The following is a 1,118,852-nucleotide window of genomic DNA, read 5'->3' as shown; positions in this document are numbered from 1 at the left end:
AATGCCACAGGAAATTCAGCAAAACAGCAAATTTCGATGTTCTTTGAAATTCAGGTCTTTTCTAATTCTGCTTCCAAAATATTAGAGGAATACCTTTTAAAAAACCACACCAATAACTTATATTTTTAACTCTTACGGACTAAATGGAAGGCAATAATGTTAAAGTGTAAACAGACTAAACATCTAGCCCTACCCCGAAGCGCACACACACACCCATCCAACATAATTGAGACACGTGGAGAGGCTGGAGAATCAAATTTGCTTTTTAAATTGTTACTCAGATGGTTCCAGAATTGCTCGCCTCTCTATTTCAAAGGACCAAATGCTGAGTCCAGATAGCTGCTCCTTCTCCATGAAGGATCCCAGGATCTGCTGCAACTTTCAAAGGCACATGGAGGGCATAAGAAGTGCCTGGTGGATCAGGCCAATGGTCCACCTGGTTTAGCATCTTGCTCTCCCAGGGGACAGCCAGATGACCCAGTGGGAAACCCAGGATTCGAACCCAAGAGCCCTTTCTGGCTCTCCCCTCCCGTGGCTTCTGGCAACTGGCATTGCTGCCTCCGTTGCTGTGTGTGGGAACGTTCAGGGTGGTAGGAGAGGATATATTGTTTATTAATATCCTTTCTAACTAGTGCTAGCAAGTTCCTTTATGTAGCAGAGTTACATTCCCCTTTTTATATGCACAGCAGATAGCTGGTTGTGATCAAAAGTTAATATCAATTAATATTAATATCAATAACAGCAAAAACTCCCAACAAAATCCCCCCCCCCAAATTCCGGATGCAACCCCTAGACGGCATGACCTCAGCTTATTTATTTATTCAATAAATAAAATAAACCTAGGCTCGGATCGAGTCCATGCAGGGATGGACCAGGAACGTGCAGGAACACATTGCCTTACACACGACAGAAACTTGAATCTAACCCAGGGCTCCCCAGAGTGAGTACACGAGGAAAGCCTCTTCTCTCTAGCCTACTCTTCCGTAGACAACTCTGTACATTCCTTGGTGCGCAGTTGTGACCTTCACTCTTCCTTTCTACACACCGCCATCCCAGCTGGAGTCGCAAAAGGGGTTCGCCTCCTTCGTCCCGAGAGTTGGCCTCTCCTTCATGCAGCAAAGGAGAAAGCGCAGATCCCTTTCTCCCAATTAGGAATCAGGACTGAGTCAAATGGGACGCAGATGGCACTGTGGTCTAAACCACTGAGCCCCTTGGGCTGCCTACTGGCGGTTTGAATCCCTGCGACGGGGTGAGCTCCCATTGCTCTGTCCCAGCTCCTGCCAACCTAGCACATGGGTAGGCAAACTAAGGCCCGGGGGCCGGATCCGGCCCAATCACCTTCTCAATCCAGCCCGTGGACGGTTCGGGAATCAGCGTGTTTTTACATGAGTCAAATGTGTCCTTTTTTAAAAAATGCATCTCTGGGTTATTTGTGGGGCCTGCCTGGTGTTTTTACATGAGTCGAATATGTGCTTTTATTTAAAATGCATCTCTGGGTTATTTGTGGGGCATAGGAATTCGTTCATTCCCCCCCCCCAAAAAAAAAATAGTCCGGCCCCCCACAAGGTCTGAGGGACAGTGGACCGGCCCCCTGCTGAAAAAGTTTGCTGACCCCTGACCTAGCAGTTCAAAAGCACGCCAAAAAGTGCAAGTAGATAAATAGGTACTGCTCCAGCAGGAAGGTAAACGGCGTTTCCGTGCGCTGCTCTGGTTTGCCAGAAGCGGCTTAGTCATGCTGGCCACATGACCCAGAAGCTGTACGCCGGCTCCCTTGGCCAGTAAAGCGAGATGAGCGCCGCAACCCCAGAGTCAGCCACGACTGGACCTAATGGTCAGGGGTCCCTTTAACTTTACCAAGGCTTTGGACCACCCAAGGCAGCTGCATGGCAGGGCCAGCCCACCTATGAGGCGAGGTTGCGGCAGAAAGCTGGGAGATCCAGCCTCCGTGGTAAGGGGTCTCATCCAACTCTGAATTGTAGCACGCTACAGCTGATTTATACTGCGGCAATCAATGGACTCAGAAAATAAGGGTGTTGGATTGGGGCCATTTTGATCCATTCCTAGAAAAAGAAAAACTCCATTTGCTCAAAAGCAAATCCTGTTGAGCTTACTTCTTGACCAATCTATCTTCCCACTCGTGATGATAATTGAAAACTTTCGGACAGGGCAATAGCTTAAACAGGACTTCTTCAGCCATCCCCAATTTCAAAGGTCTGGGAGAATGGGAGTTGTAGTCCAAAATTATCTGGAGGGTGCCAGGTTGGGACAGGCACCTGATCTATGGTTCCCCCACTTCTACAAATCTTCTCCTTACGCAAATCCAGACAGCCTTGGATTTCCGAAGTCTCCGATTTTTCTGGTTATTTTTATGCTTTGTAAGATCTTCCTGCCGTATAATCAGCGGTGGGGCAGCTGTTACTATCGTCCTAAATGTTTTCTACTAACTTTTCATACAAATTTGTAGCTTCAGAGAAGAACGTCTGCGAACGAAACTGCGGATGAGATACAGACCCGCAGGGAAACGGGGGGAAGGAAACCCAACTGTTTTAAAACCACTTGTCTCTTGTTAAAATCAGTATTTTGTATTTAACACAGTGTTATTTAATATGGATTGTACTAAAGATCATGTTAGGGCAGACTGTTTCTCGTGGAATAAGATTTGGAAATAATAATAATAAAAGTTGCCTTGTTTGCAGTTGTCTCTTCGTCCTTCCATTTTGGGAAAGGGGTTTGGGCTTCCTTGGGCCATTTTTGGGATGGGAAGGGCAAGTCACTGGAACAAAACCTGTGATTAAAATTCTGGCAGCCACTGTAGCATATATAAAGACTCTCCTGGACTTTTTTTGAATTTTAATCGCAAAAGGTTGGGAGGGAGAGGATATCATCATCACTTTTAATTTGTATACTGCCTTTCTATCTTACAATACTCAATGCGGTTTGCAAGCTGAAGAAACAAAGAATGTACACCTTAGAACAATCTAATGCAATACAAAAATAAAACAGCTTTAAAATAAGCAATCTACATCAAATAAAGTAACATTCAACAATCATTAGAATAGTATAGAATAATATCAGCATATAAAAATTAAACAGAAACCCACTCTTAAGAATTACAATAAATAATTTCGAAACTACAATCAATAATACAACAGCTAGCCACAGTGCATAAAATAATACAATACAAATTGAGAAGCAGAGACTGGAGGGTGGGGCAAGGCAGGTGGAAGGAAGCCTTGCCCAGTGGCGTAGCGTGGGGGGTGCAGGGGGGGCCGGGCGCACCGGGCGCAACATCTGGGGGTTAGGGTTAGGGGGCGCAAATCCACGGGTTAGGGGGTGCAAATTACTTGCCTTGCCCCGGGTGCTGACAACCCACGCTACGCCACTGGCCTTGCCTGAGGCTAAATCAGACTGGCAAAATAAATTGAGAGAGTATGCAGAATTGGTGAGACTATCAGCAAGGTTACGTGACGTTACAGACGAAAAATTTATCAGAGAGTGGGATATATACAGAGACTATGTAAAAGAAGATTGTCAAAATATCAATCCTTCGGCAGGTTTCGATTGAGTTTCTTCGTGTGAATTGGATAATCTTATAAAATTTAAAGTAAGTTGAACAACATGGAGAAAATAAAGTTAGGTGCGTATTCAAGGAATCCAATTACGGGAACATAAAGGGAAGACTGGAGGTCACGTTAAATTCAACTATAAAATGATGTACAAAACAAGTATCAGTTAAGGAAAGAATGATGGTTTCCTTTTATTTTGTCTTTAACATCTTTTGATTATTTATGTTATACATTTTCAAAACTAATAAAGCATTAAAAAAAAGAAAGGAACAAAGCTTGTGACCAGTGAAAGCCAATTTCCCCAACCTTCCAGATGTTTTGAACTCCAGCTTCCATCAACCACAGCGACCACCACAGCTGGACTGAAGAAATCCCCATTTTAGGGAAGGGGGTTTGGCTAGATGACCCCTGGGGTCCCTTCAAAATTGGCAATTCTGTGATTCTAGAGAGGGTGAAATCCTGGAGGTGGCAAAACTGGGTGAAGCCTCTGTGAGTTCAGTCCAGCAAGGCAGAGGAAGGCAGCAGCCTCAGGTGGCTGGTTTTGGGAGCCAAGAAAGAGAAGCAATTGATTTATTTTTTAAAAGTTTTTTATTTGCCTCAGGTATCCAAATACCTCGGCTGGCCTCAGGGACTACGAACCCTGAATTGGTGTGCTGTTTGCTTCTCGGCCTCAGGCAGCAAAACACCCTGGAATGGCTCTATGGGGGGGGGTTCGTGTGTCATGTTTTAAAACGATTCACCCGTGTAAAAATAAAATAAAAAAAATCTGCATCCTCTCATCCGATTGAAATAAAAAAATTAAGGTCTTCTATATATAATAAATGTTCATGGATTTGCCAGGCAAACACGTACATAAATGTATGGGCCACATGTTTGAAGCAGCGCAGGAGGGAAGCCCTGGAGCCATTTTGGCTCCCAAACTGATCAAATGTTTTCCCTGCTAGGTCAAAGGGAAATGGAAATGCATCCCCATTGTCTTTTCCTTCACAAAACCTGTCTTAAGGGCATATCTGTGTATGAATAGGGTGAGCCTGTGACCTGGCTCAGGAACTAAGTATTTGTCACTACAGAAGACTGGCCAGGCTCCCCAGGGTATCCAATCAAGTAAGCATTAACAGGTAACCTGCCAGACAGGAGGTAAACATCCTTCCTAACTTGGGCTAGCAAGTTCCTTTACTTAGCAGAGTTTCACATTCCCCTTTTAAACGCACAGTGGATAACTGGTTGCAGCCTCTCACTATTAGGTTCCTGGTAAGTTCCCTTATGTCCCTCTTAAAAGAAGAAACACACCACAATCTTGTGTAAAGTACAGTCATACCTCGGGATAAATATGCTTCAGGATAGGTATTTTCAGGTTGCGCTCTGCAGCGGCCCGGAAGTAATGGAGTGCGTTACTTCCGGGTTTTGCCACTCGCACGTGTGCAGTCAGTCAAAATGACGTCACACGCATGCACAGAAGCAGTGAAATGTGATCCATGCACGCGCAGACATGCAGTCACATCTTACGTTCTGTTCAGGATGCGAACGGGGCTCCGGAACGGATCCCGTTTGCAGCCTGAGGTACCACTGTATATAAAAGAAGTTTACTCACATCATCAGTTCACAGTTGGATCCCTGAAGGCAGACTTAGTTACAAAGTATGTATATATATGTGGATCTATCTCATCTCAGTGTCCTCTCTTGGCTGGAAGCCAAGAGAGAAATTCTAGCTAAAAGCTGCTCCAACGACGGAGAAGTGAAAGAGAGAGAGTGTGCAGCGTGCTTTGTCCTTTTGTTACCTGGACAGGTAAGGTCACGCCCACCTCTGGTCACATGCAAAGGAAGGCTGCTCCAGCCCAGGAGGAAACAGGAAATTTCGACTGGCTGGACTAAACATCCCCCTGCATGTCCACTCTAGGAAAACAAGGAATGTTGTACTTGACTGCTCCCAGTGGATTACATCCCACACCATCCAAGTTGGCGACTATCCCTGCCTCCTGTGGAAGGGAGTTCCACAGTTTATCTCTGCACTGCATGGAGAAGGGCTGTCTCTTATCCGCCCTGAATCTTCCAGCGCTGAGCTTCATTGGATGCTCGCAAAATGAGCACTTGGGCCTAGGCACCATTTCCATTTTATCAAAGTAATTGTTGAATTGAAATACAATTAAGAAGAAGTATATTAATATTGAAATAGAAATGAGCAAACCAGTGATATTTTAGGGAGCAGGCTAGTAGGCAGAGCCATGACTTACATCATAGGAGCCGACACAACACAAAACACTGTTGCTGTGTGTAGGTTTTATTTTATTTGCTTTTTATCTTATATTTTGGAAATGTACATCCAGTTTTTTGTTCCTTTAATATTTTGGGGGGGCCCCCAAGAGAGTGGGGCTCTAAGCTATAGCTTGTTTAGCTCATACGCAAATCCAGCACTGGGTTGGATAGTTACAATGGAATGGTCTCGGTGGTGGGGTGGACATTTTTATTCTTAACAAAATAAAAAATTTCCTTCCAGTAGCACCTTAGAGACCAAATAAGTTTGTTATTGGTATGAGCTTTTGTGTGCATGCATGAAGTCTGAGGAAGTGTGCATGCACACGAAAAGCTCATATCAATAACAAACTTAGTTGGTCTCTAAGGTGCTATTGGAAGGATTTTTTTTATTTTGTTTCAACTACGGCAAACCAACACGGCCACCTACCTGTAACTATTTTTATTCTTGTTTTTGTATGATTATTAAAAAAGGTAAAGGGACCCCTGAGCATTAGGCCCAGTCGTGGCCGACTCTGGGGTTGCGGCGCTCATCTCACTTTATTGGCGGAGGGAGCCGGCGCACAGCTTCTGGGTCATGTGGCCAGCAGGACTAAGCCACTTCTGGCGAAACTTTGACGTGCTTTCGAACTGCTAGGTTGGCAGGAGTGTATGATTATTACATTGTCAAAATAAAATTAAAGAAAATAAAAATAAAAATAAAAGTGCCGGTACTCACTATGAAGTTGTTTCAGTGAATGAATGAATTTTATTATTTCCATCACAGACCAGTTCCAGCCCACATACAATATCAAGGAAGTCATAAAACAGTATAGAGATACATTTGAATTTGCAATTAGGGACGCAGGTGGCGCTGTGGGTTAAAGCCTCAGCGCCTAGGACTTGCCGATTGAAAGGTCGGCGGTTCGAATCCCTGCGGCGGGGTGCGCTCCCGCTGCTCGGTCCCAGCGCCTGCCAACCTAGCAGTTCGAAAGCACCTCCGGGTGCAAGTAGATAAATAGGGACCGCTTACCAGCGGGAAGGTAAACAGCGTTTCCGTGTGCAGCTCTGGCTCGCCAGATGCAGCTTTGTCACGCTGGCCACGTGACCCGGAAGCGTCTCCGGACAGCGCTGGCCCCTGGCCTCTTAAGTGAGATGGGCGCACAACCCCAGAGTCTGTCAAGACTGGCCCGTACGGGCAGGGGTACCTTTACCTTTACCTTTATAACAGGGACAATACAGATAGGTAGCCGTGTTGGTCTGCCATAGTCAAAACAAAATAAAAAAATTCCTTCCAGTAGCACCTTAAAGACCAACTAAGTTAGTTCTTGGTATGAGCTTTCGTGTGCATGCACACTTCTTCAGATACCTGAATCTGAAAAAGTGTGCATGCACACGAAAGCTCAGATACCTGAATCTGAAGAAGTGTGCATGCACACGAAAGCTCAGATACCTGAATCTGAAGAAGTGTGCATGCACACGAAAGCTCATACCAAGAACTAACTTAGTTGGTCTTTAAGGTGCTACTGGAAGGAATTTTTTTATTTTGTAGGGACAATACAGATATAGCAACAGTTAAATATATATATAAATTAAAACTTAGAGTTGTTTCAGTAAGTGCCATATTTTAAACACGGGGCGGGTACTGCGTACCTGAGAGTACCTCCAGAAAAAAAACATCCCAGCTGTTCCTAATCCTGGCTTCTCCGCCTGGCTCTTCCGCCCATCCGCCACATGGCGGCGCCGCGACCCGCTCGGCTGCCGCCTCCGCTCGGGGCTCATCTCCGCCCCGGCGGCCGGGACGTGCGCTCGGAGCGGGAGGGCGAAGGAGCCTCGGCCGGACTCACCGCCTCCGGAGCCTTCCAGCAGCCGGCTGCCCGGGCGCCCGACGCCCACGATGCCCCGGGCGCCGCGGGAGGTGAGTGGCTGGATGGGGGCACTGGGGGATGCGCCCTGGAAGGTGGCACCGGAGTGGCGCCGCGAAGCGCAAGGGCGAAACGGGGGATGGAGGTGGTGGCTGCTGCCTGAGCGCAATTTGGGGAGGAAAGGAGAGGGGCGGGGTGGGGATTCCAAGGAGGGGCTCCCCTCCTCGCCCCCCAAAAGAGAGAAAAACTGTTCCCAGCAGTGGGGGCAAAGGAATTCGGGCTCCGCGGACGTGCCAAGCGGCGGAGCCAGAAAGTGGGACAGGTTGACATAGAGACGGAGTTCGCGGCGCCCACAAACACACCAGCGCGCAGCGCGCACCGTCGGCTTGTAGTGCAAGCGCGGATCCCGAGATCCCAGCCAGGGACCGGGAAGGGAAGGGGTCAAGATCAGTGCCGGATTTCGAATAAGCTAAACAAGCTATAACTTAGGGCCCCACTCTCTTGCCCCCCCCCCAAAAAAAAAATTAAAGGGGGGAAAACGATGTACATTTCCAAAATATAAGATAAAAACAAATAAAATAAAACCTACCTACAGCAAAAGTGTTTTGTGTTGTGCCGGCTCCTGTGATGTAAGTAAGGAGCCCCGCCTGCTAGCCTGCTCCCTGAAAGATCACTGCTTTGCTCATTTCTATATATATATATATATATATATATATATATATTAAAATTTTTAAACATAAATGCAGAAATAAAAAACAATGAAACATATATCATAACATATTTTCTTAGCTTCATTGGACTCCCTCACGTCTCCCGCTCCCACTTGCATCATTGTCAATTCTTACCCGCAATTTATCATCTTGTTTACATTCTTGTATCCCATTCATTTAAAATATAATCTAATATTTCTCCCAAAGGTTTATGTTTTTTCCTCAATCTCACTTGTCATCCTAATTCCATCTAGTTTAGTGGTGCTCAATTAATTATGATCTAGCATCCTTCTTAACATTCAACCAAATTACAATGCTTTTTTAAATAAATCTTAAATTTCTTCCAGTCTTCTTCAACTTTCTCTTCTCCCAGGTCTCGGATTCTGCCGGTCATCTCGGCTAGTTCCATATAGTCTATCAGCTGCATCTGCCACTCTTCCAGTGTGGGTAGATCTTGGGTTTTCCAGTGCTTAGCGATAAGTATCCTTGCTGCTGTTGTTGCATACATAAAAAATGTTCGGTCCTTCCTTAACACCTTCTGGCCGACAATACCCAGAAGGAAGGCCTCTGGTTTCTTAGTGAAGGTATACTTAAATACCTTTTTCAGCTCATTATATATCATTTCCCAGAAAGCCTTCACTCTAGGGCAAGTCCACCAGAGGTGAAAGAATGTTCCTTCATTTTCTTTACATTTCCAACATTTATTATCAGACAAATGGTATATTTTGGCAAGTTTAACTGGGGTCATGTACCATCTATATATCATTTTCATTACATTTTCCTTCAAAGCATTACATGCAGTGAAGTTCAACCCAATGGTCCACAACCTTTCCCAGTCCTCAAACATAATGTTGTGCCCAATGTCCTGTGCCCACTTTATCATAGCCGATTTAACCATTTCGTCTTGTGTATTCCATTTTAACAGCAAGTTATACATTCTTGAAAGTACCTTAGTCTTAGGCTCTAACAGTTCTGTTTCCAACTTCGATTTCTCCACCTGGAACCCTAACTTTTTGTCATTTTTAAAAACTTCTTTAATCTGAGCGTAGTGTAACCAGTCTCGCACTTTATCCTTCATTTTCTCCAAACTCTGCAATTTCCAATTGTCTCCATCTTTTTCTAGTATTTCCCAATATTTTGGCCATATTTTTCGGGCCTTAGCTTCCAGCGGTGAAAGCCACCTTGGAGTTTTATTTTCCAATAAGTCTTTATATTTTGTCCAGACATTAAACACTGCTTTTCTGACAATATGATTCTTAAAGGCCTTATTGATCTTAACCTTGTCATACCATAAGTATGCATGCCAACCAAAAGCATTGTTAAAACCTTCCAGATCCAGAACGTCAGTGTCCTCGAGAAGTAGCCAGTCTTTTAGCCAGCAGAAAGCTGCGGCCTCATAGTACAACTTTAGGTCCGGCAGGGCAAAGCCCCCTCTTTCTTTCACATCAGTTAAAATCTTAAACTTAATTCTGGGCTTTTTGCCCTGCCAGACAAACTTAGAGATGTCTCTCTGCCACTTCCGGAAGCACTCCGTCTTGTCCACAATCTGTAGTGTTTGAAACAAAAACAACATCTTTGGCAATACATTCATCTTAATAGCAGCAATTCGGCCTAACAAGGAAAGTTTCAATTTTATCCAACTGTCTAAGTCTCTTTTAATTTCAGACCAACATTTTTCATAGTTATCCTTAAAAAGACTCAGATTTTTTGCTGTTATGTTTACCCCTGCTCATTTCTATATATAGGGTACCTACAAAAAATATCAGGAGTCCCTTTACCTTTACCTTCACATAAAATATGTATTTTATGATAAAATAGATGTTTTGTGATGTGCATGAGATACCTATCAGGTCCATAAATTGCCATATAGCATATAGTCAACACAAAAAACAGCGGCAATTTGTTGTTGGCAATGGACAGCTGGACATTTAATGGGCCCCATTACCTTCAGGAGCTGAGGGCCTCATCAAACCTAAATCCAGCCCTGGTCAGGATCCGTGCCCCAGACCCTTGAGATTGTTGAACGCGGGTTTTTAAAAAAAGATAGTGCACTTTCATAGCCCTGATGTGGACAGGAAGGAACAAGGACATAAGAAAATAATACTAATACTAATAATAATAATATTTATACCCCGCCCATCTGGCTGGCTGCACTTCCTGAGCCACTTTGGGCGGCTTCCAACAAAATATTAAAATACAGTAATCCACCAAACATTAAAAGCTTCCCTAAACAGGGCTGCCTTCAGAGGCTGGCTGCAAAAGGCTGGCTGCAGGATCAGGCCAGTGGCCCAATACTCCCAATGATGCAGGAATGTGGATAGACTGCCTCTGGAGCTGGAGGCTCTGTAAAAAGAGGCTGGCCACCGCATCAGGTCAGTGGCCCACGTAGTCCAGTATCCTGTCCTCTCAGTGGCCAACCAGGTGCCTCTTCAGGGAAACCTGCAGCAAGCAGGATCTGGGCACATGTGCCCTCTTCTCCCAGCCTGAATCTTCCAGGAACTGGGGTTCAGGAGCATTTCTGCCTCTGACTGTGGAGGCAGAGGAGAGCTGTTCTGACTATGTGGCCACCAAGAGCCGTCTTCTCCTCCTCTTCCTCCATGGCAAGTGGCGCTAGGAGAGATGTTTCCGCCACCCACGAAAAGCAACAGGTTTGTGAGGCTGGGATCCAAAGTCGGTCGTTACCCCAGATTAATTAAGCGGCTAATAGAAGCATTTCAGACAGAGTGCCTCCAAAGGGGAGTTTGCAAGCTCAGCTGACTTGCGAAAGGTCTGAACTCCGTAACAGACGCACAGCTGAGAGCTGAGTTTGGCCCATGGCTTTGGACACTCAAAGTTTATGTCTTTAGGACCCACCTTATTTTTACAGTTGGAAGTTTGTGTGTGCTGGGCCCCGGGGTAACCCGAGCAACGCGGTCCAGGTCCGGTCCCGAATCCAAGGGTTCTGCAAAGAGTCAGTCCGACAGGGTGAAGGCAGGACACTGGGCTAGGTAAGGCACAGGATCACCAGCAGGTTCTGACAAACAGCAACATTGCTCCCACAACCTGGGGTGGGGTCTGACAGCCTTTTATCTCTCTTGGGGTAACAGCCGGTCCTGATCCCCCAGCGACTCACCTCCCTGTCTCACCCAAAGGCAAGCACTCCTCCTGTGAGTACTCAGGTCTCTCCTTCTCTCAGACCTCAGTCTCCGCAGCTCGGGAGACGTAGGTGGGTGACTAGACCCAGAGGCCGCCTCAGCCTCCGCTGACCCAACCGGTAGTGGAGCAGCTGTAAGTGATGGCCCAGCTGGAGGCAATGAGGTCATCCCTGCATCTGGAGCCAGGGCAGGCTCAGCCCTGACTCGGCCCAGCTGGGGTTTGTTGTAGGGGAACCTGTGCAGACTGGGACTCTTCAGAATCAGGCCCCAGACTCGGTTCAGATGCCGCCTGAGGCAAAGGATCTGGTGCGGACTGAGACTCCTCTGGCTCCAAGTCCGAGCCCGAGTCCCAGGCCATCACATTGTGGAATCATGTAATCGTCAAATCGTCAAGTTGGAATGGACCCCGGAAGTCCTCTGTTCCGACCCCCTGCAATGCCCGGGACCACAGCTGACGGGTGTCCATCCAACCACTGCTTGAAAACCTCTGGCGAAGGAGAAGAGGCTTAGAGTCCACCGCTGAGTTGTTCTAAGGTGTTTTAATGCTGCAACCTGCCATGGAACTTTAGGGTGATCGGTAATAATAATACGGTACTAATAGCAACATGTGGGACGCAGGTGGCGCTGTGGGTTAAAGCCTCAGCGCCTAGGGCTTGCCGATCGAAAGGTCGGCGGTTCGAATCCCTGCGGCGGGGTGTGCTCCCGCTGCTCGGTCCCAGCGCCTGCCAACCTAGCAGTTCGAAAGCACCTCCGGGTGCAAGTAGATAAATAGGGACCGCTTACCAGCGGGAAGGTAAACGGCGTTTCCGTGTGCGGCTCTGGCTCGCCAGAGCAGCAATGTCACGCTGGCCACGTGACCCGGAAGTGTCTCCGGACAGCGCTGGCCCCCGGCCTCTTGAGTGAGATGGGCGCACAACCCCAGAGTCTGTCAAGACCGGCCCGTACGGGCAGGGGTACCTTTACCTTTACCTTAATAGCAACATGGGTGCCCGGGATGGGAACACAGGTCCCAGGGGACAGGGGTGGACTTTGGTACTATGGCGCCCTGAGCGAGGACAAAATTTGACACCCTAAAACTTTATTGGGGGCCCTCTCAGTTTTTGTTCTGCGCTGGCTCTCAAGTGCTCTATGTTCTAGCTGCAGTAACTCAATCGCCCGTCTGACCGGGGCCTAACTCTGATTAGGAACCCGTATAAATATAGGTGTTGTTGTTGTTGTTGTTGTTGTTGTTACAGTCATACCTTGGGTTACAGATGCTTCAGGTTGTGTTTTTTCAGGTTATGGACGTGCCAAAACCCAGAAGTACCAGAACAGGTTACTTCCAGGTTTCGGCAGTTTTTCAGGTTATGGACGCGCCAAAACCCAGAAGTACCGGAACGGGTTACTTCCAGGTTTCGGCAGTTTTTCAGGTTATGGACACGCCAAAACCCAGAAGTACCAGAACGGGTTACTTCCAGGTTTCGGCAGTTTTTCAGGTTATGGACGCGCCAAAACCCAGAAGTACCGGAACGGGTTACTTCCAGGTTTCGGCAGTCGTGCATGCGCAGAAGTGCTAAATCGCGCTTTGCGCATGCACAGAAGTGCTAAATCGCAACCCGAGCGTGCGCAGAGGTGGCAGTGTGGGTTGCGAATGCTGCGGGTTGCGAATGTGTCTCCCGCACAGATTGTGTTCGCAACCCGAGCGTCCACTGTAGTATTATTATTATTATTATTATTATTATTATTATTATTATTATTTTATTTTGTGCTCCCTTGGTTCGGCACCTTGTGCGGAGGAGGAAACGATTCTTAAACCACACTGGGAACTGTAGCACTGGGAGGGGATGGTGCTGTCCCAGCTACAATCCTCAATAGAGAGCCAGTGTGGTGTAGTGGTTAAGAGCGGTAGTCTTGTAATCTGGGGAACCAGGTTCGATTCCCCGCTCCTCCACCTGCAGCTGCTGGGTGACCTTGGGCCAGTCACACTTCTTTGAAGTCTCTCAGCCCCACTCACCTCACAGAGTGTTTGTTGTGGGGGAGGAAGGGAAAGGAGAATGTTAGCCGCTTTGAGACTTCTGAAGGGGAGTGAAAGGCGGGGTATCAAATCCAAACTCTTCTTCTTCTTCTAGACATCCCAGGACTCTTGGGGACTGTTTAAAGTGGGGCTGTTTTGGTTCTAATGCATCTTGCCAACGTGGCCACAGATACCTACCTAAAAGCCATGCTAATAGAGCAGGCGCACACAGGCAGAACCGGCTGTTGTGTGGGGCATCAGAAGTGGGGCCTGCAAGTCCAGGAGTGATGTTTGCAGCTAGATTAGTGGGGGGTTAGTGGGAGATATTTGGGGAAAGGCCCATGCAGAATATTCCTGGTCCAGTCCCTGCTGACATCTCTGGGAGAGGATTCTCTCTCAAACTCTAGAGAGCTGCTGCCAGCCTGTGTGGACAGCACTGAGCCCGATGGAGCAATGTTCTGACTCTGCAGAAAGCAGCCTCTCCGATGGCTGCGCAAGACCTGCAGCACAGGCTGACCTTGAGATGTCCGTCGAGGCAGACGGACTGGAAAGGTGAGCTGGCGACCTGGACGCAGAGACGCTGAAATGGAGACGGGCAGAGAGGTGTGGGAATCAGGGGACGCGCCAGTGTGCAAAAGGAGCTCCTTGGCAGTGGAGCAGAAATGGACACGCAGGGGACGAGAAGGAAGGGAGGAAGCATCCTTGCGAGGCGCAAGAGGGAGGAAAACCACACACAAAGCGGCGTGCGGTTTCACAAACGCATTTTCTCTCCCAGAGAATCCTGGGAACTGGACTTTCTTAATGGATGCCTGCTATGGATGCTTCAGCTGAGATTCCTGCATTGTAGGGGGATGGGATCGATGACCCCTGGGGTCTCCTCCAGCTCTACGATTATTCTGTGGTTTTATAAGGGTTGTGGGGAATGGTAGCTCTGCGAGGTGTGAACTGTTAGAATTCCTGCTCCGTGTCTGCAGTCATGGGATTGTTGTCTATCACATGACGGTGTATGTTTTGACTCCACAGAGTGGGAAGTGACAGAGACAGGATGTTTGTGTTCCTGTGTTCCGTGAAGTGGGACTGTTGTCCTTTGTTCTGTTTCTCTTTGCTGTCTGATGCTAGAGAGAGAGGGAGCCGTGTTGCAGTGCTCCGCGTGTGTTTAGATGAAAATAAAGTAGATTAGCCAAAATGCTGAGTTGCTGAGGTCTGTTACACAAGCTGCAAAGAATCTGCGGATCCCTAAGTGTGCCAATGTCTGTTGGCATCGGTCGCTGTGATGTTCGGGGAGGAGAAAGGTTACGAAGCTCCCGAATGAAAGTCCAGGAGGGAGAGAACATGCCAGTCGGGCATGTGTCTCTGCCAGGGTCCTACTCAAGTGTAGGCTGGGGAATGGTAGCTCTGCGAGGTGTGAACTACAGCCCCCAGAATTCTTTGAGGGAAAGGATGTGCTTTGATTGGGCATCCAATGAGGCTGAGAACGGGAAGATTTGGGACAGATACAAGAAATAGAATAGAATTAGAATAGAATTTATTATTTATACACCGCCCATCTGGCTGGGTTTCCCCAGCCACTCTGGGCGGCTTCCAATAAAGTATTAAAATACAGTAGTCTGTTAAACATTAAAAGCTTCCCTAAAGAGGGCTGCCTTCAGATGTCTTCTAAAAGTCTGGTAGTTGTTCTTCTCTTTGATATCTGGTGGGAGGGCATTCCACAGGGCAGGTGCCATTACCAAGAAGGCCCTCTGCCTGGTTCCATGTAACCTCACTTCTCACAGGGTGGGAACCGCCAGAAGGCCCTCGGCGCTGGACCTCAGTGTCCAGGTAGAATGATGGGGGTGGAGACCCTCCTTCAGATATACTGGACCGAGGCCATTTAGGGCTTTGAAGGTCAGCGCCAACACTTTGAATTGTGCTCGGAAACGTACTGGGAGCCAATGTAGGTCTTTCAAGACCAGTATTATGTGGTCTTGGCAGCCGCTCCCAGTCACCAGTCTAGCTGCCACATTCTGGATTAATTGCAGTTTCCAGGTCACCTCCAAAGGTAGCCCCACGTAGAGCGCATTGCAGTAGTCCAAGCGGGAGATAACTAGAGCATGCACCACTCTGTCGAGACAGTCCGCGGGCAGGTAGGGTCTCATCCTGCGTACTATATGGAGCTGGTAAACAGCTGCCCTGGACACAGAATTGATCTGCTCCTCCATGGACAGCTGTGAGTCCAAAATGACTCCCAGGCTGCACACCTAGTCCTTCAGGGGAACAGTTACCCCATTCAGGACCAGGGAGTCCTCCACACCTACCTGCCTCCTGTCCCCCCCAAAAAAGTACTTCTGTCTTGTCAGGATTCAACCTCAATCTGTTATCCGCCATCCATCCTCCAACTGCCTCCAGACACTCACAGAGGACCTTCACTGGTTCTGATTTAAGAGAGAGGTAAAGCTGGGTGTCATCCGCATATTGAGGAACACCCAGCCCAAACCCCTGATGATCTCTCCCAGTGGTTGTATGTTGAGGAAATGTAAACTGTGGAACCCCCTGCTGCAGGAGGCAGGGACAGCCACCACCTCGGGTGGCTTTAAAAGAGGGCAAATTCACTGAGGAGAGGGCTCTGCACTGCCTCCACTGTCCTTCACACAATCCTGCTTCCAGGCGTCCCACGATGGGCATCCGGTTGGCCCTTGTGAGAACGGGATGCTGGCCCAGATGGGCCACTGGCCTGATCCTGCCGGCTCTCCTTAGGTTCTTCTGTTTAAAGGGTTGCTGTGTACAGAGGCGACCAGCTCAGCAGCTGACACGAAGAGCCTGCCTCGTGTTTTCCATTCCCTCAGAAAGTGCAGCCAGGAAAAAAATAGCTGGGCGGCGAGTCGAGGCCCATCTGGTTGCTGTTGGTGACCAAGCTGGGCCTGGTGGCAGAAGCCGGGCCAGCTCCCAAGTGGACGGGGCCACGAACGAGGCTCTTTTGCCATTTGCGGGGTCTAAAACCATGCCCTAGGGCAGCAGTGGTCAACTGGACTCATGTGGGCTAGATTCCCCCACCCCATATATTTCTATTTACAGCCCCCAAAGGGTCTTATATCAAAATGGTGAGGAAGGATTGTGTGCAGCTCCCACTGTACGCAAAAGGAAGGCTTTTAAAAAAGTCCGGTGTTACAACAAGGCAGGTATTCAACAGGTGAAGCTTTTTCACCTGCTGAATTTCTGCCTGACTCAGGCGCAGGAAGCCTCCAGCAACCTCAGTGGTTTCCCCCCCACATTCTTTGTCTTTCTGTTTTCGAGGGCTTCCAGAAGACTGAGGGAGGCATGGATTGGGGGGGGGGGGAATATGGGACCCTCTGCTCCCAATATGTTGTTTCACCCCCTTTAGCATTCTTGCCCTGCTGTGGCTGCCTGGGTTTCCCTGGGAAATGTTTGCAATACGTTCTGCGGCCATAGGGAGAGAACCCGGAGAAGCGTCAGGTAATTGAGCTGCTTGGGGAGTTTCTCTTTCCAGAGCTCTGTGTGATCAGCTAATTACGACAAAGTCATTATTGCTGTAATAAAACCGTCATTAGGCATCCCATTGAGATCTCTGCATTAGCGCCAGGAACACTAGCAAATGCCACAGAGTCGCCTTATTTTCTTTTTCTGTTGGATTCTTCTGTCCCCCCAACCCCCTTCCTGGGCTGGGGAAGCAGTTGCAATTCCTATGCACTGTGTGATTTTTGAAGGAGCTCAATATTACATTTCAGGCATCAGCCCTGAGTTGAGCAGAAAAGGAAGGAAAATATTTTCAGGTTGCTATGTGCCCATATCAGGATTGAAGGCTTGCAGGCGACTGGAAATTTATTTATTTATTGCATGAGGTTTAGATGCCGCTGGACTGCGTAAAAAAGAAACCTCGTGGCGGTTTACAGTAAGAAAAAAGCAAGTGTCGTTGTTGTTGTTGGCATCTGTCTGACAATGGAGTGCGCCTCTGGGGGTGAAGTCAAACCACTGCATTAGAAACTGACCTCCCCGGGGTGCAGACCTGGGCAGTGTGCATGGAAGTCCTGGGATGCCCAGCTGATAAGACACACACACACACCCGGCCTCGCCAATGTGCTCCAAAAGAAAGTGGTGCAAGATATTTTGCACCAGCCTGGTTGCAGCCGTTGCTGGAAGGAGGCGTACAAGGCGCCACCCAACCGTCTTAGGGACTCCACTCTCGATTTATGAGGGACGTGGGTGGCACTGTGGTCTAAACCACAGAGCCTAGGGCTTCCCAATCAGAAGGTCGGCAGTTCGAATCCCCGTGATGGTGTGAGCTCCTGTTGCTGTGTCCCTGCTCCTGCCAACCTAGCAGTTCGAAAGCACGTCAAAGTGCAAGTAGATAAATAGGTACCCCTCCTGCGGGAAGGTAAACGGCGTTTCCGTGCGCTGCTCTGGTTCACCAGAAGCGGCTTCGTCATGCTGGCCACATGTACGCCGGCTCCCTCGGCCAGTAAAGTGAGATGAGCGCCGCAACCTCAGAGTCAGCCACGACTGGACCTAATGGTCAGGGGTCCCTTTACCTTTACCTTTCCTCCTGAGCCTTTTCTTCTCCTGATGGTATCCCACAAGGTAGCGGAGGTTTAGGGTCAGAGTTTTCCTTCTCCCAGGTCGGCTCTCTTCCCAGGCGGATGAGCCCATCTGCCCCTCACTTCCTTCCACAGCAGGGGCAGAAACTGCTTTCTTGACAGTTGGACCCAGGGCCGGATTTAGGTTGGATGAGGCCCTCAGCTACAGGGCCCTTGATATGTCCAGCTGTCCTTTGCCAACAACAAATTGTCGCTGTTTTTTGCATTGAATATATGCTATATGGTAATATATGGACCCCATAGGTATCTCAAGCCATTTGTGCATGTTGCCATGCAACCAGTCCATGCAGAATGTAGGCACCCTATATATAGAAAGGAGCAAACCAGTGATATTTGAGGGAGTAGGCTAGCGGGGGGGGGGGCATGACTTACATCAGAGGAGCCTACACAACACAAAACACTGTTGCTGCATGTAGGTTTTATTTTGTTTGTTTTTTATCTTATATTTTGGAAATGTACATCCAGTTTTTATTCCTTTAATTTGGGGGGGGCCCTCAAGAGAGTGGGGCCCTAAGCTATGGCTTGTTTAGCTTATACGTGAATCCGTCAGCGGTTGGACCTGCCATTGCTCTTGTCCGCTCAGTCTGCTGGAGCCTGTCTTTAATTGATCAGGCTGCAAATTAAACTGGGAAATCTGCCCCTAGCTGGAATTTCCTGGGCCTCTCGGAGGCTATCCGCCATCCGCTCTCTTGATGTTTTTGCATCACCGAACCAACTGCTCTCTTGAGGCCTTTGTCGCCTAGCGCTCAGCTGGCCGTTTAAGGGGAGCCGTTTGCCGAAAGAGGCACGAGAAATTTCCGCTACCGAGACCTCATTGCAAAACCAGCCGGGGAACAAACGCTCCCTGGCGCCTCGCTCCACTTTCCATGTGTACCACCCTTGGCTCAGAATCGCACCAGCCTGCAGGAAGCTAACCGTGTCGCTTGCTTGCAGCCGAGATGTTTTCGGTTCTGCAGTTTGCCACGTGTCCCCCGAGCTTCGCTGCCAGGGAGGCGATGCACCGAAGAAGATCCCCAGAAGCAGGCAGTGCGGAGAGCCTGGCACCAAGTGCTTTTGCTGGGTGCTGCAGTGCAATGCCCACCTTGGGGAGGGAGAAAAGCTGGGCACCTAAACTTAGCTGCTGAAAGGGAAGCTTTGCTTTGCACCCTCTATCTGCCCCACATCCCTGCACATTTTCTTTGCAGTTTTGGCACCCTCCTCTCTCCCACATTTCGGGTGCTGGAAGGCTCTTCTCCTCCCCTCTCTGAGCTCTCCGCTGAAGGCCTCTGAGGGGACCAAAGTTGTCCCAATCAATCCCTATCCTCTTGCCCCCAGCGCCCAGGGCTGGCAATATGCAAAGGAGAAAGGGAAGATCTGGAGGGGCAAAGAGGAAAGACCCAACATACTCCAAATGCAAAAATTTAAAAAAATTAAAACCCACCCCATTCGTTCGTTTGCATGGCTCACACCATCGTTGCAGGTTTTGCTCAGGGTGGGGCAGTGGAACAGACTACAAACCCTCCAGTGTTTCTCCGCTGAAAATAGGGAAGTCCTATTCCATAATAATAACAGCAATAATTTTATTATTTATACCCTGCCCATCTGGGCGACTTCCAACATACAATAAAACATTGAGGATTAAAAATCTTGCCTATATAGGGCTGCCTTCAGATGTCTTCTAAAGGTTGTATAGTTATGTACAGTCATACCTCGGATTGAAGTAGCTTCGGGTTGAGCACTTTCGGATTGCACTCCGCGGCGACCCGAAAGTAACGGAATGCATTACTTCAGGGTTTCGCTGCTCGCGCATGCGCAGATGGTCGAAATGATGTCACGCGCATACGCAGAATCAGCAAATCGCTACCCCCACACACGCAGATGCGCAGTCGTGGGTTGCGTTCGCTGCAGGATGCGAACAGGGCTCCAGAACAGATCCCATTTGCACCCTGAGGTACCACTGTATTTTGGAAAGAAAAAAATAATGAATGAATTCCTATTCCCCACAAATAACCCAGAGATGCATTTTAAATAAAAGGACACATTCTACTCATATAAAAACACACTGATTCCCAGACCACCCACAGGCCAGATTTAGAAGGCGATTGGGCCGGATCCAGAACACGTTACTTCCGGGTTTCACCGCTTGCGCATGCGCAGACAGTCAAAATGACGTCATGCGCATGCGCGGTAGTGGCGAATTGCGACCCACAGACGCAGGTTGCATTTACTTCAGGATGCGAATGGGGCTCCAGAACGGACCCCGTTTGTATCCAGAGGTACCACTGTATCTCCTTGGCTCGGGGGTTGCATATCTCCATCAGGCATAGGCAAACTCGGCCCTCCAGATGTTTTGGGACTACAATTCCCATCATCCCTGACCACTGGTCCTGTTAGCTAGGGATGATGGGAGTTGTAGTCCCAAAACATCTGGAGGGCCGAGTTTGCCTATGCCTGCTCCATACCCTCCAACGTTTCTCCGATGAAAATAGGGATGTCGTAAGGAAAAGCGGGACATTCCGGGTTTCTGTAAATCTGGGGCTGTCCCAGGAAAATAGGGAAGCTTGGAGGGTCTGGGACTAGCAATCGGAGCAGGATCATAGCTCAGAGGCAGGCTGGGCAAGCGACGGTATCTCCTAGTAGAATCAGGAGAGACTCCCTTGTCCGAAATCCTGGAGAGCTGCTGCCAGCCAGTGTTGACAGTATGGAGCAGTGGCCTGGCTGTGTAGAGATGGCAGCTCCCTATGTTTGCAGGCATGTCAGAAGAACGAGGGGACTTTGAGCTGTGCTGGTTGAAGGACGGGTGGATTTCCAGCCCTGCTTGCAGGTCTGCCCAGACAGCCCCTCTGCTGAGTAAAAAGCAAAACAGATACAGCTGCTCTTCTTAAGAGAGAACCAGACCATTGGCTCCACCTAGCTCATATCGCCTGCACTGACTGCCAGCAGTTCTCCTGGGTTTCACACAGGGAGCCCTACCTGGAGATCCCTGCGTGGTTGAACCTGGGTCCTTCCACATATAGCTCTGCCGTTGAGCTACAGCCCTTCTGCACCGGGCTAGCACCCTGTGCTACAACTCCCGGGACGGCAAGGCACGCTGGCTGGGGGCTGAAATCCGGCAGCATCCGGGCGGCAGCTGCCCTTTGAAGATTTCTTGGGGTGACAAGGGAAGGAGGGAAAGAGGTCGCTGCTGGGCTGAGGGCCCCGGAGAGACTGGTGTACGCAAAGTGGGATGGGAGCCAGCGAAGCCACGGCGAATGACGTCCCATCGCAGCGCTTAGAATAGAAAGCATTACTGGGTTAGAAGGTGACCTTGCCTCTTAGTCGTGCAGGGAAGGCTGCCTTTGGAGCTTTTCCAGGGCTAAAGTAGTAAAGCTGTTTCTGATAGCATGACAGGAGGAGGAGGAAGGGGTCCCCGGCTCAGGTGACGGAGGAGGCAAGGAGCCTTTTAAGCCACAAGAGGGAGAGGGACCCAGTAGATCCCCGCCAGGCATCTGGGCTGACCCAGCCGCTAAAGTCAGGTGACCAGACATCCCCGTTTCCCGGGGACAGTCCCTAGATTTACAAATCAGTCCCCTGACAAGATCAATCCATTCCAACTTCCCCGGATTCTTTGAAAAAAAATCTGGTAACCTTACGCTAAAGGCGTTTCCTCGAATGGGGTTGTTTTGGGTTCTTGCCCAGCCCAGCTGCCTGCAGTGCCAAAAAGAGGGCTCAGATTTGCACAGAATTGGCCCGTGATGCTCTAAATCAGCCTTTCTCAACCCTCGGGTCCCCAGATGTTGTTGAACTACAACTCCCATCACCCCTAGCTAGCAAGGCCAGAGCTCAGGGGTGATGGGAATTGTAGTCCAACAACATTTGGGGACCCACAGGTTGAGAACCGCTGCTCTAGAGATATATATCAGGCATGAAGGAAGCTTCTTCAGCTTGAGGGCCTCATTTTTTTCTGTGTAGGCTTCTGGGGGCCAGTGGGTGGGCACGGTCCCCGCCCGAACAAGCCGCCCTGCGGGCAAGTCATCTCCTCTCAGTCTCCTCTTTCCCTGGCTAAACGTACCCAATTCCCTCGACCATTCCTCATCAGGCTTGGTTTCCCGACCCTCGATCATCTTGGTTTCCCCTCCTCCGAACACCTTCCGGTTTGTCGAAATCCATCTTAAATTGTGGCGCCCAGAACAGGACACAGGACTCCAGGTGTGGTCTGACCGAGGTAGAACAGAGCAGATGATGGACTACGCCGAAATGACAAAACTAACTGGGAAGCTCAGGAATCAAGAAGAGATCTAGGGGGGGGGGGGAGAATGGGAAAAGTTTATAATGTATATACAAGATTATTGTAAGCAGGTTAAAACACTGGCAGGATTTTAAACACACTTGTAACGTAACAGTATGTATGGATAATTTAGAAAGAGGAAAATTGTAGTGTTATGGCAGGCATGTCCAAAGTCCATTTTGGGGGCCTAATCCAGCCCCCTGGCTGGTTTAATCCGCCCCTGTCGTGGTTTATTTCTTGGGGTCAAATCCTAAAAAAAGCTCAACAGCAACTTCAATCCTGAAAAAAGCTCAGCAACTTTGGTCGGACCTCATGCATGTTCACTTCATTAAATCTGGGCACCCCTGTGATATGCAGTTGAAAACAGGATTAATAGGGCCCATGGAAGGGATGATTCCGAGTATTCTTGACATTTGAACTCAGAATGGTTTTTGTGGTATGTTTATATTTTTGAAAATTAAAAAAAAAACTTTTTTTAAAAAAGTCAGAACAGAGCAGGACTATATGCTACTGAGCCATACGTTGATTGGATTTAAGTTCAAACCTTTTTGCGCAAACAGCCTTAAGCAAGCCACACACCTCCATTCACAGCTCCTAGCTTCTGCAATGGGCGGATAACAGGGCTGGCCTGCTTTACAGGATTGTTGTAAGGGCTGGTGAGATGTTGTGAAGCGAGCCTTCCCCTTACTCCCTAGCATGCCTTGTCTTTAGCTGTAGGGCTGCCCCAGGGATAAGGAGGGGTTCAAATATCCCTTCATCCCTGACCGTTGGCAGAGCTAGCCAGAACTCCAACAGCATCTGAAGGGCTGCAGGTCCCCCTGGGCAGTGTGAATTGGTTCCCCCGTCCCTGTGCCAGATTTACGTATAAGCTTAACAAGCTATAGCTTAGGGACCCACTCTCTTGGGGGGGCCCAAAAAAATTAAAGGAAAAAAACCTGGATGTACTTTTCCAAAATATAAGATAAAAATACCAATAAAATAAAACCTACATACAGCAACAGTGTTTTGTGTTGTGGAGGTTCCTATCATGTAAGTCATGGGCCCCGCCTGCTAGCCTGCTCCCTAAAATATCACTGGTTTGCTCCTTCCTATATATAGGGTGCCTACATTTTGCATGGACTGGTTGCACGGCACCATGCGCAAATGTCTTTAGATACCTATTAGGTCCATAAATTACCAAATAGCATATACAGTGGACCCTCCAGATACGAACTTAATTCGTCCCAGGGGTCCATACTTATCCTGAAAAGTCCGTATCTAGAGGCACCGCTTCTGTGCACATGTGCAGTGCAATAGAGCGCTTCTGAGCATGCGCAAAGTGTGCAGAGTGCTTTTGTGCATGCGCGCACAGCGAACCTGGAACTATGCATTTCTGGGTTAGCCGCATTCGCAACCCAAGGTACCACTGTATTCAACACAAAAAACAGCGGCAATTTGTTGTTGACAAAGGACAGCTGGACATATAAAGGGCCCCATTACCTGCAGTAGCTTAGGGTCTCATCAAACCTAAATCTAAATCACACCGATTCTTCTTTGTTAGATATGCCACAGAACGTGTATCCAGCATTAATACGTGAAGGAGAGGAAGGAAGAGCCTCTAAGATGGGATGCTCAAAAAATTGTCTCTTTCTTTCCCAGCCACCCAGCTAGAGATACTCTGCTCAGCTGGGCCAAGCATTCCTGATGGGAGGAAATTATTTCATAGGAGTCCCAGATGGATTGCATACTGTACACTGATTCATCGACCCGTCCAGAAATGCAGACTCCACCCCTCTGCTCTTGGCTCCCAAAGAGTTGCAGGAGATGCTGCTCACTCGCTTGAACGGATGCCGAGTCCATCTGGCACGCAGGAGTTGTTCTTCTGAGGTTACATTGAGAATATGAGTTTTGAGGCTGGTCTAAGAAAATCGTGACCCCTCCCAAACAGAAAGACAACTTCCAAAGCCAACAGGGCAGTGCGATAGCTCTGCTGCAGATGGAGGAATCAGAATGGAGCTTGGTTTGCATGTTCACGATAATAATAATAATAATAATAATAATAATAATAATAATAATGTTTATACCCTGCCAATCCAGCTGGGTTTCCCCAACCACTCTGGGTGACTCCCAACAGAGTATTGAAAACAGAATAAGCAGAATAAAATATAAAACTTTAAAAACTTCACCTTCAGATGTCTTCTAAAAGTCAGATAGTTGTTTATTTCTTGACATCTGATGTCACTATTCCTCCAAGTAATTGCAACCCTCATTTGGACGGCTGTTCAGGTAAAAATAAAATAAAATAAAATAAAATAAAATAAAATAAAATAAAATAAAATAAAATAAAATAAAATAAAATAAAATAAAATAAAATAAAATAAAAATAATAATAAATTTATACCTCACCCACTGGTTTCCCCAGCCACTTTGGGCGGCTTCCAGCAAAATATTAAAATACAATAATTCACCAAATACTAAAAGCTTCCCTAAACAGGGCTGCCTTCAGATGTCTTCTAAAAGTAGATAGTTGTTTATTTCCTTGACATCTGGTGGGAGGGCGTTCCACAGGGCAGGTGCCACTACTAAGAAGGCCCTCTGCCTGGTTCCCTGTAACTTGGCTTCTCGCAGGGAGGGAACCACCAGAAGGTCCTCGGCGCTGGACCTCAGTGTCCAGGTAGAACGATGGAGGTGGAGACACTCCTTCAGGTATACTGGACCGAGGCTGTTTAGGGCTTTCAATGTCAGCATGAACACTTTGAATTGTGCTCAGGAACGTACTGGGATTAGCACCGGACTAGTAGGGTTATCGGGACGCAGGTGGCGCCTGCCAACCTAGCAGTTCGAAAGCACCTCCGGGTGCAAGTAGATAAATAGGGACCGCTGCGTTTACCTATTTATTTAAATTTTGAGGTATTTTGTGATGAGTTTCATTAGAACTGGACAATATATAAAATGCTGTGATATAAAGGTTACGGTAATTTTGAAGGCCAAGAGGTGGGAGGGAAGGAAGTCAATAGGCTCTGAATAGCCAAAGTGGTGAAGTGGATAATAATGATGTGATTAAAGGTAAAGGTAAAGGGACCCCTGACCATTAGGTCCAGTCATGGCCGGCTCTGGGGTTGCAGCACTCATCTTGCTTTACTGGCCGAGGGAGCCGACGCTTGTCCGCAGACAGTTTTCCCAGGTCATGTGGCCAGCATGACTAAGCCACTTCTGGCGAACCACAGCAGCACACGGAAACGCCGTTTACCTTCCCGCTGCAGCAGTACCTATTTATCTACTTGCACTTTGACATGCTTTTGAACTGCTAGGTTGGCAGGAGCTGGGACCGAGCAATGGGAGCTCACCCCGTTGTGGGGATTCAAACCACTGACCTTCTGATCGGCAAGTCCTAGGCTCTGTGGTTTAACCCACACCACCACCCACGTCCCAATGATGTGATTATATATGCTTAAATGGAAAATGAATAAAAAATATTTAAAAGGGGGGGGATAATTTTCTCTTTTGGGGTTTCCGCCTTTCTTCCAAGCCTGCTGACCCTCTCTTTCTCCTGCCTCCGCAGTCTTGACCCATGACCGCCTCCGCCACGATGTTCTACCGCTCTCCCTCGGCCATGTCGCCGCCGTCCAAAGGCAAGTTCAAGCGGCAGAGCCGGATCTTCTCCCAGGTCTTGCACCGGACTCTGAGCTACAAGGACCGCCTCTCTGTGGCTGCGTGCCCGGCGGAGGGTGGCGAGGACCCCTCCGAGCTCTCCACCCAGGCCTCGGCCCCCGGGGTGCTCAAGATCTTCGGGGGCGCCGTCTGCACGGGGGCCCACTACAAGAGCGTCCTGGCCACGGCCAGCTCCAGCGCCCGGGAGCTGGCCAAGGAGGCCCTCGAGCGCTACGGGCTGAGCCAGGTCAGCGCAGGGCGCTACGTCCTCTGCGATGTCGTCGGGCGGTTTGGGGGCCCCGAGAGGCAGTGGCAGATGGAGGGGCTGAGGGTCCTGCAGGACCACGAGAAGCCGCTGCTGATCCAGGAGCTATGGAAGCCGCGCGAAGGATGCTCCCGGAGGCTGGAGCTCCGTAAGCGGGCGGAGGTGGAAGAGCTGGCCTCCAGGGACAAAGACAACGTCACGGCAGGTGAGAAAGAAGACCCTGGGTCATTTGGGTTAGTAGTAGTAGTATTAGTGGTAGGCTTCTGGGGGTCCAGGATGGAAGAAGAGAAGAAGAGGAGTTTGGATTTGATATCCCGCTTTATCACTACCCGAAGGAGTCTCAAAGCGGCTAACATTCTCCTTTCCCTTCCTCTCCCACAACAAACACTCTGTGAGGTGAGTGGGGCTGAGAGACTTCAGAGAAGTGTGACTGGCCCAAGGTCACCCAGCAGCTGCATGTGGAGGAGCGGAGACGCGAACCCGGTTCCCCAGATTACGAGTCTATTGCTCTTAACCACTGCACCACACTGGAAAATACGCCCAGGAAGGCCACCACCTTCCCAAAACACCAGGGCGTCTCTCTGGTGCTCACTCTCTGGCTGTAAATCTTCCTCAGTCCAGAGAGACCGGTGATAAGCGACCCCTCTCTCCTGAGAGGAGCACAGTAATCTTCTGGCATCTCATTGCAGAAGAAAGAGTCAATCAGTAGCTCTAGTCTATATACAAAGAATCCATCAGCATGTTTGCGCTCTCTCAGCACCAGTACAGAACAGCATCACATACAGAAGTGAAACTAAACTCTCCAGCAATATTCCAACAGTCCTGAGATTTCCTGTCTTATGCTCTCAGACACTCACATGATATAAACAACATAGTGCTTACTTGCGGAGGTAGATAAAAATCCTAACAGGAGGTAGGTCAATTCTGTGTCCAGGGCGGCTGCCCTACCAAGCTCCATCTGGTACACCGGCTGAGACCATACCCTCCAATATTTCTCTGATGAAAATAGGGACATCCTATCCTATCTAATAATAATAATAATAATACAGTGGTACCTCTGGTTGCGAACGGGATCCATTCCGGAGCCCCATTCGCAACATGAGCAGAATGCAACGTGCGTGGGTCGCGATTCACTGCTTCTGTGCATGTGTATGACTTCATTTTGAGCACCTGCACATGCACGAGTGGCGAAACCCGGAAGTAACCCTTTCCGGTACTTCCGAGTCGCCGCGGGACGCAACCTGAAAAGACGTAACCTGAAGCGAATGTAACAAGAGGTATGACTGTAATAATAGTTGTTGTTGTTCTTTTATTACAGTGGTACCTTGGTTCTCAAACACCTTGGCACTCAAACAACTTGGAAGCTGTTTGTGAACTTTCTTTGGAAGCCAAACGTGCTCCGTTTTGAGTGCCACGCTTCCATTTTGAGTGTTACTCTGAGGTCTGTCTGCTTTTGCTATTTATTTTGCATTTTTGTTTTTGCGGCTCTTTTTGTTTTTGTGACTGTGTGGAACCCAGTCCAGATACTGATTGATTGATTGATTGATTGTGTGACTGCAATACATTGATTGTTGCTTTTGTTTTATGGATCAATGGTCTTGTTAGGTAAAATTCACGTTAAATTGCTGTTTTAGGGGTTGCTTTTAAAAGTCTGGAACACAACATTTCCAGGGAAGCCACAAGTCACATATTTGGGTGCAGCACAGAGCAGACATTGTACTGTGCCTCCAGCTCCCAGCACCAGCCAGAAACCCACATAGTCCACTCTCTTATACACAACCCACCTTGGTCTACTCTTCTCCATCTATGCAGTGACATTTCTATGGGAAAAAACCCACATACATGGGAAGATGGGCTGGGGAATCGGTTTGGGTCGCAAACACCAGGGAGAACCAACGCTGGTCCCTCACCTGCTTCACATGCATTCTGTCTGCTTTGTTTTCAGATTAATCTGCAATTATTTCTGTCTGTCTGTCCAGAAATGCAAACTTTGGAAGAAAATGCATTGTGCAATATGTATTTAAATATGTATTACGAAACCTGTTTTTGCACAAAGATGTGTTTTCCAAATGCACTTTGAGGCCTGATTTGAGCAGAGGAGTATCCAAGGGATAATATTTGGCTGGTGGTTGCAATGCTTTCCGATCTGTGAATTAACCCTGGTTTATGCGAATCAGGCCAATTCACAAATCTAATCCCTTCACCCCTGGACTGGGCTCTCCTCCTTTGCACATTCCACTTTCCCAGGCATTTCCCTCCCACAACCAGCGATGGCAAAGAGACCCCGGCCGCTTTCTGTACCTTCTGTGAAAACGCCACCTGTTCCTTTTTTTCCTGCTAAGATAATGAGTTTTCTGTGGCCTGCCTGGCCCTTTTAGGTCACGAAAACCATCAACATATTTTCAGGAAACGAATCTGAGCAAACTCCCCGCCTGTTTTTATTGCTTTAGCAGGCAAGTGTAGCTCTGGGGCCAAGTTCTCTGTTGGCAACCGGAATTACGTTTCTGCAGCAGCAGTGGGAACGTGGCCTCTGATGGATCTGGCTTCAGAATCGAATGTACGCTGTAGAAAAATAAGTGCATTTGCTTTACCTTACACGAACAAGGCCGTTAGACGTCACCCCTCAAAGATAATCAATCTATGGAACCTGAGCTTCTCCAAGGAGTTGGGGGCAGCCTCTGTGCGTGTGCAGAATGCAGACATTTGGAATGCCAATTAGTATTCGGGCAAACCTGATTGGAGCAAAAACGAGTCAGTGCTTCTGGCTTGCACTCTTTTTTAAAGATTTGAGAAGTGGGGTTATTTTGTTGTTGTTGAGTCATTTAGTCGTGTCCGCCTCTTCGTGACCCCATGGACCTGAGCACGCCAGGCCCTCCTGTCTTCCACTGCCTCCCGCAGTTGGGTCAAACTCATGCTGGTAGCTTCGAGAACACTGTCCAACCATTTCGTCCTCTGTCGTCCCCTTCTCCTTGTGCCCCCCATCTTTCCCAACATCAGGGTCTTTTCCAGGGAGTCTTCTCTTCTCATGAGGTGACCAAAGTATTGGAGCCTCAGCTTCAGGATCTGTCCTTCCAGTGAGCACTCAGGGCTGATTTCCTTAAGGATGGAGAGGTTTGATCTTCTTGCAGTCCATGGGACTCTCAAGAGTCTCCTCCAGCACCATAATTCAAAAGCATCAATTCTTCGGCGATCAGCCTTCTTGATGGTCCAGCTCTCACTTCAATACATCACTACTGGGAAAACCATAGCTTTAACTATACGGACCTCCATGGACAAAGACAACAGGCATATAAAAGTGGGGTTATTACCCCTCTATTATTGTCCATTCTGGGTCACTCAACCAGTGCTACCATGTCCTTTCTTTTAGCAGATCAAGATGACCAGGTGACAGCAAAAACTGCAAGGTTTTTAGCGGGGAAAATTAGAATAAGATGCGTTACTTGGTAATTGATGTAAACCCCAAAAATGTTTTTTTTCTTCTATAGTTAAGTTTCCCCCTCTATCTTCAGTCCATTTTTATTTTATTTTATTGCTATGGCTAGTGGCTGATGCAAATGAAGATTCATATTCTGTTCTGTTCTAAGTAGCAGCATACAAAATTGTTCTGTGCATAGTTCAACTGTGGAACTCCCTGTTGCAGGAGACCAGTGATGGCCACCAACTTGGAGGGCTTTAAAAGAGGTTTGGACAAGTTCATGGAGAAGGGAGAACTATCGATGGCTTGCTTGCTGGTTTCCCGCTGGGGCATTTGCTCGGCCACAGTGAAAACAAGATGCTGGACTAGATGGGCCAGTGGCCTGATCCAGTAGGCTTTTCTTATATTCTTACAACTAGCAGCAGCTCTTGAGGGCTAAAGGCAGGGGACCCTCCCAGTCCTACTTGGCGGGGATTGTACATTTCCGAGCACAGTTCAAAGTGTTGGTGCTGACCTTCAAAGCCCCTAAACGGCCTCAGTCCTGTATCCCTGAAGGAGCATCTCCACCCCCATCGTTCAGCCCGGACACTGAGGTCCAGTGTCGAGGGCCTTCTGGCGGTTCCCTCACTGCAAGATGTGAGATTACAGAGGGCCTTCTTGGTAGTGGCACCCACCCTGTGGAATGCCCTCCCACCAGATGTCAAGGAAATAAACAACTATCTGACTTTTAGAAGACATCTGAAGGCAGCCCTGTTCAGGGAAGTTTTTAATGACTGGTGTTTTAATGTATTTTTAATCTTTTTTGGAAGCCACCCAGAGTGGCTGGGGAAACCCATGCAGGTGGGCAGGGTATAAATAATAAAAATATCATTATTATTATTATTATTATTATTATTATTATTATTATCAATGACAAATTACAGTGGACGCTTGGGTTGCAAACAGAATCTGTGCTGGAAGCACGATCGCAACCCACAGCGCCCGCAACCCGCAGCGCCGCATCCGTGCAGGTCACAATTCAGCTCTTCCCCGCATGCACAAAGCATGTTTTAGCAGTTCTGCACATGTGCAAGCGCCAAAACCCAGAAGTAACCCGTTCCGGTACTTCTGGGTTCAGCGCGGTGCACAACCCGAAATCGCCGAACCTGAAGCATCTGTAACCCGAGGTATGACTGTACAGTGGTACCTCGGGTTAAGTACTTAATTCGTTCCGGAGGTCCATACTTAACCTGAAACTGTTCTTAGCCTGAAGCACCACTTTAGCTAATGGGGCCTCCTGCTGCCGCTGCGCCGCAGTTCTTAACCTGAAGCACTATTTCTGGCCTAGCGGAGTCTGTAACCTGAAGCATATGTAACCTGAAGCGTATTTAACCCAAGGTACCACTGTATTATTATTAAACCTGGGACACCCCCCCCTTCTTCCATGCTGTACCTCCGAGCTATGGCACGGTGGTAGAGGCATAAGAGCCGTTATTGCTTGGGCAACGACACTCCTCTGCTCTTCCTATCACCCTCTGGGATCAACGTTGCAGCTGCTGGATATAAGGAGCAGTTTTGTCAACTGGGCTTCAGTGGGGAGGGAGGATAAGTCCTTCTTGCGCATGCGAAGGGGATTCCACTCTGGGAAGCTGATCTGTCAACTGAAGGGTGAGAGACTTAAGCTCATCTTTTCTCCTGGCTGTGGCAGCAGGTGGGTGGAGGACGGCAGAAACGGGCTGGGGGGAGAGCTGATCAGCCGATTAGGATCACGGGTGACTTAGCAGGCAGGACTCCGAAGGCATTTTGCTGGAAGTTTGCAGATAGGGAGCAAGCCCTGATGGGATGGACCTGGAAGGTGGACCTTCGCCTTCCAGAGACAGCCTAGGAATCATTCTTCAGCCTTAGGGAGGTGACAGATAACCCAAAGATTGCAGCTTGCCGGAAGCAAATCCCATCCCCAGAATTCTCTGTTTATTTATTTCTAATTTAATGTGCTTATAGCCCACCTTTCTCTCCCAGGCAGCTTGCAACGCTTAAAAACAGCATTATGGAATACAGAGCAACAAAACAATCTAGTTCAAAACAATACAGTGGTACCTTGGTTCCCGAACGGCTTGACTCCAGAACGCCTCACACCCGGAAGTAAATGTTCTGGTTTGCGAGCATTTTTGGGGAAGCCGAACATCCGTTTCGGCTGTCAACACTGTTTCCGAGGCCAATCAGCCCACCAGAAACCGCTCCTCTGTTTGCGAATGTTTTGGAGGTCGAACGGTTCAGGAAGCAAAGTACCACTGTAATTAAAACACATCTGAAGACATTTAGAGCCAGCCATTAAAGCACAGTTTCCTCTCAGAAGCAGCCCGGTAGGTCAGCCTCATTTGCACCTTGCTTTCCAGAAGAAGGTCTTGGCCTGCTTGTGAAAGGATGACAGAGAGGGAGCCGGCCTGACCTCTCTTGGAGGAAATCCCACAATATGGGGGCAGCCACGGAAAAGTCCCTGTCTCATTTCACGCCCGACCACGCCTCTGATGATGGTGGGACCAAGGGAAGGAGTCCAGCAGAGGATCTTAGCATCCAACCAGCAGTCTGGAAGGTGCTATCCTGCAACATCTGAAGATCCACAGCCCCCTCATCCCTCTCCCGCAGACTGCATGCTCTGGTTATCTCTCGCTTGGAGATGTGAGGTTAGAGGGAACCAGGCAGAGGGCCTTTTCAGTGGTGGCGCCCACCCTGTGGAACACCCTCCCACCAGATGTCAAAGAGAAAAACAACTACCAGACTTTTAGAAGACACCTGAAGGCAGCCCTGTTTAGGGAAGCTTTTAATGTTTAATAGGTTATTGTTTTTTAATATTCTGTTGGAAACCCAGCCAGATGGGTGGGGTATAAATAAATTATTATTGTTGTTGTTGTTGTTGTTGTTGTTGTTGTTGTTGTTATTATTATTTCTTCACTTTGGCAGCCCAATTTAGGACAGGGCAGAGAGTGGAGGTCCGGGGGTTGCTCCTATGTTGTAGAACACTTTGAGAATCGGACCCTTTCCAAATCAGCCAGAGATTTTCCCGTCTCCATCGCTGACTCCGAACGCTGGGTGCATGTGTGTTTCGGGATTCAAGGACGTCTGTTTTCCGAGAGTCCTTTGCTGGTCTGTTTCCTTTCTGTCCCGGAGGGAGAAGCGTCCAGCAGATGTTCCCTGTCTCCTATCGTTGACGCATCGCACAAGCTGATAACTGGGGGCAGGACAGTTATCCAAGCAAGAAGCAGATGTCAGGCAGGCGGGCAGGATTGCACCGCTTTTGTGACAAGCGCACAAAGGCAGCCACCGGCTCAGAAGGACATCCTGGCTGAAATCGGTTCAGCCACAGTCCTTGCATTTGTGCTGCCACCATCATCCTTGCTTGTTAACTCCACCCCCCCCCCATTTTTTTTAAATAATTTTTATTAAGTCCTCCATTTTTACAATATTACATCATAACAAATAACATAATTCACAATTCCAAAATTCCCCCATTCCCCCCGGTCTTCCCTCAACTTCCTTCTCTGGTTTATTTCAAAATAATATCATTTCCTGCATATTTCCTTTTTTTAATATTTTAATTTATAAATTATATATTTTTTGCTAATTCTCGCTAGTTTGGACTGGGTGCCATGGAATGTTTTATCACCTTTGAGATAAAGAAAATTCCGCACCGACGTAACCCCGATCTGCAGTCAGAATGGCAGAATCTCAGAAAGCCAGCAAATGTAGCAAAACTCACTCTCTCCCCTTTGCCTGATGTTTGCAACGTTTTTATATGTTTTCGGGATGATCTGCACCAAGGGATTTTGCTGAGTTTTGCATGGAGTATTATAGTTAACTATACGGACCTTTGCCAACAAAGGTCCGTCTAGTAAAAGCTATGGTTTTCCCAGTAGTGATGTATGGAAGTGAGAGCTGGACCATCAAGAAGGCTGATGGCCGAAGAATGGATGCTTTTGAATTCTGGTGCTGGAGGAGACTCTTGAGAGTCCCATGGACTGCAAGAAGATCAAACCGATCCATTCTGAAGGAAATCAGCCCTGAGTGCTCACTGGAAGGACAGATCCTGAAGCTGAGGCTCCAATACTCTGGCCACCTCATGAGAAGAGAAGACTCCCTGGAAAAGACCCTGATGTTGGGAAAGATGGAGGGCACAAGGAGAAGGGAACGACAGAGGACAAGATGGTTGGATAGTGTTCTCGAAGCTACCAGCATGAGTTTGACTAAACTGCGGGAGGCAGTGGAAGACAGGAGTGCCTGGCGTGCTCTGGTCCAGGGGGTCATGAAGAGTCGGACACGACTAAACGACTAAACAACAAACGTTATAGTTAGCGTTGCCATACGTCCGAATTTTCCTGGGCATATGCCGAATACAGCAGTCGGCAGCAGTGTCTGAACAGAAATTGGGGGAAATGTTTGGATTTTCACTCTATAAAATATGGCAACCCTATCTTGCTATGAAATTAGGCACACCCTGTTTCTTGCATGAAAACCATCTCCAAGGAGGCTCAACAGCTTAAAATCCTAAAACTGCCACTGCTGCTGCCACTGTTTTCATTATAATTCTTAGGAATACACAAAGCTGTCTAGAACTGGGTGAGACCATGGGCCTATTTAGTTCAATATTGTCTGCGCTGACTGGTAGCATGTCTCCAGGATTTTAGTCTGGGATCTCTCCCAAACTTACCATCAGGGATGGAACCTGGGGCCTTCCGCTTGCAAAGCAGCTATCCCACCGCTGACCTGTGGCCCTTTCCCCGTTCCAAATTCCTGCAAGGAAATTCAGATCAGGAGAATTTCCCCCAGTTGCACATTTGCGAGTCTTGGAATAGAGCAAAGTTCTCAGCCTGGTTCATATGAGAAGGAGGCAGTTTCTGAAGAAGGGGCAGGGAGCAAAATGGCAAAGCAAGCATAAACTAATATCTCATTTGGAAGGTTTGGAGAAGACATCCCGGCCGACTACAGTCTTTGTTTGCCGCTTACGGGTGGCGGTGGAGCAATGACTGGCGGGCACCAGGTTGGGGAAGCTGACTGCAGGGACAGCAGCAAACTGAACATCCCTCCGATGACCAGGCAAGTGTCATCTCTCCAGGATCTCAGAAAGAGGCTTTCTCAGACAGAGAAGGATGTTGACAAGCTGGAAAGTGTGCAGAGGAATCTACTATGAAACGTATGAAGCTTAAGCTTCAGGGACCCAATCCCAGAGGGAATTTATTCCACATTACTTAAATTTTGGGGGTCTAGTAGACCCAATTTTGTCCTTGGAGGCAGTGGAAGACAGAAGTGCCTGGCGTGCTCTGGTCCATGGGGTCACGAAGAGTCAGACACGACTAAACGACTAAACAACAACAACAAGACCCAATTTAAGTCTTGGGTCCATCAACAGAAGCATAGTGTTCAGGTCAAGGGAAAGAATAGTCATGGAATCATAGAATCATAGAGTTGCAAGAGACCACAAGGGCCATCGAGTCCAACCCCCTGCCAAGCAGGAAACACCATCAGAGCACTCCTGACATATGGTTGTCAAGCCTCTGCTTAAAGACCTCCAAAGAAGGAGACTCCACCACACTCCTTGGCAGCAAATTCCACTGTCGAACAGCTCTTACTGTCAGGAAGTTCTTCCTAATGTTTAGGTGGAATCTTCTTTCTTGTAGTTTGGAACCATTGCTCCGTGTCCGCTTCTCTGGAGCAGCAGAAAACAACCTTTCTCCCTCCTCTATGTGACATCCTTTTATATATTTGAACATGGCTATCATATCACCCCTTAACCTCCTCTTCTCCAGGCTAAACATGCCCAGCTCCCTTAGCCGTTCTTCATAAGGCATCGTTTCCAGGCCTTTGACCATTTTGGTTGCCCTCCTCTGGACACGTTCCAGTTTGTTCTGCCCTGGTCAGACCACACCTGGAATACTGCGTCCAATTTTGGGCACCACAATTTAAGCAGGATGTTGACAAGAGGGAAGGTGTGCAGAGGAGGGCGACCAAGATGATCCAGGGTCTGGAAACCAAGCCTGATGAGGAACGGTTGAAGGAGCTGGGGATGTTTAGCCGGGAGAAGAGGAGACTGAGAGGAGATAGGATAGCCATCTTCAAATATCTCAAGGGCTTCTACATAGAAGATGGAGCCAGCTTGTTTTCTCCTGCTCTGGAGGATAGGACCCGAACCCATGGCTTCAAGTTACAATAAAAGAGATTCCAACTCAACATCAACATCCGACAATAACCCATTGGACAGTGGAACAGACTCTTTTCGGAAGTAGTTGAATCACCTTCCTTGGAGGTTTTTAAGCAGAGCTTGGATGGCCATCTGTCAAGGATGATCTAGTTGAGATTCCTGCATTACAAGGGGTTGGACTACATGATCCTTGGGGTCTTTTCCAACTCTACAATTCTATATCCTACGGGCACCAGCAACCTAAAGGTAAAGGTACACCTGACCATTAGGTCCAGTTGTGGCCGACTCTGGGGTTGCGGCGCTCATCTCGCTTTATTGGCCGAGGGAGCTGGCTTACAGCTTCCGTGTCATGTGGCCAGCATGACTAAGCCGCCTCTGGTGAACCAGAGCAGCACACGGAAACACCGTTTACCTTCCTGCCGGAGCGGTACCTATTTATCTACTTGCACTTTGACGTGCTTTCGAACTGCTAGGTGGGCAGGAGCAGGGACTGAGCAACAGGAGCTCACCCCATCGCGGGGATTAGAACCGCCGACCTTCTGATCGGCAAGCCCTAGGCTCAGTGGTTTAGCCCATAGCGCCATTCATGTCCCAACCAGTGACCTACATGCCCTGAAATACGAACCCGGGGATTGAGCCTTCTGTCTCGACTAAAGTGGTTTTCTTGCCTTGGGAAGAAAGACTGAAAGAGGATTGCAGCCGTCGAGTTATTTTTATCCCATTCTGGTTATTTTGTAAGGCCCCTCCCTTTCCCCCCGCCCCCATTCCAATTGCCTGTTTTTTCAGGCAAGGAACGTGAAATGTCAAGCACTCTGCTGAAATGTGTGAATGGCGCTTGTGGGCGGGAACAGTGTGCCTGTGGCGCTTGTTCTGTTCTGACACAGACCCCTGGAGGAAGTAGGAGAACTTTTGCCAGGCTTGGTGAATGGCAGCGTGGCGTCATTTGGGGGAGGGGACAAAAAGCTGCACAGCTGGCCTTTGCCAGGAGAAGACCGGAGCCCTAAGGGCCTCTCGTCCCCTGCAGGAGATTCTGTGCTGGGAACAAAAAGCACCCGGGAAGGCTGCAGCCGCAGCATGCCGGCACCAGCAGGATTTGTGGAATGAAAGAAAGGGCACTCACAAAGAACGACACCGCCAGGCACATTGAGAAATATTTTTTTTATTTTTTGAAATAATTTTTACTTGATTTTACAAGTCTTGAATTGTAACAACATCAAATATAGTCATACCTCATGTTACGTCCGCTTCATGTTACATTCTTTCAGGTTATGTTCCACGGCAACTCGGAAGTACCGGAAAGGGTTACTTCCGGGTTTCGCCGCTTGTGCATGCGCAGATGTGCAAAATGACGTCACGAGCATGCACAGAAGTGGCAAATCGTCACCTGTGCAGGCGCAGGCGCGCCGCTGCAGGTTGCCTTCTTTTCATGTTGTGAACGGGCCTCCGGAATGGATCCTGTTCACAACCAGAGGTACCACTGTACACATCCATATTTAGAGATATCTCTGAATCTCCAGACTTCTCATCCTCCCCTCCATGGGTCCTGTTATTAACCTTTTCAACTGCATATTATTTCATAATCCATTTTTTTTACATCTCTCCATATTGTCCATGATATTTGCTACGTTACAAGTGTTCTTAAAATCCTGATCATGTTTTCATCTGCTTACTGTGGTCTCCTAGGTGAATTATAAATTTTCCCCATTCTTTCTTGAAGTTTTGGTCTTCTCGGTTCTTGAGCTTTCCGGTCAGTTTTGCCATTTCAGCTAGTGGCATCCGTGTGGCTGTTGTCACATACATAAAAAGTCTTTTCAGCCACATTGAAAAGGAGCACGGCAAAAACCCTGCAATTCACCTGTGAGAACTTCCCCAGAATTTGTCTTTCTCCATTTTTGATCACAGTGTCTCTTCTGATTAATTGATGGAGAAAGGGGGAAAGAAGCGTCCGAGTAAAGTTTGGCAAACAATCACTTCATTCAGCCCCTCAGATCAGGCCTTGGCAAGGAGGAGTTTGTTGTGTTTGGTCCCTCTCAGTTTCTCATTTTTCCAACTTTAATTTCAGTTTGTGACCCCACCCCCCACCCCAGCATCCCCACCACGAACCAAAAACTCACGAAAATCCATCAGCGTTTTTGTGCAAATTTATCCTGATAGACATTTTTTTGTATGTGGTTTTTTTTCCAAGTAGTCACATTTTCTGCAAGCAATTTCCTCTAATGCAATGCATTTCTGCATGTTATTTCCACTAACATTTATATGCATGCTTTATCCAAGAATATGCATTTTTGTACACACTGCCTGGCAGAATTGCAAAATTCAGAGAAGTGTGAATTTTGCAGGATGGCTGCATTTCGGTTACTGTGTTCATTCATTCATTTATTGCATTTATACCCCACCATTTTCTCCAAGGAGCTCCAGGGGGCATGATTCAGGATTCTTCTTATATCATTCCCCACAACAACCCTGTGAGGTAGACCAGGCTGAGAGAGACACTAGCTAGTTCACAAATTCATCCAGTGAGCTTCATGGCCGAGTGGTAGATTTGAACCCAAGGCTCTCCCAGGTCCTCGTTCGACACTCTAACCACGACACCAGCGCTGGCTCGAATATTTCAGAAAGTGCAAATTCAGTAACGTCACCTTTAAATGCAAAATATCTAACAACAGGTTACAAGCATAAATATCCTTAAGCTGTCTTAAGCAAAGATCCCTCCAGTGCCCCCCCCCCCAATTTTCCCAAGCCTCTGCGGGGATCGCTCTCCTCCTGCGGAGACTTGGGAAGGAAGCTGCCCGCCCGCCAGCCATGTGCTGGGCCCGGGGTTAACCCGAGCAACATGGTCCAGGTCCGGTCCCAAATCCAAGGGTTCCACTAGGAGTCAGTCCGACAGGGCCAAGGCAGGACACCAGGCAAGGACAGGTATAGGATCTCAGACAGGATCTGGCATACAGCAGTGTTGCTCCCGCAACCTGCAGCAGGGTCTGACAGCCTTTTATCTCTGTTGGGGTAACGGCCGATCCTGATCCCCCAGTGACTCACCTCCCTGTTTCGCCCGAAGGCGAGCCCTCCTCTTGCGAGCACTCAGGTCTCTCCTTCTCTCAGACCTGAGTCGCTGCAGCTCGGGAGATGTTGGTGGGTTACTAGACCCAGAGGCCGCCTCCGTCTCTCCTGACCCAACCAGTAGTGGAGCAGCTGTAAGTGATGGCCCAGCTGGAGGCAACGAGGTCATCCCTGCCAGTGGCGTAGCGTGGGGGGTGCAGGGGGGCCCAGCCACACCGGGCGCAACATTGGGGGGGGGGGCGTCGCACTCGCAGCTCTCTGCCCCTACCTGGCTCACTCACTCTCACTGCAGTGCTGGCTGTGCGAATCCGATCCGAGCTGCCGGGTCACCGCCCACTGTGGAGGGGGAGGGTGCCAGGCGTGCGTTGCGGTGCGGAGCGGAGAGAGAGCGAGGGAGGGACTATCTGGGGGAGGGACAGTGCAGCGGCTGCCCAGTGCAGCACTGAGCGCGGGAGAGAACCACACCCAACCAGCCCAGGCAGCAGCAAGAAGAAGCTGGCAGTGGCGGCAGGTTAGGGGTTAGGGGCGCAAATTACTTGCCTTGCCCCGGGTTAGGGGGCGCAAATTACTTGCCTTGCCCCAGGTTAGGGGCGCAAATTACTTGCCTTGCCCCGGGTGCTGACAACCCACGCTACGCCGGTGATCCCTGCATCTGGAGCCAGGGCAGGCTCAGGCCCCTGACTCGGCCGAGCTGGTGTTTGTTGCAGGGGAACCTGTGCAGACTGGGACTCTTCAGAATCAGGTCTCAGACTAGGTTCAGATGGGCAAAGGATCTGGTGCGAACTGAGACTCCTCTGGTTCCGAGCCCGAGTCCCAGGCCGTCACAAGCCATATAGTTGGAGGGGCACGGCTTCCATCATAAGCCTCTGCGGGGATCGCTCTCCTCCCGAGGAGGCTTGGGAGGCAAGCTGCATGCCCGCCCGCCATATGGTTGACAGGGCACATCTAGTGGGCGTGCAGGGAAAGGGGAAGCCACGCAGCTCCCCCACTCGCTGGGGCGTCCCTGAGAGGCTGGCGCCCTGGTGCCACGCACCACTAAGCTCTATGGGAATGACGGCTCTGATCTCAGGGGGTTGACTAGATGTCCCTTGGGAGTCCCTTCCAACTTTACAGTTCTATGATTCCATGATATCCCTGTTTGCAACATGCAGACAGCTATACCACACCGGAGATCGACAGGAGGGTGGAAGGGGAGCTGCTAGCTAGGGACTTTGACCCAAAAAAAGAGGTATAGAGGGACTTTGTTATGCTCAGGAAAAGTCCTGTGTTTATCTTTCCAGTGTGGCATGGAGAGTTTGAACGGTGTTTGAAACTGGAGCTCTCTCCAGCGTCAGAAAACGCCGCGATTTCCCACCCCACCGAAGCAAAACACACACAAAAAGCCCTGGTTTTTGCTATGCAAAGTAAATACAGAAGCTTCCTTTCCTACAGATAAGGAAGCTGAAGGCTGCTTTCTCTAGCGAGAGAGCGTGAGAGTGAACTCCGAAACAAGCGTATAGTTCCAGCAGAGCATTTCCCTTTCAGCCGCCTGTCATTGCGTCTGATTTCACTGGAGAGGCAGGGCCGGCTTTCAAGATTTGGGAGGGAGGGGGCCGGGGGATCGGCTACAGATCGTTGCCAGGCCCTTTCACCACAAAGAGGCAGTGAGTGCACAAGTTTAGGGTCCTCAGATTGTCTGATCCATTCATTTATTCAATTGATATACGGTGGTACTTTGGTTCTCACACTTAATCCGTTCCAGAAGTCTGTTCCAAAACCAAAGTGTTCCAAAACCAAGGCGTGCTTTCCCGTAGAAAGTACAGTGGTGCCTCGCAAGACGAAAAGAATCCGTTCCGCAATTCTCTTCGTATAGCGGTTTTTTCGTCTTGCGAAGCAAGCCCATTGATAGCGGATTAGCGCTATTAGCGGTCTAGCGGCTTTTAGCGATCAGCTGAGAAGCGGCTTAGCGCTTAGGAAAAGGGCGAAAAAAGCGGGGGGAAACCGCGGGAACTCGCAAGATTTTTTCGTCTTGCGAAGCAAGCCCATAGAGAAATTTGTTTAGCGAAGCGCCTCCAAAACGGAAAACCCTTTCGTCTAGCGGGTTTTCCGTCTTGCGAGGCGTTCGTCTTGCGGGGCACCACTGTAATGCAAAACGGATTACAGTGGTACCTTGGGTTACAGATGCTTCAGGTTACATACGCTTCAGGTTACAGACTCTGCTAACCCAGAAATATTACCTCGGGTTAAGAACTTTGCTTCAGGATGAGAACAGAAATTGTGCTATGGTGGCGTGGCAGCAGCAGGAGGCCCCATTAGCTAAAGTGGTGCTTCAGGTTAAGAACAGTTTCAGGTTAAGAACGGACCTCCAGAATGAATTAAGTTATTAACCCAAGGTACCACTGTAATCCGTTCCAGACTTTTTAAAACAACCCCTAAAACATCAATTGAACATGAATTTTACTATCTAACAAGACCATTGATCCATAAAATGAAAGCAATAATCAATGTACTGTACTATAAAATAAATAAGACAGTATTGTAGATGAGGAAAATTAAAATTATTATTTTTTCTTACTTGCTCTGACGATAGTCATTGTTTGGAGGGGGGGCTTTTATCCATTTCCGCAGTCACACAATCAATCAATCAGCTGAACTGGGTTCCACACAGTCACAAAAACAAATTAACCGAAAAAGCCTCAAAAACAAAAACCCAAAATAAATAGCAAAACAAAAAGCACCAAATTCAGTGGTACCTTGGTTCTCAAATTTGATCCGTTCTGGAAGTCCGTTTGACTTCCAAAATGTTCAAAAGCTAAGACGCGGCTTCTGATTGGTGCAGGCGCCCTGGAAACAACAGCTGACAGGCGCATCGGACATTCAGGTTCCGGAAAAAATTGAAAACCAGAACACTTACTTTGTTTTCGGGTTTGGGAACCAAGGTACCACTGTACCTCCCTTCGTCAAAAGACCACAGGGCTGTTTGCAACACAGAACGCAAATACCAATACTGATGTGTAATATCAACACACAAATGTCAATACATAGATAGCTGTGCAGAATAAAAACCAAAACAGTTGTACGGATACAGTTACTATAAGGAACAAATACAGATTCTTACAACCACAGGGAAAATCGGAAACCGGAAAAATGCAGAAAACAGTGCATGGGTACAGAATCTTCCTTCTGCCCAAAGGTAGCTTTTATTTATGTCTTTATTTCAAAACATTTGTACACTGATTGACTGTCAAAAGAGAAACCTAAGAGTGGTTTACAAAAAGATAAAACCATAAAAAAAAAAAATTGGGGGGTGGAATCAGTGCATTAAAACATGCAATAAGTTAAAATATTAGAACAGGTAAAAATTCACATCAGCTTTCTAAGCTTTCTGGGGTAGCCTTGTCTAAACCAGAATTGTCTTTAGCAGTTTTATATCGACCTGTGCAAAAGGGTTTATATCTGTGTAATAAATGAATAAAAATAATGTAATAATAAATGAATAATATATCATGACCTGTATGTCACTCATAATGGGGTCGGCCTTTTTCGTTTTATGGTGTTTCCTTTGCAATCTGCCTGTGCAATGGCTCTGGTGAAAACTGGGAAGAGAGCTGGACTTGTAGAGGGAGGAAGGGAGGGGTACAAAAAGCAAATCCAGGGCTCTCTGCTGCGTCTGATTCCTGTACCGTCGCCCCCAAAGCCTGCAATTTCGTGGCACATTCCTCCTCCTCCTCTGAGGCCTCATTCCTGCCACTTGCCAGGAATATCTTGGCACCAGGGCTTCCCATTCATGGAGGAACTGACTGCTGCCCTTGCTCTGCTCAGCACTTTCTTCTGCAATAGCTGTTCCGCATTGGTAGGAAAAAACAAACTTTCAACATCTGCACTTTGGAACTCCCTGCCAATGGACACCAGGCAGGAAACTTCGCTGCACTGTTTGCAGCGCCTGCTAAAAACATCTCTGTCTGGCCATGCCTGCTCAGATGCGCAGAATGCTGGTGTGTGTTTTCACCTGCTTCTTAGCCTATCACTCCTTTTAATTACAGTGGTCCCTTGGTTCGCAAACGCCTTGGTACTCAAACAACTTGAAACCTGAACACTGCAAACCTGGAAGTAAGTGTTCCGGTTTGCGAACTTTTTCCGGAAGCCGAATGTGCTCCGTTTTGAGTGCCACACTTCCGTTTGGAGTTTTACGCTGAGGTCTGTCTGTTTTTGCTATTTGTTTTGCATTCTTGTGGCTTTTTTGTTTTGTTTTTGTGATTGTGTGCAGGGGCGTACGAAGGGGGGCAGGGGGCGGTCTGCCCCGGGTACCACCCGGGGGGAGTGTGACAAGATGTCCCCCTGCCTCCCCCCAGCTGCAGAGCGGCCAAAGGCACATGTGCAGTCCTTACGGGCTGACGTGCATGCACAGTCCGTACGGACGTCACACATGTGCCGCCGGGCAATTCGCTGCGCCCCTCAGCTTCGCGCCCCGGGTGCTGGAGAGGGTTCCTCCACCACTGATTGTGTGGAACCCAGTTCAGCTACTGATTGATTGATTGTGTGACTGCAGTACGTTGTTTATTGCTTTCATTTTATGCGTCAATGGTCTCGTAAGATAGTAAAATTCATGTTAAATTGCTGTTTCAGAGGTTGTTTTTAAAAGTCTGGAATGGATTAATCCATTTTGAATTACTTTCTATGGGAAAGCACGCCTTGGTTTTCAAACGCTTTGGTTTTGGAACGGACCTCCAGAACGTATTAAGTTTGAGAACCAAGGTACCATTGTATTTAATTTTTTCTTGGCTCCGCACGTACATGTGGCTAGAATGCACGCAAGTCGGGGGGACACCTGTATTTAGTTTGCTTTTATTTCACAAATTTGTACACAGCTTGGCTGTAGAAAGACCACACAGGCCAAAAGGATAAAACAAGGAAATCCAGAAAGAAAACCACAGCCATGCGGTCAAAACATACAAAAAGTTCAAATATCCAAAGAGATTGAAACTCACACCAGCTTTCTAAACTTGCCTAAGCAAGAATGCTTTTAGAAGGCAACAAAAAGAGAACAGCGTAAGCGCCTGCTGGTTATATCAAGAGGCAGGGAGTTCCAAAGTACCACACTGAACAACTGAGTTCTTAGAAATGCAGAACAGGGTTCTGGTGGCACCTGTAGCAATGCCAGTTTGGCTGATTGAAGCGGCAAAGTGGGCACTTGTGGGATAAGTGCTCCTGTTGCGACCCACCAGTTGAAGACCAGCGGATGGAGGACTGCCCCGCCCTGTCTGACAAACCTCTGACATTTGAGAGACAAAGCTGTGGTCCTCCAGAGGTTCTTGGGCACCTTAAATCCCCTTGGCCATTGGCAACACAGTCTCTGCCAATGGTGGTGAGTCAGAGCCCCTTTGAATATAAATTTAATAAATAATAATAATAATGCCACAAGGGCTCAGGTTCCTCCTCTTTCTTGAAAAGAGCCTGGCTTTGGCCCATTCATCTTATCTCTCTCTCTCTTTTTGCATGGAAGCCTGGCAGAGCCCTGCAGTTGGCATCACTTGGGTGCCATTGCAGGACTCTGAAACTAGCCTTGGTGCGAGTTCACGCGCGTGCAATTCCTTGGCAAAGGGGCGTCCAAATTTCGCCTTGTCTTCTGGCCGCGTGCCACGAACACAACTCCTGCGTGTCATGTGTGGACTCGCGACTGCCTTCCTTTGGCCGAGCGGCTGGCGTCATGTGGGGCAGGTTTGTGGCCACGCAGGACTCTGGTTTTGCCTAAAACGGCTGCAGGCCGCAGCGCCAGAACACTGTGCTCTTTTTGTCCACCTCTTCTAATCCCCAAGGCATGTAAACAGTATGGGCAGCCATCCCCTCTCTCCCCCTTTCCCTGGTCACCTCTTTAATTTTCCCAGCAAAGGAAGGATGGATTTTATAACAACAACAACAACAAAAATGAATTTTGGAACCCAGGGAGAGTTCCTCACCAAATAAGGCACTAGCTTGGATGTTGGGATCAACATGGGACACGCAGCTGGCTGGCTCAGACTTAGAGGGTTTTGCCTGCTCTGTGAAAGAGTCTTGCTCTCTCGTGAACAAGGTGGGGGGTGCCTTTCCCGGCCCCCTCCCCAACTTCTGCAGGGTTCTTCTCTGTTTCCAGAAGAGTCTGTCTTCTGCATGTGTCCAGGCGGTCATTTTTAGCAGAGAAGAACCCAAAGAAAATGCATCAGGGGCTTTTTGCTTTCGGAATTTTTTTTTTTTTTAAAGCTCAGGAATGGGAAATGGTGGCATTCACCAAGTAGAGGCTCCCGCTGGATTTACATCATAGACAAGATAGCAGTGGATGCAAGGTATGAAAGTTGCCTGGCTCTGCCATTGGGCAGGGGGAGCAAGCAGATTTGTGTGCACCATGCTCATCATTTCGCCGCTCATTACATTGCTGCGTTTGGGGTTTGCGGCCTCCGGCACACAACTGCCTCGGGTCTTCTTTTCTCTGCCTGCTGAGAAGCTCCCTAACTTTGCTCCAACTTTACACCCTGCAGCACAGAAGAGCGAGGATGGATTGCAGAGGACCGTTCCACTTTGGGGAGGGGGAGGAGACTCTACCACTTGGGTTCGGAGCAGGGACGCCATTTGGGCTTTTGCATTTGGGTGCTTGCAAACCGCCCAGAGTCCCACATTTGTCTTCCTGGCAGCCTTTCTCTTTTTTTTTTTCCTGAAGAGACGGTGTAGAGAAGTTAATTATTTCTTGCCTCTGCAGCAGAGCGAGCAGGAGGCTCACTGCAGTCTGCAGGTCTTGCCAGCCTTGACTGCAGGAGGCAGGTGCCCATAGCCTATGCCAGAGAGGGTCTGGGACACCGCACACCCCCTGCTCCATGGTAAGCCACTGACTCCCCCCCCCAAAAAAAATCCATCCCTCTCGGCTGGCGGGGGCAGGGGGTGTATCACCTTCTGCGTTCCAGCTTTCGCTTTTAAATTTCTTGTTTGGTTCTTTGGGAAAATGCCCTCTCTGCTCACTACGCCAGCCAGCTGTGGAGGGATGCTGTCAAGCCCCCAGATGGGTTTCTTTGATGGGGTTGGGGCGGGGAAGGTTGGGTTTCTAAGAAAAAGGAGAGTGACAGAATTTGGGAGGGGGAAAGGGAAGCTGGAGAGAAAGCTGACAGGGAAAGATTGGAGTAATGCCGTTGTTTTTACAGCTGAGCCAAGCAGACAGTTAGCGGGGATAGAAATGGTTTTGTCTCTCTCTCTCTCCCCCCCCCCCTTTTCGCATCCTCAGTGTGTTGCCTTGGAATGAATTTTGCAATCTGGATTGTATCGCTGCATGTTTTGGAGACGAGAGCAAAATAGGGGCCAGGAGGGTGGGGCGTGATGGTTTTTTAAAATACATTTCTGTTATGCTTCCTGCCCTCCCCCTGGTCCGTTCCTGAACTTTCCTTGCTAGTTTAAAAGCAAGCATACCTTGAGATCCTGCACACCTATGGTGGGGATTTCCATCAATGACTTTGGTCTTGGAGATACGCAAGCTCAAATCCTGTGACTGCCCCGATAGAAACCAGCGTGGCTTTGCTTCCCGGTAAATGTGCTTTGGGAGGGCAGCCTAAAAACTGCGGGGGACATAGCGGGAGAGCTGGGTGCAGGAGCTGTGAGCCAAGAAGTCCCTGGCCAAAGTCTCCTTCCAGCCAGACGTCTGCCAAATAGCATTTGCCCATCCGCAAGCATTAAGTAATAACCCCATATACCCAGGAGACGTCTGCAACTGAAGACGGTACGTTCAAACAACTCTCTGACTTTTAGAAGACATCGGAAGGCAGCCCTGTTTAGGGAAGTTTTTAATGTCTGATGTTTTATTGCATTTTTTTATATTTTGTTGGCAGCCGCCCAGAGTGGCTGGGGAAACCCAGCCAGATGGGTGGGGTATAAATAAATTGTTATTATTAGTAGTAGTAGTAGTAGTATTCAGATCTATATCAATCTCACATGCATCGTCTCAGTGCAGGCCTGAAGTGGCAGAGAGAGAAGGAGGGGCGGATATTGGCCATCAGAAGAGCTGGTTGTGTCGACCTTGTAAATAAGCCCATAGAAATTACTAGCCTGCAGATTTTTTTACTACCCAGCTGGCAGAGGAGCGACAGAGAGTGCCCTTCCCCCTACGGCATCTGTCATGCATTTCTTGGTTGGTTGCAGAAGAGCTGGGCATGGGCTTTCTTCCCCTGGCATCTCCTTGCTTCCTATGACTGCCAGTGACGTGCGGTCAGGGGACTAAGGGGATGTGGCTAGTTCCCTAAATGTTCCTGGTAAATTAGAGTACAGTGGTACCTCGCAACACGAATGCCTCGTAAGACGAAAAACTCGCAAAACGAAAGAGTTTTTCGTTTTTGAGTTGCTTCGCAAGACGGATTTCCCTATGGGCTTGCTTCGCAAGACGAAAATGTCTTGCAAGTTTGTTTCCTTTTTCTTAAAACCGTGCATTCACTTCGAGGAGCAACTCATAGCACGCGGTGTGGTAGCCCTTTTTTGAGGTTTTTGAAGACTTTGGTGATTTTTGAAGCTTTTCCAAAGTCCGTGCTTTGCAAGACGAAAAAATCGCAAGACGAAAAAACTCGCGGAACGAATTAATTTCGTCTTGCGAGGCACCACTGTACAGTCACACCTCGGGTTGAAGTCGCTTCGGGTTGAGCATTTTTGGGTTGTGCTCTGCGGCGACCCGGAAGTAACAGAACATGTTACTTCCGGGTTTCGCCACTCGCGCATGCACAGACGGTCAAAATGATGTCACACGCATGCGCGGAAGCAGCAAATCACGACCCGCGCAGGCGTGCAGATGCGGGTTGCATTCGCTTCAGGATGCAAACGGGGCTCTGGAACGGATCCTGTTCGCATCCAGAGGTACCACTGTATTAAAGTGTTGTAAACAAAATCTGCCCTTTCCCCCTTATGACATACCCTGGAGCCCATATAGAGTCCTTAAGTGGCTTCCCTATCGGTAGGAGAAGATAACAGAGGCCAACCAGAGAACATTGAGAAGCAAAGCCTGATCTTTATTGAACTTCTGAAACAGGGTCCTCACTCACAACATGCAGGAGGCAGGAGGGACCCCGAACAATGATGCGCACAGCCTTTTTAAATTGCCCACCCTGCAGCCAAGACCCCCCCCCCCCCATAAATCACACATACATCACAGAAGAGGCATCTACAACAGAATCCTGTCTGGCAAGAAACCTGTTGATGGGTTTACCTGGCTGTTAATGGGTTTACCTGGAGAGCCGGGGCATCCTTTTGTGATGATAAATACTTAATTCCTGAGTCCAGGTCACAGGCTCCACCATATTCATGTGCCCTTAAGGCAGGATTTGTGAGCAAAGAGACAATGGGGAGGTTTTTTCCATTTCCTCTCTCCTTGCAGAGAAAAAAATTGAGGTCAATTTGGGAGAGTTAAAATGGTTCCATGACTATTTTCCTGTACTGCTTCAGTGGTTTATATATTTATGTATCTGTTTGCCTTGTAAACTTATGAACATTTAATTTATATATTTGAGACCTTAAATTCTTATAACAAAAGTACAGTGGTACCTCGGGTTACAGATGCTTCAGGTTACAGACTCCGCTGACCCAGAAATAGTACCTCTGGTTAAGAACTTTGCTGCAGGATGAGAACAGAAATCGTGCTCCAGCGTCACGGCGACAGTGGGAGGCCCCATTAGCTAAAGTGGTACCTCAGGTTAAGAACAGTTTCAGGTTAAGAACGGACCTCCGGAACGAATTAAGTTCTTAACCCAAGGTAAAGGTAAAGGACAAGAAGTGAGCAAGCTGGCTGAGGGTGGGTGGGTGTTTTCCTCCTCCCCAGCCTCTGCTTTGACATCTTCCCCTGGCTTTTAACTGGAGTACAGTGGTACCTCGGTTCTCAAATGCCTTGGTACTCAAACAACTTGGAACCCAAACACTGCAAACCCAGAAATAAGTGTTCCGGTTTGCGAACCTTTTTCGGAAGCCGAAAGTGCTCCATTTTGAGTGTTAAGCTTCCGTATTGAGTGCCACACTTCCGTTTTGAGTGTTACGCTGAGGTCTGTCAGTTTTTGCTATTCATTTTGCATTTTTGTTTTTGCGGCTCTTTTCGTCTTGTTTCTGTGACTGTGTGGAACTCAGTTCAGCTACTGATTGATTGATTGATTATGTAACTGCAGTACATTGTTTATTACTTTCATTTTATGGATCAGTGGTCCCATTAGATAGTAAAATTCATGTTATATTGCTGTTTTAGGGGTTAAGTTGCTGTTTTTAAAAGTCTGGAATGGATTAATCTATTTTGAATTACTTTCTGTGGGAAAGCACGCCTTGGTTTTGGAATGCTTTGGTTTTGGAACGGACTTCTTGAGTTTGAGAACCAAGATACCACTGTATGAGAAACCTGGGAGGCAAACTACTAATCCCCTGAGATGGAGGCCAGGCCAGTCTTTTTTCAATGGCATGTCCTTCCTTTTCCCTTCAATATATATATATATATATATATATATATATATATATATATATCTCCACTGATTTCTTTGTAAGTAAAAAGGCACATTATAATACCACACAGTAGTCCAGGGTTCCCCAAACTTGAGTCTACAATTCCCATCATTCCTAGCTAGCAGTGGCCAGAGATTATAGAGCTGTCGTCCAAAACCAGCTGAAGACTCAAGTTTGGAAACCCTGCTGTAGGCAGTGAGTTTTTAACCATGAGTAGAGCCCCCAGTAGATCACTCCCAGTAGTGATGTATGGAAGTGAGAGCTGGACCATAAAGAAGTCTGATCACAGTAGAATTGATGCTTTTGAATTATGGTGCTGGAGGAGACTCTTGAGAGTCCCATGGACTGCAAGAAGATCAAACCGATCCATTCTGAAGGAAATCAGCCCTGAGTGCTCACTGGAAGGACAGATCCTGAAGCTGAAGCTCCAAGACTTTGGCCACCTCATGAGAAGAGAAGACTCCCTGGAAAAGACCCTGATGTTGGGAAAGATGGAGGGCACAAGGAGAAGGGGACGACAGAGGACGAGATGGTGGGACAGTGTTCTCGAAGCTACCAGCATGAGTTTGACCAAGCTGCGGGAGGCAGTGGAAGACAGGAGTGCCTGGTGTGCTCTGGTCCAGGGGGTCACGAAGAGTCGGACACGACTAAACGACTAAACAACAAAGAGCCTCCTGAGTTTCTGAGGCAGTCTCCCTTACCAACTTTTGAGGAGCAATAATGGAGAAAAGCATCACCCCCTGCCCTTGTGGGATTCCTGGCCGCCCAAGGAAACAAGGATCTCGGGCTGGCTGGAATCCCTTTGGCCTGATCCAGTGAGGCTTCCTCATGTTCCTCATTAAAGGCTTCGTTCACAGGCACACTTGGTGGGGTGGCAGGAGAGGGCCTCCCCTCCTCGGTGGTGGCTCCTCCCAGGCAACTTTGGAACTCCCTGCCTAGGGAAGCCAGATTGGCTCCCTCCTTGCTGTTGTCTCACCAATTGAAGACCTTCCTGTTCCAACAGGCTTTGGGGAACTGACTGCTTTTAAGGAAAGAGCTGGTCCTGTTTTTTATTTTAATTATTGGTTGTTTCCCCCATGTCATTATTATTATATTCATTGCAAAACACAGACAAAAACAATACCACAATGACAACTAAACATTAACTGGCTATACATCATCTAACATCACACATACTTTTGACTTCCAAAACACCTCATTGTGCTTCTAAATATTCTTATTTACACACTTCTTATTATATCTTACATATCAGGAACAATTTTTACGTTTATAATTCTCTTTAATATTCAACATTCAATCTACACCTGTCATGAGATTTGCATTCTCACAGTATTGTTTTAAATATTCTTTAAATATTGTCCATTCTTTGCTCACTTTCTGATTTGAGTTTTCTCTTATTCTCCCAGTCATTTTCTCAAGTTCCAGGTATACTATCATCTTCACCTGCCAGTCAAGCTTTGTAGGAATTAAGCCACCTTCCCCATTTTTTGCTACCAGAATTCTGGCCACCCTGGTTGCATGCTTAAAGATGGCTCTAAAGTTTTTTTGGATTTCAGTGGACATAATGCCTAACAGAAAGGCTTCTGTTTGTTTGTTTTTTCTTCGTTTTTTGAAAGGATACAATAAAAAGGAAAGAATCCTATTTATTGTAATTATTGGCACTATTTAATGGGAAGAAACTCCCATAAAAATCCTCGTTGTTGCACCTTTTACATGGCTGTTTATTTGTATATATTTTAAAATTTTATATATGGATGTTTTATGATGGCCTATACTTGTAATGCTTAATAAAGGTTTGGCGAAGTAAGTAAGTATGGTTTTAATAGATTTTCCTTTTTTTCTTTTTTATACATTTTTATTAGTTTTTTAACACATCATTTCCAACATTCATTTAACTTAACTTCTTATCTTATACAATATTTTAGACTTCCGTCAACAACCTCTGAAGATTTTTTGTTCTTTATCACTTGTTCTGCATTTCTTAATTTCTCTATGACTTTTAATTGTCATTAACTAATCATTCTCTTCATGGTTTTAATAGATTTTTCACATATGTATGCTTAATTTTTTTTATGATTCCCCACCTGTTAAGTCACCTTGAATCTCTGCCAGGCAAAAAGGTGGGGCACTAATAATAATAATAATAATAATAATAATAATAATAATAATGTGTGTGTTGTTTTGATGCCTGGCATAAAATCCCCTCTTCTTCTTTTTTTTAAATGATATTTATTCAAAATTTCAAAAAGAAAAAAAATACAAGAAAAAACAAAAATACAACAACAAAACTACAAAAAAACAAAAAAAGAATAACAAAAAAAATACAAATCCAAATTACATCCTTTCATTTACTTATTTCTTGGACCTCCTCACACCTCCCTTTTTGTATTCTATCTTAATTCATTATTTCAGCAAATTCTTCCCATACTTCACAATTTTTATTTAAATAATTTGTCTTAACAATCTCTCTCTCTTTTTTTTTCTTCTTTTCTGTTAACTCAACATATCCTTTCCAACTTTTACTATATTCTGTTATTCAATTTACGGTTGATTTCTCTATCCTTGTCTTACCTTAAGAACCATAAAATCCCCTCTTGTTCCCCCCCCCCCCAGGGATAAATGCTCAGGCCCGGAAGCTCCAGCGCAACCGCACCAAGGGCGCCATGACGCTTCTGACGGGGTGCAAGAGCCACGCCACACAGACCTCCCTCCGCCGCACCGTCAGCGAGACCAGCCTCAGCCAGGCGGGCAGCGCCAGCGCCGAAGGGGGGCAGCAGGAGGAGCAGCTGAGGAGGCACTACTCCACGCTGCCCGAGACCCTCCAGTGCCTGGAGAGCGGCAGGGATGCGCAGCCGGCGCCCGCCGGGGACCAAAGTGGCAACAGCCTGCGCTACTCGCTGTACCAGTCTCCGCACCTGCTTCTCCTGCAGGGCTACAGCCAGCAACACGTAAGCAGGCGAGACGCGCCTTTGCTAGGCTGCGGCATTTAGGTCTACCACTTTATATACAGTGGACCCTCTGGGTACAAATTTAATTTGTTCCAGGGGTTCGTGCGCACACTGAAAAATCCGTATCCAGACGTGCTGTTTCTGCGCATGCGCGCGGCATGATAGAGTGCTTCTGCGCATGCGCGAGCGCAAAACCCGGAAAAATACTTCCAGGTTTGCCACTTTTGCAACCCGAAGTTTACGTTACTCAAGAGTAATGTAACCCGAGGGTCTACCGTATGTCTCTCTCTCTCTCTCTGTGTGTGTATAGATATAGATATATATTCATCTCCGCCAAGCTAAGCAGTTGGCTCTTTACCTGACCTAGCCACTGTGATCCATGCGACGGTCACTTCCAGACTTGATTGTAACTCGCTCTACATGGGGCTGCCCTTGAAGCTGACCCAGAAACTCCAGCGGGTGCAGAATGCCGCGGCGAGACTCCTTACAGGGTCCTCGCCGTGGGATCACATTCACCCAGTGTTATACCAGCTGCACTGGCTCCCGGTGGGGTACAGGATCAGGTTTAAGGTGCTGGTTTTAACCTTTAAAACCCTATGTGGCCTAGGACCCTTGTACCTACCGGACCGCCTCTCCTGGTATGTCCTACGGAGGACCTTACGGTCTTCAAACAAAAACATCTTGGAGGTCCCGGGCCACAGGGAGGTTAGGCTGGCCTCATCCAGAGCCAGGGCTTTTTCGGCTGTGGCCCCGATCTGGTGGAAAGGTCCACAAATGACAACACTTTGGAGGTCCCAAGTTGCAAGGTGGTTAGATTGGTCTCAACTAGGGCCAGGGCCTTTTCAGTACTGGCCCTGACTTGGTGGAACGCTCTGTCCCAAGAGACTAGGGCCCTGCGGGACTTGACATCTTTCTGCAGGGCCTGCAAGACAGAGCTGTTCCACCAGGCCTTTGGCCAAGGCACAGCCTGACTCCCTCCTTTGGTAATCCGCACAGAACTCTAGCCCAATGGTTGCCATTAATTTGATTCTGAATTGATTTTAGAATGAATTGATTTTAGAATGCTGTGTTACTTTATTGTTAGCCGCTCTGAGCCCGGCTTCAGCTGGGGTGGGCAGGATATAAATAAATTATTATTATTATATATATTTGTAAGTGGTGCGCAGAAAAAACTGAAGCAACAGCAGGCAACTTAATCCGTGTCAATTTTTGCAAAATCAAAGTTGCTGTCATTACTACTACAGTGGAACCTCAGGTTACGGCGGGGATCCGTTCCGGAGGCCCCGCCGCAACCCGAAAACAATGCAATGCAAAGCGTTGCGTCTGCGCATGTGCACGATTTAGTGCTTCTGCGTGTGTGTGAACGGCGTGAACCGGGACGTAACTCATTCTGGTACTTCCAGGTTTGCGTCGGTCTCAGTCCGAGGGTGACATAAGCCGGAGGCAACGTAACCCAAGTCTCCACTGTATTTGTCCAATTTTGTACAACCGTCCTTCATTCGAAGATCTCAGGGCGGTTCACAACGTAAAAATACAGAACGAGAACTCAAAATGCACAATAAGAACAAGACAAAACCAATAACCCACAAACACGTGTAAGAGGACCCATGCGTTAGCAACGAGTAAGGCAGATTTCCGTCTTACATGACAGCACCCTTGAATTCGGGAGGGCGGGGGCCATGGGATCGGCTACTTGCCAGGCCCTTTCACCACAAAGAGGCAGGGGGTGCACAAGTTTAGGGTCCTCAGATTTTTCAATTCATTCATTTATTCAGTTGATATCCTCACTGCCTCGGGGGGGGGGGGAGCGTTCCACAGTTTAACTCTGCACTGCATGAAGCAGGATTTCTTTTTATCCATCCCAAATCTTCCAATTCCCAGCGTCCTTGGATGCCCATTCAAAGCACATCATTTACCTCCAACAATTCTGGGGTCCATAGTTCACCCCTGAAAACAAAACGGCCAATATCCTAATGGCATTATATAAATCTCTGGTGCATTCTGTGTACGGTTCCGGTTACTACGCGTCAAAAATATTTTACAGAGCTGGAAAAGGCTTAGAAAAGGAGTATTGGAAGGAGCTGGTCCCTTTCGAAGAAAGCTTGCAACGTTTGGGGCTTTCTAGTTCAGAGGAAAGGTGAGCGAGAGGAAACACGATAAGAGATGTATAAAATTATGCAAAGCGTACAAAAAGTGGAGAGGGAGTTTTTCTCCTTCTCTCGTTACACTAGAATTCAGGGACATCCGATGAAGCCAAATGCTGGGTGATTCTGGACAGGCAAAAGGAAGCCCTTCTTCATGTAACAGAGTTAGACTGTGGAACTCCCTCCCACTTGAAGCAGGGATGGCAATCAACTTGGATGGCTTTAAAAGAGGACAAATTCACAGAGTGGCAGATCAAGTTGATGGATTATGCCGAAATGGCTAAAATGACCAGAAGAATCGGAAATCAGGAAGACCAAAATTTTAATAAGGAATGGGGGATATTTAAAACTTATCTTAAAGACAATTGTAAGCAGTTAAAATCGTTAGTAGGATTGGAATAAACCTTGTAGTTTAATGGTGAATTTTGGATACAGTGGAGAGATAAAAGATTTGGAATTATATTATAAAAGATGCAGGAGGAAATGATTTACAAACAGGACCCACAAAGGGAAGGAGGGAAGTCCAGGAGATTTTTGGAATCTTGTGTTTATGTTGTATGTTGAATATGTGACTGTCAAATTTTAATCTGAAAAAGCATACACACACACACACACACACACACACACACACACACACGTGTGTGTGTGTGTGTGTGTGTGTGTATATATATGTATATATACACACACACACAAAGAACAGAAAGCAGCCAGGTCAGCATGGAAGCTGCTCCCCGGTCTCCAGTGACTCTGTAGTGAACAGAAGGCTCTCTGCACATCCTCAGAGGCAGCCTCTCCTTGCTTACCACGCCGACCACAGGTTGCAGTAGGGTTGAGCCTTGTCATTTGGAAGGAGAAGAAGAGTTTGGATTTGATATCCCGCCTTTCACTCCCCTTCAGGAGTCTCAAAGCGGCTAACATTCTCCTTTCCTTTCCTCCCCCACAACAAACACTCTGTGAAGTGAGTGGGGCTGAGAGACTTCAGAGAAGTGTGACTGGCCCAAGGTCACCCAGCAGCTGCATGTGGAGGAGCAGAGACGCGAACCCAATTCACCAGATTACGAGACTACTGCTCTTAACCACTACACCACACAGGCTCTCAGGGAACAGATTGATACTGAGTCCATGAAGGTGGGCCTGATCCAGCAGGCTCTTCTGACATTCTTAGGTTCAATCCTTAGCATCTCAGCAATATGACAATATGGAGACAGATGCTCCTTCGTGGACTCAGCATCAAACTATTTCTTGGTGCTTGTTCCCCTGCAAAAAATGGGAACAGGTGAATATTATTAGGAAAAGGGAAACCTCAAAATGATATATAATGAGGACCCATAAAGGGGAGGAGAGAAGTCCAGGAGATTTTTGGAACCTTGGTGTTTATGTTGTATGTTGAATATGTGACTGTCAAATCTTAATCTGAAAAACCGAATAAATAAATTAAAAAGAAAACAGGGTGCTGGCCCAGATGGGTCATTGAGATGGACCATTGACAGTGGGATATAAATGCAATAGAATCATAGAATTTTAGAGTTGGACCTCAAGAGCCATCTACTCCAACCCCACTCAGTGCAGGAAGGAAGGAAAATATTGAATAAACATCTTTCTCTGTGTATGTTTGTGGTTTTCTCTATGCAGGACAGCTTGGTCTATTTGCTGAATCGCGACCAGCACACTGTTGGCCAGAGGACTCAAGCCAGCAAGCCCAGCATCAGCCTCTCGGCTCCCGACATCCTCCCCCTCCATTGCACCATCCGGAAGGTCAAGGCGTCCGGCCGCTCGAGCCACCGCCCCGAGGAGAAGCTGGTCCTGGAGCCCATCCCCGGGGCGGCCATCTCCATCAACTTCTCCGAGGTGGGCAGGACGGCGGCTCTCCACCACGGCGACCTCATCTCCCTCGGCCTCTACTACCTGCTGCTCTACAAGGACCCCGTGAAGACACAGCCGCTGCCCGCCCAGACCCTCATGAGGCTGAAGGCCGCGCGCCGAGCCTCCGAGCCCGAGCTGCCGTCCACCTGCAAGGTCTGCGGCAGTCAGGCGAGGGACAAGGGCTCGTCGGCCAAGAAGGCGCCCATGCCGCCGCAGGGAGCCTCTGGGCGGAGGGGAGGCCGCCGGAAGCTGCAGCTGGAGTTTGACAAGGCCAGCGAGGACCTGCTGCTGCGGAGGATCATCACGCTCATCGAGCCCACCAGCGACGACCACAAGCTGGCACCTGCCTTCCTCCTCTGCCTCTGCGTCCAGCACTCGGCCGGCCACTTCAGGCCCGGGGAGTTTGGCCATCTCCTCCTCAAGTTGGCCAAGATGATACAGAGGACCGTGTGGGTCAGTATATATTGGATATACAGTCATATCTCGGGATAAATATGCTTCAGAATAAGTATTTTCGGGTTGCGCTCCGCAGTGACCCGGAAGTAACAGAGCGCGTTACTTCCGGGTTGCGCCGCTCGCACATGCGCAGACGGTCAAAATGATGTCACGCACATGCATGGAAGTGGCGAAACGTGACCTGCACAGATGCGCAGTCACATTTTATGTTCTATTCAGGGTGCGAACGGGGCTCCGGAACGGATCCTGTTCACATCCCAAGATACCACTGTATTGTGGGATGTGATACATAAGTAGCAGTCAAGAACAACATTCCTCGTTTTCCTAGAGTGGACATGCAAGGGGATGTTTGGTCCAGCCAGTCAAAAACTTCCTGTTTCCTCCTGGTCTGGGACATACTTCCTTTGCATGTGACTAGAGGTGGGCGTGAGCTTACCTGTCCAGGTAACAAAAGCACAAGGCACACAGCCCCCCTCCCTTCTTCTCCATCTTCCTTTCGTCGTGTGAACTGCAGTGACTGCCAGTCTACAGTCACTGGGATTAACCTCCCAGATGGGGTAGACCCACATGTATATATCTTTGTAACTAAGTCTGCCTTCAGGGATCCAACTGTGAACTGATGATGTGAGTAAACTACTTTTATATACTTTACACAAGATTGTGGTGTGTTTAGTTTTTTAAGACGGATATAAGGGAACTTACCAGGAACCCAATAGTGAGAGGCTTACACAAGCCTGCAACCAGCTATCTGCTGTGCATTTAAAGGGGAATGTGAAACTCTGCTAAGTAAAGGAACTTGCTCACGCAAGTTAGGAAGGATATTAATAAACAGTATATCCTCTCCTGCCTCCCTGAACATTCCCACATATCTAATTGAATCTCTCTGCTTCTTTCGGTCAAAGAGAACAGGGCCTTTTTAGTGGTGCCTCCCCGTTTGTGGAATGCTCTCCTCGGAGAGGCTCACCTGGCACCATCATTGCATGTCCTCTTTAACCAGGCTTGAAGATAGCTGTCCTTCTGCAAATCTCTGGGTTTGCCTGCTGTGAATGAACACTCACTACTGGGGGGGGGAGGGGAGTTTATTGTGAGAAAGCGTGGCTAGCAAGCAACATTGGGACTGGCTGTGCAGATTTGGAAATTTTCTCATCTTCACAGTGTCAGTGATATTTCATTCCCTTTCCCTTTTTTTGTTGCCTTCCTCGATTCCAGGAGAAAACAAACGAACTAGCCGAGAAACAGTCGCAACAGTAAGTCTTCTGCATCCAGGATTTCCGCTTCTTTCTGTGAAATGTTGCTTCCAAATAAATGTGCATGTAGGTTTTGCATCATATAACAAGCAGTTTTTATCTTAAAGGCAGTCTTCTAACAAATGCAAAGCCTATTCAATTGAAAAGCAAATGATAAAAGGACCTGGTTCTCACAGTACAGCAAGCCATGGTTTATTCGTGCTTTGAGTGAATGCCTGAGCCTTGCCAGCAGACTAGCCTTGTTTTGTTTTCTGGCAAGAAATTGCAGCACAATGTCATCGTTCGTTGCTGTTCTTGCTGCTTTTGCTAATTATGCACAGCCTGGAGAAAATGGAGAGATATTTTTTCGTTTTCCTACCACTAGACCTATTGGACATGTAGTGAAGCTAGATTGGAAGATTCTGGGTGGATAAAATAAAGTTTCCTTTTATCTATCCCGAATCTTCTGACATTCAGCTCCAGCTCCCAAGAGACAGCCTTTAATAGGAACATTTCTTAATTAAATTTGCTTCTGCAGTTGCATAACCATTCTGGGCAGAAATACAGCCTTGGTTTTCGAGCGTCTCGGAAGCAGAATGATTTGGAAGCCGGAAACCGGGAAGTAATTGCTTCCGTTTTCGAATGTGCCTCAGAAATCGAACGGCTTCTGCTGCATGTTTTTCCATTTTTTCAATGGATTTTGCCAACCGCCCATTGATCCTTGGTTTTCGAACGTTTTGGAAGTCGAAGGGTCTTCTGGAATGGATTACGTTAAAAAACCGAAGTTCCACTGTACTTCCTCCAAGAGAGGGAATAAGAAAGGGTCGAAGTGGAGTAAACTGGCTTGTGTCCAGATCTGCTTCCTGACATGTGTATTCTGCAATTCTGCTCAAGTGCAGAAAGGCCTCGGAGACCCCAGAGGGATTTGGGATTTAGCATCCACTTAAACCCCTAGGAGAACCTTCAAATGTCACCCAAAGGCATCATTCTGCCTGCTGGTCACAGGAACCAATATCACAAACCTGTGTCCCCTTCCCTCCAATGCCTGGCCACACACAACATACAAGGCCACCACCTGTGATTCCTAATTCAAACCCTGGAGTCCCTGATACTTGTCTATCTGTTTGTTTATTGCATTTATTTATTGCATTTATAAGAGACAGGGGTGGCACTGTGGGTTAAACCACAGAGCCTAGGACTTGCCGATCAGAAGGTTGGCGGTTCGAATCCCCACAACGGGGTGAGCTCCCGTTGCTCGGTCCCTGCTCCTGCCAACCTAGCAGTTTGAAAGTACGTCAAAGTGCAAGTGGATAAATAGGGAAGGTAAATGGCATTTCCGTGCGCTGCTCTAGTTCTCCAGAAGCGGCTTAGTCATGCTGGCCACATGATCCAGAAGCTGTACGCTGGCTCCCTCAGCCAATAAAGCAAGATGAGCGCCGCAACCCCAGAGTCGGCCATGACTGGACCTAATGGTCAGGGGTCCCTTTACCTTTATTGCATTTATATACCACCCTTTTTTCCCTGTGAGGTAGGCTAGGCTGAGAGGCAAGTAACCAGCAAGCAAGCTTCACGGCTGAGCATGGATTTGAACCCTGGCCTCTCCCAGATCCTAGTCTGATGCTCTAACTGCTACACCACGCTGCCTCTCACACTGCAAATTTTGCTTCAGTTGCATAATCCACGTGGGTTGAGGAATGCTGCTTGCCTTGGCACAGAATTAGGGTTGACCGCCTTACAGAAGCCTGATCACTTCTTGTGGTTGTTGTTTAGCTCGATGGTGATAAACGGAGTGTGGAAAGGACAAATGTCTCTGTGCGCCAAGTCTGGCCTTTTTCGGTCTCCTTTTCTTTGTGTTTATTGTCGCCTTATCTTGTTTGCACAGCAACTCAGCCAGGCTCTCCTAGTGGCCTTTATTTGCTTGGTTGCATTCCTCCTCTGATTCCTTAACAACTCAGGAAGGCATTTGATGAGAGAAGGAGGGGACTTGATTAAGACAATCCATTCAGACAGGGTTGAATTATTATTGCGGCAATCTATATATAAAGCAGAAACAAAAAGCAGCGCTTTGGTGCAAGGGGAAGAATGAAACCAGATCCAGATTTCCTTGTCCTCTTTAGATAATTGGAACAGTCTTAATATAAGGGAGCAGAGCTGGTGTGTGCAGTCGCTCTCTGGAGCCTATCATTTTGGTGAAATGATCCCATATGATTTTATTTATTCTTTTGGAATAAACAACCAATCTTGGCGCCTGGAGAGACTGTAAGGAAATGCTGGTGGGAAGAGGAGGGGCATATCCTTCTGAAAAAGAAGGCTGTTTCTCAGGAAGCTGGGGTTAAGCAGAGCCATGTGGTGCAGTGGTCAGTGCAGCCTATGCCAACATCTGGCACTCTCCAGATGTTTTGGACTATAGTTCCCAAGTGCCCCAGATTTTCCACAGGAACCTCAGGTGGAATAGCCATCCCTGCACCGGTCAAAACCTTTCCACCTTGTGCCACATCCGACTTGCGCGATTTCAACTTCATGTGCTTGGCAGCTGTTTGGCTGAACTCGCCCAAATTAAATGCACGGAAGGCGGAGAGCTTAAAAGCTCTTTTGGGGCAGCTTTCTCCCTAAGCTCTCCGCCTTGCATTCCGGGCTCTGGGAGGCTCTTGCGGAAACTCAAGGTGGTTGTGTGAGATCTTGCGAGGGTCTCTCAGAGCCTGGTGAGCAAAGCGGAGGTTCTAAGATCCGTTTGGAGAGGGGTGGTGTTGTGTTTGTGCGGGAACTGCGTCCCTGTAGCTCTGCCGGGATGCCTCTCAACTCTGCGCTTGTCTCGTCAGCCAGGATCCTGCGTCTCTCTCCCGCTTCACCATCAAAGACCTGCTGCCCGACTTGCAGCACGTCCTTTTCTGGATGTCAAATTCCATCGAAATCCTCTACTTCGTCCAGCAGAAATCCCCCGTTTACATCCAGAGCATGGAGGAGGAGCTGGACATGAAAGGTGTTTTATTATGCTTTTAGATTGGTTGGAGTGGGTGGGGTCGGGGCCGGATTTAGGTTTGATGCGGCCCTAAGCTACTGAAGGTAATGGGGCCCTTTATATGTCCAGCTGTCCTTTGTCAACAACAAATTGTCTACTGTTTTTTGTGTTGAATACAGTGGTGTCTCGCAAGACGAAAAGAATCCGTTCCACGAGTCTCTTCATCTAGCAGTTTTTTTGTCTTGCGAAGCAAGCCCATTGACGGCTTAGCGGATTAGTGCTATTAGCGGTTTAGTGGCTTTTAGCGGATAAGCGGATAAGCGGCTTAGCGGCTTAGAAAAAGGGGGGGGAAGGGGGAAAACCCCGCAGGAACTCGCAAGACATTTTCGTCTTGCGAAGCAAGCCCATAGGAAATTCGTTTTGCGAAGCGCCTCCAAAACGGAAAACCCTTTCGTCTAGCGAGTTTTCCGTCTTGCGAGGCGTTCGTCTTGCGGGGCACCACTGTATATGCTAGTATATGGTAATTTGTGGACCAAATAGGTATCTCAAGCCATTTGTACATGTTTCTCCCCATCTAGTTTTCTGTGGGGTGGTGGGGTTGGTATGGAGGACCTCTAAGCCTGATGTGGCTCAGCCCTGACATGGGTGGGCAAGAACCAGGCTTCTTGATTCGCTCCCTCTGAAGACGAGCAGGGAGGGCGTCCAATGGCAGGCAAGTCAGATGAGTTTTACAGGTCCAGAGTGACACCCATGGGAGCCTTTTATCAGGGTGGGGGGGCTGTTGCCTTCCTGCCTGGTTGGAAAGAAGGGGTGCTTTTGGCTGGCTGGACAGCCTTTCCTCTCCATTTCCTCTCTTGTTACCCGAAGGAGACCATAAACCCGGTCAGTTTAAAAGGTCAGCAAACTTCACTGAGTTATTTCACACATGCAGAGTTGTGGGAGTCTCTCCGTCTTCACATTTGTGGAGTTGGCCGTGTGGCTCTTTCCATGCCAGCTTGGAACCCCTTCGCATTCTCTGTCTTTTCCTGGTGCATTAACCTAATGCGATTTTTTTAAAAAAATATATATTTAAATTAATTGCTTTATGGGATTATTCAGCATGTTCACCTCTCTGGATTCCTGCAGCACGAGGGGCGGTTTGCAAACGTTAACAATAAATAAACACATTAAGGTTTTGGCCTCCGAATGTGAGGCTTTTTCTGCAGAGCTGCAGAGGTGCCTTTTCTCGAGGAGCAAACGCTCAGCCTCAAATGTTGGGCTCAGCCCTCCTCCTTCTTTCTTTTTCCTGTCTCCCTTTTAGGATCCAAAGAATCTCTCATTTCCCTGACCATCACTGCCAGCGAAGAAGCCATGACGGTCCTTGAGGAAGTCATTATGTATACCTTCCAGCAGTGTGTCTATTATATCTCCAAGGTAAATATATGTCCCAGGGAGCAGTGGGGCTGAGGATTGCTTTTCCTGACCGAGGTCCAAAGACTGGGAAAAAACCCCATATTTATTTTATTTATTTGATGAAATGTGTGTGCCGCTCCAGCATAGAAATCCTCAAGGCAATCTACGGAAAGAGTAAAACAGTGAGGTTATTAGTCAGACCAGTTAAAACATTTGAACATTAAAAACCAGCAATAAGCTAAAACACACACCAGCATTCTATTCTTCTTCTTCTTCTTGTTGTTGTTGTTATTGTTATTTATTTTTATTATTATTTTTATTATTAATAAATTTGTATATAATTTTTTTTTATTATTTTTATTATTAATAAATTTGTATTCCGTCCTATGCCAATAGATCTCATGGTGGTTCACAACAAAAAAATATGATATAAAAAATATGATATAAAAAATACATAACACATTCTAGGTATCTGGGTAAAGGTAAAGGGACCCCTGACCATTAGGTCCAGTCGTGGATGACTCTGGGGTTGCGGCCCTCATCTCGCTTTTCTGGCCAAGGGAGCCGGTGTTTGTCCACAGACAGTTTTTCAAGGTCATGTGGCCAGCATGACTAAGCCACTTCTGGCGAACCAGAGCAGCGCACGAAAACGCCGTTTACCTTCCTGCTGGAGTGGCACCTATTTATCTACTTGCACTTTGACGTGCTTTCAAACTGCTAGGTGGGCAGGAGCAGGAACTGAGCAACGGGAGCTCAGCCCATCACGGGGATTCGAACCGCCAACCTTCCAATCGGCAAACCCAAGGCTCTGTGAAAAGGTTTCTTCAGCAGGTGGTGGAGTAAAGACAGCGAAGGCTGCCACTGCTTGGTGTCCATTGGCGGGGAGTTCCAAAGTGCGTAGGTGCTGCCAGTCTAAAAGATCAGACTCCTTATGTCTGAGGAAGGGGTATTATGTGGGTCAGTTCCTCAGATCGAAGGGGTCAAGAGGGTATGCATGGGGCAAGGCGATCTTGCAGAGAGACTGGCTTGTGGTAGACGGAAGGGCGGGCATTTCTGAATGCAAGGCAACCCCCCTTGCAAGCAGAAATCAAGCCTGTCAGGGAGAAGGTTAATGTTGATCTTTGCCTGTCGTGTGAAAGTGGCCCTTTTAGCTGCCAAACCAACCTTTCTGAGGATGAAGAAAATGAGGTCCACGAATCACGGTCTTTACCCAATGTTACAGCGGAGGGGGGGGGTGTCCTCGTTCTAGACCTCCCCAGGAGCACCCAAGATTGCTTATTTAGCTCAAATCCTTCCCCAGCTGCAGTCAGAGGCACAGACTCTCTCAACCATTGCAGAGCTCATTCTGCCCCCCCCCCCCCAGGCAGAGAGACGGCTGTATCTCCAGGCATGACCCTCGGCTGCACACATGGCTGGCATCGCGCAAAGAGAAAGCGTCTCCTTGCAGATGCAGCCCTGCGCATCCTGCACTGCACCACAGGCGCAGCCAGCCATGCATGGCAGTGACAAGCATCTCTGGCTGTGGTGATGTCACGGGAAGAAGGGGAGAGGGAGATCAGATCGGAGGGGGGGTAACTTCCAGCAACCTGAAGACATGATACAATACAAACGCTTTTGGGTAGACATCGAGAAGTCAGCAAAACAGAGGGCTTGTCTTTTTAATCTCCTGTTTGCAAACTATAGGGACGCAGGTGCCACTGTGGTCTAAACCACTGAGCCTCTTGGGCTTGCCGATCAGAAGGTTGGTGGTTCGAATCCCCGCGAAAGAGTGAGTTCCCGTTGCTCGGTCCCAGCTCCTGCCAACCTAGCAGTTCAAATGCACACCAAAAGTGCAAGTACAGTGGTACCTCGGGTTAAGTACTTAATTCGTTCCAGAGGTCCGTTCTTAACCTGAGACTGTTCTTAACCTGAAGCACCACTTTAGCTAATGGGGCCTCCTGCTTCCGCTGTGGCGCTGCAGCGCGATTTCTGTTCTCATCCTGAAGCAAAGTTCTTAACCCGAGGTACTATTTCTGGGTTAGCGGAGTCTGTAACCTGAAGTGTATGTAACCCGAGGTACCACTGTAGATTACTGTAATAAGGTACCGTTCCAGCGGGAAGGTGTAAAATTTGAAGTGTAAGCTCCTCGAAGGCAGGGGACTCCTTGCTCTCCCCACCTCCCTGCTTGCTCCTTCGCAAAGCTCAGAGTACCCGCGTTGCGACGCTCTTGTCTTGAGCGCCAGGCGTCTGGCCGAGAGGAACCTCTCGCGTAATGAGTCAGGTCTCGCAGTTTGCAAGGCCAGAGAAATGAGCACTTTTACCGGAAGGGTGGGGAAACACTTTCTGAGACACTATATTTGGAGGAGTGACTCTGCCTTTTGCCAGTTCTGGCGGACATTCAGCAAGCCTCTGGGTTGGAAAGCTGCCTTTTCTTTCCCTTCTCAGCTTTTCCTGGTGTCCTTCCCACTCTCATCTTAATTTTTATTATTATTATTATGAAGAAAGCAAGAAAAGCGACTCAAGGGGAAAATGCCACGCAGGGTTAACAAAACCCTCAATAGTATACTCCACGCTGGTGCAATAAAAATAGAATGATAAGACTATTGATTTCAAGCCCAGAATAAAACGAAAACCCACGACTGTTGTGGGTTGAGATGAATCTTAAAGAGGAATAATATGCTATAGTATTGAATTAACCAAAATCCATTGATTAGCAGAGGGAGGGGACAAACTGTTTTCCTATTTATTGACATGTGTTAACACAACCAAGCCAGACAGCTGCAAACCTCTCATTCTTTCCATCTTGGCGATTGGTCCAATATTCCAGCCGTCTCCATATCTGCCTGCCCTGCCCTCTCTCACTGCAGACTTCATCAACGCCAGACCACTGGCAGGTATAAAAAAATGCATTTCTGAAAATTAAAAATGTATGAAATATATGGCACAGCAATAAAACTGCTAGCATATTTGCAAAGCTAAGCAGGGTCCAGTATGGTTTCGAATTGGAAGGGGATCCACGTTTCGAGATTCCTGTATTGCAGAGTCCCTTCCAGCGCTACAATTATATGATTCCAGTCCTGATTTATTGCCTTCCCTGCAATACTCTTCTATTTGTGAGGCCTTTCATAGAATCATGGAATTGTCAAGTTGGAAGGGACCTCGAGGGTCATCTAGCCCAACCCCTGGCAACCTGAGCACATCTTAGTTTAATTTGTGTGCTACCCAATTATATATATTTTTTTAATTTCAGAAATGCAACTTTCCCAAAATGCCAGATTTGCACAAAAGAGCTGTCAAAAGCAAAAGTTTGAAAAAGGTGTGTGTTTGTTGGCTCCAAGCCAGGAATCCTGAGGCCTGTTGTGGGTGCAGAAATAATAATAATAATAATAATAATAATAATAATAATAATAATAATTTATACCCCGTCCACACTCTGGACAGCTTCCAACAAAATATTAAAATACAGTAATGCATCAAACATTAAAAGCTTCCCTAAACAGGGCTGCCTTCAGATGTCTTCTAAAAGTCTGGTAGTTGTTGTTCTCTTTGACATCTGGTGGGAGGGCGTTCCATCTAGATAAATAGATGTTGTTGTTGTTTAGTTGTGTCCGACTCTTCATGACCCCCTGGACCAGAGCACGCCAGGCACTCCTGTCTTCCACTGCCTCCCGCAGTTTGGTCAAACTTGTGTTGGTAGCTTCGATAACACTGTCCCACCATCTCGTCCTCTGTCGTCCCCTTCTCCTTGTGCCCTCCATCTTTCCCAACATCAAGGTCTTTTCCAGGGAGTCTTCTCTTCTCATGAGGTGGCCAAAGTACTGAAGCCTCAGCTTCAGGATCTGCCCTTCCAGTGAGCACTCAGGGCTGATTTCCTTCAGAATGGAGAGATTTGATCTTCTTGCCGTCCATGGGACTCTCAAGAGTCTCCTCCAGCATCATAATTCAAAAAGATAAATAGATACACACACACACAAATATCTAGATAAATAGATACACACACACACACACACACACACACACACACAAGCTGCAACGCTTCCCCAGCGCTACGTGGGACCAAAGTGGGTCACTCGCCCCTCCTCAGAACATTTGGTATGAGAAGTTCAGAGCTGAGCTGCTCTTTCTCTCTCCCCGTCCCTGTCCAGTCTCTGTATGTTTCTTTGCCACCCTTGTTGGACTGCAACCCCTTCCAGAGCGAAGGGCGAGAGGGCTGGCTCTCTTCCCCGCCTCTTCCTGAGGAGATACGCAAAGTGGTGTCGACCTACCAGGCCAGCTTGGACCTCCTCCGCCAGTATGAGGTGCACCTCGAAATCAGCTCCCAGATGTTTGCCTACCTGTTCTTCTTCTCCAACACCCTCCTCTTCAACCAGCTGATGGAAAAAGGTGAGTGGTGGGAGGAGCTTCCAGGTGGGAGGTGTGGGGTGTGAAACACAGAGCAGTCAAATACAACATTCCTAGAGTGGACATGTTTAGACATGAAGAGGGATGTTTGTCCAGCCAGTAGATAAACCACCTGTTCCCTCCTGGGCTGGGACAAACTTCCTCTACAGGTGGGCAGAGGTGGGCAGGTAACAAACAGGGCAAGCAGCCATCTCTCTCTCTCTCTCTGACTCCATTCCTCAAAGAAGCAACATCTCCTTAGCCTGAGATGCTCTCTTGGTTTCCAGCCAAGAGAGGACAAAGGAACTATCTTCTTATGGGATAGATTCCAGGTGTGCATACAGTGGACGCTCGGGTCGCAAACGTGTTACATGCGGGATGCACGTTCACAACCCACAGCGTTCGCAACCCACAGTGGTGCGTCTGTGCACGCGCAGGTTGTGATTCGGCGCTTCTGCGCATGTGCAAAGCATGATTTAGCGCTTCTGCGCATGCGCGACTGCCGAAACCCGGAAGTAACCAGTTCCGGTACTTCCGGGTTTCGCCAGTCCATAACCTGAAGAAACACAATCTGAAGCGTCTGTAACCCGAGGTATGACTGTATTTTGTAACTTAAATCTGCCTTCTGGGATCCATTTGTGAACAGAACGTGTGAGTAAAGTCTTTTATACTTTTGTACAAGACTGTGTTGTGTCTATTCTTTTTAGGAGGGAATAAAAGGGGAATTACCAGGAAACTTATTTTAGAGGCTTATGCAAGCCTGGCAAACCTATCTGCTGTGCAAGTTTAAAAGGGGGGGGGGGGTTACTCTGCTAAATCATAGAACTTGTTAATACAAGTTGGGAAGGATATAATTAAACAATATATCCTCTCCTGCCTCCCTGAACATTCCCACAGGAAGACTAAGGATGCTGGCAAGAGATCATCATCATTGTCATTTTATTTGTACGCCGCCTTTCCATAGTTAAAACAATGCTCAAGGCGGCTTGATCTGGAGACGGGGATCTGGAGCGAGATTTAATTCTGTCAAGGTTTAATTGTTTCATAATTATTGTTCCTCACACCCTCTGTTTTTAGCTGTCAGGGGGAAAGGAGGGGTACAAATCAATCAATCAATCAATAATCTAATAAGTAAATGAAATAAAATCCAAGAAGCGCTCGTAAATTATTTGAAATGGGAAAACCTGGCAGAAATGAGGATCTCAGGGGTTCAGCTGGGCAATCTGACAATGCACATCCGAAGCTGGTGATCCTTCCATGACCTTCTTCTTCTTCTCCTCCTCCTCCTCTTCCTCCTCCTCCCCAGGCTCCTCCTTGGGCTGCTTCCACTGGTCGAAAGGCGTGAGAGTCCGTGCCACCCTTCGGCTGCTCCTGGAATGGGCACAGCGTGTGGGCTTTGGGCAGCTGGCAGACGAGTTCTTTGGCAAGCTCTCCAGCGTGGCCAGCCTCTTGGCCATGCCAAACTCCCAGCTGGTGCAGGTGAGGAGCCCTTGGCCTCAAAGGGGCACGTCCAGTCGGGCAGTCCAGCAGGGGGGAGTTTTATGTGCCCGTAGCCACCGTCTCGTGAGTAGGGTTGCCAGGTCTCTGGGGGCTGACCCAAAGTCTCCAGGCTTGTCTGCTAACCCCTTGCAGGTGGCAGGACGGACGGAGGGGGCTTGACTCTCCAGCTGGGTGAGGGCACCTTTAAAAAAAATAATTTAATCGAGGAGGCTGCCTGCAGCTTGAAAGCTGCAGCCCAGCAGGAGCTGGATGCAGATTACTGCATGGCCTCAAACGGGGCAGGAGTGTCCTGCCCTCCTCCCCTCTCCCAATAAACTTCCATCTCTTATTGCATAGTCTTTCTGGGGGTAATGCTCTCCTCCCCTCCCTCTTCCCCTCTCCCAATTAACCTCTATCTCTGGAAATTTTTGTATAACCTTTCGGGGGGGTTGATGCTCTCCCCCCCATTAACCTCTATCTCTGCAAATTATTGCATAGTCTTTCTGGGGGGTGATGCTCTCCTCCCCCCTCTTCCCCCTCCCAATTAACCTCTGTCTCTGGAAATTATTGCATATTTCTGGGGGGTGATGCTCTCCTCCCTCCTCTTCCCCCTCCCAATTAACCTCTATCTCTGGAAATTTTTGAATAACCTTTCTGGGGGGTGATGCTCTCCTCCCCTCCCCCTTCCCCTCAGTGAAGCAGGGGTGGTGGGGCAGGAGGAGGAGGTGTGGAAGGCCTTGACCAGGCATAGGCAAACTCTGCCCTCCAGATGTTTTGAGACTACAATTCCCATCATCCCTGACCACTGGTCCTGTTAGCTAGGGGTGATGGGAGTTGTAGTCCCAAAATATCTGAGGGCCGAGTTTGCCTATGCCTGGCCTTGACTCTCCACCATCCCAACCCATCTCTCCCTCCTCTGGCACCTGCTCTTTGCTTTCCAATCTTGCAGCTTCTCCTGCCTCTGAGCCTCGTCTTCCAGGCTCTCCCAGATCACTGATCCCTTCCTCCAAGTCAGTCTCCAACCCCCCTTCTCCCAGTGCCTACTCAGCAGTCTCCGGCCACCACCTCTCAGTGTCCAGCCAGTCCCCTAGGTCTCAGGTTTGGTCTCTGAAATCTCAGCATCTAAGATCCTCACAATCCCGTGATGTTGGCAGCACACGTCTGAGGGTGGCGCCAGCCGCCCAGTGATGGCCGTGGGGTTCATCCCTCTGCAAAACATCACCCATCCCTCTCTTGCTTTGCTCAGATGACCTGGCCTGTGCTGAGAGCCGAATTCCCTGCCCTCAATCCTGCCCAACTGCACCACATCCTCACCCAGTACCAGGCCTCGTCCGACATGGGCTGTGTACCAGCCTGGCAGCCCAGCAAGGAGGACAGCCTGGCAGCCTTCAGGACAGGTAAGATCAGCCACGGCCGGGTTGCCCGGCGAGGGATTCTGTTGAGAATCGTGGGGGAATCGTAGAAGGGGAGAGTCAGAAGGGGCAATGGGGGAAATGCTTAAAGAAACAAATGTGTATGCCATGGGTAGGCAACCTAAAGCCCGGGGGCTGGATGCGGCCCAATCGCCTACTAAATCCGGCCCACAGATGTTCGGGGAATCAGCATGTTTTTACATGTGTAGAATGCGTCCTTTTATTTAAAATGCATCTCTGGGTTATTTGTGGGGCCTGCCTGGTGTTTTTACATGAATAGAATGTGTGCTTTTATTTAAAGTGCTTCTCTGGGTTATTTGTGGGGCTTAGGAATTTCTTTATTCCCCCCCCCCAATATAGTCCAGCCCCCCACAAGGTCTAAGGTACAGTGCACCTGCCCCCTGCTGAAAAAGTTTGCTGACCCCAGTATATGCAGTTCAAACGTCCCCATTTCTCTGCCACTGAAAATGAAATGGGACGGACTTCAGTGCTGATTGGATGCCCACCCCTCGTCACCAATTACATTCCTGCCTTGATGGGAGTTGGACTAGATGACCCTCCGTGTCCCTATGATTCTATGAATCCCTGACACCCCCAAGCTGGGCTGTGGAAGTCACCTTTATGAAACTCTCTGCCAGTCTTTCAAAAATACGAAAACACTTCAGAAAAGAAAATCTCAAGTTGAATGAGGACCCAATGCAGCCCTAACTGTGCTTGGGGGGGGGCACAGATTACTGGCTGATTCTTGTGGGAACGGGGGACGGAACGAAGCGCTCTGGGAAAGGTCATCGCAGCCGAGACCTTGAACGGGAGCACTTACTGCAACATTTTGCTGCGGGTCCCAGGCGTAGCTTCCTATTTCATAGGTGAAAGTCATTTTGCAGGGCTGACCAATCCGCTTGGCTCGCTCCCCTGCTCCCCCCCCTCCAGCGCACGTTTTGATTAATGGGAGACGTTTGAGGGGCACATTGCTCAGAGAGAGGCGAGTGCCGCATGCGGTCTTCACACCATTTGAGCACAAGGGAAACGGCACCAGCCACAGCCTTTGCATGTGCTCTTGTCTCGGAGCACGGATGCCCATCGTTCCCCGCAGAGCTTTTAGGGCGAAAACAGGAGGCTGCTGAAATATCACAGTGGAAACAAGCGTTCCCCTGCCAGGAAAGGCAACCTTTTAAATCAACATTTGGGGAATAATTTTGTGTCAAGTACCCAAAGTGATCGGCAGAGAAGCCTCATCCGAGCCTAAGCAATTAGTCTGAAAGATGGAGACAGGGCGGCCGATTTCTGCTTCCTTGGCTGGTTTAGGCGGGGTCGGGAAGCGGTTCTCCTGTCCCATGCCAACGGGGCGTGTGTGGTAGCACCCCTCCAAACAGCACAGAGGATTCTGGGGCACATAATAATAATAATAAAAGCCAGGCTCAGAGCGGCTAACAGCAATAAAGTAACACAGCATTCTAAAAATCAATTCATTCTAAAATCAATTCAGAATCAAATTAATGGCAACCATTGGGCTAGAGTGCTATGAGGATTACAGTAAGGGGGGGGGGTCAGACTGTGCCATGGCCAAAGGCCAGGCGGAACAGCTCTGTCTTGCAGGCCCTGCAGAAAAATGTCAAGTCCCGCAGGGCCCTGGTCTCTTGTGACAGAGCGTTCCACCAAGTCAGGGCCAGTACTGAAAAGGCCCTGGCCCTAGTTGAGACCAATCTAACCACCTTGCGGCTTGGGACCTCCAAAGTGTTGTTATTTGTGGACCTTAAGGTCCTCCGTGAGGCACACCAGGAGAGGCGGTCCCGTAGGTACGAAGGTCCTAGGCCGTATAGGGCTTTAAAGGGTAAAGGTAAAGGGACCCCTGACCATTAGGTCCAGTCGTGGCCGACTCTGGGGTTGCGGCGCTCATCTCGCTTTACTGGCCGAGGGAGCCGGCGTCCAGCTTCCGGGTCATGTGGCCAGCATGACTAAGCTGCTTCTGGCGAACCAGAGCAGTGCACGGAAACGCCGTTTACCTTCCTGCCGGAGCAGTACCTATTTATCTACTTGCACTTTGATGTGTTTTCGAACTGCTAGGTGGGCAGGAGCAGGGACTGAGCAATAGGAGCTCACCCCGTCACGGGGATTCGAACCGCCGACCTTCTGATCGGCAAGCCCTAGGTTTTGTGGTTTAATCCACAGTGCCATCCGCGTCCCTTAAAGGTTAAAACCAGCACCTTAAACCTGACCCTGTACTCCACTGGGAGCCAGTGCAGTTGGTATAGCACTGGATGAATGTGATGCCACGGCGAGGACCCAGTAAGGAGTATCGCCATGGGATTCTGCACCCGCTGGAGTTTCTGGGTCAGTCTCAAGGGCAGCCCCACGTAGAGCAAATTACAATAATCAAGTCTGGAGGTGACCATTGCATGGATCACAGTGGGACGGGGGGGGGGGGATGCTGTTCTTTCTGGTTGCATCACAAAAACCCAAAACTCACGCATTTGCTTCCGCCACAACGGGCTTTAGATGACATCCTGGAGTCCTTTGACAGCCACCCGCCAATCATGCTGCCCAGTGGAGGGTTCAAGGTAGACCTGGAGGCTGAACACCTGGACGACAATATTTACCAACACTTCCTCTACATCCGCCACTTCCTGTGGAGCTTGCGCAGCAAAAGCCCCCACCCCAGCGACTCGCCCGAAGCGGAGACCCCCAAGGTAAAACTCTTTTGCCTTTCCAGAATCTTGAGGGTTTGATCTCACATCCTATTACACTTAATTATCCTTAACTAATCATTCTTTTTGTAGTCTTTCTTGCAATATTTCAAATAATCCACCTTAATCCTTAATCCACCTTCTTGCAGTCCTGTTCATCCCAATTACTTTTCAGATAGTTCATATATTTACTCCAGTCTTCTAAGAATCTCTGGTCCCGCAGCTTTTGAATCCTTCCTGTTAATTTATCTAATTCTGCAGTCTTGGACGTGAGACTTTCAGTGGGGTTCACCCCGCTGGTAGAGAGTTGAGCAGAGGGGCAAGTCTTTTCTTCTCCCCCCCACCCCCAATCTGAAATATTGTGGCTCCTTCCATCACCCCAGGGCTCACACCCAACCAGCAAACCAGCTGCTGCTGCAAGCCCAACATGAAATCCAGCAGCGATTCTGAATAATTGAAAACCAGTTGAGGGCTCAAATTCCAAGGCGTGCACATGTTAAACCCCCACCAGACCTGCGCCTGCACCTGCTCATCGCCTTTCCTTCAACACCACCTGCCTGTTTCTGCTGAGTGTCTGCAAAGAAATCTTCCTATAACCTGAATTGGGAAGGACAACGATATTGTCCACCTTCTCCCTGGGGTTGCGAGTTCACCTGGTTGTGAAATCAGCACCCACACATTTTCAGGTCAAGGCAACAAATGCAGCTTGCAGTTCTCCAGATCAGGGTGTCAGCTGGCCGGCCAGCCCCTCTTGCAAGAGAGTCCATTCCACTCTTGATAATACGATAATCTTTATTGTCATTGTCCCATACAGAACGAAACTGAAAAAATCTACGTCAGACATTCAAAAACCCACAAGCCTGCTATCCCAGCCTGGTTAGCCCCCTAAAAACTCTGATACCCCATAATTAAATACAACATACTCCCGTAGAGACTACCTTACATTGCGTTTAAAACCCAAATCGCATTTGGATAGAAACTGTTTCTCAGGCGGCTAGTCCTAGTCTTTATAGCCCTGTACCTTCTTCCAGAAGGCAGAAGCTAAAAGAGATCATTTCCGGGGTGCGCACTATCCTGCGCTATCTCTGCAGCTTTCTTATGGCACCTGGAAGAGTAGATTTGATCCAAGGTGGGAAGAGTGCACCCAATTATTCTCTCTGCAGTCTTTACAACCCTGGACAGCATTGTTTTTCCCCGACCGTGCAGCTCCCAAACCACACACACAGACCCTAAGTTAATACACTCTCCACAGTACAGTGGTACCGCAGGCAGCGAGTGGCCCCCAAGGCCATGGCTGAGAGGCGATTCAAACCCTGGTTGCCCACAGTTGTAGTCCAATATCCTGTCTGTTAAATCACACTGAGGCCCCGTCCACACTATCTGTCCACACTATACAGTGGTACCTCTGGTTACAGACGCTTCAGGTTACAGACTCCGCTAACCCAGAAATAGTACCGCGGGTTAAGAACTTTGCTTCAGGATGAGAACAGAAATCGTGCTCCAGCAGTGCAGCAGCAGCAGGAGGCCCCATTAGCTAAAGTGGTGCTTCAGGTTAAGAACAGTTTCAGGTTAAGAACGGACCTCCGGAACAAATGAAGTACTTAACCAGAGGTACCACTGTACAATGGTAAAATGCCATCAACAGGTCCTTGGAGAGATTGTTTTTCCGGAGGATTCTCAGAGGATTCTCTGTTGCTGCAACTCGGTTCATAGTAGCGGAAGCTGCGGGAGTTTTGCAAAGCGAGACAAGGGGCGCCACGGTGCTCCATTTATGCAGGTGGTCGAAATTAGCTTTTCTTCCTGCTGAGTTTTAGTTATCTCAGGTGGAATTGTGATTGCTTTTCTGAGCAGCCCGTAAAGGGCTGTGTCTGACAGGCACCAAGGGAAAAGGGGCTCCCCTCTGAGTCTGGCAAATCTCTTCCTATCGATGACCCCATGATGGCACCTACTGGGAGCCACCTGCTGGCGCTGGAGACCAACTCCTCCTCACTTTGCCTGATCTCCAATTGCAGCCCTGCCTGGCCTTTATTGAAAGCCTCTCTGGGCGGATGCTTCAGAGAGACAGAAGCCAATGCAAGGGATTAGTGCTAATTCCCTAACCTGAAAGCGAGGGGATGGAAAGACTGCGGAAAGCTCCTTAGCAGGGCTAAGACGGGGAGAGTTAGCCCTCGAACTCGCGGGCATCCAATGAAGGAAGCTGAATGCGGGAAGATGCGGGAAGATTCAGGACGGAGGAAAGCAAGTCCTACTTCATGCATCTCAGAGATGAACTGTGGAACTCTCTCCCACCAGAGGTGGATTTCCCTTTCCATGGGTTGTAGAGAGATTAGAACAGGTTAGATGGTGCCTTGCATGTCCTGCATTTTGGGTCCAGACCTTTGCCTCTTCTTCCCATCAAGGAGGATGAGGGTGCTTTGAAGACTCCACTCTTCTGTAGCATCTGGGCTGGCTGCCCCTCTGCTACGGAGCCAGGTTCACGGTCCTTATATTGACAAAGCCCTGAACAACTTAGGGCCTGGATGCCTCAAAGACTACCTGAATCCTTCTATCCCACCCTGGCAGGTTTGTCTGACTACAACATGAAATGCAGCAATTAGTGTCACCAGCCCAGTCCTGTGGAACTCTCTGCCACTGGAGATTCAGCAGGCACCTTCTGTTCCAAATTTTCAATGCCTCCTGAAAACGTTTCTGTTCTGCCAAGTTTACGGGAGCAATTAAGAACAACCAGAATTCAGCGGCCGGATTGATCACCAGGGCAAGGTGATTTGAGCATATTGCACCGATCCTGGCCCGACTGCGCTAACTGCCAGTTTCTGGGCCCAAATCAAAGTGCTGTTTTTGACCTATAAAGCCTTAAATGGCTCAGAACCACAACACTTCAAGGACTGCCTCTCCCCATAGCAACCGACCCAGAACCTGAAATTGTCCTGTGGTTGACCTCACAAGAGGTCCAGAGGGTGGCAACATGAGAACGGGGCCTTTTCTGCAGTGGCTCCCCGCTTGTGGAGTACTCTCCCCAGGAGGCTCACCTGCAGCCTTCATTATACACCATTAGGTGTCAGACAAAAATGTTCCTCTTCTCCCAGGTCTTGGGCTAACTATGCAACCTACGGCCTTTTAAATGTGTTTTCTGGGGGGTTGTATTTTTCCCTTTTCCTACTGTTATAGCACGTATTTTGTGTTTTATGCCGTTAACCTCCCTGTGGTTTCTTGATAAAGGCTGGTATATATATTTAGTAAATGGCAATAATAACCTCTGCACAATAGTTAGCTGATTTCTGATTTTAATATTCTTTTTTTAATATGGTTTTCATGGTTCTCCTGTATGGCTGTAGTAAACTGCTGTGACAGCTTTCCCTCCATGAATTTCAGGATATAGACATTTCTTATAAGTAAAAGAGAGACTGACGCCTCCCCTTTCCCTGTATCTCCCTGTTAAAGACAGATGCCATCAGCTGCCAAACCACCGCCCAGGCAGACTCGGAGGGAGAGGTGACGGGGCGTTCCTATGCCCGGGCAAACTGGCAGCGCCGCAGACCTGTGAGCTGCGTGGAGCCCAGGGCAGTCGGGGGTCCCTCTCCTGTCCCGCCGGGCGCCAACGGTTCCGCCGGGGATAACGAGGCTTGTGAGCTGCGGCTCCAGGACAGCCTCCACCAGCTCCACCTGCAGGCCTCCCAGGGGAAGGGCAGCATCCCATCGGCGCCGGCAGACCCCTCCTGCCTGCTGACCCCGCCCAACACACCTCTGACCTTTGACCCAGCGGTCCTCGAACTCACCCCAGAGGCCACCCCCGGAAAGGCCACGGCAGACCCTCGGAGGAACGGCCTCAGCGGCACCAAAACCACAACACTTGAAGGTAGGAAATGAAGAACACTTTCTGGGGCAAGCGAGTTGAACCTTCCAGGAAGGCTGTTATAATAATTGGGAGTGTGTTTCTGCCAAATTATTCTGCTGAGAGTTATTGCAAACTGTTACATCTGAATGGATTATCAAATACAGTGGAACCTCGGTTTTCGAACCTAATCTGTTCCGGAAGACCGGCTTCTGAAAAGTTTGAAAACCGAGGATCAATGGGCTGGCTGCAAAGGCAAGGGAGAAAAATGAAAAACGCTGCTCAGAAGCTGTTTTGCTCCGAAAATTGTTCAAAAATAGAAGCATTCACTTCCGGGTTGTCGGCGTTTGGGTTCCAAATTGTTTGGCTTCCGAAGCGTTCAATAACTGAACTTCGTTGTATTTATTAGATCTGTAAATAACAAAATAACACACCACACTGCAGTAATCTAGTATTGAAGCAGCCAGAACATGAACTGCTTGTGGCCAGTTCATGGCCGTAGCTCTCAGACCAGGGACAGAGCTGGCTGCAGAAGCAGCCCCACAACTGCAAACTTGCTCCTTCAGGGGGAGGGCAACCCCACCCAGGGCAGCCGACGGACCACTTTCTTGGCCACAAGAGTGACGCAGTGCCTCTGTCTTGCTAGGATTCAAGCTCTGCTTGTTTTTCTTCACCCATTTCGCCCCTGAATCCACACGGTGATGCCCCAGTGTCTGTGTGGCCTTGCCTGGTCTGGACGCTGTGGTGTGCATGGTTTTGGTCTTCCCGCCCCACCGGCATAGCAAAGGATGCTGGCCCCCGTGGCTTAAGCACAAACGCTCCCCAGAACTCTCCAGCAATAAAACAGGAGGGAGGGAGGTTCTAGCATTAGCCTGGGGGTGGGACGCAGGTGGCGCTGTGGGTTAAACCACAGAGCCTAGGACTTGCCGATCAGAAGGTCGGCGGTTCGAATCCCTGCGACGGGGTGAGCTCCCGTTGTTCAGTCCCAGCTCCTGCCAACCAAGCAGTTCGAAAGCACAAAGTGCAAGTAGATAAATAGGTACCGCTCCAGCGGGAAGGTAAACGGCGTTTCCGTGTGCTGCTCTGGTTCGCCAGAAGCGGCTTAGTCATGTTGGCCACATGACCCGGAAGCTGTCTGCGGACAAACGCCGGCTCCCTCGGCCAATAAAACAAGATGAGCGCCGCAACCCCAGAGTCGGTCACGACTGGTCCTAATGATCAGGGGTCCTTTAGTTTTCTACATGTGGGGAGGTTTTTTCTCTCCCCCCAAAATGGGACCTGCCACCCTGCAGGCTGAAGTGATGCCAACCTCTCAGGAGGCGCTGGTGCACTAGGGCAGATGGGGTGCTGCCTCACCAACCTGCCTGCCCTCTTACTTCAGTAATATCCAAAGGCAACACGGCGACCAAGTACAACGATGCGATGTCAATATAAACTCCTTATGTAATCTCCACAGAACATTAAACAATATGAAATATGCACTCTCTGCAAAACCAAATAAACAGAAATCTTCTAAATCTCTGAAAGTCACAAATTACGCACTCTTGATGGATTCTCTTGAAAACATAGAACCAAATAAACACAAGTCTTATAGGTCTCTGAAAGTCTTTGTGGGCTAGGCAAGTCTCTGAGAGAAGCGATGGGTCAGATTCTTATCTGGTGAAAACAAGCTGTAAATATTACTATTAATATTACTATTAATGGAATGTATAGGCCTCCCTTCGCCTGAGGATCCGTCTTGGTGATTCCCTTGTAGAATTAACCAGGGAGGAGGAGGAAGATGGGGGGGGGCAGACGGGACTAGAACTCGTTGGCTTTGCTTGTCGTTGGCTCTGGCACCCCCTGGTGGTGGGCTCCCTGCCCCCCGCCCTACCAGTTGGCTTCTAGGACTCTTGCCTAGGCTTGCTTTGCAAGAGCTGTGGCTCACGAGGCAAGCCCATCGGTGGGCAGAGCCCGTCCGTGTTGGAACTGCAGCTCCTGGGAGGGAATTGGAGGTAGACAGGAGTCCATTTCAGTTGCCAAATCCTCTCCCAGCCTTCGGCAGTGAAATGCAGAGTGTTACCACCTTGTGCTCCCGCCTCTGAGTCACTGGGTGGAAGCAGCTGGGAGCCAGCCCTTGCCAAGTCCATTGGCAGCTCCAGCCTTGGGTTGGGCTCGGTGGCTTCTGACGCTTGGCCTCTGAGCTCCCATTTATTTCACAAAAACAGCCGCACTTTGAGGGTTCTCTGCAGCCTGCACAAGCTCCCAGCGCTGGTTGTGTGCACTTGGTCAGAAGATCCTTGCAGTTTAAATGTGATTTACAGCTGATTTACCATACTGCTGACAGCAGCGAAAGAGTGTATTGCTCACAGAAATGGGAAAATAAAGACCACTGACCACTGGGTCAGGAAAACCTGGCCAACAATAAAACTTAGATATGAGAGAAACACTTGCCGGTTCCTCACAGGCGTTTGGTTGGCCACTTTGAGAACATGACGCTGGACTAGATGGGCCCTGGCCCTGATCCAGCAGCCTCTCCTTAAGTTCTCGTATTTAGAAGGTGTTCCTTGCGAGGAACAGACAGGCTCACAAACCGCCTTCCTTCTGACCCCAGGCTCTTCGCCAACACCCTACGACTTTCCAACGCCAGCCTCTTCAAGCCGCAGCTCGGCCGCGGATGATTTTTGCTACGTCTTCATCGTGGAGCTGGAAAAGGGGCCCATCGGCTTGGGAATGGGGCTGATTGACGGCCTGGTGAGTTTCTCGCTCTCCCAGCTTCAGTCGCTTTCGGTCTGCTGCCAAAGAAGGGCTGGTAGGGAAAGCTGCACAGATGAAGAGGTACACAGCTCCCGCCATCACCATCCCGCCATTGTCCATGCTGGCTGCTGGGACCAAGGGGAATTTGGAGCCCAACAAAATCTGGAGGGCACCCCCACGTGAGCCAGCCCTGGTCCATGCACAGACTAGTGTCAGGTCTCCAGGGTTTCAGCCCTGCTTGGAGACACCAGGGATTGACCCTCTGGCATGCAAAGTACACCCCCTGCCCCTGAGCTACATCGAGCTTCTTCCATGTGCTAAAATGGTCCCTGGCCAACTTCTTAGGAAGGTGTCTAGTTGTGTTGCTGCAGATGCACCAGGGCGTTTATTCTCTCTGCGCTCCTTCCAGCGGCCATTCCTCTGTGGGTCACAGCTACGGATGCACAACCCAACTGGTTTTCACTAGGCACTGCAGTCGTCTGCAAGGGACAGGGTTGATGTGGTCATGTTCGCAGTAAAATAAATAAGGCGGGTCTTTGGGTGGCGTCAAAAGCCAGGGCAAAGAGGAAGCTGTGCAGTGAAGGCGCCTGGTGCACCTCTCTAGGGAGGGAGACTCCCATAGTGGGGCCGCCGCAGAGAAGGCCCTCTCCTAAGTCACCACCCCCTTCTGAGCCTCGTGACAGCAGAGGAAGAGCCAGGAGGGGGTCCTACACCGTAGCACCCGAGGGAGTCTGGAGGGGAGAGAGGACCTTTCAGGTCTTTGCATCCCGAGTTGTTCGGGGCTTAAAACATCAACACGAGCCCCTTGAATCGAGCCTGGAAACAAACTGCCAACCAGTTGCAATAAGAGATGGCAAGATGGCAGCCCAGGAGTTTCCCAGTGTGACCGTCCAACAGTGGGCTCCTGCAAATGCCTCCATCCATCGGCGAGAGAGCTGGTGTTTACCTCTCTGCTGACTTCTGCTTTGCCTTCTCCCCCCCCCCATCCTCTTCAGCACACACCCCTGAACTCCCCCGGGATCTACATCCGGACCCTGATCCACGACAGCCCTGCAGCAGCTGACGGCAGGCTCTCCATTGGGGACCGGATCCTGGCTGTCAACGGCACGAGCCTCATTGGCTCTGATTACCAGAGGTAGGGAAAGAGGAGGGAGGCTTAGTGGGGGGGGGAGGAGAGGGGCTGCAAGGTGGACCCCCGATTATGTGGCTCAGCGGAAGGCCGCATCCTGCCTTCTCGCTCTCGCACACTCCTCCTGATGGGCTTTCCCCTCCCCCTGCTCCCCTTCTTTCAGTGCCGTCGACCTCATCCGATCGGGGGGCAAGAAGCTGCGCTTCCTGGTGGCCAAATCGGACCTGGAGGCTGCCAAGAAAATCAGCTTCAGCTCCTCACCTTCCCCTTAAAATAGAAGAGGTGCCTCCGAAACAGCTCTCCTGGGTTCTCCAACAGCGCAAGCTGCATCAGGCACAAGGGATCGGGGCTGTGGGCATAGCCTAGGGAGACTTCTTGCAATGGGGCATCCCAGGCTCCCACCAGCCCCTCGGAAGTGCCTGCAGGCGGCAACATCAGACTACGCTGGCCTCAAAAGCAAACTCTGCTCTCCCAGCTCTGGAACCGTCAAGATGGTTTGAATTGCTGCGGTCTCAGAGCCAAAGGCTGGGCTTTGCTCTTGCAGACATCAGGTGCCAACAGCTAGCGACTTAAAGAGAGGCGGCGCTGCCCCATTGTGGCCGCCTGCTCTCATTGCAACTGGAGAATTTCGAGACCAGCTGTTTGTGCACCCAGCATGGATGGGACCTTAGCCTTGCAGCAACATCCCAAGCCCTCGACTGCTGCCTCCCTGTCTCTGCTGCAAAAACACCTGGGAGAAAATGAGCTTGTTATCGCTTAATTACCTGCTAATGCACAGGCCCAGGGGGAAGAAACTGTCGTGGGCAAGCTATGATGAGGGTGCAAAGTAAGGCAGGGTGGGGAGCCCACACAGCATGACCGGTTTCTCTGCACTGGGTGCCACAACTATGACACAGTACATGTGCAGGACGAGAGGTGGGAAGCACTGCCCCGGAGCCTGACTCTCACTCGCTGCTGCTGAACTACAGTTCCCATCATCCTGGCAGGGGCTGATGGGAGTCGGAGTCCGCAGGATGCCCAAGGCCTGGAGAAAGGGAGAAAAGCTAAACCCACAAAGTCCCAGAGAGGGGAAACGGATGTCAGGCAACAGAGAGAGATGGGAGGCTGGGGACATGTTCCAGATGGGCGGGGTATAAATAAAATTATTATTAAAGGGGCCTCACAGCCAGCCCCTCCCCTCCCCATTTATGGCTATTGGCCAACCCAAATGCACACCTCTATCAAACCTAAGACCCAGTGATGGACAGACACGGGGACTTTATCGGATGGCCCTAAATCTGGCAGGATTCCTCCAAATTTGCTGGGCTGTCTCAACACCTGCTTAAGAAGCACATGAGAGAGTCATGCCAGCTGCAACAGACCTAGTCTAAATCTCCAAGCCCAGGAGCCTCTGAGTCGCGGCTGGGCAAGGCGCCTTCTTCAGGGAGCTCGCAAGGACGACCAGGAAGGCAGCAGCTCTCCCTGCAGCCAGCATTCAGCAGCTCAACTGCCTCTGAGCACGGAAGTTCAACAGGGCTGCTGTAGCTAATAGCCAATCCATCTTCCTCGAATGAACTTGGCCCTTTTCAAATGGACAGGCTCTTGCCACGTCACACGGCAGTTCAACTTAGTACAGCCGCAAGAGCTACACTGCCCATCATCCTTTGTGTGCCGGGTGGCAGATCAGAAAAAGAAGCCAAAATACGCCAATGATTCAAGCAAAGTTTCATCAGTGGTCCCATTCACGCAGGGAGACTTTATCTCATTTACACAGGACCTCCTCCAATACCCCGATGAACAGGAGAAGCTTCTGTTTTCTAGGCGAACAGTATTAAAGCAGCATTTATCTCAAGCCGAAAGACAAACATTTTCAATCCCTTCTGCCGGGATGAACATCCTCGGTTCACTGGGCTGAAAGACAGCTGTTTTTCACCCTGGATTGAGGAATGGCGACAACCTTTGTTTGTTAATACTGTGCATCTTTTTTAAAAATAATAATAATGTATATATATAGTTACAGTATTGCAGGCGATGTGATAAAGAACAAGGCCAGGGACAAAGGGCCGGTATGTCCAAGCGCCTTTCCTCTGGGTTAAATAACTGGATACAGTAAAACTAGCAACCGTCGTAACAAGGGTTGGCAGCCGTGTCTCATTCTGGACTCTGTGTTCCATTTTTGCAAAAGGGAAGGCAAAGGAGTGCCGGGAAGGGGGAACCCATTCACATAGACTCAAGAGGCACACAGTTGCAGAGCAGGCTGGCAACTTACGGGGAGGTTACATTCACAGCGGTTCGTGCACAAAGGCAGAATTGCGCCCAGTCCGGAAAATGCCCAGTGCAACTATCCCTACCATATAGCGCCCTGGAAATGTTAGCAAGGACTCTGGAAGGCTGTGAGGGGCCTTGCACGCCCTTCCCAGAGCCTGGTGTCAGCAAGGCAGGGGCCTGAAAATGCCTCCCGCCAGAGGAAAACTCAGTGTGGAAAGAGATGCTGGGCCAGATGGGCCACTGGCCTGATACCGGCAGCTATTATTAGATTGCACTATATCAGAGGTGGGTGGCCTGCGGTCTAAACCACAGAGCCTAGGGCTTGCTGATCGGAAGGTCAGCCGTCTGAATCCCCACAACTGGGTGAGCTCCCGTTGCTCTGTCGCTGCTCCTGCCAACCTAGCAGTTCAAAAGCACATCAAAGTGCAAGTAGATAAATAGGTACCGCTCCGGCGGGAAGGTAAACAGCGTTTCCGTGTGCTGCTCTGGTTCACCAGAAGTGGCTTAGTCATGATGACCACATGACCCAGAAGCTGTACGCCGGCTCCCTCGGCCAATAAAGCAAGATGAGTGCTGCAACCCCGGAGTCGGCCACAACTGGACCTAACGGTCAGGGGTCCCTTTACCTTTACATCACAGGTAAAAGGTTGGACACCGGTGGCGCTGTGGTCTAAACCACTGAGCCATTTGGGCTTGCTGATCAGAAGGTCGGCGGTTTGAATCCCCACAACGGGATGAGCTCCTGTTGCTCGGTCCCAGCTCCTGCCAACCTAGCAGTTCGAAAGCACGCAGTGCAAGTAGATAAATAGGTACCGCTCCGGCGAGAAGGTAAACGGCGTTTCTGTGCGCTCTGGCTTCCAACATGGTTTCTCGTTGCACCAGAAGTGGTTTAGTCCTGCTGGCCACATGACCCAGAAAGCTGTCTGTGGACAAATGCCGACTCCCTCAGCCTGAAAGCAAGATGAGCGCCACAACCCCACAATCGCCTTTGACTGGACTTAACCATCCAGGGTTCCTTTACCTTTTACTATATCAGACCATCTAGATAGCTCTGCATTGCTGAGAATCGCAGCTGGGCAGAGGGGTCTTGGGCGCAGCTCCCGCTTGCGGGCTCCCCATCGGGGCATCTGGTCGGCCATGGTGAGAACAGGATGCTGGACTAGAGGGCCAACTGGCCTGATCCAGCAGCCCCTTCTGGTGTTTTGCTGAGGTCAACGCCATTAACACTGGTTGGCAATGGCTCTCCTGGGTTTCAGGCTGGGAGCCTGCAGATGCTAAGGACTGCGCCTGACACCTTCAGCCGGGCTGAGACCCCTGACGTTTCTGAATTGGCTCAAGCTAAGGAGAGCTGGGGAAAGGAATGGGGGACTGGCTCAGAGTTGCCCGTGGGGCTAGCTGAGAGTGCAGAAACACCCCAAACCCTTTGCTGCTCCAAGGGAGTCCAGAGACTCAGACCCTAAAGATGGAGCTGGGAGACTTCTGCCCCTGGAAGTCTGCTTTCTGAGGCAGCAGATCAAGGAGCAAGCCTGCACTGCGCCTGGCTATGCCAAATCAACATTTTATTCATAGGGAAGCCCAGATCCAACAATACTGATTACAGGGTTGCGGAAAGAAGTCTGCAAACTGTTTGCCCAGTTACAAGCACAGGACAGGCAAACTGAAGCACCTGAGAAGTCAGAGAAGGGAGGCAGAATCGCCCCAAACAACAGGGAAGGCAAAAATAAAACTGGTTTTTGAAAAGGAAATTGTTCGACTTGGCCAATTTCATTCCTTCGCCCACAAACCTTCCCTAGAGAGACTCCCTCCACCCTCTTGGTGGGGGGGTTCCTGTCCCACACCCTCCCAAACTCTGCCTGCACCTCTGGCAACCCCCTGCAGTCAGCAGTCCTTGACAATACGTTTCCATCTGAAGGACTCAGCCAGGAACGGAGCTTGCTCCCCTCTCCAGAATCTGGCTGGCCACCTTCATGGCGAGAGGCAGGGAAACGTTTGTGTCGCGGTGGAACCGGGGGCTCGAGACCTCAGGGGACGGGGTCAGCACAAACTGAGCCACGCTGGGCATCTTCAGCAAGTTCATCAGCTCCGTGGCCCGGGTCAGGATGGCCTCAGCATCCTCGGGGCTGTAGGTGGAGGAGACGGCCGGGTTCTGGATGAAGGTCCGCATCTTGGACAAGAAGAGGGACACCCTGTGGGGAGACACGGGGAGAAGAGCGGGGCTGAGCCACCTCGCAGGGGAGGGCAGGAAGGAGAGCAGCCCTCGCTCCCCGAAGTTTTGGGGCAGGGAGAAACAGGTTTCCTGCTGGAGTGGGGTGGTCACTGGGGCTGTGGGCTCCAAACCTGGTCACCTGCCATCTCCAACATATCCTGCGCACCTCACCCAGGTAAGGGGTTCTGGGGAAGTTAAGAAAAGTGTTTGGGGGGGGAGGCAAAGGAAGTATTTCACACTAGCAAATAGCTGAACTATGGAACTCACTGTCACAAGAGGCAGTGATGGTCATTAATGTGGGGTTAGGCAAACTAGGCAAGGCTAATAATGGGTACTAACCATGGTTAAACCACAGAGCCTAGGGCTTGCCGATCGGATGGTTGGCGGTTGGTTCGAATCCCCCTGACGGGATGAGCTCTCGTTGCTCGGTCCCTGCTCCTGTCAACTTAGCAGTTCGAAAGCACGAAGTGCAAGTAGATAAATAGGTACCACTCCAGCGGGAAGGTAAATGGCTTTTCCATGCACTGCTCTGGTTCGCCAGAAGCGGCTCAGTCATGCTGGCCACATGACCTGGAAGCTGTATGCCGGCTCCCTTGGCCAGTAAAGCAAGACGAGCGCCGCAACCCCAGAGTCGGCCACGACTTTACCTAATGGTCAGGGGTCCCTTTACCTTAACCCATGGTGGCTGTGCTGGTTTGCCCCAGACAACAGCCACTGGGAAATGTGACTGGGGAGAGAGCACCTCTGTGTTCATGCAGGTTCATGCAGGTTTCCCATCCACTGTGGGGACCGGCTGCTGGGCGAGATGGGCTTTGGCCAGACTGAGCAGCTAGGCTCCTCTGAGGTTCTAAGGACCAGAACTGAGTTGGGAGGGAGGACTCGGGTCCAAAATCCTACGAAGCAATTCAGTGGCCCCACCTGTCAGTCCAACAGGGTCTCATTCGGGGTGGCAGGTTCAAGCTTTGCAGGGGAACTTTGTATTTTACCGTGGAAAATGGCAGCAGCTCAGCCAGGCCAAGGAAAAGAGGGCCTCTGAGCATAGGCTCAGCCCAGGAATTGGTGGACAGAGTCATGGACACAAGCTTTATTGCAGCAAAACCCCACAAGTTTCTGGCAATTTTTGGGGAGGGAATTTGAAGCTGTTGCTATTGCTTTGACAATTGGGAGGCAAAAATCCTTGCAAACCACCTGCCACTAAAGCCAGATCTGGTACCGACCGGCCAGTAGGGCTGTGTCACTGACCAGGCTTTGCTGCCGACAACCAAGAGGGAGAGAGGCAAGGCACTACCTAAGATGCTGGGACTTTTCACATCAGCACTCCCCAACCTGGGTGGCTGATGGAAGTGATACTCCAAAACAGGGGTAGGCAACCTAAGGCCTGGGGGCCAGATCTAGCCCAATTGCCTTCTAAATCTGGCTTGTGGACGGTCCGCGAATCAGCAGGTTTTTACATGAGTTGAATGTGTCCTTTTATTTGAAATGCATCTCTGGGTTTTTTGTGGGGCATAGGAATTCGTTCATTCCCCCCCCCCCAATATGGTGTGGCCCACCAAATGGTCTGAGGAACAGTGGACCGGCCCATGGCTGAAAAAGGTTGCTGACCCCTGCTCCAAAACATCTGGCCCAGGCTGGGGAAAGCTGCTGTCCTTTCAAGGGGTGGGTACTTCCCCACCAAACTGTACCCCAACCATATCAAGCTGGTGTGTAGGGCACAATATATTGCCAGGTCAAACATTATGAAAGCGAGATCACAGTATGGACTTCAAACTTGTTTTGGACAATATATCAAAATATCATCCAAAACCAGTTTGAAGTCCATAATGTGGTATCGCTTTCATAATTTTTGACCTGGCAATAGAAGAAGAAGAAGAAGAAGAATTTTATTTTTACCCTGTCCATCTGGGCTGGGGGCATAGCTATGCAAAAATCACAATGTGGGGGGAAACATGAAGTTAGCCAATGCTTCACTCGAGTCCTGCAAACAGGGAGCAGCGAATCACAAGAGCAGGCGCTGGCAGAAATCACGCAGCAGGAAAAACTGTGAAGCCAGCCAACGCCTCTCCATAGCTCCATCCTTACACCGTGATATACTGGTACGACGAGACGTTTAGCTGGCGACATATCACAATGTTGAAAACCAGATGTCGCCCAGCCCTAACAGATGTCCTCGTCAGTTCTTACCAGTTGCGCATACGCAAACCAAAGTGGATGTTCAGTCCTGCTCCCCCCCCCATCTGCCCCCCGGGTTCAAACCTTGGGATCAAGTCCTGGCTGCGAGATGCCAGCTTGGTGAGCGCAGTCATGAGGACGGCGATGGCACGAGGAGAGTATTTGGGGATGGTGGCCAAGGGCCGCAGCTGGGTGATCTCGAAGAGCATGGCCTCAAGGACTTCGAAGAACCTGTTGATCTGCTCCACCGTGCACCGCTTGTCGTGCGATACGGACGCGTACTCGCCAATGGTCCACACCTGTGGGAAGGCACACTCCTTCAGAGGGGGGGGCATACGTACCTCATTACCTCACAGAGGGCTAGAAACGTGAGAGGGAAGCAGCAGAGAAAGCCTGAGGGACCCTAGGGTTGGGCGAACTAACCAGAAATCGACTCGCCTGCACCTGGTGCCGCCTCCTCTGTCCCTGGCCAGGGAGAGAACAGCAGTTCTCCTTAGGAGAAAAGGAGGAGACTCTGCTGGCTGAAACCAGTTTTTGGAGGGTAAGAGCTGTTTTGACAGCAGAACCTACTTCCTAGGAAGGTGGAGGTGCTCTCCTTCCTTTGAGGTTTTTAAACAAAGGTCAAGTGGCCATCTGTCAGGGGTGCTTTCATTACGATTCCTACACTGTTGGACTAAATTACTCTTGGGGTCTCTTCAAACTTCAAACTCCACAATTCTATGATTCTCACTCTCCTGGGCCTTAGGCATAACTCTGCAGGACATTGTGCCCGGAAACTGAGGTCCAGCTCCGAGGGCCTTCTGGTGGTTCCCTCGCTGCGAGAAGCCAAGTTACAGGGAACCAGGCAGAGGGCCTTCTCAGTGGTGGCACCCACCCTGTGGAACGCCCTCCCACCAGTTGTCAAAGAGGAAAACAACTATCAGACTTTTAGAAGACATCTGAAGGCAGCCCTGTTTAGGGAAGCTTTTAATGTTAAATAGATTATTGTATTTTAATATTCTGTTGGAAGCCACCCAGAGTGGCTGGGGAAACTCAGCCAGATGGGCGGGTTATAAATAAATAATAATAATTATTATTAGTCAGAAGAGGTACAAGCAGTCCTCATTTTAGTGTGCTGCATAAATAACAAACTGCCTTGTGGCTCCTTCTGAACTGAACAATAGGATGTAAATAAAAATGGGGGCTAGAACTGAGAAGACCCTGGGTCAAAGCCCCACTCAATCTTCCCTCTCTCCCCACACCTTACCTCACCTTAAGGGGTTTTGTTTGGACAAAATAGGAGAGGGGGGCCCACCTTGGGTTCTTGGGGAGAATGGTGGGATTTAAATAATAAGTCAACTAATTGTGGTCTAAACTCCAAAAGGGTCCGCTATCTTCTGGTTATTTAAGACATTTTTGCTCCATTCCTTTTTTTAAGTGATGCGGCTTGCAAAATCGAGATAGGTGCATTTCCCAAATTCTGTTGGAAATTAACATGTAACAGCTGGAGAATGTACAAAAATGCAGTTAGGACATGCACATTCCAAACAGCCCGTTGAGGGTTCTGCACATCGACCAGAATCCCCAACTGCATACACACACAATTCCTTCTTCAGGAACAGATTATGCACACATTTTCCATGAGGTCAGGTGAATCGGCATGTAAAATAACAACTTCAACCAAAGTAAAAGTTAATGTGATAAAAAAAAAAAACTGGCAAGGACTAAATTAACACCTGGTCAATGTTCTGCTAAACCCACCGGCAGAAATTTAGCGATGTCAGATTAATTTATCTGGGGAGGGAATTCCACAGCAAACACAAGTTGGTGAATGGATGAAAAACTGGCAACGCTTCAGCTGAGTGGATCAAAGAAGAAACAACCTAGAAGCTGAACCACAGATTCCCCCATCCCTGTTTTGAATTTATTATTAATTATTATTATTATTATTATTATTATTATTATTATTATTTATACCCCGTCCTCCCCAGCCAAGACCAGGCTCAGGGCGGCTAACACCAGATATAAAGCAATTGATTAAAATGCAACTTAAAAACAACATTAAAATACAACATTAAAATGCAGCCTCATTTCAATGGAAACTCAAATCAAAAGCTTTTGGGGGGATGAAAATGTCAAGTCTTCACCAAGGCTAACTTTCCAGACTGGTCCTACATGGGCCAGAAAAAAGCCAGGGAAGTCCCCAAATAGGAGTTCCATCACAGGAGAAAGGAAAAAGGAAAGAGGGGAAGGGAATAAAATTGATTCCAAGCCAAAGGGCAGGCGGAACAACTCTTGTCTTACAGGCCCTGCGGAAAGAAACCAGATCCCACAGGGCCCTGGTCTCATGAGACAGAGCATTCCACCAGGCCGGGGCCAGTGTTGAAAAGGCCCTGGCTCTGGCTGAGGCTAATCTGACTTCCTTAGGGATGATGGGAGATGGAGTCTAGCAACATCTGGAAGGCCAGCAGGCTCCCCTCTCCCGGCATAAGGGATATAATCAGTATCTCAGAGGGGAATGTAGGGGTGGGGGCTGTCCTACCCGCCAGGGCAAGTGGGTTTCTGCTTACCACGTCAGTGAAGAGGTCCTCTTTGCTCTGAATGTTGGTGACCGTTCCCGAAAACTCCAAAAGCTGTGGGGACAGCTCCACCACCAGCGAAGGGTGCAGCTTGCACAGAACTGACAGCTGGGAGCTCATCACCCTGGCAGGGAAAAGAGGACAGCTGGGGTGACCAGGGGTGCTCTGCAACCCACAGAGCAAGGCTTCCAAAACAGCGTTTGGGTCACTTTCTGCTTCTGAATAGGCTTTCGGTAGGAGGTGTTTGGGGTGGGCTCTGGGAGAGGCTGTTACGGCAGCCGCAAAAGCTTTGATGACACCAGGGGAGCAGGCATCAGTTAGGGCAGCAACGCCAAAGGGATTCATCTGTTGCACTCGCTGCGTCAAAACACCCTCAGATCAACCAAAAACTTGTTCTTGATTTATTTGGCAGGGTACGTTTTTTTAAATGCTATTTTTTTGTAATACAAATGTGTATCATGTAGATGAAATTCTTGGGAACTGTATTTCTGGGGTGGTTTTTTATGCCTGCTTTCTCTGTTTTGTTTTCTTAATGCTTACTTTAAACTGCATTTATATGCTGCGGGGATTGATTTTATTCACTTCTGTACGCATTACCCTGGAACCTTCGCATAAACGGCAGCTAGGAAAAAATATAAATTAAGAGACCTGAACTTAAAAAAGAGAGGCATTTTCTCCTTTTCTCTTGTGTGCACAGAAAAGAAGGCCTCTGAAGATGCACACAATATTAAAGCAAAGAGGGCTGGTGTCTCGTATCAGAAATGCCTTTTTTTTTTTTTTTACACCAATATGCAAATTTAGATGCCATACTCAGTCTCGTGTGATTAATCAATTAACGCTTCTTTAGTCAAGTTGCTGCCCTGGCATTTTCTCAAGGGCCACCTCTTCTTCCAATCAATCACTCTCAGACTTTTCTTATCCAAAGGCACTACTGTCTCCATGGCTCACAATGCATTTTTTAAATAGCTGTTTATCGGCTTGTTGATGGTATAAGAACATGAATGGAGCTTGTTTTTTCCTCTCTCCCTCCCATCATTTCTTTGTGTGTCGTGTCTTAAAAGAGATTGCAAGCCTGGAAGTAAAGACTGTCTTACTACGGATTTTAGTAAACCACTTGGGGAGCCTTTTCAACTAAAGAACACTTGGTCAGAACAGTGTCAGTAGTTCAGTTGCAATATAATATACACATTACTTGGAAACCAAGCCTTTTGCGTCATCTGCCCAGTCCTGTGGAACTCTCTGCCACTAGAGGTTCAGTAGACAACTTCTGTCTCAACTTTTAAATGCTTAATTAATTTTTTTTCTAGTCCATCATGCCTAAGCAGGCAATATACCTTTCCACAGTAAGTTAGCCGATTTCTGATTTAAACTTTTTTATATGGTTTTTATTGAATGAGTTTTGTGTGCCATTGCTGTAATCTGCTCCAATTTTTTTTTAAAAAAAGAATTAGCAGTAAATAAATATTTTTATAAATAAAACAAATGAATAGACCACTTTCTACCAGACTTGGGATAGAGATGTAAGCAACCAATAGGTCAGGGCAATGAACAGAAAGATAATATCCCAAGAGGAACCTTGACTGTAAGGGACAATGTAGTATCAAATCAGAAAACTGCTCCATTGGAGAGAAAGGCTCAAGGAGAAACTCCCCAGCCTGGAGATGGTAGATTTTGCCCTTTCCCCACCTGAAACGATGAGTCTGCACTCACCTGTACACCTCTGCCTTGAAAGCCGGGATGCCATAAAGCTGATCGCTCCTCTCCAGAATTGCCAGGACCAGCTTGTTTGCAAGAGCTCCATCTGCAAACTGGAGAAGAAGGAAGAGCAGGACCATTCAGTGCCTTAACTCAGCGAAGGAAGATCCAAGAATCCTGGAGAATCCCAGGCCCTTGCGTGCTGCACTCATCCCATCGCCCACTACAACAAAGATCTACTGAGCAGATCTGCTACCCATCTGTATTTTGAAAAACATCAAGCAACACGCAGGCTAATAATATATTGACAATATTTATATCACGCTATAAAACTATTTCAAAATTCATAGACAGAAGACATGTAATATGTGCAGGGAGTCACAAACTATTAAGAGTCAAGTAACTATTCCATAGGGATGTGGGTGGTGCTGTGGTCTAAACCACAGAGCCTAGGACTTGCCGATCTAAAGGTCGGCCATTCTAATCCCCACCACGGGGTGAGCTCCCATTGTTCGGTCCCTGCTCCTGCCCACCTAGCAGTTCAAAAGCACGTCAAAGTGCAAGTAGATAAATAGGTACCACTCCGGCGGGAAGGTAAAGGGCGTTTCCGTGCACTGCTCTGGTTCGCCAGAAGCGGCTTAGTCATGCTGGCCACATGACCTGGAAGCTGTATGCCAGCTCCTTCGGCCGATAAAGCGAGATGAGCACCGCAACCCCAGAGTCGCCCACGACTGAACCTAATGGTCAGGGGTTCCTTTACCTAACTATTCCATAAGCAGAATGATTAGAATGGTATGTCACTATAAAGAATGACTGAAATTGAGGCTGAACGCCTTTCCACAGTAAATATCAGATCCAAATGTATAAGAACATCAACCCAGAAGTGAGATGGTAGGTGCTCCAAACATCACAAAAGGGTGCTCCAAGCACAGCAGCAGACAAAACAGTTCTTCCAGGATAATGAACATTTTCAATGATAATTCTTCATCAGCTGGCAATAATATAAAATGAAATCCACCGTGCTCCAGCTCACTCTTGACATTTTGGATCTGATATTTACTGTGGAAAGGCGTTCAGCCTCCATTTCAGTCATGCTTTATAGTGACATACCATTTTAATCATTCTGCTTATGGAATAGTTACTTGACTCTTATTAGTTTGTGACATATTACAAGTCTTCTATGAATTTTGAAAGAGTTTGATAGTGTTCTATAAATATTGTCAATATATTATTAGCCTATGTGCTGCTTGACGTTTTTCAGATTGTTCTGTTTTGCAACACAGGGGATATTTTTTGGCATTCTGGCATGGTGGTGCAGCCACACCACTGGACCAGGGTTAGCACTGACCCTCGCTAAGGATATGAGACGAGGCTGCTGGATCAGGCCAAAGGGGGCCCATCTAGTCCAGCATCCTGTTCTCACAGGGGCCAACCAGATGTCTCTTTTGGGAAATAACTGGCTTGCGGACTTGGGTCTGCTTAAGATCCCAAAGGTGCACTGAAGCTGGCTTAGTTTGCTGGCTTCAACCTTGCTGCTGAAGGACTTTGTCCAAGGTGACACCAGAGGCAGCTGCTTGTTATCTTGCAAAGGCAGAGGCTGGAGAAGCAGGAAAAGTGCTTTCGATTGGCGCGGATGCAGCACAAACCAGGCCTTGCCAACACACTTCAAACCATGGTTTCACATCCTGGTTAGCGGCAAATCCTTCACTATACAGAGATGAGCACATCATCAGCCCCCATGGTGCTGCTGCTGCTTCCCAGAATAAAGAAATAAACAACAAATCCACATTTAAGTTGAGGGCTAGCATGTCTAGTGGTTTGAGTGCTGGACTTAGACCAGGGAGACCCAAGTTCAAATCCTGATGCAGCCGCAAAGCACACTGGGTAACAGCAATCCGATACAGAGAATCCCACTGTTGTCGGAGTCCTGCCGTCATAGATGGTGCTTAGCATAGCATAGAAAGAAGACACAATGAGGCAGCGAGTATTTTCATAATGTCTGGGCAGCTCCTTCCAACCTCTCTCCTCCCCGGTCACTTTTATTCTCTCCTTTGTCCTCCCAGCCACATGGCTGTTTGGCAATGTCTCACGTTACATGCCTGGTCAAGGTTTGACACTCCCCTCACCATAAAAGGTAATCATTGCCCAGAGGAATGTCAGGGGGCACCCTGCAGTATTTACAAGCCTCTGCCTTGGCTTTATGACTCCCACACACTGTGTTCCCTGCAGCTTACTACCTAGTAAAGGGACGCGGGTGGTGCTGTGGTCTAAACCACTGAGCCTCTTGGGCTTGCAGATCAGAAGGTCGGCGGTTTGAATCCCCACGACGGGGTGAGCTCCCGTTGCTCTGTCCCAGCTCCTGCCAACCTAGCAGTTCAAAAGCACATTGGCGCAAGTAGATAAATAGGTACCACTGCAGAGGGAAGGTAAACGGCATTTCTGTGCACTCTGGCACTCGTCACGGTCCTTCGTTTAGTCATGCTGGTCACTTGACCCGGAAAGCTGTCTGTAGACAAACGCCGGCTCCTTCGGCCTGAAAGTGAGATGAGTGCTGCAACCCCATAGTCGCCTTTGACTGGACTTAACCGTCCAGGGGTCCTTTACCTTACCTTTACCTTTACTACCTAGTAAGTGTGCTGAGGACTGTGGCCTAAAGATGCCATCCTCTGCATGCTTACTTAGAAGCAAGTGCCAGTCTGCATGGTCAGCAGGCAGAAATCAGCAACCTCCCTCTCTCTCTCAACGCCATCACTCCTCAAGGCTGTTGCAAGCGTAACATGGAACAATGCAGCCTTGTAGAAGACTCGGTGCCATGATGCTGGCCACAGTGAATACCCTCCTAGACTACGCTCTGGAATCAAAACAGATTTGGGAGGAGGGAAGGAACCCAGATACCTAAGAATTGGATGTACTTTTGACGTTTGAATTTTTAAAGCCCTTGTTTGAAACCTTCACTGAAGCAGGTGTACTGGAGGAAATGAAACTGAAACAGATCCTTGCAGGGAGCAAGCAAACCTTACCTCGGCTACGACTCCAAAGTAGAGCTGCAGTAAGACAGGGACGCTCTCCGCACACTGCACCATGCGAGGGGAACTGGCCATGGATCCCAGGAGCTGGCGGATGGGAGTCAACCTGGGGGACGGGACCACAATGGAAGAACCCAGAAGAGCATCAGAAGAGTCTGGCAGCAGCTAGATCAGACTAAAGGGGCAAATATCTTAAGGGCTGTCACATGGAGGAGGGAGCATGCTTCTATTCTCCTGCTCTGGAGAGTAGGACTCGAAGCCATGGCTTCAAGTTGCAAGAAAGGAGATTCCGACTGAACATCAGGAGCAGTAAGAGTTGTTTGACAGTGGAACAGACTCCCTCAGGGGTTGTGGACTCTCCTTCCTTGGAGGTTTTTAAGCAGAGGCTGAATGACCATCTGTCAGGGATGCTTTAGCTGAGATTCCGGCATTGCGGGGGGTTGGACTAGATGACCCCTGGGGTCTTTGATGCAGCACCAAGGAGAACTATCAACACATCCAGGAGGGGGTGCAGGAAGTCAGTTTCAGAAAAATGTTAAATTTGTTCAGATTTGGGAAGATGTCTATTTGTTTCAATTTAATTTGTTTTAATTAGTGACCAATTTGGACAAAAAAACTGAAAATCATTAAGAAAAAAGTTTTGCCAAAAAAACCCACAACCGCAACAGTACTTTGATTATATTGTCAGATGCCTTGGGAACTTTGTTTAGCGGGCAAGGTACGAGTACCCCCAAAATAAAAAGGTAAAGGGACCCCGGATCATTAGGTCCAGTTGTGACCGACTCTGGGGTTGCAGCGCTCATCTTGCTTTATTGGCCGAGGGAGCCGGCGTACAGCTTCCGGGTCATGTGGTCAGCATGACTAAGCTGCTTCTGGCGAACCAGAGCAGCACACGGAAATGCCGTTTACCTTCCCACCGGAGCGGTACCTATTTATCTACTTGCACTTTGATGTGCTTTCGAACTGCTAGGTTGGCAGGAGCAGGGACTGAGCAACGGGAGCTCACCCCGTTGCGGGGATTCGAACCGCCAACCTTCTGATGGGCAAGTCCTAGGCTCTGTGTTTTAACCCACAGTACCCCCCCCCCGCGTCCCACCCCCAAAATAGACAGCATCAAATAAATTAAGAAGAGCAGCTTGTCTCAGGCATGGCCTCTTACCTGCCGGGGTCTCCGGGAGCTGACTCAACCCGAAGGAGATACTGGAAAAGGGCTCTGTAGTCCGGGTGGCGGTAAGCTTCCAGGCAGGTGGCTGGCTTCAGAGCCGGGTCCACAGGAGTCCTCTCAGGCAGGGGAGTCAGGGAAGACCTAGCAACAGACAAAAATCCCACACACACCTTGTTCAAAAGCACCGTCTGTTAAAAATGCAGAGGAATCTGGCCACAAGTAGCCCCCCACCCCTTCCTACAAGCCTGTAAAGGCATCTTAGCTCAGCTTTGCATCTAAGGACGAGCTTTTTCCATTTTAATTGATCAGCCACCTTGATTCCTGGTCTGGGTATAAATAAATATAAAATAGTACGGCGGGTACTTTGGTTCTCAAACGTGTTCCGGTTTTCTAACGTTTTTCAGAAGCCGAATGTCTGATGCGGCTGTCAGCTATTGTTTCCAGGGCACCTGCACCAATCAGAAGCTGCGCCTTGGTTTTCAAACATTTTGGAAGTCAAATGGACTTCCGGAACGAATTAAGTTTGGCACTTTGGTTTTTGTTATTTATTTTGCATTTTTGTTTTTGAGGCTTTTTCGGTTAATTTGTTTTTGTGACTGTGTGGAACCCAGTTCATCTACTGATTGATTGACTGACTGACTGACTGACTGATTGTCGAAACAAAATAAAAAAATTCCTTCCAGTAGCACCTTAGAGACCAACTAAGTCTGTTATTGGTATGAGTTTTCGTGTGCATGCACACTTCTTCAGATTTATTGTGTGACTGCGGAAATGGATAAAAGCCTCCCATCCAAACAATGACTATCATCAGTGCAGGTAAGAATTTTTTTTTTTTTAATTTTTATCATCTACAATACTGTCCTATTTATTTTATAGTACAGAACATTGAACATTATTGCTTTCATTTTATGGATCAATGGTCTCGTTAGATAGTAAAATTCATGTTCAATTGCTGTTTTAGGGGTTGTTTTTAAAACTTTGGAACGGATTGATCCGTTGTACATTCCTTTCTATGGGAAAGCGCGCCTTGGCTTTGGAACACTTTGGTTTTGGAGTGGACTTCCGGAACAGACTAAGTTTGAGAACCAAGGTCCCACTGTAATACCATTACTCTGCGCTACCTGGTGCTAGGCTGCGGGGAGGAAAGCCATTACCTCAGCTGGACATCCAGCGCCACTGCCACACAAGGCAAGTCGAGCAGCAGGTGGAAGATCTCCAGGGCCGTGTCGGTCCCAAGCAGGGCTGGCAGAAGGTCCATATAATCAGCGACAAGGGCTGGGCTGTTCCATGCCAGGAACTGCAGGGGGGGGGGTGGAACGAGATGAAACTGCAATGAGTGGGCCTGCTCTCCCTCCACACCCCAGGTGGATTCTCCCACTATAGATCCTCTTACTAGGGAAGAGAGCAGAGCCAATGATCCAAGGGGGAGGGAGGGGGGAAGCCCAGACCCTAAAGCTCCTCCCATACAAAAGAATGGCAGTGCCTGAACCTTGGGCAGGCCATTGGGCCCATCTAGAACAATGATGCCTACTCTGGTTGGCAGCGGTCCTCAAGCGTCCCAAGCAGGTGTCTTCCCTAGTTGGAGATACTGCAGGCTGAAGAAGACCACCTCTGGCTCTTCCTCAATAGTCACAGCTGGCCACACAGGTGGGTCTCCCCCAGGGCCGGATTTAGGTTGGATGAGGCCCTCAGCTACTGAAGGTAATGGGGCCCTTTATATGTCCAGCTGTCCTTTGTCAACAACAAATTGTCGCTGTTTTTTGTGTTGAATATATGCTATATGGTAATTTATGGACCTAATAGGTATCTCAAGCCATTTGCACATGCAGAATGTAGGCACCCTATATATAGAAAGGAGCAAACCAGGGATATTTGAGGGAGCAGGCTAGCAGGTGGGGCCCAGGACTTACATCAGAGGAGCCTACACAACACAAAACACTGTTGCTGTATGTAGGTTTTATTTTATTTGTTTTTTATCTTATATTTTGGAAATGTACATCCAGGGTTTTTTTCCTTTAATTTTTTTTGGGGGCCCCCAAGAGAGTGGGGCCCTAAGCTATAGCTTGTTTAGCTTATACGTAAATCCGGCACTGGTGTCCTCTCTCCCTTGGATCTCCATTACTCCTAAAGTTGTGGCCAGATTGCTGACTGGGGCTGGTTACAGGGAGCAGGTTAATCCCTTGTTCAGGGTGTGAATTAAGACATGTGGCTTTGGGACAGGCTACTGGAAAGATCATATCTTCCTCTGCAGACCTGCCTGGGTGAGCACCTTCTCTCGGTCCCATCAACATCAGAGGCATGGTTGGGGGGCTGCCCGCATATTGTGGGATTCCCTCCCTGTCATCCTTCCATTGGCAGGCTAAGACCTTCCTGTTGAGACAGGCCTTTGGAAACTAACATGCAGGCAACGCTGACCACTGGGATGCTGTGAGAGCAAGGTAAAGGTAAAGGTAAAGGTAAAGGTAAAGGACCCCTGAAATGAACGACTCTGGGGTTGCGGCGCTCATCTCGCTTTACTGGCCAAGGGAGCCGGCGTTCGTCCACAGACAGTTTTTCTGGGTCATGTGGCCAGCATGACTAAGCCGCTTCTGGCGAAACCAGAGCAGTGCACGGAAACGCCATTTACCTTCCCGCCGGAGCAATACCTATTTATCTACTTGCACTTTTTAGGGTGCTTTCAAACTGTTAGGTTGGCAGGAGCAGGGACCAAGCAACAGGAGCTCACCCCATCATGGGGATTTGAACCGCCAACATTCCAATCGGCAAGCCCTAGGCTCAGTGGTTTAGACCAAAGCGCCACCCGCAAACTGGATTTTAATTTTGCTAAATCTAAATGTTGTTTTGATGTTTTTTCAACCACTTTGTTTTTATTCCTTTGTAGTTCATAATGTCCCTTTTAAAAGGTGGAAGCTGCCTTGAATCTCAACTTGGGAGGAAGGCTGCATATAAATACATTAAATAAAATAATATTAATTTTATTTTAATAAAATAGTAATTTTATTTTAATAAAATAATAAATAAATAATAAAATAGTAATTTTATTTTAAAACCTCAGCGCCTAGGACTTGCCGATCGTATGGTCGGCGGTTCAAATCCCCGCGGTGGGGTGAGCTCCTGTCGTTCGGTCCCAGCTCCTGCTCTCCTAGCAGTTCGGAAGCACCCTTAAGTGCAAGTAGATAAATAGGTACCGCTTTATAGTGGGAAGGTAAACGGCGTTTCCGTGTGCTGCGCTGATGCAGGCTCGCCAGAGCCGCTTCGTCACGCTGGCCACGTGACCCGGAAGTGTCTCCGGACAGCGCTGGCCCCCGGCCTCTTAAGCGAGATGGGCGCGCAACCCCAGAGTCGGTCACGACTGGCCCGTATGGGCAGGGGTACCTTTACCTTTAATAATAATAATAATAATAATAATAATAATAATAATGGCCCTGAGAAAGAGCCAACTAAGAGCAGTTGGATGAAAAAGCAGAAGCCACCTGCACATTCTCCAACAGCTTTTAACTTCTGCCAATGAGGCCCCTTGAGAGTCTTGCTTCAGATACCTTGAATAGGTTTGGGAAGTTCTGTCGGAAGATGCTGAGTTTCTCAGTGAAGAACCGAATGTTGTGCCTGCAGAACTGGATAAACTCAAAGGCCAGCATCGGGCTGTGGAAAAGCTGAGCGGGAACTCTGGTGAACAGGTGCCTGTAAACAGCTTCGGAGTCCACAGCCGCCGTCTCACCTGGGGAGCGAGGATAGAGACACAGACGTACGGATGCATAAATTTAGCGTTCTCCATCCTGCTTTAGTCAGCCCTGGGGATGGGGAAACCCAGGGTGCTTTTGTAAAGTCCTTCATAGCCAAGGACCCTCGTACCTACGGGACCGCCTCTCCCAGTATGCCCCACGGAGGACCTTAAAGTCCAGAAATAGCAACACCCTAGAGGTCCCAGGCCCTAAGGAAGTCAGATTAGCCTCAACCAGAGCCAGGGCCTTTTCAACACTGGCTCCAGCCTGGTGGAACGCTCTGCCTCATGAGACCAGGGCCCTGAGGGATCTGATTTATTTCCGCAGGGCCTGTAAGACAGAGTTGTTCCGCCTGGCCTTTGGCTTGGAATCAACTTGATCCCCTTCCCCTCTATCGTTTCTCCTTCTGTGATGGAACTCCTATTTGGGGACTTCCCTGGCTTTTTTCTAGCCCAGTTTGGATAGTTGGCCTTGGGGAAGATTTGAAGTATTCATCCCCAAAAAGTTTTTGATTTGAGTTTCTACTGAAATGAGGCTGCATTTTAATGTTGTATTTTAATCTTGTTTTTAAGTTGTATTTTAATCCATTGTTTTTACCTGGTGTTAGCGGCCCTGAGCCCGGTCTTGGTTGGGGAGGGTGGGGTATAAATAATTTATTATTATTATTATTATTATTATTATTATTCCTCTCTGCTTTCCCCTTTCCCCCTTTTCTAATAAAAAGTCCCTTTCTCAGTTTAGACCTGATGTCTGGGGCGAGTTTGTGACAAGCCCAATTTCCTCCTGCCACCCACCATGCATTGCTTGGAGTTCAGCTTCATGCTTTTGCCGAAAGGGAAACGCAAGGCAAGCAAACTGCCCCTTGCTGCCTGCAAGGACAGGAATCTCCAAGGCAGTTGCTGCCTCTCCCTGGCAGGAATTCGGCTCCCATCTCTGGCCTCCCTCCCCCAGGCAGAGTCATAGGTAAAGGGAGGCCGTGAAGGATGCTGTCTGGCATCGCAGCTGGCCTCCCTCCCAAGGCAGTTTCGGAGGCAGAGCTTCGCTTCAGCCGGCCAGCCTTACTCACTGTGGTTCAGAAAGAACTGGGCAATGGGCAGCAGCACCCTGGCGTAAGACAGGTCCCCGCTGATCCGGCTGTGCACGTTTTTCAGGCAGGAGAGCGAGCGGTAGACGTAAGAAGAGTCCTGTCTGCAAATGATATCCATGATGGTGATGGCTTCAATAAGGCACTGTGCGAGGGAAAGAGGGGGCAAGACGTCAACGTCAGGGATTCCGGAATGGCAGCCCAAGATCCCTGCTCAAGCCCCAAGACCTTCCTTTGGGCTACTTACGGCTTTCTGAAGCTCCCCGTCGGCTTTCTTCAGAGCCCCTGGCAGACAAAACAAAATTGAACGCATAGAACCACAGGAACATAGAACTGTAGTACTGGAAAGGGACCCCACGGGTTATCTCCTGCTTGCACTACTGCAATGCACTCTATGTGGGGCTACCTTTGAAGGTGACCCGGAAACTGCAACTAATCCAGAATGCAGCAGCTAGACTGGTGACTGGGAGCGGCCACTGAGACCATATAACCTGAAAGAGCTACATTGGCTCCCAGTACATTTCCGAGCACAATTCAAAGTGTTGGTGCTGACCTTCAAAGCCCTAAACGGCCTCGGCCCAATATACCTGAAGGTGCATCTCCACCCCCATCGTTCAGTCCAGACACTGAGGGCCTTCTGGCAGTTCCCTCCCTGTGAGAAGTGAGGTTACAGGGAACCAGGCAGAGGGCCTTCTCGGTAGTGGTGCCTGCCCTGTGGAACGCCCTCCTGTCAGATGTCAAGAAAATCAACTTTTAGAAGACATCTGAAGGCAACCCTGTTTAGGGACTTTTTTAATGTTTGATGTTTTATTGTGTTTTTAATATTCTGTTGGGAGCTGCACAGAGTGGCTGGGGGAACCCAGCCAGATGGGTGGGGTATAAATAAAAGTATCATCATCATCATCATCATCATCATCATCATCATCACCATCTAGTCCAACCCCCTGCGATGCAGGAATGGCAGCTAAAGAATCCCTGACAGGTGGCCATTCAACCTCTGCTTATAAACCTCCAAGGAAGGAGAGCCCACCACCTCCCAAAGGACTAATAATAATAATAATAATAATAATAATAATAATAATAATTTATTATTTATACCCCGCCCATCTGGCTTGGCTTCCCCAGCCACCCTGGGCGGCTTCCAACAAAATATTAAAATACAGTAATGCATCAAACATTAAAAGCTTCCCTAAACAAGCTTTCCATGCCCAAACAGCTCTTCCTGATGCTTAGTAAGAATCTCTTTTCTTGCGATTCGAATCCATTAGTTCTGGTCCTGCCCTTTGGAGCAGCAGGAAACAAGCTTCAGATATTTCCATCTTCTACGTGCCAGCCCTTCAGATATTTAAGGTGGCTATCATAGCGCCTCTCAGTCTCCTTTTCTCCAAGTTAAACATACCTAGCTTGTGACAGCTGAGTCGGCATGTGAGTCAAAACAGTCACCTCCACCTGCTGCTTCTCCTGGAAAAGCTAGGCTTTTCCTTCCCCTCATAGACGACTGGAGGAATAGTTGGAAGGAAAGACTCCAGAAGGGGATTCAGACATATGGGCGCTTGAAAAAAATTAATTTCTGAGCAAGTTGCAATGCGAAATAGGAGACAGAAAAGAGAAGAGGTGAAAGAGCAAACAGCATCCCTAAATCTCTGCCACCCTCACCAGCAGGAAACAAGGAAAGCACAGAAAAGGGGACTCACGGCGGTTGCTTTGCTCTATAAGCCTCTGGCAGTACTCAAAGGCCTTTTCCCGCAAGCGCTCCTTGGGGGGCAACAGGCGGCTGGAGGTGGAGGTGACGGAGACCATGGACATGACGGAGCCGTCCACCTCCGACTTATCATCTGCAAAGAAAGGGACAAGGTGAGCAGTTTATCCATGCAAGCGTGGTGTAGGAACATCGCATTCTTGAAAAAAGATTTCCCACAACCTACGTTTGCTGCAGGGTAAAGAACAGCAGCAGTCTTTCAGTGCAATATGGTGGGACTTTGTTTTATATAGCTCTGAATCACACAGACAAAAATGCCTGTTGCGAATCGCCAGGGCAATTTGGCTTGGATGATCTCCTCCCTGTCTTCTGTTAAGATTCAGCTCCTATTCTTGTATTTCTACCTATTTTTGCCTCTCACTGATGTATGGTTTCCTTATTTATGGTCCTAACTCCTGTTTTGTTATGGGGGGAGGTTATATGTCAACTTTATATTTTCTGCTTGTTCCCTATACGATTTAAAATCACACACACAAACAGAAAGATGGGACAAGATGAGTCAGTGAAAGGTTTCCTCAGTTTCTTTTTCTAGTAATTTTATTAACTTAATATCAAAATAGAGTGTACAAAACATTCCAAATCAGCAAAACACAATCAATAAATTAAGCCTGATACAGGTTCACATTTTATGCAGCTTGTCTTTTACAAGATAAGAAAAAGAAAATTAAGGAGAAAGAAAATAATTAAAGACAGGAAGGAAAAAATCTAACAAATACAGTTGTACCTTGGAAGTCGAACGGAATCCGTTCCATTCGACTTCCAAAACGTTCGGAAACCAAAGCGTGGCTTCTGATTAGCTGCAGGAAGCTCCTGCAGAAAGCCGCGGAATCCCCATCGGACGTTTGGCTTCCAAAAATAGTTTGCAAACTAGAACAGTCACTTCTCGGTTTGTGGCGTTCGGAAGCCAAAATGTTCAAGAACTAAGCTGTTTGAAAACCAAGGTCTGACTGTAAGGCTAAGCACCTACCAACATACTAAGTAGGTTCAAGTTCAAAATTCAAATCATTATTAAGTAAATATCTATCTCTGTCCATTTCCTATTTTCCTCAAAGGTCCCCTAAATTTCTAACACACATTCTAACTCAATTAAAATTGAAAGTGCAGCTCATTCTTTTCATGCAAGAGTGTTTACTTTTAAGACCGCAAGATGGTAAACACTGCCTAGACTTAGAAGGGCCTAACTTCCTTGCCCATCCCAATGTTTCTGCTTGAGTCCGTGTTCTGGGCACAGCTCCTCTAAGGGCCGCTAACTCTACTGCCTCTCTGCATGAAGTGCAATTGAATGGTCTAATCACACCCAATGCAGAGACACAGCACAACTTAGCTGCCCTCATCAGAAGCCCATTGGAATAAGCAGTGGGTTGTGCAGGGTTGCAGGAGGAAACCTCTCCTCATGAGATCTCATGGTTTAATTTGTGATTGGAAAGTCACACTCTCTTCACTATATATATAGAGAGAGAGGTTTTGTTTTTTTAAGAAATACAAATAACATGTCAACCCAAAAGAAGAGCCCCCCCCCCTCAATTCTAACAAACCAATAATATTGTATTTAGTGGGACGCTGGTGGTGCTGTGGGTTAAACCACAGAGCCTAGGACTTGCCGATCAGAAGGTTGGCGGTTCGAATCCCCGCAATGACGGGGTGAGCTCCCGTTGCTCGGTCTCTGCTCCTGCCAACCTAGCAGTTCAAAAGCACCCTAAAAAGTGCAAGTAGATAAATAGGTACTGCTCCGGTGGGAAGTTAAACGGCATTTCCGTGCACTGCTCTGGTTCGCCAGAAGCGGCTTAGTCATGCTGGCCACATGACCCGGAAGCTGTACGCCGGCTCCCTTGGCCAGTAAAGCGAGATGAGCGCCGCAACCCCAGAGTCAGCCACGACTGGACCTAGCGGTCAGGGGTCCCTTTACCTTTACCTAATATTGTATTTATTATCTATCCGTTATGGAGCATGCTGCTGTAAACAATTATGTTCGCCATCTGATCCCTTGGTGTCTTACCATAACAGCAGATGTGTTGACGGCGGTTGCCAATCATGTTCCTCATTGGCTGTATGCACAGTGCCCTCCCCTCCACCTCTCTAGATCCTTACCTGAATTTGGACTACTAGCTCCGTTGCTCCCGTAGCACAGCAGCCACTTCCGCAGCATGGAGAAGGCCTGCATGTTGAACCACTGGTCCTCTGTGTAATACTGGCCGACTGAGAGCACAGTGAAGAAGTCCGTGGTGGCCGTGCCGTCCACCTCCATGATGGGGCCAGGCTGTGGGGCGGAAGAAAGAGCAGGGTAAGCCGCTATTTAGAAAGCAGAGAATCAGGACCAGAGAGCCCAGGTGTTTAAAGGCCAGACATGAGAATCAGAGCAGTGGTCCACCTTGTCCAGCGTCCTGCTGTTCTCACAGTGGCCAATGGGATGCCTGGGGAAAACTCCCACTGCTGGAAGGGCAAAGGTGAACTATGCAAGTCACTCCAAGCTCCTTGGAGGAAGGGCAGGATTCAGGGTCACCCCAGCGCAGAATCTGCGTCTGTGCACTTGACTAGCTGGGTAGTTTTTCCATGTGCCTTCTCTTAAAAAGCAAGCCTGGGTTCATGCCCCCTGGAACTGCAGTTCTGCACCTGTCTTGCTCGAGGGTTGAAGAAGCCTCCTGAGGACTGGGGGACTCCTTGCTGGACGCTGGCATACCTTAGCCAGTCCACCATCCTTTTGCTGAGCAGGTTGATCTGATCTATGGATCGAAAACAACACAGCCCGTCAGAAAGACACAACAGAGGATGACTGTGGGGACCTTGGCAATACCAATGGTTCACCATCAGGCAGCCTCGGGTCCACCTACAGCTTCATCTGCCCCTACACTGTCCAGAGAAGAGCTTAGTGCTTGGGGCCAGGAGTGAGAAAACTCTGCAGATCAACAGAAGAGCTGTTCCTGTGCATTTGCATCTTTAACACCCACAATTTATTCTACCCACGCACCCTCATCTGTGGAGGAAAGAGGCTGGAAGAGGTTGTTATCAGGAACCAGAAGAGACTACCCTTCTATACACACCTCCAGCATTTCCTAATTACATTGGGCTGGATGCAGCCTATATTTATGGCGCTTAATTGCTCCTGCGAAACAGCAAACCCCTTAGCCCCTAAAACCTTATCTCTGTCATATTGGCTGAAAATATATTGGGTGACTGCATAAGCAGAGCAGAACAGCTACCTGCTTTAGACCTTGGCAGTGTCTAGGTTTTATTATTATTAATTAAATTACTATATTGCCCTTCATCTACAGACCTCAGCATGGTTCAAAACATTTTAAAAACCTTCTTCAAACTGCTCCCCTCCTGAAGTTCTGGATGACAAAACCCACATTACCAAATTTGGCATGGCCAAAACATATGCCATGCACTACACTGTGGAAGACTAGTCTGAATAATAATAATAACAATAATGATTTTATTATTTATACCCCACTCATATGGCTGGGTTTCCCCAGCCACTCTGGGTGGCTCCCAAAAGAATATTAAAAACACGATCAAACATAAGAAAAACTTCCCTAAACAGGACTGCCTTTAGATGTCTTCTAAAAGTCAGGTAGTTATTTATTTCCTTGACATTTGGTGGGAGGGCATTCTACAGGGAGGGCGCCATTACTGAGAAGGCCCTCTGGCTGGTTCCTTGTATCCTCACCTCTCTCAGTGAGGGAACCTCCAGAAGGCCCTTGGAGCTGGACCTCAGTGTCTGGGCTGAATGATATACTGCCTTTCTGCTGAGGCACCCACAGTGGTTTACAGTTTCAAAGGACTAAAACAAATGTTCAGAGTCCCAGCCTCAAACTAACTTGGTTGTTTTCTACAGGAGGGGTGGACTGAAAGCAGATCTGGGTCTACCAGCAGATCTCTAGGAGACCAGCAAGGATTTCAGACTCCCTGGTGTCTCAGAATAGCAACAACCAGATGACTTTTCTCACCTGAACAAGGCTCTTAAAAGGGGTTCTAGTAAAAAAAGAAAGTAGATCCACTTCTTGCACTTACCTTCATTAAGGCTCATCGGTAGAAAGCTGATGATTTTTGACAGGAGGGGGAGAAGGTGCCTTGCATTTTGACCTTCAGGAAGCCTGCCTTCCAGGACTTTTACCACACGCTGCCCAAAAGCTTCCACCACTGCCTTTTTACTGCCCTTTGGATAAAAGCAAAGATTTTGAAGGGTTTGAAAGATTTTAAGACTCTGAGTGAACAACTAAAAAAAGTTTAGGATGCCTGGAATTTGGCATATACCAGATCTCGCCAGATGGGGGAGCATTTTTAAAAAACGACAAGAAAAAACTATACCATGTCCAAAATCTGGGTGTGAAACAGGCCGCAGTCACAGGGAAACAAAGCAAAGAACTAAACTGTGGTCTTTCCAAAACCACAGGTCACTTACCTGGGCTAGCACAATGGAGAAGGTAAGGCTCAGGAGCTTGGTGTCCTGGATGTTATCCCAAGACACAGATAAATCATTACAAAGTGACGTCTCTCTCAGGATGGCAGCACAAAGAAACTGGACTTGCTCAGGAGTCTTTGGCAGATGCAACACAGTCTGCAGAAGTTCCAGAAATTTGCCATCTATCCTGCAAAAAGCATCATCAACTTAAGCAGCAAACACAAAATGAAGAGAAGCTAAGGGTGCAATCAATGTACACATATCTGGAAGTAAGTCAGACTGGGCAGCCATGTATAGCATTGCCCTGTAAGATGTTTTAATATTTGTTATATTCCACTGACTGAACACCAGTATGAAAGGGAACCAGCCCAAGGTAAGGAAAGCCACTCACATTGTAGTTCTACAGAGACACTTGCAGCATTTGATTCACAGAGCTATAAATATGCTACAGATGTTTGCTTGGACTCATTGAAACCAGCATTTGCCTTCACTTACTTCCGTCCATATTTAGTGGCTGAGACGATCAAAAACAGTCTTTGCAAGCTATCGACAGTCTCATTTCCGAAGTCTTGATTTTGGAGAAAGCCTGTGATTCGTGAAATGAATTTTCTCAGTTCTTCATCCTGGATCTCCCTAATAGGAAAGCATATAGAAATTAAGAAATCTCCGTTTTGCAAACTTCCACATCAGGCCTTTGCCAACCACGACAGTACAGTGGTACCTCGGGTTAAGTACTTAATTCATTCTGGAGGTCCGTTCTTAACCTGAAACTGTTCTTAACCTGAAGCACCACTTTAGCTAATGGGGCCTCCTGCTGCTGCTGCGCCACCGGAGCACGATTTCTGTTCTCATCCTGAAGCAAAGTTCTTAACCTGAAGCACTATTTCTGGGTTAGTGGAGTCTGTAACCTGAAGCGTATGCAACCCGAGGTACCATTGTAGTTGCTTTGCCATACACTGGGCTGGGAAGGACTCTGCTGGAAACTTCAGTGACAACTGGGTGGGCTGGATGGCTCATGGGCTGGCAAAGCACCGGATAGACTCTTATATTTCCATTATGAAAATGGTTTGCAAGGAGCAAACCAGAGCATTGCATGTTTTCCAGAGGCATCTGGTTGGCCACCGTGAGAACAGGATAGATGGGCCACTGGCCTGATAAAGCAAGGCTCTTTCTGTGTCCTTACATCTTAACCAAGAGGAAGTCTCCACATTTCACAGAATCCCGTGAAGCTCCCTGGGTGTCCTTGGGTCAGTCACTGCCTCTCAACATAATCTCCTCTCACAGGGCTGTTGCAATAAGTTAATATAATAATAATAATAACAACAACAACAACAACAACAACAATTTATTTATACCCCACCCATCAACAACAACAACAACAACAACAACAACAACAACAACAATTTATTTATACCCCACCCATCAACAACAACAACAACAACAACAACAACAACAATTTATTTATACCCCACCCATCTGGCTAGGTTTCCCCAGCCACTCTGGGCGGCTTCCAAAGAAAGTAACCACCTTGAGCTCCTGGAAAGAAAGGGAGGATATAAATAAGTAGAACAATCAAAAGCTACCGTGGGAGCCCTTTGGGTAGCTAAGATTTAAGAATGAACATCCCAAAAGTATTTTGGGGGGGGGATTCAAGGGACAGAAATACCCAAAGTGTATAGAAACTTACCTGAAAAATAAGAAATCAAGATAACAAACTTATTACAAAAGAATGGAAATTGTTTATTTAATATTTACAAATAAACTGTAAACAGTTAAGAACACTGGGAGGATTATTGTAATAACCTGCAGTTTTATAAGAGTATATATTTAAAGCAGATGAATAAATGAGCAAATTGAGTTAATTTGGATACACAGAAAATGTTAAAAATAAATTTAAGGAACCGAAGAAAAAGGGGCAAGGAAGTCAAGTTTTGAAATGTTAAAATGATTGTAAAATTATTGAAATGTATAAAACTGAAAATAAGAAGACGAAGAAGAAGAAGAAGAACGAACATCAGTGTGCAAGAGTAGGAGAGTCAGACTAGAACCTGGAGGAGAACAGGGTTGAAATCCGTACTCAGCCGTGAAACTCACTGGGGCCACCCGCTGCCTCTCAGCCTGGCCTACCTCACAGGGATGTTGTGAGGGTAACATGGGAGAGAGAGAGTGCGGAGAGAGGATCATGCGTGGGTGGGGCTGGGGGAGAGACGGGTTGCAAACAAACACAGCAAACTTGTTTAAGTAAATAGCACTTCAGCTGCTCTTGTTTTTATCTGTGAGCCACCCTGAGTATCTGCCAGGGCATAAGAGACGTTACAGATGAAAAATTTTCCAGAGAGTGGGATATATACAGAGTTTATGTAAAAGAACATTGTCAATTTGTTGGGAGGTTCTGACTGAGCTTCGGTGTGCAAATAGGATAACTGTATAAAATAAAATCTATAGTAAGTCAAATGATATGGGGAAAGGAAAGTTTAAGCACCTATTTTGAGGAATTTAACTCGGGAATGCAAGGGGAAGATCGGAGGTCTTGAAAAATCTAATCACCAATAATAATAATTTATTATTTATACCCTGCCCACCTGGCTGAGTTTCCCAAGCCACTCTGCGCAGCTTCCAACAAAATATTAAAATACAGTACTTTGGATTAAAGTTTTACGTGTCTATATGCTTATCGCATTTATAAATTTATTGTTGTACATTGTTTTAAATGTTTCCTTCTGGGATTGTACCCCAAAGTGTGTTTTATAAGCTGGTCTCTGACTGTAATAAATTATCTATCTATCTATCTAACTATCTAACAGTACTTTGGATGTCCAAAGCATGCATTAGTTAAAGAATGAAGAACCGTTTATTTTGTATTTCTCATTTTGTCTATAATATCTATTCTACACTTCTGCTATAGTGTTCAACCAATAAAATACTCAAAAAGAAAAAAGAAAAAAAGAGTATCTGCCAGGGCAAAAGGCGGGGCACAAAAAAATAAATACATAATAGTAGGAATATTAATAAAGAAGAGGAAGCTGGCAAGCCCCAACTCAGCCTCCCCCAAAGAAGCAGCTGGAACCCAAAGCCTCTGGAGGGCTTCTGCTCCCCCCACCCAGTGGCTCCCCCTTCCCCAGCCCCCAGCCCCCATTTGGCCTACCCCTACCTGGCCTGGCGCAGGAAGCTCTCTGTCCCCGCGGAGTACATCCTATTTTCCAAAAAGAAAAAAGGGAAATGGGAGGGGGGGAAGGAGTCCGGACTTATTTTGGGAGAGCACAGCCAGCGCCCCTTTACTTCCGGGTTATTCTCCTACCCGACCACTTCTGGGCATGCGCGCAGGTCCATCTTCAAATCCGTCCGTGTGGAAACCGCCCTCCTCGGCGCCAGAGTTCCGGGAGGGAGGAAGAGGAGGCGCCTCTTCTTCCTATATGGGATTTGGCGGCCTTCTTTGCAGGCGGGACGTGGGCTGGGGGGGGGGGAGCCCCTATTGTGTTGGGGTGGGAGGGGGTGCAGAGGTCTTTAATTGTCAGGTGCGCCTGAGGGCACAGCTCTAAGGGCTGGCCGGGGGTAGGATATCATAAGGAGCAGGAAATGATGGGAGAGGACACAGGACTAGCAGCTTGAAAATGCAGTTTGGTTTTTTTAATTTCCTTTTTTTTTAAAAAAAAGTAATCTTTACTAGTGTAAATTACACACATATACACAAAAATTTACAAAGAATTCACACTCTCATGTTGCAGAAAGAAAAAATAAAGAGAAAGGAAAAAAGAGAAAAGAAAAGGAAGAGAGAAAAAAAATTGCAGAAAAGAAGGGGGAAACAGAAGAAAGGAGCAAAAACAAATTTACATATGTAATCTTTCTATTAACATCACAATAAACACTTAAATAAAAAGACTTCTGATAAAATGAGTCTTCCAATCGTTCTCATTGCACTGTTTATACTATCTTTCTTTTTGTCACAGTTTCCTAATCTTTAGTATTGTTCCCATTTACTCCAAAAACGATGTTTGTTATGCATTTTGTTTACAGGTACCACTCGAGTTCTGCTAGTATTGTATCTTATATAATCCTTAAATATTCTCCATTCTCTAAATATTTTCTGGTTCACTACTCCTCTAACTCTTCCCGTCAATTTTGCTATTGTAGGTATTCTAGCATAAGTATCTGCCAGTCTGTAATTGTCAGCATTTTTTCATCTTTCCATTTTCTTGCCACAAGGATTCTTGCTGCTGTGGTGGCATACATGAACAGTGGTCTTATGTCTTATTTTATTTTATTTTTTAAATTTCCACATTGCCCTTCATCCAAGAATCACAGGGCGGTTACATTATAAAAACACGGAAAAGGTGTGCCCATGCTCAGAACCAGGGTGGATTTGATTTAAATCAAATTGATTTAAATCACAATTTAAATCACTAGTCAATAAGACTTGATTTAAATCACTGGTCAGTAAGACTAGCCTAACATCCCACCTTCGTCACCAGTGAAGTGTAGGTGGGTTCCCACGAGGCAAGACACAGCGATAACAGCTGGGTAACGGGCAAAGTAACTGCTTATATACATACCTATACCTATATACATACATATATACATATACATACCTATACCTATATGACAAACCTAAACAGCATCTTAAAAAGCAGAGACATCACCTTGCCAACAAAGGTCCATATAGTTAAAGTTATGGTTTTCCCAGTAGTGATGTATGGAAGTGAGAGCTGGACCATAAAGAAGGCTGATTGCCGAAGATTTGATGCTTTTGAATTCTGGTGCTGGAGGAGACTCTTGAGAGTCCCATGGACTGCCAGAAGATCCAACCTCTCCATTCTGAAGGAAATCAGCCCTGAGTGCTCGCTGGAAGGACAGATCCTGAACTGAGGCTCCAATCCTTTGGCCACCTCATGAGAAGAGAAGACTCCCTGGAAAAGACCCTGAAGTTGGGAAAGATGGAGGGCACAAGGAGAAGGGGACAACAGAGGACGAGATGGTGGGACAGTGTTCTCGAAGCTACCAGCATGAGTTTGACCAAGCTGCGGGAGGCAGTGGAAGACAGGAGTGCCTGGCGTGCTCTGGTCCAGGGGGTCACGAAGAGGCGGACACAACTAAACAACAACAACATATACATACCTGAAAGCCTGGGCCACTCCCACTCCCAACATGATTGGCTGTCTAAACTTCCAAGCTGCAAATCACAACTCAGAGTTCAAGGGCCAATGGCAGAGGCCCAAATCCTGAAATGTTCTGTGATTGGGCATCATGTATCGAATCAGAATACATGAGCTCAGAACCCTTAGTCCAGACTCAAGCTCAGTCTGACACAGATTTACCTTTGGATTAGTGGTTTTCAACCAGTGTGCTGTGGCACCCTGGGGTGCCTTGAATGATGCGGATAACAGGGGCCTCTGTCTGTCTCTCTTCCCTTCTCTCCCTCCTCTGATGCCCTTTTGCATCTCTGCCTCCCAAAGGCTTACACAGCTGTTTGGTGCAGCAGCCCCGGCTCCAAGCTCCTCAAGCGAATGGTGCCTCTGGGGCTGGTCAGGGGGTGCTGGTTGCCAGGAGCGAGCAAGCAAGCCAGCGGGCGAGGGAGCCCAGCCAGCCAGTCCACCAGCCCTTGCTGTTGGGAATGGACAGACAAGTCCCAAGTCCCTGTGGGGCAGTGTGAGGAGGCATCTCTCCTTGGGGCAGCTCAGAGACCAGGGGCGGCTGCCCGGAGGATGCCTAAGGAGAGGTGAGAGGAGAGGAGGCTCGGGGAACACCCTACAAGAGAGCATGTTCAAAAAAGGGGGAGAGGCTGCCTGCTCTACAAGCAAAGGGTGACATACCTGGGCCACCGAGCCCCACAGGGGTGCCGCAGAAAGAATGTGGTTAGCCAAGGGAGCCATGGACTCAGAAAGGTTGAAAACCTCTGCACTAAAAGGATGTGTTTCTATTCCTCCACCCGTTCCCTTGTGCCTCAGGTGCAGATTGCTGTCATACTTAAAACTCAAACAACCCTTCCAGCTGCAACCTTCACCAACCTGAAGCTAGGCAGATGTTTGGGGTGGGAACCAAAGCTAGGCTGGGTATAGGCTTTGGATAGCAGTTGTGCTCCAAAACATCTGGAGAGGCCCCCAGATGCCGGTTATCTTCGCTTGGAATGGAATCCAATGAATTTGCCTGCTGCAGCAGGTTTTGGCAATTTGGAAATGAATGGTACCAGGAGCTACAGTGGTACCTCAGGTTAAGAACTTAATTCATTCTGGAGGTCCATTCTTAACCTGAAACTGTTCTTAACCTAGATAAAGCACCACTTTATCTAATGGGGCCTCCTGCTGCGGCCGCACCGCCACACAATTTCTGTTCTCATCCTGAAGCAAAGTTCTTAACCCGAGGTACTATTTCTGGGTTAGTGGACTCTTTAACCTGAAGCATATGTAACCTGAAGCATATGTAACCCGAGGTACCACTGTATTTGGGAGTAAGACAGGGCGGGTGGAAATCAAACAGGTGCACATCTAAATATGTGCTCTGCAAGCAAAGGGTGACATAACTGGGCTCCTGAGCCCCCCAGGGGTGCCGCAAAAAGAATGTAGTTGGCCAAGGGAGCCGTGGACTCAAAAAGTTTGAAAACCTCTGGATTAGACTAAGCTTGGGGATAGCTCAGCTAGTTAGAGCATGGTCTGATAACGCCAGGGTTGCAGGTTCGATCCCAGTATGGGACAGCTGCATATTTCTGCATTGCCGGGAGTTGGACTAGATGAGCCTCAGGGTCCCTCTACAGTTCTATGAGGCTATGATTTGTATTTCACTCTTGATTTAATTTGTCTGACTTTTAGCTAGACCCCATGGGAAAACAGATGGGGGGAGTTAATTATTAATCACTGTCCATTAAATAGTCTCATTATTAATTATCAATACATTAGAGCACCATTGCACAGTTCCATCACTGTAGTTCATTTATAGGTACAGATGTAATGTTTTTTTTGGGGGGAGAGAGAATTTCACGTTACTTCCGATGTCCTCCATGCAAAGTTGCTTTGCAAAGCTTAAACGAGGAGATGAAGGGTGGAAAGACTTCCTTGAGAAGAAAAGGTTAAAAGACATTAATGTCTCTGCATCAGAGACAGATTTTGCTCTGACTGCTAATTAGCCAGAAGCCGCTTCTCGCAATGAGAGGCATCAGAGAGATTTAATCAGGAAGCAGGCGCTCTGTCAAAGGGGGTGTGCTGCTGCCATTTCCCCGAGGTGTGTATGTGTCTGTCAGGATGGACCAAGTGGGGGGAAAGTCATTACAAGGAAACAGTTATGCACAGTTATCCTTTCGGAAATTCATCCCTGCCTCCCAGGAAGAGAGATAGAGTGTCAGGCATCTGAGCAGGGAGACACTTGTGCGTGGGTTTCAGAAATACATGTGAGTCAAACATTTCTAGAGTGTCTTGCGACCCAGTCTGTATTGTCTCCACCCCTCACTAATTGATTTCCTGTGTGTGATCTCCTAGCAAAAAGAAGGTATATAAAAAGAAGAATTCCTGGACGTGTAGATTCAGGTTCGGGGCAAGTACTCTTTAGTGAGAGAACCGCAGCAGACGTCGAAAATCACAAAATATGCAGCAAAGCAAAGTGTGGAAATATAGGCAGTTAGATGGTTAAAATATCCCCTTCTAAGTTGCTTCCAAATTTCCCCACTTCCTGTAGCACAGAAAGAAACCACACGTTTGGTAAGTTAAAAATTATTTACAGTACTTACAAACTCTTCAAAGGTCAGGTTCCTGTGCCTTTCCATACAGCAGTTATAAAAACCCAGGCAGTAAAGCTTAAGCTACCAACGTGAGTTTGACCAAGCTGCAGGAGGCAGTGGAAGACAGGAGTGCCTGGCGTGCTCTGGTCCATGGGGTCATGAAGAGTCGGACATGACTCATTGACTAAACAACAACAAAAAGGGGAGTGAAAGGCGAGATATCAAGTCCAAACTCTTCTTCTTCTTCTTCTTCTTCTTCTTCTTCTTCTTCTTCTTCTTCTTCTTCTTCTTCTTCTTCTTCCATTTAATTGGGGAAAGTCCCATTGCATTCATCAGTACCGACTTCCAAGTAAACATCCACAGAATTAGACCACATCTCTGTTAGCAGGAACTCACTGAATGTCTTTCTGGCTCTCCTCAAGCTCTCTTATCCCACACTACAGATTTCATGGTGAGAAGAGTATACCCACCTACTCTATAGGGCTGTTGTTAGGATTACTGAGATAATGCATGTGAAGTACTTTGTGAACTTAAAAAGAGTGTGCTATAAAATGCCACCACGATTTAGCTGATGGAAGTTGTAGTTCAAAACACCAGGTTGGTGAAGGCTGGATGAAAGCATTCAGTTGGGATATTCTAGTTTGGGGGCCTAAACTCTTTTTGAGTTTTTACCTCTGACTTTCCCCTTAGCCTCCTCCAAAATCAAACAGCATTACCAAGTCTTCTTAATCACTGAATCTCTGAGGCCAGCAGGACTATGAATAGGGTACCCCTCTGCTGATGTTAACACCCAGGAAAGTCTATATGGAAGCAGATGGGTCTTTCGGATATTTGGGGTCTAAGTCATTTAGGGCTTTAAATACTAATTGGGCACAGAAGCAACTTGATTCTGGAGAGTAATACTTAGACCCCACTGATATTATAGTCCTGCAGAAAAATCATTGGTTTGCTAATGAAAAGAACGGCCCTGGACTAGAGGGGAAATGCTTGATATTTTGTTCCAGCTGCTATTCCCTCGCCTCTTGTCAGCAAACTATGATAATGGGGAAAGAAGCAAATATCCTATAGTCGGCTGCTGGCTGGTTTTGTGGAGTCTGGCTGCATCTTCCACCATCCTCTCCCCCAGGAATTTAAAGATCATATAAATGCAAAGCATGTTTGCTAGAGATGGGTTTTATGTTAGTGCCTTGACACTGTATGAAATTTACAGCTAGATTTCTCTCATAGCCAAGCAGAAAACCTTCACACATTGCCATAGCTCATCAACTAGAGAGACTAGGGGGGAAAAAGATGTCTAAAAACGCCTCACTCTGCGCAGGATTCTTTTTTGTTTTAAAGAATATAAGAACATGACTGACAACTTTAAGACCGCTCTGCAATTAATCTCCTTTCAATTGTGAGATAGAATTGCATGAATGTATCTTCATTGCTTCCTTGAGATAGGTAGACATAACACCAAACCTTGGTTTTATAGTAATGGATGGGCAGAACTCGATAAACTCATCCTACTCTGCTTCCCTTTGCACAAGGCAACTCTCTTTCTCTGATACTTGTTTGGGGGCAGACGATGATCTGCACTTCCCCTGCAAACCGGGATCAAACCCTGCTTGGTACGTTTGCAGGGCAAGCAACGCTATCAAGACTTGAAAGCTTCATTCTGCTTGTTCCAAAGCTGGGTTCTGATAGTTGGGAGCCCTGAGGCAGTTCCCAAAATCGGGGTCCTTCCCCCCCAGAAAAGGAGTTCATGAAATATGCTACCTGAAAATGCACCTGAGGGGATATTTAAGTGCAGTAAACAGGGCCAGATTTAGGTTTGATGAGGCTCTCAGCTCCTGAAGGTAATGGGGCCCTTTCTATGTCCAGCTGTCCTCTGTCAACAACAAATTGCTGTTGTTTTTTTGTGTTGAATATATGCTACATGGTAATTCATGGACCTAATAGGTATCTCAAGCCATTTGCACATAACAAAATATGTATTTTATCAAAGTAATTGATATAGAAATGAGAAAACCAGTGATATTTGAGGGAGCAGGCTAGCAGGCGGGGCCCATGACTTACCATAGTTTTCGCTCTATAAAACGCACCAGACCATAAGACGCACCTAGTTTTTGGAGGAGGGAAACAAGAAAAAAAATATTGTGAATCTTAGAAGCCAGAACAGCAAGAGGGATCGCTGCGCAGCGAAAGCAGCAATCCCTCTTGCTGTTCTGGCTTCTGGGATAGCTGCGCAGCCTGCATTCGCTCCATAAGACGCACACAAATTTCCCTTTACTTTTTAGGAGGGAAAAAGTGAGCCTTATAGAGCAAAAAATACAGTACATCATAGGAGCCTACATAACACAAAACACTGTTGCTGTATGTAGGTTTTATTTTATTTTTGTTTTATCTTATATTTTAGAAATGTACATCCATTTCTTTCCCCGGGGGGGGGGGGGAGGCAAGAGAGTGTGGCCCTAAGCTATAGCTTGTTTAGCTTATACGTAAACCTGGGCACTGGCAGTAAATACAGCAGATGCGGATTCAGTTCGTGACAGATTATTCTGTGGGTTGTGCAGGGCACTTTTTTGTTAGGTGAAATGATTCACCTCAACACTGGTACTCATGGATGTTCAAGGAAGCTGAATGCTGGGAGACTCCGGAAGACAAAATAAAACCCTTCTTCGTGCAGCGCATGGTTAAAGTTGCTGCCACGGTAGACAAAGCTGGCCACGAACTTGGCTGTAAATGAAGTTGAGGGAAATTCATGGAGCGAGAAAGCTATTGATGGCTACTAGCCTCAGAAGCAGCCATGCTTCTGAATCCCAGTTGCGTGGCGAGTTCCTGCCCCCCCCCAGTGGAAATAAAGACACATGACACAATTATTAAGGTTAATGGGCTAAATAAGGCCACAACTTTATTGGTTACAGGTGATGAGCGGTATTGGCTTAGGCACTGATCCTAACTGACTATATCTGACTTCAGCCCGTCCGCTTGAAGTCCGGGAAGGGTTAACCACTAGTCGGGGGAGTCCTGCTGATGCACATCGACTAGGAACTCCCCCGGGGTCACCGCTCGGGGGCGTGCCTTGGGCCCTCACCCCCATAGGCTTCGGACAGGGCCACGGCCCCCGGAATCCTTTACCGGACTACCCTTCAATATGCGGGGCAGGTGATGGCCCTTCCTCCCCTCTTCCATCTACAGAACAATACCCATGCCTAACCGCCAATACCAAGAAAGTTGTGACGATTTGCTACGAGGTAGGCGAAAACCAAGTGGCTGGTGCCAATTTGCCAAGTGGGAAAATTCCTACCAGGCCTCTCAACGGCGACCAACCAAGGTCCATAGCAAGGTCAAGGAACGAAAACCTTATAGGGCAGGAGGGTTGGAAAAAGGAACAGCTGGTAGGTGGCAAAAGAGGGAGATCCCTGTGCGCCTGTCTTAAATAGGGCAGGCCATGCCCCCAGAGCCAGCCGATTGGCTGGTCAGGGGGTGACGCGGCTGGGGATTCCCCCAGGTGGTGGGGCCGTGAAGCCCGCAACCCCACCTCCTCTGCAGGGCGGAAGTGGCTTTACTGGAAACCACAGGAGGGGAGAACTGCTCTTATCCTGCTCACTGGTTTCCGCAAGGAAATTCTTCAGTCACTGTGAGAACAGGATGCTGTACTAGATGGGCCGTGGGCCTGATCCAGCTGTCTCTTCTTATGTTCTTATGACAGTTTTCACTGTACTTGCTGCCAGTGGCGTAGCGTGGGTTGTCAGCACCCGGGGCAAGGCAAGTAATTTGTGCCCCCTAACCCATGGATTTGCGCCCCCTAACCCTAACCCCCAGATGTTGCGCCCGGTGCGGCCGGCCCCCCCTGCCCCCCACGCTACGCCACTGCTTGCTGCAGCCCACCAAACCTGCTACCAGCATAAGTTTGCATCCACCAGATTGTAAATTATCCATGCAATTTCCTCTCCGCCCATGCCTACAGAAGAAATCCCTATCATTATTTTTTTAATTTAAAAAACGAGTCGAGGCTTCAGGGACAAGCAAAATCAAACGCGGCTCGGCCCGCTGACCTGTGTTCCACTCCAGAGTTTGTTCCACAAACTTCATGCAAATTGAGGTCGCGGAGTTCCCCTCCTGTTAGATTTGTGTCCTGATGTTATTAAAATGTTATGTTTTTGATATGGAAATTGTGAGGGGAGGAAAACGCTTGTACAAGCAGGTTTTAAAGATAGAGCTGCGCCTCCAGGTCAAGCTATTGCTGCACTTAGATGTAGAAATTTAACTGGGGTAAATGTTCCATTATACGGACATGGTGCTTTCTTGAGTGCATCTGTCCATCATAACTTAAGAGCTGCAGCATTTACATCGCTCTTCAAATCGACTGTGTTGTTAACTCATGAACAATGGCCTCCAGGCATTTTGCAATTAAAAACAGAAGTGGTTTTTAATCTGTGTCACAGGAACCCCTGAACATATTTGGTATTGATCAAGGGACGTATAATTAAATCTAGGGATGGGTGTTAAAAAAAAGTTCCATTCTGCTCTCCATCTTTTTAAAAAATGGTTAATGTGGTGTCAATAAAACTGTCAAATATTATGGAATCACAGAATCTTAGAGTTGGAAGGGACCCTGAGGGTCATCTAGTCCAACCCCCTGTAATGTAGGAATCTCAGCTAAAGCATCCCTGACAGTTGGCCATCCAAGCTCTGCTTAAAAACCTCCAACGAAGGAGAGTCCACAACCTCCCGAGGTGGTTTTGACAAATGGATTTGATGCAACAAGAATATGAAGGGATACGGAAGAAAGGTGTTTGTGCAGAAATGATCATTTTGGTTTTGGAGCATGCATCTTCTGGGATGCCCAGCCAGGGAAGGTTTTTCCCACCTGCAACCAGGTCAAAGGAAAGACCTTGAGATCCAACAGAGGGAGAGAGAGTAAAGCAATAATCAGCTCAGTGATAACTTGCAAATCCAGCATAAAATGAGGACAAATGTTGATTTTTGGCACAGCATTGGCTGATTTATGAGACTGCAGGTAACGGGAAAATTGCAGGCTCTCAGAGAACCTGCTATGCGCCCAACTCCAACCGCTCTGTGTTGCGTCTTCCAGATGTTACGAACTACAACTCGCTTCAGCCCCGAGCCAGGACAGCCGTGTCTTTTTATTTCTTTTATTTCATAAAATATATGCACCGCTTGATTGTAAAAAGAAACAACCGCCTCGAAGTGGCTTACAAAACGGCAAAACAATAAAATTGTCAGGAGAAAATTGCAGCAATAGTTTAAAACATACAAAAAGTGAAAATACTAAAACAGGTTACAATTCTCACACCAACTTTCCAAGCGTCTGCAGAGGCAAACCAGAATGTTTGCAGCCAAAACAGATACAGCGAAAGCGCCTTGCTTGATATCATGAGGCAGGGAGTTCCAGAGTGTAAGTGCTGCCATGCTAAATGACCGAGTTCCTACAAATGATGTTGCGGCTGACGGGAGTTGCATTGCGAAGCCTCAAATCAGGTTGGGTAGAGATGTGCGATTGTCACAGGCATAGGCAAACTCCAGCCCCCCAGATGTTTGGGACTACAATTCCCATCATCCCTAGCTAACAGGACCAGTCGTCAGGGATGATGGGAATTGTAGTCTCAAAATATCTGGAGGGCCAAGTTTGCCTATGCCTGGCAAAAACAATGGAGGGTCATGTGGCACATTAATGGTCAAGATGTTTATTGTGGCATAAGTTTTCATGAACTAGCGGCCACCTCCTCAGGGGCTGCTCTGTGGAAGTTGGTGCCAGCCTTTGTCATCCAGGTGTTCTCCAGATGTTTTGGACACCCCATTCCACCAGTCTCAGCAACTGCAGCCAAGCAGTGCAAAACATCTGAGGGCACCAAGATGGGGATGGCTGGGTCACGAGTCTGCAAGTGTGCAAGGCTCTCTGCTGAGACAGAACGACGCTTTCTTGGACCATGCAAGAACATGGGTTGCTCCTTTCCCAATACAAATGTGTATTAGGTTTTATCTAAAGGCGAGAAAGAATTATGTTGTGCCAAGGGCTTGAGTGGGCAATTTCACCACTAAAACGAAAGGCCCCACCCTGTATCAAAAGCAACCTAAATTCTAATCGTCAGATATCATCACAGCACATGGCCTTTACTGCTGTCCTAGGCATGTCCAAAAACTACCACTAAAACCCACTCCTTTTGTTGATAGTCCCAGGATGGTAAGCTCTGTCTTATGTAATGCTGGGTGGGCAACGAAGTGCCCGCAGAGACACACAAGCATGTCAGCTGCTACACGGGCCATGTTAGTATGCCAATGTGGGGCCCCCCAGCCTTTGCTATCACTCTGCACCCGGTTTTTATTCCTGCATTACAGAAGGGGGTTGGACTAGATGAGGCGGCCCCTTGCAACTCTACAGTTCTGTGGAATCAGCTGTCTGGCACGTGCAGTGCTGCACTGGTTAGGTTCTTCTTGCTCCACCCAGAACCACGTCTCAATCAGTCCGGGATGCCCTGAAATCCATGGAACTTGGCTGCTGAGAAAACTTGCTTGGCACTTGAATGTCAAGAGAGGACTGCTTGCATTGTTCAAGGTCTCCATTCTTTGCCTCTCCCAGTGGGCAGCATGGCTGGAGATTCGGAACCCTAGAAATCCGCTGTGCTTTTGTGTCCTTAATATTCGTCTGAAGACTGGCCAGTCAAGCTATGCTCAAACCAGCCGGGCAGTTTAAACTTGCAAAGCGGGTTCGATTAGATGAGCAACCTTCTAGGATTCTATGAAAGCTGCCGAAAAGCAGTAGGCCACAACCATTTTCATTACCCCCTTTCTCCATGCATGCCTGGGTGCCAGTCCTAGGTAAAGGTAAAGGGACCCCTGACCATTAGGTCCAGCTGTGGCTGACTCTGGGATTGCGGTGCTCATCTTGCTTTACTGGCCGAGGGAGCCGGCATACAGCTTCCGGGTCATGTGGCCAGCATGACTAAACTGCTTCTGGCAAACCAGAGCAGCGCACGGAAACGCCATTTACCTTCCCGCCGGAGCGGTACCTATTTATCTACTTCCACTTTGAGGTGCTTTCGAACTGCTAGATTGGCAGGAGCAGGGACCGAGCAACGGGAGCTCACCCCATCGTGGGGATTCAAACCGCCAACCTTCTGATTGGCAAGTCCTAGGCTCTGTGGTTTAACCCACAGCGCCACCCACATCTCTTGTTTATGACCTAAAGGAACATACCCCCCCCCCCCGAGCTCCACAGACATAGAATCATATAGTTGGAAAGGCCCCCAAGAGCCATCTACTGTATTTCAAACCCCTGCAATGCAGCTTCCCCTTACAGGAATTGAACCTGCAACCTTGACATTAGCAACACCACACTCTAACCAACTGAGCTATCCGCCAGTTCCTTTGCCTGGTGAGATTGCTACTTGCCACAGGTGAGCAGGTGTATGTTTATCTGCAAGTCTGGGTAACCGAATGCACCTCTGCAAGCTTGACACCTATGCAAAGGATGCCGGAAATGTCAGCCCAGAGCAGGGCAAACCTGAGCACAAAGAAGGGGCAGGATAGTTCAAATCCCACACACTTAAGGCTTCGCTGCTTCATGGATGCCCAGCACATACTGTATAAAAGGAAAGCAAGACTTGAAATTCGAGGGTAGCCCTTTGAGAAGATCGGGAGCTGCAAGCAAGCTTCCTTGGACCACAGTTTTATTGTGCATTGTTATGCATCTTCCCCTGCAACGTAAAATCGGCTTTGGTCATCTATTCCCAGTTCTCTGCAATGCAGGAATCACATGCAGCCACAAGAGTGCCTTGGCATATCCTAAGGCAGCCTCCCTCAAAGCGTTGCTCTCTGTATAATCTGGCGATTCCAACCCACCAGGTTGGCCAAGGAGTTATGGCAGCTGTGGTCTGACAGCAGGTAAGGGCGGCCAGGTTAGGGGTGGCACTCCCAGTTCCAGGGCTGGACCAAATACACTTGGGTGTTTGAGGTGAGAAATTCAGGCAGCGGCGCTCTGTACCCCACTCATTTAAAATGGGGTGCAAGTCACCAGGAAGCTTTCAGCGGGAGTGCAAGAGCTCTTGACAGGGGGTTGCAACAGAGAATTTACTAGTGGGTCGTGTCCCAGCCCTGGATTCATCTCTGCTCTCACGTCCACCTTCAAGGCTGATGTCTCTCCCTGTGCCCAGTGGTGAAATCCAGCAGGCTTTGGCGAGGGCTGGTGATGATGTGTCTTAGAAGAAGCCTCTGCAACATAAAGTCATCACCACTGCCAAAGCAAGACGGAAAGGATTCCTCTGGGAATCTGCAGGAAAACATGGGGATGCATTTCCCCTGCTGCCTTACAGCAACCCTACAATAGGAGACGTCGGGGACATATTTTGCCCTAAGGTAAGTTATCCCTGGATTCAGAAGGCACACAGACCAGAGTCTGAAGTCAGGGCTCCTCCACACTTACTACCTGCCCAACAATTTCTAGACACAGGTCCACGCTTTCCTGGTCTGTGTCTGAGCTTTTTTTAATAAAAAAAAATCCCACTGCTTTTTCCAGGAAAAGCTGATCTTTACTGCTGAACCGGAACAAACAGCAATTTGGATTTTCCACTTAATTGTTTTCAGTGGTAAAGAGCGAGTCTTCGTGGAGAAAGTGCTGGGGCAATAAAATAAAACTAAAAAGCACTCAGACACAGGACCTGGAAATATGAAGCAAGGTACCCCCCCCGCCCAGTTTCTTAGGGGAGTCTCAAGTCCACACTCCCCAAGCTGAGCAGTCCCATCCCCTTTGGGCTGCACTGGATCCAAGTGCCTGGGATTTAATCCAGTTTACCAGGGCCCTGCAGGATCTGGTTTCTTTCCGCAGGGCCTGTAAGACAGAGTTGTTCCACCTGGCCTTTGGCTTGGAATCAACTTGATCCCCTCCCCCTCTTTCCTTTCTCCTTCTGTGATGGAACTCCTATTTGGGGACTTCCCTGGCTTTTTTCTGGCCCACATAGGACCAGTCTGGATAGTTGGCCTTGGTGAAGACTTGACGTTTTCATCCCCAAAAAGTTTTGATTTGAGTTTCTACTGAAATGAGGGTGCATTTTAATGTTGTATTTTAATCTTGTTTTTAAGTTGTATCTTAATCAATTGTTTTTATACCGGTGTTAGCTGCCCTGAGCCTGGTCTTGGCCAGGGAGGGCAGAGTATAAATAAAATTTAATAATAATAATAATAATAATAATAATAATAATAATAATTTACACTGTGCCACACAGCCCCCTGCCCAAGGAAGCGCAGGGCGTCCGCTGCAGCCAGCTCAGTCCCTTGCAACCGGCTCTGTTTCGCTGTGATCAAAGTGGGCAGCTGGAGTGGGATTTTTAACAAAATGCCTCTGTGTCTGCACGCAAAGGTAGGCAGCTGGTTGGCTCTGGAGAACAGCAAAGGTCTGTTCTGCTTCCTTACTCAAGCTGGGCTTTGCTTCCAAACAATGCAAACCCCGGCAGGTGTCTTGTGTTCATCCTCCTCCTTGCATGCTCACTGTTTTCCTACAAGTTTGGGCAACTGCATCTGAATGCATGCAGCAGAACACTCTCATTCCTTCAGTAACCCACTAGAGACACTTCCTTCCTTCATTTTAGACAAGGGCAGAATTGCTGCTTGCATAGGAGAAGGGACGAAAGGACCTCCAAAACTAATAGATCATATGGAGCAAGATCTTTTTCTCCCAACTGAATTGATTTCTGGTGGGGGGGGGGGCGGATTTTTGGCACCCTGATGCTTAGAACTTCCAGGGGGAAGCAAGTGATCAATTCTTTTTTTCTTAAGCTGGCAAGCAAACTTTTCCACCCAGAGAACAGGTCTCTGCCTGTCTCGCAAGATTATTTTTCTGTTCTCTCTCGCCTACAAGAGTCAACCCCGGGGCTCCTAACTCGATTTCTCCTTCAGAGCAAGTTCAAATTATCTGTTATTGAACAGAGCTAAGAGACTGTCCTCCTCCCACGACAGCTGAGAGATTTACTGGGACTGTTTTCATGGATAAAAATTTATTGGCACCCTTTGCACATCACAGTAAACCACAGGTAAGGAATGTGCCTGATTTGGTTGCTTGTCCCTTTTCGACTAGCATTAGGAGGAAATAAACTGCAGGCCCTGGTTTAGACTATTATTATTATTATTATTAGTTACAGATAGGTAGCCGTGTTGGTCTGCCATAGTCAAAACAAAAAAAATTCCTTCCAGTATCTGAAGAAGTGTGCATGCACACGAAAGCTCATACCAAGAACTAACTTAGTTGGTCTTTAAGGTGCTACTGGAAGGAATTTTTTTTGTTATTATTATTATTATTATTAGACTTTTACTAGCACGTCCCAGGGCAGGTTGTAACAAAAACCAATTCTGTATTGCTAACAGGTAAAACAAATTGCGGTCCCAGGAATAGGATGGGTCCTGAAAACACAGAACTCAGGTGTCAAAGTTCAGGAGAAAGAGGTGTGGATTTGTCAGTTGCAAAAAGCTGTGCAGAGGGAGATGCAAAGCTTAGGGGTTGCTAGGGAGAAGGCCCTCTTGTCACTGCTACTCCCAAACTTCTGCGGGCGGGGGGGGGGGGGGCAACCAAGAGAGTGCCTAGGACCCACGTACCTACGGGACCGCCGCTCTTGGTATGCCCCGCGGAGGACCTTAAAGTCCACAAATGACAACATTTTGGAGGTCCCAAGTCGCTTAGATTGGTCTCAACTAGGGCCAGGGCCTTTTCAGTACTGGCCCCAACTTGGTGGAACGCTCTGTCACAAGAGACTAGGGTCCTGCGGGACTTGACATCCTTCCGCAGGGCCTGCAAGACGGAGCTATTCCGCCTGGCCTTTGGTTTGGACTCAGTCTGACCCTTATGTTTTCCTCCCCTTATGGTCTTGATCTATCGGCTACTTTTAAAACGAGACTGCATTTTAAATTGCATTTTAACCTGTACTGTATTTTAAATTGTCCCCCCTCCCCATTATATTTTTACTGTAATTTTACTGGTGTTAACTGCCCTGAGCCAGGCTCTGGCCGGGGAGGGCGGGGTATAAATTATTATTATTATTATTTTCCAATCTGAGAGGGAAGGAGGGGCTCTCTCTCCGATATTCTATGTCTCCCAAGAGATTGTGATCTACTCAGGGCAAAGTTGTTGGAGCTCCAAGCAAAAAAGGGGAACAGCCGCTTGCCAACAGATTGCTGGGGAAACAAACAACCTCACTGAGTAAACTCTTGCCTTCCTTTCTGCAAATCATGCAACAATGGAGGGCAGGGGCGGGAATCGATTTTAGCAAACCTCCTGGGGATCTACCAGTAGATTGCGATCGACCTGTTGGACGCCCCTATCCCATGTCATGCTAAGACAGGGGTTGTTCTCTCCTGGGGTTAATGCGGACGAGCAAAATGACAAAGATCAGCCCCTGTTCACGGCAAACCACTAACTATGGTTTACCGCGACGTGTGAACAAGCCTTACAAACTGCAGGGGGGGGGGGAGATGTGCAACCTCCCCCCCGAACATGCAGGGAAATGTTCAAAGAGGTGTTGCAATGCTTAAACATTCAGAGGAATTTAGAGGCACGGCTGGATTTACAAACACGCTTAAATCTTAGGCCTGCCTTTTTTAATAAGGGCCTGCAAACACGGAAATAAATGGCTTGGAGGAATGCATGGGGTCATGCGCTCGTCCTTACGCCCCCCCTCCCCTCCCTAGCTCAGCACTGAGCAAGATTTGCTTAAATTTGGGCTCTGAAAACCCACTTGAAGTCCCGCGGATACGAAGAAACCCTAACGAGCGCCAAGCGGTCGATGTCTTAACCTTCACCCATGGGACGCGGGGACCGGAATCATATTTATTCATTTATTTATTGCATTTATAATTTCACCGTTTTCTCCAAGGAGCTCAAACGTGGCGCACGTGGTTCTCCCCCCCCCCCCCCGTCATTTAATCCCCACAACAACCCTGTGAGGTAGGCGAGGCGGCGAATGGCCCTCAAGGTCGCACCCAGCGAGTTTCGCCGTGTGAGGATTTGGACCCTGGTCTCTGCCGGGCGCTAGTCCTGACGCTCTAACCACTACACCACCGCTGTCTCTCATGAGCTCCAATGACGAGTCATGAACATTTTTATCCTGCCCTTCCTGCTTGAGGATGCGCTCGTAGTTCTCTCCAATCTCCCCCCTTTCCTTGCCACCCAACCTACTTCACAGGGTTGTTAGGCGTGCATGACCTGCCCACCCAGAGAGCAGCATGGCTGAGAAGGAATTTGAACCCAGCTCTCTCCGGACCAGTCTTCTCCAGCAGAAGCTGCCGTCCAAAACAAAAGGCTACCTGAGAGGGAATCCGCTCCTCTTAATGCATAATCTGGGCTCTCAAGGGGCATAGCTGTCAACGTTTCCCTTTTTTAAAAGGGAAATTCCCTTATTCCGAATAGGATTCCTCGCAAGAAAAGGAAAAAGTTGACAGCTATGTCAAGGTGTGGTGAGAAATGGGGCAGCGCCATCTCTAAAGGTTAACGGTTATTCGATTCTGGTCTTTCTCCCTCTCTCAGGCTCGATGGACAGGAACGGCACTAAAAGGTCCCAGTTGGTTACTCCTCTTAACAAATTCAGACACAGCACAGCCCTGCCTAGGTTGTTATGTAAGAGGAGGTTGCTGGATCAGGCCCGTGGCCCATCCAGTTCCAGTATTGCCTGTGGGAAAACTAGAAGCAGGAAGAGCAACTCTCCCCTGAGGCTGTAGCCACGGACAGCTCTTCTCTTCCCTGAATTTGCACCGTGTTAAATCAAGCCTGGAACTAGACACAGATCAGGCGTAGGCAAACTCCGGCCCTCCAGATGTGTGTGCGATATTGAACCCCAAGAACTAACAGTAGCAGCAGAGAAAACATGTTCCCCTCTTTATTTTCAACTTTATTGGGCACATGAAACTAACCATAATTACCTTGAATTTCTGCTTAACCCTCAAGAAAGAAGGGCATTCTCGCTGGCCAGGTTTAATTTAAATCCATCAAACCTCCTTTGGGGAAGGTTCTCAGGCAGGGTGGAAGGAGAAAGAACTTGCCCACCTGGTGGAAACCCTTAAAGGTAAAGGTAAAGGGACCCCTGACCATTAAGTCCAGTCGTGGCCGACTCTGGGGTTGCGGTGCTCATCTCACTTTATTGGTCGAGGGAGCCGGCGTGCAGCTTCTGGGTCATGTGGCCAGCATGACTAAGCTGCTTCTGGTGAACCAGAGCAGCACACGGAAACGCCATTTACCTTCCCGCCGGAGCGGTACCTATGTATCTACTTGCACTTGGACGTGCTTTCGAACTGCTAGGTGGGCAGGAGCAGGGACCGAGCAACGGGAGCTCACCCTGTCACGGGGATTCGAACTGCTGACCACCTGATCGGCAAGTCCTAGGCTTTGTGGTTTAACCCACAGCGCCACCCACGTCCCAATATGGAAACCCTTACAAATATGGTTTTCAATTGTAAACTATATGCTGATCTCCGCCAGCAATTTCTAGATCAACTCTGTATCCCCAAATGGAGGTCATACATTTTCAGAGGTCAGAATCAGAAGTCATACATTTTCTATTACTGGGGAATGATCAGGAGCTCACCAAGTCAGTGGCTAAATATCTCTATTTGGTTTTTTGTTGTCAAAATACACTGCAGACGTCTGATCTCCCTGGAGACCAAGAGATATGATGATAGACTGCTCTGCCTCCTTTCTTTTAGCAAATGTTTTGTGCCACTGGGGAAGTGGCAATTCTGCACTGATTTGTTTTGGATGTTGTATGTGATGCCAATAAAGGTTTTACGATACAATACAATTCCCATCATCCCTAGCTCACAGGACCAGTGGTCAGGGATGGTGGGCATTGGTAGTCCCAAACATCTGGAGGGCCGGAGTTTGCCTATGCCCGCTGTAGATGCCAGAAAATGCAGCCTCACTAATCCCAACCCAGCAAATGTTGAGCATAGAATTATAGATTCTGGAGGATCCTCCAGTCCAATGCAGGAAAATGCAGACGTGTCTGTTACGGGGATCGGACCTGCAATCTTGGCGTTATCAGCACAATGCTCTAACCCAGGGGTCCCCAAATTAAGGCCTGCGGGCTGGATAAGGCCCGAGGGACTCGTTTATCCGGCCCGCGGTGACCCCCACCGCCTGCTCTTACTGGCGCTGTGTGGCTGCCCACTTCTGGGTCGGTGAAGCACCGAAAATAGCTTGTGCGCAAGTGTTATTTCCGGTGCACATCCGGGTCAGAGGAGGCCTGTGCACATGCACACATATTTCCGGTGCTCCTCCGACCCGGAAATGCGCTAGAAATAGCGCACACGTATGGGCACATGCTCTCCCACCCTCCGCACGATCGGCGCTGGAGACACCGGCCCGAGGCACGGTGAGTTTGCTGACCCCTGCTCTAACCAACTGAACTACCCCGCCCCCAACTTAAACCGGTATCCCGGCATCTCTGTGCTGACAGTTTCTCAGTCCCTTGGCTGGGGGGCACGTTCTTTTTTTTGGGAGGGGGAAATGGGGAAGAACACTGTGCGCAGCAATACAATGTCAGAGCATGGGTCAGCTGGTGGGAGGAATGAACAGGCCCACGAGGCTGTTTCTGGGGATACCGGCCGATATAGCCTGCAATGTCTAACTTTTCACAAAGCCCTTCCCAGCTGGTCTTCCTCTGGATTTCGGGTTTCAAAGCTCGGGGGGCACATTCCTGTGTGTATGGGTGTGTGTGCGCATACATATATAAAAAGAGGCAGAAGTAATCTTTGGGAATCACATCCTGCGCCAGCCTCCTCCAAAACCACACGTGCCTCTGTCCTGCGTTTAATATGCTCACATACAAAGCCCAATATTTGAGGGAAAGGGAAGGAAATTAACGTGGGGAGAGGGGGGGAAACCCCAGCAGTCGTACAATCAAATTGTCTGTATTTGTTTCTTTAATCTAAAAAGGAGGTCTGGGGGTTTGGGGTGGGGGGAGAGAGATAAAAGATCTCCACAGTAAAAGGCAAAGCAGACTTCTGTGTAGCTGGAGGTTTCGGCCGTTCATTTGGCACCCCGAGACTCTTAAGAACCACCATCCTGTCCTGTTAAAATCTTAACTTTTGGAAAGGAACTTTAAAAAAACAACAACAACCCAAAAAAGGTGTTACAGATGTAGTTTTTTCTTCTTCTTTCTGTAGAAGAAGAAGAAAGACAATCCCGCAAAGGTCGTGCGCCGCGCCTCTTTCAGAGCATCCCGGTTTCCTTATTCGCTGGCCGCCTGTCCTTGTGGAGCCGTGGAAGTGATGACGCTGCCTGTCTGCAAGGGGGCCGCCGCTGCCCCCCTCAGCTCCTCCACCCGAGGCCTCTTGACGTCCGGCTCGCCAGGAGGGTCCTCTTTTGCCGCGGCCTCCGCTGCCTGGCTGACCACAGCCGGAGTGGAGGAACTGGCCTGGGCAGCCAGCAGCTGCAGCGGATTTGTGAGGGCTGGAGGAGGAAAGAGAGGAATGTATTAGATAAAATGCAAAGAAATATACAACAATAAGAGTACCGTATTTTTCGCTCCGTAAGACGCACCCAGTTTTTAGAGGGGGAAAGCAAGAAAAAAAATATTCTGTGCAGAGCATGTAAGTGGCTTTCGCTTTTCTTGCTTTATTTATTATTATTTTTTATAAATATTTATTGAGATTTTACAGAATCACAACAAAATACAGCGAAAAAAGAAAAATACAAGATACAAAAAACAAAAAGTAAAGAAAAATAGAAAGAAAAAAGAAAAAATCCCTCTTTCCTTTTTTTAACTTTAAAGTTCATTACCTTGTTTCCTTGACCTCCTCACACCTCCCCTTTTTGTATTCCCATTTACATAATCAAATCAGCAAATCCTTACCCTCTTTCAATTTATCATCTTTAACTTTGTATCTTAAACATATCACAACTCAAATGTTTTCATCCATCAATTCGTTTTTGCATACTCTTTCTAACTTTATCACTAATGCCACTTATTTTCAATCCAACATCATTTTAACATTCATAAATTTTACACTGTTTCTGTAGATAGTCTTTAAATTTCTTCCAGTCCTCTTCCACCAGCTCCTCTCCCAGGTCTCGGATTCTGCCAGTCATCTCCACCAACTCCATATAGTCCATCACTTTCATCTGCCATTCTTCCAGGGTGGGTAAATCTTGTGTACTTGCTTTAAACCCTTCCGTCCCTCCTCCCGCTTCGCTGAGAAGCCAGCAGAGCAAGAGCGATAGCTGCACAGCGCCTCTTCTGCTGGCTTCCTGGCAAAGCAGGATGAGGGATGAAAGGGAGCCTGGCTTTTCCGGGAGGTGTGGGAAGGAACAGAGGACAGCCCGTCAGTCCCTTTTCCCTCCTTGGGGAAAAGCAGAAAACACACGCTCCACACGGCTCTTTAAAGGGAGCGCTGAGCAGAAGCTCCCGCCTGCATTCGCTCCATAAGATGCACACACATTTCCCCTTACTTTTTAGGAGGGAAAAAGTGCGTCTTATGGAGCGAAAAATACAGTACATTCACGTGTAAAAAAAGGAATATACAACGGGATAGACTGGAAGTCTAGTGTGTTGGTATGCATATGATTTTGGGGGAAAAATTGTTTTTGTTTCTCCTCTTTGTTCTTTCCTCTTTTTTTTTTGTTTCATTTTCTTTCAAGGTATATAAAATTTGTATATAATATTTGTATACATGTTGGAAATTATATTATAGTAAGTCCTGTAATGTAATATGACAACGTTTACCAATGTAATATAAGAACATTAACAAATAAATAAATTGCAATTTTTTTTTAAAAAAAAAGGAGGAGGAAAGAGAGTGAGAGGAAGAAGAGCGTTAGCCTCGCTGATGCCATTTTGTAAACTCACAAGATGCGTTTAAAACTACCTCTTCAGGGAACTGTAAAATAACTAAAAATTATTGTGAAATGATTTTATAATGAAATGAATGTTTAACAGTGGTGTCCAAACCTTTTTCAAAGAGGGCCAGATTTGATGAAGTGAAGGGCTGTGAGGGCCGACCAAAGTTGTTGACCTTTTTATAGGATAGAAGTTGGTGTGTTTTTTTTAAAAGATTTTACCCCAGGAAATAAACTGCTGCAGGGGCTGGATTAAACCGACCGGCGGGCCGGATTAAGGCCCCGAAACGAACAATGGACATGCCAGGTTTAAGATAACTTTTGTTAAAAGTCCAGAAGCCTTTTTTTTTAACTAGGCGTTACAGGTCAAAGACTTGCCAAAAGAAGAAACTTTTTATGTAGGCCACGACTGCAGCTAGGATACTGCTAGCCCCAAAATGGAGATAATATGTCATGTTATAATTTTGAATTAAAAAAAAAAGGTATAATAAAACAAGCAGGAGAAAGCAATATGTTAAAAAACCAGATGCAGTTGAGGGAAGTTGCCAGGGTGGGGGTTTTTTCTTTGTATTAGACATATTATTGTGATGAAGATGAAAATGTAAAACTAAATATATATATATATATATATATAAATATCTCTACATATTGCAGTTGTTTCTTCTATCACTTTCTCATCTTGGATGCCGCTCTTCCACAGTGAGCCAGCTGTCCCCCCAAAGGGGCTGGCAACCGATACTTGAACCATCGAAAAACACAGAGCATTGGAAATACAATTGCAAGCCAAACACACAGAGCGCTCCAGTAAATTCAACAAAAAACCAACAATTTGGCACACGCAGAATTAATTTAGTATTATAAACAAACGAACACGTTCCCCCCAAACAATTCAAGCTTAAGTACACGAACACAAAGCAAAAGAAGTGTTAACCCAGGGCTTTTTTTTCCAGCTGGAACTCAGTTCTGGCACCTCTTAAGTGGGCGCCATTTCCACTATAAGAGAAAAAGACAGGCGTTCATGTTGAGTTCCGGCACCTCTTTTTCTAGAAAAACAGCACTGTGTTAACCGACGCTAATCCAGTTATCTATATGGATCGTTCATCCAACCCTTGCATTAAGTCAATATTTAATTATTATATAATAATAATAATAATAATAATAATAATAATAATAATAATAATAATAATAATTAGTTATCTGTACCCCGCCCATCTGGCTGGGTTTCCCCAGCCACTCTGGGTGGTTTCCAACAAAGATTTAAAATACATTAAAATGTCACAAACTGAAAACTTCCCTGAACAGGACTGCCTTCAGATGTCTTCTAAATGTCAGGTAGTTGTACTCTCTGTCATCTGATGGGAGGTTCTTTCACAGGGCGGGTGCCACTACCAAGAAGGCCCTCTGCCAGGTTCCCTGTAACTTGGCTTCTCACAGCGAGGGGACTGCCAGAAGGCCCTCGGAGTTGGACCTCAGTGTCCGGGCAGAACGATGGGGGAGGAGACGCTCCTTTATGAATACTGGACTGAGGCCGTTTAGGGCTTTCAAGGTCAGCACCAACACTTTAAATTGTGCTCGGAAACGTACTGGGAGCCAGTGTAGGTCTTTCAAGACTGGTGTTATGTGGTCTCGGCGGCCGCTCCCAGTCACCAGTCTAGCTGCCGCATTCTGGATTAGTTGTAGTTTCTGGGTCACCTTCAAAGGTAGCCCCACGTAGAGCGCATTGCAGTAGTCCAAGCGGGGGATAAGTAGAGCATGCACCACTCTGGTGGGACAGTCCGCGGGCAGGTAGGGTCTCATCCTGCGCACCAGATGGAGCTGGTAGACATCTGCCCTGGACACAGGATTGACCTGCGCCTCCATGGACAGCTGTGAGTCCAAAATGACTCCCAGGCTTCACACCTGGTCCTTCAGGGACACAGTTACCCCACTGAGGACCAGGGAGTCCTCCACACCAGCCCACCCCGTCCCCCAAGAACATAATTTATTGTTGTTATTAGTATTATTACCCACTTTTCGCCCTAAGGTTCTTCCCTTGGGCAGCAAAAATGTGGAGCTACCACAAAAAAGGCTCTACCAAACCAATTTCTCGAAAAGAAGGCGCCCTAGGAGAACAGGGACTTGTCCCGATGAGCAGAATTAAAGCCCTGAGAGAACGCAATCCCACGGCACAGATAAGTGAACATCAATGTAATTAACAATACTTATCTGCCAGCAAGTGGTGTTAAAATCAGCGGGGTCCACTTCTGGGCGAAGGCTGTTAGGATTTCATTGTCAAGAGGGGAATTAAGTTCTCAGTGGTGCAAAAGGGAAGAGAAACAGTCTCTTTAATCTTCACCTTCCCTTTCGCAGCGGAATGGGTGCTTCTCGATGAAGATTTGCTAATCACCACTTTCGGCTCACTGAAGTAATTCCAGGCAATTCCAGGTGATTGTTCAAGGGCTTCGAGCACAATGAGCAATTACCTGGTGCCCGACGCTTCCATCAGGCCTCGTTGGACAGCAGACGGGCTGTTGGCAGGTTTTGCTTTTTAAAATCTTGTTACCAACACATGTTGTGCGGCGGAGGTGAAAATATGAATTAGCCAGCTTTCCTCTTGCTTGGAAAACAAAGAGGCTCCAATGTCACAAGGACAGAAACACACGCCGGAACCACGAGCCCACCAGGCTGAGACCCTACCTGCCTGTGGACTTTCTCGCCAGAGTGGTGCATGCTCTGGTTATCTCCCGCTTGGACTACTGCCATGTGCTCTACATGGAGCTCCCTTTGAAGGTGGCCCAGAAACTACAACTAATCCAGAATGCGGCAGCTAGACTGGTGACTGGGGGCGGCCGCCGAGACCACATAACACCGGTCCTGAAAGACCTACATTGGCTCCCAGTATGTTTCCGAGCACAATTCAAAGTGTTGGTGCTGACCTTCAAAGCCCTAAACGCCCTCGGCCCAGTAGACCTGAAGGAGCGTCTCCATCCCCATCATCCAGCCCAGACACTGAGGTCCAGCTCCAATGGCCTTCTGGCTGTTCTCTCCCTGTGAGAAGTGAGGTTACAGGGAACCAGGCAGAGGGCCTTCTCGGTAGTGGCGCCCACCCTGTGGAACACCCTCCCATCAGATGTCAAGGAAATAGACAACTACAGTGGAACCTCTACTCATGTACAGAATCTGTTCTGGAGGCCCGTTCGTGAGTCGATCCAGGTTGCTGGTAGAAGCGCCGTTCTGCGTGTGCACATTCAGCGGCAGTGCCATTCTGCGCATGTGCAGACGGCGGCAGCCGCTTCTGTGCATGCGCAAATTGCGGCAAACCCAGTATTTACTTCTGGGTTTGCCGCAGTCATGAGTCGAATTGTTTGCAAGTAGGGGTGGTGGTAAGTCATTAGAATACATCTGAAGGCAGCCCTGTTTAGGGGAGCTTTTAACATTTGATGAATTATTGTATTTCAATATTTTGCTGGAAGCTGCCCCGAGTGGCTAGAGAAACCCGGCGAGATGAACGTGGTATAAATAATAGATTATTATTATTATTAACCCTTGCACTAAGCCGAAGTGGCACTTGGGGGGGGGAACCCTAAAACCAATCACCGTAACACAAATTGTTAAGGGTCATTACAGAGATCTCCAAAGGGTCCTCTCCAAACTGAGCAAATGGGAGGTAAAATGGGAAATGCAATTCCGTCTAAGTGTGTGCAAATCGATGGGTGCATGTCAAGGAAAAGGACCTTAATGTCGCATATATTCCCGTGGGGTCTGGACTGCAGGTGAGCAACCAGGAATGAGGCCAGGGGGACATAATGGAGAGCTCAAGGATGATGTTGACGCAGTGTTTGTTACTGGAAGAAAACTGCTAGGATCATAATGAGGTTCCAAAAATCTCTGGGTCGACCACATTTGCAATACTGTGTCCAATTCTGGTTGCCTTGCCTCAAAAAGGAGATTGAAGGGTTGGGAAAGGTTGCGGTTTATTGAAAAAGGCAAGTAAGAGGAGAGACATGATGGAAGTTTGTAAAATTATTTGGGGCGTGCAGAAAGTGGACAGAGAAATGCTTTCCTCCCTCTCTCCTAAAACTAGAACTCATGGAAATTCAATGGAGCTGAACGTTGGGAGATTCAGGGCATAGAAAAGAAAGCACTTCTTCAGGCAACACATAGTTAAATCTATGGAACTCACTTCCACAGGGACAGCTGCCAACCTGGATGGCATTAAAACAGAACTGGGCAAATTCATGGAAGAGGGGAGGGCTATCGATGACTGCTAGCCACAAAGGCTATGCTCTGCCTCAACTGTCGGAGGCGATATGCTGTGGCTTCTTCAGAGCCGGGGTGCCACAGCCGAAAAGGCCTTGTCCCAAGAGGCTCGTGTAGGGCCTCCGGCAGAGCTTCTCCTGCTGATCTCAGGAGCAGGCAGGATGAAACAGGAAGAGGCACTCCTCCCAGTATCGCTTCTGTGGCTGAAGGGTGCAGCCCAGACCTCGGGGCCTGAAGACAGATGCCACGGTTTGTCCCGGGAACCCCAGGGGCACAAGGGCAATGGAGAGAAGAGGGAGGAATGGCCTACCGTAAGCGCTGCCAGACAGGCTGTTGGTGGGCACGGCATGCTTCCCGTTCTGCGTCACTGCCCGGACAGGAAGCTGGTGTTGCCCAATGGTCATGGGCGCTGCTTGCTGGAGGATGGTGACTGTTTGCCCCGGGACCCCCTGGCCCATCTGACTGGCCACGGTTTGAATAACTCGGCTGGCAGTGGGGATTGCAGCAAATGCAATGGTTGGCTTCTCATCCATCCCTGCAAAAGAAAGAAAGAATCAATTGTTGACCTGGCTGTTCATTCTGGGTAGAGTCAGAGAACTGTGCTGAATTGTCCCTGTTATTGCCCATGCAGCCTCGGAGGCCTGTTTCCTCCACCCTGTTTCACTTCTTACTCCCTTCCTCTGGATGAGCGGTACGGAAATATTATTTTCAGTAACCCCTGCAATTTCCACCAGTGCCTCTGCAGGGAACGGAGAGACAGAGGGCATGCCTCACGCCCCCATCTCTCAAAGTGAGCTGCAGTAAAAGTTCTCCTTTCCGAGTTCAAGTGAAATGAACGCTGATTGATTCCAGAGGACATCTTATTTATTTACTTGCTTTCTTAGCCTCCGTGGAGACAGAAAGGCCTGACTTTGGGCTATCTGTCAGAGCAGCAGCAAAATCACATAGATGCTCAGGACAACAGAGAGTTATTTGGACAACTAAATTTATGTGATGTAATATTGCTTTGAGAGGACTGGATTTACAGCTCTGCAGTTTTGCCTTTGGTTAATTATTCATCCGATCTATTCTGTATTAAATACCAGGGTCTCCCTGCTGAAATACGAGAGCCAGATGTCAGAGCTGCTTCCTGAAGACACACCAGGCCAGGCCAGTGTTTCCTTGAAATGAACGTCCGATCTGATTGTTTTAACTGTTGCGCTTCTTTCTTTTAATTAAGGAGGTCTCAGTGCTATTGTGCATTTTAATAACCGACTGATTTTACAGTTGTAAAAAGGTAAATGATCCCTGGACGGTTAAGTCCAGTCAAAAGTGACTATGGGGTTGTGGCGCTCATCTCGCTTGCAGGCCGAGGGAGTCAGCGTTTGTCCACAGACAGCTTTCCAGGTCATGTGGCCAGCAGAACTAAGCCGTTTCTGGTGCAACAGGACACCATGACAGAAACCAGTGCGCACGGAAACACCGTTTACTTTCCTGCCACAGTGGTACCTATTTATCTACTTGCACTGTCATGCTTTTGAACTGCTAGGTTGGCAGGAGCTGGGACCGAGCAGCGGGAGCTCACCCTGTCGCGGGGATTCAAACCGCCGAACTTCTGATCGGCAGGCCCAAGAGGCTCAGTGGTTTAGACCACAGAGCCACCCGTGTCCTATTTACAGTTGTAAACCACCTAGAAAACACTTTGGCATATAAGTGGTAGATAAATGAAATTATTATTATTATTATTATTATTATTATTATTATTATTAGTGATGACTTGTAGTGCAAGTGTCAAATGGAGCAAAGCCTCTACAGCCCTGTGTTTCCAGTCCATATGCTACAATTGAAGGATGCTATCGTTAAATCCCTTATGAAGAGAGCTTGCCCACATGCTTGAATATGTACCCCACTCCTAACTGGTTTACCCAATCCGCAGGGACTCGAGGGCAGCCTTGTTCCAAGATTTAAATCTCTCAGCCGACAGATGGATTGGGTACTTGATTACAGTGGTGCCCCGCGAGACGAATGCCTCGCAAGACGAAAAACTCGCTAGACGAAAGAGTTTTCCGTCTTTTGAGGTGCTTCGCAAGACGAATTTCCCTATCGGCTTGCTTTGCAAGACAAAATGTCTTGCGAGTTCTTGCGAGTTTTTTCCCTTTTCCCCGCCTTTTTCTAAGCCGCTAATAGCTGCTAATAGTGCTAATCCGCTAATAGCCGTGCTTCGCAAGACGGAAAAACCGCAAGACGAAGAGACTCGCGGAACGGATTAATTTCGTCTTGCGAGGCACCACTGTAATTTTAAAAGGGCATCGTATGCCAACCAGCCAAAGGCCTGGCTAAACAGGAACGTTTTCACCTGGCACCTAAAGGTGTACAATGAAGTTGCCAGCTGAATCTCCCGGGTTTTTTTGTGTGAGTTTACTAAAGCGGTTTGCAAAAGGACAGGCAAAAGCGTTCCCCGTGGGGCTACCTCTGGTCTCACCAGCCAGGTCCAAGACGGCTCCTGCTGCTTCGTGGGCGCCCGCAGCCGGCACCTGGTTGGTCAGTATGTACCCATTGGCCGAGTTGGCCGAGGTGGTCACCACCCTGACCATGGTGACCGTGGGGGCCTGCTGGACGACGTGGATGGCGTGACCTGAAGGCTGTTGAGAGGTCACGATGGAGGCTGGCATGTAGGCCACCGGCTTGGCCACGAGGGCCGAGGGCCGGGGAGGGAGGGCCATGATCACCGGCTGGGCACTCACGGGCGAGCCTGGAAAGAAAAGGAAAAGGGAAAATGGAATAGGAGGGGGCTTCGACCCGAAGAGCACCAGCGCTCAGGGAAAGCAGGGAGGCTGCTGGGCTCCAACTCCTGTCCGCTGCAGCTCAATGACTCTGAGACAGTGATGGCGAACCTTCATTACAGACCGAGTGTCCAAACTGCAACAAAAAAACCCACTTATTTATCGCCAAGTGCCAACATGGCAACTTAACCTGTATATCTCATTTTTCCTGTGTGTTTCACGTTTCTTCTTCATGACTGCTGTTGTAATAAATAATCCTTCACAAACGTTATTGCATTACATTCTTCATTAAATTATCTTTCCATTGATATCTAATTTTATGATATAACTCAGTGCTTTTTTTTCTTAAAAAAATGTTTAGGGATACTCTCATTTTGACTGAAGAAAATCACCACCGGGGAGAAAATAAATACAGTTCAAATCAGGGAAAATAAATACAACGGATTTCTTTTCCTGTTAGATTCACAAAATGTGTAGGGGTATGCGTCCCCTTGTGTCTCCACAGAAAAATAGCACTGGTGTTACTCCAAAACAAAGTTCCTTTGGCTGCTGTTGGATCGCAGCCTCCATGGAATGAAGTCGTGAGATTCAGAGAATCTCATATATGGATATGGTAAAAGTTTTTTCCCTTTATTATTTTAAATTTGTTCTTGTAAAAACCAATAAAAAATATTATAACCCCCCCCCCAACCCCAAATATTTAAAACTTTTTAAAAAATCAGCAGTGGGCTGGAGGCAGATTAAAATACACACCAGCATTCTGTATATCTCTGCACCAAAATTATTCTAGCAGGCACCGAAAAGAGTACAAGCTGTGACCATTTTGCACGCTTTCAATTGACGTGCGGATTATTTTGGACTCAGAAGAGGGTGGGCTTATGCGCGCAGGGACCAGGAACATGCCCCCCCCATGCAAATCTTGGGCTGCTTATACAAAGAAGGCGCCTGCGTGTGGTCATTAGGCAGGGAGTTCCCAAGGGCAGCTGCTGCCACACCAAATAATGCAATTCCTTCTCTCCCGCAAAGAAACGCCGCAATTTACTCACCGGGGGCGCTCTGCAAATACCGATACTCTGGGACAGAGGCTAGTTTTGAGCCGAAGTCGTGGTCGTGCGGAATGGGCGACCCCTCCCTGGACAGGCACTCTGGGGTCTGTAGGCCACTGGTGTGGGGCGACAGCAGGCCAGGGTGAGTCGGAGACGCAGGGGCACTCCTGGAAGGCAAGGAGGCAGTGAGCCAAAGGCGAGGGCAGAGGGAGGCTCGGCTAAGGCGCCTAGTTGGGCACTAGGAGAGCCAGCCGCTGGACTGGACGGATTTTCCTTCATTTGTGTGGGTCTGGTGACCGTGTGAATCATGCAGCCAGAATCACAGTGCCGAGCAACCACATGCCCCCAACCTCGCCCATTTACTTTACAAACAGCTGGGCCTGATAAGCATTTACTGTTCCCAACCCTAATCCTGCGGAAAGTCATCTAATTAGATTTTAATTTGATCCTGGCTTGTTTTTAGGAGGTACTGTATTTTTCGCTCCATAAGACGCACCTAGTTTTTAGAGGAGGAAAACAAGAAGAAAAAAAAATATTCTGAATGAAACAGTGGATGTATGATTTTTGTGGTTCATGCTGTGGCCACAGGCATGTGATCTGATGGTGAATTTGGGGTTACCCAATGCAAAAATCCTGAGAATCCATGTGGATCCGTGCTTTGTAACCACATTTTTGCACCATTGGGCCCCCACGAAACAGCGGATGTGTGGTTTTTTTGGTGCAGGCTGTAGCCATGGACAAGCTATGTTATCTGATGGTGAATTTGGGGTGATCCAATGCAAAAATCCTGAGGATCCATGGGCTTTTACCTCCCCCTCCCAGGAAGCCTCCTTTATCTCTATTTTTTTTTTTTTTAAATAATTTTTATTGCATTTTTCACAAAAAAGAACAAAAAAGCAAATTTTCACAAACATTACAAAAAGAAAAATTTTCACAAACATTACAGAAGAGAAAAAAAACATAGACAAAAAAAGAAGAGAAAAAAGGAGATTTTAACATAAAAAAACAAAAAAAGTCCCTCACTTTCCAATTATAACCTTCAAAACCTTATTTTCCTTACTTCCACCCGCCTCCCGATCTTGTATTCTATGTAATAATTAGTTCAGCAAGCTCAATCTTTATTCATTTTGATTCTTGATCCCTCCCTTTGTGCTCTTATTTAACTCAGTCACTAGAACCCCTTCTTTCCTTTTCAATGTCCTCAACATTCAAAGATTTTACAGTGTTTTTGTAGATAAACTTTAAACTTCTTCCAGTCCTCTTCCACCTGCTCTTCTCCTTGATCTCGAATTCTGCCAGTCATTTCAGCCAGTTCCATATAGTCTATTACTTGCATCTGCCATTCTTCCAGAGTGGGTAGATCTTGTGTCTTCCAATACTTTGCGATGAGTATTCTTGCTGCTGCTGTAGCGTACATAAAGAAAGTTCTATCCTTCTTTGGCACCAATTGGCTGACCATGCCCAGAAGAAAGGCCTCTGGTTTCTTCAAGAAGGTATACTTAAATACCTTTTTCAGTTCATTATATATCATCTCCCAGAAAGCCTTGATCCTTGGGCACGTCCACCAAAGGTGAAAGAATGTCCCTTCAGTTTCTTTGCATTTCCAACATTTATTATCGGGCAAATGGTAGATTTTTGCAAGTTTGACTGGGGTCATGTACCACCTATATATCATTTTCATAATATTCTCTCTTAAGGCATTACATGCCGTGAATTTCATACCGGTGGTCCACAACTGTTCCCAGTCAACAAACATAATGTTATGACCAACGTCTTGTGCCCATTTTATCATAGCAGATTTTACCGTTTCATCCTCAGTATTCCACTTCAACAGCAAGTTATACATTCTCGACAATATCTTAGCATTGGGTTCTAACAATTCTGTTTCCAACTTTGATTTTTCCACCTGGAAGCCAATTTTCCTGTCCAAATGATAGGCCTCTCTTATTTGAAAATAATGTAACCAGTCTCGCACCTTATCCTTAAGTTTCTCATAGCTTTGCAATTTCATTTTATCTCCCTCCTGCTCCAGAATTTCCCAATATTTTGGCCAGTTAGATTCCATATTGAGTTTTTTTAAGGCCTTTGCTTCCATAGGTGAGAGCCACCTAGGGGTTTTATTTTCCAATAAATCTTTGTATTTCATCCAGACATTAAACAATGCTTTCCTGACAATATGGTTTTTAAATGTCTTGTACACTTTAGCCTTACCGTACCACAAGTATGCATGCCACCCAAAAACGTTATCATATCCTTCCAAATCCAAAATATCCGTGTTTTCAAGAAGTAGCCAATCCTTCAGCCAGCAAAAAGCTGCTGCTTCATAATATAACTTGAAGTCCGGCAGGGCAAACCCCCCTCTTTCCTTTGCGTCAGTAAGAATTTTGTATTTTATTCTGGGCTTTTTGCCCTGCCAGACAAATCTAGAAATTTCTTTTTGCCACTTCTCAAAACAGTCCATTTTGTCAATGATTTGTAGCGTCTGAAACAAAAACAACATTCTTGGCAATACATTCATTTTGATAACAGCAATTCTACCCAGTAAGGAAAGTTTCAAGTTTGTCCAAATTTCAAGATCTTTTTTCACTTCTGACCAACACTTCTCGTAATTATCTTTAAATAAATTTACATTCTTCGAAGTCAAGTTCACCCCTAGATATTTCACTTTTTTCACCAATATTAAACCTGTTTCTTCCTGAAACCTTTCCTTCTCTACTGCTGTCAGATTTTTCTCTAAAACCATAGTTTTTGATTTATTCAATTTAAAACCTGCCACCCGACCAAATTCTTGTATTATTTCCAGTGCTCTTTTAGAACTAGGGATTGGCTCCTGTAGCGTCAGTACTAAGTCATCTGCATAGGCTTTAAGTTTATAGTGTTTAACTCCGACCTGTATACCCTGAATCTGTTGGTCCCTTCTAATCATATTCAGCAAGACCTCCAGGACTGAAATAAAAAGCAAAGGGGAAATTGGGCAGCCTTGTCGTGTCCCTTTCTCTATCTTAACTTCTTCCGTTACTGCATTATTCACTATTAATTTTGCCTTCTGTTCTGAGTAAATCGCGCCTATACCGTTTCCAAACCTTTCTCCAACCCCCATCCCTTGCAAATTTTTCCTCATAAAGCTCCAGGAAATATTGTCAAAGGCTTTCTCCGCATCAATAAATATTAAAACAGCTTTTGTATTTATATTAACTTGTAGCTTTTCTAAAATGTCAATTAAGTTTCTCGTATTATTTGACAATTGTCTGCCTGGGAGAAAGCCAGCTTGGTCTTTATGAATCATTGTTGCTAAAACTTTTTTCAATCTTCTAGCTAAAATATCAGCAAAAATTTTATAATCCACATTAAGTAGGGATATGGGGCGGTAGTTCTTTAGTTGTGTCTTTTCTATCTCATTTTTCGGTATAAGCGTGATGTAAGCTTCTTTCCACGACTCCGGCGCTCTTTTCCCTTCCATAATTTCATTGCCAACCTCCATTAGAGGTTGAATTAAGTAATCTTTCATGTCTTTGTAGTATTTGGAGGTTAGCCCATCCGGGCCTGGAGACTTGCCTAGTTGCAAGTTCTTAATGGCACCTTCAACCTCCTGTTCAGAAATTTTGTCGTTCAGTATTAATTTATTCTCTTGAGAGATTTTTTGTAATCCATTTGTTTCCAAAAATTTCTCGATTTTGATCTCATTCTGTGGCCCTTGTGAATACAGTTGTTTAAAGTATCTCTGGAAGCAGTCTTGAATCTCCCGTGGGTTTTGTATATTTCGTCCATTTACTTCAAGATTGGTAACAGTGTTTAATTTCTGTCTTTTCTTCAGCTGCCAAGCTAGCAGCTTTCCACACTTATTGGCCGATTCGAAGGTTTTTTGTCTCATTTGTTTAATTTTCCATTCTATATCCTGGTTAACCATTTTCAGATATTGTGCCTGATGTAATTTAATTTCTCGTAGAATGTCCTGTGACTTAGGTTTAGTCCTTAATCTCTTCTCGCCTTCTCTAATTTTCTCTAAAATCTTTTCTTTCTTCTCCTCTTGAAGTTTCCTCTTTATAGCATTTTGCTGGATCAAAAACCCCCTCATTACGGCTTTACTTGCATCCCAGATTACTCTTTTCTCCACGGTAGTCTTCAAATTTATCTCAAAGTAGTCTTTTAGTGTTTTTTGGGCCTTTTTCACAATTTCAGAGTCTCTAAACAAGGTGTCATTCATTCTCCATCTAAAGGAACCAGTGGGTGTTAGTTTCATATCCATCTTCACTGGGTTATGGTCGGAGCAGATTTTGGGGCAGATTTCCACCTTTCGAATCTTGGGTGCCATCCCTCTTGTAATCCAAATTTGGTCTATTCTAGTCCAGGTCAAATTGGCTTCAGAGAAGAAGGTCCCCTCTCTACCTAGGGGATTTTTAGTTCTCCAAATATCAATCAAGTCCATATTGTCTGTCAATTCAAAAAAGGTCTTTGGTAGTCTTCCATCTTTTGTGACTACTTGTCTTTCAGATTTATCCATATATGTCGAGACAACGCCATTCATATCTCCCATCAAAATGATATTTCGATCTATAAAGTCCATTAACGTCTCATGCAGTTTCTTATAAAACTCTGATTTCCCCTCATTAGGTGCATAGACTCCAATTATTACTAATTTCTCTCCTTGGAATTGTATTTCAATTGCCACAAATCGTCCATGTTCATCTTTAAGGAGAAACTTTGGTGATAATTTCTCTTTTGCGTAGATCACAACTCCTCTTTTTTTTACTTTGTCTGATGAAATAAAGTCTTGGCCTAACTTTTTATTTAACTTTATCTCTAGCATCCCTTATCTCCCTCCCCGATTGCTTGCCGATCAGCTGCTTCCTTTCAACACTCCCTTCCCTCTTGTGTGCTTTAGTGTCTTTTGCTTAGCTGGAGCAGTTTTTGCTCCTCCTTTTCTTCTAATTTCTCTCCTCATTCCTTTAGTCTTCCTGTCTCCTCTCCTTGCAAGTTCGCTGTCTTTACCTCCCCCCTCCCAGGCAGCCTCCTTTATTGCTAGCGTCCCTTATCTCCCTCCCCAATAGCTTGCTGATTAGCGCCACCCATAGCAAAATGGGTTTGACTTGGAAAATCCCCCCCTATAGTTATTCAGATGGTTAATCAAAAGCTAGACTGAGCGGATAAGATGTATGCTGCCCCTTTCAGCCTTGCCAAATCTGGCACGTTGGCAGGCTGCCAGTGGGAAGCGCATGCCAGCCGCTGGTGCCACCTTGAGTCCCTGTGTCAGAGGAAAAGACGGGATATAAACAACAACAAGAACAAGAACAACTTACCGGGATGAGAGAGGCCCGAAGGGGGTTCGGAAGCAGGACACCCCCCTCTGCCTCCTTTTCCGGAAGGCCTGCTCCACCAGTTTGCCTTCAGAGGGGGGATCTATCCTCCAGAACGAGCCCTTCCCAGGCTCCTCCTGGGAACGTGGGACTTTAATAAAATAGCGGTTCAAGGAAAGGTTGTGCCGAATGGAATTCTGCGGGGAGAAAGAGGCAGGAGCATGATGACCCCAAGCTAAGTGGTGGATTTAATGTTGTTCTGAGCGAGACAGAGAGCTCCACCTCCGCAGACCCCCCCCTCCAAGGCTCTTGCTCACCTGCCAGCCTTTATCCGCCGTCCTGTAATACGGGTAATGCTTGGTGATGTGGGCATAGATGCCACTTAGTGTTAACTGCCGGTCCTGGGCCGACGAGATAGCTTGGACAATCAGCTGGGCGTAGGAGTACGGAGGCTTGGACTCATCCTGCAGGTGGGCGGCACAAAAGACAGGTGCGCAAGGGAGTTTTATATATATATATTTCCTTTAAACAACATTTTGAACATTACAAAAAGAAAACCCCTTTTTGCTCTGCCGAGCTTACGACTTCCTTCCTTCCCTTCAACAGGTATCCCATATCAAATCCAATCGCACAATTTAACTCTTTACTATTTCAATCCTTCTAGCGTCTTCAAATTTTTGCAATGACGCAAGGGAGTTTTTGGCGGCACAGCAGCTCAACTGTTTGGGGGAGATTTTGCTGAGCACAACGGCAGCTGGCAAGGCAGATGCGTCCCAGGGCAAAAGCAAACCACGCTTCTGTGTCCCCACCCCCCACCCAATGAAAGTTTCGCAGTGGGAAATCCCCCATATCTCTGCTTCTAAGGCCAAACCGTGATTCCTCCACGTGACCCAACAGCCACTGATGGAGAAGCTCTGTTTTGCTTTTTTAATTGCATAAAGTCTTCTCACGGTGAAAGCAACAGGGGTGGGTCGTGTCCTGTTTGCAGGCTTCCCAAAGGCACTGATGCTGGACCAGGTGGAGCTTTGATCAGATGCTGGAGAGAAATTATTCTGCTGATGCCTCTTATAACGCCTCTTACAGAGGCAACCTCTGATATTTTAACCAGCAGAGATTTGAACCTATTTTGTAAAATCCTTTAAGCAGATGTTGAATGACCGCCTGTCGTGGACGCTTGAGTTGCGATTCCTGCCCTCGCGGCCCCTTTGAACTCTGCAGTTCTATGACATTGCACTTCTGCTTATAAAAACTGCTTTCTTCTTGGCTTTTCCTGATGTGGTGTGTTCAAGATATAGTGGTACCTTAGTTCTCGAACTTAATCTGTTCCGGGAGTCCGTTCGACTCCCAAAACCGTTCGAAAACCAAGACGTGGCTTCTGATTCGCTGCAGGAGCTTCCTGCACCCAATCGGAAGCTGCGTCGGATGTTCGGCTTCTAAAAAACGCTCGCAAACCGGAACACTTATTTCCAGGTTTGCGGCGTCCGGGAGCCGAGCCGTTCGAGAACCAAGGTGCCACTGTATAGTGATACCTCTGGTTGCGAACGAGATCTGTTCTGGAGCGCCGTTCGCAACATGAACAGAACGCAACCCGTGTCTGCGCATGTCATGATTCGCCATTTCTGCACATGATGTCATTTTGCGCATCTGCACATCCGTGAGTGGCGAAACCCAGAAGTACCTCTCCGGTACTTCCGGGTTGCCGTGGGACGTAACCTGAAAATGCTCAACCTGAAGCAAACGTAACATGAGGTATGACTGTATTGCAATTCCAACTTTTATCTTATTTAAGAGTGATGGTTTCAACCAGCAATGGAGAAAAGCTGAGAGTGCCATTGAGTCGAACACCCTTGCAAGACACCCTCGAGAGAGAGACCTTGTATGCAACGTTAGGCCAACCTGCCTGGCCAGACAGGAGAAGCAGCTCTCGCTCGACCCTCGAGGGGAATCCTTTGGCAGGAATGCATCTACAATTTACTCAACTGTCTGGTACCGGAACCAGGGAGCCCACCCCATCGCGACCCTAGAGGGGAGGAATTGACAGCTGAGCTGCCGCTGTTAGCAGTGATTAATGGAACGCCGGGCTCCCTGGCCTTTGCAAGGATGCAGAAGAAGAGGGGAAGGTTTCGTGGTACCTTTGGGCTGTCTCCGCCAGATGCATCCGCCTGCTGCTCAGACGTTGCCTTGGCTGCATATTCCGCCACCAGCTGCAGGTCCGAGGTAATATTCTGTGCGAAGCGGTATCCTGAGGAGCCAGCACCACGCGGACTGGCCGGGCACGAGTTGGGAACACTGTGGAGAAGAAGCAATAATAGTAATAATTTATTATTGGCAAATTGACAATGAAACGAAGAGGAAGAGATGATAAGGAATTTAAGGAAGATTGGAAGGACTTTATTGCATATATACAGAAGCAAGGTACACAGGTTAACACATCAGCGTTCCAAAACCAAGGCGCACTTTCCCATAGAAAGTAATGCAAAACGGATTAATCCGTTCCAGACTTTTTAAAAAACAACCCCTAAAACAGCAATTGAACATGAATTTTACTATCTAACGAGACCACTGATCCATAAAATGAAAGCAATAAACAATGTACTGCAGTCACACAATCAATCAATCAGTAGCTGAACTGGGTTCCACACAGTCACAAAAAAACAGAAGAGCTGCAAAAACAAAAACACAAAATAAATAGCAAAAACAGACAGACCCCAGTGTAACACTCAAAATGGAAGTGTGGCATTCAAACCGGAGTATGTTCGGCTTCTGAAAAAAAGTTTGCAAACTAGAACACTTCTGGGTTTGCAGTGTTTGGGTTCCAAATTGTTTGAGTACCAAGGAACTAAGGCACTTCAGGTTACAGATGCTTCAGGTTACAGACTCCGCTAGCCCAGAAATAGTACCTCGGGTTAAGAACTTTGCTTCAAGATGAGAACAAAAATCGTGCGGCGGCAGTGGGAGGCCCCATTAGCTAAAGTGGTACCTCAGGTTAAGAACAGTTTCAGGTTAAGAACAGACCTCTGGAACGAATTAAGTTCTTAACCTGAGGTACCACTGTACTGTGATTTATTCAGTTTGTATATTGCCCTTCATCTGTATATCGCAGAATAAAAATACAAGATTAAAAAAACACAAAGTATGTAATAAAAACAAGAACAGAAAAACACCCGCCAAACCAATGAACTCTCCCTCCCCCATTTAAAAAGGGGTAAAAGATGTCAGTCGGTCAAAGGCCTGGTCGAAGACAAACATTTTCTCCTGGTGATATATAATGAAGACACTAGGCAAAAAAACCCAATCCCCACCCAGGGATAGCATTGCACAAACAGGGAGCCAGTGCAGAAAAGGCCCTGTTCTCCTGCTGCCATCCTTGGGACTTTTAAGCATTTAGCTCCCAGTTTACGGCTTTATAAACCATCATAGAAATGGAACAGTGATGTATCCCATGGCTAATCCCTGCAATTTCTCCAGAAAAGCTTAGAAGCAGCATCCATTGACACCCCACTCCACCACAATCTTATTCTCAAGAGAACCCCACCAGGTACGCTGGCTGGGCAAGTCACTGAGCCGAGATCACCCAGGAAATCTTCAAAACCGGGTACCACTGCTCACAGACCAACGTTAAACTCAACAGACAAGGAGGCTGGATTTCCCGACCAGCTAAATAATGCAGAACCACCCTCAAAATGTATCTGGGCAGTCCATGTCCCTCTTAGTGTTTCTCCTGGGAATCTGAGCTCTGCCCTCCCGATTGCAGAAATTAATATATATGAAAAGTGACGGAAATGAACGAAGCCACCGCTTGTTCAATATTCATCATTTCTCTAGTCCGTATCTTCAGAGTTTTCTCGGGGGCTTTCAAGAAATGTTTTAATACCTTGCTGCCCTCAAATACTGGAAAAGTAATTACCGCAGGGGTCTGCCAGTTACTGCTTGCCTTTTATCCTATTCACGAGGACGACATACAAATCTTGTGCCCTGAAGACTCCCGCTCCACCCTGACCTGCTTTCAATGTGGCTCTCTGAGCTGGACGACCGACCCAGTCCTGGAACGAAGAAATCCTAAAAGTGACCAGGTGAAGATTCAGCGACATGGAGGAAAACCTCGGAAATCCAAACCTCGAGTCTGCCATAATATTCTGTGTTTTTCTGCAGATACATATATGCCTGTAGAGGTGCACTCTCTCCAGCATTCAGGCCAGGTTCCTGGGTGTATCAGCACCAGCTTCCATGGCATTAGGTACAACCTGCAGGTAAGAATAGGGATGCGGGTGGTGCTGTGGGTTAAACCACAGAGCCCAGGACTTGCCGATCAGAAGGTCGGCGGTTCGAATCCCCGTGACAGGGTGAGCTCCCGTTGCTCGGTCCCTGCTCCTGCCCACCTAGCAGTTCGAAAGAACATCAGAGTGCAAGTAGATAAATAGGTACCGCTCCAGCGGGAAGGTAAATGGTGTTTCCGCATGCTGCTCTGGTTCGCCAGAAGCGGCTTAGTCATGCTGACCACATGACCCGGAAGCTGTACGCCGGCTCCCTTCAGCCAATAAAGCGAGATGAGCGCCGCAACCCCCGAGTCGGCCACAACTGGACCTAATGGTTAGGGGTCCCTTTACCTTTACCTTACAGGTAAGAATCAATGTGAGTCCCCTTCTCTGGACTGAGATGGATTCGAAGGGAGGCTTGAACCCACAGTTAATCCACTGGGTAGGGTTTATTTCGTATCCCACGTTGTGGCCCCACTGGCCTTTGATTGTGGTAAGGGGGTCTTGTAGGGTCTTGGGAGTAGCATTGTGTATATTGTGAATCGGTCCAGGGCTTTATTAAGAGAAAGGGGTACACTTACAGCAAACCAGCCCACGAGGTTTCTGAGTGTTTACATATGGACGCTGCAGCAAGGAGATGGTTTGTCCAGACCCAAGGGAACACTGATATATTCCTTATAACAGAAAGCAGCATATATCACTTTGGCCGGGTCTTCCCAGGACATCTGACCGGTAGGGCTGGGCGATATATCCATGTATCATCCCAAACCAGTTTGAATCCCATATCGTGATTATCGGTTTCATGGTTTTTGACCTGGTGATATACAGCAAATCAGGGCTGGGCAATATATTATCAAAAACTGGTTTCATGTGCATATCATGATATGGTTTCATATTTTTTGATGTGTGTGTGCCACACAAAATGACTATGTGGGAAAAACTGTGAAGCCAGTCAAGGCCCCTATTAAGCTCCATGATATACATTGTGATATATCAGTGTATCACAACGTTTAGCTAGTGAAATATCTCGAAGTTGAATAACAGCTCCATCCTTATTTCAGACAATGTGACATATCAGTAGGTCACGATGTTTAGCTGGCGATAAGCCATGAAGCTGAAAAATCAGATTATCTACTGACCAGATGAGGGGGTAGGTGGCAAATACCCAAACTCCCCTTTCTGGGCTCAGAGCCCAGCGCACCAAACCCCACAGAGATAAGGCCAGCATCAAAGCCAGACAATTAGCTTTTATCAAAGCGAGTGACTATAAACCTATATGAGCTCCTTGCTACAACAACTACCTATTAATTGTGGAGTTACCTTGACTACCAAGAGGGTGTTTTGCAGAGCTTCCGGAATGGTTCACCTGTGGTTACAACACAAGCAGGTTAAGGTAAAGGTAAAGGACTCCTGGATGGTTAAGCCCAGTCAAAGGTGACTATGGGGTTGCAGCACTCATCTCGCTTTCAGGCTGAGGGAGCCGGCGTTTGTCCACAGACAGCTTTCCGGGTCATGTGGCCAGCAGGACTATACTGCTTGTGGTGCAACGGGACACTGTGACAGAAACCAGAGCGCACGGAAACACAGTCTAACTTCCCGCCAGAGCGGTACCTATTTATCTACTTGCACTGGCGTGCTTTCAAACTGCTAGGTAGGCAGGAGCTGGGACCGAACAACGGGAGCTCACTCTGTCATGGGGATTCAAACTGCCACCCTTCCGATCAGCAAGCCCAAGAGGCTCAGTGGTTTAGACCACAGCGCCACCCGCGTCCCTGTATTCCAACACAAGCACCTGCACAGGGGACAGGTAGAAAGAATCTGGAAGCTGCTGGCCTTGATACCAGACTCCTTAATCCACATCAGCAGCGACTCCCTTTCACTGCAAGAGATTTCGGCAGCGACATGCAATTAAAGTGGCAGAGAATCACAGTGAGGAGAAGTGCCACAAGATGGCACTCGTGGCACGAGCTATAAATCTGGAGGAGGGAGCTGGGGGGGGGCAGAGAGAGAGAGAACGTGTGCCAAGCAACAAAGCAGAAAAATAATGACTGCTTGCTGAAACCACTGCCTCTCCCAGGCAAAACAGGAGCAACTGGGAGGATTCATAAGCAGGTCAAGAGAGATGATCAAACAGATTGGACTGGGTGCAGGACGGGGAGAGAAGGAATGTTTTTGGGAGGGTGAACTGCAACAGGGCAATTCAGCACCGGGGCGGAGGGTGGGGTTTCTGCTAGCCAGTCACTCGCAAGGAGCAAGCCCTCAGCACCCACGGCAGGCTATCTACTCTGAACAGAATAATAACAGAATTGTGTGTGTGCCACACAAAATGACTATGTGGGAAAAACTGTGAAGCCAGTCAAGGCCCCTATTAAGCTCCATGATATACATTGTGATATATCAGTGTATCACAACGTTTAGCTAGTGAAATATCTCGAAGTTGAATAACAGCTCCATCCTTATTTCAGACAATGTGACATATCAGTAGGTCACGATGTTTAGCTGGCGATAAGCCATGAAGCTGAAAAATCAGATTATCTACTGACCAGATGAGGGGGTAGGTGGCAAATACCCAAACTCCCCTTTCTGGGCTCAGAGCCCAGCGCACCAAACCCCACAGAGATAAGGCCAGCATCAAAGCCAGACAATTAGCTTTTATCAAAGCGAGTGACTATAAACCTATATGAGCTCCTTGCTACAACAACTACCTATTAATTGTGGAGTTACCTTGACTACCAAGAGGGTGTTTTGCAGAGCTTCCGGAATGGTTCACCTGTGGTTACAACACAAGCAGGTTAAGGTAAAGGTAAAGGACTCCTGGATGGTTAAGCCCAGTCAAAGGTGACTATGGGGTTGCAGCACTCATCTCGCTTTCAGGCTGAGGGAGCCGGCGTTTGTCCACAGACAGCTTTCCAGGTCATGTGGCCAGCAGGACTATACTGCTTGTGGTGCAACGGGACACTGTGACAGAAACCAGAGCGCACGGAAACACAGTCTAACTTCCCGCCAGAGCGGTACCTATTTATCTACTTGCACTGGCGTGCTTTCAAACTGCTAGGTAGGCAGGAGCTGGGACCGAACAACGGGAGCTCACTCTGTCATGGGGATTCAAACTGCCACCCTTCCGATCAGCAAGCCCAAGAGGCTCAGTGGTTTAGACCACAGCGCCACCCGCGTCCCTGTATTCCAACACAAGCACCTGCACAGGGGACAGGTAGAAAGAATCTGGAAGCTGCTGGCCTTGATACCAGACTCCTTAATCCACATCAGCAGCGACTCCCTTTCACTGCAAGAGATTTCGGCAGCGACATGCAATTAAAGTGGCAGAGAATCACAGTGAGGAGAAGTGCCACAAGATGGCACTCGTGGCACGAGCTATAAATCTGGAGGAGGGAGCTGGGGGGGGGGGGCAGAGAGAGAGAGAACGTGTGCCAAGCAACAAAGCAGAAAAATAATGACTGCTTGCTGAAACCACTGCCTCTCCCAGGCAAAACAGGAGCAACTGGGAGGATTCATAAGCAGGTCAAGAGAGATGATCAAACAGATTGGACTGGGTGCAGGACGGGGAGAGAAGGAATGTTTTTGGGAGGGTGAACTGCAACAGGGCAATTCAGCACCGGGGCGGAGGGTGGGGTTTCTGCTAGCCAGTCACTCGCAAGGAGCAAGCCCTCAGCACCCACGGCAGGCTATCTACTCTGAACAGAATAATAATAATAATAATAATAATAATAATAATAATAATAAGTTATTTATATGCCCAGCTGAAGCTGGGCTCAGAGCACCCTTAACAGTCGTGCATGGCACACGTTCCCTCCATGCCCTCAGCAAAGGATCAGGAAAATCTACAACAGGCAGTATGGTGCAGTGGTTAGAGTGTTGGGCTAGTATCTGGGAGACAAGGTTTCGAATCGCCACTCAGCCATGAAGCGCACTGGGTGGCCTGGGGCCAGTCGCTGTCTCTCGGCCTGGTCTACCTCGCAGGGTTGTTGTGGGGGTGTGTGTGTAAAAAAGTAGGACCATGTGAAACACCTTGAGCTCCTTGCAGGAAAAAAGTGGGATAGAAATGTAATAGGGAAGTAAATAATACAATCGATGGACATAGTTTAGCTGGCACCACCAATGTTTATTCTGTGAGATATTTATGTCTGTCTGTCTTCTCTTCTTCCTCCACAAAGCTCAGCTTTTCAACACAGGCACCGAAAAGCTAAGCAAAATGCAAACTCAGGGTAGAGGCAATTGCTGTCGCAGCTCCTACTTCTACCGAAACAAGGCCTGCTAAGACACAGTGCGGAGAGGAAGGGAGATTGCAAGGCCAGGCCTTCTGCATCGGTGTCTGTGTGCCCACGTCTGAATTTGCAGTGCAGCATGGGCGCTCTTGAAAGACAGCCCTGCAGCCCAGAAATGGAAGCAAGAAGAAATTCCGACGAAAGAAGCATGGCAGACAAAATTAATGGACTACGCAGAATTGGACAAAATGACAGGAAGGATTTGAAACCTGCGGGACCAGATATTTACAGAAGATTGGAAGAAATATACGAACTATTTGAAGAGCACTTTCTTTGGAAGCCAAACGTGCTCCGTTTTGAGTGTGATGCTTCCATTCTGAGTGTTACGCTGAGGTCTGTCTGTTTTTGTGGCTCTTTTGTTTTGTTTTTTGTGACAGTGTGGAACCCAGTTCAGCGACTGACTGATTGATTGATTGTGTGACTGTAGTACATTGCTTATTGCTTTCATTTTATGGATCAATGGTCTCGTTAGAGAGTAAAATTCATGTTTTAGGGTTTGTTTTTAAAAGTCTGGAACGGATTAATCCATTTTGCATTACCTTCTATGGGAAAGCGCGCCTTGGTTTTGGAACGGACTTCCGGAACGGATTAAGTTTGAGAATCAAGGGACCACTGTACAGTATTAAAATCACTTAAAACAAATTAAGAGTCAAGATGGGTGGGGTATAAATGAATGAACGAAGGGTAGGTCATATGTTGTGTGCATGTCTGCCTACCATTATTTATTATCTAGCATCAATCTATCAAGCTATCAACTGTCTGTCTGTCAGCTGTCAAAGGCTAGGATAAAGTTCTGCATCTTCGGCACATGACTAAAACTCCACAATGTCGGTGCCAGAAGCATCTCTGTGGGGAGGAAGGTTGCAAGACATTGGGGGGGGGGCTGGTCCAACTGCCCAGTCTGAGTGGAAGGCTACTCAGGGGCAAGCTCTATTGCTCACAGTCAAGACTTGTGATTTCTTGGAATCTGTACTGGCAGGAAAAATTATTCCACCTGGAGATGTTGATCACACACTCAGCCAGCTGTGATTCGCTTCTCTCTGTGTGTCAATTTGTCCTACAGACCGAGAATTATTCATGTACATCCACAATCCTTGGTGTACGAGACACAGAGACATGTGCCTCTGCATTTGCTTCGCGGAACAAAAAATGGAACTGCATCCCAAGCCAGCGAAATCAGAGCCTTGTGGTTTAGGATAACGTGGAAATAGGAGCAGATCGTCTTAGAAATTTTCCATTATGCACTGAATACAGTCTACAGGTTAACAAGCTTGCCGTGCCAATTAAAAAGACATCAGAGAAAACTGCCAGTGGGGGGGGGGGGGGGAGAGAGAGAGAGGTAGCAAGGTACATCTCTAATAGTAAAATAAGGCTATATAATAATAAAACCAACTAGCACCCAAGTACTTATTCTTAAGAAATGGAGGCAGTGAGAGGTTTTACTTTCTTGAGCTCCATGATCACTGCAGATGGTGACTGCAGTCACGAAATTAAAAGACGCCTGCTTCTTGGGAGAAAAGCAATGACAAACATAGACAGCATCTTAAAAAGCAGAGACATCACCTTGCCAACAAAGGTCCGTATAGTTAAAGCTATGGTTTTCCCAGTAGTGATGTATGGAAGTGAGAGCTGGACCATAAAGAAGGCCGGAGAATTGATGCTTTTGAATTATGGTGCTGGAGGAGACACGTGAGAGTCCCGTGGACTGTAAGAAGATCCAACCTCTCCATTCTGAAGGAAATCAGCCCTGAGTGCTCACTGGAAGGACAGATCGTGAAGCTGAGGCTCCAAGACTTTGGCCACCTCATGAGAAGAGAAGACTCCCTGGAAAAGACCCTGATGTTGGGAAAGATGGAGGGCACAAGGAGAAGGGGACGACAGGGGACGAGATGGTTGGACAGTGTTCTTGAAGCTACCAGAATGAGTTTGACCAAACTGCGGGAGGCAGTGGAAGACAGGAGGGCCTGGCCTGCTCTGGTCCAGAGGGTCACGAAGAGCCGGACATGACTAAACAACAACAACAACTTATTCTTATGCAGCAAAAAGGGGGCTACCACCCGCAAACAAGATGAGGGAGATATTGTGGATCTGGAACAGGCTCAGAAAAAGGAAACCCAAATGATGGGAGGGGATACAGTGACTCCCCAGTGAGGAAAGGTGGCAGCGTTGGGGACATTTTGCCTTAGAGAAAAGGAATGTAAGAGGCACCATGATAGGAGTTTGTGAACATATATGTGGCACCGAGAAAGTGGAGAGAGGAAAGCGTTGCTCCCTCTCTCATAATACCAGAACTCACGGCCGTCCGATGGAGCCGAATGCTGGAAGATTCAGGACAGATAAAAAGGACACACTTATGGAGGAAAGCACTATAGACGACTACTCTCCGCAGTGGCAGTGCACAGATGAAGATGTTTCAGAATATCAGCGGCCGGAAACCACGGAATGGGAGAGGGCTCTTGTGCTCGAATTCTGGTTGTGGGTTTCCCACAGGTGAGAACAGGATGCTGGGCCTGACCACAGAATCATCGCAGAATTGCAGAGCTGGAAGGGATCACAACGGTCCTTAGTGCAACCCCTGCAATGCAGGAAACTTTTCGCAAAACATGGGGCTCCAATTCACAGCCCTGAGATTAAGAGTCTCGATTCTCACTATATATCTATAGCTATCTCTCTATTCTGGACTTCCATCCTCCCCTTTGTGGGTCCTATTATTTCCTCCCGCATCTTTTATGATAGTCCAAATCCTTTGCATCTCCACTGTGTCCAGAATTCAACCCTAAACTACAAGTGATATTCTAATCCTAATACAGTGGAACCTCTACTTACGGACGTAATCAGTTCCGGAGGTCCGTCCGTAAGTCGACCCGGGTCTCTGATAGAAGCATCATTGTGCGCAGGTGCATTTGGCAGTGGTGCGCTTCTGCGCATGCGCGAATCGCGGCAAACCTGGTATTTACTTCCGGGTTTGCCGCAGTCGCAACTTGGATCGGGCCCAAGTAGAGGCGGTCGTAAGAAGAGGTTCTACTGTAATGATTTTAACTGCTTGCAATGGTCTTTAAGATAAGTTATAAATTTCCCCCATTCCTTATTAAAATGTTGGTCTTCCTGATTTCTGACCCTTCCTGTCATTTTAGCCATTTCAGTATAGTCCATCAACTTTATCTGCCATTCTTCTCTTATGTTTTCTACTGACGAGCTGCAGCCCTCCTCCAAAAGCTCACTAAACTCTTTGCATGTTAGGATGGAATGCAAATGTAGTGAATGGCTAAATAGAGTGAATTTAAGGAGCCATTCTTTGAGCCTAGTTCTTCTCTGTGTTCTGAACAGATCCCGGGAGTCTCTCAAGCAGAGGGCTATTCTAGCCTGGCTGCTTGGGATTCGGTTAAACGGCAATGACGGCAAGGCAACCAGAAGCCTTTGCTATGAAAAGGGTGCGCTGTGTGCCCCTGAGCTATCCCGGGGTCCTCAACTGCTCTGATCCGTATGCGATGCCCAGCCAAACTATTGCTTGGACAGAGCCAGCTAGAAGGAAAATACAGCCTGCTTCGTTCAGCCCTTCTGCTATCACTGCTCCCCAAAAACTAAGCTGTGGTTTTGCTCAGTGCAAAGCTTTGTAGCTGACTTACTCCCAACAAACCATGAGCTGTAACCAAGGTTTGTTCTTGGTTTAGTGCTTGCGGTTGTGCCAGAAGGGGCTGCTGGGATTTGTAGTCTTACAACCTCTGGAGAGCCACAGATCTCAACTCAGATATATAAGCTAGGAGTCAAATGGCTCCTGAAACCAAGATTGCTGTTGCCAAAAATGGAATGTCTAGCTGCCATTTTGGGACAAGACGGCTTAAAAGTCTTATTTCTCAACTGATGGACTGACTGTGATTGATTCTCGGTTGAATATCTGACTAGTTCAGATGACAACTTTCAGCTAGGTTAAGAGCTTTGAGTACTTAAAGAAGAAAAGTCGCTTGATCCAGCGACAGTCCACATATATATTGGCCTATTCCGACCTCTTTTTCTTTATGCTGACGGCTGCTGCTCAGGCTGCACAGAAAAAGCAATTTGGTTCCAGAAATCTGTTCCGATTGTGCAGATAAAACATAACTGATAGAATTTTACAGGATGGGGTATTAGTGTGTGCCTGGCTAATTTCGAACACAGATTCCAACCCGTCCCAGATTTAGATGACATCTTCTATTTGCACAGCACACACTTGAGATACACGTTAGAGGACCCTTGTATTCTATCAAGCGCATTATTCATTCTCACAACGAACTCTGGGGAGGCTACTTTTGCTCCCATTTTAGAGGTGCAAAACTAAGGCAGAAAGAAAACACCCACAACCTAGCACAGACTTAAAGGGTGCCTAAGGCGACAGAAACTGGCACATGGCTCTTCATCGTGTTGTGGCCACTGGCTAGCCCGAGACAGCCAGCGATCCTGATGAGCATTTTGATACGCAAGATCGAAATCTGACACGCCAGCCACAGACTCTCCCGGGAGGCGTTGCCAACACGACCCAAACGAGAAAGAAAGAGCGAGCAAGCAATGAAGATAATCTGAGCAATTCCAGCCTCATGCTTCCCCCATAAAACCCTGCTGTTTCCAATTAGGGCACAATTCAATTTAGACATGCGTTACGAGAAACAGAATGCACACATCTGAAGACCGCGGACATTTGCAAAGGACGCGCATCTCCGGGGAGAAAGCAAGGCAATTATATTGAAAGCATATTTTTTTTGGAATGTAAGCTATCTCGAGAATCAAATCTGCACTGATCTGAGACTCGAAGATGAACACAAATCTAAGCTGGCCTCCCCCTTTCACGCTCTGTGGCTCCGCGTCACTCATTTCCCTTGACAGCGAGCTCCTGCAGAGTTTCGTTTCCCCTCTTTCTCATGGGCCACCAACGCAGCCGTCCTCTGTGGTCCACGCAGGGAACGCCAATATGTTCAGGGCAGCTGCTGTTGCGATACTGGCAAAGCAACCTTCGTGGCTTCCAGCCCACGATCGTCGCAGTTACCTGCATTTCAGAGAGTTTGCAGGAGAAGCGTTCAAGTTGGCACACAGGTCGCAGGTCCCCACGTGGGGAAAAACAAAACAAAAACACATAGATTCCTTGAACGTAAAACTTAGGTTTAGAGGTTCTAGGCTCAATCTGGTTGCCGGGTTTGTTTTTTGATGAAAATACATTTAAAAACGTATTCATCTTTTTTATGGGGAAAAGCAGCTTGCAACATTAAGAACCACCATGAAACAGCCTAAACCTAAAGCAACAAAACCATGGGCCAGAAACAATCGAGAACATCTAGCTAAAAGTTGAGCGCTGAAAACGAGCCAAAAATCAAACTGCAAATCAAGTTAAAAACAGCTGGGAAGACAGGAATGTCTTTGCCTCATGCCTAAGAAGCCGGCAAAGCAAATCTGCTAGCCAAGGGGCCACCACTGAAAAGGCCTTTTCTCACAGCGGCAAGGGTATTATTAGCCCAGGTTTGGAAACAACAGCAATTGCCAACAGTAGAAGAATGGTGGCAGAAGGTAATGGAATACACTGAAATAGCTAAATTAACGGGGGAAATTTGAGAACAGGGCGATTAAACATTTCAAAAAGAATGGGAAAAATTAATGTTGTACATAGGAAAGATAAGGTAGAACTGAAACAAACCTCATAATGTGAAATACAAAGAAATTTACTGGATAATAAAAACAGTAAGTAGTAAAATGTACAATGTGACTAATGTAACTGACAGTAGCTGTAAATGAATATAGACATACAACAAGAATTGTATATATAGAAGGATTTGTTTGTTTAGAGATATTCTATGGGCAAATATGGAAGAAGAACAACAATATACAAAATGGATGAAGACAATTTGAAAAATTTAGATGCGATATAAAAAAGCCAGAAGAAGGAAGGAGGGAAGCCAGCTTTTAGGAGCAAGCAGGTGGCGCTGTGGGTTAAAGCCTCAGCGCCTAGGGCTTGCCGATCGAAAGGTCGGCGGTTCGAATCCCTGCGGCGGGGTGCGCTCCCGCTGCTCGGTCCCAGCGCCTGCCAACCTAGCAGTTCGAACGCACCTCCGGGTGCAAGTAGGGACCGCTTACCAGCGGGAAGGTAAACGGCGTTTCCGTGTGCGGCTCTGGCTCGCCAGAGCAGCGATGTCACGCTGGCCACGTGACCCGGAAGTGTCTCCGGACAGCGCTGGCCCCTGGCCTCTTAAGTGAGAGTCTGTCAAGACTGGCCCGTACGGGCAGGGGTACCTTTACCTTTACTTTACCTTTATAAATGTAAAATGTAATACAATATGTGTATGTGGAGTATGTAACTGAAAAACCAATAAAGATTATCCTAAAAAAAAAAGAAAAAAGAAAAGAAAAGGCCTTTTCTCCCCTTTCTGCTCCCTTGGAGGAGGAACACAGGGATAGGGCCCTCCTGAGTTGACTTTTTTTCTTGCAGGAAAATGAGAAAAAAAGAGAAAATGAGACCCGTCCCCCCACCAGCAGCCGGAAGTGGGACAGCCTGTGCTATTACCTTCATCCCAGTTCTGCCTGCTGCATGTTAAGGCCAGTCTAAAGAGGAAACAAGAGAGGAAGGAGAAGCCTAGAATTGCAGAATTGGGAGGGACCCCGAGGGTCATCTAGTCCAGCCCCCTCCAAGGCAGGAATCTTTTGCCCAAGGTGGGGAATCAAACCCATAACTCTGAGGTTAAGAGTCTCACACTCTACCAGCTGAGCTGATTCTTGTTTGATATTTGCATTCCGCTTTTCCAGCAACAAATGCGAACGTCAGCGGTCCGACAAAAGAAGAATGGCAGACAAAATTAATGGACTACGCGGAATTAGATAAAATGACAGGAAGGATTCGAAACACTGCGGGACTGGAGATTCACAGAAGATTGGAGGAAATATATGAATTATCTGACGAGCAACTGTAATCAACAAATTACGCTAGTAGGACTACAAGAAGTTTTGTAAGGAGGAATATATGAAACATTGCAAAGTAGAGAAAGAAGAGAGATATTAGTTATGAGATCTAAATGTACTAGTGAAAGTAAGAAATGTAAATTAAGGGAATAGATTGGAAAATTTTCAGATGTGATTGATGGAAGTCAAAAAAACTGTGTAAGATATAAAAGTATGTTTAATTATTGTTGAAAATGATATGTTAAAAAATGAATAAAAATTATTTTTTTTAAAAAAATGCTAGCATTAGCAGGGACCCACACGCAAACTACAAGGGACGTGGGTGGCGCTGTGGGTTAAACACAGAGCCTAGGACTTGCCGATCAGAAGGTCGGCGGTTCAAATCCCCGCAACAAGGTGAGCTCCTGTTGCTCTGTCCCAGCTCCTGCCAACCTAGCAGTTCGAAGGTACGTCAAAGTGCAAGTAGATAAATAGGTACCGCTCTGGCGGGAAGGTAAATGGAGATTCCGTGCGCTGCTCTGGTTCGCCAGAAGCGGCTTAGTCATGCTGGCCACATGACCCGGAAGCTGTACGCCGTCTCCCTTGGCCAATAAAGCGAGATGAGCGCCGCAACCCCAGAGTCAGTCATGACTGGACCTAAAGGTCAGGGGTCCCTTTACCTTTACCTTACACGCAAACTACAGCGTCAAACACGGTAACCTATAAACTGAGCATGCGTCAACAACAAATTTGTCTGAACAATCAATACAATTCAGTGAAGTGCTAATACTTCAAAATATTGCAACGAATTTGCTGAGCACCAGCCCTGTTTCGGATGACACCCTCTCTCTGCGAAGGGGCTTCTTCCTTCCTCCCAGGCAGTAAGAACTTCAACGGGTTTTTTAAAAACCGGCTGACTCAAAAGCTTTGCGTTTGGCAGCCATTGCAGAGTTTTAGCTTGTTTTGACTATCGAGTCCCGAAGCTGATTTGGTTCTGGAACGAGGCAGAATTGTGGAGAGGCCACACCACAGCCCCCAAAAGGGCCTGATTTGCACTGTCTCTCTCCCCGCCGCCCCCAACCTAAAAAAACCAAAAGTGCCTCCTAATGTCTGCAAAATCTTTGCTTGAAACTGGCTGCTGTTTTGGCCGTCCTCAGCGAGCATGATCTCACAGACAGGATGTTTCTATTGGCTTTCTCTTGCAAGGCCGAATTCCACATTTCTCTCAGTTGTGCAACATGGCAATACAAGCCCCATATCCCCTCTTTTTAATGCTTTATTTTTTACCACAAAAATGCACGCCCCGTATCTGAAACAAAACACAAAGCAAGCGGGGCTCAGTCCAGCAGGCACGGGTCATTTCCTCCCTCACTGAAGCCCTGAAAAAAGCAGTAAGTTATTTTTTGGGTGGAGGTTTCCCAATGACTGTCAGAGGCAAATAGGTCAGCTGCTGGAAACCCCAGGGGGAGCGTGGGTTTTCCCACAGGGGCATCTGCCGCAAGGGCCACTGACTTCCTATGTTCTCGAACTCAGATCTCCCAGGTCCTGGGAGGATGTCCCTTAGAGAAGGACCTGAACTATTTCCCTTGAAGCCCGAGTTTCGCAGAATCATAGCGAGTTGGAAAGGACTCTGAGCATCACTTAGTCCAGGGGTAGGCAACCTAAGGCCTGGGGGCCGGATGCGGCCCATTCATCTTCTCTGTCTGGCCCGCGGACCAGTTAAGGTTCCTGTATACTCATACGCTTTTCATACCGGTAGACAACTGCATTGGATCATCTAGTCCAGCGGTTCTCAACCTGTGGGTCCCCAGATCTTGTTGGACTACAACTCCCATCATCCCTAGCTAGCAAGGCCAGAGCTCAGGGATGATGGGAGTTGTAGTCCAACAACATCTGGGGAGATGACGCAAAAAAGCCAGAAGACGGAAGTCAGCTCTTAGGAGCAAGTATAAATGTAAAAAGTAATGTAATATGTGTATGTATAGTTTGTAACTAAAAAATTAATAAAGATTATCTTGCAAAAAGACAAAAAAGAATGTGTGCTTTTATTTAAAATGCATCTCTGGAATATCTGCGGGGCATAGGAATTCGTTCATTATTTTTTTCAAAATATAGTCCTGCCCACCACATGGTCTGAGGGACGGTGGACCGGCCCCCGGCTGGAAAAGGTTGCTGACCCCTGGTCTAGTCCAAACTCCCTGCAGTGCAGGAATATTCAGCTGCTGCCCGGGACAGGGCTTGAACCTGCAACCTTGGCGTTCTCAGAGCCACGCTCTAACCAACCCAGCTGTCGTTTTCCTCTGGGTTTTGTTTCATTTGACGTTTTAACGTGCCGCAAACCGCTTCGAGTTATTTTCCTTTAAGGTACAAAGCAGTACAGGAATGAAATGGGGAATAAAAGCAGCAGTGTCTGCTAGAGGCAAAGCAATTAATTGCTTAATCGAAAAAAGGAAATTCAGAAGAAGGGGGAAAGGAGGGGAAGCGGAGGAGGAGGAGTTTAATAATAATTCCTCAAAGCAGCAGCAGTTTCCACAGTGGAACGGCTGAAGTGAGCACGCTGGGCTGGGTTTAGTTGACTCAACTTTTCTCCAGGTGCGGGGGGGGGGGGGGCGGAATTGCAAACTTTCAAAAGTGGGAGAGAAAAAAGAAACGGAAGAGGTTCTTTTTGCAAAGAGGAGGGGAGATTTCTGGGAAGTAAACAGAGAGGCGGGCAAGAGGCAGAAGGGGTCAAGGGATCGTTTGCTGGGCGCTGCCAGGCTGCCTCTGGTCTCTGTTCCCTTGCAGTTAGAAAGCCCTGCCCCTTAAGTGTGGGGAGGAATAGGAAGGGGAGAGGCCAGGCGAGGCTCCGGTTTCCAGAAAGGAAAGTAAACTTAGGATCTGCAAAAAGTGCCCCCCTCCCTTCCTTCCCTGCCCCGATGGCCAATCAGGGCACGGCGAGGCAAAGGCGCACCAAATTAGGCAAGTGAAACAGCTACCAAAGCAAGAAGGGGGGGGGCGGGGGGAGAAAGCTGAGCTGATGAGATCAGACTCCCAAGGGAGGGGTGGGAAGGAAGGGCTAGGAGTCCCCACCCACCTCGCTTTCACAGAAGGATTGCTGACATTCCTAGAAGACAAGGAGAAGTTGCTCCCACAAAAGCAGCCAACCTCAAAAAAGGCCAATTTTCTTGCAGAGGGTCAATGGGCAAGCGGGGGGGGAGTGTTGCCACTGGACAGGGGCTGCGATTCTGACAGGTGGCCAGCTGGAAGCAACCTGGAAAACTGCTAAGCAGGCACTGTTCCTGTTTTTGGTTTTTTTAGCTCCAGGTTCCTGTGACACGGGTGGCGCTGTGGGTTAAACCACAGAGCCTAGGACTTGTTGATCAAAAGGTCGGTGGTTCGAATCCCTGTGACGGAGTGAGCTCCCGTTGCTCAGTCCCTGCTCCTGCCAACCTAGCAGTTCGAAAGCACGTCAAAGTGCAAGTAGATAAATAGGTACCACTCCGGTGGGAAGGTAAACGGCGTTTCCGTGCGCTGCTCTGGTTCGCCAGAAGCGGCTTAGTCATGCTGGCCACATGACCCGGAAGCTGTACGCCGGCTCCCTCGGCCAATGAAGCGAGATGAGCGCAGCAAACCTCAGAGTCGGCCATGACTGGACCTAATGGTCAGGTGTCCCTTTACCTGCGACACAGGGGTAAGCTGCCTCTGGGCGTGGAGGCTCCACTGAGCTCACGGCAGCTGAATGGTTCTGCTATCGACCGCGCAAATCTGCCTAACCCACAGCCGTCAATCACCGGAGCTCGCGGGAGCAGATCCTGCAAGTTAAAAATTGTGCTATGCGAAGAGACAGAAGTGCCACTTTGGGCCCCCATAGGCAGGGAACTTGTACTGTACTACAGTGGTGCCTCGCAAGACGAAATTAATCCGTTCTGCGAGTCTCTACGTCTAGCGGTTTTTTCGTCTTGCGAAGCAAGCCCATTGACAGCTTAGCGGATTAGCGCTATTAGCGGCTTATTGGATAAGCAGATAACCGGCTTAGCGGCTTAGAAAAAGGGGGGGGGGGGGAAACCTGCAGGAACTCGCAAGACATTTTCGCCTTGCGAAGCAAGCCCATAGGAAATTCGTTTTGCGAAGCGCCTCCAAAACGGAAAACCCTTTCGTCTAGCGGGTTTTCCGTCTTGCGAGGCGTTCGTCTTGCGGGGCACCACTGTACTTCCAAAGGGCTTCTTCCCCCTTGTTTTGTCCTCTCAAAACAGCCCTGCAAAGTATCTCAGGCTGACCAGTGGTTGACTAGGAAGCTGCCTTCCACAGAGTCAAGACGAGGCTGCACTGGCCGGCGCGGCTCTTGAGCAGTTCCGAAGAGGAAGAAGGTGTCTCAGCCTTGCACCCCCTGCAGGGCCAGAGCCTGGGGCGTTCTGCATGCAAGACAGCCGCCTGCTTGCCTTTAATGCACGAAAAGCACATTATTATTATTCAAATATAGTGGTACCTCGGGTTAAGTACTTAATGTGTTCCGGAGGTCCATACTTAACCTGAAACTGTTCTTAACCTGAAGCACCACTTTAGCTAATGGGGCCTCCTGCTGCTGCCACTGCACCACTGGAGCACGATTTCTGTTCTCATCCTGAAGCAAAGTTCTTAACCTGAAGCACTATTTCTGGGTTAGCGGAGTCTGTAACCTGAAGCGTATGTAACCTGAGGCATATGTAAACCGAGGTACCACTGCATACTGAAGGCGGCCGATCTCGTTCATATCCGGAGAAAGAAAAGCACTTAGAGGAAACCTCGAGAGGCATGCACAGAAAGGGGATGTTTGTAAACAAGAACGAAAAGGTTGAGCAAAAGAAGGAAACCTCAAGAAAGAGTTCTGCGGGCTTTTCCCCCAAGAAGCTCAGATAGATTTGCTTTATGCTGAAGCCCCAGCAGATGTTAAAAGCACTGAGCATCTCACAGCCCTTTTCTTGAAGGGCTCAGTGGGAGAAGCCAGGGCTACTGACTTCAAAGGGGGGCAGGGAATTGGGGTCCCTTTCAATTCTATGAGTGGGGCAGCATTAAAAAATATGCAGGTTATGCGCTGGGTAGCTTTGCCCTCCTCCCTCAAAGCGGCAACCTGGAAACCAATCCCCAAGGTGTGGTTCTTTGTCGGAGAGAGGGAGGGTGTCAGGTGACGAAACCGCAAAGGCTGCTTGTGAAAACAGAACTTGCTGCCCAGCGTTTCTCCTGTTTTCACACATGCAAGCTTTGGAATGGAGTCCCCCTTGTAGAGGACAAGGGTTAAGGGTAGCCAAATTCTGTGCGATTGCCATAAAACTTAGGGAACAAGCTGTGCTATCCTAACGATTAAAGCCTGCTTAAATGATAATTTTAGGTTATATGTTAGTGACTAAGTTTTAATTTACCGTATTTTTCGCTCTATAAGACCACAAGACGCACCTAGTTTTTGGAGGAGGAAAACAAGAAAAAAAATATTCTGAATCTCAGAAGCCAGAACAGCAAGAGGGATTGCTGCGCAGTGAAAGCAGCAATCCCTCTTGCTGTTCTGGCTTCTGGGATAGCTGCGCAGCCTGCATTCGCTCCATAAGACGCACACACATTCCCCCTTACTTTTTAGTAGATCAAAAGTGAGTCTTATAGAGCAAAAAATGAGGTATATATATTTTTAACTGTTGCTGTATCTGTATTGTTCCTGTTATAAGGTAAAGGTAAAGGTACCCCTGCCCGTACGGGCCAGTCTTGACAGACTCTGGGGTTGTGCGCCCATCTCACTTAAGAGGCCAGGGGCCAGCGCTGTCCGGAGACACTTCCGGGTCACGTGGCCAGCGTGACATCGCTGCTCTGGCGAGCCAGAGCCGCACACGGAAACGCCGTTTACCTTCCCGCTGGTAAGCGGTCCCTATTTATCTACTTGCACCCGGAGGTGCTTTCGAACTGCTAGGTTGGCAGGCGCTGGGACCGAGCAGCGGGAACGCACCCCGCCGCAGGGATTCGAACCACCGACCTTTCGATCGGCAAGTCCTAGGCGCTGAGGCTTTAACCCACAGCGCCACCTGCGTTCCTGTTATACCTAACTGCAAATTCAAATGTATCCCTATCGTGTTTTATGACTTCCTTGATATTGTATGTGGGCTGGAACTGGTCTGTGACTGAAATAAAAATAAAAAATTCACACATGCAAGCTTTGGAACGGAGTGACGGAGGGCACTTTGGGCCTGCTTCTTTTCCAACCACCAAAGGAAGGGGCAGGAAAACGCAGGGAGATGTCTCTTGCCAGGGCCAGCAATGAGCCCACCACTGCCTCTCCCAGCCTTTCCCCAATCTGGTGCCTTCCAGATGCTTTGGACTACAGCAGCCATCAGCTGGAACAGGCCTGCCGCTTGGGGTTGATGGGACTTGTAGTCCAGAACATCTGCAGCAGTGGTTCCCCGGGGGGGGCAATACCACCCCCCTGGAGAGCAGTGGGGATGCCTAAAGGGGTGCAAAGAGGCAAGGGGGCGGCAGGGGGTGCAAACGATGAACAGAATTTGAAAAGTTGCTGCTGCTGGACCAAGGAGTTGGATTAATTAAAGTGGATAGTTTTAACTGCACTTTGAATAAATGTGCAATTGACTGTTTTGGCCGATCGATGACTTAAGAGCATCCTTCTTCAAAGATGCAAATATCCCAGCTGAGAGATCGACTGGGTATGTGATTAACTTTTTATTAGGGGACAGGTCATAGAATCATAGAGTTGGAAGAGACCACAAGGGCCATCGAGTCCAACCCCCTGCCAAGCGGGAAACACCATCAGAGCACTCCTGACATATGGTTGTCAAGACTCTGCTTAAGGTCGTCCCCCCCCCCCCCATTTCTGAAAAACTGGGCTGTTTTGCCTATAGAGTGGCGATTTTAAGGAGAAAAGTTTCTGGGGATACGTTAGGTTCTTCAGGGGAACAAACTTTTACCTGGCGGAATCACCTGGTTTTAATAATGTGTTTTATGCATTTGCTCTGTAATGGCTTTGGCTGCGCGGGTAAATAACAATCACCCTATTTGTTACCTCTCCTGAATTTTATTGTGTTGTTATCACCCTTCGAGGGCGGTGCAAACAGCTATTCTGAATAACGCAAAGGGCAGGAGGCAAAGGGGATGAGTTTCTGGCAAGAAGAGGGCAGTGGCCCAAACCACTGGTCTAGGGAGCATATTCACCCAGTGCTTTACCAGTTTCACTGGCTCCCGGTGGAGTATCGGGTCAGGTTTAAGGTGCTGGTTTTGACCTTTAAAGCCCTTTGTGGCTTAGGGCCCTCGTATCTACGGGGCCGCCTCTCCTGGTATGTCCCACAGAGGACCTTAAGGTCCATGAATAAGCATAGTTTGGAGGTCCCGGGCCCTAAGGAAGTCAGATTATCCTCCACCAGGGCCAGGGCCTTCTCAGTGATGGCTCCGACCTGCTGGAATGCTTTGTCCCGAGACCAGGGCTCTGCAGGATTTAACTTCCTTCCACAGGGCCTGTAAGACAGAGCTATTCCGCCTGGCTTTCAATTTGAATTTAGCCTGATCTTTTATTCCCCTTCCTCCCCTCCCCATCCCTTTTTATGAAGATCACCCGCTCTGGGATCCCACAGCTGGTTCTCCCCTGGTCTCCTCGCTGGCCCAAGTGGGACTAATTTAGCCAGCTAGCCCTGGTGATCATCAAATGTTTATTGGATGGATTTCCCCCCTAAATTGATTTTTGATTTTATTGTTATGCACGCTTTATACCGTATAGCCAGTGTGGTGTAGTGGTTAAGAGCGGTGGACTCGTAATCTGGTGAACCGGGTTCGCATCCCTGCTCCTCCACATGCAGCTGCTGGGTGACCTTGGGCCAGTCACACTTCTCTGAAGTCTCTCAGCCCCACTCACCTCACTGAGTGTTTGTTGTGGGGGAGGAAGGGAAAGGAGAATGTTAGCCGCTTTGAGACTCCTTCGAGTAGTGATAAAGCGAGATATGAAATCCAAACTTCTCTTCTTCTATTTTATGCTGTGGGGGTTTTTTTTGTAGCATCAATTAAGTGTTTTAAATTTGTTGTCAGCCGCCCTGAGCCCGGTTTCCTGAACCGGGAAGGGTGGAGTATAAATAAAAATTGATTATTTATTATTATGGGACACCAAGTGGCCTAGCAGCCTGTGCATTGCCAGGGAGCTATGGCCGCTCCCTCTTGCAGGAGCCCTGCCCCACGTCGCTCCCTACAGCATGCATGTCCAAAGTCTGTTTTGGGGGCCTAATCTGGCCCCCTGGCTGGTTTCATCCAGCCCCAGCGGCAGTTTATTTTCTTGGGGTCAAATCCTAGAAAAAAGCTCAACAACTTCCAAGCTCACGCTCACGCATGTTCATGTCATCAAATCTGGCCCTCTTTGAAAGAGGTTTGGCCCCCCCTGCACCCACAGCAAGCTCAGGCCCAGCGGCGTAGCGTGGGTTGTCAGCACCCGGGGCAAGGCAAGTAATTTGCGCCCCCTAACCCGGGGCAAGGCAAGTAATTTGCGCCCCCTAACCCAGGGCAAGGCAAGTAATTTGCGCCCCTAACCCCTAACCTGCCGCCGCTGCCAGCTTCTTCTTGCTGCTGCCTGGGCTGGGGTATTTACGGTAAGGTAGCCATGGCGGCGGCGGCGGGTCCGTGTCAGGTGATCTGAGGCGAGTTGCCGCTGGCGCTGCCACCCAAACGACGCTGCTTGCCCGGAGGAGGAGGAGGGCAGAGAGGCGAGGAAAATGCAACATGGCCCAGCAGCTGCAGCGGCGGCGGGGCTGTGAGGAGGGGCTGCCTGGCGCGTCCTCCGCGGCCAGCGCTGAGAGCCGCTGCCTGCCGGACGCCTTCAGCCCGGACGCGCGCACAGCTCGTCGGTTCCGCGAGACATGGGGCTCTGCTACAACCTGCACCCGAGGCTCTTCGGCGACTCCGGAGGCGGCGAGCGCGCCCCCCCCAGATGTTGCGCCCGGTGCGGCCAGCCCCCCCTGCACCCCCCACGCTACGCCACTGCTCAGGCCTGCAGGTGTCAACAGAGAACCAAGGTCAGGACTACCTTCATGTGCAAACACTGAATGGCAGGAGATAAATCACAGGAAGAGAAGCAACAGCAGCCTCTCTCCCTTCCAAACCTGGTTGCTCTGGGTCTCCCATTTATTTGGGCGTATCGAAAAGGCAGGAATGGCTTTTAACCCCAATTAATGCTTTTGAATTCTGGTGCTGGAGGAGACTCTTGAGAGTCCCATGGACGGCAAGAAGATCAAACCGATCCATTCTGAAGGAAATCAGCCCTGAGTGCTCACTGGAAGGACAGATCCTGAAGCTGAGGCTCCAAGACTTTGGCCACCTCATGAGAAGAGAAGATTCCCTGGAAAAGACCCTGATGTTGGGAAAGATGGAGGGCACAAAGAGAAGGGGACGACAGAGGACGAGATGGTGGGACAGTGTTCTTGAAGCTACCAGCATGAGTTCGACCAAACTGCGGGAGGCAGTGGAAGACAGGAGTGCCTGGCGTGCTCTGGTCCAGGGGGTAACGAAGAGGCGGACACGACTAAACGACTAAACAACAACAAAGTTTCACACTGGGTGGCTTCTGAGTGACCCACGACAGAAGCCGCCCTGGTATTTCGCCAGCTGATCTGCTCAGGATGGCTCTGTTAACCATCCCTGCCTTTCCGAATTCTGCTGAGTAGAGGCTTTTCACGGAGACCTTCTAGAGGCTGAGATTCTGCTCTGTTGTGGACAGGCAGTTATCTCTCAGGCAGTGCGAGAAACTCAGATATATGAGCTAATTGCCAAATGGAACCTTAAACCTGGGTTGTGGTTGCCACAATGGAATGTCCTAGTGCCTTTTTTAAAAAACGGGGGCCGTTGTTGTTAATTTCATTTCTATACCTCTTTATAGTTTAAAGGGGGGGGGGAATCTCTAAGCAGTTTACAACACATTAAAACTTCAAATAAGACAATGCAAAATGAAATAAATTCAAGCTTCAAGGAAAACAGTTCAGGTCCTGCTCTAAGGGACATTTTGCTTTCCCCATATTTATTTACCTACTTAATTTATAAAGCTGCACCATATCAGAAGGACTCTAGGAAGGCAGTGGGGTGTAGTGGTGAGAGGGTCGGATGAGGACCTGAGAGATAAGGGTTTGAATCCCCACTCAGGCAGGAAGTTCACTGGGTGACCTTGGAGTCAGTCACAGCTTCTTAGCCTACCTCACAGGATTGTTGTAGGGATTAACGGAGGGGTGGGTTCAGCCATGTCCTCTTTGGAGGAAAAAGTGGGATATAAGGGTGAAAAATAAGCTATTCTGCTGACCTGCTTCAGAAAGCTGGAGGGGCCAGCCAGATGAAGATGTCAGGCGCCAACCTAGAGTCCAGAAATCTCCACGTGGTCGCAATTGGTCCCGCAGCACTTTCACCTGGCACCTGGAGTTTCTAAGACTGCACCCTGGCAGACTCAAGGGCCCTTGTGACTCCAACCGTTGCACAGGAGGGAGACAAAGGTGGGTGCCAAGTCTCGCTGCCCCCCTTTATCTCATTTGATGCATTTATATTCTCCCGTTCGGCCGAGGCGCTCAAGGCAGGTTACAACTCAAAATGCAATAAAACAAATAAATGGTTCAAAGTATTAAACGTCAAGACTCCTCTCAGGCTGACGGATGGTTCTCTTCATGGGAGCCCATGGCGAGCGCTCCCTGAACAGAGCCACATTAAACCGCTGATTAGAACAAACCACGGTTCAGTGTGAACAAGCAAGTTGCCTTGTCGACTTTGCAACACCCCCCCCCCCCCTTCAAGGGAGCCGGAGCAGAGAACAACGAGTTGTTCCAGTTTAGCTTCGCAAGAATTCCGGCAGCAATTCAGCAAGAGTCATGGTTCTGTGAGGATTGGAACTCAGGTCCAACAGTATCACTGCGTTCTCACAGTACCACAACACAAAACACAGTGGTACCTTGGTTTAAGAACAGCTTAGTTTACGAACAATTTGGATTAGGAATGCTGCAAACCCAGACGTAGGTGTTTTGGTTTGTGAACTTTGCCCTGGAAACAGAACATGTTCTGCTTCCTGCTGTGTTCCCCGCTGCTATGGGAATGGTTTCAGAATGCTTTGGCTTAAGAACAGACTTCCGGAACGGATTAAGTTCATAAACCAAGGTACCACTGTACTGCCCGGTGTGAAAATCACCACTGGGCATGGCTACTGGGTAGCAGAGGAGCCCCCGTTTCCTAGCAATCCTGGAAAACCCATCCCCACACCAGGGCAAATGGCTAGAAAGCAAAGTTTGATAGAAAGCAGAATTTGATGTAAAGTCCTCTTCATGGGCGGACTCAGAGCAAAAACACGCTCCTGTGCAAAGAAGGAGCGGTTTAGAAACAAAACATAAAAGTAATCCATTAACAACTTGGTTCCATCAAGATGCCAGCAAAGCAGACAGGATAATGTTATGTATACTTTGCTTGCTGCTCAATTGGCACAGAGTTTCACAAAATATGCATCATAACAAATCCCTTATTCTGCCTCCACCAGGTGCCTTGGTTTCCATACAACCACAGAGTCGTTGTGAAGAAAGTTGGTGTAAATTTTAATTTGTTTCGGTACAGTAACTTTTTGTACACTTTGATATTGTTGCCATTTTATTCTCCATTTCTCTTTTTGCAAACTGCTTTGAGGTTTTTTGTTAAAACAAACAAGCAGTGCACATGTTTTATGACACAAAGAAACAAACCTAACTTAACTCGGGCATCTTCTATACGAGAGCCAGTCTTGCTCTGAATGTTACATAGCGGTTCTCAAACTTTTTTTTCTCTGAGCCATACTTGCAGAACAAAAATTTGCTCGTGCCACACTGATTTTTTTAATAGACAAGAAATCACAAAAAGCAGCAGCTCCTAGCAGTGCTTGGTTTAGAACACAGAAGACTTTCTAATATGATCATGGGGAATCTAGTAAGTATGAAACAAGTCAGCTACACAAGAAAAGGAGCAATTCCCAAAATATAATAGTGAATATTGTCCTCGAATATTCCTGCCACATTTCCCATCCTCTCCTGCCACACCAGGGTGGAGAAGCCCTGCTCTAGCATGAGCCGGGAGAAGCGTAACTTGGCCGTGTTTCATGATAGAGCCCGTTTAGTTTGGGGTGGCAAAACCTGCTTCCCCCCATCGCTGAAGTTAGGAGGGGCAATTTTAGCCATCATTGCAATGGTATCCCCATTTGGGCGAAAGGGGGGGGGGGCTTGGGGACAGGAGGCCCAGCGTGACGTCCTCTAAAATGCGTGCCAAGGCAAATTTTACTTTTGTGTTGTATTCTGTGAACAGCCCCATGATCTTTTGACGCAGGGTGACATGTAGAATTAATAAATACAGAGGTACCCTGGTTCTCAAATGCCTTGGTTCTCAAACGCCGAAAACCTGGAAGTAAGTGATCCGGTTTTCAAATGTTTTTCAGAAGCTGAACGTCTGATGTGGCTGTCGGTTGTTGTTTCCGGAGTGCCTGCACCAATCAGAAGCTGCACCTTGGTTTTCGAACATTTCGGTAGTCAAACAGACTTCTGGAACAGATTAAGTTCGGTGCTTTTGCTTTTTAATTTGCGTTTTTGTTTTCGAGGCTTTTTCAGTTAATTTGTTTTTGTGACTGTGTGGAAGCCAGTTCAGCTACTGATTGATTGATTGATTGTGTGACTGCGGAAATGGATAAAAGCCCCCCATCCAAACAATGACTATCATCAGTACAGGTAAGAAAAAAATAATAAATTTCATTTTTATCATCTGCAATACTGTCTTATTTATTTTGTAATACAGTACATTGTTTATGGGACGCAGGTGGCGCTGTGGTTTAAAGCCTCAGCGCCTAGGGCTTGCCGATCGAAAGGTCGGCGGTTTGAATCCCTGCGGCGGGGTGCGCTCCCGCTGCTCGGTCCCAGCGCCTGCCAACCTAGCAGTTCGAAAGCACCTCCGGGTGCAAGTAGATAAATAGGGACCGCTTACCAGCGGGAAGGTAAACGGCGTTTCCGTGTGCGGCTCTGGCTCGCCAGAGCAGCGATGTCACGCTGGCCACGTGACCCGGAAGTGTCTCCGGACAGCGCTGGCCCCTGGCCTCTTAAGTGAGATGGGCGCACAACCCCAGAGTCTGTCAAGACTGGCCCGTACGGGCAGGGGTACCTTTACCTTTACCTTTACATTGTTTATTGCTTTCATTTTATGGATCAGTGGTCTCGTTAGGTAGTAAAATTCATGTTAAATTGCTATTTTAGGGGTTGTTTTCTTAAAGTCTGGAATGATTAATTCATTTTGCATTGCCTTCTATGGGAAAGCGCGCCTTGGTTTTGGAACGCTTTGGTTTTGGAACGGACTTCTGGAATGGATTAAAGTTTGAGAGCCAAGGGACCATTGTAATAATAAAGGAGCCGCATTTGCGCTGCTTGCCTAAAGTCTCTGCAGTGCTAGCCGCCCCTTCATTGCCCTGACCCACCAAAATGACAGACCTTTCTCTCGCTTTGCGCATCAAACACGTGAGCATAGACTGATGGGCTCCTTTTGGGGGGGAAGCGCCCTCAAACTGGTCCCGCAATGGCGATTTGGTGCGGAATAGCAAAGCTCCTCCTTACCTGATCGTGCCGGTGGGAGAGGGCAGGGGGCTGACAAGGCTTCGGAGGTCCGGCTCCGGAATGTGGATCTTAAGCGGCGATATCTGGGGGTAGAGCGGCCGAAGTGGAGGTGACGAGGCTGCTTCCTTCGCCTCCTCTCTGTGGTAGAGCGACGTGAACTGGATCTTAATGACTGTGCTGGGGAATCGAATAGTACACCTGGGGAAGAGGAAGGAGAGGGAGAAAAAAAGAGTCAAACGGCCTGCAAAACATTAAGGGCCAATGGTTCGAGACACGCAGTGAGGAGAGAGTCAAAACGGCTGGTTTTCTAAGTCCCGCAGAAAAGAAAGTCCTTCTGCACACAACACATAAACTATGGGACTCCCTGTTGCAGGAGAGCTGTCAGAGGCTACAACTCCCATTAGCGCCAGCCAGCACGCCTAACTGTCAGGGGATTTGGGAGTTGTAGTTTAGGACCATTTCCAGGGCAGTGTTAGAAACTCAAGATGTATCAGCTGGGCGCCAAATGGCAACTTAAATCAAGGTCGCCACAACAGAACGCCTATTTACCCAGGGGGTGGGTGAGTGGGTATTTATTTTTGTAATTTGTATACCACCCTATACCCGTAGATCTCAGGGTGGTTGGACTAGACGTCCCCCAGGATCCCTTCCAACACTATATTTCTCCGATTCTACGATTTAAAATACATTGCTTGTACATCGCTCGCTCTTGCAACAATTCACTTGTACGCAAGGAGAAACACGCACTGTGGAAAGACGGAAATGTTATTAACTATGGACTAAGTCAGGGGTTTCTAAATGGCGGGCGCAAACCTGGCGCCCAGAAATCTCTCTTTTTATATATATATATATAATATTTATTAAGGTTTTCAAAAAATAATACAATATGAATTAAAAAAGAAAAAACAACAAAAATACAAAAATAATTAAAAACAAATAGAATTTTCATTACTTATTTTCTTTAACTTATTTTCCAGACCTCCTCATACCTCCCTTTCTTGTATTCCAATTCATATTGTTAGTTCAGCAAATCCTCACCATTAGTTTTTACTTATTTCTAAGCCTTTCCCCCCCCATATCTCTTAAGCATTACAGCTGGAAACCACTTATTTTCTGTCCACCATCATTCTAACATTCATTAATTTTACAGTATTTCTGTAAGTAGTCTTGAAATTTCTTCCAATCTTCTTCCGCCGACTCTTTTCCCTGGTCTCGGATTCTGCCGGTCATTTCCGCCATTTCCATATAGTCCATCATCTTCATCTGCCATTCTTCCAGAGTGGGTAGATCTTGTGTCTTCCAGTATTTTGCAATAAGTATCCTTGCTGCTGTTGTCGCATACATAAAGAAAGTTCTGTCCTTCTTTGGCACCAATTGGCCAACCATGCCCAGGAGAAAGGCCTCTGGTTTCTTCAAGAAGGTATATTTAAATACCTTTTTCATTTCATTATAGATCATTTCCCAGAAAGCCTTAATCCTTGGGCACGTCCACCAAAGGTGAAAGAATGTACCTTCGGTCTCTTTACATTTCCAACATTTATTATCAGGCAAATGATAGATTTTTGCAAGCTTGACTGGGTCCAGTTGCAGCTGGACCCGTGCCGGTAGGAAAACGTGCCTGGGAAATTCCAAATACTGGTGCCACCCTATAATCTATAATCACGCCAACTAACAGCATCTCTCCAGGGGCTCAAGCGGGGGTCTTTCCCAGCCCGACCTGCAGGTGCCAATGAACAAATTTGAGACCTTCTGCGAGCAAAGCAGAAGGTGGCACTATTTATTATTATTATTATTATTATTATTATTATTATTATTATTATTATATCATCATCATCATCATCATCATCATCATCACCACAGTCATACCTCGGTTACAGACGTTTCGGGTGGCACGGTTTTAGGTTGTGCACCGCACCAAACCCGGAAGTACCAGAATGGGTTATTTCCAGGTTTCAGCGCTTGTGCATGCACAGAAGCACTAAATTGCGCTTTGCGCATACACAGAGGCACCGAATCGCAACCCGCACGTGTGCAGACGCAGTGTTGCTGTTCACAAATGCTGCGGGCTGCAAACGTGCTTCCAGCACGGATCACGTTCGCAACCCAAACGTCCACTGTAATAAATTTATTAAATTTATATCCTGCCCTATGCCCTGAGGTCTCAGGGCAGTTCGCAGCATAAAATGTAAATATAAAACCACAAAATATATAGTCGAAATAAAAACAACGCAATAACCCCCACCACCACCACCAAGCCAGGGCCCGTGCCCTAATGAAACACACCAAAACAAAAGGGTTTTCCTCCTCATGCCTTGTGCAGGTTGCTTTGCTCATGTCGACTGCAAGGTCCCAACTGCAAGGGAAGCCTTCTGCATGATCACCTGGGCTGGGCTGAGCAGCCCCCCTGCAGCGATGAAATGTGCTCCATTCGCACATCAGGACCCCAAAACGCATCTGCAAAGGTGCACCCTTTGCAAACCGCTGCCGGAGCATCACTGGTGCTGAGTTCCCCCGTCCCGGAGGCAGCTGCCTTGGCCGCAAGAACTCAGAAGTCACAGATGCATCTTCTCCTCTGTACAGTGGTACCTTGGTTCTCAAATGCCTTGGAACTCAAAAACAAATTGGAACCCAAACACTGCAAACCCAGAAGTAAGTGTTCCGGTTTGCAAATGTTTTTTGGAAGCCGAATGTGCTCTGTTTTGAGTTTTACACTTCCGATTTGAGTGCCACACTTCTGTTTTGAGTGTTACACTGAGGTCTGTCTGTTTTTGCTATTTATTTTGTTTTTATGACTGTGTGGAACCCAGTTCAGCTACTGATATTTTGACTGTGTGACTGCAGTGCATTGTTTATTGCTTTCATTTTATGGATCACTGGTCTCGCTAGATAGTACTATAAAATCCATGTTAAATTGCTGTTTCAGGGGTTGTTGTTTTTAAGTCTGGAACGGATTAATCCGTTTTGCATTACTTTCTCTGGGAAAGCACACCTTGGTTTTGGAACGCTTTGGTTTTGGAACCGACTTCCAGAATGGATTAAGTTTGAGAACCAAGGTACCACTGTTCTCCGTACAGCGGTGGAATAGCCAGAGGAGCTCCACCCGCTCTCACAAGCAAGGAATTGCCAATAGGCACACCCTCCACCCAGCATGGAACAGGAATTAGTAGAGGAACCATTCTCCTCTGACCCCAGTACACAGCCATCGTTTTGCAAAACGAACCCCGGCTCCCTAATTTGTCTCGAAGAAGCTTGCTCAGCAGCTCGGGAGCCGAGCGTGGCAAGAGTTTTATCGTGCCCCGAAATCACGTCAAGGAAAGGGCCCATGAAATGGAAAATAAACTTCCTCAGTCACTGCCTGGCTGCTCTCCATCTATCCTTCTGAGATGAGCTCCCTTGCCCTCCGCAGAAAATTTGCCAGGGGCTTTCGGACTCACGGGCAGGATGCTGTTAGCGCCACTCATATGGCTGGGGGAATGAGAAGGCCGGGCTCCCAGGGGCAACCCCTGCAAAAATGGGAGCAGGCGGCGGAAAGCTCAACACGCCGCAGCCGAGTTTGACCTACAAGCTTTTGCTGAATTGCCGCTCACCGTTTCTAAGCTTTTTATTCGCTCCGCAGCCTCCTTCCAAGAACGCGAAAGCTTTATCGTCCGTGCTGAGTGTCGTCGCAGGCTCTGGGTCTGAGCCTGTAAAACTCAGCCATTGCTTTGTGTGATAAAATAAGTCTCCCCTCCCCACTTTGTGCTGGACTGTCTCACAATATGACAAGCGACAATGGAACTGTTTGTTCCACACCATCAGCAAGCAGCCCAGGTTTGCCTCTGCAGTTGGGAGGAAGAAGCTAAAGAACCCTGCACTCGCTTGAACCCTTTTCTCGGCATTTTCCAGCAGCAAAGCAGGAACGAGCTTGGCGAGTTTTCGCAGCCTCCGCCGGGCACCTTGAGATCAATACATCACCGCTGTGTAAAATCCCCTCGCATAACCTGCATTCCCCACCAAACCCAAACACTCCACCTGCTTTTTGCTCCAGGCAAGGCTACACCATTTCGGCAGACATTCTCCCAGCCAGCAGTTTATGTCCAATGGCCACCGGCCACACGGACCTCAAACATGCTATAAGGACCGGCTGTTATGATGGACACTGTAGCATACAAGTCAATTTTCGGCGGGCGCATTTTTCTCACCACCAAGACGGCTGACAGCGCATTGCCAAGGTTACGGCTACCTCTCTACGTCTCTCTTAACAGCAGCCTCTTAAAGGGATGTGAGATCACAATTCCAGCTCAGAGAGACGCTCCGGGGTGGAAGGAGCAGCAGTCGCCACCGTGAGTGGAAGCGCCAAGAGCACAACTCCCGTTTCTCGGGCTCACCGTTGTTTTCCGGGAAGCACTCTCATTCTGGCAGTTAAGAATGTTTCCAAATGGGGAAAAACCAAATTAAAACTCTTGAACACGCACGCCCTCTCAACTCTGCCACCATGGGCTCCTTCAGGAGGAAGTGGAGGATATAAATTCAAAAAATAAGTTACCGTATTTTTCCGTGCATAAGACGATTTTTTAATTTTTAAAAAATGTTAAAAATTGGGGGGGTCATCTTATACACAGATAGTGCAGGGGGGGATGGGCGATTGGTGGCAGCGGCAAGCAGGAGATTGTCAGCAGCGATTTGTAGGGGGGAGATTGGTGGCTGCGGCAAGGCCTGCTGGTGATTGGCTGCGGCAATTGGCGGCTGCTGGTGGGCAGATTGGTGGCTTCAGCAAGGCGTGCGATTGGCAGCGGCAGTCAGGCGGGTCATTGTCAGCAATCCCCCCCCCCCAAAAGCTCAACAACTCTGAGCAATCCCCCCCTCTTTCCTTAATGGGATTGTTCCACAAATGAGGAGCCACTGCAGAAACGGCCCCGTTCTCATGTTGCCACCCTCCACACCTCTCGTGGGGCAGGCACCCAAAGAAGGGCCTCAGATGAAGATTGCAGGGTCCGGGCCGATCGAAAATAACACTCTACCCTCAACACCCAAAATTTAAAAGCTCACAGAAGATTAATACACGCCTAAAACTTGAAGAGCGTCATAATAAACAGTTGAGGCTAATGGAATTTTTTAAATTATTATTTTTTAAATGCAATTACCGTAAATTTCGCTCCATAACATGCAGATTTTTCCTCCTAGAAAGTAAGGGGAAATGTCTGTGCATGTTATGGAGTGAATGCCTACAGATGGCGGGGGAATCTGCTGCAGTTGTGAGCAGTCCGTGGCTCGCTTTGAAACAGCAAAGCGGGTGTAAGCGGCTCCTGTCAGCGAGCCGAGCTGGGGAGGAGGGAGAGAAGCAGAGCGGGCTTGGCTGCTTTAAAACAACCCCGTCCTCTATGTTCCTCTCTCCTCCCCACTGAGCTGCTAAGTAGCAGCAAAGCTTTTCAGCCAGCCTAGCTGGGAGGAGGGAGAGAAGCAGAGGGGGTTGGCTGCTTTAAAACGACCCCGTGCTCTCTGTCCCTGCCTGCAGTTTTTTGCTGTCCGATTTTGGATTAGCCACTGTAGGGGCTGTGTGTGTGTGTGCTTGAGCTATCGTTCTCCTCCTCCTGCTTCCCGTTCACTCTCCCTGCGCCCCTGCGCTCTCCCCCCGACTTTAGAATTGACACTCTGTGTGTCTGTGTGTGAGAGAGAGGGCTCCTTCTCCTCCTCCTGCTTCCCGTTCACTCTCCCTGCGCCCCTGCGCTCTCCCCCCGACTTTAGAATTGACACTCTGTGTGTCTGTGTGTGTGAGAGAGGGCTCCTTCTCCTCCTCCTGCTTCCCGTTCACTCTCCCTGCCCTCTCCCTCCGACTTTAGAATTGACACTCTGTGTGTCTGTGAGAGAGGGCTCCTTCTCCTCCTCCTGCTTCCCGTTCACTCTCCCTGCGCTCTCCCTCTTTAGAATTGACACTCTGTGTGTCTCTGTGTGTGTGAGAGGGAGAGGGCTCCTTCTCCTCCTCCTGCTTCCCGTTCACTCCCCCAGCGCCCCTGCGACTTCCAGCGCTCTGCAACTTTAGGGCCAGTTCTCTCTCTGCGTGTGTGTGTGTTTTGACCTCACTGCGCTTGTTGGGGGAGAGTGTTGGTCGCAATTTTTCTTGATTTGTCTCAGAGTGGTTACTATCATGGTTTCCTTGCTGGGGAGGAGGGAGAGACGCAGAGCCTGCTTGTTCTATAGGAGCAAAGCCGGAGAGGAGCCTCTCCTGCATTATCAGCAGCATCCTTCTCCACACCCCCCACGCGTGCTCCTTGTCCCTTGAATTCTTTTCCTTCCCTCCCCACTTAAAACGTGGTTACAAAGCACGGATCCACATGGATCCTCAGGATTTTTGCACTAGGTCACCACAAATTCACCATCAGATCACATAGCATATCCATGGCTACAGCCTGCACCAAAAAACACACGCACCCACTGTTTCATGGGGCCGCAATGGCGCAAAAACGTGGTTACAAAGCATGGATCCACATGGATCCTCAGGATTTTTGCATTGGGCTACCCCAAACTCACCGTCAGATCACATGTCTGTGGCCACAGCATGAACCACAAAAATCATACATCCACTGTTTCGTTTAGAATATTTTTTTCTTGTTTTCCTCCTCTAAAAACTACGTGCGTGTTATGGTCAGGTGCGTGTTATAGAGCGAAAAATACAGTACTTTACTGTCCTTCCCCCTTAATCTGGGCATGTTCACCCCAAAAATGTCATTCGTTTTCAACTGCTGCACTGGAGAGGGAAAACGAAAAAACAAACAAACAAGCAAACAAGCAAACAAGCAAGCAAGCAAACAAACAAACAAACAAACAAACAAGCAAACCCTGTTCCTAATAACAATAGTAAAAGAGAATAGCAGAAAGAAAGAAAAGGATTCCTTTGTGAATCCCTTCTGTAAAACATCCGAAATTCAACAGCAGCTGCCAAGAATGCATGAATAACACGAGGCTGTAAAGAGAAAGAATAGCAGCGTTTGAAAGCCAGAGATCAGAGAAGACGGGAGAAATAGCGGCATTAAAAAAAAAATTAAGAGAAGTGTATGGCTGTGGGAAAAGAATAAGCAAACTGCAAAGAAATCAACAGAGGGAGAAATAAGACTTGCGGCCTCTCCTCCGCCCCAGGCGTTCTTTTTTAAAAGAACACCTTTTCACAGTTCGCCGGGCGATAGGCGCTGTAAACAAGGCCGTATAAATAGGAAGGCTTCCATAAATCACCGCGGAACTGTAAATTCTGGAGACATCTTGCATTGCTCAATCCCTGAAAATATTTGCACTATCGGAGCTTGTTTACACGCTTGAAAAATCCAGAGGCCAGTTTGGGAGGTGGCCCTGCGCAGCAGTGGTTGTTCTCTTGACACAATAATCCTGGCTGGGCTCACGCTGGGTTTTTTCCCCCTTTCTACAAATGGCTGTGCCCCTTTGCTAAGTGTCTCTGGGCGTTCACGTTGCAGGGCACCTCCCCCCTTCCGCTCGTGTTTATCCCACGCAATCTGCTGTGCAAGTTGCTGTACTGAAGTCCAGTGCCGAGAGCCTTCTGGCAGTTCTCTCCCTGCGAGAAGCAAAGCTACAGGGAAGCAGGCAGAGGGCCTTCTTGGTGGTGGCGCCCGCCCTGTGGAACGCCCTCCAGTCAGATGTCAAAGAGAAAAACAACTACCAGACCTTTAGAAGACATCTGAAGGCAGCCTTCTTTAGGAAGCTTTTAATGTTTTAAGGACTGGAATGTGTCCAGAAGAGGGCAACCAAAATGGTCAAAGGCCAGGAAACGATGCCTTATGAGGAACGGCTAAGGGAGCTGGGCATGTTTAGCCTGGAGAAGAGGAGGTTAAGGGGTGATATGATAGCCATGTTCAAATATATAAAAGGATGTCACATAGAGGAGGGAGAAAGGTTGTTTTCTGCTGCTCCAGAGAAGCGGATACGGAGCAATGGTTCCAAACTACAAGAAAGAAGATTCCACCTAAACATTAGGAAGAACTTCCTGACAGTAAGAGCTGTTTGACAGTGGAATTTGCTGCCAAGGAGTGTGGTGGAGTCTCCTTCTTTGGAGGTCTTTAAGCAGAGGCTTGACAACCATATGTCAGGAGTGCTCTGATGGTGTTTCCTGCTTGGCAGGGGGTTGGACTCGATGGCCCTTGTGGTCTCTTCCAACTCTATGATTCTATGACTACAGTGGTCCCTCGGGTTACAGACGCTTCAGGTTACATACGCTTCTGACTCCGCTAACCCAGAAATAGTACCTCGGGTTAAGAACTTTGCTTCAGGATGAGAACAGAAATTGCGTGGCGACAGCAGGAGGCCCCATTAGCTAAAGTGGTGCTTCAGGTTAAGAACAGTTAATTCGGAACGAATTAAGTACTTAACCCGAGGTACCACTGTATTCTATTTTAATATTCTGTTGGAAGCCGCCCAGAGTGGCTGGGGAAACCCAGCCAGTTAGGCGGGGTATAAATAATAGATTATTTTTATTACAGTATACAGTGTCCCAAAATTCTCTTAATTTTGGAATCTCTTTCCTTGCAACTGGAATCTCTTGGGTTGAGTCCCAGCCTCTGGAGAAGAAGGAAGAAAACTTGCCCCATCCTCCACACAGCAGCCCTTCAGATATTTGAAGATCACCTCTATCTTCTCTTCTCCAGACTAAACATGCCCAACTCCCTCAACCGTCCCTCATAAATATTTTTAATATCACTGACGTCTTCCATTGTTGCACCTCGCCCTGGGACTTTAGGTAATATAATTCCCATGATAAGAATCAGTCTGTTCCTCTGCAGCCAAACCATCCATGAAGCTGTTGTTGAGCACTGGCAAGCCCAGGAATGACCTCTGCAGAATCTCTCCGTGGAAAATGCTTCCTGGTTTAGTACGTTAATGACTCCCAATTTTGGCGCAAGGTTGCTGTGGGGCAGTTTAATTAAACCCCATGGTGAAATTAGGGAGCAGAATGTAGGAAATGCATCCTTCTCAAGATCCACCTTATTTTGCAGAGTGAGGGCCAGGGCAAACCAGGTATCCCAGCCAGATGGGCATGCTATAAATAAATAAATAAATAAATAAATAAATAAATAAAAAATAATAATAATAATAATAAAAACAATAATAATAATCCTGGAAAGGTTGCTTGCACTTTCAATCGCACCCTGAGACAACGCAAACCCACAAATACGTGTGCAAATGCGCCCCATGACTTTTGACAGAGACTCTACTGCTGCCCCCCCCCATTAAAAACCATTTTTTTAAACACAGCCTGGATAGCAGGTCCACATGGATACAGAACTGATGGATACTGCAACAGACTTAAATCCACCCATTTCCGTTAGTCTACTCGTGAGTGGGACTATCATTTTACCTCAAACCCCCCCCCCCCAAAAAAACCCAGGTGGAACATTAATCTAAGAAAATAAATGTTGGGTTTGGTCCTGCTGAAAGATCCTTGAAATATTAAATGGTATATAAATGCTTTTAAATCAATCAATCAATACACCAAAGAAGCAAAAGGTACAAATTCCTTTTACAGTCGTACCTTGGTTCTAGAACGCCTTGGTACTTGTACGTTTTGGCTCCCGAACGCTGCAAACCCAGAAGTGAGTTTTCTGGTTTGCGAATGTTTTTTGGAAGCTGAACGTCCGAAGCAGCTTCTGATTGAGAGCAGGAAGTTCCTGCAGCCAATTGGGAACTGTGCCTTGGTTTTCGAATGTTTTCAGAAGTCGGACGAACTTCCGGAATGAATTATGTTCGAGAACCGAGACGTACGATTGTACTGGCCTATTTGGTGTTAGCAGTTAGGCAACCGTTAGGAGCTTGGTGCTGATTTCAAGGGGGGGGGAACCTGAAGACCCCATCATTACCCCCAGCTTCCAGAAGACTGAGATATGCAGCAAAGTGAGGTCCCCCAAATTTCACAATAGACCACCTCACTGATTTGCTTCTGTCGTTAATCACACGGAGTTTTAATATTACAGGAAGCGAGCTGTGCATGTTCCATGCCACCAGCAAACAGATCAGGGCCGGCCTTGTTGTTGTTTAGTCGTTTAGTCGTATCTGACTCTTCGTGACCCCCTGGACCAGAGCACGCCAGGCACTTCTGTCTTCCACTGTCTCCTGCAGTTTGGTCAGACTCATGTTTGTAGCTTCGAGAACACTGTCCCACCATCTCGTCCTCTGCCGTCCCCTTCTCCTTGTGCCCCCCATCTTTCCTAACATCAGGATCTTTTCCAGGGAGTCTTCTCTTCTCCTGAGGTGGCCAAAGTACTGGAGCCTCAGCTTCAGGATCTGTCCTTCCAGTGAGCACTCAGGGCTGATTTCCTTCAGAATGGAGAGGTTTGATCTTCTTGCAGTCCATGGGACTCTCAAGAGTCTCCTCCAGCACCAGAATTCAAAAACATCCATTCTTTGGCAATCAGCCTTCTTTCAGTCCAGCTCTCACTTCCATACATCACTACTGGGAAAACCAGAGCTTTAACTATACGGACCTTAGTCGGCAAGGTGATGTCTCTGCTTTTTAAGATGCTGGACCAGCCTTAGAACGATGCAAAATGTCTGTGGCCTTGATAACAGCACATGACACCCAAGTCTCCTCTAAGCCTGAAGGGGAAGGAGGGGTACCCCAAAACACCCCTCCCCACATCAAAGTGCAAAGCCGTTTGCTTGCTCCCCCCTCCCCTCTTTTGCATTCCAGTTAAAACATTTTTGCTCCATCTGGCAAAAATACATTTGGGCTCTTGAAGCGATGCTAAGCGTAGAAAGCGCTCAGGGCTGGCAGGATCCTCTCTGCCAGGCCCCCCAAAGGACCAAAAATAGCAAAGCCAAACACGAGAATGGTGCAGGCGGTCAGGCAACGCGTGCAAAGGATTCAGCTAAGCAGGACTCTTGCTTGTTAGCTAGGATTTGACGTATTAAAATAGCTCCTTGGCACACTCTCCCTCTGAATCCCTCCTGAATAAATCAGCCTTTTTGTGTGTGCGCAAAGCCCTGAGGCAACTCCTTCCTCCATTCAAACGAAGACTGAATATATGCATTTGTTTCTGCTTCGTATTTGTTAGTCAAATTGCTCCAAATTCAGACTGCGAGAGCTCCAGGGGAGGGCGCTATCCTGGCGCCGGGGCTCTTCTAGGAAGCACCGTGTTGCGCAATTCTTTGCAGATGAGCAGGTTGCTTTTTCATCCCGAATCCTGTCCGGGACTCAACAGGGAGAAGCTGGATGTTGGCTCCAGATTCACAAAGCTGTGAGCATAATGCACACTCAGGAATTGCCTGCACCGCGCAAAGCTGGGCCTTGAATACTGGGTGCAGCCACGAGGGCGCTGCCAATAATAGTAATAGTAATGATGATGATGATGATGATGTTCCAACAGAACATTAAAAACACAATAAAACATCAAACATTAAAAACTTCCCTAAACAGGGCTGCCTTCAGATGTCTTCTCAAAGTCAGATAGTTGTTTATTTCCTTGACATCTGATGAGAGGGCGTTCCACAGGGCGGGCGCCACCACCAAGAAGGCCCTTTGCCTGGTTCCCTGTAACCTCACTTCTCGCAGGGAGGGAACCGCCAGAAGGCCCTCGGAGCTGGACCTCAGTGTCCGGGCAGAACGATGGAGGTGGAGATGCTCCTTCAGGTATACTGGGCTGAGGCCGTTTAGAGCTTTCAAGGTCAGCACCAACACTTTGAATTGTGCTCGGAAACGTACTGGGAGCCAATGTAGGTCTTTCAGGACCGGAGTTATATGGTCTCGGCGGCCGCCCCCAGTCACCAGTCTAGCTGCCGCATTCTGGATTAGTTGTAGTTTCCGAGTCCCCTTCATAGAGCGCATGGCAGTAGTCAAGGCGAGAGATAACAAGAGCATGCACCACTCTGGCAACTAGAGCATGCACCACTCTTGTGTGGCCAAAAATTGTAAGCACAGGAGAGAAGGAGACACGGCAAGCATTATGTGCCCTGAACACCACCTCAGACTTGCAAGAGGCCCTGTAGGACCTGGAAGAGACCAGGGTTCAAATTCCAACTTGGCCATGAAGCTCCCTGGGTGATCCTGGGGGCCAGGTGCTGCCTCTCAGCTTAGCAATATCCCTGGCAGGAGGCAGTCAGGGCATATGTGCAATGCCCAACCCCTGCTAGACCGTCTCCACCCCCATCTTTTGGCCCGGACACTGAGGTCCAGCTCCAAGGGCCTTCTGGCAGTTCTCTCACTGTGAGAAGGAAAGTTACAGGGAACCAGGCAGAGGGCCTTCTTGGTGGTGGCGCCCGCTCTGTGGAACGCCCTCCCATCAAGGAAATAAACAACTGTCTGACATTTAGAAGACATCTGAAGGCAGTGTTGTTTAGGGAAGATTTTTAATGACTGATGTTTTAAGGTATTTTTAATCTCCTGTTGGAAGCTGCCCAGAGTGGCTGGGGAAACCCAGCCAGATGGGTGGGGTATAATATATCATCATCATCATTTGGGAGTGGGCATGCCTGTTTTTTGCCTGCAAAGGTAGAGCACAGTAGATATCTGCATGTGGACACACGGCTTTGCAAACACTGGGTACAATAAACCTTGCCTTCACATTCTGTTGGTGTCATTGTTGGAAGCTGGAGAAAGTCAACATTTCGCCAGCTGGTTTCAGGCAGCATGGGGAGTCAGGAAACAAACGCGAGAGAAAAGCTGCTCAAAGCATGTCAACATTACGCGTCCAGGGGAATTGGGAGAAAAACAGCCCGGAAAGATCAAAGTCTGCTAGCAGATCATTTAGGCTTAAACGCTTGGCTGCAAATACAGAAAAGCCACTGGGATGCAGAATTCTGCAAAATCATTAATGTGACAATGTTTCGCTGAGAGGGGCCTTTTTGTGTGACCATGGCCAGAAGACACCCAGGGATCTGGAAGGCGTAGCAGTTAAGCGTGTCCGACTACAACCTGGGAGATGGGTTCAAATTCCCATACTCGGTCACAAAGCTCACCGGGCGACCTGGGGGGCCAGTCGCCGTCTCTCAGCCTGACCTACCTCACAGGGTTGTAGTAGGATCAAAAGGGGGGGGGGCTACGTACACCACCTTGAGATCCATGGAGGAAAAAGGTGGGATAGCAATCCAACAAACAGATGAAAATAAATAGTCAAGGCTTGCACATTTACAAGCGGCCTTTGCAGAATCAAACTGTGGGGTATTCAGTCCGGACTTCAACAACCTGTTGCGCTGTCAGATGTCTGGGACCACAACTCCCATTGATCCTAGCTTGTGGCGTTGTGCTGGCTGCAGTTCATGGGAGCTGGTGGTCTAATAAATAAATAATAATAATAATAATAATAATAATAATAATAATAATAATAATTTATTATTGCCTGCTGAGGGCCTGAAGGACCCTGTCCTTGCCTCTTTCCACCTGGCTTGGGATGAGGCCTGACAGGCTGCACAAGGACTGCAGCTGCTTTTAAGTTTTTATCTGTGTTGTTTTAAATGAGACCATCTTGGCTGTGAGCCCTGAAAGACCTGTGCCCTGCCTTGCCAGCCCTTTCCCATCTGGCCTGGGAGAGTGGAGTGCGGACTGACTCCAGCTACAAAAGCTGAACAGAGTCTCGGGCTGGAGTATTGTTTCTGGGGGGTTGAGAGAGCTTGTTGCTGGTATTGTTATTATTCTTGTTTCCTTAATTTTAGATCTTACAATTGACGTGGAAATTGTTTCCATTTGGTTGTGTACTTTTTGATGTGTCTGATTGATTGTTTATGACTTCTGTTACGTTTGTAATTCTCATGTTGTAAGCCGCCTTGAGCGTACAGTGGTATCTTGGGTTATGTTACCTTTGGGTAACGTAATTTCGAGTTACAAACACAGCAAACCCAGAAGTTTATTCTTCCAGGTTTCACTGCACGCGAATGCACAGAAGTGCTCTATTGCACTGAGCGCGTGAGCAAGAGGCACCTTCAGATACGGACTTTTCAGGGTAAGTACGGACCCTAGGGACAAATTAAGTTCGTATCCAGAGGGTCCACTGTAGTTTCAGCTATGGGAAGGCGGCATAAAAATCAAATGTTGTTGATGATGATGACTTATACCCTGCCCATCTCTGAAGGCACTCAAGAGTCTCTCATTAAAATAGGCCAGAAGTTGTTCTTGCAAACCCTGATTGCAATCTATGTTCTTGTGCTGTTAGAGAGAGAAAAGGAGGAGGAATGAAAGCGCCTAGACCAGGGGTCAGCAAACTTTTTCAGCAGAGGGCCGGTCCACTGTCCCTCAGACCTTGTGTGGGGGCCGGACTACATTTTGAAAAAAAAATGAACAAATTCCTATGCCCCACAAATAACCCAGAGATACATTTTAAATAAAAGCACACATTCTACTCATGTAAAATCACCAAGCAGGCCCCACAAATAACCCAGAGATGCATTTTAAATAAAAGGAGACATTCTACTCATGTAAAAACACACTGATTCCCAGACTGTCAATAATTGAGCACCACTAAAATAGTTGGAATTAGGATGATAAGTGAGATTGAGGAAAATATAAATTTTTTGGAGAATTATTAATTATATTTAAACGAGCGGGACATAAGAACTCAAACAAGTTGATAAATTGCTGGCAAAAATTTATAATGATGTAAGTGGGAGTGGGAGACGTGAGGGAGTCCAAAGAAGTTATGAAACTATGTTATGAAATATGTTACATTGTTTACTAATTTTGCATTGGTATTTAAAAATCTCAATAAAATATTATTAAAAAAAAAAAATGATTCCCAGACTGTCTGCGGGCCAGATTGAGAAGGCGATTAGGCTGGATCCGGCCCCCGGGCCTTAGTTTGCCTACCCATGGTCTAGACCAGGGGTCTGCAACCTTTAAGACAAAAAGAGCCACTTGGACCCGTTTCCGAAGAAAAAAAAAACTGGGAGCCGCAAAACTCGTCATTATAAAAATAACTTTTTTGTCACTTTTTTATTATTTCTTTGTTTGACCCCTCAGAATTACTCCTCATAGAAATAAACGTTAAATTAACAAGTTATATTTTTGTGTGTGTGTGTTCTTCACTCCCCTTCAAAACAGTGACCAGCGTGCATGCCCCCTTTCAATGCAGTGACCAGCGTACATGCCCCTTACAATGTAGTGGGCGGGCGGGCGGAAAGGTGATGTCGGGAAGGTGCGTGACTAACGCACGCACCGCCGCTATGTGACATCACAGCCAGTACAGCGCCCGCCACAGTGGGGAGTGTTGGGGCGCACAATGAGCCTTCTCCCCTTGCTAGTATCAGCCCCGGAGCTGACCCCTGGTCTAGACGGATGGGGATGAGGGACTGGGAAAGAGGAAAGCTGCGATGTTAAAATACTGTTGTTAAACTGCACACCCTTCCACCCCAGTTATTAGAAAGGTTACAGGTTCTGTGAAGAAAGTCATTTGAGACTATCAACTTCCTGAACCGCAGGCGGCATGCTCTCTGTTTTTGCTTCCACTCTGCTGTTTAACCAAGCAAGTCATAACTGTGATGTGTGGCCTTTTTCTTCCTCTTCTACAAATGCCACAAGTTATGTTCGTATTAAAAAAAGAGAGAGTAAAAGTTACTAGAATAACATTACCAGTGCTTTCCAGAAGGGAAATAAGGTCTCCAAACCGAAGCAGAAAGATCGTTTGCAGAAAGACTTTGATTTCCACAAACATTCTCCTTCTGTGTTGAACTACTGCTGCAAAACTTAGCAGTCCTGGAAGTAACCTATTTATCTGGGCCACACAAAAGAAAAAATGGGCTTCAAACGATCATCGTTGTTCTGAGCCGTCCAAACAAATATTCTCCCCCCATTATGTCACCGTATATCGTACAATAAAGCAAAGCTTTCCATGAGACATTGCGCACACCAAAGCACCAAATGTGAGGCTCAAGAACTCTCTTCTCATCACTCCACAAGATACGGCAGTGGCAAGTTTCACAGTCCTTTAAAAAATATCCTCCCTTTCTTGAGAACAGCAAACATTTACTTGTTGCCGAAGAGAAACAGCAAGAGGCAAATAAAATCCTGGGCTGGAGAAGAGGCTTGAGAACTAGAGGGGCATGACAGCAAGCTAATATAATGCCAGCCTAGTCTGCACTTCACACTAAGACAAACCTTTTATATATCTATATTTTTGCAACATAGTTTTTATTCATTTTCATCTTTGAACTGTTTAACATGGTTTCACTGAGATATGTCTTCGTTTACATCAGAGCACGTGGCATGCAACAATTGCAAAAAACTGAATATAAATGACTCTAAACACTCAAGGCAAACGTTTCTGAATATACTAACAAAATTGTGTCAGAATGTATATACAGTGGTACCTCAGGTTAAGTACTTAATTCGTTCCGGAGGTCCGTTCTTAACCTGAAACTGTTCTTAACCTGAAGCACCACTTTAGCTAATGGGGTCTCCAGCACTGCTGCTGCGCCGCTGGAGCACGATTTCTGTTCTCATCCTGAATCAAAGTTCTTAACCTGAAGCACTATTTCTGGGTTAGCGGAGTTTGTAACCTGAAGCGTATGTAACCTGAAGCATATGTAACCCGAGGTACCACTGTACCAAAATTACAGCTATTATAGTGGTACTTCGTGTTATAGACGGGATCCGTTCCAGACGCCCGTCCGTAACGTGAAATGCCCGCAACTCGAAGCGCTGCGTTTGCTCATGCGCGAGGTGCAATTTAGCACTTCTGCGCATGCGTTATTTAGCACTTCTGTGCATGTGGTGAAACCCAGAGGTAACCCATTCCGGTACTTCTGGGTTGCCGCGGGACATAACACGGAAAGACGCAACATGAAGTGGACGCAACACGAGGCAGGGCTGTACATGTATGAAATTATTTATAGTAACATATAGAAATGGTGCATATACACTGCAAGTAAAATGTATTTTGTATAGGAATTTGCAGGAAGGGGGAGGGGGGGCAGGGAAATTGCCACTGGGAGCTGAACCTGGGCCCCCCTGCATGCAAGGCACCTGGTCTACCTCTGAGCTGCATCCCTGCAAATTTCTGAATCCACTGAACCTTACATCTGTTTTGCATTTTCAGCGGTGCTGCTTTCCAGCTGGGTTTGCAAGCTGCAAAGGTATCTGGCGTAGATTCTTCCTGACATGGCTATGCAAACTGGAATAAGGCCTGGGGCAATGCTTGGGAACCTCTGGCCTCAAGAAACGAAAGGCTTGATGCGCCCAAGGTTCTGGATACTCCTCCTACAAATACATAAAGAGATTGCCACAGGCCAATCCAAGATGAATGAGCATCATTCTCAACCTGAACAGGCCTTGTGTTTCATGCAATGAAACATCGTCTTCCCTCCCCTTATCTCGCTCCACCCCCAACCAGGGTGGATAAAAATCTATGAATTTTTATTTTTATTTTTAAAAAAAATCAGTTTTTTTTTAATTTAAATTGGATTTTTTTTATTTAAATTGGATTTTTAAAATAAAATGCTTTTGGAGGAAAAATCTTTCTAAAGATAATTTTCTATTTAAGTTACATTATAGTCCAAAGGCTATTCATCAGGAAATTTGTTTTTTCATGTGTACTAAAACTCAGTCTAAGTTGTTTTAAAAAACAACGACAACCGTTTAACCACATCCGTTAACAAACATGGATCCATATGCTATAATGTTATTGTTTTAGTTAAATAAATTGTTTAAATTGTTATTAAGGAAATGGAACAGGTTACACTGGGATGTGGCCGGTTCTACTTTTCTAACTTGGGGAAGATGTAATTGCAAGACTCCTGTCGTTGCAGATTCTGCACTGATCAAGGGAAGGGAATAGATGGTCATTCAGATTCCTTCCATGGTGTAATGGTTATAAGGGGTTACTTGTGCGTAAGTTGCCTTTACTGCTGGTTAGATCGCCTGGTTAACCTTGCCTCGGCTGACAGCCCTTAGCTCCATGGCCGTTCAGTCGCTTGCAGAATCCGTCAGTGGGCGTTTCTTGAACCTCTTCCAGCAAAGAAGTTGTTTGACGCCAAGTCTCCGCCTACTCTCCCTGCGCGGAAATCTTCTGCGCAGGGAAGGAGTGGGCAGAGGCATGCCTGTGCTTTCCCCACTAGTTTCGGGCGAAGAGTCTCGGAGACCCCTCTCCGACTCCTCCATCTCCCTCCCTTCTCTACTGGTGTTGCGCTGATTTCCTTCCCCTCTGCTGGTCCCCTCTCCTGCATCACTCGGGAGCCTTGCCTCCACCTCTCGCTCCGATGTCAGTTCCCTGACACATGGGTCTAGCGCTGAGAGATCTCCCACTCCAAGGGGTCCTTTAGGGTCTCACAAAATGCAGCCAAAGCACGACATCATTTGTGTGCCTGCTTCTGGCAGCAAAAGCAAAGCTTCTCCATTTGACGGTGAGACTACCTGCTACTGCAGACTTTCTCCCCCCCCCCAAAAAAAAGTTTTTATTCATTTTATAACACAAATAAAAAACACAGACAGAAAAGACAAACAATATGAACAAGTTCTTGTCATATCCTTATTTTTGGCTTCCCCAGGTCCCACCCATCTGATTTTCATTTTACTTCATCTTTAGCCGTTTACATATATTATAATTTCTAACCGTTTTTTTTTAAAATCATACTTAAAATAACTTCACATTTTATCACTTACAAATAATATTTTAAAATACTGTATCTTCTACTTCTAACCCTACAGCCTATATCCACTTCCAAAGCTATTCTGTTTAATTATTAACATATTTTTTTCATATATTCTTTAAACTTCTTCCAGTCTTCTTCCACCGTCTCTTCTCTCTGGTCTCGGAGTCTCCAGGTCAGTTCGGCAAGTTCCATATCGTCCATCATCTTCATCTGCCATTCTTCGATAGCTGGTAAACCTTGTTTCCGCTACTGCAGACTTTCAAGGGCCTTTGAGGCTGAGGGTTAGGCAAGGGAAGAGCAGGAATATTTTTGGGCAATTGGGTTAAGGTGTTTTTGTTTACCTCTAACCCACTGCCTATTATCTACTCAGACGCATGAAGGCGTCCTTGCAAAGAGGTGCCCCCAGCTTCAGAGTTCCATATTCCACAGGAGGGAGCTGCAATATCTTCGGAGGTCGGCTGCGGAAGAAAAGAGCCACTAAAGCAGAACAGGAGGGATGCAGACATCAAAGGAGTTGATCAATAAATGGATTAGAAGCTTTAGTTGATTTAAGGGCAAACTTGCTTCTTGCTTTGCGGCTATTTCTGTTCTGGTGTGTAAATACACAGCAGGTAACAAGAACAACGACAAAAACAAACATTATTTCTACCGGCCAAGTGGCAGGTCTTTATTAAGCCTCGAGTCATCTGAAAAAGGCACCTATATTGAGATTTCGATAACAGGACGTTTATTTGATCAATCGGCCGAGAGGCAGAACAACAAAGCACGGCTTTTAATCAGTTGCCATCCTTGCACAGGCCTTATACCAAGCTGTGCTTTAAGGGAAAGGATGGAAAGGGAGGCGTCAAGGATTACACCCAAACTCTTAATGGAAGGCAGGTATTACCGAAGTAAAGGCAAGCAGACTGGCAGATCTGGGTAACCCTTTAGCTTCCGGGAGCCATGCCAGAGGTCATCGTTACACTTTTAGTTGGCGCACCCTGAAAGCAGAACTGCCTATTCTCGCAGATCACTGAAATCCTGCACAGGAAAAGTTCAGTTTAATAATAATCCCCTTGCAGGCTAAATTCTTGCATTCCAAATTTTAATTTGCATACACCACCCCAGGAATACGACTGAAGGGTAGTATGAAAGTATCTACGGTTGCAAAACGGATCCCGCTTCCTCCCCAAAATACGGCCTGGAATCAATTTTTCAAGGGATTCGCCGTTCCCAGAACCAAATGGGAATCCACAAGCTCCCAGCAGTTCTTAATTGGGAACACTTGTGCCGCGACCCGATGACTCACCAAAGGCTGTTACAGGAACCACCCTCCGAAAGACACACATCGTGGTCATTTGGCAGCCCCACGGGGCCTGTCTGCTCAGCGGCAGCAGGAGGAAACAGAAGAGGAAGAGCTGTAATTGCACCGCACGGCCGTGTCCGATTTCAAAATACCAGCATCGGTTTCATAACATTTCATTCATTCAGAACTGCGCTTGCTGGAGATGAGAGTCATCGCGGCCAGACAAAAGCCAGGAACTGCGGGATCTCGCGGGAGAAATGCGGAGCTCAGCGAGTGATGGGAGAGGAGGGGAAATAACATGGCAAAACCAACGTGAGCCACACAGGGCAGCTTTCCTTACCTAGCAAACTGCCAGGGCAACTGCGCGGCGGTTTGTGATGCTCTCAGTGTGTACTCAAAGTGTCCCACCTTCCAACCTTTTCAAAATGCTTGACCTGTTTTTATTACGATTATCTCTACGCGTGTGCCGTAGGAAAATACTGCAAGCCCCGTCCACCCACAAACAGCTCCGTCCCCTTTCAAGGCATGCACACACGAGTTAATTTATATTCTACGGTCCTGCCTAGATGTTGAGATCCACCAAGGAGGCTTTTCTCACACACACACACCGCCCCAAGGAGTTACGCACAATGCAGGAAACAGGGCGAGGGGCTCCTCTGGGGAAGTGCCACACTAATAGAACGCCTTCCCCACTGAAATGCAGCTCACACTGAATTTGCTGCTAGTGAGACGCCAGCTCAGAATGTGGTTATTTCGCCACGCCTTTGCTCACCTGAAATTCTTAATCCAGTTTTCAATGGCTTCTGCTCATTTCATTTGTTCTTATTTGCAAATAGACTGTTATGTGTGTGTGTGTGTGTGTGTGTGTGTTTATGATATATGTACTCTCTCTATATATAGATGTGTGTGAGTGTTTCTCATGGATAGATAGATAGATAGATAGATGATAGATGTATGTATGTATATATATGTATGTATGTAAAGGTACCCCTGACTGTTAGGTCCAGTCGTGGATGACTCTGGGGTTGCGGCGCTCATCTCGCTCTATAGGCCGAGAGAGCTGGCATTTGTCCATAGACAGCTTCCAGGTCATGTGGCCAGCAGGACTAAGCCGCTTCTGGCAAACCAGAGCAGCACACGGATACGCCGTTTATCTTCCCGCCGGAGCGGTACCTATTTATCTACTTGCACTTGACATGCTTTCGAACTGCTAGGTTGGCAGGAGCAGGGATCGAGCAACGGGAGCTCACCCCGTTGCGGGGATTCAAACCGTGACCTTCTGATTGGCAAGCCCTAGGCTCTGTGGTTTAGACCACAGCACTACCCACGTCCACACACACACACACACACACACACATCTCACACACACATATATGCGCGCTCTCTCTCTATATGATATATATACATAAAACACACACATATCACACACACAGTCTATTATCTCTCTGTGTGTATTATATATGTGAGATATAGATACAGTGGAATCTTGGTTTTCGAATGTAATCCGTTCCAGAAGTCAGTTTGACTTCCGATGTCCGAAAACTGAGCATCAATTGGCTGGCAGCGAAGTCAATGGGGGGAAATGAAAAACGCACCTCCGAAGCTGTTTGACTTCCAAGGCGCGTTCAAAAACAGAAGCATTCACTTCCGGGTTTTCGGCGTTCAGCTTCTGAAACATTTGGCAGCCGAGACGTCCGAAAACCGAGGTTTGACTGTATAAAGATATATCCCCGCACATACATTTGTACCATACTCTATATTTTTTAGGATGCAGAGTTGTTAATAATTATATACCAACCTACACACACACCTACTTATCATAACCTAACAGCGACATAAACACTAGATCGTCGTTTGCTAACTTCTGCTCTTCAGGAGTTCTGAACTACAACTCCCAAATGCATTGGTGGAGTCTCATGGGAACTGTACTTCACAACATCTGGAAGGTGACCAGACTGGTGAAGACTGTACTCAATGTTTTCTGCATTTCCTGCCTAGCTCCTCCCCGTTCCCCAAGGCTACGGACAGAAAAGGAGCTCTGAAGGATATTCTGAAGGATGATAAACTACCCCTGTCCCAGGCCCTTAAAAAAGGAGGAGTTCCTAGACTAAATATATCATCCTGCGCTCAACCCAGCAGCTGCCTCCAATTTTCACTGGCACTTTGGGGTCGCTGCAAGACTGTGCGAGCAACACAATACAATGTCAAAACTATAATGGGGGCTGCCTGCCTCAGTTAAATAACTCTCAGGCTGAGCACAGGAGTTTTAGATGATCAATTAAAAGTTGGACAGAAGTAAAACACAATAGTTGCGAAGCAAGAAGCAAACTCGGGTGACGTATCCAGGCTGCAGGCTTTCTTAGGAGAGAATTTGCCTCCTACTTGAGAGGGAAAGGATAAGGCCTCTTTTAAGAAAGTGTATAAAAATAAGCCTTAAAAAAAAAATCTGCTGACCTATTTACTGAAACCTCATTTTAGTTATCTTTGAAGAGATGCAAGTGACGGCGTCTGCTGACGTCCGAGAGCCCACAAAGAGCCACACACTGTATCTGTGCTATTGGTTCAACCACCACAGTGGCTCCAAGGAATCTCTTGCGGAATTACAGGCCCCAAAACATCCTCGGGAAAGAGGTGCGTTACCAGGCCTGCGATCATTCATAAAATGTGGATCAGGCATAGGCAAACTCGGCCCTCCAGATGTTTTGGGACTACAACTCCCACCATCCCTGACCACTGGTCCTGTTAGCTAGGGATGATGGGAGTTGTAGTCCCAACACATCTGGAGGGCCGAGTTTGCCTATGCCTGATGTAGACATTCCCCCAGTAAAACCTTTGACAACCCAGTGCCACCTTCCAGATGTTATGGACTGCAATGTCTGGAGGGCACCCGGTTGGTGAAGATAGAGGAGCCCCCCTTAGCCAAGGAAACAGAAGAGCGCCCACTGTTTCCAGGCCCATCATTTTGCAAAGAACCAGCACAGAGAACAAAGGGCAGGAGAACGAAGATGGCAGATCATAGAATCATAGAGTTGGAAGAGACCACAAGGGCCATCGAGTCCAACCCCCTGCCAAGCAGGAAACACCATCAGAGCACTCCTGACATATGGTTGTCAAGCCTCTGCTTAAAGACCTCCAAAGAAGGAGACTCCACCACACTCCTTGGTAGCAAATTCCACTGTCAAACAGCTCTTACTGTCAGGAAGTTCTTCCTAATGTTTAGGTGGAATCTTCTTTCTTGTAGTTTGGAACCATTGCTCCGTGTCCGCTTCTCTGGAGCAGCAGAAAACAACCTTTCTCCCTCCTCTATGTGACATCCTTTTATATATTTGAACATGGCTATCATATCACCCCTTAACCTCCTCTTCTCCAGGCTAAACATGCCCAGCTCCCTTAGCCGTTCCTCATAAGGCATCGTTTCCAGGCCTTTGACAATTTTGGATGCCCCACTCTTCTCGGGAAACGTAATGAGACTCTGGTCCTTTTTTCCAACTGTGGGATGGAGGTGGGGGAAACTGAGTATAACAGTTCCCCTGGGCATCTAAAGCACACTAAGCATCTCAGAAATGCAATGTTACAAGCGAAATCCCCCCAAACATGAGCATACTCTGGATAGAGGGTAGGGCATTTTTTCAATGGCTTTGTGGCCATTCGTAGGTGGTTGGAGAGCATCTCCTGGCCACCAAAGAGTCTTCTGGCCACCTTCTCAGCTCCAATCACTGTGGTGTAGTTGTTGTTGAGTCGTTTAGTCGTATCTGACTCTTTGTGCCCCCCTGGACCAGAGCACGCCAGGCACTTCTGTCTTCCACTGACTCCCGCAGTTTGGTTAAACTCATGTTCGTAGCTTCGAGAACACTGCCCAACCATCTCGTCCTCCGTCGTCCCCTTCTCCTTGTGCCCTCCATCTTTCCCAACATCAGGGTCTTTTCCAGGGAGTCTTCTCTTCTCATGAGGTGGCCAAAGTCTTGGAGCTCAGCTTCAGGATCTGTCCTTTCAGTGAGCACTCAGGGCTGATTTCCTTCAGAATGGATAGGTTAGATCTTCTTGCAGTCCATGGGACTCTCAAGAGTCTCCTCCAGCACCACAATTCAAAAGCATCAATTCCTCGGTGATGTACTACTCACTGAGCATCAAAAGGCCCAAGGAGGTCAAGGTCAAGACTTTGCCTTGGCAAACCTTGGGACCCGGCAACCACAACTCTCTAGTTGACCACCACCCAAATGCTGTGGACCTCCAACAACAGGTTGCTCATTTGTTTTTGGAATTAGCACAATCATCAAAGCTGCTAACAATTTGAGCATCTTCTTTCACTGTTCTGAGTTATGAGGGAAGTGTTGGTGCTGAACTTTAAAGCCGTAAACGGCCTCAGCCCAGTATACCTGAAGGAGCGTCTCCACGTCCATCGTTCTGCCCGGACCCTGAGGTCCAGCTCCGAGGGCCTTCTATCTGTTCCCTCCCTGCGAGAAGTGAGGTTACAGGGAACCAGACAGAGGGCCTTCTCGGTGGTGGCACCCACCCTGTGGAACGCCCTCCCACCATATGTCAAGGGGATAAACAACTACCTGACTTTTAGAAGACATCTTAATGCAGCCCTATTTAGGGAAGCTTTTAATGTTTGGTATTTTATTCTGGTTTTTTTCTGTTAGAAGCTGCCCGGAGTGGCTGTGGCAACCCAGTTAGATGGGCAGGGAGTGATGATGATGATTTGTTGGGAAGAAGTAAAGGAATGGTTCCCAAAGCAGTTGGTACCCCCCCCCCGGCCATGGTGGGATCTGCTAGACAGGTGCTAAGAGGCAATGGAGTGTCCCAGAGGTGCTGGACTTTGAAAAGCTGCTATCACTGGATCAAGTTCATCCCTGTCATTGAATTAGTTAACCTAAATAGTTTTTTATTGGATTTTGAATAAATGTGCAATGAACTGTAACTGTTTTGAATTTTACTGTGTTATTATCTTCCTTAACGGGGCTTGCAAACTGCTGTTCTGAGTGGTGCTTTTTATAGGGTAGGGTAAATTGGAGATGAGTTTATGGAACTATGGTAGTCACTGAACCAAAGCGTTGCAAAGCTATTACAGCGGTACCTTGCTTCTCAAACTTAATCCATTCCGGAAGTCCATTCCAAAACCAAAGCGTTCCAAAACCAAGGAACGCTTTCCCATAGAAAGTAATGCAAAGTGGATTAATCTGTTCCAGAGTTTTAAAAACAACCCCTAAAACAGCAATTTAACATGAATTTTCCTCTCCAACTAATGAGACCATTGACCCATAAAATGAAAGCAATAAACAATGTATGGCAGCCACACAATCAGTAGCTGAACTGGGTTCCACAGTTCCAAAAACAAGAGCCACAAAAGCAAAAACCCAAAATAAATAGCAAAAACAGACAGACCCCAGCGTAACACTCAAAATGGAAGTGTGGCACTCAAATTGGAAGGATAATACTCAAAAAGGGAGCACATTTGGCTTCCGGAAAAAGTTCGCAAACTGGAACAGTTACTTCTGGTTTTGCAGTGTTTGAGTTCCAAGTTGTTTGAGTACCAAGGCGTTTGAGAACCAAGGTACCACTGTATTCTACTGCTCACGTAGACGGATGTCAAGTCCGCAGGCTCTATTCCCCCACCCCATCCTAGAAAGACCCCAGAGGCCCACCTGCTAAGGCCACCTCTGAGCAGGGGTTTGTTCTCAGAACTGAGCTCACAGCTCTTCCATGCAAAAATCCATTCCTGGTTTCCCCCACAAACTCGCTTCATTTTACCAACCCAGCTTCCAAAAAAAAAAAAAAAATGTTTTTGCTATGGTTAAAACAATGGGGGGAGGGGGGTCAGAAATCCTTGATGATCAAATGCAAAACACTAGCAGATTCCTATCTACCTTCTGGACACACACATCCCACCCCCCAATGGACCACCTATAATTTCTGTACCACGTAATCTCAGTTACCTTCACAACAAATCTGTTGGTGCAAGAGTGCCTCGTTTAGGAGGCAGGGAAACTGAGAAAGGAAATCTTGCTTAAGGACATCTATTGGGTTCAAAACAAAAACAAAGAGTCTTTTTTTAAAAAAAAAAACCCATTGCGCAACACCAGCCCTGAAGGGAGAAAGGAAATAATCTGATCCTCTGTAAGCAACTATGGCGTAGTGCTTGGGTGATAACACTTTCTGTACTCTGCCTCCCAACCTTCCTGTGTCAATACATCTCAACAGCGGCTGTTTGAACAGTGTTTAATAATAAACAGATTTCAACAAGCCCAAGAATAAGAGCAGAGGCAGGGCTCAGGCGGAAGACGAGTGAAAGAGGCTCAAAATGAGAAGGGGGTGTGTGTCAGTAAAACCCAGCTCTCCGGCGGATAGGGACTTCTCTCTCTCTCTCTCTCTCTCTTCCAAGCCGCAAATATTTCATTTAGTACAGTGGAACCTCGGAAGCCGAACGTAATCCGTTCCGGAAGACCGTTCAACTTCCGAAACGTCCGAATTCCGAGGTGCGGCTTTTGAGTGGCTGACAGTTAAGGCTTTTTGAAGACCGGAAGCCGCATCGGACGCTCAGGTTCCGAAAAACATTTGAAAACCGGAACACTTACTTCCGGGTTTTCGATGTTCGGGAACGGAGTGGTTTGAGAACCGAGGTTCCACTGTACATTTACAGTGAGGGGGGAAAGTATTTGATCCCCTGCTAAATTTGCTCATTTGCCCTCTGACGAAGAAATGACCAGTCCATAATTTTAATGGTAGGTTTATTGTAGCTGTGAGAGACAGAATAACAACAGGAAAACCCCCGGAAAACCAGAAGACAAAAGTCAGAGATTGATGTGCACTATAATGAGTGAAATAAGTATTTGATCCCTTTGCAAAAGACGACTTAGTACTTGGTGGCAAAACCCTTGTTGGTAATTACAGAGGTCAGATGTTTCTGGTAGGTGGCCACCAAGTTTGCACACATCTCAGGGGGTATTTTTGTCCCACTCCTCTTTGCAAATCCTTTCCAAGTCAGTAAGATTTTGAGGCTGATGTGTAGCTACTTGAACATTCAGCTCCCTCCACAGATTTCCCCCCTCACTGTATCTCCCCTTTCTTCCATCATGGAATCAAGAGTGGGTCTGAAGTCTCTTGTTTTTAGGTAAGTTCATGAAGATACCAACAAAAGGTAAGTTTGGTGTTGTTCACAATACCGAGAGATGCTAGTGAAGTTGTAGATGGATGTTAATGAAGTTGTTGACAGGGTGCCGCAATCCATCTACAACTTCACTAGCATCTCTCAGTATTGCGAACAACACCGAACTTACCTTTTGTTGGTATCTTCATGAACTTACCTAAAAAGATAAAGAAAACAAAAGACTGAGTTAAGCATTTGAAAAATCCATTGAGACCAGACACTATAAGTTCATCTTAGGTTGGGTAGTTCACAAGTCTCTGTGGCTTTGCATAAGGGTTTTCTATTTTTCTCAGAAGATTGATAAAGAATGTATAATTCTTTTGGTAATTATTGTGTGTATATTGTGTGTGCATGAGTCGCACTACTTCTATCAGCAGCACAGGATCGATGGGAGAATCAAGCCCCTCTCGGGGTGCTGATGCTGTGAGCCCCTCCATCTTGGGCTCAGGTTGCAGATGCATGTGACTAAACCGCATATCATGAAGACCCCACAATCTCCACTGTCCTTCCTTCCAAGGAAGCCAACACCTGCCTAAATGCTCATGCCACTCAGATATTGGGCTGGATTGAAACAATATTCTTGGATACGGTACTCCTAAGGACTTGTGTGTGCAGCGGGGCACTTTTTTATTACTGTACAGCCCCCCCTTAAAGTCCTCAGGCATTTTCAGGAGGAAAACGCAGTCATTTAAAGAGTCCAGTTCATAAAGTAGCTTAATAGCAAATTCTCCAAGGGAGAGGCATTGTGTTAGCATCTTCGCTGGATACACCAGACTGGTTTAATTGTTATGCAAATTACACTTGCTAGGCCATCAACTTTCTCTTAATGGGCCATTCATCACCGCAAAGTTTTCTTTGAAGGAAGCAGCTGCTCTCCCTCAGAGGTCCCCCAAAACATCTTAGGTTTCAAAAAAAGCAGCAATTTTGCCCTGGAGTAAAAAAAAACAAGAAGAAATAGGAGAAATCTCAAGCTCACAAACTCATTCCACTCCCCCTAGGCATGGAGGGAAGTTAACTAACCATTAAATAGAGTAAAGGTTGCTAACAGCCTGATTCACAAGTCAGTTAGTCCAAACTACCTTGGCAAAGCTGCCGAAAAGCAAATGGTCGCCTCGCTGGCCTTTGGGAAATGCTCAGAGACCCATACTGGGAAAATGCATTTATTGAAATTTGCAAAAAAATGTGTGAGTTCCCAACACCTCTTCCTCAGGCTAGATAAGGGGTCAGCAAACTTTTTCAGCAGGAGGCCGGTCCACTGTCCCTCAGACCTTGGGGGGGCGGACTATATATTTTTTTTGGGGGGGGTGAACAAATTCCTATGCCCCACAAATAACCCAGAGATGCATTTTAAATACCGTATTTTTTGCCCTATAGGACGCACTTTTCCCCCTCCAAAAATGAAGGGGAAATGTGTGTGCGTCCTATGGGGCGAATGCAGGCTTTCGCTGAAGCCTGGAGAGTGAGAGGGGTCAGTGCGCACCACCCCCTCTCGCTCTCCAGGCTTCAGGAGAGCCCCAGCGCCAGCCCCACAAGGTCGGGGGACAGCGGGGAAGCAGAACGCCGCCATCCCGCTGTCTCCCGCTGTGGTTTGGAGGCTGACGGCGGGGAGACGCATGCTTCTCCCCGCTGCCTGCCCCGCAAGCTCTGGGGACAGCTGGGAGGCGCAGCACGTCTTCCCGCTGTCCCCGGACCTGGTCTGAAGGTGGGCGGTGGGGAGAAGAGCGCTTCTCCCCGCTGCTGGCCCCACAAGCGCCTGGGGGGGGGAAATAATTTTTTTTTCTTTATTCCCCCCCCCCCAAAAAAAAAACACTTGGTGCGTCCTATGGGCCGGTGCGTCCTATGGGGCAAAAAATACGGTAAAAGGACACATTCTACTCATGTAAAAATATGCTGATTCCTGGACTGTCCGTGGGCCGGACTGAGAAGGCGACTGGGCTGCCCCCGGCCCCCGGGCCTTAGGTTGCCTACCCCTGGGTTAGATCAACAGTAGCAAAGGCAGGAGAGCTAGAAACTCAGGTATATAAGCGAATCGCCAAATGGCACCTTAAACCCAGATTGCGGTTGCCATAACACGGACCTGTCCAACAGGTCGATCGCAATCTACTGGTTAATCGCGGGATGTCCCTGGTCAATAGTCGATCTTTGGACCCCCGTTAAATCTTCCAAAAAAAAGTCCAATAACTTCGGCTCCCTAAAAAAAGATCACTGCCATCTTGGCACCTAGACATCTTCACTTGGTCGCAAGTGGCAGATAGCCAGGTGCAAAATGTGCTTGGGAAATTTCAAACGCTGCCGAGCGAAGATTAGAACCCTGGTCTCCCACTCTAACCACTATACAATGCTGTCGCTTTTTTATCTTGCCCTACTCTACCAAGTACCTGGGGTGAGAGCAACCAAGGCACAAAAGAGGGGTTCAGCAGGATGATGCAGTTGAAGTAACACTGAAACAATAACTATCTGAAATATTAATTACCCTGCTAAGATCGGGGGAGGGGGGGGAAGAACCACCCCGCTTTTAATGCCTAATAAAAGTGTATGCCTCATAAGAAATTAACCGCCATAAGGAATGTACAAGCACACTTCGCTGAACCGTTCCAGAGGCGGTCTTTAAACAGGAGATTGATGTGCAGGAGGCTTCGCAGATAATAGAAAAAAGAACCATCATAAAAGCTTAGGCTGTGCCCTAACTCGCTTTCCAAGCCAATACTGCCTTGCAAGCCATCGACACAAATGTACATACCCAATTCGAATGGGAATTGCTTCTGTCCGCTGCGTAAACTTGCAATGGCTTCTTCAATCCAAGGAGACAGACCTGGGCGTATATACCAAAAACTTCCCCCCCACCCTCTAGCTCCAAGTCAGTCTCAAACACTACCGCTTTGCAGAAATGCAGAAGGCGTGCTTTGGAAAGAGCAAGTCTGGAATCAAACCAAGGCACAATTTAGTAAGATAAGCCTGAACTCCTAAGCTAGAATAAGTCCAAATTAATTCCATGGGACTCACTTCCGGGCAAACAGGCTCAATATTGTGCTGTAGGAGTATTTTCAAAGACTTAAACCAATTTCGCCTAAAGATCGACGTGTACATAACGCCTTACATTATAGCAAGAAGTAAAGCTTTGTTGTGCTTTTGCAGATGATCTCCTGTTGACACAACGTGAAACTTTGCTCCATCGAAAATGCAAGCAGAAGAGGAGGATGCAGACAAAATCCTGAGGCTCCCCGTGGCTTGCTTGTGTAACGTTAAACCACGGTTTAGCGTTACAAGCAACACTAAACCATGGTTTAGAATTACAAGCGATCCCGGCTCAAGAATATCCTCCAAACAACTGGTCAGAACTTTTGACACTCTCTCTTCCCCCCAGGGCCCTTTTAAACCAGTCATCTAACCTGGCTAAATGGGGGACTTCTTTGTCAGTAATTTTAACTCGCCGTTCTTGTGGATTCATCCGCCAGATTGTTTTAACAATATTCATGCATGACATGAGTGGCTCAAAGGAACTTTTCACTAAGGAATCCTACTTCAACACACTTTTTTAAATCAAATAGCCCAATAAAAAAAGCTCCATCCCAGACAGAAGACTTGAAAAACCTGCCCCCGCCCCACAATCCAGCTGCACCCTCTCATTTCCAAAACAGACCCAATCCAGAAAACTCTTCCTTGCAAAATCTGCCTGTTTAGATATGGCAGTGAAGAAAGCTGTATTGTAACTTCCGAATAAATGTTTTAAAACAATAACAGGAACAATAATAAAGAAATGAAATGAATAATATGAATAATAATTAATTTCACTGCCAAAAAAAAGGTGACTAGACAATCCATTGGGGGGACCATAATCTAGGTTTAAGGCGCCATTTGGTAATTAGCGCATATATATATATATATATATATATATATATATGAATTTCTAACACTGGCATGTATATCCCTGAACAGATTGACACGTATTTTAATATTTTGTTGGACGCCGCACAGAGTGGCTGGGGAAACCCAGCCAGATGGGCGGGGTATAAATAATAATTTTTTGCTATTCTTCTTCTTCTTATTATTATTATTTCAAAGGAGAAGCTGATTTATTATCAGCCCATTTGCACTGGCAACTTGCAAAAGAAGCAATCTGAACCCCCCCCCCCAAGGTTTCTTAAAAGTTGAACATTATCAAGGGGACTACTTGACTCACACAGCATGAATCTGCTGATTTCAATGGGTCTTCTTCACATCCAGGAGCGGCTCGGAGCCGCGTCCTTTGACATAACAAGGCAACGGGAGCGCAGGGGAAATTCTCCAGCGCCTGCTCAAAAGCACACAAGGCATGTTTCTCGACCGCAGAGTCCACATTTCCACTTGGAACTGGAGACAGGAAGTTGGCTCCTCCACATGTGTGCAGCTGTAAGCCAGACAGGGATTGGCTCTGTGAGCGGATTTCGGGATACAGCATCCTTTGGGCTCCACAAACAGAAGAACACACAGACGCTGCTGGCTCGGAGGCCAAGAGACCGAGGCAGCTCCAAAAGAAGATTAGCGCGCGCACACACACACACACCCCGGGTGGTTTGATGTGGTGATGGGCATTTGGAGAGGTCCGTCCCAGAACAAACAGAGACGGCTAGAAACAGCGGCCCAGTTCCGAAAAATCATTTAACCGCTACCGAAAAGCTCTCGCTCTCTCCCTCTAAAGAATAGATTGTTTCCAACTACTGTGTGCAGAAGAACATTACAACATTACAACAGCTCCATCACTGAATTGAAGCAACTTATAATTCCACTTCCAGGCTGGCCCTCCCCCCACCCCAGATGATACTGGGAAGCTTATAATAATAATTTTTTTTAAATATTATTATTATTATTATTATTATTATTATTATTTGTACCCTGCCCATCTGGCTGCATTTCCCCCGCCACTCTGGGCGGCTTCCAACAAAGATTAAAAATGCATCAAAATGTCACACATTAAAAACTTCCCTGAACAGAAGGGCACAGATGCACCTTGCCCCTAATACAGTGGTACCTTGGGTTACATACGCTTCAGGTTACAGACTCCGCTAACCCAGAAATAGTGCTTCAGGTTAAGAACTTTGCTTCAGGATGAGAACAGAAATCGTGCTCCGGCGGCGCGGCGGCAGCAGGAGGCTCCATTAGCTAAAGTGGTGCTTCAGGTTAAGAACAGTTTCAGGTTAAGAACAGTTTCAGGTTAAGAACGGACCTCCAGAATGAATTAAGTACTTCACCCGAGGTACCACTGTAGTTGCCCCTAACACCAAATATTTACAGACACACTGCGTTGAAATGTAGCGATTATTTCCCAGGTGTCATGGCTCAACCCAAGATTCCGCACTGGCAAAATCAGCTTCTGTCTTTAAAAAACTATGGTTGGAATAAACCTATTCAAAATAAATGATTGCATATAGTTTGCAATCCCCCTGCCTGCCCACCAATGCTTTTGGGTTGCAGAGTTACTCCCCTTTCTTGCACCCAAATGAAATGAGAGCTAGGATCGTGCTAACAGACGCACAGCTTAATCGAGCTGCACTGGATAGTCGTCCTCAAGCCCCCACTCCAGGACTGGGCTAGGAAACAAACTACTTCAGATTCCTATAAGACAAGATCTGCATAATACTTGAGAAAGTATTTCACATTCCTGGACACATACGTCACTTTCAAGGTGGCCGGCCACATTTTTCCACCTTGCTCTAGGGCAGGGGTCTGCAACCTTTAAGACAAAAAGAGCCACTTGGACCTGTTTCCAAAGAAAAAAAAACTGGGAGCCGCAAAACTCGTCATTATAAAAATAACTTTTTTGTCACTTTTTTTTTATTATTTCTTTGTTTGACCCCTCAGAATTACTCCTCTTCATAGAAATAAACGTGAAATTAACAAGTTACGTTTTTTGTGTGTGTGTTCTTCACTCCCCTTCAAAACAGTGACCAGCGTACATGCCCCCTTTCAATGCAGTGACCAGCGTACATGCCCCTTACAATGTAGCGGGCGGGCGGGTGGGAAGGTGACGTCGGGACGGTGCGTGACTAACACACGCACTGCCCCCATGCGATGTCACAGCCAGTACAGCGCCCGCCACAGTGGGGAGTGTCGGGGCGCACAATGCGCCTCCTCCCCTCGCTAGTATCCACCCCGGAGCCGCAGCAAAGGTGTAAAAGAGCCACATGCGGCTCCGGAGCCGCGGGTTGCAGACCCCTGCTCTAGGGCATCTCCAAAAGTTTTCGGACTACAACTCCCATAAGGCCCTGCAAGTGTTGGCTGGAGCTGATGGGAATCGTGGTCCCAAACATCTGGAAGGTGTCAGGTTAGGAAAGGCTGCTCTAAAGCGTCCCTAAACTTTATAAATAATGGTCAAAACAAGGATAAAAGCTGCTGTCAGGCAAAGAAATAACAATACACCGTCTTCTGTCTAAAAACACAGCGTAAAAGATGAACAGGACTTCCTCCTCACTTGCTCTGTCTGAAAAGGTGGGCCATCCTCTTCCAAAACAGTTTTTAAACGTTCAGACAGCCAGATCCCTCTGTTGTTTACACCAGGGGTGGCAATCTACTCATAGAATTAAAAACTGGCAGTGATCTACCCCCGTTTTTTAGGGGTTCAGGTCAAAGTTGTTGAGCTTTCTTTAGGGAGGGTTTGGTAGGCATAAGTTGCTTAGCTTTTTTGGGGGGGCACAACATTTTTACATTATTTTGGGGTCAAAGAGAAACAGCAACTCACCGAAGGATCACTGGAGGGAAAATGGCCTTGGTTTGTAAACTACGTCTTCTGTTCTCTATCAATGGAGGGCAGGGCGAGGTGGCAGGGCCAGAAGGGGGGCAGCGATCGACTGCAATCAACCAAAAGCTCGCAGGGATTGACCAGTAGATCGCAATTGACCTGTTGGACATCCCTGGTCTACACCTACCTGGTCAAAGCTCACACTGTAAGCACTTCGGGGCAGAAATCTTGATTTTTTAGAAGAGCTCAGCCATGGCAAAGTGCCAAATGCACTCGCAGGGTGCACCTCTAAGAACACAGGGAATGATCCAAGCAGAATTAGGCTCTTTTATGCCCCACCGCCAGAAATATTTAAGTCGATGCTTAGCTCTCCATCAAAGTCAGCGGTGCAAAAGCTAATGGCTGGAATACGTCTCGTGGGTTTGTTTTAACAGACACAGACGTATCTTAAAAGGAGGGGAAATGGAAGATGATTGAAATTTTGCTACTTGAGCTTCTGTTGTGTAGTTGTAGAAAACAGAACAGCAGAGGAACTTGTGATTAGGAAAAAGGTGTGTAAGAAAGAGCTCTGGTTTTGCACTGGTGGTTATGTGGTGAAAGTAGTTCCTCAGAGAAGGGGCCTTGCTGTTCTCTCTTAACCTGGGCATGCACAAAAACAAATGCACACACACACACACACACACACACACATCCTGATAATGTTGTTTTAACCGCAAGAATGGAGCGTCAAAGTGGTTTGTGAGATCATCAAAACACAAGAGCGCAGAAGCCACAACGAGCCTTTGGCAACGACAAGAGCTCAGCCCTGCAAATTAGAAGATTGCATGAGTGACTTTGGGCTTTCAGATACTTGCTTTTTAATGTCAACACCGTAAAGAAAGGGAATACGAGGCTAGCTCTGGCTTGCAAAACTGGCCTTTGCATAGTTATCGCTGCTACTACCACTGTTGCCATTGCTGCAAATATCACACCCGTCCTCCCTAAGGACCCCAGGATGGCAATGTCATCAATATGGTGGCCTGGGAGTAAGGAATGCCCTAAGATAAATGTGGCACAGGTGTGCCCCGTACCTGCACTGTCATATGCTTCCGTCATATGCTGAAGCCTCTTCACCATTTGACTCCTGATGCATACACACACAGGACCTCCCCTAATCTTCTGTTTGCAAATTGTTCTAATTAATTTTAATGCTTGCACTTTTACATCGCTGCAACCAGTCCCGGGGCACTATTGTGAAGGGCAGGTTAGAAACCCAAGCAGCAGTTAACAATATCGTCTGCATCTTTTTGAATCCCTGCATAGAAAGCTTCTGCCAACCTACAGCAGTTCGAAAGCACACCAGTGCAAGCAGATAAATAGGTACCTGCTTCCTTTACAGCAGCCTTCTGCAACCTGGTGCCCACCATGCTGGCTGGGGGCGGATGGGAATGGCAGTCCAAATTGCCTGGAGGTCACCAGTTTGGGTCAAGAAAGCGGATAGCCAGCCAACCTCCCATTTTAAAGAAAAAGTCCTTACTGCAGCAATCTACGATCTAAGTTCAGGAGCACTATGTGTGATCCTTCCACACAAATCTACAAATAATATAGAGTTAAACAACTATAGAATTTTTCATAGACATCTGAAGGCAGCCCCCCATGTCTGGAAGCTTTTGTTGTTGCTTTCCCTCTTTTTTTGGTTCCAGAGCCTCTGACATATTTTATCCTTGCAGCAAAAGTAGCCAGGATCTTCTCGGTGTGTTTGGTGGGAATGAGGGTTAATGGAAGTTGAGATTCTCAGAAACTCCTTGCTCGCTGCACGCCACAGAAACAGATCTCTTTCAAGAACTGACAGCATCATCCTACCAGAAAGTGCATTTCTGGTTAATCATCTGTGTTTTCACTTCACCACCTGCCTTCCAAGCTGAGCTTGCTTAGCCCTAATCGCAATGACCCCTGTGAAACGGCCTCCCAATCCGTCCCTGTGCAATGGTGCTTTAATTATTTTTCACAGTTGCGCTGTCTCATCTGCGAAGTGGACACAAATCCTGCAAACGACACAGCTGCGAAAGACGAGCCTATTCCTTGCCGGCGACATTCTGTCTGAAGCAGAGCATAAAGCATAAACCCTCGTGGAAGCAACACAGGAGACCCGGCGAAGTTTCCAGCAAGCTATAAAAACTCTCCTCTATCCAGGAGGGAAGCCCCCAAAATAATGGCATTCTCCTAATGGAGCCAATGTAAACTTTAAACATTAGAAGGCAGAGGAGAGGGACATACGAAGCACATTTCCTAAAGCTTTGCAACTTTTTGTGTGTACAAATAATTCGGATTTGTGGAGCAATTCTCAAATACAGCAGTACCGTGGTTTACAAACAGTCTGGTTTGCATACGTTTTGGATTACAAACACGTCAAATCCGGAAGTGCATGCCCTGGTTTGCAAACTTATTTTGGATTGCAATCCATTTTTTTGGATTACGAACAAATTTTTTTTTTTTTGAGGCCCCATTGGCAAAAGCGCACCTTGAGTTAGATCCTGTTTTGGTTTACAAACGGACCTCCGGAACGGATTATGGTTGTAAACCAAGGTACCACTGTACTTCTGCAGACTCTGAATCCTATTTGAAACAGAAATGGCCGGCTTGCAACATCTCACAAGTGCGCATACGATTCAGGACGTATTTCCAGTAGCAATAAAAGCGTAGGGTTTGGGGACTGGAACATGGGAAGCTGCCTTATACTGAAGCATACTATTGTTCCATGTAGCTCAGTACTGTTTACACTGGCTGGCAGCTGCTCTCCAAGATTTCAGGCAGGAGTCTCCCTCAGCCTTCTGCTTGCCACGGAGAAGCTCTGCCACTGAGCTACAAGCTCTTCCCCTTAAAGATATTAAATATTTTCATATTCAATATTTAGCCGGAGGAATTAAGATTGTGCCAGAAGTATGCAACTTGCCAGTTTGCAAACCGGGCCAAATATTCTCAGGGAGACACAGCCAGCGGATGCCAGTACAAAACAAGCATCATCCATGGAGATAAAATTGCCTGACTCGGGTTCGAATCCCTCCTTCGTCACGGGGGCATAAAATGGCTCGGGTGACACAAAGCCTGAATGGCAGTCCTTGCAAATGCAAAGATGCCACCGGCCGTTATGCGACGATGTAGTCTTCGCCTACCTCTCTCTCAGCTTCGACTCCCAAGCTGTGCAAAAGAAGCAATCACTTCTGTCACAGAGCTGCATTGAATTCTACATAATGCTCGTATTTTCAGATGGCCTCAGTGGCGCAGAGTGCCTTCCACCACTTTGGCTGGTGGCCGAGCTGCACCCTGATCCGGACAGGGATAGCCTAACTTCTCTGCTCTGCTCACCTCGAGGTTAGATTACTGCAATGCGTCTGGGGCTGCCTCTGGAGTCGGTTCAGAAACTTCAGCCGGTGCAGAATTTGGCAGCCAGGTTGCTCATCAGGACAAGACAGTTTTAACATGTGACACCTGACTGCACTGGCCGCCAATTCATTTTTGGGCCCAATTCAAAGTGTTGGTTCGGACCTATAAAGCCCTAAATGGCTCAGGAACACAATACCTATGGGACCGTCTCTCTCTGTATAAACCAGGCATAGGCAAACTCCGGCCCTCCAGATGTTTGGGACTACAATTCCCATCATCCCTAGCAAACAGAGGACCAGTGGTCAGGGATGATGGGAACTGTAGTCACAAACATCTGAAGGGCTGGAGTTTGCCTATGCCTGATATAAACCGTCCCAACCCTGCATTAATCTTCTGAGGCCCTTCCTTGTGTGCTTCTTCCATGAGAGGTCAGGAGGGCAGCAACACAAGAACGGGGCCTTTTCTGCATTGGCTCCCCACTTGCAGAATGCTCTCTCTAGGGATGCTCTCCCTAAGGACCCCTTTAGGCACCAGGCAAAAATATTCCTCTTCAACCAAGCCTCTGGCCGATTAACATCTTATACCCCTTTTAAGTGTGTTTGTGGGAAGGTGAGCTATTGGTTTGTTGTGGTTCTTGCTTTTATCATGTATTTTGTGTTTTCCTATTGCATTTTTATGTCATGAACCCCCCTGAGATCTGCAGATGAAGGGTGGCAGACAAATTTAATAAATGCTACTAGTTGTTATTGTTTAGTCGTTTAGTCGTGTCTGACTCTTCGTGACCCCCTGGACCAGAGCACGCCAGGCACTCCTGTCTTCTACTGCCTCCCACAGTTTGGTCAGACTCATGCTGGTAGCTTCAAGTCCAACCATCTCGTCCTCCGTCGTCCCCTTCTCCTTGTGCCCTCAATCTTTCCCAACATCAGGGTCTTTTCCAGGGAGTCTTCTCTTCTCATGAGGTGGCCAGAGTATTGGAGCCTCAGCTTCAGGATCTGTCCTTCCAGTGAGCACTCAGGGCTGATTTCCTTCCGAATGGAGAGGTTGGATCTTCTTGCAGTCCATGGGACTCTCAAGAGTCTCCTCCAGCACCAGAATTCAAAAGCATCCATTCTTCGGCGATCAGCCTTCTTGATGGTCCTGCTCTCACTTCCATACATCACTACTGGGGAAACCAGAGCTTTAACTATATGGATCTTTGTCGGCAAGGTGATGTCTCTGCTTTTTAAGAGTACAACTACTCATAAAGTTGTACTAGTAGCAGTTGTACTGCTACTAGTACAACTACTCATAAAGAGCATTAAGAGTTGGTTCTGCTGCTGCTTGATGAGCGAGCAACGGCATTCGGGAGCACAGAAAGAGGCTTGCAGGATCAAGTCCCAAACCCACCCAGCGAGGCATCCTGTGTCCCACTGGGACCAACCAGATCTCTCTGGGTAGCCTACGAGACGGGCGTTGCAGCCGAGAGAGCTCTCCCTCCTCCGCCTCCTGGCAAAAATCCTTGAAAGCGTTGTTGTGAGTGGCTTCTGGAAACAAAAGCCACACACGCAAAGGCACATGACGAACCTAAAAAGTGACGGAGTTGAATTCCCACGCTGCTTTCTCTCTCCCCCCCCCCTTCCTTCCAGCGTTGGATGCAACAGGTACGTACAAATTTACTCTGCGTCAGCCGAGCTCCTCACAAGTAAGAGGCGAGCAAACTTCATCTGAGGCTGAGGGAACATAAAGGCTGCAAAGAAACATTTCTGCAGTCGAGGCCTAAATGCTCGTATGCCCTAAAGAACACAGGAAAAACTGGAACTGTTTACTTCGCAGGAACTGGAGGGCAAATTCCATTCAGGAAAAAAGGAGGGGGGGGGAAGAGTTGCATCATCTGTTTTACAACTCAGAAAGGGAGGGGCGTGCCGTTTATTTACTGTGATCATAAACAGTGGCCGAGAAGACATTTTATTGTTCAGGGTTCCCTGCAGCATGCAAGCCAGTGTACATTAAGACCCCCTCTCCTTTAAGCGCTTGGAAGGAGAAAGGATTTCTCTCTTTCCCCCCCAACCAAAAAAAACCAACACCAACCACGAGTGAGAGGCTGTCTCTTTCCGCTCTCCTTTCATTTGGCAACGACAACTGCAATTCGGTAAACGAAATAACAAGGTACACAGGAGCTTATGGGAAAAGTACAAGAATGCCCCCAGCTCCCAGAGAAAAGGAATTGGAGGGGAAAGGAAAAGAGAAAGCAGCTTGTTTTACAAGCAGAAATTAATTATACTGACATAGTCCAAGGGTATCGCCTTCGAAAAAGGAAAACATTTCAAAGCCCAAATGCCTCAGAGGAAGCAAGCATCTTGGGATTTATAACGAAATTACTAAACACAAGGAAAACAGCCGGCAGAAAAAGCAACTTCTTAAAAAAAACAAAAACGGATCTGCTAGATACGAGGCTGGTGAGCAAGAGTCGTGCCCTTGGGTCTGCGGGGAGGAAGAGAAATTGCATTATCCTTCACCCCCAGAATGGAGAACGTCAAGTTTTAAGGCACCTTATAATAACGGCACATCAAAGCAATGCTGTGCATGTGGGGAGATGTTAGAAAGTGGCATTTTGACAGATGGACACTTCATGCAACTATGCCCGGGGTTTTCCTAAAAAAAGACAACAACCCTCTCTGCTGTCAAAGAACCCCTTTCTGCATCAAACAACAGAATCAGCGCTTGTCTTCTGGTCCACAACAGTAGCAAACACAGACAAGAGGAAAGATTCTGGGGCAAGTCCGCGGGCACACGCTGGGCTCAAAGGAAGCATGTGCCAAACGTTTTGGGTCTTGTCACTGCCCTGAATGAACTGGGGTGCACAACTTAGCTGTGATTCCTGCACTGATGATTCTTGGGTTCCCTTCGAAAAGTCTAAGATTCCACAGTGCCCACACCATGCCGCCTTCCTCCAAATGCAATGCAATATAATTTCCCCATTTAATCCGGATTTTACCATTACTGCAAAAAAAAAAAAAAAAAAGGCCAGTAAGTTTTTTAAAGCATGCAAGCAGAAATGGTAAACGTAGGTTGAATGGGGCAAAGGAAGGGAGGAAAGTGTCACGTCGACACTACGGAAAAACATACAGGGAGGAGCAGAATGAAGGCCACAATCCAGCGCCACGTGGGAGCACCCTGCTTTCAAGGAACTCCAGAGGTTTCCTGACCTACAGTTTGGAAACCACTGCAATGGGCCTGCCCCGTTGGAGTGGAATGCGACACTGATGCGCAACACAGTCCAAGAGCATATCATGGCTGCACAGGAAGAAGATGAGAAGGAACGTGCTTGCACCCTGATCACTAGTGGAGAATTCCCTATCAACAACCGGGTTCCCTGATCATCTTGCTGCAGCGAATGAAGAGGCAGCTTCTCTTCTAACCCCCAACCTCCACCCAAAGCCTTTTCCCAGCTCTTGCAGGACCAGGTGGGATTCCTAGGCCATGATTTGGGTACCCTACTGGAAAACCAACCAACCAACAAGAGACTGCAATTTTGTACGGATGAAGTTTCTCCAATCTCGGCAGGATCGGAGAAAGAGGAACATGTTCACGCGCATAACTCGTCCGTTCTTTGTGGACCAAGGTGCTTCCCATCTCCTTTGACAAAGTTTGCCCCTGGGGCAGGCCCACAGCTGTCGCTCTGCTTTCTCCATCAGTGGAATCTTATCCTCACCCCCCAGAAAGCCAATATCCCTCAGGAATCTCTCTCTCCCCCATGGCGCAGGGAAACCCAGCCCAACTTGGGAGTATTGTCATTTACAGTTTAAGCAGGGCTAACCAACTGTGCTCTTTAGTTTGAGAAACAACTGGCTTCTCCGTCTTGCCCCGCTGCTTCCCAAGGCATTATTTTCCTACTTCAACTTTCCTCCAGGTCCTTCTCGTTTCTTTGCCCCAAATGTCTCGGCTGTGTTTGCAAGCCATGGTTTACAGAACATGGAAATGGTGTGCTGAGTAAACACTGGGCAGCCGCCTTCCCCTCTCCTCCTAAGCACAGAGCCGGGATGGTTTCTGGGGAGATTAGTTTCGCTTTCAAAGAATGCCGGCTGAATCCCATCTTGGATGCTAGTCAGTTACACAAGGCAGGTTCATAACTCCCTGGTGCTTCCCATTTCCTTTGGCAAAGTTTGCCCCTCACCGGAGTTCATTGGCAGCCAGCATTGGTAGGACACCATATTCTCCACAAATGGCACTAATCTCGGCAAAAGCCCATCATGCCAGCCAATTTGGGAGGACGGGAAATGCACAAGCCCAACATTTCGCTTGCCCTTCCTGTAGCTCGTCTGTGCAATGCTAAACGACGGTTTATCTTTACGTGCGAATGCAACCACTGTGTTCGCCACAGATTGCCTGGAGCAGGTCTTGGAAAAGAAGTCATCTCCTGCTTCAATGGCAGAATCCTTCCCTTTCTAATGTCCATATGGTCTCTGGGCTTCATTAGATAAAAACCGCCATTTCCATCAGCTAGCTCACAAAGCTCTGGCTGGTCTCACCGTCTCACAGCACAAACAACTCTTTTTGTGGGTTTGTTTGAAATCCTTATGTTAGTGCTGAAATTTCTCGCAGATTTAAGTTTGGGTCCCTCTAATCAGCGATGGCCAAACTTGGCCCTCCAGCGGTTTTGGGACTACAACTCCCATCATCCCTAGTTAACAGGACCAGTGGTCAGGGGTGATGAGAACTGTAGTCCCAAAACAGCCGGAAGGCCAAGTTTGGCCATCACTGCAACCCATCTCTCAACTGCAGAAACAGTCAGAGATGCAAAGGCGTCGCAATTCAAGATGGAGCCTCACAGCAGTCATGAGCTGCGTGGACCTTAAAACTCCGACAATGAGTTAAGGGCACCAAAATGAACATCTGCGCCAAATTTCAGCTTTAACAGATGCGTTTCAAATGAAAATAACTTTCTCATTGAGGGGAACCCCATTTCCACACATCTGCTTCAGGGCCCACGCAGACACCTGCCTCCTCAAAATCCCCAATTTGACCCTGGGGCGTCCTGCCTGCTCCCCCCCCCCCCCCCGCCAAGAAGGCAGGCTCTGTCTCTATCTCTCTCACACCATCCCAGGAGGAATCACATTTCAGATGAGGGAGCTGGGCCTTGCAAGTCTGCTGCAGCCTCAGAGCCATTTCAAAAGAAAAGAAATTAATAAGAGAACAAACAAGGCGGATTCAGGGATCAATAGGGATGATTCCGTCCCCCAGAGCTCCATCTTCCAACACTTTTCCTGTTCTCTGTATTTATCCACTCGTAATCAACGCAGGTGGCGCTGTGGGTTAAAGCCTCAGCGCCTAGGGCTTGCCGATCGAAAGGTTGGCGGTTCGAATCCCTGCGGCGGGGTGCGCTCCCGCTGCTCGGTCCCAGCGCCTGCCAACCTAGCAGTTCGAAAGCACCTCCGGGTGCAAGTAGATAAATAGGGACCACTTACCAGCGGGAAGGTAAACGGCGTTTCCGTGTGCGGCTCTGGCTCGCCAGAGCAGCAATGTCACGCTGGCCACATGACCCGGAAGTGTCTCCGGACAGCGCTGGCCCCCGGCCTCTTGAGTGAGATGGGCGCACAACCCCAGAGTCTGTCAAGACTGGCCCGTACGGGCAGGGGTACCTTTACCTTTACCTTTAATCTTTTTTCTTTTTACTGCTGACGGACCATCGCCAACCCAGATTATTTCCTATTTGTCTCAACCAACACCCCGCCTCAGAACCTGCTCAAACTCCGTCCCAGAGCATGCAGCAAGACAAGAGGGCTCTGAGGCATGTGCAGAGTCCATTTCCTCCACCATGGAGCAACTGCAGAGAGCCGGGTTTCCATGTGGACAGGCAGGCCTCCATCCCATCGCCAACTTAGTGCCGTTCGCAGATCCTACTTGCCCATCTAAGGGCCGGGGGGGGGGGGCGGGCAAGGAAACCCATTTCTCAGTGGGCACAATTCAGATCTGGGACCTATTTTATTCTATTAATTATAATTATCAGATGACTGCAAGGGGAAATTCGCCTGAGACAAGAACGCTCCGAGTTTTACTCACCAACTCATTCCTAGGATGGGGGATCCTGCCCCCAACATTCTCCCTCTCTGTCCCGCGGCCGTCTTTCCCCCCACCCTGCTCAAAAGGAGACACCCACACTTATGTACCTGGGTTCCCCTTTCTCAGAGAAAGATCCCCTTTCTCTCTCCATACCCATAAGTCTTCCCTCCACACCTTAAACCACATATGGGGTTCCCCCTTTTCAAGGCAGAAACCCACACTCGGCTCTCTTTCGTCCCCCCAGTTTTCCAAGCCCAACAACTTTCCTTTAGAGTAGGTGTGGGTTTTCCGTGCCAAAATACACACAAACGCAGAAATAGTTCAGGGTTCCCCTTCAGAAGGAGCATCTCAAGAACTGCCAAACCCACCCCAGAGGGGGCTCCCCTTGACCACGGCTCGTAAACCCACCCTCCTACGTCGACCCCCTCCAGGGCTTCCCCCTCCCAAGTAGATTCCCCTTTCCCAAGACCCCCAAACCCCGCTTTTAAAAGTCCGTATATTTTCGGACTTTCTTGATTTGCCATTACTTACATCCTGCCTTTCAGGATACAAATTATTCCAAGGCTGCTTGCCATTAATGAGATTACTTTTTTGGGGGGGGAACCCACACGGAAGGCCTGTCTGACCACCTACATGTATGTGATTACCCCCCCCCCAAGTTGGGGGATGCCCTTCTGTTCCACCGCCCCCATTCCCAAGACCCGTAAAACCCACATGTGGCTCCACCTGACAAGAGTCATGGGGTTTCACTCCCACAGAGGGGTCCCCCCCAACACCCTTTTCTTAACACCCAAACCCACGTGCGAACACTTCCTTCCTCCTGTTCCTCGCCCCCTTCACAAGACTGATTACAACCACATGCAAGCGCTCCTTGTCAAACACACACACACACAGCAGCTGAATTCTATTTTAATGTAGATTTCTTTTCTTTTTTTAATGCTTCGTTGGCCACCTTGGGCAGACTTGGTCCAGCAAGGCAGGCTGTAAATATTTTCAAAAATAAAAATACACCCGCCCGGAGGATAAGTTTTAGGCTGGGGATCCCTTTCTGAAGACCTGTGAGATTGACACATGCAAACTTGCAATAATAATAATTTTATTATTATGTACTCTCAACGTGGGGCTCGGCTTCCTTCTCTCCTCCCCACATGAAAGGTAGTCAGTAGTCTTCCCCCACACCGTGATGGGGGCCCCACGCACCCCTGTGGGTTTCCCCTCCAGATTAAGCTTACCAGATTTTTTTTCAATGTATCCAGGGACACTTTTCAACTTCTGTTGATGGGGATGGATTTTGTCAGGTGACTGAGGTGTAAATCCAGGGACTGTCTCTGGGAAACTGGGATGCCTTACTCCAGGTGGGGTGGGCTTTCAAAAGAATAACCCCGCTCCCTCAAAATGCGGTCCTCCAATTCTCTTCCCCAAAACCCATTTATTAATACAAAATACACATAGACGCGCACATATAAGCATCTCATTTTCTTCCCTCAACTCTCTTTCTGAAGACCCATTAGCCCACACGCGGGTTTTCCCTGCCAATAAACACAAGGGACACCTGTGGGTCTCCCCCTCAGGACTGGCACCCCCTTTGCACATAAGCTCTCCCTACAACACCCTAAGGGGCTCCCCTTCCTTCACCCTCCCACAACCTCTCTTCCCAGGACCTGTTCATGCGCATGTGTGGTTTCCCCTGCCTAGGTGTATATGGTGTTTATGTTGGGGGTGTTAACCCTCGTGGGTTAACATCCCACCATCACAGATTCTCAACACACCTCATCTGTGGGTTGCATTAATGCTCACCCTTACAAGTTGGCACGTTTTAAACGCAACTTTTACAACGCAGCTTACACATACACAGCTTACAAACGCAACTTTTACAACGCAGCTTACACATGGATCTCCCACACCTCCATGGCCCAGTCTACATGCAGGTCTTCCATGCCCCCATCCCCACAACCAGCCTATACACGTGTGTGTGCCTGCACACCCCCACCCCCACAACCCAGCTTATACACCTCTCCCTAACCCCCTTCCCCACGAACCAGCGTGTGCATGTGCTTCCCTAACCCAGATCCCCACGACCCAGTCTGCACCCGCATCTCCTTAAGCCCCATCCTCACGACCCAACTTGCCCTCCTGTCTCCCTAACCCCCACCCACCCCGCAGTTTGCACGCCTCTCCTCCAACCCCAAATCGCCCCACACGCCAGCCTGCCCGCGCGCGTGTCGCCCATTCCCACGACTCACTGCGGGGGCAGCTGCAGGGCCGGGCCTCCCCTCCTCTGGAAGGCGCCGTCGACGAAGACGCCGTTCTTGCCCAGGCAGCGCAGGTAGAAGTGGGGCGCGCGGAAGGAGAGCTCGAGGTGGCGGCGCGAGATGAAGCTGGAGCGGCCCATGTTCACGTCCACGGCGCCCTGCGACGAGTTGCGCCCGATGGTCACCGTCGCCTGGCGCATCACGAACTCCACGTCGCGGCCCTGCAGGCGCGCCAGGGCCGACGGCACGGCCAGGGCCGGCAGCGCGGGCGGGATCGGGGCCGGCCCCGGGCCCTGGGGAGGCGAGGAGGCGGGCGCCCCGGGAGGCAGCGGCGGCGAGGGCGCGGCGCGCTGCAGCGCCAACAAGGCCCTCGCGCCCGGCCCGTCCTCGCCCGCGGCTGCAGCCATCTTCGCGGCGGCGGCGGCGGCCCAGGCAGGCAGGCAGGCAGGCAGGGGCGGCCGCCGACTACGCACCGCCGGCCTCCGGGGCGGGGCCGCGGGAGGGGAGGCGGGCGGGCGGGGAGAGAGGCCCGGGCTGCCCAGGCGGCGCGCTCGCAGGCCGCGATCGGGAGACGGGGCGCACGGGGTCCGGGGCGCCTCTCTCCTCCGCAATCCCCTCCCTCCCCGACTGCCTCCTCCTCCTCCTCCTCCAAAGACCTGGCAATGGGGTGAAAACACACCCACACGCAGCGCCCTGGGGTGGGGGACCTACAAAAATAAAGGGGGGCGCACGCGTTCGGGGGCGTGCGCTCCCCAAAGACAGGACAGCGCGCGTAAAGGCGCACGCTCCGGTGGCCCGCGGTGGGAACGGGGGCGCTCGGCTTCGGGGAGCAAGGGCCACTTTGTGCTTGGTCTGGCTCTGCCCCACAAGTCGTCTTCCTCTGCCGACCCCAAGGCAACGCGGGGGACGCACAGGCGCTCACTCTGCACCCTTGGGTGGGTACGTGGGGGAGCAGCCGCCGGGCCAAAGGGGCGCGCAAGGGTTGGCGTGGCTGTGTCGTCGATTTCTTCCTCGCAGCGCCCTAGTCCAAAGGCAGGGCGACGCGCCCGGAGGTGCTCGCTGTCATGCCCCTGGGGTGGGTGAAGGGGGTTACAGAGTTTGGGTGAAGGTGCCTCCCCGCTGTTATTTCTCCCTTTCCCCAAGGCGTGGCGACGCGGGTGAAAACACACCGGGGCGCTCGCTTAATGCCCCCGGTTGTGGGTGCTTTTGCAAGGGGAAAGGGGTGCCACGTTGGGGTGCCAGTGCCCGTTCCGCAGAGCGCCTCCTTCCCCGCGCCACGCTCTCCCTTCCGCTTCCTCCTTCCCCTCTGCAAAGGGACGGCGACATGGGGAGGAAAGGCGCATAAGCGCCCTCGTGCAAAGGGCGGAAACCGGACGGGGCAGTGCCGCCAACCGCGTGGCACGGAAAGCAAACAAAAACAAAAGTGCGCGCGCCCTCCTCCCCTTCTCCCTTTGCAGTTCCGTCTCTCGGCCGGGGAGGAGCCGTGCAAAAAATAAAAAGTGCGTGGGTGCTCGTGCAACGTTAGGAGACGGGGCGTGTCGGCGCGTGAGAAACGGGTTTGCATGGGAGAGAAGAAAGCGCTTGAGCAAGGGTTTTGCGGAGAACACGTGCTCGCCTTCGCTCTCAATTTCGGGCAGCTGTTGGGGGTTTTTTATTTCAAAAGGCAATGGGGTAGGGGAACAAGGCGAGGGCGGTACTGCACAACGCTCTTGCAAGGGAGGGTTGCGGCCGCGGAAGACGAGCACGGCGGGGCTGGCAGCTCTGAGCCCCGGGTGCGAAGCCATCCAGCCCCCGGGGGCAGAGAGGCGGCGCGGAGATGACAGTCATAAGGAAGAAGGAAGAGTTCAGATGGTACCTGCTTGTGCATCCGCCTGACACGATAATGCACTATGCATTTAAAGAGCTACGGTGCCATTTTAAACTGTCATGGCTTCTCTGGGAACTGTAGTTTGCAGAGGCTGCCGTGAGTTGTTAGGAGCCCCTCTTCCAGACCCTCCAACATTTCTCCAATGAAAATGGGGACATCTAAGGAAAAGTGGGACATTCCAGGATCAAATCAGAAACCAGCGGCTTCTCTAAATCGGGGATATCCCTGGGAAATAAGGACTCTTGGAGGGTCTGCTATTCCCCAGCATTCCCACGACTGGACCTAATGGTCAGGGGTCCCTTTACCTTTACCTTTAAGTAGAGACATCACCTTGCCAACAAAGGTCCGTATAGTTAAAGCTATAGTTTTCCCAGTAGTGATGTATGGAAGTGAGAGCTGGACCATCAAGAAGGCTGATCGCTGAAGAATGGATGCTTTTGAATTCTGGTGCTGGAGGAGACTCTTGAGAGTCCCATGGACTGCAAGAAGATCAAACCTCTCCATTCTGAAGGAAATCAGCCCTGAGTGCTCACTGGAAGGACAGATCCTGAAGCTGAGGCTCCAGTACTTTGGCCACCTCATGAGAAGAGAAGACTCCCTGGAAAAGACCCTGATGTTGGGAAAGATGGAGGGCACAAGGAGAAGGGGACGACGGAGGACGAGATGGCTGGACAGTGTTCTCGAAGCTACCAGCATGAGTTTGACCAAACTGTGGGAGGCAGTGGAAGACAGGAGTGCCTGGCGTGCTCTGGTCCATGGGGTCACGAAGAGTCGGACACAACTAAATGACTCAACAACAACAACAAGTTTTGTAGCTCTCTGAGGTCTCAACAACTTATTATGCTTCATAAACTATTGTTCCCAGGTATTTTGCAAACGAAGCTCACACAGACATCCTGCTTGCCTTTCTCTTGTTGGGGACCAATTGCAAAAGGGTTGATAGGCTTGGAGTTGCGAACATCAATGCATCCCCTCGTAAGACACAGTGGTGACAAGACACAGTAGTGACGGGGAAGCAGCAGGAAGGAATACACACTGCCGTTGTTGTGGCTCTTGAAAAGCCCAGAGGCAACTTCCAGCACTAAAATTCTGACTGCTTGTTGTAGGAGTAGGTTTGTGGAGCTGTGTTGCTTGTTTGTATAGCAATACGGCATATCAACGTGCACAGACTTGGAATGACATAAGCAACAAACACAAGGGCTTTGCCCCAAGGAGATTGCAATCTAAATACAATAGCAGTACAATAAACAGCAATGTTAAGAAGCAAGGTTAGTCTGCCCAAATGCAGCCTCAGATAAGGGCAGCCTGATTCTAAACATGTTTACGTAGAAGTAAGTCCAGATATTTTCAGTGGGACAGGGAAACCAAATCGGGGCTTTAGGATTAGCAGCTTGAGGTGTAATTTCAGATGGGTGCCCCCTTGCTGATTTTTTCTTTTCTTTAAAAAGGTAAAGATACCCCTGCCCGTACGGGCCAGTCTTGACAGACTCTGGGGTTGTGCGCCCATCTCACTTAAGAGGCCAGGGGCCAGCGCTGTCCGGAGACACTTCCGGGTCACGTGGCCAGCGTGACATCGCTGCTCTGGCGAGCCAGAGCCGCACACGGAAACGCCGTTTACCTTCCCGCTGGTAAGCGGTCCCTATTTATCTACTTGCACCTGGAGGTGCTTTCGAACTGCTAGGTTGGCAGGCGCTGGGACCGAGCAGTGGGAGCGCACCCCGCCGCAGGGATTCGAACCGCCGACCTTTCGATCGGCAAGTCCTAGGCGCTGAGGCTTTAACCCACAGCGCCACCTGACATGCCTTTAAAATATTTTATATAACTTACCATATTTTTCGCTCTATAGGACGCACTTTTTCCCCTCCAAAAATGAAGGGGAAATGTGTGTGCGTCCTATGGAGCGAATGCAGGCTTTCGCTGAAGCCCGGGGAGCGCAGTGCCAACTCCCACTGCGCACCCCGGGCTTGCGGATAGCAGCAGCGAAGGTGAAGCGAAGCTCGGGCTTCCCCCGCCCCAGCCCCGCGGCTAAAAAGGGAAGCCCAGAGAGCGAGTGGGATCCATCCCGCTTGCTGTCTTGGCTTCTGCCAAAGCCACGCGCAGCCTCTCCCGGCTGGAGAGGTTGCACGCGGCTAAAGAGGAAGCCAAGACAGCCAGCGGGATGGATCCCACTCACTCTCTTGGCTTCTTTGCTCTTTGGGGCTGGGGGGGGGAAATAATTTTTTTCCCTTTATTTCCCCCCCTAAAAACTAGGTGCACCCTATGGTCCGGTGCGCCCTATGGAGCAAAAAATACGGTATATCCAGCCCCCTTGTCATAATCGATCTCGGGGCATGTAAAACACAGCAAATAATCACAAGACAACAACGCAATTAAGAAATACGGTAACAATAACTAATCCATCAGTCAATAATTAGGATCAGTACAGCCATGCCAATGTATGTGCAAGGCATATAACCTCACTCGCCCAATACAAAAAAAGAGAATTTTAAATGGGGCTGGCATATAAAATAAGGCAGCCATCAATATGCAACACGACACTTCTACATGAGAAGGGGAAAGAGGCAGGCTGTTGCCCCAAGAGCTTTCGGTTTAAATAACAACAGTAGAGTGAATAAAGTCAACAAAGGCTTTGCTTACTTATGGGAAAACATGCCTCGTGTTGGGAAAGGGGGGAGAGGTTCTGTGCCATAGAAATGATGAGAGTTGTTTGGCAGGTAGTCAATCAGCAGGTTCTGCTCCCCGCCCAGGCCGTGTCACGATGCATCACTGTAAGCATCTCAGGTCTTGTGTCTGCCACAAATTCATGGAGTGGCTTTGTGGAGACCTCTCTCTCAAGCCTGTTGCAAATGCTAGTTCTGTATTACATTTATTATGTCCACCAGCTTTGCCCTCCAGGGAGCTCAAGGCGGTGGACATAGTTCTCTTCATCCCCATTTGTCCTCACAACAACCCTGTGAGATAGGTTAGGTTGAGCGACGCTTCCAAGGTCACCCAGTGAGATCCATGGCTGAGCAGAGAATTCGAACCCTGCTCTTTCACAGGTACTCTGAGTGCTGCATTATGCCGGCTCTCTTTATTAGTGGCAAGATCGGCTTCTGCAAAGGAGGGGGCCTCTTCTGTGGTGGCTCCCCAAATCTCTGGAATGCCCACCCTAAGGAAGACAAACACCTCGGACCTTACGGGCTTTATGGCACGAGATTGTACCATCTTCCTAATTGCTCAGCTGGCATTTTAAGTAATTAGATGGTTGGTCAGTGTTGGTTGGTTGGTTTTAACTATGTTCTATTATTTTTAAAACTTTTGGGGCATGGGCGTGTGTGTGTGTGTCTTCTCTTTTGCTGAGCTTCCTTGTTTTTAAATTGTTTAAATTGCACTTTTGAACACAAGCCACCCTGGAATCTGCTGGTCAGCGGTGGCTAAGGAATATTTGATGAAATTAATAAAATTCAGGCCTGCCCCAACTGCAAAATGGGGCAGGAGGTTTGCAACCTTCTAAAAATTTCATTTTCATTACTATGTTGTCACTGTTCCATTATTTATTAAATTTGTACACCTCCCTTCATCCGAAGATCTCAGGCCAGTTCACGTCACTATAAATACTCCCAAGCCTGCAGTACCTGTCAGGGAATAAGTTTTGCGGAGTACAGAAGCCACCAGAAACATTCTGGTACATTCTAGTGTTCAAAAGGTTATCAGGTCTCCCCAAGGCAGAGAGAGCATAGCTCTTGTTTTCTTTCTATGCTTTCTCTAGACTTCAAGGCCATTTGCTTCGGAGACAAGACTGTATCAACTTGTCTGCCCGGGGTGCCCCGTTATTCTCTCTTTCTCCTCCTGCTGTTCTGCTTCGCTTTCATTTTTGCATTTATATTCGTGTGGTGCGATTCTTTTTACTCCTGGAAACTGGGTTTGCTCTAAATGGTCTGAGTTTTGCCTTGCTAGGGAGCCAGCAACAAACTCTGATTTATGCTTTAGTGAATCTTACGAAAGACATTTTCTGCTATCTGGGTCTTGTTGGAATTCAAGCAAAGTTCTGCTACTCTGCTAAACAAACAAGCTTGGGGCACTAGTTCTCATCCATACCCTGCCTCACAATGTGGTTGTGGGGATTGAATCTAATCTATAATCTACATCTAATCTGTTGCGATGCCCACCAGCAAGTGGGTGAGTCTGGCTATCGAAGGGCCAAGGCTTTTTTGGTGGTGGCCCCCACAATTGCAGAAAACTCTCCCAGGTGATATTAAACAGGTCTCATCTTGGCTATTTTCAAATGCGTCTTCAAAACCTACCTTTTAATCTTGACTCACTAACTGAGGCTCTGGTTGCACAGCTGGGTTTATGCTGTATTTTTTATGATGGAGGGACAGCAACACTTTTATTATTTATACCTCACCCATCTGACTGGGTTGCCCCCAGCCACTCTGAGCAGCTTCCAACAGATATAAAAACATAATAAAACATTAAACAAAAAAACTTCCCTATACAGGGCTGTCTTCAGATGTCTTGTAAAGGTTGCAGAGTTACTTATCTCCTTGGCTCGGGGGTTGCATAAAACAGGATTATTATTTTTTGTTTCATTTTTTAGATCTTTAGAGAGGCTATACAGTACTTTGTGAAGAATGTTATTCCTGCAAGACAGTGTAGAAATTTACACTGGTATTTTTCTGTATTGTTTTATTTTATTTTAATATTTTTAAAAGAATATTAAAGGAAATGAGTTAAAGTAAAAAGAAAGAAATACATTTTTTTTAAAAAAAAAGTAAAGGAAAACAATCACAACATGACCAGAAAATGTAATTAAGACTACAGAACTATTTAAATATCTGTTATATAGTATATATATTATTTATACCCCGCCCATCTGGCTGGGCTTCCCCAGCCAATCTGGGTGGCTTCCAAAAGAATATTAAAAGACATTTATGAAATAAGGTTATCACTGTACCTGTTTTATTGGGCAAAGCTTAACTTAGCCTGGAGAAGAGGAGGTTAAGGGGTGATATGATAGCCATGTTCAAATATATAAAAGGATGTCACATAGAGGAGGGAGAAAGGTTGTTTTCTGCTGCTCCAGAGAAGCGGACACGGAGCAATGGCTCCAAACTACAAGAAAGAAGATTCCACCTAAACATTAGGAAGAACTTCCTGACAGTAAGAGCTGTTTGACAGTGGAATTTGCTGCCAAGGAGTGTGGTGGAGTCTCCTTCTTTGGAGGTCTTTAAGCAGAGGCTTGACAACCATATGTCAGGAGTGCTCTGATGGTGTTTCCTGCTTGGCAGGGGGTTGGACTCGATGGCCCTTGTGGTCTCTTCCAACTCTATGATTCTATGATTCTATGAACTTGTAACTGAATTTGGAACAAAAGCAACGAAGGGTCCTATTAGTTATGAGCTGCACTTTTGCAGACTTTCTCAGTGCCATAACCCAGAGCTTTCCAAACTGCGTTGCATGGTACCAACATGAAAAGTTTGGAGAGCTCTGCCCTAACACATTTGTTGGTGGTACAAGACTTTTTCTTGGTTTGTTTTCTGCGTCAGCTTGCCCTCTGGGATGCTGGATTTGTGCTGATCAACTGACAGCCTGGGAGCCACACCGGGGGGGGGGGGGAATTAAAAGGTGGCAGCGCTCCCAGCCTAACATTCGCATCTTTCCCCGGGCAGGACTCAACGTTGCTTTTAATAGATGCCCAAAAGGTAGACATAAACAGGAGACGCTCACTTGCCAATCGTTTCACTGCAAAAAGCTGTGCTTTGATCTGTGCCATAAAAACACAGGAGCCCTGGCAGGAGGTAAAAAGCTGTCCCAGTCTCTTAAGCGCCATCATCTTAGTGTGCAAAGCTTGTACCTGGATGCAGCAGCACATGCCGAAGTGTGCAAAACTTATCTATCCAAGCGCCTTCCTTAGTCCTCTCCAGGTTGGGAATAGGATGCTTTTCAGTTATGTTGAAAGCAGAAGCTTGTGCCAAACGCACGGCCTGAACTGTGCGTAGAAGGAGGCCTATTTCGTCATGGGTGATCCTGGGCACATGGGAGCGGTGGTGCAGTAGAATGCAATTTCTTTATTTCCAGTCATTCTTACCTTCCTTTTACCGTCAGCTCCCATGTTGCTCATGCAAGCCTTTGTTTGTGCTTACCTAATCGCATCCGTGAGTGTCAGGACATGAAATTGTAAGCAGAATGGGTTGAGAGGAAATGGAAGCGTGTGACAGCATGCAGGCGTGGATGCAGACATGAGCAGGCCGCTGCTTTTGTTCCTAAAACGGCCTTCCCCCAAGCTTCCTCTGGAAGTTTCAGACTACGGCTCTTATCAGCCCCAACCGGCACCAGAACCTAAGAAGAGGCCTCTGGATCAGACCCGTGGCCCATCTAGTCCAACGTCCTGTTCTTGCCAGGTGCTCCAATGGGAAACCTGCAACCAGGATTTGAACACAAGACCACTCTCCTTCTTGGGTATTCAGAGGCATTGCTGATTCTGAGCAGGGAGGCAGAGCAGAGCTGTTGTGGCCAGGAGCCTTCAATAGCCATCTCCTCCATCCAAGTTGTTGGCCATCGCCGCCTCCTTTGGGAGCGAGTTCTGAAGTTTACATTTGTGTGATGAAGTTCTTTATCATCATCATCATCATCATCATAATTTATACCCCACTCATCTGGCTAGGTTTCCCCAGCCACTCTGGGCGGCTCCCAACAGAATATTAAAAGTGCAATAAAACATCCAACATTAAAAAACTTCCCTAAACAGGAATCTGTCCTGAACTTTGCAATATTCAGCTTCGTTGCATGTCCACAGGCTCCAGTGTTCTGAGAGAGGGATCTGGTGCTTTCAGAAAACAGGCCATCCGTACTGTGCATAGCCTATTTCTGCCACAAGTTAACAGAACCATTCTTCTCCGCTCAGTCAAGGAGAGATGATTTCCAGAGGGCTTGTCCACCTGGAACAGGGGTCAGCAAACTTTTTCAGCAGGGGGCCGGTCCACTGTCCCTCAGACCTTGTGGAGGGCTAGACTATATTTTGGGAAAAAAAATGAATAAATTCCTATGCCCCACAAATAACCCAGTGGTGCATTTTTTAAAAAAGCACACATTCTACTCATGTAAAAAAGCAGACAGACCCCACAAATAACCCAGAGATGCATTTTAAATAAAAGGACACATTCTACTCATGTAAAAACACGCTAATTCCTGGACCTTCCACGGGCCGGATTTAGAAGGCGATTGGGCCAGATCCGGCCCCCGGGCCTTAGTTTGCCTACCCATGACCTGGAACATAAAAAATACATTTTTTAAAAAAACCCGGGAATATAGCCCAACCAGGAGAAGGAAAGCTCTGATCCTAAACCTCTGCTGGCTTGCAGGATATCTTTAGGAGAAGAAAGAGCTAAGGAGGAAAACCTACACAAATCCAGAGTGCATTCCCTAAGACGGCTGGGTGGCACCTTGTATGCCTCCTTCCAGTAACAACTGCAGCCAGGCTGGTGCCCAACATACTGATTTGATTTCCTTTGGACCCCATCAGCGAGGCTGAGAGGGAGGACTTGTCATCTAGGCAGCCCTGGACACACTGCCCAGGTTTGTGCCCCGGGAAGGTCACTCTGATGCTGTTAACACAGTGGTTTGACTTCACCCCCAGAGGCTTACTCCATTGTCTCTTGAGACGGATGGATGCCAACAGCAAAGCTCTTCTAGTTTGTTGCAACAAACACAGCAAAAGACTAGCAAATTTATTCTATAAGTTTCAGTCCTTTTCTTCATCAGATACATGAAGTGCTCTCCTGAGTTGCAGGTCTCTTCTCTCTTTGGCGATCCCTCGTAGCCGAATAAGATTGTCTTCCATGAACACGGTTTTAACAATGAGTCCGTAAGTGACTGTGGAGGCCAATTCTGGATCCACACGTCCTTCCACAGTGGGGACATAGGTTTCTGGGTGGGAGTTGATAATGGTGTGGAAGTGCCAAGCGTGCCTTCCTCTTAGCATGTTTCTCCCTTGCGTCCTGAGTTTGAGCGTCTTCAAAGTCCACGACACCTTTGGTAAAAGCTGTTCTCCAACTGGAGCGCTCGCAGGCAAGTGTTTCCCAGTTGTCAGTGTTTATATTACATTTTAAAAGATTTGCCTTGAGACAGCCTTTAAGCCTCTTTTGTTGACCACCAGCATTACGCTTTCCATCTTTAAGTTTGGAATAGAGTAGTTGTTTTGGAAGACGATCATCCGGCATCAGTACATGACCAGTCCAACAAAGTTGATGCTGAAGAATCATTGCCTCAACACTGGTGATCTTTGCTTCTTCCAATACACTGGTATTAGTTCGCCTGTCTTCCCAAGTGATGTGTAGAATTTTTCGGAGACACCGTTGATGGAATCTTTTGAGGAGTTGGAGATGGCTTCATGGAGGTGGTCCATGTTTCAGAAGCATACAGTAAGGTTGGTAGTACAATAGCTTTGTAAACAAGCATATTGGTTTCCTTGCAAATGTCCGGGTCCTCAAACACTCTGCACTTCAATCAGGAGAAAGCCACACTCACAGAGCTCAGGCAGTGCTGGATTTCGGCATCAGTGTTGGCCCTTGTGGAAAGATAACTGCCCAGGTAGGAGAAGTGATCAACATTTTCCAACGTTACACCACTGAGTTGTAGACATATACTCATGCTTGTGGGTGAGGAGAGGTCAGAAGGAAACAGCATGCAGAAAATTATGGGCTGGGATAATTATTTTATTAACAGCGGCTATTCACATTTAAAAACCCAGTTGTTGGTGTTTTGGCAAGCCAATTAACACACATAGGGTGGATCTACACACAGGAAAAAATCCACTATAAGTCAGAGATTAAATCATAACAAAAGAAAAAAAATGCTATGGAAAATCGCATAGATTTTTTTTTACTCTCCGTCGCCATCTGGTGCTGCATGTTTATAACACATTCAAAACACTGTTTTTTGACTAATGGCAGCTGAGTCCATAGTGCAATGAAAATACACAGTCCTGATTCACTCCACAAGTGACAGCCTGAGCCTCTTGATGACTTGTCATTTGGCAGTTTGATGTTAGCATGCCTTTGAAGTTCCTTTGTTCCAGAGAAACAAACAAAATGCAGTGAATGTGTTTCCGCAGCCCCTCCTCCAAATCACTCAGATTATGTGCTTCTGTCAGGCCAGTGCATTTTGATGTTGAAATTGTATTGTTACCACAACAGGTTTGCCTTGGTGACCACATTATCACCTGTGCAGGTCTCACCTGTCGGTGGACTTCCTGACCTGCCATAGAAATGGCCCCTTTGTGGGCTTGTCCGACCTAGGAGATAACCTCTCAGTAAAAATAGATTTAAAACATTAATGACATAAACAAAAGCTCCCTTTGCAACGGAGCTGGGAACCTAATGACCACAATTAGACGAGAATGCTAATCATTATGCATGCAAATATCATTAATTAGGTTCATTACAGTGTGGTTGCAGTCAACGGCATACACTTACCATTTTTAGAAATGGAAGCCTTATCAGCCTGAGACTTCAAAGGCTTTCACAAGAGGGCTTAATATGGAAATTGTCCAGGTGGCTAAATAGCTCGAAATTAAAGGAAATATCACCTAATCAGGATATACAACATAGATTTTGCCTTATTGAGCCCACTGGGATACAGCTGGATTTTAACAGTCTTGGCTCGTTTCAGAAATCAGACGCTGTCAGGGGTTCAGGAGCAGAGGCACAGGGAGGAGAGGAGATGGAGAGCGAAGGGGAGGAATCCGAGGGGAGCGTAGGAGAAGAGGACAGTGGACCGAGGGATTCCATGAGCCTCTCCAGCGAATCGGAAGATTCACAGAAGGGGGCGCCAGTGGCCAGGGGTAGGGGGTTCCCAAGGGGAACGCCCCAGGAGCAAGGGGGCAGCAGGGACTCCCAGAGCAGTAGTTGGAAATCAGGACCAGCTTCCCCACCAGAGCAGAGTGGGGGGGAAGAGTCCCAAGGATCGGGGCCAGTGCATTCCCCACCAGGGAGAGAAGATAAGGCAGGGCTGACCACACCTCCATCGGAGAGTCAGACAACGGAGGGGAGGTCAGATCCGGCCAGTATCCCGGAAGAGGGAAGCAGTGACAGAAGTAGTGTAACGGTCAGGAGGAAGGTCACTGGGCTGGCGCGAGAGGCAAGTTCAAATGTACAGGAGCGCGGGACAGCAGAGAATGAGGATTGGGAACCGGGTCCTAAAGCCCGCCGGAGGGAGGGGGAGGAGCTAAGCGACTCAGCATCGGAAGAGTCCAGAAAGGGCAATGCCCCAGCGGGCAGGAGGACCCAGAGGAGGAGAGAGCAGCGTAAAAGGTGGAGCAGGGCTAGGATCTTAAACTGGTGTCATAGGGGAGGAGACTCAGACGGTACTTCACCGGTCTAGGGTTAAGGCGTAGAGCTGCGCGCTGCGGCTTTGAAATGGAAACTGAACCTCAATAAAGACTTTTGTACATAACGACAGCCTGGCGTTGGTCCTCTGTGAGCTGGGACCTAGGGGCAGCTCTGACAGACGCCTAACAGCTCCTGCTTCCGATCATTCATATATAACTACACTTACAAATTCCCATTCACTTATTTAGTTTTTTATGGCCATTTATAAGCAGGGCATGTATACCTGGAGTTGCACCCAAGAGGGTAATCCAGATTCAGTTCCCAAAACACTGAATTTGGGGGAGGATGCTCAAAAAGACCACCCCCATGACGTTGCTGGGGGGTAAGCAGCCTCATACAACTAATATGCGCAAGTCTAAATAACACATGAAGGGGTTAATGGCATAGAGTAAGCTGTTCTTCCGGGCTTAGTTAGGTCACCTTGGGAGGACTGTAATCGCCTATTGTTGGACCATAGTCTACCTAATGAACCAACAGTTGTGTGACTGAATTTTCCAACACTCAGCTTCATGGCATGTCCACAGGTTTATGGTGTTACAATAAAGGGCTCTGCTCCCAGGAACCGCGGTTTGAGCTATCACATTGGCTTGGATGGGAATTGAAGAGGAGAAAGCTATCTCTGGTTGCTGGGCTTTGGAGCGTGGTGCAGAGGTGTCCATTGTCAGGGACAAAGAGATCCCTGCTGGCCGTGTTGACTTAATATCCCCCGTGCCTCGGTATCCCAGTGCTGGGCAAATAGAAGGTCTTTGGTGGAAAGAGGGACAACAAGATAGATTTCTCTTTTGCTCTCTGCTGGGCTTGTGTTTCAGTAAGCAAACACACACTCTGGCGCAAGATAAGTGGCCCCAGATGGGCTGGATCTCTTCTAAAGATCATCCCGGCAAGCAGGGCCAATTATGTGTGTTTCCTATTTTCAAATCCCTTTTGAACAGCACCCACAAACACAAACTCTGACCTCCACACCGCTGTCTGCAAGAGACCCTCGTTCAATGGCAAGAAGCGTTTCCAAACTCGTTAGGCAAGGAAAGATTATCCTAATGGGTGCAGCCAGACTGAGGGATTCTTAAGCAAAGCTATCGCTTTAATGCAAAGCAAGCACCTTATTTTGGTGCAAATGGGGGCTTGCTGACCCCGATATCAAATCACAGGCCGTTCTCCAGATTAGCCAAGGAGTTGCAGCTTCAAAATGCAAGCTTAGCTTTCTGCTGGAAATAGTGTGAGGAGACAAACCCCCAAATTCCTCTTCAGGGGTGTGATGTGAAATTTTCCGCAGGGAACGGTTAGGGCCAGAGGTGCCAGCTTGTGAGGGGGGGGGGGAGCAATGTCACAATGTCCTAACATCATGTGCATGAGCATCACACCTCCCTAAGTCGGCAGCAGCTTCCTGGCCTTTAGGGATGCCAGGCCTTTGACAAGATCCTGGAGTCCTCCTGCCTGCTTTCCAAACCAAGGTGGGCTTTGGGGAGGTGGTGTAAAGGCTCTTGGGCCCCCTCCCTAAGATGGGCAAAAGCTTCCTGGGATTTGAGAAGAAGGAGCCAGGCTTTAATATTTTAATTTACCAGGAATATTTAGGGGACCAGCGTAGACACCCTAGTCCACTGACTGCATGTCTCCACCCCCATTGTTCAGCCCGGACACTGAGGTCCAGCACCGAGGGCCTTCTGGCGGTTCCCTTGCTGTGAGAAGTGAGGTTACAGGGAACCAAGCAGAGGGCCTTCTCGGTGGTGCCCTGTGGAAAGCCCTCCCAGCAGATGTCAAGGCAATGAACAACTATTTTGCTTTTAAAAGACAACTGAAGGCGGTCCTGTTTAGGTTTTTAATGTCTGACGCTGTATTGTTTTTAATATTCGGTTGGAAGCCGCCCAGAGTGGCTGGGGAACCGCAGCCAGATGGGCGGGGTATAAATAAATTATTATTATTAGTAGTAGTAGTATTAGTAGTAGTATTATTATACCATTGTTCCTGTTGAATGACTGCCATTCCAAAATCTGCGCTGTTCCCATGGACCAGCCTCCCAATGCCTGTTTGCGTTGATTGAAGAAGTTTTCATTGTTGACACACTTGTTTTGAGTTGCAGTCATAACGACGTCTTTGCATTATTTTATCAGGCTCCTGCAATCTCAGCAAACCGCAATCTTTCTTAATCATCTAGGTACCATCAAGAGGAAACTTTGTGTGAGCAAATGACAACAAGGCTTCTGGAGCTTTAAGGCTACGGAATTGCAGTGAGACTTAACGTAAAATATGCACATGCAAGAACCCGCAATGCACTGTGAATGAGTATAGGGGCAGCTTTAAGAAAAACCCTTAAAAAAACACACACAACAGAGTACTCTATAGATTTTGTGCCTTTATCTTTAAATAGCTCCTGTTACGCCTGTGCTGTAATTGTAAATTCTGCTGTCTGAAAATATTCCTCTCACAGTTTGTGGCAGCTTTGACTGCTTGGATTCTTGTAACTTTTTTTTAAAAAATATGCATCAAGAATATATTATCACAGTAAGCCCTATTCTTTAAAAATAAAATAATTGGACAGAAGCCAGTTGCGATCAGAACTTGAATGCTGCAGAGACTTGCTTTTCTTGCCAACGTTTTGTAACATTTCCTTGCTTGGCTCCTTAATGCGAGAGTGTGTGTTGGGGGGGGGTATCATAAAGGCATGGAAATACTGGGGGTCAGGTGAGGGGCGGAGCAAGCCCCTCTACCACTCCTGAACCCCCAGTAATTGGGCAAAGGGACGCATATTCAAGGGAGTTAAAGACAGCCTCGTCTGCATTAAAAGACCTCGCGGACCCTTCCTGCAAAAATAAAACAAAAGCCACAGTTTCTCACAGCAGCTGTGAAGCCGCATTAGCGCCATAATGACAATACGCCATATTAACGGCATGGTGCCAGCTGCAAAAATCATATGCTGCCAACAGATTTATTTACCCAAATTAATTTTTTAAAAAGCCTGCTCTGCTGGCTGCAAGCAAGAGCATGTTGTTGGTTTTAAATCCAATCTGCCCACTCTTCGTCTGGCTCTTATTTTCTTCTTGCTCGGAGCCGCAAAGGTGCCTCCGCCCACTAGGCCGCCGCTGCCGCCATGGGAACTCGGGCTGCGAGTTCAGATGGAGAGGGAGAAGAAGAGAGGCTGGCGTCTGTGGTGGAGCACAGGCTTTGAAGGGGCTCCATCCCTGCTGTGGAGCCTGCTCCCACCGGGGCCAGTGATGGCCACCGACTTGGGTGGTTTGGAAAGAGGATGAGACACATTTAGCCCCCGGTGGTGTAGTGGTTAGAGCAGGGTTCCCCAAAGTTGGGTCCCAAAGCTGTTTTTGGGGACTACAATTCCCATCATCCCTGACCACAGGTCCTGCCAGCTAAGGATGATGGGAGTTGTAGGCCAAAAACAGCTGGGTTAGACAATACTGAGGTTTGAATCCCCACACTCACTCATGGGGTCATTGTGAGGATGCGCCGGGGCAGGAGGAGAACCTATGTATGCCACCTTGAGCTCCTCAAAGGAAAAGTGGGTGGAAATAAATGCAATCGAGGATTATGATTATGATTTCTTTGTGGAAAAGGCCACCTTGGGAATGGTAACTCTGGGAGGGGAAGAGGGGTGGTGGTCTCCTATCAGTTAAACATCTGGCTTAGTTCAGATGACAACCTCCAGCTAAGTTTTGAGAACTTATAGAAGGAAAGCCACTTGATCCAAGATGATGTGGGACAGTGGAACCTCGGTTTTGGAACGTAATCCATTCCGGAAGTCCGTTTGACTTCTGAAACGTTCGAAAACCGAGGATCACCTGATCCTAAACACCCACCCACCCCACTCACACATGAAAACAAAGACCACCACAGCCAACCACAAATGAATAATCACACCCTGGGCCAACCCCAACCTCTCTCACCACCAAAGGAACACAAGCAAAGAACCTGCACAAGCAACGCTGACACCAAACCCTACATATAGGAAGTAAAATAGAAACATTGCCACCTGACCCCACCCCACCCATCTCCCCCCTCCACCTCTTTCCCCCATTTCTTCCTAATGTCTCAACAAATGAAAATGATTTGTAAAAATGTTACATGGGGAAAAAACAACAAGACAGAGACATTGTACACATTTTTCTAAATCAAGAAAATCTTTAATTAAAAAAATAAATTTAAAAAAGAAAAAGAAAACCAAGGATCAGTGAGCTGGCTGCAAAGTCAAGGGGGAGAATGAAAACGCTGTTCAACTTCCAAGGCGCGTTCAAAAAAGGAAGCATTCACTTCCGGGTTTTTGGCATTCGGCAGCCGAGATGTTTGAAAACTGAGGTTTGACTGTGTTAGTGCGTGAAAACGGTCCAGAACCAAGGATCCCCAAGGCATACACCTCCAGATGGAGATGTCAGGTGCCATCGTGGCACCTAGGCATCTTCACTTGGTCAGCTGATAGGTGCAAAAGGCTCCTGGCGCCTGGCTAATTTCTATGGGCCCTGTAGCCTATTTTGGTCTGCGAGACCCGACACTCGCACCAGGTCCCATGCTTCTGCGCCACAGTGAGCGTCCCCCCGCCTTAACATCTCAGACAATACGGCACCCCTGATCTTGGCTTTGAAAGGATCTGGTTGGGCAGAGCTGGGAATGAGGATGACAGACTTGGCCAGGAGCTGGAGAGGCGAAGGAGATGGGAGCTTACATATTGATTTGAAACAACCAGCCGAAACCTTGGCCGCTGCAGGCCTCTGGTTGCGTCTAATTTACTGGAACAGACAGGCTCTTCCTTCAAGCCTTGTTTTCCACCCGCGCTTCATGTAAATATGTGGCTGATTGGTAAATCCAGTATTGCACCCCACCAGCGATTGCCCCCCAGCCTCTGCCTTGAATTATTAATTCCTTCCTAAGTCATTACTCTCAGGGTCTCTTTTTAGAAAGCATTTTTAAATCCATTTCATTCAAAACTCGCAGGGCAAATGCCAACTGCGTCTGTCGGGTCGCTTCAATCAAATCTGCTTGCTTTTGCTTGGAATTTGTTTTCTGAGCCTCAAAGCGTTTGCAAATATTTGCTGGGGTGCCTCCCCTCTTTTTACCCTGGGGAAGAACTCCCCTTTTCATCCGCCCCTGGAAATCCAATTTGGAGGCTGTGTTGTTCTTTGCCTGTCATAATTCCTTCAAAATTTCCTCTGCGGTGAACACACACACCAGAACATAAAAGGAGAGCTTTCTGGATGAGGCCAATGGCCTATCTAGTCCACCATCCCATTCTCACAGTGGCAGAATTCAACCACAAGAACCTTCTCCCCTCCTTGGGTTTCCGGCAACTGGTTTTCAGAAGCATTATAGCCTCTGTGTCGGGGGTGCCTGCAGGAGCTGGGCCCTGAGACCAGTAGGGCTTCGCAGGACTGGGGCCTTCCTAAGTTTGTTCTGAAGAGGCAAGGTGCGGCTGCACAGGTGAGGCCGATTGGTAACTCGCTGCACCTGGTGGCAAGAGCCAGGAAGGGATATAAGGTCAGCACTTCCCTTCAGCTCTTTGCCACAGCAACACGTTTCCTGCCTTGCTGTGTTTGGCTCCTTGACCCCTTGCTTCTTGATCCTCAGACCCTTGATTTCGTGACTCCTTGTTTCTTGATCCTCGGACCCCTGACTTCTTGACTCCTTGCTTCCTGACCCTCGGACCCTTGGCTTCTTGACTCCCAGCTCTCTGACCCTCAGAATCTTGGCTTCCTGACTCCTGGACTCTCGTTCCTGCTCCCACCCCTCCATCTTGCCCTGGTCCCGACATCCTCAGCCGGGACTTCGATTGCCCATGAACCGGACCATGACACTGTTTGTAAAGGCAGAGCATGACTATCCTGGCTAGTAGCCTTTGATAGATCTCTCCTCCATGAATTGGTCTAACTCTCTTTTCAAGCCATGCAGCTGGGTGGTCAAAACTGCGTCCTGCAGCAGAGAGTTCCGCAGAACCGATGAGCTGCCTGACGGTCTTTTTAAAACCTATCCTGAATCTTCCAACCTTCAGCTCCATCCCGTGAATTCTAATGTTAGGAGAAAACCTTTCTCCAGGCCATGCAGAATATTACAGACTTCTTTCATTCCTCCTCTTACCTTTTCTATAAACTGAAAAGTCCCAAACACTGCATCTGGTGTTGAGAATCTGAGGCTTTCTCTTCCCCTGCCCAAGCGGAATTAGCATCTGGTGGGACCTGCGATTGGAGCAGGACCTTGTCGAAGATGGCAGCGGAGGAGCCACGTGTCAGCGATGGAGAGAGGTCAAAGGGGCTCTTTCAAAATCGAAACTCGGGACAGAAGGCCAAGGAGAGAGGATCAGTTAGAAATCCCAACAATTGATTTGTGCTGTGCTCTGATCCATTCATCTCATCTGCACATTTCCCCAGCAAATACTTTCTTGATATTCTGCGGCTGGGAAGAGATTCAGCAGGAATCTTCCTACACCCCAAGACCACCCTTTGAAGTCCTTATTTGTGCCAGGAGTTCAGCCTACACTCAAGTAGGACCCTTGCATGGACACATGCCCGACTGGAATGTTCTCTCCCTCCTGGTCGATCGTTTGGGAGCTTCATAAGCTTTCTTCAGCCCAAATATCTCGGCCAACAGACATCGGCACACTTAGGGATCCACAGAGTTTGCGCATCATGTGTAACAGACCTCAGCAACTCAGCATTTTGGCTAATCTACTTTATTTACATATAAACACACACGGAGCACTGCAACATGGCTCCCTCTCTCTCTAGCATCAGACAGCAAAGAGAAAAAGAGCAAAGGACAACAGTCCCACTTCACAGAACACAGGAACACAAACATCCTGTCTCCGTCACTTCCCACTTTGTGGAGTCAAAACATATGCCGTCATGTGAAAGACAACAATCCTATGACTGCAGACATGGAGCAGGAATTCTAACAATTTGGGTGCTGCTTCTGCGAGAGGTTTGGAGGATGCCAAAAAAGGTCAGGGCCTTTTTAGCCGGCAAAATGCTCTTCCTAGCGAATCCTGTTTGGTGACGACACAAATATCTCTTTGGTGCCAGCCGTCTGTCCTTATCTCCAGTGTTTAATGGAACATGATCTTGCTGTGAAGGCTAGCGTTGATTCAGATTGCCCATGTTTTTGTTTTCTTTGGAATCTGGTGTCATTTTATCTATCGTTTTGTTACATTTTGGTTGCCGTTGTTTGTAAGAATTTTGTGCATTTAAAAAACTTGATTGTAAGCAGCCTAGAAATTGCTCTGTGTTAGATTACTAACATGATCAGCTCAATGGCCCATCTAGCCTAACATCCTCTAGGCAACCTAAGCTTATATAGGAGTCATTGCTACTTTGTCAAAAGCTTTTTGAAACTTCAAGTACACCATGCTAACCAGATCGTCTCTATCTATATGTTTGTTGACGCTCTCAAAGAACAGTAGTAGGTTTGTGGGACAAGACTTGCCCTTGCAGAAGCCATGTTGGCTCTGCTTCAGCAAAGCTTTTTCTTCTATATCGTATGCATATTTCTTTTATTTTTAACCATATTTTCCACCAGACATTAAGCTAATTGGCCTATAAGGTCCAGAATCTGTCCTGAAAACATTTTTTTAAATGGGTGTTACATTGGCTACTTTAATAATGTAATATTAATAATAATATTTATCCAAATTAAATTATTATCAATAATATTTATCCATCTCCAAAACTCTTTAGAAATGTTGCTGTTGTATTGTTTAGTCGTGTCCGCCTCTTCGTGACCCCCTGGACCAGAGCACACCAGGCACTCCTGTCTTCCACTGTTTCCCGCAGTTTGGTCAAACTCATGCTGGTAGTTTCAAGAACACTGTCCAACCATCTTGTCCTCTGCCGTCCCCTTCTCCTTGTGCCCTCCATCTTTCCCAACATCAGGGTCTTTTCCAGGGAGTCTTCTCTTCTCATGAGGTGGCCAAAGTATTGGAGCCTCAGCTTCAGGATCTGTCCTTTCAGTGAGCACTCAGGGCTGATTTCCTTAAGAATGGAGAGGTTTGATCTTCTTGCAGTCCATGGGACTCTCAAGAGTCTCCTCCAGCACCACAGTTCAAAAGCATCAATTCTTTGGCGATCAGTCTTCTTTATGGTCCAGCTCTCACTTCCATACATCACTACTGGGAGAACCATAGGTTTAACTATATGGACTACAGTCTTATTCAGCGGTCTCCTGCCTCTGAACCTGGAGCTGATAGCTGTTGGCAGACTTGCCTTCTATTCACTTTTTCTAATCCCTGACTTAACCAATTTTAAGCATAGCTGGAATGACAAGAGAGCAGATCTATGCAGATGGCTCCGTGATTCTAGGGTTCGCAGTCCAGCAGATCCTTAAAACCACCCCCTCTGTGTGTGTGTGTGTGTTATGTCCATCGACAGTTCTTCTTTGTGCTGCAATCTCTCATACTTGTTCTCAACCCAAAGCAGATTTGTTAAAAAACAATGTGTAAGAAGGCTGAAGAAAACCCATTCAGCTCTTTCTGCCTTATCAGAGCATGAAAATTACTTCTGGTTTAGAGGGGGAAAGAAAAGGCTTCCCACTGCCTTTCATTCTTTGCTCATCGGCTTCAGAATATAGTGGGGAGATGAATTTGATCTGAAGTGTCTAATTTGGCATGGACAAATCCTCGCCTGGAAAAAGGAAAGCCCTGATTTTATGGAATCATCAGGGACAAACCCTGATTGCGAAGCAAATAAGATGTTTACAACTGAGTTTCAAGTGGAGTGTGGCATGTTTGGTTACCATTGGCAGGGCTGCTGAGAGGCAGCTAAGGGGGTACTGATGTCCTGGGACCAGACTCAGGAGGGTCCCCAGATTTTTAACTTTGTTTTTTTTTTTAAGTAAACTTCTAGCCCTCCTAGAAAGAAAGTTATGAAACAAAATGTGCAGGCAACCTTCAAAGCAATTTCTGCGAGAGGAGGCAGCCTGACTCTTCCTGCCTTTCAGTGTTTTTAGCCAATAAACAAAGGCTGGAGCTGTGATTGATGCGCAAATCTGTTTGGATACAAGGCGCTGGAATCCCAGGGGTGCTAAAGAGCTGTGTTCCCTCCCCCTTTCGTGCACTTCTGCCTTGTTTTCCCGCTACTGCCTTGTTTTCTAGCTCTTGGAATCACAGTAGTTCACTGACATATACTCAGAGTCGAGAGTGGATTTCATGCTCTTTATTCAGCTCATAGTGGTGAGGAGGAATGAATGTCCCCTCAAAGTATCTGCTTTATATACATTATTTACACAATGGGCTGCACGTGATTGGCTAATTCCGGAATTCTCCTGTAGGCCAATCAGGTTGTGGATTCACTTCCATCTGGAGCTGGATTGGGTGGCTCCTGCAGACCAATCATACTGCTGCATTGTTCTAGGACCAATCAGACTGCTGCATTCTGAATCCTATTGTTCTGGGACCAATCAGACTGCTGCATTTTGGATCCTATTCAACTCAGTACATAACATTCACCCTTCCTTTTTTTTTAAAGAAACCTGGATGCATCTTCCCTATGTTGGTGCCAGGGAATGCAGAAAGTCTTTGACAACACTGCCACAAAGTTGTCATAGATATTCAAAAGTCAATTTTTGGCTATGAAGGTGCTGTCTACTTAGCTGTCTGTGCTTCCAGGTCCTAGGGAAAGCAGCTGGGATCTTTAATTATATTTATAATTTGTTGCATTTGTAGACCACCCTTCCTTAAAACCACTGGGCAGTTTGCAATACACATAACATTAAAAAATGTAACATATTTAGGAGAGCACCACATAACTCAAAAATAATCATGCATCCTGGTAAGGTAAGACAATGGCTAGGCTCAGTGGGCAGAGCTACTGCAAGACTTGGAACATTTTTCTGCCCAGGGTGCTGCTCCAACTTGCAGCTTTTTTAGCAAAGTGAAAAGTGAATGCGTTTTCAGCTTCCTGAAGCTCAGGAACAAGGCAGCTGCACCTTACCTTTTCCTTTTATTTGTGGTCTGCAGACCTCCTCCCTCTTCACCCCCGTTGCAGAGAATGAATCACACTTTTTAGTAACGTAAATGGAAGGTTTACTTACATTTCAATGCAGGCAGCAAATACAAGGCAGGTAAGAAAACTTCTCAGGCAAAAATACAAAAGTTGTCTTCAAAATAGGGTGCATGTACCTGGAGCACCCAGATGCACATCATCTTAGTTTGGAAGCATGGTGGAAAGAGAGTCTTCTCAGAGCCAGTCTCTCCTTTGCGGCAGAATTCCTGCCCAGCGGAGGCAGGGGAAGTGGCCACACACAGAAGGTCCTCTCTAGGAAGTTTTAGGAACTCTCTGTGTACTAGCCCTGTGCTTGTCTAGTAAAATATGCATTTGTTATTTGGCTACACACCCCACAACCCTGTGGTCTTCCCTGCATTGTTGAACTTCCATCAGCCCCAGTCAGCATGGTATATGGTCAGGGGTGATGAGAATTGAAGGTCAGCAACCCAAGAATAGACAATGATAGTGATTTGGTTTTTAGCGATGTTCATACCTGTGTTGGGTACGGGCGGATACTTTTGGTTTTAAGCGATTTTTTTCAGATGGTTATGTTTAGCATTTGTTTTATTTATTAAATTTCTAACCCATCCTTCCTCCCAATAGAAGTGCAGGGCCGAAAACATTTTAAAAAGTTAATTTAAACAGTATAATTTAAAAATAAAATTGAATAACATACTTAAAACACGCCAAAGCAATTTAAAAAGAAACTGGAAACATTTCAAAACACTTAGAACATCTAACAACGCTTGAAAGCACTTTTGTGTCATTTTAACAACAGCAAATTCATTTATGAATCACATTCCATGGGATATCCCAAAGCAATTTACAATACAATAAAAGAAAAGAGGGACAATTGCATATATAAAAACAATTAAATAGCAATTATATGTACAAAAGCAATTTAAAACAACAGCAGCAGCAGCAGCACCCAAACATATAGCCACAATACATTCAAATTCAGTGCAGGTACCAAATTAGAAGGCTTGTTGAAAGAGGGACGTTTTTAGCAGGCGCCGAAAGTCTTGGGTTTTAAATTGGTTTAGCAGAGTGAAAAATCTCGGAAACTGGAGAAGCCCAGACCCCTTCTCCACCTGCTCTGCCTCATTCGCACATCGCTAGCATTTCCTAAAAGATCAAAGAAAAAACCACAGAGGTCTCATCAGAAGGGGGGGGGGGCAGTTCTTTGCTTAAAATTTTTCCTACAATGGTTTAGAATTTTCAGCTAACAGGAGGCCCTGGAGTTTCTTGTTGCTTGGAGATTGGGGTGCATGCAGCAGGTTGCATTAAACATGTTGATCTACCCACACGTAGTTGTTATCTCTGAGAAATGTAGAAAATAACAGGATATCCGAAAGTCTTCAAACTTACACGACCCTTAAAAAATTGGCTGATGAAGGTGAATACCGTATTTTTTGCTCTGTAAGACTCACTTTTTCCCGTTCTAAAAAGTAAGGGGGAATGTGTGTGCGTCTTATGGAGCGAATGCAGGCTGCGCAGCTATCCCAGAAGGCAGAACAGCAAGAGGGATTGCTGCTTTCACTGCGCAGCAATCCCTCTTGCTGTTCTGGCATCTGAGATTCAGAATATTTTTTCTCTTGTTTTCCTCCTCCAAAAACTAGGTGCGTCTTGTGGTCTGGTGCGTCTTATAGAGCGAAAAATACGGTAGATTGAAACAGGGTCCTGTCCTGGTTTCTGATCCATAATTGATGTCTGCTCAATGATTGAAACTAAGACCTTCACATTAAATCTGACTACGGACTAACATGATCTTATCTCTACTCATAAACTCTTATTTCTAATTCTGTCACAAATTATTGTTATACATATTCTTATAGGGACATGGGTGGCGCTGTGGGTGAAACCACAGAGCCTAGGACTTGCCAATCAGAAGGTCGGCGGTTCGAATCCCCGTGACGGGGTGAGCTCCCGTTACTCGGTCCCTGCTCCTGCCAACCTAGCAGTTTGAAAGCACGTCAAAGTGCAAGTAGATAAATAGGTACCGCTCTGGTGGGAAGGTAAACGGTGTTTCCGTGCGCTGCTCTGGTTCGCCAGAAGCGGCTTAGTCATGCTGGCCACATGACCCGGAAGCTGTACGCCGGCTCCCTCGGCCAATAAAGTGAGATGAGCACCGCAACCCCAGAGTCGGCCACGACTGAACCTAATGATCAGGGGTCCCTTGACCTTTACCTACATATTCTTATGAGTTTGAGTTCGTAATCTCTGTTAGAGTTTGTAATCCTTGTCAGAATACATACTTTTGAATGGATTAGTTTTTGTTACAATTGACCATTGATTTGCGACTAGGGACCACTCCCACTACTGAAACTTACATTAGCCTGAGTTCTTGGTGTGCTTTTTTCCTGGTCCATTAAATAAATACCATGCTTGTGTCTCTTGTGATATTTGAAAAGGGATCTTTCCGGTTCCCAGCCACTTAGCCCTGATGAAATCGTGGCTCTGGATCCAGCCCAGAGCTGGGCTGGCCAAACGCCAAAGGTTCTCTTGGCAATCCCCACACTTGATCCCCTGTCCCTTTCTGCCACCGTAGCTACTCACAACCCTACATCCTCTAGCCATGCACAGCATTGACCCACAGGTGGCAGCAGAGGCTCCAAATTGCAGGTCTGCTTCCCCGGTGTTTAATTTCTATCCTTAAGAGGAATCACATTTACTCGCGCAGGTGTATAAAAAGGTACTGGAGCACTCTGAAATTGTGATTTGAAATCAAACCTGCCTGAGTTGCCTGCTATGCCTTAGGGGGCCGTACAAGGTCCCCATGGAGGCCATCCTGCCAGGCCGCTTGAAGCTTCAGCGCAAAGAGTTTGGTTTTAATTTTCCACTCCATAAACGGCTTAGGGTCAGGATGACTTAAGAACAGCCTCCTTTTTATAACAAACCTGCCTGGCTATTAAGATTCTTGCTGGAGGAACGACTTGGCGAGGGCGGCAGTGGGTTTGGGGTGTGTGTGATGGTTGGGGAAAGGGGTGACCCGGGAGAAGGTCCAGCAGCGTTGGAGGAAGAGGTTTGGATCCCTAGGAAGACTCGAGGGAGCTGACAGCAGACCTCCTGGAGGCTTTGGCACATGCAAGTGTGCTGAAAACTCATCTTTTCTTTTTTGAATTCTTCTTTGAATTCTGAAGGCAGCCCCGTTCAGGGAAGTTTTTAGTGCTTGGCGTTTTGCTGTGTTTAAAATATTTTGTTGGACTGGTTGGATGCCAAGGGGTTCGTGGGAGGCACCAGCTGGGGAACCCCCAAGGAAACCCCGGGAGGAGGATGGCTCAGAGACCAGGGGGTGGGATGACAGAGGGAGGAGACTGGGAGGAGAAGGTGTCAGAAGTGGAAAAGGTGACGGGGTTTAGTGAGCAGGAAGAGGCTGTGTCAGAGAGCATTGCAGACTCCGAGGCAGGAGTGAAAGCTGGAAGAGAGGGTGGACAGGAGACAGAGGAGAAGACTGAAGCAAGGGAATTTCTCACTCCTGCTGTGGCCAGCCCCATTGGTCTCCTAGAATACACAGAGAAATGCAAAGAGCAGAGCAGAGATTTCTTGTGCACAGACGCCATTTGTTTTTTGTTTGTTTTAAGTTTTTATTTATACTTTTCAAGTTTATACAGTTCATTCATTTTACAATTGTTTTAACATTTCAAAGTTTGACTTCTTTCCCCCTCTTTCTGTGGTTCCTGAAATTTATTTTTTTAATATCTTCTGCATATCCAAATTCATTTGCTCATTTGATTATCTACTTTAAATATATACTCTTATGAAACCGCAGGTTATTACAGTAATCCTGCCAATGTTTTTATCTGTTTGCAGTTTATCTGCAAATACTCAACAACCACAGTGGTGCCCCGCAAGACGAACGCCTCGGAAGACGAAAAACTCGCTAGATGAAGGAGTTTTTCGTTTTCTTAGCCGCTTCGCAAGACACATCTCCCTATGGGCTTGCTTCGCAAAATGAAGCTTGCCCCGCAAGCTCTGGGGATAGTGGGGAAGCGTAGCACGTTTTCCCCGCTGTCCCCAGACCTCTTTTGAAGCAAGGGGCGGCAATGGGGAGAAGCGATTCTCCCCGCTGCCCCTTCCCTTGCTTTAAAACAGGTCCAGGGACAGAGGGGAAGGCGGGCGGCACTTCCCCTCTGTCCCCGGAGATTGCGGGGCAGGCAACGGGGAGAAGCAATCTTCTCCCCGCCGCCCCTTGCTTTAAACAGGTCCGGGGACAGAGGGGAAGGCGCGCGGCGCTTCCCCTCTGTCCCCGGACGGTCTCCATAGGAACGCATTGATTGATTTTCAATGCATTCCTATGGGAAACCGTGCTTCGCAAGACGAAAAACTCGCAAGAAGAAGAAACTTGCGGAACGAATTAATTTCGTCTTGCGAGGCACCACTGCATTTCCAATCTGTCACAAAAAGTTTATTATCTTGATTTCTTCTTCTTCCGGGAAGTTTCCCCATTTCTGCATATTCCATAAGTATCCTTTCTTCCTTTGCCTCTTTCCATTTTGGGGCGAGTAACATTCTTGCTGCTGTCGTCGCATACATAAATAAATCTCTATATCTCTATAGTTCTGCCCTATAATCGCCAAAAGAAAAGCTTCTGTTTTCATTTTTTTTTTTAACAAAGGTTATTTTGAACATCTCCCCCTCTTGCTGTGGCCAGCTCCTCTCCCCACTGGTCTCCTGGAACACACAGAGAAATGAAAAGAGCAGAGCAGAGCAGAGATTTCTTGTGCACAGATTCCATTTGTGATTGTTTGGGAAAGATTCTAGAGAGGAGGAGCCTTAGAGCAGGGGTAGGCAGCCTAAGGCCCGGGGGCTGGATCCGGCCCAATCGCCTTCTAAATCCGGCCCGCGGACAGTCCGGGAATCAGCGTGTTTTTACATGAGTAGAATGTGTGCTTTTATTTAAAATGCATCTCTGGGTTATTTGTGGGGCATAGGAATTCGTTCATTTTTAATTTTAATTTTTCAAAATATAGTCTGTTGTCTGTCACCATTCTGGGTCCTTGGGTCCTGGAGCTGTAGCCTGGATGCACGGTGCGATGCTGTGTTGCCTGTGGTGGCTGTGTGTGGTGCACGGCAGACAGCTCAGCAGGATCCCACCTTTGTTGCTAGTGAAATATACTCGGAGTCCTGCAGTGATTTCATGCTCTTTATTGCAGCTTGTAAAACAGTGATTGAATTGCCTCCCAAACCTTAGGCTTTTATATACATTATTTACACAACGAGTCCTGTCTGATTGGCAGATTCTGCTTCCCTCCTGGAGCCTGATTGGTCTTCTCCTGCAAGCCAATCAGTTGTTGCATTCTAGGATCCTACTTGCCTATTGTTCTAGGATCCAAGTTAGTAGATAACACCCCCCCCCCAAAAAAAATAGTCCGACCCCCTACAAGGTCTGAGGGGCAGTGGACCGGCCCCCTGCTGAAAAAGTTTGCTGACCCCTGCCTTAGAGGATGGTGGAAGGTGGGGTCCTTCGGTTCTTTTAACTGCCTAATTGGGGCAAGAGCTAGTAGGAAGAGTTGCTGCAATCACTAGGCCTGCACTGTTTTGGTTTCTTTGAATAAACCTCACTGAAACCGTGTTTTTTAATTGCTGACTCCAGCTCCTGACAGCCAGTGCAGGATTCTACCGTATTGCCCCAAATATAAGCCACACTTTCCCCCTGAATTCCAACCGTGAAAAGTTAAAATATGGTTTATAATTGCAGCCTTACGGTATGCAGCCAGGACCGTGGGACAAACAGCGCCAGGAGCGCAGCACAGTGGCGCCTGCCCCATGCGTGGTCCCCCGTCTTCTCCCCCAAGGCTGGGAAGGGAGAAAGCAAGGAAGGGGGAAGGCTGCCGGCAACATAGTGTAGCTCCCTGCCTCCCAGTATACTGCCAGGAGCAGTGAGGAAGGGAGTGTTATATTTGGGTATTTTTTCTCCCCCCTCCCTCCTATTTTAAAGGTGTGGCTTATATTTGGGTGCAGCTTATATTTGGGCCAATACGATAATCTCACTCGAGCTTTCAGTTTCGCAGGAATGCAAACCTTTCATTTGCTTACAGTGGAGCAGTTGGAATGCCTATGGACGTTCCGTAACTCCGCACCCACTCACTTGGCCAGGGCTGGAGGCTTTGCTGCCCTGAGTTCGAGACACTTCAGTGCTATACATCTACAGTGCACACTGCAGGCTGCCTCTGATATCTGGGCATCCATGCTTTCTTTCCTGTGCACATCACTTTGCATAACTAGGAACAGGGGTAGAGGCACCCCACCCCCACCTCGCACGCTTCCCATTTACTCTTCACCTTGAACAAACAGCCCGATTAACAGCTCCGTCTCCTCCTCCTGGTTTCCCGAGCCGGATGGATGAACCGGCGGTGCCGTATCTGGCTAGGAGACGCACCAGGCTCCTCTGCTGCAGGATTCTAAGGCAATCTTACACATCAAGAGGATTCAAACGACAAGAATGAATGGCAGGGGCCAGGCGTGCGCCTTGATGTTCTGATGAATTGATGGCCCAGCTCATCCATCACTCTTGTCCAGCTGTCAAGAGGACTCCCAGATCTGGAAGATGAGTGTGTTTTTCTTCCTTGGTGTTCTGCGGAGAGAAGGAATGCAAATCCTACGGCCGCAGCAATGCATAGGCAAGGATGCTAGAGGCCCGCAGAACGGCTTCCACTCCACATAACAACTCTCAGAAAACCTTCAGAAATCCTTCACGAATGGGGCAAGACTCATTCCGCATGCAGATGTGGTTTAACCACAGTAGAAGGGTCTGCGAGGGCAGGCCAGAGCCCCTTCTAATCCTGTGTACTGTTCTCACAGTAGTCAACCAGACACAGAAAACACACTAAAAAAAAAAAACCAACCTAAAGAAAAACGGGAATGCAAAACCTCCATACGTGGTACCTTGGTTTACAGACGCTTCAGGTTACAGACTCCGCTAACCCAGAAATAGTACCTTGGGTTAAGAACTTTGCTTCAGGATGAGAACAGAAATCGCGCGGCGGCAGCGGAAGGCCCCATTAGCTAAAGTGGTACCTCAGGTTAAGAACAGTTTCAGGTTAAGAACGGACCTCCAGAACGAATTAAGTTCTTAACCTGAGATACCACTGTATTTCTCTCCAAACTAAAGGCAAGAACACATACATGGCACCTCAAGAAAGACAGCCACAACCTGCAGCTCTGACAACACGCACGTGTTGAAAGTTGCAATGTACACACAACAAGGCACCTGCCTTGTTCCTAATCCTTTCACCCATTCTGAAAAACAAATGCAAATGATTAAGTAAAAAAGTCTCTTAACAAATACTAATAAAAAACCAGCTGCCCAACCCTCCCTCTTGGCTGTCTGCAAAGAATGTGCTGAGAGCTGTGAGGAGGTGTAGCCTTCAAGGAAACAGTCCTGAGCATGCTCAGAACACATGTCTTGGCTCCAGGATCCACCGTTACGGTAAGACTTACCAACGTTAGGCTGAATCTAGACACATTTATATATAAAAAAACGCTGTGAAAATGCTGTTTTAAAAAGTGTTGTTTTTTTTTAAATTTGCCATTAACTCACCATTGTCATGCAGTGCCACATTTGTATAATGCACTTAAAATGTTGTGTTTGCAGGTGTATAGCTGAGTCCTTAGATTCTGTGGCTCGATTGCCATCATGACAGGAGGTTGGGGGGGGGGGTGTGCAGTGGGGACAACTTCACAACCAGAGCTAAAAGCCCGTAGCCCCAGTAAGATACAGATTTACCATCACATATTTTCCCCCCCTCCCTGGAGCCAGAGGGGTGGGACCTCCCAGTCCTAGCAATATTCCCAGATGGTGATTGGCTGAGGAATGCAGAGTGCTTATTGGCCAGAGAATGGGAGATGGACAGAAATATCTCCAGGAGCCGCTTTGAGCTGAAACGGGTTTCAGAAAGGTGTCTGGAGCAGCGAAGGGTGGGGCTTTGAGTTTCTGCCTGCAGGGAACAGTTGACAGCGTTGGGTATTTCTAGGCTGGACAAGAGAACATTCAAGGGAGACAGACCTGATAGCTGCCTTCAAATATTCAGAGGGCTGCCCCTCAGGAAAGATGTTTTCTGTTGCCTCACAGGGCAAGGCGAGAACCCGTGAACAGAAACGGCAGGTGTAGCGATCACACAGTGTCCCCAAACGTTTCATCGTCTATTGATCCCTGTGCCACCACTTGATTTCTCGCTGCCACCACCCAGGCCCTACCTGGTACAATACTGTGTACAGTCAGGGTTAAATTGGAACATAAACTTCTGTTTATTTATTGCAGTTTAACAAGCATGTGGTTTCATAAATGGTAGCGGTCAATTACAATCATGGGGTGCCTATCCAGACCTATAACTTCCGCTGCCTGCTCTCACTCACTAAACCACGTCTCAGATATTTACTTGTCTTCCTAGCTCCTAACTGTTCCTGACTCAGTTTACCCACAGACTCTATCCCAATTCACTCCCACTCCAACCAACCACCCAACGAACTCCTCCCTTCACCCCTCCCAGAGCTGGTTTTATAGTCCCTCTGACTCCTCCCCCTGGGTTCTGATTGGGTAACCTGTTTAACTGTTTCACCTCCAGCACTCTCGTATGTTAACGTCACAGCAGGTGAGCAGATTTTGCCTAAGGATGAGGGGAAACTTCCTAATGGTCAGAGCTGCTTGGCAGTGGGCTGGTCTCCCTCGCTGCCTCAGCGATGTGCAAGATGGCTGCACCGAGAAAGGGGTTGGTCTACATGACCCCCAAGACCCCTCCTAGTTTTAAAGTTCCTTGCTTCTGAATGGAAGGGGGAAATAGCCACTGTTGAATGCTCCAAGGAGGAACCTCTTGAGGTGGCAGGTATGCACAGCATCGGTTGCCAATCTCCTACCAGGCCAGGTTCAAGGTGTCGCTATTCGTAGGCAAAGCCCTTCCTAACTTGGGACCAGTTTTCCTGCGAAAATGCCTTGCCCCGTTTGACTGCTTCAGTCAGAGGAATTGGAACTACTGTTGTTGTTTAGTCGTTAGTCGTGTCCGACTCTTAGTGACCCCATGGACCAGAGCACGCCAGGCACTCCTGTCTTCCACTGCCTCCCGCAGTTTGGTCAAACTCACGTTGGTAGCTTCAAGAACACTGTCCCACCATCTCGTCCTCTGTCTTCCCCTTCTCCTTGTGCCCTCCATCTTTCCTACCATCAGGGTCTTTTCCAGGGAGTCTTCTCTTCTCATGAGGTGGCCAAAGTATTGGAGCCTCAGCTTCAGGATCTGCCCTTCCAGTGAGCACTCAGGGCTGATTTCCTTCAGAATGGAGAGGTTTGATCTTCTTGCAGTCCATGGGACTCTCAAGAGTCTCCTCCAGCACCATAGTTCAAAAGCATCAGTTCTTCAGCGATCAGCCTTCTTGATGGTCCAGCTCTCACTTCCATACATCACTACTGGGAAAACCATAGCTTGAACTATACGGACCTTTGTTGGCAAGGTGATGTCTCTGCTTTTTAAGATGCTGCCTAGGTTTGTCATTGCTTTTCTCCCAAGAAGCAGGCATCTTTTAATTTCGTGACTGCTGTCACGATCTGCAGTCATCATGGAGCCCAAGAAAGTAAAATCTCTCACTGCCTCTATTTCTTCCCCTTCTATTTGCCAGGAGGTGATGGGACCAGTACAGGTGCCAAATAATCCCCGCTCCGCTTTTGTAAGAACTTGAACATCTCGGGAGCGGGGGGGGGGGGGGCTCTCTTCCAGCTCTACGATCCTATATTGGTGGCGCAGGTGGCTGTTTTGGAAGTTTCTGGGCCTGCCAACTCCTGCCTGCCCAGCAGGGGGCAATGCATACCTCTGCTATACTTTCAGATTCCCCGAAACAGCCACCCCCTCCGTTACAGAGAATCAAGGTGAGCAGGGAAGGCCCTGCTTAGTGAAGACATCTGTAGGAACAGCAGGAAGCCAGAAGAGTTTAAATAAGATGCAAAAGAGCGCACCTCTGTTCCTGAGCATCGAAGATACCCATGCAGCGTTTAGAGAACCAGATTCAAAACATCAGCACCCTGCCTGCTATGGATGCTGCTCTTCTAAGGAGTGCCAGCCTTACCTGTGAACAGAATGGGGCAGCTCTGTTGCAGGGGGTGGGGTGGGGAGGATAACAGCAGTCCCCCTCCAGCTCATCCCCATCTTTTTGAGCTGCAATACTGGGAGAAGCTTGACCTGACAGATTCCTGCCTGTCGTGCTGCTGTGAAAGGCACAAAAATTCTGCCGATCCGCCATTGCTATGGGAGGAATTAAGCACCCTCTCCAGCGATCCCACGAGACCGCGGCTTGCCAGAAACACAGCGGCGTGACTTTGCCAGGAGTGGCGGGGAACGGCACAAGAGCGTTATTAATGTACTGGCACAAATTCAATTACTGGACAATTACTCGGATTAATTACACACCCCTGCGCCAGGCTCGCAAGATCTTGGCATCTGATTTGTCAGCGCGTTGATTACAAAAAGAGGAGACGGGAGGAAACAGGGGGAGGAAGATGGATTAGGGTGGGAGACTCATAAGGTGTAGCACAGGGTTGGGGGAACCTGGGGAGAAGACCCTCAAAAGGTCGCCGGACTCCAGGTCCCAGCAGCCAGTGGCCAAGGATGCTGGGAGTTGTAGTTTAATAAACACACAAGACGTAACCGGCTGTACGTTTGAAAAAAATAATAATATATACTATTCATTGTATTGAATTGTAGATTTCAACAGAAGTAGCTCATAAAATGTGATATGATACATATATGATATCACAGGACAGTGGATCTTATAGCATAGTAGTAGCTGCTGTTATCAGCAACTTTTACCAGCATGATGAAGCCTAGGACAGCGAAAGGAGGCTAATATTCCGGAAATCCTTGTCTTAGACTCTGTGAAAGGATTCTGTGGAACTGCAACAACCTTTTGTGTGGACTGTTGGACTCTAGGAACAGACAGGTAGAATAGACACTTATACATCTATGGACCTAATGCATAAACTGATTAGAGAATGAACTGATCCACTGGGTCTTCTACATTTTTAATTGAACTTTATGAGCTACTTCTGTTGAAATCTACAATTCAATACAATGAATAGTACCTGTATATATAATTATTATTTTTTCAAACGTACAGCCGGTTACGTCTTGTGTGTTTATTGAATGTTTCACATAACCAGAGGTTTGTTGTTGCTTTGCAGGAGTTGTAGTTCAACATTATCTGGAGGCAAAGGGCAAGGTGGTTCCTACGTCTCCACGTCCCAGGCTCAAGAGTGCATTGCAGAGATGCACCCCTTGGGCTGGATTGGTGACTCCTGCAGAAGCAGAATCGCAAAATTTCCCCAGCTCGGAAGGAGCCTGGGAGTCATCTAGGCCAGGGGTCAGCAAAGGTTTTCAGCAGGAGGCCGGTCCACTCTCCCTCAGACCTTGTGGGGGGCCGGAAGATATTTTGGAGAAAAATAAAAGAACGAATTCCTGTGCCCCACAAATAACCCAGAGATGCATTTTCAATAAAAGGACACATTCATGTAAAAATACGCTGATTCCCGGACCATCCATGGGCTGGATTTAGAAGGCAGTTGGGCCAGATCTGGCCCCCGGGCATTAGTTTGCCTACCCATGATCTAGGGCAAACTAGATTCAGTACAGGAATGGTTTTGTTTTGCATCTATAGCAAAAATAGTGCTGAAATTTTTCTAGTAAGAGAGCCCCCACCCCAGGTCTGCCCCAAGGCAGACTGTCAAATAACTCTTACCTTTTTTTTTTTTTTTTTTGGAGTTTCCTCTAATCTTCAGCCCCAATCTGCTTGCCTGCTTGCCATTTCCACCCATTAAGTGCTGCTGCTGTTTTTCCTCTTCCGTTTATTTTTAACTCGCTCTGTGTTGAAAATCCCAGAGGTGTTGGGTTCTGCTCCTGCCCTCTGGAGCAACAGAAAAGAAGTCTGCTCCATCTTTGAAGTCACGGCCCTTCAGATATTGGGAGAGATACCTGTATATAGATATATTCTGACATGATTGCTTTGGAGGGGCTGTTTTCCGTGCTCTTTTGGCTTATTTCTGTCAATGGAGGTGGGAGAGTTATCACCTGAGGGCTCCAACTGCCGCATCCTCTGCTGATTTAGCCCAGCGCAAAAAACAGACGTAGCTCAGCAGAGCCACGAGCAGAGAGAATGTCAGATTTAGACAGTGTAGCAGACCTGAATTCTTTCCCCTTCCAAATCTGTATTTGCAACCCTGGGACTTAGGAACTTTTGGGTTTTTATTATTAAATTGATTTTAAATTAAATTTGATTTTAGATTTTTTTAATTGGAAAATTTAATTAGCAAAAAGAAAAAAGAAAAGAAAAAGCTAATGCTAATCTAGGCTGCATCAACAGACGTCTTGTGTCTGGGTCAAGGGAAGTCATAGTCCCGCTCTGTTCTGCCGTGGTCAGACAACACCTGCAGTCCTGTGTCCAGTTCTGGGTGCCACAGTTTAAGAAGGAAGTTGACAAGCTGGAAGGTGGGCAAAGGAGGGTGACCAAGACGATCAAATGTCTGGAAACCAAGTCTTATGAATCATAGAATAGAATCATAGAATCATAGAGTTGGAAGAGACCACAAGGGCCATTGAGTCCAACCCCCTGCCAAGCAGAAAACACCATCAGAGCACTCCTGACATATGGTTGTCAAGCCTCTGCTTAAAGACCTCCAAAGAAGGAGACTCCACCACACTCCTTGGCAGCAAATTCCACTGTCGAACAGCTCTTACTGTCAGGAAGTTCTTCCTAATGTTTAGGTGGAATCTTCTTTCTTGTAGTTTGGAACCATTGCTCCGTGTCCGCTTCTCTGGAGCAGCAGAAAACAACCTTTCTCCCTCCTCTATGTGACATCCTTTTATATATTTGAACATGGCTATCATATCACCCCTTAGCCTCCTCTTCTCCAGGCTAAACATGCCCAGCTCCCTTAGCCGTTCCTCATAAGGCATCGTTTCCAGGCCTTTGACCATTTTGGTTGCCCTCCTCTGGACACGTTCTAGTTTGTCAGTGTCCTTCTTGAACTGTGGTGCCCAGAACTGGACACAGTACTCCAGGTGAGGTCTGACCAGAGCAGAATACAGTGGCACTATTACTTCCCTTGATCTAGATGCTATATTCCTATTGATGCAGCCCAGAACTGCATTGCTTTTTTAGCTGCCGCGTCACACTGTTGGCTCATGTCAAGTTTGTGGTCAACCAAGGAATGGTTGAAGGAGCTGTGTGTGTTTAGCCAGGAGAAGAGGAGACTACAAGAATTTGCTGAAATGGCGCAGTTGACAAATAGCCTGAGAGGCAATTCAAAACAAATATTTATGGAAAAGTGGGATAGATATAAGATATATGTTCAAAAATACAGTAAAGGTTCACTATCTATGCTAGCACTGACGTTGGAGAGAGACAGAGTTGAGAAATCAGACCAAGGGTACATATTGATATAGGAATGTATTAGATAAAATGTAAAGAAATATACAATAATAAGAGTACATTCATTTGTAAAAAGGGAATATACAATGGGAAAGACAGGAAGTCCAAAGTGTTGGTACATATATGATCTTGGAATAGTTTTTTGTCCTTGTTTTTTCCCCTTTAGGTATATAAACTTTGTATACATGCTGAAAATTATATTATAATAAGCCTTGTGATGTAATATGATAAGGTTTACTGATGTAACATAAGAACGTTAATAAATAAAAACAAACCAAAAAACAAATGTCTGGAAACCAAGCCTGATGAGGAACGGTTGAAGGAGCTTTGTGTGTTTAACCGGGAGAAGAGGAGACTGAGAGGAGATATGAGAACCATCTTCCAATATCCCCCCAAAAGATGGAGCAAGTTTGTTCTGGAGGGTAGGACCCCAACCAATGGCTTCAAGTTACAGGAGTTGAGATTCCAGCTAAACATAGGGAAGAACTTTCTGACGATAAGGGCTGTTCAGCAGTGGAACAGATGACCTCGGAAGGCTGTGGACTCTTCTTCTTCCTTGGAGGTTTTTAAGCAGAGGCTGGATGGCTGCTTAAGTTGAGATTCCTGCATTGTAGTGGGGTTGGGCTAGATGACCCTTGGAGTCCCTTCTACCCGATCTGGTGGAATGCTCTGTCACAAGAGACTAGGGCCCTACGGGACTTGACATCTTTCCGCAGGGCCTGCAAGACAGAGCTGTTCCACCAGGCCTTTGGTCAGGGCGCAGCCTGACCCCCTCCTTTGGTAATCCTCACAGAACTCTAGCCCACTGGTTGCCATTAATTTGATTCTGAATTGATTTGATTCTGAATTGATTGTAGACTGTACCGTATTTCAATTAATTGATTGTGATTTTATGTAAACTGTGTTACTTTTACTGTTGTTAGCTGCTCTGAGCCCGGCTTTGGCTGCGGAGGGTGGGATATCCCGGTAAATATTATTATTATTATTATTATTATTATTATTATTATTATTAATTTTCTCAGGATATTGAATGTTTTCCCGAGCCCAAGCTTGTTGGAAATGGCAAAATGCACACTTGCTTTTGAACAGGATTACGGTGCAAGTTCTGCCACGTGAACAAAGCTGCGGCTTGGATCTCCCTGTGGGTTTCCATTAGCGCATTCACCCTGCTGTTGCCGTTTCTCGCCTCTCTGTTCCCCTGCCACGTTTGTTTCCACAATACAACTCCTCCAGGAAGCATCGTTCCTCCTGCGGGGGAAGAAAAGTATTATAGGATAATGTTAAAGCTTATTGGCTGCAACCCCTGAATCGAACACCCGCAATAATAGAGCTGCAGTTGCTGTATGTTTATTACATCATTATCTCTCTCTGCCTCTTTCTCTCGCTTGGCTCCCAGAGAGATAGAAATCTTGGTGTGCGCAGCGCAAAGCCTGGCCTGGCTTAGAGTCGACTCATAAGTCACCACTGTGCTGAGAGCATTAGAGGAATCCTATAGGATCCGGCCAACGTCTTGTTTAGTTCAGCTTCCTGCTCTCCCAGGCCAAGCAGATGCCTTTGGGAAACCAGTGAGCAGTGTCCAAGCAGAAGAGCGGCTCTTCCTTCCTAGGGTTTTCAGCAACTGGGGTTAAGAAGCATTGCTTCTTCAAACTGTGGAGGCAGAGCAGAACCACCCTGACTAATAATAATAATAAACAACTTTTACTTGTATCCCACCCTCCCCGGCTGAATCTGGGCTCAGGGTGGCTAACATCAAATATATAACATTGGTATAAAATTAAACAACAATTAAATTACTTCCTAAAACCAAGTCAGGATCAAATTAAAATCTAATTACCGTATTTTTCGCTCCATAAGATGCACCTGACCATAAGACACACCTAGTTTTTAGAGGAGGAAAACAAGAAAAAAATATTCTGAATGAAACAGTGTATGTATGATTTTTGTGGTTCATGGTGTGGCCACAGACATGTGATCTGATGGTGAATTTGGGGTTACCCAATGCAAAAACCCTGAGGATCCATGTGGATCCGTGCTTTGTAACCACATTTTTGCACCATTGCAGCCCCAGGAAACAGTGGATGCGTGATTTTTTTGGTGCAGGCTGTAGCCATGGACATGCTATGTGATCTGATGGTGAATTTGGGGTGACCCCATGCAAAAATCCTGAGGATCCATGGGCTTTTGCCCCCCCTCCCAGGCAGCCTCTGCTAGCATCCCTTATCTCTCTTCCGATCCCACCGATCAGCTGCTTCCTTTCAACATTCCCCTCCCTCTTGTTTGCCTTAGTGTCTTTTCCTTAGCTGGAGCAGTTTTTTGCTCCTCCTTTTCTTCTAATTTCCCTCCTTATTGCTTTAGTCTTTCTGTTTCCCCCCTATGCAAGTTTGCTGTCTTTACCTCCCCCCTCCCAGGCAGCCTCCTTTATCTCTAGGTTCCCTTATTTCTCTCCCCAATCGGCAAACAACCAGCGGCTTTGTTTCAACACCCATTTCCCTCTTTCAACCCCCCCCCCCCCCAAAAAAAAACATGATCTGCTTTTCGCTCCTGGGCAATTCGGCTCCAGGGACCACGCATTCATTCCATAAGACGCACAGACATTTTCCCTCACTTTTTAGGAAGAAAAAGGTGCGTCTTATGGAGTGAAAAATACAGTAGATGGCTTTCCGCAGGTTTAGGTTTGGGAACAGTAAATGCTCATCATAGCAGATGTCAATAGCCTTCTCTTCCTCCATGAATTTGTCCAATTCTCTTTGAATGCCTTCCAAGTTGGTGGCCATTTCTGCCTTCAGGAAGGAGTTCCATAGTTTAACTATGCACTGTCTAATTTGAATGGGGTGTGTGTGTGTGTGTGTGTGTGTGGGAGTGGATAAACAATTAAACGATGCTGAAATGTGGGCAAGCCCTAAGGCAGCTCCCTATACAGGGCAATTGCGTTTTATGCAGGGGTTCAGTTAAAACAGTTCCATGTACGAGCAGAAACACGTCTACTCAAGCACTTGGGACCAAACCCCAGCACAACCATGGCTTTCAAAACGAGAAGCCCCAGGATGTTCTTGTGTAATCTCAGAGGGCCGTCCGAGTTCCTGCGAGATATCACATGAGAACCTAAGACCCGGAGAGAGGAGAGGATAATTTCTGTTCCCTGCAAAATTCTGAGCCTCTATAAGACCAGACAGGAAGCATCTGTGCAGGTGACAGCTCAAATTTTAATTGGATACCCTGCCCAAACAACAACCCGGCTCTGCAGAAATATTCTCAAGCCCTGAACTGGGCATCATCTCTGAGGAAGCCTGTCTATTAGCAGAAGCAGCTGTCCTGATTACCAGCGAGACATCTGCGGGCCACCAGTTGCCTCAAACCGGCGCTCACGTCTAGGGGGAATCACTGTGTCAAGTACAGCAGAGACTGAAGCCAGATCGCGTTCTGCGGAAATCAAGCGAGCGCTCCATCGAAAGAAGCCTTTGCAAGTGGAGATTCAGGGCTGGCGTGGGCAGAATTGCACAATGATGGGCTTGGCGCGAATTGCATGATGAGTAAATTCGCTGGAGAGAGAAGGGCCATGCAGCTGAGAGGCCAGGCACCTGCTGGGCGTGCAGAAGCTCAGGGTTTCAAGCCCTGGGTTCTCCAGGTGCAGCTGTCAGAAACCCTGGAGAGCTATTGCCAGCCAGTGTAGAGGCAATCTAAGCTAGATGGAAGAGCCTGCCGGATCAGGCCCCTGGCCCATCTGGTCCAGCATCCTGTTGTATGTTCAGACCCAGAAACCTCCCCCCTAAATAAATTCACACATGACTCAAATTTTGGTTTTGGTTTTTGGCAGAATTTAGGCCACAACTTTATTGATTACAGAAAGTGACTGGTTTCATAGGCTCTTGTTCGACTAGCTCACTGCCATGCAGGTAGCGCTGACCCAGGGTCCTAGCATAAGGTCAGCCAAGGGTGAACACCTGGATAAGCGGAAAGCCGGGAACGGGCTATCTCCACCACCCAAATGCCCCCCTGGACTCAGGCACGGGCACAACCCCCTCACAGGGGTTGACCAAACCATCAAGTCCCTGGATTCCTTTAACGGAATACCCTTCACATAGGAATGGCGAGAGCATTCTCCTATCCCTATCACCTGAACCAGAGCCTATCCGCAACCTTACAAGTTGTGACGATTTGCTACGCGGCAGGTGAAACCCAAATGGCACCAGCCAATCAACCAAGTGAGGGAAATTCCTGCCGTGCCCCTGTCCCAACGACAGATGACACACGACGGCATAGCAAGGTCAAGCGCAAAGCCCTAAATATAGGGAGAGGTAGGCAGGTGTTCCGAATGCACGCGCCGAAAGAGGGTCATGTTTCATGGGCATAAATAGGTCCCTTGAACCATTTGGACTGTGTCCCATTGGCCAGATTGCACTCAGCTTTGAGGGACCTACCAATTGGGTGTTGTGGTTGACCAGTTGTACCCACCCACAACACAGGGTGTCGGTTTTCCAGGTCTCACCGCAATACGTGCTGCCACCACTGAGAAGGTCCTCTGCCTGGTTCCCTGTAACTTCACTTCTTGCAGGGAGGGAACCACCAGAAGGCCCTCGGAGCTGGACCTCAGTGTCTGGGCTGAACGATGGGGGTGGAGACGCTCCTTCAGGTCTACTGGGCCAAGGCCATTTAGGGCTTTCAAGGTCAGCACCAACACTTTGAATTGTGCTCGGAAACATACTGCTTGTTTTGTAGTGAACCAGTTTCTGTATATATAATATCTGCAAGCACAAGGAGGGGGGGGGGAGGGAGAGAGAAAGGAGGGAAATGGTATTTTGAGAACTGGAAAACAACCGCACGCCGTCAGACTCTTGCAATATTTGGAAATTAATTCTGTCCTGCAGCATTTTTGAGGCTGGCTGGTTCTGAGAATGCCGTCATTTGAGAGCTGCGTGATTCTTGAATCTTCCCCGTGCTTCTGTGATAAACCCATCTGCAATATTTCCACCTGTCCTGGCGTTTCCGTTAAGCCACAAAGAGGCAGGTTTGTTATTTGGAAACATCATTCCCTGCTCCAATAAGTAACCGGTTAAACATCAGAAGAAGAAATCAACAGCTGGAGCCAGCCTGACAGCAGAGAATTATCACGCCTATCAGGAAGAAAGCAAATCCAGACTGTGGGTGTTTGCCTTCCAACACACACGATGCAATAAGCGGAATAAAGTCCATGACCCTGGCCAGGAACTCCGGTTGCCTTGTGCACTTTGATCTCTAGCACAAATTCCTCTGGTCAGGAACGAGCTTCTCTGATCCTGCAAACTCATTCATAAACCAGGGCTGCCAAAACAGCGAAAGAAAATCAGATCCTCAAGCCCTACGAAGGAGGAAGGTTATTTGGAGAGGGTGGAAAGCACAGCCAGGTGCCGTCGTGTTTGAAAGTTAATTCTGAGCTGCCCGGCATCAGCCTCTGCAGCCATGAACTCTACTCATCTTCTGAACTTGCCCTCCAGTACGAATTCACCTGGGTGCTGACGAAACCAACCCCTGTATCTCTCCTTGACATCTGACAGCGAGAGAGGCTGTGGAAATCTGCAGCTGTTGCTCTGAGGTCAGCGAAGAACTGGATGTGGGCCACTAAATTGATCCCAACAAGCTTAATCCAAATGGAAAAAGGAGATCCATGGCAGAGCATCTACTGTTGCAGGAAGGAGGTCCTGGGGTTAGCTTCCAGCGCACCTCGCTTTTCGAACTGCATGAAATGCTACTGAAATGAGATGGGGAGAAGCCATTGCATCATCTTCGGTCAAGAAATCAAGGCACGTGATGTGGTATCTCTCACCCCAGGGAGGGATATATCCCAGCCTGCAATCTTGGAGCTGAGTCTGCAAGCTGACCTGCTGGCTACAAACACCCAGCCTAATTTTTGCAAGCTGGTGTGTGTGTGTGTGTGTGTGTGTGTGTGAAGTTTTCCTACCTTCCCCCTGTGTTATGTCACATCTTGCCCAATGAGGAGTAGAGCTCAAAAGATTGCCAAGATTTTGTGATGTTTCGGTCAGTCCAAATAAAGGTATTGGCCAGCTGTGGATTTGGGGGATGGGTATTTCTGGGGGGGAAATATGGCGTCACCTTCCCCACTTTTCTACAGTAGCTTTTGCCCCAGCAGAATAAATGTTGAGAGAGGACGCCAACAAATTATTTACTGAGCCTATCCAATTTAAATAACTTTATTGTACTTTATTTATTTATAGAAATGTTTATACAGTGTTCCACTATTGTGTGTTACTGTGTGTGTTTATGAGTGGTTTATAACAGTTGTATATAAAACTCTACAACGAAAACCAAATTAAAAACAACAACCCATGTATTAAAACCAGAAACTGACCGACTGCTGTGAAAATACGTGTTCTTAATCGCTGGCATAAACCTGAAGGAATAGAAAAGCTTTCAGCGGGTGTTTAAAAGTTGAAATGGAAAACACTTATGGAATCTCCTGTGGCAGAGAGTTCCATAAGACTGGGTAGTGACACTAAAGCCTTGGTTTCTTGCTGTTGTCAAGTCAGCCTCACCAAGTTGGACAATTACCAGCAATGCTCATGGGAACAATCTCGGTGATGGGGCTGGAATAGAAGGGTTCAGGCGGTCCCTGAGGTGCCCTGGACCTAAGGTGTTGAGGGCTTGGTTCCTTGAACCAGATGCCCCCATCAGCAATGTGGCCTCCATGTTCTGCACCAGCCTGAGCTTTTGAACTGGTGCCAAGGGCAGCTCTACAACGGGCACATTGAAGTAGTCCAGCCTCAAGGTTACCAGCACATGGATTGCAGTGGTTATGCTGGTTACCTTTGTTGTCTCTCATTTGGGCTACCCTGATGCACCCCATATCTGCATGCTGGGAATCCTTGTGGGCTCTCACTGTTAGGGTCATCCTACTCTCGTGTAGGACCCTAGTAGAGACACATGCACGACTGGCATGTTCTCTCCCTCCTGGTCAGTCGTTCAGGAGCTTCAAAAGCTTTCTTCAGCCCGAACATCACAGCGACTGATACCAAAAGGCATTGGCACGCTTTAGGATCCTGCAGAGTGTGGCAGTTTGCGTAACAGAACTCAGTAGCTCAGCATTTTGGCTAATCTACTTTATTTACATATAATACACTTGGAGCATTCTGACTTAGCTCCTTCCTCTTTCTCATCAGAGAGCAAAGAGAGAGAACAAAGGACAACAGTCCCACATCACGGAATACAGTAATACCAAAATATCCTCTTTCCATCACTTCCCACACTGTGGAATGAAAACATACACCATCATATGATAGACAACAATCCCATGACTGCAAGCACGGAGCCAGAGTCCTTGTGGACTTCCCAGAGGGCATCTGGCTGGCCGCTTTGACCAGTGCTGGATTTTCGTATAAGCAAAACAAGCTATAACTTAGGGCCCCACTCTCTTGGGGGCCCCCCAAAAAAATTAAAGGAAAAAACAACAACAAAATATAAGATAAGTTCAACAATTACTTTGATAAAATACATATTTTGTTATATGCAAATGGCTTTAGATACCTATTAGGTCCATAAATTACCATATAGCATACATTCAATACAAAAAACAGCGACAATTTGTTGTTGACAAAGGACAGCTGGACATTTAAGGGCCCCATTGCCTTCAGTAGCTTAGGGCCTCATCAAACCTAAATCCGGCCCTGACTTTGACAGCCAAATGCTGGACCAGACAGATCTTTGGTCTGATCCAGAAGCCAGACTCTTTGCACGTGGGGCTGCCCCTTAAAAAGTGGGTCAAAGCTTTCAGCTGGTCCAAAACGCCACCGTTAGAAAATTTGAACCAGGGCTGTCAAAATGTTTGCCCCATTAGTCAGGAGATATCTGGTGAGTTATTTGACGTCAACATTTGCGGAGGCAATTTTTGAGAAAGGCATCTGTTTGGCTCTTGCGGAAATAGCAGCAGCACAATGGGCTTCCCCTTGTCTTGCTTGTTCAGACGTTCCTGCTTCACCCCACCCACTGTGGTTTGAGCAAAGTGTTCCTTTTGTGCAAATGCACTCCCAACTCTGCTTGCTCCCAAATCGATTCCTTCCCCCTGGGAACTCTCTTCTCCCTCAAGATGGCCCAAGAGGCATTTCCTTCAGCAAGGAAGGCTGTGTGTGTGTGTGTGTGTGTGTGTGTGTGTGTGTGTGTTTGCTCTGGATTTGCATAGTAATTGTGCATCCTCTCTGCCACCTATGAATGTTTAAAATCTTGCCAATAATTGAGGAATTCCATGTAACACATTCATTGCTAGCGGGCAAATTATGTGGCAGAGTGGAAGGAATACATCTACAGCTAAGACGCACCCTCTGTTGCCATTAAATACGTTGATGGTTTATCTTCCCTGGACACAGCTAACTGGTGCCAGGATCGCTCACTTCCATCATGTCCCACCCAGGAGGAGACAGTATTAATCCACAGATTACCAAATATAAGAACATAAAAAGAGCCTGCTAGATTAAGCCAATCACATATCCAATACATAACATAAAAACAAGACTCCAACGAATCTCCTGAATCTTCTCCCCTTTGTGGGTCCTCTTGTTAATCATTTCCTCCTGCATCTTTTATAATAATCCAAATCTTTTACATCTCCATTATGTCCAAAAATTCACCATTAAACTACAACTGTTATTCCAGTCCTGCTAACAGTTTTAACTGTTTACAATGGTTTTTAAGATAAACTCTAATTTTTTCCTGTTCCTTATTGAAACTTTGGTTTCTGATTCTTCTGATTCTTCCAGTCATTTTTGCCAATTTGGCATAATCCATCAACTTCATCTGCCATTCTTCTCTGGTAGGGACTTTATCTTTTTTCTATCTCTGGGCCAATAACATCTGCGCAGTCATGGTCGCGTACATAAATAGTCTTTTCTGCTCCCTTGGGATTTCCTAAAAGAAAAGCTTGGGGGTTTTTAGTGGCCAATCAGATGCACTGGCTCTCTGAGTGATGAATAGCTGTTGGGTTTGGAGAACTGGAAAACTGGGGAAGGGGAATTCTGGGAAAAGAAAAGGAAAAGAAATGGGGCGTTGTAACAGAGCACCCTATATTGCAACGCTTGTTATTTTGTCATTGCATCAGTTTTGCATCAGCCAAAGCAGCACCCTTCCGGATATGTTCAAACTCAGCCTATTGGTGAGCAAGTGAGTAATGTTTGAGATTTGCAATCTCGACATGTCAAGAGGCATCCTGGTGTGTGTGTGACTTGGATGTTTCCTCTCTGATTGAAGTGGATGTTAAACTTCTCAATGCAACACCAGCTGCCCCCTTGCACACCCGTTGCATCAGATATTCAGGAGCAGGAGGAACTGCTGGAAGAGGAACACACAGAAACAATTTCCTTTCTTCACTTTTTAAATTTTTCGGGTCAAACCAAAGGGCTTTGATACGGTCCCTGCACAGGATCAGTCAGCAAAAATGTGCCACTGTTGGGGTAAAGAATTATCTAGAGATGTTATGGCTGTATCAAAAAGAGAGGAAAAAACGGTGTGGGGAGGATAGAATAAGAAAATGTACTTCTATACTTCTGAATAAGATGAAAGAAGGTTGTGAGTTTTGAGGTTATGACTCTATCTGCTGTGCAAACATCTGATACAGGGTTTTGCAAAGGGACGAGCGCCTGGGCATTAGAATCCAGATGAATTAATTGCTTTCACTGAGCATTATTAACACTGCAAGAAATATCACCCTTATTTGGGAAGGGAATATCTTGCCAGCATCCCTTCTGTTAGGGCTGAAAGGTTGCTGGCAACTCAGGTTTAGGTTCTGGGGCTTTAGCAAACATGCCAGCCAGATCACCAATTCTTGGGTTCCTATATCTGTGGGGGCAGAAGGAGGGATATGCTGAGTGTAATGATCTCTAGCAGACAAGCAAGTTTTGATAAGACGTAATTGACTCTCCGGCAAAAAGACACATTCAGAGCCTGGCTTCACCCCTGCTCGCAATTACCTTTGTTGGTCAGCCTGAAGTTTTGCTCCTCCCACAACAGGAAGGATGCCAGACTCCTGCCTTTCCCCTCTTGCCCTTCCATTGCCTTCTGATTTTATTCAAATGCGTGGATTGGGGTCTGAGAGGCTGACCTCTCTCCTCCTCCTCACCTTCACTCAACCCAGACTCAGACCACTGCTTACCTGCTGATTGCCTAGCAACACTTTGACTGCCTTCCAACTCTTCCTCTCCTTGAGAGCTAATAGAGCCCTCTCCAAAAGCGGGGGTCAAACTGCTCTTTCTCGATTCTGACAGGTAGTTCTGTAGAGTCGGCCCCTAGTTCAATCTCGGAGTCTAACTCATCCCCTGTGCCCTGGGGGGGGGGCACATTCCTGACACTGAGGTTGGAAGTGCCTCAATTAGTTCTGTTTCTAATTGGTCCCATTGTTTTGCGGTGTCATCTAAAATAAAATGGATGGCATGTATTACTTTGCGAGCAAAAAAATATCGCTCCAAGTTTGGGATGACCCAGCCTCCTTCCACTGTGGGAAGGTACAGGAATTTGGTATTCCCACCTCACCCCCAGTCTTTTGCAGGAAGAAATAAATCAATTTTGTTCCTGCCACGTTCGTATCTGGTTGAGTGGGATCCAAATTGGGAATGACAGAAATAGAAACGGCAGTTTTGTTAGCTTCGTCATTTTTACCACTGCTAATCTGCCTGAGAAGGCAAAATGGGTTTTGCTTCATTTTCCCTGCTCCAGATTTTGCAGAATGGTTCACTCAGAAATGAAGCCATCAGGGCCTTTTTCATATTTTTTTTGAAGAGCATTGTCCATTTCTTCTGAGGAGATGTGGCTATCTGTCTCATCAGGAGTTAGTGATGGGGGAAAGGAAGAGAAAAGTCAGGGCAGGGCAGGGGGTTGGGTTCAAGGCTAAAATTGATGACCATTTCACCCGCCCAGTATACTTGAAGGAGCGTCTCCACCCCCATTGTTCTTCCCAGACACTGAGTTCCAGCTCCGAGGGCCTTCTGGCGGTTCCCTCCCCGCGAGAAGCCAAGTTACAGGAAACCAGGCAGAGAGCCTTCTCGGTGGTGGCACCCGCCCTCTGGAACACCCTTCCATCAGATGTCAAGGAAATAAACAACTATCTGACTTTGAGACGACATCTGAAGGCAGCCCTGTTTAGGGAAGTTTTTAATGTTTGAAGTTTTATTGTGCTTTTACTGTTCTGTTGTGAGCTGCCCAGAGTGGCTGGGGAAACCCAGCCGGATGGGTGGTGTATAAATGATATTATTATTATTATTCCATCCCTGCCCCCTTGTGCATCAGTGGAGAGCAATATGCATGCCCCAACCCATTACACCGTTACACCCTGCCCTTTCCCCATTTCCCTCCTTTTAGTGACATTTTCCGTCACTTCTGGGTTGGGCACTGTGCGCATGTTCGCAATCTCACATTGTTCAGACGCACATTAACAGACTGTTTCCTGTATTTAATTCCAGCTTCTTGCTTTTTAATCATGCAAGCACATAGATTTCCCCTTTCCTTCAGTGTTTCTTAAGCCGGGTTCTGCATCCTGATAACCGGGCCGGTTTTTTTAAAATAAGTAATGGATATTAGGAACCTCAGTTTGTGCCCCACTTCCTCCTCCTCCTTCCTGTAATGGGCAAAACAGACAATTATATCATGGAGCAGGGAGCTCCCTCCCTCAGTTTGGGTCCGAGTGTACTGTGCGCTCGTTCATCAGAGGTTCCTTCCCAATGGACGCCTTTTGCTTTCTGGGTTGTCAGCCGCCACTGCGGAAACAGCTGACGTCCAGAAGTGGCCGAACCTCTGCCCCCAGTTTGTGTGGCAGCCTTGGCGTAGAGGATCATTGCTATTCTGCACTGATCAATCCTGATTGATTTGTACCTGAAGGTCACAGGAAAGGCCGAGGAAAAGGTCACGGGCTACAAATCACAATGCTTACCAAAGTCTGCTTTGAAATCCATCAACAGCACATTTCTATCCCCAGATTTCTGACTAAGGCAGTGGGGCTGGGGGGCTGGCCATTTATCCTCTGCTGGAATGCATCTTCAACAAAAAAGGCAAATGAGGTGTGTGGTATAGTGGTTAGAGTGTTGGACTAAGGCCTGGGAGAGGCCAGGGTTCAAATCCTGGCTCGGCCACGAAGCTCGCTGACCTTGGGCCAGTCACTGCCTCTCAAACTATCCTTCCTGCAGGAGTGCCAGCTTGGCCTTGCGCCCGTGGATGCCATGCAGTGTGCATGGCTCTGGCCAGTGACGGATTTATGTATAAGCTAAACAAGCTATAGCTTAGGACCCCACTCTCTTGGGGGCCCCCAGAAAATTTAAAGAGAAAGAAACATGGATGTACATTTCCAAAATATAAGATGAAAAACAAATAAAATAAAACCTACGTACAGCAACAGTGTTTTGTGTTGTGTAGGCTCCTCTGATGTAAGTCATGCCTCCCCCCCCCGCTAGCCTGCTCCCTAAAATATCACTGGTTTGCTCCTTTCTATATATAGGGTGCCTACATTCTGCATGTGCAAATGGCTTGAGATACCTATTAGTTCTATAAATTACCATATAGCATATATTCAACACAAAAAACAGTGGCAATTTGTTGTTCATAAAGGACAGCTGGACATATCAAGGGCCCCATTACCTTCAGGAGCTTAAGGCCTCATCAAACCTAAATCCGGCCCTGACCCCGGCGCTGAAATTTGTGGGTGCCTGGGCACTCAGGGCCCCAGGGTGCCGGCATCTATGCCTGCCTCACAGAGTTGTGGTGGGGATTGAATGAGGGTGGGGATTGTGTCCCCTTGAGGTCCCTGGGGAGGGGGGAGGCAGGATAAAAATGTAACAAAGAAATAACATGAAATACAGTGGGTGCTCGGGTTGTGAACGTGATCCGTGCAGGATGCACATTCGCAACCCGCAGCGTTCGCAATCCACAGCGGCACGTCTGTGCACGTGTGGGTTGCGATTCTGTGCACGTGCAGAGCACAATTTAGCACTTCTGCGCATGCGCGACCGCTGAAACCTGAAAGTAACCCATTCCAGTACTTCTGGGTTTCGGCGGTCTGTAACCCGAAAAAACAAAACCCGAAGTGTCTGTAACCCAAGGTATGACTGTACCCATGACAACCAAGATTAAATACCCATGGCAACCAAGTGATGGAGCTCTCCAGAAAGCTAGCAGAGAAAGAAGGAGAAGACTTGATGAAAGAAGAATGGATACAAAAACTGATGGAATATGCAGAAATGGCAAAACTTCCTGGAAGAATAAGAAATCAAGATAACATTTTTTTTTAAAAAATAAAAGAATGGAAATGGTCTATTGAATATTTACAGATGAATTATAAACATATAAAAACATTGGCAGGATTATTATAACAACCTGCAGTTTTATAAGAGTACATATTTAAAGAAGGTGAATAAATGAGCAAATTAAGTGAATTTGGATATGCAGAAGATATGAAAAACAAATTTAAGGAACCACAGAAAGAGGGGGAAGGACGTCAAGATTGTGAATGTTAAAACGATTGTAAAATTATTGAAATGTATACAACTAAAAATCATAAATAAAATATATTTAAAAAGAAGCCTACTCCATTTGAAGATCTCTTTTTGAAGTGCCAAAGTCCAGTTCAAAGAGAAAAAGAACCCTAAGAATGTAGTGTGGTAGGAGGAGAGCCTGGGGGCCCCTTGGAATTACCAGAAAAGACACTTTAAAATAACTATTTAAAAGCCAGTTTTAAAAATAATTAAAATGAGCGATAGGCTAAGAAGCAGGTGAAAACACACACCAGCATTCTGCGCATCTGAGCGGGCATGGCCAGACAGAAATGTTTTTAGCAGGCGTCGCAAACAGTGCAGCGAAGTTGCCTGCCTGGTGTCCATTGGCAGGGAGTTCCAAAGTGCAGATGCCAAAAGATTGTTTTTTTTCTTACCAATGCGGAACGGCTATTGCAGAAGAAAGTGCTGAGCAGAGCAAGGGCGGCAGTCGGCTCCTCCATGAATGGGAAGCCCTGGTGCCAAGAGATTCCTAACAAACAACACAAGCAACACGAAGACCAGTATACTAGATAGCACTGTAGTTCTTATTGCATAATATACCGTATTTTTCGCCCTATAGGACGCACTTTTTCCCCTCCAAAAATGAAGGGGAAATGTGTGTGCGTCCTATGGGGCAAATGCAGGCTTTCGCTGAAGCCTGGAGAGCGAGAGGGGTCGGTGCGCACCAACCCCTTTCGCTCTCCAGGCTTCAGGAAGCTCTCTGCAAGCCTTGGGAACTCCGTGGGAGTTCCCGTCGGGCTCCCAAGGCTTGCGGATAGCAGCCTGCATCCCGAAGCCTGGGGCATGCTGCACAGTGCGCCCCGGGCTTCGTGCAGATATCGGGCAGCCCCACAAGCTTGGGGGACAGCGGGGAGGCACAGCATGCCTTCCCGCTGTTCCCCGACCTGGTTTGGAGGCTGGCGCTGGGGGACAGCGGGGAGGCGGAGCGCCGCCATCACGCTGTTCCCCGACCTGGTTTTGGGGGGGAAATAAAGGAATTCCCCCCCTTTATTTCCCCCCCCAAAAAACTAGGTGCGTCCTATGGGCCGGTGCGCCCTATGGGACGAAAAATACGGTACATGATTACATGGTTACATATCCTCGTGACCACTGCTCTTTGTGCATTTTTCTAATCTATGGGGTATGTACCTTTGTCCTTCTTATTGTAGTTGTAGCATATGGGTTGTAATGTGTGAAGTTTATATAGCTTTCATGTACACAGGTCATTGCTTCATATTTGAATTATTTTGTAGTTGTGCTGAAGAAGATTCCAGCGAAACAGTCAGATTATCCGGAATCACTGTCTACATTGTTATTCACTTACTACTTTGGCACTACAAACGCCTAAAAAGTTTTACTGCTCAGCCCATAGGATAGCAACTATTACTTTGCTTCAACCATAGACTTATTATACTTTTATGGACTTTCAAAGATTGACAGACATGTGTTCATTTGTTTTCAAATCTATTAGAGAATTTACAAGTGTACACATTTTGTTTTTGTTGTACTACATCATGTATATTTTGCAATAAGAACTACAGTGCTATCTAGTATACTGGTCTTTGTGTTGCTTGTGTTGTTTGTTGTGCTAAGTTTGCAACACAGGGGTTTGTTGTTCTGCATTAGCTAAGATATTCCTGGCAAGCGGCAGGAATGAGGCCTAGGACGGGGAGGAATGTGCCACGAAATTGCAGGCTTTGGGGGCGACGGTGCAGGAATTGGACGCAGCAGAGCACCCTGGCTTCACTTTTTGCAGCCCTTCCTCCCTTTGCAAACCCAGCTCTCTTCCCGGTTTTCACCAGAGACATTGCACAGGCAGATTGCGCCCTCTGAAGAGGTTGGCACGAACTGCTGTTATATAAGAAAGGACCCATGGCAACGCAGCCTCTCCAGCCTTTCCCCATCCAGGACAAGGAATCCTCACCCCACCTCTTTTCATATCAAGCTTGGCCCAGTAATCGCAGTGAAGACAAACAGATCGCCAGCGAAATTGTGAAATTATTTTCGCCCTTTGAGCTCCAGCACGGATCAAGCAGAAAGAGAATAGAAATCTTCCATCAAAGCCAGAGGCAGAGAGACGCCAAGGGCCAAGAAGATGAATCTCCTTCCAAGCTTCTCCACTGAGACATGGTCCCTTCTCATTGTCCTTCTGGGGCTTTTCATGCTGTATGTACCACTCTCTTGTCTTCCTTCTCTTGGGCTGTTTTCTAATTGTGAAAAGGAGAAGGGGGGGGGGGCGGGATTTTAAGTCCGTTGTTTCTCCTGAAAGCCATAAGAGATGTCAGTCTCTGAACTGCAAGGATATTCCTTCAAATTTAAGGAAGGTTCTCTCCACAATCCCTTTATCCAGGAAGGTCTTCCAGCAAATAGGTGTGGCCTGACCAGTTTACAAAGGATTAAAGCAAGAACAAGCCTTAAAAAGAATAAATGCTAGACAACAGTTTGGGTTTTCTTTCTTTCTTCCAAAGTCATGTAACAGTTAAAAATCAGTTTGCATTCCTCTCTCATCTTCCTCCTGTTGGGCTGTTTCCTGACTGTTAGGAGGAGAACAGGGACATTTTAATCCATTGCTTATTCCAAAAGCCACAGGAGATGGTAGAATGCAGAAGAGTCTAAAATGCAAGGCAACCTTAGGAAGGAAAAGTTCCATGCATTTTTCACTCCCCTTTGCAATGCAATCCTAAGTGAGTTTACTCAAAAGGGAGTTCCTTAAGCTTTGGCAGCAGTCCTAGATGCACTTCCCTGAGTCCAGGGTAGGCATGGGCTCAACGGGGCTTACTCCTGAGTAGACACAGGGTGTTTAATCTGCAATGTTCTATTATGTTTTTATATAAGCTGGAAGCCACCCAGAGTGGCTGGGGCAATCCTGTCAGATGGGCAGGGAACAAATAGTTGTTGTTGTTGTTGTTGTTGATGATGTTGTTGTTGATATGAAACTGCCAGCACCATTTCTGACCCCCAAATGAATTGGTGTGTGTGTGTGTGTGTGTGTGTTATGTCCAGGGAGCCTCCTGGGGGTCCCAGCTGAGGAGGACCACCTCAAACATGGAACCAGCCCAAGGAAGGTTCCCAGGAGATGCCGAGGACTAAACCTGGGATCTTGTGGATGCTAAGCAGGTCACCTGACCACTGGGACCAGAAGGCGTCCCAGCTCAAACCACCTGCAATTGCATCCTTTGGCCAGGAGGCAAGAACAGCTGGAAGGCATCAATGCACCTGCAGGGCTCTCCTTTTGAGCCCTGTCGTGCCACCCCCAAAAGGTTAGCTCTGTGTGCATGTGTGTTTAGCAGGAGGTGCCTTTTGTCAGGAGTTCAGCCTACACTCGAGTAGGACCCTGGTAGAGACACATGCCCGACTGGCATGTTCCCTCCCTCCTGGTCGAGCGCTCGGGAGCTTCATAAGCTTTCTTCAGCCTGAACATCACAGCAACCGATGCCAACAGACATCGGCACACTTAGGGATCCGCAGAGTTTGCGCAGTTGCGTAACAGACCTCAGCAACTCAGCATTTTGGCTAATCCACTTTATTTACATATAAACACACACGGAGCACTGCAATATGGCTCCCTCTCTCTCTATCATCAGACAGCAAAGAGGAAAAGAACAAAGGACAATAGTCCCACTTCACAGAACACAAACATCCTGTCTCCGTCACTTCCCACTCTGTGGAGTCAAAACATATACCGTCATGTGATAGACAACAATCCCATGACTGCAATCATGGAGCAGGAATTCCAACACCTTTATGAGGTACAACAACCTGCCAGGTTTCCCCACAGAACCCTTAACAACTTTTTATGCTCTGCTGCTGTCAATGATCATCTGCCAGATTTTCATCTCTCTCTCTCGTTTCATTAAAAAACAGATATGGAATTTGGCCATACAGCCATTTCCGAAATCTGGGCATTCCAGGTCCGAGGCCATTGCCTTTCATCGGAACTCTCTTGTCGTATCGCAAGGTGAGTGTCTGGGAACATTTCTGCCCTGCTTAAGAGGTTTGCCAAGACCCCTGTCTGCTTCTCCCTCTTGGGATCAGAGGTGCTCCATAAATTGGGTCTTCTTCTGGCCCAGAAAGGCTGTTCTTAATTTCTGAAATGTTTTTCCGCAGGGGTTTATGAACTTTGACACAGAGTGCTTTCAGAAATATGGGAGGAACTGGGGGTAAGTGACCTTTTATGGCCAGCTTGTATCTCTTTTCCTTTTCCCCTCCAACAGATTTTATATAAGTTTGAATGAAAATGCAGAGGTTAGTATCAAATATCCAATATCTTTCTATCAAGGATTTTAAAAAAGCTAATCCAAATAAAAACACAAACTGAAAGGAAAAGAGAGAGAGAGAGAGAGAGATAGAAAGGAAAGAGAAAAAAAAAAGAGAATTTCTGATTCTGATCAGCTTGTATTTCTCAGGGCATCCCAAACCCCATTGTTTGATCCCAAGGAGGAAATATTCTGAAACAGAAACCTTAATCTGCAACTGGATGTCTCTGGGATCTCAAAAGCTTGCCATAAACAGTGAACATTCTGGTAGCCAGAGACTCTCCTGACTGCCCCACTTTTTTAGGGTTTCCTTTCTGTTGCCTCCAGCTCTTCAGTGCTCAGTCGGAGCAAATGGCAATTTGGTTTTGTCCAGATTGCTGTTCGTTCTGATTTAGAGTTGAAGAGTGGGTCTTCCCTGGGAACGGAGTAGGGCAAGGGGGAAACTGCTCTGACTCATGTCTAGAGATAAAAGGTAAAGGTAAGGTAAAGGACCCCTGGGTGGTTAAGTCCAGTCAAATGGGGTTGCGGCACTCATCTCCGCTTTCAGGCCGAGGGAGCTGGCGTTTGTCCACAGACAGCTTTCTGGGTCATATGGCCAGCATGACTAAATTGCTTCTGGTGCAACAGGACACCATGACAGAAGCCAGAGCGCACAGAAACACTGTTTAGCTTCCTGCCGCAGGAATTTTTTTATCTATTTGCCCTGGCATGCTTTCGAACTGCTAGGTTGGCAGGAGCAGGGACAGAGCAACGGGAGTTCACCCTGTCACGGGGATTCGAACCGCCAACCTTCTGATCGGCAAGCCCAAGAAGCTCAGTGGTTTAGACCACAGTGCCACCCACATCCCTATCATGTCTAGAAAGCATGTCTCATGCAGGAAACCATGCAGAGCCCTGCATTCTAGCCATGGGAAAAGCAGGATCAAGCCCTTAGTCAGCCTCCACTGATCAGGCACCGTTGAGACGTTTGGGACTACAGTTGCCATCAGTCCTTGTCAACATGGGGTGATGGGAGATGTAGTCCAACACATATGGAGGGCGCCAGGGCAGGGAACGTGACCCGTAGCTCAGGGCAACACACTTGGCTTTTCAAAATATAAATCTGGTAGGATGTGTCTTCTTCTCTTCCTTACTCTTCATCCAGGTTTTATGATGGCCGGCAGCCTATATTAGCCACGATGGATCCCGTCATTATTAAAACTGTCCTCGTGAAAGAGTGCTACTCCACCTTCACCAACCGCCGGGTAAGGGCTCATGTCTTAAGCGATGCGACAGGAGAGCAGGAGAAGGGGAGGTTCTTCATGCCACTGAATTGGGAATGCTAAATTGGGAAGGACTGGGTAATGTCTTCTTCTTCAGCGATCCCTCATAGCCGAGTAAGATTGTCTTCCATGAACACGGCCTTAACAGTGAGTCTGTAAGTGACTGTGGAGGCCAATTCTGGATCCACACGCCCTTCCACAGTGGGTACATTCGTTTCCGGGTGGGAGTTGATCACGGTGAGGGTTTGCCAAGTGTATCTTCCTCTTAGCACGTTTCTCCCTTGCGTCCTGAGTTTGAGTGTCTTCAAAGCCCAGGACACCTTTGGTAAAGGCTGTTCTCCAACTGGAGCGCTCGCAGGCCAGTGTTTCCCAGTTGTCGGTGTTTATACTACATTTTTAAAGATTTGCCTTGAGAGAGTCTTTAAACCTATTTTGTTGACCACCAGGATTACACTTTCCATTTTTAAGTTCGGAATAGAGTAGTGGCTTTGGAAGACGATCATCAGGTAATGTGGCAGGTAGATGAAGACATCTCCTAAAGTCAAGTGTGAACTTGAGGCTCATTCGCCCTTCATTCCTGTCATCTTTAGTATAACATGTCCTTAAACTTACAAATAGCATAGGCATTTCAAAACGGGCCTTTTGTTTGAATAAGTTTAGGACGACAACAACATTATCCATAATTCAGTTAAGACAGACTATTCACAATTAAATTAGTGTGTTTATTAAGCATACCTGGACTCAGAATTCAGCAGTGCTTGAAGTGGGATCAAACCCAAACTCTCCTGTCTTCTTTATCCCACTTCAAGTACTTCAGATTATAAAAGTACAAAGAGCGTCTCCAAGTGTATGTTTGAAGGGCCCAGCTTATTGTTTATGGTTGCAAGCTGTTTTAAATTGTTTTTCATATTGTGTTTGAATGCTGTAACCTGCCCTGAGACCTTAGAGCAGAAGGCGGGAAATAATTAAATAAACAAACAATAAATAAATACACAATAAATTTTGTGCCCTGTTTCTAGGCACTGGTCCAGATTTTCCATGTCTCTCTCTCTCTCTCTCTCTCTCTCTCTCTCTCTCTCTCTCTGTGTGTGTGTGTGTGTGTGTTGTCTTGGTGCTTTCCCCAGGAAAACCTATGTTCTACCAATGAATCAGAGCAAACAGCAATCCAGTTTGCTCTGACTCAGTGGCAAAATGTGGGTTTTCCCAGGGAAAGCGTTAGGATGAAAACAACAGCAGCAATGCTTGAAAACGGATCTGGGAAGCCTGGACTTGGGCCTAGGAAGTATGGAGCAGAGGGAAGTGTGACCGAGTCCTTAGTCACCCAGTCACCACTGCACTCCATGTTCATTGAGTTCACGAGTCCCTCCTGGCTCTCACTGAAATCCCAGGTTTGGGGTCTGCCATGGGTTCAAAAGCTGACTCATTGTTTTGAAACCACCTCACTTCCTGCTTTCTTGCTTCCCTCTAGAATGTAGGTTTAGGTGGGCTGTTTGAGTCTGCCATCACGATGGTGAAGGACGAACAATGGAAGAGGATTCGCACTGTGCTCTCTCCAACCTTCACCAGTGGAAAGCTAAAGGAGGTAAAAAAAGAAAAGAAAAACATACTGAGCCTTGAAGAACTCAAATATTCAACACTGGTCTGTATGGTCCTTATAATTCCAGCATAATTCACAGAAGCTATTCAGTCCGAAACTGGAGCATATCATGTTCCAATTATGTTGTTAGCAAGAATGGGTTTAAATCAGCCCATTTCACATTGTCATGAAATGAGACGACTGGCATTTGTTTTGTTTTAAAGTGATGTTTCAACATTGCACCATTTCTCCAGGTACTCAGTGCATCCTGCCAATCTTGTATTTCCTTCCTCTCTGAATTTTCTGTTTGGAGCTGGGAGACTTTGCCTCAAACCACTTGGGTTGATCTTCTGTCAAATTTGCCCCTCTTTTTTCCTCTTCATCCTTGAATGGAGACCTTTCTGCGACCCCACAGGCTTCTGTGCAGCTGCTTCCAGTTCCTTCACAGCACCTTGAAAGATCCCCATCATTTATTGTATTCCAGATGTTTCCCATCATCAGACACTACGGGGAGGTTCTGATCCAGAACGTTCAGAAGAAAGTGGAAAAGGATGAGCTTCTGGTTGCGAAGGAGTAAGTCACTTGGGGCCAGGGAAGGCTGCCGTCAAAAACAGAGCCCTCTTCTATCCTCCCATGACAACGTGGGCTGTTGGGGGTAAATCCAGATCAGATTGGGTTAACAAATTGAGCAGCCATTAGGTGGTAAACGCTCGTAAATTCATGCTAAAAGTATCCATTCAATAAGATGTTCATGGGACCAAAGCTAGATGTTATCAGAAAAAACTGCTTTTTCCCCCTTATGGGGTACCCAAGAGCCCGTACAGAGTCCTTATGTAGGTTCTCGATTGGTAGGAGAAAATAACAGAGGTCAACCAGAGAATATTGAGAACCAAAGCAGCTGGTAAGCCTGATCTTCATTAAGTGTTGCAACAGGAAGGAGGAGGAACCCAGAACAATGGTGCGCAAGCTCTTATACAGACTTTTGAAATTGCCACCCTGTAGCTCAAGACCACCCCCCACAATACATCATACATACATCACAGAAAGAGGTGGTCCCCAGCAGAAATACGTCACGGGGTGGTGGTGGTGGTGGTGGTCTACAGCAGAATCCTGTCTGGCAGGAAACCTGTTAATGGGTTTACCTGGAGAACCTGGCCATTCTTTTGAGATGATAAATACTTAATTCCTGAGCCTGGGTCACAGGCTCACCCTATTCATACCCAAATGTGCCCTTAAGGCAGGATTTGTGAGCACAGAGACAATGGGGAGGCTTTTCCTATTTGCATCCAAACTGCAGAGGAATATTTGAGGTCACTGAAAGAGTCAAAATGGCTTTAGGACTGTTTTCCTACATGTGGTTTATATATATCTGTATGTGTTTGCCTGGTCCATTTATGAACATTTATTTTATATCTTAGACCTTATAATTCTCATAACACTTGACATCCTCCTTCCTTGGACATGAGGAATCTGGACTCTTTACTCTGTGAACACCATCAGGCATGCCATGCATTCCTGCAACTTCCATTCTGATAAGCCTTCGGGCAGGGGGTGGTCTCCTCTTTTAAATCGTTTGTTATTTAACACACCCGAGAGCCTGATTTGGCTGCTCTGTTCACTTCCCAGCGTCTTTGGGGCCTTCAGTATGGATGTGATCACCAGCACTTCGTTTGGTGTGGACCTTGACTCTATGAACAACCCTGATGACCCTTTTGTCAAGGAGATCAAGAAACTCACCAAGTTTTCCTTTAATCTACATATACTTTTAGCATGTAAGTTGGCTACAGATTTCCTTTTTATATCAATTTCATTATAATACAATAAAAACCCAGCTCCCAACTAGTATAATAATAATAATAATAATAATAATAATAATAATAATAATTACAAAGAAGAAGAAGAATAAAGGAGAAAAAAAGGACAGAAAGAGAGAAAGAGGAAAATAAGAAGAGAAATAAAATAACAAGCACAAAGGCATATATAATTATGCCTACTGGCGTGGTTGCTCGAGAGCGAACAGGCAAGATCCCCACTGTTCTTTCCAAAGGCTTTATTATTGGTGCAAAAACATTTACAGTGCAGAACGCCTCAATTCCATGTCTTGCTCAGTCACTAGCAGAATCTGAGAGAGGGCGGTCCTTAAGCTTTCCCCAGCAGAGTAGTCTCTTGACCCCCAGCCGATGCCTCCCCTCTCTGCGCGTAAACCTACTGCGCAGAGAGGGCGTGGGTAAAGGGGGACCTGCCTTCCCCCCCCCACTTTGCTCATGCGCGGTGTCTTGGCTCTCTCTTGCATCCTCCGAGCCCTGCACCCCTTCCCCACTAGAGCCGGGGCTTCCCTCCTCCGTGGAGGAAGTGCTGCTCCTCACGATCTTTGGAGGCTCCCTGTAACCCAGCTGCCCTTCCACCTCTCGCCTCTGGCAGTCCCCCCCCCCCCACAGCCCTCTGTTATATCTTAATTTTCAATCCACATACATAGAAGTGAATCCTCTTGGATCTCACTTGGGAGAACTTCCCTCATCCTCAGTCTAACAGCCTGAGAAAAGCCATAGGAGTATAGCATCTAGATCAAGGGAAGTAATAGTGCCACTGTATTCTGCTCTGGTCAGACCTCACCTGGAGTACTGTGTCCAGTTCTGGGCACCACAGTTCAAGAAGGACACTGACAAACTGGAACGTGTCCAGAGGAGGGCAACCAAAATGGTCAAAGGCCTGGAAACGATGCCTTATGAGGAACGGCTAAGGGAGCTGGGCATGTTTAGCCTGGAGAAGAGGAGGTTAAGGGGTGATATGATAGCCATCTTCAAATATATAAAAGGATGTCACATAGAGGAGGGAGAAAGGTTGTTTTCTGCTGCTCCAGAGAAGCGGACACGGAGCAATGGTTCCAAACTACAAGAAAGAAGATTCCACCTAAACATTAGGAAGAACTTCCTGACAGTAAGAGCTGTTTGACAGTGGAATTTGCTGCCAAGGAGTGTGGTGGAGTCTCCTTCTTTGGAGGTCTTTAAGCAGAGGCTTGACAACCATATGTCAGGAGTGCTCTGATGGTGTTTCCTGCTTGGCAGGGGGTTGGACTCGATGGCCCTTGTGGTCTCTTCCAACTCTATGATTCTATGATTGTATGATTTATGACTCTGTCCTGCCTCTCTCACAGGTTCCTTCTCCTCCTCCTCTCCATCACCTCTCTGTATGTATTTTCATTTATCCTGAATTTAAATCTTCAGAGATCAAAAAATACATATGAATAATATTAACAGAGAACTATCAATAACTAAAGATCTTAAAAAATAAAAAAGAGGAAGAAAGAAGAAAAGAGGTACTTCAGCTTCTCTATCTACCAGTTATGCATATAACAATTATTCTAAGCATTTAGCGTATGCATTCCAGAATAGTTTCTAGCTGCCATTGATATCCAGCTTTCTCCTATTCCGCTAGATGGTGTTTCCACAAACCTCCCTCCCGGGCCACCAGAATTCATCTTTCTGCCACTCAAAAAGTCCAATATAACTCTTCATTTATTGTTATCTTTGTGTGTCCCACATTAATCTTTCTCCAGTTCCTTGTGACAAGTTCTCTTCAGGGGTTCCAACAAATCTTAGTAAATCCATATTTATTTGCCCGCTGCATTTTCCTTAAATCGTATTTGATCCTCGTGTTTCCTTCTCCCTCCTTTTCTTCCAGTCCTTTATCAGTCTAAATTCCAGTGGGTGAGTTGCTTTCTCTATTTGCATATTTATTATTCCGCTCATCTCTTCTTTGAAAGCATGCTAAGCATGAGAGACCATGCATTGAAACATCGTCAACTCTCCTTCTGACTTTGCAGCAGATTCCTTCATTAGGTCCTGCCCTTCAGACAACTGCAAATCTGCCTTGCCAACACCTGCTGATTTTCCATATTTAAGTAATGATTGTTCATCATCCACAGAACCTCCCTGTTTAATCAAAGATAATTCCAATTCACTGCCCGCAGATTCCACACCTTCTCCCATGTCTGTAATCGAATCTCTCTGGTCATCCCATGAAGTTCAGTTTTTAGATCTTCTGGCTGTGGTTTAAACAGCCTTTGCATGAATCATAGAATCATAGAGTTGGAAGAGACCACCAGGGCCATCGAGTCCAACCCCCTGCCAAGCAGGAAACACCATCACAGCACTCCTGACATATGGTTGTCAAGCCTCTGCTTAAAGACCTCCAAAGAAGGAGACTCCACCACACTCCTTGGCAGCAAATTCCACTGTCGAACAGCTCTTACTGTCAGGAAGTTCTTCCTAATGTTTAGGTGGAATCTTCTTTCTTGTAGTTTGGATCCATTGCTCCGTGTCCGCTTCTCTGGAGCAGCAGAAAACAACCTTTCTCCCTCCTCTAGGTGACATCCTATTCGAACATGGCTATCATATCACCCCTTAAGCTCCTCTTGAAGCATCAATGAACAGGGCCGTCTTACCCATAGGTGCTAGGGGTGTGGGGCACCCGGGCGCCGGGCTCTCAGGGGCACCGGGCCGAGAGTCTGGGGCCTGAGAGTTGAGTTCAGGAAAGAGTCCGCCCGTCAGTTGGAGTGCCACGGCAGGCTCTTCTGCTGCGGGCGGCTCTGCGCCACGAGTTTGGGGGCGACCGAGCCAGCGAGATGTTGTACTTGAAAGGCAACTGTCAACAATTGACATCGCTAGTAAGGTTACGAGAAGTTTTGTAAGGATAAAATTATCATTTATTATTAAGAGTAATTTATAATTTATTCATAAAAGGATTTGATTTAATAATAATAATAAAATATAACCAAATGCAGGATTAGAGAAAAAGTTTGAAAATCATCAGCCAAGGGGGAGGGAAGTCTCAAGCTTATATAGCCAAATGTCTTTTATTCTATTATACAACAGTGATTAAAATTTTGTCCAGTAGCACCTTAGAGTGCTAAGTTTGTTCTGGGTATAAGCTTGTGTGTGCATGCACACTTCTAGCTTATACCCAGAACAAACATAGTTGGTCTCTAAGGTGCTACTGGACAATTATAATTTTTAAAAAAATTATTTCAACTGTGTCAGACCAACATGGCTACCTACCTGAATAAAACAGTGATGTTATGTTTGAAAAAAATGTAAAAACCAATTAAATTATTATATATACAGTATATAAAAAAGAAATAAAAAGTCAATTATATAAAATACATTTTAGGGTTTTGAATCAATAGTCAAATAGTGGATCTGATTCTGATTGCCCCAGCTAAAAACCTTGCAACCTTTGCTGTCACCTGCTCATCTTGATCTGCCAAGAGAAAGGGCACGGTGTCAGTGGTTGGGCGACAATAAAAGAGGGGTGGAAGACTCATTCCTCAAGTCTTTATAAAGAGTGCAGGCCAGAAGGGCATGCGCCACCGATTCGGTTCTGCGCATTATGGATCTGTAACCCTGGGATTCACAATGTGTTTGGGCACTGACCACATGCTATTAAGGCTTACAAGCACTGACCCCCAGAGCAAATAAACCAAAGTTTACTCATGGATTTCTACAGAACTATGTCTGTCTGCCTGATGTTTTGCTCCCTGTTCACTGTGAACGTCTGCTTCTTGCAGTTGTGTTCCCGTTCGTGGTTTCTCTCCTCAACTTAATGAAAATCACTTTCTTCAACCCAGAAGCTATGAACTTCTTCGAGAGGTCATTTGCGAAAATAAAGGCGACACGGGAGAAAGAAGGCCAGGGGGTAAGCGTTCAGACCGCACTGAATTTTGAGGGTGAAAAATTCACACAAAATTTTCACACCAGAACGAACTTTCCTTGGAGGGGACGAAATTATTCACCCAAAGATCCCTCAAGACTCACATCTTTTGTGCTGCTTCATTGCTATTTTTGATGGCCTGGGATTCGGACTCGGAGGCTGAACCTGAGGGATCCCAGCCTGCACAGGATTCCCTGCCTCCAGAACCAGCTGAGCCGGGGCTGGGGCTTGAGCCTGAAGGGTCCTCACCTGTGCTGGATCCTCAGGTGCAGGCACCAGCTGAGTCTGCTCTGGCTCCTGAGGTGATCGAGGACCCATTGCCTGCAGGTGCTCCACTCTCAGCCCCGTCAGAGGAAGCTGAGGTGGCCTCTGAGTCCGGTAGCCCTCCAGCCTCTCCTGAGCTGCAGAGGCTCAGGGCAGAGAGGCGGAGGGAACTAAGTTCCCGCAGGAGGAGTGCTCGCCTCCAGGCCAGGAGATGCGAGTCACCTGTGGACTGGGGCTGCACTATGCCTCGGGGCAGATAAAAGCTGGCCAGCCCCAGTTCCCAGGTTGAGGGAGCAACATTGTTTGTAGCCTATTCCTGCCTGCACCCTGTCCTGCTCTTCTGTCCTGACCTCACCCGACTCCCTGCCTTGGACCCAGCTTCAGCTTTTGATGGACAGCCTCCATACCGCACCCTCAGCCTTGGACTGAACTCGGACCTCACCGCACGGTTAACCCTCGGGACCAGCACATATTTTCTAAACAAAACAACCTAACGATTTGACTCTTTTGCCCCCTCAGTATGTCCTATTCTGCCTAATAACAGCAAGATCACCACACAGCCAATGTCCTTAAGGGCAAAGGCAGCCGACTCTCAGGGCTGCATTTAGCCCTTTAAGAAACTTGGGGGAGCAAACCATCTTGGTCTGTTGGGGTCTTTCCTCAGCTTCCTTTCTCTGCTGTTTTATTTGTTTCTATGCTTAGGGCCGGGACACAGGTGGCGCTGTGGGTTAAAGCCTCAGCGCCTAGGGCTTGCCGATCGAAAGGTCGGCGGTTCGAATCCCTGCGGCGGGGTGCGCTCCCGCTGCTCGGTCCCAGCGCCTGCCAACCTAGCAGTTCGAAAGCACCTCCGGGTGCAAGTAGATAAATAGGGACCGCTTACCAGCGGGAAGGTAAACGGCGTTTCCGTGTGCGGCTCTGGCTCTGGCTCTGGCCAGAGCAGCGATGTCACGCTGGCCACGTGACCCGGAAGTGTCTCCGGACAGCGCTGGCCCCTGGCCTCTTAAGTGAGATGGGCGCACAACCCCAGAGTCTGTCAAGACTGGCCCGTACGGGCAGGGGTACCTTTACCTTTACCTTTTATGCTTAGGGCCGGGTGGATTTCCTGCAGCTGATGATCAACTCCCAGAAGTCCAACAGCGAGCACCAGAGCAACGGCTCGGATCTCTCCTATAAAGGTAATGCCACTCCTGGGAGTCAATTCAGTGTTACTTCGAGGTCTCTGAAACTGAAGGGCAACAAGCCCCAAAGATGTCAGTGAAGGTGCCAAGCAGATCTCACCGGGGAGGGCATTCCACAGATGGGGAGCCAGGATTGGATTGGATTGATCTTTATTACGGCCATTGGCCCATTACACGACAGTTTCCCATACCAACATATGGGAAGCCAGGACTGAAAAGGCCCTTTTGCGATTTAGGGATGAAGTTCTGATCCAGGTTGGCAGAATGTCCAAAGCAAACAAAGCCAAGAGGCTCAGTGCATGGCGCTCATTCCCAGACTTCAGGGAATGTGTCCTCCCCCCCCCCATTGGCAGTAGATAAGCAGAACAAAGGAAAAGGGGTCTTTTTACCAGTTAAAAACTTTAATGATCATAGCGAGAGAACAAAGAATCCATTTCCTAGGGATGGCGGTGCTCCCAATTAAGGGTTCCACCCACTTCCTCCCTAATCACTACCGCGTCTTGTAACCAGATCTTGCAACCGCTGTGCTTTCTGTGCTGCCACCTTATCAGCTCTTCTTGACCTTGGGCTGAGCAGCTGAATGCCTTCCAGAGACAGTGAATCTGTTAACTCTCTCCTCCCCAGTGTTTCTTCTCCTAGCTGTTCCCCATCCAGTATTTCCCAGCTTCTGCCTTCTGAACTATGTCCCTCTGCAAACCATTGTTCCAAATCTATGCTGTCCTGCTCCTGGGAAGATTCAGGATCCTGATCAGGGGAGGCTCCCACCATTTCTCCTCAGTCCAGACCTCCTCAGCATGGTCCCTGACATTACCAATGCAGATCATTTTCCCACCTAGTATATGTGCTGTATTATTGGGGCTAATAATAATAAAAAATATTTATACCCTGCCCACCTGACAAGGCTTCCCCAGCCACTCTGGGTGGCTTCAAACAGTCTGAAAACACAACTAAGCATCAAATATTTGAAACTTCCTAATACAGGGCTGCCTTTAGGCCTGTCTTCGAAAGGTTGTTTAATTCTTTATCTCCTTGACATCTGATGGGAGGGTGTTCCAGAGGGTGGGTGCCACTACTGAGAAGGCCCTCTGCCTGGTTCCCTTCTTGCAGTGAGGGAACTGCCAGAAGGCCCTCAGAGCTGGACCTCTGTGTCCGGATTGGATGATGGGGGTGGAGATGCTCTCTTAGGTATATAGGACCGAGGCTGTTTAGGGCTTTAAAGGTTAGCACCAACACATTGCATTGTGCATGGAAACATTCTAGATTAGTTGTAGTTTCTGCTTCATCTTTCTGGCCTTTGTTTGTTTGCAGGCTTGACCGATGATGAAATCCTGGCCCAAGCCTTCACCTTTGTCTTTGGTGGATATGAAACCAACAGTAACTCTTTGGGCTATACAGCCTACTTTTTAGCCATTCACCCAGATGTCCAGCAGAAGCTTCAAGCTGAGGTAGATAAGATCCTGCCCAACAAGGTGAGAATGTGCAGGTTGCAAAGGTGAGTCTGGATTCAATGGAGAAGGTTTTGGGGGTATGGAATTGTAGAATTATAGAGTTGGAAGGAACCCCCCTGGGCATCTAGTCCACCCCCTATGTAATGGTTCTGAGGGGGTTGCTCATGCGTAAGTTGCCGCCACTCCTGGCTAGGTTGCCTGGTTGAACCCTTTCCCTCTGGAAAGCCTTGCACTCGTGGCTGTCTCAGTCGCTGGCAGAATCCGTCAGTGGGCGTTTCTTGAACTTCTTCCAGCAAAGAAGTTCTTTGACGCCCAGTCGCCTCCTACTCTCCCTGCACGGAAGTCTTCTGCGCAGGGAGGGTGTGGGCAGCGGAGGACCCGTGCTCTCCCCGCTGGTCTCCGGTGAGGAGTCCAGGAGCCTTTTCTCCGATTCCCCCATCTGCCCCCCTTCTCCACTGGTGCTACGCTGATTTCCTTCCCCAGCGGATGGGCTGCCTCTCTCCCTACTGGGACCCTCTCCGGCATCCCTCTGGAGCCCTCTCTCCTCCTTTGGCTCCGATGGCAGTTTCCTGACACCCTACAATACAGGAAACTCAACTATAGCATCCCTGGCAGATGGCCATCCAATCTCTGCTTAAAAACCTCTAAGGAGAGAGAGTCCAAAACCTCCCATTGTTGAACAGCTCTTACTATCAGAAAGTTCTTCCAGATGTTGAGTCGGAATCTTTTTTCTTGTAACCTGATGTCAAGTATGGAAGTTCCCCTCTCCCTTTTGGTAACTCAGCAATCAGAATTAACCAGCATTTGTTAGATCTACAGTAGTACCTTGGTTCTCAAACTTAATCCGTTCCGGAAGTCAGTTCCAAAACCAAAGTGTTCCAAAACCAAGGCTTGCTTTCCCATAGAGTGTAATGTAAAATGAATGAATTCGTTCCAGATTTTTAAAAACAACCCCTAAAACATGAATTTTACTGTCTAATGAGACCATTGATCCATAAAATGAAAGCATTAATCAATGTGCTATACTATAAAATAAATAAGACAGTATTATAGATGATAAAAATACCCCCCCCCCTTATCTGCGCTGATGATAGTCATTGTTTGGATGGGGGGCTTTTATCCATTCCCGCAGTCAAACAGTCAATCGATCACCTGAACTGGGCTCCACACAGTCACAAAAACAAATTAACTGAAAAAGCCTCAAAAACAAAAAAGCAAAATAAACAGCAAAAACAAAAGCGTCAAACTTAATCCGTTCTGGAAGTCCGCTTGACTTCAGAAATGTTCGAAAACCAAGGTGCAGCTTCTGATTGGTGCAGGCGCTCCAGAAACAATAGCCGACAGCCGCATTGGATGTTCGGCTTCTGAAAAACGTTCGAAAACCGGAACGCTTACTGCTGGGTTTTTGGCATTTGAGAACCAGGATGTTTGCAAACCAAGGTACCACTGTGTAGTCCTTTTATTACAGCATTATGCTGCAAGCACAAACAGGCAACCCTCCGCAAAGATATCAGTTGCCAACTCTGACTCCTCCCCACTTCCGCAGCATGAAACACGCCAACGGAATGTCTCTCCTCTGCTGTGTCTCCTTTGTTCTCTGACACGCTCGGACCTCCGAGTTCAGGGGGACGGAAGGGGTTCTCCCCTACTCTCGAGTGATGTATCACCCAGTTGCTCCCTCCCTTCTGGTTGCTTAGCTACTATTTCATAGCTGGGTAGTTCCTCTCTCAGCTGTGCAGCTTCTGTGTCCACCTGTCTCTCTGCTTCTGGAAATGCTGGAAGTGGGGGGGGGGGGTATTCCTCCTCCTCTTTTAGGAGCTGATCTCCCTGCAATTGCATTCCCCAATCTTCCGATCCAGACCAGCTCCTGACACCTGAAGCCATTGGTTCAAATTCTACCCTCTAGAGCAGGAGTGTAGCAGATGGGTTTTGAGTTGTTTAAAAAAGAAAGATCAGTTGGATTAGCTTCCTTCCACCTGTGTTGGATATAACCCCAAGAGTTTTCCCCATTCATGGACAGAAATCTTAGAATAAGGCTACCAAGAGTTTTCCTTCTGATGGTCTCTGCATCTGGGCTCCCCAGCTTTCCCCAAGAACTGCAGAAAGAAGGAGCCCACTGGGTACAACTAACTTTCCTCCTTGAATCACCCCGAAGGCTCCTCTCACGTACGATGCCATCATGCAACTGGAGTATCTTGACATGGTCCTGAGTGAAACGCAAAGGCTGTATCCTTTCGGAGGGAGGCTCGAAAGGCTCTGCAAGAAAGATGTCGAAATAAATGGCGTCACTATCCCGAAAGGCACATTGGTGATGATCCCACCCTACACGCTTCATCGGGACCCCGAATACTGGCCGGAACCCGAAGAGTTCAGACCTGAGAGGTAACAGCCCTGCCCTGAAAGGAAAAAGAAAATGTGCTGGTGAAAAATAGGAAGCACATTCATGCCAATGCTGATTCACACCTGAATGTAAAATATTATTTTTTATTTTATTATTATTATTATTATTATTATTATTATTATTATTATTATTATTATTATTTTATATACCTTGCCCTCCCCGGCCAGAGCCGGGCTCAGGATGGCTAACATCAGTAAAATTACAATAAAAATGTAATAGGGAAGGGGGAAAACAATTTAAAATACAGGTTAAAATATAATTTAAAATGCAGCCTCATTTTAAAAGTAGCCCATAGATCAAAACCATAAGGGGAGGGAAACATAAGGGTCAGACTGAGTTCAAACCAAAGGCCAGGCGGAACAGCTCTGTCTTGCAGGCCCTGCGGAAAGATGTCAAGTCCCGCAGGGCCCTGGTCTCTTGGGACAGAGCGTTCCACCAAGTCGGGGCCAGTACTGAAAAGGCCCTGGCCCTAGTTGAGACCAATCTAACCACCTTGCGGCCTGGGACCTCCAAAATGTATTTATACCCCGCCCATCTGGCTGGGTTTCCCCAGCCACTCTGGGTGGCTACCAACAGAATATTAAAATACAATATCCTGTTAAGCATTAAAAGCTTCCCTAAACAAGGCTGCCTTCAGATGTCTTCTAAAAGTCTGGTAGTTTTTCTCTTTGACATCTGAGATCTGCCCTTTCCGGTCCCTTATCCAGCCTCCATTTTTCTTGTCTTTGTGAATGCAACCAGGTTTAGCAAAGAGAACAAGGAGAAAATAGATCCCTACACGTACCTGCCCTTTGGAGCTGGTCCCCGGAACTGCCTGGGAATGCGCTTTGCTCTCGTCACGATGAAGGTGGCAATTGCAATCCTCATGCAGCATTTTTCCTTCAAGGTCTGCAATGAAACGCCGGTGAGGAGTTTGGATGTCTGGCGCACCTCTGTGTGTGCGTGGAAAGGGAGGGGAAGGTTTTCCTGATCCTGTCCTGATCTCCTCCATCTTCTCCTGTTATGCAAGAGCCTTTTCCTTCAGAGAAGTGGCTGGCCATAAGGTAACAGGGACTACAGTGGATGCTCAGGTTGCGAACATGATCTGTGCAGGAAGCACGTCCACAACCCACAGCATCCGCAACCCGCAGTGCCGCGTCTGCACACACACGGGTTGCGCTTCTGCGCTTCTGCGCTTCTGCACATGCACAAAGCACAATTTAGCGCTTCTGCACATGTGCAAGCACCAGAACCCAGAAGTAACCCGTTCCGGTACTTCCGGGTTCGGCGCGTTGCGCAACCGGAAATCCCACAACCCAAAGTGTCTGTAACCTGAGGTATGACTGTATAATGCAATTTGGGAAAAGGAGCAAGATGGACATTGTCTTCGCCTGGGGCGACTGTAGGGGATCCTGCACTTAAGAAACTCTGCCACTTGTGTTTTCCAACTGCTATGCAGCGGTGGAGCAAGCCGATTGGGCGCCTGGGGTGGCATGCGTGCCTTCGCCCAGGGGCGGGGCCAGCCAGGGCAGGATACTCTGTGGGGCCTCCAAGGAGTCTTCCTGCCTCCTCCCACTCTGCTGCCCTATAGCCGAGGGGAAGGTGGCCCGAGGACTGTTTGGGGCAGCGCAGAGCCTGCGGAAGCCCAAGCCACTGCGTCACTTTCAGGAGAGACACATGGCTCAGGTGCGCTGCAGGCCCCACAGTGAGTGCCACCTGACACCCAGGGTGACCCGACCCCACCGTGCCCCCTTCCTCTGCCCCTGCCCCTATGCTGTAACCTGCAGCCTCTGCAAGTTTATCACTGGCTCTGTCATTAAACCCCAAATAATGACTGCTTTTAATCCTATGAAGAATGCCTCTTGCAACTTTTTGTTTTATTGGAGTATTACAATGCTCTGCTGCCTTTTTTTTTTTAAGTTATTTCTTTGGGCTAACAACAAAAGCACAAATGTGCACCAGGCTGCTAGAATAAAAATAAAAGGCTGAGTATGCCTTTAAACAGAGAATGAAATAAAACCCATTATTGTCATGGGTGGGATGAGTCTTAAAGACGAATAATATAATATATTATTGAATCAATTAAACCTGTTGATAAGCAGTGACATGCCTGTCCTGTGAAGGAGAGGCGCTGCGCAGAGAGGGAGAACTGCACAGCGCCCCTTCAGCGATGCCCCTGTCCTGCGAAGCCGGAGGAGGAACAGAGGGGGCTCCTTCTGTTCCTCCTCCTGCTTCACTGAAGGGGCGCTGCGCCCCTTCAGCGAAGCACCTCTCCTGGCTTCTGCCTTAGCCACGTGCAGCCTCTTTGGACAAGGGGAGCCTTCATCCTGCTGCCTGGGAGAGGCTGCGTGCGGCTATCCCATAAGCCAGGACAGCAAGAGGGATGGCTGCTCAGCGATCCCACTTGCTGTTCTGGCTTCTGGGATTCAGAATATTTTTTTTCTTGTTTTCCTCCTCCCAAAACTAGGTGCGCCTTATGGTCTTGTGCATCTTATGGAACGAAAAATACGGTACATCCACCAAAACTTATTTACACTGTTGAATTTATCTTAAGGCTGCCCACGTTTCAAATAAACACAATTTCCCTCCATATATTCAATAAGTTTCCCAATCTCCTTTAAACATATGTTCTTCTTGTTCTCTTATTCTATATTTTAGGTCCACAAACTGCACATATTCCATCAGTTTAAGTTGCCATTCTTCTTTAGTTTTCCATTTTTGGGCCTCAGTTGTAGCTTACACAAATAGCCTTTTTTGATACCTGGGAATTTCCGTCTGCATTATCCCCAACCAAAAGGACTCTGTGTTGTTGTTGTTTTTAAGTGCTGTAAAACATTTCCCCTCCAATTCATTATGGGCGTTTCTTCTCTCTGCGCTCCTCCCAGTGGTCATTCCTCCTCTGATTGCCTGCCTGCCTGCCTGTCTCCAGGCATTGCGGTCTTCTGCAAGGGATTCCTATGGGGCAGGGTTGATATTGCCAACCTTCATGTCATGTTTTCAGACATCTTTGTAACGCAGAATTGGTCTGCCAACTGGCCTGGTGCCTGAAGCCAGCTCCTCGCAGGGCACGTCCTTGGGGATCCTGCCACTTTCCGTCCTGTGGTTGTCTAATCCTCTTTCAGAGTGATCCAAGATGGTGGCCATCACCTCCTCCCATTGATCCATAGCTTAACTATGCCATCCAATGTCTCCAAAGAAGGAGAGCCCATCACCTTCTGTCATGGTCCGGTTCAAGGGCGATCGAAGTCCCAGCAGGGGACGTCAGGACTGGGGGCAAGATGGTGGGGTGGGAGCAGGAACAGGGGTCCAGAAGCCAGAAGTCAGGAAGCCAAGGGTCCGAGGGTCAGGAAGCAAGGAGGCATGAAGTCAGGGGTCCGAGGATCAAGAAGCAAGGAGTCATGAAGTCAGGGGTCTGAGGATCAAGAAGCAGGGAGTCAAGAAGCCAAGGTTCATGGATCAAGAAGCCAAATGCAGCAAGGCAGGGAACATGTTGCTGTGGCCAAGAGCCAAAGGGAAATGCTGACCTTATATCCCTTCCCAGCTCTTGCCACCAGGTGCTGTGAGTTACCAATGGGCCTCACCTGTGAGGCCACACCTTGCCTCTTCAGAACAAACTTAGGAAGGCCCCAGTCCTGCAAAGTCCTATTGGCCACAGGGCCTGGCTCCTGCACGCACACCTGACACCTTCCGAGTGACCCTTACTTTCAAAAAGCTCTTCTTAACATTCCCTTCACACCATAAGACTGTGATCCTACAAATCAGGGGTGGGTTCCTCTGGAGGACTCTCAGGTGCTGTTAGACCCCACTTCCCATGGTCCCTAACCAGTGGCCATGGGAGCTGGGGCTGAAGAGAATTAGAGCCCAACATAGCAGGACCCCCCTCCTTGCTGTAAAGATTTGCTGGTGTTTAAGCTGGGTCTAATGGTTTCCTAAGTGCTCTCTTTTCCTTTTCATCCTGCTGCAGATTCCTCTGGAGATGAGCAACGAAGCCTTCTTAGTGCCAAAGAAACCAATAGTTCTGAAGCTGGTGCCACGAGGTGATCCCCGGGAGAAGAGGGAGTGAAGCCTGCCTCTGGACCTTGGTAGAAGATGCAGAAGCCTCAGGTGTTGCTTTGAGAAGTTTCCCCGAAGAGTACTTCAGATAGATCCAGAGAATCGGACCGATTCGCAAACCGAAACAGAGCTCTCTGAAAATTCGTGCATCTCCGAATTTGGCACTGTGGTTTTCCAGCCAAAAAATGCACACAAAATGGGAGTCATTAGTGCATCGCCGTTAGTGCATCGCCAAAAATGTGTATTCTGGTGAAAGTAACATTAAAAGATGTGTTCCATTCATGAAGAACAAAAATGCTTGCATTCTATTCAGGCTCGCCAAAATACTTGCACTGTGAAACATTCATACAAAAGTGTGTGTACTAGGAGAAAGAGGCACCAGAAATGTGTGCAAATATTCATGCAAACCCCTCTGTGGAAATGGGGTAAAGCACACATAAGAAAGTGGGAAACCAAAATTCTCAGATTTTTCCATCCCCTAACATTCTATCCCCTGTCGCTTCTATTGTTTCAAGATGGTTTTTGGAGATTTTTAAACATTTTAAAATATATTTTGGTTGCAAGGCATCTTGAAAATTCTTGCAGTATAAAGCAGATTTTAAAAGCCCCCCTTTAAAACCAGATCATCAATGATGATTAATTGGAGCATGCCCAGGCTACAATTTTGTATCAGTCCGAGACTGATGTCAGTCCAGTATCAGTATCAGTTTTGTATCAGTCCAGTCTTGGCTTCCCCCATGGAATTCTGGGAACTGTAGTTTGGGGAGGGTGCTGAGGAGATTTTGTTAAGGGATCCATACAGACCACATGCAACTTGAATTCCTTAGGGTTGCTTGGGAAGAAAGAATCACTATGGCATCAAATCATGACCACTGAATGACAGGAAACTCAATCGGTGCAAGCCAGGATTGCAAAAACTCCTTCCTAGAATTTACACACATCACAGTCCTGGGTAATGTGATTTATTTGGGTCCCTGTGACTCAGATGCATTCTTTCAAAACTTTGTGTGTGGAAATGCTCTTGCAGAAACAGGACCAATCCACCAGTGCAAGCCCAATGTAAATACCACTCTGGAGAGAAATGAGATCTGCTGTGGTTTAGTAGATTAAACTTCCCTTGTTAAACGCGGCTTCCCTTGTTGAGTTGTTAGAGTCACCTAACAGTGTGTAAAACTGGGTCTGGAAACAGCTCAGAAGCAGTAGTTGCAGTTGGTGAAAGACCCGTGATCTGCTTTTGCCACAATATACACTACAGTACACTGACTCCTGGTATAGGGGGTGCTTGGGACTCTTGCCCCCTCAATATTTTGAATTGGGGGCCGTGTGACACACCCTAATTTCAAGGCTACAAGAGCATGAACAACTGAGACCTGTTGGGTTGTAGCTGGCACATCAGTCTTAGATGGTACGAGCGTCTCTGTGCCGTGGAAGCAACCTGTGATTTTCTGTGGTCTCCGTATTGCACCATATAGGATGCTTCAGTAGCCTCTGGCTGCACGCACACCTCCTCATTTGTAGCACTGAAATGTGGTTTTTCGCAATCCAGAATCACTCACGCTTAGCCTCAAAATGCTGCTTTCCATCTAGACCAGTTCTTAATCCTGCCTTCCGTAAGGGTGTGAGTGTATACATTTGAAAACCCTTCTCTTGATGAAATAAACCACAACCTTTTCCTTCCTGAGCACAACCAAGGTGAATGAAGGAGAAAGCTGTGATTGTGGTCTTGGCATAGAGACATCCACAATGTCATTGGATGTTAAGAATAGGTCACCAATAAAAATCTTCAAAAAATGCCCCCCGCCCCCCGCATTGTCCTTGCAAGCTGGCACTTCTGGCCCTAACAGTTCCCCCCCCCCCCAAAAAAAAAAAAATTTCACCTCATGCCACCGGCAAGAAGGCACCTGAGACAAGACACCCTCTCTCCAATTTCACCTCTGTGACAAGCAGAACTCCCTTGGTCTCTTTTCACATCAAACAAAGCAAGCTTGTTTGCAGTCAGCCTGCCAGACATCAGAGCAAAGGTGAACAGATCACAAAAGATATTGTGAAATTTTAATTTTTGTCCTTTGAGCCCCAGCCCTGATGGCGCAGAAAGAGAATAGAAATTCAAAAACAAGCACAGTAGGAACCGGTTGTTATTTTTTAAAAAGCCATGTAGGGGTTTTAATTCAGTAAAACAAAAAACAAAAAAACAACCAGAAATTAAAATGTTAGGCATATTCAGCTGGGGAAACCCAAGGCCATTATATAATAGGTTACTTATTAATGGCAGCAAGAATATTGATAGCCAGAGATTGAAAAGAAGCGAAGGGTACCAATGTACCAAAAACGGTATCACATAATTTGGGAGATGGCACTTTGTGAAAAATGGACGCAAACAATTTGGGAGGGCAACCAGCATTCCCTTCACCCTGAAAGACTTTTATAGCAGACTAGTGGCTGTTTATTCTGCCCAAGAAGAAAGACTCTGCAGGACAAAATGTACCTGTGACATTTCGTATTATGCGGCTGTGTTTACATTTCCCTTTATATTGACAGCAGCAGGGCTTTTTCCAGGGGGAACTCCCAGGAACTCAGTTCCACCACCTCTTGGTGGGTTCTGGCACCTGTCAGGTGAGCACCTAAGAGAAGGTTCCTGGTGAGTTCTATCATCTCTTGTTCTAGAAAAACAGCACTGGACAGCAGCAACGATTGGACTCTTTCTCCTCCAGGGCTTATGAACTCTCCTGTTTTTATTTTGATCTCACCTTGCCAACAAAGGTCCGTATAGCTATGGTTTTCCCAGTAGTGATGTATGGAAGTGAGAGCAGGACCATAAAGAAGGCTGATCGCCAAAGAATTGATGCTTTTGCATTATGGTGCTGGAGGAGACTCTTGAGAGTCCCATGGATTGCAAGAAGATCAAACCGATCCATTCTTAAGTGCTCACTGGAAGGACAGATCGTGAAGCTGAGGCTCCAATACTTTGGCCACCTCATGAGAAGAGAAGACTCCCTGGAAAAGACCCTGATGTTGGGAAAGATGGAGGGCACAAGGAGAAGGGAACGACGGAGGACGAGATGCTGGGACAGTGTTCTTGAAGCTACCAGCATGAGTTTGACCAAACTGTGGGAGGCAGTGGAAGACAGGAGTGCCTGGTGTGCTCAGGTCCAGGGGGTCATGAAGAGTCGGACACAACTAAATGACTAAACAACAACAACAACATGCCTTCAGGTTGGGAGCGGAAGGTGAGATGCTGAGTTTGGCATTTTCATCTTTTCACGTATAACAACACCCACACATGCAAGAATAAAAATAATTATTTTTTTTTAAAGTACAGCAAAAACACACAAACACAAGGGTGTTTGCTATAAAGTTGTGGCAACTTTAATTGCAGAATAAGGCTGTGGGATTCTGGGCTGCCCCACTTCCACTGGGCTGGGTCTTCTCCAGAGAAAAAGACTACTGCATTGAATGATGCACGTCGGGGAGAAGGACAGGCTAAAGTTCAGCAGTTATGAATACCTGAACGAGAGGATTTTAGATGCACTTCTGCGTGCTCTTTGTCTTAAGACGTCACGTGACTATGTTCATTGCAGATCACTGCAGATATCATCCATTATTTTATTTATTTATCGAGAAGCATTTGTATTCTGCATAATGAAAAAAGATATATCTCTCAAGCGGTGTACACAAAGCAATTAAATATGATTAATTCCTCCTCTCCATGCATTGAGGTCCTGATCAGTTTACGCAGTAAGCTTGTGGTTCAGGGAGCACATGAAGAATCCTCTCATAGAGAACAGGTACCCTGGAGAGAAGAAGCAAGCGATTAAACCAGCTTAAATCTGTGGTGTAGATATATCATTGTTATTACTTATTTATTGCATCCATAGCACACCTTTTCCTCCAGGCTGATGCACCTGTGTTTCGGCTTCTCCTGCTAAAAAACAACACCACCATTTTCTTCCTTACTCTTCATCCAGGATTTACAAGGGCCGACAACCTATATTAGCCACGCTGGATCCAGCTATTACAAAGGCAGTCCTTGTGAAAAAGTGCTACACAACTTTAGCTTGCTGGCGTAGGGAAGACAGAGAGGGAGCCAGTCTGACTGCTCTCAGGGGGGGATTCCACAATCTGGGAGCAGCCACAGAAAAGGCTCTCCATGAACCCACAAAAATTTTTTTTATTCATTTTTCTTTTTCATTCATTACATACATATCAAATTCTTAACATTTACTATGTATTCCTCCCCCCCTCCCCTCCAGGGCTTCCCCCAACTTCCACTTCTGGTTTGTTTCTCTTTTCACCCACTTTGTTATCTCCTAAGAGAAAAAGTTATTAATAACATTACATCAAGCCTTAAAACATGAAAATAAAAGGTAAACACACCATAATATTCCACTATCTTCTAAACATTTTCTTGTACTAATAATGTTTATTTAAATCCTGCCATCAAGTCTATTGATTTTCTTTGTTTCTACAAATATAATATAAATGGTTCCCATTCTTTTTCAAAGTTGCTGTTGTCTTTTTCTCTTAGTCTTTCTCTCATTTTTGCCAGTTCTGCATAGCTCATCAACTTCTCTTCCCATTGTTCTTTAGTTGGTATTTATCCAGTCTTCTAATTTTGTGCAATCAACATTCTTGCTGCTGTAGTGGCACACATAAATAAAGTTCTCATTTCTTTTGGTATGTCGTGGCCTAAAATACCTAGCAAAAAGGCTTCTGTTTTTTGTGTTTTTTTTAAGAAAGTTATTTTCAATATTTTCTTCAATTCATTGTATATCATTTCCAAGTAGGCTTTTACCTTTTTACAATCAATCCCACTACATATGATAAAACGTACCTTCTGTTTCACATCTCCAACAATCTTTCTTTTCATTTTTATACATTTTTGCCAATTTAACCAGTGATAAATACCATCTATACATCATTTCCATATAATTCTCTCTCAATAATATACAATCTGTAAATTTCAAATTTACTTTCCACAATTTTATCCAGTCCTGAAATTGCATATTATGTCCTACATCTTGCGCCCATTTGATCATTACTCCATGAACCACACTTCTGATGTTGATGGGATCGAAAAAGGTGCTCACCTGGGGATCTTGGCACCTTAAGGTGGCAACCTGTACCAGCCAGGGGGCAAGAGGTGGAGGCAGGGAAAGCTTCAGAGCTGGAGGAAGAAGAGGCAGGCCAGGCAAGCCAAGGGCCAGGCCCTTCCACCTTCTCCTGCACCACTGTCTCCCAGAACCAGGACAGGATTGAAGCAGGAAGAGCAGAGGAGGCTTCCATGCAGGAAAATCTTCATGGCTTTGTGTGCAGACCATAGGGTCCCATAAACAGGTGGAGGGGAAGCGCCCCCTGTTGCTGCAGCTGCTTCATTGTGCTCTGATCTGGGAATAGCTGCCTAGATTCTATGGGAATGTTCAGGGTGGCAGGAGAGGCTTTCTTGTTTATTAATATCCTTCCTAACCTGCGCTAGCAAGTTCCTTTACTTAGCAGAGTTTCACATCCGCCTTCTCACGCAGCAGAAAACTTGTTGCAAACTCATGTGAGTTTCTTAAGGCAATACGCAATTCAATCTGGCTTGTACAGATTGAAAGGTGTTCTAATATTTTCCTGGTAAGACCCCCTGAATCCCTCTGTCAGGGAACTGCCATCGGAAGAACAGGTGGTGGAAAGGCTCCAGGAGAATAGGAGAGACACTTCAGCAGAAGAGGGAACCAGTAGGGGGAGAGCAGGAGCTCCAAAGGAAAGGGAGTCGGAGGGGAGGCTCTGGGATACTTCCAGTGAGAACAGTGAGGAGGTATCAGGACACCCTTTAGGGACCCCCATCCCTCGCCGGAAACTGTCACGCAGAGAATCCAGGAGACGCGTTTCCGTTAAACAGCTTTTATGTTGGAAACGTTTCCACAGACGCCCACTGTCAGATTCTACCAGCGACTGACGGAGCCATGCCAAAGGGCTCCGCTCAAGGCAGAGCTTTACTACACTGAGTAAGCTCTGAGGGATCAAGCTTTTACGCACAAGCAGCTCATTATCCCATCACACCCTCGTAAAAGAATAAAGACACCACAGTCTTATTCATAAGTAACAAAAATAAATTTTACTCATGATCAGGCATAGCACAGTGTGATCCCTGAAGGCAGGCTTAAGGCTTCAAGTTCCACACATATACAAACAGGTTTACCCCATAAGGGAGATTTACCTAGTGACTGCAGGCTAGGAGTCCAGCAGTTCACAGAACGAAAGGAAGATGGAAAAGAAAGAGAGTGGCAGCATGCCTTTTCCTTTTACACGCCCACCCACTAGTCCCATGCAAGTAAGGATGCCCCAGGCCAGGAGGAACAGGAAGTTCTGACTGGCTGGACCAAACATACACTTGCATGTCCACTCTAGGAAAACAAGGAATGTTGTACTTGACTGCTCTCAGTGGATTATATCCCACAGATTTTAGATGGGAATGTGTGGGTATCCAGAGCTTTGGAAGAAACTGTAAGTGTTACCTTTGACAATAAAGGTGTGATCAGGAAGAGGCTGGGGCAGAGAGCAGTCCAGAAGCGGAGGAAGAAGCAGAGGCTGGAGAGGTGGGCCAAGAGGCAGAGATAAGGCAGACTGCAGAAGAAGCCGGGGGGATTGCTCCCTCCTGTTGCAAATAACACGTGTTGCTCAGGGTGCATTTAAATATCCACGTTCTAAAGATGCATGTGTTGACTGGAGTCTTATCCTGGTCTTTTTGCCATTTATATCACTAATATAAGAAAACCAATCTCTGTTGGGAAAGCCTTCAAGGAAGGAGAGTTCACCACCTTTGGAGGGAGACCGTTCCACTGTCAAACAGTTCTTACAGCCAAAACATTCTCCCTAAGGTTTCGATGGAATTTCCTTTCTTGTAACTTGAATCCATTCGTTTGGGTGCTCACCTCCAGAGCAGCAGAAAGCAAGCTTGCTCCATGTTCCAGGCACTTTGTTTTTTTTTTTATAATAATATTTATTAAATTTTTGTATAACCAATAAAAAACATACATAATAACAAAATATTTTCCATTATCCACATTTCATTCTCATCTTTGGACTTCCTCACATCTCTTGTTCCTGCTTTCTAAACATAGATTTTACCAGCAAATTATTAACTTAATTTAATTCATATAATATAATTTTCCAATATTTAATGTCTCAAATTTTGGGATTTAACATACTCTTATTGAAGCTTAATCATAAAATATTACTTATCCAAAATTTATCTTTTCATCTACCAATTAAATTTAAATTTATATTCTTTATAACTAGTTTGTTAGAGCCGTGTTTTTGCTAATCTTACATCTTTCTTAACATTCATACAATTTACAATATTTTTGTAGATAGTCCTTAAATTTCTTCCAGTCTTCCTCCACCAGTTCTTCTCCCAGGTCTCGGATTCTGCCAGTCATCTCTGCCAGTTCCATATAGTCTATCAGTTGCATCTGCCATTCTTCCAGTGTGGGTAATTCTTGAGTTTTCCAGCTTTTAGCGATGAGTACCCTTGCTGCTGTTGTAGCATACATAAAAAAGGTTCGATCCTTCTTTTGCACACTCTGACCAACAATGCCCAAGAGAAAGGCCTCTGGTTTCTTAAGGAAGGTATACTTAAATACCTTTTTCAGTTCATTATAAATCATTTCCCAGAAAACCTTCACTCTAGGGCAAGTCCACCAGAGGTGAAAGAATGTTCCTTCATGTTCCAGGCACTTTGATAAGGCAACTGTACCCCTTGAAAGGTGGCTAAATGACACAGCCCCTTGGCTTTTCAGAGATCTGAAGGGCACCAGGTGAGCGAAAGCTGCTCTGTAGTAAAAGGAATCAGAAGATGACATCATGCACCTGCTGGAGAGGTTGGCAGGAGGTTTTTACATAAGAAGGTACCTGAGGCAACACACCCACTCTCAGGCCTCGCCTCTTTTGTGACAAGGAATACTAACCGGGCCTCAGAGAAAGGAAACTTGGACTGAGTCAATCTGACAGTCATCAGAGCAAAGGTGAATGGATAGCAAAAGCTATTGCGAAATTGTTGTTGAGCTCCAGCCCTGAACAAGTATAAAGAGGGTAGAAATCCACATTCAAAGCCAGAGAGTCATCAAGGGCTAACAAGATGGATCTCCTTCCAAGCTTCTCCACTGAGACATGGTTCCTTCTCATCGCCCTCCTGGGCCTTTTCATGCTGTATGTATCATTCTTTTATTATTTCTTTGGCTGTTTTCTAATTGTGAAAAAGAAATGGGGGCGTTTTAAATCTGCTTCTTCTTCTGAAAGCCATAGGAGATGGCAGCCTCTGAACTGCAAGGATATTTACTTCCAAGGAAGCTTGCATATGGTTGGGTTGTAGAAGCAGCTCCAGAAGCACAGCATATTGAAAGAGCCTTATCTTATAAATCTGAAACAAAACTGTATTTGGCACCCACCTAGAAGTGGTCCCTCAACAGCAGAGGGAGAGAGTGAAGGAATGGAGACACAGGACAAAGTTCTTGGGCAGAAGCAGCCAATTCCCGATCTATTCTATCTAGCCCAGGACTGTGAGGCCTTTAAAGCTTAAAACTAGGGAAGCAGGTGACAACTCTGGAGATGGATGTAGGGTTGGCCTCATGTGGTTTGATCAGTTGGCCATCAACAAAACACTTCTGGCTATCACTGGGCTGGTGGAATTTTCTGAACTATTTTCATGGACACAGCCATGTAAAGAACATTATAGCAATCTAATTGAGTACTATAGCCATTATGGAGGGTGAGAGGTGGGATGAGATTTGCTACCCAGCTCTTTGCTACCCAGAATGTAATTACTCTGTTGTTGGGCTCTCTGTGTTGTATCCAACCAACTTTCAGTCAGAGTAGACCCACTGGAATTAATTGATCAAAGCTAGTCACACCTATTAATTTCAATGAGTCTGCTCTCAGGAGGACCAGCAATGTTTGCAACCCAATATGAATAGAATTCAGCATGTGTGTGTTTGGTTCCCGTTTCTGATTTAATTATATCCCATAGTTAATGTTTTAAAAAAGAATATTTGCTTCTGCTGCATGGATAGATCTATATGGGGATGGTACCTAGAGTTTGTAAGAGCTGTTCAACAGTGGAACAGGGTCCCATGAGAGGTGGTGGACTCTCCTTCCGTGTAGGTTTTTAAGCAGAGGGTGGATGGCCATCTGTCATGGATGATCTAGGATTCTACGATTCTGTATCCAGTGATAATTCTCAGGAGGGGAGACAGTTGAAGCAGGTCTCACTGCCTGACTTGTAAGCTAAATTCCTGAAGGGATGATGTGGAAAAACAACACCCCCTGAAGGTTAACACCTACTTACTTCAACTGGCTATATCAATCAACATAAAGAACCATATAAGTAAAGAAGATTTTTTATTAAGTTGGGGGTCACAGAATTGTAAAGCTGCAATGAATCCCCAGTGGTCATCTAGACCAATGTTTCCCAACCTTGTGCCTCCAGCTGTTTTTGGACTACAATTCCCATCATCCCTTGCCACTGGTCTTGCTAGTCAGGGATGATGGGAGTTGTAGTTCAAAAACAGCTGGAGGCACAAGGTTGGGAAACACTGATCTACTCTAGCCCTCTGCAATTCAGGAAACACAGGGCGAGAATTATTTGTGTGTGTGTGCTGTTTTGGAACAAATTCAACAACAATTCTCAGCCATATGCTGCTTTCAACTTCCTGTGACAGTATTTCCTTTTGCTCTTTTATCTTTGATTTATTAATAAAATATTTTTTGGAACCCCGCCCCCAACCCGAAATAGCATTGTTAGCTGCGACAACTCTAGGGCTATTATACGGACATATAATTGATTGCTTGTTAATGGCAGCAAGAATATTGATAGCCGGAGATTGAAAAGAAGCAAAAGCTACCGATGTACCAAAAATGATATCACATAATTTGGGAGACGGCACTTTGTGGAAAATGGACGCAAACAATTTGGGAGGGCAACCTGCCCCCCCCCGAAAGACTTTTATAGCAGACTAGTGGCTGTTTATTCTGCCCAAGAACAAAGACTCTGCAGGACAAAGTGTACCTGTCACATTTCGTATTATGCGGCTGTGTTTACATTTCCCTTTATATTGACAGCAGCAGGGCTTTTTCCAGGGGGAACTCACAGGAACTCAGTTCCACCACCTCTTAGGTGGGTTCTGGTACCTGTCAGGTGGGCACCTAAGAGAAGGTTCCTGGTGAGTTCCATCATCTCTTTTTCTAGAAAAACAGCCCTGGACAGCAGCAACGATTGGACTCTTTCTGCTCCAGGGCTTATGAACTCCCCTGTTTTTATTTTGATCTCAGCTGTGTCTTCAGGTTGGGAGGGGAAGGTGAGATGCTGAGTTGAGTTTGACATTTTCATCTTTTCACATATAACTCAACACTCATACATGCAAGAATAAAAATAATGTTTCTTTTAAAGTACAGCAAAAAACCAAGGGTGTTTGCTAAAGACAAACAGAACAATGAAGGAAAGAGCTGGATTTGCAGGGGAGAAATCAGCTGGTGGACTTTGGAGCCTGTTTATTATTGTATATATGCAGAGCAGGGTGTGCAGCAAGTTGATCTCCAGGAATTGGTGGGTGATTTCATTGAAGGAGCTGTGCAGGCCAGTTGCTTTCTGCCCACATCAACCCCCTATTGAAAGCTTAGTGAGGTAGGGCAGATAAATCCCTGACTTGTTTTCTGGCAACTTTAGTTGCAGAATGACTTCCCTCATTGTAAAAGCAGTGCTTTTTTATATTTTGATTAATTAAAGTTTTGAGAAACTTCTTTCACAACTAGCAGTTGAAACAGTGACAGTTAAAAACAGTGCTTTTTTTCTGGGGGTACGCAGGGGTACATATTCCCCTAAACATTTTGTGAATCTTTGTACTTTTGTCCATTTACTTATTTATTTTCCCCGATTAAACTATAAAATGTGGTTTTCTTGAGTCAGAATGAGAGCACCCCTAAACATTTTTAAGGGAAAACAACCCCCACTGGTTAAAAAGATTCTTAATGTCACAACAAACTTAGTCAAACTCACGTGTGCCGAATTTGTTAATTGATAAAATTATGTTTTTCAGTATCCAACAATGTCTGCCTTTTTATTTTTTGCTTTTTACCACTCAGCCCCTTCACTGCATAACCATTCATTCACTTTTGTAAATGTTTAAACCATTAAAAAATGAATATATATATATATATATATATACAGTATGCTGAAACAGAATTATGAAGAACAAGAAATGGCTACTACGTCAGCAGAAAACGAAAACTAACCTGTCAACATGTCAGAACAACACAATTAACCAAGCAATCCAATTACTATCTGCACACATACACACTGGCAACTGTCAGAGTTACAAACAACATGGGGACAAGGAGGCTAGAGAAAGAGGCGTCTGTTGCACCTCGGTGAAAGAATGAATGTCTTAATTATGATTTCCTTAAAGCAAGCTATGGAACACAACAGTGTCTGTATATTCAAAGGGGAAATCACACTATAAATAGGTATTATGTAATTCACCGATCAGGATTACATAAGGACAGTATGGCCAGAAAAATATGGCAAAATGTTGCAAAGTTGTGTAGAATGTTTGAAGGAGAAGGGTACATAATTTTAAATTTCTCATTGCCCCTAAGAATTTTGGGTCCAGGGCAACTGGCTCTGTGGCCCCGCCCATTGTGTGCCACAGCTCAACAATGTACTTTGAGTTATTCAGTTGTACTTGTGTGGTGTAGTAGTTAAGAGCGGAGGACTCGTAATCTGGTGAACCGGGTTCGCATCCCTGCTCCTCCACATGCAGCTGCTGGGCGATCTTGGGCCAGTCACACTTCTCTGAAGTCTCTCTGCCTCACTCACCTCACAGTGTTTGTTGTGGGGGACAAAAGGGAAAGGAGATTGTTAGCCACTTGGAGACTCCTTCGGGTAGTGATAAAGCGGGATATCAAATCCAAACTCCTCTTCTTCGTCTTCTCTCTTGAAGGCCTGGGTTGCATATTAGCCCATATCATCTCATTTTTTTGCACTGTGGTGCCCAAGTCAGTTCCTTGTGGGATTTTTTAACAGGAGGAGCCCACACACAGGTGCATCAACCTGCCAGGTTTCCCCTCTGAACCCTGGACAGGCTTTCATGCTCTGCTGACAGATTTGTATCTCTTTCTCTCTCCCCCTCCCCCTCTCTCGTTTTACAAAATAAACAGATATGGATTTTGGCCGTATGGCGTCTTCAAGAAACTGGGCATTCCAGGTCCATCGCCGTTGCCTTTCTTTGGAAATATCTGGTCCTATCGTAAGGTGCGTGTCTGGTGACATTCCTGCCCCGCTCAAGAGGTTTCCTGAGGCCCCTTTCTGCTCCCCCCTCTTGGGATCAGAGGTGCTCCTTAAAATGAGCCTTGATCCAGTCCAGAAAGGCTATTCTTAACTTTCTTAAATGTCTTTCCACAGGGGTTAATGAACTTTGATACAGAGTGCTTTCAGAAATATGGGAGGACCTGGGGGTAAGTGACCTTTTATGGCCTGCTTGTATTTCTCACGTTGGCCCAAATCCCATTCCTTGATCCCAAGGAGGAAATGATCTGGGGTGGGAAAATACTCTTATCTGCAACTGGATCTCTTTGGGATCTCAAAAACATACCATTCTTTACTCTTAATCCAGGATTTACGAGGGTCGAAAGCCTTTGTTAGCTACGCTGGATCCGGCTATTATAAAAGCCGTCCTCGTGAAAGAGTGTTATACCACTTTCACCAACCGCCGGGTAGGCATTCACTTCTTAAGTATACAATAGTATTATGGAAGGAAGAGAGTTCATACATGTCACTCCATTGGCACCAAACTGGGGCAGGGTGGGGTAATGGGGAGGGCAGATTAATCCCTCTCCAAAAGTTAAGTGTGAACTTAGCTGCCCAGTCATCACCGCACGCCATGTTTATTCCGTTTACAATTCCCTGTTGGATATTATTGGTTCCAGATCTGTCATGGGTTCAAAACATGACTTTGCCACTCAATGGTTTGAAACTGCTTTGTTTCCTTTAGGATTTAGGTTTAGTTGGGATCTTGAAGTCTGCTGTCTCAGTGGCAAAGGACGAACAATGGAAGAGGATTCGCACTATTCTCTCTCCAACCTTCACCAGCGGGAAGCTCAAGGAGGTAAAAAAAAGAAAACTATATTAAGTATTGAAAAGAATAAAATATTCAGCTCTTCCACTGGTAAATATGGGTCGTACAGTTCAAGAACCATTGAGTCTATTCAGTCTGAATCTTGGGAATAATCCAATTCTGTTGATAGCCAGAGTGGCTGAAGCATAATGCCTAAGAATGTGAGGTTGCAAAGTCTATGTTTTGGATTTTTTCTCAGCTTAATTCTCTTAAAAAAACAGCCACAGATATCAAGCCAGTGGATCTCTTTGACTTTTTTTTTAAACTAGAGTTGCAAACTTTAATTGATAATTAATTAGATTAATTTGACTAATTAATGGGCACCTGCGAATCAGAGCTAAGATGGAGGTTGATTCCTGGAGATATCACTCCATATACTATAATTGCAAAGTAGTATCATTACGAGCTAGACCAGCCAGTTCTCAACATGGTGAAACAAAAATACCAAAGCAAAACAAAAAATGAAGCCCATCTTTCGTGATTGCATTTTTGATGAGTGATGAGCAAGTCACAGGATATCCAGAACTCCATTGCAGCCAGGAAGGTTAACTGCCGTTAGGTGTTGACATCTCTGTTCATTGATTTGTATTTCAGATGTTTCCCATCATCAAACACTACGGGGAGGTTTTGATGCAGAACGTTCAGAAGAAAGTGGAAAAGAATGAATTTGTGGTTATGAAGGAGTAAGTGGTTTGAGCCAGGAAAGGCCTCAGTCAAAAATAGCATAGCATACAATGTGGGCTGCCTTTCAGGTGAATCCAGATCACATTGGGTGGCCAGAAATAGGCCTATGGAAAATACTAAGTATACTGAGAGCCTGATTTGGCTGCTCTGTTCACTTCCCAGTGTCTTTGGAGCCTACAGCATGGATGTCGTCACCAGTACTTCGTTTGGTGTGAACATTGACTCTATGAACAACCCTGCAGATCCTTTTGTCAAGGAGATGAAGAAGATGACCAAGTTTGCCGCTTTTGATCCACGCCTCGTTTTGATAGGTAAGTTGGCTTCTGATTTCTGATGGCCCAGTGGAAGTTTGCAGCCTGGTTATTATGTTTCTGGTCCATCAAGCACAGAATTTTCTACAGATTTTTCGACTAGGTCCTCCAGGGTTTCTGACGGGCCATTCCCAGCCCAGCCTGGTCACGAGGACCGAATGTGGGTCGACCATTGAGCCATGATGGCCTTTCCAAATTAGGATTTCTTTCTAGACTGCACTTGGATCTAAAATATTGTGAGGATTATACTAATAACTGGCCCTACCATTAGGTACATGTGTGGGAAGTTCTGGGAGGGTGTAATCAGTGTGCATGCAATGTAACAAAATGCACATATCTTCATACATGGATTGCATATACAGAAATTTCAACCCTGAGATTCACAATGAGGTTGACCAGGCTCTATTAAGGCTTGCAAGCTATGATCCTTAGACCAAACCAAAGTTTATCAATAATTATCTACAGAAATCTATCTACCTATCAGCATATCTAATGCTTTGCTTCAGGAAGGTTGATTTCTGTTCACCGTATGATTTCTGTCTCTTGCAGCCACGTTCCCATTCTTGATTCCTCTTCTCAAATTAATGAATGTGAATTTATTCAACGCAGAAGCTTTAAGCTTCTTTTCAAGGTCCTTTGCAAAAATGAAGGAAACGCGGCAGAAAGAAGGGCAAAAGGTAAGAATTAAGACTGTGCCGTAATTTGGGGGTGAATATCTTTGGCTTGGAAAAGGGCTTTCATTGTGTGTGTGTGTGTGTGTGTGTGTGTGTGTGTGATTTTTCACTGAAAAATCCCCCAGGATTCAACTTTTCTCTGTGCTGCTTCACTGCTTTTTGACTCTTTTACCCCCTCAGTATGTCCAGTTGTGCCTAATTACAGTGAGATGATCACACGGCCAATGTCCTCAAGGGCAAAGGGGGCCAGTTCTCATGGCTGTATTTAGCCCTTTAAAAAACCAGGGGCTTCAAACCATCTCGGCCCAGTGGCCCCCATGGGAGTCTCTCTGCCGCACATTTTCTCCACTGGTTTATTTGTTTTCTGGTTAGGGCCGGGTGGATTTCCTGCAGCTGATGATCGACTCCCAAAGTGCCAAGACTGACCACCAGAGCAATGGCTTGAACCACTCCTATAACGGTAACGCCACACAGTTTAACTGACCTGAAGGGAAGTTGTATTTCCTGAAGACTTGAAATTGCCTATCCCAGTTTGAAAAATGCAATGCAATGAATATTACCTATACAGATCATGTTCCCGAGTTGTCTTTCCTGAGGAGTTGAAATTGCCCAAATCCTCGATGACTTAGGAACTTCACTTGCACGTGAAGACAGGCTCCAGCAGATTGAGGGGACGAGACCAATAGTGTGTCCAAAGACAGTCTCTGCATGTGCTGTAGAGGGAAGCGAGGGGCAAATGGGTCTCCTCCACTTGGGAAGGCAGCCCATCTAGGAGTGGGAAAACTCTGATCCTAAACTTTGGTGGGATATCTTTGGTAGAAGAAAAGGCTGAGGAGTAAACTCTACACAAATCCAGAGCGGAAGAAGAAGATATCCCGCTTTACCACTACCTGAAGGCGTTTCAAAGCGGCTAACAATCTCCTTTCCCTTTTGTCCCCCACAATAAACACTCTGTGAGGTGAGTGAGGCTGAGAGGCTTCAAAGAAGTGTGACTCACCCAAGCTCACCCAGCAGCTGCATGTGGAGAAGCAGGGATGCGAACCCAGTTCACCAGATTATGAATCTACCACTCTTAACCACTACACCACACTGGCTCTTCCTCAGGGGTTTGTGCCTAAGTCCCTAAGATGACTGGATGGCGTCTTGTACATCTCCTTCCAGCAACTCCTGCAGCTGGTGCCAAATGTCTTGCTTTGCTTTCCTTTGGACATCAGCAAGGCCAAGAGGGGGGTTCTTGTCTTCTGGGCAGCCCAGGACATCCAGACACACAGCCCAAGCTTGGGGTTCTGGAGGGGTCACTTCAGTGCTGCAAATACAGCAATTTGACTTCATCCCCAGAGGCACACTCTCAAGACAGAAGGATGCCAGAAACAAGACTGCACCCACAGACACAATTCCAAACCAACCCCCCAATCTTCGTATGTTGTTGATAATAATGACTTTCCAGTCTCTTGTAACTCAAACGTCTCCAAGCGACTTAAGTCATATTTAAAATATAAATATAAATACATTATACCATAAAGCAGAACAAAACAAGTCCCATAAAAGCCATAGGAAGCTTGGGCAGCAGACTAATAGCAGCAAAGCATCATCTCAGTCTATCAAAAGCCAGAGGGAAGCCTTTCCCTGGTGCTAAAAAGAGGTCAGTGAAGGCGCTTGGCAGACCTTGCAGGGGAGAGTTTTGCACAGAAAGAGCCACAACCTAAAAGGCCATATTCTCCCTTGTCATTACACTCAGTGGTAAAGGCCTCAGAATATCACTTTCCCCCTTATTTAAGTTGCCTGGAGGACTGTTCCGAGGATTAATTCCCATTTTTTCCCCTGGGCCACCACTCCCTTGATTCCACAAACTCATTCTCAGTACTTCCTCCCCTCTCAAAAGCATTACTATACAAATAGTGATTTGCACAACACCCTAAGGAAGACAATGACACAATAAAATTCAAAACAGCAACAATTGATTGCACCTTGATTGAAAAATCGCATTAAAAGGGTTTAGTTTAATTAATTCAACAAAACTCATGAATTTGATTCCGTGAGACCAGCTTTTCAAAATCTGATAGTCCAGCACCCCCTTGCCTCTTGGCACCCCCTAGGAAATCCCCCCCCAGAGTGAGTTACTGTCTGCTTAGGGAGCCACTGCCCATTGCATGGTCCTTTATTATGTGTGTGCTGCAAGGACTGATCAAGAAGGTGTTGCTGCTCTACCTGTGAACCAGGAAGTTGTTTTCCCAGAGACTGCTGGATTGTTTAAAACAACAGAGAAAAGAAGACAATATAGGGTTTTGTGGGGTTTTTTTTAAAAAAGCCAAGGTGTTATTAGTAACCTTGGGAACCTGGCCATTTCTTGGCCCTGTTCTTGAGTGCATCAAACAACCCCAGAGGGAGAGAAACGCATGAGCTACTGTTTTGATTTTGGCACTATTGTTTGCAAAGAAAAGAAAACCATTGCATTGCAGTGCAATGCATGTTACCTGCACGGATCATGTTCCCGGCCAGACTACAGGCTGTACTTGTTTACACTTGAACTCTCTCACTTCTGCTTGTTTGCAGGCTTGACTGACATTGAAATCCTAGCCCAGTCCTTCATCTTTGTCTTTGCTGGATACGAACCCACCAGCAACTCCCTGGGTTATGCGGCCTACCTCTTGGCCACTTATCCAGATGTCCAGCAGAAGCTTCAAGATGAGATAGATACCATCCTGCCCAACAAGGTAAGAATGTGTGGGTTGCAAAGGTGAGGCCAGACCTAATGGAGAAGGTTTTTTGGATGGGGGAGTTACAGGAGAGTTATTTATCTAATTTGGGGGACAGAGGAGTAATAAAAATGAACCAGTTAGAAACTCAAGTGAAAATACATCAAAACACAATTTAGTACCAGCAGTTAAAATCCAGTTTGCCCTGACATCAGCTCAGTGGTCAGCATGACTTGGACCTTAAATTTCAAAGGCCTGTTTGAACTGGAAGGTCTTAGCCTGCTGGCAGAGGGATGACAGAGAGGGAGCCAGTCTATCCCCTCTTGGGAGGGAATAGTGCAATCTCAGAGCAACCACAGAAAAGGCCCTGTCTCTCTTGAGTCATCGCCAGTTGGGCTTCTGATTTTGATGGGATGAAGAGAAGGGGCTCACCTGAGGATCTTAGCACCTGAGCCATCTTAGATTGGGACAGTGGAGAGAGAAACAGGTCAGTTGTGTAAGTTGCATCCCACCTTTGCAGCTGTTGAATGCAACCCACGGAAGGTTTTCTCATTCAAGGACAGAAATCTCAGAACAAGGCCACCTCAACTGAGATCTTTCCTTCTTAAGGTCTCTGTGTCAGGCTGGTTCAGGGTCTCACCGGTTACAATTAATCTTCCCCCTTGAATCCCCCCAAAGGCTCCTCTCACGTACGATGCCATCATGCAACTGGAATATCTTGACATGGTCCTGAGCGAAACGCAAAGGCTGTATCCCCTTGGAGGACGGATTGAAAGAACCTGCAAGAAAGATGTAGAAATCAATGGGGTCACTATCCTGAAGGACATGAATGTGATCATTCCTCCCTATACGCTTCATCGGGACCCTGAATACTGGCCGGAACCTGACGAATTCAGACCTGAGAGGTAACCCTTCCCATCCCACTGCAAAAAACCTTGTGCTCTGAATATACGCCACCTGATGAAAGGCCACATGTTCGAATGACATGAGTGAAATCTAAGTAGATATGGGTCGATACCAAGGTGTTCTAGTTTAGTCCATAGTTTGTTGCGGTCGACCGAATCAAAGGCACTTTTTAAATCCACAAATGCCGCAAAGAGTTTTCGTTTATTTCTCATGACGTATTTATCCACTAGATGACTTAACACTAGACACTGGTCAAGAGTTGACAAGCCTGCCTTAAAACCAGCCTGCTCTTTACCAGGTAGACCTTTTGCCAGCACCCATTCTTCCAATTTAATCAGCAGAGATTTGGCATAGATTTTACTTATGCATGGTAACAAACTTATAGGCCTGTAATTTGCTTGGCTCATTCTAACTGACTTTGAAATCTCTGATCCCAAAGTTATATGGGAAACTATCAGGAAGACTCTCACAGAAAAAAGTGTTCTCGCCATGCTTGAGGTTGCAAAGCTCAGCACTTGCTCTCCGATCCACTTAAATCTCCCTTTGTGTAGAGATTTCCAAAAGGGATACATGACAAATCTGAAGAAACATGATTCGTGTAGGCTGTTTATGTTGGCCAGATTTAACATGTTTCCCTCGGTGGTAGTGAGAGGAAGATACTTAGCTATTCCAGAATTAGAGCGTCTCTGCAAATGTAGAAAACAGGAACCCGATACTCTAGAGCATATATTCTTCTCCTGTGTTTTTGGCAGTTATGCCAGAAGACAATTATTTGAGGCCCTAAAATTTAATAGACAGATGTTTACACAACCAACTGTTCAGGACCTGCTGGCGGACAGCGATGATCAAATTACTTTAATAGCGGCTGAATTTTTAAGTGCTGTTCATGAAGAAAGAATGGGCCATGATAAAGAGACTTAGTGGTTTTGAATGGTAGGTGATGTTGCTATGCTGTATTATATTATCTATGTTCATCGATTTATTTCTTGGAGTTAAGAATAAGACTGGGATAAACTGTGTTCATTAAGCCCTTATTTTATACAGTTTGTATATGATGCTTGTTAGTTCATGAGTGGTGTATTATGCCTAATAAAGGATATTTGTTTGACATGAGTGAAAGATCCACCTAACCACTAGTAGATCATCAGCTGCTCCTGATTTCGGCTCAGCTGGGCTGCTGACATCATCACCATCATCATTTGGTTACATTTATTTATATCCCACAGGGACTTAAGGCATATAAACATAGCAAACAAACTGTAATAGAATTAGAAAGTGATAGAAACATCACAATGCCAATTTTGATACCAGCATTTTGCAGATGCCCAACTGGAGGTGAAAATAAATCAGACATCACCAACTTTTTCGGGCCTGGGGGTACACCTGTCATTTTGAGCAAATGCTGGGGTTGCTATTCATAAAATGCCTGCCACAAGGTGTGATGTGTCACAGAATGGCTGCTCCTGAGAGGGGGTGGAAAGCCACTAAATGGGTGCCACGTTCACAAGGGGAGAAAAGAAGTGGGACCCCAAAATAGTGTGGCCATGTCCCACATGAGCTGCCCCAATCTGGTGGGGGCAGGGTAAGGAGGCACTGCACTCCCCTATCTAGAATGGAAGGGAGGGTTGGCATGCAATCCTGGGCTCCGGGCACAAAAGCCTGAGAGGGGCGCATCCAGACACCCCTATAACATTCTCCATCTCTTGGCTGAGGTCCTGCCACCTTCCAGAGCCACAGGGAGGCAAGCTGAATCCTGGCTGGGCCTTTGAGTTTGGGTGATGCCTCCTTCTCCTTTTCGCCTGGCCAGCTGTCCTGGCTAAACTGGAAGGTGGCTGAGCCGCCAAGCCAAGAACAACAACAACAACAACTTATTATTTATACCCCGCCCATCTGGCCAGGCTTCCCCAGCCACTCTGGGTGGTTTCCAACCAGATATTAAAACACTGTAATCCATTTCAAACATTAAAAGCTTCCCTAAAGAGGGCTGCCTTCAGATGTCTTCTAAAAGTCTGGTAGTTGTTGTTCTCTTGGGAGGGCATTCCACAGGGTGGGCGCCACCACCGAGAAGATGGTTCTTTACCCAGCCTCCATTTCTCTCGTCTCTGTGAATGCAACTAGGTTCAGCAAAGAGAACAAGGATCAAGTGGATCCCTACTTATACCTGCCCTTTGGAGCTGGTCCCCGGAACTGCCTGGGAATGCGCTTTGCTCTCGTCACGATGAAGGTGGCAATTGCAATCCTGGTGCAGCATTTTTCCTTCAGGGTCTGCAAGGAAACTCCGGTGAGGAGGTTGGATGGTGTATGTGTGTGTGTGTGTGTAAGGAAGGGGCAAGGGGCATGACACTTGGAGTTTCAATGTCTGGCAGCAGTGCCCAAGGCATAGGTAGCATCATACTGCATGTTTTGATTTAAGCCAGGTGTTATGTACTGAGTTGAATAGGATCCAAACTGCAGCAGTCTGATTGGTCCTAGAACAATAGGATCCAAATTGCAGCAGTCTGATTGGTCCTAGAACAATAGGATTCAGAATGCAGCCGTCTGATTGGTCCTAGAACAATGCAGCAGTATGATTGGTTGGCAGGAACCACCCAATCATGCTCCAGATATAAGTGAATCCACAACCTGATTGGCTTACAGTAGAATTCCAGAATTAGCCAATCATGTGCAGCCCATTGTGTAAATAATGTATATAAAGCAGATACTTTGAGGGGACTTTGATTCATTCCTCCTCACCACTATGAGCTGAATAAAGAGCATGGAATCACTTTGCGACTCTAATGAGTATATTTCACCAGGGAAACTCCCCTGTGATCTTCTGCTGGGGTCTTGATGTTAAGATGGGTTGACTGATGTGCTGATTGCTCTCTCGATTCTCACCCTGCTGCAGATTCCCCTTAAGATGAGCAACCAAGCCTTCTTAGTGCCGGAGAAACCAATAGTTCTGAAGATGGTGCCACGAGGTGGTCCTCAGAAGGAGGAGTGAAGCCTGGTCGTGTCTCAGTCACTTCGGCAGTGAGTGCCAAAGGTTCGGGTCTTGCTCTGGGAAGTTTCCCCAAAGAGAACTACTAATGGTTCAAGCAGATCAAGCTGATTTGCAAACTGAAACAGAGCTCTCTTTACAGCTTCACACTTCTCTGAATTTGGCACTGAAGTTTTCCAGCCACAGAACACCCACAAAAATGGGTGTTGTTAGTGCATTGTCAGCGGAAGATTCATGCAAAAAGTGTATCTTAGTGAAAGTAACATTAAACGGTGGATTCTATTCAGGAAAAACCCCCAAAATGCTTTCATTCTGTTCAAATTCACCAAAATGTACAGTAGTTTTTTTTTTATAATAATTTTTATTAGTTTTCCAATTTTAAAACAAAACAATAACAACGACATAAAAACATCCACCAATACAAACAAAAACACAAATATAAATTCTTAACCTCATTTTCATAAGCCTCCTTTCTCGGACTTCCCCATACCTCACCTTTTTTGCATCCTTATTTTACAGTTTTTCAGCAACCCTTTTAGCCAATTAAATTTAAATTTGTTATCTTTCTCAATTTCACCTTAAATAACATTTTCAGCTGCAATTCTGCATCTTCCTTCCCCTTGACAGTAGTTTATTTATTTTGCTTATTAAATTTGTATCCAGCCCTTCATCTGTAGATCTCGGGGCGGTTCACAACATAAAAATGCAATACAAAAAGAAAATGCTTGCACTGTGAAACATTCATACAAAAGCGTATCTGCAAGGAAAATGGGCACCAAGAATGTGTGCAAATGTTCATGCAAACCCCTCTGTGGAATTGGGGCGAAGCAAATCTAAGACTTGCAAAGTGGGAAACCCAAATTAGCAAATTTGTCCATCCTTTAATATTCCTCCATTTGCCTGATCTGTCGCTTCTATTATTTCAAGGCTGTTTTGGAGATTTTTAAAAACAATATTATATATATTTGGTTGCAAGGCATCTTGAAAATTATTGTAGTATAAAGTACCATAGATTTTAAAAGTCCCCTTTAAAACCAGATCATCAATGATGATTAATTGGAGCATGGCCGGCCTACAATTTTCTATCAGTCCGAGACCAGTTTACCAGTCTTGGCCTCCCCCATGGAATTCTGGGAACTGTAGTTTGGGGAGGGTGCTGAGGAGATTTTGTTAAGGGATCCATACAGAGCACATGCAACTTGAATTCCTCAGGGTTGCTTGGGAAGAAAGAATCGCTATGGCATCAAATCATGACCACTGAATGACAGGAAACTCAATCGGTGCAAGCCAGGATTGCAAAAACTCCTTCCTAGAATTTACACACATCACAGTCCTGGGTAATGTGATTTATTTGGGTCCCTGTGACTCAGATGCATTCTTTCAAAACTCTGTGTGTGGAAATGCTCTTGCAGAAACAGGACCAATCCACCAGTGCAAGCCTAATTTAAATAACACTCTGGAGAGAAATGAGATCTGCTGTGGTTTAGTAGATTAAACTTCCCTTGTTAAACGCGGCTTCCCTTGTTGAGTTGTTAGAGTCACCTAACAGTGTGTAAAACTGGGTCTGGAAACAGCTCAGAAGTAGCAGTTGCAGTTGGTGAAAGACCCTTGTAATATGATTGTATCACTCGTTCCCAGGAAGCAATACTGAAGCTCTATTTTCAATTATCTGCCTTTGGCATGATATACACTTCAGTACACCGCCACCTGGTATAAGGGGCGCTTGGGGCTCCTACCCCCTCAATATTTTGAATCGGGGGCCATGTGAACACACCCTAATTTCAAGGCTACAAGAGCATGAAAAACTGAGACCGGTTGTAGCTGGCACATCAGTCTAAGATGGTACGAGCTTCTCTGTGTCATGGAAGCAACCTGCGATTCCATAGACAAAACTGGATTGAGGAGCACTCCCCCCCCCCACCAACTTCAAACCTATTTCTTCATGAGGGATTGCAGTTTCATCCGAATCTGGGCGAATGCTGCACATCTGAGCAGTTAGACCATTCAGAAACAATACTTCCATCTTGTCTGGATTGAGTTGCAGTTTTTTGGCCCTCATTCTGTCCTTTACTGCACACAAGCAACAATTTAGCATTTCTGCCGTCTCCCTTTAATACTCTGAAACAGTGAATCAGAATTGAGTGTCACTCACTGGCATGACTCTGGAATCTGGACATGGAACAGGACATGGAGTCACAGTCTACAGTATCCTCAGCTGAGGAACAAAACCAGGTTCCTACTGCTTCCTTTTAAAAACAATTATTTTTGTTATTGATTTCTCCAAAATACAGCAAAACAAAAACATCCACCCTATAAAGATGCATCTGTTGATTGGTGCCTAATCCTGGTTTTATTGCTATTCACATCATTAATATAAGTAAAACAAATCATGTCAAATTTATCCTGTTTCTCTTTACCTTTGCCTATCCTCCAGGGCTGAGTTGAGTATTCGGACATTGCCACCATCCCTTGGAGGTGGCAGTGGTGTATTGTGGATTGCTAGTGCCCGGGGCAAGGCAAATATCCTTGACACCACCTGCCAATAGGCTGGAACAAAGGGGCAATAGCTTAGAGACCTGAGTGGCAGCTGCGGTGCCCCATGAGTACTGAGCACAGCTGAGAGTGGGACGGGGGATTGGTCAGGAGTGGGTATCTTTCTAAAGCCCATACAGAGGGTGCCCTAACAACTGGCCAACACCCAAATCTGCTCCTCAGTCTGCCCGTGTGAAAACTGGGAGATATTCTCTGTGAGGGGGAGGGCACTCTATTCTTAATTAGAGAGCCAGTGTGCTGTAGTGGTTAAGAGCGGTAGTCTCGTAATCTGGGGAACCGGGTTCGCCTCTCCGCTCCTCCACATGCAGCTGCTGGGTGGCCTTGGGCCAGTCACACTTCTCTGAAGTCTCTCAGCCCCACTCACCCCACAGAGTGTTTGTTGTGGGGGAGGAAGGGAAAAGGAGAATGTTAGCCGCTTTGAGACTCCTTAATGGGAGTGAAAGGCGGGATATCAAATCCAAACTCTTCTTCTTCTTAATTTATCATTACAGTGGTACTTCGGGTTACATACGCTTCAGGTTACATACGCTTCAGGTTACAGACTCCGCTAATGCAGAAATATTACCTCGGGTTAAGAACTTTGCTTCAGGATGAGAACAGAAATTGCGTGGCAGCGCCACAGTGGCAGTGGGAGGCCCCATTAGCTAAAGTGGTGCTTCAGGTTAAGAACAGTTTCAGGTTAAGAATGGACCTCCAGAATGAATTAAGTTCTTAACCCGAGGTACCACTGTACTACCTTTTCCCCCCTTTTGAATTTTTGCACCCCTAATAATTTTGCACCCAGGGAAACTGCCCTGGTGCCCCCACCCCCACGACACCCCTGTGAGGTGGGGGTGACTGCGGCCTTCCCATGACTGGCTACTTCTAGCCTCACAGCTGCCAGGAGCATTTGGTAATCTTTGCAACCATTAGCCCCATTCACTTTCAATTTTGATTTCACTCCAGATGTTCACCACCAGACATTGATTTTGTCAATGTATCTGAGACTGAGGCTGTCATTTTGCTTGCTCAAAATCCTGCCGCCCGCCCCCATTTCTGGGATCCCGGCTCTGAGCTTGATGTTATGTGATCAGGAACTCGCTGAGGCCAGAGACTGGCAGGCAAGAGCTCTCTGGATTTAAAACCACAGCATCAGGGTGCAGAGGACCAGAGTTGGACCACCTCAAAGGTTGTCACCAGAGTAACCATGGCAGCTGGATCCCCCCTCAATCTGTCTTCATGTTTGTCATAGAATCATAGAGTTGAAAGGGATCCAACCTCTGTTTAAAAGCCTTCAAGGAAAGACAGCCCACCATCTTTTGAGGAAGTCTATTCCATGGATGCGGGTAGCACTGTGGTCTAAACCACTGAGCCTTGAGCTTGCCAATCAAAAGGTCGGTGGTTCGAATCCCCACGATGGGGTGAGCTCCTGTTGCTCGGCCCCAGCTCCTGCCAACCTAGCAGTTCGAAAGCACGACAAAAAGTGCAAGTAGATTAATAGGTACCACTCCAGCGGGAAGGTAAACGGTGTTTCCGTGCGCTGCTCTGGTGTCGGTGTTCCATTGCGCCAGAAGTGGCTTAGTCATGCTGGCCACATGACCCGGAAAAACTGTCTGCGGAGTGGACAAACGTCGGCTCCCTCGGCCTGTAAAGCGAGATGAGCGCCACAACCCCAGAGTCGTTCACGATTGGACTTAACTGTCAGGGGTCCCTTTTACCTTTACCTTTACTTATTCCACTGACACATGGCTCATAGAACATTCTTCCTAAGGTTTTGCCGGAATATCCTTCCTTGCAAGTGAATCCATCGGTTTGGGTGCTCGCCCCCAGAGCAGCAGAAAGAAAGCTTGCTCCATCTTCCAAGGGAACCTGTGGCAAAACTCCCTCTCTCCAGCCACTTCCACGACAAGGAATTCTCACCTGGCCTCTTCTCACATCGAAGGAAACAAGCTTGGCCCAGTAATTGAAGGAAGACAAACAGATCACAAACGATACTGTGAGAATATTTTTGCCCTTTGAGCTCCAGCCTTGAACAAGCAGAAAGAATAGAACTCCTCGATCAAAGCCAGAGGCAGAGAGACATCAAAGGTCAACAAGATGGATCTCTTTCCAAGTTTCTCCACTGAGACATGGTCCCTTCTCATTGCCTTCCTAGGCATTTTCATGCTGTATGTACCACTCTGTTATCTTCCTTTTCTTGGGCTAATTTATAACTCTGAAAGTAGAAGGAGCATTTTAAGTCTCCTGAAAGCCTTAGGAGATAGCAGCCTCTCAACTGCAAGGATATCTACTTCCAAGTAAACTTGCATAGGGTTGGGATGTAGAAGCAGCTCTAGAAGCACAGCATGTTGAAAGAGCCTTATCTTATAAATCTGAAACAAAACTGTTATTTGGTACCCACCTACAAGTGACCACTGGAGGGGCTGTAGATATCTTCCATCTTCTGGGTGCCAACCGTGATGCCACAAGCCTTTTATTTTGAACTCACCTCCCAAACTCTCAACAGCAGAGGAAGACAGTGAAGGAATGGAGACACAGGACAAAGTTCGTGGGCAGAAGCAGCCAATTCCTGATCTACTCTGTCTAGCCCAGGACTGCAAGGGCTTGAAAGCTCAAAAACAGGGAAGAAGGTGACAACTCTGGAGGATGTACAGGCCACACTTGGAATGCTGTGTCCAATTCTCGGCACCAGAATTTAAGAAGGATGTTGACAAGCTGAAATGTGTGCAGAGGGCGGAGATCAAGATGATCAAGGGTCTGGAAACTAAATCTTATGAGGAGTGCTTGAAGGACCTGGGCATGTTTAGCCTGGATAAGAGGTGACTGAGAGGAGATATGGAAACCATCTCCAAATATCTCAAGGACTGTCACATGGAAGAGGGAGCCAGTTTGTTTTCTCCTACTCCGGAGGATAGGACTCGAACCAGTGGCTTCAAGTTATAAGAAAGGAGATTCCAGCTAAACATCAGGGAAAACTTTCTGACAGTAAGAGCTGTTTGACAGTGGAATGGTCTCCCTCAGGAGGTGGTGGAATCTCCTTCCTTGGAGGTTTTTAAGGAGAGGTTGGGTGTGTTACGATATGGATGCAATGCAGCTGCAAAGTGCTAGCTTGAAAAGTAAACATGATGGGAATGTTGGGACTGCCCGTGGGAAACAGGGACAGTCTATTCAAAGTGTGAAGCACCGAAATTAGCTCAGAGTGTAATATGAGCTCTTCCGTTTATTCCTGTCCAGGAAGTTTTTGTCACTAGACTGCTGGAGTTTGAAGAGAGCAGTCATGTTTTTTGTAATGCTGCAAAGACAGAAATAAAGGCATGTAAATACGTTTCTGTCTATCTCTTTGCCCTGCCTGGGAGGAGGGGAACAGGAAAGAGGGGTGTGTTCTTCTCAGGCTGAGAAGGATCGCCTATTGCGACCTAGCCTGGATCTTGCTGGGGAATGCAGCCAGGGAGGTCAACAGGGAATCATGCCGGGTGCCTGGGAGAGTTGCCAGTTTCTCCTGATATGGGCTTGATTTCCGACACGGTGGCCATCTGTCGTGTATGATCTCGCTGAGATTCCTGATTTGCAGGAGGTTGGACTAGATAACCCTTGGGTCCTTTCTAACTCTAAGATTCTATGATTCTATGATTATGTGGTTTAATCACTTGGCCTTGAGCAAACTCCCACTGACCATAACTGAACTGATGGAAGTCTCTGGACCACCTTTGTGGACACAACCGCGTAAATAAAATTATAGAAATACCCTTTATGGGGGGGAGGGAAAGGTTGAGTGACCTTTTGCTACCTAGGCCTGTGAAAAAAGAATAATGTTGGGCTCCATGTGTTGTATTCAACTAACTTTCATTCAGAGTACACCCACTGAAATTTTGTTTGCCATTTTCATCTTCTCTTTATGTAACTCGACACACACTGCAAGTATAAAAATAAATAATGATTTTTTAATTATTATTATGAGGTACAGCAAAAAAACAAGGGTGTTTGCTCAAGATAAAGAGAACAGGGAAGCAATGAGCTGGGAGAAATCAGGAGGTGGACTTTGGAGCCTTTCTTTATTATAAATGCAGAGCAGGGTGTGCAGGAAGTTGATCTCTAGCAATTGGTGGGTGATTTCATTGAAGGAGCTGTGCAGGCCAATTGCTTTCTGCCCACACCACCCCCCTATTGAAAGCTTAGTGAGGTGGGGCAGGCAAATCCCTGCCTTGTTTTCTGGCAACTTTAATTGCAGAATAAGCCAGTGGGATTCTGGACTGCACCACTGGGCTGGGTCTTCTCCAGAGAGAAAGACTCCTCCATTGAATGATGCATCTCGGGGAGAAGGACAGGCTAAAGTTCAGCAGTTATGAATACCTGAATGAGGGGATTTCAGCTGCACTTCTGTGTGTTCTTTGCGTGGCGAGTTCCCGCCCCCCACCAGGGTAAATAAAGACACGAGACACCATAATTTAAGGTTAATTGGGCAAATTAGGCCACAACTTTATTGAATTCAGGAATGAGAGGCATTGGCTTAGGCATTGGTCCTAACGACTATCCGGCTCCAGCCCATTTGCTGGAGACGCAGGGAAGGGATAACCTTATATCGGGGGAGTCTCCTGCCGAGGCACGTCGACTAGGAGCTCCCCCGGGTCACCGCTCTGGGGCCTGCCTTTAGCCCTCACCTCCATAGGCTTCGGACAGGGCCACGCCCCCCGGAGTCCTTTAATGGACCACCCTTCGGTCACTGGGGGGAGGTGATGGCGTTCCTCCCCCCCCCACATCCTCTTAACCCCTTCTTACCAGCTGCACTTCCGTGTGTTCTTTATTTTAAGACATTGCATGACTTTGTTCATTGCAGATCACTTTACTACTTTATTTATTTACTGAGAAGGATTTGCATTCTGCATAATGAAAAAACAACTCTCAAGCAGTGTACACAAAGCAATTAAATATGATTAATTCCTCCTCTCCATGCATTGAGGTCCTGATCAGTTTATGTAGGGCATGTGTGAAGAAACCTCTCCTAGGGCCTTACTCCTCCCTGCGAAACCAGTCTGGCAAGTATCTGTCAAGCTGAGCAGACTGTTGATAGAGCATCTTCTGTGTATCAGTAGGGGTAAGTTTGCCAAAGGGATCCAGGGAAGAAAGTATTTATCATGACAAAGGGCAGGGCTTTTTTTCAGAAGGAACTCACAGGATCTCAGTTCCAGCACCTCTCTGTGTGGGTGCCATTGCCATTCTAAAAGAAGGAGGGAGGTGTTCATAGTGAGTTCAAGCACCTCTTTTTCTAGAAAAATTGCACTGACAAAGGGATATTGCCATACTGGCCCAGATGATGCAAACTGTGACCATTATCCAGTATCCAGTCAACACACACTAAAATTTCTGTCTGTAGACCACCTCTTTCTGTGATGTTTGAATGATGTTTTTGGGTGGTTGGGCAATTTTCAAAAGTCTTTAAATAGTCTTTGTGCACCTTGCGTTGAGTCCTTGCCTCTTATGAAGGAGGTGGGGAACTTGTTGACTCTGAAAAAACAGTTAATCCAGAATGCAGCTGCTAGACTGGTGACTGGGAGTGGCCGCCAGGACCATATAACACTGGTCCTAAAGGATTTTTGCTGGCTCCCAGGACATTTCCGAGCACAATTTGAAGGGTTGGTGCTGGCCTTCAAAGCCCTAAACGGCCTCAGCCCAGGATACCTGAAGGAGCGTCTCCATCCCCATCGTTCTGCCCGGACACTGAGGTCCAGCTCCGAGGGCCTTCTGGCAGTTCCCTCACTGCAAGAAGTGAAGTTACAGGGAACCAGGAAGAGGGCCTTCTCGGCAGTGGCACCCACCCTGTGGAACACCCTCCCTTCAGATGTCAAGGAAATAAACAACTGTCTGACTTTTAGAAAACATCTGAAGGCAGCTCTGAATTGGGAGGTTTTTAATGTTTAAGGTTTTACTATGTTTCTATATGTACTATAAGCCACCCAGAGTGGCTGGCGAAACCCAGCCAGATGGTTTGCATTAAATAATAAAATTATTGCTATTATCAACAGAATAATAAAGATCAGCTTTGATTTCACTGGAACTTGCCTCCGCTCATTCATCTCTGACCGCTAGCAAACATGGGGGACTCTGAGACCCTTAAAGGGGGGGGGGTTAGGCCCTGAAAGGCACCCCGCCTTAAATATGGTAACACTACCTCCCCTCTTGGGATCAGAGGTGCTCCTGAAAAGTGGCCGAAATCCAGCCCAGAAAGGTCGTTCTTAAATGTTTCTTAAAACAGTATGATGGTCATTTGATACCGAGTGCTTTCAGAAACATGGCAGGACCTGAGAGTAAGTGACCTTTTATGAACAGTTTGCATTTCTCAGGTTATCCCAAATCTCATTGTTTGACCCGAAGAAGGAAATGTTCTGGGGTGGAAAAATACTTAATATGCAACTGGATCGCTTTGGAATCTCAAAAACATTCCAGTACTTGTCTGTAGTTTTCTGCCTTTTATCTTGTGGGCTTATTTAGCAATGGCATTCTTAAGAATGTAGCTCCTTCAGTTTGCCAGGGGGCGGTTGCATGTCTACTCAGAGGTAAGCCCCATTAAGTTAAATGGGTTTCACTCCTGTTACCCTTCAGAGGGGGTCTCATTATGCCAGTTCTTCAAGCCAAAGAAAGACAAAGCGCATGTGGAAAGAATACAGCTTTATTCAGGCTGCAGCAAGAATGGCTCAGCGGTTGTCTCCAAAAGTTGGGCGGAGCATGAAAAATTCACGACACCTTTATAGTATTTTCCATACATGATTGTGGTGTGCACAATCCTTTCTAACAATATTGTTGGCTATCTAAGCCAAGGAACAGCTTGTGGGCCCTTCAAGTGAACTTTCAGTTGGAGGTTCCAAACATGAAGTTGTCTCAGCGGCCGCCGACACCACAAAACACCGGTCTTGAAAGATCTACATTGGCTCCCAGTACGTTTCCGAGCACAATTCAAAGTGTTGGTGCTGACCTTTAAAGCCCTAAATGTCCTCAGCCCAGTAGACCTGAAGGAGCGTCTCCACCCCCATCGTTCTACCAGGACACTGAGGTCCAGTGCTGAGGGCCTTCTGGCAATTCTTTCACTGCGAGAAGTGAGGTTACAGGGAACCAGGAAGAGGGCCTTCTTAGTAGTGGCACCCACCCATCAGACGTCAAAGGAATAAACTCCCATCAGACGTCAAAGGAATAAACAACTATCTGATGTTTAGAAGACACCTGAAGGCAGCCCTGTTTAGGGAAGTTTTGTAATGACTGATGTTTTAATGTATTTTTAATCTCCTGTTGGAAGCCGCCCAGAGTGGCTGAGGAAACCCAGTCAGATGGGCAAGGTATAAGTAATAAATCGTCATCATCATCATCATAAACGTCTTTCTTATCTGTTAGGTGTCATCCTCAAATTGGTTCTGGCTTAATGCTACAGTTGGCATAATAAGCATTATCTAAGGTGTCAGTTAGGAGGGTCTCTGTGCCCAACTTACTCATTGCTAACGCCATTGCTAGGGAAGGAAGGCAGGAAACATGGCAGAGATAAGACCCTGCCTTGTAGTGGCCTCTGATAGCTTATTGCCTAAAATCAAAGGGAGGACAGAGTTTCTGAGCAGAAAGAAGACTATGAGCCAATATTGTCAAAAAGGGGACAGAGAGGTCACACTCCCAGGCAAGCATGTGTCAGATTGAAGCTTAAGGCTCTGAGCTGGCGGGTCTTCCTTGCTCATGCATGCAAATGCTTCCACAGGAGCTCTCAGGCAGTATCATGCTGTGCCAGAAGGCTCTTGCATTGACTTTTTTCTTTGCAGAGTAACAGGGCAACGCTCCTTCTGGGATGTGTTTTTCTAGTTGGTTTTGACTAGCAAAAGGTGTTGCTCCCCTTCTTTTTTTATCTTTTAAAAAAAAATCTTGATTACTTTTCAAACTTACGACAGACAAGTAAAAAGAACAAAAGAAGAAACAATACAATAAACAATACAAAACACAACCTTAACACTAAATTGAACAAAACAAAACAACAACAATTTAAAAAAAACATATAGCATACCATTTCATTAGTCTATCTTTCATTCCCTTATTTCATCGACTTCCTCTCACCTCCTGTTATGTACTGAGTCAAATAGGATCCAAACTCCAGCAGTCTGATTGGTCCTAGAACAATAGGATCCAAAAGGCAGCAGTCTGATTGGTCCTAGAACAATAGGATTCAGAATGCAGCAGTCTGATTGGTCCTAGAACAATGCAGCAGTATGATTGGTTGGCAGGAACCACCCAATCATGCTCCAGATTGAAGTGAATCCACAATCTGATTGGCTTACAGTAGAATTCCAGAATTAGCCAATCATGTGCAGCCCATTGTGTAAATAATGTATATAAAGCAGATACTTTGAGGGGACTTTGATTCATTCCTCCTCACCACTATGAGCTGAATAAAGAGCATGAAATCACTTTGCGACTCTGAGTATATTTCACCTCCCTTTTTGTATTCCACTTCTGTTACTTGTTTCAGCAAATCCTTTCCATCTTTCCCTATCTTTATCATTAAAAGGTGTTGCTCCCTTGGCTTATAAAAAGATGGAGGATGGGGACTCTGCTATGGGCAGACTCCCTCAGCCAACCTTCACCAATCAGACGCGATGGAGAGGCTTTGGACTACAGCCCCCATCAGTGCCTGTCACCATGGGCTGATGGGAGATGGAGGCCAACACATCTTGAAGGTATCAGGTGAAGGCTACCTGTAGCTCGCTTGTTTCTTTGATTCACTAGAATGTGCCTCTTCTTCCTTACTCTTAATCCTGGATTTACGAGGGCCGAAAGCCTATATTAGCTACGCTGGACCTGGTTGTCATAAAAGCCGTCCTTGTGAAAGAGTTCTCCACCACCTTCACCAACTTCTTAACTATACAATAATATAACGAAAGGAGGAGAGTTTCTACACGCCACTCCATTGGCGCCAAACTGGGGCAGGGTGGGGTAATGGGGAGGGCAGATTAACTCCTCTCCAAAAGTCAAGTGTGAACTTAGTCGCCCAGTCATCACTGCACTCCATGTTTATTCCGTTTACAATTCCCTGTTGGATATTATTGGTTCCAGATCCATCATGGGTTCAAAACCTGACTTTGCCACTCATTGGTTTGAAACTGCTTTGTTTCCTCTAGGATATAGGTTTAGCTGGGATCTTGGAGGCCAACACGTCTTGAAGGCAAAGTACGAACAATGTTCCCTCTCCAGCCTCCAACCTTCACCAGTGGGAAGCTCAAGGAGGTAAAAGAAAAGAAAAAGATATTAAGTATTGAAAAGAATAAAATATTCAGCTCTTCCACTAGTAAATATGGGTCGTACAGTTCAAGCACCATTGAGTCTATTCAGTCTGAAACTGGGGGATAATCCAATTCTGTTGATAGCCAGAGTGGCTGTAGCATAATGCCTAACAGTGAGAGGTGTCAGCGGCAAAGTCTATGTTTTGGATTATTTCTGCAAAAAATCAATCGCATCAGTTGTGTCAGTGGATCTTGTGGAAGATCTAATGGGCAATTAATTAGATTAACTGGACTAATTAATTGGCACCTGCACATCACAGGTGAGATGGAGGTTGATGCCTGAAGGTATCACTCTATATAAATGCAAAGTGTTTATATTGCACTCCTAGCATAGCATTTCTCCTTCAGGGTCTGCAAGGAAACTCCAGCGAGGAGGCTGGATGCCTGGCGCACCTCTGTGTGTGCGTGTAAAGGGAGGGGTTGTCACCATCTTCTCCTGCTACGCAGGACCCCCTTCCTTTAGAAATGCAGCTGGGACTACATCTGACACTAGGCTGGCACCCATCCTGCCTCTGTCACCCAAGAGACATCAGTTCCCCAAAAGGAAGGTGTTATGGGCAAGTCAGTGTCTGGTGCTGTTGCCCAAGGCATGGATAGGATTGAGCCACATGTTTTAATTAAAGCCAGCGAAACCAAAGTGCTGATACTTCCCTGTGAGCTTCCGTCAGGAGTCTGAATGTCAAGCTGTGTTGACTCATTAACTAATTGCTTTCTTTTGTTTCTCACCCTGCTGTAGATTCCTCTGGAGACGAGAAAGCAAGCCCTCATAGTGCCGGAGAAACCAATAGTTCTGAAGATGGTGCCACGAGGTGCTCCCCAAAAGGAGAAGAGTGAACCCTGGTCACGTCTCAGCCCCTCTGAGAGCGGGTGCAGAAGCCTCAGGTGTTGCTCAGGTGTTGTTCCCAGAAGAAAACTAGAGACACTTGCTAGTTGTGTACAGAGAGATAAGCTCATGGCTGTAAATTGCTTTTGGACCTCTTAAATAGGCTTGGAGGAGAAATCAGTTCATGTTTTAATTGGAACCTGCCAGATTCACATTTCTCAAACGCACATGGAAGCCAACCTTTCTTTCAAAATTCTCAGTTACAGTGGTACCTTGGGTTACATACGCTTCAGGTTACATACACTTCAAGTTACAGACTGAACCCAAAAATAGTACCTCGAGTTAAGAACTTTGCTTCAGGATGAGAACAGAAATCGTGCTCCGGCGGTGCGGCAGCAGCAGGAGGCCCCATTAGCTAAAGTGGTGCTAAACAGGTGACCCTGTTCTACACAGTGGCCTGATAAAATGTCCAGGAACATGTTCAGAGCATGGCATGTTCCTGGAAACTCCAATGAAAGCACCTTGTGACCAATCAAACTAGCCCAACTGACAGATGAAGAAGGCACCAGGGCATCTTCCCATCCGGCAAGTAGGGGGGGTCAAGTAAGTTCGTGGCACATTAATCAGTTCACCGGCCGGTCGCCCTTCTGCGTACACCGCAAAGCAAACAGTCAGGGTTCCCCCCCACCCCCGCCGCTGCCGGAGCTGTCAGCAGAAATGCCAAGAAGCAAACAAAACACCATGCGAACTCCTTTCACCTCTGCAGGGACATGAATGGCAGCCATGGCTTCTGGGCTCTTTTAACTTAAAGGCACTAGAAAATTTCAGCCCTGCTGCAAAAACAAAGCCTCCCTTGCTTCCGCCTTTGTCGTGTGGGGTGCGTTGGGAAGATGGGGGTCTCTGTACAGTGGTACCTCGGGTTACATACGCTTCAGGTTACATACGCTTCAGGTTCCAGACTCCGCTAACCCAGAAATATTACCTCGGGTTAAGAACTTTGCTTCAGGATGAGAACAGAAATCATGCTCCAGTGGCAGCAGGAGGCCCCATTAGCTAAAGTGGTGCTTCAGGTTAAGAACAGTTTCAGGTTAAGAACGGACCTCCGGAACGAATTAAGTACTTAACCCAAGGTACCACTGTATATGGATTTGGCAATGCAGTTCTCCAGCTGTAGAATACATGTGGGAAGGATCGCAGGACAGGGAGAAGGAGAGTCTGCTTTTATGTTTTGAAATCCCCTTTTTATTCTTCTGTTCTGATTTTATTCCTCAAACATTTGTATCGTCTGAGGTGCAATAAAAAGGAATGCAATAAATGAAATAATATGAACATGCCTAACGGTCATGACTACGTCTTTGCAGTCGTGAAGTCCATAGACAATTGGTTGTCAACCAGTGCACTGTGGCACTCTGAGCAATGTGCAGTGGAGCCCCAGGGGGGAGCAGCGGAGCAAGCTGATCAGGCGCCTGGGGTGACACGCGTGCCCTGCGTCATGGGGCGGGGCCAGCCACCCATGGGGCGGGGCCAGGCAGGGCAGGACACTCTGTGGGGCCTCCGAGGAGTCTGCCTGCCTCCTCCCACTCAGCCACCCTACAGCCGAGGGGGAGGTGGCACGAGGACTGTTTGGGGCAGCACAGAGCCTGCGGGCACCCAAGCCAGGAGAGATGCGTGGCTCGGGCAAGCTGCAGGCCCCCTGGTCAGTGCAGCCTGCCATTTTGTCACCCCCTCAGTGGTGACACCCGGCCCCTCCGGCCCCTTCCTCCGCCCCTGCTGGGCGGGCTGTGGCATTCATACTGAGCCCCTGGTCGTCTCACGGACTAATGAATTGTATGTCGGAAATCAAGCCCATATCAGGAGAAACTGGCAACTCTCCCAGGCACCCGGCTTGATCTCCTGTTGACCTCCCTGTCTGCATTCCCCAGCAAGATCCAGGCTAGGTCGCAATAGGCGATCCTTCTCAGCGTGAGAAGAACACACCCCTCTTTCCTGCCCCCCCCCCCGGCAGGGGAAAGAGATAGACAGAAACGTATTTACATGCCTTTATTTCTGTCTTTGCAGCATTACAAAAAACGTGACTGCTCTCTTCAAGCTCCAGCAGTCTAGTGACAAAAACTTCCCGCACTTCCTGGACAGGAATAAACGAAAGAGCTCATATTACACTGAGCTAATTTCGGTGCTTTGCACTGTGAATTGACTTTCCCTCTGTTTCCCATGGGCAGTCCCAACATTCCCATCATGTTTACTTTTCAAGCTAGCACTTTGCAGCTGCATTGCATCCATATCGTAACATTGTACACCACTAATCCACTGCCACCAGCCAGGTCCTCCCTGGTAAAATCACTTCAGTCTCAGTCAGGTTCTCAAGTAAATAAAGAAGAGTGTATTTTATTTCAGACACAAACGAACTTTTACGGCATTCCAAACATTGTTACTCTTTACCCTCTTAGTCTTATTTTCCCCTCTCTATCTCTTCTACCTCCCCTCACTGAAGAACCCACTGCCCTGTCTCTCTGTTTCCAACTGCCTGCCAGCAGCTTCTCCAACTGCCTTTCCCAACTAGCCAACCCACTAAAACCAACCAACTACCCACCAACAACTTTTTCAAACCTCGGGCTCAGCTCTTTTATGTACATGTAGGCTCTGCCTCCAGCTTCCCTATTGGTCTACATTTTAACCCTTTCTTCCCCCCTGTACAGACAGGCTCTAAATGAATGGGCAAGCGCCACAGGGGCCCTCCTTTTATTAACTTGAAGCCCCTATTTCCTGCATTATCTCTCTCTCTTTCTCTCTCCAAGGAAGATTCAGGGAGCTAGTGGCTTTGACTTGCACCCCATTATCTTCCAGTGTAAGTGGTTCCCACGGGAGAGAAGAATTGTGCTTGGTTAAGGGAGCCGCGGACTCAAAAAGGTTGAAAACCTCTGCCATTGACAGTTCTCCCCGATCCTCATAATTTGCTATTGTGATGCAAGCCCATCCAATATCCACCTGCATTTTACATGCAAGGCAGTGATGCACAAAACATGACGCAGGACACCGAAGGGGGAAGAGACACAGGAGGTGCCGTTCAACAGAGAACATTCCCCCTCAACTCACTTCTGCTCCAACTGCAATATAAACAGATCAGACACAATCTTAATTAAAGACAGGCATACACATCCAGGAGAAATCACTAGCAGTTAATTAATGGCTTCAAAAGAGAAGAAAAGATATCAGCAAGCTCCCAAGCTCCCCAACGTTCAAGGTGTGCTCTTTTGCTTGGAACAAGCAATTGTTACTCAAGCAACGATAATGCATTGAAAATTGTCCTTGCACAGCAATCTGAACTGTCAGAAAGAAAGGCATTAGCGCGAATGAGACTCCGATTCATTCTAGCAAAGCTGGTGTGTGTGTGTGTGTGTGTGTGTGTGTGTGTGTGTGTGTGTGTCCTGCTGAGACAGGACCAAGCCCCCAGTGCGAGCCCAATTTAAATAACTCATAGGGGCTTTGGAGAAAAACAAGACCTTCCATGTTAAACAACCCTTGTTAAATGCAAGTTCCTGCTTCTACACTCTGCAGTTTGTTGAGTTGTTAGAGTTGCCTAACAGTGTGCTGAACCGGACCTGGAAATGACTCAGAATTAGTTGCAGTGGGTGACAGACCTGTGTAATATCACCATAGTATTCATCCCCAGGAAGTATTATTGAAGTTTTATTTTCAACAATCTCCCCTTTACAGAGTAGTAGTAGTGTATCCCAAGCCGAATTAAAATTGCTGGAAGAAATATCAACAACCTCAGATATGCAGATGACACAACCTTGATGGCAGAAGTGAGGAGGAATTAAAGAACCTTTTAATGAGGGTGAAAGAGGAGAGCCCAAAAAGAAGCTCAACATCAAAAAAACGAAGATCATGGCCACTGGTCTCATCACCTCCTGGCAAATAGAAGGGGAAGAAATGGAGGCAGTGAGATATTTTACTTTCTTGGGCTCCATGATCACTGCAGATCGTGACAGCAGTCACGAAATTAAAAGATGCCTGCTTCTTGGGAGAAAAGCAATGACAAACCTAGACAGCATCTTAAAAAGCAGAGACATCACCTTGCCAACAAAGGTCCGTATAGTTAAAGCTATGGTTTTCCCAGTAGTGATGTATGGAAGTGAGAGCTGAACCACCAAGAAGGCTGATCGCCAAAGAATTGATGCTTTTGAATTATGGTGCTGGAGGAGACTCTTGAGAGTCCCATGGACTGCAAGAAGATCAAACCTCTCCATTCTGAAGGAAATCAGCCCTGAGTGCTCACTGAAAGGACAGATCCTGAAGCTGAGGCTCCAATACTTTAGCCACCTCATGAGAAGAGAAGACTCCCTGTTGGGAAAGATGGAGGGCACAAGGAGAAGGGGACGACAGAGGACGAGATGGTTGGACAGTGTTCTCGAAGCTACGAACATGAGTTTGACCAAACTGCAGGAGGCAGTGGAAGACAGGAGTGCCTGGTGTGCTCTGGTCCAGGGGGTCACAAAGAGTCGGACACGACTAAGCAACAAAATTAAGAGGAAAGGTAGGATGGCTTAATTAAATAAATGGGGAGCTTTGGAGCCTATGTCTTGTATTGCTTGTCCGTCATCTCAAGTTCTCTGCATCTACTTAGGCTCAATGATGGAAGTCAGGGGCCAGTTTCCTTCTCACTGGAAAGCTGTGTTCTCAATCCTTGTTTCTGTTCCCATGAGTGAAAGGGTGTGAGATTTTCTTCAGGTTTCTTAAATGGCAGGTGAACCTGCAGGGTGGGGGGACCTGGAATTCCCTGGAACAACAAACCTGCTCCCCCTCTGACCCTACCTAGACTTTACTCTGGGGGGTAGTGTTTTGCAAGGTCTGTGTCTGAACCCCCCACCTTTGGGTCTCCTTATACACACTGCCAAGAGATTTAAGACCTTTTGCTAGAGTTATAACATGTGTTTGTTATGAATTGGTTTTCACCCTTAATCTTACACCCACAAGAAGTTCTCACATCGGAGCAATAAAGAAAGGTTGGTTTTATGGCATGAAATGGAAGAGACGGAATATATAAATGCTGCTTCAGGAAGCAGATCATTCATTGCATACACACATTGATCCAAAGTGTAAAAGAATCCCTAACTATTCCCAAAAGCCTAAAGAAAGTGAGTCTGACAATTTTGCCCCAGAACCTGCATGAACAGCAAAGCGAGAAAGGGAGGAGGAAAGGTATATGTGTGTGTTGATTCCTTGAGAGCGTTGAGTACAGTGAAATTCCTTGTTGGAACTTGGAGAGAGAACCAGCCATTGAAAATCTAGGGTTTTTATACTCATTTTAGCCAACGCATCCTAGTGGAGAGGGAAGGTGGACTTTGGGACGAGCAATTCTTATAGTTCCAATATTTCTTTCTTCTGATTGTTTCCTCTCTATTAAAACCCTGACTGCTTAATTAGTAGTTGAAAGCAGGGTTAGTCCTGGTGAGCAATGACTCAACAGGTTATCTTTGCTTCATGCCTTAATATTATCTCATTGCGGTCTAACTCTAATCCAATCTTCTACAGGAGCATTGATTAATTTTTGCTAATTTCCAGATTACTTGTGCTGACCTTTGCACAAACTATTAGTTGTTCAGGATGTCTCCTCGATGCTTGACAAGATACATTTGTGATAAGAACTAGGACCAGGTTCAGGAAAGTTCATTCAGCGATACATTCCATATTGAACGATGCCAGCTGCTCCAATGCCACAATCTACCACAATCAACCATGGAAATAGCTCCGATTGGAACCTGTGTTGTAAACTGTCTGAAACATATATTTGTGCCCTTGGATCTCTTCTCTGCTTGCACAAGAGAGAGCAGAAGTTCTCTCTCTGGACATGAACTTGGCTGGCCTCTGGGCTTACACAAACATGTTGACAAGAGGCCCGATGTAGTGAATCATCGTTGGACTTTGAAAGGCATCTGCTCTGCCCTTAGACGTTTGCACGGAGGTAGGAAAATATGGCATATTCACATTTTATTGCTACTCTGGCATTTCTTGATAACTTTTACAAGCTATGGAGGAACTGGGTTCCAAAGTATGCAAGTATGAGAACAAGCACATCTCACTTGCCAATTTTTCAGGCGAGGGGGACACAAAACCTTGGAGCGATATTCTGACTTTACCCTTTCATGAACCCTTCAGGATCACATGCCACGGGCAGGGTGTGCTGGCTTCAGGCGCACCTTGCCAATATTGATTCAGGGTTGCTTCACCCAACAGAGAGAGGAGGTAATAGGCCGAGAGCTTTTTCTGACACACCCATCATTATCCCCAGTGGCAAGGTCGTAGCTCAAGGGTAGAGCTCGTGCTTTGCTTGGAACGGTGCCAGGTCCCATGCATGGCATCTCCAGGGAGGGCTGGGGAAAGACTTGCAGGCTGGCTTCACATTTAGCACCAGGATACAGTTCGTAAAGGTTTACAAAGCATGGCTCAACAGCACTCATTGACTAAGGAGGCAATGATGGGCCCCAACTTTGATGACTCAAAAAATAAAAGGATTAGACAGATTCCTTTTTTTAAAAAAATAATTTTTATGAATTTTAAAACATAAAAATTGCCATACATTCCACAAAATTTCCTCTCTTATACAATCTTTTTGGACTTCCATCAGCACCTCTGGTGATCTTCCATTTTTTAAATTTCTTCTCCATTTCTTAAATTCATATTGCCTTTAATTATCATAACTAACGCCATCCTTTTTGTTCAATAATGCAATAGTTCAAATTATTCCCCTTACAAAACTTCCTGCAAACCTACAAATGTAATTTCATCACCACAATTACTTTTCAAATAGTCTGTAAATTTACGCCAATCTTCTGTGAATCTCTGGTCCCGCCGGTTTCGAATTCTTCCCGTTGGTTTGTCTAATTCTGACAGATTCCTGTACACTCTGCCTCTACAGTCGGAGACAGCAATGCTTCTGAATAGGTAAAAGGTAAAGGTAAAGGACCCTGGACGGTTAAGTCCAGTCAAAGGCGACTATGGGGTTGCGGCACTCATCTCGCTTTCAGGCCGAGGGAGCCAGCATTTGTCCACAGACAGCTTTCTGGGTTGTGTGGCCAGCATGACTGGAATGTAAACAGGCATGTGACACGCTACAATCTCATGCCTGTTCCTTAAGGTGGAATAGGAATGTCAACAGTTTGATGGGTGCTCTCACCACAATCCCGCAGGGGTCTCCTGCAGATGTTCTGAGGTTCCTCCAGCCTTGGTCAGCACAGCCAAGAACCAGCAACAATGGAAGGCTCCAATAACATCTGGAGGGCTTTGTGTTGGCTGCCCCTACTTTTTAGGTGCTGAGCAAAACCTGTCTTGTTTTCTCAACCTCAAATAGTATTTAGCTGCTTTTACAGCTTCTTCTCCTTGAAATTAGTATTGATTCTTGGCTGTCTTTATTCAACTTCTTTCAAAAAAAATTTTTTTTTTTAAAAAAGAAGAGTTTTAAGCACCTTTTTATTCTTTTGCTTTTGTATTTATGGTTATTACTTGCCCTGGGACTTTAGTTGATTTGGCGGGGTGTAAATTTACAAAGGCAAATGAACAATTTATTTTACTTTGACATTTATTCACAGCCTGCTCTCAGTGTCCTCCGGGTGATTCACGCAAAATGCATTGAAAACAAGCACCCGGCATAAGCAGCCTGAAATCATCTTAAGATAGCAATTAAAAGTAAATTGTTCCAATTGCTAACACAGAGATAGGGGAGACACAGGGACTCCAGACGTTGACAGACCATCCCTGACCACTGAGCGTGCTGGCTGGGGCTGACGGGAGCCCAACCATATTTGCAAGGTCACCGGTTCTCCATTCCTGGACTCAAAGATGATCCCAAAAGGCCCGGGAGAGCAAGACGTGATTCACACAATTCCATTTCCCTGACATTTCCATAACCCCAAAGTATACGCTCCAAGCGTCCCGGTTTTCCAGGGACAGTCCCAGAGTTACAGAAGCCATTTTGGTTTCTGATTTGATCCTTAGTAGATAATTCAAACCTGGTCTGGAACGTGAGATGATGGCCGCGTCATCTGCATATAACAACAAGGGGGTATTGCTTTGTAACGATTTGTTGGGTCTCTGGACCGTAATAAAGGTTGTTGATGATGATGATTTGATCCCCAAATGTCCCAGTTTTCCTTTTTCCTCCACTCCTCATCTTGATTAAAAGTGGTGAAGGGATCAAACTGCCATCTATCCTCTCCTTTTTGGAAACAGGAGCCTTTGCTGTGGGTTTGGGCGAGTCCTGTTCACCCTGAAAACGAAATCCCTGCACCAAATGAAGGAAATGGTGAAGCTGCCATACAAATCCCTTCCTATGATTTTGAAGGAAAAGGTCACCAATCGACTTTAAAAAAATTCATTGTAATGCACATACACAGCGCCAGATTTACGTATAAGCTAAACAAGCTATAGCTTAGGGCCCCACTCTCTTGCCCCCCCCCAATATATACTTCTTCTTAATTGTATTTCACTATTAATATATTTTTTTTAAGGGACGCAGGTGGCGCTGTGGGTTAAAGCCTCAGCGCCTAGGACTTGCCGATCGAAAGGTCGGCGGTTCGAATCCCTGCGGCGGGGTGCGCTCCCGCTGCTCGGTCCCAGCGCCTGCCAACCTAGCAGTTCGAAAGCACCTCCGGGTGCAAGTAGATAAATAGGGACCGCTTACCAGCGGGAAGGTAAACGGCGTTTCCGTGTGCGGCTCTGGCTCGCCAGAGCAGCGATGTCACGCTGGCCACGTGACCCGGAAGTGTCTCCGGACAGCGCTGGCCCCTGGCCTCTTAAGTGAGATGGGCGCACAACCCCAGAGTCTGTCAAGACTGGCCCGTACGGGCAGGGGTACCTTTACCTTTACCTTTTATTAATATTATTTATTTATTTATTTATTTATTTATTTATTTATTTATTTATTTATTTATAATGTTGCAATACATATATGAAATCTTTACATAATGAGAGATATACATTATATTCGTAAATTCACATTTTCACATTTTATTATGTACCAACATTTATCCATTTCTTATTTCTTGCCCTGTGTCTTCCTTCCACCCGTGCGTGACTTCCTTGTTATTATTTTGTAACTTTATTATTGAGATTGTATTTTTGTATCTTAATAATTAACCATTCAATCTTATATATCTGCTTAGCTTAGCTTAGTTTAACTTAACTATTAATACACTTCTTAATTGTATTTCAGTTCAACAATTACTTTGATAAAATACATATTTTGTTATGTGCAAATGGCTTTAGATACCTATTAGGTCCATAAATTGCCATATAGCATATATTCAACACAAAAAACAGTGACAAATTCAGTAGCTTAAGGCCTCATCAAACCTAAATCCAGCCCTGGACATAGACAGTATTCTAAATATGGTCGCACCATAGATTTGCATAATGGCCTTATGATATGGGCAGTTTTATTTTCAGTTCCTTTCCTAATGATCCGTTTGCCTTTTCCTCAGCCACCGCACAGTGGGCTGACATCTTCTTTGAGCTTTCTACTGTGTACCCCCTATAATAAATGGAAATCTGCCCCTTATTCCCTTATGGGGGATACAAGAGCCTTTATAGAGTCCTTTGCAGGTTCTCCATCGGTCGGAGAAAAGAACAGAGGCCAACCAGAGAATATTGAGAAGCAAAGCAGCTAGTAAGCCTGATCTTTATTGGACTGTTGCAACAGGGTGCTCCCCTCACTCGCAGGAAAGGAGGAGGACCCAGAACAAAGGTGTGTCCGCCCTTATATAGACATTTTAAATTGCCCACCCTGGAGTCCAAGACCACCCCCAGAAACATCATACCTACATCACAGAAATGGTGGTCTACAACAGAAATCTGAGTGCATTGTTTACCTCCTGTCTGGCAGGTTACCTGTTAATGCTTACTTGATTGGATACCCTGACCAGTCTTTTGTAATGATAAATACTTAGTTCCTGAGCCAGGTCACAGGCTCACCCTATTCATACACAGACATACCCTTAAGACAGGATTTGTGAAGGAAAAGACAATGGGGAGGCTTCTCCATTTTCCTTTGACTAAGCAGAGAAAACATTTGGTCAGTTTGGGAGCCAAAATGGCTTCATGGCTGTTTTCCTGTGCTGCTTCAGACATGTGGTTTATATATTTATGTTCAGACCCCATGGGCCTTAATAAACATTGGGTGACCCTGTTCTACACAGTGGCCTGCTAAAATGTCCAGGAACATGTTCAGAGCATGGCATGTTCCTGGAAACTCCAATGAAAGCATCTTGAGACCAATCAAACTAGCCCAATTGGCAGATGAAGAAGGCACCAGGGCATCTTCCCATCCGGCAAGTAGGGGGGGTCAAGTAAGTTCGTGGCACATTAATCAGTTCACCGGCCGGTCGCCCTTCTGCGTACACCGCAAAGCAAACAGTCAGGGTTCCCCCCACCCCCACCCCCACCCCCGCCGCTGCCGGAGCTGTCAGCAGAAATGCCAAGAAGCAAACAAAACACCATGCGAACTCCTTTCACCTCTGCAGGGACATGAATGGCAGCCATGGCTTCTGGGCTCTTTTAACTTAAAGGCACTAGAAAATTTCAGCCCTGCTGCAAAAACAAAGCCTCCCTTGCTTCCGCCTTTGTCGTGTGGGGTGCGTTGGGAAGATGGGGGTCTCAGTACAGTGGTACAGTGGTGCCTCGCAAGACGAAAAGAATCCGTTCCGCGATTCTCTTCGTCTAGCGGTTTTTTCGTCTTGCGAAGCAAGACGATTGACAGCTTAGCGGATTAGCGCTATTAGCGGCTTAGCGGCTTAGCGGCTTTTAGCGGCTTAGCGGCTTTTAGCGGCTTTTAGCGGCTTAGCGGCTTAGCGGATAAGTGGCTTAGCGGCTTAGAAAAAGGGGGGGAAGGGGAAAAAACCCGCAGGAACTCACAAGACATTTTCGTCTTGAGAAGCAAGCCCATAGGAAATTCGTTTTGCGAAGCACCTCCAAAACGGAAAACTCTTTCGTCTAGCGAGTTTTCCGTCTTGCGAGACATTTGTCTTGCGGGGCACCACTGTACCTCGGGTTACAGACGTTTCAGGTTACAGACGCTTCAGGTTCCAGACTCCGCTAACCCAGAAATAGTACCTCGGGTTAAGAACTTTGCTTCAGGATGAGAAGAGGAATTGTGTTCCGGCAGCGCAGCGGCAGGCCCCATTAGCTAAAGCGGTGCTTCAGGTTAAGAACAATTTCAGATTGAGAACGGACCTTTGGAACAAATTAAATACTTAACCCGAGGTACCACTGTACTGAGTCACTACAGCACAGAACTGGAGTGAACCCCCCTGCCTTCCTCTGTCCCCATTGGACCACACTGGTCCTGTTTACGCTACGTTTAACCGCCTTGCTTCAAAGAAGGATACTCTTTTCCTGCTCTGGTTTGTCCCCAGACAAGTCTGAGCATGTTAACTGTGGTTAAGGGCAGAGCAAAGGTTTTGAATGGCAGCAAAAATCCTTTCACTGGCTTTTTGCCTTTCCTGGGGTGGCCCTTCTGTGATGTAAAAGACCTGGTGTTGCGGGAGACCCAGCCTGCCTTGTCCCCACTCATTGTCCTCAGGTGTGTTAGAGAGTATGCTGAGCAGTGTCGATGGAAGAGTCTCCTTCACCCCAGCCAGCAAGATATCTGGGGACACCTCACAGAGTTACAATTCCCAGAGTTCCCTGTGATGATTCCTCTCTCTCTCTCTCTGTGTGTATCTTTATTGATTTAAAATAAATACATTTATGGGAAAACAGACAGACAGACAGACAGACAGTGAGTCAAACAAACAATAGAAAATCCGACAACAACCACAATATCAGAAAGAACAAAGTTAATATAACTAACATCCTTTATACTCCGGATACTAAAGGTAATTATAGAGAAAAGAATTAAAAATGACTTGCAATTAATCTCACTGTACTTTATCTATCAATTACCTTATACCGCACAGTTACATATTTCTTATATAGTTTCTTTTAACCTCCCTACGACCTTATATTTATTCAATACAGTACAAGGATCAGTCTAGTTCTGCCAAGATGTTTCCTTTGATACCACAGTTTTTAAAGTATTCTTATATCCTTATAGACTTTTTGTTTTGGTTGGCCTCTTATCCTTCCTATCACCTGTGACGATTCCTGTGACGAGAAGAGCATCTGCATCCCTTCCAACTCTAAAATTCTACGATACCAAGAAGGGTTGGTTGTTAAATCGCTCTGGGAATTGTAGCTCAGGGAGGTGAGTGGGGGCTCTTTTGACAACTCTCAGCAGCCTTAACAAACTACAGCTCTCAGAATCCTTTTGGGGGAAAGCCACAACTGTTCACAGTGGCATCATAGAACTTTAAATGTGTGGTGTGTATTACCAGAGCCCCCCTCCCCGAAGTTCAGAGGAACCATGGAGTCAGCACTGCTTGTATATGACTCACTCAAAAAAGTCCACATAGCCCCCCCCCCATTGCCATGGTACATCTCTCCCCCCCCCCATCCCTATTCCACCAGTAACAGCTTCAGAAAATGCTGTTTTGGTGCTTAGATGCTGAACAATCTAGCAATAATACCACCACAATATCCTGCATTCAAAGGACAAACATTTCATAATTAAAGACAGATGGATATCACTGTGAAGTATAGTTGCAATTTCCTCCCCCCCCCAAAAAAAAAACCACCACAGATCAATGTTTTAGTAAGGCCTAGGCAAATAAAAGTGTGGGAGGCTCCATTTCTCCTCCCACTTCGCTGAAGGGTCGCTGAGCAGAGAGGGGGAGAATATTTTTTTTCCTGTTCTCCCCCTGCTATGGTCCGGTGCGTCCTACGGTCCGGTGCGTCCTATAGAGCGAAAAATACGGTAATTTCAGCCAGCATATAAAGCAGTTCTAGGACTGCTAAAAGCTGTCACAGTAGTCTTTGAAATGCTTTTACACCAAAGCAATGTTGTGCCATGTATATTTAGAAAACTTATGTCATAGCACATCAGCATGTGGGTTTTGGAACGGGGATGATTTGCAAACATCCCAGAAGCCGTAAAAAGACAGGTATTGACAGGATCCTTTGGGGATGGATTTCCATAGTTCCAGGTATGAGTTGGGGGAGAAGGGGAGAAAACCCCATACAGTGGTACCTTGGTTCTCAAACTTAATCCCTTCCAGAAATCCGTTCCAAAGCCAAAGCGTTCCAAAACCAAGGCACACTTTCCCATAGAAAGTAATGCAAAATGGACCAATCCGTTCCAGACTTTTAAAAACAAACCCTAAAACAGCAATTTAACATGAATTTTACTATCTAACGAGACCATTGATCCATATAATGAAAGCAATAAACAATGCACTGCAGTCACACAATCAATCGTCAGTAGCTGAACTGGGTTCCACACAGTCACAAAAACAAAACAAAAAAAGCTGCAGAAACAAAAGCAAATGGCAAAAACAGACGGACCTCAGCATAACACTCAAAACGAAAGTGTGGCACTCAACCTGGAAGTGTAACACTCAAAACGGAGCACATTCGGCTTCCGAAAAATGTTCGCAAACTGGAACACTTATTTCTGGGTTTGCAGTGTTTGGGTTCCAAGTTGTTTGAGTACCAAGGCTTTGGAGAACCAAGGTACCCCTGTATTGCACTAGATTTCACAGCACAGACGGGTGGTCCATTTTATCTGTAGGGCTCCTTCAAGAGGACAGCACATAATGGGGACACTTGCTCCCTGTTACACAACATGTTTCAGAGAAGAACAGGCCTATGTAATGTTGAAACTGCTTGTTCTCTTAAAAAAACAACGTATCTAAATAAACTGCTGGTTCTTTTTTAAAAAAATAAATAAATTGGTGGATTGATTTCTCCTCCCAGTGGCTTAGAGTTTTCAACTCTTTTCAACCCTGGTGATTAAATTTTGATTACACAACCTTCTGCAGGTCAACTTATTTCCTTTTGCTCCACCCCTCTCAGAGGAAATAAATGTCTACCCAAGCCTCCTTTAGTCACTGGGCTACTTTGGTATCAGAAGACAAGGAGCTCTGCGCTACCCTGAAGCACTTCCTTGCCTTATCTCTGCCCCAAAGTGCCAACCTTCTCAACGGCAGAAGTCGGAGGAAGCAATGATTGACCTCCTGCCATTCTCCATGGAGACTTGGGCTCTTCTCGCCCTCTTCATAGGTCTACTGATGCTGTAAGTAAATACTGGCATTATTGTTCAATCCCTCGGGGCATCATCTGTGCAAAACTGGGAATTTCAGCCTTGGCCAACCAGGCTCCATAGTCTTGGAGGTCCTGTGGGCCTCTCTCACCCTTCCTCCCTTGTGAGTCCACCTCCTCACTGCCTTTATCAGCAGGTGCCATTTCTGGTTCTGGTGCAGAATCCCGGGAACTATAGTTTCTGGTGCAGAAGCCTGGGAACTATAGTTTATGAATGCCAGAAGAACCCTCTAGTCCAGCATCCTGGTTGGTGGCCAACCAGATGCCCATTATGGGAAGGATTTGAGAGGTGGGAGAAGCACTCTCGCTCCCCTGTGTCTTCCAGCAACTGCAATTCAACTTAAGCTTGATGGGAAATGTAGCTTTGTGAGGTCCGCATCCCTAACACACTACAGTTCCCAGAACTCTTCATGATGTGGCCTAAGTGTGCTCTCAATGCACGGTGCAGGTGTGAGCAGCTGCACATCTACTGACCCTCATGGGCAGGTAAAACATACAAGCAGGTTTGCTGTTGAAGTACCAACAGCAGGGATCATTCAGTTAGTAACCTAAGGGTTAATTGTTAGAGGTGGGAGGTGGAGGTGTTGCCTAGCAAACTGTCAGAATGGCAGGATACTGGCTGAGGCCACTCGTGCTCTGATTGGCTGTGTAACTCTGAGGGAGTTTCCCCCTGTATGCTTAGTTGAACATCTCCCTACCATGGACAAGGCCTGTAAATAGTAATAACCCCCCCCCCACTCTGTTAATTTTATATGCTGCTTTTCTTCCATTTACCCCAGTAAAGTATAATCAGCTTCTTTTCTCTCTCGATTCCACCTCCATTATTCAAGTGACCTTTCTAACATACTGGAGGTGACTTGCAGTCACCAGGACTAGAAACCTGAGAAATTTCATCTTTGCGAATTTTACTATGGAACAATATGGTCTGCATCTCCCAGGCTAATGTGCAGTTCAGAACTTCCTTTTACACTCCCCAAAAGTTCTGAAGCACTCCTTAGCTATGGAAGCAGAGAAAAATGCATTTTAAAATGTGCATATTGAAAGAAAATACATTTGGGGCTATTTATGTGTTGAACTGCAGCTAGCTGGGGCTGATAGGAGTTGCAGCCCCAAACATTTGGAGGTGATTTACATTGTTTTTTTCCTCTCTCTCTATCTCGTTAGCTTTGTAAAGCAAAGGTATTAATGAATGTTTACTTACCTGTGTGTTCCCCCCTGAGACAAATGGCGTATAAGTTGTGTTCTGTATTCATAATTTAAAAAGAAAAGAAACATGTGGGTTTTTTTTTTAATAGAGTAAATACATAAATGTGCATTGTGGGAGAAATGATTCAAGGCTTACATTTAAATGCAAATTCTTTTGTAGAGTTTCTTTCAAAAATAGCAGATTAACAGGTGCAGTGGTAAGGTTTATTTTTTGGGGGGTCTGCCTTGCACCCCCTAGGCAAGACTGCCACCCCTTCAGCAGTGCCAGAGTAAAATCCAGCTGCCAGTCTACTTGGAACGGGGTAGAGGGCACCATCTTGTTTTTCGCCTCAGGCAGCAAAATGTCTTTGTCTGGCCCTGTGTAAATGAACTCTCACATCCAGGCGACATGGGCCACATTCTCCCCAGAAATTTAAAGCTCCGTGACCCCACTTTAAACAGCTGTGGCTTCCCCTGAAGAATCCTGGGAGTTGTAGTTTGTTGAGGGTGCTGAGAGTTGTTCCCATTGCAGTGCTATAATTTCCAAAGTGAAGGAGGGTTGATTGCTAAACCACTCTGGGTTTGGCAGTTCTGCAAGGGGAATGGGGGGGGGTCACCTAACAGCACCCTTAACACACTACAACTCCCAGAATTATTCGGGGGGAAGCCATGGCTGCTTAAAGCAGTGTCACAGAGCTTTCAATGTAAGGTGCAAATGTGTCCTGAATGAACTTTGCCTGAACAACAAAAAGTACAGTGGTGCCTCGCAAGACGAAATTAATTCGTTCCGCGAGTTTTTTCGTCTTGCGATTTTTTCGTCTTGCGAAGCACAGACTTTGGAAAAGCTTCAAAAATCACCAAAGTCTTCAAAAACCTCAAAAAAGGCTACCACACCGCGTGCTATGAGTTGCTCCTCGAAGTGAATGCACTATTTTAAGAAAAAGGAAACAAACTTGCAAGGCAAAGGAAACAAACTTGCAAGACATTTCCGTCTTGCGAAGCAAGCCCATAGGGAAATCCTATGCAACTCAAAAAATGAAAAACTCTTTCGTTTTGCGAGTTTTTCGTCTTACGAGGCATTCGTCTTGCGAGGTACCACTGTAGAACATGGTTGGCCAGGAGCATGAGCAAAAACTCGGAGCGATACCCTTAAAAAAAAGAAACTGGGTCTGGTTTTTTTAAGCAACTTAAAACCAAGGGAAAAAAACAACAAAATCCCGAAATGAAAAACTTCCTTGAAGAAAACCCAGTTCAGGCTGTAACTTCCAGCTCCGCTTTGATTCCTCAGCAATAAATATGTGTAAGCAGCATTTTTATCCTGTGCTTCCTCCTCCTCTGTTTTTCTGCCTCTTCGCCTTGAGCTGGCAATGAGCTATGAGCCCAGACAGAGAAGCTTTCCTTTTTTTAAAAAAAAAGAAAGGGGAAAAAAATATCTATTTTATTTTATTTTGCTAAAGCCTTTAAGGACCCCTTTCCGCTGGGGCACCTTTTTCCTTTATGAAATGATTGCTTTTACCTCAGGGTTATCTCTCTCTGAAGATTTCCGCCGAAGCAGCAGGCACCCAGCCTTTTATCAACGGGGGCGCTTATTAAACAGCCTTACAAAGTAGTGATTGCCAGAGTCGGGGAGGGCAGGATCCACTCCCCTCCTCTTTCCCAGAGTAAATGCTTAATTCCTGAGTTAACATTAACAACTTGAGCGCCTCCGGGAAGGGTTTTGAAGATCTATCATCCGAACATTGTGTTCTATTTATTAAGGGATGGGGAGAGAGCAGCCGTTTTTAACAGCTAAGCTAATTTCATTTAAACAGAACATAACTTTCTTTCTTTTTATCAGCAGCAACCAGAAGTCTGGTTTTGTCTTCTACCTCGGCGGCACAATGGCCTCCTTCCAAAATGGAGGCCCTCATGTGTTACCCTCTCCGCCTGCTCTACCCCGCTGTCTGTCGCTCTGAATCATTAGCAGAGAGCGGAAATGGCAAATAAGTCACATTCCCTCCAGATATTTAAAGCACCATCATACCGCTTTAAGCATTCCATTCATGGCTTCCCCCAAGGAATTCTGGGAGCTGTAGTTTGTTAAGGGTGCAGGTGTTTGTTAGGAGGCCCCTATTCCACCTCACAGAACTACATTTCCCAGAGTGGTTTATCAGTCAATCCCACTTTCCACGAAACCGGGGATTGTAGCTTCCTAACAACGTGCCACTCCCTCAACAAACTACAGTTCCCAGAATTCTTTGCAGGGAAACCACTACTGTTTCATATGGTGTCATAGGTTTTAAAATGTGTGGCATGAATGTCTTCTTCCATGTTTCTAAACAAGGGGGGCGGGCTCCCCACACTCTCACGGACCCAACCACCCACAGGACACAATCAGGCATTTACCTGGTGGTATTGCAACCAATCCGTCAATAACTCCTTTATTTCCTCAAATGTTTTTAATTTTAATTGACTTCCTACCTCTGTCAATAAATCTTTCTATGTGGCCCACTCTCCCTTTCATATTTAACTTTTTTTACTGCTATTGCTTCAATTGGAGAGAGCCACCAAGGAGTTTTACGTTCCAATAATTTTTTATATCTATTCCACACACACTTCATAAATTGATTTTCTTATTGTGTGATTCAGGAATCCTTTATGCACTTTTATTTTATCATACCATAAATATGCGTGCCAGCCATATCGATTGTCATAACCTTCCAAATCCAATAAATCTGTATTCTCTAACAGAATCCAATCCCTCAACCAACATAGACAGGACACTTCATAATATAGTCTCAAATCTGGCAGGGAGAAATCAGGCAGACATACTGTTTGCTGGCTGGGGGTTATGGGAATTGGAGTCCAGAATATCTGGAGGCAGGGTTGCCATACGTCCAGAATTTCGCAGACACAACTGGGGTTCGGCAACTGGCGGAACTCACTGAAATGTCTGGGGAAATCTGGATTTATGTGGAAGAACCTGGCAGTGTGAGTCAGCTCTTAGTTGGATAGAAAAGGATAGCGGTGCACATGTCAAGCACAGTTGCTAAGAACAGCCAACACTGCCCCAACATTAGATTTGTGCACAGTGGTAGAACTTGCAGCAGTCAAAAACAGTAAACCTAAGTGGTTAAGAGGCTTAACCATTCCTTCTTCCAAAGTCCTATCCGTATCAGAGATCATAACTATTTTATCAAGCTTTAGAAACTTTGAGGAAGGGGCTTGGCTCAGTAGTAGAGCAGATCCTTTACATGTGCAAATGGTCCTAGGTTATTGAGCTAAATACGTCACATTTCCAGAGCGGATATATAAAGGGTCCCTGGAAAAGTGCTGCTATTGTGTACAATAGCGAATTTATGTGGGAAATGTCCAATCTGGTTGTTTACTTTTTGACGAGTTTTATTTATTATTTGACTACTTTTGTTATGTTTGAAATTACGCTTGTGGGCTTTGAACTATGAATACTCTTGCACAGACGCACAAACACACGCACTGCCAATTCATCCTGCAGTTGCTAAGTGAGATATTTGCACCAAACTTTAGTGTCTGAATAGCCTTTTCTTCATGCACCTGCCCTGTTACTACGATCATCGATGCTGCAAAGCAACACCCCACTCTTCCTTTTGTTTTTACCAAAGCATAATGGATCTGCCTCATTGCTTTTCAGATATGGCATTTGGCCCTATGGCGTCTTCAAGAAACTGGGCATCCCAGGACCACAGCCAATCCCTTTCTTGGGCACTGCCAGTGCCTATCGCAAAGTAAGCTCACAAAGGAAGACCATTTCATTAGCTGAGGGGCACTGAGGTACAGTGGTCTCTTGGTTCTCAAAAAGAAAAGGAAAAAAACCACACCAATTTAAAATACAGGTTAAAATGCAATTTAAAATGCAGCCTCATTTTAAAAGTAGCTCATGGATCAAAACCGTAAGGGCAGGGAAACGTAAGGGTCAGACTGAGTCCAAGCCAAAGGCCAGGCGGAACAGCTCTGTTTTGCAGGCCCTGAGGAAATATGTCAAGACAGAGTGTTCCACCAAGTCGGGGCCAGTACTGAAAAGGCCCTGGCCCTAGTTGAGACCAATCTAACCACCTTGTGACTTGGGACCTCCAAAGTGTTGTTATTTGTGGACCTTAAGGTCCTCCGCGGGGCATACCAGGAGAGGCAGTCCCGTAGGTACGAGGGTCCTAGGCCGCAGAGGGATATGATTTTGTCTCACCACAGTTGAGCAATTACTTAAAGATTGGCATTGTTTGCAGAATGTTGTGCCATTACGGACACTGTGTCTGGAAAACGTGATGCTATGCCATGGTTTGTTAAATAAATTACAAGTCATCTCACAGATGAGCAAAGGGCCTCATTTCTCCCAATCTTGGTTTTGTTTCACAGCTGCTCTTGCCTCAGGCCTCTGTAGTGTAGCGAGCATTGGGGTGAGGACAAACAAACTTGGTTAGTCGGCTGGGCTGGGACAAAGCACACTTTGGCTAAACAAATTACGGCTTTGCATCGTGGGGGAACCAGGCTTAAGCTGAATTTAACTCTGTATTAAAATATCCATTACAGGGAGTAACAGAGTTTGACAGAAAATGTTTTCAAAAATATGGAAGAATGTGGGGGTGAGTATGCCTTTTCTTCTTCTTTCCTTAAGCTGGGAAATTCAACTTGCAGAGTGATCGGTTAACATTTGGGAAGAGAAACTTTTAGTTGGTGGAGCTACAGACATGAAGTTGCATTTGATTATCACTGGATTGCTATTTTGGTTCTGGTGTGTTTTGAAATGAAGAAGAGAAAGTTAAAGGTGGTCCTCCTTTCTAGAAGCAACCTTAGTTTATTAAATTATAATCTATTTCATGCTTTCCTGAATAAACTCTGGCAGACGCAGAAACATTGAGGTCTGAGTAAAGTAGATATTTGTTTAAATGCAACCAGGTGAAGGTACGCTTGTCTTGTTCCTGCCTCCTGTGTGGTGCATTAATTGTGGCAGGTCAAGATTAGCTGCCCCTGGATTAATGGAGAAAATTGGTCCCTTAAATATTGCGGCTCTAAAAAGCACACTTTGTTTGTATTTTGCAAAGATTTTTATTTTTTTAACTGAAAAGCAAAAACCCCAAAATAAATCCCAAGAACAGCACTCCTCCTTCCTTTTAGTTTTACCCAACCTGAAAGCACAGCTCAGCTCCAATCATACAGTAGGGAGAATCTGAAAGCTGCTGGTGTCAATATAAAGAAAAATGTTTAAGTGTGTGTTCATATTTACTGCTGTGCCTGAGCACTCCTGTTCCTAACTGCAAAGCACTTACTGACTGGTGGTGCCAACTTTGGAGAGGTGGCAGGATATAAATACAGTGGTACCTTGGTTCTCAAACTTAACCCTTTCCGGAAATTCGTTCCAAAACCAAAGTGTTCCAAAACCAAGGCACACTTTCCCATAGAAAGTAATGCAAAATGGATTAATCCGTTCCAGACTTTTAAAAACAACACCTAAAACATCAGGAACCACAAGACAGAGAAACCAGTAGGAGAACACTTCAATCTCCCAGGACATTCTATACAAGATCTCAAAGTAGCTGTTCTATTACAAAGGAATTTCAGAAATAGACTGGAAAGAGAAGCTGCTGAATTGCAACTTATTACCAAACTTAAAACCATGGAGAGACCTGGTCTGAACAAAGACATTGGATTCTTATCTCATTATACATGACAAAGCCATTTTTCACCTTCTCACCCCTTGCTTTTTCCTGTAAGACCTATTGCAGTCGTTAAGAGTCATCAACAGGCTCATCACAGCTATCTGCCAATCACCCATTCCCACCACCCTTCTGAGTAATACCCCTCCCCACCTTCTCACTATATAGAAGGGTCTGGTGACTTCTGTTTCAATGTATCTGAAGAAGTGTGCATGCACACGAAAGCTCATACCAAGAACTAACTTAGTTGGTCTTTAAGGTGCTATTCGAAGAAATTTTTTTTTATTTTGTTTTGACCTAAAACAGCAATTTAACATGAATTTTACTATCTAATGGGACCATTGATCAAAAAAAGGAAAGCAATAAACAATGTACTGCAGTCACACAATCAATCAGTCAATCAGTAGCTGAACTGGGTTCCACACAGTCACAAAAGAAAAAAGAGCCACAAAAATACAAACACAAAATAAACAGCAAAAACAGACGGACGGAAGTGCGGCACTCAAACTGGAAGCGTTACACTCAAAACGGAGCACGTTCGGCTTCCGAAAAATGTTCGCAAACTGGAACACTTATTTGCAGTGTTTGGGTTCCAAGTTGCTTGAGTACCAAGGCATTTGAGAACCAAGGTACCCCTGTAAAAGGATTGATTGATAGGCTGATTGCAAAGCAACTTATTCTGGGGCTGTGGTTTGAGGGATCAAGTGGTTTCTAAAAATGACAGAAGTTGGACATGCCTTAAAACCAGCCAGGAAGTGCATGGCACAGTCTAGTCATGCTGGGGCAGTCCATAATTTCCGATCTTGCCAGCAATGGCACAGCTTACTCAGAGGAGTGTTTGTCCTAGGTTTTATGACGGCCGGTGGCCTGTGCTGGCTGTTACTGATCCAGCCATCATCAAAGTTGTCCTGGTGAAAGAGTGCTACTCCGTCTTCACCAATCGCCGGGTAAGTCCCTATCTCAGAGGCAACTGGAAGAGGGACCTGAAACTAAAAGGTTGCAGTGTTATCGCTATCGCCGTGAGCATTTTGTTGCTATATTGGCTCACGGTTCCTTGTCCGGGGCCATTTGAGGGGTTTAAGTATATGCTTATTTTAATATACAAATGCCTACATTTCTGCATACCTGTGAAGAGCCCCCTCCCCTTAAAAAATGCACAGAAAGAAGCTACAACCTAATTTGGCAGTGGTTATGTTTTGTTTCTAGAGGGACGCAGGTGGCGCTGTGGGTTAAAGCCTCAGCGCCTAGGACTTGCCGATCGAAAGGTCGGCGGTTCGAATCCCTGCGGCGGGGTGCGCTCCCGCTGCTCGGTCCCAGCGCCTGCCAACCTAGCAGTTCGAAAGCACCTCCGGGTGCAAGTAGATAAATAGGGACCGCTTACCAGCAGGAAGGTAAACGGCGTTTCCGTGTGCAACTCTGGCTCGCCAGAGCAGCGATGTCACGCTGGCCACGTGACCCGGAAGTGTCTCCGGACAACGCTGGCCCCTGGCCTCTTAAGTGAGATGGGCGCACAACCCCAGAGTCTGTCAAGACTGGCCCATACGGGCAGGGGTACCTTTACCTTTACCTTTACCTATGATTTGTTTCTAGGGATGTATCTCCATGATAGAGCCTCTGCCTTGCATGCAGAAGGTTCTGTCTTTAATCACAGGATCATAGAACCTTGAGTTGGGAGGGACCCTGCGGGTCATCTAGTCCAACTCCCTGCAATGCAGAAATCTCAACGAGATCATACATGACAGGTGGCCGTCCAATCTCCGCTTGAAAACCTTCAGGGAAGCAGAGTCCACAACCTCCAGAGGGAGACCATTCCAGTGTTGAAGAACCCTTGCTATCACAATGTTTTTCCTGATGTTGAGTCAGAAACTCCTTTCTTGGTTTGAGGTCTACACTCCAGAGCAGCAGAAAACAAGTTGGGGCCATCTTCCATGTGACAGCCCTTCAGATATTTGAAGACAGCTATCAGATTTCCTCTCCTCCTTACTGCACTCAACATACCCAGTTCCCTCAACTGTTCTTCATAAAGTCTCGTTTCCAGACTCCATGATCATCTCTCTTTCTCTCCCCCCTTTTTTTTAACCTCCTGACAGATGTTCGGTCCAACAGGCAAGCTGAAATCAGCTGTTTCAGTAGCTTCAGATGACCAATGGAAGAGGATTCGCACAGTGCTCTCCCCCACTTTCACCAGTGGGAAGCTTAAGGAGGTAAGAGCTGGGACTGAGCTCACAATAATTGCTTAAAAGACCTAATAGTATTTCCTGCAATGCCCAGTCCAAGTCCCTGACCAGGACTGGCTTAGCCAGCAAAAACATGTTAATAAAGAGTTCTGGCCAGTATATTCTCCTATCCCTTTCTAAATGTTGCGAATGATCTAGTCTTTATTGCGCAAAAAGCATTTCCCTTGAGAATCTCGGCAGTTATTCTTTCATCAGAGAAGCCTAATTAAAAGTGCTGGTTTTGACCTTTAGGACACACCCAAAACTGTGTGGAGGACAATGCGGATTGGGATATGTCATTCCTTCAATGTGGGAAGCAGTAAATGCCGCTGAATGCTTGGGATGATAAATGAGGAGTGTCGCTGTTGCGCTTGAGTCCTGCTTGCGGGTTCCCATCGAGGCATCTGGTTGGCCGCTGTGAGAGCAGGATGTTGGGCTCAGATGAGCCCCCTTTGGCCTGATCCAGCACCCACACTATTTTTAGGTTATTGCATGTGGACTAGGAGCCGCTGCTCTCCGGCCCTGCCAAACCCCCACCCCTTTGCCGACTCCCATCCCTGCTCTTCACATCCCACACAGCTCCCCATCCCCTCACAGGTCCTCATTGTTCCTCCATCCCTGCTTTATTCAAACTTCCTCTGTTGTTTAAAACTGCCACTTTAAAACCTCCCCTTCTTTTTTGTTGCCCTCCCTTCCCCTGGCCTGCCTTCATGCAAAACCAGGGTTGTGATGGGGACGCTACACATCCTCCAGTGGGGATTGCGTGATGACAACCCTACATTTTTATGCATATAGGAAGATATACACTAGGCTGCTTCTAAGGTGAACTTGAAGAGATTGGGAAAGTTAGGAAGCAACAAGTCTGCAGTCAGGGAGGGAGCTTCAGTTTGGTTTCCTTAATACAGGGCGTACTTTTGTTTTTGGGGTGCCTTTTGATGTTATTGGAACACGGGTGGCACTGTGGGTTAAACCGCAGAGCTTAGGACTTGCCGATCAGAAGGTCAGCTGTTTGAATCCCAACGACGGGGTGAGCTCCCATTGCTCGGTCCCTGCTCCTGCCAACCTAGCAGTTCGAAAGCACGTCAAAGTGCAAGTAGATAAATTGGTACCGCTTCACCGGGAAGGTAAACAGTGTTTGGTTTGCCAGAAGCGGCTTAGTCATGCTGGCCACATGACCCAGAAGCTGTACGCTGGCCAATAAAGCGAGATGAGCACCACAACCCTAGAGTTGGCCACGACTGGACCTAATGGTCAGGGGTCCCTTTACCTTTACCTTGATGCTATTGCAAGCAGCAGTGGTTGGAGGACCAGGCAGGATATAAATGACCCCCTTTCTGCTTTGTGTTGCCCTATGCCACCTTCTCTCCCCTCCTCACCCTGTTGCTGCCACCTAAGATGTTTCCTATCATCAAGCACCACGTGGACAGCCTAGTGAAAAGTATTGAAGGCAAAGCGGAGAGGGCGGAGCCTGTGGACATCAAAGAGTGAGTAGCTGCCCAGTATGGCAAGTCATGCAACTCTTTGGGAAAACTCACCTTTCAGGGTGATAAATAGGCCTATGGTCTGGGGGGAGGGGAAAGCAAGATTTAGTGTGGCTGAGACTGGAGATTGTGGAATAGTCTTGGGCAGGGGGAGACAGTGGCTTTCCTGGCTCCCCTTGAGCAGAACAGGTGGAATTCACTTCCAAGAGAGGTTAGGCTGGCTTGCTCCTTGCTATCCTTCCACTAGCAGGCTATAGACCTCTTTCTTTGGGCTGAAACTTGCAAGCTGCTTGCACAGTACTCAGTACGTTTCCGAGCACAATTCAAAATGTTGGTGCTGACCTTTAAAGCCCTAAACGGTCTCAGTCCAGTATATCTGAAGGAGCGTCTCCACCTCCATCGTTCTGCCTGGACATTCAGGTCCAGCTCCGAGGGCCTTCTGGCGGTTCCCTCACTGCGAGATGCCAAGTTACAGGGAACCAGGCAGAGGGCCTTCTCGGTAGTGGCGCCCGCCCTGTGGAACGCCCTCCCATCAGATGTCAAAGCGATAAACAACTACCTGACATTCAGAAGACATCTGAAGGCAGCCCTGTTCAGGGAAGTTTTTAATATGTGACATTTTAGTGTATTTTTCATCTTTGTTGGAAGCCGCCCAGAGTGGCTGGGGAAACCCAGCCAGATGGGCGGGGTACAAATAATAAATCATTATTATTATTATTATTATTATTATTATTATTATTATTATATATAATTAAAGATGCTCTTGACAGCCTGGAGAGTCAAGACCTGCCCCCTGGAGGGGGCCAGGCAGATATGGGCATTTGGCAGTCCTGGGCCAGAGACACAGCAAATACCCTCCCATGCAAATTCAACCCACTGGTTCCAGGCTTTCTTCTTCTTCCTGATTTCTGTCCTGTGTTTTATTTTATTTGTTGTCTGTTTAGGAAATTTGGGGCCTACAGCATGGATGTGGTGACCAGCACTTCCTTTGGGGTGAACACGGATTCCATGAACAACCCCAAAGACCCCTTTGTCAGGGAGGCGAGCAAGCTGGTGCGGTTTGACCTGTTCTCCCCAGTCTTCGTTTTATTATGTACGTTACTTCTACTGCATATAAATATAAATATCCCTGCTGCTCCCAGAGGCCAGAGTCTCAGGGCTTATCTCCCAGAACTTTTTTTGGGCACCACACTTTCCAGGCAAAGCTCCATGCTTTAAAACTCTGTGTCCAAGATAATTTTTATTTTTTATTTTGTCTTGGCGCTTTCCCCAGGAAAACCCAATTGCCATTTGTTCTGATCTTGCATTTAAACGCAGGTTTTCCCAGGCAAAACACCAGGACAAAAAGACACAAGTGCTTGGACACAAAGCTTTAAAGCCTGGCCCTGTGCTTAAAAATGCAGCACAAAATGAGGTCTGGATGAGCCCTTAAACCAGTTGCCCTGCATATGCTGATTTGATTGACATCCTCTGATTTGCGCTGGAGAGTCACTGGCCTGGTTCAAGTGAGGAGCTGGGCTGGAGATGGTCTCCTCCATTCACGGTGGCCAGGGCAGGCTGTGGACCATTTTCCACCTGAGACGAGACACACTACTGACCCCACCCCCCAGACCTGGGCCCATGCTCTGGCAGGGTGGAAGGAGATCAGTGGCAACAAAGCTGCTCTGTGGTGGAAAAAACCCTTTTGGATGGGAGTCTTGGCCAAGAGAGGGTGTTTCATGAGGTGCTGCTGCTGTTCTCCTAGGCTTTGGATGAATCTTCCGCTTACCAAAACCCAAGTTGGCAGTTGCCACCACCAATAATAATAATAGTAATAATAATAATAATAATAATTTATTTATACCCCGCCCATCTGGCTGGGTTTCCAACAGATTATTAAAAATCAATAACCTATTAAACATTAAAAGCTTCCCTAAACAGGGCTGCCTTCAGGTGTCTTCTAAAAGTCTGGTAGTTGTTTTTCTCTTTGACATCTGGTGGGAGGGTATTCCACAGGGCAGGTGCCACTACCGAGAAGGCCCTCTGTCTGGTTCCCAAGGCCGAAGAGGGGTGGCAGCTGGAAGGAAAGGGTTGGAGGTGGGGTTTTGGTTTTTCCCTGTGGAACATGCTGCCTGAGGCAGGTTGCTTCAGGTTGCCTTAGTGGTGTGCCGGCCGGCCGGGAGAACCCGTCCAGCACATCCCTGGACCCTAGTGATGCTGGGATGCCAAGCCATGCTGTCTCCCTTCTAAAGGGTTTTCTGACTGCACAATCCAAGCCTTATGTGCATATGAGCACCTCCTCAACTGTGAGGCTTAGAAAATGTGGTCTTGCATGCTGGGATAATGCTGCTGCTGCTGCTTCCTAAGGCTCATTCTTTGCTCTCTCCCCCCTCCAACCAGATTTCTTTCCATTCCTAAGTCCCCTTCTGGACAAGATGAACTTCCATATCTTCCCCAGCAGTGCTGTGAACTTCTTTGCCAGGGCAATCACGAACATCAAGAAGGAACGGGAGCAAGCAAAAGGAAAGGTAAAAAACAACAACAACAAAATCCTCAGTGAGTTAACCTAGATGAGAAAAAAAAATCATTTCAGATTTTTTAGATGGGGGAGGTGGGGGGGAAGTGCATCGGTGAGTCCTGACACTCTGATGTGACTGGTTAATTTTCTAAGTTGCTGTTTGTTTGTTTTTTAAAAAAAGATTGGTTTATAGAAGAATTTTAAAAAGATTGGAAACTGACTTAAAAAAATTAAATTCTAGTATTTGTATACTGCCCTATACCTGGAGGTTTCAGGGCAGTTCACAGAATAAAATCAAAATATAAAACCACAAAATACACAATCAAAGTAAAAATAACAACCCAATAACCCCCCCCCCCCCATTTTAGAATGGCATAGAATCCTCTCGACATTTAAAGCAAGACAATTAACAAACCTGGACAGGAGCCACTCATTGGAAAGACCGTGGTCTCAGAAATGTCGGTGGCAATATTGATTGGCAACCAACTTGGCCAGGTGCCTTTCTGATGCAAAAACAAAAAATAAGAGGGGGAAGGGGGAGCTATCCAGTCCCACCCACCCCCATTCAAATTGCATTGCTTGTAAGGGTAAGCCCTCATGCCGGGATAGTTCAGTTGGTTAGAGCAAGGCACTGAGAATGCCAAGGTTGCAGGTTCAGTCCCCGTATGGAACAGCTGCATATTCCTGCCTTTCAGGGGGTTGGACTAGATGATCCCCGAGTTCCAATGATTCTAAGATACTTTGGTTATTTTTGTTCCCAGGGCAGAGTGGATTTCCTACAGCTGATGATCGACTCCCAAAAGTCAGATGTGCAATACGAGAGCAATGGTGTGAACCACAACTATAAAGGTAGCATGTGTTGTAAAAGGAAGGTCCAAAGTCTGTGCATGTGCAATGGGGGTTGTTGCATAGCTGTCAACTTTTCCCTTTTCTTGCGAGGAATCCTATTCGGAATAAGGGAATTTCCCTTAAAGAAAGGGAAACATTGACAGTGATAGGTTGTTGCGGTGTTTAAATGGGGAGGGGAACCATGTATGACACCTTGAGCTCCTTGGGAAGAAAAAGGCGGGATAGAAACCAAATACATAACACATAAATAAATCCAGGCGCACAAACTCTAAACATTGCTTTGCCAAAGAAATGGAAGGAGTTTGGCAGCCACACCCATCCTGTGAGGGAGAAACGAATTTGAGCCTCAGGCTCTGTGTAGCTTTTGCATTCGTTACCATAAATTTTATTTCACAATAATAATAACAGCAACAACTTCCATTCCATCCCAGAGCTTCTGGGCTGATCACAGATATGCCCCCGCCCTGAGCTCCTTAACTGGGGTTGGAATAATATATATTCTGAAAAAGCAGATTTTGCAACCTTGGCAGGAACCCATGCTTCCTTTGATGTTTTCTATGAACATTAATTAACAGTACTAGGAATTCATTATATGATTCCACCCTCCAGCCTTGCCTAGGGACAGGCATAAAAGCAGCTGAGCCCATCCCATTTTAAGTCATCCTGTTTTCAGTGGCGGACCTACATTTTGGGTGGCCCTAAAGCTTGAACTGTCATGGAGACCCCTTCTCAACCAGGAATGAAGTCTAGGTAACCACTGTTCTCATCTTCACTGGGGTTGTTCCATGACAGATCAGCGCTTAAAACCCCCCAAAAAACTACTACATCTCAGATCTGGGTTAAAATTGCTGGGTTATCTCACATGTCAAAGTCACTGGTGTGAATAAATATTTCCTATGCATTATAGTTCTCAGGTTATTGGTGGGATCGAAACAATATACTTCATTAGTTTCACATACCCTCCAACATTACAATAGAGACGTCCTAAGGAAAAGTGGGACATTCCAGGATCAAATCAGAAACTGGGACTGCTTCTGTAAATCCGAGACTGTCCCTGGAAAATAGGGACGCTTGGAGGGTCTGGTTTCCTAGTAGATCTGCCTGTGCTTCTGTCCAAACCTCTCTATCCTTTCCCTGTACAGCATTGACCGAGGAAGAGATTTCGGCACAAGCCATTGTGTTCATATTTGCGGGATACGAGGCCACCAGCAATATCCTTGGCTACATGGCATACGAATTAGCGACCCACCCGGACGTCCAGCGAAAACTGCAAGCTGAGATTGACGCTGTCCTGCCTAATAAGGTATTTAGTAGCTCTCAGGGCCAAGCATCAGAGGAATCCCTTCCATCAACCACATCCATTAAGCAGCACCTACCTGTGACCTCTTTTACTATTAAAAAAGCAGATATAAAATGACATTGTATAATACAGGCCCTCTGTGCTAGGGATGTTGGAGGAATTTGGCACCTGTGAATTCTGATGCAAACTCACCTGGCCGTGGACTGCTTAGTGCAGATTGGAACGCAATCTGCCATCTTTGAGGTTGTTGGGAAAATGCCCTGGGGTGCCCCTGCAGCCCCTGAACTCCGAGCATCCTCCGGTATGTGCAGTTATGGAAAAGGCATTTCCATTCTTCTCCAGTGCGCTTCAGCGACATATATCAAATGATATATGCACACTAATCTTCTGGCAAAACACAGCAAGAAGTGTGAGACCTCGTAGAGCTAATCTACGTATTTATTTGCACACTGTGTACAGACAAAGGATTCATGGTGTCCTCTCTCTCCAGCTCTGAGAGAAGAACAGACAGAAGTAAAAGCAAAAGTACAGTACAATAGCTAATACAGCGGAAGAGATAAGACTGTCTTCCGTTCCCACACTCTTCCCAGACAGGCATTGATTTACACCAATCTCATCTGCAGCTTTGGAGGTGTGACATGCTAACAGAGGTTTCACAGACTCCATATTTTGCAATGCGTTTCTCAGCTCAGAAACAAATGGAAAAACAATGCACCAATGTTCATCCATTGAATCAACTCAAAGGCAAAAGAAAGAATTATGTACCCAAATTTAATGATTTGTTTCATGAAATGAATACACCACCTGGTTATCTTCCTTTTAATCAAAAAAACACACACCCTTAGAAGCAGTTTACAAAAGAAAGACAAAATATTGGTAAAAACAGTTAAAAGCAACTGTTTTAAAACATTTTAAAATAAAATCAAATCAGCTATAAATGAAAAAAAAAGATTAAAGGAAATGGTAGTATTCTACATACTACATATCTGGGACAGCTTCTCTAAACAAAAATGTCTTTAGCAGGCACTGAAAAGAGAACAGTGAATGTACTTACCTGGCTGGACAATGAGGAATGGAGGGGGTGGGGGTCCAGCTGGAGAACCCCCTAGAGAAGCCTCAGGAGAGAAGGCTCAGAGCCAGGGGAGTGGGACACAGAAGACAGGTCAGAGGATGAAAGGGGGGCGGAATAGTTGGATGCTGAAGAAGCAAAAGGCTTGAGTGAGAGAGAAGAAGAGGCAGAAAGCACTGCGGACACAGGACAGGCAGCTGAGGAGGAGGTGGGGACAGAGGTTACAGCAAACTTGTAGGAACCTGACAGTCCTACTGTATTCAGCTCCCTTCCTCCCTTGTCTAAGGGCATAGAGGGCCCTGCATGTAGCAGAACAAAGAGCACAGAGGGTGCAGAGCCCTCCTCCCAGATCGAGTTTAAGACTGTTGGGAAAACATCCAGCCAAGGAGGAAGTGGGAGGAACAGATTGTCAGTTCTGGCAATTGCTTTGCCCGTGGGTTTTTCTGTCTGTAGTCTGTTTCCTTGAAGTAGGGACGCAGGTGGCGCTGTGGGTTAAACCTAGGGCCTAGGACCTGCCGATCAGAAGGTCGGCGGTTCGAATCCCTGCGACGGGGTGCGCTCCCGTTACTCGGTCCCCACTCCTGCCAACCTAGCAGTTTGAAAACATGTCAAAGTGCAAGTAGATAAATAGGTACCACTCTGGCGGGAAAGTAAACAGTGTTTCCATGCGCTGCTCTGGTTCGCCAGAAGCGGCTTAGTCCTGCAGGCTACATGACCTGGAAGCTGTACGCCGGCTCCCTTGGCCAATAAAGCGAGATGGGCGCCGCAACCCCAGAGTCGGCCACGACTGGACCTAATGGTCAGGGGTCACTTTACCTTCCTTGAACAAAGAACCAACTTTACTACTTCTATCTGAGTTTCTGTGTTGGCCCCAATGTAGACAGTGACCAACTTTTTAAACATAACTCTCCCATCCCTCTCTTTCTCCCTCCCTCCAAAAGGCTCCCATCACCTATGATGCCGTCATGCAAATGGAATACCTTGACATGGCTACCAGCGAAATCCTCCGGATGTACCCGGTTGGCGGGCGAATTGAAAGAGTGTGCAAGAAAGACGTGGAGTTGAATGGAATCACCATTCCGAAAGGGATGACGGTTATGATTCCACCAAGCATCTTGCACTACGACCCAGAATACTGGCCAGAACCCAAAGAATTTAGACCCGAAAGGTACTGAATGCAGCAACCACCTCCTCCTGCTCCTCTTTGCTTCTAGTCGTCAGGGTGTGTGTAAGGCAAGGACTAGGAAGACTCAGGGGGAAATCCCCACTTGGCCATGAAGCTTGCTGGGTGATCTTGGACCAACCATGGTCTTCCAGGGTTGTTGTGATGATAAAGGTGGAAAGGGAAGAGAGCCAGGAGCATTGCCCTGAGCTTCTTGGTAGAAGTGATGGGTATAAATATAATCATTAACCATAAGAGGTTGTGCGAGTTTGGGGACAGCATAAGGGTTTTTGTTTGTGGTTGTGGAAAGTATTGAGTTACATAAGAACATGATAAGAGCATCTGCTGGAGAAGGCCAGTTTCCCATCTAGTCCAGCATCCTGTTCTCCGAGAAGCTCCAATGGGAAACCCAGAAGCAGGATTTGAGCACAAGAGCAAATCTCCCCTCCTGTGGTTTACAGCTACTGATATAACCTCACATTGGATGAACTACTTCTCCTTTATCAAGGATGGGGAGCATGTGAGACCCAGCCAGCATTGCCAACAGTCAGAGATGATGGGAGCTATGGACCAAGATCCTAAGGACCACACCTTAAGCTTCCTCATCCTTGCCTTGCACCAACCAATGCTTCTGAAGGCATGGGTTGCAAACCTCCATCTTTGTTCCCAAGTCTGAGGAGCCAACAACCCCCCCTCTCACACAACTCTGGCCTTTGTCTTTCTTCCTAGCAGCTAGGTGAGGGAGGGTTAGGGTTAGGCCCCTCCAACCCTTCTCACCGGCTCATACGAGATCAGCACAAATAGCTGGGCCTGGTGAGCCCTTAATGTTCCCAAAGCCATAGTTATAATTCGTGGGTTGCCATCTGATTTTATTCTGATTTAAAGCTGTATTTCAACCGATTGTTTGATCTTATGTTTTAATGTATTATATATTTGATGTTAGCCACCCTGAGCCCGGTCTTGGCTGGGGAGGGCGGGATATAAATAAAAATCACCATTATCATCTAGCTGGGTTTCCCCGGCCACTCTGGGTGGCTTCCAACTAAATATTAAAAATGCAATAAAACTTCCCTAAACATAGGTGGTACTTAGGTGGCCACTATCCCACAACCAAACTTGCCTGGCTAGCTCCACAAGGGAATCCTCCATTAGCTTGTAACCCTTGCTGGATCCAGGACCCCAGGAAGTAGAAGGGGCTCAGGCATCAGGCAGACTTAGCCCCCAGACTCACAACAATGTATTTGAGGGAAGAGTGCATCAAAATGCTTGTACCTGATTCCAGCTCTCTGATTTGGTGGTACTGGGAGGACAGCATGAGAGCCTGGCCTGTAGAACTCCCATTCCGAGACCAGCCAGAGACCTGACAGGCAATGCAGGGGGTCTTTTCTTTTCTTTTTTAAAAAATAATTTTTATTAACCGGCACATCACATCACATCACATCACATCACATCACATCACATCACATCACATCACATCACATCACATCACATCACATAAATTCCGAATTACAAAGCCGAATTTTAAATTTTGTTGAGGGGACCCATATTTCAAGATCCGAAGGGGGATTCTGATCATCTTCTTGCCACTGCGTTAATGTCCAAATCAGTCCAAACAAAGTTCATAATTCTATCCGGTCTTATCTTGCTGTTTCCACATCACATCTTGTTCATATATTTTCTCTTTTTTCTTTATGATCTCTTCTGATAGTCTCCTGAAGCCCAATAAACACCAATAATAATCCTGTGTGAATTTTTCCGTTCCTCCAATCCTCCAATCGAGATGGTTTCCATATATCATCGCTTTCATAGATAACAGCACTCTTTCCATCATTAATTACAGAACTGTTGTTCTTAAGTCCCACTGAGGAGTTTCACCCACAATATAAAAACAGCTCTATTTCTCTATTTCTCCTCTCAGACTTAAGTCCTCCGACAGAACTTCCCAATATGGCGACGGAATTTTTAACTGCGTCATTCCAAAGCCCTTATACATTCCACGCGCTTCTTAAAACATGCTTTGCTTTGAAAGTTTATCTCCACACAGCCTTAAATCCACAGCTTAAGTCCTTAAAACGGCATTTCTGACTGGGGGGGGGGGATTCTTGTTTAATCACATAAAGGAAAGAAAGGAAAGTTTTTTTCCCCTCCCCCATCAGTCCCTTTGCCATACCGAGTCTTGGCGTATCTTCTCATGATTTATACTTGTTCCTCCGACTCGTCTTGTTTTATCAGAGATCTCTTCTGTTAGCAGTCTTTACTCCCCCTTCATCCTTGAGATATGTGCATTCGCTTCATCCAAATTGTTTCTTTTGAAGTTCTTGCAGCTAGTGGCGCGGATCAGAGACGGCGTCCAGGAGCGCCGAAATCCCACAGGAGGGCATTGTGCCTAGTGCCCCCATCCCCACAAATTTGGGGGTGGTATAGGGCACAGCAGGCAAGGGCAGTCCCCCACCACAATCCCGGGGGAGGTAGGGAGGCTATTTACTCCCATCACAGCCTCCAATTTACCTCGTGTGGGTCGGAGAGATGTTATTGTCAGCCATCTTCTGATGCGCCCCTAGTGGTCCCTCCGCAGGGGGTCTTTTCTTAAGCCCCTTCACTGCTCAGACGGTTGCAAATGACGGTTTCTCCTCCCTTCTGTCTGCTAACAGATTCAGCAAAGAGAATAAGGAGAGCATCAACCCTTACATTTACCTGCCATTCGGAGCTGGTCCCAGGAACTGCCTTGGGATGAGGTTTGCTCTCCTTACCGTGAAGGCTGCTATTGCTAGCCTGATGCAGAACTTCACCTTCAAGCCCTGCAAGGAGACAAAGGTGAGGCACCGACCCTACCGTCGGGTAGAGGGCAGCAGCTGCCTTGGGACAGGGAGGGTTGTGCACCTGGCCATCCCGCAGCTGAGCTTGGGTGCAGTGCAGGGGCTGCTGTCCACATGCTGGTGCTGAAGTCAGAGTCCGCTGCCAGGCCGGGCGGCTTCATTTGTGGATGGGGGGTGGCAAGCGGAGGGTGGATTTTGCCCCAGGCAGAAAAAACTCTTGGGCCAGCTCTGGGACCTGGGACTGATCTGTGCTGCTGTCTACAAGGGAGACAGCCAACCTGAATCAGATGGAGCTTTTCCACCATATGGAAATGTTAACAGGTTATGCCTCACCTGCAACACAGGTGGTACTGAGTGTTCCAGAAGGTGCTGCCATTTCTTCTTAACCCTTTAGTGCTCCTCCCTGACTGAGGGCTTATCCACACCTCCCTTTGCTCCACAGCTTTCCCTCGAGGAAACCTAATATTTAGCACTGAATCAGAACAAAGGCAATCAGATTTTCTGGGGACTGCTGCTTGTGCTGATTTAGTGCTAAAGAGTGGGTTTTCCAGGAAAAAGCAGTGGGGCAAAGGCAAAACCACTTGGACCCATGCCGTGGGTCAAGCAGAAAACCACGCAGACTTGTGCTTCCTGGGCATGGGAAGTATGGTCGTATGTGGCACAGCAGCGTTTGCTGCCACTCATTATTTGTTATCTATGCCTTTCATCCTTTTGGTGCAGCCCAATGAGGGAAAGCCAGATGTGGAAGGTTCTTTTCAACCGCACATCTGACGCAGAGACAGAGGCACCGCAGGAAAAGGCAGCTTCAGAGGTTCCTATGTTGGGGTGGGGGACACATGTCAAGGGTGGGTGGAGCTGAAACCAATGGCGGGCAAAGCCACAACCCAAAGTGGGTCAGGTTGCCACCTTTTCTCTCTTTCTCCCCCTCTCTCTTTGCCAGGAAGGGACAGGTTACTCTTGCCAGTTGTCAAAACTGATTGCGATCATTTGCAGAGCTGCCTTTTTTAAAAAAAAGAAAAAAAAAGAAGAAGCCAAGGGCTGTGCCCAAAATGGAGAGGACCATATGCTGCCATTTTCTGATCATATGCTGTCCCACGTACTGCTCAACTACACAAAGATGCCTATTAATTGTTCATGGGCAGCAGCCCTCTTAGCTCCTACGGTGTCTGAATAGGCTTGCAAATGCACAGTGTTCATTTCACATGGGCTGAGATAGGATTGGGAGGTTATGGCTGCAAGTCCTCTGGCTATGGGGAAAAACACATTATTCCTTTTAGACTACTGCACTCTTGTGATAAGGGCGTAAACATGCAGTAGAAGAAAGTTGAAGAGTTTGCGATATCCCTGAGTCCATGCCTCTTCACCATCCTTAAGATCTCTGTTGCACCTCCTTTTTCAAAACCCTTCTGTTTTCTGGCCTCTAAATCCGATTTTTCCCTCTCATGTTCCAGATCCCAATGGAATTGGTCTCAATCGGACTGATAAAGCCCAAATACCCCATCATCTTGCAAGCCGTCTCCAGAACCAGCTCTGCACAGTAGTTGAGTTTTTCCAGCAGAATCCCATTACTTTGGCAATGCTGAGAGATCTGTGGCCAGTGTATCGATCCTTTGGACCATTCTTCTGGTGAAATGTGTTTTGGCCTTTATTTGCACAAACTCTTCCGTCCCTTGCCATGTGATGACTTGGACACCTCAAATTTTCATACTTCACAATTTTCTACTGTGCATGCATGAGCACATGGCTGAGGTTGTGTCGATGGAAGCCTAGCAACTTAGCAGTGACAAAAAAAGTGACAAAGGTTCTCACCTCTGAAAGCAGCAGTTTCCTGAATAAGTTCTGCTGGCCCTTCCATGTCTAGCTGACTATCATCACCCACGTGGCCAGTTCAGAAAGTGTGGCTGTGATTGGTGGTGTGACTGGTCCAGGGAGCAAATTCATTCACTCTTAATCAGCCGCATTTGCTTCAATAATGTCAGGATGCAGGGAAATCAAATACTTTACGTGGGTCCTTGACTTCCTGGGATTGCTTTATGAAGAAAGAAGAACAAAAAAATGTGGTGTTGAAGAAGCAGCTGGGGGAAAGGCAGTAACAAGATGCAAAATACTCCTGGGGTCAGGGTCTGCTGTTATTTTGAGTGATTATTTTAACCCCCTTCCTCCTCAAAAGTCTTAGTACTTTCCACCAAAACTGGAATCAACAAACCTTCAAGTATGTGTGTGTGTTTGTGTGTGTTTTCAAAAATAAGATTGTACCAACAAAAATAAAGAATAAAGAAACAACGCTAGCTGTGTGGAACATTTATTGCGGGTGCCATAAAAAGGGCAGACTGTTCAGGATGCTTTGGCAGACATAGAATCATGGAATCCTAGAATTGGAAGGGACCCTGAGGGTCATCTAGTCCAACCCCCTGCAATGCAGAAATCCCAGTTAAATCATCCCTGACAGATCCCTCCTAAGCCAACCTCTGCTTAGGAGGAAGGAGCCCACTACCTTCCGAAGGAGACCATTCCAGCTCTTACTGTCAGAAAGTTCTTCCTTTCATAGGAATCTCCTTGCTTGTAACTTGAAGCCATTAGTCAGAGTTCTACCCTGCAGAGCAGGAGAAAACAAACTTGCTCCATGTGACAACCCTGAAGATATTTGAAGAGGACATCATCAAAAACCATTGCACAAAGGGAGATTTTGGAAGGAAGAGTCACATATTGATAAGGTAGCCTCACAACATAGACGTGTTTGTTCTTGGGGCGCTGTGGTCTAAACCACTGAGCCTCTTGGGCTTGCTGATTGGAAGGTCGCGGTTCGAATCCCCACAACGGGGTGAGCTCCTGTTGCTCTGTCCCAGCTCCTGCCAACCTAGCAGCTCAAAAGCATGCCAGTGCAAGTATATAAATAGGTACCGCTGCAACGAGAAGGTAAACAGCGTTTCTATGTGCTCTGGCTCTCGTCACGGTCCTCCGTGCACCAGTAGCGGATTATTATTATTATTATTATTATTATTATTATTATTATTATTAATTTTTATTTATACCCTGCCCTCCCCGGCCAGAACCAGGCTCAGGGTGGCTAACACAAGTAAAATTACAATAAAAACATAATAGGAAAAAAACCCCAATTTAAATAGAGGTTAAAATGCAATTTAAAATGCAGCCTCATTTTAAAAGTAGCCCATAGATCAAAACTGTAAGGGGAGGGAAACCTAAGGGTCAGACTGAGTCCAAACCAAAGGCCAGGCAGAACAGCTCTGTCTTGCAGGCCTTGCAGAAAGATGTCAAGTCCCGTAGGGCCCTAGTCTATTGTGACAGAGCGTTCCACCAAGTCGGGGCCAGTACTGAAAAGGCCCTGGCCCTAGTGGAGACCAATCTAACCACCTTGCGACTTGGGACCTCCAAAGTGTTGTCATTTGTGGACCTAAAGTGGGGCATACCAGGAGAGGCGGTCTTGTAGGTACGTGGGTCGTAGGTCACATAGGGCTTTAAAGGTCAAAACCAGCACCTTAAACCTGATCCTGTACTCCACCGGGAGCCAGTGCAGTTGGTAAAGCACTGGATGAATGTCCTGCTGGCCACATGACCCGGAAAACCGTCTGTGAACAAACACCGGCTCCCTCGGCCTGAAAGCGAGATGAGTGCCACAACCCCAGAGTCACCTTTGACTAGACTTAACTGTCTGGGGGTCCTTTACTTTTACCTTTACCTATGCAGTGTGCTTTTCTTCTCTAAAACATGCAAACGAAAACACGCGAGCATCAAAATGTTCTCACATCGTAGCCCCTCTTAGAGCCCTCCTACAAAGGGTTAACTGCTCAGACAAGGCAGCAGTCCCACCCCCCTCTCAAACTATCCTTCCATCCATCATGCACAGCTATATTTCATATCACTAGTCATGCATGCACACACAGTGCGATAATTTGTGAGTGATTTGGTTCTGAATGTGTGCATTGGCAGAGAGAAATGGGGCTGCAGAATGCAATTTGTGAAGCGCTTGCCCTCACCATGCTGCTGTTCTTAAATCATGACTAACATTACTTACATATGAGTTTGGGGTGCAATTCCATTTCAGGCACCCCAATACAAATACTCTCCATCAGCTTATTTATTGTAGCGTAAGAAAGGGAGCCCCAGGCCCTGCCAAGAAATGGTCTAGGGGCCTAAGGGAGCCCAGTCAGTAGAATATGAGAATCTTAATCCCAAGGTTGTGGGTTCGAGTCCCAAGTTGGGTGAAAGATCCCTGTATTGCAGAGGGTTGGACGAGAGTCCAGGGCTCAGCAAACTTTTTCAGCAGGGGTCTGGTCCACTGTCCTTGAGACCTTGTGGGGGACCGGACTATATTTTGAAAAAAAAAATGAACGAATTCCTATGCCCCACAAAGAACCCAGAGATGCATTTTAAATAAAAGCACACATTTTACTCATGTAAAAACACGCTGATTCCCGAACCGTCTGCAGGCTGGATTTAGAAGGTGATTGGGCTGGATCCAGCCCCCGGGCCTTAGTTTGCCTACCCATGGACTAGACAACCTTCATGGTCCCTTCCAACTCTACAATTCTATGATTCTAAGATGTGTGTGTGTGTGTGTGTGTGTGTGTTTGCTGGCACACGCACACACATGCGTACACACACACACACACACACACACACACACACACACACAACTGATGAACAGCAAGAACCTAATACCGGTAATCTAATAACACTTAAAGTGCTTTAATTGTATTAAACATTAATAAAATGTAATTTTATGATACTGAAAAATTGCGTGCCTTGTGCTTTTCAATTATGCTAGTGCCTTTGCACTCACTTATTACTTGCTGAGCACTTGGGCAGAATATTGCCTGCATGTTTTTCCTTATCTCAACAAAGAAAAACAATAATGGATATTTGCTTATTTTTTAAAAAAACACCCACAGACCCACACAACATGGGGAAGCTCCTTCACTTCCCAAATTGTGTTCTTCTGGCTGTGGGTAGACTGCCCCATGCCAGAGTCCATTCCCCTTTGAGTTGGAAGGGTCAAAATGCCTGTGCAGAACCATTGCCAGGCCAAGCGTTAAGCATAAAGAGTTGGTCGTCTTTCTCATGACAGCAGCAAGACAAACAGTTGCTTCCAATTGGAAAGAAGCCACCACCCATTATATGTGGAATATAGCTCTTACAAAGCGCTTAACTCACCATCAGAGGGTGATAAGAGGAATAGTAAAGATGGCTTTGACTCCGTAGAGTATCAATTTATATCGTTTATTAACAACGGCACTGTAATCTCCCTTCCGTCTCAGCCACTATGGACAAATTATCTGAGTGCTTTACTCTGAAGTATACCCTGTGGATGTGAGTTTCATCTGTCATGCAAAAGATTTTCCACATCTGTTTTGATGCCACGTGGATGACTGCATACAAGACTAAACATCTGTACATGCATTTGTTATGGAAGACAATGCTTTATTCTTGTAATTGGTTTTTTAAGAAGTTTGTAGGAAGGAAGGAAGGAAGGAAGGAAGGAAGGAAGGAAGGAAGGAAGGAAAGAAGGAAAGAAGGAAGGAAGGAAGGAAGGAAGTGATTGGAGTGGTCAGCCTCCAATGCCCCACTTCTGTCTCCTTGGCTCTTAGCTCCCCCACTAGATAATCCCAATCCCGCCCCCCGCTTTGGGAACCATTGCATAGCTGTCAACTTACAGATTTGAAAATAAGGGACCAGCAGCCTCGAAAATAAAGGATCAGCAGCCAAAATAAGGAATCAACAATTACTTTGATAAAATACATATTTTGTTGTGTGCAAATGGCTTTAGATACCTATTAGGTCCATAAATTACCATATAGCATATATTCAACACAAAAAAGCTACAATTTGTTGTTGACAAAGCACAGCTGGACATAGAAAGGGCCCCATTACCTTCAGTAGCTTATTTAAGGGACATCATCAATAAGGGACAGCAGCGGGACATGGTGCAGGGATAAGGGACTGTCCCGCCAAATAAGGGACGCTTGACAGCTATGAACCATTGACTTACTCCATTCATGCTGATACTGCGCACCTGCTCTAGAGATAGCAAAAGAAAAGAAAACCGACTAACTACGAAACATTTGCAACAGCGGTGGGGGTGGGAAGCATGAAAAGAATTGAGAGAGAGCGAGATCTTGGCATTCAGTAAGCAAAACATGCACTTCTAAATGGGATATTTAAAATGAATGATTGTTAATCTAGCCATAATACGTTGAGAGCGCCACATTCCCAGTACATGAAGTCTTCAGAAACGAAGTCATTAGTGTAACTACATATGCCTGCTCATTCTTTTCAAGATAGGGAAATGTGAATAATTCCCTGCCAAGGGACAATTACAGCCTGCCATTCCAGCCTCATGAGGCCATATGCATCAAGGGGCAACAAGATAACATTAATAAGTATTCTGCAGAGAAAATTAGATCAATAATGGTTTGGCAGCATAACATCTAATTTGAAAATGATATCCACAATGCTGTGGCGGTTGCATGAGAGAGGTGCCTGCCGCATATTCCAAACATTTCTCACTTTTGCCCCCCTCCAGAATTCTCACCTTCATTCCACCTTCTTTTATTTTGGCTTTGGAAAGAATCCATGCAACAGAGACTCGATCCAAGCTGCACAAAGTTCAGCTGGATTCGTATCAGAGGAAAGCAGAACAGCTGTTTTGAAAAGCAGCATGTGTGGGCTTTGATAGCTCTTAACCAGGATGGCTGAACGGAGCCTCCGTAGCAGGGAGAAAGTGGAAAGAGAAAAGGTTTTCTCCCTGTCTCATAACTCACGGACACCCAATGAATCATAGAACTGTAGAGTTGGAAGGGACCCCGAGGGACATCTAGTCCAACCCCCTGCAGATTCAGGACAGATAAAAGGAAGGACTTTTACTCTGACACAGATTTGAACTACGGGGCTCACTTTCCCTGGAGACTGATGACCACTAAACTAGATGGCTTTAGAAAAAAGATCAGACAAATTCACCGAGGAAAAGGCTATCACTGGTTACTAGCCATGATGGCCTTGCTCTGCCTCCACAGCTGGAGACAGCGATGCTTCTGAAGACCAGTTGCGGCCGGGGATCTCCCTCTTTTGCCACCTACCAGCTCCATCCAGCATGGCCAGTGGCTAGGAATGATGGGCACTGCAATCCTACGACTTTTGGAGGACACCAGTTTGGAGAAGGCTGAGACAGGCCTGTGGTCACCCTCCCAAGTGAATTCCTTTGTATGTACTTAGTGGAGTGGATGGCGCAGTGGTCTAACCACTGAGCTTCTTTGGCTTGCTGATCAGAAGGTTTGCAGTTCAAATCTGCTCGATGGAGTGAGCTCCCGTTGCTTTGTCCCTGCTCCTGCCAACCTAGCAGTTTGAAAGCACACCAGTGCAAGTAGATAAACAGGTACCGCTGTGGTGGGAAGGTAAACAGCATTTCCTTGTGCTCTGGCTTCTGTCACGGTGTCCCATTGTGCCAGAAGTGGTTTAGTCATGCTGGCCGCATGACCCGGAAAGCTGTCTGAGGACAAACGCTGGCTCCCTTGGCCTGAAATCGGAGATGAGCGCTGTACCCCATAGTCACTTTTGACTGGACTTAACCATCCAGGAGTCCTTTACCTTACCTTTATTTACTTATACATACACACATCCTGCCTTTACAGGTCCCCTTCTTTTCCTAATACCCCACGAGACACAGATGCCAAATTTATTTGTTATTCAAGCTAGAACACAGGGGCTGTTATTACCAATCCTTCTAGGCTGCCCTGAATGCTCTCCCCCTCCCCATTTTTTGGGGCTGAATTGCAGGCATAAAAAATAATAATCCTTTAAATAAATAAATAACTCCAGCCTTCTCTTCTCCTTCTGTATAGAGATTTGAAGGAACTTTCTTTTTAAAATACATGTTGCAATAAGTGTGGTCATGAAACTTACTGCAATACAGTCCTCACAGGTGATGCAAGAGTTTTGAGGTCGGATGGGTAACCCCAGTCTGATGCAACATGGAGACATCTAAGGAAATTGCTTCATCTTTTTCTTTTAAGAGACGAATGCAAAGAAAAGCACATTCTGATGAGACATCATTGTAACATGGGCTTGTCCTTGAATTTGCATATTTTTCAGTTTTTAGACAGATTGCTCCATCCTATTTGCTGGCGTCGTGGGTTGGCTGGGGAACCCCCAAAGGAAGAAGGCTCAGAGCCAGGAGATTGTGGTGGATGACGACATGTTGTCAGAGGGAGAAGGGGGAAGAGAAGGTGTCAGAAGTGGAAGAGGTTGTGGCCAGTGGCGTAGCGTGGGTTGTCAGCACCCGGGGCAAGGCAAGTAATTTGCGCCCCCTAACCCGTGGATTTGCGCCCCCTAACCCTAACCCCCAGATGTTGTGCGCGGTGCGGCTGGCCCCCACTGGTTGTGGCAGAGAGCAGTCAAGAATCAGAGGCAGCACGATGGGAGATCAGCTCTGCCCAAGGCAGGATGCAGAACAGCAAGAACCAGGAAAAGAGAGACATAATAGACATAATATGAAGAACCATCACGGACAGAACAACTGCCACACATAGGAAGAACAAGGATATTGTTTGAGCGCCTCACTTGTAGTATTATAAATGATTTATTGTGTCAACACGAATAGAAGTTATTAATATTGCAGTTGTTGTATAAGGGATTGTTATTTCGACCAGAGTGTAATTGAAATTAATAAGATTTTGGAATACAGAAATAAAGTTAATCATCAAACCAGGGGCGACGACACACACTTTAATTGTGTTATTTGGTATGTGAATGATTGGTATTGGTTATTCTATTATAATTTGGCATTGTTATAATGAGGCTATTATTGGGTTGTAATTGGAAACTAACAAAAATTATTATCACAAGAATCAGAGGCAGGAGCAGGGCCGGGAGCAAAGGCCTAGCATCTTCTATTGCCGCCCAGGATAGGTGCAAGTCGGGGGGCATTCACATGTGTTGGAGGTGGGTGGGCAGGGCATGCCAGGGGGCAGGGCACACTGTTGGGCGATGCCCTCATGCACCGGAGCCTGCTGCTTCTGCCCCCGGGTCGGGCCTGACCCGGGAGTGGAGCTGCGGCCAGCTGCCAGCATGGGGCCACCGTGCGAAGGAACTGCCTCCACAGCTCTCTTGCAGATCCGCAGCCCAGGGGAGGAGAGGGTCGTTGAAGCAGCCACTGCCTCCCCTTCTCTCCTTCACTTCTGCCCCTGGGTCAGGCCTGTTTTACCATGATGCATACTCTGTACAAAATCAGTTCCGCTCAACTCTGTACCTCTCAGTGCATTTATTTGATTGTTAGAATTGGGTTAGGGTGAAGGTTTTTGTTTTACTCATAGGAAGAGCCTGCTGGATCAGGCCTATTGTTATGTGCTGAGTTGAATAGGATCCAAAATGCAGCAGTCTGATTGGTCCTAGAACAATAGGATTCAGAATGCAGCAGTCTGATTGGTCCTAGAACAAATGCAGCAGTATGATTGGTCTGTAGGAGCCACCCAATCCAGCTCCAGATAGAAGTGAATCCACAACCTGATTGGCCTACAGGAGAATTCCGTAATTAGCCAATCACGTGCAGCCCATTGTGTAAATAATGTATATAAAGCAGATACTTTGGGGAAACTTCCATTCCTCCTCACCGCTATGAGCTGAATAAAGAGCATGAAATCCACTCTCGACTCTGAGTATATTTCACCTATGGTAGGGTTATCAGACGTCCCTGTTTCCCAGGGACAGTCCCTGGATTTGTGAATAAGTCCCCGGGCAAATTCCATCCCTGGCATGTCCCCGGATTTCATCTAATTTCCCCGGGAAACGCAGCAGCGGCAGTCTCAGCAGCCCGGAGCAGTTGCCCCTGCTGGCTTCAGGAGCTGCTCAAAAGTCCCCATCTGATGGTGGTGCAGGGGCTCTCAGATGCAGCTTCCAGGCTGCCTCTACCTTCCCTGACCCCAGCAACTAAGCTGTGAAGGGAGGCTTCATGCCGCCTATCGGAGCAGCCTCCCAACTCCTACTTGCGTGCATCTCTCAGCTGTGAAGGGAGGCTTCATGCTGCCTATCAGAGCTTGCGTGCAAGCAGGAGGGGGCAGGGATCTCTCAGTTAGGCAACGGGAAGCCTCCCTTCCCAGCTGAGGGATCCCCGCCCCCTCCTGCTTGCACGCAGAAATGGGATTGGGGCTGCTCTGATGGGAAGGGAGGCACTGCGCTGCCTGAGAGACCCCTGCCCCTTCCTGCTTGCACGCAAGTAGGAGTTGGGATGGGGCTGCTCTGAAAGGCAGTGTGGAGCCTCCCTTGCCAGCTGAGGGATCCCCACCCCCTCCTGATTGCACGCAAGTAAATATGGGATTGGGGCTGCTCCGATGGGAAGGGAGGCATCGTGCTGTCTGAGCCGCCACTCTCGGCCCTCCTTCTCCACCTTCCATGCCTGACCACTTCTCCACCACCACCGAAGAACCAACAACTCAGGGGCTGCCCAGGCTTATGGAGAAAGGAGACAGAAGCTTTGGAGGAAGGGGAAAAGTGGTGGTTGAGGTTAAGACAGCGGCTGCCTCTCTGCCACTGCCATCACTGCAGCATCAACTTCCCGAACATGTAGTATGTATTTATTTATTTATTTATTTATTTATTTATTTATTTATTTATTTATTTATTTATTGTGTCCCCGGTTTCATCGAAAAAAATCTGGTAACCTTAGCCTATGGCCCATCTAGTCCAGCATCCTGTTTTCACAGTGGCAAACCAAGATGCTTGGGGGAGACTTGCAAGCAGCACCTGGGGGCAAGAGAATTCTTACTCCTCCTATGGTTTGCAGCAACTGGGTTTCAGAAGCACTGAAAGACTCCTTCGGGTAGCGATAAAGCGGGATATCAAATCCAAACTCTTCGAAGAGAAGAAGAAGAGTTTGGATTTGATATCCCGCTTTATCACTACCCGAAGGAGTCTAAATACGGCTAACCTTCTCCTTTCCCTTCCTCCCCCACAACAAACACTCTGTGAGGTGAGTGGGGCTGAGAGACTTCAGAGAAGTGTGACTGGCCCAAGGTCACCCAGCAGCTGCATGTGGAGGAGCGGAGATGTGAACCCGGTTCCCCAGATTATGAGTCCACCGCTCTTAACCACTACACCACACTGGCTCTCAAATCCAGGGACAGTCCCAAATTCATAGAAGCCATCCCAGTTTCTGATTTGATCCCAGAATGTCCCGCTTTTCCCTAGGACGTCCCTATTTTCATCAGAGCAATGTTGGAGGGCATGGAATAGGACGTTCCCAGGGCTTTTCTACAGCCGGAACTCACCCAATCTCAGTTCCAGCACCTCTCAGGTGGGTGCCTTTGCCATTCTGAGAGGACAAAGGAGGTGTTCATGCTGTGTTCCAGCACCCCTTTTTCTAGAAAAATAGCACTGGGCATCCCAGTTTTCATTGGAGAAATGTTGGAAGGTATGGCCGTGCTGCCTCCGTCCATGGAGAACCATTACGGCTTGTAGATAATAATAATAATAATAATAATAATAATAATAATAATAATAATAATAATTTATTATTTGTACCCCGCCCATCTGGCTGGGTTTCCCCAGCCACTCTGGGCGGCTTCCAACAAGGATGAAAAATACACTAAAATGCCACATATTAAAAACTTCCCTGAACAGGGCTGCCTTCAGATGTCTTCTGAATGTCAGGTAGTTGTTTATTGCTTTGACATCTGATGGGAGGGCATTCCACAGGGTGGGCGCCACTACCGAGAAGGCCCTCTGCCTGGTTCCCTGTAACTTGACCTCTCGCAGTGAGGGAACCGCCAGAAGGCCCTCGGAGCTGGACCTCAGTGTCCGGGCAGGACGATGGGGGAGGAGACGCTCCTTCAGGTATACAGGACCGAGGCCATTTAGGGCTTTAAAGGTCAGCACCAACACTTTGAATTGTGCTCGGAAACGTACTGGGAGCCAATGTAGGTCTTTCAAGACCGGTGTTATATGGTCTCGGTGGCCGCTCCCAGTCACCAGTCTAGCTGCCGCATTCTGAATTAGTTGTAGTTTCCGGGTCACCTTCAAAGGTAGCCCCACGTAGAGCGCATTGCAGTAGTCCAAGCGGGAGATAACCAGAGCATGTACCACTCTGGCGAGACAGTCTGCAGGCAGATAGGGTCTCAGCCTACGTACCAGATGGAGCTGGTAAACAGCTGCCCTGGATATAGATTTGACCTGTGCCTCCATGGACAGCTGTGAGTCCAAAATGATTTCTAAGCTTTCCATATCTGTATTGCTCCCTGATCCAGCTGAATGGACAGCCCTCCTCTCTAGTCCACACAAATTCATTAATTTTTTTGCAAAGGAATGAAGAAGCTGATCAAAGGAATTGCCGCTGCATCCACACCCTCTGGCAGAAAGTAATGCTAGGGCTGTCTTTGAAGAGCAAGCACTGAACCAGGGACTTGGTATTATTTTAGATGCTTCTGCACTGTGGAGAGTTGCTGAGGGGAAATAGCCAGATGTAAGCTGGGGAGGAGACATGGTCAGACATCAAGGATTTCAAAAATGCAAGGCACAATATTTGCTCTCTTAAAAGTTCTTCCACTCCATGCGTTTTGATTCTGTTTGGTTGGCAGACTGTCCCCTGTTCCTAGTTAGCAATGAATGATGTGCTTCCAAAATGCCCCATCATCTTGCCCCTTTTTTTACTTTCTCGCAGTAACAGGTCATTTGCAACACTCCAACCGTTCTTCAGCTGCAGACTTATCAATTTACGCACTTGCATGGAGGAGGGAGTCTCACACAAACAGCCAGAAATGTCCTTGAAACCTATGCTGTCACTGCATGTCCAGCTGTCAAGCCAGCTGTTTTTCTGAAGAAGAATGCCTTAGAAACTGTTTGGTGCTTGTGTGCCCAGCTTCTGTGCCCAGGAAGGGCCAGGATGAGGTCTGGTATGCTCTGACGCAGTTTTGAATGCCTTAGAAGCTGCTCCCTGCTTCTGAGCCCAGAGAAAACAAGACAATAACAATTCTTAGGGAGGGTGGAGAGCTTAGCAGGCTCTGAGATGCTCTCACAAGATCTCACTGAGCCTCCTGAGTTCCGGAGAGATCCCATGAGAGCAACCGCGAGCCCAGTAAACAAGTCTGAGAGCTTAAAAGCCCTTCCCATGCTGGCAAAACTCTGTGCAAAAAGAGCTTCTAAGCTCTTTGTCTTGCGCGCATTTATTTTGTGTGATTCCAACCAGCCGGCCTTCACCTGCGTGATGTTGAAATTGCACATGTGAAACGCACAGAGGTTGTGATTGTACGGCAATACACATTTATCATCGTTTGACATCCGTTGTCTGTAATGCTTTGTGGCCTCTTTATGATCTACGCCCATAAACTGCGCCTGGAATTTAATTAACTGTGTTGGAGAAAAATTACAGCTAAACTAGCTTCAGCAGTTGAAACATTGGCCTGCTTTTATGTCTGGCTGTTAAAAGAAGAGCCAGAGGGCAAACAGCATTGAGCCGCACAAATGCCCAGTGGACGGGTAAATGGGCATTCAGGAAGTTACATTTAATCGTTTGGTTTTTCAGACAGAAAAGATCCTCTGCTCAGGAGCCTTCTGTCAGGTCAAGGTATGGAAAAGCAGGCTAGAACGGACAGTATCCGTCGCAGGGTCTGGCTTGTTTGGGGTCAACGATGCATTCTCTAAACCCCGCTGTTAAAATCTCCAGTCGAAAAACACACACACGATTGACTGCTTCAAGCACTGAATGATTGCAAAGGGAGCACCTATCCACAAAGGGAACATCAGCAAACCAGCTGTCTATCACCAAAATGCCTTGGGCCAACCCTGCAACGTAGGATCGTGAATTGGCATGCAGGGTATTTCACAAACCACATTTGAACGGGCAAGAACACAACTTCTGCCAACTTTGCAGCCTTTCCCCAGTGGTTAAAATAATGCCACCTTTGTGTTGGAACTTCCCATTTTGCCTTTCCCAGCCCATTCCCATCTAATGATGCCGTACATAGCACAGGATATGCATCACTGCGCATCACAGAGGAAACGTGAAAATGTGACCCGTAGATGCCTTTCACAGCAGCACCCCCGTGTCTTTTGCAGGGCGTAGTTCTGATTTTGGGCCAAGATGAGGTCTGGTATGATCTGATGCCGCTCTGAATGCCTTAGAAACTGTTCCCTGCTTCTGTGCCCGGAGAAAACAAGAGCCCTTTCTTCAGAAGCTTTTCTGCTGATTCAGCTCATCCCACGAAAGGGGTCTGTGCTGTATCGTTGCTGCAGCTACGCGGTGAAATGATTGCAGTGCTGGCATTCCTGCATGAGCATTCGGGACGCCTTCTGATTGTGCCGCACATCATGCACGCGGCAGATGAACACAAACAACGGAGGAACAGGGTGACCTTCAAAAGTGTGTCTGCACCAACCATTCCCCATTTGCAATATGGCCTTGGAAAAGAGAGTTGCCATTGACAACACATCCGGCAGGATCGGTGATCTGATTCTGAGCTTGGTTGTGGGAGAGCTTTCACAAAAAGGTCTCATGGGGCTGAGTTGAGCAAACAGACAATGTACGGCGACTTTGGATCTCCTGGTGGGTAGCCTAGAAACACGGGAAGATATCCTACAGCAGGCCAGGCCACTGGGCCACCTAACTCAGCACTGATCTTCATCTGGGGTATGGCGCCCCCTGAGGGTGGTGGGGTTACTGCAGGTTCTCCAAGGCAACGGGTGGCAAAGAGCTGCTGGAAGTGTAAATGACTACCAGCCTTTGGAAAGGCTGACACCGCTGCATCCATTCCACCCATTTTGTTGCATTAGCTAATCAAACCAAGTAGTTTTAATTGGATTTTGATTAGATGTGCAATTAATTGTTGCTGTTTTGGATTTTATTGTGCTATTATCTTCCTTAGTGTGTCATGCAAACTGTGTGTCAGGGACTGGCTGGACGCAGAGGAGTGGGCACTGGGAGAAGGGTGGGTTGGAGAACGACCTGGAAGAAGGGATCGGTGATCTGGGGGAGCCTGTGCAAGCCAGGAGACGAGAGAGGCAGGAGAAGCTGAAGGATTGGAGAGTGAAGTGCAGGTGCGGGAGAGGGAGAGATTGGTCAGGCCGGTCAAGGACAGGCATAGGCAAACTCGGCCCTCCAGATGTTTTGGGACTACAGCTCCCATCATTCCGAGCTAACAGGACCAGTGGTCATGGATGATGGGAATTGTAGTCCCAAAACATCTGCAGGGCTGAGTTTGCCTATGCATGGTCAAGGACATCCATGCCTCTTCCTCCTGCCCCCAGGGGCGTTCTGAGGGAGGCGGTGGTTCGCCCTGGGTACCATTCAAAAGGTACAACATGCTGACCACCGATCGGCAGCACCCCTGGGGCATGCACTACGCCCCCTGAGACAAGTACCGCTCTGGGTACTGGAGCAGGTTGCTTCGCCTCTGCCTGCCCCACCTCTCCTGCTCCACTGTCTCCCAGGACCAGGAGAGGCCTGAAGAGGGAGAGATAGAAGAGGCAGAATAGAAAAGCAATACATCAACAATAAAATAATAGCCAGCCAGGGAGTGCAAGCAAATAGGCGTTGGGGGGCACAAGGTGTTGAGAATTCCGTTCCACCTTAAGGAACAGACGTGTGGAATTGTTGCATGTCACATGTCTGTTTGCATTCCAGCACAGCTTGCTGGGAACTTCCATTTGCGTATAGCATTTACTTTTCCCGTTCTCTCTGAGACAACATGAGAGAGAGAAACGGACGACATGTTTCTTTGTCCTGATTTATGATGAATAAATCTATAGTTATAGTATGACTTCACAAGCCTCATGCCTATTCTGTATACGCAGTACACTCTGCTAATAGCATGCCCTTGCTCTTGAAGTCTGGGTCGCTGATTTACATCAGAGCACGGGCCGATGGATGGAGATGGTACAGCTGGGGCTTGCCAGCTGCCCTCCCGGCCCTCTGCATGTAGACACAAGGTACCCCTAGTGATGCTCAGTGTCAGAGACCAGACTGAGGATTACAGCTCCAAAGAGGAATGGTGGGAAGCTCCCCCTCTTCCTGTTTCCTGACCAGGATCCTGAGGCTGCCTAGGAATAGTGGAGCAGTATAGACTTAGAGAATTGGTTTGCAGAGGGGCATAGTTCGGGAAACAACAGCTGGGCAGAGCCGAGTGGGGAACAGCTAGAAGAAGCAGAACAGGAAGAGAGAGAGATATAATGGACTCCGCTTCGCTTGACACTGTCCAGCCTATCTTTCCAAAGGCAAGGACAGCTGATAAGGTTGCTACGCAGAAGGCTCAGTGCTTGCGAGATCAGGTTGCAAGAAGGGGGAAGTGATGAAGATAACGTGGGGAGGGGGAGTAGGAGTAAAGCACCTTTATTCAGAGAATGGCTGCATTGTTCTTTTGCTCTGATCCTTAAACATTCTTAAACTGGTAAGGGACTCTAATTGCTCTGTTCCGCTGATACACAGTCAATTGGGGGGTGGGGGTGGGGAGCAATTCTCCGAAGTCTGACACTCAGGGACCCAGCACATGTCACACACCCTGGGCACACTGACTTCAAGATCCACCCATTGCTCAGCCACAGGCACCAAAAGAACTGTTGCAAACCATAGATTTATTTATGTTATATATGTACTGTATATCTATGCCTATATATATCTATGCATATCTATGAATAGAAGGCCTCTGTGTGGCACAGAAAACTGAACAGTCCAGCAGCAGACATAATGCATCACAAAAAAAATCCTCATTCAAAAATGTGCTGTGGCACAGAAAGGTCAGTGGTGTTGGGGGCCTGGCAGATCGAGCCATGGAGGGAGTTCTGCACACACAGGGGGCCAACACCAAGAAGGCCCTGTCTCTGAGAGTCATCTGGATGTCTCCCCTCACCTCCAAAAGCATGAGCACCCAAGTTGAAGACCTCTGCCTTAAAGATCTTGGCAACATACGGGAGGTAAGTACAGTGGTGCCTCGCAAGACGAAAATAATCCGTTCCGCGATTCTCTTCGTCTAGCGGTTTTTTCGTCTTGCGAAGCAAGCCCATTGACGGCTTAGCGGATTAGCGCTATTAGCGGCTTAGCGGCTTTTAGCGGCTTAGCAGATAAGCGGATAAGCAGCTTAGCGGCTTAGAAAAAGGGGGGGGGGAGGGAAAAAAAACCCCGCAGGAACTCGCAAGACATTTTCGTCTTGCGAAGCAAGCCCATAGGAAATTCATTTTGCGAAGCACCTCCAAAACGGAAAACCCTTTCGTCTAGCGGGTTTTCCATCTTGCGAGGCGTTCGTCTTGCGGGGCACCACTGTACAGAATACAGTGCTTCGCCTTGGGGAGTGGAGAATGGGTCTTCGTGTTTGGGTCACAGAGGTAGGGGAGATGATGGGGAATTTAGTGGAGTGGAGCTGGAGAAAAGGGAGAGGGGAATTTTCTGGCTCGGAGGTGCAAATGTGGGAGGTGAATGAGAACCACAAAGTGCCCCGGTTGGATGCTATCAAAACATTGCAAACCTCAGCCCTGGGCAGCAAAGTTGCACAGGAAGCTAGAGGCTGCCTTTCACTGATGGGTGGGGATCCACTACAAGGTCACAGCCTGATTTAAAGTGGGTCACAACTGCAACATGGCCGTCATTCAAATACCTGATTAAAAAAAACCTTAAGGAATGCGTCCTGCAAATCCATGTTTAGGTTAAAATGGGATCTCAGGTCTGAAAACACCGACATCTACTGCTACAGTACATATTGCAATTTCTTTCTTGCCAAGATTTTAAATTATGAAACCTTGACCTTTGGCCAAGAAGCAGCATATATAACCCCCAAACTTCTAAAATCTAAAGATAAGGTCATAAAAATTGCATACGTCTTCAGTCTTTACTGCTGCTTATCACATAAGCTTAAGTAAACAGAGAGTTATCAGGTCAGTAAAAACTCTGTGAAATAAAAGGCACGATTTCCTCTGCGCAGCTCTGTCAATGCAAGTCGCTAGTCCTCAGTGAGGTGAAGGCAACAAAGTGTGGAAAGAGGGAGGTAGCGCCTGTCTCTGCCTCTTTGCTGTTTCCCCTTCCTTTATTCCTCCGGAGAAGCAACGGCTCTGGGGACCAGCTTCAGAATGTTGGGCTTTTTCGGTTTCATGAACCCTTTGCTGTCCAGTTCCATGGGGATCTTTGTCATCAAAAGAAAGCAAAAATGAGCAGTAAGTGGGATGGAGCAGGGAAGATCCAGCAGAAGCAACTGCAAAGTTCACACACACCTCATGCTGCATGAGAAGAGCCTGATGAATCAGGCCAATGGGGGCTCATCTCAGACAGCATCATGTTCTCACCACAGCCAATCAGATGCCTGTGGGAAACCAGGAAGCATCACTGTGGAGGCAGGACATAGCCATTGTGGCTAACAGCTGTCAATAGCCCTCTCCTCCTCCATGAATTTGTCCAGCCCTCTTTAAAAGCTATCCAAGATGGTGGCCGTCACTGCAGGAGGGAGTTCCACAGTTTAACTCTGTGCTGCATAAACAAGGACTTTATCTGTCCCGAACCTTCCGGCATTCAGCTTGATTAAATGTCTATGACAGGGGTCAGCAAACCTTTTCAGCAAGGGGCTGGTCCACTGTCCCTCAGACCTTGTGGGGAGCCAGACTATATTTTTTTTTGGGGTGGGGGAATGAACAAATTCCTATGCCCCACAAATAACCCAGAGATGCATTTTAAATAAAAGGACACATTCTACTCATGGAAAAACACCAGGCAGGCCCCACAAATAACCCAGAGATGCATTTTAAATAAAAGGACACATTCTACTCATGGAAAAACACGCTGATTCCCGGACCGTCCGTGGGCCAGATTTAGAAGGCAATTGGGCCGGATCTGGCCCCTCGGCCTAAGTTTCCCTACCCATGGTCTATGAGTTCTAGTGTTAAGAGAGAGGAAGGAAAACTTTTCTGCATCCACTTTCTCTATGCCAGGCATAATTTTAAAAACTTCCATCATCTTGCCTCAAACTCATCTTTACTCCAAACGAAAAAGCCCTAACTGCTGCAGACTTTCTTCGTCAAAGATTTACTCCATCCCCCCAATCATTTCTGCGGTCCCGTTCTAAACCTTTGCCAACCTCCTTTTTGAGGCGAGGCAACCAGAACTGGAGGGACGCAGGTGGCGCTGTGGGTAAAAGCCTCAGTGCCTAGGGCTTGCCAATCGAAAGGTCGGCGGTTCGAATCCCTGCGGCGGGGTGCGCTCCCGTCGTTCGGTCCCAGCGCCTGCCAACCTAGCAGTTCGAAAGCACCCCCGGGTGCAAGTAGATAAATAGGGACCGCTTACAAGCGGGAAGGTAAACGGCGTTTCCGTGTGCGGCTCTGGCTCTGGCTTTGGCTCTGGCCAGAGCAGCGATGTCACGCTGGCCACGTGACCCGGAAGTGTCTCCGGACAGCGCTGGCCCCCGGCCTCTTGAGTGAGATGGGCGCACCAACCCCAGAGTCTAGCAAGACTGGCCCTTACGGGCAGGGGTACCTTTACCTTTACCTTTAACCAGAACTGGACACAGTAGTCCAAATATGGCCGTATCAAACGCTACGGACATTGCTGGACCAGGAAAGCCTGGCCACAGAAGTGCATGAATTGCGCCTGTTCCTTGAGATGTCTGAGTTGCCACAAGGACACAGGCCTTAACTGCATCCTGTTTGGATTACTGTAATGCTGTCAGTTTGCATTTCTAAGTACAGAAAGTATTGATCTGATGTCTAGAGATCTTTCCTATTTTACTTAGCTCAAGAATGTCTTGGAAGGTTTCTTTCTATGTGAAAGAAGCAGGCAGAAGGTTTCTGATGTTTAGCCTACTCCTGGGAAGCTGAGCACAGCTGGTTTAAACTGGTTCTGTTATCCTTTCTGTCAAGGTCATGTTGACTATAATAGTCAGGCCAGAAGGAGCCTGGGTTTCACTCACTTTCTCTTTCTATCTCTTTGTTCTGGTGTGGTGGTCTGTATGCTATAGTGTTAAGGTTTAAACTTATTATAAGTTACTGTGAAGTTTAAGTTAAGTCTGCTGCAACTGGACTTCTTACAGACAGTGCCAATCCTGAAAGTGACCATGATGCTCATTCGCCTTCAATATCAGTAAAGCTCTGCTGGATGAGATACAATTGCCTCTGGTCTATTTCTGGGGAACTTTGCAACGTATTTTAAGTTTTCCTCCACACACGACACTCTCTACATGGGGCTGCCTTTCAAAAGCGCTCAGGAACATCAGGTTTGAATAACGGATAGCTCAGTTGGTTAGAGCATGATGTTGCTAATGCCACGGTTACAGGTTCAATCCTCCTATGGGACAGCTGCACATCCCTGCATTGGGGGCGGGGGCTGGACTAGATGATGTTCAGGGTCTCTTCCAACTCTATGGATTCAACAGTGCTGCTTACGACTTATATAGAACCCTACACAGCTTAAGTCCAAGTGATCTGAAAAACCACACTCCCTCATACAAATGGGCTCTTTGGGGGTAGCCTTTCTCTTGGTCCCGCTACCCTCACAGGTGGGGATGAAGAAGAGGGCCTTCTTGGGGTTGGCTCCTCCCAAGCAACTTTGTGTGGGATGTGATACATAAGTAGCAGTCAAGTACAACATTCCTTGTTTTCCTAGAGTGGACATGTGGGGGAATGTTTGGTCCAGCCAGTCAAAAACTTCCTGTTTCCTCCTGGCTGGGACATACATCATTTGCATGTGACTAGAGGTGGGCGTGACCTTACCTGTCAAGGTAACAAAAGGACAAAGCACGCTGCACACTCTCTCTCTTTGACTTCCTCCATAGTTAGAGCAGCTTTTTAGCTAGAGATGCTCTGTTGGCTTCCAGAGGACACTGGGGTTATCCCCACATGGGATAGATTCACATGTATATACTTTGTAACTAAGTCTGCCTTCAGGGATCCATCTGTGATCTGATGTGAGTAAACCTCTTTTATATACTTTACACAAGATTGTGGCGTGTTCATTCTTTTAAGAGGGATCTAAGAGAACTTACCAGGAACCTAATAGTGAAAGGCTTACACAAGCCTGCAACCAGTTATCCACTGTGCGTTTAAAAGGGGAATGTGAAACTCTGCTAAGTAAAGGAACTTGCTAGCACAAACTAGGAAGGATATTAATAAACAATATATCCTCTCCTGCTTCCCTGAACATTCCCACACTTCAGACTCCTTTCCTCAAGAAGCTGGACTAGCTCCCTCCTTGTTGTCCTTCTGCCAGCATGTCAAGTCTTTCTTGTTCCAACAGCCATTTGGGAACTGACTTTTTTAAAGGAAATGGCAGAGGCTGTGCTGTTTTTATTGTAATTATGTGTATGTTTTAATATATCTTTATATAGCTGGATTTAATTCTATTAATGTTTTTTTTTAAAAAAATGATTGGATTTCCCCTCCCAATGTTTCTTAGCTGTTCCTATTTTATCTGCAAAATGCCTTGAGCCCTTGTCAGGGGAAAAAAGCAGGCTAAAAATAAATATCATAATAATTGGTTACTTCAGGGATGGGTTTATCCAGAAGCTGCCATAAGTGCAGAATGCCGCAGCATGATTGAGACCTTGTCAGCACATCACACCTGTGCTCAGAGACAGGTGTGATTCTTCCGGCCCGGGAATGAGGTGTGGAGGGGGAAATAAAATGTATACAGCCATCTGGTTTTAGCAAGCCATTCAGTGCTAATAGAGCAGTTGGCCTTGCATTAAGGCGAAACGGACAGAATGCTGCGGCTTACCGGAGTCTCTTTGCAGGGACGGAAGGAAAATCGTTGCAGCAAGACCACCATCGCCACTTTCAAGACCAGGAGGGCGAAGCGCATTCCTATGCAGTTCCGTGGACCCGCACCGAAGGGCAGGAAGACGTACGGGTCAATGGCTTCCCTGTTCTCTTTACTGAACCTGTTTCCAGATCGGAAAAGAGAGATGTGTGAGGTGAGGAACAGTGGCGTAGCGTGGGTTGTCAGCACCCGGGGCAAGGCAAGTAATTTGCGCCCCCTAACCCATGGATTTGCGCCCCCTAACCCGTGGATTTGCGCCCCCTAACCCTAACCCCCAGATGTTGCACCCGGTGCGGCCGGCCCCCCCTGCACCCCCCACGCTACGCCACTGGTGAGGAAGGATACTGGAAGCAAAACACACCTAATGTTCCTCCACTGCTGGGCAAGCCCATTTGGGGCTTGAGAATCAAATTACAGAGGGAATTTGATTGGCCAAGCTATGGATCAGGGGTCAGGAAAGTTTTTGTGGCTTGGGCCGGTACACGGTCCTCCAGATGCCATGGTGCGCCGGAGTGCACATGCACACACATGCGCAAACCCTATTTCTGATGCTCCTTCCGGCACAGAGGAGGTATGTACAACTTCCCATTGGCTGCAGGAGCTTCTAGCAGCCAATGGGAAGCTGGCCAGCGTCACAGAAGGCAGTCCCCACTCTGCACAGGGCCTGACTGAGCGGGCGTCAGGAGTCCCTGAGCAGGTGGTGGGGGTCCATGGGCCGGTTAAAAAGGCATGTTCTTCAAAGCAGTTGCTGCAGCTGTGAGTTTGCTGGCTGAAAACTGCTATCGCTGCCCAGGGTAGATTTATTCCTCAAGGAAAAACATATTTCGTTATTACATTGATCTTGCCCATTTCCTGCAAAAAGCTCGAGGTGGTGTAAATGGCTCTTCCCCTCCAATTGGGTTGTAACCAGTCATTATGCATACCTTTGAATAGATCCCATCAAAATGAATGGAGGTGGCTAAGGCTCCATACATACTGTAGCTTTAAAACACTCTGAAACATGTTTTCCCTGCAAAGAAATCTGGGCAATGTAGTTTCCCCTTCCAAGAGTTGCAGTTCCCAGCAGCCCTTAGCAAACTGCTGTACCCAGAATACTTTGAACGGGAGAATCTGCTTCGAATGTGCTTCAAAGACACGGTATACATGCAGCCTCAGCTCCAGCAGCAATGAAGGAAGGCAGAAATTGGAGATTCAAGAAATGTTATGAAAATAGGATTCTCTTTCTTGATAATAAAGGTAAAGGTAAAGGTACCCCTGCCCGTACGGGCCAGTCTTGACAGACTCTGGGGTTGTGCGCCCATCTCACTTAAGAGGCCAGGGGCCAGCGTTGTCCGGAGACACTTCCGGGTCACGTGGCCAGCGTGACATCGCTGCTCTGGCCAGAGCCAGAGCCGCACACGGAAACGCCGTTTACCTTCCCGCTGGTAAGCGGTCCCTATTTATCTACTTGCACCCGGAGGTGCTTTCGAACTGCTAGGTTGGCAGGCGCTGGGACCGAGCAGCGGGAGCGCACCCCGCCGCAGGGATTCGAACCGCCGACCTTTCAATCGGCAAGTCCTAGGTGCTGAGGCTTTAACCCACAGCGCCACCTGCGCCCCCTGCATCTTATTCTTGATAATAAGATATTACTAATTCAGCTTAGATACTAGAGATGAATGGGGAGAAAGGATGAAAGTTGGGAAAAGATGCTTATAGCACAATTAAACACTTTGGTTGGATTAAATGTCACTTATTAGTTAGGTTTTGATATGGCAGCTAAGCACTTTCTATCTGGGTTGTATCTTGCTTATTAATCATATTTTCACGCTCAGCTCATTTGAAATCACCAGGAAAATATAATTTAATCTTCTTTTCTGTATTGCAAGTATGTTGTGGATATGTAAACCTTTTTAAGTGATGTAAATGCAAAATATGGACAAATTATTTTCCCATTATCAATAGGAATTAAATCATTCCCCCTCCCCAAACATTGGAAGAAGTATATCACTTTTTGGCTTTCATTTTCTGCAAGCATTTTCATGGCTTGGCACCAGCTGCCCTATAGCTCTTCTTTTAACCGCTGGGCATAAAACCAGGCCAATGTTTCAGTCGCTGAAACCATCTAGGTGTCATTTCCCTCAATACAGTTAATTAAATTCCATGCACAGTTTATGGGTGTAGGTTATAAAAAGTCCCCGCATGGCAGCGCATGGCAGCAGATGTCAAACAATGATAAATGCATTGTGTAGGTGTTGTAATAATCACACCCGCTCTTGGGTTTCCTGCTCCTGTCGCCAGGATTTCTTATTAGCTGATTTCGGGAGAAGGAAGAGTCTCCTTCCTTGCAATGCACCTTTCGGGTCTGAACTCCTCCGGTTCCGGCCAGTGTTCCGGGTCACGATGCAAGACAAAGGCAGGGATCATGATCGCTGTTCCTTTGGGGATCGTCACTCCGTTGATCTCCACGGTGTTTTTGCAGACCCTTTCAATCCGCCCTCCCGGAGGATAAAGCCGAAGCGTTTCGTTCACCACCATGTCCAGATACTCCAACTGAAGGACGGTTTCGTAGGTGGGAGTGGCCTGCAAAAGAGGGAAATAAAACATCAGGAACATAAGGCCAATGGCCCATCTGGTCCAGTATCCAGATGGACGGGGTATAAATAAATTATCATCATCATCAGCTTCATCACAATGGCTGACCAGATGCCCCTGGGAAAGCAACAAGCAGAACGATGAGCTCAAGAGTCATCTTCCTTCTCATGGTTTCCTGCAACTGGTTTTCAGAAGTATTGCTGCCTCTGACTGTGGAGGAAGAGAAGAGCCGTCATGGCTGGTAGCCATTGGTAGCTGTCAGGGACGTGACTGAATTGAATGCATGGGAAGAGTCTGTTGGGATGTGTCCAAGGAAAAGGGGGAAATTTGCAGGCCCCCAGCTGGCTCCAGCCCACCGGCCGGTAGCTGGGCAATCTCCGGTCCTTGGCACAGTGACCCGCAGCTTCGGAAGTCTTCAGAAGCTGGAGCACGCTCTAATCAGCAAAAAACTCTTCGCAACAGAAGGGCAGAAAGAGGCATATGTAAAGCATATTTACAAGCAGTTTATTCAGGACAAAGGAAAAACATAACTTCTCCCTTTCATGTCCAAGCAAGCAGCTAAAGCAAAAGCTATACACAAAACGGAAGTTCCCAGCAAGCAGTGCTAGACTGTAAACAGGCATGTGACACACAACAATCATGCCTGTTCCTTTTAAGGTGGAACGGAATATCTTAACAGACTCAAGCTCTGGAGATGTAGGATTGCCAGTACAGAGAGGGCCAAAGTCTGACTCTGGAGATGAAAGAATGAAGGAGGGGGTTAGCTCCCCCCACCTTCACCAAGAGTTCCCAGACAGAGACAGTTCGCAGACAGGGGGAGGGGAAGAGATGGATGGCATTAAGGGGGTTGCTATGCAACCAGCAGAGAAACAGCATTCAGAGGGCTCTTGTTATTGGGGGGGGGTTTCCCACCCACCTTCTCGCCAAACCAAAAGAGCTGAAAGGGTTAAAATACAACAGAAGTACAATAGGGGACATACTGGACTTTGGCGCCTTTCGTGTTGTGACAGGGGCAGAGCCTCAGAGTGACTGACTCGTTGCTAAGAGCGGCAGGCTCAGAACCGCACTCTCAATGTGATTTGTAAATAAACATGCCATAAAACTGCCAGAGACTCATTAATTCTTATCGGGGCTTGTTTGCCTGCCTGAGATCATTGCAGTAGCCTTCTCCTCCTCCATGAATTAGAAAAACTACTGGACGAGGCATAATGGTACACTCCCCACCAGTGCCACTCATGGACTGCCTGGCCTGGCTGAAAGGGAGGGAGGGGAAGCACAACCCAGTTGCTGCCCAGCCATTTTCCATGAATTCCATCCCTCCAAATTTCTGGCCCTGATGAAAAATAAAATCCATGTTTGATAAACAAACAAATATAACCTCCCTCCCACATTTATACTATTTGGTTTGCACACAAATACTTTGCTTTGTTTTTTTCTGGTCAAGAACTCCCAGACCCCTAATTTTACAGCTTTCTTAGATGAGTCCGCTGGGAAAGGTAGGATTATTTAGCAAACATATATTTATTAAGGGCAGGATTCAGGAAAATTAAGCTCCAGCCTTCAGTTCTGCAGTTCCTATTTGCCCCCTTCATAAATTCCACCAGATTTTATTGCTTTGTTTTCTTTGATTTGCTTTCCCAGTTCGCCTGTGATCTCTTTATACCAAGCAGCAGAATGCGTTTCTGCCCTCTTGAACCCGTCCACCTTTGTCCAGAGTGGCAGCCATGCATGCCCAACACAAATCGTGGTGGCAGTTCCAGTACCTCCATTCTTGAAAATTAACACTATAGTGGTACCTTGGGTTACAGACGCTTCAGGTTACAGACTCCACTAACCCAAAAATAGTACCTCGGGTTAAGAACTTTGCTTCAGAATAAGAACAGAAATCATGCTCCGGTGGCACAGCGGCGGGAGGCCCCATTAGCTAAAGTGGTGCTTCAGGTTAAGAACAGTTTCAGGTTAAGAACAGACCTCCGGAATGAATTAAGTACTTAACCCGAGGTACCACTGTACTGCAATCCTGCTCAGTTACTGGGAATTTGGATGAAAACTGCCAGTGAAATCTATCTGATGGCTTCAACATCTTTGCTTTCCCCACATTCCACTTCTGGTATGTCAACCTTCTAGACCAGAGGTGAGGAACCCAAAGGATTCCAAATGTTGTTGGACTACAACTCCCATGATCCATCACCACTGGCCATGCTGGCTGGGGTGATGGGATCTGGAGTCCACCAGCTTTCCCACCCGCCATCATGCTTTTGAGGCTGTCCCATGAGCCACCAGCAGACAGGTTTCTCCATGCTTGCCTATGTCCCTCCAAGCCAAAGCATTTATCATCAGACAGACCTGATGAGCATCATCCTTGGAGACCAAAACAGAGGCTCTTACCTGGTTGGGAAGAGCCTCATCGATCTCCTCCTGCAGCTTCTGCTGCACATCTGGGTGGGTGGCCAGGCAGTAGGACAAGAAGCTGAGAGTGGTGCTGGTGGTCTCGTAACCAGCAAAAATAAATACAATGGCCTGGGCCATAATCTCTCTGTCCGTCAGAGCTGCAGAAGAAAGCAAACAAGGAGGGGAAACACAACTTCATCTCAACACTACAAACAAGCTGTCAGTACAAATCGGGGTGGGATCAACAGTCTTACTATTCAGGATGTGGTACCTGTCTCAAAATCACTTGTGGCCTCATTTCAATCCATTTCAAAATACATCTGCTCCTACTTCTCCAGTCCCAAAGGCACAATATGCACCCATCGTCCATCCCCCATGTCTTATAGCTATCCCTCCTAGTTGTCGTTTAGGTAACTAGTTAGCTAAACGACATATAGTCCTGGCAGGCTGTAAGGACAGCTGCTGCGGCTACCACTCAGGAGGACTCCCCTGCTCAGCGCCTGAGGGCCCCAGTCCTGCCACTCAACACCTGGCCTGGGCTCTATAAAGGACTGCTGCCACTGCTGCTGCTGGGCAGAGAGGGCTCCATTTTGTTTTGTTCTTGTTTTTTGTTTAAATTGCTGGTATTTTTTACCTGTGCCATTTTAAACTGTGATATTAATGCTGTATTCTTGGTTTTGGATTTTGATTTATATGGAAATTGTTTCCCATTTGGTTGTGCATTTTTTTTGATGTGGTTTATTTATTGTTTAAGATTTTGGGAAATGATATACAACGAATTGAAGAAAATGTTCCATTTAACATTTGTTAAAAAAACCCGAGGCATTTTTGTTGGGGGTTGTAGGGAAAGACCTGCCAAAAAAGTTGAAAAACATCTTCATGTATTCGACAACGGCCGCGAGAGTTCTGGTAGCACAAGGATGGACGACTGAAGAAACCCCAACTAAAGAATCATGGCAAGAAAAATGGATGGACTATGCAGAACTGGCAAAACTGACATATAAGCTACGGGACAAGGATAACTGTGACTTTAAGGATGAATGGGAACCCTTTACAAAGTATCTGAAGATGCAACAAAGTAAACTGGACTCCTTGGCAGGTTTTGAATAAACATTACCAAACTTTTTATTGATAATAATCAGCTAAATAGTTTGAGGATCTATACAACTTGCAGAAAACAGCATTCTTAAAGAAACCAAAGACTGGAACTGAGGGAAGTCGGGGGGTGGGGTGGGGGGGTGGGGTGGGGTGGGGGAGGAAAAATGGGGGGGGGGGGGGAACAAGGATGATATGTTTTTGGATAATATGTCTTGTTATAATTTTGAATAAATAAATAAAAATTTATTGTTTATGATTTTTGAAATTATGTAAATCTTGTTATGCTGTAAGCCACCTTGAGCATTGTTTTATTAACTGTGGAAAGGCGCCATACAAATAATAATTAAAAAAGATGATGAAAGTGTGAAGCATCGTATTCTCAGCTCCCAAGCCGTATTCCTAAATCCAGTCGCATATCACAAAGGGTTAGGTCCCTTAGGGGTCGCCCTTTGGCAGCTTCCCAAAGCCCAGCACAATTCAGGCTGCATAACCTTTTTAGCCTCCCTGGAGCCAAGGTAAAGAGAAACCAGGTTGTGCTTAGGTTTGCTCTGTTAGTATGCATGTACGCAATGGCACTTCTACTGCCTTCTGAAACCTAGCAATCCCTGCTACCAGGAAAAACACAAAGAATGGTTTTAAAGTGAACATTCAGGTTTTCACCTTGAATGAACTTCAGCAGAGCTAGTTCACTCGCTTTTTCTAGGCGTTGGCCAGAAATGTCAAGGATCTCTGTAAAGGTGGAATCCCAAAACAGGGAGTACAGCCCTGATATGTCAGAGTAAAGAAAACACCCTTCAAGCTGTGACACAAAACACAGCCACTGTTTGGAGGTGCCACCTGTCTATCTACCTTTATAGGAACTTGCTTCACTGGAGACGTTGCCTGAAATCTGGGAGTCCACCATGAGCTGCAGAAAGTCAACTCTGTCCTGCAAAGGAACAGAGACAGAGGTAAAGGTTACCAGGACAGAACGGAGTGTCAATCACACACCTGACCTTTCACATGCAATGTTCAGGAAGGGGCCACACTGACCGTGTGCTGGTTCTTCTGACGGTCCTTCTTGATTTTTGTGACAGCATTAGTAAAGAACTCGAGGAAGGCAGTAGATGACAGGGTAAAGTTTAGTTTATTCAGCAGTGGTGTGAGGAACGGGAAGACGACTGGAAGAGAGACAAACAGAACAGCGTTTTGGGAGGATACAACGAAGGAGCAGTCTAATAAGAAGACACGGTCAAAGTATCTTGCCAAGCTCTTCTTGAGAGACAGAAAAGCTAGGAATACGATGGACCAAAGTCGCCTCTCTCTCTACTTCTTCAAGAGCTAGAACTCCTTTCCCCGGAGATCTTTAGGTAGAAGCTTAAACCTGGACAGTTCAGGTAGAGAGCCTGAGACCTGGCAACCACGTGGCAATGTTATCTGTGCAAACACCCTTTACATGCGGTTTCAGCCCTGCAATCCTAAACTCTTTATAAGCACACATTATAGATAATAATAATAATAATAATAATAATAATAATAATAATACATTTTTATTTATACCCCGCCCTTCCTGGTTCAAGAACTGGGCTCAGGGTGGCTAACAAATAATTTAAAACAATTGTAAAAACAGCATAAAATACAGTATAAAAACATGAACAACAATAAAATTCATAATTCAGAAATCTATTTAGGGGAAATAAGCATTAGATAATCCCCAGGGCTAGCTGGCTGAACTGGTCCTACTTGGGCCAGCGAGGAGGCCAGGGGAGAATTAGCTGTGGGGTCTCAGAGCGGGTGATCTTCATAAAAGGGGAGGGGGGAGGAAGAGAAGGGAAATAATAGATCAGGCTGAATTCAAATTAAAGGCCAGGTGGAATAGCTCTGTCTTACAGGCCTGACAGAAGGAGGTTAAATCCTGCAGGGCCCTAGTCTCCTGGGACAGAGCATGCCATCAGCTCAGAGCCATCACTGAAAAGGCCCTGGCCCTGGTGGAGGATAGTCTGACTTCCTTAGGGCCCAGGACCTCTAAACTATGGTTATTCATGGACCTTAAGGTCCTCTGAGGGGCAGACCCCTGCCTTAAGCCACAAAGGGCTTTAAAGGTCAAGACCAGCACCTTGAACCTGACCCTATACTCTACCGGGAGCCAGTGCAACTAGATCCAGGAAGATACAAGCACATTAGTTTACTGCATTTACTGCTGCAACAATAAATCCTAGCCCTGCTTCTCGAAGTAGACTTCTGGCTTTTGTTTGACTTCTGCATCACTGGAATTTAGCCTACTGTGCAAAGCCATGCGGTGACCATTACTTGGTTCCTTGTTCCCACTAAATGCAAGAGATCCCCTGGAAACCTGCCCCTGAAGGTATGCGGTGCACCAGCTGAAAAAGGTCCTCTCCCCAACTTCTCTGCCTGCGCACTTTAGCAGACAAGTGTCTCTTACCTATCAGAATCAGCAATGGACTCAGAAAACTGAACTTGAGGAACTTCTTGATGTTCTTGACGAAAGGATCGTTGGGGTTGTTCATGGAATCGATGTCAACGCTGAACGAGGTGCTGGTCACAACGTCCATGCTGTAGGCACCAAAGATACTGTGGGAAAGGGAAGAGGTGAAGAAACACGCAGGAAATGTGATGGCTGTGGGTCATATGAAGTTCTCCCAGAGAAGACCCTCAGCAGAAAGAAGCACACAATGAATCTTGCAAGGACTTTAATCTCAGCTACGTGATCCGCATGAGCTCAGGCCTTCCTGGCCTGTGAATCAGCTCTGTTTATTGGATACATCTCAAGCCTGTACAAGACTTCATCTAAAAATTACATGTTTATTTTTAAGATTCCATAATGGTTGGGGGAAATTGTACATCATTAACTTTCTTCATTATGCTGTTTCTTTTTAATAGGTTTGTTAAATGCAATTATGACTTCCCATGGATTTCTTTTCATAGTAAAATGCGTCAATTAAAACATATTTAGCAACCACATACTTAATATTTCAAAACATACACTTAAAAAAATTAAATGAAGAACAATGTACCACTGCAATATCATCGTACTCATTCCTTCCTGGGTCTAAAAACAGCACAAGCTGAACTGGAGGCTAACTTTTTGTTTGCATTACTTCCCCACGATGTGTCTATATATTCTAAGAATATATATAACTTTTTCTTTGAATTATTTTCTCTAGATTTTTTCCTATAGAAATTTGTTTCGTTTTTTACATGGGAGGCGTATTCAATCATGTATTCCAAAGACTCATATATCCTGATATATATCCTGATGATCTTATAGTCTGACACCTACAATGCAGGAACACGCAGCTTTTCCATACGGGGATCAAACTCCTGCTGAACTCTGCAGTGAGACACTCCACAAAACACTCAACCTTGTAATTCTGCAAAATGTGTGAATACAGTGGTACCTCTGGTTGCGAACGGGATCCGTTCCGGAGCCCCGTTCACAACCTGAAAGGAACGCAACCCACGTCTGCATGTCTGCGCATGCGTGGGTCGTGATTTGCCGCTTCTGTGCATGCGCGTGGCATAATTTTGCACGTCTGCGCATGCGCAAGTGGCGAAACCCGGAAGTAACCCTTTCCGGTACTTCTGGGTCGCCACGGGACACAACCTGAAAAAACGTATCATGAAGCAAACGTAACAAGAGGTATGACTGCACTCAGAATTCCTCCTGGAAGTTTCCTGGAATTAATTTTGGTTCTAAAATGGGCTCCTTTCCCCCCAACAGCCCCCCAAGAAATAACTTACTCTTTCATGTCCATGGGTTCATCATTGTCCGATTTCTTTTGGACGTTCTTCGCCAGCATTCCTCCGTATCGGTTGATGATGGGGAGCATCTGGAAATGCAGAGAAAAACCTGAATGGCGGTAGAGACCCCATTAAAATGGAGCGATAGAACAAGCAGCAGTTTGGATTGGCCACTTCACAATGTCAAGAGATTCCACGAGAAGTCAGTCCAACAGGGTCAAGGCAGGAAACCAGGCAAGGTCAGGCACAGGGTCTCAGGCAGGTTTTGGCAAACAGCAATGTTGCTCCTGCAACCTGGGGCAGGGTCCAAGAGCGTTTTATCTCTCACGGGGTAACAGCAGTTCTGATCCCCCGGTGACTCACCTCCCTGTCTTGTCTGAAGGCGAGCACTCCTCCTGCGAGTACTCAGGTCTCTTCTTCTCCCAGACCTTAGTCTCTGCAGCTCAGGAGACGTCAGTGGGTTACTAGACCCAGAGGCCGCCTCAGCCTCCCCTGACCCAACTGGTAGTGGAGCAGCTGCATGTGAACGAGGTAGTCCCCGCATCTGGAGCCAGGGCAGGCTCAGGCCCCTGACTCAGCCCAGCTGCTGCTTGTTGCAGGGGAACCTGTGCAGACTGGGTCTCTTCAGGATCAGGCCCCAGACTTGGTTCAGATGATGCCTGAGGCAGAGGATCCGGTGCAGACCGAGACTCCTCCGGTTCCGAGTCCGAGCCCGAGTCCCAGGCCATCACACTCACCCAAGCTGGGTTCCTTTTGTTCAACTCAGTCAAAGGTTCAACTCAGCCCACTCAATCCTTGGGTGTGCCCTCACATACAGTGGTGCCTCGCAAGACGAAAATTAATTTGTTCTGTGAGTCTCTTCGTCTTGCGGTTTTTTCGTCTTGCGAAGTACCCTTATTAGCGGCTTAGCGGATTAGCGCTATTAGCGGCTTAGCAGCTATTAGCGGCTTAGCGGCTTAGAAAAAGGGGGAAAAAGGGAAAAAACTTGCAAGACGTTTTCGTCTTGCGAAGCAAGCCCATAGGGAAATTGGTCTTGCAAAGCGCCTCGAAAAACGGAAAACCCTTTCACCTAGCGAGTTTTTCATCTTGCGAGGCATTCGTCTTGCGGGGCACCACTGTATTTCAACCCACATAAGAGGCACTCCAGTGCCCCCTCCATATCCCTCGAAGGGGTGGCTTAATCACAGTCCTGAGCCCCTTCAGGCTTGAGCTCCAGCAATCCTGGATTTGAAGCTCTCTGGCTGCCATGGCATGGTCAGCATGGTCAGCAACTGCTAGTTCTGCTCACTCCCTTCATGGTCCTGCCCTGAGAAGGTGACACCCAGGGCAGGTAGGGCTCTCAGGGAGTGAGGAGGATGGGGGGCCCCCTCTCTCATTTTTCACACCTTACCATCCAGGCTAGCAGTCCTAGGGTCAACAATTATGTACCACAGAACAGAAGAAGAGCTCACCTAGTCCAGCATCCGGCCCTCACAGTGTGTGATGGCCTGGGAGTCTGATTCAGAGGCTGAACCAGAGGAATCTCAGCCTGCACAGGAGTCCCCGCCTCCAGGGCCGGCCGAGCTGGGGCAGGGTCTTGAATCTGAAGCGCCTGCACCTGTGCCGGATCCTCAGGAGCAGACACCAGATGAATCCACTCTGGCTCCGGAGGTGATTGAGAACCCATTGCCTGCAGATGCGCCTCTCCCAGCCCCGTCAGGGGAAGGTGAGGTTGCCTCTGGGTCCAGTAACCCTCCAGCCTCTCCTGAGCTCCAGAGGCTCAGGGCAGAGAGGCAGAGGGAACTGGGTTTTCTCAGGAGGAGTGCTCGCCTTAAGGCCAGGAGAGGCGAGTCACATGTGGTGCGGGACCACCCTAGGCCTCAGAGGAGATAAAGGCCAGTCAGCCCAGTCCCAGGTTGCGGGAGCAACAACGTTGGAAACCTGTTCCTGCCAGCACCCTGACCTGTTTTTCCAGAGTTCCTGACCACACCCGGCTTCTTGCTTTGGACCCCATTTCGCCCTTGGTGGACAGTCTCTAGACCGTCGGCCCGGGACCGGACTCTGACCACGCCTCACGGTAACCCCCCCCTCCAGGACCAGCACACAGTGGCCGACCAAATGCCTGTAGGAATCTAGCAAGCAGGATTCGAGAGCAAGAACCCTCGCTACTCCCATGGCTTCCAGCAGCTGGTATTTGGAAGCAGCCCCCAAAACATAACCCAGAATCCTTTGCTACACACGTAACTTCCCTTGCAGACAAGGCAGTGTTAAAACAGTTTCTGGAGGGCAGGGAAACTGAGGAAGGCGAAAACATTTGTGGAATGCTCTCCCCAGGAAGGCCCACTTGGTGCCCTCATTATGGCCATGGGCCGGATTCCTGCATTGCAGGGAGTTGGAATAAAATCAGGGGTGGCCAGATCCCAAGAGACTGTGATCTACTCACAGAGTTAAAGACTGGCCGTGATCTACCCAAAGCACCTCTTAGGCAACATGGCATCAGAGATGGGTTGATCTGAGGACTTACTTCCTTCAGCCTCCCGCTGGTGAAGGTGGGCGAGAGGACGGTGCGAATCCGCTTCCATTGCTCATCTGGGACTGTGATTATTGAGGTGTCCAGTTCTCCATTCAAACCAAAGTCCTAAGCAGTCCAAGAAATCAATACTGGGAGTGAGTTGCAGCTGTCACCACCAAACACACTCTCTTTTTTTTTTTTTTTTTACAAATGTAGAGACTGACTGCATTCGAACAAAGTGCCAAGCCATGGTTTGTTTGAACTAACCAAGATCCACCTCACAGATGGGGGAGGGAAACATGGTTTACTTCCGCAAAGCTTGGTTTGTCCCCCATCCTCCACCCCAACACTTCACCCCCTGTTTGATATCTCCCTAAACCATCATGACACCCAAGAATTGGCACGGCCTCACTGCATCACCTGAACTCTGGCTGACTGTGCAAGCTGGAAAGGAAAATATTTTTGGGGAATCTGGCTGGCTTCCCCATCTCTTTGCCACACGCCTGCCAAATGCACTCTTTACGTAAGAACTTCTTAATGCTTTCCTGCCACCTTGAATGGGGCAACAGACTTCTGCCTGCTTATCTTTTCCTTTTATGAGAAGCAGATATGAGTGTGTAGTTTGAAAGGTCAGCACTATCCCCCCCCCCCTTGAAAAGTTAATTATAGCACTGCAAGTAGGTTTAGCAAGTAGGGTGGCCAGATATCAGTGGATCAGAGCTTGGTCAGAAAGGATGGTCCCTTTAAATTCCCCCCACTCCTCACAAAACAGTCACAGCGCGGGAAAGAGCTTCCTTCAGAAAAAGCCCCATTGAGAATTGCTCAGTCATGGGAGTGGTTTTGTTTTCTAGATGCTCATAGCTCACATCTCTATACCTTGGCAAATGTCTGGCCTGGAGTGGCAAAATACACCACCGTTAAGGGAGGATGTTGGGTTTGGACATAAACAGCAAACCATAGGCAAAGCATGCCACAGTTTGTAACCCAACATCAAACCATGGCTTGACATCAGGGTTTGCCAAACCATGGTAAATTTGCTCTGCTCACTTTTGATGCCTGAGCAAGCCACAGTTTGGCTGAGCAAAGCACGGCGTCACATTCTGTGAGATCCAGGCTGTTGTCTAAGTTTTAAAAAGAATTCAAAATCCATCACCATCTCTCTTGACAGAGACAGTTCCCCAGCAGATACCTACCCGACGGTTGGTGAAATGGGTGTAGAATTCTTTCACCAGGATGGTTTTGATCATGACAGGATCCAGAATAGCCATCATGGGCTGCCGGCCGTCAAAAATTCTAATTGCCCAGAAAGAAGAAGAAGAATATTGGTAATTCTTGCTTGGATGCAACAATTGGTTTGTGGCAAGAAGCTAGGAACAATGAACCCTGGAGCTGGTTCCTAAAAACCATCTAGGCTGACACCGTTAGATGCAGGAAATCCAGAGATCTACAGCATTCACAGCAGGTGGCTGTGCAACTGGGAGAGACCACCACCCTAACAGGTAATCAGGATTCTTTTTTGGTGTCAGATTGGGACTCTCTACCTAACCTCTAGCTGCAACGGTGGAAAACCTGTGGCTCTCCAGGTGTCATTGGACTCCAGCTCCCATCAGCCATAGTCAGCATGGCTGATGGCCAGGGATGATGGGACATGTAGTCCAAACAGCCCCTGGAGGGCTACACTTCCTCCAGCCCTGCCTTTTAGCCAACACTTGAAATGATTACCTGTTAAAACTTCAGAAGTCAAGAGCCAGAGGAATAAAATGACCAGCTGTTGGTGACAAATGCTACTCTGATAATGAGCAAAACCTGGACAATAAATTCTATCAGAAAACGTTTGCGGAGCAAATTATGCTTAGTGTATCACGCACACCTTCTCAATCTGTATCATAGGTACAGTATGCAAAATGTGGGTTGCCTGAGCACAGGATTGTATTCTTATTCTATAGCAGCAAGGAACACTTTCCACTTGGGCCACAATTTGCAGGCAGCAACAGGCACACCTGCCTTTTCCAGTGACCAACCTCCCCACACGCCCGGTTCTGTTTTGCAGGACACTCACCCCCAGATTTTGCCATACTTCTGAAAACACTCCAGGTCAAATTCCAGAATCCCCTGCAGCAATAAAAACAGTTGTCAGAGAAACAGGCATCTCCCGTCAGTGCAGCTGTGTTGTCTTAAGGGCAAGGCAGACTTAGGGGCTGTAAAGAACTTTGCTTTGTCTCAGAAGCAGCCCAAACACACCCAAACACACCACAGGAATGTGATTCATCCTCCTCGTCTGTTCACACCACAACATGACTGCTAGAATACACTTGGGAAATAGCTTGTTTGAAAACACCCATATCATCTCCTATATGTAGACATAGTCAACACGGACAGCCAGAACTGAATGCTGGTCTTGGGTTGCAGAGACCTGAGTTCGAGTCCCTGCTTAGCCTTGAGTACTCCCTAGGTACTACCTTAACATTTCTTGATAGCCAGTGTGGTGTAGTGGTTAAGAGCGGTAGTCTCGTAATCTGGTGAACTGGGTTCGCTTCCCTGCTGCTCCACATGCAGTTGCTGGGTGACGTTGGGCTAGTCACACTTCTTTGAAGTCTCTCAGCCCCACTCACCTCACAGAGTATTTGTTGTGGGGGAGGAAGGGAAAGGAGAATGTTAGCCGCTTTGAGACTCCTTAAAGGGAGTGAAAGGCGGGATATCAAATCCAAACTCTTCTTCTTCTTCTTCTTCTTCTTCTTGGAAGGACAAGGTGAAATAAAACTTGAAGGAAGGGTGGGACATAAATGTGGCAGAGAAGGAAGCTTGTATGTTGTGGTTGTTTATTATTTACCCTAAGATTCCAGGCTACCTGGAATATTGCATCTCCCTGTGCAAATCTGCCTGGGTGCTAAGAACCTCAGGTGAGCACCTTCTCGTGATCTCATCATGGTTAGTGGTGGCACAAGAGAGAACCTTTTCTGTGGTTGCTCCCAGAATGTGGTATTTCCTCCCCGGAGAGGTAAGACTGGCTTTATATTTTCTACCTTTTTGCCAGCAGCCTAAGGCCTTCCGATTCAGAGAAACGTTTGGAAACTAAGGTGCCAAGGATGAGGACTCAGGAAAAACTGGATTGGGCTTGCTGGTTCTAAGGGCTTGTCCACGCTTTCTCTTGTCTCGTGCTTCCTAGACAGGGGCCTGGGGATTTTTCCATTTGCCCTGTTACTTTCTCCAGAAAAACCCACTCTTCAGTGCTGAATCAATCCAAAAAAGTAGTTGACTTTTGCTCTTATTTAGTGGTAAAGCAGCAGTCAAGCAGAAGCCAGGCCAAGCCCTTCATGTGTTTTGAGGCATTTTTATTATTGTTCTTAATAGTTTGTTTGTTTTTATTACTTTGCACTTCATAATACCTTGGGGAAAGGGGGGCAGTAATCATAACAATACACTGCTTAACCATGCCTTAATGCAAATGTTTGCAGGTTGGTTGACACAAAGTAAAAGAGTGTAGTTTTTTAATACATAAAATTTCTGTGTGGATGTTATTGGCCCAGAGATGGAAAGATGATAAGGTCCTGACCAGAGAAGAATGGCAGATTAAGTTGATGGATTATGCTGAAATGGCAAAAAATGACCGGAAGAATCAGAAATCAGAAATACCAAAATTTTAATAAGGGGGGGGGGGATTTATAATCTATCATAATAATAATTGTAAACAGTTAAAATTGTTAGTAGGAATAACACTGTAGTTTAATGGTGAATTTTGGATTTAATAGAGATGTAAAAGATTTGGGTTATTGTAGAAGACGCAGGAGGAAATGGAATCTTGTTTTTAGGATGAAGGTTGGATATGTGATTGCAAAACTTTAATTTGAAAAACCATCTACACTCACTCACACACACCAGAAATCATAACACACTTTTAACAAAACAATTCAAAAAATCAATTCTGAGGGTAAATCTCAAAATGTCCCATGGTATTAAAAGTTTTTCGTTTGTCTCCAAAATGACCAGTACAGGACATAGGGAGTCACATACAAGCTACAGACTCCCTGTCCCATCCAAAGTCACCTACTCTCTCCCCTCCCTCCCCCATCCTTTGATTACAGTGGTGCCCCGCAAGACGAATGCCTCGCAAGATGAAAAACTCGCTAGACGAAAGAGTTTTCCGTTTTTGAGGTGCTTCGCAAGACGAATTTCCCTATGGGCTTGCTTCGCCCCCTTTTTCCTTTCCTTCCCCCCCTTTTTCTAAGCTGCTAAGCCGCTAATAGCCGCTAATAGCCGCTAATAGCTGCTAATAGCGCTAATCCGCTAAGCCGCTAATGGCCGTGCTTCGCAAGACGAAAAAACCGCAAGACGAAGAGACTCGCGGAACGAATTTCGTCTTGCGAGGCACCCCTGTACTTCCCAGGGCAACTTTCACAAGACTGGCTACAGAATACTCACTTTCCGGTATTCGAGAAAGGTCCCGATGAAGGGCAGAGGCCTTGGACCAGGAATTCCCAGCTTCTTAAAGAAATTGTATGGCCAGATCCCATAGCTGGAAAGAAAACCAGTGAAAGAGAAGTCAATGAGAAAAGTGTTTTGAAAAACAAGATATTCCAGTCCACCTGGCCTTGCAGTTATCCGCTCGCCCAGAAGCCACAGGCAACCAGGAATTCCCTGCAGGTGAACAGCCTGGCTGAGGATGGACGTGTGGCTATCTCCATTTTCTTCCAGCCCTCCTGGCTTCTATGCTAGCCAGTGAAGAACAAAACTGCAAGCAGGATTTGTGCAGAAGAGGCCTCAAATTTCAGAGGCATCCTGTGCGACATCAAATTTGGGCGCCCCCTGCCTCTTGCCTTCCATTGTAAATAATAGTTGCAGCGTCCCCAAGGCTCGACGCCCAGTGTGACTGAACTAGACACTCTCCTCTAAATCCACCTTGGTTCCAGGGAGGCCTGGGAGAGAGCCCTACCTAAAATCCTGCAGAACTGCTGTTAGTCAGGGCAGACACTATTGAGCCAGGTGGTCCAGTAGATCTGACTAAGTACTTTCCTATGCTCCTATGATCCTGGCAAAGGGGAGGCAGAGTGAGCCTTCAACCTCCTGGCCAGACTGCATTGCCAGTTTTAGAAACTCAGAAATGCAGTGGCACCTTGGGTTAAGAACTTAATTCGTTCTGGAGGTCCGTTCTTAACCTGAAACAATTCTTAACCTGAAGCACCACATTAGCTAATGAGCCTCCCACTGTTGCCGCGCGATTTCTGTTCTCATCCTGAAACAAAGTTCTTAAGGTACTATTTCTGGGTTAGCAAAGTCTGTAACCTGAAGCATCTGTAACATGAAGCGTCTGCAACCCGAGGTAACACTGTATAAGCTAATTGCCAAATAGCACTTGGAAACCAAGGTTACAGGCGCCACAACAGTGTCAAAATTCAGGGCCGGTCAGAGGTATGTGCCTATCTCACCAGGCACCGGCTGAATTCTTTCGACCTCCCTCCGGCGACTCCCGGTAGGAAAAACACACGAGGTCCGTTCCGGCGATTTTTCTCAGGCTGTGAGAAAAACACACCAACTGCTTCTCTTCTCCCTGCTCCCTGCATATCCCCAGGGAGGGGAATCAGACTCAGACAGAAATGTATCTACATTGTCTTTATTCCTGTCTTTCACTTCAGTACAGAGAAAACATGTCTGCTCTGTTCAACAAACAGAGAGAAACTCACAAACTCCACCTATGTACATCCTGTACAGGTCATATGACACACACACTGAGCTAACATCCGGTGCTCAGTACAGAATGGACTGCCCCTTTGTTTCCATGGCAACAGTCACAAACATCCTGTCTGGCTTTGCAGCCAAAAGCAGCTGTCTGAGCTGCTGTAGCCTTTGCTTGCTGCAGCATTGCTGCTTTAGAATAACATACTCCCCCTAAAGTATCAATGCGTGCTGCGAGCAAAGCGTCATCCAGAGAAGAAAACAAACAGTTGTTATACTTATAACACTCCCCTGTTGTTTCAGTTCCACCCTTGGAACTACACGCCACTGGTTTTACCAATGTACCTCTCTGGTTGTGTGACTTCCAAGGAATGAGTGCTTCTGCATTACCTTGGTTAACAACTCTCTGTTGTGCCTTTGTCTCTGACTCGGACACAGCTTCAATTTGACCTTGGTCGTTTACAACAGCAACACATGCAATAGCTTGGTTGGCAAACTCTTTTGAATACCTCTTGGGTGGTACACCCTTTGTTGCTCTCTCAGACCTACGTAAGAGGTGCTGCTCTCCCTTGCTTTCTGGTTCAGCCTCTGAACTCTCTGAAGAACCAGTACTAAGCTTAATCAGTGGTTCATCCTCCTCTTCTGAGGGTCTAGTCATTGTGTGAGATTTCTTCTCAATGACTGTGACAACTGAGCTGTCTGAGCTATCGCTGTCATCATCAGTACTACTGAACTCAATAAGATCAAACTCATCATCATCATCATCAGAATCATCATCATCACCTGTGGGAAATGTGTGAACAATCACTCGCTCCTGTTCAGGAGCACTCTCTAGAAATTTTGTGAGAATCACCTTACCAGATTCAGACAAAATTACTCTGTAGAGACCCTTTTCATAACCCACAAAAATGCCTCTGGCATTCTTTACTCCACCTGGAGCTTCTGTCCTTACATGAGACCCAAAAACTTTGAAATGGGCAACAGAAGGTTTTCTGTGGAACAGTTTCTCAAAAGGAGAACTTCCCAACTCTTTTGAAAACTTTCTCAACCACGTATAAGTATATGACATTAGCGACTCAGCCCAGTACTCATGTGGCAGATGTGAACTAAGCAATTGCGCATGCATTCCCTTTTGCAATTCTTTGTTCACCCTAACACAGACACATCTGTTCCAAGCTTCTTCGGAACTAGCAATTTTGTGTCTTATCCCTTTCTTCTTCAGGAACCTCTGGAAATCCTGTAAGAGAAAAATTGGCTTCTCATCTGTGCAAAGACAATCTATGTCAGCATCATGCATATTTTTAACCTTGTCACAAAACTCTTTAAACCTTTCTAAGGCGTCTTTTGGTCTCTCCAAAAGATAAATCCAGACAAAACCTGTAAAAGAATCAACACAAATTAGGTAATACTTTGCATTGCCTCTAGATGGTGCTAAAGGACCAATCACATCAGCATACACCCGCTGAAATGCCTTGTCGACCCTTGAGGTGACCTGCTTGGCGCTCTTCTCAGCTACACCTGCAAAAGAAATCATGTTAGAATCACAAGAATTACATTCCATGTAATCACTTTGATCAAAAGTCAACAAATACAGTCCATCTTTCTCTTTGGCAGAAAGATACAACTCTCCATCTTTGTAGATCTCGCAGTGTTGATCATCATAGGACAGTTTTAGTCCCTTCTTGGCAATCTGCGAAACGCTGAGCAGATTGTACTTCAACTCTGGAACCAAATAAACATTGTTTATAGTCAAGTTTAGACTTTTAAGATACACAGTCCCAATTCCGGTGGCTTCCAGCTCTCGACCGTTGGCTTGTTGTACAACGAAGCTTTGCTTCTTAAACGACGAAAACAAATCCCTGCGATGGGTCATGTGAACCGTCGCTCCCGTGTCTAAAACGAAGGAATTCCCCACTTGTGGTATGGCTTTTAGGGACATCAAAGCCTTTGCAGGCTTCGCCTGTGACTTGGCATGACTTCTGCCTGACGCCTCAGACTTCGTGGAGCTTCCCTTGGCTCCTTTGTTCTGACGTGGCTTCTTGCAGTACCGCTGAAGATGCCCAGTCTGTCCACAATTGTGGCATCGGACAACGTTCAAAGCTACGGCGTCTCCTCCAGTAGCTACAGCAGTGGGGGTGTCTGAACTCCGTTCTTGTCTCCCCCTGTCCTTGACTTCCAGGGCGGCAAGTCTGTCATGTTCGTTCAGGACCACGGCAAAGACCCTGTCCGAGGTCAAATCTTGCGCTGGGAGAGACCCCAGCTGACTGGCAACGGTTTTGTAAGTCCGATTCAGGCTGTTTATCACCATGAAGCAAAACACTTCTTCCTGCAGACGGAAATTGCGTTCCACCATCTGCTGACGCAGAAATTTCATTTCCGTCAGGTGCGCTTGAACATCTCCATCAGGCGCAAGCCTCAGGTTAGTCAGCTTTTCAAAATACAGCAACGCTGAAGAACCTGCATCTCTCTGATGTGTCCTTCTCAGCGTGTCCCAAACATCTTTCGCGTGCGGTAAATCTTGTATATGAATAAGCTGAGAGTCCGACACGCACAGAATTATAGCGGTTCTGGCCTTCATATCCTGTGACTCCCAAACAGGCGTTGGTGCTGCAGGGATGGGGTTCTCAATCACCCTAAACAGTCTCTGATTCTGCAGCAAGGCCTTCATCTTAATAGACCAAGATGCATAATTGTCACTGGTCAAGAGGGATGGAGAAGGCAAAACTCCCTTCTTGACATCCATTTTGAGTCCTTGCATTGACTCCCAAACACAAGCCTCTAAAATCCAATAGCTGGCTTGTTTATACTCTGTGCACCTGGCAGCAATAACACTGGCCGCTTGGAAAGTCCCCCTAAACAGTTCCTTTGTAAGGGCCTAGTCAAAACACGACTTCCAGCCCTTATCTTGAAACTGGCCTGCGTTGCTAAGCAACCACATTCCTTTCCTTGGACAGGAAAAACCACAGGAATGTTTGGAATGCAGACTCTTCTCTCTCGGAGCTGTTTTTCCCAAACGTTGCTCCCATGAAGCAGAGAATTAATCAATCTGCATTCACACTCTTAAGCCCGAAAATCTCATACCTGGGCTCCGTAGCTTGGCTTTCAGCTTCTTCTGGTCAGCTTCTAGCTGCAGAGAATCAGCATCCATCTCAGGCTTCCATGGAGAGGGATGAATACAGTCTCCTTGATGCAGACTCCCATGGATCGTAGCAACCGTCCTCTGCTACCAATGTCAAAATTCAGGGCCGGTCAGAGGTATGTGCCTATCTCACCAGGCACCGGCTGAATTCTTTCGACCTCCCTCCGGCGACTCCCGGTAGGAAAAACACACGAGGTCCGTTCCGGCGATTTTTCTCAGGCTGTGAGAAAAACACACCAACTGCTTCTCTTCTCCCTGCTCCCTGCATATCCCCAGGGAGGGGAATCAGACTCAGACAGAAATGTATCTACATTGTCTTTATTCCTGTCTTTCACTTCAGTACAGAGAAAACATGTCTGCTCTGTTCAACAAACAGAGAGAAACTCACAAACTCCACCTATGTACATCCTGTACAGGTCATATGACACACACACTGAGCTAACATCCGGTGCTCAGTACAGAATGGACTGCCCCTTTGTTTCCATGGCAACAGTCACAAACATCCTGTCTGGCTTTGCAGCCAAAAGCAGCTGTCTGAGCTGCTGTAGCCTTTGCTTGCTGCAGCATTGCTGCTTTAGAATAACAAACAGAACGTCAAAGCACCATTTATTATTATTATTATTATTATTTATTAAACATTTCAGTTCCATATATCTATAAGCTGACTGGGTGACCTTGGGCCTGTCACAGCCTCTTAGCCCACCTCACAGGGCTGTTGTAGGGATTAACTGAGGAGTAGAGCTCAACCATGTACTCCTTGGAGAAAAAGGTGGAAAATCAATGCAACAAATGAGCTCTTCTGCTGCCCTGCTTAAGGAGGCCAGGGGCCAGCCAGGTGGAAATGTCAGTTGCCAACCTGGCGTCCAGAAATCTCCACGTGGTTTCAAATTGGACCCACACCAGTCACGAAATACACCGGGCATTTCGAACACTGTAGATTTTACATTTTTATTTATTTATTTATTTATTGTGCTAGCCTAAGAAGCTGTTTGCTTGCTGTTGGGCTGTGGTGGCACCAGGGCAGGGCTTTGGGGTGGGTGTCCGGGACCCCACTTTTGCAGAGGCCACAACTCTCACTTTTGACCCTTAGACCTTGCAGCTGCAGCAGGCCTCGCCTCCATCGGGCACAGCCTGGGACAGAGATTAGATTAGAGCCAACATGAAGGACCTCTGAAGGCTACAGACCCAGCAGAAATTCATCAGGTAGCACTTTTCCTGCCACAGAACTACAGGGCCGGGGGAAGCTTCTCCTACAGAACAGCTGCCTGCCTCGTGCAGATGGGGAGCCCTTTGTAAACATGTGGAGGAGGAAGAGAGATCCCTCTGCTCTCTGCAGCGACCCTGGAAAAGTACCAGAGCTGCTTGCCTCTTCTCTCGCTTTTAGCCTCTTCCTTCCCAGTAAACAGCAGCTTGGCAAAACGGCACCTTTGAAACGCAGGAAGTTGCCACAGACCAAAGTCTGTGCACACAGAAGTAGAAGTGTCGGCACTGACCGGCAGCATTCCAGGCAGGGGAATCTCCCAGCCCCGTCTGGAGAGGCCACGGGGAGCTGAGCCTTGGTGCCTTCTGCCTGCAAAGCAGGTGCCCTTACCCCTGAACTACTACAGCCTTTCTCTCCAAAAGCCAAGTTCCCAGTCCTCAGGATCTGAACAAAGGGCTGATTTCGACTTCTGCCGAGTGAGGCCATTGCTCCGTCCAGCTCTGCGCTGTCCCCGCTGAGCGGCCCTAGGAGCTCTCCAGGGTTTCAGAAAGGGCGCCTGGCCCAAGTCTTCCCCGGAGAGGCTCCAGGGGCTTAAACCCGGAGCCCTTCCGCGGGCAAGGCAGCGCGCTAGGCGCGGGCGACAGCGCTTCCCCGAACATCTGGCCAGCCCTTTCCTTCCTGGAATCCCGCAGCAGCAGGTTCCGCCGATCCCGGAGAAACAACCGCCGCCCGCCCGTGCGCGCTCCCTGTTCTCTGAGTTGAACTCACAGTCCCAGAAGGACCAGGAAGACGAGAAGCAGCACCCAGGTTTCTGAAGAAAGGCTGGGCAGGAAGAAGAAGCCCATCCTGCGGCCAGGAGGGTGCCAGAACCAGCAGTCGCGCTCTTTCGTTCCCGAGGCCGAGGAGGAGGAAGAAGAAGCTTGCTTTTGCCAAGAGAGTCAGCCTCCGAGGCGCAGTTTTGCTTTTACTTGGCCGTCACGTCACGTGAAGCCCGGAGAGGCGAGTGGTGGCTCTCCTCGTTGCGTAACACACTCTTTCTCTCTCTGTTTCCTGGTGGCTCCCAGCCACAAAAATTGCGCTGGTAGTTTCGTTTTGCAGCATCAGCATCACATCCTGTTGCGTCCTGGGTCCTCGGCAACCCGGAGCGTCAACTTGCAAAGCAGGAGGAGACGTGGGCGCAACTCCCAGGGTCTCTGCAAAGCGGAACAGTTGGCATCAGGAGTGCCAGCTCGCGACCGTGGGTGCCCGAGGTCGTGGGTGCCATGTAGTGTGCATGGCCCTGGCACTGAAATTTGTGGGTGCCTGGCACCTTCATGGGGGATCTTTCTTTTTTTCTTTTATTTCGAAACCAAAAAAAAATATTACAAACATTCTGGTAGGGGAAAAATAGTGGTCACATCATGATAGCCGATTGGCAACATGTACAGCAGGCACTCCCAAACTCGGCCGTACAGATGTTTTCGGACTACAATCCCCATCATCCCTGACCACTGGTCCTGTTAGCTAGGGATGATGGGAGTTGTAGTCCCAAAACATCTGGAGGGCCGAGTTTGGGGATGCCAGAGTCTGGGTTCCGATAAAGGTGTTTTTGCATTTACCTTCTAACTTTTTCTCCAAGGAGCTCAATGTGGTGTAAACTTAATTCCCACCTCCTGCTCTTCGTTTAATCTTCACAAGGTCCCTGTGAGGCAGGTTAGGCTGAGAGACAGCGACTGACCCCCAAGGTCTGCCAGTGAGCTTTATTTTAGCCAGGTGGAGGGATTTGAACCCCCATTTTCCCCTAGCCCACCACTCTAACCACTTCATACTGGCTTGTTTTCCCCCTCCCCATTTTATCCCCACAAGAACCCTGTGAGGGAAGCTGGGCTGAGAAAGAATTGACTGGGATTTGAACCCCCATTTCCCCCTAGCCCACCACTCTAACCACTTCATACTGGCTTGTTTTCCCCCTCCCCATTTTATCCCCACAAGAACCCTGTGAGGGAAGCTGGGCTGAGAAAGAATTGACTGGGATTTGAACCCCCATTTCCCCCTAGCCCACCACTCTAACCACTTCATACTGGCTTGTTTTCCCCCTCCCCATTTTATCCCCACAAGAACCCTGTGAGGGAAGCTGGGCTGAGAAAGAATTGACTGGGATTTGAACCCCCATTTCCCCCTAGCCCACCACTCTAACCACTTCATACTGGCTTGTTTTCCCCCTCCCCATTTTATCCCCACAAGAACCCTGTGAGGGAAGCTGGGCTGAGAAAGAATTGACTGGGATTTGAACCCCCATTTCCCCCTAGCCCACCACTCTAACCACTTCATACTGGCTTGTTTTCCCCCTCCCCATTTTATCCCCACAAGAACCCTGTGAGGGAGGCTGGGCTGAGAAAGAATTGACTGGGATTTGAACCCCCATTTCCCCCTAGCCCACCACTCTAACCACTTCATACTGGCTTGTTTTCCCCCTCCCCATTTTATCCCCACAAGAACCCTGTGAGGGAGGCTGGGCTGAGAAAGAATTGACTGGTCATACAGTGAGCTCCATTGTGGTTGTGTGGCGGGATTTGAACCCCAGTCTCTCCCAGGTCCTAGTCCGGCACTCTAACCACTGCACCCCACTGGCTCTTTCCCCTTCTCTCCCACTTCCCTCTCCAAACTCTCCTCCAGGTCACTGCTGAGCATAATATGGAAACTGAGGGAGCAGGTCACATAAGTTGTGCGCACATCACCTTGAGAGCACATTAGAAGCACTTTTTGTCCCACAAAAAAAAAAAAAATCGAGGCACTGTAGTTTGTTTTTTTTACCTCTCAGAGAGTTAAGATTCTCAGCAATGTTGGACGAATGATAGTGCCCAGACTTCTTTGAGGAGTGAAAATGTGCTTTGGATAAGCTTTAAGTCCAGATACTCCAACTGAAGGACAGCTTTGTAGGTGGGAGTGGCCTTCAACAGAGGGATATAAATCATTAGAAACCCAACCAGAGTTTGGTGGATCACACCAATGGGACTCAGCTAGCCCAGCATCCTGTTCTCACAGCAGCCCCCCCAGATGCCTGTGGGAAACCTGCAAACACAGCCACTGTTCGGAGGTGCCACCTGTCTATTTACCTTTATAGGAATTTGCTTCATTGGAGACGTTGTCTGAGATCTGGGAGTCCACCATGAGCTGCAGAAAGTCAACTCTGTCCTGCAAAGGAACAGAGACAGAGGCAAGGGTTAGCAGGACAGAACGGAGTGTCAATCACACACCTGACCTTTCACATGCAATGTCCAGGAAGGGGCCATACTGACTGGGTGCTGATTCTTTTGATGGTCCTTCTTGATTTTTTTGACAGCATCAATAAAGAAGTCTATGAAGGCAGTAGATGACAGGGTGAAGTTTAGTTTATTCAGCAGCAGTGAATAAACTCAACTGCCCCCTGTCCCCCAAGAACAGTACTTCTGTCTTGTCAGGATTCAACCTCAATCTGTTAGCCGCCATCCATCCTCCAACTGTTTACTGCACCACTTTCCCCAGGAAAATGCACTCTTTAGCACTGAAAACATCAAATTGCAGAAATCCTAGTTGATGTTTCATCAACTCGCAAAGTCACCCGCTCTTGATTGCCACAGGGCGACTGTCACAAGACTGGTTGCAGAACACTCACTTTCCGGTACTCAAGAAAGGTCCAGGTTAAAGGCAAAGGCCTTGGGCCAGGAATCCCCAGCTTCTTAAACAAACTGTGTGGCCAGATTCCATAGCTGGAGAGACAGCCAGTGAAAGAAAACCAGTTTAAGAGGTGTTGTAATGAAAGCATGTGCAGGACCAGAAAAAATGGCTCAATCGCAAGTAACCTAAGTGTTAGGTGCAGGGTTTTTGTTTTGTTTTGTTTTGTTTTGATGGTTGGGTTCGTTTGGGTTGGGGCGGGCGGGTGTGGAGGACTCCCTGGTCCTGAATGGGGCAACTGTGGCCCTGAAGGACCAGGTGCGCAGCCTGGGAGTCATTTTGGACTCACAGCTGTCCATGGAGGCGTAGGTCAATACTGTGTCCAAGGCAGCTGTCTAGCAGCTCCATCTGGTATGCAGGATGAGACCCTACCTGCCTGCGCACTGTCTCACCAGAGTGGTGCATGCTCCAGTTATCTCCCACTTGGACTACTGCCATGTGCTGTATGTGGGACTACCTTTGAAGGTGACTCGGAAGCTGCGATTAATCCAGAATGCAGCAGCTAGACTGGTGACTGGGAGTGGCTGCTGAGACCATATAACACTGGTCCTGAAAGACCTACAGTGGCTCCCAGTACATTTCCGAGCACAATTCAAAGTGTTGGTGCTGACCTTGAAAGCCCTAAACGGCTTCAGTCCTGTAAACCCGAAGGAGCGTCTCCACCCCCATCATCCAGCCCGGACACTGAGGTCCAGCGCCGAGGGCCTTCTGGCGGTTCCCTCACTGTGAGAAGCCAAGTTACAGGGAACCAGGCAGAGGGCCTTCTTGGTAGTGGCACCCGCCCTGTGGAACCCCATCAGATGTCAAGGAAATAAACAACTGAAATTTAGAAGACATCTGAAGGCAGCCCTGTTCAGGGAAGTTTTTAATGTGTGACATTTTAATGTATTTTTTAATCTTTGTTGGAAGCCGCCCAGAGTGGCTGGGGTACAAATAATAAATTATTATTATTATTATTATTATTATTATTATTATTATTATTATTATTATTATTATCTCTCTTCACCGCTCTCTTACCCAAGAAGTGGGGGCTATATCACCAAGTAGTTACAAACCACAGGCGGGAGGTGATGACCCAGCCGCTGCTGTAAGGGCAGAAGGCATCACCGAAAGACATGTTCACTACAAGCAGCTCTGCCACCCACCTGCTCAACTCCACCCCCAACTGGCTCCCACCCCCCAGAACACACTGGGGTCAAGAGAGCCAGAAGCTGATCTCATCATTGCAAAGGTCCTGCCTAATGCTAATAACTTTCTGGATTTTTTGTTGGAAAGGGTAAATGAGGAAAACATACAGGCTACCGTTTGGATGCCTACGTCAGGTGGCGCTGTGGGTTAAAGCCTCAGCGCCTAGGGCTTGCCGATCGAAAGGTCGGCGGTTCGAATCCCTGCGGCGGGGTGCGCTCCCGCTGCTCGGTCCCAGCGCCTGCCAACCTAGCAGTTCGAAAGCACCTCCGGGTGCAAGTAGATAAATAGGGACCGCTTACCAGCGGGAAGGTAAACGGCGTTTCTGTGTGCGACTCTGGCTCGCCAGAGCAGCGATGTCACGCTGGCCACGTGACCCGGAAGTGTCTCCGGACAGCGCTGGCCCCTGGCCTCTTAAGTGAGATGGGCGCACAACCCCAGAGTCTGTCAAGACTGGCCCGTACGGGCAGGGGTACCTTTACCTTTACCTTTACCGTTTGGATGCCTACGTCAGACATCGCCGTGCAGACTCAGAAAACATGGCAGCATCCATCCCACAATAAGCACCCATCTGGAAGGCCCCTCCCTGCCGGCAACACTTTGCATCCAATGACAAGGACACTAGTCCTCATGAGTGAATGTCATAATCAACGGTCCACAAGGTTCTGTAAGGTTCTTTCTTGAATCCTTGTATTCCAGGGCTGACATACGTCTGAATTTTCCTGGACATTACCGGGATTTCAAAGGTGGAATTGACATCCGGGGGGAATTTCCAAAAGGCGGTGCTTTGTTCTGGATCTTAGGCAAGCCAATTGAAAAAAACCGTGTGTTTTCGTAACAACTTTAGGGTCTTTTTTTAAAACAAAAACAAAAACAAAACCTCAACAATTTTTTGGGTTTGCTGGTTTTTACTTTTTGAAATATGGTAACCTTATTGTATTCCATCTTGATCACTGAGATTATCTGCAGGGGCCTCGTCAGTCATTTCTCTGCTTGAAGGCAACAAGAAACGGAGCCTTTAGTGACATTGGCCTAGTCCTGTGGAACTCTCTGCCACTGGAGATTCCTCAGGCACCGTCCATTCCAACTTTTAAATACCGGTGGAAAAACGTTCCTGTTCCGTCAGGTTTATGCAAGTAGTTAAGAATACATATTTTCACAATAGTTACTGTAGCTGATTTCTGGTTTTAATGTTTAAAATATGGTTCCTATTGCATGCTTTTATACACAAATATTGTAACCCACTGATATTTTTATAAATATTTTTATGAATAAATGTTGGAAAAAAATCAACTTGGATCAGAGAGCCCTTCACACTGAGGATGTCATCGGAAAGAGAACTGCCTTCGGCAATGGAGAACACATGGCCACCGTATGTTCTTTGTGTGTGTGTGTGTGTGTGTGTGTGTGTGTGCAAGCACGCACACTTGGAGGAGGAAGCTGATGTCTGTAGCTTTGCCGCACAACCCTTCCCAAGCTGGAATTTGAAAGCAAATTGATTTAAGGGGGGGATGGAGGACTAAAGCACTAGCAATTATTCTGTCATTTGAGGATAATAAGCCTGTGGAAATGCAAGATAACGCAAGAAAAAACGAGTGTGCTAACCAATTATTTTCTTAAAATATAAAATAGGAGGAGGAATAATCAATAATGTTAAAACTACGTGGCAGTCGTTTTAGGACGATTGCTGCTGTTTGTGTCAACCTGCTTCTCGAAAACAAGACAATCTCTTTGCTGGAGCTTCCCAGCTTGGTTTTTTCTTTCTTTCTTTCTATGTTCCCTTCAAGAACAGAATCCTGATTTTGCTCCAGATAGTAGGGGGATATTATGCTAAACCAGATTTTGGGAGTATTATATATATTTTCCACCAGGGAGGAGGGCTGTGCCACCCCCATTCCACCGAGTTGTAGCAAGAATCCAGGGAGTCCCAGGGTCTGTACTCCTTCAGGGATCTGAAGACACAGCAGAGACTGTTGTTGCTTTAATAAATATGATTTATTCACCTATTTACACCTTCAGTCTGCATGGAGAGTCCAGATCTTACAGCACAATCCTTTCTAGAGGGGCTTGTCCCTCACAGCAGTGCAGCCCTGGAGTACAAGGCACCTCACTCCGCCAGCCTTCAGCCAGCCTGCCCAAGATGGATTCCAGTCTTCTTTCTTCGTCCTCCCAGAACACCTGACCAAAAAGCTCCCCTTTCCTGTCACTTCAAACACACACTCCATCACCTTGGCAACATCTGTCTCCCCAGGCCAAAGGATTCTGCTGGTCTCCAATCTTAAATGTCAAAATAATTGAAATCTTACCATTTATTAATTCATAGGGTTTAAAGAGGTCCCCCAAAATATATAATAATATGTGTCTATCTGTTGCCAAATACCTATTTGCAATATTAAGCCCCATCTGGAAGTACCCAGAGCCACAAGCCTGGGCTTGATCCAATCTGGAAAGGCAGCTCCTAACTGGTTTAGGTGCAGAAATAGAATCAATCAATCAAAACAGAGACTGATGTGTCCTTCATGATGGAAATGTCAGCTTTGCTCTCCAGAAGCCTCTCTAGGAAGGCCTGTGGGATCTTGGGAGAGAAGGTAATGCTGAGCTGGATAGACCAGTGATGGCAGCTAAGAGATTGAGGTTGAATCCTGACAAGATAGAAGTCCTGTTCTTGTGGGACAGGGGGCGGGCAGATGTGGGGGACTTCCTGGTCCTGAATGGGGCAACTGTGCCCCTGAAGGACCAGGTACCAGCCTGGGAGTCATTTTGGACTCACAGCTGTCCATGGAGGTGCAGGTCAATACTGTGTCTAGGGCAGCTGTCTAGCAGCTCCATCTGGTACACAGGCTGAGACCCTGTCTGCCCACAGACTGTCTCATCAGAGTGGTGCATGTTCTGGTTATCTCCCGCTTGGACTATGGCCATGTGCTCTACGTGGGGCTACCTTTGAAGGTGACCCAGAAACTGCAACTAATCCAGAATGCGGCAGCTAGACTGGGGACTGGGAGTGGCTGCCGAGACCATATAACACTGGTCCTGAAAGACCTACAGTGTCTCCCAGTACATTTCTGAGCACAATTCAAAGTGTTGATGCTGACCTTGAAAGCCCTAAATGGCCTTGGCGCAGTATACCTGAAGGAGCATCTCCACCCCCATTGTTCAGCCCGGAGACTGAGGTCCAGCTCCAAGGGCCTTCTGGCAGTTCCCTCACTGTGAGAAGCGAGGTTACAGGAAACCGGGCAGAGGGCCTTCTCGCTAGTGGTGCCCGCCCTGTGGAACGCCCTCCCATCAGATGCCAAGGAAATAAAGAATTACACAACTTTTAAAAGACAGCCCTGTATTGGGATGTTTTTAATGCTTGATGTTTTATTATGTTTTCAGATATGCAGGAAGCCGCCCGGAGTGACTGGGGAAACCCAGTCAGATGGGTGGGGTATTAATAATAAAAATGTTGTTGTTGTTGTTGTTGACGTGACTTCATATTAAGCCTGGAGCTGGAGCTGACAATATCTGCCTACTCTTCCTTTATAGAAGCTCTTCAGATACATTATATACTAATGACTGATGAAGATAGAAAATGAATGAAGTGTTGAGGCAGAATCAGGGCCAAGCATTTTCGAGTTCAAGCTGTACCTTGCTTGAGTTTATGATGTAATCGTGAGTCAATGGCTTCAGGCAAGGAAGGGAGAGGCTGAAACCTGGAAGGGAATTTCCCTGCCATGTTCAAGAAGAGTAAAGTGCAGTTTTCCTGCTCAATGTGATCTTGTGACAGAGATGCTGGCTGAGGCAAGAGGAGTGAAAGTCTTGCGTCTTCCTCTGGCTGTGGTACAGTATTTGCTGGGCTGGAAAACACCTCCAGAGAAAGAGGAAGCCAGCCTGGTCACGTGATTTGTCTACAAGGAAATCCTTCTCCATGCAATGCATAGTTAAACTATGGAACTCACTCCCACGGGAGGCAGGGATGACCAAGCCACCAAAAGAGGATTGGACTATTAGGATTTTACATAACCAATGTTGGCTAGTATGATTAGTATAAATCACATGAGGTGTCTGAGAAGAGTGTGGGAACAGAAGACTGTCTTATCTCTTCTGTCTAAGAGTGTTATTGGACTGTACTTTCACTTTCACTGTATGAGTTCTGCTTCTGCTTTTGAATTCTGGTGCTGGAGGAGACTCTTGAGAGTCCCATGGACTGCAAGAAGATCAGACCTCTCCATTCTGAAGGAAATCAGCCCTGAGTGCTCACTGGAAGGACAGATCCTGAAGCTGAGGCTCCAAGACTTTGGCCACCTCATGAGAAGAGAAGACTCCCTGGAAAAGACCCTGATGTTGGGAAAGATGGAGGGCACAAGGAGAAGGGGACGACAGAGGATGAGATGGTTGGACAGTGTCATAGAAGCTACCAGCATGAGTTTGACCAAACTGCGGGAGGCAGTGGAAGACAGGAGTGCCTGGCGTTCTCTGGTCCAGGGGGTCACGAAGAGTCAGACACGACTAAACGACTAAACAGCAACAACAAATTCTGTTTGGAGGGCACAGACGTGATTATGGATTCTCTGTATATATTGTGAATAAAATGTAGTTTAGATCTACGGATGTCTCTATCTTCTTGCTGCATGATGCCAGAAGTCTTGTGTGCACTTTTCATATGAGAAGTGTTCCAGAGGTGCACTCTGGAGTGAAGGGACATACCATTCCAGAGACGTGCCTACTGGGAGACGCTTGGAGGTACTGGGGGTCTGCCGTCCCCCCAGGAGCATTTGCCAGTATGGACAAGTTCGTGGAGGAGAAGACTATCAATGTCTATGCTCTGCCTCCCATAGTTGGAGGCAGCAGTGCTTCTGAATTTCAGTTGCTGGAGATTATGGGAGGGGAGGGGGCTTTGTGAATGATTCCGGCTTGCTGGCTTCCCACAGGCCAGATGGAGTCCCTCAACCTGATCCAACAGCCTCTTCTCATGTCCATAAGACTACCTCTGCCAAAGGCTGATTTAGTCCAGATGCACCAATGGGAAACCTGCAAGCAGGGCAGCACTCCCCTCCCCATTTGTGATCTCCATAAAACAGTCATATTTCCTCCCACAGAGGAGGGAGAACATTGCCACTGTGGCTCGTGGGCATGGATAGCTTTCTTCTCTATGGATTTGTCTAAGCCAGGCTTCCTCAACCTCGGCCCTCCAGATGTTTTTAGCCTACAACTCCCATGATCCCTAGCTAGCAGGACCAGTGGTCAGGGATGATGGGAACTGTAGTCTTAGAACATCTGGAGGGCCAAGGTTGAGGAAGCCTGGTCTAAGCTACCTTTCAAGACATCCCTACACCTTGTCGGGATGAATTCCACCATCCCTTTTGGCTCCATGTATCATATCACTTTAAACAGTCATGGCTTCCCTCAAAGAATCCTGGGAATTGTGGTTTGTTAAAGGTGCTGAGAGTTTCAAAACCCACCCCCCAGTCCTTTACAGAGCCATGATTCCAAAATGGATAACAATCTGGGAACTGCATCTCCGGAACAGGAAAAGGGGGTCACCTAACAACACTTAATGCCCTTAACAAACTACAGTTCCCCTTTATTTTTGGGACAGGGGGAGCCAGTGTTGTTTAACGTGCTTTACTGAGTTGCTTCTCTCTGGACTTGTCCTTTGGAAGGGACTAGAGAGCCCTCTTGGCCTAAGTGTGCCCATAATGACGGCTTCTCCCCTAGTTAGATTAGGCTTGCAAATGACAAAAGACGTCCCGGCAATAAGGCAATGCCCAGGTCAAGGAAGTGTGAGTGATGGGTAGTGACCAAAGGACTCTGGGAACGGAGCCTGAGACTAACAGGAAGACTAACCTCAAGGTCTGGGCTTAATGTTATGTGCATGTAGCCCACAGCAATCACGACCACCTGCTCTACATGTGTAATAATGTACTGGGATTATATGAAAAGTGTTTTGTGCTCCTCACAATGGCACAGATTATTTTTTGGGTGCTAACCCAATCTATTGGCTTCTGCCATGACTGAATTTGACTTTCCAACTCACTGTGTTCATTGGCTACATTCACCCCAACTCAATGGGACATTTGTCCACAACAAAGTTGTGAAAGGAGTGCCTTTATCCCAGCCATTGCTCCCCAAATTCTATTACAGTGGTACCTCGGGTTACAGATGCTTCAGGTTACAGACGCTTCAGGTTACAGACTCCGCTAACCCAGAAATAGTACCTCAGGTTAAGAACTTTGCTTCAGGATGAGAACAGAAATCGTGCTCCGGTGGCATGGTGGCAGCGGGAGGCCCCATTAGCTAAAGTGGTGCTTCAGGTTAAGAACAGTTTCAGGTTAAGAACGGACCTCCAGAATGAATTAAGTTCTTAACCCGAGGTACCACTGTACCCTGAAATCTCCAGACTAGTATACGTGTGGAGAAGTAGCATTTAGAAGTATTGACCCAAAATGAACTATGGAAGCCCCTGCTAGGACAAGGTCAGTGGCTGCTTGCTGCTCTATTCAATGTTTGCTGAGTAGAGCAGTGACTTGTGTGCAGGGACAGTGATGGACTGGGAATGGTTGATTTAGTGCCAAGTACATTGCAGAGACACAGTGGGGGCAATGAGGCTATTGTATCAATAAGGTAAGAAGTACGAACAGAAATAAAAGGCATTAAAGGATATTAATATTATTTAAGATAAGTTCAATGCACAAATATATTCTTGTTCTTTTGCACACATTTCCTAATGTTTACTAATTATTAGTTTGTTTGAACATGGTTATGGGAGAGATATGGAAGCCTTTGCCGATTTCAAAAGCATGCTCCTTCCTCACAGATCAGAGACAGAGATGATGAAGAATCTGTCTAATTAGTTTAAAGATTAACTTTGGTGCAATTTGCTGCTGTTTACCGTGCCTGTATGGTATGTGCGGGTTATGTTCCGGGCCTCCGCACAAGTCAGTGAAGTGCACATAAATGGGAAGCCCCCTGGCTCACGAGAAGACCCACCCAAGAACCCAAAGAAGACATCCTCTTCAGGCTCCAGGGTGCTCTCCACTTTTGGGTTCAACTTCTGGGTCCCTGGCAAGGTAAAAAAAGGTAAAGGACCCCTGGATGGTTAAGTCCAGTCAAAGGTGACTATGGGGTTGTAGCACTCATCTCACTTTCAGGCCGAGGGGGCCGGCGTTTGTCCACAGACAGCTTTACGGATCATGTGGCCAGCAGGACTAAACTGCTTCTAGCACAAGGCTTTCTGGGAGATGATTTATAATGAAATGAAAAAGGTATTTAAATACACTTTCCTAAAGAAACCAGAGGCCTTTCTCCTGGGCATGGTCGGCCAATTGGTGTTAAAGAAGGATAGAACCTTTTTTATGTATGCTACTGCAGCAGCAAGAATACTCATCGCAAAGCATTGGAAGACACAAGACCTACCCACCCTGGAAGAATGGCAGATACAAGTAATAGACTATATGGAATTGGCAGAAATGACCGGCAGAATCCGAGATCAAGGAGAAGAGTTGGTGGAAGAAGATTGGAAGAAGTTCAAAGTTTATCTACAAAATCATTGTAAAATCTATGAGTGCTAAGGGCAGTGTAAATGAAATGATGGGGTTCTAGTGATTAGGATAAGGAAGAGTATAAAGGGAAAGATAAAGGATGAAAACGAATATGAATGAGCTTGCTGAAAAAACTTTTAAAGTGGAATACAAGAAGGGAAGGCGGGAGGAAGCAAGGAAAATAAGGTTTTGAAGACTATTAGAATGAACCAGAGTTTTCTTTTAATTTCTCTTTTATTATTATGTTGAATCTTTTTTATGTTTTTTTCTTATGATTTTTGATATTGTTTGTATTTTTGATGTTTGTTGTTTGTTGTTTCGAAGTTTGTTATATTTTGTGAAACTTAATAAATATCATTTAAAAAAAATAAATAAATAAACTGCTTCTAGCACAACGGGACATCATGACAGAAACCAGAGCGCATGGAAACGCCATTTACCTTCCCACTGGAGAGGTACCTATTCATCTACTTGCACTGGTGTGCTTTCGAACTGCTAGATTGGCAGGAGCTGGGACAGAGTCAAGCAGATTCGAACCGCCGACCTTCCGATTGGCAAGCTCAAGAGGCTCGGTGGTTTAGACCACAGCACCACCCGCATCCCTTGGGTCCCTGGCGCCGCATCAGTGCATGGTTGTGTGCAGATAGATCACATGTATTGTAAATGGGGAGCCACCTGCATTGGCCTGGCCAACTCATACAGTTTCTCTGACCGGTATGTGAAGATGTCATGTCACAGCTGAAGTGGAATGGGCAACGTGAAAGTTATTATGTAATGAGTAGGATGTACAAAAAGCTGTGCGAAACCTGTGATCAGTGCAGCACCCATCCCTTCAGGGGACTGTCCTTTACTGCAGTGAAGTCCATAAAGAGGGGTATCGTCTTGTTTGGATATTGGGTGTGTTTTTAGTTCCCTACCTGGGCAAACCAAGGGAGTGATTTTGGCCACCCCGTGACACTTTGATTGTGGACCTGCTGCTGGATCTGACAGTGGCGCCTGCTTCCCAGATCATTGCAGACTTCTGCTGTGGGATGTGTGTGTGCAGGAACATAGGTGCCAACTCCCAGGGGACCTGGGTGCCCAAGCACTCACAAAATTCCCCATGAGGGAGATGGGCACGCACAAATCTCGGCTCCAGGGCCATTCACGGTGCATGGCACCCGCAGCCCTGGGCACCCATGGTCGTGGGGCCAAGCTGACACTCCTGGTGGAAATTGGCTGGTGTGATGAGTGGGGTCCACACTGCTCCCCCTTGGCTCCCTCCATTGCAGCTCTCCTATTCCCCTCCCCTGCTGTTTACTCCAATACACCGTCCCTTCCTAAATCACTGCTTTACATTCCTCCATGGGAATGAATGGTAGCCATTGACCGGTGCAGGAGGCAAGGAGGGTACCCCTTTCACCCACCACGAGTGTGGCACCCCAATATGTTACTGGCCCCTCTCCAGCACGACAAGAGCTGGCTTCTTTTGTCCTGTGGGAGGTGTGCACAATGCAGCCCGCCTTTCAGAAAAAGCTTTGTGCCTTTGGGAGTTACTTTCTTCACTTAACAAAAAGGAGCATTGATTTATTTCCTCTCTCTCCCTCTGCTCATCTCGCCCACAGACTTGCGGACAACCTGCTTCTCTGCCATTTATACATCGCTAAAGCTCTGCCACAGCTGACCTTGGCTGGCGCAGCCTTCCCATCGATTTCAAGGCAGTGATGCTGATCTATACCAGCAGCCAGGGAGCGGGGCCTGCTTCTCTCTGGGCACGACTCATTTGCTTTGGAGGGTATGTGTGTATGTCTTCTGAGCTCAGGCTTCAATTTCTGGCTCTGGTTTCAGCAGGGGGATTTCGGTATTGCATGGAATCTACTCTTACCATGTAATGGATGTGGGAACTCTCAGGGAGGGGAGCTCAGAGGCAGCACAGTCCCTTTGCCTTGAGGAGTAAAGGTACCCCTGACAATTAGTCCAGTCATGAACGACTCTAGGGTTGCGGTGCTCATCTCACTTTACAGACCGAGGGAGCCGGCGCCCGTCTGCTTTGGCAGACAGTATAGGTGCCAGCTCGCAGGGGACCTGGGTGCCCTGGGAGGTTAAGGGATGATATGATAGCCATGTTCAAATATATAAAAGGATGTCATATAGAGGAGGGAGAAAGGTTGTTTTCTGCTGCTCCAGAGAAGCGGACACGGAGCAATGGTTCCAAACTACAAGAAAGAAGATTCCACCTAAACATTAGGAAGAACTTCCTGACAGTAAGAGCTGTTTGACAGTGGAATTTGCTGCCAAGGAGTGTGGTGGAGTCTCCTTCTTTGGAGGTCTTTAAGCAGAGGCTTGACAACCATATGTCAGGAGTGCTCTGATGGTGTTTCCTGCTTGGCAGGGGGTTGGACTCGATGGCCCTTGTGGTCTCTTCCAACTCTCTGATTCTATGATTCTATGATTCTATGATTCTATGATTCTATGATTCTATGATTCTATGATTCTAAGTAAGTCCTTTTTCAATGCAGCACAATGTTCTCCCATAGGAGGCTGCAATGGCCACCAACATAGATGGCTTTAAAAGAGGCTAGGAAAAAGTCATGGGGGGCTATTTAGGGCTAGTAGCCACAATAGCACGGGACGTGGGTGGTGCTGTGGGTTAAACCACAGAGCTTAGGGCTTGCCGATTGGAAGGGCGGTGGTTTGAATCCCCATGATGGGGTGAGCTCCCGTTGCTCGGTCCCTGCTTCTACCAACCTAGCAGTTCAAAAGCACGTCAAAGTGCAAGTAGATCAATAGGTACTGCTCCGGCAGGAAGGTCAACGGCGTTTTCGTGCACTGCTCTGGTTCGCCAGAAGCGGCTTAGTCATGCTGGCCACATGACCCGGAAGCTGTACACCGGCTCCCTCAGCCAATAAAGCGAGATGAGCGCCACAACCCCGGAGTCGGACACAACTGAACCTAATGGTCAGGGGTCCCTTTACCTTTTACTAGCCACAGTGGCTATGCTCTGCCTCCATGGTCTCAGGCAGAAATGCTTCTGAACACCAACTGCTGGGAACTACAGAACGTGAGAGTGCTCTTGTGCTTGGGTTCTGCTTCCAGGTTTCTCACAGGGATATGGTTGTGAGAGCACTGTGAGATAGTCGACTAGTTTGGCTTGATCCAGCAGACACTTCTTACGTTCTGAATAGGCAGCAAGGATTCTGGCGATGCTGCTGGCAGGTGAATGACTGAAGCCAAGCAGCGCCCTCTGCTGCCTCGTCCTCCATCCTGCACCCAAGGCCCAGGGCTTTGCTGCTTGGCAACGCAGCAGAGGCATCAGATTAACAGACATCTCACAGTGAAAATGCGCTGTGGTCCATGGGGAGAGTAAATGTGCAGAGCTTGGTGGAAATAGGTGACATGTCAGGAAGGTGAATATCATGGGAGGGCAACATTTGCACTTGTAATAGGATAGCAAACGGTGCTTTTGATATGGTGTGTGGGAGAGAGAGAGAGGAAGCTGGTGCTGAACTTGCAGATGCAGATTCTTCAGCTGAATTTGAAGATTATGATTTAGGATGGAACTTTGCAGTGGAGCCCTGTTGCTTCCAGATTTGGAGAGGCTCGCCGTTCTTCTCTAATTAGAGGTGTCAGAGCTGCCCCTAGGTCCCAGCTCACAGAGGACCAACGCGAGGCTGTCGTTATGTACAAAAGTCTTTATTGAGGTTCAGTTTCCATTTCAAAGCCGCAGCGTGCAGCTCTACGTCTTAACCCTAGACCGGCGAAGTACCGTCTGAGTCTCCTCCCCTATGACACCAGTTTAAGATCCTAGCCCTGCTCCACCTTTTACGCTGCTCTCTCCTCCTCTGGGTCCTCCTGCCCGCTGGGGCATTGCCCTTTCTGGACTCTTCCGACGCTGAGTCGCTTAGCTCCTCCCCCTGCCTCCTGCGGGCTTTAGGACCCGGTTCCCAATCCTCATTCTCTGCTGTCCCGCGCTCCTGTACATTTGAACTTGCCTCTCGCGCCAACCCAGTGACCTTCCTCCTGACCGTTACACTACTTCTGTCACTGCTTCCCTCTTCCGGGATACTGGCCGGATCTGACCTCTCCTCCGTTGTCTGACTCTCCGATGGAGGCGTGGTCAGCCCTGCCTTATCTTCTCTCCCTGGTGGGGAATGCACTAGCCCCGATCCTTGGGACTCTTCCCCCCCACTCTGCTCTGGTGGGGAAGCTGGTCCTGATTTCCAGCTACTGCTCTGGGAGTCCCTGCTGCCCCCTTGCTCCTGGGGCGTTCCCCTTGGGAACCCCCTACCCCTGGCCACTGGCGCCCCCTTCTGTGAATCTTCCGATTCGCTGGAGAGGCTCATGGAATCCCTCGGTCCACTGCCCTCTTCTCCTACGCTCCCCTCGGATTCTTCCCCTTCGCTCTCCATCTCCTCTCTTCCCTGTGCCTCTGCTCCTGAACCCCTGACATCCATCCCCCCCTCGAAGCCCCCCCTTCCCCCTCCCCCTCTTCTGGCGTGGGTTCTGGGTGCTCCAGTGTTGTGGGGGTGAGTGCAGGATACAGTTCTTCCCCCGTGGTGTGCCTCCAGCCGGGTAGATCCGGCCAGTCCTCAACGGGCTCGTCGACGTCGATCTCCTCAGCTTCCATCTCTCTGCCGGTGTGTTCGAACCCCGAATCCTCCCCCAACACGTCCATGATCCCTCTCCCCCTGTCGCCTGGGGTGACGCTGCGTGCGCGGGCCCGCTCGGTAGGTCTCTGCGCCACCCCACCTCAGGTTGATCTTCCCACCAATAAGAGTCGCCTGTGCCAAACCCTGAGAGCGACCCCTCTGGGGAGCTAGTCTCCGGCGCCGTGTCCTCCTCTGAAGAGAAACCCCGGAACGTGCTGGCTGAAAGTGTGGGTGTGAAAAGATATTCGTCGAAATAATCCTCCGGCATGGGCCTGTGTGGGAAGAGTGCGTGGAACTCATCTTTGAGGTAGTGCTCCTCCACCGCATAGTACGGTACCCAGCTGTTGGCGCTGGCCGGGGTACCTTCCCTGGCGAGGAGATATTCAACCCCCTCTTCCCCCCATCTTGAGTCCAAAATCTCCATGACCTCGTTGAGCGGCCCCGCCCTCGGCGACCCCCCTGTCGTGGGTGCGTCTCTAAGCGGGCTAGGAGCTGTCCCTGGCGCCTGAAACCTGTGAGGTGCCTTGTAGGGTGTGAGCACCGATCTATGAAAGACCGGGTGCATTCTGGATCCCTCCGGTAGTGTCAACCAGAAGGCCACTGGGTTGATCTGTGCCTCGACTTGGTAAGGGCCTAGCTGCTTGTGTCCGAGCTTCTTCTTAGCTAAGGATCTGGCCGGCACTGCCTGGGCTGCTAACCAGACCCAGTCCCCTACCCGTATGTCCTCCCCAACTCTCCTGTGTCTGTCTGCCTGCATCTTGTACACGTGTTTTGCTAGCTCCAACTGCCTTCGGAGCTGTTCATGGACCTCCTGTAACTCCTCTGCCAATGCCTCTGCTCCCTGCGGCTCCCCTTCCCCCTCTTTCTCTAAGCCCGGGAAGGTCCTGGGATGTCACCCATTGTTGGCGAAAAACGGTGTCACCCCCGTGGACACGTGTTTTGTGTTGTTGTAGGCAAACTCGGCCAGCGGTAGGTAGTCCACCCAGGTCGAGGGCTGCTGGTTCGCGTAGCATCTCAGGTACTGCTGCATGATGGCGTTGACCCTCTCCGCTTGTCCGTTGGTCTGCGGGTGTCTTGCCGACGCTAGGTTGACCTTGACGTTCAGGATCCCCATCAGCTTCTGCCAGAATCTCGAGATGAACTGGCGCCCCCGGTCGGACAGGATAGACCGTGGCAGGCCGTGCACCTTGAACACGTGGTCTATGAACAGCTTGGCTGTCTGTTCCGCTGTGGCCACCTTCGCGCAAGGAATGAAGTGTGCCATCTTGGTGAACATGTCGACTACCACGAGTACTGCTGTTTTGCCCCTCGAGCTGGGCAGATCAGTGACAAAGTCCAAGGCCACCCTCTCCCACGGTTCGGACAGGGTCTGTAGCAGTTCCAACAGTCCCGCCGGCGGTCTGTGTACTGGCTTGGCCCTTTGGCATGTGTCGCACCTCGTGACGTAATCCACGACTTCTCCCCGCATCTTGGGCCACCAAAAGTCTCTGGCTACTAATTCCACCGTCTTGTCCTTGCCGAAATGTCCGGCGCTGGGTGCGTCGTGTAGCTGTTGCAGTACTCTCGCGCGGAGTTCATCTCCCGGCACGTAGATGGCCCCTTTGCGGAGGAGCAGTCCGTCGCGCATCTGGAACTCGTTGTCCTTCGCTGTGCCACTGCGCACCTCCTCCATCTTGGATCGTGCGAAGGAATCCGTTCGAAGCTCGCGCCATATTGCTTCCAAGTCCACGGTGGCCGAAGCGCATGCCCACGCCTTAGGTGCGAAAATGTGTTTGGCCGCTACCGGTGCTGCTTCCTCCAGATATTGCGGCTTCCTGGATAGCACATCAGCCATGATGTTGTTGTTTCCGGGGATATATTCTATCCTGAAGTCGAAATCCGCAAAGAACTCCGCCCAGCGGATGTGTCTCTGGTTCAGGAACCGCGCCGTGCGCCAGTATTCCAGGTTCTTATGGTCCGTGCGAACTTGCACTGTGTGTTTGGCTCCGATGAGGAAGTGCCGCCACGCCTTGAAGGCTGCATGAATGGCCAGCAACTCTCTGTCCCAGATGGTGTAGTTCTGCTCCAACTTGCTGAGTTTCCTGGAGTAGAAAGCGCACGGCCTCCAATCCCCTTGCGGGTCTTGCTGCAACAGGACTGCCCCCACGGCTCTGTCGGAGGCATCCGTCTCAACCCTCATGGGTCTGCTGGGGTTCACATGTAGCAGTTGTTCTTCGGAAGCGAAGAGACGCTTGAGTTTCTGAAAGGACTGCTCCGCCTGCTCCGTCCAGATGAACTTCTTCTTCTTGGAGCTGAGGGTGTCCGTGATGGCCGCCGTCTGCATAGCGAAACCCTTGATAAACTTGCGATAAAAGTTGGCAAAGCCGACAAACTTCTGGACCTCCTTCCGATTGCGCGGGCTTTTCCAGTCCAGTACCGAGCGTACCTTGGCGCTGTCCATGGCGATTCCCTTGTCGGACAGCTTGTAGCCCAGGAAATCCACCTCCGTCATGTCGAACTGGCACTTCTCCAGTTTGGCGTAAAGTCTGTGCTCCCGTAGTCTTTGCAGGACTTCCTTGACATCTCTCTCGTGAGCCTCCTGCGATTCCGAGAAGATCAGAATGTCGTCCAGGAAGCAGATGCACTTCTTGTAGAGGAGCCCCGCTAACACGTGATGCATGAAGGCTTGGAAGCAGTGGGAGCCATTTTGTAAACCGAACGGCATAACCCTATATTCATAGGTGCCCAAGGGCGTAAACATGGCCGTCTTCCACTCGTCGCCCTCCCGCATGCGTATAAGATTGTACGCCCCTCGTAGATCCAACTTGGTGAAGATGCGTCCCTTCCTCACCGTTGCGAGCAAGTCGTCGATCTTGGGCATCGGGAAAGCCGTGGGCTTGGTTTTCGAGTTCAAGATTCTGAAATCAACTACCAACCTCTTTTGGGGCGTGTCTTTTTTCTTCATGAAGAACACAGGACTGCCCCCCACTGCTTTGGATTCCCGGATGAATCCCCGCTTCAAGTTGTGATCTATGAACTCCCTGAGCTCTTGCAGTTCGTCTTCAGACATGGAATACAGTTTTCCCGTCGGTAGCGTCGCCCCCGGCAGGAGGTCAATCTTGCAGTCGTAGGGTCTGTGGGGAGGCAGCTTGTCCGCTTCCTTCTCGCAAAAGACCTCCAAAAACGCCTTGTACTTGTCGGGTACCGCTTGCAGCATGCCCAGTTGTAGCTGTGGGTCATCCTCTTGCCCCTCGTCTTCCTGGTTAGTCATGATGCAATGTTCTGCGCAGTAGGAGGAGCAGAAGGTCAATTTACGCTGGTACCATGCCAATGCCGGGCTGTGCCTGTCCAACCAGCTCATGCCCAATACTATGGGCGTGTCTGACAGGTGGGTGACATTGAAGCTGATGACTTCCCGGTGATTTCCAATTCGCATCACCATTGGCGGCATTTGCTGTACCACCTGTCCCCCCAGCAATTCTCTTCCATCGACTGTCACTACTTTTAGGGGCATCGTGGCAGGCAGGAGCGCTATGCTATGTTGCTTGATGAAATCCACTCCTATAAAGTCTGCATTGCTACCAGAGTCAATGGTAATAGGAACTTCCATGGTGAGCCCATTGGGAAGCTGGAGTGCTGCGGTGAGCTGCACCACTGGTTTGGGCGGGAGGGGGTCTGTGGGCTGTAAGATTCCTGGGAACTGCTTCACTGACTCGCCTGGCTGGGCCCCAGTGGCTCTGCTTCCAGCCAGACTTCGTCGTTTCCCTGCTGTGGTTCTCTCTGCTGAACTGCTTCTGTTACTGTTGCTGAGGCTGCAGTGTGCTTGTGGAGCCTCTGGGGGCACTCTTTTGCCTTGTGCTGAGCACTGTTGCAGATGTAACACTTCCTGTTCCCTCTAGGAGGCTTCACTTTGGCTGCTCCCGGTGTTAGGGCTCTGGTTGCTGACTGAGCCTTGGCACCACCTATCTCCATCGGCTCCTCTCCCCCTCCCAGTGGAGGCGTGGATTGAGCGCGCGCTGAGTCCCTGGGAAAGAAGGGAGGTGCTCTCGCTGGTGTGCGTCCCCAACGCCCTTCGTCTTTGTTCCAGGGACGTTCTTCCAGACGCACCCCAATCGTCAGTGCTCTCTGGACAACTTCTTGAGTGCTCTGGGGTCTCTCCCCCCTTGCGATTTCGTCTTTCAGAGCCCCATTCAGCCCCTCCCAGAACAGGTCCCTGACGGCCGCTGAATCTTTTTCCCATCCCAGCGCGTTGACCAATGCAAAAAAGCGGGAGTGATATTGCCTCACAGTGGCTCTGCCTTGTTTCAATCCATGTATCTCTTTTCTGGCGACATCTACATCTATCGCTGATAAAAAACAAGCATCCATTGCCTTAATGAAGGCATTCGTGTTTTGGAGGGCTGGATCATTATCTCTCCACAGATTGCGCAACCACACTTTAGCTTCTCCATGGAGATGCGTTAGTATGAAGCCTACTTTCTCCTGCTCATCTCTAAAGTCCTTCTCCAGTAACTTTAGCGCAAAAACCACGTCTGCTCTGAAGTTAGGATAGTGCTGCAGACTCCCATCGAAATGAGACACAAGGCTGCCTCCTCTCTTTCCCAGCCCAATCCCCTCTGGTCTGGCTCCCGGTAGCCCCTGTTTAGTCAACATTTCCAACCTGGCTTGCAGATCCTTGCAGACAGCAGCTGATTCCTCTTCTCTCCTCCTGGACGCTAGTATTTCTGCGTTAAGTTGTGTCACTGCGTTTTGCAGAGCTGCCATTTGTTCTTCGGTAGTCATCTTGTGCTGCTTTTGTGAGCTCGCGAAGTACCAATCTTCGCCCCTCGCTGCGTCCACTCACGTTGCAAGGTTTTTAGTGAGACGGGACTTACTGTCAGAGCTGCCCCTAGGTCCCAGCTCACAGAGGACCAACGCAAGGCTGTCGTTATGTACAAAAGTCTTTATTGAGGTTCAGTTTCCATTTCAAAGCCGCCGCGCGCAGCTCTACGTCTCGACCTTAGACCGGCGAAGTACCGTCTGAGTCTCCTCCCCTATGACACCAGTTTAAGATCCTAGCCCTGCTCCACCTTTTACGCTGCTCTCTCCTCCTCTGGGTCCTCCTGCCCGCTGGGGCATTGCCCTTTCTGGACTCTTCCGACGCTGAGTCGCTTAGCTCCTCCCCCTCCCTCCGGCGGGCTTTAGGACCCGGTTCCCAATCCTCATTCTCTGCTGTCCCGCGCTCCTGTACATTTGAACTTGCCTCTCGCGCCAACCCAGTGACCTTCCTCCTGACCGTTACACTACTTCTGTCACTGCTTCCCTCTTCCGGGATACTGGCCGGATCTGACCACCCCTCCGTTGTCTGACTCTCCGATGGAGGTGTGGTCAGCCCTGCCTTATCTTCTCTCCCTGGTGGGGAATGCACTGGCCCCGATCCTTGGGACTCTTCCCCCCCACTCTGCTCTGGTGGGAAAGCTGGTCCTGATTTCCAACTGCTGCTCTGGGAGTCCCTGCTGCCCCCTTGCTCCTGGGGCGTTCCCCTTGGGAACCCCCTACCCCTGGCCACTGGCGCCCCCTTCTGTGAATCTTCCGATTCGCTGGAGAGGCTCATGGAATCCCTCGGTCCACTGTCCTCTTCTCCTACGCTCCCCTCGGATTCTTCCCCTTCGCTCTCCATCTCCTCTCTTCCCTGTGCCTCTGCTCCTGAACCCCTGACAAGAAGAAGAAGAAGAAGAAGAGTTTGGATTTGATATCCCGCCTTTCACTCCCCTTCAGGAGTCTCAAAGCGGCTGACATTCTCCTTTCCCTTCCTCCCCCACAACAAACACTCTGTGAGGTGAGTGAGGCTGAGAGACTTCAGAGAAGTGTGACTGGCCCAAGGTCACCCAGCAGCTGCATGTGGAGGAGCGGAGACACGAACCCGGTTCCCCAGATTACGAGACTACCGCTCTTAACCACTACACCACACTGACAAGAGGCATCTGGGGTGGAAGCTGTTTGGGGTAGAAGTGTGTGCTGGCAGGATGCCCCTTCCAGAGTCATGCCCCTGTGGCTCCAGAATGCAGCCAACCTCTCCCTTTTATGAATAGAAGGCAAGTTCATGTTGGCCGAAGCAGCAAGGAACCCATCCCACTGGCAGCCATCTCTGTGGCTGGCAAAATGATGCTGTTTTTGGCATCCGTTTGGAAGCCTCATAATAAGTCGTTGCAGAAGAGGGACTGTGAGCATCTTTTCAGGAGGTGGGTTTCCAGGACCAGGTGAAACTGACAAGCCCCCTTGTTATTTTCCCTATTGCCAGGAGGCGTGATGTTGTTAAACCTAATGTCGTTACATTTATAGCACTGAAATCTTCCTTTTCGCCTGTTGTTACATTTGCTGCTGCTTTGCCGTTTCAGGATGCTTTCTATTAAACTGCTCTTGCATTGCTGGTTTTAAGATTTCTCATTGTCCCCTTTGTTGTAAGCCATCGGGAGCATAATCTGAGGAGAGGTTTTGTGGAAAGGCGGTACATAAATTTACTTGTTTTCATAAAATCTATCTGCCGCTTGGTGGTTAAAAAACAACAACAAAGCGGTTTACGAAAAGACCGAAGCACTAAAATCATCAATAAAAAGAGTTTAAAACATTCATACAACACTTGAAATCAGTAAAAAAATTTTTTTTAAAAAAACACAGGCTTGTCTAACCAAAGATGTTTTTAGCAGGTGCTGGAAAGAGCACAGTGAAGACACCTGCCTGATGTCAATAAGCAGCGGATTAAATGGTGATGGAGAAGGTGGGGGTGAAAAGGAGCTATTTTGCTTGTGGGAATCAGAGCAGTCATGGAGGCATTCAGGCAACTTCCACCTCTGCCTGATTCCTGCTCTGTTGGTTGCCAACTACCGGCCCAATTGCCTTCTAAATCCGGCCCGTGGACAGTCTGGGAATCAGCGTGTTTTTACATGAGTAGAATGTGTGCTTTTATTTAAAATGCATCTCTGGGTTATTTGTGGAGCATGGGAATTTGTTCATTTCCCCCCCCCCCCAAATATAGTCCCTTCCCCCATAAGGTCTGAGGGACAGTGGAGCGGCCCCCTGCTGAAAAGGTTTGCTGACCCCTGAATCTAACCTGTCTGCTTAGTCTTCTTGAACAAGGTCAGATGGCCTGCTGGGGGAAGCAATGGGTGGCCATAATCTTGGGCCTTGCACAAACTCTGCTTGTCCACAGAAGATGCCTGGTGTGAGGACAATCCCTTCCCTCAGGCAGACGCCCCCCCCCCATCTCATGCTGTTCAGGGAACTCCCTTCCATTTATGCTATATAGGAACCAAAGCCCCTCTCTTTCCTCACGCAAAAACAATACTTGCCTTGTCTTTAGATGACGCACCTGATCTTTTTTCTCTCATGGGTGAACAAACATCAGGTGCCACCATGACTTTGTCCTTGGTGCAATGATCCAAGGTAAGGAAGCTCTGTTCCTCTTTGCACCTGCTCTCTCCTTGTCTTCTGCTGCTCTTACTGAAGAAAAAACTGGGGAGGGGAGAAAGGAAGCCCCAATAAAACCAGCAGTCCTGCTTCTGCTTAGATCTGTTTAGACGAGGGTGCAGTGGACCAGCTGAAGTCTGGTATCTGGGCAAGCCTCAGGTCTTTTGAGCCACCTCCTCCTAACTGAACACATGCAAAACTAGATAGAATTATAGAACTATAAATTTGCAAGGGACTCCATGGGTCACCTGCTCCAACCCCTGCAATGAGGGAATCTCAACTAAAACATCCACGGCCACCCAACCTCTGCTTAAAAACCTTTAATGAAGGAGAGCCCACAACCATCTACTGTTGAACAGCTCATACTGTCAGAAAGTTCTTCCTGATATTTAGTCAGAATCTCCTTTCTTGTAACTTGAATCCATTGATTCGGGTCCTACCTCTGGAGCAGGAGAAAACAATCCATCTTCCATGTCACAACCCGTCAGATACGTGAAGAGGGCTCTCATATCCCCGCTCAGTCTTCTTTTTTCCAGGCTAAACACACCCAACTCTCTCAACCATTCCTCATAAGACTTGGTTCCCAGGTCTTTGATAATTTTGGTTAATCTTCTGTGCACATGTTTCAGCTTCTCAGTTAAGGTTAAGGTTAAGGTAAAAAGGTAAAGGTAAAGGGACCCCGGACCATTAGGTCCAGTCGTGGCCAACTCTGGGGTTGGGGCGCTCATCTCACTTTAATGGCCGAGGGAGCCGCCGCACAGCTTCCAGGTCATGTGGCCAGCATGACTAAGCTGCTTCTGGTGAACCAGAGAAGTGCACGGAAACGCCGTTTACCTTCCCATCAGAGCGGTACCTATTTATCTACTTGCACTTTGATGTGCTTTCAAACTGCTAGGTTGGCAGGAGCAAGAACTGAGCAACGGGAGCTCACCCCGTCGAGGGGATTCGAACCGCCAACCTTCTGATTGGCAAGTCCTAGGCTTTGTGGTTTAACCCACATCGCCACCCACATCCCTCAGCTTCTCAGTAGCCTTCTCAAACTGGGATACCCAGAGCTGGACAGAGGACTGCAGGTGGGGTCTGACCAAGGCAGAGTAGAGTGGTACTATTGCATTGGACACTTTATTTCTGTTGATGCAGCCAAGGATTATATTAGCTATTTTTGCTGCAGCATCACACGGTTGACTCATGTTAACACATGGTGACGTGTTCGCAGCAGATCAACAAGGGTTTCTGACTCCCAGTTAACCACAGCAGCGACAGCCTCCACCCTCTAAATTGGGCTGCTGAAATAAGAGATACTGGGAGTGCTCAGTTCTGGTAACTTGTGGGAGAACCATGTAAGAAGATGTGCTCAGAGGCACCTTCAGTATCAAATCAAGGGAGAGGTAGTACCTGCCTGACTCCCACTCTGAAAGAAGCAACTAAACCTGCTCTTCTCAAGCTGCAAGTGGGCTGCACAATCGTCCCTTGATTCAGTACAAGTTTTTGTTGGGTTCGTTGTTCTCTCCATTGAAAGAGCGGGTCAGAGAGGGAAGCTGGTGATTTTATAAGTAGCGGGAAATTTCTTGAGTGTTCTAAAAATGGTGGGAGGGGAAGGCAAATCTGGACGAGCTGAAAGGCAAAAATAACAGGCTATTTGTGCATCCTGGCCTCTCTAGATGAAAGGTTGCGGAAACATTTTAAAAGGATATGTTCTCAACAAGATTATGATTCCCAAAGCTTTTAGCTATACAGGAAAGCTTTCTTGCTAGACCTAGCAATTTATGGCACATCTATGGTAAATAGCAAAAAAAGGAGAGAGAAAACCCACAAACCCCAACCCTCTCATGATTAATCCCATTTTTATAGCTGCTGTGGGGGCTGCATAGGGAAGCCCAGCCTTGTCAAGCCCCTAATACATGATAATGAAGGGAGGGAGGTATAATTTAATTCCTGTGTCTTGAGGATATCCAATTCTGTGCTTTTCAATTGCCCTCCCCTCTCTGGACTCAATTGTAACTGAATAAACACAGCCAATAAAAACACAATTACAGAGATGGATGTGGATTGGGAGAACAGAAATTACTCTGTTAGTGTCAACGAGTCTTATAAGAATCACCCCTGATGTCTCCCATTTGAAAGGCCAATGGATGGGCAAGGAGGGAATGGCTTTCTGGATTTCCTCTTTTTGTTGTACGTCTCTTTCCATGATAAATTCTTGTTTCGGGGGCTATGGTGGCTGTCTAAGACCATCCCCTCAAATGCATTAAGAAGCCGGGGGGGGGGGGGGGAGCTTTCTGAAAGCCAGACTCCTTTCAGAGAAAGGATTCTCCTTTCAGAGAATCATCCCTCAGAAGGCCTAATTTATTTTACCTGATTCTCATATTGTGTTCTTACACTGTAGTAACCAGCCCTGGGGCTTCAAAGTAAAGGGCAGGTGAGACATTGGACAAATAATAATAGGTGAGAAGACAAGTGGAACCTGCAAGAAAAAGTAGCAGTGAGGTGTGTGTCAGCCAGCCATGCCCTCTGGCACAATACTCCATTCTGTTCCCTCTCTGAACTGTCAGTCAGCAGTCTTCTGCAACTGAGCACATTCAGTCCTCACTGGGCTATTTTTAGGATTCCCTTTAGGGCCCCCCCCCTAGTTCTTTTTCCCCTGAGTCTGCTACCCCCCCCTTAAGTATTGCTGATGGTGTTTCCACTATGGCACTCACACCTGAGTGGAAGAAGGCAGAATGAAAGCACTTGGTTGTTTAGCCTTGCTAACTAAATGGGACTCAGCTGCAATATACTTCTAACTCTGGAGACAAGGGTCAAAGAACAAGACATGACCTCTCTTGGAGTTCCCAGTGCATAAGGCTGGCTATATGAAAGAGACAGGTTGGTGCACTAGATGAGCCCTGGTCTGATCCATGAAAGGCAATCCTTATTTTTACAGGGTGCAGGAAAAGTCCAACACACTGGTCCCATTTAGCAGAAGAGACCCAACAATGTTCTATCAGCCAGTCAACACCACCAAACCATTGCAATTCTTGGATTTCATGGGGAAATGCACTGCATAATTTCAATTAATATGTACAATTTCTATTAATATATAAAGTCAGCCATATCCAGGTTTGTGTTATACCCCAAAGACACAAAATGGAAGCAAGCATAATCATTTAAAGCAAGACTCTGGAGACTCGTTGAAGTGCAGAGAACAATCATGGCAACACTCTTGGTTCTTTCCATATTTCACATCATTCCATCTGGCCCCCTTTATTATATGAACACAACCCTGGAAGCTCCGAGGAAGGGAGCACCCTCTCTGTAGCACTTTGTACCCGTGACACAGAGGAGTTCCCTGGAAATGTGAACAATGACCTCAGTTTCAAAGGCCTGGAGGAGGAGGAGAAGGTGGTGTTGCTGGGAATCTAACTCTCAAGTTGACCTAAACAATTGGACTTGCTGTCAAAGACGTGCAATTGCAATGCATTCAGAGAAACTAAAATGTTGAGGTTCATAATTCAAACAAGAGGGTTCACACACAGGCCTTGTGAGGTGAAACTCAAGTTCTGAAACCTAGAAATGGAAGCAGTAGGGAACGCAAGGCCATTCGCCCATTGACCATTTCAGCTCCGGAAATTTCAATTTTGTGCATCATTTCCTTCCCTTTTGCTTCAGCAGAAAAGTTCCCAGTGCAATGGACAGGATCAAAGAGGCATCTCTCCAGGAAGTGCCGAGGGACCCTTCAGGAGGTTCAATGCGGCAACTTCGCAGTCTGTGTAACTGCGGTGAAAGCAACACACCACCAGCCACTCCGATTTCACTTAAATACAAGTTTGGCTTGATCCAGAGATTTAAAAAACAGAGGCGGAAGCAGTCCAGATATGCAAATGCAGCTTTGGCATAACCTGCCCTGCCCTGGCTGGACACAAATGGGAATGACTCATGAGACTGGCAGGACAAGCACAACACAACAGCTAGCCGCCTCCTTAGCTTGGGAACAAAGAGCAACAAGAGCTTCAAGGCTGGAAGCCCCGAGAGGAGGGCCACAGGCAAAGATGAAGGCCAGCTTTTAGGGCCGAGCCCTTGTTCTGGGGGGCAGGGACCCGGGGAAGCAGCAATTCTAAAGATGCTGTTTGTGTGCAAGCAGCCCTTTCTGTTCCAGGGCAGTTGTCACCAGCGCCTCCCTTTCAGATATGCAGCAATGAACATAATGTGCCTTGGCATAAAAGAGCCAGCGGCTTCCCGTGTGGGTCAAAGACGGGGCAGCCTGCAACAAGGGGAAGAACAAAGCCGCCTTTCGCACGGGAGGGGCTCTCTTGGCTGCAGACCACAAAGGCAGCAGTGCAGGGAGGGAATGGGCAGGAGGCAATTGGTAACCCTGTGGTTCCTGAACCCACCGGAGCTTCACTCCTCAGAGACTCATGGCTGCTTGTCTTGCACGCTCAGCTGAATCATTACAAAAAGGCACCAAAGAAACCCTCACCCAGTAGAATCTGATGTGTCTTTGTATTTTTTTTTTAAAAAATCATTAAAAATATACATTTTATAAAAAAAATCAAATAAATCTGGTGTTAACAACATGTACCCCCCTCTTTTTCTTTTTCTTTTACAAAGCTGCAGAACAGCATCCCAGCAACTGAGGGAGGGGTCGGTTGGTTTCCTTTATATGGAAAGACGCTTTTTAAAGAAATGACAGAAGTGTTGTCCAACTAGCGCGTTCTCCCCACTGGTCCACAAATGCTGCATTCATTTCACGGACCCTCTTCTTCTTGCTGGCAGTTTTTCCTTTTCTTTCAGATTTACAAAGGACATTGGCACATGCAATCAACAAAGGAGGAGCCAGACCCACAATAAGCGCAAAACAGATACCTCGTCAGGCTTCTTTCCCCGGCTGTTTCACCTAACGCAGCCCAGATGTTGTTGGACCACAACTCCCGTCTGCCCCAGGCAGAGGGGTGGAAACTGTAGTCCAAAACATCTGGATGGCACCAAGATTGGGGGGGAGGCTGACCTGACATTTTTTTGGTGCTTGTCAGCTGACATGTCTGACAGAAACCCTGGAGAGGGGAATATCTTTAGGAGCACAACAAGCTCAACTGGAACAGAACAGAAACGAAGGTGAGAGAGAAGGTTGATCACAAAACCACCAGAAGTGAACCTCGCAGGCACACAGGAAAGACATGACATTGAGACTAAGTGATTCTGCTGGTGCTTCTAAGGCAGAAGCAGCAAAGAGTGTCTGTGTGTGTGAGAGAGGAACCATTCTCAAAAGTCCCCCCAACCTCCTAATTCACCCAGATAACAGGAGAAGGGAAGAGTGTTCGGAAGGCAGGATGGTTTTGGCTTCAAATTACATCACGATGGGGCCGCCATGTTTCCACAAGAACAGAATTCATCTCCTTGGCTTGAGAAAGGAAAGTGGGGGAAAGAGAGGAACACATCGCAAGCTGCTTCCAAAAGCAGCGTTACAAAAGCATTTTTGTTTATTATCAATTAAAAAATCCCCTTAAATCATATTCCAAAGTGGTTAAAATTGCCATCACTTGTGTGTGATGGGGTTTCTTTAAGAAGGAGGAGGAGGGGAAAAGAAAAATCAAAGCAAGTTCATCTAGGTCAGCTCCATGTCTTAAAGAGTTGATTGTCTTGGGAGGGGAAAAATAGAAGAAGACATTCACATGTACATCCATTCTACCCTGATAAGAGAATTTTTTTTTTTTTTACCCACAGTTCACTGCACCTGCCACGCATACAGTCATCCGGTTGGGTTGGCGGTTGCCCCAAACTCAGCTGGCGGCTGAGTTGGCGTGGCTGATTTCCCCTCCTTTCCCTTCTCCCCCCCCCAAGTGTTAGACGAAGGAGGAGAAGCCGGTCACTGGAGTCCGTGAGCCTGGCGCAGGCTGTCCCGTCGGGGTGTACACCCCTCCTGAGCTCTGTGTCGTGATGACAGTCTGGAAGTAAGGCTCGGCCTCACTCGCCACACACTCCTCATACCGGTATGGCGCCGGGTGCTTTGTGGTCTTTGGCTGGCGCTTCCACGAGTTGTAGTACGTGGGGTCGCTCATGTAGTGGTTGACAAAGGAGTGCTTGGGCAACTCATCCTCGTAGTCTGAGTCCGTCGCCTGCAGGTTTCAAGAGAGAAAAGGTCTGTTAGTGTCAGAGACCAGACTGAGGATTACAGCTCTGAAGAGGAATGGTGGGAACCTTCCCCTCTTCCTGCTCCTGACCTGGATCCTGAGGCTGCCCAGGAACAGTGGAGCAGTATAGATTTAGAGAATTGGTTTGCAGAGGGCCACAGTTTGGAAAACAACAGCTGGACAGAACCAAGTGGGGAGCAGCTAGAAAAAACAGAACAGGAAGAGAGATAGATAACAGACTCCCCTTCGCTTGACAGTGTCCAGCCTATCTCTCCAAAGGCAAGGAGAGCTGATAAGGTTGCTACACAGAAGGCTCAGTGGTTGTGAGATCAGGTTGCAAGAAGGGGGAAATGATGAAGATAACTTGGGGGGGGGGAGTAGGAGGGAAGTACCTTTATTCAGAGAACGGCTGTGTTGTTCTTTTGCTCTGATCATTAAACACTCTTAAACTGGTAAGGGACTCTAATTGCTTTGTTCTGCTGATGCACGGACAAGGGGGGGCGGGGTGGGAGGAAGCTGTTTCTCCGAAGCCTGACAGTTAGTGACGGATGCTATTTTCACCCACTGGTCCATTGAGCAATATATGGTGGGAATGCACACTTGTGCAATCATTTTGGAAAACGGTCTTGTTACGGGACAGGCAATGCAACCTCATCCGAGGCTGGCTATAGTCCACCTGATTATAGGTGACCCTAAGAGATTATTTCTCTTCAACATTTTGCTTCCATGCCCTTCCAATTTGCTTGCCTGGCCCAGATTTATTATATCATGCCCCATGCAATGACTGCTGGCCCCTTTCCTTTATTGGATAAAATTCATCTGCTTCCTTGTTGTTGCTGATGTAGAACATTTTCCCCATGCACAGTTTTTTTTGTTTTGTTTTTTCTTGAGTACAACAAAATTTAAATAAAAATATACTATGCCATACTTTCAAATAAACGAAAAGCCTCCCCTCCATACCAACTCAATCAGGGTTTAGCTTCTCTTGTGCAGAGGATTCTGGCCTGTGGCTTAGATCTGCTGGCTGCCCACCCTACCCAATTAACAGCCCCCAAACCCACGGGGAGGAGGAAGGCACCTCAACCATCTTCAATTTATGGCAAGGCCAGTTCTGACCCTGGCTCAGGGCGATTGCTATTTATCTGTCGGGAGAAATTCAAAGGTCCAAGGATTTCATTTATTATCTTTAAATGCAACATTCTGTATTTTAGCTCTTTTTTAAAATGCATCTGAGAACCCTAAACCTTGCAGGATACAGTTTGAAATGCATAAAATCAATTCACACTTTGCAGCTGCCCGTATAATGAGAAATTCCATGTCCTGTTTTTCAGCAGTGGATTTAGGTAAGAAGCTGCATGTTATCCATGTGATTTTTTTTTTTGGGGGGGGGGGTAAGACACGGGGGGTGGGGATTGAATGGAACAAGGTAGGGGAAATCTAGAATGAGAGCAGGTATGCAAACTGCACATTTGGAAAGGCACGCTGGCTAATTAGGAAAGGTAATGAAGAAAAGTATTTGACCATCCAAAATACGAAGTCTATTGAAAAAAGCTCCACAATATTTTAAATGTGTTAACACAAAATGATGATACTGATAACAATAATCAGTATAGTCAAGAGATTATGAATCTAGTACCTATTTAAGCATAAGGCTTAATCGTGGAACTGGTCAGAAATACAAGGCAGGTGCTATTTACCAAAATGACATTGTGGGTGCAAAATGGGGATTTTGCTTAACAGTGATTCCAATGAACATGCCAGCAAATTGCAAGGACACACAGTCACATGCACCAGATGGAGACCATTGTCATTTTTCGAGGTGCCTTAACTTGTGGGGGCTTCCTATCTTGAGGATTTACAAATAACTTCAGAAATGAAGGATGTTGACATAAGTGAGCAGTTGTGGCCTTTGAATTGTCCCATGGCATGGGGAATGCATTCTCAAATTCCCTCTTGAAACCAGCCTTTAAGATTCCAGGCTCTCCAAAATTAAAAACCAGTAGAAGAGGGGAATGGTCTCAAACACCACCTTATGTAGTCAATGACAGACTAATGCTCCTAGGGCAAAGATCACAGCTAAAAAGCTACCTATCATTAACCCCTTGCTTTTTCTCCTCTTTAGACAGGCTCTCCTCTCTCTACCCTGTTGACCTTCTGATATACAAAGACAACGACTCCGTGGGAACACACACCCTCCCCCCAATGTGTCAAAAAGACCTCAGGAAAACCATCACATCCTGCTATGCACCATCAGAAATAGCCTTCCATTATTAGGAAGCATATAAATAAGGAGAATTATTTATGTATGTTATTTATATATTGTCCAACAACCAAGGGCCTCTGGGAGGCTTACAAGGTAATAAGGAATCCAGCCAAGCAGAAACAAAATGAAACGAGAGGGGCCAATTTCCTTCTCCCCTTCCTTCTTTACATAATGTTGCATGCCACCTCCATCTCTGAGTGCTATTGTTTTACCAGGCTTTGGCTTCCTTGGCATGAAGGACAACAGAGACTGTGGTGTCTTTGTGATATACGGTTTATTTACACATATCTACAACCTGAGCTTAATACGGACGGGCTCACAGCGTTAACACCCCAAGGTGGTCTTTCTTCCCCCTGCAGCTACAGCCTTGGATTCCGCCAGAGCTCAAGCATGGCTCTGTCTCCCAGCTGCCCAGCCTGCTTCCAGCTTACACACCCCTGGACTCTGGCTTTTGTCTTTCTAACTAACAGACAGTTGAAGGAGGGGGCCCATCCATTTGTCCTCTGGCACAGAGCCACTCCCTTTGTTACCTTGATGACCCAGACTTAAGGGGACCATTACCAAGAAACTTGTCCGGCCATTCTAGCACTTGAATCCCTCTTGGATTCAGTAATTGGAAGGGACTCATGCCTTCAGCCTCCTCCCACCTCCCAAACTCTCAGGAATAGGAAGCTGCCTTAGAATGAGTCAGACCCTTGGTCCATCTAGTTCAGTATTGTCTACACTGACTGGCAGCAGCAGCTCTCCAGGAGTCTCTCCAGGAGCCAAGAGACCTTCTGCTTGTGAGGCAGAGCCTGTACAGCTGAAGTGCGCATGGGGTCTGCACACCCTCCTTTCAAAATGCACGCTGGGGTGCTTTAGAGAAAGGCAACATATAATGCATAAAATGGATCCAAGCAAGTAGATAGATAGATAGATAGATAGATAGATAGATAGATAGATAGACAGGTGATAGATAGATAGATAGATAGATAGATAGATAGATAGATAGATAGACAGACTGACTTCTCTGGACTGGGCATGGCAGAAGACCAGCTGAGTGACCTGTCCACCTGCAGACACTGTGGGAAGTGGCCCCTTGGTCACAGCCACCTCTGTGGTCCCAGGCATGTTGGGAGCCAAAATGTAAATCAATCGTCTTCTAAAACACGGAGGAAGGCAGAGCGAGGAAGGTGGCGGCCAGGTCTGTGGAGGTGGCCGGTTATGGGCAGCAGTCGGCACAGGAGACAATGGAGTGATCCAAAAGGGCCGATGTGTCTCCAGCCTTCCCTGGTGTGTCTGAATGTTTTAAATGCAGCTGCAGCTAACAATCGCCCAGCGCGCCATCTGGAACTCGGCGGGTTCTGGGAAAGGCAATCCTGGTGCTCTTAACTCAGGGGGACTCTTGAAGTCTCTTCCTCCCCCCGCCTCCCCCCCCCCATTATTACACAAATTGCTCCTCCAGCAGGATTATGCTTTAGAGTGGACATATTATTTTTAATGATTCAAAACTATTGACAAAATGGAAATGCTGCAGGGCCGCCGTTTCCTCGGCTGCGCGGCAGGCCGGCCACTCCTCTGCCGCATCTGCAGGCCGGTTGCCCAGGCAACGGCAACAGCCTTGAATCTGAATGGGTGCACCGCTAGATTAGAAATTGACAAGCAAAGGTGTGCGGATGCCTGGGAAGCAACAAAACAGAGAAAATGCCTGACAATTTAAAGTATTTTTTTATTGGCGAGATGAAAGAAACAAACGCTATTAGGGGGACAAATTAGGGACTAGCCGGCTAGTTTAGTCTAAGGCCAGCATTACATGGAATTTAAAAACAGTTGTGGCTGTCAAATTTCTTTTGAAAATGGCTGGAGAAAAGGAATTGTGTGCATTTATTTATAGCTGGCGGCGGAGAGAACAGCCCCATATATCCATGAGCTTTCAAAAGACTGCGGTGGAAATACGCCCAACTCTGTCGGGGGTCTCAAGGAGGGTGGGAATGGGCTGCCAAGTCTTAAGTGGGCCCTGCCTTTGTCCGCCTCCCTGTTCTGACTGCCTCGCTCTGCATCTTCTCTGTTCCAGTAGGAACAAATTCTCTGCTAGTTAGTCGCACAAGAAGAAAGGGTCTTGTGGCTCCTGGAAACCTGTATGAGTCTTAAAGGGGCCCACGAGCCAACTGCCTGTGTGTCTGCTTTGGGGGACAGAGTGGTCATGCTGTGGGCAGAAAGTCCCAGGCTTGTAGAACCATACACCTGTAGAGGACACCAAGGGTCATAGAATCATAGAGTTGGAAGAGACCACAAGGGCCATCGAGTCCAACCCCCTGCCAAGCAGGAAACACCATCAGAGCACTCCTGACATATGGTTGTCAAGCCTCTGCTTAAAGACCTCCAAAGAAGGAGACTCCACCACACTCCTTGGCAGCAAATTCCACTGCCGAACAGCTCTTACTGTCAGGAAGTTCTTCCTAATGTTTAGGTGGAATCTTCTTTCTTGTAGTTTGAAACCATTGCTCCGTGTCCGCTTCTCTGGAGCAGCATTTGGAGGGTGATCTAGTCTAACCCCCTGAAATGCAGGAATCACATCTAAAGAACCCCTGACAGATGGCCACCCAACCTCTGGTTAAAAACCTCCAGCGAAGGAGAGTCCATCACCTTCTGAGATTGTCCATTCCAATGGCAAATGGAAGTTTTAATGTTTGGTTGGAATTCCTTTCCTTGCAATTTTAATCCATTGGTTCGGCTCCTACAGAAAACAAGCTTGCTCCGTCTTCCAAGTGATGGAGGTGGCCAGGGCCGGATTGAGGTTTGATGAGGCCCTCAGCTACTGAAGGTAATGGGGCCCTTTCTATGTCCAGCTGTCCTTCATCAACAACAAATTGTTGCTGTTTTTTGTGTCGAATATATGCTATATGGTAATTTATAGACCTAATAGGTATCTCAAGCCATTTGCACATAACAAAATAAGTACCGTATTTTTCGCTCTATAAGACGCACCAGACCACAAGATGCAACTAGTTTTTGGAGGAGGAAAACAAGGGGGGGGGGGAAACTCTGAATCTCAGAAGCCAGAACAGCAAGAGGGATCGCTGTGCAGTGAAAGCAGCAATCCCTCTTGCTGTTCTGGCTTCTGGGATAGCTGCGCAGCCTGCATTCGCTCCATAAGATGCACACACATTTCCCTTTACTTTTTAGGAGGGAAAAAGTGAGTCTTATAGAGCAAAAAATACAGTATTTTATCAAAGTAATTGTTGAATTGAAATACAATTAAGCAGAAGTATATTCATAGTGAAATTTTGGGGGGGCCTCCAAGAGAGTGGGGCCCGAAACTATAGCTTGTTTAGCTTATACATAAATCCGGCACTGGAGGTGGCTATTCTATCACCTTTCAGTCTTATCCAGGCTAAGCAGATCCAACTCCCTCCCAGACCCTTGATCATCTGCAAACCTTCCAGCTTGTCAATATCCTTCTTAAATTGTGGTGCCCAGAACTGGACACAGGACTCCAGGTGTGTTTTGACCAAGGCAGAAGGGAGCGGTACGATTGGTTCTCTTGATCTGGACACTAGATGTCTGCTGAATCTCTGGCACCTGCAGGTAGGGATGGGAAAGACTCCTGCCTCAAACCTTGGAGAGCAGCTGTCAGTCAGTGTGGACAGCAGTGAGCAAGATGGACCAATGATCTGACTCTCTATAAGGCAGCTTCGTGCGTTCCTATTTGCAACAGGGCAAGCTCTCTCTCTCTCTCTCTCTCTCTCTCTCTCTCGTCTCTCAGCTTTTTGCTCTGTATGGCTTTTCTAGCAGTGTGGGTAGAAAAAAACATTATTTATGCAAGTGGCTTGACCTCATTAAAAGCCTTTATTTATATTGGAGGGCGTCCAAAACTTTCAGCTTAACAGCCATGCTGCTTAAATAGGGTCACAGGAGGTCAGTGTGCGTTCAGGGCACAACTATGTGTTTGCTTCAGCAAATATATGTTTTCGACCCCATGACTGCGGAAGGCATGGGGTGGGGTTGTAGGGAGAAGAGGCAGGCGAGGGGGGGCTGGCGCTTCCTCACGTCTGCCAGTTCTCTTGTGAAATGCAACCCTCGGTGTCCCCCTCCCACCCCATCGGGTGTTCTCTGGTCTCCATGCCTGGCTAAATGGGGAATGGGTTAAGGGGGAGGGGGCTTTTGTAGAGGAGAATTGGGCGAGGCGTTAAACTGCCTTGGCTTGCCAGGTCTCTCTTGCAAACGCTCCACCCCCCCCCCCACAAGTGCAGGTCTGTTTTGGAATGTGTTCACCTGCTCTCAAATAAACAAGATTTTGGAGGACGTCACTCCCACTTTCAATGGGGGTGTCTTTTCTGCACCCCAGCTCCCCTGGGAAAGAGGACACAGGTGGTATTGCCTGTCACAGGAGTTGGGGGACGTTCACAGGGCTATTGCAGCCTGTTAGGTTAGAGACGGTGAAGGCTATATTAGGCTGCTCCTCCCCTAACTTTCCACTGCAGTGCCCTCCTTCCCTAAGCAGGATGGGCTTTTGCTAGCTGCCTGTATTTGGGGGGTTGGACAGGAATTTTGGGGGGAGCCCTTGATTGGCCTTTGGACTCTGCCTATTGATAGAGCTGCCTCTTCTGTCTGCAGACCCAAGCAAGCAGTGTTGGGGGGAAGTGTGTATGTATCTAAGGACCGCCCTACTGCCAGAATCCAGCCCCCGCCCTCCACTCACACCTGCCCCTCCAAGAATACGAGCTGCTCTCCAAGCATATGAGCGCTGGAGTGTTTCACTTCAGTGGCCAGTGATAGATCCAGGGCTCAAATCTACAGCATGAGCAGCTTGTGTTCCTCTTAGCCAGGCTGCAGAAACCACAGCATCAGTCACAGGGACGTATGTGAAAGCAGGTCGCCTCTCCATCACGAGCACAGCTGCAACATCTTAAAGCCTGGGGATGAAGATTTAACGGGAAAATGTATTGAGATGATTTTGGCCTTGGCTGTCTCGGCATTCGATGGCATCCTGTACACAGGAAGTTTTATCAAAGGGAAACGGCCCTTTGACAAGCTTAAATAGGCTCGGCTGCACACGGAAGAGCATCTGGCCAAGTCCTCTACATCCTGCACAACATCTTCCCCCCGTGAAGACGGAGTGGTTGAAATCCTCGGGTGAGCAAAAGCTCATCTCTTCAGAAGCCTTAGAATAACAAAAGCTGAAGGAAAACAAGAGCCACCACCCTAAAATGGCACCAGGAAAGATAATAGAATGAGATAAAATTGATGCACCACACACACACAAACAAATATGGCTAATGCCATTTTTCCACGATGATCAAAAGAGCCTGTCACCTCTGAGCGTGTCCATTAGTATTTTCTCCAAGTGCACACTGCTGGAAACAGGCAAGCATCAAAGGGCCAGTGGAGACTGATTGGATATCAAAGCTCTGGAGGAAAATGGGGGCCTCATTTCGCCTGCCACAAAAGCTGGCCTGTGCCTCAGCTGCGAGGCTCTGCTAGGAAGCCCTGGGCTCCGTATGCTTGACATCAAGGGCAAGGAAAGAGCGTAACGAGAGAATGGATAGACTCCGGCGACCTCTGCGTCTGCCGCGCCTGCATGCAGGAGTTGCCTCGGGCAGGAGATGGTCATTATGCACTATCAGGAACCGGCACATGGAACTCCTGACATGAATAACAAAAAGCGGCATGGCGACATTCATATTTATGCCCAGCACGCTCCGCTAATGGCAGGTTTAATTCCAGGTTGTCAAAGGGAGAGGAGCAGAGCCACTGGGAGTATAATCTCAAGATACTGTATGTACATCGCCAGGAACGGCTGGAGACGGCACAACGAGGGATGCTGCCTACCTGGCAGGCTGGTCAGAGGGCAACGCAAAGCAGCCAGTGGTCGCCAGAGGCAATTAAGCAGAGGAGGAAGGCAGGCAACCAACAGAGAAGGAAGGCGGACTGTCATCTGCCTCCCTGCTCCGTTGCCCAAGCCGGGTTCTTCCAGGATACTTCTTGATTAAAGGGCAAGCTAGTCCTCTTTCAGGGCCCACTGCTTTCTCTTACTGATTAGACCAGCTAGATTTTGGTCAGGATTTCAGCAGAGGAACATCGGAAGCTACCTGATTCTGAATCAGGCCACAGGTCCATCTTGCTCTGTATTGCTGACATTGACCGACAGCAGTGACTTGCCAGGGTCCCCCCTCCCTACTTGATTCTGGGGACTGGGACCTTCTACATGCAAGGCAGATCTCCGCCACTGAGCTACGGCTTGTCCACACAGAAGGGGTGCAGTTTACAACTGAGTTCACAACTGATCCTTCCAAACACCACTTCTAAAATTCACCTACTATCTTAGGCCTGGCCTTCTGTCACTGCTGATAAGCAAAGAATAGAATCGTATGATTTGGAAGGGACCCCGAGGGTCATCTAGTACAACCCCCTTCAAAACAGGGATCTTTCACCCAATGAAAAGACAAATAATGGGTAGACAAAGACTGCACTGCATTTCAAACCCAGTACCATTTGGATAAAAGCCACAAGAGGTGGCAAAACCCTGGGATGAGTTTGACAGCTTTTTCCTAAGTGCCGTTTCACAAGTATTTTCTCTCTTTCGTTTCTTCTGAGCCAATCCCGCCATAGATTAGGCATGGACAGATGTTGGTAAACATCTGGGAGGCTTGAAAGAGAGCTGGGAATGGGCTCTCAAGATATAAACGTAAGAAAAAGGCTTCTGGTAATCCCCCAAGGTTTCCACAGAATCTTCCCAAAATGCCCCTGCATTCTGTTCTGCCACTTTCCAAACCAAATTGTAGGGAGAATTTGATGGAGGGCATGCACTCTGGAGCCCGGGACACCCACCCCACCCCACCCCACCCCACCCCACCCCACCCCACCCCACCCCACCCCACCCCACCCCACCATTTCAGCTTCTCAAGGACTTCTGCTTTGAAACCAGGCCCCCATGGGTCACCTGAGTCCAAGAGAGTCAAGGTTTGCGACCACTCTCTCTGCCTCTAACCAGTCACGGAGGAAGGGGCTTTGGTACCTGGGGCGGCTGGGGCAAGGCACGTCACACATGGGGGCATGGCATGTTGCAAGTGTGAGCGTTGTCCCAATGGGGAGGCACCCGCCCACGGCAATGTCACCCCCCCAGGCTGGCACCTGGGGCCACCCCGCCCCCTGCCCCCTTCCTCCACCACTGCCTCCAACCTCCTTGGATGGCATCAGACTCCAGCAGCGCGACAAGCCTTTTCGCATCCTCAGGACAGACGCTACTTATCTTGGATCTGTGGACATGTGGTGCTTGGGAAACAGTCACTTGCTTCCTTTGTCAAGTTATCTCAGCCCCGTGCAAGGCCTTCTTAACATACGAGCCTCGTACTTTAAGGAAAGTTAATTATTTCTGCACGTCTCCGAGCCAGGCTACTTGTTACATTTGCCATGCAGACAGTAGCCTGGCTCAGCCTGTTCAGAATACTGAGAGATCCCAGGAGGCAAAGCAGGGCTTGGCATTCTCGCCGGTGGCGGGAAGCTTCCCTCTTCCCATTTTAACTGCTTGGGCACATTAGCAGAGTGAAGGTGGAGAGCTGGAGCTCTCAAGCCTGGAGTTTTTAGTGCAGAGAAAAGGTGAAAAAGAAGGGCCAGGACAAATGCATATAACATCATGCTTGGTTTTCCTCCCTCTCTCATAATGATAGAACTCCACAAAGCTGAATGTTGGCAGAATACCGTGCCCAGTTCTGGTCGCCTTATAACTTGTAGAGTTAGAAAAGGTTCTGGAAAGGGCAACCCAAATACTCGAGGGGGTGGAGAGGCACCCCAAGAGGAAATGTTGCAGCATTTGGGACTTTTTAGTTTAGAGAAAAGGCAAGTAAGTGGAGACGTGATAGATGCTGATGAAATGATTCAGGAAAGATCAAAGAAAGCCCTTCTTCATGCAGCACATAGCTAAACTATGGAACTCCCTCCCACTGGAGGCTGGCATAGCCACCAACTTGGATGGCTTTAAAACAGGGTTAGATAAATTTATGGAGGCAGGGGTGCTAACTTGAATAAAATATTTTTTTGAGGGAGAGATAAGCCCAGTTCCTATAATTGATCATATAACACGGTGCATGCACACCCTTTGAATGGCAATGCCCATTAAACTTGGGGGTGTGTGTCCAGCCCCCCTCAAATATTTTACGGGGGGGGGGCGCCTAGGACCCCTCGGCCCCTAGGAGTTGGCTCCTATGCAACAGTGTGATTCAGCAGCAAAAAAGGCTAATGCTATTCTAGGCTGCATCAACAAAAGTATAGTGTTCCGTACAAGGGAAGTCATGGTTCCACTGTGTTCTGCCTTGGTCAGACCACACCTGGAATACTGTGTCCAGTTCTGGGCGCCACAATTTAAGAAGGATATTGACAAGCTGGAAGGTGTGCAGAGGAGGGTGACTGAGATGATCAAGGGTCTGGAAACCAAGCCTGATGAGGAATGATTGAGGGAATTGGGCATGTTTAGCCTGGAAAAGTGGAGAGCGAGAGGAGATATGAGAGCCATCTTCAAATATCTAAAGGGCTGTCAAATGGAAGATGGGGAAAGCTTGTTTGTTCCTGCTCCGGAAGGAGGACCCAAACCAATGAATTAAGTTACAGGAAAGGAGATTCTGACTAAACATGAGGAATAACTTTCTGACTTTTGCTCTGTTTTTATATTTTGTTGGACTGTGGGGAGTGGCTGTGGCAACCCAGCCAGATGGGTGGGGTATAAGTAAATAATAATAATTCTGAAGTTAAGAGCTGTTTGACAGTGGAACGTACTCCCCCAGAAGGTACAGTGGTGTCCCGCAAGACGAACGCCTCGCAAGACGGAAAACCCGCTAGACGAAAGGGTTTTCCGTTTTGGAGGCGCTTCGCAAAACGAATTTCCCTATGGGCTTGCTTCGCAAGACAAAAATGTCTTGTGAGTTCCTGCGGGTTTTTTTTCCCTCCCCCCCCCTTTCCTAAGCCCTAAGCCGCTTATCAGCTGATCCGCTAAAAGCCGCTAAACCACTAATAGCGCTAATCCGCTAAGCTGTCAATGGGCTTGCTTCGCAAGACGAAAAAACCGCTATATGAAGAGCCTCACGGAACGGATTAATTTCGTCTTGCGAGGCACCATTGTAGTGGACTCTCCTTGACTGGAAGTTCATAACAGAGGTTAGATGGCCATCTGTCAGCAGTGCTTTAGCTGAGATTCCTGTGTTGCAGGGGGTTGGACGGGCTAACCCACAGGGTCATTTCCAATTCTACGATTTTATGATTCTATGAACTTGCCTGCCAACCCTCAACCACAGGGCAACAAGCTCACCTCTGATTCTGAAGCATCCAGGGGTTTCTCACTGAGGGCGACGCTTTCCGTCAGCACTGCTCCATTGTACTTGTTACAGATGTCCTCGTCGGAATAGTGGAGTCCGCCAGGGCTTGGACGAGGAGGAGATCTGGATGCAGCAAAAGGGGGGAGGGAGTTATGGGCTATCACAGCTATCAGGCAGAACGCATGTACTCTAATCTTTTTTAAAAAAATAATAATTGTGTGTATAGCTGATACTTGAGGGCATTTTGTGCAGCTCATTTAAAAAACAAACAAGCAAAGTATTTTGTGAATTTCAAATACAAACCTAAAAAACAACCACCAGTTATGTGGGGAGAAACTGGGAAAAATGTATTGAAAAAGTATTCAAGGACACAGGTAAAGGAGGCAAGTAAACAGAAGCACATGTATTATTGCTTCTTAACCTGTAACCAGGGCCGGATTTAGGTTTGATGAGGCCCTAAGCTACTGAAGGTAATGGGGCCCTTTCTATGTCCAGCTGTCCTTTGTCAACAACAAATTGTCACTGTTTTTTGTGTTGAATATATGCTATTTGGTAATTTATGGACCTAACAGGTCCATGCACAACACAAAACACTGTTGCTGTATGTAGGTTTTATTTGATTTGATTTTTATCTTGTGTTTTAGAAATGTACATCCAGGCTTTTTTCCGTTAATTTTTTGGGGCCCCCCCCCAAGAGTGTGAGGCCCTAAGCTATAGCTTGTTTAGCTTATACATAAATCCGGCACTGCCTGTAACACATGCATGTGGTTTCTTATATAACCAAAGTTTTCAAGCACTGTTGCATGACCATATCGCAAATTTGGAAGAACAGTGATCCATGTCCTTCTATGCAATTATCAGGGTGGTAGACCGGCTGGGTTAATTCAGCCACAGACTCACAGAGCAGACAGAGGGACTTTGATGCTTATGACAGCTCGGCCTCCATGATGCGGGTTGTCATGCTGTTTCCCTTCCTTTAGGCTTAGCATGGCCCAATCCTTAATAAGGGGCACTGGCACATCAACAGTCATTTGGCTGCTCCAAAGACCCAGAATCAAGGTTGCACCCAACACGGTGGAGCAGAAACTGGCCTGTCTGGGCTGAGGGGGGAGGATGTGTGTCTTGGTGAAGAAAACCATTTTGGATATGGCTTTGGGGTTGTTTTAGGATTTCATTTTGGACCAGCACAGTCTGGGCTGGCTTCTGCGCGCCTGTAATACTTGCTCAGCCTAAAACACTGGTAAATAATAGATTGCCCCGAAGACACCATTGATCTCTCTGGTGCTCTTTCATCTTAAGGAAAACTTGCTTCCCAAAGACGGTGCTGAGCTTCTCATTGCCGAGGGGGAAACTGAGTTTTGTACTAGCTCCCCCCACCCCAATCCATGCTCAGGCAAAAGAGCTGCCTGCACCACAGCTGTTGAATTTACTGTGCCCAGGGAGCATCTTTCAAAAGAGTTATGTCTATTTTGGCTGAATTTTTTTTTTCTTTTTGCAAGGGCGGGGGCTAAGCTGGGTAAAGTGTGTAGGCAGGGATGAAAGATCTGGAAGGTGTAAGTTCATACTGTCCAACATTTCTTCGATGAAAATAGGAACTTCCTAAATAATAATAATAATAATAATAATAATAATAATAATAATAATAGCCCATTCACCTGACTGGGTTGCCCCAGCCATGCTGGGCTGCTTCCAGCATATAAATAATAATAATAAAACACTAAAAAAAACCCATCCCTATCTAGGGCTGCCTTCAGATGTCTTCTAAAGGTTGTATAGTGACTTATCTCCTTGACTTGGGAGTCGCATAACTCCATGTCCTCCAACATTTCTCCAATGAAAATAGGGACGTCCTAAGGAAAAGCGGGAGATTCCAGAATCAAATCAGAAACCGGGATGGCTACTGTAAATCTGGAACTGTCCCTGGAAAATAGGGACACTTGGAGGGTTTGTAAGTTTTTACCTGTTCATGTTTTGTTTCAAGGGGATATTTTAGGTGTGCGTTTTTAAATATGCAGTGATATGCCCCCAGTCCTGAGTCTGGAATGGGTTCCAAACTGGAATAAATAAGCATATAAAACACACTCCTTGGTGGCAAGGGTCTCATCCTGCCTGCAGCCCTTCTCCAGAGCGCCTGTGCTTGGCCGGATGCTGAGAGCCATGGGTCCAGGCCGTGTGGGGCTCAGAACTGCCTTACCTCGTCCCATTCTTCTTGGAGAAAGTGTTTTTGACGTTGAGGTGCCGGCTGTTGAGCTCAAGGGCCGTAAACCCCCCATTATCCAGAGTGACAGATTCTTCCACATTGGAAATACTTTTTCCTGGGGACAAACGGCGACAGAATGAGCGCAGGCAAAGTTCCTGCCCTGGCTCTGCATGAAGACAGAGAGAGAACCAGCATTTTCAGACAATCATACTTCCTTTTAACAAGGTCTTTGCTATGAAAACAAGACGGTTTGTCACAGGAATTTGCTATGCCTCCCTGATTATTGGAGTACTACCAATGAGGCAATTTTTCACCCATGTTTTCACAAATTATTTCTACAAAAGGGGTCACCAACCTGGTGCCCACGGGCGCAATGCTGCCTGTTAAGGTTCCAGGGGGCTCCCTGGGGAAGTGCCCCAGACTTTTGAGCTTTTTTTATTTTTTAAAAAAGCAGATCTCTAACCCTTCTGGAAAGAAAGTCACAGGGCAAAATGCACAGGTACCTTTTCTTATTATGATTAATGATTAAATGTCTATATCCGCCCTTCACCCAAGGATCACAGGGTGGTTTACAATATAAAAACACAAAAATACATAACATACTAACATAGTTTAAAGCCCATAGATTGTTTAACAGCCAAAGTCCTGGGCAAAGAGTAACACTTTTGCTTGGTGCCTAAAGATATGAAGGCACCAGGCGAGCTTCCCTGGGGAAAGCATTCCACAAATGGGGGCCACCACAGAAAAGGCCTGTTCTCATGTTGATGCTCTCCAGACCTCTTGTACACTAAGAAGAGCCTCAGATGATGATCACAGGGTCTGGGCTGATTTATATGAGGAGAGGCGGTCCTTGGTGTATTGCGGTCCTGAGCTGTTTACAGCTTTATAGGTCAAAAGCTTTGAATTGGGCCTGAAAAGTGATAGGCAGTCAGTCAATTTCTGTGAAATCTGAGAGGTGGGGCTACATTTTCCCCAGTACTGAGGATTGCTCCCTGTTGTTATTACACAGCAACATCTGTGCATCTCTCTCTGCGTGATATTTCCGTAACCAGGGCTAGCAGGACATTGTTGACATCTCACAGCAAGCATAAGGTTGTCTTTCTAATTCTGCATTGTTGTTTAGTCGTTTAGTTGTGTCCGACTCTTCGTGACCGCATGGACCAGAGAACGCCAGGCACTCCTGTCCTCCACTGCCCCCCGCAGCTTGGTCAGACTCATGCTGGTAACCTCGAAAACACTATCCAACCATCTCGTCCTCTGTTGCCCCCTTCTCCTTGTGCCCTCCATCTTTCCCAACATCAGGGTCTTCTCCAGGGAGTCTTCTCTACTCACGAGGTGGCCAAAGTACTGGAGCCTCAGCTTCGCAATCTGTCCTTCCAGTGAGCACTCAGGGCTGATTTCCTTCAGAATGGAGAGGTTTGATCTTCTTGCAGTCCATGGGACTCTCAAGAGTCTCCTCCAGCACCATAATTCAAAAGCATCAATTCTTCGGCGATCAGCCTTCTTTATGGTCCAGCTCTCACTTCCATACATCACTACTTCCATACATCACTACTATTCTGCATTATTATTTTCTAATTTAGGCATTTTGTGACTGGGACTCCCAGAATGCTCCCAAAATTCGCTAGTCCAAAAAGGTTGGCGACTCCTGACCTACAATGTTGCATTTCATTAGGACAACACCAGTAATTTGCAATTTCTTCTTTTGTAAGGGTTTTTCTCCCCTGAAGTGGGTTCTGGGTGTCTGACGGTAAGCAAGGTTTGTAATCACATACAGGTTTCGCCATCAGGCATAGATGCCTGGAGCAAAATTTAAAGCAAACAGCCAGATTAAGTGCTCTCAGGCTTAAACAGCTCATCTCACCTGTGTACCCTGAGAACACAAGAGAGGCTTTCAAGTTACACAGCGCCCGAATCTCATTCAAGTTATCTTGAAAGTAAAGCTCCATTGATTTCAGTGGGATTTATTCCTGAGGAAGTATGTTTAGGATTACAGCTCTGCTGCCTGCCCCTCCAATGTTTACTGAGAAACACCTTTGACTCAGCTCAGTGGCACCAAGGTCTGGCCTGCATGCAACAGAATGAGAAGACTTAATAGCGTATGACAAGGTTAAGATCAATAAGGCCTTTAAGAATCATATTGTCAGAAAAGCAGTGTTTAATGTCTGGACAAAATATAAAGACTTATTGGAAAATAAAACTCCAAGGTGGCTTTCACCGCTGGAAGCTAAGGCCCGAAAAAGACCCAATATGGAGGCCAAATGGCCAAAATATTGGGAAATACTAGAAAAAGATGGAGACAATTGGAAATTGCAGAGTTTGGAGAAAATGAAGGATAAAGTGCGAGACTGGCTACACTACGCTCAGATTAAAGAAGTTTTTAAAAATGACAAAAAGCTAGGGTTCCAGGTGGAGAAATCGAAGTTGGAAACAGAACTGTTAGAGCCTAAGACTAAGGCACTCTCAAGAATGTATAACTTGCTGTTAAAATGGAATACACAAGATGAAATGGTTAAATCGGCTATGATAAAGTGGGCACAGGACACTGGGCACAACATTATGTTTGAGGACTGGGAAAGGTTGTGGACCATTGGGTTGAACTTCACTGCATGTAATGCTTTGAAGGAAAATGTAATGAAAATGATATATAGATGGTACATGACCCCAGTTAAACTTGCCAAAATATACCATTTGTCTGATAATAAATGTTGGAAATGTAAAGAAAATGAAGGAACATTCTTTCACCTCTGGTGGACTTGCCCTAGAGTGAAGGCTTTCTGGGAAATGATATATAATGAGCTGAAAAAGGTATTTAAGAATACCTTCACTAAGAAACCAGAGGCCTTCCTTTTGGGTATTGTCGGCCAGAAGGTGTTAAGGAAGGACCGAACATTTTTTATGTATGCAACAACAGCAGCAAGGATACTTATCGCTAAGCACTGGAAAACCCAAGATCTACCCACACTGGAAGAGTGGCAGATGCAGCTGATAGACTATATGGAACTAGCCGAGATGACTGGCAGAATCCGAGACCTGGGAGAAGAGAAGGTTGAAGAAGACTGGAAGAAATTTAAGATTTATTTTAAAAAGCATTGTAATTTGGTTGAATGTTAAGAAGGATGCTAGATCATAAATAATTGTGCACCACTAAACTAGATGGAATTAGGATGACAAGTGAGATTGAGGAAAAAACATAAACCTTTGGGAGGATTATTAGATTATATTTTAAATGAATGGGATATAAGAATGTAAACAAGATGATAAATTGCGGGTAAGAATTGACAATGATGCAAGTGGGAGCGGGAGACGTGAGGGAGTCCAATGAAGTTAAGAAAATATGTTATGATATATGTTTCATTGTTTTTATTTCTGCATTTATGTTTAAAATTTTTAATAAATATATATATATATATAAAAAGAGAAGACTTAATAGCACCCTGAGGTGGCAGAAGGGATCAACGCCACTTCAGAATGCAGGGTTACATTCCTAAATATTCCTTTGCATAAACTCACTGTAAGTAGAAAAACGAGCACAGGAGGGAGTGGGCTGGGCTGTAACTTTTCTCCCTAGTGTGCTCATGTTTTGTTTATTTGCAGGGAGCATTTTTAAAGGTATTCACCATCTTCGGTCTGAAGTGCTACTGTCTATAGTTCCACCTAGTTTGATGCTGCATCTCATTCTGTCTCTTTTCCTGGTTAAGGGCTCATCCATACCCACATTTCTAAGCATAGGTCCTGGCTTTCCAGGTCTGTGCCCAAGTGTTTTTGTTTAGTTTTATTTGTCCTGGCCCTTTCCCCAGGAAAGCCTATGTTTAACTGCTGAATTGGAACAAGTGGCAATGGAATTTTCCGCGATTGCTATTTGCTCCAATTCAGCAGAAAGTGTGGGCTTGCCCAGGACAACAGCACAGTTCTATGCCTGTTTGCTCAAAGAAATTTACTTGCACACAAGGAAGGGTGTATTGGTTTGCAGTTGCATCCCTGCAAGTTGTGAGCTAGACACATTCCAGTTTCTAGTGCTGCACAGAGCGCTCACTGAGAACAGAATCGTTGCTCCACTATCTTCATATCGAGCTATAGGGACAGGATAGCATTTCCAAAAATTCAGCTCTTAAAGAAGAGTGCCAGAAGCTAGAGAAGCATGAGAAAATATATTCTGGGTTTACCAAACGGTAAACAGATCTTACACCCAACGTGCAATTTGCTCAGGCTTTAAAATGCAGACTCCTGAACAGTATTCAGTGCTTGTATTCCACAAGGGTTAGTAGCCAGAGGGCTATATGCCCAAACCAAGGGCATCTCTGCACAGCTGGCAACCCATCTAGATGAGCGTAGTCCACCTGCCAGGGGCTCAACAACCCATCCACCCCACTCTCATTTTGTAGACCAGGGCAGGCAGGAAAAACAGGATGTTTATTTAGCCCCTGGCTGACCACCATACATGGCGGGTGACATGCCTTTGACTTAGAGGGTCATCTGTTGCTCGGGCATCCTGCATTAAGGCAGGGGGGTTAGCTTTGCATTTAGTTACTTGTTATTGATACATTTTGGCTTCATGGAGGGAACTCGGAGGACACTCCAGTCCCTCCCTTTATCCTCACAACTGCCCTGTGAGATAGGTTAGGCTGAGAGATGGCGACTGGCCCAGCGACCTCCATAGCCGAGCGGGGATATGATATCTTAAGGCAGCCCTGTTCAGGGAAGTTTTTAACGTGTAATATTTTACTGTATTTTGGTTTCTATGGAAGCCGCCCAGAGTGGCTGGGGAGGCCCAGCCAGATGGGCGGGGTATAAATTAATAAATAATAATAATAATAATAATAATAATAATAATAATTATAGATCTCCCCAGCCCAATGACCCTCTGAGCACATATAGCAATCTCTGAGCATATCAGCAGTGCGATTCTCCAATATATAGCATCTGTTGTGCGCCCTGCAACTCAAGGGCCTGGCTGCCCCAGCTGTGTAACCCCACAGGACTGAGAGAGAGAGAGAGAGAGAGAGAGAGAGAGAGAGAGAGAGAGACAGACAGACAGACAGACACACACACACACACACACACACACACACACACAGCTCATTTAATGAGCATGCTCTCCTCCCACCCCACCCCTAGGCCAGCCATAAATCTCCTCTGCTACAACAGGCAGCTATTTGATCCCAGACTTCAGCTGTGATGCTGCATTAAGGCTTGGCAGAAAGGTGGAGGACAGAGCTGCCTTTTCATGTGCATCCTCCAGATGGAGAGCACAAGGAAGGAGATGAGAGATTTGTCTATGCACTGTGCATAGAAGCCTGTAATAGCATTAGCTCAGTAAAATGCCATGGCATTCATACATTTCAAATCCCAGGGGAATAAAACCTGATTTACTAACACTTGTTAGAAGTGAATTTATACTGGGGGAAGGTGGGGGATATATAAATCCTTTCTTTGAGCATTGAATCGCTGAGTCTTCAGAAAAGAAAAGATGGCTTTCCTTAGCCAGTCCCTAATGCTCCCTCTTCCCATTGCCTTGCCCCAAATCTTTTATTAGCAGTGCAGCATCACAGAGCCCAGGACACAGTGACTTCCTTCACCTGCACGCTAGAAGTTCCAGGAAACCCCTGGCTCTTAAAATTACAGTGGTGCCTCACAAGACGAAATTAATCCATTCCGCGAGTCTCTTCGTCTAGCGGTTTTTTCGTCTTGCGAAGCAAGCCCATTGACGGCTTAGCGGATTAGCGGCTTTTAGCGGCTTTTAGTGGCTTTTAGCGGCTTATCGGCTTAGCAGATAAGCAGATAAGCGGCTTAGCGGCTTAGAAAAAGGGGGGGGGGAGGAAAAAAACCCGCAGGAACTCGCAAGACATTTTCGTCTTGCAAAGCAAGCCCATAGGAAATTCGTTTTGCGAAGCACCTCCAAAACGGAAAACCCTTTCGTCTAGCGAGCTTTCCGTCTTGTAAGGCATTCGTCTTGCGGGGCACCACTGTAATGCATATTTCACAGGTCCATGCAGGTTACTGAAGCATCACACACAACTGGCAGCAGCAGCTGGAAAAACTTGGACATCTCAGGAGGAAAATGGGAGGGAAATTGATTAGAGAAGTTCCTGATGCAGGATTCAGGGGCTGAGCAATGCATATTTAAGCACCCCGTGCAAAAGGCCGAGAGGCCAGGTTTACAGAGAGAAGGAGGGAGAAAAGAAGAGGTGATTTTTGCTGGCATTGCAAAGGATGCTTTAAAAGCCTAAAAGGTAAGGAATTTGCGATGGGGAACAAAAGTTACCAAGAGACATGCAATCCCGCAGCAGCTGGGCAACAGCAAGCCTCACAGCCAGGACAATCCAGACACAAACATATTTTTCCACTGAATGCCCAGAATGGTCAGGCGTATGGCAATGCAAACAGATATTAGCATTTTATCACATGACAAATTCCACATGCACTCAGGTGACGGCACATTTCAGCAAGAGCAGAGATTTTTGGAAAGAGAAGAGATCAAAGCAGTGTTGTTCAAAATCACTTTAAGCTTTTAGCCATTGTCAGGGCAAGACTCTCTCCTTGTTTTCTCTATGTAGGTGACCCTGGTTCTTTTTGGAAAGCACCCAGGTTAGGAAGGGTCTCCTACACATATGGTAACGTGAGCTACCGTTTCAGGCAGCAGGTGGAGGGGGGGAATTTCATCTTTTGAAGCTCTCTTGTTTTAAAAATTCACTGCAACTAGCAGATCAGCATGACAGACAAAGGGCTGAGTGAGAACCTTTCTCTCTGATGCACTAGTTCTCTATCCATGGGAAACTGATTCTAAATTTGTATCCATTATCCAGGTGAGGGTGCAGTGCATTGTCTCCCTGCAGCTTTCTACGGGGAGAATTTTTTTTTGTTATGCTGTTATGTTCATTATACAGTCATACCTTGTTTCTCGAATGGAATCCATTCGACTTCCGAAAATGTTCGAAAAGCAAGGCACAACTTCCGATTGGTTGCACGAGCTTCCTGCACTCAATCGGAAGCTATGTCGGACGTTCGGCTTCCAAAAAGCGCCTGCAAACCGGAACACTCACTTTTGGGTTTGCAGTCATCGGAGTCAAAACTTATGAGTACCAAGGTGTTCGAGAATCAAGGTACGACTGTATTGTAGCCTTTGTTTCTACTACAGTGGTGCCTCGCAAGACGAAATTAATCCGTTCCGTGATTCTCTTCGTCTAGCGGTTTTATCGTCTTGCGAAGCAAGCCCATTGACGGCTTAGCGGATTAGCGCTATTAGCGGTCTAGCGGCTTTTAGCAATCAGCTGAGAAGCGGCTTATCAGCGGATCAGCTGTTAAGCGGCTTAGCGGCTTAGGAAAAGGGCGAAAAAAGCGGAAAAAACCGCGGGAACTCGCAAGACATTTTCGTCGTGCGAAGCAACCCCATAGGGAAATTCGTTTTGCGAAGCGCCTCCAAAACGGTAAAACCCTTTCGTCTAGCGGGTTTTCCGTCTTGCGAGGTGTTCGTCTTGCGGGGCACCACTGTACATAGTATTCTTTTGGGGGCTGTGAGTTGCAGGCAGAAGGGCAGGATGCCCTGAATCACTAAGAGGCCATCTCACCTGTGTTGCAGTTCCGGTATTTCTTGGTCTGGCCATGCAGGATCAGGGCAAACACCACCATCAGGATGAGAATGAGGCTGCAGAGAGCCATCACGAGGAGGAACCACCATTCCTCATAGAAAGGAGATTCTGTATGAGCTGCAAGCAAGGAGATCGGCAGGGTGGGGAGGCGAGGGGAAGACAAACAACCTGTTTAGGAATCAACCTTGGAACAAAATAGTCTTAATCATTTTCCCAGCTTAACTCATCCCATCCAGAATTTCTATTCCTTTCATTATTGATTTTGTGATCAAGATTTCTCTAAAGGTGACAATGGCTCAGGTCAGGCATATCAAAGGTGAATAGCAAAAGTTTCCAATTTTGGAGAAGTCAGAGTTTCCCTTGAAAATGAACCAGGATCTGAGCCATTATTTTTATTATTGCTTGTTCCCGCTCCCTGTGCTCCAGTTTCTGTTGCAAAGGCAGTTTGCACATCTCTTAGATTCTGCTTTGGGCAACAACAAGCATGAATAATGGGCAGCGTGCGGACAGCCACATTTCCCATTTCTCCTGCCATTCAGAAAGATTATCTGCTGCGAATCTGACAAGGACCAGAGCAGCATCCAAGCAGCACTGGCTGAGCTCCGCTGTGGCAAGGCAAACCACAGGCAAGTCTGAGAACGGGTTTAATTAATCACACTCGGCTTGAGTGGCAGAAGCCTGTAGTGCTCTGCATCCTTTATTCCTGGAGCTCCCAACAGAAAATGATATTCTCTCCCCTGTGGCCGATCTGAAGCAGGCATTAGGGCATCACAAGGAAGTGGATGGTTAAATAGTTCCACTCAAGCGGAGATCACATAAATATGCTGTTTACTTGCAAGGAGTTGCACCTATCCCTGGGAGGCAACAGGGCCATCCCAGAAAAAGGAGTTGCAGCCCAGGCTATGGGAAATCTTGCATCTCCCTATATGAACCTGAGCAGGTGCTGAGATTCTCAGGGGAGCAGCTTCTCTCGGTCCCATCAGATGCACCATTGATGGTGACACAACAGAGGGAGAGCCTCTTCTGTGGCTACTTCGCGATGGTGGGATTGGCACCTTCTCTGTCATCCTTATGCCAGCAGGCCTTTGGAAACTAAGAGGCAGGTGAAGCTGGCCACTGGGCTGCTCTCAGGGCAAACTGGATTTCAATGCCAGTACTAAATTGTGCTTTGGTGTATTTTAACTACAGTTTTAAACCAATCTGTTCTATTACTTTGTATCTTATAATGATCTTTTAAATGTTGGAAACTGCCTTGAATCCCAACTTTGGGAGAAATGTGGATTATAAATGCATTAAATAGTATATCAATAAAGTGTTCCTTTGAATGGGCTGGCGCCTCTGTCCTCGCCCCACCCCTGCCCTTGTGGGGTTCTGAAATAGGAGCTGCTCTCCTTCTGGGGATGGGGGAGGGGAGTTCAGCTATGCAGGGCCAGAGCAGGAGCAGTGAAGGTAACTGCAATGATGGGGGCATTTGGCTCCCACTTTCGATTCTACTTCTGCTCAACTGTGTTTGGGCATCTCACACCAGGAGCAGAGAAAAATGATGGCAAGAGAAATTTCTTTTCTTTTCTTTTTTAAGGGAAAAGAAAAAGAGAGAGTAGTGCGAGGCTTGCAGAACTATCCGAATCCCCCCTCAGGAACCAAACTTTTGAACCATGAAAAGATTTATTATTATTTAAAAAATAAAAAGGTTTCTTCTTCTTCTCAGCTTTTGCTGAAGCAGCAGAAGTGATCTGAAAAATGCCTCCCTGAAGCCAGGCAGAGACTTTCAGTAAGCACAGGGAGATCTCTGAATGCTGGGTCTAGCAAGGCTTCTAAACCTGCAGGAGGCCACCGGTTGATGCTGCCTATAGGAAGTTGTATTTCCCCCCAGCAAAACACAGATCTATGTACAGTGGTACCTCCGGTTACATACGCTTCAGGTTACAGACTCCGCTAACCCAGAAATATTACCTTGTGTTAAGAACTTTGCTTCAGGATGAGAACAGAAATCGTGCTCCGGCGGTGTGGACCTCCGGAACGAATTAAGTACTTAACCTGAGGTACCACTGTATCTCAGGTTAAGTACTTAATTCGTTCCGGAGGTCCGTCCTTAACCTGAAACTGTTCTTATCATGAAGCTCCACTTTAGCTAATGGGGCCTCCTGCTGCTGCCATGCTGCCAGAGCACGATTTCTGTTCTCATCCTGAAGCACTGTATCTGGATTCTTTTCTAAGCATTTGGGTAGGCCACCTCCAGCTTGGAGGCCAAATTTGGTCTCCTCACTGTGTCCTGCTGTTCAGATGCAACCCGTCTATTGCCCCTGTTAATCTTCTTTCCAGAAGTTGCATCACGGACAGTCAGATCTTATCACACCACATTGTGGGCCCAGAATTACAGTGGTACCTTGGTTCTCAAACTTAATCTGTTCCGGAAGTCCGTTCCAAAACCAAGGCATGCTTTCCCATAGAAAGTAATGCAGAATGGATTAATCCAATGCAGACTTTTAAAAACAACCCCTAAAACAGCAATTTAACATGAATTTTACTATCTAATGAGACCATTGATTCAGTGGTTCTGTGATTCCATGACCAAATCCTACAATGGGAGGAGTCGCTAGATGTTGACCACCCACAATAACCAGACTTTGCCCTAGTCCCCGGTGAGGCACTGGCACAGTTTACCCACCTGATACTGCAGTGGAAGGAGCGCTGGGTTCTCCGTATCCAAACTCGTTCACAGCCACCACCCGGAATTCATAGCTCACTCCCTGCTTCAGCTTGTCCAGGCCGACTGTGTAAGACGTGGCACCACGGGGAATGTCCTTCACAAACAGGTCCCACAACCCTTCGTCTAGAAAAGAAGCAAGGAAAGGGGTTTGGGGGAGCATTCCTGGACCTTTCACAGAAACATGGCATGAGTGCTGACCACCGATGAGCTCCACTCCCAGAGTTCACGAGGATAACCTATGTGCAAGGTTAGGAAATCCCATTGTGTGCAGTCATGCAAGTGGCCGTCCAACTCCACACTGAAATATGCCAGCATCAGGTGTTCCTAACTGATGAGGGAACATAGCACATGATGTGGAGCCCATCCTTTGCACTTGCCAAGACTCCAGGTTCATTCCTTGGCACCTCCAGCTAGAAGGGTCAGGTTGGAGGAGATGGGGGGAAGCTAGTAGCCACCAACAGCCCTCTCCTCCATGAATTTGCCTAATCCAAGTGGGTAGTCACCACTGCCTCCTGTGGGGTCCACAGTTCAACTATGCGCTTTGTGAACAAGTCCTCTTAAATCTGTCCCGAAACTTCCAACATTCAGCTTTATGGGACGAAAGCATAACTGGTTTATGGAATTCTTGCTTCAAGATAGCTTAAGAACAGGAGAAGAACCTCTTGGATCAGCTCACTGGCCCATCTAGTCCAGCATCCTGTTCTCACAGTGGCCAACCATGCACCTGTGGGAAACCCCACAGGAGCACTCCCTGCATGGCTTCCAGTCATTTATATTCCAGAAGCAATACTGCCTATGGAGGCAAAGCATAGCCAAAGCACCTACTAGCTTTTGATGGCCCCCTCCTCCTCCACGAATCTGTCCAATCCTCTTTTCAAGCCATCCAGTTTGATGGCCAACACTGCCTCTTGTGGCAGAGAGTTCCATAGTGTAACTATGTGCTGAATGAAGAAGGACTTTCTTTCTGCTGTCTTGAATCTTCACCGGATGCCCACGAGTTTTAGTGTTATGAGGGAGAAGAACTTTTCTCTACCGCTTTCTCCATGTCCTGCATAATTTTATAAGCTTCTATCCCATCACTCCTCGCTTGCCTTTTCTCTAAACTAAAAAGTTTCAAAGGCTGCAACCTCTCCTCATAGAGGAGTTGCTTCGTTCCCTTGATCAATTGGGCTGCTCTTTCCCGAACCTGCTGGAATTACTATACAGAAGAGGCGTTCAGTGCCCACAAAACTGGTTTCTAAGAGCCTAAACAGTATGATTTTTGTCCATAAAGGAACTGTGTGCAAGGCAGGGGGAAATAAGACATTTCCTTTAAAACAACAACAAAAAACAATAATCCTACAATGTAATAAGGAAAGCCTAGACTTTTATTTAAAGTCAGAGGGCAGATACACAGCAACCGAGAATGTAGCTTGCAGTACATAAAAACAAATAAAAGCTTCATTTCATTCTGCACCACATCCGTGTAATAGAACAGGCTGTCTGTGTTAGTAAATACTGAGAATTTCAATTTGAGGGCTGTCTGGGGGCGGCCTCCCTCTATAAAGGCAAGATCCCATTGGTGAATCCCATTAAGGAAGTGACTGGGAATACCTGCTTTTGCTAAACTAGGGCTTTCTGCCATGTTTACCTGGGTATTACAACAGCCACTTGGTCCATAATGGAGGTGGGGGTGGAGAATTCAATTGCCTGGAGAAGATCTACCAGTTCCGCTTGCAAGCTGGCCTTTTTCTTGACCTGGAGCTGCTATTCTTGCAGGTTTCTCTCAAAACCACTTAAATGAGTTGTGTGCACAAGCATTTAGAGAGTCATCCTGCTGAGGTTTCCCTACTTGGAAGAGTCTGGTTCTGTCCCAGGCAGCCTATATACCCACAGGAAGCCTCATGCTGAGTGAGGCCATTGGTCCATCTGGCTCAGCATTGTCTTCACTAACTGGCCGCATCCCCACTCATATGCTGCTTCCTTCTAGCTCAGTAGCCTGGACCTCAGAAGAATAGTGCTTCCCACCACCAGAGATCACTTCAGCTGGAGATGCCAAGGATATGCTTTGGGCTGTCTCCTTTTTATGCAGAATAGCAGCTCTTCCTCCTTTGAATCACCAGCCTGCTTTATACTGCAGGCCCATCTCTAGCCCACTGTGTTGTCTAATCTGAATGGGAGCTGCTTCCCAAGGTCTCGGGGAGGGGTCTCTCTTAGCCCTGCTACTCAGCCTTCTTCAATCTTAGGCCCTCCAGATGTTGTTGGGCTCTGACTGCCAAACTGGTGGCAAGCATATTGCTCTGCTTTCCTTTGGACCACATTAGAGAGGCCGAGAGGGGGGTTTGGGGTCTTGTTGTCTGGCAACCCAGGACCTCCATCCACACTGCCCAGGCTTGCACCGCAGGGAGGCCACTTCGGTTCTGCTAATGCAGCAGTTTGACTTCACCCCTGGAGGCACACTCCATTGCCTCTCGAGACAGATGGATGCCCAAAACACCAGCTTTTCTTTTGAGGCTAAAGGGGAACACTCTAATCACAATGCGGTAAGGCTTTCTGTAACCAAAAACCATTGCAACGAGCTTCCTGCCTTCAAAATGTTTGCTTGAAAGTGTCAGAAAACAACGCATTTGGGGGGGAAAGGGCCATTTGGTAAATAGGACCTGGAGCTTGGGCTGCATTTTTCATTCCAGAGAGATCACTTGTGGGCTGCAAGCAATGCACCCCCTTCCCCAAAACTTGATAAGGGAACCCTAGAATGCAAAAACCTGATAAAAGGCTGCTTATGATTAACACAGGGAAAAAATACGCTTCCTATGCCTCTCACACAGAGTTCCCGGCCCAGCTGCTCCACCCCAGTTCTTGGGTAATGTACTGTGAGATGCAATGCAGCTGGCTGTGGGGTTATGAGAGGACAGCTTGCCATGGGCTTTTTGAAACACCTGTCCTTTCCCTAACTTTGCTTAGGCTGTACACACATTTTTGCAAAAGAAGGGGGAAATGTAAAGACCCTAAAAGGGAAATTTCTTCCTGGTGGGGGCAGGATAGAGGGAAAGAATCCTGTCATTATGAATGCCTCGCTGCTTCCTAAGCCCATCCAAGTTGCCTACAAAGGGGTGGGGGCGGTGGTCAGAGGGAAGAAACATCTTGCGCCAAAACACTTTAAACCTCCTACCAGATCCCGAAGCAGGCGCAGGCATTGCCAGAGAAGGCAATAATGACTCCCACCTGGCCTCACTACAGAAAGGACAAAGCAGAGCTGGAAAAAAATTCAGAAAAGGGCAGCCAAGGGGTCGAGGGGGTGAAGCAACTCCCCTGTGAGGAAAGCTTGCAGCATTTGGGACTTTTTCATTTATAGAAAAGTGAGCAAGAAGCGACACAAGCGTTAGTGGCATAGTGGTGAGCATAGGTGCCTTCCAAGCAGTTGACCCGGGTTCGATTCCCAGCCAACGTGCCTTGTATGGAATAGCTCCGTCGGCAGAGCACAAGACTCTTAATCTCAGGGTCCTAGGTTTGAGCCCCATGTTGGAAAAAAGATTCCAGCATTGCATGGGGTCAGAAGTTCATAAAATGATGCCCGGCATGGAAGGGTGGATGGAGAAGCGTTTTCCTCCCTGTCTCCTAACAGTAGAACTTGTGGGCATTCAGGGATGCTGGAGTTTGGAAGATCCAGGAGGAATAAAAGAAGTGACTTGTTCATGCAACGATGAAACTCATTCCCCCCAGGATGGCCACCAGCTTGGATGCCTTTAAAAGAGGATTAGACAGATTCCTGGGGGTGGAAGAAGGCTACTCCTGGCTACCGGCCAGGAGAGATGTGCTCTGCTTCCATGGCAGCGATACTTCTGAATACCAGTTGCTGGAAGGAAGAGTGGGTTTGTGGGTTTTGCACTGAGGCATCTGCTTGGCCATGGTGAAAAGAGGCTGCTGGATTAGCTGGACCACCGGCCTGATTCCAAAGGCTCTTTTGGAGTTCTCACGCTCTTTTTCCGGCGCCTCAGAAGCACTCCTGCACTGTGTGCTTTTTTAATCCTTCAGAGGGGGTGAGCAGCAGGCGCCGCACAAGCTGCAGGTGTTAGAACAGACGCGGCCCCGACACAAGAGCGCGATTTCACGGACAATTAGTCAGGTGCTCTGGGCTGAAGCAAACTGCCAGTCAACCCACAGAGGCTCCTAGACCTGATGGCGTGCAGGTCACTAACAGATGCCTGCCAGGCTGGAGCAGGAGATGGGGGCAGCTGGAGAGCCCTCTCTTACACACGCACCACCAGGGATTTCCCTGCCCTGCTTTTTGGGGTCGGAGAGACTGTGCTGTAAATGTCGCTCCCCCTGCCGCCCCAGAAGGGCCCGACAAGAACCGGGGTTAATTTGTTTTTAAGAAGGAAAGGCTGAGTTTATGACACAGACCAGATGCCAAGCGAAGGCTGGCAAACTGTTGATATGCTGCCAGAGGGTGGGACAAGGCAGGGATGGTGGGGGGTGGCCGTTGTGGCACAGGGATGAGGCAGAGAGGCAGAGACTTTGCATTTGACTGGCTCTTGCTGGTTTGCATCCACATTCGAGATGGAATAAGTGGAAGCAATGAAATAGGGGGATTGTGCCAACAGGCACTCTTGGTTGCTACTTTACTGGAGCCTCACCAAAGCCAGGGCATTTTTTTTTAAAGCTGTAGCAGGTCATGGTCATCAACCCATTGGGTGGAATGGAAGGCTGCTGGCTGGGTTTCTTAGCCACCTCCACAATGGATCGATACCTCTTGGTCCTGTTGGCACAACCAAAAATACCCTGCACTGCAGGGGTTTGAGTCCCTTTCAACTCTACAGTTCTATGATCCTCTGATATTCCCTTACTTCTGGATTGGCAATCAGAGACTGTCACCTTTCACTGCTGGATATTGGCAGTAAAGAGTTGCTTGCAGTTCTGATCCTGCGCCTTCTAGCTGTTGGAGCAGGTCCAGCAATCTGGGGCAGGAGCAGCTGGTACTTCTCAGGGGGCTGCATCTGGCCCTGCCCATCTGTATTGCCCCTTCTGCCCCAGCTGTAAGGTTTTCTTACTTGGCTGGCTGGTAATCAGTAGCAGGAAAAATTTCTGGTGGAGGCATCAGACCTCAGTTTGAGGGTTTTTTAAAAAAACACCTTCATCTGTTTGTTTTCTATCTTTTAAAATATGCTCGCCCAGCCAGATTCTCTGGAGTTGGGTGAGCTCAAACAAACAAACAAACAAATAGGCATAGCTTGAGGGCTTTCTTTAAAAAAAAATAGTATGGCAAAGGACCCCTTTGATAGTGAGAAAAACACTGAACGCTTGTCAGGTTGAAGCAACTGGAGGTAACACCCAGCATGGTTTCGCAGTGCATTTTCAGTTCCCTGGCTGAGAGCTACAGCAGCAGTTGGGAGGAGGAAAAAAAAGAGAGAATGCAGCATTTAACGTTTAGGGTAATGAGGCCTATAATAGATGACAGCTGAGATGTGGAACCCTAAGGTAATGGTAAGTTGTTTAAATATTGACAAAGTGCTCACGCTTTTCATTTGCCTATTAAGACGCCTTGATTGTGGTTGCACAAACACAGAGGCCCTTCCCCCCTCTGGGGTTTTATATACAAAGAGAGCTGGTCTGGGTCAGCCATTTGCCTCCCGCTCAGGGCAACACATCACTGTCCAGGAGCAAAGATGCAGCAAAGGTGCAGCATAATCTCCAGCGTTAGTTGTAGAGCAGTGACTCAGGGAGGAGAACGGTTGCCTCTTCTCTCCGGCTGAGCTCTGAACTCGGAGAGAGAGAGAAAAACTCTACACAAAAGCACAGGAGGGGCAAAACTGAGCAAGATGCAGAACGTTTTAATGAAGCCGAAGCATGTGTGAAATAAGCCAGAGATCCAATTATTATCCTCCCCTTGCCTGGATCGCATTTCACGCTCTCTGCAGATTCTGCCTGAAAGGAAGAATAGGAATCCCAGCGCACAAACAGCCTCATTCGTTTATTATGGCGGCATGAACGGGATTAAAATAATCTGTGGGAGAATTAAGAGACTCAGTTGTTAGGCCCAGCGAGGGGCTCTCTCTTTCTATGCCCTCCTCGCCCAATCTGTTTGCAGATGCAGTGGAGTGGGTCCAGGCTGCACAAAGCTGTGCTAATGTAACTGAGAACCTCACTGGAAGGACTCTCTCAACTGTCTCCAAGTGAGACGACGCACGACATACCAGCAGGTCTGGCACAGAGAATGGATACAGCGTTGAACAATGGATATGACCCAGGGGGGCCAGAGGAAGCTGCCAAGACTTTGCAGATGATGGAAGGCCCAGCCCAGGACGTTTTGTCGCTTTGGGCTAAACAGAAAATGCCTCTATTTCTGCCCACCACCATAGCTGTGCATGGAGAAGGTGGAGGGCAGCAAGGAGGGCAGGTAGGTGCAGAAGAGGCAGCAGAGGAGGCCACATCTGCTGCCTGAGGCAACTGCCTCACCTCGCCTCATGGGTGGCCTGGGCTCTGGTCCAGCAGAACCTTCTCCTTTGCAAACCTTGTTGAAATAATTGAAAACTGAGCAAGGAGAACACAAGAAGAGCTATGGCGGATCCGCCAATGGCCCATCTAGTCCAGCATCCTGTTCTCACAGTGGCCAACCAGATGCCTCAATGGGAAACCCACACGCAGGATCCGAGCACAAAAGCCCGCTCCCCTCCTGTGGTTTCCAGCCACTGGCATTCAGAAGCATTACTGCCTCCAACTATGGAGACAGAGCAGAGTCACCAAGGCTGGTAGCCAATGAGAAACCTTTTATTCCTTCTTCCTGGGTTATGTCACCTAAAGACCTGCAAGTCAGGGCTGGCACTTAGCCTCCCTTGCAACTCATGAGAATCTGCCCCGAGCAGGAAGGAATCGTGGCTCCAAGCCAGGAGAGGAGCTATTCCAAATGGTCGCAGCTAAGGTGCCGTCCTCCTAGCCGGAGGCAGGCCAAAGTGAGGGCTTGTCCACACTGCCAATTGTCATGTGCCGAAAAGCACGGGTCTGAGGGGTTTCCCCTTTGCCCTGCTCCTTTTCCCAGGGAAACTCACTCTTTGGTGCTAAATTGGAGCAGACATCAATCTGGAGAAAACCTGAATTTCCGGTTGTTCCAATTGAACATTAAAGAGCGGCTTTCTCTGAGGGAAAGCAGTGGCACAAGAAGCAGGATGGGTAAGCCAGAGGTCGTGTGGGGTCAAGTGTGAAAGGAGAAATCATCCAGATGTCAATGTTTTGGAGCTTGTCAAAATGTGAGAAGATATGACCCCCTCCCCAACTTTCCCCCCTCCCATCTTCCGTGCTCCCACCCCACCCCAGACCATGTTTTTTAGGGATCAAATGATCTGCACGCTCTCTTTCTCCATTTCTGTGGCCTACCTGACGGTCTGGTTTCGATGATGTAGCCAGTTGTGGGTCGGCTTCCTGGAACTCCCTCAGTCCAGTACAAAGTCAGTCCAGAGGCTGTTTTTGAAACCAGCACGTGCTGAGGGGAACCCGGAGAGCCTATAGGGAGGGGTGAAATGGAAAGAGCAAGCATGAGGCAGGGTGAAAGGAACAGCCATTTCTACCATGCAGTGGCGTAGTGTGGAGGGTGCAGGGGGGGCCGGCTGCACCGGGCGCAACATCTGGGGGTTAGGGTTAGGGGGCGCAAATCCACGGGTTAGGGGGTGCAAATTACTTGCCTTGCCCCGGGTGCTTGTTAGAAGTACACTGAAAAGGATATACCAAGAGCTCTGGCCAAAGGTTTCAATACAAGGAATAATTCCTACTCGAGAGTTGAAAAGAAAAACGTGTATATTCTGCTAAGAATAACAGTTTTAAACTGATAGTAAATTTGAACACAACGTATATGTGCGACAGTTTTAAAATAATAGTAAATTTAAACACAACGTTTAAGTGTAGAAATAATGTGGTTTCAAATATGCAGTGATATAGTATAAAGGTACATAAAATGCTAGTACACAACAATTGTTTTATATAAGTCTCAATGGCAGTCAAAAAGAGTCCATGTTATATAAAGTCAGAATAAAGAATCAAACAGGGCCAAGAAGAAGTATCCGGAGTATGAATTAGATGTACGACTCAGTAGTGGTGGCCAGGACAGGGCCCTGTTTCGGAGTGAATGCCTTCTTCAGCTCGGTTTTTTAAGGAATATAAATCTGTTGGAAGTCTGTATCATTCAATTCTTTTGTGTTTCTTTTTCAACATGCGTCTTGGATAAATGAATCCAAATTTTCTTGCGTTTCTCTGTGCGTTTCTCTGTGCGTTGCCCCGGGTGCTGACAACCCACGCTACGCCACTGCTACCATGTGGTCCAGTCACTTTGGAGACATGAAAAATCAGGAAGCCTCTGGCAAACAGATGCCTCATTCAAGAAGAGAGTTACCTGGTACAGCTACTCTGTTCTCGATTCTCCCATTAACAGGCTCTGCACCACCCAGGCTGGGTCATGCCATGAGCAGACAGGACAGCCCTGTGTTCACTGTGGGAAGACAACTGCACTGTGGAGCCTGGACTGGTGTGTCATGAAGGCCACTGCCCATCTCTGCCAAATGGCCTCCTGAGAAACTCAGACTCCCTTAGAAAAAGGGGCCAGGTCATTTCCAAGCCTTTACAGCTACAAAGATTTGATTGAATGTGCAGGATAACTGTTGAGGGGCCAGGAGCCAGAAAGCTGGAGGATTTATTTGTTAATTTTCCTCCAATTTTCAGTGGCAGCGATTCAGAGCCCTACTTAGGTCTGCCATCTTTGTTAGTAGCAGTGCCAGAATATGCAAAAATAATAAGAATAAGCCAGTATTAATGCAAAATATGCAAATTTGCCTAATTTATACGGATTGTGGAATTCAGGATTTTTTTGTTGGGGGGGGGTGGAGGGATGAATCCAAAAGCCACAATAGAGTGAGGACCAGTAACACAAGTCGATTGTCAGTTGGGTTCAGTTTGGGGAAAATGACCCATGTGGTAGGGTCCCCCCCAACCAGTCTGTGGGCTGAGGCCTCTTATGTAGAGACACCTGGACATTGCCACTGTCCGTGAATGAGGACATGAAATCATGCCTTGCCGCTTAACTTTCCCCTGGCTTGAAAATGCCTTTTGAACACCTTCCTTGCTGCTGGGTGCTGCATTAATGCAATGGGCTCTGTTCGGTCTCCCCCCTCTTGCCTCCCTTGCCTTGGCACGTTCCCCGTGTCTCACTTACCCTCTGCTGGCCCAGCTGTGATGTTGGCTTGCAGCTCTGGCCCATAGGTGATGGTCTTGGCTTGTACTCGGAACAAGTAGGTCATGCCCTTGGTGAGGTCTCTGACTTTTAGCCACCGCTGCCAATTACCATTGATACCCACGGTCACCACTTTGCTCACCCCTGGAACAGAGCCATCCAGATGGGGGGCGGGGGGGGGAATAAAAAATAAGACAAGAGTGTTAAATGTATTAACAAGAAAAGAGGAAGGCAGTGGAGCAGTGGAGCTTATCCTGTCTAGATTACCAGTGAAAATTATCTAGCCATTTGCTAAGGAAGTATTTCTTACAATTAGTGGGAATTTAAGGAGCGATAATGGCCAATTTTCAGCACAGATAAGTGTAATTAGACTTTAAGCTTGATAAGTGGGCACCAAGAAGGGGAGGGGGAAAAAATCTTACAGCGCAATTGGGAAATTACCAAGAGGCTGGAGACTACCTCACTAATTACATTAGGATGGAGGAAAGAGGTGAGTTTAGGGGATTGTAAGCAGTAGCTCATTCAACCCAGCTTGTCTTCACCTGGGGCCTCTGGGCCAATCATTCTTTCAAATCACTCCTGGGGAAAATAAATTCACCAGGCCAAACCTCTGTTGACCAATGCCTCATCCATAGACAGCAAAGCAACAGGAGTGAAAATCTTCTGACCTTTCAGATTGGATTAATTTATTCATGTTCAATTTAACCCCCCACCCACCCCTGTGGAAGAGGAAGGTGAATGGAGCCTAGGTAAGTCCCCCCCCCCCAAGGATTTTTGTTTGAATTTGCCTGTGAATAATTCAGATGCATAACCCACTGATGTAGTTGTGTTAACATTTCCCACAGGTAGGTGCTGTGTTGGAGTCAGGCCTTTCAGTGAGGAATGGGTATAAAGGGATAATACGAAAACACAAGAATGTTAAGACCTGCCACACTGAGTTGCAGCCTTGGGTGCTGCCTGGAGCATCTGTTAGGATGAGCATGGAGCCTGTTCGGGCTGCCTCTTTGCTTCGGAGCACAGTACAAGGTGCTCACCTTGGTGTTTGGAGCCCTAAATGACTTGGGCCCCAAATACCTGCAGGAGCACCTCCTCCCCTATGTGCCAGTCAGGCTGTTATGATCTGCAGCAGGAGAGTTCTTCTTAGGGTGCTATTGAAGGTGTGGGGGTGATGACTTGAATACAGCCTTCTCTGCAATGACTTCCAAATCTGTGGAATTCCCTCCCTATAGGGAAGAGTCAGGTGCCCATCTCTTGATAGCTTTAGATGGCCACCTCTTTTCCTTGGTCTTTGATGGCTGAACTATTATTGTGTGTCCCTTGTGAATACCACCCCAGATTTCATCACTTCAATTCTGTGATTTTCTGGGTTAAGGTGGCTGCAAAAGGATTTTTTAAAAATCAAAGAACATGGAAATGAGCACTAGACATGTGCTATTTTCCAATAGTTTTCTAAAAGCGGCTGTTACGTCGCGCAGAAGCCCAAAGGCAATGGAGAAATTAACAGGGAAACATCGTAGAAATGGAATAAACTGCCGTGTGAATGTAGTCTATGTGTGTCCCGTCCACTCTAGTGGGTGGGGAATGGTGTGATGAAGTCACACTGCGTGCTGCCGTCCCCTCTCCTCAGTGAGTAGTTCCCCACCCTCGCTCAGTTCCAGCCCCCAGCAAAACATCACCACTCATGTCAAAAAACCAAATCAAACTGCCCCCACAATGTGCTTCAGTATGTCCACAGTTGGGCAAATTGCAGTATCCATGGATTGCGAAAATCTGAAATAAATGGGTGGAAAGAGCAGGTTGCCACTTGGATGAGGACACTGCCATGTGGGGGACACGAAAAATGTGCTCAAGGAGGAAGCACTCTATCCATTCTAAACTGCTGTGTGCGCACAGCCTTGATTCTTGTGTCTAAGCATCTTTTCTCCTTCTGGAATGTCTCTAGTGTTTTAGATTTTAAGCCTGAGAGCTTAAGGTCTATAGGCTACATTTATTTTCTGCAGATGCAATACAGGCATCTGCAGATACAATACTGTCGCTATCGCCACTTGGTAGGCTCGACGTTGAGCTCTAACCTGTGTTCAGTCCAATTCAGAATAAGTTTTCCTCCACAGGCACTCTAGCTGTCTTAGCAATTGTTTCATCGCCATCAGCTCCAGGGAAAATCACAGGGCCATCCATGCAATTGTCGAGGGAAGTCAATAGCCCTGGTTAACTCCGCATTCCAGCAGGCCACCAGGGAATCAGCTGGAAGGCCATCAACATGGGATAAAACATCTCCTACCACTCTTTGGAAACCATTTGGATCCAATAAGTGGTGGTGGCGGACCATCTGAATCTGTCCCACCTCCCTGCAGTGGGGAAGGGCTGTTGAGAAGGCCAGTTGCCTGGAGTTTTAAAGGTGATTTTAAGAGTGGCATAATAGTAGTTTCTTTAAAAAGAAATATTTTCAGTCTCTTGAAAAATGCTTCCCCCCCCCCCCCATATTACATTTGCCTTCTTGACTGCTGTGTTATATTCAAAGTTTCCCGAAAAGTGTCAAACTCCTTGGACAACACAAGAGTTCATTTAAAATCTGACAGAAGCTGGTTGGATCAAACTTTTCAGAGCGCATTACATCTGCCATGCTATCATCCATCTCTTTAGTTTATTACTATGTTATATTAAAGATATTTATCTCAGCTTTTATTGGCTAAAACTAAAGAAAGAAAGAAAAGAAACAAGTCTAGTTCAAATTTTCTTTCTAATTAATATTTTAATTCAGAGACATATTATTGTTCAAATGCCCCAACAGAGGAAAATCACACTGGACATCACCCAGTGTCTCCGGAGGGGGTGTTATTTAACTGATCAGAGAAATTAGAGATGAAGAAGACCCCCCCCCCAAATAATGCACATTTCAAGCTGTTTTAGAGCAAGCTGTGAAAACCAGCTGCAGTGTTCTTTGTTGTCATCTATGACTCAGGTTAAAAGCAACATCTCATAAACATTCAAGAATCCATAAACAGGGACTGCAAGTGAAAGTCACCTGAGCAGAAAAAATCTCAACAGAAAAGAACTCAGGGTGGGCCCCCACTTCTTTGGGGGTCTCTGGAAATGGGGGGGGGGGGAATACAGAGAGAGATACAATGAAAAATTAAAGCTGAATCAATCTTTTGAATGCATGTTTCTCCATCCATGAGGTCATAGCAAACCACAGTTAATGGAGATGTACAAAGGGGTGGGTGGACATATACTGTATATTGGGAGACGAGACACACAACTGCAATGTGCGTCTCTCTTCCCCATTTGGGCCCACTGATCTCTCCCGGGCACTCTTACCTTGCACTGGAGCCAAAGGCTCATAGATCACCCGGTAACCCTGCAGAAGGCCATTGGCTGCAGCTGGTTCCCCCCAAGACACGTTGACGGTGGAGCAAGTGATTTCTGAGAAAGCCAGGAAGCTGGGGACACTTGGAGCTGAAAGACGGATGAACATCAGCAGAAACACTTAGGGGCAGGAAGATGGCAGCTCCCCTTCCAGCCCATGACATTGCTCATAATCTACGGCTGCACACACATTACTGGTCGTTCTTTTTCTCAGTTTCGATCAAAGATGGTTTGGGGGGTAGATAAAAGATGGACATGAAGTAAACCAGCATACACAGCTGTGTCTGTGGCATGTCAGATGGGAACATGGCCTACGGCAGAATCCTCTTTGTAGTCTAGTCTGCTTCGGTGCCTTTTGCAGCAGTAATTTTAGTTAGAAGATCCCAAAGCACCACCTCTTTTTTAAAAAAAACAAAATCCATTAATCTCACTTGCCAAGTGAAACTGCCTTGCGACTGTTCAGTGCTTGACATCTAAAAGTCTAAAAACCTTGCTCCCTTTCTGTATTTGGAGGCCTCAGAACATTGGGGGGGGGGGGACCAACAGCTCTCCTGAAGTCCTTGGACCACAGCTCCCATCTGCCCTAGATCAAGAAAGCCAATCGTCAGGAATGATGGGAGTTGTAGTTCATGACATCTGGAGAGCCACAGATTTCCTCTCTGCTGTCTTAGAAGGAAAATAAATAAATAAATAAATAAATAAATAAATAAATAAATAAATAAATAAATAAAATAAGGAGCCTTATGCAGGCACATGCTGAGGCTCCAGTACTTTGGCCACCTCATGAGAAGAGAAGACTCCCTGGAAAAGACCCTGATGTTGGGAAAGATGGAGGGCACAAGGAGAAGGGGACGACAGAGGACGAGATGGTTGGACAGTGTTCTCAAAGCTACCAGCATGAGTTTGAGCAAACTGCGGGAGGCAGTGGAAGACAGGAGTGCCTGGCGTGTTCTGGTCCATGGGGTCACGAAGAGTCAGACACGACTAAACGACTAAACAACAACAACAATGCAGGCAGAGCTGTAGCAGTATAAACGTTTGTTGTTGTGGGCTGTGGGTGGGTTTGATCGGAAGTGCTCTGGCACAGTCTGCTACATGTTTGACATGTGTAGCCTCAATCTGTGCAAAAATTATGAAGGCCACTCGTCCTAGGAGTGGATGTCAGATCAGTGTGATTTCAACCCCCCACTGCACGTAGAATGGGTGTCTGGAATGGCGGGTGTATAGCTCTAAGGCAGCCTTTGCCAATCTTGTGGCTTCCATAAGTATTGACCGAGAATTCCCATCTGTCCCAGCCACTGGTGGGCAGCGGATTGGCAAAGGAAGCTTGAGGAGCTCTGATGTCCCATTGCCCATGTGCAATGGGACATCAGAAGTAGTTGGGTAAATGCCCCCCAAAATGCTGTGTAATATCGGAGAGCATTCGGCTTTGAGGACAGGGCAGGAGTCAGACATTCTGGAAAAGGTCCTGGGTTATTGAGGCAGGCTTCATCCTTATGTCTGGTCGTTATGACATTCCAAGGATGTGTGGCTTTGGCAGCCTTCTATTTAAAACCCAGAGGGGAACACACAGAGTTGGAGGTCATGCAATAGAGGTTCCAGCTTCGCCATGCTTCGTACATGGCAGTGGCATCCTTACCCGCTTGGTGGGTCCTGCCTTGCCCAGGGCTGCTCTTTGGCCCATCGCCTGCTGCGTTGAAAGCAGAGATGCAGATCAAGTACTTAGAGTAACTGGTGAGGTTCTTCAGCCGAATGCTTGTCTCCGGGTGGAAAAGGACCTTCACTTTTTCTGTGTCATTCTGACTCTCCTCCTGCCAGTAGTAAACCTAATTGGAAGACAAGGGGTTACTTAATGTGGATTTTTACCCTGCCTCTCTAAAGCTGCCATCTGTTCCTCTGCTGCCTCTAACTCACCCCCCACAACATGTTATAAATTAATGATTTTTGAACCTCTTTCTCTCTCTTTGCTGTGTCCATTGGACTTCCGGTAAGGAGCAAATAAAATTCGACATAGTTTGAAGGAAATGGAAAGGTGGAAAGCAGGGGATAAGTGTCTTCCTCCCTCTCTCATCCCATAATGATTGTGGTCATCTATTGAAACTGAGCAGCAAGAGATTCAGGCCAGGCAAAAGGCGTAACTGATTTATGGAATTCTAGCTGCAAATTAATATAAGAACACCAGAAGAGCCCTGCTGGATCCGTCCAATGCCCCATCTAGTCCAGCCTCCTGTTCTCACAGTGGCCAACCACATGCGCTCTCCCACCTGTGGTTTTCAGCAACTGATATTCAGAAGCTTTGCTGCCTCCAACCATGGAATCGCCATTGCTAGTCACCATTCATAGTCCTCTCCTCTGGGAATTTGTCCAGTCCTCCTCTAAAGCCATCCAAACTGGTGGCTATCATCACTTATTGTGCGAGTGAGTTGCACAGCTCAACTATGCACTGTGCGAATTGCCGTCCTGAATCTTCCAACATTCAACTTCCAAGATGTAGCTTTAAGATAAGATTAGGCAAATTTGTGGAGGCGAAGAGGTCTAGCCATGGCTATTACTAGCCACAAGGAGAACAGCCTTTACCAAAGGTGTCATGGGCTTTGAAGTCACTCAACTCAGGACGCAAGGGGAAAACGTGCTAAGAGGAAGGCACGCTTGGCAAATCCACACTGTGATCAACTCCCGCCCAGAAACAAATGTCCCCACTGTGGAAGGACGTGTGGATCCAGAATTGGCCTCCACAGTCACTTACGGACTCATTGTTAAAACCGTGTTTATGAAAGACAATCTTAATCGGCTACGAGGGATCGCCAAAGAAGAAGAAGAATTACTAGCCACAAGGGTTGTGAATATCAGTGTGGGGGAGGGGGCAACTCAGGGTGGGGCTACTACCCAGCCACCCTGCTTGTGTGCTTCTCAGGATGCACCTGGTTGCCATGGTGAGAGATAGGATGCTCTCTTAGATGGACCCCTAGGGCTGCTCTCATGACCACGCCACATCTGTGGCCTTTTCAGTGCCTGGTGGAAAAACTGCAAACACTCTCTTCCCCCCCTAACGACACCCCAGCAGGAACCCCACCTTGGCTGTGGGACAGCCACAAATGGGTGTAACAGTTAATTGATCCTCTCCTGCACAAACTGGGAGCCTGACCCGAGAGCCCAGCCAAGACTCTGCCTTGGTGCTACGAGCCAAGCGATTAGAACAGCCTGTGCACAAACAAAAGCGGAAAACACACAAATTGTTATAGCAGGTAGCTTGCTCCTGCCAAGAGGCGATGCCAGATCATTTCCATTGGCTCAGCTTCGCTCCATTTGCTGCTCTGACACACAGGTGGGGGGGGGGGAATGAGCCAGGCAATGAGCGCCAGCCAAGTCGCAGGGCTTGCAAGCAGCAGGCTGCTTGTGGCCTCTCAAAGCAACAGAACTGCAACAGAGCCAGGGCCAAGTGGCTAGAGCATTGGACTAGGACCTGGGAGAGGCCCGGGTTCGAATCCCCACTTGCCTGTGACGATCACTGGATGACCTTGGGGGCCCGTTACTGCCTCTCGGTATAGTCGACCTCACAGGGGTGTTGTGAGGATAAATTGAGGGTAGAGATCTATTTATGCCAACTTAAGCTCAGTGTGTGTGGGGGGGGGGAGTTGGGAAATAATTAATTAATTAAGGACCTAGGAGACCTGGGTTCAAATCCCCACTCGGCTGTGAAGCTCGCTGTGTGACCCTAGAAGCCAGTGATGGTCTCTCTCAGCCTAACCTACCTCACAGGGATGTTGTGGGGATTAAATAAGTTGGGTGAGAAACACGTACGCCACCTTGAGCTCCCAGGAAAGAAACATGGGATGCAAATGCAATAAATAGTATTAAATATAAATAAAGAAGAAATATTGAGTATGATCCTAGATCTAGCGCCACTAATGGATATACAGGTGGCAGCCATGAGTGTGCCCACCCGGTGGCGTAGGAAGTGGGGTGCGGTGGGTGTGGGCTGCTCCAGGTGTTATCACAGAGGGGGGTGACTATGGGGCCCGGCCTGCAGTGCACCCGAGTCACACGTCTCTCCTGGGGAGTGACGCGGTGGCTCGGGCACCAGCAGGCTCCGCGCTGCCCAAAACGGCAACATGGGGCTGGCGGACTCTGTGGAGGTTCTGTGCAGCATGCTCTGCCCTGGCTTACCCCTGTTGGGATTCCATTCCACCCTTTGCTGCAGACATGGGATTGTTGTGTGTCACATGTCTGTTTACATTCCAGCACAGATTGATGGCGTGAGCAGAACCTTCCGCTCTGTAACGCTTTTGTTTTTAGTCTCTCTCCGAGAAGACGGCAAGGAGAGATGCCATGTTTTCTTTGTCCTGATTTATGTATAATAAATGCGTAGTTTAGTATGTGTTTACAGCCTCAAGCCTCTTCTGTTGTGCAGCTTACACTGCTGAGTAAAGTGTGCACAAGTCTGCAAGCTTGAGTCACTGATCACGTCGGAGTAGAGGTCGAGGGATCTCCGTAGCAGCAAGGCTGAAGGGAGACGCTCCAGCTGGGGCTGAGCCAGCTGGCCTTTCGACTGCCCCGATTCTGACAGCCCCGCCCTCCAGTGCAGGGTATTTGTACTGCCCTGGGCGCCCGAGCAGCTAGCTATGCTGCTGTGCCCACCCCACCCCCAACTGGGGCTGGCATACCAGCTGCTCCCTTTCTGGACAAGGAGGAACTGGCCCCAGTCTCCGCTCTGCCATTATCCAGATCAGATGTGCCACACTGCAATGGTAATCTCCAGGTCCTGTGCAAAGACTTACCACTGAAAAGGCACAAAAGGAAAAAGGGATTGAGGAAAAATTCCATTTATCAGAGCTAATTGTTGGAGAGAGTCTAAATCCATCATCGTGGCTCGAGTTGGTCAGATACCAGTTGTTGGGGATCTGCATGTTGCTCATGCACTTTCTTTATGATCTTTGTGATTCTAAGTCGCTGCAAGTTGCCTGTTGCAGGCACCTCTATTCTTGCATCTGAGTCATGCCACATGTGAAGTGACCAGGCTGCAGCAGAGAGGAACAGCCGGCTGCCATTTCCATGCCCAAGTCTTATGAAAGTTGGAAATATAAATGACAATAGGAAGAAGATTTGCAGTAGTGGACACACGAACAGAGCACTTGCCTTGTAGCCTTGGATATTCCCATTCTGGCTGTCGACTGGCGGAGGGTCCCAGGCAACTTCTAGCTGGCTTGCGGAGAGCGCACTTATCTGGATATTCTGGGGAGGCATTGCTGGGGCTGGAGGAAGAGAGAAGAGGGAACAGAGACGGCAGAGAAAGAGAATGAGAAGTGAATGTCAGAGCTGGCATCTTGAGTTGGGAGGGAGGATTCAGGCTGCGGTGGGGGCGAGTTATTGCGTTATTGTTCTTATTTTGATTTTATAGATTGTGATTTTATTCTGTGAACCACCCTGACACCTCCGAGTATAGGCTGGTATAATTAATAATAATAATAATAATAATAATAATAATAATAAGAAGAAGAAGAAGAAGAAGGCACACAAGTTGTGTTCCCCAGAAGCTGCTCTTGCCTCTTACAAAGTCTTTGGAAACCTTGCCCACTCCTTTAAACAAACAGAGTGTTGAAAGCAGGAAACACATTCTGCACCAAAAGTGCACGCAGAATGCTTTTAAAAGCAGGAGGCAATGCATTCAGAATGAATTAAAGGATGCAGAGACAGCGCTGTCTGCATCATGGGGTGGCCCCTGAATTGAGGAATTCATTTCGCACAGAGGTCTCCTCGAACACTTGCCGGAAGAGCTGTAACACTTTCTGCTGGGGGCTTGCATTCAAAAGGGAGAGATAACAAATAGGGGGTTGGATTCTGCCTGGCTGTTCTGTTTTTATTGTGTGTGTTTTGTCAGTTTCAGGCAATAGTTCACCCAACCCTTCAGGACAGGATTACTGCAATGTGCTCCAAGAGGGGCTTCCCTTGAACTTGAAGCGAGTGCAGAATGCTGCAACACAATTGCTGACAGGAGTGAGGCCATGCCAGCACATAACACCTCTGCTCAGAGATCTGCACTGGTCGCCACTTTGCTACTGGTCCAAGTTCAAGGTGTTGCTATTAATGTTTTGGGATCAGTTTACGTACATGATCGCCTTACCCCACAGGTGCCCACTCGACTGTGCTGATCTGCTGAACCGGCATAGTTACAAGTGGCACATAATATTTGCGCTGAACTTACAAGAAATAAATCCTTTAATGTGGCAGCACTTACACTTTGGAACTCCCTGCCTATTGACAGGTGCCTTCACTGAACTTTTTTCGGGGTCTTCTTAAAACTTATTGTTTCTGCAAACCTATCCAGACATTACATGTGCTTTATGACTGTTTAGCTACTGTTGTTTTAAGCATGTTTTGAATATTTTAAAATAGCTTTTCTGTTTTTTATCAATAAGCCTAAAGTTTTATCATATATATATATATTGAAAAGTACTTAAGAGGCATGAGACCAGCGGCGTAGCGTGGGTTGTCAGCACCCAGGGCAAGGCAAGTAATTTGCGCCCCCTAACCCAGGGCAAGGCAAGTAATTTGCGCCCCTAACCCCCTAACCTGGGGCAAGGCAAGTAATTTGCGCCCCAACCCCTAACCTGCCGCAGCTGCCAGCTTCTTCTTGCTGCTGCCTGGGCTGGGGTATTTACGGTAAGGTAGCCACTGCGGGGCGACGGGTCCGTGTCAGGTGATCTGAGGTGAGTTGCCGCTGGCGCTGCTGCCCAAACGCCGCTGCTTGCCCGGAGGAGGAGGAGGGCAGAGAGGCGAGGAAAATGCAACATGGCCCAGCAGCTGCAGCAGCAGTGGCGGCAGCGGGGCTGTGAGGAGGGGCTGCCTGGCGCGCCCTCCGTGACCCTGACGTGCGGGGACCACGGCGAGCGCTGAGAGCCGCTGCCTGCCGGACGCCTTCAGCCCGGACGCGCGCACAGCTGATCGGTTCCACGAGACATGGGGCTCTGCTACAGCCTGCGCTCTTCGGCGACTCCGGAGGCGGCGAGCGCCCCCCCAGATGTTGTGCCCAGTGCGGCCGGCCCCCCTGCACCCCCCATGCTACGCTACTGCATGAGACTAAGTGTTCTTCCATACCAAATGAAAGAAAACCCCCACACTTAGAAAGCTAGGGAGAAAACTCCTAGCCTAGGCTTTTCCGTTGACTTGCTAGCTTTCTGTGCACAGGGATGTGATTTCCTGGGGGAGAATTCCATCACAGCAGAGCCAGCCCTGGTCTGAAACAGTATTCTCATCCGGAGCTAGATATCAAAGCTGCTGCTTTAAGATACTTGTGTGGCATCTGTAAGACCAGCTGCTCCTTGGGTCCATTTGCTCCTTGCACAAGGGATGGCCTGCTCGCACATCTTTATGCAGACCAGGGCATGGGCAGGGGCGGAGGAAGAGGTGGGTGGTGGGTGCTGTTAGGATATAATTCTGTTCCACCTTTAGAACAGGCATGTGGAATTGTTGTATGTCACATGTCTGTTTCCTTCCAGCACAGTCTGCTGGGGACTTCCGTTGTGTACAGCTTTTGCCTATGCTGCTGTTTGCTTGGACACGAAGGGAATCAGACATGTTTTTCCTTTGTCCTGCTGCTGAATAAATGCTTATAAATATGCTTACATATGCCTCTGTCCGCTACTTCTGTTGCAAAGAGTTCTTATCTTTGCTGGCTTGCGTGCTCAGTCCCTAAAGGTCTCTGAGGCTTGAGTCGCAGTTTTTGATGCTGTTCCGAGAACTGGAGTTCGCCTGGCTGCCGGCCAGAGGGCTGGAGCCAGCAGGGGGCCTGCCAATTGCCCCTGTCTCCCCAGACGCATCCCAACAGGTGCAAGCCGCCCTGGGTGTCACCACTGAGGGGGGTCACAAAATGCTGGGCAGCACTTACCGCAGGGCCTGCAGCGCGCCTGAGCCACATGTCTCTTCTGGAAGAGAGGCGGTGGCTTGGGCGCACACAGGCTCCATGCTGCCCAAACGGTCTGCCCGCTGTAGGGCAGCTGAGTGGGAGGAGGCAGGCAGACTCCGGAGGCCCCGCAGTGTACCCTTCCCCTATGGGCGTCTCACTCCTCCCTTGCCCTGCCCCTATGAATGGCTTGCCCTGCCCCTGGGCGTGCCACCCCAGGCGCCTGAGCGGCTTCCTCTGAACCCACTTAAGCCTATTTTGCGTTTTTGCTAGGAACTAACTTTTACAGGGGTGTCGAAGTGAGACCACAAAGCAGCAAGCTGCCTGCAGATGGTCTTGTCATAACCTCTGCCCACGGTGCTTGAGAGTTGCTGCCTCCTCCCTCCCCACCCATTTAACGGGCTGCAAATGGAAGCCATAAACTGTTTGCCACCCAAGAAAGGCGAGAGAACCCTCCTTAGTTGCTCCTCCTGAGGCCTTTTTCTTCACGGACAGTGACCTTCGCCAGCTGCGTGGTCGTTATATATTTATATATTTCCACTCCCTCCTTCTCTCTGGGGTTACGAAATAAAATAGTAATTAACACCCACTCAGCCTGACACCAACTATTTATTTTGTTCTAACTGCGCCGCTTCCGTATTATCGCTGCCCACCCTGCCGTTAATGGAAATGTTAATAACCACAGCCAGGTTGTTGTGACAGATGCTTGGGCTCATTATCAGAAATTCTTATTTACCGCTCCATTAAACGACAGAATCGCACACCCCAAAGAAAAAAGAAAAAAAAAGGAGGAGAAGAAACAATTCAATCAAAACTAACTGGAGGAATTTTATGAGCTGCATTAATAATCCAAAACATAAATAAAGTTGATGGCAGTTTGGGGTGGTTTTTTGTTTTTGTTTTTGTTTTCTTACTGCAGGTCTGCCACTGGCAACTCAGTTGCAAGATAGGATAATTAAAAAGCAAGAGGCAAAATGGAGAATAGCCATTCGACTAGTGCTTAATTAAAACTGATTATCATTATTATTAATAATAACAACAGGAATAATGACACAACATTTGCTAAAACCATTCTTAGTTAGACAAGCGTACCCAGAGGTTTACAAAGCAGTTGCAAGTTCTAATCTGTTTTTAGTCCATTGTTATTTTAACTTTTTTTTTAAAAAAGTTTTACATTATTGGTAATTTTACATACTGATAATCTGATTATCTTTTTTTTGTAAACTGCTTTGAGGCGAGTTTTTTTTGTTTTTTTTTTAGAATCAAGCGGTATACTGTGGAACCTCAGAAGTCAAACATAATCTGTTCCGGAAGCACGTTCAACTTTGGAAACATTTGAATTCCGAGGCACAGCTTCCGACTGGCTGACAGCTAGGCTTTTTGAAGATCAGAAGCCACGTTGGACATTCGGGTTCTGAGGAACGTTCGGAAACTGGAACACTTACGTCCGGGTTTCCGATGTTCAGGAGCCGAAACGTTCCAAAAAGGGTGGTGTTGGGGAACCAAGGTTTGACTGTATATAAGAAAACCGCACCAACTCTTAACGACTACTGCCTTTCCAAAGGTGCCTGGTGCTCACGAGAGCGCAAATGAATGTTGCTTCATAAATGGAATCCCTCTAGCTAGAAAAGTCCCTTGTGGATCTCACTGGAAAAATAACTGCAGGCAGCAGGTGAGTTCATGGCTGCACCATGCTGGTCCTTTTCAGGCGCTGGGGGAGAAAAGGGTGGCGAAAGGTGCCTCTTGTGGGCCATATGCAATTGTGCCACTAGGAGCCTGATAAACTCTGGGGACAGGCCAAAGAGATAAATTGGCAGAAAACTGGCAAAAGCTTAATGACATGTATAAGTTCTCTGCCCCTGCTCTAGGGGGTGGGATGTGTTTGGGGCCTGGCTATGTCTACAGAGGTTAGGCATGGACCCGCTGCACTCTATTAGTGGTTAGAGTTATGTTCTTGTTTATTTATATGCCATCTTTAAGCCCAAACAGTGCCCCCCAGGTGGTTCACACAGAATAACATACAAATGCAAAATCCAGAGTGTCTGGCTGGGATTTAGGAGAGCAGGCTACAAATCCCACTTAGCTATGAAGCTCACTGAGTGACATTGGAAGCCAGTCACTGCCTCTATCTGCCTAATCTACCTCACAGGGGTGTTCTGTGGATTAAAGAGGACTAGGAATTGGGAATTCAAATCCTTCACTTGGCCGTGAAGCTCCTCAGTAGTGGACCCTCTCCCTTCCTGTGGTTTCCAGAAATTGGGATTCAGAAGCACCTGTGGAGGCAGCACTTAGCCATTGTGGCAAGTAGCCACTGAGAGCCCTCCCCTCCGTGAGGGTCAAATGGTCATCTAGTCCAACCCCCTCCAATGTGGGAATCACAGCAAAATCTTAGGGGAAGTCCTGAATTTTAAAGGGGCGTCACTATGAAATGAAATTCATCAGAGTGCCATAGAATTTCACAGGTGCCCTATATTTCATGGTGCTGAAGCTGTATTGAAAACCCACAGAAGCCAACAGAAGCGCTGCAGACCCTCTTGTTCCTGGAATTCTGATCTGGGCCCGGCCACGACTGTGTTGTGGGTCACAAGGCACCAGCTGAAAACCCACATCCGAGTGGATCTACAGTGGATGCTTGGGTTGCGAACGTGATCTGTGTGGGATGCACGTTCATGACCTGCAGCGTTCGCAACCCGCAGTGGCGTGTCTGCGCATGTGCGGATTGCGATTCGGCACTTCTTGTGCGCATGCACAAAGTGCGAGTTAGGGCTTCTGTGCATGTGCGACCCCCGAAACCCGGAAATAACCCGTTCTGGTACTTCCCGGTCTCGGCGGGTCCATAAGCTGAAAAACGCAACCTGAAGCATCTGTAAACCAAGGTATGACTGTACTGGGAAAATGAAATTCACATTTCTGTAGAGAACCAGCCATTTATGCTAACCTGACAGTGTGTTCAAAAACAACAACAGCTTAACAATTCTTAAGAAATCATTGGGGACTCCAAAGCATTCGCTTAAATCATGGCGTGGGGAGGGGCAGAAACCCCAGAAGTACAAGCATATCTATGTTAGACATGGAGGAATTAATGGCCTCTCATATCCAAAAGGCACGGCAATTCCAAGCTATGCGCTCCCTGCTAATCCCTTGCTGTCACACATATGCAAACAGGGCTTGGTGTGGCATTTTTCCTGTGGCTTTAGGTGCCAGTTATCAAGCGTAACAGGTGCAGCAAAGAACCCCGAGGGCCTAAATGATGTTGTTGGCAAGCAAAGAGGCGCCATTTTCGGGGAAGCTCTCGTCTTCTGCTTGGGGATATGGCACAGCCTTTTTTTCCTTTGTATCTGGTTGCTACTCGGAGGAGGATCTGCTTTACCTTCCAGGCACAACCCCCTTGATGAATCACTCAAGAGAAAGGAAGAGCAAATAGCAGAAAAAGAGCAAGCCGTACAATTAATGAATTCTTTTTTTATACATATATAAAGGAATCGCTAACTGTGGCTTTGTAGCAGTGCCAAGAGAGCAGAGAGTGCAAAGGCAGGAAATCAATTGGCAGTCCCAGACACACCCACAGGCACTAACACAGGAGGGGGCTGGAGCCAGAAAGGGGTTGCCTCTGCTGTGCGCTCCATGGTGGAATGGGAGACACAGGGCAAATCTATGCAGAACTTAGAAATTGTGCACACACGCAAAAAAAGGAGACTGCAGCTGTAGTTTAGAACTGTGGTGGAAGGAACATGAGCACTGTCACTGACCACAAAGAAGCAACCTGAGTAGACAAAGGTCAGGGTTCCATTTTTCAGCAGGGAACAGATGTGCAGCTGTAGCCAGATCTTGTTGGACTCCCATCATCCAGACCACTGGCCACTGTCCTCCCCACACCCCTCCACCCCAGGACCAGGGCCGTCTTACCCATGGGCGCTAGGGGTGCGGGGCACCTGGGCGCGGGGCTCTCAGGGATGCCAGGCTGAGAGTCCGGAGCCTGAGAGTTGAGTCCGGGGAATAGTCCGCCTGTCGGCTGGTGCGCCGCGGTGGGCTCTTCTGCTGCGGGTGGCTCTGCGCTGTGAGTTCGGGGGTGACTGAGCCAGTGAGACGCTGAGGCAGCCGGCTGGCTCCCCCCTCCTGCGTGTCTGGACTGGGCAACTGGGGGGGGGGTAGGCAGATCTTTGCACCCCAGCGCCGTATATGCTTAAGACAGCCCTGCCCAGGACCTCAGATTTGTTCCTACCATGTGGACTAAGACAATGCTAGCATCCCTATCCCGGCACAGCTATTCCACATAGCTAGAGTTCAGGTCAAAATGAGCTGGCAATTGCATGGACCGTTTCCAATCCATGTAGGACTGAGCTGGGACGGCTCAGTCGGTAGAGCACGAGACTCTGGATCTCAGGGTTGTGGGCAAAATATTCTTGCACTGCGGGGGGGGGGGGACCAGATGATCCTCGTGGTCCTTTCCAACTCTATGGTGTGTGTGTGGGGGGGGGGGGGAGATGTAGTCTGGTGCTCCTGATCCCAGAAGGTGATGTTCAAGAAGCAGCAGCAGAGACATCACTGAAGGATCTGGACCACGGGTAGGCAAACTAAGGCCCGGGGGCCAGACCCGGCCCAATCACCTTCTTAATCCGGCCCACGGATGGTCCAAGAATCAGCGTGTTTTTACATGTGTGCTTTTATTTAAAATGCATCTCTGGGTTATTTGTGGGGCATAGGAATTCGTTCATCCTCCCCCCATATAGTCCAGCCCCCCACAAGGTCTGAGGGACAGTGGACCGGCCCCCTGCTGAAAAAGTTTGCTGACCTCTGATTCTGATTAAAGAATGGGTGCACAGAGATAGATATGAATTCAGTTGCCCTGCAGCCATGGGAATCAGAGAGCTGCTTCTGACCAACCCCAAAAGGGCTGTGAAAAAATTTTTAATTAAATGCTTTTGATCTGGTCAGCCAATGATCTGATCAGCCAATGTTGTGCCCTTCGGATGCTGCTGGACTCCTGGCTCCCATCATCCCTGACCGTTGACCTGGAGGGCACCAGGGTGGGAAAGGTCAATCTGCAGACCATCTCCCAGACTGAACTGGGGTTCCATGGTAGATGTACAGCAGAGAGGTCAATTTGGAAAAGGGGTTCCCTGGGGTGGGGTGCAAAGGGTCTTAGCTCAGTGGCAGAGCCCATTCATTAGTCTGGAACATTTTTCAGGCCATTTAATCATAGAACAGAATATCCTGGCTTCCGTCTCCAGCATCTGCCATTTTGAAGTTGATATTTTAGTGTGGCAGCACCTGAACTTTGGAACTCCCTGCCTATTGACATCAGGCAGGTTCCTTCACTGTACTCTATTTGCCGCCTGCTGAAAACTTTTTTGTTTGGACAACCCTACCCAGATATAAACGGTATGAAAGAAATAAAAGAAGCAAATAAAAAGGAGGTGACGGAAAAAGACCCTTAGGGCCCAAGACCCCCAAGACCTCTGCGAGGGAATGAAGGCAATGCAGGGAAGGTGGACAAAAATCCCAACCTTGTCTAAGGCAGCTTCTGCTATTCCCCTGGAGGGTATGAATGAATGAATCTTTATTTGTGTCAGCTATTGGCCATGGCAATAAAACAACACTACGATATACAAAGAATAGAATTAAAAAGTCAGTTACATAAAATACTTTTTAGGGTTTTGAATCAATAGTCAAATAGTGGATCTTATTCTGATTGCCCCAGCTAAAAAGCTTGCAGACTTTGCTGTCACCTGCTCATCTTGATCTGGCCAAGAGAAAGGACACTGTGGCAGTAGCTGGGCGACCCGGAATGGACAATAAAAGAGGGGTGATAATCTCATTCCTCAAGTCTTTATGAAGGGTGCAAACCAGAAGGGCATGCACCAGCGATTCGGTACTGCCATCCCCTGGAGAGACTGACGTGGAGAGGAGGGCATCTTCTCCTAAGCAGCCTCAGTGACATTTTCTCATCAGTCCCTGCCTTGTCAGCCCCCAAAGGCTAAACACATGATGTATGCCTGGAACATACCACGCACCAGCTTTTTTTGCACCCCCCTGAAATGTAGCTTTCTGAGAGTTTAGAGCAAAGGGCTGAAGTTGAGAAAGGCAGAGATTAATGCCCATCTCTAACATGGACACAAGCACCTTGCCGATGGCAGGAACAGTCAACCCGGGGTGACGGAGAAATTCAGCTGAGAAGAGGTGCTTGGCCACGCTCACCTTTTCCTTCAGAGGCTCCGAAGCAGGTGATCAATGACTCTTGGCAGGCTGGGATCCTGCTCTCTTTTTCTTTTTCACTGCCTTCCACAAATGTACAGTTAGGGTTGTCTTTAAATTTCCCTCAGCTACACATCACCACTGTTTTCTCTCTCAGAATTGCCTAGCTAGGAAAGCTGTACATTTCCCCCTCAAGCCTTCTCCCAAAGAAGAAGAATCCGTTAATGCTGGCTTCTCTCAGATTCTCCATTTTCCAATCTTAAAATTTAATTTGCCCCATTTCTGCTTACGTTTGCCTTTTTTAAAAAAAAGAAGAAGGAAAGATCAATATGAAAACTTGTATGCATTTTTGCAAGCTGTTTTCCCCAGCATAATGCAATTTTGTTTGTAATTTTCACCAACATACACATTTTTTGCATGCACCTTTCGCTAATACATTCATTTTTATGATGCATGTTTATGCACACTCTGTAGGTGGAGAACTGCATGGTGAGGCTCAGAGAAAGGTGAGCTTTGCAAGGGAGAACTGTGCCTCAGTTTGCATATTGGTTTGAGCAGCGTGAATTTGGCAAGTTCATGCTAAAATGGAACCTGAACAAATTCATCTCCCATCCCTGGGTGCGCTAAGTTGCGTAGGTGTGTCTTTTGGCAGACACTAGATTGCTGGGGCACCCTGAAGCTTCTTTCTTGCTTGTAAGAAATAAGCATTCGTACTTAGAGTTTTCTAATCTATGAAGCCTCCCTCAGTTTATAGAAAGGACCCCCACCCCCTAATGAAGAGCCATTTACACAAAGGAGAGAAAGAAGGTCTCTTTTACAGTTTGCTATCTAGATTGATCGGGACGCAGGTGGCGCTGTGGGTTAAAGCCTCAGCGCCTAGGGCTTGCCGATCGAAAGGTCGGCGGTTCGAATCCCTGCGGCGGGGTGCGCTCCCGCTGCTCGGTCCCAGCGCCTGCCAACCTAGCAGTTTGAAAGCACCTCCGGGTGCAAGTAGATAAATAGGGACCGCTTACCAGCGGGAAGGTAAACGGCGTTTCCGTGTGCGGCTCTGGCTCTGGCCAGAGCAGCGATGTCACGCTGGCCACGTGACCCGGAAGTGTCTCCGGACAGCGCTGGCCCCTGGCCTCTTAAGTGAGATGGGCGCACAACCCCAGAGTCTGTCAAGACTGGCCCGTACGGGCAGGGGTACCTTTACCTTTACCTTTATCTAGATTGATAGTCAAGAGCTAGTCAATGTGTGAATGATTCAAAGAAAGTGAGATGAATTGATGGCTGAATTTCAGCACGTCTCTCATTGATTCTGCAATTGTCCCAGAACTGAGCCTCTATTGTGCCGCTACATCCCGTTTTTTTTTTTGCAAATGAGTTTCAGTCCAGTTTCCCTCTAATTTCTCAAAGAGCTGAAATTCTCGTTTACTTTTCATATAGAAGCAGTAAGGATGATGGCGGTGGTGACGATTTTTCTATAGGTTGCTGCTGGTGAAAGTAGCCCGTTTTTAGGGCAAGAAAGTAGAATCGTTTAAACTGGTGCTTCTCAAGCTATCTGATGTGGTTCGCCTCCCACAATGTGCCCCAAAAAAACCCCCAACCCCTGGGCCTTTGGAGAGTCACTGGGGACCAGCAGCCGATGTCTGATAAACATGCACCAGTCTGCGGGCCACCACTTCAGTAGCACTGATTTAAACTAGACTGTGTTACCCAAATGAATTTGCTGCAACAGGGCATGGTGGTGATGGATACTCTTTTAAATATATTGTTATCAAGAACATAAGCAGAACCTGCTGGGTCTGACCAATGGCCCGTCTATTCCAGAATCCTCTTCTTAACAGTAGCCACCAGATGTCCATGGGAGACTAGCAAAAGCAGGATTCAAGCACAAGAGTTCTCTCTCCTCCTCCTGTGGTTTCCAGCAACTGATATTCAGAGACATTGCTGCCTCCAACTATGGAGGCCGAGCATAGCCATTGTGGCAAGTAGCCTTTGATAGAGTACAGATTCCTGCTGCGAGGAGCTTACAATAAAAATTGCCAACCTGGGGGAAACAGGTGGCTTTTAATAAAGAGTTTGATCAGTTTGAAAACATTCTGGGGAACATATGCTCAGGGCAGCCTCATGCTCTAGTCACGGTTTCTCAGGGCAATCTGGTCAGCCACTGTTGCCTCCAGAATAGTGGACTACATGGGCCTCCATCTTATCCATCGCATCCACAAATTCTTCAGAGAGTAACAATGGCATCCCATAGTATAGGGAAACGTCTTTTTAAGTGCACAGAGACTTAGCCATAGCTCACACCGGGCCTGAACAGTTGGAATCAATGCAATTAGTTAAGCGACTCATTTCACCTGAGCAGTTTAACACGGCTGCCCTCTTCTTCAGGGAACAGATTTTGGCATCAAAGGCCATTAATCAGACAGCGATTAAGGAGGGCAGAGTCGGATCACAACTGCGGTGACCTACCTACACAACAAGGAAATTCCAGGGTAATTTGCCAGCGACTTCTACAAGGACTCCTGATCGTTGCCCCAGGGAGCCCAAATCATTAGAGACGGGGATATTTTGAATTATGGGTTTTCATGCAACAAAGAGGGATAAGTTAATTAACTTTCCTGGAAATGAGAAAAAGCCAAAGGAAAGTTGACGTGTGTGTGTGTGTGTGTGTGTGTGCATGCAGTGGCAGACTTTGGGCTCTCAAATTTCAGCAGCGGCCTGCCTGATGCAAAAATTCAGTGTCCCTGCATCTCACACTCCTATATCATTGTTGTGGCGCCCCTGCAGTGTGTCACCCAGTGCAGCTGCACTGGTCATGCGACCCTAAAACCACCCTTGGTGTGTGTACACACATTTGTGTGTACACCAGTTTCCTAGTGTTGTGGCTCCACCCCAAAGGGTGAGCCACTTCTGCCTGTCTCCATAAATACCAGCTGGAATCTTGAGATCACCCTTCCCTGTCCTCTCCTGAGTCCTCCGTGGGCTTTGGATCACTCTCTTCAGAGAGGTTCACCGGACACTCATTATTAGGTCTTTCCAGCACCTAGCAAAGATCTCTCTTAATTTTTATTGTCTAAGGCTGGCAAATAAGTGTTTTGTTCCATCACGTTCATTTTTATGCTGCTTTAAAAATGCCTCCCCCCCCCGCTTGTTATTACAATGTGCTTTAAAAATATTTTATCATAAGCCACCCTGACAACTTGATCAAAAGGCAGGATATAGAATTGTAGAATTCTAGAGCTGGGAGAGACTGGATTGGGTCATCCGGCCCAATCTCCTGCGAGGCAGCAATCACAGCTAAATATTCATAAAGCAAATAATTAAAATCAAGCATTTGTTGTTTGTCGTTATTAGATTTGTATAGCTTCCCATGAATAAACATTCCCTGAGCGGCTTATAACAAAATATGAACGGCACAATAGATTGCTGGTGCTGGCAGCAATAATTCTAACAATAAGAGCCTCAGTGTATAAAGTCAGGATAAGCTATTTTACAGCCTGTGTTTAAAACACAGTGAAAATGTTTGGGGCAGAACATGCTCAGCCATATTTCTGCTGTTGGAGAGGATGTGCAATGTCTGCCTCTCTCAGTTAATGGCATTTGAGGTACCAGAAGGGAGGCCAGGCTGCATCTTCGCTCCTAATAACATTATGCCTTCTCATTACATTACTGTTGATTTTACAAGCTTATTTTCTTTCCTTTAAGAATCAGAAGCCGCGTTGCTCTTGGTCGTTGTCGATTTCCTTCGGCGGAGATGGGAGCTCACCTCCAGGTACCACTAGGGGGAGCTAAGACCGCTGCAAACCGTTACCGTGCCGGCGCTTCCCGCGGATTCAATGGGAAATTAGCATACAATTGTTCTATTAAACCGCAGCATGCATTTCGAAATTGCTAGTTTTCTGCACGTCTCCCTCCCTTTGTTGCCCTTTCTAATGAAAGCATTCTGATTTCGTGGCCGTCTCATGGAGGGAGCCCAAAGATGCAACTGAAAACTAAACCAAAGGAGGAATGCAAGACCTTAGGCTGCAATTGGCAGGTGATGGTGGAACCTCCGACATCTGCTCTCTCTGCGCTTACCCACATCTACGGTTTGCCCCCCTCTTTCCAGGTACAGGTTCGCACGTAAAAGCTCTGCGTCTGAGCATTTATTTAATTTTCATCCCCTGGAGATTTTCCCCACAAAACCCCAATCTTTAGCACTCAATCAGAGCAAATGTCAATTTGGGTTTTCCACAGATAGCTGTTTGCTCTGACTGAGCTTTAAAGAGCACGTTTTCACAGGAAAAGCTTTGGAGAAAGAAAGAGGACACAGAGCTTTTAAAGTGGAGGAAAGAAAAATGTGGCTGGAGGGGGCTCAGCCCAAACCCTGCCCCCCATTAGCCATGGAGGAAGCATAAGCTTCTTCCCCACCTCCCAATGTGACAAAACATGCCACTTTGCTTAGGGTTGCCATGTGTCCTCTTTTTCCAGGACACATTCATTTTTTCAGGTGTAAAATTACCGTCCAGGGTTTTTTTTTTAATTTGCCAAAATGTTTCTGGCTATACTTTTTGGGTGAGACATAACTGTTGGTCAAAGACTTGCTTTCCTCTTCTCTTCTTCTGCCCCCCTCAGCAATATATCACAGCTTCTATAGTTGACATGTAATAGGGCTATTTAAAATGAGAGTCCTCATAAAGGTCAAGGGACCCCTGACCATTAGGTCCAGTCATGGCTGACTCTGGGGTCACAGCGCTCATCTCGCTTTATTGGCCGAGGGAGCTGGCGTACAGCTTCTGGGTCATGTGGCCAGCATGACTAAGCCGCTTCTGGCGAAACCAGGGCAGTCACGGAAACGCCATTTACCTTCCCCCGGAGCAGTACCTATTGATCTACTTGCACTTTGACTTGCTTTCGAACTGCTAGGTTGGCAGGAGCAGGGACCGAGCAACGGGAGCTCACCCCATTGCGGGCACTCAAACCGCCAACCTTCTGATCGGCAAGTCCTAGGCTCTGTGGTTTAACCCACAGCGCCACCCGCGTCCCATAGAGTCTCATAGAGACCTCTTATTTGCTCCGCAAAAATATGGCAACCCTACTTTGCTAAGAGTTAAAACAGGGAGCCGCTGCCTCACCATGTGTATGGAGAACTGCTTATGAGTAATATTAACAGCTTAATGAGCTGCTAATGAGGCGCTCAGTCAGCTGCTTCAGCTTGCAGTATGAATCCAGAGCAAATTATCTCCTTGCATTTTCTGCCTTACCAAGGGAGAATTAAGGGCAGCAGATAAACCAATCTGACATACGTCTCAATTTGGACATTATTTCCCCACGTTTTGTTTTAAGGGTACCTTCTCTATAAGGAAGCTCAACTTGCTCTGACTGCAGAATGGGGAGCTTTCCAAAAGTTGTCTCCCTCCCCCTAGCCCACCCTTTAAGCCTGGTCCCTCTCTGGAAGCCTGCGTGGCTGTCATCCTAAAAAGCTGGTGTCCTAAAGGGGCAATGGGGGGCAGGCGTGGACCACCTCACCATGATGAGGAGGGTGGCCCTGACCAGCCCTTGCTCCCCTCTAGCTTCTTGAGCCCTGGTGCCACTCTGTCAAAGGCAGCCGAACATTTATGCAAACCAAAGCAAAAGGGAAAAGAAGGTCAAGGCAGAAGAAGAAATGGCAATGTGCTGGGCCCGGGGGTAACCTGAGCAACGCAGTCCTGAATCCAAGGGTTCCACTAGGAGTCAGTCCAACAGGGCCAAGGCAGGACACCAGGCAGGAAACCAGGCAAGGTCAGGATCTCAGGCAGGTTCTGGCAAGCAGCAATGTTGCTCCAGCAACCTGGGGCGGGGTCCAACAGCCTTTTATCTCTGAGGGGGTAACGGCTGGTCCTGATCCCCCAGCGGCTCACCTCCCTGTTTTGCGCAGGGTGCAGATGGAGCACCAGTGTCCTTGCTGAAGGTCCCCAAGGCTTTCTAGAATTCATGGGAGGTTGCCACAATGAACCATAAGCCCCAGATTCCCAGCTTTCCTTCTTTCTTTCTTTCTTTCCTTCTTTCTTTCTTCCTCCCTCCCTCCCTCCCTCCCTCCCTCCCTCCCTCCCTCCCTCCCATCCTTTTTAAAAAATAAGTGTAGGCTTCTCACATTTTTAAAAACTGAGATACGGGGCAAAATGCACAGGTACTATTCTTCACTTTGTGTGTATATATGTATATGTGTGTGTGTGTGAGAGAGAGAGAGAGCGCGCGAAACTAGACTGCTCCCACTTTCAGTGTTTTGTTTTGTTTTCTTATTTATTTATTGCATTCACATCACACCCTTTTCTCCAAGGAGCTCAAGGTAGCGTATCAGGTTCCCCCAATCCTCATTTAATCTCAGTGAGAACAGGATGCTGGGTCATTGGCCTGATCCAGCAGGCTATTCTTACGTTACACCCAGTAGACTCTGCAGCCTGACACTGAGCTTGGCCGAGGCTGGACAGAATTGCGGCAGAAACCTCATTATACATTTCATTTTCCTCTGCTGCTGAAGATGTACGGTATTTCAATGAGGGTCAGAACCGGGAGCAGCTGAAGAACAGAGCCCTCCAAGGAAACCACCCAAGATGCTCCTGGCAGATGTCTTTCGCATCCACATGCCCTCTTAACATCATGTAGCCTCCCTGTATAAAAGCATACGTTGCTCAACAGGCACTGTGTTACAACTCCAATGTCATATTTTGCAGGTGGAAGACAGAACAGCAGCAGGAATATAATACTGACAGCTCAATAGCAAGAACTGCCCCAGAGCGCTCAGAGAGAGCACAGCTGCCCTGATTAATTTATGGAGTTTTAGGGAAAGATAACAGAACATTACTGTGATGTTTGAAATGAAAAGGTCAGAAGGAGCTAATAGCTTGTCCAAGGCCCAAGACATCTCGGATTTAATGAAACTGTAATGAAAATACTTCTGGAATTTGAAATGGAACCTTTGCATGTTAAATATGAAATACCAGGGTAACGGAGGTGAAAGTAGATTGAGTCGTATTAGCTGGGGGCACGGGTCAAATCTGACGCAAGGAACCTCCATCGCAGGAAGGCAGACCAGAGTGCAGATTCGGGTGAACAGAGCAGAAAAAATAAGCTTGTGCAGCCAGTGGCGTAGCGTGGGTTGTCAGCACCCGGGGCAAGGCAAGTAATTTGCACCCCCTAACCCGTGGATTTGCGCCCCCTAACCCGTGGATTTGCGCCCCCTAACCCTAACCCCCAGATGTTGCGCCCGGTGCGGCTGGCCCCCCCTGCACCCCCACGCTATGCCACTGTGTGCAGCAGAAAGGGAGCCGGCATTGACCGAATGGCCTAATGCAGCTTTGGCCAGGGGTGGGGGTGTCCAGATGTCTGGGGCTACAGCAGCCACCAGCATCCTATGGCCCGGCTGGCTGGGGGTGATGGGAACCCAGAGGGCACCAGGCTGGCAAAGTCTGGACTAATGAAATTTGCATTGTGGTATTTTGGGAGCTGTCCACCAAGGTGAACTAGAGGGCATGGATGGAGCCTCCTGGTTTTCCTGCCTGCCTGAAATAGGGAAATTGGCAAACACACCCATATAGCCACAAAATGCTGCTGCTGCCAACGTCATTTCATTTCTATTCCTTTCTTCCTCTAAACAGAGTCCTGGGCAGTGAACAATGATCAAGTACAGCAATTGTATGCGGTATTTAATTAAAGCAAAACCAACTAACCCCTCCCCCTGCAAAACTCAAATATTAATGTTATACAGCATCAGTATTAAGACCCAGGGCAAACTTCAAGTCCTCTCAGCATGGGCAGGCAAAAATGTATGAAATTGACCCCTAAAGTTTGACAGTGTGTGGAGAAATTGCATGCACCCCCACGTAAGGAGGGCATTCCAAGGGGGTGCTGACACCAAAAAGGCCCTGTCTCAAGCCGCCCCAGGCCAGGCCATGAGAAGGGTTTCCTCACCCCAGTACTGGGAAAAGGCTCCATTGAGCACTTCTGTACAGAACCCTAAGTGGCCCAGGACCCTACAACTGACACCTCCAGTTGGGCCCAGTGGCTCACAGCCAGCCAGTGCAGTGAGTGACACATGATCCCATCTCCATGTGGTGGCGCCCTACACCAGGTACACTTTCTGGAGCAATTTCAAGGGGAGCCCAGCATGGTGTGCATCAGGCTGCATCCTGCTTAGTGAACCATCCATTGTGCCCCAGTCTCTGTTTGAATGATGGTGGGAATGGCAGAGCAGCTCTGTATGAAATCTACAAGCTTCATCCAGTGGGTGGGGTGGGGTGGGCGGAGAGCAGGCGGGGGCGGGGTTGGCATGCCGCCCAGGGGCGTGGCACTCCACGCACAGGGGCATGACGCGTGTCCTAGGGGTGTGATGCGTGTCCTGGGGGCATGGCAGGCCGGCTGCAAGGGCATGGTGCCCACCGCAGGCAGGGGAGGGGGGGGCAGCCACGATGGCACCCCACCGAGATCGCGCTGCCAGGGGCGGTGTGCTCCCCCCGCACTTCTCTTCCTCCGCCAGTGGCTTCATCTCAGGCAGGGGGCCCTCCCAATTTTAGTGAAATCACCCCTACCGCACGCTATGTCCTTCTGAAAACGGTGCCTACGGGGGTCCCACTTTGAACTCCCTGTATTCCCCTCACTAGCCTGAGCTCAGTCACACACTGAAGTCCATTTGTGGAAGGCACGTATGAATTCATCCAATGTTCATCAAACCCCTTCCTCCAAGGAACTCACAGGCACACTGTTGTTATCCTACAGCTCTATAGATTAAGCTGAGAGATGGTGTCTGACCCAATAATATTACTTTAAGCATGGTTGTCCCCCCACCCCACAAACATTATTTTCACTGACTTAATAGGCCTTATTTATCTTTTATTGTATGTTCGTATATGGATATTGCATTAAACTGTGAGTTGCTCCAAGTGTATCAGTGCATATCATTAGTTCTGGCCTTTACGAGCGTGTAACAGAATAATGAGCACAGTAATGAGTTCCTGGCCTGTTTTCTGTTCTGCAGAGTATTTGGTCCCCACTCACTGCAATGTTCACACATCCAGCATCTGTTAAGAGGCACCTATATGAATGCAGCAAACTGCACAAAACCACTCCCTTGGCAGACATCCTGCCCAATGCATGGACTACACAGGTGACCACTAGAGGCAGACCCAGCTACCCCGTCCACATGGAGGATAAATGCACGGAGGAATGAATCTCTGAGAAGGTGCAGAAGAAGGTTGAAATGAGATTCAGTTGTTTTAGCTGGCAGCGCACGGCAAATCTGAGGCAGGGGCATTTCTGCTCTGCTCCCAGCTCTGACCAAGCTTATCTGCATTGAAAAGGGACTTGGTCCTAAATGATCTTCAGGAAAATATGCCATTCATTCAGCATCAGATGCCAAAGGCTGTGTCTGCCTGCACCGCATGATCACGCACACGCAAAATATTTTCATGTACGCTTTGGGTTAAATGATAGTTAAAATTCTGCTCACAGGCAAACCAAATTCTGCACCAAGAAAAGTTGAATCCTGCAGCAGGTCTATGTTACACAAGCTGAGTGAATTTGCCTGATTTCTCTTACGTTACAGAATGGATTTTGTAATCATGGCCGCCTTACATATTTTATTCTGCTTTGGGTAATCCTGGGAAGGACAGAGAGCTAGAGCTAAAAGCCTGCTCCCCATCCAGGATTTTCCAGAGACTTCAAAAAATTCTCCATGCATTTTCAAACTGATCTCTGCATCTTGCTTTTTTTGCTTACAAAATCATCATCATTTTATTATTCATATGCCACCAATCTCACTTCCAGAGAACCAAACTACCCTGCTCTGTGCTTCTTTCATACACGTTTAAATATACTGGCTCTGGGGTACCAGCTGCCACCAGCTCCACTAGGGGCTTCCTTAGAGTCCTTCCTTAGAGTCAGATCTACATTATAGGATTTTAGCAGCCAGCTTACTTACCCGCTTCCCCAACAAAGACTTCCACAGGAGTGCTGGCAGGGCTCTCTCCAACAATATTGTATGCTGTCACGACAACTTCGTATCTCTTGTACTTTTTCAGCTCTGGAAAGGTAAAACAATTGGGTTACAAACATATTTGATGTCCCACTTAAAAGTTCTCAGTAGCCCAGAAGACAGGTGAATAAATGGAAAGGTATCAAATCGCTCTGATATTACTCTGATATTCTAGTTGGATCTCTAGGAGGAGACATTATTTTGCTTTCATCTCAGTTCAAACCATTCCCCGCAAAGAATACTGGGAATGACAGTGTGGTGAAGATGTGAGAATTCTCTTTTGGAGCTCCCTAGCTCATCTCACAAATTTACAGTGTCCGGCATTTGGACCAAAGCTCAGTGTTGAAGCTGAGAAACTGTTGAACTTCTCTTCTTTCCCCCACACAAGAAATGGTCATTGCCTTGTGCAGTTTCTCTGCCCATAAATAAAGGGATTCTGAGAGGCTGTTTGCACATGCTTGAACCCTTTATCTTATGTTACATGAAGCAAGGAGGACCAAATCCTAGTCATCCTTAAGATGCATCCACAGCAGAGACCATTAGCCATAGCAGAGGCCATTATGGTCTCCTCCCCAGAGGCATTGGGTCCAGAGGAACTGACAGAGCGCAAGAAGCGTGCTTGGAAACACAAGAGTCTTATTTGGAGGTGTGTGTGTGTGTGTGTGTGTGTGTGTGTGTGTGTGTAGAGACGTCCTTTTCCCCAGGCAATCATAGCTTGAATGCTGAGCACACAAAGAAAAGATTTTGACATCACCAGCTTTGCCTTTGGCCACTGGGCAACCATTCCTGAGCTCAAACTCAGGAATGAGCATTGACAGAGGCAGGAAGGGGATGGCAAAAGGAAAATAGGAGGGAGACCACAGAGGAGCGGCAGGGGAGGGGGGAGCCCTGAGCACATTTAATAAGCAAGATCGTGGCAGAAAGGAGCATCACATCCATGTCCGTTCGGTCACAGAGACCTGCAGATACTTGCGGTGCCATGATTTGCATATTCAAATCAGGCCACCCATCTTACAGAGGACACGGAGCATCTGGGGAGCCCACCAGCGAAATACTGCCAGGCAGCTGGGCTGGAAATGTCACGAAATTGTGCAAGCATCGCTCTCAAGCTCTTTATTTGCATATCAGTTCCTCCACAACTGGCAAGTTACCCTTCAGCTTCGGCATCACCGAGAGTCGCAGCAAACCATTATCGTAGGAACAGTTTCACGAGTTCAATAATGAGCCCTTCTAATTTCAGATTTCCCGAAGTATTTACCAGTATTCTGCCCACGTATCTGAGTCAGAGAGCAGTGTGTTGCCTGCCGGTTTCAGGTAGACAGACAGCTGATGGTATCTGATTTACTGCTTAAATTTTGCCGGCATAATAAATAAAACCATCTGATATATTATATGAAACAGACATTTTTACGGACTTTCAAACTCCTGCCAGTTCATACACAAGAGCATTTGTTTCGGGGTTTGTTTGTTTTTTTGCTGTTGGAAGGGTGATGATATTTCCCAGGCAACGTGCAAGAAAACGGGACTGAGGCAGGCCACAAAATCACTGTGGACAGATTTCATGAAAATTCATGAGAGCTATTAGGAGACCCCCTATTTCCGTCCCAGAGTGACAATTCCCACAGTGGTTTAACAACCAACCCCCCTAACAATGCTCATCACCTTTAACAAACTACAGCACCCAGAATCCTTTGGGGGAGCATGGTTGTTTGCAGTGGTATCACAACACATTAAAAGTATGGTGTTAATGTAGCCCTGGTATAAGACCCTAAAAAGGTCGCCAGGAATCTCGCCTCTTCCCCAGTATAGCAGCGCTCTCTCTCTCTCTCTCTCTCTCTCTCTCTCTCTCTCTCTCTCTCTCTCTCTGTGTGTGTGTGTGTGTGTGTCTGTCTGTCTGTACATCTGCATGCACTTACGTGTTAATTCATACGTCGTTAATGCAGAGCTGCTGTTCACTGTCTTGAAGCTGCTTTGGGCTATTCAGGGTAAGCAAAGCAGAAAGTTGTTAAGAGGGCAAGGAAAACAGTTATTGCACATGATGTACAGCACAGGCAGCGGGAAATGATGCGGCGCACGCAGAGACAGCTTTAAGCTTGAGGACTGCACCTTGACAGGCAATAAAAGCCACATCACTTTCTAGATAACGTGTCGAAAGATCATCAGTCACAAGGGCTTGCTCAGCCTCCTTGCCACAGAGAGAAATCAAACAAGCAGCCAATATGAGGAAGCGTAAGATGTCCTTAGAGTCGCGGAACAAACAGGCACCAGGCAAGGCTGCTCTAGGGCAGAAGGCCCCCTCCAGATCCTGCCAGGGCTGGAACACAGGGGATTTGTGCTAGAGAGTGTGAAACAAGGAGTCAGAAAGACAACACCCCCACCCTCCTGGAAATTCCATGTTATGCATTTACTTATTCACATTACTGTCTGCAACATCCTCAGAGAGCAGCGCCTCTGACGGCGTGGCAGACGATGCTCTGACTGGCATGGCTCAGGGTCTCCCCCTCCCCCCACCCTTTGCTCTTCTCTCCCAATCAATAAAGCCTTTAATTTGATGGAGCTCTGAACACCTGATTTACTATCGAGATAGCCACAACATGGAAACAGCAGAAAGCAGGAAGCAATAACTGAAGGTGGGAGAGGAAGGACAGCAGGCCCCCTGAGTGACCCCACTGGAGATACCATAAATCCACCAGCCAGTTAGCAGAGGGAGCTTCAGAGCATGTGCCTGTCTTCCTCTTGTTTTCCCCCAGTAACCATTTTCAGCACTTGCCCATCTTAATGCAGATGCCAAACAATTCAGGGGACCTTCTAAAGCCACTGGAGACTGAGCTGAATGGTAAATAACTGGACTGCATATAGTGGGGGGAAGGCACACACCCCACTGGCTGCTCACCTGTAAGTTCTGCTCGTAAAGCCGAAGGGTTTTTAATGACCTTGGACTCCAGTCCTGGGACCGTGCTTTCATACTCCAACTCCCGGTAATAAATGCGATATCCCAAGAGAAGACCGTTCAGGCTCTCAGCATTTGGAGGCTGCAAAATGTCCCAGGGAAAAATAGGTTAGGTAAGATAAGGCTTGTGCCCAGTATTAGTCCATAAATGAGATTCAGCCTAAATGTTGGTTGTTAAAACAGTCATCCATGCAGACTTGCTTTAAGATGAAGTGGAGATGCCCTGGTGATAGCCCAAGATATTTCACTGCATGGCCGAAAAGGAGCATCCTTTGCAAAGTCAAAAGGACATGAAAGAGACTATCCAGGACACCACAAGCATCTCCAATCAGCTTCTTGGGGCAAGAGGCACAGCAACATTCAAGGTGTCCTGTACCTAAAAGGCTGATGGGACACAACCTGCAGCCACAGTCTGGGAGGTGACTTGAGTATCCCATCCCATCATCCTTTGCAATACTTTGTATATGGGAGCCTCTCTGCCTGAACAATTTCACTCAGTGGTTTCAGGTAGATGTTGAAAAGCAAGGGGGACAAGATGGAGCCACATGGAGGCAATACAATTTGACCTGACCACGTGGGATCCCAATGGCAAACTTCTCCAGGGAAAACCAACAGTCTCTTGTGAAATCGCCCCATCAGTTAGGAGCAGAACCACTGAAGAGTCAAAGGTCACTGGCAGATCCAGGGTCATGTTCCCTGAAGGTAAAGGTTGTCACGCAGGGTTTATCTATGCCAACACAGGACATCAACAAGAGTGACAAAGGCGGTTTCCATCCCAAACCTGAGACGCAAGTCAAAAATGGATCCAGTTCGTCTGAGACTTTACAGAGTTGTTAAGTGATGGCCCACTTGCCAACCTTGGCTAGGAATATAAAGTTTGAAACTAATGCATAATTTCACCAAGTCAATGGGCTGAGTGGTGGCTTCGATAATAGAGGTATTGCATTACTCCCTCACACAATATGCATTTAATGATAACCTTCAACAAGGCTTCACCAACCAAGGACAAGGGCCAAGCAAGCACTCATCAGTCCTCATTGTCATCCAAGATGACACTCTGGATGATGACTCTGCTTTGGACCTGGATCCCAAAGCAGAATCCAGGCCAGGAATTATCTCAGTGATTTTATCCTCAAAGTACTAAGCAGTACTATCACGGCATGCCACTGGGGCATCCAGCATCCCACATGGATAGAGGCTAAGCTGGGGCATTTCTTTCCTCACCCATGAAAACTCAGTTGAATGTTTGGGGATGAGCCAGATGCAGTCAGACATGTCATAAGTTTCCATCCACCTGAGCTCTAGATGCTGTCTCTGCTCTTATGTTCCTTGCAACTCTGTAGGTCATCAGGGAGACGAATGACTTCTGATAAACAGGGGAGGGGGTTCTGTGGAGCTATTGCACTAACAGCTTGTGTGTTCCAGGAACTCACAAAGATAACAGAGAGTAAACTGGATGCTCCCTTAGGGCCAACAGAAGACCATCTGGCTCCATTAAGTTTGAGGTATGTTTGGACTATCACAATTGAGCTTTTAACCACGTGAAGGAGGTTTGAAATAAGAGCAAGTCCAACCTCAACCAGGCTGAGAACCGCCAATGATAAAGAGGCACCAAGGAGTTCTTCCCCAAAGATCAACTTCATCCTGTCCAGTACAGAAAACTGGGTCCAATGTATGAACTGCAGCCGCTGTTGGGCCTAACAAACATTGAGACAGACCATGGTTGCCACAGTGTCTGTGAAATCCTGAGCTGCGCTGATTAAGGAGACGTCAGCATTTGTAACTGAAGCCTACCCAGAGATCCTCAACATCGCACCTGTCACCTTGGTAGTGGAGGCTGTGAAGCAGCAGGGCCATAGGGAGCTGAGCAGAATCCCTCTTGTGGCTCAGTTGCTTGACACTAGCTGTATCCGTGCTTCAACGTGGCTGCATCTTAGACAGGGAACTCATTAAAAGAGACATGTAACCCTTATGGATTACAACAACTCCACCTTCCCAGTCACCAGTCCTGTACTGATGGATGACTTGGGTCCACACATCCATTGTTTTCTTCATGCACGCATCTGCCTCATCTCCCAAATATATGCTTGGTGCAGTCAAGGTGGGCCAGGAATAGTCTCTTCCATTTCCACAACACATTAAGCTTGACTCCAGTACAGACATGCATATATGAAGTAAAAGATTTGTATTCTTTACATTCCTATTTCCTCCAACACCTGGGTCTATTATACTGCAGCCCCTGGAATAAAATAGCATGGTCTCATTTCAGACTCCCATAACTTCTTATCACTTCTGAGGCTCTGAATATTGTATTTGCTCTCCTAATTCCAGGTTGGGGTTGATCTCGAGGCCTCAAGGACTCTTGCAAGTAACATATTTTGATACAGTCTTGTGTCATCTGCCTGAGGCCAACTTTTTGAACAGCCTGGGGGACCATCCGTAACATTTGGTTAATTAAAAATGTGAATAAGAATGAGGGCTGTTTACATAGGGCTGCCTTGATCAGAATCTACGTAGGGGAAATGCAGCCAGTTCAATTAACAAGTAGTTTTTGATAATCAAGTTTCTGATAACGAGGGCTCCACAGCACCCCCACCCCCAATTTCTATTTTTCCTGTCCCTCATAAAAGCCTCCTGATCCACATCAAGCCCAATTAAAAAGCAAGCAAGCAGGATTCCCTCTGGAGTCCAGATCTTATGTCAGAATCAGAAGCTATTTAGATACCTGGCACAAAGGGACCTAAGAGATAAATGGCAAGGGAAGCTCTTTCTTTTCTGCCTCCCTGATAATCATACTTCTGCCTTGGAAAATGTACTTTGCTGAAAGGTCAGGGCATCCTGCTCTTATCCGACTTTCATGGACAAAACCCAGCTTTTGATGGTAATGGATTATTTAGGATTTTCTGTCTATCTCTACGAGAGGCCCAGAGGATCTGCAGAGGCAGGTAAAAGTGATTATGAGTAGCAGCCAGCCAGGTCTGGAGGAGTGAGAATGGCTATTTGTTTACGCTGCAAAATTTGGACAAATTATTGGATCAAAACCAGAAATGGACTAGAACAAAGCGCCCAAGTTAAATTTAACACTAAAGGGATTTTGAAATCACTCTCGAACTACAGAACCATCACCTCATTCTACAAAGAAGTCTCAATTCATTCCAACGTGGGTCGAAACAATGAGCTGAGAAGCTTCAGTGCATTTCCAAACAGCATGTTAAAACATTGCCTTGTGCTGGGTAACCTATGATAACTGCTGTTTTGACTGTGTTTCCTCAGCATTTAGATAGTTTAAGCTTATTTTACATTTTTTTCATCTGAAAACTACCTCGCGTCTAAATTGCTGAGCACCCAAATAACATAAGCGTGGTAATGACATGTAATTGCCTTCAGTTCTTTCGATGTGGCTCGAGTGCAACTATCCCATTACATTTTCATGAAATAAAAAGCACGCAATTATCTAAACTACCACCTATTTCACATGTATTATCCACCCAAAATCTATCAACAGGATCGGCCTTTATTCCTAACACGTGGCCTTCCGCGGTCCTCTGTCTGCATTTCCGCTTGTTCCATTATACGACTGACTGGGAGGTGAGCTGCTGATTGATGCCTACACACACCTCCTTGGGTGAAAACATTCAACACACCTTGCATTTGTTCAGCATGTTGTAACTGAGAGTGTTAATGCTGCATGAACAAGGTCTTCTGCGCAAGCTAAGCCACACCGCAATAGACATCAGTGAGACAGCAGCAACTGTTAACATAGATAGTGATGAAATGCAGGGAGACTCAACCAAAGTGTGTGGTCTCAGGGCAAATTCTGGTTCGTGTGCATGCAAGGTCTTGGCTGGGAGGGCATCCAGTGGCTGCGGGATTTCAATCTTGCACCCTCCTCAGAAGGTTAGAGGTGTGCAACTTCCCCTCTGCCCCCACGAGTGACTGGAAAAAGGTAGGAATCATTTGGACCACCAGCCCTTGTGTATTTCCCAAGAGCCTGCTTTTCTGTGCTCCCCCCCCCAACTTTTATATGCTACTAACCTTCCACTGCACGAGGACAGAAGACGTGGTATGCGGGGTCACGGAAACAGAATTTGGTGGTTCGCCTGGTACTAAATATGGATATATAAAGGAAACAGGCATTAAAGTGAGAAACAAGCAGAGAACGCATTCTGTTGCTGGAAGTTCTTCCTTGCCTGGCTTGCCACAGAGGCACTGCTGTGCTGCAAAGGAGCGAGTGGGGGCCTCCCTCCCGCCATTTCCCCACCCCACCTATGAGAGGCCCAGCTGCCTGAACCTGCTTTGAGCATCTATCCTACCTGTGCAGCAAATGCACGGAATGTATCAGGGACAAAGCCGGGGAAGCTTATCAGGCGCTCCCAGCTCTCCACACTAAAATGCTCCACTAGCCGCAGCGGGTTTGCTCAGCAAAATAAATCCTCTGAGTTTGCTGAGGAGGTGAGCAGCTTTTACAGTTAATCATTTCTGTTGTATAGAGGCCAGTGGGGGCCCTGGGTTTTCCAAAACTCAACCCGAAGTGCACTTTGGGAAGGATATATCTATCTATGTAGACATATATAATGGGAATGACCCCCAGAACATCAGCTGCGCTAGTCTGCTGCAGCAAAAGAGAGAGAGAGATGAGACAAACCGTGGCAGCTTAAAGATAAGGATGGGATTCAAAGGCCAACTTTCAGCACATCCCAAGGCTTGCGGGCACCTCTGGGGATTTCTGCCTCCTGATATGGAGCCACAGACCCTACCCCTGCCTTTGAAACTCCATTTACATCCAATTCCCAGGAGACACAGGGAGAAACACCAGCCCAAAGCTTGCTTGGAAGCCCAAAGATAGTTGTAGGGTCATCTGCATTGCAAATGGTTTATTTTCAAAGGAGCTCGCCCTGATGTTGGTGGATTTATAACAGCCAGGCATTTTATGATCATCTCAGGTAAAACTAAGATTATAGAGTTCTTGACAATATGCTCAGTGAGGGCTAATTTACTTAAACAATTTTTCCAACTTGGAATCAGTGCACATTCAACTTTGCAGTTGATTTGCCTGTCCAGAGAACAGCACTAGATGCTCCCATGCATGCTGTTTTTCATGTGTTATGCTAAAAGGAGCTTCTTAAGCTATTATGCACTTTGCACATCACTTATGAATGCTCTTAACGGAGAGTTTATGAATAACAGAGAGTTTTCAGAAGAGACTGAATGTACACTGCAGCCAATGCGGGTTTTAAAACAAAGATGATCCAAAGTAAACTTGACACATGAAAGCCGCACAAACTGGAGTCACTCATCTTTACAACTGCAGAGTTGCTGTCCAAGAGGAATAGTATCCTCCACATTACAGCCACAATCCAGAAGTTCTTTGGACATGTGGGGGGGATGCAATGGACACACCCCGCTCAAGCTTCCTCCTATCTGCAAACCCATTCACTCATGAATTCCTCCTCCAAAACTATTTGAGCATTGCAAAAGTCCAAATGTGTGAAGCAGAGCACCCTCTTCCCTGCAAGTGCCCACTCCTGCTTTCCGCAGGAAGAAAGGGGTGGTGGTGTTAGTAGACAGGATTCATTAGCATCCTTTAGTTAGACCCCCCCCACCTCTGTTATCTCTTTTGCAGGGAGGGGTAGATAACAGCAGAGGTGCAGTGGGAACACATTTAGAGCTTGGTCTTATCCACACTTTGCTCTTTCCAGGCACAGTCTCCAACTGAAAGCTCCATGTCTGAGCACTTACCCCAACCTCCAATGCTTTGCCTGCAAAAACCCACTCTTCAAAGCTCAATCAGAGTGAGCTTCAATCTGCAGAAAACCTGAACTGAGTTTGCTTCAACTGAGCACTAAAGTTCAGGGCGGGGGGAAGCCTGGACATGGGGCATGGAAGTGCTAGACTCTGCCTGGAAAGAGCAAGGCAAAGGGTGCGTATAAGCCTTCTGTCCTGGAATGAAGGGGGGTGGGACATGATCTGAAGTGTAGTCACAGATTTTGAGAGGAGTGAGCTCACATTTTCCACCCAGCTCCATTCGATGCTTTCTGTAATACCTCTCTTCCCAATGCAATGCTGGAGAAAGATCTGGGCATGCATCTTCATCTCAGATCAAGATCTGTTCCCAATAACACACCAGGAATCTCAAACACACACACACACACACACACACACACACACACACACACACACACACACACGTTCTACTGACTGGGCCCAAGCATGCCATTGCCTGTGTTTCAGCAGGACAGCTTGCCAAAAGTTGTATCCTCTGAAGCTCACTGGTTCAGCAATATTGGTCAATTGAAGAAACCGTTGTGGTTTCACTTGCACTTATGGAGCCTCAGATTTCAGCCTGATTCTTCACGATGTGAGCATCTTGTCTCCCGAGAAAGACAAAGTTCCTGTTGGACCAGTGTACCTGTTTCTCTATTGACCTGCTAGATTGTTTATCAGTGTACCTTTTGGCTCATGCACCTGTCCGCTACCACCTTGTCTTGCCTTTCCTCAGTCTTACCATCAGGCAATTACTTTCCTTTCGCCTTCTGCCTGTCCACTGGGGATGTGGATGTGCCTCTGTACCCTAACCCTGGATACCTTAAAGACTGCCTTGAATAGGAAAGTTCATGTCTACATCAAACAACCGTACACATGCACCAAACAATTACTGTACTCCATTTATTTATTATTATTGAACAAAAAGCACCTGAAACTCATCCGAGACAAAAGGGTGGGGGGAGAAGCACTTTGCAATTGTAAATTGCTTTTTGCCTCTACAAACTAGCAGTCTAAAATGTTCGTGCTTGGTGGACATGCACTCCCCCCCCCCATTCAATCGTTTAGCACTTCTGCAGCCTGAAAGTGGATTTGGAGTGAAAACAATTGGAGAAAGTTCTCCAAACATAGGCTCAATTCTACATTCATTTTTAATGTTCCTTGTTAAATTATTCAATTTCAGGAAAGATAATGGTTCGTTAGCACAGAACCTGGAAGACAATCAAACGGGGTTTAAATCAGCAAGATTCATTATCTGAAGGCACTGCAGGGCAGTTCACTGTTGAGGAGGCTAAACTGTGCTACTGCCTCTGTCAATAGCGCCCAAATGGTGAGTTTTAGCCCTATGCATCTTCCTGTCCCCTAATCCTGAGGTGCAATGCTGGGACCGAGTGCACTGGGGGATGGATCCCCTGGGTTACTGTGAAAGAGAAACAGCTATGCTCAGTTTTGAGCTGGGGCGCCCTTACCATCCTGCAGCGTTGTGACTGCTTCCGTCTCGGCTCCAAAGTCACTGTCGCCAATATCGTTGGTCGCTTTCAGGCGCAGCTTGTAGGAAGTAAATGGGTTGAGTCTGCAAAATGGGAAAGGGTTAGCAGAATGGGGATCAATGCTTCTCTCTGGCTATCCACAGCTGCCTGGAGCAGCTCTCCCCACAACAAATATTGTAAGCGCAGCTTGTATTACCCAGTATGTCTTCCTTTTCCTGAAGCCACACTATTGCACCATGTTAAACTGTGGAATTTGCTTCACCGAGAAGCAGGGATGGCCACCAATTTGGATCGCTTTACAAGAGAGTGGAGGCAAATTCATGGAGAGGGCTATCAATGGCTAACAGCCACAATGGCTGCATTCTGAAGCAGTATGCCTTGGAACATCACTGCTGGCAATCCCAGGTGGGGAGTGCAGCGCAGTCATACTCCAGTCCTTCTTGCCTTTGGGCTTGACTGCTGTGTGGAAGAGAATGCTGGACTGGATGGGCCCCCTTTGGCCTGATCCAGCTGCAGCCAGGCTCTTCTGATCCAGTTCAGAGGCACGAGCTGAAACCCAAACACCCCCTTTGCAGGGTTCCTGTTTCTCAAGTGCTGCTCACGCACCTCAACATGACCTTTCTTTCCCGGTGATGGTCAAATAACACCTGCCCTTGCTCCACTTGCAGGAGACAACAGTGGATTAATCCAAGGGCAAGCAGAGCAAATGGAAGAACAGATGAACAGATGATGTGGGCTCCCAGCCACAAGGATCTTGGCTAATCTAGGAGACTGTGCTCCAGGAGTGCTGCTTTTTAATCGCGGTTGTGTTTCCAACTAATAGTGTTACTCAGCTTATTTAACACAGACAGTGACAGGGGATTCCCTGCAGGCTTTCTGTGTACTCAGTGACTTTAAGATATGCAAAGACTGACTTCCAGCTGAGGTGACTTCAGCAGAGCTTCCAGCATAGCCAGCGGGAGGCTCCCTTTGAGTCGCTAACAAGGTCTGCTCGGGTCCAGAGTCCCGCGTAATAGGCTTAGCTAATTAATCGGTTGAAGCCAGTTGCTGGGCTTGGTCCTGAAGGGCCAACGAGCAATGCAGATAAGATTACCAGGGACGGAATATTCAAACGTGGTGGGATAAAACAGGAGTGCGCTAAATTGCTCTGAGCAGCCCCCGCAGGGAAAATGCTCTTAGGAACCTGGCGACACATTTGCCCCTCCTTGGATCTTGGTAAGAAGAAGAAGAAGAAAAAGAAAAATGAAGACGGAAGACTGGCTGCTATGCACATGCATGCTCTAGAGTTGCCGCAATCATGGAAATTGCAGAGGGAGAACAACCTGTGGGGCTGCAAGTTATATTTCTCCGTTGGATTGAATGGGGAAGTGGGAAAGGGGCAGCTGTCCTATTAGACCGCAGGATATAGCTGCTATTTGATCAATTCTTTCACAACAGGACAGGGGTCCCCAACCTTTTTTGGGCTAGTGAGAATATTGAGGAAGTGCTGTGTGTACCAATCAAAAAAAATGGTTGTGTGGCACAGTACAAAACTAAAGAGAATATAGTCACTTCTGCTCCCCCTGGAAAACCTCAGACTTGCCCTGGGAAGTCAGCTATGTCCTGGTGGTCCTGCTTGTGGAAATCACACAATATTCACACACACACATCCAATATATACACAATGAGGATGTTGTAGTCTAATAACAACAGGGAGCTTTCCCCAAGACCAGAAGAAAACATACAGGTTGGTCATATCTCTCTCTCTCTCTCTCTCTCTCTCACACACACACACACACACACACACACACACACAAACACACACTGCTGCACACATACAGACCACAAACACACAAATACCACTCTCTCTTTCTCAGTCACTCACTAATGCACAAACATATCACACAGACATCTCTCCCTCTGTCTCTGCCCAAGTGCATCTCTCCCTCTTTGGGCTCGTCCATTCCACTTCTCCAAATACAGCACAGTCCTTCATACATATACAAATATGGTTTTGGTTTTTTACCCTGGCCAAAACTACATTTTGCATTAAACTTGTAGTAAACAAATCTCAGAATCTGCACACACACACACACAAACACACACACACACACACACACACACACACACACACACAGACATGTACATGACGCTACATTCATTGGGCTGTATAAGAATATAAATCCATGACAAACCCACAACAGCAGTACCAGTAAAACAATACAGTCCCATAGAATTGGTGCCTATGGCTTCATGTAACAGCCCTGTAAGCACATCAGAATCAATGCTCAATAAACAGACCACCCCTGTGCCCTGCAGCCCTTTATTTTGATGGTGAAAATGATTGCCCGACGAAGTAATTCCTCACACTTGAACATTTTCAAACTGCAGTGAGCTGGTAGTTTCTAATTTGATGCCAAAAATCCGCATCCCATTAGCCAGTTTCCTTTGCTGGTATGCCAATAAGATTTTCAAAAGAGCCTCATTTCCTTCAGAGGGCTGTGTGTGTGTGTGTGTGTGTGTGTGTGTGTGTGTGTGTGTTATGAACAGCAAGTGGCAAGTCTCCTTGTAGGTACAGGGTGGCTTCAGCAAGCAATCACTTCAAGAATTTTAATTCCAGCACAATCTAATGAAGGCTGGATAACGCAGTTTAAACAGGGCGATGTTATCTCTCTATTCCTCAGTATGGCCATACAGATAAAATTGCCCTCATTTCATCTGAAAACAAGATAAGGAACTCACAGAGACAGAATCTCAATGCAGCAGAGGGGAATGAATATCAAGTATCGCTGCAAAAAAGGGACTTTGCAAAGGTCTGGGTTTTCCTGCATTTCTGACGGGCTGGGCAAGGAAAGGAGGAGGAGGAGAAGGCGGAGGAGGGGAAAAGCCAGCCGTTTGCCAATTATCTCATGTTAAAACAATTGGAAAACAATTTGTCTGGGTTTAAAATTTCACTCTCCCCTCTGATAAAGACTTTCCACATGGAGTCCAACTGAGAATGAGGGCTGCTGCTCCCCCCCCCCAAAAAAAAACAAGACTGGAGGGAGAACAGGGTGGATCTTTGCAAGCTGCCATCATGCTACCACACGCCCACCAAGGCAAAGCACAAATCTGCACGGAACTTGTTCACCTACACTGATTTGTCAGAATATTACTGCTGTAGACTAGAATCAGTAGCACTTCCTTTAAGGCTGGGGTGGGGGAGCAGTCACGACTATTGCATTACACATTGCATATCTGCAGTCAACCTAAGGCTGAAGGAAAGCAATGTCTCTGCACACCACTTAACACAGTGCCATAGAATCCAGCTTCTGTCCCTTTTACTGCATCCTGTTTCATGTGAACAAGAAAGCAAGATCAAAATGATGGATCAGGCCAATCATCTATCTGATCCAGCATCCTGTTCTCACGGTGGCCAATCAGATGCCTGTGGGAAATCCTTAAGCCTCTCCCCTCCTGTAGTTCCCAGCAACTGGTATTCAGATAGATTGCTGCCTCTGATGCTTGAGGCAGAGAATACCCAGTGTGCCTAGTCTCTCCTCCGTAAATTTGCCCAATCCTATAGCCGTCCATCACACCCACCCACCTCAGAGTCCTTGTAAACCATTCAAGGGCACCTGGGATTTCAAGGTGGAGTTGGAAGAGGGGCACAGGACTGCAGATTTGTGCCAGGACTAGAACCATATGTACAAACATAATCAATAACCTATTACTTTATTCTGGATGAATTCCCAGAGCCACAACCCAAAACCTATTCACTCCCAGAACCACTGCATTCACTTTAGCAGGCCTGCATTAGAGCAACTAGATGGAGGGTTGCCGCTTGATCCTCTCTTTGCAAGTCAGGTCTTCAAGTATGGACAGTTCCACACCATACATGTGTATATTCAATGCACATGACTTCCTTGAAAGAATCATAGGAACTGAAGTTCATCACAAAGCTATCATTTGCAGCACCAATAGCAAACTACAGTTACCAGGGTTATTTGGGGGAAGCCATGTAGATAAATTTATTGTCATTGTCCGTATATACACAGTATACACAACAACGAAAATCAAACACCCAAGACCGGATTCACATACACATTTGCACGTATCTCCAACACTCTCATCCTATTCAGACATAATCTATCAAAACATACATAATCCAGAATATATGTATGTGTGCTGAATGTGCCTCAAATTCTGAAGCAATGCCATTGACCCCCTTCCTACAATGATGGAGGAGTCTCTCTGGGCCTCCGAGGTCAGAAGGTGCTACCTGTGGTCAAGGTGTGCTGTGTCTCCTGCCATTTCTGGCTGTGAGTTTCTCTGTGGTACCTGTCAATTGAGCAGGAAGTAGCTTCATGGCTGATGGATGAAGAGTATGTTTGCCACTCGCCGCCGGGAAGCTCCTTAGTTTGCACCGTGAAGTAGCGCACCGGAGAAGACCCATCGCTCCCAGGAATCCAATGTAGCTGCAAACTTCGGGATGTCACTTCGGACTGGGGGACTTTCAGGTCACTGGGAGGAGCCGGTCGTTCTGGAATGAAATATAAAAGTTGTTATTCTTAGAAAAAAGTTTAGATGGTAGGCAATAAACAGAAGATCCCCAAATGCAGCGACACTGAGCCCAACTTGTTCTCCCATATGTTAATAATAATATAATAATAATTTATTATTTGCACCCCACCAATCTGGCTGGGTCTCCCCAGCCACTCTGGGCGGCTTCCAACAAAGATTAAAAATACATTAAAGAAAGAGGGGGGGTTTGCCCTGCCAGACTTAAGGTTGTATTATGAATCAGCAGCTTTTTGCTGGCTGAAAGACTGGCTGCTTCTTGAAAACACTGACGTTTTAGATTTGGAAGGATTTAACAATGCTTTTGGATGGCATGCATATCTGTGGTATGACAAGGTTAAGATTCACAAGAATTTCAAGAACCATATTGTTAGGAAAGCAGTGTTTAATGTCTGGACAAAATATAAAGACTTATTAGAAAATAAGACCCCAAGGTGGCTTTCACCTATGGAAGCTAAAGCTGTGAAAAGACCCAATATGGAGGTCAAATGGCCGAAATACTGGGAAATATTAGAAAGAGATGGAGACAATTGGAGAGTGCAGAGTCTGGAGAAACTAAAAGACAAAGTGCGAGATTGGTTACATTATGCTCAGATTAAAGAGGCTTTTAAATTGGATAAAAAGTTAGGATTCCAGGTGGAAAAATCGAAACTGGAAACAGAACTGTTAGAACCTAAGACTAAGGTACTTTCAAGAATGTATAACTTGTTGCTGAGGTGAAATACACAGGATGAAACGGTTAAATCAGCTATGATAAAGTGGGCACAGGACATTGGGTATAACATTATGTTTGCTGACTGGGAAAAGTTATGGACCACCGGTATGAAGTTTACGGCATGTAATGCCTTGAAAGAAAACATTATGAAAATGATATATAGGTGGTACATGACCCCAGTCAAGCTAGCAAAAATATATCACCTGTCAGACAATAAGTGTTGGAAATGTAAGGAAACTGAAGGAACGTTCTTTCACCTCTGGTGGACTTGCCCGAGGGTTAAGGCCTTCTGGGAAATGATATATAACGAGCTGAAAAAGGTATTTAAGTATACCTTCCCTAAGAAACCAGAGGCCTTCCTTTTGGGCATTGTCGGCCAGAGGGTGCTAAAGAATGATCGAACATTTTTTATGTATGCAACAACAGCAGCAAGGATACTTGTAGCTAAATATTGGAAAACTCAAGATTTGCCCACGCTGGAAGAATGGCAGATGCAACTGATGGACTACATGGAGCTGGCAGAAATGACTGGCAGAATCCGAGACCTGGGAGAAGAAGCAGTGGAGGAGGATTGGAAGAAATTCAAGGATTATTTACAAAAACATTGTAAACTATATGAGTGTTAAGAAGGATGAGAGATTTGAAAATAACAGGGCACCATAAAGTTAGTTGAAAAGATTATGAGAATGCGTGAATTGTATGAGAATAATAAACTTTGAATAAATATTATGTCAAAATTAGGTATTTAAGATATAGATAAAATTTTCAAAGTTAGGGACAAAATATTGAAAATGTGTATATTAAGAATGGAAATAAGGTGATAAATTGCTGGCTAAAGTTTTATTAATGTGGAATGCAGGAGCGGGAGATGTGAGGAAGTCCAAAAACGAAGAAAAGTTGGTCATTATATGATGCTAAATTTTATGTTTGTTTTTTCTTTTTTTTCTTTTTTTTTTTTGCCTATGCTGTTTTTTCTCTTTACTGTATTAAAAAAAAAAGCCCTTAATAATTATTTTTTTTTAAAAAAAAGATTAAAAATACATTAAAATGTTGTTGCATCAATGCTAAAAGAGGCAATACGGCATGTTGTACACTGAAAGAAAATTATATGAAAATGATGTACCGGTGGTATTTGACTCCCAGTAAGTTAGCAAAAAATGTATAGGACAAGTACAAATATCTACTGGAAATGTAAAGAAAAAGAAGGTACCTTTTATCATATGTGGCAGACTTGTATGGTAATGAAAGCTTTGGAGATGATATATAATGAAGTGAAAAAAATGTTTAAAACAACCTTTGTTAAAAAAACAACAAGCAGAAGCTTTTTTATTAGGAATTATAGGCACCAACATTCCAAAGGAGCAGAAAATACTTTTTATGTATGGAACAACAGCTACCCGGATGTTACTAGCACAGAGATGGAAAGGAGACAAGAGAGAAATGGCAAACCAAGCTGATGGGACTATGCCAAAATGGCAAAACTGACTGGAAAACTCAGAAACCAAGAGGACAAAAACTTTATAAAAGAATGGGGAAAATTTCTAAGTTATTTAGGAGACCACTGTAAGCAGATGGAAACACTGGCAGGATTTTGATTTCACTTGTAGTTTAACAAATACCATGGACATTATGGACTGATATAAAAGTTATATGGAGGAATATGCAGTTGTAAATGTTCAAAATGGGACCCCATGGAGGGGATGGGGGGGGGGGAAGTTGCAAGATTCAGAGGAATCTCTGTATATGGATTTATATTTGGATTTTTACAAATATAAATTTGCAAAATCAAATAAAAATGATTTTTAAAAAGAGGCAATTCTGCTCCCTGTTGAACAGCCCTTGCTTCTCTGGGCCTTGAGGAAAGTGAAAGCAAAAAGGAAGCTTCACAAGGGTCACCAAGGTCAGAGAACACCTGTGGTTTCCACAGGTAGAATCAATGCAAGGCTGAGATGAAATGGTTGTGGAGAACTTTGCCTGAGAAAGCCCATAGCCATGGCTTGAACAGAGGCTGCATGAGACTGAAATTTCCTTATTGAACTCTGCTCCAATTTTCCATCCTGCATAGATACTTCCACCCAGGTTCTTGCCCTCTGTTCCAATTCTCCCTCCCTCCTCCAGTCGTCACTGGCGTCATGCTCCAGTCTAGCACTTAGATCCTACACCCTGCCAAGTTCAATGTGTTTTCTGCAAGCGCTGAGGTGATGCCCCAGTTTGCCAAAGGTGACGCAGGTGAGATGGAGAGGAAGGAACAGACGCCCACACTTGTAAAAGGCCAGATTCAGCTAACAGAAAGCCTCGATCAATATAACTTTTCTCTGTACCATGTTCATTCTGTTTTTATGCCAATCACAACATTATTCCAGCCCTAACACCACTCCCCCCTTGTGTTCTAAGAATGTGAGCTATTATTTCTTCTTATGAATATAACATCCCATGTCAGCCTTGGTTCAGTTCAGTTTTTGTGTGTTTGACTCATGAAGTTCTATTCTGTTATTTGGGTTATATGGATAAAATTCAACAAAAATATTTTTTTTAAAAAGGGAAAATCTAAAACACATTCATATTTATAAAGGGCAGGGTTAAAGCATCCCACCCCATCCCACCCACCCACTCAAGGAGGCCACAGATAATTTAAAGCCAAAGGCCTGGCGGAAAAGAAATGTTCAAGTAATCAAACAGGGCATTTTTATGAACTCCTCTTTACGATTATCTGCAACATCCCTTGTTTGTTCCCAGGCAACTCTGCCCAAGACAGCAAGGAGCCATAGCCCTCCGAGTAAACCCTGGGGAGTCAATGCCGTGCTCTTGAACTGCTCCCCTCAGTCCTAGCCAGCACGGCCGATGGCTGGGAACGATGGGAGCAGACGTCTAGCAAGGTCACGTGGTACTCAGTGCGGAAAATTTCTTGCCCCCCCCCTGCCCCACATTCAAATTATTAAAAGAAGGAAAAATAAGATACAGTCACAAGTGTTATTTTCTGGTTCATTTACTGAACATTGTGAGCATAAGCAGCTTTGGCTTAGCGGCCCAGGAGGTCATCCAAGGCACCCGCACCCTGCAGAACCCAACAATTGTTGGTGGCCGCTGTGGCCTTGCCCTCTGCGCACAGGCCACTGCTTCCTCGGCAGGCTGCCGCCATGGCCCCAAAAACCCATCCGCTGCTGGCGGGGGGCTAAGGACGTCAGCCTTGGCAGCATCAGCCCTTTCCTTGCCTTCGCCCCGCCTGCAGCCCGCAGCTGATTGGCCAGCTGGGTTGGGGGTGGGGTGAAGGTCCTAAGGGAAGGAGGGTGGCATGCGGGACCTGGGAAGCCCCACCCACTTCTCGGAGAGGAGCTTCAATAAGTTTATTTTTAAAATGCAGTGGTACCTCTGGTTGCGAACAAGATATGTTCCGGAGCCCCATTCGCAACATGAGCAGAACGCAACCCGCGTCTGCACATCTGCACATGCACGGGTCATGATTCGCCGCTTCTGCGCATGTGCATGACATCATTTTGAGCGTCTGCACATGTGCGAGCAGCAAAACCCAGAAGTAACCCTTTCTGGTACTTCCGGGTCACCACAGGACACAACCTAAAAAGATTTAACCAGAAGCAAACGTAACAAGAGGTATGACTGTACTTACTTTTTTTCCAGTTTGTCACCCTCCCTTCAGTGATGGCACCCGGGGGTGGGGGACCGCCCCACAGCACCCTCTTCCTACACCACTGGATGGGAGTCCTGCAGGATCCCTGGAGGGCAGCTCATTTGCCGCCCTGGAATAGATAGCATTAAGCTGAGGAGATTTGCCTCCCCTAGCAAAATGGACACTTCCCACATGGTTGTGTTGCACACACATGCGCCAATATCCCTGCAGTGCCGTACAGCAGTTTAGGGCAAGCCCGATGAGCGAAGCAGGCAGGGACTCTTCTTGAGTCCCTGCACTTAATCACTCTGAAGCGCCAGCGTTAAATAAGCCAGCCTCTCACAAGCAGCCAGGAAATCTCTGGAGGCAGTGAATGGTTAACCCTCTCACACGATGAAGGGACGCCATACTAGAGCGCTCTCACCCTGGAACTGTCTCTCCAAAGCAGCACCCATTGATTTCAACCGAAAAACTCAATAGAGTGAGGAATAATTGTTTAATTGTTTATCATGGAGCTTATCGATTCTGATTAAAATGTGTGGCATGTAATAAAGCAGGCATTGATCAGCGAAGCCACGGTGGCTGGCCTCTAAACAACTCGTTTCATCCCACCCCATTGGCTCCCGATTCCACAAAGAGGGACGTACAGCAGCTCGGGAACCTCCAGCCACTTCCCACAAAGAAGAGTTTGTCTCCTGAGTTCCTCTCTTGCCCTGCCTCCCTGGGAACGTTTGCTTTATGGCTCAGCACCTCTCAGCAGCCCTCTATCAGCAGACATGCCAGAAGAATAGAAAGCCATCAGCTTCAGAGATGGCGGGAGCCTTACAGGGCGATACAAAGGTTGGCGCTTAAGTGCTCAGGGTTATTCTTTTGGAGGAAGCAAATGTTTGCTGGTCCCCCAGGGGGGTTGGATTCTCTCTTCTCATGTGTGTACCTTAAAGCAGGAACCACGGCTGACTCTTGCATTCTCTCTCTCTCCCTCATGAAATTTATATACTCTTTAAAGGTAAAGGTAAAGGTACCCCTGCCCGTACGGGCCAGTCTTGACAGACTCTGGGGTTGTGCGCCCATCTCACTTAAGAGGCCAGGGGCCAGCGCTGTCCGGAGACACTTCCGGGTCACGTGGCCAGCGTGACATCGCTGCTCTGGCAAGCCAGAGCCACACGCGGAAACACCGTTTACCTTCCCGCTGGTAAGCGGTCCCTATTTATCTACTTGCACCCAGAGGTGCTTTCGAACTGCTAGGTTGGCAGGCGCTGGGACCGAGCAGCGGGAGCGCACCCCGCCACAGGGATTCAAACTGCCGACCTTTCGATCGGCAAGTCTCAAAGCGGTTCGCAAAAATGATAAAACAATAAAATTTATCGCTAAAAAAATTGCAACCAACCATAGTTTAAAACATACAGAAAGTTTAAACCACAATAGAACAGACTAAAGTAAATTAAAATGCACGCAAACTTTCTAAACTTCTGGGTAAAAAGGTAAAGGTAAAGGGACCCCTAACCATTAGGTCCAGTTGTGACCGACTCTGGGGTTACGGCGCTCATCTTGCTTTATTAGCCGAGGGAGCTGGCATACAGCTTCCGGGTCATGTGGCCAGCAGGACTAAGCCGCTTCTGGCAAACCAGAGCAGCGCACGGAAATGCCGTTTACCTTCCTGCCGGAGCAGTACCTATCTATCTACTTGCCCTTTGACGTGCTTTCGAACTGCTAGGTTGGCAGGAGCTGGGACAGAGCAATGGAAGCTCTCCCCGTCGCGGGGATTCGAACTGCCGACCTTCTGATCAGCAAGTCCTAGACTCTGTGGTTTAACCCACAGTGCCACCCGCGTCCTGAGCTTCTGGGTAGGCTTGTCTAAAAAAAGAATTCCATGAAGGCACCTGCCTGATATCAATTGGCAGGGAGTTCCAAAGTGCTGGTGCTGCCACCCTAAATAATCTAGTTCTTTGAAATAATGTGGGGGGGTCTTTCTATTGTCCCTCCTTCAAACAGGGCGAGAAAAAGTGATTTCTTGTTAGCAGCAGGGATTGCCATGCAGAATCTCGCAGCTCCACTCCGGGCAGGCTGCATCGAAAGCCTAAAGGGCATCTCTGTAACACTGAAATCCATAGGATTATAGAAATCCAGGGCTGCTTTGGTCTTAACAAGTGCACTGGGCTATAAGGAGCTCAGGACATGCTTTGTATTTCTACATAACCGACTGACACATAGGTTCCTAAAGGAGCTTAAAGGATTACAGAGGTGCCCAATTCCCAGTCCAATGTGAATGAAATTTAAATTTTGGAGTGTCCAACTCCCAAGTGCTCCACCCCAATTTTAGGGTGGAAAAAGTGAGATGCTGATCATAGGGTTGTCGTCAGAAACACCAACCCCACGTCCAGTTTCTCATTCTCTTCCCGCAAGGGGAAAACAGGGCAGGATGTGGTCACATCATACGCACAGCCCAGCCCCAGCAGCACCCTAGAATATGGAACAGGGGAGGGGAAATAAACGCTTTTATGTTGTCATCACCTTACAAAACATGACAGAGAGAAGAAAAAGGGACTGGATGCACAATTGCCATTTTGCGTGGCAGGACTGTGACCCACATCCTTTCCAGTTTTGCTCAAATGTGACAGTAAAACAAGAGCCACACCACACGGTATGGAAAGATGCTGGTTTATCCTGCAAACCTATTTCCGAGATCCTCCGTCAACTGTGCCTCCCTGGCTCATCCTCATCTCGTGTCTGTGCTTGCCTTTAGATATTAGGCCATTTGCCATTCTAATGAAAGACCAGCTCCATCAGACCTACTCTCCCCTCAGCTGTCACCTGGCAGAACCTCTTCCACCCAGCTGCCTCCGTGGGAGAGATGAGAAGCAGGGCTCATTCATCAGCCTTGCTCTCTCAGGCACCCCCTGCCCCTGAACTGTTTCTGTGCCACCTGGTCATTACAAGTGCTACTATTAAAGTAGTGGTGCCTGAGTTTGCTTTCTTCCTCTCCCCTCCCTGTCCCTTTCCCCTTGCATGTTGCGTTTTGTTTAAGATTGTAAGCCTGTGGGCAGGGCTATCTTGTTTTAATTTATTGCAAGTAAGCTACTGGGAGCCCTTTTAGCTGAAAAGTGGGGCACAAATGCTTCTATATGGACGCTGCTGGGGAGGTGCGAAGTAAAAACTTACGAGTTTTATTTCCAAGTACCCTCCCCTGCACTTAAATGCATAGCTGTACAGCAAACCTCGCGCGTAGTTGCCCCCTAATTTTAGTACATGCACGGTCAATTTGTGTTTTTACGCCATCCAGTTCTTAGGAACCTAACTACTTTTCTCTCTGATTGCTCAGCAGGGTGTGATGTAGGCAGGACACAAGGCCATACATTAGGGGGGGGGGGAAGGCTGTATTTTATACAGCGGCTCTTGTATTCAGAGAACCCTAAGTGCTTAACAGTAATGGGGCCCATTGTTATTGCTACAAGAGCGAAGGAAATTATGTGATGCAGCTATTAGGCACACAGCAGTGTCTCTCACATAGTTTTGTTAAATTAGCTTTATCTTGGACAGGGAAGGAGAGCGGAGAAAGATGCTTTCCAGAACAAGAGTACTCTCCTTTCTGTTCTATGGAAGGGTGTCTATTTGGGGAAGGGGGGGGGAGGAAAGGGATGCTCACATGGATAGGCTTAAAGAGAATGGGATACTGCTCATTCAGAGATGCCTGACAGATGCAGATGGTTGTAAATGCCCAAAATTTCAGGGCATTTCACCAGGATCGCACAGGGCTTGGAGGTTGCAGCAGATGTGGCAGCAGACGTGGTTAGGAACTGGTGGGCCATCGGACTTAATTGGTGCTATATAGGATTTGAAGTACGTACCCCTCCCTGCCCCTCCATTTGGCATGTTCTAGTGCTATGTGCTGTCAATATTGCCTGCAAGGGGGGCTTGGTCCCCATCTGCTCACTGATTGTTTGCAAACAAATGGTTTTATTACAAAAGGCACCGTATATCTCCAGCATGACCTACTTGCAAATAAGCTGACCCTCTAAAAGACAACCCTGCAAGGTTAAGTGCATGGAATGGGTTGAGCCACAGAGGTCCAGGTTACTTCCTGAAACCTCTTAACCCTTCTATCCCAGATTGATCAGTGCAGGAGCATCAATGGTTGTTCCCTGAGTTGGTGAGGATCATTGGACAACTACAGGAAACAGAGTGTCATGACTGCACCCCCCCCCCCGCAGCTGCTGCCATTACCTCTCTTTTCCGTGGTGATGACTGTGGCTTCCAGAGGCTCCCCCCAGCCCTGCCGGGTCTTGGCAGACGCTCGGAAGATGTATGCTGACTCAGGGAGAAGATCTGTCGCCACAAACTGCCTGACGGTGGAGCCAACTTCAACAGTGGTGAACTTGTTTGGGCTGCTGGTTGCCAGACGGTAGGCGATTTGATAGCCTGAACGCAGAACAATGACAAGAAGAACATGGAGAGGTTAGTTTCCCCAGTCTTTTAGTAGAGGGAAAGAGCCAAGACTATTAGTACATCCTAATTACTTATTTATTTGAATGCAAAACAATGGAATTTGCTTCTTTTAGTGTTTACCAGCTGAGCTTTAGAACACACACACCCTCCTTCAACCGCCCGCCCGATGCAGTGTATTATCTGGGAAATTACTGGCTTGGTGATGAATGGAAAAGCCCTTCTGAGTGATAATCCACCATGAAATTTGTTTCACATTTCATTCTTTAAAAGAGCGAGATACGAGAACAGTTTCATCTTCCTCGAGCATATTGATGCGCTGTGAAAATGCCACCGATACCAAACAAAAGTAGACACATACACACACAGAGCGGATTTTGACAAGGCAAGGATGCTCGAGGAAATATATCAGCCTCTCCTTACCTCAAACCCCCAGAGAAGGGACTGAGCAGGGGATCTCAGCAGCCCTTCAAATAACAGGTGCCTAGGCAAGAGGCCCTAAACACAGACAAGATTCTGGTGCCCAATGTACTTTTTCAGAGTTCTTTCAGTAGAAAGACCCACAGTTCTCATCACACAGTCTGAGGGACAATCAAGCAGAGTGGCTGAAGCAGGCAGTGGTGTGTGTATTGGGGTATTTTATTTGCTTGCTCAGCACTCGAGCTTTCTTCCACCATGGTGATGAAGACAGTGCATGTAAAGCTCCCAGGGAATCTTCCAACAAGGTACTGACCAGACCCAGACTGGCTTATATTCGGGGGTGGGGGGGGCTGCATCATACACCAATGAGAAGATGCCCAGGGGCATGAGAGAATAGCTGGAGACAGGTGAGGGGTAAGAAATTACCCAGCCTCTGTAGAAGCCTTTCCAATAGTTCTCACTGGACTCATTACCTTGAGAGTCCTGCATCCAGTTCTGGACTCTCCAGTTTAAGGAGGACATTGAGAAGCTGGAATGTATGCAGAGGAGGGCGACCAAGATGGTCAATGGTCTGGAAACTAAGCCTTAGGAGGAATAGTTGAAGGAGCTATGTTTAGCCTGGATAAAAGGAGACTGGGAGGACATATACAGCCTGTCACATGGGAGATGGAGCAAGCTGGAGGTTTTTAAACAGAGGTTGGATGACCATCTGTCAATGATTCTTTAGCTGTGGTTCCTACATTGTGGGAGGGTTGGACTCAATGACTCTTGGAGTCCCTTCCACCTCAACAATCCTACTATTCTATGAGTCCAAGTATCTGCATCAGCGTAGCATCCAACAACATCTCATGGGCTACTCGTTGGAGGATGCACCAACTGCTCAAGCTCATTCTGCAAACACCTGCCAACATGCCAGCCTCGCTTTCTTCTGCAGCTCATGACAAACCCAGTCCAGCTGTTGAGCTCCAAAATCAATTTCTATCTGGGATGGCAGGGATGGTTTTGCTCATAGCGAGAACAGTTAAATGCTCCATCAAGTTACATGGTGGGGAGCATGGAGAACGGCAGCCAAATAAACCCCAAACAGAAGCAGCTGGTCTTGACTGTGACAGACATCTGCTAGCCCTCTGACTGTCCTTTGAACTCCAGAGTTCTGCAGAAACATGAAACTGATGCCCATCCCCTCCGTGGAACTTGATATCCCTGCTGCGGTTTGGAGATTCGCCAAATTTCAATTGCAATGAAAGAAAGGGAAAGTGGAAGCAAGAGAGCATTCTCCATGGATGGAGAACAGCAGATGGATGCTGGTGAAAGGAAAGGCTGGATGGACAGCATGCATCTCCTGTTGAAGAGTAGCATCGATGACTGAGGCAAGGCGAGAGGTAATAAAAGAGGATTTGGAATGTACTTTGTAGAGCCAATTTCATCCATACTATGTATTCTCATGCAGGCTTTGTAGCTTAATTGGGATACAGATGGTGGTAATTGTGTGCAGTGGGGCTAGTGATGCTTTTGCAGATATCCAGTCCTCTCCCTATATGTCATTGTCTTTCCCCACCACCATCCTGGAGGAAAGAGGATAATTTGTGGCAGCTGAATGAGAAAATGGATGCTTCTTTTGTTTCCCCAGTCAAAGTGTCATTGTGAGTCACGTCTCATATACTTTGCTGCTTCAGAGGCGCCAGAGGAGAAGACCATGTTTCATTGATACTCAAATTGCAGCAGACAAGAGTTGAGAGCAAGCCCAGTGGCTGAGGCCCATTTTGGAACTAGGAAATGCACAGATGAGAGATTAGAAGTGCAATATAGATTTTCAAACTTGGCTCTGTAAAATCAAGGACCTAAAGTGGGTTGTTGCTTTGCCAGAGCACCTGAACCACGTGTGGGAGCCAGGAAGGGTTACGAGGCGAGAACAACCAGAATCAAAACAGAGATGGGTATATGGTTCATTTTCAAACATGCATAAACGACTCTGCCCTTAATGACCAAAAACAAATAATTATGAAAAGATCAAAAGCCCCAACGTAGCTCTCATAGAATAAAAAACTAAAAAAACCCTTAAGAAAAGTGCAAATGTTTCTAATGTTGCCCTTATATTGTTACACGTCACCCCAATCCCCGAGTGCTTAGAGACTCCAGGGGTTCCAAGTGTTTTTCCCAGAGTTTGGTTTCCTTGGAATGAAGGTCAAAGAAGACTGTGGCATCTTTAGGATATATGGTTTTATTTACGCACATATGCAACCTGAGCATAGGATGCGGGGGCCCACAGCATTAACACTGAAACAGATTTTCGCTTCCCCATTAGGATTGTCTCTGTTCTCCAGCTTCTAGCATCACTCCACATACGCACAGACACACAACTCTGGCTATTGCTCTTTTACCAAGAAACATGTGGCATCCAGCCAGGTGAGGAGAGGGGAGGGAAATGTCTAACCCCCACTTTCCTGGAGAGCAACATCACTTAGTTGTAGCTCTTGCAACCTAGCTCATTCTTTGGGATGCAGATGAGGGCGCTCAACTGGCCAGCCAAAGCCATCTCCTTAACTGGTTTGGCAGGTCCTGCCCTCCTCTACTAGATTTTAGCCTTTACTGGATACAGAATCACAGGCCTGGAAGGGATGCAAAGATATCATCCAGACTGACCTTCCCCAAACTCATAATCATATATAGCTTTTGTTTAAATTGCTGCTATTTATTTATATAATTCCTGCCCCACTTTTTAGGCTAAGACCAAGCAAACACAAATGTTCAGTACAGGGACTAAACTGGAATGAGCAACTGACACCCATCCACCCAATCTATAAGAAAGGGATAGGCTCCAATTTTAAACAAATGCACATTTATTGCACAAGTAACTTAGATCCTGCCCAAACCTCTTCTGAAACCTGGATATTTTCTTTCTTCAGCATGACTTGTATTTAAAAATACCGGCTCTACATTCTATGTAAGAAATTGGCAGTTGATCTAGAGAAGAGCGAAAGGATTCATCCCATTCTTTGATCTGTTTGGAATCTGCAACATGTTAACAGGAACATTAGATGAACATTGTACCAGCTGGGTGCTATTAGGCATTCACATTAAAAAGAGTCAATCTTCAGAGATCATTAACTACGCTCAGCTCGTATAGCAACCAGAAAGAGAGAGAGAGAGAGACTCAATTTTGAATCTATTTAGTTTTACCCTTTGCAAATGTTATGTAGCCTGCCCAGGTATGTGTATCTCACAAGGCACAATGTGAAATCTAGGCCCAATTTAACAAATGCTACAGCACTTTATTTAACTATTTTAAAGCTTTGGAAAAGAGATCACATCAAGGGAGGTGCCAAAGGGGTGTGCTCTGACCTTTTCCAGTTTCTGTACACATGCAGAAAGCAGAACGAAAAGGCGCAGCAAGATTCAGCTGGGATAAAATAGGCTGGAGGAAGCAAGGCTCGGGGCGAGAGGAAGCGAGAAAGACACTGTCATGTGTAGGAAGCCGCGAGGAGTGCAAATGTTGGAGAAGAAATTAAAGTAAGCACTGAATCAAAACAAAAGCCTTAAGGGGAAACACAAAACATTACGAGGAAACCAACCCCAGTCCATAAAGTTATTAGAGTAAGTACACATGCTATCAAGAGCAAACTGTTTTGATCTGTTTCATTTCTTGCTCTGTTCCCCTTCAACTATAATGTCAAGTCAAGCATGTACAGGATTGATACAAGGGCATATTCAGCTATTAGTGCACTCAAACACTCGTTCAGCTGGTTGATTATAAGCATCTGCTTGGATTCTCTCAGCAAACGGCACCATCCATGCCCTCTACACGCATGGCTCTGTGTGTAAGGGACGGGGATTCCTACTGGGATCCACTTGAGATTCTTTCCCACTGTTGTCACCAGTCAATGGATGACGTCCCTGATCTCACGTAAAAGGGTTCAGTGTGTGGCCAAGTTCTATGTACTTCATGGGCCAAACTCACAATATTGTCGCACGCCACTCCAAACTCCGAGTGGCAAAAGACTTCAGGGGTGCCTGCCCTTTCCCGGGGTTCGTTTTCCTTGAAATGAAGGTCAGTGGAGGCTATGGTATCTTTAGGATACAGTGGTACCTTAATTCGTTCCGGAGGTCTGTTCTTAACCTGAAACTGTTCTTAACCTGAAGCAACACTTTAGCTATGGGGGCCGCCTGCTGCTGCCGCGCCGCCGAAGCACAATTTCAGTTCTCATCCTGAAGCAAAGTTCTTAACCCGAGGTAATATTTCTGGGTTAGCGGTCTGTAACCTGAAGTGCATGTAACCTGAAGCGTATGTAACCCGAGGTACCACTGTATATGGTTTTGTTTACACATACACACAACCTGAGCACAGGATGGAGGGGGCTCACAGCATTAAAAAACAAACATATTTGCCTTTTTTCAGGGATGCTCCAAGTCACCACTTTCAGTTCAGCACAGAGCAAGCATGTTTCTGTTTCTCCAGCCACCAGAATCAGCCAAAACTCTCCCTCTCACACAGTACCCCTTGGCTTATTATTCTCCATCCTAGGATGACATGGCATCTAGCCAGGTGAGCTGAGAAAAGGCCCACCCATTTACCTATATAGCAACAGAGCAACCTCTTTGGACATGAAAATGGCAGTACTTAACTGCCCAGCCAAAGTTAGCAAAGAATTGGTTTGGCTGGTTCATCAGGTTTGCTCTTGTGCATTCTTTCCCCGCTCCCAAAATTGTCAAAATATAACAGCCACCACTGTCCCCTTCCTTCACCTGCTCACCTCCAGGGCATGGAAGGGAAAATGTGGCAGCAGGAGGAGATTGGGGCAGGGAGAGAAGTGAGCTGGAATTCTGGATGTTGCCCATATGAATCAGCAGAACTGGAAGTATCTAAATTCTTGCATAAGTATTTCTAGGGCTTTCCTTGCCAGGCAGTTTTTCATCATTATCATTTATTTCCCCAAACATTAGAGTCTTTCTATGCCTTGAAAAAGTATTGCTGTTGCAACCTCATAACATATCCAGGCTCCATTCTATGCTGAGTCTGTTCCTCTATTTTTTTATTGTGATGTTCTTTACTACATTCAGCAATCTTTTGAATTCTGTTTTATACTGAGTTTCTACTCCTCATGTCTTAATGGCCTTTAAAATGCTTGCTGCATTTATTGCTACGTTGCTTCTGTAGCCCCAGGGCATACATTAATTTCTCTTTGAACACTTTCCATTTACCTCTATCGATTTCTCTCATTTGATTTCACCCAAGCAGTTTCCCTAGTCTTTGCTTCTTTTTTGTTGCAGAATTTTCCCATGGAATGATCTCACTTCTGCATTATTGCCATGTCTGGAGACTGCTTCACACAACCATTGTTTTGAGCTGATTTTTCAATCCATGCTCTGCTCCAAGTACAGACTTCACATTTATGTAGTACGAGGGGCTGCCCCCGCTGCTCCTGTTGCTTGCCTACCCCCACCAAACTTCCTACCCTCCTTGCCAACCCTCACCCCTCCTTTTATACCTCACCTGAATCCCCATCACCTCACAGCTCCTCTGTGTCCCTCCACCCCTTCTTTATTCAAACTTCTGATGCTGTTTAAAACCACCATTTTAAAACCCGCCTTTTCCTTTTCTCCCTCTCGCCCTGCCTTTATGCAAATCCTCTGATGGAGGCTTACATTTTTATGTATATAGGCAGGGCCGTCTTTAGCATATGTGCCGCCAGGGTGCAAAGATCCACCCAGCGCCCCAGCACTGTAAGTGATGAAATTAAAAAGTGCTGTTGTGAATGACAAGCGCCACCACTGGTGCGGTGGGTTTTTGATAAATGAGCGCACAAAATCAAAAGTCCTTTAGTGAAACAGTAGGAATGCATTTCTGTAATACCTAGGTATACAGTGGTACCTCAGGTTAAGTACTTAATTCATTCCGGAGGTCCGTACTCAACCTGAAACTGTTCTTAACCTGAAGCACCACTTTAGCTAATGGGGCCTCCTGCTGCCACCACGCCGCTGGAGCACAATTTCTGTTCTCATCCTGAAGCAAAGTTCTTAACCTGAAGCACTATTTCTGGGTTAGCAGAGTCTGTAACCTGAAGCGTATGTAACCTGAAACGTATGTAACCCGAGGTACCACTGTATATGTATTTTGTTTTTCTAGCTTGGTCAAAATTATTTATTATTTCATAACAGGTAGATAAGAGCATAGGCAGCTTCAGCGGCAGGCGCCTGGTGCCCCCCAGAATTCAGTGCCTAGGTGCCCAGCACCCTTTGCACCCCCAGGTAAAGATGGCCCTGTATATAGGAAGAAAAAAGGGGGGCCTTTTGTAGTGATGGCAAGCTCCTCAGAGACTCAAGCCAAGTTGACTTAGAATAAGTTTTTCTCGCACCACACAAAATTGGGAATTAGCTCAGCAATCCAAACAAATGTGTGCCAAACATTTGCAGGCACCCCAAGCACCCTTCATACCCTCCATTGTCATCTTTGCCTGCTCACACAATGCCCCAACAAACTTCACTCATGGCAGGAAAAGTAGCAGTGGCAGAGACAGAGATGACTGGCATTTGGAACGGAATGGAGACTGGATATATTTTTAATAAGCAAAGCTTTCACCAAAACTGCTCCCTCCCCAGTGATTGACCGGAGTGGACAGTCATTCAGATACTGCAGGGCACTTAACAATCAAACTTAAAGGGATTTTTGACTGGCAGATTACATAGGGTGACTGGCCGGTGCAATAATACACCATAAAATCAAGGGTGGTGAGAGGGCACATCAAGGAGATACTGACAAGAGGAATAGTGAGCAACACCCAAAGGCTGTGCTACCAAGGATGGCAGTATAAATAAGACCCAAAGAAGCACTCTCTGGAACTGAACATCCCAGCATCCTCATTCCAGCAATGCCTCTGGAAAGTGCAGAAGGTGCAAGGGCAACCAACTGACCTCTTGTTTGTCTCCAGCATAAGCTACTCGAGGGAAAACTGCCTCTGAAGAGCTAAGAGCTGCTAATAGACCTGTCGTCCATTATTTTGTCTAGCAAAGAAAATCCTGCCGAGAAGCACATCCCATCACATGCAGTGGTACTTACTCCCAGGTAAATGCACATAGGACTGCAGCCAAAACTGAAAGTTGTTTTTGTTTTTTAAAAATAACTCAGCTTTGCTCACCACATTTTATGATTGCATGCTCTGCAAATTTATTACATGCTGTACAAACACCTGCAAATTTATTACAAACACCTGCCACTCTCGTCTGGGTGTAACTCCCCATATAAACCTGACACTTGCCTCTTTCAGGTTACTGAGAGTCCTTCTTTAAAGCCTGAATCTTACAAAGTGTGCCAAAGGTGGTCTTCTAATGACTGTTGTACAAAGCAAGTGACTTTGGCATGCTGGAGCTTTCTGAACCTAATAAAAGGCAACAGTTGAATGTATCTGTTAAATGTTAGGTCACTCCAAGGCACCTGCTTCTTTCCCCAAAGCAAACAGGCAGGAGTGTGGCTTTGTACTCGGAATACTAATGCTGCTTTTATGCTCATCATCACCATACAAAGCCCTTCAGAACCAGCACCGGCAGCCTCTAGAAGCTGCAATGCATACCTGAAAATGCAGACATTTATTAATTTGTTGCAGCATTCGAGGAGAGAAGGGGGAAACACCCTGCATAATACTGAAAGGTTAAAGTTGCTCCAGTGTGGATTTTTAACATTTAGCATTTCAAAGGCTGGAGGTGGGCATGAATGCAGCATGAGATCAAAACACCCATTTTCTAACTTGGACTGCGTCCAGTTCTGCAGCTGACATTTTGAAATACATCCGTATTTCCAGAAGTAGCAAGGCGATGCTATGCCTAAAGTGGGGCGAGGGAGAGGTCCAAAAGAGGTCTCCATCAAAAATACAAGGAACATGGCACCTCTTTCACAGTCTCAGAAATAAGAGTTGGAGTTCACCAGAAGCCACTGTGAAATATTTAAACTTTTCTCTCTAGGAGCCTCCTGGTTTTTCATACTGCCGATCTCCAAAAGGCTGAGTTATGTTTTGATCTAAGTCAGTGTTTCCCAACCTTGGGTCTCCAACTGTTTGAGGACTACAATTCCCATCATTCCTGACCACTGGTGTTGCTAGCTAGGGATGATGGGAGTTGTAGTCCAAAAACAGCTGGCGACCCAAGGTTGGGAAACACTGATCTTAGTTATTAAAAAACATTCATTGCCAAGCCCTTTGTATCCTCACAGGGCTACAGGATGACAGAAGCAAGACCAATGCAAACAGATTGAATTAAAAGTTATTTTTGGAGGCAAGAGCATCTTAAAGAGGCCTGCTTAAGCTTTCAGAGGCACAGAGTCTTCTCTCAGCTTTTCCATACAGAACAGCTGAGCTGGAGGGGGTTATCATCCCTTCCTGACTCATCAAGTGATTGACCCGGTGTCTGGGGAGGAGGCAATATGTACCCCCATTAAACTGTTAGGCTGGGCAGAGGCCATACCCCACTGCTGTGTCTACATTTATTTATTTATTGCTGCAGCAGCTGCAAAATCAGTGTGGTCTTTGAGGGGGCAGATCAAATGTCCAGGGCATTGGTTAGCCACAGCTGGTTTAAGTCATAGTTTATTTCATAAACCACATGTTAAACAGGAGTTGTCTGACAGGCAATCAAACAAACAATGGCTTGTTTCTCCAAAGTTTGATTTGTTTCCCAAATCTTCTTGCCTTGTGACTTTGTATCTTGATGAGCAACTGAGACAGCATCTGTGACAGCATCTGCATGTAATATCAGGCCATAGTTAAAATGAACCAAGGTTTATAAGCCAACCACAAGCAATTACATATCATGAACCTGATCAGGAGAGCTTTTAACTAAAACCTGAAAGGGTGGGGGGAAAGGGGGGGAGAGAGAATATAACAGATGACAGGGGAACACCTGGTGCTGGGCATAATAGCTTCATTGATGCATAGGAAACTGAAGCAGTGATCCAGAAACCTGCTAAAGGCAGGAAACCACAAGAAGGAAGTAGGTACAGGGAATGACTCTTGGTTTTAGTTGTCTCTGTACTAATGCACAGAGTATGGGAAACAAACAAGATGAATTCGAGCTTTTAATACAGGATGGCAAAAATGGCTTAATAGGCTTTGCTGAAACTTGGTGGGATGAGAATCATGACTGGAATGTAGAAATTGAGTATAACTTATTCAAAAGGAATAGACCAAACAGGAAACAGCAGTGGGATATGTAAATGATGTTTACACTTGTGAAGAGATCTATGACCTGGAGCATGGAAGGCAGATTGAAATATATGGGTAAAAATGATAGAAGAGGGAAACAACCACGATCTTAGTGCGGGTATCTGCGATAGACTACCAAGCCAGAATGGGGACTTAGACAATGCCTTCCTATAGCAGATTACCAAACATTCAAAAAGAATCATGGGACACTTCAGCTACTTCCACATCTGTTGGAACTCAAATTATGCTAAGCAATGCTTTTTTCTGGGGGGACGCAGAGGTACACATACCCCTAAACATTTTGTGAATCTAAGTTTGGCCTCATTGAGAGGCAGTATTTCAATATGAGTAGGAAAATGAGAGTAGCCCTAAACATTTTTTTTTAGAAAAAAAAGCACTGATGTTAAGAATGTAACGTGGATCCACGATGCAAAACAGTACTGGTTTTACACCTGCGTTGCTGTCTCTGCTTCTCTCCCAGTGTTCTGAGAATTCTCTACTGGAAGATCTTTAGCTCCTTCATGATTTACTTGGAGAGAAGACACGACAGTCAATCCATTTAATTGTACAGCACAGACAAGTCTTCAGTATACTTCTTGCTGATGTATCAGAACATCTTTCCATCCTATTTTCTCCCCTGAGTTCAAAATTACTTGGCCTTGGTTCCAAAGTGGAACATCAGAAAGCCTTCATTTTTTAGTTTCTCAGTTCTGTACAGAACTCTGTTCATTCACAGTTTTCAGCTCATTCATATATTTTCCCTCCTCTACATGACAAATGCAGATATGCAGATTGATATAACTCTGATAAAAAAAACCCCCACTGCTTTGAGGTGATCATGCGCATGACTGAAGCAGGAATCTTTTTCTGCAGAAGAACAGAATCAGCGGCACAATTGTAAAATGAACAACAGTCTAAACTCCACCAAATCCCAAACACCTAAGCTGCATGCACATTTGTATCAAGAGTTGGAGAGAGCGTGTCATCATCATAAAAACAAAGGAGAAAAAAGAATATTGATGTGATCACATATAACCACTTAAAATAGTGTAATTTTGCAGTGCTTTATTGGTGATGCAATGTAGAAAAATGGATACTAGTGAAATGAAGAAACCGAAGTTATATAAGAACCTAGGGAGCTTATATCAAGTCAAACTGTCTACCTCTACTGTCTGGTAGCAAGTCTTCAGGATTTCAGAGATGACTTTCACTGTGCCACCTGGAGATGCTAGGGACTGAACCTAGGATCTCTTGTATGCAAAGCATTGTGCTCTACCCCCAAGCTATAACTCTTCTTCTGGAAACTGGACAAGTTTCAAGGGCAGAAGAAAATATTAGAAATGTAATGGTTAAGTTGACATTCAGGAGGAGCAAACTCAGGGAGAAGCAAACCAGAGAAACACTAAAGGAACACGATGGGGGAAAACTTCTCACATCTTATATTTCTTCATGTGAAAGCAACATTAAGGTACTAGTAAGCGGGCACCAGAGTGCCCAGATATGGCAAGCAAAGACACATTTTACCCTTCTGTTGTATTGACCTTGAACCACCATGGCTCTTTTAACAAAGTCATGTTGGATTCCGAAATGCCAACAAATGAATACAGTGAATAATATTTCCGTTTGATGTGCCTATTTGAAGAACAACAAAAGCTGCCCCAAAGAACAACAATGTTTCATATGCCAAGGGTAACCAATGTGGTGCCCTCAAGATGTGGGGGACTACAACTCCCACAATCCCCTGTGTCAATTGGCCATGCTGGATGGGGCTGATGGGAGTTGGGAGTCTAACAAAACATGGAAGACGCCAAGCTGGCTACCTGCCCTTGGCCTTCACATTGAAACTCCATGGGCAAGCTTGTTTTTCTTTCATCACTGGCCTGAGAATGAAGCTGTGGATTTTTGAGTTTCACACTTAACTAAGAATTCCTTCTCACCAGTGAAGAATTTCACGCTTTGAGAATAGCTCAAGATCTCACCGCAACAGAACCTCACAACCTCACAAACCCCACCCAGAGCTGCTCAGCAGTGCAACAGGGACACAGAACAAAAGAGAAGTATTTATGAGTTGTTTTTCGAACAAATTGTTTCAGTAGGTGGAATTCCTCCTTATACACGAATCCTGTGTCTCAGTACCTGGGCTTAATTTGGTAATAAGCACACAAGGCACAGAGGTCCCTTGAAAATAAAATAAGCAACTTGAATGTCAGGAGTACCCAACAGGATTCTGCCTGTGATGAATCCTTCCTTCTTTCCAAAAGTTTCTGAAAGAGCTGCTTTAAGATCATATCTAATGATGCTTCCAACTACCTTGTGGGCCTTGTTATAATCAAGGGAGAATTTGGGGCTGCAACACACCATATGATGAAACATTGTTGTCCGCAATGAGTGGTTCCATATTTTATTTGACACAAAGCATAAAGTAGCTCACCATTTAAGGGGGCAGCCTTAGGTGGCAAAGCCAGACAAGTGCAATTGCCTTATCATATATCACTATGGGGCAGCCAAAAAATGCCAAACAACAAATAGGTTTGCTAGATTTCCCAGGGAGGAACTCAGACAGCTCTTATCAGGCACTGCTAAACAGGCAAGCAAGCAAGCAAGCAAACAAACAGCAAAATAATTGCATTGCTTGGAGGTACCTAGCATTATTGACTTAACATTAATCAGAAAGACTTAAGCTTTCATTTTTCAAATGTTGTCCATTGGTTAATTGTGTGCAATATGTATCAGGGGTGAACCACAAGATACTAAAGCTGCAATTTCAGCAACCTTTTAAAGCTGGTGTGAGAAGCTTCCATGAGAGTAGGGGCAAAATTATGTGTATTTCCAGGAAGGAAAATACTGTAGTGGTGAACCAAGATCAAGCAAGACCAACAATGTCACAATTCCTTGAAGAAGCTCATGCATCAGGGCAAGCAGAACTGACTCTGTCCCAAAACCAGGCTTGAACCCAGACTGAAACAGGTCAAATCATCAGTTTCCTCCAAAAGCGCTTAGAGCTGGACTGCTACCAAGCTCTCAAGCACTTCCCTTCCCTTGAAGGGAGTATTTGTGACGGGGTACCAGTTGTCAAGTACTTCAGGGTCTGGATTGGGATGACTTCATTAAAACTGGTTGCACTACTGACTCCCTTCAAGGTGCCAGGTAGTCCCACCACCACGTAAAGATACATTCACCACATCACAGACTCATCTGGCCACCCCACCTCCCTTGGTTACTAGCTCGAATTAGTCATAATGGCTAGGAGTCAAGGAAGTCTACATTTCAGACCTCATCAACAGAGATCCCACAAAATCAGGCAAGTTGCTGCGTCAGACACCTCATCGGGCTCTGTAACAGCAGCAGCATTTGACTCAACATGGAGATCTGCAATTTTATCCTCAAAATGTAGTCTTTCTACTGCCTATGGCAAGAGCAGAAGATTTGTGCCCTACACCCTGCATCATTCCAGAGGTATTTGGTGTGGTGGAGGAATGCTGAGAAGGGAACTGAGAAGAGCCTCGCTCCCACACAGAGCTCTGTGAGAGCAGAAGAAATTTCACAGCATGGAAATTGTCATTGCAGCACGATTGTATCTTATGTGCAATTAACTTGTGTGATTTCAAACTTGCACCGCTGAAAGCCAGCTGTTTGAAATTGCGCCAATTAAATGAACGCAAGACGGAGAGCTTAAAAGCTCTTTTTGCTCTAGGTTTTCCCAGCGCAGAAAGAACTTTGAAGCTTTCTGCCTTGCTTACTGGGCTTACTGGGCAAGTCCCACTCAGCATGTGGGTTCTGCTCTCGTGAGATCTAAACATCTGAGTACCCACAAGATCTCATGAAGGCATCCCAGAGTCCACACTGGGGGATACGGCCTGCTTGGCATGCTAGTTCCAGAGGGTAAGGGGCACTTGTGATCCCTAGACAGTAGCATGCATGCCATCTATGAGTTCCTCGCTGTGCTATTTCTTGCTTTCTGCCCCTAGTTACAGAATTAAGACCCCTGGCCTGGCTTTAGAACGAGTGCATCCAAACCCTCAGAATTCACAACAAGCTAGTTTGATGGGTTGAAGGCAGAGTAGGCCACAGGAGGGGGTACCACGTGAACCACTGCATTTTCCAGGCTTCCATAATTCCTGGTATATATGCACACCTTCAAGTGATTCAGAAACATACGCTGACAGGCTACTTCTATGGCTGTCTCTTTTGGTCCCCCACCCCTTGACACAGCTCTTGCTCTTGCTTACCAAGAATAATCCCATTGGGTTCTTCAGGGGGCTGCCATACAATCCGGACAGAGGTCAGCTTCACCTCGGGGAACACCATCCGCACTGGAGAGCCTGGGGCTAAAAAGACCAAGAGAACGGCCATTAGATAGGGCCTGGCAGGTACGAACTTATCCCAATTTCTTTTGTGTTCAAGAGGCCCCAGGTGCAATTCTTAGCTGCACATCCTGGTCAAAAAGGGATATTATCTGCCTAATCTACCTTTGACTTAACAAACAGCTTAAACATGGTTTTGATTGCAAGAGGTTACTAACACTGCAGGATTTCCTAGGAAAAAGCTCTACCAAGGATGGGTCTCTCTGCTAGCCTTTGTTATGACATGGTATGGAATCTCAGGGAGAAAGGATCTAAACTGGTGCCTTTGGATCAAGAGTCTTGATAAGCTAAGGCAAGTGAGAAAGCTTTGGACTTGTGCAAAACTGGTCTTAGACCAGAAGAGACTTAAAAAACCCCATGCAACATAAAAAGCTTACTGTCTTTCGAGGTCAACTTAGCCATCAATTCTTGTTATATTGCAGCTACCGACTTCATATGCTTTATTGCATTAGTAAATATATTTATGATGATGTTTTGATAAACTAGGGTTGACCTCAGAGGGGACAATCATGCTGGAGCCTATATAATGGGACGTCTGTATGCCAATCAGATTCTGAAAAGCATTTCATAGCTCTGGTTATAGCATATTGCTTCATATACTGAATTATTCCTTGAGAGGTTAAGCATGTTTCTTAAGTCGTTACACAGTTGCCAAAGCTGAATCATATTCTCCAACCATGTAGCTAACTCTCAATTTGCCTTTCAATTTCACAGAGGCATCTGGGAACCTCTGTTGGGCCATAAGCATCAGAGGGGGAGAAGTTGTGCATTGCCACAGACAGCAGGCAGGCCGCTGAATTACCTCTATCAAGGTCACCAGGGGGAGCTAATGATAATTTGCAAATCCAGAGGTACTGATGTTCACCCCCTTAAGCTGAAATCCCACCTCTGCTCTCCCCTATGATGCTTTTAATTAAATTGATCAGGAAGGAATCAAGCAGGCTTATGTCAGGAGTGTGGGGATGGAAGAACAAATAGTAGCATTTGACAACAGGTAATGCAGGAAGGAAGAGGACAAGATGCTTGTTACATGGCAGTTCGGGCATGTATTTGTTTTTGCAATGGATTTGTAGCCAGAGAATGGTATATATGACATTATCATGCTTTATCCCCCTCCCGCGGCCAGTCCATAACTCTAAGAGGTATTAGCTTCTGTAAAGAACAACCTGCCCTAACTTGGGTTGTGTTCACATGGCAGGTGATTCCATTTCCCTGATGCATCCCTAACTGTTGATTTCCACATTACATCTGAGCTTTCATGTGACGTAAAAAGCCCCTTCCGAAATCTAATGGTATACTGTATAGCGCATGTTTAATGCTCAGAACCAGTGCTTTTTTCTGGGGGTACACAGGGGTAAGCATACCCCTAAACATTTTGTGAATCTAAGTTTGACCTCATTGAGGGGCAGCATTTCAATATGAGTAGGAAAATGAGAGTACCCCTAAACATTTTTTTAGGGGGGGGGAAAGCACTGCTCATAACTCTGCTCTCCAGCCAGCTCAGACTATTCTCTGCAGCACCTCTTTAATATCATCCTCATCATCTTTATGTTGCTCTTCTTCCAAGCTGGGCAGCTTCCAACAGTTAAAAACAAAGTAATAAAATACAAAGTAATAAAAATAAATCAGGGGCGTGGGGGGGGGACAATCATCAAAATATATTAAAACACAATTTAGAACCAGCCTTGAAACAATCGGTTCTGACAGCAGCCCGGTGGACAGCACCGTCTCCTCCTAAGTTTCCAAAGGCCTCTCTGAACAGGAAGGTTTTAGCCTGCTGGCAGAAGGATAACTGGGAGGGGATCCATTTAGCCTCTCTTGGGAGGGAATCCCACAATATGGGGGCAGAAAAGGCTCGTTCCCTCATGTCACCACCAGCTGGGACCAAGAGAAAGTGCTCACCCAAGGATCCTGGCAGCCAGGCAGGTTCATAGAGTGGGAAACGATCTTTCGGGTAGCCTGGGTCCAACTATACAACAAGCAGGCATTGAGCTGCTGGCTGCCTTCTTTAAAAACTGTTGTCCTTTGAATGACTTTTTGGACTGGTTATTCAGTGTGGCACTTTAAAATATATATATATATATATATATATATATTATATATTATATATATATATATATATATATATATATATATATATATATATATATATATATATATTATTTACAATGTTATATTTCTTTCATTTGACCTCTTTTCTCCTCAAACCATTTGATTTTTCTCAGATTGTGGGTTCCTTAGGGACAGAATTATTAAAACTGAGGGGAAATGCTGCTGCAAAGCTGCTCTAAGCTCATGGGATAGCAAGCAAGCCAATGGATAATGATAAAAAGAGAAATATTGTTAGAATTTTAGGGGGAGAAACATTCAACAAGAGCTGACAGAAAAATGCTTGAGGCTTCCCCTCTTCCAGCCTGAAATCTCCCCCACCCCTTGCTCCATTTAGCCAACCCCTCTCCCCCCCCCCCCCCCCAGCATCCAGGCTTAGCAGAAGTGGGCAACTGGTCTGCCGAAGCTCTGAAAGTGAGCCCTAGAGCCATGAGTCCCCTGAACATCCATGTGGCTAATGAATACACATTCCTTGCATCAGACCCCAGAAAGCCTCGCGTCCTTTCAATATGTCAAACCCTAAACGGGAATTCTCAGGCTTACAGATAGTGTCGGCAAGTAGAACAATACAATGTTCATGCACTAATTTCACAAAAGGTCATTTTATTATTCTTTTGTTCAAGGTTGGTCTAGGCACACTCTTGGGACAGGAAACACCACATCGCGCTCACATTCAATCACAGCAAGGTTTGTTTATCACGTCCCATTATCCCACAGCTTTTTTTTTTATTACTATGATTGGATTTCTGTAGGAGTTCATAATTGGGCTGTAAAAATTTGCTTCAGGCTGGAACTGGCTATAAAATATCAGGTTTTAGAGTGAAACAATCTTTTTGTCAATTACTGGGAGGAGGGGGGGGAATAGACTGCAATTTTTGGGAGCAGATTCTCAGCTAGAAACTAATAGGACTGTGCCTCTTTACATTAGGGGAGGATCCGGTTCTTTGAGATTAAAAATGGAATCCACCTGATTAGCTGCTGATATACACCCCCCCAAAAAAAGCTAGAAGGTTCTAGCGATCCACATACACTTACCATCGTCCTTAGTTCTCTCGATGACTGGAGGAGAGCTGGGGATCCCATCCCCAATGCGTGTGAATGCCAGAACCTGAATCTCATAAAGCACATATTTCCGCAAACCAGCTAGAAGGGTGGAAAGGCTGTGGTTCCCTCTCACGACTTGGCTGCTTAATTTGCTTTCCACATCTTTGGGCCTGAACAAAATCTGAAGGGGGGGAAAAAGAAGAGTATGATAAATACATATGGAATTACCTCACTCCCCACAAGCAGCAAGGCATTCCAGGAACAATATTTTATAGGGACGGCAACAACAATGTTATTGTACCCTGCTCATCTGACCGGGTTGCCCCAGCTATGCTCGGTGGCTTCCAACAAAATAGAAAAACACAGGACAAAACAGCAAACATCAAAAGCTTCCTACCACAGGCAGATGTCTACGGAAAGTCATATAGTTGTGCATCTCTTTGGCATCTGATGGGAGGGCATTCCACAGGGTAGGTGCAACTACAAAGAAGGCCCTCTGCCTGGTTTCCAGTAACTTCGCTATTTGTCAGAAGAGAGAACTGGGGATATATGTTTGCAACCCTATCTACTAATGGCAAACCTCTTGCCAATTCCTATCTAGTCAAATCAATGGGTTTCAGCAGGCTTGTGAGAACACCAAGATTTGCAGAAGTATCAAAGAGCATTACACACAAAAAAACCTTGGAAGGAGGAAAAACCAAAAATAGGTCCATGAGGTATGCTGAGTGGTGTTGCCGTGCTGAGTGTCTGTTGAAGGGAAAACCAGAGACAGGGAGTGGGGGAATGAAGAGAGCATGGCTGGCTGAACAAGAACACACCACTCAGCAGTGTTTGTTGTGGGCCCCACTTTCTAGCTGCAAAGTCAGAAGCGTGCTTGCATGGGGACAGACTATGCTAGGCTGTTCAGCAGCAGCAGCTCCCCAAAAGCAAACAACATGTCCTTCGAGTCCCCAGCAAGACTTCTCTGCTGGGTTAAATTCCTCTGCTGACCACAGTCCCAAATTTGCAGTGTTTCTCTGTAGCCAGACAGACACAGAATGAACATTGGTATCTCTCTCTTACACAAACAAACACACCTGCCCTGCCAGCCCCAACAAACACGCAGCAATGGGTTAGTCTTGTCAGGTAGATGGTAGTTGCCATCCATAAACAAGCAATCAACATAGCATCTCCTAGTCATTGGTGCATGTTAGTAGGACATCAAAAGTATTAGCTAGACAGTACACGAGACACAAGGTAAAGTCTTTAATAACTCGCATGTATGCTGTATTGCATGCATTCAATGTTCAAACTGCAGTCTTCTGAGTAACTCAAACTGATAACCTGTCCTGCGAAGTGAACCTTTTCAGTCTGCTCTTTTGTATCTGTAGGGAGATCTCACTGCTGATAGCTTAACAGATGCAGCACGGAATATGCTGTGCCACAGGATTCTCTTCAGTTCATTGTGTTTCAGTCTGACATTAGTAACAATCCCTAAATTCCCTAGAATGGAACCTTTCAGCTAAAATACAGGAGATCTGTATGGGATTGTAGGTCTGGGATACACCTTACAGCACTTAGTTCAGCTGCAGGGATTTTAATACCCCAATACTTACTAGTATTGTCCGTTAAGAGTTTGGATGTAATCTTCGATACCTCCCTCTCTATGGAGGCGCAGATTACAGCTATAACAAAGGCAGCATTTTTTCATCTCCGCCAAGCTAAGCAGTTGGCTCCTTATCTCTCTCGCCCTGACCTAGCCACTGTGATCCACGCGACGGTCACCTCCAGACTGGATTATTGTAACTCGCTCTACGTGGGGCTACCCTTGAGACTGACCCAGAAACTCCAGCGGGTGCAGAATGCCGCGGCGAGACTCCTTATGGGGTCTTCGCTGCAAGATCACATTCATCCAGTACTATACCAGCTGCACTGGCTCCCGGTGGAGTACAGGATCAGGTTTAAGGTGCTGGTTTTAACCTTTAAAGCCCTATACGGCCTAGGACCCTCGTACCTACGGGACCGCCTCTCCTGGTATGTCCCACAGAGGAACTTACGGTCTGCAAATAAAAACATCTTGAAGATCCCAGGCCACAGAGAGGTTAGGCTGGCCTCAACTAGAGCCAGGGCCTTTTCGGCCGCGGCTCCAATCTGGTGGAACGCTCTGTCACAAGAGACTAGGGCCCTGCGGGACTTGACATCTTTCCGCAGGGCCTGCAAGACAGAGCTGTTCCACCAGGCCTTTGGTCAGGGCGCAGCCTGACCCCCCTCCTCTGGCAATCTGCACAGAATTTTGCTTATTGGTTGCCATCAATTTGATTTTAATTAATTTTTACAATGAAATGTTTTTAGAATCGTTGGATTATTTTTATTATTATTATTATTATTAGTACAAACAACAAAATCAAGTAAAAACAACACACTGCTTATCCAAATACAGAAAAGACTCAGCAGCGCTTGGGAAGATCTACCTTGTATCCAAGGATGAGCCCATTCTGTTCAGGTTCAGGGACAGCCGCCCAGGTCAAGAGGATCTGAGTGGAACTCACAGCTTCAGCCGACACGTTCTCTGGGGGAGCCGAAGGAACTGCAAATGTCCAGATTTAACAGACATTAGAAGCTGATAAAATCCATTCACTTATCATCTAGGATTTGCGCAGTCATCACCAATGGTCGATGGGTACAGAGCACACTGAACTGCACCAGTGTTAGAAACTGAGATATGAAAGCTAGGAGCTAAATGGCACCTTAAACCTAGATTATGGGCACCACAACAGAATGTTGAGTCGTGCTTTTTTATAACAAGAATACAAAGCTGAAAATGAATGAACTGCAGCTAAAACCTTATGTTCATTTTTTCACGTGGTCTAGTCCTCATCTGAAGACTGCAAAAAACAACAACGCAAAGCTCTACTTTCCATGCCTAATATTCTTAAGAAGATCTCTTCTCCAGTCTTTGGAGTGTGGCTGGAAGTGGGGAGGCAGAAAAAGATCCTCCTTTCCCTCCACTGTGCAGTTTTAACCTGAAATGTTAGGTGCAGTACTGCGCCCAGAGCTCAGAAATTGCTTGTGTTAATGAAATCCCCTGTCGCAAATCGTGCCCAGAACAATGGGAGTTTTGAATGCTGAACTGCACCTAGGGTCTGCTGGGGATGCCCTCACCATCCAAGGGTAGCAAGGACAGAGCCTTGTGATGGCACCCAGTGTGTGAGCACCATTCCCAGGTACATGAACCAGGATCTTCCACTTTTGCATTTCACTTGCTGGCAAAAATGCTTCCACTTACTTAATCTTTCCAGGTCACCTGAATAAAGGTTGTCTGCTGTGATTTATTGGGCCTATCATGTTGTTTTAAGTGTATCCTAAGTGGTGTGTGTGTTTAATATTGTTTTCAATAGTATTGTCAACCACCTTGGAGGTCAATCTTTGGTCAAAGGGATGGATTAATTCTTTTTTTTATAATAATATTTATTCAGATTTTTTAAAGATTACAAGGAAAACATGAAAAAAACCCAAAAAAATACGCAATACAACACAAAAACAGAAAAATACAAAGAAAAATGCAATCATTAAAAAAGAAAAAAAGAAAAAAGCAATTTAAATCCTTTACATAACCACTTCCCTTTTACTTATTTTCTTGACCTCCCCACACCTCCCATTTCTGTATTCAAATTCAGATTTTTATTTCAGCAAGTCCTTTCAACCTTATTTTTTAACTTAATAATTTCTTTTAATAATTAACTTAATAATTTCTTTTATTTAAAAATAAATGAACAACAAAAACAAAATTCAATCCAGTATCCTGAATCAAAATGCTTCTTCCTCTTTACTTGAACAATTTCTGTGTAGATAATGTGGATATCCCTGCTTGTAATTGTCCAAGATGCAGATAGGGATAGCATGAAGAAAAAGAATGTGTTTTTTTCAATAAAGAAAACCAGCAACCTCAGGATCCATAGTCTGGATCCAGAGCCAAGGACCCTCTCCTGGACCATTTCAGTAAGCCACTGCAAGGAAGTGTCCCCAAATACTGTGCTTTCTTCATCATGCACTTTCTGGAAGTAGCTCTCCTCCATAGCTTCTCAGACACTCAAAAGTTCTTCTCAGAATCTCCCTCGGTTTCTAGCATGTGGCATCTCACCATCACCATCCCACATTCCCATATGAACCAACGTGGCCCCTGCTATCATCATTTCAGGCCCATCTTAGTGTGCCTCCTCCACATGAGGTCAGGAAGGTGGCAGAGCAAGAATGGGTGGTGCTCCGCTTGTGGAATGCTCTCCCCAGAGGGGCTTGCACTAGGCAGAAATATTTCTCTTGGCCAGGTGTTCAGCAGATTAACATCCTATGGCTTTTAAAATGCATTTGGGTGAGGGGTTATTTGTGCTTTTTCTTGTTCTTGGTTTTTTGTGTGTGTGCATTTTGTGTTGGACTAGGTGACCCTTTGCGTACTTTCCAACTCTGAAATTCAGTGATTCTACAATTCTATGATTTTGTTCTCAGCCGGGCAAGGATCTTGCCTGACCCTTTTGAAAAGCCACCGAAGCTTTTGGGTTTCCAAACAGACCTCAGTGCTTAGTATGTGACATGGCCTAAGTAAGTATGTGACTTTTTTATTTTGTAAAAAAGAGAGAGAGAGAACAAAACAAATACACCCTCCCCCTTTAAAACCAAGTTGGCAATTTAAAGGTCACAACAGAATTACTGTCACTAACTTTCACCAGACAGGGATAAATCCAATGTATTTTCCCCACATTACTTCCTCTGACCCGCCCCCCCCCCCAAGCTCCTTTAGGCAAAGCTAACACCAACTCAGTTAACGTGATTAGATTTTGAGGCTGCTTTAAAGGTCTTGACGGAGATTTTTAAATTTTATTTAGCTTCTTATGCCTCACCCCCTACTCCACATGCACACTCTAATGTCTAAAGGGCACAGTTTCTCAAAGAGCACGACGCACCTGCCGACCTTCAGAGACCATTGGAGGGAGGGAGGGAACTTCTAAAGGCCTTTTGAGGTGATTGTTGGAGGAGAGAGAAATAGGCTTTATTCTCAGTGCTGAAGCCACACTAGTGCCGGTCCGGAAGCAGTTGTGGGGCTCTGCCTTGTAGTGCTGAAAGGGGAGCAGCTTATCAAAGGTGAGATAAGCTCATCAGGATGAGAGAGGCCTCTGGCCTCCAGGATGCTTGGGAGATGCCCAGAAGCATCTCATTGATGGGAAGGGAGCGCAAAGAAGCTCTGGCCTGTGACATCACCAGAGAGGTGCCCCTATGTCTCAGGTTTGGGACCTGAAATCTCAGAGTCTCAGATGCTCCTGACCAGGGCAAGCCTCAGTCCCCATTTCTTTTCATCCAGCACTGAGTCTATAGCTACTATTTTCATGTTCCTCTGAAGGAAGGAGAAGGAAGCTCCACCCTCTACTTCTGCAGGCTCCAGGTTAGCACTACAGTAGTTTCTCTGTTAGCAATTAGCTGGGGCATGAGAAATGGAGCTCCTCTGCTTTTGCTGGCAATATAGTTTTGTCTTCCCCGCTCCCCCTGCTTCTCCCAATGCTGGATTCCCCCCCCCCCATCTTCTCCTAGATTTATCCTCCACAAGGATATAATTATGTTAAAGGAATATAGATTGCCGGGAGCCACAAATGTCTTTGGACGGCTGCCACAGACTTATCCGTAGATCTTCACAAAGCACTACTCCCCCATGAATCACTTCATAGGGCATGAGAAAGAGGTGTGCCAGATTTCGGTGTAAAGAAAACCAGCCGTTTTCCATGCCGCTCTTGCTCAGATATTCGCTTGTTTGATTTTACCATGCAAGGAGGGAATGATTTCTTTATTTTGATGAATACCTTTCTTCTCTGGTTCAGAAACCAAAGCATCTCTTTCACTCCATCCCCCAACACCAACACTCTGGATGGTTCACAAGAGGCTGAGACGGCCTTCACATCTTCTTCTTTTTTAAAAGATGTGTATAATAAAGGATCACTGCTAGGGGGGGTCTAAGCCCCAACAATGCAGAGAATGTGGCTTTTCTTCCCTCTCTGCTTTGGCCAAGGCCACTTGAGGCACTTGTTTAAATGATCAAAAAGGTGGTGATTGTGGGGTGGTCCTAGTATGAGCAGATAAGATCTGACATTGGGTCCTTTTGGGTTTGTAAACAAATCCACAGAAACCGCAAGCTCTCTCTGTCTCTTTCTACCTAATCTATCTTCCAACTTAAGAAACCTTAGTTGATTAATCAGATGAGCTTTAGTCAATTCAGTAGTTAATTATAACTGTGTAAATTGAAGGGGGGGGGGACGACTGATATCAGCTGTCCCCTCCCTCCACGGCAAGGACTTCTTCATGGGGTTTCCAGCATTTTTATCACGTCAACCTTGCCTGTGGTTTATTTGTAGATTGCTTCATTGACACAAAACAGACATCCCTGTCCTGATCCCCATGACCCAAACAAATTTCCATGTTCCTTCCAGGCCAATTTCACCATTTGTCAGTGGCAGGATGAATGCAATGCCACTCGCTTTTCTTGATCACATAGTTATTTTGAAAGATGAAGCACAAGATGGGCACTTTGTTTTCGCAAATGAGCTCTCTTGAAGTTAACTGGGTTACTATCACTGTGTGTGTGTGTGCGCGTGCGTGCGTGCGTGCGCGTGTTTTCAAAGAAGAAGGAGGTTACCCTTTGCAAAAATGTGTTTCAGTACAAGGTGAAAAGCCTAACTCTATGGGTTCATAAGAACCTTGAGTTATTTAAACTTCCTTGTCCATAAGACTGATTAAGCACTGTAAGGCCAAGCCCTCTGCTGCTGGAAAGCCATAGTGGAGCTGCTTCGGGGACATATCTACACCACAAACTTGGACTGATTTAATGATTTAGTCAATCCCTGCCTCCTTAGAACTGTGATCTGCTGAGCGGGTGGCGAGGGAAGTGAACGCTAACAGAGAATTCCAAGCACCCTCCACAAATTGCAGTTTTCTGGCTTCTTTGCAGATCTTCAGTGGCTACAGGCTACAGTGGTTATTTTCTACCTTCACTATTGCAGGCTGTATGCAAACATGAGACCAAATTGCAAACATGCGCTGGATTATGGAGAAAGCTAGAGAGTTCCAGAAAGACATTTACTTCTGCTTCATTGACTATGCAAAAGCCTTTGACTGTGCCGACCATGGCAAACTATGGCAAGTTCTTAAAGAAATGGGAGTGCCTGATCACCTCATCTGTCTTCTGAGAAATCTCTATGTGGGACAAGAAGCTACAGTTAGAACTGGATATGGAACAACTGATTGGTTCAAAATTGGGAAAGGAGTACGACAAGGCTGCATTTTGTCTCCCTGCTTATTTAACTTATATGCAGAATTCATCATGCGAAGGGCTGGGCTGGATGAATCCCTAGCCGGAATTAAGATTGCCGGAAGAAATATCAACAACCTCAGATATGCAGATGACACAACCTTGATGGCAGAAAGTGAGGAGGAATTAAAGAACTTTTTATTGAGGGCGAAAGAGGAGAGTGCAAAATATGGTCTGAAGCTCAACATCAAAAAAACGAAGATCATGGCTACTGGTCCCATCACCTCCTGGCAAATAGAAGGGGAAGAAATGGAGGCAGTGAGAGATTTTACTTTCTTGGGCTCCATGATCACTGCAGATGGTGACAGCAGCCACGAAATTAAAAGACGCCTGCTTCTTGGGAGAAGGGCAATGACAGGCCTAGACAGCATCTTGAGAAGTAGAGACATCACCTTGCCAACAAAGGTCCGTATAGTTAAAGCTATGGTTTACCCAGTAGTGATGTATGGAAGTGAGAGCTGGACCACAAAGAAAGCTGATCGTCAAAGAATTGATGCTTTTGAATTATGGTGCTGGAGGAGACTCTTGAGAGTCCCATGGACTGCAAGAAGATCAAACCTCTCCATTCTGAAGGAAATCAGCCCTGAGTGCTCACTGGAAGGACAGATTGTGAAGCTGAGGCTCCAGCAGTACTTTGGCCACCTCATGAGAAGAGAAGACTCCCTGGAGAAGACCCTGATGTTGGGAAAGATGGAGGGCACAAGGAGAAGGGGGCGACAGAGGACGAGATGGTTGGATAGTGTTTTCGAGGTTACCAGCATGAGTCTGACCAAGCTGCGGGGGGCAGTGGAGGACAGGAGTGCCTGGCGTTCTCTGGTCCATGGGGTCACGAAGAGTCGGACACGATTAAACGACTAAACAACAACAACAAATGCCTCTGAATATCAGCTGCTGGGATCTACAGGGATCTGGGATCGAACTGCTGCATTCAAGTTCTGTTGCAGGCATCTGGTTGGCCATTGTGAGAACACGATGCTGGACTAGATGGACCTATTCCAGCAGGCTCTCTTTAAGTTCTTTGGTTCTTAACTCCTTCTATTGCTCTTCCAGTGGAAGGAGTCCTAGAATATGACATAGTTCAAGTCAGAGTTGATAGGAACGCCACTGTATGAACAGAACCTTTTCATGGGTACTTCTTCTTCTTCTTTTTAATAAAAAAACACCTCCTCTATTTCACACCATAATTCATTTCTGATGCATGGTGTCCCTGCTGCCCTTATATGTACTGGCCCCCAGATAGCGCATATCCACAGCTACATAGTTGATAAAGTCAGCTATTAGATTATCACGGCCACATTCAGAGGCGAGGGTCAAGCTGTTCAGAGCTTTGTAAACTGATATTCAGGATGCAGCTCAGTTTGTGCACCGCAGTATTGCTTTGTGGCATGTAGGTTAGGAGAAAATGTGCAGAAGCCTACAGTTGTTCAGGAAGTCCCACACATATTATTTTTGTCTCTTGGCCTTGCTAGGGGACAAGACAGACTTCCCTCATTGCAACATCTCTAACAATTGTTGTGAGCAGCATGGGGGCAATCCACAGTCAGGGGGACTTGCTCTCTCTCTCCCCCGCCCCCATTCAAAATCCCACTTGAATGATCTCTAACATCTTTCCTGCCAAATGTGTTTATCCTCTGCTCCTTGACCACTCTCTCCCAGTTTCCAGATGCCCTTGCCCCTGCTTGCCCCAGCAATATATTCTGAACTGCCCATTTCTAGTAACCTGCTAAGCTGCAGCTTTTGATTCAAGGTGTAGTGGCAGCAGGGCTTTGAAGGCTGCCCATTAAAATATGGCCATGTGTCTAGCAGTTCCACCAATCTTTCAAGTGTGTTGCAAAAGTGTGTGCTTTTGCCCAAACACAAGCTCTGGAATAAGAGTAGCATATATAAACTGCAGCAGGCAATTAGGTTAATACCAGTAGATAAGCAACTACTCTATTCTCAACTTAAAAATGGAAAGCGTAATGCTGATGGTCAACAAAAGAGGCTTAAAGACTCTCCCAAGGAAAATCTTTAAAAATATAGTATAAACATCAACAATTGGGAATCACTGGCCTGCGAGCGCTCCAGTTGGAGAACAGCCTTTACCAAAGGTGTCATGGAGTTGGAAGACGCTCATACTCAGGACGAAAGGGAGAAACGCACTAAGAGGAAGGCATGCTTGGCAAAGCCTCACATGATCAACTCCTGCCCGGAAACCTTTGTCCCCACTGTGGAAGGACGTCCACAGTGAGTGGACTCACTCTTAAGACATGAAAGGCAATCTTACTCGGCTACGTGTGATTGCCAAAGATGCCATATTTGAAGCTCAGCTACCGCCAACCCAGGTGCCTGCAAGGACATTTTCCTTTTGAATAAAGGAATTATTGATTTTCCTAAGGCAGGAACCCCATATATTTACCCGGATTGCACCTGCAAATTTACTTTTTTCTGTTGTAACTCATCCTGAGGTCTATGTACAAAGGGCAGGATATAAATTGCTAAAAAATAATACATAAATATCCAGCTACCTGTAATCCCAAGTCCTGTCCTGAATGGGTTGGGTGACTAAATTGCTGATCTTCTTTCTGCCACTTCTCCTGCCATTCCTCAAATGAGAACCAGCAGCAATATCCCTCTCTAGCTTTCCTGAGACTAACAGCAAGCTCCAAACTGCAGTTATTAAGGGTTTTGGAAAGGAGATTCTTCCAGCCCTTCAAAAGCCACATTTTATTTCAACTGAAGAAAGGATCAAAGCTGGGGCTTCCCGTATGCAAGGCACACACGCTTGAACGAAGAAGACTCCTTTCCTTTGAAGAAGATGCAGATCTAGAGAGACTCGCCTCCTTTTTAAGACCAGCTATTGCCTGTCGCTGCTTAGACTGGCAAATATGCATAAAAAATGATGAGCTGCTCCTGGACAACTGGGTGCTGTGGGAACAGTTTTGTCTTGATAGCGTTGATTGTCTTTGCAATCCCTCAGAATCCAGAATGGGGGTGGGGGTGGTAGGGTTAGGATTATGGGCTCTTGCCTCCTTGAAGCATGTGATGTGACTGAACACTAAAGATCAGCTCATAATTTGTTTTCTTTTTTTTAAAAAAAATAGACGTATTAAGAATGTGGAGTTTGGCACATGGCAAAGTGGCCATATGGTTACTGCACATCTCACTGAAATCTATGGAATGCATGCCTGAGTAAATATGGTGGCCGTTGAGCACAATTAAATCTGATTAACTCCACAAACTCCTGCTTAAGTGGTTGGGGGACTGGCGTGCCCATAAACCTAGCTGTTTTCTACTGACCCCATAGAGATGCTTGAAACGGGTCATGTGGTGCTCTGATTATGTAAAATGGGTATCGGTGCATCACACTTATTTGTCATTGTCACCCTCACCAACTCTCCCTCGCTTCTGCATCCTGCCACGGCTCCTCTGGCTTTAATTGAACCCTTACCCCAGCACTAATGAAAATATGCAAATTTGGGGATGCTGAGCTGTTTATTACAAGAAAAAAGGCTGAAATCTTGTTTAAAGTGATAAATGGGACCCAGCCTTAACCATGCAGTAGCAATGGGCAGCCCCTCTATGATTATGGAGACAAATTGCAAACACAACCCTTGCTCATTGTGCAGGTTAGCGAAGACGGTGATTTACTTTCACTGTTGAATACTTAATTCAAGAAAGGTCACTCCGCTCAATTATTCACCCGCAGCAGAAAGGTAAATTACGTCGGATGCATGTGGGCTGGAGCTGAGAGAGAGGAGCTTTGCTTGAAGTTATCTAGATAACAGCTTAATAACTACCTTCCACAGATGCTAATGAACGAGCATTGCTTATCCCTCGTCTTGCTGCCGCTGGGCAGGAGTCCCAGAACCTTGCCTGGTGGAGATTTCTCCTTGCAAAACCTGGACCACCCAAGTAAGCACGTTCCCAGATTACAAGAGGTGAAATGTTTGCTGTTGAGAGATGTGCTGGCAGAGGTTGTAGAAAGCAAAATAATAGATGCATTTTGAAACCCATTTCTCTGTGCCCGCCCTCCCTGGCCGCCCAAAGGTTCTAATAACTAGTAGCTGAGGAAGTCAGTACCTGTCATTCCCTGAGCAAATTCTCTGCAGCTTGAGAGGGCTGCTAGCATGCAATGAGAAAGAAATTGATTTCATAATTAAAGGCTCCTACGAGGCTCTAGGTGGCCTCCTTTTCATCACCCTCCCAGTAAATCAGCAAAAATGGAATAGGGAGTTCTGCTGTCTCTTTGCACTGGGACTGAATGAATGATCCAATCACCTCCAATGTGGGCAAGAGGCAGAATGACTCACCCTCAGAGGAGACTACCCACTGCATCTATGAGTGAGTCACTGTTCTGGTCAGGATTCCTTACTGTTGAGGCCATCAAGCAAAGGTAATGATGTATCTGGGACCCAGAGGGATGATGCTGAACACAAGAAAATGGCCACAAGGTAACGAGTTCAGCTCAGTCCTCTGCACAAAATTCCTATCTCCTGTGCAGGAGTTTCATTTACAAATTTCAGGGCATCTTTTTTTTTCATGAATTTGTATGTATTGTATAGTTTTCGAAGAGCTTTGCTGGATCAGACCAAAGTCCACAATTGACAGTGATAAATCAAATGCCTCTGGGAAGCCTGCAAGCAGCAGCTGAGCACAGTCGCGCTCTCCTTACTTGCAATTGCCAGCAACTGGTATCAGGAGCCAACTGACTCTGACACTGGAGGTAAAACATAGCCATTGGCAGCCTTATCCTCCATGAATTTGTCTAATCCACATTTATTATTGATACCTCTAGTAAGGTTTTCAAATGGCTTTCAACAGCAGAGATACAAAGCTAAACTTTGTGCCTTAGTCTCTTGCACTCCAGGTTCCGTCTTATTGCCCCCTGGGCAAGAAGGAAGGTTGTGCCTTGGAGTGCCGCGTCTGCATCAGGGAGCTGCATATGACTTATGTAAAAGTGCCCTCAATGCATAAGCCTATTGCTAAGTTGCTGTGAGACTTTTATATACATATATATCCAAAGAAATGCAATAAATAAATAATAAATCCAATGTTGACCACAGCAAACTATGGCAAGTTCTTAAAGAAATGGGAGTGCCTGATCACCTCATCTGTCTCCTGAGAAATCTCTATATGGGACAAGAAGCTACAGTTAGAACTGGATATGGAACAACTGATTGGTTCAAAATTGGGAAAGGAGTACGGCAAGGCTGTATATTGTCTCCCTGCTTATTTAACTTATATGCAGAATTCATCATGCGAAAGGCTGGGCTGAATGAATCCCTAGCCGGAATTAAGATTGCTCGAAGAAATATCAACAACCTCAGATATGCAAATGACACAACCTTGATGGCAGAAAGTGAGGAGGAATTAAATAACCTTTTAATAAGGGTGAAAGAGGAGAGCGCAAAATATGTTCTGAAGCTCAACATCAAAAAAACGAAGATCATGGCCACTGGTCCCATCACCTCCTGGCAAATAGAAGGGGAAGAAATGGAGGCAGTGAGAGATTTTACTTTCTTGGGCTCCATGATCACTGCATATGGTGACAGCAGCCACAAAATTAAAAGACGCCTGCTTCTTGGGAGAAAAGCAATGACAAACCTAGACAGCATCTTAAAAAGCAGAGACATCACCTTGCCAACAAAGGTCCGTATAGTTAAAGCTATGGTTTTCCCAGTAGTGATGTATGGAATTTAGAGCTGGACCATAAAAAAGGCTGATTGCCGAAGAATTGATGCTTTTGAATTATGGTGCTGGAGGAGACTCTTGAGAGTCCCATGGACTGCAAGGAGATCAAACCTCTCCATTCTGAAGGAAATCAGCCCAGAGTGCTCACTGGAAGGACAGATCGTGAAGCTGAGGCTCCAATACTTTGGCCACCTCATGAGAAGAGAAGACTCCCTGGAAAAGACCCTGACAGAGGACGAGATGGGGATGACAGAGGACGAGATGGTTGGACATGTTCTCGAAGCTACCAGCATGAGTTTGACCAAACTGGGGAGGCAGTGGAAGACAGGAGTGCCTGGCGTGCTCTGGTCCAGGGGATCATGAAGAGTCGAACACGACTAAATGACTAAACAACAACAACAAATCCAATGTCAGCTTGCATTGGGCCCAGGCTACCTGAAAGATCATGTCTCCCTGTATGAACTTGCCTGGGTGCTAAGATCCTCAGATAAGCATCTTCTCTGAGTCCCATCAACACACTTAGTAGCCACACAAGAGACAGAGAGAATGCATTTTCTGTGGCTGCTCCCAGATGGTGAGATTCCCTTCCAAGGAAGAATAGACTGGCTCCCTTTTTTCCATCCCTCTGCCAGCAGGCTAAGACCCTCATTTTCAGACAGGTCTTTAGAAACTGAAGTGCAGACTGTGCTGACCACTGGGCTCTGTCAGGGCAAACTGTACTCTAATGCTGGTTCTAAGCGTGCTTTAATGTATTGTAACCATTGTTTACATGTCATCTAATTACTTTGTACTTCATAACGATGTCTTTAAACAGTGGGAGCAGCCAGGAATTCCAGCTTGGGAGAAAGGCAGGATATGAATACATTAAACAAGCCAGCAGCAGGCCAGTGTAAAATCAGAAGGAAAAGCAGATATCATTTTAGGAGTTTAGCGATCACCGAGAGTCGTCCCACACAACCTACCTGACTCCCGTGTGCGACCTCGCATCACCTCGCTCCAGGGTCCTGCCCCAATGGCGTTGAAAGCTTGGATCTGCAGCTCGTATTCTGTCCACTCCTCTAGATCCTCGATGGTGTGCTCCCTCTCCAACCGATCATTGATTACCTTTGTCAGTATAAGAGGCTGCACATCCACACACCAGTATTTGATCCTGTAACCCACTGACTCTGGGTTCCCATTGTACTGGGAGTCAGGCAATGGCTGGACATGGAGGAAAAGGGTGGCATGTTAGTGATGGGCAAGATGGAGGTTTAAAAGCGCAGGGTGTGGTCTTCTGTGACATTTGTTACCCACATTGGGTCAGATCTTTCAATTGGCACAAACAGGAGGAAACACCATATACTAACAGCCCTTTTATTCTCCAAGTATGGCTCCCGAGGGAGGTATCTGGAAGGTTTTGGTTTTTTAGGGGGGGTTGCAGGAATTTAGGGGGGAAACCCAAGAACACCCTAATGAGGAGTGAGAGTGCTCAGTGACCAAAGAATGCTGAATGTTCATTGACAGGCGGACACCGCCCCCCCTCCCAAAAGGAGCACATGAGGGAGAGGTGGAATGAAATGGAATATTCTGGACCAGGGAACACCTAGCTGGCTGGCTGGCACCTGAACAGGAACATGTCGCACTGTAATATTTTGTTCACTTGTGGACTGTGAACATTGAGCTTGGCACCAGTACAGTTGTACCTTGGATCTTGAATGACTTGGCTCCCGAACAAATTGGCTCCCAGACGATCGAAACCCGGAAGTGAGTGTTCCGGTTTTCAAATGTTATTTTGGAGGCTGAATGTCTGATGGGGCTCCTGCAGCTTCCTGCAGCCAATCAGAAGCCATGCTTGGGGTTTCCAATGTTTTGGAAGTCGAACGGACTTCCAGAACTGATTCCAACTGTATGCATTTAGGGCCTTGGTGTTAAGGCTGCAGTGGCCAGCCCTGGAGTGGATCAGTCATGTCCATATCTACTTCAGTGGAAGGGGAAGGATGGGAAGGGGAGCAGAAAACTCCTCTAATCCCAACCCTGCACAGGATCAGCTCAACATTGCCACAACTTGCAGGCGCTTTGCAAATAGGCAGATCTGTCTTTGCTCCTCAACTCAGGAAGCACAGAATATTCTCCTTTCTTCCTTCTTCCTTTTTTGTCTCATTGGCCCATAAATGAGGCTTTAATTCATGGGTGTAAAAATCTCCGGAGCTGATAGTTCTTTCTGGACCATTATCAGAGATGCACAAATGGCCAGCAACAATATTAATGCAGTTAATTGCAAAGTCACATGATACGCCCCTTTCATCTTTGCCTGCCTCGCTGGCTCCCTGCCCATTCATCCATCTTCTCTGCTTACAATAACTCCCCGCCTCTTTGACTGGGATCCAAAGAGCTACTTTCGACACACACCCAAAGCTTGGGTGCACCTGGCAGGATCTGCAGCTTGTTCTCCCCCTTGAGCAGCAAGCTCCCAAGACCAGATGCCAAATACAAGCAGACATTTATTCCCTGTTGTTATAGGAATGCCCTGATGACTTGGAGAATTCAAAGGGGTTCTGAGCATTCAGGAAACGTATGCATAGAACGTTTTCCTGATTGCCAGACGAGCTGCAGCAGTTCCCGTCTTACATAAGAACCTCTGGGAGCATCCACTGGGTACTGAGAAGATAACCAGGAAGAAATATCCTTGGGAAGGCTGTTTGGAGTGGAATAGCAGAGGAAACTGGAATAATTGAATGGATTTCAGTCAGATAGGCTGAGGGGTGGGTACAGCAGTCAAAGCCACATGATAAATTCATTTATCAATGGCCCTGCAATTTATCACCCGATTCCAGAGTTAATCACTTAGCTCTGCAATCTATCACATGGATATAACCTCCACATTGGCACTGTTTCCTTCTGTGTAGGGGAAAAAAAATCTCTTTGCAATTTCAGTAACTTAGGATGAAAGTGGCTACACAATGAACCAAATTTCATGGCATTTCTTCAGAAACACATCAACATAAACAAACAAGAGGCAGCATCTGGTCTATTCCAATTATATCACATTTATAATTCCTTGCTATGCTTTTATTGTTTGGTCCATTAGTGAGCACATCCTATTCTGGCATATAGCCAGAAATGTGGAGCTTCAGATATGACCGCAGCGCTTGGGAAAAAGGAAATAAATGGCTTTCTCTGCAAAAGTCATTTGTGAGTTTTGGACTCCTTGCCTAAGGGAAAAGTTTGAATGTTGTCCCTCCTCCTGCGCTGTCTTGTTACGATCAACTTACCACCCAGCGGACCCACAAGCTGGTCTCACTGGCTGTGCGCACAGTCACACTCCCTGGCGCAACGTCTGGCGGTGCCTGGAGAGTTTGGATGACGCGTGACGGCTGGCTGAGCGGACTTTGCCCGACCACATTCACCTGCCTCATCCTGAACCTGAAGGACACGGAGAGGAACAAACAGAAAGGAAGATGTAGAAGAGCCACGTAGGGTTGAAAACAGAACCTCTGGAAATCCTTCTTCATCAAACTGATTTTTTTAAAGTGACTAACAGCAGCATTGGTCAAAGATAAATGGCAGGTGACATATGTTCCTTGCTCTGCTACAACTGTGAGATTTTCAAGGGGCAAATAGATTCTTTTTGATCAGATAACTCAGACTGAAAGAATGATAATGACAGCCCACTGAGCAGGTCAAAAAACATATACTGGAAAGTGCAATATAAGAAAATGGCAGATTTCTTGTTTGGGCTTTCAAGTAATTACAGAAATTTTAGTTTCTAAAATTTCACTCCCAACATGCCACCAACTGCGGCCAAGGTTTGTTCTTGGCTTATGGTTTGTTGGAGCAAAACTAACCAGGATTCCTAGTTGGGATGACATGCTGAGCCAGAGGTCATGGTTTGTTTCCCCTCAGCACCTGAATATTTCCCTGTTTCATTCTTCATTATTTCATTCTTTATTACAGTTTCACACGAAGACCAAACAGCATCTAAAAATGAACAAGGGTGAGCTTGACTCTCAGCCTCCCTGATTAAAATTTGTTCTCCCCAATTAGAACCGGCCATCATTACCTAAAGCTTTAGTTGGTTAACCCACTGATTAAACCAATTAGAGGTTGCTTCCCTTCTCTTTGCAAATGTGGCTATCACATCAAGTTGAATCCAGAAAGAAGCAACCGTATCCTTAAATCCATTTAGGTTTGAGCAACTTTCTCTGGAATGAGTCCATTGCCAAAGACTTCCCTAATGATCCCTGCCCAAACACCACTGATGTGGAACAAATAGCTTGCCTTTGATGCAAGATTTCCAAATATGAACACTTGGATCAAAACCAATCCCATTTGTTCCAAATTATGACAGCAATCACTCCTCCTTGTGATGGCACCAGTTTTAGAAAAGGCATTAGAGGTGCATACGGCCATCATAACAAAAGAGACAGGAGATAATGTCCATTCAGGCTTCCTTGTGCTAACACGTTAGCTGCTCAACTTGTCCCTGCTGACTGCTGGCTTTCTGGCATTAAAAGACTGGGATTGAAGAAAGGTTGTGCGAGCTTGTGTAATGCCATTAGTCTATCTGCTCAGATCTCGTTAAGGAAGTGCATTAAAGGAAAATGCATTAAGCAAAACAACACCATTAATTTCCCAAACTCTGACAGGGCACAGTACAAAAGAAGCACATTTGACAAAGATGCAGTCTAAGTCCAATAATTAGTGCTTTCTATTCCCTCCCACCTTTTCATCATGTAGGAATGCTGTGCCAAGACCTGGCAAGATGATGGAGCTGATAAGCCCAAGTGGCATTTGGGAGACGCAACTCATTTCATCATCTTATGGACAGTCACACAATAGCTTCAGAGGGCTCAAAAGGATGGCGAATGTGAGGGAAGAAATTCAGTTTGGAGATCAATTTGCAAAAGCGTAATGGATGGATCAGAGCAGACTCTTACATTGGGTTAGCTAGTGTCGTATAATGGACTTCTCATCAAGCAATGCACCCAGGTAGCATTGCCAGCAGCTGTCCCCCTGCCTGCCCACCCTCCTGTCCTGCTCCTGTGTGGCAATCTGATACAGGGAAATGAAGCAGGAACAGCTTTTAAGTATGATAAGCAAGTAGGTCAGTCAGAGCTATTCCCCAGCATATTCCTTCATGCCTGTTCCCAGGTGACATTATTCAGTTGGTCTCATAAACATCCAAAAGTGCTGTTAACGCAATCTATGAAAAATTTCACCCAACTTCAACTCAAAGGCTGGGGCTACAGAGCCAAGGAAATGCATATGCATTACTGTAAAAGTAGCAAAGGTGTCGAGCTGGAATGAAATAAGCCAGAAAGAAAGGCTGTTTCTATTTTCTGGTGCTCGCTTGTTCCTTACAAAGAAGTGCTCCATTTTCCTCTACGGAGAACTCTCTCACCACTTCTGTCCCAACACTTATCTTTATCAGAAACATATATGAATGCAGCAGATGACTTATATAAATAACTGAATCTGGTCAAACATACACCAGGCCTATTTTCTGAATGGTGGGAACGTGACTCACGGAGCAACTGCTGCTAAAAACTCCTCCACTCAAGGATCTCAGAATGCTTTTAGGCAACAATGTTCTATTGTGAAGAGTACTTGCTAAAATAGCAACCTTACAGACCTTTGCCCTTGTTCCTCGCCATTTGATATAACTTATTTAGACCGAAATGCCTTGTCAAGAGGGACACATTAAGTTGATGCTGAGGAATAAGTACGAACAAGGGAAATGCTATCAGCAACCTTATTGCATTTGCAAATACTTTCCAGAGACTCTCTTAGATCAGAAACAACAAAAAAAGCCCATGGCACTTTAAGTCCTAACACATTTATTGTGAAATAAACAATGGTGGCTGAGAGGCAGGAGGTGAGAAGGGAAGTGAGGCTGATGAAAGTGCCACTGGTTGCCTGCTTTTGTGGTGCCACGCTAATATGCAGCTAACCTTCTATGTAATTTTTTTCCAAATGCCATTTTATATTGAAATACGTAATAATATAATTTTATATTGAAATGGTGAGGTTATTTAAAAGTAAATGCGCTGGAGTGTTTGATTTGCATTTATCTGTGTACCTGGTGAAAGTGCAGCCTGCCTTTTGATGTAAAGACATTTCCAGGACAAAAATTAAGGCAAAAACAAATATACCGTATTTTTCGCCCCATAGGATGCACCGCCCCATAGGACGCACCTAGGGTTTTTTTTTGGGGGGGGAATAAAGAAATTTTCCCCCCCAGGCACGAGGCTGGTGCAGGGGAAGCCCGAGCTCCCCCCGACCCCAGCCCCGAGAACAGCCTGCTATCCGCCTAGGCCTAGGAAGTCACCCCAGTCTCCCCAGGCTTGTGGAGAGCTGCGCAAAGCCCAGGCGCGCTCGTCAGCACGCCCCAGGCTTTGGAATGCAGGCAGCTCTGCGCAACCCTTCAGATACCGGCGCGACTTCACACCAGGCTCCCTAGGGTTGCACAGAGCTGTGCGAAGCCTGGGACTGCAGGCAGCTCTGAGCAACCCTCGGGAGACTGGCGCGAAGTCGCGCCGGTTTCCCAAGGGTTGCGCAGAGCTGCCTGAAGCCTGCATTCATTTTTGGAGGGGAAAAAGTGCGTCCTATAGGGCGAAAAATACGGTAGTAAACAAGAGATTAAAAAGCAGCAACAATAAACAAAGCAGCAGTTTAAAAGTGTTTCCACCCCAGTTTTGCACCAAAGCTTTTGCTTGTTTTTTTTTTTTTTACCAAAGTCTGGGAATAATGCCTCTCAGGCACCAACCAGACCCAGACCTGCTTAGCTTCAGAAAAGTTATTGCTCCTTAAATCTGCATTTCTGGGGCAGCTTCACAGGCTAAGGAGGTGGAATTTTCAAATATAGTCAAAGAAGGGCAGGCAGAATTGTTAAATTAAATTAGGAGTGGGATGTCCCTCTTATTGACGGCACTTGACATTGATGGGAGTCTTCTTTGGTTCTGCAACACCCCTGAATTCATTTAAGTAGAATGATGGGGTTGGGGTGAGAAGAAAAGAGAAGTGAGTTATACTGACTTCAGCCACTGAATCAAGCCAAAGTGATATAATGAGCATTCAGCCAATTTCAGTTCAGCTTCCCCACAAACGAAACAAGATCAATTTTAATTGAACTGGTGCAACTTTTAGTCTAGACAAAATCTGCATCAGGTATGTGTTCAGTTATTCAACGGCACTATTTAGCAGTGCACTTTACATACCTTGCTCCCATTGCCAGATTGATTAATTATTTTGCTACGTGAAGGTGACAATTAAAATGCATCAAGTGGGGTTGTTGAAGTGCAAACGCTTTCAAGGTGTAAATTTTCCTCCATCATTCCTCCCACCAGCTGCTTGCAGGCTGGGAAGCTGCCCCTCGCTGACACTTGGTAGCATGTTGGCGCAGCAATTAATTACTTGCTGTTCTCACCTGTAATGAGTATAAGGCGTGAGGTTTGGGATCTCCAGCATCTGAGCATCTGATTCTTTCTCCACTTCGCACAAAGTTATCCATTCCTCTTCCTCTCCTATAACACCAACCTGTGGAGAGGATGGGAAGTTATTTTTTCCTTTGTCATTTAGACAACATTGCACTTGCGAAATGTTCCTTGGAATATAGTCAGACATGCCCTTTTTCTTTTCAATGGAGAGAATCACACATTAGTTCCCTGTCTACCCCTTCACCTCCCCTTCCTCTGTTATTTCCCCTGAGTTGAATTATAATTTGTATGATCTTTGGGGGTAGGACCTCTATTTAGTGCCATGAACACTGAGAGCACTAGGTTAGGTAAGTAGGTCAGGCTGAAAGTGAGTGACTGGCTCACCCAGTAAGCTTTATGGCCAAGTGAATCCTGATACCTTGCAGGTCCTAATCCAATGCTCTAACTATTACCCCACACTGATATTAGAATCCTTGACCTCTGTGCCCACTGTAGTGGGGAACAAAGACCTGCCATTCCCATTTCCCTGATCAAGACTTTTCGACCATCATTTTCAAGGCATGTTGCAAGTACAAACAAATTGCAAAACCAAAAAACGTTTGTTGGCTAAAAAATGGGAAGAGGGCACCAAACTGAACAGCTGAGGGAGGAGAAACCCAGCACAAATTAAGTGACCCTGAAGTCTCAGGCAAACAAAACTCCTAAAAATGGGTGCCAGGTGGATAAGGCACTGCAAAGCCAAGGCACCCCAACTGAGGATTCATGGCTTCTGAGAGAAGGGCCTCTCCAGATGGTATCCGCCAAGAGGCCATCTTGCACAGGAGCAAGCAGTCCTTTGCAGGCAAAGTAGTTATCCCACCGCCCCTTGCAGTATTCCTTTAAAAGGACACAAAACTCATGGTTACACTCCCCTTGTGAACTGCTGGCTTTCACACAACCCAGGGGAGCCATCAGTAACAATGCTTGATGGTACCACAAGCCCAGTAAGTGGTAGTTCGAGCAGGAAACCAAGCATCGGTTTTTGCAGACAGAAAAAGATCCATAATCCACACAAGATCAATGATGATGGTGGAGATCCAACCCAGAGGTTGATTTCTTGTTATGAGATATGGGATAACATGGAACATTCTGACTTCCAGCATGGGCTGTTGTTTCAAGGCGCCTCTCACCAGGGAGTAACTCACAAAAACTCAAGGAGTCAGTAATGTTTTATGACTACATGCAAAGCCATATTAAATGTCAAGATTATCCAGTCCACGAGGGACTTTGGGTTCTTAGCATTTAGCTTATTTTCTTCACACATTACATTATTTTATGAAACCATCCCTGGGCTATAAGTGCAACTGTGTTCCCACCCCTGATTTTGCAACTGTCAAATTTCATATAAATTTCCATAGTAAACTTTGCAAAAACATGCATTTTATTTGTTCATGGTAGCATAATTTCTTTTCTTCTCTTTTTGTTATCTTGTTTGTACTGTTCATATGTTTTGAGTGCCCTGGAAGAAGGATTTTTCTAGAATACACTGGGTATACAGTAAACCACATTTCTAGCACTGGAAATATAGAAGAGGACTCGCAGAAAAACAGAGGTAGGTCAGAAAAGTAGGTAGATCCAGGGTGCCTATCCTTGCCTGTTGAACAAATAAAAAATAAAAATGCCCACATGCTTCTAGCTGAGAGGGCTAGAATCTTTAAAAATAAAAAATAACTCAAACACTCGGGAGTTTGCTTCAGTGTCTGGAAGCTACATTGGACACTACCTCCTGCACTTTGCAGAGTGAAATTTTTTTTTGCATCCATTTCCAGAGCTCAGGGATATTGGAGGATCATGCTTCTGTGCAAAGATCTGAAATGGAACAAAAGCCGAAGAACAAAGGAGCTTTAGATATCCCTGCTGGCTAAGCAGCTTGGAGACTATGCGGCGCTTTGTATTAATTAGCCACTGTAAGTGGCCAACAGCCAGCTCAGCAAAGCCCATCTGCAAGAACTGCGCCAGCAGGGTCAGAGCGCTAATAGGGATTTGAAGCATTTCTTCCCCCATGGCACCTTTAGGGGAGAGGGCTGGGCACTCTTAAAGAGGAAGAGATGGGAAAGAAGGCAGCAATGGCCGAGATCTTAAAACAGCGGGAAGGATACAGCAGGCTAAAAAATTTACAGCAATAAACAGTTGCCGCCAACTTATTGCAGCAACAACACATTCGCAAAAAAACAAACCCCACAGCGATCCTCCCACAGTTAAGAAAATGGGTCCGGAAAGTGACATGCAGCTTGAATTTCCACTGCTAAATTGAAAGCCATTTTCTACAGATGCAGGTAGGGCATCCCCCTGATGAAAGCCCTATTTGACAGGCATTGGCAATTAGAGTGGTGAGCACATTCGGTTTCGTAAGAGGAGTGCCACTCAGAGCTGTTTTGGGTCTAGGTCTCTTTGGCTCCCTTTGCCCATCTTTCTCGTCATCATGACAATTATTTCAATCTTTAGCTGAAGCTCCACCTTAACTAATTAAATTGAAATCTTTAGCTGAAGCTCCACCTTAACTAATTAAATTGAAACCCACCTTTCATTCAGATGATCCTTGAGGTAGCTTGCAACAGATGGCAATGATATAGAATGCAATAATACAGAATGAAGAAACAACAGACATTTGCAGGCCTTAAGAGTCTACAGCTCTGCAGTCCCAGGGCAACTTGCTGCTAGAGCAGTTCTTTCTGCCAGGGAGGGGACAAAATGAAAGGCTGCCCATCTCCCTGCTGTGCTCTTCCTACTGCAATCCACAAAAATCAACGAGGTACCTGGGAAATCCACGATGAGAAAGAAAGATGGGAAGCTACCTTGTACTGAGTCAGACCATTGATCCATCTATCTCAGCAAAGGGGACAGGTGGCTTTCTGTTCTGGTTCTACCTGGGGACGCCAGAGATCAGGAGCAGGAATACGTCACAGAAAAGGAGTGCAACCCCACAGTGGCCCTTAGTGGCTGTGGGGAAGCCCCAATGTCCTTCATGTCCTTCTATGTGTGCCTCCTCCTCAAGAGGTCTGGAGGGTGGCAACACGAGAATGGGGCCTTCTGTGCAGTGCCTCCCCGCCTGTGGAATGCTGTCCCCAGGGAAGTACGCCTGGGGCCTTCGTTATACACCTTTAGGTGCCAGGCAAAAAACGTTCCATTTTTAATCAGGCCTTTGGTTGTTTTGATTGACATTTTATGTCCTTTTGAAACGTGTTTTTTTTTTGTGGGTGGTGGGTGGTGAGTGGGTATTGCTATATTGTGGTTTAATGTTTTGATTTTGTTCTGCGAACTGCCCCGAGACCTCTGGGTATAGGGCAGTATATAAATTCAATAAATAAGTGAAGAAAAATAAAATGACAGAAAGGTGGGCTAGAAATGGAATAATGCAAAGATAAACGCAATAGACTGTCAGGGCTCAGGTCAGGTGTAGGGCAGCAAAAAACTCCAAAAAAACAGATCTCCAGAGCTTAGTAAAGTTAACTCTTTCTTCAAAGTGAAACAGAAGCACTCTGGTCTAGTGGTCCCTGTTGGTTTCTGCTCTCTTCACTGTGCAGCGAAAGGCTTGTCACAAGACAATGTTTACATTCCACAGACAGCATTGCTGTTGTGTTTCCCACGGGAAAGGGAAGCTGGATGTGACGTACACTGGTTTCCTGTATTTCACTGTTCACACAGTGTGATTCTCTCCGTGCTTCAGAGGAGAGAGGATGCCTTTTTCTGCTCCGGCAGAGTAAAGATGTTTTTCTGTAATCTACCAGCTTTGAAATGTAAATAAAGCAATATAGAGCATGTTGGCACGTATTCCTCATCATTCCGCTGTGCACTTGGAAACTGCTACAAATCAACATTTTGGTTATGGGCCCAGAAGAAAGACGCAGTCATCTGATGCCAGCAAAAGGATCGGAATGCAAAGGGACGGATCGGACGGTATCTGCGCGTCAAGATGATTGATGAGGTATGTGCTACTGCTCCGGGCAGCCTGCCAGCATCTAATTAATGGCTTTATGGCTGGACTTTGAGCTTTTAAAGCCGTTTGCCGGACACAGGCAACGGATCAAAGGAACAGCTCCTATGCTGGGGAAATCGAAAGTAACAGTGACGCAGCATGATTTAGGGCAGCAGAGAGAAAGCACTTTTGAACTTGCCTTTGGAATGAGGCTTGAAGCAGCAGAGACGCAGCTTGTATAAAGCAGCTTGTTTAAAGCAGCAGAGATGACGCAGAAGGCTAATGCCAGAGTCATGATGGCCCTTCAGGATGCTTGTGGGATTCCCAAGCTCAATAAGAAAAATTATGTGGACTGGGTTCTCTATGCAGAGGCTATTCTGTGGAAAGAGGGTCTGTTTGAAGTTATTACAGACACCCCCCCAGCTCCAATTACAGATGCATGGAAAGCTAAAGATTCCAAAGCAAGGGGAACTCTTACATTGATAGTATCCCCAGAAGAGCTCTGTCTATTGCGTGATAAGACCTCAGCCAGAGAAATTTGGCACGCTTTGAGAGAGGCTCACTTGAGGACAGAAGCTGGAACTACTATGTTTTATTTTAACAAGCTGCATAATATGGCTCTTGCTGAAGGTGGAGATGTGCGTACACATCTGATGGAGATGCAGAATCTGAGACATGAGCTGCAACAGAGAGGACTCAACTTTCCAGAGGCTGTGTATTCCTTCATGATACTACAATCTTTGGGTTCAGGTTGGGAGTCTGTTGCGACTCAGATTGCTGTACAGCCTACCGCACAGCTGACAGTGGATTATGTCACTGCCGTGATTCAGAATGAAGCAGATCGCCGGGGTGCTGGCTGCATGGGAAAGGGGGAGTCTTCACAGACGTCATCCCAGAGTGCAGTGGAACCACCAGATGGCGCCAAAGCTTTGAAGGCAGTGAAATGCTACTCGTGTGGACGTCTAGGCCATATGAAGAGGGAATGCAAATATCCCAGGGCCAAGACAGAGCAGCGCAGCGAAAGCTCATCGCGTGGAAAAGGCCAGAGCAAAGGCAAAGGTCCGGTGTCCAGGACAACGCAGCCCAAAGCAATGGTCTCACGCTTCACTCCAAAAGTTGCAGAGGTCCAGAAGACGTCTAGATCTTTCTTCGTTGTTGATTCAGCGGCAACCCACCACATGTGCAACGATAAGCGACTGTTCGTGTCTTTTACACCGCAGGAAGGTGCGATTCACCAAGCGGATGACCACACAATTCCCAGTAAAGGCTACGGAACTGTTGTTCTTCACAGTTTGGACTTATCGATACAGAATGTACTTTATGTGCCAGATGCCAAACATAATCTGCTCAGCGTTGGACAGCTGAATGAGCGGAACATTGACGTTTCCTTTAAGAACAAAAGGTGCATCATCACAAAGAAAAATGATTATGTATTGTATGCTGAATATGTTGATCGTTTATATGTTTTGTATTATGATGATGTTGTGCAGGATGACACTTGTTGCATTGCAGGTTCTAACAAAAGTTTGCATGCAGAATGTATTCATGATTTTCATCGAAAATTTGGTCATTTGAATTTTGAGGCAGTATCTAAAATGCCTGCCTTGGTTGAAGGTATGACTATTAAACCCTGCAGGTACCACATGAAGTGCAAGGCATGCGCAGCAAACAAGGTGAAAATGGCTGCGAAAGGTAAGGTGTCTAGTAGGCAAGCTACCGAACCATACCAAATTATTCATGCTGATTTGGTTGGACCACTAGCGCCCTCTTTGGGAGGAAATAGGTACTTCATGGTTCTCATTGATGCATTTTCCAGGTATATTCATGTGTACAATCTCAAGCAGAAATCAGAGGCTTTTCCTAGGTTCAAGGAATTCTGTGCTTGGTTGGAAAATGTGCATGGTAAGAAGGTAAAGACTCTTTTCACTGATCGCGGGGGAGAATTCACTTCTCAGCAGTTTGAAGCTTTTCTGACTGAGAAAGGAATTCAACACGATTTGTCTAGTCCTCGCTCGCCATGGCAGAATGGGCTTGCGGAACGAGCAAATCAGACGTTGCTTCAAGGGTTAAAAACCTTGCTGCATGATGCAAATCTTCCAGAGAGTTATTGGGCCGAAGCTCTCTCATGTTTCACTTACAGTTATAATCGCAGGTTATCTTCAGCGATTGGTTGTACCCCCTATGAGAAGATGTTTGGCAAGAAGCCATACATCAAACACATGAGAATTTTTGGTTCTGACATGTGGGTTCACTCACCACAAAACTCCAAGTTAGACAAGCGTGGTTTGCATGGTATCTTTCTAGGTTATGAAAAAGGTTCTTACAGAATAAGGATGACTGACTCTAAGACTATTAAGCTCACAAGAAGTGTTGAGTACAATGCCAAGTGGGGGGAGAATGTGGGAATTTTCCAATGTTACCCTGATGACAGTGATGAGACTGAGAATAGTCAAATGCAACCACAGCAACCCACACCCACTGATGAAAGTACTGATTCTGAGTCTGAAACTGAATCAGGTGATTCAGAGGATTTCAAGAGTGCGAAAGCCTCTATGCGACCCTCTGAAAGTTCTGATCAGGAATTGGAGGAACCATTGTTCACAATAGGTCGTTTTTCTCCTAAGAAGGAAGAGGAGAGTGTTGAAGACTTAAGGCTAATTCGCAGGTCACAAAGAGCCACAAAAGGCAGACCTCCAAAGAGATTTGCTGATGAGTTTGCTAAGATAGCAGTAACAGCTGTTAAAAACTCCAAGAAGGTATTTGAACCTTCAAATTTCCAAGAAATCCAGGATTTGGATTCAAAGGAAGCTGAACCATGGTTAAATGCCATGAAAGCTGAGCTTGATTCCTTGGAAAGGAACAAAACATGGGAACTTGTTCCAGTAGTTCCAGGAATGAAACTGCTTGGAAGCAAATGGGTCTTCAAAGCGAAGACTGATCAAAATGGCAAGATAGTCAGACACAAAGCCAGATTGGTAGCCAGAGGTTTTGCACAAGTACCAGGTGAAGACTATCACGAGACCTACTCACCCACAGTGAGGTATGAGAGCATTAGGCTTATGCTCAAGCTAGCTGCAGAGGAGAATTTACACATTAGTCACCATGATGTGAATACAGCTGTTCTGTACGGATCTCTAGATGAATCACTTTATATGCTTCCACCTGATGGCGTACAGGTAAAACAGGGATTTGTTTGTGCTCTGAAAAAGTCCCTTTATGGTCTCAAACAAAGTGCATGGTGTTGGCACACAAAACTCACTGAAGTATTGTTTTCTCTAGGTTTTAAGCAAGGGAAAGCTGATCCATGTGTATTTGTCAAAGAGGAGGGGCAAAAGAAACTGTATTGTTTGTTTTATGTTGATGATTTATTATTCTTTTGGAAAGATGTCACAATGTACAATAACGCCCTAGCTCAACTGAAAGAACACTTTGACATGAAAGATCTTGGTGAGGTAAACAACTACCTATCTCTGGAAATAGAGAGAGATCAAGATGGTAACATTCTAGTACACCAGTCACGGAAAATTGCTGATGTGTTAGGCAAACTAAACCTGATGGATGCTAACCCTGTAGACACACCGATGACAACAGGTTATCAGGTAGATGACACTGAAGAAGCATTTTCTGACACTACACTGTACAGAAGTGTGCTAGGCAAGCTAAACTTCATTGCCAGATGTTCAAGACCAGACATTGCTGTTAGCTGTAATTTGCTAAGCAGACAAGTCAACAATCCTACTGTTAAGGATTGGAAAGCTCTGAAACGCATAGCGCGGTATTTGAAAGGCACTATGCATTACAGACTGAGATTTAACAATCAGAAGTCTGGTGGTCTTGAGATATTTGCAGATGCAAGTTTTGGAAGTGACACAACAGACAGGAAAAGTACGTCTGGAGTTTGCTATATGTACAATCAGGCTCTATTTGATTGGTCATGCAAGAAGCAAACAACAGTTAGCTTAAGTACTTGTGAAGCTGAACTGAATGCACTGTCTTATTCACTTAAGGATTGTGAATGGTTGTTACAATTGTGCAAAGACATGAAAATTCCTGTCAAATGTCCAATCCAGGTTTACCAGGACAACAAAGCATGTTTGGCTTTGCTGAATTCTGAAGGTTGTAAGCAAAGCACGAAGCACTTGCAATTGAAGTTGCAACATGCTAGGGAAAGTATTCAGAAGGGACTCGTAACGGTGTCCTATATGCCAGGTGATGAAATTCCTGCTGATGTATTGTCCAAGATTGTATCAAGGGATCAACACTGTACCTATGTGCAGAAGTTGGGTTTGTACTGATATTGTACGAACACGCTGCCCAGTGGTGTTCACAGAAAGGGGGAGGATGTTGGTTTCTGCTCTCTTCACTGTGCAGCGAAAGGCTTGTCACAAGACAATGTTTACATTCCACAGACAGCATTGCTGTTGTGTTTCCCACGGGAAAGGGAAGCTGGATGTGACGTACACTGGTTTCCTGTATTTCACTGTTCACACAGTGTGATTCTCTCCGTGCTTCAGAGGAGAGAGGATGCCTTTTTCTGCTCCGGCAGAGTAAAGATGTTTTTCTGTAATCTACCAGCTTTGAAATGTAAATAAAGCAATATAGAGCATGTTGGCACGTATTCCTCATCATTCCACTGTGCACTTGGAAACTGCTACAAATCAACAGTCCCAGCAACCCTTCTCTGCAGATCTTGCCTGGAGGAGGCAGGAGTGGGGACTGAATGCCTTGCCTTCTCATTACCTACTCATGCTACTCCTTCCCTGGGTCTTTCCCAAGCAGTCTCAAACTATGCCTGCGGACAACTGATTTCAGCCCACTTCATTTCCCTGTGTGCCCTGGGAGACAAAGGGGATGGGGAGAAGCCTGGCTTCTGCAGCAGGAGGGGGAGACTCCTGGGCTTCAGTGTTCTGGCCCCACACCTATCCAGACCCCTCTTCTGCCTCAGAGTCTGAACTGTCCTCTGCCCTGACTCTTCCTGCTCACTAAACCCTGTTACCTTCTCTGCATATGACCCTTCCTCCTCCCAATCTGCTCCCCCCCCCCTTCTCCCTCTGACCACTCTCTGTCATCCCACCACCAATCCCCTGGCTCTGAGCCGACTTCCCAGGGGGCTCCCTTGGGGGTTTCCCCACTGCCGCCTCCCACCAATCCTCTGCATCCAGCCAGTCCGTGGTATAGACTATCGGTGTCCATTGTATTTTTCAAAGTAATATAAAAGAAATCAAAAAGCAGGAAAATAAAAGAGAAGGCCCCATGCAGTGAGGAGCTTACAGTAGGAAATGGGGAGGTGAGCAGCTTTCTGAACGTTACTCTTTAAACAATTTACACTCATGGAGCAACAAATGGGCAAGCACCAAGAAAGGATGTCCCGAGTGAGTCTTCAAGCCAGAGCACAGCTTTCAATCATTAAAGAAGATGATTGGTAAGGTCTCAGAGGGGACGGCTGACTCAGGTTACGCCTGGCATATGAGAAGATTCCTCCTTGAAAAGCCAGCTGGATGACAGGTGGCCTGCTACCTGCTTGGGGGCCTGGGAGGCCATAGATAGAATGGCTGCAGTCCAGAGACAATAATTATATCTCTCTCTTGCCTGGAAATTGCTGAACATTGTTTTATAATGGAGACAAGGGGCGGGGGGGGGGGGGGGGGGGGAGAAAACACAACCGAGCACTTTGCCTTCTCTCAGTAGAAATAGCAAGCAAGAATCCAGAACAGAGCTAAATCGGTTTCCCAGTTGTGGAGGAACTCACTGCCCAATAGACATGGAGAGTTAGTAGAGGCTTAGGATGGGCTCCTGGGTGTTTCCCACCAGGTCCCTGAGAAGCCTCATCTTTTTTTTAAGGGGTAGCATCTCAGCTCCTTTCTTCCCACAGAAGCAAAGGGCTCTCCAGCTCTACTGCAAAGTGCTCTATAGCTAGGCTGTACCAGGAGATGCTCAGATATCTGGAGGATGGTTCATTGGTGTTTGTGGACTGCAGCAGAAGTGAGCATAGGAAGAAACCATCTCACCCCATGCCATCTGTATATTTCATTCTCCCAGAAACCCAAGGCGTAACTCCATGTTGCATGGGAATTCCATGAGCAGGAAGATAGATGGGATGCTGCCTCAGTATGAGTCAGAAAAACGGTCCATCTAGCTCAGTATTTTCTATGTTAATTAGGAGCAGCTCAGGGTTTCAAAAGCAAAAGGGGTGATCCTTCCCATTCCTACAGGGAGATGCCAGAGATTGGGAGAAGGAACACTTTGCTTGTGTACCCCACCCACTAGCCACAGACTTCACCTACAAACCCCCCCCCCAAAGTTCAGCTGTGAGCTATATTGCCTTAATTAAAGGCTAATAAAGCCCTGGTCCTTTCATCCCACAGCCCTTACGTTGGATGGGATAGAAATGTAATAAGCAATTAAACCCTTGCCTACAAGCATAATTGATTCAATACACCAATCTGGCAAAAATATTGTGTGCATTTCAAATACCTCTCCGCTAAGGCTGACAAAATCTTATTTAGAAAGTAACAAAAAGGAGGTATTGAAGTATAAGGTGCAAGGCCTAATCCTATCATCCATTTCGGCATGTATTCATATTCGAGGTTTGTGATCTCAAAATTCTCCTAACACAATCTCATGCCAAATGGACATTCCTGAAAATAAATGTTTAGCTTATGGCAAGACCCACAATATCTAATACATTTCTCAAGCACAGAGAGATCAAATATAAGGTATGAGCATTGCTTTCTTAGCCTCAATAACCGCAGCCTTACATCAAGATCTTTATAAAAATCAATGAGAAGTTTCATGTAAGCCAAAAGCATTTTCTCCCCAAGAAAACTTATAAAGACATTCCTTTTACACCAGATGTGTGAAACCTCACTTGAATCTGAAGTAATTGGTGCTCACAATACGGTAAATCGACCTTGAAAAATTCAGCTTGCCCACTTGTGTCTGCATTGGTAAATTTTCATGACAGTTTTGCAAGGGCGCAGTAAATGTCCAAGAGAACACCCTTATATATTCTCCCCAGTCTGCTTGGCTTATGAACGGCATTTCCAATCTGTCTTGATCATCAATTCTTTGACGAGGATGGGATGGGAAAGGAATAAAGTTTAAAGTCAAGACAACTTTGGTAGGGAGGCAATATCCATGATGGCCAACGAGAATGGAAAGGGCAATGCAAGGAAGTCAATATCACTTTTTTATTGGAACCATTTCTCTTGGTGAGCATACGAGTTTTCGAGCTGCACAAAACTTTTCCTGTAAATGAATAAAGAAGTTTTAAGATAAACTCTATGACAAGGTTGCAGTTGACCTGTTTAGACTACAATCCCATGCAGGATTAATTGGGCATAAGCGCCATTGAACCCACTGCGGCTTATTTATGAGAAAACATGCGGATGATTTTCCTGTTCATTTCATATATGAACTCCAAAAAAGTGATAGTTTGCGCTCTCCTATCTTCATCAGAAACAAGTTCTACAGTATTATGATCCAAAGTATTATTATTATTATTATTATTATTATTATTATTATTATTATTATTTTACTTGGCATAATCAGAGTCTTTTTGATCAGAGGTTTGATGGCCCAGAAACTTGCAAGTATTTTAATGAATTGCTTCAAAATATGCAACACATCTGACTACCATGTAGGCAAAAGTGTGCAAGCCATATACGGCTTTCATGCCCAAGTGAGGATCTGATGGGAAGACTGGCTGTTGCCTCCCAGCACGGTTAGGCAGAACGTAAGACATATATTCACAAGCAGTGAATGAGGTGGACATGCAGCTTTCATACATTTTCCTATGAGAAAGTGTGAAGCAAACTGGACCGGTTTGATGTGGCCCTAAGGCCTAGACTTGATACAGAGGTGAAGTTGCCTTTGGCAACTCTCTGATACCAAGGCGCTGAAATCAGTTTTGGTGCAGAAATAGAAAAACTTCTCTAGGAGTCACACAAAACCAAGTGCTTGGAGAGAGGGACTATGGCCTGTCACTCAGCTCAGATATGAATGCAGACTCTCAGTGAAAATCTGTAACTTTTCAAGTACAGGCAAATTTGAGACAGCATGTGGCAAAGTCAAGACCAAGCTCAGCATGGATGGGACCCAAGACTCCATGTTACTGCCAAACCCCTTGAAGCATATCCTGACCCTGCCAAGAACTGAAATGATAAGCAGTCTGTGAGGGTTTTGGTGGGATGTGCAAGATAAGAAAGCCCCTGAGAGTTAAAAGATTTTAAAAGAAAAATGATTCCAGCCAAAGTTAATTAAATACCCGAATGAAAAGTAAGAGTCGCCTCTTTTCTTTCCCAAAGACAAATGGTAATATGAAAGGTGGGAAATGTTTCCCAAGCAAGAAATGGTGATCAGCTCCTCGTCACTTTCAATGGGAACACAATGTTTCTCCATTGTTACCCAGGCACCCTGTGTTCAGCAATAGTTCAGGCTATGTCACTGTTTTCATTATAGAGGTTTATAACTCAGTCATTTGAAATCGCTTTGGGATGAAATTTGGTACACAGCCTGTCAGCCCGGATGCAATTTTTTCCCTCTTACAAAAGAGTACTTAAATCGATTCAGCTGTTTTTGATTTAAAGATCGGCAAAAGCATAAAATTGTCAGAGTCTCGGGCACTTTATTTACCAAGCTCTAAAGTGAAAACGACATCAAGAGGAGCGCCTCATACAATGGATGAATCCTAATAGCTCCGTTGACATTGAAAATCGGACTTAACCCGTGGAACTAGAGAAACTCGTAGAGAAGTTTGCCAGTGCAGTCCTAAACTAAGTGCATCTGTGGCTAAGCACAACAGTCACATTTCATGGTATTTCCCAACACAATGGCAATATGTATTATGTGTTGAGCATCTTAAAAAAACTAGATACTGTACAGAATTCATTTAAGCACAGGCTGAGTCAAAATAAGCTTGCAGTTCAATACAGGAAAGGGCTATGTAAAGGGGCTGTTGCTCCATGGCCTAAGCCCCAGTTTGTGTACAGGGAGTGGGGGGCCGGCAATCATGCTGCATGCCAGCTGCACCAGTGGACCCACCATATCCATTAGTGCTATGGTGAACTTCCCAGTCATGCAATTCCCACCAATGTTAACCCAGCACGCAATGTTATACTGATAGCAAACAGGTGTTGCAGTTAGCGTAAGAAGCACTGGAGAAAATGCTGCCACTATATGCCAACAAAGTCAACCCCAAAGCTTGGGATGACTTCAATGCCAAAACAAAAATGGCATGATTGCATGTCCTTTGGAACAGACTTTAATAGATTCATCAAAATTTCTCTTCTGAATCTTGGGACCCTTCCCAGAGTTTGCAACAAGTTGCATGTTTTACAATAGAAATCTCTAAATACAGCTATATAGTTTTAAACATAAATGGCCTAATTCGTTGATTTATTTTTTTAAAGAAGAGATGCCTTTGCTTTGAAATTCAGCTTTGCTTTATTATGCTGGGTTCAAGTGTACAGTCTGAGGGAGATGAAAAATTAGCACTAATAAATTTTAATAGACCTTTTAAGAAGTATGTCATATGGCTCTTCTATAAATCAAGATGATGGGATTACAAATTCAAGAACATCTTGACCTGCCATGAGGTAAAGAATAAAAAAACCCTGATTCTGCTCTCACAAGAGAGGGAATAAAAATGAACAGACCTATTGGCATAAAAACGTGAGAGAATGCCCATACATAGAAAATGCAGAAAGGAAGAAAAACCAACTCATGAAGAATTTAGGATCAATTTTTGAATTTAATATGATATTTGAGAGATACTTGGCTGCTTCTTGACAAGCACGGATTCACTGGGAAGTTTTCATGGGGAAGCCTTGAAGAAAACACTGGGAGCTGCCATAGGTGGTCGATCTGTTGTCCTCCAGATGTGGAAGACTCCATCTTGATTCAGCCAGGGATGATGGCTGCTGCTGTCCAACAACCTCTGGAGGGTCACAGACTAAGTGCCCTCTACCAATGGCATTAAATTAGTTCACCTAATTTGGGCATTTGATGTATTTATTTTTGTACTTGATGGTTGTTTTTAAATTTTCAGATACTGTTGAAAGTTTGTTTAGTCAGTTTAAAGGTGTAGAGGTGAAGCACCTGGTCACTGGCAGAACCTGTTTGACTCCATGCATCCAAAAGGTTTTGAGGGACTTCATGTTTTCCTACATGGGAAGCTACTTTTGAAATGAAGATTCCAAAAGCAGCTTGCAATACCCTGTGTTTGGTATGTGTTTGTTTGTTAATTTTTTAAAAAACTAAACCTATCCAGAAACCCTAGCAGGCATGTCAGCTGGATGCTGGCCATATATATTTCTGACTATCACATTTCCTTCCAGGTGGCTGGGTCTTTGTAGGTGCATTGAGATTGCAATGCATCCAAAATTTGTAACCTGAAAAAAAATGTGTTCCCACTGCAATCCTGTAGCAACTTGCCTGAGAATCAGCTTCATTGAAATCAAAGGGACTTACTTCTGAGTAGACTAAGCTCAAGCTGTTTGTCTTATTGACAAACATTTGACTATCAACAAACTTCCTCAGATGTTCTGCCAGAAGAGGAACTTCCAAATTCACTTCAAATTTTGCTTCGGGCAAAATCTGGTGATTGCTTAGGGATGATCTATATCCGTACAAATGGGATTATAACAACCCTTCTGAGAAATGTCACTGGTACCTATTCAGTTTTGCTTAAGGATCAACCAACACATTTGCTTGGGGAGGGGAAATTTGCTTTAGGCAAGATTTTGATAGGCACCTGCTTCCTGAAGGATGCAGGGTGGTAGAAATATATTAGAAACCTGGCTGTCTAGTATTTATTTATTTATTTATTTATTTATTTATTTATTTATTTATTTAATGGCACAAGCTACCTAAGCTGATACTAAAGGCTGCTGCAGCATTTTATTAGATTATAAGGCAGCCCTATTTTGGAAAGTGTTTAATGTTTGATGTGGTTTACCCCCTCTCCTGTATTTTGTTGGAAGCCGCATAAAGTGACAAGGGTAACCCAGACAGATGGGTGGAGTATAATAAATTCATTATTCCTATTACTCTGCCTTTGCCCTGCGCTCTTTAGCGCCAAATCAGAACAAATAGAAAACCAGATTGCTGTTTGTTCCGATTCAGTACTGAACTGCAGGCTTTCCTGGGAGAAAGTAGCAGGGCAAATGGAAGTGAGCCCACACTTAACATGGACTGATTGTAACACTGGAGATGTCTGCCATGATATCAGTTTCCAGATTCAAGTGCCAGCTTCATGCCTAGGACTTATTAACAAACCAAGGCAGCAAATAATGCTTCCCCCACCAAACTTTTGGAGTGGGCTTCAACTTCAATGCTACAGAGTGGCAAAGACTTTCCTGTCACCTTGGGGACCTTGAATCCTGGTTCTTATCCAAGTTATGCTCTCCAAGTGCCATCTGTCATCTCAAAGGCAATGGAGTACATTTACAGTTGATAAAAGGCTGCTTAACAAAGCCGAAAAAGTATTCTTGCTCTGGGGTTGGGGGGGAGGGGAGCATTCAGAGCCAGGGCTGATGTACAATGCTATTTCAAGCTTAGTGAAGGAGCCAAGTCACTCTGTAAAGACCATCAGTTCTTCATCAGGTTTATAATCAGCCCCTTTGTACATAGAGGAAACTAAGAAATTGGCTCGGCTCTGCCTCTGCAGTTGGAGGCAGCAATTCTTCTGAGTACCAGGTGCTGGAAACCACAGGAGGAGAGAGGGCTCTGTGCTTGGGCCCTGCTTGCGGGCTTCCTATTGAAGCATCTGTCTGGCCACTGAGAGACAAGGATGCACTTGAAAAGTTACAGATTTCCCCTGAATGTCTGCATTCATATCTGGTTCTTTTAGATGCATCTCACTTTTCTTTCTTGTTGGAATTGTCTGCATTTGTGCGTTCAATATTTAACTTTTAAGAAATTCCCACCCCTCCTGGACTCCCTTCTCACTGAATATTTCTGACCATGGGATCTCAGCCAGTAGTTCCTTAAATCAGCCTACTTCAAGTCAAGAGTGCATGTCTGACTGCACTCAGCTTTCCTTTGCCTCTGTATCATGAAAGCCAGGAGGCCATGATCTCTTCCTCCCATGTCTCCCAGTGCTTCCACTTCGTCAATCAGTTCCTCCCTGTTGGCAAGGCCTCTCCTCCTGCCAGAGGGGAGGGCTTGTGAGCGGGAGCAGCTTTCCACTGGGGCAGGGAGGTGTGCTTGGCTCCCTGCTCCTGATTGCTTCTGCTGCTGTGGCCAAGCCTTCCAGCTGACCAATAGGGCAGGCTGGTGGGTGGGGCTAGTTGTATTTAAACAGCCGCAGCAGCGCTCAGCTCCCAGCCTGTTCCTGCTTTCTTTGGGTCTCCCTCCCTCCCTCCCTCTTAGGTCAGCTTCTTTTGCGTATTGATCTTGCTATGGACCGGTTGGTTGCCTTGGTTGCCCAAGGGGCCTGGTAAGACTTCTTTTTATCCAGTTGGCAAATTGGCACCAGCCTCTTGGTTCTTTTGCCTACCTCGTAGGAAATCGTCACAACTTTCTGGTATTGGCAGTTAGGCACTGGAATATGTGTGCTGTGTTGGAGGATTGGGTATGGGCCATCATCTACCCCTCCTCTTTTGGGTATTCTGTTAAAGGAATCCGGAGGTCGTGGATCCTGTCCGATGCCCTGCTGGTGAATAGGGCCATGGCACGACCCCCAGTGACGTCATGGGGGAGCTTCCAGTTGTATTTGCATCAACAAGCTCCTCCCATTGGTTGTTAACCCTGATATGACTCCTGTGGAGTCTTGTATTGCTGTTTCATCCAGTGCCTAAGCCAAAACTACTCACATGCTGTAACCAATAAAAGTTGTGGCCTAATTTTGCCCATTAACCTAAAATAATGTGTCTTTGTGTCTTTTTATACTCCTTTGTGGGTGGCGGGCCCTCGACTCACAAGGGCCAGTTCTTCCAGCTTGTGGAAAATGAAATTGTCTGTGAGGCAATGGAGGCATTTGTTAGATCTTACATTTTTGTCAGAGTTTGAGTTCCAACAGATATTTTACTGACTATGGCATTTTGGATATTTGTGTAACAAATGTAATATAGGTACAGTCTTCATGCTCAATAAGAGCTCTGTGTATTTTCTATCCGTGGGTCTGTATTTGACTACAAAAATGTAAAGGGTGAGTAAGCCCTGAGAGATTCATAATACCAGAACTGCTGTGCTTCTGAAATGTGAGAGAAGCATTTTAAAATTAAGTACATTTTAATTTTGCAGTTTGGGAAAATTCTATTTCTGTTGGTGAAACACGCTGCCCTTCAAGCAAGTGTTATGACAAGAAGCACACTGAAGAATTTTGTGCTATTGTTAAAGGAACACGCAGATGCTAACTCTGATTCTGTCTAATGATGCAGAGTAAAAGCTTTCAATTTGCAAACCACAGGCTGTTTCCAAGTATACTGCAGACACATGATTTAGAATGACAAAAGAACAGACCAACTCTAAAACTGAGTCTTGCAAAGTAAAATGTTAGCAAGATGCGAAGGAAGGAGGAATTGACTTGGAGCTGTAAAAAGCCAGAGGCAGCAGATAAAGAAAGATTGGCTCGGATTAGCAGGCATTATATTTCAGGCTACTGTTCTTATGTCTTCAGAATGGTTTGCATGGAACGTCCAAACACCAATACAAATCCTTATTTCTTCAGTTTAAGAATGATACATCTCAACACAAATGTACCCGGTGTAGCTTTTTAAAGCAAAATGTAGAAGAGAAACCATTAAGATGAAGAAGCTGGGAAAACGAAGGAAAGAAGCAGAAAGATTCAGAAAAGGGCCACCAAAATTAAAAGGCGAGAGAGAGGTGATGTGAGAAAAATTACACATGGCATGGAGAAGTGCGTAAGAGAAAAAATAATTATCCCTCTCTCCAACACTAGAACTCACAGACATCCAGAGAAGCTAAATGATGGAAAGTTCAGGACAGATAAAAGAATGTACTTCTTCATGCAGTGGTTAGTTAAGCCATGAACTCCCTCCCACATGGTGAGAGCCATCAACTTGGATGGCTTTAAAAGAGGATTAGACAAGCTCATGAAGGATAAGACTGTAAATGGCTGCTAGCCAAGATGGACATAGGAAGAGCCTGGTGGATCAGGCCAATCATTATCCAGTCCATCATTATCCAGTTCTCGCAGTGGCCAAGCAGGAGAGCACTCTCCCCTCCTTGCATGTTGTGAGTGTCACAACCATTCCCAAAGGTGCAGGGAATTTTGTTTCAGCAATGCACTGCAGTGTAACCATGGCTTATGTGCTGACTGAGATCTGCGGTATGAACAACATCAGCATGATGCCCTGGAACCTGGATACTGTTCAGCATCACATGCCGAGGTAAAGGTTAAATGGAAACTTCAAAAGATTCCACCAATGGTGTCTCTGAAAAATTTTACACATCACTTGGGAAGGCAGGCGAACTAATGCCAGTGTATTGGAAGAAGTAAAGATCACCCGTGTCGAAGCAGTGATTCTTCAACATCAACTTCGTTGGACTGGTCCTGTTGTGCGGATGCCTGATTATTGTCTTCCAAAGCAACTACTCTATTCTGAACTTAAAAATGGAAAGCATAATGCTGGTGGTCAACAAAAGAGGTTTAAAGACTGTCTCAAGGCAAATATATATATATATATAATGTAGTATAAACACCAACAATTGGGAAACACTTGCCTGCAAGCACTCCAATTGGAGAACAGCCTTTACCAAGATGCCATGGGCTTTGAAGACACTCAAACTCAGGACGCAAGGGAGAAACGTGCTAAGAGGGAGAAACACCATGTTCAACCCCTGCCCGGAAACCTATGACTCCACCATGGAAGGATGTGTGGATCCAGAATTGGCCTCCACAATCACTTGCGGACTCACTTTTAAAATCGTGTTTATGGAAGACAATCTTACTCGGCTACGAGAGATCGCCAAAGAAGAAGAAGAAATGGAATGCCTGTATGCATCATTCAAAAGGGACCAAACAACTGGAAGCAACCTCACTACCAACGAATGGTCAGTATAAAGGAATAGTCTCAGGAATTCAGCATTTAATCTTAAAAGCACCATATAATATTATTTATAGAAATCTGTAGGTGGGAAGGAAGGAGCAGAGTTTGCCTGACAGGAGAATAAATGAGGAATGGCCAGTTGGAAATAAATAAATAAATCTAGGACACCACCGCAGAAACAAAGAGGGACATTGTTCAGAGCTAATGGAGAGGAGTATTTCTCTGAGGCACACTTAAAGACTTAAGGTGAGAAAACTCTAGAGTATTTCATTACTCAGGCACATGAGTGATTGGGAGTATATTGTAAAAGGCAATTCATCCTGTACTACCCCCTTGTGGCCTATAATTTAACGCGCACACACCCAGACAGCCTGTTTAGCATAGAAACTCATGAAACAGAATCTAAAAGCAGATTTCTCCACTGAGGATCAGATAAACTCCTCAGCGAGCTGGACTACAGATATAGAGGCATGTCTGCAATTCCTGTTGTGGCTTTCTTTCTTCTGAACATTCACAAAGATCTCTACAATTTATTTATAGACTGCCACATATCTATTATGTAGTATCTCACAACAAGAAAGTCTTCCAGCTATTTCACCACTTCCTTTACTGCACTGCAAAAACAAACAAACAAAGTGAAAATCTGAAGCAGCTCAAGAGTAAAAGAAGAGAAGTCATCTTTCAATCTTGCTGACTGTTTCACATCCTGGATTGATTTTTTTATTCCCCTAATGGGGCAAATTCTTAAATAATGCATACAGACAGATTAAGGATGAGGAAGGCCCAGGGGTGTATTTTTTTTGTGGGGGGGGGGGAACAAACCTGTGGTATGATTAGGATTGCCTTTCTCTTCACAGAAGCTTTAAGATGTACATTCTGGAGGTCCATTCTTAACCTGAAACTGTTCTTAACCTGAGGTACCACTTTAGCTAATGGGGTCTCCCGCTGCTGCCGTGCCGCCACTGCACAATTTCTGTTCTCATCCTGAAGCAAAGTTCTTAACCAGAGTTACTACTTCTGGATTAGCGGAATCTGTAACCTGAAGCATCTGTAACCCGAGGTACCACTGTATATCATTTCACTTTTAATTTGATATTATTATTATAAGCAAGGCGGTTTACAAGCTGAAGAAACGACAAAGATCACACACCTTTCAACAATCTGATCCAATATGAAAAAGTCACAATAAAAACGTAACTTTGAAATGAACAGCTTATGTCAAATAAAGTAGTATTCAATAATACATTTGAATACAATCGTATGAGAAGCACAGAATTGCACAAGGCACAGATTTCTCCACCGTGGTGTCTCCACATAGAGAAAACTACACCTGTTGAATTATATCCTACTAGGTGGGCATTAGGGACGCGGGTAGTGCTGTGGTCTAAACCACTGAGACTTGGGCTTGCCTATTGGAAGGTCGGCGGTTTGAATCCCCACGACGGGGTGAGCTCCTGTTGCTCGGTCCCTGCTCCTGCCAACCTAGCAGTTTGAAAGCACATCAAAGTGCAAATAGATAAATAGGTACCGCTCCGGCGGGAAGGTAAATGGCGTTTCCGTGCACTGCTCTGGTTTCACCAGAAGCGGCTTAGTCATGCTGGCCACATGACCTGGAAAAACTGTCTGAGGAAAAACGGCGGCTCCCTCGGCCAGGAAAGCGAGATGAGCGCCACAACCCCAGAGTCGTTTGTGAATAGACTTAACTGTCATGGGTCCCTTTACTTTTTAGGTAGACATTAAAGGCACAGAGTCTTAATGGGGGGGGGATCTTGGTTTAGAAGGTAAATGTAAAGGGAGGGCCTGTTTTATTTTCATTTTTTTGTACATCAACTAACAAAGTTTAGCACACAAATACTGATAATATCCCTTGGTATGATGTCTCTCCTCTTCCTTACATGAGAGGCTTCCTTCTCAAATCATAAAACCCAGCACAACATTTGAGTATTTCTTAGTCTCTAACCAGTTGCAGAATTCCAACATTCCAATTTAAAACTGGCTGAAGCAAAAGACAACAGCAACCAGTTAGATGCCTTGGGAAGTTCATTAAGGGGGCAGGATGGAGGGTCCCTCTAGACTAGAGACTGTTGGGTTTTTGTGATTATATTCTATAAGGTGTCAGAGATGCAACAAAGAACATTAGTTGTGGATTTCTAAAGAACATCATCTTCCTTCACTAGTTCTGAGGTATGAAAAGTGACAGGATTTCAGCAGGAAATTATGGGACATGCACAGGTTGGAAGCAAAGCCGCGTAGCCTCAAACTTTTGCAGGTGTAGACAGTATTGAAAGCAGGATGTTGTAGAACCACCCCAATACCACCATGGGCACAAATAATCAGAAATAATCAGAAATAATCAGAAATCAGAAATAATCAGAATAATAAGAAAAATCTCTAGTGGGCTGCAAATTGTGGTGCCCCTATTGTTTATCATATACACCACAATCAGAGGTACATTGACTTTAATCCATGGACAGTAAATTGCATTTGTTATCCGTTGACAGACTTAGTTTCCATAAACTTGCCTAATCCATTAAAAGAAAGAAAGAAAGAATGAAAGAGATTGAAAGAGAGAGAGAGAGAGAGAGAGAGAGAGAGAGAGAGAGAGAGAAATAATCATTCCCAAGGCCAGTGAGCTGAGGCACATTTTTATATTTTTAGATCCTGTACAATTGCAAATGTACTGATAGTGACATAAGCATCAAACCTTAATAAAGTGCTCAAGATGGAAATATTTTTATACAGCCAAGCAACAAGATCATGCTTTTGAAAATAGCTTTCATCTAAATGCATTTCTTAGCATTTCTCCGTTGCTCTCCCTTTGAAGAAAGCTAATAGCTTATACACTCTTAATTATCAACTCGGTGCATTTAAAGGCAACAGTAAATGCTCTCACCTTTGCCCCTGTTCTCTGAATAGAATGGAAGGCCAGCCTTGTTCATTGTCTGTATGCAATTTCTGTTCCTTCTTAGTGGAGAAACATCTATCCCCTCTTTTAACAGGCATCCTGTTACCACTTACCTGTAGCAGAAAAGCCAACCTCTTGACTCCCCTGCAAGCCAGGCAGACCCATCAGCTCACTTGCTAACTACAGTGGTCCCTTGGTTCTCAAACTTAATCCGTTCCAGAAGTCCGTTCCAAAACCAAAGTGTTCCAAAACCAAGGCGCACTTTCCCATAGAAAGCAATGCAAAATGGATTAATCTGTTCCAGACTTTTTAAAAACAACCCCTAAAACAGCAATTTAACATGAATGTTACTATCTAACGAGACCATTGATCCATAAAATGAAAGCAATAAACAATGTACTGCAGTCACATAATCAATCAATCAATCAATCAATCAGTAGCTGAACTGTGTTCCACACAGTCAGAAAAACAAAAGAAAAAATCCACAAAAACAAAAATGCAAAATAAATAGCAAAAACAGACAGACCTCAGCATAACACTCAAAACGGAAGCGTGGCACTCAGTACGGAAGCTTAATACTCAAAACAGAGCACTTTTGGCTTCCAAAAAATGTTCGCAAACCGGAACACTTACTTCTGGGTTTGCAGTGTTTGAGTTCCAAGTTGTTTGAGTACCAAGGGGTCTGAGAACCAAGGTACCACTGTATACTTATTTGGTACATTTGCTCTAAGCCCTCACTCAGGAACACACAGCCAAGAGCCTATGAGATATTGCTCTTGTGAATCTGATGCTGCAACAAAACAACAACAACATCTTTTTGAGGTGAATCACCAACTTCGATATTGAACCTTTTCAAATTGTTTTTAGGAGACTCTCGTGGTCATACTCTAGCAGCTTAAAATCAAATGTGATCATATTTTTAGTTCATCAGAATTACTTAATTAAAATGGAAATCTTAAACCTCATCCACAAATATTTGGCATACCTGGCCTTCCACTATCCATTTGGAGATGGATGTTTTCCCATCGTACCCAGGCCGGAACTGAAGGGTGGCAGAGCGGGGGCTGATGTTGGAAATGACCAAATTAGATGGTGCACCAGGAAGCTCTATATATGGCAACACACCAAACAGAAAGAGAGGGAGAAAAAGAACACAGAGTCAGGGGATAAATACACAGCTCAACATTTCAACAGCTTGAACAGCTGCAATAGTAGTAGTAGTAGTAGTAGTAGTAGTAATTTTATTATTTATACCCCACCCATCTGGCTATTATTTTCCAGTGGCAGATCTGAACACCAGAAGTCATCTACTGGATCGCAAAAGAGCCCACCTGGTCCAACATCCTGTTTCTCTCTCTGGCCTCCAAAGAAACAACAAAGAGGACATGAGGCGAAATTCCTTTCCCCATTGTCAGTCTCCAAGAATTGATAGTAACAGGACTATTGACTCTGAACCAGGACATTGTCTGGAAGTTTTGAAGATGAACCATTCTCTGCTATGGGTATCAGAAGAATATTTATATCTTATAGAGCTCTATGTGCATTCAAAGCTTGGATAATACCTCAAAGCAAGTGACTCCTTGGTAGAAATGGGATTGCCAGTGAAACAAAATAATCATGATAAATGCATAATGATGCAATTCAGGTCATTGTATGTGGATAGCAAGGCACTAAAAGTGGTTTGAGTGCCACCTCATCTCACCTGCCACTCAACTCCCCACATGGAGAGGGGAGAGGGGAGGAATATCTCAGCTCAGACTATTTCCTTCTCCTCAGCCCCAGCAGCTTGCTAGAGTCCAGATTCTAAGCCTCTGCAAGGCATTCATGAAGGTGTAGATGCAATGGCACATTAATGCAGGGACTCGATTCCTTTAACTACACATTTCAGCATTAGCCTTGAAAAGGCCCCAGTATAACCTCCCACCCAAATCTTTCCTGAATCATGTTATATGACAACCATGCACCAGACCATTGCAAATATGAAAGATATACCAATGTAAATATATCTCCTGCATTTCCATTTTTCACTTTACTTCTGTAAGTAGCCCTTGTGATCCTTTGGCATTCAAAAAAAATAGAAGAAGAATTAATTATACCCATCACACAACAATATTTCTGGGGCTGTTCCGATTTCTGTTTTTACCAACCTGGAGGAACACCAGACGAAATGGTTGATGAAGTGACCATGCCGGTCCCCTTTGACGTCTCTGCCGCTACCTCTATCGTGTAAGTGGTGAGAGATGACAAGCCTGTAATTTTGTACTCAAGGGTTGTGTTAGCAAGAGTGCGAGCAAGACGCGATTCATTCCTGCTGTACACCTCCCAGGAGATTTGGTAGCCTGGAAAGGGAAGGGAAAAAAAGGACAAAGAAATCAAGCAGCTGTTATCAGAGGCGTCTTCCACGCCTGTTCCCTGTGCAGTCTTAAAAATCTATTCAAAGAACAGCTCAGTGACTTGGCCAAGGAGCCTCCAGTGTGTTGATACTCTCCTTAAACAGAAAAGCACTTTTCTATGTAGCAATGTTTGCTCATTAAGCTGGTGTCAAATGCAGCAAAGCAAAGGGTCCTGCCCCCTAGGCTGAAGGAGCTTCACCTGCCCATTCTGCTGCCCATGGGGCTTCAGAGAGTGACATGCCTACAGAGCCCTCGGCTGTGTTTGCAACCCAAGGGCGACTCAGTGGCAGCTCAGTTCTTGCTTCTTCAACATCCGCCTCAAGCATCAGGAAATTTTATTTCTGGATCATTTTATTTCTCTGCTCCTCCCACAAGTAGCTATTCCCACATGCATAACCAACAGGTTCACATGTGCTTGTCCCCAACATCCAGGTTTGAGGGTTATTTCCTGCAGCGCATAACCAGATTATATGTATACTACAGGTATAAACAAATGTCAGGGACACACACCCCCTCCCTCTCTGTCCCCAGCTTATGGTGGCATCTTCAGTTGCTGGCAGGAGGGGGCTTACAAACACTTCCTTTTGTGCCATGTTTCTTGGCACAAGTCTATGCTTAAAGCTCCGTGTCCGAGTGGTTGTTTTGTTTTGTTTTTTGATCTCGGTGCTTTCCCCAGAAACCTGTGTTTTACTGAGCAAAAGACTATCAGTTTTTCTGTGGATTGCCTTTTGCTCCAATTCAGCAGTAAAACATGGGTTTTCTTAGGGAAAGGACTGGGATGAAAAAAATGCCAGATGCTCAGATACTGAGCTTTAAAGCCCAGACCTTTACAGTGGAACCTCAGTTCTCGAACATCTCCATTGACAAATGATTTGGAACCTGAACGCCGAAAACCCAGAAGTAATTGCTTCTGTTTTTGAACACGCTTCGGAAGTCGAAAGATCTCCACACCTTGCATACACTTTTTTAAGCAGGGTGGATCATTATCTTGCCTTTTTCAACCTTGTACAGTAAAGCCATTGTCCTTATCTGTACAGCACCTGACCCTCCAACCTCACTTTTCTATTGTAGACTTGCTTGTTAAGCCATTCACTCCTTTGCTCTTTCATTTCTGCCTGCCTTCGGTGAACTTTCCAGACTATCTGTAACCCAATTTTCTCAATTTTGCTTCTGATTTTGCTTGTTCTCCTCTCTCCCTCCTCTGAACCCCTGGTGACAACTTTATTAACTCTGGAGCACATTTGTGAACCTTTCTTGTGACAGCCGAGAGAGAGCTGGTTGGAAAAGTTTGCTTGATTGCAACTTCCCTGGTGATTAGGATCAGGGCAGGAAGGTACAGGACACTCTTGAAGGGATGTGAATAGGATGTGATTCAAGCCCACTAGCGTAAGAGAGGACAGCTCTCCAGCAACTAGCTTGGTCATGAAATAACCACATTGGCCCTTCCAGTCTTGCTGAATGACAAACTTGGATGGGATAGTATTTTCAAGGATAAATAATGATGATTTTGACGTGATACACCATCATCTACTATCTTTTATCTGAAAACGGTCTCAGAGGTAGAGACATAAAATATATAAAGGAATAACTCAAGTGATTTCTAATAGTAAAAGTGTCTTTCAGGAAGGTCAAAAAGATTGCTGCATGTTTACCAATGCAAATCTACGGAATAAAAGGATGTCTTATCTGTTTTGCATCACATAATTGCTGGATCTCATATGGCACACTCAATTTTTCCATGAGCCTCTACTGCCAAGTGACCACAAAAATCTATGTGAGGGCAAGAGATTTTGTTTTGCACTCTTATCCTTACGAAAGTTATCTTCAAAAGCATCGCTTGCCCATCTGATGAGCTCTGCAGCAGTTGACGTGTCAAAGCTTTATCCTGTCACTCTGCCACAATGGTTGCGTGAACTGGCCCTGAGCAGGCAGAAAACCCCACCATCAACACACCAAATGTTCTACTTCTGAAAAGGAGTCCAGCCAAACCAGATAAAAACAAAGCACATGGAGCCCAACCTTGCTAGGAAGGAACTGAACTTGCAGAAGAAACTATGAAGTCCAAAGGAAGAGGCAGATGGAAGGAAGTTCCTTCCATCTGCCTCTTCGACTTTTTCTAACTTTTAAAAGGCAGAAACTGCACAAGATGAGCAGCATCCTAGAAGAACTGAAGAGGCAGAGGCAATTGGGTTTTATCTGACTCCAGTTTCAGGCAGGAGAAGAAGCATTCCTTGTTCTCTGGCATTAGCCCCTTCTCCATAAGCGGCAGCCTAACTGAAACTAATGACCAGAAGAGTTTCAGAAATAATTTTCTGTTGATCTGGAGTAAATTCTGTATGAGAGAGCAGTACATCCAATCACAAACTGTCCGTCTGCATCCAGGCCCTCATAAATCAGAGTTTGCTGAGGGAGAGAGGAAGATACTGAAATTTACAATGAGAGCAACGGGCAATTTACCAAAGCTGGCTTGCTCCCTCCTAATGCCCTCTGCGCTTTCCTCTCATTCCGCACACTAGAATTAAAAACCAAGTCACAGCAAATGACATCCATGCACCGAAGTGATGAAGTGGGAGCCTCCTAAGCACTCTTAGGTTTCTAAGCAGCATTGGATAAGCCACTGAACCATTCAAGGGAAATGAATGATTTCGCCACCTCCCATCTCCCTGCCTTAAATGCAATGTTCACCGTAACAGGGGAACTTTTTCTTCCTTATAAACCTTGCCTGACATGTCTCTAGGCCTACATTTCCTCATAAATAAAAGGGATCTTCACTTTCCTCCCCCTTTCCTAAAATAATTTGATTCAGGTATAGAACGAACTGTCACCTTACTAAGCCAGCTTCAAAGCTTCCATAGGACCTGCTTGCATCCCCGTTGGCTACGGCCATCTTGTTTCATCTTGTTCTCTGCTTTTTGTTTTCTAGCAACCACATGGACTAGCCCTGATTTTCTCTAGGGGGAAATGTTTCATAACACACCCACAACGACATGACACAGAATCCATGATGGAATCATTACTGGTTTGTTACATATACTTTTGACACCAAAAAACCAAAAAATAACCACATTTAACAGTCTAAAACACAACCAAAAATGCAACATTTAATAAATCTACATGGCAGAGGGGAATGAATAAAGCAATCCACCAATCAGCATTTCACCTCACCCCTCTCAAAAGTTTGGGCAAAGAGATGGGTCTTTAATTGCCATCAAATTCTCAATAAAGTTTGGGCATAACACACCTCTGAGGAGGTCATGCCATAAGTTGGTTGGTGCTTCAGCTCAGCACATGGGTATGATTTCATTGCCCAGTTGCCACATTTTGGGTTGAAAGCTTCCAGCAGTTGTTGGGATCACTTTCATGCAGGCAGGCAGGTAAGCAGATTTTATTGTTTTTGTGACCATATAACTTCCATAGAAGGAAGTATCCAAGTCAAAAAACACCAAAACACATTTTTAAAAACAACAACAACATTAAAATACATTTTGGCCTGGCCTGGCAGCCCTGTGGTCAGCATGGTCTTCACCTTAGTTTTCAAAGGCCTGTCTGAACAGGATGGTCTTAGCCTGCCAGAGGAAGGATAACAAGGAGGGCACAAGTCTGGCCTCTCTTGGGAGAGAATTCCACAGTATGAGGGTAGCCACAGAAAAGGCCCTGCCTCTCATGTGCCACCACCAACTGGGCCTCTGATGTTGCTAGGACTGGGAGAAGGTGCTCATTCAAGGATCTTAACAGCCAGGGAGGTCCATATGGGAGAGACGATCTTTCAGGTAGTGGGGTCCAAGGCATACACATAGACCCAATTAAATCACATGCATGTGAGAAATATGCGCAGCACAGAAGGTTATTAAAACTCTATAAAGCTTTTTGTCCAATACCCACGCTGTCTCTGCCTAAATAAGTGGGAGACATATCTGCTGCTGTGTGGATTACCAATCATGAAACAAAGGGTGTCTTTGCATTCCAAAGGTCACAAGTTTCATGTGCATAAACAGCAAAGATGCACGGCCCAGTGAAACCTCTGCCACTGACAGCAAAAGAAAACACATTCTTTTGGAGCACATCATACATGAAAAAATGGAATTTTTGGTCAACAGGGAACTAACATTTTCCAGACCCAGAGGGCCAATGTGAAGATTAAGATTTTAATGGATTATGATGCCCTTGTTATAAATTCAACCCTAAAAAGTCCTGACAACTGGAAACAGTGGCTCTCCAACCTCGTTGAGTTGCAGAGAAACAGAAACTACCGTGTGCATGTCATAGGGGTGGAGAGAAATGAGATTTTACAAGCTCATATAGATGTGGGGAGCTAAATTGCCCCACAGACAACTTTTATAGAGGCCATGACTGTGAGCTGGTTGTAACTGCCCAATGACCTCTCAATACACACCTTTGCTGATTCTTCAAGCTTTAAATAGTAGTAGCGGCAAGCTTGAATTCTCCGCCAGAAGCTTTCGATAAAAGCTGGCCATATTGATCACTGTGCAATGTGCAATGAGTTTCTTTCTTTTTCTCCTATTCCCCTCCCCATCTTTTTGTAAGTGGCTGCTTGCTGATACTTGCCTGTAATGATGCCATTTTTCTCTACAGGTTCTTGCCAGCTGACCTTGAGCGAAGTGTCCAGAATCTCAGTGAAACTCAGGTGCCCCACAGCTCCTGGCTCTGGCAATCAGAAAAGGAAATCTGTTATAACAGGAGAGGCTCTGTTCACTTCAGATCTGATTTAGCCAAAGAGAGAAAACAGGCACCTAGGCCAGGGCTACTACCAGCAGAGAGTGCTGTCAGAGCAATTAATGAAGAAGAAGAGGAGTTTGGATTTGATATCCCGCCTTTCACTCCCTTTAAGGAGTCTCAAAGCGGCTAACATTCTCCTTTCCCTTCCTCCCCCACAACAAACACTCTGTGAGGTGAGTGGGGCTGAGAGACTTCAAAGAAGTATGACTGGCCCAAGGTCACCCAGCAGCTGCATGTGGAGGAGCGGAGACGCGAACCCGGTTCCCCAGATTACGTGACTACCGCTCTTAACCACTACACCACACTGGCTCTCAATGTGCTAAGGACCATTCTAATTATCATCTACATACAAGATTTTACCCCATCCTCTTTTCACAGAGCTAAGGAGAGTGGCAGGAAGAGATTTAGCCACACTGGTTCAGTCTCTTCTCTTCATTGAATATAATCAGATCAGGCTGAATCCTGAAAAGCAGCCTCATGTGCTGTTGCCCCTTGTGGAAACAAACCATCTTGTTGGACGGTGTGTGTGTGTGGTGTTGGGCTCACATCGCCACATGTGGCAGACCTGTGAAAAGGTGGCCACATTCTGAGATGAACTGTTGAAAGAAATTAGAGGCATAACTGCACAAAATATAATCAAAGGGCATAGTCGCCTTTACTTAATCATTACCTAGTGGTCAATATGAATCTGCATTTTAAGCATCTTATTGGCCAGCTTTTATTAGCAGCCAAGGCAGTAATAGCTAGATATTGGAATTTTTAGAGGCTGTGCATTGACCACATGGACCAAAGAAGTCTGGCAATTAACATGGATAGAAAAAAACCCTGACTACTAAGCTAAAAACAGAAAGGGGAACAAAATGAAAAGACCACATTTTCCGTGGCTTGTCATACTTTTATTATGTATAGCACAAAAGAAGAGGGCATAGGACCTCATCCACATTACAGACTTTCTTTGGTTGCTGTGCTTGCACACAACTGGAATTGCCACACAACTGGAATACAACAACTTAGGGGACGTAAGTGTGAATGTAACAAGCTGTGATGTAATTCAATCCCATGCCTTTGGACAGGATGGGTTTTGTTGTTTTGTAAGAAAATAAATTTCCTGTCATATTTCTCACTGGGTTGTTATTTCACCTTCATAACAAAGTCTTTAAAATAAAGAAAGCCATCCACCTTTCCCCCATGTCTTTTGCAGGTGCTGAATAAATGTCTGCAGTGTCACATAACATTTGAGCAGGGACTTTGCAATAGTGAAGGGCACATGGAGGTCAAGGATATCCACCCACTGCTTAGAAAAGCCCATTCCCAAAAAGCACTTTCAAAATACCACTCACAGGGCAAGGATCTTCAGCACATGCGTGTAACTGGGCGGAACTTCTAAAGGAAGCTTTACAGCTTAAGCTCAACAGCACTTAAAACAGTATTCTCTGGTGGGCAATGAAAACAGTGTAAAATAGAACTAGCATCCAAAAAAATGTGCTGTCTTAGTTCAATCTTGATCTTCAATGAAGGCACAGAGACTGATTTGTGGGACTGCTACCTCTCCTCGCTTCCACAGATTTATTGAGAAGAGAGAGGCTTCTGCTCACTTTGCATTCACTATGCTTCTAATACTTGGATCCTTGCCAGACTGGGCTGTTTTCCTGCTCTGCTGACATCAGTTGGCAATTCATATTCTGTTTCCTCTTCACTTTTGCACAGGCTCTGATTCCTCTCCAGCTATGGAGAAGAAAGATAGCTAAGAGGCTAGTGCTAGCCAATTTCCAATTCTACACCTGCAATTCAGGGGACACTGTTGAAACTTCATTCTTCAGCCTCCAGTAATCAAAGTATTGCACAAAGAGAGCTTCTGGTACAAGACAAATCTAGGATTCTCTATTAATGGATGTACTATGTCCCAACTCTGGCCATAGGAGTGTCAAATTCAGGCAGACTTTTGCATCAATAAGCCAGAGTGGCTCAGAACACACTCATTTGGTCATAAGAAAATTTCTACATCAGGCTGGCTTGCTGGTCTTAACAACTAGGGAATTTTATTAATGCTGTGCCTTGTTGCCTGTAACTACTACCAGCAGGGGAGCTTATCTGTTGATTGACTCCTCTTCAGGAACATATGAGGTTTCTTTCTTGGAGAAAAACAGGGGGAGTGAGACTATGCTGATTCTCCTGGACATCTCAGTGGTTTTCAGTACCATTATCCACAGTATTCTCCTGAATAACTGTCTGGGGTGGAAAGTGGGGACACCAACTTATGGTTATTGCATTCCTGTGTTGACAGTCAAGTCTTGAACATGGTGCTGAATGACTACTGCTGGGGTTCCTGATGTTTATGCCATTGGTTCCCAGAGGGCTATATTCTGTCTTTCTGCTACTCAACATACCCATGCAACTTCTAAGTGAGGGCATCCAGAGATCTGGAGTGAGGTGTCATTAATATATGGATGGCATCCAACTCTGTTTCTTATTACAGTGGCACCTTGGGTTCAGAACTTAATTCATTCCAGAGGTCCGTTCTTAACCTGAAACTGTTCTTAACCTGAAGCACCACTTTAGCTAATGGGGCCTCCTGCTGCCGCCGCGCTGCCGGAGCACGATTTCTGTTCTCATCCTGAAGCAAAGTTCTTAACCTGAGGTACTATTTCTGGGTTAGCAGAGTCTGTAACCTGAAGCGTATGTAACCTGAAGCGTATGTAACCCGAGGTACCACTGTATCATCAAATCCAGATGAAGAAGTCAGTGAAACTTATTTGCGAAAAACCACTGGTCATTACAAATATTCAGACATAATTGAGCTGAGAATAAGTGATTCACCCATACATTAGACTCCATTTGGCATGATAATTTTTATCTGATCCATTGCATGGTAGAGCAAACACAGAAGCATTATATACTACCAACCAAATAATAGAGTCTTTAGGGAAATCACACTTCTGAAACTGGTATTTGCTTTGGGAGGAGAAGCACTGCAGGATTTCCCCCAAATGCATAAAGAAAACTCTGCCCCCCCCATTCATACACTCCAACTCTAGCAACATGACAAAAATTACAGTGTTAATATTTACACTGTTCACTTCATAGCAGAAAGAGCTTTACAGGCATCTCAGTCATGTCAATATCCAGTACTTTTCTATCAGTGGCCTGAGCACTGATGCTTTTCTTGCTTCCTGTTGCTCTACAGCAAAGGACTCAGCTGGGTCCCCTGCAACTGCTAGGTGGAAATTGCTATTCTCTTCTTCTTCTTCTGGAAGCAAACATAGCCCAGATTCTCCTGCAGTGAGTGACAAGAAGAGCTTCCCTTTCACCGTTGCGTGGAGCTGACTGTGAGCTACAAAGCCTTTCCTATCCAAAATGTTTTTTGTTTTTTTAAAATAATTTTTATTAACAATTTTGTTTAAAATTACAATGCCAATAAACAATACAATATAACATCTCTTGACATAATTCTCTTCACTTCTTTGGACTCCCTCACATCTCCCGCTCCTGCGTTCCTGTTTATAAAATTTTTCCAGCAAATTTATCCCCTTATTTTTATTTCTTATTATCTACTTTTCCAATGTTATATCTCTGATTTTAACTATCCTTTACTCAAATCTTAAAGAATTTAAATATAACCTACAACTTCCAAATTTTTTATCCTTTCTTAAATTTAGCTTATCTTCATAATTCGCTTCATCTAGCTTAATGGTGCCCAGTTGTTTATACTCTCGCATCCTTCTTAACATTCATACAATTTACAATATTTTTGTAGATAAATCTTGAATTTCTTCCAATCTTCTTCCACCGTCTCTTCTCCCAGGTCTCGGATTCTGCCAGTCATCTCAGCCAGTTCCATATAGTCTATCAGTTGCATCTGCCATTCTTCCAGTGTGGGTAGATCTTGAGTTTTCCAATGCCTAGCGACAAGTATCCTTGCTGCTGTTGTTGCGTACATAAAAAATGTTCGGCCCTTCTTTAACACGTTCTGGCCGACAATACCCAAAAGGAAGGCCTCTGGTTTCTTAGGGAAGGTATACTTAAATACCTTTTTCAGCTCATTATATATCATTTCCCAGAAAGCCTTCACTCTAGGGCAAGTCCACCAGAGGTGAAAGAATGTTCCTTCATTTTCTTTACATTTCCAACATTTGTTATCAGACAAGTGGTATATTTTTGCAAGTTTGACTGGGGTCATGTACCATCTATATATCATTTTCATAACATTTTCTTTCAAAGCATTACATGCAGTAAAGTTCAGCCCAGTAATCCACAACCTCTCCCAGTCCTCAAACATGATGTTATATCCAATGTCTTGTGCCCACTTTATCATAGCCGATTTAACCGTTTCATCTTGTGTATTCCACTTCAACAGCAAGTTATACATTTTTGAGAGTACCTTAGTCTTGGGCTCTAACAGTTCCGTTTCTAGCTTCGATTTTTCCACCTGGAATCCTAACTTTTTATCAAGTTTGAAAACTTCTTTAATCTGAGCGTAGTGTAACCAATCTCGCACTTTGTCTTTCATTTTCTCCTGACTCTGCAATTTCCAATTATCCTTTCCTATCCAAAATGGACAGGATGATGAACTCAGGAGCTTTAATGCACCATAGTCTACCTTGAAGGAAGAAGCAGTCAAGCACAGAGAACTACAGGTAGGCAGAATAAGTGGGTTAGAATGATCCTGGGTGTGTGTATTTGTGCGTGAAGGGGGGGAGAGTGGAGAAACAAAGCAGCGAAGAGTGTGCATCTAGCCCAGTCCTATCTACTTGTCTGACTGGCAGCAGGGAAATGATGAAAGTGCATAACAATTATGCATGGCACAGGGAACATGAAAAGAAAAAAAGGCTTTTCTCCCTCTCTCATAACACTAGAACTTGTGGACATCCAATGAAGCTGAAGGCTGGAGAATTTGAGACAGATAAAAGATGCCAGTATCCTACAGGCATCTGGTTGGCCACTTTGAGAACAAGATGCTGGACCAGATGGGCCATTGGCCTGGTCCAAAAGGCCTTCCTTGTGTTCTTATATTCAGTTCTTGCAAGAACACAAGAAACTGCCTATATGTCCATCTAGCCTACTATTCTCTGTTCAGATTGGTCATGGGTCTCCAGGAGCTCACATAAAAGCCATTCATATCCCTAGCCAGCAGGTTTGTTTTTTTAATAGCTTAATAACTGGACCTGTGATCTCCACTATGCTAAACAAGTGCTCTGTCCTTCAACTAAAGTCCCCTTTCTTGCCAAAATCACAAGCAGAAATATTTCCCAGTTCTAATTCTAATTCTAATTGCCAAGGACAAAACCTGGGAGTTTCCACATGTGAACTATGAAATCTCCTGCAGAACTATGGTCCTTTCCTATGTGCCATGGTAGGAAAGGAGATAAGAACTAATCTCTTGTGGAGCAGGCAAAAGAAGAAGAGGGGGAGACAAAACAACTGGCCTAGAGCCATGTTAGATGTACACACTTAGCAACCACCTGATCAGTTGTGCTGGTTTAATGTATGTCAACGGAATTTTTGAAGCCTTAAAAATCTGATTATTTCTGAAGTAATTAAAGCAACAGTTCTGTCTTCTGCTTTGCAATTCTGAATTTAAGTAAACACATTTGTAGTTAAGCAGCTTTGCAGATATCCAGTGGTTAGCCTGCAATCTGCTAGCATGCAAAAGTTCTGATGGCAGAAAATCTGTTCTTTGAACATAGAAGTATCTTTCCCAACAAGTCTCTCCCATGGCCAATTTGTCAGCATTTGGAATCAGACTTCTTTAGCACTGAAGCTGTCTATATGATTCGTCTTTGTAGGAAGAGTGGCGAACAGATGGTTATTCTCGAGGCATTGGGAAAGGAAATAACCACATCAAGAAGCTGTTCGTATCTCCTGCATTGTCTGGGTTTGTCTCTACAGCAGCAGGGGTGAGATTTCAGATGGGAAGCGGGGAATTGAAGTGAAGAGTACTTGTGCTGAACACCAAAGAAAATGTTTCTTCTCTCTGCAGGCTTTGATAAATTAGGCCAGGGAAAATGACAAAATAATAATAATAATTCTAATACACATCATTGCAAATTTGACATGCTATGCATGCCTTTTCCCCTTGTTTATTTTTAAATAAGATTTGTAAGTTGCCAAGATGTTCTGAATGGAGCTTTGTTGGGAACAGAACTGTGCTGTCTCACGATTAAATTTTGAATCTGGTGCTGAGTATCTCAGGGCCAGCTGTGTTGAACTGGGACAGCCAAGTACATACAAAATTGCCATAGCTATAGGGAGCCTCGGGTTGCACATCCTCCTACAACAGTAGCTGTGAGGCAGAGGAGACAGATCCATTCCCTGGTCCTTCCCATTTGAATCTACTGGTACTGAAACCCACATCTCATGTCCTGAGCTCCAAGGAGACACTTCTGCCATCAGACTCTGATGACTAGACCATAGACTCCCTGCAAGTTCAGGAAAAACCTGTGGAACTTTCCCTCAAAATGCCCCTGCAGCTTGAAACCCATCTGCTTAGAGTAAGCAAAAAAACCCAAACCCCCAGACCATTGACTGTGTCCAGATGCAGCACTCATTATGTAGGTTTTCCATCCCAGCTACCTGAGCAGAGACTCTAAAAACTTGCCCACTGCTCTAAGACACAGTTGAGGCAACTAGAATTTTCAGTCTGCTAACCATGGTCCTGAGCCAGCACCTTGGTCTTTGTCCATGGTCCTGATCTTGCTTTGCTTTCCCTCAACTTCCAGTCTCTTCTAGAAACCCAGGCTTAGTGTCTCTATCTTGCTCTGGCAATACCTTCCCTTGTGGTGGTAGATATCATAAGAGATTGAGACAAAAGCATGCATGCACATAGAAGGATGACTTGGGAGCAATAAAATTTTACCTGTGGCCCAGCCAGCAATCATGCTTTTATAAGCATGATTGGGCACAATTTAGAGGGAGCTTCTCCAGCACAAGCTCTGTTGGAGGGAATGAGAACCAAGAGCAACTGGTCTTGCACAGCCTCCATTAAGCAAAGCATAATCCTAGCAAGATGGAGACAGTCAAGAGATGGTGCACATTTGGTGAAATGGCATTCCTTCTGGTGGTGGTGCGTTTTCAAAAGCATCAGACCTGCAGATTTGGGAGTCCCTTTTGCCCACATAAAACTGCTCAATAAATCTTCCTCAGAGGCCCCCCTCTTCTTCCTCCCACATCCTGGCCTTCAAAGTCTTATGATGGGTGGAAACAGGGCATAGAATCATTTTGGTTATAGTACCCTGGCTCAGGAATGCTCTTCCCACAGAGCCTCAGTCTCAGTCAAGCTGAATGTCTTGTCGGCAGAAGGTAAATAAAACTTTCTATTTACCCTCACTTTACAGATCTTTCTTTCATAATTTTAAATTCTGGCTACAACAGCAGCAAGGATACTCATCGCAAAAAGCTGGAAAACTCAAGAATTACCCACACTGGAAGAATGGCAGATGCAACTGATAGACTATATGGAACTGGAGGAGATGACTGGCAGAATCCGAGACCTGGGAGAAGAACTGGTGGAGGAAGACTGGAAGAAATTTAAGGACTATCTACAAAAATATTGTAAATTGTATGAATGTTAAGAAAGATGTAAGATTAGCAAAAACATGGCTTCAACAAACTAGTTATAAAGAATATAAATTTAAATTTAATTGGAAGACGAAAAGATAAATTTTGCATAAGTAACATTTTATGATTAAGTTTTAATAAGAGTATGTTAAATCCCAAAATTTGAGATATTAATATTGGAAAATTATATTATATGAATTAAACCAAGTTAATAATTTGCTGGTAAAATTTATGAGTTTAGAAAGCAGGAACAAGGGTTGTGAGGAAGTCCAAAGATGAATATGAAATGTGGATATTGGAAAAGATTGTGTTATTATCTATGTATTTTATTGTTAAACTAAAATTTAATAAATATCATAATTTTAAATTCTGTTTCTTCCTAGTGGATATACTGATGCTTTGCTTCTGTTTCTATTGTTGTTTTACTTGTTTTTTTGTGTCTGAAAAACACATTGCAAGCTGCTCAAGGTGTTCCTTTGGGAACTGACAGGTGGGGAACTATACTCCCAAGTGGATGGATTAACATGAATTCATTGGAGTTTGCACAAGGGGGTATCTGCAAATTATGCACACTGTGACTGCAAATCTTGTGTGTGGTGGCAGTGGACAGCATGGTTCTACCTGCCAATATATCCCCCAGTTTCTCTAAAACAAAACGTATAAAATAATATGTACCCCTAGAAGAGTTGACTGCATCCCACTCTCTCAGGAGGTTTCCTCTGGCAAAAGCTGCAAGGTTACAGTGCTATCACGGAATCATAGAACTGTAGATGCTCAGAAGCCTTGTACATGTTAATCACATGTTTTCTATCTCCAAACTTGATGGTGTCTCACCATGGAGACACACAGTGGACAAGCACAAACTCTTCTGTCCCACAAAGTGTGAAGTGGCTCTGATTTAATAATTAATTAACAAACAAACGTGAATTGAATAATAGTTTGTTCTTCAGGGGAAATTTAAGGAAGATAACTAGTTATTATGTTCCGGTATTATTATTAATTTATACAAATAAAATTATCTACCCAGAAATTAAAATAAGTCTGTATTTTCACTGGGAGCTGTTCCATGTTGGAAGGGTATTCAGTGCCATAGCTATAAAGCCCTTCCAGCACGGAACAGCTCCCAGTGAAAATACACATTTTCAGTCTGCGGTGGTTCTTTGAATTGCTTAGTAAGTTTGATGAATGGTTTCAACCTAATTAGGAAGTTACGGTTATTTGCTCATCAGCCAGCTAGGGATCATGTGGAAAAGCTGTTCATTGACATTGGTCATTCTTTACTTACTGTCTTCATGAGTCTTGAGCAGCTGTGGCAAGCTCCGTGGCCCATCCCCTGGGGTGGTGAAGCAGAGGACGGAGGTGTAGTAAGCAGTAAATTTCTTCAGGTTGGTTATGTAGCCGCTGTGCACTCCATGAAAGTCTGGAGTAATGGTAACAGCAGTCACAGTTTCTGGCGCATCAACTGGCCAGGCCAGGAGCTAGAAATGGGAACATTGATTAAGAAAGCATGAAATCACAGCAGGGATGGTTCCCACTCACAGTCCAATGCATGGGACCGCCAGGACCTCATTAGTTCACTTGTAATAGCACAACATTACTATTAACACAATTGTTGCCAATTGGCTGGATGTACAAATTTAACTGTGTTGCTGTGCTTGATGAAAGCCTTGTGCATTACTTCCAGCTATAAACAGAGAATGTTAAAACTGTGCTGCTAAAATCTGATTCTTAAAAAAGAGGCAAACACAAGTGCTTTAAGCTAAACTTAAGGAGTTACATAACCCCGACAGAGAACCTCCTCCTGCTTCCAGGAATGAATAATCAAAGGGATGAGAAAATAATCAGCCAGTTGCTAGAGAACAGAAGGGCTAGGAAAAGGGAGGCATACCACTTGCCCAAAATGCACCAGTGTCAAAACAAGCTTGCAAGGAGCCACAATCATGCCAGGAAGATGAGGGCCAGGCCCACCAACCATAGGAGACACTGAAGGTCTAGGGTTGAAAAGGGGCAGGGTTTTGGTGGGTGTCATGCTCAGGAACACTGAATTCATCTTCCACTATTCCCCTCAGTAGACCTAAGCCTCCAGCCTCTGCTCCCTCTCTTCCATTTGACTTACAGAAACTGCTCCAGGTCTGGGTTCAGAGCCCTGCCAGGATGCTGTCATAACCCTGTCACATTACCAACACCTGTGCAAAAATCCTCAACACACAACACAGAACCTTAAAACAAACCCCTTTGGATAGGGGAGGGGGTGGTGCTCCCCTGTTCAAGAGCCAGGGAGAGCAGCCTGAGCCAAACACTGACTGCAGCATTATGTGGGGCTGGAAGGGATCAAGGAAGGAGCTGCCAGGCCTGTTCCTAAGTGACCCCAGAGACAGGGATGTCCTTACCATTTAGCCATCTCAGATGAAGGATGCTGGCAGTCCCTGTGCTCATTCTGCCTGAGCCCCTCCTGAGTTGGCACCTTGGGAGTGGAGATGCTTGATTGCTACTGCCTTGGGCTGTCTGTCTTGCCTGGATATTTACCCTCAAGGTAGCATAAAGTGAAAGGCCCTTGAGTAAGCAAGCAGAGTCAGCCAGGCCAGGGCACACACTCCAGCAGGCATCGTACAAGCACTGCTTAGGTGACCCATGCCACTGCCATAGCATCGCATCACTGTCTGATCAAACAGGCAACAGTGGAGCACTGAACAAGGGGAGACAAGACGTTGGATGCTGCTCTAGATGTGTCATGCAGCCAGCCCTGCACTCCCCAAAATAGGCTGCTGCCCCCTAGTGCAGTGGAGTCCCATTGACACTGTTGGTGCAACATCCAGCAGTCAGTCTGCTCAGCTCCTGCAAGCACAATGGAGAAGAAGTCACCTTATTCTTCACCTTTGGTAGCAAATTGTCTCAGGCTGACTCTTTAAGAGTGTGTCTTGGCACACTTGGTAGGATCCTTGATAGTTGAACAGAATTCAAACAGCAAGCATGATCCAACTCGCTGAAAGGCTTATTAGACCTTGCTCCCCTGATCACCTTTTATAGCACAACACTATTCAACTGCTCAGTGCTGTTAATTGCTGTTAATTTGTGCTAATTGTCCCCAAGAGCAGTTAACAGAGCCTAAAGGGGACTGCTTGATGCATGGACACATTTGTTGCACTGGCTACTGGCAATCGCAGAAGGAAGTTCCCCCCTGCCAGTAGTTTTTTATGTAGGTTGACCAGGGACAAAGATTTTCACAGAAATAATAATAAATGGTTCCCAATCCTGTATTCTGACACTGGGACAAAATTTGGGCAGGACCCCACAAGGGTAGGGCCCAAAATTTAACCCACCCTTCAGACTGCAGTTTTACAAATCAGCCTGCCAACTCAATGTTCCTCCCGTACCTGCAAAGACCTCTCATGGCAAGATTTAAGATGATTTAAGATGACCCTACAAATGAACCTCCAAGCCATGATCAGTACGATCATACAGTAGCAATCTTACATGGGTCCCTTCTTCAGTCTCCAGTGAGTAGCTGGAAGTGGAGAAACATTAAGAAGGACCTCGTTTCCCTTGCTTTTAAAATATACAAAAACTCTGGATTCCCTCCTTCATTTCTCTGCCACCTTAAGCGAAGAAAATGCAAGAATCTTCCCCAGGATTGGGGAAATTAAAATTTACTCTGAAGAGGAGGAGGAGGAGGAGGAGGAAGAGGAGGAGGAGGGAGCTGTTATGAATTGCAAGCATTGTGTATCTGCTTGTGGAAGAACATGGATGCCATGCTCAGCTGCACCTAACCAGCAAGCTGATGAAAATCACAGATATGCCCAAGCTCTAGGCAACCAGAACTTAGCAGCACAAGAGAAAGCAAGTTGTTCCTCCTTTTGCTCCTCTTCCCCCCCAGCCCTGTGCATGGAACTGTCACATCATGTTCAGAAGACTCACTGAGATTCAAGTGAGTGTCAAATGAAAATAAACCATTACATAATGACAAACACAGAGCCTCACTTCTCCTTTTTTGAATCCTAGCTATGAAAGAAAATGGAAATGTCCAAATGTTAGTGACTGTGTTTTTACTCTTCCTCATTTCCAAAGAATTTAGCACCGCACAGTTCTATTAATCGAAGCCAAGTGCATTTGCCACATAAAAGATGCAATGGGTGGAACCAGCTTGGCAAGCAGACACTCAAAAAATTGACTACTGGTAATGTATAAATCATTACACAAATTATGCAGTACAAGTAAATGTGATGGAAATGTCCTCCCCAAACTATCCATATTACAGTTAAAGAAGCTATAAGAGAAATATGAACTGTGCAGCTGTTTACGTCTCAAGGAACTAAAGAAAAGGAAAGGAAAGAGAAAGTTGACAGTTGAAAGCACAGAGATCACTTCTTCTTGACAAGTGCGAATTAGCCTGTGAATCACTTCATATGCTTTTTTTCCAAAGGAAACTGCAGTTTAAAAGCAAATTGGGTATAAAAACAAGTTTGGATAACAGCCAGATGAAAATGCTGGATTCACATGTTTAGGAAAGAAAAAAAGAAATCAAAACTCACAATGGAAATAACATACCAGTCTCAATTCTCAGGACTTTTACTCAGGTGCACACCCCTTGGCATCTAAAGGATAAATGTTGCAGCTACAGATTTGGATACTATAGTAGCAAGTATCTAGATTTTCCAAGCCCCTTCCACACACCTGAAACAACTCTGAATAGTGGAAGCACAACTTTAATAGTCAGCCATATTCATTTTCATTTTATGGATGGAGAACCAATCCTGGAGGCTCATGGCCCAACCCAGATGCTTCAGTCACTGCTCCTCTATCTCTACCAGACATCTAAAATAGTACATGATGAAACATTCCATGCATGTGGCACAATCTTTCCCTTCTGGGAAAAGGGAGGAATATTGTGCAAATTGGGCTGGCTATTTGTACAGGCTTTGTGGAGTGCACGTAGAGGAATATGTGGTGAGTGGAGTGGGTGAGATCTGCTCCATTTCTCCACCATTGCAGAAATGTTTGAATCATGGTGAGGACTTGCCAAGATGGTCACTTATTTATTTGTTACAAATTGTTTTCATCCCACCATTCAATCCTGAGACTCCCCCAAGGCAGGGTAGAATGAAACAAAAACAATGTTAACATACCCTTAACAAACCATCCATGTCATGGATCTCCTTGCAATTTTACACACCCTTTACATATAATGCTACTTCTTCTTCCTGTTTGGTCTATTCCTTTTGAATAGGCTATATCCCTTAATTTTTGCATTCTAGCCATGAGTCTCAACCCACTAGGTTTCAGTAATACCTATTAGTGCATATTTGCCATCCTGCATTAAGAGCTCAAATTCATCTTGCTTGTTTTCCATACTTTGTGCATTAGTAAAAAAGACAATTGAAATCATGAGTCATTCCCTCCAGCTGCTTCCTTCTTGTAGTTTCCTGCCCTTTATCAGGTTTCTGAAGCACCACCTCAGTTTCCTATGCATCAATGAAGCTATACTCCCCAGTACCAGGTGTTCCCCTGTCACCTGATCAGTTTCGTGAGACTCTTAGCAAACACATTCTTGCCAACTCTTGTGAGGTGCAACTCATCTCTTGCCAGAAGTCCTTCCCCGAAGAAGCAGAGACCATGGTTTAGGAAGCCAAACGTTTTCTAATGACACCACCCACACAGCCAGTGGTTTACTTTCAGTATTTTCTTCTCTCTTCCTGGGCCATGACCTTTAACAGGAAGGAGTAATGAAAAAACCGCCTGTGCCCCAAGACCCTTCAGCTTCTTATCTAGAGTGTCATGGTCTTTGGGGTAAATGCAGTCTTTCAGATCCTTAATTGTCTAATGAGTACTTGAATCCAGGCCTGTCAGATTGATCTGCCATCACATTCACTGGATCACAAGTGGTTATAGTTTTTAGATATCTCAGTGGGAGAGGTGGGAAGCAGGCTTCATTTCTTCAGTCCTGCAGAAGGACCAGCTTCAACAAGTACTTTTTGCCCCTGAACCGTTTCATTCCAGCTGGGCAATGTACAAATTACTATTTACTTTTAAGAACTGGTGCCTGAGTTTTCTTTTTTCCTCTTCCCTCCCTGCCCCTTTTCCCTTTTCGCTGTGTCTTTTATAGTGTATGTCTGTGGATAGGTTCTGTCTTTAATTAACTGTATATAAGCTGCAATTGAAGCCTTTGGGGTTGAAGAACAGAGTACTAATGCTCGGAAATTCTCTAAAAGTTCTCCCAAATATGTATGTGTGTATTATTAGACAGACAGATAGATGGACCACACTCTGGATATCTACAGGAGAACTTGTCTCCACTATGGTACTTGGTAAACATGATGCCAAAAATCACCCAAAGGTATACTTTTTGAGACAACAAATATGCAACAAGCATATTCAGAAATACAATTAATCAATCAATCAGAAATACAAACGATAACAATCCAGTTTCTTATATCTGTAGAACTACATCACAGTAAGTGATGACTGGCATGCCAAACATTAATAAAGTTTACTTATAAATAAAGTAAATTTATTTAATAAAGTAAATAAACAGATAATTTAAAATGCATTCAGTTTAATAAATCTATAATTTTATGAAAAACAAACTGTCTTGTGGTCTTTGAATGAAGGGCTGAATATAAATTTAATTTAAAATAATAATAATAATTTCAAACCTTGTATCCCTGATTGATCCCGTTGATGAATTGCTGTGGAGGAGGGTTCCAGAAGAATTGGATGGTGGTAGAGTTCACTGCTTCTGCTTGGATGTTCTGTGGAGGAGCTGTAGGCACTGGAACACCAGTCAGGAAGACGACAAAGTAAAATTGATTGCAGGCAGGGAGAAGAAATGGAAGAAAGGAGAAGTGAAAAAGAAGAAACCTTTAGCCGCCACTCATGATTCAAAGCAAATAACAGTGGTTTGAAGAGAGACCTGTGATTTATGTTTCTGATAGTCAGTGGTGACTTTAAAAGAAAGTTAATTGGGTTATTTCTCATTTTCTGTTTGGAGATTCCTTCAACAGGCAGGGGAAGAGATGAAATGGTTCTTGTGGATTATTATTCTACAGATGAGGTTTTTCCCAAAGACCTAAGATAGAAGCACAGATGGTGATGGGTGAATACATCTCTCTCAATTATCCATGGTGCAATGGGAACCTGCAGTTTCAAGAAGAAACTCTCACAGACCAACAGCAACCCTACAACCTCTCTCAGGAAATCAGCAAATTTCTTGTATGTTCATACTTGAATTGTGTTTTCCTTTATATGCTTGTTAATAATGGGATATTATATATAAATATATATGTATATATTTGGCCCTAGAACATCGTTTGCTCTCTTGTATTAGGGAACAAACTGTCCAACCCTATGCAAGATTACTTGGAAACATCTCATTAAGTTAAATGAGGCTTACCCACATGTAAGCATGTTTGCATATGATTGCAGCCTAAATTACACAGATTCAAACAAATAATGCATTACATCAGTGTTGTTATGTACACTGGACAGTTGGAATGATATTTCCTATAGCATTTTATTTATAAACTAAGAAGGACCTTAACAAAAGTGAAAAACAGTAAGTTTTAAAACAATCGTTAGAACTCCCAAATTAAACTTCACCTATTCATAAGGATTCTGGGTGCAATATAACAACTATAGCTGCAAATGACTGATGGCTGAGCAAAGCAGTGCTTGGCAGGTTTTGCCCCAAAATGAGGATAATGCCCTAATTTGATTGTTAACTTGGATTGTTAACTCTTCTAATCACAGAGAGTTGAGAACAACTATTCTATAATACAGTGGTGCCCCGCAAGACAAACGTCTCGCAAGACGGAAAACCCGCTAGACGAAAGGGTTTTCCGTTTTGGAGGCGCTTCGCAAAACGAATTTCCCTATGGGCTTGCTTCGCAAGACGAAAATGTCTTGCGAGTTCCTGCGGGTTTTTCCCCTCCCCCCTTTTCCTAAGCCGTTAAGCCGCTTATCAGCTGATCCGCTGGTAAGCCGCTTAACAGCTGATTGCTAAAAGCCGCTAAACCGCTAATAGCGCTAATCCGCTAAGCTGTCAATGGGCTTGCTTCGCAAGACAAAAAAACCGCTATACGAAGAGTCTCACTGAACGGATTAATTTCGTCTTGCGAGGCACCACTGTACACTCATAAAAATGTGAGAAGTTTACAGTGAACTTGTATGTCAGTTTTTGCATGATGAGTCATATTTGCTGTAACCTGCTTGAATAAGAAGAAAACTGTGGACAATATGGATGCCATAATTGGTAAAAAGATTCTTGGCTAGATAGCATCAGTCCTCATTGGTCATCTGCACTGTTAAATTGAGGATAAGTTATGTGTGTACAAGACTACAGTAACAGAAGTCATCCATCACTTTAATTCCACAACCTGAAACTGATTCCTGAAGTCACTGCATGTATGATTAATCACAAGACTTTCTGGAATCACAGGACATTTTGTGCTACTCTCATATCCAGTGGAGTATATCTTGCTCAGGATGCCTTTGGAGAAGGGTTCAAATATTTTTCCCCAGTGATCAATTGACATAATAATGTTCTGATGGTGCACAGTAAAGCTTTACATATGGCATCCTTCCTAAAACCCACTCCCAACTTTCCTTGACATCATCAAAGAATTGTGAAAATTATATCATGCCCTAGAGCTCAGGCCCCCTCTAATGGACAACACAGAGGTTTTGGGAACACCAAGGGAGAAAGTTTATGAAGTAACCACCCCAATAGAGACTCCCACAAAGGAAGAAGAGAAGCTCTAAGGAAGAGCATGCCTCCTGTCCTCTGCACTTGAGGAGAGGATTGGTTTGTTCCCATTCTTTGAAGCCAAAAACTTGTTCCCAGAACCATCTGAATATGGCCCTATGCTTTCACATCATGTCCAGGATCAGAAGGTGTCTTCTCTCCCATGCTGGAGCAAAGCCACGTGGGACTGGATGTGGACCCAGTCTGAGGAGACATTCACCTCACCACAGGGTTACATAAGATTTGGCAAGACTGCAAGCTCATATCTTGTCCATTTGCTTTGTATTCAGTACACCTTTGGTTTGTATCTAAACTACAGTGAACTGTCCGTGGTTCTGAACAGCTACAGCCTACCGTTGCCTCTTCCTACGCTTTGGTTCTGAAGGTGTGTGTACATTACTTTTTCAGGAAAAGAAAGTAAATAGAGAGAGTATAAAAGAGGAGCAAAAGAAAAGGGTGAAGATAACAGACTACTGTGTGTTTCCAGAAAAGAGACCTTGGTGGAAGCAGTAAGTTCTTGCCTGAAACATTTCATTTCAAATGGGGTTTACACATGAGAACTTTCCTGTGATTCAGGATCTGTTTTCTGTTGTACAGCCATTTATGGTCCCCAACATCCGTCACATGATGTTTTCCATTGTCACCATCCCTTTATGGTAGGGTCACTTCTATTGAATTGAGTGGGTTTGTGAAGTGATAAATATGGCAGTTGCTGGACAAGGGGGAGACTCTTACGGAAGGGACTGTAAGCAGTTTTACCTCCTTGGGGAGTCCTGCCTCACACTTTGAAAAACTTAGTGACTTCCTGGCGGATGCTAGACTGAAGGTTCTGAAAGTGTTTCCCACAGAGCTTGCCTACAGAAGTCATTCTTAAGCATTTTCCTGCTGCCTGCACACTGCACACCTCTGAGCGTCACCTTTTTCTTTGAGAATTCTGATGCACTTTGAGGAAGAGGATGAGCTACCTTTAGGGACCAACTGTGGTAAAGGAACTCAGAATGTCATGAAAGAATGCAACATGCAAACAAAGTTTCTGTTCATTACCCTTACTTTTGGAAGCTAAAAAAGCTGCCCAGGCAAAGATACCAAAGTATTTACTGACAACATCTACAGGAATGTGGCAAACTCAGTGCTGTTTTCCTCTATTTCAAAATGGAAAATGTTCTGGTTTTGTGAGAAGGTGATGTTTTTGAACTCAGAAGAAGAAGCACTGCGGCTTAAAGGATGCCTGTCATGAAAAGGGGGGGAGGGGGAGATAAAACCATGTGTGGAAAATGGTAGCTCAAGAAATAATAATTTATGGCATAATTATTTCTTTCAGAGAAAAATCAACTTCTGAATCTCAATGAATGCATTTCATACATGGATAAAACAAGACTGACTAATGTGCATAAGCATCTTTTGGGTACAGGAGTATAAATATCCATATTAATGGATTTATCAGGAAAAGTGCCATTTGAACTCCATGGAAAGTTGCAGTGTTACATTTTATTTATTTATTTTGTTTGGTTTTTTATTAAAGATTTTGTTGATTTACAAAAGTGTGCAATGTCTCTCTCTTGCGTTTTTTTCCCCCCATGTAACATTTTTACAAATCAGTTTCATTTGTTGAGACATTAGGAAGAAAAGGGGGAAAGAGGTGGAGGGGGGGAGAGATGGGTGGGCATGGGGTGGGGTGGTGATGTTTCTATTTTACTTACTATATGTAGGGTTTGGTGTCAGCGTTGCTTGTGCAGGTTATTTGCTGTTGCAGTGTTACATTTTAAATGAAGGATGGCAATCCTGCATTTTATGTGGATTTCTCAGAGTGGAGCGCGTGCCAGTCCTTCCCTTTTGTGCTGCTCACAAACGCAGTCCTTCTCATCACAACTGCAGGTTTGGCAAACCGAACCAAAACAAATCTGAACTTGTTTCCCCAAGTGTGTGCAGCTTTCTTGTGATTGGTTTGAGGAATCCCCACAAATTGCATAGCAGAGCTGGCGTGACAGAACCAACCTTTTACATTCCTCCTGATAAAGTTCACTTAGCTGGAAATGCATTAGAACTCAGCTGGTCAACCTACAAGTTATTATGTAGCATTCTAAAACTGTTCTTAGCAGAAAAGGTCAGGAAAGGCAGTTGTGAATAAGAGGCATTCGGTGGCCTCTGGCAGAAAGGTAAGGGGAAAACGGGAAGGGATTTAGGCCAAAGATATTACTGCTGTGACTAGCTGCTTGTGAACATGAAGAAAGGAAGAAGAGCAATTTTAAAGATGAGCACTCAGCATAGGCTTGAAAGGTCTCCAAATAATGTTTTGACACCTTAATCTGTCAGTTTCCACCTCTAAACATGGCAGCCTCTTCGGATTTCAGGTTTGTCAATTTCCAAGGTTTCAATTTTTCTCTTTAAGGACTAGCTTAGAATATACCACTGTGGTGCATACTCCACAATTCTAAGCACATATATTTCATGGATTCCCCAGATTTTCAACAGAAACTTATTTGCAAATCTGCTTGACTATTTGGACTGTAAGCTTAGCAGTGCACCCACAGTTATAAGTGAAGTGTGCTTTCTGGTGCATCTGTTTATGGGAGCAGCAGATTACTGCATGCCTCTCCCCTAAAGCATGTAGGTTCTGCATTTCAAAAAAGGAATGAGAGCACTTGCTATTTGAAAGGTAGTCTTTGGCCATCTCTACACTTTTCTTTACTACAAATGCAAACAAATTTTAACCCACATGGTTCACCACTCCTATGCAATTTAGGAACTGGAATTATTTTGAGAAACACTGGGGATCTCTGCAATGAAAGTTTCACAGCACCCCCCCCCCCCCAGGAAAACAACAAATTCCCAGCAGTCCTCCAGGGAATCCCAACTGAAGAGGTGGACTAAGTTTGAAAGGCTTAGAAATCTTATATAAGGGGTTATTAAAAAAAAGCATTCACTTCTCAACAAGCCATTTAGCAACCAGGATTAGTTGGATGTAGACTGTTTTACTCCAAGCAGCCCCCACCAGGATGCTCTGAAAATCCACCATTCTACTGGAGACTAAGCCAGAGAGAAACAGGAAGATATGGTCATTTGAACCAACACTGATCGCTTCCTTAGACCAGCACTCTAGAGATGTAGCAGGCAACCCTCGGAGCACCTTCTCTTAGGATAAATGGACATTCATGTAAACTGTCCAGGTCATATTGATCTGCAAGCCACATAGCACTTCTCATTTGTTCAGTTCCTGGACTTTGTCCTTCTTACCAGGAACAGCTTTTTAAAGAATAGTTTGCATCAGCAGGGGTGGGTAATCTGAAAGGTGGATCTTGAGATGTTGCACACCCATTCCCAACAGTATGGCCAAAGATCAGGCACAACAGAAGTTGAAGTCCAGCAACATCTGGAGGGCCACAGCTTCCCCACCCTCTGATTTACATGACCATTGTTGATGCCATAATGTCAGCGTCTCAGTGTACTTGAGAAGCTCAATATGTCACTGAGTATGTCCCATTTCTTATCAGGTTTTCCCAGGCAGGGAAATACTCCAGGAAAGAAGTCTCCAAGACTGATATGAATACCCTGATCTACCTTCTTATCGTATAAACTAGACTTCATGCAACGAAACATGTTTTAATAATGGATGAAGATCTAAATTTGCTTTTGCATCAAGAAGAGGTTTCTAAATTTCAGAAATATATAGTGAGGAAAAAGTCATCCAAACTCCACAGGCAAAAAAAGAAAAAAAAAAAGATCATTGGGCCCTCCTAGGTAAATTTGAAATGTCCCACTAATAAACTTTTCACACAAGTGTATCTGAGATCCTAATTTTGCATATGCAAATACCAGTAAAAACAGCATGTGGGCCACAGTCTTCTTTGTGCCAAAAACAAATAAACACAAGCCTGAGGGGACATCAGAGGAGGAAAGAGCAGTTGTAATGAATGATAGCAAACATATGTAAGGTCAAAGAGCTGTGCTGAACACCACTCTGAAAAGGCTCTTCAGGTTCAGAGAGTCAGCTCCTCTGATCTCAGGACTACTCTGCTTTAATGCTGTGCCAGCAAGTCTCTCAAGAGAACCTAAGTGATATTATTGTGTTGGCACTAAACAACTGCTCTGTTAAGAATAGCAGTAGTTGCCATTTTTCTGGCAGGTTCCTGTCTTCTTGAACTCTTCATGGCTTGGCTATTCCTTTAGAATGGTAGACTCCTAAATTTCTACAGTCCTTCTCAGGGACCAGGGACCAGATGTCAGAAAGATTCTCCAGCCTGAGAGCCTGGCAAGCCGTTGCCAGTCAGAGTACACAACACTGAGCTATATACCCTAATAGGGTGACCTAGTGTGAAGTGGTTTCCTGTGTGTTCAAGTCTTGAGTGCTTGGCAGTACGTTTGTGGGGGTTTCTACTTGCCAGCATGGATTATCTCAAGGGCTTACACAAGTCAATTGAGATGGATGATAAAGATTGTGAAAGGAATTTGATGTGCTGGTCTTCTCCTTGCACTTTCTTATAACTGAACTTGATGAACTCATAGATGCCAAGGGTCTACCTGGAGGAATTTACAGTGCACATTCTTATTCACAGGATATCCTGGGATATTTAATGCTCCCTCATGGTATTCTGATCTTGTATGATTGTAGGAAACTGCTTTTATCAGAATTATGAAAAATAAAGTGTACAGCCACCCTGACAACTTCTTCAAAGAAACACAAATGAGCATCAGCTTCATCTTTCCAGCTGTCTGCCTGTGAAGATGAACTGAAAGCAGAATGGCTCTTGTAAGAGGCAGGCACCCAGATGGCTTTAAAATGGCATTCGATAAACTTAAGGGGTGGGATTCAATTAAGCTTATACTCAGAGTAGACATATTGAAATTAACAAGCTTAACAGTCATTTTCATTAACTTCAGTAGGTCTACTATTAGTAAAACTTAGCTGAATACCACCTATGGAGGATAAGTCTATCCATGGCTAATGATGGCTACATGCAACACAACCATTTGGAGGTAGGGAACTGCAAATGAAGAGGGCTACAGGCTTCATGTTCTGTTTCTTGACTTCCTGGACCTTGAGGCATCTGGCTGGCCTCTATAGGAAACAGGGTGTTGCACTGAAGGGGGTCCCAGTTTGGCTTGACCCTGAAGGGCTCTCCTTATTAGACAGACACCATTATAGCAGCCAGGGAGAAGGAGGACATTTTTTTGATGGGCCTTGAGTCCTCCTACCTTGGCCATTCATCTACTCAGCTTCTAACACAAATATTAGCAGGCACAGAGAAGAAAGCCAGAAAGATGGAAAGGCCAACAGCTTCCATTTTTCCACCTTTTTATAGTACAATGTGGCTTCCTTCTCTCTTGCCCCTGCCTGCCAAAAATTTGTTTTTTTAAAAATTCTCACCCTGGATTTAGGAGCTGTTTATTTTATTTGGGAGTGAAAAATGGTCACAAGCAGCAATTGCCTGGACATTCTCCAACTGCAGAGCAATAAAGGGAAACCCATCATTTTGCTCTGAGGCTCTGACATTAATAATCTCTCAAATGAGACTGAGACCAAGCCGCTTGCTCCTCTTTTGGCCCCTTTCCACACCCAACAGAGAAGACTTCAAAGGGAAAGCCTAATCAAACACAGTTCAATAAAGGCCACATTATCACATGGCAATGCCCATGTCTGAGTAATCTGTCTACATTATGAAGCACTAACATTAAAATAGACTACAAATGTCCAGCTTTTAATCTACACCCAACCACTATCTATCAAATAGTCAAAGATCCTTGCCCAAGAATGGCACAGGGCCTTTTACGCTCTTTTGCATTCTAAATACCATTCTCTGTCAGTCCCCTAATGCAGAATGGAAAGCTTTCAACTTGCAACGCAGGATTTATATATTTATAAATGACTACAGACAGCTGGTCAATAAATGATGATACTAACATCACACAATATCAAGCAAGCTACGTTAGCGCCAATTGCCATGTTTAAGGAAAGGGACTGGAGGCCTGAAATTAACAAATGCGCCAAGGAAAATGGCTAAGGTACTAGGGCAACCTGAAATGTCAAAAGAAAGGGAATGTCAAACCTTAAAGGTAACAAAAAGAATGTGATTAAAATGAATGCAAGAAATGAACATCATGGTAGGTACAAACTCATACACTATAGAGCTCTTGCTGGCAGTGAAGAATACAAGAGAAGTGCCTTGATTTTAGCACATTGGTCTTTTATAGGCAAGCAAAAGACTGCATCAATAGCAGGCAAACCCAATTAGGTACACTAATAATTTAATGACTATTTGAATCGGGGGAAATTGACCAGTGGTTAAATAGAAACAGCATGAATGAAATGCTAGGAGATGCAACCCTATGTCTGTTTAAATATTGAAACATTTCTCCAGACAAAGCTATTTGAAAATCAGCTGGGGATTTGTTAAATTATTATTGCCCCTAATTGGCTTTGCCTGTTGCACTTAATCTTCCTTATGGATAGTTTTGGGGTTCTTTCAAAATGTCTGGAGAGCTTTGATTTTTAAGGAATTTTAATTGTATTTCCATTCCTAGTTTATAACTTTAAAAAGATATTTCTGGTTTAGTTGTGGGTTTTTCCATATTTCTCCTTCTGTAGTATTTGAACATGTAACACACACACCCCACATGGCTATTTCCTGTAGTCCAAAGATCCTATAGGTTAGACAACTGTACACGAGGCTGCCTTTGAAGATGGCACAGCTACTGAGCTGCTAACTGAGATCAGACACTGGGATATCATGCGCAAACAACTTTGCTGGCTCCCGATCCTTTTTCAAGCTCAGTTCACAGTGCTGCTGCTTACATTTAAAGCCCTACAAGCTTTAGGGTTTGTGGGCTATTCACATTTTGGGCTATTCAAGTTTTGGACTGCCTCTCTTCAGACGAGCCTGCCTATTACTGATGTTATCATAGGAGGTGGTAGACAATGGTGAGCACCCACCCAAAGTTGTTTTAGGGGGAGCACTCGCCACAATCGCCACAAACCCAATCCGGCACCTCTTAGGCTGAAAAAGAAGCCCTACTGGTGCCTAGTTTAATGCCACTTTCCATTTTGCCATGCTGTCCACATGCTGTTTCTGTTCTTTCTGACTTTTTGCTTAATGCTGTTCTGTGTTTTTAGTTTTCAAACGTTTGGCTGCCCAGAAACATGAATGTGCGGAAAGTGTGAGATATAAACTACTAACCAACTAAAAACATTAATATTATTTAAAATAGAGATGGTACAAAAAATAACTCATGGAAGTAGTACAATAATTAATTCAACCCATATTCTGTGTGTCTTGCAGAGCATAGGACTAGATCTTGACACAGTGCTGTGTGCTTTTGTGTTGTGAGGGGACCCCTAAGAAAAGCCCTGCTGGGACAGACCAAGAATCCATCTGGCCCAGTATCCTGCCTCCAACAGGGGCCAGCCAGATGCCTCCCAGGTGCCCAGAAGCAGAGTCTGAAGACTCAGTATTGCTGTGTTATAAGCTGCTGTCATTGATGGTTATCCTATATCGCTGAACTCCCTACTCCTTACTCTAGCACATTAGAACCAAAGACTTAGAGACGCAGGGATTAGAGCAGGCACATAGCAACAGGAGCACAGGCACCTGTATTTGTGTATCCTCCATGTGCAGTATCTTAGCATCAGAAGCTTCTCTTGTTTCTTTCAAGCCGATTTCACTCATAAAAAAATGCCTGGGCAAGTCAGTTGTTCCTTTTATTGACCCATTAAGTTGCTGTTGCATTTCAACGTACCTCACACCCCTAACCAAAACACAGAAACAAAAATATTCTCGCAAGGCAAACTGTATTTAATCATGTAATAATATTGCTCTCCTATTCCCAGTCAGCAAAACCGTAACATGCACTTTACTGATTATGAAGTAACTGATGTACTGTGTCTCCAATGGGAAGTTTTAATAGCTCTCTTGCTTTTTACAGCCCACTAAAGCAAAGACCGTGACACTCTCACTACGGCTCAAAATTCAACATTGGCCTGCAATTTGGGGGCATCGGTGGAAGCAGCAATGGCTTCGTTTTCAGCCACAAGAGGCTTTTAGCAATGATTAGGAAGCTTAAAAGGGGTTTTGACGTGAAGAGGGCAGAAAGGCTCAGAAGGCTGGAGCCACACAGCTATTTTTTTGGCAACCATTACATCTGCAAGGAGGAAGTATTCCAATCACTGTCGGGAGCCAGTGGGGTGATAACTGGGAGCCTTCAGTTCTCATGTGCACTTGCCCCAAATGGCAAGCTATAGGAACAACAGTTGGGGCACCTTCCTGAGCTTTGAGCTAGTTCTACCCATCCAAACTGGCCACAGGCTCTCCTGGACCAGAAGAGCTCCAAAAGGCTTCCAGTTTGGCAATGGCCTCAGCAACCAGGTCTTCTTGGTTCTGCTGTGCCTCTGTGTGCTCCTTGGTCTGTGGCTCCAGGGTTGGTTCTTCTGCTCCAGCTCCCAAGTTCAACTCCTGGATCCTCCTTCCTTGTCTTTGGTGACTTCTAACAGCGTTAGCTCAGCCCGGACATTCCACATGCATAGGCACTTCTTTGTATCTTTACACCCCCCTAATTTTAGGCCCCACTTCAGGATTCAAGACAAGCAGTGTGTCTTGGCCCATCCCTACCCTCTCCAACAAATTGTGTCACCACATGAAAATGCACAATGAAAGGGGAAACATTGGCCCCAGATAGGGGTGGTAGGGATACAGCTGTTGCTCTCCAGGGCAGCCTAATTTCAGCAGCCTAATGTAGCCTAATTTCAGAAATTTTTAATGATAATTAGAATGGCACTACTCTGGACAAGAACACCTTAAAAAAAAAACCACACACAACAACAACAACAACTTAGCAGTTGCTGTAATTATCCCAAGGACAAGAGACACTACAAAGTAGGGGGAGAATGTATTTATGACCCAATTAAGAGTGGTACATGGGTCCACAAGCATTTGGAGTTTCACAGTGCTCTTAATCAGGTCAAATTGTGCCTGCTGAAGAATTCTGAAAGTGTTTATATTCCTTGGCCTATCACAGTTGGTCCAACACAGAATATATTTAATCTACTTTTTACCTGTCTGGGTGTGACATCAGATACAAAGTAGGAACACACAAACCGTGCAAATACTTCTGCTGGTTAAATAACAACAAATTTGGCATGAAACAAAAGGGAAAGGTAAGAAACACTTGATCAGATGCTATTTCTTGGTGCACGAAAAGGCCTCTTATCACCTTTTGCTCAGAACTCACTTTTGCTCCTTGGAAACGGGATCAGAAACAGCCTCCCTCCAGGAGAATCTCCCTCCTACACAGACACACTTTAAAAGCTATACACTACCCTTCACCAACCTGGTGCCCTCCAGATGTGTTGGACCTCAACTCTCATCTGCTCCAGTCAGCATGGCAGTATGAAACCGGGGCTGATGGGAGTTGTAGTCCCAAACATCTGGAGGGCGCCAGGTTGACAAAGACTGCCATGTGCAAACAAGCTGATTGACCAGTGCCATTTCAGTTACCAGTGAGAGGAGATCCAGGACAGAACTCACCTCCTTGCAAAGTATATTCGGTGACTGCCCTGCTGAAGGCTCCCAAGCCAGCTCCATTGTAAGATGCAACCTGGATTTCATACTGAGTCCAGATGATCAGGTCCTTTATCAGGCAGTAATTGATCTCTGCGCTGGTGATGTTCTTGTACTGGTACTCTCCGGGGAGGCCAGCCAGGCGATACCTATGCATACAGACAGAGGATCATTTGCACCGAATTACTTCAATTAAAGCAAATACACGGACTAACAAAACAGCTTCCTTTCTAAGCAGGTAATAAACAGGTAATATGAAATGTCCTACCCACTTGGGGAAACTGCTGGTTTGGAGCAACTGACAAATACTGGTTGGTCCCACTTCCAGAGCCTCCAAAAATCACAGAAACAGTGGTGGGCCTGAGTGGAGACTTGGACTGGAAGGGGTAGGAATCATCTCCCTTTCCCAAGTGCTACTCAGGAAGAGGAAGCCAACACTCATGTGTGCTCCAGACCAACTGGCTCTGTTGCAGGTGCCACATCATACTCATGTCAAGGTTTGTTAGAAATCAATCTTTGAGTGCAGCAGCACCCATACTGTGTAACTCCCTGCCAACTGACATTAGACAGGCACCTTCGCTGTACTTTTTTTGGTGCCCCCCCCCACCAATTTTCTTTAGGCATGCTAGAAGGTTGGCATGTGTTTTAATCAAGTTTTTAACTTCTGGTTGATTTGAAATAATAGTTGAATATTTTAATTACCTGGGTTTTTGTGGGGCATTTTTTAATACTATTTTTACTAGTAGTTTAACACATTTATTTGTCTTGTAAACTGCTTTGAGAATGGTTTGTTTCTACAATCAAGGGGCATCTAAATTTGATTAAATAAATAAAGGCCAGGAAAGTGGTGAGGTCAGCTGGAACAGTTGTGAACTTGCTCAGTTGGTGCCATGGTGCTGATGCACCACGTGGCTCAGCTCACCATTCCAGGGGACTCTGGCACTGGGCAGCTCTCCCTACTGCTTCAAAACTGCATCAACAGAAGTCTAGTTTCCAGATCAAGGGAAGCCATAGTACCTAGTACGCTCTATTCTGCCTTGGTCAGACCACACCTGGAATATAGTATCCAGTTCTGGGCACCAACATTTAAGAAAAATATTGACAAGCTGGAACGTCTGTAGAGGAGGGCAACCAAGATGGTCAAGGGTCTGGAAAATAAGGCTTATGAGGAATGGTTGAAGGAGTTGTGTGTGTTTATCTCCAAGAAAAGAGGAGACTGAGGGGAGATATGATAGCCATCTTCAAATATCTAAGAGCTGTCACAAGGAAGGTGGAGCAAGCTTGTTTTCTCCTTGAACCAATGGCTTCAAGTTACAAGAAATAAGATTCCAACTAAACATCAGGAAGAACTTTCTGATGGTAAGAGCTGTTTGACAGTGGCAATGACTCCCTCAGAAGGTGGTGGACTCTCCTTCTTTGGAGGTTTTAAAGCAGAGGTTGGATGGCCCTCTGTCATGGATTCTTTAGTTAAGATTCTCTTCCAACTCAATAATTCTATGACAAAACTTCCCCATCTCTCCTGCTGGACAGCTTCCCAGCCTCACTGGAAAGAGATATAGCTGAGGCATACAACAGAGGTGGCAGAAATAACACACAACATCCAAACTCTGTATTATAATAATAACAATGTCAATTTCAATAATAAGAATAATATCAATGCTAATCAGACACATCCATGGAGGAGAGTGCTATCAATGACTGCTAGCCATGAAAGCTATGCTGTGCCTCCACAGTTAGAGGCAGCAATGCTTCTGAATACCAGATGCTGGAAGCCACAGGAGGGGAAAGTGCTTGAATCCTGCTTGCTGGTATCCCACAGGCAGCTGGTTGGCCCCATGAGAAGAGGGTGCTAGACTAGATGGGCTATTGGCCTGATCCAGTAGGCTCTTCTTATGCTAATAACAATGCTATTGATAGGAAGTTATAAATAATATATTCTTAGGGTTTCTTTATTGTAACAGAGTGAGCAGCAAAAGCAGAGGAAGACTGACTTCTACCTGACTGCTCCAATATTTATATGCTGATCTCACCAAGAATACATGCCTAGGGCTAAGCAAAACTTGTGTTTTATCCTGCTTTATGGCTGTAGAAAAATTACAGCTTGTCTAATAAAAATGATGATTTAGTGTTCAACTTCCCTTTGCATGCCCCCTCACCACACACTTACAGATTTTTCCTTTTTTTGTCATAGTGCAGCAATAAATCTGTTTGAGCAACGTTTATCCCTTAGACTTTTGGCCCCAAAATGGAGCTAAGGAGCAAATCAGGCTCTCGTTGTGGAACCACATTCATAGCACAAATAATGACAATTGGGGGAGGAAAATGGCTTGCTGGAGATTTCCAGAGAGCGAGTAAAAGGGTTGAGCAGGAAAGAATAGGAACATCTAGGCTTGTGTACCAGCTCTGTGTGCACCCTGAGCAACAGATTGTGATCTCATCTGAGTCAGATCTCACCATGAACAAGGCATCTCAGTGTGGATCAGGTGCCCTGAGTCACTCTGTGGAAAAACCCAGAGCTCAAGAGGGGAGGGGATAAAGAGGTGGGGGAAATCTTTCCTTTGGATGGGCAGAACACAAGAAGAACCTACTGGATCAGGCCACTAGCCCATCTGGTCCAGCATCCTGCTCTCACAGCGGCTGAACAGCTGCTTGTGGGAAACTAGGAAGCAGGACATGAGCACCAGAGCTTCGTCTCCCCCTGTGGTTTTTCCAGCAACTGGGATTCAGAAGCATCACTCCCTCCCAACTGCAGAGGCAGAGCACAGCCATCCTGGCTAGTAGTCTTCAATAGCCCTCTCCTCCGTGAATTTGTCCAATCCTCTTTTAAAGCCATCCATGTTGGTGGCTATCGCTGCCTCTTAGCGAGTTCCATAGTTGAACGCTGTGCTGCATGCGGAAATACTTTCTTTTATCTGCCCTGAATCTTCCAACACTCAACACATCTTACTTTCAAGTGAAGGGAATTATTTTCTGAGGCCACTCGAATCAGTAGGTGGCAGAGGGTTCTTTCCCAATTGTTTTTTCCTCTAACAATCAATTTAAAATCATACCTCACTCCCTCTTTTTCTTCATGGAAAGGGAAGGTATTTCCATGAAGGGTGGTGGTGAAAAATTATGATTTTTTTCAGGACTTTTTAAAAAAAATTAAGAAAGTAAAATCATTGAGTATAGTCAGAACTTTCACAGTTCTCTTTCTCAGGAATCTTCTTCAGGTCCCCAGTTGCTCACAAAAAAAAAAACTGGGCAAGGAAACATTTTTCTTTTCCTATCCACAAATAGCAAAGTCTTATCTTGTGGGAGAATGCTGATGCATCTTTCTAAAATTTGACAGGCTTCATCTCCTCAGAAGATGCCTGCAAACTGCATCTACTTCTGGCTGTTTTTTAAAAAAAAGTTAGCGACTTTTTCTTTTTTAAAAAATAATTAAGTAAGTAAAGGTTCCTCACATGGAAACCCCTATATGGGTATGCCTGAATTTTGGCAGCATTAATCCACTCTGAGGGGGTTCCTTTGCCTGCAAACTTTATACACTTGTGTGGAAAGGATGGGAATTTACATTCATTTTTAGATTCCCCATTACAGTGGTGACTCGCAAGACGAAAAGAATCCGTTCCGCGATTCTCTTCGTCTAGCAGTTTTTTCGTCTTGCGAAGCAAGCCCATTGACGGCTTAGCGAATTAGCGCTATTAGCGGTTTAGCGGCTTTTAGCGGCTTATCGGCTTATCGGATAAGCAGCTTAGCGGCTTAGAAAAAAGGGGGGGGAGGAAAAAAAACCCGCAGGAACTCGCAAGAGATTTTCGTCTTGCGAAGCAAGCCCATAGGAAATTCGTTTTGCAAAGAACCTCCAAAATGGAAAACTCTTTCGTCTAGCGAGTTTTCCGTCTTGCGAGGCATTTGTTTTGCGGGGCACCACTGTATAGCCAACATTTTCAATTTAATAGATCAGATTTGGATCCAAAAAAGAAGAAAATTAGAATGACCCAGAGGGGATCTGAACTACATCAGGTTGCTTTCACATATTACAGGTACAATTACAAGGTGAATCTTGTCATCATTGCACACCTCTAGTAGCATCCATGCAACTAATAACAGGCACAAATTGCCTTCATGGCCAATTGCTCTCCATTCTGTTACCACTCCTCTAATGATGATCCACTGCATGCAAAGGCTCAATTCATGGTAGACAGCATACCATTTTTTTTTTTTTAGTGTTGTTAAAATTCCTATTCAGTCCAATGCCACATGCACTCACTTTCTCTGCAAGCTGCCTTGTGAATTCACTGGATGGATAAAAATACAGATAAAGGTAAAGGTACCCCTGACCATTAGGTCCAGTCGTGGACGACTTTGGGGTTGCGGCGCTCATCTCGCTTTCTTGGCGAGGGAGCTGGCGTACAGCTTCCAGGTCATGTGGCCAGCATGACAAAGCCGCTTCTGGTGAACCAGAGCAGCACACAGAAATGCAGTTTACCTTCCCGCCAGAGCGGTACCTATTTATCTACTTGCACTTTGACGTGCTTTCGAACTGCTAGGTTGGCAGGAGCAGGGACCGAGCAACAGGAGCTCACCCCGTCGCAGGGATTCAAACCTCCAACCTTCTGACTGGCAAGGCCTAGGCTCTGTGGTTTAGACCACAGCGCCACCTGCATCCCCAAAAGACAGATAACATTGCCTTAGAAAGCCCCAGACCCAAAGTAATATCTGGTTTGATCCTCACAACTACTCTAGAGGCAGGTTGGGCAAGCTTCATAGCTGAACAGAATTTGAACCTAGGTCTTCCTGATCCTAGTCTGATACTTCGCAACACTGAATTCATTCATTTATTCATACCTTTCTACCCATAGGCACTGAAGGTGGCTTAGAAACACATAATTACAATCTGTGCAGTATTAACAAGGCAATATAAAGCTGGCTTATGCTGGTTCAGACCATTTGCCCATACAGGCCAGTGGGCTGGCAGGTGCTTCTTGAGAGTCTCTGACACAGGTCCTCCCCAACTCTACCTCCTCAGATACTACAAAATAAAAAAATTCCTTCCAGTAGCACCTTAAAGACCAACTAAGTTAGTTCTTGGTATGAGCTTTCGTGTGCATGCACCTTAAAGACCAACTAAGTTAGTTCTTGGTATGAGCTTTCGTGTGCATGCACACTTCTTCAGATACGAAGAAGTGTGTGTGTGTGTATCTGAAGAAGTGTGCATGCACACGAAAGCTCATACCAAGAACTAACTTAGTTGGTCTTTAAGGTGCTACTGGAAGGAATTTTTTTATTTTGTTTTGACTATGGCAGACCAACACGGCTACCTATCTGTAACTGGTCCTCAGATACTGTAAATGGAGATGCCAGAACCTGGGATCTGTAGAAGTGTGAGTCCTTTCCTGACACATAAGAAGTTACCAAGGCATGAAGGCTGTCAAGACCTGGTCCTCCCCGAAGTGGTGCAACTGGTGGAGACAGAACTAGTCTACAACAACTTGTCATTGTTCCTGCAGGCATTGGGTTGGCCACTGTGAGCATGGATGCTGGACTAGAAGGGCCATGGGCCTGATCCACCAGGCTCTGCTCGTGTTCTTAGGAACAAGGATACAGGTCAGTCTTTGCCAACCTGGTACCCTCCAGCTGGTCTGGACCATATACTTTATTTAACAAGATTCATATGCAGCTTCCTAAAACAACAACTCCCTCCCCACAGGAGTGCATTTGGCGCCATCATTATGCAGCTTCCAGAGAATGCTGAAAATGCACCTCTTTACCTGGCTTTTAACACTTGAGGTATGTAATTTTTAGACCCATCTTATTGTTGTTTTGAACTGTTTTTAATGTTGCATTTTTTTATGTTGTGACTGACCCCAGGACCTTGGAATGAAGGGTGAATAATAAATATAATATAATATAATAAAAACAATAGCACAATAACAACACCTCTAAATTATTTTTATGTACTGGCTGAGACTGATGGGAATTTTCATTCAAAAAAATCTCTCTCTCTCTGTGTGTGTGTGTGTGTTTGTGTGTGTGTGTGTGTGTAAACTCAAGCTCTGATTATATGATAGAACAAATATAGGAACATATATATTCACTTTAAAACAAAAAGATATGAGTTGCAGAGGAAAAGAAATCAAATCAATGTCTCTATGTAGGAGTTATAACCTACATGAAAGCCAAGGCCATCTGGTGAATCCCTCAAAGCCCTGTTCTTGCACTCAGCGGAGGGGAAAAACCACATTGAAAGGAAATAATTATCAAAAACAAACAATCCTCGGAAGCCTGAGAACTTGCAGGCAGGGAGGGGGGAGGAGGAGAGATGTTTGCCTATTCCCCTTCAGGAAACAAGCTGTACAATAGCTGTTCAGAATATGCTAATCCACATATCAGAAATAAGTAGACTAAATAGCCGTCTGACTTGCAAATGAGGCATTATGACTCTGGGAGACGACAAACATGGAAATAGTTATATTGCCTGCACTTCTATTTATCCCTAAATTAACAAGCCACAATTGTGGGGAGGGGTTTGGGCAACAAGCCAGGCCTGCCTCAGGTTTTCCTGCTCAAGGCTTTGATGGCTGCACAGTGGCAAACAACACAGGACTGCATCCATCTAAGTCATACTCAGAGTAGACCCATTAAAAATAATAATGGATGACTAACTTACGCCTGCTGTTTTCAATGGGTGTGCACTAAGTATGACTGAGTATTTGGATACATCCCCATGTCAAGCTGCATTGACTCCCTCCGTAATGCCTGGCCCAACTGACCCCAGATCTTGAGGTCATGATAAGATGCATCTCCTCCAACCCTCCCTGCTCAACACTGCTAATTTCCACTGGCAGGATCAGGGAAACCAACTTGTCATGAGTTCGGGTCACAGGTCAAGTTGATCCAGATGTTATGGGAGAAGGAAACATGATCTGGGAGCTGTGATTTGAACAGCAGCCCCATTTTCTTCACACCTCACCCCTCAAAAGAGAGGAAAGGTGGCCTGTCTCACTTGCAAATTCACACTTGAAGAATATTCATCCAAACTCCAGATGCAAAGTTATGGCTCTCTCTGGATTGTCCCCCACACATCTAAGTGGAAACCTAGCTGAATAGAAGAATGTGGAGAAGCCACAGCTCAGCCGTAGAGCAAGGGCTGATTCTTGGGAATTTTAGTTTTTAAAAAGGAGCCCATTGCAGATGATGCAAAAGACCCCCATCTGATAGCCTGGGTAGCTGCTGCCAGCTAGAGGAAACCATACTGGCTTAGATGGGCCCACTGTCTGATTTGGTATATGCTCTGTGCATCCTGCTATTCTCTTGCAGTCAAAGCATGGGTTGTCCCTGGGACTGTTCTCTTGGCTTAATGCTCATTCCTGGTTCTCTGTGTGCAGCATCTCTCTGCTAGGGAGCAAGGGATGGCCAGTTTGCAAATGTCACATCCTTCTGTGTCCCACCTCACTGTGAGCTTTGACATATATTATAATGGAAGGTTCAGTGCACCTTCAGGTGTTAGAGGAGTTGGACAACAGAAAGGTGGTCTACTTCTGGGCCTGACAACATCTATGCCTGACAGGCATGCAACACCTTGCGAGTCTCAAAGTTTAAATTTACAGCTATAGCGTGTCAACTCCCAACTGCATGCTTCAGTGAAGACTACGGCTGGGAATGGGGGGAGGGAGGGGAATGCTGCTGACAGTTGATGCTGCCAGAAACCAACAAGATGCTCGCATCCTGCACTGGAGCAAAAATGAAAGCAAACAGAAAAGAAAGCAAACTTTGGGGGGGGGGCTGCTCTTTCATCAAGACAGGTTAGTCTAGTAACAGACAATGCTTCCCTGCGGCATCTCTCTCAAGGACAGGCTTGGGAAGTTAAAGAGCAAGGCTTCAATTCTGTAAGCAAATAAGCAAGGCTCACTAATCAGCTACTGGAGGGAACTAGTAGAGGAGGGCTGGACTAGATGAGAGCTACCCAGTTCTGCAGTAAGATGCAGCCCACTTTCTGTTTCAGGAACTGTTTTCTCAGTCCTGCACCCAGACCCTGGCAGGACATTTCCTATGAGCTGATCATGGCTCATTGGTTTGCCAATGGAGGCTACCATTCACTGCTCCAGTAAAAGCAATGTTAGAATAGTCATCTGATCACTGTCCTATTACCTGTGTGCATCTGCTGGGAGTTATGATAAGCACACAGGCAGAAACATATGAACATAAGAACGGAAGCACTCTTGCAGGACAGCCCTGGTATAGGGAGCTCAATGGAAACCTGGTGGAAGAGAGGTGACAAGTTGAGCATGGTTTTCTCTGCATATAAACTTTATAAGACGGACATGGAAGGACATCCCAGAGGTCGTCGCCCTCTGTACATCAAAGAGAATATTGAGTTCAGCAAGCTAGAAATACCAAAAGGAACAGACACCTCCATAGAATTGTTGTGGGTGGTGATACTGGGCCCCAAGAGTAATTTAGTACTGGGGATGAGCCATTGTCTCCCTGATCAAAATGGTCAGGGAGATCTTGAGATGAAGAATGAAATTAAGGAAGCATCTGAAAGAGGAAATGTTGCAGAAATGGGTGACTTTATTCTTCACACAGATTGGATACATATGTGTTCCAGTCACAACAAAGAAATAAAATCACCAGATATCCCAAATGACTATGCCCTCAAACAGCTGGTCATGTAACCAACCAGAGGGGCAGCAACCCCAGACTTAATCTTGAGTGTTGACCAGGATCTGGTGTGAACTGTTAGCATTGCAGTGACCACAGTGCTATCAAATTAAATGTGCATGTAAATACTGTAGTCAATTGCCAAGAAAATCCAACATGCTCACATTTGATTTCTGAAAAAGGAAGCTTTCCCCAAAATGAGGAAAAAAGGCAAACTCAAGAGGATCAAATCACTCCAAAATGTTTGGGAGTTGTTTTAAAAAAAAACCCTCAATATGAGAAGTTCGACTGGAGTGTATACTATAGATGAGGAAAGGTACCATGAGGGTCAAGAGAATGCTTCATCCAAAAAATAGAAGGCTACTATCCATGATGACAGTTAGAGGCAGCAAAGTTTCTGAATAAGAGCCACTGGAAATTACACTAAGGGAGAATGCCCAAATTCTGCTTCCAGGTTTCATACAGGCATGTGGCTGGCCACTGTGAGAACAGGATAGGACTAGGTGGGCCATTAGCTGGATCCAGCAGGGTTCTTCCTGTGTTCTTATTGCTGTTGAAAATGCTGAACTATGAACAATTACGGTAATCAGAGTCTGGCACTTCCAGCTTTGTAAAACCATTTTAATAGAGTTTCTGCTTAATCAACAATGCATTCCTCAGAGCAAAAACCTGCCCCATCTAATGACAATAATAATTATTTTATTATCCTGACTCTGGGCACTGTCTCCACCTTTGAACCTTATCATAATCTTGAGAGGTAGCAATAGGCCCAAGGCCACTAAGTGAGTTTTGTGTCCAGGGTTTCTCCCATCTATATCCAGCACTCTAGCTCAAGTGTGGGGAACCTGTGGCCCTCCAGATGTTGCTGAATTCCAACTCCCATCATCCTAGGTCACTAGCCATGCTTGAAAGGGCCAGGCGATCAGCTGCTACCCCATACTGTCCTTGCAATGTGGTGAGCAGGTAACCTTCCCCAGCTTTGTGGCCTCCAGATGTTGGACTATAACTGCAATCAGCTCTGATCATCGGCCGCTTTGGCTGGAATTGATGGAGTCCAGCCTGGAGTCCAACCTGGAGGAGACAAGGTTGGGAAAAGCTGGTATAGTACATATGTACTCGTACTGCAACTATTCAGTGAGGTGTTAGGGGAAGAGTAGGACCCCTGTTGGAGGAGGAGTAGAACCTTTGGTGGGTGCTTTGGGGGCTGGCAGAGAGGACATAGAGGGAAGCTAGGAACTTTTTTCCAGTCCAGGAATTGATCCAGGTTCAAGAAGTGAGGGTGGGACATCAAAGCTCACCTGTCCTTGGAGAAAATGTTTTATGAAACCAGGAAGTTACCAAGCCAGGCTCAGATAAACATGTAGATCATCTCTATAGATAATCAGTGGGGTGAAATTGGGGATGATCCATCAATATACTTTCTTCAAATTCTTGTTTGCCAGATGTCACAATGAGACGTAGTTCAGCATCACTTTTATTCATAGCTTAGACAGACTTCAGACATTTTAGGGCAGGTGAAGCTCACTTACCGTAGGATGTAGCCATGGAGAACCCCGTTGTGTTCACTTTCAGGAGGGGGTTGCCACTGAACCATGATAGACTGATTGGTCCGCCCGCTAGCCACAATATTTTTGGGTGATGCACTTGGAGGTTCTTCAGGTAACATCAATCTACATGCAGTCAGGCATGGAAGAAAATGGCAAAAAGACCCTTAGCTGATGTCTTCACTTAAAGACAATATAGTGTTGTTTTCAGAGGTCTAGTTGAAATAGTTGCAACAAATCAACATAGTAGAAAGCCAATTAAGCAAGCAACAAGAGCGACAGCTGCTGGGATAACTTTATTTTGTCTGAATCACTCAGCTTGCCATGATCTCTCAAAATGATTGCACGTCTGAATGAATTTACACAACAGCCAAGAATGCATGATTTCCTTCAAATTTCTCCACCCACCATATAATATACCCACCTCCTTCACTCCAGCTCTTTATCTCAAAATCTCTGCATTTCAAAGCCCTCTAAATTTTGGGTTCAACAAAAGACCAATGCATTGGAAACCAAAGGTGGAATTTCGCCCCCCCCCCTTTATGTTTTGTGGGACAGATCAATGTCCAAAGGAAATGTTATAACCATTGCACATCCCTACTCGTTCAATGCTCATCTTGACAAGTAAAGACTTAAATGGCTAGTCTCAGCATTCCTGAGAGTCTCCTCGCACTCCGCAAGGGGGTGGGGGTGCTTTGAAGAATTTACAAGAACATAATATCTGCCCAAAACGTTTAGAAAGTGACAGGTGGGGTGAAGTTTCCAAAAGCAACGGAATGGTCTTGAACACTCAGGTCACCCAGTCTATGTGTGCTTCTCAAAACCTTTAAACTCCCCCATCATGCTTATAACCACCTCAAAAAAAAAATGTGCAACGGAGCTATATTTTGTACTTAAATTATTTTGATTTCAGAATATGGGTTTTCTGGTCACAGTTTTCAGTGGCTTAAGAGGAGCAATGACTAGAAAGGTCAAAATATGTTGATTATATCTAACATAGTGGTCCTTGTTTTCCCAAGCATACTTATATCCAGAGCTATGATCACTTAATGGTCACAGAGGGGTTTTGTTTCATGGTACCTGCTGGTTTCTATGCTGTAGTGGCCCTTGCCCACTCGGTTCACGGCACACACTCTGAATTGGTAGGTGCGGGCAGGAGTTAAGCCGCTCACAGTGATGCTGGTCATCTTTGGATCAATGTCTGAGAGGTGCACTTTCCACGGAGAGTCTGGTGGAGGGAAGCAGAATAATGGCATCAGCATTTGACTAGTATAGCAAGTAATCAGATCTGGATGACCCACAAGATGTCAACAACAGAAAAGTCCATTCCTTGTGGAACACCTTTATTCCACTTGCCATTGCTATTTACATCTTGCATTGATTTGTCAAGCCTTATATTTCAACCTCACCATTGCAAAGCACCCTGCATAGAAGTATTCCAAATGGAACAGTGAAATCTATTCATAATTTCCAAATTAGGGCTATCAACTGATCAAAGGTTTCTCATTCCCTAGAACCATTAATCCAGGACACTTGGCCTCAAACTATTTAGCCTCATTGATTACTATGAAGATAAAGGCATGGGAAGGGTCTGAAATATCTGGAGAAAACATGCCAGTTCTGAGAATATTTGCATTTTTTCACACCCACTATTCTCCCCACCCCTATTTGCTGAGAATAAGCAAGCTCAGTTCAAATCAATGGTTCTTACTTTCAAGTAAATGCTCTTAGAGTTGGACTGTTAGTCAATGAATAGTCTCACTTTCAACCAATTAATCAACTGATTAACTTATTAAAATAAATACGGAAGCAGCTTAATAAAAGGGATACTTTCCGGATATTTAATCAAGGTAACGGGTTGTATTGAATTAGCAGATACATAATTTACTCTCCTGAAAAAAATAGCATTCTCTCATTCTTTGCTTGGACAGCTATGTTTACAGCAACCCCACCAGCAGCAATGAACACATTTTCATAAAGGAACAGATTAACATCCAATTAAAATTAACCTGTTAATCCACCTTGTAATTATTTTATATACCTTTTATCGTGTCCTCCCTTTAGCTGCAGTCTTTTCTAAGTTGAAGAACCATAATCTTCTTAAGGCTTTTTCTGACATTACCTCTTAAAGATATGAGCTCTCTCCTTCATGTTATACCCATGTCTGAACATAGCTGAAAATGCAATATAAGAACCAGACTTTCATGTGCATAACCTCCACATACAACACAATTCTGAAAGGGGCACAGAAGTTCAGTATTTCTCCATAGTAATGGCTTTATGTGATTTTCCATAGTGGATTTTTGTCCATAATGGTTCGATATGCCGTTTAACTGCAATTGCTTCCCCCAAATAATCCTTTGAATTGCAGGTTGGTGTGGAAAATTTACTGTTAGAGATTTCTTGCTTTCAGAGAACTACATATCTCCAGAACCAAGCCAGGGCCACCCATCCTTTGCTCAGCCGTGCAATGCAACCCTGACCAGGCCAAAATTCTGCACACACGAACTGCAGAAAGGCACTCAGAGCCAACAGCACAAGATGATTGCACCTATCAAACAACACTTAAACCATTTTCACTATGGAAGTGTGTCATGAAGAGCACTTGCATTTTCAAAACATAATGTGAAAAGCTGCCCTTACACTCACCCTGTGTGGGAAGCATCCTGCAATACTAACTCCTTTTGTTATCTCTCCCCATAATCTCGCTCCCAGAACTGTTACTTAAAACAGTCATTTCATTCTCAGAATGCCAACTTAATGCCACCGCTTTCTCTCTTGCTTCTGATCTTCACTCAAAGACCCACTACTTCTTGAAGTCTTCGGAATGAATCCTTAGCCCTCACCTCCAGCTGTAACTGCATTTCCTTTATTCATTCTTTGAAAAGAAACAACCACTTTGAATCGTGGAAAGGTGGTGCATGTGTGGGCAAGGACCTGTTCTTATGTCACATTGTTAGGAACAGTGGTGCCTCGCAAGACGAAATTAATCCGTTCCGCGAGTCTCTTCATCTTGCGGTTTTTTCGTCTTGCGAAGCATGGCTATTAGCGGCTTAGCGGCTTAGCGCTATTAGCGGCTTAGTGGCTATTAGCGGCTTAGCGGCTATTAGCGGCTTAGCGGCTTAGAAAAGGGGGGGAAGGAAAAAAACTCACAAGAACTCGCCCGACGTTTCGTCTTGCGAAGCAAGCCCATAGGGAAATTCGTCTTGCGAAGCACCTCAAAGACGGAAAACTCTTTCGTCTAGCGAGTTTTTCGTCTTGCGAGGCATTCGTCTTGCGGGGCACCACTGTACTGTGCATAGTAAGAACCTAAGAATATAAGAAGAGGCTGCTGGATCAGGCCAAAGGCCCATCTAGTTCAGCATCCTGTTCTCATCGTGGCCAACCAGATGCCTTTAGGAAACTCGGAAGCAAGACCTGAGAACAAGAGCACTCCCATCACCTGGGGGGGGGGGTGAGGTTCCAGTAACTGGTATTCAGAAAGGCATACTACTTTTGAGTATGGAGGCAGAGCACAGCCATCAAAGAATCAAAGAATCATAGAATGGTAGAGTTGGAAGGGACGCCAAAGGTCTTCTAGTCCAACCCTCAGAAAACACAGCCAAAGAATCCCTGACAGATGACTATCCAACCTCTGCTTTCAAACCTTCAGCGAGGGAAAGTCTGCAACCTCCCGAGGGAGACCATTCTACTGTGAAACAGCTCTTATTGTCAGAAAGTTCTTCCTAATGTTTAGCTGGAATCTCCTTTTTGTAATATGAATTCATTGCTTTGAGTCTTCCCCTCTGGAGCAGGAGAAAATAGGTGTATTTCATCTTCAACCTGACAACCCTTCAGATTGTTTAAAATGGCTATTGTATCACCTCTCAGTCTCCTCTTCTCCAGACTTAACACCCCCAAATCCCTCAACCGTTTTTTATAAGGCTTTGTTTCTAGCAGTCATTGATAGCTTTCTCCACCATGAATTTGTCCAATCTTCTTTTAAAGCCATCCAAATTGGTGGCCATCACTGAGATCTATGTATATATATTTACTGATGAACGACAGTTCAGCTGTGCCTTTTGGAATGGACTATCAAGATGCATTCCTTGGTCTCAAAGTTTGGATGTACCACAGATTTATATGAGCTTTTCAAATATCCTCTATTTCCTACCCGCTTTAAAAACTGGTTGCTTTCCAATTCCCACCAGGTGTGAAAGCTGTTTCAGACTCGACAGTCATTCTCTTAACTTTGCAAGGAACTTCTGCGATGAGAAGTTTATGTCTGGGAGAGGAAGAAGCCCCCCCTCCAGACCACATGGTTAAGCAGATTGAGCATTTCTCCACTGAAAAGGGATGCTGATGCACATGTCACCGCATAATAAATAAAAACTATATTCATTAACATTTTAATAAAGGAGGAAATGAGCATGATAAGGACAGATGGGCTGTGTATTTCTCAACCCATCTGTTTGGCAGCCCATTGACAGCGCCACACCCAGGAGCAGCTCTGGCTGAAGGCCTCTAATGAAATTCATAGTGAGCTTGGAATATCTCCCTTTTCAGCTTTCATGCAGGTATAGAACTGTGACTTTCTCAGCCAAATCAGCTCACTGCTGCAAACCTCAATGCAGATTTTCCTGGGGATTCTGCATACCTCAAAGAGTTTGTGTGTGTGTGTGACATACTTTGAGTATGTTATTTAGCCTAAACATCTCTGAGAACGTGTTCTCCAAAGAAAGATGGTGTTGATAGTATAGTCAGGGATGGGCCCACTTCAGGTTTGTCAATTTTATTTACAGTGGTATCTTGGTTCTTGAACTTAATTTGTTCCGGGAGTCCATTCGAATCCTGAAACCGTTCGAAAACCAGGGCGTGGCTTGCAATTGGCTGCTGGAGCTTACTGCACTCAAGCGGAAACCGCGTCGGATGTTCAGCTTCCAAAAATGTTGGCAAACTAGAACACTTACTTCCAGGTTTGCAGTGTTCAGGAGCTGATTTGTGTTGAATGGTTTCTTTAAATGTAAAGGTTTATCATTGTTCCACCCAATGTGTATGTCTTTAAGGGGCCAGAGCAAGGGCCAGAGCAAAATAACGAGACCCAGCTTTACAGATGTGAAACATAGCAGGTGCTGCTGAGTTGTATTGATTAAGCTGTGTCAGCAATTGGGTGTAGTATATAAGGAGCAGCACCTAGCTCTCCCTTTACCCTGGGGGATGGGTTGGTGGTTGGGTCTGGTTTGTTGTTGATGTATTTAGTGTATAAGGAGTTTTTGTTTTTGTAATTAAAACCATGTTTAAGTTATTTTGGAGTCCCTTTTTAATGCATGATCTCCCCAGCAAGCTCTCTGCAGCGCTACCATACTGCAATTGGCCAACAATTTGTTCAGGAGCCAAGCCCTTCAAGTACCAAGGTACCACACTGTATTTCTTTACTAAAACCCCAAGATCTACCAACTAGAGCCAGGTGTGAAAGAATTACAGTTTTAGAACAGGGTGCCACTGAGCACATTCAGAGCCTAGGAATTTGGAGTGAGCTCACAATAATTTTACACAAAAAACCACTCCTTGTTAACTTTCTTCATTTCACTAACCTAATTTAGGTGGTGAAAGTTGTCCTGTTGTTGCTACTGCTAAACAATTGGGAGTAAGAAGTCCTTGCTGACCTACTGCAAATCATCCAGAGATTTGCCAGTAGATCCTGATCTACCAGCTTCTGCTCACCACCAATGTAAGCTGCCTCACTGACAATTTCTGTTTCTCACAAACTTGAGTTTCTTCATTTCCAGCATGGCATTAGAAAGTTTGCTGCAGAGGAATGAAAATGCAATACATGTGAGAAAGACAAGTGCCCTCTTTTAAATCTGAGGTGGCATTGCTCTGAATGCCTGAGAGGTGGGAAGAAGAAATAACTTCTTTCATCAGCATCAGAAGGGACTCTTGGCTTTCAGTGACATTTCAGGGATCTCCACAAACAGAAGGAAACTAATTTCCCATTCAGGAAATATTGACAAGAACAAGCTTCAATTACCTTCACATTCTGGGACCACATGGATGCTGCTGTGACATCCTCAGAGCCATAGCTAGGGGGAGAGGGGTTAGCTGGGTTTTTGTCCCAGGTAAAGCCTCCAGAGGGGTACCATTGAGGCTCCCAGCCTTTGTGTGTGTGTGTGTGTGTGTGTGTGTGTGTGTGTGCGCGCGCGCGCAAATGCATGTGTGGAATGTTAAACTGGGTTTTTAACCCAAGTGAAATAAAGCCTAGTTTTGCCCCTGACACCCTCACTTTCACCAGATGGTCCTGACTGGCTAAGATCACAATGTGAAAGAGAAGAGATCTCTAAGCAAGGGTAAAATGAAAACACAAAACTGGCACATTGGGGGTGCAGGGGCGGACATATAATGGCTGGTGTGAAAAGAGGCAAACATTCTCTGCAGTAGCAGTGCATTTTCAGGAGATGTTCCAGGCTGCCCAGAATCTTCACAAAAAGGAATTACTCTACCTTCTGGAGCCCCAGCACTAAACTGATTTGAAAACGTAAAATAGCATTTTGTGAAAAGGTAATACCAGCTCTTTTCATGTTTCATTCATGTTTCATTCTGCAATAATCAAGCAACTTCAGAGATTCCATCTAAAGAAAATGGCATCACATCCAGGCATCACAGTCTTCTATTTCTGCTCTTCGTGGTTGCTAGGGTGAAGTCAATGACTGTGTAATAATGACGAGAAACTGTACGGGGGAAACGTCACACCAGCATCACTAATTCAGAGCTTTGCTGGCAAGAACAAGAACAAGAACAAGTTAACTTCCAGTAGGATAGTCTGCCAGCTGAGTTATGAAGGCTGCGTCTCAAAATATATTTATTGAAACAGGGTTTTTTGGGGGGAGAAAGTCCAATTTCTGGCACAGTGGGAACCAGGAATATTAGGAGAGGCTGTCACTTGAAGAAGAGTGCAAGGAAGCCTGGAAACTTGCAGGAAGCCATCAACAAAAAAGCTGGCCTGACAAAAGATTTCCCTGTATCTGTGATAGCTGTGATTCAATGATGTGTGTGCACCAAAGCTATCTGGATTTATTGGACCAAGTTATTCTCTAGTAAATCACAGCACTGAACCAAAATGCTGTTTTCCAAACACCCCTGGAAAGCTGCTGAAAGAGAAACAAAGAAACAACGCTAGTCCTGCTCGGGAGTAGACCTACATATTAGGGATGTTCTACTCATGGAATTAAATTCAGTGTCTCCCTTCATGTAGGACTCAAGATGGACTTCCGGAGGCGGCGCCATCGGTAATGGCGGATACCCTCTGAAACGGAGGGGGAAGCTCCGCAGAAATCGGGTCCACCGCTACAGCGAAGCGGAGGACCCTCAAAAAACCCACAGGCGGGTGAAGCCTGGGGCCGTGGGGCTCAGCGGGCACGCTTTGCGCCCCCCCGAACTGTCAAAGGAGCCCTGAAAAGAGCTCCGGAGCGGAGCGGGGGTGTAGCGCTGTGCTGGAGCCGATCGCTACTTCTGCGGAGTGAAGCTGCATAGCAGTTACCGGAGAGCGCTGGCCTTTTTCCTGTGAAACATCGGATTAAAACAGCTATCCGTGAGTAAGAATTGGGAACTTGGAAAGATCAAAGTTAAGACCAAGTATCGGACTTTGACTTTGAATTTGAATTTGAACTTGAAACTAGAAACTTGAACTTGAAATTTGAACCTGAAACTAGAAACTTTGATCGGGACTTTGAACTTGAATTTAATTTAAAATTCGGACCTGAAATCGGCAAAGTGCAAACAGGAAGTCCGCTTCGCCGATCCTGTAAATAGAATAAAAGCAAGGGACAAGGGAACTTTGAACCATTGACTTGTTTTATATAAAGAGCTAAATTTCACTGTCAGAGCAAAAGAAACCCCCCCCCCCAAGTAGGGAAGGGGGGATAAAAAATCCACCACTTTACTTTTAACACTGATCTGCCGGTCTGTCTTAAATAAATGCAAGGCTACTGTGAAAGTACTGTTTATGGACATTGTAACTTTTGCTACTGAATGCTTAGAAGGACTGGTAACAATCAAGGGAGCCTCCAAATTTATAACTTTTTTACTCTTTTACTCTTGCAACAAATTGGAAAGATAACTGGGGAGCGGATGAAGTTACTGTTTAACAATTATTGAAGAAACAACTTGGTATTCTGCTCCCCTAGAGGAACTGTGTGTTATAGCTGGGGATTTTCCACTGCAGCTGCTATTGTTTATAGTTAAGAAGGAAGCTTGGGAATTGTGTGAGTGACCTTGATTTCTAGAGGCAAGCAATGGAAGAGAAACAACCAGACAAGTTACAGCCTCCAGATAAAGTATCAACAAGAGCAAAAATTAAACAACAGCAGCAGCTGCAGGCACAGCAGCAACTCCAGCATAGAAGAACATCATCAGCAGGACTCTCTGTCCCACAAGCCACAGAAAGGGAAGAATCAAAAGGAACAGGATCGGATTCTGCAACATTAGACAAGATTTTATCGGCTCTGCAAAATTTGACAGCTAAGATTGATCAAAATACTTCAACTATTAAGGACCTGGGGCAAAAAGTAAACGATTTGGGGACGAATGTGAATTCTAACACCCAGGCGATTGACAGACTGGTGCAGGAGTCTAAAGAGACAAAGAAGACAGCGGAGGAAGCCAAAGAGAGGGTATTGGCAGTAGAACAAAAGATACCACCAATAAATAAAAAATTGGACGAATACAAGGTACAATTCTCTTTGATTGAACTTAAAGAGAAACAGACCAACTTGAGAATTAGATCGGTCCCAGAAATAGAAGAAGGAGACTTGATAGAATTGTTGACATCGGAATTTGAGGAGTGCTGGGACCTGGATCCAGAGAAAGAAGAATTTAAGATAGTGAGTGCTTTTCGATTGGGAAGGGTTAAGAGGAAAAATAGGCCGAGAGACTGCTTGATTGCTCTAAGGACAAAAGAGGAAAGAGATAAAATACTGAGTCTACACTACCAGAAAGCACTCGATATCCAAGGGGTGAGAATTGAGATTTTTAAAGATATCCCGAAATACCTGCTTGATCTTAGAACCAATTACGGAAATTTGGTGGACCTGCTAAAAAGAAACGGAATTTTGTTCAGGTGGGAATTCCCACAAGGCCTCTCGTTTACATTTAAAGGAAAGAAAATTAAGATAAGATCAGAGGAAGATAAAGAGAGTTTTCTGAGAAATTTTGGAGAAGAATTACAAAGAGAGGCCAGAACAAAAGACTCGGAAATATTAGGACTGGGACCACCTGACTTAGGAAGAACTCTCTTGGGACTGGACCAACGGAAAGAGATACCGCCGACAAACCAAGAGCAACTTCTAGGAGCAACTGGTGGAACATCAGAATAACAACAACATGTCTCTGCAGATGTTAACTTGGAATGTTCGAGGTTTGAACTCCCCCAGCAAAAGGAAGAGGATTTTTCATATTCTGAAAAAGGAACAACTGGACCTAATTTGCTTACAAGAAACACATATAACAAGACTCCAAAGGAAATTATTGATAAATAAAAAGTTAGGCCAAGACTTTATTTCATCAGACAAAGTAAAAAAAAGAGGAGTTGTGATCTACGCAAAAGAGAAATTATCACCAAAGTTTCTCCTTAAAGATGAACATGGACGATTTGTGGCAATTGAAATACAATTCCAAGGAGAGAAATTAGTAATAATTGGAGTCTATGCACCTAATGAGGGGAAATCAGAGTTTTATAAGAAACTGCATGAGACGTTAATGGACTTTATAGATCGAAATATCATTTTGATGGGAGATATGAATGGCGTTGTCTCGACATATATGGATAAATCTGAAAGACAAGTAGTCACAAAAGATGGAAGACTACCAAAGACCTTTTTTGAATTGACAGACAATATGGACTTGATTGATATTTGGAGAACTAAAAATCCCCTAGGTAGAGAGGGGACCTTCTTCTCTGAAGCCAATTTGACCTGGACTAGAATAGACCAAATTTGGATTACAAGAGGGATGGCACCCAAGATTCGAAAGGTGGAAATCTGCCCCAAAATCTGCTCCGACCATAACCCAGTGAAGATGGATATGAAACTAACACCCACTGGTTCCTTTAGATGGAGAATGAATGACACCTTGTTCAGAGACTCTGAAATTGTGAAAAAGGCCCAAAAAACACTAAAAGACTACTTTGAGATAAATTTGAAGACTACCGTGGAGAAAAGAGTAATCTGGGATGCAAGTAAAGCCGTAATGAGGGGGTTTTTGATCCAGCAAAATGCTATAAAGAGGAAATTTCAAGAGGAGAAGAAAGAAAAGATTTTAGAGAAAATTAGAGAAGGCGAGAAGAGATTAAGGACTAAACCTAAGTCACAGGACATTCTACGAGAAATTAAATTACATCAGGCACAATATTTGAAAATGGTTAACCAGGATATAGAATGGAAAATTAAACAAATGAGACAAAAAACCTTCGAATCGGCCAATAAGTGTGGAAAGCTGCTAGCTTGGCAGCTGAAGAAAAGACAGAAATTAAATACTGTTACCAATCTTGAAGTAAATGGACGAAATATACAAAACCCACGGGAGATTCAAGACTGCTTCCAGAGATACTTTAAACAACTGTATTCACAAGGGCCACAGAATGAGATCAAAATCGAGAAATTTTTGGAAACAAATGGATTACAAAAAATCTCTCAAGAGAATAAATTAATACTGAACGATAAAATTTCTGAACAGGAGGTTGAAGGTGCCATTAAGAACTTGCAACTAGGCAAGTCTCCAGGCCCGGATGGGCTAACCTCCAAATACTACAAAGACATGAAAGATTACTTAATTCAACCTCTAATGGAGGTTGGCAATGAAATTATGGAAGGGAAAAGAGCGCCGGAGTCGTGGAAAGAAGCTTACATCACGCTTATACCGAAAAATGAGATAGAAAAGACACAACTAAAGAACTACCGCCCCATATCCCTACTTAATGTGGATTATAAAATTTTTGCTGATATTTTAGCTAGAAGATTGAAAAAAGTTTTAGCAACAATGATTCATAAAGACCAAGCTGGCTTTCTCCCAGGCAGACAATTGTCAAATAACACGAGAAACTTAATTGACATTTTAGAAAAGCTACAAGTTAATATAAATACAAAAGCTGTTTTAATATTTATTGATGCGGAGAAAGCCTTTGACAATATTTCCTGGAGCTTTATGAGGAAAAATTTGCAAGGGATGGGGGTTGGAGAAAAGTTTGGAAACGGTATAGGCGCGATTTACTCAGAACAGAAGGCGAAATTAATAGTGAATAATGCAGTAACGGAAGAAGTTAAGATAGAGAAAGGGACACGACAAGGCTGCCCAATTTCCCCTTTGCTTTTTATTTCAGTCCTGGAGGTCTTGCTGAATATGATTAGAAGGGACCAACAGATTCAGGGTATACAGGTCGGGGTTAAACACTATAAACTTAAAGCCTATGCAGATGACTTAGTACTGACGCTACAGGAGCCAATCCCTAGTTCTAAAAGAGCACTGGAAATAATACAAGAATTTGGTCGGGTGGCAGGTTTTAAATTGAATAAATCAAAAACTATGGTTTTAGAGAAAAATCTGACAGCAGTAGAGAAGGAAAGGTTTCAGGAAGAAACAGGTTTAATATTGGTGAAAAAAGTGAAATATCTAGGGGTGAACTTGACTTCGAAGAATGTAAATTTATTTAAAGATAATTACGAGAAGTGTTGGTCAGAAGTGAAAAAAGATCTTGAAATTTGGACAAACTTGAAACTTTCCTTACTGGGTAGAATTGCTGTTATCAAAATGAATGTATTGCCAAGAATGTTGTTTTTGTTTCAGACGCTACAAATCATTGACAAAATGGACTGTTTTGAGAAGTGGCAAAAAGAAATTTCTAGATTTGTCTGGCAGGGCAAAAAGCCCAGAATAAAATACAAAATTCTTACTGACGCAAAGGAAAGAGGGGGGTTTGCCCTGCCGGACTTTAAGTTATATTATGAAGCAGCAGCTTTTTGCTGGCTGAAGGATTGGCTACTTCTTGAAAACACGGATATTTTGGATTTGGAAGGATATGATAACGTTTTTGGGTGGCATGCATACTTGTGGTACGGTAAGGCTAAAGTGTACAAGACATTTAAAAACCATATTGTCAGGAAAGCATTGTTTAATGTCTGGATGAAATACAAAGATTTATTGGAAAATAAAACCCCTAGGTGGCTCTCACCTATGGAAGCAAAGGCCTTAAAAAAACTCAATATGGAATCTAACTGGCCAAAATATTGGGAAATTCTGGAGCAGGAGGGAGATAAAATGAAATTGCAAAGCTATGAGAAACTTAAGGATAAGGTGCGAGACTGGTTACATTATTTTCAAATAAGAGAGGCCTATCATTTGGACAGGAAAATTGGCTTCCAGGTGGAAAAATCAAAGTTGGAAACAGAATTGTTAGAACCCAATGCTAAGATATTGTCGAGAATGTATAACTTGCTGTTGAAGTGGAATACTGAGGATGAAATGGTAAAATCTGCTATGATAAAATGGGCACAAGACGTTGGTCATAACATTATGTTTGTTGACTGGGAACGGTTGTGGACCACCGGTATGAAATTCACGGCATGTAATGCCTTAAGAGAGAATATTATGAAAATGATATATAGGTGGTACATGACCCCAGTCAAACTTGCAAAAATCTACCATTTGCCCGATAATAAATGTTGGAAATGCAAAGAAACTGAAGGGACATTCTTTCACCTTTGGTGGACGTGCCCAAGGATCAAGGCTTTCTGGGAGATGATATATAATGAACTGAAAAAGGTATTTAAGTATACCTTCTTGAAGAAACCAGAGGCCTTTCTTCTGGGCATGGTCGGCCAATTGGTGCCAAAGAAGGATAGAACTTTCTTTATGTACGCTACAGCAGCAGCAAGAATACTCATCGCAAAGTATTGGAAGACACAAGATCTACCCACTCTGGAAGAATGGCAGATGCAAGTAATAGACTATATGGAACTGGCTGAAATGACTGGCAGAATTCGAGATCAAGGAGAAGAGCAGGTGGAAGAGGACTGGAAGAAGTTTAAAGTTTATCTACAAAAACACTGTAAAATCTTTGAATGTTGAGGACATTGAAAAGGAAAGAAGGGGTTCTAGTGACTGAGTTAAATAAGAGCACAAAGGGAGGGATTAAGAATCAAAATGAACAAAGATTGAGCTTGCTGAACTAATTATTACATAGAATACAAGATCGGGAGGCGGGTGGAAGTAAGGAAAATAAGGTTTTGAAGGTAATAATTGGAAAGTGAGGGATTTTTTTTTTTGTTTTTTTATGTTAAAATCTCCTTTTTTCTCTTCTTTTTTTGTCTATGTTTTTTTTTTCTTCTGTAATGTTTGTGAAAATTTTTCTTTTTGTAATGTTTGTGAAAATTTGCTTTTTTGTTCCTTTTTGTGAAAAATGCAATAAAAATTATTTAAAAAAAAAAAAAAAACAACAAGATGGATTTTCTCCTCATGGCCTTTGTATCAAATCCTGGAGCCCATTCCATACATGCATATTAAAAACTTTCAATCCTAAGTTTCAGTCCTAAGGACACATACTTTTCTGTGTGTGTGTGTGTGTGTGTGTTTGACTTCCAAGTATGGTATAGGTGCTGAGCAGCAAAATGTGGGAGAACTACTGATTGATTGCAGGAGCTGGATGAGACCCAATGCTATGTGAATCACAGATGGAATATAGCAAAGATGTTCATATCCCCACCCACTCAATAATAGCGGAGACCCCTCCTTTCACCACCATTTGTTTGTCTTTCACAGTTCTCTTATGAATCAAAATAATGTGTGTTGTGTGGTGACTAAAGAATGAACAAAAATGAATAGGAAAGAGAAACTAAGGCGAGGCTAAACTAATAAATAGTGAGGAGGAGGGGGAGGAGGAGGAGGAGGAGGAGGAGGAGAAGAGGAAGAAGAAGAAGAAGAAGAAGAAGAAGAAGAAGAAGAAGAAGAAGAACCACCACCTTCTAACTAGAATGCTAAATGTCCATAGATGACCTAATTGTCACCGGTCTGTTTCATGGAGCAATTTGGTTTCATCCATTAACCTCAACTGTAAACACCACTCGAGAGTGCTTAACCCAAGCCACTTGATCTAGTGAACAGTTTGATTCAACAATGGAGCCTATTAATCTCTCTACCAGCTTAGGGTTGTGCTCTGTTTATATGCCGCATCTGTAGAATACTTTATTTATTCTTCTTCCCTTCTCCTGGTAGAAGATAAAAGATCTGGCAGGAAGAGGAGATTAAACAGAAAACTAATATAAACGAACCCTATTCATCTCCTGGGCACTCTGCTTTGCACAGAAAAACGTGGTTGGAGGGGGGAGATTTGCTTTCTCGTGGAGCCAAGGATTGAGCAAGTTCGCAGAGTACCTTTAAAATTTAAATAGCAATCCTCCTCTTGACAATCAAACTAAACCTTTTCAAAGGCTGCTCCTCCCTTAAGCTTTTAAGGAAAAGAAGAAAGCTGAATGGCAAAGCGGCTTCTTGCACTGTATAAAAAGGACAAGAGAGTTTCACATGCTGGATCCATTTGGTTGCCCTTTTCCAGCCTCCTCCCAGAATAGGAAACATTCCATAAAAATGTCAACACCCCCTTCGCCTTCCTCTGGGGATTACTGTCACTTGCCTGACACAGAGAGCCCAGAGAAGCTCCGCGCTGCAGTGACAACAGACACAACAGGTCAAGCTATTAAATAAGCCTCCATTATACTGAACAGACAGTGCTAATCTTTCATTTTGCGTAAGCTACCCTAGAATACATTTCTCAGGCTGTACTTGTTCTCTCTCTTTTTTTGCTGCAGCTCACACTATCTGAAATAGCTCCCATTTTCAGTTGTCAGTTTTCAAAAACATAACATCCTACTGTGGATGGACACTACAGTATTTGATATGAAATGAAGTCCCGAGAAAAAAAAGATTCCCCAATAAGATTGGTTGGGGTATATCTGTAGGTCACATCAGGATGTGAAGTGAAATCCACATGGCTGGCTGAAAACAGGAGTCATAGAATGATAGAATTGTAGAGTTGGAAGGGACCATGAGGGTCATCTAGTCCAGCCCCAGCAATGCAGGATTATTTTTTTTGCCCTATGTGGGGTTCAAACCCACAACCCTGATATTAAGAGTATCGTGTTCTACTGACTGAACTATCCATGTGATCAGGTGTACTCACCAAGAATCTTCCATGTCTTGCCACCTGAATTAGATGACTGGCCACCTTTGCTTCTTCCTTTGGTTGCCTTAGAGCAGTGGTGGCCAAACTTGGCCCTCCAGCTGTTTTGAGACTACAACTCCCATAAACCCTAGCTCGCAGGACCAGTGGTCAGGGATGATGGGCACTGTGGTCCCAAAACAGTTGGAGGGCCAAGTTTGGCGACCACTGCCTTAGAGTGTTGCAAGAGTTTGTCCAAAGTTGGCTTGCATAGGAACTCCAAGGGTTCTTAAGAGCCAACTCAAAGGTCCTCCTCTGGTGCAATGGGTCAATGCATTTGGCTGTGAAACAGAAGTTTGGTGGCTCTAGCCCATTCAGAGATGGCTCTGGGCAGGATTCCTGCATTGCAAGGGGTTGGACTAGATGACCCTCTAGGTCTCTTCCAACTGTACAATCCTGTGATTTAAAGGAGAGGGGGGCTTTTAAAATCCCTCCCCAGAAAGCCTAAGTTCAATATCTAGGCCATAGAAGGGTCCCCTTTTTTTCGAAATCAGTAGAGTGTGCAGATGTCTTTTGGAAGGACTTCCAGTCTCAGAGGGCACTGCTCTGGAATCCCCAATGGGCTCTAAAGCATGAAAGGGCAACAGAGGGGGCGGGGAGGAAATTCTCCTTCCTTATTATTTCTCTCCTTGGTGTGCTGCTGCCGCTCAAAATTGACTGAATGGGGATGGTGCTCTGGAGAGCCCATAGGATGATCTGGGGGGTGGGGAGGACTTTCAAACTATCACCACCAGCCCAGGCCAAATCCTTCAAGGCCAGAGGGTCTGCTTGGTTGGACTCCTGAAATTTGGAAGACTCACTCCCATCACACATACCCCATTGCAGAAACCAAAGGCTATGAAATAAGTGAAGGGCATTGGCAGAAGGCTGGGGCCAAGAGCAGGACTCATCCGGTCAGCCTTGAGAGGCTTTTGCACTTTGCCGAAGCAAAAGCTCCATTTCAGTGTTGGACTTTAACTTTTCAATCATCCATCCATCCTTTCATAATTTTGTTTGTATGCTGCCTTTCCACAAAAAGTTCACAGCAGCTTACAAGAAAGAAAACTGGAAAATATCTCAAAATCACAAGATTGTCACAGTTAAAATTGACCCAAGAACAAATTCATGATACCATAATAAAAAACAAAATAGCAGTAAAATAGAGTAAAAAAATTAAGAAGAAATGGGTATAAGATGAGATAGTCAAAAATAATATTGATAACACAGCGAAAAGAAGAAAAGAAACGAAGGAAGCCACATATAGGTGGAGGGAAGTCAAAATTTATGTCTGTATGTTAGTTTGTATGTTTGTTTTCTTTTTTGTAATCTAAGTTGAGAGGTTCATGTATCTATGTATAATAAGTTTGTTTAGTGTTCTGGTTTGTGTTTGTAAGTATTGCATTTATCAATAAAAGTTAAAAAAGCCAAATATATCAATATTTAAAAACATTTCAGTGCTATAAATATAGCAAAATTAACAACTTCCTGCCTTCTGACAACAGTAAAGATAACAAGACAGCCTGACAGTTTCAACACGGTGAAAGAAACCCCTTTCCTATGTTGTTGCTCACAGTCTCTCTCTTGCAACAGCTTCTTATAAGGCTACCAAGGGCAGGGCAGGGGATAGCTGGCAACACCCCTCCTATAGTGTTCCTTCAACTAGCTTTTGCCAAGTGCTCTGTTCAAGGTCTGAACAGACATTCCCCCCCCCCCCATGAGAGCTCAGAGTCTGGCCAGGACCACAGGCAGACAAAGGAGAGGGGCAGGGAGAGAGGCTTCCTTTTGGAAACCTCAAGGGTTGTTCAAGAAATCCGCTTTTTCAGAGTCAAATCAGCTTATTCCTGGATCTATTTGAGGAAGGGGAAAATTGATAACAGGAAAAGAATAGGAATGATCAAAATCCTGCAGCTGAAGAAGCATAGCTGGAAAGTGAGTATTAGCAATAAAAAAAGGACGGCCAGCCTGCACAGATCAACCTTTCTGGACCATTCAGCTTTTACTGCCTTGCGGGTGAAGCAGTAACAACAAGCAATTGTAACCGAAGAAGAGGCAAAAATGCCAACAGAGCAAGGCATATAATGTTGATGGCAGCAATTTCTGGCCCTGCTCTTTGGCCATGACTCCTGGCTTGTTCTGTGGTCCTACTGCCTTGGTTAATCTTCTCTTCTGAAGGCTCACAGCTGACTCTGGACTCCTGGCTCCAAACTGCTGCCCATCGCCCAGCCCTGACAGTCTCCCTAATACTATGTTTACCTTTTTCTTAGGGCTCATCCACACTTTCACATGCCCTGTGTCTAGAAAGCACTGGTCCAAGTGACTGACCACTTGACCCACGCTTTCTAGCCATGGGTCCGAGTGGTTTCCCCTTTGCTCCATGCTCCTTTCCCAGGGAAAGCTCACTCCTTAGTGTTAAATCAGAGCAGACATCAATCCGGATTAAACCTGAATTGCTGTTTGCTCCGACGGAATGCTAAAGAGCAGTTTTCCCTGGGGGAAGGTAGCAGAACAAGAAGAAGTGCGGACAAGCTCTTGGCTGAATGGCACTGAAGGAAAAGCACTGTGTCAGGTCAAGTCGTCCAGGCAGCAAACAATTAGTCCTCCGAGATTTGGACTTGCCAAACTACCTTCTTCTGCAACAAATAGCAAACGTTATAAAATCTCAGGCTACCTGCACATCCAGGGCAACGGGTGCTACTGGTCTTATTAAAGCATTCTGCCCTCAACAGAAACAGTGAACAAATTGAGGACACAGCAAGGTAACAGGCACACATTATAAAAACAAGTTCCTGTTAGGCTTCCTGGTGAAAACCCCTCACAGTATTAAAACTTTACAGTTTACAGTCTACCGATTGTATTGAATACCCATTCATGGACAGTCATTTTGAGGGCTTACTTGGGCTGCTTGTTTGCACCTTCTTTCCCCTTGTCCTAGATGGGATGCATATATTCCATGTGAATCACAGAGGCTAAAATGCAGGAGGCTAAAACGCAAAGGCTAAAATGCAGGAGGAGGAGGCAGGTTATGAAACGATTGTCAGGATAAGGCCTGCAGGGCAAATACTGCAGCTGACTCAGAGCCTGCTGATCCTCGATTTTAGGATGAGGACGCTTGCCTCTCTCCTAGAATGGCATTCATGAAGGCTGGAAGTTAAGCAAAGTTGTCTACACTGCAGACCGTATCATTATTAATCCATCCCAATGTTTAGAGGATTAGAGTGCAGTCCTGTGTGCCCTCTTTGTTTGTAGTTTTGAGAGCATCAGTTTCCCTGTACTGCTAGCCAGTGACCATTTCTGTGGTACAAAGTCTTGCACGGTCAACAACCCACTGATTTTTACAATAACTGCCCTGTATGAAATACAACACAGTGAATCATTCCTTCCTTTGCATATGATGAACACAAACCAAGACACAACAACTTGCCTAGGGTTGCCACAGGAGTCCAGGACCAGCCAGGATTGAAATCTAAACTCCACCTGGCATCCCTTTCCATTACCCCTCCCCAAAAGCATTGCTGACAGGAATGGCTCTGTACTTCCCTAGGCTGTGTCTCCTTTTTGTTTCTGTGCTTCCAGACAAAACGTTTGTGAAATTTATGCACAGAGAACTAGCCTGTGGTAGATTACGATGCCATCAGCTAAAATCAACGGATTTGTCTGACAGCGTGTGAGAGTTCAGAAAATCCCTTCGTACCCTTCAGGATTATCAAAGCAATTTCTGTAGGATGTTATCAGATCTCGACTGAGCTTCTTACAGATTTTTAGAGGTGAATTACTATATTTTCCAGTTGACAGTATCATCCCTATTTCCAGGACAGTCTCCTGCAAAGCCTGATATTCTGGATTACATCTGAAGGCCACTCAAAACTGCATGCCGAAGCCCATCTTTCTAGCCCCTGAATATTGTGGTTGCATTTATATTCCATAGTGTGCGTGCTGAGCATGGCCAGATAAACAACAGAGTGATTGAAGTACAAGGTAGGGCCCTTGGCTAAAATAGATACTCTGCAGCAGACCAGATGTAGCTTCCCCCCCCCCAAAAAAAATTAACATTCATGTAAATAAACATGAAGCCTTTCCATTTACTTTGAAGCCCTACAGACATGGATAAAGTATGTATCCACTGGTGTATGTGTGTGTCTGCATGCACACACACACACACACACTCCACTCTTCCTTGACTGAATCTGTCTCCTTCATTTGTCCATCTCAGTCACCTTGATTTGGCAGGAAGAGAGAGAAGCAAAGGCTGCATCAGAAATAAGGGTGGTATGGTTGGTGTGTGTGGGGGGGGAGAGGAGATCAAATGGGCAGAGGAAGAGGCAGGGAGGTTCAAAGGTATGAATAAAGGCTGCCTGCTTCAAACCTGAATCTCACAACCTGTTGCTGAATTGGGGATGTGGCAGCCACAGTTTCTCGGCTCTAACCCCTGCCCCACCTCCTTTTCCTTCTCCTAGGAGCAGGAGAAGCCCTCACTTCCTCATCTCTTGGTTGTCGGTAGCAGACTTCATGCCTCTGCAGCATGAGCTGGACCCAAGGAGAAGCCTTACCAGTGGTGGTGAGAGGGTGTGTTCCTCAAGAGAGGAGACGAGATGGGGACAGGGAAGAAAAGGCTCTTAGTGGAAGATGCATGGAGAGTGAAGAAGGGCAGGTGGCCTTCCACTGGACTCTGGGACTATGAGAGCCCTGGTAAAAAAATGCCAGCTCAATTATATTTTATGAGAGTGACTGCCATGACAACAAGCCTAAGCCGAGCATCAGGATTACACCGGGGCTGCATAATTGCACTCCTGAGCAGTGAACATCCAGGCAGTCGCCCGGGCTTCTTAAGTCAAAGATAATGCCATGTGCAACAGGTCTGAAGAGCAGCAGTGACTGGGGGGGGGGGGGCGAAGCTCCTCCCAATTAGAGTTCTGGGGCAGAACATTTGCCAGGGGAAATGGTTGTTCTTTTAGAATAAAATTTCTTATTTAAAAATTATTAATAATCCACATGCACATTTGCAAGAGAAGAAACAGGTACCCAGGCTTCGCATGATTTCTTACGCCTAGCCAAGAGAGACCTGGGAGGGGAAGGGAGGAAAATAACAACTCCAAATAAAATGTCTTCGCATAAATGGGTGAAAATCAGTTTTGCCGCACTTACTGTTCTCAGACAGCTCGACAATGTAGTGCAGGACGGGGCTGTTTCCATTGAAGGGACGCACCCAGGAGAGGACCACGCTGCGACTGAAGGAAGCGTTCAAGGTAGCCAGGAGGTTCTGCGGTGGGTGAGGCAATTCTCTGTGGAAAGCAGGGTAGGGAGACCAGGAGAAGAGGGCGTCGCAAATTAAAACAAAAAGCAAAGAAGGAAGAGGTCCACCTGTCACTCTGTAGGTCACAGACAAATGTTTAAATGTTTAAATGCTTAAATGGATCAGCTTAATGTAAAAGTGAAATAATAATAATAATAATAATAATAATAATAATAATAATATTCAGAGCAATGCTGAGTTTTTGTGTGGTTTCTCAGTGGTGATTTATGTGGAAATTCCTAAGGTTGACACTTAAATAGCTAATGGCTCTGTTACTTAACATGGGGAAAAAGCCAGTTTTCAAATTTGTTTTTTTAATTGAGACAACTTGGCCCATAAATTCTTTTTACAGCGAGTTCTTAGTAATGGAATAGCTGTAAAACATATGAATAGGAAACCAACGCCTGAGGAGAAAGGGGGGAGGAGAGATGATTTAAAGTGGAATTTTTCATACTCGGGCGAGCAGAAGACACTGCCACCATCCATGAAGAGTCCCCAGTCAAAATTATTGTACATACTCTTAGGTTGCTACCATTTAAGATTCATGCTGCAGCCTCAGCCTGGTAGATCCCTAACAAAATAGAGGTGTTGTTCTTTTCTAAACCACCCAAGCGAAAAATGCCTGCAAAAAACACTTGGGAATGCTAAATGGAATGCTTAAAATCTAAAGTAAAATGAACAAAACATAGGATTTAGTAAAGCACACAATATCTAAAAACAGACACACAAATTATGAAAAGTAAGCACCCACAAATATGTGGAAGTAGATGGGTAAGGAATATTGCTTATTGCCTCAAAGCACTGGGAGGACTTGCTGTGAATCCCAGCCAGCCAAGGCTGTACAAGACAAGTCCCAGTGTCTGAAGCAGAATAGGGGAAGCTGCCTTAGCTGTCAGTCCATTTGTCCATATAGTTCAGTATTGTCTACACTGGCGGGCAGCAGCTGTTCAGGATTTCAGAGAGGAGCCTGCTTCTGCCCTGCCTAGTATACCAGGAAGTGAACAAGGAACCGTCTGCCTGCAAAGTATGTGTCCCACCCCCGATCTATGGCCCCCACTGCAAAACTGAGAAAGGAGCCTTTTACCAAATCAGACTATTGGTTCATTTATCTTAGTGTGGTCTACACTGACTGGCAGCTCCTGGACAAGGCTCTTGCCCAGCCACTACCTAGAGATGTCAGTGTTGGAATTTGCTTGCAAAAACATGTACCGTATTTTTTGCACCATAACACTCACTTTTTTCCTCCTAGAAAGTAAGGGGAAATGTCTGTGCGTGTTATGGAGGGAATGCCTACGGGTGGCATGCCTACGGATTTTCCTCCTCTAAAAACTACGTGCATGTTATGGTCGGGTGCGTGTTATAGAGCGAAAAATACGGTATCCTACCTAACTTCCCCCCTCTCTCCTCAGATTGCAAGAAAAATATTTTATTTTATTTATTGCATTTTCATCCAAAGGTGGCATATGTGGTTCTTCTCTCTGCCCTCATTTAATCCTCACACAACAACCCTGTGAGGTATGCTAGGCTAAGAGGCAGTGAGTGGCCCAAGGGCACAACCAGTGAGCTTCATGGCCAAGTGGGGATTTGAACCCTGGTCTCTCAGATCCCAGTCTGATGCTGTAACCGCTGCGCAACACTGTCTCTCTCCCAATAATAAATCAAAAGACTAACCATTTGCTAGCCATTAATGGCAGACCAGCACCCATCACCTGGAGTGGCCCACTCTTCCCAGTCACATGATGGGGGTTGTCTTTGCCTACATCATGAATTTAAGTGAGATAGTAGCAGGTTTCGGGTGCCATCAGTGGGCAACGATCCCACCATTCAGGTATATATAAACAGATAGATAGACAGATAATTGGGGTGAGGGGTGTTGAGGGAGGGAGTTTGCATTCTCTGCCTCAGCTGTTTGAATGTCTTGTGTGAGACCTACTCATACCTAAAACGACCCGGATCTTTTGCTTCTTGGCATTTCCCATCAAAGTGAAGCCCAAATCTCTTGCGTGGGAAAAGCAACCATACTAGCAATTTGTCATGGACTGCTCAGTGGAAGTTCTCTCTCAATATCAATTATTGCTGACCCTGGCTGGTCAGACCAAAAAGCAGTAATTGTACTTGACATTCTTTAATTAAAAAATGTACTCATTCCTTTTCATAATTTATTAAGCTGCTGCACACTGAGCACCGTCTAAAACCACAACGAGTCCACATTCATAAACAAGTGCAATTTCAGCCCAGGGATGTGGCTTTAAATCAGAGCTGCAAAATGCATGCCCTGAATTTTAGATTCCTTCCTGTGGTTGAAGCGAAGAGAGGAGAAAAGAATTTAATTTTGCATTAACTTTGAACCGTGGCCCATAGTTTATGTAGCCCACACCAGGCTGCATAGCTCAAACTGAAAAACAAAATTATGCTTGGGCTAACATAAGGCTGTAAGAGCCCTGCTCCATCAGGCCAAAGACCCATTTTGCCATCTGCTCTTACAGTGGTCGGCCTGCAACCAGGACCTGAGCTCAACAGCCCCCTCCCCCACCTGCCATCCTCAAGAACTGGCCTCCAAAGACCTTCTGCCTCCAGCCGTGGAGGGAGGACATAGCCCTTGTGGCTAGCAGCCATGGATGGGCTTGTCCTCCATTAAAAGATGCTGGAAGTTGAAGACAGAAAGGGCTTTTTCTCAAACTCCAAGCCATGAGGCAGCTTTTCTGCACCATCAAGCAAAGGAAGGCATTCTTACATCAGTGGAAGCCAAATGTCTGCACTGACTTCTGGTAGCACCAGGTCCCGATACCTCGTGGGACCTTGAAAGTTGTGTTGGGGGCCCTGAGATATGGGTGCTAAGCACCCACAACATTTTTGTGGGTGATTGGGCACCCAGAGCCCCCTATAGATGGTGCCCTTGCAGGAGATTGAAGTGCTCCTTGCAAGCAAAGTTCCACTGCATAGAATGGCTGGAAAGGGACCTTTTCTACTTGCTTCAGAGGAGACCCAATGTAAGAATCACATACTGTTTGTAACTGATCATGTTACTGAGATCTGTCACGTCCCAGTTAAAGCCAGCCATTCTGTAGCGCTGGCAGGATTCTGCAGGAAAGCGGTGAAATTGATCAAAACAGGAATGTATGGTATCTTGGAGTGTGGGTTTTTCTTTTTTCTTTTTTAATGTTACAATGTATTCTTTTCCATATGTAACTAACTCTGGGAACTTACAGGGAAGAGAAGGTTAATCAATAATTGTAAGAACTTTTTTTTTTTTTGCTTTAACTATTTATTTTGTGCTTTTCATCTTGTGAACTGCCCCGAGATCTTTGGGGAAAGGGCAGTATATAAATTTAAATAATAAATAAATTGATAAATAAATGGTACCTAACCAATGCAGAGCAAAAGATGCAGTTGTGGATTCAAAGCGTAAGATCATAGAATCATACAGCTGCAGATTGGGAAGGGGCCATGGGGGTCATATAGTCCAACCCCTTGCAATGTACTGTAGGAATCTTTTTCCCAGTGTGGGGCCTGAAGAGAGGAGAAAATAATTTAATTTTGCATTAACTTTGAACAGTGGCCCATAGTTTATGTAGCCCACACCAGGCTGCATAGCTCAAACTGAAAAACAAAATTATGCTTGGGCTAACATAAGGCTGTAAGAGCCCTGCTCCATCAGGCCAAAGACCCATTTTGCCATCTGCTCTTACAGTGGTCGGCCTGCAACCAGGACCTGAGCTCAACAGCCCCCTCCCCCACCTGCCATCCTCAAGAACTGGCCTCCAAAGACCTTTTCCCTCCAGCCGTGGAGGGAGGACATAGCCCTTGTGGCTAGCAGCCATGGATCTCAGAAGCCATGGCTTCAGGCCCCACACTGGGAAAAAGATTCCTACAGGCTCTACCAACTGAACTATCCCAGCTATAAATAGTGTTTGCAGAGGCACCAGGTTGTTACAGAAGCACGAAGTATGAACATGCCTGTCATTGTACATGTGTTTATTGGCTAGGTCTGTTTCCCTGTCACTTTAAAGATATCCATTCAAAGCTACTCTACGGTTACCAGCCCAGACTGCTCTCATTTTGCTCAAGTAAACAGTTGATACAGAAGGGAATCGTTTCTGCCTGTTTCAAATTCTAGCCTTTAGTGGAAATTTAAAAAGGCTCCTTGATATCTGAAACACTGAACATCTAGCTTGTCTATGCTCATCAAGAAAACAGGCTTGATCTCCATTTGGTGAAACTCTGTAAAAGCTAATATTCCTGTTAGGTTACTTCAAGTTTAAATGCAAGTTCCTGTTGAGCAGATAGTCTTGCAAGACTCCCTGCAAATTTTAATATTGATATTTTGGAGCATCGATCAATTTGAAGTTCTTGAACTGTGGAATTTGTATCCCTCTTCATTAGTACACTGTGTGCTCATTAGAGCTGATACATTGGAGCAAACTCATTTTGTCTCCTGTATCAGGTATACAGTATAGGCAGTCACCTTGAGTCCACACTAGCAAGGGCAAACCATAACAGGTCTTTGGGGCTAAGCAGGCCTCCGTACTAACTTGTTAAGGCCATAAAATATAAGAGCAATGAACTGTTGCCTTCTGAACTCAGCAACTGCCAGCACATGATGATGCTTATATACAGAAGTCCCTGGAGGCTGAGGAAATGAGCATGCAAGAAACATCTCTTGCCAGAAAGGATCATTTACAACTGAAGAGCACCTCTTGAGCGAGGAAATGTATTGGTCTCTAAGTTGTACACAAAAGTGGAGGTTAACCATTATTAATCTCTCTTGAACAAATGCCTCCATGTCACATATAGGAGAACACTAAAATTAAGAGTGAGGAGGGTGAGAAATTAGTTACCACCACCATTGTGAACAGTTCTGTCCATCTTTCATTGGGAAGAAATTAAAATCTCCTTGCTCTAAACATCCATGGAATTATTGCATACTAACAGGATGTCAGAGTGGGATTGGGGGAGGGAATCAATATTGGGCTACTTCTATGTCAGATCAATATTGGGCTATTTCTATGTCAGAACAATTTACTTATTTCACAATATTTATATACCAGTTGATTGTGGTAAAACCTAAAAACTGCGCACACACACACCCAAGAAAGAAAGATTGCTAAGTCAGAGGCTGCTGAATGACCAGCTGGGAAATTGGATTGGGCCCCTGAAACTGGTGGTCTGGTCCTTGTGTTGGGTCTTTCACAGAAGATGTCCCCAAACTTGGACTCACCAGAGGAACTGAGTGCTTCCCATGCTACCATGCATGGTATTTGGGAGGCCATCAAAAGGCAAAGCAGTGCTCCGCTTCAGACCAGGATGCGGGCGATCAAGTCACCTCAGGCTTCAGGCCAAAGTGGGTGGGGCTGGAGATGAGACTCCTAAGGCCCGTTCACCTCCAGTCTTTGTTGGAGATTCAGGATAGAAAGAACGTAAGAACATCAGAAGTGCCTGCTGGGTCAGATCATTGACCCATCTAGTCCAGCAACTTGTTCTCACAGTAGCCAACCAGATTCTTCTGGGAAATCTGCAAACAGGACCTGAGCACAAGAGCACTCTCTCCTCCTATATTTCCCAGAAATTGACATTCAGAAGCATTGCTGCTTCCAATTGTGGAGACAGAGTACAGCTATCCTGGCTAGCAGCCACCAATAGTCTTATCCTCGCCCATGAATTTGTCTAATCCTATTTTAAAGCCACCCAAATTGGCGGCGATCGCTGCTCCTTTGGGAGTGAGCTCTGCAGTTTAAATCTGTGCTGCATGAAGACTCCCTCTCTTTTATCTGTCCTGAATCTTCCAGCTATCAGTTTCATTGGATGTCCATGAGTTCGAGTGTTATGAGAGAAGGAGAAAAACAGCAGAATTCATTTCTGGAATCTGGTGCCACAAAATGTGGTGATGTTCACTAGCTAGGAAAGCTTTAGAAGAGGACTGGACAAATTCATGGAGCAATGTTTACCAATCATGGTCATAATGAAACCTCCAGGTTGAGAGGCCTATGCCACTGGAGACCAACAACTGACTTTCATGCCTTGCTTGTGGGCTTTTAGAAGCCATCTAGCTGGCTACTCTAGGAAACAAGAAAGACCAATTGCTTGACCCAGCCAAACCCTTCTTCGTGTTCTTAAACAGTTCCTCATCCTTTTACAACATGGTGTAAAGAATCACCCAAACACATGTGTGTGCTAAAACCATTTGCAAAATGCACACGCACCAGTTTTGCTTCAGCGCTTATCTAAGCTCTAAACCATCAAAAACAGTACACTGTTGGTGACAGTCTCCTGGGACTCTGGCAAAGTCCCCATTTGCCTTCCTATATAAACATGAGAGGACTGTTTCACTGCTGTAGTGAGGCTGGAGGAAAAAAGGTAAGGTATTCAAAAAATGATACATGGCAGACACAAATACCCTAATGTTTGAGAAACAGTTTGTGACTGCCAGAGGATGGCTGAAGAAATTTACTCAACAAACACCCACAGAGTATCTTACAAAATTAGCTAAAAGCAAGCTATTTGCTAAGGGAAATAAACTAGGCATGTTTTTGGAAAGATTTCTCAGGGAAAAAAAGAGCCCAACAGCAGGTAATTAGAGAGACTGTGACTGAAGAGAGGATTACCAAGAAGGCGAAGGAGATTAAGCAAGCCTCCTTGTCAATTTGAAAAAGAAGAAGAGAAAAAGCTTTCCTTCCTGGTCACAAAAGACTGTCTAAGCCAAATCTGCCATGAAGTTTGACTTGTGGTAAGTGGTTCAGCAGGAGGATATTTTAAAGGGGAAAGGCGTCCTCGGTCCCTCAGGTCTCCTTTGTGCAGAGGAACCAGAGGCCACTGGAGCATTTGGCTCAGCCTTGCCTGCACTGACTTGCAGCAGTGCCTCTCCTGCATCACAGGCAGCGGCCCTTCCAAGCCTTATCTGGAGCTGCTAGGAGCCGAACCTGGGACTTGCGGCAGGCAACCCTTCCTCTAGCACAGGAAGCCACAGGCGTAGCAAGCCCAGGTGGTACCCGGTGCAGAATTTTTTTTGTCAATCCCCCCACATCGACAGCTCGGGGCAGGCTTGGGAGTTGCGGGTGGGTGTCAAATGTCATCTCCTCAGGGATGAAACCTGGGGTGGTCCGCCCCCCTTCCTACGCCTCTGTGCCTCCACTGCCATGACTCCCAAGTACCCTGAACCATCGGGAGAAGGGGGGGAGCTATGACGCTTTGCCGGGGCACTGGTAAAGCTGCGCAGCTCATCCTCTTGGGAGCCACGGCTCCCGTTTGTCTGTCCGTCCCCCTCCCCGGCTCACTGGAAAGTGGCAAAGCAGGAGCCGCTTACGGTGAGCTGGGGAGGCACGGCTTGCCGTAAGCAGCTCCTGCTGCCGGCGGACAGATCCCGCTGCCATCCGTATGGCACTCCAGTGTCACCAGTGGCAAACTCCTATGTACAGTGCATATGTGGCATCACTACACACAGTGCACACGTGCGACACCACACATGCGTTGTACATAGCGGTTTGCCACTGGCGACACCTGAGAGCCATACGGGCGGTGGCCGGATCCTCCGCTTGCGGCTGTAGCGGTGACGGAGCCATCCCAGCACCGTCCGTACGGCGCTCAGGCTGCAGCCGCGAATGGAGGATCCTCCACATGTGGCTGTGGCGGCGCGATGGCTGCTTGTGCAGCTGTGCCCAGGGGCGGCAAGGCGAGCATCCCATGGGGTGCGTTCTTGTCACACACACACCCCAGACATGGCACATGGGCCGAACTGCCCACCCTGCACACAATGCCACTGCAGGAAGCAGCTTTATATGGAATGTTATCTATTATATACCACTTGATTGTAAAAACAAAGAAAAACCTCAAAACAAAAAGATGATTTTTAAAAAATCAGTGATGAGCTAAACACAGATCAAAACACATACAAAAAGTCTGTATAACTGGGTAGGCTTGCCTAAACAAAAATGTTTATTAGCAGGTGCCAAAAGAAGTACAGTGAAGGCACCTGTTTTATGTCAAGAGGCAGGGAGTTCCAAAGCATGGGAGATGGATTTCTGACAGATGTGGAAGAGGTGTTTTGAGACTCCTGTAACAGGGCCAGTTCTGCAGATTGAAGTGGTTGAGTGAGCCTGTTTGGGTAAGGTGATCTCCCAGGTAAACCTGTCCTGAGTCATTAAGGGCTTCATGCACTAATAGTAACACCTTGAACCTGGTTTGGTAGCAGATTGACAACTAGAGCAGCTCTCTTAGCAGAGGTGTTATATGCTGGCAAGCACTCACTCTTGTCAACAATTGTGCCACAGCAGCATTCTGTCTGCCTGCAGATTTAGGTTGAAACTCAAAGGAATCCACACCCGGAGCGCATTTCAGGATCATACCATTGATCCATCTGCACTGCCTGGCAGCTGCTCTCAGTTACAGGCAGGGAACTTTCCAAACGTCACCTTCAGATTCTGGGGATTGAACTTGATGCCTTCTGCATGCCAAGCATATGCTCTTAACACTGTGTTCCAGCCCCTCCATAGATGTTCATTCTGTATTAGCACTTAAAATATCTCATAATTTTGCCTCCTTACAGTTTTTTTGTCAGTAACGATCTGAGAGAAACTTGAACGTACTCTGGAGAAGACATTTCAATTTCACTTGCATGACACTAAATTTGCCTATGGATCTGACTCAAAGAAAAATTGAGGATCTCGCCACTTCAAACCTGTGTTCCATATAGGGACATGAATTGCATTTGATGGGGAAAGAGATTTGTGTATGTGTTTGTGTTTGTGTATACATGTGTTTGTTTTCCCCCATTGCAGGTACATTATGAAATAGGAGTAATTTTTCTCTCTTGGATAACAGCCCACCAGAAAAGCCGGAAATTACTAAAAGAAAGAAAAAACCACCCTTCTCTATTGTGTGGAAAAGATAATCTGCTTTCTGCCTGACTTCTTTCCGATTGTTCTCACTTAGATGAAGCATGCAAAATAAAAAGTACAAATGGGAAGAGACAGTCAGTGCAATTTAAGGAATATATGGAGATGGAAACCACAACAAGATGGTTTTTTAACAGGGTGTCATTTGGAGTTTCGTTACTATACATCTGTGAGAATCACTATTATTAACTCTCACTTAATAATGGACACATTCAAACTGTGTTTAGTTTGCATTGTTTGCCTGATGCTGGCATCTAGTCTCTTCTTTCTGATGCTCCTATAAATTGCCCGTGATGATGATTCTGAGACAACATTTTGGGGGGTGTATGACCATGGAATGACTCCTGCCACCTGACTTGTTTCACATTTGAGAGGTTTGGGAAGAACAGCAACTATGGGAAAGGAAGTGGGCTGTGGGAGAGAAAGGAAGAGCCCACCAGATCCCTGACCGTGAATGTTTGGTGTCATTGGCAGGAATCTCAGCATAGAGACAAAACACATGCTTGGTTTGCAGAAGGTCCCAGGTTTAACTTCTGGTGTCTCCAGTTAAAATAATCACAGGTAGCAGGCTGGTAAAACCCCCAACTTTAGACCTTGGTTGGCCCCTGACCAGAAGATGGAGATTACAAAGGATGGTAAGAGTTCAAGGGCCTGGAGAGGCCTTTCACAGTTAAACACTCTCAGCAGACATCGGCCTTTTGGCTTCAATCACAATTTTAAAGCCAGACCCGTCCTTGCACCAAAGTCCCTAAAGAGGCACAAGAGACAACAAATTAAGTACGGGAGGTAGCAATCTGTTTGGAATTTTCTCCTCAGCCCTGGATTTCTACCAGCAGCATAAAATGCACTCCAGGATAAGAACCAAAGGAGAGGATGTAAAAATGGATGGCTTCAGAACAGAATTCAATCTAGGCTTGGCACTGAAGAGGTGATGCTGTAATGAAACCAAGATGGATGTAACAAAATCTCAGAAATGTGCACGTTAGACAGCAAGGCTGAAGAAGCAGCCTCAGGCATCTTCTCCAAGAAAAGATTAGGTACAAGCAGACGGCAGAAACAGATGGCTTTCCAAAAAATATTAGTACGCAGGTTTACTCTAAGCGTCAGTCATATTAGAATATCACCTTCTCTTGCTCAACAAGACTGACTGCCTCACTCACATTCTACTTCCATCAGAGATTAGGGATCAGTTCAGCCAAGAAAGAACAATCAATGCAGGCCCTTTTCAATTTCATAGGTCTCAACAGAGCATTTCATTATTATTTTTAAAAACCTGCTTATATGCTGCCTTGAAGAGTAAAAGCTCTAAGGCGGCTTCCATAAAAATAAACAGTACAAAACAAGTGTAAAACAAAAATATGAATTACTCAGAAAGCAAAAAAGGGGAAAACCAGGAAAATAATAAAAGCCAGAAAACAATAACCAAACGTCCAGCCCAGAATTAAAACAAACTCCAAACCAACAAGGAAGCAGAACATTTTTTTTAAGCCTTCAAGTAAAAGCCAGCAAGAATGGGGTGGGTGTTGGGTGTGGTTGTGAATCAGATCTTTCCCAAAGGCCTGTGGTGATGTGGCAGAACCCAGTTGGCAGAGTCCCAGAACTGTAGGGCTACTATGGAGAATGCTCTCTCTAAGGAAATCCCTGGTCAAATTCAGACCATGGTCAGGGACTCCAGGGCTTGAAGCTCATGGCTGGTGCCTGGGACTCAGTCTAATGAATTACCTGGAACTGCATGTTCTGAGCAGGCTCATACAAGGGAGTTTGGAAAACTACAGCAATCATAATCTGCTTGGGCTGACCCTCTTTGGGCTAGCCAGTTTCTGGAAACACCATAAGTGTGGTGAATCAGATTTGAGCTTAAATACCACTGGAGACAATTGTACTAAAGTAAGGAACTGGCTGTGTTTCTTATAACAATTGAAAAGTCAAAGCAGAAGTTGTGGGGGAGTGGAGTAAAATAAGATGGAGGTGCCAACCACTTGCAGTTTCATTCAAAGCTGCCTGCGCCTGGGATACTCACATCACTTCCAAGCGGGCCACCCTGGAATCATTTCCTCCAGAGGATGTGACTTCACAAGTGTAGTCTCCGATGTCTCCGGACCACGTCTGGCTGATGGTGAGGCTGCCATCTTTCTCCATGGTGATTCGGGAGCTGCTAGATGGATTTATGACAACGTTGTCCTTCTTCCAAACATACCTGATTGTCACAGTATTTCAGACCGTTAAAGTCAGCTGTCTATTTCGTTAAAAATGATGAAATATCAAGTGCTGAAATTATATGGTAAAAACAGAGCTAAATAACTATGTAGAACAGAGATGCTCACTCGCAACCTTCACCAAGGGCTCATTTGGATGCAGTGAACGTCTGGCAGGCCGGCAAGACTAATAAAATGTACGATAGTTCAAGGTGAAGGGTGCAATCCTACTCCTTAGAAATCAATGGCAAATTTCCCATTTATTCTTTTTTAAACAAAGCAGGTTTGAAGTGATGGTTGCCAGCCTGACCCAGGCTGTACTTGGTTTGATTTTGGATCCCAGAAAAACACGGGAGCAAGGACATACAGTACCCTGGCTGGATGTGTGTGTTGTTGTTGACCTGCACAACTTGACTATACACAAATAAACAACTTTTGTGCTTGACTCTAAAATAGGCTTTCAGACCCATCAGAAACTAGTGGGTACCACTGCAGACCTACCTAATCCTGAACCTCCACTTGGCTTCACACCCAGAACCTGTCAGGTATCAGATACAGTGGTACCTCGGGTTACATATGCTTCAGGTTACATACGCTTCAGGTTACACACTCCACTAAGCCAGAAATAGTGCTTCAGGTTAAGAACTTTGCTTCAGGATAAGAACAGAAATCATGCTCCGGCGGCACAGCAGCAGCGGGAGGCCCCATTAGCTAAAGTGGTGCTTCGGGTTAAGAACAGTTTCAGGTTAAGTACGGACCTCCGGAACAAATTAAGTACTTAACCCAAGGTGCCACTGTATTTTATATTTCAAGAGTCGGAAAACCTACTTAGAGCCCAAGTTTTACTTCATTTAAAAAATCCGTTTTACCATAGAAGGCAATAAGAGGTTTACACAATGCAAGTAGATGTACTACTAATGGATGCCTCTCTACCGCTGACCTGTCATTGCTCTTTTTCTCTTTTCTACGTTTCTTAGACTGAGTCTATGTCACAGGAAAGGCTACAGTATTTCTTGTCTTCTTCCCCGCTTGCCTTTGCCTCTGCATAAAGGTAAAGGTAAAGGGACCCCTGACCATTAGGTCCAGTCGTGACCGACTCTGGGGTTGCGGCGCTCATCTCGCTTTATTGGCTGAGGGAGCCGGCATACAGCTTCCAGGTCATGTGGCCAGCATGACTAAGCAGCTTCTGGCGAACCAGAGCAGCGCACGGAGACGCCGTTTACCTTTCCGCTGGAGCAGTACCTATTTATCTACTTGCACTTTGACATGCTTTCGAACTGCTAGGTTGGCAGGAGCAGGGACCGAGCAATGGGAGCTCACCCCGTTGTGGGGATTCGAACCACCAACCTTCTGATCAGCAAGTCCTAGGCTCAGTGGTTTAACCCACAGCGCCACCTGTGTCCCCTGCATACTTGGGCCCAATTTTCTGTGAATTAGGGCCAGAGTTTACAGGCGCGTGCATGGGCAGGCAAAATGTATAACCAAGGGCTACAACAGCTTCCTCCTGCATATATCTGAATTTAAATTGCACAACACAAAACAGAACAACAACAGTGAATTTGAAGGATATTTGTAGTGGTTCCTTTAGTATACAAATCACAAAATGTACCCTGGCCTGTCATACAAGGGTGTTGTAAGGAACACAGAGGAATTGTATGTAAGAATCTTTGATGCTTGAAATACACTACACAAATGCTAATTATACTTAGCTTTAAACCTTTCTGATTTTTTATTCATGATCCATTTAATACTTTTCTCCCACAAGTGATTTCAATGTTATGATTAATAGAATAGAGCTATTCTAAACCATCTATAGCAGAGCTCATAGTCATAATCCTACCAGCCCTTAACAGGGGGAGTGGGGGGGTGGCGACAGCAGAGAAAGCTTCTAAAATACCATCCTCTTCTTAATGCAAGACTTGATGTCTTTCCTTTCTCTTTTACACAAATGCCGTTGTTTAACATTTTCTAAAGGGAACTGTGGCATCCTTCCTTGGCCTTTCCCCTTTTCATTTGCCTGTCTTTCATTTGTGTACATGCTCATCCTGTCAAAGGAGCAGAGAGGGAATTCCTCTGACTCCTTGCTTGTAGAATCTGGCAGTTTAAAGACATATTGTACTTTCTGCAAGGCTGATCGGGCGCTTTGTTCAAGAGCAGAAAGGATGCTTTCAGGAATTTTCAAGACTCTCTCTGCAAACGTTCCTACAATCCCCTCAAATCACTTTGGGTTTCATTCTCATTAAGTATCAGCTTCTGACAAGTCAGTTTTATTGATATTGTATTAACCTTGACAGTAAATCATGGGTAGTTGTATTGAAGTCATGAAGTGGAACGCAGTTCATTGTAAATAATATATAAGGTTGAAGTGGAGAAATAAAAAGGACTTGACATGAATAATAGCTCAACCTGCAACCCCAGAGGATGCCATCACTGGGAATACCAGCACAAAACCAGGTGCCTGGATAGAGCTCGCCAAACACGGTGACCACGTATTGTAAAATTAAGTTCAAATATATGGCAGAAGCAAGTGCAGACACCACCAACCTGATTGAAATTCTTGGGTCATGAGCAGCCTCGCAGTGCAGCATCGCGGTGGTTCCCTTAATAACAGTGCTGTCCTCAGGAGGGCGAACGATCAGAGTGCGATCTGAAAAGAACACGACCCACAGTTCAGGTAAAATTGCCAACTTCCATCTTGGCTTGGGTGTTTGGCCTCTGAAGGCAGCAAGCCAGGTCATTTGTCATTCCTGACAAGAAAATTTCTGCTCCTCCATCCCCCTGCCTCTAGCAAATATGTGAGAGTGCAAAGTTCTCCACAGCCAGTGTTTACTGGAAAAGTTTAATGCAGTATCACATCCCCTTCCCATCTTTAATTTCCCCCGGGATTCCAATTCCAGGGGCCCAGCAATATTAGAAAAAGAGACCTAGAGTAAATTTTACAGCAGAGTGTTTGTCATGTGTTAGGGCAAGTAGCCACCACTTAAGCATGATTAAGGAGCCAGCCTCCCACCTTGCTGTAGACTGACTCTCCTACTCGCAGCAAAACCACAGTTTAGGGAAATTGTCACAGTGATTTTTAATCATGGTAAATGCAAACCACAGTTCCCAAGTAAGTGGAGTCTGAAACAACAGCTCAAAGTGAGTTTCAGATCCTGGGTTAAGAAGAACTAGCTGCACTTACGATGTTAATTATGAAGATATTTCATTTAATTGCTATTGCAGCAGTAAGAGATAATTCAGTCCAGGGAGAGGAAAGAGTGGGTAGAAAGCAGATATGACCAAGGCTGGCTCCTGATGTCCTAGCCACCTTCAGGAGAGAAGGACTGTACACTTACACAGGCTCTTAATGTGTTTTTTACTTTGAATAGCAAAATGTCCCAGGAAATTATCTCTTGGAGTTACAGGGTTTCATTCCAACACACACACACACACACACACACACACACACACACACAGAATAAATCCAGGTCTACAATACTGGTGGGGTGAAGAGAGGACTGAGAAGAAGTTTCAGAGGGAAAATGACTGACAGGGAAAGCATCTTTTCTCCTATGCAAACTGCATCTTTTGAGGATGCTTTGCAACATGCAGTTTGTGGAACATCAGCTGAGCTCAAAGTTGAAAAGCTAACTGGACCAGACTATTGGCTTGCATCAGCCGTTCAGGTAGCAGCTATGCATTCTGGGGCTTAAAGAGCAATAGTGCCTATGTGTGCTGTGGTGTCAGAGTTCAGCAGTGATCAGGGCATAGAATAAGAGGCTACAAGGACACTGGCTGAAGAAATGGACCAGGTTCCTGGCTTTGAGGCTGGCAAACAGGAGGTTGTTAAATCAGATCCTGCAACATTCACTGGTGGAGGAAGAGGGGGCGGGGGGAGTGCACCGCCCCCAGCACCACAATCCTGGTGGGGTGCCACCATGGCTGCCCTGCCCCACACTAGGTGCCATGCCCCCAGGATGTGCGCCACTATCCTGAGGGTAATGCACCATGCCCCCGGGATGCACGCCACGCTCCCAGGATGCACACCAGCCATGCCCCCGGTGCTGGAGCATGAAGCACCACCACTGGCAACACTGGGGCCCATATCAAACTAAAGCCTGCTCCTGGACCTGATGAACAGAGTGCCTCATGCAATGCTTCACTATTTGGAAGGTTCTGATTTGCAGGCCCAAAGGAGGGCCTGTGTGGGTGGTTTGGTGCAGGGATACCAAAGACAGGTGTCAAAAATGTCAGAATGGCCAGTTCTAGTGCTTTATTAAAGCAAGGTGTAGACTTACATCACAGCCTACAGAGCCCTGCTGCCTTTACAGACCTGGGTGCCGAAACAGCAGGACATTGTCATGACTTGTCCACAAAGTGCTAATACAAGCTACATAGGCTGGCATCAATAGCCCAATCATCTCACTCCTAGCTTAGAGACTCTTCCCCAGTTTGTATCCATCTCCCAGAAAAGGGAATAGCTCACAGGCAGGCAGCATGAGAAGCCTCTCCTGAAGCAAAACTGAAGCTTCAAAGCAGAGAAACATATACAAGCTCATTCTTGCAGCAACTAACAATAAGTCCTAAAGTCATTTACAGGCCTTCCGGAACATTTTCTCTGTTTGGTTCTACACAGGAAGAGGCGGTGGATCAAAGAAGTGCCCCCGCCCAAGTCAGACTCCCTTCAAGTAGTCCAAGTGGAGTGGAGCCCAGCAGAACTGAACTGGAGGCAGAGGCTCAAAAGCCCTTATTTCACCTCTAGTCCTCCTAAATTGCCCACTCAGACCTCATCATGATGCTGCAACAACTGACCTGCCTTGCTGGGCCCAGTGAGACTCCTGTTTGGGACCAGAACAGCACAGGCGGTGCTTAGGTTTACCAGCCGATAAAGAGGCATTTGGCCAACCAGTCAGTTCAGAAGCTGGGATTAATATAGGAAAATATTGCATTCTTTGGCAGAAGCTTGTTCTGCACAGCCAAGGGGGCTTTGCTGTTTTGGTTCTTCAGTAACAGCCTCGTTTATGATCTCAGGATCCTGTAGCCTCGTTTATGATCTCAGGATCCAGTCATGACCAGGACACTGAGCCGGAGGCTACAGTGTTGCCTCCTAAGGATCTCTGAGTTAGATGCTGGTGATCAAGGGTCTGCTGAGCCAGAGACCGGCACGCAGGAGCGCACTGGACCTGACGCCGCAGCACCAGAGCTTTGACTCTCACTCTGTTCCTCTCTCTCTAGCTCACCAGTCTAATGGTGCAAGGAGCACATCAGGTGGGAGGCCATGGGACGCAGGAGAAATGCTGATCTTCAGGCCAGAGAGTGTGCCCTTTAGGATACTCTAGTTCTCCAAAATGAGGAAGAGGAGGGCTGGGCTGGAGGCAAGAGCTCAGATTGCTTCAGTTCACTTTCAACCCTTGTTTTAAAAGGAGGCAGGGAGATTGAAAAAGCAGTTTCACATGGGAAGGCATGGAGGCTTCCAAGATCAAAAATCCCACTAGGGAGACCTACATTATTTTCTTAGACTCCGTCTCTTTTTGACTGGAGGCCATAAAAGAGTAAATGCTACATTGTTAATCATCCCTGCGATTGTTTCATGTTAAACCATAGAGCGGTGTGTGTTAGCTCATTTGTATAGCCTTCAAAAGCTTCAAAATAGGTGGAAAGGCTGGACAGCATCCAAGCAACACATCCACGCAAAGCTGGTTGCGGATATGAGGAGAAAGATGGGAAGAATCAGATCAAGAGGCTCCAAAGACACAAACTTTTCCATAATATTCTACACACATAAGAGATGACATTTACCCAAATGTTGTTAAATCCCCGTCATTCAAATATGCCCGGGAAATGGAGGTCACTGCAGCGAGTAATTATGGCACAAAAAGTTCTCCCTAATGCCTCAACATATAAAGGGGAAAGCCGCAGATCACATCAGCTGAATCCAGGTGCAAGAAAGGAAGATAAATGGAAAATGGGAGCAAAGTCCCATTTTCCAGAAGCAATAATACACCATAATGCCAGAAGAGATTTCTGTACAAGGAACAAGAGTCAAACGGTAAGTGTGAACCTCAGACATCATTAAGCACCATGTCTGAGAGTGCTGGATTTTTCTGTTCTACCCCTTGGGTTATATAACAGTTTCATTCTCGTTGCTGTGCATACAGTGTGTGATGCAATTAAATCAAATTTAAAAGGTTTAAGCAGGACATTAAAATGAACTGGCAACCTACGCATACTATACAGTGCAGCCTGTTCAGAAGGGAACTTCCAGTGGAGATTATTAGCTTCTCCTACTACCACATCGTGATATGTGTATCAGTTGCACATTATCAGGATGACACAATGAGAATGTACAGGTAGCAGCCATGCCTCGTAGTGCATGAATTACTGAAATAATCTGCAGATATCTCCAGCTGTGTATATTAGGATGGCTTTGGTGAAACTTAATGTCTGTTTTGAAATGCAAAGATGTCAAATGAACACCCTCCCTTGTAGATCTCTCCAAATCAGCTCTAAAATCCACAAACATAATTTCTATTAAATTATTCACCCCCTCCCTTCCACACATACACACCATGAAATGGAAATGTTGTAATTGGTTTCCTGAGGGCACAATGAGAACTGATTAAGCCTTGATTAATATTAAACTCTAAAACAAACATGGTCCTTACTCCACACGGTGAGAGCAGCGGAAGCATTTAGGAATCCTTCAGAGTTGACTGCACAGCAGGTATAGTCACCAGCATCCCGAGCAAAGACTGGGGTAATCTGAAGCCCTCCGGATTCAAGGAGGAGGAACCTGGGGATCTGAATGGAGCCGCTGGCCAAAACCTGGTTGCCTGAAAAACACCATGTGAGAACAGCTTCAATTCTCTGATTTGCAGCGCATGAAAACGCTAATGCTATGCTAATTCTTCTTGGTGAGCAGCAGCAATTAGAGTGATTTCCCAACAGAATAATAAGGCTTTACCTCTTTTCCATGCAATGGCAGGCTTTGGTGCTCCTGAGACATCACATCTTAAAACTGCTGTCATCCCTTCGGTAACGGTGGTGTCTGTCGGCAGTCGTGAAAACGTTGGTGCAATATCTGGAATCAAATTTTGTTTTGTTCCTAAGGATCAGTTCTTTGAAAGATCTCTCAACTACTTGTGGAATTTTGTATCCATATTTATCAGACTAGTAATGGACCGGGGAATGACAACAATAACATGAAAACTTTTTCAGAAGAGACAGTAGCTTTTCATTATTCACCTCCTAGGAATTCCCCAAGTGTGGACTGTTGGATAAATGGAAAATGAATTCCAAGCAGTTTCCATACAAGGGGAAGCAAAAGGACTTTGTGGTAAAGTAAAAAGAAAAAGAAAGAAGAAGCTCGGGGGGGGGGGCGGGGATAGATAAATTGAAATAAACAAAACTATTTGCTTTCAACCCCATTACATAAGGTGAAAAGCTTCTTGAGCCTGATATGAGTTTGCAGAGCTGAATGTCAGCCAAAAAAAGTCTCCATTTGATTTTCATCTATGGTATCTCTGTCCCCCTCCCCATTTCCTCATTCTTTCTATCTCCAATGCAAGATCAAACAGCCCCCCCATTATCTTTTGCCCAGAAAAGATATCAGACCTTATGTGAGTACCATATGTGTTCAGCAAAGATCTAACGACTTAGCTCAGTGCCAACCAGCAAGGCAAGGAGATGCTGCAGCCAAGCACCCGTCCATCACGCCTAAATAAAACTCTAGCCGAGAATCTCTCCGCTTTCCCCCACCAAACCATCTTTTGTGAAGTTGAGGTCACCAGAGCAGACAACCACCAGGTATTCATCCATTTTGGCAATGACCAAGTAATAATAATAATAATAATAATTTATTATTTATACCCTGCCCATCTGGCTGAGCCTCCCCAGCCACTCTGGGCGGCTCCCAATCAGTGTTAAAAACAGTACAGCATTACATATTAAAAACTTCCCTGAACAGGGCTGCCTTAAGATGTCTTCTGAATGTCAGGTAATTCTTTATCTCTTTGACATCTGATGGGAGGGCGTTCCACAGGGCGGGCGCCACTACCGAGAAGGCCCTCTGTCTGGTTCCCTGTAGCCTCACTTCTCGCAATGAGGGAACCGCCAGAAGGCCCTCGGCGCTGGATCTCAGTGTCCGGGCTGAACGATGGGGGTGGAGACGCTCCTTCAGGTATACAGGACCGAGGCCGTTTCACATTTTTGACACAGAACAGAATTATTATTCTAGATCAGGGGTCAGCAACGCCAAAGACACCAGAGGGATCTCTGCGGGACCAATCCAGCCCAGGCAAGATAAACCTTGCCAACCCCTGTTCTAGATGCTGCCACTTGTCAGTCAGGGTGTGGAATTGACCTCCTGGCCTCATTTCCTTATCAACTTCAACGTATTCTAGAACAGCCTTCCCCAGCTTGGCACCCTTCAGATATCTGGGGCCATGGCACCCATCGCAGCATAGATGAACACTGGGGGGAGGGACACTTATGGGAGTACAGCTGTGCTGGCTGGTGCTGATGGGGGTTGTAGTTGAAAGCATCTGGGGCCACCAGATTTGGCAATGCCATTACAGAAGTGAAGGTGGCTTCATTTGACATCAACTACAAAAGCATAGGCTTGTGTTTGTTCAGGTTGCATATGGGTGGGGCAAATATGGAACTGTGAATTCAAGTGGTACCAAAAGGAGCAGGGCCATTGTCAGTTGGCAACACATCTGCTTCCCAAGCAGAAGGCCCCAGGCTCAATCTCCAGCATTTGCAAGATAGACCAAGGGTCTGGCTTGGTATACAGTAAGGCAGCTTCCTGTGAGTAAGAAGGTGGACACTTGTTAGGATTTTTTGTTGTTGTTTGTGAAAACAAAACAAAAAATGGCACAGACTTGGAAGGGAGAAGTGTAAGGAGGGTTGAAAAGGGAACATATGATAACAAGGGGGAAATAATATTAGAATACTGTAAGCCATCCCTATCCTTTAAGAGAGGGGAGGTTATGTATGGGAATGAATTAATGAATAAACAACTAAAAATAGCATCTCTCTGGCATGACTTCAGGATTACAGTGCTGGCATATGTTCTTCTAAACCCACTTATTAAACGTTGCAAAGGCTGCATAACTGTAATACTGCTCTGCCTTAACATGGGAAGACAACCATATCATTCCCACAATAAATGGCCCTTAACTATAACAAAAGTGTGAATAATGCATATGTTGTGCACTTGTTGCTGTATCTCAATGATCACTAAAGTGCTCTCTAGATGTTGCCTCGTATCACCTTTGACCATTGACCAGGCTGATGGAACTGGAGTTCAAAAGCTTCCAGAGGGCGCCACATTATCCAGGGGCATGCAGCAAGGACAGATTATTTGTGCGTCTGATCTAATACTGTGGCTACAGTGCTTAAATTGCTACTTTAAGATTATTATTCTGAATCAAAGAATTAAAATATATTGTACCCTGTGATGGCCTGCTATATCCCAGAGGAGGTGTGCACAGAACCGTTCACTACACATGTAACTTCTCCCCAACCCAAAAAATGAACAAACAAAGAAAAACAAAATATAGAACAGGGAGGCATTAATCTGGCAGTTCCTGGTTCATTCACATTTGTGACACACCATTAATGCATTATACTGTGCTTACTTTTTCTCAGCAGAACTATTAATATGAAAAAGGGCTGCACGAAATGTTCCTTTGTGTTTAAGCTTTTAAAAACAAGAATAATACCAGTCCCATGGTCCAAATTCCTAGTCATGTGACCTCAGAGTGTTTCTTCCAAGTCACAGGAATCCCCTGTGGGGGAGACGGCGGGAGGACGCAAGCCCCATGCTGCTGTTTTGGGCAGCGCAGAGCCTTCAGGCGGCTGAGTCACCGCATCACTTCCAGGAGAGACATGTGGCTCAGACACACCGCAGGCCATGTGGTAAGTGCCACCCCCTGTGGTGTGGTGCCCTGTGCTCCACCCCCGCCCCCTGCTACGCCTCTGCTAAACAGTGGTCCAAATCTGAACAGGAAATCATGTACACCAATCCTCCTGGATACTGAGCCCTCTGAATGTTTTGGATCAGGACTGCCATCATTTCTGACCATTGGCTGTGCTGCCTGAGGGGGTGGTGGCGCCCACCCTGTGGAATGCCCTCCCATCAGATGTCAAAGAGATAAACAACTATCTGACTTTTAGAAGACATCTGAAAGCAGCCCTGTTTAGGGAAGTTCTTAATGTTTGATGTTTTATTGTGTTTTTAATTCTGTTAGGAGCTGCCCAGATGGGCAGGGTATGTATGCATGCATACATGTATGTATTAATAATAATAATAATTAATAATAATAATAATAATAATAATAATAACATGCATCAAGAGACCCAAAGAATAGTTGTTGTTTTTAAACTTGGGGTCTCCCAGTTTAAAGGCAGAGGAGAACCACAGCTTCTAAGAGCAGTCATTGTGAGTGAAGGAATCTGTGGGAGGGCTGCAGTCCTGCTGTTTCACTGCTTAAAAATGAAGGCTTCCTTTCGGAGGTTGCACATAGTGGGGTAGGAGAGGGGAAAATAATGCCAATATGTTTCACCTCTGGCAACCAATGTACCACTTTGGATTTGTATAGCAGATGAGTCTGGAAAGCCAGGGACATTAATAATAATAATAATAATAATAATAATAATAATAATAATAATGAAAGGTACCATGCTGGAGCAGGCTGTCCTAGGATGTGTTGTAGTTCCACCAGGAGGCTTGGAGAAAGCCTTAGGGTGGAATACAACATAATTGTTCAATCAGTGTAAGCATTTTCTGCTTGCTCAAGGAAAGGATCTTCCCTCTCCTCCCCCAGGCACTGCTCTGGGGTTTCTCCTGACAGCCCCTCCCCTGTGAGCTTTACTTCCTTTTCTTTTCTTTTTACTCTGTACCACTGGGGTGTCCTAGAAAGATGAATGCATTGTGCCCCAGAAACCTTCCTCTACCTCCCCTGCCCAAACCCCACGTAGGTCCAGACATACTAGTCACATCCAGGAAAGTACGACTCTGCATCTCCCCAGCATCATTCCTTGCAAAGCACTGGAAGATTCCAGAATCATCAGGCTGCAGTCCCTGGATCTGAAGACTCCCATTGAGCAAAACCTTGTAACGCGGATTCAGCAGTTTGTGGATGGGGACAGCATCCTTGTACCAGACCAGGACAGGAAGTGGGACACCTGAAATGTAGTGGAAAGAGAGAAAACTCTTCATGTGTGCCCAGGCACAAAACACTGCCGCCTGCTAATTGCCCATTTCCCATTACAGAGTTTTATACAAATACACTACAAAGCATGCATTATCCTGTCAAAAGAGGGGAAATACAACTGAAAAACACAAAGACAAATCCTTAACTACCCATAATGATTTATGCCATGGAGACTGTGTGCCTTCATTTGCTGTAATCAAATTGCATGCCATTTTTTTTAAAGCCTCAGATTAAATGATTCAGTTTGGGAAATAGGTTAATTGTGTCATCAAATGAGCCTTGAAAAGGTCAAAAGGCAGACAAGGCAGTGAATTGGTAAGACTTAAGCAGGAATCTTATGCATCCTTTCTCGGAAGTATATTCTGTTGCACTCAGTGAGAAAAAGTATTTAGGAAGGAAGTGTTTTGGAGCATTCTAAGCACTTTCATTGTTGGGACCTGGGTGGCGCTGTGGGTTAAACCACAGAGCCTAGGACTTGCCAATCAGAAGGTCGGCGGTTCGAATCCCCGTGACGAGGTGAGCTCCCGTTGCTCAGTCCCTGCTCCTGCCAACCTAGCAGTTTGAAAGCACGTCAAAGTGCAAGTAGATAAATAGGTACCACTCCGGCAGGAAGGTAAACTGCATTTCTGTGTGCTGCTCTGGTTTGCCAGAAGCGGCTTAGTCATGCTGGCCACATGACCCGGAAGCTGTATGCCAGCTCCCTCAGCCAATAAAGTGAGATGAGCGCCGCAACCCCAGAGTCGTCTGCGACTGGACCTAATGGTCAGGGGTCCCTTTACCTTTAAGCATGTTCAAATACATTATCTCAACAATCCCCAAATTGTATAAACCAAGGCTGAGGTTAGCAACCCAATGAGTGACAAAATCCCTTCACTGAAGTTGATGCCACAGCCCAAAGGCTCACAAAAAGTCCACTCTCAAGGACCCTGGACCACCCAAGACATGTGATTCTGAGCAATGTGGCTTTGCAGAGGGAAGGGGGTGCTCATAGTGTTTACCATTCTCATGTCGTTACTCCTGTCCAGTTGTGAGGCAAAGCTCTGTGAGCTGAGTTTCCCAGCAGGCCAGGGAAACTCTTTCTCACCTCACTAAAAAGGTAAAGGTACCCCTGCCCATACGGGCCAGTCTTGACAGACTCTAGGGTTGTGCGCCCATCTCACTTAAGAGGCCGAGGGCCAGCGCTGTCCGGAGACACTTCCGGGTCACGTGGCCAGCGTGACACAGCTGCATCTGGCGAGCCAGCGCAGCACACGGAAACGCCGTTTACCTTCCCGCCAGTAAGCGGTCCCTATTTATCTACTTGCACCCGGGGGTGCTTTCGAACTGCTAGGTTGGCAGGCGCTGGGACTGAGCAACGGGAGCGCACCCCGCCGCAGGGATTCGAACCACCGACCTTTCGATTGGCAAGCCCTAGGCGCTGAGGCTTTTACCCACAGCGCCACCTGCGTCCCTCTCACCTCACTAGCCAAGACTAATAAGTGCTCACCAAGGAAGAGCCAACAAAGCAAGGTTTGGGAGGATAAGGTATGCCTATGGTGTTAAGCAAAACTAGGCTTTATTTGACCTGGGTCAATGACCCAGTTTAGCACACACACCCCACACAGACATTTGCATATATACACACAGGCTGGGAACCTCAATGGTGCTCCTTTGGAGGCTACTTCCTGGGCAAAAAACCTGGCTAGCCCCCCACCCCCAGCTATGGCTCTGTGTTAAGTCATGGAGCCTGAGGACCATAATCAAAGATATATAAAGGAAATCTGATTGCTTCAATAGAAGAATTAGGACTTCAAAATGGCATGAGAAATGGAGAATAAATAATCCTAGAAACTTTCAGGTTAACGTTGAGGGTTCACTCACACTTCCACTTTTGCCATGCCTAGAAAGGGCAGCTTTGAGCAGTTTTCCACTTAACTTGCACTTTCTAGGCATGGGTCCAAGTGGTTTTGCCCTTGGCCTGCTCCTGTCAAAGGGAAAACTCGCTCTTTAGTGATAGATCAAACAAATGCCAATCTGGGGGAAACTCCAATTGATGTTTTGGCCAACTGAACACTAAAGAGTGAATTCTCCTCTCCCCACCCCCGGGGTGGAGGGTGGGGAGAGTAGGTCAAGAGGAACTGGGGATAAGCGTCTACCCAGAGTGGATTCCCCAATTCATATACATTTGCAGTGTTTGTCCTTAACAAATGGCCTTTGCATTGCTTTACGTGAAGGCTAGTAACATCAGCCCTGCCTTGGGGGAATCCCCTGCAGACAACCGCAGCGCCTAGAGACAGGCAGTCAGGTCATGTAGCCATAGCAGTGACCAGAGGAGGAATGACTGCTGGGAAGAGGGCAGAGAGAAGAAACGCCATCAGCTCAACCAGACACCTTCATCTGCCCCAGCTGGAACAAAACATGTCTCTCCTGCATCGGTTTCTACAGCCACAGCAGACACTGCAAGCTTCAATAATTTGACCTCACCCCCAATGATATATTCCTCCATTGTCTCCTGAGTGAGACACATTGCTATGAGAATGTTTGATCTCTGTACATAAAAATCTGACTTCGCAGAGATTTCTGAATGAGGACAAACACATTTTATTACCTAGGATTCTAAATGTTTCTAACAGCAAGCCTTCAAAGCATGTTGAAAGTAAATATAGCTTGATCTATTGTGCGTGTTTAGTAACGCAATAAAGATACAGCAATTAAAAAAATTCAAGGCAAAATCCACTGAAAATACTTTTATGTAACCAAATATAATAACAAAAACCTACTCTTTTTAATATACTCATTCTTCTGAGGAGAATGAAAGATACATTATTCCCCAAGAAAGGGGGGGGTAGTTGACTGGTCATGAAATTATATTTCTGTACAAGGATGTAATCAGTTCTTGAAATCGCATTTGAAACTTCCATTTTGCTTGAATAATAAAGCTATTTATAGCCTACAGGAATCATCTTTTGTGTGCAATGTGTGTGGTTTGACACAAAATAGATGCAGTGTACCACTGTGAAACAAACACAATTTTAATTTCATACCAAAGGCCCATTTACAAAATTTGTGTACAGTCTGATTGTCAGAATTCTCAGTGAAATGTAATTCATCTCATCAAATCCCCTGGGCCAATACAAATTATCACTGAGTAATGAGGAAACAGATGATACAAAAATGGAATCATACTCAGAATAGAGGACACAGGAAATAGTCTGAAGCTTAAGTAACAGCATTTCCATTATATTTTATAGAAAATGCAATAGAATGAAATCTGGCATTGGGCATTATTCCCCATAACAGCATAATGGGCTAAACATTTTGAATCCTGACAGGAATATCAACATTCTCCGCTCACTGAAGCTTAGGTTGTCTTCTCCAATTAAGCCACAGATCAGCTCCAAACCCCACTGTACTTAAAGGAATATAGAGAAGTCAATCTATATATTTTCCTTCCGATATTTCAGGAGGCCTTAAAAGATCCTAGTGATTTCGCTGGGTAAGTCACACCATCAGAACTAGAGAGAAGGTGCTTTTCAAAGATCTTTTTGGAAAGACAGACACCAGGGAAGGAGTCCATTAGTTAGACCAGGTGTGCAACAGACAAGGGGCGTCTGAAATGATGAGGGGTACATCAGAGCACGGCAGGAACTTGCAAACGGATCTGCCAGAGGAGGCAGCTGCAGTCAAGAGCCACACTGAGCTTCAAAATGACTGTGCTGGCTTTTAAAAAAGAAAAGAACTGATTTTCATTTTAAAAGAAATTATGTGTCCCTTATCATAGCTAACCATGATAGAAGGAATATATATTCTTTAGAATTTTAAGGATTCATATATATATATGTTTATTTGGTAATCTTTTGTTTCTTCTGTATCTTATTTGGAATGTATAATTTTTACCATGTAAGAAAATCAATAAAAAGCATACTGAAGAGGAAAAAAAGATTGCAATCCTAGAAGAAAGAAAGAAAGAAAGAAAGAAAGAAAGAAAGAAAGAAAGAAAATATATAATTGGAGAAATAAGACTTTTCCAAGGGTCCATCTGAAGTCATGCATTTTTTAATGTATTTATCAGGGCTGCAACTTTAGCGTTACCAATCTGATAGTTCATATAAAAACATTTTGATCATCTAAAAATTTGCCCCAACTAATCTGTCAGCAGATTTTGTTTTTTATAAAAATATTTAATGATGCTGGGAAGAGCCATATGTGCAGAAGGGGCCAGGTTAGGCCCTTGGCATCTCCTGGCAAAGGCTGGGGAAAAAGTCCTGCCCCTCTGCGAGTCAAGGGAGGCGATGCTGAGCTTTATGAACCAAAGGTCTGACTCTGTAGCAGGTAAGTATGCTCTTCTTCCTTCACAGGCAAATTTGTGCAGTTTTAATTTGAACTCTACTGACTGCTGACAGCATATAATCCAATTAGTGTTATATATACAAATATATTGTGTTTTAAATGCTTGCAACTTGAGTAGCCTCTGAGGAATAGAAAATGGTACTTTGTTCCCAAGGAAACTCCATTTACAATGAAGTAAAAAGCTGTCTTTTGCAGGCTTTAATTTTATTTATAGTTAATCTATTTGTATCGAGCAAATTTAATCTGTGTCTCCCACACTCACAGTGCACAAAGATGGAATAAATGGCGTTTGCGCCAAAGAATCCAATAGGAGTTGTGACAAATTGAAACGTCCTGCCTGTTTATGGCCAGGGCATGGAGCAACTCCATGATGTGTCCCAGGGCTGTGATTCAGGCACCTGAGCTGGCACCCCCAAACCCCCTTTTCATTTTATGTCCTCTCTGAGACACGGGGTAAGAAGTCAGCGGCCAGACAGCTGCTAGCTTTAGTAGTGAGAAACCTGGAAACAGAGCACTCATCTGGACAGGGCACAGAATAGGTGAGGAAGGAAGAAACCACTCTGTTTGTAGAGCGAGTTCGTGTAACATTAAAGAGTATAGTTTAGTGAAAAGGCGAGTAAGAGGTGGCATGGTAGAAAATTACAAAATTATTCAAGGTATAGAGAAAAGTTTTTCTCCTTCTATTATAATATTGAAACTTGGGGAAATCCAATGAAGCTGAATGTTGGAAGATTTAGGACAGGTATATTTATTTATTTATTTATTTATTTATTTATTTATTCATTCATTCATACCCCACCCATTTGGCTGGGTTTCCCCAGCCACTCTGGGCGGCTTCCAACAAAGTATTAAAATACAGTCGTCTGTTAAACATTAAAAGCTTCCCTAAAGAGGGCTGCCTTCAGATGTCTTCTAAAAGTCTGGTAGTTGTTCTTCTCTTTGACATCTGGTGGGAGGGTTTCCACAGGGTGGGAGCCACTCACAGGGAAGGAACCACCAGAAGGCCCTCGGCGCTGGACCTCGGTGTCCGGGCAGAATGATGGGGGTGGAGACGCTCCTTCAAGTACACTGGACCGAGGCCTTTCAAGGTCAGCACCAGCACTTTGAATTGTGCTTGGAAACATACTGGGAGCCAATGTAGGTAAAAGAAAGTCCTTCTTCATGCAGCACAGAGTTAACCTAGGGAACTCGCTTCCACAGTAGGTAGTCATGGTCATCAATTTGAATGGCTTTAAAAGAAGATTGGACCAATTCATGGAGGAGAGGGCTATTGAAGGCTACTTGCCACAATGGCTATGCTCGGCCTCCATAGTTGGAGACAGCAATGTCTCAGAATACCAGTTGCTGGAAACCACAGGAGGGGAGAGAGCTTTTGGGCTCGGATCCTGTTTGCACGTTTCCCACTGGGGCATCGGGTTGGCCGCTGCAAGAAAAGGATAAGGGACTAGATGGGCCATTGGCCTGATCCAGCAGAATTTTTATGTTCTTATGACCGGTATGCAGGGCCAGATTTAGGTTTGATGAGGCCCTAAGCTCCTGAAGGTCATGGGGCCCTTTCTATGTCCAGCTGTCCTTTGTCAACAACAAATTGTTGCTGTTTTATGTGTTGAATATATGCTATATGGTAATTTATGGACCTAATAGGTATCTAAAGCCATTTGCACATGCAGAATGTAGACACCCTATACACAGAAATGAGCAAACCAGTGATATTTTAGGGAATAGCAGGCTAGCATGCAGGGCCCATTACTTACATCATAGAAGCCTACACAACACACAACACTGTTGCTATATGTAGGTTTTATTTTATTTGTTTTTTATCTTATATTTTGGAAATGTACATCCCGGGGTTTTTTCCTTTAATTTTTTTGGGGCCCCCCAAGAGAGTGGGGCCCTAAGCTATAGCTTGTTTAGCTTATACGTAAATCCGGCACTGCTGGTATGTCTCAGCAATGCTCCCTGCCCACACACACTCCTCCTGCTTTTGCAGGGCCAAAAAATTCTCCATTTCACAAAGCATTCTTCAAATGGACCCCAACTTGTGGGTTTGGACTAATGACTGTCCAGTTGAAAACACCACCAACACAACCCCAGCCTTTTAAGGACCACATCTTTCTACTATTTTTATATCTGTGTTAGGCTTTATTCTCTCTACCATTTAGTTTTAAGTTGTTAGTTTGCTTATATTTTTACACAATGTTGTATAAGTTGATTTTTTTGTTAATTTATGTACTGACAATATGAATATTGGTAATTGTTCTTCTGTTTTTTTTTCCATTGCTGCTGTTAATTTGATTTGTTGGAAACTGCTTTGGGTACAATCGTGTAGGAAAGCAGCATATGAATAAAACATTGATGTTTAAAAAGATCATAAACAGCAAAGACCATAAAATAAAGTATCAGTAGCAAATATGAAATGAACATCATCAATAAGACAGAAAGAATTAGGTGCTATATTTTGCAAAAGTATGAAGCCAACCAGCGCATTATTGGTCAATAAATGTTGCCTTGAGTGAGGAGAATAGAAAATTCTCTCTGCCTTTCACTTTCTTTGAGTCTGTCCATTTGTGTGCTCTTTCAGGATGAATCTAATAAGAGTTCTTTAAAGTTCTCCCAGTTCTTTAAAGTTCTCCCAGCAGAATGCACATCAGGATCGAGATCAAAATAGCTTAGGAAGTAGGGCTGCTAATACCTCACATGAGACTTTTGAGAGCTGCTGTTAATCAAGGTTGACACTCTAGGCCAGATGTACATAAGGAATCAGCACTAGGAAACTTCTCATACATTTACAACTTGGTTTCCCTATCTTTGGGGCCAATACAGATGAGGCACGTGAAGAGGGAGGCAATAGCTGAGCTTCAGACTAATTAATATACCAGGAAAGGCAATGGACTGTTGTTTGTTTGTTTGTTTGTCGTGTGTGCGGAATATCTTAGCTATACACCCAACTGCCAACTACCATAACCTGCTATACAAATGTTATAACCAAATAAGTGAATAAAATGAAATATAATGTGTGAGGAAGCACAAAGGTTTCCAAGGACAGGTGGGTTCTCGGTGGCAGAGTCAATTCTCTCTGGATTTGACTCCTCGTCTAATCAGTAGATTACACTTACCGGTATGTATTTAAAATATTCAAGGTTTCTGAGGGGCAGATGGGAATGTTGAATGGTTTCTTTAAATGTAAAGGTTCATCATTGTTCCACCCGATGTGTATGTCTTTAAGGGGCCAGAGCAAGGGCCAGAGCAAAATAACGAGACCCAGCTTTACAGCTGGAAACATAGCAGGTGCTGCTGAGTTGTATTGATTAAGCTGTGTCAGCAATTGGGTGTAGTATATAAGGAGCAGCACCTAGCTCTCCCATTGCCCTGGGGGATGGGTTGGTGGTTGGGTCATGTTTGTTTGTTGATGTATTTAGTGTAAAAGGAGTTTTTGTTTTTGTAATTAAAACCTTGTTTAAGTACTTTTTGAGTCCCTTTTTAATGCATGGTCTCCCCAGCAAGCTCTCTGCTGCGCTACAATACTGCAAATAGCCAACAGGGAATTGTCAAACTGAGAAGATAACCCATCTAGAAGAAGGACGACTAAGATCCTAAACCTCTGCTGCCTTGCAGAATATATTTGGGAGAAGAAAAGGCTAAGGGGTAAACCATACACAAATCTGGAGTCCCTAAGAGGGTTGGATGGCACCTTCCAGCAACTCCTGCAGCCAAGCTGGTGCTAAATATATTGCTCTGCTTTCTTTTGGACCACATAAGTGAGGTCAAGAGGGGAGTCTTGTCGTCTGGGCAGCTCAGGACCTTCATACACACTGCCCAGGCTTGTGCCCCCAGGCAGTTTGACTTCACTCCTAGAGGCAAACTCCATTGTCTCTCAAGGTAAATAAAAAGATAAAGGACCCCTAGACTGTTAAGTCCAGTCACAGGAGACTATGGGGTTGCGGCGCTCATCTCGCTTTCAGGCCAAGAGAGCTGGCATTTGTCCACAGAGAGCTTTCCGGGTCATGTGGCCAGCAGGACTAAACCGCTTCTAGTGCAACGGAACACCGTGACGGAAACCAAAGCGCACAGAAATGCCATTTACCTTCCCGCCGCAGTGGTACCTATTTATCTACTGGGCCTGGTGTGCTTTCAAACTGCTAGGTTGGCAGGAGCTGGGACCGAGCAACGGGAGCTCACCCCGTCGTGGGGATTTGAACCACCGACCTTCTGATCAGCAAGCCCAAGAGGCTCAGTGGTTTAGACGACAGTGCCCCAGACGGATGCCAACAACTAACTTTTTTTAAAAAAGCATCCTATGAACCCGCTTCTATGGAACTGCTGTTGATCTCTTTAGGTGGAATGATAAATATTTTGAAGTTTTTAGTAGTGTTTGAACACCTTCTAATTAAAATTTGAATGAAAGACGGCTGCCACAGAAGTGTAATTTCGCTTGAATATTTCTGCAGCCGACGTTTTCTCTCTCTTTATTGGGATAACTTTTTATTGGGTTTTATAAGCAAGGAATAATAAATGATACAAATAAATAGTCCAAGTCTTCTCATGTCATAGCATGATAAATTTGCAGTAATATCAACAACATATGGTTCATTATTAGTTCTTGGTTCATGAATTGGTTTAAACAAAAACAATGGGGGAAACAGGATAGAACAGTTAAAAGATAGCATTCAACATCACATAGTTAAATTTCTAATCAGGAGCCCTTGTGGTTGTGCTTAGATTAAGTATTTCCCCTCTTATGTTAACAATGAAACAATATAAAGTGTTGATATGCTGATGAAAGCAGGAGGGGTTCAAAGAGAAAACAGTAATTTAGGTTTGAATTTTAATTTAGATCAAATAGATTGAGCCAAATGTTGATGGGGGGATTGCTCATTTTCTGGAATAATGACATACGTTATGAAATTCAACCACACTGGTGTAATGTCATCTTCTTGATCTGCCCGTGTGTCAACCATAATTTATTTGTTATTTGTCAAGGAAGGATGTTTCTCAGACTATTTTGTACCAATTGCCTGTCATGATGCCAAAAAGGCCTTTCCAGTGTCTGGTTATGTTGAGGCTCGTCACTTGTAATAAATGGCTTTTTAATTCTTTATTATGTAGGCCCAGATTGTTGTCTTGAAATGTATTTAATAAAGTTAATTTTGGTTTGAATTCCAATCGTTATTCTGTTGTTTTATTAATTTCGTGGAATATTGAATTCCTGAAAGGTTGGGTTTTTTTACATTCCCACCACACATGGAGATATGTACAGGGTATGGGGCAGCAAGGCACGAGGAGGGATCATTGCCAACTTCCTGGGGGTTAGGTATCATGTATATATGGGTTAATTCTCTACTGCAGGCTTCCTCAAACTCAGCCCTCCAGATGTTTTTGAGACTACAATTCCCATCATCCCTGACCACATGGGAGTTGTAGGCCAAAAACATCTGGAGGGCCGAGTTTGAGGAAGCCTGCTCTACTGCTTGCAGAAATAGACTTTGCAGCTGATATTTTCCTCCTATTGTAAAAGCTCCATCATTTTAAGAAACAAGGAGCTTTAAATATTGCAATTATTGATTGTTTCTCGGCAACTCAGCTTATGGGTCCCTAAGCCACTGTTTCACTTACATTAATTCACTCAGCTCAGGACGCTAATTCTTTTTACCTGCCCACATTTGTTGAATGCATCCTGTCAGGCACTGAAGCCCAAACAAAAAGCAGATGGGGCAATTTGCCCAGCAGACAAGCATGATTCATCTTTTCAGATCATGGTCCTCAGATGCAGCCTGCTTCTTATCATGGAAAATTGAAAGTTTACTAAAGAGGCTCAAAGGTAAACAAGGAAAAAACAAAGACCACTTGTTCCCTCCCCACTTACCCATTGCCTGGCACCGGATATGAACAGTCTTCTCCACTTCGGCCAAAATTCGGCTTTCTGGCTCAGTAGTAAAATAGGGTGACTCTAAAGAAAGATAAACCAGAATAGTGTAAGAAAATATATTCATTTAGCTTGAACACTTGACCTAACCTAGAATTCATTGTGTGCTCAGGTTCAAACCCAAAAGCTCAAGAGCGCACAGGAATTCCATTGATTTCAATGGAAGGACTCAAACGCCATGATTTGTCACATGTGAACTCAAGACCTTTCACTCAAATGAATGGAAAAACTCTTACAGGGCAGAAACTGATGTGCTCCTAAACCCAAGCTTCCTCTGGATTAAGAGGAATGTATTTAATACAGTGTTACAAATGGCCTAGTTTGACTTCTATTTTGGGTTTATGGTTTCTTTTAAGTGATAGCCTCATAAAACAACCTCAACAATTATATGTGATGATGAATATGAATTTCAAAGAGCACTGAGAAACTGCCAATTTATATTTAGGGTTTTACACCGCAAATTAACATCAGAGCAGGGGCTGCTTTTCATTTTACAGGCGTGAATCAGAGAATATTTTAATTCTCAGCTTAGACAAGCCATCCCGGGAGGTCCATAAAGGCTTTTATTTACAGCAACACATTTTACACAAGGACTTGCTTCAATATCTAATACACCATGCCATGTAGCTTGAGACATAAAGAACCACAACATGAGGATAGATCCATATCAGCAGGTTCAATAAGAATTGTAACAAGGTAGCTCATTAAGCAATGTCTCAATATGTGCTGGGTCAGGAAGATTTTGGGCATCACATGCCAGGACAGATCCTCAAACAAAGATGTACTCTCCCAAGCCCACACTCTCCCAGCATGTTCACACTCCTATCTCAGCGACGTCTATGCTGGTTTGTTGCAAATGATCACAGAGCCTGAAGAGAGACAAACAGGTCATGTATCCACTCCAGTGACTGGAGGAAGAATGACCATTGGGAGGAATGGAGAGAGAAGAAATGCCATGGTGCACCTGTAGCAGCAAAACCAGACTTCATCTGCCACAATGTACCTGCAGGCATCTTGTGGCTCTCTCATCTGTGTCAATGGGCATATTTAGCAAGTAACTCGGTGTATTAAAGGGCTCAGGTTATAGCATACTTTGTGGGTTGTGGTAAGAGATTGCAGGAACTGTTGAAGGCTAGCTGTCGGAACAGTGGAATTGAGTGAAGACTTTTTGAAGAGATCATCTGAGGAAGAAATTGGAAAATTGCCAGACTTCAGAACTCAGAGAACCCTTTGCAAGCAACTCAACTTAGGACTCGGCTATGGTGTTTAACAGCAAGGACTCTGAAGCAAAAAACCTTATCTGGGCTCAGAGGGAGAAAACTACTTGTAATACAGTGTTATCTCAGTTTATGAACTTAATCCATTCTATAAGTCTGTTCTTAAACCAAAGCTGTTCTTAAACCGAGATGTGCTTTCCCTAATGAGGCCTTTCACCACCAGTGCCCTTCCACCATTCGGCTTCCGTTCGTAGACAGAGTTAAAGTTCGCTAACCGGAACACTACTTCCAGTTTTGCAGAGTTCGTATACCGAATAGTTCATAAACAGGGCTGTTCTTAAACCGAGGTACCACTGTACCGCTAAATAGTATGTGATGTATAGCGGTGTGTGTTTGTGTTGGCCTAGTATAGACAACTCTGTTAAATGGCTGTTTTCTGTGCTCAGATTAACCGTGTGACTGGGCTTCCATAGTGTATACACTCAACAACCCCAACACTTTCTGTCCTCTTGTGATCCTGCTGCCCGTGGACTTTTACATGCAACTTGCTAATATTTTTTTATTAAAAATATATCTCAGTATGGGTTTTCCATTTTCTTCGCAACAGAGACATCAGGACACAGAATTTCCTAGAAAAATTAAGCCTTCAGAGTGAAACCAATAAGCAGAGCTGTTTGCATGATTTATTGTTTTTTAATAATATCAATGTAAGGACATTATTGATCTTTTGCAGCTAAGTGACGGTTATTAACACAAACAATATATAAGTGCATGAAGTGACATATTTATTGAAAAAAACAAACTTTAAAGCTATACATTATTGGGAAATTGTGGTGGACAAAGCGTGCTTGATCCTTAATGCTGAGGTTTTATGTCTTATCTAGAAAAGTACCAAGGCACAAGGAGCACAGAGCTGTAAGCAGCTGAGTTGACTGTTCACGTATTTGAAAAGCACAAGGGACACATGGGGGCTAAATGGATACATGGGCACTATATGGATACACAGCTAGCAAGTTCCAATATAAAGTGGATAAGAGAAATGTCAGCATGCCAAAAGCTGGAAGTAACCTGTAGGTTTTGGCTGGGTTGCAAAACACTTAGTACACTAAACTACAGATGGAATGGCAAGAGGAATGTGAGAAGGGCATTGCAGCAACCCGAGATTACTCCTGTCATGCCAGGGAAGCTTAAACATGGCTCCTGTCTTCTCCCCATCAACCCACATATATTCTGTTTTCCTTTGTCTTAACAAGCACCCAGTTCCTTTTTCTGTTCAGCCTTGGCTCCAGCAAAGGCATGAAGGCCTGAGCTACCTCCGTCTGAGCCTTCCACCCATATCTGCCATATATAGGTCTGCAAACCGCACCATCTTCTTGAGAGGTCCTGGGCTACTTTGAGATTTGCTCCACTCCTTGCAGGTGGAGTTGCATCACTGACACCAGGACAGCAACAGGACTGCAGCCCACCTTGTCACTCAGGTATGGTCCTGGTGGATCAAAATGATCTTCATTTATATTAGTTACTGAATTTTTATCCTATCCTTCTTCCTGCTGGAACTCTGGGTGGCCAACAAATATATCAAAAAATGCAATCACATTAAAAGAGTTTGGATTTGGATTTGATATTCCGCTTTATCACTACCCGAAGGAGTCTCAAAACGGCAAACATTCTCCTTTCCCTTCCTTCCCCACAACAAACACTCTGTGAGGTGAGTGGGGCTTAGAGACTTTAAAGAAGTGAGACTAGCCCAAGGTCACCCAGCAGCTGCATGTGGAGGAGCAGAGAAGCGAACCCGGTTCCCCAGATTATGAGTCTATCGCTCTTAACCACTACACCACACTGGCTCTAAAACCACAAAGCACTAATTAATCCAACTGAATGCTCATAGCAGCAGCATGTATGGTCATCACCAAGTTTTGGAAGGACCTTAAGGGAACAGCTGTAACAACTTGGTACAAGAGAGTGTGGCAAATAGCTCTCATGGAGAAAAAATGACAGAAAACCCAAAATTAGCAAAAGGAATAAAACACAAGGACACGTTCTCTGTAAAGTGCTGGAACTTTATTATATACTCAAAGCATTCCAGAAAATGAAAGTCCCAAAGCCATCTTGTGGATAGTGTAATCATCAGTATTTTGTTGTTTCTCCACTGTCATAAAGCAATGTGCTACTACTGTAAGGCAAATGTGAGCATCACTTTGGGGTCCCCAACACTGAAGTTGAGGGTGATGTTTTTCTGTGAAAAATCGTTGTTCAAACTCTATTTCACAGGACTGTAGGTCCTGAGCTGCTGGAAAATACCAAATAATATTTGAAAAGAAACACTAATTAATAACGTATAAAGACGTATATTCCTGGGTGTTTGATTTCTCTTGCACTCAAGGTGGCAGGTGAATGGACTACGTGCAGAAGCAGCTGCTGCTGCTGCATTGGTTCTCCTTCAGAAACAAGGATGAAATCACAGAAAGGAATAATCCACTGCTGCACATGTGACAGGCTACCAAATGAGAAACATTAAGGGATTTGTGGCACCTAACTTCAAAAATATCCAGGATCCATTTACAGAATCTGCACAGGAAAAACAGGTCTATTTACAACAGCATACTGATGTTCAACAGGACTGGTACTAGGATAACAAACCAGCCAGAATCAATCCATGCAGCTGAAGTGGCAGCTGTCATCAGATGTCTATTGGCTAAACCTGCTCCCTTGAGCATTGAATCACTCTGCAATATCCTTCAATTTCTGCCAAAGCACATGCTTTTGATGTGAAGTCAGAAGAGCCCTGCTGGGTCAGATTAAAAAAGTCCTCTCTATTAGTCCCACATCTCCTTACCCTCAATGGCCAAGCAAATTCCTTTGGGAAGCCTACAGGGAGGGTGTGAGCATAACACTCCCCTCTTGTTGCCCAGTAACTGGTATTCAGAAGAATTGGTGCCCAGGACTCTGAATTCCAGAAGAGAGCTAGAGTTGGCCAGCAGACCAACTTTGACAGTTGGGCGTGACTATTCACATGCTAATCACATCATTAGAACATCTGGTGTCAAGTTCAAATAGGCTTACTGCGACCACCAATGACCTGAGTAGTTGTCACAGTGAGCCCCTTCAAATTCCATTTGCAGGTGCAGTTTGGATTGGAACTGCACCTGCAAACACAAACTGGGGCTCTCAGCAAACCACTTTGAAGGCATGCAATCAATCAGCTTATTGGTGCAAAAGGGTTCTTCCAAAATGGCTTGCTTTGGCATCAATCAGCTGCTTGACACTGACTGTGAGCTCCCTCAGTTCCCTAATGGGAAACATCCTAGTGCAGCCCACCCACCGTCGCTCCCCTGCAAAGAAACAATGGGGAGCTCACTTGATGCTCCTGATTGTTCCTGTGGAGTCACATCCCTCCTGCCCCACGTGGGGCAGGAGAAACACAGCTTGGGAGAAATTGCCTTGCAGCCCATATTGGGATCCTTGTCCCCACCCCAGTAGACTTAAAACAATTATTTCAGGAATCTGTGGGGTACCGTAATCCACAAAGGGCATTGCAGCTTCCCAGCACAAAGTGTGTTAGAGTGAGAGGTAAAAAAGAAACAAAAGTGCATTAGAGCAGCTTCAGCCTCCCTTCTGAAGCAAAGCAGTGTTTTTCTAACTAGCCTTTTCCGGCTGGAGTGCCAGATGGAGTGATCAGAGTTTTTCCAAATATGTTTGCATATCTACAGGGACTGGGATCATTGTGTCGTTTGCCATAACTAACAGAGGAACAGCTGTTAGTTGGTGGTGATTGTCTGTTATTAATCACCGAAGCCTAAGTCCAAATGGGTGACCTAAGATGGAGTAAGGTGCCACCATAACCCATTACCTCCCCCCGGAGGCATCTATTTCACACTGAAATGATCCCCGATGATGTTTTAACTAGGCCATTCACTGTTCCAGAAGGCCATTCCAATCCTATCTGAACATACTGCATATTTGAAGGGCATGAAATAATGACGTTGAAATTACACAATAGGCGAATTTGAGCATCCAGATCAAAGGAGGAGGGTGTAGCGTCGGCACATCAGCCGTGTTGTGAAATTGCAATGCCCTGCAATGTTGACAGTGAAATGGTCCAGAAACTATCAGGATGATAGTAGCCATTTTATGGGATCAGGACAAACAATTTACATTTAATTACTGGGAGGTTAGGAGCAGAAAAGGTTTATTAGATTAAAATTTGCTAGGGCCATGAGGGGCCAAATAATCTTGCTTTGGGAGCTGGAGTCAACCTGTAAGACCCCAGCTGGCCATCCCTGAGCATGAGGTCATTGGCAACACAAAGTGTACGTCTGGCTCCTACTAAAAAAAAATCTGTTGCTGTTTCTCAATATGCAAAGTGGATGCCATGTGAAAATCCCCTAGGGATGCCTGAGGGATGCTATTTTTTTGCAAATTTTGACTTCCACTGACCTGATCCAAACTTCCCACGCTAGTGTGTGGCTTAGAAGTCACTCTCGGTCAGATTTCACACATCTCCAAATGTTGCGACACAGTCATTACCTCAGAAAATGTATCGAAATGCACTTTAAAATTATAATTTGAGGGGAAAGGGACATTCACATTCATACATATGTATAAAATGCTGGTTTTCATAAAAAATTAAAATCCTCAGATTAATGTGGAAATGTCAGACTTTTGATAGGGCTGAGGCAGGTGAAAATAAAATGGGTTGGACATAAAACCATTTGTGCCCCTCCCTTTATGGCTTGGGGGTGGGTGAGAGGGCACTAAATATTGTTCTTCCCCAGGTGAAAGGTGGAGAAAGGTCAGGTGAGAGCCAGGAGTGAAGACTGCCTGTCTGCCAATATGGGTGGGTAATTTTTGAAACTTTTCTACATTACTTATTAAGTGGGAAGCTGAGATTGATAATGGCTTTTTGTGCATGGCAATTTTATTATTTTCCTAGAGTTTGCCTTTATTCACATTCAACTGGTTTTAAGCTGCTCTCTGGAAATCGTTTTAATTTATTAGTAGTACAGTTGATGCTGCATTGTTGAATTTTTGACATTAGGCTTATTTATATTAATAACTGGGGGGGGCAGAATCCTACTGAATCTATTGTTATAGAATTGTGTTTGCTATATAGCTAGGCTTATAGAATGGGATTGTGTATTGATGGGTTCCTGCTATACTTGTGATCTACTTTAGAACACAATCCTAAAATAATCTAATGTGGGAAAGCAGATCAGTTTTTCTTAAGCATGTTTGCTCAGAAGAATGTTCCATCAGATTCAGTGGTGCTTAGGACTGTGAATTAAGGGGTCAAGAAGGAAGATCCAAAGGAAAAGAAACAATTGTGCCAAATAAATAGCTCTAATATTTGCAGAAGCTTAATATGTATAGGGAGCAGCATCTGTTGAAACTTATGGGGAGCTGCCAAAGATTTTCTTTAACATCCCATACATAGTAGGCAAATAATTTTGATAGGATTGAGGCAGGTGAAAATAAAATGGGTTGGACATAAATAATTTCTTGAATAATTTGATTGGTATCCATTTTCACTCAGCTTCCAGAAAACATCCCAAACACATTTCACAATCAAGCAATGTGCACAGAGATAGGAAACCATTGTACAGATTTTGTGACAAAATGGTGTTCCTGCACAGCTAATGAGGAAACCTGCACTCAGACTCATCTACTGCAAGTTCATTTATTGGCAAATAATTTGTAAAAGGGAACAGCTGCCATTCATTACATTTCTCTGTCCCTCAAAATGCACCTTTCTATATATAAACCAGATTTGCTCACTCCAAAACTGCAGCCAATACCTGCATCCAGCAAATGTGTTGATCTATGATCCTTTATATTTGCGCACGCACACACATTATCCTGTTTGCCTTAATGTAAATGCTGCCTGTGTTAGATCTTGCTTAGATCTAACACAGACTCCATCAAAGCATGCATACGGCTGCTCCTTTGCTTCCACCTTATGACACAATTTGTTCCCAAAGGGAGATATTATACACACACAAACACACACTTTCCCCGAGCTACGAAACATGAATCCTAGTCACCACAGAGCAAGCACCTGGAGCTAAGACACTTCACCACCAGCAGCAGCAGCAGCAGCCCACAATGACTCCTGGGGAGGAGGGTTGATTCATTCCTCACTGTGAATTGGCAACTGTCACAGGACAGCATCTTTCTGCTGCAGAGAAAATGTCAAAGACCTCTCTCAGATCTCAGAAGCCTGGTGTCATCAACTCCAAATTTAAAGACAGCCCACAACTCAACTGCTTCAGCAGACCTGCTGGAGAAAACAAACTTGAAGCCAAGGTCCAAAGGCAGAAATAGCCTATTGTGGGTCAAATCTTTGATTGGACTGCATTCCTTGCATTACCTATTCTCTCTCTCCTTGTCTTGTCTTGCTTTCTTGTTTCTGCCCTCTAGCCTTTTGTTCTGGATACAAATTCCAACCAACAGCACAGAAGTAAGTCCTATGGAACATACATTGACCTGGGCTAGGATTGCAGCCTGCCTTGCTAGGTTAAAGGAGTACATTGATAAAATGTTATTAAGTATGAAGAGAGGTCAGGCATCCTTTAATAAGAATGGAATGTTTGAGGGCTTTGTATAGAGAGAGGATTGGAGTCTTCTCACTGTGCCTTTTGCCTCTGCTCCACCTTGTCAACGTCCAAGGGGTCAACGGCAACGAGGCATTGTGGCCTCACACTGCTTTGTCCCACCTGACTATCCTGACATCTTTGTATCATTGCTTTTTTTCTTTTCCCCTTTGTCCAGTTTTATTTTCAGCCACAGCTTCTGCTTTAAAGCACAATTGTTCATTTTATGTAGTGGCAAGATTTCATAAACTCTTACTGAAACGGCAGTATAAAAATAACTATTTGGAGCTGTTATATTAAAGGACCTCCAAGAACACAAGGAAAACATTGGTAGTTTTTTGTTGTTGTTTTTTAAAGTATTAGTCCCATTTCCAAATGAGGGCAATGGCAATACTTAATCTTTGGATGACTAGTAGCAGAACAAATATGTTCTTATCTAATCTGCAGCAAATCTTCCCCAAAACTGCTGCTGTGCTAAAAAATTTATAACAACTGCAGCTAATAAAAGCAGAGTTTGGAACCACCTTAGTTTATCTTTGCTAGAACTGTATGAAGAAATCAAAGAAAGCTTTTCCACACTAGTTGGGAAATTGTGCTATGTGTTAGCAGCATGAGGGGGATCATTTTATTTCTTGATGCATCATGGATGCAACTCACTAAATATTCAGATTGGAAGCATTTTGCAGGAATTTCTGACTGATAGAATACCAGGGCATTGAAATGCATTCATGTGACGGAGTGGGACCTTAGTTTTCTATTGAAATGAAAGGGGTGCGATTTAAGGCCCCTCAAGTCAAGGGCATTTAGCATATGAGCACTGTCTGCATTGCAAAATCCAGGTTAGGAGTTTACATGACAGAAGTGGATCTTGATCGACCACTATGGTGGCAAACAATGGCATCAGTGCCTTCTCCAGTCATGCTGGTTTATATGATTGCACAGGAACAGCCAGTATTCTCCATCTGAAATATAGTCCAGCAAATTTAAAACTGGAGCCAATTTTAATTTGTTATGGGTTTAGCCGCATCACATTTCTATTTTGCACTGCTCTGCGGTACACAGGACCTACTCATAATATTTGTTGTTGTTTAGTCGTTTAGTCGTGTCCGACTCTTCGTGATCCCATGGACCAGAGCACGCCAGGCACTCCTGTCTATACTACTATATTATTATTATTATTATTATTATTATTATTAATCATTTATACCCCGCCCATCTGAGAGGCTTCCAACAAAGATTAAAAATACATTAAAATGTCACACATTAAAAACTTCCCTGAACAGGGCTGCCTTCAGATGTCTTCTAAATGTCAGGTAGTTGTTTATCTCTTTGACATCTGAAGGGAGGGCGTTCCACAGGGTGGGTGCCACTACCAAGAAGGCCCTCTGCCTGGTTCTCTGTAGCTTTGCTTCTTGCAATGAGTGAACCACCAGAAGGCCCTCGGCATTGGACCTCAGCGTCCAGGCAGAACGATGGGGGTGGAGACGCTCCTTCAGGTATACTGGGCTGAAGGGCATATCATCTGTCCTTTACATCAGAATGAGGCCTTTTTGCTTCCAGTGGCAGTTTGTGGTGCTGAGTGACAACCTTCTGGGCTACTAAGAAGCATGTGTGAGAGCTCAGATGATGTCTTGCAACAATTCAGCATGACCAGCCACCACAAGACTGTGAGCAATGAGAGCAGGAAATATAGTATATGTACCTCTTTCCCAACTTCACTTGTTCAAGTAGCACAACCCACCCACCCTCCTCCCCTTGGAGGAAGAGCAATGATTCACATACACACACACACACACACACACACAGACACACACACACACACACGCACACGCACACGCACACACACACACACACACCTAACCTGATTAGCATTGGATTGGCACATTTTCCACTTTCCCTAGGATGCTGCATTCTGGGTCAACTGGTAGAATGATTTGACTGATTGATTTAATGATTTCTAATTGTCTCAAGACAGCATCTTAAAAAGTAGAGACATCACCTTGCCAACAAAGGTCCGTATAGTAAAAGCTATGGTTTTCCCAGTAGTGATGTATGGAAGTGAGAGCTGGACCATAAAGAAGGCTGATCACTGAAGAATTGATGCTTTTGAATTATGGTGCTGGAGGAGACTCTTGAGAGTCCCATGGACTGCAAGAAGAACAAACCTATCCATTCTGAAGGAAATCAGCCCTGGGTGCTCACTGGAAGGACAGATCGTGAAGCTGAGGCTCCAAGACTTTGGCCACCTCATGAGAAGAGAAGACTCCCTGGAAAAGACCCTGATGTTGGGAAAGATGGAGGGCACAAGGAGAAGGGGACGACAGAGGACAAGATGGTTGGACAGTGTTCTCGAAGCTACAAACATGAGTCTGACCAAACTGCGGGAGGCAGTGGAAGACAGAAGTGCCTGGCATGCTCTGGTCCATGGGGTCACGAAGAGTCGGACACGGCTAAACGACTAAACAACAACAATTGTCTCAGCTTTGCAGGTTGACCTATGCCAGAGGACAAGTTCTTTAGAGAGAGAGGGGCAGTGGGCAGAGACCCTAAAATGTGAATGTAGGGTACACAGAGACGGTTGCAGAACTCCTACAGGAAGGGCAATGGTGGCATCCAATAGCAGTGTCTGGGCAGCTGAAGTAGATTCCTACAGAGGGCAGGGCAGGCTTGCCAAGAGGGTCTGGCACAGGATTGACCTATGAGCACCTGAGGCAGCTGTGGCCAGAAAGCCAAGTCTGTTCCCCAGGGCATGGAAACAGGTGTCCATCAGTTCTCCACATTCACTGGTGCTAAGTTTTTATATTGCTGAAAGTTTTAAAAGTTTAATAAATAAAAAAAGCTTTGGCTTATTTAATCTCAATATAGTGTCCGCCTCGTTTCGCTGCCCACAATTACAGTATGGCTGAATCATCCCACTTTATGTTTTGCCCTTTTGCTTGCTTGCTTATGAAAAGCCTAGGAATGAGGATATCACAACCTATCTTGGTAATACATAACCAGCAGAATCATATCCAACCTGTCCTATTTATTCATAATATATTAGAAACCAAAATTATATCCAACCTGTTCTGTTTATTTGATCTAAAACTTGCCTACTCAGTTTTTACGTTATATTTCTAGAACTATTATTTCCTTTTCCAAATTCCACATTGCCCCTTCCCTGTAACATCACATTCATCTGTATTTTGTCTTTGTCTGTTTTAAAACTTCAATTCAAAAGGCTACCAGCACTTGGCCTTCAATGCGCTATAGGATCACTCTATATCAAGGGGCAGAGGGATGCTAGCCATTGGCTAAGCTTGCCACAGCTGTGGGAATTATAGTTATAGGCAAAATCTGTTGGGGGAAATGTTCCCCACGTCTGCTTTACAGATTCCTGAATGAAATATTTCATATTCCCATTGCTCTTGTTAATGTACGATCCATTTGTGTTTAACCTACTTAAACCACAAAACAAAAATATCTTCATTAAGTGCCTCTCTGGAAAACACTACATTTCATTCCAATTTCTTATCCCTGTTCAGATTTTTATCACTCCAGAAGCCAATTCTCCCTCTCCAGAGTCCCATTTTGTGAAGCCTGGTAGACAGAATTTCTGCTCCAAATGAACTTTCCGGTCAGTTCTGGAGTGCTTGTCTAGCACAATGTCTAAGCAGGCTCAGGAAACCTTTTGTTTTCTTTATGCCAAGACATGCATGGTGTTATCTACTTGTGTACCCTACAAATATTTTATGTGCAGAAATGGACAAGCATAATAGAGTCCTTAAGTGCTGCTAAAACAGAATTTAATAATGTAGGCTTCAGAAGAAACACCTTCAAGAAAGCTCAGAGAGAATGATCCCTTTTATAGGAGCTCTTTATCATATTTGATTCTCGCCTGCACCTTCCCCTTGGTGCTGTGCCCTGACTAATTAAGAGATGGCACTCTTCCATTTTGGAACGCCAGCTTTTTTCATGAATTATTCCACTACTTGGTTGTTTTAGCTTCCTGTTAGACACCCCTCCTAATGTTCCACAAATACATAAATCCCCCAATGCAGCTGACACTGGGAGTAAACAAACCAAAGGAGAGTGGCTTGCCGCATGAAAAGTGCAATAAAATTAACTGATAACCAATTTGTTACTGATTTCTTTTCATCTGCTTCTTCATACTGCAAGCTCTTTTCATGACTTCATTCACCAGTGCCCCTATAAAAACTGATATGAGAAATAAATAAAACATCCCAAATAAGAGTATGCAGACAACTCTAATCAAAGTTGTCATTGCAACACTCAAAATCTTTTCCCTAGTGTTTGGTTTTTCTGTTCTAGCTACTTAAGCACCATCTTCACTTGGAGAATCAGGGGTTGAAATGGTGCAGGAAGCAGGATCTGACAGGACAGCAGCAAAATTAAATTAGTCACAATAAAATGGTGGGGATAAAAAAAGGGCTTAAATCAGAATCATAAATAATTGAAATGGGCTTTTGGTCTTTTAAAAAAGGAAAAGAAGCTGGGAGATAATAATCTGCAGGAATAAAACAAAAGAAGAACCTTAGAATCAAAGTTCACACAATGCATTCTAAAATAAAAAGAGGACAAGGAATAGAAGCGTAACACAACTTTGCAAAGGGGAAAAATGAGAAGCACTTCTTGACTTGCATAAAATGCTCCAAAGTGCCTGAAGTTAATAAAAGCCATCTGCTACATTTAGAACAAATACATAAAACAAAGTATGAATTCACTACATTTACATTGAGGGTGCACATCATGTGTCAAGAAGGAAGCTGGGAAGGGCACTGACTGACAGCAGAGCTGCTCAGAGGCAGCAGAGGTGGCTTGCACACTCTGAGAGCCATTCCTTCTTTTCCCATGTCTCCCTCAACCCAGTGGCGTAGTGTGGGGGGGTGCAGGGGGGGCCAGCCACACCGGGCGCAACATCTGGGGGTTAGGGTTAGGGGGCGCAAATCCATGGGTTAGGGGGCGCAAATCCACGGGTTAGGGGGCACAAATTACTTGCCTTGCCCCGGGTGCTGACAACCCATGCTACGCCACTGCCTCAACCATCCTAATGGCTCAATCCTATACTGGTGCTAAATCAAGTTAAGATGGAGCAAAGTATGCCAGACCCATTCTGCCCACGGCTGGCTGAGCTGGCCTAAGCCTGACAGAGGGAAAATAAGCCTTTAAAACACTGTGAGTTACACCACCTTTCTTGCCAGATTAACTTATACCAGGTTGCCAGGTCACAGGACTGAGCTGAACAGGCTTAGGATCCAGGCTAAGTCTCATCCTCTCTGGTCCTACCATGATCCACTTGCTCCCAGCTGAGCTGGGATGGAGAAGATGGTATATCTCCAACTGAGTCAGGGATGGGGATTTATGCTGGTATAGTCCAGCTGCACCGCAAACTTCCTGGTTTAAGTGGAGTTCTGCTGGATCCTAACCCAGCTAATTCTCATGGATCTTGCTATAGGATTGTTACCTTTGTTCATTCATTCATTCAAAGCAATTTATAAATATTAAAACAACAAAATAAAACTACTGTGGCAACCTTAAGAAGAATGGTCAATAAAACCACAAATTATTAACAATACAAAACACAACCTTAACACATTAAACTAAACACATTAAACTTTCTTCTGTCTTTTTTCTTTTCTTTCTTTTTTGTAAGCTTTAAACGTAATAAATATTATTTTAAAAAAACAAAACAACAAATTATTGTCAGAGTTCAAAAGTACAAGCTGATTAAAATTCCCAGTTGTATAAAAAGGGCAATACTCTGCCATTAGAGACTGTGCAACACCTCCTTTCTCAGCTGACCCACAAGAGCTGTCAACTGAGCAACCTTACAGGTTGGGAAGCACAAATTAGAAATGTGTGCCAGGTCTGCTCTGTTTGCTGACACATTCAGTTTCAGCGGCCAACTAGCTGGTAGATATGACCAAAATCCTTGTAGGTGGTCTCTCAATACAGCAGACACCATGGCCAAACAGCAAATCTTGGACCAAACTTCTTTAGGGTGCAGGTGGTAGATCACATGGATGAATGCTCAGAGAATACACACACACGTCCAGCTGATCTGAGACCAGTGGATCTTATGCAGGTCCCACATATCTTATATAAGTCCCTAAAAGTGGGCATTCTGGGGAAGTAGTGGGGGTGGGACTGGGGGGGTGGGGACTTAGAGGCAAGTGCGTGAAATGTGTTTCTCCCTTGTAATAATGCCTGGAGGGCAAGGAAGTTTCTTCTTTCAACAGCCAGCATGCAGTTAAAAGTAAGAGCTTCAGAAGGAGGTGCTGTTTAAGCATTGAGGTCACATAGAGGCCTGAAGGATTAAGAAATGGCCAGTTAAATTCAGGGCCTTGTGGCTAGACTACAAGGTAGCTTGGGGATACTTTATGACCACGACCATTTCCTCTCCAGAACCTCAAATTTCTCTATAAGCGTTCACAAGTAGAAAGTAATACAGAGCAACTTTCTTAAGTGGTCTGCCAGGAATAAGCTGGCAATTAGACAGGGCTTCATCCAGCTGGAAACCAAGACATGTAAGCTGCCTGATAACTATTTAATATACTATGTTTCTTCCAGTTTCATGATCACAATTTAAGATTCACAGTGTTTTCCATATAACATTGCTGTTAAGGGAAAGAATATCCTTGATGAATTTGTATTCACAATGAAGAATTAATTTTGAAGATAACCCTACTTCACCCCTTTTGTTCCATTCGCCAAGGAGAAGTTCAGCTGTAAGGTCGGTGAAATATTAAAATAACCATTTCTATTTCCTATTGTACTTCAGTTCAAGGCTTGTGTTATGAAAAAGGAGCATTACCTAGGATAGACAGAAAAGCCTTTGCTCTCTCTGGCTCAGCGGCAGCGCTGCCTCTCAAGTGTGCCTCGCAGACGTACATTCCAATGTCAGCAGAGGTTGGGTTGGCAATAGCAAGACGTCTCCCAAAACTGCTAACTCCACTGGTTATTTTGATCCCGTTCCTCTTCCAGGCTACGCTTAATTTTTCAGTAGGCCTGTGAGGGTAAAAGTCACACCAATTATTACTGTGAATTATGTTATCTGCAGTAATAACACACTGAACATATGACTCACCTAACTCTTCCAGGATTGCAGGCACATTGAGCAAGGGACACTTAGAAATAAATCTAGACGCCGCTCCGAGGTCGTAGGCAGAAGCATGCATCAGAGGAGGGGAAGGGCAGCTCGAGTGCCATCAAACAAGCATGGCTAATTGTTACAGCAATGGAACTTTTAAGTGCTAATGATTTGCTTTGCCTAAGCAAAGGATGCTAAAAATAAACACCACTCAAGGGACACAGCTGTATGGGAGGCACTTTCATTATAGCTCAATTTTGGAGGTGGCTCTAACTATTATCAAGAATGCCTCCGCTTTTGCAGGAAGAAGCAATCAATTGGCTCTTGGGACATTTCGGATCTTTATCTCTCGCGAGGGATCTTCTGCCACCCTTGTACACATTGTAAAAAATTCAATTCACTGGTAAGAAAGCATCAAATCCCCAGTACTCATTTAACATTATTGAGGTACTTGAAGAGCAGAACAGCTATTGTGGCTTCCCTTTCCATATCCAAAGACTTCCTTGGGATGAAGGGGATAAGTAGTATCTTTAATGAATAAGGATAGCATATAAATTAACATATTTATCAGTGCTGTGATTAATTGCAAGGATGTCTAACATTGTAGACACCTGTCCACCAAGACGAGTTGCACAACTTTAATCTTCTGTATAAATAATACTGACAAAATTATTATTATTTTAACTTGCCTATTGCTTTCTGCAGTTCAGGGAATAATGCACATCACTGTGAAAATAAACACTACTCTCGGGACTCAGCTGTATGGAAGGGAGTTTCATTATAACTCAATTTTGAAGATGGCACTAATTATGATCAAGAATGCCTCTGAATTCACAGGGAAGCGGCAACTAGGAATACAATTCAACTCACTAGGTTTAGATTCCACACTTCTTGGGGGGGAAACCAATTCTGCGTATTACCACTTTGAATTAAACAGATGTCTTCTCTCCTATTTCAGGGTCGACATGTTCCTTAAAATGAGTTCTCATTCTGTCCTGGCTGTTACATTACCTGCCATTGGCCACACATTCCAGGATGGCTTCATTACTCCCAGCGACCACACTGGTATTGCGTGGAGGAATTACGATGACAGGAGCTGCAGTGGAGGACAAGATGTCGGGACCTACAAAGGAGGAAACCAAAAAAGCCATAAACATTTGGTATGTCTGGTTCAGGAGAAACATACATGACTAGAGTCAGTATTTACCCAGGTCAGCCAAGTTGTTGCCCCTGAAAAATCTGTCCGTTTTTGGAAGATGTACGGGGACAGCCTTTTAAAAATGTTATTAGTACAGTAACTTTAATTACACTACACATGCAGTATGAGTTATTATAATCCAGTTTCATTGCCTCCTCTGTGCCTCTTAACAGTTAATGCCCTAAGCAAAGATAGATTCATCTTGACTCAAGCACATATTTTCCTAGTGTATAAAAATAATGAAGAGGCACTGCCATTTTTACTGTATTATGCGACTGGACCAGGGCATGATGGGGAACCCCTCTGTTCTCATACTTGGGATCACTGCATCCCAACCCAAGATGCTTTTGGTCTCGCAGATGGCTCTTCTCCACTTGCTGCAACTATATATTGTATTCCTATGTTCGCAACAGCCTGTCCTGCATTGTATTTGGACACATGATAATAAACTTCAATGTCAGTCTGCTTAAATAAATGAAAAAGAGCTTCTCATTCCCATGGATCGTTTGGTACTTATTCTAGAATAGTTGCAACTTGGACACCCTCAGTGATGTTTATTCTCTGGAAAAAGTGATTATGGGGGTGGTTGGCATTTTGTGTTTCCGCAACAAAGAAAGACCAATTACAAGCACACATAAGTATGTCTACTTTCATTGATGAAATTCTTCATAAACAGCAAAAAAAAAAAAAAATTCACTTTTGCTCTGCAGTAGATCTCCATCCTTTCATTAGCAAACGCCTCTTTGGTCATTAAAAAACAAACAAACTGCTTTCCTTATACTTTGCAAACCCCTTTTATTTTAGTACTTGAAGCTTCATATCACTGGAAGCCAAGAGAGCCTCAGGGCTGCTCCCAAGCAACATGGAGGAGGCCCCTTTCTTGGAGAAGAAATAAACAGAGCTCCAAAGAGGTTTTTCCTGCTACCAAGCACTTTTATTTTTATCAAACATTTGCTGACTTATATTTTTAAGATCTTTTCATGTTTTGTTTAATCTTACTACTTCCATGCAGTTTCAAAAGAGCCTGCAAGTACTTGAGTGAATTCTTTTAAAACATTTTTATACACTAGGGAGCAAATACGAAATTAACAAAGCAGCATATCACAGCAACTTCAATCCTCTTTTCTTATCAGAAAAGTAAATAACCCAAATCTGCTTCTCTTTTGTGAGTCTACAAACTGTAAATAATTTAGCTTATGCAACTCGGCATGCTGGGGGGGGGGGATGGCAAGGGGAGAGGGAAAGCTGCTGTCTTAGGCTTGTTTCTTTTAAAAAATTTCAATGCATGTATTTAATAAGTGAATTAAAATACCAATATGTTATTGCTTTGCTTCAAGCTATTCATTTGGGGGAAACACTGCATTGTTTTCACTACATGAAAAAGAGTATAATAAAAGATTGCTAAAAATAAGGATTGCAATAAAAGAGTTGCAGGGGAAAAGGAAATTAAACTACATCTAAACCAATGAAAATCCAAACTGGCTCATCAAACACTATACATTAAGGCAGCTTAGCAGTTATAAAATCTGCATTTGCAAGATGATGCAATTAGGAAATGGCAACTGGAAGTTTCCAGATCCTTCAGTCACTTGCAGAAAAATCTATCATGAAACTGCAGAGGATGAAAAATATTTGTGGCATATTTTCTTCCGTTCTTTTCTTCAGATGTTCAGTAGTACAAAGGTTTAAAATGTGACTAGCAATAGAGAAGAACTGCCCCCAACCCCCAAAAAATTGATTGTGCACATTCATAAATGGCATTGAAGTCTTTGTTTTTTAACCTATCAAATATGACTACCAATCTGATCAATTGTGACTTTCAACACCACCACTGGTTCTACCCAAACAGCTGTTTGAGCCTGACCTTTTGTGCCTTATCCTCAAAACTAGGATCACAGTAAAATCCTGATACTGATGACAAGTTAGTTTGTCATGTCTGCCCATGCTCATTCAGCCTCGATCGCTGCAACCTTGGGTGAGGCCAGATATTGATTGCTGTGACCTGTCACTTTGCCACACCTAGCTCAATGCAGTTGTCCCTTTCGACTCCATCCCAGAACGGTTGCAGGATGTACTCACAGGTGCATGTGAAACCAACCAATCATGACATTGCAACATGCACCATGGTGGCAGAAGACATAACAAGGTCTGAAGTTGCACTTCTTTAATGCACATGTGCAGGGATCTTCGGAAAATGACCAGTGTTAAGTCAAGATTATACAGTGGATTTCAATAAATAGCAAAACAATTAAGTTTTCCATAGAGTACGTTCATCAATCCCTAGGTACAACTAGTGGGGTATGTTTATTTGTTTGTTATAACAGACACACACACACACAAATTATTTATCAAACTGCTTTTCAAACTCCCCACAGCTTAAACATTAGATTTTCATGTGAGAGGGCTTAATGTTCAACAAACTCAAGTCCACCCCCTGCCCCAGACTCTGGGCATGTGTGAACCCCTCACCCCAGAGCTTGGGTTTATAGGATTCTTTGGATTTTAATCAAAGAATACTAGCATGTCACTGTTCAAGAAAGGATCTGTTCAAAGGCATAGCCATAAAACCTGACCCTCATGAAGAATGGGGTATGCCCTGTAATCATGCTTGCCATGTTTGTCTAAGGCACTCCAGATGTTGTTGCTCTCCAAATCCTATCAGTGTCAGTAATCATGGCTAATAATCAGATGGTGGGAGTTGTAGTCAAGTAGGCGGCACACTGGCTACTTCAGTCTAGGAAAATGACCAACAGTAATGAGAGGAAGAAGAGGACAAACTGCTTGGGCCAGTTCCTGATATGTGGGGTGTTTGCAATTCTCAAAACCTTTACCACAAGGTCAACAATATTGCCCTTTGGGCAGTCTTTCAGAGATCATGTAAAAATAGAGGGAGAGAGCAGTCAGTGACCCCTGTAACCAACCCAGGAAGCACTCAAGCTCAATTGGTTGATTTGCCCCCAATGAGATCATCAGCCAAATCTGATCTGGAACATAATATCACTGTGTTCTTTATGTGATACCTGATTGGCTGAGATCAACTGCCTCTAACAGAAATCAATCCTGCGAACGTTAGAAAGCAGTATCAAGGACAGAAGGGAAATGACAACAATACTATTTTGTTTAAATATGGCCGTAATTCTATGTACATTCACTTGGCAGCAAACTTACTTGATGATGCAGTGGTACAGAAATCTGGAAATTAATAAATAAATAACTTTGCTTCCACTTAAATATGCATACACCCTTGTGCAAATTAATTGAAACAAAGCATGTTTTCTATCTTAATCATAATCCTGTACTCAAAACAAACACAGAAAGTCAGTTTGATCATTTTTTATGTTGGCTGATGCAATCATTACATCAGCAGCTGCTGTATTGCATCAGATTTTAGAATCCTGTCTGGCCGCCGTAGTATATGATGCAATCATTACATCAGCAGATACAGTATTTCAGCTTTTAGAAACCTGACCATATGTGATTCGACCGCCATTCAAGATGGATGCGACACCTAGGAAACATACAAAGATCGTAACTCTGCACGAACACACAGCTAAGAAGTATCAAGAGATTGCTTCAGCGGTTGGTGTGAGTTTTGCAACTGCCAGCCGTGTCATCAAGTTGAAGCAGGAAACCGGATCGGTTTCTCCTAAATGTAAAGGAAAGTGTAGTCGTAAAAAGAAAACAACTCCTAGAGGTGATGCTTACTTGCTTTGACAAAGCAAAAAGGATCACCGCAAGACGAGTGACTCACTGAATATGGATTTGAAGGAGAAAGGAATCCAAATCAGTTCCTCTACAGTTCGCATTTTTGTACAATAAACTACTAAATTCATTGTTTGTTTCAATTAATTTGCACAAGGGGGTAGACTGGGGATGTAAAGTTTTGGGGGTTTTTAAGTGTGAAACAAAACATTTTATGAGCTGCTTGTTTCTTTCAGTTGCATCTATATTTTTACCTTATTTTGTTGGGGGGACATTTTTGTCCCAAGGCCTTCGTGTTACTTGCCATTATATTCTGTGGGGAAAGGTGCTTACTGTTATTTTGAATGATTTATTTTTTGCTTTTGAAGGCTGAAGCTTTTACTAACTCCTCGTTTCTAATGTATGGGACTTAAATATGGAAGGATTGCCTCATTGAGTTTCAGACAAGGGGAGAGATTAGAACAAAGCCATATGCTGAAAGGCCAATAGACAAGGTACTAATTTGGCAATAATGCCCACCTCCACCTGCCATGCCACCAGCCCTGCTCTTCATCTGCTTCAAAAGAAGCCAAAGAACAAATGAGGACATTGTGGTGACCTCTAACAGATCACTCTGGAAGAGAGTCCCTTTGTGCTTCAAATAGATAAGCGAGGGAGCTGGGGTGACTTCATTGTGCTTGCAATGAGGCAGATATAGGCTGGACTTCATTTGCTAACTTCTTACTAATTGCAAAGTGAACAATGGTGAATAGTGTTCGCACTTATTTCATTTTCATTCATGCTACGTCCTGGAAGAAGCCTATTAGCAAAATTAGCAATCTGATAATGGCTTCTGAACATGTGGGGTTAAGATGATGCTGATCAAGACCTAATATATTTCTTTTGAATCTTGCCATAACAGTAGAATAATACTGGCTTTTTATCTAATGGAGGACTAATGTGCTGAGGCTTCTAAATAGCGTATAATATGTTGCTTTGTTCAATTATATTAAACTCATCAAAATGCTTCGTGATTGGCCCGTAGAACATCAATTGAAGAAATAATTATTAGCAAACATGTAACCAATATGTAACACTTCACATTTCTGAAAGGGTCTTATAATTAGGCAGCATATTAGCAGTTTCCTTGTAGCTGAAAAGGGTCATTTGCAGTTTTGCACAACCAACTGCTCACATTTGTACCCACAATAGCCCCTTCTCTCTAATTGTGATCCCCAATCCGCTTGTGGGAGTCCAACATCAAATCTTTCATGAGTTAGAAGCAGAAGAAGAAAGAAACAGAAGAGCGGAGCTATTTGCAAAGAATCATGGGCAAGATACCTAACAGCTGCTACAAACCAGAAGACCTAAACCCAAGCCCAGTTTGTTGTTCTGAAAAATTCATTAGATCCTGAAACACCAAGCTTGTGGCCTTGTCCACAAAGTCATAGAATCATAGTATTGTAGAGTTGAAAAGGACCATGAGGGTCATCTAGTTCAACCCCCTGCAATGCAGGATTCTTTTGTCCAATGTGAGGCTCATACGCACAACCCTGAGATCAGGAGACTCATGCTCTACTGACTGAGCTATTCCTCAGTAGGGTTCTGTCAGGGAACTGCCATCGGAGCCAGAGGAGGAGGGAGGGCTCCAGAGGGATGCCGGAGAGCGTCCCAGGAGGGAGAGAGGCAGCCCATCTGCAGGGGAAGGAAATCAGCATAGCACCAGTGGAGAAGGGGGGCAGATGGGGGAATCGGCGAGGTGGCTCCATGACTCCTCGCCGGAGACCAGCGGGGAGAGCACGGGTCCTCCACTGCCCACACCCTCCCTGCGCAGAAGACTTCTGCGCAGGGAGAGTAGGAGGAGACTTGGCGTCAAAGAACTTCTTTGCTGGAAGAAGTTCAAGAAACGCCCACTGATGGATTCTGCCAGTGACTGAGAAAGCCACGGATGGGTGGCTGTCCTGACAGAAAGGGTTCACCCAGGTGACTCAGCCAGGTGTGGTGACGACTTACGCACGAGCAACCCCTAGAACCATTACAGGTTCCAAAGCAGACAGAGACAATTTGTGTTCCATTTCTCTTAAGGCAGTGGTGGGAAATGAATGACCCTCCAGATGATGCTGTACTACAACTCCCATCATCCCTGACGTTGGAAGCTGCTTTATACTGAGTCAGACCATTGTTACATCCAGCTCATTAGTGTCCACAGTGACTGACAGCAAGCTCTCCAGGGTTCAGATGAGGGTTATTTTTAGCCTTATCTGAGAATAATGGGAAATGAAGCCGATGCCATTTACATTCATTCATTCATTCATGCATGGAATTTATATACCACCTGTCAGGGAAGAAGAGGAATTGTGGAGACAGCCTCCTGATCCTGACCCTTCCAGGAAGCAGGAAGAAGAAGACAGTATAGATTTACAACAGGGGTTTGAGGGAGGTCACAGCTCAGAGTCAGATGGAAACATTCCAGACCCTCCATCTCCTAGAACCCAGCAAGTTTTAAAAGTAGGAGAGCAAAGAGCTCAAAGGCAGAGAGGGCACTTAGCAGAACCCGTAGAGGAGATGATGAGAATGACAAATGAGGAAGTGGGAGAGACAGGTGATGACTCAGGACAACGCCATTATCCAAAAGCCTGGGTTCTATAGCCTCTCTCTGTAAGGACTGACATAAAAAAGCACAGTAAGAAACATTTCCTTGTCTTTATACTTTCCTGGGCAAACAGTCAGGAGCTGCTGACAGCATCCTGACACCACCCTATAACCACAGGTCTCAGGGCGGTTTTACATGCAAATGGAAGCTTTACATATTGGACTAATGGGAATTGAAATTTGGCAACATCTGAAGAGCCTTATGGCAAGAGTGAAATGGCCAACTGGCCCTCCTTCTGGCCTGATGTCATGGCTCTGGGATCAGACTCCCCAAGGAGTGCAGAGTAGCTTCATAGTCTGAGATGGAGGGCAGGCAGGAATTACTCTCAGCACCAGTCCCAGGTGAGTTCCTTCGCTCAGAAGCCCCAATGCTTCAATCTTGCCATCTCCCCAGCCTGGGGAGTGTGCATTGCTATGATACTCAGAAATCACAGTAGTGACAAGTCCCACCAACACTGTAGAAGCCAGCACTTAAAACAGACAAAGCCCTTTTAAACAGAATTGGCTTCTCCCAACATCTAAGGAGCTAGCAGTCAAGCTGAGTCATGGCCCTTTCAAAGCCTTAGCTTTTGCTAAATCAACATTTGCTCCTGCTTCACTTGGGAGTTATTCAGGATCCACCACTGAACTTCTGATGGAACCCCAGTTTTGTGCTGGAACCACCATAAAGAACAGAACAGTAATTTGCAAAATATAACCAGGTCAAGCTTTTCCCATCACCTTCTCTTCTTTGTGCCTAGAAAAGAATAATCAGCATGTCAAATTGTGATATGATGCACAGGTAAAGAGGGCTAGTCAAAAGTTGGCAGCTCCCATTGACAAGTTTCCATTGTGTGCTTTTAATCACATTTAGGGAAGCTTCCTAAGATGCAGTTTGAGAATCTCCCAGGAAGAGAGGGTTTCCCCAGTGGTTCATGCATGCCATTTCAGAATTCTGGAGGGGGGGGGATCAATAAATAGGCCTACACACAGATTCTAATTTACATCAGGAGAAAGCATCTGTTACAGCTTGTATAACATCTGTGCTAGCTCATTGTAAGCAGAGACATGGGTTCTTCTGAGAAATAGTTGTATGTGGTCTGAAAGTGAGAAGGTGACACTTCCCTTTCCCCTAAATACTCCCTTCCCTGCTCCAGGGTGCTCTGAAGCAGTAAGATGGCAAAACCCTCAGCCATATTACTCCTGCACTGAATACAATTCCTCAAGAGGTTGTGCATATTGGCACCTTTCCTCCATAGCCAACCTGCTTCTTCAGGTGGACGTACACAGGGGGTACCCTTAAAAGACAAGCGAGAGGTTGGTGGTGACCACCAGCCATTCTCAACCAGCCTAAATTTCTGGTGAAAAGTGGTTGTTTTCATCCTCCTTTTCCCTCCTGGCTGGGATCCTGCACCTTTATAGCTAAATGAGATACAAAATCAAGGAGGTCATTCCTCACTGGAGCATCTGCGTGCCACGAAAGGCTTGGCTGGCTAAGTGATTGTCTGAAGGTGTCCCATCAACTTTCAAAATACAGGAACCTTGGCAGATGCTGGCAGCTCTAGGAATGAAAAAGGTTCGGGGGGAAAGGATTTGCTACTCTCAAGTGTCTACCTCTCCTTGCTTTTTTGCAGCCTCCATGCTAGACAGTGGATAAGTGGAACTGCATATGTGTAAATGAATCAAGAAGACAGGAGTGCCTGGCATGCTTTGGTCCATGGGGCCACGAGGAGTCAGACACGACTAAACAGCAACAACAAATGAATCAAAATCCAGCTTGCAGCATTTCTCTTCCACGTTTAGTAAAGCAATTTTCTCTCCCACGCTTGGGGGGGGGGGGCGGGCGGCTGTCCACACTGGAGCCAGCCTCTAGTTTCAGGAACATTCCAGAATCAATTTCAAACATTGCAGTGTTGTGGAAATCAAGTTAGTACATTATTATTATTATATAGCCTTCCAGTTCCAGCAAGGCTGCTGAGCTCAAAAGCAAGCGCGATTTCTCTTCTCCACTGTGAACTAGCCTTCTGACAACTCTTTGTACTCAAAGAGCAATTTGGGAGTTCAGACTCTGTCACTGACCTGACCTTCCCCTCAACGCACAGCAAGGAGCTTCTTTTAGCAACGAAATGTACCATCTGACACATCGTCAGAGCTTTTAACTAAAAAAAAATATATAGCCACACATCATTTTATCTAAAGAACACTCAGGTAGCTTTTCATATTTTTTAAATAGCTTTAATATCAAATATGTGGCTGGCAGGGGTGTGTGATCTTATTCAACATTAGTTAAAAGGAGCCAGTTCTGCAGTTGGCCAACGTTATCAATTAACCCTTCAAAGAGCATAAGGCAGCATATCCTACCCCAGATAACCACCAGGGGGCGCCAGTTAGTTTATAACGTTTGCCCAGCCACCAAGAGAAATAACATTTTGTCCTGTTAATGATGGCATCTGCAGTGTGACAGCCTGCATTTCGGAAACGAATTTAAAATATCTGATCAGTGGAACTGCTGCTGAGGAGGGCTATATATTTTTATGACACTAAAGCCAGAAACACATCTTCATCAAAGGTAGTATTCTCTCAGGAGGAAGGAATGGGCTGGCTTTGTGGGACTGCATACCAAGGTCATCAGAAAGGTGTCTTGCATATAAGTCTGGCAGCAATGCTTAAGAGTCCACTTCTGCTGAAAAGGACAAAATCCTTTGTCCCATACCTGACGCACTGTTAGCTGTACATCTGGGGCATTTTCATTCATGATACTGTATTCAGCATTTCCATGACAACACTTGACATTTATGGAACATTGTGGTGTTTCACAAACATCCCGCCCTCCAAAAAAAACCTATACAACAAGTTCCTTGTGCCCAAAGCTGACTGTGGGCCAAAATTTCCACAATAGCTCTTTACCCATTTAAAAAACTGTTTTAGGGAAGCTATCCCAAACAATTTCTGATAAGGCTGAGCTGAATGCTTCCTAATGAGTATTTTTGGCTCTATATTTTTTGACATGTGGGACTGGGAGTTTACTTTGCTTTGTGTTGGATGGCAAAATGTAGAGTTTGTGATGTCAGTCTGAGTTTGTGATCCAGATGTTTCAGACTACAATTTCCATCAGCCCCAGTCTCCACAGCTATGATGCCTCCAGACCCAGCATCCTAAAGCCAGGCTGACTTTCACCAATGGGAGCTGCAATCCAAAGGGCAAAGGGTGTCTTAATGGATGAAGAGGACCAAACAATGAAAAGAGAATGCAAACTTTAATGGTTTTATCTGCTGAGGTACAACCACTTCTGGACTTGGACAGGTTTGCACCTATCTGTATACGGTAATCTAGCAAGCAATTGAGCTACTATTCTCTCCTCGATTTCTAGCATGCCTCCATTTTGAGATGAATGGGAAACAACAAGGAACACCTTCTCACTTGGCTCTTATTAGGCCCAAGGAAAATGAAAAGTGACAAAGGAAAGCAGATGCTGGGAAGCAAAGTTTCAAAGAGGCATTCTGAGGGCGAGGAGACACTTTGGGATGAAATTGCATAAGAAATTGCATCGACTTCAATAATAGCTTAACTATGGGGGAATAACGGGGGAAGCAACAGCTGCTTTTTGATCTCTACACTCAGCTGGAAAAAAATGTTTTCTTTGTCTAACCATGTGTCAGTATGCTCATCAGATTACACCCATCCCTGGAACATCTGTGACAATGTACCTGCCCACGATGCTGGCATAACATTTCATAGCACAATGGCACACGGACGCAGCAGTTGGCTAGCTCACTCTAAGCACATGCATAAAATCACAGCCGTTCTTTAGGCCAGGGCATAAGGATTTTAAAAATCAGTCATCCAATTCCATGCCTCCCTGCCCGAATGTTGATCATGATCTTCCTTCTCACTCGCTCTTAAAAAAACCAACGGAAGTTTCCATCAAACTTTGCACCCCCAAAGCCCCTTGAATTCTCCTGACTTGTTGGCTTGTTGACCCCTGGCCATCTTGCTCTCTTCTCCCATGACTAACTCTAGCCCCCCACAGAGGCATTTCCAGCATAGGGAAGTTAGAGTGCCAAACCAGGTGGCTAGAGCTTGTGCTGTTCTTATCAAGCTGCCTGTTTTGCTTTGTTTTTCAAGGAAAAGAATATTTTCTATTCAGTTCCCCCTGAGAGCAATGGAGCATCATTGAAAGCCCACAGTGGCAATAACTGCTCCAGGCTGAAAGTGGCTAGATTACCTATTTTTAAAAGTTACAAGAACGTGTACACACACACACACACACACACACACACACACATATAACAGAGGGAGCTCTGCAGTCCTTGAATCACCTTGTAAAGGAATGCACAAGACTATGGATACTGTTAGTGGATCTATTATTCAATTTGAGTTATGATCTGCTTTTAGAACCCAAAGGTGGATTCCTCTCCCATCCCTTGTCTGCAATATCAGCTGACAGACAGTGCCCAGTTGAAGGTAAGGTAAAGGTAAAGGACACCTGGATGGATTAAGTCCAGTCAAAGGTGACTATGGGGTGTGGCGCTCATCTTGCTTCAGGCCGGGGAAGCCGGCAGATGCCCGCAGACAGCTTTCCAGGTCATGTGGCCAGCATGATTAAGCTTCAAGCACAACAGAACACCATGACAGAAACCAGAGCTTTAGACCAGGGGTGGGAAACCTGTTGCTGTCCATATGTTGTTGGACCACAGCTATCATCCTATCGTGATCATTGGTCACTCCAGAAACATCTGGAGGGTCCCAGGTTAGGGAAGGCTGGTTTACGTAATCTGGCATGTTATTTCCAGCAATGACCATCCAGTTGTTCATACAAGCAGGGCAAGAAGGCAACCTATGCAGGATCACAGGCTAGTCGCTTAGGGCATTGGTCCTAAGCACACCTACTGTGTGACATTAATGATTTTGTATGTTCAGACTAGTTGTAGGGGTTCAAATTGTGCTGTGGAAATACCGGGTGCAGGTATCTCTAGGGGGAAAATATTTTGCATATATCTTAGCCCTTAAATAGGCTAGTATTTTGCATATATCTTAGCCATTAAATGAGGTGACTTGAAACTACAAAAGGACAAGACTGATGAAGCAGCACCTGACTAAAGAAGTGACAATCCTTTCTGCTGTATGAACATACTTTTCCTCAATTAACTTGAATAAATGCAGAGTTTTTTCAGCTGCAGAAAGCCAGTTAGCTCAGTTGGTTAGAGTGCGGTGCTGATAATGCCAAGGTCATGTGTTTGATTCCCATACGGGCCACCTGCATATTCCTGTATTGAAGAGGGTTGGACCAGATGACCCCTGGGGTCCCTTCCAATTCTATAATTCTATGATTCTGTGAAAACAGTAAAGAACTGTGACATACTTCACATGCAAATCTGGGAGAACAGCCCAAGCCCAGAAAATGTCAGCTGGCAGTAATCAAAGGATATTAGCAGAGGCAATGAAATTCCACAGAGAATTGAAGCAGAATGTAAAGAGGAATTTAATTCCAAGTCCACCATTCTAATATAAGCAGCTCACTCCATAGGAAGGGTGCTTAGAATTGCAGCCTCCGTTCTCTAAAGAAAGGCACAAACTTTCTCTCACACCAAGGACTGTAGAAAACTGGAGACTCTTAGGCACGTAGACATTAGTTGATCAATATACATTTATCCATGCATATGGATGATTCATCTTCCTGTGGAATCTATGTGTCTTTGATGCCGACTGATTTTTACTCCAAATGATTAGAATCACTGTGTTGGAACAGCCAATCAAAGTCCAGCTCCCTTCAAGACCAACCCTCTGCAAGAAAGCCAGTTAGAATAAAGATCTATCTATCTATCATCTATCTATCGATCTATCTATCGATCGATCTATCATCTATCATCTCAGCATCTTATTCTCACAGTAACCAACAAGATAGTTATGCATAGGGCTGCCAACAATTCTGGGATCTTCCTTTTAAAAAAGCTCAACAACTTTTGGGGTGTCCTAGTTTTTACTTTTTGAAATATGGCAACACTATGTAAGCAAGTGTAAAGTGACGGATCTAGTTGGGTGAGGGACTTTATCAAAAGCTTTTTGAAACACACTTTAAGTTAACTGGCCTGTAATTTCCTGGGTCCCTTTAAAAAAAATTGGCATTATACCAATTATACCACTTTCCAGTCCTCTGCTATGAAGGCTGATCTCAGGGACAAGCTACATATTTTTGTTAGAAAATGAGCAGTTTCACATCTGAATGCTTTAAAGAACTTTCAGATAGAGGCCATTTGGACCTGGCGAATTCTACATTTTTAATCTGTCAGCGAGCCCCAGAACCTTCTCTTCTGTCACCATGATTGACCTCAGTTCCTCATATCTCCTTCCTGTGAAAACTAGCTCAGGCACAGGGATCTGTCGTTTACTTCCTGCAGTGAAGACAGATGCAATGAGTTCATTCAATTTCCCTGCAACCATCTTCCCCTCCATCAAAGGCCCAAGTGCCTCCCTAGCTTTGTATTAAGGCAGAGTTCCCAAGTGGATCTGATTGCAATAGCAAACATCAGGAACACAAGAGAGAAAACTGACAGAAGGAGAGGGGGATGAGGAAGGAGCAGCATTTGAAGCAGACCAGTGAGGGAACTGAGCAATTCCAAGAAGGCTCACTCACACATTCCTATTTGCATTAAATTATTTGTTCATTCTTGAATGTGTGTGTGTGTGTGTGTGTGTTCAAATGGTAAATGCATCTTACAGCTCCTCCCTTAATTTTATTTTTAGACTTGTTCCAAGGAGCTACTGCAGAACAATGTCTGGAAAGCCAGACTGAATTTAAGTGGTTTTTGGTTGGCCTCTGAAATCATTGCTCACTCCAAGGAACACAGCACAGTGCGGCATTTTAGGTTCAAGGTCAACTATTGTTTCCTTCTATTGATATAGTTATATGGGAAACATGTTTCAAGATCCAGATTGCTATCTTGGCTCCCAAAGGTCTGTTGTTTTCTGGGCCTTTTCTCATAACAGGAGAAGTGAAAAGAAAAGAAAGTACCCCTCAGCTGTTCTCCGGCAACTAACAGGAACAAGCATATGGAATGGCTTGTCACAATAATACATTGTGAAAGAGGTTATTGAGGCCCCGGGTCTATTAGGTTGACATTCTCCACCCACCAGCCAAAATGCTATTTTTTCTTCTCTGCTTCCTAAGAAAACATATTTAACAAAAACAGAATTGTTCAAGTCAAAGAGATCTAGAAACATATAGAATGCTTTCATATGCAAATCTAGTACAACTGCAAAAGCTATGCTTAGGACTGTGCTGCAACCAGAGCTAGAAATCTTTCTTCAGTGTAAAAGAAATAAGGCAAAGAAACAATAACAACACAAAACAAAACAAAAACCCACCCCTTTGAAGCACAGATATTGTTCCAAACAAAAGCAAATCTCTCTCTACCCCCTCCACTTTGTGATTATCAATCTTATGGATGTTTTATATTATATGATTGTCTCAAGACTCAGCAGGGAGGGGGGAAATGTAGAGAGATAGACTCTGATTGCCAGAAGAAGAAAATAATAGCAAATGGAGGAAATGCTTCCCAACAGTGGAGAATGGCCCAGCCAAACGAAGTATACAAACTTATTCATTCAAAAATAATTCCACAGATGGATAAGCATTTAATTTTCTAAATTCACAATAAAGCAGCATTTTTCGTGTAGAAACTGGAATGAGTTTTTGTATTTATCTATTTACATACAGCTTGTACAGTCACGCAGCGAGCATCGTAGTCAGTCAGGAAAGCTAGGGGGAAGTTATTACTAAGGGTCTTTTTTGTTGCAAGTGATTTTTGTAGTGCAGGCAGCATCAGCATTGTTAAGAATAAATTGTTCGATGCCCCTTCCTTGGCCAGTACTCCTGCTCACATTGATGCAAGATCTGTTATCTAGTGTTCGCAGATAAAATGTGGTTCAGAAGCACAGTCTCTCTTGGATCTTGTATTGACTCTCCACTTTCTATTAAAAATAGAGGTCATTTCCCTCCCCCCCCCCACAGTAAGGAAAGGAAATAGCTCTCCCTGAACAAAGGAGGGGACCACCTGTCTAGCAGCAAAATAGGAGCTTGTGGCTACAGGGAGCTTCTGACAAGATGTGTTTTATAACTCTGACCCTGTTGGTGGTTCACAAGAGAAGGGCAAACAAACAGAACCCTACGTTAAAAATAAGGAAATAGATCAACAGTGTCCATCGTTTAAAAGACAGAAACAAGGCCTCTGTTAGGCTTGACTTAAACTGTAGACGATAATGGCATTCCTGTTCAACCTTTGATACATATTAACTATATGGTTCTTCTACAAATGATTCTATCAATTTAGAACATTCACTAACCCTTTTCAGTGCAACAAAAGATCTCCAGATCTTTCTTATGGTTTTTAAAATGAAACCAAACACCTCCTCAGTCTGATAAAAGATAGGCGCTTTTCAGTTCCACAAAATAAAAAATGAGAGAAAAGATGGCAGAGAAAGATGATTACGGGGGTCTTTAGAGCCACATTACACATTCAGTAAAATATCATGGGAAACACTTTTCTGCACAGTTACAGGTGGGTAGCCGTGTCGGTATGCCGTAGTCGAAACAAAATAAAAAAATCCCTTCCACTAGCACCTTAGAGACCAACTAAGTTTGTTATTGGTATGAGCTTTCGTGTGCATGCACACCTCTTCAGATACCACATTTCTGCACAGTTCCGCTTCAGACTGCAGGTGGCAAATCACATTTGTTCCCTAACTACCATAAAAGAACTGGCATGTAGAATGCTATCACCATCAGGAAGGCATGTTTTAACATATTCCTTTCCCTGATGTTTTGATTTTGTACATGGAGGTATTTCTCTGATGTTTGTTAAATGGGAGAGACATTAGTCTGTAGCCTTGCGGTTTTGAAAGTTATTTATCATGTGTTTTTGCCAAAAGTATAGATCCACCTCAACCAGTCAGTTTTATGGGAAATGGTTCAGAACACATGGCAATATCCATTTTTGTCTACCAGAAGCTTTGTTATATTCAAGTTAATAAGGACAGAAACTTTTTCTGGGTTGTGAGCAGACTAAGGCACAACACATATGATTGAAATGTAACCATTTAAATAGCAATGTGAGCAGCAATGTGAGCAGCAATGAGTCTGACCAAACTGTGGGAGGCAGTGGAAGACAGGAGTGCCTGGCGTGCTCTGGTCCAGGGGGTCACGAAGAGTCGGACACGACTAAACGACTAAACAACAACAACAAGGTTGCGAAGAATGCAGTTTAGTGGCGGCAGGGGGGGATTAAACAGAAAAAGAAAGTGTTCTAATTTATTGTCTATACCACCACTTCATGGAAAAAAGCAAAAGAATCTCCCCTGGAGTACAAAAAACACAGAGCTCAGTGAATACAAGGCAGATTGTTACATGACCTCAAATAACATGATCAAACCAACTTCAGTTTCTGGTCAAAGATTTGACATGTATAGTTGGCAGAATAGCTTATTCTTGGTTTGTTATAAAATTAAGGACACTATTGTTGGCATTTGATGGTTGGGGGGGACTATTCTGAAAGCTGTTTTTGAAAAGAAAAGAAAAGAAAAGAAAAGAAAAGAAAAGAAAAGAAAAGAAAAGAAAAGAAAAAAGGCAAACCCTGAAAGCATCAGTCTGAAACGAATAAACAAACCTCATTTAAAAATAGAAATTCATTTATATACCTGGATGGATTCAGTCTCACTGATACCACAAGGAGGAGAGTGAACCACTTCTCATACCTATAAAAATGTCTTTCAGATACAGATTAAAATTATGTCAGGCAGTTTGAAATTTTACAGGAAGCCATAATGAGAAGTAGAAAGCAAACCAGATTTTAGTGATTGGAAACAGAGTTTCAATCTGAAGGATCTCTGTAAGCCTGCAGCACTGAAAGTGTACGTATTCCACTCTTACAGATTCAGCCATCCCAGCCACACACCCTCTCCTTTTAAAAAAGAAATTTGCCATTGGCTTTGAAAACTCTAAGCAGTGTGGGGCTGTGAGGGGCTGTGCACATGAGGGCTACACATTTTCTATCTAGTCTCTTGTCTAGGTGATGCATAGCTGCTCCCTCAAGACAACGGCAAGGGGAGGTGTCACTCAGTGGTAAGAAAACACCTGCATGCATACAACAGCATGTGTGGCCAGGAATCTTGGTTTTTGGGCAAGGTTCTTGAGCATAGCTATTGTTGAATATACATTAGGGCGGCCACATGTCCTGTTTTCCAGTCCTCTGTTCAAAGAAGTCGCCAGTTGGAAGGATAGCCCAGTCCAAATCTGGTTCAAAGAGAAAATACCCTAAGAAGGGAGTGTGTGTGGGGGGGTATCATTTGGGGTTACCTATCATCAATAATTTGCAACATCTGGACAGTGGATGGAGCAGGCACCCAGGTCACAAAGGTGAAATATATTTCCCCCTGTTTAAATTAGGGTAATTATTACTAGTTGTACATTGGTGCATATAAGCAGATACCATGCAAATTGCTCTCCTCATCTTGGTGATGTGTAAATGATCATTCTAGTATGCATATGTGTTCTGTTCTGGCATTCACATTTTATTCATTTTTTCTTTTCCACTCCACCTGGTCAAAAAAACTAGGGTTGCCATACATCCAGAATTTTCCGGACATCTTCTTCTTCATCATCTTCTTCATCATCATACAAATAGTATCTATGTTACACTGATACAATATCCCAAACATGAAAGAAATGTTCAAACATATACAAAATCCCAAACAATTATAGATCATTGGTACAATGATTCATCAATGAGTCCATCTCAAATTCTTGCAAGTGACTGATAGCTTCTAATTTTCAGCATGGCTTTTATTCTATAGAGAAGTGCATTTGGTAACCCCTAAGCGACTTTGTTCTGATATTTCTAATTCCAATATTATATAGCATGTTATCAAGAAGACAATTATATTTTAGGAAGGAATTTATTATTTAAAAATTGTGTAGTAAGTTTGACGAATTGCACCTATCATACCACTGTCTTGGGAGGCTAGTGCTCATTACTGGTTCATGGCAGGATCATAAAAAAAAACCTCAGAAGCTGTTGATCAGTTACCTGAACCTGGGAAAGACTCGTAGCTGAAACTGATTTTTACCCATGATCTGTAGTTGGTAGTTCATAGAATTTACTTGGGACTTTGTATGTGTATCGAAAAAATTTCATGAGCTGATCTTTAGTATTGGTATAATAGGGACACAATTTGTAGAAATTTGGGCTATTTATGTGGATTGTTTATTTTTGCTGCTTGTTGCAAGGCTCCTCTTGTTTAAGTACTGCCTATATAATCAACCTTTCATTTCTGTAACAACCTGCATATTAATCAATCTTTGTCCTTTGTAATTAAGTGTGTATTCTTTTATTCTATGCTTTGGCCTGTTGCCTGGTTACAAATTCTCTCTGGAATTAGGATAATTTCCCCCATGGTGGGCCTGACTCTGTGCTCCGCACATTCCTCCTGCACAAGATTATCAGGCGCTGTCATCTCCCCAACACGCACAGGTAGCCAATGCTTACAGAACACTGTTACTTCACTAGCAAGAGCTACGGGTAGTGAGGAAGCTGCCTGGATTTTGAAACACATGGGAGGCTTCTTATCAGCACAGGAACTAATCTAGCATCACAAAATACTAAACTATAGAAAAATAGAGAAACCTCTTTACTCTGGCCGTTGACACCTGAGATGCATGTTTTCAGGACCCACCCTATTCTTGTAAATTTGTTTTTAATAGTGATTATAAATTGCTGGGACCTTATGGTGAAGGGTGGGTGATAAACGGAATACTCATGTGCATGCACGCGCACACACTTCTGAATATAGAATATTTTTCTCTGTCTACTTTTGAACCACCTGTCTTTAGGTTTTGAGTGCTATCATTTCTGAAAAAAGGATACCAATGGAACTTTCTTGGGCAAGCAAACTGGGGAGGGGGCAGTGAAAGCCCTGCAGGGGAGAAATGAGTGGAACTTCCTCCTAACTTACTGCTATCCTGACCTGGTTCAGAGCCCCCTGCAGCAGCAACTGCTGTTTAAAAGTATACTTAAGTTAAATGCATTTAACTAAGATGTGGTTTTGTCTTTAAGGGCTCTTTAATGAAAAAAATAATTCTCTTTTAACTGACCTGTACTATCATTTGTTTAAGATTAAAGCATTTTAATTGTTATAAACTGCAATTAATCTGTGCATATTTTAATGGCTGTTTCCTTATTTATTTGCTGAGAGTTTGTGTTTCCTAAAGGGACCAATTTGCTTACGAGGAATCATGTGTATCGCTTTTGTCTCTTCCTCAAAACCAAAATACAATTTCCTGAAAACTCTTTTCAGGTCATGTGGTGGGAAATAAATGGCAATTTATTGAATTTGTTTGGCCTCATAATAAAATTGTAGAAACACAACACAGGAGCAGATGAATCTTAACTGCAATCTCTTAATAATAATAATAATAATAATAATAAATTTTATTTATCTCCCGCCCTCCCCAGCCGAAGCCGGGCTCAGGGCGGCTAACAACACTAAAGTAGTGCAACATTATAAAAACATTATAAAAATTAATTAAAATCAAAATTGATGGCAACCATAAACTTTGCCTCTCCTTAAGCTAGACTACTGTTTCTCTAATGCGCATTATCAAAGGGCATGGAGGGGGCGGGAAAGAATTGCAAGCATTTTGTCCCCCTTTCAAGTGTGAAGCATGATAATAGCTTATTGCCAACATAATCAAAAAAGCAATTAATAAAATGAAACAAAGTTTATTTTCAAATACCTTGCATTTCCCCTGCCCTTTCATAAAAAGGTCTGTTTGTAGGAATGTGAAACCTGTGCAACAGAGCCACACAGTAACATTAAACATTTTAAGCAGCTAATCTAATTATGCATGAAGCCCTTCCTCCTTCTCCTAAAGAGAGAATAATTCATTACCAAAGGAGTCTGAAAAGTCACATCAGGTCTTAGCAAGCACAAAGTGAGCATCATACATGCTAAAAACGTGTCTCATTTCAGAACTATATAAATCCTAGCCATACAAAACCAACAGTGAATTTCTGATCTGTGTATAATTTATTTAACTTAACTGTATTGAGATATTTTTTCTGCTTAAAGTGGTATCCCACTCCAATCTCTAAGAATGAGTGGATGAGAAAAAAATGGATGAAACACACATACAAAGCTATTGGAGAAACTAATAATGTTCCAATGTCTTTCCTCTCTTCTCAAAGTCTTATTTCAGCCTAGCTTCAGACACCAGCTGACATCTGACTCACAATCTGGAAGTTAAATGTGCAAGCCCATTGGGTGGTATGGATGCCAGCAAATGGGATGATGGTAGGCAAATCTGACTATCTGCATGTGCAGGACTTGATAACAGGCCATTCTGATAGAAGGGAACCATACCCTTGGTCAACCCCACCTCATAACTGACTCTCTGACTAAGGACCCTCTGACGGGGGGCAACAGGCCTTACAACATGCTAAGTGGTGACCTGGTGGGATTGCCGTTTAGATCTGTGTCATGAGGAGATCCTTAACCCCAGGATCCATAGGAGCCAACCCCTAGGGGCCGTGGGGACTTTGGACCCCACAATAAAATATTTGAGGGGGCCGGGCCCACACAAAGTTGATGGGCATTCACATTAAAATGGTGTGTGTGAACTGCATCACATGATCAATTATATGGGGTGGGGCTTACTCGGGCCCCCACAATATTTTATTCAAGTTGGCACCCCTAATAGGATCTGCCCTGATAGACTATCAGCCAGCAACCAGGTTGGCCAATTCAAGATACAATGAATGTCAAAGCCTACATACACCTGTAATCCATAAAATGTCGTGACCATTTCGATCCCAAAACAGTGTCATATCTTTCTCTGCTGCTCCTGCTCCAGCTACCCATCCCTGGTGGCCTACAACCCACTGCGCATGGGCCCACACCAGACACTCTCTCTCCCCAAGGGAAAGAAAAGAAAAAAGAAAAGGATGAGGCTTCCCTCGGTGGGACAGCCCATGGTGTAATGGCAGCATCCTAACTGTGCTGCTAAGGAAGGGGGTTTAGCAGTGGAGCTTCATGCTCCAGCACCAGGGGCGGGGCTGGTGCGCATCCCAGGGGCATGGTGCGCTGCCCGCAGGGGCGTGGCGTGCCACCTGCAGGGGCATGGCTACTGGGGGGGCAGCCGCGATGGCACCCCACCAGGATCGTGGTGCCGGGGGCAGTATGCTCCCCCCACCCCCTCTTCTTCCGCCAGTGAGAGGGGTGTTAATTCCTTTTCCACAGAAGAACACCTTGAGCCAACCATGCATCAGACACAAGACAGCTCTGTATTTTCTCATTCATTTATGTGTCAGCTGAATGAACCCATCTCTTAATACATGAAATGCCCTTTTGTACACTTTTGCAAGTTGGGTGCCTGTGGGGACTTGCAGGGCCAGAACTCTCTTCTTCCCTAACAATAACCGAGAAGATGAAAGTGGTTCAGAGAGAATAGTGGGCGTGCCCTTCAACATAGTCAAAATTCCCATGCTGAATTGCTAGCCTTGAACCTGAGCTCAGACCCACCCACCCCTACTCTGTATGAGGACTGAAAGAATAGCATGTTTTGCAGCAGTCCCTGCACATGAGCTCTTAAGGCAGCAGAGGCTGGTGGGGGGAGATTTCAGGTCCGGCTCTACAACCAGCCAGTCAGCCACCAGCTTCCAAAGCACAATTACAAAAATATACATCTTGCTTTCAAGTTTGATCCTGAAATGGGCTTGGGCAATGAAAGAGCCACACACTGTCAGATACTTAAAGTGGCAATAAGAGTGGCATATGTTTGTATTTAAGGCATGGTGAGTCTTAAGACTCTAACAATATGTGTTATGTAAGAAAAGTTCCTCAGTGTTGCCCATAACAATCACTTGGATTTGTACTGGTTACAAAAACAGCAGATGCCATATGGCATTACAAAATGGCAAAGTGTGTAAATGAAATACAAGTCAGAAATAGCAATAGACACAGAAAACTGGAATCTAGGTTGCTATATATATATATCAACCAAAAATTAAAAACAGGACAGGTCACTTCATAAAACCACACAAGAAGAGCTCGTCTAAAATTTATCCCCCACTCCCTGTTATTAGACAGATGAAACACTTCACTAAAAGCTATCAAACTCCTTTAGGTGCTCCCATAACAATGGGAAATGAAAGGAATACTGCAGAAATTCAGACCTGGCTGTGTTGCAGCTGAGATAAAATATTAGACAAAATGTTGAAACACAGCCTCGGGATTATCCTAGAGGTACTTACAAAATTTTAAGCAGAGCACTGAAAGCTGGTTGCTTCTCAAAGACATGAGCAGATGGACCAAATATCCAATTCATTAAAAAAAATCCCCCCCACACACAACCAGACACCCTCAACATAATCAACAACAAAGGTATTTCAGCAATATCAGCACATTGTACTGCAGCATCATCAGCAAAAGGATAATTCAGTACCTAATGAAACATTAACTAATCCATGAGAGCCAAATTGGGTTTCGCCCTGGATACAGAACTACTGGCCGTGCATTTACAATATGATCCCTCTTCAGCAGCGTTATTTTAAGAAACACAACAACAGAGAGTGGAAAGCATCCATTTCCCTCATTGACCTAAAAAAACCCCCAAACTTTATTCCATCTGGAACCTATAAATTGCTGTGAAGTGGAACTAGAAGGGAAGCATATGAGCTTGTCACATCCATGTACCAGTACAGCATTCTCCAAATGAAAGAGCCAAGTAGTGTATAACAGGAACCTGCCTTTCATTCTGCCTTATTCTAGCCCTCAACACCTTTGGGCAGAGTCACCAGACCCAAGAATGCATCCGGGGTAAAGGACCTGCTGCACACACAGAGGGCATGTCTATTGCATACAGAATACCTAAAACTTTACAGAAACACAAATCCACAACTTTCCAAATTATACTTAGATGAGGTTCCTCATTAATAGTTCAAGGAGTCTCAGACTAGCTATCAAAGCCCTGCAGGAGGACGTTCTATGAGCTTCTGGTGCAATTAAAAAACCATTGATGACAACAAAGCTGCCTCTTGGCAGGGGCATCCAGCCTCCCTTTGGTGAGTTTGAAAAAGACCCATGATCTCATATAAAAAAGAAACAAAACAAAAACAGTTTATAGAGGAAAAACTCCACGAAAGCTCATGATATTTATCAGGGGTGGTTTTTTTTTTTTCAGATTTATGTTCTGCCCGCCTGGCTTCAAAAAGCCCTCTGGGCAGCTCACATTTTAAAGCAAGGTTGGATGCAACAGATGTGGATCTGAAAATTAGACAAGAATAACAATAACTCCAAACTCCCAACTTTTATCCCAACAGGAATTCCACACAAGTCCCTCAAACATAATCTGGCCTAGACTCTTCCCTCCCACTGTTGTACACTCCATTTAAACCCAATTAAGGCAGGCAGTGATAATGAAGATAAGATAAAAGTAAGCAGTGGGTGGTAAGACAGGCATAGCTAGATAAATAGGCCTAGGTAGCACCTGTGGCCAAGCATCCTACCAAGACATTATTCTGAGGCATTTGGGGGGGGGGGAGATATCCACAATGGATTATGACAAACAGTTTAGGAAACTGGTCTTCATATATTATTTGGCAGCACCTATAGATTTTGCCACACCAACAAACTGCATTTGAACTATAATGGACAGCTCCAAAGAGACACATGCCAGGGAGAAGGGAGGCTGTCAAGTGATGCCAGGCAAACACATGGGCAGCTGGTAGTGTGCGACCACTAAAATCTGGTTAGAAATGTCTTGAGAATGTAATCCAATTGAAGCAACTCTATGGTTACAATCTCATCCATACTGAGATCTACAATGGCAGCCTTTGTTGCATGTCTGCCTCTAAGATAGTGAAGTTGGTGGCCATGAGGGACAGGGCCTTTTTGTGCTGGCCCCATGACTCTGGAGTTCCCTGTCATTGGATCTACAATGGGCTCCTAAGCTTCAAGCCTTCTGTAAGGTCCTAAAGACATATCTGACTGCTTTATTCATGGCAGAGGCTTTATGGCCTGGATTGTGATTTGTTACTGCTATGGAAAGTGACATTTTTAATTATTGTAATCCACCTTGGACATTTCCTAGTAAGGCAGCCTAGAAATCTTTAAAATAAATAAAATACCTGTGTCTAATGCAACAGACTAAGCCCAGTGACAAAGGAAGTTGTGAGAAAGTTGGTTTCTTCTTGATCTTCCAGTTAACAGATGGGGAGTGATGTCCAACCTAAACATTAGCTAAGCACTGGATGAAGCTGCTGAACTGCACATATATTACTCATTTATAGAAGATCTCCCTGACATGTTGAGCACAACTGAAAACAATTAAAAAACACATCCTACTTATTAATTTAGATTATTTTAAAGCTGCATTTTAGAGCTATGCCCTCAGAAGGCAATATACATATAAAGGAATATAGAAGATACAAGAGATATAATTGGCATCTGTCTGTCTTGGGAGACAAGGGAGGGGTGTGGCCTTGGGAGGTGAAGTCAAACTATTGGAAGGTTGCTATGGCTGTAGAGACTGATACAGAAGAGACATGTTTTGCTGCAGCTGGGGAGGATGAAGACATCTAGTTGTGCAGCTGCAGATGCACCATGGCGTTTTTGCGCTCCTCCCAGTGGTCATTCCTCCTCTGGTCACTGCTTTGGATACACAGAATCATGGAGTTGGAACAGGCCCCAAGGGTCAACCAGTCCAACATCTGACAATGCAGGAATCTGACTGTCTGTCTCCAGGCACTGTAGTTGTCTGCAAGGGATTCCCATGGGAATTCTTCATGGCACATTTGCAGACATCTTTGTAACACAGAGTTGGTCTTCCAACTGGCCTGGTGCCGGAAGCCAGCTTCCCATAGAGCACGTCCTTGGGGATTCTGCCATCTTTCATTCCGTGGACATGACCAAGCCAGCGTAGACGTCGCTGAGACAGGAGTGTGAACATGCTGGGAGAGTGTGGGCTTGGGAGAGTACATCCTTGCTTGAAACTCTGACCTGCCATGTGATATCCAAAATCCTTCTGATGCAGTGCATGTGGAAGGCATTGAGTTGTATATGACTCACTTCCAAAAAGCAGTGAGCTCAACACACAAGCCTAGTAACTGAGGCTAGATCTGGCCACACAAGATAGGGGCACAACTGCTGTATATACCAACACTTATGAAAAGCATCCCAAACCCTTACTGCTCCAGCACCTGTCCAGGTAGTAATGAGTCCAGCATCCAGGCTGTGTACCAACAGTTCTTCAAAGGAAGGGAAACCTTGTCCAGAATTAGTTTCACACCACTATCCAGACTGCTGGACTTCCAACCCAGAAGAACATCAGTCTCTCCCCTCCTCCTCTTCTTCATCTTCATTTTTCAGATTCAAAAGTTCTCACCAGCTCATTAAGTGCTCTGTGGGAAAGGCCAACTCAACAAAACATAATGCACGCACAAGTCAAGGGAAACGGTGTGTTGCCATTATTAGGTGATCTGCTTCAGGAATAAACCCCTTTACCTTGGAGACTGGATATTAATAGCAATCGCTTCGTTTAATGACTGCAGAAATGCAGAGCCTCCTGCCAATAACAACTTGAGGAATGAACGGGTCGCTATAGAATAGGTTGTTTATGCATCACTGCCTGAAATTGCTATACAGAAACAGTTTTAATAGACTCCCATTCCCCTCCAGCAAGTTCGTGCAGCCTGGGATTTATGATTGCATTACCCATCATAACTTAACTGATTTACCACATTATTCACAGTGACACAAAATTCTAATGATATTGAAGGGTTTCAGTCTCATGATCATTTTTGCCCCCCCCCCTTAAAAAAATGCAATATTGCAACTAAAAAGGAAGCAGAAGCATTTGTTGAGTTCTTGGGGTTGTGATGAAGAAAATGCAACAATAGCCAGAGCAGAAAATCTTGTAGTTGACAATAGAAGTGATGGCTAAAATTGCAAAGAGGAAACAGGATATTGGAACTAGCCAACAGAGTCAGTGGGCCAGGATCAAACTAGCAAAGAGCAGTTGGTTGATGCTAAAAAGTACTACTGCAATCTGTGGGGGAAGGACTGCTTCTTGGGTATATTATTGGCAGCTGGGCTAGCACATTTGCCTTTTGAAGCAGTGACATCAGTAATTTGCTCAGGAGGATCAGAGGATCAGGAGAAGAGACCTCAGTCTAGTTTTCTTATTTATATTCACATTGAGTGGGCATGGCAATGCCAACACACCAAATGGTTATTTCTAATCCGTACAGTGGTGCCTCGCAAGACGAAATTAATTCGTTCCGTGAGTCTCTTCATCTTGCGTTTTTTTTCGTCTTGTGAAGCACGGCTATTAGCAGCTTAGCGGATTAGCGCTATTAGCGGTTTAGCGGCTTAGAAAAAGGGGGGGAGGAAAAAAACTCACAAGAACTCGCAAGACGTTTCGTCTTGCGAAGCAAGCCCATAGGGAAATTCGTCTTGCGAAGCACCTCAAAAGACAGAAAACTCTTTCGTCTATCAAGTTTTTTGTCTTGCGAGGCATTCGTCTTGCGGGGCACCACTGTATTTGTAAGTGAAGACCAGGTTGATTGAATGACAAAGTAAACAAATGAAGAGAACATTTTTTAAAAAATGTCATGGAAAGCATTGCTCCACCCCCATCGTCCAGCCCAGACACTGAGATCCAGCACCAGGGGCCTTCTGGCGGTTCCCACACTGCAAGAAGTGAAGCCACAGGAGGGCCTTCTCAGTGGCTCACCCTGTGGAATGCCCTCCCATCAGATGTTAAGGAGATGAGTAATTATTAACATTTTAGGAAATATCTGAAGGCAGTCCTTCATAGGGAAGCTTTTTAAGGTTTAATGTTTTACTATGGGCGGCTTCCATCATATATAAAAACAGAGTGGCTGGGGCAACCAAGCCAGATGGGTGGGGTACAAATAATAAAGAAATAGTTCTTTTTAGAAAATATACTACTAGTACTATCTCCTTTTGCTCCTTTTCTTGAAGGCATTCAGCGCACAGCTTGGAAGAGTTGGGGAAGAGTTGCAGTTGGGGAAGAGTAAGTAAAGAAAAACCAACCCAGGAGAAATGTATGAACAGGGGGTGCAGTGAAAGAATTCAGGAAGAAGACAGGAGATTTAATGTTGTAAAAGCTTTTTGTTTTACTTTTTAAAAATCAATTTCTCTAAACCATTCCTGATGGTGGCACTTTACATTCCTCTCATCTTTTATGTTAAATGCTCAATTAAGAAGTTGTTTGGAACACTGTTGCTGAACACCTACAGCTAAGCTATTTATATAAAAGATTAAGACAGCCTTAAAACTCTGGAACTGTGGAGCCTGCATGCACATCTCATAGCTGCAATGCATAGAATGCAGAAGCAAACAACCCCCTGGCACGTTTTACTATTCCAGTCCTTGTACAGGCTATTGATGTACAGCTTGTTAATACCTTGCAAATACCCACTGCTACGTGTTGCAGCACACTTTCTAGATCCATTCTAGTCTGGTTTCAGGCCTGGTTTGGAAGTTGGACATCCTGATCGATGGCCTTTATCAGGAGAGACACAAGGGGAGTGCAACCTTTGGTTGTCCTTGACCTCTCGGTGATATTTCGTACTATTAACCATGGGAGTTTGAGGCACTGAATGTATTGCAGTTGTTTTGCTACGCCCATGCCCCCTCACTTTCTACCGGTAGAAAGGTAGCTATTTAAATGTTTTGTTTGTAAATAGAACATGTTTTATCTATAATTTTTTTTAATGATTTATACAAAATACACTTACATAAAATGATATGAACATAATGAAATATTGTTGAAGCAGAAAAACATAGAATCATCTAGTGTTGGTGCTGACCTTTAAAGCCCTAAACGGCCTCGGTCCAGTATATCTGAAGGAGCGTCTCCTCCCCCATCGTTCTGCCCGGAAACTGAGGTCCAGCACTGAGGGCCTTCTGGCGGTTCCCTCACTGCGAGAGGCCAGGTTACAGGGAACCAGGCAGAGGGCCTTCTCGGTAGTGGCGCCCGCCCTGTGGAACGCCCTCCCATCAGATGTCAAAGCGATAAACAACTACCTGACATTCAGAAGACATCTGAAGGCAGCCCTGTTCAGGGAAGTTTTTAATATGTGACATTTTTGTGTATTTTTCATCTTTGTTGGAAGCCGCCCAGAGTGGCTGGGGAAACCCAGCCAGATGGGCGGGGTACAAATATTATTATTATTATTATTATTATTATTATTATTATTATTATTATTACTAGTGCAACCCCCTGCAATGTAGGAAACTGCGCTAAAGTGTCCATGACAGATGGCCATCCAACCTCTGCTTAGAAACCTCCAAGGAAGGACAGTTCACAACCTCCCGAGGGAGATCCATCTTCCATGTATTATAAAAAGTGAACAACACTTATATGATGCCAGTTATTTGACACAGAGGGAGAAACCTACAGATAGAGTCCAAAAGGTGCACAGGAAGTTCTGTATATAAGGGAGAGTTTTCAAAAGCAAGTGGTTCTCACTGACCTGGTGCAAAAAGATCCTGTCAGCCAGAGCAGCCCTGGCTGCCTAGATAAAACACTATAGCCCCCCACACCCTTACCTGGGGAGTAAGACCCACTGAACTCAGTGCAGCTTTCTTCAGAGTAGACACTTAGTTATTTACTAGATGCAAGTCAGCAGCACCAGACAATTCCACTCAGTTAGGCACTGGAGTGGATTTCACCCCGCACCTTGCAGAGTTGGGCCCAGGCTGCCATTGGGCCCAGCACTGGCAGCAGCAACAGGTAGTTCCAGCTCACCCAGTCCTACCCATTGCCACCCCACCACCACACTAACCTGACCTGGGGGTTCTGGATCGCAGGCTCCACTGGTCAAAACAGGAGGCTCAGCAATCACCCTCTGGAAACAAGCCAGGACCGCTCCACAAAAATGCATGTGGCAAAACAGGAGCATTATGCCCTGGTGGGCTGCCCCCTTACCCACTTGTGATTGGCCAAGCAGATAGCCAGTCAATCAGGATTTTTAAAAAATATATGAAATTTTCCCTCCACTTCTCCCTTCCCTCTGTGGCCCCCTAGCCTCATGCTGTGGGCCCTTATTTACACGATTTTCACCTGTGACCCCCCTGGAATATCCTGGGGGCCCCCAGGGGATCATATGCCCCCTAGTTGGAAAACACTGGGCTAGATTATTACATGGTGTGGGATTCAATTAAGTTTACTCGAAGTACACTCACTGAAAGTTTTCTGAGTAAAACTCCCTTAAATACCACCCAAGTTGATACCATTTTAAAATTTCAACACCCTGGGAACTTCCATTCCAGTCTTAGCTTGGTTTGCTTGTTAGAGCAATACCATTTTCTCCAAAAACTATGTGGGTCGTTTCACCACTCCTAGGTCAATGGAGAAACCATTCTAGAAAAGTGAGAGAAACCGTAACTGAGGATGGAAATATTGATATGAACAAACATGAAAATGCCAATTGCAACCTAACGGCTTGTTGTTTGTTGTAGTACTTGTCTTGAATTCTGTTTCATTGTGACCTCATTTGAAAAGGCAAAAAAGAAATCCTCAGTGACTCAAAGGCTGCAAATCTTGAAACAAACAAACAAGGCCAGGAATTGCTCGAATTGATTCTGAAAGTTCTATTTAGTTTTTAATTACTCAATAGACAGTAATAGCTCCTTTGGAGCAGTAACATTTTATTGTGTCAATTTGCTTACCACAAGTGCACAGCTAAAAATCATTCTGAAATTATTCTTGGAAGAGGTTGCTAGGCATGTGCTGCTCAAGCTTTTCAAATTCCATGGCTTACGTTTTGTTTAAAAATTGCTTTTATAAATAGCTAAAGAAATTAGATTGCAGCTCTGAAACAGACAAGAAGCTTCTCTTTAGATCTAAGATAACCCGGGTTGCACAGGCACAAAGATAACCTCACCTTGACATGATTCCCCTTTCTCTCCCTCCCTGCTAGACCCTCACATCTTACCTAAGTCCATATAGGCTCTGTCCTTTTAAACTCCCCTCACTTTTATGAAATCAGTCACAGGAAATCTCTCAAAATATTTCAAAACAAGGAACAAACTGAGAAGCCTTCAGAGGTTTGGGGGCGGGGGGAGAAATGGACCACAAGCCAAAACAACATAAGGAGATAGAGGGAAGCAGAAGAAAGAGTGAGATTAATTCAAAGCATTAACTACAGCAGATGAGCTGTCTTGGACACTAATTACATTAAGACGAGATGGAAAGGAGACAAGAATGTGAGAAGGAAAAGCCAGATGAGGCTTAATTGAAATCGCAGCCTAAAAATAATGAATGTGGTTTAGGGGTGGGTTATATAGAGACTGAGATATTTAGTTAAGAGAGAGAGAGCACTCCCACCCCTTGCACTTGGCATTCACTTTTGGCCGTGTCACCAACCCATGAAGACATAGCAAAGAGACAAATTGATAAACAGCTCTACTGAGGGAGCTTCCTGGGCAAATTTGCACCATGTTACTGTAGCACATTTAATTGCATTGCATGAAAAAGGGGGAGCTTTCTCAAGTAGCAACAGAGGGCACCTTCAGCTAACCAACACCATGCAGGCAGCTTCTTCCTGCCACAGAAGGCAACCTGTTGGCTTTTAGCTCTGCAAGCCTGCTGGGACCACCAGTCCTTTAGGATGCCTATTTCAAGTGCAATATGGAGCCACGCTAAATATACAAGGCTTTATGTTTTCTTTTCTTTCCTTTCAAAAAAATACATTTTACTCAAGACCACCTTGGGAGATGCTCTTGAAAACACAAGTACTTCAAATGGCTTTTAAAAACAAGTAAGTGCTTATTGGTGTTGTGGAGTTATAAGCCATTTGAAGCACTGTAATTGTCTTGGTTTGAATGCACCCCAAGGGGTAAACAGGATGTCTTCTGAGATTACTATTCACTGACAAAAAAGGACAAAGTGCTCAGACTCAGACCAATAGATTCGGCTGTCGTAAACAGTGTCTGGGCTTAAATGTCCAGACGTATGGCAAACCATGTTGTTAGTGTAGATTTTGGCAAATTTCCTTTAAAAAAGCTCAATAACTCTTGTGTCTTGATTTTCACTTTTTGAAATATGGCAACCCTATACTAAGTCAAACCGTGGTTCTTTATGGAGAGTAATCTGCTATTGGTCCATCTTCAGGCCTGGCCAGTTACTGGATAGGAGGCTGACTAATAATAGCATTATCTATGCTACTACTGTGAACAAGCTAGTGGAAGAATACAAAGGTAACCAAACCAAGAAGACAGGCAGAAAATAAACTATTCGGTGAATTAGAAGCAAGTCTACAGAAGTTATGAGCAGATTTTTAAAAGGACTTCATATTGATTTATAATGTTTACATTTTATGGCAGAGCAAACATTTAAGTAAAGTAATTTGAAAGAACACAAGATTCTGAAAACACCTAATTTTGTTGTATTGACTTTGTTTTTATGTCTGGGTCAAGGAGTGGGACCCACGCAGGACAGGATCGTACAATGTAACAAGGAGTGAAGATTACTGAAAAGAGATGTACAAGGTTACTCCAGATATTGTCATGAAGATGGAAATGGCCCAAAAGCCTATCAATACCATGCCAATACTGCAGGGCAAGACTAGCTGCCAGCTATTCATGCATCAGCAGATGTATGCAGAGTGCAGGATGTGACACACAGAAGCCACAGTAAGGTGTCTACAGAGCAATAATCAAATGACTAGGAAAACTTCTGAAGCATGAAGAAATCCTAACTGCTGTCTCGATAACTTCCAACTTTGCCCAGATAAAAATAGGGACCAAAAAAACAGAGATTAATTACATACCAAAAATCACTGTGTTAATTTACCTTCCCTGCACTGATTTATATCAAAGTTGGTGGCAGATCTTTTCAGGCTAGAAAAAGGATAATGATCTCACAGTAGATTTATGTGTGAAATGGTACCTTGTGAGTTGCATGTCACTTTGGTGTTCATGCCATGAGTGCTAAAGACAAGATTCATCAACCCACCACCACTCCAAGACTTAACTCTTAGAGATGAACCTGAAGAATGGCCATATAAGCAACTTAGAAACATTTCAGCAAGTCATCTCCAAGAAGGGGGGTTGCAAATATGGTCAACTAAGAAAAGTTGGAAGGCAAGTGACTCTTCCTGGATAAATTTTATGGGGCATAGCTCCAGGTATTCCAATATCAGGCTGGTGGTGAAAAAGTGAAATTTCAAGATGAATTTTAACAGGGAGAAATGTAAAGTATTGCACTTGGGCAAAAAAAATGAGAGGCACAAATACAAGATGGGGGACACCTGGCTTGAGAGTAGTACATGTTAAAAGGATCTAGGAGTCTTGGTTGACCACAAACTTGACATGAGCCAACAGTGTGACGCGGCAGCTAAAAAAGCCAATGCAATTCTGGGCTGCATCAATAGGAGTATAGCATCTAGATCAAGGGAAGTAATAGTGCCACTGTATTCTGCTCTGGTCAGACCTCACCTGGAGTACTGTGTCCAGTTCTGGGCACCACAGTTCAAGAAGGACACTGACAAACTGGAACGTGTCCAGAGGAGGGCAACCAAAATGGTCCAAGGCCTGGAAACGATGCCTTATGAGGAACGGCTAAGGGAGCTGGGCATGTTTAGCCTGGAGAAGAGGAGGTTAAGGGGTGATATGATAGCCATGTTCAAATATATAAAAGGATGTCACATAGAGGAGGGAGAAAGGTTGTTTTCTGCTGCTCCAGAGAAGCGGACACGGAGCAATGGTTCCAAACTACAAGAAAGAAGATTCCACCTAAACATTAGGAAGAACTTTCTGACAGTAAGAGCTGTTCGACAGTGGAATTTGCTGCCAAGGAGTGTGGTGGAGTCTCCTTCTTTGGAGGTCTTTAAGCAGAGGCTTGACAACCATATGTCAGGAGTGCTCTGATGGTGTTTCCTGCTTGGCAGGGGGTTGGACTCAATGGTCCTTGTGGTCTCTTCCAACTCTATGATTCTATGATTCAAGCTCCTGCTGACCTGGAGCTCAAAATAGAAATGATAGCAGACATTTATTGAACTCTGCCTCACCCCCACCCCAGTATCTTAACTAATATTGCCAGCTTGTAAAGATTCCTTACTTTTTTAGAGACCCACTAAAGGTATCCTTTCATACTGTGTAACCTCTCCCAGCACTGGTCGGGGGGGGGGGGGGGAATGACTTTGCCTAGAGAAAGGACCATGTCTCTAAAACTCTTGAAAGGACACAGGAGCCCCAACACAGTTCTGGACCTGGCAAGAAAGTCTCAGTAGAATTGATAGAAAGGTCCCTATCCCCCCATTTCCCAACTATGTTTGTTAATGGTCAATATGCATTCCTTAGTTCTGGGGAGATATATATGGAGAGTTGAAGAATTTAGCATCTCTCAGTTCTCCTTTTCACACATCATCTTTAATAAAGAGAGATAAATAAAGGAAACAGAATTGCTGGATTAAACTACCTGACAGCTTGTATCTTGCCTAGCTCCCTCACTTCATTTCATCACCCATACACATTTTTTCTAGATTGCTAAATTAGGTAAATTTACCTTGTATTACAGGGTCTGGAAAATAGCACTTCCAAATCCACACAGACTGTAATATCACCATGGTAATGCAAATCTACACAGAAACCACACATTTAAAATTTCCCTGGGTCCTGTCGGTTTAGGGTCCATTAACAGGGATTTGGATACCTTTGCACATCCCATTTAACTGATCCTAGCCTAGATGACAAAATAGTGAAAGAAGGGTTTTTACCATAAAAGACATAGTGATATTTGATTATTGGACAGCAATCACAACATATTCTTTTAGCATAACATATCCTATACAAGCAGAGTTCTGAGCTTTAATATATTAATGAAATTTTAAATGCATCTTGAGAATAAGCAAAATAAAATATGCAAACTGATAGTTAAAGCGACAAAAATTGCAACTTTTTATTTTCTTTCAGACCTTCCATCTTTCATAAGAATAAGAGTTCAATAAATCTGTGAACCATTTGGGTATCTTGTAGAAGAAATATAACTAGGGAAAGTTTATTACACACTGTAGAATCCTGTAATCTTCATGCAGTCACACAAGCAGTATTTTTTATTATTATTATAAATTACTTTTTACTAAAATCACTGTGATGTGTGTAGAAACACCATCTGAAATATAGTCTCTTGCTTGATGCTGGGTCAAAGAGGTTGTGTTATTAGAGAAAACGTTAATATAAGAATGTACAAAATATCAAGCAAGGTTTTGAACAGATTTTAATGAGATTGATAAGAAACCAAGTTGAAAGAGAGGAAAGTTTCTCTTAAAGAATGTTCTACAACAGAAAACCTCTCTCTCTTTTCCTAGATATTTTGACCAACTATTAAAGCACAGGAAAGCCAAGCTGTAGGCTGGCCTGGTGTGGCCTGGCCAACAAAACACAGTGAGGCAAATTATGGTTTACTAGGACAATGAGAAAGGGGACGTGGGTGGCGCTGTGGGTTAAACCACAGAGCCTAGGACTTGCCGATCAGAAGGTCGGCGGTTCAAATCCCTGCGACGGGGTGAGCTCCCGTTGCTCAGTCCCTGCTCCTGCCAACCTAGCACCCCGAAAGCATGTCAAAGTGCAAGTAGATAAATAGGTACCGCTCAAGCAGGAAGGTAAACGGCGTTTCCGTGTGCTGCTCTGGTTAGCCAGAAGCGGCTTAGTCATACTGGCCACATGACCCAGAAGCTGTACGCCGGCTCCCTCGGCCAATAAAGGGAGATGAGCACCGCAACCTCAGAGTCGGCCACGACTGGACCTAATGGTCAGGGGTCCTTTTACCTTTACCTTTTTAGGACAATGAGAACATGTGCACTGTCAGAGAAAAGCTTGGCTCTGCTTCCCAGTGCTTTTTACTCTTGGTTTGGCTTAATATGTCATCTGAACCCAGGCTCGTGGTTAAGCTATCTGTTCACTAACTACAAACTGCAGGCATAGCTCAGTAGAAGAGCATCTGCTTTGCAGATGGCTCCAAGTAGTACTGGAAATGTCTCTAGTCTGAAACTCTGGGGAGCCATTGCCTGTCAGTGTGTGGAAAGTACTGAGCTAGGTAACCAGGGACGTCCAACAGGTAGATTGTGATCTACCGGTAGATCACTGGACATCTGTGGCAGAGCACTGGCTCCCCCCAAAGAAGCTCAACAACTTTGACCTGAACCCCCCCAAAAAAGGGGGTAGATCACTGCCAGTTTTTAACTCTGTGAGTAGATTGCAGTCTCTTGGGAGTTGGCTAGCCCTGAGGTAGACCAATGTTCTGGCTACCTACAAGGCAGCTTCCTACGTACACACACACATACTCCTACACATAAAATGTGCAGACTGAGAGTATAGGAAGTGTTCTGGGAAGAGGCAACTTCCTGTGCATATTGTAGAACTCACATGGACCTGATAAGTCATACTGTTATCCATGTAAATATGGGCCCATGAAGACATACATGCAGGCAGCTGCCTCTCTCTCTCCCACCAAACCGCCTACCCATATTCTGGTGCACTGAGAAAGCAGCTGGTATTCATAGCATGAGACCTGATCGGCATGCAAAGCTAATAGCAAGTTGCTAGATAGAAGTGGGTTTCAGGCATGGAAAATGGGGTAGAGAATTGGGAGGGGGCAAGGTTGCCTGGTGATTACCACAATGATGGATTGTTTAACACATGCTCAATTTTGCAATTTTATTTAGCATCTTTTCCATCACAAGAGAGCAAGACAGTACACATGAGAAAGTAATTGATGAAAGAAATTTTTTAATAGGATCTGGGGAGGGGGGATGGCAAGCCTATTAACGAACAAGAAAAGTAATAGACCTTTGCTTGCCGAAGCGTACACTCAATCCATAGTACATGCACATTTGGGTGAGGTTAAGATTAAGGAATTAGATGTATTCATTTCCATAGTTCTGCAATTTAATCAGATGGCTGTTTTTACTAATATAGACATGATTAGTAATATAATGAAATTCACCAGAATGCACAGAACATGTGTCTGGGCTGCTTAATGAAAAGCAACCACAATGATGCCAGAATAGTACTAGAGTGAAGCAACCACATATTTGATGTTTGCTTACTTACTTATTTCCAAAACTACTATTTTGCCTTTCATTGTAAAATGTCCACTTTGCGGCTCGTAGGGGACAAAGGCAGGGTCCAGACCAAAGTCTGAGCCAAACAAAGAGCAGTCAGGACCTTGGGGAGCTCCAAGAGGCCCTGCAAAGGCACCCACAAGTGATATGTTTGGGCTGAAGAAACATGGCATTTGATAGGCTGTCTGGCCGGTTAAAGGGCCTTTGATTTCTGCAAGGCTAAAGAGACAGAGGGGACGTAGGAAACCTCTGCAGTCAGGAAGGTCAAGGATTTAGCCTGACCCTCTTCCTCAGCAGACTCATCAGCCATTCACTGCAAGGTCCCTGGGTCGTGGGTTATGGCCTACAGTAAGGTTACCAGATTTTTTTCAATGAAAATGGGGAGACTTTAAATAAATAAATACTACACGTTTGGGACGTTGATGCTACAGTGATTGCGGTGGCAGAGGGGCGGCCACCACCACCTTGACCCTTCCTCTGAGGCTTCTATCTCCTTTCTCCATGAGCCTGGGCAGCCCCTGAGTTATTGGTTCTTCGGTGGTGGTGGTGGTGGGGAAGTGGTGTGCGGCGGGTCAGGCATGGAAGGGAGAGAAGGAGGGCCAGGAGCGGTGGCAGCGGTGGTGGGGGTGGTGAGGCTTGGGCAGTGCAATGCCTCCCTTCCCAACGGAGCAGCCCCAATCCCACTCCTACTTGCGTGCAAACAGGAGGGGGCAGGGATCTCTCAGGCAGTGGAATGCCTCCCTTCCCATTGGAGCAGCCCCCTGCCCCCTCCTGCTTGCAAGCAAGCTCTGATAGGCAGCATAAAACCTCCCTTCACAGCTTAATTGCAGGGGTCAGAGAAGATGGAGGCAGCCCAGAAGCTGCATCTTAGAGCCCCTGCACCACCATCATATGGGGACTTCCAAGCAGCTCCTGAAGCCAGCCAGAGCCAACTGCTCTGGGCTGCTGAAACTGCCACTGCTGCGTTTCCCGGGGACATTAGATGAAATCCAGGGACATTCTGGGGATAGCATTTGTCCAGGGACTTATTCACAAGTCCAAGGACTGTCCCCCGGAAACAGGGACAGCTGGTAACCCTAGCCTACAGATAATCTCAGGGCACATCACTATGTTCATTATAACATGTTGCCTTGTAGATATCCATAGAAAATACTTTTGCTACCTATTTTGCAAGGAGGAGTTATGTCCCAGGACCTGAGGGACTCTAATTAAAAGGGCTCTGGTAGCAGTCAATGAGTAATATCTTGGCTAGAGAGATGCAGGCTGCAGCCTGCAGCCACTCAAAGTGGATGATACTGAGCTAGTTGGACAAAGAGTCTTATTCAAAATAATTCAAGCAATACATTTTCAGGAGTTGGAAGTGGTAGGACAAAGTATTACTGTCTGTGTTGTGTAAACCTCAATTCTTTTGAATGCCCCAATTTCTGGACAAACATGACTTTAAAATACCAGGGGCAATATAACTATGATTTAGACACACTAAGTGATAGTTTTTGGGACGCAGGTGGCGCTGTGGGTTAAAGCCTCAGCGCCTAGGGCTTGCCAATCGAAAGGTCGGCGGTTCGAATCCCTGCGGCGGGGTGCGCTCCCGCTGCTCAGTCCCAGCGCCTGCCAACCTAGCAGTTCGAAAGCACCTCCGGGTGCAAGTAGATAAATAGGGACCGCTTACCAGCGGGAAGGTAAACGGTGTTTCCGTGTGCGGCTCTGGCTCTGGCTCTGGCTCTGGCCAGAGCAGCGATGTCACGCTGGCCACGTGACCCGGAAGTGTCTCCGGACAGCGCTGGCCCCTGGCCTCTTAAGTGAGATGGGCGCACAACCCCAGAGTCTGTCAAGACTGGCCCGTATGGGCAGGGGTACCTTTACCTTTACCTTTAAGTGATAGTTTAGTAGGCCATGAAGGAGCTGGAAAGAGCCCCAAAAAGATCTCTCTCCTCCCCACACTGTGACCCTTAAGAAGGGCCTGGGGACTGTATACAAAATTTATATTATTTATATTCCACTCTTCATTGCTCACAGGATCTCAGGGTGGGGGGACGACATTAAAATACAATAAAAATATTTCATTGAAATACAACTTAACTTAAAAGCAGGCAATTTTTCAAAAATATAACTTCATCAGACAGGCAAGCGGCACCACTTTAACCAAACACTTAGGTGAATAGCCACATTTTTACCTTACCACAGGATTGTCACATCACCTGAATCCAGAAACTGTGACTAATGTTACCTTGTCTTGGAAACAGCCATGGTGGGGAGTGGAATACATGAGCCTGAGGCTCACTGCAACTTGTTCTGGCCCATTCATGTCACACTAAACTATGGTGTAACATGGCAATTGAATTCAGCCAATGCCTCTTTCACAGACCAGCTCGACACTTCGAAAGGAGAAAAGCAAGGAAGATAACTGCTCACTTACTGAACAGTGCTGTCAAATAGTTTTAAAACTAGAAATCAGACTTCACATCCAAAATAGCCAAAGGAAACACAGCATGTAATAAAAGGAGAGAGAAAGAGAGAATTTTTTAAAAAAATATTGTGTCACAACTAGAACTAGAAAAGGAGGAAAGGACAGAGGATGAAGAAATGGCTGCGACTGGAGAGGAGCCCTTTCCCCATCCTTTGGACCACCTGGGAAACTCAACAAACCTGCTGCACCTGGAACAGGGTGTACAGAGTGCATCTTAATGAGACACAGCTGTGGGCAGCCTGAAGAAATCCCATCCACCTTGGACCTGCCCATAAAAAGCAAGTATAGAGTGAAAGACTACGGTGTTGTCTTCTGTTTCCAATAACTCTTCTCATTATGAGACTTTTGTGGATGAATTGACAACTTGTTTGGACCTTAAGTAAGGACCCAGAGGCTGTGAGGCTGTGTGTCAGAAGGAAAATGAATCAGAATTGATGAATCATAGAGTCATAGAATTGACACTGATCTTTATATATTTGTATTTTTTATTGATGTAATATTTCGTTTAAGTTGTCTGTTGTTGCTTCTTTTTGTACACCACTTAGAGATATTTTAAATATATTCAGTGGTAAAGAAATTATTGGACCTCAAACACTTTGCAAACCTCCATCTATGCATTGGCCTCCTAAAGCATTTGCTTTTAGGCAGTCTTCATGTCACCATATACTTTTCAAAACAAAGGATCAAAGTCCTGTTTCAAAAGTCAATTCTCCTGCTTTTATGTCTGTAAATAACTATTCATTTTCACTCTGAAACTGCATAGATGAATGTCCCTTTTGCATACTGCTACCATTGTGCTCTCTGAGTGCCTACTAGATGGCCAGATACAGCATAGAATCCTTTGCAGGCATCCAATTTCTCTAAACCTTCTTCTCCTGCTATCTTACCTGTATGATCAAATTCAAACAGGGGAGATAGCATGATTTAAATGCACAGCACCACTCATGCTGCAATCCAATTATGTGTGTCACTTTAAGGATCACACAAGAGTCTTTACTGAATAAACCACATCTTTCGGATAGATTAACAACCTTCTCAAAATGTTTGAATGGGAGAATATTAATTAAACATTTTGTATGATTAGAGCAGGCTGATAATATATTGCATATATGAATAGGAATAAAAAAGCAGACAAGGCCGCCATTGTTTTTCCTGTAAACATTTCTGTATTTTCATTGAGATGAAAACTGCTTGTGCAAGGTTCTTCTCTTCACACCCCCAAATAGCATACAAGTAACACAGGAAAAACTAGTATCAAGGTGCCAAATAGGATTCCTCTGCTACTACAGTTGTAGTCCTGTCAGTATTAACACGACCCTTTTAGTATCCCAGTTCAGAACTCCAATTTTCAGGAAAGCTTAGAACTTAGAATAAAAGTCTCATAATGAATCATTTTCTACTTTATGGCACACATTAAAATGAGGACACAGAGAGCAGGAAGTGGGATCAGGCTCACTGGTTGCACCCCTCCCCTACATGCATTCAGCTTAGTTATTTTAAAGCATTTATATATGTACAAACTCTACATAAGACCAGTGGTCCTGCTTCTCCAGGGTTCTAGACTGCATGTGCCACCTGTAGGGTTGACTTCATGTAAGGCTAGCAAAAGCACCCTGCTCCCTCAAATATGCATGCTGTTGATTACCTGCAATTGGCCTACACATTGCCCTCTCCTCCTTTTCCTGTACCCTGCATCTTGAGGTGTCTTCCTGAGATTCTTCTTGCACTGTAATTTTTCAATTCTCCACTAAATCTTTGGGAATGTACCACTGATGGCCCCAGGAGCCAGAACAGCAAAGATGAAGTAAAATGAGAAACAGAGCTGTCTTGTTTAATCTATGAGTGTTCACAGCCAGGATTCTGTGTAGAAAATTTGTAATCAGGTTCTTCACAGGTGATAGTGGGGAATGGCTATCCAAGCTAGGGTTTGTGTCACTTGCAAGACTTGTAAAACAGTAATTCATGGGCGTCTGCTACTTTTTCAAAAAGCGTAAGGATTCACAAAGCCATCTTGCAATATTAGGCATACTCAAAATGTATACCTGGTGCTATATCCATAAATATACGAGTCTTTTGCCATAGGATTATGTCATGAACCTCTCTAATTTAGTATTTTCTTAGAATCATAAGGAACCATAAAAAACTCCTGTTGACTAGAAATGGAGGCGCAAATTCTTTTTTCATCACCAACATTACATTTTCCACTCTAGTTATTATAACAAATACCTGCTCTTTGCTCTGCTGAGGCCAAAGGAGCAGGTCTGCAGGAAATTTGCCCTGAATGCTACAGAATCACCCTGGTCTTGGGAATCTTGCCAATCCCACACTTCCTGCTGCTATAAAGCTCTGCTGGAATCCCTCAGTCTAGGCAGCTCAACTTCAAGGGAGACCAGCATCCTCTCACTCTTCGCTTTCAGAATGATGTTACTGTTTGTCGGTTCTGCCCAGCATACTGGATGGCCGGCTCAAGCTACTTGGAAACACTATCAGTTGACCTCAGAGTATTGAACCTGGATGTGGGAAATCCCACCTTGAATCTCTGCTCACTGATGCAGCTCAGTATGATCCGCACCGCTGGGTTATTGTAAGGCTAAAAGACTGTTAAGGCAGCTTGGAGGAACAGTGTAATGTAAATGAAGGCATCTGTTTTGTTTCCAGCAGTGATCCAAGCTGGTAGACAGAGGATTGTGCTGGGCATGGAGTCCAGGGCCACCAGATCCCATGAAGTTAGCACCTATCCAAAGCCAAGAAGCAGAACTGAGCCAAGCACTGACCAGCTTCTAGCAGGTGAATGTCAGACACTGTAGAGGGCAAAGTAGCAAGTTCAAAAGGCAACAAGCAAGCTGGGTAGCACCCTAGACAGTTCCAAGTGGCGCTTTCCTTGGAAGTCAGACAATGCAGACTTGAATGTCGCACCAACCAGCAAACTCCAACTGAGCCTTAAATAGGCCTGTAGCTTTCTCTGAGAAGCTAATCTGAACCCGGATGAGTGTCAGACAGCGTGGAGAAGACCTTGAATTTACTATAGCTTCTGAGCTGGAGTCAGAATTCACAACCCTTTTCAGGCTAGAGAGGTGCTGGCATCAAGAATACTTCAGGTGAAGAGGCAGGGATCTCAAATGCTAGTTCAGAGAGCACGTTCTCCTCCTGATTTGACATCCTCTTTGAATGCATCCTCTCTCCTCCTCAGGATGGGGAGTCCAAATCCTGGGTTATAGCAACATTTTCTGTGTGTGTTTATCTCCACATTGTTTTGCCTTCTTTTCATTCTTCGGGTACTAATTAATACATCACGGGTGCTAACCTGGGCTTACTCTTGCTTTTAATGCTGCCCCGTGTCACCATTGGTTCATCATCTGATTCATAAGATATTCTGTCATTCCCATTTTTCTGTTACTGCCCACTGTCACAGACACCAGACCATATATATATATATATATATATATATATATATATATATATCACAACCATCCCTTCATCTAACAGGGATTTCCAATTTCCCAACGATAATTTTAACTGACTTTTCATTAAAATAATAATAATAATAATAATAATAATAATAATAATAATAGATATCCTATTCAGCATCTAAATACCATGTGATCAGCAATAGAGATTGCAAAATATCTTGCATTACAGAGCCTTTAATATGGCAATGGTATCTAACTTCATATATTTCTTATTCTGTACGGTCATTTGAAATAATTCAGCCATATGATAGAACCCATAAGAACAGCTAAAAATAACCCTAAAATGATGGGGATAGCCTGATCAAGTGGCAAAACCTAAGCCACCACACTCTTCTAGAAGTAGCAGTTATGTATCTTATCCAAAATGCCTTGACCTTTTTTTTTTTTCACCATATCCCCAGATATGTACAACCTGTAAACACTAGGCTGGACATATATCCACAAAACTATGCTCTCTTTGTAGCCTAGCCATGACACTTTAAAACACCTTGCTTTATTTGGGCTTGAAGAAGACAAAAAGATAACATGGACACACACACAAGCCTACCCAGATATTTAAAAAGATTGTATAAGTTTTAATTTGTTTTAGTCTACTGCGGTTTTACCTTTTTGTATGTTTTAAATTATAGTTATAATTTTTTTAGAGATAGTTTTATTGTTTTAACTTCTTTGTAAACTGCTTTGAGGTTTCTTCTACAACCAAGTAGTATACAAATTTTATGAAATACGTAAGATGACCCTGGGGGATCAAATGGGCAGCCATTTTGCATCCTCTCTCTGGATCCTGGAATCGCAAACAATTTCCCAGAGCCAAGGGACACAGATAAATGCAGCTAGCAGAAGTGCCACGATTCAGAGCCTGCCCTGGCCAGCTGCAAATACAGTGGTACCTCGGGTTAAGAACTTAATTCGTTCCGGAGGTCTGTACTTAACCTGAAACTGTTCTTAACCTGAAGCACCACTTTAGCTAATGGGGCCTCCCTCTGCTGCTGCGCCGCCGGAGCACAATTTCTGTTCTCATCCTGAAGCAAAGTTCTTAACCTGAAGCACTATTTCTGGGTTAGCGGAGTCTGTAACCTGAAGCGTATGTAACCCGAGGTACCACTGTATTTTCATAACTCACATTTAAAGTGGGGAGAGAGTAAGAAAGAGAGAAAGGAACATTGAGAACTGCAGTGCCATACTAGGGCCAAGTCCACACCCATTATTTAAAGCACTATGACACTTTAAGCAGTCATTGCTTCCCCCAAAGAATTATGGGAGCTGTAGTTTGTTAAATGTGCTGAGAGCTTTGGGAGGTCCCTGCTCCCCTCTCAAAATGTTAATCCCCAGAGTTCTTTGTGAAGAAGGATTCATTCTTAAACCATTCTGAGCAGGAGCGCCAACTTGAATAAAATATTGTGGGGGCCCAGGTAAGCCCTGCCTCGCGTAATCAATCACATGACACAATGTGACACACCATTTGAATGGGAATGCCCATTACCTTTGTGGGCGCCTGGGCCCCTCAAATATTCTATTGTGAAGGCTGAAACCCCCATGGCTCCTATGAGATGGCTCCTACGACTCTGAGAACTGTAGCTCTGGAAGGGGAAAAGAGGTCTTCTAACAGCTCTCAGAACACTTGACAAACTACAGCTCCCAGAATTCTTTGAGGGAAGCCACAACTGTTTGAAGTGCCACCAGGGTTGGAGCTTGGTAATATGCCGCCCTGTGTGAGGCCAACATTTGATGCCCTCCCTGCAGCATTCATGGCTTCTCAAATCCCAGTAAGAACTTGTCAGGCATTGAGGAGACACCCTCCTCAGCTGTGTGGCCAGTGATTCAGTCCTGCTTGCTTTAGTGGCTTGTTGTTGTTGTTGTTGTTGTTTAGTCGTTTAGTCGTGTCTGACACTTCGTGACCCCATAGACCAGAGCATGCCAGGCACTTCTGTCTTCCACTGTCTCCCGCAGTTTGGTCAGACTCATGTTTGTAGCTTCGAGAACACTGTCCAACCATCTTGTCCTCTGTCATCCCCTTCTCCTTGTGCCCTCCATCTTTCCCAACATCAGGGTCTTTTCCAGGGAGTTTTCTCTTCTCATGAGGTGGCCAAAGTCTTGGAGCCTCAGCTTCATGATCTGTCCTTCCAGTGAGCACTCAGGGCTGATTTCCTTCAGAATGGAGAGGTTTGATCTTCTTGCAGTCCATGGGACTCTCAAGAGTCTCCTCCAGCACCATAATTCAAAAGCATCAATTCTTCGGCGATCAGCCTTCTTGATGGTCCAGCTCTCACTTCCATACATCACTACTGGGAAAACCATGGCTTTAACTATACGGACTGTTGTTGGCAAGGTGATGTCTCTGCTTTTTTAGTGGCTTAGATGTGTGCATATATGCACATGTCAGCCAAAATTATACATAAAGCAGGGTGTGTGGGGGTGTTTTCTATATCTGCTTCAGGCACAGCTCTGATACTGCAATGAAAAGTGCATGAAGCAAGAGACCAAAATGCAGTGAGTGAAGGGAGGCATGGCTGGGGAGAAATCAGGATTTAACTTTGCTCACATAAATGCATCTTTTCTGTGTAAAAAAACAACAACACCTCCCATATCCTGCATAAATATCCGTCTAGTTTGGTATCCACTCTTACATTTTGGGTAGGCTGAATGTTTTTTTTAACTTTTGTTTGCTATGAAAAGACTCAAGAACATCCTCCTTTTTTTGCCTCCCACACATTCACTCAACTTGCCTCAAGCACCATGTTTGTCTAAACCTTTAGCCCTCCAAGTATAATCATCCAGGAGTAAGTTCTGAACTTGTCTGAAAAAAAGGCACATAATAAAATTATATGCACTGTGGGAGATTTAGCTTGCACAAAGAGAACTGCTTAAACTGCAGTTCCAGCATCTATAGTAATTTCATGTATTTCATGTTTATGACAAGCCAGAGTTTAATCCCCCATTGAATAACCTGGCCACTGCATTTCAAAGTATTTGGTAATTTGATGGGGAGGGGAAAGCAGAATCTCCCAACTGGCAAACATTAAAAAATTGTAAAGGACGGGAAAGTCTCCATTTTATAATACTTTTTCATTGCCATGGGTAGGCAATCTGCCATCTGCCTTGGTGCAGGTATTTTGACTGTGGAATTCCTGTGCTATGGTTATTTGCCTCTCACTTTCCCCATGTAGCACATGTCCATTTTTTTCAGAAAGAAAATCCTGACCTATGAAGCTCCACTGAACAAAATAAGACTGCATTACTGCTGGCAGGCACCTCTGAGGAGCAAATCTGGCCTCTTAATGAAAAGTCACAAGCCCTCAATTCTACGGGAAAATGAAAGAGAGCATATTTATTAAAACAATAAATCATTGTAGCAGCAAAGGTAGCAAATAGTGTAGGCTTGCAGGAGGTAATTTGGGGCAACAGAAGGTTATCACCTGACCCACACTCCGCTGGTTTTTCATGGTTACTCCATTTAACAGCTTTCAAGCACCTCTTTCTAGCCCTGGCAGAACTAGCCACAGCTGGCTGTAGCCTGTTTTTCACTACCCAGGTTGGCTGTAATTCAACTCAACTCTGGCATACATTGATACATATATTATTATTAATAATTATGTATCTATTAAATTTCTATACTGTCCATTGTCTGAGGATAACAGGGCAGTTTACAATACAAAAACACAAAAATATATACCTAAAATAGTAACAATTGAAAATAATACCCCCACATGGTTTAAAAGGCCATAGATTGGCTAATTAGCCAAAAGCCTGGGAGAAGAGGGGTGCTTTTGCCTGGTGCCAAAAGAGATGCAACAGTACACACACACACACACACACACACACACACACACACACAAAATCCTAAGTTAACTTCAACAGGTGTTTACTAAAAAACCTGTGATCCCCAAAGCCACGCAGCTACTATCTCATCTGAAAATTCACTTCATGTACAATGCCTGCAGTTATCTGCAGCAGTTTAATGCATCTTGTCTAAATGCTGACCACTGTTGATCCATCTTTTACCTTATTGATCACTCCAGCTAGCAGTCATGCCAAGATCTTTGGTTCAGCTTCCTTGACTGTCTCAAGATAGTTACCTGCCACTACCTGCCTCTGCCTGGTTCCTTAAATATGGATTCTCTCCCTTCTTCTCTCTCATGCAGAGAAAGACAGCATGTTCTGCCACAAACCCTTTGATTAGGGTCTTACTAAAATGGAAAGAAAAGGGATGCGGGTGGCGCTGTGGGTAAAAGCCTCAGCGCCTAGGACTTGCCGATTGAAAGGTCAGCGGTTCAAATCCCCGCGACGGGGTGCGCTCCCGCTGCTCGGTCCCAGCGCCTGCCAACCTAGCAGTTCAAAAGCACCCCCGGGTGCAAGTAGATAAATAGGGACCGCTTACCAGCGGGAAGGTAAACGGCGTTCCGCGTGCTGTGCTGGCTCGCCAGATGCAGCTTGTCATGCTGGCCACGTGACTCGGAAGTGTCTGTGGACAGTGCTGGCTCCCGGCCTATAGAGTGAGATGAGCACACAACCCTAGAGTCTGGCAAGACTGGCCCGAATGGGCAGGGGTACCTTTACCTTTTTAAAATGGAGAGGGAGATGCAGCATGGTAGACAGAAAGAAAAACCCACCAAGCAACCCAGGATAAGTGGAGAAATCCCCTTATCCACCCCTAAAACAACTTCTTTAAAGGAGTTCTGTACTTGTCCTATTAGCTTACCGAGAACTCCAATTTCTCCAGGCTCTTTCCCCTCATTTATATGTCTGTGCCTGAGTGTTGGGGAAAAGGTTATATAGGTGACCAATTTCTATTAACAGTAGAGGGAATTGCATCCGTAAATCTCCCAGGCACTGACTCCTTTTCTTTTCCCATTAAGTTATTTCTAACATTTCATTTCTGCACTTGTGTGTTTCTTTTCCATATATTCAACGTATTGCTTAGATTGCCCTTGTTAAGAAAAAGGGTCTCCCTCATCATACACCGCCTGCCTTTGCAGATAAATTGAGTGCCACAGCGATCTTAGTCATATTTGTTTCTCCTTCATCGGATAGGTAGGTAGAGAACCTGAGAAAAATGAAATGACCTTTCAACTGAATGATCCCTCCTCGCTTCCTTGCTTGCCTCCATGCCTCCCTCCCCTGCACTGCTGTTGCTGCTTCTGCAAGTTAAACCCAGAATAAATATGTAGATAAATTCTTTATCTGGGCGGTCTTCTTCTTATGAAGATGGAGGAAGACAGTGCAGAAATTTATCTGAAGCTGTCTTTGGAAGGAAGGGGCAGCATGCTTAGCACAAGGAACTGTTGGTGGATGGGGGTGGGATCTGCTAGTAAGCAGCTAACTAGACACAGTGGCCAACATTTCTAAGAATTGAATACCAAACTTAATTAGTAGCTAGTTAGCAATTTGTCCCCATTTGGCCTTATTGCAGCTAAGCAAGGTATGCCCCAAGTACAACCCCTCCTGGGAAGAAATAATGAAATCCCTACCCTTTTGAGATGCTAAGTCCTGTCCTGGTCCCAAGGAGGAGGCAAGATAGGTTGGCAGTCCTAGCACCATGGAGAGCTCAGAGTGAAAAACATGCGCTGGGAAGGGCTGGATCTGAAGTGAGGGGCATTTTGAGTCTCTGCCTTCAGTCCACCTCTCCTGTGCTCTTTCCCCTTTGCTAGATACTACAGACTCTTTGTCCTTCTGCTTTGCTCCTGTTATTCTAAAGCAGCAATGCAGCAGCAAGCAAAGGCTCTAGCAGCCAAGTCAGCTGCTTGTGGCTGGAAAGCCAAACAGGATGTGTGTGACTGTTGCCATGGAAACAAAGGGGCAGTCCATTCTGTATTGAGCACCGGATGTTAGCTCAGTGTGTGTCATATGACCTGTACAGGATGTACATAGGTGGAGTTTGGAGTTTCTCTCTGTTTGTTGGTGAGAGCAGACATGTTTTCTCTGTACTGAAGTGAAAGACAGGAATAAAGGCAATGTAGTTACATTTCTGTCTGAGTCTGATTCCCCTCCCTGGGGATATGCTGGAGAGCAGGGAGGAGGAGAGCAGTTGGTGTGTTTTTCTCACAGCCTGAGGAAAATCGCCGGAACGGACCTCGTGTATTTCGCCTGCCGGGAGTCGCCGGAGGGAGGTCAAAAGAATTCAGCCGGTGCCTGGAGAGATAGGCACATACCTCTGACCGACCCTGAATTCTGACTTTTGGTAGCAGTTGACGGTTGCTACGATCCATGGGAGTCTGCATCAAGGAGACTGTATTCATCCCTCTCCATGGAAGCCTGAGATGGAGGCTGATTCTCTGCAGCTAGAAGCTGACCAGAAGAAGCTGAAAGCCAAGCTACGGAGCCCAGGTATGAGATTTTCGGGCTTAGAAGTGTGAATGCAGATGGATTAATTCTCTGCTTCATGGGAGCAACGTTTGGGAAAAACAGCTCCGAGAGAGAAGAGTCTGCATTCCAAACATTCCTGTGGTTTTTCCTGTCCAAGGAAAGGAATGTGGTTGCTTAGCAACGCAGATAAGGGCTGGAAGTCAGGCTATGCCCAGAGAGGCACAAACAGCTCGTGTTTTGACTAGGTCCTTACAAAGGAACTGTGAAAGGGACTTTCCAAGCAGCCAGTGTTATTGCTGCCAGGTGCACAGAGTGTAAACAAGCCAGCTATTGGATTTTAGAGGCTTGTGTTTGAGAGTCAATGCAAGGACTCAAAATGGATGCCAAGAAAGGGGGGGGCCTGCCTTCTCCACCCCTTTTGACCAGTGACAATTATGCATCTTGGTCTATTAAGATGAAGGCCCTGCTGCAGAATCAGAGACTGTTTGGGGTGATTGAGAACCCCATCCCTGCAGCACCAACGCGTGTTTGGGAGTCACAGGATGTGAAGGCCAGAACCGCTATAATTCTGTGCGTGTCAGACTCTCAGCTTGTTCATATACAAGATTTACAGCACGCGAAAGATGTTTGGGACACGCTGAGAAGGACACATCAGAGAGATGCAGGTTCTTCAGCGTTGCTGTATTTTGAAAAGCTGACCAACCTGAGGCTTGCGCCTGATGGAGATGTTCAAGCGCACCTGACGGAAATGAAATTTTTGCGTCAGCAGATGGTGGAACGCAATTTCCGTCTGCAGGAGGAAGTGTTTTGCTTCATGGTGATCAACAGCCTGAATCGGACTTACAAAACGGTTGCCAGTCAGCTGGGGTCTCTCCCAGCGCAAGATCTAACGGCGGACAGGGTCTTTGCCGTGGTTCTGAACGAACATGACAGACTTGCCGCCCTGGAAGTAAAGGACAGGGGGAGTCAAGAACGGAGTTCTAACACCCCCACTGCTGTAGCTACTGGAGACGCTGTAGCTTTGAACGTTGTCCGATGCCACAATTGTGGACAGACTGGGCATCTTCAGCGGAACTGCAGGAAGCCACGTCAGAACAAAGGAGCCAAGGGAAGCTCCACGAAGTCTGAGGCGTCAGGCAGAAGTCATGCCAAGTCACAGGCGAAGCCTGCAAAGGCTTTGATGTCCCTAAAAGCCACACCACAAGTGGGGAATTCTTTCGTTTTAGACACGGGAGCGACGGTTCACATGACCCATCGCAGGGATTTGTTTTCGTCGTTTAAGAAGCAAAGCTTCGTTGTACAACAAGCCAACGGTCGAGAGCTGGAAGCCACCGGAATTGGGACTGTGTATCTTAAAAGTCTGAACTTGACTATAAACGATGTTTATTTGGTTCCAGAGTTGAAGTACAATCTGCTCAGCGTTTCGCAGATTGCCAAGAAGGGACTAAAACTGTCCTATGATGATCAACACTGCGAGATCTACAAAGATGGAGAGTTGTATCTTTCTGCCAAAGAGAAAGATGGACTGTATTTGTTGACTTTTAATCAAAGTGATTACATGGAATGTAATTCTTGTGATTCTAACATGATTTCTTTTGCAGGTGTAGCCAAGAAGAACGCCAAGCAGGTCACCTCGAGGGTCGACAAGGCATTTCAGCGGGTGTATGCTGATGTGATTGGTCCGTTAGCACCATCTAGAGGCTATGCAAAGTATTACCTAATATGTGTTGATTCTTTCACAGGTTTTGTCTGGATTTATCTTTTGGAGAGATCGAAAGAAGCCTTAGAAAGGTTTAAAGAGTTTTGTGACAAGGTTAAAAATATGCATGATGCTGACATAGATTGTCTTTGCACAGATGAGAAGCCAATTTTTCTCTTACAGGATTTCCAGAGGTTCCTGAAGAAGAAAGGGATAAGACACAAAATTGCAGCTTCCGATGAAGCTTGGAAGAGATGTGTCTGTGTTAGAGTGAACAGAGAATTGCAAAAGGGAATGGAAGGGCAATTGCTTAGTTCACATCTGCCACATGAGTACTGGGCTGAGTCGCTAATGTCATATTGTTACACGTGGTTGAGAAAGTTTTCAAAAGAGTTGGGAAGTTCTCCTTTTGAGAAACTGTTCCACAGAAAACCTTCTGTTGCCCATTTCAAGGTTTTTGGGTCTCATGTGAGGTCAGAAGCTCCAGGTGGAGTAAAGAATGCCAGAGGCATTTTTGTGGGTTATGAAAAGGGTCTCTACAGAGTAATTTTGTCTGAATCTGGTAAGGTGATTCTCACAAAATTTCTAGAGAGTGCTCCTGAACAGGAGCGAGTGATTGTTCACACATTTCCCACAGGAGATGATGATGATTCTGATGATGATGATGATGAGTTTGATCTTATTGAGTTCAGTAGTACTGATGATGACAGCGATAGCTCAGACAGCTCAGTTGTCACAGTCATTGAGAGGAAATCTCACATAATGACTAGACCCTCAGAAGAGGAGGATGAACCACTGATTAAGCTTAGTACTGGTTCTTCAGAGAGTTCAGAGGCTGAACCAGAAAGCAAGGGAGAGCAGCACCTCTTACGTAGGTCTGAGAGAGCAACGAAAGGTGTACCACCCAAGAGGTATTCAAAAGAGTTTGCCAACCTAGCTATTGCATGTGTTGCTGTTGTAAACGACCAAGGTCAAATTGAAGCTGTGTCTGAGTCAGAGACAAAGGCACAACAGAGAGTTGCTAACCAAGGTAATGCAGATGCACTCATTCCTTGGAAGTCACACAACCAGAGAGGTACATTGGTAAAACCAATGGCGGGTAGTTCCAAGGGTGGAACTGAAACAACAGGGGAGTGTTATAAGTATAACAACTGTTTGTTTTCTTCTCTGGATGACGCTTTGCTCGCTGCACGCATTGATACTTTAGGGGGAGTATGTTATTCTAAAGCAGCAATGCAGCAGCAAGCAAAGGCTCTAGCAGCCAAGTCAGCTGCTTGTGGCTGGAAAGCCAAACAGGATGTGTGTGACTGTTGCCATGGAAACAAAGGGGCAGTCCATTCTGTATTGAGCACCGGATGTTAGCTCAGTGTGTGTCATATGACCTGTACAGGATGTACATAGGTGGAGTTTGGAGTTTCTCTCTGTTTGTTGGTGAGAGCAGACATGTTTTCTCTGTACTGAAGTGAAAGACAGGAATAAAGGCAATGTAGTTACATTTCTGTCTGAGTCTGATTCCCCTCCCTGGGGATATGCTGGAGAGCAGGGAGGAGGAGAGCAGTTGGTGTGTTTTTCTCACAGCCTGAGGAAAATCGCCGGAACGGACCTCGTGTATTTCGCCTGCCGGGAGTCGCCGGAGGGAGGTCAAAAGAATTCAGCCGGTGCCTGGAGAGATAGGCACATACCTCTGACCGACCCTGAATTCTGACAGCTCCATGGCCTCATGCCTGGTTCACTCCCTGCACTGTTGTAATGGTGAGCTAGTCAGAGAGCAACTCAGGTATGACTTTCAGAATCATAGGATATTGTTAGGGCGGGCAAAATACATTTGAATCTAAACTTAAACAGCAGCTTCAATGTATTTATTCAAATATATGAATTTCTCAGAGTTTTCTCCCTTCACCCAGGCCAGACTTTCCTGTAACCATTTGGCCTGATCCTGTGTACATTTACCAGCAAGTTCCACTAATCTGAATAGAACTCAAGCTGCATACATGCCATACATTTAATGCACACATCATCCCCTAAAAGTACCCTGGGAACTGTAGCTTGTTAAGGAATTGTAGCTCTATGGGGGTAGTTTCCAGGCTTCTTTGGGGGCAGTCATGTGATCAGAATGCGCTCAGAATATGCTTTAAATGTATGGTGTGTTTGCAGCAAGGTGCAGTGAGCATCAGATTGCAACATGGAATCAATAAACCCTCCAGTTTGACTTTCAGTCACAACCTGGGCCATTCTTGATACAGCAGTCACCAATCACATTAACAACTTTTTAGAAAAGAAAAGAAAACAGAAATAAAGATGTTTTTAATGGGCTGTTTAACTTTATCTCTCATCAGACTTCTGTCAGGTTCCTTCAATGGTAACAGCTAAAAATATTAGTTGCAGAAAGTTACAAAATTGATTGCTACCACAGAGTAATACTCAACATGGTTTAACTAATCTAAAACAGCAAATCCAGCAAAACACATTACCATCTTCAAAAAGGAAGAGAGACTCATGGCAAAACAGCAGCCAGAAGCAAACCAGAGTTCTGTGAGATAACTCTGATTTTTTTGCATGATAATGGCCAACATCCTTATTTCTAAGAGGATTCTCTGATGGAGAGAGAAATAATGCTAGATACATTCAAAGCGTATGTTGCATATTTACATTACTTCTGCTTCCAGATCACATCCATGCTAGCTGGAATACTGTAGATTTACTTTCCTGTGTGTACCGAGAAGGTAAATTGAACTCAGCTTATCTCAGAATAGATACATGAAACTTAAACCGTTAAAAGAAATTCTTGGCATTTTTTACCTTTGATCTGAAATTCTTTAAATTATGGTTGCATAGCACTGACGGCCTTACTTATACCACATGTTTCAACCAGAATTTTTAGGAGGCACACGCAGCATATAAATAGCAGCACCTGCCTGTACCCATGCATACAGATTTCCCTGAATTAGATCCACATTCTAAATAAAGCATCCTTTTCATGTTTAATTTATCCAAGTCATTTCCATTGTGGTGATGCTTGTATTGTTTTGAAATGATAGGTAAAATGATTGGAATTTTGCTGCTTTATTAAAAAAACACAAATGCTCTGTGCTTAATCCACAAAAGCTTCTGCACAATAAACCCACTGCTTTATTACTACCTGTGAATTGTTTCCTTTTCATCTGATATTTTTTACTTCCTGATCATCATGATGAGACTCTTTTGTTGTGTGTTTGTTTTCCTACACCTCTTGCTGCCTCTCCAGTCTCATTCTGCATCTCCTTGTGAATTTCTGGCTACCATATCTCTTTCTGCTCTCTTCATTGGGATGACTTAGTGCTAGCTCAGATTATGCCGCTTTCTCTTCCAAACCATTCCCCTCGTCCTCATCCCATTTCACTGTTAAAAGTTTTCATGCTTCTGGACAAACTTACATTCGGGGAAGGGATGCAGCTCGGTGGTATAGCATCTGCCCTGCATGCAGAATTTCTATCTCCAGCATCTCAAGGTGGGGTTGGCAGAGACTCCTGCCTGGAACTCTGGAGAGCCACTGCCAGTCAGAGCAAGATGGACCAATGGTCTGACTCAGGATACGGCCACTTCCTATATTCCTGCAGCCTCTATTATGATATCCTTTTAAAATTATATTTCCTCAATAGTACAGTCCTATACATGTCTACTCAGAAGTAAGCCCCAGTCATAGGCAGCAGTCCTATATGCACTTACCTGGGAGAAAACTCATTCCATGAATGGAACTTACTTTTTTTGGTAAACATACAGAGGGCTGTGCTGCATCATCAGCAACCGATCTTGTGCACCTTTCCTCTTATATTGCTTGTTTTGGTCCCTGATTTATTATTTTATCTTATGCATATTGTTTCTATTATTACTGTTAGCCACCCTGAGCATCCCATTCCTGGGATGCAGAGGTGAGAGATAAACATTTTAATGAGAAAGTGAAATTATTTCCTGCCTTGATTACTGTAAAGTTTGATTTATCGTCTCTAAAATTCAACCTCTATGCTCAGCATCTTATTCCTACCTACCCGCTTCACTGCATTAAAGCATATCATTCCTGTTCTCCAATCTCTCCACTTCTTCCTTCTGTTGCTCCCTTCTGCTGTGAGTCTTGGGGGACCCGCTCCCTGCCCTTCAGACTTTTTCCACTTGCCGTGGGATGGAGGGACCCTGACTGATTCCAGCCACAAAAGCTGAGGCAACTGAACAGACTTTGGGGTTAGGGCAGTGTTGCAGGGGATGAGGGTTGTTGCTGTTATTATTGCTCTAATTATTTGAAATTGATTCATGGTCTGGAAACCAAGCCCTATGAGTAATGGCTGAAGGAGCTGGGAACATTTAGCCTGGAAAAGAGAAGACTAAGAGGAGATATGATAGCAATCTTCAAATATCTCAAAGACATAGAATTTGGAGCAAGCTATTTTTTCTCCTGCTCTGGAGGGTAGCACTCAAACAAAAGGCTTTAAGTTACAATAACGGAGATTCCAACTCAACATCAGGAAGAACTTTCTGACAGTAAGAGCTGTTTGACAGTGGAACACGCTCCCCCAGGTGGTGGTGAACTCTCATTCACTGGAAATTTTTAAGTAGAGGTTGGATATCAATCTGTCATGGATGCTTCAGTTGAAATCCCAGCTTTGCCAGGGGTTGGACTAGATGATGCTAGGGGTCACTTCCAACTCTACAATTTTATGGTAGCACTGTTTTAACTCCTTTTGCCTTGTTTTTAAAAGGGGGATTTTGTTGCTTTTTTAAAAAATTAAGGGATGTAAGATGTTCCTGGGGCTGGGGAGAGCAGGGGCAACCTCAATTGCAGTGGTTCTGGGCAAGGGGAGGTATGGTGTGGGGGTGGGGCAGGCTGGGTAAGGGGCACGTGACACAGACAAGCTAAAGGTAAAGGACCCCTGACAGTTAAGTCCAGTCATGAATGACTCTGGGGTTGCAGCGCTCATCTTGCTTTACTGGCCGAGGGAGCTGCCGTTTGTCCGCAAACAGTTTTTCTGGGTCATGTGGCCAGCATGACTAAGCTGCTTCTGGCGAAACCAGAGCAGTGCACGGAAACACTGTTTACCTTCCCGCCAGAGTGGTACCTATTTATCTACTTGCACTTTGATGTGCTTTCGAACTGCTAGGTTGGCAGGAGCAGGGACCAAGCAATGGGAGCTCACCCCGTCATGGGGATTCAAACCGCTGACCTTCCGATCCTAGGCTCTGTGGTTTAGACCACAGCACCACCCGTGTCCCTACAGACAAGTTAACTCTCATTTAATACCTCTTTTTTATTAACTTTTATATTCTTTCTCACATTCCTCTGTTTTCCCCTCAACAGGTTTTTAACTCTGATTCTGCCATGCCTTACTAAATCTTCAGCCTGCTTTCTAATGTTTCCCTCTGCTATTGTATCATGTCTATTACACAGCACCTTGTATACTGTAGAAGCTGTAGAAGTGTACGATGACAATTCAGATTTGCCTTACAGTTTATTTCTTTTTAAGCATTTAGAAATATCACTTTCGTAGAAAGTCAGTGAGATGCAAGGGAATAGGCTATGAGCATCAATCTCCTTATTAAGGTCAGTGACCAGTATTGTGCAGGGGAACAAAAGCCTTTTTCAGGACTTCTGGTGCAGGATCAGGCCCTCCTGACTTCAGCTGAGAAGTGATGGGCAATGAAGAGAGAATGAAAGGCTATAGGGCAAAATGCAGAAGAGTCTGCTGGGATGGTAAAGATGGACTCAGAGGTCAGCCAAGTCCAACGCTGAAGCCAGGGTCATAAACTGGAGGGCTGTCAGGTCAAAGGCCATAGGAGATGATACTTGTAAGACAAGAAAATGAAAAGAAAGAAACCAAAATAGAGAGAGAGAGAGGGTCAGAGAAAATGACTGCAACTGGAGGCTTGGAAAGCTACATGTGCAATAATATTTCCCTTCACATATTTGTTATTTATACCTCTTGGTAGCTAATCTGACCTCCATCTGGTCTGGGGTTAGAAAACATTGCCTGTCTCAGCAAAATGACAACATCCAATGGATAACCTTAACCATCCTCTATGGGCATCCCTCTCCTAAAGTGATGCCAGCTGTTTAAACCATTTAGTTTAATAATATTCTTTTACTGTAGGGTTGTGTTTTGTTTTTTTTTTTAAAAAAAAAAAAACCTTAAGAACTAATTCTGCTTTGTCCTTACATCTATTTAGTGGCTGGAGTCCATTATGTTGTGGCAGGGTGCTTATCCAGTGATTGTAGTCCTTAATCATCATAACCCAAAAATTTAGCTGGGAACTGAGGAAAGAGTGGGAATCTGGCTGGTAACTGGGATGTCAAGCAATTATCTTTAAAATCCCCAGATTTGTATGGCACTATGTTCAGACTGATTGTACTTGCGGCTCTCAAGAGAAATAAGGACTCAGCGTGTAAATGGGAACAGGCTTGCTCTCTTTTTGTTTTGTCTAATAACAAAGCAAATGAGTCAGATTAGCAGCGGCGGCAGCAGCAACCGTGGCCGGAGGCATTTCTTGGGAATTAATGAGCAACTGTCACATGTGGCCAGAGGCAAAACTCATCCAGTTGGTCAGAACTGCCAGGAAATATCCAAGGCCTTGACCGTGTCTACTAATGCTGCTTTGTCTCTCCGTAAGCTTGAGTCAAAACCATTTTTAATAAAGCTGTATTCATTCTGCATTTTCCTAAGAAAGCATTAACTCTATCACGTTGGGAGATTTCCCACATAATCCTTCAGATAGCAACAGATAATATGAGCTGGCTTCTCTTCAGATTAATCTACTTCTGTTCACATAATAAAACAGATTATATGCTTGATGGCAAAATAAAATTAAAAAATAAGGCAGGTGCGATGAGAGCTTACTGTTAAATCAAAAGCTTTAAGCCACAACCTCAAGTGTAGCTATCAAAGCAAGAAGAAATGGAGTGGATTTCAAAGTGTGATCCATGTCATATTGGTATTATTCATGATTCCTACAATACATCTGATGCACAATTACAGTCTTTACGTCAAGCATCCTCACAATAACCCTGTGAAGTAGATCATTAACATCTCCATTTACAGATGTGGTAGCGGAGTGACAAAGGCCACCTGGCAAATTGACAGATGAACAGGAACAAATTGAACATTATCCAGTTGATTCAATTCCATTAACAGGTGCATAATTTGTATTCCAGAAATCAATCTAAAAGTTGGCCCAACAATTTATTCAGGTCTTTCTTGACTGGTGTTTTCTTCATGCTTACACATCCTTTTTTATTATTTATTATTCAGTAATCTATATCCCGCCTTTCCAGACCATGTTTAGAAAACAAGAGCTGATTAAAAAACAGCAGAAAACCCCCCAGAGAATAAAACAGTAGCCAGTTCAAACCTGTTAGAAACAAAGCAGCAAAGAGTCAGATCAAACTGCAAGCCAAAAGTCTGTCTGAATAAAGATGGCAGTAACCAGGAAGCATGAATGAATGAGTGAGGAGCCCAGAGGAAGCAGGGAGATGGATGGACATGCAGATAATATTTAACATGAATGACCACTGTCACTAGTGGTCACTTCTTCTGTCCCATTTCCATACTAACTTTGCAAAGGGGAAAAAGAAATAAATCTGCATTAAATGTCACATATAAACGGAAAAAAATATGTGGTTTAAATTTTATTTATTTATTAAATTTGCATACCACCCTTCATCAGTAGGCCTCAGCACAGTTCACAGCATAAAAATACAAGATAAAAACATAGAATGTGTTTTGATACTTTTTTTGAGCCAAGAAGTGCATTGGGACATTTGGGAAACGTGAAAGCTTAAAAATAACTAAGGCTCTAATCCCAACCCCACTTTCCTGAGTGCAAGTCCCCTTGAATTCCACTGGACTTATTTCTGAGTAGACATGATGGTTAGAACTGCTCTGTAAATTCATACTTGTACATTAATCTGAAATGGGCAGATTAAGGCAGTTCATATGGATATCATGAAGATCAGATTCCTCAAGCATCCCTACTGAATAATGGTCTTTCCCCAGGCCACAGAGGCAGCTTCGTAGCCAACTGCAATGTTGGATGCTAAGTGTTCAGGTGTGATTCCATTTGCTGAGAGTTCTTCAACTCACCCATGCTGTCAAAAGATAGCAGTAGTTATTAGGTGAGGAATATAATTGTGGTCACAGTTACACCATATATTTAAAGCACTATGATGCCACTTTAAACAGTCATGGATTCCCTCAAAGAATTCTGGGAGCTGTAGTTTGTCAAGGGTGCTGAGAGTTGTTATTCCCCTCACCGGGCTGCAATTCCCAGAATTCCCTGTGAAGAGGAATTGATTGTTCAACCACTCTGGGTTTAACCAAATAATGTGTATTAAAATGCTTATATGGAGGTAAAGTTTGCATTGAAATTCATATATATTACAATGCATATATGCATGAAGATAGCATTAAAAATGCATTGAATTAGGAAAATTGCTTACAAAAATGTATATTAAGGCAAAATTGCATACGATATGTATATTAGGAAAAATCCTCACTAAAACATAGATGAGGACTTTCTAATGATGATGATGATGATTCACAAACTGATGTGGAAATGTGAAACCTGAACTGGAAGACTGGGAGACTGAGAAGTGGACAGAAACTGAAATTGACAGATGAACCTATCCCTGCATGCCAGTACTTGGGAGTTTATTCCCTATGAAATAATTCACCACTGCTCCAATACCTTCCTTCTCCATGGCGTTTGAACTTGGTTCATTTCCAAGCATCTGCTCTGCCTTGACCTGTACTTTTAACACCAACTAACCTCATACTGGTTTCCTGTCCTGCTTCTGCACCTTGTGACTCTGCATGATGCAGGAAGCCTTGTGCACCCTCCACAAGGACATCATCTCTTGCTGATCATTCCTCACTTTTATCTAGGACATCATGAATTTCAACCTTGAGATATAAAGGTTTCAAAAATCATTCCTTTGTTGACATTTAATCATTAGTGCTACTTGAAGCTGAAGCACATAGTTCCCTGCAATTTTCTGTCCTTATACTGACATTCTGAGCCTAGTTCAGGCCACTATCATTTGTTCATGGCCAATAAAAGCGGTATGTTCTGCCCCATCATTGTTTCAGCAGCATTCAAAAGAACTAGCTACATAGGCGAAGTCGGGAGGGGGGGCAGGGAGGCAGCTGCCTCCCCCATCAAGTAAAACAATAGAAATACTTAACTTAGTGACCCATCATGTCAGTTCTGCCTTCCTAACAAAAGTCCTGTCCCTCCCTAACAAAAATCCTGGCTACACCCATGACCATCTATTTACTGTTGTCTATCTTATATATAGGCTTCCCTGGTATCTCTGTTAAATAAGTCATCCCTCAATAAGTTATTTGCCTTTACTTCATATTCTTTGTTTCGGTCTTTAGTTCCACATCCAAGGTCACCTTCAGTTAAACCTGCATTTTTGAAGTCCTCATTCAGTGTCTTCTATAGTATGTTTTCCATCATAATTTCAAATTCAATACTGAGAAAACTCTTTGAAAAGGGCATCCTGAGATCTAACAACCTGCACATTTTTGTTTTAAGCAAGGTGGATTTCCAATCACCTTGTAAGTATGTGCGGTATGAACCATGTGGGGCTATTTTTATTTCAGTGTTCACAACCCAGTGGCGTAGCGTGGGGGTGCAGGGGGGCCGGCCGCACCGGGCGCAACATCTGGGGGTTAGGGTTAGGGGGCACAAATCCACGGGTTAGGGGGCGCAAATTACTTGCCCCGGGTGCTGACAACCCACGCTACGCCACTGTCACAACCCACACCAAAAGTTCAGAGAGTGTCCATATCTTCGTGGTCAACACGATCTTATAACCATAGAAATATACAATTTGTGTTTTCAATTCCATCCTACTGGTCAAAGCCAACTTATATGAAAATGTGAGATCCATGGTCAGCTAGAGGGTTTTTTTTTTAAAGATGGTGGAGTGCAAAGAACCCCAAACTCAAAAGGGCCATAGCTCAGTAGCAGGACATCTGCCTTTGGTACAGAAGGTCCCAGGCTCAATCTCCAGCATATCCAGGTGGAGCTGGGAGAGACGGATTCTGCCAGTCAGTGTGGGCAATACTGAGCTAGATGTACCAATTGTCTGAGGATAAGACAGTTTCCTAGATTGCTGTGCACTCAGTGACATGTCAACAGCTCTTGTTCCCACAGCTTTGACTCTCCATGGCACTCTCACTTTTTGACTTGCAGGAATCTCACACCGCTTGGAGATTGGAGTGGCATGTAACAGTGCCCTGTACACACACCCTCTGAGGGGGGAAACTTATGTGATTCACATAGATTTAATCCATGTGACAATGTGAAACACAAGAGGGAGAAGCACTGGGGGTCTTTTCAAAGCAGGTACACATAACTGAATCAATTGAAGGACCAGCATCCCATCTGCAAATGAATGGGCTATTATGACAATTATATTACAAGCCTATGCATGTCTACTCAGCAGTAAGTCCAACTAGGTTTGTTTGTTTATCTCTGGCATTTCTATCCCATCTTTCACCCAATGAGCTCAAGGTAGCATACATACTTCCCCTCCTCCCCACACCATCCTGTGTGTGGTAGGTTAGGCTGAGAGGTCAGTAGGACTTGCTCCCAGGAAAATGGTCATAGGATTGTAGTCTTAGTTTCAAGGCTACTGGTATAGCTTTTCTCTCAATTTTTTGTCTTAAAAAAAAAAGCCTTCAGCAGAAGTTTTATAAAGCATCCCTTGTCAGTACAAGTGGAACAGTTTTATTGATTAAGTGTGTCTTAAAGGTTAAAGGTTTAATAGCACTAAAGAATTGCTGTGGGCACCATGCCCAAGCCTTTGATTAGGGAGTAGCTCATGTAGCCTGCTAAATGTTACTATGAAGTGCTGAGCATCCTCACTAGTTACTGTACCTGGGAATTGAGTTGTGGATGCAGAGAGCTAGATAAAGAAGACTCCAACATGCACTTTTCTGCATTAACTTACTTCCAGAAGTCATCCCTGCTGTTAATGATGAGCATGCATAGCTGAGGCCACATAGCTTCCCCTGTTATTCTTTGAATAGCTAAGCCCGAAACCTTACATTTACTCTTCTATCTCTCTACAGGCTATCTCCCTCCAGTTCTTGTTCTCTCTCTCTCTCTCTCTCTCTCTCTCTCTCATACAGAACTGAAATAAATGGCATAGTAAACACTACAGTTTGTCCTGCAGTTATTACGGCATCTAGGCTACAGCTTCCTTTCCTTTTTCCAAAAAAATGTGCCATACAAATGACTAGTCTTACATTGTCTTGTAAGACAGCTGAAATTGGGAATTTTCAGGTCTAAAATTGAAGATAGAGTTGAGCTACCAGAATCCAGAGACCCAAAACCATCACCTCTAGAAGATATGTTCCTTTAAAAAGGCCATGTTTTTCAAAACCCTCCTCACCTAGCCTGTTTCTATAATGGATTTCACCAAGGGTACCTTGTGTTAGGCTATGTTCCATCCCTGCTCACCTGTCTGCTGTGACCTTTTGCCTTCTTTACATGATCACTTGGGACATCAGTTTCCTCAACCCTCCCCCTTCTTCTCTACCCACTGCATTTTGCAAGTGCACCTTTGCTAATGTGTCCCTCCTGCTGCTTGATCAACTGTTAGGGAGTTACAGCAATATTTTCTCCACCTTAGCCTTGGCAGCAAGAGGGGCAGTGTCCTCCCTTCTCTGCTCAACACACACAATCCTGTTGCTTTTCAGAGACCAACCTGAATGAAATGCATCCATTCACCCATTTATCCACCTCAAATTATGAAAAGGAACATTATGTTCATTAAATAATCTTTTCATAATTATGACATCCTTGATATCAGGAAGGCTCAAGAATGATTGACCTTGGCATCCAGGATTAAGGCTGCATTCTGTTTCTTGATTACGGGCAGCAGAATAGTGGGTAAAATTATAAAGCCATTGAGAGGATTAATACTGCCTTGATCTCTCCCCCTCTCTCCTGGCTCTTTATCTCAAGTGATTAAAATTCTTAAGGGGGTGGAAATTGGTCATGTAGCATACGCCGGCTGCCGTGGATAGATACAGTATCGGTTAAAGGCATCAGCTCCCCATGACAGCCAGCGCAAAGGTTAATTATGCATGCTGTATATAGTTTTAATCACTTTAATCAGAGCACCATTCTGCTCCATCCCAGGCTATAACTTTTATACAAGCAGGAGAAGCACTTCAAGCATGGCAGTGTTTGTTTAGGAAGGACGGAAGAGAGAGAGACAGGAAGAAAGATGCTACATTAGCCACAGACAACAAAGATAATGTTGTTGAAAGCTATTGACTGAAGGAGACTTGATTATGCCTTTAGTGAATGGTTATGTAATGGCTAAGAGTGACTAAGGCCAGCACCTGTCTGCCTTGCAGGAGCCCTTGAAGTCTCCACTCCCAGATCAGCAAAGACAAGCTCTGACCAGCAAGTTTTACAGCCCTACTAGATCCAAGCTGTGTCTCAGCTGAACAGGTTAAGATGAGGAACATCATGCACTCAGAGACTGATTCCATTTAAGGGTTCTTGACTGGCGCTTGGTTGGTTCCAGTTGCTGAATCTATTATTGCTGAATTGTGATTGAGCATGCAACCCTAGTGGAGGAGACATCTTTCCATACTTTCAGTGTCCCCTCTTTGTCAAGTCAAACCTGGAGTTCATAGGGCCATTGGCTTTTCCATTATTTGTATATAAAAATATGTATGTAACACCTAGTCATGTAAGATATCAAGGTCCAACAACACATATAAGTATAATAAAACATCTGCTACACAAAAACAATACAAAATAATAACAAAAATGACTAGCTCATCTTATTTACAACTACAATTTCCCCCAAAAATGTCTTAAGGCCTATTTTGGGAAACTTGTAAAGTAATCATAAGGGAGACTAACGCAGCAACAATCCAGTTATTTTGAGAGCAAAGGCAGGTCAGAGTAGCAGAAGGATGACAAAGGTGGAGTTGACCTTATGAGTCAGTGGTTTTCAACCTGTCTGCTGTGGCACCCTAGGGTCAGGGATGCCGTGGGCAACACTGGCCTCTGTCCCTCTTTCCTTTTCTCCCTCCTCTGATGCCCTATCATGTCTCTGCCTCCCAAAGGCTTGAACAGATGTTTGTTGCAGCAGCCCTGGCTACAAGCTCTGCAGGCAAATGGTGCCTCTGGAGCTGGTCAGGAGTCCTTTGCAGGCCCCTGTGGGGCAGTGTGAGGAGGCACCTCTCCTTGGGGCAGGCGGCCAGCTCAGAGACCAGGGGCAGCAGCTGTGGCTACCCAGAGGAGGCTGCCCAGATTCCCAAGGAGAGGGGAGAAGAGAGAAGGCTGAGGGATCACTCCACAAGGCAGGGTGTTTGAGAAGAGGTTAGGGGCTTCCTACTCTACAGGCAAGGGGTGACATAACTGGACTCCTAAGCCCCACAGGGTGCCACAGAAAGAATGGAATGGGTCAAGGGAGCCATGGACCCAAAAAGGTTGAAAACCTCTGTGTTAGAGGAAAGAGTGTCGTCCTCTGTCTAGGGTCACATTCTTCATAGAATAATAGCCCAATTCCTAAAAAGCCAAAAATAAAAATACTGCAGAGTGAACAGAATATTCTGAATGGATTGGATATTTTATTGTAGCTGTAAATGCGCAGATAGGCATTTTGCCATTGGGAGCAAAATGTCCGAGTAGTTTTAAATTTTGATATCATTGTCTCTGGATATGAAAACTATAAATATTCCATTACTGTTTGAAGCATGTTATGTTAAGAAGATGGTTGCCAGTTGGGATGCCTTGTGAAATACCCAATATTCTCCACCCAGAAAACCCTTAACATTTCAATGTGTATTGACAACAGGCAGGAGCCAAATCCAGCTTCTTACTGTTGCCCTGTATCAGCCTCCCAAACTCCAAGGAAACCATTTTAATTGGGATTTGTTGACATTACACAGGAAGGCATCTAATGGCCAAACTGGAAGCAATAATAGCAGTCATGTTTCTTCTTTTTTGCCTGCTCCACACATGTTCAAAGTGGGACTGAAAGAGGTTTAGTTTTCACATCAAAGGGGGACATGAATAAGGGGAGCTAAACCTTACCCTTCCCTTCCCTTCTTCCCCCACCCCACCCCATCACTCAAATTCATTTTCCCCCAACCTAGCTCCAAGAGTAGTGGGCATATTTTAAGTGCTCTCTCTCTCTCTCTCTCTCTCTCTCTCTCTCTCTCTCTCTGAAACACCAAAGAAATGTCTAAAAATAATTATGTCAGGGGCAGAATTGGACAATATTTTCAGACCTTGTCACCATTTCTGAGGGCGTGAATGCTGCCAAATTCCAGAGGGACAGCTGCAGTGGTTTTCCTGCAAGGGCAGCCATTACAGTTTTAAGGTGAGTGAAAAAAGGAGGGGAATGTCTCCCACAGTGTTTTGTGGGCAATTGGATGGAGGTGCTCCTGCATGAGACACCCGTCACATTGCAGGTAGATTGGTCCAAGGCTTTTGTGCTACAGTACATACCTTTTACAATGAATGCAGGAAATAAGAGACTTGCTCTGTGGATAAAATAATCCTCTCTGATTACAAACTGAAGCGGTCAGTTACAGTGGAGCTCTCCCTCCACCTTCTCTGGTGTTTGTTCTCCCTTCCTCAGCCACCTCACTCTGGCATTACGGTGTTATGGCAGTGGTGTTGCATCCTTTCCTGGCGCCCGGGGCACGTGCACGGTGGGACCAGGGGTTGAGCACAGAGGGTAAACAAAACCCACCGTTTCAGCCTAGCCCTCACCACCAGGCAGGTGCGGGGCAAGGAGGGTTCACAGGGCCGAACTGCACCACCTGCCCACCCACCCGAACAGGGAGGAGCCCGGCCGGCCAATACAGCCCTTTGGGAGCACATCCCTCTGACTTTGGCCAGGCGGCCATAGTAATGGATGTAGGAGATAATGGCATATTCAGGACTTACTGAATGTCAAATATTTTGAAACCAATACTTCGGTACTGCAGTCTCAATCATAGAGAAGCTGTGCATTAAAAAGAAATGTAAACCACCTGAGCCAGGTTACATTTCTCTCAGAAACCAGGACATGATGTGCCATTTATAAAGCTTTTCTGCTTGAAATGTACTAAATAGCAATGCAAATTAGCTCTCATAACAGGATAGTGAACCCTTAATTGGGTGTCACTGGTGATGGAAAGTCAACACTGATGAGGCATCCTTCACTCTCTCTGCTGCGATAAAGTTTAGTTTCCTTATGTAGGCAGTTTCAATCTCATTATACTGAAGATTTTGTTCAACAGTATTTAATAACCCTAGTGTTATCAAGAGACACATCCCTTTGGTAGAGATGCTACTGTTTACCGGAATAAATTATATACCACATTCCCCCAGAATCAATGACTAGTGACAAGTTTGTTTACTGTTCATTAGCAAACAATAAAAGGTTTCAGTATTGCTGAATAATACTGAGGTTACTTGATTACATTTCCCTCCAGTTATTACAACTGACCTATAACTCACTTGAGATCTCAGCATTTATTCTGAACTTTGTGCAGAATGCAGCAGCAGCCCTTCATTGTGGCAGATAAATATGCCAGGATTAACATTCTGCTCAACAATCAAACAGAAAATTATACCACAGTTGTAAAAGGAGGGAGGGTATTATGAGAGAGTTTTATGCAACTTGATGATTCTGATTGGCTCCAAGAAGATATAAAGAATAAATAATGGTCCACCAGGAGGAGATGATATTTATCTCTCTGTTGAGCAAACATGCCTGGCCCTGATAATGAAATGAAAAAGCCAAAGTAGAAATTGTAGGTCTTTTAAACCTAAAGTGATACTATCAGAGATAATTATAGAGCACATCAAAACTAGACTACAATACCGGCAAAAACACCTCTATGCCTCAAAATTAAGTTGTTTTACTCCGCATTAAAAATCCAAAATGAGGAACAGACTTGCTAAATAAATTCTGCTCAACGTCATTTACACTAGCATGGGAAGCAGGTTGTTCTAGCAAATGAAAACATTCATTCCTCCCTCCCCACCAGCCTTACAAACTGATTAAAATTTAGTTAATCAGCAGCATGCCAAGTTTATCCATTAATTTATTTCATATTATAATTAAATAAATAAATAAATTTCTACACTGCTGTTCATCTGAAGATCATAGGTCAGTTTATAACATAAAAATACAAAAATAAAACACAAAATGCATAATAAAACAAAAGCAAAACAAACCAACAACCTCACTTCCACAGACACATTTAAAAGCCCGTAGAATGTAAATCAGTCACATGCCTGGTTGAAGAGTAATGTTTTCAGCTTGTGCCTAAAGATATGTAATGAAGGCACTAGGCAAGCCTCTCTAGGGAGAGCCTTCCACAATGGGAAGCCAACACAGAAAAGGCCCGTTATAACACTCAACAATCAAGGTTTTCTGGGTGGTTTAGATATTTTGAAAACCATGATTGCTACATGTTAATGAATAACAATTACAATTCATCATGGGATTCAGAAGCCTTCCTGATTCACATCTAAGTTCAGCACAACTGGTGTGTGAGGCAGTCTGGTTACGTAAGACTTCAGCACTGTCTCCCCAGCTGTCCCCATTTGCCTCGGTGCTATTTGTATTGGATGCTTCAATGTTATCTCAAATTCAACATGCCCAAGACATCTTTCTTCTACTTGCATACTTTTCTTTTCCATTGAGACTGTTACCATATACCTTGTTTAACAGGCATGTAGACTTGGTTCTGTAGCTGACTCCCCTCCCTCTCCTTTGTTCTTTCTATTCAGTCTTGTCGCCAAATTGTGTTGCTTCTTCCTTTACACCACTGCAAAGGCATGGATGGCCCTTCTTCCCTGTATCAGCAACAAACATTCTGAGCCATACCCTGCTAGTCTTTCACATAGACTATTGCAGTCTTCTCTGTGGCTTTCCAAGTGTCACCTTGGTCCCATCATGTCTAAGTGATAAAACATTTAAAACATCTACAAACAATTCCAATACAGATGAAAATGTTCAAATAGTTTAATTCATCTTTTCTTTCTTGCTTTATAGATGTGGAACTCCCTTTCTGTGGAACTATGAAAGGTCCTTTAAGAGCAGATGTGCCTTGAAGACATATTTTTGTTCCATTCTGCCTTTTTTCAACATTGCCTTTTTTAATCCTGAGATTTAGTGCTTCTTTGTGATCCTGGATTTGTCTTCTTCTCCCCTTTAACCATTGGGATTTATACCACAGAAGGCAGAATAGAAATACTTTTTAAATAAATAGAGATAAATAAATAAAGCTCACATTTGACTTCTCTGAAAGACTTGATTTAAAACAGACAAACATGTTTGCTGGTTTCCCACCTCCAAAATATAACCACGCTTTTGATGATTAATTGCATATCTTTGTGGCAATAGAAACCCGTCACCATGGTGTGGGAGACTGGCTTTCAAGTCAGTGTGATGACTATGGGTCTTTCTGTCAGGCATCTTAAGAAAATCATGTGTTTTCTCCACTAAACAATCTAATGCTGTTGTTGGTTCATTTTGATGTCTCAATTGGAGAGACCCCAAGGGGAGGGAGAAATGTTTTCAATCAATATTTCTCTTAAGAATCCAGCCTGATGTGACCTCAGTTGCCTTGCACAGTTACAATGCAAAGTCAATACCAAGCTCTAGCCAATGGCTTACCCACAACACCAGTCACTTTTCGCTGAGGTATATGTTGCACATCAAAGTTAGTTTTATCTCCTTATTGCAAACGGACTTTATTGAATGTCTACAATCAACAACAACAGAACCAGTACTTCAACCACTTCCTGATTTTTCCCCCTAGAAGGAGATTTCCCCTTCCGCTCATAAATGAAATACACACAAACTCTTCTAATTTGGTAATCAGGAAAGATAATAACACCCCTTGAACTGACCTCCCCCGATTTAGGTTCATGTCAATAAGAGGTGGTAAAATTAGTCCACAGGCCATCTGAAGTTTACTGCTTGCTGATTAAAGCCCTAATTGATTCAGAATGCTTTACAAATCAATCTCTGAGAATTGCTTTGGGATCACAACAGCAACCCATAAAGAAACATTTAATCAAACCTCTCTCCTCCCTGCTCCCACTTCTCTTGCCATCTTCACTGAGAGACAAACAAGCATTAAGCGGCCTCTCCAACAGGCCACTGAAATAGTCCTAAAGCAAAGGTAGAAGTACTTGTCCCATTACTTATTTATTTTCATATCAATAAAAACAGTTGCAGCAGGAAGCAAGCTGAGAACTGAAAAAGAAAATAGAATCAGAAACTTGCTGGCTATGGGTCAAATCTGGTATTCCATCTGCCCCCAGCTGTCAACCCATAAACAAGAGGGCTAAGCGCATGTAACTTGTCAGCATGCAACTGTGGGGAGGATAGGCAAGGGCTAGCCCAGCCCAACCCTCTCCATACCCTTCACAAAGCAGCCCTTGCTGGTAGCATACATGGCCCTCTCTTCCCAAACATTTATCACTTCAAATGGTGTCTTCTCTAAAAATTGGTACTTTTGAGAGAATCCCACTTTTGAACAAATATTTTTCCCACACCATGTCTTGTGACCATAAAATATGTCGAAAGTGCAATTATATGGTGTGAAAGAAAATGGCTGGCTGTTATTGTTGTAACAAACCAACTCCTTATTGATCTGGAAAATCCTCTTTGCTGGGATGGGTGCATGCATGTCTTATTTCCTTTGAGGATCCAGTAGACACTTCTAAATCCCCTTTTTAGCTGGTTATCATCAAGATGGATGTTTGTGTGTGCTCAATTTCCTGTCTCACCCAGGTACTCATGCATGTGGATTTACAGGTCACGTTGACAGATGATGATGCTATCCTATGACTGGTGGAATTTTTCCACCCTCTCCATCCTTGGCTGGTTTTTCAGTCTTCCACTTCACTGATTCCCATCCCAGCATTTTTTACTTCTGGGATGATTCACGTCAGTGGCGGAGCTTCATGCTCCGGCACCAGGGGCGGAGAGCAGGTGGGGGTGGGGCTGGCGAGCCACCTGCGGGGGTGGGGCACCCAGCATGGGTGGTGCGGGCAGCCACGATGGCACCCTGGGGATCGCACTGCCAGGGGCAGTGTGCTCCCCCCCCCCCACTCCTCTTCCTCCGCCAGTGATTCATGTAGAGGGTAATTCTTTTGTCAGGGCCTCATTTGTTCCATGATGGGTTCCTGTTTCTTCATGCCTCCTTGTATTGAAAAGACATGTGTCCATCTTCATACCTTTGAACAAAGGTATTTCCTGAAACCATATATATTTTTCAGAAAACACCTAATAGCCACAGAAAGCTTTTTGCTCATGATCTCCTGCTTTCTATTCCCATTCCTTTTTGTCATTTATTTCTTTAAAATGTTCTTCATTTTAAACTTCTAATGCCAAATAAATGAACTCAACGTTATTTCCAACAATAATTCTGTGCCTTTGAGTCCATTTTAATGTAGCCCATCCAAGCTACTCCTTTGACTAACATCATATTAGAACTTTTAGACATTTCTTAAATACTGGAATTTTTGTTTTTGTTGTCTTTTTACGGGCAAATCAAGGTCAGGGACAAATAACTAAAGGGTATGTAGTGGGGTACTTAACTGAAGTTTTTATAAATTGTGGGGCTTTTTTAGGGCAGGAAAAAATGAATGCATGCATACATACATAATTTTATTTGTATACCACCTTTCCACAGTTAAAACCATGATGGAATAGCTCAGTCGGTAGAGCATGAGACTCTAAATCTCAGGGTTGTGGGTTTGAGACCCATATTGGGTGAAAATATTTCTGCAGTGCAGGGGGTTGGACTTGGGGGTACTCCTGAATCCTTTGCTGTCACTTGAGGCTCAGGTGGTCTCAGTGGCATGGAGGGCCTTCCATCAGCTTTGGCTAGTGGCTCAGCTGCACTCCTACCTGGACAGGGATAGCCTAACCTCTGTTGTCTAGGGTCTGATAACCTCATGGCTGGATTACTGCAACACATTATATGTATGGCTGCCTCTGAAGATGGTGCAACTGGTGCAGATGTGGGCAGCCAGGCTGCTCACTGGGGCAAGACGCTTTGAGCATCTTATACCGATCCTGCACTTGCTGCCAATTGGCTGCTGATTTTGACCTATAAACCCTCAGGATCACAATACCTTAAGAACTGCCTCTCTCCATATAAACTGTCCCAGACTCTGTGTTCATCATCTGAGACCCTTCTTCATGTGCCTCCTCCACATGAGGTCTAGAGGGTGGCAATGCAAGAACGGGCCTTTTCTGCAGTGGCTCCCCATTTGTGGAATGCTGTCCCCAGGGAAGTTTGCCTAGTGCCTTCATTATATATCTTTAGGTGCCAGATGAAAATGTTCCTTTTCAACCAGACCTTTGGCTGAGTAATATTCTACAGCCTTAAAAATGTCTTGTTTTTGTTTCAACTATTTACATGTATTTTTACCTTGTTTTTATCTGTGAATAACCCTGAGCTCTTGTGATGAAGGGTAGAATCATCACCATCACCATCATCATACCAGCTGAGTTCATTTTTTAAAAAAACCCACTTGCATCACTTAAAAATAATATATCTACATATTCAACTTATTTCTGTGTGTCAAATCACATCTGTGTTGAGTGTTATGCAGTGTTACTTTAAAAAGCACACACACAGAGAGAGAAAAAATCCTGAATTTTAAAGCTGTTGTAGTGATGAAAGATAAAATAGAAGGAAGCCTTTACATTGTTGTTCTTAAAGACTCATCACAGTGAGTAGCTCTCGTACTAAAAGCAAGGTAAGCCCTTTCCTATTCCTGGGCTTGCAGAGGTCAATGTCTCTACAGTATTTTGTTAATGCAGCCCTCCTCCCGCCCCTGCCCTTTCCTCTGCAGTGATTCATTTCGCTCATGGCAGCTTCAAGTCTGAAAATGATAACACTCTTGTCAGTGTTGAGACCACTTAATCCATACCATTGCACCATTTCTCTAATAGAAAAGTCTGTCTTCCATCTGATATTCCAACTCCCCCCTGCAGAAAAAGGAGAAAAGAAAGAAAAAGAAAGAAACCTGCCAGTCATCACAAAGTGCTACACCCTTAATTTTGAGTCACCTGCTTTCTGAAATTACATGAAGGGTCATGAGGTGAGCCACAGACAACTTAAATCAATTTTAGGCCTCATCTCATTCATCAGAATGGGCTGCACAACAACTAAAACATAACAAAATAAGTGTCATAGAAGAAAATGGAATAAGTGACTATGCATAGGATCACACTGCAATTTATTTTAAAAGTGTCTGCTTTGCTTTCATGTTTTGATCTTCTTTCATTCACTAATTTCAAAAGTTTATTCTCACAAGGAATGTGTGTATCCAGGCAAACTGCTACACACACACACACAGCCCAACAATCTACAGTCCCAAATGCTCCAATGAATTGTTTGGCCTTTGGCCATGTACATACATTGTCCCCAGTGACAAAATCAATTTTTAAATGTGTTACAGACACTTTAAAATGGCTCTGGTTTGTGCTTAACAAACAACATGAAATAGAAAGGGCAAGAGGAGGGGGCACTGGAACTGGTAGCTGAAGCCGTAAGGGATGCAAGTGCTGCTAGTTCACTCTGTGCTACATAACGCAAAGTGCTATATAATTATTCCTTTGATCGCTTTACGATCTTTACACAGAAACGAGTTGAAATACTGAAAAACTGATACAGCTGCCACAAATACACAATGGAGAGGCAGAGAGCCAGATTGTTTCTGGAAGTAAAGAAAAAGAACATGTGGATGTGATCTACAACCATGGAGCCAGCCTCAGTTGTCTGGGGAGAATAAGAACAGCTTTGCATTCAACAATGCAAAGCCACTTATATTCAGTAGGTGTGATAGTTGATAATGATTTCTGGTGCGCCTGCTCCTTTGATGCAGCTATGCATGCAGCATCATGTGACTTGGGTAGGTGGCCACACCTGACCTACAGGAACCTCAGAGAACCCAGCCAATGGACAAGTGACCCAGTCCTTTCTTAATGGTCCACCTCTTCAAGCGATGAATGCATCAGGAAGCCAGCCTGGCTTATTTTCTAACATGGCTTATATTTTAACATGCTCAATTCAATGTCTGGCACCCCAGAATTAGAAGGGGAGTCCAGGCACCCCACAAACTTAAACATTATATTTATGTTCAGCCCTCTGCTGCCCCCCCCCAATCTTACACTCAAAACGACTCTGAGTTAGTGATTGATCTAAAGTTTCTTAGTGCACTTAATGTATGAATATTTGAACCTAGGTTGTGTACACATTACTGGCTAAGAACACAGTTGGATGGTTATTTTTCTCATTTGGTATCAAAAGTGGTTTGGGAAAAACACAGTATTCCATACAAAACAACAGAATAGATCTGGATTGTCACTAACATAATTCCCAAACCAGCAGTGTGAGTGCATTGGGTGCTGAGTTAAATGGGAACGTGTACCTAGTCTCCCCAGGCCTCTAGAGCAGATTCACACACCATACACTTAAAGTGCATTCAGCACACATTTAGAGCACAGGATGCCCTCCCCCTACAAATAATCATGGGAACTGCAGTCCCCCACTCTACAGACCTACTATACCCTTAACCAGGCATAGGCAAACTCCGGCCTTCCAGATGTTTGGGACTACAATTCCCATCATCCCTGACCACTGGTCCTGTTAGCTAGGGATGGTGGGAATTGTAGTCCCAAACATCTGGAGGGCTGGAGTTTGCCTATGCCTGCCCTTAACAAACTACCATTCCCAGGATTCTCTGGAGAAAACCATGTGCTTTAAACACCATGCTCACAGGAACTGCATGGTGCTGGTCAAAGATGCTACACTGTGAAAAAGCATACACTTGTGAGTGCTTTTCAGCAGAACTTGCAATATGCTATGAAAGGACACAGACACACAGGCATATTATAGAGTGTTAAGTACCTTGGTGTCCTCAATCCATGTGAGGCGCCCTTCATTCTGCTCAAGTTTGAGGAGCTCATGTACATCAATTTAAACATACTGCGGATAGTAGCTTACAGTTATAAACAGAGTGAAATGATGGAGATATTTCATTGTTGTCCAGATTTTACTCAAGCCCATCTGGAATAATGAGAGCTGTCTGCGCAGAAAGGGTTACTGGTGTACTGTGAATAATCAGTCATAAACCAGCCTATAAATCACATAACTTGCACTGCAGGTTAATCCAGCTGCATTTGGAAGACAGTTATTAAAAATATGATTGGCAAGTGTTCGCATCACAAATATTACTAATATAAATTGTAGCTCACAAGGGATTAATATTTTGAAAATATTGGCCCATTAAAGATACCTGCTTATGATAAATCTAATATCTATAACAGATTAGTTTTGTGCTTCCAACCCTAGTGGTAGACTGCATCATCAAGCAGGTGCAAATATTGCAGCTAGAAATTGAAAATCACCAAAATTGCTTACGAGATTATCAACAAGAAACTGGAATGGATTACCAGCTAAATCACACACTCTAAAAGAAGGATGACTGGCTCATAAAAATCTTACTTTTACTGAACTCAGTAATCAGATTTGTCATCCGATTTCATAAAAACATGTATTTTAAAGGAACAGCTCTCAGATCAAAAGTTTTATTAGTGCGGTTTTACAAGCACCGAAAAGTGCATTCCAGTGAAAACTTTTATCTGCTCCTATCAACAAATTATATTTGTAACAGCTTCTGCAAAAGTGCCAGATTATCCACAGTATTAAGTTTACATATTTACATTTCAACAGATCTATAAATCTCTGTAATTCTGAAGTTACAGTGAATAAATGAGAAGCTGCATTTTCTAAATTGACTAGGCAGGGGCCCTCCAGGGTTGCAGGTCAGTCTTTCCCAGGTGCAGTGGCGTAGCGTGGGTTATCAGCACCCGGGGCAAGGCAAGTAATTTGCGCCCCCTAACCCATGGATTTGCGCCCCCTAACCCGTGGATTTGCGCCCCCTAACCCGTGGATTTCCCTAACCCCCAGATGTTGCGCCCGGTGCGGCCAGCCCCCCCTGCACCCCCCACGCTATGCCACTGCCCAGGTGTACTTGGAGATGACAACAATTGAACCAGGAACCTCTGTGCACAAAACATTTATTTTATTTATTCATTAATCTCTCATCCTTCCTCCCAAAGGAGCCCAGGGTCCTACACATCTACAATAAAATAAGATACAATTAAAAATAAAATAAAAACATTTAAAAGATTTAAAACCCATTAAAAGATATAAAAATTATAAAACGCAATGGAATTTTAAAAAACCCAAGATGCAATGGCTATCAAGATGTAACCAAACAATGTATCTGGATAGGCCTTCTAAAACAGAAACGTTTTCAGAAGGTACCTAAGAGAGTATGGTGATGGCATCTGAGTAATGTCAATAGGCAAAACATGAGCTTTACCACTGAGCTGCAGTCTGTCCTCTAAAATAGAAGTAATATCATTTGGGGATAATTTTTCAAAACTTCTCCTACAGTCACAGAGAGACAACTGAGGTACCATACTAAAGTGCAGAGGATGTGGAATTGCATGAAAGCAGTGATTGTGCTCAGAGGATTTTCTCGATCCAGTACACTGCATATGGATGGAGCTCTCTAGTCCACTCACCAATAATGCCACACCTTGCCCATCCTTCCACTCTTACTGGTGCTGTGCTATATACCCAGGTGAGCAAAGCCTCCCAACTCACCTGCCCAGGTTCCAGTGATGCACCAGGTCACCCACCTCATCCATGATCAAATCATGAACAAGAGTTGTTTTATTGTGGGCTGACAGCACCATCAGATCAGAGGGCACTCGCCTACGATGACACTGCGTACGATCCATTCCATACTTCCCAGTATGTTTCTGAGCACAATTCAAAACTGACCTTGAAAGCCCTAAACCGCCTCAGCCCAGTATACCTGAAGGAGCATCTCCACCCCCATCATTCAGCCCAGACACTGAGGTCCAGCTCCGAGGGCCTTCTGGCAGTTCCCTCCCTGCGAGAAGTGAGGTTACAGGGAACCAGGCAGAGGGCCTTCTCGGTAGTGGCGCCTGCCCTGTGCAATGCCCTCCCGTCAGATGTCAAAGAAATAAACATTTATCTGACTTTTAGAAGACATATGAAGGCAACCCTGTTTAGGGAGGTTTTTAATGTTTGATGTTTTACTGTGTTTTTAATACTCTGTTGGGAGCTGCCCAGAGTGGCTGGGGAAACCCAGCCAGATGGGAGGGATATAAATAATAAATATATTATTATTATTATTATTATTATTATTATTATTATTCCCCCCTCCCCAAGACTTTGGCAATAGAAGGCCTCTGAGCTTTGCCTCACCTGCTTCCTGCGACCCAGACACATGCTGCTTTAAGATCCATTGACTTATACCATTTTAAAACACTGTCAACAAAAGCAAATACCTCTGCTATTTGACTGGTCGTAAGTGACAGCATAAATCCACATTCCAATCTGTAGCAAAGATGTATAATTGTATGAGACTCTCTTGGCAAAATGAAGCCTGCATTATAATCCAGAGAAGAATTCCGCAGACACCATAATGTCCAAAAAGGTCTGTCAGATCCCATCATAATATTCCTCTGCATTAGCTTCTGAAGTGCAAATAGCTCTCTCCATCAATGAGTGCAGTATCTGATGTCTCATCCACTGCTTAATCAAAGGCTGCCTCTATTTCTTCTTGTCCTTGCTCCTCCTGCTTAATTCCGGGGGGTGGGGGGGGGCTGCTAGCTTCAGATGGTACTCATGTCTATTTTGCAGTATGTTCAAGCTTTTCCTACATGTACATGTATATAAAGCTATATGCTATCACTCAGGCACTGACATATTTTTATATGTTTTTATTTTTAATTGTGTTGTTTTCCTGTTGATGTTTTTTGCCAGCCTGGACTCCTTTGGGAGGAAGGGTGGACTATAAATTCAACAAATATTTAATAATAATCTGGCATGATCATTTCATTTCAAAGCAAAAAAGATTTTCTTTACAGAAGAAATAAACACATTTATGCACATTGTTTCTGACAACCTTGTATGTGTATGCGATGGGAGGGGGGCGGTGGTACTGGCACAAGATGAAATTGATAATCACCATTTCCCCCCTTTGAGCTTCCTTTCTCTGATACATAAGCCTTAATGCAAAACTATATATGGCAGCTGGCAACACCCCTGCATTTTCACATACTGTGTGCCCCATGTAACTCCATTTACTCCAGGATTGCATCAGCCGGAGTCAAGATCAAAAGAGATCCTTCCACAAGCGTAATCAACTTCAGTGATCATAGACAACAGCAGCCAACGATAATAATTACCTCTAGACTAGTGTCATGGCCATCTAGAAGTTTTTTTCAGAATCAGGCCCAGAACATGAACTAGGCAGTAGGGGAAATACAATTTATTATTTATTTCATAAAATTTACACACCGCTTGGTTGTAATAAACAAACAAACAAACCAAAACACCTCAAAGCAGTTTACAAAAAGATAAAACAGTAAAATCAATAGAAATTTACAGCCACCTATCTACGGAAGTTCAATGAAAGTGATGTGGTCAAAAATTCATGAAAGTGAATATTATAGGGGAATTGTTGGACCCACCTGACAAAATTAGCATTTATGACTCATTAAAAAGAGTGCCAGACAGATCTAAAAGTCAACCATTTTATTCATTTTTATGTGGGATAATCAGTTTAGGAGATCTATATAACTATCAATATTTATAGATTCTTTGCCCAGGTTATTCAGACTCCCATGAGATAAAAAGAAAGTCAGGTTTGATGCATATGCAGTCCAACACATGTACGAAACAGCATACATACAAATGTACCAGTTTTACTGCAGTCTCTCTCAGGTCCTAAGAGAATCTGTCTCCAGTTTCAGTCACAATCCTGAATGGCGGCAACAGGGCGACAAGCACCTCATTTACACTGCAGTCTGAATCCTAGCCGGACAAAGCTCTGTTCCTGCCTGGAGCTGGTGCAGCGACTGGGCTTCCAACCAGCAGAGATCCCATCCACATGTTCAGCAGGTGAACTGGGAGCTCTCTGTCAAAGGAAAGATGCTGGCTCTGTGGGTAGAGGCTGGCAGAGTGGTAGGGCTGGGTAGAGGGACAACTCTGCCCAATGAAAACTCCCCTCCGCCCCAATAGGGTTTTGATTGCCTCCTTATGTCCTGTAAAAAGGTACACTATGGAGAAGCTGCTTTATCCATTATTTGCAGAACTGGGAGCAGAGAGAAGCATGTTTGACATTGACTCAAAAATTCAGTGTTCTGTTACATTTAGGGTATAGTGTATTCTTTTTGTCTCTTTCGCATATCCTTTCAGCTATCTTTTAAAGACTCGGTTTAATGTCTCCAATCACCTGGAAAAGATTATCTGCAATTTTAATCACTCTCTACAAATTACCTCCGGCAGTAGCTGCTGGACTGTCACTCACACACTGATAACTGGGATAAATCTGCTATGTCGAGGGAGAGCTGCTGCCAGAGTCAGAGCGTTTGGAAATTCAGAACTTATACCAGGGATGGGAAACCTGTGGCCTTGCAGATGTTGCTAAACTACAAATCCCATCATCCTTGACTGTTAGCTATGTGGCGGGAGCTAATAGAAGTTTGGGACTCCAACAACATCTGGAGGGCTGCAGGTTCACCATCCCTTATTTACACTGCTCATTAACTCTGGCTGGTGTTAAAATCCTGGAAGCAAGTCTATTATTTGTAGAGTGATTTGCAAAATCTACTGAGATTTTGGATGAAGTAAAAGTCAAAGCAAATCTGAAGAGCAGGAGTAGCCCATCTAATCTGGCCACCTGAGGTAGAACAGGAATTACTGCCACCTCCTCCCACCACCACCACTTCCGCTACTGCGCCCCAGCTCTCATCAAACTCAGTGGGAACCAGGGTGCCCCTCAAAGCATGGTCACAGGAACGCCCTGGTTCTTGCTGAACTTTACAGAAGCCGGGACACTTCTCAAAGTGTTGTCACTCAGCTTGTCTGCCAAGAGATGGGGAAGATGAGAGGCAATGTCATGCAAGGTAGTGGACTCTCCTTCCTAAGCAGAGGTTGGACAGCCATCTGTCAGCGATACTTTAGATGAGATTCCTTTCCAGCTCTACAATTCTGTGAATCTACTATCATCCCAGATTTTTGCCTTGCTGGCTGTGGATGATGGAAGACGTACAGTAGTCAAACAACATGTGGGGTGGCGGGCGACAAAATGATGGATATTTTTTTTCTATACATAAAAAGCTTTTACTTGCTGCTGCATTGATTAGTAATCAAGGGGGAGTTTGCTAACAGTTTCCATAAGGATGGCATTGCACCCCTTTAGCTGTTATATAGACCTGGGGAAAACAAAAGGCAAGCTTTAAGAGGCAAACTTACTAACACTGCATCTCCTCCACTGTTCAAAATGCTTCAACATTTGCCAAAAGAAAAACTACGTATGTGTGTTTATAGTTGAAAAATGACTGTCTCAGCTACTTGTCATATATCCTTTTTTTATGAAAAATTTAGCTTACATAAAATAGTTCCTCCTTGTAGTTTTGCAAAGAGCTTCTTTGTTAAGAAATAATGAGAATATAAAGAACAAGTAAGTGACAAGTTTAGCAGGTAATGCAAACACTTCCCACCCCACAAATTTGCTTTACAGTGGTTAATAGTGGATAAAACACGGGATATGAATCCAGTTTCACACACTGAGCAAGTCATTTTTAGACATTATGTATATAGTTATTAATGAGGGCTCAACCCTGCAAGAAGCCCACTTGCATACAGAAACCCGACTTCTGGATGTGGATAGCCTGATATCAGTTGCCTAAGCTCTGGAAACCTCCAGGTTAGACTACTGAAATGCATTGTACTTGGCGCTGCCTATGAAGATGATTTGTAAACCACGACTAGCACAGATCACAGTTGCTAGCTTGTTATCTGGAACAAGAAAACTTGAACGCATAACACCAGTTCCAGTCCCATTACAATGACTGTCTATTTCTTTCCCAGCCCAATTCAAAGTGCTGGTTTTTATCTTTAAGGCTTCAAGACCCCTATACCTAAAAGGCCACCTTTGCCTGAGCCCTGAGATCATCACATGAAGCCCTTCTTTGTATACCACTTCTAAGGGACCTCCAAGGGAGATCAGAAAGGTGGCAACAAAAGAATAGACCTTGGTAGGAGCCTGGTGGCGGAATCATCAGATAGATGCCAGGCAATAACATTTTTTGTTTTCCTGGGCATTTGGATAGCACAACTAATATTTTCAAAAAATGCAATTCTTATTAAGGTTTTTTTTAAAAAAATGATAGTTATGCAAATCACAACAATGACACAGGAAACACAAAGATTATAGCAAAGGTAAGTCTTGCTGCCATCAGTAAATATCCAAATAGTTATGTATTTTTGATATGACTCTATTGTTAAATTTGCTTTTAACAATGCTTGTGGTTTTATTATTTGGTTTGTGGTGTTGTTTTTACTTTGTTGGGACAAACTCAAAAACCTGATCTAACCTAAGCAAACCATAATAATTCTGTAGTGCTCTTGCCCGGTCTGATCACTTAAATGCAGTCCAAGTAGAAGAACTTTGTAGAGTGGTACCTTTGGTAGTAATATATTGATACAAATACCAGGAGACTGAATTTTCCCACCTGATATCACACAGTAGACCCTAGTAGTCCTGCCATAAAATATTCACTTTAAAAAAGGTAAATGAAACAATCACAAGAAAAATACAACTTTTATGACTAGGTTTCCTCTAGAATTAATGTTATATTCAGTAAGCCCATCACTAAAAATATTATTGGCATAACACTACTGGTGATTTTTAATTAACTTTTTTTAGAAATCTTTGTAACAAGTAATAGAGTTCATGTACCTTCCATGGCTGTGCATTTTTTAGAGTGGTATAAAGGTAAAGGTAAAGGTACCCCTGCCCGTACGGGCCAGTCTTGACAGACTCTGGGGTTGTGCGCCCATCTCACTTAAGAGGCCAGGGGCCAGCGCTGTCCGGAGACACTTCCGGGTCACGTGGCCAGCGTGACATCGCTGCTCTGGCCAGAGCCAGAGCCAGAGCCAGAGCCGCACACGGAAACGCTGTTTACCTTCCCGCTGGTAAGCGGTCCCTATTTATCTACTTGCACCCGGAGGTGCTTTCGAACTGCTAGGTTGGCAGGCGCTGGGACCGAGCAGCGGGAGCGCACCCTGCCGCAGGGATTCGAGTGGTATAAAGGGAAGCAAAATGTGTGTTCGCTTTACTGAGGAAACAATAGTTGACAAATGATTTTGAGAGTAAGTCTAATTAGGCTGCCTCATGATGTGGACTTAAAATAATTTTAGTTGCATTTGCTGCTTGGGTGGGCTTTCTGTGTTGGGGTAAACTGACATCCCAAAGGGTTATGGGTTATTTGTGGTCAGGCATCTAACAACCCAAGGAAATGCTCACTGCGGGACATTGCTACTGAGCGCTAATGAAATTTCTAGTTCAATAATAGAATAAATACCATCCATTATCTGGGAATTTTTAACTTTTAACTTTGGCCTTGTAACTATGCTAGCGACTGCAGTCATTTTATTAAGAGCCTCATCAGAGCCGAAGTTACTTTATAATCCTGCTTTCTCCATCCACAAATGTCAGTTTTCATTGAAATAAATGTTTCTAGTTAGCAGAAAGAAGCCTATACGAAGCAAGGCATGTGCTAAGGCTCACTTCCCCCTCTTGAATAAAGTTTTCTCTTTTGTCATCCAGGAAAAACTGCGGTCACAGATGCACATTGTGGGGAACTGCACACACAGCTACCAACTGTGGGATATAGGGACTACACATGTAATGGCCACTGAGCCAGCAGGCCCCCCAGATGCTTAGCTTTCATTAAAAATAAAAAGTCAAACAGACATTCCTGAAGAAAATTAGAGCACAAACCATGGAGATAACTCTAAGGTTTCAGCACTTGCCAGGAAGCACTATTGCCAAAGAAGCTTAACCAAGATGATCAAGGGTCTGGAAAGGAAGCCTTATGAGGAATGGCTGAAGTAGCTGGGTATGTTTAGCCTGGGAAAGAGGAGACTGAGAGGAGATATGAAAGCCATCTCCAAATATCTCAAGGACTGTCACATGGTGGAGGGAGCAAGCTTGCTTTCTCCTGCTCTGGAGGGTAGGACTCAAGCCAATGGCGTCAAATTACAAGAAAAAAGATTCCACCTAAACATTAGGAGGAATTTCCTGACAGTAAGAGCTGTTTGACAGTGGAATTTGCTGCCAAGGAGTGTGGTGGAGTCTCCTTCTTTGGAGGTCTTTAAGCAGAGGCTTGACAACCATATGTCAGGAGTGCTCTGATGGTGTTTCCTGCTTGGCAGGGGGTTGGACTCAATGGCCCTTGTGGTCTCTTCCAACTATATGATTCTATGATTCTATGATTCTTCCTGGAGGCTTTTAAGTAAAAATTGGATGGCCACCTATCAGGGATGATCTAGTTGAGATTCCTGCATTGCAAGGAGTTGGACTAGTTGACACTCAGGGTCCCTTCCAGCTCTACAATTCTCTAATTCTCTGATTAATCACTTAATGACTGTTGCTAAGCAATCACAGCAAGAAATGCTGATCAGTCTCACCTGCAATTTGGAAAGGGGACCTCTAGGGGCAGCAGAAAAAGCAAGGTTGGCTTACTGCTGCTGGGCTGATGCTGAGCAAAGGGGGTGTATGGGAAATGCATCAGGAAGACAAAAATGTATTGAGGAGTTAGTGATCTGACACAGTCACCTTTCCTGCCTCTGTTCCTTCCACCTCCCCGCTCTTATTAAGTTTTTTAATGGTGTGAGAACAGTTTTCAATGTCCTGAGAACGTTAGGAGGAGGTGAAGCCACACACACAGCTGCTTTAATCAGTTGTGGAGGATAGTGCTGGGCACTTCTTTGATGTTGGACATTGTTTTGAGAAAAGTATTTAAACAAATATAGCCCAGGACACTGCCCCCCTATCTTGCCAAAGGCAAGGTGGTTCTTTTAAAATGAGATTCAGAAGCAATACATGATGCACAAGTGAGTGAGAAGGTTAAAGATTTTATTCAAAAACAGCAAGCAATGTATACATACCAAGCAAGCACTTCAGCCTGCCACTTGGAAGCCCTTAAGAAACAGTAAGGCGGCTCCCCCAGGTAGCCTCAGTTTGCAAGGCCCTGCAGCCGATCAGAAACTCTGCCCAAACAGTCCAATTTTATAGATAGCCTGTGTGGCTTCCAAGACTGCTATGTGCAGATCATGCATTAGCCACTCCCTCCCAGTGCCTCACTTTATTTCACACTACCCAAGTGAATAAAACACAATTGGCTGCTTGGGCATGTTAAACTCAAAAGCAATTCCTTTAAAATAAACAAGACTTAGAAAAAATCCTACTTAGGACTTTCCTATTTTTTTTAAAAAAAAATGGTGCTATTGCAATATCACCACCCCCAGTTTCCCATGTACCCCACTTAGCCACTACCAGGCTCTTGGCACCACTGGGCTGTTGTTCATTATTAATAAAGAAACTATAAAGCAATAGCAGCAATAAAAATAATTTGTAAAATTAGTTTCTGAAGATACTGTGAATATTCTCATATGTCCATGTATGGAGGGGGGAGTTTATGATTTTTAATGTAACTAATTTTAAACTGTGTAAATGGGGGGGGGGGAATGAGTGAATATCTGAAATAAATACCATCTACAGGATTGACAAAGAGGGAAATATCACAGTTGCTGAAGGCAATCTTCAATTAATAGGACTCAAAGCATCAGATTAAAGGAAAACAATATTCTATGGGAAATAACATGGTGAAATAACATTCCTAGGAAGAAGAAATGTCACATTTAAAAACAGTTGTGCTCACTGGCTTACATGCATCCAGGTTTTAACACTAGCTTATTCTTTCCTATTAATAACTGCTCTCTTATCATTAGCTAATCCCCCCAGTGCTTCTTCTCACACCAGTATAGGAAAAGGTCCAGAGAAAAGCAAGTAAACCAAAATACTTGTACAGAAAAAAGTTTTTCAGGTATCATTCTAATGGAAAATCAGCACAGTTTGTTCAAGGCTACATTTCCCTGGTTGGCATGCATAATTGATGTATGTCACATTTTATATAATGATTGCAAGGTAAATTCAATTTTATATTTTCCTTGTTTTTGTCCTCTAAGAAGCTCTCATCATCACATATCAATTCCAGTGCACAACAAAGAAAGGAAACAAATCACTCCAATGAATGTAACATCAAAACTGATTAGAGACAGAGAAAGATTAATTGCTTGTGTCAGAAATAAATAAAGGAGGTAGGATGAAATTGCTATTGGATTCTAAAATATAGTGTGTGTGTGTGTGTGTGTGTGAGAGAGAGAGAGAGAGAGAGAGAGAGAGAGAGAGAGAGAGAGATATCAAATATAAATGCAGCACAGGGCTATAAAGTGATTTTTTTAAAGTTAAATTTAGAAAGGCCATATTACAAAATACCTCAAAACAACTTTTGTTTCAGTAAGTTGAAATAGTAATGGGTTGGATACGGCTGCAAGTGCTGGTCTGAAAACATTTGCACAAGAGTTTATGCAACACTGTAAAGTGAATTCTACAGCAGTTCTGCTGCTTCGGCTTCCACAGGAGGTTGCATGGATGGAAGAACACCTTTGGATCTAGTTTAACTATCCTGCGTGAGGATAGTGAACAGTGTGTTCTAGTGTGAGGTGTGAGACAGAGCTCCCATGAATAAGAGATGCCTTCTGCATGCAGAACGGCATGTTTGGATCCAAGTATTTGTTGCTCTGTGTCGTAGGTCTTAGATGCAGATGGAGTGAGGGAGGGGGGAGCCAGGCCAGACCACAGGTGAGGAGTGGCTGACAGATGACACTGGGGAGGGATCCAGTGACCTGGGAAGCAGAGCCCAAGGAAGATAAGCCTGGGAAGGTCCTGGCAGGTGGAGGATATACCCTACCTCCCAAGCAGGACTGTAACTAACTAAACACTTGAGAAGTAACTATGCGCAAGAAAACATTCCTGCAGTCGGCTAGCTAGGGTGGAGCCTGCTGACATTTCCCCAGCAATAGAAAAACTACATTTTGGGCAAGTACAAATGCACCCATTGAGAATGGTGTTCAGCACCCATTTGCCAAGGTTGTGGCAGTCCATTTTGGGTAGAAGGCTGGAGCCTTCCTCACACTGGAAGTGAGGCAGTGTCATTGCTGCTGTTAGCAGCTGATTTTGTTCTGAATGGGGGAGAATTTTGTGATTTGTTGACTTCTAGGAGGGTAGCGGGGTCTGTTCCATGGTTTGTTCAGCCCTGTTTCCAAAAGTTCTGAAATGATTGTTGTAGGAATGTGCTGAATCTTTCCTGTTCGGTTTCTTGTCATCTCTCTTATGAATGATCAGTATCTTGCATTTATTTCTGTATTTAACTAGAATGTCTTTCAGAGCTTCTTCTCCAAAAGGTTTGCCAGCCACATAGGGGGCGATGCAGAAGTTAACACAGGACTGTGTATCTCAAGGCCAAAGTGAGAGCATTTGGGTCAAAATTAAGGGAGAGAAGAATAACAGTGACCTCATTGTGGGAGTTTACTATAGATCCCCGAGCCAAACGGAGGACATAGATGATGCCTTCCTGGAACAGATGGCCAAGCATGCAAAAGGAAGGGAGATAGTAGTAATGGGGGACTTCAATTACCCGGATATTTGTTGGATGTCAAACTCAGCCAAGAGCATAAGGTCAAACAGATTCCTCCCTGGCCTTGCAAACAACTTCATTGTCCAGAAAGTGGGAGAAGCAACAAGAAGAACAGCCATTTTAGATCTGGTCCTAACCAATGTTGATGACCTGGTTAGTGGGGTAGAAGTGGAAGGATCATTAGGCGCAAGTGATCATGCTCTTCTGAAGTTTACTATACAGCGGAAAGGAGCAGCCAAGCATACTAGGACTCAATTTATTGACTTTAAGAAAGCCGACTTCATAAAACTTAGGGAAGTGCTGGGTGAGATCCCATGGACAATAATACTATAAGGAAAGGGAGTTCATGATGGCTGGGAGTTTGTTAAGAGGGAGATAGTAAAAGCACAACTTCAGGCAATACCAATGAGACGGAAACATGGAAGGTGCCTAAAGAAGCCAGGGTGACTATCTAAAGAACTTTTAACTGAGTTAAGATTAAAAAAGGATGTGTACAAAAAATGGAAAAGGGGAGAAAACACCAAAGAGGAATTCAAACAAATAGCCAGCACGTGTAGACACAAAGTCAGAAAAGCTAAAGCACAGAATGAAGTCAGGCTTGCTAGAGAGGTTAAAAACGACAAAAAAGGCTTTTATGGGTATGTTCGTAGCAAAAGGAAGAACAAAGAAACAGTGGGGTCACTCAGAGGAGAAGATGGTGAAATGCAAACAGGGGACACAGAAAGGGCTGAACTCCTCAATGCCTTCTTTGCCTCAGTCTTCTCCGATAAAGAAAACAATGCCCGACCTGAAGAATTTGGAGCAAATGATTCAGCAGAGGAAACACAGCCCAGAATAACTAAGGAGATAGTACAAGAATACTTGGCTAGTGTAGATGTATTCAAGTATCCAGGGCCAGATGAACTGCATCCAAGAGTATTAAAAGAACTGGCAGATGTGATCTCAGAACCACTGGCAGTCATCTTTGAGAATTCCTGGAGAACAGGCGAAGTCCCGGCAGACTGGAGGAGGGCAAATGTCCCTATTTTCAAAAAGGGGAAAAGAGAGGACCCAAATAATTACCGCCCAGTCAGTCTGACATCAATACCAGGGAAGATTCTGGAGCAGATCATTAAGCAAACAATCTGTGAGCACCTACCTAGAAAGGAATGCTGTGATCACCAATAGTCAGCATGGATTTCTGAAAAATAAGTCATGTCAGACTAACCTGATCTCATTTTTTGACAGAATTACAAGCCTGGTAGATGAAGGGAACACAGTGGATGTAGCCTACCTTGATCTCAGCAAGGCATTTGACAAGGTGCCCCATGATATTCTTGTAAAGAAGCTGGTAAAATGCGGACTTGACTATGCTACCACTCAGTGGATTTGTAACTGGCTGTCTGACCGAACCCAAAGGGTGCTCATCAATGGTTCCTCTTCATCCTGGAGAAGAGTGACTAGTGGGGTGCCACAGGGTTCTGTCTTGGGCCCGGTCTTATTCAACATCTTTATCAACGACTTGGATGATGGACTCAAGGGCATCCTGATCAAATTTGCAGATGACACCAAACTGGGAGGGGTGGCTAACACCCCAGAGGACAGGATCACACTTCAAAACGACCTTGACAGATTAGAGAACTGGGCCAAAACAAACAAGATGAATTTTAACAGGGAGAAATGTAAAGTATTGCACTTGGGCAAAAAAAATGAGAGGCACAAATACAAGATGGGTGACACCTGGCTTGAGAGCAGTACATGTGAAAAGGATCTAGGAGTCTTGGTTGACCACAAACTTGACATGAGCCAACAGTGTGACGTGGCAGCTAAAAAAGCCAATGCAATTCTGGGCTGCATCAATAGGAATATAGCATCTAGATCAAGGGAAGTAATAGTGCCACTGTATTCTGCTCTGGTCAGACCTCACCTGGAGTACTGTGTCCAGTTCTGGGCACCACAGTTCAAGAAGGACACTGACAAACTGGAACGTGTCCAGAGGAGGGCAACCAAAATGGTCAAAGGCCTGGAAACGATGCCTTATGAGGAACGGCTAAGGGAGCTGGGCATGTTTAGCCTGGAGAAGAGGAGGTTAAGGGGTGATATGATAGCCATGTTCAAATATATAAAAGGATGTCACATAGAGGAGGGAGAAAGGTTGTTTTCTGCTGCTCCAGAGAAGCGGACACGGAGCAATGGTTCCAAACTACAAGAAAGAAGATTCCACCTAAACATTAGGAAGAACTTCCTGACAGTAAGAGCTGTTTGACAGTGGAATTTGCTGCCAAGGAGTGTGGTGGCGTCTCCTTCTTTGGAGGTCTTTAAGCAGAGGCTTGACAACCATATGTCAGGAGTGCTCTGATGGTGTTTCCTGCTTGGCAGGGGGTTGAACTCGATGGCCCTTGTGGTCTCTTCCAACTCTATGATTCTATCATTTTATGATTCTATGATCTGCTTCCCAGTGTCAAAGCCATAGCGTGTCTGGCCACTACATCAGGTACGGGGCACAAGATGTATATTCATCATAGCATCTACTATGAATGTTGCTGAACTGTGTAGATTCAGTATGGTTTAGCGGGGTGACTCATATCCTGAGTAGGGTTGTCTAAGAGGTCATCCACTCACATTGAAGATGCACAAGCAAACACTGAAGCTGTGCAAGCTGCTCAGATGGGCAAGGCATTGGCTTCCTGTGCTCTGTGGATGACATAGTCAAGGCAGTGTTCATTGGGATCCTTCAGCTGGGAGTCTCCTTCCCTTGGATGTAGAGCCTTGGAAACTACAGTGAAAAAAACTGGATCCACACTGGGCAGTTTAAGAGAGTCCATGAGATCAGAGTCTAGGTAGTATAGCTTATTAGCGAGCACCATCACTTTTTTATATTGGAGGGGTAAGTCTCATTACGTCCTGGTAACTTTTTTCAGCAGGGCTGGAACTGGAACGTCCAGCACAGAAAGTTGTGGTTCCTTTAGCATTTTAGCTTTAGATGGAATTGGAGATGGCTCTGCAGGGGGATCATTAAGCTCTAAGGTAGCGAAGGCTTTACCCAGGAAAGAAATATAATGAGAATCCTGAAACAGCCAGTGGGAGGGTTGTTGGGGAGTTAGTGGGTTGTTACTCCATTCATCTTCATCTTGATCCATGAAAGCAAAAGGATCAGAGAACTCAAGACTGTTGGGACTGTGCTCAGTCTTGGGTTACTAGATTAAGATCCTTTTACATCCCAAAGGGATTGAGAGACTGGGTTCTGGTTGTAGACTGCAGTCTGGCTGAAGCAGATTCCATGGAATGTATGTTAGGTTGCCCAGAGTTGAGAGAGGGGCTTTTAGGCACTGTCTGTGCTTTCATGCTGGCAGGTCTTGTCTCAGATGATGAAGAGGCTTTTAAAACAGGCAGAAATTCAGCTGTAAGCTGATGGAGGAGGGCCTGCTTGATTTGATTAAGCACATCCTCAGACAGGTATTCATAATAGCTGGAGGGGAGGACCCCAGAAGAGCCCTGGTCCATATTAGTAGCTGGAGGAGAGGATTCTTCCTCATCCAATGATTCAGAGGGGCTACTGGAAAGTAGAAAATGTGCTTAAAGCCTTTTGCTTGCCTCTTTTCCTTTTCCCAGTTGGGATCTGCTTCAGAGGAGGGGGTAGTGGTCTGTTTCCCCCCCCCCCCAGTTATTTAGCCCTCCTAGCCTCTCCAGACTGATTATTATTTAAATGAATAATCTTTTTAAAAGAAATCCCAAATGCTGAATCGGAATGGGTAGCAGGGGAATATAGCACACCCAATCGATATATGAGTGGGGTGGATGCAATCTGCTCTTAAGCGAAGATGTAAGGCTTTCCTTCTGGAGAAATGGCTTTAAAAAGCTCAATGAAGAGGTTTCCTTTTTGCAGATGGGAAGAAATGGCTTTCGCGCCAAAAGACGTAGCTTGCATGTCTCTCCAGGCTTCCCCTTGCATTCCTCCTTCACTACAGCTGCTGTTGTAATGGAGAAATTCCCTTTTCTCCCTTGGTCAACCACTTACAGCAGGAGGAAAATGATGAAAATATTAAGATTCCTTTTTAAAGAACAGCAGAGAAAATGGAAAGTGGGCAGGTAGGGGAGCACACTCCTATAATAAGGAAAAAAGCCACAGAAAGCTTTAAACTTAATGATTAAATAAAAGTCTAAGAAGAAGTATTGAGCAAACTACTTTAGAAATACAAGATAAAATATTTTTTTACAGGTAAAAACCTGAAAGCTCAGAGGGAGCTTGTGGCAACTGGCTGCACTTTGACCAGAAGGCAGGAGCAGAACTGCAGAACCACCTCCCAAAAGCTTGCTGCCTGCCTTCAATCAAGGGGTGGTTCTGTCAACCTGTTTTCACCTGCTGCCAGAAGGATAACAAAGAGGGAACCAGTCTGGGAGCAGCCACTGAGAAGGCTTTATTCTGCATCCCCACCAAGCATGCCTGGTAGGCGAGGACCAAGAGAAGATCTCTGCTGAAGATCTCAGAGCCCAAGCAGGTTTGTATAGGGAATTATGGTCCTTCAGATAGCCTGGACCTAAGTTGTATAGGACTTTATTGCCTGACAACGTCAGATAGTATCAATAAGCAGCTGACAAAGCATTGTAGGATATTGAAAGCAAACTGTACTCTTCCAGGCATGTACTAATTCACAAAAATAGGCAATCAACTTGTCAGCAGAAGGTAAAAAATACTGGAAAGATTCCACTCCAGCAGCCCTGGCTTCCATAAAGGAGGGATTTGTAAATGTTATTCTGCAAAACAGAGATACAACAATAGTGTCCATGTTTGTTCAACACATCATACGTGGATGGCAAACTGTATGTAATGTGTTGCATGGAGGCAGTCAGCCCGAATACATCCATGCCTGGAGGAATCAAACCAATCTTGTGCATGTATTAACTCCCTTTGGAACTGGGGAAAAACAACAAGAAAGATCTTGGTGGCAAGGGAAATTTCAATATGGCAGCGAATTATGGATAGCATTTCTAGCAATAGTATCCATATAGATCTAGCTCAGTTCCTAAACACTTGTGCAGCTGCTTGAAATTAGCTTTCTGGGTGACAAAAGAATATTGAATGATTGCTGGAGCATACAGCAGATATTCGTCTACATGACAAGAGCAGTGGAGAGAACAAGTCAATGCAGAATTTCCCCCGGAATTTTGCTTGACAGGAAGAAATCTTAAAGGTTATCAAGAAAGTGAGCAAAATGAAATGTCATTATTTCCAAGACAGATTTAAACATGGCACAACTCATAAAGCGCTCTGATTTCGGGCTGTGCTAGATTTCCATCCTATTTGTTGAGTGAACCAATGTTGTATAAAGTTGAGTCACAGCAGAGAAATCCAATTCCCCCCCCCCTCAACTTTTATGTACCTTTTCTTCACATGAAAAAACAATCTTATTGGAGCATTAATTTCATTTTTGTCAATCTGATCCATGGAGGCTAAGCAAATGCAAAATCTGCAACCCTGCAACCCAGCATGAACTAAAAGCAGTTTGACAGGATGATACAGCTGGTCTAAGCCTGACCCTGGCATTGCAAAGTCTGTTACATGGAGGATTTGGCCTGCCTTGCTTTGTTTTCTTCCCACTCCCTACATCTTAGCTGCTGGAATTCCCCATCAAAAATTAATGCAACAATATGTTTCAGACACTCCATCTGTAGCCTCAACATCTGCTGAGTCTGCCTCCCCATTAAAACCTCAAAGTGAAATCCTTTCTCCTCACCTGCCATTCCCTCCACTTTTGAGCACACCTTGATGGTAAATTATTGTTTAGCAGGATTTACTTCCTCAGTTGAAAACACCAAACAATAACTTTATCTTCACAATGGTGATGAAAGGAAGACTGTACAGAGGGAGGGGGGATTGTAAATGAGCAGAGGGGAGATTGCTAAAGTAGAACAGCAACTTGGGACTAGTTTTTAAAAGGCAAGCGTTTCAAAGAGTGGTAAAACATTTTGTTAAACAATAAATAACACATAAATCTGCCCTGTGCCCTGAGATCATCTGGGGTTCAAGTTCCTTTGCTTATTGAGACTGGGATGGAGAGGCTGAAGAATGGGCATTTTCTGGTGTGGTACTGCTTTTTAGGATTGCCCTTTCTAGATCCATGTACATGTTGCCCAAAATGGCTGTGGCCACAAATCATGGTAAACCACAAACCCCAGCACAGGAAAAAAATCTTTCTACTCATGGAGGGAGGGAGGAAGCGAACCATCACCTCTTGCTTAACATTAGGTCTGGACTAGGGTTTGGTTTACTCCTGTGGTTTCTCTTCTGGTTCTACTGGCTGTAGTTTGCTGGAACAAAACAAACCACAGTCTCTGGCTCAGATATAAGGCAACATTAGGGTCATGGTTTGCTTCCTCCATGCACTAACCACACCCCATTGAGGTTTTTTTATGAGAAGGGATATAAATATATTTGATAAATGGTTCAGACTAATTTATTCGAATGACATGGTGGAGGCATTCAAAATGTTTGGGTAAGTATAATTTCTGATCAATAGGAATGCAGTTGGCACCATAATAATAACATTTTTATTATTTGTGTGCTGCCCACTGGACTGGGTTGCCCCAGCCACTCTAGGTGGGTCCCAACAAAATATTTAAAACACAATAAAACATCAAATATTAAAAACTTCCCTATAAAAGGGGAAATACCACAAATGTTGTAGGATATTATTTTGGGTACTTAAATGTAGCACCATAGAACCCTTAATATCACCTCCTTCTACAGTTTGTATTATAAATAAGGCTAACTGAATCACTAGACAAATTTGAGGAAGGAGCTATTTAATGCAATCTGGGCACCTCTGATGCCTTGGGACAAAACACCTTGTTACTACAAGTGGAAACTGGCTAGGCCAACATGACATCCTTATATTTCAAATTAATTACAATATAACCAAACCAAGAATTAAATTTCAGCCCCCTCAGTACTTTAATCTTATCAGCAGGACAATGGGTTCCTTCCTTTACATTTGCAGTGCTTGGGAGGACGATTTATCTTCGTTAAATAATAATTGGCTTTATTATCTTTTGACTCTTCAGAACCACAGGCTGGCAAGGTTTTTAAAAATTTCATCAATCTTATTTTGCGTTTTTCAAAGCTGGCACTGAAAGCTTGGAGGGAAGACGTCAAAGCCTGCAAAACACATTGTATCTCCTAACATTATGAATTGGACTCGAGAATATCTAATTTACTAATACATCTACTAAAGTGACAGGCACCTCTATATTTCATAACTTGAACAAGGAATTCCAGAAGCAAAGACCTGAATTGCAGTTTCAGATGATTAGTGTTGCAACAGGAATCCAACCTTCTAAAAACACTTACAAATGCTCACCTTTTGCAAACTTGCTTTTTCAGCCATTTACTCAATCTACACTTCTTGTGTCTTTTCACAAAGTGTTTGAAGATGCACAGAGATATAATGTCACATTGTTAACACTTCTAAAGATGGGATACTGTATATTGGTTAAGAGATACATATCAGGCTCTGAATTTTGCTCTAGACATAATTGTCCATCAGAGGGGCCAGGATTGAGGATTGAGGGGACCCAACATGACGTGGCATTGCACACAGGGCCCTCTGAACATTGAGGGAGCCCCCTCAAAAAAAGATTGGGGGGAGGGCACAGTGCCTCAGCCCCCAGGAGCCAACGCCCTTGTTGTCCATCCGCTATGGGGTGATTTGGGCGACAAGTCTTGGTTTTTTTCCTGGCTTGTAAATTCATCTGGGGGCCTATGCACACTGGGGAACTATGCTGTTAGCCGCTCTGAGCCCAGCTTCGGCTGGGGAGGGCAGGATATAAATAAAATTATTATTATTATTATTATTATTATTATTATTATTATTATCATTTTGTTCATGCCTTGTTTCCTTCTGCTTGTCACTGTGCAGACTAGTACCACCACAAGTTTTGACTGGAATCCTGACCACACCTTACTCTGCACTATTTCAAGGAGGTGTCCCTGAAAACGCACAGTATATCCTGTCCATCACATTGTTTTGCTGTTTCACTTTCCTTTCTTCTTACCTACCCTTTCTGTACCCTTTCCACCACATTGTGCCACAATTGCACATGCCTCCATTTTCTACTGCTTTTTTGAGGGGGTTCTTGTCTTCCTGCACACATGCGCATAAGCCCACAATATCCTGTTGTTGCTTCTCTCCCCCGCCCTCCTTGCCCCTCCTGGACAAAGCCCACTCTTTTGCAGGCTAAATGGACTGAAATGAACACACTGTTAAGAGCTGGTCAGCATTGGGACGGACTCTGCTTCATTAGAGCTTCCAAAGCAGAGGTTAGATGGCCATCAGCCAGGGATTTTTTAGTTGTGATTCCTGCTTCACAGGGGGCTAGACTAGATGAACCTCTGGGTCCCTTTCAACTCTACACTTCTACAATTCTATTATTCCTGCCTGGTTGCAATCCTGTTCAGCTTTATTCATGTCTGTTGAGTTTAGTACATTTATTGTTTCCTTTCTTCTCAGTTTCAATCTCAAGGCACACACCATTATATTGTTTTCTTTTAAAAAATATATAGGTTAACACCTTAAAAGCATTTCAGCTACTCCAGTACTCAAATATCATCAAAGCAGTTCTTATCAAGATTATGACCTTTTCATTGGCAAAAAAAAAAAAAGGCCTCAGATTTCAGTTTCTCCTGTTATTCTCTAAATCATTATCTCCCCACCCCCACCCCTATCAGTCAAAAGACCACCTGTGTGGACTTCAAATCCCACTTTTATTTCCCCCCTCTTCATTTTGTTTTCTTCGCTATATGTCCATGCCATTCTTTGTAGCCTACGGTGTGTTGCAAATGTTTTATTCACATGGCCACAGACTGACTATTCCCAAATGTTAATTAAGATCAGAAAATGAGCTGCAGAGTGCATTAGTGGTTATGTAATACAGACCATTAAAGCCTGCTTTATAAATGAATGTCATTAAATTCTAAGTATAGCTGTTTTTCCTCTGCTGCCAGGGGGGAAAAATGAGAGACACGGCACCTTTTATTCAAGATTTTTCAGGCAACTTAGCAAGGTGGAGGGGAACGTAATTATCAAACCCATTTTGTAATGTAAGAGAAGAAGTCTGTGCCAAAAGCTGCAAGGTTTTCTGGGTTTGGCTCCTCATTATGTGACAATAGCTTAGTTCATCCCTAACATTGAGCCAAACCATGGTTTAGCATGAATGCTCAAGCTCCCAGAGACGCAGGTCATGGCTGCTTGGTTCTGCTGCTGCTGCACTATTGGAAGTTTAGTCATGGTTTTGGTTATTGTGTCATCTGAACGTGGGCTTGTGGTTTATTTTATATTGAAGTTTTTGAGCTATTGTTAAGGTAAATTGCCAAAAATGACACTGCCCACATGGGTTGCCATCTATCTGGATTTTCCCTGACATTTAAGCGATATCTGCCTGGACACTGTTTCCAATGGCCGATTACCAACTATGTCTGGGAAATTGCGTATGGCAACCTTTTGGCATGAGGAGGTTGGTATAAGCAGTAATAGGAGCAGCTGCATAAGTTAGTATGAAACTAACTTCAGTTCTGCATCCAAAATATGAGTATGGCTTGCAAATCCTATGCCATTTAAAAAGCACATCAACCAGAAATAGCTATATAGAATCTGTGAAGATAGACAATTCTAAAATGTGCGGAGAAGTCTACACCTCACTCCCATCTCACAGAACAGCTGGATCATGACACTTATGCCACGCCCAAGGTCCCAATAAGCTCTGCTTGGCATTGTTTTTTCCATGGCAACCCTGCATTTCTTATGCGGCTGACCAGCAGGCCTAGTTCAATCTGTCGTTTCTTTAGCAAAACACTTGCATATTTAACTAACTGCTCTCGATTATCACTGGACTGCTCAACAATTCATTTTTAGAAAATAGACCTTAGGCAAGTAGATGCTTTAGTCACCAAAAAGCAAGCATTTTACCTTTTAAATTATATGTATTAATCATTTTTTTTCTAAAAAGAAAGAATCAACAGGAGATGCTGGACATAAAAAATACAGAATGTGTGTGTGATATAAACCAACCACAGAAGCAGTTGATCTGAAATGGTATGAAATCAAGAGCAGCAAAATACCAGTCACTCACGAAGAGAAAACATAAATGGACTTCTGTTTAGAACAGGTATTTAAAAACACCCCTTCAAAGCTATTCTTTTTCTTTTGCGATACAAACTGTTTAATGCAAACCTTTCCTTTTGGTGATCTTTGCTGAGAATAGTTTCACTTGTACAAGGTACTTTTTAAAAAGTAGGAGAAAAGTGTCCACTATACTAACACTGTAACACACCTTTTAAAACCTATATTAACCCATTAATAAGGAAACCAATTTCATTTTGCCTTACTTGCTTCACAACATCTAAACAACATAAAACTGGCACAAAATGCCTGTTTTGATCCATCATCTTTTGGAATCTGTGAATCTAACAAGGATGATTCCCTGCCTAGTAATTTTTTGGCTATCACACCATCACATGTTCTAATTCAGATCATACAGCAGGGTGCCCATTATCTGAGCCATAATTTGCACAAACCTCTAATCACACAGACCCACTATCTATGTCTCCTGTAGGTAAGGTTTAAAATGAAACTAAACTGGTTTAAAGGCCCCAAGGATCTGCTAGGAGGCAGGTATACCATAGTGCAGTAGCATCCTCAATCATCAGCATATTAGGGCTCGTCCATACTTCCACTTGCCCAATGACAAGGAAGCACAGGTCCAAGGGGTTTCCTGCTTGACCCACATTTTCCACGCATGGATCTGAGTGATTTTCCCCTTGCCCTGTTCCTTTCCCATGGAAAACCCACAACACATTGCAAATGCTTCCTTTAGGGCACGAATTATGATAAAATGCTTCAAGTGAGTGATATTGAATGTATGTGCTGGTTGTGTGTGATGTGGTCATCACTTCAGTTAAGAAGTCGTCATAGAAAAATACTAATAGCATCAGCTCTTCAATGCACACAAAAGAAAAGAATGCAAAAGTCCAGCTTTAAAAAATACTGATTGATTAAAGAGTTTTCATTCAAAAGGGCACCCAAATGTGTGGCTTTTTTGGTATGAATTTCTGCAAGGAAAGTGACAGGTTTAAACCCTGAGACCAAATTTTCTTTGCTTAATGCACACTTAGAATCCGCTAATCAAAGAAAGGCTGAATTCCTTCCAGGGTCTTGCTTTTTGTAGGTAATACTGCTACCTCCAAAATTGCTGCTAAAGCTATTTTTTTGTGGGGGGGAAATGTCTCTCCATGGAATACATGTCATCCTTTTCAGAATACATTTTTCAAAATCAGTACTCACCTGTCACACTCAGGTAAATAAATGGGCTTGTCTTATTCTCTCCGTTTTTTTCATTGACTGCCTGGACATAGTAGCACCCAGCATCCGCTGCTGATGTCGCAAGAATGACCAACTGATTCTCTAGTGTGATGGTTCTATTTGGGGGGAAAAGGCAAAACAGGGTTTGTTAAATTAGGACAAGAAGATTAAAGTTGCAAAATATATCTCTCAAATCTGGCAGGCTTGCAGAGGAAATCCCTCTCAAACTGCCTGGAAATCATTGAAGTTCATTGATCTCTCTTTCTTTGGATTTTTTATGATTTTTAATTTGACAGAGGCCAGAATCTAGAACACTCAGGAATGGGCAGTGACTTGTTTATACACAGTGGGGTTTTTGAATATATTTCTCTTAACCCCATGCTATATCAGAAACTACTTTTGAAACTCACCTTGATTTTAAAAGCAATTCATCATTCAGAATGAAAGGCAGCTGCTTGAAAAACACAACCCAGTGTACACATAGTTCTGCAATTCTTTGCACTCTAGCTATAGAAAGATTAAAAGGAGCACCTAAAGCAAACTGCATGAAGCACCGGAGATCTGTATTCAGATAAAGGTTGTATTTTTACCTTTAAGCAGCTTCTAGGGTTCTGATTTGAAGTAGATATGCTGTGCAATAGGTGGTTTAATCTTTTCCTTCTGCTGTTTTCTAAATCTAAGTTCCATCCCTATGGATCTAATAGCAGGTGGTAGTGGAAGAGACATGATTTAGATCAAGAAAACAGCACAGAGGTAAAGTTATCCCCTCCCTGAGCACCAGTGGCAAAGATCCAGTGGCAAAGATTTTTGTATTTAAATGTTGGCAAATGCAAACAAAGATCTTCTGCATCTTGGGCAGTTTGACTCTTAGTGACACCACCAAGCTCTAATATTTAATTCAAACAATTGACTCCAGTCATCCCAGTAAATACTATTTCATTGCAAAGACAACAACAACAGCAATACATGAAGAGCTACCCTATGGCTTCTTCAGACAGACCTGCTTCTTAAACATTCATCCTTATTTGCTTGTCCAAATCCTATTTTAAGGTTATATGATATTCACTGTTTGCTGAGCACTTGTTCTGATTTCCTTCCAGGAAGATTATACAACAATGAACAATCATCCTGATTTTTGATTGCATAGGAGTGATATGTCTTTCCATCAATTTCCTCATCACTTTCCTAACTGCAAAAAGACTATTGTTGCTTTTAAAGTGAATTTGTTGTGCCAGAGTAATTGAGTACTGTACTTGATTACTCAAATTTAATTTTTGCAGTCTGCAATCAAACTCCTCTTGCAAAATACTTACAGCTCAGAGGTAACCTTATGAAATGTCACTGTTAAGAGAATGCTAATGTCCATTTCTGGGGAAGTGAGAATGTGTGGAGACAGATCAAAGTCATCAGAATCTCAGGAGATACAAACGTATGGCCTATGAAGCTTCATATACCAAGAGCTGCAGCAAATAGCTAATTAACATGCTTAGCTCAAAGAAGTTCTAGAGAAAAGGAAGAGCAAAGCTGCTTCTGACAGCTGTAATTGTACCACCTCCTAAATTAGGGCCCATCCATACTTTTGTTTGATTTCAAGTCATGGGTACCAGAGGGTCATTTGTTTGTTTCTGTCCCACCGCTTTCTCCAGAAACTAGATTCCCCAGTCTACTGCTGAATCAGAACAAACTTCCATCTGCAGAAAACCCAATTGATGTTTGTTCTGATTTAGCAGTAAACAGTAGTTTTTCCTAGGGAAAGTGATGGGGCAAATAATAATAATAACAACAACAATAAAACTTCTCAGCCCCATGACTTGAAATCACTTGAAATAACGAGATAAACGGCAGTGTGGGTGGGCCCTTAGCATGGCATCTTCTCAGAGGAATCAGCAAAGTCTAGTATAAATTTGCCCTTTCTTGTAAGAAATGCTTCTATAAACCAGTCCTTGTAAAATTGCTCTAGCCTTTTATGTCTTCTTGCCTGCAACACTAGACTTTCCACATTTACTCAGCAATCAACCTCCAGTTTTAAATTAAAATCTATAACAATTGATGGACAAATCATTGTCAAAGAGTTTTCCAGCACGCTTCTTCAAAAAGCAGAGGCCACAGATGGGAAGAATGGGGACGATGGATGATTTGTGTTTGTTATCTTGACTTCTGGGAGAAATGATGCTATCTTTAAGTTGTAACCAATCTCTCAGAGGCTGCAATGGTCTGTGCTGTAGTAACCATCTCTTCAGTACATCTCTTGATTGCATTCATCTCTTGAGTACATTCATATATAGTGCTAATGCTACTGCAACCTGTTCAGCGGCGGTGGCAGCACTTGGAGAAGGCACAAGAGAGCACTCGGAGGGAACATTCCATTATAAGTCTTAATAAATGTGCACAATCTTAGTGGTATTTTGTAACTTGGAGACTATGTGCCCATATTGATAACTCCCCTCTCAGATTTCCAAGACCTATGCCATGTTCTCAGCCATGCAGGTGTAACTCAGCTTGCATGGAATGATGGAGAGGAACTAAGTGGTTGGTGGTGATGTGGCTTTGGTAAGGAGGTTCCAAGGAGGGCAGTGGGACAATGTTAGCATCATAACTTATTGGTGGCCCAGAAAAGACTTTGGAATAAGCAAAGCTCCCACACAGAGGACTTACTCACACTTCCACTTGCCCTGTGCCTAGAAAGCAAGGGGCCAAGCAGCTTACCCTTGCCCCACTCCTTTCACAGGGAAAACCCACTCTTTAGTGCTAAATCAGAGCAAATGTCAATCCAGAGAAAACCCAAAGTGCTTTTTTGTCCGATTGTGGTTTCCCCCCAGGGAAAGGAGCAGAACAAGAAGAGTGGATAAGCTCTGAAAGCGGGTGGTTAGGAAGGATTTTTTTTAAAAAAAAAAAATGGAGTGCTGGGATTGCAATTAAGGTAAAAGCTGACAGGGACTATATTGTTGGACAAGATACATTACTTCAAAGATTCCTGCATTTCGGGGGGGTTGACTATATGACCTTTGGGGTACCTTCCAACTCTACAGTTCTATGATTCTACCTAATAAGCCCTAATTTTAAGGGGTCTGCACTGCATATATGGAAGACAGGAAAGTAAGACAGAGAATGTTTTAACTGGAGTGGGGTTTCCAATTGGGAAACTTTCAATTTGAACACAGTTACATTAAATGCAATATATTCAAATACAAATTATCTATTTGCCCTTCCACAGAAAGAGTAATTCTAAGTGTGTTGGCACCAGCGGGGATTTTTTTTTTTTTTAAATGGCTCTTAGACATGAAAGGTGGCTGATCCAATCAAGTCTCAGGGATGGAGTGAAGAGATCCACCTTTTCCTTGCCTTCACAGAAAGTATCAACACCCCACCATGCCCCAGTTAAGGAAAACCAAGATATTACAGTAAACCTGCTTCATATTAAGCATACATTTAAAAAGGTAAAGGTAAAGGACCCCTGACAGTTAAGTCCAGTCACGAATGACTCTGGGGTTTCAGCGCTCATCTCGCTTTACTGGCTGAGGGAGCCGACGTTTGTCCGCAGACTATTTTTCCAGGTCATGTGGCCAGCATGACTAAGCCACTTCTGGCTAAACCAGAGCAGCACATGGAAATGCCATTTACCTTCCCGCTGGAGTGGTACCCACTTTATTTATCTACTTGCACTGGCGTGCTTTCGAACTGCTAAGTTGGCAAGAGCAGGGACCGAGCAACGGGAGCTCACCCCATCACAGGGATTTGAACCGCTGACCTTCTGATTGGCAAGTCCTAGGTTCAGTGGTTTAGACCACAGCGCCACCCGTGTCTAGTATGTGTAAACGTATATCATACGTTTAAGTATGGCTTAAATCCCTACTGAGTTCATTAGGACTTACTCCCAGCTAAGTGTGTATAGGGTTGTAGTGTAAGTCAGGATAATATTTAGATAAAATTAATTAATTTATGGTATTGCCTTGGGGTGATTATCTTAGCAGAAGAAATGATTTGTGGAAATCAGTAGTGGAGATTACTTAATTTAAAATGGAAGAAAGTTTCTTCAATTACTTAGTGCACTCAAAACTGGAATGTGAAATTGCAAGTCTTAACAAATCTGCACACACTGAGAACAATAGTATCTTGTAATTTTGAGAACAGGTAATACTGTAACTATATTTAATACAATAGGGGAGACTTAAGCGAGCATCCCCATTAGACTCCATGGGTGATAGTTCTAGTTCCAGTTGCATTCCAAAGGATCTCACCACCAACTGTATGCCCTGCACTGTAGTGTTTTGTTTCTTAAACTTAGTAGAATTTCATAAGTATTTTGTGAAACGCAATTTGATGAGATACTAAGTTTGCTATTCAGTCCAAAGCTTTGCCTAACAACACAATCCTACTCAAAGTTCAATATAGATTTTTGAACTTACTTCTAAATAAATTGGTGTGGGACTATAGCCAAGAACAGCACTCTGGGTGGAGGCTCCTATTTTCCACATGAAAATGAAAGTGCTTTGAAAAAGTAAACTTTACTTTCAAATGTGAAGTTGCTGTTTCTGGGGGGGTGGGGAGAAGGCCATAAAGCTTGAGGAAAAACAGTTTCCATCTTCAGTGTCGTTATTTTTTTACTTATCCCAGTGCCTTGGGTTTCTAGCCTAAAGTCTGATTCCAGGATGCTTAGCTTGTTAAACTTTTTAAGGTAGACAAAAATGCCATAATGGCTTTAATCTGTCAATATTTTACAACTGGCATAGAGAAAGAACACCGGTATGATGCACTGTTGAATTTTGAGAAATACGTAAACATGTCTAACGGAAGATCAACATGCAAATGTCTATCACCACCTTGACTCTCCAGGTTAACAAAGATGAAGGTTAACTAATCCTCCAAGGATAATCTGAAACATAAGCCTCTGGAATCAAATGAAAGGTTAAGAGGAAAAAGAAAACAGTAGCTATCATAGGGAGAATAATGTCTGCTTCCTGCCAGATGGTAACCTGGCCCCACATACATTATTGAAAAAGTCACTATGTTAAACACCGGGGGGGGGGGGCAAGGCAACTGTCTACCTAGAGCAGTTAATTCTGTCCAGTTGAAACAGTGATAAGCAAAATATAGATTAATAGTCTGCATGGGGCATCAATGATGCATTTTCAGCCCTGGAGGCAGATGTGTGAGAAGGAAGAGCAAGCAGGAAGAAAAAGACAGGAACTCATGTCTGTAGTAAATTACTTGCTGTGCGGTTGAAAAAAGGCCCCCCCCGGGGGGGGGAGTCTCTGTGTGCTACAGTTTCCACACTGAGAGAAGAAAAGTGGTGGCTTTAAACAGCAGAAGTTTGGATAAAGCAGCAGTGAAGGAACACTATGGGGGGAACAGTCATTTTAAACACCACCATATAAACTCCCTAATTTCCCCAAACTCAAGATGCTTACTAAGAGAGAAAAAAATGGCATCATTTATCAGGAAGATGGCCAGGGTTAGGCTTTATAGGGGTTATATGTAAAACAAGACAAGATTTTTCCATTTAGGGATCTTGAGAAGATCATTCCTCCCCCTGCAATGGTCTTATATGGATGCTGAAGGAGAAAAGTCAGAGGATTCTTTCCTGCACCTCAATTATTGAAGAAGAGGGAGTTCAGGGCTTCATTTTTGTTGATTTCTCCCTCTTTTCATCCAAGACACCAACTCCTGGAGAGTTAAATATTTGCTAGCTTTTTAGTGAATAGATTGCATGATAAACAGATAATGCCAGATTACTGTATCATAACAGAATAAAATCCAAGCCACGGCAAAACCTGATTTGGTCTATACTTACAACACAGCCATCTGTTTAGGAGCCAAAGTGCATTCTATTTTGTCAAAAGGCCTAGATAAAGCTCCCTTTACAGAGCTGCCACACAGCTAATACAAACATCAAGCTGCTTTTTGTGCAATATTACATGCCGGGGGGGGGGTCTATGTGCCTTATAAAAACTTCAGTTTGGATCACATCTAACTGGAGCTGATCCTTCTACGCAAGAACTTAAGCGACTCAGAAACAGCGAGTCTAGGAAGAAATGAGGAGATTACAGGGCAATAACAATGTAATCACTCAGGGATTCCCTGTAGGATTGTCATCCTCTGGCAAAGTCTTTCTGACATGAGCCTGTCAGGAAAAAATATGCTAGTCATTCCTTTGTAATTATTAATTGCAGTTTCATTGTTTTTAACAAAGAAAAGAAAACGTACAAATGTATGCTCAATATTTGAGACTGGGGTGGAGAACCTGTCCAGATGTTGTTGGACTCCAACTCCCATCAGCCCATTATAGCCAATGGTCAGAGAGGGTGAGAGTTCTAGACCAACATCTGGAGGGCAGCAGGTTGCTCACTCCTCTTCTTGGCTTCGTGCCACACTAACTTTCACAAAGCACTTGTTTTTAAATACATTCTAGGGAACCGTTAGAAGAAGCTTATCAAGTGCTATTTTAGGAGAAGATCAGTAATGGCAGGCAAACTATTTTGGAAGGCAGATTTTTACATGATTACTGAAGTCCCTGGCTAGGCAAAGAAACTGAGAGTGCCCCTAGCTAACTCCTCCATTCACACAGTGTGGCCCAAAAGACCAAACCCCAAGGCAAGTGAAGGTCCCAGAAGGTCCCAACATTCATGACAACAGGCAAACAAAGAAATGCAAAAAGGGTCCCACTTCCCCGATGCCAGGACATTGGCAAATGACCGCTATAGAAAAATTAATACTCGCCAATCCCACAACTGTTTGAGCGACCACAATGCAAAAGACATACTCTTTGTGGAAACTAGGTTTGTCTGGTTTTGAGGTACACTCATATTCCAGAGCACTCCATATCCACAGAGCAGAATGATGTACCATGATGTATAGAGATAGCCACTTTAAAAAATAATAATAATAATATAAGCAAGATATAGTAGCATTTTCTTCTCCAGGTGATTGCCTCAGCTTCTCACTCAAATAAGAAAATGCTTGATCTTTTTAAAAATGCTGCTATTTGTACATGATACATGAGATCCAACCTAGAAAGAGCCTACCACATAGGTTAGCTACCACTTGAAAAGTCGTGTGGTTCTGCTGTCCAGCATCCCTGTCTAACAAAGACAAAGTGAGTTTTAATGTTTTAATTCTCTTGTGTTTAAAACTGTAGCTCAGCTTCTGATTCAGCAAAGGCCTTTCATGTTTGAATGTCTACAAAACACCCAACTGTACACAGATTTTCATTTCACAAATGCTTGAAAATACTAAGTCCTTTCAAAGCAGGTGGCTCACACTACATGTATAAAACTGGACCCAGTGATGTGCAAACTCTCTAACTGGCATAGTAATTATAAACTATCTGCCTGCCCCCCACTCATCAAAAGACTCATTTATTTTCCGAGAATTCTCTCTTGGCATGGAAGGGTGGTACATGTTTGATTAGGGTGTTGCATTGTCCCCTGGAAATTGTAGCTCACAGCTACAGCCACTGCTGAGAGCCACTTCGAAACTGAACCACCCACCCCCTGCCAAAACAAATATTAAGGGGAATACATAAATCTGGATTGGAGACAAGAACCACATAGAATGTTTGCAATGAACAAATCAATAGAAGTTACTCAAACAGAGGGAAGGTACCAAGTTCATTGTCATGCAGTCTCATTATGTTGATCACAGAAATCAAATGTTTCACTCATCAAATATTTGATAAATTCTGTGCCTAGACCTGCAAAGCAGTCTTACTAACAGAATCAGCAGAAGTGTAATGTTACATATAAATCCAGAGAAGAACTTCCAGGGTAAAATATGATAAATTCATTATACAATTAAGCTTGGTGACCTCAGGTAATTATGAAGCAAAATTGTGAATTGTTACCTGAACCAGGTAATGTGTATATATATATATATATATATTTATTTACGGCTATTAGCCCATAAAATATGTACAAACATAAAAACACAGAAGCATAAAAACCAATACATCTAACAACAGAAGGGGAACACCACGATGCAAGGGTGGGTCATTGAGCAGTGACAAATAACAGGTTGGGGCCCGGAAAGATCCAAGGGACGGTTCACAGAAAAAGGAGAACTGGAGACAAGATCCGTCATGCACTCTCATCATAACTGTCCGATTAGTTTTTGTTGTTGTTGTTGTTTTTCGGTGGTTTTTGTGTGTGAGATAACCGCATTCAGGAATCTCGCCACCTGCAGAGTTACAGAAGGATCTGTATCCTGCAAAAGCAGTGTGGCATGTGACTCAACAGGCCTGCCAACCAAGCACAGTAAAGCAGGACCCAGGAATTTAGTCCTAGCTATGATATGTAAGGGACAGTTGAACATTATATGTGGAAGAGATTCAACTGTTTTCCCGTCACACTCGCATAGCGGAGACACCAAACCCTTGGAAAATCTGTGGCTCAGCAGGTTCGATGGAAAAACATTGAACCTTGCACGAATAAATGCGAGTCGGTGTGGTACAGATGAAAGAGATGACATGTATGATGGAAGGCCAAGTGGTGGGGTTATTCCGTGATACCTGGGGGAGCAGACACCCCCACCCCCGGAGAGGTTGTGTTGATTTTCAATGTCTGCTAATCTTTGCTCGATAAGGCTTTTGGCTGAGCGTAAGTTCATCTTTAAGGAGTCCGCTGGGGAAATTCCGATGCTCAGTAGTTTGGCATGGATTTTTCCTACCCACGGGTTAACAAAGTCATCCCGCCAGAGGCACTGAAAGAGGTAATGGTCGGGAAGCCTATGCCAGCTGGACAGCCAATAGCCAAAGACTCGCTTCCAGATGACCGTCTCCAATGATGCAATCCTTAACTCCAGATGTATGGCTGCATTGCTCACACACATGGGGAGTTTCAGGAGGCGACGGAGAAACTGATTTTGCAATGTCCCCAGCGATGTTAAATTGGACCCTGGGGCCCAGAGCGGGGCAGCATAACAGAGGGTGGAAACCACTTTTGCGTGGTACACCTTCAATGCAGAAGGGATGTGGGAGGCTCCGTCGACCGCAAAAAATTGGAGTAGAGTGTAAAGTATTGTTTTCCCTTTGTTCAGTAAATACTGTATCTGTGGCTTCCAGCTTAGGTTGTAGTGAAAAAGGACTCCCAGGTATTTAAATTTGAAAACCTGTTCTAATTGGACTCCATCTAACTTCCAGCTATAAGTTTTCCGAGACCTGGTAAAGACCAGTACTTTAGATTTTCCATGATTAATTGTCAGGTGGTTGAGTTTGCAATAAGCCGCAAAAATCTTTAGAGCTCTGCATAAACCGACTCTAGAGTAGGAAAGGATCGCTGCATCGTCAGCATATAAGAGCAGAGGGCAGCGAAAATCAGCTAGGCGGGGGGCATGAATGTTGGCTTGAGACTCACTCAGAAAGAGCTTCATGTCGCTAATAAACAAGTTGAAGAGGAGTGGGGCCAAAATGCAGCCTTGGCGCACTCCTCTATTTATTGGGACCTCATTGGATAGGTTTCCCGCCGGTGTAAGTCTCACTCTAGCCGACGACCCGTGGTGTAATTGGGTTATAAGCCATAACAGCCTTCTATCTATGCCCCATCTCTCTAATTTCTTCCATAGACAGTTTCTTGGGATACTGTCGAAGGCGGCCTTTAAGTCTATGAAAGCAACACATAGGCGCCCCCGACTCGGGGCAGAATATTTTCTGGCAAGATGATACATAATTACCATATGGTCAGTGGTCGAATAATTGTTCCTAAAGCCCGCTTGCTCATGGCCAATCAAGTTTGAGTCGTATGCCCAATGGGACAGCTTAGACAACAAAAATTTTGCATAGATTTTCCCGATGATAGACAAAAGGCTGATGTTCCGGTAGTTCTCTGGGTCAGCAGGGGGACCCTTTTTATGGACTGGTACGATCACGGCCTCCTTCCATGACCTAGGGATAAGCCCCGTAGAATTAATAGCATCAAAGACTTTGGCCAGAATTTCAGCCCACCACCTCGGTTGCGCAACAATAGCCTCAGCAGGGACTAGATCCGGCCCGGGGGCTTTGCCCGTTTTCAGATCTAGTATCAAGTCCATTATCAGTTCTGGGTCGGTAGAGGGCCACAAAGGTAGATGGTCGGCTCGGAATTCCGTGGGTGAGTTGGATTCCTCTGCCAAAGAGAAATATTTACTCAAGAATTGTTCCCATGTGGGCGCAGGGATAATCGCCAGTGGGTACTTCCTTCCTCTTTTATTTATCAGAGCCCAAAATTCCTGTGGTCTGCGGGATCTGGAGGCCGCAATCAAGGCTCGCCAACGCTTTTGGTACCACTCGCGTTTGGCCAGCTTTAAAGTCTGTTTGTATGCTCTTTTGGCTTGTGAATAGGAGGGTGGTAGAGCCTGGGCATTAGAGTTTTTGTATTCATTATAGATAGAATGAAGAAGGGATCTTGCTTGTTTGCAAGAGGTGTTAAACCAAGGGGCCCCAGTACTGCAATGCGCCACTTTCGCCTTTTGAGGAGGTGATGTAAAAAAAGTGGTAAGGTTTGTTATAAGAAGGTTAAAAAGTTTCAAAACCGAATTAAAATCTTGTAAATCAGTAGTTATTTGAGGTAGATAGGCAATGATTTCCCTATGAAAAAATTCCTGTTATTTTTGGGCCACAGCCTCCGACCATTTGATCCCTCTTATTTTGATCGATGATGAGGTTTCCAGAAGGACTGAGTGTTTATAGTCTTTCTGGCACCGGAACAATGACAAAGTGGTCACTATTGGAAGGTGATCACTGAAGTGTTGGTTTTCAACTTGGAAGGAAAGTACATTAACGGCCAAATTTGTAGAGATCAAGAAGTAATCGATAACACTGTTAGATGCTAGTCCCAGGTGAGTGAACTCCCCCGGTATGTTGGGGGGGAAGGTGCCGTTCAAGAAGACTAGATTCAAGCGAATGGCCATTTGGTAAAGGGTCACTCCTGCTTTGTTTACTCTGTTGTCCTTTGAAGTTCTAATTCTGGCATGTTCCAAGTCAAAGTTGTCCAAGCATGGGGGAGTCCACCATTTGGACTTGGTTAGTAGGTCCCAATTTGTGGCAATAAGAGCATTAAAGTCTCCCCCAATTAAGGAGTACGAGTTAGGGCATTTGGTATGACATGACAATAGGTGATTTTCAAATGATTCCCATCTCCAATCAAGATCAGGTGCAGAGCCTTCAGGGGGGAGATAGACATTAGTAATTAGTAATGAGGACTTCCCCTCTGCGATCAGATAGAGCAAAAGGCGGGGAGGCCCGTACCAGAGTGAATTTGGCATGAAGTTGGAGTGAGATCCCAATCAAAAGACCCCCTTTGGGGCGACCACCTTTCAAGGAAGGGGAGGCCGGAAGTGTTAGAAGGTCGAAGCCGTCTATGGTAATCTCTTCCTCATCCCATGTTTCTTGGAATAGAATGATATTAAATAAATTTATGTACTTCCTAAATTCGGGATCTGATTTTTTGGTTCTCCAACCAGCAATGTTCCAACTAAGTATTGATAATGTCGGATCCTTGTGCTGTCCCGGTAATTGTCACTTTGAGTTGTTTAATAGGTTCTTGGAGGTAGAAGGAGGACTCATAAAGAAAATTATGAATATCAGTGATATAGTGAAACACATGTTCATCTTCTTAAAGAGTCCAGGCTGAGTTACTTCTAATTGCTGTTCCACTATTTGCTGAGTTTAAAAAATAGGCTAAAATCCAGACAAAGTCAAGTATTTTTATTTTTCGCTGATGCCAATGGGATGCCCACTGAAATCAAGAGGACTTTATAATGCTTAACTTTGGTTGGATTGTCCTGTCATTTTCAATCTTCACCTTCAGAACCCACCATGGGACTGCTCTAAATTTCCTGAAACACGCACTCATCCATTATGAACTCAAATTGTTATGACAGCCCTTTTCCACCAGGACTGTCAACCTAGAGAGTTGTTTGCAACAATGCTACTATTTGACATTCATCCATCAGTGCAAAACAAGAACAGGGCTTATTTTCAAATCTATACCTCAGCCTTAGTGGAAAAGACATTGACGAGGAATTATTGACCCTTTTATAGCATAATCCAAAAACAGGGAGAGAGAAAATGAAAATAAGAGATGAGTTATCTGGGCATGACATGGCAAAATAATAAATAATACCTAGTCTTGAAGTAGACATAGTAAACTTGGGCAGGTGTCACTTATTAAAGAACACGATTACAGGGCCAGTTTGCACTTAAAAAAATCAAAATCAAAAAGTAATGTCTGACCACTTTATCCCAGAAAGAACATTACATGTATAGTCTTAATCCAGGCACTGAACAGACCCAGACCTGCTTGCCTTCAACCAGGGTGCTGTGTCTTGTACCTTAAGACATTAACATATGCTACGCATAACCCAGAATGTATTAAGATTTTGCAAATATAAACACAGAAGATTCTAGCTCTGTTTTAGGACATGAACAGAGTTCTACAACTTCTGCCTGTGACCAGATCTCTCTCAACTAACAGAAGAGGGGAGGCTTAATTTGGTTTCCAAAAAGGGGGATGCAGATGTTCTTGAAATCCAGGAGTTATATAGCTATGGTCAAAGTGAATAATTAGTGGACACCCCCCTGTTTGTTGGTTTGTTAAGAAGTGATTGATTAAAAAAAAAAAAACATCACCTTTCATGTCACTTTTTCTCTTACTTATCATGAAAAGTGATTGTTTCAGAATAGCCATCTTTTGCTGAATAGGATCCCATAGTGTGTCCAAAATGCTACAGTTCAGTGCCTAGAAACCATGGGTCTGAGCGATTTTGCCTTTGCCCCACCATTTGCCCCCAAGAAACCGTCTCTTTAGCACTAAATCAGAACAAACGACAATTTGCAGAACACTCAATTGCCCTTTGTTCTGATTCAGCGCTAAATGCAGGTTAATCCTGGGGGGAAGGGGCAGGGCAAACGGAAGTGTTGATGAGCCCCATTCAGCAGCAGAGTCTCCTCCTAGCTTGCTTCATCACTCTGGTGTACACTAGGGGGCCTAACAGGCTCTATCAATATATTCAATATTGATTCTATTTAAAATATCACCTTATATTCAGCTCATTTAACTCCTCCGCCTGTTGAACTCCCCAGTCTGGCAATTTCTGTAGACAGAGCTAGCAGTCATTGGAAAGCAGAATGGTAAAATTACTTAATTAAAAAGGAGTATTTCTACACAATCCAGATTTCCACATGACTGGTCTGCAAAGGGAACTGTCTGTACTAATGGTGGGCACAGAGCTGATTTGCATTTGGAAGGCTGATGACCAGTTTTCAAATACAAATAAATGCAGTCATTCATTGTCTCACTACGCAATGGCGTTCTTTGTTGGCACAGACATTTTCTCCGTTATCTCGCATGTTATTAAAATAGCACCTAGCTTTCAGATATATTATAGCACCGCCAGAGCATGCTATGCTATGGAAGTAGTCAAAAGCTTTATTAAGCCCTCTGAGGATGTGATTGATGGTCCCCCCCCCCGCTGTTCCAGTGGCAGGCCCACTTGAAAATACCGCGCTGAACAAAAAGCAAATTAGTAATGAAATGCACCACCCCTTTGTCATAGGGTAACCTGGTGAGCAGATGGTGAATGAGGTGACAGTGACAGAGATGAATTTTTAATGACAGAGCAACAGTTTTAGTCCATAAATTGAGAAAAGCTTTAGCACTGCCAACCTTGCTGTCCCACAGCTGCTTCTATCCCCATATTCAGCCACACCGCTGTTGCTAAAGTGAATTCGTTATCTTTGAGCTACATGTTCTGACATACACTGTTTCAAGGCTCTGTAGTCCTAATGGCTCGAAAAAGTGAAGCATGCCATCGTGTGTAAAAAGACCTGTTTTCTTGTTCTAGCAGGCTTTTTTTGGAATTGACTACTTTTAATTAAAGGGCTGGTGTCGTGCTGTTTTTATTGGAATTATTGGTATGTTTGAAACAGATTTGATATATGTATATAGTTTTAATTCTATCAATGTTTAATTATATTTTAATGATGGATTTTTCTGTGTTTTTAGCAATTCTTGGTTTTTCCCCTGTAAACTGCCTTCAGGCCTGTCAGGAGAAAAGACGGGGTATAAATAAACATGCAATAATAATGATCATAATCATAACCATAGTTGTTTTAGAACCATGAGCTCTAGTCTTTTACCACACCTTTGACTTGCATTTAGTTTGAACTAATGTAGTATTGACCAATTCCTTGCTTGATTATAAATTCAACAGCAGATCCTTCGAAGCAAGGATTGCCAGCTGACAGTATGAGGCTCCTCTACCAAATTTGATTCACATCTACAATTGAAAAGTCTTTCCAAAGTTCAGTCATAAATCTAATGTTTTCAAGTCATAAGCGATGGTCTTCATTTGTTAATGTCGACAGTATGAAAGTAGTTTGTGATCTGGGCAACACATTAGAGAATAAGTGGCCCAAAGAAAATAAGGAAGCTTGGATATTCCTGCTTTAGAATACTGAGAAGTCAACACACCAGGTGGGGCAGACTCACTATGCTTTCTTCCTGGTAGGTGGGTCACTCTTACTTACTAGCAGAGGTGAGGTGACAGGAAAGTCAGTGAGATACAAATGTCCCAGCAGAGCCAAGGCAGAACTCCTTCCAATGAGTTTGCACAGGACCAACTTCTCCCTCCTGGTAAGCAACAGTAATCCACCTGCTGGGAAGAGAGCATAGTAGAAGCACCCCACTTTTGGTGAGCTGTTTCTGCTGCACACTCCACTGAGCAGGGGACATTTTCAGGAGATGCCAATTTCCTCAGCTCAGGAACACTAATGGCTGGAGCTTGGAAGTAAGTTGTTGCTTCTGCAATGAAGCAGTTCAGACTGGGACGCTATATCACTTCCTGGCTCTCACCCAGACATTGACCCAGGTAGCTGGGCACTTTGGCAGTAGCTCTGAAGTTCCTGCATGGCTCACCATGTCCTCTGCTCTAGAGGTGAGGGAAAATCTGAGAGCCTGCCAGGAACCGAGCCAGCTGGTATGGGGACCTCTGATCTTCTGGTAGGGACGTCCACCTCCAAGGGCTCTTTGGAGGGGTCCTGCTTCCAATGTTCCTTCTCTGAGGAGACTTCAGGACAGTACCAAGAGAATTTCTGCTCTCTTATCTATCAGGCCTAGCACATTTCACCATTCTTCTTCATGAGAGCTTCCCCCTTTCAAATGGAAAATGAGAATACAATGAGAGCTGCTTGCAATAGATGTTATTCAAATGAGGCTGGAGGATCAGGGAAACAGTTGAGATATTGTCAGGTTGTCCTTCAGCCCATAGATGAAAAAAACACCCCAAACCTTAAAACCTGTTGTGCTCTGTTCAGTAATTTTGTGACCAAAGTTCTTTCCTATACCCCCTTGAATCAGTTGAAAACCAGAGAATAATTACTATCCTGCTGAAGCAAATATATGGTTTACCATCTTGCATACAGAGGTGGAGGCATGACATATGATTATGCTGGTGGCACTAGACCAGGACACATTTTGTTTCTATGGAAAAGCCCAAAACACAATGCAATGTTTTATTAGTCTTCCTGTTCAGTTTGAGTCAAAGGCCTTTTTAAAAAATCAAGTGATGTTCTCTTGGGGGAGAGAGGAATATGTATGCCCTTCCTCTGATCCAGTTCTCCCAAAAACAAGGGCAAAATGATTTTGCAATCGGCCTTTCTTGTTTGAGTCTCTCTGGCTTCCTAAGTGAAAGAGGTCTGTGCTAAGAAACCACAAAGAATCTTCTGATCCCAAACCAGAATTTGTATTTCTCCCAAGATGAGTTATTTTGGATATGGCCTAGGAAGAATATTCCTAGATTCTAACACTGTAGAAGAAAACACTGGTGTAGAAGAAAACACTTACCCTTACAAACCTGGATCTAGTGCTTATCAGTGACAGGGCAGTGGTTTAAGTGTATTTTCTCTCCAACCTAGGAAGATTTATATATCGTGGAGGTTCTCCTCCTTGATGTGGTACACGGAGAAAACAACAAGACAGAAGATGTCTTAACATAAAAATTTATAATGTTTTATTGGCATATTTTTAATGTTTCTCATTTTTAACAACATGTTTATTGCTTTTGATATAGGATCAAATGCCTCTCTTGTGATTCAGTTTATCGTATTTTTATGTCACCCTCCAGTTATATTCCCAGGATGGTTTACAAAACCTACAGAATTAAAATGTTAATACAAAAATTAGAACACAACAGCCTCCACCAATTGCAAAACAGTGCTCAAGGAAACTTCATGATCGGGATTTCACACATTAAAAAACAAAACCCTGAATAGCAGCTGGGGAATCAAATCTGGGCTGAAGTGCTTAGGAAACAAGGGTTACCTGTTTCCACCATGCCATTTCTCTAAATTCATCCTCCCAAACCTCCTAGTGCCATGCCGAGGGGGACATATCAGGGCCCAAATGGCAATTGCATGTTTTACATGCAATAGAAAGCAGAGCATTTGGGACATGGTTGTTTTAACTGGGAAAATGGTGCAGTGGGGAAAGGATTAGCCTCTCTGCCACCAACATTGTAGCTTCACATTCTGGGCCCCTGGTGCTTATTATTAGAAAGAAAGAAAACAGAGAAAGGGAGATCCTGTTCACAGGTCTTGAGCATCACAACGAGTTTCACCCTATTAGGAATTATTTTAGAAGTATTTATTTATTTATTTATTTATTTATTTATTTGGGCAACCCAAAGCAACTTGCAACCAAACAAATGTCCCAGTCATTAAACAGTTAAAAGTTTGCAAATAACTTGAAAACAGGGGATGGGGAGTAATTATCTCAAGTCTAAGTATTAGTCTTATTAGTATTATGGCTTAATTTCCCCTACTTCTGCCTAATGCCTTTTTGTGCGCCTGTCAGACATTCTGTTATGACTGCGGGGAAAAGACAACTGCTACTTCCCTGCTTATTTTCAATTCCTTTAATAGCACTTGAATTACACACAGTGGGTGGGCGGGTATTTCAGTTTTAAACAGCAGTTTCCCAACAACCTTTTGTATTGGAGTATGTTGCATATCACAATATTCACGTCCCCTGAATTCACACTTTGCATGAAGTATAGGCACATACTGTAATGGGCATATTTATCTTTCTCACTGAGTAAGAGCTTCTTCCCCAAAATCTTCTTTTATTTATGTTATTTTGAAGTTTGTCAATCAATCCAATATGTCTTGAATACAATCCCTAACACAAACACATTAATGTATCTTAAACATATAGATATAGACACCCAGAGTCATAGCCAATGTTAGTCAGACTCAGGGTTGACCAACTGAGAGAAATGGATTTTAAATAATGGCCATTTCTGAATATGACTGGGTAATGGGACATCACCCCTAAGCAAAAGTGCAGCTAAATAAATTAAATTTTAAGATTTAACATACTGACTTCAACTCCAAATACATTCTATCAAGTATGTCACACTGGTGTGGACGGTAAACACAAAAATAGATTTTGTAAGCATTGCAAGTATGGATAAAGTCATAGCTGTCAATGCTTCCCTTTTTTTAAGGGAAATTCCTTTATTCTGAATAGGATTCCTCGCAAGAAAAGGGAAAAGTTGACAATGATGGATAAAGTATGAATGAAGGCACACAAAGGCACAGACAGAAACAATGACCCACATATGCATGAATGTCTTAGTGTGGACATAGCCCTAGTTAGCTATTTCGTTGCTCATTGAGGAGAACTTATGGCAAAATTCACTGCAGATCTCACTTCACAATGCAAAGCCCAAATAATAATACAGTAGTAATAATTGTTGTTGTTGTTGTTATTGTTATTTATACCCCACTCATCTGCCTGGGTATCCCCAGCCACTCTGGGCAACTCCCAACAGAATACTAAAAACAGGATAAAACGTCAAACATTAAAAATTTCCTTGAACAGGGCTGCCTTCAGATGTCTTCTAAAAGTCAGATAGTCATTTATTTCCTTGACATCTGATGGGAGGGCGTTCCACAGGGCGGGCGCTACTACCGAGAAGGCCCTCTGCCTAGTTCCCTGTAGCTTCACTTCTCACAGTGAGGGAACTGCCAGAAGGCTCTCGGCGCTGGACCTCAGTGCCCAGACTGAATGATGCAGGATTCAATATTGCTTATCCTTGATTAAATAAGTCTGTTCCTATATCTTGAGCCAACCCACAGCAGCATCGGTGAAAGTCCCTACACGGCTTACATGAATAAATGTCCCAGTGCAAATGTAATGTCCCTGATCTCCTAAGAATTGTTAGGAGATGGGGAGAATGCTGTTGGCTCATCCGTTTCCTGTTAATCCCTCCACCTGACTTACATAAGCCCTCATCTCCATTTCAAGATGAGTGCAATGATGTAGGATTGAAAGAGCTTTCCCAATCCTGACTATTATGGGGAATCCTGGGTCCCAGTAGTATACTTTCTGTAAAGAACATTTTTCTTCAGAGGGCCTTGTGAATCAGAAAACTTAAAAGTACACAGTCAAACAACATATTCCCTGCATATATTTATATTCAACATATTCATGAGAAAGAGACATTCTTAACACACATATAACTGAAGAGCAAGAACTACTATAAAATAAAGGAAAGCACTTGAGGAAGGACACTGTCTTAAGAATGATCCACTGCTTCCTCTCTGTCCCCTTTCTAAACAAAATGTTTGCTCCTTAAGAAGTAAAGACTTCACAAATTAGTCAAAGTGGCTTGATTATTTTGTGGTAAAAGCTAATGGGACTATCTCATGGAAACTACAGAGTCCACTCCACAGTCAAAACATAACACTAAACTCTGGTAACTAGATGACATACTTTGTCCCACATTAATCTAGACATTCAGTACTGGGGGAATGTAAGACATATGCTTAAACTTCCTTCAGGTTTAAATCTAGACTACATTTGCCTGTGTGAGCTTTGCCCGTGAGTTACCAATGCATCTTCCTTTTCTGGAGCTGTGAGCAGAATGCTGATGCTCCTCACCTTGCCTGGGACTTTGATAATAGCCTGTAATTCCAACATAGTCTTCACTGCATATGTCTTCACATATTTATCTCTCAACTTGCAGACATTTCTGCTGCTGAGGCTTTGGGGATTTGCTTGTGCAACACAGCAAAATGCTGGTGCCTGTGAATCCTCTCGTCTGGAGAAGACGAAGCGCTATTACTGAGTTAATGGACAGTATATACAGTTCCATCACCCTCAGTTACTGATTCATATTATCCACTTCACTCTGTAATGAGGATCTCACTTTACTTGCTCACATTTATGTAACAGCAGCATCAGCTATCCACTAATCCTGCAACACACTAAAATGTACAGGCAGATGCTGGGAAACATTAAAAATGTCCTTATCGCTTCGCTGCAGGGATATCAACTTAAACAGGGGAATTGATTTCCAGTTAAAAATAACCAAATAAATATATTTTGCTTCTTAACTAAACTTTGTCAGTGTCAAAAGCTTAATTTTATTATTCCTGCCATTAGTATGGATGGGGGGGATTCAATTAAATTTAATTTAAGCAAGATAGAAACATATCTATTACCTTCTTAATTCCCCCCCCCCCCCAGATAGTATAATTAAAAGCTGGGCAACAATATCTACATGATCACTCCCAGAACTGGGCTAAGGCTGGGGTGGGGGAGAATGCTACCCACCCAAATGAGACAATCAATTTAAATTAGGAAGCACTTCTGGATTTCCCCTATGTGATGCTTGGTGACAAGATTTGTCCAGTCCATCAGGAAAGCAGCACAAGTCATGAGTAAAAGGGGAAAATTAAGCTCTAAATAAGAACTGGAAGTGTGGGGGCCAAACATAGCTCCCAGTAGCTTCCCAGTCAGTCACTGACCTTCCCCCCACACACACTAAAAAAAAAAAAAAAAAAAAAACCCAATCAAATCTGTACCTTTATGGGGTTCCCTGAAGCCCAGGACTTCCCTCCCCCCTCCCTTGGCTTCCGAAGTTCTTCCTCTTTTAACTGCATATAATTAATTTATCCCAATTTGTTTTACTTCATTTTTATCCTTTGTTGTTTTAAATTACAAGTGTTATGCGAATCCTGCTAATGTTTTTAAACTTTTACAGTGTTCTTTGATATATATTCAATAAAAATGTGCCATTCTCTGCTAAATTTATCTTCTTAGTGCCACCAGGCACCAGTCACTGACCTCCAAATGTTTTATTACATATTCCTGCATGATTCAAGATTTAGACAAAGGGCTCTTTGACTAGCCATTTGGAATATAGAAAGTACTGTCTACCCCAGGGTAGTGTCCGGGTGTGAATCACGAAAATGTCCAGGAAAATCCAGATGTATGACAACCCATATCGGAAGTGAAGATTTTGGCAAATTTCCTCACAAATAGCTCAACAACTTTTTCACTTTTTGAAATATGGCAGCCCTAGCCAAGATGGTGATCTCAAGTTGTAATTGAACTCCAGTTCCAATCCTCACTGACCAGTAGTGATGCTGCCTTTCATTGATGAGTGCTATAATAAAACAACATCTGGAGGGTAGCACATTGTCAACACATTTGGCTATTACTCTCCAGAATCAGAGGCAGGGGACATTTTGAGCCCTATCTAGAAATGCCAGGAAAGGAACCAAGAATCTTCTGCAAAGCATGTAGCCTACCACCACCAGCAACTAGTAACATTTTGACTTGGTAGGGCTGCCATTTTTAATTTTTTTTCTTCTCATCACAATAGGACTTATTTAGAAAAGTGAGCGATTACATATGTGCAGAGTGCAATTGTCTGCTCACATCAGTTATTCTCTGCACATCTGGAAACCAAGTCATATGAGGAATGGTTGAGGGAGCTGGGTATGTTTAGCCTGGAAAAGAGGAGAATGAGAGGAGATATGGCAGCCATCTTCAAATATCTAAAGAGCTGTCATATGGTAGATGAAGCAAGCTTGTTTTCTCTTGCTCTGGAGGGTAGGAGTCAATCCAATGGATTCAAGTTACAAGAAAGAAGATAAACCTCAGGAAGAACTTTCTGATGGTAAGAGCTGTTTGAATGAAGTCCCTCAAGAGCTTGTGGACGACTCTCCTTCACTGGAGGTTTTTAAGCAGAGGTTGGATGGCCATCTGTTGTGGATGTTTTAGTTGAGATTCCTGCACTGTAGGGGATTGGACTAGATGACCTTCCAGGTCCCATCCAACTCTACGATTCTATGATTATGATTAATGGACAGGGGAAGGTATTCCATGTAAGAAGGTCAAAGTATGATTTTCAGGCAAGGTTCACACAATAGCTCTTAGATAGAAATTAAGCCATACCACATGACATAAGTTTTTTTAAATTAATGCATCAATTACACTGATACATCCATTACCAAAAAACCTAAACAAATACACAAAAACCTTTAAAATGCATGCAGTCTTCCTCCTCGAAAAATCAATTTAATTTTTAATTATTCAAAACATTTTTTCTCTAAATTAAAAAGAACAAAGTATCCCAACCTAAAGACAAAAAAATGATTGCTTCACTTGAGCAAGAGCATAACAGAACATATTTGCAATGCATGGCTCAGTCCTGAAAATGTGAAGTAATAATCCCTGCTTATATGCAGAGTGCATCACACCAGTGAATAATCACACTTAGCCTCTTATTTCTGAGAGTAGAGAGAATATCTTTCAGAAATTTGGGAAGCATATGAAGTCAGTCAGAGTGACATCCAGAAAGGCATGAAGACCAAACTTTTCATTGACAAACTCACAGAAAAGCAAGTAACAAAAGCACCAGCATTTTCTTCTATTCGGTGTTCTAGAACATTCTAATATTAAGCTAGGGAAGGGCATTGTCAGGGAACTGACATTGGAGCCAGAAGTGGAGGCAGGGCTCCCAAGCGATGCCGGAGAAGGGCCAAGCAGGGAGAGAGGGAACTCATCGGCTGGGGAAGGAAATCAGCGTAACACCAGGGATAAAGGGGGGCGGTTGGGGGTATTGGAGAGAGGTCTCCAGGACTCTTCGCTGGAGACCAGCGGGGAGAGCACAGGTCCTCCTCTGCCCACACCCACCCTGCACAGAAGACTTCCGCGCAGGGAAAGTAGGGGTAGACTTGGCGTCAAAGAGCTTTTGTGCTGGAAGAAGTTTAAGAAACGCCCACTGAGGGATTCTGCTAGCGACTGAACAGCCACGAAGTGAAGGGCTGTCCAGTCAGGAAAGGTTTAACCAGGCTACCTAGCCAGGCGTGGTGGCAACTTATGCACGAGCAACCCCCATACATTCATTACAGGCATGTTTGAAGCAGAGCAACACACTTTCCCTGAAAATATTGTGGAAAACACTCTAGAATTGCCTATGGCTCTGATCAACCTGACCTGCTTCACCCAGCACTGGCTGTAGCCTTAATGGGTGAATGCAGGGAAATAATTATTGCAGAGTTTGTTCCAACACATACACAAGCCATCCACCTTTTCTCCTGCCAATCCCCCAATGCAAAATGATTAAGTAAAATAAATAGCTATTTATTAAAGAAAAAGATTCACATTGTGTCTGTTATTGCTCTAGAAGAGTATGTGGCTTTGAGATTTTTGGAGGTGGGAGAGGAATTTTTAAAAGGCTTGGCATTTTCCTTCTAATAGTGAACTACTATGAACTTCAAGAGTGGCTTTTGCAGAGCCTTCCACTCATTATGCCCCCCCCCACCACCACTTTCTCTCTGAGGCTTGTTACTGATCCTCTCCTGCAGCATGGCCAACAAAAGGGGGCAGGACCTTCCACTGCTCACTCCAGTACAGAAAGAAATAAGAGTGAAAAAGCTGAGTGAGATATTCTGTGCATTGGCTATGGTGGATCAGTGGGCAGAGCCCTTCAGCCTTTGCTCAGCTGAAAATATGGTGTCCAATTAAAAAAAATAGTTGCTAAACAAGGGCATAAACTGTTGAAGCATTTATTATATGTTAACCTCAGTTAACATTGCTGCTATTATAACACTCAGTTGCAGCTAAGGCCGACAGTGGGAATTCCCATCCCAGAGGGGAGAGGGTGGGAATAATCCTGCAGTTTGCTCTTGATTGCTTAACCAGTTGGTTAAACAATTGGCAGCCTTATGTCTGTACTGGCCCAATGACACTTTTGATAAAGCAATATGCTAAATGCAAACACTGTAAAATAAACATCTTGATTAGCTGTTAGCTGACACAGCTGAGCAGAACCAATTCGATACTTGAGAAGCAATGGTGCATGCATGCTGACACCATCAATGCCACAGATATAAGGAGGCGAACTTCTACAGAGCACAGCATGTGCTTTACAACCTTGCTTATGCATGCAACAGTTGTCCATGCTATAACCTTGCCTTTTAAGGACACAGAGATATCTCCTATTATTAGCAGTAGCCAATGAACTGGAGTAAATGGTTAGTGGTTGCTACTGCTGTGCAGCAACCATGAGGAAGAGAAGCCATGTGATGCTTTGGTTGGCATCGGTTGAAATCAGTCTGTTAAAATCTTGTGAAGTCATGGGCCCAGCAACCCAGCTACCAGAGCCTAGCTATAAGCTCTCAGAGGTCAGAAGCTGGAAGACAAAATGTTATGTACTGAAGTTCTCACCCTGGGCCAGCAGGGGGCTACTGTAGATAGTTTTCACTAAGATCCACATATGCAAATAAGGGATCGAAAGTGACGTTCAGTGATTGGATAGTTGCAGAAAATGGTTACTGTTGCGTTCTAGTGGAGCTCTATATAAGCAGGCTGGCTGAACACTTCAGTTCAGTTCTGTTCTGGCCTGTGAATAAACAAGAGCTGTTTGAAGAATCGCTGTGTCGTCTGATATGTTCACCCACAACTTAACACAAAATATGGTAAATCAGCAGCTATCTGAACGGGAACTGGCAGAGATGCAGGCTGAAGTTGAAGCAGTAATGGTGTGAATGCAGGATGGTGCAGTCTCACAACTGGGCTGCCATTGAAACATCTGCCGGAAATGAATTACTCAAGTTGGAGCTTCAAGATGCAGGTGTTGCACAAGAAAGAGGGATTGTGGATGATGATTGATAAGAATCCTTGCTCTGCTCTTACAGACAACTTGACTCTAAAAGATGAGAAAGTGCAAGCCACAATTGCATTGCAAATGGAAGACAGTCAATTGGCAATAATTAGAGGCTCAGGCAATGCCAAGGCAATGTGGATAGCTTTGCAAAACTTTTACTTCTGTGCAACAGATGGCAGCAAAGTATATTTGACATGGAAGTTACACAGGGCAAGCCTAATTCCTGGAGATTCTCAGTCATTGCATCTTCAAAGGATTGTAGGTCTCTTCAGTGAAGTGAGCCGTGGGGAATGGAATTTATAGCAAAGTGCTATAACATTCTGTCATCAATGAATAAGAGCTGGGATGGGACCACCAGGACAATTGAAGCCATGCCAGAGGATGAACTGTCTGTGGAATTTGTGACCAGCAGACTGCTTGTGGAGTGGGAGAGAAGACAGAATTGGAAAGGCCTTTCTTTCTGCAGGACATAGCCAGAATCTATAGGAAGTGTGACAGGGAGCCAGATTCTAAAACTCTACATGTCTGAAGATGCTTCAACTATGGGTCAGAGACACATTTGAAACACAACTGTCCAGGACTGAAGAAGGGGCAGGGGCAAAAGACACAAGCTGAAGGCATTTCAAAGAGGAAGCAGTTTCAGCAGATAAATGCATAAGCAGGCAACGATTACAAAAGTAAGCAATAGCAGCCAAGAGTGGATTGTAGGAGATGATGTAAACCACGCTAACTGATGCAGGTTTATCTGCAGCTTTCTGAGGCAAAGCTCTGGCAACTGCTAATTAAGCGCAAAACTGCTTGTACATGCCTGCCACACAGAAAACTACTTTTGAGTTGTTTCATGGGGTCAAAGCTACTGTAAAGCATCTTTAGGCTAGGTAAACACACCAAAGGCAACACACTGCAAAAATAGTGCCAGAGCTAAAAAGTTTTTTTTGTGGGATTTGATCCAAATATGGATGCCCGAGGGACGCTATATCGAAGTCAATAGGCGTGTTGCAGGCCAGCACAGACATGTAGAAACAAAATAGGAAGAATCTGGTTCAGATGATGAAATGCCCGCATTAGAAGAAGAGGGTGAATCTAATGTAAAAAGAGAGGAGTCTGCTTTAGAAGAGGATGATCCTGAACACGAACCAGAATTCATTCCCAGATGGTCTGAACACATTACAAAAGGGATACCTCCCGAACGGTATGCAGATCATGTAGTTACAGCATGGGCCATGTGTACAGCAAATAGTTTTAAAGAGACTGAAGATATGCCACCCAAATTGGTTAAGCAGTGGTGGGAGACCATGAATAAGGAAATGTGGTATAGTTTAATCAAATGTTAAATGGTATGTGTCTACCTGTGTTAAAGCCCATCTCATGAAGAAAATTCAAGGTGTGTTGGAGGAACCGGACATGGAGGAAGGGGTTAATTTCCTTCATGAGCACAAATCACTTCATGTATGAGATAAGCCAATGGGGTTTCCATGCAATACTATGCTTGTTGTGTTGGGATGTTCAGAATAGTTGGAAATATTTCAGAAAAGGGCAACCAAAAGCAGATGGAGCTATTCTCCTTTGAGAAAAGTTGCTGCATTTGGGAATATGTACTTAAATGGCTAGTGTGCTCCAAGTTGGTATGGTCCATTGGCACCACTGGCCCATATCAGGCACTGCTTGCCATTCATCACGCTAGTACTCCTCAGCTGCAAACACCCATGGGTAAAGGTTTAGGGTCCCCTCCTCCAGGGCATCATTGCTAACTCATTTACAGTGGTACCTCGGGTTAAGAACTTAATTCGTTCTGGAGGTCTGTTCTTAACCTGAAACTGTTCTTAACCTGAGGTACCACTTTAGCTAATGGGGCCTCCCACTGCTGCCACACAATTTCTGTTCTCATCCTGAAGTAAAGTTCTTAACCTGAGGTACTATTTCTGGGTTGGCGGAGTCTGTAACCTGAAGCGTCTATAACCCAAGGTACCACTGTATATTTAACAGTTCTCTTGTGTGGCTCCCCATTCAATCTTCACAGAACTCACAATGATTATGTGTTGTTGTACAAGCATCTACAACTTTTAATAAAATGTCTAAAAATCAAAGCAAGAAGTGTAAGCTGCTATCAAGAGGAATATTTACTTTCTTCAGAGTACCATAGGAAATGTGGCTGTCCTGTTTTCAGCATTCACCAGAGAAAGCCCTTCAAATTAAGTTTCCTGTGCTCTCACGTGAGCTGCTAAAAAGATTGCATTCAAACTTGTTTCACAAGGGAAATTAAGCAATTTTAGCAAAGCTCTGAATACTCAAAGACTTACACTGCATCTGCCTTTAAGTGGTACCTGGCACTTCCCAGGCAAATAAGATAAGTTTGTAGTTTTCATTATTGGTCTTTATTTCCAAGTTTGTATGAACAGTATTGGGGGGGGGTAGAGATATGAATGAATTCTCCTATTTTTTCCAGTAAAAGAGTCAGCATTTTATCAACAGCACAGACTGTGTAGATTTAATACATCCAACTGAAAGGGGCAAACATGGTATTAGCTGCCAATGGCAGTTTCAAGCTGTGAGACGCTACCAGCTTTAAACTGTGTGTCTTTCCTTCTGTAGAATTCAAAATGACCTTGACAGAATGGGAAACTGGATGGAAGCTAACAAAACGAAATTCAAAAGGGACAAATGCAAAGTTCTGCTTTAAAGAATAATATAAAATAATACACCGGATGGGCGACACCTGGCCTGGCAAAAGTGCACGTGAAACAGACCTAGGAGTTGTAGATCATCTCTAGCTGAACGTGAGCCAGCACTGTGTTGCAACTACAAAAAAGACTAGAGAGATTTTAGTCTACGTTAGTAGAATGTTTGCTTCCAAGACAAAGGAAGTAATAGCGCCACTTTATTCTGCAGTGGTGAAGAAGTAGGTCAACAAGGTGGAATGGGTTCAGAGGAAGATAAAGATTGTAAAGAGCATGGAAAGCAACTCTTCTGAGCAAAGGTTGAAGCAAATGGGTATTTAGTCTGGCGAAGAGAAGACTGCTGAGGAAGAGGAGGAAGGACATTCAAATCCTCAAGGGAATGTACTGGGCTGAACTTACAGGAGCACAGATTTTGGTTGAACCTTAGGAGAAAATTACTGATGATAAGTGCACTTCAACAATTGAATCAATCTCTAGAAGGTTTGGACTAGACGACCTATGGAAGATGGCTCTTGAAAGGACAGTGTACAGAATGATTCCTGCCACTTGTCAGAGGAGGAGAACATGAGTGGTGGTGGTCACAGAATCATAGAATCATAGAGTTGGAAGAGTCCACAAGGGCCATCGAGTCCAACCCCCTGCCAAGCAGGAAACATCATCAGAGCACTCCTGACATATGGTTGTCAAGCCTCTGCTTAAAGACCTCCAAAGAAGGAGACGCCACCACACTCCTTGACAGCAAATTCCACTGTCAAACAGCTCTTACTGTCAGGAAGTTCTTCCTAATGTTTAGGTGGAATCTTCTTTCTTGTAGTTTGGAACCATTGCTCCGTGTCCGCTTCTCTGGAGCAGCAGAAAACAACCTTTCTCCCTCCTCTATGTGACATCCTTTTATATATTTGAACATGGCTATCATATCACCCCTTAACCTCCTCTTCTCCAGGCTAGGTGACTCTCTACTGAGAGTAGGTAGGTGACTCTCTACTGAGAGTAGGTAGGTGACTCTCTACTGAGAAGGACAGAGTCAGCAGTGTATGGAAGTAACAGGATGTCCTGGGAGCTGTGCTGTCTTCCAGGTGCAAAGATTCAGGGTGTAACAGAGAAGTTGCCAAGTTTTATAAAGCTCACTGACCAAAACCCCATCCTTTTGATCCATGTGGGTACGCAAGATACTGCCAGCCCCAGCCTTCACCATATAGCAAAGGGGCTGTGAGACCCTGGACAGTGAGGCAAAAGGCCTTGGGGCACAGATGGTCTTTTAATCACTCTTTGCCCTAGGAAGAGAGATGGAAATACTGGAAACAAACTACTGACTGTGCAGATGGTGTCATCAGGAAAGGTTTGACTTCTTGGACCATGGTCTCTGCTTCACTGAGGAAGAATTTCTGGCAAGAGATAGGTTGCACCTCACAACGGTTGACAAGAATGTGTTTGCTAAGAGACTTTAAACTAAATCCTGAGCGGGAGGGAGACAATATTACAGACAACAGGGGAACACCTGGTACTGGGGATATCGGCTTCATTGAAGGGCAAGAAACAGAGGAGGTGTTCCAGAAATGAGAAGGCAGGGTCACAAAACCTTCAAAACAAATTTACTTCACTTGAGGAAAGCTGAGCTAAGGAACTCCTTGTCACAAGGAAAATGTTGCAGCAAAGAATTTAGCAATTTCCAAAGATGGGTAAGATATTAGTGGAAGGAGATGTCATTAACGGTATCAACAAAGTAACTGAGAGCTGATTGTGCCAAACTCTGCCTCCATCTGCCACCACTTTGTGACTATCTCAAGTGATCCCTAGAGGCAGAAACATTGAGAACCCCTGGTATACAGGATTTCAGCCTAAATAAATATTTAGCAGGAGCAAAATAACACAAAAAACAACAACAGTGTGATACAATTTAAGATCTAAATTTGAGATCTAAATAACAGTAGAATTTTCTTTATAACTTTGCTATAATCTAAGGCCATTAATATAATGTTAAATTAAAGTTTATTAATAATTCAATTGTTCAGCAAATTCCACCTGGTAAGTTTTGAAATGCTTGCCTCTTCCAAGTGAACTATAGTGATGCTATGGGAGACTAAACTCTTATGTAAGGAAAAAATGATGCCTGTGCAAACTTTTCCCCAGAAGGACTATTACTTCTGATTAGAGCTAACAACTGCAGTAAGAGAGCCAGAGAATAATGGATGGCAAAGGATTCTTGCACATCTCTTGGAACATTATAGCCCCCAAAGCACTAAGGAGCCATCATTGGGGATATTCTGTGGGGAAGAAGTTGACAGTAAGACATACACTACAGCATGTTAAAGGAAAGCCCATGCAAGTGTTAAATTAATAAGGAAAGTTTGATTGCCGCAGAGAGCTTTTGGTAGAGTAGTAAAATATCTTCCCAATTATACTTTTGTTGTTGAAACGGTGGGCTTGAATTCAGACAAATAAATTAACAGTTTCTACCTAAAAGAGAAATCACAGGTGCACAAATATCCCATTTGGTATGTTCACATTTTCCTTCCTGTTGTCCTCCTGGAGATATTCATACTTCAATGAGCACATTAGAGTGCTCAAGTGCTTCATATACATAATAATATTACATTATCTTTAAATGGGGACTTCCTACTTCACAGCTCTGCCTCTTACATTGAAATCCTATTCATGCCTGCTCCGATCATGTAAGTCCCATCCCAAATCCCCTGTGCATATACATCTTGCAGCAACCAGGTGGAAATACTTCTCTGTTGGCGCTTTCCAGCCTTCTGAATTCCCTACCCCTGAAGTACAAACACCAACCTTAGCTGTGTTTTGTTGAAAGACTAATCTGTTTCTGAGGATGGCTGCTCTGTGGCCCCACTGGTCAAAACCAGGCCTGAAGAATTACTGTATTTTTTTATAACAAAGAAAAAAGTAGTGAATTGATAAGATCAGTTTTGCGCACACACATAGTCTCAAAATCAAGCAAACATAGGTAGCTGTTCAGATGGGAGATATACCTTATGATCAAACAAATATTAAAACAATCACCTCATGGAACCCTCTGTTTAAAAACATCCTACCAAACTGGCTCATTTTCAGCTATGTCTGCCATGGGGCATTCCCACCATAGGTTAGAATATGATCTTCAGAAACCCACATAGTTTTTTAATATATAAATGCAAGAAGCAAGACGTATAATTATTACCCCCACCCCTCAACAACCGCTTGCCATAATTTGCAATTCATGGTATCAAATGACAAAGAACATATTTGCTTGAAGCCTTGCCCCACTTCAGGACAATGATTTACTGCAAGCTGTTTTTGAATCACTGCAGTTTTAATGTAATTGACTTCTGCAGCATTAGGCAACTTGGCAAACTTCATCTCTGTAACCACTGTATTCCGAATTTTTGACAATTTATTTTGAACTTCTCCCTAGTACACACTCAGACAGATTGTATGTTTATTTTTCACATCAATCAATGCAGGGAAGGACGTACTGCAAGAAAGGGAAACCCATAGAGCTCTTTGTCGGAAAAGAAGAAAGGAAAACATCAATAATTTAGTACTGTCTTTGTTAATTTCATTTTTCACTCTCAGGCATTCAATTAAAGTGTCACGTAATAAAAGCAGCCGGTAAAATGAAAATCCAAATCCTATTAAGTGTCAAAGATGTTAAATCTACAAAACTAACACATTCCTTGCTCTAAGACGATTTAGCAACTTTTTAATGCTGTCAGCAAATATCCCAACTGAATAGTGTTTCACGGACAGTGTTTTGGCTATCAAATACAATCACTGCAATACACTGAAATAATGAGCCTCATAGGCCTCTTTAACCTTATACAGTCTGAGTTACACAATTTTGTATCCACCAGTTTTGTTTAGGGTGTGATTTGAAATATAACTTCGAAGTACATTTCTTTCAATCACATTCTAAACAAAATGTCCTCATTTGTATTTTTTTAAAAATGTTTAAAACAAACAAAGCATACTTCTTCCTTTTTCGTTAATAATCTAAGGAGGCTGCGTTGGATCCTAATGACGGCCTGTTTAGTTCAGCATCCCATTTAGTTGACATAAAAGCCTTTCTAGTTACCAGGCAATAGTCAATAGATACTATTATTGTACTGTGTATTTGGGGTCTGTGGGCCACAATAAAGCAGTGTGTGTGTGTGTGTGTGTGTGCATTCTGTTTAGGCAAAATGCCTCTGGGAAGCCCAGGCTTCCAAGTAAGGCATAAAAGCAAGGGACCCCATCTCTTAACTTAAAACTTTTTCCATAAAACTTGCTACAAATGTGTCTTCTTTTCAAGCATGTTTTAAGGCAGGCTTCCTCAACCTTGGCCCTCCAGATGTTTTGAGACTACAGTTCCCATCATCCCTGACCTCCTGCTAGCAAGGGATCATGGAAGTTGTAGGCCAAAACCATCTGGAGGGCCAAGGTTGAGGAAGCCTGTTTTAAGACAACAGTTGATGCAATCTTACACTCAGATACATTAGGTAGTATCCATCTAAGTTCTACTCAAACTAGACCCATTGAAATTAATGGCCATGACTAATTTGGGTCCATTAATTTCAATGGGTCTACTCTGAGTATGACTTCAATTAGATGCAACCTATATTTACATTGATTTCAAATATATATTCTGGGTAAATTGAGAGCAATTTGGAAAGTAAAAGCAATGTTGTTTACAGATAATGTGTTCCTCTTTATAAACAACACGGCTGATGCAATCCCTGAGCTGAAGCAGCTCCTTAAGGAATTCAATGATATCTCTGGTTTAGGAGTAAATTAACAGAAGTTGGCACTGCTGTGCATAGCAACACCCTCGGAGGCACAATGATGATTAGGAAATGACACGCGGCTACTTCTCTGTAAGTCTAGTAGAACCACATATGTGTAATTTTGTCTAAGGAAGCTCTACAGCTTAAAAAAACCCCACACAATTATGGTCCATTGGTTCCACAGGTCAAGTGGGAGTTGTGATCCTGGGACAAGTTGCAGCTCACATGGCTTGGGAAGGATGCAGCAGTAAAGATGGCTATCCCTCCAGAAGTTCCAATACCTGTTCCAAAGTCTCCCTGTATTGTTAGAACAAAATCAGGCGGCCAGGGTTAAGAAGGGCACTATGGATACCAAACAAGGGGTTGGGAGCTCCACACCTGCAATTTTATTTTGATGTGTATAATCTTAAGCAACTGATTCATATGTTGTAGGGAGAAACAATGATGTGAACTGGGTAATCCTGAAGCAGGTCTGAACCTACTGAAATGGGTCTAGTTTAGAGGTTTTCAACCTTTTTGAGTCCATGGCTCCCTTGACCAACTGCATTCTTTCTGCTGCACCCCTGTGGGGCTCAGGGGCCCAGTTATCTCACCCTTTGCTTGAAGAGCTGGCAGCCTCTTACTCTTTTTCAAACACCTTCCCTTGTGGTGGGTTCTCTCAGTCTCCTCTCCCCTCTCCTTAAGCTTCTCTGGGTAGCCAATGCCACCGCCCCTGGTCTCTGAGCTACCTCCCTGCCTCAAAGAAAGGTGCCACCTCACACTGCCCCACAGGAGCCTGGGACTTGTCTCTCCATTCCCAACAGCAAGAGCTGATGGACTGGCTGGCTGGACTCCTTCACCCACTTGCTTTAGTCTGAGACCACCTCAGCTCCTGGCAAACAACATCCCTTGACCAGCCCAGAGGTACCATTCACCTGGGGAGCTTGTAGCCAGGGCTGCTGCACCAAACAGCTGTGCAAACCTTTGAGAGGAAGAGACATGAGAGAGAATCAGTGGAGAGAGGGAAGGCAAGAGGGACAGAGGCCAGTGTTGCCCGTGGCACCCCTGACCATCATTCAAGGCACCCCAGGGTACCACAGCACACTGGTCCAAGCCACTGGTCTAGATAATCAATTTCATTCAACAATGCCTACAACTGCTCTGCTACAACCTTCTGAATCACCTTCCCAAGACAAGGTGCATTAGCTCTCGGTCAGCAATTTTTGCAGACTATAGGATCCAATGTGGTTATTATTATTATTATTATTATTATTATTATTATTATTATTAACATCCACCACAACCTGAAGCAGCTTGGGCAGGGCATCTTTGGTGCAGTGGGGAGGTCGGTACAGCAAAAGGAATCCTGTACATTGGTGCCCCACAAGACGAATGCCTTGCAAGACGGAAAACCCGCTAGACGAAAGGGTTTTCCGTTTTGGAGGCGCTTCGCAAAACGAATTTCCCTATGGGCTTGCTTCGCAAGACGAAATGTCTTGTGAGTTCCTGCGGGTTTCCCCCCCCCTTTCCCCCCCCTTTTCCTAAGCCGCTAAGCTGCTTATCAGCTGATCTGTTGATAAGCCGCTTATCAGCTGATCCGCTAAAAGCCGCTAAACCGCTAATAGCGCTAATCTGCTAAACTATCAATGGGCTTGCTTCGCAAGACGAAAAAACCGCTATACGGAGAGCCTCACAGAACGGATTAATTTCGTCTTGCGAGGCACCACTGTACTGCCCCTATTAAGGGATGCAGGTGGCTCTGTGGTTTAGACCACAGGGCTTGCTGATCAGAAGGTTGGCGGTTCAAATCCCCACGACAGGGTGAGCTCCCATTGCTTGCTCCCTGCTCCTGCCAACCTAGCAGTTTGAAAGCACATCAAGTGCAAGTAGATAAATAGGTACCACTCCGGTGGGAAGGTAAACGGTGTTTCTGTGCGCTGCTATGGTTCGCCAGAAGCAGCTTAGTCATGCGGGCCACATGACCCAGAAGCTGTACGCCGGCTCCCTCAGCCTATAGAGCGAGATGAGCGCTGCAACCCCATAGTCGTCCGTGACTGGACCTAATGGTCAGGGGTACCTTTACCTTTACTGCCCCTATTACCCAACTTCCAGAACATGCACTCAGAAAACTGGTTCTTCTCAATAGGATGGCTGGTGCAAGCTAATGACTTCATAAAAATCACTGCAACCACCACCACCTGCCACCCATATGACCTGGGTTGTTGTGCGTAAGAGAGACCTGGTGGACAAGCAGTGGCAAGAACAGGTCCATCTGCCTTGTCCATCCAAGTCTCCGTTGCACATGCCAGGTCAATTCCTCCATCCACAATCATGTCGTGGATGGCAGTGATCTTGTGAATTATTGACCTGGCATTGTATAGTAGCATCCTAAGGTTTTGTGGGTCTCCCTTGTTGATTCCAGTATCCTTCCAGTCAAGACCAGACCCAGAGGCAGGGATAGTCTTCAAACAATGACTAAACCTGCCTCCTCGGTAGTGACATGGTCTGGTCTTAGCGTAACTTCTCCTCCTACCAGTGATCAATGAGATTGGGTGTCCCAGTGCATCTCCCCCTGTAGAACCTGCCCCAGCCATTCTGTTGGCTGGGGCCCACTCTCAGGCAGCCCTGAGCCTCTCCCCGTCAGAACCGAATACAGTATGTTATGCAGACTATACAATAATCCAATAAAAGAGTAGAAACTAATAATAAGAAACAAAATTTACAGTTAAACTAAAACTAAAATAATCCCCCACCCCAACTTAATGTTTATCCCACCCCCAAAACTGCAATAAAAAGGAGGGGGGCAAAATTTTAAATGCCACAGATTAAAAACTATTTAAAACTATTTAAAAGCATTTTCGACAGTTGTCCCAACCCCAGAGTTTGTGCCAGTGAGTCTGGGCTCTTCAGCACTCACAGCAGGGCACTGTCCCTCTGGCCTCCCTGGGGTCTCTTATGTTGAGCAGCGTGCGTCTGGGCCCTGCCCCCTAGGCCTGGTGGAAAGGGCCTTGCAGGGAGATTGCACCATGCCTCTTTCAAAGCAGTGGGCACAAAGTCATCCCATAGTGATGCATTCCTCACACCCTGGACCCATCCGGTCATTTCCTGCTGGTTAGATATTATTAACCACAAGGGAAACAGTGATCAAATAAGCATGTGGTAAGATGTAGAGTTGCAAGAACTCTGTCGACATCTTCAGGTAACGTCAACTGAAAAGGGATCCTATCAAAGGAGGCTTAACAAGGCATTAGACACTTCATATGGTCCTGCACCAACAATGATGTTAAGATCGCCATGGAGCCAAGCGACTTTACCCCCAATGTGACTCTGAAGGGTCTGAGGAAACTCCCTCAGGGGGCAATAACTTACTTCCAAACCTACCTGAAGAGCTCCACTTCATACTGTCATAACTTCTCGCTTAATTCCAGTCTCGATTTCCATTTCAGCTCATATCTACTCATTTTCTTCTCTAGCCTTTGTCCAAAATGTGGGTTTCCTGGATTCAGCACTGCCATCTACCAATCTGCTCTTGGATCCTACTATTCATACTTGACTGCTAATCCTGTCTGACACTACACACGGTTCATTTCTTGGAACGCTCGCCGACCATTTCTGCCAAAATATCTGCACTGGCTCTTATCCTGCACATACCACCTTTGCCCCAGTGGTGCAATTCAAATATAAATCCTTCACAAAGTCAGAGTTTTCATATGTTTATTCTACAAACTGGTTTACTGATAAGAAGTTTTCAAATGGCACATACTATGTCTATTCAGAGGTGATAGAACTGATGATTTCTCCTATGAGAGAAAATGTTAAACACTTGCCCAGCATGGTTTGTGGGATATGATCTTTCATTCTGCTATGAGTTGGTTTTATTTTCTTGGTTTTTAATCGACATGCTTCCAGTAATCTCTGTGCTAACAACCTGCAAAAGCAGACTTTAGACTATAGCAAGTTGTATCCCCACAGACACTCAGTTTCATCTATTATCCAGAGAGAAGTTCTCCTACTTATGAATAATAATATTGTGTGCACAGAGATTTATACTCTGTATAAATACAGTATCATCAAGACAAGGCAGGTTGAAAGTCGCAAACTAGAGTAGCTGTGGTAGGTCAACATTTGCAAGGGTACGGAAAATAATCTGGGTCATTATTGCCACAAGGCAATGGCCATTTTTGAATTATTTATAGTAAGGAATGTATTATATTATAAAGACTGTATTATATTTAAAAATTTCAGTATTTTCAGTATGTCAGAAAGCTGCCTTAAGTGGTGGATATTAGAGAGTAGTGGATATTGGTTGTGGCACCCACCCTGTGGAATGCCCTCCCATCAGATGTTAAGGGGATGAGTAATTATATAACATTTAGGAAACATCTGAATGCAGCCCTGTATAGGGAAGCTTTTTAAGGTTTAAGGTTTTTCTATATGCTGGAAGCTGCCCAGAGTGGCTGGGGCAACCCAGTCAGATGGGCGGAGTACAAATAAATAATTAGTTTTCGTATTCGTATTCGTATTCGTATTCGTATTCGTATTCGTATTCGTATTCGTATCATCATCATCACCATCATTATCATCATCATCCCTGGAGTTCAGACCAGAACCACAGCTCTAGGCCAGGTCTCAGAAGAGGGGAGGCATCTCCAGTGAAACTATGCTGCTTACAACAGTATATATGGTGGAAAGAGTTGGGAGGCTGATGAAGCATTGGTTTACATCTTTACTCAATCACTAGAAGCAGCAGGAGGGAAACATAGGTGGACCTTAAATTTCTTCCCCCATCCATATCTGAGGCCCCAGATGATAGTGGTGGTGGTGATGATATGATATTCTGTATGGGAGTATATTATATTTAAAAATGGGGTATCAGAGTTTTTAGGGGGCTAACCAGGTTGGGATGGCTGGGATAGCAGGCTTGTTGGGTTTTGAATGTCTTATGTAGATTTTTCAATTTCGTTGTTTGTATGGGACAATGAGAATAAAGATATTGTATTGTATCGTATCAGTGATGATAATTTTTATTTAAACCCCGCCCTCCCCGGCCAAAACTGGGCTCAGAGCAGCTAACATCAAATGTTTAACACATTATGCATTTGGAGGGTTGGGAGAGGGCAAGCTGGTGAGACTAGTGGGATACACTCCATCCCTGATGGCTAGAAAAGAGTGCCACATAGAGAAACCTGGACTGTGAGTCCAAATCCACAAGTGAATAGCATGGGCATTCTGATTATTGGCATGGTGCAGAAGAAGAAGCTGAGTGGAAATTCCTTAAGCAAAGTGAAGGGCAGGGGCTGACAGCATAGGCTCCACACTACACCAACATTGCTATATTGTCTTCCCTAGAATAAGGTGTGGAAAATGTTGACCAAAACACTCTAGCAGCTTTTCAAATTCTGGGCTGGTGAATAAAGATCTAATTTTTAAAATCTGTTTTGTTGCTGAAAATTATATGATGCATACAGAAGACAAAGCCCTTTCCCCATCAACTGTGCTTGGGAAAGAAATCTATATGAAACCCAGATAAATATTCCCTCCCTACTCATCTACCGATGCTACAGCTAAAATCACTAATCATAAATCTTTCAGCTACAGCAGGTTCAAGAAATGGGAGCACATGTTGTTTGCAGGTAATGATATTTGGACTATGTCTAAAATGGATCTGATTACTGAAGCATGAATTTACAGAGCATTCAGACTGAGATGGATGGAGAATTAGTTTGCATATTTTACATGAAATGGTAAGAAGGCAGATCTGATCATGTTATAGAGTGCTAGTGTTCCCCAGACATGGAATGCTAAGGGTAGCACATTTTGTAAGATGCAGAATGCCAGTCTTCAAATGCAAAATGTTAGATCTGTCTTTGAAAAATGTGATATTCTGTCAGGTACAACCATGGATGAATGTCAAATCAAATATAAAGCCCTCTGAAAAACATCCAGAGTTCTTGCTAGGCAGGTTGAAGCTGCCTTAAGAACCCAAATTGAAAAAGCACACATATAGCTCCAGGATAAAATATTCAAAATATTGTGCTGCTTTCAGAATGTGATACACCTCATAAAATATACCAAGTATCTTAATTGTGCAACAAAAATGCCTTCAAACATGCAAACTAGTGGAATATAGAATTACAGTCAAACGATTATAACCGCATGCAGAATCATGGAACCAGCTTTCCCCCTCCCAATCAAGGATGGTGTGAGACATTTTGGCCGCTGAAATGAACCACAAAATGGTGCCCCCCCCCCCACAAGTGAAGAAGGGGTGGGAGAAGAGCTACCTCAGGAACAAGCAGGGAATAAAGATCTACACTGGGATCTGCTGCAACTGCGCTTCCTGCCATCTGAGGCAGTTGCCTCACCTTGCCTCATGAGTGGGTCGGCCCTGCTCCCAACTGTACGTTCCCTACTCTGGATGACAGTTCTCTATGCCAATTCTGTCACAATATGGACATTAGTATAATGTACCTTTTCTTTTCTTTTTACTTATATGACCAACCTGGAACTGGATGTAGAATCATAGAATCATAGAATCATAGAGTTGGAAGAGACCACAAGGGCCATCGAGTTCAACCCCCTGCCAAGCAGGAAACACCATCAGAGCACTCCTGACATATGGTTGTCAAGCCTCTGCTTAAAGACCTCCAAAGAAGGAGACGCCACCACACTCCTTGACAGCAAATTCCACTGTCAAACAGCTCTTACTGTCAGGAAGTTCTTCCTAATGTTTAGGTGGAATCTTCTTTCTTGTAGTTTGGAACCATTGCTCCGTGTCCGCTTCTCTGGAGCAGCAGAAAACAACCTTTCTCCCTCCTCTATGTGACATCCTTTTATATATTTGAACATGGCTATCATATCACCCCTTAACCTCCTCTTCTCCAGGCTAAACATGCCCAGCTCCCTTAGCCGTTCCTCATAAGGCATCGTTTCCAGACCTTTGACCATTTTGGTTGCCCTCCTCTGGACTTGTTCCAGTTTGTCAGTGTCCTTCTTGAACTGTGGTGCCCAGAACTGGACACAGTACTCCAGGTGAGGTCTGACCAGAGCAGAATACAGTGGCACATATACAGTGGAATACATGTGGAGAGTGGCAGCCTGAGGAAGCTCTAGCTTGGGCCTGCCCATAGAAAACAAACCTAGAGTGAAAAACTAGGGTGCTGTCAGTAGTTCATAGGAACCTCCTCTCTGTGAGATTTTTGTGGGAGAGCTGTGAGTTTGTTTGGGCCCTGAGTGAGAGCCAGGTTCATCTGTCCACTGTTGGCCCTTGAATGCAGCTTCACATACAGTTAGATAAATTCTCTTTATAGGAAATCTGTTCACTTTGTAGAAGAGCGACCATCAATGTTTGCAACTAGCCATTGCTGAAAATGCCACAAGTGATTAGGGACAGGAACAAAATCACAGAAATGTGCCACCAAATAAATAACAGGCAGAACCAGTGATCTCTAAAGGGGAAACTTGGGATGGCTTCCTGTGCTGCAATTCACTTTGAAAGTTAAAAAAAAAACACCACACACACTTTTGAACTTGTTGTATTCCCCTGCCTCATCCCATCATTATTTCAACACTTGCTGTTCACAGGGAAACAGGTGCTATCTTGTCTAACGAGCCTCTCTTCCTTTTACCATCCTAGAGTTACTCACTGTGTATTGTTACAGCTGACAAGGGCTCTTTTTTCCTTTTTGGTTACCTGGAAACCGGGTCATGCTGATATAGCTGGAGTGCTCCCAGAATAACCTGATGTTTTGGAAAAGGGCAAAGGAGCAGGGGAATTGTTACATGTTCCACAGCTTCCCTCCAAGGAATTGCAATGAATTTACAATGGCCTGAATCCAGATCCCAACTAGAAGAATTTAGCCTGCAACCCTGCAGAGTGCTCAAAGTGTGAAGTGAGCCTCCCAGATGTGGAGCAGGCCATTCTGACGAGAAGCAGAAATCTCTGATTTTCGGCATAATTTGGTAATTTTAGGTCAGAATATCAAGTAATTTCTTGCCGCTATTTCCTACCCGTGCTGCCCCTGATCGCTCCTTATCCTTTGAAATTTACTCACTCGCTCATTCATGTTAATTTGTTGTCTTTGAAGCACCAGATTTTTCTCCTGTTCTCCTGTCCTATAACTTGCATCTAAGATCCTTTTGAATGCTGTTTTAATTTTTAAATACTGCATTTTTATTTGGATTTTGCTTATTTTCTTTTGGAAGTCACCTTAACAGCTTTGTATGTCCAAAAGAATGCTGTAAATTCTCTCTCTCTCTCTCTCTCTCTCTCTCTCTCATTTCATGGAAATAACCATTCCTGTAATCTGAGGATTGTGTTGTGTTATATTATGCCAAAGAAGAATCCAATCCTGCTACATTGTTTACTGTCTAATGAGGTGCTATCTGCTATGTCATGCATTTGAAAGGCATAATATTAGCTGGTTTTCTACAGATCAGGATACTGCAGGAGCATGAAATTTTAGCTGTTGCTAATTTTGATAGCCCCATGAGTGAAGTAGTGAGGCCTAAGCAACTTTACGTATGTCATGAGGGAAATATCAGTAATGTGTTAAATGTCTTGTTGGTACAGTAGTTTGAAAGTTATCCAGAAGGAGAAACAGAATAAAATTGGCTGCAGGAAACAACATTTGATATCCAACACGACAATAAAGTTCAATATTCAATTGTGAAGCATACACAAATCCCCAGAGCATATGAAAGCTAGACAGTTGCTTAAAAGTAAGTGTTTGCCTTCAAGTGTGTTTCAGTTCAGCTGAATAAGAAAATATCTCTTTCAGCACAGCTTACATAGATCTTGTATTGCATTACCGATGGCTATTCGGAAACCCATGTTCCAAAACAAGTGCTGAATTTTCGAGGCAAGCAGTATCTTGCGGGGGGGGGGGGGGCAACTTCCAAGGGGGAACATGAATGCAAATAAATAAATAAATGTATGCAATCTAACATAACTATTAAAAATTACCAAAATTAAAAGTTTAAAATAAACATTTTCCTTAGTCTTGCATTGTCCTTGTACTAAAACCAGTAGTGGAGCAGTTCTTTTTTTCTTTCTTTCTTTTTTGACAGAAAACATAAATGATGACATTTGAAACAGAATGATGATAGTGGTGACACTGCAAGTTGAAGTTATGCTTGTCATTTCTGCCCCAAAAAATGATTGAATTTCCAGACAATGCTGCTTATTTATGCAGTCCTGGTTGTCCAATATAAGTATAAAGCTTTATGCATATAAAAAGTCGATACCCCAGAGACCTCCTTGCTCTTCACAATGACACTTAGTAACATTTGTAATATAGTCTTCCCTGGTAACAGCTGAAAGAGGTGTTCTTCTAAATGATTTATTGCAGCAACCAGCTCATGAGGTAACACTCGAAATACTGAGCTAGATCCACAAGTAAGCCGAGCCTTGAATGTTTAAAGCTAGTGATATACGAAAAACCTCTCTCCATCAAGTGTGCATGTGGAACAGACAGGAAGAACGGACCAGAGAACCATGTTATAAAGTGCCACAGGAGGAGGTGATGGAGGAGGGTTGGTCCTCAGGATTAAAGCCTTGATTCAGCTCCTTGAAAAAGCTGTTGGGGTGGGGAGAACGTAAGACGGATGTGTCTCAAAGAGAAAGCAACTTTGGACCTATTCTTATGTATTATGTAGCATTGAATAAGGACTATGTGACATTTCTGAGAATCAGTTAAGCCTTCCTGTTACATTCACCCAGTTAAAGGTAAAGGTAAAGGTACCCCTGCCTGTACGGGCCAGTCTTGCCAGACTCTAGGGTTGTGCGCTCATCTCACTCTATAGGCCGGGAGCCAGCGCTGTCTGCAGACACTTCCGAGTCACGTGGCCAGCATGACAAGCTGCATCTGGCGAGCCAGCGCAGCACACGGAACGCCGTTTACCTTCCCGCTGGTAAGCGGTCCCTATTTATCTACTTGCACCCGGGGGTGCTTTCGAACTGCTAGGTTGGCAGGCGCTGGGACCGAATGACAGGCGCTCACCCCACCGCGGGGATTCGAACCGCCGACCATGCGATCGGCAAGTCCTAGGCGCTGAGGTTTTACCCACAGCGCCACCCGCGTCCCTATTTACCCAGTTAGGGTAATGTAATCCAAAGCATAGAGAACTTTAACACAGCCACTGGGGCTGAGAAGTCCCTAGCAATACGTTATCCCCATGAAATATAACAGCTGCCTCTTTGTCTAGTCATTATTTTAGGTATGGATAGTGCTGGTTTTGCTTCATGGTGAAACAGATTTTGTTTCCCCCCTCCTCCTGGACAGTTTTACCCTTTTTATCCCATGCTGGAACCTTTTGATTTCTGTTTCTATGTGATCAGCCCATACTGCAATCCCACTGGATCCCAAAAGTTGAAACTCGGGGAGTAGTGCCCTTAGGTGCTCCCTGGGTGTGCTTCATGGCAGGACCATATCCTTCCTTCCTGAGTTTCAAGAAAGAGTTGTGCTCTCAACACCTGGGGTGGAGATCTCTTCACCATCCCTTCCCAACAGGTGGGCAGCACCAAAAAGGAAACAAAAAGTCTTGTAAATAAATATCTGATCTAAGAAAAATTGCCTCCAAAGAAGACAAAAGCCATTTTGATGGAACACATAACCAAGGAAGTTAAACTGGGCTTCTAAATTAATTAAGTAAATTGATTGTAAAAATTTAAAGCCCTACACAACACAGAATAAGTGTTGTGGGAGGTAAGTTACTGAAGTCAGTTTTAGCCCTTCAACCATGAGGTACTTGTAAACTGCCTCATAAACTCCATCAATAATGATGTACAAAGAAAACAGAAATGCCCTATGCAGACTAAAGACTCCAAGCAATAAATGGCTAAGGGCACCAAGTGATTTTGTTTTTGTTTTCCCTTTGTAGAGAAAACCTATAGCTTCATTCATTCACAATATTTTTCATTGTCCATCCTATATATTGTTTGCATTAAGTAAATAGAGTGATTTCCCCCCTCTATATATTTTTCTTTAAGTACAAGATTTTAAATCTCCTGTAGTACTTTGGGGATCTCAGGCCTGTTTTAAATAAGTGACTAAATTTCAAGAACACACTTCACATCCAGCCCCCAGACATATCAGATGATAAAACAACAGCAACAAAAAAATTATTCCACCCTTTGTTAAAGGAGTTCCGAGTGAAGCATATGACTCATTATCATCAGTACAACATTGTGAAGTAGGTAAGGCAGAGAGGGAAGGGAGACATATATAGTGGTACCTCGGCTTACAGATGCTTCAGGTTACAGATGCTTCAGGTTACAGACTCCACTATGAGAACAGATGAGAACAGAAATCGTGCTGCGGTGGCATGGCGGCGGCGGGAGGCCCCATTAGCTAAAGTTGTGCTTCAGGTTAAGAACAGTTTCAGGTTAAGAACGGACCTCCAGAATGAATTAAGTTCTTAATCCAAGGTACCCCTGTATAGGCCAACTTCACCCAGTGTACTTCAGGGATCTCCCCAATCCAAGCCAGACACCCTAGCCACTATACCACCCTGGCTGTCATGTTCATATAAATCTCATCTCCCGAGATGCCTACATTGGTGCTGTAGGGGCATTCATAGGTTCAGATCTGAACTGTAGTCTGAGCATCACTGAAATTTCAAAAAGAACAAGGAAAGCAGGGAATAGCCCAATACTCCAGGAATTCATTACCCCACTCTTTCCAGCTATCCTAAATTTGCCTCCATAAGCCGCATTGTGTTATCTCAACTTTCCAGCAAATCCCAAATCATGGAACTAGAGAGATATGTACAGTAGATTCCTAGGGTCTGCATTTCAGAGGCAGAAGGAGCTCGGGACATTGGGCTGCTTGGAATAGAAACTTCAAAAGATCATCATTGTACAAATAATGCCTTACCAGGTAAAGGTAAAGGGACCCCTGACCATTAGGTCCAGGCCGAGGGGGCCGGCATACAGCTTCCGTGTCATGTGGCCAGCATTGACTATGCCGCTTCTGATGAACCAGAGCAGCGCATGGAAATGCCGTTTACCTTCCTGCTGGAGCAGTACCTATTTATCTACTTGCACTTTGACATGCTTTCAAACTGCTAGGTTGGCAGGAGCAGGGACCGAGCAATGGGAGCTCACCCCATCGCAGGGATTTGAACCGCTGACCTTCTGATTGGCTCTGTGGTTTAACCCATAGCGCCACCCGCATCCCATGCCTTAGCATGTAGCAGTGCATTATTTCTATGCAAGAACGCGCCGGTACACACCATGCCCCACCATCCCAATCACCAAAGCACCTTCCAGGAACTTGCCTGACAATTGTAAAAGGATCGTGCCAAAGTAACTCCATCGTGGGAAGAAGCAGCAGTGGCAGACAAATATGTGGCGCAGGGGCAAGAGAGCTGGTGGCACAGCATATTGGTGTGAACCACCTCAAAAAAGTGCTGCCATGTAGAAAGATGAAGCAGGCATCTTTAGGTGACAGAATTTAGGGGAAATAAATGAATGCAGGAATTAATGTCTTCACGGCACAATGAGACCTCAGCTTGGGGAAAAGGCATGGTGCTCCACTTCAACATCAAAATGTATTGTACGATCACTGCAACAAACCTAATAATTGTTGTTGGCTATTTGCTGACCCTTATAAGTACCTTCAAATATGCTGACTGAGGCAGGCTGCCTATCTCTCTTTAACAGTAAGGTTAGCCTGACTTGGAGGTAGAATTGGCTTCGCTGAGATCCAAGATGTCTTTCGAGGGAGTTGCTTGTTCAACTCCATGCTAGAATGGACACCCTTAATCATAAATAATGTCCTGTACTGGAGGTGTGAGATTTGTAATATCATTTGTGACAACATTGCAGCTTCAGGGTAGGAAGCCAGTGACAAGTTCACTCTTCAGGAAAGAAGAATGAAGACAAAGGACAAGTTAATTAAAACTGCTGTCTCCCTGAGAAACTTTCAATGGGAAATACTTCCTCTTATGAACCTGGGAAGGGATGAGAGCCAGGCCAAAAATAAACAGGGATTATCTTGAACATGGCAATGACCCCAATTGGTGCATTTATTGATGGCAGAAACGGAAGTAGGCAGACTGGCTCCTATCTCAACCAAGACACACACAAGAAGGAGTTCCAGAGAAAATTTATGACATTCCAAATAACCACACACATGCAGCCCCAAAGACTTTAAGCAAACTGGAGACTGCTTTGCATTACCTTTTACTGTAAAATATACCAGCCTCCATGATAAAAAAAAATGTGTGGGATTGTATCTAATTGTGGTTTTCTACTTAGTGGAAAGTGTTCATAAAATGAGGTATAGTGGTACCTCGGTTTTTGAACGTAATCCATTCTGGAAGTCCGTTCGTGTTCCGAAACATTCAAAAACCGAAAACTGAAAGCGGAAGCCTCAATGCGGAAGCCTCAATACGGAAAACTCAAAATGGAAGCCATGTTTCCTGCTCGACTTCTGAGGCATGTTTGAAGACTGAGGCACTTCATTTTTTATATAGAAGTAGAAGAAACAGCCATCTAATCCTAAGGACCCCTGCCAGTTTTCTTCTTTAACATGTATGTCCCTTTTATATTCTGACCTCTTTGGTGTCCTTATTTCATATGGCAGATGTCCTTCTCATTTGACCTTTTTTTCTTTTTACATTAAACTGTCTGATTAAGCCACGAGGTGTGGAATAATGAAACTATGGTCTATAAAATATTCTCATTACCCATTTTGTTTCCTTCTGCATTAAGTTTTGTTTTGTCTCTCATTTCCAAGATAATAAATCTTGTGACAGGATCATGGTGTCACTGATGCCATTAAGTTTTTTCAGCAATGAAAGACACTGAACTTAAACTGCAAGCACAGCATGCGGTGGCAAAGGCAGTAAACTAACTTTTATGACTGCTGCAAATAATAAAAAAAAAAACCCCAGAAGAACCATTAGTTTTAGCACTTGCTTCTATTTTAAGATACTTGGTTTGGGGCAAAATTATCTTTTTCACGTAGGAAATGTATTTACTTGCTGGACTAATAGCATCTTACATGAAATACTAAGCTGGAAAAAATCCTATCCCAAGCAAGGCTGCCACTTCAGATAAGAGTGGGGAGATTCCAGTGGCTGGGTAGGAAGAGAAGATGCACAACAAGATTCAAATACTGACTTCAGACATGTTCAAAATTAAACTGCAAAAGGGCTCTCACCTGGTTAAAGAAATTCTAGCCAACTTATTCTATGAACTTTAGATGATTACTGAAGCTTCTTTAGATCTGCATATAATGCACAAAAGCTAATACATCTAAAGAAAAAAAATATTTCTGGGTCAGGAGTTAAGTAAGTCCTGTCTTATAGCCTGTTCAGTACAGCAAGAATGATGTTTTGCCTGGGTGGTGATGCAGGCTAGTAGTTTTTCTTAGTTGTGGTTGCTCCTTCTAGAGACAATGCAAGACCTGGCGATGGTGCCAACATGCAACAGATTCTACCTCTGGACCTAACTCATTCTCCTGAGTCAGCCATCCAAGGAGAATAGGGTGGGGGCGGGAAAGTCGGGCTCCAAGATAGAGCAGGTGGGAGGGAGGGAAGTCAGTCTGATTAATCAATTAAATGGGGGAAAGGGAGAACACTCAAGGTAGGGTTGTCATATGTTCTCTCTTTTTCCAGGACACATCCTCATTTTCATGGGTAGAGTTGTCGTAGCGATCCATAGTTAAAGTAGAAGTCGGCAAATGTGTCTTCTTTTTTTGCTCTTCAACATATGGCAACCCTAAACTAATTGTGTTGTGGGGTGGGGATTGATCTGAGCCTACTGGGCCCAGCATCCACATGCTTATAGATGCCATGGGAGGCAGATTCAATCCTAAGCGGCATTGATGTCAGTGAGGCTCTTGGTAATAGGGCAACAGCAGTGTCAAAAGACATGGCTGCATACCTGGGGAAATCTATCCTTCAGTACATCTGAATCACAGGATGTTAATAGTCATCCAGGTTCCAATCAAACACAATTCACCCTGTTGCAAAGGGAGTAAATGGATGGTTTTACTTTCTCATGACCTAAAACCAGATTCCTTTCTGTAATTAAAGATAAAGCACATTTCCACATCCCTTTCAGGTTCATTGATAAACAATGCCCTGAGTGCTCCTTCTGGAGTAGTTTTTCCACCTTTGGTCCTCACCCAACACAGCTCTCACCTGTAATTCCTATGAGCTGCCAGCATGCAACAGTGGCCAAACCCCAGGAATGGCTTTGAGTGGCTGGCTCATCAAACTGGGAAGGTAGCCCAACTAGAAGAAGGAAAACTCTGATCCTTCAGGATCTTCAGGAGACGAAAAGGCTCAGGAGTAAACTCTACACAAATCTGGAGCCCTGAAGATGGTTAGATGGTGCCTTGTAAGCCTCTTTCCAGCAACTCCTTCAGCCAAGCTGGTGCCAAAAATCTTGTTCTGCTTTCCTTTGGACCACATCAGTAAGGCTGAGAGGGGTAGGTAATGTTTGGGCAGCCCAAGTCTTCAATGCACACTGCCCAGGTTTCCACCCCGGGAAGATCACTTCGGTGCTGCAAACACAGCGGTTTGACTTTGCCCTTGGTGGCATACTCAAATGTCTTTCAAGACACACAGATGCAAACAGCAACAACATACACACAATTATCTGGCTTTACAATGAGCTTCCTTCTCAAACTCCTGCCTCCCAAATCAACCTTAAGTTCTCTCCTATCTCTCTCATCCCCTGAAGCCTCTCCTATTAGCTACAGCCAAATCCTTCCAGACCCTTTTGCACCAAGGCTTCTTGCCAAACCCAATATATACTTCCCCTGCACCTTTTGTCCAACCTCTTTTAAATTATACTCCAGTAGTATGGGGATTAATGGCAGGACAACAAAAGTGGGTTTTATTAGCTTTTATAGTCACCAAGGGACTTGTACTCACATGGAAGGACAAACACACACCCCATCTATTACGCAATGGTCTGAGGACTTCACTGCCCTGGCTATGTTTTAACACATTTTTATTAGCATCATCTTTGTGTGAATACCTATTCGGACATTTGGGTGGAATATATCAATTTTTATGTTTAAATTAAAATGGATGTATTGATAGCTATTGCATTTTTAATGTGAACTGGGTCTTCTCACCTTTTCTTTCTTTGTCCCTCTCTCTCTCTCTCTCTCTCTCTCTCTCTCTCTCTCTCTCTGTTTGTGTGTGTGTGTTACATGTGAAAAAGAGACAGGAAAGAGATGTCAAATAGTTTATTACATGAATTTGCATGGCTCCTGGCATTTCATTCTGAAAAAACTGTCACTGTGAGATGGCTGTCATCTGCCTCTCTAGAAGAACTGAAAGTACTTTTTTGATATAACACTCTGCTCTCCAAGATCAACCAATTTAAACTGGGGTAGTTAGATGCATGATGGGTTATCAGCATAAACAAAACACACTTCACAAAAGCAATGCTGTCTGCAGCTAATTATGTGCACTACCTAAAACCAACATGGCATTATTATTTAATTAGTTACTGCTTTTGCTTCCATAAGATTCCTGGGCCTAATTTGTAACTGTTACTCGATCATGCCTTTCTGTGGCCAAAATTGATATCCATTTGACAGGCTCTTTCTGAACTTTACTTCCAGATTTAAGTGTTACAAACTTAAACTATATGTGTGCATGCACACACCTACACTCTCCAAGCCACTGGTGAGTAAGTGCCCTTACAAAATGTGGAAATAGTACAAGTACCTATAAACACAAATTTGTAGCAAATCTCAACTCCTGCAAGGGCAAACACCAGGAAAGCAGGAACAAAACACAGCACTAATAATAACACTAATAAATATCAATAAGAGATTAACAACAACATCTAAATACTGCTGTGGGTGGTCTCTTTGCAGTCCATGGCAGACATCTTTAGAAAATTGCGACAATTTTTTTTGAGCTGCTATTATTTTTGAGCTGCAAAGTTCTGTACTTTGAGGTCACCATCTAGCCTGCAGTATTAGCATGCCTGAGCATTGTCAGTTGATGCCAAGGGCCAATCCTGATCCACCAAATCTTGGTCTCAGAGCATGCGTCTTAATCTGAGGAACTCCCCTCTTAACATTTACTTATCTACTGCTATCTTTTACTGAATGATGTTTTAGATCTTGACCTCTGCCAGTTCTGAGTAGATACTTTTGGCCCTCCTGATCCTCCTGATCCTCTTGCTACCTTCAAACTTGCTTGCTTTGGAATCTGATCCCTGCCAGTCTGAGACCATGGCCCTTCGCTTCCTCTGATTTACTTCTACTGACAGAACAATGATCAGAACAACCAGGAAGCCACCACTAGCCTGGAAAAAAGAAGAGGGAAATTTCAGGTGCTTGAATAAAAGTTTAATGCAGGTCTAATGCATTACATAGTAATCCTTCACCAAGGACATTTTTAAAGTATCAATTCTCATTATACTGATAAGTGGCACTTAAAATTGCCCCTAAATGATTATTCCAAAACGTGTGGATCCTTTATTCAATTTTATTCAACTTATTCAAATACCTGCAATTTCCTCCTCTTTTCTTCACTTGGGCACCATCTGTACTATAAATTTAAAGCAGTACCATAGCTTTATACCAAAGAATTCTGAGGCCTGTAGTTTGTCAAGGGCTTTGAAAAGAGAGCCCCTCCTACCCTCACAGAGCTACAATCCACCAGAAGACCAATTGATTGTTATATCATTTTATGAATTGTAGCTCGGGGGGGGGGTAGGGTTCTCCAAATAACTCTCAGCATCCTTAACAAACTACAGTTCCCTAGATTCTTTGAGGGAGGCCACGGCTGTTTAAAGTTGTATCATACTGCTCTAAATGTATAGTGCAGATGAGGCCTGGGATTCAGCCAGCACCCAGACTTCCCAGGTGCTGGAACCCGACAACTTATAGTACACCCTAGTTGTAGTGTGGTCTGGCATGCTCCTATCCTTTCAAGACATCATACACCACTCATTTCGTTTAGAAATGGATAATGTATGCATGTGATTCTTCTCAAGACAAGCTCAACATCATTTCACATCTAGTTAAGTCTGTTCGGAGCTTTTTTAAAAAAGCCTTTGCAAGAGCTGTGGAATAGTTTAAAACCTTCTGCTCAATAAAAGGTAATAACAGATGTAGATTTCCTGTTATAAAGAATGAATTCAATGCCACTGGGCCTAATAGCCTCACTTGGATATCTTTAGGTTGAAGGCCTTTCTACTGCTGTGCAGCCAATGTTCCAGAAACTGTAACTGGGTCTAGCCTGTGCGCCACACAGGGAGAAACAAAGGTAACAAAGTGTGAGTTACAGCACCGCTGGTCGCTGCTTCAACATACACACACCACCTTTCTTCCGGATATATTGCTCTCACTTAAACATCAATTGAACAGGCCTAACAGAACGTTAAAGTGGTATGTGAATAATGATGACTCAAGCAAATTAAGTGTGCCTCTCTGAATGTGAAGGGTCTTAATAACCCTATTAAAAAGAATAGATAGATAGATATATATTCTATGGTAGCAGAAATGTGACATTCGTATGATCCAGAAGACATAGGTGATTAAGTCACAGAGCCAGTAAATTGAACACAAACTGGGTAGTTTCCTCATTCAATAGCATCTTCCACTCCAGGACTAGAGGCCAGGCGACCCCTGTACATAAAACCTTAAATGTTAGCACTAAATTAGATGATGGAGGCAGCTTTATTGGACTATAGGCTGAGATAAACAACTTTATAATTATTCTTGTTAATCTTAAAGAGCCAAATGGAGATGACCCTAAGTTTTCTTCTGTGATTTGTTCCTGAGTATGAAGGCTATTGGAATAGTGTCCTCCCTTTGGCTGCTGTCCAGAGATCTCAAGTGTATGTTACCAAGAGATCCTCATGTACAAACAAGGCTTTCTCACTCATATGTGGCCACAATGTAGGAAAGGGGTGGGAGCCACCAGATATTTCAGTGGAAAATAGGCTGCAGCTTGATCTGTTAAAACCAACTTCATGTTATTACTTGGGTGAAGATTTGCATTCTACAGCGAGGCAGGACTGGGAGTGAAAGGAACTGGAGGATTCTTAAGAACTACAGCAATGGAAGTAGGCTTTGAAAAGGACCACTGTTTTTGGTCTGAAATGTTGCATATGAGTAAAAGGGAATAATGATGATAATGATGATAATGATAATAATGATAATAATACCCTTCCTTCTCCCTGCTATAGTGTTACTGCAACCTTCTCTACTTCTTACTTGAATGTAAGGGAAAGGTTGGGCAGGTGAGGTGGACAGGTTGCTGAGGGGGCTGTGGAAGCTGGGGGAGGATGGAAGCCTGGAGCTTTCTCCAGCCTGGATTTCAATCTGGTGGGAGAAGTATGTGGGATGCTCAGATTTGTTTATTTGTAGCTATTTGCAGCAGCAAACAGCATGATGGAAGCACTTAGCTGACCTGCTCAGCAAGCGAGCTGCTGCTGCTGCTTACCAGGAAGGAGAGAGGGATTGGAGAGTTTGCAGGGAGGATGGCACAGTGCAAATGCCTAGCAGGAGCATTAAATCAGCTCAGCCGATGCATTTACACAGCACCGACCTTGCCACGGTCTCACCACTTCCTCTCCCAGTAAGTAGCAGCAACTGATTTGCCGGGAGGTCAGGTAAACACCTCTGCCCCACCACAGCATCTGTCACTGGTGTCTAGTCACCAGACCATCACAAAACAAAACAAAAGTTTAACAGTGTAAAAGACGCAAGTAACACATCCGCTCAACGACAACATAAGGAAACTTAAAATGCATTATTTCCTGATGTGAGGTGCTCCACAAGAGCCTTAAAAACTTGTCCCTTCTGGGAGGCAACCTTGTAAGAATGTGGGAAGTCTGTTACTGAGCTAGGCTTAGGGGACATCTCTAAGCACAGCATTTACCCTCCCTGCTTCCATCCTTGCAGCTCACCTAGCACAAATCTTTTTGAACCAAAAATTGTCTTGGAAGAGGCAGCTTTATCTAAAAGTAGCTAGTTAGAGTACAAGGAAGCACATTTATTTTGCGTCCTTAGAAAGTGTAATGGTTCTAGGGGTTGCTCGTGCGTAAACCATCGCCACACCTGCCTGGGTTGCCTGAGTGAACCTTTTCTGTCTGGACAGCCACTCGCCAGTGGCTGTCTCAATCGCTGGCAGAATCCGTCAGTGGGCGTTTCTTGAACTTCTTCCAGCAAAGAAGCTCTTTGACGCCTAGTCTCCGCCTACTCTCCCTGCGCGGAAGCCTTCTGCGCAAGGAGGGTGTGGGCAGCGGAGGACCCGTGCTCTCCTCGCTGGTCCCCGGCAAGAAGTCATGGGACCGCCTCGCCAATTCCCCCATCTGCCCCCCCTTCTCCACTGGTGCTACGCTGATTTCCTTCCCCAGAAGATGGGCTGCTTGTCCCCATCCCGGGACACTCTCTGGAATCCCTCTGGAGCCCTCTCTCCCCCTCTGACTCTGATGGCAGTTCCCTGACAGAAAGGCTTCCAGCTTGAATAATTCTGTCATGCTTTGAATGAGCCCAGAGCAGTCTGCATACGAGTCCTTGCTCACGCAAGTAAGAATCCTCAGCTATTTTCCTTGTTGATGTTGCTATGATTTAAGGGCTATAAACTGACTTGAAAAGAGAATATGTTGGAATGCACAATATAAGTTGGAACTAGGCTGTACCTGCCAAGCAACATGTATCTTCAAAGCTGCAGGCAGATGTAGGAAGCTCTGGGAAGCAGAGTGCTCTAATCTCTGCTGCAGGTGGCCTTCAAAAGTGCTTTGGGCAAGTACAAAAACAAGGGCTTCCTTGTATCCTTTGACGGTATTATATGCTGGCTTCTGCAGCATAGGAAGAAGTGAGCCACACTTCTCAGTGAGAAGCTTTTGCCAACTATTAGTGAACCTCAGTCCAACAGAAAACAAGACCTGGCTTGCATATAAAACTCTGTAAAACATTTACCTTAGAGAACTCTAATACTCACACAGTGTCTGTTGGGCTTATTATTACAACAGCTACATTAAAAAAAAAAAATCAAAATGTAATGTAATGGACCTCGTTCACCATAATAGCTTCCTCAATAAGTTACGGAAGCTTTGTAATTCAAGATGCAAGAGAAGGGCATTTAACCTTAGTTCATTCAGTGCTGAGTAAGAGAACACATTTTGAAAGGCTGACCTTCAAAGTGGATAAAAATAAAAACATTACTGTACAGTAAAATATTATATTTTAGTTTGTGGCAAAGAGAGGAGGCATTATGAGCTTTCCACCCACCATTAAACATTCAAAAATACTTCAGTCTTTATATTCCTATATTTCATTGTTTTTAGATGACATTTATGTAGTTAAGAGAAGCCCATTTCCTAAGAGTTGCCATGCTCCCTTGACTACTATTCAATGAAATAGAAAACCTCCAAGAGCAATTGTAGAGAGCAAGAACTCATCTGGTGGCTCTCCTAACAGAGAAAGATTCAAGAACCCTAGAGAGACATTTAGCAGCTGGAAGCACAGGAGATGCTGAGCAGATTGGCGCAAAATATGTTTAAAGGTTTAATGTTTTCTAAAGAAAGCAAATATTCAGGTCATCACTGATTTCAATTTACAAGAAAATATGTAAGGAAAAAGAATCCAAGTTTCATTTAAAAGCAAAGTTTACATAATGGCCGCTTACCAGTTGAAGGTGGGCAGTGGTTGTGGCCCGTCATGGTGGATCTGCTGCCCCTAAAGCAATGCCATCATGGCTGTGGTTGTTAGCTTCTTCCCCAGGCCAACCATGCAGCATCATGAGCCCCCATTGGGACAAGTTTGAGTTTGCACCAATCCACGAGATACTGGGGGGGGGGGGTGCTAGGGAGCGGACCTGAGTGCAGCAGTCTTCACTCAGGTCCGCTCCCACCTTTTATAAATTGGCTGGGAGCATCACCCACCCATCCCACTCTCGCCTTCCAATATCTGCTGCTATGGTTTTAATGGTTTGCCTTCCCCATAGGAATAGTCACAACTTTGCCAACTTAGGCCTTGGGTGGAATTCTTTCGTCTAATTTCTGGTGAAAGTGTGAAGTGGTGACTCACCCTCATCTTGCAGCAGTGATATCAGGGTACCCTGTTAGAGGGGTCTTGAAGGATGTCTGTGTCCAAAAAGTCAAAGCATATGGCTGGAGGGTGATGGAGTGCTTGGGGAGGGGCAGAACCATAGCTAGGGAGGGTCTAGCCAGGGTTTCTGCCCCAGGTGAAGCCTCAGAGGGGGGGAGGCACCATTGAGGCTCCCAGTCTCCCAGCATGTCTGGGTTTCAGCCAGGGAGAAAGATGAAAAAGTGAATTGCAGCTACGTGCTCCATCCTTCAGCTTCATTGGAAAATCTGTGGCTCTCTCCAGTGAAGCAGAAGACAAGGATCCCCTGTGGGTTTGCAATTGTGGGAGAAAGAAATTTGGGGAGGGGGAGCTGAGGAAGAGAATCAGTTGGACTAGATGATCCTTGGAATCCCTTCCATTTCTACAATTCTATGATTCCATGATCCCTTCAGAACTTTGAATGTGTTTAAATAGCTACGGTTGAGTCATTTTACAGACTATACTATACACACAGGAAAGTAAGGAAGGTGTGAGCATTCATATTATTCCTTTTTATTATGCTCAATTATTTGAGAGGGAAAATATAATGCAATTAAATAAAACAATGCAAGTCATAATTTTTACAACTTCCCCTTTTCCCACTGTTTGGGCAGAAATTGAACACAAGCCTTGTGAATCAGTGAAACCCTCCTTGTAAAAAAATCTCCCCACCTGCTGAGTCAGCATTCACACTCCGTGGAGAATGGAAATAAAATAAAAACCCCACACAAACTGCACTATAAATGGAATAACACTACTTGCACTGGATATAATATACAATACGACACCATCTCAATGCTGTGTAATGACATCATAAAGGGTGACGGGGGAAGGGAAAAAGAGAAATTGCAGGGGGAGTCAAATAGTGTGAGACACCCACAGCAAGAAAGATGAAGAATTTGAGCATGTTTATTGCACACCGCTGTCTGGGGGGTGTCTCTGTTCCATCGGCCACCATGTTTGCTTTAAGATATGTTGTGTTTATTTGGATGGGATTTGCTTTGAAACAAGCGTGCTGACACATTGTCTTTATAGAAACCACACTGAGAGAGTTTTTACTCTTTAAAGCAGCCCATAAATACATACTATATCTTAAATAAATAAACACATGCAGAAGTGAAGGCAGCAAAGGAAGGTAAGGAGAGTGGGAGCTAAGCCAGGTTTGGCAGGTGCAAGAAAGGGGGAAGAGGTGATACAGGAACAAAGAGGTGAAAGGGGACCTATATGGAAGGAGAAGAACCAAAGGGAGGGTAACAGCATTATTATTCCAACCCCTGCTAACTCTTGAATCTTCCAGTAGAGCATGCACAGGTTCCTACCCCATGTGCATTGGGTACCTGAGACATACACCCCTCCATATTGCACATATAAGCAAATGAACAGGTCTGCACAGTGCCAGATTTACGTATAAGCTAAATAAGCTATAGCTTAGGGCCCCACTCTCTTGGGGGCCCCAAAAAAATTTAAAGGAAAAAAACCCTGGATGTACATTTCAAAAATATGAGATAAAAAACAATTAAAATAAAACCTACATACAGCAACCATGTTTTGTGTTGTGTAGGCTCCTATGATGTAAGTCATGGGCCCCGCCTGCTATATAAAGCAGTGGCGTAGCGTGGGGGGTGCAGGGGGGGCCGGCCGCACCGGGCGCAACATCTGGCAGCTCTCTGCCCCCTGCTAAAATCCACGGGTTAGGGGGCGCAAATTACTTGCCTTGCCCTGGGTGCTGACAACCCACGCTACGCCACTGATATAAAGGGCCACATTACCTTCAGTAGCTCAGGGCCTCATCAAATCTAAATCCGGCCCTGGGTCTGCAGATAGCTAACAAGTCAAATATGTCCTCTTCTACATATTATTTTTTGTGATCTGCATTGTCCTTGTATAAGCAAAATATAGAAGGTTATAACTAATCATTTCAACTCTTTTTAAGAAAACAGAGGAAGTGAGATAAACAGATTTCCTGCAGTGTGGACAAGGTGGACATCACAGAGCTGTTGACTATATTTTAAAACAACAACCCTTAACTTCACCTTCTCTTCTTATATTCTGATTTGATCTTGATTGTAATGCAATCCCAGAAGGCAAATTATCAGGAAGGTTTTATTTGAATCCTCCTCACCTTCCCTAGCTTGACTCATTTGGAAACATGAAATTATGACAGTGTTTATATTCCTGTGGCTTCTATCATCTCATTCTAAGTGGGATGACAGGTTGACAAAAAGATGGAAAAATTTATCTACTTAACTCTCCTTGTGAAGATGCACACTGAGGTGAATCTCAATTACAGAACAAATTAAAATACACCCTGTATGCAGTACAAAAACAGCATCACGGACATGCCAGCTTATAGAAGGCAATGAAAGCAGGCCTGTCATCAAAGGAACATCAGGGTGTAGAGAGTTTGCATTTTATGCTATCGTACTATAACAGCATGCAGAGGAGAAGTGGGCAGGGGGGCCTTTAAAAACTACAATAAATACAAAGAAAACAAGCCACAACTGACAACCAAATCAGCAGTTTAGCCAAAGCAATCCATAGCAGCATCCTCAACTGCACAATGTGACCGGTGATGTTTTCATCCTAGCCCCTAATTACTGGGCCTGAAGATCCAGATGAGGGCAAATGATAGACCTGTGGAACACAATATGCTTCTGCTTTGTTTAAAAACAATACGTATCCAACACACCTCTATTCCTTGAGATCCCAATTGCAGATGACATTTCAGTCCGCAGGAGGCTGAACTCTCCTTCCTACAACTATAATAGCAGGGTTATTCTCTCCATAGCGTGAAAACAAATAACTCAAGTGGACCTTATTCATTTGGTATTTGTGGTGACTTACACATTATATCTATAATAATTGGTTATGAAGCTGACCCACTTTCTCAGTTTGGCTCATCCTCAGAGACTATATCTTGAGTTTTTTACCCTAGTATCTTCCAGAATGTTTGTTTCTATCTGCTTTTTTTGCCTGCAAAATTTATTGTTAAATATATGACCAAATACAAACATTTCATGGCAGACTAAACCATTACAACACAATCCTATACATGGCTATACAGATGTAAGCATCATTCAGTTTGATGGGATTTGTTCCTAACGGTGGTAGGATTGCACCATTTTAAAAAATGGACCTAATTTCAGTTGATATTTCTTCTTTTTAAAAAAGTCATTTAATTGCATGCAATGGTTTGCACGGCATGCTAGGCCAAATCATGGTTTAGCATGGAAGTGTGAGGGCTCTGGGAGAGGAGATAATTGGATGAGAAATAGAATGATAAAATATGTTTTAAGATAAAGAACGAAGATAAAATAAGGAGGGAAAATTTGCTGAATTAACTATCTGAATTGGAATACAAAGGAGGGAGGTGTGAGGAAGTCATGGAAATAAGTAAATGAATTATAGGACAGAGAAAGAGGGATTTTGTTTTTAATTTGTTCATATTTTTTGTTTTTTTCTGCATTGTGTATCTGTTTTTGTTCCTTTTTTTGGATTATGTAACTTCTTTATTTTTTTGTACTTTTTTATCTTCTCTCTTTTTTCTTGGAAACTTCAATAAATATTTTTTTTTTTTAAAGTCATTTAATTGCATGCAATGGTTTGCACGGCATGCTAGGCCAAATCATGGTTTAGCATGGAAGTGTGAGGGCTCTGGGAGAGGAGATCACAGTTCCCTTGCTCCTCACTGGTTGCTCTGATGTTGCACTGTGCTAAGCCATGGTTTGGCTTAACATGTCATACAAATCTGCACTCATGGCTTACCTATGCCAGACAAACCATGAGCCAAACTATAGAACAAATATTGGTCACAAACTCATGTTTAGCCTGGAAAGACCTAAACTGTGAATCCGGTTTCAGCAGACATGACATGCAAAACCATGGCTTAGCCCAGCATAGCAGAGGATGACTGGGGAAAGAACAAAGAAGCCACAATCTATGCTGTTTAGAATTTAGTTGGATGCAACCTTGGTTTGTGTACCATTTTATCTTTTTTTTAAAAAAAAAAAAACCATGATGAAAACCTACTGTACTGAAAACAGAGTAGCAAAGCTTAAATCAGGTGGATCCAGTGACAGCTATGCATCATGGTTGGTAGCTATGTGGAATTTCAAATGTGGAATGTGGAATTGATGTTTTTCTGTGTACTGGGGGGAGGATATAACTGTGTATAAGATGACCCCCAATTTTAAACAATATTTTCTAGTTTAAAAACCTAGTCTTATACACAGAAAAGTACAATATTTGAAATATGGCAACCCTATGCATACCTCCAAATACCAGGTGCTGGGGGGAAGGCCACTGTGTGAACTAAAATATAGAATTGGAGGCTCATCCAGGAGGAGCCCTCCAGGATATCCCACCCACACTGCAAGTTCCTTACAATGTGAAACCAATTAGACTTTACTCAGTCTCTTGGTGGTCAATAATGACACCTCTCCCCATCACTGGTGCCTTCAAATTGTGTTCATACATGATATTTTCACACCAAGTTTGAATGCTGCAAGCCCAGAATCCAAGGGCCACCTATGTTAAGGTTACCAGACATCCTTGTTTCCTGGGGACAGTCCCCAGATTTAGAAGTCAGTCCCCTGACAAAATCCACTGAATTCAACTGAAGTTGAAAAGTGTCCCCGGATTCATTGAAAAAAAGCTGGTAACCTTAACATATGTGGCTTATCTTCCAGCTTTAAGTGTGCTTTCTCTCTTTGATATCCTACTGGAAATCCCAGAGACTATACCTCCTTTGAAAACAATGGAGGTACTCAGCCAGCTGGAAAACCAGCTGTATTTACAGTTCTAGCATCTGGATTCAAAATAATACACGCCACATTGCATAATGAACCTGTAGCATTTATGATCAATCAATTTCACAGTCCCAGTCAATACAGTAAGTACTCTGAGTAGCTGCAAACTGGTCTATTGCCCCAGACTAGTTTCAGAGTGGATGGGAAAATAAGGACCACCTGAAGGACAGCTATTAGAGAACTAATTTGGCTGCATGTTTGTATGGAGACAATCGGCTTTAGCCTTTTAGGCTGCAATCCCATCACACATATTTAGTGGGGCTTCCTTCAGAGTAGCATGCATAGGACTGCACTGTTAAAACAACTGATCCTCACTGTCTTATATTGTCAACGGTCTCAAGATCACAAGCGTACAATGGAACCCACCTTCAGGTTCAGCAAGTGTTGCACTATACAGTGGTACCTCGGGTTATATACGCTTCAGGTTACATACGCTTCAGGTTACAGACTCCGCTAACCAAGAAATAGTACCTCGGGTTAAGAACTTTGCTTCAGGATGAGAACAGAAATCGTGTTCCGGCGGCGTGGCAGCAGCAGGAGGCCCCATTAACTAAAGTGGAGCTTCAGGTTGAGAATAGTTTCAGGTTAAGAACGGACCTCCGGAACGAATTAAGTACTTAACCTGAGGTACCACTGTATCAGTTTTTGTACCTTGGGATAGCATGACCATTATTATCATGTTCATGTGTTAAAGGTAAAGGTAAAGGTACCCCTGCCCATACGGGCCAGTCTTGACAGACTCTGGGGTTGTGCGCCCATCTCACTCAAGAGGCCAGGGGCCAGCGCTGTCCGGAGACACTTCCGGGTCACGTGGCCAGCGTGACATCGCTGCTCTGGCCAGAGCCAGAGCCAGAGCCGCACACGGAAACGCCGTTTACCTTCCCGCTGGTAAGCGGTCCCTATTTATCTACTTGCACCCGGAGGTGCTTTCGAACTGCTAGGTTGGCAGGCGCTGGGACCGAGCAGCGGGAGCGCACCCCGCCGCAGGGATTCGAACCGCCGACCTTTCGATCGGCAAGTCCTAGGCGCTGAGGCTTTAACCCACAGCGCCACCTGCGTCCCTAATGTTCATGTGTTAAGGCAAGTCAAATCAAAGACAAATTCCACAAATTCCTCAGTTTGGTTTTCTTGATCATCCTACTCATTTCTTAATTTTTAATTTTCTTTATTTATTGCACTTTTAAACAAAGTAATACAACAAACCCAGGAAAAATGTGTAAACCAACTCTTCCATCATTTTGCAGGTTAAGGGTGTACAGTATAGTAAAAATTGCAGAATTGCAAAAGGAAGAATATAAGCTGCAAAAAAGCAAGGAAACAAAGAAACGACCAATAACATACTATATCTATATTCAAATAAATTAATATTTAGCTGACACGAGGCCTCTGAGAGATTGTTTATTCACATGCATAATGAAAGTCCACCAAACTGCTCCAAAATCTTAGGCTCTGTCTCACCCTTCAGTGCTCTCAATATTTCTCCACAGTAATATTGGCAGTGCCTTTCCATCTTTGGGCAATAACCTGCCATACAACTAAACTGTGAGAAGTTTTATAGTAATTTGAGTTATCTTAATAACATAGAAAGGACACATAGTTTAGGGTCATGGTAACTTTGGCTGATAATTCCAGTCAACACAACTGTCCAGAAGACACTGACATGTGGGCAGGCCTCAAAAGGGTCAATATACCCCTGGTGCTTCATTATTTATTTATTTAGTAGATGTATAGTGCCTGGCGTGCTCTGGTCCATGGGGTCCCGAAGAGCCGGACACGACTAAACGAGTAAACAACAACAACAACAACAACAAATATCCCACTTCTCTACTAGAGTCCTCAAAGCACTTACATTTGTGCCCTGATAGGCAGGCACATAAACTAGGGTTGAACTGGGCTACTTTTATTTAGACCTTAGATTAAAATCACCAGAGGGGGATGGCTGGGGTTGGGGGACTAACTTCACTGTATAACTATAACCACTGGTGAGGCATCTAATCATAGCCTGCATTTTTATTAAGGCTTGATCAGGGCCTGTATTTTAAAATGAGCTTAAAGATTTTCAAATGTTCATGCCAGGCAGAAGACCAGCTGCCTAAGAACCTTGGCAAGATGTTTATTCTCCTGGACAAGGGGGCCCCCTGATTTATAGCAGAAAACAATTCTCAAAGTCGTAAAAAGGGAATTACAGGCTGACAGCCAAGGTTACACTGACCCTACATATTACAGAAGATAAAAAAAGAGATAAACATAATTAAGAGTGGGTAAATAGTAAAATAAAACCATGTGCCTCCCATTAAACTCGAGCCATATTTTCCTAAGGTTGAAAGGTCAAGAGCAGTGAAAAAGGCAACTGGCTTGGCTGGAGAAGAGGTTTTCTTTCTATCTTATTTTGAGGCCGGAAACTGTTCCTTCCTTTTTTACTTTGAAAAGGTTTATTCTTCTAAAAAGCTATCTATGTTATGTATTAAATATATTGGCTTAAATGTAATTATGCAAAGGAATTAGAAGCTAAGAAATGTTAAATCCTTATGCTAGATTCTTATTTCATATAGTTGGAAGAGATCACAGGGGCCATCAGCCACCAGCCCAGCCCCCCTGCCAAGCAGGAAACATCATTAGAGCACACATATGGTTGTCAGGCCTTTGTTTAAAGACCTCCAAGAGAAGGAGATCTTTCAATGATGATGTGAACTCAAGATCCTTGACATCTGTTTAAGATAAAAATTTAAGATTAAACCATTTGTTTTGGAGGGCAATAGGGCGAGGTGAGCTGGTAATTAAGGTTCCTTGTTGAGACACATGTAAGATATATTACTACTTATTTGTCATTTATAGATAGAAGAATATATATCTTTTTGTTTCCCATAAAAGGGCAAGAGGAAATGGGTGTATCTTTTGTGATTGGTTCTAGCAAACAGCCAATAGGAATTTCAACCAGGCTGATTGGACAGAGGCAGCCACAGGAGGAGCAAGGGGGCTGGATTAAGGAAATATAAGTGCTGGCCAGAATGGCAGGAGGCCAGGCCAGAGCTTGGTAACCATATTCCACTGTGCCTCATATTTATTTGTCTGACAAATAAATTATTATTTTAATTTCTCTATTGCTGCGTTGAATATTTCATTCCAGCTAAGAGTTAACCACAAGCAGGGTGCTACACTGGGAAATCTGCCCTTGCCTAAAGAATTAGGGCACAGCTCCCTAGCCTGCCCCGATTCCTGGGCCACACCCTGAAGGTGAGGAAGGGAGGCCTTACCTTATCAACCCCCAGGACCTCAGGACCCCAGGTAGATGAGGGAGTTTGGCCTCAAAGGAGGCCCCTGTCTCACCCTCTTAACTGCGGAGTCCAAGAAGTGAGCCTCAGGGCTGAGCCATCACCTGAAAGGTGACTACAGGGCGTCACCAAGCTAAACCAAACTATTTCTTTTCCCACACCTAAACTGCCCAAAGTGACCAAATCTAGAAGATGAACCTATTTAAACAACACAACAGACCAACCAGCAATCTGTCCTGCTATTGAGTGTGAAGTAGGTAAATATTCCCAATCTGCATTTTGCAATCCAAAATGCGGATTGGGGAAAAATCCTACCTGGCCCCCTAGTGGTGACCCCGAAACACACAGGGTGACAGAGAGGGAGAGCGAGAGCTGCTGCAAACTAAGAGGCTGGAGGAAAAGTAGACTGTCCCTTATATAGGGTCCAATCCCTGCTCCCCCTCCTCAGACCACCTTAGGAATGCACCCATTGGTGCCAAGGATTTTCCCACTCTGCCTTGCTTGTCCAATGGCCTGCAAAGGCACCATCTAGGCCATTTGGCTGAACATTTTTATAAAATAACAGTGGATACATGAAGTACAATACAATCAAAGTCAACTCCGAAACAACCAGCCCAACTGGACCAGGACCTGGCACCTGATATTCCTTCCCACAAGGCAGAGGTGAAGGGGGACAATTAGCTGGCTTTGCTGCCAGACACCCCCACTGTCTGCCTAGAGGCTCCAAATTCCTTGTATAAGCATATGCATTGTATGAGTACAGCAGCTGCACAGCACTAGAATTATTGTAGGTTAACTTTCTAAAAGGTACATGGAAAATATAGAGAAATTACAGTTTATCGAGCCACTTTGAATCAGTCTAGTAAAGCCACATGGGCCCATCTCTATAGCACTGACAAAACTGACTGAAGTGATTGATGTTGACTAGAAATTGCTCTGAGTCACAGAGTAAACGCTCGCTCATATAATTCATTTTCAGTGAGTACAGTAGACTCGGCAACTGGAGATGTAAGGGCCAAATTCAGCCCCCCAAGGACTGCAAAATAGCCCTCAAATGTCTGTTCAGAGTTAAGAGGTGTGAGGTTTCCCCCCATTGCCACAGCTGTTCCCAGGACTATAACCAAGGGAGAAGGCAAATCCAGCTCTCCAAGTTTCCATCACTAATGTCCTCTACATGTTGATTTGGATCATTAGCTGCCTTGAGCAGGCCACTAGAAAGGCAGGGTATAAATCCAACAAAAATAAATAAGGTACACAATATGGGGAGGCAGTGGTGGATATGGCACCAAGGCTTGTGGTCAGTTCATCCAGGCAGTGCTGGGGGGGGGGCTGGCCCACCACCTTTAACACTTCCTCAGTGGTGATCCTGTAGACCTATTTGCAGACCAGGATATTCTAGCCATCATCATAGGATGATAGTGCCTTATCAGTTTCTTCTGGTGAGGCCCCTCCACCCCACCCCCCTGCCAGAGTAGAAACTAGATAAAAGGTGGCATTTATCACATCCGATAAAGGTCTTGAGAATTCACAGGATCTCTCTCATTGTAAATATACCACCCTTCCAACAGCATTTACTACAATGTAATGTTCACATGTCTTCCAAGAAAGCAATGGCACTTCTAATGGACAATTCAGAAAGGATAACGCATTTGGGGGTTTTCAAAATAAACCCCAGCTTTCTTGTCATTTCAAACTAAGAGATAAGGCACTTACTGAATGTCTTTCCTGTTTAGCACTTCCGATTCAACATTAGATCACTCGACACAAACAAACAGGAGTCAGATAAAATCAATGCAGCAACAAGGCTGCCTTTTAAACTAAAAGTAAGTGGATTCTCTTTCTGCCATGTAAACAGTCACTGAGCAATATGTCTTTCCCAATTGTCTATTTATGATGTAGGCTAGAAGAAAGAAAGGAAAGAAAAGATCAGTTGCCTTCAAGGAAGGGAACCATTTACTGTCTGGGAAAAACACCAGCAAAGGACCTGTGCTTTTATTTTTCCTTTTCAGAGGCAAGCCACTTACTTTGTTGACAAAAAAAGCCCTGTGCTAGCAATGCCAATCAAAAGAAAAGATCATAAAGTTTTTTCAGCAGATGAATGTATGTTAATTAGCATATGATTTGCATCCCTTCTGTTCCCATTGCATAACAAGATCACTTGTCTTTAAACCCTTACTCTCAAGTAGTTCCAAAGTCAATCGGAACAAATAATAGTTTGGAAATAATGATTTCAAGTGAATGGATCATGGCCTTGCTATATATCATAGGCTGATGAAGCATTCATGGCCTGCTAATCAAAGCTTAATTATCTGTCTGCCTGTGAAATCGATCTGGTCTTGACTGGCATTCTGCAGAAATTGATTATTCTGTGTCTATAAAAAGGTGGCATGTATAACAAAGGAAACAAGTAGACATTGTCCACTGGTGTTATATCACAGACAGGGAAATCCTTCCACAACCAAATGTATTGCTTAAAAAAAAATTAAAGAAAAAAATCAGAAATGTAACCACTGGAAAAGGTGTCGAGCTTTTAATGCTGCAAAGTTACTTTGAGCTTCTGAACTACAAGATGATAGACATGAGGATTTTGTGTGATTCAGATGTCATAATAAACCACAGTTTATCATGAGCAATGAACAGCAGCTCTTAAACATTTCACTTGGAAGGAGTCCCACTGTCATTAATATACTATAACGTCACATTTCTTCATGTACAGTTGTGGAAGCATTTTGCTGTAGCATTTCAGAGCAGTCACAAAATATGTGAAATGTGCAGTTTAGTCCACTAAAGAAAAAGGACAAAACTTGTGGCATTTAAAAAAAAAAAAAATGCTATACAACAGCAAAGAAACAGAAGAAATTTTGGATTAGATTTTATACAGCTGAAAACTCATATAGTTTTGGATAGTTCTAGAGCCATCACTGAGATCTGCTAGCACTATAGATTCAGAACTGCTGCTGTTTGTTGCAGCCAAAAAGCTAAGGATAATAATAATCATTAGGGATTACTGTATTTACATGAATCTAATGTACCATTGAATGTAATGTGCACCACAATTTTCAAAATCTTGAAACAAACAAACAAAAATTGCTAGCAAATGTAAATGCGCCAGCAGATCTAATATACACCTTAATTATTGCAACATAATTTGGCCAAAAAAGGTGCACATTACATTCAAGTAAATATGGTATTTGTGATTTTCTTCCAAGGAGCAGTTTACATGCAGAACTCATACAGTTGACCCACCCAGGCATGTTATAGAACAAGAACATCCTAGATTTAGCAGTATAATTGAGTCATGTACCTGAAACATGTCTCAGCCCCAAATCCAGACTGGAGAGGATCATCTGTTTCATCTAATTAAACATGGAGTTGGGTCACTGCCACCAGCTCATCACTTTTCCCAAAAATGACAAATTTTGCCTGAGCAAAAGGACAAGATGGCACACACTCATGTCTATTTCATTTACAGAAGTCTAACGTAACTTCAACACTGGCAATACAGTGGTACCATGGGTTACAAGTGCTTCAGGTTACAGATGCTTTAGGTTACAGACTCTGCTAACCCAGAAATAGTACCACGGGTTAAGAACTTTGCTTCAGGTTGAGAACAGAAATTGTGCTCCGGTGGCACGACAGCAGCAGGAGGCCCCATTTGCTAAAGTGGTGCTTCAGGTTAAGAACAGTTTCAGGTTAAGAACGGACCTCCAGAACAAATTAAGTTCTTAACCCGAGGTACCACTGTAGTATCCTCTAGCACAGTGGGGGGCAACAGGCTAGCTGGTGGTGGGGCGGGGGCACAGGATAGGTTGCATGGCCCACAAGTCTGTCTTCCAATAGCTCAGTGCTCCTCTTTACCCAACAGCATCTGTTTCCTGCTGCTGTTGTCTTCCTCTGCCTCATAGGAAATCCACAGTGGGTTCCAGAGTCCAGCCCAATGAATGCCTTTCAGGTGGGTCTGATGACTCACCTGGCACATTCACTGGTACATGTTTGAAACATGTAAAATGTTTGGTGTGTGCTCAGGGAAACTGAGTCACACCAAGCAACTCCCAGTTCAGAGTGGGCAGAGGGCTAGACCTTACGAAACACTGCGAGCAAACAGGGAGCACCTCAAGGGAGGCTGTGAAAGAGGAAATAAAGGTGGTTGCCAGCAGTGCCAAATGCAACAGAGAGATGAAATAAATTAAGAACAAAGAACCTCAAGGAGATCATTTGTGACTTTCATGAGAGCTTCTCACTCTAAATATGGTAAAATATGCCCCATCTTGCATTCATTAGAGAATTGGCAGACAAGGAGTAGAAATTTCATTTCTACAGGCCAGTTAAAGCAGCATAGATGTCTAGCATTGGTAGCCATCAAATTAGGAGAATCTATTGCAGTACATCAATAAATGGGGTCTTCCAAGTTAGCAGTACTTAGAGAAATTTAACTCGTGTTAATTGAATGCTAATGATATGTGCAATTATTCTGGATCACAGGGAGCTATAAGTGAGGCTGCCTTAGCATTCAATATGAGTCCTCAAGCCATCACTTGGAAATTTGAGCTAATTGAGAGGCTTGGGGTTTCCTAACATCATTCTCCATCTATTTTGCTTTAATAAGTTTTTGATATTGTAGCACAGAAGGTCACACCAGGGGAAAAAATTAAAGATTTTCATACTCAAAGAAGTTTACATAGAGAGGTAACACTGTAAGAGAATAAGAAGTTTCAGGTGCCTGATGCTATCTCCTGATTTTGCGTCAAAGCGATTGTTTGCTCTTCAAATCAGTACAGTACTTTATCTTGGTGTGTATCACAAGAGCAAGATAGAGTAGGAGTGTAATACATCTTACATGTTTACTGGTTCTTTGCCTTTGTCTTAAATTAAACATACCCACACTGAAATCTGACAGAGTCAGATTAGATTAGATTAGATTAGATTAGATTAGATTAAGGCTCATTTTTATGCCGCTGTTCATTTTAGGCCCCAGAAACCATGCACATGAATATGAAAATGCAAATGGAACAGAACAACTGTACAAGAGGAAGACAGGAAGCTGCCTTACACTGAGCCAGACCATTATTGGCTCATCTAACCCAGTATTGTCTCTCTACACTGGCTGACAGTAGCTCTCCAGGTTCTTGGCGAGGGTCTTTCCCAGTCCTCCCTGGAGATGCACTGGGAATTGAACCTTGAAGTATTTGCATCCAAAGCATGTGCTCTCCTACCACTTATGGTCCTCTCCCCTAACAATGACAAATAAATGTTAGAAAGATCTGATCTGTGTGTATTGGGCTGCAAAAAAAAAAAAAAAAACAGGGAAAGGATGGGAATACTACACAAAAAATGGTAACTTTCCGACAGGTTAATCCCTCCTATACAATCCATCCTCAGAAAGGTAAGATGCTACTTTGGGGGGGACGGGGGGACGGGGGACAGATGGCATATCATTGCTACCCTTTCACATATTGCAAATCAGAGCAATCCAATCAGAGAACATAAATACAAGAAAGCAAACTAACTTTCATTTTTATGTCTCATGTTAGGATTCAGTTTCACACAGAATCTACCGGGGGAGGTAGTCTATACGATGAGGGAAGGTGGGGTGGAGAAGAGGACAGATAAGAGTCCAAAGAAGCTCTTATTGAAGTTCTGTGAGATTCCTCTCACATTTATGTCTTTTAATTATATTTATTAAAGATTTTCAAATATAACAGAAAAAGAAAAAACATCCAAATTTAAAACCTCATCTTCATTGGCATCTTTCCAGGACTTCCCCTCCCCTCCCCCTCTTGTATTCCAATTCTTTCAGATAAATTCAGCAAGTTCTTACCCCAAGTTTTAAAATTATTATCTTTGACCCAATTTAAAAGGTATTTTCCCATCCCCTAAAATCGACCTGTTCCCTTCCACGAGTTCCTTTCTTTAATATGCAGTACAGATTAAAATAAAAAAAAAGTTGAAAAAAGAATAAAATATAATTTAACACCCTTTGGATTCCAAATTTCCCTCCCCCCTTTCCCGGTTGCGTTCTCAATGTCCATCAATATCTACTGTCATCCTGGAGCTCCCACATCTAGGCCATAGTCCTTCACCAGTCCACTTTGCCGTCTTTTTATAATCTTTGCCGTCTTTTGGTCATCTTAAATTCAAGTGTCCAATCTTGGAAGGAATCTATCTTCCAGCTTTGTCCAGTTCTTATTATTCTTGTTGTTCTTGTTGTTTTCTCTCCTCCTTTTTTTTTTTTTTCCTGCTCTCCTGCACAAATGTTCTGATTCCAAAAAGCTTCTAATTCCTCTGCAGAGGCTTTGTTATTCAGGAACAAAACATTACGTCAAGTCCCTTCCATTCTTCAATAGATAAATCTATTGTCTCCTTTAGTGTATAGACCTCTGTAGACAAAATAGTGTTCCATTTCTGCAGTTTCCCAGGAGATAAAATGTCCCGTTCAAATTCCAAGCCAACAATACTTGTAGTGTCCCACAACTCCTCTAGAGGGATTATAGTAACTTAGTTCCCTTCCCGATCTCACCCAACATTCAAAGTAACTTATTATTCCTTGTTTTAAACAATTTATATCCAATTTGTAACAAATGTAACCAGCAAAGTCCTCGTAACAAAGTTCTCTTTTTGTTCTTCCGCTTTGACAGCTCCTTTGACAGCTGTCAAAACCTCTCTTTCTCCTCTCCCGGCACTCTCACGAATTGCTTCCGGGGTTTCCGGGGGGGGGGGGTTGCATTTTAATTCACATTCCACTTTTCTCCTCCAGCCCAACTTATAATTTTCCATCGCGAAATTTATAATTTTATCAACAAAAAAGTTGCACTCGATCTTAGTTGTCAAATCCTTTGCTTTAGCTCCTCTACAACAGGGGGGAGGCTGACTTCCTTTTTGCACCTCCCCCGCTCGCTCCGAATTTTTTTAAAATTTTTTTCCCCTTTTTAAATCCAAGTTCCAATTACTCACGGGTTATTCTTTTGAGTCCAAATTTTCAATGGAAGAAGTCAGCGCTCTCCGCCGAATGGCATGCGGCTTCGCTCGGCAGGGGAAGCGGAGGACTCACAGCACCACACCACCCCTGTCACCCGCTCCGCAGCCTTTAAAAAGGCTCCTTCGCGTGGTCAGAGGGGGGCGCAAACGGTGCCCGCCGAGTCACCATGCCCATGGGTTTCAGCGCCCATGGTTTTTGAGGGTCCCCACGTCGCCGGCGCGATAGAACCCAGCCCCTACCGAGCAGGCTCCCTCCGGAGCTCGGAGGGAGTCCGCCATTCGGCGATGGCGCCAACCCGGAAGTCCTGATTCCTCTCACATTTATGGTGTCACCTTGCTTACCGCCTGCAAATGCTATTAATGTTGTTTTAAAGGGCAATATATTTTAACATTTTCCCCCCTCAATTTAGTTTTAGTGCGAAAGAATTTATATGGAGTTTGGTTTCAGAGTATGTCATTCTGGTCCTGTTCTGTTGACTTCTTTGAAATTCTTAAAGTGTAATAAAAACAACAACAAAATACCAGGAACAAACCATTCAATCTATACCATACCTACTTCTGAATTCATACTGGACAAGCAATTTTGCCTTTGCTGTCATTGATCTGTTTCTGCATTACTAACAAATAAACAAAGATATAAAGTCTGTGTTCTGCTTAAAAAGAGCAAAGTGTATGTTCTCTGCATCAAGGAAATGAAAAGAGCACAGCCAGCACAGAATTTGTTTCATTTGAGGAAGCAAATGCATTTGGGCTAAATGAAGGTCACTCTAAACAAACGGTTGGAAACCTGTGGTCCTCAAGAAGTTGTTGGACTACAACTTCCATCATTGCTAAATAATAAAATCCCATAATCTACATTTGTCCATCTGCTTGCTGAATGCACATTGACTTTGGTCCTGTTGATATATTTGCATGAATGCAACAAACAAATTGGCTAATCTGTGTGTCCAAGAGATGCATTCCGCAGTTAGCTATAAGTGGACGCAGCTCCCAGATACCACAGCAGAAAGACCAACCTAGCAATTCACATTTCTCCAAAGTCCCATGGGTTGCTCATTCCCTGAACAGAACTACATTTTCCCACCAGGCCCAGGTTGCAATTGTGGGGACAGTGGAAGTATGCAGTAATGTCGGTGCATTGCACCGATCCTCTAGGACTCGACCTGAGGCTTGCAACTTACAGTAGCTTGTGTCATGCTGATTTTCCAGGCCACATAAGTGATGGTGGAAATGGCTGGCAGTGTGCAGCATGTGAAGGACAAAAAGCAACTGCAAGGTGGCCTTGCAATGGCAGCCCCTGTAATGAGATCAGACAAACACGAACTCTGAGGTGTTCACCCGTAGAACGTGCTCCTCTGGTGATCTAAGCGACTCGTCTCTGTCTCTAAAGGCAACAAAAGTCTTCAGTTCAGGGCTTATCCACACTTCCTCTCATTCTGCTGCTTTTCCCTGGGGAAAACCTCTCTTTGTTGTCAATTGGAGCAAATGACAATTGGGTTGTCTTCAGATGGACGTTTGCACTAAATAGTGGGGTTTCCATGGGAAAGGAATGGGGCAGTGGGGAAACGGCTCGGACCCATGGCTAGAAAGCACTGGTCAAGCAGAAAACTCATTGGACCCATGTTTTCTAGCAGAAGTGTGGGCGAGCCCTCAGACATAAGATTCAAAGGAGGATGCAGAAAGGAACTGGGTTTTTAAAGGCAGTCTCCAATCAATTTTGTTATACAGTCTGACTCCTAGTGGCCTGAGAGCAGCATAACTCATCTTGCAGAGTGGCAATTAGGACAGTCTGGAAAGCAAAGCACTGGATGCTTGTCACTATACCAAAATGCCATGCTAGTAAATAAAATCTGGCTTGGGACTGAAAGGGTATGTGAAATATCTGCAGTCTGGTACTATTCTCAGCATACACTCATTAGTAGTTAGGATTTATTATGAAATGCAAGCTGTTGATGTTGTACGCCTTGTTTTGACTGTCAGGCACTGAATTAGCTTTTTACACGTTCTCTGAATTCTCAAGAATTTGAGCCTAACTAGGAATAATATTAGCTGAAGCACATTCATTCTTACACTAAAAGAAAAAGGTCATGGCAAAAATGAGAAAAAAATCGATACAATTGTTCTGCATTGGAGCTGGCTAGACAACATTTTCCCCAATATGCCATAACACTAAAAGGCAAAGATTATATAATTATTTCATATGACTAAGCCCTGCTATTCAGAACAGGGCATCCTTCCACACACACACACAAAAAAAAATTATTCCAAGGAAGAACCACAACTCCTATTATACCAAGCATGGTGGCATCACAATTTTTAGTTCACTAAGCCTTGTAGGTGGGTTACAACAACAACTTACTATAATTCCACGCATATCTTGTGGGAAGAAACCCAAAATGCTAATGCTGATGTTTTCCACAGTAAATACAATGCACAGAATCATGCACACATCTTTACATGTATACCCTTGTGAAGGAACTCTGGACACAAGGAGAAATCCCAAACATCTGCACACAGACATTTGAAGTATTGAGTATGATGTCCAGACTTGAAAAGTTTGTTGTGAGAAGCTGAACATACACAGATCAGAGCTGCACTGGAAAGTGTGGAGATTTCCTCAGAGTTAATGCACATGAGTTCATATGCACGAGGGACCAACAGTGGACTTCAGTCTACTTTCAGGTGGTCCCCACCACCAAAGGGCATCCATGCTTGTCTGTGTCCTCACTTGCTTGCCTTGGGGGGGTGTTGATTGGTTTGTGATTTTTGTTCTTGTTTTTATCCTGTATTTTGTGTTTTTATGTTGTGTTTTTATATTGTGAACCGTCCTGAGATCTACGAAGGAAGAGTACCCGTAGTACACAAATTAAATAAACAAATAGTGTTGACTGAACCAGCAGCCCCAAACATGCACAGCATGTAGGAATGCAAAACAGAGTGTTAAGAGAGTAAGTTTGGGGCATACATGGTTAGAGGCAGGGGAGGAGAAACGGACATATGGGAGCTCCAGCTGCTCCACCTTCTGGCCCTTACCCTTCACACAAACATAAACACACAAATACACATTCATATCTCCAAACCATGCAAAAGAGGTAGAGAAGAGGGGTGAAAAATTGTGACCCATCCATTTACATGTGACATGAGAAGGGGAAAACATGACAAAGGAGATGACTGAAATACTTTGAGAGGCATGTGGGGAGAGAGGGGGAATGAAAGTACAAAATAAAAAGCCTGGTTAGGAAATTCTGCCACAGTTGGAGAGGCTGAAATGCAGCACGAGGTGATGGAGGTGCTTAGGGTGGATGCAGCCGGGGGGGGGGCAACTGCCCTATAAATCAAGTAAATAAAACAAAATACTTAACTAACTCAGCTTCCGCCCCCCTCACATAAATCCTGGCTATGCCCATGGGTGCCGTGGGGGCCAAGATGGGGTTGGGAGCAGGGCTGCCTGTCATACCACAGGGGAGGAGGAGATGCCAGCTGCCTGCTATCAGGCCCATGCTCACCACAGCTGCCTGAGTGTATGCATGTTTCCTGCTCGTTCGCTGTCTATGCTTTAGCCATATGTATCTCATAGGGTGTTTTAATTAAATAGGTCCTTTGGCAACTCCCCACGTATGCTGCATGTTCTTTGGTGTGGAGGATGACAGTGGCCTGTGTACATGTCAGGGTTGCTTGGGAATCGTGTGATGCTGCTGTCAAATCGGCTGTACAGTAAATAAATGTACTGTTGTTATTTGTTGCTTTTTTAAACCATTACCATCCAGGTTCTTAACATTAATGGGACTGTTACCATAACAAGCCATGGAATTAGGACTGGTGCCACTGATGCCATAGAGACAACTGGAGGGGGTGGGGAATCTATACTTTGTCATAAGCTGTAGCATGGCAAAAATAGTTGCAAAGCAAATTGTGTGCCATAATAACATCTGTCAAGATGCATCACAATGTCGAGCATGAAGCAACCAAAACTTCTTGTCATAATGTAAGCAATTTTTTATCTGATTATGTTATCAAAAAAGATTGCTTTCAAAGACTATGCCATTAGTTCTGGTACTCTTGGGAAGTCTGTCAAAGAGAATACATCATTTTTTTTAAAAAAAAAATACTATGTTTTTAGGGATATTCAAGTTTAATAATACAAAAAAAAAAAAAAACCCCACAGCTATGGCAGGTGGAAGGAAACAGAATAATGGGTATTAACAGCGGCATTCTTGACTGCTACTGCTGAATACAGCACTTTCACAAAAATGGCAGAGAGACATTTTTTGCTGTATAGAACGTAACATGTAATGAGCTCACATCTCCAGTAGTGATAAAGACTTGTGAAGGCATCACCTAGCAAACATACCTCTGCCATCAGGGAAGAGAGTATGAAATTAACAAACAGGAAATGCTTCAAAGTTCCAGTGAGAAGTAGTGACCCAAATATAGAGAAATATTTTTAGCACAGGCTATCATCTACATAAATGCAAAGTTGTGTGTAAAAGCAACATAAATCTGCAAATGGTTCAAGCACAACTATGAAGAGATCACAAGGGCTGAGCACTTTAACTGTATCCAGAACATTTTCAATGCTTGTATGTTCCATGAGATTCACGTAAAGGATTTGCAGAGTGAAGCCCCCAGAATGCACATGTTGAATGCAAGCAGACAAACCCTGCCTGCTACCTAAGTGAATGACTCTCATTTCAATTTAAAACTCTCTCTTTATAATTATCTATTCTTTCTATCCTTTTTTCCTGTCCACTTGATTGTTATTAGACTGCCATGACACCTCTGTTCTGTTTCTTGTGTTGTGTGTGTTTGCTTGCACTGCATTTGTTTTCACAATTGCACAAACAGGATGTCCCAGGAGATGTGCTGCTTTCCAGGTGCGAAGATTCACAATGTGGCAGAGAAGTTGCCCTGTGTTATAAAGCCCACTGACCACAACTCCTTACTCTGATTCAGGTAGGTACAAATGATACTACCTGACACAGACTTCAACATATAGCAAGGGACTATGAGACTCTGGGCAGAAAACTGAAGGGTCTAGGGGCACAGGACCTGGAGCATGGAAGGCAAACTGAAAGTATATGGTATCATAGGAGAGAGAATTGTAGGAGAGGGAAACAACAGTGACCTTACTGGGTGTGTCTGCTAGAGAACTCCAAGCCAGACCGAAGACTTGGATGATTCCTTTCTGGAGCAGATTTCCCAACATTCAAAAGGAGAGATATAGTAGTCATGGGAGACTTCAACTACTCCAATATCTGTTGAAACTCAAACTCTGCCAAGAAGGAAAGGTCCAGCAAATTCCTCTATTGCCTCACTGACAATTTCATTCCCAGGAAGGTGGAGGAAGCAACAAGGGGAACCTGGCCCTTGCCAACAGGGAGGAACTGAGTATGGGGAAACTTGGGAGGAAGTGATCATGGCCTCCTAATGAGGCATCTAATCATAGCCTGCATTTTACTTAGGCTTATATTTTTGATCAGGGCCTGCATTTTAAAAAGAGCTTAAAGATTTTCAAATGTTTCATGCCAGGCAGTAGACCAGCTGCCTAAGTACTTTGGCAAGATGTTTATCCTCCTGGACAAGGGAGCCCCCTGATTTATAGCAGAAAACAATTCTCAAAGTCATAAAAAAGGGAATTACAGGCTGAGAGCCAAGGTTACACTGACCCTACATATTACAGAATATAAAAAAGGCTGAGGAAAAAACATAATTAAGACTTGGTAAATAGTAAAATAAAACCATGTGCCTCCCATTAAACTTGAGCCATATTTTCCTAAGGTTAAAAGGCCAAGAGCAAATAGAAAAACAACTGGCTTGGCTGGAGAAGGGAGTGTAAACAGAAGAAGAGGTTTTCTTCCTATTTTTATTTTGAGGCTGTAAACCTTCCTTTTTACTTTGAGAAGGTTTATTCTTCTAAAAAGCTATCTATGATAATGTATGAAATATTGGCTTAAATGTAATTATGCAAAGGATTTAAGAAATGTTGGATTCTTATTTCATATAGTTGTAAGAGTTGTAACTATCCTGAAATTAAGTCAGCCACCAGCCCAGCCCCCCTGCCAAGCAGGAAACATCATTAGAGCACACATATGGTTGTCAGGCCTTTGTTTAAAGACCTCCAAAAGAAGGAGATCTTTCAATGATGATGTGAACTCAAGATCCTTGACATCTGTTTAAGATAAAAATTTAAAACTATTAAACCCTCTGTTTTGGAGGGCAATAGGGCAAGGAGGGCAAGAGGTGAGCTGGTAATTAAGGTTCCTTGTTGAGACAAATGTAAGATAAATGACTACTTATTTGTCATTTATAGATAGAAGAATATATAGCTTTTATTTCCCATAAAAGGCAAAAGGAAATGAGTGTATCTTTTATGATTGGTTCTAGCAAACAGCCAATAGGAATTTCAACCAGGCTGAATGGACAAAGGAGGAGAAAGGGGGCTGGATTGAGAAAATATAAGTGCTGGCCATAACGGCAGGAGGCCAGGCCAGAGCTTGGTAACCATATACCACTGTGCCTCATATTTATTTGTCCGACAAATAAATTATTATTTTAATTTCTCTATTGCTGCGTTGAATATTTCATTCCAGCTAAGCGTTAACCACAAGCAGGGTGCTACACTGGCTTTCATGATACAGAGGCAAGGGAAAGCTGAGTGTAAGTCAGACAAGCACTCTGGGTTTTAAGAAGGCTCATTTTAAAAGCTTAAGGAACTACTGGGTGAGATCCCATGGTCAGAAACACTCAAAGAGAAGGGAATCCAAGATGGATGGGAATTTCTTAAAGGTGAAATACCGAAGGCACAAATGCAGACAAGTCTACCATGGGGGGAAAGTGGGATGCGTCTAAAGAGACTGGTGTTCCAACTCCCTCCATTTGAATAGTTAAAATGCTTACACTATGGTCAAAATCAGCCTATTATATGCTAGTTCTACTTTGTGAGCACACATGTATGTTCTCATTTAATTCCTAAATAAGATTTATAAAAGCATACTCTTTCTTTCTTTCTTTCTTTCTTTCTTTCTTTCTTTCTTTCTATTTACAGGTATGCTTTTGTGGGAAAGGAAAAATACTGTGTTTTGATGGCACATAAAGGCAGCCTGAGTTATATTAACACAGCTGAATGCACAGTGGCATCACATCTTCATTGTCTAGTGCTATAAGGTGCCCTTTTAATACAGTAAGTGAAGTCTTGGTGCACAATTTATTATCTCAGGTTAAAAATGGCCCCTTAACTCAGCTGTTTTACAGCTATGGCATTCATGAGTTATGAGTTCTCCTTAAGCTGGATGTCATAAGATATTATGTACCCTTGTGGAATGCAGCCCTGCTCTCTCCTAACCATTCCTGTTACTGAAAGGAAAAGGAAAAATAACAAGAAAAATGTGTAATGAAAGGACCTTAAGCAGAATTTCCAGCTTTGTCTCCCTTTTAAATTTTGCTTCAAGAAAAATATATATATTTATTATGTTATTGAATATATTTGTTCAGCATAACATTTGAAATGGTACCGTCAAAGTTTGTCTCCATTATTCAGATATATACAATGCCTCAGAGGGGTCACAGCTCTGGAACATAACATGTGTTTTGCATGTAGAAATTATTTTAAATATATTTATTCTATTTATGTTATTTATATTTTATTCAAGTATCTTAGATGGCAACATTTACTGGCATAAGGCTCTTTTCCAACATTAATTTTGTGGCAGGGGAATCACTGCTGCTCGGTGGCAGGATAAGCTCCAGGCCATGTGGAAGAAGCCAAAACATAAGTTTTCTTCTATATGGCTTGGATCTTCTGGCATTATCTGACAGCATAGGAAACATGTGGATGTATGGAACTGCCTTGTGCCAAGTCAGAGCACTGGTCCATCAATATCACTAGCCGTGTTCCTTTCCTTTCACCTGCCATCAGATTGTGCCTGTGTTCAACTCATCAACTGGAGATGCCAGGGACTGATCCTAAGACCTTCTGCATTCAAAGCATGTGCTCCATCACTAAGCTGCAGGGACTCTGGTTTTTGTGCCCATGGAGCTCAGGGCTTTGCCATCGTAGGAGATGAATATGTTACCAGCTGAGTAGGAAAAATAACCTAGAATATTGGGGGGGGGGGGAAATGTCACACCACACAGAGCAGCAAATAGTCTTTGTGGGGAAAGAGGATTATTGCATTTATGTAGAATCTCTGCAGCATGAAGAAGTGAAGAGAGATGATGCAGATGCCAATTGCAAGGAATATCCTCCCAGTTCCTACAGATGATTTATTAGTGCCAAACTGCAGATACTGGGCAGCACCAGGGTGCTGCTCAAAGAAAGCAGGACAGCACCAAGACAACCAGAACCACCACCACCAACATCAGCAAGGGAGGAGAGCAATTCCTCTAAGCCTCCTCCTGTGGAGATTCAACGTGGCATCAAGTCAGTTGCCTGAAGAAAGAACTCTAGGGAGGAGCCACCTTGATTGCTTGGTCCAGACATAGTCACCTACTCTGCTCCCAGATCTGATCTGGGGTGGGGTGTCCTCTCCTAGACAGACAAAATCTGTAGACAGAACTATGTACTTGTCTCATTGGAGCCATAAGGGCTTGCTAGCCTTCCTCCTCCTCCTCTTCCTCCTCCTCCTCCTTTCCACAGCTTTTTCCTACTGATTTTTGCAAGCTGTTCTGGCAGTCTTTTTTTGGCTAAAGCGTGAAATATAAATGGTTTAAATAAACCAAATGCTAAGGAGGAAGAGAGGACGTGTCCTCTTACAACAATGCACAACATTTCCTTTGATTTGCCCATCCTCTCAGATGAGTGCTGACACCTCTCACTCAATCTTCATTTGTTGCAAGCGGGGAAGACACGGAGCAAATTCACTCCTGCCCATAAGCTGCAGGCTGGGATAGCACTAGTTGTTTCAGAAGCATTTAGGACTCCCCACCCCACCCCGGCTTTGTTGTTGTTGTTCAACGATATTTCCTTAAACACTGTTACTGAAGGACTACAAGGGGAAAAAAAGTGTAAGAAACTAGTAAGATGTGACCTAAATTTAAAGCATGTGACTGGGGTTTAAACTGTTTTTCTCACTCACACGCCTGGCTTTCTAACTAGATGGGTTTTCCCTGGGAATAAAATAATAATAATAACCTTTCCCAGATTTCAGGCAGACTATGTAAGAAAATCTTGCTGAGATCTTTTTATGCTCTTTCAAACATGCTGTTCTTTCACTCCAAAGACTGTAATTGAAAGTTATATGGTACAAAAATTGATTTACTTTTGCTGAAGGACCATTTAAAATTATCTGAACTAAATGAAATGCAACTCTATTTTAAAAGAGAAAAAAACACACATCAATAACTCTACCTTCAATGTTTATTTTAAAGGGAGAGTTAGAACAAAGCAATACAATATAATTTAAAAATGAACCAAACATTTGTTTTAGTTCCCTCAGAGTGCAGTTATTGGCTGCCATATAGTTAAGTGAAAATACCAGGCAGAGAATAAACAAAGCAGCAGGAAGCAGAGGCAAGAAGAACAGGTGTTTTGTGGTGAGGATTAACCTTTTCACTCACTGTAGAGACAAGATAGGGATAACACTGCCTACCATGTTGGGGGTAAAAATTAAGATGTTACCTGATATCAGAAACAAGAACAAAACTGTCACCCTGTATCAGAATACTAAGGCGAGAATTGCCAACCCAGTTCCTGTGGACCCATGGCACCGACAATGACTTTCATTGGCACCCCAGCAGGGGCCCCAGACTCTGATGTTTTATTTTTAAAAAGTCTCTAAAGTTATGCAGAAAAACCAGCCTAAGCAATTTCTGTGATATGAGTCAGCCTAGCTGCTCCTGCCTGTCAGCGCTTTCTAATGAGTGACATCAGAGCTGTGATTGATAAGTGTTTTGACACCAGGCAAAAAGTAAGCCCTGAGGTCCTAAACAACAGCTGTTTCTTTAGTTTGCTTTTCCTATTTCTGACTTATTATAGTCCTTGAACTCTTCATAGTTTGCCCTTCCTTTCCCAACAAGGGCGCAGCTTGCCTGTAGGGGGTTCGTCTGAAATCAGGTAGTCCCAAGAAGTGTGGGTGGATATTTAAAAAAAAACCCTCAAAAGACAAATATGAAAACTTTGCTAAGAGGTTTAGGCATGTATCCTGCTGTGCTGGAGCTAAAAAACAGGCCCTTGTTAAGAATCCACTGTATAATTAACTGAAAGTACAATGGTATGCATATCTACTTGGAAGTAAATCTCTTATGGTAATTGGGCTTCCTCCTAGGTCAGTGGGCATAGGATGGTAGCCTAGGCTTTGGTTCAGGACTTGAAAGGGGAACAATTCTTGAGTTTTTAACTGCTGTATGGCAAGCAGAAATTCAGCAGGTTAAGTCCTGCCTACTATGGGAATATAGTTATAGAAAGATATGCCGGGTGCATCTGCTTGCTGCTCTATTTTGCTGCCTGCCAGCTGTATTGTAGCAGGCAGCTACTTGAGAGACTTCGTTAAAAAAAAAGTGTGTTGGGTTGGGAGGGAAAGTGTAGGAATCACCTGTCAACTATTTTTCTGCCTGCTGGCTGTATGGAACCATCAACAAGCAGCTGCTTGATGAACTTTTTGAAAATGCAGGGGTGGAGGAAGCTTCATGGGAATCCCCCTCTTGCTGCTCTGGTTTTATTTTAATTTTTCCTATTTTTATTTTTTTATTTTTGCTGCCTGCATGTGGAACAGACATCTGCTTGGGAGAGGCCTCGGTTGAATATGTGTGGGGAGGATATGGCAAGCCTTTCTTGCTTCTGCTTCCTGGCCCACAGCAAGAATTCTCCCAAGTTGTTTGGGGAAGGAGGAGCACAGTGCAAAGGCAGAAACACTATTATCATCAGTGGCTTATCCCTAATTCTGAGAAGCCCATATATTACATTTGCCCTCAAATATCACACTGGCCTGGGCCAGAATTGTTGCCTTTTGTGAATTTTCTGTGAATTTTCTTTCTATTTCCATTGTTTTCTGCTCCATAAAATAGTAAATATATACTTGCGAACCAGCATAAAGTATGTCTTTATTTTTAGAATCATAGAATTGTAGAGCTGAAAGGGACAACAAGGGTCATCTAGTTCGTAACTATGCACGTATGGCTGGCTGTAGTGTTTTAAAATTATTCCTGGATTAAGTTGTGTTTTATTTTCTAGCTCTAATCTACAGTACCATATAAGCAACAGACAATGTATCAGAACCCCAGACCAAAAAAAAGTTTATCACGTGAATTAAGCCATTGTGGTGTAGTGGTTAGGGTGCCAGACCACGAGAGACAGATTCTAGTCCCCATCTGCCCATGAAGCTCACTGGCTACCTTGGGCCAGTCAGTCACTGCCTCTCAGCCTAATTTGCTTCACTCTAATCACTTAGAGACCTTGTGATGTAAGGTAATGAATAAAACCAATACAGTGGTACCTTGGGTTACAGACGCTTCAGGTTACAGACTCCGCTAACCCAGAAATAGTACCTCGGGTTAAGAACTTTGCTTCAGGATGAGAACAGAAATCGTGTTCTGGCAGCGTAGCGGCAGCAGCAGGCCCCATTAGCTAAAGTGGTGCTTCAGGTTAAGAACAGTTTCAGGTTAAGAACAGATCTCTGGAACGAATTAAGTACTTAACCTGAGGTACCACTGTACCAATAATAATGCTATACCTGACAATTACCTGAAATTTATTCAATAAACAATGAAAAAGAAGAGTGTTGTCTATTAAATGAGCACATATATTTAGTTACCATGATTATTCAAATCTGAGACGTACAGACTGCAAATTATTTGAAAAGATTAAGTAAATATCCTATTAAGAAGTCAAAGCTACAAGGCTTATAACATAACCTTCAAAGACTAACTTTCTGATGGTAAGAGCTGTTTGACAGTGAATGGACTCTCTTGGAAGGTGGTGGGTTCTCCTTCAATGGAAATTTTAGGCAGAGGTTAAAGCAAAGGTTAAAGGATTCTTTCAAGGATGCTTTAGCTGAGATTTCTGTATAGCAGGAGGTTGGACTAGATGACCCTCGGGGTTCCTTCCAACTCTGCAGTTCTATAATTGTATGACTCATAAGCATATTTCAATGAAGAGCAACAGACCTTTAAAGAGTGTGCTAATCAATAACTAGAGTTACCCATTAGTTGTTCCTTTTGGTGTCCCATTATACACTATCAAAAAGGATATGATGCTTTGCATTAGAGAAATCCATATACTTTTATAAAAGGTAAAAGTGCAGTTCTTCATCCTATATATTGGTTTTTCATCCTGTATTCTAAATCCTCACGGAGTTTCTTCAGAATTAAATTGGTTTATCATGTACTGCACGGAGGTGACAAGTGATATTTTACCTTTATGAATCTTGATTAGCAAAACCTCAGAGCAATGAACCTTTCTCAAAGGGAAAAAAATACAATGGAATTAACACTGACAGCTATAGATTAAAAGCTATCAGGCATTAAACTATTAAGCCTTTTTTTTTACTTCCATAAAAACATTTTCCTTGCAAACTACCAACCCATTACATTATCAATGATATATCAGTTTTACTCTGTTAATGGAAATCTAAATCACCACCATGTCAGAAATACACTATTTACAAGGTTACTAATCAAAACAGGATATTAAACAAAGAGTGGGGCATACTCTGCTCAAAGACAGTACAGAAACTGTTTCTAAATTTACAGCTCTAGGGCATTCACAGGTCATGAGACATCCACACCCCCACAAAAAATCAAATTACATTTCTGCTTCATTCTCAAACACTATGTGCTGTGTGGTACCATATGGGGCCACAGCCACCCAGGACCTATATACGGCACCACTGCAAACTTTTGTGATTGTGTTGCTGTCCAATTCCACAACTCTCAACAGTCATTCATGTAGGCCTCACATACAAGTGCTGTCGTGCTGTCTGGCTACAAGCACTGTCAGTCCTGCACACTTCAGAGGTGCATGTGTGGAAGCTGTCAGAAAATTCAACCAGCCCTTAAACCAGATGAAGCAAATCCTAGAGTACAAGATGTGTTAGTTGTTAAGGTGCCACAAGACATGTTGTTGCTTCAGACTTTAGATGGGCAAGTATACAACTTCTCAGCTCACTCTGCATTCCAGTCCTAGACCCAATTATAAGACAGCAGAACCTCCAACAAAACAAGACAGATGTATATTTAACTGTGTGCAGCACTGCAGCCCAACTGAAACCTGAATGCATAAATAATTTCGTCTTGATTCAGTATTACTGCCTCATAGCTCTTGGATACAGAATAGGCAGGTGATCAAGTGTAAGGGCCTGGTAGAATTTCAGCCTGATACATGTGGCATTGCTTTCCTTGTTCCATGGTCAAGGGATTAAAAAAAAAAGCGCAGAGACTGCACCAGACCCTGGCCAGTGACATATGAAATTGGTAACTTGTAGATGTAAAGGAATATTTTTGCAGCTGCCTGAATAGTTCATACAATAATAAAACTGTAGAGTTGGAAGGGACTCAGAGAGTATTTTGGGAGAACCGACCCCACTCACCAGACCTTCCTGGCACAACTACAGACTCATCCTTCTCCCCCTTTCTTTATTTGGCAATAGATTACCCTTTTCAATGTTACCAATTCCCAACTCCAATAAAAGGATTGTTCTATCAGCACTATGCACAGAAACATGCACACTTCTCTTCCTGAAAGTATTAGAGGAGCAATAATAAAAATTGTGAAGTGGCATGATATTGCTGAGCGATTTCACAAAGGTCATCCTGTGGATGGGTGTTGATATTAATAACAAATATGTAAGTCCATGTTATATCTGGATTTGAAATTTTATTCCTATTTGCATAAAAATGCAGCCCTATTAGATTTGTAGTGCCACAACACAATCTTGAATTTGCATGAAGTCAGGGGAAGGTAGAGAAAAGAGATGGCAGGTTTTCCAATGGAGGTTTTAAACTACAACAGAGGTTGGAGTAAAGCAGAGATGTAGAGCCACAGAGGAGCTGTGAGGATGTTGGTGTGGGACTAGTATGTACCACATACAGGCACAAACACACACAAACCATGGATGCGGGGGTTATATTCTGTGTTACCTCACACATCAATAACATTTTTTGAATATATTTAAATATAGTTGAAAAACCATTGTAAACCCTGCAAACACTCCATTCCACTATGCCCCATTCTGCCACACCCTATTCTACTCCTTTTTGTATCATTTTTGCAATGTTTTGGGTCACTTCTGGGTTCAGCATGATGCTTGGGTGCACCACCAGGCACATATTGAATGCGCGTAAATGGGGGGTTGCCTGTAACTGGTAGTTGTTATTGTTTTGGAAAACTGTCCCCCTTCCCGCTAAAACATTCAGATTACAGGGAGAGTTAATATTCTCAATGACATGGTCATAACCACATGCAGAAGACATTGAGGGACAAGAATTTGCTATTATCCTCCAAAGGAATGACAACAGAAATGGGAAACAGGTGCAAGAACAAATACTGTTATCATGTTTGCCTTTCTTTCCCCAGTATAAATCTACATTGCTCCATGACAAATTTTGATAATACACAGAGCACTGGATTTATTTGTTAGCCACCATTGTAGAAGTGGACAAAGGTTAACCTGGAAAAAGTTTCTGATCTGGCAATCATTAATTTTTAAATATACACCTCTGTATTCATCATCCTGTATTCATCAACTTCTCAACAAGAGAGGGGGAGAGAGAGCGATTGTCCATGGATAAAGTAAAAAAAAGGTTTTTGTCTGCTTCACAGTTTTTAATTAATGTAATTCCAAAATGAATCTGTAGTGGGATTCAAAATTGGGCTAGTTCCAATATCTGCAGACACTAAAAGAGAAAGAAAGAAAAGCATCTATAGCTAGTCAATTGCCAGAACTAAAATTTACAAGCTCCCCAATAAACTCTGCTTTCTCAATGCTCCCTCCCATTTTTGTTTCCATGGGAACAATAGATGATGGATTGCCCAAAAATGTGACCTGAAGTTTTAAAATAATCAGTGCTTTGAACCAGTGATCATTATTAAGAAAGTCTCACATTCTGTGTCTAGTAGAGCAGGAGTCCTAAAGGAGGAGAAGGACAAGAATAAATGGCGGCTGGCAGCCAGCAACAGAGATTTTAGAGCACTGGCAGGCGTCATTTGGTACTAATCAAGATAAACTGCTTCTTTCTCTAAAATCAAATGCAGACTTCAGTAGGATCAACCATCTTCCATTTTCATACATAAGATATAAAAACCAGAGGTGAGAGTAAGAAGAATCCATCAGAGACAATTTTGATGAGATGTTCCCAGTATGCATTTCTTTCATACATACCACTGAATGTGCTTCCCCAAATCATTTCATTTTCCAGATTTATAAATCGCTTAATAGCCAAAAACTACTGAAGCGGTGTACAATAGGAATCATGCATGGAAACAGTTCACAATGAAAAGCAAGCATCCTCTGCTTTCTCTTCATAATAGCTAATGAGGTGTAAAATGACATTTGGCACTGCATGAGAAGTGAATGCATTGCTCTAAGATCTGGGGTTTGGCCATCTGAGGGTTATGGTCAGTGGGCCAAGTTGTGAGACACATACTTTGTTAGAGAAACTACAATCTGATAACTGGGGTAATGGTGGGCACCCCGTTGCCTCTAGCAGGGGCAGGGGGGCAGGAGAGCCAGCTGCGAGCAGAGAACAATATTCTGCAGTTTTGTGTCACAGACTGAAATGGGGACAGAGACATAGAATGACAGAGAAAGAGAGCTGAGTTTGGGCTTTGTAAGCTAGCAGCACTGGCGATGTTGGGTTGGTCATCTTGCCCTGGAGATACAGTGCATTGCTTTTTCCACCCTACAATTTGAGTCTAATTAGATTTAGAGTTCATTCTTTCAAGTTGTTAGACTACCTTTCCTGTTGGGCCTTTTCAATATCCTAAAACCTCCCTTACTTTTCCAGGGATGGAGAGACACTGTCTGAAGAATTGTGCATGCACACAAAAGCTCATACCAATAACAAACCTACTTGGTCTCTAAGGTGCTACTGGAAGGAATTTTTTTTGTTTGTTTTTTTCAGCTAGGTATTAGGGTTGCCAGGTCAGGAGCATCCCAGGCCCTGAGATTTCAGAGCCCAAATTTGTGACTTAGGGGTAGTGCTGGTGCTGTCCTTGGGGGTGGGCTCCAGTGACATCATTAAGCATGACATATTAAGCATTAACCAGTTTCTGAACATGTCCTTGAAATAAAAAAATGCAAAGTCTAGCAAATGAGCAAAGAGGTCACTAGTTGGAAATTAAGATAGAAGCCTTAGCTAAAGAATGTGTTCCCAGGTCCAGCTGAAGTGAGAGGACCTTTCTTTCTCACCTGCTTGTGAAGCCTGGGTAGGGAATATTTACCATATTTTTCCATGTATAAGACTAGGTTTTTTTCCTTTAAAATAATGTCAAAAAGTAGGGTGCATACACGGGGCCATCTTCCCCCATTTTCTGAAATCTAAGTCCCCCAAAATAGGGGGCGTCTTATACATGGGGGCGTCTTATAGATGGAAAAATACAGTAATCTACCCTACTTGCTTCTGGCCAGAAGGGTTTAAGCAACCAGCCTTATTAATATAAACAAAATTTAAAGGCACTTTCACCCATCTGCAGATTCAAGTCTTTCCGCTGCCAGCAGTAGGGGACCAGGCAAACCCGGAGACTTCAGGTCAGCCCTGCAGGTCTGGCAACCCTGAGTTCACAGAGGAGAAAAAAATGCTTTACCAGCTGCAGACAAAAGGTCAAGCATTACTAGATTTGCAGTCACAGCTGAATTCAAGCAGTGTTTGAATGTGATTCACTCCATTCCCAGACACGTGTGATGGGCAGGCTCAGCAACATCAGTGGATATATACAGTAGCGTATTTATCATTTCTAATCTCTGAGCAGCTTACAAATGCAAAGCAAAAAGCAACATCACCATAACAAAATACACTATCAATATCTGAATGACCAATAGGAGTGATATAAACCAAGACTTGCAGGACAATTACTTTCTGTTTTGAGCAAGTTACTACTGCAATTTGTTGACATCATGTTCCACAGTATTAGATCTGCTAACAAATTCCAGTTGGGGGACTTCATGTGAGAATCTGTCTCGGAAACTCGGTGTTATCGCTGCTGTTTTTGGCAAGGATAAAGTCTGCCACAGGATGTCCTGGAAGATTAAAATGCTTCCCACACTGGTTCCTGAGTGTTACCATGTTTCAGGCTGGCCTGCTGTCCACTTATTCTTTTCCTCAGAGGTTGACCTTTTTATCCTATGTAAATGTTTTAAATCCACAATAGACTCTTCTGTATTTTAAGAAATAATATAGGTCATACAAATTTTGCTGAGTAATGACACATTCACAAATGCAGATGACATTTTAATACATGCATCAGAAATGGGTTTCTTTGTGGATATTTCTGGATTGGCTTGTGTGTTTGTTTGCTTGTGTGTGTGTGTGTTTCTTTTTTCCAAGAAAAAAATCCATTTTTAATTGCACACCTGTTACCTAAAGTTTTGGTGCGACCAGGAGCCAAACATCTAACATACATCAAAGAGGCCCATGAAATTTCAGACGGGCCATTTACAATTTATTTAAATGAATTTGCAATCTGTTAAGTGAAGGCCAGACACAAAATTGCTAGAGATTCCACTCACAGTAAAGGATCATAGATAAGCCACGGGCAGGCTGCCAGTTCCTTCCTTTCTCTCCAGCACTAATTAATGCAAAGTCGGCTTCACATTCCTTTCCATGGACCAAATGCTTCAAATACAAGCTAAGTTTTGTTCAGCACAGTTGACCTGATACTCATAGGCTGCAAAAGCCAAAGCACATCGCAAGCATGCAAGGGTTTGCTTGTTGTTTTGTTTACTGAATCATGAATAAAGCTTTCAAACATGAAAAGGAAAGCTTTTAAAGCAGTCCTCTAAAAAAAAAATATCCATAGCAATAGGTTATGTAACTGGCCAAGCAACATTCTGCACTCTGTGGTTCCTCTTTATTTCTAGCTGAACAACAACAGCTATTATTGTTATAATTAAAAAATACAAACAAACACTGTCAAAACATAAGGAAGGAAACATGTGTCCAACTAATGTTCCACTAGCGCAAGCACTGTTCTCCTCTTGCACACCTAAGTATGTTTTGGGGGCATATGGAGAAGAGAGGAAGGGCAGCCCAGAGATGGAAGGAAGAGGCAGTCCCGGCCCAAGAAGAATGGCAAACCAAGTTGATGGGCTATGCTGAAATGGCAAAATTAACTGGGAAGCTCAGGAACCAAGAAGACAAGAAATTTTAAAAAGAATGGGGAAAGTTTGTAACATATATACAAAATCATTGCAAACAGGTTAAAGCATTAACAGTATTCTAAATACACTTGTAATGTAACAGATAACTTAATGTACAGATAACTTGGGAAGATGAAAAATCGGAGAAGTATTGCTATGCAGTTGAAAATAGAATTAAGAGGACCCATGGAGGGGATGGGGGGGGGGTCAGAAGATTCAGCGTAATTTTGACATGCGGAATTTGTATGATCCTTTGATGTAAGCTTGTCTTTTTTCTCTTTTTTCTTTCTTTATTATTGAAAATCAAATAAAACAAATTATGAGAGGAAGGGAGGGGGGAGGGAGGGAGGGAGAAAGGTCCACTGAGTAGTGGAAAGGACTTGCACAAGCAGAACTTTAATGTAGTTGGATACTGTCCAGAGTTATCAGCACCAATGCTATCAGTATTAGGGGGAATTAGAAACTGTAGCCTACTTTGCAGATGGGAGTCCCTGCATCATCCCACATGCCTTACAGGCACTGGAACTGTCACTTTCGTTGGGTACACAGAAGAAGATGGCAATAGATTCTGTAATTATCAAGCTGGTCTCACTACACAAATTTACTCAGACTTCAGAATCTGGTTGCTTCCAGGCAGGCTGTCTATTTGCACAAGATCTGCTTGTTATCCCACACTTTCTAGTGTGATTATCCCAGCACTTGTTTAAACATGAAAAGAGCCCATTAGGAAAAATGCCCTGGAAAATGCAGGATAACAACCACTAGCTGGCAATGTTGTATAACTCCAGTGAGGGGGTGGGGCTCTGGTTTCCATTTCCTCTTGGAGCCTCTTCTTGCACAGGTAGAGGAGGCATCCCGATATGTACATGTATAATGGAGGGTGAGGGACACAGGTGGCGCTGTGGGTTAAAGCCTCAGCGCCTAGGGCTTGCCGATCGAAAGGTCGGCGGTTCGAATCCCTGCGGCGGGGTGCGCTCCCGCTGCTCGGTCCCAGCGCCTGCCAACCTAGCAGTTCGAAAGCACCTCCGGGTGCAAGTAGATAAATAGGGACCGCTTACCAGCGGGAAGGTAAACGGCGTTTCCATGTGCGGCTCTGGCTCTGGCTCTGACACTCTGGAAGTGTCTCCGGACAGCGCTGGCCCCTGGCCTCTTAAGTGAGATGGGCGCACAACCCCAGAGTCTGTCAAGACTGGCCCGTACGGGCAGGGGTACCTTTACCTTTTTAATGGAGGGTGAGCATCATCTTAGGCCATCTTTGACAGCAATTTAAAACAATTTTTCCTTTCCCCATTTTTATTGGCAGCCAAAGGGAGATATTTTGTCAGATGTACCTTCTGTTATCACGTTGTTGAGGAAGGCTTTGGTAACTGCAGCCATATTTCGATGGGGTAGGTTCTGATCATTATTGCTGGCCACTTTGTATGTGTTTGTTGCAGATTATTTTGAATTTTGTTTAAAGAATTTTTTAAGAAAATTGTTGTTACCCACTTTGGGATCACAAAATTGACAAGGAGTGGAATATAAATCCAAAGGAAAAACGATAAAAAATAACCTCTGAGCAGACATATTAAGAGGAATGCTGAACAAACAGTTGTTGCCATATAACCTCTGCAGTTTTGGGCAAATAATATGAGAGTGAATATGGTTGCCTGACTTTTGTGGAACAGCATCTCTGTAGAGAAAAGACAAACTCCCACTATCTGCACTTTCCAGTAACACTTAAAGACATTTTTGTTTTGGCAAGCTTTTCCAGTTGGATGAAAAGCTCTCTGCCTTAGGTCTCCATTCTGTGTTGTTTTTAAACTCATTTTGTGTTGTAGTTCGTACTGCTTTAACAACTATTTTTAGCTGCTTTTATGGCATGCTTCTAAATGGCCTTGAGATGCATGCAAAAGGCGATCTATGCCTTAAATAAATAAAATGAATGAACACTCATTGAAGAGCAAGCCTGCTGTTCTTCCTAGGTTTATTTTCTCACCACAATGAGGTAGCGACCACACTTCAACTGGAGTAAAACTGGCTTACAATTGGGATATAAATATGCCCCAAAGACATTCCATTGATAGGTAGCCAGGTACACACTTTCTTCTTTTCCTACTTGTGATTTCTAGAAGCATTAACTGCAGCTCTTGGAAAGGGGGGGGGGGAGTCTTCTTCTTCTTCCTTCTTTGGCAGTCACTCGTAGCTGAGTAAGATTGTCTTCCATAAACACAGTTTTAACAGTGAGTCCGTAAGTGACTGTGGATGCCAATTCTGGATCCACATGTCCTTCCACAGTGAGGACATTGGTTTCCAGGCGGGAGTTGATCATGGTGTGGATTTGCCAAGTGTGCCTTCCTCTTAGCATGTTTCTCCCTTGCGTCCTGAGTTTGAGTGTCTTCAAAGCCCATGACACCTTTGGTAAAGGCTGTTCTCCAACTGGAGCGCTCGCAGGCCAGTGTTTCCCAGTTGTCAGTGTTTATATTACATTTTTTTAGATTTGCCTTGAGACAGTCTTTAAACCTCCTTTGTTGACCCCCAGCATTGCGCTTCCCATTTTTAAGTTTGGAATAGAGCAGTTGCTTTGGAAGACGATCATCAGGCATCGGCACAACATGACCAGTTGTAAAGGGACAGTCAGTGCAGAGCCAAGATAGCATCGTGGCCAGCACCAGCCCTCTGAACATCACCACAATGGCATGAAGGGAGGCAGGGAAGGCCAAGAGATTATTTGCTCTGATAGCACAAAAGGCCTGCCTGGCAGTGGTGTTGTGGACACTGGTTGTTGATTTAGCTTTTTTGATCTCTTGTCTTGCTGCTACTCAACAAAAGAAATGTCTCTGAAAGTACATAAAGAAAGGCAGGAAAGGCAGAGAGGTCAATGATCATCAAGAGAGATCTATAGAAAAACTATAAGAGAAGAGGTCATGGCCTGTAGTACTGATATACTTTTTCGCTCCTTGAAATGTACTAAACTATGTGCTTTTCACTTTAATGACTAAGATCACTGTTAGATATGTGTCCCAAAAGGATCCTTTCTGAACATCCTACTCACACACTGTGGGATATATCAGCCTCATACAACCAACATGCTCAACTCTAAAAAAAATGCATGAATCCTACCAGGATTAGCTAGGTTGCACCCCCTCACCATGGGAGGAAAGGAACCAAACTCTTTGATTTTTTACTTTCACCACATGAAGGAGGTCTAAGCTGGATGCCCCAAGCTTAGACAGTGTGGCTTAAGCAAGCCATATTTGTGTTTCTATACAAATAATTTAGAAACATTTACCTTTTGGGGAACCTAAGCCTGTCTTTTCCTATTGTTGCACAGAAAAAGCCATGAATCTGACCTTTGAAGAGATTGTAAGTAAGAAACTTAGAAGGAGATATTTTCAAGGTCTAGAAGCCTAGATTTCCATGCTTTACTTTGCTCCATGTTTTGTGATTTTAAATCACTGCTGGGGCTCTCTCACCAAAGAGTTCTTGCCCCAAACCTGGATCTTAGATATCCAATGAATTCTCTTTTTTAAAATTTTACCATAGCTAGGTTTTGGTCCCCCCCCCCATTTTAACCAAATTAAAACCAACACACACAGGACTTCTAGGTCAGTGAGCATATGTGTAACATAGGCCCTTTGCATGTTGGAATAGTTATGGCACATCAACATCCATTGCTGGCAAAAAACTTTTATGTCTACACCCAGGGTGGAAATGAGGCAGGTAATGAAGCATTAACAGCCACCCAGCAATGGAAAGTGTATTTAAAGAGGCCATAACAAACTGAGATGATTTAGGAGGCAGGGTTTAGAATCATAGAATCATAGAGTTGGAAGAGACCACAAGGGCCATCGAGTCCAACCCCCTGCCAAGCAGGAAACACCATCAGAGCACTCCTGACATATGGTTGTCAAGCCTCCGCTTAAAGACCTCCAAAGGAGGAGACTCCACCACACTCCTTGGCAGCAAATTCCACTGCCGAACAGCTCTTACTGTCAGGAAGTTACTGTAAGACTTACTCAAATTAAACCCTAACAATGGGAGGGAAGCTTCATTGTGTTGGCTTTTATATCTCTAGCTGTGTAGCTCAAGAAAGCAACCTATACAGATCTGGGAGTTTTAATGTATGTATGGATAAATACTGACATTCTAAAAATAAACCTTGCATATTTAAAAGCTTCATTTTCCTTTCTCCCCCCACCATAAGCAGCAGTATTATTCAGAAAATGCACCATTGGCTTGGCAATCTCAGAATTTATTGTTCATTAAAAATACATGCTAATTATCACAATTTTAATTAAAGTATTATCTGGTATATGTGAAATGCAATTATGTGCAACTGGCATAAGCTGTAAGGCAGGCTAATATTTGCAGAGAAGTGCAGCACTGGTATTGGTTCAGCACACGTACAATAAAGTGGTGTTTGTTTTCAAGTGAAAAATGGATAGATAGAACATTAAGCTGAGCCATTGCATAATCAAAGCAAAAACTGCAAGCCCTAGCAGGTGATTTTCAGAGTTTTATTTATTTATTTATTTGCCTCTTTTTCTATCCATATGAAGGTAACCGACTATAGCTATGAAGTGTTCCATTGCAGTCTTTGCCAATCTATCTTAGCAAGAAAGGGCACAATATGCCTGACAACATTACATGCATGAAAAGATGTTAATAAAGACTTCAACAGAACAATTACAAAGACATATGAGGTTAGGAATTTCCTTGTTTAGGCTCCCCACCGATGGATGAGGTCAACAGCTTTGTATTAGTTCAGCTGTACCAACTCTTGTGAACACTCCTCACATATACAATATTTTTTGTTTGTGATTATATAAATCTGCCCTGACAAAATTCCAGCAGTGGGAGAGCTAGGAAGCAGGGCTCATTTCACCAGATTTGCTGGAGGCCCAGCTTCACCAGGAACCTCCTGACCCTCAACTATGCCAGCTGATCATTATAGGAGCAACTGTTTAGAAACTGGTGCCTGAGTTTTGGTTTTGATTTTCGCCTTCCTTCCCTGTCCCCTTTCCCTTGTGTTGCATCATTTTTTAGATTGTAAGCCTGGGGGCAGAGACTGTCTTGTTTTGAAGAAACTGAAGCTGCTTGAGTCTTCAGTGATAGAGCTGGATGGTATTTCTAGCATTTAAACACACAATAATACCTAGATTGTATATAATTCACCTGGGAAGATCTAGCCACCTGCATGTGACAGGCTGCTGATATTATTGCACAAGCAAGCTTAACACGACAACAGAATCTGAAAGTTTGAGGTGTTGCATCTGTGTATTGCAGCAATTATAGGACACCATAAGAGGATGACACGTGTAAGAGGTATAAGACACTCCTATTCTTGGCTGGAAGAGAAAGGAATGCACTTTGATGGAAACAACCTATAGTTAAGTAGGAGCCTGGCACTTTCTAAAAGATGTATTCCTGTCTACTATGATGAGCACCTGCAGTGTTTGTTTCCTCAGATTGACACTAGTACATACATACAATTTCCCAAGGGAAAAATTATATACTAATCTCTTTATGAGACAAGATAAAATTAAGATAATTTGCTCTTTCAAATCAAGGTTGTATTGGATTTTGCATGAGCAGCTAGTCTCCTTGCAGCTTTGCTACTGCACAGAAAGCATGGCTTCAAATGTACACCTACCATAAATCTGTAGTTTTATGTTAGGCATCCATACACTGCCTTATCATTTGATGCTCAGGGCAGCTTATGAAAAGCCACAAAAATATAAACAATAGCCACTTACAAAACAAGCACGCACTGAAATACTTTTGTTGAAACATAGAGGCGCATGTGAATCTGCACTGCATAGGTCTTGGTATTTCTGGTAAAGTGCCAAAAGGCAGAGAGCTTTTGGGATAGGTGCTTAGTCAACTATGATAAATGCACAAACAGGCAATATTGTTTTATGCAATTCTAAATTAATTACAATATTACTTTATTTCACACATGCATAGGATGGCTACAGGGTCATGTGCTTTCCAAAGTGTGTGGACAAGTAACTTGGAGAGGCCCAGCTGACCACATGTATACTTAATTCTTACCCTTCCTGACTAATAAGGTCTACCTGCTAGAAACTGGCCAGCCCATTGATTTTGGTGCTCAGTGGGTCCCTTGCTCATTCCTTCTTAAGTGAGGCCTTAAGATTTCGCTGAGAAATAACAGCAGGCTAGTCTTCATTTATCATTTTTGGCAAACCTTCTTGATCATGTGGCAAATCAGCTTGACAATTGATAGGATCTGCATGTTGCACCAGAGGAAGATCTCTGATGTGACCTTTGCGCAGGAATAAATCTTCTTTAACACAAGAAATAAGCTCCTTTCCTTGCAAAACCTGGTTTAAAATGTTACAAATGGCAAAAGATACATTGTTTTCAGTCTTATAAACTTTTTTACACTAGTCCCAGTGTGAGCCTTTAAACATCTTTTACTAAAATGTAGCTTTCTAGCTAAAAAAAAATAAAAATATTGTTTCTCCCTCTTTCTTCTACTGCAACACCCAAAGACCAACTGCTACATGCAATTCTTTGTGTGTCTGTATAATGCAAGCAGCTTGATTGCACATATAAACATTAGCAAAGACACTCAGGTTGCAGGTTCTTTCATCATTGTCTTGTGATTCAACTTGTGATCCAAACATAAGACCCAGCCACAAGGTACCCTACCACAACCTTGGGTCGAAAAACATCAGCTACCTATGGAAAAATACTGGCTACATGCTTGTTCTTTATAGCAATCTGAATACAATGCAACTAAAATATAGCAATTTATGTAAAATTAAACATAATTTCAACCCTGCAGAAATTTGGCTACTAGCCTGATTTTTAAGACTGAAACTGCTTGGGCCACTCTTGTGAAAATGACTAGCACTGGGAGTGGGAGAATTCCTCACAGGTTTTGAGGGTGAGACAGCCAGAGGAGGCCCTGCTGCACATGTCTTGACTTTGCACAGACAGAAACACTAAGTGTGCCCTTGAGGAGCTCCTGCCAACCTAGCAGTTCGAAAGCATGTCAAAGTGCAAGTAGATAAATAGGCACTGCTACGGCGGGAAGGTAAATGGCGTTTCCGTGTGCTGCTCTGGTTCGCCAGAAGTGGCTTAGTCATGCAGGCCAAATGACCCGGAAGCTGTACGCCGGCTCCCTCGGCCAGTAAAGCGAGATGAGCACTGCAACCCCAGAGTCATCCGTGACTGGACCTAACACTCAAGGGTTCCTTTACCTTTACCTATGCCAGACAGCACGGGGCAGCCTTTGGACACCTATCATGCAGCTGAAGAAAAAATACAATTGAGGTGATTCTGATGACTTCCTTGTTCTTGCAAAGAAGCCAAGGAGAATGAAATATCTCTGTCACTTTTGATGAGCTACATTTGCTGATAATTTTTGTCCGGCAATCCATAACTTTATTACAGTCATAAGACCCATTCAGGTTAAAATGCAGAGCACAAACTATACACAAAATATACAGTTTCTCCAGTTTTGTTAATATGGTCAGTTGCCCTTTTCTGTGCAAGGTAATTAAGAAAAACTTAGCCATCTGTTCAGTTATATAAAATACCTTATCTGATAAAAATGCTTTACTAATTGTTCTGGTTGCCCTAGCAAACTAGTCATAAAGTAAGTTATACATCTCAAATGTTACTGATTATCAAACAATAACTTGAACTGAACTTGTTCTATACCAAAAATAATTCCATTAACTGCTAGAAGGAAGATTTTCTTGAAGAAAAAAACTAATAACCAGGCACTTTCTTTCAGATACTGAAGACTGTAAATTAATTTAAATAGCAGCACGACTCAAATAAAAAAGCAACCACCTAGTGAGAGTTTTTTCTGTCTATAAATATAAGGAGTGAAACATATAAGCAAACCCAAAAGATGCTGAAACAACTTAAAGAGCTTAAAATGATAACATGTAATGAAGAGATCAAAATTAGTAAATTGGATTACTACATTCCTGGCACAAGAATGGTAAATCATCCTATCTCAGTTGAGCAGGGGTGGCGTCTACAACAGCTGGTGTATCAGAAAATCCTCAAGGAAATCAGCAAGTACCAAATGGATGAAAGCAGTGCAGAATATTTACTGTGGATGGATTTAAGAAGGGAGCAAATCATGCATTCTACTTCTCTATAGACACCTTCTAGATAAAGTCTTAAAAAGATATAACTTCACTTCTGATCTTCAGAGCAGAGATCCAGCAAGCACAAGGGAGCCTTTAGATGCAGCATTTCAAGCACAGCATGCATTAAAGAACTATTTAATAAATATGGGAAATGACTACCAAAGCACTGGGCAGCATAATTAATAAAAAATTCCAAAACAGTTTAATGCAAAAGCCAATAAATTAGTTCAGAAGCAGCCTTCTATCACTTTACAGTGCACTGTGACAATGAAGGCATCTAGATTTCCACAGTTTAGAAAAAGTCAAAACAATATTCTGATATTTGTAGAAATACACAACAGGAGAACTCAAAGATAAGCTTTGCTAAGACAGGTATTTATCAAAGGCTACTGATAAGCTGTACTAAGGCAAGTTCACAATCAAAAGTTCAATGTTAACTAACAGGAGCCTGGAGAACAGCCTTAATGGGAAAGAATTAATGTGGAATATTCACTCTTCAGCCAAATTGCCCGGGAGCTGCAAGCCAGTTTGCTCAAGTTTGCTATGCACCACCAATAGAAAAGATCAGGATGACTCAATGAACAGGTAACCTCTTTTCCCATGGAGTACAACTATGTTGACCCCATAATTAGGCAATGTGAGAAACTTGCCACAGTTGGTAGATGATATGGGATGGAGCTAAACTTGTCCTCCCCAATCCATCCCTCAAAACCACAATAATGTGTGCACTCTCTCTTGAGAATAGTCCATTTCTTCTTTTGCTGCTAGAGGAACCTGGCTAAATACAGAATGGAGGCTTTTGCTTCCCAGAATAACTGATCTTTCATTGAACCATAGAATTGCAGAGTTGGGAGGGATCATTCCACTGTTGAACAGTTCTCACTGTTCAGAAAGTTTTTTTCTGATTGTTTAGTCAGAATCTCCTTTATTGTACCTTGAATCCATTGGTTCAAGTTCTACCCTTCAGAGCAGGAGAAAACAAGCTTGCTCCATAGTCCTTGTGACAGTCCTTTAGATATTTGAAGATGGCATCATATTTCCTGGCAGTCTCCTCTTTTCCAGGCTAAACATACACAACTCCCTCAACTGTTCCTCAAGGCTTGATTTCCAGACTCTTAATCATCTTGGTCACCCTCCTCCGTTGCTTGAATGCTTTAAAGCTGTATTGGACAGGGCAAGATCACGAATTTTGGGAGTTCAGAGTTAATGAAGCTGACTCAGTTGACTGTCTGAACAAGGAACTCCAATCAGCAAAGCATCTTTCTCCGTGTAGCAATAAAGTTGTTTAATTGCATAAGGTTAGATGTGAAATGCTATCGGTCAGAACACCCTAAGGCTGTTAAAATACATTGGAACTTTTCTTTTCTTTTTTCTTCATTAAGTTTTTGTTAAAGATAAAATAAACAAAACAAAAACAAAAACAGAGAAAGAAAACACAGAGTCCTCTCTTAAAGGTATTTCTTAACCCTTGTCTCACACAGAAAGTGGTGAGCCCTCCCAGCTTTCACCTGGGAGCTTTCCCTTCTTCTCCAAATCTCTCACCCTGAGAGGTCTTCCTTCCCTTCCTCCCACTCGGGGTCTTTCCATCCATCCATTACCTCCAATGTGTGGGTGTAATCCTTGGACCCCAATAATGGCTCAGAGCAGAGGACACCAAAGGAAAAATAAAAGAAGAAGAAAGAAGGAAAGGAAAGAATGAAAGAAGAAAAGGACTTCTAGTTTTCCAACTGTCAGTTACATAAAAGAAATTATTCAAAACATTCACTCTAGGATGACATCCAACTATTCTACTTTCTGTTAGGCAATATTTTCTCAATCTTCAGACCCAAATCTCTCAAATTCTTTCCCTTTCCTTTTCCCACAAAAAGTCCAAAACAATTAATGGTTTTTCTCTAATCAAACACATAAACATTGCCTCCAATAACTTCAATAACCATTCCTCCATATTAAACAATAATAAAAATACAATTGCAAGTAAGACCTATTCATGTTTACTCAAAAGAAAGTTTCACTTATTTAAATGGAAGAAAGAAACACACAATGGATGATATCTCATCTTTACTGAACCAGCTTCTAGCCTTAAGCAAAACATGCAGCTTGTTAGGAATAGGACAAGAGTAAAGAAAAACATTGCATTTCGTCTGAGTTTAAGTGATTTACTAGTAAAAAAACACACACATTAAAACAGAAGCTAAATTTGGTAGCATTACTGGGATAGAGAAAATGTAGCCATCAGAAAGTAAAGTCTCACCTTCAGATGGTAGAATGTGACCTTACATTTTTAAGATCCCACTTTTGAACAGTTTTTAATGTTATTTCTGTAGAGCATTAAAGAGGCTACCCTAGCCACAACCAAAGTGAAAATGGAGCATCTTGGAGTGTACAGCATGACTCATCTCTTGAAGAACCAGCCAGAAATGTAGCTAAGGACGAGGTAACAGTGAGTAGGGTGGTCTGTGTGTGCATGTGTTTTACACACTGTATTTAATGTGCAATGAACTGCTAGCAAAAACAATCCTTGCCAAACACAGCTAAAAAAAAATTGAATCAATACATTGTTGAACGGTTTTTTTAAAAAATGATTATTCATTTTTGAGTTAAGAAACTATTTAATTTACAATCCTTAGTATCTGAAATAAATTGCCCAGGGGCTTTTCTTCCCCCTTGAAGAAAACTCCCTTCTTCAGTCACGGCAGTTTCGTATATGCAGGCTCTCTCTCTTGACTTTTGAAGAGGGAAGGAAGGTGAAAACTCATCTCTTCACTGAATCATAATGGTTTTCTATCCTAGCCTAAATAACTGACAGTTCTTAACTTAATGACCCACTTAATGACCCACAAAGAAGAATAAGAAATTGGACTATTTTCTCTACTTATTACAAGTTCAGGTTGTCTCTAGTAGGAACAGAAACCATTTTAAGGTGTCAATAGTAACCATTAGGAAGAATAAGGAGGAATGAACAAAGTTTGCAAAAATATATCCAAAAGAAGAATGATGAGATAATGTGTCAGGAACTATAATGAGTTCACTCTCAACAGATTATTTAAAAAATAAATTAGTATGTTAATGTTAAACATCAGAATATATAGTGTCTACTTTACAAATTTATCAGTGATAGTAAGGCTACATCCTTACTATCTGAGCATTGGTACATACAAGCCTGGAAAATAACAAAAATAGATATTTAAATGTAAATTAAGTGAGTGCTGTCTATATTTTGATACATTTTAATTCTAACATTTATATTTCTGAAGCAACGGAACCCCTAGTAACCCCATCCTGAATTCCACTGCCTTGATATTTAGTCTTTTGTTCTGACAAAGCTGCCCCGCATATATTCAATGGCATAAGATTTATTAATATACAATTAAAGGTAACCAAATATTCATTGTGTTTAACAAAATTAACAAGATAGAATGTTCTCCCTGATTAAAAGTATTTTTAATAATAAATTGCCATTAGTGTCCATGGTACTTTTACAGAGAACAAGAGGGCAGATCCCTGTCCCAAGAAACTCAGTGTCTAAAATTTGATACAGGGCAATCAAAAGATGGAGGAGAGGCAGAGGCGAACAGGGAAACAACACGCAGTACCTTCAGTAGCAAGGAGTTAGGTTACAGTACAGATGGGGTTGTGCCAAAGGCTTCAAATAAAAAGTAGGTTTGGGGGAGGAATTTGAAGCAAGAGACATAGTATCATGCAGGTGTTCCAGGAGGCATTTCCACAGATTATAGGGCAGCAGCAGGAGGAGTCTTTTGAGGCCATCTGCAGGGCCACCTGCACTCATATCAACCTGCCAGAGCCTTACTCTTGGCTTCTGAGGCCCTGTTCTCTGGTCCTTCAGCAAAACTTATTAGGCTGGTAAGTACCAGAGACAGAGCCTTTCCTGTCATGACCCCATCACTTCTGAAACCTCTTTGCCAGGGAGATGCATATGGCCTCCTCTCTGCTGCTTTTTAGAAGAACCCTATAGATTTTTAAAAGAAAGCCAACCAGCTTTTGAGTGAGTTTAAGTCTATTATTTTCTTCCAATACTGTTTTAGATTAGCTGTGTTTTACATTATAGTTTTATATTTGTGTTATCTTATGCTTTGTTTTAATAAGTTGTGAGGCACCTCAGGGAAGGAACATCCCTTAGAAGCAACATATAACTAATGAAATGAATGACAATTTTTAGGGAGGAGAATTTTAGGGAGGAGCCAGGAAACTTCTGAGGGGTGAAGCTAATGGCCAGAGACCAGTGCTGGTTTAATGGCCAGAGACCAGTGCTGGATTAATGTATAAACTAAACAAACTATAGCTTAGGGTCCCCTCTCTTGAGGGCCCCCCAAAATTTCACTATTAATATACATCTTCTTAATTGTTTTTCAGTTCAACAATTACTCTACTCCACTAGAGAGCCAGTGTGGTGTAGTGGTTAAGAGCGGTAGTCTCGTAATCTGGGGAACCGGGTTCATGTCTCCGCTCCTCCACATGCAGCTGCTGGGTGACCTTGGGCCAGTCACACTTCTTTGAAGTCTCTCAGCCCCACTCACCTCACAGAGTGTTTGTTGTGGGGGAGGAAGGGAAAGGAGAATGTTAGCCGCTTTGAGACTCCTGAAGGGGAGTGAAAGGCGGGATATCAAATCCAAACTCTTCTTCTTCTTCTTCTACTTTGGTAAAATACATATTTTGTTATGTGCAAATGGCTTTAGATACCTATTAGGTCCATAAATTACCATATAGCATATATTCAACACAAAAAACAGCAACAATTTGTTGTTGATAAAGGACAGCTGGACATATAAATGCCCCCATTACCTTCAGTAGCTTAGGGCCTCATCAAACCTAAATCCGGCCCTGCCAGAGACATATCATGATATAAGAGTGGAGAGATAAGGAGGGAGCGGTCATAGAGGGCTTAACGGCAAGAGACAAGGAACTACAGTCAACTATTACACACACAATCCAATAACATTCCTTGGACAGCTGGATGGATGTACATTGCTCTTCTGACATTGCTGATCCACTACATGCAAAAAGCCTTGATAATCCATTAATTGCTAACTAAATTACATAAGGGAAATGCTGGAGGACAAAAATATGTTTTAAAATACCCTAATTAACAGGAAGGGTAAAGCTCAAGTTAAAATCAGATTGGCATTTTAGATGTGTCAAAACTGAGAACACTGGTACACCTAGAGACAATGCTTAGGTAATCAGAGTGCAACTGTTTCACTATGAATGGGTGAAGTGCTAATTAGACCAAAGGGGGGAAAAAAACACTGTCATTGCAGGGTAAAAGAGTATAAAAGAAAACAAAAACTAATTGCCATTTCATTGTCAAAGAAAAGAGTATCAAGCACAGCAGCACAGTATGCAAAACCCCATTTTATAAGTAAATACCGGAAATCATTGCTAGTTGGATAATAGTGTGCTTTCCTAAAAGCATGCCAAGACAATGGTTAGAAAGAGCAAGGATCAGGCTGCTACAGCAGTAGGCCAAAATATTATCATCACAGAAATTATTCTGCTGAAGGTTTTAGACCCAGTCCTAAAACACCCACATATCTCCACTATACAGATGCATTAGCTTGCTTTATTATCTCCGGACCTTAATCAGGGTGCTTAACGTGTAAGCAGCATTATCAAGTGCAATTAGTCATATTTCAAACAATAATTTACTTTAACTTACATTCTGCTGCTTGGTATAATCTTGTGCCCATCTCTAAACCAAGTCACTTGCGGTCTGGGGTAGCTTGTGATGTGTGGAAAGTTTAGGATTGTGGCTTGCCCTTCAGACACTGTCTTCCTCTGGTCCTCATCCTGGAAATTCCCCATGTCTGCAAAGAGAAGTTACATTAAGAAACCCAGAAGTTTCATCTTACATGAGGCCTCTTTTTTAAAAAGGGGTCACAGAGAATAATAATTATGTTTTATAGCAGTCATTGGCATTGCCATAATTAAGCAGCAAGAGATAACAACCTTGGGGTAGTGCTGAGGAGTGCAAGTTTGCGGGTGTGTACCGAGGCATGAGGCAAAGCCCAGTGACTCTAGGAGGACACCCAAGAAATGTCTCCGTCAGCACTAAGGCATGCTTGCATTTCCTTGGACAGGCAATTGACTTTTCCCCCCAATTGAAAATTGACACATTTAACAGCAGAAGAGCTTCTAAAATGTAATTTTGCAATATAAAAAAACACTCCTAAGGCGCATGTAAGCAAAACAGCTTTACGTTGCAATTCTATGGTAGCACTTTCATGGGGACTTTGGGCAAGTAAGGGGTAAAAAGGTAAAGGGACCCCTGACCATTAGGTCCAGTCGTGACCGACTCTGGGGTTGTGGCGCTCATCTTACTTTATTGGCCGAGGGAGCCGGCATACAGCTTCTGGGTCATGTGGCCAGCATGACTAAGCCGCTTCTGGCAAACCAGAGCAGCGCACGGAAATGTCTTTTACCTTCCCGCCGGAGCAGTACCTATTTATCTACTTGCACTTTGACGTGCTTTCGAACTGCTAGGTTGGCAGTTTTTGACTTTTCCTTTTCCTTTCCTTTCCTTTTTCTTTTTTTTTTGGGGGGGGGGGTTGCTCCATTATATCTTGTACACTGCCAGTGACAGACTTGGAGCTATCAAACTTCAGTGCCCTGAATAAGGCTGGAATTTGGTGTGCACACACTCGAATACACACCTCTCATGCTCTGTTCTACAGCATTTGGTGCCCCCTGCAGTGCAGCGACCAGTGCAACTACCAGTCATGCCACCCTACAACCACCTGGACACAGCCTTGAGACATACAGTAGATGTGGAAGGCTATAAATAAATACTAAAATAATGAGAGAGAAAATGTGAAGCAAGCTTCAACACTTCGAAAGATGGTGTGGCACCACGCTAATAATAATAATAATAATAATAATAAATTTAATAATAAATTTTATTTATATCCCGCCCTCCCCAGCCGAAGCCGGGCTCAGGGAGGCTAACAACAATAAAACAGTACAAATGTACAGCACAAACAACACTCTAAAATCATTCATTATAAAATTAATTAAATTCAAGCCACTGGCCACCATTGGGCCAGAGCTCCACGAAGATTGCCAAGGGAGGGAGTCAGGCTGTGCCCTGGCCAAAGGCCTGGCGGAACAGCTCTGTCTTGCAGGCCCTGTGGAAAGATGTCAAGTCCCGCAGGGCCCTAGTCTCTTCTGACAGAGTGTTCCACCAGGTCGGAGCCACAGCCGAAAAAGCCCTGGGTCTAGTTGAGGCCAGCCTAATTTCTCTGTGGCCTGGGACCTTCAAGATGTTTTTATTTGAAGACCGTAAGTTTCTCTGTGGGGCATACCAGGAGAGGCGGTCCCGTAGGTACGAGGGTCCTAGGCCGTATAGGGCTTTAAAGGTTAAAACCAGCACCTTAAACCTGATCCTGTACTCCATCGGGAGCCAGTGCAGCTGGTATAGCACCAGGTGAATGTGATCTCGCAGCGAAGACCCCGTAAGGAGACTCGCTGGAGCATTCTGCACCCGCTGGAGTTTCTGGGTCAGTCTCAAGGGCAGCCCCACGTAGAGCGAGTTACAATAATCCAGTCTGGAGGTGACCGTCACGTGGATCACAGTGGCTAGGTCAGGGCGAGAGAGGTAAGGAGCCAACTGCTTAGCTTGGTGGAGATGGAAAAATGCCGCCTTTGTTATAGCTGCAATCTGCGCCTCCATGGAAAGGGAGGTTTCGAAGATTACACCCAAACTGTTAACGGACGGTGCTTGCACTAATTGCGCCCCAGCAAGAGATGAGAGTTGCCCCCCCAATCCCATATTGTCCCGTCCCAGCCACAGGACCTCTGTCTTCGAAGGATTTAGCTTCAACCGGCTCCCACGTAACCATCCAGCCACAGCTTCCAAGCATCTGGTCAGTGTGTCTGGGGCCGAGTCAGGATGGCCATCCATCAACAGATAGAGTTGGGTGTCATCGGTATACTGATGGCAACCCAGCCCAAAACTCCGGACAAGCTGGGCGAGGGGGCGCATTAAGATGTTAAAAAGCATCGGGGAGAGTATCACACCCTGAGGTACTCCACACACCAAGGAGTGGCGCGATGACAATTCACCCCCAAGCGCCACCCTCTGTCCCCGACCAGAGAGAAACGAGCGCAGCCATTGAAGGACTGTGCCCTGGATCTCCACGTCGGCAAGGCGGTGGTCCAGAAGTTCGTGATCGACCATGTCGAAAGCTGCTGACAGATCTAGAAGAATCAGCAGCCCCGACCCGCCTCGATCCAGCTGTCTACGAAGATCATCTGTTAGGGCAACCAGAGCCGTCTCGGTCCCATGACCAGCGCGGAAGCTGGACTGGAATGGATCCAGAGCTAATAATAATAATAATAATAATAATAATAATAATAATAATATCCTGCCCATTTGACTGAGTTACCCCAGACACTCTGGGAAACTTCCAACAAAATATAAAGGGACAAAATGAAACATCAAACTCCCCCCCACACACACCCTGAAACAGGGCAGCTTTCTATGAAAAGTCATTTCATTGTTTAATTTTTTAACATCTGATGGTAGGGTGTTCCACAGGATGGGCACAACTACTGAGAAGGCTCTCTGCCAGGTTCCCTGCAACTTCACTTCTCACAATGAGGGAACCACTGAAAGCCCCTCATAGCTGGACGTCAGTGTCCAGCTGAACAAGGGGGTGGAAATATTCCACAAGTATTCTCTCTCTCTCTTTTTCCCCAGCAGACATCCACCTGAAAATGGGGAAATTGAGAGAAAGAACTTAATTGCCAGCTTGGCTCATATGTCCTGTTACCACTGAGCTTCTAAGTAAACAGGGGGCTTGCCAGCAGCAGCCAAAGCAGTATCCATCAACAATCCAAGCAAATGGAGTGCACAACAAAGGGTCAGGCAAGAGGCAAGGATAGAGCAGTCCATGGGTAGGTACAACATAGACAGGAGATCTGAAGACGGGCACTGAGCAGGTACACAGACATTGTTCTAGCGGCTCTTCCAACCTAGGAGTTTTTGAGTGGAGCTTTTGGAACCACACCCCAACCTCATCTGACTCCCATCAATTCCCTTCCTTCCCATAAACTCCCTCCCTTCCCAAGAGGAGGGTCTTACTCCGAAGAGGCTTTAATTACCGGTGTGATTTTTCTAGGATTAAAATAATTAACTGCATATAGTTCGCAAAGTCTGCATCTTTTGTTTACTATTGTAATCAGATTACCTACTTAAAAAGAAGTATTGAACCATGCAAGTAGTCCTAATTAACCCTGTTGTTAAATGATCAGTTTAGCTTTCACAATTCAGACATTTTCTAATTAAGAATTGTTTAGCAATTCTTATGTGTCTCTGTCTGCATTAATTTACAACTCAGCTAATTATTTCAGGGGTATAATGATGGTCTGCACCATAAAGGTTGCCTAAGAATGTTGTTGATGTTTTTCCAAGAATGTTATGAATTTAAACTTTGACATGTATAGAAAAATACTTCAAATGTAATTCATTGCAAGCTAGAAGCATGGTGACACACACCTTAATTGCATCCTGTTTGGATTACTATAACACACTCTAGATGGGGCTGCCATTGAAAAGTGCTCAGAAACTTCAGCTGGTTCAAAGAGCCATTGTTGGCCGGGGTCAGTTATAGGGAACACATGACAACTTCTCCACTAGTCACCAGTCTGTTTCCAGGCACAATTCAAAGTGCTGGCCATGACTTAGGTAAAGGTAAAGGGACCCCTGATCATTAGGTCCAGTTGTGGCCGACTCTGGGGTTGCGGCGATCATCTCGCTTTATTGGCCAAGGGAGCCGGTGTACAGCTTCCGGGTCATGTGGCCAGCATGACTAAGCCGCTTCTGGAGAACCAGAACAGCGCGCGGAAACCCCATTTACCTTCCCCATTTACCTTCCCTATTTATCTACTTGCACTTTGACGTGCTTTCAAACTGCTAGGTTGGCAGGAGCAGGGACCGAGCGATGGGAGCTCACCCCATCGTGGGGATTCGAACCTCCGATCTTCTGATCGGCAAGTCCTAGGCTCTGTGGTTTAACCCACAGCACCACCTATGTCCCTGGCTATGACTTACAAAGCCCCATATGGCTTAGGTCCGGGCTGTCTGAATGAACCCATCCTGCTCTCAGTCCTACTAGGCTTTGGAATTCCCTCCCTAGAGAAGTCAGACTGGCTTCCCCCCTTGCCGTCCTTCCATGAACAGGCCTTTGGGAACTCACTGTTTTTGAGGAAAAACAGATTACCAGTTGCTGGAAGCCACAGGAGGGGGGGGGACACTCCTCAGCTTGAGTCCCACTTGCACGTTTCCCACAAGCATCTGGTTGGCCACTGTGAGAACAGGATGTTGGACTAGGAGGGCCACTGGCCAGATCCAGCAAGACTATTATTATGTTCTTATGTTTAAATGCCTGGAGGGAAGCCTGGGTCATTTCTGGCTGTCCCACTGGGGCTGCTGGTGTGGGTGCACAGTGGTGTCCTTTGGTGCTTTGCCTGCTGTGGTGCAGGAGGTGTACTGGGGAGAGAGCATCTCCATTATATATTCATTGACTCTTTCTGTGTGGGTGGCCTGTGGATGTCCCTCCCAGTACAGTGACTGGCTGGTGGGCTGTGGCGGTATTGCCAGGAGAGCTGCCATTTTCCTCCTGTCTTTATATTTTTTGCTGTGTGCAGTTTTTCCCTCCCCTCCACACTGAGCACACACTGGATATGGCAGGGATTTGCTTGGAACAGCGGCAGTGTCTCTCCAGTCCTGGTGTAATGCGAGTTTTCTCTGTCAATTCCCTTATCAGAGGATTTAGCACAACTAGTGCCTACACTGGAAACTGGTTTCCTCTATCATACCCTATGAGAATAATTATATTCTAGGATGATATACAGTGGTACCTCAGGTTAAGAACTCAATTTGTTCTGGAGGTCCGTTCTTAACCTGAAACTGTTCTTAACCTGAGGTACCACTTTAGTTAATGGGGCCTCCTGCTGCCATCACGCCGCTACCGTGTGATTTCTGTTGTCATCTTGAAGCAAAGTTCTTAACCCAAGGTACTATTTCTGGGTTAGCAGAGTCTGTAACCTGAAGTGTCTGTAACCTGAAGCATCTGTAACCCGAGGTACCACTGTACTGTGTTGGCCTGATTATAAGCCTCACTTTCCTCCCAAATTCTGACTGTGAAAAGATAAAGTATGCCTTATATTCGTGACCTTACGGTATGCAGCCAGTAGCATGGGGCAAACAGCGCCAGGAGCGGGGCAAAGTGGCACCTGCCCCACAAATAATTCTCCATCCTCTCCCCCAAAGCTGGGAAGGGAGAGAGCGAGGAAAGGGAAAGGCCGCCAGCAACACAGCATAGCTCCCCCCCACCCTCGGAATGCAGCCAGGAGCAGTGAGGAATTGAGTGGCTTATATTCGGATATTTTTTTCATTTTTTTCTCCCCACCCCTCCAATTTTAAAGGTGTAGCTTATATTCAGGTGCGGCTTATATTCGGGCGAAAACGGTATGATTCCAAAAGTGCTTTTCTAACAAAATGAGCATGCAACATGTAGCTGTAATGCTCAAAGTATTTATGTGGGTGTTACTGCTTTATATAATATGCTACATTATGTTAAATTACATTATGTACATACTATGTAATGCTTAAGTGAGATTAACATTCACACTTCAGAATGGAGGTGGGGAAGAATTGGGCAATCTGACACTTCACTCAAGTTGTCTTAGAACATGTAGCGTGGTTGTAAGGCCCCCAGCGATAGAAGGGTGGGACAGAAATTCTATATAATTGTATATAAATAAATAAAGAATAAACAAATATGGCTAAGATAGCCCCACTATTAGTTTCTGCACAAATCCAATACAGTGGTGCCTCGCAAGACGAAAAGAATCCGTTCCGCGAGTCTCTTCGTCTAGCGGTTTTTCGTCTTGCGAAGCAAGCCCATTGACGGCTTAGCGGATTAGCGCTATTAGCGGTTTAGCGGCTTTTAGCGGCTTTTAGCGGCTTAGCGGATCAGCTGATAAGTGGCTTAGAAAAAGGGGGGGAGGAAAAAAACCCCGCAGGAACTCGCAAGACATTTTCATCTTGTGAAGCAAGCCCATAGGAAATTCGTTTTGCAAAGCACCTCCAAAACGGAAAACTCTTTAGTCTAGCGAGTTTTCCGTCTTGCGAGGCATTCGTCTTGCGGGGCACCACTGTATTGGTTAAACCTTAAATATTTTACAGTCCCATTAGCGTTTTTAACCAGTCTGTGTTACATGATATCTGCAGAACAGGAATTAAATAATGACTAGCTACAAGAGTGGGTGGCTGCTTGACCAATTCATACAGCATTATACATTATTATTCTTGATGCTAATATTAAACTGCAGGAAAAATAAATTCAGCACATTTTCCCTCATGATACCTATCTTCTCCATTTAATCACTTCCTTGTAAATGGTCATGTCTAATAAAGAATTCCATTCACCCACTTCATCTTCCTGCCATTTATCAAATGACAGCCACTGTTGCTGACCTTCCAGTTAAGTGCCCCGAGGAACAATAATCAAAGTCTCAGACAGAGACGTGTAGAGTATAAACAAACAGTGAAACTTCATCTTACTTGTGATATTTCTACTTGTCTTCTCCACAGGCAGATGATGATATGGAACTGGTGGATAAAATTTTCCACTAACAGAAGAAGTTAACTGAAGATGCCTCAATTCCATGGGAAGCACTCTCCATATTCTCCGCCAGTAATACTAGATCTTGGGACCAGAGCCATCTTTCCCATAGGGGTTAGTGGTTCATTGTGCCAGGGCCTCGGCCTCTCAGGGGCGCCCCAGCAAGTGGGGGAGCTGTGCTGCTTTGCCAGCGGCCTCCCCTTTCCCTGCATGCCCGCCAGCTGCGCCCCGCCAACCATATGGCTGGCAGGCATGCAGCTTCCTTCCCAAGCCTCCGCGGGAGGAGAGCGATCCCCACAAAGGCTTAGGATGGAAGCTGCACCCCACCAACCATATGGCTGGCCGGCACACAGCTTCCCTCCCAAGCTTCTGCGGCAGGGCACAGCTCGCCACCCACTATCGGTGGTAATTTGGGGGCGCTGGGAGGATATTTGCACCCCGGCGCCGCATCTGCCAAAGACAGCCCTGCTTGGGATATAATTTCTAAATTTACTAACTTACTGATACAAATTAAGTTTTTTTAAAAAAAATAAATCCAGTTTCAAAGTTCTCCAATATAGAAAGAAGAACCTTCAGTCAAAAGGCTTAGATGGTGCCTAGAAGGCTGGGCACCTTTGCAAGCGAGGCACAGTGGGAAAATCCTTGGCACCAATGGGTGCATTCCTAAGGTGGTCTGGGGGGACAGGGCTTGGACCCTATATAAGGGACAATCTGCTTTCCCTCCAACCTCTGAGTTTGCAGCAGCTTTCACTCTCCCTCCCTGTCACCCTATTGCTTCAGGGTCACCACTAGGGGGGCCATGTAGGATTTTCCCCGCAATCCTCATTTTGGATTGCAAAAATGCAGATTGGGAAAATTTACCTACTTCATACTCAATAGCAGGACAGAGTGTTTGTTGGTTTGCTGTGTTGTTTAAATAGGTTGTTCATTTAGATTTGGTCACTTTGGGCAGTTTAGGTGTGGGAAAAGAAAGTTTGGTTTAGCCTAGTGATGCCCTGTAGTCACCTTTCAGGTTATGGGTCAGCCCCGAGACTCACTTCTTGGACTTTGTGGTTCAGAGGGTGAGACTGGGGCCTCCTTTGAGGCCAAACTCCCTCATCCACCTGGGGTTCTGAGGTTCAATGGGTGTGTGTGTCAAGGTAAGGCCTCCCTTCTCACCTTCAGGTGACTGAGAGGAATAGTTTAGATTAAGGAAACAACACAGGGAAAGGGAGTTTAATACCCCTGCTCCAGTCCAACCAGTTTGGCCTGATTTTAAGCTAAGATCCTGCTAGTCTCCATAGTGTGAAGTTTGTTCCTGAGTTATAAAGAAACAAGGCAGGAGAGGGCGGGGGACAGCTCCAACACTGGTTGGACTGAAATAATTCAGAAGATGAAGATTATCTTGCAAATGCCCTCCATCTGCAAAATAATCTGAGCCTTGAACAGTATAAACCCCAACTACCCAGTACAGCCTTCAGCAACTGCTCTCTGAAAAGTTGGCTTATCTAGCTAATGAGCTTTTCAGCAGAAGTAGATATAAATGTTTTTGGCCTAATCAACCAAAAAGGCTGGCCTAAACAGCCCTGCCTAGTCATGCTTAGGTGGGAAAATGAAATGGAGAAAAACCAGTGGAGGAAGGGAAGACAATTTACTTTGCGAGTCACCTTGAATGCCCCTTGAATGAGCAGAAAGGTGAAATAGAAATACTGATATAGGGTTTTTTGCTAGAAAATCTTAAAGGAAATCTAACAAGAATTTAGAGCAAATGATTCAGCAGAGGAAACACAGCCCAGAATAACTAAGGAGATAGTACAAGAATACTTGGCTAGTTTAGATGTATTCAAGTCTCCAGGGCCAGATGAACTGCATCCAAGAGTATTAAAAGAACTGGCAGATGTGATCTCAGAACCACTGGCAGTCATCTTTGAGAATTCCTGGAGAACAGGCGAAGTCCCGGCAAACTGGAGGAGGGCAAATGTTGTCCCTATTTTCAAAAAGGGGGAAAGAGAGGACCCAAATAATTACCGCCCAGTCAGTCTGACATCAATACAGTGGTGCCTCGCAAGACGAAAAGAATCTGTTCCGCGATTCTCTTCGTCTAGCGGTTTTTTCGTCTTGCGAAGCAAGCCCATTGAAGGCTTAGCGGATTAGCGCTATTAGCGGCTTAGCGGCTTTTAGCAGCTTTTAGCGGCTTAGCAGCTTAGCGGATCAGCTGATAACCGGCTTAGCGGCTTAGAAAGGGGGGGGGAGGAAAAAAACCCCGCAGGAACTCGCAAGACATTTTCGTCTTGCGAAGCAAGCCCATAGGGAAATTTGTTTTGCGAAGCGCCTCCAAAACGGAAAACCCTTTCGTCTAGCGGGTTTTCCGTCTTGCAAGGCGTTCGTCTTGCGGGGCACCACTGTACCAGGGAAGATTCTGGAGCAGATCATTAAGCGAACAGTCTGTGAGCACCTAGAAAGGAATGCTGTGATCACCAATAGTTAGCATGGATTTCTGAAAAATAAGTCATGTCAGACTAACCTGAACTCATTTTTTGACAGAATTACAAGCCTGGTAGATGAAGGGAACGGAGTGGATGTAGCCTACCTTGATCTCAGCAAGGCATTTGACAAGGTGCCCCATGATATTCTTGTAAAGGAGCTGGTAAAATGCGGACTTGACTATGCTACCACTCAGTGGATTTGTAACTGGCTGACTGACCGAACCCAAAGGGTCTCATCAATGGTTCCTCTTCATCCTGGAGAAGAGTGACTAGTGGGGTGCCACAGGGTTCTGTCTTGGGCCCGGTCTTATTCAACATCTTTATCAACGACTTGGATGATGGACTCAAGGGCATCCTGATCAAATTTGCAGATGACACCAAACTGGGAGGGGTGGCTAACACCCCAGAGGACAGGATCACACTTCAAAACGACCTTGATAGATTAGAGAACTGGGCCAAAACAAACAAGATGAATTTTAACAGGGAGAAATGTAAAGTATTGCACTTGGGCAAAAAAAATGAGAGGCACAAATACAAGATGGGTGACACCTGGCTTGAGAGCAGTACATGTGGAAAGGATCTAGGAGTCTTGGTTGACCACAAACTTGACATGAGCCAACAGTGTGACGCGGCAGCTAAAAAAGCCAATGCAATTCTGGGCTGCATCAATAGGAATATAGCATCTAGATCAAGGGAAATAATAGTGCCACTGTATTCTGCTCACCTGGAGTACTGTGTCCAGTTCTGGGCACCACAGTTCAAGAAGGACACTGACAAACTGGAATGTGTCCAGAGGAGGGCAACCAAAATGGTCAAAGGCCTGGAAACGATGCCTTATGAGGAACAGCTAAGGGAGCTGGGCATGTTTAGCCTGGAGAAGAGGAGGTTAAGGGGTGATATGATAGCCATGTTCAAATATATAAAAGGATGTCACATAGAGGAGGGAGAAAGGTTGTTTTCTGCTGCTCCAGAGAAGTGGACACAGAGCAATGGATCCAAACTACAAGAAAGAAGATTCCACCTAAACATTAGGAAGAACTTCCTGACAGTAAGAGCTGTTCGACAGTGGAATTTGCTGCCAAGGAGTGTGGTGGAGTCTCCTTCTTTGGAGGTCTTTAAGCAGAGGCTTGACAACCATATGTCAGGAGTGCTCTGATGGTGTTTCCTGCTTGGCAGGGGGTTGGACTCGATGGCCCTTGTGGTCTCTTCCAACTCTATGATTCTATGATTCTAACTGAATCAGAGTTTAGAATATGTACACTAATTTATATCTACAGTCATGTTTTTCAGAGTTCAGATGGAAACTTTTTTAAGTTTGGAGAGAATATTGGCTATAAAAACCCCCAAAGCACTGGCTGATTATGAGATCAGACTCATTTTACAAGGCACATGTCTTGGCATCTATAATTGAGAAAATCAACATTTATTCCCAAGTAAAAGTCAAGTATTTAATCAGAGGTCAAGCTTGGCAGTTTCTACAATCAGAGGTTTGGATGTGTCAGCCCTGAATGAGTTGGCTCACGCAGTCTTACTGGAGTAGTTGACTGTCAACCAACCCATTAATTTCCAGTTGAATTTAATTTCCGCTGAATTTAAACCTGACCTCTCTTTTGGGTGCTTTGTATGTGCATTTTTAGCAGCTTCCTAACCTCTTCACATTAAAGGGCGGCTTATCCTTGGTGGTCTTTAGCTTGCCAAACTATAGGCATAACAACTGTCTGCATTGTCAACTGATATATTTGGAAGATGGAATTAATGTCCAGGTAAGCACTCACCTCAGGGACGCAGGTGGCGCTGTGGGTTAAAGCCTCAGCGCCTAGGACTTGCCGATCGAAAGGTCGGCGGTTCGAATCCCTGCGGCGGGGTGCGCTCCCGCTGCTCGGTCCCAGCGCCTGCCAACCTAGCAGTTCGAAAGCACCTCCGGGTGCAAGTAGATAAATAGGGACCGCTTACCAGCGGGAAGGTAAACGGCGTTTCCGTGTGCGGCTCTGGCTCGCCAGAGCAGCGATGTCACGCTGGCCACGTGACCCGGAAGTGTCTCCAGACAGCGCTGGCCCCTGGCCTCTTAAGTGAGATGGGCGCACAACCCCAGAGTCTGTCAAGACTGGCCCGTACGGGCAGGGGTACCTTTACCTTTACCTTTAAGCACTCACCTCATACTAAGCATGCTCTGTGAGATGAAATGGGGACAACTTTATTCCTTTCTGAGACAACAGAACTGGCCTGAGCTAATGGTCAGGAAAATGACTATGACATTGTAATCTGCAAAAAGGAGCAAAAATTAGGAAATTTTTGAAATAAATGCCAATCATACATACATGCCACTTGAACTTCTGATTTTCTTTGCAGAAGTGCCCCCATTCTGTTCCTCACAACACACTGATAAAAACCAGCATCAGATCTTTGCAAGGATGGGATAACGTACCTGTAAGACAGAAAGGGATATCACAATTAAAACATGTACTTGGACTTTGATATCTGTTCTCAAAAACAGTTTGAGCCCCAGGCAGCAGGATCCACAGGGGCAACAGATCCCAATGTAGCTCTTTATTTGCCTCCCTTGTTCCTGATGTAGATCTTCACTCACTCTGTCCATGATTTATCAGTCCTCAATTCTTTTTTCCCTTTTTTTTTTTTTTTTGCATGATTCTACAACATGCTGTACGAAAAAGTACATGTATAGTTTTCAGTGGCACCTCCAATATGGATTAAAACATTTATTTATTTTTAAAATGAACATATGAAACTGACTTATGTCAGCTGGTCCATATATACATAATTATATTTGTAAACCACCTTTCCACAGTTCAAACCATGCTAAAGGTGGCTTACCACACAAAAAATGTGTAACTGCAACATAACAAAAGTAGTCATAAACAATAAATAAAACATCAAAAATACAGAAGCAAATGGAACAATTTCCACATATATCACAAGATCTGAAAGAAAACTCCAAAAAACCCCAACAACAACAACACCCCTCACTGACACGCATACACAACAAAAACTGAAACAACACCCCAGCCCAAGAGTTTGCTTGGGGCTTGCTGCTTGCCTGTGATCATACCGCTCTTGGTTCTTGTCATGCTAGCTTGGTTTGTGCCAATTCTTAGTTCACTTTAGCAGTACAGGTTCAGCCTATAGCAGGTATATTGGCAGTGAACTAGGCTCTGCTGTCAAGCTTTAGTCTGCTGAGCCCAAAACATTGAGCTGCAAGCCTGAAAATGCAATGACTGATGTCAACTCTAACATAAACCATCTCCTCCCAGGGCAGACAAGAATGGCATAGAGAAGAATGGCGTGCTTTTTAAGATTGTTTCTGTATTGCATATTCTGTAATATTATATGCATTTGTTTTAATGTTGTTAATGTCCCCTCCACAAAATAAATAGTTTTGTTTTGCCTTTTGGTCCCCCCATTTGAAATTCTACATATTATTTACATTCCTCCCTCCAGTCCTCTTTGCCTCAGCCAGCCATTTCACCACAGGAGCCTTTCTTTGCCTGCAGGGGACAGACACCTAAACAAATAACATTATTTCCCCCCCTACCTTAGCCTTTTCCTCTTTGACAGGATTACCTAAAGTACCAACCACATCCATCCTTAATCTTTTAACTGTTGTTATATCTGTCTGGGGACGCAGGTGGCGCTGTGGGTTAAAGCCTCAGCGCCTAGGGCTTGCCGTTCGAAAGGTCGGCGGTTCGAATCCCTGCGGCGGGGTGCGCTCCCGCTGCTCGGTCCCAGCGCCTGCCAACCTAGCAGTTCGAAAGCACCTCCGGGTGCAAGTAGATAAATAGGGACCGCTTACCAGCGGGAAGGTAAACGGCGTTTCCGTGTGCGGCTCTGGCTCTGGCTCTGGCTCTGGCCAGAGCAGCGATGTCACGCTGGCCACGTGACCCAGAAGTGTCTCCGGACAGCGCTGGCCCCTGGCCTCTTAAGTGAGATGGGCGCACAACCCCAGAGTCTGTCAAGACTGGCCCGTACGGGCAGGGGTACCTTTACCTTTACCTTTATATCTGTCTGAGTTCTCCAGACAACATTTTAATTTACAATAAAATAGAATCAGAACTGCAGAGTTGGAAGGGACCCCAAGGGTCATCTAGTCCAATCCTCTGAAATGCGTGTGTGTGTGTTTTACTATAATTTAAAAATACTAATAATTTTTACTAAATTTACTAAAATAAAATTTGTATTTTAGTAAAATACTAATTTAGTAATTAGTATTTCAAAGAAATACTGTATTTGGAAGACAAACAAGAGTCTAAACAAAGCTACATGACCAGCACTATAAGACTTTTCAACTGAATTTAATTTTTAGTTTACCTTACCATGATGTACTGGGAAAGAAAGCCAAGGCACATTTAGAATCATCTGGCCACCGTCTCATTTTATTTACAAAATAAAACAAAATATATTGTTGAGGTAAAAATGTGAAAAATAAGCATTTAATTATCCTTGGCTTTCCTTGAAAAAATACCTGCTGCCTAAAAGCAAAGTGTATTTAATTCGTAAGTGAATATTTTCTGAAGAAGATGTTGAACATTCTGACTAATACAAAACATTTCTAATTCAGCATAAGATTAAGTCTCTGAATGGGTAAAGGATGGGGGTAATGGAAGAAAAGAGTGTGCATTGCTGTAAATCAAATAAACGCATGACATCACCTTCCCATAAGAAATAAAAGACTGTTTATTTCCTAGCTTTTCTGCTTTGGGCAATGCATGTTGTTGATTGCTGACAGGAGTAGAGAGAATCTGCCTTTTTTTAAAAAAGGGGGCCTTGTGTATGTCTGTTGCATAATGCCAATGGAGGGCACAGGGTCATCACCTAAATATAAAAGACAGAGTGCACAGACAGTTCCAATGCACAAAAACAATGGCAGAGTGCCAATCAGAGTTATGAGTTTAAGCACAGAGATCGAGAACAGTGGGGAGTAAGAAGTTTGGGGTGAAAAGTTTATCATAAGATTGGTATTGAAGACTGCTCATGAGCTCTGCACAAGCATGCAAGCTTTGAAGGAGCTAGCTCTTCAGCTGGCTTTTAATGAACTTTCCCACCATCCCTACTTTTGACAATCAGTTGGCATTTTTTAAAAAAGAGAAACTACAAGCCATGCTTAGTAATTTCCAGTCCTGCAAAGTTAATTTAGAAACTGAAATAGTTCAGCCAAATGAACTTTTTAGTTTATAAAATGTTCATCCTCTGCATTCAGTGTTAAAAACTGCTCTGCTGAGGTATAGGGCCCAAGAGCAAATCAGGAGCCACATTTAAGATTTTTGACAGACAGACTATCATCAGGTGAAGCTTTCCCCTTTCCCCATAATTATATTTCCATTAAAATATACAGGCTTACCCAGTTTAATTTGTGCCAGTCACACAGCTACTAAAGGCACAAGGTATCTTTTACTTTCTTCCTGATCTTCATGCTGCAAGCTGCTCCCCTTAGAATAGAGGGGAGGGAAGATGCAGACAATGCTTCACATTCCTTCCTCAGTCCTGCCTTTTCAATGCTTGCAGCAAACTTTCCAAATATTTAGAGTGTCAGACTAAGACCTGTGAACCCTAGGTTTGAACCCCCACTTGGCCAGTCACTGGCCAGTCACTACTTCTCAGCCTAATCAGGGTTGCTGTGGGAATTAAATGAGGAGGGGGAGAACCATGTTTGCCACCTTGAGCTCCCTGGAGAATAAGATGGGATATAAATGCAACAAATAACATTTCAGCTATGAAAAGTGCTTATGCAACGATTTTCTAACTTGCACTCTGCCCTATATCAAAGGAATGCTATGACTAAAGAAACAGAAATATTCAAATTCATGACCCAGTTAGAACTCACACAGTTAGGTGCAGATCAAGGGGGCATTCTTTGCAGCACCCCTGAGAAGAGAGGAAATAAACAGAATAATGAAGCAAATGAGTATTGTTAAGGTGCCAGGCCCAGACAGATTTTTTTGTGGAGTGATCCAAGTGTCATCTTGACTTATTAACCCCCAAACTGCATTCGGTTTACTAGGAAGCTTCGGAAAGATCCTCACTTTCCCATCCTTCTCTGTAAGTAACACAAATTCCAAATTCTGTAATTCCAAAACCTGGCAAACACCCAAACTCTGTGAGTTAAATCTCACTAATCAACACTGACAGCAAAATCCTTGTAGCAGTTCTAGTGGACAGGCTTCAGGAAGTGATGAGCATCCTAATCCACCCAAACCAGGTTGGATTTATATGACACCATCAAAGGGTAGATAAGCTCCATCTTGTAATTGATCTAGTAGCACTCAACAGTACTAGCACATTGCCATTAGACTTGTTCTCCTTGCTGAAAACGAATTTGATTTGGTGCAGTGGCTCTTTTTCTTTATCCTAGGGCACTGGCTCTGTGGTATACACCAAGAACATGTGCACTGGGTGAAAACCATGTACATAACACCCATGTCCAGGATACAGGCAAATGGCAAATTGTCAGGTTCCCCCCCCCCTCCCCATGCAGAGGGTAACCAGACGGGGATGCCCCCTTTTCCCACTGATATTTCATCTTTTTCTAGAGCCCTTAATATTTGCCATTCAACAAAATACCAAGATCTGGGGTGCGCAATATGGGGGGATTTGAACATGCAGCTTGTTGACGTGATGAGACTAAGGCCAAATATAGCCCAATGTTATTCAACCAAAAGAAAATATACTTTTTTTCTGCAATGATTTCATCTTAATGAATAAATGCAATTCCCTGCATATAAATACAAAAACATCCAGAGTGTATTTTGGTTTTTGGAAAGCAATTAGAAATAAATAATAGAGCTGAAATATTCATAGCAATATATTTATTCAAACTTTATAGTAAATTTTGATTAGCTTTCCATGCACATTCTGTAGAAGACAAATGCTTCAAGTATTCAAAACAAGTTAATCAAACCCTAAATAAAATAAATATGGTTTTCATGGCAACCTAAGGAATTTTTAAAAAACAAAGTATAATATATAAGTGCAGCGGGCAGCACTTAAAAGGAAAGGTCTTCTATATGTCCCTTCAGTAGCAATATGTAACAATACACTACTTGGTTTTTGTATTACAGAATTATAATATAATATTAAGTAATGCAAGATGCTGGATGTATAACAATTGTCATACTAAGGCCTGTTCTATTTCCTATCCTCTTTCCTAGCCCACCTTTCTGTACTGCTTTCTTTTACAACTCCCAAATATTGTTGGTGTCCCATCAGAGTTGTGTATTTCTGTTCAGTTTTTTGGCTGCTGACTGCAGTAAAGCACCCCCATTGATCAACCCAATATCAAAATCACAGACATGCTTACTTCTGTGATTAATCAAGCCAGTAGACGTTGTTGCCCTAAATAATAATTTAAATTGCCGTTCCATACATAACAATCCTGCATTCTGAGTGTTCCAAGCACATCACAGCCATCAGCAGCTGGTTGGCAATGGAGGTTTATTTTGCATGGGCTAAGGGCTGAAGGGCCAGAGATGCTTGTTCTGCCCAGTGAGTCACTCTTATGCAAGCTAAGACAGAGGCATGACATTTCTTCCTCTCTCCTACACAAACATAGGCTTTGACAATTTTATACGGCAGGTATGGGGCTGACCTGAGACAGCAAAACTTATCTAATACCACTTGTTGAATTCATGGCTTGAAGCAGAGACATTTTAGCTCACAGGTGATACGTGTAGCCACTATGCAATGCCACCTCTCAGCAAACAGTTTCCACACAGATACCAAGCTCATACAGTTCAGACATTAAGTGATATGGCAAAATGCATATCTCCTTCAGACTATGTTTGGTAGAAAGTTCAAATGCAAGCAGTTTGCCATTGAACAAATCACTACATGTAGATTACCCCACCCATCCCTGAACCCCACAGTGAATCACACTGACAACATAAGAGGAGCCCTTCAGCTGAATCAGACCAAAGGCTCATCTAGCCCAGCATCCAATTCTTCACTTGCAACCACTGAGACCTTGACTCCACTATTAAACCAGATGAACCTCGAAAGGTGTCCAGAGCACTGCCTAGTCCTGTTGGATGAGTTTCTGTTAGTAAGGCTTGAGAATGCAGACATGGTGCTTGGATCAGTCAGGGCAGCCACTTGCACTCTGGACCTTTGCCCTTTTTGGCTGATAAAAACTTGCAGGGATGGGACAGCTGGCTGGGCCAGGGAGGTGATTAATACCTGCTTCGAGAGGGGGTGGTCCCTGCCTACTTGAAGGAGGCAGTGGTAAAATGACAAATGACCTTTTGTTTGCCAAGCATTTAGTTGTTTAAACATTTGTAATCTGTCAATATAGGTTTTCATAACAATATCTATTTTGATAAAAAAATGTCTATAATGCAGACCCTCCAAGTGTCCCTATTTTCCAGGGACGTCCCTAATTTTGAGCAGCCGTCCCAGTTTCTGATTTGATCCTGGAATGTCCCATTTTCCTTAGGATGTCCCTATTTTCATTGGAGAAATGTTGGAGGGTATGGAGGTATCCGACTCCCAAGCCATCTAAAGGCATTTCTGTATAGGGAAGGGGTTTTTTTTAATATTTAATGTTTTATATATGTTGGAAGCTGCCCAGAATGGCTGGGGCAAGATGTGTAGGGTATAAATAGTAAAATTATCATTATGGAATGGGACGTCCCTGTTTTCGTCAGATAAATGTTAGAGGGTATGTACAATGTATTAGAACAAAGGAACTGCATTGCAGGGGGCTGTACTAGATGACCCTCGGGATCCCTTTGAGCTGTACAATTCTATGATTCTATGAGATATCATAAAGGCAGCCCATAAGATAGTTCTACTGTCTTAAGTTTTAACTGTATTGTATGTTTACCCATTTTGTTCTTTTGTGATGCAATGATACAAAAATAAAAATCTTTCCTCATTACAAAGCTGAAAAATATAATCTATAGATTGCTATTCTAAAAGCCACTTACGTGTACTCGTTGGTGAAGGCCGTGGTTTCCCTGCCATTGTGCAGCCATTTGAATTCCAAAGGCCAGCTACCTTCTGCCAAACATGTAAGCACGAGGCGGTTCCCTTCTAGGTGAGTCTGGGGCAAGCCTGGCTCTGTCTTGAAATAGGGTGCAACATCATCTGAAATAGGATAGAAAAATAAAGTCAAAATGAGGGGACGAGGTTGTGAAATTGCTTTATGTTCTTTTTCAAGACAGACTACAAATCAAGCGCTTACGGTTCTGATTTTTCTAGAAAGGGTTCAGGTACCTCCTAGAATTTCACACCAACCAAAGAGAAGAGACAGAAAATGCCTATCCAAATTCTTTATTTAATCTTACCATCATAGGTGTTTCAATACACATCACATATATGTACATATTGCTACTCTAATAATCTAACTTCTATGCAAATAAGAACATAAGAAGGGTATGCAGGATCAGGCCCATCTAATCTAGCTTCCTGTTCTCATAGTGGCTCACAGACACCTGCAGGATTCAATGTCAATGGCACTCTCCCTTCTGCGGTTTCCAGCAGTTGGTATTCAGAAGCATTACTGCCTTTGATCATGCAGATGGAGCAAAGTCATCCTGGTTAAAAGCCATTGTTAGCCTTATCCTCCATGAATTCATCTAATCCTCTTTTAAAGCCATCCAAGTTGGTGACCATCACTACTTCCACTAATAACAATAACAAATTTTTTATTATTCGTATCCCGCCCATCTGACTGGGTTGCCCCAACACTCTGGGCGGTTTCCAACAGCAGTGTACCTATTTAGTACCGGCCGAGTTTTGAGAAATGATTTTTGTTGAAATTAATTTAATCACAAAACAGTAAGTACAGTGGTACCTCGGGTTAAGAACTTAATTCGTTCTGGAGGTCCGTTCTAAACCTGAAACTGTTCTTAACCTGAAGCACCACTTTAGCTAATGGGGCCTCCTGCTGCCACCATGCCACCACCGTGCAATTTCTGTTCTCAAACAGAAGCAAAGTTCTTAACCTGAGGTACTATTTCTGGGTTAGTGGAGTCTGTAACCTGAAGCGTCTGTAACCTGAGGTACCACTGTATTTCCAGCAGTGCCAGCCTGCCCATGAGGCAGGCTAAAGCAACTGAGGTTGCATGGCGGTGGCTTCTTCCAGTGAGATCTTGCAGAACTTGCATGAGATATCACAAGATATTGCCATAAACCATTGCAGCCACACGACCCCCGTAAGCAAGACTTAGGTGAGGAGGACACCTTCTTGTTTCATCTCAGGTGGGGAAATGGGACGGGTGCCCCTGACCTCCACGCTCTTGTTGGCTTTGCTGGGTGTCTGGGTTGGACTGAATGAAGACTATTGCTTTAAAATTCTGGTCCAACAACTATTAGCTGCAGCACAAATGCTTACAGCTAAAGGTTGGAAATATTTGAATAGAATTAACAAAGAGGCCTGATACAGACATGCATGTTCTTTACTGATAATGCAAAATATTGGGGCAATTTTTTTTTAAAAAAATTAATGCTCGGCAAACTTTTATTCAGCATATAAATAAATGATGGAAATAATATTCAGACCCTCCCACCTAGATACGCCTGTATTTTGAATGTTGTTGGTTTTTTGATGTTATTGATTATTTTTGATGGAGCTTTAGATTCTGTATCACTTACATGTATCTGCCCAAGAATAGAGAGAATAATAATAATACTGCTTTATAACATTTCACCACTCACCTCCTGCTCTGATAATTAAAGATAATAGCTGTTTCTTTTTTTCATATCCTATTCCATCCTTTCTCAGACTAGTAAGCTTTTCTTATTCCTTTCTTCTAGGTATGTATGTATTTATGAATCTCTCACTGCCCACTTATCTCAATATAAGCCTGTATCTTTCTTTGTACTGAAAATTAAATCAAGATACTGTAAATTAATTTCTGAAAAATCTTCATCAGTGGCCAAAATGTTGAAAAGATAATAGGGGGGGGGGGGTTGGAGGATTAAAAAATAGAGAGACACACACACACACAGAGAGAGAGAGAGAGAGAGAGAGAGAGAGAGAGAGAGAGAGAGTTAGGATCTTAGAGGAATGGATATCTATACTGAAGTTATATCATTATTCTGCCACTCATCCTTAATCCTTAACTTTTTTCATATATATTTTAAAAAACAATGCTTCACAGAATGAGAGCATACCGTATCGCTGTACAAGATATTTGAATCCTACACAAAAAACAATGAAGGGAAAATACAGTGATAGAACTTGGTAATAAATGTATGCCAGGATTTCCTTACATGCCCAAGTAACTTACAAAACCAATATGTTACCTTCCCTCTCATCTTCCCATTCCAGCTCCCCACCCCCTGCATAAAACTTTAAAAAGCCATAGTAGGGCATAGCTGCCTGCTGTTATTGCCTTTTTCACGAAGTCTGTATGAGTGTGCTGCCTCACACTCAAATTTAAATAGATGTGGAATTGATCTCAGAAGCAACAGAGAGGGAGAAGGTTGGGAGGAAGATGTGTCAGAAACCGAAGAGGTCACTGGGAGCAGGGAAAGTTTGTGGTGGAGGGAAGTCCAAAATCAGAATCAGAGGCAAAGGCAGAAGCAGGAAAGAAGGGAGGCCAAATGGTAGAGATGTTTTAAGGGGGGTGTCTCCTGCTTCTGCTGCAGCAAGCTCCCCTTCCTCCGGGTCTCCTAGGACCAGAAGAGGTATGAAGAGGGAGGAGCAAACACAAGCACATCAGCGTAGTCTCAGATTGCTTGGGAAGGACCTGCGGGGGGTGAGGGGGTGGAGAGAGATTTAGGCAGCAGTGGGAAGGCAGGGAACTTCAGCCTCCATAACTGCCTCATAGGGACAAGATGTACAGAGAAGTGTTGCTGGGCTCACTAGGCCTGGTACACCTGAGCCAGCCTTGTTTCTGCTGATAAAGATTTAACTCCATGTGATGTTTTGCTGACTGGGTCCCTGACACTTGGTTCACCCTCTCAATTTAATTATTTTAAATTTAAGCTGTGAACTAAAATCCAGGCCTGGTAATGTAATTAAACTGTTTCTGCTATGGTTTTGTAACAGTATTGTCTGCAAATATCAAGGCCCAAGTTAAGCAGGATATAACAATCCTTTTAAACTTCATTGTTTATACTCAGCACTCACATATGATGAAAATGTTAATATATAAAGCAGTTACAAAGTAATATCTTATTCAAGGTTTTTTATCATGCATTGTTTTCTTTTGAAATGCAAAGATGTGATTTGTATTTATAATTTCAAATGTTTAATATAAATGCAATTTTATTAAAAGTTTTACCACAATAAATTTATTATCTGCACACAATGAGAGATTAGTTGCACAAAAGACTACATAAGACTGTGCAGCAAGAGCTGGGGAAGATGATAGTCTAAGTGTCCAAGTCTAAATATATGACCCAACACAATAATTTCCATGAGGTGGGCATGGCAGTTGAACTAGGTTAAACACTATTCAGATTTGCTGTTTAAATTAAATGGCACTGAATCCAAAGTTCATCTGATATTACCTAAAGCTACTGGAGTTGTTTACCATCCACCACAGGGAACTGCCGTTTAGCAGGCTATGTATTCCAACACATTCAGCCCCGAGACTGAAGTAAGTTGTATGCCTCCATTCAACAGGGCTTACTTCTTAATAAGTGTGTATAAGAACACACTCATAAGTTGCTAAGGTTTCCTGATGTTCAAGCAAAGGTACTCACTTCCTAACAGAATGAAGTTACTTACTTACTTCTATTAATTTCAATGGGTCTACTCCAAGCAGAACCTAGTTGAATACAACCAACCAATTTAAGTTTTGCATGTTTCATATAAATTGTAGAAAAATAAAGTGTGTTTAGAAGTGCATTCCTGAACAAGCCTTACACTAAATAAGACTTGAAATAGGTTTAATTTTAAAAGTTGGTTGGTTGTAGATTTGGAACGGAAGGACTGACATAGTAATTATGGCTGGGTTGGTAAGAGATCATACATAATGTTGGCTAGATTCTTTTCCTATTGATGTGTAAAACAACTGCAAAAGGGCATAAAATGAATAAAAAAATGCTCTTTGATATTTTCTCCCTGCTAAGAAGAGCCTTTTTATGACTGATTTTCCAGCTCCTGCTTGTGCTTTCCTATCATGAAATCTTGTTAGCAATTTTGATCCACAGGTTGATGATAGTTTCAAAACTATATCCAACACTTGCACACTATTAAAAACTCTCTCATTCAAACCCCAAAGCGGATTTTTTTCTTCACAAAAAAAAAGTAATTTTAAGACCGTCTGGTTAAAGACAATGTTGAAAGGCACATTAATCTTGCTGTTCTACAGGATGTTTTTGTTCAAAGCTGCTATCAAAATTCTTCATTTATCCTGAGACATGTCCTGCTGTGATAATCATTTCATCCAAGCTTACTTTTCTAACTTTCTAAAGAGAGTTTAATGAACTGCATTTAATTCTTGTGAATGCAAGAAGCAGAACAGCCTAGCACCACGTATTATACCAGAGGGTATAAACACAACTATATTTAAGGTCAGAACTTCAAATACAGTAAAGAGTAAAAAAAAATGTTGAACAGACTTTATTAGAATACTGTGCTCTGCCCCTGGGGAAGGGGCACATCAAAGGAGACATTTTTCCTACCTTCCATGGACCATACCTAGCAGAGGGCTCAAAGAAGGCACCAACTAATATCTGGTCAGCTGTATGTCATGCTTTATTCCAGTAATATTGCTTCACAACATCTGATTTTGCCTATGGCCCAGTGTCCTCTCAGCAATAAGTCATTTGGCCCACCTCTTTTTCCAGGCTAGTTCACTGTCTGACTCATCCTCAGGCACCTCCCTGGAGCTGGGGTGCATTTCTAGGATGGGAGGCAATGCCAAAGACAGGTCAGGCAGCTCCTTCTCACCTCTTGGGATGTCTAATAATAATGAGGCAGGACCTCAGCTCAGTAACCTGCTTGATCCCTCCCCAACATACATATCAACCACTGGACTCCACCCCAGTCTCCAATTCCACAGCCTTGTCCCATTCTTCTGCCCCTTGCCTTGCCAAGATGTCTCTACAGGACATCTCTACATTACAATCCCTGTGTCCTGTCTCCCACCTAAGAGGTGATTTCTGTAAAAGTAAAGTACTAAACTTTTAGTATACCTGTTTAACAGTACAAACACAGTAGCTAGGCAAGAGCAGCAGCTAATCCAGGTGCTCTTACAAGGCAAATGAGTGACAAGAATAAATGAGGACAAAGGCCAAGTTTCAGGAGTTCAAGAGTAGTAACAAGAGTTCCAAGACTGCAGGAGCTGTGAAGTTGTTACAACAAGGTTATCCATCTACCCAACAAGCTTTTATGCAGTCAGAGAAGACTTGATTACTCGTGAGAGTCCCTCTACCTGCAAGAATTCCTAGACTGAAGAAAGGCACTAATCTCTGGGGCAAGGGAGTCTCCTCTTGTCTCTTATGGCATTGTTTCTCCCTGGAAGGCATTACGAGTCACCTCCTCCTCCAAACTCTTCCACTCTGTCAGAACAGTCTGGGCCCTGGGTATCTCTTATCTTCCACAGACTGGGAAGCCCCAGGGTCTCCCAACTCATGCAGTCCTGGTATGTCCAGAAGTGGAGTGGCAGCTTTATCAAGTGGGTTCTGCTGCTTAGTTTCATCCCCCTCCCCCCACACCTCAAGTGCTGTCCACATTGGAAACGACACCCTGAAGCTCTTTATTTGCTCAAGCTCTTATTTGCTTCAAGTTACAAGAAAGGAGATTCCAACTAAACATCAGGAAACATATTCTGACATTAAGAGCTGTTCAACAGTGGAACGGTCTTCCTCAGGAGGTAGTGGACTCTCCTTCCTTGGAGGTTTTTAAGCAGAGGTTGGTCATCTGTCATAGATGCTTTAGCTTAGTTTCCTGCATTACAGGGGCTTGGACTAGATGACCCTTGGGGTCCCTTCCAAATTCTTTGATTCTATGATTCTATGAATAAAACTTCCAGTTGCACCAATAACTTTTTTTTGGGGGGGGGGTGGATGATTATAATTGAGTCTGCAGTTGTGGGGGAGGGTTAACCTCCCATTCCTATACACCATGCACATATTTATCTCCCCACAGCTGTTATTTAGAGGGAGTGCCTAAATTTGCTAAATGCAATCACACATTTAAAATACCTAGTTTGGCCCCTCCTAACTTGTCAAAGTGTGTGGCCATTTCCAAGTTTGCACTCAGTTATTTTTCTGGAACTTCAGTCTTATTCTAAAGATATAAAAGACCCCCCTCTGCATGTCCCTTCCAGGTATGATAGCAGTTTATGTGTGCTAATATTGCATTGCTGCTTCCAAGAGCAGTTGTATGAAATCAGAAGGTGCAGGCAGAATTCTATGCACACAGAGTTTCTGTCTTCCCCTGCACAGAGTCAGATTATTTTTATTTTTGCATAAACAAAATCACAGAAAACAGATATGAAATATCAAAGCAAAAAGAAAGTGGGGCCAGAAACATTGGTAATGCATTCCAGACTGTTAGTATAATAAAAATTATAACAAGTCTATATAAATAAAAGGGACACAGGTGGCACTGTGGGTTAAACCACAGAGCCTAGGACTTGCCAATCAGAAGGTCGGCAGTTCGAATCCCCGTGACGGGGTGAGCTCTTGTTGCTCGGTCCCTGCTCCTGCCAACCTAGCAGTTCGAAAGCATATCAAAGTGCAAGTAGATAAATAGGTACCGCTCCGGCGGGAAGGTAAACGGCATTTCCGTGCGCTGCTCTGGTTCGCCAGAAGCGGCTTAGTCATGCTGGCCACATGACCCGGAAGCTGTACACCGGCTCCCTTGGCCAATAAAGCAAGATGAGCGCCGCAACCCCAGAGTCGGCCATGACTGAACCTAATGTTCAGGAGTCCCTTTACCTTTATATAAATAAAAATGCCATGAACATGGATATCCCTTATTTTCAGGCGAGGGGGGTGTTAGACTCTGTTGATGTGCTGTGCACCAAATTCTTTAATACAATGCATAGGATTTCCTGAGCCAAGAGTAAGTCTTTCCTCCAAGGGTGGGAGCTAGGAGTCCAAGATCTGCCCCATGTCTCCTCTTCCAGGATGCAGAACAACAGTGGACATTATGGGTGAAGAAGGAGCTTGAGTTTGAGAAGAGAGGTTCCTGGGTGTAGCAGTGGGCAAGTCAAGCTCAATGTGGAACTGCCATCTTTCTTATAGAATCTAGGATACAGGCACTGGATGGAAAATATTCACTGCTCCAGGCTTAGTACACTCTGAAAGAGAATTTGGGCTTCACTGATGCCCATGGCAAAACCTCTATTATCAAAGAACTTCTGTTAGTAACATTTTTCTTTAAAACTACCAGAAAAATGTGTTTTAAAAAACCCACCCACAGAACTATGGAGAAAAAGGCATAAAAGTTTTATATAACTTAATTATGAACAGTTTGCATGCTGCAGCCCATAAGCAAGTAAGTAAAGTTTGCCCCAGGGTCCTCTCAAATCAATGGGAATTGCCAGCATGTGTGAAAGGCAGTTGTGGAATAAATCCACTAGTCCGCTTTTTCCCCCTCTAGGAAACTACTGAGCTATCCAATGAAACTGATGTATAAAAACCAAATAGTTACCCAAATTATCTCTTTCTATCCATTTTCATTAGTTTATACCAACACCTACGTTAATAGAAAGATAATTCCACTCTGGGGATATTTTCCTGTTTCTTCTTTCTAGCTTAATCTTCTCCCCATATTCTTTTACTGTCCCCCAACCAACACTTCTTGTATGTTACAAAGCTGTTGTCGGCGCCTTTGGGCACTTGCCTCTCTACAGCTGATGAGTAAAAAGAAAAAAAGCTTGAAAATAAGTCCTCAACAATTGCAGCTGAAATACTTGCATTATATTTTACTGTGCTGAAGCACAGATCAACCTTCCACAACAAGGGGTTTCTTCGGCTCCATGGTTTGAACAGGAAATATTGAGGTCTAACTTGGTGAGCTACTATAAACCTGGTGATGCCTGAACAGATTAGAAGGAAAATGGGCTTCTGACCAATACCAATTCCTACAACTGGCAGGTAGTAGAGAGCCAGTGTGGTGTAGTGGTTAAGAGCGATAGACTCGTAATCTGGTGAACCGGGTTCGCGTCTCCGCTCCTCCACATGCAGCTGCTGGGTGACCTTGGGCCAGTCACACTTCTTTGAAGTCTTTCAGCCCCACTCACCTCACAGAGTGTTTGTTGTGGGGGAGGAAGGGAAAGGAGAATGTTAGCCGCTTTGAGACTCCTTAAAGGGAGTGAAAGGCAGGATATCAAATCCAAACTCTTCTTCTTCTTCTAGTATGATTTTAAATTCTGGGAGCCTTGGTATTCTGCCTTTGCCTAGTCAAGCACCTACTGAACAATACCTTCAGGTCTAGATCTAAGTACAACCATCCATGGTCTTGACCTGTCCATGACCAGGAACACCTGGCAACTCCAGCTGTACTCGTCAAAGTTTAAGGTCATTGGATATTATCTAGAACTCCATCTGACACCTGAACTTCTACAATTCAAATGGAACTGTAATAAAATTGTCCTCAAAATTCAATATTATTAGAAGTTTAATTGTAATGGACCTACTAAAACATTATTAAAAGAATATAAAACACTCTGATGCTCTGTAAGATATAAACCGTTCAAGAAATTGTATCGCCTTTAGATTTGTTTTTCACATTAAGTACAAATCATCCATTTATAAGTTACACTAACTAATCAGCATACACTCAAACTGAGTTCAAACAAAATGGAAAATAAGCAAGATTTCAATCTGAAAAGGTTATCACAACCATGACAATTATAAATTCCTATTCCCCTGGCTCACATCAATTTGAGAGTTTACTAAGTATTTTATCTCCCTCAATACATATACCGTATTTTTCGCTCTATAACACGCACCCGACCATAATATGCACATAGTTTTTAGAGGAGGAAAATCTGTAGGCATGTCACCCGTAGGCATTCCCTCCATAACACGCACAGACATTTCCCCTTACGTTCTAGGAGGAAAAAAGTGAGTGTTATGGTGCAAAAAATATGGTAAATATTAGATTAGATAAATTTATTGTCATTGTCCGTATATACACAGTATACACAACAACGAAAATCAAACACCCAAGACCGGATTCACATACACATTTGCACGTATCTCCAACACTCTCATCCTATTCAGACATAATCTATTAAAACATACATAATCCAGAATATAACACAACCTATTAGAAGCATAGCATAACCTAAAACCTATCTCATTCCTTACTACTCACTGCTTGCTATTTCTTACAACTGGCCCTGAGATCATTGTTTAGTGCAATCAGAGCTCTTGGATAGAAACTATTTAGAAGGCGTGTGGTTCGTGTTTTCATTGTCCTAGGAACATTTCTACTGTTTCCCCAGATGGAAACCACAAGATATTCAATGTTGGTTATGGAATAGCAGGCACACTATTGATTGTTTTGAATCTCCAAGAAGTAAATCCTCTTAACCCCAAATGTTAGTGATAGTGGTCAGCTGTTTTTGAATATCCACCATTCTGTATTATACATCTTTTCATGAAAACATGGCCGCAATTTACCCCATAGGATCATTTTACCTCAGTTATGAGACATTTTGGTCAAAAGAGGATTCTGAAGCAATACAGAAACCTGCAAAAGCAGTGAAATTTGTATACTCCCAGGTCTTCCCTCTTGGGAAATAGAAATCTCTAAGAAATCTTCTGAAATGAGAACTTTATAATTGAGTGCAGAATGAACTTAGAAGCTGATATAACCAGTGGTCACATGCCTTCTTTAGAGCAGGCATGGTCAACCTGTGGCCATCCAGATGTTGTTAGATTCCCAACACCTATCAAGCCCCAGCAACCATAGCCAATGGTCAGAGATTGTTAGAGTTGTAATCCAAAAACATGTGAAGGGCTGCAAGTTCCTCACCCCTGCTATAAAACAATTCTAGATAATGGTTCCCTGCAATACTAAGACAAATCCAACCATTTAGATCCTTAGTGCTTGGTTTCAACAAAGGAATACTCTATGACATTAGGCTAAGAAGCTGTGGAATTGCCAGCTACAAAGATTTCTTTTATTTCTATTTTCCTTTGTTTTGTCTTCTAGCTTTTCTGAGCCCTGAAGTAATTCCTGAACTTTCTAGCCCTTCAGTTCTTCAGGGACACATACCTTTTTTACATTCTGAAGAAAAAGTCATTTCATACAAAATTATTATTGCTGATAATATAATTAATGAACCTATTGCAACTGATCAGTATAAAGTTTTTCATCTTCCTCAGTTACCTTTACAGAAACAAATCAAATGCAAATCCCAATACTAGCAGGTTAAATCTGCAATATGGGATGGTGTGTGTGGGTTCGGGAGAGAGACTTCCTTTGTATCAACAATTTGACTCCATAGCAAGCAAAAGCTTCTATACAAGCCAATACAATACATAATTATTCCCTTTGTAGCAAAGCCTAATGTACATTATTACAAAATTACTAAGTAATATGCTATCCGTTCCCCACTACACTTTCAATCATGCTGTTAATTAAGAACAGGAAATCTTCAAAAGTACTTTTGAGTTGCCTGCGTTGCTGGCCTAGAAGCAGAGGGAAGGGAAGCAATTTTGGGAAAGGTGGTGAAATGGACAGAGTAAAATCTTTGCTTGATAAGATTCAACATGCTTTACCAAGACCCTTCAGTAAATAGACTAGCTGAGTTTGGCAAATGATTCTGAGTTCTCCAGAGGGATTAGATGCCACAGTACATGCTCCAACTTCAGATTAGAAAGGTCTTTCAATTACTAGGGGGCATGAAGAATTATATCACCAGACCTGCACTAATCCATTAAATCATAACTGAATATTTTCTAATAAAAGGTGCAGTCTGAACTATGAACTCAGAAGCCTCTTTCTACACTTAAAAGGAAAGTTTGAGAGTTCCTTGGGAGGGAGTATGTTTCCATTCCTAAGAAATCTTGAGGAGATGCTATAGAATGCACAAAGGTTCCTTTCTGTCACCTCCAAATAAAGTTTTGAGTACTGATCAGGTAGGAAATGGAATGCAGTCACATAAATTTTCAATCAACAGTTTATGGGTAGCATTGTATGTCCCTGCCTACACTGACCTTACACATGAGTGTACTTTGCATTTATGGATTTTATAAGGTTTCAAACAGCTCTTCATTACAGGTACAGTTGAATACTTTTCTCATTACATGAAGGGGGGCCTTCATATTATGTAGCTCACTAAAGGAGAAAGCAAGGACAGGGGAGCCAGTTCACAATGTTCAAATCCAGTCTCTCTGTGCATTTCCCAGTACTCTGTGAATCAGGAGTGGCCCGTCTCATTTCACTGACTGAGTTGAAATGGCAAGATGCTGCCCACCCCCACACTGCTGCCCCTCTGCCAAAGCCTCACTTACTGAGGCCGTGAAGGATCTAGCTGGAAGCTGTCGTCTCCACTTCTCCTTACTTCCCCAGCAGCAGTGGCAGGGACAACCAGAATGGCCAAGTGGGTGCTGCCCATTGGGATTCCACCACCCGAGGTAGTTGCCTCAGTCTGCCCCATGGGTGGGTTGGCCCTGCTGTGAATCCTTAGCACAGGCATAGGCAAACTTGACCCTCCAGATATTTTGGGACTACAACTCCCATCATCCCTAGCTAGCAGGACCAGTCGTCAGGGATGATGGGAATTGTAGTCCAAAAACATATGGAGGGCTGAGTTTGCCTATGCCTGCCTTAGCATAACCAAGAAACAGAACCCAGAATGGATGGAAGAAAGCTTCATTCCCAAAAGCTAAAATTATCAGATGCAGGAAGCAGATGTGTTGTGCGGATGCCCCAAGTCTTGTGCACGTGACACGAGCAAGCCCCATGGTGTGCATGCTGTATAGCCAGCACAAAACTTAAGAGGGCTAGCCCCTTCATGGAAAATTTTCAGGAGAGTGCCCCTCACCCACTTGGCGAACCTGGTTGGAGGAATATTGAGCACAGTGTTTGTGGTGTATGTGTGCAATTGTAGCATCAGTTTGTGTTTTTGCTTGATGTGCTCATATCATGCTCACCACCTTAGCTCTTTTGAAAGGACCAGTTAAGGTACTGATTTTTTTTAGAAAATTGAAGTAGGCATAAGATGCGGTACAGAAAAGTTTATGCGAGAGAATGGAGAAATTAAATCCCAAATAGCATAATAGAACAGTTTTGAAATTCCAAGGCAATGTGGCCATATTACATGAAATGTCTTGTTCAGTCACAAAGATCAACAATTTTCAGTTATTAAAGGCAACATATATATCCCATTCCTTTCTGATATTATTCTGTTCAGGTTTGTCAGTCATTAAACTAGAAAAGGTCATCACCTTCATATTTAATGCCAAAAGTAGCTTTGCACTGTTTCACATTTTATTTTGTATGCTGTTCCTTTCCTATTAATTTCTGATCCTTATTCGTGAACTAGAAAAAGTTTGCAAATGGGGGGGGGGGACTAGCCCTCTGCATTTTACGAAGAACTGATTCTCACTGTGAATTTTGCACTCCAACATGAATACTAGAGCTCTGCACCCAGTTTGTCCAAATCCCAAACAGATTTGTTTACAATTTGTGCTGAATCCATATAGGCAGCTACAAATCACTTCAGAGCAGGTAGACCCAATAAATATATTTGTAGTGGGTTGTGCTGATCTAGAATGGAAAAAACTGTGTCTCTAAAGGCAGAGATACAGTCTGTAAAATGTTGCAAGTATTAATTACAGCTCCATATAATGAGAATGCCAAGGGAAGGAGAGGGGAAGGAATGAGTTAGATGGATTTGGAGGCCAGGATAGGATAATATTTATTATATATCCTTCCTTTGACCATCCCTTTTGCAGCATAAAATGTGACAAGGGTGGGACAAGGGTGCTTAACCTTATTCATAATTATCCAGGATGGGATCTTCCCCTTTTTATCCCTCTAAACAAAACAATCACAAATAGCTTTATAATGTAAGCAGTACAATGCTGTTTACTTACATAAAGGTTCAGACTTGATTTCATCAGTTAGTAGCAGTGAAAGACAAGGCAGGCAGAATATACTTCTAGATCACAAAATACATGGTTACGATTTTTTAAAAATGGAGTCTGTGCTCAGGAAAGCACAAAAAAAGCATCCTCTCTCTAGTTACATAGCAAAGAAAGAGACTGAGCTCTGAGCAGGGAGGAAGTACAGTGGTACCTCAGGTTACAGATGCTTCAGGTTACATACGCTTCAGGTTACAGACTCCGCTAACCCAGAAATAGTACCTTGGGTTAAGAACTTTGCTTCAGGGTGAGAACAGAAATTGTGCACTGGCAGCAGCGGGACCTCCAGAATGAATTAAGTTCTTAACCCGAGGTAACACTGTAATAAGGATTATTTTCCTTTTGATTTTCCCACCAGGGCAAGCAGGTGATATGACCTCACAGAGTACCTTCTCTAGGAATTTACAGGGGAACTCCATGTGCTTTTGCTTATCTAGCAAAACCTGACATTTTATTTTGGCTGCAATATAATTTCCCATAGAATGGAACTGGGCTTTGCTGATTGAGCACACCAGTCCAGGGCTAGAATATCACCCAACTTTCTCCAATCACAGTGTCAGGTGGGGGGTGGGAGTGTAAGGAATGGTGAAGTCTTAAACTGCAGCAAGCTTACTCTACCTCCATTCTTTTTAAGTTCTGTCTCTTCAAATTTGGTGGCATTTTCTCATCTTGTGTTTTGTTTCCATCACAGTATCCAGCCCTGCCTTATATCTATTTGTTATCCAACCTTTCCCAATCAATCTCAGTTTCATCATTATACAAAAAAGGTTTCTTCTCAGTATTAGTTACTTAGGCAATGTCACTTTCCTTATCCCCACCACCACCATTTTGTCCCTGGTTTTTTGGCTAGGCTTGCATTTTAGTTCTGTTTTCTGTGTGTCTTTACTAGTACTGTGTGTGTAGGTCTTATAAGTCAGTGCACAAGCAACACACATACAGTGTAATATTACATACATCATTGCAGTTCACTTAAGGTATATTAGCCAATCCATTCTGAAGAACTCTTAAATGCTTGCTGTCCATTAGGAGCTTTACAGCTGGGAGTGTGTATGTGTGTGGAGAAGATGAAATACTTAATCAAAAGCAGAAGTGAGGAAGACAGAGACTGAAAATAAGGGAGAAGGAAAGGGATGACACAGGAAAATGGGATGAGATAAAGAATCAGAATGGAGGTAGAAAGTAAGAATGGAAACATGAAAATTCAACATTTTCTTTTATCCTTGAACTAAAGTAGTAAAATAATTATCTATTTGACAAAAACAGTATAATACAATTCCTAGGAAGTCTATACTCTGTTTTAATCAGCTTCAGGAATATATAGCTCACATAAGCATTATGGCTGTACAAAAATTAATTTTTTTGCATAGATTCATGTTAATGCTGTCTATTATAGCTGAATAGATGGAAGTGTTTGAAAGCTACTGCTTTAATCATTTGTACAATACACACTATTATACATTTGTCACAAATCTTTTTTGTCTGCATAATAGGTCTTTGACTAGTGATTCCACATGAAGCATGAATATGGGCAAACTGAAAGGTAACTTCTACTTAAGTCATTCTTAAAAGCTTAGATATTTTGAAAGTTTCTTTTTGTTCATTCAGTTAACAATTTCTATTAAACTTCTAACCAGACACGGAGACCTTTGCTTAGTCCAGAACATGCTACCCATAGCACAATATCAAACTATTCCACTCACCACCATCCATAGTTTATGTGTACTTTGTAACAGCCAGAGTGCATGTCCAAACTGAGCCAACATTTAATAAACTCTTAACATTGACTCCAGAGGAATTTCTGTGTCCTATTGAGCCTACAGGAAACAATCTTTTCTACTGCTCATTTTTTAAACTCTCTGCTGTATCTTACAAGAGCCTACAGTCATCTGTTTCTGTTGCATGATACATCATTTGAATGACAATTCAGAAATTGTACCAGATGGATGTGTAACCCAAAACTACAAATAAGTTTCCTAAGAGAAAAAGCTATTAATAATCTAAGTCGCATACTTCAAAAACTGTGGAGGAGAATGGATGCGTGTTACATTTTCAATTGTGCTATATCACAGCTTTTTGCAAATCTGAGGTCACTCATCACACTGATCAGAAAGAGAAAGTTAGAGAGACAGATTCTGAAATATATCCTAACAGTACCTTCACTGCTGTCTCTCAACAGGTGTCACAAAACAGAAAACAAGATAATTCATTTCACCAGATTCTTATCACAGCCACATGTCTTATGTCACTACTACATCTACTCCATCTGCCATTATTTCATGGAACAAACACAGCTGACAATCACAACAGCATAAAGTTTGGACATTAAGACCAATCAAATTCTAGCAATAGAATAAAAATCATTCCTTGGCTTAAGCAACAAATAGAAATGAGTTGCTTAAATCAGTAAGTTATCCGTGCACTCTGAATTTTGAGTGTCTAGCCAGATATTTGCTATTAAACTTCTTGAAAATCAATCTTACCTTATGCCTTGCGTTACACACAGGAGAGTCTCGCCTTGTGCCCGTGCACAGCACTAAGTAACACAATGTCTTATTAGTCTTGCCTCCTTATTGTCTGAAGGAACCTGAATATTTGTTTCAAGCTGGCATTTAGAATACCTGCATTACACTTTTGAAAGGAAATAAGACTAGACGGCACTTAATAAAAAAACTGGAAAGTAAAACTGCACTCACTATGTTCACATAGGTGCTTCTCTAAACCTTATGTGGAAGAAAGCTTTAACTCACTTCTTTTTTCAAGCTGAATTAGAGAGCATATTTTTTTGAATTTCCCATTTTTTAATGCAAAACCTCAGGGAGCCTTAATTTTCTCCATCCAACTAGCAAGGGTACTTTTTTATTTTTTTATGTCTGCTTTCTGTTCTATAGCTTTGCCAATGTGTATGCTAGAATTCATTTGTTCCAATACCTTAGACAAAGGATGTATGAGCTTAGGACATAGTCCCAATTAGTTTTATCATAGCTGCTTTGCCAGGAAAGACAAGCATATATGTGCACATATCAAAACAGGTCTTAAATCAAAGCGCAAGCATATACTATTCCCCTTCTGTTCTGTAAATCAATCAAAGTGAATTTGGAAATGTGAGGTCTATTGAACTCCTGATAATCCAGATGGAGCTCAGAAGGCTGGTTCCTGCCAACAGCTCAGCTGCCCTCTCATTTTGGAACACCAATCATCACCTGTTTCAGAAATGAATAAATAACCCTCAAACCTCTTCTCATTTCTCTTCACTCTGTCTGCCACAAGAAAGCCATGAACAGCTTTTCTTTCCTTCCTACCATGCTCCTTCCTTCCTTCCTTCCTTCTGGCCCTCTTCTGCCGTCTCCTCCTCTTCTTTGTTTGCAAACTTCAACTCAGTTCCATTCTGCAAGATCTCCCCCTCCACCATCAATTGCTTTAATTTTCCTACTGCTAGTAAAATGCTGTGAATGCAAGGCAATGAATCTGGGCATAAAATGCCCTCCCAAACACTCCCCAAAATATATCTTAGGTTTGCTGCCTCTGTGTTGTGGAAGCAGCAAGGCAGCAAAAGCAAGTAGCCAGTTCCTTGGCATCTTGTGTCTCCCAGTAAGAAGGCAGGAAATTGTGCCTGCCCAGGCAATTGGATGGCTCTTGCTATTGCTGACATATATAGTGGAATATGGTGTGACTAGGAAATGAAGAAACACCCATATCCCTGGTTTCATGGCTCATATCTCATAGTGGGGAGGGAGAGGGTGTTGCCCAATTGTCTAGATAATTGGGCAGCAACATTCTGTCCCCATTTGCAGTGCACAGCACTGGAAACAAAGGTGCCCCTGCATCATCTTGGCAACTGCATATCTGCTGTCTTCCTGACTGCAGCAATGGGGAGGGGGGAGCATCTGTCAAGAAGTCAAGGGTCTGAGGATCAAGAAGCAAGGCGTCACGAAGGCAGGGCTCTGAGAATCAAGAAGCAATGAGTCACGAGTCAAGGGATCAAAGAGCAAGGAGTCAAGGAACCAAACACAGCAAGGCAAAGAACATGTTGCTGTGGCAAAGAGCTGAAGGGAAATGCTGACCTTATATCCCTTCCCAGCTCTTTCCACCAGGTGCTGTGAGTTACCAATCGGTCTCACCTGTGAGGCCACACCTTGCCTCTTCAGAACAAACTTAGGAAGGCCCCAGTCCTGGTCACAGGGCCTGGCTCCTGCATGCACACCTGACAGCATCCTCCATTTGCCTAGGCACTTGAGCAGTGTTCCTTACCTTCTGGCACGATGCTAGGATAAGTTGGAAAGACAGAAAAGAATGCCCAATGAGCAAGGCAAGATGGGTACCCTCTTCCTCGCCCCTATCCCCCAGCACTCTGGTTTGTAAGGCTCTCTCTCTGATGATCTGGTGACAGACAAGGCTCCATCTTCACTGTCATTTCATTTGTCCTTTCCCAACTTTATTCTGTTGGCTCCTGATGCTGACCTGGGAGCATTTTTGGGAAATGGATTAGAAATATGTTTTTTTTAAAAAAAAGAAATGTTCCGAGAACCTTATTCCAATTTCTCATTACCATTTCACAAGCTCTTCCCCAAGTTTAGGGGAATTTTTTGTGAGTTCTCATTTCAGTCCTGTGTCTCTTAGTTCTGAAACTGATGAAATGGCTTACACAGCTGGTTTATACAATTTTTAACACAACTGAGAATACATAAAAATTACTACTCCATGCTTTCCGAGAAGAGAAGAAAAAAACCAATGGCAGGATTGTTGAATGTGGATCAATTTTTATAAGGTGTACAGGGAAGGAATATACCCATCCCTCCAATGCATTATGCTCAGTGCCTATATTATACAGCTGAGTAGACCTAAAAGGTAAAGGTAAAGGTACCCCTGCCCGTACGGGCCAGTCTTGACAGACTCTGGGGTTGTGCGCCCATCTCACTCAAGAGGCCGGGGGCCAGCGCTGTCCGGAGACACTTCCGGGTCACGTGGCCAGCGTGACATCGCTGCTCTGGCCAGAGCCAGAGCCGCACACGGAAACGCCATTTACCTTCCCGCTGGTAAGCGGTCCCTATTTATCTACTTGCACCCGGAGGTGCTTTCGAACTGCTAGGTTGGCAGGCGCTGGGACCGAGCAGCGGGAGCGCAGCCCGCCGCAGGGATTCAAACCGCCGACCTTTCGATCGGCAAGTCCTAGGCGCTGAGGCTTTAACCCACAGCGCCACCTGAGTAAACCTACAAACTTCTAAATTAAACCTAGTATGTATTCTAATGCATTTGATGTGATATACCAAACTAAACATTATACTAAATTTGTGGCTGCTGTGAAAATGGCAAATACATATTGAGCGTCCCAGCTTCCCTTTAATAACAGAGTATAAGTTCTTCCTCCTCTCTCTCAACCCCTTTTTCTTATGTGTCATATCTTTTAGATTGTAACTCTAAGGGCAGGGGTATTTGAAGATGGTCTAGGAATCTTTTTGGCTGAAGAGCAGCTTTAAAACCCTTGAAATGAATTTAGCCTGTTTAATATTATAGTGTTCTGAATCTCCATGTGCTTCCCCCAGCAGCCAGCAAACCCCATACTTTATGAGGCACATTCTATTGGATATTACGAAAAGGGAGATCTGCTGTTTTGTTTTCAGTTACAACTGCAAGTTTACACTCCTCTCTGGCTGGGCTCTGTGTCTCATACAATTTCTTTTTATCTATTGCCACCTGATAGTATCAGATATTTACAGCTGCGTATTACTGTTCTGGGTTTTAAGAAGAATTCCCTGGCTTGCCATTTGTTTACATTTGCTTACATTCACATATAATGAAAAGGGATTATAACATTAAGGCCTCTCTCTGTAGTTACACATATCACTGGAAGCACACACTTAACCACAAACCTTTGTGACTGATGTAAGGTGGATTCAAATAACAACATACTATTATTTGCTCATTAAAAAGCAAATGAGCTGCATTTTACCTTGTTTGCTTAACATCCTCAGGCAATGCTTAACAGGTGCTAATTCTGAAATTGGTTTCAGGTGCAAATAGATTAAATTAGCATGTTTCATGATTACAGAAAACACTTACTGGACAAAAGCCAATTCAGAAGGCTAACAGCAAAACAGATACATTTTCAATTAAACCAACACACATTAAATCAAAATGCATTGGAGTGTTTTCTGCATGCATTCTCAATAGCTTTCAGCATCTGGCTACAATACATAGCTGTAATGCATCTTCCACAGGAAATATAAAGCACAACTTTGTCAAAGCGATTGACATGTTGAAAAAAATAAAGTTTCAAAGAACCAGCATTATCTCTCCATAATATGGATACAATAGGGTTTTGTGTCATTGTTATAATGAATTCCTTACTGCTTTTAGCAAAAATATTTTGCCAGTAATTGGGAGATGTTAGCAAAAACATTTTGATAGAAAATGTACTGTATAAACGTACCATAAGTACGTTATTAGCCAGTAACAATTATTATATTTACTGCTTATATGACACGAGACCAAAATCAAGTAATCAGGAAGGCCCTTAAGAACTTAGCTCCAGGATACCTTAAGCACCACCTGATTCCTTAAATCTCTACCTCAGAGCTTTCCAAACTGTGTGTTGCAACACATTTGTGTATTGGCTGCAGTGTGTAGGTGTGCATTGCGAACACTCCCATGATCCTCCCGGGGCTAGAAAGGAGTTAGTTTATCCTCCAGTTTGCTGGGAAATTACTGGATTACTGTGTTGCAAAACGATGCATTTCCAAAAACTATGTCACTTACATGAAAAGTTTAGAAAGCTGTGTTCTACCAGATCACATTAAGTCTTTGGGGGATCTTCCATGCTTCAGATGCATGGCTTGTATCCAACAGGAGTCATGTAGTCATTATTGTGGGCCAGATTCTGTGGAATTCCCTCCCAGATTAGATCAAACGGATCCCCTCCCTGTTGAACATTGAGCACATGGTGAAGACCTTTTTATTACAGGCATTCAAAGTCGCCGTCCCCCCACTAAATTTAGCGGATTTTACCTTTATTGTTTGTTTTTCTTGTTTCTTTCTTATTGTATACCACTTAGAGACGTCTATAGAAATAGTACAGAAATTGTTGTTGAAATAAATACATATTAAATAAAGGTTCCTCTTCTGTACAGTCAATAATCCCCAAAAGAAGCTTGTTTTAATTAAATGAAATTGTGGCTGACTACAAACACACGCACACAAGGATTTCACACTTGGCTACTCATTTTTCAATGTGCAGGTAAAATTATGAATATACTTGTTAAGATATTACCAATGCCACTGGGCATGTCTCAGTATGGGACTTACCTCCAAGTAGACATACATAGTGTTGTATTACCTGTAAAGGAGAGAGTATATACAGGGCAAGATCCAAATAGGAATTCATACTAAGTAGATATAGACATGTACTTTTATATATTGAGAAAGGTTCCATGAATTACTACCAGACGCTGGGCCCCAAGCAACAATCAGACATGGTTTGGCATAAAATACACAGATCAGGGATACTAGAAACTAAAGGAGATGAATGGCAGCTGGCTCAAGTAGTAATAAGATTACCTGTCTTCATGACATGAAAATGTTTTTTTAATTTAAAACTGTACTGTACATTCTGAAAACGAAAGCATAGAAGCCAGGGCGAGGAATGTGTTCTAATTTTTTGTTACTTGCATCACTGGGTGGAGGTAGGAAACTGAGCAATTAATTAGCTGTCCAACTTTTATAGTTTTATGTATTGGAGTGGCAAAGGATATGGTAAAGCACAAGAGGTTCTGATAGAATGTTTTTGCTTTGTTGACTTGGTCTAAAGCACTGAGCATCTTGGGCTTGCCGATCAGAAGGTTGGCAGTTCAAATCCGCTAACGGGGTGAACTCCCATTGCTCTGTCCCAGCTCCTGCCTACCTCGCAGTTTTAAAGCACACCAGTGCAAGTAGATAAATAGGTACTGCTGTGGCGGGAAGGTAAACGGTGTTTCCATGCACTCTGGTTTCTGTCACGGTGTTCTGTTCATAGCTGTCGACGTTTCCCTTTTTTTAAGAGAAATTCCCTTATTCCAAATAGGATTCCTCAGAAGAAAAGGGAAAAGTTGACAGCTATGGTTCTGTTGCGCCAGAAGCCGTTTAGTCATGCTGGCCTCATGACCTGGAAATTTGTCTGTGGACAAATGCCGGCTCTCTTGGCCTGAAAGCAAGATGAGCGACGCAACCCCATAGTTGCCTTTAACTGGACTTAACCGTCCAGGGATCTTTTACCTTATTACAATAAATAAAATATATATTCGAAAAGAAAAAAGGATGTGGTAGTTTCATGCACATTCCAGATTTCCCTTTTTGTTGAACAATATCATTATAGCTTTTTATAAATTTCCCTTCAACACACCACTAATAAATTATTATTTACTGCGTTTTTTCACCAATTGTTGCATAAAATGTCTCAAAGTGACTTACAATTGTAAAAGGACACAGAATACAAAATTAAAAACATCAAATTTAAAGTAATATCCAAAAAGGTGTTTCATGTCTTTTTGTAAACAGCTTTAACAGTTTTGGGGTTTGTTTGTATATAAATGAAATATGCAAAATAAATAAAGATGTCTCTATTTAAAGTTACTACAAAGAATTAATATCACATTGGGCCAGGATATGAATAACCACATAACTCAAGAAAATGAATGGGCTTGTATTTCACTGTGCATGGCAAATTACTTTCGGAATTGAATTATTTCAAGAGTAACTGGGATCTGAGGGGTGGTGTTGCTGTTCAAATTTTTAAAATTTTCTTAAAACCAAAGCACCATAGGGGACAAATAAATATTTGAGTTCAATGAAAGTAATTCTTTTGATCCCAAGTGGAGTGATTACAAATTCTACAATTTTGTTGAATACTGGGTTTGAGATCTAACATGTAACTGAGTACTTTTACAGTAGAAAGCTTTGAAGATGTATTTTATTTTGGGCTAGCAACCAATCTATTAAAATAAAATTTAAACATCTGCCTAATGCTCAAAGGCTAAGTCTGTGATAAGCCCATTGGTTCCCTGGGGAGCCCAGGAATTTCCGTGTAAACAATTCCTCATTCTTTTTCATCCTTTGAAATCAATGCTATTTATTTTCTACCTCTTGAATTGTTGCTTCCCTTCCAAGCAATACAGATCACAGGAACTCAAATTCTTCATTGCGTTGAACAGACTTGACATTGGTAGCATTGGAATGCAAATTTAAAAGATGCTCTTAGGTGCTCTATTGGCCCCATGCGCCTTTCCTTACTAGGGTTTTCCAAACAAGATGGCACTCTGCTGCCACCATGTGTGTGGTTCACACTTTTTGATGCTGGGCTACAGCCAAGTCAAGGGTCACTGTTGTTCCTCCCTTATTATATATTTTCATGGTTTCTTAAGAAGAGCCCTACAGCTGGATCAGACCAAATCCCTATGTAATCCAGCATCCTGTTCCTTGCAGTGCCCAGCTAGATGCCTCTGGGAAGCCCACAAGCAGGGCACAAACACTCATTGCAGGAGGTTGGACTAGATGACCCTTGAGGTCCCTTCCAACTCTACAATTCTATGATTCTTCCACATGGTCCATTTATTCATTTTCTAAATTTATATTCTGCCCTTCCTCCCCAAAGAGCCCAGGGCAGCATAATTTGCTTGATGCCATCAAGCAGACTGCCCTAAATGCATTTTTAACAGCAGTACTGATCTTTCCAGATTCCACCAGTGTTGCACCCTTGTCTTTTCGTAGGACTATCATTATCGCTCTTGTATCCAGCCTAATGTCTGTCACTAGAGAATCTTGCAGTGTTGGTGCAGTTCAAACATAATTGAACTTAAATGCATTCTGGCAGCTACAACTATTGGAAGTCAAAATGGATAGACATGGTGCTTGATTTCTAAGGTGATGCATTCTTCAGAAGTCACGCTACAAAATGCTAAGTACCTCTCAAGAGAGATTTAAAAATGAAATTGATCCCATAAAGTTACTGTCAACTGTGTTTATGGGAACACCTTTTTATCGAGGAAAATTGAAATAATAGAAAAACAGCTTAAATGAGGGAATAATATCACAAAAGCTTAAAACTATTGGTAATGTCTGAGGAGTAAATCAAAATTCTATTATAAAATGAATATAGGTAAAAGCTCCTAATAGCAGCTTCATTATTCTTTCCATATGTTTTGCCATCACAATATCTGGAAATGAGGCTATTTAAATTTATTGGTGGGGGAGAGAACTGCCAAGAATTTGATCTTCTACCAACGATCCACCAAGTTAAAAACAGAACTATAGAATTTTTTTTGTTCAGAAAGTACAAAAAATCCTAGCACATCTTGTTCCCCAGATCTTATTTAAAATGTAGAAAGGGCATACACAACTTCCCATCCAACTCAATTCACCTAGAAATGCTTGCATTTTCAAGATTAAGTTTGACCTTGGAAATCCATGTCATCCTGTCTGATGCCAAAAACATTGGTGTCTTGCGCCAATTTCCCCCCCTAGATTAGACTTGGCCAGTTTGCTATATAAGACAAAATGCAAATTATTGTTGGCTACATCTAACAGAAGCCAAAACAGTTTGTAAGGGGGGTGGAGAAAAAACAGGCCAAATGAAACACCTTAGTACACACTAGTATTCTTGGATGAAACTGATTATCTTGACCCATTTCAATCTGGTTTGAGGCCTGGTTCCTGAAGTGAACTGGCCTCAGTCGCCCCGATGGGTGACCTTTATTAAGAGGACAGGGAAAACGCAACCCTGTTATTTTTACTTGATCCTTCAGCAGTTTTTGATACTATTGACAGTGGTATCCTTCTGAGACAACTTAGTAAGGTGGCTATTTGAAGCATTGTTTTACAGGCGTTCTAACCCTATCTCCAGAGTCGGCTTCAGAGAAGAGCATTGAGTGGTTGACTGATCAGTGTTGCTTTTGTTGTATTCCTGGGGTACAGTATTCTCATTTGTAACACATGTCTTCACATCAAAAGTTGTAAATGATGTTTTCCCCAGCATCATTTGAGATACTCTTCATCAGAAGCTAGTTAAAAATAAAATCAGGGTTAGGCACCGTTCCCCCCCTTAAACTAATTCCAAAAAATACACTAAAAATAATACATATTTATGTGACAGTTGCAATGGTATTTTACTAGGCTCATACTTTTTTGAATTTTGTGATTTTAATGGCAGATTATTTTGTGCTCCTCCATGCACGTTTTATAGTCAGAAATAGCAATCAGTCAAGAAACAGAAATTTGAGCTTCAAAGTGGAATATTTATGGAACTTTTAAGAAATGAAAAACTAGTCTTTAGAATTTACATGGAGCTTGGGAGAAGAGTTAGGTGTAAGGCCTGCATGTGGAAACCAGAAAGCCTGCAGAAAAAAACAAACAGAGAGAAGGAATGAGATAAGAGTTTTTAGCACGAGTCGGCACCAATTGGGGTGCAGCCTTGGGAAGGATATGTCCAAATTGCTGTCTTTGAACCTGCCTCATAGGAGCACCGGTTTGTGTCCACAAATTCTAGCTTGCATATTTGTGAATAAAGCAAAATATGACAGAGGCACCACAAATCTCTTGTGATCTCATATCTGAGGGAAACTACACCTGGGATTTCCTTCAGTCAAGAGTTTTACATTATGCTACATACAGCACTACATACAGACAGAAATAAGACCTCATATAAACTTTCCCTTCTCTGTTCAGCAAAGGACCACTTAAAGGTAAAAGGTAAAGGTACCCCTGCCCGTACGGGCCAGTCTTGACAGACTCTGGGGTTGTGCGCCCATCTCACTTAAGAGGCCAGGGGCCAGCGCTGTCCGGAGACACTTCCGGGTCACGTGGCCAGCGTGACATCGCTGCTCTGGCAAGCCAGAGCCGCACACGGAAACGCCGTTTACCTTCCCGCTGGTAAGCGGTCCCTATTTATCTACTTGCACCCGGAGGTGCTTTCGAACTGCTAGGTTGGCAGGCGCTGGGACCGAGCAGCGGGAGCGCACCCCGCCGCAGGGATTCGAACCGCCAACCTTTCGATCGGCAAGCCCTAGGCGCTGAGGCTTTAACCCACAGCGCCACCTGCGTCCCGTAAGGACCACTTAGCTATCTCCAAAAAGCTCACTTGTCACTTGCCTAGGCCAGCCAAGAATTCAACCTGACTCTGCAGTTACAGAAAAGTTTTACTTCTGAAAAACACTTGGAGCTGCTTTTATGTTAACAATCAAATTTGATGAAACATTGAGTACATTTTGAGGCCCTTGTGTCAATCGTTTTCTGTTACACCATTCCTGGTTTATAATTAGGGCTGGCTCCAGATTTTGGAGACCCCATACAAGGGAACTGAAGTTACCTCTTGTAACCTCTCATGTCATATTTTTTCATTGTGTTTTATTTGCATTGGATCAGATTGTTACAGGATGTGGGATCTATGTTGTATATTTTGTGGTTTTGCCTTGTGTATGGCAATGTAGAAAGACAGTATACCAATTAAAAATGAAATGAAAGAAAAAAGAAAAAGAAAAATCTGTCTATGCACGTTCTCTCTCACACACACACATCTGTAACACAGTCTGAAGCCTAAGCAGCCTGAATGCTTGCTTTTTAGCTTGGGGGGGGGGTGTTTACGTGAGTAGGTGGCATGTTGAGGTGGTCGAAAGAATATATTCTGTCCAGTGCAACTTCTGTAGCTTGTATCCCAACTACGTTTTTCTAAGAATAGACTGTTTAAAATTAAATAGACCTAAGTTAATAATGTTAATTTGTCTACTCTGAGTTTGGATACAATCCCCATATTTCTATGGGGCAGATTGTGGCAGCAGAGCAAGATCCAAGCGCAGAAAGCTCCCCGTACCTCCTTGTAAGTAGCTTCACGTCTGCCCACCTGCACCTTCACTCTCATGAAACGGAAGAAGTCATTTAGAGGTCAGGAGCCCTCCGGTCCTTCCATTAGGAATGGAGGGAAACTTTCTTGTGAAACTGTACTGTGCTGGCAGTAGCTCTCCTGAAACCAGGGCTTTAGTACCAATTTCACCAACTGAAGAGGTTGAGTGGGCACATGTTGGGTAAGGTGATCTCAGAGGTAACAGATCCCAAGTTATGAAGGGCTTTGTATACTAACAGTAACACCTTGAACCTGGCCTGGTAGGAGATTGGCAACCAGTGCTGATCTCTGAGCACAGGTGTTATAAGCTGACAGGGGGATAGTATTCTGCAGCAACTTGCAGCCTCCCAGTCAAGCGCAAGGGAAGCCCCGCATAAAGTGCACTGCAGTAATCCAGTCTTGAAATAAGCAATACATGAGCTATTGTGGCAAGGCTTTTCTGCTTCAGGAGGGGCTGAAGTTGTCAAACCAGTGGCAGCAAGTAAACTGCACACTTCTAGATACCTAAGCGTCCAGTGACAGAACTGGATCCAGAAGCACCCCCAAACTGTGAACCTGCTCCTTCGGGGAGAGTGCAACCCCATCCAGAGCAGGCAACTGACCAATTTCTCAGACATAGGAGCTACTCACCCACAGTGCCTCCATCTTGCCGGGGTTTAACCTCAACTCATTTTCCCCCTTCCATTTCACCACTGTGCTCAGGCAATGCCCCAGGGACTGTGTGGCCTCTCCGGATTCAGATATTATGGAGTAGTAGAGCGGAGTGTCATCAGCATACTGAAGGCACCTCACCCTGAAACTGCTAAGGACCATTCGCAACATCTTCATGTAGATATTAAGTAGCACCAGAGATAATCCCCTGCAGCACCCCACAGTGTAGCTGCCAGGGAGCTGAAAGACAGCCTCTCTATGCTACTCTCTGGACTCAGTCCTGAAGGTAGATTTGCAAGACTGTCAATCTAACAAATGTGCGTGGTCTTGAGAATGCACAAAAGCGGCTTCCTGAAAGGCATTAACCGTATCCATGACATCTGCATGGCACCTTAAATTGCTAGGGCATTTAAAAATTAATAGCCTATAAACACTATTCAGCTCCATTCTTTCTGGCAAGGCAAGAGACTGCTCCATTAGATATAATAAAATAAAAATTAATGCCAGTGAAGTATCATTATGGATCAGCAGCTCACAAATACATGAGAGACAGAATAAATCTAAAATCAGGCTTCCTTTGTTTAATGCTTTGCTTTAATCAAGCAATGAAACATACAGAGCCCTGACTAAATTGTGGAAAGGTAATTTGTGATCAAGGTAAGGAGTTTCAAGATAAAACATAGTAAGCATGTGTGAAGTATGTAGTGAAAAATGAAAAGTTACTGATCCCAGCAGAGCAGCTTATATGAGTAAGTGCTCATCAACACCAGTATTTTGCTGAACTTCATCATAAGAGGACCGTCATGTTGTAACCCTTAGCAACTCCATAGCAAGTTACATGAGCATTCACTTGCTGTCAGAGTTCTTTCAGGTAATAAAACTTAGTATCATACAAATGAAAATAGGGGCATAGTTGAAGTATCTCGATAGTCATACTAAGGATATGAATCCTTCTCTCAATGCTACCGCAAACTGCTACATTCCCTGCTTTGCCTTTTCTATGGTGTGGAGTATTCCTTTCCTCTGCAATTGCCTCTCTTCCATTGATTTAAAGCTGTGGCTTTTCCAATCACCAAGGCCATGTTAAAAACTACGCTGTGGGACATAGACCGCCAGGAACTAATCTCAGCTGCGAAAAAAACATGTTCCCCTCTTTATTTTTGACTCTCCTGGGTGCAGGAATTTAACCTTAATTATTTACAATTATTTACAATTTAACCTGCAAGAAAGAAGGGCTTTTTTGCTGGCTAGGTTCAATTGTAATCCTTCTAACCTCCTTTGGGGTAGGTTTGCAGGTATGGCAGAAGGAGACAGGATCTGCCCATGTGATGCCCACCTGGTGGAAACTCTAGCTCACATGGCCCTTAATTGTAAAATATATGATGATCTCCGCCAACAATTCTTAGACCACCTATGTATCCCAACATGGAAACCAGAGACAGAAGTTATACGCTTCTTATTACAGGGAAGAGACCAGGAGTTCACCAAGACAATAGCCAAGTTCCTCTATTTGATTTTCTGTCGCTGAAGTATGCTACAGAACCCTGCCCTTGCTGGAGTCCCATAGAGGTGAAATAGATTGCCCGCCTCTTCTTCCCTTTGGCAAATGACTGTACTGTTGAAATGGCGACGAGATCGCATTGGCCTATTTATTCTGAATGTTTGTAAGTGATGCCAATAAAGGTTTGATGATGACTGATTTAAAAGCCAGGCGGGTGCTGGTTCTTTTGGGTTAAAAATACACTTAAAAGACATAATTGTCCTGCACCAGGACAAAATGCACTGACTCAGAATGCACCATAGTAGCTACAGTGGCAGGATGTGAGCTACAGGGTGCCTTAATGTTCAAGTTCATGCACTGATATCAGGAGTGTTATGTTGGCTCTTCAACCTGAATTTTAGCTTTGAGACGCTCTGGGGAGTTGAATTCTGAAGAATGAAAACTGCATCAGCTTAGTCCAATGACATTGCAACAAGGCAAAAATAAGGATGACATGGAAGCAATATTTATTAGGACAGTACGTTTGAGTTCATAGAAACATAAGAAACAGCCTTATACAGAGTCAGTCCAACGGTCCATCTAGCTCAGTATTGTTGATATCAACTGACAGGAATTCACCTGTCGTTTCAGGCAAGAAACTTTCACCAATCTGCCTGGAAATGCTGAGGATTAAACCTGGGATCTTCTGCATGCAACAGATAGTCTATTATTGAGTTATGACCAGGAGCACCTCGCATGATGGGCAGTGCCATAGAAGCACCCTGCTTCTATGTCAACACTGCTTATGAAGCGGGAGTAGGGCAGGGCAGTAGGGAAATCAGGGTACCCTGGGCACACTAGAGGTGTATAAATAACTTAAGTAAACAAAAATAATTGTCATGTTCAAGGCATTTTATTTTAGACATACTGTAAAATGAATACCGTACTTCTGTCTTAGTGTCAATGTTATTTATACACAGTAGTAATAATCTCAGTTCTCCTAATGGATTTATTGTAATATTTAAAGTTCTGATTTCTTTAAGTTTAGCCTTTCAAACAGAATGAATTTGTAGCTTTAAAAAATATTAAATACCTTGAATCAGTGTTATTAAGTTAAATTCTTGGAGTTTGTTAAGCAATCATTTCCTTGATGGGGACTTATTCAAACTGTGCAAGAATTTCAGTACCTGAATATTTGCTTATACTCTAATTTACTTTTGATGGGCATATTAAAATGTACCTATTATGAATCTGAAACAGAGTATGAAATTCTTATACATCTCTGTCTATTTGGAAATGAAAGGTTATTAACTTGACAACAGAAACTGGATTGCAAAGGAGAGCAATGAATTGTCGTATTATTCTTCCTGCTGTTAAGGTCTTCTCCTGGGCCCCGATGCACAGCGGTGCCTGATAGGTAGGTTTGGAATGGGCTAGCAGAGAGATGCCCATTAATTTACAGAGGTGGGAAATTTCTTAACCAACTCACTTTTTGCAATTCTCATGTAAGGTAAGCAGTTGGAAAGATTTCAGGAGTTTCTGAGCACAGAGATCACAAAAAGTGAGTGGAAATGCAGGCCAAATGAGAGTTTACCTTTACTATCCCAAAGTAATAGATATCCATTTAGCCTAAGCCAATTTAGTTTTGCATGAATATCTCACTTAACTCACTCTAATTCAAAATGAATTGCTTCCAATAGGAGGTGCAAAAACTAGGGTTATACAATACATGTGCCACAAGATTTGACTTGCATCTGTAGCATTGGGAGGCAGCCTGATCTGTTTCAGAGCTGTGTCTTTCCAAATTGCCTTGTTATTTGGAACCAAATTAGATAATGGGGAAAATAAATATGGATTCCCTTACCTTTTCACAAAAGCATATGGAATTTTCAGGAATAGTGGTTCATCAATAATGGATTAAGCCTGCCAAATTGTAGCCAGCTTATCTAGGGGGGTTTCATCTTCTGCCAGAAAACATTTTCATCTTCTGCCAAAATAAGCTGTTACTTGCAGGCATAGTCACCCCTTCTGAAGGGACGAAGCATGTCAAATTTGAGAATGATGGTCACAGCGGTTCTCCCACAATGGCAAACTTTACCATTTGGGGATGGGTACAATAGATATCACAGGGGAAGGCTTCAGGGGGGAAATAGCATAAATGCACAGAATAGACTGTACTGAAATAAATATCACCCCCTCCCCAAGAAGTGCCCTGTCACCCTAAGAGTAATTGATGGTGGGTGGGTTTCTACTTCTCCCTACGTGGATTCTCGGCAACACAGTGGAGATCCTCCCATTGGCTTGCATAGGGGAAGGCAGGGGTGCCAACTTGAATAAAATATTGTGGGGGCCCAGGTAAGCCCCGCCCTACAGAATTGATCACATGACACAGTGCACACACACCATTTGAATGGGAATGCCCATCAACTTTGTGGGGGCCCAGCACCCTTCAATATTTTATTGTGGGTGCTAAAGCTTCCACGCCCCCTAGGAGTTGGCTCCTATGGGAGAAGGTATAGATCCACATGAAAAAACAAACAGGGCCAGATTCAGCTACCTGGTTCTGTTGGCTGAAACCAGCACAAGGTCACCCACTAACATAACAGGGCTTTCCCCCCCCCCCCACCTCCCACAGACCTGCTCTGGAGGGTTGGGAGACATCTTGTTGATGATGCAATTCAACTCAGCATCATGAGACCCCCGTGTGATTATGTCTTTTAAGAAAGTATATTCACATTTAAAATCTGAGGTAGTTTATTTTTTTAATTAATTTCTATACCACCCTGCATCCGAGCATCACAGGGCAGTTTACAATATAAAAACACAGTTCAACAGGACACTCAACATTAGAGCTGACAGTTATTTGTCCTCAGGTGTAATGCTTTGTTATTTTAAAAAATACATTTGAACTGTAGTATTTGGTGTTTCTCCTGGTTTCCCAATAAGGCAATTTTTTTCAAAAATATACTGAAATGTATTGACTGACATTTTGAGGCACAATTCAGCAGTATTATCACTGCTCAAAAGCAACCATTTTGTATTGTAGAAAAGATTATTGGTGACTTATTTCCTGAATGGGTCACAGAGTTTTACAAGAGCTATGCGGAGAGACAGCCTCTGCCTCAACTAAATCCAAGTTCTGCCAAGCACCAGGGAGAGAGAGAAATCCACTGCTGAGCCAACAAAATAATTCTGGTGCAAATTTTTAAACTGAATAAGGAAGAACAAGAGAGAAAAGGTAACAGGATATATGGAAACCACAGATTTAAGATCTTCTGAAGTCCACACTGATGTTTAGTAGTTTAGCCAACAATTTCTGTATGCTTAACAGTGCAATCCTATGTGTGTTTTTAAATATATTGCATTGCATTCAGTGGGGCTTACTTCTAAATAAGTGTGCATAAATTTTACACCCCACAATATGTATTTATAAAACCAGGAAATAAATTTCATGTCTGATAAAAAATAAAATATCTGGCATATCTTTAGCAAAACAGAATTATTTATAAATAATTTAATCAATCTGCTATAGCTTTTCCCATAATAAAAATAAATAGCAAGATTCCTTCTTGCTTGCAAAAGGGTTAATATTATATGACTGTGGTAGCAAGGAAGAGTTTTGCTTTGTTTCACTGCTAGAATTGCAATACCACCTTGTGCTGTGGGAAAAATAATAATAACCAGTGGTATTTTTTATTTTTTTAACCCCTATAATAAAATGGTTGAAATCTGTATACTTTTAGTTCTACACCTATCTTTATAAATTTTGCCAGAGAGCAAAGGCTGACAAACTGAGCAATCTACTACTTCGAATTATGTTTTAAATTTGCCTCGAAGTGGATTTTTATACTTTGATCTAAAACTATTACCCAAGTCTTGTACAACGTAATTAAATAAATCTAACCAGCCCTTGGGGACCTCTTGCTCCAAAATGAAATTTCAGATCCAAAGAGCGCTTGTAACCATTATTGTAACTGTGTCTATGCTGTTTGTAATTTCAGCATGGTAATCAGATCTCCATAGAAAAGCAGACACTTGTTGATGTGTTTACAGATGTCCCCTAGGACATATTTACAACACCATGATTTGCACAAACCCTGTTAAAGCACAATACTTGTAAAAGGATATTATGAGTTTTGAAAGAATGCATCAGGAGCAGTAAGGGTCAGCTACAAATCAAGATATGGTCTTCATTTTCTCTCTCACACCAAATAGATAACAGTGCTAGTATTTGAATGATGGCCTTGTTTGTTATGCATATTCTCTGTAGGGTCCTTCTGATTACTATTTATGCACTCTGTCTGGAGAAGATCTTTGTTTTTTTAACTGATGCACCTGAGTTCAGTTTTGTGCACAAGGGAATATTATATGGCATTGGCCATGGTTGAAACCCATCTCACTCCCCACCCATCACATTGACCAGCCTCTCACAGGACCATACATCCCACCTAAATTCCCACAGTGTGTGCTAAATGTGACATAAGTTTGTAAACCCCCTCTGAAATTGCTTGCAATGAAAAACAGGATAGGAATAATTTTAACAAATAAACAGCGGCACACCTTGTGGCAACTATCAGGGCTGGCCTGCCCATGAGGCAAGGTGAGGTGACTACCTCAGGTTGAAGGATCCACAGAGGCAGCCGATCTGGAACACACCACCTGCCACTGCTGACATAGTGCCAGCAGCGGTTGCAGCACACTCTTTGGGGGCTGGATCTGCTGCTTCCTCAGTAGCCCACCCCAGTGCTGCCTCCACAGTGGCCTCTTGGCAAATAGAAGGCACTGCTGTTCTCCTCCCACCCCCACAGAGGAAATGGTGGAGGCTGCCCTCTGAGGTCTGCACCCACCATTGATTCCCAGTTCAGCCATTGGGTAAAGTTGATTTGATCCCTCCCTTGTTGCTGATGTAGATCTTCACTCCCTTCTTCCCTGGCAGATGGGGAGGCACCATTTTGTGGATTGCCTCAGTTGCCAAAATGTGTTAGGCTGGCCCTGGCAACTAGTGTCTCAAAAGAGAAAGCTTAGGAAGTCTAGAGCTGAGATAAGAGTTGTTGCTTCAGTAATGAAGCACCTCATAGTGGCAACTTATATAAGGCCTTTGCCCCTTCCTGGCTCTCACTCAAGTTCTGCTCAAAGCACATGTTTCCATGCACTCCTTCCTCCTTCCAAGTTGCTTTTTATGGTACTTTAGTGATGGCTCCAAGGTTCCTCCTTGGTTCACAATTTCCTCTACTCCAGTAGCTCTGGCGGAGCTGGGAGTGTTGAAAGCTAGAACACAGTCCAGACCTATTGACTCGTCAGGATCATTGGAAATATAGAGATCTGCAGGAGGGTCCTGCTCATATCTGTGGAGACCTTAGGTCTGAGTTCTAGGTAGAACCTGGAACAGAAAATATTTCCTCAAATAAGAACTGAAAGTTATAAAAAGAATCAGAAATCATCTGATTCTTATATGTGTTGAGCTGGTCCACTAAAGCATATTACCACTCACAATTCTGATTTGGAAACAAAACAGTAATCCTATCCAGACATTATGAAGAATTATTGAAGATAGTGGTTGCAAATTTAAAGAAAGCAGTGTAGAATGACTGGAGACATGCAATATAACTCTTCCAAACACCTTGCAATCCATAGGTCATTAATTAGGCAGAAGAACAAATTCAGAGAGTACTGCATTTCATGGAGAAAAAATGGAAGGACAATCACCTCAATTTGTTATACTAGTGAAATGCTAATGAGATCTCTGAACAGCTAGACTGCATTGTTCTATATCATTCTGCAAAATCCTTGAGGAACCATGCCTTTTACTGAGCCCCTGAGAGTTATGGTAAGCTGTCCTTTTCTGTGCATGTTAAGGATGCACACAGCTTTGGAAAGACTTCAATTATCTCCAGCACAAATTGAATCTGTTAAGAAGCTGTAAATGTCTAAATACTCTAATTCCTTGTAATACACTGGATGAATCCCTAAATCATAGTAAACACACACACCTCTCTCCCTCTCTCTCTCCTTCCCTCCTCCTTCATCTATTTAACTAAATTCTTCAATTAAGATCCTACAAATTATATATAATTTAAATATTTCTGGTTTATACCCATTCACAGTTTGCAAAGTGAAGATACTGGTGCAGCTAACCTTACACAAACTGCCATTTTAATGGAGAGAAATGCAATGTATTAAAAGAATCATACAACAGTATATACTGAATATCATCTAATTGAAGCTCAGCCTGGGGTGTATGTATACATTTCTAACGGAATAGCCCATATAAGAAAGATATAAAGATGGAACAAGATGTTAACATGTGCCAAGAGTAAACATGGTTAAATTATTTAGAATGTATAAAGGTGTTCCAAATGTTTGCTGGAAGTGTGAAAAATATGAAGGGGCATTTTATTATGCTTGGTGGACTTGTAAAAGAAATATCTAAGAAGTTTCAGCTACAAATACATACACTGATGCAGATGATTTTAAAATTTAACATTCAGTTGCTACTAATGTAAAAGCAACAATGAAGAATCACTAGCCTATCTGATATGGAAGAAAATCCCTCCTAACTTGACAATTTGCATCAGAGCAGTCCATACCCTTCCAATACATATTCCCCCGCCCATTTGTTGCCATCTACTGTGACCCATGCTATTGTTTTTGGTTCTGGGATTGTTCTAGCATGTGCACAAGTATACACAAGTATGTCTTCATTGCTGGGCCAGAATTCTTTCCTCATGTCTGAAGTGAAATATGGTAATAGTTATTCTGCAGCAAATAAAAGCAGCTGAACAAAATGTTGACATCATTTAAAAAAAAACTTTATTGCAAACAGATTGCAGAAGAGATTAGGTGACTGGGTTAAACAATGGCTCCAGGTTTATTACAAACCCTCAGAAAAGACATTGGAATATACCTTGTTCAAGTCAATCCCATGGCAGGAACTCCCCCCCCCAAAACTGTATGGATACATTGGGGTATTAGAGACTTTACCATACTGACAGGTAACCAAAAGCTGCTGCGCAAGAGAAGCAGCAGGTCACCAGAGGGTCTGTAATAGCATCAGTGTGGTTCACAAGTTGTTTTACTGACTGACAGCATAAGGCAAAGGCAAGATGGAAGCCTGGATACTACATGGGGAAAACATTCATCTACACAGATTGGGGTATGAAGGGAAGGGGCAGGTTCACATTTGTTTCCTATCCCAAGAGAGAGAGAATGAGAATGAATTTTGGACAGCAATTGGCACCAATTGTTGCTCAGACAAAATACTTTTAAGATAGAAAACAATTCTAATTCTAATATGGGGGGGGGGTCAGAATACCAAGAAGGCTGCCAAAATAAGTCAGTAGATCCATATATTGCCATGGTGAGGGACACCTGGCCTGTGGGTCCAATCTGGCCACTCAGGCTTCCCCATTTGACCTGCAAGACTGGTTGGTCATGCCATGCTCACCTTCTATACCCTTTATCTGGGACAGATAAAGATGTATCCTGGCCATAAGTTGAATTTGCAGGTGTGATGGATCAACTGATTAATGGTGCCAGCACATCCTTTACTTTTGGTAATGATCATGGCAGCAGTTGCAACCACTTGTTCTTTTGCCCACATGGTTTGATTTCAGATCACATGAGCAAAGGAAAATGAGTCACCCAGTACCATTGTGGTGTCAGGTGACTACTTCTCTCTGTCAACCACAGATGCACAGACAAGTTCTGTAAGACTCTATTCTTACCAACAGAAGGGAGGCAGTGCCAATTTAGTTGATTTTGCAGGAGGGAATACATCCTCCCTTCTTTCAAAAGAAGAGTAACCTAAAACCTTTAACTACCCTTGTAGAAAAACAAAGTAATTTTAACCAGCCATTTTTACAATTCATTTCAGTTTTAATTAAAGCTCAAACAAAGCTGAAATGTATTCGTTATATCATTTTCTATTTAACCCAGAATGTATGATACATTCTATTAATATAATAAAGTTTTAGCAGAGTTGGGATGATATGCATGGAAGAATTAAGCCACTGAACTGGACAAAACAAAGGGTTCGGAGTAGAGAACCCTGAGGGTCCAAATCTCCAAATAAAAAGTATGTCAAGTTTTGCTGTGGGGTTTAACAACATCTAGCTTTGGAGGATCAGTTTCCTTAAATCAATTATGATCAATACAAGCCAGATGGCTGAGCTGTCACGCTGTATAGAGCTGTCTGTGTGATAAGGTCACTGCATCTGTCAGTGGGAGACGACTGCAGAGACATCACATCTGAAAACTCCCTAACCTCACAGCCCATCTATTTGAGAACACTCCATCAGGGATTAAGATGTGCAGTGAAGGGATTAGATGGGGTTACCATGTTTGACAGTATTTGTCAAATGATTTAAAAAAAAAAAACAACTTTCATGTGAAAATAAGGTACACCAAAGCAAAGCTGTTGCCCTGACAGCCAGTGCATGTTTTAAAGATTCTTCATCAAAGTGCATATATTTTACCCGCTTCTTAAAAAGTTATTTTTATGTCCTTTCCCACAAATTGCATAATCTTAAAATACACCATACTGAGTACCTGCTATCTGGAAAGCTAGTACTATAATTAAATGTCATTTCTGGGAGGGGACAGACATTACAAGTTCAGACTCTTCCGTATCTAATATTGTATTGCAATTTGCAAAAACCATCTCACTCCTGCTGTTTCAGAAACCCACTTTTGAACAGGAGTGACTATTAGGCATTTCTTTCATCATAAAGCAGCTATGATTTCTATAGTCATAAAAAGAGAGTTATTATGGACGGTAGATCATACATCACTGTGGGGGGAAATAACGTACAAGCAGGTTGGACGTGCCTTTAATGCCACTGACAACAATAAAACAAACAAAGGTACCTTCAAGAAAGATTTTGTGAGCATCTAGTTTTCTTTCATCACCTCTAAACATCAATATTTGTCATGGATATTTGCTTGAAATCTTTAAGACATACTTTCCCCTAAAGGAATATTTATTGTCGCTTAGGCTATTCAACTTTGCAGTATATATATTATTATTTCACTTCCTGGCTCCCCAAAGCTGGTACAAACAGGAGGGAATGCCACTTTTCACACACCCACACACCCCAGAAATATGGTAGTTAATAGTACTGCAATGTTTAATAGTGTAAGTGCCAATAAATATTTTACTTCAGAAACACTTAGCAAATATTCAAACATCATTTGACTGGAACACTTCATATAATTTACATAAAATAGATTACCCAATGAAACTAACTTTTCCATTAGCATAAAGTGTTTCACATGGAACAAAAAAAAGAGAGATATTTGTACTCTGATGTATTTTACAAAAGCAGGAGGAGAAAATTACAGAGCTTTTATTGTCTTCAGACATTTGTGTATGAAAATATAATATAGAGGGCATTGCACTCATTAACTAATTCAGAAGAGAAAGGTTTCATTTCATTCATTTGTATTATCACAAAGCTATTGGACTGCATTTTAATCTGACAAAATTCTGCTCTCTGAATAATTTTATCGCAATCACAGCAAATTACAAACATTTATAGTGTGCACAGAAAAAATACAATGTATCTACTGTATTTTGGCTCTTCAAGTGTTATTGGATTACAACTTCCATCAACTCCAGCCACTGATCAGGAGTCACAGCAATAGACTTGTATCAAGTGGTCTTAATTCTTGTGTTTAAATGTATTTGCTTAGTCCAAAGAAGCTGTGTTTAATTCCCCTAGATTTCAAAAAGTCTTCAGTGAAAATAACATTTCCTGAATCTGATTTTCCACCTGGCAGAGCCATCCAATGCCCTTTTGTGTCAGGCCAGGGATGGGGTTGGATTGGGCAGAGGTGATCCAGCCTCAGTCTGCAGAGTAACAGCTTTGCCTCTTCACCAGTGCAGAACTCCCACTTACACCCACAGGATCCCTGGTGGTGACAGTAAGGTGAAATGCCCCCAAATGGGGCATTCTAGGAAAAAGAGGGGCTGAACCAGTCTGGGATTCATCAGATCTCAAGCCAGCCCCACTGTCACCATATGATGGTATCAGCTCAGCAATCTGTCTGCTCCTCCACCTCTACCAGCTGGTAGGCTCAGCAGGGTTATGGATACTGTTGTTGCCCTGATAGGCAGCAACCAATATTAGGATTGCACCCTAAATAAGATATGAGGTACTTGTAGTCCTTCATATGTTTTTAAGTATAGACTACCTATAACCTTTCAGCATTCGTGCAGAAGAGGTGAGGTCCCTCCAGACTGGAGGTGGGCAAATGTTGTCCCCATCTTCAAAAAGGGGGGAGGGGATGATCCAGGTAGCTACTGAAAGATCAGCTTGATGTCGGTACCAGAAAAGGTCCTAGAACAGATCATTAAATGGTCAGTATGAGAACTCAGAAAAGGATGTTGTGAGTAATAAGACCCAGCATGGGTTTTTCAAAAACAAGTAATGGGAGACAAATCACATCTTCAAATATCTTAAGTCTGTAACATGGAAGATAGAACAAGCTTGTTTTCTCCCTCTCTGGAGGGTAGGACTCAAACTAATGGCTTCAAGTTACAAGAAAGGAGATTCCAATTGAACTTCAGGAAGAACTTTCTGGTGGTAAGAGCTGCTTGATAGTGGAACAGACTCTCTCAGGGGTTGTGGACTCTCCTTCCTTGGACATTTTTAAGCAGATGTTGGATGGCCATCTGTCATGGAAGCTTTAGTTGAGTTTCCTGCATTGCAGGAATGACCTATGGGGTCCCTTCCAACTCTACAATTCTATTATTCTATAACTACCATTATCTCTGAATATTGGCTATGCTGGGTGGATCAGATGGAAGTTGTAGTCAACATCAACTGGAGAGTCACAGGTTCCCCAAGCCTGGTCTATGTAATAACCAGTGACAGGCTTTTACTTTTTGCAATTAAGGGGTACTGTTTATTGTCTTCAATTTATGTGACATATTAACAAACCATAAATTTTGAAAGTTGTACCTAGAGCACCCACCTTCCTTATCCCACTGTTTCCATCTCAAAGCACAGATATATAATCTCCAAGGAGCCCATAGTCATTATTCACTTGGCTCAGATAAGTGATTAAGCTGGTCCCGTGGAAGCAAACCTACTTCTTTCACAGTTGATTTATTTTGCTAGTAAACAACTGGTTAAGCTTAGCGCTAATATTGAAAACATGTTTGCCAAATCTAGAATTGCTTTGAATTACAAGAAATCAACTGCTGAACCTTCATGGTTTTCTGTGAAAATAGCTACATAGCAACATAGAATAATGTGAGCATTTATGGGATCAATAAGCATTTCTAGACTCACAAACCTGGACCAAATGCTCTAGAAAGCATGCCTCACTCCAGCAGATATTGGTCAAATAAAGATATTAGCTGATCCAACCATGTTCTATATTCTTATAAATTAACTTATTTATGCTGTCATGTTTAATCAGGATGGAGATTTGAATTTATTCATACTAAATAACCTTTCTCAATGAGCCATAAACATTGTGCAGTATTTCCACAAAACATGTGCCACATGCCTAGCTGCATTTGTTTAATTTCAGCAGAAGACAGAATGAATTACAGCCCTTTAAAGCACCAAAAATGTAAACTGTCACATTTTCCTCAAAAAGATTAAGCCACTTGGTACATGGAGCACTACTGTTTGATTTTAGTTTGTCTTCCTTAAGGTTTCATTTTATGATCCTGATAACACTTTGAGAAGAACTTCAAACAGCTGTTTCATCATTTGGCAAGCACAGTGTCACAGCACCTGGGCTTTCCAGAGATGGCTCTCTGTCATATAGTTCCAGATCAGCAGAGTTCCATAGTGAAGAGCACAGGAAAAAGTCTGGTTGGGGTTCCAACACAATATAGAGGACTGTTTCCACTTGACAAAAAAACAACAACAACAAAACAATGCAGCCGGTTTGATTTCATCTGTTCCCTTTAGTCTCTTACAAAAATACCTTCCCTTAAGATGCTTGGCTATGTGAGCTGGATGTGTTGCTTTTGATTTAGTTGACCTCACCATTGTAGGCTACTGCTGCTGCAGCAGCCTTTGTTCTCAATCATCAAACCTGCTAAGCCCAACAGGTGGTGGCATCAGCACTGTATTGCCATTTGTACCACTCCTCTCTGAGCCTCCTGCTCTCTCTATGGCATCTTCCCTCTCTCCTTCATCTTCCCCCTGCTCCCTCTTTTCACTTTTCCCACCTAATAGCTCCACCCTTCAGCCTGGCTTCTTCAATCTCTTTGCAGCTTCTTTGCTCCCTTGTGGTTGAGTGCACCACAGCCCTTTCCTCCTATCTTGACTTGTTTTGCTGGGTCCTGTACTGAGTCCCTCCTCTGGCTGACACCTTGCACTCCACACTATGACAGATAGGAAGCAATGGGATTAAAAGCAAGACAATCTGATTCAAATTTCTCTACAGTTTGTGCATGCAAATTGATATTGTATTATGAGACTGAATATGGTCATGGTAATGTATATATTTCATAAATCAATTGGAAACCTAGAAACTTGTTCTGTTTATGTCATAAATTCACTCTGCAAAGTATTTGCCCTATTATTCAAGACAAATTATTTATGAAAAGAGTTTTCTTCACAGTGCCAAAGAGCAGTGCAATTAAGGCTGGCCTTGCAGCATTTGCATGGGCCTCTACATGCAAGTTAATGCATCAGTTCATAGCACTTCTCCTGAGATTGGCCAAGAGTTATCCATTTTGGTTGCCCTTGAGTTCCACCTTTCCTTCCCCAACTTCAATTTGCAGGACTTGGTTACCTTGGATCTCTTTGAAATCTTTCCTCCATACATACCTTCCATTTTTGTGGTATGTGACAGATGCCTGTGTTGGCAGAGAATATTGTCTAGGTATCATGACCTTCTTGAAAACTGAGGCTTCCCTGCCTGATTGACTTCACACAATCAACTGGTTCTACCATGCAGAACTACAAAAAACCTTTTAAAAGTAGTACCATGGTTTTGTCAGGGCTACTGCTAGAAATGTTTGAGACATCTGGAAATATGTTCCATATGTCACAAACTAGCTTTTTGGCTTTCTCAGCAAAGAAAGACATCATATTGTACCTGGGGAATATTAACATAGTTAACATATTTGTTTACCTTGGGTTCAAACTGGCTGAAATTTCATGCGCTGGTGGTGTTTGCCCACACCAAAGTGACTGAAATGTGTTACAAGCTGAACACAATGATGATAAAATCCAGCTACCTCTGCTTTCCTGAACATTTGCTGACTGGTATGTGGTGCACCTGATGCATGCAACATCATACTTGTGACAGCTTCCTCGTGAAAGCATGGTTCAATGCAGTTGTTGTACTGTTTGCCTGGTGACCATGGTACTTGAACCTCCAGGGTGTTGTACACTTTTTTGCCTTTTTTAAAAAATTAACATCTTCAGTCAACAGATGGAACAGATCAGTTTTATCTTTATCAAAGCAAAGGAGCAGTTCTATCAACCGACACCTCACACTTTTGCCTCTTTTCTTTTCTTTCTGCTTGTTGCCTACCTTTGATGTAGGCATCCCACACTATGCCTAGTTTGTCCACATACTCTAGGCATTGCAAAATATAGGGCAGGGAAACTGTCAGTGTATTCTTGAAATGCTTGTGAAGTTCCCAGTGACAGCATTCAATCTATTACACCTCTATCTGGGGACAATTTCAGGGTTTTTTGTTTACTAAATTATATTGATTGATTTAATTAATATTATACTCTTCCTCCCAAACAAGCCCAGGGCAGCAGACAAGTGATAAAACAAAGGCTTCATCTGCTAGTGTATTGAGCTCCAAGAGATGGTCTGCTTTGCTACCAGAGTTCACTAGAGTTTGCAAACAGTGGAGGCAATGGCTGGTTCTCATGCCTGCCATCTCAAGATCACTGTACTATGCCTGCCATCTCAAGATTACTGTGCTATGTACAATCTGGAGAAAAAAGCATGACCAATTTAGTATTGTGACATGAACCTTCCTGCTTTAGAAAAAACTTCTTTCTTGAGAACAGTGGCAGCTTGCTCTTTCATATTGTATCTGCAATTGGTTTGGATTGCTCCAGAATGAATTAACATAAGAACAGTTTGGTACTAACCATTCAGAGATTTATCAGTTTGCTGGTGTCTAAGTACTGCTGCACTATATGCATTTCTGAATGTCAGAGGAAATGGAACCCAGGCTTACATGGCAGCAAAATGGTTCATATTCCAGTATCAGAAACACTGGCAGGAAGTCCTCATTGCTCTCTTGGTATTTCAGCACTCAACATTCCCATCAGCAGCAGTTTAGTCTGCAATTCTATGCCCACTTTCCTATTGAACTCAATGAAATTTAAATGGCTGCTGAGGGACATAGAATGTGTTGCTGAGGAGAACTCAAGAAGCTGAGAGGGGGCATGGGTAGACCTTACCAGTCTGGAGGCTAGCTTTTGTTATATTCTCCTGCCACTGGGATCCAGGTAAAAAAATAATGTTTGCTGGGATCCATATTAAACAATGTTTAGTACATGTCTGCTCCACTACTTCCCCTCTCAGCATGCATGTAAAGTCAAATTAAGTTCACTTAACTTTGCCTACTTATTTCTTACATAGATCTTGAAGCAGTCAGTGCCATAAAATTTCCAGGAATAAATTTCTGCAGCCACAAACATGTATAGTTTCCAACCATTGCTGGATCAAATGGTTGAGAGACTAAACACACAGACTACAAAATTTGATTCATAGTGATTTTTCCATTATGAACAATGTGCTTTCATATTTTCATAATCCTACAGAAATAGGATATATGAACTTTCCTTTTTTTAGTTCTATGAATTTTTTCCCATCACTTTGTGAAGGAAAAAATGCTGCCTTGTTTTTAAGCAATCAAATTAATCCCATCAAAAGCTCAACTAAATATTTTGATTTTTCTTTCAGTAACAAATGTGCACCTGCCTATGTCTGTACAAGACAGATAATGTAGTAATACCAAGGAGAGTCGACAGACAAAAGCTGAAAGACTGGGGCAAAATGATTCCTCCTTCAGCTGTTAGTAGCTGTGGAAAGCTTCCCATTCTCATTGGCCTGGCTTGCATGCCACAGTAAGCCAAATTATGGCTTACTGAGACCACACAAACATGCTGGCTCTCAGAGAGGAGCTCATAATACCTTCGCTCCATCCTTGGATTTTCGGCACATGGCGACACTCTCCTCCTTAAGCATGATCTGGTTTGTCCTATAATTTACCTTACGGTGTGCCATGTTCTGTGCTAAAAGGACTGGGAAAAGGAGCCAGCACATTCCCAGGGGCCTGATAAGCTACAGTTTGGTTTACCATGGCATGCAAACAAGGCCACTGTATGTAGATTATATCTGTATTCCTGCATATAGGCTAATATAGATTCTTGAGAAATATAACTATTAACACCCATACTTACTAGACATTAAGAGTGTAATGAGCCCCATGGAGACTTCTTGGAGATACTGGTCAGAGGAGGAATAGGATTAGAGTGCGGAGTTTGATATTGGGGAGAGGCCATGTGTTGGGAGATGGCGTTATATGTGTTTGTATAGAAACCTCTGGTATGTGCAGATTTCTGTCACCTACATTGTTACACCAGCATTTGCATCTGGCCCCCAGAAGGTTGTTCATGAGAGGATGAACAACCTCAGGGTGAAAAAGTTTCCACAACTGTGAGCCATTACCTCTTTTATTGTTTTGTCACAAAGCAAGCATGAACCAGATATCTGATTCCCCTTTTGAGAGGAGAAAGACACTGGTCTGTTTCTCAGAAATTATTGGTGCTGTTTTAAATCTGGGAAAATAGCTCAATTATTAACAAGGTGACAGCTTTCATATATGCACTCTGCATTTGTAAACAAAAGTTTCTAAAGGATGATGATTTTGATTGTCAAGGTGATAATTAATCATTATTACTTATCACTTATAAGCAGTTTAATTAGTAAACTCCAGATGTCCCTTTATATAAACATCACCAATCAGCAAATAAGTGTGACAAGTTGCTGGTTGTGCTTATTAGTTAGAGGTCCCATTTGAACTTCCCAGTTGCATTATTCTAATGCAGCTTTTCATTGCCTGAATTCATCAACAGAACTAAACATATTGATCCCACAAATCTGCTCATCCCATTCCCATAAAATCTTCAGACAACCAAGGCAGCAGTACTATGGATACGGTACTTCTTTCCAAATGTTTACATTTCTGCCTTGTAAGAGAAATTACACATAGATCGTATGCCACTTTCTACTTATTCTTGATGAATAAAAGCAAACCGCATTGTGATCTTCAGTTGAAATCATTTTGTAATTTCATTCAAGGACCATAATGCTTTCTAATTATACCAATGGTGAGTATACAAAAGTAAAATGTGCATTCATTGCTTCTCTCACTTTTGCCTCTGGCCCTGCCTATCCCTGGCACATTGGCCTATGATAGTTGCCAAAAGGAATGGAGCCCTTGGGCTGAAAAGGGTGCCCCAGCCCTGCTCTACCCTGTGACAGTTCAGACTTCTTGGAAATTTGCAATTTTTTTTTGAATATAGAAAGCATATAGAAAGCATATAGAAAGCTGCTACTGCAGGGAGAAAGGAAAAGGGATAGCCTAGACCTACGGACAGTTTTTCTACTTATGGGCAAGTTTTGATGGGGTCTTTAAAAAAGTAATTTACGGTAATTATTTCTCTCTCTCTCTCTCTCTCTCTCTCACACACACACACACACACCTTTTTTACTCAAAAGGTCCCAGGGCAGGTTACAGCAGCAAAATATACAGTTGCAAAACAAATAAAAGCAGTGATAACCATAAAACAAGAAAAGTGTAAAACCAATTAAAACAGCTTCATATATAAAACAATTACAATCAATCCCATAGATAAAATAGTTAAAAAATAGTTCCAGTACAGATGCATACTTTCACAGTAAGAAGGAACATTAAAAATGCAAATTGTCCTGCAATCTCAAGTGGTGCAATGTGCAATGCCACCTCATTACCCACTAATTCTGCTGATTGTATGTACCAGTTGCAATAACAGGATATATTTAATAAAGGTTTGAGGAATCTAGGTGCTATATATATACACACACACAATAGAAGGCAAAGTTAATAAATATAATCATTAGAGATTCTCAAGGCCAGTAAAGTATGTGTTATTTAGATGCAGATTTTTCTCTCTGGATTTACAGTGGGAGAGCAATTAGGACCTGAGACTTTTGTACCCGTGAGGTGACTAATGCACGGCCCTCGCCTGGATGCAGCAGCAGTCTTCTGACATTCCTTTGATAGCTCACTCAGGCTCCTCTGGCTGTTTCCCATGACAAATGATACAAGTCATGTATCATTAGGGAACTACACAAGCTACCTGAGAATCTATTTACAAATAATTACAGGCCTAATACTGCTTTGAATATGTGGTCTTAATTCACACATAAATCCTCAGATGTCACTCCATAACATGGTCACCACTACCACTTCTTAAGATACCCACAAACGCACCACATAGTTAAGCAGTGTGCAGGAAGTAACCCTACACACATTCCCCTGGGAATAAGGCCCATTCCATTCAATAAGTCTCACTTCTGAATAGACATACAGAATATTAGTGTTCCATTTCAAACATCCAACCAATCACTAAATGGAGTGGTTTTTAACTAGAAAATGAGAAGACCTTGTTCCCTGTGTTCTGGAGGAGTGAGCATCCTGCAGATACCATCTTATTAGGAGGTCAGTTCTGCAGGGTGTTAGAAATGGACCTTTGGTGTGGTGGCACCTAGCCTTTGGAATTCCCTGCCATTACATATCAGACAAGCACAATCTCTACTGTCTCTTTAGTGTTGAAGACTTTGCTCTTTCAAGAAGTGTTATCCTTGTCAGTATCTGTATTGGATTTAAAATTGTTTTTTATATATGTAATGGCTTTTGTATTTGAGTAGCTTCTTGGGAGGAAATTAATAACTGAAATAAATAATATGATTAGTTAGCTCATTTCACTGTGAGTAGGGATTGCCCTGGTAGTTTCCCTAAAACTTTGAACTGATCATTAATACATAGGATATGTACACTGCAAACCTAATCATATTTAAGCAGATATAAATCACATGAGCTCAATGAGGACTTTCTCCTTAGTGAGCTTAAGATTGCACTGCTAAACACAATGTTCTTTATTCTTCTGTACTTTTTTCTATTTTCTATTTATCTACAGTATATATTTAATAAAATATTCTTTGTCTTCAGATACTTCACTTGACTTATACTTCCACTTCTGCCTGAGACTGCATTTGTCACAAATAAATAAGCTTCTGAAGGCAAGCAGAGCTACCTTCAATTTCTGTCATACAGTCTGCTCCCCAAGATGATGCATTGCATTTTTGTCAGGTTTAATAGTCCTAATTTGGTTTGTCTTCTTAGAAGGGCTTTTCAATTGTTTGTAACTTCATATGTTAACATTAAAAAAGAAGTTGATGGAAAAGTCCATATAGAGACAACTGAACTTTCTGGGATTAAAGTCAATTACTGTAAAATTGGTGTCAGTGTTCTGGAGCAAAACAGTTAACACCTGGATAGAGTTCTACAAAAGGATAACCTTTTATGGCACAGAAAACAGAGGAAAGTTCAGCAACAACCATGTGAAAAGGTAATAAGCCATGTTGTTTCAATTGAGTATGTGTCATCTTGGGAAAAAGAAAATTGGAAAACTGTGGGGTTGGGGGGTGGGAAGACTTCGTGGAGCACAGCATGGTTTGACTGGCTATAAAACTGAATGGAAACATTCTTGCTAGGACAAAGGACATGCAACAAAATGGTTCGTTTGTTTACTACTACTACTATATTGTTGGAGTGAAAACAGGATAAAAGTGGCATCTTTTTTATTAAAACCATTGAATTTCAACAGTCACTGAAACCATCACTTTACAAAACTATTGGTACTTTCACATGATAAAGATTTGCTGCTCACAACTGAATGGGCATTTTTGCTACATTGATAAAGATTCAAAGAACATGATGAATTTATGCAATTAAGTTTTTGTTTAGATTATTAGAACGAGTCATAATTGATTGCTCATCTCCCTAACTACATTAATGACTCCCTAATTAGCAAAACTTATCAGTATCTGTGGCTGGAGGGTTAATGCCTAGTGAAAAAAGTACAGGTGTGAAATAACTCAATTTACAATATCAGAAAATGTTAATGATCTCTCACAAAGAGGCAAGGTCCCATGAAAAATAATCTGAATTCCTATTACTACCTACTGACAATTAGAGTTTTACATCATGCAGAAATTACTATACTTATCTTCTCATTAGCAACTAATCTCACTCATTCTTCTTGCCAAGCCAATTATAAGAAATTTTCTAGACTGAAATGAATTAATAGGACATTTGGACCTCAGTCATTTTTCTCATGACTGAATAATTGATAACTACTTGTACATAAAGCCAACACTGTTGTGTTGTGTAGTCACTAGAACGAAGGACAATAAAAGCTTTTAAATATAAAATTAATATAAACTTCTGTCACTTTATAATGAATTAGCCATCATATGTTTTTAGTATAGAATTCAGATTCTGAATTCACAACTGAGGTGAAAAACAGACGATTCTGAAAATGTAGGGTCAGCATCTAATCATTAATTGTGAAACAATTTTGAGCAGCTACCATGGAGCCGACAGGATTTTAAGATGAAATAAAATAGTTCATATGTGAACAAGCCATCAGAATTATAATATTCTAAAGAGTGGTTTCATTTATTTAAGCCACAGTTTTATTGATGTTTTATCTTTGGAGTTCAAACCAGAGTAGGCTTTCTATACAACAGATAGAGTCCCTTTCTACATTAAATCATAGGGGCAATGGCTGTTTCTGATCATTGTCTGCAGGCTGTGAATTCTGTCATAAGCCTCACAGCAATGGTGAGATAAGGCTTGAATTGTCAGGCTCTGACACAAGAGGAGGAGGTAGAAACAGAGAGGGGGCTACATGGTAGAAACCTGGGTCGGAGGAGGGGGGAAATCTCTTTTCTCACCAACTACAGTCAGTCTGAAAAGGGGAGCAGGGATGCCACTGCCACCTCTCCCCAAATTTCCTGCACAGTGAAGAGCCTCAGTGGGGGCTCCGGAGAGCTTTGAGCAGCCAAGAGGAATGGTGGAGCCAGAGGCTGAAGGAAACAAACAGGAGTTCCAACAGAAGAATGCAATCTTGCTGCCTAGAACCAGCACTGCCTTGCAGGTGGTAGAAGACCCACCCATCCAGGAAGAGGACACATTTGCAGGCTGGACATTCCCACAAGGTGAGTAAATCTCACAAGTGAGTTAATCAAGCATTGCTTTTAAAAGTTTGACAGGCAGGACATGGAAACTTGTTGAAACGTCATTGTTGCTTCCATCCTGTTCTGAACTTTCCCCCCTTCTCTGGAACTCCTGAACCATGACTCCCAAGCCTTGTGTCTGCTGCTGAACCTGTTATTTGCCTCAATCAAAATCTCTTTCTTACTTACAAATAAGAGCCTCTGCTTGCATGTTGTGGGATGGGCAAATTTTTCTAGAGAACAACAGATACATTGATTCTGGTAGCTGGAAGGGCCAGCTACTTCAACATTCCCTAGGTATAAATATCTACACCTGCTCAAAGTTTAGATCTGCCTTTTTATTGGCTTTTACCAAGATTAAGGACAGCAACTATCTAGGGCTCCTTTCTGACTATTTTGAAGTCAAGTTAGGAATGAAGGGGCAGACTGTAGATGCTTCTTTTTGAAACCTCTAACATATCTGAGGCACCTCATAGCAGATCATTTCACCAATGCATCAAAGCTATGACAAATTATACCTTCCACTATATTTTAATCCATTTGCATTTTATGGGCCTTTGGACCAACTGTTTACAAATGTCTCTTACCTCTGCACCTGTGTTTACATGGACTTTCCTTTAAAACAGTAAAGGCAAACTATACATGACAACAGGAGACACATTTCTTCCAACATGGGTCTTCCCATTCATGTCTATAGTGGGGCTGGGATGCTATTTAAAGCAAACTGAGCAGAAGATGAACAAAGAAAGAACTCCCACTTTCAACAGAAAATAAATGCCCACTAGCTTTGCTTTTAATCTTTTTAGTTAAAATATTCTGAAGATCAAAGCGGCCTTTTCATGCCAATGGCTAGTATAAGAAAAATGCCTTCAAGCAAACTGTTCAGTGAATCCATAAGTCATCACAGAGCAGAACAGGGAACACAAATCTGCAAAAGGTCAATGGATAACAAGAATTTTTTTTGCATTCTTGAAAAACTTTCATTTGAAAACTACTTTGAAATAACCAGTAAAAGGAGAATAATTGGGTATGGGTCCTACTAAACAGACAAGTGCTAAATAATCATAATAATGAACTTCAGGAATAGGTTCAAGTGAATAGTATGCACATGTGTATTGAGAGGAAATGCTACTTTTTATTTATTCTATTTGCTACATTATATCATCCCTTTCCACAAAGAAGTTCAAATAAGCACACATGGTCCCCACACCCCATTTTATCCTTGTAACTACTGTGTAAAGTAGTTTACACAGAGATTGTGACTGACTCAGTGAGCTACACTGCTGAGCAGTGGTGTGAATTCAGGTCTCCCTAGTCCTACTCCAAACTTTATATACTGCACACTTCCATGGATGCATGCAAACCATGTTGGTGGCAAAGAAAAAATAGGCATAAAAGGAGAATTCCTTGATGCCAAGATCCAGGTTTGGGGCAAGTATTCTTTGATGTGAGAACACCAGCAGAAATTTAAAATCACAAAATATGCAGCAATGTAAAGCATGGAAATATAGACTGTTAGACCTTTAATATATGTGCCCTTGTGAGTTCCAAAAGTGTACCCATAGATCGTTGCTCCCACCAAATATGCCCAAATATGCCCTTCTGGTACTGGTTCCCGTCTTCCCCTAGCTTAGAAAAAGGCCACACAATTGGTAAGTTAAAATTTGGTTAATTTACAAGCTCTTCCAAGGTTAGGTTCATGTGCCATACATGAGTCAGAAAACTTGGCTTAGTCACAGTGATGAAGTGTCTAAATTATTGGTATAAGAACTCTCAAGAAAGGCTTGTTAGAGCCATGTGGTCTGAACTTGGAGCAACCAGCTCAGAACCTCTTCACACGTTGAGCTTCTCTGGTAGACCAAGAAGAACAATAGGCTTGATGATCTCCCTCCCAGGGTGAGGGGGAGTGACCTAGTTAAGTTTTGCAGGACAGCTTACTTCCTTCATGCATTAATTAGATTTAAGCATGATAGTTATATGAAGCTAGTTTCCCTACAAACCAGACACCCAGAAAAGTGAAATAAAATGTCACTATGCACTATTTTGCTGCACCATAAACAGCACTATTGCAGCTTGTTATTTCACCTCATTTTGTTTGCTCAGATCACAAGTTTAAATTCCACACATTCTATAGTCACCCAAAGAAGTATATTGTGTTAAAGCTCAATGAAGTTATAATCTCCTTCAGGTTAGTTAAAATTACATTAAAATTTCACTTATACCATATAAATACTTTCAGAATACAGTACAGTCAGTGTGGGTTAGTGCATAGAGATTTTACTACAATCTGAGAGACTGAGGTTCAAATTCCCACTTCACCACAAACCTCCTTGGATGCCCCTGGGCCAGTCCTCCTCTTTCTCACAGTGTTGTTGCAAGGATGAAATGGGGGAGGAGACTATATTCACCATGTTGAGATAATTGTAATAATAATGATCCTTGCCCATTTACTAGAGGATATAGTATAATGCCTTCCAATCATTTCAGCTCAGAAACCAATGAATAGGAATATACAGTACAACCACTTACTATTTCAATTGATTGTTTCCATTTAAACTGAGAGAAAACAAAGTATGTTTGAATTATTATGAGCGGGACACGAAGGAGGTCCTCGCTTATTTCTTTGTGACGTCTTCTTAGCTACAGTTTTTAGAATGCTACAGATAAATCATAATTTGGCCAGAAGGCAGAGTTTATGGATTTCATTCAAATCCCCCTTGCATTTGCTTTCACAATTCAAACACTGGCTTCATCTGCACATGATGCTAGTTTAAAATAAACCTCATTTTAAACAAACTATGATTTAACATGAACAAGACAGTGTTCACTTCTCAAAAAAAATGATAATTGGAAGTCAATGTTTATTCTTGGCTTACCACTCATGATTTCTTTGGAGAAACCAACAATAAGTGCTCGTCTGCATGCAGTGCTAAGCCCAGGAGTCAAACTCTCTGGTTCTTTCCTCCCCGTGTGGTATGGGTAGGAGCAGAGGAGAAACAAATCAAGCACTATTGAGTAGAATGCACTAACACATTCCTTGCTAGCTTTAAACCATAGTTTGTTTAAAATATTAAACTCTGGCTTGATGCTGCATGTGAACCAGGCCACAGCCAACTCAGTATGTAATTTTTAACCAAGATGCAATGTTTTGCAAGGGTAAAGAAAGACTGAAATGGCTGTAAATTGGTTTTCAAGTAATTGGAAAACAAACTTCTCAGTCTGCATGCAGGGGCCATTAGATAAAAAAATTATTTTAAACATGGCTAATGTTTCAATAAACCACACTCATTTTTGTTGTTAAGAAAACTCAGTAGACAACTGCAGCACAGCACATGGTTTCCTGGTAGACTGACTGCATGGGAGTTTCAGTGAGGAGTAGTACACATTCCATGAATGCACAAATGCTCTTCAGAGACATCAAAATGTGATTTAAACAACTGCTTCCCTTCTACACATAATTAGAATGTTAGATGGCCAAGTGGATATTGCACTCAGAGCTTCATTCTAGCCTTTAAACAGACAGTGATCAGATGGCTTATTATCTTTATACCATAGTTAACATAATTAAAAAATTAAACCTATTTTTCTCTAATCCTGCAGATTGTTTATAGATATGGTTTTGAGTATGTATGACAAAACAAAATGACTCTTGAGAGAGAAGGGCAGACTTATTTAGCTACTCACAGCAAGGGTTAATTTAAATCCTGATAAAGTCTTCAATCAAGCAATACTCAAATTTTACAGATATTCAGCTGTAATGTCATTTTCTCGCACTAACCTGTCAGTCAGAAAGGCTAAGGAATGATAAAACTGCCATCCCCACTAGCTTATATATATCTTGCTTGATTAAATCTCTTTCTGGAAGACATCCATCTTTTGTTCAATCTCCAGTGAGCATTTGTTTATTGATTATTCTCTGGATGAAAGAACAAAACAAAAACTATTCAATAGTCAAAAAAATTAATGTAAAGGGATGAATGATAACTAACACAGCAGCAGGATTTTCCTAGAAAACTATATCATATCTTTAATAGTTTCAAATGAAAAATTCATCCAAAGGGCAGTTTATAATATAAAAACTCAAAAATATATAACATAATAACAAAAAATAACAATGACCCCCACATACAGACACAGTTTAAAAGGCCATAGATTTTTTGTAATTAGCCAAAGGCTTGGGAGAAGAGGAATGTTTTTGCCTGGAGCCTAAAGACATGTAATAAAGGTGCCAGGCAAGCCTCCCTGGGAAGAGCATTCCATAAGGGGGGGGGGGGGAGCCACCACTGAAAAGTCCCATTATCATGCTGCCATCCTCCAGACCTCTCATGTGAAGAAAGGCCTCAGATGATGATCGCACGGTCCAGGTCGGTTCATATGCAAAGAGACAGTCTTTGAGGTACCTTGGTCCTGAGCCGTTTAAGGCTTTATAGGTCAAAACCAGCACTTTGAATTGGGCCCCAAAACTAATTGGCAGCCAGTGCAGTCAGGCCAGGATTGGGCCTGTAAGTGACTAGCAGGAATCTGAGCATTCAATTCCTTCCTTTTAACTGTTGCTACTTGAATGCCTCTTCTGCCTATCCAGAAAAGCAGAGTCTTGTGAAACATGTACTGTGTTGCAGCATCAATGATGAGACAATGAAGCAGAAAAAAGAGGAAATACCTTGTCACAGCCTTCTGCAAAATATGCCAAAGCTACTGAGAATGACAGGCTCGATGTGTTTATTATTCTCAAATGCCAAACCAGGCTTTCTAAGGGCAAAGATCCCCTAGAAATGGCTTGCTCCTGTTTCATCTTGTAGGTTGGATATCACATACTAAAGAATAATAGCAACAATGGCAACACTTAAGCATTCAAACTATGCTGCACTCATATTGCATTTTAAGGAGCCGATATGATTCCATTAATCTTTGGGTGAGGTGGACCATTCAAATGGGCCCATCACTCTTGCAGGGAGGAACTGTCACCACCATCCCAAACTTTACCAGATGCTGGACTGACCATGACAGTAGAATGCTTTGCATCAAGTGTTTGCCCTGCTCATTGTGTTCAACCAATGACCATTTGATACAACCCTGTGGTTGGGACAGAGGCTATGAAGTCCTAGGTTGTAAAACAGCAGCCTCCATCCGGATGTTAAAGTCACCCAGATTAGACAAATTCGTGATGGCTATGCTCTACCCCCACATTCGGAGACAGCAATGCTTCTGAGTGCTCTTGTTCTGCTCCCTGGTTTCCCACAGGCACCTGGTTGGCCTGTGTGAGAACAGGATGCTGGACTAGATGGGCCATTGGCCTGATCCAGCAGGCTCTTCTTAGATTTTTATGTGAAGATTTATGCCTACAATGACTTTAGATAAGTCCAAGAGATGAAGAAATTCTTGTAAATTGTTAAATGGACAGAGGACATGTAGAACAAATACTGTATCAATAGTGTTCAAAGTCTGTAGAGAGAATTATGGCACAATCCTATACATAGCTAACTCAGAAGTATCACTGAGTTCAGTGAGACTTCTAGGGAAGTGGGTATACTTCTAGGGAAGTGGGTATAGGATTGCTCAGTTACTTCAACAGGAATAGAGTGCCTATTGGGGCGGGGCTTTGTGGTAACTATGACAAGGAGTTTCCTCAATAGTTGTGTGTATGTCATTTCACTATAACTACCAAATTGCTCAAATTTGCATAATGTAAGTATGGCAGATTGTGTCTGTAATAAGCACCAACCGGTTTGCCTCTCTTCAATGTTACAAATCAATTTCTTCTCCTTCCTACATGCGAGTGTGAACAATTTCCATTTTTAAGTTGCATGTTAAGACTGAACCTACTAGTTAGAAATTGTTATTACTGACATTTTTACGAAGGTACATGGGAGGGTTTTGCTAACCAAACTCCTGCAAACTGAAAATATGAGGCTAATGTTAGTCTTCAGAAAACATCCTGCATTGGCCTGAATATAAGCCTCACTTTTTCCCCCAAATTCTGTCCATGAAAAGTTAAAGTACGGCTTATATTTGTGACCTTACAGTATGCAGCCAGGAGCACAGGGCAAACAGCACCAGGAGCACAGCAAAGTGGCATCTGCCCCACGCGTAGCCCCCCCATCCTCTCCCCCAAGGACAGGAAAGGAGAGAGCAAGGAAGGGTAAAGGCTGCCGGCAACGCAGCATAGCTCCCCTCCCCCCACCCAGTATGCAACCAGGAGCAGTGAGAAATGGAGCAGCTTATATTCAGGTATTTTTTCTCTCTCCCCCCCCCCCATTTTAACGGTGGGGCTTATATTCAAGTGCGGCTTATATTTGGGCCAATATGGTATTGGTGCTGAACATTTTTCTGACATGACCAATAAATATGTAAAGATTCACAAATTACAAACCCTGTGCCGAGTTCATTGGCTTTGACTGGTGTTTGATTTGTTGAGAGAGGTCCATTGATGTCTTTTTGGGAGTGAGAGGTAACATTTCATTGACCCTCAGGGTCCCTTCCAATTCTACAACTCTATGGATGCAGCTCAGGTCTAATATAAGGCACATGTCTGCATTATAATATACAATGACGCAACGCTGATTTGTTCAGTATACACCATTATTGTCAAATAGGAAGCGTAAGTAAATTGTTGTACACTGTTCTGGTTGAATGACATGAAGTAGTGAGGTATAAAGAAACTATCATTAGAATCGCTTCACAAAGAAAGAAGAAAATGAATTGGCTCTTACTGTAGTTAAGGAACAGATACTAGTATTTCTTAAGTAAAGATGCTTAAAATAAGAAGGGTGTAGTTCAGGAGCCTGGATCAATAAGTTCATAACCATATTGATTGAGCATCTATTTTCCTGCTTCATGTCACATCACCCACAAGATGTCACTCACACAAATGTCTTCCCAAATTTCATGTATCATTTTTGCTACCTGCTGCTTAATGGCTGACTTGTTCACTGGATAAAAGTATATAGCTAATGACAGAAAAACACAAATGCAGTAACTGGACAATCAAGTATTTTATATGTAAGATTGATATAGAAGGGCTCACATAAGAACTCCTCCATTCAATAAAAGCTAAGAGAAATATATCATTGCATATTCTATCATTTCCTTCTATCTCAGAAGTGTTCTACTCACAGCTCACCATATAAATAGCAAGTAAATAGAGAGTTGTTTTGTGCTTTCTTGTAAATTAGGGACATTTCCCTTTGCTGTTCATAGATTTAAGTTTAGAGCTACTGGGTAATTTTCTACACACAAGGAAGCCTTCAGCCACTCTGTTGCTCCCCAGTCCTTTTATTATTATTATTCCTGTGACTCGCTGATCTAAGCCAAAGTTTGACTTAGTTTGTTCTCTGAACCTGGGCTTGCGGTCAAGCACCTCTCTAACACTAGCTGTAAACAAGAACAAACTCTTGGATAATGAAGAAGGGCCCAGAGTGGATGGCATGATGTACCAAACCTTGGTTTAGCTCAGTGAGGGACAGAAAGAAGAGGGTCATGGAGGAGGAAAGCAGCTGCAAGTGCCTCTCTAGGAACATGCACATTTGTGTGCTTCCACTAAGCCACCGTTTGGGGCTTACCATATCATGAGAACCAGGAGCTTCATGATAACAGTTTCACTGTCATTAAATATCTTGATTGGTCAGGGATTTGATCTTGCATTACTGTTTGGGGGTTTTTAAGAGAGGGGCAACAATCAAGAGATTATAGCGGCACAACAGTAATAATCAGCCTCAAGCTGACACTTCCCTCCACTCCCTGGCTGCTGCTATGTTTTGTAGCCTATGGGTCACATTTATTTATGTGCATATTAAAAGATTTATACCTCACCTTTCAAGACAAATGTCCTCACAAGGCTGAGTACAAAACCAGTGATAAAATATATAAAATCAGCATTTTAATATCTACAATTATACTACTTTAAATGAACAGTAACAGTAAGACTCAGAAACTAATGAAAATTAATGAAAAATCTATTAGAATACAAACATGGCATTGCACTGCCACATTGTGTAGCAAACAATACATTTTCCCATCACTGACCTTAGTGGGACACACTAAGAGGTAGCACAATTGTCATCCTATTTAAGCTAATGTAAGCATTCTTTAGAACAATCATTTAGTTTTATTTTATCATCTGTTTAAATTGCCTGTTTAGTTTAATTTGCTGAATTAATTTGTATGCTTTAATATTATTATTATTATTATTATTATTATTATTATTATTTATTACTATGGTAGTTATTTTTATTTGTATTCTTTGTTTCTTTGAAGACTGTTAGCTGCCATGAGAATATAAATCTATGTTGAAGGTACAAAATATAAATTATGTAAATAAAATAAATAAAAAACTCCAATTCTATTTCGCATTTCTTAGACTACTGACACCTAGTCAAAAAAGAAAGAAAGAAATAGACCTTCAGTTTTCTTAAATCTATTTCTTTTCAAATAAATTACTTATTGGGACTTTGACTGACTCTTGCATAGGTACAGCCATCTTTTCCTAGATGAATGTAACCTTAAGAAAAATAGCATGAACAATCATTTTGCATGAAAAAAAAAATTCACCAAAGGGGTTGCCCTGTTAAATGAGGTTCTGAATAAATACCATGCCCTGGATCAGAATTTCCTATTTAAATGGTAATTGTAAAGACATAGCCCCATACAGTATTTTAGTACCAGAGTCTCTAGAACCATTTGGGAACAATTTTGTCATCTGCTGCTTTGTTGAAAATCTGGAAAGATTTTGCATAAAACAAGCAATCAGATGTAGAATGTGGCTGATGACATCTTATTAAGAGGTTTGCACAGTATCATTTTTATTAGCGTTAATAGACTTGCTCCCCTAGAAGACTCTTTTAAAAAAATATCTCATTTCACTTGAAAATAGTATTGTATGTTGGAAACAAATGAATATGTGAAATATGCACCCAAACCAGTTTTACAACCAAACTCCTGGTTATATGCAAAATGTATTGCTATATCACAGTTCATAAGTTCCACTGCTCAAGGAATACACTCTTAGGGTTCCAGTATTGTTACAATGGCTTTAGTGATACTTTGGTCAAGATTTTGGTATTCTTGCACAGTCAGCTGAACCGCCTTCTGATCTGAGTGAGCAATTTCCCTTATTGCACTCTATGGAATGTAAAGGCCCACAGAAACCATATAGGCAAATATGCAGTGACTAAAATAAATAGATCAATGGTGGGAGATTCCTGCAGGACCAAACTGGCCAAGTCTTCTTGTACCACCTATCCCATGGGGTCAGGACGCCTAAGATTTCAGATCAACCTTCTGTCCGTTCCTGATCTAAAGGACTCTTTGAAACCTGACCATTGTTAAGAAAACACAGGTATCCGGTGTCTCTGCAATATTTTAAAAAGCCAGTTTCTCAAAGGATTGCTTTATATAACAAGGAGAAATACTTTTGTTTGGTTCTCTTGGTTCTCTTGGTGTATCCAATAGAGCACAAAACTTTAGAACCAATAGAATTCTGCCCACAAGGCATATTTTTCCTATTAACAAACTATGCTTTTCAAGTCCTTCACAGCATTACTGGGACATAAACATCCCTATTAACAATAGTATGTTCTTCACCTGCTAAATCGGTTTACCCCTCAGATAGTAATTTGACTAGTGTGCACAAAGCAAAAGAAAAATTTGTGTGCATTTGCAACCTACTGATCTATTTCTAACAAAGAAAGAGGCATAACTTTCAAACTACAGGTTGCAGTCAAGGTTCCTCTTGAAAATTACATCAATGAAAGAGCCAGAGCTTTGTCACTTTTCAAAAGCTTGAGCTATACCAAGTAAAAATGGTAACTTTAAAGTCAGGAGTGTTATTAAGTCTGTCACTTGCTGTCACCACAGGAGCTATCTTCACTTGTAACAAACACTTATGATGGCCAGACTTCTTTTGTCTGGGAAAAATGAGCATACCTTTTCCCAACAGAAAGTAATATTCCTTAGACAAAACCAATTTTACCCCTACACAGTTACATAAAGTAATATTAGAACACTTTATTGGATAATAAATGTGGGCTTGAATTTAAGAAGAAGTGAAGAAGAAGAAAAACCAGACCTCTTCAATCTGTTCATATACTGAACCGATTTGTATCCCAATTTAGTTACTGAAGAGTTGATAGACAAATTGATATATGAATATCCCCAAGCTCTGAAGGTTTTATCTAGCATTCTGTAGAATTGAATATTTACAAGCAGTAACGATAAGCCGAGAATTGCAGGCTGCAGAAGTATGAACGATGAAATGCTTTACTAGAAAAGTAATAGAACACCATCTACCTCCATTATGATTTGCAATGGATGGCAAGATTCCTTTTGGAGTGAGCAATTAGATTTTTGTGTATATGCTTCAACCAATATAAAATACTAGCAACAGAACAATATAGCATTCTACATCTGTTATAAAAGCTAATGTGCTAAATTATCATTAAAAGCAGCTAAAAAAACCCTAAGCTCAGCAGATTGCTCACCATCTAATGCACACTGGAGGAAATTCTACTCAAAAGATTGTATATCATAATATATTGTTCCACCATCTATACCACCCCAAAAAACCTTGCACCCAAGGCTTTGTTTTAATACACTACACAGTTTCTGTGTTCTTACTACAAAGAGTACAACCAGCATCATTTTGGTTACAGAATAGGGTTTTGCATGATCTGTCTCACACACAAACAGTTTACATCAACATGATTTTAAGAGGAAGCAGTGTATGTGATGCTACAAACAGAGATTATATCATGATCCATATAGGCCGAGATCCAAAGACCCACCCAACTACCTTCATGTACCTGGTGGCTTTTGAATTATATTTCTCAAGCCTTACCTATTTTGCATGCAAACTGCTTTTGAAAGTGTGAGGATTTTAAATAGTGTTTTGTGATGCAGCATATGGAAGGGGAGGAACCCTGATGTTCAAAGGAAAGACAGAGAAGGATATCATTAGATGTTGCAGTCTGGCTATAGTATACTACATACTACAATATTCTGTTTTACAGCTCTCTATATTGAAGATCCCCCAAAAATAGTTTTCTTAGGGTACAGTAATTGGCAGGCAGTTCATAGCTGTCTTTCAAAGTCCACATGCACCAGCACTCCAACCAGTGCTTGCCCTGCAAACAAATACCTGCCAAGCAGTTGACAACCAAAGTAGCATTGTAATTCTATTTTTAATAATAAGGATAAAAAAATGTATGCACATTTAGTTCAAAATGATGTTGTGTCTATCATGTGTCCCAGCTTTCCCCAAAAAGCTTTGGGCAGTGGAGGAGGTGGGACTTTTCCTTCCAAAGGAAGTTCACAAATCACTCTTCTTTTTAACCAAAACAGTCTTGCTTATCCTAAGGATAGCAACTGGGCTTATACCAAATCAAACCTCCGCAAAAATGAGTCAAACTGCTGCATTAGCAGCACCAAAGTGACCTCCCTGGGGCACAAGCCTGGGCAGTGTGTGTGGAGGTCCTGGGCTGCCCAGACCACAACACCCCGCTCTCGGCCGCGCTGAGGAAAACTGCAGGAGTTGCTGGAAGGAGGTGTAAAGGGCACCATCCAACTGCCCTAGGGATTCTACTCTGTATTTCTGTAGGGTTTACTCCTTAGCCTTTTCTTCTCCCAAACATATTCCACAAGATCAGAAAAGTCCTTCCTCTAGATGGGGTATCTTCCAAGATGGATGAGCCCCATCTGCAGTCTTCCCTCTACAGTACTTGCAGAAACCGCCTTCTTGACTGTGGGATCCACCATTGGTCTCATCTGCCAGAGCCTGTCTTTGCATGCAGGGGAAGTCCCTAACTCACAGAGGGTTTGAGATCCATCAGCCACATTCACCTGGCTTAATCCGTTTAACCAGTTGAACCCGTTTCCTGAGATGTGGCTGCTGCCACATGCTGGCAGCTTCTAGGAGCCACAGGTGAGAGCTGAGTGCAGGGTGTGGACCAAAGGTGGACAAACTACCCCATATATCTGTCTGTGTATTAAATTTTGTTTAATAAATAAAAATATTAAAACTATTAATTGTGTCTGTATTCTCAATTAACTATATTAATTGTGTATATTAAATAATTATTTTGTGAACTCCTTAATTTATGATATAGAAATTTAATTTAGTTTGTGGCCCACATGTTCTGTGTCTTGCAGTCTGAATGGCTGGATCACCGTTGGGTACAAGATGGAATCCTGTGGGACACACAGGACAGCTCCCATGGTGCTGAACAGTAACCTCCCATGCTTATTTTCTGGAAACAGACCAAGAGGTAGGAGTGGAACCACTGAATTACAGTGCGCACAACCTCCACCTATCTGAGACACCTCTGTGGTATCAAAAGCCAATGAGAGATCAAGGAAAACAAGCAGGCTCACTCTCTCCCAATAAATGCTATCAACCACAGGCAACCAAAGCAGTTTCAGTGTCATGGCCAGGCCTGAAACCATACTGGGATGGATCCAAGTAATCAGCTTCCTCCAAGCATGTGTGAAGTTGGACCACCACTGCCTTCCCAAACACCTTGCCCAAAAAGGAGCTGTAATGAACCAGGAACAGTCACTCACTGCTACAGCTTAAGAGAGCTGTGTCACACAATAGAAGTCCAGGTTTGCCACCAAGTGTACATTTAATAGCCACAACCCATCCTAGCTCTCTGATGAGTGTGCCTTTGTGATTGTGAACACATTTTTAATGCATTCCTACAGCTTATTCAACATCTACTTAAAACCACAAAGTGAACCTAAGAAACAATTGAAAAAAGTGTCTTGATAAATATCCATTATCAGTGAATTGGCAGGTGCCCTTTAAAAAAAAAAGCTCATCAATTTTGATTTCCTAAAAAAGGCTCAACAACTTTGGTCCAACCCAGGAGCCAGCGGAGGTTGCTATGGTGCTGCAACAGCCATGCCAAATTTTACTATGGTTGTGTTTTTCAAGTGACATGAACTATTATTTTTAGAAGACAAGCACAGGAGAATTCTAATTTTTACAAAAGAATTACAGTTTTCTACTCTGTTGTAGTCTTCTTTTTAAGTTACTTGCATCAAAGAGAATTCCTACTGTTTTCAAATGACTTTTTGGCTATCAGACAGATGTTAAATCACCAGATAAATTGCACTTAATTCCCGCCCCCTCGTATCTCCTCTAACTTGTACTTTGAATTAACTGTTTAAAATTGTTTTCCTCCCCAAGAAGGCCCAAAAAGTCCTGAAGGATTATTTTGAGATAAATTTGAATACTACAGTGGAAAAAAGAATTATCTGGGACACAAGTAAGGCTGTGATGAGGGGGTTCTTGATACAACAGAATGCTGTAAAGAAAAGGACACAAAATGAGAAAAAAGATAAGATTCTGAAGAAAATTAAAGAATTTGAGAAGAAGTTAAGATTAAATCCGAAGTCACAGCCGATTCTGAGAGAAATTAAACTCTATCAAGCACAATATTCCAAATTGATAAATCAGGAAATAGAGTGGAAAGTTAAATTAATGAAACAAAGAACATTTGAATCGGCAAACAAATGTGGAAAACTGCTAGCATGGCAGTTGAAGAAGAGACAAAAATTAAATACTGTTACAAATTTAGAGGTTGAAGGAAGAAATACTCAGAACCCTGTGGATATCAGAAAATGCTTCCAGAGATATTTTAAAAAATTATATACTCAAGGGCCGCAAGATGAAATGGAGATAAAACAATTTTTGAAAAAAAATGGACTATCAAAATTATCACAGGAAAATAGAGTAATCCTGAACTCTAAAATAACACGACAAGAGATTGAACAAGCCATTCAGAACACGCAACTGGGCAAATCCCCAGGGCCAGATGGGCTCACCTCCAAGTACTATAAGACATTGAAAGACTATTTGATACAACCATTGTTGGAGGTTTGCAATGAAATTCTGGAGGGGAAGAAGGCGTCGGAATCGTGGAAAGAAGCGTTTATCACATTGATACAAAAATTGGAAACTGAAAAGACTCAACTTAAGAACTACCGCCCCATCTCTCTTTTAAACGTGGATTACAAAATATTTGCAGACATTTTAGCAAGTAGATTTAAAAAAGTTTTGAACCAAGTAATTCACAAGGACCAGGCAGGCTTTCTCCCAGGTAGACATTTGTTTGCTAATACAAGGAACATTATTGATATTTTGGAACTATTGCAAACAAATATCAACACAAAAGCAGTGTTATTTTCATCGATGCGGAGAAGGCCTTTGATAATATTTCTTGGAAATTTATGAAGGAAAATTTGGAAGGGATGGGAGTGGGACGGGGTTTTGGAAATGGGATAGATGCAATTTATTCAGAACAAAAGGCTAAACTGATAGTAAACAATGTGATTACAGAAGAGTTCAAAATTGAAAAAGGAACACGACAAGGCTGCCCTATTTCCCCATTGTTATTTATTTCGGTCCTGGAGGTGCTCTTGAACATGATTAGAGGGGACCGGTTGGTTAAAGGGATTGAGGTCGGAGAGAAACAATATAAACTTAAAGCGTTTGCAGATGACCTAGTTTTGACTCTACAGGAGCCAGAATCTAGTACGAAAAAAGTACTACAATTGATTCAAGAGTTTGGTCGGGTAGCGGGATTCAAATTAAACAAGCAGAAAACTAAGGTGTTGGGGGAAAATTTGACAGTTACAGAGTCAGAACGGTTTCAGAAAGAGACAGAGTTAAATGTGGTCAAAAAAGTAAAATACCTAGGGGTGAACATAACAGCAAAAAATCTGAGTCTATTTAAAGATAATTATGAGAAATGTTGGGTTGAAATTAAGAGAGACTTAGAAACTTGGACAAGATTGAAACTTTCCTTGTTAGGCCGAATTGCTGCTATAAAGATGAATGTATTGCCAAAAATGCTGTTTTTATTTCAAACATTGCAGATTGTGGACAAAACAGAGTGTTTCCGGAAGTGGCAGAGAGATATTTCCAAATTTGTCTGGCAGGGCAAAAAGCCCAGAATTAAGTTTAAGATATTAACTGATGCGAAAGAAAGAGGGGGCTTTGCCCTGCCAGACTTAAGGCTGTATTATGAATCAGCAGCTTTCTGCTGGTTAAAAGATTGGCTGCTTCTTGAGAATACTGATGTATTGGAGTATGACAAGGTTAAGATTAATAGGAATTTCAAGAACCATATCGTCAGAAAAGCATTGTTTAATGTCTGGACAAAATACAAAGACTTATTGGAAAACAAAACTCCAAGGTGGCTTTCACCATTGGAAGCTAAGGCCCGAAAAAGACTCAATATGGAGGCCAAATGGCCGAAATATTGGGAAATATTAGAAAAAGATGGAGACAACTGGAAATTGCAGAGTCAGGAGAAAATGAAAGACAAAGTGCGAGATTGGTTACATTATGCTCAGATTAAAGAAGTTTTTAAACTTGATAAAAAGCTAGGATTCCAGGTGGAAAAATCGAAGTTAGAAACGGAACTGTTAGAGCCTAAGACTAAGGTACTTTCAAGAATGTATAACTTGCTGTTAAAATGGAACACACAAGATGAAATGGTTAAATCGGCTATGATAAAGTGGGCACAGGACATTGGGTACAATATTATGTTTGAGGACTGGGAAAAATTGTGGACTACTGGGCTGAATTTCACTGCATGTAATGCTTTGAAAGAAAATGTAATGAAAATGATATACAGATGGTACATGACCCCAGTCAAACTTGCAAAAATATACCACTTGTCTGATAATAAGTGTTGGAAATGTAAGGAAAATGAAGGAACGTTCTTTCACCTTTGGTGGACTTGCCCTAAAGTGAAGGCTTTCTGGGAAATGATATATAATGAGCTGAAAAAGGTATTTAAGTATACCTTCCTTAAGAAACCAGAGGCCTTCCTTTTGGGTATTGTTGGCCAAGGGGTACTAAAGAAGGATCGAACATTTTTTATGTATGCAACAACAGCAGCAAGGATACTCGTTGCCAAGCATTGGAAAACTCAAGATCTACCCACACTGGAAGAATGGCAGATGCAACTGATGGACTATATGGAACTGGACGAGATGACGGGCAGAATCCGAGACCTGGGAGAGGAGACGGTGGAAGAAGATTGGAGAAAATTTAAGATTTATTTGCAAAAGTATTGTAAATTGTATGAATGTTAAGCAGGATGTTTGATCATAAACAATTGGGCACCATGGAAACAAATGAAGTGAATTATGAAGATAAGTTAAATTTATGAAAAAACTAAATTTTTAGATAATTATTGGGTTAATCTTAATGCACTGAAGAGGAAATAAACATATCTAAAATTTAAGATATAACATTGTAAAAATGGATTTTAAGGTGGGGATAAGGTGAGAAATTGCTGGTTTAATTTTTATAAATTTGGAACGTAGGAGCGGGAGATGTGAGAAAGTCCAAGGAGGATCAGAAAATATGTTATGACACATGACATTTTTGTATGTTTTATTTTGTTTGTTGTATTTAAAAAATCTTTAATAAAAATTATAAAAAAATAAAAAATAAAATTGTTTTCCTCCTTGCTGAACACTCTGGAATGAATTACCGTACTCTCATTTTGGAGTCCATGGTTTAGAAATGTAATGTCAAGTAAAAACATGCTTTTTTATTTTTTGGTTGACTTAGGTGTCTAAATAGCTGCTTATATACTAGGACCTTAAATACTATATAATGATTTAAATATCAATTCACTTAAATGCTGATCTACATACAGAAATGTTTGCAGGTGGTGTTTCTAAAGAATGTCACAATTTTAAAAAAATGTAAAACACAACTGCTATGCTGAGTGTGCTTTGGATGATAAACATCCTTTATAAGTTGCCAATGAAAACAGATCCCTGTTTTTTTTAAAACAAACAAGACTATGTTCCTTAAACCTGGGTCTTTAAAACAGGCTTACTTAATCAATAAACTGAAGTTGTTTGGTTCCTGCCGAATCAGCACAATTAAAACATACCAACTCTGCTATTATCGCCTCAAGCTACAGCCTTCAGCCACAGCATTTTTACCTTTTTATGTTTGCAAGAGGATCTGCAACTGCTGATGTGGGGTTTTCCACACAACATCTACAGGGATTAGTTCATAAGAAGTACAGAAGCATGTTTACTGGATGCAGAATTGCTCAAAGATCATCCATGGCACCAAGAAGAAAAATGCCTGTGATGTTTTATCTTTCAGCAATGACCTGCACAGGGAGGAAACAACTGACACTCCATTAGCCTCCAATTTGTCCTCCAAAAGTGTAGGGTCAGAATTTAAATGTAATCACAGGCTGTAATACCACAATTGTCCTTATTCAAATATATATTTAAAATGCATATAGAATGATAATGATCTTTAATCGCTGAGACACATATTAAATACATCCCTAATGAAAAAGGAACATTGTTTTCACAGGCCACAAGCCAATGAATTCAGAAACTACCTCCATGCAGCGAACTAATATTTTCTCACACTATTTTTATCCATCAAACAATATTCCCATGAGTAATGTTATCAACTTACTTTTGAAAACTCAAGAGACTTTATAATATTTGTCTGGCAGGGAGTAAAAAAAAGTACACTAGTCTTAGCAAAAAGATCTGTGACCTTTGCATTTTATTAATTACTCTTATTGTTATCATTTCAATCAAAGTATTATTGGTTCATTCATAGCCATTTCAATTTGTCACTTTTGAATAACGCCAGGACCACCAAGGCAACAAAATAATTCCTAATGTTAGAATACAAAGGATATTGGAGTAGGTTAGGCTGGCCGGCAGGCGAGACAGGTGGCATGAGTGACCAGACCATCAGTGTGAGCAAGCAGGCCTTCCCATTCTCCTCCTGTTGCTGTTGACATGAGCATTGGCAGCGGGGAGGGGAATGAAGAGAAGAAATATTTCCTCTCCTTCATCCTCCCCCTGCCACTGCCAGAAGGAAACCTGCACTGGTGCACGGGACAAAGGGGACTAAGACTTTTCTCCCCTTCATTCCCCTCCCACCACCAGTTGCAGCAGTGGCGGGAGGAGTACTGGGATGGAGGAGCTGTAAGGGGATGGGGAGAGAGATTTTGGGGTGTGCTATGGGGAAGTGGGGTTGGGCAAGTTGTGAGGGGATAGGGGAACAGATACTTTGGGTGAAATGTAAAGGGAGAGGGTTGACAATGGAGTGGTAGGCAGGAGCATTTGGTGAGCAGTCTACACAGGGGCAGCCCTTAGTAAATTCAAATTTACTAAACAAATAATCTAAATACACAAGTACAGAGCAAAACTAAATCTAACAAACAATAAAGTTCACAACTTCTGCTGCATATCTCCAAGAAGCTTCAACAGCCTAGGAGATAGGACCTCTCATCATGCTAAATTGCTTGCAGAGGAGACTGACAGCAGTTAAAGGGAAATACTAGGGAGAGTATGAAAGTTTCAACTGTTAGTGCAGGTCTTACTGCATTTCCAAAGGCCAAGTAAAGTGTTAAAGTGTCTACCTAACTCCAGAAAGCAGAAGAGACTGTTAAAATTTCCCTAGGAAGGGAGTTCCATTTCACAGTCTTCACTGTCACTGTGTAAGCCAAGTCCAGAAATCTTGCTAGCAATTATCAGCAAAGAGAAGAGAACTGTGTGAATTCAAAGTACATGTTTTGACAATAATAGTATGAAAAAACAGCACGGCCCCTGCAACCCTTAGTTCTTCCAACTCAGTATCTAGGCCTGAACTAGGAGTATGTTGTCAAAGTCATCAGGGAGTCTCTTTACAAAGTACAAACTAGTCGTTCTTCTTTACGAGCACTGTCATAGCTCCTAATGATGAGGATTAGAAAGCAGCAAGCAATACTAGCAAGAATAAGAACAACTTTGTCAGAGCTAGAGTCCTTGATGGCCTTTATGTTAAAAGTAGCATCAGGGTTGAGAGCATGCCAGAAATTTCCCTTCATTCAGAACCTTGTTTGTTGTGTGAAAGGGAATGACTGAAGTTGACTGAAGATTCTGTTCCACAATTCATATTTGGGTTTCCCCGTCATAACATTTCTCTGCTCAGAAGGTCCATCTCCTGATATTCTTTCCATTAGGGTATAAATCTGGATACTAGTAGCTAAGATTTTGCTTTTACTGAAGGCCAATGCCGTGTAGTTTAGTTTTTGGGAAAGCATGAACATGGGCTCTAAGTAGCATTTGAAATCAAGAATAAAGGAAGTCAGTGTCATCAGAGTGCTCAAATGCTGCTGATGAGAAGGCATGTGGTTTCTGATTCTGTGACTTTGTATCAATGCCATCTGCACTGAGAAACCCCTTGGTACCGAGACTGTGGTACTCTGGTTAATAAGGCTAGAGCTTGAAGCCAAGAAGCTCTCTAAATAACAAGGATGTTGCTTGGTATCAAGACTGCCCATGCTGAGAAGCTTTCTAGGCACTGATTCTATAATTTGGCACAAAGAAATCTCTGCTCACTTACCTATAAATGGTGTGACAGTTGCAGCCGACACAGTCCCACTGCCATCATCTGGCCTCTCCGTTGTAGGCCAATGGCAGATAGGCCCGGAAGTGGGACCTTGGTAGGGCAGAGCTGACTGGGAATCATTCAGGCCTGCTCCACAGCCTTAAAATCAGGCCTGCCTCCTTGACCGACACCACCACTGCCTTTCAGATCTCTCTCCCTTAACTCATTGTTGCAATCTTTCACTTGTGTGTTATATCTTATTCAACCTTGCTATGAATCACTTCGGTCGCCAGATTGAAGGACAGGGAAGAATTTTGCCCTCAGGCTAATTGGGCCCAACTAGGGGTTATTGCCTACCTCACAGCAATCGTTACAACTTTTGGGGATATGACATTGGGTAAGATCTTTAGTCTGTGTCAGAGGAGGAGATATAAGCTTCTGCCTTCCTCTCCAAGGCAGTGGGGTATCCCGTTAAAGGAATCCTGGCGTAAGGTGCTTCTGTCTGTACACTGAGATGGGAACCAAGGACAATAGCACTCCCCAATGTGGTGAACCTGTCAGGATTGTACCTATTTGATATATGTCACATGTCAACCCTTCCGCAGATTTGACCCTTCTGGTAATTGTCCAGCAGATGGGCTGGATGATATGGGTGATGCCAAGCCAAAACTCACTTACGTGGCCTAATATGAACCCAATAATCTTTTCAGTGGTCCCTTCATAGGGAGCTGGTGTTTGTCCACAGAGTGATTTCTGGGTCATGTAGCCAGCAAGACTAAACCACTTCTGGCGCAATTGGACACTGTGACGGAAGCCAGAGCACATGGAAATGCCATTTATCTTCCCGCCACGGTGGTACCTATTTATCTACTTGCACTGGTACACTTTTGAACTGCTAGGTTGGCAGAAGCTGAGACAGAGCAACGGGAGCTCACCCTGTCATGCAGATTTGAACTGCCAACCTTCCAATCGGCAAGCCCAAGAAGCTCAATGGTTTAGACCACTGTGCCACCTGCGTCTCTAGATTCGGATGGTATCTTTACAGGAGTAGAATTGCTGGAAACCCAACAGCTTGTTATTGGGTGTTAACTTTTGCATATGGATTTTTCCCCCAAACTTTAATTTTAAAAACTTTTTTTAAAAAAAAAAAGAAACTCAACAGCTAATTCATGAGAGTGGATGGTCTACAAGCCAAAGTCAGAATCTGTCATCCTCTGGGCCACACAGTCAACAAGTGTCATCAAGACTATTGCAGCAATGAAGGCAGGTGTTCCAAGAGGCACCTGGCAGTCCATACCTGGTTTAGTAAACTCATGCTGCGGTCAGGCATCAGACACTCTGGGGCCATACCCCTGGAGATAAAGGCCAACAGTACTGGGGTCGGATTGGGCTTCCAAAGGCATAAATTCAGGGGATGTTCAGTTAATAAATCCCCAAAGCCAAAGAGCCTGAAGCCTTATCATAAAATGCTTGAAACCAGTGCAGACTAAAATTGACTGAGAAATAATCACAAGTGGCAATGTCAGAGACTCATCTGCCTGTAGCCCCTCTCTCTTTCTTTTCTAGTTTTCTAGTGGTGGACAACATAAAAATCTGATATAAAATATCTTTCTGATGAGAAAAGAATACAAATTTGTAAATAGAATTCCCTTACTGTGGCCAACCTATGATGGTCAAAAAGAGCATTGGTCCCATCCCTGAAGCACACAGAGACCCAGGGGTCTCCTGCTCAGTGCAGGAGCTGCAGGCCCTGTAAAGCTCTATGCAGCTTCATATCCCATATGGTTGACTGAAAAAAGGAAACACAAAATATGCAACCTTTTAAAAGTTCAAAACACAAGCAATGGCACCACTTTCTCTAGCAGCAATGCCTCATGGCTAAATAACTTTTAAAATAGTTTTACTTCTAGTCAATTTCATTCACAAGAGGGAACATGCTTTCCCCTCTTAAAAGTGAAATGGGTATGGCCACCTCTATAAAGAAAAGGGCAGGAGACCCACACAATGACCTTTGCTTCCTTACATCAAAGGTTCCACCCTTTCCTTTTAATCTGTACATTTGGCACACTGTACATGATGTATTTGTGACTAGAGCAATAGGAGTGCTGGGCTTAGGGATGAGGACTTCCATTTATTCCTACAAATATTATCTGCAACTCTCTGAGTAACTAGCAGTTACATTGGTCTTGGTGGAAGTGTAGTGATGAAATTTCACCATCACAGTCTTCGTTGTTGATACTGAAGAATGTGAAGAGGTTGGCACTGAAGGATCTGAATTAATAGCCAAAGGGACTGCTTGGAAGAGAATGGGATCACTACAGTGGGAGGCATTGATTTAGTGAACCAGCTTAGCGTGATATCTTAAATGTGTTTCTGAGTACTCACAGGCTTCAAAGTACCTTTTCCCTTGAAATTTATCTATATTTAACTTCTTGGACAGAATTAATTTGTCTCTGTGTCAAAGGAGAAAAAATACCTGCATCTTGTTCAGCTTAGAACTCAAGAGGTTTAAGGAGGTTGATACTAAGGTTACTCTTACTTTTCCTTTTACCACATGCCAATCTGAAAGCTCCTACCACATCTTAGGGACTGTTTTGCCTGATAAATGAACTGGAGTCACTGATTCCCCTGGCCCAACTGGGGGAAATTCTGCACATAAAACTTGATATTGGAGCAAAGAAAGGAAGCAATCCTTTCAATCATCTGTGAAGCAAAGTTTTGGTTCATGAAGCTTAACTAAAGCCAGAGGATTTTGTGGTCATAACAGATGAGCTTTAGAAAGTCTGTCTCCATAATGAGCCACTAATATACTCTTGATCTGCTGTGGACAGCTTATTGAAAGTCCCCTCCATGCACCAAGTTCCACTTCTTATAGCACATGCTGGAGCACGCTCAGTAGTGAGCCCACTTTCATAAAGACTCTGTCTAGTGAAGCCCATTTTAGTCCAAAGCTGTAAGTTTTCTGACTGTGGTAAGTTACTTGTGCATTTTCTGCAGAGAAAAATGCCTTTCTTGGAACTTCCCATTTGAAGGAGCAAAAGGAGACTCCCTTTTTGTTTCTCTTTAAGACCCATCTCTAAGAAACATAGGTCTGATTTAGTAGTCACCAAACAGCAACCCTATCAGTATTTCACACAAGGTGTATAACATTTAGAAGATCCTTATGCACCAACCCATAGGCATGCAGTGAATACATTCAGTGAAATATATCTTCCTAGTATATTTCAGGCAGGCACTGACACTGGTAAGAACTTTTCATTGACCTCCACAAGAGGGGCAACTGCATTAAATATTTAGACAGTTAAATTTAATTCAAAGTGTCCTCCAAACTAGACTCTGAGTAACACTAAAATATGGAGAGTGCTGGTAGGACATCTATTGCTGTAAGATATCTGTGTTATATTCAATTCTATATTTTAAAATGTCACTACAATGCCACTATGTCTGGTTCCCCTGCTTCCATCTACCTGCTCAATTCTTGGTGTTTCTGGTGGCTCTTTCACTCCCACTCTCATGGTTACCACCTACCTGTTTTGTTTAATCTAGAACTACTCTGTGAGTTTGTTACACTATTGGTTGCAGCTCCTACTGCCTTGCTGACCAGTAGGATTTGCTGCAAGCAAACTGACTGTCCATGGTGGTGATGCTGATTACATATTTATTTTATTTATTGAATTTATATACCACCCTATACCCGCAGGTCTCTAAATGGCTGATTACACACTTTAAGTATCATGCTAGAAGTGGAGCATGGTATAAGAAAGTTAAAATCACTAGGGAGGAGATGGAGAGAGCAAAGAAGAAGAGGAGGAGGAGGAGGAGGAGGAGGAGGAGGAAGAGGAAGAAGAAGAAGAAGAAGAAGAAGAAGAAGAAGAAGAAGAAGAAGAAGAAGAAGAAGAAGAGTATCAACTACTGGGAAAGAATAAATGGCACCTAAGAGGATTTAAAAAGATGCTTGTTATGAAAGTGATCAACATTATAAAATGGTAGGAAGTAGAAACTGAAATACCACAAGAGAAATTAAACAGAAGTTTAGGCTCCAAAATTAAAACACTCATTGAATGGTTCTCATTAAAAGTCAAGCATTAATGAATATTCATTCCATAAATCATGAGTGTATGGCTTATAGATTGTCAGCTGTTTGCACATCCTAGACAATTACTTAAAGAGGTTTATGGATTCGGTTCCATCTGGTAGAAAGTTTCACTTGTGCATCATATTTTGAATTCAGAAGAGTACCTTGTGATATGTTTCCCAGCATTTTAGCATAACATTTATCTTTTAAAGCACACAGCTTATCTGAAAAAGGATGTTGACATCAACTATGTTTTCAAACGTAGTGTATCCCCTTTGCTTATAGTAAGTTATTTAAGTCACTCATTTTTTTTCTACCTTTTGGTATATGTGAAACCATTTGTTAACCTCAGTCTAGGTTAACCATTTGTTAACCTCAGTCGAGATAATGAGTGAAACTCACTTTATTTAGCTAACATCCCAGTCCCATACATATTTACTCAGAAGTCCTCAAAATTCTATCCTGAAAATGCTCATGACTTTGCAGCCTCATATTTGCAAACTAAGAAAAGCGTGTCATTTCCCTGCGACTAGTGTAAGGTTCTTCAGTAACACTAGGGTAAAGCCACTATGGTTTTGTTACAACAATATTAGTATCAAACAAGTACTGAAACTGAATCCTACCATAATCATTCATGGCTCACCGACTAGGTCTAGCTTGTGTAGCGGAAGAGCATGTGCCCTAAAATAAAATCTGAAACCAATTTCTATTTCCAGTAGATCCTGGAGGACATTACTCCCTTCAAGATGGCTCCTCCCTCCAACCAAGGTTGGTAGGTTCTCCCAAGTCTTCCATGTTACTGAGGGAAGAAGTCAGGCTGCCTTTCAGACTGGCTGGCAGAGCAGGAATAACCAGACAACCCCCAACCATGATTCTGAACAAATCCATGGAATAAATTCCCTAAAATGGCCAGAAAACTGACCAACAGCTATTTTGAGGGGCATAAGTCTGTTTAAAATGGTGACATGCATAGTAAGCTCAATCAGGCTGTCCAAGTTTCTTCCCTTTCCATAAATATTCTGTTGACTGAAGTTTTCAATTGTTAAGTTAGCAACTCTGAGCATTTTTAAAGTCTATCAGTTCAAAGATAACCGGACTGAAAGGATCCCAGAGTAAGAACCTAAGGAGCACATGTTTTATATACTTTTGATTACAACAGACACACAAAGATAGCAAATAATAACAGGCAAAAGCCTGTACAAAAATAATAAAAAGAAACAACTTTTCCGATGGAATTCTCTAGTTACACTATTAAATAAAAACAAGATATAAAAACTGAATTGCTTTCAGTAAGTATTTTCAACAGGACTACACTGTATTGAATTATTTTGAAGTCCCTTAAATATACACCTAACATCAGTAGATTTTCAAATGTACTGAAACAGATTCACTGTTGCCAATATCCAGCAAAGAGCCTCGGGCAAAAAAAGTGCAATTATTACTTCAAACAAAGAATGAAAAGATCCAATACTACAGATAGCCAATTTAAGTGTTTGAATATTCAAATGGCTGATTTACATTAACAGCTACAAACTATTCAACTATTGTATGTTTACTTGATTAAAAATTACAAATGTCAAAATTAGTATCCTTAAGGAAGTTAGTTTTTTTTTTACTCTGACATTAGCTATAACTTAACTGTAAAATTCCTAACTATGTAGAAAGTTATGATGACTTTCTACATACTAAATAGTATGGAATAAAAGATAGGCACAGATCCTGTTTTTAGATGGCAGCCATTCATTATTATGCTGTCTAGCCTAGCTCCAGAACACCTTTCTTGCTTCTTATATAATCTTTTTATTTCTAGTGTGAGCTATTTCTACATACTTATACAAAATAGTCTTCAGTGGTAGGTTTATTAGTTATAAATACTATATGTTTCTTCAGTTGTATTAAATGTTTGTGCCCAGTGGTGGCTGCTGACTTCTTCTTCTTCTTCTTCTTCTTCTTCTTCTTCTTCTTCTTCTTCTTCTTCTTCTTCTTCTTCACATTTTTATACCACCCTTCATCCAAACATCACAGGACACTTTACAATATAAAAACTGCCCACAAAAATAAATACCATAATAACAAACAAAAACAACACCCCCAACACACACACACACACACACACACACACAGAGAGAGAGAGAGAGAGAGAGAGAGAGAGAGAGAGAGAAAGGCCATAGATTGTTTAATTAGCAAATGGCCTGGGAGAAGAGGGATATTTTTGCCTGATGCCTAAAGATATGCAATCAAGATGCCAGGCTAGCTTCTAGGGTACTTATTTAGGAAAGTGTGCTATTACACATGTGCAGAGTGCCACTGTCTCCTCACTGAAAAAAAATCAAATATTCTTTGCAGACCTATGGAAAGGGAAAGAGCTTCCATGCAAAACTGTCCAAGTATGATTTTCAAGCAACATTGACTCCAATCCTCCTATTCCAAACTCTCCAACATTTCTCTGCTGAAAATAGGGACATTCTATTCTACATCAATCCCCCCACTCCCCCTATACTGTATTTATGGAATACAGGGAAAGGGTGGGGCTGGCTGAGCTGCCCCAATGGCTGTTACTCAGAGGAATATGTAACAATACCATACCGGCAAATGTCTTCGTTATATGTGGGTGCCTTAGATTATTTGTGATAAAACCATGAGGCCTCCATCTGTACACCTTGGGCATCAGAGGAGGCACCAGCACTCGATGTTTATAATGCTGCATTTCCTTTCCAACAATGTAGTCTCTATGACCACAGAAGGGTCCCAGTACAAGCCAGGCCCCACTAAGCCGCTCCTGCCTCCCCCATCACCGTAGTCAGATGCATTAAGTGGCACTGACAGGCAGATCTGAAGAGCACAGCAGCAGCAACTGGTAACCCCTCCCCTCCCCATAGGTCCAGTTGTGTCAACATGAGGGGCCAGGTTATCTCTTCCTCCTCCCCCTAACCCCCCTTCCCAAATGCAGAAATCCTGATTCTGCATGATATAGTGGGAAGTCTATATAGTGAGATGGGTTTTCATGATGGCCCCGATATTTTGGGGGCAGTTGGGGACTATGCTATTTAGAAATTAAGCCATGCCATGTAAGTTTTTTAAATTCATGTATTATTTATACCTACACCTCCATGCCCAATAAAGAAATAAACACTTTTAAAATGTGATGAACACTTGTTGCTACCATTTTCTCCCCAGAAAGATCAATTTAACTTTTTATTATCCAAAATACTTTTTTCTCTAACTTGAAAGTTTTATAAAAAAGTATTGGGTAGATATTGACACACACACACAGCTTTTATGGAAATGGTTAATACTGTACAGAGTTTGTGACAACACATTAACAAGCCATCACCATTTATCGCCCCAATACCCCCAGTCACTTTTTTCCCCAAAAAATTGTTGTCACTGAATAGTTTTGAGAATGAAAATAAACTTTTATTCTCAAAAAGGGCATCACTACAGGCTTGAGAAATATGACAATATGTATAACTAAATGCACTAGAACTGCATGTACCTTAGCACCTCTTTTATCACTTTCATTTTCATTTTTGTGATATATAGCAAAATAGGTTTGGTGATATGCTATTTCTAACTTCTTGTTTTAGGATAAAGTTTGAAAGGTTTTGTACTGTTTTTGTTGTGGCTTCTGTGCTTTGTCACAATGTAGTTTTGGATTTTTGCTATCATTTCTTTTGTTGTAGGGAGACTATAAAAAAGGTGGTAAAGGAAAATTATTTGGTTTCTTTAGAAAAAGAAAATGGTTATATATGTTATTTTAGGAAAGCTGGAGCGTATACACATATAATATAAATATAATATTATAGGTATAATAATGCATATAATACATGAGGATTTTTCATTTTTAAAAGCAAATTTGTCATTATTTTAACTTGCCTCTAATGACGATCAAGAAGCAAGATAGAATTAGAAAAAATCTGGGAGGATTAGTTCAACATCAAGATCTTCAGAAATGTCCATCCCTAGCCGAGCCTAGGGTTCTCTTTTTCACCCATTCTATTTAACATCTATATTAAACTTATGGGAAAGGTTATATGGGTCAGCTGTCATCAATATAAACTGATGACTTGGCTCTATTTCTCCTTTACATCATATTCAAGTTAGCATTTAGGTCTCTGTGTGCCTGTTTAGATTCAGTTACAGACTGGATGAGGGTAAATAAACTAACTAAATCTAGGTAGGATTATTTTAGAGCAAAAGAAGAGCCCTGCTGGATCCAACCAAAGGCCTATTTAAACCAGCTTTCTTTTCCCATAGTCACCAATCAGATGTCCCAATGGGAAGCCATGAGCCCAATACCACTCTCTGGCTTGTGTACCCAAAACTGGTTTTCAGAGGCATACTGCCTTTGATAGAAAAGATAATTCAACTCTGTGACTAGGAGCCATTATCCTTAATGAGTTAAAGGCCATCCATGTAGTGAGAAAGTTTTTGATCTACTTGCCTGGGACAGAGGCACACAGCAAGCACACCTGAAAGGTAAGGTTCACAGCCTGAGAATGCACAATATCTCTTTACTAATAAGTTAAAGTGCCCCACTTCTGGCCGCCTTACAACAAACTTGAAAGAATGCTGTGTTCAGAACTGGAGAGGTTGACGTACAAGACAGCGATGAAAGCAAATTAGCTTGCAAATGCATTTCTCTTTTCCACATGTGAAACATAACCAATGGTGAGAAATTAAAACTGAAGGAGGGAAGAAAGTCAGAGAACCACAAGGTTATAAGTAATTAACAGGAGCTGCAGAGCTTGAAATACACTTTTAGCAAAAGACATACCAGAAGAAGCCAAGAGGCAAAGGTTTAAAAGGACATTAGTGGTAAAAATATGTTTTGTGCAAAGGAGCAGCAGATTTCTCTGTCAAAACTGACTGTGTGTGCATGCGCACATGCACACACACATAGAGAGATGCACCTCTGTGTGGAAGGCCAATTTAGGGGCTGCCATGGAGTATGCCTTCTCCCAGGCCACCACCCCGTGAACTTTTGAGAGCAGTGAAAATACTCTGCTCATCTTAACACTTCAGAGGGCCTGTCAGGATGGAGACCCTCTCAGATATTCGGGTCTAAGTTGTTTAGAGCTTTAACCAATGTGAGCACCTTTAACTGGACCTGACATTATGGGTCTGCTACCATCATGTGCATTCTGGCTCTTACTTCAAGTGTAAAAAGGTACAAGGTTAGACCCTGACATCATGATAAACAAACTCTATCCAACTTGCCAAGAAGGAGGAGCTCATGTAAAATACTTTGTAAATGCATCTTAGTCTCTTATTAAGAAACTGGCTGAGGTGAATAGGAACTCATGACCAAGTGTTCAGAAATAACAAGCCCTGTATTGAGTAAACTCACTGAAATTGCATGGTGCACTGGCTGGAACTTCCCAGTTCAAGCTATCATACATAATATGCCACAAAGAATATTTCAAGAAGCCCACTTTTTAATGTTCATTAGACATGTATGCCCTTTTGTCCCCATTATATTATGTTTATTAGTTTTACATATTTGGGAACTAATTGCATCCGTCATAAAAAGAGGATTAACATTAGGCCTTCTTTATTTGTATGAAGGACAAATAAAAGACCTCTTTTGCCAGCCAAGCCATTTGAATGGAAAATTAGGAATTTGTTGAATCACAGGTCCCTAAAAGACCAATTTTCCTAAATGAGGGGTATACCAAATGTTTAATTGTACCATTTATGTGCAGCTAAAAAAGAGCCAAATACTGTATAGAGCTGTGAATGACAGAATCACACACATTACATTAGATGCTTCATTATAACATGAAGTTAATGAACACCAAGGATTTATCCCCTTCATGGATCACTGCCTTGCCATGGCGAAGGGGCTTGAAGAACTCAGAGAAGCTATGAACTATGCCGAGCAGGGCACCCAAGATGAACAGGTCATAGTGGAGAGTTTTGACCAAACGTGATCCACCTGGAGGAGGAACTGGCAAGCCACTCCAGTATCCCTGCCAAGAAAACTCCATGGACAAAGACAACAGGCATATAAAAGTTATGACGCTGGAAGATGAGTCCCTCAGGTCGGAAGGCGTCCAACATGCTACTGGGGAAGAGTGGAGGGCAAGTACAAGTAGATCCAGAGCTGATGAAGCGGCTGGGCCAAAGCCGAAAGGACGCTCAGTTGCGGATATGCCTGGAAGCGAAAGGAAAGTCCAATGCTGTAAAGAAAAATATTGCATAGGAACCTGGAATGTAAGAACCATGAACATGGGTAAGTTGGAGGTGGTCAAAAATGAGATGGCAAGAATAAATATTGACATCCTGGGCATCAGTGAACTAAAATGGACGGGAATGGGTGAATTCAGTTCGGATGACCATCATATCTACTACTGTGGGCAAGAAACCCGTAAAAGAAATGGAGTGGCCCTCATAGTCAACAAAAGAGTGGCAAAAGCTGTACTGGGATGCAATCTCAAAAATGATAGAATGATCTCGATACGAATCCAAGGCAGACCTTTTAACATCACAGTAATCCAAGTTTATGCACCAACTACTGGTGCTGAAGAAACTGAAATTGACCAATTCTATGAAGACTTACAACACCTTATAGAAGTGACACCAAAGAAGGATGTTCTTCTCATTATAGGGGATTGGAATGCTAAAGTAGGGAGTCAAGAGATAAAAGGAACAACTGGCAAGTTTGGCCTTGGAGATCAAAACGAAGCAGGGCAAAGGCTAATAGAGTTCTGTCAAGAGAACAAGCTGGTCATCACAAACACACTTTTCCAACAACACAAGAGACGACTCTACACATGGACATCACCAGATGGGCAGCATCGAAATCAGATTGATTATATTCTCTGCAGCCAAAGATGGAGAAGCTCTATACAGTCAGCAAAAACAAGACCTGGAGCTGACTGTGGCTCAGATCATCAGCTTCTTATAGCAAAATTCAAGCTTAAACTGAAGAAAGTAGGAAAAACCACTGGGCCGGTAAGATACAATCTAAGTCAAATCCCTTATGAATACACAGTGGAAGTGAGGAACAGGTTTAAGGATTTAGATTTGGTGGACAGAGTGCCTGAAGAACTATGGATGGAGGCTCGTAACATTATACAGGAGGCAGCAACGAAAACCATCCCAATGAAAAGGAAATGCAAGAAAGCAAAGTGGCTGTCCAATGAGGCCTTACAAATAGCGGGGGAGAGAAGGCAAGCAAAATGCAAGGGAGATCGTGAAACATACAGGAAATTGAATGCAGATTTCCAAAGAATAGCAAGGAGAGACAAGAAGACCTTCTTAAACAAGCAATGCAAAGAAATAGAGGAAAGCAATAGAATGGGAAGAACCAGAGATCTGTTCAAGAAAATTGGAGATATGAAAGGAACATTTCGTACAAAGATTTCCATAATAAAGGACAAAAGTGGAAAGGACCTAACAGAAGCAGAAGACATCAAGAAGAGGTGGCAAGAATACACAGAGGAATTATACCAGAAAGAAACGGATGTCTCATATACCCCAGGTAGTGTGGTTGCTGACCTTGAGCCAGACATCCTGGAGAGTGAAGTCAAATGGGCCTTAGAAAGCACTGCAAATAACAAGGCCAGTGGAAGTGATGGTATTCCAGCTGAACTATTTAAAATTTTAAAAGATGATGCTGTTAAGGTGCTACACTCAATATGCCAGCAAGTTTGGAAAACTCAGCAGTGGCCAGAAGATTGGAGAAGATCAGTCTACATCCCAATCCCAAAGAAGGGCAGTGCCAAAGAATGCTCCAACTATCGCACAATTGCACTAATTTCTCACGCTAGCAAGGTTATGCTTAAAATTCTACAAGGAAGGCTCAAGCAGTATGTGGACCGAGAACTCCCAGAAGTGCAAGCTGGATTTAGAAGAGGCAGAGGAACCAGAGACCAAATTGCAAACATGTGCTGGATTATGGAGAAAGCTAGAGAGTTCCAGAAAGACATTTACTTCTGCTTCATTGACTATGCAAAAGCCTTTGACTGTGTCGACCATGGCAAACTATGGCAAGTTCTTAAAGAAATGGGAGTGCCTGATCACCTCATCTGTCTCCTGAGAAATCTCTATGTGGGACAAGAAGCTACAGTTAGAACTGGATATGGAACAACTGACTGGTTCCAAATTGGGAAAGGAGTACGACAAGGCTGCATTTTGTCTCCCTGCTTATTTAACTTATATGCAGAATTCATCATGCGAAAGGCTGGGCTGGATGAATCCCTAGCCGGAATTAAGATTGCCGGAAGAAATATCAACAACCTCAGATATGCAGATGACACAACCTTGATGGCAGAAAGTGAGGAGGAATTAAAGAACCTTTTATTGAGGGTGAAAGAGGAGAGTGCAAAATATGGTCTGAAGCTCAACATCAAAAAAACGAAGATCATGGCTACTGGTCCCATCACCTCCTGGCAAATAGAAGGGGAAGAAATGGAGGCAGTGAGAGATTTTACTTTCTTGGGCTCCATGATCACTGCAGATGGTGACAGCAGCCACGAAATTAAAAGACGCCTGCTTCTTGGGAGAAGGGCAATGACAGGCCTAGACAGCATCTTGAGAAGTAGAGACATCACCTTGCCAACAAAGGTCCGTATAGTTAAAGCTATGGTTTTCCCAGTAGTGATGTATGGAAGTGAGAGCTGGACCATCAAGAAGGCTGATCGCCGAGGAATTGATGCTTTTGAATTATGGTGCTGGAGGAGACTCTTGAGAGTCCCATGGACTGCAAGAAGATCAAACCTCTCCATTCTGAAGGAAATCAGCCCTGAGTGCTCACTGGAAGGACAGATTGTGAAGCTGAGGCTCCAGTACTTTGGCCACCTCATGAGAAGAGAAGACTCCCTGGAGAAGACCCTGATGTTGGGAAAGATGGAGGGCACAAGGAGAAGGGGGCAACAGAGGACGAGATGGTTGGATAGTGTTTTCGAGGTTACCAGCATGAGTCTGACCAAGCTGCGGGGGGCAGTGGAGGACAGGAGTGCCTGGCGTTCTCTGGTCCATGGGGTCACGAAGAGTCGGACACGACTAAACGACTAAACAACAACAAGGATTTATCAATCTGACAACCTATTAGAATGAAACACAAACATGGAAGGTTCTTTTATAAATTCTTAAGTAATGTAAAAGGAGTAAAAAAAGTCCTTTATATTACAGAAAATATAGACTAGAATATCTACTTTTGATAATAAACTGACTTCTCAGTATCAAATTCACAATCATAATTAAAACACTGTTCTCTTTAAGACATTTTGACTATTGACTTCATTTTACAAATGACTTAGTCTTTGTGGCTTTTAAAAATTAACTCCTCTTGGCTTAAAAAAGAATTAGACTGTAAACACATTCTGGAAAGTTTGAAGTCTATTTAAAATTCTTCATGCTTTCAAATACTGTATAAGCCAGACTTGGGTGTCTCCAATTCTTAACCACGGTCTAACAGTAAAGACAGAACTAATGAAGGCTAGCAGATAACAGTGAATAAAATTGTGTGGTTTTTTGTTTTGTTTTTTGTATATATTTTACCCCTCCTCCCAGGGTGTATACCTGAAATATAACATCTGTGATAATTGTTGGTCAGTCCAGACAGGGCTCCACATTTTGTCCACCCAGAAGGGGAGGGTGCATTGTGCTAAGGACAGGCATGACAACTCCTAGGGGCAGAGATGTCTTCGGTCACCTCAATATCTGATGGCAAGGGGCGCAACCCCTCAATATTGAAGGGGCAGGGGAAGCAAGCGCCGAGCCAAGAATGGTGTCGTTCAGTGGCTGGCTCCTCCTGAGTGCAAGAGAGAAATCTGCACTGCACTGGCCTCTGAAATCGACCTCCTCCCAACAATGCAATGTTGCACACGTGATGCATAACACGCGCATGATGTCATGTGCGCAATGTGAGCCAGGCACACACACATCAATTTTGGGTGCAAGATGGCGCCCCTGGCTAAGGCTTGCCACATTGTGCATAGGTACAAAATGTATTTTCAGTAAGCAACAGGGAGTGGGGAATCCTCATGCAGAACCAGATTAGTCTTCATGCTTGAAAGAAATATTTTATTGTAGCCAATAGAACAGATTGTGGTATGAGGTTGGCTGTGAGTGGCATCCCAGCCAGATGGGTGGAACATATTATTATTATTATTATTATTATTATTATTATTATTATTATTATCTGTTTATGGTGCCCAAAGCTCCTCTGGTTTTCAAATATGTCCAGGGACCCCAAAAGATTGACAACCCTGGTATAGAACTATACAACTAATTCTGTGCACTCAAGGAGATTTAGGACATGGTTTACTGATTTTTCTAACAGCAGTTCTCAGTGATGCCCCACTAAGAGGGTATTCAATAGGGTCTATCTGAGAATCACAAGTGCAAAACTCCACTATCGAACTAGTTCTGGGATGTTTCGGATCCTGGCTTTAGAATCATTAATTGGTGGTACCATTTTTAAGCATATAAAGATTGCATACTGCTCCCATCCATTGTTCATGAATCTCTGGGATATGAATCTTCAACAGAGTACCAAACTGAAAACAACATTAAGCATGCAAAATAGTTATACATAGCAGAAAATTCTACACATTTTTTCACAGAACTTGCTTGCACTAGGGCAATGCCTTTTCAGCAAACTGTTCTTTCAAAGTCTCTAGAAAGATTTACCATCAGGTAGCAATGAATGCTCTATAACCAGCCAACAAGATAACTAAGAAGGTGTAATGTGATTTAGAATAGATCTGCTTAATTTAAATGTTACCATAGAAAAACAAAAAACCTTTATCACAAACATAAAAACAGTTCCATTTTGAAACTTGTCCTTTGGGTCACACCCATTTGTCCAGTAAAAGCTTCTGGATATGCAAATTATTCAGATGGCACTGGAATTTAATCTGTACTATGCATCAGTAGTGCTCTGTAGTCATTAACCTTTTAGGACTTCAATAATTTGTATAATTAGCCTCAGGGAAATAATTTTTCTTGGGTACATAATTTTGTGCCCATTTGGGGGAAATTGCATATTTTAAGCTTCCTGTAACAATAACTGTTTCAGTAAAGTAAATGTCAAGAAGCATCTTCCACCTTAATCTATTAATATCCCAATAATAAGTAATATGACTTTTGATTACATGCCTATAATTTCTTTTTAACCAGAGTAATCAGAAAAATAACATGATCTTTCCACCTGTAGGTCTATTTCAAATGACAGTCCATTAAGAATGGATGGACTTTGAAGACAAATAAGGAAAGCTATTCAGAGGTAATAGTACTGTGCTTTAGCTTCTAAAATTACTTGAAGTGCAAACCACATCTTCTATGAATCAACATGTCTCCCATGAATCACCTATTGTAATCTTGCCTAATTCTTTCTTGCTGCTATTTTCAACTATGTTCAATGCAATCTGAGCACAGATCTGACACAATTTCTGTCACTGAAGCTAATGTGAACCAGCTTGGATCAATACCAAGTACTTTTAAACTCCAAACCAAACAGTTACAAAACTCAAAATACCATGAAATATGCTGGGAAATATTAAAATTTACAATGCATATACAATAACTTGACTAATCATTTTCATTTGAATTTATACGACCCCCACTGCTGATTTGTTTTGTACAGCTCCTGCAGATGTTGCATAAATGTTTGTTAACTTTTAAAGTTTAATTTGATGATGCAATACTTTGGAATTTTCCAGTAACAGCAGACATAGAATAAGATAAAAAAAATCATGTGCAGTGGAGAGGTCTCCTTTCTTGCCTGAAATTTCTATATACTCAAAGTTTTCAGGAAATGATGGATTTTAATTAGAAATGTTTATATTCCTTTTTTTAAAAAATGGCCTAACCACCTATAATTGAAAATAACAATTTCTAAACCTTTGACTTGTGCATCATCCAGTGTGGAACAACATGGTATTTATATAGTGGGGCATGCACTCTCAACTTCAAAAAGGCTGATTTCAACAAGCTTAAGGAACTACTGGGAGAGGTCCCATGATCAGAAATACTCAAAGAGAAGGTAATTCAAGATGGATGGGAGTCTCTTAAAGGTGAAATACTGAAGGTTCAAATGTAATAAGAAAGTTAAAAGTGGGAGGCATCTAAAGAAACAGGTGTGGCTGCATAAGGAGCTTACAGATGAGCTGTGATTTAAGAAGGGCATATATAAGATATGGAAGAAAGGGGAAATCATGAAGCAAGACTATGCATGAGTAGCCACCCAGAATGGCTGAGGCAACCCAGCCAGATAGGTTGTCACATGGAAGATGATGTAAGCTTGTTTACTCCTGCTGTGGAGGGTAGGACTCAAACCAATAGCTTCAAGTTACAAGAAAGGAGATTCTGACTAAACATCAGCAAGAACTTTTTGACAGTAAGCACTGTAACCAGCTCCCTTCCAACAGTGATGGACCCCCTCTGCAGGGAGGTGGGACCGATACGGATGGTCTGCTCCCGCCACTTAATGGATCCAAATGGTTTCCAGAGAGTGGTAGGGGATACTTTATCCCATGTTGATGGCCTTTCAGCCAATTCCCTGGTGGCCCGCTGGAATGTGGAGTTAACCAGGGCTATTGACTGTTTGGCTCCGAAGCGCCCTCTCCGATTGCATGGAGCCCGGACAGCCCCGTGGTTTTCCATGGATCTGAGGGCAATGAAACAATCGTTGAGATGGCTAGAGCACCGGTGGCGGATAACTCATTCCGAATCTGACCGGACACAGGTTAGAGCTCAACGTCGAGCCTACCAAGTGGCGATAGCAACAGCGAAGAAGACTTTCTTCACCGCCTCTATTGCATCTGCAGAAAACAGCAGCAGGAGACTTTTTCAGGTGGTTCACAATTTAGCGGAACCACCTGCGACATCGGGGCCCAGTACGGGCCGCATGATCTCCCGCAATAATTTCGCAAAGTTTTTTGCAGATAAAATCGCTCAGATTCGGGAAGAAGTAGACTCCACCATGGGAGCAGGGCCAGGGTGGGAGAGTGCTAGAGTCCTGTCTAGTCAAGTTGTGTGGGATCAATTCCAATCTGTTACCTCCGAGGATGTGGACAGGCCTCTTGGACGAGTGAAGCCAACCACCTGTCTCCTGGATCCTTGCCCATCCTGGCTTATAAAAGCTAGCCGGGAAGGACTGGGCGATGGGCTTCGTGGGGTGGTGAATGCTTCCCTCCATGAGGGAGCCTTCCCAGACCCGCTGAAAGAGGCGGTTATTAAACCGCTTCTTTAAAAATCATCTTTAGATGCGGCCACGATGGCCAACTATCGCCCAGTCTCAAATCTTCCATTCTTGGGCAAGGTGATTGAGCGAGTGGTTGCTGAACAACTCCAGGCACGCCTGGAAGAAGCGGACCATTTGGATCCCTTCCAGTCGGGATTCAGGCCTCATCATGGGACTGAAACTGCCTTGGTCGCACTGGTTGATGATCTCCGGCGGGCTAGGGACAAAGGTGAGAGCTGTTTCCTAGTTCTGCTGGATCTCTCAGCGGCATTTGATACCATCGACCATAACATCCTTCTGGACCGTCTTGAGGGGCTGGGAGCTGGGGGCACTGTCATACAGTGGTTCCGCTCCTGGGCCGTGTTCAGAAAGTGGTGGTGGGGGATGAGTGTTCAGACCCCTGGGCTCTCACTTGTGGGGTGCCTCAGGGTTCTGTCCTCTCCCCCATGCTTTTCAACATTTACATGCAGCCGCTGGGAGAGATCATCAGGAGGTTTGGGCTGGCTGTTCATCAGTATGCAGATGATACCCAGCTCTACCTCTCTTTTAAATCAGAACCAGTGAAGGCGGGGAAGGTCCTGTGTGAGTGTCTGGAGGTGGTTGGAGGATGGATGGTGGCTAGCAGATTGAGGTTGAATCCTGACAAGACAGAAGTACTGTTTTGGGGGGACAGGAGGCGAACAGGTGTGGAGGATTCCCTGGTCCTGAATGGGGTAACTGTGCCCCTGAAGGACCAGGTGCGCAGCCTGGGAGTCATTTTGGACTCACAGCTGTCCATGGAGGCACAGGTCAAATCTGTATCCAGGGCAGCTGTTTACCGGCTCCATCTGGTACGTAGGCTGAGACCCTATCTGCCTGCAAACTGTCTCGCCAGAGTGGTGCATGCTCTGGTTATCTCCCGCTTGGACCTGCAATGTGCTCTACGTGGGGCTACCTTTGAAGGTGACCCAGAAACTACAACTAATCCAGAACGCAGCAGCTAGACTGGTGACTGGGAGCGGCCGCCGAGACCATATAACACCAGTCTTGAAAGACCTACATTGGCTCCCAGTACGTTTCCGAGCACAATTCAAAGTGTTGGTGCTGACCTTTAAAGCCCTAAATGGCCTCGGTCCAGTATATCTGAAGGAGCGTCTCCTCCCCCATCGTTCTGCCCGGACACTGAGGTCCAGCACCGAGGGCCTTCTGGCGGTTCCCTCACTGCGAGAGGCCAAGTTACAGGGAACCAGGCAGAGGGCCTTCTCGGTAGTGGCACCCGCCCTGTGGAACGCCCTCCCATCAGATGTCAAAGCAATAAACAACTACCTGACATTCAGAAGACATCTGAAGGCAGCCCTGTTCAGGGAAGTTTTTAATATGTGACATTTTAGTGTATTTTTCATCTTTGTTGGAAGCCGCCCAGAGTGGCTGGGGAAACCCAGCCAGATGGGCGGGGTTCAAATAATAAATTATTATTATTGTTATTATTATTATATAACAGCATGCAGGAAGACTTGTAACTTTGAGGCAGGAAAGTTCCTCCTGCTTATGCAGCAAACAACTTAAATACACAGGTAAAAGTTTTTATTGCTTTATGTGAGGTGCCCTAGGAATGCCAATCAGCACTAAAGGGCAGAACAAAAACCATAAGAATGATTAAAGAAAAAATAAATTCTGACTATATGGAGATGTCCCATTTAAAAACTTCACTAGTAGCTTATATTTTACATGTTGTCCAAACACAAGTAGTTCAGGTATGTCACACTGAGTATCAATATAATGGTGTTTCCTTTGTATTTCTAAGAATTCCTAAACCTTGGTTGGGCAGTTCAGCAAGCACCACATCCCAAGTCCTACTACTTGGAGGGCGTTATTGGGTTGTGAGGGTTTATTGGGTTGTTTTTATTTTGATTATATATATATTATGGTATTTATGTTGATCTTTTCTGTGAACCTCCCTGAGACCTCCAGGTATAGGGTGGTATATAAATTCAATAAATAATAATAAATACTTGTGCCAGACAGGTTTTTCCCTTTTTTTCCCTGCCAACTCCAAGCTAATGTAGCAGAGTACCGTGAAATGCCCTGTGCACCTGTAGTTTATTGCCCTCCATTATATAGAAGCAAAATTCTATATGTTAGCTCCACTGAACACAGTGGGACCTACTTCTGAATAAATTTGCATAAGATTCCTCTGTATTTACTTGCCAAGCCTCTTTCTTAGAGATCACAGAAATCAAATACAGCTGTAAAACTGGCTCGATACAAACTTGCTCCACGGTTTTCAAATTAGGGGTCAGCCTCAAGAATGTACGCACCCTTCAAAATCTCCTCTCTGAAGCTAATTCACAATGTTTTAGTGTCACATCTGCATAGACACTAATGATGGTCAACACTAATTGTTTTAACTTGAGATTGAAACAAGTGTTTGAAGTGGACTTGTTGCCCTGATTAAAAAAGAGCCTGGTTATCATCAACTGTGGTTAGCATTTGTGCAGTGTTAAACTAAGCTGATTAGGGTATTTCACTTCCCTTGTCTTGAGATGAAGAGTAGACTGGTTCCTTAAATCACAGGGTATGTCTCCATGGAACAATAGGACATGTTTCTACCATGTTTTATGTAAGAATACACTGATCAAACATGAAGAACCCAAAATACTATATAGCATAAAACCACCATCAGCATAAGTTATTGCACACAATGGTTGAAATACAACTTAGGTAAGAGTTATCAAGAACTTCATAGAATGAAGAATACTACAAATATAATTTACAGTATGTCGGGTGGCCCACTTGTATGAGCAATGAATTGGAACACTTTCATGCATCCTTTGCCATGATTAGAAAAGTCGAAAAGTACTTATGTGAGCAAATCCTTTGCAAAGGTTCATTTGGTTTGGTATCATCTGATATGACTACATTTTGTCTTTGAAGTAGAATGTTGGACTAGGTGGTCTTTTGGACACCATCCACCTTGAGAAACATGAAGCCTGAGGCATATTAAAAAGAAAGTTGGCAGATAGGTTCCTGTAGGAGCATTATATGCTTTTGATTGAAACACATGAAAGGCAGGGGAAATAAGGTAGCAGAGAAAGAAAATTATAAGCAGCCAACATAAAAATATCACCAGCGTGGTCCTTCTTACAGTTAATCATCCTTTTGGCAGTAGTGGGTCTGGTTTTGTTATTTGCATCTACATTGTCTTCCCCAAGTGCTGGTCTGAAGCTGTAACAGTTGGAATATTTATTTTGTTGTTTATTAGTGTATCTGCTTTTCTGGGCCATTGGGCCTCATTTTATTTAATTGCTTTAAATTTGTACAGCTTTCAAATCACCTACCAATGGGGGCTTTAGAAAATAATAGAAACAAAGCCTCCAAACTGCTTGAAGCTTTGCCAATGTATTTTCATCTCATACAAGTCTATCCAGTCCAAGATGCTAGCTAATTCCCTCCTAGAATAGGTTAACAGAAGATGCTCATTTTCACTATCAATAAACTGTGAAATGTATTCTAACATGTTTTAATTACAAACGGCATTCACAAGGCCTGCATTTGTGGGCAGGCTATTCTACTGAAATATAATGTGATTTGAAATGCTAGCAGTGTGAAAATCCATAGTAAAATATCTTCTAACTTGGTTACTAATGATGGTTTAACAGCCTGAAGAAAAATTCACTGAATGTCTTAATACAAATGTTTTTTTAATTTACATTTTTGTTTGCAACACAATTATTTAATTAGCTTAACGTTCAACTTAAATCGTCCTCAGAACATGTTTAAATTCCAGATTTTTGAGAAGCAGGTTCTGTAAGACATATAACAAATGTTGCAAGAAAAGAAAAGAAAAAAGTGTTCTCAAAATTCCCATCTCAGTTAAAAGGTAGAATGTTCTGGTTTGCAAACATTTTTCTGAAGCCAAACGTCCAACACAGCATACGCAGCTTCCGAAGCTTCTGACTGAGTGCAGGAAGCTCCTGCAGCCAATCGGAAGCCGCACCTTGGTTGTTGAACGGTTCTGGGAAACGAACGGACTCCTGGAACAGATTAAGTCTGACAGCCAAGTCTTTAGCAGATGCAGCGCTGGGGTGCAAATATACGCCCAGTGCCCCAAATTACTACGGATAGTGTTGGGGTGGCCGTAGTTGCGCACTGCCAGCCATGGGAAGGCGCAACTCTCCCCCATGCTGCTGCAGGAGAGCGATCCCCACAGAGGCCTAGGAGTGAAGTTACGCCCCTCCCAAGGCTCCTTGGGAGGAGAGCGATCCTCGCAGAGGCTTGGGAGTGAAGTTGTGCCCCTCCCAAGCCTCCACGAGAGAAGAGTGCAGCTTCCCTCCCAAGCCTCCTCGGGAGGAGAGCAATCCCCGCAGAAGCTTGGGAGGGAAGCTGCGCGCCCGCCAGCCATATGCTTGGTGGGGCGCAGCTTCCACCCTAAGCCTCTGCAGGGGATCGCTCTCCTCCTGAGGAGGCTTGGGAGGGGCACAACTTCACTCCCAACCTTTTACGAGGATCACTCTCCTCCCAAGGAGTCTTGGCAGGGAAGCTGCATGCCCACCGGCTTTATGGTTGGCAGGGTGCAGCTGGTGGGCATGCAGGGAAAGGGGAGGCCGCCGGCAAAGCCGCACAGCTCCCCCACTTGCTGGGGCGCCCCTTAGAGGCCGGCGCCCTGGCACAATGCACCACTAACCCCTATGGGAAAGACAGCTCTGTGCATCTGTATAACTACAAGTTTCTGCAAGTAAAGTTTTTGAATGTTAAAGTCTGGACAATGGTTTAATTTCCAGAGAAGGGTGTCGGTCATGTATATGACTTGAGCTTCTTAGCTGCATTTTCACTACTCTTACTTCAACATGGGTCCCTACTCTGACAAAGGAATCTGCTCTGTGCCAGAGGGCAAATGAATGTTAGTGGAAAAGACAAAAGCCAGATTGGTGTGTGTGCTGGGCTAGAAGCAGGCAGAAGCCAGAGAAGGAGAGACATGCTTAATTTCGGCTGACATCCGTTGCTGTGGCTATGGGAGAAGCAAGACCTTATGGGGTGTTAATGCTGTGAGCCCCTCCATCATAGGATCAGGTTGTATATATGTATGCAAATAAACCATAATTCCTAAAGACACCACAATCAGCGCTAGCCCTCATTCCAAGGAATCCAAACCATGGGTAAGCATCTGGAACCCCTGGATGGTATATAAAATTTAATAATGAGAATAATGACAATGATAATAATAGCCTAGAGAGAGCTAAACCATGAGCCTAGGTTTGGACAACATCCTAAGCCAAACTATGGTTTTGCTCAGCACAGCAGCAGTGCAGTGACTGTGAAGGAGCAAAGTGACCACAGTCTCCTCTTGTTCTAACACATGCTTTGGATTAGTGTGCTTATTTGAGGTAATTCCTGCACATTATTTCCTGACAGTAAACAATCAATGCTTTTAATTCAGTAACGCATATATAAACTAAACAATTAGAGGCAACTCCCCATCTGCGCACATTTGAGGCACACACAATTGCTCCTGAGTTCCATTGCAGGGAGGAGGGAGCAGAATAGGGCAGGCTTATGAGCATCCCACTGATGCACACGGTGCCTCGGAATGCAACCCTCGCACAAATGGGGTGTTGCCTGTGTTATTAGAGAATATTGCAATATTTAAATGACTATAAATTAATTTCTTCTAGTACCAAGTACTTCTTGCCACAAATCCATAGCTGTCAATGTTTCCCTTTTTTTAAGAGAAATTCCCTTATTCCGAATAGGATTCCTTGCAAGAAAAGGGAAAAGTTGACAGCTATGCACAAAATCTGTGGACCACATCTGTTAAGTATATGCTAGGATCTTCCTGACGTTGCAGTTGTCATATTCTTGACCAGAGGCAAACTCTGATTTTCATACCTCATTACCTATACAACCACATGTTGTTAATACATTGACTTCCTCAGAAGTAGAAAGCCAAGAGTTTGCAGTCATCTGCAAACATTTGCATTTGTACATCTAAAAAGGTTTTGAGGGAAGGACTTTCTTCAGTTGTCTGAACACACAAACCTTTCAGAAGATGAGATGGACAGAAATAATTCATTACTTACTTTCAAGGATCTAACATTTATTTACGGTAGTTGCCTCTTTGTTGGCACAATCCTTACTGAAGAGAGAGAAACATTTGTCCAACTTTCTGAAATAGCATATTTGTCTTGAAATGCCCATGCTAAAAGGCAGACAGCCCAAAATTCCATTTACACAAAATTTGCTTTATGACAATCCAGTGTTAGCCTCCTGAGGATTTTTTTTCCCAAATGATAATGAAATGTTTGCAGTAGATCAGAACAGAAGTGCATAACATTCCTTCTACAACAGCCATCATCAATCAGAAGTCCCTGGGAACTGCACAATCAGGGTATCATGGAAAAAACCAAATTCAGTTTCAGAGATCCACAAATCTTGCTGCACTTGGTAGCCAGACATTAATCCTAGGAGCTAGTAAGGCAGGTTTCTTGCTTCACAGATGCAAACTAAGGCCATCCTGCTTGTAACCATTGCCTGATTATCATGATTTGACAGGACCAGTGAATGGGTGGGGGATATGTGTGTTTGTAATAACACTTCCCCTTCAGCCTCGGACTGATATTTCCTCCCAGCACAGACTATTGTTAGACATTATTCCTGTGGCAGAACATACTGTGGGTTTAACCATACTTATCTTTCTTCCACACTTTCCAGGCAGAGTCCATGCTTTAAAGCTGTGTTCTAATGCTCTTTTTTTTTCCACCCTGAAGATTTCATTGCAAAAACCCACTCTTTACCACTGAATTGGAGCAAATGGCAACCCACAGAAAACCTGAATTGCCATTCGTTGCACTTCAGCTTTAAAGAGCAGGTTTTCACGAGGAAAGCTCCAGAGTGGAAAAATAGTGCTCAGACACAGAGACCCGAGCCTGAGAAGTATAGAATAAAAGGTAGGTGTGGATAAACTCTGAGTTATCTCTCTGCTAGTCTCCAAAATTAAATTACTAGTAGCCACCAGTGACTGTATTCATGGACTCCTGGTCTTTTGTTTATTAGAATAATCAGAAATGTACCAGGAGAGGGGGCTCTTCTCAGCCATTATTTATTTATGGTTAATAGCCATTGACAGAGCATCTTCCATTAATTTGTCTAAGCTTTTTAAAAGCCACATATGCTAACAGCTATCACAACACCCTGAGGCAACGGATTCTATAATTACATGCTGTGTGAAGAAATACTCCTTGTGTGTGTACAGACTGCCAATTGGTTTTTTATTTTATTTTTTTTATGCTGGGGGTGGTTGAATAGGAAGAGTCTGATAGAAAAAGGATTCTCTGTTCTAACCCTGCAGTTCCAGTCAAATATTTGATCACACTAATCTTAAGAGAAGACAAAAGCCTTGAATCTATGTCCAGTGGAACACTGGTCCACAAACACAATTCATACAGGAGAACTGTCAGTGTCTGGAATGGAGATGCAAACAGATCTCTATTTGATACAGAACAGAATGGTAAATGTTTCTGCCTACATGAGAACTCTTCACATCCACAGGAATCCCTAGATCTGATGGTGCATTGTCTAATTTATTACAACACCAAGTTTTGTATGCAATGGGCAACATCATCAGGTTCATGAAGCTAATTGAGATGGTCTTATATATATTCACATGGGTTGATGTACTCTAAGGCATTGGTCTTCAACTGGTGGGGTGTGATTCATTACCAAGTCACAATCTGATCTAGATCAAGAGTATAGTGTAGTGGTTACACTATCAGACTAGGAGCTCAGAGACCAGTGTTCAAATTCCCATTTAGTCATGAAGCTCGCTGGGTGACCTTGGGTGAGTCACTGCCTCTCAAGCTAATCTACCTGACTGGGTTGCTGTGGGGTTTAAATGAGGAGGGGGAGAACCATGTATGCCACCTTGAGCTCCTTGCAGAAAAGGTGGGATAGAAATGCAATAAAATAATCTAAGGAGGGTTGCAACAGCCGTACTACCGTACTGCATCCAACAGTGAAGCTGGACCATAGCCATCTTGCCTAACAGCCCCTGGTGGCCTTATCCTCAATGATCTTGTCTGATCCTCTTTTAAAGCCATGCAAGTTGGTGGCTATCACTACCACTAGTAGAAAAAAGTCATTAGTTAAACTATGCACTGTGTGAAGGAATATTTTCCTTTTGTCTGTCCTGAAACTTCCAGAATTCAGCTTCATTGGAAATCCTATTCTAGTATTTTTGAGAGAGGGCAAAAACCTCTCAAACACAACATTCATAATTTACATACCTATGTCATATGCCTTCTTACCTGTCTCTAAACTACTGCCAGCCCATCTGAGGCAACAAAATCCAAGGGGCACCTGCACAGACATGCTCCTCACCCCACCACTACTGGAGAAGCAAGGAGGAACAGTTGCCATGGCTTCTGGGGTTTGGCAAGTTCTTGGGAGAGCCCCATTGAATCAAACAGAGGCTTCCATGAGATCTTCCTGGAACCAGAAACTGCAGCCATGCAACCTCGGTAAGCAAGGCTTCACAGGGGTGTCAAGGAGAGCAGGCAGTGTTGGGCGGCACCTTCCCAGTTCACCTCAAGCATCAAAACAGGACAGGCCATCCCTGCTCTAAATGATTAATATTGTAATCTTCCTTAAAAAGCAGTTACTCCAACCTCTTAATCATTTTGGTTACTCCTTCGTCTTTTCTGATGGCTTAAGTGTTTATTATATGTTCAAAAGAGAAACCAGATTACCCTCATCACTTCTCTTTGTGGCTGATCAGATGGTGGAAGGAGGAGGTACTATGTCACTATAGAGATTCTGATATAAATTTATGCTTTTAATTTGCAAACACTTTGAGTGCCTTCCAGCAGAAACAGAGACTCAAGTACAAAAAAATTATTAATTATGTAAATGCAATGACAGGTACCTATAATAATATGAGTATTAAATAATTTATTTAGAAAATACTACTTTTGGATAACTAGGCAGAAAAATATAAACTATTAGTGCAGCATTGCATTCCATTTGCTAAATATTTTTGTTAGTGCTCTCCGATACAGTTCATATGGAAATATTTAAATTCTTCTAAGTTGGATATATCATTGCCACTAGTTTTTTTCTGGAGATATGCTTTGAACTGCAGAACCAGAGTCCCATTCTGCCTCCTCAGACATTTTTGTCAAGATGCTGTCAGAGTATTTCTGTGTATTCACAGCAAGAAGCACCAGCTTGGAGTTCTCCTTTTCCACACAGATTATTGCAGACCTAATTTAGGCTAAGTCACTAAAGGAATAGCAATTACAGATGGGAGAGCCATTGGGTCACCTTGTCAATCTAAAACTTGTGCAGGATTGCTCTCTGTTGTACTTAACTCCAGCCTGGGTTTAAATTAATCATTCTAGTCTTTTCTACTGTCCTTGGGAGACTGTTCCATAGAATGAAGTACTTCACTGTTGATTCATCACATTTTAATGTCCAGTTTTCTTTGATTACTTTAGCTTCAAATCAAAAGAATGTGCTAGACAATTATTCTCTCTCTGTACTTTTATAATCTTACAAATATTGCAAATGCTTACACACCACTGCTGCCTATTCTCCAACATGCTTTCTTATTATAATTGTTCCATATAATAGAGATAAATGCTATTTACTCTAATGCAAAGCCCCCACATATGTTGGCACTTCTTCCTTGAGGTACCTATTTCTCCACTTCCAGTTTAGTGATTAATGAACCATGGGATTCTCCTGCCATCTGGACAGTTTCTGAAGCACTTTGAGTTATATATAGAATTCTATCAATTTTAACCTAATTAGTGAAAATAAATATCTTTGGATCAAGGTATTGGTGTCTTTATATTGACTAAGTACAACTGAAAAATAATGCAAGGATTTAAAAAATCAATAAATAAATTCATAAACAATAGCAGCTATTAGGCTGCTGCCAGAGGCAAGTGACAAGAGATGGCTATCAGTTTTTAGGGGCATCAGGGTTGCCAATATAGGAGGCTGAATGGTGGACTTATTTTCAACAATTTATTTTGTGTTGTAAGAAACCATTTGTTCTCATTTTGCATGTACTGAAAAGCTTCACAAGAGTAAGTTGAAAAGATATTGACCATCACCTTAAACTATTAGCTAAAATTTCATACATGCTTTGTGGATCAACTTCACTCAAATACGATTATAAGGCAGTTAAACAGTATGAAACTGAGATTATAGCAAGACTAAATGAAATGCCAGGTTGCTAGTCTCTTAGTCCTATGAACACAGATCCTAATTCTTACACTAGGCCACAAGATATTCCATGTAAGTTAGTTATTTGGGGTACAAACATGTTACAACTGTTTATTCATGAAGTTAAATCATTCAAGTAGCTTTCTTAGATATTGTATTGGGAAAGCATTATATTATTTGCCCAGAGTGAAAGAAACATGAGCTTTATCAGCTCTTAAGAGAACTCCAAACTAATAAAGGTAACAGCTCTGGCTGAGGAAGTGATAGAATTTGACATATGTACCGGTAGATGTTGGTCCCTTAAGACTGATTCCAATGTCACAGTTTGTGTATGGGGAATGCACTCCAGAACAGTAAAATCAACATATGAACTTCCAATTAGCTTACAGAAGGGGACCACACCAATCCTCTAGCATTAAAAGGAACATTTAAAAACCATGGAAAAGGAAAGCGATAAAGACTTAAAACAGTTGTAGCCTTGATTTGCAAGGATATTCTGTAAACACTGAAGAAGTAACACTGCATATCACTAATTCAATTCCTGAAATGGCTGCAGAAATATAATTATATTAAGGGCCTTAAATGTTGTATTCATCTATTTAGGTTTATTTGTAAAATCTAGTGGGCCATAAGGTTTAATCTAACAATATGGTGCTAATGTTATAGAAAAAATAGGGGGTCTGGTTTTTGCTGCCCAACTCCCCAAGGGACTGAGCCCACTAAGTCCATGATTAGTCAGAAATGAATGGATGGAGGCAAGAGCCATAGAAAACAAGACAGATCTTTTTATGTTGCAAGGAGGTAGGAGAGACCCAGAACAATGGTGCACAAGCCCCTATAAAGACTTTTGAAATTGCTCACCCTGTAGCCCAAGGTAAAGGTAAAGGTAAAGGGACCCCTGCCCATTAGGTCCAGTCGCAGATGACTCTGGGGTTACAGCACTCATCTTGCTTTATTGGCCAAGGGAGCCGGCGTACTGCTTCCAGGTCATGTGGCCAGCATGACTAAGCCGCTTCTGGAGAACCAGAGCAGCACACAGAAACACTGTTTACCTTCCCACCAGAGCAGTACCTATTTATCTACTTGCACTTTGAGGTGCTTCCGAACTGCTAGGTTGGCAAGAGTAGGGACTGAGCAATGGCAGCTCACCCCATCACAGGGATCCGAACCACCGACCTTCTGATCGGCAAGTCCTAGGCTCTGTGGTTTAGACCACAGTGCCACCTGCGTCCCTTGTAGCCCAAGACCACCCCACAAAACATCATACATATATCACATAAGGAGGCGTTCTCCAGTAGAAGTGTTGCTTCTCTCCTATCTGCCAGGATACCTGATAATGCCATACTTGATTGAATGTTCTGGGTAGCCTGGCCATTCCTTTGAGATGGTAAATACTGTACTTCCTGAATCTCTTGCACATATTGAGAGTTTGTTCAGCTTCACAGTGGTACCTCGGGTTACAGACGCTTCAGGTTACAGACGCTTCAGGTTACAGACTCCGCTAACCCAGAAATAGTACCTCGGGTTAAGAACTTTGCTTCAGGATGAGAACAGAAATTGTGGTACGGCGGAGCGGCAGCAGCGGGAGGCCCCATTAGCTAAAGTGGTACCTCAGGTTAAGAGCAGTTTCAGGTTAAGAACAGACCTCCAGAACAAATTAAGTTCTTAACCCAAGGTACCACTGTACTTGCCAGACTGTATTTGCAGGAAAGTGTAAGTCCCTACGGTTCAAAGACAATTGGAAAGCTTTTCCCATTTCCTTCCTCCTTGCAGAGAAATATTTGAGGTCAATTTGGGAGTCAAAATGGTTTAAGGATTGCTCTCCTTACTATTTCAGGCACCATACTTAGGTATATGTGTTTTCTGAACATTTATTCTGTATTTGATTCCTTAGAATTCTTGTAACACTAACATTTTGAAAGCTTTTCAAGAGTGAATTAAGAGGATACCACAAACATAAACAGACTGTCAGATAAATTTTAATTAAATGCTGCTTCTTGAGTTTCTTAGCATTCCTAGGGAAAAGGTAAAGAGGGAAAAGGAGGTTTTCATATAAAACAGAAAGATTCCTTACAAGACTTTATTAATCTCTGAGACTTGCTCCTTTTACCTTGTGGAAGCAGCTTAGGCTGTTTTTCTCTTGCTTCCTCAATGAATTTAGACTCCCTCTACTGGACTACTACAGGACATATTCTTTACACATTTTTTTGCTTAGCATCTGTAGCTCCAACTGAGGAGTACAGCTACTTTTTTCAATCAGATGTTGATAAGTGCTACTTAAGGGCAGATATTCAAGTAAGGCTTGTAAACGGGTCCTATCGGCACAATGGTTAATTTTAACTTGACCAGCCAATTTCCTTTGCTTTAATAGTCAAGCTTGACTTTAAATCAGAGAAGGCAATGAAGAAAGGTATATCACAGCTTCTCCAGGACCTCTTATGTGGCCTGCTACACCACTTTTAATGTGCACCAACCTTTATTACAAATGCCAGCTATCAGCCTGTGTTATGCAAAATTGGGGGAGATAAAGTGTACATCAAAATTCTGAGTACCCAAAGGATGCTGGCAATTCCTAATAAGCAAACCCACAGGACATTCACAACTGGAAAATATACACTCACAGGTAAGTAACTCACAGGTAAAACTCTTTCATGCTATGCTTTCATGAAAATACCTATACAAATCCAGGAAACATTTGTCAATTTAAAAAAATGCTAAAAATTGCATACATGCTTCGTTCTATAGCAGCAACACACTGCAGTATCCTGGTTCTACATCAATATTAAAATGTCTTGCAAGAGGAATCCCACACTACAGTAAATATATGTATTGTATTAGATTGAATTTCCACCAGCTAGAAACCTGCAAAAAATAACCACAATAGCCTTGCATTTTTAGAAGGCTCACAGCAAGAAATCAGCGGTAAATCATGCACCATAAGTCAATAAGAAATGGCATAAAGCTAACTACAAGCAGTTTAATATGTTTTAATGTATTATGTTTTAATAATATATTGCAAGTACCAAGTGCTTGCCAGTCATCTTATTAAGTCAATTCAGAAAGAATAGCAAAGCATGACTTCTTATTACGAGCTAGAGCAGATATAAGACTAAGGCTAACCTCTTCCTCCTACTCTGTACACAAGGGGAAGAGATTAAAAGTGTCCTTTTATTGTTAACAGTTATTGATTGCTGTTATATATGGTTGAGGGGATGAATTCATATACAGCAGCGAAAGAGTTCTAGACCACAGAAAATAATGAAAATTCCCAAAAGGCTACAGAACAGTAGAGGAATGCTGAATCTCATACTACAAGTTGCCCATTCTTAGACCAAATAACAAACTTTTCTTACAGTCTTACACACATGTACTTGGGAGTAAAGTCAAGTCATTTTATTGTGGTCAATGACAAATAGCAGGATAAAATCACCAATTATGAAGTTTAAAAACCTCAGAACAAAGATCCCTTGAACTAAATGGGACATTTTAAATTAATTTACAGAACCCATACCAACAAAGCAGGTTACATAAAAACATATTTAAAATAATAGGACACCACATGCTAAAATCTCAGAAACCACACAGCCATTACAAACAACTTACACCTGAATAAGCATGCATAGGGGTTACCAATCTGCTGCTTCTGCAAACAACACTTTTTATCAGATTTTAGATCAAAGGAAATTATCACATTTTTTTTTTTAAAGTTCCCAGTCCAGTACTAGAATTTTGTTTTAGCTGCAGCTGTATCAACCCTGATGAGGGCTGCCACATAAAAATAAATAATCCAGTGTTTATATTTTTTACTAGAAACATCCAGCAAAGGAGTGTGTTAATCAGGTCCTTTTTCAGACTCCACCAACTAATAAGGTGTCAGTGTCCCTCAAAGGCCCATTATATGATGCACAGTGGAACAATGAGGAGACACAACTCAATCCCATGTCTCTCTTGCTTGTGCCATAAAGCTGCACTTTCCCAGCCTAGCATGGAACAAACAGCTGAGCAAAAGCATCAGTGGCTGCTTGTGTGTCAGCAATAGGGCCAAAAAGGACATTATTGGAGACTCCATCCCAGAGTCAGCTCCACATTATAGATACTGTGGATTATGTACATATGTAATTAACACCAGGTGTGCTAATATGCAGTCTGTTGCTCTGACACTGATGAGACTTCAACACTTTTAACAGCCTTATATTTGATGAGAGGCTCCAATGGACACTTAAATGTCAACTGTTAAGTACACTGCTAATAAGGGATGCAATTTTTGCCAGAGTAGCAATCTAGCTCAGAGTATATGTGTTAAAAATGTTGATTGTACAAGAGAATGAAGCAAAGTGCATTTTGATTTGCAGCTTCTATATCTATACTCTACTTTTGGGGAGGAAGTATGAACTAGCATAGATCAGGATGAAAAATACTTCATACTAAGGCTTTCGCCCCTTAATATAAAAATAATAATGTTTTTTTGTAGCTACATTAAATGATTAAATATGCAACCATATACCCACTTATGTTGAAGAAAGCCCAATTGATCTCCATAAGACTTTCTTCTGAGTATTTGTTGTTGTTGTTGTTTAGTCGTTTAGTCGTGTCCGACTCTTCGTGACCCCATGGACCAGAGCACGCCAGGCCCTCCTGTCTTCCACTGCCTCCCGCAGTTTGGTCAGACTCATGTTTGTAGCTTCGAAGACACTATCCAACCATCTCGTCCTCTGTCGTCCCCTTCTCCTTGTGCCCTCCATCTTTCCCAACATCAGGGTCTTTTCCAGGGAGTCTTCTCTTCTCATGAGGTGGCCAAAGTATTGGAGCCTCAGCTTCACGATCTGTCCTTCCAGTGAGCACTCAGGGCTGATTTCCTTAAGAATGGATCGGTTTGTTCTTCTTGCAGTGCATGGGACTCTCAAGAGTCTCCTCCAGCACCATAATTCAAAAGAATCAATTCTTCGGCGATCTGCCTTCTTTATGGTCCAGCTCTCGCTTCCATACATCACTACTGGGAAAACCATAGCTTTTACTATACGGACCTTTGTTGGCAAGGTGATGTCTCTACTTTTTAAGATGCTGTCTAGGTTTGTCATTGCTTTCCTCCCAAGAAGCAGGCGTCATTGATAATTATGTGTAATAAATTATTTAGACAAAAAATCCCAAGTGTTAAAATAAGACAAAATGACCCAAAACAAAATTAAAATTCTGATCATCTCACTAGAAACTGCAGAAACTCATTCAACAGCTTCATATGCAAAATGAGGGAATTAAAACAGCACTGAAGGGCTCTACATGAGAATATCCCAGTCACCCATCCACAAGCAGCATCTGGAACCAACCTTCCATTAACAAATGGAACTACTTGAGAATGGCAATCTCCAAGGACACATCACTCACATCTTCTGATCAACAGGATCAGACAATTGAAAGATCTAACAGATATAATAATGTAAGTGTCTGGAAACCAAGTCTTATGAGGACCAGTTGAGAGAGCTGAGTATGTTTAGCCTATGATGGCCATCTTCAAATATCTCAAAGGCTGTCACATGGAAGATGGAGCAAGCTTGTTTTCTCCTGCTTCAAGTTACAATAAAAGAGAGTCTGACTAAATATCAGGAAGATCTTTCTGATGGTAAGAGCTGTTCGACAGTGGAATAGAAGGTTGTGGACAGTGGAATGGGAGGCTGTGGACTCCCTTAGGAGGTTGTGGACTCTTCTTCATAGGTTTTTAAGCAAACGTTGGATGGCCTGGCCTTCTGTCTTGGATGTTTGTTGAGATTCCTGGATTGCAAGGGGTTGGAGTACATGACCCTCAGGGTCCCTTCCAACTCTACAATTCTATGACTCTAAGCTCATGAGACCTAGGAGACAGTTAGCAGGCAATCTGGACACTGAAGCAGGGGCTCTAAAGTGGTCTGGATGAAGATTTCACCCATTCAGATCTGTTAAATGGGTATTTAAGGAGGACACATGATGCACTCAATGTCACAGTCCTCACCGCAATTGGACACTCAATTACTGGTGTAACTCTATTTCAGGTGTGAATTTATATCAGTAAAAGAAATGTAAGAGCAACAGTAATAAAAGCAAAACAATTTACACATTGATATATTAAGGAATGGGATTATTATATATAATATAATATAGTATAAGGAATGGGAATGATATATTAAGGAATGGGATTAAACGTCAATAGTACTTATTAGTGGGCCTTGCTCTACACCTAAATTATCCATACAAAAATTATGAGCTTAGGTGCTACAGCCAAAAGCTTGCTTTTAGAACTCCCTTATAAAATATACTAAGAATTTCTATTACATTAAAATATTAATACTACAATAAGAGTTCACTCTTAAGCAAGCCATAATTTAGTAATGTAACAATGTAACAATGTAACAATGGCACACAGATTAGATTTTCGAACACCTGGATTATTACAGTGGGTTGTATCCAAAGGTAGCTGTGCATAAATGGAAGGTAATTCATCAGCAGAACTGGGGGGAAGCAATCCATGGCAATCCCCCCTCACCTTGGCAACACCTCATACCCCCTCTAAATCAACTCAGAGGAGACTGGGTGGGTGTGAAGTTTTGTAGATGGGCAGAAATTGCCAGTAATTGCCTTCTTCCCTTTTCTGCTGTCATCTGTGGACAGTCCTTTTCCTCAGCAGAAAGTCACCATTGGATTCCACCCAATGTAATAATATTACAACTAAAATTAAAAGCAGGCATGTTTTCAAAGAACACAGCATTTGTTATAAAAATATTGTCATGTAAGAATTAAGTTGGCATTACAGTAAATTTATTGTTAACATGGCCAGGGGGGTGGGATTCTTCCATACAGTGGTACCTCGGGTTAAGAACTTAATTCATTCTGGAGGTCCGTTCTTAACCTGAAACTGTTCTTAACCTGAGGTACCACTTTAGCTAATGGAGCCTTCCGCTGCTGCTGCACTGCCACCACACGATTTCTGTTCTCCTCCTGAAGCAAAGTTCTTAACCCGAGGTACTATTTCAGGGTTAGCGGAGTCTGTAACCTGAAGCGTCTGTAACCTGAAGCGTCTGTAACCCAAGGTACCACTGTAGTTTGGTGCATGGGAAGTGTTAACTAGTTGCTGCTATCTAGAGATGGGTAAACTGGACTCTATCCATCATGAGGGTGGTCTCTGGCATGGGGAGAGAGAAGGCAGACATTCTGCAAGCAACTGATTGTCCTGTGATGGGCCATCACCAATGAGGGTCGCCTTAAGGAATAGACACCACAGAGGATTAGGGGGCAAGGACTGCACCTCAATGAAAGTGAGACAAGTGATGGAAGGGAGAGAAGTGGAGACCTCCTACTGGGAGAGACTGGGAGAGGAAAGGAAGCTCCTAGGTGATAGTTGGGAGGGTTCTGTTTGGTGGGGTGAGGGAATTAAGAACTAGCTTTCTGCTTCTTGTTGTTTAGTCGTTTAGAGTTTTCTTGGCAGGGATACTGGAGTGGCTTGCCGGTTCCTCCTCCAGGTGGATCACGTTTGGTCAAAACTCTCCACTATGACCTGTTCATCTTGGGTGCCCTGCTCGGCATAGTTCATAGCTTCTCTGAGTTCTTCAAGCCCCTTCGCCACGGCAAGGCAGTGATTATATGCATTCTGCTTAGAGAAGTACTGTATATGCATTTGTTTCTGGTGATGGTTGTGGTGATGGTGGCAATATTTATTACCTGCTCTCCACTCAAAGACCCCAGGGCAAGTTATAACTATTGTATTTAGTAAATTCCAAATTTTGACATTATTATTATTATCATCATTATTATTAATTGAATGTGTATATACCACCCTAAACCCACAGGTCTCAGGGGAGTTTAGTACAGCATGAACATAGATCTTTACAATTCAATTCTGTATGAAACATCTATACAATTATTACAATATTAGAAACTGAATTGAAAACAGATATAACCCAGGCTATAATAATTTGGAATATCATTGCTTATATGTACCTGTAAGCATAAAATGGCAGCAATAATATTTTGAAAGTGAAGCCAAGGCGCAAGTTTTTCTTTTTTACAAAGCGGGCATGACGTAAAAACAACAGCAGTGACAAAAATAGTAACAAATGAATTTCAGCTCAGAAATCAGTTTCAAGACAGGTTTGAATCACCTACTCTTTACTATTATTTGGTATCTCAGGTTTCTGAATTCTATCGATTGATTTAAGTTGTTTTAATGCAAGCAATTATTTTTTGCCCACTGAAACCGATACACAATCCAGTGCCTAGAAAGTAGAAAAATACTACCAAGTTCTATTCTGCTTAACTTGAGGCTAATTGGGCCAACTCCAAGTCTGAGGGACCACCCAGCCAAATGCTATCTTGTGAGTCTCAGCACATTATTCCCTCCTGACAGGCTTACCAGCAGTAGTGGGTGGTGGGCAGGGACCCTCTTTTTACAATTTTCCACAATACCTAAATGGAACATTTAGGGAAATTTAAAAGGCTCTCACCAAATATGTATGCACCAGGGGAGACAGGTGGGCAGCATCAATGGTGGTGGGCTAGAATTCATGGTCCCCAGCAACTGCCTGAAGGTATTATAGTCGGCCCTGCAGGTAAGTTCTAAGGTCTCCCACACTATCAGTTTGTGTTTATTTTTACTGACATCTGTATGTAGGATGCTCTGGAAGAGGGTGCAAAGGTACCCAATTGCAGATTCCCTTCTGCTAAGCCAAAAATATACAAAAACTAGTGCAAAAGGCAGCAGTGCCAGGCAAGGACTAGGAGAGAGGTTGGGGCCAGAGTCATCCTGTAACTGAAACTTCTCCTTACGATGGCAGCAGAGTGCTTATAGCAGAACCTATGTGTTGCCACCACCTCAAGCAGTAGCTCAGAGGATCTAACATTTGTCCTCAATAACTCTGCATCAGTTATCTTTCAAGTGGTAACAATATAATTATCCATGACAGTAGCTGTAAGGTTCAAAACTATCACTTGCTGCATCTTAGTGTCAATTCTTGAACAAAGGAACAAAATGGGGATAAGCAAACTACGAGAAATAAAGAGAGAGGAGTATGTTGTCAAAGTTAATGCTATAAAAACAGACATCTTTTCTTGAAAGGCTTTGTTAACAGCACACACAGTGCCCACTTTGGGATGATACAAATGTCATTTTCAGCCTCTTACTGGGTATTTTTGTTTTCCTTGCTCCAAGCTATTGCAGCCAGATCCCCTGCTACTTCTCTCACTGCTAGTTTGGTCAAGTGAAAAGCATTTGGGGAGAGGGACAAATACAAGCTGTTGCCTTTGGAGCAGCATTTCCCAACCTGCACTGTGTCCTGAAGGCCATCCTTTCAAACAACCACATGACAAGACATGCCAAGCATCATGCCCTAAACTGACCCCAAGTGACAAGAAGCATCTTTCTACACACACACATACATGTCTAGTAAGGATGCTACAGACTTAATTTACAGATTAACATTTCCTTTTAAAATGTCATGCCAAAAAATCTGGACTAATTTGTTCTATTCTCACGTGTGCTTTTTTTTTTTTTTGCCAAAAATAATGTACATTTTGGCTTTATAATAATGAAATGAATCAAAGGAGTTATTTTATTCCTCTACTAAAGGGACTACCTATTAACTTCATGTGTCAGGATCTAATAAACATTCCTTAACGCTAATAGATGATAGAAAGCAGATCTATATATTATATATCTGTAGATAACAACAAACTCAGTATTCAAATGTGACTGACAGTTGGATGGTCTAATCTTGCCCAGTACTAAGCTGACAGATGGGGAAATAAAGGTTGGAGTGTGTCATCATTTACCAAAGCAGCAAGACCTATTTGTTTCAAGCTACAATGATTCCGAAGTAAGCATCACACAAGCACACTAAAAAATTGACAACTGGAAGTTATTCAACTGCAGTGACAGAATATGCAAAAACTATTTGTATACAGTTCAATAGATTTGACACAATAAGTATAGAAAGAGTCAAAGCAAAATTCTTAATACCTGGCTAAATATGTTTTGTTACCCCAAACAGCTAGATCAAGGAATCCAAGAGGTGCATCCAAAAATCTCTTGAAGTAGCTCAATGAATATGTCAATAGGAATTGTTTTTTAAAAAGAAAGAAAGAAAAGAAAGCGAGGGGAAAGAAAAAACATGAAAAAATACACACCCACACACACTTTGCCAGCCCTTTAGAATTTTGGAAGGGGCAATTTCTCTGCTATTGCCACCGACTCTTTCCTTATCACAGTCTTCATAGTATTGCTCTGCTAGGGGTGGGCAGGCTGGGAATATATACTTTTATTTAATTCCCACACTTTAAAAGATACACATCCATATGTTTTTCAGAAAAGTAACTATTTCTGTCCCAATAATGCCATTTCAAATATTGGATTCAGATCATTGAATATGATCTCTACTAAAGAGAAGTAAAATTAATGTCAAATTATCCTATCTATTAAAGTAAAGTGGGGGCATCCTCACAACAGTGTTTGAAAAGAACATCAGGCTATTTACATGTGGATGATAAACATATATATGTAATCAAATTATTTCTAAGTTATTCATTATACATTTGTGACACAATACTTCTTATAAAAATAGTTTACAAATACATAAGTATACCCATTCAAGGCTGAAAGAATATCCAGTTTGAGGGAAAGGGCTTAACCCAATGAATCAGTGAATACAAGTACCTAACCATATATTTTCATCTTTGCCCTCACCCCCTGAAATGAAGATACAAGACTCGAACTAAAGTTGTACTGCCTATGAACTAACTCGAAAAATCTGGAACCAATATTCTTCCTTCAACAGCCAGTGCATATTGTTTGACAGATTCAGGTGGCGCTGTGGGTTAAAGCCTCAGCGCCTAGGACTTGCCGATCGAAAGGTCGGCGGTTCGAATCCCTGCGGCGGGGTGCGCTCCCGCTGCTCGGTCCCAGCGCCTGCCAACCTAGCAGTTCGAAAGCACCTCCGGGTGCAAGTAGATAAATAGGGACCGCTTACCAGCGGGAAGGTAAACGGCGTTTCCGTGTGCGGCTCTGGCTCTGGCTCTGGCTCTGGCCAGAGCAGCGATGTCACGCTGGCCACGTGACCCGGAAGTGTCTCCGGACAGTGCTGGCCCCTGGCCTCTTAAGTGAGATGGGCGCACAACCCCAGAGTCTGTCAAGACTGGCCCGTACGGGCAGGGGTACCTTTACCTTTACCTTAAGATGCCAAGTAAGAAAGGCAGAGCCTTATTGTCAGCCTAGTTTCTGCAACTGCATCTGCTCTCAAAGAAGCATATCAGTGAAAAAACTTGTCCTTCTCCTCACTGCCAACTCACCTGAGGGGTGGAGTTTTCAGCCAGTGAGCTATGCAGGTAACTAGGCTGTCAGGGCACAAGGACAGGCATCCTGGCTCCCTCTATCTGATGGGAGACTAGAACCCATGACCCTGGATTTGCTAAGGGCTTTCATTTTTAGATTAGAATTATACATATTTCCAACCACCCCCTCTATGAAACTCATAGTTCTCTTTCCAGATTTCTACCTCCTCCCCAAACTGTAAGAGATTACTTTGAGGTAAGTGTGTCTTCACTGCTATGATGCTTTATGGTGCCCAGTGGTTTTTACCATCACTCCTCACTGAGCCTGCACAATTGTTTGTGATCTAATTAATCACCTACCTAGCCCAAACAGCACAAATCAGCCTTAGCAACATTACAGATAAGTAAATAAAGCAGGCCAATTAGGAAAAGGAGAAAAGCAAATCCGCTTCATCCTCCCAGGTGCATGGGCATAGGATTTTTCTTGGGGGGGGGCAGCCACAGTTGTTACAGGGGGCATGCTTCTGCAGGGGGGGGGCAGAACCTCAAATAACTGAGTACTTTCAATACTTTTCAATAATGATTCTGGATCTAGAGGGGCCACTACCCTCCCCCCGCCTACACCCATGGCCAGGTGACTAGTTAAAATTCTCCTCACCTCCTCACCCTGGTGACCAGTTAATTCTACACTGCAAGGAAGTTCAGATGGTGAGTGAGCTTTCTCATCACCTCAAACCAAAACAGAGGAAGAAAAACAAGCACTCCAATGACAATTCCCCCTTGATTGTGTAGTTGGGGGCCCTAACTAGCCAGTTTTCTGTCTACATTTAGGCTATAGACTGTTTAGAATAGATCATATTTTATTGTTATTGCTATAAAAATAATAGCCTTTTTATTTTATGTTGTAAATCACCTGTATAACTTTTTTTAAAATGGAGACCTATAAATTCAGTACATAAATAAGTTTCACATTGTTTCCCAGCTAGAGGATGGAGGCAAAACTGGATCCTGCTCTGAATAAGTCTTTTATTCAGGATGTGCATCAGCAATGGAAATGCTATCTAAGGAAATAATTCACTCATTCTTCTCAGATACAAAAATAATGTGTTATTATTGCAACAGAAGCACAACTTCAAGCCAAGAAGTCTAGATCATAAACAACAAATAAGTTAAAACTGTGGTGTTGTTGCAGTGAAAACTAATTGTCTAGGCAACTTAATATGCCTACAACCAAGTTCAGTGCATAAAAGAGAAGCTTCTATTGGGAGGGCAATGGAAAAAGAAACGAGAGGAACTGCAATATTTTACAGTTCAAAGTAGATAAACACCTGATTGGCAATTATTCAAGGCAAACTAAGCAGCAACATATTGTGGTATTAATTCTTTGAAATATCCACTGTGGCAACTGAAACTAGACATCTGCAAAGTAAAGCCATGGAATGCAATAAACATTACAGAATTTGGTGTCCAAAAGAGCTCCACGATGGCAGCATATCTGGCAATGGGCAGAGACATTCTCAGTACCTAATGAAAATCCATTATTGTTCTGCAAACCTGATACATAGCATGTTATGAAGAGCAAACTGTACTTATCTGAAAGCAGCTGGTATTCTGGGGGATAAAGAAAGAGAACAGCTAAATTTAAGAGGATAGCATTGTGCTATGTTTGCATACAACAGCTCCAGGCCAGACTTTTCACTGTATGCAAAATGCCACCAAAATTCACAACTCATTATTCCCTTTAACAGCTTCATTTATAAATAACTACTGCTGTCTTATAAAAGAAGAATAAATACCTGCATTTTGTAGCCTTTCTACGGACAAGCTAGGGAAATGAAATCTAGAAGACAGATACATATCACAGTTACTATAGAAGTTAGTTACAGTATATACTGTAAAAGGGAGAAACCTGAAACTTCACAATTGCAATTAGAAGAGAGGAAAAACAAATTAAAGTTTCACAATAATAACTTTAGCTCACAGAGGTCTGGTTGTTGTTTAGTCGTTTAGTCGTGTCCGACTCTTCATGACCCCATGGACCAGAGCACGCCAGGCACTCCTGTCTTCAGAGGTCTGGTAGAATGTTTTAAATATACGTATGAAAAAGTTTTCCTAGCACAGTAAAAGAATATATTTTGAATAGAAAAAACCCCACCAAGTCGTAATTTGAGAACCAGAACCCGTGTCACATTTCAAAATACTGGAAACAATGCTAGTTTTGACTGACATACTTTACACCAAGGATGCTTTGAATTGCATGCAATGTGACTACAATAATATTTGAAAGGTTAACAATTCTGAGAAATAAAGTTATAAAGCACCCTAGTAATCTTCCTTTCATCTGTGGTGAGCAACAATTGCCTGCAGAGGAGAAGCGGGAGTTTGCCACTCCACTCTCCATAATTCCATGCTGGTTCTCACTTGCATAACTTGCATAAACTCTCCTTTCCTCCCCCTTCCATTGAGGTTTCTGGAGTTGTAGTCCCAGCATCTAAAAGGGGTCCATAAACATGTAGGAAAGCCACCACAGTAATACAACCAAATTAAATGTCAAAACACAGTTGTGTGGAAAGTTAGCCTGTGATTGCTTATCTCACACCTGATTATCTACAGTCAGTGAGGTAGCAGGCAAAGCATGATATTGGATCTCTGCTTGAATCCTAACCTCTTAGAGTGCTGATGCAATGAACCACTCCATCATAGGCTCAGGTTGTATATATGTGTAAATGTTATATATATGTATATATATAAATGTATATTTGTATATATGTTATAAACCACAATAAAACAGCTTACTGTAGTACTCAGAGAGTCACTTTGTGTATGTATGGGCATACTCAGTATCTGAGGAGGCATGTGTAGGAGAGCTTGTTAACTTTTTTATTGACCAGCATTTTAGAAAAAAGAATATGCCTGCATCACAATTGAAAAGCAAAAACTATTATTAAATGTGATGTCACACTGTATTATGTAAATAAAGTGCAAAAAAGAGAGATGGAATTACTGGCAGAGGAAGGGGGTGCGGTGGGTGTGGTTCACCCCGGGTGTCATCCCTGAGGGGGTGACATCACCGTGCCACCCCCCTGGGATGCTCGCTGTGGGTGGATAGCCCCTCCCCTGCAGGCAGCTAGGCCCACCCCCACAGGTGCACAGCATGTGCACCACTCCAGGTGCCAGAGCAGCTAGCTCTGCCTCTAGATGGAACTAATTCTATCTTGAACCTGACTACCTGTATTGCCAGAACATAAATAGATAGGGAAAAGATCCTGCCAATATATATTAGTGCATGGACAACCACTGTTAAAGCACAGTAGAACATCAGAATCACAAATGGATGAATTGAGTTAATTAGACAAACACTTCACAGAATGGAGAATAATAGAATAGAGAGCTGGAACCACCTCCATATATGTTAACTATTAAAACCAGCAGATAAGGACATATATTCCAAAATCTTCCCTTTCCCCCATGCCTTATTGGATGGGGAATCTGTGGCACCTTTTTAGCAGCAAGTATCATCAGATGCATGGAACACTCTAGAATGGTTTACCTCTAGGCACATTCTATAGTAGCTGCTGTGAGGCCTTCCAGATGCCGTTGGACTACAATTCCCATTATCTCTGAGCATTATCTATCTTGGTTGGGGCAGATGGAACTTGTGGTCCAACAACATCTCTTGGCACCATGATGACTACCCCTGTCCTGTTTGCCACAGAATTTAAGAGAGGAGTTGTTCATGCACACTAGGATAAACACCAAATACTATATGTCTCTTCGGTTAACAGATGGGTTGGCAGTACTTATACAGAGTATTAAAATGGTTTGTTGTCAAAGCCACAATATTCTGAACTACAACCATGAAGAACAATCTGTTATATTTGAATAATTTGAAGAGAATTGTTCAGTTTTGCTCAAACCATTATGAACATAACAATGCTGTGCTGGCTGTCTTTCTAAAACCCATTAACATGCTCTTAGAGGCCTGCTAACAATATTCACCCCATTTGGTCACACCAAAAATTGTGTGCTTTGCCTTGTAAGTTATTCAGATTTGCCTCAGGCCAGAGCTTAGGGTGGGAGTGGGTACATAGCTGTCAGAAACAATAATAACTGTTTTAAGAAACATACTGTAATCACAGAATGCTGTCCAGGAAAAGAGCAACTCCTTAATATCAAGTTAAGTTCACATTTCTTCCAAGCCAATTCTTTGTTTAATAAAATCCAGGCCACGTGTATAATCAGCAGAGTTGCATTATTTCTATTATGCAGAAACTTCAAAAGGTGCCTATGTTATTGATGTAGCACATCATATCACATTATCTCATATTTTTATACAGTTATCAAAAAGGGCTGACCTTTATCTATGCCACTACTGTAGTACTCATATTATGTGCATTTCAGAGTCCACTTTTATTACTTGTATACAAAGTGAGATTAAGATCAGGGTGCCATCGTTCAGACACTATAGAACTTAAATAGAGTAAGATGCCTATCTCCATGTTATGAAGAAGAAGAAGAAGAGTTTGGATTTGATATCCCGCCTTTCACTCCCTTTAAGGAGTCTCAAAGCGGCTAACATTCTCCTTTCCCTTCCTCCCCCACAACAAACACTCTGTGAGGTGAGTGGGGCTGAGAGACATCAGAGAAGTGTGACTGGCCCAAGGTCACCCAGCAGCTGCATGTGGAGGAGCGGAGACGCGAACCCGGTTCCCCAGATTAGCAGACTACCGCTCTTATAACTCCTTTGGTAGAGTAGGCTGGTAGCAGCATTAAAGCATAACCTGAACACTGCATGCATTGCAGGATGATAAACATTGCATGGTTTCTAAGTATTAACAACTACAATGTTTCAGATTGTATAAAGCTATCACAAATCAAATATCTGTTTAAAGTAAAGGCTCCAAAATTATTACTGTTCCCTTAACTAACATATGTGTCCACCCTCTTAATATCAAACTATTCCACAATACTGGTACAGCCACTAAGAAAGCCCTATTCTTATCCCTCTCATTCATGCTTTCACTCCAGGTGGAAGACAGAATGGCCTTTAAAAGAACAGACAGGCTAGCATACAGGGAAGACACTTGGAACCAAGCCATTTAGGGTTTTACTGGAAATCACCAACACTTTGAACTGTGTTCAGAAACATAATACTAACCACTGCAAATGTTACAGGATGGTTAAAAGGTAAAAGGTAAAGGGACCCCTGACCATTAGGTCCAGTCGTAACCGACTCTGGAGTTACGGTGCTCATCTCGCTTTATTGGCCGAGGGAACCGGCGTACAGCTTCCGGATCATGTGGCCAGCATGACTAAGCTGCTTCTGGCGAACCAGAGCAGCGCACGGAAACACTGTTTACCTTCCCGCTGGAGTGGTACCTATTTATCTACTTGCACTTTGACGTGCTTTCGAACTGCTAAGTTGGCAGGAGCAGGGACCGAACAATGGGAGCTCACCCCGTCGTGGGGATTCAAACTGCCAACCTTCTGATCGACAAGTCCTAGGCTCTGTGGTTTAACCCACAGCGCCAGTCGCGTCCCTTACAGGATGGTTAGCCATCCACTAATATCCTTGCTGCAACATTCTGAACTAATGGAAGTTTCCAAAGACTTCTCTAATATAGCCCTGTGTAGAACACACTGCAGTAATCTAGTCTGCATGTGTTAGGCCAGACGGTCCCCTTAGGAATGAATGAAACTGACCAGTCCCAAGAACTCTTTATGTATATATAAATCATTGCTTAGGGGATGTGTAACCTTTTGAGTTACAGATAAGTACAAGGGTCAATTTAAAATTACTAGAGTAGCCTGAGTCGCAAAAATGGAACAGTCATTCTGATCCGCTTTATCAAGTCTGGAATATGCCATGATAAGGAGATGAGTAAATTATCTCCATAGGAGCCCACAGTTCCAGCACACTGGGTTTTTGCTTTAGAGAATATCCACACTTTTACTCTTACCAACACTTTGAACCTCCAGGTGTGTGTGTGTGGGGGGGGATATATGATCTCTCCCTTCCATCTACTCTCCAGCATGCTGCTTGTGCAGCAAGGAAGAAAGGCACCATTGGTCCTTGGGCTATTGTCAGCAGTGCAAGTACACAAGCACCTCTCTAAATCCAGTTTTCCATGGTTAGAGTGAGTGAGGTTGCATTTCTTATGTGTTAAAAGTCATCTCAGGGCTGGGTCTAAATTGACTCAACTAGTCTACTCCAAGAGTCAATGGCAACTTGTTAATATGTATTTTCCAGTTCTGTAAGTAACCATCCAATATGCCTCACTGATGAAACAGTATAGACTGGGAATGACCACAAATAAATGCTAAAAATATATTCTCTTTTAATGACTTTAACCCTATTTTAAAACTGAAATTGCATCTGACAATATAAAGCTTATTCTCTTTGTTTCTGCTGTGCAGTAACTGACATCTCACACACATACTTGTCTGACTTTTATAGGATAGCAAGTTTGAGTTTATTTGTAAATTGCACATCATTTCAAAGTTCTTTGTCCTATGTATGTCAAATGCAGCTTCTATTTTCTATGGAATAATTGTTGAAATTAACACATTTGCTATTCCTGCCAGGTCATAAATTCCATGTCTTAAAAACCCCTTTGTCCCATAAAAAAACATGTTTCTCTAGCATCCATTTTCCTATTCTAGCAAAGTGTAATGGACATTAGTGCCACTTTAAATAGGAATTCAGCTCCTTATACAATTTTAAATTATAGATTTGATCAAGTGGCATAAAAAATTACACTATCATCTCTTTTAACCTAAGAAAACCAGACAAGTTCTCTTTCTTTAAATATTAAGGTACTATTTCTCATTAAAAAATGCTTAAAGCTATGCACAAGGGTTTTATCTCCCTAAAAAAAATCAACCAGCTATTGCTGTAAGTGCCAAAGAAATTGATATTTCTAGGTTGCCTTTTAATACTTAACGTATTTCTTTGCTGCTAACAATTCTCACTGCATTTAAGAAAGTGGCAAATTCATTATTTCCTTTCAAAGATAGTTCAAAATGCATTGTAATATATTAGTATATTACATCTACCACTCTAGTAAGGTTTTTTTATACACACCAAATGACTAAACCTATCTGTAATTTTGCAGTCTCTTTCACAACAGTATGCCTTCTGTTCAGAGCAAGAGGCCTGTACTCATGAGAATCTCGCTATCAAATTAAGGCCTAAAACTACGTATTCCACAGCAGTACAGAAGTCATTCCATTACATTCCACATAGTAAGTGTATAACATTTCACATCTTGAATAATCCTAGGAAAAAAAGTTTGGGACAGCTCAGACAATAAAATTACCAACTATGGCCTTACCAGTCTGAATGCTAAGTGCTGGCTTTGACCAATAAAGCCTTAAACAGCTCAGGACTGCATTACCTTAAGAACTGTCTCTCCCCATATGAACCAATCCAGGCCCTGCAATCGTAATCTGAGGACCTTATTTGTGTGCCTCCACCACAAGAGGTCCAGAGGGTGGCAACATGAGAAGAGGCCTTTTATGCAGTGACTCTCCACTTTGTGGAATGCTTTCCCCAAGGAGGCTTGCCTGGCACCTTTGTTAGAATCACAGAATCATAGAGTTGGAAGGGACCCCTAGGATAATCCAGCCCAACCCCCTACAATGCAGTATTCTCAACTAAAGCATCCATGACATGTGGCCATCCAACATCTGCTTTAAAATCTCCAGTGAGGGAGAGTCCACAACCTCCCAATGGATTCTGTTCCACTGTCAAACAGCTCTTACTGTCAGAAAGTTCTTCCTAATGTTTAGTTGGGATTTTTGCAGATAAAGTCGCTCAGATTTGGGAAGAGATAGACTCCACCATGGGAGCAGGGCCGGGGCGGAAGAGTGCTAGCGTCCTGTCTAGTCAAGTTGAGTGGGATCAATTCCAATCTGTTACCTCCGAGGATGTGGACAGGCTGCTTGGACGAGTGAAACCAACCACCTGTCTCCTTGATCCTTGCCCATCCTGGCTTATAAAAGCTAGCTGGGAAGGGCTGGGTGGTGGGCTTCACGGGGTGGTGAATGCTTCTGTCTGTGAGGGAGCCTTCCCAGACCCGCTGAAAGAGGTGGTTATCAAACCGCTTCTTAAAACACCATCTTTAGATGTGGCCAATATGGCCAACTATCGCCCAGTCTCAAATCTTCCATTCTTGGGCAAGGTGATTGAGCGAGTGGTTGCTGAACAATTCTAGGCATGCCTGGAGGAAGCGGACCATTTGGATCCCTTCCAGGCAGGATTCAGGCCTCATCATGGGACTGAAACTGCCTTGGTCGCACTGATCGATGATCTCCAGCGGGCTAGGGACAAAGGTGAAAGCTGTTTCCTAGTTCTACTGGATCTCACAGCGGCTTTTGACACCACCAACCATAACATCCTTATGGACTGTCTAGAGGGGCTGGGTGGGAGCTGGGGGCACTGTTATACTGTACAGTGGTTCCACTCCTTCCTCCTGGGCCATGTTCAGAAAGTGGGGGGGGGATGAGTGTTCAGACCCCTGGGCTCTCACGTGGGGTGCCTCAGGGTTCTGTCCTCTCCCCCATGCTTTTCAACATCTACATGCAGCCACTGGGAGAGATCATCAGGAGGTTTGGGCTGGGTGTTCATCAGTATGCGGATGATACCCAGCTCTACCTCTCTTTCAAATCAGAACCAGTGAAGGCGGTGAAGGTCCTGTGTGAGTGTCTGGAGGCGGTTGGAGGATGGATGGTGGCTAGCAGATTGAGGCTGAATCCTGACAAGACAGAAGTACTGTTTTTGGGGGACAAGAGGCGGGCAGATGTGGAGGACTCCCTGGTCCTGAATGGGGTAACTGTGCCTCTGAAGGACCAGGTGCACAGCCTGGGAGGCATTCTGGACTCACAGCTGTCCATGGAGGTGCAGGTCAATTTTGTGTCCAGGGCAGCTGTTTATGCAAGCTATTGTGAATCCCTACCTTTTGTCCCAACATACCTATCAAGTTATACACAAGTAAACATCTCCATGAAATAATTAACCATTTTGGTCAAAAAATGCACACCAGCTACATTGATCTCCAGTTCTGATAATATAAAGACTACCATGCTGCCTGCTTCACAATGACAACATTAATGCATTCTGATTTTTGTTAGATGCATAAATGAATGGCTACTGGCTTTTATATTTTTCAAACGGAAAACAAGCATATACCATTGTAGTCTCTGTTGCAGTCTGCAATCTTTTTGAACCAGGCACAACCTAACCTGTGTGATGCCTTCCTCTGTTCCATTTTAGAATAATCACACGCTACAGACTTCAATTTTCATCTTGTCTTGCAACAGCCCTTTCTCTCCCACTCCTAAAAAAGGATTGATTTGCATAACATACTGCCTTAATTTAATTAACACAAAGACTTGAACACTTATTTGTGACCTTTTAGCACAGGTTGCGCTGTGGGTTGAACCACAGAGCCTAGGACTTGCTGACCAGAAGGTTGGTGGTTCGAATCCCCGCGACGGGGTGAGCTCCCGTTGCTCGGTCCCTGCTCCTGCCAACCTAGCAGTTCGAAAGCACATCAAAGTGCGAGTAGATAAATAGGTACCGCTCCAGCGGGAAGGTAAACGGCATTACGTTTACCTTTAATAAAAGATTTACCGTACTGTTACTTTTGAATTCAAAATAAACATATATACCTAGATCCATTAATCCTTTAAGTGACAGTAGTGAATCCTAAACAATAAGTTCTCATTTTCAACTTCTCTCCTTTTTTTACATTTTGATTAAGATTTCCACAAGAGGCAGATTTCAACATGTTTGGTTCAAAGCCTTGGTACCTGGTAAGTTTTTCCATAAAGGCAAACTTGAACCTGCCTTTAGGCTCTTCAGTCTTCTTATGGAGGAGCAATAATGGCAGAATAGTCTTAGAAGTTTTCCACTAGTGACCTAATGCTATACCATACACTGGCATCTTGTCAAGAGATAGAACTGATCTTTTGCTTTCTATGGCTGAACTTGTAATATCTGTATGAAACAAATATCTACCGTATTATGTTATGTAATGTCATGTTTTAAGCTAAAAGCAGTGCTTGAACTAATGGGGCTGGGGAGGTAGGTTAAATCCACATGTCCAACCTCCTGAATCCCATCAAATAAATGGTATCTGCCTTGTTGCCTCTTGAATATAGTAGCTGAGGGGGACCAGGTGTGCCCCCCCCCAAAAAAAATCTGGGCACTGGTTATTCTACTGAGACTTTCCACAGAGACCCTTCTCACTGTCTCTTCAGGAATTTTTAAGTGGCAGACAACATGCAAAAGGGCCTCTTCTGTATTGGCCCCCACCACCTAAGAAATATGTATGGCTCCTTCATTGCTTGCATTTAGACAGCCAGTTAACCTTTTCTTTTAAATCAGGCTTCTGTGCCCTCCTAGATGTTTTGACTACTATATGTTTTGTTACTGTTGTCACATTATTGCTTGTTTCACTGTAACTTTTTCTATTGTAGTGTGTGAAATGACCTTCAGTTTGAATGCCCTTCAGTTTCACTTATCTTGAAAATACATTTTCAGGAAGAGGAGAACACAGAAAGTGTTGCTGCTTAATTCTCTTGATAGTTCTTTGTGTGTGGTTTTAGGGAGGGGCCAGCTGTCTTGGTCAGCTTCTGATGTCAGTGTTGAATCAGAACCCCATTCCATAGATCCTTGCATGCTGCAGCAGGCTACATACAACTTTGTAAGAAAATCACCTCCCATTTGCTTGTGAAACAAAAGATTGGTGTTAAGCAAGGAAACCAAGAGGTAGGGTAAGTTCAGAAGGGAAAGGCAAGTTCCAAATGTTGAGAGAAACGTTACCCAATGGATAACTGAAATCACACTCACTAATAGGAAAGGACTGTTCCATATTATTATTGTTGTTGTTGTTGTTGTTGTTGTTGTTGTTGTTGTTATTTCATTTATTTACTTACTATGTAGCAGTGGCGTAGCGTGGGTTGTCAGCACCCGGGGCAAGGCAAGTAATTTGCGCCCCCTAACCTGTGGATTTGCGCCCCCTAACCCGTGGATTTGCACTAACCCCAGATGTTGCACCCGGTGCGGCCGGCCCCCCCTGCACCCCCCACGCTACGCCACTGCTATGTAGTAAATCTATATATTACATGTGGAAATTAAGACTTCTGATAATGGAGAGCCAAAAATATTAGTTTCCAATGGTGATAACCATTTATTGTTTCTGACAGAAGTTTTTCTCCCACTGATTTCAAAGCACCTTTCTGATGTCAAGTAATGAGAAGTTAACATAGATTAACTTCACTTGCCATTGCACAGAGCATGGGTTATCAGATTCAGATTATGGCAGATGAAGACCCAAAGAACCACAGGACTAGTATCCACACCCAGGAGATGAGTTTTAAAAAACAGCAGCTGCCATGTACCAACTGCACAGCAAACTGCTTTTGAAAGAGAGAGATGTTTCAAAAGTAGTTTGTAACATGACATTGTTTTCTGATGTTCAAAGAAAGGAAAAACATTCAAAAGTCCCTCTGAGTATACACATGCACTGAAAGATCTTAGCCTCTTTCTGTAGACCAGCAGCATACTCATATGTACAAGTATCTATTGTATCATGTAACAATATATGTAAACCATCTTTCACTGCAAAGTAATCCCAGGGCAGGTTTCAAGAGTATTTAAACAATATCACAAAGCAAACCATAAAATACTAATAAACAATAATATAAACGATTACAGTAAAAGTAACAAAGGAATAGACAAAGACCTCAGCCAGTTAAAAGCAACACCTAAATAAGTTTTGAAGCCAGGGGCACCACTACACAAAAGCCTGTCTCTTGTCATGGCATAGCAGGCCACACCCACCAGTGGGACAAAAACCAATGCGTCCTCTGCCAATCTCAGGATCTAGGCTGGTCTCGTTAATATTTATTTATTAAGTATACTTTTGCCCTTCACCTGAATATCCCAAAGCCCAGCGCACGCAAACACAATCTATCTATCTTGTGAACAATAATTCACCTAAAACCACAGTACATTATTCACAATAAAGGTAAAGGTAAAGGTACCCCTGCCCGTACGGGCCAGTCTTGACAGACTCTGGGGTTGTGCGCCCATCTCACTTAAGAGGCCAGGGGCCAGCGCTGTCCGGAGACACTTCCGGGTCACGTGGCCAGCGTGACATCGCTGCTCTGGCCAGAGCCAGAGCCAGAGCCAGAGCCGCACACGGAAACGCCGTTTACCTTCCCGCTGGTAAGCGGTCCCTATTTATCTACTTGCACCCGGAGGTGCTTTCGAACTGCTAGGTTGGCAGGCACTGGGACCGAGCAGCGGGAGCGCACCCCACCGCATGGATTCGAACCGGCGACCTTTCGATCGGCAAGCCCTAGGCGCTGAGGCTTTAACCCACAGCGCCACCTGCGTCCCTATTATTCACAATATAATCTCAATAAAAATGATATGGCAACAGGAACCACATAAAACACAGCCATTGTTATACTTCACTATATCCAAAGGTCTAGGGAAAGGGAAAGGCACTCCAACAAGTACCTGGGTTCCAGGTAATTTGGGGTTTTGTAAGACAACCCTAATGCCTTAAACTTGTCCTAGTAACAAATACAGGCAGCCAGTACAGATCCCACAGAATGGATGTTATATAAACTCATGCTTAAGCACCTGAATAGCATTCCGCACCAGCTGCAGTTTCTGTACCATCTTCAAGGATGTAGAGTGTATCACAGTCATTGAGATATGAGGTTACCAGAGTGTGTATTACTGTGGCAAGTTTGGTCTAGGAATGGCAGTAGCCAAAGAACAATTGGCTGAGGGAAGCAGGCCAAGAGAAAAATATATAACCACCTTAAATGTATATAATTATCCGCTTACTTTCAATTATTGACCTTAGAACCAATATTACAGCATGCCATTATATTATTTCCACTACTAACAATAATCATATTTTATAGCAAGATTTTACATTTTGTTTCACTTATTTTTATCTGATGCAAAGGGATAGTCACAAAATGCTCCTGACCAACTAATCAATCAATTTGAAGCATCAATAGAAACTCCAGACATCTCATTTTCAAGATAAGCATTGATCAAAGTATATCATCTTTTCTAAAATATGCATTTCTAATAAAAAATGTTTTAAATTATGAGATACAAATAAATGCAGAGGACAGCAAAATTTCATCCCTTACAATTTAAACCTCAAGTTAAGTTCATCACACTAAAAAAGAAAGCACTCCTCTATAAATCAATATAATTTTCAAAGGGTTGCAGAAGTCATCATTCATAACAAGGCCACAGATACTTTCTTCTTATTTCCTGCAGTGAAGTGTTCATACTTCAGTGAGTCATTTGAACATCAGTCACAATGTAGCACACAATTGAATCTCCACTCCTTAGAGCTTTTAGGTCAGTTTTGTTCTACTAGCAATCATACACACACTTCTATAACTGGGGTTTACTTCTGAGCAATGATGCTATTAATTGCATTACACCTTGAACATTGCCGAAGTGTTCATAGAAGACATAGGAAACAGCTTATACCAAGTTGGACTTACTAGCTTGTCTACACTGACTGGCAGTGGCTCCCCAGGGTTTCAGACACACTTCCCTGAGAGTAAGTCTCATAGAGCTCAGTAGGACTTCTTTCTAAGAAGACATGCATAAGTCATGAATAGCAGCCTTATCTTTCTTCACAATAAGTAATTTATTTTTTCCAGTCCATAATGTTCCTAATTGAACACTGTAAATGACAGTGAAATAGCAAATACACTTCTCTTAAAACTACAGAAGACCTCAAAAGTTAGATGTGAATGTCTCCTGTAAGATCAATAATGCCTTTGGATCTTAGGCATGGTCAAGCATTTAAGTTCAATGGGGCTTACAGTACTTCTAATTAAGTGCCCACAGGCATGCAGTCTTAATATTTGCACTAAATGCAGTCACAAACCTTTCATTATGATATTACCTGACATAGAAATATACATACTTTCCGAAGCAAGATGAAGGTTACTTTCACCATTCATCCACAGAAAACAATATTTCTTAAAAAGGTCACTTTAATTGATTGAGGCATACGCATGTAAAACTGGCTTCACTGCAGACTTCAGGAAATCCAATTTAAATAGCTGTTCAAATATTTGTCTTGAAAAAGGTCAAAAAACCAAAAAGAAAAAGTATACAAAGTAGGGGGAGGAAATGTGTAGTTTAACTTGCTAAAAGATTACAAGAGGTTTGGTATAAACATAACACTATTCTGCAGAGATTTCCAGGCCCTGATTGTCAAACAGTTCAGGAAAAGGAGGGACTGGGAGCATACACAATCGGCCGGAAGAGGCAGCCTGATGCGGCTGGAGGCAATTAGTACGGAGCGTTTTATACCAGAATTAAAACTTCATCCTGAAGTAGTAAACGCTGACAAGGCATGGCTGGAAGAACACGCTTAGTTGCGTAGCCCCTCCTCTTCCCGCTCGAGCGAACGCCGAGCTGCTCCTCCCTAAGTAATTCTACAACTCCCCAGAAACTGGGAGGAGGCGAGGGAAAGATATTCTGAAAACTTCTCTGGGCTGCCTTAAAGTCAAGCTTGAGGAATACTCTCATTACCAGAGGCAAAAAAAAAAAAAACACCCCAACCCCAAACACCATTTACTTCTTATTAATTCTCTCGGTTGCAAAGGAGCATGCAGCATCGTGGTCAGCCATGTAAATGCTAGCAGGAAGGAAAAAACAACCTTCAACCTTTGCCTTGTTTCCATTCTTTGTTTCTTTAAAGGATCTCATAGGGGGGAAAATGGACCACCTCGTGCAGTGGCGTAGCGTGGGTTATCAGCACCCGGGGCAAGGCAAGTAATTTGCGCCCCCTAACCCGTGGATTTGCGCCCCCTAACCCGTGGATTTCCCTAACCCCCAGATGTTGCGCCCGGTGCGGCCGGGCCCCCCTGCACCCCCCCCCACGCTACGCCACTGACCTCGTGTGAGGTGGGGGGGGGGATATATAACCAAGAAATCGCTCTGCTTATGGCAAGGAAATGCTTGGGCAGATCCAACGCCCTCTTTCCCCGGCATGAGTAACTTCCACATGCTTCTCACTAACTCAGCCCCACGAGAGACCAGCAGGGTGCCCAACAGACCGCTCCAGCCCAGCTTGACAAACAACCCCCAACAGCACACGCGCCGAAAGTGAAAGCAGCGCTTGTTCCTCGGGTCACTCTGCATAACCGACTGCAATACGCGGAGTCCACGTTGCAATATATTGTGTTTTTCACTCTGTCGAAACATTTGGAATTTGCAGAGATCTGGCCATTAAAATGCACGCGCGCTCGCACACACACTCGCACTGACAATTATTCTATCCAAAGTGCCTGGCACTGGATCTCTGAAGCCTGTTGTTCCTTTCCTCTGCTATATGACCCCATCGTTCGACTATAAAGGTCCTTGATGTGGAAATGTGGAGACACGAATCAATCGCACCGTTTGTCTGTGTTAAATCCATGTTGTTGGCAACCTGAATGAACAGCGCTCAAACATACAATGGTACTGTATTCATTTTCTCTCTCTATTTTTTTAAAGCACGCCTGATTTAGCCTTAGCTGGCAGATTTACGCGCCCTCCTTTCTCTTGACAGCTTAGCTCAATGTATTTCATATATGCACACACACACACTCATCCAAAAAGTTAACTCTTCCATTGCCTAGAAGTATTGAATTGCAGATTCATCCCCAAACAGTTAAAGGGGGAAGATTAGCAGAGGCTCAGATAGGATTACACCAATGGTGGGGTGGAGGGAAGTGGGGAGGGAAAGGGATATCGTGGTGGGAGAAAAGATGCCAAGACACATCCTATGGCTGTTTATGCCGAGGCAGCCCTTGTGATCCGAAACCCATTGTCGAAGGGAAAGGCTGCGACGAGAGGGCTGTGTCTCTGGTGTGAAAAACAGAAAGCCAGGGCTGTATACCTAACCTATCACTCCAGTTCCCCTGAGCAGCAGGGTGCCTGGCGTCCTTTTTTGCAAGGGAGGGAGACAAGACTACCCCAATAAGCCCAAAGCGTCTCAAAGCAAGCCTTACCTTGTGCCAGAGCTTGCAACATGTGGAGCTGAAGGAAGAGAAACGCCCACCATCCCCGGCAGAAGAAGAAACAGAAGTTTAACTTTATCATCACTCGATCTCGCCACCTATTCCTCGGCGGAGCAAGGTTCCCAGCCCCCCTTCTCCGGATCACGATTTGCTCCACACGATCCGAGGAGGGCCCGCCACCAAAGCTCACTCCATCCCCCAGAGAGGCCATGTTCTGGCGGGGGGGCCTCCCGCTGCGGCCATCCCGAAGTTTTCGGGGGACCCGAGCCCCCGCCGGGAAGGAGCCGTGGTCTCCCTGGCTCGCGCCCACTTTGCATAGAAACCCCAGGCGAAAGCATTCCCCGTGCATGACTGCCTTGCAATCGCCGCCCCAATCGATGTGTCTCGTGGAGGAACTGGTTGCACCAAAACAAGCAGGCAGAAATGCAAAACACATGTTCCTCTGGACTCCTCCGATGCCTTCACCACACACACAAGAAGAAAGAGAGAGAGAGAGAGAGAGAGTGTGTGTGTATTAAGTTTACTGGCGTCAATATCTCAGCAGATCGCGGTTCTTCATCACATCCCTAGCAAAAAGCAAAAGCCATCAGAGCACGGCAGGAGGAAGAGAGCGGTCCATCTCCGCCAGGCACCGGCAGGCAATCCAGAGAGCACCTTCCATAGCCACCAAGATGACGGAAGCTGCCCGCCCCCCCGATGCTGAAGAAGCGTGGCTACGGTTTCTGCGCCGCCGTCCCTCTTCTTCTTCCTCCCCTCCTCCTCCTCCTCCTCTCCAGAGCAAAGACCCTGCGCGCTCCTGAAGTTCTAAATTCCCGGGCAAGTCCTTCAATCTCGAGCGAGGCCGGGAGGAAAAGCGACCGTGGGATTCAAAGAGTCACTCCAGCCCCGCTCCAGTCCAAGGGAAAAAAGTGGGGAAGCCCCACGCTGACAGGTTGGGCTGGGTCCCGATGAAGCTTCCCTGCTCCTCCTTGCAGAGCCACCGGGATGTTCTTGCGCATCCGATTTCCTCCATCCCTCTCCCGAGTTGCAATCGCGGCGTGTCCCCCCCCTTTGGACAGCAGTCGCGAAGGCTCGTAAGATCCCCAGCCGAGCAGGTAAACTGAGCCCGCGCCTGGCTGCGCTGCTCTTTCCAGCTCGATTTGCAACCAGTTACACGCCAGGGGGAGGTGGGAGGGAGCGGAGGGGGGGGGTGTCTCTCTCTTGAACTCTCCAGCGAAGGTGGGGGAAATCTGATCAGGTTTCCCTCGCAGGAGACAGGAGGAGGTTGCTGGGAGAGACGGGGAGAGGAAGCAACAGCGCACCTCCAAGGAGGCTTCCTTCTCCTTCTTCTCCTTCTTCTCCTCCTCCTCCCCACTTCTGGGTCAACTGCGGAGGCAGCCCAAGGCAGAAGCCCCCCCCCCCCCAGCCGAGCAGGGAAGGAGACCCACGGAAGCAGCAGCAGCAGCAGCAACAAGGTGAAATCCTCCGCTTGGCTGGCCACCCCCGGCGTCCCTCGTTGCACAAGCCCGGAGGGATCTTCCTCTGCTCGCTCGCTCTCTCTTACGCAGAAGCTGTAAACACAAGGAAGGGAGAGGAGAGCCGTTCAGAGAGGGAGGACGGAAGGCGACACCGCGACACCCCCAGCGCCAGCAGACCCGGGTTCAAAAGTGCTTCGGAGATGCATCCCGTTTCCAACTGGGACCATCGCCACCAGACGGATGCTTAACCCTTTCGGGACTGCCTGCAACGCTTCTTTATTTCTGGGACTTGACGGGCGGGGTGCACAAATATCAGGTGGGGCACCGAAACGAGCCGGGGGGGGGGGGAAGAGATTGGTTCACATTGGTGGCTACGTCCCACTTCGGCCAAGGCAGCGATCCTAAGCACGTGCTTGACCTGCGTGCAAGCCCCAGGAAACTGAAGGGGGCTTGCTCGCTGCTGAGCAAACAAGCTTGGTGTGGGGTTTTTTAGTCTACACATCTCTTCTCTGCCCCCCCCCCCCAATATTGAGTGAGATCTGCTCCCAGGTCCATTGATTTCAGTGTGTGTGGTATGGGAAACACACACCCCATAACTTTTTCACCCCTTTTGTCTACAGTGCAGTCCTAAGCAGCTTCACTCAAAAGCAAACCCCACAGACTAGACCCATAGATGGGCGTCTGGATTAGACCCATAGAAACTGGACCCCAAATGGGTCTCACTTCCAAGTGCAGGGTTTCAACCCCCACTTTCTGTTTCTCTCACCCCTGCAGTCCGCACACTTAACTTTTCCATCCATCACTCTCCACCCCTGAAATCCACCCTTAGTTATCTATTTAATAAAATTCGTACTCTTTGGCTGTAGAAAAAACAACAACCCTCAAAGCAGTTTACAAAAAAAGATCAAACAATAAAATTATCACTGAAATGAATCATTATTCTTCACCCCACTCATCACTCCTCCTCTTCCCTGTAAGTTTTACCCAGCTTTCCTATTGTTCTCTGTCTGGCCTGCATTTCCCTCCCACCCAGGGCCGGCCCACACCTGAGGCGAGGTGAGGCGGATCCGGCCTCCAAGGAATGCATCACACACTGCTGTTGCCAATCCATGCACTCCTCAGAGGTCGGATCCACCTCCTCCTCAGCAGCCCCACCGCCACCAGTGCCGCCTCTACAGCAGCCTCTTGGTGAATAGGAGGCAGTCCTGGTCTTCTCCCACCCTTGTTCCCTTCTGGCTGGGGAGGGCACCATTCAAAGTGTTGGTGCTGACCTTTAAAGCCCTAAACGGCCTCGGTCCAGTATATCTGAAGGAGCGTCTCCTCCCCCATCGTTCAGCCCGGACATTGAGGTCCAGCTCCGAGGGCCTTCTGGCGGTTCCCTCACTGCGAGAGGCCAAGTTACAGGGAACCAGGCAGAGGGCCTTCTCGGTAGTGGCGCCCGCCCTGTGGAACGCCCTCCCATCAGATGTCAAAGCGATAAACAACTACCTGACATTCAGAAGACATCTGAAGGCAGCCCTGTTCAGGGAAGTTTTTAATATGTGACATTTTAGTGTACTTTTCATCTTTGTTTGAAGCAGCCCAGAGTGGCTGGGGAAACCCAGCCAGATGGGCGGGGTACAAATAAATTATTATTATTATTATTATTATTATTATTATTATTATTATTTTGTGGTTTGCCTTGAGTGCCAAAATGCATTGGACCAGCCCTGCTCCCACCCCTCTCTCAAATGGTCTTCTATTGCCCTATCCTACCTCACAGAGCTCTTGTGAGGATAAGCACAAGAGGTTATCTTTACAATCAAACAGCCTGCAAATTTCGCAAAGCAAATACATGAAACAAATAATAATAGTCTATGGACTTTTAAACGGGGGGGGGGCATTGTTTTTGTTTATTCCTATGTTACGTATTTTTGCGTCTTTATATTGTAAACTGCCTTGTAAACTTGCCAGGGAAGGGCGGTGTAGAAATTTTCATACCAATAATAATCTTAATCATCAGGGGTTGTTGTTTTTCCCCAGCCGGAACTTGCCGGAATTCAGTTCTGGCACCTCTCAGGTGGGCATGTTGCCATTATAAGAGAACAAAGAAGGTGTTCGTGGTGAGTTCTGGTACCCCTTTTTATGGAAAAATAGCACAAATGATAATAAACGAGCCTGGGAGACAAAATAGCCGTCATGCCAGGCTTCCCTGAGGAGGGGAAAGGAAGGCAGGAGTTTGTGCTTGGAATGGTCCTTGTTGCCTCCTCTGAGAACCAGTCCCTGCTCCTGTGAGAGCTTGGCTCTTCTTTCTGTCAAGAAGACGGAGAGAAAACTTGTTTCTTTCGAGAACTGGGAGACTGAGAAACCTGCTCCCAGAAGGGGCCTTAGAAAGCCGGCCCACCCATGAGGCAAGCTGACACAACTGCCTCAGGCAGACAAGGCCAGAGGAATCCTACTCCATGAGGGGAGGAAAAACTTCCTTCAAATGTGTCCTGAATTGGGAAGCAGCATGTATTATAATTAATAATAATAATAATAATAATAATGCAGAATGCCGCGGCGAGACTCCTTATGGGGTCTTCGCTGCAAGATCACATTCATCCGGTGCTATACCAGCTGCACTGGCTCCCGGTGGAGTACAGGATCAGGTTTAAGGTGCTGGTTTTAACCTTCAAAGCCCTATACGGCCTAGGACCCTCGTACCTACGGGACCACCTCTCCTGGTATGTCCCACAGAGGAACTTACGGTCTGCAAATAAAAACATCTTGAAGATCCCAGGCCACAGAGAGGTTAGGCTGGCCTCAACTGGAGCCAGGGCCTTTTCAGTACTGGCCCCAATCTGGTGGAACGCTCTGTCCCAAGAGACTAGGGCCCTGCGGGACTTGACATCTTTCCGCAGGGCCTGCAAGACAGAGCTGTTCCGCCAGGCCTTTGGTCAGGGCGCAGCCTGACTCCCTCCTCTGGCAATCGGCACAGAATTTTGCTTATTGTTTGCCATCAATTTGATTTTAATTAATTTTTATAATGAAATGTTTTTAGAATCGTTGGATTATTTTGATTGTTGTTAGCCGCCCTGAGCCCAGCTTCGGCTGGGGAGGGCGGGATATAAATAAAATTTATTATTATTATTATTATTATTATTATTATTATTATTAAAATATAGGAATATGTAACGTGGAAATGTCTCTCTTTTCCCTCCTCCTGAGGCGAGGAAAAACTTCCTTCAAATGTGTCCTGAACTGGGAGACAGTATGTCAGTTATGACTAATAATAATAATAATAATAATAATAATAATGGCTAATAAATATAGTATATAAAATAAAAGCCTGTTTCCCCCTCTCATGAAAGAAGCGCTTCCTTCCAATGTGTCCTAAATAGAAGCAGCATGTATGTGTCTGCTATAATTATTACAGATGCACACAACAGCAGCTAATAAATAGGAATATATAAAATAGAAAAACTATCTTCCCCCTCATGAGGGGAGTAAAGCTTCCTTCAATCATGTATTGAACTGGGAGACAGCATGTATGCGTGTCTGGTGTGATTATTATTACAGAGACACACATTAATAATAATGTTAATATAGAAATATTTATACTTTGCTTTTCCCCAAGGGAAGCTTCCTTTAAATGCGTCCTAAATAGGGAGGCAGTGTATATAACAAAACAAAAATCCTAAAATGCAACAATTTGTGCGGGGTGGCATTACATTCGCCGCATACTGTTTACACATCTGTTGTTCTGAATAACAGAAATCTTAATTTTAAAATTCTTAAAATGCGTTGATTTGTGAGGGGCGACTTTACATTCGCCGCATACTCTGTACCTAGCTGTTGTTCTGAATAAAAATAGCAGGCGCAGGGCAACCTGCGAAGCGGGTGGCTTTACATTCGCCACATGCTTTATGTATACTTTTACTGTTTCTTATTTCTCGGCCGCCTGCTCTCCACACAGCAGAGCAGCTCCTCGCCTCAGCGCCCCTTCGCGGAGACTGACCGAGTCTGGCGGGCGAGAGCGGGAATAAAGAGACACCCGCTTTCCCGCCTCCGAAACCTCCCGCAACGCTCCGCCCACCGCCCTCGAGCGCCGCCTTCCCGCTCGCCGATTGGCCAAGGAGGCGCGCGAGGGGAGGAGCCCGGAGTGTGGAGTGTGTCCTCCGCCGCCGCCCCGCCCCGAAAGCCGCGCGCTTTCCCCCCGCCCCTCCGCTTTTCTTTTTTTTTTTAAACCCGTCTGCCTAACGACTGGGCGCGCGCGCGCTCAGGTTCCCCCGCCTCCCTGCCCGCTTCGATTGATTGGTTTGAACCCGGCGTTCTCCCCACCCCCCCCAGCCCTTCGCGCTTTCTGGCTCCCTCCCTCCCTCGCGCGGCGCGGGCCTGCGCCCCCTGCAGGGCGTTGCAGGGAAGCGCCTCTGCAGCAGCCGGCAAGCAGGAGCGAAAGGGACGGCGCCGCCGCCAGAGAGAGCGTTTGCGAGCGGGGAGACACGCCCTGGATCGGGGGCGGGGAGGGGGGAGAATAGGAATACTAGCCGTGGGAGGAGGAGGAGGAGGCGGCGGCTGCAGCGGTCCTCCAGGCTGCAGGTTTCCTGCCTTTGTGTCTGGCAGATCCTTGCTGCCGCCGTTAAATTTTTGCAGCAAGCAAAAGAAGACGTAGAATTGCAGCGGCAAATTGTGTTTAATTTGAGGGTGGAATTGAAAAGGAGAATGAATTTACATTTAATTGGTTAAGAAGGGTTGCTGAATAATGGTTTAAAATTAAGGATGCAAAAAGGGAAAGGTATGGGGAAGTCCGGGAAAAGAGGGTTATGGAAATAAGGCTAAGAAAATATGATTTTTTTTGTGTTTGTTTTTATGTTGTTTTTGTTTATGTTAAAAAATTTGGAAATTAATAAAAATTTTATTAAAAAATAAATAAATAAATTTTTGCAGCAAGCGAGAGGAGGGGAGGCGTGGGATGCGGGTGGGGGTGGATTTGACAAAAGCCAGGAAGCCGTGCAAGGGGGGGGAAGGAAGCTTTTGCAAATACCTCCCCACCGCCCTCTTCGTTGCTTTAAGGCGCTGCTGTGTTGTCTGCCCGGGCTTGGCTTCGTTTGTTTCGCTGAACGTGCTTTTGCTTGCACACACCAGGGCTCTTTCCCCCCAAAAAATCATTTTAGTTTTAAATACCTAGGCAAGCTACGTATTGTGGCAAACTCATTCAGCGGTGCCGATCAGGTCCCGTGTCATTCCTCTTCATTTGTGCGTGTCTCGTTCCGTGTGTACTGTATTATTAATGGACGGCATTAAGAGGATCGGGCCAAGTGTTTTGAGAGGCGTTTAAATCAAAGGAGTGCAGGCACGCTTTCTGCACGCAGTTGCCCGTGAAGCTTGCAGAATAGATGGTACCAGCGCTCCCTGGGGATGTCGCCTGTTTTTGCCTCGCCATCACTCCGGGCCCACTTTTTCTTTTCAATGCACCAACCTGGTGCCTCGTGCCTGCGACCATCGCCCTTTTTACAGTTTCTTACACCTACACTAAAACACACACACAAAAAAACACTTCCACCCTCTTATATTTGGCACTGCAATTTGTTTCATTGCATCGACTGTTATCTCTCGCTAAGCAGAAGAGAGCCAAATATTCCAACAGGGCTCCCGCATCCTTAATCTTCATTTCATTCATTCGTTTGAAACACTTTTGAGTTGCGCTCCTACCTGCGTTTCCAAAGCAAGGTACAATGGGTAATACATAATAATAACAGCATCCCTGCATGTCATTAAACTAATTCAACAAACATGAAATAATAAGAACAAATGGCAGGACATCAAAAGCTGTTAAAATCCCAAACCACCTACACAAACACTTTCATAGCCGAGTAGTCCATTAAAGGTCATGGCAAAATATAGGGAAGCTTCAGCCGGTGCCAATGTGTCAATAAGGAAGAATACAGGATCGGTTTGAGGACCTTATTTCAAAGATGAAGTGCCCGGCCCCAGAGTGGCCGTTTACTTATTTAAATTAAATATCAAAACATACAAAAAGATAAAAGGAAGTAACCATTTCAGTGCAGAGTTGAAACAGACTCTAGCTAGGTACATAATATATATACATAATATAGGTACATAATAAACAAATGATGGGGGTGGGGTGTTACTTTTAATCTGCACCAAGATAGCCCTGCACAAATGTAGGATGGGCATACCTGTGAAAAGGATCTAGGGATCATAGTAGACCACAAGCTTAACATGAGTCAACAGGATGATAAAGCAGCGAAGAAGAAGTAGAAGAAGAAGAAGCAGCTCATGCTATTCTAGGCTGCATCCACAGAATTATAGTGTCCAGATCAAAAGAATTAATAGCACTGCTCTATTCTGCCTTGGTCAGACCACACTTGGAATACCGTGTACAGTTCTGGTCACCACAATTCAAAAATATGTTGACAAGCTGGAATGTGTGCTGAGGAAGGCAACCGAGATGATTAAGTCTAGAAACCAAGCCTTATGAGGAACAGTCGAGGGAGTTGGGTATGTTTAGCTGGATAAATGGAGACTGAGAGGAGATATGATAGCCATCTCCAGATATCTAAAGGGTTTTCCCATGGACAATGGCGCAAGCTCGTGTTTTCCTGCTCTGGAATGTAGGATTCAAATGAATGGATCCAAATTATAAGAAGGAAGATTCCAACTGAACATTGGGAATAACTTTCTGATGGAAAGAGCTGTTTGACAGTGGACCTTCTTTTGATTTTTTTTTTTTTTAATATAGAGATTGGATGGCCACCTGCCTCTCTAAGAGATTCTTTAGCTGTAGTTCCTGCATTACAAGGAGTTGAACTAGATGACCCTTGCAATCCCTTCCAACTCTGCCATTCTATGATTCTATTGGAAGAATGTATATACCGGTACTTGTGAAAACAACTGATTTCTATTGGGGGGAAATGCTTGTGAACATGCATATAGGGGGCAAAACTGCATGCAGATTTTCATACAGACTTTTAAACAAATTTGCAAAACAGGCAGAACTTAGGAAAGGAAAAATAAGACATGAAAGTAACCAATATTGACCGGTTCATCCCTACTGAGAACAGAGGTGGACAACCTTTTTAAGACTGAAGGCCTCGTGAGGAACCCGGGGTGGGGGGGCACATGCCAGTGATCAGCAGGATCAGAGGCAAAAGTGAGCTATAGCTTCTATAAGCTATGGGAAGGGTTGCAGCTGAGTGGTAAAGCACATGCTTTTCATGCAGAAGGTCTTGGGTTCAGTCTCCAGCATCTCCTCCAGGTAAGGCTGGAAGAGATCTGAAATATACTCAGAGTCGAGTGTGAATTTCATGCTCCTTATTCAGCTCATAGTAGCAATGAATGAAATTTCCCCAAAACGTCTAGCTATATATACATTATTTACACAATGGGCCCCATGTGATTGGCTAATTCCGGGCTGCTCCTGTAGGCTATTCAGCTTGCGGATTCACCTCCTCCAGAAGCCCAATTGGCTGCTCCCGCAGGCCAATCAGGTTGCTGATTCACTTCATCCAGGAGCCTGATTGGCTGCTCATGCAGGCCAATCAGGTCGCTGATTCACTTCCACCTGGAGCTGGATTGGGTGGCTCCTGTGGACCAATTAGACTGCTGCATTCTGGATCCTATTGTTTTAGGATTCAACTCAGTACATAACAAGATCCCTTCCCTGAAACCCTGGGAAGCCATTACCACTCAATGTGGGTGGATTATGAACTAGATGGGCCAATCGTCTGGCTCAGCATAAGGTTTGTGTGATTAGTTGGGAGTGTGAGGACTGCATTAAATCAAGCACTGTTCAAAGTGAGGGGCTTCCCTGAGCCCCTTAGTTCAAGCTCTGATTTCAGAGCAGGCTTTGCATATGCATGGGATTTTTACAGGTTGCCAGGTAATCTACCTGCCAGTCATGTGTTACCATGCGGCTGACATGGGATTTCCCTGCCATCTGCTAAAATTTGGCTAATGGGGTGGGGCCAGATCTTACTATTTTTGTATAGTAAGCTGCATTCCAGCCGTGCAGAAATCAGAGGTTCCTAAATACACACAAACAGCTTCTCTCCCCAGGCAAGCAAGAAGCATCATCACGACGGGACACACTCTAGCTAGGCAAAAACACTTGAGGAGAGGCTGCAGCAGAGGCAATGCTTGCTTGCGGAGAGGGCGTGTGGCCTAGGATGGGTCTTGAGGACCAGGGAGAGAATCCTAAAGAGCCACATTTGGACCCTTGGGCTTGAGGCTCCCATGGCCCAGAATCCTTTGCAACATGGTAAGTTTCTGTGGCTGACACAATCAGTTTGTAAATGTGTTCGCTGAAATAGATTCCCTAGGAAATGGGCAAAACATTGACAAAAACATTTTTGCTGAGTTCTAGCAAAACGTTTCACTTGATTTCGAAGGATAGTTACCAGGGCGGTGTCTGTGTGTGGATGTAATCTGCTTTCCTATCACAATACAGATATGCAAAATATATTGTGTTCAGTACTTTACACTCTTCCCTAACTATCTATCTTGGAAAGAACCCAAATCGAGCCGAGTGGTACAGAGTGCTGATCCCCAGAGAAAGCTTGAATTTACAGCGTCTGCTGCACAATTACCAATAGTTAATTCACAGCAGCAGAGAAGAGTTACCTTGATCATAGGGTTTTTGAGGTGCAGGCAATATTTAATTTACCTTCGCTGGAAAGGCAAAGCACCCTTAATTGGGTTTTTAATTACTACTAACAAAGAGTAGAGCAAGCAAAAATAAAATAAAAAATCTCCTAGCAAACTAGTTTTCCATTCTCAAGGTCAATTGGGAATGTAGTAAGGACTATCTGGGTGCTCGCTTCCGGACATATGTCAATTTAGTCCCTACACTAGTAAGGGGAAGAAAGGTGCATTTAAAGTCATCCCAAAATTTGTTTACAATGAAAAGTTGTATAACTCCCATCAGCCTCAGCCAACATGCACTTGGACTTAATTCTGGGTCAGAATGCATAGGATTTGGCTAAACATATAATGAGGTATAATGAAATCTTGTGGTGGTGGTGTGGTGCAGTGTTTAGAGCAAATTTGAGGAACCTGAAGACGTCCGGTTTTTCTTGGGCTTCAACTCCCATCAGCCACAGCCAGGAAGGGGCAGTGGTTGGGGATGATGAGATTTAGGAGCGCAATAGCAGCTGGAGTGCCTCAGGTTCCCCACTCCAGGGTTAGAGTGCTAGACTAGGAAAATCTGGGTTCTAACCTGCTGCTTGCTCTTGAAGCACACAAGGTGATCTTGAGCCACCTCTCTTTCTCTCTCTCTCCTCTCTCCTCTCTCTCCCCTTAACAGATCTCACAAGGTTGTGTAGAGGTAGATAGGGTGAGGAGAAATGTATGTCAACCCTGTTTTCTCATTGGAAAGTCAAGATCCAAATGAAATACGACTTCCGGGTTGGCGCCTCCGACAATGGCAGAATTCCTGTGATCGGGAGGAATTTACTCCGTGGAAATCAGGGTCTGACCGCCACGGCGAAGGCGGAGACCCACTAAAAATCACAGGCGGGAGAAGCCTGTGAACGTGGGATTCGGCTGGCATCTTTTGCGCCTCCCCTACTTGCGGGGAGACCCAGTTTCGGGGATCCGGAGCGACGTGGGGTGAGCGGCGCGGTGCTTCGAATTGACTGCTTCTTTCACGGAGTGAAGCTGCACTGCTGTTGCCGGAGAGCGCTGACTTTTTCCTGTGGACAATTTGATCTTAAACAACTACCCGTGAGTAGAACGGAAAATTGGATTTTTAAACGTCTTAATTTGGCACCGAAACGGGGAGGTTTCAAACAGGAAGTCCGCCTTCCCCTTTTGTAAATAGATTGAAGCAAAGAGCTTGCAAGCTAAAGTCTTGGAAAGTCCTCTGTAAGGATTAAACTTCCATCGGCTAAAATCATTAAACCCCCCTTGGAAGCAGGAGAAGAGAGGGGGGGAATTTGGGATTGCGTAAATCTGCAGGAGAGAGTGAAGAAAGTTAAATTACCACCGCTCTGAACCTGGAAACGGGCTGCTAGTAAGACTGACGTTTTGGGAAAGTTCATTGACTGTGAATAAAATGTATCTTGACAGCTAGTTAAATAAGAGAAATACATTGTTTCCATTGTCTCCTTCTGCGTTTAAAAAGGAGTAAAAGTAACTGAAAATTGAAACTAATTTTATTGCTTGAACTGTGCTTAAAAGGATTGATACAAATAGAAATTGTTTCCCTCTAGAGGGAGCCTTTGAAACTGTTACAAGAGTTGAGCTGGTGGAATCTCCTGCTGCAAGATAAAAAACCGTGAGAACCAGGGATTGACCTTGGATAGTTTAAGAATGTCGACAGAAGAAGCCTTAGTGATTGCATTATGTAAGATAAGTGATTCATTGGAACAGTTCCACAAGAAGACGGATCTGATGACTATCAAAATTGATAACTTGGGACAAAAAGTGACTAATTTGGGACAAAAAGTGAACATCTATACAGAAACTATTCAGGAATCGATACAGGAATCTACTTTGACATGGCAAACTGTGGAGAAGGCGAGGGAGAAAGTTGTTGTTGTTGAACCTAAAGTAATACAAATGGAGAGGGAGAGAGCCCCAGCCTTACAGAGGCAATTTGATGACTACAAGTTGTTGCCTTCTATGATTGAATTCAGAGAAACTCAGATTTTGAGGATTGGAGCCCTGCTTGGACTGGAGAAGGAAAGTTGGATAGATCACCTCATGCAGGGATTTCCTGACCTTTGGGACCTGGACCTGGGTCAGGAGGAGATTGGAGTTGTGGGGACTTTCAGATTTGGAGGGATTTTGAAACAAGTCCCGAAATATCTTTTGGATTCTAGTTTTAATTACGGAGATTTGGCTGACCTGTCGAGAAGGAATAAAAACATTGCTAGGTCAAAGCTTCCCCGAGATCTACTCTTCAGCATCAAAGGAAGGACATTAAGAACAAGATCAGCAGAAGACAAAGTGAAGTGCATGTATAAATATGAAGAAGACCTGCAGAAGGGACTTGGAAAGGAGTTAAGAGCCTCGGACAGAAGATCACCAGGTTGATGGACTATATGGAATTGACGGAAATGACTGGCAGAATCCGAGACCAGGGAGAAGAGACGGTGGAAGAAGATTGGAAAAAGTTTAAAGTTTATTTATAGAAATACTGTAAAATTAATGAGTGTCAGAAAAATGTTGGAATGAAATTATATGGCTTTAGTAGAAATGTTATAAGGAGTTAAGCATAAATAAGTATTATAGTATTAATGGAAAATAAGGTTAAAATAAGTTAAGATAATTATATGACAGAAAATATAGAAAGATGGAAAGGAATTGCTGAAACAATTAATAGAAGTGGAATACAAAAAGGGAGATGAGAGGAGGTCGATGAAACAAGGGAATGAAAGATAAGGCATTGAAATGGTATGATGTATGTTTTTAAATTGTTTTTGCTTTGTTTTGTTTAGTCTAATGTGTTAATGTTGCGTTGTGTACTGTTTATATATTGTATTGTATTGTATTGTTTTTCTTTTGCTTCTTCTTTTTTTCTTTTCTTTTTCTTCTTTTTTGTAAAGTTTAAAAGTAATAAATATTATTTTTTTTAAAAAAGATCCAAATGGAATACAAACCAGAACTGAGCTAAAACGTCTCAGAAACCCCCCCCCCCCCATAATTTTCTTTTTTGATCCTTGGGGAGGGGAGGCAAATCTTGCAAAATACTCTCCAAATGTTCACTACCGTGTGTGAGAGAGAGAGAGAGAGAGAGAGAGGGAGAGAGGACCACCAATTCTTGCTCACAGTGCCCCTTAATGATGGCCAGGCTGCCAACAAAATCGCTTCTGGCCGCCACCAAAAACCTTAAGCAAAAAAACCATCCTGCTGTCATGGGCAGTTCTGACCTTAAGAAACTGTTAAGAGATTTTTCTCTTTCCCCTGAAGGATATTGTGTGAAACCCAAGACTCCCCAGTCGCTAGACAATAGCATTTTCACTCAAGAGTTGTACAGCCTAATCGGAATCAATTTGACCCAGAAGTATGTGCCGTTGATTTTTCAATGGGAAATGCTTCCCAGTAAGTGTGCTTAGGTTCAATATCTAAATTTCAAAAATCACTGAGCATAGGTTTCGATGCAAAGACTGAGATCCAAGGAGCTATTTTAGGTAAGTCCAAAGATTTGCTGGCAACCCAGTTTTTCCCCCTTTTCATTCCTTCAAACAGCAGACGTCCATGTCAAATTGCAAACTGCATTTGAAACTTTTCTAGGTTTCAAAAATAGCTTGCTTCGTGGAGTGGAGAGCTGCCATTCCAAATTTCGTTTGGGTATGCAGAAATAGTGGAAAAGTTCTTTAGATCCCGGCCTTATATGGAGAGGAGTCAAGAGCACTAAACCAGTAGCATTGTAGGACTATATATAAGTGTGTGTGTATGACTGATAAATATTTTATTCATTTTATTTATTTATTATTACATGTATAGCCCACATTTTCTCCAAGAAGCTCAAGATGGTGTACGTGGTTCTCCCCTCTCCATTTCATTCTCACAACAACCTTGTGAGGTAGGTTAAGGTGAGAGACAGTGACTGACCAAAATTACCGAGTGATCTTATGGCCGAGTGGGGATTTGAACCCTGGTCTCTCCCATGTCCTAGTCTGACACTCTAACCATTACACCACACTGACTCTTTCTGTTTTGATTAACTTTAGGTAGAAAGGCAAAATCTAACAGAGAACCAATGCTAAAAGCAGTTAACTGCATAAAAATGTGACGAAACTGTGATAAGATCTTTATTGGCACTGGCTGGCTTAATTGCTTTATGGCCCAATTAGCCCCAGCATAATGCGGTCCGGCACGCTTCCCAGCCAAGCTGCTCTCAGACCTTCTTCCTCTCCGGTTTCGCCTTGCAGAGTAAAAACACAGCGGATCAAAAACCTGTTGCAGTCTGCTTCAGATCCAAACACACCAAGCACTGTGTTTGTCCAAATTCAACAGTTCTTTATTGCAGCAAATATTTACAGCTCAGCATTTCCCAAATTCTCCTGGACTGCTAGCATTCATGGCGTCCTCTCTCAGAGACACAGAGAGAACAACAAATAGAGCTCCTCCCTCCTTCCAAACGTCAGAGAATGGGAGGCACAACTCAGAACACGATTAACCCAGTAAGTTCTGAATCCCAACACCCCCTCTTGCCTCCATTCCTGACAAGACCTGTGGATGTACCTTTGCAGACCTCTGTGAGATCAATCTCTTCCCCAATGCCTTGCGCCCTCTCCTGGCGTTCCTGTCAGGCATCTGTGGAACATCCTCACAACTCTCAGATTCGCACTGTGCGAAACTCACCCACGCACCCGTGGCCTGATACCTCTCAGGTGGAATTCCCTTCGTTGTGCGACTGGACCTCCTGGGCACAAACTCAGACACTTCCTCTGACTCACTGTGGTCAGCAGGTGTGTCCTTTGCATCCTGGGATTCCCCCTCTGACTTAACACGTCTTCGAACCCTTGGAATTACCCTCACAGGAGAACTAGGCTCACTCTTGGGCTCTCTTTTTACAACTTGTGGAGATGCCCCATCCTGCTCCTGACTTTGGTCAGTGAGCTGATCGTCATCAGCAGACTCAGCCCCTGGCTCTCCTTCCTCCTCATCAGAACCTTCCTGCTCTGAATCAGAAAGACATTCTGAAAGAATATCGCGTCTGGCAGGGGTCTTTGACCTTTCCTCCTGCTTACAGAACTCAGCGTGTTTACTGATCAGCAGCTTACTCTGATCACCTGACGGGTACGCAAACCTCCATGCACGAGCCGTTGGCTCATACCCACAGAAGATCATTTTCTGGAACTTGGGTTCACCTGGCCCTCGCAAAGCTTCAGGCACCGGCAGCAAGGCCGTTGATCCGAACTCACGGAGGAAGTGTACCTGAGGCTTCCTCCCGTGAAGCATGAAAAACGGTGTGTCTCCTACCACTGAATTGTAGGACCGATTCCAGGTGAAGCTCACATATTTAACTGCCTCCATCCAAAACCTTGGAGATAACCCAGAATCTGACAGCATCACCTGTGCAGCTTTAACCAGAGCCTCACTTCTGAGCTCTGCCACCCCCCTCTGTTGAGGAGAAGTCACTGTGTGACTTATCCCTTTCATGTGAAAGAACTTCTGCAAAGCAGACCCAGTAAACTGTGAACCTCTGTCACTAGCAATTTCCCTGACTCTGGTGGAGAACATTAGTTCCACCTCCTCAATCCAACAACTAATCAGCTGTGCTGCATCTTCCTTGGACTTGAGACCATGTGTCCAGGTGTTCTGCGAAAAATCATCCTGCATTGTCAGCAGAAACCTGGCCCCTCCCAGACTTGGTTCCTTCATGGGACCCAACAGATCTATGTGTACAAGATCAAAAGGTTTTGTGGTTACCCTCTCCACCCTGGGGTAACTGCACCCTCTTACCTTTGCCTGTCTGCAAGCCTGACAATCTAGGACTCTTGCACATTCCTCAATTTTACAGCCTTTGGAAACCTCAGGTAGCACCTGTAGTTCTTCAAGACAAGCATGCGCTGTCTTCTTATGCCACACACAAGAACATGAAACATGAGTGGGAACTGTAGCACGCAGGGCTTGTGCTTTCTCAACCTTCCCCTCACCCTCCAGAGACGTTTTAAGAATGAAGAGATCATTCTGCCCCTTTGCAACTCTGATCAGTTGCTTCCCTCCTTTGGAGATTGTGCAAACATCGTGTTCAAAGCAAACCTTAAACCCCTTTTTCAACAAATAAGGCACAGATAAAATACAGTGTTGCACTCCTGGCACAATGCAAACTTCCATCTGCTCCTGCAAAACAGAAAACAATACATTTGCAACATTATTCACATTTTTCTTTTCCCCACTTGCAAACTGAACAGTTTTCCCAGCCGGAATTGCCTTGCAATTCCACATCTCGACTGCAGGGGTCTCTGAGATCAGGTTGCAGTTAGCTCCTGAGTCGATTAAAAAACGAAAATTAGTGTGTCTCTCAGAGTTGTTCTCAAACAAAACCATACTGGCAGCCAGCTGATAAGCTTCCTCTTCGCGTTTAGCACGTCCGCTCTGCTCAGCTCCACGTCTGGCTGCCTTGCCAGACTGGTTGCCATAGAAACCTGGCTGGTTCCCGTGGGAAGTGACCTTGGCAACATCCTGCCTTGCCTCTCTGCTCCGGTGGGGGCAGTTGCGACGCAGATGTTCAGTCGAATTACAGATGTAACAACGACGAACGGAAAAAGCCTGGACCGTGTATTCCGCTGACTTGGCTCCGCCCTTACACCCAGAGCCCCCGGTGCCAGCTTTGCCCTCTCTGTGGCGGCGCTCTTCTTCATCTGATAAGCGTCCTGTGACGTAATTCAAAGTCAGCGTTTGGGGATCCATCGATTCCAGAGTTAGACACAGATTATCATAACTCTTGTCCAGAGAGCTGAGCAAAATGTACACTTTCAGCTCCTCTGAGAAGTTGACTTGTAACAGTCTCAGCTGGTTAAACACAGCCAGCATATCAGTTACATGCTTCCTGATGCTATCCCCAGGACGTAACTTCATCTCAAACAAGCGTCTGGTGGTGTGTATCTTTGCCCCAGCCGTGGTTCTGTGGTGCACCCTTTCCAACGCTTGGTAGGCCTCACATGCATTCTCCAGCCCCTCTACCAAAGGCAGCTGTGAGCCATCCACACTAAGCACAATAGCTCCCAGGGCTTTGTGGTTTTTTCTCTGTGAAGCACGAGCATCTGCAATTTCTGCAGCTGAAGCTCCTGCCGCTGGTGTGGGTAGTGGAGGTCCCTGAACAGCCTCCCACAGCCCCTTCGCTACCAGCCATGCCTTCAGCCTTCTGCTCCATTCTTGCCAATTTTTGCCGTCCAATTTTTCAAACGGGACTACGAATGACTCATGGCTGTCTGCCATTTTCTCCTCTTCCCCGGGGCCCCAGCTGCTGTACTCACGTTTCACCAGTCAGCTCTCCGGCACCCGATTCCTCAGCTGCTTTCCCAGCTCTCTGCCTCAGCAACTCTTGCCTCTTAGAAGCAGGCAAAACACAGAACGCAGACCTCCGCTCCGTCTAGCGTCCTCCCAGCTCTTTCCAAGCTGACTTCAAACTTCAAAGCTCACCGGCAGACTCTTAGCAACAGTTTTATTAGCGGTAATTAGGTCCCCCATAACCTGTGACGAAACTGTGATAAGATCTTTATTGGCACTGGCTGGCTTAATTGCTTTATGGCCCAATTAGCCCCAGCATAATGCGGTCCGGCACGCTTCCCAGCCAAGCTGCTCTCAGACCTTCTTCCTCTCCGGTTTCGCCTTGCAGAGTAAAAACACAGCGGATCAAAAACCTGTTGCAGTCTGCTTCAGATCCAAACACACCAAGCACTGTGTTTGTCCAAATTCAACAGTTCTTTATTGCAGCAAATATTTACAGCTCAGCATTTCCCAAATTCTCCTGGACTGCTAGCATTCATGGCGTCCTCTCTCAGAGACACAGAGAGAACAACAAATAGAGCTCCTCCCTCCTTCCAAACGTCAGAGAATGGGAGGCACAACTCAGAACACGATTAACCCAGTAAGTTCTGAATCCCAACAGTGCGACCCCAGAAGTGACTCTTGACACTGAAGTGCTTATGCGTTTTTAAATAGAAAGTCAATGAGCATAGATTTCAGCAGGAAACATGCCTAGAACAGGGTACGAATGTCTAGGCACGGTTCTGGAGCTTGTATTTTCCCTTTATATCCCAAATATTACCTAAATACTGCTGTTTATGGGACGCGGGTGGCGCTGTGGGTAAAAGCCTCAGCGCCTAGGACTTGCCGATCGAAAGGCCGGCGGTTCAAATCCCCGCGGCGGGGTGCGCTCCTGTCACTCGGTCCCAGCGCCTGCCAACCTAGCAGTTCGAAAGCACCCCCGGGTGCAAGTAGATAAATAGGGACCGCTTACCAGCGGGAAGGTAAACGGCGTTCCGTGTGCTGCGCTGGCTCGCCAGATGCAGCTTGTCACGCTGGCCACGTGACCCGGAAGTGTCTGCAGACAGCACTGGCTCCCGGCCTATAGAGTGAGATGAGCGCACAACCCTAGAGTCTGTCAAGACTGGCCTGTACGGGCAGGGGTACCTTTATCTTTACCTTACTGCTGTTTATTATATTCTACCATTCACAAGCAGACTCTTGTACCCCAGATCTATGACAATATTCTTGTCTGGAACAACAAGGCAAGAAATTGTGTGAAGGTTATTACAGTACCATGAAGACGAAGGTCTAAAGAACTAATCAAACACCCCAATGTGAGTGGAAGTAGCAAAGAGAAGGAAAAGTTCTCGCCAGAGGGATACAGGATGAACTAGAGGTCAGAGTGCAGGGCTGCATACACACTGACCATTTTTAGCACAAAAACCAAGTTTCTATCAATCCAGAGAAGTTTATCCTCCTCCAGAACATGCTGTTTTCAATCTAGATTGATTGTGGTTACTTGATGGGCATTTCAAAACCCTCCCCTTGAGTTGCCCCATGGTTTTTCCTCCCTGCACATGCAATAATAATAATAATAATAATAATAATAATAATAATAATAATAATTTATTATTTATACCCTGCTCATCTGGCTGGGCTTTTCCAGCCATTCTGGGCGTCTTCCAACAAAATATATATATTTTTTTTTAAATAAATTTTTTATTAATTTCCAAATTTTTTAACATAAACAAAAACAACATAAAAACAAACATAAAAATCATATTTTCTTAACCTTGTTTCCATAGCCCTCTTTTCCCAGACTTCCCCATACCTTTCCCTTTTTGCATCCTTAATTATAAGCCATTATTCAGCAACCCTTCTTAGCCAATTAAATATTAAATATAAATTCATTCTCCTTTTCAATTCCACCCTAAAATCAAACACAGTTTACCGCTGCAATTCTACGTCTTCCTTTCCCTCAGCATTTTAGCACTCCTCAATTTTATAATAGTTCTTAAGATACATCTTAAATTTCTTCCAATCTTCTTCCACAGTCTCTTTCTCTTGGTCGCGAATTCTGCCGGTCATTTCTGCCAGTCCCATAAAGTCAATCACTTTCGCCTGCCATTCCTCCAGCGTGGGTAGCTCTTGTGTCTTCCAATACTTTGCTAGAAGAATCCTTGCTGCCGTAGTAGCATACAAAAAGAAATTCTTATCCTTCTTCGGCACCAACTGGCCGACCATACCCAAGAGAAATGCCTCTGGTTTCTTATTAAAGGTGCACTTAAGCACTTTCTTAATTTCATTATAAATCATTTCCCAGAAGGCCTTAATCTTTGGGCAGGTCCACCAAAGGTGGAAAAAGGTACCTTCAGTCTCTTTACATTTCCAACATTCATTATTGGGCAAATGATAAATCTTCGCAAGCTTGACTGGGGTCATGTACCACCTGTAAATCATTTTCATAATGTTTTCTCGTAAGGCATTGCATGCCATGAATTTAATACCTGTGGTCCATAACTGCTCCCAGTCAGCAAACATAATGTCATGACCTATGTCCTGTGCCCATTTAACCATAGCAGACTTCACTGTCTCCTCTAATGTATTCCACTTCAACAGCAAGTTATACATTCTTGATAAATTCTTAGTATTGGGTTCTAACAGTTCTGTTTCTAATTTCGATTTCTCCACCTGGAAACCAATTTTCCTGTCTTGTTTGTAAGCCTCCATTATTTGAAAATAATGGAGCCAATCTCGTACCTTGGACTTTATTTTCTCATAACTTTGTAATTTAAGTTCACCCCCTTCTTGTTCTAAAATTTCAGAATATTTCGGCCAATTAGTTCTCATATTAAGTTTCTTTACCTCCTTGGCCTCCATAGGTGAAAGCCACCTGGGAGTTTTATTTTCCAATAAATCTTTGTACCGTATCCAAACATTATATAGCGCTTTCCTGACAATGTGATTTTTAAAACCCTTGTACACTTTAACCTTGTCATACCAGATATATGCATGCCAACCAAAGTTATTATCAAATCCTTCCAAATCTAGAATATCTGCGTTCTCAAGAAGTAGCCAATCTTTTAACCAGCAGAAAGCTGCCGATTCATAGTACAGTCTCAAGTCCGGCAGGGCAAACCCCCCTCTTTCTTTAGAATCGGTAAGTATCTTAAACTTAATTCTGGGCTTTTTGCCCTGCCAGACAAATTTAGATATATCTTTCTGCCACTTCTTGAAACAGTCCAGTTTATCCACAATTTGTAGTGTCTGAAACAAAAATAACATTCTAGGCAATACATTCATTTTGATTACTGCAATTCGACCTAACAAGGAAAGCTTCAGGTTTGACCATATTTCTAAATCTTTCTTTATCTCAGTCCAGCACTTATCATAGTTATCCTTAAATAAGTTTATATTCTTAGATGTCATGTTAATCCCCAGGTATTTTACACTCTTTGCCACCACTAACCCAGTTTCCTCTTGGAATCTCTCTCTTTCAACATTTGTTAAGTTTTTTTCCAGTACCTTGGTTTTTTGTTTGTTCAACTTAAATCCTGCGACCTGGCCGAATACTTGAATTAATTCTAAAGCTCTTTTGGTACTAGTGTCTGGCTCTTGCAAGGTCAATACTAAGTCGTCTGCAAAGGCCTTCAATTTGTAATGTCTGGCTCCGACCTGAATCCCTTTTACCAGCTGGTCCCCCCTAATCATGTTTAACAGGACCTCCAGGACCGATATAAAAAGTAATGGGGATATTGGGCACCCCTGACGTGTCCCTTTTTCTATAGGTAATTCATCCATGACCACATTATTTACAATTAACTTTGCCTTTTGCTCAGAATAAATTGCACTTATACCATTTTCAAACCTTTGGCCTACCCCCATCCCATGGAGATTCTTTTTCATAAATTTCCAAGATATATTGTCAAAGGCTTTCTCCGCGTCCACAAAAATTAAAACTGCTTTTGTATTAATGTTCACTGTCAACATTTCTATAATGTCAATTATATTCCTTACATTGGTAGATATAATAATAATAATAGTATTAATAATAATAATAATAATAATAATAATAATAATAATAATAATTTATTATTTATACTCTGCTCATCTGGCTGGGCTTTTCCAGCCACTCTGGGCGTCTTCCAACAAAATATTAAAATACACTAATACATCAAACATTAAAAGCTTCCCTAAGCAGGGCTGCCTTCAGATGTCTTCTAAAAGTCTGGTTGTCAGAGCTGCCTCTAGGTCCAGCTCACAGAGGACCAACGCTAGGCTGTAGTAATGTACAAAAGTCTATATTGAAGTTCAGTTTCCATTTCAAAGCCACAGCGTGCAGCCCTACGTCTTAAACCCTACATCGGCGAAGTCCCGTCTGAGTCTCCTCCCCTATGACACCAGTTTAAGATCCTAGCCCTGCTCCACCTTTTACGCTGCTCTCTCCTCCTCTGGGTCCTCCTGCCCGCTGGGGCATTGCCCTTTCTGGACTCTTCCGACGCTGAGTCGCTTAGCTCCTCCCCCTCCCTCCGGCGGGCTTTAGGACCCGGTTCCCAATCCTCATTCTCTGCTGTCCCGCGCTCCTGTACATTTGAACTTGCCTCTCGCGCCAACCCAGTGACCTTTCTCCTAACCGTTACACTACTTCGGTCACTGCTTCCCTCTTCCGGGACACTGGCCGGATCTGACCTCTCCTCCGTTGTCCGACTTTCTGATGGAGGCATGGTCAGCCCTGCCTTATCTTCTCTCCCTGGTGGGGAATGCACTGGCCCCGATCCTTGGGACTCTTCCCCCCCACTCTGCTCTGGTGGGGAAGCTGGTCCTGATTTCCAGCTACTGCTCTGGGAGTCCCTGCTGCCCCCTTGCTCCTGGGGCGTTCCCCTTGGGAACCCCCTACCCCTGGCCACTGGCGCCCCCTTCTGTGAATCTTCCGATTCGCTGGAGAGGCTCATGGAATCCCTCGGTCCACTGTCCTCTTCTCCTACGCTCCCCTCGGATTCTTCCCCTTCGCTCTCCATCTCCTCTCTTCCCTGTGCCTCTGCTCCTGAGCCCCTGAGTTATTGTTTTTCTCTTTGACATCTGGTGGGAGGGCGTTCCACAGGGCGGGTGCCACTATTGAGAAGGCCCTCTGTCTGGTTCCCTGTAACTTGGCTTCTCGCAGAAAGGGAACCGCCAGAAGGCCCTCGGCGCTGGACCTCAATGTCTGGGTAGAACGATGGGGGTGGAGACGCTCCTTCAGATATACTGCCACAGGTGAATGAATGACGAAGTGGCGATTGCGATCTCGATATATGCCTATCTGCAACATCATTGGGCGGGGGTGGGGTGGGCACACTCCCTAACACAACCTGGCTCCATCATGGGTCAACCACCCCATTCTCTGACAGTCCGTGTGGTCAATCCCCTGCTCACCAAATGCTATTTTGCCTTACAGGCCAGCAGTCACGATCCCAGGGCCCAGCAGCAGTCGAGATGCAGTGTTTGAGGGGTGGGGCTTGGGAGATGTGGGATAGAAGAAGAGGCTCAAAAGCAAGTTGCTCACTTGGTCCTCTCCATGGTGCTTCCAGGCATGCTTTGCTCTCATTTTATTCTCTGTTGTCCATTGCAAAGGCCTTTGGCTACATACAATAAAACTGACCTTCCATTGCCCCCTTACCTGCCATTCCACTTCTCAGCAGAGACAGCTGCTGGAAAATAATGTTAAACAATGCAGTTTAGAATTGTGCCTGCAGAAAAATTTACGTTCAATATAAAATTGGCCAAAGGAAAGGCAAAACCTTTTGGCGTTTTTGCTGCCTGCATCCCACTTGCGGAATAAGTTAAGAGGCTTCCGTCTTCTGCCATTTGGAATCTATCATTTATTCCACTTTGGATATCCTCAAAAGCTTTTCAGCTGCTTGTTCTTGCATGGGTGGAGGAACTTGCTTGTCTCCGTGTTGTTGTTGTCTTTTCATGAAAATTGAAAAAATAAATTTTAAAAAAGAAGACTCAGTAGCTACCAGGCATGATGCTGTTTTCTACCTCCATGGTCAGAGGTAGTAGTACTTCTGAATACTAGTTGCTGGAAATGGCAGTAGAGGAGAGTGTCTTAATAATGATAATGATAATAATTTATTATTTATACTCCGCCCATCTGGCTGGGCTTCCCCAGTCACTCTGGGCAGCTTCCAACAAAAGATTAAAAATACATTAAAAACATAAAACTTTAAAAACTTCCCTAAACAGGGCTGCCTTCAGATGTCTTCTAAATGTCAGATAACTGTTTATTTCCTTGACATCTGATGGGAGGGCGTTCCACAGGGCGGGTGCCACCACCAAGAAGGCCCTCTGCCTGGTTCCCTGTAACCTCACTTGTTGCAGGGAGGAAACCACCAGAAGGCCCTAGGAGGTGGACCTCGGTGTCTGGGCAGAATGATGGGGCTGGAGATGCTCCTTCAGGGATACTGGGCCAAGGCCGTTTAGGGCTTTCAAGGTCAGCACCAACACTTTGAGCTGTGCTTGTGCTCAAGTCCTGCTTGCGGGTTTCCCAATAAAGGCATCTGCTTGGCCCCTGGGAGAACACGATGCTGGACTACTTGGGGTATTGGCCTGATCCAGCAGGCTCTTCTTATGTCCTTAAGGCATGTTATTAACATCTGGCAAATAGGATGGGTAAAACACTGAAGATTGTCATAGCAGTGACTGGACACTGTAAAAAGGATCCCTTTGCTTACTTGTGTGGAGTGTTCTGTCCTGAGTCTCCCCATTGGAGTAGAGTTTAGTGCTGAATATTTTTATGTCCAGCATCTTGTGGCCTTTCTTGAGTTCCTTCCGTTAAATGGCACTTTATTCCAGCCTCTTTATTAAAAGAAACACAATAAAATAAACAGAATTATGCATTTGTCATAAATGACTAATTGGTACTGACTCATGCAATTATTTTGAATTATGCCACCACTGTTACAACTTTTCGCCCTCTCCACCAATCAAACTCCCGTGGAGAGGTCTATTGTAAAACGGACTGATTGGAAACGTTCCGTGTTTGCAACAAATGTTCTCCTACTTATTCTTGTAAAACTCTCCCACCTGCTACAGTGAATTGCAAGGCCGTTCCTGTGAGTAGTTTTTCCAACCAAGAAATCACTTTCCTTCAGTTGCTTATTTTAGCTGTGTAATTAAAAACTGTGTCACTTGTTGACTGTCCATTCTTTGATTCATTTTATGTCAGCAGGTGGTATTATCCCACCTCCCCAACCAGCACCAATCTGCTCCGTTGGATGACATTTTTAGAGCGGAGTGTTGATCAGTTATGCCGAGTGGAAAATCATACAATACTGAGGTGGGATTAGTCACAGGTTCCCTGTTACCTGTAAAGGATATAGCTTGCTACCACTTCACTAGAAATGGGAGAGAAATTTGACTCAGTTTGCATTTAAAGGCAAATCTAACAAATTTGCAGTGTTTGAAATAATGCACAAACAGGAACACAGCCACCCTCCAAAATTCACACTTCTGCAAATTTTGCAATACAGTTCTCCAGCCAGTAATGTGTATGAAAATGCATAAAGTGTGCATATTAAAGAAGATCACACACAAAAATTATACTAGGGATTATGGCTTTGTCCCTCCCCCCCCCAATATGTGTATATTAGGCAAAATTGCATACAAACATGTAATTTAGGAGAAATTTGCACTGAAATGATGAGGAAAAAATTAATTAATTGCAAACCGATGTGCAAATGTGGAGAACTGAACTTCAAATTTGAAAAGTGTGGAAAGGCGAGAAATCAAACTGACAAGTCCACCCATCCTTACCCTTGATGTTACAAATCACAGAAACATACCCTGTTATTAATATAATCTTCTGAGACCTTTCTCTAGGTTTTCCCATCCTCTGCAGTGAGACAGATGGCAACTGGGGACAGGGCCTTTTCAATCATGGCACCCTGCCTTTGGAACGCTCTCCTCAGGAAGGTGTTCTTTCCCCTGGTACTCATGTCTCTTCAGCACATCAGGTGAAGATCTTCTAATCTCAATCAGCCTTTAAGACCTTTTGAACCAGGGCAGGGAACCTGTGGCCACCCAGTTGTTCCTAGGCTACAACTCACATCAACCCTCAGCAACGCTGGCTGAGGATGATAGAACATGGAGTCCAACAACATTCCTTGTTTTAAAACCTTTGCTCTGGTTTTAATCCTGTTAAAAACAGAACTGCTCTCTTGTTTCAACAATATTGTATGGCTTTTCCATAGTTTGTTTTGGTTTTTTTTTTCAATTTATTGCCGGTGATCCTGGGAACACTTTAAAACTGAAGGACAGAGTACAAATTATATTAAATAAAACAATAATAATATTTTCTACTATAACACCAACTTGAGGATTCTAGGAGTTACTGAACAGAATTTCAGCTTTGAGATTCCAGAAGCCAATAGTCTGGTATTTATCTTATGAAACATCCTGTCTTGAGAGCTCTGCCAAGAGCACCTCTGATTGTTTTCTGCTGACAGGTGATGACCCACATTGCTTACAGGTTTTTCCAACTGCTGATTGAACTGCGCTGTTATTGCCGTTGTCATTCTGCTTCTGTTCCTCTCGCTTTTCCTGGATCAGATCCCCCAAAACCACACAACTCGTTTCACACACCCAAAGCAGCTTTGGATCTGCCCTTCTGAAGCACCATCCTGCCAGCCGGCATGGTAAATTGACTCTGAAAAATGGGTGGGGGGAGTTCAGAATTTTGTGATATAGTGTAAAAGTCTGGTTCTTCAAAAAAAAAAAAGTTTCAAAATCCTGCTCGGCGTGTTTAAAACTAAAATACGTATTTAGACTGTGGTCAGGTGTACAACCCCATCCCATGTACACACACTTGAAAGTAAGCCACACTGAATGCAGTGAGACACAGAATTTATAATCAAGTTTATATCCTGCCTTTCCTAGGGCAGCTAGCAACATAACATCTGATAAGATCATATCCAAGGGCGATAACTCAAATGACCTGAATGTTCCCCTTCCCATTTTTATTTTCCAAATCAAAATTTATTTTCCAAATTAAAAAAATAAAACATTTCCAAATAAATGTAAAGTCTGCGGAGAGAATAATTGGGTGCACTCTTCCCACCTTGGATCAAATCTATGCTTCCAGGTGTCATAAGAAAGCGGCAGAGATAGCGCAGGATAGTGCGCACCCCAGAAATGATCTCTTTCAGCTTCTGCCTTCTGGAAGAAGGTACAGGGTTATAAAGACTAGGACTAGCCGCCTGAGAAACAGTTTTTATCCAAATGCGATTTTGGTTTTAAACGCAGTATAAGGTAGTCTCTAAATATTGTATTGTATTTAATTATGGAGTATCAGGGTTTTTAGGGGGTTAACCAGGCTTCGATAGCAGGCTTGTTGGTTTTTGAATGTCTGATGTAGATTTTTTTCAATTTTGTTGTTCTGTATGGGACAATGACAATAAAGATTATCGTATCGTAAATGTCCTCAAATTCTGCTTGAGCATGGCTCGGAATGGGGACTGCCTGATCTCACCCACAAAGGAGTTCCATAGATGGGGAAGGGCTTGCCCTGGAGGGGAAAAAAGTCCTCTCATACTCACTGCCTGCTCACCATCAGACTTCTTTTTTTTTTCTTCTTTTTTTTGAATAATATTTTATTAAGTTTTACAAAAGAAAAGAGTTAACAAACCAACAAAAAACAACAAATATCACAAAAAACAAAAGGAAAAAACACATAAAAAGCTAATTTAGCATAAAAGAAAAACTCTCTTTCAAATTTGTAACCTTCTGGACCTTATTTCCCATACTTCCACCCGCCTCCCTTTCTTGTATTCCACTTAAACAATTAATTCAGCAAGATCATTCGTTATTCATTTTCATCCCTTATCCCTCCCTTTGCACTCTTATTTATCTTAATCACTAGAACCCCTTCGTTTCATTTTCAATGTCCTCAACATTCATATATTTTACAATGTTTTTGTAGGTAAGCTTTAAACTTCTTCCAATCCTCTTCCACCTGCTCTTCTCCTTGATCTCGGATTCTGCCGGTCATTTCTGCCAATTCCATATAGTCTATTACTTGCATCTGCCAATCTTCCAGAGTGGGTAAATCTTGCGTCTTCCAGTGCTTTGCGATGAGTATTCTAGCTGCTGCTGTAGCATACATAAAAAAAGTTCTACTCAGTGTTCCCTCACCATCAGACTTCTGGCACACTCCTAAATCACGATCATGCCTCATAGGTCTGTCTCAGGTTGTCACCATAGGCGCCGACTCCATGGGGCCTGAGGGGGCCCGAGCCCCCTCAAAAATTCATTTGGGGGGGCTCTGCCCCCCCAATAATTTAAGAAAAACAAAGCCACTCCCGATCTAGAGAGGGGGTGGGGTTGCGGGCTCTCGACCCATCAACAATCTCGCGGGGCTGGCGTCAGCCCTGCGAGAAGCGGGGATTCCCCCTAGCTCATTAATATTCACCGCCCACGGCGGCAGCCAATCGGCTGCCGCAAAGGGCGGGCCCTCACAGGTTCACTTAAGTTCGGGGCAGCCCGGGGCTCGCCCCTTTCGTTCCCCCAGCAGCAGCGGTTTGGAGGTCTTGGGCCCCCCCAATATTTTTTATAAGTCGGTATGGGCCCCCGCCCCCCCAATATTTTTTATAAGTCGGCGCCCCTGGTTGTCACCAACCTGTTGCACAAGGCAGGGCTTATCCTTTATTTCCTCTTTGCTCCACATGGGGAGAGGGGTTGGTCTGGAAATAGATAGGAGAGTCTCTGTGATTCTCTTGTCATGGCTAGACCACTTCCTGGTGAAGTTTGGACTCAGAGCAGCTGTCTCTCTCTTCACAAGGGGGGGGGGATTTAGATGGTGCACCATTCTTACGGATCCTGCTGGGTTCCTGAATGCTCTAGAGGACTTCCCAGTGGACAGATCTTGTTGAGGCTGTCATCCAGGGCCAGCCCACTCATGAGGCAAGGCGAGGCAATTGCCTCAGGCGGCAAGATCCACAGGGGCAGCAGGTCCAGCCTTCAATGAATGCATCACTGCTGTGGCACATGCCTTGAAGGCTAGATCCACCACTTGCTTGGCAGCTCCCCACCCCATGCCACCTCTGGAGGAGGCAATGGTGGGGATGAAATGGTAGGAACTGCCCTCTGAGCTGCCCCCACCTCGGGAACTCACTCTGAGTTTGGCGATGATATCATGAGAGGTGTCCAAACCTGCAGAGAACAGACAGACAAACAAAGCATTTCCCCAAATATATAGTAGGTGTTGTACTCCACTTGGAGGGGGGGAATTAAACAAAAGTGTGGGTTGCAAATACATAGAATACTCGCTTCTATGTCAACATGCATATAGTTGCATCATTAGCATTTTAACTGGTCGTGAAAGTCTTGTGCTTTTGGCCATGTTAATGTGATTCTGTAATTGTTGCAACTTACCTTGAGAAAGGCTTTATTAATAATGAACATGTTCTGAATTTGTGTGTGTGTGTGTGTGTGTGTGTTTGGCATAATCACAAGCATTATTCCCATATGTGCATAGCCCCAGTTTTACTTCTTGAGTTCTCTAACTGAATCCTGCAGTCCATTCCTAAACTTAGATTTTTACTTTAATATAAAACAACTATTGAAATGCATATCCAGGACAAACAACACTATTACCTTAATCACATGGCTGTCCCAGAAGACTGGATTACTGCCTTTAACGCACACTCTCTCCTCTCCCTAGAGAGGGAGCTTTGGAAAACAACAGCAATGTGAGTAGGAGGCTGGTGGGTTTTAAAAGAGGATTGTTCTCCAGCTCTCTGAGACTGCAATCCTATCCTTCCTTGCCTGGGAGTAAGTTCCATTTAACTTAATGGGCATTACTTCTGAGTAGGCATGCATAAGATTGCTCTGTAAATCATCCTGAGTGCTAGAAGCACTCAGAAGGTGCCGGACACTTTCTAAACAAGGGAATATTCCCAGGAGCCAAAAGGCAGCTGTACTGCTTTTATGGTGTAAATCTGTTTCTGCATCAGTAATAGAGAATGGAAAAGAATGGAAGAAATATCCCATTACATAGCTTGAAATCTGTTGAGGAGCATTAAAACCATGACCTCACCATTCTTCTGGAAGGCTGTGCCTTGTGCCTGTTGGGAATAACCCACCAGAAGAGAAATCGAAAACTCCATATGGAACTGCAGTGGTTTTAAAAGGACTCCAATACGCTATTGATAATGATGGATTTGGGTCCCCTTTCTGTTTCATAAAGGAAACAAATTAAGGAAAATAGATAAATTCCAGTTCTAATGGAAGGAGTTTAATTTACAAACATAATATTCAGAATCCACTGTTTGTGCTGTTATTATCAAATGTATTACCTTCACCAGCAGGTCCCAGGGCGCATTACAACAATGTAAAATTCAATTAAAACAAATAAAACGAATGACAGTCACAAGTCCTGAAAATACCACATCTCTTAGGTGTCAAAGGCATTTGCAGTACCTTTACTACAGCCAACCAAAATGTCACGAAATAGGAAACTTTCGAGCTCTCCAAAACTCTTCATCAGGGAAAACGTTACACAAAGAAGGAGACGGGGGAGATGAGGAAAGTTTTGTGTTTAAAAAGGATTTTAAAAACGGACTGGATGTTTTAGCCATGAGATCAGCTTGTAGATTCAGTTCCAGCCAAGATGGAGATTGCAGGCTGAAGGCATTCCTCCCAGGCCACTTCAGATATTAGGTGACACATCTAGGATTCTGGGATAAAGAAGCAATGGCTGCTCCATACATATAGGCCAGTATTGTCTTAGGCAAAACACAAAGATTGGTGTGGCCAAGTACAGAAGCTAAAAACAAACATAGCGGCCTTTCTAATAGCAAAACTAAAGATTAATTCAGGATGGGTGCACTTGGGTGAGAGAGTCAACAAAAGCCAAGTGAGTACCTTGACCCAGTGGTTGGAAGGAATGTAACCCAAAATTGTGCCCAATCTCAGTCTCCATGGTGGAGAGACTCAGGGTGCCTGCACCTTCCCAGGTTTCAGTTTCCTTAGAATTAAGGTCAATGGAGACTGTGGTGTCTTTAAGATATATGGTTTTCTTTATGTGTAGATGCAACCTGAGCATTTATTCATTTATTATCACATTTATAGCCCACCTTTTCTCCAAGGAGTTCATGACGGCGTTCGCCCTTCTCCCCCTCTCCATTTAATCCCTGCAACAACCTTGTGAGGTAGGTTAGGCTGAAAGGCAGTGACTGGCTTCCAAGGTGGCCATTATGGCTGGGTAGGGATTTGAACCCTGGTCTCCTAGGTCCTAACCCAACACTCATAGTATTACTTTCCGATAATGATCTTGCATGTAGTAGCAGAACCATTGTAATACAAAGCCCCCAACTTCCACCCCAGCGCCGTTCCAGAAGGGCGCTATTGCCATCAGTCAACGTGATCAAGGCTGATTTGGTACTAAAAGTCAAACAGAAACGGGTCTAGATCATTCCTCCAAGTATACCTGCAGCTGGCTGATCACCACCCTCTGAATGGTCACAGAAAGGGACTCTTGGAGATTGGGAGGCAATTGTTCAAGACCTCTGGATCCAGAGAGGACCTATTCAAAAGGGTCCACTCCATCAGGCATAATACTCCCATCGAGCCAATCTTCTCCTAGATTTCATGTAACCCATCAGCCTCTAAAAGCCTGCTAAAAAGGTGAGTTTTCATCTTTATAAAGGAATATAAAGCCGGGGGCAAGGTGAACTTGAATGGGGAGGTTATTCCACAGATGCAAAGCCATCAGTGACAGAAAAATAAGTAAGTTCCAGCTTACAGGGTGGTGGTGGTGGGGAGAGTTAGATACTTTAATCTATAGATACTCTAATATTCAGAGTTGTAAAGAGCCTCAGCTTACAGCTCAACATGGTTGTATGAAAATGGCTAGATTCCGGCTGAGGCAGAGCAGTTAAGGCTGAAGGCAGAAAGAGAGGGGGATTGAACTTTCTGCTCTATGTCTTTTATGGGTTTACGACCTAGGCTGGTAGGGCTTTTAAGAAAGCTGCCTTGAATATCGTCCTAAAGTCAGATGAGTAGCTCAGGACAGAGTCTCTGTGTTTCCCAGGACGTGATAAGTGAAGTCTTTCCATTATGCCATCTTGTGTATATCCCAGCGTTAACACAAGCCCATCCCATTTCAATGTCAAGGGACAATTTGCGGTGACCTGGCCATATTGCCCTGCTGTGTTTTATGGAATAAGAGGCAGAAACATCAAGACGACTTCTGCCATTGTTGAAATGTTAAGACACTTGAAAAACTTCTTAGAGGCTCCAGGTGGAAGATTCTTCTCCAGACAAATTTAGATAGCGAATGAGCGAGCGAGAAGTATCGGCAGCCTTCAAAGCCCCATCTGTTCTAACAACCAACAACGGCTCCTCCAACGAGAGGCCAAATTACTAGCTTTTCATGGTTCAGAAGCTGCCCCAGGAACAAGTGACCTGAGTGTCTTAAAGAATGGCTGGTATCATCCATAAATCACGGGGAGTAGAACTACAAGATCTATACAATATTTCAAACTTTCACATTTCATTTCTTTCACCTGACTACAGGAAGGTCTCATAGCTCAGTGATGGGGCACGAGATTGGCACCCAGTACATTTCCGAGCTGGTGCTGACCTTTAAAGCCCTAAATGGCTTAAAGGGGCTTTAAACCGTCCTAAACGGCCTCGGCCCAGAATACCTGAAGGAGCGTCTCCACCCCATCACTCAGCCTGAACACTGAGGTCCAGCTCTGAGGGCCTTCTGGCAGCTCCCTCATCACGAGAAGTGAGGTTACAGGGAACCAGACAGAGGGCCTTCTCAGTAGTGGCGCCCTCTCTGTGGAACGCGCTCCCAGCAGACGTCAAGGAAATAAACAACTACCTGACTTTTTAATATTTTGTTGGAAACTACCCAGAGTGGCTGGGGCAACCCAGTCAGATGGGTGGCATATAAATAATAAGGTTGTTGTTGTTAGAAGGTTGCAGGTTCAGTCTCCAACATCCCCCATGTGAAACTGGAGAGCCACTAACTGTCACTGTGGATGATACTGAGCTAAAGGGTTCAATGCTTTGACTAATAATAATAATTTATTGATACCCCTTCCATCTGGATGGGTTTTCCCAGCCACTCTGGGTGGCTCTCAACACAATATATAAAAAAGCAACAAAACATCAAACATTAAAAACTTCCCTAAGCAGGGCTGCCTTCAGATGTCTTCTAAAAGTCAGATAGTTGTTTATTTCCTTGAAATCTAATGGGTGTTCCACAGGGCGGGTGCCACCACCAAGAAGGCCCTCTGCCTGGTTTCCTGTAACCTCACTTCTCGCAGTGAGGGAACTGCCAAAGGCCCTCGGAGCTGGACCTCAGTGTCTGGGCTGAACGATGGGGGTGGAGACGCTCCTTCAGGTATCCTGGGCCAAGGCCGTTTAGGACCTTCCTATGTTCCTATGTTCCTATGTTCCTACGGGGACGCAGGTGGCGCTGTGGGTAAAAGCCTCAGCGCCTAGGGCTTGCCGATCGAAAGGTCGGCGGTTCGAATCCCTGCGGCGGGGTGCGTTCCCATTGCTCAGTCCCAGCGCCTGCCAACCTAGCAGTTCGAAAGCACCCCCGGGTGCAAGTAGATAAATAGGGACCGCTTACTGGCGGGAAGGTAAACGGCGTTTCCGTGTGCTGCGCTGGCTCGCCAGATGCAGCTTTGTCATGCTGGCCACGTGACCCGGAAGTGTCTCCAGACAGCGCTGGCCCTCGGCCTCTTAAGTGAGATGGGCGCACAACCCTAGAGTCTGTCAAGACTGGCCCGTACGGGCAGGGGTACCTTTACCTTTACCTTTATGTTCCTATGCCTTTTGGTTTTCCTCCTGCAGCTATGTATTGCATTCTGAAACTGTTTGTGAATCACAGTTAAATATAGTGGTAGCCAACATAGTGCCCCATAGATGATTTTGGACCCCAGCTCCCATCAGCCCCAGTGTCACAGTCAGTGTTTGGTGCCAAGGTCTGGGGAAGGGGATTGGAGTGCACTCAGGGTTCATCACCCCCCACAGCAGCAGTTCAACATCCACAGTTCGAAACCCCCAGCCCCTGGTCCAACCTGGTGGCTTGCAGTCACCCTCCACCATTCAGGGGATACTATCAGTGCTAGGAAACAGGCATAACTCAGGGGTGGGTCACAAGTTTTGCTTGCAGGAAGTCCCATGTTCAGTTCTCAGCATCTTTAGGCTCTAAGGCAGCGGTGTCCAAACTTTTTTCAAAGAGGGCCAGATTTGATGAAGTCAAGGGTCGTGAGGGCCGGCCAAAGAGCTGACCAAAGTTGTTGACCTTTTTTTAGTTTACAGTTGAAGTTGTTGAGTTGTTGAGCTTTTTTTGTGATTTTACCCCAAAGTTTTGATTTTACCCCAATTTAAAACTGCCACAGGGGCTGGATTATACCAGCCAGCCATTTAAAGACTTCAGGCATGCCTGCTCTAAGGAGTGCAGCCTCTTTGACTGCACCGGGCACAGAGCTTCTGGGGCATCACAGCAAGTAATAGTAATAATAATAATAATAATAATAATAATAATAATAATAATATCTTTATTGTCATTGCCCCCTCTCGGGGACAACGAAAATTACTTGGCTGCTCCATCCACCCAGGTAGGGCACTCCACACAAAATCAGAACAACTATAAAAACACTAATTAAAACAATACAGTATAATACAGCAAGGAAGATTAGCTGACTTCAAAGTCCAGGTTTCCCATTCAGGGCCGAGATCGCTCTGGAGAAGAAGCTGTTCTTGAGACGGCTCGTTCTTGTCTTCATCGTCCTGTATCTCCGTCCCGACGGCAGGAAGAGACAGTGACCAGGATGCGATGGATCTTTTACTATGTCCAGTGCCTTCCTATAGCACCTTGTGGCATAAATCTGCTCTAAGGTGGAGAGTGGGCAGCCAACAATGCTCTCTGCTGCCTTCACAACTCAACACAACCCCATCCTGTCCTGGGTGGTACAGCTTCCGTACCACACACATAAGCCGTAAGTGAGCACGCTCTCAATGGCACAGTGATAGAAGACAAGCAGCAGTTTCTGCGGAAGATGGTTTTTCCTTAGGATTCTCAAAAAGTACAGTCTCTGCTGCGCCTTCTTCACAAGCCCCCTTGTGTTGACACTCCAGGACTCCAAGTGCTGCAACTATGACATCCAACAGAAAGGCAAGGGGTGAGGGGCACCGTATTTTGGCACAGCACAGGGTGCCAATGAAATTTGAGACACCAAGGTCCACCACTGTCTACACCAGCCATAGGCAAACTCCAGCCCTCCAGATGTTTGGGACTACAATTCCCATCATCCCTGACTACTGGTCCTGTTAGCTAGGGATAATGGGAATTGTAGTCCCAAACATCTGGAGGGCCAGAGTTTGCCTATGCCTGGTCTACGCTGAGTGACATTGTCTCTCCAGGAATTTGGATCAGAGTGTTCCCCAGGTCCATTTAGAGGTACCATAAACCGAACAAGACCTTCTACATTCAAGGCAAGTGCTCTCTACACACTGAGCTATGGTCCTTCCATCTTTTTCTTTTTTTCTTTTTAAAGGAAAATAATTAAATGTATACAAAGATAACATACTCTGAAAAAGCATTTTGAATCTATTTTGAAGAGCTGTAATTAATTTAGTTGACAAATGTGAGGGGAAAGAAAAAACAAACAAATATTGCATTGATTCCATTACTATCTAACTGCCTTTCTTTGAATGGCCTGGCATGTTTATAATAGAATAACTTTTTTATTTATATTTTAAAAATCGTGTTTAGCTCAAGGTGATAAAGAGATAATGGAGAGACGGATGAAAACAATTACTATAAGGGTCTGAACAATCACATTTTACTGAGAGAAGATAAAAACCCAAGTGCCCCCTTGCCATATTAATACGGTAATTGTCTGCAGTTTGCCCATTGTTGTAAAATAAACCTATCATGAAATGAGAGAGTAACTTTCAAAACACACATAGGAAGTGGTTTAATGTGATCACAGCGCAGGCTTGCCTGACTTAACTGTAAATTATTTTTTTTCATTCAGGTGGATGGGGAAAGGGCATTAATTAATGGTGATTTAGACGGAGATTCAAATCCACCGGAATTTGCTTTAAGGCTGCTTTAGGCAGATGGCTTTATCACATATAAAAGCACTGCTTATATCTTAACGGTTACTGCGCCACTTTGCTAATCTTCTGTGCGTGCATCTACTTGCCTTTCAAAGTGTTCTCCAGAGTTACTGACAGCTCGAGCTCAGACATCAAGTTGAAATTTCATAACTCCAGGTGGCAAAAGAAAAACTCCACCAACCCTTGGAGAAGATGATGTGACTTGAGGGAGAGGAAGAAGACAGATGATGAAGTAGATGAAGTGATATGCCAGCCAGGCACCTGTCTTTTGCAAGTTCTGGGATCCCAACATTATCTGTCTATCTGTCTGTCTGTCTGTCTGTCTGTCTGTCTGTCTGTCTGTCTGTCACAACAATGTATAATAACAGATGCAAAATAAAATAAAGCCAAAGTCGGAAGGAATATCCGGAACTAGCCATAGAGGATCAAATTTGCATACCAAGATCAAACATAGGTAAAAGGTAAAGGGACCCCTGACCATTAAGTCCAGTCATGGCCGACTCTGGGGTTGTGGTGCTCATCTCGCTTTATCGGCTGAGGGAGCCGGCGTTTGTCCGCAAACAGCTTCCTGGTCATGTGGCCAGCATGACTAAACCGCTTCTGGTGAACCAGAGCAGCGCACGGAAACGCTGTTTACCTTCCCGCCGGAGTGGTACCTATTTATCTACTTGCACTTTGACGTGCTTTCGAACTGCTGGGTTGGCAGGAGCAGGGACCGAGCAACAGGAGCTCACCCCATCATGGGGATTCAAACCGCCGACCTTTTGATCGGCAAGCCCTAGGCTCTGTGGTTTAACCCACAGATCAAACATAATAAATGAATATTGCATGCTCCGAGTAACACAAATGGGTTTACAATATCCTGTCAGGGGTAGAGTATGTGGGTGGCACAGGGGCGGTTGCCCTGGGTGCAGGTTTGTTAGGGGCTCAACATTTCAACAGCTGGTGCTGCCTCAGTAGAGCTGCACACTTCTGTTGCTGGATTCCATTGAAAACGGCTTCTCCATGAGAACCAGGAAGTGGCGTCTCCAGACAATGGAACGACTTTTCTTTTCTTATATCTATGGTTGCAGTCTCCTGGGTGACGTGGACGTCGTTAGGCAGTTGAATGTGCCTGTGTGCTCCAGGTATATGGCCCCAGGCCCTGGCAACCCACGCTACACCACTGTATCCTATGCCTTATTATTCCAGTATGTTAAAGACATTTCTCAATAAAGATGCGATCTTGTGGCCTGACCTCTCTGGTTCTCACCATACGTGTAAGCTTGACTGTGCATGCTATGTCCCAGACTTCAGTTAGCCATTCTTTTGTAGATGGTTTTCTCCTTCTTCCCCCACCCTCACCCCAGTTTTAACAAATAATAATTCCGGCAGCAGCTAAGAGGTGTGGTATTAATTCCCTGCCCTCTTTTAGTGCAGTTTCTTTAATACATCCAAATAGTAACTGGGCCAGTTGTTACTTCAATTTCCATTACTATTTTTTGTTTTTTTAAAACGTCTTGTCTGTGGGTTTTTGTTCCCAAGCCGTTTGGCGCAGTAAGGATGCACCAATCGCCGCTCATCCTCTAGCAGCAGCCAAAGGAATTTATTTGTTGCCACCGTCCTCCTTGGCACCTTCTCTGTGTATATCAACTTGCCCCTTCTCTGAACTGACTCCCCATAATTCAGCTGCACAGTCACTGTTTTTCCAGCCAGATTCTCCTTGCTTCTGTGTGCCCAAAAGCAAGCAGGATATTTAGTGCCCTGTGCCCTTGAAGGGAGATGTTGATTATAGCCAGTTTATACAACCATGGATCAAAGTGTTCCCCACTACAACAGCTGTAGGTGGTGTTGCAGAAAGAAGGGTGTTTGGATGATTCTCTGGGGATCTCAAACCATTTGTCTGTCTGTTGGATTGTTTGTTTGGTTATTTGTTATACAAATATTTATAACCTGTCTTTCACACAAAAAAAGATCAGCGCAGTTTACAATCATTATACATAAAACCATACAATAAAAACTGTATTAAATATTAATATCAAAACTAATATTTCAGGTTTTTTACATTTTATTTTAGTTTCTTGTTAATTACGTTGCTTTGAACGTAGACTTTATATTTGATTTCCTTCAGTAGTGTTTTGTTCCAGATTGTTTTATTTGATGTTTTAATGTGTTGCAAAAAGTCTTTGAGATTTTCCCCCCTTAAAAATATAAAGCGTTCCAAAAACGAAATGGATAATAAACATAATAACATAAAGAAAGTTAAAATCATGTATCAGATAACTGTTGTGGAAAGATGTAGTCTGAACTACCTGCATATGTCTGACAGACCAGGAGAAGTTTTAAGCAGGTGTTGGAATGGAAGTTGCCTGCTGGATCTCTCTTGGCAGAGTGTTCCACAGGACTGGGCCAATGGTATTGAAAGCTGGGTTTCTTGCTGTTGTCAAGGGAGTCTCACTAATATGGGAAACAGCTAATGATGCTCCTGCAGGTGATCACAGAGATCGAGCTGGGATGGGAGGGTACAGGCAGTCCAGAAAGGACTCTGGACCTAAGTTGTTCAGGACTTTGCAAATTACTACGACATTTAGGAATCGGTCAGATTCTCTAGGAGTCAGTTTAAAATGTGGGAGAGACAGAGAGGCAAAAACATACCAGTGAAAGGGTCTGTTCCTAATGGTGTGATCCAGTCTCTTTCCACTGCCCACCACGAGCACACAGTATTTCACTGAGAGCCTCGAGGAGGAGGAGTGTATTCAGTACCAGGGTGAAACTGTCAAACTCCCTTGTTATTTTCACTATTGCCAGGGTGTGTAATGTTCTTATTGTAGTGCTGCTGCATTTATAGTGCTAAAACCTTGTTTTTTGTATGTTGCTATGTTTGCTGTTGCATTGTGGTTTTACTAAGTTATTACAAAACTCTTTGGTTTTTGAGATGCATTCTTGTTTTCTTTGTGGCAACCTCCTTTGATCATGTTTCTTTTTACGGAAAGGCAGCATACAAATAAAATTATGAATGGGTGAACGATCCTGTTTTATAGTGCCCTCCAGATGTTTCTGGCTGCCAGTCCTGGGAATGATGGGAGTTGTGGTCCAGAACACCTGGAACGCACCAGGTCGGTATTACTGCTTACATTTTTGCCCTCTGTAAACAGCTCGTAAAATGACAGACTGCCTTGTGCTCCTTTTATCATACAAAGGCACGGAACAAGGACTTTTGGCACGTGCAGCTGCTGGTTCCTTCTTCTACACAGCTATTAAAGGTACGTGGGGAGAAGGGGGGGCCAGTGTCCTTTGCATTCTATCCATCCTCGAAAGCAAAGAGTGACACCATTAAAAACATTCCACATTTTGAAAGCCCCGTAATAGCACCTCTGGACTATTGCACCATTAGCGAAGGTCCAGTGAGCGCTGCACTCATGACAAAAGGGGGTGTGGAGCTGGAATTCAAGGTCAGCTCCCTTAATAGCTTCATTCCTGTTTCTGTAGTTAATATGTAAGTACTTGGAAATGCAGCTATATATCCATTTCCCTTCCCCGTAATAAAAACAGCTACCTCATCACAACTCCTTTCTGTGTTCGCAGTCGACGGGGTCCTGAAAGTGATGCAATATCTAAGGCATGTATATAATGCCCATAGTTCAGGATTTCTTATCCAGTTTGCAGCCCATAAAAATCCCATTAAACTAAGTGGTGTGCGCGCGCACACACACACACACACACACACACACAAACACCCTATTGTATTGGGATGGGATGTGGGTGGCGCTGTGGTCTAAACCATTAAGCCTCTTGGGCTTGCCGATCACAAGGTCGGTGGTTCAAATCCCTGTGATGGGGTGAGCTCCCGTTGCTCTGTCCCTGCTCCTGCCAACCTAGCAGTTCAAAAGCACGTCAAAGTGCAAGTAGATAAACAGGTACCGCTGTGGCTGGAAGGTAAATGGTGTTTCCATGCACTCTGGCTTCCATCATGGTGTTCCGTTGCGCCTGAAGTGGTTTAGTCATGCTGGCCCCATGACCTGGAAAGCTGTCTGCGGACAAACGCCAGCTCCCTCGGCCTGACAGTGAGATGAGTGCTGCAACCCCATAGTCACCTTTGACTGGACTTAACTGTCCAGGGGTCCTTTACCTTTTACCTATACAAGTGTAAAATAAACCATATATCTTAAAAAAGCTACAGCCCCTGCCATGCCTTGAATTCACAATTGAAACAAAACCCTGGGTGAGTGATTGGAACCCCTGGGATCTTGCTACCGCTCAGCAGAGATTGAAAGTGAGATGAGCGCCACAACCCCATAGTTGCCTTTGACTGAACTTACCTGTCCAGGGGTCCTTTACCTTTTTTACCTTTACTGTATTGGGAAACTGAGCAAGGAGATCTTGAAAGCCTCCACCATGTTTGTGGGTGAAGACATTGGGGAGACCCATTTTACTGAATTTCTACAGGGCAGGGTTGAAGTGCCTGTACTCTGCCATCACTAAAACAAAAACCAAACTGACTGTGTAAAAGGCTGCCCTTTGTGATTTATGCTGCTTGGGAAAGTCAGAAGCACAAAAGTATTTGCAGGACTTGTTCTGTATCTCTGCTCTCAACATGTTTGCACTGCAATACCATTCAGTGGGTGCATTACTGGGAAGCAACAGAACATCATGTTATCTCCTTTATCGTAACAGAAAAATCCATAGGCAGAAGGTTCAGAAACAAAATGCATCCATTTATGAGAGTGGGTTATTTTCTCCTCAGATTCTCCAGATGAAAATAAGAGTTTTATGTTTTCTCTGCGGCTCCCATGGGAATAATTATTGATTGCTGTGATTTTCTAACGTGCCATATATATAATCCACAATTTGCCCTTGGAGTTGCCCAGCCGAGAAGGTTCCTGGCACAGAGCAGCCTCTTTTTAAAAAAACTGAGGGATTTTAAAGTAAACAAAGGAAGACATATCAATTCCAAGTGCCTATAGCAAAGCGGAGATGGAAGCCATAAATATTTATGTATCCTTTTATTATACTGTATATAGATACACACACACACACAATTGAACATGTGCATACATATATATATTTGTTAAAGAAAGTCTGTGAAAGGAGAAATTGAAATTTAAACTTTATGAGAAAATCTCTAGGTGAAATGTGCTCTGTAAAACCAGATATTGCAAAACTTAAAAAGGCATTGTCCAGTCTTCTCTTCAGCTCAGGCAATTGACAGACGCAGCCGAGCTGCATAATTTCTTCCTTGCTGTCTTTTAAGATCAATAGCACAAACCTGCATATATATATATATATATATATATATATATATATATATATATATATGTTTTTTAATTTCAAAGGCTCTCTTTATTTCATTTCTCAAAAGGAAAGAGATCCGCAAAATGCCTTGGACATCTTACAAGCATATATCAATAAAGAATAAATTGCACCTGAATGATGGCAAAATCCAAAACCATATGCTCAGGGACGCAGTCTATTCACTTGTAATTAAATTTTTACAAAGTGACTTTTTTATTCTTCTGTACTTTTGAGACTTCTTTAACCCAAGTAAATAGCTTCGAGAACCTTAGCATATTGATGGTGTTTGATTCATTTTAGGGCATGATGGGGGATGTTTATATATATCACAAACTCAATCTGGAATCGGCCCATTTGAGCGTCAGTGTCTGAGTGTGAGGATGAATACAAAGATATATGTATAAACCAGGACTGAGCAAGACATTTCTTTTCAAGAGAGTTGTTGGCAGTGTTGAAAAACACCCCCTTTTATGATTTCCAACAAAACATCCACCTGCTTGCTTATATCCGTCTGTTGCTTTCTCAACTGACTTAAATTTGCCACAATGACATCACAGAACCAAACATGATTGGCAATGCAATGTTGTGATGTCACCCACTTCGCTGTGTGAGATCAGCTGTGGGACTAACTGAAGAAACACAGCCTTTACTCGCCATTGTCCTTATTGCCCTCAGTGACATCTTTGCACACCCAAGTCTGATTGACATAGGCTCGTTCACTCCATGATCTCTGCTTGGCACTGCATGTGAAGGAGGGAGCTGAATCTCCACACAAAGCAATTTGCGGGGAAATATTTCCACGCCAACCTGGGCATTGAAAATGGAGAACATTCAGCACATATTTATACTTAACTATATCACTATTTCTATCTATCATCTACCATCTATCTATCTATCTATCTATCTATCTATCTATCTATCTATCTATCTATGCAATTTCAAGTGTTCTAACCAACCAACACACAGGTGAGCCAAATTAGTGTGTGTACATGCCCATAGGCTCTTCATCAAAAAGGTATGTTTATCATCATGATGTTCAATGAAATTCAACACCTCGTAGGTGTTAATAGCAGGGGTATAGGAAGGGGGACGCAGGTGGCGCTGCGGGTTAAAGCCTCAGCACCTAGGACTTGCCGATCGAAAGGTCGGCGGTTCGAATCCCTGCGGCGGGGTGCGCTCCCGCTGCTCGGTCCCAGCGCCTGCCAACCTAGCAGTTCGAAAGCACCTCCGGGTGCAAGTAGATAAATAGGGACCGCTTACCAGCGGGAAGGTAAACGGCGTTTCCGTGTGCGGCTCTGGCTCGCCAGATGCAGCGATGTCACGCTGGCCACGTGACCCGGAAGTGTCTCCGGACAGCGCTGGCCCCTGGCCTCTTAAGTGAGATGGGCGCACAACCCCAGAGTCTGTCAAGACTGGCCCGTACAGGCAGGGGTACCTTTACCTTTACCTATAGGAAGGGGACGCGGGTGGCACTGCGGGTTAAACCACAGAGCCTAGGACATGCCGATTAGAAGATCGGCAGTTTGAATCCCCACAATGGGGTGAGCTCCCGTTGCTCAGTCCCTGCTGCTGCCAACCTAGCAGTTCGAAAGCATGTCAAAGTGCAAGTAGATAAATAGGTACCGCTCCAGCGGGAAGGTAAATGGCGTTTCCATGTGCTGCTATGGTTCGCCAGAAGTGGCTTAGTCATGCTGGCCACATGACCCGGAAGCTGTACGCCGGCTCCCTCGGCCAATAAAGTGAGATGAGTAACGCAACCCCAGAGTCAGCCATGACTGGACCTAATGGTCAGGGGTCCTTTTAACTTTCCTAGGAAGGGGGGCGGTCGGGGTGCTTCGCCCTGGGTGTTATCCCTGAGGGGGATGACAAAATCCATCCTGGGTGGATCGCCGCTGTGCCAATCCCCCCCCCGGCAGATCACCCCGCCCCCGGGTGCACGGCATGTGTGCCGCTCCAGGTGCCCGAGCGGCTAGCTCCGCCACTGGTTAATAGTTGTGTTATATATCCCGTGGTCTGTGTTTGCCTCAGCTTGAGTCTGGACTAATGGTGTTCTGATTCGATACATGATATCCAGTCACAGAACATTTCAGGATTTGGGCCTCTGCCATTGGCTCTTAAACTCTGACTTATGATTCGCAGCTTGGAAGTTTAGACAGCCAATCATGTTGGGAGTGGGAGTGGCCCAGGCCTCCAGAAATGTATATAAGCAGTTGCTTTGACCCTGTTGTCCTGTTCTGTTTGTTCAATAAAGGTTCTTGCTGTTATCTCTGTGTCTTGCCTCGTGGGAACCCACCTAAACTTCAGGATGTCTCCTTGAAAGTGGCAGAATTAAGAAGTGAAAAGAGGATGGGTCATTTCTGGATGACCAGAGGTCATTTGGGTTTGGTGGCAAGCACTTACATGGAGGGAAACCCTTTATGACGGAAAGAGATTAAGCTAGTAGCCCCTCTCTTCCAGCACTCTTGTGCTGGTCCAGGGGGGAGGTTACCGTGGGGCGAGGTCCAGGACCTGAGTTGAGGGTTGGCAGACAGTCCTCCTCGGGCGAAGTGGGGTCCACAGCGGGAAGCCGGGCAAGGACAGGAACTCTGGGGGAAACAGGACTGGATGCTGGCCGAAACAGCTCATCAACGACGTTGCTCCCGCAACCTGGGACCGGGCTGACTGGCCTTTATTTTCCCTGAGGCCAGGGGCGGTCCCGGCCCCCAGGAGACCCGCCTCTCCTGGCCTTAAGGCGAGCACTCCTCCTGGGAGAAACCAGTTCCCTTCACCTCTCTGCCCTGAGCCTCTGCAGTTCAGGAGAGACTGAAGGGTTACTGGACCCAGGGGGAGACTCACCTGTAGGCACTGAGTCCTCAACCACCTCTGGAGCCAGAGTGGGATCACCTGGTTCCTGCTCCTGAGGATCCGGCACAGGTGCAGGCGCTTCAGAATCAAGGCCCTGCCCCAGTTCAGCCGGCCCTGGAGGCGGGGATTCCTGTGCAGGCTGGGATTCCTCCGGTTCAGCCTCTGAATCGGATTCCCAGGCCATCACAACTCTGTTCTCACAGTGGCCAACCAGATGCCCCAATAGGAAGGCTGCAAGCAAGACCTGAACGCAAGAGCATTCTGCCCACCTACAATCCCCATCAATTGAATCCTTGCGAAGTTTCCATGCGTACAAACATACTGCCTTTCTGCATTATTAAGTATTTGCACTGAGCAATATACAAATAACTTTTATTCCTGATGTTGTAAACAAAACCTGCCCTTTTTCCCTTATGGGGTATCCAAGAGCCCATATAGAGTCCTTAAGTAGGTTCCCTATTGGTAGGAGAAAATAACAGAGGTCAACCAGATAATACTGAGAAGCAAAGCAGCTAGTAAGCCTTCATTAACTGTTGCAACGAGGTCCCCACTCCTCACACACAGGAGGATGGAGAGAACCCAGAGCAGTGATGTGTAAGCCCTTATATAGACTTTTGAAATTGCCACCCTGTAGTGCTGTGGGTTAAACCACAGAGCCTAGGGCTTGCTGATCAGAAGGTCAGTGGTTTGAATCCCCGCAATGGGGTGAGCTCCCGTTGCTCGGTCCCTGCTCCTGCCAACCCAGCAGTTTGAAAGCACATCAAAGTGCAAGTAGATAAATAGGTACCGCTCTGGTGGGAAGGTTAATGGCGTTTCCGTGCGCTGCTCTGGTTTCGCCAGAAGCGGCTTAGTCATGCTGGCCACATGACCCGGAAGCTGTATGCCGGCTCCCTTGGTCAATAAAGTGAGATGAGCGCCGCAACCCCAGAGTCGGCCACGACTGGACCTAATGGTCAGGGGTCCCTTTACCCCTCTTGGCTCAAGACCACCACCCTCCCAATATGTCATGCATACATCACAGAAGGGGCGGTCTACAGCAGAATCCTGCCTGGCAGGAAACCTGTTAATGGTCACTGACTGGATTACCTGGGCAGCCTGGCCATTCTTTTGAGATGATAAATACTTAATTCCTGAGTCTGGGTCACAGGCTCACCCTAGTCATGCCCAAATGTGCCCTTAAGGCAGGATTTGTGAGCCCAGAGACAATGGGGAGGCTTTTCCCATTTCCATCCAAACTGCAGAGGAATATTTGAAGTCAATTTGGGAGAGTCAAAATGGTTTCAGGACTATTTTCCTGTACTGTTTCATTTATTTTTTAAAATAATATTTATTAAGTTTTTAACAAAAGAAAAAGAGTTACAAAACAATAGACAGTAAACAAAAAACACACATAGAAAAATACAAAAATACAAAAATCAGATTTTCACATAAAAATAAAAAATAAAAATCCCTCTTTCAGATATCTTGCCACTCATTTACTTATTTTCATGACTTCCTCACACCTTCCTTTTTTGTATTCCATTTAAAAATTTGTTCAGCAAATTCATACCATCTTAATTTAGCCTTAATTATTTCTCCTCACATATTCTAACTTTAAAATTTCATCTAATATTAATACATTCTTGCATATTCTTATTTTACCTTATTGCTAGAACCACTTTGTTTCATTCCAACATCATTAACATTCAAAAATTTTACAACGTTTCTGTAAATAAATTTTTAATTTCTTCCAATCTTCTTCCACCAACTCTTCTCCCTGGTCTCGGATTCTGCCGGTCGTTTCCGCCAATTCCATGTAGTCCATTACTTGCATCTGCCATTCTTCCAAGGTGGGTAGGTCTTGTGTCTTCCAATGCTTTGCAGTGAGTATTCTTGCTGCTGTTGTAGCATACATAAAGAAAGTTCTATCCTTCTTTGGCACCAATTGGCCAACCATGCCCAGGAGAAAGGCCTCTGGTTTCTTATTTTCCTGTACTGTTTCAGACATGTGGTTTATATATTTATGTATGTGCTTGCCCTGTAAATTTATGAACATTCAATTTATATATTTGAGACCTTAAATTCTTATAACACTGGGAAATTGCTGTGATACGTGCACTCATAAGGTGATGCAGAGGTGAGTTTACTGCTCTTCCCGACATTTTTGAGATCTTTACACACACCACAGGAATGATGTGTGGCTATATGTTCAGGAGATACATACCTCAAAAGAAACAAGAGTGGATTCCTGAAGGAGAGTTTTATGGCCACTAACATTTGCCATTATGACTGCCAGCGGAAAGATTAGAGCACTTATGATTCAACGTAGTAACTGAGCACCACAGGAGTAAGGGCAAAGATTCTACTGCAATATTACTGTGTTATAAAACATCATACATCAAGAGACAAAAGGCAGAAATTCCCCCTCTGCATAACACCACAGTATAACTGATGGATGAGAATCCGGAATGTTTTGTTTATTGGTTTATCTGACCTCTCTCTTGAAACATCAGTTTTAGGTGCGGCAAGACAGATATTGAACTTGTAAAAATGATCTTGCCCTACGTTGCAAAACAAAATTAATTTGGAGGTCTGGGGTGGGGGTGGAATAGTGTGGGCTTTCTGGTACTTCAATCCAAGAACAATTTCCAAACCAAAACCCTTTCCCAGGTGAGCTAGACACCCACTGACTAACAGATACAGGCTGAGCCTGAGATGTTTTAGTACCTGTGGCATAAAATCCAAAACTGTGCCCCCTTCTCACTAATTAACAAGGGGCACAGTTCCTAGGAAGAGTCCTGGAAAAAGAGGAGGAATGGGTGAGGGAGCTGGGTATGTTTAGCCTGGAGACGAGGAGACTGAGAGGAAAATTGGCAGCCATCATCAAATATCAGTGTCCAGACCAGACACTGAGGTCCAGCTCCAAGGGCCTTCTGGCAGTTTCCTCGCTGTGAGAAGTGATCTTACAGGGAGAGGGCCTTCTTGGTAGTGGCACCTGCCCTGTGGAATGCTCTCCCAGCAGATGTCAAGGCAATAAACAACTATTTTACTTTTAAAAGACAACTGAAGGCGGCCCTGTTTAGGGAAGTTTTTAATGTCTGGCACTGTATTGTTTTTAATATTTGGTTGGAAGCCGCTCAGAGTGACTGGGGAAACCCAGCCAGGTGGGCTGGGTTTAAATAATATATTATTATTATTATTATTATTATTATTATTATTATTATTATTTCTCAAGGGCTTTCTCATGGAAGATGGAGCCAGTTTGTTTTCTTCTTCTCTAAAAGAGAGGACCAATAGCATCAAGTTACAAAAAAGGAGATCTTGACTAAACATCAGAAAAACTTTCTGACAGTAAGAGCTGTTCAACAGTAGAATGGATATGTACCTGTCATTTATGCTTTAGTTAAGATTCCTGCATTACATTTGGCTAGAGGACTCTCAGGATCCCTTCCAGCTCTACAATTCTATGATCCTATGTGTCAGAGCTTCACCCAAGCTGAAATGACCCCTCCCTCTATTTTCTTGGTGAAGTGGGGAGAAATGTTCACAGTTTGGGAGAGGGGAGGGTGGGCAAAATTGGGACAAAGCAAGATGGCATCCTAGCAACATCTCCTTTTGTTCCCTCAGAAGAAGAAGAAACCCTTTGAAGAATGGACCCTTTGAAGCCCATGTCATTGAAAGACTCTGCAACTACCCCTCATTAAGATCGGGGATAATAAAGTGTTGTTAGTAGTTCCAAGGTCAAACCACAGTTCCTGCTATGATAATAGAAGTGAGGAGCACATTACCTTGTCAAGTTAATACAGTGTGATAGACTTTCTCAGGCAGCACATCCAGGAAGACTGTAAACGTCTAATAGATTTAGGGAAACTGTACCTCAGGGGACATATTAGAAAGAAGCCATCAATGGATCAAATTGCTCACTGAGTATTACTTATTGGGGACCAGCATGGTTTTAAATGATTGCTCTCTTATCAAAAGCCCCGAGACAAATTGCATGCCTTAGATTAACTTTGCAAGAGCAGGTCAATAATTTATATTGGATAGCGTGCCGGGCTTTCAAGGGGGTTGGGCTCCCTGCCTCCCCCTAAACAGTAGCATGGGCAAGCCATGTAATTTCAAGTGCTGTAATTATGTTCTGGGGAGTATTTTTGCCAAATGATTTTCAAATTACTTAATATGCTGTTTATCCTCTGTCATTCTTTAGAGATGAAATTGGTCATATCTGCAAAGTCTCAGAGGCGCTTGCCTCTAATGACAAAACAACTTTAATTATAAAACATGGGAGGTTTGCATTAATCAAACAACTCCAGCAAAGTGAAAAGGATGCTCAAATGTTTGGAGGCCTCTAAAACATATGCCACTTATGGGGTTTTGTTATTTTTTAATCCATAGAGATACATACTGTAGGACAATATTTAGAATAACTGAATTTTAGAATTCAGAATCATCCCTTATACCCCTAATGCAATTCAGCTTATAGTGGGCTGGCTTGGAGATGAAAATGTGACCCACAAAATTCCCTATTCGAATCCCATTTCTGCTGCTTCCAGGCCTGGTAAGATTGAGTACATCGAACAGCTGATAATGAGAGCAGTTATTAAGTGAATAAATGCTGCCTGCGTGATACAAGATAAAGAACCATGGATGTCCAGTGGAGCTGAATGTTGGAAGATTCAGGACAGATTTTAAAAAGTCCTTCTTCACACAGAGCATACTTAACCTATGGAACTTATAGAATCATAGAATTGTAGAATTGGAAGGGATCAAACCCACAGGGCTGCAGCCTTGGCCTTATCAGCCCCACTCTCTAACCAACAGCAGCTAAGATGCACAATTGGGGAAGGGTCTGCCAAAGCCTCTTCTTTCTACTCCAGCAGAGAGAGGGCTAAAGGGCATTTGAGCCACATCTGGCCTGGGTGGGAGCCACGACACAAAGTCACTGCTTCTTCTGCCCTTGCCACGTTTGGAATATGGCCCCTGAAGTCCCCAGAGAGGGGCTGTTGGCTCTCTAAGTGTGATTACCTGGAGGAAAACAGGCAAGAGAAGAGTCTGGACCAGAACGACCAGCATGTTCACAATCTCGATGAAGGCCAGCGTCTGGCAGAAGTACATCATGTCTGCTGTGATGTGGAAAGCATCAAAGAAAGAGTCTTATTAAGCCTTGATATGATCACGTGAAGCTGGCCATTGTGAAGTCCAGGGGCAGATCTACTATGAAATTGATGAAGCTTAAGCTTCTGGACCCCTAATCCTGAAGGGGCCCCAGAAACATCTTTAGTCCACAATGCTTTAAAAAAAATGGGTCTAGTTGACCCAATTTGAGTTGCACAGCTCAAATTGATTAATTATTTTCTGTATCTGTTTCAATGATCCCAAAATATGAGAGTCAGCAGCATCAGTGTTTTAACCTATCCATTCTGAAGGAAATCAGCCCCGAGTGCTCACTAGAAGGACAGATCCTGAAGCTGAGGCTCCAATACTTTGGCCATGAGAAGAGAAGACTCCCTGGAAAAGACCCTGATGTTGGGAAAGATGGAGGGCACAAGGAGAAGGGGACGACAGAGGACGAGATGGTGGGACAGTGTTCTCGAAGCTACCAACATGAGTTTGACCAAACTGCGGGAGGCAGTGGAAGACAGGAGTGCCTGGCGTGCTCTGCTCCATGGGGTCACAAAGAGTCAGACACGACTAAACGACTAAACAACAACAACGATCTGTCATTGAACTACCCCACTGAAGAAGGTAACAGGGGTTACCCAGACCTCATTACTGGTTGCAAATGGGCCCCCATGGCTGTTCAAGCTTCAGGGCCCCCAACTGTAGGTCCGCTATAGATGATGCCTGATGCTACATGAGGCTCTGTACGATAATGATAAGTTGCTACTTTTTACCGCTGTTAAATGTATCCAAAATACAGCACTGAATCTCTGTGTAGTGAACCAGACCAATAACACTGTGAAAATATTCTCGCTGCATTTACACTTGTCAAAACAATGCAGCAACAGGCGTATACAGGCAACCTTAAGAGAGCTGGATGAGGATCTCTGTCTTTTCATTCATTGTTTTCCATATTTGTTCCTCTCCCCTGCATTTTTTTTTATTTTTTATTAGCTTGTTTCCTGGGTGTAATTTGGATCAGAATTTCCGGTCCACAAGAGTTTCTTAACTGCTGCTGAAATTGGAGGGTTATTTTTATTATTCAATTGCATTTTTCTCCCCCTTTCATTATGCATGTCTCAGTTAAAAGGTTATTATGTATTGGCACTCAGCTATGTTAACCCCATTATGTTCAAGCCATTTAAAATCATGAGCATCTATAATGCAGGACTTCAGGGAGAAAAGGGTGAGAAGCTTTATGCTGATGGGGTGGGTGAATACATTAGACAAATAAGCATCCCGTTCTGGAGCAATTGTTATGTACAAGGTGTGAACCACGATCTGTGGATCTCATTTGTTAGTAAATTGTTTTTCCGTAAAAATGAGCTGTTCTTTATCTTTTGCAGGATGCTCATTTGCAAAATGTCTAGACAATGCTGGTGTGGAGCAGGTCTCCTCTAAAGGATGACTCCCAAGCATTTTTTTTTAAAAAAAGCATAGCATGAAAGAGCAGTTCACACACCACACAGCAATGTGCCCAGATTTCATCTCCAAATGTACCATCCATAGGTAACCGCAGAAGACACGCAACAGCTTTGAACCAACTCAGACATTGGCACCACTTTGGTCAGCTTCAGCCTCCTCCAACCAGGGGTGGAGGAAGCGGGGTGCGGTGGATGCAGGCCGCCCCGGGTGTCACCACTGAGGGGGGTGACAAAATGCCAGGCGGCACTCACCGCGGGGCCTGCAGCACACCCAAGCCACGCATCTCTCCTGGGAGTGATGCGGTGGCTTGGGTGTCCAAAAGCTCCGCGCTGCCCCAAACGGACCGCCCACCACCTTCCCTTCAGCTGTAGGGTGGCTGAGTGGGAGGAGGCAGGCAGAGTTCTTGGAGTGTTAAGGGGTGATATGATAGCCATGTTCAAATATATAAAAGGATGCCACATAGAGGAGGGAGAAAGGTTGTTTTCTGCTGCTCCAGAGAAGCGGACATGGCGCAATGGTTCCAAACTACAAGAAAGAAGATTCCACCTAAACATTAGGAAGAACTTCCTGACAGTAAGAGCCGTTCGACAGTGGAATTTGCTGCCAAGGAGTGTGGTAGAGTCTCCTTCTTTGGAGGTCTTTAAGCAGAGGCTTGACAACCATATGTCAGGAGTGCTCTGATGGTGTTTCCTGCTTGGCAGGGGGTTGGACTCGATGGCCCTTGTGGTCTCTTCCAACTCTATGATTCTATGATTCTATGAGTGTCCTGCCCCGGCTCGCCCTGCTCCACTGGGCACAGGGCACGTGCGCCGCCCCAGGCGCCTGATCGCCTTGCTCCACCGCTGCCTCCAAGCTAGTGGTCTAAAGCCCCATGCTTTAGACAGTGTATAAATGCTTGAAATAAAATCAAAACAGTACACTTTCTGCCTGCAAGCCGTGTGGAGATTGGGTGAATGTGGACTCCCCCCCATGCAGACCGAAGGTGCAAATAGGTGAATAAACCACATTTCTTAAAGCTACAATAGTCTCTGCCGTGTCTCAATTCTCCAAAGAAACACTGACCCTGGGTGAGCACCCGAAACCCCCTGGAATTTTGCTACTGCTTGGCATATACTGAAGGGTGGCACCCATCTTTTGTAACAGCCCCCTTACAGTCCCCAACCAGAACTCCTGCATTCATTCCAGTGGGGAAGGAGGAATAAAGAACTACCAAAAAAATGTTGAGTAATTTGGCACTAGTTTGGAGCGAATCAGGCCCTCTGACTGGTTCCCTGTAACTTGGCTTCTCACAGCGAGGGAACCGCCAGAAGGCCCTCAGCACTGGACCTCAGTGTCCAGGCAGAACGATGTGGGTGGAGACGCTCCTTCAGATATACTGAACCAAGGCCGTATAGGGCTTTCAAAGTCAGCACCAACACTTTAAATTGTGCTTGGAAATGTACTGGGAGCCAGTGTAGGTCTTTCAAGACCGGTGTTATGTGGTCTCAGGGGCTGCTCCCAGTCACCAGTCTAGCTGCCGCATTCTGGATTAGTTGTAGTTTCCAGGTCACCTTCAAAGGTAGCCCCACGTAGAGCGCATTGCAGTAGTCCAAGCGAGAGATAACCAGAGCATGCACCTCTCTGGCGGGACAGTCTGTGGACAGGGAGGGTCTCAGCCTGTGTACCAGATGGAGCTGATAAACAGCTGCCCTGGACACAGAATTGTATGTATGTAGAAGGGGAGGTGGCAACATCTAACCCCACCATGTGGGAATCCCTTGCAGACAACTGCAGTGCCTGGAGATAGACAGTCAGATCACACATCCATAGCAGTGACCAGAGGAGGAATGATTGCTGGGAGGAGCGCAGAGAGAAGAATCGCCATGGTGCATCTGCATCAGCACAACTGGACGCCTTCATCTGCCCCGGCTGCAGCAAAACATGTCTCTCCAGTATTGGTCTCTACAGCCACAGCAGGCATTGCAAAGTTCCAATGGTTTGACTTCACCTGCAAAAGTGTACTCCTCCATTGTCTCCTGAGAGAGACGGATACCAACCAACCAGAAAGTATCCACCATAGGAGCTTCTGTATCTGTGTGATCCATGTGGTGAATCACAGAATTGCAGGTGGCAGCTTCCCAGTGCAGGACCTTCAGGACCTGGGATAACTCAACCCACCCAGGCAAGGCATGGGACCCTTCTTGTTTCAGCTGAGCCTTGCTTGAGCTCTTGATTACTTTATGGTCCTGCCTTTTGGCTTCTAGCTGGCTTTGTCATTCAGGCTTACCCTCTGGCTCTGACTTATTCATCAGTCATCCTCCTGGTTATCCCCATGATTCTTGGATCTTGGCTCCTTCTCTCCTCAGACAGTTGCCCGCAGCCCAGCCCTAAGACCTTCTGATTGAGGAACCCTAGAAGAGCTTCCAAGGAACAGAGGGAATTTCCTGGAAGACAGCATCAAACGACCTTGGCTTGGATCCAAAGCTGTCCTTCCATTAGCAGAATGAGTCTGTGACTGGAAGGATTTTTCCATGAGCAGAAGGAGGACATCTCTGGATCTTACCCAGCGATGTGCGTTATTTATTGTAAGACACTTACGTTTCCATGAGAGAAGTGTGATGGGAAAGAAACACTAGAATAAATAAGTGAGCAGTGGGTGCAGACATTCACCTCTGAAGCCCACGCACATCCCTTTGCAATGAAATCACCCAAAGATATAAATAAACTCATCCCAATAAATCTCAGCTTGACTGCAGCATTAGCATGGCTGCTAATGTATGTGAATGCCAGCCAAAATAAATTAACCTGTGATCAAAGTCATTTTCGAGAAATTAATTATTCCAGGTGCACTGTCACTGTTGCCTCACTTGGACGCTTTGATGAACTCTTTTCCATCCATCCCAGAGTTACTTACTGCCTGGCATTGCCTGCACACCCACCCACCCTCCCAGCCTCCCAGCCTCTTGGTTATGATGACATCATTGGCTTCTTAATGAAGTCAGGCCACCTGATGCTGAGAATGAAGCGTTTCAAGCAGATGCCGTCATTGTTAACACACACAAATAAAAGAAAAATCTGAGGTTTTGCCTGGGATTCACAAGGGGAACGAAAAGTTACCCTCTCCTTTCACTTCCATAGACATTTAGGTCATCAATGAAACTGTCGTTTTGATTTCCTTTATTGGTACGTTTTCTCAAAGACTACCATGCAACTTGTCATCGTTTCACTCTCGACTTTAGACATAAACGGATGGATCAGAGGAACAGAAAACAGAATTAGGCTCAGGGGTTGACATTCTTGGCACACATATCTCCACCCTGGCATTGGATCCTGAAGCTTCTGAGGTCTTGTTTCCTAACAGGCATAGACATGACCCATTTGCGAGAGCATCAAGTGACAATTTGCATGTGCGAATGAGGTATCCGAGATTCATCACCACATTGTTGCTTTCTTTTCTTTAGAGATTTGTATACCATCTTTCCCTTCGGGAAATTAATAAGGTAGCATTTGATAGAGATCAGAAACACACACCTGCCAAATCACCGCAGTCAAACAAAACCAAAGCACGAAAAAGAGAGTTGTTAGGAGACCCTTCCCTTGCAGGGCTTCTCAGAGCTTCTGAAAATTGAAGCCACCAGTATAGAAGAACCTAGAAAGCCACCTCAAACCAAGTCAGACCAGTGGTCTACCTAGCTCAGTATTGCCAACACAGACTGGCAGCTGCTCTCCAAGGTTCCAGACAGGGTTTTCTCCCAGCCCTACTTGGAGATGCTTTGAACCTGGGACCTTCTGCTTGAAGATCTGATGCTCTACCTCTGAGCTACCTCAGGGGGAGGAATAGGGACCTTCTAACAACTCTCAGTCTCTTGAACAAACTACAGTTCCCAGGATCCTTTGGGGGAAGCCATGACTGTTTAAAGAGGCATGACGATGCTTAATGTAGAGTGCAAATGGGGCCATATACAAATAACATCCTCAATTCTCTGAGTGCTGGTCCATATGTGGCCATAAGGCACAATCCATACATATCAGGAGGCTCAGCGGGAGAGCTCAAGGTTTGCAGAAGAGTAGCAGAAAATTGGGGGGGGGGAGTCCTCTGGGGAACACCTCCCAGATGCTCAGAGGGCCTGGGATACTAAAGGAGGGAATGGGAAAGGGTGGCTGGAATCCTGAATAGGGAACATCCTACACTGCAACATTTTGCTGCAGATAGAACTTGTTTCTCTCCCCCCCCCCCAATATATTTCACTTATTATAATTTCTTCCCAGCGGCAACTTTAGGGCAGAGAGGCGACTGCAGTTTGAAAAACAACACACATAGATCAGACTCTTTAGTTCTCAAATCCATTCCAAACCTCCCCTTTACCTTGCCAGCAATTTCTCTCTTTGCTATCCAGGATTTATCTTGCAATCGTCTCTGTCCAGAATATTTCATTCCATATCTTGTCTTTTCGCTCCCTTGAAACTATCCATTCTCCAAGGGGAGCAACAAGTTGTCGCCGTGGTTGTTTTTTATAATAAAAGTTTCACATGCCATGCTAAATGGCGCTAATAATAGAGTCTGCCTATAGTAATGGAAAGGTAGACCTGGAGGCGAGACCTTCGCCGTTCCCTTTGGAAAGTTTGCTCACAGAGTGGGTTATAAATGGGCCCTTGCATTTAAACATATGAGTACGTAGAGAGATCATAATGCTCGAGGCGAGATTTCCCCCCTCCTTCTCTCTCCTGCTGAACAAAGCTCCATTCGCTTCCGTTCAGGGCTGGGATGCCTCCCCCAGACCCATTCCAATCACAGCATTCCAAAAGAGAATTGGAGCATATACTATTCAATTTTGCAAAACTGTTGCGCTGTGCACTCGAGGTGATAAACACAGACAGCATGATAAACAGCCTGTTTTTATTCCAGCAACTACATTTGTTTTGGGTGTGCGTGTGCGTGTGCGCGCATTCTGTCTCATACGAAGCATCTAAACAGCAGCCCAGGGGCACGACCCTATTGCAATCAAACTGCCAAGTTTCACACATATATGCTACTGGAGGGGGGGAGTTAAAAATACACATACACCCTGTAATAAATAAATGAAGGATTATGGCAAGTTGAAAAAGAGGCTGCCCTGTTTTTTCCATGGCTCTCTCTCTCTATATATATGTATATATGACCATTGCTATTGCAACTCGCTTTAAGACATTTGGAAGGTGATATTCATTACCTGAAGCATCAACAAACCCCCCACACCCTGACCGTCTGCATTCCTCTGATGCCTGGTGTGTCAGCAAACACAGAGGCTTGAATAAATTGCGTGGACTTCCAGCTCAGAGTGGCTACAAAGTCGCTGTCCATTTTTCTACCTTCTGCCAAACAACCCGAGGACAAACCTCCACATCAGCTTCGCGCACCAGTAGCAGCATGCTCCATCCTTTGAAGAGTTTCGATAACTTGGTGCAGGCAAATAGCTAAATTCCTTTTGGGATGGTAGAGCAGAACCCTTTGTACAGTGGGCGCTCGGGTTGCGAACGTGATCCATGCAGGATTCACGTTGGAAACCCACAGCATTTGCAACTCGCAGCGGCGTGTCTGCGCACACACACACACAGGTTGCGAATTGGCACTTCTGTGCATGCACAACCACCAAAACCCAGAAGTACAGTCGTACTTCATGTTACATCAGCTTCATGTTACGTTCTTTCAGGTTACGTCCCATGGCGACCCGGAAGTACCAGAAAGGGTTACTTCTGGGTTTCGCCGCTCGCACATGCGCAGAAGCGCGAAATGACGTCACGTGCATGCGCAGAAGTGGCGAATCGCAACCCGCGCATGTGCAGACGCGCCACTGTGGATTGCACTCTTTTCAGGTTGCGAATGGGCCTCCGGAACGGATGTGAGGGCAATCTGGCTGCGACATCTGTCACCCCACTGATCCCGTTCGCAACCAGAGGTACCACTGCAACCCATTCCGCTACTTCCAGGTTTCGGTGGGTGCGTAACCTGAAAAAACGCAACCAGAAGCGGCTATAACCCGAGGTATGACTGTAATAGATTTGCATGTCAAAGTGTTGCTATACAATGGTACCTTGGTTCTCAAACTTAATTCGTTCCAGAAGTCCGTTCCAAAACCAAAGCGTTCCAAAACCGTGGTGCGCTTCCCCGTAGAACATAATGCAACATGGATTAATCTGTTCCAGACTTTTAAAAACAAACCCTAAAACAGCAATTTAACATGAACTTTACTATCTAACGAGACCACTGATCTATAAAATGAAGGCAGTAATCAATGTACTGTAATATAAAATAAATAAAGACAGTATTATTGTAGATAATAAACATAATTAGTTTTTTTCGTACCTGCACTGATGATAGTCATTGTTTGGATGGGGGGCTTTTATCCATTTTTTTGCCATCACACAATCAATCAATCAGTAGCTGAGCTGGGTTCCACACAGTCACAAAAACTAACCGAAAAAGCAACAAAAACACAAAATAAATACCAAAAACAAAAGCGCCAAACTTAATATGTTCCAGAAGTCTGTATGACTTCCGAAATGTTTGAAAACCAAGGCGCAGCTTCTGATTGGTGCAGATGCCCCGGAAACAATAGCCGACAGCCACATCAGATGTTCAGCTTCCGAAAAAAATTCAAAAACTGGAACACGTACTTCCGGGGTTTTGGCATTTAGGAACCAAGGCGTTTGAGTACCAAGGCCTTTGAGAAGCAAGGTGCCACTGTACAAATGGGCATCAAGTAAGGGTGCAGCCTTTTCCTAATCCTTTTATTATGCCTTCAGAGTACTGATCATAAGAACATAAGCAGATCCTACTGGATCAGGCCAGTTGTCCGTCTTGTCCAGCATCCTGTTCTCCCAGTGGCTGAAGAATTGCCTATAGGAAACCTGCAAGCAAGTGCTTTCTCCCCATCTGTGGTTTCCAGCAACTGGTCTCCAGCTATTCAAGGGATAGCTCAGTTTTAGAGCCTGAAACTCTTGATCTCAGGGACATGGGTTTGAGCCCCAAATTGGGCAGGAGATTCCTGCAATGCAGGGGGTTGGACTAGATGACCCTCGTGGTCCCTTCTAACTCTACAGTTCTAAGAAGCATTGCTGCCTGCAACCATAGAGGCAGAGCATGGCCATTGTGGCTGTAGATATCAATAACCTTCTCTTCTATGAATTTGCGCTGTGTACAAGCCTGGAACTAGACATCCCTTCGTAGGTGCAAAAAATGCAACCACATGTCTAACCCGCCCTGCTTATCCGAACCCAGCAGTATTGAGCATGACTTAACTGGTATCCCAACAATTTGCAACCATCGATAGCCCTCTTCCCCCATTAATTTGTCCAATCCTCTTTTAAAACCATAATTGTTCGTAGTTCTGGTTGCCTCAGCTCAAAATTGTAGAGATGGAAAAGGCCATCGGTCTAATTCAGCAGCCTCTTCTTATGTTCTTGAGCTTTGCTATGCTTTCACTGCCATTGTGTCTTTACCTTTTTCTGTGCCCCCCACTTATTTCTCGATTGCTTGAGTCCCAAGAGGCCTGTCTTGCACCCTGTGAGAACAACATTATGCTAAGCCACGGAGATGGGGATCCCCCTAGAAATCTGTTGGGAGTTTTTGCTGTAGAGGCAGATCCGGCACTCAGTGGATGTGTAAATGACACCGTACATCACAGAAACATCACAATCCTACAGTGACCTTGTTCCAAAGTAGACAACTGAGGGTACCTGCCAGAACCCCTGAAACCACACTCCATTTGGCGCTTGGGCTGTGCCTAACAGTATGTTCCTGTAACTTCCAAGAAAGGTCCTTGAGGCTTTACAAGAGAGAGTGGCAATACCGCAGCTTGCTCACTTGAGTGGCACAGGGGAGAGAGGGTCTGCTCTAGGAGGCTACAGAGGCTGGGTACCACATAGCTACAGCCATTTTGGATTTCATGCAATGGCCTCAAAACAAAGGAATTTAAGAAGGTCTCCATTTCTTCTGGCCTAATGCAGTAGTGCTAAGCTGCATGTTTATTTCACAACTACATTTGATAACGTTCTTCTGAAAGTGGACTGTCTAGCTCGAGGTGCACTATAATAAAATAATATTCATTCATACATACATACATACATACATACATACATACATACATACACCACCCATCTATCTGGCTTTCCCCAGCTACTCTGGGCAGCTCCCAACAAAGTATGAATAACAACAACAACAACCATTGAAAGCTTCCCTAAACAGGGCTTCCTTCAGATGTCTTCTAAATGTCAGATAGTTGTTTATTTCCTTGATATCTGATGGGAGGGCGTTCCACAGGGCAGGCACCACTACTGAGAAGGCCTCTGCCTGGTTTCCTGTAGCTTCACTTCTTGCAGAGAGGGAACCGCCAGAAGGCCCTCGGAGCTGGAATCCTAAATGTGTGTTGTGACTCAGTCCGCCTTGCATCACTGTTTGTGCTATCACCTTCTTGCGAGACTTTGAGACTGGTATAAATGGCAAGACTCCACTTAGCTGACAAGCACAATGTGTTATACACCCCCCCCCCCCCCCGCTTCTCATGGGTGCTGAAGAGGGGCTGTTTCTTGCTGTGCTGAAATATACCTGTCCTTAGATTGGAAAGATTATAACGAAACTCTCGCCCTGCTGTTATGCCCATTAGATAAATAAACACAACTCCTTTCCAAGACCAATAGAATTCAGGTCTTGACTCTACGATGTGGGAAATGGGGAAAACTATTGAAATGTATCAAGAGCTATCCTCTCGAGCCATTAGAAGATCATATTGTTTCTGAAGAGCTAAGTCTAATGACTGCAAAAAGCTTGCTAGCCATGTGTGACAAAAAATGAATCAAGATCCTGCACTCTCGTTCTCAAGTTCCACTTTACAACACGCGCGTACACACAGCAGCTTTTCCACAAGGGCTCTCTTCATCCCAGCTGTCTGTGTCAAGGATGCTGTTTGTATCTTGCAAATAGAAAACACTACTAATATCAGTAATAAAGAGTGGGAGTGTCCGTGGTGGTGGCTCTTGGCCCTGAATTAAAATTAGCCGCATGCAGGCTGATTGGTCACTGATTGGTCACTGCAAATTATTTCTCCTTGGCCTTTTCCCATTACAAAACGGCATGTTGATTGGCAAATTCCCCATGAATGCTGAAAATTGCAATGTCTCAGGAAGGCTCTTCGTCCATATGAGTAGCAAGTTACTGTATGGATTTTGCTGAGCTGAAAATGATTAGAGTTTCACAATCCAGAGCATGCAATCCAGTCTTCCTCTTATTGTCATTTATCTCCTCTAATTTTCATTGTCTGTGTTTCTCTCTCTCTCTCATTTAACCCTTGTTGACCTAATTCTTTCTCATTGGCTCCCTTTAAGCTTTTGCTAAGCTTGCAAGCTCTCCTCTCTCTCTCTCTCTCTCTCTCTCTCTCTCTCTCTCTCTCTCTCTGGGTTTTTTTTTTTCTTTGCCAGCTGTGATTTTGTGCTGCTTAGGGAAATGAAAACATATCCCATAAAATGCACACATGCAAACACACCCAAACTCTTCCCTCTGGGAAGGGCTTGCTCATGTTACCAGCAAGACCCAGCAGTAACCAAACAAACACCCTGCAAGGAAACACCAGGGCTTTCAAAAGCGCAGAGGGAAAAGTGCCCTTTGATCTATGATGGGCTTTGTCTAGCTTCTATTATGGGTTTGCCTTAAGTAAGACGCAGCACTACCTTCTATTTCACTCCCTGAAATCATATATGTCTCTATCTCAACAAACTGCACCGGTAATTCTCAAATATCCACTTGTGGGTTAATATGTGTTTAGATACAGCCTGCCACCCTTTTGTACAATCAGAATAATACAAGGTTTATACGGCTGAATAGCAGCCTGCCTTTGAAAGGACGGTGCTGTACTGATGTCACCAGAGCTTGGGCACTTTATCAATGGCTGCAGATCCCCGTGATTAAGTTGCATTCGGGTGGATCTGAACACAATGTCAACTACTCTGCTTAATTTGCAACAAATATACAATGGCAGGCTGCATCCAGTCTCCAGTGGCGATCATATACCACTAACATTGCAGGTGGGGAAGCATGTAGATAAATTTACAAAGATTCAATGTCTGTGTGCTCTGCGCATATTTACACATGTCTGTACAAGAGAGCAAAGTAATCTCTGTTGCCTTGTGCTTGTGGCAGCAAAGCCTCTTGACGCTTAATTGACTGACCTGGTGCAGCGACATGGAGAGTTCAGTCGCTCAGTGAACTAAGGAGGTTCAGCTCCTGCAGGGGAATGAGAAATTGTCAGTTTGGCTGGAATTATAATCTCCCACAGGGGCAGGGATGGACTGAGAAGAGGTTTTAGGGCATAGAGAAGTTAAGGGGAAGTTCGCCCAGAGACAAAGAAGTGAAAGGAGAGTGAGAGTAGAAAATGGGATATGGAAAAGGGAGGGAATTGAAGGAAGAGTAAGTGGTTTGACAGAAAGGGCAGTGAGGATGAGGAATTAAGGCAGAAAGCTTTAGGATCTGAGTTTTCCTTCTCTGAGATGGGCTACCTTCCCAGGGGCACAAGCCCCACCTGCTCCTCACTTCCCTTGACAGCATGTCCAGAAACCACCTTCTTAAACATTGGACCCACTATTGGTCTTGTCCACTCCATGTGCCAGAGCCTGTCTTTGCATGCAAGGGGAAGTGCATAACTCACTGAGGGTTTGAGACCACTGGCTACCCTCACTTGGTTTAGCTGGCCAGTTGAAGCCGTTCCTGAAATGTGACCACTGTCACATGCTGACAACTTCTATAAACCACAGGTGAGAGCTGAGTGCACGGTGGAAACCAAATGTGGATTAATTACCCCAGAAGGAGCACGATGTGTCCCCCACCAGAGGTAATACCCCTCCCCTAACATCCCATACACCCAGTGATAGAGGTGTCAGTGGCAGAAGAGGTGATGGGGTTTAGTGAGCAGGAAGAGTCTGTGGCAGAGGGCAGCTCAGACTCTGAGGCTGAAGCAGAGGATAGAGAGGAACAGGGTCAAGACAGAGGCTTCTGATGAATCCAGGGAATCTCCCTTTCCTGCTTCACCCGGCTCCCCACCCCACCCCCGGCCTCCAAGAATCGCAGAGAAATGAAAAGAGCAGAATGGAGTCTGCACAGTTGTGCACAGACACAGTTTGAGACTCCATGGGAGCCTAAGAGAAGAATAGGAAGGTGGGGGCCTTCAGTCCTTGCAACTGCTTCACTGGGGCAAGACCTCCTAATAAGAGTTGTGGAGACCACTAGGCCTGAGCTCTGTGGTTTGTTTCCCTGAGTAAAGATTTAACTTCATTGATTTGTTGTTTTTGTTGCTGAGCTATGCCTGACTCAAGTCCTGGCACCAAAACCATATCTGAACCAAAACACCTGTCCTTTAAAAGGTGTGCTTGTTTAAATCTTGCAATGCAGTTCTCCAGCCAGAACATGTGTGCAAAAATGCATGTTTTAGGGAGAAAGCAAGCCTAAAAATGCATATTTTAGTGAAGGTATGAAAATGGATTGTATTGAGGAAAATTGTGTATGTTAGACAAAAGTGCATGACAAAATGTGCAGAGGAGAAGTGCTAAGATGCTGATTTATTTCCATGAGGACTTTTTTTTTTTAATGGCAAATGTGGCAAAGTGAACTTTAAGACTGGGGGAAGGAATGAGAAATGGAGAGAAAGTGAAATTGACAGATCTATCCATCCATCCCTACCCACTCGTCCCACCCTCTAGCATCCATCACTTGAGGCAGCTGCCACACTCTGCCAGCACTCTTGTCACCCTAGAGCTGAAAAATGAAACTTCTGCAGTTCCAAGACTCCTGGACTGCTGTTGTCTTGGAGGAATAACCTGTCTACCTGCGCTGGTGGAGCAGCCTGCAAAGGCACACAATGATACGCTGCTGTTTTGCAAATTTATCTGATGTGTTTTTCCAAGAGTGGACCCTTAAACCTTGTTGCAATTGCCTCTCCCCACCCCCTCCCCACCGAAAACTGAAATGGTGTCCCTGGATCCTGCTCTTCACTTACCAACCTATTACATAAATGCACTTTCCTGAGGTTAATGACTGCCCACAGCTTGGCATCTGGAGCTGAATAACGAGATCCAAATCACTGATATGTCATGAGATGTCAAGAGTTACTATTTTTGCAACTAGCCCTCCCCTCCCCAGCAATACATAATTCATGAGGATTAATTAGTTAATGTTTGTACAGCTCTTGAGGAAGGCAGCTTTTCTATGAGCGATAAACGCTCACAATATTAAATAGTGTGATTCAGCCTTCTGAGATTTGTAGATCAATGTCTGTCTTGCCTCCCTCTCTCTCTCTCATAATACAGTGCATTTCTGATATATTATACAAACCGTGTTTGGATTACTTACAAGGATAAATCAAGCCAGGTTTATGGTGGGCTCTTTTTTCTTTTTTTCTTTTTTTGTGTGGATCTGCCTCCACTACTAATACAGAAGAATATCCTAGCTGTAATAAGAGGGAGAGAAAGAAGTCGCCATTTGCTTTCTCTGCGTTGTGGCACTCAGCCCTTGCATCCCTCAAACAGTCTCAGGATCTGTTCTCACATGTTGGACTTCACAGCCAATTCTCCATCCACATTCACATTTGTTGTGGGGACTGTGACCTAATGCAATGGCTTTTGCCATGGTCTGTATTGGTACTTGATGTTCCTGGAGCAAATGCAAAGCAATTTGAAAGGTGAGATTTTTCTCAGGGCAGCAACTCTCTGGAGAGGGAAGTTGAGAGCTGCGGGAGTTACTGGCCTCTCTCTCCAGCCTGAACAGAAGAAATGCTTTGCTGGATAAGATCAGAAGTTGTCCTAGTTTATATGTTTTTCTACTCTGCGCAATTAGCTGGTACAGACATAGTAAGGTAAAGGTAAAGGATCCCTGGATGGTTAAGTCCAGTCAAAGGTGACAATGGGGTGCGGAGCTCATCTTGCTTTCAGGCTGAGGGAACCTGTGTTTGTCCACAGACAGCTTTCCAGGTCATGTGGCCAGCAGGACTAAACTGCTTCTGGCACAACAGGACACCATGACGGAAACCAGAGCACATGGAAACGCCGTTTACCTTCCCACCACAGTGGTACCTATTTATCTACTGGTACTGGTGTGCTTTCAGACTGCTAGGTTGGCAGGAGCTGGGACTGAGCAACGGGAGCTCACCCCGTCGCAGGGATTCAAACCACCAACCTTCTGATCAGCAAGCCCAAGAGGCTCAGTGGTTTAGACCACAGCACCACCTGCGTGTGTGAGCTCCCTACACCTATACAAGTGTAAAATAAACCATATATCTTAAAACAGCCACAGCCCTTGCCATGCCTTGAATTCACAATGGAAACAAGACTGGAACCCCTGGGATCTTGCTACCACTCAGCCGAGATTGGGATGGCATGTAACAATACCATAGTAACAAACAAAAGCAACAGTTTAAAGGGCATTGCATTTCAACGCAGCCAGGACCTCGGAAGCTTAGCTTTGAAGCTCACGGATCCAAGGGGAAACATGCCTTATTAAGGAAGACCCATCGGTGTGGGCACCAATGAGAGCTCACTTGTGAGGAAGTGACAAAGCACTATGCCTAATGCTCTCCGCCTTCAATTTTTCTTGTTGAGACTAGCAATTTCAATGGGGTGACACTTTTATCTGGGAAACACTTAACTAGGCAAGTGCTTCCCTCTTTCCTTCCTGCGCCATTTATAGCTTTGAAACACAATTGCTGGAACACATTTCCTCTCTCAGTTCCAGGCACTGCGGTTGATTAAGGGTTGCTGGGAGCTGTAGCTCTGTGAAGGGTAAATCTCAGTGCACAGCGCCACTGATTCCCTTTGGGGTGGGTTAATGCTTCAATAGCAACCCCTCACTCTGGCGGATTGAACACACAGGTGATCCCATGCAAACAGGGAGCCTGCTGTGAATGGGATGACATCACAGGGCTAGATAACTAGTCAGATCTGGCCACTGGTTACACGCTTCAAGGCAAGTTAGGGCAAAGGAATTTCACAAGGAGTGCTGGAAAAGCGACCACGCAAGGAAGGCATTTCTCAGCCCTGCCAAAAACGTTCCAAAAAATGTGAGTGTCTTCGGTTCCGCTCCAAAACTGACCCAGCCTAGCACCACTTATTCCTACGAGATGAGAAATCTATTTGTCACCCTCAATCCTCTATGTAAATATACAACAGCGGCAGATGGTCTGAGCTTGCACAGCTGCCAGTGAAATTGATAAGGATAGTTCTTTGCATTTTTATAGCACCTGCCATCTGAGGATGATTCGGAACCTATGCTCACAGGTTCCTCCGTGTAGCGGCTCATTTGGCCAATGATTTGTCTGAGGAACGTTCCTCAAGCAAAGAATTTTAGGGATGGGTGGAACCGCCATGTCGCCCTCTAGAAGCAGTTCAACAAAACTGGATTTCCCATCTGGATTTTGCTAAATGTCTGAAATGCACTTCGGATTCTAGAACCCTAGTTCTGCTTGTGAGCTTCGTGGAAACTGGTAAATAGAAGTTTATGGAATTATGCAAAGGGGGCAGAGAAAAGTCCCGTCCCCCCCCCCCCCCCGCTAGAACTTCTGGGCATCCCATGTAGCAGAATGTTTGAAGGTTCAGAACAGATAAGTGAAAGTCCTTCAAAGCATGGAGGCTGCACTGCACTATGCAGACAGAGACAGCACATAGTTAAACTGTGGAACTCACTCCCACAAGAGGCAGAGATGGCCACCAATCTAGATGGTTTAAAAGAGGATTAGACAAATTCATGGAGGAGAGGATTATCGATGGCTACTGGCTATTATAGCTATGCCCTGCTTCCACAGTCAGAGGCAGCTGTCATGGCCTGGGACTGGGGCTAGGACTCGGAACCAGAGAAGTCTCAGTCCGCACCAGATCCTTTGCCTCAGGTGGCATCGGAACCAAGTCTGGGGCCTGATTCTGAAGAGACCCAGTCTGCACAGGTTCCCCTGCAACAAACACCAGCTGGGCCGAGTCAGGGGCCTGATCCTGCCCTGGCTCCAGATGCGGGGATGACCTCGTTGCCTCCAGCTGGGCCATCATTTACATCTGCTCCACTGGGGTCAGGGGAGGCTGAGGCAGCCCCTGGGTCTAGTAACCCACAGATGTCTCCCAAGCTGCAGAGACTAAGGTCTGAGAGAAGGAGAGACCTGAGTACTCGCAGGAGGAGTGCTCACCTTTGGGCGAGACAGGGAGGTGAGTCACCAGGGGATCAGGACTGGCTGCTACCCCGGCAAAGATAAAAGGCTGTTGGACCCCGCCCCAGGTTGCGGGAGCAACATTGCTATTTGCTAGAACCTGCCTGAGACCCTGTGCCTGACCCTGCCTGGTTTCCTGCCTCGTGTCCTGCCTTGGCTCTGTCGAACTGACTCCTCACAGAACCCTTGGATTCAGGACTGGACCTGGACCACGTTGTTCAGGTTACCCCCAGGCTCAGCACAGCAGCAATGCTTCTGAATACCAGTTGCTGGAAACTGCAGTGGGGGGGGGGCGTCTTGTGTTCAAATCCTGCTTGAGGGTTTACCAAAGACTTTTGGTTGGCCACTGTGAGAACAGGATGCTAGATGGGCTATTGGCTCTTTCTTATGTTCTTACGTTCTTCAGTTCTAGCAACCCTGAAAAATGAATCAGTGCTGTAACTGCTAATAATACTGCCCTGGAACGATGCTTTGGTGAAGGCTGCCCTGGTGCTGTTATGAGAGAACATTGGGACAGATGCCCAGAGCCCAGAAAGAGCAGGAGAGCCCACACACAGCAAGGCTGGCTTATTACACTTTGAAGATAGCAAAATAACCCATATTGCCACTGTCTCTGTCTGCAGTGCAGTGCAGCCTTCATGTTTTGGAGGGGCATTGAGCAAGACTCCCTTAGTCAGACTCCCTCCTCCTCCCCCAGCAAAACCCTGGGTTATGCCTATCCCTAACCCTGGGCAGGGATGCCTAGTTATGTCAGCCATGTGACCAAGTGGAAAAGGCTTTCACTCTAGCAGCAAGCCGGGGCAAGTTTCACCTGCTGAGTTTCCGCTTGGTCCAGAGGTGCTAACAGAAGCCCTGCCAGGAAAGGAAGCTGGTAATCTGCTCTCTCTTCCAGATATCAAACAAAGTAATCCACTCTCTCCAGGTGGCCAGGTAAGCAGCAGGAAACCCAAAGTACCTGCATAAGCTGCTCCCATTAGTTTCTGATGATTGCATCCTGCTGTTTCCCCCACCATACGCTCAGACTGACAGAGACTATGGGGCTATTCTTTCCTGTCAAGAGGATGACCCAGTGAAGCAGTTTAGGTGGAGTGTGGTTCATACAAGGTCCCCTGTCTGTTGGCAGAGTAGCCAAATTGCAGCTAGGAAGCCAAATCATGTGCAGTGCTGACTCTTTTCTTGAAATGAAAACCATGTCCAAACACTTGTTAAAATATTCAAAAGCTTTAACTTGCAGAACATATATTCATAGAATCATAGAGTTGGAAGAGACCACAAGGGCATCGAGTCCAACCCCCTGCCAAGCAGGAAACACCATCAGAGCACTCCTGACATATGGTTGTCAAGCCTCTGCTTAAAGACCTCCAAAGAAGGAGACTCCACCACACTCCTTGGCAGCAAATTCCACTGTCGAACAGCTCTCACTGTCAGGAAGTTCTTCCTAATGTTTAGGTGGAATCTTCTTTCTTGTAGTTTGGAACCATTGCTCCGTGTCCGCTTCTCTGGAGCAGCAGAAAACAACCTTTCTCCCTCCTCTATGTGACATCCTTTTATATATTTGAACATGGCTATCTTATCACCCCTTAGCCTCCTCTTCTCCAGGCTAAACATGCCCAGCTCCCTTAGCCGTTTCTCATAAGGCATCGTTTCCAGGCCTTTGACCATTTTGGTTGCCCTCCTCTGGACACGTTCCAGTTTGTCAGTGTCCTTCTTGAACTGTGGTGCCCAGAACTGGACACAGTACTCCAGGTGAGGTCTGACCAGAGCAGAATACAGTGGCACTATTACTTCCCTTGATTTATTCAAAGTATTTACAGTCACATGCTTATCCAAGCATGGGCTTAGTTTTACTTAGTTGAAGGTGACAGTGCCTTAAACATTCAAACTAACTGTGTCTTTCTCTCTTTCCAGTCCTTGAACTCAGCCTTCTGCGCATGACCCAGCTTGGCCATAAAGCTGTTCCTTAGAGGTCTCTACTCTATCCTTCCAGCAGACTTCTCCTTACAGCTTCTTTGGAGAACATCAACTTTTGCACTTTTTTCTGCCACGAACATTCACACAGAAACATTACCACTCCTCTCCTCTCCTGCATTTAGAGAGAGAGCTATCCAACCCGGTCTCTTCTTCAGTGTTCATTGAGATGCAGCCATTAAGGTCAAGTCACAACAAAATGGCGAATGTAATAAGATGCCTCCCATGTAACCAGAGTTAACCAATCACACGAGAGTTGTTGGGGAATATTCCAGAATTAAACATGCAGCAATGCATTTAAGCATTCTCAATTTCAGTAAATTCAATCAAGTGTGGATCTGAACCCAGAATTCCCTGGTCTATGGCCAAAATAGCATCAAGACTGGCTTGCTATGTCTTCTTTGTTATGGCAGTATATTAGTCGATATTTATGTGAAATATACTCAGAGTCCTGTAGTGATTTCATGCTGTTTATTGCAGCTTGTAAAACAGTGATTTAATTGCCCCCCCCCCCAAACCTCAGGCTTTTATATACATTATTTACACAATAAGTCCCGTCTGATTGGCTGATTCTGCTTCCCTCCTGGAACCTGATCGGTCTTTTCCTGCAGGCCAATCAGTTGTTGCATTCTACAATCCTACCAGCCTAATAGGCTGATTAACTTCCTCCTGGAGCATGATTGGTCTTCTCCTGCAAGCCAATCAGTTGTTGCATTCTAGGATCCTGTTTGCCTATTGTTCTAGGATCCAAGCTTAGTACATAACATTATGAATGGAGACACTAGATGGGGAAAGATGTGCTTTTCCCTCTTTGGAAACGTAAGCCTCCTTTGATGCAGCAGCAGAAACAACGGCATAAATGTGTGTGGCTGAGGTGTAGAGCACTCACTTTGTGTGCAACATGTCTTGAATTTAATCCCCAGCATTTTCAGGTTGGGCTGAGAAAAGCCCCTCAGTGAAATCCTGGAAAACTGCTGCCGACCAATGTAGACCCTGCACTCAGCTAGACGGACCAATGGTCTGACTCTGTATAAGGCTGCTTCCTGTATTCTTAACTGACCTGATGACTGTTTCCTGGGACTTTTCTCCAGTTTCTACATCAGACTCGGAGATGGCATCGCCCCTCCATTTTTATTTTGGATTATCCAACATGTGCAATCCAAGAGCTGCAGCCAGTACAACAGCTGGCTGACTCCAGCTACAAAGGCTGAGTCCACTGCAGAGGCCATCTTAGCTGTGTGTCATTGAAGACCTTGCTAGCCTTTTCCCACCTGGCCTAGGAGGGCCATAGCGCATGATGCACCAGGACAGCATCCCTGGCTTAGTGGTCCCCTCGGCAAATGAACAGAGAAGAGCGAGCGCTCTGTGCTCCACCTCTAACTCACAGAGTCTGCAGGCTGTCTTTTGCTTCCTCTTTCAAAAGAAAAGCTGAGCTGACAATTTGTCAAGAACAAGAGGTGGTTATAATGCGAAATTATCTGGAGTGAAATTAAAAAACATCTAAATTAAATTAACATGCTGTCTGACAACCTAACAAGGTGATAACTTTATCCCGCTAGTAATTAACACATAATGAAGTGCACAGCACCCACCAGCAGAAGTGTAACCGGCAAACAGGGGAAAGGATAGGCCTTAAAAGCAAGCAGAATACGGCCAGTATACAAGGACCTGTGTCAGCTCCTCAGCCATGGTAGCTTCCAGAGGATGCCTTGGATGCATGAATGAGCTACCACAGGTTATTCACCTCAAAAGAACCTCTACAACTCTGTGGGATGTAATCCTCTGGAGCAGTCAAGTTCAATATTTCCTGTTTGCTTAGAGTGGACATGTGGGGAAATGTTGGTCCAGCCAGTCAAACTTCCTGTTGCACCTGGTTGGAGCATCCTTCCTTTGCATGGGACTAGTAGGTGGGCGTGACCTTTCCAGACATGGTAAAAGGCCAAGTCAGGTAGCTATCACCCTTCTTTTTCTTACTGCCTACTTCCTGCTTCACCTGGACTGCCAGCAGTCCCTAAGTTATCTCCTATTTGGGGTAAACCTGTTTGTCCATACAGTGGTGCCCCGCAAGACGAATGCCTCGCAAGACGAAAAACCCGCTAGACGAAAGGGTTTTCCGTTTTTCGAGGCGCTTTGCAAGACCAATTTCCCTATGGGCTTGCTTCGCAAGACGAAAACGTCTTGCAAGTCTTGCGAGTTTTTTTCCCTTTTTCCCCCTTTTTCTAAGCCGCTAAGCCGCTAAGCCGCTAATAGGGATGCTTCGCAAGACGAAAAAACCGCTAGAAGAAGAGACTCGCGGAACGAATTAATTTCGTCTTGCGAGGCACCACTGTATTTGTAACTTTAAGCCTAAAGCCCGCCTTCAGGGAACACACTGTGCTCTGCCTGATCATGAGTAAAACTTCTTTTTGTTACTTATGAATAAGACTGTGGTATCATTATTCTTTTAGGAGGGATTCAAGGGGTCTTACCAGGAACATCTCAATCTGGGCAAGCGAGATTGAATTGCTTATTATCACACAAGTCTTCTTCTTCTTCTTCTTCGGCGATCCCTCGTAGCCAAGTAAAATTGTCTTCCATAAACACGGTTTTAACCATGAGTCCGTAAGTGACTGTGGAGGCCAATTCTGGATCTACACGTCCTTCCACAGTGGGGACATAGGTTTCCGGGCGGGAGTTGATCATGGTGTGGATGTGCCAAGCATGCCTTCCTCTTAGCATGTTTCTCCCTTGCGTCCCGAGTTTGAGTGTCTTCAAAGCCCATGACACCTTTGGTAAAGGCTGTTCTCCAACTGGAACGCTCACAGGCCAGTGTTTCCCAGTTGTCAGTGTTTATACTACATTTTTTTTAGATTTGCCTTGAGACAGTCTTTAAACCTCTTTTGTTGACCACCAGCATTACGCTTTCCATTTTTAAGTTCAGAATAGAGTAGTTGCTTTGGAAGACAATCATCAGGCATCCGCACAACATGACCAGTCCAACAAAGTTGATGCTGAAGAATCATTGCTTCAACACTGGTGATCTTTGCTTCTGCCAGTACACTGGTATTAGTTCGCCTGTCTTCCCAAGTGACGTGTAAAATTTTTCAGAGACACTGTTGATGGAATCTTTCAAGGAGTTGGAGATGGCGTTTATAAGTGGTCCATGTTTCACAAGCATACAGTAAGGTTGGTAGTATAATAGCTTTGTAAACAAGCATTTTGGTTTTTCCTGCGAATGTCCTGGTCCTCAAACACAAAAGACTGCAACCAGCTTTCTGCAGTGTAATAGGGGAATGCACTCTGCTAAGTGAAGAAACTTGCTTGTGCGAGTTAGGAAGGATAATATTAATCAATATATCCTCTCCTGTTATCCACAACATTCCTACAAACTCTTGGTTGTTGGTGACTTGTGCAAGTTGGTTGGTAGTTCATTGCACTTCAACTCGTGTGATGTGTCAGCAGAGGATGAGCAGCCCCAGCAGAGTCTCCAGAGATTTCCTGCTCCCAGCAGAACAGCTACCAGGTGTGGTAGTTTTGCCCATCGCTCACATTGCACCAACACTGATGTCTGCCAATGGACAATTTCTTCAAGTTGGGACAGCTGAGAGCAGGATTGGCAACCCAGTGAGTGTGTGACTGGCCCTGTGTCAGGAGTGGGACATGGGCAAAACCCCGGAGCAAGTCAGAACCCAGGAACCAGGCATCTTTACCAATCAGAACCAGGGCTGGATTTAGGGTTGATGAGGCCCTCAGCTACTGAAGGTAATGGAGCCCTTTATATGTCCAGCTGTCCTTTGTCCACAACAAATTGTTGCTATTTTTTGTGTTGAATATATGCTACATGGTAATTTGTGGACCTCATAGGTATCTAAAGCTATTTGCACATAACAAAATATGTATTTTATCAAAGCAATTGTTGAACTGAAATACAGTGGTACCTCCGGTTACGAACTTAATTCATTCCGGAAGTCCGTTCTTAACCTGAAACTGCTCTTAACCTGAAGCACCACTTTAGCTAATGGGGCCTCCCACTGCCGCCATGTCGCTGCCGCTGCGCCATTTCTGTTCTCATCCTGAAGTAAAGTTCTTAACCCAAGGTACTACTTCCGGGTTGTTGTTGTTTAGTCGTTTAGTCGTGTCCGACTCTTCGTGACCACATGGACCAGACTACACATTGTCTTTGTCCATGGAGTTTTCTTGGCAGGGATACTGGAGTGACTTGTCGGTTCCTGCTCCAACTTCCAGGTTAGCAGAGTCTGTAACCCGAAGTGTTTGTAACCCGAGGTGTTTGTACCCCAAGGTACCACTGTACAATTAAGAAGAAGTATATTAATAGTGCCTGATCACCTCATCTGTCTCCTGAGAAATCTCTATGTGGGACAAGAAGCTACAGTTAGAACTGGATATGGAACAACTGATTGGTTCAAAATTGGGAAAGGAGTACGGCAAGGCTGTATATTGTCTCCCTGCTTATTTAACTTATATGCAGAATTCATCATGCGAAAGGCTGGGCTGGATGAATCCCTAGCCGGAATTAAGATTGCCGGAAGAAATATCAACAACCTCAGATATGCAGATGACACAACCTTGATGGCAGAAAGTGAGGAGGAAATAAAGAACCTTTTAATGAGGGTGAAAGAGGAGAGCGCAAAATATGGTCTGAAGCTCAACATCAAAAAAACAAAGATCATGGCCACTGCTCCCATCACCTCCTAGCAGATAGAAGGGGAAGAAATGGAGGCAGTGAGAGATTTTACTTTTTTGGGCTCCATGATCACTGCAGATGGTGACAGCAGCCACGAAATTAAAAGACGCCTGCTTCTTGGGAGAAAAGCAATGACAAACCTAGACAGCATCTTAAAAAGCAGAGACATCACCTTGCCAGCAAAGGTCCGTATAGTTAAAGCTATGGTTTTCCCAGTAGTGATGCATGGAAGTGAGAGCTGGACCATAAAGAAGGCTGATCGCCGAAGAATTGATGCTTTTGAACTATGGTGCTGGAGGAGACTCTTGAGAGTCCCATGGACTGCAAGAAGATCAAACCTCTCCATTCTGAAGGAAATCAGCCCTGAGTGCTCACTGGAAGGACAGATCCTGAAGCTGAGGCTCCAATACTTTGGCCACCTCATGAGAAGAGAAGACTCCCTGGAAAAGACCCTGATGTTGGGAAAGATGGAGGGCACAAGGAGAAGGGGACAAGGAGAACAAGATGGTTGGATAGTGTTCTCGAAGCTACCAGCATGAGTTTGACCAAACTGCGGGAGGCAGTGGAAGACAGGAGTGCCTGGCGTGCTCTGGTCCATGTGGTCACAAAGAGTCAGACACAACTAAATGACTAAACAACAACAACAATATTAATAGTGAAATACAATTAAGAAGAAGTATATGGGGGGGGGGCAAGAGAGTGAGGCCCTAAGCTATAGCTTGTTTAGCTTATACCTAAATTCGGCACTGATCAGAACCAGATCTGGGAGGGGAAATTGTTCTGATTTTGTGTGGAGTGCCCTACCTGGGTGGATGGAGCAGCCAAGTAATTTTCGTTGTCCCCGAGAGGGGGCAATGACAATAAAGATATTATTATTATTATTATTATTATTATTATTATTATTATTATTATTAAATAACAAATGTTCAATGGGAGGCAGTATGGCCTAGGGAACTTGCATGCTCTACTTCCTCCCATATATGTGAGTATTCAGTAAAAAAAATCTACACCAATGGTATCTCACCTCCATGAGAGTGCCCCATATATTGAGCTGGAGGGAATGTAATGCCATGGGAACTTTCATCCATCTTTGGTGGCACTGTGAGATAAAGTGTCCTGATTTCGTTAGCGGCCCTAACAGAAATGAGATCTGTTTGTAATACTAAGATAAATCCAACTCCTTTCTTAACCTTTCAAAGAATAATAGATGAATCAAGTCAACAGTTATCTCACCAGGAGACGTTGACATTTTTGCTGGTAGCTGCTCGTTTAGAAAGTGCTGAATGCTGCCATTCTGCAACAGGCCTGTCAACAGACCCGTGGAGTTGTTCTCAGGTGTAGTCTGTTGCTCTGGCTGAGAAATTGACCTGCCAGAGGTAAAACGAGTCCTTTACCCTTTTACAACACCTGACATCCATTCATCAACCAAGCCCAGCTTCCCATGGAAACATCGGAAGAGACGGATTGAACTAGAGACTTTAATATAAGGTTACCAGACGTCCCCGTTTCCTGGGGACAGTCCCCGGATTTACAAATCAGTCCTCGTACAAAATCTGTTGAAGTTGAAAAGTGTCCCCGAATTCATTGAAAAAAATCTGGTAACCTTACTTTAATATGCACTAAAAACTTAGAACAAGTACCACTTTCAACTTAAAGCCTCTGTTACACTTCCCTGCCTCCGCAAGATGTGACTTATAAGCTGTACCTCGGGTTAAGAACTTAATTCGTTCTGAAGGTCCGTTCTTAACCTGAACCTGTTCTTAACCTGAGGTACCACTTTAGCTAATGGGGCCTCCCACTGCCGCCGCACGATTTCTGTTCTCATCCTGAAACAAAGTTCTTAACCCAAGGTACTATTTCTGGGTTAGCGGAGTCTGTAACCTGAAGCATCTGTAACCTGAAGCGTCTGTAACCTGAAGCGTCTGTAACCCGAGGTACCACTGTATTTGAAAAGCAATGATATACTTTTTAAAAAGCAAACAAAGCAGAATCAGAAAGTAAATTTTGGGTCTGGCAGCATCTGGAATTCATGAACACCTGGATGTATGTGAGCAAAATGGAGACCTGTTGCAGCTCTCGTTGGGACAAGCTCAGGGCTCTCAAATGAAGCTGACTGGGGTGCAAAGGCCTTTCGGAGAGCAGAGCTGAAGAAACCACGCCACTCAGAGCTTTACGGCTAGAAAAACACCAGCAATTAACCCAAATAACCCATTGAGAGGTCACAGCAGCAGGCAAGATGGGATGCAATTAGCGTCCTGATCAATTCATGCCCCCCCCCCCTCGCCCATACAGCGCAGCTCAGGGGAGAAGTGCCACAGCAGTCGTTTGAACTTACCTGCTTCTGTACTGTCTCTTATCACTGGCAGGAGAAGGCAGTCTCTCAGGAACCTTTCTGCACAGGGAGCGTCACCTGAAGGGGCCAAGCTGTGCAGCAAATGCATTGACTGTAGAACAGCAGTTTAGGCATTGTGGATTCCCCTAGAAAACCCTGATGTGATGTGGTTCAGTGATGAGGGTGCTGCGGTCTCTCTGCTAGAGACCCCTGTGGGTTCTGCAGGTAGGTCTCCCTGGGCAATCTGCAGTAGGCTGGCTTGGGGTTTGCAACGGATTGGGTTTCCTGAGCCCCAATTGTCTGGCAATAAGAACAGAAAGAATATCTCATCCCCTCCACCCCACCCCTTTAAATTAGGCTGCTGGGATTTGCCATGAAATTGGGGTTACATGAGCTCAATCCTGATACCAAAAACATTTCTGGATTGAACAGGGGATCAGAGGTGCCTCAATTCTTTTCTTTTTTAAAATATTTTTTATTGATTTTGTTTTCTCATAACAAATAATCAATATCATCATTTAACATCCATTTTCTAGTTTTCCCCCTTCCTGTTGACTTCCCCCAGCTTCTATTTCTGGTTTAGTACATCGAATGGACACGGGTGGCGCTGTGGGTAAAACCTCAGTGCCTAGGACTTGCCGATCGCATGGTCAGCGGTTCGAATCCCCGCGGCGGGGTGCGCTCCCGTCGTTCGGTCCCAGCAGTTTGAAAGCACCCCCAAGTGCAAGTAGATAAATAGATACAGCTTTAAAAGCGGGAAGGTAACGACGTTTCCGTGCGCTGCGCTGGTGCTGTCTCGCCAGAGTAGCTTCATCAGGCTGGCCACGTGACCCGGAAGTGTCTTCGGACAGCGCTGGCTCCCGGCCTCTTAAGCGAGATGAGCACGCAACCCCAGAGTCGGACACGACTGCCCCGTACGGGCAGGGGTACCTTTACCTTTACCTTTACATTGAATGTTATATTCTGCTGTTTATACATAATGTTCTGTTATCACTAATTATATATCTTGTTCTCTGTAAATAAAGTTGTAAATGTTTATTTAAATCCTGCCGAGTCCATTTTTTTTTGTTTCTGCGAGTATGTTGTAAAAGGTTCCCATTCTTTTCCAAAGTCATTATTGTCCTTTTCACACAATTTGTCCATTAACTTTGCCAGTTCTGCATAGTTCATCATTTTTTCTTGCCATTGTTCGTTAGATGGTGTTTCTCCAAACTTCCAGTTTTGTGCTATTAAAGTTCTTGCTGCTGTAGTAGCATACATAAATAATGTCCAATTTTTCTTCAGCATTTCTTGTCCTAGAATACCTAACGAAAAGGCTTCTGGTTTTCCCACAAAGGTTATTTTGAACATTTTTTTCAATTCATTATATATCATTTCCCAAATTTTTAAGTAATCTTACAATCCCACCACATATGATAAAATGTACCTTCCCCTTCTTTACATTTACAACATTTCTTTTGTTCTGTTTTTTACATTTTGGGCAATTTTAATGGTGTAATGTACCACCTACACATCATTTTCATATAATTCTCTTTCAACAGTATGCAATCCGTAAATTTCAAGTTCACTTTCCAAAGCCTTATCCAACCCTCAAATTGTATATTATGATCTATGTCCTGTGCGCACTTGATCATTACTGCTTTAACTTCCTCATCTTTAGTTTCCCATTCCAACAGAATATTATACTCCTTCTAGAGGTTCTTTAATTCTAAGCATGTGTCCTCTTGCGCCAGTTGATGGATTGTTGAGTTCTGTGGTTATATCCACCTACATTATTATTCATTCTGTTTTATTTATTAATCAAACTTATTAGTCACTTGTCATCACAACAGATCTCCAAGTGACGTACAGTGGTACCTTGGGTTAAGTACTTAGTTCATTCTGGAGGTCCGTTCTTAACCTGAAACTGTTCTTAACCTGAAGCACCACTTTAGCTAATGGGGCCTCCTCCTGCTGCTGCACTGCCACTGCACGATTTCTGTTCTCATCCTGAAGCAGAGTTCTTAACCTGAGGTACTATTTCTGGGTTAGCAGAGTCTGTAACCTGAAGCGTCTGTAACCTGAAGTGTATGTAACCCGAGGTACCACTGTACATTGAAAATCACATACATAGGCTCACCATAAAATTGAGGAGATGGCAGTGGTAGGGAATAATATAAACATTAACATCCTGCCCATAACAGTGATAACAACATTAAAGGTAACGGTAAAGGTAAAGGGACCTCTAACCATTAGGTCCAGTCGTGGCCAACTCTGGGGTTGCGGCGCTCATCTCGCTTTATTGGCCAAGGGAGCCGGCATACAGCTTCCGGGTCATGTGGCCAGCATGACTAAGCCGCTTCTGGCGAACCAGAGCAGTGCACGGAAACGCCGTTTACCTTCCCGCCGGAGCGGTACCTATTTATCTACTTGCACTTTGACATGCTTTCGAACTGCTAGGTTGGCAGGAGCAGGGACCAAGCAATGGGAGCTCACCCCGTCGCGGGATTCGAACCGCCGACCTTCTGATCAGCAAGTCCTAGGCTCTGTGGTTTAACCCACAGTGCCACCTGCGTCCCTTGATAACAACATTGGCAGCACTTTAATACAAAATAAAACAAGTGTTGCACACACTTCAGCCTCCAAGCTGGAATGAGTCTGGGGTGGTTGTGCTTACCTTCATACACACTGTCCAGGCTTTCACCCTGCGAAGATCCCTTCAGTGCTGCTAACACAGTAGTTTGACTTCACCCCTGGAGGCGCACTCCATTGTCTCTAGAAACAGATGGATGCCAATAAGAAGTTTGATATACACATGGGTAACCTATAACACTATAGTCCTATATACTTGTCAGCAGGTTCCAGTTTGGGAAAGATGCACGATACAAATAAACAGAAGAAATAAGGTAGTAATAATAACAGGAGCAGGGCCTTTTCATTTGTGGCACCACATCTCTAAACTCCACCCCAAATGGGAGGCACCTTTACTGACAACATATAAGCGCCGCATTGAAGCCTTCCTATTTAACAAGGCTTTTAATGGATCCCTCTGCTGTTTTATTGTTTGATTTCATTGCTGCTTATTGACTGTTGCACTGCTTGTATTTAGTAATTGGTGTTTTGAACATTTTGATCGCTTAATTTTATCAGCATCTGGCTTTTTTATGACTGCGCATCACTTTAGATAAATGGAGAGGAAAGCAACACAAATATTCTCAATCTATCAGCACACAGCTGCAACCCTCATTTAATTACACACATACACTGAAACTTTATTTGCATTAGCAGCTAGCCATAGCAATAAAATAAAATACAATTATTAGATTTACAGTTGTCGGACCTGGGCCACGGGCTGCACTTTGAGGTGAGCCTGGAGCTACTGTAGAAACCAGGAGCTGAGGCTCATCATTCAACAGAAGGTCCAGTATTAGGTGCCCACCTTGCTCCTCCTGCAAGACTTGTCCCCCGTTTCCACCTGACCTGGGAGGGGAGCAGTGGCTGCTCCAGGAGCCTAGCATGTTTTCCAGATGTTTAGGCGAATGTTAATATGAATGCCTTTGTTAGCTTCCAAATATAGATATAAAATACTGTAATGTGAGACTCCGATCTCCAAGAGACTGTGCTTACGCAGGGTTCAATTTCATACCAGTTGTCATTCGTCCTCTGGTCACTGCTGTGGAAACATGACCCGGCTGATTGTCTTCCAGGCACTGCGGTCATCTGCAAGGGATTTCTACATGGTGGGGTTAAAGTCGCCAGCCTTCCCGTCATGTTTGCAAACTGCAAACTCTATTAATATTAACTGCATTTCAATATTGCCTTTCTCCTGCCAGAGCTCTCAAGACTTCCATTCTTGCCCTCCTCACCTGCAAGCATCAAGTGGGCACACCTGCCTTTTTAATATAAACTACTGTGCCTAGGGCTTGCTGATCGGAAAGTCGGCGGTTCGAATCCCTGTGACGGGGTGAGCTCCCGTTGCTCAGTCCCTGCTCCTGTCAAGCTAGCAGTTCAAAAGCACATCAAAGTGCAAGTAGATAAATAGGTACTGCTCTGGCGTGAAGGTAAACGGCGTTTCCATGCACTGCTCTGGTTTCGCCGGAAGCAGCTTAGTCATGCTGGCCACATGACCCGGAAATCTGTCTGCAGACAAACGTCGGCTCCCTTGGCCAGTAAAGCGAGATGAGCGCCACAACCCCAGAGTCGTTCACGACTGGACTTAACTGTCAAGGGTCCGTTACCTTTAATAAAGAGCAACATTTATATTTTTATTTTCCTTGCAATTATATTCCACCTTTCTTTCATCATGGAACATACAGTGGTACCTCGGGTTAAGTACTTAATTTGTTCCAGAGGTCCATTCTTAACCTGAAACTCTTCTTAACCTGAAGCACCACTTTAGCTAATGGGGCTTCCCGCTGACGCTGCGCCTCCGGAGCACGATTTCTGTTCTCATCCTGAAGCAAAGTTCTTAACCCAAGGTACTATTTCTGGGTTAGCAGAGTCTGTAACCTGAAGCGTCCGTGGCCCGAGGTACTACTGCAATGCTGTATTCATGAACAGCCTTCTACATGTGTCTGAAGTCGATTTACAACAAAACAGTTAAAATAGTTGGAAAATGGTACAATGCAAAACTGCTCTGGGGGTGGGGGGTGGGTTTTCTGCTGCAAACTTGCAGAACAATTTTCTCCAGCGCTTACCTCTGGAAAAGAAAAGTAATTTTGAAATGGCACCACTAAGAATACTTCTAAATTGGGCCCACTGTTCCAACAATGTCGCACCAGATGTATATTTTTCCCCTTCTGCTATTCTTTAGCAAATAACACCTATAGCACAGGCGCTGCCTTGAATCCTGCATGTTCCATTAGGTCTCCCTAAACTGAAATTAAATATTATCACTTTTTGAAAAACGGAGTTAAACTAAAGGTATACACAACACTTTCTCCAGAAGACACACGCTGGAATTAGCAGCATGATTGCAGGCAATAAAGATTGTGCTTCAGAGAGATATTCCCAGCCCTACATTCTCTGAGAAGTAAACAAGGTCTAACACAATAGATTCTAGCACCAGCCTATACAAGAGAAAGAGGTTGATTATTCTCCATTTTATTTTCACTGAGAAGTTTATTTTCCAGCTGGCTAAAGGGAAAGTAACATGACACCAGAGCTTTGTTTCTTCTCAAGTTCAGTTCCAGTTTCTCTTGGCACTGAACCTGGGTGCAAGAGAGACCAGCTCCCCACCCCACCCCCACCCACGGCCCCAGCTTTTTGCTTTTGCTGTGATATGAGGATTTTGCTGCCTGCGTGGTGTAGTGGTTAAGAGCGGTGGACTCGTAATCTGGGGAACCAGGTTTGATTCCCCGCTCCTCCACATGTAGCTGCTGGGTGACCTTGGGCCAGTCACACTTCTCTGAAGTCTCTCAGCCCCACTCACCTCACAGAGTGTTTGTTGTGGGGGAGGAAGGGAAAGGAGAATGTGAGCCGCTTTGGGACTCCTTCGGGTAGTGATAAAGCGGGATATCAAATCCAAACTCTTCTTCTTCTTCTTTTCCTGTCTGATTATACAAGTCCGCTCCACTTCCTTGTGGGCAGGATTTGCGGTGGACCACATAGCCACCCACTCTCCCCACTGGTGGGGGACGAAGTCCCAAGTTGCCCTGGGGATCCTGGCCACATCATCACTCAGCCAGCCAATCCGCTGGCCGGTGGGGGCAGGGCTGGGACCATTTAAACGGAGGCGTGAGCTGAAGGCGTGGCTGCTCTTGGAAAGACACGTGTGGCGTGGCAGCAACTGCCCAGCCGCAACAGATCATGCCCGAAAACGCTTGAATTGTTCCATGTCACAGAAGGTGCTCAGGCTGGGTGGCTGGGTGATCGCGCAACCCACCATAGTTTTCAGCAAGATGGCCCTATATCGTGTGGGTGGTGCACACCTTTCCGATTGGGGGAATGATATCCAGTTGGCCAATATTGCAGAGGGCGTGAGGCATTGGTTACAACTGTGAGGATATTTGGCAGCGAGCCTTTTAGTCTCTAGTGGCGGTTAGGCATTGTTTGACCTTATGATGATAATTTTTATTCGTTTTTCAAACACATAATAAAAACAGAACAAAACAAACAAAGGAAAAACAAGAAAATCAAAACACAGACGAAAACATACAAAACAATTAAACCAATATAACTTCAAGATTATAATTTCATGCCCTTCTTTTTTTTGACTTCCCCATACCTCCCCATCCCTGCATCCTTGTTTAGTGATTCTTTAGCAACCCTTTAGTCAATTGTCTTAATTCCCTTTCATTAAATTTCCTTTAGTTTTTTAGTTACAGCTGCAATTCTCTGCTTCTTACCCCCTGACATCTTAACATTCCTCAATTTTACAATAGTTTTTGAGATATATTTTAAATTTCTTCCAGTCCTCTTCCACTGTCTCCTTCCCCTGGTCGCGGATTCTGCCCATCATCTCAGCCAGTCCCATAAAGTCCATCACCTTTGTTTGCCATTCTTCCAGAGTAGGTAGTTCTTGCATCTTCCAATACTTTGCCAGTAGAATTCTTGCTGCTGTGGTGGCATACATAAAGAAAATCCTATCCTTCTTTAACACCAATTGGCCAACCATGCCCAAGAGAAAAGCCTCTGGTTTCTTAGGAAAAGTCCACCTGAGGACCTTCTTAATTTCATTATAGATCATTTCCCAGAAAGCTTTAACCTTTGGGCAGGTCCACCAAAGGTGGTAAAAAGTGCCTGTTTGACCTTATGATGGGGGCAGGGAGGTATGGCCATCACCTGCCCCTCAAAGCTTAAGGGTATTCCATTAAACAGCCTCAGTCCAGTATACCTGAAGGAGCGTCTCCACCCCCATCATTCTGCCCAGACACTGAGGTCCAGTGCCGAGGGCCTTCTGGCAGTTCCTTTGCTGTGAGAAGCCAAGTTACAGGGAACCAGGCAGAGGGCCTTCTCGGTGGTGGCGCCCGCCCTGTGAAACATCCTCCCACCAGATGTCAAAGAGAAAAACAACTACCAGATTTTTAGAAGACACCTGAAGGCAGCCCTGTTTAGGGAAGCCTTTAATCTTTAATAGGTTATTGTATTTTAATATTCTGTTGAAAGCCACCCAGAGTGGCTGGGGAAACCCAGCAAGATGGGCAGGATATAAATAATAAATTGTTGTTGTTGTTGTTGTTGTTGTCTGGGGGTGTGGATCTTGTCCGAAGCCTGGGGTGGGGCTAGGGCCATGACCCGACCCCGTCGAGAACATCTGGAGGAGCTTGAGTTGGTTTGCATTGATGGGGCTCCCCCTTCAGGTGATTTATCCTTGCCGGACTCTGCGCAATGGGCAGGAGTCAGATATAGATATAGGAGTCAGGTCCATTCAATGCCTAAGCCAATTACCGCTCACATTCTGTAATCAATAAAGTTGTGGGCAAAATTTGCCCAATAACATTAACCTAATATCTGTGTCATGGTGTGTTTTATTCATCAACGAGGGGTAGTTGCGGGGTCCAGACACGCAAAACAGTTCCCTGCACTTTCTAATTGCGAAAACCAGGGAGTTTGTCTTGTTAACAGAGCCTACGGTGGCCTTTGAGTCATTGTCCAGCAAGGCGTCGCATGAGCCGATTGAAAAAGCGCTTGCACCAGAAGATCAAAACTGTAACGGGAAGCTGGCACCTGCCTTTCCGATTTTTTCCCGCCATAATCATGGCTTCTTTCAATTTCATTTTGCTTTGGTGGTGTCGGGCAGGGAACCGCAGGACGGGAGAGTCCTGATCTTGTGCTCATGTCATCCTTTGGGGTATTTGTTCAGCCACTGGGAGAACCGGATGCTGGACTAGACGGGCCATTGTCCTGATCCAGCGGGGCTTTTCTTCTGTTCTTGGAAATGAGCACCTGAGGAGCTGGAGGCAGTGCCTATCCCAGTCTGACTTGCTTAGCCTTCAGATGAAAGGAATCTGACAGAGCAAAGTCGGGAGAGGCAGGGAGGAGGGAGGGAACTCCAGCTGACATTCTGATTACCACAACATAAAAGCCAATGGCATATCGCTCCTTTGAAAGAGCACATCCTGTAGGTCATCTAAAGGACAAAGTAACCTTTTAAAGGTCTTTTCAACTCCTAGCTTACAAAATATCCAAATAAATCTAGGAATGGTGGCGGCGAAATTAGTTTTTTCCATGGAAGATTCCCAAGGATGAGTTATATCACAGGTATCGGATAAAATGCCTGGTGTTGGGCAGCCATAACGATCCTCGCTTAATGACAGAGGCAAGGTAAAATATTGCAGTTTCAGATTCAGGCGTCTAACCCCGCTGCCTTAATTTTTAGGGCTGCAAAAAGCAATTGCACTGATTTGATCAATTAAAGGTTCCATCCATCACAGATTGAAAATGGATTTTTAATCCGCTGTTAATGAGGGTTGTCCTCGGTGCAATAGATTCAGCGCTGATGGTATTGTCGTTAAGCAATTTGGATAAGGCTGCTGCACAGCCACACCCAGGCTTCACTTGGATTATCTGAGGGCTCCGTAATTCACAAACAGAAAACTTAACAATGCACCCTTTTCTGGGTGCCACCCAGAGTGGCTGGGGCAGCCCAGTCATATGGGTGGGGTACAAACAATAAATTACTGCTAATTGTTATTATTATGCTGCTGCACCTGAAAGATACATTTTTTGCCTCTGTGATCTCAGCATTAGTCTCTGGCAGTGGCGTAGCGGGGGGGTGCGGGGGGGGGGCCGACCGCACCGGGCGCAACATCGGGGGTTAGGGTTAGGGGGTGCAAATCCACGGGTTAGGGGGCGCAAATTACTTGCCTTGCCCCGGGTTAGGGGGCGCAAATTACTTGCCTTGCCCTGGGTGCTGACAACCCACGCTACGCCGCTGGTCTCTGGGGCTGCAAAGCTGAAAGGATGCAGAAGGGATACTTCCTGCCATGGGCCAGGGCTGTGAGGGTCACAGAGAGAATGCCCCCTTTGCCTCCTCAGGAGGAACACGGGGCAGGGAGGCCTCATCCAGGAGGCAGAGATGGAGCACCTGCAAGGAGCTTGCTCCCCACCTTCCTGCCAGAAAATACAGGATGTTCCCACTGCCAGTTTCTGTTGGAACTTCAGAGCGAAAGACACATGAGAGAGAGGGGCGGGGAGAGAATGGGCGAGGGATGAGAGAGAATAATAGTATAACAGAACTGTAGAGTTGGAACAGGCCCTGAGAATCATCTAGCCTAACCCTCTGCAATGCGGGAATACTGTATGTGGCTTAGGGCCCTCGTATTTACGGGACCGCCTCTCCTGGTCTGCCCCGCAGAGGACCTTAAGGTCCATGACTAACCATAGTTTAGAGGTCCCGGGCCCTAAGGAAGTCAGACTATCCTTCACCAGGGCCAGGGCCTTCTCAGTGATGGCTCCGACCTGGTGGAATGCTCTGTCCCATAAGACTAGGGCCCTGCAGGATTTAACCTCCTTCCGCAGGGCCTATAAGACAGAACTATTCCACCTGGCTTTCAATTTGAACTTAGCCTGATCTTTTATTTCCCTTCTCTTCCCTCCTCCCTGCTTTTTATGAAGATCACCTGCTCTGGGACCCCACAGCTAATTCTCCCCTGGCCTCCCCACTGGCCCAAGTAGGACTAATTCAGCCAGCTAGCCCTGGTGACTATCTAATGTCTATTGGATGGATTTCCCTCAAATTGATTTTTGAACTTTGAATTTTATTGTTATTCATGCTTTTATACTGTACTTTATGCTGTTTTTATGTTGTACAGTGGTACCTCGGGTTACATACGCTTCAGTTTACAGACTCCACTAACCAAGAAATATTACCTCGGGTTAAGAACTTTGCTTCAGGATGAGAACAGAAATCATGCTCTGGCGGCGCGGCAGCAGCAGGAAGCCCCATTAGCTAAAGTGGTGCTTCAGGTTAAGAACAGTTTCAGGTTAAGAACGGACCTCCAGAACGAATTAAGTACTTAACCCGAGGTACCACTGTATTACAATTAAGTGTTTTAAATTTGTTGTTAGCCACCCTGAGCCTGGGTTTCTGAACCAGGAAGGGCAGGGTATAAATAAAAAATTATTATTATTATTATTATGTAAGTGTTCCGTACGTAAGTGTTCCGTACGAACCTGCAACCTTAGCATTATCAGCACCACACTCTAGCCAACTGAGCTATGCAGTGCTGGGAAAGGGCTGCAAGAGTTCACTTAGAGATATCATACAGAATAACCAGCCTAGATGGAGTCTGCCTTGCACTATGCTCTGCTTGTACATTTGAAAACAAACAGATACTCAGGAGACTGCAAGTGCCCAGTGCTATCTCACTGCTAGCTTTTAATGACCTCAGGAACTCCCTGCTGCTTGGGGGAAAGTAGGGTGAGTCGCTTTCCCCCCGTACCCATTTTGCAACAACATTTGTGTCACCTGTTCTCTCTTGTGTGTGCTTCGCATTTAGAACACTAGCAAGGATGAAACTCTTGGATAATGTCAAATACACTAATGTGCTTTACATCTAGTTAGTAGTTAGAATAGGTTTGCAGGATTTATGGCCACACATTTCTCCCTTGTGGGGATGTGAATACGGGCAGGTGTGGAATTGCAGGCCTGGGCTCTGCTCAGCGCTGTAGCGTCTCCAGCTCCTCATATCACGGGGAGCTGCCACCCCAGGAAGACGTGGGCTGATATACTCTAAGTCCCAGATGCTTGACCTCTGCCTGCTGCTCCAGGAGTGTCGGTTGCGGCAAATGTCAGTCCCTGAAAACTGTCTGGCCGTGGATTCAGGGGAGACAAAAGAAAGGTCTATTTCATGCAGTGCATCCTTAATTTGTGGAATTTGCTGCTCAGACATGGTGTAGCTGGGGGGGGGGCAGGGAGAGGCAACTGCCCTCCCTAAATTACTAAATATATATTTTAAAAAGACATGGCAAACTGAGGTCTTGCCCCACCCCCTAACAAAAGGCCTGCCCCTCCCAACAAAAGGCTTGCCTCCAGTAACAAAAGTCCTTGGCTACACCCATGTGCTCAGATGTCCTTCAAAAAGGATAAGGCTAATTCATAGAGGAGAGTTCAGGTCCAGCAATGGCTCATTAGCCAAGATAGCTCTGTGCAGCCGCCATGGCAATGTGACACTCAATACTGATCTTTACGGGAACAACAGTGGGGAAAGAAGAAGAAGAGTTTGGATTTGATATCCCGCTTTATCACTACCCGAAGGAGTTTCAAAGCGGCTAACATTTTCCTTTCCCTTCCTCCCCCACAACAAACACTCTGTCAGGTGAGTGAGGCTGAGAGACTTCAGAGAGAAGTGTGACTGGCCCAAGGTCACCCAGCAGCTGCATGTGGAGGAGCGGGGAATCGAACCCGGTTCACCGGATTACGAGTCTACTGCTCTTAACCACTACACCACACTGGCTCTTCACAATGGAAGAGAGCTATTGCCCTCTGAGTATATTTCAGCCTTCATGCCCTGTGTTAGGTTTTATACCCTGATATTTTGCATTTCCAGAGGAGCGCCAGAGCCCCAGGAGGACTCTTAAGGTAAAGGTAAAGGTACCCCTGCCCGTACGGGCCAGTCTTGACAGACTCTGGGGTTGTGCGCCCATCTCACTTAAGAGGCCAGGGGCCAGCGCTGTCCGGAGACACTTCCGGGTCACGTGGCCAGCGTGACGAAGCTGCTCTGGCCAGAGCCAGAGCCAGAGCCAGAGCCGCACACAGAAACGCCGTTTACCTTCCCGCTGGTAAGCGGTCCCTATTTATCTACTTGCACCCGGAGGTGCTTTCGAACTGCTAGGTTGGCAGGCGCTGGGACCGAGCAGCAGGAGCGCACCCCGCCGCAGGGATTCGAACCGCCGACCTTTCGATCGGCAAGTCCTAGGCGCTGAGGCTTTAACCCACAGTGCCACCTGCGTCCCTAGGAGGACTCTTACTTCAGAGTAAACCTGGTGGGACCCTTGTTCCTGGAGGTCAGGAGCCCTTCTCAGCTCCAGACTCCTCCCTGGAGGCTTTCTGCAGCAGCGAGGAGATGGGCCACTCTCATTCCTGCATCCGCACACCTTGCTTGTGGGCATGGGAGCCAACTAGGCCTGAGGCACCATCACAAGTACAATAGGATTACCCCATCCTGTTAAATAGGAAAACCACAAATCTCAGCAACAAATCATAAAAAAAATATATTAGCAGACAAAATCAGCAACACAAACAGTAATCAGCATCCACAGTGCTTCAGTTTGGTTGAACATCATAAAGGCTTCCTTGAAGAAAGAAAAGAAACCGGTTTACCATTAGTGGGGAAGTGATTTTTGATGCCTCCTCCCTTCTCTTAATTATATACACAATAATAAGTCAGTTTGTACATGTCCGTATTGCCTAAATATATTGTTTTGTAGCCACTCCAAACCCTTGAGAGATGATTTCCTTATTACTCGGCCGCCTGCTGCCGCCGCCCTAATGTCTTTGCCAGAGATATTCTGGCAGGAATCAAGAGACCTTCCCAAGGACATACTACACTTTGTCTTTATTAAGGATGGGTGAATATGCAGTTTTTAGTTTCTCACAGATCCTCATTTTCCAACCTCACCCCATTTCCACATCTATTTGCATTTCACCCCCTAAAAATCTGCATGAAAATTGGTGTGCTATTTATTGTGGGCTTTTGCATACAATTTCCCCCTAATATAGCACACTTCCATGGAGATATGCATTTCTGTGCACACTAAGGGCCTGGAGAATTGCGTCACAAAAACGAAGAGAAGTGTGAATTTCGAAAATGTGAGCTGAGTGAATTCCTTCCCTGTCCTTAATCTTCACCGTGTGAAGCTGCACTGTGGGACTGCATATCACAGCACCAGTCACCTAGACAAAGGCGTCTCCCACAGCAAGTCCTTCTTTGAAGGGGAGTCGGGTTGCCAAGCCCCCAGGTCTTTTTTTTTTTTTTAATAAATATTTTTATTAATTTTCATTTGCCACGTACATAACATAAACATAGACCTCGACATAAACGTAGAAAAAAAAGTGAATTAGAAAACAAGTACACTTACACATAAAACACGAAAAAAGAATTAATAAAAGGCAAAAAAAAAAAAAGGGAAAACATTGGACATTTACATTACAGTATACATTTCAGATACACATACTGACTTCCTTCCCTTCTGGTTTCGGGTTTCTTAGATTAAAGGCTTCACTTTCTGCAGCTGGTATTGGTTACTAGTTTATACATCGTAAGTTTTATAACATACCTACTATAGTTGGTAAGTTTCTATAGTTTCCTTCAATATAGACCATAAATTTATTCCAATCTCCAATAAACTTTGTATTTTTTTGATTTCTGACCCTTTGCGTCATTCTTGCCAATTCAACAAATTCAAATAATTTCGACTGCCAATCCCTCACCGTTGGTAATTTTGTGCTTTTCCAGTTTTGTGCGATTAATATTCTGGCCGCTGCTGTCGAATATTGGAATAGAGTTCTATCTTCTTTCTTAATTTCTTCTCCAATGATTCCTAACAGGAAAGCCTCTGGCTTTTTAAGGAATGTGTACTTAAATATTTTTTTTAATTCATTATAAATCAGATTCCAAAATTTCTTCACTTCCTCACATGTCCACCACATATGTAGGAAGCTACCTTCTTTTATTTTGCATTTCCAGCAGGCCTTATTTCCTGTCTTATACATCTTATTTAATTTTACAGGAGTTATATACCACCTGTATATCATCTTCTCTAAATTTTCTCTAATTGCCACGCTTGCCGTAAATTTTATTCCCTCATTCTGTAGCACCCTGCTTGTGGTTAACGCTTAACTGGAATGAAATATTCAACGCAGCAATAGAGAAATTAAAATAGTAATTTATTTGTCAGACAAATAAATATGAGGCACAGTGGTATATGGTTACCAAGCTCTGGCCTGGCCTCTTGCCATTCTGGCCAGCACTTATATTTCCTTAATCCAGCCCCCTTGCTCCTCCTGTGGCTGCCTCTGTCCAATCAGCCTGGTTAAAATTCCTATTGGCTGTTTGCTAGAACCAATCACAAAAGATACACCCATTTCCTCTTGCCCTTTTATGGAAATCAAAAAGCTATATATTCTTCTATCTATAAATGACAAATAAGTAGTAATATATCTTACATGTGTCTCAACAAGGAATCTTAATTACCAGCTCACCTCTTGCCCTCCTTGCCCTATTGCCTTCCAAAACAGATAATTAATCTTGAATTTTTATCTTATGCATATGTCAAGGATTTTGAGTTCACATCAACATTGAGATCTCCTTCATTTGAAGGTTTCTAAACAAAAGGCCTGACAACCATATATCAGGAGTGCTCGATGGCGTCTCCTGTCTGGCAAGGGGGGGGGGGCTGATGGCTGATGGCCCCTGTGATCTCTTCCAACTATATGAAATAAGAATCTAGCATTTCTTAAATCCTTTGCATAATTATATTTAAGCTAATATATTTAATACATAAATAACCTTTTAAAAGGAAAAGAAATCTTAAAAGGATCTTAGTTTAAGAAAGAAACAACTTTAGAAAAGATTTCCCAAAATGTTCTCTTTCTGCCAGCTCTTCTTCTCTTGTTTCTCAGCCTTAAAAATAGAAAGAAAGAAAACCTATTTTCTCCAGCCAAGTCAGTTGTCTTTTTCACTGCTCTTGACCTTCTTAACCTTAGGAAGAAGATATGGCTCATTTTACTATTTATCCACCCTTAATTTGTAGGGTCAGTGTAACCTTGGCTGTCAGCCTGTAATTCCCTTTTTACGACTTTGAGAGTTGTTTTCTGCTATAAATCAGGGGGGCCCCTTGTCTAGGAGTAAAACATCTTGTCAAGGTTTTTAGGCAACTGGTCTTCTAAGACTGGTCTTTTAAGATACAGGCCCTGATTAAACATATAAGCTTTAATAAAAATGCAGGCTTATGATTAGATGCCTCAATTCCACAGTTTTGACCATTTTTCATATTCTATGTTATACCCCAAATCCATCGCCCATCTTACCATAACCTCCTTAATTTCTTCGTCTTTTGTATCCTATTCTAATAATATGTCATACATTTTAGATAATAGCTTAGTTTTACTTTCAATTATTTCAATCTGGAATTTGGATTTCTTTTCATTCATTCCTACTTTTTTATGTTCCGTCCATATTGCGTTTATTTGATGGTATTGTAACCAGCCTGTTATTTTTCCTTTCAGATCTTCATAAGGTCTTAGTTTCCAGCCGCCTTCAGATCTTATCAGTAGGTCTTCATATGTCAGTCTTTGCTCTTCCATATTTGCTTTTTTGATTATTAGGATGTCTATTGGGGACAGCCACCAAGGTGTTTTCCATTCTAAAATTTTTTTATTTTTTTCCCAGACTTCATATATTGGTCCTCTAATAATATGGCTTGAAAACCCTTTGTGAGCCTTATCTTTGTTTGACCAGAGATAAGCGTGCCAACCGAACCTGTTGTTAAACCCCTCTAAATCTAATAGGTCGGTGTTCTCTAGGGTTATCCAGTCTTTGACCCAGCATAGGCAGGCAGCCTCGAAGTATAGTTTTAAATTCGGGACTGAAACCCCCCCCCCCTTTCCTTTCGGTCTGTGAGTAGTTTAAACTTAATTCTCGGTCTTCTCCCCTGCCATATGAATCTCGAAAGTGTTTTCTGCCAGTCTTTGAATATTTTAGAGCCTCTAATCACTGGGATGTTCTGAAACAGGAACAACACTCTTGGGAGTACATTCATTTTTATTGCCTCCATCCTACCTATCCACGACAGTTTAATTCTGTTCCAAATATCAAAATCTTTTTTTATCTCCTTCCACATTGTCGAGTAATTATCTTGAATTAAATTTATGTTTTTTGATGTGAGCCATATTCCCAGATACTTTATTTTCTTAGCCACCTTGATTCCATATTGTCTTTCTAATTTTTCTCTTTCATCTTTTCCCAGATTCTTGGTCAACATTTTTGTCTTTGATTTGTTCAATTTAAAACCGGATAGCTTGCCGTATTCTTCTAATGTCTCCAGCGCTTTACTAATACTCTTTTGTGGTTCTTCCAGAGATAGCATCAGGTCATCTGCATACGCTTTTAGCTTGTATTCCTTTATTCCTACTTTAATCCCTTGGATCTCTGGAGTTGTTCTTATTTTATTCGCTATCACTTCTAATACCATGATAAATAAAAGCGGGGAGAGGGGGCATCCCTGTCTTGTTCCTTTTTCGATTTTAAATGCATCTGTAAGGTTATTATTTATGATCAGTTTATTCTACCTCCTTCTAAGATGTTATTCATAGTGTCACAAAGTGCTGGTGTCAGTTGATTCTCTAAAACTTTATAATATTTAGCAGACAGACCATCCGGTCCCGGGGCCTTTCCCGATTTCATTTTTCTTATCGCAAATTGGATTTCTTCTGTTTTTATGGGCTTATTTAACTGAGCTCTTTCATCTTCTGTTACTGTCTTCCCGCTGTATTCCTCTAAGTATTTTTCTATTTGGGTTGGATCTTCCTCTTCTCTCTTATATAACTTCTCGTAGAATTTAAGGAAATTTTTTTGTATCTTTTTTGGGTCCTCTATCATCTCTTCCTCTATTTTTATTTTATTTATCACCAATTGTTTTTGTCTTCTTCTGAGTTGCCAGGCTAGTAATTTTCCCGTTTTATTCGCTGACTCAAAATATTTTTGCTTCATTAGCTTAATTTTCCATTCAATTTCTTGATTTGTTAACATTGAATACTGTGTTTGCAATATTTTTATTGTTTGTATATTTTGTTCATCTTTCGGGTTTTCTATTAATTTTTTCTCGGAATCTCTTAACTGTCTGTTCTTTCTTTTGCTGTCTTATTTTCTTCTTATAATTGTTCTGCTGAATGAAAAAACCTCTTAATACGGCCTTACTGGCACCCCAGACTACTTCTATATTTGTTTCTGCATTAAGATTCAAATCAAAATGTTCTTTAAGAGTTGCTTTAGCTTTCCCAATAACTTCTTCACTATCTAATAAATATTCATTCAACCTCCATCTAAAGCCTCCTTGTGATACACCTTTTAATTCCAGTGTTATCGAATTATGGTCGGAGAGGGTTCTTGGTTGAATTTCACATTTTACAGATCTTAAGGTAAGTTCTCTCGAGATCCAGATTTGGTCTATTCTGCCCCAGCTTTTATGTACCTCTGAGAAAAAGGTAAACTGCTTTTCCATTGGATGTTTATGTCTCCAGATGTCTATTAAGTCCATATTTTCTTCCAAGTCTTCAAATGATTTTGGTAGCTTCCCTTGGTTTCGTTTTTTCTTTTCCGATTGTCTGTCAATTTCTGGTACGGGTACTGCATTGAAGTCTCCCAATAATAGGTCTGACGAAGTCTCCAGGTTTCCCTGCCCTCTTTCCTGGTGGCAGGGGGAGGGCTTTAATCTCCCGGGGGGGGGGTGAGAGCATCTTCCTTACCTAGGGTCCCTGAGCAGATGAGAGCAATCCTCTTACTTCAGCCAGAACACCCTCTTTAACTAAGATTTCTGTCTTAATTTCTGACCAGTGACATATTTGCTCATGTGTCATTTTTTATTTGACTGCTCTGCTCTCAGCAACTGATGTTAATGCTTAATGGATCCTGCTTAAGGACACAGGCCCTGCCCCCTGTGACTTCACTGGGAGCCCCAATGACATCACCAGGGGCTGCCTCTAGTTTAGGGTCTGGGATGCTCCTGACGCAGGACCCCTACAGGGAAGTCACTCAAACAACAACATGGACCAATGAAGGATTAGTTCAACTTTGCAACTGAGACCATGCTGATGTGGCTTGGGAACAGGACTTGCTGAGTGCAGCCTTCATCTTGGGATGTCTATGTCCTCTCTTAGGGCTCACCCACATGTAGGACTTATCCATATCTACCTTTTGCCCCATGCTTTCCAGGCACAGGTCTGTGTACGAGTACTCCCCCCCCCCAGGAAAACCCCTCACATGCACCTTCTCATGCACACACACCTTGCGCATCTCCCCCTGAAAATGCTGGCACAAAGCAGGAGAGCCAGTGTGGTATAGCGGTTAAGAGTGGTGGACTCGTAATCTGGTGAACCGGGTTCGATTCCCCGCTCCTCCACATGCAGCTGCTGGGTGACTTGGGCTAGTCACACTTCTCTGAAGTCTCTCAGCCTCACTCACCTCACAGAGTGTTTGTTGTGGGGGAGGAAGGGAAAGGAGATGGTTAGCCACTTTGAGACTCCTTTGGATAGTGATAAAGCGGGATATCAAGTCCAAACTCCTCCTCCTCCACCACCACTTCTTCTTCTTCTTCTTCTTCTTCTTCTTCTCCGCCATCCTGCACTTTGTCCTCCATTGTGGCACCTTCCTCCTGTCCCCACATTTCTACAGCAGGCTCCCAAGAAGTAAAGAAATCGATCAGCAGCTGATCCTCAGCTCCAGCCCTTGTCTCTATGCATGGTCTTTCCACCTAGCTTCAGCTACTAACTACATCTCCTTGCAATCCAAGTTCCTCAGCTGCCCGTCCACATTCTGGATCTCTCTGGCCACCCCTTCTACCTGAGTGCCATGCAGCTGGGCTCTTGCATCATTTTTACCTGCCTGTAGCAGGGCCCTCCCCTTGCACAGAGTCACGCTTTCCTCTCCACGGAGGCTTTTCGTTCCCTCTGCTTGCAGCTGTTTTATTTCATTAAACCATCGATTCTGCTGCTCCATCCGCTGCTGGCTTATTTTGTCAAACAGCTGGCTTTGTCACTCCATCTGTTGCTGGAGTATCAATCTGAACTGCTCCAGGGATGTGTAGTGGTTGAGAGCAGTGGACTCGTAATCTGGTGAACCGGGTTCGCTTCCCCGCTCCTCCACATGCAGCTGCTGGGTGACCTTGGGCCAGTCACACTTCTCTGAAGTCTCTCAGCCTCACTCACCTCACAGAGTGTTTGTTGTGGGGGAGGAAGGGAAAGGAGATTGTTAGCTGCTTTGGGACTCCTTCGGGTAGTGATAAAGCAGGATATCAAGTCAAAACTCCTCCTCTTCTTCTTCTCCTCTTTCTTCCTCCATTTTGGCTCAGGCACACTTCGCTCACAGGCCCTCCTCCAGGAAACACAAATCTCAACTTCTGACACCGTTGTTGCATGCCAACCCAGTCTCCAAACTGTGCAAAATTCCAGGAGTTCCAGGCATTTACCCAATATCTATGCTTCCTTTTGGAAACAAGGCACAGCAGAAATTGCATTATCTTTAGGATATATGGTTTATTTACACATATATGCAATCTGAGCCTACGATGGAGCA

The 1,118,852-nt window shown here is 44.8% G+C and overlaps 8 protein-coding genes and 8 long non-coding RNA genes across 29 annotated transcripts; 9 read left to right on the top strand and 7 right to left on the bottom strand.

Moving 5' to 3' along the window:
- Nucleotides 1-25,869: 25,869 nt before the first annotated feature.
- Nucleotides 25,870-82,058, top strand: RADIL (Rap associating with DIL domain). 3 transcript variants are annotated; one of them, XM_079953692.1, is made up of 14 exons: nucleotides 25,870-26,432; nucleotides 51,940-52,274; nucleotides 56,051-56,734; nucleotides 57,947-57,984; nucleotides 60,783-60,943; nucleotides 62,223-62,335; nucleotides 66,439-66,676; nucleotides 67,980-68,152; nucleotides 69,399-69,549; nucleotides 72,061-72,251; nucleotides 75,690-76,104; nucleotides 78,674-78,813; nucleotides 79,812-79,951; nucleotides 80,109-82,058. In XM_079953692.1, the coding sequence occupies exons 1-14, from the start codon at nucleotides 25,883-25,885 to the stop codon at nucleotides 80,215-80,217; spliced, it is 3,438 nt and encodes a 1,145-aa protein (XP_079809818.1). In that variant the 5' UTR covers nucleotides 25,870-25,882; the 3' UTR covers nucleotides 80,218-82,058. The 3 variants fall into 3 exon arrangements, with proteins under 3 accessions (XP_079809818.1, XP_079809820.1, XP_079809819.1); XM_079953694.1 differs by lacking the exon at nucleotides 25,870-26,432 and adding an exon at nucleotides 44,823-45,170; XM_079953693.1 differs by lacking the exon at nucleotides 25,870-26,432 and adding an exon at nucleotides 45,408-45,698.
- Nucleotides 82,059-83,734: 1,676 nt separating this feature from the next.
- On the bottom strand, nucleotides 83,735-109,286 carry AP5Z1 (adaptor related protein complex 5 subunit zeta 1). The gene is made up of 17 exons (XM_079953767.1): nucleotides 109,130-109,286; nucleotides 106,474-106,611; nucleotides 105,979-106,165; nucleotides 105,588-105,732; nucleotides 104,187-104,296; nucleotides 103,665-103,833; nucleotides 101,512-101,652; nucleotides 100,065-100,102; nucleotides 99,800-99,962; nucleotides 98,551-98,729; nucleotides 96,166-96,308; nucleotides 95,006-95,152; nucleotides 93,841-93,952; nucleotides 90,836-90,933; nucleotides 89,117-89,249; nucleotides 86,652-86,866; nucleotides 83,735-84,378 (listed from the first exon to the last, which is right to left on the bottom strand). The coding sequence occupies exons 1-17, from the start codon at nucleotides 109,168-109,170 to the stop codon at nucleotides 84,108-84,110; spliced, it is 2,430 nt and encodes an 809-aa protein (XP_079809893.1). The 5' UTR covers nucleotides 109,171-109,286; the 3' UTR covers nucleotides 83,735-84,107.
- A 19,280-nt stretch (nucleotides 109,287-128,566) lies between these two features.
- On the bottom strand, nucleotides 128,567-218,610 carry FOXK1 (forkhead box K1). Of its 2 annotated transcripts, none has more exons than XM_079953813.1 (9): nucleotides 218,180-218,610; nucleotides 172,839-173,036; nucleotides 145,973-146,129; nucleotides 144,158-144,304; nucleotides 143,844-144,037; nucleotides 138,547-138,713; nucleotides 137,188-137,469; nucleotides 135,049-135,273; nucleotides 128,567-129,113 (listed from the first exon to the last, which is right to left on the bottom strand). In XM_079953813.1, exons 1-9 carry the CDS (start codon nucleotides 218,593-218,595, stop codon nucleotides 128,893-128,895), a joined length of 2,007 nt encoding a protein of 668 aa, XP_079809939.1. In that variant the 5' UTR covers nucleotides 218,596-218,610; the 3' UTR covers nucleotides 128,567-128,892. The 2 variants fall into 2 exon arrangements, with proteins under 2 accessions (XP_079809939.1, XP_079809940.1); XM_079953814.1 differs by having other exon boundaries at nucleotides 137,200-137,469.
- LOC307203378 lies at nucleotides 165,332-166,295 on the top strand. The gene is made up of 2 exons (XR_013833208.1): nucleotides 165,332-165,959; nucleotides 166,075-166,295. It is a non-coding gene; the product is annotated as an uncharacterized lncRNA (long non-coding RNA).
- Nucleotides 218,611-269,133: 50,523 nt separating the features above from the next.
- On the top strand, nucleotides 269,134-289,714 carry LOC307203211 (cytochrome P450 3A12-like). Of its 2 annotated transcripts, none has more exons than XM_079953865.1 (13): nucleotides 269,134-269,459; nucleotides 271,158-271,251; nucleotides 271,401-271,453; nucleotides 272,694-272,793; nucleotides 274,280-274,393; nucleotides 274,872-274,960; nucleotides 276,014-276,159; nucleotides 279,954-280,081; nucleotides 281,448-281,535; nucleotides 282,847-283,007; nucleotides 285,142-285,368; nucleotides 286,129-286,234; nucleotides 289,331-289,714. In XM_079953865.1, the coding sequence occupies exons 1-13, from the start codon at nucleotides 269,389-269,391 to the stop codon at nucleotides 289,427-289,429; spliced, it is 1,476 nt and encodes a 491-aa protein (XP_079809991.1). In that variant the 5' UTR covers nucleotides 269,134-269,388; the 3' UTR covers nucleotides 289,430-289,714. The 2 variants fall into 2 exon arrangements, with proteins under 2 accessions (XP_079809991.1, XP_079809990.1); XM_079953864.1 differs by having other exon boundaries at nucleotides 269,142-269,459; nucleotides 286,129-286,291.
- A 7,738-nt stretch (nucleotides 289,715-297,452) lies between these two features.
- LOC307203210 (cytochrome P450 3A29-like) lies at nucleotides 297,453-311,111 on the top strand. The gene is made up of 13 exons (XM_079953863.1): nucleotides 297,453-297,609; nucleotides 301,612-301,705; nucleotides 301,856-301,908; nucleotides 302,067-302,166; nucleotides 302,445-302,558; nucleotides 303,162-303,250; nucleotides 303,414-303,562; nucleotides 304,112-304,239; nucleotides 304,609-304,696; nucleotides 306,790-306,950; nucleotides 307,611-307,837; nucleotides 309,957-310,119; nucleotides 310,726-311,111. Exons 1-13 carry the CDS (start codon nucleotides 297,539-297,541, stop codon nucleotides 310,819-310,821), a joined length of 1,533 nt encoding a protein of 510 aa, XP_079809989.1. The 5' UTR covers nucleotides 297,453-297,538; the 3' UTR covers nucleotides 310,822-311,111.
- LOC307203372 lies at nucleotides 299,047-299,511 on the bottom strand. The gene is made up of 2 exons (XR_013833202.1): nucleotides 299,413-299,511; nucleotides 299,047-299,380 (listed from the first exon to the last, which is right to left on the bottom strand). It is a non-coding gene; the product is annotated as an uncharacterized lncRNA (long non-coding RNA).
- LOC307203356 lies at nucleotides 300,019-300,493 on the top strand. The gene is made up of 2 exons (XR_013833183.1): nucleotides 300,019-300,152; nucleotides 300,236-300,493. It is a non-coding gene; the product is annotated as an uncharacterized lncRNA (long non-coding RNA).
- Nucleotides 311,112-337,451: 26,340 nt separating the features above from the next.
- LOC307203215 (cytochrome P450 3A9-like) lies at nucleotides 337,452-360,192 on the top strand. Its single transcript, XM_079953869.1, has 13 exons — nucleotides 337,452-337,642; nucleotides 342,503-342,596; nucleotides 343,396-343,448; nucleotides 345,367-345,466; nucleotides 346,610-346,723; nucleotides 348,131-348,219; nucleotides 349,161-349,309; nucleotides 350,596-350,723; nucleotides 351,475-351,562; nucleotides 352,705-352,865; nucleotides 354,873-355,099; nucleotides 357,745-357,907; nucleotides 359,361-360,192. The coding sequence occupies exons 1-13, from the start codon at nucleotides 337,572-337,574 to the stop codon at nucleotides 359,448-359,450; spliced, it is 1,527 nt and encodes a 508-aa protein (XP_079809995.1). The 5' UTR covers nucleotides 337,452-337,571; the 3' UTR covers nucleotides 359,451-360,192.
- LOC307203343 lies at nucleotides 337,612-341,761 on the bottom strand. The gene is made up of 3 exons (XR_013833164.1): nucleotides 340,370-341,761; nucleotides 338,143-338,911; nucleotides 337,612-337,743 (listed from the first exon to the last, which is right to left on the bottom strand). It is a non-coding gene; the product is annotated as an uncharacterized lncRNA (long non-coding RNA).
- Nucleotides 360,193-374,461: 14,269 nt separating the features above from the next.
- LOC307203212 (cytochrome P450 3A24-like) lies at nucleotides 374,462-402,927 on the bottom strand. Its single transcript, XM_079953866.1, has 14 exons — nucleotides 402,704-402,927; nucleotides 396,345-396,438; nucleotides 393,985-394,037; nucleotides 393,119-393,218; nucleotides 391,938-392,051; nucleotides 389,435-389,523; nucleotides 388,116-388,264; nucleotides 386,726-386,853; nucleotides 386,543-386,621; nucleotides 384,593-384,753; nucleotides 381,966-382,192; nucleotides 379,592-379,754; nucleotides 375,174-376,016; nucleotides 374,462-374,833 (listed from the first exon to the last, which is right to left on the bottom strand). The coding sequence occupies exons 1-13, from the start codon at nucleotides 402,778-402,780 to the stop codon at nucleotides 375,921-375,923; spliced, it is 1,530 nt and encodes a 509-aa protein (XP_079809992.1). The 5' UTR covers nucleotides 402,781-402,927; the 3' UTR covers nucleotides 374,462-374,833; nucleotides 375,174-375,920.
- A 28,892-nt stretch (nucleotides 402,928-431,819) lies between these two features.
- Nucleotides 431,820-1,091,348, bottom strand: SDK1 (sidekick cell adhesion molecule 1). 8 transcript variants are annotated; one of them, XM_079953648.1, is made up of 46 exons: nucleotides 1,091,334-1,091,348; nucleotides 1,025,287-1,026,617; nucleotides 902,731-902,890; nucleotides 896,116-896,222; nucleotides 884,363-884,510; nucleotides 783,800-783,933; nucleotides 688,216-688,327; nucleotides 686,929-687,122; nucleotides 672,248-672,331; nucleotides 661,832-662,026; nucleotides 657,801-657,917; nucleotides 657,502-657,669; nucleotides 653,402-653,504; nucleotides 650,683-650,859; nucleotides 639,627-639,763; nucleotides 620,348-620,495; nucleotides 619,253-619,393; nucleotides 609,045-609,226; nucleotides 597,443-597,558; nucleotides 592,078-592,270; nucleotides 583,068-583,166; nucleotides 578,256-578,447; nucleotides 577,094-577,215; nucleotides 554,225-554,334; nucleotides 550,071-550,221; nucleotides 547,782-548,019; nucleotides 536,270-536,385; nucleotides 533,811-534,000; nucleotides 530,532-530,630; nucleotides 516,476-516,670; nucleotides 507,675-507,876; nucleotides 503,355-503,458; nucleotides 500,158-500,228; nucleotides 496,066-496,204; nucleotides 495,089-495,148; nucleotides 493,119-493,220; nucleotides 474,238-474,353; nucleotides 470,741-470,927; nucleotides 469,054-469,191; nucleotides 465,718-465,879; nucleotides 463,893-464,018; nucleotides 456,501-456,665; nucleotides 453,812-453,949; nucleotides 446,238-446,409; nucleotides 444,037-444,166; nucleotides 431,820-432,478 (listed from the first exon to the last, which is right to left on the bottom strand). In XM_079953648.1, exons 2-46 carry the CDS (start codon nucleotides 1,025,729-1,025,731, stop codon nucleotides 432,206-432,208), a joined length of 6,858 nt encoding a protein of 2,285 aa, XP_079809774.1. In that variant the 5' UTR covers nucleotides 1,025,732-1,026,617; nucleotides 1,091,334-1,091,348; the 3' UTR covers nucleotides 431,820-432,205. The 8 variants fall into 8 exon arrangements, with proteins under 8 accessions (XP_079809774.1, XP_079809773.1, XP_079809772.1 ...); XM_079953647.1 differs by lacking the exon at nucleotides 1,091,334-1,091,348 and adding an exon at nucleotides 1,030,648-1,030,663 and having other exon boundaries at nucleotides 1,025,287-1,026,845; XM_079953646.1 differs by lacking the exon at nucleotides 1,091,334-1,091,348 and having other exon boundaries at nucleotides 1,025,287-1,026,990.
- Nucleotides 432,515-434,791, top strand: LOC307203358. 2 transcript variants are annotated; one of them, XR_013833187.1, is made up of 3 exons: nucleotides 432,515-432,945; nucleotides 433,786-433,836; nucleotides 434,616-434,791. It is a non-coding gene; the product is annotated as an uncharacterized lncRNA (long non-coding RNA). The 2 variants fall into 2 exon arrangements; XR_013833186.1 differs by lacking the exon at nucleotides 433,786-433,836.
- Nucleotides 530,570-535,408, top strand: LOC307203357. Of its 2 annotated transcripts, none has more exons than XR_013833184.1 (4): nucleotides 530,570-530,672; nucleotides 531,383-531,517; nucleotides 533,399-533,462; nucleotides 535,190-535,408. It is a non-coding gene; the product is annotated as an uncharacterized lncRNA (long non-coding RNA). The 2 variants fall into 2 exon arrangements; XR_013833185.1 differs by lacking the exon at nucleotides 535,190-535,408 and adding an exon at nucleotides 533,704-533,799.
- Nucleotides 570,585-583,232, top strand: LOC307203342. The gene is made up of 3 exons (XR_013833163.1): nucleotides 570,585-570,628; nucleotides 581,425-581,520; nucleotides 583,095-583,232. It is a non-coding gene; the product is annotated as an uncharacterized lncRNA (long non-coding RNA).
- On the bottom strand, nucleotides 872,507-877,223 carry LOC307203376. Its single transcript, XR_013833206.1, has 2 exons — nucleotides 876,631-877,223; nucleotides 872,507-873,390 (listed from the first exon to the last, which is right to left on the bottom strand). It is a non-coding gene; the product is annotated as an uncharacterized lncRNA (long non-coding RNA).
- Nucleotides 1,091,349-1,118,852: the final 27,504 nt, after the last annotated feature.

Source organism: Podarcis cretensis (genome assembly GCF_951804945.1).
Source record: "Podarcis cretensis genome assembly, chromosome: 14".
Taxonomy (NCBI): Eukaryota; Metazoa; Chordata; class Lepidosauria; order Squamata; family Lacertidae; genus Podarcis; species Podarcis cretensis.
Note: the sequence above shows the minus strand (reverse complement) of the source record. Positions and strands in the feature narration are given on the sequence as shown.

Excerpts from the sequence above, each read along its gene's own strand:
- RADIL (XM_079953692.1), top strand. The coding sequence starts at position 25,883 with ATGACCGCCTCCGCCACGATGTTCTACCGCTCTCCCTCGGCCATGTCG. Across the intron at positions 57,985-60,782 it reads GCCGAGAAACAGTCGCAACA|CCAGGATCCTGCGTCTCTCT; the intron begins GTAAGTCTTCTG and ends TTGTCTCGTCAG. Across the intron at positions 79,952-80,108 it reads ATTGGCTCTGATTACCAGAG|TGCCGTCGACCTCATCCGAT; the intron begins GTAGGGAAAGAG and ends CCCTTCTTTCAG.
- AP5Z1 (XM_079953767.1), bottom strand. The coding sequence starts at position 109,170 with ATGTACTCCGCGGGGACAGAGAGCTTCCTGCGCCAGGCCAG. Across the intron at positions 106,612-109,129 it reads AGCTTCCTGCGCCAGGCCAG|GGAGATCCAGGATGAAGAAC; the intron begins GTAGGGGTAGGC and ends CTTTCCTATTAG. Across the intron at positions 104,297-105,587 it reads ACCGATGAGCCTTAATGAAG|ATCAGATCAACCTGCTCAGC; the intron begins GTAAGTGCAAGA and ends TTCGATCCATAG.
- FOXK1 (XM_079953813.1), bottom strand. The coding sequence starts at position 218,595 with ATGGCTGCAGCCGCGGGCGAGGACGGGCCGGGCGCGAGGGCCTTGTTG. Across the intron at positions 173,037-218,179 it reads GCCCTGCAGCTGCCCCCGCA|GTGTACTATTCGATTCCCCA; the intron begins GTGAGTCGTGGG and ends CCTCTTCCCCAG. Across the intron at positions 144,038-144,157 it reads CGGCGGATAAAGGCTGGCAG|AATTCCATTCGGCACAACCT; the intron begins GTGAGCAAGAGC and ends TTCTCCCCGCAG.
- LOC307203211 (XM_079953864.1), top strand. The coding sequence starts at position 269,389 with ATGAATCTCCTTCCAAGCTTCTCCACTGAGACATGGTCCCTTCTCATT. Across the intron at positions 280,082-281,447 it reads GGGAGAAAGAAGGCCAGGGG|GGCCGGGTGGATTTCCTGCA; the intron begins GTAAGCGTTCAG and ends TTTTATGCTTAG. Across the intron at positions 286,292-289,330 it reads AGGTCTGCAATGAAACGCCG|ATTCCTCTGGAGATGAGCAA; the intron begins GTGAGGAGTTTG and ends ATCCTGCTGCAG.
- LOC307203210 (XM_079953863.1), top strand. The coding sequence starts at position 297,539 with ATGGATCTCCTTCCAAGCTTCTCCACTGAGACATGGTTCCTTCTCATC. Across the intron at positions 303,251-303,413 it reads GAATTTGTGGTTATGAAGGA|TGTCTTTGGAGCCTACAGCA; the intron begins GTAAGTGGTTTG and ends TTCACTTCCCAG. Across the intron at positions 304,240-304,608 it reads GGCAGAAAGAAGGGCAAAAG|GGCCGGGTGGATTTCCTGCA; the intron begins GTAAGAATTAAG and ends TTTTCTGGTTAG.
- LOC307203215 (XM_079953869.1), top strand. The coding sequence starts at position 337,572 with ATGATTGACCTCCTGCCATTCTCCATGGAGACTTGGGCTCTTCTCGCC. Across the intron at positions 343,449-345,366 it reads AAATATGGAAGAATGTGGGG|GTTTTATGACGGCCGGTGGC; the intron begins GTGAGTATGCCT and ends TGTTTGTCCTAG. Across the intron at positions 351,563-352,704 it reads TGTGAACCACAACTATAAAG|CATTGACCGAGGAAGAGATT; the intron begins GTAGCATGTGTT and ends TTCCCTGTACAG.
- LOC307203212 (XM_079953866.1), bottom strand. The coding sequence starts at position 402,780 with ATGGGCTTCTTCTTCCTGCCCAGCCTTTCTTCAGAAACCTGGGTGCTG. Across the intron at positions 382,193-384,592 it reads ATGAGGCTCTTCCCAACCAG|GCCACTCCCACCTACGAAAC; the intron begins GTAAGAGCCTCT and ends CCTCTTTTGCAG. Across the intron at positions 376,017-379,591 it reads GTCCCTGCAAAGAGACTCCG|ATCCCCATGGAACTGGACAG; the intron begins GTAAGCCGCAGC and ends TTGATGACAAAG.
- SDK1 (XM_079953648.1), bottom strand. The coding sequence starts at position 1,025,731 with ATGTGTTTTGCATTTCTGCCTGCTTGTTTTGGTGCAACCAGTTCCTCC. Across the intron at positions 592,271-597,442 it reads GGATCAATCAGGGATACAAG|CTCCTGGCCTGGCCAGTTGA; the intron begins GTTTGAAATTAT and ends TCCCATTTCTAG. Across the intron at positions 432,479-444,036 it reads TGGATGCTTCAGAATCAGAG|GCGACGGACTCAGACTACGA; the intron begins GTGAGCTTGTTG and ends TGAAACCTGCAG.